This window comes from Parasteatoda tepidariorum, chromosome 8 (assembly GCF_982258835.1).
Source record: "Parasteatoda tepidariorum strain Cologne lab strain chromosome 8, Ptep-v5.0, whole genome shotgun sequence".
Taxonomy (NCBI): Eukaryota; Metazoa; Arthropoda; class Arachnida; order Araneae; family Theridiidae; genus Parasteatoda; species Parasteatoda tepidariorum.
This window is the reverse complement of record NC_141762.1, coordinates 59,461,560-60,488,178: the sequence shown is the minus strand read 5'-3', so window position 1 is coordinate 60,488,178 and position 1,026,619 is coordinate 59,461,560. Positions and strand designations below refer to the sequence as shown.

At 29.0% G+C, this 1,026,619-nt stretch overlaps 17 protein-coding genes and 1 long non-coding RNA gene across 38 annotated transcripts; 9 read left to right on the top strand and 9 right to left on the bottom strand.

The window, feature by feature from the left end:
* Nucleotides 1-71,126: 71,126 nt before the first annotated feature.
* Nucleotides 71,127-77,208, top strand: LOC107450320 (sulfotransferase 1E1). Its single transcript, XM_087168962.1, has 3 exons — nt 71,127-71,655; nt 73,027-73,300; nt 76,638-77,208. The coding sequence occupies exons 1-3, from the start codon at nt 71,430-71,432 to the stop codon at nt 77,125-77,127; spliced, it is 990 nt and encodes a 329-aa protein (XP_087025088.1). The 5' UTR covers nt 71,127-71,429; the 3' UTR covers nt 77,128-77,208.
* Nucleotides 77,209-87,014: 9,806 nt separating this feature from the next.
* LOC147806183 (zinc finger MYM-type protein 1-like) lies at nt 87,015-89,555 on the bottom strand. Its single transcript, XM_087149577.1, has one exon. It carries the CDS (start codon nt 89,553-89,555, stop codon nt 87,015-87,017), a length of 2,541 nt encoding a protein of 846 aa, XP_087005703.1.
* A 23,219-nt stretch (nt 89,556-112,774) lies between these two features.
* LOC107443896 (uncharacterized) lies at nt 112,775-125,062 on the top strand. The gene is made up of 2 exons (XM_016057906.4): nt 112,775-112,897; nt 124,285-125,062. The coding sequence occupies exon 2, from the start codon at nt 124,337-124,339 to the stop codon at nt 124,952-124,954; it is 618 nt and encodes a 205-aa protein (XP_015913392.2). The 5' UTR covers nt 112,775-112,897; nt 124,285-124,336; the 3' UTR covers nt 124,955-125,062.
* A 9,190-nt stretch (nt 125,063-134,252) lies between these two features.
* LOC107443894 (sodium-dependent serotonin transporter) lies at nt 134,253-210,759 on the bottom strand. The gene is made up of 13 exons (XM_087168961.1): nt 210,245-210,759; nt 174,537-174,671; nt 171,311-171,527; nt 160,101-160,239; nt 159,878-160,012; nt 155,709-155,812; nt 154,029-154,153; nt 153,036-153,148; nt 140,100-140,231; nt 138,632-138,731; nt 138,132-138,232; nt 136,067-136,234; nt 134,253-134,990 (listed from the first exon to the last, which is right to left on the bottom strand). The coding sequence occupies exons 1-13, from the start codon at nt 210,492-210,494 to the stop codon at nt 134,853-134,855; spliced, it is 1,857 nt and encodes a 618-aa protein (XP_087025087.1). The 5' UTR covers nt 210,495-210,759; the 3' UTR covers nt 134,253-134,852.
* Nucleotides 210,760-222,980: 12,221 nt separating this feature from the next.
* Nucleotides 222,981-249,432, top strand: LOC139425694 (uncharacterized). Its single transcript, XM_087168960.1, has 2 exons — nt 222,981-223,173; nt 247,120-249,432. Exons 1-2 carry the CDS (start codon nt 223,143-223,145, stop codon nt 249,384-249,386), a joined length of 2,298 nt encoding a protein of 765 aa, XP_087025086.1. The 5' UTR covers nt 222,981-223,142; the 3' UTR covers nt 249,387-249,432.
* A 16,111-nt stretch (nt 249,433-265,543) lies between these two features.
* LOC107445430 (alpha-glucosidase) lies at nt 265,544-282,518 on the bottom strand. Of its 3 annotated transcripts, XM_043043449.3 has the most exons (10): nt 282,297-282,517; nt 282,016-282,195; nt 281,155-281,315; nt 279,383-279,508; nt 277,016-277,138; nt 276,255-276,370; nt 274,889-275,084; nt 273,045-273,230; nt 270,646-270,768; nt 265,544-266,102 (listed from the first exon to the last, which is right to left on the bottom strand). In XM_043043449.3, exons 1-10 carry the CDS (start codon nt 282,388-282,390, stop codon nt 265,563-265,565), a joined length of 1,845 nt encoding a protein of 614 aa, XP_042899383.2. In that variant the 5' UTR covers nt 282,391-282,517; the 3' UTR covers nt 265,544-265,562. The 3 variants fall into 3 exon arrangements, with proteins under 3 accessions (XP_042899383.2, XP_071037398.2, XP_071037397.2); XM_071181297.2 differs by lacking the exon at nt 273,045-273,230 and having other exon boundaries at nt 282,297-282,518; XM_071181296.2 differs by lacking the exon at nt 279,383-279,508 and having other exon boundaries at nt 282,297-282,518.
* A 115-nt stretch (nt 282,519-282,633) lies between these two features.
* Nucleotides 282,634-307,197, top strand: LOC107445433 (uncharacterized). The gene is made up of 10 exons (XM_016059819.4): nt 282,634-282,686; nt 296,978-298,785; nt 299,822-299,956; nt 300,076-300,120; nt 300,203-300,347; nt 302,383-302,483; nt 303,175-303,224; nt 303,370-303,505; nt 305,977-306,074; nt 306,829-307,197. The coding sequence occupies exons 2-10, from the start codon at nt 297,234-297,236 to the stop codon at nt 307,015-307,017; spliced, it is 2,451 nt and encodes an 816-aa protein (XP_015915305.3). The 5' UTR covers nt 282,634-282,686; nt 296,978-297,233; the 3' UTR covers nt 307,018-307,197.
* An 8,914-nt stretch (nt 307,198-316,111) lies between these two features.
* Nucleotides 316,112-333,882, bottom strand: Lnk (SH2B adapter-like protein Lnk). The gene is made up of 7 exons (XM_043043448.3): nt 332,802-333,882; nt 329,290-329,391; nt 327,073-327,188; nt 326,773-326,843; nt 320,837-320,974; nt 320,142-320,332; nt 316,112-318,397 (listed from the first exon to the last, which is right to left on the bottom strand). The coding sequence occupies exons 1-7, from the start codon at nt 333,504-333,506 to the stop codon at nt 318,008-318,010; spliced, it is 1,713 nt and encodes a 570-aa protein (XP_042899382.1). The 5' UTR covers nt 333,507-333,882; the 3' UTR covers nt 316,112-318,007.
* A 9,655-nt stretch (nt 333,883-343,537) lies between these two features.
* Septin1 (Septin 1) lies at nt 343,538-355,109 on the bottom strand. The gene is made up of 9 exons (XM_043043447.3): nt 354,940-355,109; nt 354,640-354,745; nt 353,277-353,363; nt 351,454-351,577; nt 349,380-349,632; nt 349,188-349,289; nt 347,653-347,798; nt 346,887-346,985; nt 343,538-344,824 (listed from the first exon to the last, which is right to left on the bottom strand). Exons 1-9 carry the CDS (start codon nt 354,958-354,960, stop codon nt 344,656-344,658), a joined length of 1,107 nt encoding a protein of 368 aa, XP_042899381.2. The 5' UTR covers nt 354,961-355,109; the 3' UTR covers nt 343,538-344,655.
* Nucleotides 355,110-358,546: 3,437 nt separating this feature from the next.
* Nucleotides 358,547-363,809, top strand: LOC147806182 (uncharacterized). The gene is made up of 2 exons (XR_015435859.1): nt 358,547-360,985; nt 363,503-363,809. It is a non-coding gene; the product is annotated as an uncharacterized LOC147806182 (long non-coding RNA).
* Nucleotides 363,810-376,039: 12,230 nt separating this feature from the next.
* On the bottom strand, nt 376,040-377,335 carry LOC147806181 (histone H2AX-like). Its single transcript, XM_087149576.1, has 2 exons — nt 377,302-377,335; nt 376,040-376,401 (listed from the first exon to the last, which is right to left on the bottom strand). The coding sequence occupies exons 1-2, from the start codon at nt 377,333-377,335 to the stop codon at nt 376,040-376,042; spliced, it is 396 nt and encodes a 131-aa protein (XP_087005702.1).
* Nucleotides 377,336-380,505: 3,170 nt separating this feature from the next.
* LOC107439702 (uncharacterized) lies at nt 380,506-395,969 on the bottom strand. The gene is made up of 9 exons (XM_087149575.1): nt 395,763-395,969; nt 388,244-388,324; nt 386,769-386,849; nt 385,457-385,555; nt 384,913-385,011; nt 382,489-382,569; nt 382,290-382,391; nt 382,026-382,124; nt 380,506-380,606 (listed from the first exon to the last, which is right to left on the bottom strand). Exons 1-9 carry the CDS (start codon nt 395,821-395,823, stop codon nt 380,506-380,508), a joined length of 804 nt encoding a protein of 267 aa, XP_087005701.1. The 5' UTR covers nt 395,824-395,969.
* Nucleotides 395,970-510,204: 114,235 nt separating this feature from the next.
* LOC107453525 (potassium voltage-gated channel subfamily KQT member 1) lies at nt 510,205-954,090 on the top strand. Of its 19 annotated transcripts, none has more exons than XM_071181300.2 (15): nt 728,754-729,373; nt 878,884-878,974; nt 885,620-885,746; nt 893,889-894,064; nt 896,411-896,539; nt 903,469-903,579; nt 908,393-908,577; nt 910,909-910,980; nt 915,609-915,820; nt 920,159-920,290; nt 927,894-927,962; nt 933,742-933,815; nt 949,147-949,274; nt 951,263-951,359; nt 953,197-954,090. In XM_071181300.2, the coding sequence occupies exons 1-15, from the start codon at nt 729,006-729,008 to the stop codon at nt 953,851-953,853; spliced, it is 2,628 nt and encodes an 875-aa protein (XP_071037401.1). In that variant the 5' UTR covers nt 728,754-729,005; the 3' UTR covers nt 953,854-954,090. The 19 variants fall into 19 exon arrangements, with proteins under 19 accessions (XP_071037411.1, XP_071037413.1, XP_071037401.1 ...); XM_071181309.2 differs by having other exon boundaries at nt 729,263-729,385; XM_071181308.2 differs by lacking the exon at nt 728,754-729,373 and adding an exon at nt 820,245-820,336.
* LOC147806180 (uncharacterized) lies at nt 692,662-703,412 on the top strand. Its single transcript, XM_087149574.1, has 4 exons — nt 692,662-693,397; nt 693,626-695,197; nt 695,297-696,285; nt 703,383-703,412. The coding sequence occupies exons 1-4, from the start codon at nt 692,662-692,664 to the stop codon at nt 703,410-703,412; spliced, it is 3,327 nt and encodes a 1,108-aa protein (XP_087005700.1).
* On the bottom strand, nt 718,107-719,237 carry LOC122271725 (uncharacterized). The gene has a single exon (XM_087168956.1). It carries the CDS (start codon nt 718,869-718,871, stop codon nt 718,110-718,112), a length of 762 nt encoding a protein of 253 aa, XP_087025082.1. The 5' UTR covers nt 718,872-719,237; the 3' UTR covers nt 718,107-718,109.
* Nucleotides 749,657-751,269, top strand: LOC147806179 (THAP domain-containing protein 2-like). The gene is made up of 2 exons (XM_087168955.1): nt 749,657-749,951; nt 751,044-751,269. The coding sequence occupies exons 1-2, from the start codon at nt 749,881-749,883 to the stop codon at nt 751,237-751,239; spliced, it is 267 nt and encodes an 88-aa protein (XP_087025081.1). The 5' UTR covers nt 749,657-749,880; the 3' UTR covers nt 751,240-751,269.
* A 3,559-nt stretch (nt 954,091-957,649) lies between the features above and the next one.
* Nucleotides 957,650-1,003,588, top strand: LOC107453526 (nose resistant to fluoxetine protein 6). Its single transcript, XM_087168954.1, has 16 exons — nt 957,650-957,816; nt 962,383-963,047; nt 967,540-967,757; nt 969,792-969,912; nt 972,468-972,561; nt 975,057-975,157; nt 976,188-976,355; nt 978,861-978,954; nt 979,272-979,355; nt 980,150-980,318; nt 981,574-981,653; nt 985,664-985,786; nt 989,840-989,960; nt 994,234-994,420; nt 998,483-998,625; nt 1,003,361-1,003,588. The coding sequence occupies exons 2-16, from the start codon at nt 962,534-962,536 to the stop codon at nt 1,003,526-1,003,528; spliced, it is 2,385 nt and encodes a 794-aa protein (XP_087025080.1). The 5' UTR covers nt 957,650-957,816; nt 962,383-962,533; the 3' UTR covers nt 1,003,529-1,003,588.
* Nucleotides 1,003,589-1,006,107: 2,519 nt separating this feature from the next.
* LOC107444611 (uncharacterized) lies at nt 1,006,108-1,018,937 on the bottom strand. The gene is made up of 5 exons (XM_016058823.4): nt 1,018,866-1,018,937; nt 1,015,723-1,015,981; nt 1,013,183-1,013,364; nt 1,009,806-1,010,192; nt 1,006,108-1,006,871 (listed from the first exon to the last, which is right to left on the bottom strand). The coding sequence occupies exons 1-5, from the start codon at nt 1,018,927-1,018,929 to the stop codon at nt 1,006,852-1,006,854; spliced, it is 912 nt and encodes a 303-aa protein (XP_015914309.3). The 5' UTR covers nt 1,018,930-1,018,937; the 3' UTR covers nt 1,006,108-1,006,851.
* Between the last annotated feature and the right edge of the window lie 7,682 nt (nt 1,018,938-1,026,619).

The window sequence follows — 1,026,619 nt, the reverse complement described above, 5'->3', positions numbered from 1 at the left end:
ATCCATTTATTTATCTGATGTATTTATCTAAACTAGTGACATTCTTTTCTGTGTGTGTCTTTTACGCTAAATCGAATGAAACTAATCACGACATCTAATAACTATCTGAACATGTGAGGTACATTTTCTGATTGATATTTTCATAGTAAATTGAATGAGATGAAATTAGAGTTAGTAGGGTGAATAATTTTAAAGTTAAAAGGATTTTTTTCATAATACTTGCAGTTCAAAAACAGAATATTTTATACAAAAGGAAAAAAAAAAAACTTTTTGAACCTTTGAAATGGTGTCCACTTTTCGATTCGTGTTTGGCTCCTTTAAATTAAATGAGAAAAAATACATGAGAGACAATAAATCCTTTGTCTGTATATCATAGTAAGATATTTAAATAAGTACAATTATAAAATTGTGATTTTGCTCATAAAACGTTTATACTTTCTACACTATCAGTCTGATCACCTCGTAATCTGTCTCATTCAAATTCAGGGTAAAAAATATATTGGAAACAATGCCCTATTTGTTTAGATGGCAAAGTCAGATGCATAAATAGGTATAAGAACAAAATTGTACTTTATTGTAATAGTACTCTTATAACTTCTAAAATGTTGGTCTGATCGTCTCATGATTGCTCTCATTCTGATTCTTTTGGTGATTCAGAATGAAAGTAAGCAGATATTATTCATTTACATTTTACTATTAGTCAGTAATAAAATGTCATAATCCGATTAATATTCAATCAGCAAGAATTAGTTTGAAAATTGCCAAATTACAGAAAAAAAACGCCATTAAGCAAAACCACAACAGGATGTTAACAGGTTGTCTTAGTCTTGGTGATGTTTAAAATTAGTTTTGCCACAAGAATCAGTTTCCCATCTATTCTTGCAATTTTTAAAAGCGGTTTCTCTTTATTTTTAAATGCAATCGTTTGTTTTTTCTGAAAAAAGGAAGAAAAAAATAAGATACTTTTTCCTGAAGTCAGTAGGCCACATGACTTTGCATTTGCAACCGCACATCAGTTAAAAGACAATTGCATATTATCCAAAGAGCTCAACAGCAAATATCATTTATCTTTTATCAGCAAATTACAATCTTAACATAGAATTACACAAGCTATAAAATAATAAATTAGGTTTTGAAAATAGAAAGTTTAGGCATTTACTTTAAAGTTACAGATAACAGTGCCAACATTTGAAGCTACTGTTCAATGGGATACCTGCAAGTGACGTAATTCGGGTATCTCGATCCTGAATGGTTGTCGAAGCGTGGAATTTTTGTGCATTAGCAACTGTTCTTTCCATTCCATTTCGAGTAAGCCAAGCCCCTTAAGTATGAATTTTTTGAAGTGGCATATTCTAAATTCTTTCACAAAGATTCTTTCTCAAAGATTTCAATTCTTTCACTATATATATTTATACAGAGACTTAACACAAAGAAAAGCACAAAGTCATGTGGAACATAAGCAAACTAATTATGCATCGAAGTTGCCAGGTACACAAAAGAAAAATATATCACTGTTACAATAAAATACATAAACAAATAATAAATCTAAGTTAAATAAAAGAAGTAGACAAGAAAGAACTATATTTCAACTAATTCGATGGCGATATGGGTCTGTATTTAATTACCTTATCTTTCATTAACATAAGACTTAGCTCAACTTTAATTCGCCATTTTGCTGATAAAGATTAGCTGGTGCTGACGTCATAGGTCACATGTTTGGAATGGGAGGCCTTCTTCTTAAAGTGCCAGTACCCAAATATGACCTGGTGAATGTTGCCTTTGAACAAATGTATTTATTTACAGCTATATAATACAGTTTTTAATTGTAATATCTATACAAGGTGATTCTAAAAAGATGGGCAAAATTTTAGGAAGTGATAGTACACACCCAAGCAAACAATTTTTGTCAAAGAATGCATGGTCGAAAACTAAACGCAAAGGTGCTGGCGCATTTGGAAAGTTGTTTGATGCAAACGTGAAAGCCCCATTCCTGTTGCGAGTTGTTGCACTGCGTTATTTGTCGCCAAGCTTTCGGCCGCTGCAGGGAAAGTTCGTGATATGCCTGGTGTGCTTCAGAATGTTCCCCTATATTTTCTTCGCCGTTGTACTGCATGCATAGCCGCTGCCGGCCACTCTTTTGAACACTCATTGTAATCACATGCCATTAAATTTCCTTTTTTAACTTAACTTCATTGTTCTTTGTGTGTTTTTGCCTCATATAAGAACGTAAACTTTGACGCCCTCTACCGGTTTTGCGTTCTGTTTTCGACCATGCATTCTTTGATAAAAATTGTTTGCTTGGGTGTGTACTATCACTTCCAAAAATTTTGCCCATCTTTTTAGAATCACCCTGTATTACGCATACTGTATTACATTATTGCACAGCATATGTTAACATTATTGGATTTTATTCATTTATTTTTAATGCAGTATTAATTTTCAGTAATACATTTTATTTATTTATTTGAAATGTATTACTAATTTTCAACGTTAAATTTTATTTATTTACTTCAAATGTAATACTAATAATCAGTATTACATTTTATTTATTTATCTTAAATATAAAACTAACAGTGTGCTTAGCGTTCTTAAAAAGTGCTTGAAGGTGATTATTTTCTATTTTCGTTTTTTAAAAGCCCTTAAAGGTGCTTTTTTCATTGGGTGTTTTTAAAAAGTGCTTAATTTTTATTTTTTCAAAATGAGGTTTTTTCTTTTACTATGTTGATTTTCGCTTCGAATTATGCAAAAACACTCAGTTCACATTGATCTATCCTACGTTTTCACAATTAATTCAACCCCAATCTATTTCAGCATATTGTCAGTCCGTTGGGTATGAAAATGCAATTTGTTTTACATGATTCAAAATTTCATGAATTTTGACAGCTGTCAAAAACAATGCCAGAAGTTTTTTTTTGATATGACGTTTAAAACAAAATAAAACCGTTAATTGTCAAAAACTTTCAAACGATGCCTAATTATGATATTTACATACGGGTAAATACATCTATCATTTGAGATATATCTAGAATTGAAAACGATTTGCGATTAACTTTTATCTTAAAATATTCTCCATAAGCTTTAATTAGGTTGGCCAGAGTTACATAAGCGTTGTAACTAAGTAGAAGCACATATAAGCAAGTTGACAGGCTCAAACTAAAGGCGACCATCGAACTAAGAACAATCATTTTTTCAATATATATTTTAAGTTCTTGCTTTACGAAAGAAGGTAGTAATAACTGTAAGTTATCTTTTTTAAGGAAATAAACTGCATTAAAGATAAAATATATCGCACTTAAAATTGCTGATGCTGTTACATGAAGCATAATTCTTTTTGAGCCTGAATATGCAACTGGTATTAATGTAGCAGAAAATTCACAAAGCTTTTTAATGGTATTTCGCACATTTAGATCTTTTAGAAGTATAATGATAGTTATTAGTAGTCCGATAATTGTATGTGCATAAAATATCACCATTGTAGGAACATTTGGAACCAATCGGTATATAAATGGTAAAGTGATTACATAGATAATTGCTTTTGCTGTTGAGCTTAAATATAACCATCCTTTAATCAAGATTCGAATTTTTTTCGAATTAGAAATTTCCAAAGTAGACTCAATAGGCAATCCTAAAATGAATCCTATAAGGAACAACTTAGAAAAACTATTTTTGTGGCTAATAATTGTTTGAGAATTGCTTTTGCACTCGCTGCCATTTCTTGGCAAACTTCGTACTTCAGCGTCAATGGTTCCTATATCAATAGCTCTTATTTTTCGCAGCATATTATTTTGTAAAATTATCTGAATTTTATTTAGTCTTTACGTTACTCAGTAACATTTGAGAACTATGCCACTCTGCCTAGTATTATTTCTTTTCTAAGAATTTAATTGAAGATACTGAGGAAAGTTATACTTTTAGAGAAAAATCGTATCATAAGTTTTGCCAATTTTCTTAGTGAGAGGAACATATTTGAGGTTTTGACACACAATGTATTGTATAATTATTAATCTTCCTTTAGAAACGAAAGAGTTATGAATTGAATTTCTGAATGATGAGTTAAAGAGATATCGTGCAGTCAAATTAGTTTCAATTGCCAACCAAAAACATTTATAAATAAATAATGGCAAGGCGACATAAACGTAGACGACATAATTTACAATGTAACGCCAACTACCTAAATGAGAGAAAATTTATCTATTAATCTAAAGTACTATTGTTTTTTGTAAGATTTCAAACTCATTTCTAGATTAGTAAAAACATCGCAAATAACTTTCGATTATTTATGTCCAAAATCAGAATTTTTTTTTTGAGCTTGAATAAATACCACCTGATTTTTGTGTTCAGCATGGTTGATTGCAAATGCAACTAATTAAATGAGATGATTACAAATAATCAGTTATAGACATTTTTTGCAAGCAATCTATATCAGGAATTGGTTACAAATAATCAGTTACTTGTAATCATGATTGCCTGTAATTATTTAAAAATTAATTAAAAGTGTATTTCTGATAGCGAGCAATCTTCTCTTATCATTATGCTAGTAATCGTGTGCTAGTAATTACCATATCTTCGTATCATTACGAATCAGTGCGTATATATATTATCATATGTACTTATATTGAATTAATGACTAAAATTAACTATTAATGCATTGCCTATAAGTTATCCCAATTAATGCTTTTAAGGAATCATTACTCTTAGTTTTGATTACAGGTAATAAAAAGTACCAATAACAATATGATCGTTTTTTTTAAAATTTACAATGGTGACGTAGTAACATAAATATTTTATTAAATTATACCTGTATTTAAACGTAACTACATTTCCTGTTATATCGAAAAAGCATGTATGAATATAGTTATATGACATATGCAATTCTCTTTAATGATTGATAAAAAATATTGATCGTGGTTGATTATTTGCAAAGTAATTTCAATCTTTTTGTCAGATTGATTCGGCAAGCTACTCATATGAATTGTCCTAAAATTCATGCATGATTTTAGTTGTATAACAAAGATGTTTGTGTCTCGTAAGATTTACATAAATCTCTCAATTTTATAAAATTGTCTTTTATTCACTTCTTGAATCGAAGACAATATTGTAAAATTCCAAACTGAAGTGAACTTCTATTCGTTTTGGTTTTGTTCGAGTTCATATTAGTATTCTGTCTGTGCCGTGTATGCTTAACATTCTATTTTTATTTTAAGAAATATATATTTGCATCCTAAATTTATGATTTTTGCTTTAGATTGCAACGTAAAAGCAATTTTACTGATTCTTAAAACATCAGCGCTTCTTATGTAATCATAATGTTATTCTTGCACTGGTTCAGTACTAAAGGATGATTCGTTATTAATATATTAGTTCATCTGTTAATACGAGGTAATAACTCTTCATAGTTTCAGACCACATGTTTTGTAATTGCATCATCAACTCTCACAAAGATGTGCTAAGGAGTGTATTTGCTGATTTTAAAACCATTATTTTAAGCTTGTGTCCATGAAAGAAATGTTATATCGGCGAAATGAAGAAGCAATTGTTATAACCAATAAAATTATTGAAATCGAAATTATGTAAGTCATTGAGATATGTTTATAATACGAAATGTTTTTTTAGCCCAGATGATCTTCTGGTCTTTTTATCTATGTTCATTTATCAAACTGAAACATTAACACTCCATATGTAATCATAATACTTGCACTGGTCAGTATTAGGGAATGATTTATTACGAATATTACTCCACCTGTCAACACGAAGTTCGTACTCTTGATAGTTTCAGACAACATATTATGCATTTGTAACATCAACAATGAAGGTGATGTGCTAAGGATTGAACTTGTTGATTCCAAAACCAATCTTTTAAGCTTGTTTCCATGATGAGTAATGTTATTTCCACAAATAGAGAAACAGATTATTACAACTGATGCAATTATTAAATTCGAAATAATGTAAGCCAAGGAAACAGGGTTCTGATAAGATTCCGCTCCACAACTTATTAAACTGATTGAATTGAAGATGCTAATGAAAATGGCGCAGAAATCCAGAAATACGTACGAGCTGAAAGTTTCGTCAGTATCTGCAATGAGTGTAGCTAGTTTTATAAAAAAAATCAACATCTCAGACATTTCTGAGGCGGAAAACGAATCATTGTTGATTTTTGCTTTGAAATAGTCCTCATAAGCTTTAATCATGTTTATAAGAATTGTATAAGTGTTATACCAAAGCAAAGACATATAAATGATGACGGCAAGGCTTACACAAAATGCAATAATCGAACAGAGAATAATAAAAGTTTTAAAATGCATTACAGATTTCAACGTTATAAATGAAGGCAGCGATAAGTGTATGTTTTCTTTTTCTAAAACTAAGAAGTAGGTAGCATGAAGAACAAAGTATAAAGCATTTAAAAGAAATAAAGCTATAATTTGTGGTTTTATGGATACACACATTATATCTGTATTGGCTATTTCAGCAGAAAATTCACAGAGCTTTTGGATGGTGTTCTGTAGTTTACGTTGTCTAGAAAAGAGCATCACAATTGCCAGAAACCCTATAATAGTATACGTATAATACGTTAATATAGTAGAAAATCCTCGCATCAGTTGGTGAATAAAAGGATAACTTATTATATAAATAACTGATTTCATTAATGTGTTAATGTAAATCCATATTCTGAATATATCTCTAAAACACTTTGAGTGGTGAGTTTCATGAGCAGGAATAGTCGGTAATCCTAGAAAAAGTCCAAAAAGTAACAACTTGAAGAATGAATTTTGGAAGAAATTTTTTTCCAAATTGCTTTGATTTTCTGCATCAGTTTTTTTGGAAATTTTTATTTTTGTCTCGAAGCAACTATTTTTATTTAAATGTCTCTTTTTGGTTTTGCTTGATGTTCGAAACATTTTGTAATGCGTTATTAATGTTTATATTCACTTAATAGTTAATATATATAGAGAGGAAATGTAAATTCTCAAATTTTTATTCAAATTAAGATTAAAGTTTTTGTATTTTCATACTGCAAAGCAGTTTTTTCGAAGCAAAATATGAGTTTATACAAGGAAAATATCAAGTGCTCATTTCAACATTATCGTCGGAAAGTAGCTGACTAGTAGAAAGTAGATAGTAAAAATAATTTAAAAAAAAGATAGAGTATGCTTAATGACTTAAGCTTCTGACTGTATAACAGATGGTCATTAAGTTGTGGCTAGAAGTCACTGAAAAATCGGAGTGTTTTTAGAGAGCAACAGAATAACCGTTTCTAAGAGAAATTAATTTAGTTACTTTTGTAATATAAAACTATAATATTGCAGTTAAGAAATGATTTTGCAGTTTTAGACCAAACCATATGCCAGTAATTTTGCACGATATCTTTCAATTCCATTTCAAACTATAATTCTGCAATTTCAAATTATAATTCTGCTATTTTAAAAATAGTTTTGTAAATCCAATTCATTCTCGAATTTTAAACATAAATTGTGCTTTCCAGGAATTGTTTTTACAGGAAAAAAGTGGATCATAATACTACAAGTTTTACCTGATGGATAAGTAGACATTCGATGTTTATTATTATCATTAAAATTATTTTTATAATTATAATTTAGTCATGCGGCAATTACCTCAAAACTAGATATTCGCAAAGGAGTTTTTAAATCGAATAGTCGAGAAACTGAAAGCCTACCTTTATTAGTTTTCGATTGAATTTTCGTATTTATAATATAAATCACGCCATCTGCAACAGAAATTCATTTTACAAATCGAATTTGCTTGTAATTTTCTAAAACACTTATAAAATTATATTCTGTTTTATTTTTTATAAAAAATATTAAAAATAAGGTCTTTGTTTTGACATCTATTGCGCGTCAGAATATCGTGAGATTGACCAAAGTATTCACCAAGCTGCAAGTCATTAAAATATTTAAAAAATGAACCAATTTAAGAACTTAAACGCTGTTTTCTTTAATACAATATACTATCATTTATTGTTCAATGAAATCGTAAGAATACAAAAGTGCGTTTAGAAAATGAAATTACTAAATTACTAAATATAAAATTAGCAGGTTTAAAAAATCGATTTAAAGGAAATAAGGGGATTAATTTCTTGAAACAAATGTTTTTCACCAACAAAAAAAAAAGTATTTGCGACTAGTTTTATCTGTCATTTGCGATGAATTTTAATATACCGAAAAGTTTTGTTAAAATGAATAAAAGACGTGTACAAATTTTTGTTCTTTCTTCCTTGCGGTTGAAGCCTTAATTTTTGAAAACAATGTGAAAACAATCAACGAACTATTACCAGACGAGCGATTTGAACCCTTTTTAAGCACATACTAACATTTAAAAGTTAGGGTACATTCTGTTTTCTTCTTGTATTTAATGTGAAAATAAATTACTTGAGAAGATGTGAAACTAAACATCATAGAAACGAAATGAACATAATAAAAACGAAATAAATGAACATAGTAAAATTGAAATGAATGAACATTATAAAAAACGAAAAAAATGTGAAATGTGCACTAAACAGTTCTTAATTAAATGAGACATAGCGCAGTCATATTACGAAAACTATAATCGAAACATAAAAATGGGTTTTAGTAAGGATGCCCTTCTTTAACTTCCATGTCTTGGTGGCATCGACTTTCTAACAATTAAATTGTCTCACTCTTGACTGTTGTAAATTTTGACTATTATAAGTAGGCCTCGAGTCTCATGATAACTGGCATGGTTATCATACCAAATAATACCGATTATAGTTAATCTTTTCCTTGATGGAATGAACTACTAAAAACGTGTTTTGCTTAATTTAATAACACAAAGCTACTAGGAAGGGGAGCGAAATATAATGGATTAAAAAAAGGAATTATTTTAGCTTATTAATGTCAGTATATATATGTCTTTTAGTTTTACGTATAATTTTATAATGATGAAAAATAATGATTTATTGATTATTTACTTTTTGCAGCCAGCACAAAGAACGAGCATTCACTATGGCACATACTATGGCTATTCTATTATTACAATGGTTGCTGTTTGTGACACCTCTGTAATCCTTGAAAATATTGATATCGAAAACTTATTTACAGTCGATACATGGGTCTCAATAGAGAACGTGATTAACTTCAATTCATTGATTTGATACGCTCAAAAAGAAATTAATCTGAGTAAAAACCGAATACCATCATTTTGCGATTAATTACCTTGTTATTAGTTAGTATAACTAATAACTGTTAATAGCTGTGCAAGTAAATATGCTATTAGTTGTTAGTTACTGCTCTATGCTATACGTTCCACCTGGAACATCAATACACCATATGTAACAAAAACACCCAGTATATGCTAATAGTTGTCAGTTACTGCTCTAGGCTATACGTTCCACCTGGAACATCAATACACCATATGTAACAAAAACACCCAGTATATGCTAATAGTTGTCAGTTACTGCTCTAGGCTATACGTTCCACCTGGAACATCAATACACCATATGTAACAAAAACACCCAGTATATGCTAATAGTTGTCAGTTACTGCTCTATGCTATACGTTCCACCTGGAACATCAATACACCATATGTAACAAAAACACCCAGTATATGCTAATAGTTGTCAGTTACTGCTCTAGGCTATACGTTCCACCTGGAACATCAATACACCATATGTAACAAAAACACCCAGTATATGCTAATAGTTGTCAGTTACTGCTCTAGGCTATACGTTCCACCTGGAGCATCAATACACCATATGTAACAAAAACACCCAGTATATGCTAATAGTTGTCAGTTACTGCTCTAGGCTATACGTTCCACCTGGAACATCAATACACCATATGTAACAAAAACACCCAGTATAGTCAATATAAGAGCATTATTGACGACAAACATTTTCCCTCCAGTCACCACGAAATCGGAATTCAGAATTAATTCTGTCAAAATATTTAGAGCATGTAATGAAGATACGGTCGGTTCAGTCTGTAGAAGCATGACAGCGTATTCTTTCACCAACTGTTTCAGGGTAGAGCATTCATTGATTATACTGGTCCCGCAAAATGACAGTATTATCATGATACTTATTGCTGCGAAGAATATCCAAATTATGTATATGAGAGTTTCGGTTGTCACATCATTTTTATCAGCAATAGCATAACTAACGGTATTGAAGACTCCTCCGAATATAGCACAATATAAAGCAAATATGTACCAGTTCATTGTTTCATCAACATCATTCAGAATGGCACAGAGCTTATTAAAATTTTTTATTGAGTTGCATATCTCGCCATAGGATGTATATTGACCAGCAACCCGTAGATATTTTCGGTATGATTTTGCTAGATCAACCAAAGTCATGTATGTATTGAAAGCGAGCAAAACTGTAAATGCAAGAACTGTTACACTGATACTAAACGCTAGCATAGGACAAAAAATTGAAAAAATTAAAAAACCTCTCCTCCAACTTCTTGGTATGAAATAAGGTACATATAGTGTTGGGTAAAGCGGTTCCATATCGTGTTGGAATATGAATATGTACTGGAAAATTGCAGTTAGTACATTTAAGAGGATATAACCTGTAACTTGGACCCACTTTCCTATTCCACCAATACGTTGTCCTGGTCTGATTGTTGTTGAAAAATGATGCAAATTTTGTGCAAAAGTGATCAGTTTCTTTCGTTTGAAGAAAACGATGATTGTAGTGAAAATTGCTCAAAGGTTGTAGGCAAAGAATGTTACTTTTGAAGCTAATCCAGGTAGTACAAAATACGCATACACTAAACCATCAACATACACAATTAATTTTATGAGTACGAATAAATAACACCATATCCATCCATATATTTGAAAAGTCTTTTTGTTAGAAATTGCTATGGATGGTGAAAGTGGTAATCCTATTATTAGACCGATTAAAAACAGCGTCGGGAAAATATTATTACTAGTAATGAAATTTTCTGAAATCTCTCTTGATCTGATGACAAAGATTTTCTTTTGTTTCACTGAAGGATATTTTATATGAAAAGGTTCAATGTCATTTTTAAATTTTAGAGATCTCTTTTGAACCATTTTTGTTCACCAGACCATTCCATGTTCTGAAGTATTAAAAAGGATCACGAAAACTTTTTTTGAGACCTGAAAGTAAAAGAAATTCGGAACACAAGGAAATAGTGTTGCAGGAAAAGTGAAACAGCAAAGGAATATGCTAGTTTTTTTTTTAGTAATTTAGATCTTTGGTGAAATGAAGATGCACAATGAGCCACTTTTGGTAAGAAGGACTGCAAAGTGTATGAATAATATCTTTTTTTTGTTAATGTTGAATTTCGAATTCGGTAATAAACGCACAAGGTAAGCCTTTTTTAATAAAAAGAATTTATGACAGTACAAGAAGTTTTTTCTTGTAAAAACCAATTTCTTTATAAAAAGTCTCAAGGTAACTTTTTTCTTTAGCTATTTCTGCAGAAAGTATACCAAAGGATTATAGTTTCATGTGAAATTTTTTGTAAAAATTTAATTGAGGTTGTAAAAAAAGCAACAAACCGATGTGATTGATGAAGGAATTCTTGGGTCTAGAATTTCTTTTCGTAGAATCTAACAACAGAAAAGACATTTAGCTGTTCGACGAAATTTTTCCTTGCTGAAAATAACTGTAAAACCAGAACTATCAAGAATTCAGTTTTTTTTTATAAAACATACATAAAATATATTAATATTTTCTGCTAGGCACTTTTGATAAAAAATTTAAACACGTGAACGCTATATTAAGAAAAAACAAAAATTTTCCTGAATAATAATAATGAAATTTTTTTTTTGTGAATATAAGTGTTTATCGGCAATGTTTAAAATGAATTATTTATTAAAAAAGACGATGAATTGATTATTTTCTTGACAATGTTCCAGTTATGAATTTATCGGAATTTTGTAGCGTAATGATATGACAGAGGATCGAAATTATTAAAATTTGTTTTGCATTTTGTCATTCGCGTGTTCAAATACTTCAGTTGAAAAACTTATTAAAATTTTGAAAATTAACTTTCTAATGATAGAACAAATAACTTGAATTAAGTGATTGATCTTCCATGAACAATAACTCATTTTAAATTCAATACTTTACGGTTTACCTCTTATAATAGACGGTAATGATTATTGACGGTTAATAAGAATGTAATTATATCACGCATATCGTATAACTTAGCATTTTTATTTTTTCAATGAATGTATTGATTCTTATGGTAAAATATGTTCAAATGTGGGTTACTTGGCAGATGGATCCCCAGATACTCAGCAACTATGTTATTATTACCACATTTTTGCACACTCGCTCTCGTGTTTGCGGCGATGCATGGAATTTTACAGTCAAAATTTTGATCAATTTCCGACTAGTTAGAGCACTCACTCACTTGAATTGGAGCTCCCCGTCTGATGATAACACACGTTTTTGTTGTTTCAGGATCACTACAAGCACGATTTATAGCGAAATGGAGTTTATAGTCAATCAAAGTTTAGAACCCTCTCTGAATACCTGGAACACTCAATTTGAATTGAAACACTGCACATGATGATAATACAAATTTGAATAATTTCGTGGCTGCTATGGTCAGAATTTATCTCCAAATAAAATGTATCGCCAATCGTAACTTTGCTTTTCGACTCGTTAGAATGTTCAAATTTCATATGGAGCTCTATGGCAGATGGCACAATAAAAGTAGCGAATCTTTACTAAATATTAAAAGGAAAATTTATGTCTTTTTTATTGCCAGTTAAAATTTCACTCATTCTACGACAAAAGCAAACTAACAATCACAAAAAATATAGTAAAATGAAAATTTCAATAGCTACTTTTTTCAGATGAGCTTAAAAGGAGAAAATCATTAATATGCTTTTATCAAACACTTACAACTGAAAACGTAGACTGCAGCATTTTCGACCAGCGAAATTTCCTTACGCCTTTTAAAAGAGACACGCCCTTAATTTTTTGTTTTAAGTGTGTCAAAAATATAATAGTTTTCTCATTTCTTAATCCACTTGTAATAAATAGTTTTTAAAATGATAATTTATTTTTTAATGAGTCGAGTAATGTTAGAATGCTTACAACTGATTTCACTAATTATAAAGGCGACCAGGCATTGTAACACACAAACATTTTCCATGTACACACTTTTTCAACAATGTACACACAAACAAGCTTCACGTAAATAATTGATGCAACTGGATGCCTACAACTGGCGTCATCGTAGGTAAATTGTGGCTTTCGTCGATTCAAAAGCCAATCAGGCTCGATACACTCGCATGACGTCACTTACGAGTATCCAATTAAAACGGATTTAAATCACATGGTTGGGCCTAATCATGTATTCTTTTTAGCAAGTACCCAATTATGATGCAATTTTTACTATATAAATATTGCATAATGCAAGAAAAAATCTTTAAAAGGTTTTCTCTTCCTCTCTGTCGAAGATAAAAAAAATAAATAAATAAAATAAATAAATTGCAATAATGGGTTACGCTAGAGATGACGCAGCACAAATTTTTTTTTCATTAAACTTCATATGAATGATGTCATTTTGATGCAACCTATCTTCACTTTTTTATCGCTTAGACAGAGAATTGGTTTGTTGGTTTGCTATTCTTTATGCGGGAATTCTAGAAGGAAAATTAAAGCGAGTTGCTTCTAGAAATGAAATGGAGTCAAAAAAATAAAATGAGCTGTTCATAGAATTCGAATGTAGTAGAAAAATTAAAGTAAGTTGTTCTTAAAAAAATGAGATATAGTAGAAAAACTATAGTGAGCTATTCTGAGAAAGGTCACATAGTGGAAAAATCAAAGTGAGCTGAAAAAAAAACTGAAAAAAAAAATGATAAATCAAAGCAAGCTGTTCTAAAGGAAATACAGTAAGAACATCAAAGCTAAATAAGAAACGTCGAAGCATATTTGATTGCCGAAAACAACTGAGGAAAGGATAAAGACGAGCATTAAAAACACCTCAAAGTGTCAGCTGGCAATCAAACTGGTTTTAATGTTTTAGATTCCTTCTACATTATAAGGAATTTTTAAATTTCGACAACGTTTTATTTTCCTGTCTCAGTATATATATTTTAAAATTTAATTTTGGTGTGGAGTTAAAAAAATTGCAAGAGACAATGCTTAAGGAGCAGTCTAAATGTATTAGTAACATGCATGCTGTGAAACGTTTAAGCAAACTGACTGGTTGAAAACTATAGAAATTTTCGTATCTTTGATTATAAAAATTTATTTTTAGAAGCGGAAATCGAGATTTCTAATAAATTACGTCATCTGTACTGGAATTAATATAAAAGAGCTAAATATTTCTCATTTTTATGACTCTCAACTTAAGTATTTATGTATATATATATATGACTCGCAACTCACTAAAGGCATACTTTTAAATTACATAAAAATTAGAAGAGGATTTTTTTGTGGAAATTTAAGGAATTCCTAAGCAATTTTATAAATAACATAACTGTTTAATAAACGTGAAAAATTATCTTTTCTTTCCTGTATCATACAGAATGAATGCATGAAAAAATAATTATAATTTTTAGACCAAATAAAATTTTTTTGAAACGTGTGTACATTATGATAACATAATCTCTATTTGGTCACTTATCATTTTCCACCTTATTTTGTGTTCATATCGTTTATAGTATATTATGAATAACAATAAAAATGCGGGGTAAATGATGCTTTTCACTATGCATAGCAAATTTTTAACTTAAGGTGGCACATTTACTCATAATGTTGCGACACGAGTTCAATATTACTAATTAAAAGAGAGCATTTTAATTTAAATTTAATTCACTTGGGTACTTTTTCTACCTTTTAAAATGCAGAATGAAGTTTATTCTGTACTCGTACATCATAGGTAATTGTCATTGTTAATATTGCTAGAAATGCAGTTTTTCGCCTTTTTTTACTTTTTTTTACTAGAAAGAGGAAGAAAGAAAATGAAAAATTTATACAATTTATTGTCAGTTGATGTTTATAGTTAGTGCATGCCTTACTATACCTCTTGTACCAAATGGCATGTAAAAAGTTAATGTGTTCAATGGTTCTCATGTTCCACCTGGAACATCAATACACCATACGTAAATTCCTCCTAATATTTTTAATTATGAATTATTGATGATAAACATGTTTCCACCAGTTATTCGGGAAGTTGAACTTTGGATTATTGCAGCCAAACTATTAAAAGCTTGAAGTAATGCAACTGTGGGTGAGGATTGAAGGTAAATTAAAGAATATTCTTTCGCCAATTGTTTCAAACTTTCACCTTCACATGTAACACTTGTTCCACAATAGGATAGCAATATCATGGAGACGAGAAGAAGTTGATTCAATCTCGATCAAAATCTTGTTGATTCGATATGGCAAACGAGAAAGTCATCAGCACATTCCGGTTATTACTCCAACTAGAAATAAGAGAAGAAAAATATTATTGCTGCTATTATTATCGCCAACAATTTTCTTTTTAGATTTAAATAGAAGAGGCTTTCTTTAATTCGCTTTTTCTGGAAAAGATTCTTATGGAAAAACTCCCACTGAAGAATTTCTCTCCGATACAGTTCTAAAAGAAAGAATTATTCAATTATTTTTTAAATATTTCACTGCGCTTACCAGGATTTATTGCAATTGGAAAGTGGTACAAGCTTTGAACAGTTTTATATAACTTTTTACGTTGAAATATCATAAACACCACAGTGAGTAAGCTATATAGATTTAATGTATAGAATGTCACTTTAGCAGCTATTCCTAGAAACATATAGTAACCATAGAAGAAACCAATAATAAATAGGTTTCATTATTGTGAGAAAACTGCACCATAGACGAGAAGAAGTTGATTCAATCTCGATCAAAATCTTGTTGATTCGATATGGCAAACGAGAAAGTCATCAGCACATTCCGGTTATTACTCCAACTAGAAATAAGAGAAGAAAAATATTATTGCTGCTATTATTATCGCCAACAATTTTCTTTTTAGATTTAAATAGAAGAGGCTTTCTTTAATTCGCTTTTTCTGGGAAAAGATTCTTATGGAAAAACTCCCACTGAAGAATTTCTCTCCGATACAGTTCTAAAAGAAAGAATTATTCAATTATTTTTTAAATATTTCACTGCGCTTACCAGGATTTATTGCAATTGGAAAGTGGTACAAGCTTTGAACAGTTTTATATAACTTTTTACGTTGAAATATCATAAACACCACAGTGAGTAGGCTATATAGATTTAATGTATAGAATGTCACTTTAGCAGCTATTCCTAGAAACATATAGTAACCATAGAAGAAACCAATAATAAATAGGTTTCATTATTGTGAGAAAACTGCACCATAGACGAGAAGAAGTTGATTCAATCTCGATCAAAATCTTGTTGATTCGATATGACAAACGAGGGAGTCATCAGCACATTCCGGTTATTACTTCAACTAGAAATAAGAGAAGAAAATATTATTGCTGCTATTATTATAGCCAAAAATTTTCTTTTTAGATTTAAATAGAAGAGGCTTACTTCAATTTGCTTTTTCCGGGAAAAGATTTCGCACTGAAGAATCTGTCTCTGATACATTTCTAAAAGAAACAACCATTCAATTATTTTTAAAATATTTCACTACAATTATTTTTAATAGATGAAAAGGTAGAAAAGATTCTAAAGCTTCAGATTATACAATTTCTGGCCTAGATTCGAACAGTTCGTAAAATATGTGGTTTTTTTAAGGATATAATGCAGAAATCTATTTTCCCTTTATGACAACATTTGTGATGTATCAGAATTTAAAGGTGCAAAAAATATTTAAGAATTACTCTGATTGCGCTGATATGTGAGATGCTGTTCTGATACATATTAAATGATTTAATTGCTTGACAATTTTGAAGTTTATAGATCAATATATTTGCATAGAAATGAATATTCAGAAAATTCTACAAGAAAAGTTATCAAATTATCTATCCTAGATTATATCAATTCCTTAAATGTATCTGTGATTAATGAGAATATCTCATAGAAATAAATTTACATTCGATGACCATATTTATATCAGTAACTTTCTATACACGAGTTGTATCAGAATTCAAAAGTTCAAGAAGTTCATATTTAATCATTCGACTAAGTTAAAGTTATTCGAGCACTATCAAATATCAATATATGAGAAGGAAAAGAAGAATCTAGAGCAAAAGATGTCATATTATCTAGCTTAGATAAAATCAACCCCTAAAATGAAGCTGTCGCAGATCCATCTTGCTCTACATCAGGGGTTTCCAACTTACATGAGGCCGGGGGACGCAATTCAAAATATCAGTCAAATGACGGGCCGCAACTTTATCAAAATTTTATATAGGACTCTTTTTACGTTTGAAGGAACATTAAATATTACTGTCAGATTTCTATCAAATTGTACAAAACAAAGGTATTGAATTACAAATTAAAATAAGAAGTAGATTTTTACCTAAGAAATTTTTTTTTGTTGAACTGTTGGTATGTTAAATTTCACAGAAACGAAGAAATTAGTTTTTTTTTAATGAAAGAAAGGTATTTAAAACCCATATAGATTTTTTAGGAAAATTGTCCTAAAAAAATGACATCTAATATATTTTAGTTCGCGGGCCGCAATAAAAGGCTTCGCTGGCTACCAGTTGATAACCACTGTTTTAGATCTACTGCAGGAAATATTTTTCTCAAATCAATATATATTCAATGACAACATTTAATGATAGTATTTAATGACAGTATCTTTATGTACACAATGTTTCTAAAGTTCAGATCTGCTGCAGGTTCTACTGCAGGAAATATTTTTCTCAAATCAATATATATTCAATGACAGCATTTAATGATAGTATTTAATGACAATATTTAATGACAGTATCTTTATGAACACAATGTTTCTAAAGTTCGGAAAATTCAGATTTAATCGTTCGTCTATTTTTAAGTTAATAGGGAAATATCTTTCAATAGATGAAAAGAATCTACAGTTTAAAATATCAGATTATCTTGCCTAATGTTAGAATGTAACTATGACTTCTGGCAATATCTTTTTAAACACGAGATGTTTCGTGTTTTAAAATTTTATAGACTTTTTAAATAACGATTTGTAAGTGATATGGGAAGATGAAAATGACTAGTTTAAAGTAACCATTTAAGAAAGAGATAGAAAAGGAAATAACCTATTTAAACTACTCATCTTTCAAACAAATAATCAATATAGTGTTTAAAAAGTGTTTCCTACATGAGCTGGAATTTCTTTTGTGGCTGTGTCCTGTTCTTGATATGCAATACCCTGTACCTTTCCTACTTTTTTTAAAGATTGAAATTTATTTTGAATAGCTTATCTGATCGAAAATACCTTAAATATATAGTTAACACGTTTTCATTGTTAAAACTCTTTTCACCTAGGAAAAATAAATAATTACTTGGAATATTGTTTGGAAAGTTAAATGGGTTTTGTTTAACTTTTATGCTACAGTGGATAACAAAATGTGCGTGTTTCATATTTTTGCTTTATAAAGGACAATAACAGTTTTAAAGCTTCCGGCAAAACTACAAATAAACAAGTCCAAGGTTTTAATTTGTTAGGTTAGCAGATTTATGATGATATTTGAAGGCTTAGTTCATGGATTAAATTGATATATGTATCAAGAAAATTTTATCGCGCACTTGTGTCAAAAACTACATATGTCATATTTTTGCTATAATAAATAAAAAATTTTTTTTTGCTATAATAAATAATAATTCTGCTCTTGAAAATTATATCTTATTATATAAAACACTATTGTGTAAGTATTGTAGATTGTTAAAAAAATTGATGAAACTGATAAAAAAATATGATGATGATGAGCAAACGATTAGTCATAAGCATGGACGTTCATGTTAACAAAATTCTAAATGGAGCTGCACAATGTATAGCTGAAACAATAATAAACTTATCTATAATTTGGGAAAAAATGAAAGGGTAACAGTGAACCTTTCATGCCAACAAACTGTGCTATGTTTTCTTTTGATAATACTCATCAATTTATGCTGGCTCAGTTATAGTTAGGAGTTATTTTTTTAGTTTTAATGCTGCTTCGTTATCACAGCGGAAGAAATGTATATTTATAAGTGAAGATCGGCCAGCTAAACTTTTTTTAAATTTTATTTTCTTATCTTTTCTTTTGGTTTTAATTCAAAAAGCGATATAATGTTAAAACAAAGGTGCTATTAAATGCCTTCAAACATTGAAATTTATAACTTTGCATGCATAATACCGGAATGAAATTAAATTAATTAAATGTTTGAAAATCAAGAGCTATACAAGATGTATACGTTGTATATTCTTAGAACTTTATTGTTAAAAGAATATTATCCATTCATATAAAGCTGCACGGAAACGTTCAAGTATTCGGTGAGCGAGCGAAGCGAGTTTGAAATGAGAAACAATTCTAAAAGAGCTGTGAGAGCAGTTTCGGGGGTTGGACAGCACAGCGAGGAGTGGATCCCCCTAACTTTATCTAGCTTTTTAATTGATTATTGAAATAAGTGGAAAAATTATTGCAATTTTTCTGACACCCAAATAGTACATATAAATATTATATTCATATTTTGGAATTAATGTTAATCTAGAAAAGAATATTTCTATTATTCTTATTATAGGAAATATAAGTATCAGCAGTTTTAAAAATGTGTGCTTGCTGAAATATCTTTTAAACTTCAAGCGAATATCCAGTTATTTGAAAAAGTTTTTAATTAGTCATTGTGTTATTTGCAGCGAAACTATCAAATAGATATTAGAAATATAAATATTTTTTTAATCAAGAAGTACACATCTCAAATGGTTTATCAATCTTTAGTTTCAATATTATTTTTTCATTCCATTAAAAATTTGAAATTGGGTTTGGGTAACAAAAAGGTTCTTTCTGACTGAAATATTAGATTTTAAAAATTAATTTTCAATAAATGATGGAAGAAGACACAAAAAATTACGCATGAATACATAAAGAAAAGTACATTTATTTTTTAATTTTTCAAAGTCGTTTTATGCCTTACGTGATCACTATTTGTGATGCTAAAAAATCAAATAAGTATTTTCTTTACGCACAGAGACTTGTACCTGACTTATGCTTGTCTATCCAATTCATTGCTGTAACGATACAATTGGGTACTGGTGCTTGCAAATCGAGAAGAAGTGAAGTGATTATGCCTAAACATGTGATATAAATCAGATTTAACTGGATACCAGTAAGCGACGACACGAAGCGGGGTCGAATCTGATTGGTTTCCGAATTAGGAACTGTCAGGATTTAACTTCGATGACGTCACTGGCAGGTATCCTATTCTTCCGATTTTTTAGAATAGGCACCCAACGATAAAAATCACTAGGTTCTGTTATCTTGTATCCTGAAAATCCGTAAAAAGCGTTCACTAAAACAGCAACACCATATTAGTCAACTAGCTAGAATGACATAAATCAACCGCTGTAGCATATTGCTTTATTTTAATTACTTATTCAGAATACAAAGTCAATCCAGATGTAAGGCACGAGTTTTCCATTTTGAATGAGGATCACATTGCAAATTAAAACTCCGCGTTATAATCGGGATACTCTATATCAGAGATTTTCAAACTTTTCCAAATCAAGGCGTCCGTATGATATTTAAAATTGTTTCCCAAGACGCCACAGTCATATCATATTTGCCTGTTGCTTAATATTTATTAAATACACGTAACATATGTTTTATTAGTAACATGTAAAGCTATGGAGCAGGTATAGAAGTAAGCTATGAGAATATAGACATGAGCTATGAGAACTTATACTTAAAACCAGCTCTGTAGCGTAGAGTTATTGCGTTCGAATCCAGCCGTAACTTTGAATGATGATGTCCTTTTCTAATCAAATCAATCTCTTTATCTTGACAAAGGCTTACAAGCTGTCTTTGTAATGAGAACACAAGCCTGCATATTTGCGTGTAACACTAAATAAATATTTAAAATTTTCTCAAATACTTATTGTAAAAAGAATGTACAATTAGTATTAATTTTTTAAGCATTAATAATATAAAAATAAAACTTTTAAGGGAAATTACCAGCCATTTAAAAAATATTGTGAACTTATTTAGTGCCATGGGTGGTCTTGCTGTTAATTGAATAATTTTTCAAATCGTTGAGTCACGCAGCTACTCGCATTTCTTTCAATTCGATATTTTTTTCGTGCGATATGTGCTCAATAGAACAGCAACTGCTGAAAATCCATTCTGAAGAAACATAGTGAATGAGTAAGCTTACAGGTTTTTTTTGATTTGAACAGGATACTCTTTTCTTACTGATATCCAGAACTATATTCATTCTACCTTGAAAACTTTTTTATACAGTTGATTACTATTATAGCACATTATTTTTATACAGCCTATTATTATATAGATTATATTGACAGTAGATTTTTAGTTATTGATAATTACTTTAGATTATTATTGGATTAGTATAAAACGTAAACTATAACCCTTCGCGACACCGTCATCTCAATGCACGGCACACCAGAGTGACACACCACTTACTTTGGGAATCCCTATCCTACATTATTTTCTCTCATTCGAATCATACTATCCCCCTGGAACATTACAGTACCATATGTGATAAAAACACTCAGTATAGTTAATATAAAGGTGTTACTGACGTGAAACATTTTTCCACCAGCAATCACAAAATTCGAATTCTGAATTAATTGCATCAAAATATTTAAAGCTAGTAAGGAGGAAGCGGTTGGTTCAGTTCGAAGTAACATGACAGCATATTCTTTTACGAGCTGTTTCAACATCGTACATTCACTGGTTATGCATGTTCCACAAAGTGATAGTAATAAAATTATTTTTATGGATGCAAATAAAACCCAAGAAATGTATATAAGAGTTTCAGTCGTTATGTTACTTTTATCAGTTATAATAACACTAGAAACATTGAAGAGTCCCCCGAAAACAGCACAATATATAAAGAATGTGTGCCAGTTCAATATCTTCCAAAATGGCGCAGAGCCTTGTAAATATTTTGATTGAGTTGCATACCTCTTCACTAGATACACATTGCAAAGTAGCTCGTATATAACTTCGGAAACTTTTTGCGCATTCAACGAACGTCATGTATATGTTGAAGGATAGCAAAATTGTAAATCCAAGAATTGATAAATTACTGCAATTAAAAGCAATAGGACAAGAGACAGCAAATATCAGAAAGTTCTTCTTCCAACCGGTCTGGTATAAAATAAGGTACATACATAGTTGATAGAATGTGTTCCATATCTTGTTGGAATATGAGTATATACTGTAAAAATAAGCATACTCCGAGTAACAGAATGTAACCAATTACCAGCATCCATTTCCTTAAACCACCACTTCGTTGTCTTGGTCTGATTGCAACTGAAAAATATACAAATTCTCTACTGTAGTAAACAGCTTTTTGTGTTCTGAAAATAGGACAATAGTTGCGAACCCGCCAAAAAAATTAAAATCATAGAATGTTGGTTTAGAGGCTAATCCTAGTAAAAAATCAATCTAGTAACTAAGCATAAATAACACCATGTGCAGGAATATATTCCCAAACCCTTTTTGTTAAAAATTTCAAATTAAGAGGAGCTGGGTTCTCCAATAATTAAACCAATTCGAAATAACAAAGGAAGAACACTCAAATCAATATGGAACTATACACGACTGACATTCAAACCTACATGCAGAAAAAATCAGTAAAAGCAAACAAATTTTTAATAACTGAGAAAATTTAATGCTACATTAAAGTTTAAAAAAAATAACACTTAATTACTGAAACACTTCTTTTTGAAGTTATGCATGGAAAGAAGTTTCTATGAAAATATAAAAATTTTTCTTCATAATTACATAAAGAAGAAAAAAGTAATTTTTGTTAACATTACATAATTCGATAGACATGGCTTGGTTTATTATGTTAGTTAACATGAATTATTTATTAGATTGTATAACTTGCATGTTGCTAATCTCAATTTCCATGTTTCTTTAATAAATTTATAAAAACTAATATTTTTGGAATGATTTAGTGATTTATTATTAGTAAAAGATTATTCATGTTCTCATTTTTTCCGAAATTACGTATGATAATTCATAAAAATTAATGTTAGAATAAATTAATTAATGTTTTTAATAAACAAATCTCTTTAAAATAATGTTTAATTCAGAGTTTAATTACTTTACACATTGTTTTGCCTATTTCAGCGCTTAATATACATCACTGATGTAAGTTTTTGTTTTTACCCATATTGTTGATAAAATATTTTTATTTCACCAAAAGTCCTATATCTTTTTTATATCCTTATGTCTGAAACAACAGCTAGAAATATCAGGCTAAATAAATACTTTCACAGACTGCTCAAAGTTGAATAAAGAAACAGCAGCGGATGTGGTGACTATTACATCTGACTTATTATAATCCTCCCCTTAACGTCCGGCAGGTGGCGCAGCGCCGCAACTGTTGTGTCTGTTTTGTTTTGCAAATGTAAGAGAGCGTAGAGGTGCGCGCAAATGAGCCTGTGCAATTATGATATCTGTAAATATTTTTGTAAATAAATAATTAATATAATCAAACTCTTACTTCCTCCCCCCCAAACGAGCTACTCGACACCTGAACAAATGAAATGAAATTACAACAAATTCAGAAGAGGGATGTAAACCCCGTGAAAGAACCTAACGTAAACTCAAGGTATGTCTTTCTTGATTTTAAAATTATGCATGAGTCGAGTATTATGAATTGAAGAAAGTATTACGTATTTTAAGAAAGTAAAAAGTATTTTATGGAAGTAAAACGTATTTTAAGAAAGTAAAAAGTATTTTAAGAAAGTTTAACGTATTTCTATAAACTATCAAAATGTCTTTTCTGGGAAAAGGCAGAAAAAATGATTTGATTGAACTGGCTAACGAAATAGGTGAAACTGTACCACCCAATGCAGTGGTAATAGAAATTAAGAATATTATCACAAAAAGTAAAAATTATGAGGAAACATTCGTTAAACAAATTTTAGAACGGATAATTGAAGAAAGAATCCAACGCGAAGAAAATGAAAGTAAAGAAAAATTAAAACTGTTAGAGTTTCAAGAACGAGAAAAAGTTAGAGAATTGGAAGTACAAGAACGTGCAAAACAACGCGAGATAGAGGAACGACTTAAGCTTAAGGAAATCGAAGACCGTGAGAAACAGAGAAATTTTGAGTTGCAAAAACTGCAATTGCAAAACGAAAATAAAATTGTGTGCCAAACGTCAAATGAAAGTAATACTACGGTGCCAGAATCAAATATAAAGACTATTGATTTTCGAAATCTAATGCAAAAATTCGATGTAAAGGAATCCGAGATTTCGTCATTTTTAATATTATTTGAGAGACAGGCAAAACGTGTAGGGCTAGAAGAAGGTGATTATGTTTTTCACCTATTAGGATTGTTACCCCTCGAAATAACTCAATTAATTGCGAGAGAATCTGAGGAAGAGGCTAGTAATTACGCATTCGTTAAAAAGTTATTGCTAAAACGTTTTAAGTTAAGTCCAGAAAAATTTCGTCAAAAGTTTGTTAGTCACGTTAAAGATTCAAAAAGTACATGGTCAGATTATGTTTTCGAAATACGTAACTTTTTTAATGAATGGTTGTCAGGGTTAAAAGTAAATGATTTAGATTCGTTAAAAGAACTAATAATTACGGACCAATTGAAAAAACGCGTCCCAGGTCTAATGCGAGAGCATTTTATTGATTCATGGCCTAATTACGTAAACGCGAGCGAGTTAGCCAATAAATTAGACGAATACGATAGTGTGCGTTCCGGATTAAAAATAAACAGTGAAAAAAGTACTAAATCTGTAGGCCAATACGATGATTACAAAAATTATTCGCGAGTATCAAACTTCCCCAACTCAAGTAGATACGATAATAAATTTGAAAACAGAAATGCGATGAGCCATAAATCTTTTGAAAAGGAGAGTTCGTCTAAATATGATAGTAATAAATCGTTTAATTCTAAAATTCGTAATGAACCAAAGTGTTTTGCTTGTAATAATTTTGGGCATATCTCAAAAGATTGTCCGTATCCCTGTAATTTATGCGGATTAAAAGGGCATAGCAGAAAGAACTGTTTTAATAAGAATAAAAAGGAAGTTAATTTAAGTGCGAGTGACCCTGAATATTTCGCCTGCGCCGATAAATATTTGAGAAGTGCTTCAATTAATAAACACATCGTCAGCTGTATTCTTGACACCGGCGCCTCTTCTTGTTTATTGAAAGAATCTGCGGCTAAGCTTGTAGGGGTGTGGGAGCGAATAACGCCGTGTAAAAAGGATCTTTATGGTTTCGGAAACAAAACAAACCCTGCTTCGCAGAGTATGGGAGCAGTGATATTAGATATTAAAATTGAGGATGTATTGGGAAAAGATATTTCTGTTTTGATCGTCCCGGATGCAGCACAAAACGTTGACTTAATTATCGGGAGAACTTTTCTAGATTTACCATACATAGCGTATGCTAGAGTCGGCGATACCTTGCATATCGGTTATGAAAAAGATTACCCTTTCATTAAATTAAATTGTATCGAAGAAATGCCTTGTGTTAAGTTGAAAACGCAAGAAACTACGAAAATAATAAACAACAGCGTGAATTTTGTAATGGCAAAAACTGAAGAAGTAAATAATGGGTTAATTTTGATTCAAGGAAATGAAAGTAATTTTGATTCTTTACTAGAAGTAAGGGAGGGTGAGACGATTGTACCAATCATTAATATCGGAAATAAAGAAATAACATTAAAGAAAAATCAAAACATTGGTAAGGCGGATTTAGTGAACGAGGTGCTAAATGTAAGTAATTTTAATTCACTTGAGGATAATTCATCATTAGAATGTTTTAGTGTTAAACCAGTAAATGTAGAACAAAAACCCATAACTTTAGATGAAATAAAATTTAATGAAAACTTAACGGAACAGCAACGACAGGATATCGTTAAGCTTTTGAATAAATTTAGAGACTGTTTCGCATTAAACATTTCGGAGTTAGGTTGTACAAATTTAATAAAAATGGATATTAAGGAAATTGAGGGATCAAGGCCCGTATGCATGAAACCATATAAAACGAATGCAATCGAAAGAAAAGCAATTAAAGAAATCGTAAATGAATGGAAAGAAAACGGTATTGTATCAGAAACGCGTTCACCATATTCGAGTCCTGTACTTTTAGTGCGTAAGAAGACAGGTGAAAATCGGTTAGTTATTGATTACAGAAAATTAAATAATCAAACGATAAAAGATAAATTTCCCCTTCCGAAAATCGATGACTTATTGGAACAACTACACGATTGTAGTCTGTTTTCAATTTTAGATTTGGCTCACGGTTATTTACAGCTTCAATTAACCGAAGAAGCGAAATTAAAAACCGCGTTTATCACTCCAGATGAAACCGGACAATTTGAAAGAATGATATTTGGTCTTACCAATGCTCCAGCAGAATTCCAACGTTTAATGTATCGCGTGTTAGGATGTTTATGTAACAAGGATGTTTTATGTTATCTTGACGACATTCTTGTTCATGCTAAAACGTGGGAAGAAATGCTAAATAAATTAATTAAGGTATTTGAGGCATTACGGGAAGCAAATTTGACTTTAAAATTATCCAAGTGTGAGTTCGCAAAAAATGAAGTTGAATTTCTGGGATTTATTGTCAATAAGGATGGGATAAAACCGGGCTCCAGAAAGGTTGAGGTAATTTCCAAGTTTCCCGAACCTAAAAACGTGCATGAGGTTAGACGTTTTCTTGGTTTAACAAGTTTTTTTAGAAGGTTTATTCAGAATTACGCCATAAAAGCTAAACCCTTAACCGAATTAACTAAAAAGAATGAAGAATTTAAGTGGGACGAAAATAAAAAGAAATCTTTCGAAATATTGAAAAATGAACTGGCACGACAACCAATTTTGGCACTTTACAATCCCGAAGCTAAAACCGAAGTTCATACTGATGCAAGTGCAGACGGCATCGCAGGAATGTTACTTCAGTTGGGAAGCGATGATAAGTGGCACCTAGTTTACTGTGTCAGCAAGAAGACTACTGAACCTGAAAGGAATTACCATTCAAGTAAATTGGAGTTGATGGCCATAGTTTGGACACTAGAAAGACTCAGACAGTTTTTATTAGGTATCAATTTTACAGTTGTGACAGATTGTCAAGCATTAGTCTACATGAATGCCAAAAAGTCAAGTAATCCCCAAATCGCACGATGGAGTATTCTAGTACAAGAGTACAATTTTGAAGTTCGCCACAAACCAGGCATTAAAATGACCCACGTAGATGCTTTGAGCAGAGCTCCTGTCTCAGACCCAGAAGACACCATGACAAGCCTTATCGAGAAAAAATTTGAAGTATGTCTAACACTGAGCGAAGATGAGCAAATTTTAATTATCCAACATACTGACAAGGAGTTAAAGACATTAATAGACATTTTTAAGAAAGATGAAGGAGAAAGATCTGCAGAAGAAAGACGGAAAATAAGTAATTATGTTTTCAAGAGAAATCGATTATACCGAAGAATGCTAGAAAAAGGAAAGGAAAAACTACTCTACGTGATCCCAAAAAGTATGAGAAAAAGTACCGCTGTTAAATTTCATGATTTGATGGGACATTTCTCTCTTGACAGGACTGTCAACAAAATCAAAGAACTTTATTGGTTTCCCTACATGAAGCGTTATTTAAGGAAACACATATCCATGTGTTTTGAATGTCTAGTGAATAAAATTCCCGGGGGAAAGCAACAAGGACATTTACATCCAATTAAGCCAGGAAAAAGACCATTTTCAATTATACACATGGACCATTTAGGCCCATTTGTGAAGAGTTCTAGAGGAAATCAGGATTTGCTCGTTATCATAGATAATTTTACAAGATTTACCAGACTCTCTCCAGTGAAAAACACATCTTCTCAACACGTTTTAAAAGCTCTTGAGAATTTCGTTCAGGATTTTGGACTGCCTGATCGGATTATTAGTGACAGAGGTTCATGCTATACGTCACATCAGTTTGAACAATACTGTCTCGACAATGGAATAAATCACACATTGAATTCTACCCAACATCCCAAGGGTAATGGAATGGTAAAACGGGCTAATAGAACAATTCTATCCACAATAACAACATCGATGAGTGATCCACGTCATAAAGATTGGGATTTACGAATCAAAGAAACTGAAAGAAATTTAAACAACACCGTCAATAAAACTACTGATAAAACACCTTTTGAAATCTTGCATGGATATTCTCCAAGATTCACGGATGGTATCCTTCGAAAACTTGCCGACGAGAGTGCAGACAAATGGACTGATCCCAAGGAACTTCAAGAAGAAGCAACCAGTGTGATTGAAAAGAAACAACGTAAAATGAAGGACTACGATAAGAAAAAGTGTCGAACCATGACTTTTGAACCGGGAAAAATAGTGGTTGTCCGACGTTCAGCAAAAGCAACAGGAGAACCAACAAAGACTCAGCCAAAGTACAGAGGTCCTCTACTTGTGACTGAAGTCCTCCCCAACGATACGTACAGAGTGACCCAATTGGAAGAAAAAGTGGGAAATAGGTACTATGCAACAACGTCCCACGTGAGTCAACTAAAGCCATGGCGACCACCATTACACGATGATGATGATGAGGTCTCAGGTAACATATAAATTGGAAACAGGTAATATGAACTTTTTTTTTTACTTCTAAGAAAAGAACTTTAGTATTGAACATTTGAGACTTTTCATTTTGGAACAATTAAAAACAAAAACAAAAAAAATAAATGTGTATTAATTATGAAAAAAAAATGTTAATTGTTTAAATCTATTATGTAATAATCGATGTATGTATCTTTTGTTAAAAAAGTGTCAATTGAGGGCAATTGTATCATCAGGATGCCCGAATATTATAATCCTCCCCTTAACGTCCGGCAGGTGGCGCAGCGCCGCAACTGTTGTGTCTGTTTTGTTTTGCAAATGTAAGAGAGCGTAGAGGTGCGCGCAAATGAGCCTGTGCAATTATGATATCTGTAAATATTTTTGTAAATAAATAATTAATATAATCAAACTCTTACTTCCTCCCCCCCAAACGAGCTACTCGACACCTGAACAAATGAAATGAAATTACAACAGACTGAATAATGCAGATTAAAATATATAAACTTAGAACGGAAAACACAATTTTTCAGGCAGAGCTGGAAGCCATCCTAGCCGTCCTAGAAGCCATCAAATCTACATTAAATAATAACTCAACTTCCCCCTCCGGCAATTTGGTGTGATAGCTTATTCACAATTACATAAAACAATTACAAATCCAGTCACTACTAATAATATATTAAGAATTTTCTAGGTAAAAGCTCATATGGGTAATCAAGACGATGAATTAGCTGATAAGATCTGAAAAATACGCATTTAAACATCAATACCAACACTGCTCCCGCTTCTGATATCATACATAAGTTCTTTATCTAAATTAAATGTAACAACCAACTGGCATGAACATAAACTAGAATCGGAGCAAAAAAATCAGATCTCTCATTCCAAAGATTTCGCTGGTTCCACAATCTTGAATAAATTTCAAAAATACTCTGGAGAAACAAAGATGGTGAGGCTCTTATATTTCACCTAACATTACATTTTGTGAAGAAATGAAATAAAAAATGAGACCGAGAATAAAATAATTTTGTTAAATGATCGATATATCTTTCAACATTTGTATGTACTTAACATTGCTATATATACTTAAGTTTATAATTTTAGCTGGTCATTTAAAAGCCGATCTTTGAAAAAAATTTTTTTCTCTTTTATCGAAGAAAGCATTGAAGTAATACATTTTATCGAAGCCTAATAATCTTAAAATTTTACTAATCATGGAGGTAAGTATATTCTTATCTCCATGCTATTAATGGTAAGAGTGCGCAAGAAATAAATTAATTAACGAACCACCCTGAAAAGCTTTTGGTCTAATGATCGGATCTTCACGTTCTAGGACTCCATCTTAAATGGTTTGACGAGGTGACCTCAAATATACTAATTAATTAGTGCAGACGATATTTTAAGCTACGAAATGAGACACAAAAACGTACTTTTTTTTTTTTTTACAGAAAGAAAGACGGATTCGGATTTCTGACCCCCAAAATATAGTGTAGCCGCAATTGGGAAATATGGTCCTAACAGTTAGGTCGGGAGAGCGGCGCAAAGTTTGGACTCTTTAATGTTAATTTTTTTACGCCATATTTCGTGAACTTTAAAGTTAATTCAAAAATTATAAAATTTGATCCATGCAAAAAATAATTTTTCTAAATTTTTTTTTATTATTTCACTTAATAATAGTCAAAAAATTTTGAATTGAAAGTTACAAAATTTTTTACACCATTTTTCAAGCATAAAATTTTACACAATAAAATACAGAATTTGAATCGTCGAATAGTTTCTGAGAAATCGAATTTTGAAAATATGACTTTTTTAAACTCTGTTTCATCATTAACTATTCGTCCCATTTAACTAACTTAACTCTTAATAACTTTGATAATTGAAGAAATATTATAAAAATTTAATTTACACATTATTTTTCCATACATTTTGTAATATCTCATTTCGAAATTGTCATTAAATGGGCACAAAAGTTAGGCAAGTTCTATAAGTGAAGTAAAGTGTGTTCTAATTTAGACATGTGATTACATTTCAAAATGTTAGGATTAACGTCAAAACAGTGTTAATGTGCATTTGGAAGCAAAGGCAGTTCATATGTCTGCCTTCACTTCCCAGATTAGCTGTATCCATCTTTCTGAAGCAGGGAAGGCTTCGAATTGCCACCGATAATAAAATACCGTTCCTTCCCTGTAACTTAGTCCACTGTGTCATTGCGACTGCTGTGAGCTCCTACCACTCAAACAATGCAGTGATTGGTGCAAAACTATCAAAAAATTTCACTTTAGCTATGCCAGCTCTTAATGCTAGCTTGCAAGAGTAGAAATAACTTACTAAATACAAAATAGGCTTTTTGCCAACAAGCTACAGTCATCGCAACTAAATAAAAATACTTTTTAATTGTAGTTGTTATTTTAGAATTTCCATTTAGAACATTTGTTTATGCCATATTATTATTTCTTACTATGGATGTTTTAAATTAGAATAAATTTTATTCTTTCCAATATTTTTCAACAGAAAGAAAAAGGAATTATGAGTTCACATTAAAAAAGTATGAAATATCGCTTTTCTGGGCCATGACACTTCATAAAAATATTTTTCTCATTAATGGTCTCATTAATGGCATTGTTCTCATTAATGGTATTGTTCTCATTAATATTGCCTTCATTAATGGTTCTCATTATCACGGTTTCGTTTGGGAGATCAAGACTTCATAAGTGACTATAACTCTTAATAATCTTAACCAAGTCATAATTCCTTAAAATGGATGCTTCTAAGTTTTGAAAAAAAACTTTTTTTCATTATTTTTTTAACAAAAAGAATAATTAAGAATTCTCATCAAGTATGAAATATCCTTTTCAGTGGCCAAGCTTTTTAAATATATTATTTGTCTTTTATTTTCCTTGTTCCATTTGGGACATTAAGACTCCGTAGGTAACCATAACTCCTAGTATTGTTAATATAAGTCCGTTATTTATATCAAACATGTTTCCACCAGTTATTGTAAAAGACGAATTTAATATCATTGCATTCAAAATATTGAAAGCTTGCTGATATGCAACTGTAGGTGAAGTTTGAAGAAACGTAAATGAATATTCTTTCACTATTTGTTTCAACATCGTACACTCATTTGAGATTTTTGTCCCACAGTAAGAGAGCAATACCAAGGAGCTAGAAGCTGAAACGAAAATACAAATCATGTACATGAGACCTTCCATTGTCATGTCATGTGTATTAGATGCAATTAGACTAACTGTATTGAAGAAAATTCCGAATATAGCGCTGTACACGAAAAATATGTACCAATGCATTGTTTCGTCGACATTAATCACAATGGAACACAGTCTTGTAAAATTGCTTATTAAGTTGAAAAGTTCTTCGCCAGATACATATTGTCCAACAACTCGCAGACGACTTCCGTAGGCTTTTATTAAGTCTATTAAAGTAATGTACATGTTAAAACCTACTAAAACTATAATTCCAAAGTTTGCTACAAAGATGATAAACGAAACTTCTGGGCACACCGCAGCAATTCGCAGAAAACGATTTCTCTGACTTTCTGGGATAAAAGGAGGTGCAGGTAATCCAATCAGAAATGGTTCAATATCACGTCGAAACGTATGTAAAAACTGACAAATTGAAATCAATGCAATTGGAAGCACAAATCCTATAACTTGATTCCATTTTGATTCAGCTCCAATACGTTGTCCAGGTCTAACTACAGTTGAGAAACTACGTAAGTTCTGCACAGTGGAGAGCAAAATCTTTCGCTTGAATATCATACGAATCAAAATGGCTAAGCCGGATAGATTAAAGATGCAAAGTGTCACTTTATTAGCTATTCCTGGTATCATATAGTAGGCATATGGGAAACCAATAATAATAATAATAAACTTCAGTATTATGATAGAACTACACCACAGACGAGAAAATGTACCAAAATATTCTTGTTTTGAAAAGGCAAATGAGGGAGTGGTTGGTAATCCGGTTATGAGTCCAATAAGGAATAAGAAAGAGAAAATATTATCACTATTATCATCACCGACAATAACTTCATCGTTAGGGACAGGGGACTTTCTTTTCCTTTCGTTATTGGTAGAAATACTTTCGCCAGAGAATTCAAGATTATGTTCATATCGAAAATTTACTCTGTTCTCCATATTTTTTTAAATTTTATTACGTGGATATATAAAAGGTATTAAAGTAATTTTTTTTGCATTCAGCTACTCTGAAAACTCAAAGTATTAGGAATGAATTTGATTAATAAAGGAAACGATTTGATTACATCTTGTAGGGATTAGAAACAATTGATAAACTGAAATTAGTGCAAGGAATAAAAAAAAAGATAGTTTTTTTCAAAGAATCAATATTTTTTTGTTATTTAGTAATAACTGTAATTTGATAATAATTTAATATTAATAATATCTTCTGTAATAACTCTTTTTTTTGTTTTGTTACACACCTTTTTCATATTTTCATGGATTTTTTTTTAAAAATTGTCATTCAGATTGAATAATTAATCATATCTAGAACAGTTTGAGCAGTGTATAGTTGAAAATTTTCGATTATTGTTTTCTTTTTCTTTTAAAAAATATCTTTCATTTCGTTAGGCTAATTTGTTTTGCTTATATCTTCTCATTTTTAAATACAAATGATTCTTTGCGTGTTGAAAGTCATTGCATTAAAATGTAATTGTCTAACTTTCTTTCACTATAATAAGAATAAGTTAAATGACTACTTCGGATTATGATATAAAATACAATGTTTTATCATTGTCTCAATTATTTAGTAGTCTTTTTTTTCAAATCTGACTAATAGAAAAAGGTAATTTTTGTCTTTCAACTCAAATGCTATTAGTTCACGCAGTTTTTATTAAATTTAAATACTGTAATCAAAATATTAAAAAAAATCATGCATTTATAAAATTGGGTACCTGTAAGTGACATGATAAGCTTGAGTTCAGAACTTGATTGGCTGCTGAATCGTGGCATTGACTTATGTCACCATTCAGCAACCAATCAGATTCGACTCCCAAATGCGACGCAACTTGCAGGTACATAATTAAATCTGATCCAAAAATTTATTCAGCGGAATAATGAATCAAGCCAAATAGCTATCTTGTTTATACAATACCAGCTGATTTTAGAGGTCTTCTTCTCGATTTGCAGGTACTTAATTTCGCAATACTTCGCAAAATGTGTGGGGGGGGGGAATTTGAATGACTTATCTACTGATCGAATTTTTACGAAATAAGACTCAATCTTAATGGTTCGAGAACCTTAATTGGAGCAGAAGATATTTTAAGGTACGAAGTTAAGTACATAAACGCATTTTCTCTGAAAGAACATAACTTTTTGTTTGTGTTTTTCTTTTAATGGATTGTATTCTTAAATTAAAAATTTAATGTTTGATTAGTAATTACTCAGTTAAAAACTTTTATTGGGAAAAGTAAATTTGTTTTGAAATTTTTTAGCTTAAAATGTTGCTGGAAAGTTTTGAAATATGTGTTTTAAGTTGAATGTATCATTCTCATAAAATAAAACTGTGCTTATTTAATCTGAAATTTATTTTCCAAGAAACTCAAGATCTGTAAAATTTCCTAGTACTTTGCCTTTTTCTTAATAAGCTATGGATTTCCTTCCTATTACATATTACCTGAATTGATTTTGTGATAATTACTCTGGCTGATTGACTTTGATTATATCTGAATCATAATACCTTTTCTCAAAGCTATACAAAATATATAACTGTTTTAAATTAACATTAAATTAATAATTTATATTGCAAAGAGATAAACTTGAATTTATTTTTATCCACACACATTTTTAATAAAGGTTACATTAATGAAAACTGGTCAAAAAATTCTTAATAGGAATAAATTGGTCAATAGGAGCCTAGAATAAATTATCTTACAAATTGTTAAATAATTAAAACAATGGTTTTTCCTTTGTGGTACCCCAATAAAAATTGCTCAAAAGCTTTCAAATTTCACTTTTTAATATGACTTGCAACATTTTCAAGATAAAACTACTATCAGTTTCCACTATGTGAAGATATAAGCGGTCCCATCTTGTAGAAGATAGTCACTTTATTGTTCGGGCCGCCACTTTAAGGGATATAGCTCAAGCCGTTTGAAATTTTGATGAATGGATATGGACATGAGTGCATTTTCGGAATCATTGTTTAACACATGGAACATGCTTTTTGCTATAGCAGTCACAAAGTAATATTTAATTTAGAAAGAGCAGACACGTTTTTAATCTCTCACTAACTACTATTGAGTTCAAGAAGAGTGAAGGAAAGATTGAAATAATTCAAAATTATTTTATCCAGAAATAAATGTAAAAACAGTGTCCCAAAAATAGAAGAAAGATTTTGTGTTCTCCAAGGTAATTGACTGTATGAGATAATTGACCCTTTTTTGATGTTATCTACACTGATAATGGTCACAATTCGTAAACATTGTTTTTTTTCTCTGTTTAGTAATCATTGTTATTGTTCATTTACACAAATATTTAGGGATTCTGTACATATAAATATGGGGAATATAAATATATAAACATAAGGAACGTAAATACAGAAATGTAAGAAAAATCATGCATATGCAAAAAAGTTTTTGTGAAAAATTATAACGCATTTTTTATCTGTTAATTAATTTTTATGTTAAATTTGTAGTATTTAAAATAAGATACTCAAAGATAAATGGATCAGATGTTTCCACCTCATCATTTCTAGCTATTATAAAGTTGGTACCAGCCAAATTAGGTTCCGCAAATTCTCAAATTAAGTAATGTGCTTTAAACAATTTGACAAATCGAATACCAAAAATAAATAAAACAAAATGCGTGTTCAAATTACTTAAAGAAATTACTTTAGACTTATTTTAGACTGACTTAACGGTTAATGGTATTATCAAAACAAGTAATGTTTTTCTTTAAATACTTTATGTAAATACTTGATATATAGAGATGGTGGAACAAGAAAGAAATTAAAATAAATAAATAAAGGACATCCTCCGAAAAGTGGGTTATTCGGTGACTTAATACTTTCTTGAATCTAATTGTGAAAAAAATGAATAGCTTGAAATTTAAATGGTTAAATTATTTATTTTGTTGCAAATTTTCAACAGGGGCTCTTAAAATGATGCAAGTAATGAAAATTAATATGTTTGTTTTTTGAAAATTAGAAGAAAAATGTATAAAAATTTAAATAGATAAATAGGGATTTAAATAAGTAGATTTAATTAAAACAATTTTATAGCACAATAAATCACCCATATAACATTTCTTGTCTATACCATTTATAGTCAATAATAAAATTTATTTAATGATGCTTGTTATGAAGTGTTTTTATAAATAATCCAATTAGAACATTGAAATTTCATAAGTCATCCTAACTCCTTGCATAGTCAATATGATTCTTTTATTAATAATAAACATGTTTCCACCTGTTACATGTTTATTAAACATGTTTATTAAACCTGTTACATGTTTCCACCTGTTACATGTTAATGTAAATGATAATTATTACAACCAATACTGAAAACTTGCTTCGATGCAATTGTTCGCGAAGTTTGGAAAACTTCAAACGAATATCTTCAATCAATTATTTCAACATTGCATAACTCGGCAAAATTTAATAGCATGACTTATCGTTTACATTTCATTTCTTTTTTTTTTATTGCATTTCTTGCCTCATACAACAAGAAACGCATGAGGATTCAATTTTTATAAGATAATTCTTATGATGATTGTTCCATCTATTACACCAAAACTCCTAATATAGTTAATGAGTGCATTATTGATGATGGGCATGTATTCACCAGTTATTGTAAATAATGAGTTTATAATTATATCAACCAGAATATCAAAAGCTTTTTGAAATGCAACTGCCGGTGAAGTTTGAAAAAACGTGTATGTATGTTCTTTCATAAATTGCTTTAAAATTACATATTCGCTGCACTCTAATAGCATGACTAATAGTTTTACTTCACTTATTGCTTTATATAATAATTAGCGCATTTTATTAAATGATAATGCACATTTTCGATGATAGTTCTCATGATGAATGTTCCGTCTGATACATCAAAACTCCATAAGTGACCATTACTCCTAATATAGTTAATATGAGTCCGTTATCGATGATGAACATGTTTCCACCAGTTATAGTAAAAGATGAATTTTTAATAATATCAACCAGAATATTGAAAGCTTTTTGCGACGCAACTGTTGGTGAAGTTTGAAGAAACGCGAATGAATATTCTTTCATCAATAGTTTCATCTTTGTATATTCGCTGGTGATGCACGTTCCACAATAGGATAGCAATATCATGACGCTTGAAGCTACAAGAAAAACAGAAATCACGTACATGAAACTTTCATTGGTCATGTCATTAGTAATGGTTACCATAATGCTAACTGTATTGAGAACACCCCCGAGTATAGCACAATACACGAAAAATATGTGCCAATGCATTGTTTCATCGACTTCAATCAAAACGGAACAAAGCCTTGTAAAGTTCTTTATTAAGTTGAAAAGTTCTTCCCCAGATACATATTGTCTATCAACTCGAAGAAAACTTCCATAGGCTTCTATTAAATCTATTAACGTCATGTACATGTTAAAACTAATTAACACTAAAAAACCAAAAACTGTTGAACTGACATAAAATGAAAATTCAGGACAAACAAAAACGAATCTGAGAAAAATATTCCTCATGCTTTCTGGAATGAAGGACGGTACGGGTAAATCCTTCATAAAAGGTTCTATGTCGTGCTGGAATATGTATAAGATCTGGACACATAAGAATGACGCAAACGAAATCAAAAATCCTATAACTTGGACCCATTTCCATTTAGCACCTATGCGTTGTCCAGGTTTGATTGCTTGTGAAATCTGATTTAAACTTTGCGAAGTCGAATACAGCTTCTTTCGTTGAAATATCATCAAGACCATTGTCAATAAGCCACATATGTTGAATGCATAAAATGTCAATTTAGAAGTGACTCCAGGAAATATAAAGTACCCATAAAGAAAAGCCGCAACAAAAACGATGCATTTCATTATGGTTACTAAACAACACCAAAACCGAGCAAATGTTCCAAAATTACCATGATTTGAAATGGCAAACGAGGGTGGCGTTGGTAATCCTGTAATGAGTCCGATTAGGAACAGCAAAGGGAAAATATTATTACTGTTCTCTTTACAATCTCCAATATCCTCTTTGTTAGGCTTAGTCACACGAAAATTTTTTTGCTTTTCAGTCCGAGAAGAATATTTTTTATGAAAAAGCTCTACATTATGTTCAAATTGAAGATGGCTGATGTTCTGCATTCTATAAAAAATAAATCGTTCAATTATTTTCAATCTTTATGAAATATTTCTGTTAAAGGAAAAGGCTTGGAAAACTCTGAAGTAATTCATCTACAATATTTATAACGTATCTTTATATATATGAGATGTGTCAGGATTCAAAAGTTCAGGTACTTCAGATTTAGTCATTCGACTATTTTAAAGTTTTCAGTGCTATATTTTTAGATAAACGAGAAGCGGTTCCAGGTGTTTCGACTGCAAAATAGATTATTTAGACTAGATTAAATATAGTCTATAAAATGTAGTTGTGATTAATGAGATTATCTTACAGAAAACTGTTTGCATTCAATTACAATATTTATGACAGAACTCCTTTATATGCATGAAATGTATATAAACTCCAAAAATTCACGAAATTAAGATTTAATCATTCGATTTTTTTCAAAGTTTTTCTGTGCAATAGATTATATATTCAGGGGATTATATAACAGAATACATGAAATTACCTTTTCTAGATTAGAACACCTGTCAAAATACAACTGTGGTTGATGAGGAAATTTTTCTGCAATGAAGATAATTTATATTCAGAAAAATATTTATGACATTAGCTCCTTATACACGAGATGCTTCAGGATGCAGAAGTTCAGAAACTTTTAAAGTTGCGATTATCTTAAACCTGGAAATAGTAACAATTTGAAGAAGTGGAGCCGTAATGGTATTTTATGACTCTTTTAGGCCTTCTTTTAAATTGACATTTATGATAAATACTTTATTACAAAGATATCTAAAATGCAATATATCCATTATACAATTCTAAGACTATTATCCATTAATAAAATTATTTATGTTAAAAAAGAAAAAAATGACTTCGAGACTATTTGTTTCGTTTTATCTATTTTTTTTCTGTTTTAACATTTTTTATACGATAAATTTGCGTGTTATGATTGTCTTTTATTACCGTGAAACCTCAATTTTTTAAGTTCACCGAATAATTACATAAAATTAAGTTTGTTTACTTGTATTATGATGACAACACCAATGATTTATCATTGTTCCATTTTCTTAAGTTTTTGCTACTGAATTGTTTGATGCCGCTGAATAACTACTGAAATTTTATTAGCACGCAATTCTTCCAGAAATTCCGTACTTCTTTCTCTTTATCATATTCATCTCTTGAAAGAGCATTTTTCAAAGAAAATGGTTCTTAAAATCGGTCAAAATTTGCAATTGGACACTCGTCTTAATTTTCATCTTATTTTTTATTTATTTTATTTTATTTTTTTATTACCAAGATTGGCATTAAAGAAAAAAAGTATTTTTTTTTTGCTAATCTTTTAAAAATAACTAGAACATATTAAAGCATTTAATAATTATGTTATTTTATCAAAATTGTAAATATGAGTTTTCAAGCATCATAAAAGTTATGCTTTTCAAAACAACATTGTAAATACCACTCACCTATGATTGTCGAAATCAAGCGAAATTCGTCGCTAATTCAAGGAGCACCCAATTCTACACTCTAGCTTTAAACTTCCAGAAAACAACTTGTAACGATGTTAAAAAATCAAAAGATTGACAGTTAATCGCTATCAAGAGGTTATGCTTCTACTGAAGGCGGCGGAACACGTGGGTGGGGAACCTGATCCGAAAATTAATTCAACGTGATTATAAACCAAACCTAATAGCTGTAAAAATAACATGCCATCTTGATTGTACTCTACCTACGAAATTCTGCGATCTTCTTCTCGAGTTGCAAGTAATCAATTAAATATTTCAATATCTGCTTCTGTGAACCATAATGAATATAAATGATCTTAAGGAAAGCGATAAATATGTTCATTATTAAAAATTCGAGAAATCACCAATTGCTGCACATTGTTGGATCCTTGGGCATAAATTCAATATCGACAGTTCCGAAATTATTTCTACCCCAGTCACATCAGCTCCTCTTGATGTTCTGGAATCTTTCTTTTAATCATCTGAATGCTGATTCTCTTGTTAACGAGATTAGTTCCTCACCACCTCTCCATAGCTCATGGAAATGCATTTTACCCTGATTTGTTTCGCTTGGCCGCAGTGGTTTTTCTTGTTCTGCTTTTCGTCCTTTTTTCTCTATTGGATACTTTTTTTTAAAAAATTTTGTTTCTCACCTTTATTTTTCCAATTTTCATTAGCAACTTTACTTTTTTTTTTTAACTTCAAGTCACTTTTGTTTCTTCTCATTCATGTCTGACAAGTCTTGAAAATGGGAGCCTAATTTTGAAGCGCTTGAAACATGTCTACTGTTACTTTTTATTTGTAAATTTTTGAAGAGAATGATGTTTTTAATTATATAATGAATTCAATTCAAACATTTCAGGAGGCTCATTATAGAATTAAACACTCACTATTAAAAGTCTACTTATCACAAATATACCACTTAACAAGTCAAATATAACTTATCATCTTATCACAAATTATCAAAAAGCAGTTTAATTACAACGCTACTTAGGTAAATATAGTTTTATGGTAAAATCTTCACAATTGGAAATTTTATAGAAAATTTTTCATGCCATTGTTTGGTATTACCCACATTAACTTTATCTTTAATTTCCTCGGAGAAAATAATTGTATAATGAGTGAAAAAAACAACACTTTTAATAACTTTTGATCTAATGATCAGATCTTCACATTCTAGAACTCAATTTTAATCGTCTCTAATTCTAAAATCTCTAATTATAATAAAAATAAATAAGGTCTCTAATTCTCTAAGTCTCCAATTCTAAAGGGGTGACTTCAAACATGCTAATTATTCAGTGCGAACAATATTTTAAGTTAAGAAATCAGACACAAAAACGTACAGTCTTCTCACGAAATCAGTTGAATAGTTCCTGAGAAATCGAGTTTTTAAAATTCGATTTCTCAGGAGCTGTTCAACCAATTTCTATCAAATTTTGCATTTCGCCATGTAAAATTAAGTACTTTGAAATGATGTAAAAAATTATGTACCTTGCAATTCAAGCTGTTTTTCGAATTTTGCTACCTAAAATAAGAAATATTTACTAAAATTTATTTTTTGCTTGGAATTATCTTTGGATAAGCAAATTTTATACTTGAGTGCAAAAACCATTCAATTATCTTAAAAAAGTTATCGAGATATGGGGAAGTACGCAAAAAGTGAAATTAACATTAAGGGGTTGAGCTTCGGACCGCTCTCCAGACCAAATTATTAAGACCATATTTCCCAGATTGCATCTACCTTCTAGATTTTGGGGGTCAGAAATCCAAATCCGTCGAAAAAAAAGGTATCTTTATTAGGAGAGAATGCGGTCAGATTTCGGAACTTAAAATATCGTCTGAACTAAATAATTAGTATATTTGAAGTCAACCCCTAGAAGATCGAGTCCTAGAACGTGAAGATCCAAGCATTAGATCAAAAGTTAATCAGGATAATTCGATATTTTTTTTTTTTGGCGTAATATTCTACATGCGCTTAAAAAAGGACAGTGCAGAGAAATAAAAGATGAAAAAATCAGTTTTTTTTTCCGAGATGTATAGGTATGCCTGTGTTATTTAGTAAATCCGTAGTGAGAATATTGCCATTTAATTATGTTAAGATGAGCTGCTGTGAATATCCCCGAGTATATATCCTTGCTTATTTCTGTATTCATAATTCTTAAGCGAAATACGCTCTAACACAAGAAAATCGACGCACCAAGAAGCAATCATCCGATTGCTTCCTGGTGCCAGATTACAGTGGTGAATGGCTCGATCAGGCTGGAATGATGCCGACTGGGGACGTATAGTCGCTAGCGACGAATCCCGCTTCCAACTGTGTCCTGACGATCATCGAAGACGTGTTTGGAGACGCACAGGGCAGAGGGGGGATCCTGCCTTCACTATTGCACGCCACACCGGCCCTCAACAAGGCATTATGGTCTGGGGTGCTATTTCCTTTGAAAGCCGGAACCCTTTGGTCATCATTAGAGGTACACTTACTGCACAGCGGTACGTCGACGACATCCTAAGACCTGTTTTGCTACCGTTCCTTTTGCAGCTCCCTGACCTGGTTTTTCAGCAGGACAATGCCAGACCACATACGGCACGTGTTGCTATGAACTGTCTGCAAGCTTGTTAAACTCTTCCTTGGCCTGCCAGATCACCAGATCTCTCTCCCATCGAGCATGTCTGGGATATGATGGGAAGGCGATTGCATCTGGCACGGAATGTTGATGACCTCTTTCGACAATTGGATCGAATTTGGCAGGAAATACCGCAAGAGACAATCCGGGAGCTTTGTCGGTCTATGTCACGCCGTGTGGCTGCTTGTATCCAGGCTGGAGGAGGGCCAACACCTTATTGAACTTGTTACTGTAACTCTGCAATAAATTATTCAATTATTCTGAAATTTTAATCATTTACTATTCTGTACATTGTCTTCCTATCCACCAAGTTTCGTTTCAATCGGACAACTCCTTCTTGGTGCGTCGAGTTTTTTGTTATAGAGTGTATGTTTCAAAATCATATTTCACCTTATACAGTGCGCAAGGTAAAAGGATGAGCACCCTGTAAGACTTACGATCTTATAAAGACTCAATCTTAATAGTGTGCCTTACCTAAATAATGCTAAGAAGAAGTCACAGTGGTTTGGAGGATTGAGAGCTCGCCTTCGAGTGAGGTTACCTGGGTTTGAATCCCAACATAGACTGATCGATACGAACTCCTAGCCCACAGTGCTGACTTAAAATATCCTCAGTGGTAGACGGACCATGGGTTAGAGTCTCCTTGCCGTCAGACTTACCATGAGATGTTATCGTTATTTTCCCCTCTATGTCTTGGTAGCAAAATTTTCTGGACCAATCTGCATCATCATTTTCATTAATCAAAAATTGTCTGTGACCCAACTAAATGATTCACACCAGCAATGAAAATTTAGTTGTGCCAACTAGTTATTCATTTAGTGATCCAATAACTAAATATGGTATACAAACTTAGAAAAAAACTTTGCATTAACATAATTCGTGTTATGGTACACATTAAAAATTACTAATAGCCACCAATACACGAAAACTAATTATGTTCATGATCCCATAATGATTGGAAATTAGTATTTATTAAAATTATGTGCAAAAAAGCATAAATAATATTAATGAATAGACTCAACATAGAGATTTAATTGTTAAGACCAAGTAAATAAATAAATGAGAAAAACAGAAAAGTAGGAACTAACAAAATATTATATAAAAAATTAATTATCTAAAAATTTTAAAATTTTAAATAAAGTTAATGAAAAAAAAGAGTAAAAAAACATTACTTCATTGATGAACAATTATACTGTTAGTACATGAATGCAAGCAACAGGTTAATTTGAAATTTTAACATTTAAATCAAAAATTTTTGTACCATCTACCTACGTTTATTATATTTGAATACCATGTATTTTGAAAAATAAAAGTTAGAAAAATAAAGTTCGCACAATAAATTCTTTTAAATACATGGAATTTGATATAAAAACTATTTTTCTTCACTGTTTTGTAAACTCCAAATATATATCAAGATAACAACTTTGTCACCTATGCGTATGATTTTATCGATGTTTGTAGAATGACGATAATTGTCGCTTTGTTGCCATACTGGTGTGAATTCTACAAATGAAAAAGGAGACTAATGCTGTGAAAATTAGATTTACCCAAACTTATAACAAAATTTGAATTTACGTACAGTAGATAAAAATAAAATATAAAATTAAATTTGAAAATAAAATATAAAACAAATCGATGCTTAAATTTAATTTGAAACTTATAATAATCATTAAAAGAAAAATGTAATAAAATCACATATAAAGCATCGAAATAAGTAAAGAGAAAAATTAGTAACAAGTTCTAGAGTTATAAAATAAATGTTTATAAGATTATATAACTCCAGATAAAAAAAAATTCAGACAACTATTATAAACCTTTTCTTTACTTAGACATACATATTGCGAAATTTGCACTTATAAACTAAGACTAGATAAAGAAGATCTACTTTAATTTAAAACTCATTCAGTAATACTTAGAAAAAATGAAGCTTATCCATTAAATATCAAATCAGATTATGTTAAATGTAAAATCAAATCAGAACATCAAACCCGATTGTTAAATTATCCCAGATTCTAAATATCAAAAAGGAGTATCATTATAAATTAAAAAAAAATAATTCAATATTTTTTCTCCGCTCTTTTTTAAGGAGATTTTTTCTTCTTTTTATTAGAACCTATAACAAAACTTAGTTAAGCATATTTGCGTTTTTAAGTTATTCAATATAATCGTTGTCATACACACTTCTCGCTTCTAATATTTTAGTTATTTTATTTTTAACGAACAGCTTAGTTATATTATTTTATTTTGTTGTACAACAGCGGAAAAAATATCTACACAGCGTAGTGACTCTGTTAGTAACAAACTTTGAGAAAATGAAAATAGAAGGCACAAAATAAAACTTAGCAGATATTCCTACAGCATTATTATCGATTAAAATAGTATGGCGATTTTTTGCGCTTAATCCTAAATGCATTAGAGCGATTTCTCCATCAATTTTGCTCTTTAGTACATAGCTAATTTCCTTATTTCATTTAGTACCTATTACCAAAACTTATCAAGCATCAGTGTTAATAATAGTATAGAGGTTGTTTACGTTTCTCATATAAATGGTAATTTTGTTCCTCAGTTCATAGCTTTTTCTATTTTAATTACTGTTGAGTTTAAATTATTTAGTTTTAAAGCAACATGGTTTTCAAAGAATAACTGTAAACAAATAAGCAAGTGGTTTCCGATAGCTTTAGATATACTAATTTGGTGACGTAGTTCGCCTATGCTACCATGTTTATGCTTATCATATAATTTATCTGTCATAAAGAATAAAATATAATTAAATAACAATACTAAACTTCAATAAACTCTTTTTTTGAACGTGCTATGAACTTTTTTTTTATTACTGAGAGATATAAGCTAGAAAAAATCACCGTTGTGATTTATTTAATGTGAAAATACTTAATTAAACAGAATCATCTATAGTTTAATGTGTCCAAACAATGGATAGTTGTAAATCAATGAAAATTTTTTATTTTTTAATAGTTTCCCCGAATAATATAAATGAAATTTTCAAACAGTTTTTAGGATCGGATTCTAAAATTGTCCCCTTTCATCAACTATCCAAATCTTAGAGCACTAGCACAAACAATTCTCGAGTTATAAGAGAGAGACTGACACACAAACTCTTTATTTTACTGTTATTTGTATAAACAAATATTTTTAAAAAGCTTTTATAACAGTGAAAACTTTTACAAAAACATATAGAAAAATTATAATTAAATACCGAAAATGTAATTTCATACGGAAAATAAATTTCCTTTCTTTAACTACCAATGGACAAAAAAAAAAGTTCCACTTATTGTCAAAACAAAGAGCTCTCTTTACTTCTTACTTCTTTTTTCTTCTTCCCAATTAACTTTTTCCACCTCTCATTCTATCCTGAAAGTGTGTTCAAATTATGAAAAGAAAAGAGAATCACATTAAAGAATTAAATCTTCATTGTCACTCTTGGTACACCAATGTTAAAATAGAATTAAACAGCATATAGAGGTAAGAAATATCAAAATTAATGGCTTTTTGTCCAAAGTAAGATTATGAGTTCGTTAGATAACGTTAGTTCATTAATCCATGAATTATATCGAAATTTGTTTCGGTAAGTTCAAAAGTTCCAAGTTCATTATACTACCCATGCTAAATTGCTGCACACCAAGGCTGAAGCTGATTGTAATCTTTTCTGTACAGATTCAGCCATTGCCTAAATTCCAACTGACGGCACATTTCAACTTTAGTGGCTGTTTGGGATGTCTTCATGTGGTTAAAAATTTGCAATTTGTTGAATCTGAACGATATACTAAAGATTGACCATCATTGTAGCACTTCTAAATATTAAGTGCTCCGCAGTGGACTGGTCGTAAGAACACGGTTCCCAGTTAAACACCGAAGTCAAGCATCACTGACTGCATGCAGTAAGCGAGATTGCGACCACTTTGATCAGTCTGCGTGGAGAAACTCGAAACAGTTCTCGTTAAACTGTTCTATAGTAAATTTCTCAACTTAGCGCGCAGGTCGTTGGGCTGCAAGAGCAAGGGGTCATCCTCTCTGCAGAGGATCAAAATTGTGATGCCATGTCTTCGGATCATCCTCAGGGATGTTTCCCAGAATGTAACTAATAGCACATTGTGCAGCTCTATTGTGACGTAAATAAAAGTACGTACCTACTTACCTAAATATTAAGCATGTCTCATTTCATAAATTATCTTTGACTAAACAGAACCATAACTAGTGATAAAGTGTTAAAGATAGTTTCACTTCTTGTGTGCACATAAAAAGCTACATACTTTTGGGAAATCCATTCTGGGATAATGGGACAGCCAGATACGTAACAGCTAAGTTACTTATCTCGGTCAACCTTGCTTCAGACAAGCATACGTAAGTCGGGAGATTAATATTATTATTATTTATTTTTTCTGCCTTTTCATAAATTGCTGACCGCTGCAAATCTGAACGATATAGGACTAAAAATTACTGCTCGTATATAATCCATATTGCCGGGCAACAATTGGTACTAATAAGCCATTTCTCTTTTGGATGTCTCTAATCTGGACAACCCATATTAATAGTTTATTTTAGTTTTTAATTTTTAGTTCATGTTTTCCACCTGAAACATCATTACACCATATGTTACAAACACACCCAGAATGGTTAAAATAAGAGCATTATTAATGACAAACATTTTCCCACCAGTAACTACAAAATTGGTGTTCATAATCAGTTCCATCAAGACATTAAGGGAGTGTAAATCGGAAACTGTTGGAGACTTTTGAAGAAACACGACGGTATATTCTTTTACCAATTGTTTCAGGGTAGTAAATTCATCAGTTACACGCGTACCACAAAATGATAGCGATGTCATGACAGTTATTCCGGCAAACAGAATCCAAATTATGTATGTAAGAGACTCGGTTGTAGTATTGCTTTTATCTGATACAATAAAACTGATGGTGTTGTAAACACCACCGAAAACTGCACAATACATAAAAAATACGTACCAGTTCATTGTGTCATCAACTTCATTCAGAATTGCACAAAGCTTTGTGAGAATTTTGATGGATTTGCATACTATTTCACTAGAAACATTTTGTTCAGCAACTCGTAGATAACTTTTGTAACATTTTGTCAAATCAATTAAAGCCATGTATGTGTTTAAGGTAATCAAAAGTGTAAAACCAAGAACTGCTACACTGGTACAAAATGCTGCAATAGGACAAAATAGGGCGTATTTCAGAAAATGTAATTTCCATTTTTCTGGTATGAAGTAAGGCACATACAATTGTGAGAAAATTAGCTCCATATCGTTCTGGAACATAAACATATACTGAAAAATTAAGGATAGACCAACTAAAAGTACATAACTGACAACTTGGACCCATTTACCTATCATTCCAATGCGTTGTCTTGGTCTGATTGCGATAGAAAAATGACACAAATTCTGTATAGTTGCATAAAGTTTCTTTCGCTTGAAAATTAAAATGATCGTTGGGAATATGCCGCAAAAAATAAAAGCGTAGAACGTTATTTTAGAAGCCAATCCTGGTAATAGATAGTGCGAATACATAAAACTATCAACGTAAATACATATTCTTATGAACGAGCAGATAAAACACCATATCCATTCATACATTCCCAACTCCTTTTGATTGGAAGTTGCTAATGAAGGTGACATCGGTATTCCAATAATTAGACCAATTAAAAACAAAAATGGAAAAATATTATTCCTGTTTAAGGCTTTGTCAGATTTTTTTTCTTTGGAATTAGGCTTTATGATTTGAAAAGAATTTTTTTGTTCTACAAAAGGATACTTTTTAGTGAAGACCTTACTACCTTCCATTGCAGGATGTTTCTTGTCGAAAAATTTTAAGCATCAAAGATATTTCTAGAATACTGTTAAAATAACAGAAAAGGTATTCAGAAAATAGTCATACCAAGATCTTATTGTCTTCAACTGAAGAATGTTTCTTCTGAATCACTTTCAAACATCAAAAAATTGTCTGCAGACCACAGTAAGAATAATGGAAACAATATTCAGAAAATAGTCATACCAAGATCTTATATTTTTCGATTGAACACTGTTTCTTTCGGATCACTTTTAAATATCAAGAAATTTAAGAACACAGTAAGAATGATGGAAACAATATTCAGAAAATAGTCCTCCCAAGATCTTATATTTTTCGATTGAAGAATGTTTCGTTTGGATCACTTTTAAACACCAAGAAATTGTCTGCAGAACATAGTAAAAATAATGGAAACAATATCCAGAAAAGTGCCATACCAAGATTTTACTCACTTCAATTAAAAAATGTTTCTTCTAGGCCATTTTTTTAAACATAAAACAGTCACCTCAGTAATATCTAAATCAGATATTTAAAAAATAGCTATACTGAGAATGCAGATATTTAATCGACTATTAAAGTGCTACGTAAATATTTCAGAAAAATAATGCATAATCGTGATCTAAAAAATTATTTTAACCACGAAAAATAATACAGAATTTTTCATTTATAAATTTGATGTGAGTTAAGAACAAATTTCCATAAAAAATACCATGTTATTTGACTCTGTTTAGCATAATTTTTCTAGACAAACGTAACTTTACCAATATAATTAGTCTAACATAGCCAAAAAAAAAAACATAAGACAGAATATCTTAACTATCTTAAAATGCATCATTAATAAAAATATCGGAATTTCATGTGAAATGACAAAAGACTGAATTAATTTGGTTTGTTTAACTTTTGTTCGTTGCCTTAATTGAAAAAGAACGTCATGTGCGTGTGAGGTGCATTTTTGTCAAGTAAACAATAAAAATTCTAAAAGCAAATTTTTCTTTTTGGTTGTGTTTGAGTTATGTGTTGAAACACTATATTTACCTCAACTAGTCAAAATTTTTATTAGTTTCTTTTCAATGTCATTCCTGTATTGACAATGAGTTATTATTAACGCATCATTGAAATGTAATACCAATTGGTAAATCCATATCGAATGATTGTAGAATAAGAACGTTTTAATTTGGCGAATTATAGTTAATGCATTTACTCTGAAACTGTTTATAAAAGAAAAAAATTGTGTGTTGCAAATATTGGTTATTATTGATGTAAAGATTAAAATTTATTTTTGAATTACTTTTAAATATTTCATCCTTTTATTTCTTCCAGTATATTACTGTTAATGATGTAATGATATGTAAATTGGGAAAAAAACTCTTAATATTATAGTATTTAACTAATATAATATAACTTTTAGTTAAATATAACTTTTCTATATGTAATGTTATAAAAAAAAATTTTTGTTTTATTTTTTTTCTTTAATCATACAACTGTTATTGGTGCAACGATACAAATTATTCAATGAATATTTTTTTTATTTGTTGGCATTTGCTAAGCTTCTTAATTTCTTTGATATAACGCTTGAAAAATTTATTATTTATTTTTTTAATTTAATTATTTGGGTAGTTTTTTTCACAGACAACAAAAAGTAGGAGAAAAATGCCGTTTTCTTAATTTTGAGAACTAAAAGTGGGAAAAAAGTTAGAGTACACGCTCTAAATTTTTATGTCATAAATATGCAATATAAGGTATTTTTTTTTAAAATTCGGCTAAGCGACTGCACATTGTGGGTAAACAATGTTGTAAAAAATCAATTTGCTAAGTTTAAATATGCTTGATATACATCAATACTAAATTCATTTTTAAAAAATACTTAATACAAAGTTCTATTACTGATATACCTGATTTTTTTTAAAAACAGTTATTCCTTAAAATCAATTTTGTATATATGTTCAAAAGAATTATAAATAGGGAGGAATTTGATACGAATCTATTTTTATTCATTGATTTTAGTTCATTCTATTTAAGGTGGCTGCCTAAGTTCAAAGAAAATTCTTTTGTATAGTTGGTATAAAACGAGGTAAAGAAATAAGATTATTTTGATATAATATATAGTTTTTAAAATGAAAGCAATTAGGCTTAAAATAAGTGAAATTTAAAGCTTACGCCGAACAGTATGTGCACATTTCTGATTAATAAAATAAAGTTTCTTTTTCATCTTTAGTCCCACTGCGGACTAATCGCATGAGATGGTTTCCAGTGGAACACCGATATAAAGCATCACTGGCTGCAATCAGTGGGCGAGTGGGCCACTTAGATCAGGCTACGAAGGGACCGAGGGTGTACGGTATCGGCCCTCGTTGAACTGTTCTACCGTAAAGTACTAGACTTCGCAGCAGGTCGTTCGGCTACAAAAGGGAGGTGTTATTCTTTCCACAGAGGATCAAAATTAGAGGACAGTGGTTGTGTTTGTAGTATAAAAAATTTGTGAAACGTTGATATGAAATGTACGTGAATGTAACAAGTTACAAGTCGACTTAAACTATCAATAAATATATATTTCTGTTTTCTATAAAGAATTTATCAATGTTACATTAACTTCATAAGAAGACAACATGAAGTATGCCTAATTCATAAAGGAACTTGAATGTTTAATTCTTAAATTGTCTTCTATCAAAGAGCTGATGGTTGTTATATATTTCGAGGGAATGTCGCAACTAGATGTTACTTTGAATCTCTAAAAGGGGAACTGATGAAAAAATAAAAAATAAATCTGATTTCTAAATTCGAAATAATAGTCTAATTCAGCGGTCATCAATCTTTTTTCTATTTTTTATTTTTTTATTTTTTTTATTTTAACGGACCATCAGCTGAAAATATTTAATCTCTCCGCCTATTTCTCAATTCTTTTGATGAAAGGGAACGTTCTTCAATAGATTACAGTATGTCTTTTACTCTTTTTACAAAATTAACATTGTTCAGAGATTTAAAAAATAAAACACGCAAATTAAAAAATTATTTAAGGTGACAAGTCTTCAAATGAACACACCGTACATTTTTTTATAGAAATGTTATATGACACCCAATCATAAAAAAAGAAAAGCTAAATGATAATAATGATTAATCATAGTTTAATTTAATAATTACATGACCTTCCTTTGTGGACAAAAATAATAATTTCGCTGACCAACGTTTGGTAACCATTGGTCCAATATAAGCGTTCGAAAAATGTGTAAGGTGTTGTACAAAGACCATCTTTTATATACCCTTTTAGAATACTCGGCAAAATTTAAAACATATGAACATTGGGGAATGGAATTTAATATTTTCAATTAATTTTTACAACCTAATATCAAAACACAATTGGCTACTTTTATTAAACAATTTTGACAGCTTAAGTATCAAAACTTGTCTTGTTTGTCGGAAGTTTGTTGAAAGATAGGTGATGTTTCGTACACCCACCTTTTTAAATTTTTTTTTAACAGTAATGACTTATTTTAGTCATATCTTTCATTTTCATAGTTTTAGAATATTAATTTAATTCGAATATTAATTTAAAGTTCCTGAAATATGCATTATATAGTGTGTGAAAGTGCCACAAAATTAATTAGAGTATGAGATAATTACAATAATTAATAGTTTGCATTGAAGTAATAAAATACCGATTTTTCCATATATTGAATTGTTTTTTATCTCTCATAGGACCTTCTATCGGCCGAAACGAATGTTGCCCCCTAAAATTATTCCTCATAAGGCATACATCCCACTAGTTTATTTCAAAATTTATCGAGTCACACTTCCCTAGTCTCCCTTGTTAGTCAATTTAAAAAAACATGAAGTTATTACAGATTATTTAAGAATATTTTAAATAAATCAATTGAAAAAGAACTGATATTATCTGTAACATGAAATCTAAAATGTTTCTCTCAAAATAACTTTCCTGAAGCAAAATATTCTTATCTCTGATATTTTATATTTGTGTTAAATACTCTAAAATTTATTCTCGCAAGATTATAAAAACAATGAATTAACATGCAAAAGTTTTGCATAAGTATCCTCTATCCATAAATTGATGTCCTTTTATATTACCATACACTTATTTACATTTTTCAAACTACAGCATAATTGAATTTTATGTCTAGAAGCACTGGTTTACCGTTAAAGACTGTTCAGAAAAGAAAAAAGAAGCCGCCATTTGGAATTTTATATGTTTGGTTAATAAAACAGGAGCTATTTGGTGATATGTGTTTTTATTACTACATTATGCCTGTTATATTACTATGTTATATTACCATAATTATTCTTACATAACAAATTTTTATTTAGTTTTTTTATTCTACTTATTAAGTTTTTAATATAATTCAAATATATTTTTTATAATTTTTTAGTTTCTGAATTTTTGTTTTTTAAAATGGCATGTCTGCTATTTTATCTGATAACAAGTATTACTTGAAAAAACCTACAACTATTTGTGGCGCCTTTTTTTTTAGAATATGTTAAAATAATACGAATGACTAGGAGGCTTCGCCCTCTGCTCGCTGGCGCTCGCCAACCCCCAGAACTGCTTTCGCAGTTCATTTCAGATTGCTTCGCAATCCGATGCTCGCTTTGCTCGCTCATTGGATACGTTCTTAACGTCTAGCTTTTGTATACTTTTTTAAACACTGAAGTTCCGAAAACTTTTCACTGTAGAAAATTCTAAACCTGTGCATTTCAATATTAATTCGAAATTGCAAACAGTTCGCATATTTTTCTTAATCATACTATTCTAAATTTCAGTTGTTGAGAAAAGTAACTGTTGTAAGTTTTGTTTTAAAGTTTTTCCCACCAGAGGGCTAAAACCATGTGTTGTAAAACAATATAAAATAGTACTGAACGCCGGATGTAAAGCATCGGCTTCGATGAAGATAATTTTGTGAGAATTTTTTTGATAATTCGGTGAGAATTCACCCGATTAGACATATGATGCTCACTACGTGCTCTTGCGTGCCGAAGCCTATCAATTAAAACGTATTAGCGTTTTATATTACATAGATTAACCATATGATGATCACTACGTGCTCTTGCGCGCCGAATCCTATCAATTAAAAATGAAAACTGTTGCCAACGCGAGAAAAGAAATATCATCGGTTTTATCGATACATACGTATTAGCGTTTTATATAATATAGATGGTAACAGACATAATAATTTTGATCAAAAATCTAATCATAAATGAAACCAAATCGTATAAACTAACTGAATGAAAAATGTTTAAATAGTAATGAGGAAGTATTTCTTCTTAACTACATTTAAAAAAAACAACAACTTAAGACGGTTCTGGTCCTTGGAGTAACTTTAAATTGGAAAGCATTCTTCAAAAATGGTGCTGGCCTCTGAAATCAGGCTGCAGCTTGTGCAAACTACGTTCGAATTGGCTTCAGCCTGTAAAAGTAAAGTATTATTGCAACAGTCCGTGGTGATCCAAAGCAAACATAGAAGTTAAGTCTCCTCAATCTCTTAACCACATAATTTTATTGTAATTTATAACCGTCATTGAACAGCCGACCCAATTTACGACTACGAATTTTCAAGTCCGTGGCCTTGTAATTTTAAACCCAATCCAGAAGAGCTCTTGGATCAAGTATTGGGAAAAATTTGTCTTCGTGGATTACTTTTTGATGGATCTAACCCGCATTTGCGTTACATGGAGAGGAAGATTACGAAAACCTCCCACGGTTAGCCTGATGGCAAGGAGACTATAACTCATGATTTGTCTACCACTGAGGATATTTTACATCAACACTGTGGTCGATGCGAGCCGGTTGCAGAATTCGAATCGACTAGCCATCGCTGGGACTCGAACCCGGTTCACCTCATTGGAAGGCGAACGCTCTATCACCTAAGCGTTCAATTAAGATTCAGTCGTGAACAAGATGATCTGATCATTAGATCAAAAGTTATTCAGAATAGTGATTTTTTTTAGTGCAATGCACTCTTTTATGTGCAGTTACAAAATCACACATTTAATACTTTAGTAGAAATTTTTCAAAGGTTTTTGAGGTGTAAATCTTAATTTAAAAATTTTTCGAACTCTCTTATTAGCATATTTTATTTTTCATATTTAAACAAAAGGTTAAAATATATTATAAATTAAATAGTTTTTTGCCTCTTTTCATATAAATGTTTGCTCTATATAGATTCAATTAACCGGCATTAGGCATAAAGAAATTAGAAAGAGTAGAAAACCATCGTAATTTGCATTCAAAAGAGTAGAGAAGACACATCGCGGACATACATATAGAGAAGACACAGTATGGACATGTCCACACTAGCACCATACAAGTTTCAATAGAAGAAATATGAATTACTTGGAAATGTAACACATTTGATTTTATTTATTTTCTACATTGGAATGATTTTGTAGAACTAAACACCTTTATACAAATAGTGGGTTCAATTTTACCCATTTATATTAATCCACTTTTTAAAGATTTTTAGAAAACTTAAAGAATTTTTTTTATTAAGTTTGCTAAAAGAGTTTAATTCAATATAGATAAACCAAAGAAGAAAAGAAAGTTTAAATATATATTTATATTTTACAATTCATTAAACTAGAACAGAGCATCAGCTACTGTCTCATCTTCTTTTTTGTCATAAGTTTACAAAATATGGCTAAGCCATGGACTCCGTGTGTTGTCCACTTGGAACATTTCATCATCAAGTTAAAACTATAATTATTAAAACAGTTTCAACTAAAAACTGGTTCTGTGATTTCAAGTATATCAAACTGAATAATGGGTTCCAAATGTATTGATACGCGTTCAAAAAATCTCTTTTTATAGTGAAATGCTCCATTACAAATTAGTATTTTAATTAAAATATTTATTCTCTAATAAGACTGAGATTGAACTTTATTTTGATTTTAGACATACCTTTCTGAGTTCAAATAAACGACTTTTAAATAAGTTATCAAGTTTGCCCACACTAGCCCCATATCATGTTTGCACTAGCCCCGTATAGTGGGACTAGAGTGGACAAAAACAACCTTATCTTAATATAAAAAATATTATGGAATCCAGGGGCGAATCAAAAGGCAGTTTAACGTTCAAATTATTATGGCATTTTATCGCACAAATAGCACAAAATTAAATCTTGCGTGCTGTTTGGGACAATTAATAATTATCTCATATGTCGGAACACTTAATACTTAAACCATCCTCTCCACCTGGAACATCAATACACCATATGTAACAATAACACCCAATATAGTTAATACAAGACCGCTATTGACAACAAACATTTTTCCACCCGTCATCACAAAATTGGAATTAAGAACTAATTCAATCAAAACATTAAGGGCATATAAGGAGGAAGTGGTTGGTAGAGTTTGAAGATGCTGGACAGCATATCCTTTTACTTGTTGTTTTAGTTTAGTACATTCACTTGTTATGCTGGTTCCGCATACTGATAGCATCGACATAACATTCACAGCTGCAACCACTGTCCAAACTATGTATATAAGAGTTTCAGTTGTTGCATCGCTTTTATCTGATACGATAAAACTGACGGTGTTGTAGACGCCACTTAATATTGCACAATAAATAAAGAATATGTACCAAGTCATTGTTTCATCAGCATCTTTCACAATGGCACAAAGCTTTGTAAAAACATTTATTAAAGTGAGTATATCTTCACTAGATGTATTTTTTCCTACAACTTGCAAACGTCTTCCATAGGTTTTTGCAAAAGCAGCTAAAGTCATGTAGACGTTAAAAGAAATCAAGAGCGTATATGAAATAACTGCTATGCTTGTACAAAAAGCTGCTACTGGACAAAAGGTAGCAAATTTAAGATAGTATTTTCTCCACTTATCTGGCACAAAATAGGGTACGTACATTTTTGAGAGAAGTAGTTCCATATCGTATTGAAATATAAGCATATATTGGAAAACTAGAGACAATCCATTTAAAAGTACATATCCAATAATTTGAGTTCGTTTTCCAATCCCGATACCGCCAATACGTTCTCTGGGTCTGATTACCGAAGACAAATGGCACAAGTTCTGTGCAACAGAAAATAATTTCTTTCGTTTAAAAATGAGGATAAATGTAGGAAACAGACCGAAAGTAATAAAAGCATAGAATGTAAGTTTAGAAGCTAATCCTGGCAGCAAAAAGTATGAATATACGAAACCTACCAGGTATAATATAATTCTGATGATTGACCAAAAACAATACCATATCCATGCATAAATTCCAAAATCATTCTGATTAGAAATTGCAAATGAAGGTGACATTGGCATGCCAATAATTTGGCCAATTAAAAACAACAATGGAAAGATATTATTGTTATTTAAATATTTAATCGGGATGTCGTCTTTTGGTTCAGAATTGGTGATCCGAATATTTTTATGCTTGAAAAAGGAGTATTTTCTGTGAAAGAAATCTTTGAACGATTGAAGATAGTTTTTCTGAATCATATTTGAATGTCTTTTTCTAAAAATGAAAGCGGCGGAAATACGCGAAGAGTATCCAAAACTATATTTGAAAAATAGTTTTGAAAATAGTTAATGCAACTGATAGTGCGTTATAAAATTATTAATAAAAAAATAAATTTTTAATTTCTAAGCTTTTTTCAAACTGTTCCTTTAAACATGAAAAAAAAAAATCAATTTCAAGAAAATATAACTTTCTTTTATAATTCTGATGGAAGTTAAATACAAATTACCATAAGAATACAGGACTCTCGTAAATAGTTTGTTATAATATTTATAAAAAAAACATACGATATTATCTTAGAAAATAGTTCAAAAGAATAATTTATCAGTTTGCAATATATTAAACAGAATAGTCAATATTTATTAAAGAAAACATCGAAATTTCTATTAAAATGTTGAAATACAGAATTAATAAGATTTCTTTTTATCTACCCCTCCGACTAAGATGAACAAAAGTGTTATATACTCACGTGTTTAAACAATGCTACTCAAAGTACATAGATAAAAGAATAAAAAATAACTTAGTTTAAAAATGTAATACAATATTTTATTTTGCGAATAGGGGGCTTAGCCCTTGCTCACTTCGTTCTTCAAGTCTATGATTGCTTTACAATAATTTTTATTTCTACAAACAGGGAGTGATATTAAAATTAAAAATCATAAATTAAGGAATTCAAAATATTTTGTTGTATTAATATAAAACTAGTGTAGGAAAGCTATCGATTATGTGACACTTTTATTTTATCCGAAGAGACCCTAGTCGAAATTCTTAATGGTCCAAACAAAACATTTTGATAGTTTATGTTGGTTTCTTTGCGATTCCTGATGGTCCAACATCATTTGATGGTCGCCATCATCTAACATTTTCCATTATGAGTTTATGGTTTTTGATAAGCCTACAAACTTCCATCATGTAATGATGGAAAATGCTACTTTAATACTATGATGGTTAACCATCAAGAGAAGTTTGACTCTCATGGACCATAAATCCATGATGATTAGCGATGGTTCATGATGGTTCCAACTATACATTTCCATGATGGTTTAATGGGAATTCTTATTAGTTCTCAGGAATATACCATCAGAACAATTTTTTTTGTTGGACCATTATAAATCAGCCCGAGTTTCTACATGGGGATGGAGGTTGTTCATGATCGTTCCAATATTCAATTTCTAAAATTCTATGGTGGAAATTCGTAATGGTTCAACATGAACAAACTATCAAAACAAAATGAAATTCTTATGTTGGACCATCATAAATCAGTCCGAATTCCTACATTGAGGTGATGGTTAGTTATGTTGGTTGGCATAAAAAAATATATTGGTTCGTGTTGGAATTATTGATGGTTACCATCAAGATTATGTTGGACCATCAATGAAAAACCATAAAAAATCTTGATTTGGGGATGGCTGACTCAACCAAAACTATATAACATATTTCCAAAAGTTGTATAACGACGACTGTGAGAAAAGAGAAGTCTTCAATAGGTTATAATGGGAATACATTATATCTAATTAAAACCTATATAATTTATCTATATATAGATTTGTAGGTTATGATTTTTTCATGGTGCTTCAAAAATTTCTTTTGCTCATTCTTTCAAATCTCCAGTGTAATTTATTACTTTTAGCCAAATAAGAGTAAATATTTTCTTTATTTTTATCTATTTTTTCGTAAAATTATCAACAAATAATCAGGGTCCAATTAATTTTAACTTAACTTTTAACTTCGTGAAGGACCTTTTTTAATATTAGTTCTTGATGTATGATACCACACGTTGTCTAAAATGAGATGTTCTGGTACAAATAATCAGGGTCCAATTAATTTTAACTTAACTTTTAACTTCGTGAAGGACCTTTTTTAATATTAGTTCTTGATGTATGATACCACACGTTGTCTAAAATGAGATGTTCTGGTACAAATAATCAGGGTCCAATTAATTTTAACTTAACTTTTAACTTCGTGAAGGACCTTTTTTAATATTAGTTCTTGATGTATGATACCACACGTTGTCTAAAATGAGATGTTCTGGTACAAATAATCAGGGTCCAATTAATTTTAACTTAATTTTTAACTTCGTGAAGGACCTTTTCTAATATTAGTTCTTGATGTATGATACCACACGTTGTCTAAAATGAGATGTTCTGTCCCCTATTAGGGTTTTATAATATTAAATACAATCTCATATTATGGTATATGATATATAATATGAGATACATCATGATATATTTATAATATGAGAATTATGGTTTTATATATGGTTTTCATATCATGGTTTTATAATATGAGATGCCATATCATATTATGTTTTTTTAATATGAAATACTACCTCTTATTATGGTTTTATAATATGAGATGCCATATCATATTTTGTTTTTTTAATATGAAATACTACCTCTTATTATGGTTTTATAATATGAGATACAATCTCAAGTAGTAGTCAGGGTTACTGGGAGAATACAATGAAGGGGGCGTCTCACCTGTCAATCATCCCAGTAGGGGATAAGGGAATACATGTGTTATAGTAGAGGGGGTTTAAAAAGAAATTGAACGTCATGAGCTGCTTATTTCTTTACTTTAGCAGAAAGGGATTTAGTTTCGGTTTTTTTGAATAAAGTATTTCTTTTCTGCGGTGGAAACAGGAAATAGATGGAATACATGTGTTATAGTAGAGGGGTTTAAAAAAGAAATTGACTGTCATCAACTGCTTATTTCTTTATTTTAGCAGAAAGGGATATAGTTTCGGTTTTCAGAATATGTGTGTTATAGTAGAGGTTGATTTTAAAAAGAGGAAAAAATCGGTCATCAACTGCTTATTTCTTTATTTTAACAGAAAGGGAAACAGTTTCGGTTTTGGAGTATATTATTTCATTTCTCCGGTGGCAACATAGCGATTGAAAAATTCGCTGCGAGCTATAAGCAACTCACAAGGAGGGGTTCACTGTATCGATAGAAATGTCAGCGGGGGGTTCGAAATTTAGGTGGAGAGAACCAGTCCCCCATACCTCGTTGTCGTTGCAAAGAACATCGTCACGTGATTCCTGGACGATTTTCCCTCCAGTAAACCCTCTCCCCATTCTTTTTCTATGGAGGTGGATTGATGAGCTGTGTTTTCTACAATAAAATTTTTAAAAAATGGTGGTATACTGCTGTGCATTTGGATGTAACGAAAAATTCATTAAAGGAGGACCTTTTACATTTCACAAGTAAGATTTTATCCTTTTATATTCACTTATAAACATTTATTTGCAATTTATATGTTAACACGTCAAGTTATGGAATGAATTTAATTGGTTTTTAACTACCAAAATAGCAATTATTTTTTATATTTTTATTTAAATTAATAGAATATAATGTAGTTAACATTGATAGGCATTTTCATTACAATTAAATTTCATATTGATATAAATATTCTGATATTTTTACTCCTTTTTCTGATGAAGCACGTGCATCGGATTTGGCGCATTTTTTTTCACGCCAATGTTTGCAAACAGATCGCTTTAATTTTCGCTCTGTATCTTTTATTGACGCGTTAAAATATTCTTTTTTAATAATTTCAAGCGAATTTAAATATATATTTTAGATTATTTAATTATATATTTAGTGCATTTCATGCAAAAATTAATATTTTGGATCAAAAATAAACTTATCTAATAAAATTTATAAGCCGAAGAATATATTTTTCATTATGTAGGAAAAATTGTTTGGATGTTCATAGTTACTTAGGAAATTTTATATTGATTGCTGTACATTTATTATTCAGGAAAATATTAACTAGGTTATTATTATAGGTTCTATTATTAATAATAAGCCCTATTATTAAATAATTGTTATAGGATTATAAAATGCGTAGCTATTTATTATTATTATTGTATGAATTTTATTTTGATTTCGAGAAATAGAAAGGGAATAATTCTTTTTTTGAATATCAATTAATTTTTTTAATATTAAATTACAAGTAGCTGTTGAGAACTGTCAATGTTTCAAACAACTGGTAGACAGTATGTTCTTATAAGGAATTTCGCAATCCTTTTCTTTTTTTAAAAATAAAATAAAGGGACAAATAACAAGACAAAAATTTGCTATTTTAATTTGAATACTTTCAGCATGTTATGTTAACAAAATTTGTTATTTTAATTTAAATACTTTCATCATGTTACGTTAACTCATTAAAATTTTAATTGTATACATTGGTTGAAATAAATTATTATCGCATGACAGGTAAACTAGAATCCAAATTTTGCAGAGTGTAGAAATATTAATATTCATTTAAAAATAAAACAAAATATTTTGTTTTTATCAGAAAAATTATGAATAACACTAAAACTATAAAAAAGTTATGGAAAAGATGAATTGTATATATATATTTGAAAAAAAAATTGAAAATTGCCGTGTTAGTTGTGCTGTTGAATTATTTTATTATTATACGTTAATTCAGTGATTCTCAACCTGTGGGGCGCGCCCTCCTAGGGGGGCGCGAGCACACTAGAGGGGTGGCGCGAGAATATTCAAGAGAAAATATTATTTAAAAAAATTGATTAACTGTATGAAAGGAAAGCGCACAAACAAATAGAAAACAAAATACATTTCGACATATTTAATAACTTATTAAAGTGAAACAACTTATTGAATCAAAACTTAAGGTAGGGAGCCAAAAATGGCTTTGCTTTGAGGATTTTTTCTAATTTTCTGGTTAAGTCTGCGTGGCTGAAATTTTTTTTGTAACATCTTACACCTATCTCTAATATATATCACGTATACTTTTAATTGTAAAATAAATTTTCATTTATTTTACAGTACAATTTCAAAATTGTAGCTTCTGCGTCTAAGGTTTCCCACAGGCTCCAAAGGTGAGCCATATATTGAAATCACTTTTTCACTTACTCAAATTATCCTTAGAAAAAAATATTTAGACTGGCAAACGTCTTTTAAAAAGGCACTTTAAGTGTCTTGTTGGTAGGAACAAGTTTCCCGATTTTGAAAAAGATATTTGTTTTTTCAGAGTGTATAATTTGTTTATTGATTTCACATTGATAGTTCTTGTGTGAAGTCACTAGCGATTCTTTTAATCTTTATTACTGAGTTAATTATTTTGAAAAGGATTAACTAACAAGAATTAAATAACCATACTAGAGTTAACTAACCTAACCCATTACTTGTATAAAAATACCCATATTTACAAGAAAATACCAGAATCGACCACAAAAACACTCATAATTCCCAGAAAAATAAAAAAAATACCTGAAAAATTACTTTAAAATGCAAACAATACAAAAAACTTGTAGCAAAATATCGCAATTTCTGCTGAAATGCAGAGAACGTCAAAATATTATAAAAGTTTAAAAAATACCAAAGTTCCATATTTGCTTAAAATGAAATAAATCAATTGGCATTCAATTCAATCATTCCTCTTTGAGAAATAATATGCTACGTAATGATTTATAATGAACTCTTTTATAGATTTCACGTTTGTTTCCGAAGGTGTCCCCAAGATGGCACCGGTGTCGGGCCACCTCGGGAACGGGCATATGGTCACCATTTGCACGACTTAAAACTATTAATCTGATAGATTAATTAGAATTAAAGTAATGTGGTTAACGAAAAAGAAATAAGCTTTCAAATTTCTAAGAATTTGAACACATATAAATTACAATATCTTCTCACCCGGAAATTAGAACAACTGCAAAAAATTAAATCACTTCATAGAGTGGAGGCCATTCAAGGAAATATCTTCCAATTCAGCCTCGTGCACCTCAGATACAAGATTTACAATGCAGCAGGGACGTCTTATGATTCAAAATAAATTTAATTTTACTTTGGGGGGTGGGCTACGTTAGGAGCACTGACCACCTTTGGCTTACCCACCTTACTTAATCAAAGCATACTAAATTTAAAAAAGAAATTAATAATTTTTAGTGACTTCCTTGGGCCCAAAGAGCGGAAAAGATTCTTTATCTCAGGGTTCTCATTTTTATATAATTTGCAATCGTTACAACCGTAGTTAACACAATATTAAAACCAGGGACGCATTTCTTTTGAAGCCAAAGCTTCTCTGTGGATCATGCAATGTGTCCAGACGCATGGAGGCGATTTTTTACAAGTTTACAAGTGCTTGTATACTTTCGAACCTTCCGGATATTGAACGAGCACCATCGGTGCATATTCCGATGCAATTTTTTCATTCTATGTTTGCCTCATTCATAACTTCATTTGAAATAGCAAATAATGCTAGCGCTGTTGTTTTGAGTTCTATTGATTTGCAGAAAAGTAGTTTTACTACTGACATATTATCACAAAATCAAACATGGACAATTAAATGAGCATCTTTATCATGCTTCATCAAACTGTATTGAAAACATTTTGTCACGCAACATCGAGAAAAGCTGACACTACATTTTCAGCTGTATCACCAATTCGAGGAGCAACAGTATCGTTTGAAAGAGGACGGTAATTCTTCTGAAAAATTAACTCCAAACATAGTATCTGCAATCTCAATTGCTGCTGGCTTTTACTTTACTTTTGTTTTGGCAGTTAGTTAAAAATATTTTAAAGACAGAACTCTAAATACTCAATATACATTATTGTTGTATACATTTTACTGTAAGGGGGGGGGGCGATGAAAATTATGATTGAAAACTGGGCCGCGAATACTGAAAGGTTGAGAACCGCTGCGTTAATTAAATAAGAAAAATTATCCATTGATTAAATTTAGTTGTAAAAGGCTTTCATTGTAAGGTATGTATAAATGTTAGGGAAACATGTTTAAAAAATTTAACTAAGTATTTTTATAATAAAAATTAAAAAAAAGAAAAGATAAGTAAAGTATTAACTATTCTAAAGCAAAGCATTCTCACATTAGCCCGTTGAATGCCTGAAAGTCATGAAGGTTAAGCTTGCACAATTTAATGATCAACAGTCATAATAGTGACAATGGGGTTAGCATTCCGTACCGTCCGCCTTTACTTCATGGACAAGCTGACCCATCGATCTGAACCTGAATTAATAATTTTTCTTTATACTAATAGGAGACACAGATTTTCATTTAAATTAATTTCTTTAGTACTAATTTACATAATTATTTAACTCAAATATAAAATTGCTAATTTTTTATTCACACATATTCTACATTTTAAAAAACAGATACTGAATGTGCAGTGCATTACGAAATTTTTTTAAAATCATTTCAGCTAATAGTTTTAACTTCAATTTAATTTTAAAAAAATTGTTACTTATTTTTCAGCTTGTTGCTTTATTATTTTATTTGTCCTATAATAATTTTAAAACCACCCAGTATTAATAACTAACTGTTTATACGTAGATTTCCTAAAGATGAGATAAGACGAAAAGTATGGGAAGTAAATGTCCACAGAGAAGAATTCACAGCAACCAATAATAGTGTGATATGCTTATGGAGACGTAATATTCAGGGTGCCAATTTTATGGAGAAGGAATTATTTCCAGTGTGGTTGGAGGTTGTAGGGTATACTGGACTAGTTGAAGATTGTGATGAAAACAGAAGATGATGAAAATTAACAGTTGAACCGGATCATATTTAATAAAAAAGCTTTTATTTAGTAGTATATTTGCAGAGCTCGAGTTACAAAATATAAATATCATTCATAAGAATTTCAGTTGAATAAGTTTTGCATAGTAATATTAAAATAGGACAGGCCATGGGAGACAAATCCCCCATGACCTACCTAATCAAAAGCCAGACGTGTAATTTGTTCCCAACGGAACGGACACCGAAGCATGGGTAGGAGATCCAAAATTGGCGAATTATCAAAATATAGCATAGCCAAAAAAAAGCCAACCAGCATAATAATATTGGGTTTAAAAGAATACCTTGGCGATCACGAGTCTCCAACAAATTTATGAGAATTATTACAACCGTGCAACTGAAACATATTTTCGGTAAGAAATTAGAATAAAAAGTTATAAATAGATTTCTGTTTTCGATTAGAGGCGACAGTGAATTAATAAGTCTGCCTAGTAATGAAATAAAAAAAAGTATCCGTTACATTGATCTATAAGAAAAGAATAAATATTTTATGTTCGTTTTAAAAGATTAAGTCTTTGATTTATTTTAAATATAATTCTATTAATAAAAATAAGCTTAAGTAATAAAAAATATTTAAAAGGATAGGAAATAAATATGTAATGCCAATTGTGGCATCACAATGCTCTAAGCATTTTACTGCGGATTCTTTTGATAGACAAAGATTTGGAGGCACTTGGCTAAAAAGAGATGCTGTACCCACCATTTTCAATTTCCCTCAACATATGCAAAAGAAGAAATCAACTTGCAAACGGAGGAAACTGGAAGATGATGTCTAATCTATTAATACAGCTGGTAAATAAATATTAAAATGAACTTCTTTAAGAAGCTAAAACTTAACCAGCAATTTGCGAAGATAAATACACGCTGTATATGTCATAATTGTATATTTCTATTATAGGACCTTCTCAGAGGAAATGCTACCTTGGAGATTTCTCCGATGCAGATATGACTTCTCCCGTAATGGCAAAGAAAGCTTTACAAATAGCCAAGGAACAAATAAAACAGAGAAATGACACAATCAAAGACATCAGTAGAAGGAATAAAAGCTTAGAAAAAAGAATAGCTTCTCTTGAAGAAATTTTAGAAAGTGTAAAAAAAGAAGCTCTTATTACAGATTCAGCTAGTCCTGTTTTAAAAGTAAATATTTCAAATGAGATTTACAATTTATTCATAGCATATTTTTTTTTCACTTTTCAAAAATTAGTTTAAACTATCTATCTATTAAAAAAAATTTAAATTTTTTTATTTTTACTAATAATCAATACACAAATATAGTTGCTCAATTTATAAAATTAGATAAATTTAATTACTTTATTTTTATGTGCATCAAAGTATTTTTTCTTTTAAATTAACAGTCTTATTGAAAATTTTACTAATCTTGAATCTTTACTAATATTGTTGATGTTCTGTATACTTCTATTTAAACCAAAGTTTTAATCACTTTTAAACTCATAAATTTTTTTTTAGCATAAATCTATTGTTTGAGAAGTTAATTAAAAAATACAATTAAAAATTAGACTCACTGAGTATGTAATTTTCTTAAACTTTATGCATTCATAATATTTCTTAATGTAATAAGGCTCCCTCACCAAATATTCTTAAAAATAAATTATTTAATTGCAGCTCTCTCTACCTGGACCTGCCGCTGAAATAATATCTAGAAAAGAAACTTCAACGCAAAAATACAGCACTGAATTGAGGAAATTTGCGCTGACATTAAGTTTTTATTCAGCAAAAGCTTATGAATTTGTCAGAGAAACTTTTGATACGTGCTTACCACATCCTGTAACCATTAGAAAATGGTATAGTTCCCTAAAAACAAATCCAGGATTTACACAAGAAGCTTTAGCCTCACTTAAAGCAAAAGCAGAGGATGCTTCAAAGACAGATTCTGTAGTTTTGTGTGCCTTAAGTATCGATGAAATGGCCTTCCGAAGACATGTTAAATGGGATGGATCAAAATTTTGCGGATATGTAGATGTCGGAATCGAACTGGATGATGATGAAATGCCAGTGGCAAAAGAAGCTTTAACATTTCTGCTAAATTGCGTCAATGGGAGTCGGAAAATTCCCATTGGTTATTTCTTCCTCAATGGTCTGTCAGCTTCTGAAAAAGCTAATTTAATTAATGAATGCCTTTCTTTTGTAGCTGATATTGGTGTTAAGGTAATTTCACTGACTTTTGAGGGTACTAGCTCAATTATTGCCAGCTCTATCTGGGTGCAAATATTGATGCTACTAGAGATGAAGTGATATCTCATTTTAAGCATCCTACAACAGGAGAAGATGTTAACATTCTCTTGGATGCATGCCATATGATAAAGTTAGTGAGAAATGCCTTAACATCAAAAGGTTCTATGTGGCATCTTCAAGATGGTCTTATTCAATGGAAGTTTATCGTTGAATTGCAAAAAAGTGAAGGCTTGCGTGTAGCCAATAAACTAAAAACAAGACACATCGAATGGCATAGAGAGAAAATGAAAGTCAAATTAGCTGTGCAAACTTAGAGTAACAGCGCTGCTGATGCCCTTGAATTTGTGGCGGGTGATTTGAAACTGGATCAGTTTAAGGAATGCAAGGCAACGGTGAACTTCATACGCAGTATGAATACAATTCTTGACATTTTGAACAGTCGAAATTTTTTAAGTAAAGGTTTTAAAGCCCCTTTAACAATTGCTAATCATAATAAAATTTTTGAATTCATTAACTTTGCTATTAGATACATCCGAGAACTTAGAACGGCAGCAAATGGCCTTTTGCTCATTCATTCAAATAGAAAAACTGGATTTTTAGGCATTTTGGTTTGTTTTGAAAGCCTTCAAAACATTTACAATGTATATTTAGCTTCCCCAACTCCTGTTTTAAAATTCCTAATGACGTATAAATTGTCTCAAGACCATCTTGAGATGTTTTTTAGTGCCATTCGGTCTATGGGTGGATTTAATAATAATCCCACTTCAAGACAGTTCACTGCAGCGTATAAGCGACTGCTCTGTCATCATGATGTTATGGCATCCGTTAATTCAAATTGCTTAAATTTAGATTCAACTAATATTTTAAATATTAAGATGAAAAATAATTGTTTTGTGACCACAATTAATCGTGATGCAGTGAATGTCGATATGGAAGCCGAAGAAACTGTATCAGTTGCTTCTGACACAAATATTACTTTAAGTAAATATACTTGTAATGTGGTTTCATGTATCGCTGGGTTTATCGTTAGAACTTTAAAAGAAAAAAGAAAATGTGTTGATTGCAATAAGTCTCTCACAACAACTGAGACAGACAGCTTGTTAATAAAACGAAAAAACAGGGGTGGCTTAGTTTCTCCCTCTGTTGATGTAACAAAATTATGTAAAATTGCAGAAAATATATTTAGGATTAATCAAAGTACTGTCAAATTAAAAAAAATTAAATTGTTTGAATTCTTTACTTAATAGTTGTTTATTTGAGGTAAAAGAGAACTCTAGATCCATTTTTAACTCTCTAAATGATCATATTTTCGATTATTCAGCCTTAGATAACCACAGAAATTTGCTAATGAAATCAATAATTTAGGAATATTTAAGAATTAGACTCTACCACTATGGAAAGGATTTGAGTGAAGAATTGCAGAGAAACAAGTTAAGAAGTGTTAATGCAAAAAGTATATTATTTAAAGGACACTAATTTTAAAATAATTGTTATGTAAACAACTCTTTATAGCAATAACGATATTTATAACCAGTCTATTTTAGTAAATTTTCTGATAATTTGTTTACACTTATTAATTCTATAATTAACTTGAGATTATGCCCCTATTTTCTCTGCAATTAACTTGTATTGATATTTTAACTATCGCAGGGTAAAAGGTACTATCAGTATTCTGAATAAGTAAATAAAATTTATGCAACTTTTAAATATTTCGATTAAATAACTAAAAATTTAACCAAATATCGATGCATATATTTATATTAATTACAAATAAAATTTTTGCACTAAAAATTTCAAAACAAAAATGCTAATATTTTTTTTCATTCATATATATATATATATATATATATATATATATATATATATATATATATATATATATATATATATATATATATATATATATATATATATATATATATATATATATATACGTTCAAAATGAAGAATAAAACAAAGAAAAATTATAGACATAAGAAAAAAAGGGGGTGGGAAATAATAAGTAAAAAAAATAACAAACAACATTTTATTAAAAAAAAAAAAAATGAAATGTTAATTAAAAAAACCGGAAAAAAAAGATATAATCTTTTCTTCAGCCCACACGATTATATCCGCAAATCAGAGTGCTTTCTGATATTGTATCAATAAAGCCAAAGCAAAATATATTAATACAATAGTGTGAGGAGCACTCAAAATTTTTTTTTATAAAATAACTACAAATAAAATAGATCATAAAAAGTAAAAATAACATGTAAAAACAGATAATAAAATAAAAAGAAAAAACATTAAAAAGGGGGACTATAAAGCGAGTAGCAAAATCATAACAACTTACATGGACGGATATTTTTCAAGAATGATTTAAAAATGTTTTCGCAGAAAGATTGCCAGATTACAAAATATGAAAACAAAAGATGAAAACAAAAGCGCAAATTGAGTGTAACAAGAGGGTTTTAAAGTGTCGTTCTTACTGCACTGCTGAAGTGATTTGTTATTATGAGTTTTGATTTGTTAGTTACCAAGGATGGGCCCGAAATGGATGTGCGCAAGGTAATATTATACTGGATAATTTTAAAAATTGATCATAAATAGTTTTAGAAGATAGATGTTTATTTGAGAAAAAATATAAAAGAGAAAAGAGAAACATAAATTGCCTGCTTTGCAAATAATTTTAGCCACGGATTTGCACGATATGGATTAGCACATAGAAAAATTATTTAAATTATCAAAGAAAAAATTTTAATAGATAATTTTAACACGGATTTACCCGAAATGGATTTGCACATGGAAATATTAACAAATAAAAAATTTTAGCGGATAATTTTAACCACGGATTTGCCCGAAATGGATTTGCACATGGAAAATTGTATAAATTAATAAAGAAATTTTTAGCAAACAATTTTATCCACGGATTTGCCCGAAATGGATTTGCACATGGAAAAACTGTATAGATTAACAAGGGAAATTATTTAGTAAAGGAATTGCACATGGAAAAATTAACGAAGAATTTCAGTAGATAATTTTAGCCACGGATTTGCCCGAAATGGATTTGCACATGGAAAATTGTATAAATTAATAAAGAAATTTTTAGCAAACAATTTTATCCACGGATTTGCCCGAAATGGATTTGCACATGGAAAAACTGTATAGATTAACGAAGGAAATTATTTAGTAAAGGAATTTTTAGCACATAATTCTAACCACGAATTTGCCCGAAATGGATTTGCACATGGAAAAATTATATAAATTAACAAAGAAATTATTTAGTAAATAATTTTGGCAATGAATTTTGGCCTGAAATGGATTTGCACATGGGAAGATCATAAAAATTAACAAAAAAAAAAAAATTATTATTATCATCAGGGATCTAATTATTCATCTCTCTTAGCTAACTTATTTTTGAATTATTATGAAAAAAATTATACTCTGAGTATTAAATTTGTTTTTAGATATATTGATGACTTAATTATTGTTTTTCTTAACTTTCTTAGTGTTTTCTTGTATTTATTTATTTATTATATATATATATATATATATATATATATATATATATATATATATATATATATATATATATATATATATATATATATATATATATATATATATATATATATATATATATATATATATATATATATATAAACAACTAAAAATTAAAATTCAAAAAGTGTTTTTATATTTTAAATATACAATAATAACAAATCAGAAGCTGGCAGACATGGTGGGCGCTTCCATGGTATTGCCCCGCACGTCATCCACGAAATTAATTCATAGATTTTAGAAAAAAAAATTGTTTTGTATGTATTTCTGAAATATCTTGGTATCAAATCTGAATGCATAATAATTTTATTAATATTCTTAAAAAAACTGCAAAGTTATAATTTTATACTATCCCTTCACTATGGAATCACCTTCTGTATTTTTAAAAATTTCGTAAATTTGTATCTTCACAGTTTTATTTTATTTTACTTTGTTTTATTAATGTTTCCTTAAAACAATTTATAAATGAAAAATGACTTTGTAAATATATATTTTATGACTCGTGCCAGAATGTTATAAAAAAGAACATGCTGATGTCTTTTTAAAAATAAAGTGTACTTTCTATTTTAACAAATTGCCATTCAAAAAAAAAGAAAGTCTCCCAAAGTTGACAGAATAAAAAAGAACACTGATAACATATTTTATAATTCCTGTCAGAATGTAGTATAAAATAGACATGATGTATTTTTAAAAATTAAATGCATTTCCTAACTTTGCAAATTACATTTTATTTCCTTTTTCTTATTAAAATTTACAGATTAAAAAGTAATGACCTAGAAAATATTTTGCATATATATATATATATATATATATATATATATATATATATATATATATATATATATATATATATATATATATATATATATATATATATATATATATATATATATATAAAAAGATTGACAATGAAAATATATTTCTTGGTTCAAGCCATAATGTAATATAAAACTAACAGAATGATAATGTTTTTTTTAACTATTTAAAATAAAATATTGATATCTAATTATTTTCTTGTTATTCTTTAAATTCTATTGAATTAAGTAGTTATTATTTTTTTTAAATCTCTTATGACGTTTTGACAAAAAGAATTAATACCTATAATAATTTGCAATTGTTTCTTTATATTTTACATGCTTTCAAATGCATCTTCGATTCAAAAAATCATTATTTTTATTTCATTGCTTGGCAAAATCATACTTAAATAATATGTTAGCTTTTTATGATTAAGCAATTAAAAGTAAATAATTAAATATAGCACACATATTATAATTTTTATTTTATTTGAAAGCTTATATTTTACAATCACGAATAAAATTGGGAAAGCATTCAAAATAAAATAAAAAAAGAGAGAAATATCTTTAGGTACTCTTAAAAATATTCCTGTACGATGCGACCGCCAGCTATGAATTTTTCGCCAAAAAGGAAACCCCCATCTTGGAACAAGTTTTCAGAGTCCAAACAATAGACTAGCTCTCTCTACCCTAATACCTCCTCTAAGGTTATACCGCCGCTTCCAAAGCCTGCTTACGGCCTTCGTTTGCCGTGAGGTGTGTACTTACTGGGTAGATAATCAACATGCGATAAGATAAAATTGTTTTCCTGACAAACAAACAAAGAAAAAAAAAAAAGACAAAAGAGTTTATTTGGTTTCGGTTAAATAAGAGTGAGAAAAGATATCTAGAAGATACAATCTCGATTCACGGGGCATCAAGTTAGAATTTTTAAAGTAACACTTGCATTTATTGCTCGTTTTTATTTGTCTGCTACAAATATGTCTGACAATTCCGTGCAGTATGTTGATGGCATTCCGATCCCTGCTATGTTTCCAGCTGATAAATTCCGTTCCGCACTTACATACAAACCAAATTCAAACGATCTTTTCCTCGTGACTTATCCTAAGTGTGGAACAACATGGACAAGCCTAATACTTCTACTTCTATTCCAGAAAGGAGAAAAACTGAAAGACATGGAAAAGTCACCCTTTTTAGAAATGGCAGGTAACTGACTTTTTATTGTAACGCTATCTTTTCTAGTGTTTCATCTACTATTCTAGTATATATATATATATATATATATATATATATATATATATATATATATATATATATATATATATATATATATATATATATATATATATATATATATATATATATATATTATATATATATATATATATATATATATATATGTAATAACAGGGCTACATCCCTGTTATCAGTGTTGTATTTAGCTTGAAATAATGCAGTCGTAAGCTATCAGACGTTCTAAACAGGTTTATTCAAATGTAGGCTGGTATTGATAACAGTTTACATCCACACTCCCTAAGAGAGGGGAATGGACAAGACTTCTGACAATTCCGGAACAGCTTATCAGGATCACATCATGATGAAAAGGACACGCAAAACTAGTGTTCCTACGTTTTATACCAACACAGATTTGAGGTAAAAAGGCACACTTCGTACATTCCTTGTAACCTTATGCATTAAGGAAAATCATTTACTGCTTCCTAGTATGGAAGTGAAAGAGGGAAAGATTCTAAGAATAACTCTTCCTTTGAAATATAAATCTATTTATATTTCAATGGTATGTTTTCAGTCTTGAATTCCCAAAGTAGAATCTATCTGCGCTTATTCTTTAACAAAGACATTTTATGAAAACGAAAGAGTTTTAATTCTTTTATTAATACCAAAGTATTTAATTTTTGTATTATATATATAACAAAGTCTGATATAAAATACTTTTTTTTTACAGTTATCTCGCGGGGAGACTTTTAGAAACTTTGCTAAAATGCCATTAATTCTAGAAGTTTTACTTTTGAACTTGCTACCACTCTTTAAAAACTTTTTTGCATTAAAAATTTTACCCGACATTGTGCGTTTTTTTGAACTGTCTGGAAAACAAATCAATGTCTACTGTGGGATGAAAGAGAAATTTCAAAAATTTTGTTATTGTGTAAGAAAAGGAGAGATATAACTCATCAAAAACCGGTTTATTTGTCTAGTGAAACTGCAATACTTTCGATCTTAGTTTTGAACTGCTTTTATGCTTCAATTTCCTATAAACCGGTTTTAGAAGATTTTAGCACTTCTTTTCTCTTATAATTATTGGTCAAAATTTGAAAATATTTGTGTTCTCTCTCACTTAACCTTTATTCACTTATTAATCTTAATTACCTCACTTATATATTAGTCCTGATTCAGGTTTTTTTCCATACTACATTATTTTATTTACAAGGTTTCCAAAAAACAGACGCATGTGTTACATGAGGGATACTACATGGAAGTGCTAAAAAAAATGCTGAATTTTTCTAATGATATGGAATTCAAGACAACAAATTATTTTAACATGAAAATTTTTATTCACAGGAGCAAAAATAATAGAAATTATGTCAAAACCAGGGATAATCAAGTCACATTTGCCATTTCATCTCATACCTTGGTCGAAAGATGCCAAATACATCTACGTCGCCAGGAATCCCAAAGATTGTTGCGTGTCATATTTCCTTTACTCCAAGCATATGCCAGGAAATAACTGCGAAGAGACTTTTGACCAGTTTTTTGAACATTTCATGACAGGATTACCGGAGACCGTCTATTTCGGAGATTATTTTGACCACGTGCTGTCCTGGTACTCTCAGAGGTTTGTATAAAATGTTCACTTGTTATCCTGCTAGTTATTAAGTTTCCACAGATCGGAAAATATTGTTTTTATTATTCCAGCAAATCTGAACATTCTTTAGTCAAAAACATTATTAATTGACCATTGTTGTCGAGTTAAAAAGAAAGCCGTAATACTATATCAGTTCTCGAACTCATGACCAGTAGATTACTGTATTTATAGCTTGTAAGAAGCTTGCTCTACTATGTGCGGTTCCGCAGTGGACTGATCGTAAAGACATGGTTCCCAGTAGAACACCGAAGTCAAGCATCACTGGCTGCAGTGAGTAAGCGGGTGGGTGACCACTTTGATCAGCCTGCGTAGTGACCCTGGGTGCGCGGTATCGGTCCTAGTTAAACTGTTTTACCATAAAGTAATCGACTTCACACGCAGAACGTCGGGATACTGAAACAGAGGAATCATCATCAAAATTGCGATGGCATGTCTTCGGATCATCCTCAGGGATGTTTCCCAGACCGCAGCCATTAGCCCATTGTGCAGCTCTAGTGCGACGTAAATGATGTACCTACCTATCTACTTCTGCTATACAATTCTTTCTTTATAGTAATCTGCAACTTTTCCCAGTGATCACGATAAATTTTAAAATAATCTGCTATATTTCCACGTGCTATGTGGCACTTTACATAATAATCTGCACATCTCAACGTGCTACGTGACACTTTACATAATAATCTGCACATCTCCACGTGCTATGTGACACTTTTCATAACAATCTGCACATCTCCACGTGTTACGTCACACTTAGCTCTCATTACAATAAAGATGTGGAAACTTGCCTACCACTAAAGAGAACAAGTTTGTAAAAGAAAGCATTTTCTTGGGAATAAGGGTCATGTTTCATAATTACTACTTTGAAAACTATTTAAACTTGTAATAAACAATTTGTATTAAATTCTAGAAAATTGATTTTAAAATATTCAGCTCAATTACAAATGAAGTAACCAAAGCCGGACAAAAATGTTGTCTTTTTACCTAACTGCGCATATATAAAGCACAACTCGCAGAAAAACTAGTGGGGTTTTTTTCCCGCTAGAAATAATAAGAAGAATTCCAATGTTTTTTCTAATTTTAAAAATCTTCCTAGGTCGTATGGTGGTTGAAGTTTTCATCATTCATAACTTGAACCGGATTCGACTCCCCATAGTAAAGCTAAACTTAAAACAAACTTAACTGTTATGTATCAAGTAGTAACCATATTCTTAAGTAGATTTTATTGTAACTAATTGTTGTAAAGATATGCTGTTTCCAATCCGTAGGCTTTATATTAACAATGATGAAGTGGTATTAAGTGCTTTTCATGACAGATTCCGAGAAAAGTAGCTTGATTATATTTTTCTTTCTCTTAATAATGCTATGAAAGCTAAAATAGTCAGAAAACTGATAAACGAAGTTTGTTCTTGAAAAAAAAAAGTTTTTGCAACGTATAGTTTGTCATAAAGCAGGGATCCCACAGGCAACTAAAAATAAAGTGATAGAAAAACTCAATTAATTTTTATTTATTTTTAATCTCTTTAATAATTCAATCATAACAACTATGACTTGCATTTCAAATTATTAACAATTGCCCGAGACAGTCCTGTATAGAGATACCAAATATATATAAATCTCAAGTTCGAATTTTTTGTCGCTTACGTTGATCTTTCTTTTGCACGTCAGTATAATTAGTATTCGTAAAACATCTCTCTCTCTCTCTCTCTCTCTCTCTCTATATATATATATATATATATATATATATATATATATATATATATATATATATATATATATATATATATATATATAGCAATTGGAATAGCAACGCTAGAAAATCGACCAATGATTGCCGCTAAAAATGTCATATGCCAAATCTAGATGAGGTGGCTCAACATATAGCGCTTTTAAAAAGGGAAACTAAAAATAACCAGAGAGTTTTTCTTTTGTATGTCAAAGTTTAGAAGTTTAGAAGACAAAGACTGATACTTATGTTTTTAACAAAGTTGTGAATCGTTCATGGTTATTATTTTTTAAAAACATAACATTTTGTTTACACAGGTTTTTCCATTGCAATTCACTTATTTCAATTTTTAATAGACTTAATTATAGCCAAAATTTTAACCTTTTTTAAAAGATATCAGTTTTAGAAATTTTATCTTAAGATTTTATACTAGAGCACATTTCTAATAGGTTTAACGAATTACATGAATTCATATTTATTTTAATGACTTAGTATTTACTAAAAAGATGTAATTTTTTTAAAAAAAAATGTTGTTATATGGATTTGAATGATTGTTTTGAATTCTTAGAATTTTGTGCATATGCAATAAGTTAATAGCGAGCGAAACGAGCTTGGTTTGCGAAGCGAACCATATAAGATTGCGTAGCAATTTTGGGGGGTTATCGAGCGTTAGCGAGCAGGGGGCGCAGCCCAATAGTAATGTACTATTATCTGGTTTATACTTCACATAACAGCAACAAACTGTTTAAAAACTCGTGAAAAATTATTTAAAATTATTGAATTTCAACACAGTATCGAACATATACAATTCAATGTCGATTACGATCACAAACATTGGAATTGGAAACATGTTTTCTTCAAAAATTTCAATATATAGACCAACTGTAATAAACTAAGTCTAGCTATGTCCGTAAAGGCTGCCTGACTGGTCAGAATGCATTTTCTCCTGTTGTGTTTTAGTAGTTTGAAATTCACTCAAATAGGTCGTTCTCAGATATTGGTCAAAAAACAAAATTTATTGTTTTAATACCTGATGCATGTTTAATGCGAGTGGTTGTGTCTATAACAGGGTTCGCATGGTCCTCAAGAGCTTAAAAAGTGGTAGCAAAATTAAAAATATAAAAAATACTTTTTAATAGTTTAATATGGACCACTATGCTTAATATTTCCAAATTATATAATTAAGGTTTTTTCTTTTAAATTCTAAAGTGAAAACTAATAAGAAAGTAATTTGAAACTTCCTTATCAGAATATTAATAAAACTTTTACATTATCTGAAAAAACATTAGAACCAATGTCTATGATGAAAAATCCACTAGCATAGGTCGCTTACGTTTTATAACTTCTATATATTTTTTTCACCATTCTCAATGCAATCGCAATAATTATTTGGCAATATGTTGGCGAAACGTGGTAACATTTGTATGAATCTTACTTTAAGGCGCAGTCGTCGGTAAACTTAAAACCTATTTAAAAATGTCAGGAACATTTAAATAGTTTGTAGTGTTACATTCAAAGTATTTGTATTTTTTTATTAACTAACAATATTAAAACTAATACATTATTTCTTTATTTTATTTCCAGAAACAATCCAAATGTTTTATTTGTAACTTATGAGGAATTAAAAGAAGACATTGATGCTGCCATCTTGAAAATGGCGTCTTTTATTGATGATGAGAAATATGCCCAACCTATAAGAGAGAACCCAGAAATCTTGGAGAACATCAAACAATACAGTAGTGTAAAAGCAGCCAAAGAATTTGTGACGAAACAATCAGAGGTAAAAGCAAAAATGAATGTAGAAGAATTGGCAAACTCATCCGGGCATAATACCATAAAAGAACATTTAGTGGTTGAGAATGATTCTCTTAAACCTGCGGTTAGTGATAAAAGAAGTGGACCTAACGTAAATTCGTCAGAAAGGTTTAAGCTTATGCGCGAGCTTGTAAGAAAAGGTGTCATTGGTGATTGGAAAAACTATTTTTCAGAAGATCAAAGTCGACGAATCGATGAAAAATTTGAAAAGATGGCTAAGGGCACTGACTTATCTAATTTCTTTACGAAATACATGTGAAAAATGTAATATCATAATTTTATTTATGAAGGAGCAGTTTAATATGTAATATGAGATTATTAAAAGTTTAATCACTCTTTACTCGTTGCATCTTAAGATATTATGTATACATTTATGGCTATATATAATATCTTACCACTTTCTGTAAAAATGGCACATTTAGCATCACTGCAAAATGGAGCGTGTACTTTTGTGAACAGAAATGCAACGTAAACCTATTATTTGGGTTCTCAACGAAGGCGTTAAAACCTCTCAGTCAATAATGAAGATTTGAAATCTTGGATTCGGAATTTCTAGAGAGTCTTTAATAAACTATAAATGAAATTAGTATTGAGCGCCAAATAAAATTCCAATTTTTCCTAACGGTAACTTATTCGTTTTTCACTTCGGAAGACGCTGAAATTGTTGCTCACTTAACGTTACCCGACGGGCATCTACAAACTTGAGTCACTGAGGCGAAGAACTTTACCGTTGCCACACTGCTACAAATACCCATTCAATCAAAGGGGGACCACATTCACATATCACACAACAGAGTACATCAGATAGGGGGAAATATCCATGCCCTGAGCGGGAGTCGAACCCGCAACCATTGGTTTTTTGATCGGCCACCCAACCGGCAATCATCGGTTTTGGCAGTTTTGGTTTGTCAATACAGCGAATGGCATTTTTGGTTTGTCAAAACAGCTGATGGCAGTTTTGGTTTGTCAAAACAGCGAATGGCAGTTTTGGTTTGTCAAAACAGCTGATGGCAGTTTTAGTTTGTTATCGAAAAACTCTATTTACATTTCTGACTCAGCATAAAATATCTGTTCTTAGAGCAGCTACCTTATTAAAATTGTTAACGTTGTTTAACGATGTTATTTAACGCTCGTGCTTTTTTTGTCAATAACAGTAAAATATCGTAATATGCGATGTAACCTAATGATTTTAGCTTCGAACTGCGCCATTATCTTCGAATGAATTTGAAACTTATATGTTCTTGTGGCTTCCTTAAATTTAGCCTGTAAACCATATTTATTCCTTTAAGACACGCAGTTTTTCAAAAAAAAAATTTCTACAGAGCTTTAGAAGCATTTCAACATTTATTTTCTCAAACTTTTAACTCGTAAAGGGGATTTTATCAAAGGAAATTTAACTTGGGGTATCAAATTGTTAACTTGCAAAATACCATTCTTTTATTTGCTTTCTAAATTTGTTTCCCTCAATATTAGCTAAACTAAAAAAGCACAGGTGATTGATTGCAAGTGAAACTATTAACGATTATAAACACATTTTGTTATAATATATGAGGAAAATAATGAATAATTAAACGTTTAATTAAAACTGCAGAGTGATATAATTTATCTTTAAACCTATTCTTAATAATTTTACACGCAAATTTTTTTTTACAAAATTAGAATACAAAAATCCGTTGCCAACATAGACATATTCATCGTTAGGTTGTTTTGAACAGATTGAAGGTATTGTTTATGAAGTATCATAACAAAAAAACAAATTAAAAAATTTTTTTCAATTACACGGAGATTTTGAAATTATACAAGTACTTGTTGCCTTAATCGGGATTTCAAATCAGAAATTAGTTTATATCCAGAAGCTGCAGATGTTTTTTGAAATGAGGGATTTGTATGAATCTACACCCTTGTGCAAATTAATTGAAGCAAACTTTTTTTTTTCGTGTTTTTTTAAAGAAGATGTTTCGGGGTTTTTTCGGTTACAATGGGGTTGGACCTTTGCAGCCTATTGACGGTATGATGCGTTCTGAGCAGTACATTACTATTCTGGGTAAAAAAAGTTGTTCCAGAGTTGAAGAAACGATACCCTGATGGAACAGGGATTTTTCAACAGGATTTAGCTCCTTGCCATACGTCCAAAATTGTCAAGAAATTCATGTCTGAGAATCAAATTGAGACATTGGAATGGCCAGGGAACTCTCCGGATATCAACCCAATTGAGAATCTCGGGGCCATATACAAGAATCGCCCATTAAATATGGACTGTACAACTACGGAGAAGCTAATCACGGCGTTAATTCATGTGTGGTACAAGGACACAAACATTATAAATGACTGTAAAAAATAGCGGAATCCATGCCGAATCATGTCCAAATGTTATTAAAGTGTCGTGGAGATCATATTACGTACTAAAAATTCTTGAGTTTGTAAAAATTTAAATAAAATAGCATTTTTTCTTAGTTTTCTGAATTTATTGAGTTTGTTTCAATTAATTTGCACAAGGGTGTAAATACGTTATGTATAACAAGGAGTCGCACATATATTGCAAAAATTGTTAATAAATTGCATTAATATAGCGTAAAGAAAGTCAATGCTTTGGCCATATTAATACAATATTAGAAAGCACTCTTCTTTTGCAGATGTAATCATGTCAACTGATGCCAAGATTATTATTCTCAGTATTTTATTTTCCGGCTTTTTAATTTTTTTTAAAAATTTTTGAGTATGTTTTTTTAAATATTTTATATATATATATATATATATATATATATATATATATATATATATATATATATATATATATATATATATATATATATATATATATATATATATATATATATGTTGCATATTTTTAGCAGTCTTTGGAAATAAAGTACTTTAGCACACATACACATTCTAATGAGATATTCTAAAAATAAAAAAAAAAAACGTACGTTACACTTAAATTAAGTAGCGGAAAAAATATATTTCGTATGAAAAAAATTTCATCAGTAATAATTATAAAAATATTTAAAAAATCTCTCAAAATTTACGTAAACATTTACGCTTGAAAAGAATCAGAATATAAACGTCGAGCTTAAAACATATTGAAGTTGTTAGCTGCTATGAAACGAGATTTTCTCTATATTAAAAAGTTATAGAGCCTCTTCCATCTCTGTTTTAGTTAAGAAACAAAGTAACAAAGAATGTTTGTTGAAAATTGTGCAGGGATTACCTTGAAATGGAAGAATTTATAATTAGTCCGAAATTGCTAACCTTGCAACAAAAAAGTACCATGCATGTTGCTCTGCAATCCTCGGGAATGCAACTTTAAACCTACAAAGTTGATATTTGTTGTTCTGTAAGAATCATTTCTGCTTATCAACTTAACACAAGATTTTTTTTTTAATTTTAAGTTGTTTTAAATGTTTTTTTTTTTAATTTATGTTACATTTTGTTTTCTTGCGTAAAAACTATACGACTTAGAAAATTGACAGTACGAAAAGTGTAAAAAATGTTGGAGTACGATGCAATAAGAGAGAATTCGGTTATTTGTTTAAGAATTATCGACTCTTACATTTAAATTTGTAGAATCGGACTCAAATACAGAGTTAAAATTTGACGCGTTGTAAGATTTAATTTCATTTATAAATTCATTTCAATTTTTTTTAAAGTTCTAATTTGTTTAAAAGTTATTGCAATTCTAAGAGATTTTTTAAAGATTTTTTTTGTTGCTTTAAATCAGGGGTGTCAAACTCGCTGCCCGCGGGCCACATGAGGCCCGAGATGAACATTTTTGCGGCCCAGTCAATATATCCGACGCAAAATGAAAATAAAATAGAAATGTGAATTAGAAAGAAAGCTAGCATATGAAATTATAATATACTTTATTTATAAACTATACAGATCATTTTAAATTGTACGCGTGAAAATGTAAAATTGCAATTGGCTTGCGGCACCTGTCATTCCAGGGATACTGCATTGTATCAAAAATACGCAGAAAAAATTTCAAATCTTAGAACAGAATTTGAAACAAGGTTTAAAGATTTTAATTCTTTGGAAGACAAATTTTGTTTGTTTTAGTCGATTTTCTCAATAAATATAGACTCAGTGCCCAGTAATATGCAAATGGAAGTGATTGAGAATCAATGCGTTTCAAATTTGAAGGCAAAATTCATTGAAGTGGGTATTCCTGAATTTTACAAATATTTACCGGAAAGGTTTGAAAATACTCGAAAATTCGCATATGAAATTATTTCCATGTTTGGAAGTACTTATCAGTGCGAGAAATTATTTTCTGTTATGAATGGAAATGAATCTCCTGTTCGAAACCGTATTAATAACGCTCACGTTGGGTCAATTTTGAAAGTAGTTACGGCCAATTAAATTTCTCCCAAAATAGGCAAGATAGTAGCAGAGAAGAGATGTCAAGTATCATACAATAATTTAACATCACATATCTTTATTACAATGTATTATTCGAAATAAAAATATTTGTTTCTATGAACATTTATTTATTTATTTATTTTTTGCGGCCCACCTAAAGTTAAGCACTGTTTATTTGGCCCAAGTTAGCTTTTGAGTTTGACACCCCTGCTTTAAATATTCACAGAAGAAAAACTTTTCCTTTTATCTCTTTCGAGATGTTTTATTTTCTATGCTCCCACTTGACTTGATTTCTAAAGCAACAAAAAAAAGTTAATAAATAAATACAGAAAAAAAAATTCCAAATGTTTTGGAAGATTTTACATGGGAAAAATTTTGACACAATTTGAAAGATCATGCTTGAAGGTTTTAGAAATGAAGTCCTTTTAAAGTGTATACCAAATTTGGATTGATAAAAATGAAGACATGAAGTTAATAGCTTCTTTCTAGCTTTAGTACCAGCTATTTTGAAATCGTTTATAAGGATAACGATATTTACATAAGAATAATATTAATATTATAGTGGTTCTGAGAAAGGAAAAAAGCTTTTCACTTCTTATGCTTGTTTTACTCGATTCAAATTTTGCACGGATAAGAAAGACGCCATTTCTAAAAGCTTCAAGCCGGATCTTTCAAATTGTGCTAACAATTTTGTCCCGGAAAATCATCTAAAACAATTGCTGCTGAAATAAACATTGTTTACATAGAGTTAGTTTTGAAGAGTTTCCCTCTTTTTGTTCAAACTCTGTTATCATTATATATATATATATATATATATATATATATATATATATATATATATATATATATATATATATATATATATATATATATATATATATATATATATATATATATATATATATATATATATATATATATATATATATATATATATATATATATATATATATATATATATATATATATATATATATATATATATATATATATATTTTATATTTTTATTTTATTATATTATTATATTATATTTTTATTTTATATATTATATATATATTTTTTATTTCCAATTTAAAAGAACAAAAAGGATAAAATAACAAGAAAAACAAGAAAAAAAGAGATAAATAGAATTGATTGCATAGTGACATGCTTAGCCCATACGGGCCCTAGCCTCCCAGTAGCGTCCACACACAGTAGTGGAGATGAGCGCAGGACAGACGGAAATATGGGGCAAGTCCATGTCCTCCCCAAGGCGACAGAGCTTGCATTTAGACAGTCAAAAATGTTTATGCTAAAAAGGTGTTTGGCCAGACAGTCATGGCCCGTTACAAGTCTAAAGAGAGCGACTGCCTTATACCTGGGCTGATTTGGGATAGTTAAAATATGGTTGAACCAGGTTTTGTGTATATTGCTTTTACGGAAATTCTCTGAGAGCATGTTCCGGAATTGGTTTCGGACCAGCAATTTAAATGAGTGCAGAGAGATGGAGCAACGAGATACTTGGGCAATAATTGTTCCTTTCTTGGCCAAGAAATCAGCTTTTTCATTACCCCAAATCCCGCAATGTCCCGGGATCCATTGGAGGACGATTTGCTTGCCTTTTAGTGTCAGGTCTTTCAGACAATCAATGCATTTCTGAATGGAAATGGATTGGGGAATCAGTGGAGAGTTAATATCAAGAATTGCATTATATATAGTTAGCAACATATAATCAACAAGTCATATATAACAAAACATAGTTAACAGGATATACGTATTTAACAATTAAAATTTGCTTTTATTTCTTCTTATGTTCTGCTTTTATTTCTTCTTTAATTCTTTCTTTATTTCTTCCACACGATGTGTACTTTTTCTTCAAGTATAGTTGAATACTTTTTCAAATCCGAGTGATCGTTCATTTTGTTGCGATTAACATATTAACAAAATATTCCTTACACAAAGCTGCAATTATTATTATTAAATGATTATTTTAAAAATAATGATTTTTAAGAATAATGAAAGACAGAGATGATTGAATTGCATCCGAGGAGGTTTGGGAAGGAAGCCTCTTAGCAAAATGAGTGATACTAAAAAAATTTTGTCAGTAATATAAAGTGTTGGTTTATAATAATTATAACTAAAAAAATATTTAAGACATAAACTAAAGTAAAATAGCCGCTACCTACAATTATAATCAGAAAAAAAATATATATTTATATTTTGTTTCTTTGGATAATTGTTTGATTGCTCTTAAATTTTGTTCCAATTTAGAATTATAATTTCATTGCCACTACTGCAGAGCAACTTAATCAGAAAGCATGAAAAAAAGAATTATTTCTACCAAAACTTATCAACAGTTAGAGTTTATTGGAGTATTTACGTTTTTGGAAAATAACTATTTATAAGTCTTGGTAATCACGGTCATTTATTTCATCAAACACAAAACAAGAAATCAAGTCTTTTCTACCAGTTTTTAACCTTTTAGGAGCACAAACAGTCCTGTTGCCTTGTTTTTCCGGATTTCAATTTCGTACTTGCATGTCCTGGAGCTGTACGGTAATTTTTACAATAAATTTAGTAGCTAATAACTTATCATGCTCCTTGTATAATTTTCTACCCATGTTCACAAATTCGTGTTTCTTAGTCTTACAGTTTTTGCCCTTCGAGACAATATGTAATGTAAAGGGAGCACAAATAGTGACTGCAATAGCAGAGTCGCTTACGATTTTTTAATATAGAGAGAAACTGCAATTTTTATATTTATTGTTTACTAGAAACTTCAGACACTAATCTTCTATTAATCATTATTTTTGAAAGATACAAAAGAATTGAAGGCCAATGAAATAAAACTGTAATCAGTAAATGATCTGAACAAAGCTTTTTTCTTTATTGATAAAATTAACAAATAAAGATTAAAATATAGAATAAGATTATTATATACAAAGGGACATTATCAGATTCGTATTTATATGAAATATATGTTTTCAAAAACAGTATTCCGTATTTTACACCTTTGCACAGTGGGCCGGAAGACCATGATCTATGGCCAAAAGTCAAAATTAAATTTTCAATTAAAATATGTCTAGGCAATTTTAATATCGCCCAAATTAAGCATTCATAATCATTCCAAACATTATAATTTACTTTTTGGACCAACGAGAGTACAATGTAGTGAAAAATATGTAAAAAAATTTTTTTTAAATGTAACTTTTAAATTTATATTTCGGGTATATATATAGGAATTTCACCTTACTGTTGCATTTTTATCAGAGTAATTAGTCTGAAATTATAGTACAATTTTTAAATTTGTTGGATTAGGTAATACTCTTGACAAACTTATAGTTTATATCTTATCATTTGACATTTTACAATGTTTGAATCACTTTCGAAACTTATCTCCAAAAAGTTCCACGAGGTAATTAGCTATATTTTTTTTGTTGTCTTCTTTGATGTTTCTTCTTTCGAAAAAACCTGCCCCATTTTGCCCATATTGCAAAGGTGAACTAAATATACCGAAAAACAAAAATTATGTTTTTTTTCTTCATGTTTTCGCTTTATTTTGTAATTAATTAACGCTATTTTGTAATATTACTTCAGAAATATAATTTGCTTTTCATTTTTAATATAAAATTACGAAAATTATTCAATTTTCATTGCTATATTTAATTATTTAAACGTGCTATATTATTTTTACTTTATTTTTGCTCGCCATATTTCATATTGTTTGTTTTTTGGAATTTTTAGTGTATTTCAAAATTTCAACTATGAATTCAATTTACCTGCACATAAAAAACCCCAAATTTTGAAGCAAATTTTATCGAAATACTAATTTTGGCCACGAAACCTTGGATGCTGGCCTACTGTGCTTTGGTTCAAAAGATGTCTGGTACCACTGGTAAAGTTGTAAATTCAATTCGGGAGCAAATTAGCTACGTTTGCACTCCGGTCGACTAAACAAGAGATGAATCTACAGAGAGATTCAGATATATTGTTCAAAAATTTACATCCAGGTCATGAACATGATAAGAAGCAGGATCTTAAAGGAATACATGGCTGCAAGAGCACTGCAGATCCGCTGCATGTGCAGTGGTAGGTTACAAATAAAGATTATTTGTTAAGCAAGGACGAATTTACTGCAGAACATTTCAGTTTAAAAGAAAGTTTTAAAGCTGGTATTCGAAATTGCGGTCTGTCGATCACTCTGTGCCACAACAACACATCGATTGACGAATATTCGCAAAAATTTGTGCCTTTGAATGAATGATTTGTAGTCATGTAGCATTGCGTTTTTGATCATCTATTCCTATTGTTCTTTCTTTTAAAAATATTTCTGTCCTAGATGTCGGTTTCAGTATAATAAATCTGAGCCAATTGCTCAGTATTATCTGCAAGTCTGTCATGGCTGAAAATTCCTTCGTTGGTGTGGTTTGAAAATTTGAACTATATTGTCGAGTATTGTCTACGACGTCTGATCAGGATCAAAATTAATTGGTGTTTATATCAAATCTGATAAAAATGGAGACCTGAGAAATATGTCTAGGTACTTGATCATGAAAGTGTGACAGGGAGCTTTCAATAAGTTTATTACACTTATAGATTTACGTGAGTTTTAAAAGGCGAAAAAAAAAGAGGATATACTTCTCTATGTGTTTTTCATATAACAAAATAATAATTTTAATAAAACTTCAAGCATATGAAAGAGAAAGGTTTTAATAAAATTTTCATCTCAAAATTTTACAAATGTGACTGTTGAGAGCTGATTCTTAAAAACCCGTTACAAAGAAATATCGTTGCTGTGGACACGGTTTTCATAAACTAATGTACCGATTTCTTTAAAATTTGGAACACTTTCAGATAGAATTAACCAGCGATTCAACAAATGATTTTAAAAAACCTAAATTTTAATTCCTATCCAAGCTATTCGAAGGGGAAAAAAACGCATTTTGGTAAAATTTAGTATTGTTTATGTATTGCTTTGAGTTATCTATTACCCCTTGCAAAATAAGTTACGTTCAAGCAAAAAAACTCTTTCGCTTAATCTTCATTCTAGAATCCTCTCTAGAATCTTAGAATCTTTCGACAGTGAATTTGAATAAAGTGCGAATTTACTGTAGAATCAAGGCATCATATTTTGAAAATTGTGTCAACCATTTTTATTTTTTTATTGACTCGTTATCTTCTTTTCTTATTATTATAAATATTTGGAAAATATACTTAACATTTGTGCTAAATAAATAAATAAATAATAAATAAATAAATAAATAATAAATAAATAATAAATAAATAATAAATAAATAATAAATAATAAATAAATAAATAAATAAACAAATAAATAAATAAATAAATAAGTAAATAAATAAATAAATGAATAAATAAGTAAATAAATAAATAAATAAATAAATAAAATAAAGGATTTGTTTGAACATTCGGATCCCGTATTGAATGCTGAAACAATCTCAAGAGAACTAAAGTTACTAAATATTTAGCCTAATCTTGAAAACTGACTTAACGTAGGTCAGACTTCACATTGAAACCATATTTTTCTAATCAACGACTGCACAAAAATTAAACAATTTAGACACCCCAGTTATGTTTTGATTTGTATATTCTTACTTCTTCTCAGTGGCGTACCTAGAACTTTTGCCGCCCGGGGCGATCTCCAGTTTGCCGCCCTTTCTATTATAAGTCAATCAAATAGTGGTTTTTATAAATTAATACACATAAATAAATTATTAAGTTATTTAATCAATATTAATTAATTCACAGAGTAAATTTTTTTAGACATTAATGCACTCGTAAACATATTTATATAATATCTACTCTTCTAGCTTTCATACTAGAAAAATCGTGTATAATGCTCTCAAAATTTATATTATTTGTAATTTCTTGTTCTATTGACAATATTGCAAGATTTTGTAGTCTTAATTGACTCATTGTAGAACGAAGATAATTTTTTATCAACTTCAATTTTGAGAAGCTTCTTTCGCAACTAGCGACACTGATTGATATTGTTAAAAAAATTCTTAACAAAATTACAATGTTGGGAACAGAATTTTCCAACCTATACTGTTGAATAAATTTTAGCAGATCAAGAGGGCCCTTCTCCCCGTTTTTCCAATGTTTTGCCTCTTCTTTTAGTGTAGGTACAGCCATAAAAACCTGGATCCTTTTTCTTTCAATATGGAACTGTTCTTTATCAATGTCAATCAAGTCATTTATTTGACATTCAAATTCTTCATTTAGTAGGTTACACGGTATTATACACGAATATTTTCTTACAAGGCCATGCAACTGATCGAAGCGTTCTTTTATTTCCTTTATAATTCTGTCCATAGATGAAAACATTTCTCTGCGTACTTCTTCTTCTAAGGATAGCCCCACGTCTCGCGAATTTTCCCCACTCATATTTTTTCTCCTTCTAACTCGACGCTCAGTCGATATCTCCAACTCTTCACAAATTATTTTGGCTGCTATAACAGCGTTTTGTACTAGCGTATCTCTTTGTTCCATGAAATGTGTTTGCAAAGAATTTAGTTTTATATGGCATTGGTGGACATTTAACCCTTTTATTTGCAGGTATTTTTGAGCGTCATTAATTTCCAAAAGGACGGGTTCCCATAAATGAAGGTAACATAGAAAAGAAAAAGATTGCATAGAATTGAGTAATACTCCAGCATCTGATCTCGTTTTACTATTTTCTTCTTCAGATGTCAATTTTTCCAAAGCGCTTAAAATGTAAAAAAAATGTTTTTTTACTATAGTTACCGCGGCAGCTCTAGCGCTCCAGCGAGTTTCTACACTGCGTTTAACACCTTGACCAGTGACAGAAAGTAAAACATTCCATCTATGAGTGGAAGAAGAAAACAACGAAAACAACTGTTCGATAGTTCCAAAAAATGTGATGGAATTGATAGCTGTAGAAGCTGCGTGTAAACATGCCAGGTTTAAAGAATGATTTGTACATGCTACAAATTCTGCATTTGGATTTATTTCTTTAATACGAGTTTGAACACCGCTGTGCTTTCCTGCCATGACGGCAGCATTATCGTAAGCCTGTCCTCTGCAATTTTTTATATCTAAACCGTCATTTTCTAATTTCGTTAAAATCATATCTGTGATTTCACCAGCAGTTTTTCCTTTAGTTTCTACAAAGTCAATAAACGATTCTACAACTTTAACTTCGCTACCATCAATAACTACATATCTAATAATTTGACTGGTTTGATCTTTGTGTGAAATGTCAGGAGTGCTGTCAAATATAATACAAAAGTATTTAGCCTGCTTTATTTGATCCATAATTGTTTTTCTGACTGCGCCTCCCAATAGCTCTATGAATTCGTTCTGGATCTTCGGCGACAAATAAGAGATACTATATTTATTACCCATCTTAACTTTTACTACGTGTTCTCGTAATACTGGGTCGTACTTAGCCAATAAGTCAACAAGTTCAAGAAAATTTCCTCTATTTTCCATTGAATCGATGTTTTCCTGATGAACACTTTCACGATGTCCTCGAAACGCCAAATTTTGTTTTGCTAAGAATCTAATTATATCAAGTATTCTTGTTAGAATTTCCTTCCATTTTTTTATTTCTTTATCAATATTCTGTTGTTGTAGTTTGTCAATAGTTGCGCCACGTCCAAGTCTTATTTCTAATTCTTTCCATTTGGAATATGATCGAATGTGCAGTGGACTCACCTCATGTTGACTAATTTTGGGATTAAGTTTCCACCATTTGTTAAAACCATTTTCCGTATTAAAACCTGCTTGACAAAGATTATCAAACAGTTTGCAGCAGAAACAATAAATACTTTTCTTCGATGGTGAATATACCATCCACGATCTTAAGAGCTTTTCGCCATTAGGCAAAATTTGAAAAAACCAGTCCTGACTCAGTTTTCTTGTTTCACCTTTGGCTTTGATTGTATTATTAGGACGTTTTACTCCTTCGCTGAAGTCGGCGTCCAAATTTTGAATTGCAAAGGGACCTTGACGTACCAGAAATACTCTTGTATTGTCGTCAATTTTGTTAGGCCATAATCCAATATCTTTCATAGAAATAGACGGAATAATTTGTGCAGCAGATTCTTCATCAGAACTTGATGAACTTTCTACTTCTTCGCCAGTGTGTGAAGCAGGTCTTTCCTCTTGAACAACATTGGAAAATGTTTTTTCGCCTTCGAGGGCTGCTTCTTCGCCCATATTTGAGGCAACAATACTAAAAGAACTAGAAGTTGACTTATGGGAGATATATTTGAGTAGTGCTCCAGTATTTTTAGTCTGTATTTCCTCCCTTCTCTTCCTTTTCTTTCTAAATGACGCACCACTTTCTTTTACTCGTTTCATCCTAGGGATATATAATAAAATTCAAAATAAAAAGTAATATTTTTAAAAACCACGTTTTAGTAGTAGAGAATAATAATTAAGAAAAAAATTGAAAAACGAAAAACGTGGGGCGCATGAAATACATAACAGTAATGCTATATTAGTGTGTGTATGTGTGCTCTTGAGAATATGTGTATGTATATCAGTAATTGTAATTGTATCTGAATGTGGATGTGGAATATGCTTTTGTATATGCATATGTATGTGGATGTATATGTGGCTGTGCATGTGTATGAGTAAGAAAATGTGTATATGTACTGTTATGTATTTCATGCTCCCCACGTTTTTCGTTTTTCAATTTTTTTCTTAATTACTATTTTCCACTACTAAAACGTGGTTTTTAAAAATATTACTTTTTATTTTGAATTTTTTTATTTTGAATTTTTTTTATTTTAAACTATGATTTTTTTAAATTTTTATTTTATATTTTTAAAAAATTATTATTTTTTAATTATTATTCTTCACTACAAAAAACGTGGTTTTTAAAGATATATATTTTTATTTAGATTATTTTTCTTAGTCAAGAGTAGTCAAGACTACTACAAGACCACTACTAAAGTAATAGAACTTTTATTTTAAATTAGGGATACAAAAATCTTTATTCGCGATCGCAACGAACTATAGGGGGCGTTGTTGTATGAGACGCTTACCTGCGATTTCCATATGAACCGTCATTCAGTTACTCTGGAGACGTCGTTAATGTAGCGTGTAGCATTGCAACGTTCCTTCTTTAATGTGGCTTATTAAATTTAAAAAAGAAAAATGCTTGATCTTCTTTCTTGTACAACCGAAAACAAAATGGTATCTCTTTTTATTAGAGAAGGAATATCCAAAACACATCGGAAAAATATTTGTACATTAACGGAAAAAAATATGTATATTCTTATAAGAGTTAAAACCTAATGCCCGAGAAATAGTATTACTAAATTTAATGATATAACATGAAAGGGCCATTTAAACTTTACATTCTATAGTTTTAAGAATCATATTAGTTCAAAAAATAAAATGAACAAAAAGTATACATGAGCCTCATAATTTTATGAAATTTAATTTTGTAAACAACGTTTTTTGACAACAATTTTTATCAAAAAATTTCAAGTTTCAATAAAAATCATTATTTAGAAACTAAGAAACGTAAAATAAAGAATGCTGACGAAACAAAAACAAAAAAAAAAAAAAAAAAACAATTCTTTTTTGTCGCCATTTTTAGTGCTACGAATATTCGTCTTTGGGATTTGCCAAAAACAAAACAAGATGCAATTTTATTTTTTCAGGAGGGAAATATTTTACCGAAAAAACGAAAATGTACCAATTCCCACAACATAAAACTTTATCTTGGCAAACGTACGTTTTGGAAATGTTATTTCATTTGGAATCTTATTCATCAGAGTTCATATGGCGATATGATTGTTTTGAATCTATGCTAAACTCTATATCGGCTCATTTTCCACCGAAATCCAATTAACTATTTTGATTTTAAATAAAGTGTTTTATTTTATGAACTGTCGCAAAAATTTTAAGTGTAGATTGGCGGCACTTAAAAACCGCCAAATCTGTAGCGGCGGTGGCGTTAATACGTCGTAAGTACCGAATTTTTATTCCATACTTTTCTGAATCATATTACTTCAAACATTGGAATATACAAGAAGTATACATAAACACATAATGTTATACCATTTAATTTTTCAAAAGTATTTTGAGAACAATTTTTATCAAAAAATAATAAACTAAAAAACGGAAAATAAAGAATTCTTAGGATAAAAAAAACGATTTTAAGAATTATTAACATTGAAATAAAAACTTTCATATTGTTTCCTTTTTTATTATTCTTATAGTTCTTAATCAGACGTAAAAAACCATTCTGTAGAGAACCATCATCAAATGAAAAAAAAATATTTACAAGCAAATTTTTTATTGTAAAAATAATTGCACTTACCTGATTTATGATTCCCGGAGAATTCCAAAATGATAAGTTCCTTGTTTGAAAACTTTATTCTCAAATAATAGATACATAGTTTATACCTTCATTACTTTTAGATAACATACTACACAGCAAAATTTTATAATTGATATGAATTTGAATATGTAGCTAAAAACAGAATAGCTGAATTCTAGTTGAACTTATTCTTTCAAAATTAAAACGAACTTACCAAGAAAACGATTTAAATTAATTAAGAATCAGCACAAATGGCACTATTTCAAGTAACTTGGATAATTTTTTATTGTTGTTTTCCGAATTATATGGATACAGAAATATATACTATTCTATAACGAAGAAGAATATGCTATAACTATTACAATTCTGTATGTTCTGAATTCATATTTATTCACTGGAATGACGAAAGCAATGTTGACTTCACTTTAATTCGTAATGAATTGAAGACAGAAGAAATGCATTTTATCTTTATACACACATCTGTAACAGTATCCGAAATCGGAAGTCATCCAGTTGCAAGTTTGTTGATAATAGAAATAAAAAATTATTGAGGACTTTTTCTTCAAATGTTTGGCGTGTTCTGTTCCTGAAAGATTTACTAATATTCTGGAGATTTTTTTCAAGTTCTTCGGCCTTTTCCTTAGGGAAATTTTGTTTCTTATTTGCTGCTAAAAAATGGCGTCTGATTCAGTCAATGACTTTGATGGAACTAAATGAAAACGTGATAAATTAATGTCCGATATTTACAGGCTCCCGCTAGACGGCGTACTCGAGCGTTGCGATCGCGAATAGAAAAACAATACCTTTACGACTTTCAATAGTTTTATGCTGATGACAACCAAAACAATCTGGAAATGAATGAGGAAAAACTGGATCCTTCCACGTGATTTTTCAGCCAATCAAAATACTCCGACAACAAAAATCTTTTCACCTGACACGTAATAATTTGAAATAATGGAATCGACAACAAAAGACAATCTCGAAAATAATTTTTTTTTTGAATTTTAATTTTATTTTACTTTGTATGTCTTTTTTCTCTTCATTTTCATGCATTGTCATCCAATTCTGAACAGTGTGCTAAATTTGAAGTTTGTAGCTAGTCGGGAAGTTAGTTTAAAATCGATTACAAAATTCCACCCGGACAGACATACACGAAGGCAAGTTTATATAAACGTGGTAAAAAATATAACTTGTCGAAATAAATAGTATATTATGTATAGAAAACGGCAAAGTCATTTTACTACTCTGAATAGCATTTAGAATAACATCTATATCTATAATACGTAATATAATATACTTACCTATAATAAACTCTCCAAATGCACTGGCACCCTAATAATTTGTTTCACTCTTCACTGTTAAAAGATTGAATCGCGAATGAACAAAATGGTTTATAAGCAATTTATCATTCCAAATACAATTCTTCAAAACGGACTAAGTATATTTATCTATTTGCGATTCCTGAAATTGTAACTTCTTCAGTATTTTGGTTTTGTCTCGTTTAGATTTTGTTGTTTGAGAAAGATAGTTCTTATGCCGGCGCCCTAATGCTTTGCAGACCTAACAGACCGGCGGTCTGCTAGGTCTTTCGCCTTCCCGTCTAGACCGCCTTCCGCCGGCCCTGCTTTTCAAAAGAAAAATCAATGATTTAAAAAAATATTGATATTCAAAGTAATCATATAAACTTTTCAAAAGAAATGACATTTATAAACTGATATCAAAAAATTTTAGTTAGGAAAAATTGCCGAGCAAAATCGTAAAGATCCTTTTACGAATTCAACGAATTTTAATGAATACAATAAAATAAAATTATTATCTTGTTCTTGAATTAGAATTCAAAATTTACACTAAAATGCATTTATATACACCGAGGAATAATATTCGAAATCATATAGTTAATCATAATTTATATAAACCAAATATTAAACTCATAATAATCATTTATTATTCAAGAAAGAAAATAAATATGAAATGAATAAGTTGCTTTTTACAACTATAAGTAAATATAAAAAATGCCGCCCCAAGGTAAGTGCCGCCCGGTGCGGACCGCACCCACCGCCCCCCCCCCCCCCCTAGGTACGCCACTGCTTCTTCTGTATATTTGTATTTCTTACCGGATATCATTAAAAAACCTATGAATAAAAAAGATCAATTAAATAAAGAGTTTTGAGATTTAATAATTTCACGGTTTATAGCATTCTGCTATAGAAACATATTTATTCTCACCAATTTTTAAAATTATTTACAAAGTTTGACGACAGAGGGAGCTTAAATAACGATCAAATAATGTTTTCTAAATAACCATCATTAGAAGTAACAATGTGGTGCAGCCTAATAACAAATTTAAAATTAACATGTGATGGTGAAACTACTTGATCTTTAAACTACTTGGAATAATCGAACATGCAGCAGAAAACATTTATTTATTTTTTCCGTCTCATATAGCTTTCATTATCTCATTAGCTCACTTTCTCGTGTAGTTCTTTAGTGCTATAGTAGAATGCAATAAATTGCACATTTCTATTCACTTTCGTATTCTTACTTGATTTTTCAAATCGTTGGACATTTTTGGATCAACCTGATATGTTAAAATATACAATTTGGGACACATGTGTTACAATATTCATTTCGGGACACCTGTGTATCATTCATTTCATTTCAATTAGAAAGGCAAAAATATCAGTAGCAGGTATACGAAGCTAAAATATTTGGATCATCGGAATCAGTTTAAAGTTACGTCATATCTGTAACAAAATCATCTGCGTTTTTGACGGTCCTACTTTTCAATCAGAAATTTAATTTAAAAAGTGTAAGGAATTCAATCAATGCTCTTTCTCTACACGATAAAACCGCAACTTGTAATATTGTAAATAAAAGTCTCTAGAGTTAATTAAAAGTACGTATTTTTAAAAGAGAAAGAATAATATATATATACAATAGAAGAAAATTTTATATCATCGATAATAGTTTTCATTTGTCTATACAGCTTATAATATTTTTGTAAGATAAAAAAAATGCAACAGTTGTTCTTATGCTTGTGCCATGCGAGACATTACTAGTACAACGAAAGAAGATACGCGATTACCAGGCTTAGCAGGCTGGACTACTTATAAAATGGATGCATAACTAAATTCAATAGTAATGTATTCAATTGTTCTTTATGTATGTTCCATTTGGTACATCAGAACTCCATATGTAACCATAACTCCCAATATTGTTAATATAAGTCCATTGTTTATGATAAACATGTTTCCCCCAGTTACAACGAAAGATGAGTTTATAATCATATCAAACAAAATATTAAAAGTCTGCTGCAATGAAACTGTTGGAGAACTCTGGAGAAACGCGAATGAATATTCTTTCACCAATTGCTTCAACGCTGCGCATTCGCTGCTTATAGTTGTTCCACAATAAGATAGCAATATCATGATGCTTGAAACTGCCACGAAAACGAAGATGATATACATAAGTGTCTCATTTGTTATAGCACTTATACCGCTTACCGCAAAACTGACTGTATTGAAGACACCCCCGAATATAGCGCAGTACCCAAAAAACATGTACCAATGTAACGTTTCATCTACATCAATAATTATAGCACACAACCGAGTGAAATTTTTTATTAAGATGAAAACCTTTTCATCAGATATATGTTGACCATTAACTCTTAATTGTCTTCCATAGGCTTTTATTAAGTCAATTGATGTGATGTACATGTTGAAGCCAATTAGTACTACAAATCCAAAACCTGCTACACTTAGGCAAAATGATATTTCGGGACAGGCAGCGGCAATTCTAAGAAACAAATTCCTCTGGTTGTCTGGAATGAAAGAAGGTACAGGAAGTCTATTTAAAAGTGGTTCTAAATCATGCTGGAACGTGTATAGAAACTGGAAAACATAAAAGAATGCATTTAATGCTACAAATGCCATGATTTGAATCCATTTCCCTTTAGCCCCAACACGCTGTCCGGGTCTAATTGCGATTGAGAAATGGTGTAAGTTCTGCGCAGTGACGTATATGCTTTTTCGTTTGAAAACCATAAAGACAATCGTGAAACCGCCACATATGATAAAGGCATAATGTGTTACTTTGGGAGCTATTCCTGGCAGCATATAATATGAATATGGGAAACCAATACCAAAAATAATGCCTTTTATTATTGCAGTCAACCAACACCATACTCTTGCTAATGTCCCAAAATCCTGTTGATTCGAAATGGCATACGAGGGTAGCAGAGGCAAACCACCAATGAGTCCAATAAGAAATAAGGAAGGAAAAACATTATCAATGTCATCATTATTGTCCGTAACTTTTCCGTCAGACTTAGTTTGGAACACCATTATTGGTTCGGCAGAAGTTCTTCCTTTAAGATGTTTTTCCGAATTCTTTTTATAAGTTTCTGGATTTAATTTATAATTCATTTCTGGAACCCTCTTAAGATGCAATTCAGGAACCATTCTATTATGTAATTCTAGATCTATTCTGCGATGCATATCTGAATTCATACAGTGAAGTATTTAAGGATCCATTTTAATATGCATTTCTGGATCTACTTAACGATGCATTTTTGGAACTGTTTCAATATGCTTTCTAATTATTTTCTATGAAGCATTACATTTGCATCGCATCAAAATTAAGATTCATTTCAATATTTTCAAAACAGTTTATTTTTAGAATAGTTAGAAATTTTAAAAATATTCGAAAGCAAACGACTTTAATGGACATAGACAACAGATAAAATGTAAGATATAATGGAAAACACCACTTTAGAAATATTCATTTTTGATCAATACTTTTAAAAAGTGTTTCAATCTTTTTTTCTTCCTGTTTAACATAATCCTTTTTTGAGTTAACAAAGATTATCTTTCGTGTTTCTTATTACCTTTCTTCCGAATCGACATTTTTATTGAATAGTTTATCGGATCGAAAATTACTTTAGCTGGATATAGTTGACAAATTATTCCATTAATGAAATTCCTTTTTATTGGGAGTAAATGTGACTTTTTTAGGTCATAGAATTAATTTGCTTAGCTAGCTATTTATATGAATACAGAAACGCACATTTGCGTGTTAAGATTTCTTCCCATTAAAAGCAATATAAATTTCCGATGCAAAATAATGGCAAAACTTGAGAAATCTATTGACTGTTTTTAATCATGATAATAACGTCGATGATTTATAATGGATTTGAATGCGTCATTTTCTTACAATGATGACAGTGAATTACTTTGCGCTCAAACTAAAATGCATGCAAGCAAAAAAAGTTAACAAAAAATAGTTCTGTTTACATATTACGTAATTTATTTGTAATGCAGTTTTTTTAACATTTATTGTTTAGTTTATGAGTTTACGCAGCAATAATAGAAGACTAAGCCTACACGAATATTTTAAAATTCATTAATTATCAAGTTTCTTTTTTTTTCTTCTTTTTTTTTAACATTGCTGACAGTAAACATTCTATTTAAATTAGAAAAGACAACTGTTTGCTCTATTTTGTTGATGGAAGCATTTTTACAATTATGTTATTTAGATGTATGAATTCCAGTTTCTTTATGTCATAATTTTAAATTTATGAGTTTACACAGTTTTAAAATATTACGGAATATCTCCGTCTATTTAACGATTTAAAGCCGTTTTGTTGTAAAATATGGTTCTTCTCCGTTTTCCAGTGTAATCACAAACGGATTAAAACCGTCAGATAAAATTCTAGTTTTTGTTTTACAGTTCTGCGTTCCGCAATATAGTTTTACTTTTTCTCCAATATTTTTTTACGATTATCTTCTGTGCTTGCTCTTACTTTTTACCGATTACCTTATGGTTCTGAACATCGTATAAAAAAAAAAATCTGCGATTCGACTTTATTGTCAAATTGATACGATATTGAAGAGATAACAATTCACAAATCAACAATTCACAAATTCACAAATATCACAATTTCTTCAAAACCCATGAGCCTCAGTGACTCAAGGGACTGAGCACGCGCCTCTTAATGATGCGATCCAGATTCGAATCGCGACGATGACTGGTCATTACAAATTTTCCTGTGGTGCGAATACAGATTTATTTCTTAACTTTCACAGAGATATGGTAAAAGTCTATTCAGACAACAAACTTATTTTTGTTTTTAAAACTTGTTTTGTTTCAATAAAAAATCAGTCTAATTTCGAATGTTCTCCGTAATTTTTACTGAAAAAACTTGTTTTTGTATAGTGAAAAACAGTAGAGGCTGCGGATTTACTTCATAAATTTTATGGTTCTGTATAAACAATTCAGCTGCCGGTTTAAAACCATTTTTTTACAGTGTAACACTACCGTGTTTTAGAATAGGTTCAAGAATTTATTTAATTTTTATATTTTCTTGGATTGATTCTTTACATAAATTCTATTTTAGAACCAATGATTTACTATCATAAAAATAAATTAATACCTATGTCACTATACCACACATTTTATAATTATATCGTCCTTCCCACCAAGTTTTAGTTTTAACAAAATTAAAGTATTTGTTTCTATAATGAACATACAGTAATGGCGCTGTTACAGTGAAAAAAAAATTACCGATGCCATGTTCCAAATATTTTAGCCAAGCGTGCTTCTCACTGTCATAACTCAAAAACTATTTGATGAAATGATATGAAATTCTACACATTTCTACAGAAATGTTAAAAAAAAATGTTCTGACATCAAAATGTTACTAATGCTGTAATTATTATATTTATTTATTTCACTTCAACAGTTTAGCTTTATTACTGCTGTGGAATTCAGCTTACTAAAAACTATTACCAGGGGAGTGCCTTATATTAGATTATCTAGAAGATATCAAAAAATGTGGGAAGCTTCCTATGCACAGTGCTCAAAATAAAAAACGGACCACCATGAATAACTTTTGATATCTAATGATCGGATATACAGAAGAGATTCAGGACTCAATATTATTAATGGTTCGAGTCCTTGTAGCAGGTCCACAGGTGCGGTGCAACAATAATTCTAATAAATTGTCGCTACTAGGCCGGGATAGCCTGATCGGTGGGGCGCCGGAACCATGTCCAAGAATTCGTGGGTTCGGTCCCCGCCGGTCGAAGATTCCCCTGTGTAGTAAAGTGACTGATGCACGTTAAATCTGTCGAGTCTCAAAGTCCTCCATGTTCCCATAACAAATCAATACCTCTGGGGGTACTGATCCAGGAGTTTCCTTGTCTTCTGTATTGGTTCAAAATTACAAGGCTACGGCGTTGAACATTAGTAGTTGTGAACCCAAAAATTGGGTCGGCTGTTCAACGGCGGTCATAAAATAAAAAATAAAAAATGGTTCGAGTGGAGGATCTTAGATATGCTAATTAATTAGTGCAGATACTAATCTAAGTTACGAACTCAGACACACTTTTTCTGAATACGTATATACCCTTTTTTCGATGGTTTTAGATTTCTAACACCCAAAATTAGCCATAATCTGGGAAATATGGTCTCCTTAGTTTGGTCAGGAGATTGATCAGAAGTTCGTACCCCGTAATGTTAATCTTACTTTATGCGTATTTCGCCATGGCTCGAGAACTTTGAAAGAGAATTTAAAGATTTTTGCACTCAATTATAAAATTCGTTTTTACAACCAAGCAAAATATAACCATTAGAAAATATTCATTATTATTATTTTTTATTTTGTTTAATAAAAAATTAAAAATTTTTTAAATGTAAGGTATAAAATTTTTTGCATCATGTTAAAGAATTTAATTTTTAAAGGCAAAATGCAAAATTTTGCTTGAAATCGGTCGAATAGTTCCTGAGAAATCAAATTTTTAAAAATACGGCTTTTTCAAAATTGTATTTCTCAGGAACTATTCGACTGATTTTCCTTAAGTATTTTGCCATTTAAAATTGCATTCTTTAAAATGATGCAAAAAGTTTCATACCTTACAATTCAAAATTTTTCGAATATTATTGAATTTTCAATAAATATTTACTAAAAGTTATATTTTGAATGGAATTATCTTTGAATAAACGAATTTTGTAATTCTGTGCAAAAATTGTTCAATACGCTTGATACATTTCTCGAGTTATGGCGAAATACGCAGAAAGTAATATCAAGAGATCTATACTTTGGACCCCTCACCTAATCTAATTATTTTGACCATATTTTCCAGATTGCTGCTACTGTCTGTATTTTGAGGGTCAAAAATCCGAATCCGACGAAAAAAGGCAATTTTATGTTGTTGTTTCTCATCCCCACTGGTCTAGCGGAGCTATACCAGGTCCATGAGTCCATTCACCCTCAGGAAATAAAAAAACAAGACCGGGTCGCGCAGAAAACCCTCACAGCTAAGCTAAGGAGTTGGGCCGGGCTGGCTGCACTAGAGAAACATTTGTTGCAGGTGGGATAGACCTTTCGCTGCTGTTCATACCTCACACACTTTATGTGACCACTGATGAATCTAGTGAACGCTGTCTGATCGCCTCTATTACCTCTGAAGGTCATAGCACGACCCGGCTTATCCCCAGAGTACCAGATATGTACTGGGGGAGTATTCCAGACTAGCTGGACACCTTTCTTTCTAATGGAGGAATTTCCAAGGAATTGAGTGCCAAACTTTCCTACAGAGGTTTATTTGTGCCAAGTTTTGCCAGCGAGTCAGCGATCTCATTCCTGTATAGACCAACGTGGGACGGAATCCACTGCTAATAAATATCCCGCTTCACGGAAAGTTTACTGAGAAGTTGTAGGATTGCCGTTCCAGCCCTATCGCCCAAGTTATTAATAGAAAGTGCGTTTTTGTGTCTCAGTTAGTAACTTAAAATATTGTCCTGCTCTAATTAATTAGCATATTTGTAGTCACCCAGTCGAACCTTAAAAACCAAAATTTCAGGAAGGTATGTTTTTATTTTATTTTTATTTTGCACACTGTATATCTGTACAATAGCGTTGTAGATAAAGTCTTCACAGATTTCTCGAATTTTCGGATAAGTATTAATATTTTATAACGGAAAAAGAGTTTTTAGAACTTATGACTTAAATATGCGACAATTTTACAAGACTGTTTAATGTAACAATAATAAAGAAAAGTGCCAATTGAAAAGAGGAACACAAGATCACAAACTAACAAATCCCTAAGCATTAAACAATAACATCTTTAAAAGGCTATATTTTGTTTGAAAAAAGAAACACTTCGAATTGATGGCGAATTTTACCAATAAATTATCTTCCTGTGACAAACTAAATCGAAAGGATTTTCTGAATTTTGAAATTTAAAGAAAGCGTTGTGATTTTCTAAAAGAATCACGCTGCATAAATGGATGATATCTAGGTGATATTTCCTATTTGGTTGGGTAGTAACATCTTGCAAATGAAACTGAGAGAATTTCACATAAATTCTACGTAGGTGATCAAATTATATTTTTTCAATAGTTCAATGCTTAATGCACTTACACAATATAATGACATAACATAAAAAGAAGAGAGTTCTAATCATGGTGCTTTTAACAATGAGCTTATTCCTTGCCTATTTAACTCTGTTTACTTATTATTTAAATATAATTTTAAAAGATTGAGATTTCAGAATAATTTCGCGTTCGAAGTGAGTATGGATAAAGCCATGTAGTTAAGCCATGGTTTCTCACAGTCTAAACAAAATTATTGTGCAAATTCAACTGTAAGATAACGCATATTAAACCATGTTTCTTCTAAAGTTTTAGTCAAATCCAAAATAAGAAATATAAACTTGAATGAGGACAGGAATTGACTTCCAACTTAAGATACCGTGTCTTCATTACGAGCCAATACTCTTAATAAACAGTTTCTATGAGCTACATTTTGGGAAAAAAGTGAGAAATAAGAAAATATTGCATGGATAAGGGAAAATTTGCGAATTGTGTTATGAGCGTTCTTAATGTGCACGTTATACTTGGAACATAAAACTCCATAAGTTACCATCACGCCTAATGAAGTCAATATGAGACTAATATTGATGATAAATATATAGTTCGTTTAACAGGAGTTGGCACTTGGCTCCACCCCCTCGTACGCAGAGTTCATTTCAGCGCGGGAGCAAGAAGTGAAACATCTCCGCTCTTGAAATTTAGACAACCCTTAATGCTCGCCAAACACAAGTAGTGACTTCTTTTTCAGTCACTTACAACACTTTATCATCTGCTACTATACCTTTCGTTACTCTAGCTAATTAAATATATTTTAGATTTAAAAACTGCTGTTTTCAAAGCAAAATGTCTCAAAAAGGACAAACTATTAACTCAAAAGAGAAAAATATCATAAAAAATGGCGCGAAATATCATTAAATTTATGAAATATTTAATGATAAAAAAATGTAGATAAAGTTTGCGAAATAAATATTTTTGCCATACGATCGCAAAATAGCAACCTTGTTCAGGATTGGCTCACAACCTTCTCCCAAAAATAGCGAAATAGTATTGTCGCATACCACGTGATGAAGGCGGAGCCAAGTGCCAACTCCTGGTGAACGAGCTATATTTCCACCAGTTACGACAAAATTCGAATTTAGAATTATTTTGACTAAATTATTAAAATCTTGCTGCGAAGCGACAGTCGGCGAAGTTTGGAGAGACACTTAAGCCTATTCTTTTATTTTTTTGTTTCAGACTTGTACGTTCGCTAATGATATTTGTATCGGAATATTGTAATGATTAGGCAATTAACATTCTAATTAAAACAAAGCCAATGTACATTAGACTTTCATTTGTCATATTAATCGTACCAGTTACATTGAACTGATAGTATTGAAGACGGTATCGAATACAGCTCAGTACCCAAAAAAACATATCAACAATGAATAACCTTTAAAAAAAGGCTTACTTTTCGTTCTGAAAGAATACTCATTCTGTGATATTGTAAATATAAGATGTTCAACTATTTGATTTAATCAAGATGAATTTTTGTTAAAATCGATTATACAAAAGGCTTCAGACGATCTGAAAGAAACGATATTAATACACCTTCAGGAGATAAAAACTACTACCAATTCAAATTCAATGTTCTTTAAGAGAATATTAAGTTTTTTTTTTTTAAAGAACTGGTCAATTGTTTTAACATGCAAAGCTAATCTGCGATCTGAGAGTAGATTTTCTTTTCACAATTATGTTCTTTTTCGCTGTAACTTTCCTGTATCTTAAATTGACTTTTAGAATTAATTATTTCTAAGGTATTAGTAGATCAAAGGGAATACGTTGGACAATTTTCCAATAATACGTTTTTTCTTATATATACGAGAAGGGAAATTGTGTTTTTAAATGCAGAATTAATTAATTCGGTTAAGCTTGATGTTTGCTTCCTTAAAGTATTGCGTGTTGTAATATTTTGAGGGTAGAAAAAATAGATTTTATTGATCATCAACAATGATTTTAATTATTTAAACTACCTGTCCAAAGCTGTTATTTCAATAATAGTTTATCTCTCACAAGTAGCAGTTTGAAAGCATGTTACGAAAAAGTCTCTTCTGTTGTTGGTTAAATGAGAAAAATTAGTTTTATCATTCTCCGTCAAATACCAACAAAAATATGTATATTTCGAAATTGCTCTCGTCATACCCTTAAAAATCTTCAATTTTAAGGGAAAATGGACTAGTTTTTTTCTAATCTGACAGAATTATACAGGTTTAAGACTTCGGGATGTCAAAATCATAATAATAAGAAAAGCCTAACATCAAAATTAAAAGGCGTTCCAAACAATGACTTTCAAATTTATGACGGAAACTTTAAAATCTAAGTACAAAGGTACATTGAATCAGGTGGAGGTTGCTAGGAAAGCTGTTAAATGTTGACGTGATGGCTCAAGATATAAAGCGCTCACCTCCCAATACGGTGATCTAGGTTCAAATCTCAGAGATGGCTGGTCGATTCGGAATATACTACCGGATTCCACCGACCACAGTACTGATATAAAATATTCTCAGTGGTAAGTGGGTCATTGGTTGAAATTACCTCACCGTCGGGCTAATCGTAGAAGGTTTTCGTAGTTTTCTTTTGCAAAGCAAATGTGGGAAAGTTCCATCAAAAAGTCTTCCACGAAGGGTTGTTTATCCTAATGCTAGATCGAGGAGTTGCCTTCTCGGCTAGGTTCAAAATTTCAAGGAAATGGGAGCTGAAAGGAAAACTCAAAAGTGGATCGGCTGTTCAACGCCTGTTTTAAAATAAAATAAAATAAAATCTATTAAATGGGTTTGTAATTTACATAATTCTTTCAGAGTTATTAGATCAGTTCTGAAAATTAATGGCCATTCCTTGTTTTAAAGACAGCTGCAAAATTTCGAAACTATGCTAATAGTTCTTAAATACGTGCATTTATAGAGCTAAATAAAAATGGACTGAATTATGAAATGAAATACTTATTATACTACTGAATTATGAACTACTGTTTGAAATTATAACGTAACTTTAAATAAAATTTAATTTAAAACAACTAAATAAGTAGGAAACATATCAAATAAATTATTTTAATTCACTTTTTTATAATATAAGGTACTTACATATTATCCCGTTGAACATTTATGCCAAATCTGAAAATAAATTTGAAATTGGTTCAAACTTAAATATTATCTAATTTTTTGCACGCAATTTCTTTATAATCAATTATTATATTAAAATTAATTTGATAGATACCTATATGACTTTGGCGCGATGTTGGCCGAAAATGATTGACGGGATAGTACGTAAGAACCAAATGTAAATATGATTTGAAGTAAACTAATTACTCTTATGATGTTGAAGTAAAACAGGGTGAGTTTGGGCCACGCACGTTTTCGGGAGTTAAATGTTTTCCATTATTCCCTAGTTCTAAAATTTTTTTTCTAGTATCAGGAGTATAATAAGGTTAAGAAACAAAATTCCAGACCCGTGAAGGTTAACAAAATTTGAAATTGGATTGTGTTTATTTTGTTGCTGGGCTGAACTTCGTCAAATATTTCCTAAGATACATGTTTAAGGTATCATTATTGATACAGTAAGTTAATATTTACTTTCCTAGTATAATGAAACGTCACATATCTACGAATGAAAATTTTTTGGTCTTTTTATTCATTGGTTCGAAGCAATATTGCTCTTTGAGTGATAACTTTGAGACAATATTTAGTTGTGCATTGATTATACACGATATAGTGACGTCACAATGACTATGAAAGAAATTATGATAAATGAAATTGCCAATACAAAGTATGATGCTTATGTTTCTGTTACATTTGGGCATAATTTGTATAATGTTGTTTTCATTTACGAGTCTTTCATCAAAGTACTTTCATCAAAGTTTCTTTTGATTAAATTGAAATTCGTCCCCAAAATGATCAAAACTTATTCATGCGTTCATTAATCGTTTGATATTCGATTTTTTTTTTTTAACAAAATTAAAATTTTTACACATTTCTATAATTTTACTAAGCAAACCATTTCTATGCTCTTCTTAGGTTAAGAAGTAATAAATTACTGACATACAAATAATTCAAAATCTAATTGTGCACGATATTCTTGTAATTTTCTTTGTTGCTTACTCTAGAACCAAAATGTCTTAAAAATTTAGATTTTAGAAATGTAGAACTATTTTAACCTTTTTTTTTAATGAACTCATTAAATTTACTGATTTCTTTTAATATCCTTTATTACGCATGGTGGTCCAAGACTTCCATTCAAATATTTTTCAAAATGGTTCAGAATTTTTTATCTTTTTTTTCGGAATTAATCTTATTTGTGGATTGTGATTATGCTGGATAACTTACTTTATGCTTAAGATAATATACAAAGTATCAAATTCAAACTTTTATGCTGTGCGTTCTATTTGGAACATTAGAACTCCATAAGTAACCATCACACCTAATATTGTCAAAATGAGACCATAATTAATGACAAACATATTTCCACCAGTTATTATAAAGGTTGAATTTATAACCATTCCAGCCAAAATGTTAAAAACTTGCTGCGAAGAAGCAGTTGGCGAAGTTTGAAGAAACGTAAATGCGTATTCCTTTACCAGTTGTTTCAAAGTGGCGCATTCGCTAGTGATAGTTGTTCCACAATAAGACAGCAATATCATGACACTTGAAACTACAATGAAAACAAAACTTACGTACATAAGAGTTTCGGCTGTCATGTTGCTTGCACCAGTTACAATTGTACTGACTGTGTTGAAGACGGCTCCGAATATAGCACAGTACACAAAAAACATATACCAATTCATTGTTTCATCTACCTCACACATGATGGCGCAAAGTTTCGTAAAAGTTTTAATGGCGTTAAAAATCTCTTTGCCAGATATATTTTGTCGTGAAACTTGCAGATATCTTCTGTAGGATATTTCTAAATCAATCAAAGTCATGTACATGTTAAGGCTAAGTAAGAGAGTAAAGGAAAGGCATGCTACATTAGAACAAAATGAGGCTACAGAGCAAAATACAGCAAATTTAAGAAAATATACTCTGTAACTATCCGGTATAAACGGAGGAACATACATTACTTTAAATAGGTTTTCCATATCATACTGGAATATATTCATGCTCTGAAAAATTATGAATAGTAAATTTAAAAGTATATATCCCACAACCTGCAGCCATTTTCCTTTTGCTCCAATACGTTGCCCAGGTCTGATTGCATTTGAGAAATGGCGCAAGCTTTGTACACTAGCGTACAATTTTTTCCGCTTAAAGAGTATGAAGACCATAGTTAATAAGCCACATAGATTGAAGGCGTAGTATGTCACTTTAGGGGCTATTCCTGGAAATATATAAAACGCATATCCGAAGCCGAGAATAGAAGCAATAAATCTTGGTATTGACAACAAGCAACACCACGAACGTGCGACTACTCCCAAATTGTTTTTATTCGAAATTGCGAAAGAAGGAGTCGCGGGCAATCCAACTAGAAGTCCAAGTAGAAACAGAATCGGGAAAATATTATTATTTTCAAATTGGTAGCCAGTAATACCATCCTCTTTAGGCTTAGAGGGTAAAACTTTTATGGTCTTATTTTTAGCTTCCTTTTCAATGGAATAGCTTTTATTAAAAAGCATATCGCTTTGTTCAAAAGGAGAATTTTTTCTATAATGCATTTTCTCAAAAAGTTTGATTAGAATATGATGCTTGGTTTGAATGCGCGAGAAATGTCAGAAACCAATCCGAAGAAAAATATTTGAGTAAACGTTGCAGACTTTTCAGTATCACTCTCAATGCACGTCGTAAAAATGGCAAGAGTAATGTCAACGAAATGGTTTTTTATGTTCGACGAAGAAATTGTACGTCAGGAGCAATTTCAAGGATTTCGGAAATATTTTCACTTCACAAAGCTAAATGTGAGTCGCAGCTTTAAAAAAAAATATTTTTAAGGTACGCCATAGAAATTTCAGGATTATTTTCGATATATGTCATAGAAATTTCAGGATCATTCTCAGTATACGTCACAGTAGTTTCAGGATTATTTTCGATATATGTCATAGAAATTTCAAGATTCATTCGCAATATACGTCTTATGAATACTACGTAATTATGAAAAGTAATCGCAAAGAAAAAAATTTATATGCAAGTCGAAACAGTTTCAAAAGAATTCAAAATGCTCGTAGTAAAAACAATAGTGATTTCAAGATATATATTTTCAAGTACGTCGCGGAAATTTCTAGAATAATTTGTTTTTATGTAGTTAAAAATGTCAACGGTAGCAAGAGTAGGATTTTAAAGCACGCCATAGAAATTTCAGACGTACTGGCAATGTGCGTTATTTAAATGTCAGAAATGATTTCAAGGAAAATGTTTTAAAGTCCATCGGTGAAATTTTAGATATACTCTCGGCTTACGGCGTTAAAATTAGAAGCAATTTCAATGGAAAGATTTTAATGCTCGCCGTGGAAATTTCAGGAGTAACCTGCTGAAAAAATGTTTTAAAGCGTCTCGTAGAAATGAAAATTGATTAAATGTAGCGTTATTCTTTAAATCTCTTGAAAGAATAGATCAATAGTTTTGAACTACAAGATGAGGACTTGAAACAACTTGGGATGAGTGATTTGAAACAACTTTTCTTTTGTAACAAAGACCTATTCTTGATTCGCAAAATAAATCTTCCACGTTAGCTATAGATTTTTATTTGAATTGACATTGGTGATGGATCATTTATAAGCTAAAAAAAATTTAAACACAAAAGGATTGTCACATGTCCATTAATAAGTTCCTTTTGATCTAGACCAAAAATTGCTGTGCTACATTGCCGAGTTAATTAGTTTTGTCAAATGTGATGTTTGCTTTCTTTTATTAACATTGTTGCGTGTTGAAATATTTTAGAGTCGAAAGTGCAAGGTAATTTCAGGACGTTTACTTTGCAATAACACGAAACAAATTTTATAGATTATATGGATCGTTGATTGTATCAATAGCAATGGTGTTAAATGAGGTCTATTGCCAACAAAAGAGACAATTCATGGTTATGTTATCAATATTGGTCATTTAAAATCAATTTTATTAATTTCCTAGCAAATATTTACTAAAAAATGTATGTGGTTATTGTAAGGATTTAAATATCACTTAAGTTTCCGCACACATTATAAAACTACTCTACTCAGAAATTTTGGACATTTTGAAGGATTTAAGAGCTCGTAAAGATCTGTAACGGAGAAGAAATTGACTGAGATTGTTACTTTAGAATAACAGAGAACTTTAGTTTCATGATTCGGGCTAATGCTTAAATTTTTATACCAATCAACTTTCAAATTTGTAGCTTTGGAGATAATGAAAATTGTTGGGGCAATGTACTTGCAATTATTTCTAACAAAAGCCTTATCTCCGGTTTTAAAAACTTTTCATACTCGAGTTTATAGTTAAATTTTTATGGTTACGTTTACATTCGCGATAAAGGAGATTGTTAAAAATGTATCAGCAAAGTCTTTGCATTTTACTCATTAGTTTAAGAGTTTCCAGACTCGAGATTATGAGGAAATGTTTATATTAATCTACTTTAAAACTTGCATTTTTAGAGATGATTCTGAAATGTCGTTACAAATTGCAATTATTTCATATTCTTGAAGAAACTTCTAACTTGGGACTGATAATTTAAAGACTTTAAATATAACTATCTGTATAAACTTGCGATTTAGAAGATATATCAAAAATACGACAAAATACTTTCATAGATGTCATGTTTCTGAAAATGCCTGATAGTTTAAAGATTTCCAACATCCGTACTTATTGCTAATATTTTAAAACTATCCATTTTTTAGTTTGCGAATTCAGATATAATTCAAAAATATTGCAACAATTTACTTGCCCATTTTATATTCCTAAAAAAGAGCTCAGAACTAATAGCAATGTTCTTGCAATTATTTCATATTCCGAAGAAAGTTTAACCTTGACCTGATAATTTAAAGTTTTTCATTATCTTACTTATCGTTCATTTTTTGTAATCATCTATTTAAATTCACGATTTAGGAGATAATTCAAAAATTTTACGGCAATGCAGAAAAAAAAACGTTGAATCTTAATACATTTTAATTTAATGCTCGGATCTTCACGTTCTAAGACTCTTTTTTTAATGGATCTAGGGGATAACATCAAACATGTTAATTAATCAATGCAGACGATATTTTAAGTTATGAAGTTAGACACAAAAACGAACTTTCTCTGAAAATAAATACCCTTTTTCGAATGGATTTGGATTTCTGACACCCCAACATCTAGAAGGTAGTCGTAATCTAGGAAAAATAGTTTTAATAATTTGGTCAGAAGTTCGGTCCAAAGTTTTGATTAATGTTAATTTTACCCGTAATGTTAATTTTACTTTTTACGTATTTCATCATATCTCGAAAACTTTTTTAAGCTAATTGGAAACTTTTTGCGTACACTTGTAAAATTTGTTTATTCAAGTATAATTCCATGCAAAAAAAACAAGTAAATATTTATTATTTTATTTAATAATAGTCCAATTGCAAGGTATATAACTGTATGAGTTGTAAGGTACATAATTTTTACGTCATTTTAAAGTATATAACTTTACATGGCAAAATACAAAATTTGAACGAAATTGATGACCAGTTCTGGAGAAAAAGAATTTTAAATGCACGACTTCTTTAAAATTCGATTTCTCAGGAAATATTCAACCGAATTATAATTTGCCATGTAAAATTACATACTTTAAAATGAAGTAAAAAATCGTATGCCTTACGATTCAAAATTTTTCAACTGTTATTAAATAAAGTAATTAAAAATAATAAATATTTACTAAAATTTATTTTTTGAAGGGGATTCTCTTTAGATAAAAGAATTTTTTAATTTTAGGCAAATTTTTTTTAACTCGCTTAAAAAGTTAAAAATTATGGCGAATAAGCAAAAAGTTAAATTAAGGGGATGAAAACTTTGGACCGCTCTTCTGATTCAACTATGGGGACCATAATACCCCTATATTTCGGTGGTCAGAAATCCGAATCCGAATAAGTTAATTAAGAAAAAGTACGTTTTGGAGTGTGTCTGATTTCGTAACTTAAAATATCGTCTGCCCTGTTTAATTAGCATATTTGAAGTCACACTCTCAACCCACTAAGAATGAGTCCTAGAACGTAAAGATCTGATCATTAAAGAAATATTATTCATTGTGGTCTTTTTTTTTTTTGTTCTTCTTTTTGCTCATTGTATATTTGTACAGTCATATTCTTAAAAGGAGTTCTGACCCAGGCTTAAGAGTTTCTAGAGTCGGAATTATGGTGAAATTTTTATATCCGTCTGCTTTCAAACTTTCAATTTAGGAGATGATCTATAAAATAGTGTAGGCCACAATGTACTTGCAATTATTTCATATTTCTACCAAGATCTCTGACCAGGACAGATCGATAAAAAGGGTTTTCAGACTTGATTTCAAGTTGAATTTTTTTATATTATTCTCTTTTTTAACTTGCAACTTTGGTGATAATTATAAATTCAGCAACGAATTTTTCTTTTCTTTCATTAACTTAAAAATGCCTCTGACCCGGACTTAATCGCTTAAGAATTTCAAGACTATATTCAATGCATTTCCCCTTAAATATCAAATTAATTTAGCCGAATTATATAACATTTAAAATTAAATTATAAAAGTTAATTTAGCTTTAGTGTTTTAGAAATCTTAGTTAAAATGGCAAAAATAAACATTAATTTTGCTTTTGAAATAAAAATTACAGAATAACTTCAGTAATTATTTTAAAAACCCACCATGCAGAAGATAGGATTTTTTCGATCTAGGCCTACATTAGCAAATCCTGATAAATCCATCACAGCCCAGTGGGCAATAGGGTTAAGACTTTAACATATAATAAGTTACCAACTAACATAGATAAGTGTGATTCTTTTCAGAAACAAAGACAGACTTTATACGATGTGAGCACGCACTGATGAGATTAAAAAGCTTGGGTGGGAAGTTTACCCTCATCCTGCTTACTTCCTGGGTATCTCTCTATAGTAATATCATCCGTTTTAGGTCTTATATAGCTATTTTCGAAACAAAAGTTTCGATACTGACTTAGTGCCACGCTAGTCATTTTTTTGTCCTAGGAACAAGCTCTTTTTCAAACGCGGAATTTGAAAGCTTGTATCTAGTTGAATTAAAGCCAGAGGAGAGTGTTTTGTTGTATAAAATAAATTTGTAATATTTTTACACCTGAACATCAACAATTTCAAGATGTCAAAAAAGTCCTCCAATGTTTATTTCGATATTTAATATTTAGGTACTAAATTTTTTATTGGTATAAGTTTGTTCAGTGGCGTGCAGAGGTGTAATATTCAGTGATGTGCATCTAATGAAGCAATCTCTTTTACTAGATACCCTTCAAGAAAATTGCTAAGTACTGAAAAGATGCAAAAAGATTGAAAAAAATTTCATAAGATTTATAAAAATATAAACTCATTTTTTTTAATGATTTTATGTGACAAAAAAGAAATGTTATTCCACTGTAAAAGATTTTTTTTAATTGAAAAATGTGTAAATTTTAATGAACTTTAAAACTTATTTTTAATAAAATTATTTACCAGATCTTAATGTTCATCAGTTGAAAAATTTTAATTTAATAAAAAAAAATAATAGTTCTTTTAAGCAAGATGAGAGTTTTAGATTGATCGCCTACTTTGGTTAGATATTTGGGACCATTGCCAACCTCCCTTATCACGCCATTGATTTTATTTTTTAATTGTTTGCTTATAAATTTAAAAAAAATCATAGCTCAGCTAATTGGTAACTAATGAAAGCGGAAAGCGTGGCAAAATTTCAATTTGGACTTCTTTGTTTAGAAGACAATGAAACAGTGCTCATATTAACTCGATAATTAATTTGAATTCTCCATGCCATAATTCATGCAGGGCCAGTTCAAATATTACGTAAAAATATTTTTGGAAATTTCGTACTTCTCTTCCCCCCTTGACAGCAAAAATAAACAAATTACAAACCTCCTCCCACCTTTGAAAATTGTAAAACCCCTCTCCCCTGGTGTTTCTTTAATTTTGACTTTGATTCTAGTAATCTAATTTTAGGATTAGTCTTAATAAAGATGAAAAAAAAAATTGTATCAAAATTACATAAAATTTTCAGCATAAAATATTTCAGCATAATTTTTTTTTGTAATTAACTCTAAAGATAATTTGTTTTCTAAGTTGAGTTCATATTTATTACTCAAATCTACAACACAGATAGGCAATTTTTTGTTATTTATAATTTATTAATACCATCTTTTATACTTAAATGGATACACACAAAGTTTAACTTGACAAAAATCTAAAATAAATAGATAATTAGTTTAGAATTAAGAATTTTTCTATTCTCAATTAGACATGAGCAGGAGCGTAAAATAATCCTGGAAAAAAAAATTTATGAATCTTTGGTTCTTAAAAACTTTTTTAAGAAAAGGTATGTTTTAATCAAACTGTTTTGTCACAAAATAAAAACACAGACTGAAATTTAACAATAAAAAACAATAAAGATGAAACCATGCGAGAAAATTTAACAAAGAGAGACATTGAATCAATTAATCAGATGACATTACTTAGAAAGAATGCAGTACTTCAAATATATTTCTATAAAAAAATATTTTTTCGATGGGAAAAAAAAAAGAAAAGAAAGAGGAAAGAGCCATCAAACCCTGCCGTGAAAAAAAGAAAAGAAAAAAAAAATATACGTGATCCTTAGGAAATGAGAGACATTTTCTGTTTTCTTTTTCTCAGAAATTAAACGGATGTTTCGGATTGGTGGACGTGATATCACGGATTGAAATGTCAGTGACATCACGGATTGAAATGTCAGTGACGTCATGGTGGAGCTAACTGTGATGTGATGGCTAAAACGAATGAAATGAACGAAGCGGACACCTGAAAAATCACGTGCGTTGTTGTTTCTTCAAAAGCCGTTAGGAACTAATCCTGTTCAAGTGAGTAAACTAAATAGAATTTTATGCTATGTTATTTTAATGAAAAATCTTTGATATACATGTGCGCGCCTCAAATTTGTTAGATGTTTCTTAATATTATATTGTGTATAAATTTTCTTTTATCAATTACAAATTTTTCTTGAAATTAAATTCATATCTTGATGTATACCATATTTTATTTACAAACGAAATTGGAGATTTGAAATGAATCGTGCCAAGTGTATGTGTAAAATTGTAACTTGTGGAATGTTTTCGTTCATCTAAAAAATATTCTTCCAATAAATTTAACGAACCAGGAGCTTTATCAAAGATAGAAAATAATTTACTGGTATAATTTATAAATTGCTCAAATTTCTAAGAAAATGTGTACCATATTTTATTTACTAACGAAATTGAAGATTTGAAATTAATCGTGCAGCCAGGTGTATGTGTATATTGAAGATTGTAACTTATGGAATTTTTTCGTTCATCTAAAAATATTCTTCCTATAAATTTAACGAACCAGGAACTTTTTCAAAGATAGAAAATAATTTACTGCTATATTTTATAAATTGTTCCAATTTCTAAAGGAAACTTCAACTTATAAATTGATAACAATAATATAAATATAATTATTAATATAATAGTCAATATATGATAATAATTAACTATAATAAAATTAACTATAATAAAATTAACTATTATAATTATGTAATAATTAGCTATAATAATAATATTATGTATAATAATAGTGTAATTATAAAGATAATTAGTAATTATAATATAATTTGATAAATATAAATTTGATGACAATGTGAGAATATACATTTTGTGAAATTATTAGGGTTCCTAATAACTAAATTTTTAATTTTATTATTTTTTTTCTATTGTGTAAAATTATGTGTTTAAATGATCGTACAAATTTTAAACTGTTGGAAAATCTCCAGTGACTAACGCAAAGTTGTCTAAGGCAGAAATTCAATCTAGTTTTAAAGGAAATCATATTTTTTAGTAAAATAATGGAAATCATTTTCATGTAAAATAACTATTCAGCCGACAGCGATTTTGTTTCAGGATTTCAAATAATCGAATTCTTTATTTATAATCGTATAACTTTTTTTTAAAACTATTTTGGGGATATTTCATGTTAAGTTCCTTATTCTTTTTGACTTAAGACAGCAACTGTCTTCAATAAACACAAATATTTTTTTAAAATATATTTTTGATCATATGGCAAATAGTTTTTACACTTTTCTACTCTTTTTTATTTATTATATTTTTATTTGTGTACTTATTTTTGTACATAAAATGTCCTTAAATTGTAAATGTTTTTTTTTTTCGATTATCATGATTTTCTACATTTTAAAAATGTTTATAAATTCGATCGGAAAATCTGTTAAAATTCAAATAATATGAATCGGCTGTTGGAAATTATTATGTTCTCTAATTTTTATTATACTAGATTAACATTAGGAGGTTAGTTTTTAGAATTCATTTAAAAGAAAATCAGTAAAGGGTAAATCAGAGAAACGTCATTCAGACATTGTTAAATATTTTATACTTCTATGAATTCTTAACACTTTTTTTAAAAAGAAAGTAACCATTGAGTTTACTCTAACTAAATAAATTCCATCGTAAACGCTGAATCAATCATTCACCGCATTCTCAATTGCTTATGAATGACGCAATTGCTTACGTCACACGCAGTTAAAAAGGAATTACTCATGTACTTACTCAAAATGAGCTGAAACAAAGCTTTAATTGAGATTTCAAAAGAATCTTAAAATTCCTTCTCTTAACAGTGAGATGAACGTTGCCTCTTTTAGAAAACCAAATGAAGGCGTGCCTCAGTTTTGTAAAAAAAATAATTGAAATGCTAAGGACAGTTGTTATAGTTTAATTTCGCGTTTTTCTCAAGTATTTGTTTAAAGGTTGTTGATTTAGTTTAGTGTTCTAAATATAGACCATTATCAGCGATGGTACTTAATTTATTTGAATATTTCGCATTGTTCGTAGTATTTACCTTAAGGGTATAATTTCATGGCATCATTATTGGCGGTTTCGTTTTACAAAAATCATCTCATTACGTAATGACTCTACTAAATGGTTTGCTGTAATATAGGCAAAGAGCTTATAAAATTACACTGGAATTCCCAGAATTGAGTCACGAAACCGCGAAGTGAACAGGAAGCGTGCTGCATCTGTCTGGATTAAGTATCTGTCAGACTTCGAACAATTTTTTCGATGCGTGAGGCTATTTTTATTTATTTATTTATCAGTATCACGACAACACATGTACAAATTATTTAACCAATTGATGCCTGCCCACAAAAAGTAGTACAGTATGAAAAAAAGTGTACACCCGGAATTACTTTTAATTTAATGATCCGATTTTCTAAGACTCAATTTTAAGTTCGAGGATCGTAACGTTTTGCGAATTAATTTGTGCAGACGATATTTTAAGTTACGGAATCAAACACAAAAATATGAATGATTGTAAGTTTCTACCCCTTAATCTTAATGAACTTTTTTTTTCGTTTTGCCCGGTAATTTTTTAAACGAATCGAGAAGTTTTGCAGTCAATAGTAAGATTCGATTATCCAAAGATAATTTCATGTATTAAGTGATTTAAAATGTTACTATTTTATTTATTTAGTAATAGTCGAAAAAGTTTTGAATTGTAATGTATATATCGAAGATTTAAATTTTTTTAAATCATTATAAAGTAGGTAATTTAAAATGACGAAATACCGATCTTGAACGAAATCGGTCAATTAGTTTCTGAGTTAAATTTGATAGCTCTAAAACTGATGTTTGTACTAAATAAATGTTTCTTTTTGCTACCTACCATGAAACTTTAAAAAAGCTTGACTTCGACAGAACTACCCTCGATTTTTAAAAATAAATTCTAACAATGAAACACTTTCATGCTTTTGGGAGGATTCGCTTTATTTCTCGAAAATGTGGCAGATAATCGCTGGAGACACTAGCTTGAACTTGTGAAATAAACTTGAAAAATAAATTTATGAATTTTAAACTTTAAATTCATGAAATTAATGCATTTAATATAGTTCCAAAGATTTTTAAGAATTTAACCTGGCGTTCAAACCTGACGTTGAATTTTACAACTCTGGATTTAACTTTTTTTTTTTTGTAAATGTTTGATGATATTCATCATTAATTGTTCGCTTCTTCAATTAAATTTCGTTGAAACCATAAAAAAGTTATGAATATTTAGTTATGAAAAGTTGTTCTGAGATGTACAGTGTGCAAAATAAAAAACGGACCATCTGAATAACTTTTAAAAAAATAATCGGATTTTCACGTTCTAGGACTCAATGGTTCAAGAGAGTGACTTCAAAAATGCTAAGTTATTAGTGGAAACGATATTTTAAATTACGATATCAGACACAAAAACGCACTTTATCTGAATAAACATACCTTTTTGTTCGTCGGATTCGGATTTCTGACTTCGAAAACAGTAAAGTTAACATTTATGGGTCTTAATATTTGACCGTTCTCCTGACCAAGCAATCGGGACCATATATACCATATTGCGGCTAACCCTGTACTTCGGGTGTTAGATATCCAATTATTCAAACAAATCAGTCGAAAAAAAGGTATCTTTGTTCAAATGAAGTACATTTTTGTGTCTGATTTCATAATTTAAAACGTAGTCTGCATTAATTAGTATGTTTGAAGTCACCCCCTTGAACCATTAAGATTGAGTCCTAGAACGTGAAAATCCGATCAATAGTTCATAAGTTATTTAGGGTGATCCGTTTTTTTTATTTTGCTCACTGTACATCGCAGTTTTGAGCACTTTCTCTTTCTAAAAACTAAGATGAAAAAGTATAAAAAGTATTAAATATTACTTAATAACAATATTTTAACAAAAATGCTTCGTACTTTTTACTAAAACGGTAAAAATTGTTAAATAATTATTACAAACTAATCACTTACAAACTCAACATCCTCATGAATTGATGAAAAACAGACCCAATTTGTCAGTTAATTATCAAAAGATAAGAAAAACAACTATTCTGAATTACTTTTAGCTTAATAAATCTTTTTTCATTTATTTATAAAAACAAACTACATAATTAATAAGTTTTAAAAAATACTTGTATTTAAAACAAAATATAAAATTAAGTATAATCGAATCACGTAGTATCAAATAATTCACGGACATCAAATAATAATTTCTATCATTCTTCTTTTATTATTTCTTTAGATAAAACCTTCAATATCAGTGAAATCAGGATTTTAAAAACTTAGCAACTTTAAAATTTATTACGGTATCCAAATACTCGATTTAACTCAAATCGATGATTTGAAGAAAAAAAAATCACGTGATTTAAATCAATCAATTCCACTCTTGACAGTAAGCTCATATTTATATTTTAATCATTTTGGCTCTTTTATTTCTTCTTAAATTGCTCTTTTTCGTTGTTGAAATTTTCAGTCATCCGTTTTATTAATCATCAGTCTTGTTCTACGCATTCCAATGATTTTACTCTGTAGATTTATAAAAAAACAAACTTAAGCCTACTTATCATGCTTCACGAAGCATAGGACTTAAAGAAGAGGCGTGGGAAAAAGGGTTAGAATTAAGGAATCGGCAAGGTTATGGTTATAACTAGAGCCCGGATTTTGATGACCTAAAGAATCCCAATTAATGTCCTTAAAAAGTGCAAAAAATGCCCTTATGAACTGCAAAAAATACTCTTAAAAGTGCAAAAAATGCCCTTAAAATGCGAAAATTGCCTCATGACATGACTTAAATAGAAGTAAAAATATTGAACTAAAACAATGTTTTACTCTTCAAAATTATCTTCAAAAAATATAAAGCAATGCAATACTTGTTCTACGTTCATTAAAGTTCGACAAATATGTTTTATATCCAAAAATAACAAAAAAAAGGAAAATATATTGCCTCCAAAACATTTTCATTTTGTATAGAAACTTAAATGAATATAACAACTTCCATCTCATAATATTACTAAATATCAGAATTACAGTGGATTATTAAATTTTTTTTTAATATTTTGAAATGTAAACGAGCGTCTCTTGTCTGAAAGCAAATTTTTATACCAGGAGAAGCTTCTTTCAACGTCTACTGATGTTATTGGTGCGTACTTGAAAAGGACGGTCACACTTACTGACAATTCTTCTTCAATTTAAAAAGATGTTGCTTCACCTGTTAATATCCTAGAAATTTTCTTCATTGTTTGGAAGCCAGTGTAATAATAAAAAATTATAAAAAATAATGAAAATTAGAAAAATTTAACAAACAATTTAAAAAATGCTTTCAAATGCAAAATACGCCCCAAAATTTTAAAGAAAATGCCGCATAAATCTCAAAAAATGCTCAAAAGGACAAAGAATGTCCAAAAATGCGAAAAAATGCAAATGTCATCAAAATCCGGGCCTTAGTTATAACTAAATACAATTGCTATTTGTAGCTATTTATTGAATGATTGAGATTATATTACAGATACAGGTTGTCGATCTTATTTTTGCTCTGAATAATTGGAATTTAATATTTCCACACATATATCTCAGAAAGTTGATGCTATATATTGTTCTGATATATAGCCCAATTTTAAACTAGCAACGACTTGATTTTAATCGTTGCTGTAGTTGGTTCCAATTATAATACAAGCTTTTATTTATTTTTTATTTTAAAAAAATGTTATATAGGAGGACTGGAAAATCGCGGACGGGGCAGAAAAATTCGAGAATAATTCTATGAATTGGTATTATTGGACATAATAAAAAATAATTGGAATGTTTTCAGATTTTTTATTATTATTTGTTGCCTCTCTCAGAACAGGGTGCGTAGCGTTTTTAAAAAAGTGCTTAAAGGTGCTTATTTTGGATTTTCGTTTTTTAAAAGCCCTTAAAGGTACTTTTTTCCTTGGGTGTTTTTAAAAAGTGCTTAATTTTCCCTTTCCCAAAATTAGATTTTTCCGTTACCATGTTGATTTTCTCTTCGAATTATGCAGAAAGACACTGTTCACATTGTTCTATTCAACATTTTCACAATTAATTCAACCCCCAATCTTTTCCGTAGTCAGTCCGCAGCGAACGCCATTCGATTTACATGATTCAAAAATTTTGACAATTGTCAAAAACAATGCCGAAAGGTTTTTCTTTTTTGACATGACAGTTAAAACGGGATAAAACCGTCAATTGTCGAAAACTTTCCAATCCTACCTAATTGTCATTTTTTTACAGTGCTTAAAAATATTATCTGAGTGCTTGAAAAGTGCCTAAATGGTGCTTATTTTTTGTTGAATAATTTTGCTACGCACCCTGCAGAAGCTTTTCATTTTAATAACCGATAACAATCGCTAATCTATATCAATGCGCTAATTTTAAAATCGGAATTTATTAACGATACCTACTAAAAATTAGGGAGTAATATCGATGTGTTTTGATAGTATTAGTTGTATATCAGTGTCTTTCTTATGTTACTTTTCAACTCTCTTCCAATAGTATGTCACTACAGTCGAACTCGTTTATAACGAGCTCGGATTTAACGAGAACTCGGATTTACCGAGGGAAACGAGAATATTTGGTTGGATCAATGTTAAGTCTGTGGAACAGAAGTCGCTTTTAACGAGCAAGACCCGGTTTTAGCGAGCAATATTTTTTTGTCTTGCAATCTTTTTTCTCATCTTTCTAGTCTTTCTGTCTTATCTTTTTTTCAAAATGATAAGAAATGTGAGGGAAATAAAAAAAAACGAGATTAAATTAATTAATGTAATTAAAGTAAGTAAGTATTAATTAAATTTTAATTAAATTCAATCATTTGACCTCCCAAGCCCCCCCCCCCTCTCTTCTGGTTGCACGCCTGTCTTAAGTACCCGTTTATTACGAGCACTCGGATTTAACGAGTACATGTTACGGTCCCTTTGTGCTCGTTATAAACGAGTTCGACTGTATTTACAAATTTGAAAGAAAAATTATTTGGAAATACCTTCAATGAATTAATGAAAATGTTGAAAACGTTGGATTGTTTACGACAACGGTTCCCCCGATGGTGTTCCTCGGAACCCTAAGGTTTCTTGGAACGGTCACAGGGGTACCAAGACTTGTGACTTTTTTTATCAGTTGTAATTTTTGAAATCTGTAATTAAATTTATATCTCATTAATTACCCATTGTTTATTTTATTTTTTCAAGATTTTTATTAAATTGTTTAATTAAAATGCTTGTAAGGAAGTAAAAACAAAATTTTAAAAAATTTTATAATATATTGAATGAATAATGAAAACGGAAATTCCATTAGTATCTTGTTTAGAATAAAAATAACCAAATTCAGCAATCAAGAAATATGTCTAATAAGAATTCTCAGTGTTTATTTCTGTCTTTTTTCGTTTTTATTTCAATGCAAACCAAGTTATAGATCTTGTATGTCCATTTTGTACTTATACTGATATCAAATTCGAAGACTATATGCTCCAGACTTGCTAATCTAGCTGTCTGATATGATAAAACGATATGACGAAGGAATTTCGTATTTTTTCATTCATTAAATATTTTTATTTATTTATTATGAGTCGAGGTTCAGCCAAAAATTGATCGATCATTTAGGGCTCCATAGCCCACCCCCACCCAAAAAAAATTTAAATTGAAACCATTGGTTTAAAATAAAATAAAATTATTCTTATAATCTGTATTTCCCAGCATTTTTTCTGCCCTATAAGAAAAAAGAGCATTTGTTTAAAATTTATCGAACTTAGAAATTCCATTTAGTTGAGACAAAACATTCCAAATCACTTAAAAAGAGAAAGTTTTGTAAGTGCCAACACATCTCATGCATTCTGCATTCCTTGCACTTGTTGACATCTGAAGTTAAGAGGGAAGTTTTATGGCTCTCGGGAAAAAAAGATAAGAAACGTAGAATACAACATCCTTGTTTTTTTTCTTCTTGTGCATGACATATTCAATGGTTCCTTGTCTGATGATGAAGTGGTGATCATTGAATTCCCTTCCAGACTCTAACCAATTAGAAAAGTGTGATGTTTAAAAATAAACAATTGCGACTAGTTTTCTTTATTTGGTTCAATCGTTACAGTGTCAAAGAGTTTTTTTTTAAGTCGGCCCATAGTGAAAGAAAAACGATTATTTAATTTTTACATATTCTAACAGTTTACAGTAGTGATCTCTAATCTCCGGGTTGCCCAAGAAAAATTAAGTTATTTATATTTTTTTTTACCGTGTATTTCTCTCGGGGCTTGTACGACTTTCCATGGACGAGAAGTTAAATCAGGAGCTGAGAAGCGTCACCTAAAACAGCACCAATACCGCTCCTGTAATTGTATTTTTTTTCATGTTTAAGAACAATTATATTAAAATTATTAAATCAAAACATTTTAAAATATAAACAATTAACGTTTCTCCCCAGCGGGCTGCGGTAAAACGTTGACCGGTTGATTCCAATAAAAAAGTTAGGAAGCACTTGTATACAGTTTCTAGAAACACGAATTGGATAGAAGTACAAGTACCTAAATAAAGTATTTGAATAGTAAATAAATTGGCATATTCAGAAAAAAAAATTCATGTCACAAAAGAATTACTTACTTGCAGAGTAAAGACATTTCTAAGAAGAAAAAAAGCGGAAGAATTCGGGTAATATGCATCAAATTTACGGTATTTTCAAAAAGAGCAAACGTAGTAGTAGATATCATGATTCGTAGTTATCCTTTTTTTTTTTAAATTTCTTATGGCAAGATCAGACAATTGTAGCAATAAATACAAAGAATAATATATGGAACAAACATTGAGAGAAAGAAACATAAGAGTACTTGAAAAGCAGTTGTAGCAAAAGTGTGTGAATAGTCTTAATTTTTCTGATAAAAAATATTTTGTTCTGATATTTGTGTATTCAAACTATCCAATTTTCTGTGAATACAAATGAGGAGTTTAAAATAATGGAACTTTGGTCCAGTCTTTTTTATACATTTAATAATGCTAGTAAAAATCCATAACTAAAACCTGAGGACCGACTACTAATTATAAAAATGGTTCAAGAATATAGCCCGCAGAATTTATTGTTTCAAACCTTTTGGAAATTTTGTTCGTTAAAAAAGAAGCCCAATTAATAATTTTACATCATCAAACTTTTCATGGCGATGAAATAAAGGGTCGTACACTTATGTATATAATTTTCAGCAAATGTAGTAGCAAATCTTGTATGATGGAGTTATGCAGTTTCACAGTTAATGATTCGTCTTCTGTTTTGAAAACGATCGAATGCCAGTCATAATCCAGTCAAAAATGTAAATGGATAATTAAAGGATCTTCTACTAAATTATTTTTGTACAAAAATGTTAAGCAGAATAAAAATTATTTGATTTTAGGAATTCTTGAACTCGTTTACAAATTTTCACTGAATATTGGTATAAAGGAATATTAACCATTTGATACTTGTTATTTTTTAATGCAACAGCGCTATAAAAATTTCTATATATTTATCTCAAACTGTTATGAATTTTCCAGTGCCCTTTTAATAAGTCTTACTGATAGCAGTTAAAAACTGTTTTAAGGAAAGTAATTATGAAATTAAATATAATACATATTATTATTCTTTTGCGATAAAATTTGCTTTTATTATATTATACCTAGGTAGAGCAAATTATACTTTTTTAGTTATTGTTCGCCATTTTTTAAAGTAGTCTGATACTACTGTTCCAAAGAAGTGTTCTAAATTTTTTAAAAAATGTTGTCCGATTCTTTCTTTGGCTCATTATGAGGCCTGAAATAGTAAATTAATCAAATTAACTGTGCAGTAAAAAGTGAAGTTTTTAAATTTACCAAATTTAGTATCAAACCACAAGATGAAAGAACTAATTTTCTTGTAATTTTACCATAAAGTATTACCAAAGAGCTGTGATAAAAAAAAATTACGCACTTCTTGTCTTCCCTTTTAGTCAGATAATGCAGCAAATTTTACCATATTACGGTAGTTTTGACTATTCATTTTCTTAAGGTAGTTTATCTTTCTAAAATATCAGGTCAAAATCTTCCATATTACGATTTCAGAATTTTATTTATGTCGAACGGCGTGATTGTTCTAACAAATTTAAAATAAGGGAGTTGTTTGGGAAGGGAGTTTTTTGAAGCATTATTAAATTTTTGAAATGGGCCTACTGAGGTAAGATAATCCCACCCACCTTAGCTTGCCAAACGTTGTGGTTACGTCACGGCTATTAGAGTTGATTTGCTTTTCGTAAACGACCTTCAACAGTCTATTCATTATCTGACACAGCAGCCATAACATGACTATCAAAATGAAAATCAAACGGATGTTTTTTCTTGTTTAAATGATCGTCTTAGAATATTTTATATTATTCCATAAGACATTGTTTGGTTTTTACCCCTTTCCTTCGTTTTTTCTTTTCAAAAAATTCGTTCAGGGTAGAGGTGAGCTCTTTTGAGTTATATATTTATTTATTTCTAAATGCAGAGAGAGCTGCTAACTTTTTTACTCTTATCAAAAAAAATTTTTCGCGTGATAGCAAAATTATTGACTTAGTATTTAATTCTTAATTCAACAAATTCGATTTAAAATGATTTTGACCTCTAAGCTTTATAGATAACATATAATTATTTGTAAAAGCTAGTAACTTGTAATGTTTTGAGTGATGGCGAAATTTATAATAAATCTGCTAATTTTTAAAACAATAATTTCAATTTCATTATTTAGTCTCATTATTAATTTAATTTCATTATTAATATTAAAAATGTAAAAGTTGTAAACCCAGCATGTGACTAAAAATTGCCTGGCCTTCTTTTTAATTGCATTGCTTGTAAATACCTCATTTCACGTTGGGAAACATTAAAAAAAAAGAAAGCTCTTTACCAGATTAAGTTTTGATAACGGATTAAAAAAACATTTTAAATAACTTTGTAGAACTTACTAATTTTTTAAGGAAAAAAATTATTTATACTCGTGTAAGCTATACCTTTAAGAGATGGATGTCACACATTTTATTTAAAGGCTAGAATAAAATTTAGTTTTGTATTTCCTTTCTTGAGAATTTGAATTAGTTCGTAAATTTTCAAATTGGGTTTCATTACATATTTTTTGGTGCAGCATAGTCATATCCCTATGCTATTATATGCATTGGCTATTTAACTCTATATTTAATTTAATATTAAAATTTCAAAAATATTTGGATAAGTAGAACTTTTTTTCTTAAAATTTAAAAGGATTTAAATTCCTGATTTTCTTAAAATTGTGTAAAATAAGCTTTAATTTTTAAAGTTGGATTGGTTCAGAGCGGGGATCACTGGTTATAAACTTATAATGGGTTTTATTTAAGAATTTTATAAATATATTTGTCCTAATATTCTAAAACTATTTCACTAACTAATAATAATTTTCTTTTTTTACAGACTGAAAAAAATAAGACAGGTGCTATTTCAATATTATTGTTTATCTTCAGCAATGCTACAAAAGTCATTCAGCGAGGGCATATTTTTAGAGAGAGGAGTACCTCAATCTTCCACCAGTTACAAAAGTACCTGCCATTTAAACAATGAAAGATCATACTGCACGGCAGTATACTTCGTGCCAAAGCTAATTCCAAAAAGATCGTATTTAACACTCAATGGTGCACCAAAAGATATAGACTCATTTGCAGCAAAGGCCACGGCCACTTACAACAGGGCTTGTTCGTTATCCAACGGCAGCATCAAATCTTACGAGAGCTCTGTATCGATGGAACAAGAAGAATTCGAGCAAACTAAAAGCAAAGATGTCCTAGATGGTCTAGAATGCCAGCATAATGTCGAACTGGTACCCGGCTTAGTAATGAAAGATTTTTCTGAAACTGTTAATGTTTTCTCGAAAACCAGCGATAAGTCATACAGATCGAGTTATGCCTATGATGAGAGTTATGTGAAGAGGAATTACATCGTTGGCTTAGAAGTCCAGAAAGTTCGCGAATTCACTTTTACTGGAACTGATGAAAACTCTACGTTTACCTCTTCAATGAGTATAACACCGGAAAAACTTACCAATGAAGACGTAAAACTGAATGGCGAATGTGATGATCTATTGTAGTAATTATTACGACCTTTATATTTAGATGCCTCCAAAGAATCTACTACGCTTTATATATTTTTTTAAATTTTATGTGTATAATAAATATTGATATAAATTTTTCTATAATTGTGTTTAGGTAGAAACATATATCGTGCACTTAATATACTATTTTGTGTATATGAAATGCACTATTCTAATCGAATAACAATTTGTATAATAATGTTCTGGTGTTATATGCATCTTCAATGCGCATAGCACCGGAACATTATATTATATGCGCATAGCCCCGGAAAAACTTACCAATGAAGACGTAACAAAGCATCATCACAAAGCTAACTAGCGATTGTGATGATTTATTTTAATAATTGCAAATGTCCTTTATATTTATGAGCTTTCCGAAGAATCTATTACTACGCTTTATATATTTATTTTTTAAATTTTATGTATAATAAATATTGATATAAACTTTTCTGTAATTGTCTTTAAGTGGAAATATACATCGCGCTCTTCATTTATTATTTTGTGTTTATGAAATGCATTTTTCTAATTGAAATTTTTTTTCTGTTTTGAACGTATTGTACGTACGTAAGATATTATATTCTTTAAGATTCTAATTCACTATAGTTTTCAGAAGATCAACACTTTCTAGTTGAACCTCCATCTCTATAATAATATCCAAAGAATATTTGCCTATTTTGCAATGTTTGTGGATATCTAAAAATACAGATTTTAATAAATATGAAAATTACATCTGTCTGTCATCGATTAGGTCTATATTCTATTTTAGTCACCAAACCGTGTGCTGCATTCAATATAAACATTTCAAGACCTAAGATTTTCTATCCATCCAAGTAATCACTTGGATTTAACTTGCTATTTTTTAAACATATACATCTCGGAAGAAAAGTTTTTTGTAACATTTTAGAATTACATGTTTGTAGAAAATATTTATTTAATAAATTTTAAGTTCTGCTTTTCAAAAAAAAATTTATATGTTTAATTGTATCTATTATATATACTGAGAATAAAAGTAAAATAAAAAACTACAAGAATATGGTAAAATTAACACTGTTTCTGGCTGTATGGGAATACCAAAAAGTTCGGTAATTTTTACCGAAGCACTTTAGTAATGCTTTTAGTAAAATTAATAATAAAATATTGTTTTATAATATGTGTTAAAATTTGGTAAATGATGTAAAATTTAATATTTTTATCGTGATTCCTTAGAGTATGCTATAAAACCGCATATTTGATTAAATTTACTTTTCTGTTTTGTATTTTGACTATATGTATGGTAATAGGAACTATAATTATGAAAACCTGAATTTCTGGTAAACAGTTACCATAAGAAGGGAAAAATGACCAGATAAATGGTTAAAATACCGTATATTTTGGTTTTATTAAACGGATTTTTTTTTATTTACCAGATATGTCATTAGGTACGTAAACATTAGGGTAATGTAAACTGAACTTGTATTATACTAAGAAACTTATTTACTTAAGCTCATACTAATATTTTATTGCACACACTTATACTCTTCTATTAATTGATAAGAAGTTTCATATTTTCTATTAATTTAGAAGAAGTTGATTCTGGAGCATAATGATCGTCAACTTGAATTATCAGGAAACTTCTGTGGCAAAACATCACAAATTTGCGCTTTTGCTGATGATTTGGTTATTCTAAGTAGAAGATCAGCATTGACCACCATCACTAGATGCTTGAATAGAACAGCAGAAGGAGTGGTACTTAAAATGAATGCTGGTAAAACAAAGTACATGGAAAAAAGAAAAACTGCAAAGGACTAGATGTCAAAACTTACTGTAGATCATTTTGATTTTGAAAGTGCACAGTTTCACCTACCTTGGCTCCATCATCGCCGATTCAGAAAGCAACTCAGAAGAAATATATACAAAAATTCTTGAAGGAAACCGATCATACTTTTTTTTTATACACTTACCTTTTGTAAATAAATACAGTAGAGTTTTCGCTCTAACCGAGCTATCAAATATTTTAAGGATTTTTTTGTTCTAGATTATTTTTCATTTTTAAAAATACTGCCGAAAAATAAATCTGAATTTCATCTTCCAAACACTCGGGAAAACAAAATCTAACAACTCTATCCCATGAAATGATCGTTAATATCGTCAATAATGAAAATGAACCTAGCGAAGATGATGAAGACAGTGACGATGAAAATCAACATATAAAAATCTCTCACACAGATGAACTTAAAGCTGTCGAAAATGCTACTGAATACATAGAACAACAAAAAGAGGCGACACCAGCCTTCCTGTTATCCCTAAAAAATGGCGAAACATTGCTGCAGAAAAGCACCTAAGTTATGTAATACAAAAAAACGATTAAGGACTTTTTTTAAGTAAAAACTCTTTAATTCTCGCAAAGTATACTTTTTAAGTTTTTTCAAGTAAGTTTTTTAATAATAATAGGAATTGTATGTGGTATACTCGTGTAAATTGTATATTTCTTATATATATTACATTTATACCAACTCTTTTTCTTTCTTTTTTTATACTCTTCGTTTTAACCGAGTTAGTCGTGGTCCACCTTAACTCGGATAATCGGGACTCTACTGTATCTTACAAAATCTTCAAAAATGCGACTTCATGAAACTATTATTTGACCAATTATGACATGTCCATTCCTGCGAACTTTTAATCCTTTCGAGGATGACTTTCCCCAGTGGTAGAATTCAATTACATTAGTTTCAATTACAATTTTTGACAGAAACATACGCTGTATTTTGAAAAAGCTTATGTGGGCTACCCCAACACTATTTCATATTAATATATTTGCTTAATTTTTTAAAAAAGTATTGGTGGACAAAAAGGTAATAAATTAAGTTTATAAATGCAAGGAATATATGGAAAGCATAAATTTTACTACCATTTTAAATATAGAAATAAAATTTTACGCCAAATACGATAAAAGTTGGCAGGTATGCATATGGAAGTGAAACCTGGATATGACCAAAAAAGATGAAAATGACTTGCTGTTTGAACGAAAGGTCCTGAAGAAATTAAAAGGATCTATTAATGATTGAGGCAAATGGAGAATTAAGGCAAACCGAGAAAATCATAAAAGGAAAAAATATTTGCTTTATCAAATCCCAGCGGCTCTTATGGTTTGGATACATAGAGAAGAGAGACAATAATTACGGCTAAAAAAAAAGACCATCAACTGGACCCCTATAGGAACCGGACCCAGAAGCCGTCGTTATTGACGACTTGGAAATAATGAAGATCCGTAGGTGGATGAAAAAGTCAAAACAGAGGGCTGTATAAAATAGAATTGTGAAACAAGCCAGGGCACATAAAGGGTTGTAGAGCTGTAGAAGAAGAAGAGTGAAACTTCAATGATGAAAAACTGTTACTCGTATATCTAAAGTGCTAATTTGAAAAATTATTGTTTAGAAATGAGCCGTGTTTGGTAGATTTGACCTTTTACGCAGAAAAAGACACCTCTGTTTAATGCTGTTTTTCATAAACATAAATTATTAAAATGCTAAATATAATATTTTCCACTTATTTTGACCTAAATTAGTACATAAGTATAAGAAATGTGTTTAATAAAAATTCTGCGTCAAAGGATTAAACTGCTAAGAAACAAAGTATTTCAGACAACGCCATAGCTTTATTTATTTCATCATACAAATCATCAGTTACATAACATAACAAAACAAGTAATGTACTTTGCCACTTAACATGTTTTTATTTCTAATAAATAACTAGAGGAGCACATTTTTTTAACAATTAAACAACAATTTTATAAACCAAAACAATTAACACATACATCAAAATCGGTTGTTAGTCTACATCTATTTCAGAAACGGATTGTGTTTTATACATCAATAAAGTATTTATTTAAATATCTGAGTGCTTGAATAACACAAAGCAACTCTCGGTTTGCATTTCAGCATGAAACGCATATATTACAACGATTATAAAACCTATTCTATTTATAACGATTCAAATAATATATAAATTACATTGCAGATGCTTTTAAAAAATGCATTATTAACGCACATATTACCAGCATCTATTTCTTTTTTTAAATATATAATACATTAAAAGGCCGCATTTATATGATGCAAAATAATTTACATGCATTTCTAACTTCTCAACACGGTTTTGCCATTTGTTTTTCTTTGGTTATTAAGAAATATGCATCACTCGCTTCACAAGTACCAGCTTTTTATACTTAATTTCATTTTCTTCACTATAGTAGCAGACGTATAGTAACTTCATTTTCTTCACTATAGTAACAGACGGCTTTATGGGGTAGCTTCTTACAATCTCAATTCAAAATAAATTTATGATCTCAATTTAGGTTAAAGTTCATTATTTAAACAATTTGTATGAAAATAACTTACCGTATAATGAAATAAAAATAATGTTTGTGTTCTATGCTATGGATCGTAACTTCCCATATTTGTATAAAGTATTTTATTTTATAACCGGCGTCGAGAACAGCCTTTATAATTCTGAGTTTAAGACTATCAATGTTCAACTCCGTAGCCTCGTAATTTTGAACCCAGCCCAGAACACAAGAAAACTCCTTTATCAAGCCTTGGGCAAACTAGCTTCCATTTAAAGACTTTTTGATGCAACTAACTCGCATTTGCCTTGCATGAAGATTAAAACCTCCCACGGTTAGCCCGATGGCAAAGGGTTTAGTGGAAAACAGAACTATCGGGATTATTTTTCATAAAACTTTTAGGAATTAAAAAGAAAATTTTTTCGCAACAGCTTATTGCGTTAAAGGTTATCATAAAGGTTAAGTTTCCAAAATTTAGTGACACATGGCATGCCGGGCTGTGTGGTCGTATTGTACACCGATTGCCTTTACTTTCCAGACAGAATTTTACCAATCGATCTAAAGCAGGCAGGATTTCAAGCGACCACCCCACTGGGAATTGAACTCCAGTCTATCAAAATGACAACTCAGTGCCTAAACCACTGTAAAACTAGATTTCTTATATACGTTTAATAATTTTTTTGTAATAATTTTAAAATTTCTTTTATGAATCACTACTCCACTATATTTCGGAGTTACAAAACATATTCAAGTATTATTATACACATCCATTATATATTTTTATTCCACTACTTATTTCTGCAGGATATTTACGCTATTTTCCTATTGCATATGTATGAAACAATTATTTGTGACAAATGAAAAAAAAATCAGAAGGAAATACTTATTATATTTTTCTATTCCATTAAACTTTTCCAGGAAATACTTATTTACAGTTAAACGCAAATACTTAGAATGCTTCAACAAAATTAAAGTATTACATGCTTTCATTATAAAACAATTTACATTTAAGCAAATTTTTTTTTCTTTTTGCAAAAATTAATTATGCTGAAATATAATGTATTTAAAACCAAACAATCTGTGAAAATTATTTTTGCTGTCTATTGAAAAAATTTTTCTCTCTATCTCAAAATCGATTTAAAAGTATTTATTTTAAATATTTCGCAAGAAATTAATAATATTTCTTTCAATATTTTAGAGGACTTATTATTGAAAATTGAAAAAAAAAAATGATTTACTCTTTGTTAAACTCTAATACTTCTTTTCATAGCAATAATTCCTTTCATAAAATCGCGTATGATAAATAAGTATTATAATGAAACTAAAACTGGCAAAAAAAATTTTTTAGGACATTAATAATTGGTTTTTATTAACTTCTTTTTGGTTTTTTTTTATATGTCGGATGCCTAAAAAAAAGCTTTTTCCACTTATTTAAACCGTTTCCACCAAAAACATTCAGTTGATCATTTCTAAATATACAACTCGATTAATAACACGAGAAAAACACTATGAAAAATTGTATTGTTGACAATTCCAAAAAAACTTATTGCACCCATTATGAGTCAATATTTCTCAAATCGAGCATTTGTTGAAAACCAAAAAATATTTTTGACAAATTATGGAAAACTTTTTATGTAAGATTCGCTTACACAAAAGGAAATTTATTAACTAGTTTGAATGATTAAATGCTTTCTTTTACATAATATTAAAAATATTCCTACGTTAATTATAGTGTGCATAAAGTTTTATCGATTCTTTAGTTTAAATGGGTTGGCGAACAATTTGTTTGCTACAAAAATAATGAATGTTAAACATGTAAACAATATAATAAATAATTTAATTAGAAAAAAGTAATTAACATAAAAAATTATAACATTATACCTATTTGTTTTCTCATATTAAATAGTATGCATGCATTCATAAGCTTAGTTTGCATAAGCTTTTGTTAAAGTATTAAATTTTAAAAAAATGAATGTCAAGATTATTTAATTGATAAAATACTGATGCTAAAAGTAAAATGTAATAATTAACGCTAGAAATCATGTTATAATTACTATAAAAATGCATAATTTTTTTAAATTAGCATCAATGCTGATGGCCGTCCACTGCAATGCATAAGCTTTTTATTGCAACATTTGAAAATGGAATTTATTTTAACAAATTCTCTTTTTACCGAATGATTAAAAATTTATTGTTTAAGTAAGTTGGTAGATGGCAGCACAAAGTATCTTTTTTAAAGGTTTTTTTTCGGTAGTTAGTTGATAATACCAATATTTTAAAAATAATATTTGGTAGAAGAAAAATAATTTTTTTTTATTTATGTTTTTTTTAGTTAACCAATTAGTCTAAATATTTTATTCCATTCAGGAAAGCGGTGCGAAAATTATACAAACCACATAATTTTGTAAGCTATACATTTTGAAATAAACAAATTAAATAAAATGTTCAATAACAAATATAACTAAAAACTTGAATGTCTCATAAAAATTTGTTTTTCTTATGAAATAGATGCGTTAAAATTAACTGGAATACAATATTTATAGTAGGTTATTAAAATTAATAAATAATTTAACCTTGTACTTTTTTGTGTTACTCAAATTTTTTTAAAATAAATTATTAAATGAAAGGGAGGCAATAAACTTGATCACTGTTTTCAAAAGTTATTGTTTTTAATAATCTTTCCCTAAGAATAAGTAGACAAGAAACGTATACAATTTCATAAAATGTTACTGTTTCAAAATATAATGAAATAACTTATGATAGATATAATAGGTTACTTATAATAAATATAGAAGATATTATAGATAGATTACTTATAATATTTAGAAATGCATAATGAAATAACTTATAATAAATATAATAGGTTACTTATAATAAATAGAAATTCTTTAAATAGATTATTAAAATTAAGTGATTATAAATAAATTACTTAAATTTAATTTTTGATACTAAATTTTTTTGCATTACTAAATTTTTTTAAAAAATAAAATGTTATATCAAAGTGAGACAATAAACTTGACTCCAGTTTTCAAAAATTATTGTTTCATTTAACTTTCTCTAACAATAAGTAGTCAAGAAAGATTGTTTATAGTTTCCAAAATGTAACTGTAATGTATTATGAAATAATGTTAACGTCACTATATATTAAAAAAAAATTTATGTTTATTTTCAATCATTTTTAATATGTCAGCATACATTTCACAAAAAATGTCTTTTCATTATTTATACTTATATTATTTATATTTAGATTATTTATAACCGTAATCTGCAAACAAAAATCGAATGCAAACATATGTTTCGTTTACTTTAGTATCATTAATAGATTATCAATTGTATTATAATAAAAGTTTTTTTAAAGTTTAGATATTACAATTGTTAAAATCGTAAAATTTTAATTTCGTCTACCTACGTTATTCAAAAAGAACTAATATAAACTTTTTGTCGCGTTTTTCTTTCAATGTCAAATATAATATTAACATTATTTATCACTTTTAACATTAGAAACAGAAAAATGATCTGCATGAAAAATGCATATTAACTAATATTTGAATAATTCATAACTTTTGACTTTTCTTATAATTTAATTTAAGAAATAAGGTTACTTTTCTCTTAACTTGTCAAAAGAATTCGCATTGATTGCAATCTTAAACTAAAATCATTATTTTCGTTTCTCTTTATTTAATTAATGTCTAGTCAATCATGTTTTACGATGTTTTTTAAAATTCTTATTCGACATTGCTTAATAATTAAAAGAAGAAATCAATGAAGAATAAATCGATTGATTCGGTTTTTGTAGGTTTTAAATCTCAGAATGAAAAATATAAAGCACACTTTAAATGAGCATTTTAGATAAACTATTTTTTAAATAAGAATCTTTGATTCAAAGAAATTGATATTACAACCTGTGTTACCATTAAATAAAATGCTGAGTAGAATTGTTTTTAATTAAAATAAGGCGTTTTTTTATTTTTTAAATTTGCTCGAAATGGCATACAGATGACGAAATACGGATGAATTCTAAAGTTTCTTGATTGATTGTTGGAGTAAATGTATGTCTCGCCAATCTTATTTATTCAAGAAAATATGGCATCAAATTTAATTAAATGATCTAACAAATTTGCAATCTTCATGATTCAGAAAACTATACCAAATTTAATTTATTGATCTGATGTATTTATAATTTTCATGATCCAGGCAAATAGGGCACCAAATTCAATAAATTTATTAAGCAAATTTGAAATACTCATGATTCAGGAAAATATGACAACAAATTTTGTTAATTCACCTTATGAATTTGCAATCTTAATGATTTAGAAAAGTTTAGCATCAAATTTAATACGTTTACTAACGAATTTGAAATATTCATATTTCAGGAAACTATGATACTAAATTTAATTTATTGTGATGATAAATTTGTAGTTTTCATGTTTCAGGAAAATGTGGCACCAAATATAGGTAATTGAACTAATGAATGCAATCTTCAAGCACTGTAAAAAAAATACCGAAATCGGGCAGCTACGGTGCATGTAGTTTTCAAAAAGTTTCTTAAAATTTGTGGTATAAAAAAATCAGTTAGCCCTCCACGGAGGCAAATATCTTCCAATACTTGATCCAGAAGTTCCCTTGTCTTCTGGATTGGGTGTAAAATTACAAGGCTACGGAAGTGAATATTAGTAGCTGTAAACTCAAAATTTGGATTGGTTGTTCTACGTTGGTTATGAAATAAAAAAATAATGATAGTATATAAATAAAATGAATATATTTGTTACCAAAAACTAATGTCTTTCTAGACATTACAAAACAATTAAAAAAATATAAATTACAAAAATTATATTTTTTTAATACAAACAAAACAATTAAAAAAATATACGTACAAAGCAATTAAAAAATATAAATTAATTAAATAATAAATGTATAATATAAATTTATAATATAATAAAAATATATAAATTTTGTTTGTTTGTAAATATGCATTCCTTTTTTCACAACTGGATTTCTTTCAAACATTCAATTCATATCTGCTGTAATCAGAATTCAGTCACATACGTGTTCTATAATTGGGTACAATTCATAGGTGAAAAACATAGCCTTCATTTTCTAAAAATGAATACGAATGAAGGAAAAGATACAATATTGTTGCAATTGATATAAAATTAAAAAATGTAAAATGTTGTAAACGTACGTTTTTAGTTTTTCAAAAATACTAAAAACGTACAATCACATAACTAAAATCTCAAAGACATTCTGCAACTCATATGATCATTCTACAAAACTGCCGAAGCAACACACAAAATATTTACGAACAACATTTAAACATTTAAAAATAATTCAATACAGGTACGAAGAACGCTTATGTGGAGAAAAAAAAATTGTTCAAGTGTGGTACACAAAAAATGAAGATGTGAAAACATGTTCAAGCAATTTTCGTTGTTTTCTCTCTTCAAAGAGTTAACATAGATGCGAAGAAATGTGAGAAGCGTTTGAGCGACTTGCTTTTTAAGAAAGAATAACAGCTTTTTTTTTCATTAAAAATTGACATTGTTGGCAAGTATTGTTTGCGCAAATGGTGCACGGAAGTTATTCATCCGAAGAAAAATTTGAAGTTAAAATTTGAGAATTTTGAAGAAATTTGAAGTTGAGAAATTTGAAGTTGATGGGAATTCTTTCTTGTGTCCTCTGTGTGTCGGTACTTGGGTTCAAACCTTTTCGAATTCTCTGGAAATAAAAACAAAGTGTTAGTCTCGAACAAACAAGAAAAAAATATACATGGTGTACCGCAATGACTAACTTTGAGGTATAATTTTAGAAATCTTGTCATAATTGAAGCAGAAAAAAAACATTAGGAGTTGCAAATTAATATATAAACCTTTCGCCCCCCACCGGAACATATATGTCCTGCGGAGGAAAACAACACTTGGACATATGTGTCCCGTCCATAAAAGCTGGTGAGGCAGTTATGGCCCAGCCTCCCTCTAATTGTTATTTATTTTATTTTATTTGTGAGGAATATTGTTATTTTTTTATTTTATTTGATCTATTAAATTCGTAATGTATCTTTTTATTGAAAAGAAAATAATGGTCTTGAAAGGCTTTTAAGCGAAGAAAAACAAAATGATGTCGAATATCAATAAATTACTTCAAAGAAAGGCGATAATAATATATACTAAAGTTTATAAGGTTTAAAGTTAGATTAAGGATGTAAGATAAACTAAAACTTCTTGATATTTTCCCGCCTACGATATGTGCGGTTATTTGTTGATAACTTCGGAAAATACAAAGAAAAGAAGAAAAATACCGATGAAAGGCTTTGTTTACATAAGTGTGATCAACAGTAAAGGTTTGCCTGTGGTCAAGAAGATTAGTCAAAGTGGGAAATTTATTTTCCTTTCTGCGTTTGTTTTTAAGATAATTACTCTTCGAGTTTATTTGGTAATTATAAAGATAGAATTTACAAATTCGGTTATTTATAAGCATTGAAGTTTTAAAACCCATTCTTTTCAGTAAGTAAAATTTTGAAACAAAAATGTTTGAAATTAATATTAGAAATAAACTTCATGATTTTGTTTTATAAGTAAATCTCAAACCCCAATTTTTTTTTTTACATAAAATGAATTAGAAAAAAATTGCTCCCTCTATAAAGGGTTAAAATGCAATTATTAAAGAAACCAAGTTTCACCGGTCAATCTAATTCGCTATTTCTAATGTTTGTACTTATACTCAGCCTGAAAAATTATTGATCTAACTTAATAATTATTATTAGCCCATTATAATAAACGATGAAGAACACTTACCTCCAAACATGTTCCAGGAGTTGAAAGGAAAAAGTAGATAATGTATCCTGGGATACATAACAATGAAGAAGCAGTTAAACACCAGCCAACACCAATAGACCATTTAGGATACTCGTAATCTCTTATTGTCAGATCTTTATATTTGACCATTGCGCAAATATAAATACTCTAAAAACAATAATAGAACGAGTTATAATTTAGAAAATGCAATAGATTTCATTTACATTACCCGCTGACCAACATGGATTTAGTCTTTAGTTCTATCTGTGCTATACATACTATCCTATAACAACGGACACAACGCCGAGACAAATTTCTTGTTAAGGTTTTGGGCCTTTGCATTTGTGCGTGGCCAACTGGTGAGCTACAGTGAGCAAAATAAAACACAGACTACCCAGAATAACTTTTGATCTAATGATCATATCTTCATGTTCTTGGACTCAATCTTAATGATTCGAGGGTGTGTTCTCAAATATTCAAACAATATTTTAAGCAACGAAATTAGACACAAAAACATACCTTCTGTGAATAAACGCACCTTTTTTTCGGCGGATTCGGATGTCTGACCTACAAACTATAGTCGCAATCTGGATTATATGTTAATATAATCCAGACCAATAGTTAGGTCAGGAGAGCGATCCAAAGTTGTATCCTGTATTTCACCAAATCTCGAGAACTTTTTAGGCGAATTAAAAAATTTTTGCGCAATAAATTATAAAATTCGTTTATCCCTGTAAAAATAAGTTTTAGTAAACATTAATCATTTTATCCAATAATAGTCGAAAAAGTTTTGAATTGTAAGGTATACAATTCCATAAGTCATTTTAAAGAATTTAATTTTATATGGTGAAGTACAAAATTTAAACGAATTTGATTGAATAGTTCTGGTATTTAAAAAATACGACTTCTTTAAATTTCGATTTCTCAGGAATTATTCACCCGAATTCGCTCAAATTTTGCATTTCGATTTGTAAAATTACAATCTTAAAATGATTTTTAAAAGTTATATACCTTACAACTCAAAACATTTTCTACCATTATTAAATAAAACAATATAAAGTAAGAAATATTTACTTAAACTTATTTTTCACATGGAATTATCTAAACGAATTTTATAACAGCGGACATAAACTTTTCAATTCATTTAGAAAGCTCTCGACATAAGGCTAAATATGCGAAAAGTAAAATTAACATTAAGGCATTTAAAGTTTGAATGGTTCTCCTAACCGAACTATTGGGAACATATTTCCTAGAGTGTGACTACCCCCTATAATTCGGGAGTCAGAAATCTTAATCCGTTGAAAAAAAGTTATGTTTATTCGGAGAAGGTACGTTTTTGTGTCTGATTTCGCAATTTAAAATATCTGTACTAATTAATTAGCATATAAGTATTTTCCTTGAATCATTAAACTTGAATCCTAGAACGTTAAGATACGATGATTAGATCAAAAGTTATTCAGGGTGGTCAATTTTTTGTGCACTATATGTTTTCATTCGCCTTTATGTTTTCAGTAGCCTATCTTGTGGTCAGCAATATAAAGTTATAAAGAAGTGTGAATTACGCCGAGATCACCAACTTCTACGAAGTTTAAGAAGAGAGCCATAAAACTGCCAAACAGGTAGAACGGTGTTTTGTATATCTCAGCTAAAGTGATTACAGTTCCTGGAATGATAAAATTGCTTTACAAAGTACAGCTGTATGCTCATGAAAATCTTTTCAGAGATAACTTAAAATTATTTGTTAAATAAAATCCAAAGTAATCAAAGCATCGGTGAACTACATTTCTTTTAATTAAGATGTAGGAGCAACCAAAAAATCAAGTTTCGGTCTTTATTTAACTGAAAACGAGATATTTTCCAAAGTGTTGATGTATTATTGTCAAATTCGATTAATTTGTAGAAAAAGTGATACTTAATTATTGATGTTCATTAATAGTATCTTCAATGAATCTCACAATGCTTTAAAGATAGATTTCAGAGACGTTTAACTGCATTTTATGAAATTAGTTCTAAATCTATTTTGAAATAAATCTAATTTTTGGCATTTAAATGTTTTAATGCATACCAAAATGAAAATTGGACTAATGTACTTCCAGCAAACTCTCCAAAATATTCCTGGTTTGAATCCCAGCATTTCCTTAACTTGATCAGAAAACCTCTCGGCTCCTAAAAATATGAATTCAATTTAATATTTATGTTGATATTATGTGTTATTATTATTTTCCAATTAGTTACATTTATTTAAAGAAAAAAAAATTGGGGTGTTTTTTGTTTGAAGAACAGTTTTTAATAAAGACTATAATAAGTAAAAAAAAAAATTCTTAATTTATCATTTAAATGAGAAATTCTTAAACTCTGAAGAATATATAATTCTTTGCGTCAATAATTAAATTAACTATTGACGAATTTTAATTAATTCATAATAAAAATAAGAGAACAGGTAAACATTTTCCTTCATTATTAACTTTAGAAATTTTTTTAAATCATTAAAAAAATCACTAAAAATGTGAAATCACTAGAAAAAATGAATTTACTTAATATAATTAAAAAAAACAGTTTTATTACCATAAAGCCAACAAACAGCTGCTGCTTCCACAAATACAATGAACAAAACTGACATTGATGTCCCGTACGAATCAAGAAGATTGACGACGTAATAGCCACCCTAAAAAATTAAATCAAATGTACATATTTCAAATCAAATCAAATCAAATGTACATTAGTATCTTTAATCTTAAAATCATTGTCCATTTTAAATAAGAAAAGTGTTATCCAATAATAAAAGAACATTTTGAAAATACGATAGAATCTCGATAATCCTAACACCTTTTTTAATTTAAATGCCCCTGTTGACCCTGGCCAAATTACTAGACGCACTATAAGATTTTGTGTAAAATCTTAATTATTAGGTGATACTATACAGCTTTATTGTTTTTACGAGACTGAAACCGGTTTGCACTTGTTTAAGTTCGTGTATCAATTGGTTAAATTAGACGATATGTAATATGAATTTGACGATTGGATAAATTAGACGATATGTTATATAAATATGGAATATTTATTATATCAGGTATTATAATGGTATGTAATAATAATTAGACCAAATTATTAAACGTACTGTAGTGTATTAGCAATAACATGATTTGTACGAGTTTATATGCCATATTTTAATATTTAAACACATACCATGTGATAAGTTTTCAGAAGATTTGTTATATACTTCCTATTTGTATTGATTTTTTAACGTATTGCATTACAATTGATGCACGAACGTAAACAAATGCAAACCGGTTTCAGCAGAGTAAAAACAATAAAGCTGTATAGTATCACCTAATATAAGATTTTACACAAAATCTTATAGTGCGTCTAATAATTTGGCTGCAAGTGGATTAATATTTTTTAACACTAGCTCAGATATTCTTCTCTTTTTAATTTTAATAATACGTTGTTCTAGAAGTCCGCAATGGCTCAGGGTATAGAGCGTTCGCCTTCCAATGCGGCGAACTGGGTTCGAATCCCAGTCGATACGAGTTCTGCATAAGGCTTGCACCGTGCACAGTGCTGACGTGAAATATCCTCAGTGGTAGACGGATCATGGGTTAGAGTTTCCTTGGTGCCAGGAAATATATATATATAAATCATATGGTGTGGCTATAATATAGACAAGAAGTATTAACTACATAATTCAATAACTCAATATTTTTTATCGATTTCGGGTTGACGTAATGGAATGTATCGATATGCATTTCTTATGGTTGAATTATCTATATATGACTTCGAAACTCTGCAATTAAGTAACCCTACAACTAACCATATTACTGATTGGTACCGACTGGTATATGTTAGAGCTAGATAATTCTTAAAATAAGACAAAAAATTAATTTAAAAATTTCTTTCTTCAAAGCAAATGTTTTGAAGTTATCTAGTTATAATACAATATCAACAATATTTGGATATATATCAAGAATTAAACAAATTCATTAAGAATGTGTTGAAAAACTTGCATACAAAGGGTTTTAATGACTGCACTTACGTAGGTGCATGTAGGCAATGCACAGAAATAAATAAAAATTACAACAGCGCCAACAAATAGTTCTCTGTTGCGACGTAGATGAGTAGGAAACTGATCGCACAAACCAGTTATCATGGCTTCCAAACCTCCAAACTAAAAGAAAAACTTTAAAAATGATTATCAATTCATAAATATAAATTTATGATTTTTCAAAAGAATTTTTATCTTAACCCAGTAATACATACGTTTTATTGTAATTTATTTCCCCCCGATTGTTTAGAAGTTTTTTTCACAAATTGACAAATGTTATTTTGACAATTGTTTTTCACAAATTGAAGCGCAGTTTTTGCCAAAGAATTTAAAATTCTATATTCTACACTACCCAGTAATAAATGTTTGGACACCCGCGCATAGCATCGGAGGTTCAATTATGGTCTGCGACTGTTTTTCCCTGCTATAAACTGAGACCCTTGATTCATGATAAATTAAATCTACTGCACTCGTTTGGATGACTTCAATGGCGCCATCTATGGCCAAGGATACTACTTCAGCCACACATACTACACAGCCCGTTTATAGGTCGGATCCAATCATACATCCCTTCATTCAATCACAGATCGTAATTTTGACCTGAACCAGAGATTGATCAATCTCAAATTCAGTACCCCCAGTGTCATTGAGTTGTTATGGGAACATAGAGGACCTTGTGACCAGACAGATTTAACGTGCACCAGTCACCAATTACTACCCGGAGGTTTCTGGCTGTAGAAATCGAGTCACGACCCCTTGGAAATTACTATAACTGCTTACCAACCAGGAGTTTTTTCATAGACTGGTTTGGAGGTATTGGCGTTAACAAACTAAAATGCCTCAACCAGATCAGAACCCGATCAGAAACCTCTGAAAGGAGTCTGATTGCAGAATTAAAAAAGAGCAATATCAGTCGAAAATTCAATGAGAAAATTCACATGTCTTCTTCAAGAAAGGCATGAGAAAACAAAATTTATTCATTTTCGTTTGTTGGAAGAGCCTTCAACACATATGTCAACAGCCCCAGACCATAATGTCACGACTGATGTTGTGATTTTGTATCCAAATACTTATTGGTTTGGTGTATGGCTATTTAAAATATTAGTTTGAGAAACAAGTGAATGCTTTTTTTTAAAAGTATATTTGTTCTTTGCTAAAGCGCTTGTAACGCGTCACACCATAAACTCGCCTAAATTTGCTGTAACCATAACATGGTGCAAACTTTAACCATATTTTAAAGCAAAATAATTCTTCTGGAACTTGGTTACTGTTTATACTGTTGCAAAACATCTCATTACTATTATATTGCACCACCAAAATTTTGGTCAATTTGATATCTTATTAATATTGAAGCAACTTAGCACGAGCTTATTGTTCAAAGTACCAATATTATGGTTAATTTGGACAAATATATCATTCAATTTATTACTTAATTATGGTTGCAACATCTTTGCAAGCTCTTTTAATTCAAGTCACTGATAGATTTTTTATCTAAATACAAAAACAAAATAAAAATGAATGCTTAAATAACCCTAACTTTGTTTTTTATTATAAAAGTTTCTTAATAATGCAATCGTTGTAAGGGAATAAGAATTTTAGATTTGTAATTTTACAGTTAACTATTTTTAAGAGGCAGTCATTACTTTTTCTTGAACTAGTGAAGCAGTAAAGTCAATTCCTTACTGCAAAAATCAGTTGATTGCCTTGGAAAAATGAGAACAAGTAAAAACCCAGTACCGACCCGGCTTTCAACTTTTTACAAAGTAAACAGGAAAAAAAATGTTAAAATGAAACTTCTCTCTTCTTAAACTCGTTTCTTTGGTTTGATCAGAGCGAATTTTTTTATATAATAATTAAAACAAACAAGGTGTCTTTCATTCTACATTATGTATTAGTAGAGACATTTAATTAGTAATAAAAATTATTTGGGCAAAATGAATTTGGCTTATGTTGCACTACAATTTATTAAAATTAGCTAATATTGATCAGTTAAATTGTTTCAAAAAATACGGTGGATGAAGACGTTAGATTCAATTCAAGATTTTTTTAAAATTATTCCGAATTCTTCTAAATGCAAAATATTTTCCATCCAAAAATCCTTTATTCTCATCAGATATTTTTTCGATTCAAAGCAATTAATGGATAATTAAAATATTTATTTAAGAGCATTTTATAAAAATTATTTCGATCAGAAAATTATTATCTTTCCCTCTAAATTTATATTCTAAAAATAATTAAATTACAGAATAAGGAAAATTTCGCAAGTTTAAGAAATACGATGTAAATTATATATGTTTTAAACGAAAAAGAGATTATGTTATTATAATATGGTACTATAATAATAATAATAAAAAAAAACTAATTTAAAGTTAAGAAAAATGCGTGAATAAGTAAATTATAATGAAATGCATAATGATAAGTTAGCGGAATGCTTAACTATAGATATGATAAATTTTATAAAAGGCAAAAATTTAAAAGTATACACTGAAATTTTTTTAATCAAATTACTGTAAAAAGTACTAGAAACCTGAGTGCCGGGTACCTTTTACCATTAAATCAATTTCTGCCCTAAAATTTTAAGGCAAAAAAATATGATATACCATAAATTTCCTATATAATAATATTCACTATAAAATCATTGAATCACCGTAATAAAATAAATATTGCTGTAAAAATTATGGTATGAAATGTTTCGATAAAAATGAATTTTATGTTAATAAATTTCGCGGATGCTGCATGCAGGGTGCTAGTACTTTTTACCATAAAAGAATAAAAGAAGAATTCTACTTATGGTTACACACAAATTCAGTATATCTGTGCGAGGTCTATCATCGATAGCATGCAAAAGGAAAATTTAAATTTGAAACCTAGAAAACGATTCCAAAAATCCGATTTTTTTTTCTCAAATAATTTGCTCAAGAAACTTCGTTCTTTTCCCTCATGACATTAAAAATACTATCAATTTGTCGATCATTAAGATTTATTTGTCCATTTTATATAAGAATAACTTTCCATCATTGATGTGACTTGAAATTCTTTTTTCATTAGAACAACATTTTTTTTATTAAATAACACTGGGGAGCAAATTTTTTGTTGCATTTATACAAATACTTAATCTTGCCTAATTTCGATATAGGGACTTCAAATCTGAAATTAGTCTTGCTCCTAAAACTTCTTAGTTTTTTTCTAAATGACATTTTTAATCTACATTTTTTGTTAAAGTGTACAAGTTTAAAGACGTTATATATAATGAATGTTGCTAGGGGAATTAAAGCGCATCATCAGGATTAAAATTATATCGGAATTCATGCTCTGACATGTCGTTGCACTCGGCTAGGGGTGCATCCCCATTATGAACTGTCCAGAAACACTCGGAGAAACAATTCATAATAGGAAAGCGCCCCTAGCCACATACAACGACATTTCCGGGAATGGGGTGTGTCCTAACTCGCCCAGAAGTTTGTCGCAGCATTTTTGCGAACAACGTGTTTATACGTCAACGTGTTATATACAACGTGTTTGAATTTGTACTTTTCGACAAAATAAACTAAAAATGTTCCTTTTAAAAAAAAAATTAGTTTGGAGAGAAAAACCGTTCTCTGATTTGAAGTCAGTGACGTGAAAATATTCTAGACCCGTTTTAAAAATCTCATGCAGTAGAAAAAAAGAAAGAAAAATATAAAAAAATTGCTTTCCAGTGTAATTTAAACAGCAAGGAATTATGTTTTTTCTCACCCAATTGAATTGAAATTATTTTTTAAACAAAATAAAATCTTTTTAAAAACCATCTTGAATCAAAAATTATTTTACAGAAATAAATTCATGTTTCGCAAAGCTTTGAAACTAAGTTAAGCATATTGCTTATAAAATTAACAGAAAATATGTTAAAAAAATCAATAGATTTCCTACTATTCTTCATCAGTGAAGTTTATCACTGGACACAAATCCACTAATCCAATTATGCGATATATATAAAAATATTTTGCAAGGAGAAAATAAATAATTAAATTTTCAATTTTACCTTATGACAGAGAAATAAACATAAAGTAATAACAGCTCAAAGTTGCATTCGTTGATCATAATCAAATATCCTCACCGCTTTTCTTTTTCCAACGTGTTTATATTCGGAGAAATGTTTCAAATTCTTTTGGAAAAGTGGAAGATTAAGTCGAATAACCCAGTTCCAAAAGTATAAATAAAAATTTATTTTATAAACTAAATTATAAAGTTTAAAACATGCAATTCTGTATGAAACTTTTAAATAATCTGGTGAGGAAATTTTCTAATTAATATTTTTAATCATTTTTAAAGCACAAAATTAACATCTATGCATATACTCTTTTTATATCATGCATACATTAATGATTAGGCAAGTTTTCGTTGAATATTATTATCATTATAAATTTTTTGCCTTTAAAACTCAAGAAATTTTATAAAGTAAATATTGTAATTAAATTTTATTAAAATAAATTAAATTATTTATCCCAAACCAGATGCGTTTCAATTGTTCTTAAATGTGTTCTACTCTCTTAAAAAGAACGAGTGAAAATAACTCAACTTGAGTGCTATTTAACTCTTTCATCTAGAAAAAACCGGCCTTCTCATCTTGAGTTAAAATCACTCAAGTGATAGAGTTATATGGAAATAGCTCAATTTGAGTGAAAATAAATTCCCTCAAACTTGAGTTATTTTCACTCGAGTTTGAGTGACTTTCAGTATTACCTGAGTGGATCGTTTTCACTCAAACTTGTGTGATTTTAACTCGTATTTGAGCGATTTTCAGTATTTCAGTTTGTAAATTGCAGTCAAAATTTTTATTGTTAATATACAAAATGTTTGTATTTAGTGGTGCCATCTATCGAAAGCGATAGAAAATACTATAGTTTTTGTTTAAAAAAATTCCTTTTGAATGAAGGCCTTATATAGGAATTTTCTTTTTATCTTAACAAATGTCGAACATGAATACCGAATTAGATAGTATCGTACTTGTGAAAGTTTTCGCTGTGAGCATATCGACTCTGTGTATCCTGGGGATTCGAACTCGCTTCCCGTCTGTCGTGAGATTGACCGATTAACCCTCTCAGCTACAGTCCTGTGTCAAGACGGCTACAAGGAACTAATTACTTTCATAAGTTGGGTCTTGTTGGCGAGGATAAAGTTTTAATTTGTTAAATCAAATAAGGTGAAAACACAGTTAAAAAATTTTTTCAGAGTTAACAGTTTGAATAGCAGCATTTTATGGTTATCCAATTGCTTTGATTGTATACGGTAAAACAACAATTAAATGCATCATCACTTAAGGGAAAGAAAAAAAACTCAAATCTTCAGTGATTAGGAATTTTTCATAAAAAAAACCTCTTAAGTTTCGTCATTTTTCTTTTAAGTTTAATTTTTAAAAGTAAGGAGCTCTAAACGAATTTTTAAAGTAAGCAGTTTTATAAATATTATGCTCATTTAGGTTCAATTGAAAATACTATGAGTTATTTTTTTTTTCGAACAAATTTATTCGTTTAATTTATAAAGCTTTATTTTCAAGCAATAAAAAAGGTATATTGTTTTAAATTGCCTAAATTTTTTTCAGACAAATTTCTGAAACTAAGTGAAATTAATTAATTTTTGAAGAAGACGTTTGAAGCTAAAAAATCTATATTAACTACCCTTTTTCAAACTCGATTTTGCAAACTCTTTTGATACAAATTTGTTTAAAATCCAAACTATATACTTGTTTCGATTAGAAAAAAATAAGTATAATTTTTGTTCTGCAATAATCCTAGCTTAGTGTGAATTCGAATAAAAGAAATAACTAATTAACATTAACTACTTGACTTTACTTTAATATTGTTTTTACCATAAACTTTGCTCAAACATAGTTTCCTTAAGTCAAAAAGAAATAAATAATGAAAATTAAAAAAAACGACATTTTTAATAAAATTATTAAAATACAGAAATATTTAAATACCTAATTTTAGGTATATTTTAAACTAATTAAATTGTATCGCTTCTGAATTATAAATAATTACATCAAATAAATCAAGTATGTATTTTATGAATTTTAACTATTGTGAATATAGATAGTGTACGTTATTTCCGTTATCAATATATATGTTTAGAATTTTTACCTAATTGTAAGAAATTAATATATATTCAAAAAGAAAAAACATTATAAAAATTTAATATACCAGCCAGGAAAACAAGATTGAAGGCATCAAACTCTTTCAATTTTGCAACAATGCAAAGTAGCTGCAGTTCTTCTGCAGATTCATCAGAAAGTATGCTTCTGAAACAATGACTGCATAATTACTTCAAATTTACTGCAGAATGACCACGGATTTAAAGTTTTAGTTTTTTCTTAATTTATGATTTTGAAGTGACCAGTAATTTCAAACTACAGTAATTTTGTAGACAATAGCTAAAAGTTTTTTCGAAATAAATTACTGAGAAATTACTTCGCATTAGCTGCAAAATAACTGCAGTGTTTTTACAGTTAAGATTGCACTGCAGAAAATTTGCAGCTAACTCTAGAAAAACTACGAAATTACTTCATTTCTGTAGAAAAACTACAGTTTATTTTCATCTGGGATGTAGGTATATAAATTCAAATTGAACTATATCTTATAATAAATATTATTTTTAATTCTGCTCCTATTTTTTTACTATTAATCTATAACTGTTGAAAAATTTTAATTTATTTGCATTTTCAAAGACTTTAATTAGCATTGTACTTTTAATTAAATATTAATTCTGCATTTTCAATTTTGCCTCGAAAATTGAACTTGAAGAAAAGCGGTAAGAACTTTTATGCTAGCAACAAAGGAAAAATAGTTTGTATAATGTGATAAATACTTTATGAAATACGAAGATAGTATTAATTCTGAATTCCAATTAAATAAAAGCTAAAAACAGGATAAAAACAGAAAAATTCAAAATACTGCATTATTTTTTTAAATATAATATTTTACACTTTTTCTTTGAATGATATATTTATAATAAAATGCATTGAACATCAGAAGATTCTGATTTAAATGAATGGATATTGGAAAGGTGAACTTTCATAAATTAAAGACAGTCAACTTTATTAATAGAAAGCAATTTAAATAACAGCAATTTTAGACTGTATTAACAATAATTTCGTAAATATCTTTTATAAAAGAAGTATAGAATGATATGAAATTAATTATCCAGAAATGTTTTGTACCAAAATTATACATCAAAAAACTAAAACAGGGATATAAATTTATTATATTAAAATAAAATGTTAAAACTTTAATATGAAATCTGAAAAAATTCTAAAACTCTTATCAGATATAATATATTCCCACATGCTTTGACAAAGATTCTAGCATGGAATCAGTTTTTTTAATATTCCATAATCATCCACAATTAACACTTTAAATTTTAATAAATTTTTTTGACAAATAATTTAAATGAATAGTATTTTGTTAAAAAACGCTGAAAAACAGCTAATTTAAATGGAATGTGTATATAACACATTCAAAATAAAATTATTTTCAAAATAAAAGCAACAAGGTATATCTACTTATTAAAAAGTAAAACAGCGTCTTCTTCAGAAATACCGTTGTGAACTAAAATTGTTTTAATTCTTCTTAATTCAAAATATTAAATGACATATTCTCCAGAAAAAAAAATTAAATTTAAAATAAAAACGAAGACATAATCTATTTAGATCACAGAACATAAAAAAATTTTTTAGATTTATTATCGTTTGCTTTTTAAAATAAAACGAATGAAATTCCAGCTTATAGATCGCACACAATTAAATAATAAATAAATCACTCAAGTTTGAGCTAAAAGCACTCAAATATTGCTTAATAAATACCACTCAAGTTTGAGTAAACGCAAAGCAAGAATTTCGCTCAAATAAGAATGTATTTCACTCAAGTTGAGTTAAAAAAATTTAACTCTTTTTTGAGTAGGGGAAATAACTCTTTCATTTTAAGAGAGTACATAATTGAAGTTGCGTTTCAATTGCATCCATTATTTTTTACGCATTATGCAGCTAATTTAATAATCAGAATTATACAATTAGTCTATTATAAATATGCATTCTTTGAATTATGAAGATTTTATTTTAATATGTTAGAATATAATTAACTGCAGATAATGTTATATTTCTTACAAGGTACGTTCTATAAGTTTTGTTCCAACTTAAAAATAATTAAATCGAGAAGAATTTTAGAAATTTCGTGATAGTATTTTAATCGAAAAAAGAAATAGGAAATGTGATTTTTCATACATAAAAAGTTTCTATTTTCAAAAAAAATGAAAAAAAAATTACTATAATATAATGAAGTTGTACTACCAGAAAAAAGTAAATGTTTATGCATTTTCAGAATAAAACTTTATTTTAAAGTATGCAATATGAGCAGCATATAATAATTAAAGAAATTTATTTTGAATTTGAACTTCGATGATTTTAAAATAAGTTGCTTACAAAATAAGCAATACAATTCACCGGCAATACCATGCATACAATACAAACCATGAAGACAATACCATGCAGACCATACAGCAATTTAAAAAAAATTGCCTCTCAGAGAAAAAAAAGTATGATCAAAAATACCAGAACATGGTAAAACTTATCTTGTTTCTGCATTTATGGGAACACCAAACGGCTCGTTAATTTTTACCGAATCGTTTCAGTAATAATTTTGGTAAAATTAGCAATAAAATATGGTTTTATAATGTGTGATAAAATTTAGAAAATGTAGTAAAATTTGATAATTTTATCATGATACTTCAGAGCATAGCATGGAAACCATTTATTCGTTTAGATTAATTTTTCAGTTTGTATTTTTAACTAAATTTGTGGTATGGGAACTATAATTTAGATATAATTGATCGTATATTTTAGTTTTTTTAAGCAGAATTATCTTTTACCCTAGAGTACGGTAATTTTATCAAAATTTGTTTCGCCGTTAAAAAAATGTAAACTACTTGTATTTGTGTAAAACTTCTGCTAAATTTTGTGATTTAATTAGTCTTTATTATTCCAAGAGTCTCTTATATGGTTTAACGCAGAAATTTAAAACCTAACTACTAATTGATCAACGTTAATTAAATACTGTTTTTAAGTAATAGACTAAGAATTTAACCAGTTTAACTACATGGTTTTAAATCCCAGAACTTTAATTCAATTCGCATAATTTTTATTCCATAGTCTTGTACAAATATAAAAATTGAAAAGTTTTTTTCCTCTGAAAGAATTTAAATATATCATTGCAATATCCTTAAAATATTTAAATAAAACTTTTTAAAAACAAACTTTGCTTTATTAAAGTTAAGAGGGAAAAAAGCTTGTTAAATGGAATTGACATTTTGAACTCGAACCTCATAATTTCCCCAACTTAATAAAAAGCGTGATACTAACATAAAACCACTGAATTTCTGTACAATATGCTATAAAGAAACTTAATGCTCTTAACTAATTAATGTATGATGTTGAATAAAACTTTTTTTAAAAAAAGGAGTTTATTTCATAGACACAGACTCATTCCATTAAGATAAGCACGAAAAGATATAAAAGTAGTTTATTTCTTTAAACAAAAACAATGTACATAGGAGTTTCTGTTAGAATGTCGGGAATGTGATACGTGCTTCTATATTTTATGTTACTGCACATGTAGACTTGATCAAATTCTGATTTCTGTATGATACGGAAGACTACTGAAAAAATTTCACAAGACATTGAAATAACCGTGAAAAGTTATTTCAGAAGAAGAATTTCGTCATGCAGAAAGAACCGGTGTTTTCGAAAATTATTATAAAAATATTTATATAAAGATACTGGAATTAGTGTAGATGAATGCACTTTTTATCAAAATTTGTTATGAGAATGATAATGTTTTCTGCGATATTATTTTTCAGACGTTTTTGATATTAATTTCTGTATTACTACAAAATTGATCATATTGCTAAGAATAGAAAATAAATTATGATGTAGAGAATTTTTTTTTTTTGAAATAAACTCGATTTAGAAAATGTCTAGTTTTTCTATATCTTTCCTAGCTAATATGTATTTTATAAAAAATTATTTTTCTGATGCTTTCTATTTTTAAATAGGTACAAACAATTTCCATGCTTCAGAATTTTTCGAATAAATTAACTCAATTCCTAAAGAATGTCTACTATTTTTCTTTTTACCAATTATGTTATATGCATTTTATAGTTTATCATGTTTCAATAATATAAATAGTTTTTATGTTTCAGAAAGAAAAAAAAATATAATTAAATATATATATATATATATATATATATATATATATATATATATATATATATATATATATATATATATATATATATATATATATATATATATATATATATATATATATATATATATACTATGGTTATGGTAACGTTCTACCAGACATTTTCATTTTCAAAATTATAGTTCTCATTTCCACACATTTAGTAAGAAATACAAAACTAAGAAGTGAATTATTTAACCGAATGAATAGCGATAAATTGAATCATATTCTTGAAATTTTGACCATACTTTTTTTCTCAGTGTATGAATGTCTAGTCATCTTTTCACTCTTTCTTAACTATGAGATGCAATATATTTCATTTGTATTTCATATTATTAATATGTATTTTATAATATAATATGTGTAATGTATTTAAAACACAGAAATCGTTTGCTAATAATGCAAACAATTTTGCTGCTTCAGAACCATTATTGCTTGTTTCAAGTTACTTTCTAAGAATGTCAACCTTTTTCTTCCATTTCTTAAAACTAGGTAATGTTTTAAAATAGATCATATTGTTATCAAAACGAATAATTTAGCACAATTGAATTCCCTTTTTAAGAATGTCTACACATTTGTTCCACTTTCACAACTATATAATATTTTAAAACTACGGAAAATAATAAAAAGTATTATGATTAGCACCATTTTTCTATTGAAAACCCCCAATTTTTTAAAATCAATCTTTATTCAGTATTCCGTTAGCTCAGTTTCGCTAAATAATTTCAGGATTTAATGGGCTACAGTAATCACTCTAAATTATATGCGTGATATGTTGCGTAATACTTTACTATATACTCGCTGCATTTATGCTAATACTTGATATTACCTCATACGGGTGCGAGGATTTCAAATCTGAAATTAGTTTTGCTCCTTAAACCACAGATTTTAAAAATGACATTTTTAGTCCATTTTTTGTCAAAATGCGCATGTTAGAAACGTTATATATGTCAGAAGGTCAGGTAAATGTTGCGACGAATTTCTTGGGGAATAATAGGGCACATCATCAGGATTAAAATTGCATAAAAACCCATGCATGTGCGCGGCTAGGGATGCCTTCCTATTATGACCCGTTAAGTATAGTACTATAAGAAACAGTTCTTAATAGAAAAACGCCAAAGCGGATTATGAGTACATTTCTGGGCATTGGTTCCTATGCAGTTTTATTTCGATGATGTTCCCTAACTCTCTTAGAAACTTGTCGCAACGATTACGCAACCCCTTGTTACATATAAAGTTTTTATACTTGGTCGGCAGAGAATACACAAAACAAATTTCTTCGAAAAAACACGGTAGCTCGGAGAGAGAAACCGATGTCATCAGCGATTGTCATCATCTGTCATCAGCGGTATGAATTATCTAAGATCTGTTAAGAAATCTCATGTAGCAGAAAATAAAAAAAATTTGTTCCCTAGTGTAATCAATAAATAAAACATAAAAAAATAATTTATCATATTCCAATGAATGTTTTCAAAAAACAAACAAGTTTTCAACAAACAAAAAACAAACAAGTTAGTTTTTCAAATGCATTGATTTAAAATGCATTGAATTTCTTAAAGTAGATAAAATTATCAATAGTTATTTTTATGCATGTTTTATGTAATATATTTAAGGAAGAATATTTAATAAACTAACAACTACATTTTTAATAAACTAACACTGATACTACTCATTATTAGAGTACTAATTTAATTTCGACTATTTGCTCTTCATACATAATAATTAATACATATTATTGTTTTTTGAAATTAGTTTTTTTTTCTTCTTCTTTTTGAAAAAACATTTTAATTATAATATAAAAAAGGACGCATTATGAAGATTTTTTAAAATATATATCTTTTGCTTTCAGATTTCTTAAAAAGCTTTCACTATTTTATTTAGCCGGTCGATAAAGCCAACTAAAAAACTCAGCACTTGCTTTAATTTAATTTTTATCGAAATGACAATCTGACTTTTTCTGCCATCTTTTAAAGTGGCCACATCAAATTTACCGCACGTTTAAATTACGATAAGAAGCTTCAACTTCAGGATGTGTTTTTGAAATGAATGTACTACCACAGCGTATTATGCAAAATATATATTATGCTATTTTTATTGGTTTAACTTTTTAATAATTTTAAAATGAAAACTACGTTGCATATAGAACATAATAAGTATTAGTAATTGTTTTTTAAAATATTTTCACGTTTACCCCAAATTTTACTGTATTATTATCTGAACATGATGACCAAGAAATAATAATAATTAGATGCTTTTTCATTATCGGGGAGGAAGCATAAAATCACCAAAAAACGTAGACCTCCACCAATTTTGCTTTTCAGTTTATTTATTTTTTAAACATTTGAAATTAAGTAGAATAAAAAAATAGTTGAATTTTTAAGTTAATTTTTTTCAAATAAAATTACATTTTTAGCATATTTTTAACAGAATAAGGTTATGATTTAAAAAAAATTCGAACCCTGTCAGAACAAATATATGTAAACCCCAACGCCCGTATGCTTATGTAATATTTTAAAAGCTCCCAAAAAAGTTCAAATATTAGGATAAATACCATCTTGAAAAGTCTTAATAAATTAAAAAGACCCTCCAGGCATTAACTCTTTCTACAATTAATATTCTTTTTATAGTTTTGAAATATATATATACTGATGCGTACCGTGCTATCTAATCCCAAGGTGATGAGCATTAAGAAGAAAAGAATACTCCAAAAGACAGAACCTTTCATAGTGGCCACAGCTTCTGGGTACACAACAAACACTAGGCCAGGTCCTATAAAATTAATAGGTAATTAATTTCGTCATAAATTTGAATTCAACACTTTTTTAAAAACACTTTACTGCAATGTATATTAGCAGAATTAATGAAATTTGAATCGAATAGGAAGAAAAAATGACATAAAATACTTCTCGTCATTAATTATAAACTTATTCCTGTTGTGTTGATGATTAATTTTAAAAGTAATTTTCTGTTTCTTTATATCTATATTTAATTCAATATTTATAATTCTTAGTATGGGTAGTGATTGCGATGAGAATAATACTAAGAAACTAAGAATGATTAATGATATAAATATTGCGGATATTATTGCTAAATTAGGGATAAACAAATGTTTTATAGGTAAAAAAATAGCTTTATTCATCTTATTCCCGACCGTGTTTCATGTTGTAAACTAAATTGGGTAAATTCATATCTCAAAGACCAAATAATTGCAAATCTATATGTTATAATTTCTAAAACTACTTTTTTTTCATATCTTCATCTGATATTTTAAAATATGAAGAACAATTTTCTTTTCAAATTGAATTCAGAGCAACTATGCAAAAAACGCGGAACTACGAAAAAAGAAATAGTCACGTTAGATGAAGACCTCAAGACTTCTGGTAGGGTTTTTTTTGGATTGTAGATAGAAGAAGAAAGCGACGAGCTCTTTGCATTAGTTTATAAGGTTTGTTTATTTTTTTAGGATAGATGGAGAATAACTTTCATTAAATTTATGCTGATGTCAACCAAATAAATCTAGATCTATTTTTTTAAATGAAGAAACTATATGATATAGTTTTCTAGTTGATAGGATGTACCGACAACAATTAAAAACATTTTTAAACGATTGTTTTTATTGTTATTTAGAGAAATAAACTGAAATCTATACCATCCGTAGCGACTGTTTCAATGTCTTTCTTTAACATGTGGGCCATATAACCTAAAACGGAGAAGATGACAAACCCAGCCAGGAAACTTGTCAGGCAGTTTACTGTACTGGTAAATATTGCATCTCTACAAAAAAAAAGCAATAAAATTAACCAACTACGTAAAAAATACTATAAATAAAATTTAATAAAAGACCCTGCAAATTATTTAAGCAATCAGAATGTAATCTAACTTTTAAAAAAAAACGCGATAATGGCATTTGTAATGCTGTATAAATATTGGATAATGCTGTTTAAAATTTCGCGAAAAGTTCGTTTCTTAAATTGAGTTTTGAAATAAAATGGAAAAGTAACAATTTCCAATTTCAGTGTATATTTATAAAATAATAGAAGTAAATTTCCATTCAGCTTCTATTCGACCTGAAAAATTTGTTCTCCTCAAATTTTCAGGTGAAAAACTTTTATGGACAAGTTTTCATCTCGTCGAAATTTTCCTAAAAGCTAAATTCGTAAGGATAGGATTAGTTAGAAATTTGAAAACACGTTGTCTGGTGAATATAGTAGATTGGATAGAACATCCTGATAGAGCTCTAACGCCTTTTTTTTTTAATTAACAAAGACATATTAGGTCATGAATTTTCCGAGATGAAACTTGACTCCGGCCGATTGGTTTCCAATTATTGTCTTTAATTCGTCTCATTCTGGGTAATTATATGGAGCCTTTTTCGCTGCAAAAGATTTTTTTTAATGTAAAAGATAGATTGTTTAAAAGTATTACTGATAAGGAAAACTTCATTGGTTCCAATGATTTAAATTTATCATCTTTATGCAGATTCCTCTAAAGCACTATATTTCTAGGAAGGACCTCTTGCAGATTTTACAGATTAATTATTTTTTAATAACTTAAATTATTGAATTTCATTAAAAACTACATTTAAAACCCCAATAGATAAAATTTCAATTAAAACCTATACGCATTTCGGCGTCAGAATGATGCAAACTTAAGACAAATAAATTTGTACAATTGTGACACCAAAACGCGAATAGGTTTCAAAATTTTTTTTACCATTTGTGGTTTTAAGAGCTGTTTTTAACAAAATTAAATATCCTTACCAAAACTTAATCTTGTAATTGTATAAGCTTTTGAAATATGCGGTTTTATAACTTGTAAAAACAAATCATCCCCTCAAGTATTCTGATAAAATTTTAAAGAGTATTGGGAAGCCATTAACGAATGGAATTTAATTATTTGCCAATGGAATTTAATTATCTGAATCAAACCCAATTAATGAGAAAGGATTATGTTAAATTTTTTTTTAAACAGAAATGTCATTACCATACATTGCGGCAATTTTACCACAATATTTTTCTCCTTGTATTAAGGCTACCAATATTCAATTAACTTTCCAATACTGTTTGTCCTTATTGGTTTTGAATGCCAATCGTTCTCATTGAGCAACACTGCTTAAAACACTATTGATACCGCCATCGAATAAACTTCTTTATAAATAGAATAAACCTTTATGTATATTTTTTTCTTTTTACTTGTTTTTATGAAGTGAGGAGTGTTTGATAAACACTATTTCAAACATTTTTCAACTTAGAATTTTGCTCAAAAAATTAATTAATAACTATTTTAAACTGCATAAAGAAACTGTTATTTAAAAGAGACGCCACATTACCTGTAACAATTATTGTGAAATTTATTATAGCTCGATAAAGCTAAAAGCGTTCCAAATCCAGGGCCGAGGGAAAAGAAAATCTGTGTTGCAGCATCAATCCAAACCTATTAAACATACAAAAGTATTCAAAAACTAATAAATAATTTACAAATAATGAGCAAATTATAACTTTTAGTCGTATGATAGATGCAGTAACGGGTCTTTTTACTCTTTAAACTAACTACATATAACATAAGAATAAAATTTATATTTGAATAATTAGAAAAAAGTTGTCTAGTTCTAGAAAGAAACATAGGCTTTAAAAATCAGTCGGTTCAAAATTTTACATCTAAATGTGTGCATTTAAAATGTAATGCTACTTTGTAGCTGAGTCGTGGTGGCTCAAGGGATAGAGCACTCCCCTCCTAGTGAGGTGACCCGTGTTCGAACCACAGCGATTGCTAGCTGAAGCGAATTTCGTAACCGGCTCGCACCGACCTTAGTGCTGAATTTAAAAATTCTCAGTGGTAGACGGATCATGAGTTAAAGTCCCTTTGCCGTTAGGCTGACCGAGAGGTAATTTTGTGGTTTTTCTCCTTATGTAAAGCAAATGCAGGTTAGTTCTATCAAAAAGTTCAAATATATTCATTCATACGAATTTCTTCCAATTCTTGATCCAGGAGTCCCCTTGTCATCCGTATTGGATTCAAAACTTCACGGTTACGGAGTTGAACCTTGATGATTTTTAACTCAGATTTGGTCGGCTATTCATCGCTGGTTATAAAATAAAATAAATTTTAGTTTCTCTTCGAATGGAATTCAGTTCGTAATGGAACTGTATTCAATCTTGAAGAGGTGAACCGCAGTGCTTATAGCAGCTAATAAAATGCTAAACAATTTCTTTAGAAATTGACATTTAGTGAAATATCAAAAAATTTTGAGTTTCTCTTTTAAATTGTTTATTTAGGTACGTTTTTCTCCTTTTATTTGACCATACTCGTTAATAAAGCTTAAAAGTGCATTGAAGCATATTATACACAAGAGTGACTCAATAATTTGCAATAAACTTTTAAATGAGGTAGGTTACATCATACGGATTATGAATGACATAGCAACCCATAATTGAAATAGCAAAGGTAAATTGAAAGAAATTACGGATCTAATTGTGGTAAAAACTACTGGCATCCCAAGTGCCGGTGCTTTTCTTCGTGAAATCCCTTTTTACCGTAAAATTTTATGGAACAAAAAATCTGATATATCGTAATTTTTGCCGAAATGATTACAGTAAAATCACTGAATCACTGCAATTAAATAAATACTAGCGGGCTGGACCCCCTGCTCGCTTACGCTTTCCAATCCCCAAAAATTGCTACGCAATCTTATATGGTTTGCTTCGCAAACCAACCTCACTTCGCTCGTTACTAACTTAGGTACATTGCAAATGCACAAAATTCTAAGAATTCAAAACAATCATTCAAATCCATATACTAATTTTTTTTAGAAAAAAATTACATCTTTTTAGTAAATATTACATCATTAAAATAAATTTGAATTCAAATAAATGACATGTAATTCGTTAGACCTATTAGAAATGTGCTATAGTATAAAATTTAAAGTTAAAATTTTGGCTATAATTAAGTCTATTAAGAATTGAAATAAGTGAATTGCAATGAAAAACAAATAAATTCTAGTAATATAAATAAACAAATAAATTCTAGTAAAACAAATAAATTCGTGATATAAATCGAAAATCGTCAAATAAATTCGTAATATATAAATTCGTGAGAAAAAGCGCTTTCGACAAAATGCTAAAATAGAGATCTATCGACAAAGACTACTCACTTCTGCCTAGCTTATGCTCCCTCTGGTTATTTCAGTTTCCGTTTTTAAAAGCTCTATATGTTGAGCCATCTCAGCTAGATTTGGCATGTGACATTTTTAGCGGCAATCATTGGTCGATTTTCTAGCGTTGCCATTGGGGGAGCTGTTATGAGGTTTTTTTTGTCGCCGTGTAAGAGAAATATATATATATATATATATATATATATATATATATATATATATATATATATATATATATATATATATATATATATATATATATATATATATATATATATATATATATATATATATATATATATATATATATATATATATATATATATATATATATATATATATATATATATATATATATATATATATATATATATATAGATTACTATAAAAGTTACAGTAAAAATGGTTTTTATCGATGCTGCACTCAATGCGACAATACTTTTTACCGTAATTTTTTCAGGGTTGTAGATCTGAAAAAACATAAAATTAAAACCTGCTTCAGACTTCGCAGATACAAATGGTGTAAATATGAATGCAGCTTACAACGATACGAACATTGTTTGAAGATTACATCATAAGGCTCTAAGCACGCTGGACACCAACTATAGCATCCATTGCCAGGCACTATAGAACACACTGATTTCGTTGATTGTAAATTAAAAACCTGTTTTAGACATCATAAATACAAATTGTGCAAGCATGAATGCAGCTTACGACGATGTTTGAAGAAACAGTAAGACTCTGCACTCGCTGGACACCAGACGAGCAGCAACTCAGACGAGTCCTCTACGAAATCCATTGTCGACTCCTCAATTTTATAATACATTGTTGCCTTGAAAGTTTCCATGGAAAGAAAGCAACGGTGGTTAAGAAGAGTAGCACTGTGGTAATGGGATACAAAGCATCAACTAGGAGTATACACTGAGTGGCCAAATTATTATGACCACCTCAGAGTTTTATGCAAATGAGTTATTGCGTCACAGCGTTGCAGCTAGAGGGCAAGATAACCATAAAACGGGAATGCTGGACAAGTGAGTCATCAGTTATACTGTGTTGCTAGGCTCAGATATGGGAAAGATAAGTGATTTAACTGAATTTCAACGTGGAATGATTGTGGGTGCGAGATGTGTCAGAAAGAGCATCAGCAAAACGGCTGCACTTGTGAAGTGTTCTAGAGCAGCCGTTGTTAATGTGTACAAAGAATGGACAATCAAGCAAAAAACCGGATCTCAACGTCAGACTTGTGGTCGTCACAGGGTACTGAATGCTCGATCAGAGAGAAGGCTGACCAGGATTGTGCAGCGTAACAGGAGAGCAACAGTGCGACAAATTGCAAGTGATCTTAATCAAGGAGCAACTGTGAACGTCTCTGAACGTACTGTTCGACGCACGTTGCGCCGTATAGGTTATGGAAGCAGACGACTGAAGGGATGGTCATAATAATTTGGCCACTCAGTGTATAATTACATGTTCCGCCACAGGTAGCTATGCAATTTGTAATCCTTATGATGTGTCTTACTACCCCTGTAATGTATGCTGTAATAGTCAGTAGACATGTTTGCACAAGTCTGAGTGAAAGCCCCCTGACGCACAATAAAATGATAACTAATAAGCGAAAATTCTAGACTTTATTGAAACTGACTTGATCAAAAATGTAAAATAACAAAAAATCCCAACTTTTAAAGTAATTAAATTGTTGCTCTTTCTGATTGAAATCAAAATCTTTCCGAGTTATCTAATATTTTACCTGTTTAGAGAATCAGAATGTATTTGAAAACTATACCATTTAATGAAAAGAGAAATTCCATGCTTGTAAATAGAAAACTTCATCTGCTTAAAAACTAACGTGGATAAAGTCCGCCAATCCTTCGAGCACTCAAACCAAGACTCCCATTTTTAAAATAAATCGCAAAAGCAAAATGTTTTGAATCCCTGTCACATATAGCTGATATTTATGCTCTTGAATCTTGTTTCTTTGATGTTAATGAAATTTCCTAGTTATTGATATGTTCCAAACTGATTTTGCGTTCCGCTTGGAAACGTATCCTACCTTTATTTGCATCTTTCCGCCACTGTTGTTTTGATTGGTTACCTCGGTTTTTCCTTTCTTTCCCACGTTTATTAACTACTTTTCATTTTTTCCTTCGGTAAATTTACATTTTCTTTATCAAATATGCTTTTGCTTTCTTTCGCGTGTGATCGTCTTTAAAATTGACTTTGAGTGTTCGAAACTTACCTACTTTTTTAACGTTATTTTTGAAGAAAATGAAATTTTCCATGTACATGTTATCATTTGACACTTTTTAAGTTATAAACTATTCAAAATTTTAAATGATCAAAAAACATACTTCACTCTCGAGTAGTTTCTCCCATTTCGGATACAAATAGTATTTAATTCCATCCATAGAACCTTCTAAAGTCACACCTCGGCACAATAGAATAAAAAGCACAACATACGGCATTGTGGCAGTGAACCAAACCACCTGAAAGTTAAAATAATATTGTTTACTCAGAAAATAAAAATCAATTTTTAAATATTGATAAATGTTGGATATAAAATTGTGATGAAACCTTTCCAGAACTTTTGACACCTTTCCAGAGAGAAAAGTAGACGAGTATGAAGACAGCCATCAAACATAACGACAAAGTCCACTTGATAGGGCCAATTCCATCAATTCCATCAGCTTTATGAATTTCCAACACACTTCGTCTTTAATTGAATGATTAAAAACATGATTAATGAAAAAAAATTAATATTCAGTTTTAGAATCAATTGTGGAAATACAATTTGAATAAAAAGGCAGATTGCACTTAAAAACCAAAATTACTCTATGTTTATTTAAAAAATAGGCTAAGACTAGGCGTGCTAATTGAACCACGTACTTATTTGGAGTGACATATTCATAGGACTCATTGACTATTCAGTCGAATGTCTGGAGCATAAAGATTACTACTTACGGTAGGCAGATTCCACATATCCACCATAGAACATAGAAGTAAACCTAAAAATTCGCGTCATTTACCTATTAAGTCGAGTATCAGTTCAGTTTTGATAAGTAATAAATATACTAGAATGGGTACAATATTAGTATCTTTGGCCATTGTGGGAATCATGGAAACGAGGCTGTCAACTTCCAGAGACCTTTCCTCCAGAGACCTTTAGAAAGCCTCTCTTTTCATTCAGTCAAACTCCTGATAAAAAGAAGATATAACACCAGGATAAGGCAAAAAGCATTATGTTACTCTGCCGGTAAGCAATGGGCCCCACTGCTTGAGGATAAACGGTTGATTCCAGATTTTCCTAGAAGAACAGCTGTGTAACTTTTCCGCCTTACTGCAGGCCATGACTGTTTGCTCGCGTATTTGTATCGGTTTGGGCTTTGTGATTCTCCTTTTTGTCTTTTGTGTAGACAGCATCAAATTTTTGATGCTATAGTGCGACTTTCAGGAGAACTCCTCCAGACATTCGTCTCGCGTCATGGCGGGTACTATGGTTACGAGGAAAGGACATTTCGAATAGGGATGTGGGGTGAATAATTTTGTCTTAATCTTGGCATAGGTCGTTGCGAGTAAATCAATCCAATCGACACCTTCTTTCCTTCATTTCATCCCCATTAGAAATGAGCTCTCGCTTGTTACCATAGTAGCAGACATCGCCAGACTTTCAGTCAGGAGGAGTTCTTCTCGAAGCAGCACTATACTCATCTTGACTCGTGTTCTGCGCTTGTGTTCTTAATTTGTAATGTTCAGAGATATTGGAAGGCCGGAGGACTAATGGCTTCATAGCCAACCTTCTGCACATTTGCAATAAATAAAGTGCCTTTGATGACTATTAGAACTGAATCAATTTTTTCCGGCTATAACACGTATTTTTATTTTGTTAAATAAACTAAATTGCTGGAATATTAAATAATTAAAATAAAAAAAGTTAGGATAAATGAAAAACAGAAGTTATTTTATTATCAAAAGTCTTGTTAGGAAAAATGTTTTTTTTTTCTGAACATTGTTGTGAGCAATATTTTGAATATTACAAATATATCAAGTTTGCAACTTAACATTTTATACAGAAGTGATAAAAAGGATTTTATTTCTATATGCAAATGCTTCAATATAGTTTTTTCTTACATTCGCAAGTTGATAGGAATTTATGAGATTAATATTTCACTCTTCGGAATTTCCGAGTGGACACCTTTTATTTAATGACCCTTTATAATATGACCATGGCATACTACTTTATGAGAAGTACAAGAATGTGTGGGTGTTCTTCTTTTTTCATTTATGTTTTACTTTTGCATAAAATTACATTTTCCAAAAATTGTAAAAAAAAAAGAAAAAGAAAGATTACATTGCGTTTTAAATATGCTAGATTTCTTTTTCCTGATGAATGGTACTGTCGCATTAAACCAGGCATAGTCAGTCTGACAGAACCACTGGTAGCTATATTTTATAACACTCCAAATAAAAATTCCTGGAAGATTGGTTATAGTACCTCAATCATCAACGATAGACACATGAAGCCTATAGCATAACAGAGAAATATAATAAAAATTTTATTAATAATTTCTGTTCTTGAATCTGGTCCATTCACTTAATTGGCGAAAAATTTCAAATATGTTCCTTATCTTCCTTGAGTTTTTAAACTCCCGAAAGTTTCTCAGAGCAATGAAATCAAATTAATATTTTTGTTTCTATGAAAATATTTAACTAGGAAAAAAAAAAGTTTTTTTTATTTTCATCATTTCTACATATATCCATTTTTATCCGATGATGATGAACAATACCGAGTCTTAGCATATTTCTATAGAATAACCAATTTGCACTAAAAAAATTCAGTTTTTTTTTTTTTGTTCTTTAAAAATGTTTTCTTTTTTAAGCTAAAGATCGATCTGATTTCATGCAAATAAAAATTTAAGCGATTCTGTTTATGAAATTGATTATGAAAAGAAAATTTAAGGACCCGGTTTTGTGCACCATTGCAGTATTTTTATATAATAAAAATTTCATACGAAATTTTCCAAAACTTTTCATTCAAAATATTAGCTTTTGTAATAATTGCCCATTGATGGTTCCTTCATTAACCAAAAGTAGAATTGAATTAAAAATAATTTTTGTTACAATTAATGACAGTTTCAACTAATTAAAAAAGTTTGCCTTTTTTCTCTTCAGCGTTTTCTTTACATTTCCTTATGAAACATAATTTTTCGAAAATATTTTCTAATAAAACAAACGTTTTAATTTTTAATAATAATTACTTTTTAACAGCGTATAAAATTTGTTCTTCTAGAAAAAATATATAATTAAAAATTATTAAATAAAAAATAATTAATTAAAAAGTATTGCTTTCTAATCTTTTAGCAACGCTAAATAGCCGTCAACTTTTCCTTAATTCGCTGAACGTTTTATTTTTTTAATGATTCAAGAGTAACGCTTTAATTTTTTATTTATTGTTTAATAAAATCACTTTAAAGTTTTCTTAACTAGTATAAAAGGAATTAATTTAAACAGCATGATATTTATTTGAATGTCAAGTTATGTTTTAGAAAAATATATAAGTGATTCTCTGCCTAATTGACTATTAATAGTTATTTTACTACCGCTCGAGAATATCTGCAATGACGAGCAAAAATAAAAAGCAAACAGATATGTAATTAAATATATATTCTGTTCACTTGTGCATGAACAATTAAAAATGTGTAAAATAAACTAATTTATGAAAAGATTTATGCTATTAATTTTTTGCAATTAAATCAAAATACTTTTAGAGAATTAAATAAATTAAAGTATCTAATCAATGCATTTTTCATAATTAACAAAACGCGCTAAAATAGCTATAACCTAAATGAGGGAGCACATTAATCCCACTTTAGAATTTTAAAAATTTATATTATTTTATATATATTTAATAAAAATTTCAACTAAGATTTATATAAATAAGAACATTTAAAATACATTTTTGTAATAAAAATATCTTTCAATGGTTGACAAAAAAAAAATCTTTCAAATATATTCAAATATTTTATATAAACATAAGTCACTATGTTCTAAATGATGTTTACATTAAAATCATACGTGATTTCATTGCATTTTCCCTTTGAGATTAAAAATATATATGAATCGGATTGAATCTCTGAGTCTGCAACAGCGACGAAAATTGAACTCCTTTCAATTCTTGAAACCAGTGCGACGGCGATCGCTGGTTGTTGCAACAGAGGGAGGATGAAAGAAGTGCGCATGCGTAAAGTCATTGCAACATGCGATTTGTTGTTGTTGCAGTCGGTATGAAGACTCCTTTAATCTTCATTTTAATGGGATAAACTTATGGGATAACGTAAAGCCACAGGGATGAACTAAATATGCGTGGTAATAAAAATAATCGGAATTATTTTATCTTTATTAATTGTGTTGTTCAGTACTAATTTATAAATTGTTGACTTTCGTTTTCACTCCTAATGATGAACGGGTATTCAAATAGTTAATAATAAGACAACATATAGAAATATAGAAAATGTTTTATATACGATTGCTAAAATAATATTTTTTAAAAATAGTTATCAAAAATTTGAATAAATGTATACAAGTGTATTGTAAAAATCTGTACATATGTTTATTATAAATGAGCATAGATCATAAAAGCATTTCTATTCATGAAATCTTTCTAAAGTAAATTATTCGAACACATTTGGCTTCCAAATTAAATTAAATTAAGTCATATCTGTGAATTTGTAATTAAATTTCACTCCTCTTTCAAAAAGGAATTCAAATATTAATTTTCTACTCCAGAAATTATGAATAAATTTAAGAAGTTATTTTTTATTGCTTTGAAAGTTTCTTTATTTAAAGTTAATGAAATGTCTGACAATAATATTAATGTGAGGCTCAAACTGAAGAGAGCTGGTTTGCGTCAATAAAAAATCCTGGCTAAATATTTTTAAAAATTTCTAATTTTAGTCATCCCCTTTCTTTATCTTCATTGACACTAATTTATCAATGAACCAACTCCATTGTTAAGATTTAATTATGTATAATTGGACTAAATGAATGCTATTTTTTGTTTTCGCGGTTTAATAATGTACATCCTCCAACACAAAAAGAAAAATTCTTAAGAAGTAGAAAAGGCCCTACAACCTCAAAAACATAAAACTTTTATGCAAAAAAAAAAAAAAAAAAATATCATACAAGTTGCTTTTGCTTTTTTTGCTTTATAATCGACGTTGAACAGTCGACCCAATTTTGGGGTTTACGACTACTAATGTTCAATTCCGTAGCTTTGAAATTTTGAACCCAATCCAGATGACAAGGGAACTCCTGGATCAAGTATTGGGAGAAATTTGCCTTGATAGAATACTTTTTAGATGCAACTAACCCGCATTTGCGTTACACGGAGAGGAAGACCCCGAGAACGACCCACGGTTAGCCCGATGGTAAGGGGACTCTAGCGCGATCCGTCTACCACAGAGATTGAGCTCTCGCCTCCCAAGTACATATCCCAGTGTTGATCGGTCGATACCAATTGTGCTCTCGGCTGACACCGTCCACAGGGCTGACATATATCCTCAGTGGTAGACGGATTATAGGTTAGAAACCCCTTGCCATCAGGCTAACCATGGGAGGTTTTCGTGGTTTCCCTCTCAATGAAACACAAATGTGGATCAGTTCCATCAAAAAATCCTCCAATGAGACTAGAATGTCTTCTGGATTGGGTTCAAAGTTACAAGACTACGGAATTGAGCATTGGTAGTCATCAACTCCGAATTCGGTCTGTTGTTCAACGCCAGTTGTTAAATAAAATATAAAATAAAATCTCTAACTATGATCTTTAAATATATATTTTGGAAAGTTAAAAATATTTTTGAAGCATCTTGTGCTGTGTGGCTTTGTCATTCCAATTTAAAAATTAAAGCTTTGTTTTATTATAGGGACACTAATATAAAATATTGAAAAGAAAATTTGAATGAATAACAGACGGGGTAATGTAGTTAAATGTCTAAAAATAGTTAAATGCATAAAAATAATTAATTGTTACTTCATCTTATTTGCTAAACTTTCGACAGCAAGTTTAGTATCTTTCACGCTGAAATTATTTTTCGCAAGTGGTGGCTTAGCCGAATATCAAAAGTATTCTCCAATTTTCGAAAGTCCTCACCAAATGCAAATTTTAACAATTTCTTATGATTAATTTTTTCCCCGAAGAAAACTATTTTACAGTAGTTTGTATCTGGCTCATATTATTTGAGCCCAATTCTAATTGGTTATGCTGCGCGTCTACTGAAAACCACTTAAATAAAAAATACTGTTTTATTTAAAAAAATTCATTTTGACGTAATTTTGCGGATTGAGTTATATATATATATATATATATATATATATATATATATATATATATATATAATTACGATTTTATCGCATTTGGTAAGGTGGGGAATGCTTAACTCGGGCCCTGCATATTATTAAATATTTACGCCAACTGGATGAAATATGAAGATATCAGTTACTATTCAGTTATTACTGCACAATAGAGAAATGTTATTTTAATCCTATCTATCTATCTATCTATCTATCTATCTATCTATCTATCTATATATATATATATATATATATATATATATATATATATATATATATATATATATATATATATATATATATATATATATATATATATATATATATATATATATATATAAAAATGATATATATATATAATATATATATAATCAGATATTCATTTATATATATATATATATATATATATATATATAAATGAATATCTGATTACTTATGTGTCCTTTATAGACACCTAAACCATCAGACTGAAAGCGATGAAATTTGGCATAAAGACAAGCAAGAGGAAGCAAAAGGAATCGATCGAAGCAAAAGAAAGGTCACTGTCAACATTAGAACATTCTACGATGAGCAAAGAGTAAAATGGAATTTTTTGATTGCTTGAGCGTTAGTCATTTTTTAAAAAAAAATGTAACTATACACGATTCAATTTTTAAATATTTTAAAGGCAACATCAGTAATATTTGCTATCTTATAGTTCTATTTGATCAACAATTATGCTACATTAAACCTACCCATATTTTCACTAATTCGTAAATACCCCTAAAAATGTCACCTAGTTCCATCACTAAGTTCTTCAATTGTGTCGGTAAATTCTTTTCAGTTTTACACATGATTTCGAACCGTTATTCAGCACTGATATTATTTTATTTTCTTTATTCATCCGAAGAATTAACCGATTTTTGATTCATTTACAACAAAGAACAAGTATTCAGCTAGTAATTAAATAAATGGAGAATATTTATTATTTTTAAACATAAAAAATCAATGAATACGAAAGGCCTTATACATTTCAAACTAAAGTAAATTGTAATTTAATGTAGATTTCCGAAATCACTATTACTGTGATTTCTCTTCATTGTAAATGGATATTTAATTAACTCAGTGTAAATATAAAACTATTTTCGCAACTTTACAAGAATCTCAAGTGCACTCAGCACAACACTCAACCTCTAAAAAAATTTTGAAAAATGATCTCACACTCATGCACCTTCTCCCAAACGCCTATAAAATAAATCTCAAGAACCATACTTAAAAAAATAATATTAGATTTCTGTCATGAGAGATCTAAGAGCGGAGACTCCTAACCAAAACCTTATTCTTTAGCATAAATAAGAAAAGGTCGCTGCAACACTCAGTTGACTGATGACCCTTATCGCCAGTCCTTTCCTCCCACCCCCTAAATGGCAGGGTGGATCATCGATACAGAAATAATCGATTGTCTCATTAAATCTGCGACAACGCACTAAATAGCTTCACTATCGCTGCCTGATAACGAGTCGAAGTTTTCTTTTCCCGCCCTTTGGAAAATGTACTTCCAGCTTTCATCTACTGCAAAAGCACTTTTGGTATAAGTATATGCTGAAGAAAACCTGGCCACCAAAGAATTATGGCTTCTCTGATATGGCTCAAGTGGAAAAAGTTTTTAAAGAGAATGCCAGCGATGGATCATTTTATGGTTGGTCGATTTTTCTCGGAGCTCCTTCCTCTTCTTGAATCAGTTTTCAAGGAAGTTTGGAGGGTGATAATTGGATTTTAGTGTTGAGGTCCTTTGCATCTAAATTTTGAGTCTTCGTGTATTTAATTGGATAATGATATCTGAAGAGAATGTTTGTGAATAAGGTGTTATTTGAGAGTGAAATACTAATAATAGGACTCAGTTTGTAGATATTGCGTTGCAGAGTTTTAATCAATAGAAGAAATTCTTAAATGAAATGCAAATATTTTCCTAAATATAATATTTTTATCACCAAAACTTGTTTTGTTTTTTATTATTTTTATTACAGAAAAAAAGATTCTTTTGGAATAGAATAATTTTGTATTAGTAGAATGATTTAAACTGTACACTTTTAGAAATTCGGTTTAAAGTTAAAAAAAATCCGTCAAAGTTGAATCATAGTATCGTATAATAGATTTGAAAAAGGTTTAATTCGTACGATAATATGGTCAAACTTTATAAATAAGAATACTGTCGATAGTTGTCAGAAGACCCTTACGTTGTCACGCTGTAACACATTTCAAAATTTCTATCAAAGTAGTGGTAAAAAAACTAACCCTAAAGTTTTTTTTTATGTATATAATTTTTTATGCTAAGTTGAAATGAAATGCAGTACTAAAAGAAAGATTCAAATTTCGAGAATTCGACTGTTTTAAATTGCAAGATTTATTTATACATTAGTCAATGAACAAACCTTGCCTAATCTTAACTCACAAGGAATACATCTCTTATTTAACCAACTGACGGTTCTGTACGTAAAAAATCGTATTTTAACCGGAACTCTTCTTCACATAGCATAACCGGTTTTTCCTTGTTATTAGATATTTAAATAGTGTATATGCTGAATCGCTGGTGGTTCAAGAGAATGCTATACCAAAGGAGAAATTTTTGATCGCAAAATCTGTTTTACTTCCATAACTAATTTATTGTATAGAAAAAGTGACTTCAGACAAACATGGAGTAGGCCAAAAAGGTTTCAAATACTAAAAAGAAACTTTCAGAATATCAAAATGAAAACAAGTTATGAGAGGATAACTAAGGATTACGCAATCTGAAAGTTCTCTTCCAACAATTTGTTTGCATTTTGATAGTTTGAATTCTTTTTCAGCAATTGAAAGTTTGCCTGAATTCACTCTTTCTATACAATAAATTTCAAATTAGTTATAGAGGGGAAACAGAATTTGCAATGAAAAGTTTCTTCCGCGTTATAGCATCCTCAAGGTGGGTGGCACGTTAAATCTGTCATGTCTGGAAGAATTTTCATTGTTAAAAAAAAAGCTTAAGAACCAAGGAGATAAGAATAAGAGAAGTTGGTATAATGTCTTGCTTGTGAAGCCATTCCCTCACCGAGTACGTCTTTTTTATTCGTCCCAATTGCCCAGGGTCAAACGCATTCCAGCTAGTCTTCTTCTTCTTCATAAGCGCAACAGCCTTTCACAGGCCAAGGCTGACAAGCAGATTTTCCTCCATCTGGCCCTGTCCGGTGCGAATAGTTTTAATGAATAGTTTTAATGAATTTTCTTAATTTTTGAGAAATACAACTATGCATTCGTAATTTTTAGTTATTTTTTATTATGAATTAACGCTTTTAAAAAAATTATATTTGCACAACTTAAGTTCAAAATATAATCAAAGATAAAGAGTTTTTTCAAAATATAAATTTGAATCGTTTTACATTTAAAATATACATTATCAAAATATGTATCAAGGGATTAATTTGTCTTTAAATTTTTAAGAAAACCGCAAAAAAGTTGACATTTATAAACATGTGCTCCGTTATTATTTCAAAAGATGAAATTTATTTTACGTTTAAAGCAAAAAGGTTTATTGCATTGCAATCTACAATATGAACACAGAAGCCTTTAAACTTACTGTATATTGCTGAGTTATTAAATCGTTCTTTTTAAAGAATTCTGTTTTTTATCTAATATGCAATATTTTTTTAACCGAGATTAAATCAATTTCAATAACTCTTTTTCATAAACTTTTATATTAACTTTATTTTATGCTACCATTTATTATATCTAAAACAGAAATTAAGATTAATCCAAGATAGCCAACAATTTTTTTGACAAAATTCGTTTAAAGATAAATAGTTTAATGAATTTCATACTTTTTCAAAAACATTTAATGCGACTTTGATGATATTTTTATAGCTACTATCGAAAATCATTTAAAGAAATTCTCACGTTTCGATATTTGTTTAAAACAGAATGAAATTACAATTTTAAAAATAAAGCTATTTACTAATTAAATTCCTACCCTCAACTATAACGAAAATTTATCAGCTGTCTGGAGATAAAAATGAAAAAATTGCAACATTCATAGACATAAAAGGGAGAATTTTTCTCAATTAGAAGCAAACATTTACCACATGGCTTCTGCAATATTTAACGGATTTAATTAGCATTTAAGGGAATTCAGAAACGTTATACTTTTACTTGCCATTTTATTTCACGGTATTAAAATTTGGAACAAATGAGAAATACATTTTATAACTTTTCGCCTCACTTATGTCAATAAACAATCAACACAATTCTTGTGGAAAGACCTTAATTCAGTGAAATTTTTTTACATATTTTTCACTACGCTAAGCGTAGGGGCAAATTCCCCTGTAAAAAACTTCCTTGTCTACATTTCGGCGACCTTACTCTTGTTATTCTTACAAATATGCTCATATCGGAACAGTCCTGGATTCGAATGTTGAATGGATGTTTTTGTCTTCTTCTTTATACTATCGGTCAATCTCACTGTGGGGATAGCGTTGGCACACCAGCTATGGTGAACCCAGAAGGAGTGGTCAACACATCTGCCCACCTGATTCCTGAATGACGAATGTCAATATATTGAAACAAAATTTCCCCAACAATTTTAATAAACTTGATTTTGTTCCTCCGATTTTGTACTATTAACTACTGTTTGTAACTACTATTTTCAATATCTTACTGTTATATTTAATGTTCGCCTTTTGAGCTTATAGGAATGTGGTTTAATAAATGAAAATCTGTTTATTTGAAAAGTTGTACACTGCTTGTGACTTCTAGAAAATTACAAACTAATTTATACACTGTTACAAATTTCTCTTAAAAAAATTATTAAATAAAAATATATTTACTTGCTATTTTACCTTATTCTAACAAAATAGTCAAATAAGCATAAATAAGATGGTATTAAAACTTTTAACTGTGAGAATACCGCTCATTAACTGTTTCACTCCTAGCACGGTTAAGCAACCAGAATTTTACCTCACCAATTAATCCCACCTGATAAAACAACTTAATTTCTTATAGATGGGTACATATTATAACCAAGAGAACTAATTTATGAGTCTCATGACCGACAGTATAAGAGTTCGAATTCCAGCGTTGATCCTACAATATTTCCTCCATTCCCATCAGCACATGAAGAGTTTCTAGCGTCTTGTACTACCTAATTTGTGTTCTGCACTGTCCAATGCCAATTACCTCACAAAACGCCTAGTTTTGATGTCCAGTTAAATTTCCATTTCATAGTTTTGAAAGTATGCTAGTTGTAAATGCCTTAGAAAACCGTATAGTTTTGTATTCATGGTTTCTTAGCCATACTAGTTGAAAACGGTTTCAAAACCCTAATGGTAAAAAATGTTCTTTACCATAAACTTTAAGGTTAATTGAATGGGTAGACTGCTGCTGGTTATTTTACCATAATTATAGAATGAAAATTCTAACAGTGTAATACTTACTCAAAATATTCTTGTGCTGGGCTGACTGATTCATTTGATGCGTTGAGACTTCTTTCAGCAAGAGTTAGGCAGTGAGGAGTGTTCCAGGCGTTGTCGCATTTTGTCCATGGAAGTTCTGATGTAAATGATGCAAATAGATAATAAAACGCCCATGCTATGATGGTGTTGTAGTACATACCCATATATAAATCAATGAAGCAGATGGCACAACCGATACCTGGAATTATGAAATATTTGTGAAAGGCCCATTTGAGTGAAGAAATTAATAATATTTTATACTATTTGTAAAATCTAATTTTAAAAAAAGGGTAATTTTAAACTGGTATTTATTATGGTAACGTATGGTATTTTATTTATCGTGGTGTCGAAGAATATGGTATTTATTAATGTGTTAAAACATACTATGCATATAATTCAACTATCTAAAATACGAGAAAACAGATGTTTGAGTATGATACATCTTGAATTAAATTTTTTTTTAATTACATAAATATGTTATCTATCAAATTTGGGGCCGGTATAGCCTGGCCAGTAGGGCGCTGGGCCCATGTCCGAAAGTTCGTGGGTTCGAATCTCGCCGGCCGAAGACTCCCCGTGTAGTAAATGGTGACTGATGCACGTTAAACCTGTCGAGTCGCAAAGTCCTCCATGTTCCCATAACAAATCAATACCACTGGGGGTACTGGATTGGAGATTGATCGTTCTCTGATTCAGGTCAAAATTACGATCTGCGGATGAATGAATGGGTCCGCCCTATAAACGGGTGGTTTGGTGATGGAACGAACGGGTGGTTTGGTACGAATGGGTGTGGCGGAAATCGAATTCTTGGCCATAGATGGCGACACCGGAAAACAAGAACAATCGCACCCCTCTGCCTAAAACAGGCATACGCAACAACAACATCAAATTTGGGACGCTGTAAGAAATTCCAGATCAAATTACAGTATAAAGTGTCAACACTTTGGTTACATGCAACATCCATCCATCCACATTTTTACCGTGAAATCTTATACCGTAATTTTGACAGTAATATTTATTTAATTAGAATGAGTGATTTTAAGGTAATTATTGCTGTAAAAATTAGAGATTGTTTGTTCGGTAAGATGTTCCACTGAAAATAGACGGAAAAAGTACCAACACCCTGAGTGCCGGCACTTTTTACCTTAATTTGATCCGGTTTTCTACAGTGAAGATTCCGTATCTTAAGAATGAATCGGTAAAATATATATATTTATTTTGCAGGAAATTTGCTCCTGACAAAGTAGTGTGTGCTAAAATTGTTCAATTCGCAAAATTAGTTCATAAATTGAGAAAAAGTGAAAAGGTAACGTTAAGGGTATCAACTCGCAACCGTTCTTCCAAATAAACCATTAGAACCATATTTTATTGATTGCGATTACTCCTCATTTTAATATAAATCAGTCTAAACAAAAGCATGTTCACTAGTTCGGAGAAAACAAGTTTCTGTATCACATTTTGTAACAAAACTATTATTTGCAATAACTACATTCTCAGAAAAATTGTGTCAGTGCTGTACTGTAATACCATGCAAAGATGCTATAATTTTAATAAGGTGTTAAATTAAACCATACTTTGGTTCAAATTTTACCCTAGTATCGGATAATCACGATTTGGCACTGTATCAAATTTTCAACAATTTTAGACGACTTTATCATTTAATGAGCTTCATAATTTCTAATAGTGTAAAATTTTCAGGATGAGTATTTTGAACTATTTAATGAACATCTTAGTAAATAAAGTTAAAACTTTAAGAAAAAATCAAAGAGTGGAAATGATTGATCACTCTTATAAAAACATTTTAGTAAAGTACTATTATTTTAATTATTATAGTGAAATAACTTATTTAAATTATGTGAGAAAAATAATTAATGGTACTTTCAATATAAATAATTGAAATTATTTAGCTGTAATAACTTTTAATGAAGGATGCAAAGAGTTATTGTCAGTTATGGAACAATTAGAAGTAAATATAGGCCTAGCAGTCAAAGAATATGCTCAAAGATACCCGTAGAATTTCGGTTGCTACCGTAAACACATACGAGACGTCACGTGAGGTGACCAGATTTATAAACCATGATTTGAGAAAAAATCAATAGAGGGTCCCCGAAAAATTTTGCAATTTGAGGACACCCATATATTTATGGAAACTATTAATTTATGAGTGCAACAGAAATGTTTTTAAATTGATAACTAATATCAGAACCATCTTCATCACACTTGATTTCATTACTAAAGTAGTTTTAAGAATATCATAAGTTTGAAATCATGTAAAATGAATAAGTACAAGTAAAATATATTTTTATGGTATATTGTAAAAAAAAATTTTGGTATTTCACTGCATATGAAAAACTGTTATATGTTTTTGGAGTAATTAGAGCACATTTCAATTCGTATGTAATATTTAGAGACATGTTACGTCCTTTTTTTCTATCCTATTTTGGGGACAATCATTGAAGTTCGAGATTTGTTCTCAATATTTGAGGACGACTGGTCATCTTACACATAAGGGTAGATTGACATCAAAACGCGACTAGACTAGCACTTGAGACCAAATGATAGAAAAGTTATGAGCCTGCATTATAGCTGGTTGCAAAATATTTATATGGATTATTGATTACAAGACTTAAAACTCAATTTCTCGAAATTATGTTTCTCTCTTTTACTTGCTGGATTTCTAACTCATGCAATTTTCACCCACCATGCAATTTTCTACAAAAATGTAACTTATTTTATGCCATTTTCTGAGGATTTTTTTTCCTCAAAACTCCACCATTTTGTGAAAAAAAGCTTTTTTAAAAATCCTTTATGCAACAAAAATTTAACTCGTGTAGTTTTAAAAAAAAAACGATAACTAATTTGGATGATTTTTTTTTAACTTATGACTTGAGCAATTTATGGATAATTTAAAAGATAAAGTTATGAACATTCTATCATGTCAGTGCTAATTTTTTTAATTTGTTATTTGTTACATGATAAAATGAAGATAAAAATAAGATAAAAATGTATTAAGTTAAGTTAATCCAAATCCTTGCAAAATTCCCTAAAAAGTCCTTCTTTTTTCCAGGCTTCTACCTTTGTTCCCTCATAAAGAACGCTGCAGTAAATGGAAATTTATTATTAACGCAGTACTAACTTTTTTTAAGTATTTAAACTTTTTCTAAAAATGTACAACAAGTTGATTTTCATTATTTAAGTTTTCCCTTACCTTTCATCATTGGGCATAATTTATCCCAAATTGTGATGCAACCACTTTTATAGTACTGTCCTAGAGCTAATTCCAAATAAAACAAAGGCAAACCTCCGAATATAAGCATAATTACATAAGGAACTAAAAAGGCTCCTGAAAAGAAAGTAAGATGTATCAATGCACTGACTTCATACTTCACTTGAAAAACACTGAAGAGCCATAACATTATGACTATCTACTCAATAACGCAGTGCGTTACCTTTGGCCTTCAAAACAGCAGCAACGCACCTTGGCATGGATGCTACACGTTTTTGGCAGATAACTGGAGACATGTAGTACCAAAATCTCTACGTCCCTTTCTTGTGATGACGCGTGGATGTCCAACACCTTGACCTCTACAACTCGTTTCATAATCATTTATCCACTTCAGATAAATACCTACAATGGCAGATTGCGAACCAACAACAAGTTGTGCAATTTTGGATATACTTCACCAGATTCACTGCACCCATCACTTGCAAAAGTGAAAGATTCCTCACTTTTCTCCAGTTCTAAATAAATAATCACTTGCCCTACCACGTCATGAAGACGAGTTCATTGAAAAATGTGGGGAGGGTCATAATGTTTTGGCTCCTCAGTGCAATAAAAACACATAACATCAATTTAATATAGTTACCTGCTTAGTCCTAAAATATCAAAGTAATTAAAATTGTCTTCTAATAAAATATAGCTTTCAAAAATTTCAAAAACGTTTACTATTTTTCTTCTCTTGTTTTCATTAATTAGTATTTCATTAATCTCATTATGTGTAGGGATATAATTATTATGAAAAGGGGCTATATGCAACCTAAATATAAGTTCATTAAATAATAAAAATGTTATTAAGCATGCCTATAGATAAAATTCTTTCTATTTTTCAGAAGTAGCTGAAAATCCTCTAAAAACTATTCAGGAAGCCAAACGAGATCCACGGAGCATCGCATGGAAACCGTTGATAAAACGTAAAATTGTCTCACGGGAATAATTTTAAAAATAGCTCGACAGTATTTAATAAGGAAAAATACTAGCTAATTTATTTCAGAGTTGACAATTAGTAATAAAACTAGGCTTTATTTAAAGGTAATAATAGCATAATTTCAGCGATAAATAATTTACTTATGGGAATTAACTTTTACGCAAATTTAACATACCGTAGGTATTTTAGACAAATTAACTTAAAATATATTAATTATTGAATTGATACTAATAAATGAAAGTATCATTACCATCAGACAATATCGAAAACAAATATTGATATTGATTGATACTATAGCACAAATGAAAACGAAAAGGCATCAAAAGTCTTGGATACTCAGTGCAGAGACTAAAATATTGATAGATAGATATGATACATTTCTCTTTAATATCACGTGGTTTTAAAATTTAAGAGATATGTCTTCTGAATTTTCCATAAATTTTTCGATGCATTTAATACATAGCATTTGTTTTAATTTTTTTTCAAATTTTAATAGAAATTTTTGCAAATTTTGATACTTAAGTGTAGAAAATAAAATATCGATACTTACATAATCTTTATCGTGTTCTAATTCAAGATCTATTGTCTCCTAAACTTTTTACAATATGAGCCACTTTAATAACATGGCATTTGCTTTAGCACTTTCTTCGAATTATGAAAACGTATTACGGCTTTTTTTTATAAAAAATAAGCAAACATGCAACGGAATGTTGTACCCCGTAAAAGATGGATGCGAAATAATTCGTTCAACAAGTTTTTTTTTGTTTACTTACTACAAATTTAACAGTTAGTAATTCTCGAAGTAATAACCGAATTTTAATTTTTTTATTGCATCAAACTATTTGCACATTTTTTCAAACAAACCTCGTTTCTAAGTCTTATAGTTTTTGTGCAGCAATAAAATTATTGTAATATAAAGCAAAAAAAGTAAAAAAAATCACAAAAAAGCACTTTAAACTACAATAAATTTTAAACAAATTGGAATTTAATAAAAAAGAAAACTGTTAAGTTTATAAACAAAAATAACCCTTTCAGCATGTCACATTTCAACTCTCTAGTTGCATTTCTGCGGCCTGTGGAGTGGCCAGCATGGTGATTTTCATTACAACTTTAACAGCGAATAATTCTCGAACTAATAATTGAATGTCATATCTTTTTATTCCGTTCAACTCCCTGTTTATTTTTCCATACTCACCTTCGCAATTTCAAGCTTCTAAGCTTAGTAGTTTCGCAGAACAACATATAACGTTACGGTTAATACCCGGGAACTATGGTGGGGCATACGATTTTTCATTATCGAAAGTCAAATAGAATGAATCCTGATTTGAATTTTAATACGCAAGCCAATTCAAATCAGAAATTTCCTTATAAACTATTGTTTACAAAAAAGTACATTAAAATAATTGAAGCTACTTGCAGATACTGAAATATCGATTGTTATATTAACTTTTTTTCAGAACAAGAGGAGAGCGGCAGCAGTCGCTGTAGCAGCTTTACCATTACCCAGAGTGCACCAAAGAGGAGGCTTTTTTACCCCTTGTTTTGAGGTGCAGAGAACTATTGAAGAGGATTGAGGGCAATGCTGCATTTCAATGGGTCCCATCCCATTGTGGTCTTCGAGGAAACGAAATGGCTGACTTTTTGGCCAAAGAAGGAACTTATATTCTTCAGAGATCGTGTTGAGATCTGTCCTTCCATTCCGCTAAACTTAAAATAAAAAGAATCTTTAAACAATCATTCCATAGTTTGGCATCTCACGCTGCTACAGATAAGTCCTGGAATGTGCTCTGTGGAACTCACAGCGTTCCGGATTCTCTCCGTGCTACTGCGGTAGCCATGTTTAGACTTTTGACCGGACATGATTGTCTACGTTCTTATTTATTTCGCATCAAGTTGACTACTTCATCAGATTATCTTTTATGTAACTCCGGACAAGCCATGACTGCTGCGCATTTGGACACGTGATCAGCTCTAAAAGACTTTGACTGTATTCCTAAGAAGTACTGGAGAGCTAGAAGCCTAATGACCTAATAGTCGATAGCTGGCATTTGTTTAATATTAACTTTTTTCGCGATTTAATATCTCCAAATTTAGGCGATTTCTGCTATTTATATAATATGGCAATTAATTTAGCGACTCCTTCAAATTTTAAAAATGTGAAATTTTTAAACGCATTATAGTTTTTTTTTTTTTTTTTTTTTTGGAGAGCAGAGAATGCAACCTAATGTTGAATATCCAATACGATGTTTGTAATGCTGAATATTTAAAACATATATAGATTTTAATGTAATACTGATAGATTATATTTTAACACACGCAAAAATAATTATGAGAAATTTTCTTATTTATTATCATTTGGACTAAAATGTTTGTTTAGATGAAAGTATTACAATTTCTAAAACATTTATTATTCTTTAAATACTCTAACAAATATCTGAAAAGATAGATTTTATATATATTTATAAAACTATAGGAAACATTAACAGTAAAAGTCAAGAATCTAAATTTATTTTTAGCAGGAAAATTCAACTTAACTAACAACATCAGCAGCTTCCTAAAAGTAAATAACCTTAAAGCTTCAAGATAAATTTTTAAAAAAACACATACTTTAATAATCTTTGATGCAGGTAAATATTTTTTTGGAAAAAAAAAGGGTCGATGAAAAACAAATAAACATCATGCATACATTATTTTTCTACCTTAATTGATTAAAAGGACACGAAAAATAAACACTATTAACTACTTTGCTAAGCAAGTGTTTCAATTTTGCTTATAATTGGAGTAAAAAAATCAGCAATGTACTTAAAAATGTCTTGCAAGATAAGAGAAAATTACCACGGGGATATTGTTTAGGGATTTACCAAAGAATATTCACCACGGCAATTATTAGGACGAAACTTTTTGTTTTTTTATTATTATAATTAAAAAGCTCTGCGACTTTATTTTTATGAATGCTAAGAAAATAAAACTAAACTCTATAGCTAATCAAATTTTACTTAATGCAGGGAAAATAATGAAGAACAACACACATTCTCAGAATTTTTATTTTTTTGCTTCGTTTTTTTATCAATGTCTGGGTCCTTTATTATTTTTTAGAGTTTTTATTTTAATTTTGGATCTAATACTTATCACTTACAGTACTTGTAAAATTGTACGCGATACCGAACTTTAATGATGCTTAAAATATTTTTCAAAACTCTTCACTTTTTCCAGGCAATCATAAAAAATGTTGTTTGGTGTTGTATGTAAAGTTTAAAAAAAATGTATAAGCAAAAATTTTATTTGAAAAAATTCGTCATCATTTTTTTTTCGTAAGACGAGTGTACTTATGGGGAAAAGAGAGGTTACTTAAAAACCTACCCAGTGAAAATTGATTATTGATCAAACATTTTTTTTAATTATTTCGAATAAAAAAAATTTTCTGTTCTTATACATGCTTTATTATTTTAATTAGTATGCATGATTATACTGAAATTCTTTTACATAATATACATATAAAATAGCTATTTATCCGTTCTGGGGGTGCAAAAACATTATTAGCACAATACCAAGATTAAAATATTATGTACTTATTACCACAGTACCGATTATCACAATTCCAGAATTAAAAATTCCGAAATCTCTATCATCATAATTAATAAGGTATCGCTGGCGTAAATAATAGTTTGAAGATTTTTTCATGTCCTCCAAAAGGGATTAGTGACTAAAGGTATTAAATACAGGGTTAGCCTAAACATAGAGTTTCCCAAATTTTATGGATTACATGCACAACGAAAAGTTTTCGATGTCCTCTTAATAAAATGCATTCACATTTAATTATCATTTCTGATACACTTTAAATCATATCATATTTTTTTTATTACTATTGGCTAATGAATTTATATTCGACGTATTATTTTTATCAATTTTTTGGAAAAGTCCCATTCTTAAAAATGCTTGCATAAAAAATTTATTTTATCTTCCACAAATTAATTTCAATAATCAATACAATATTACCTGTTTAAATATAAATCTAATATTTCATATAAGTCTAGAAAAAGTTACTTAATTATGGAGTGTAATCTGGTAAATTGCAGTGTGTTATCAGAGCTCTTCAGTACAGTTCGCAAAATAAAAAACGGACCACCCTGAATAATTTTTGATCTAATGATCAGTTCTTCGCATTCTAGGACTTAAATTGAATCGTTCGAGATTGTGAACTCAAATATAGCAATTAATTAGTGGAGCTGCGGAATCAGATTCAAAAATTTACTTTCTTTGAATAAACATACAGCTTTTTTCGCTGAATCTGGATTTCAGATCCCTGAAATATAGGGGGGCAGCCTCAATTGTTTTTAAGAGAATTAAAAAAATTTTGATGTTTGCACACTATTATAAAATTTGTCTATCAAAAGCAAAGCATGCAAAAAATTAACTTTTAGTAAATATTTATTACTTTTTATTTTATTTAGTAATAGTCTGGAAAAAATCTAAATGTAAGAAATAAAAAAAAATGTATGCCAATTTAAAGAATGCAATTTTAAATTGTAAGACTTAAAATTTGAGCCAAATCGATCGAATAGTTCCTGAATTTCGAAAAAAAAATAATATTTTTAAAAGTTTCTCCGGTACTATTTGATCAATTTCGTTCAAATTTTGCAATTTACAGTGTAAAATTGCATTCTTTTAAATAAGTTTAAAAACTTTATACCTTACAATTCAAACATTTTCAGCTATTATTAAATAAAATACTAAATATTTGCCAAACATTATTTTTTGCATATAATTGTCTTTGGATAACCGAATTTTATAATTCTGACCCAACCCCTTTCGATTCCATTAAGAAATTCTCGATTCATAGCGAAATACACAAAATGTAAATTCAATATTAAGGGGTGGAAGTTTTGCGTCGCTCTTCTAACCAAACTATAAGGACTATATTGCTCAGATTGCAGCTACTCCTTATATTTTGGGAGTCAAAATTGAGAATCCGCCGAAAAATAGATAAACTTATTCAGAGAAAGTACCTTTTGTGCCAGATTTCGTAACTTAAAATTTCGTCTGTACAAATTAATTAGTATATTTGATGCCATCCAATCGAACCATTATGATCGAGTCCAAGAACGTGAAGATCCGATCATTAGATCGGAAGTTATTCAGAGTGATCCATTTTTTGTTTGGTTTTTTTTTAGCTCTCTACATGTATTACAGGAGAGCACTAATGGAAATTTTAACTATTCAGAAAAAAACGTCGAAAATTAAAATTTTTCTTACATGCAACAAATTTTTTTAAAATAAGTTATCACTATCTTTCTCAGATACAGTGTATATTGGAACTACGCACTTCATGTGTTGAAAAATATTCACTTAAGAAAAGCTTGCCTAATATTACAATTCATCAGAAAATTAATATAAACCACGTTTTCAGCGAAATCAACGGCCCATAAGATACAGGAAGAGAGTCATAGATTTATTTTTTTAACCTTATCATAACTTACAAAAAAACTATCGAAACAGTTGTTAACAGTCTTCTATTCCAGTGGTGCTCAAACTTTTTTCGACCGCGACCCCTTTTGTAGAGAGAAAATTTTTGGCGACCCCTAGAGATAAATGTTCACAAATACGATGTATATTTCGAGCATTTCTTTCGTTTCATCGAATAAAAACATCATATTTGACTCATATTAATTTTATTTATAATTTTAAGAAAATACTTTTTGTATAACACAAAAATCAGTAAATTGCCCTTTAATGAGATGTATGTGGCTGCAAGTTTCTAATTATCTCATCGATGTTTGGATGTATGTTGCTAATTGCAATTCGCATATTATCTTCAGGTTTTAAACGCGAGTGGTATTTAGTTTTTATTGAAACTAGTTTGCTAAATCCAGTTTCACATAAATACGTTGATGCAAATTGTACAAGGTCCGGCTATTAATTTCCAGGACTGACGTAACTGTAGGAGAAAGAAAAGCCGGAAGATGGTGCTAATGATTGAATATTGAAGAGTGTTTTCTTGCTCATGTGCAGTGCAATTGGCGCCATTCTGAAGTGAGTGGTTCTGGTGGAAAGGCGTATTAAAACGGAGCTCTTAAATTCCTGTTGTCGAAGTGAAATGGAGCAGAGAATTAACATTAAATTTTGCTTCAAATTGTGCAAGACAGCTGCAGAAACCTACAAATTGTTAAAACAAGTTTACGGCAAGGAAGCATTATATCGCTCAAGAACTTTTGAATGGTTTAAAAAGCTTTCGAACGCGAAAGCGTGGAAAATGATCCGCTCACAATTCGTACGCAAGCCGGAAGCAATTGAAAAAGGTCGCGTCCAAACATTGCGTTTGCTGTGAGGCGATTCTCAGCTCAGCATGGTGTCGCTGAATCGCAGCATCCACCATACCCGCCACACACTTTTTCCTGTTTCTTAATCAGAAAAATTATCTGAAAGGAACAAGATTTCAGGAAGTCGAAGCCTTCACGAAAACTGTAACGTCACTAATAAAGAGCATTCCAAAAGAGGACTTTAAAACATCTTTCTGAAATTTGTATAGCCGAGCACAGACGTGCATTACGGCTGATGGGGATTACTTCGAATAATATTAAATGGCTATGTGTTTAACTTTTTTTTCTTCTGAGTTATTCCATGAGTCCTGGAAATTAATAGCCAGACCTTGTATTAACACTCTGATGGCATTCTTGCATAAAACGGGATATTGTTTTTCCACGGATAGCCAAAATGTTTGGCAAGGCGGAGTCTTAAATTGATTTCGAAGAGTATAATCACTAATCAGATCTATCAATTACTCTTTCTCTCTAATTTGAAGCGTTGAACTGCATATGTCAAAGGAAAATGGATCACGAATCCAACCAAGATCGTTTTCAGGAAAATCCTCGAATCTTCTCGAAAAATTTTTCGTTAACTTTTCAATGCGATTGGAAATGATGTTTTTAAATGTAAATATATCTATATTATTTTCCTTGATAAAATCGTTAAAGCAAGGAAACATGTTGGTGTTGTTTTTATTCAGTTCAGTTTGCCAGAGACTAAACTTATTCTTAAAAGCTTGAATTTTACTGGCTGTAGTTATGATAGTTGAATTCTCACTCTGCAAGCTCAAATTTAAGTCGTTAAGTTTTTCGAAAATATCAAGTAAATAGCTCAGCTTCCCTAGCCAAACTTCATTGATATAATAACTTGCCAATCTATGTTTCTTTTCGATTTAGAACATGTACACTTCATTTCTCAAATCAAATATCCGTCGTAGTATTTTCCCACGTGAAAGCCATCTGACTTCGATGTGTAACAGTAATTTCTCATACGTTGAGCCCATCTCATTGCAAAGTATTGAAAAGAGACTGCTGTTGTGGCTGTTGCATTTAATGTAGTTAATTGAACTAACAGCATCTTGTAATACGTTGTGCAACTCTTCATCCATATCTTTTGCAACAAGAGCTTTCCGATGAATCATACAGTGATTAAATACCATATGAGGTGCCACCTTCTGAATTAAGCCTCTGAGCCCTTTATTCGAACCTGTTAATGCTGCAGCACCATCAGTACAAACCGCAACACAGTTTGCCCAGATGAGGGACTTAGTTTCGAAATATTCATTTATTACTTCGAGTATTTTTTCTCCAGTTGTTTTTCCTTCCAAATTTTTGCAACATAAAAACGTTTCTGTTATATCTTCATTAAAAATAAACCTAACGTAAATAATTAGTTGTGACATTTTAGTAATATCGGTAGTCTCGTCCAGTTGTAAAGCAAATACAGATGAATTTTATATGCGTTTTATGACTTCTGACTCGATATTTCGTGACATTTCGGAAATCCAATTGCAATTAAACAGTGAGTGATGGCGCTTCACTCTTTACATGTACACTGTATGGTATGCAGCATGCAGGGATAATGCATTTCATAAAAATTTGGCGACCCCCAAAAAACTTCTGGCGACCCCCACAGGGGTCGCGACCCCTAGTTTGCGCACCACTGTTCTATTCAACCCAGTGCTTTCCAAACTTTTTGTACCTGCGCCCCCCTCTTTGGAAAAAAAATTTGTTGTGCCCCCCTTAATTTTTCTAACAATCCAATTTCATAAACACTCATCTGATATTGTAATTTATTTAATGGGCTACAAAATAATATACAATATTATGTATAAAAATACTATTTTAAGAAATAATAATATAATGTAATAAAAACAAATCTTACAAAAGTACAAAAAATAGAATTCAACATTAATACAACATTATTAAAATTTAATGTGAAGGGTGAGCTTGTTTTTCAGCACAAATTTTGTCAAACCGTGGTATCATTGAAGATATCGCGGTTCTCAGTTCCTTTTCAATCTTTAAGCAGGATCGATACTTTGTCTTTAAGACAGCTACTGCAGAAAACCCAGTTTCACATAAGTAAGATGTTACAAAGAGCAATAAAATTTCTAAAGCTTTATTTGTTAAAGTAGGAAACTCGTCCTTTACTCGTAACCAAAACGTGACAATATTATTTTCGTGTTGAAACATCTGCTTTAATGTGCTGTCACTAGATAAGTCAATTATCATTTCCTGCTCTGCTGTCGTAAGGCCAAAATCATCATATTTTTCAATCACAAACGGGTTTCTAATCCATTCATATTTGGACATGTCAAGATCTTTAAAGTAAAACGAGAATTGCTCCCTTAAACTGGTCAAGTGTTTATTAATAAGAACTTTACTTTCTTCTATTTCATCTGCAAGACAGGTAATTTTAAAAGTGGGAAACATGTCAAAGTTATTATTTTTCAAACTTATTATCCACAGTTCCAATTTTCTCATAAATGCAGTAACCTTGTCTTTCTGGACAAAAGCATGAATTTGAGGCCCTTGCATTGATTTATTTAAAGTACTGAGTCTTTGAAAAATATCCACTAAATACGCAAGTTTTACAAGGAATTTCGTGTCATAAAACAAGTTTGCTTCATCTCTATTATTATCAGTAAGGAATATGGCGATCTCTTCTTTTAGCTCAAACACCCTTTGAAGTACTTTGGAACGAGAAAGCCAACGTGCCTCACAATAATATAGAAGTGGTGTATATTCTGAACCCATGTCATTACACAATTTTGCGAAAAGCCTTCCTCTTAATGGGCTATTTTTGATAAAATTTACAACTCTTATAATAACTTGAAATACTGTTAGTAAATCTTCACCCATATCTCTTGAAACAAGTGATTGTCTATGAATCATGCAATGCGTCCAACTTGCCCGAGGAGCCACCTTTCGAACTAGTGCCTGTAGACCAGCGTTTTTTCCTGCCATAGATGGAGCTCCATCTGTGCATAGTCCAACACAGTTCTCCCACAGAATGTTATATTCATTGAAAAATTTATCAATCATATTAAAAACTTCACTTGCTGTAGTATTGCCTTCAATAGGCTTACAGAATAACATGTCTTCTCTAACATCAGTTTCCACAACATATCTTACATATGTAATCAAGTGTGCATCCTTAAGAACATCTGTAGCCTCATCTACTTGCAACGCGAAAGAAGATAGTTTTACTTTTTCTATTAATTGATCGCAAAGATCTTCAGATATATCGGATATTCGTCTTCCCACCGTATTATCTGCAAGTGGAATGATTTTAAGTTGATCAGCATATGATTCACCTAGCATCGTAGCTACCATGTCAATAGCTGCAGGTAGCACTAAAGTTTCTCCTATTACATGGGGTTTTTTTGCATTTAGCAATTCTATAAGAAACCTTATAAGACGCAAGCAATGCTTTTTGTGTAACAGACATGGTCTTTGAAAACATTTCTTTTTGTTTATTTAAATTCTCCAATTTTCTTTGGAAAAATTCTATTGTCTTGCCAACGTGATCTGCATGTACGTTTTCGAGATGCCGTTTTAATTTATTTAGTTTCATGCTGTCTGAGGCCAAAGTATTCAGACACAGCAAACACATTGGTCGTTCTTGGCCATTAATGACTTTACATGTAAATCCAAATGATAAGTACATTGGATCATATTTTCTACATTTAGGTTTACTATTTTGCGAAGATGTTCCGCTATTTTCGTTACCTCTTCTTTTGCCGTCTGCTTCTGCTTCATTCAATTTTCTTTTCAACCCAGTTACGTATTTATCCATCTAAAAGGGTTATTATTTTAAATCAAATAAAAATACTTTATAACAGTTTTGAAATTTACCTCAATATTAATTTAGAAGTGTACCAAAGCGAGTTTGTAGAGTTTGTAGACAATCTGCGTGGAAACGGTCGAGTTTAACCAACGTTTCTTAACGAAATGCCGCGTGTCTTCTCTCGTCTGGGCGCACGCATCCAGTTATAGTCGCGTCGTCCGAGTTTGAAAAACCCCGCAGTCGCGCGCAATTGATGATAGTTCCACACCAGATGTAATGAGCGCTAACGTCGTCGAATTAACGACGGCCTTGGCTCATAAGCCTTGTCGGGGCCTGCTGCCTGCTTCTGTTTACTGAAGTTTGGCGGGAGTAACCCCGAGAATACCCGGGATGATTCCGAATGCTTGTCTAGTGTTTCCTCGCGCTCGGCTCCAAACGGGAAAGCAAGATGTTTTCGTTCCAGCAAGAGTATGGATGGATTTTTTAGCATTTATACCCGAGAAATTCGCGGCGAGGATTGTGGATTACGTATAACCGTCTTTCTGATTAATTTTTTTGACACCTATTTGACTTTTTTGGTTTGTATTCGAAAATGATATTTTGGAATCAGCTGCGTGCCCCCCCTGCAACAGTCTCGCGCCCCCCTAGGGGGGCGCGCCCCACAGTTTGGAACACACTGATTCAACCACAACATTAATAAATGCGCTAACATCTTCGGGACAGAGGAGTCATACATGCATTTCTGCACGAATGCACATATGGTTCGTCCGTCCCGAAGAGGTTAATAACATGAGATAAGTGCAGGATTAAAACTGTAAATAATTTTTTAATGTGAAAAGACATTAATTTTAAAGTGTACAAAATAATTTTTCTGTAACTTGTAACTAGTTCTCCATAAAATTGTAACGTTCCACTAGAAATCTTCAGTGCCCACGTTGGGAACCTAATGTCCTAATCTAATAGTATCCTAACCACGTTGAGAGCTTAATGTACCACTATGTACTAAATAGTTCATCCAGTTTCATAGAACTATTTTTTATAAGTACAGTACGTAAGAACCACTGTGGCTCAGAAGATGGAGCTTTCCCCGCCCAATAAAGTAACCCAGGTTCGAATCCCAGCGATTGGTGGTTGATACTGATTTTGCACCCGGATCGTATCGACCATTGCGCTGACATAAAAATATTCTTAGTTTTAGACGGATCATGAGTTAGAATCCTCCTGCCGTCGGGCTAACCATGGAACAAATAATATATAATCTTTATTATCATAAGACTAAGACTTTTAGCAATAAATATTAGCAATAAGTAACTAGCTATTTTTACTCAAATAAAATTTAACTAGATAGGAAAACGAGATTTATATTAGCATCTCATTAAGGTTTAATTTTTTAGCGTGATATTAAATGGGTAAGTTTAGGACAGATGGCCTTAGTGTTTTGAAATAGAAATAAAAATACTGAGAATAGATATACGAGAAATGTTTATGCATATTTAAAATTCCCATATATGTACTCAATATATTTTGAGCAATAAAAGTGGAATATTGAACAAAAAATATGTGGCGTAACTACCACTACAAATATTAAACATCAATTCACTGGTATATAAAACATGCTAACTTAATTCAATCACGAGGTACCTTTTGATAGAAGAAGATTGGCATGGTCGATTACTCCGCCCCCACAAAATCATAATTCAGTTGAGGGGAGATGGTCGTTTAATACAGTAAAGGAAAAATGAGGTTAAAATATGGAAATAACACGTTTTACATAGTTAGCCATGAAAACACTTTTTTTTTGTTCTAACGAGTAGGTTATAAGGTTATATCGAATATTATGTTAGGTCTGTGCAATTGGAATACAACATGCTGCGATTCTCATAATTTAAAAAAGTTGTTTCAATAATACAATAAAAAAGCTAAGGATTTCTTTTTATTGACCTTCATCTTAAAATTATGAAACGAAACCAAATTAGCGAATCCAAAGATTTCGTAGCTAGATTTATTTTTTTTGTGGAGATATTAAGCGTAGTGGTGATTTACTAAGAATTCTAGTTTACTTCTCCGACTTCTACTATACTATATACTGAACTATAATATTCTTATGCTTTACTTAGGAGCAAAGATTTGGCTTTACATAGGCTTTAAAGGTCCAGCTAGTTGAAAATATAACCTACGCTTTAAAAAACTACAAAATACTTAATTCGCGAAAAATATTTGACCCCTAAGTAAAACAAACATTAAAATTTTGCATACTTTTTGTTATCACAGTAACAATGCTTTGATAGACAAGTAAAACTACTTTCAGCAAAACTGCAATATGTTAAGAAATATCGGAGATATTTAAACTGGCTATTTCTTCTCTATGGCCATCTAACAAGACTTACTCTATTTTGAAATACCAATACAATTGTTCGAAACACCAATTAAAGAGTTCAACTGTAAAATTATTTTTTTAAAAGTTATTAGAATAAGTAATCTAGACATTCTTACTCCTGAGTGCTATAGATTGTTGAAAATATAAACAATACATTTCGTGTAATAAAAAAAGAATTATTATTCTTCTGTCATATTTTCCGTGCATATTAATGTAAATGAATAAAAGTATTTATCGATTTTTAAATATACACATTAAAATATTACATGCAGGGCCGGATTAATCTATAGGCGCACTAGGCACGTGCCTAGGGCCTACGAAATTCAGGTGCCTACGAAAAACTTGGGAGAAAAAAATTTGTTGACAAAAATAACTTAGCTTTGAAAACAACAAGTGTTTTTTGCACAAAATTATGAAGATACAAATAGAAAGATAATATTTCTCGGTAATAAATTGTTTTGCAGAATCTTTTGCAGAATCTTACTGTTTTGCGATTTTTGGATTCAACGAAATCTTGTATTATGCTGTCGAATTCCAAACTATGCAAAATGTCGTATTCAATAGACATAAGTGAGAGCGATGCCAAACGATCTTGATTCATTGTTGAACGCAAATAATTTTTTATCAATTTTAATCTGGAGAAAGATCTTTCTCCTTCTGCATTTGATCCAAGAATCGACAAATATATTCTTAATGCAATGTGAACGATAGGAAAAGTATTCACGAGTTTATCTTTAATTCGAGCCTTCAACATTTCTTGTGTAGATTTATGTTCATACAAATTTGAAAATAGTAAAAATTCATCTACAAAGTTTTCCTCTAAATCGGATGAGTAAATTTTCGCCAAATTTTGCGCTTTTAGTTTAATCTCAGATTCTGACAAATTTTATAGTTATCGATCGAACTAATCATAATGGTATTATCGATGTCAACTGCAATATCGGCAGTATGTCGGTATTGCAGATAAAGTTCGACAAACAAATTTGTAAATTAAAATCCATATTAATAAAAATGTTAAAAAAATATGGAAGAAAATTTTAGCATATATTTTGAAAAGAGGGGAGGAGTGGGGGAAGGAGGGGAGGGCCCCAAAACGGCTATGCCTAGGGCCTACGAAAGGTATAATCCGGCTCTGATTACATGGGTTACAAGTTTCAAGTAGTTTTATTCGTGAAAGAAAAATTAATTTTCGACTTTCCACCGTCTTAAAAATCCCAAATTTGAATCCATAAAATTAAAATAAAAGATATTAATATTAATCATTTCTGAAATTTATACATAATATACGTAATTTAAAACAAACTGGCATTTTGTTATCGCCTCCTTTCCAAAAAGTCATATCTACTCTAAATTTATCATGCAGTTAAATTGCAACGCATAGGAGAAAACCTAGGCCGGGATAGCCTGGTCGGTAGGGCGCTGGGCCCATGTCCGAGAGTTCGCGGGTTCGAACCCCACCGGTCGAAGACTCCCAGTGTAGTAAATGGTGACTGATGCACATTGAATCTGTCGAGTCGCAAAAGCCTTCCATGTTCCCATAACAAATCAATACCTCTGGGAGTACTGCATTGGAGATCGATCGATCTCTAATTCAGGTCAAAATTACGATCTGTGGATGAATGAATGGATGTATGAATGGGTCCGCCCTTTAAACGGGTGTGATGTATGGTGTGGCAGAAGTCGAATTCTTGGCCATAGATGGCTCCACTGGAAAACAAGAACAATCGCACCCCCCCCCCCTCTGCCTAAACACTCACACGTCAACAACAGGAGAAAACCTAAAGTAAGACAATCAACAGAAAAGAAACCGGCTCAGAATTCTATTAATTGTCAAAATTATTAATAATTTATTTCAGCAATGATTTGAATCGTGAAGCAGCAGATCAAATTTCTTCTTAAATGTTAGCATATGTACTTAATTTTCAACACGTAATTGAATATTGTTAATAAAATAATGTTAACAAGTAATTTGTGGTTAATTTGAACAGCTTCACTCCAAATCACCAATTAAAAAGCTGCTTACACTAAATAAAGTTAAAATTACGTTTTTCTGTAAAGTATAATACTCATATGTCATCTCTTTATTTTTATTATTATTCAAACTTTTTAAAACTGAGTCTTAGGGTATAATTTTCTCGAGCAGTTGAGTGTTGATATTCGAAATTAATTTTCAACATGTGGCTAGAAAGTATTTCCATTAAAATAATGCATAATATTTAATAAAATCTTGTTATGATACGAATTTGTAATTAGTTAGAACCGTTCATCCTGAAATCACTATGTGCACTAAAATCAAAAATTGCATTTAGCTTAACATTTGCATAAAACTTACTTGCCTTTTTTTTATATTTATGAGTTCATAAGACACTAATCAAGTCTTTCATTGAATCATCAGACATTAGGTCTAGTTTTAATGACAAAATATGTCTTGATATTTGCATTTCATTTGTTGTACGTAACTGAATATTGCAAACGAAATAAAGCTATGCTATGTTTTGTAAGTAATTCGAATCTCTCAGCTAAAAGAATCACATATTAGACGCTCCTTGCTCTAAATAAACCTAAATTACGTTTGCATAAGATTATAAAACTAGTTTGTAGTCTTTTTTTTATTGTTATTTTCTCTATCGAAAAATATTTTTAAAAAAAATTATACCTTCCAACGCTGGTAGAGGAACGCCCCCCGCCCCCAACGATCTCTTGTTACTTTATGATTATCATTATTTTCATGTTTTATCATGTTTTATGATACGAAATTTTTGTGAAGCAAAGTTTTGAGGTCTTGAAAAGCACTTCACTCAGAAAAAAATGACCTTAAAAATGCCCTGTGTAATCTATGACATTTTAAACTTTTTATTGAGTGTACTACAGAAAATATCCCTAGTTTAAATAATTTTAAAAACGCTTCATGATGGAATTATTTTTGAAATGACATAAATATTTGTTTATAATTTTTGTTTGTTATTTTATATGTTGTATTTTATATGTGTTTGTTGTTTTATAGGTATTTGTTGTATATTTTATTTTGTATTGTTATTTTTCTCCTCCCAAAAATAGTATTAAAATTTTTTCATTTCTTTTTTTTTAATATTCAGTTCAATACTTTTACAATGCATTACATTCGATTTTTTGCTTAAATAAATATACCCCATAACTAAAATGATCTCTATATTTCTTTCCTAAATGAAAAAAAAATGAATTACACATTTAAAAATATATCATGTATTAAAGTATTCTAAAACAGTAAAAACTTTCATGAAACTTAAGCTTGATTCATAATAACACCAAAGTAAACTATTTTAGCATGGAAGGCATCACCGCCACTAATATATGGGTGATTCTTTTTAAACATGACAAATCGGACCAAAAAATTTCTACAAATTTAAAATCTTCAAAATAATCTAAAAATTTTTTTGTATACTTCTTTAGCTACATTTATTAATATCTTACAGACAGCAGTGTAGTTTATTGACATTTGCTCGAGAAAAAAAATAAAATAGAAATTCACCAAATCTTGAATGCCAGGAAAATGACATATTAGCTTAGAAGTTTAAAAAACAGTCATTTTAAGTTAATAGTAAGTAACTCAACTTAAGCCTTTATGTTAGATGGACCTTAAATTGGCTAAATTAATTCTTTTTATCCACTGTAGAAAGAATCAATTTTTTTTTGTTGCTGATATGAACAGAATAAAATTGTGTATAATAATCAATCATTAAATAAATAAATAACTTTGATTACATCCAACTATATTACAATCACACATGAACTTGGTATTAGGTTAATATTTGCTTTTCCTCCTTACAGTATTAGCAGTTAAAAAACTTTTTGGTAACACTTCAATGTCCTGTAATTCATAAGCCAGGATAATGACAAATTCGCCATTTTATAGCATATAACTTTACTTTAATTTAATATTTTGACCTAAGACGTTAACATTCTGCAGAAAACAACAGGATTTCTTAAAATAACTCAGATAAATCTATGTAGTTCATATTATTAATGATTTCAAGAAGCCAGGAAAATGACAACACAAAAACCTATTCATCTTGAAAAATTTTTTGAAGTAGATTTTGAACCAGAAAATTGGTTCTTTATTCATGCATCAATATATGTTCACATAGGAGGGTATCTAATAAATCTATTAACATAAGATATTGATTCCTGGCTCAATCTATTTTGGTTATAAACCACTAAATAAATGTAGCCAGGAAAATGACAAATTTTCTTGGGACAAACAAATTATTGACAGAAAATATTATTTTAAACGAAGTTTTTGTAAGTAATACTCTCCGCGTTTATTCTAGAAATGCTTACACCGGTTGAGATAAAAAAAATTATGTATTGAAACATTTATGGGAAGTTTTGAAGCCAGTTATTATTGGAAACATTGTTTGGGACATGCCAGGAAAATGACATTTTGAAGTTCAATTAAATTTTTTAACTAAACAGTCAATGCTAGTACAAAGTCATTTTAAAATGCTAACAGCAATGCAATTTGTTAATTTTTTTAAAAAAAGTTCGTTTAGTATTATAGTATTAGATCTTGGAGCATGGGACAGTGAATTGTTATATTTCGTGAGAATCACCCATACATATTTTTTTAAATATTTGTCCAAATGAATGAAGTAATAAGATACATATTAGGTTACAAATTAATATTCAAGTGAGCAAGAAACAAGCTTTCAAGTTTTCAGTCCTTCTTACCTCAGAAATATTTCCTTAAAATTTGATTGTTGTTTTCTTCCTAGCTAGAATAATAATTTACGGCTCCAGTTCTTAATTTTATTTACTTTTTATTCGCATTATTTTTGAAAAGAATTAAAAATATTTGTAATAAAAGTGTTAATTACTGAACACCCTTAATGATATATTTCCTTAAAGAACGTTTTATCAAACACAATTTTAGTTTGCGAGTTGGTTAAATTTTTTGTTTCAACACCAATCGGGTAAAAATTTGAATGTAAAATAATAATGCAGTTTTCGTTGCACAAAAAATTCTTAAAAAAGTTGAAAATAAACAGAAATGAGACATTTTAATTTAGTTATATCGTAAACAAGACTTTTAAATTGTAAAAATGTATAATACCTTCAAGCAAGTTTCGTTATCTGGAATTAGAAAGACACGAATGTTTTACAATTTTTTGCAGCTTAGAGATCATCAAGAAACCATAGAAAAGTAATTATGGTTATTTTTACGCAAATAACACAGAATTGCTCTTTTAGCACAACTCAAACAATTAGTGTTGCCTCGAATTGATTGTTAGATGTTTTAAATGAAGCAGATATGCTTCCCCGCAGAGCTTTATTATGCCTTTCATTCTAATTGCTCTGATAGATCATTCAAACTTTATGCTAATTAATATTTTCAACCAACAAATTTTTATTTTTAAAATAAATGCTAAAGTAAAAATTCATTGCACTCTTTTTTTCAAAATTTAACCAAGCATTTGTATGTTGGAACCAAATGGATTAAATTCATGTTATTTAGTTCTGTTAGTTAACACTGTCGTCTTTAAATTGCGCACGGGGGAAATAAATTCGGGTAAAATTACCGTACTGTATGGTAAAAAGTAAAATTACTATTAATAAAACCAAAATATGCGGTATTTAAACCACTCCTTCGATAATATTTCGTAAGGTAACGGTTTACAGGAAATTTTGGTTTTCGAAATTATAGTTCTTATTACCAAGCTTTTAGTAAAAAAATTCATACCGGAAAAGTAAATTTTAACTGAATATAGTTTGTCTAAGCTAAGAACTCCTCCCGCCACAAAGTTTGAGGTCGTCTAGTGCTGTGGAAACAAGAATGGCGCATTTTAGGGAGGGTAGCTTCACTCTAGGACTAACACAATAGATCGGTGAAAGAGCTTCCAATTCTCTCGCCGACCAGAGTCGAAACCACTCCAAAACAGTGACCCCGCACCCCTACTTGAAATAGTCATACCTCGTTACCATAGTCACCGCCACAGGTTCAGACGAATGTCTGAAGGAGTTCCTATTTTAGACAAACTATAGATGGTTTTTATGTCAGACAGTGATCTCCACCACCGAGACACGGACCGGTACCGGGTAGTGGATCAAATGGCACCGGGCAGCCCAATCATCGTTAAATTATTTCCATTTTATTTACTGCTGTGTTTTTCTATCAGGTTTGAACAACTTTCCATAGACGAGAGGTTAACTGGGAGCTGAGAAACATTACATAATGCCTCACCAATACCATGCATGAAATTGTATTTAATTTTGAAGTCATGCTTAAAGACAGTTAAATTAAAATTATAAATCAAAACAATCTAAAATATAAACAATAAACGCCCCCCCCCCTCAGTGTGACTCTGTAAAATTATTAAACGTCGAAAATAAATTATCAAACGTGGTAAATTTATCAAACTAGCTCGCCGTGATAAAAAGGTTGAGCACTACTCTAAGATATCATGACTAAATTAGAAAACTTTATCACACATTGTAAAACCGCAATTTATTGTTAAAATTACCAAAACCATGTTAAGCACTTTAGTAAACATTACCGAAATTTTTGGCGCTCCTATAGAGTCAGAAACATGGCAAATTTTAACATATTCTGCTAGTTTTGACTTTTTTTTTTCTTGGTGCAAAGTGATTTTTTATCACTTTTGTGTTATCTTTTTAATGTAATAAGGTAGAAAAAGATACTTCTTGAGTTATAAATTATTTAAGGGCAATAGAAAAGCTATTCAACACTAGATTTTAATTTGAGAATTACTTTTATATTTTCATATTGTCTATTAGAAATGTTTTTATGAGTTTTAAAATTTTACAGAACTTGCAATAATTGCTGAACACAATTTACTATTCGAAACTCGCTTTATTTATCCTATTCTATTCAATTTCATTGTGCTTTTCCCCACCAGAAAGTGTTATTCTTTAATGAAATAAGATCTACTGAGGCAAGAGATTATAAATTTAGAAAAATTTAATTTCCACAATAATTTTAAATAGAAATTAAGTTCATATTTTTGTAAAAATTGTATTTGAGTGAAGTTTTAGTTCGATGCACAATATAACAATAAAAAAATTACTGCCCAAGAAATGCTTTACGATTTTTTAAGTCATGCAACATTACTGTTTTATTTTTAATTTCGATGTCTTTTTTCAACATAATGAGATATACGGCGACACTTTTGAATTATGAGATATTTTAGAACAATAAATTATAAATCTAGTAAAATCTACTTCAGGTAATAATTTCCTATTGAAAATATGTGTTAATGTTTCCTATAAAAAATATGATAAAACATTCTTCACATTTTTCTCAATGATGTACACTGTACAAAATAACAGTAAATTCTACACAAATAAGGACATGTTTTTTAATAGACAAAATTTTTTAATAATTAAGAGTCATTTTTTTTAATCTTTCCCGTGCGCTTAAATACCTATTTTTTATTTTACAGACTTTCTCCGTAAACGGCTAAAAGCTGTTTTTCCCAAAGTAATTTTTCTCTGTTCTCCCCCTAATCATAAACATATTTAAACTGTCAATTCAAATTCTAGTTTCTGCCATGCAAATTAGAAAAATCATGTGATAACTTTTTTTTCCAAGTGATTTTACAATTATTTTCTATGTTTATCTTACTTTTCAGCAATTAATTCATGATTTTAAACATCATTTAAATAAAATCGATATTCGACTTCATTGTCGAATTGATACTTAGCTTGATTTTATCTGTCTTCATGTATAATTTTTCGAAAAATTAAATTGCCAGACATTTTTAAAAGGATGGATCACTATAGTTTTAAAAGTTTTTTACACTTAAATATGATTTCAATAAGTAAGACTTTTCAGATAAAGACAGTAAAAAAAAATTTTCATAGATTCTCCCGAGCTGCTGTTGCTCAAGGGACGGAACGCTCGCCTCCCAATGAAGTGACTCGGGTTTGAATTTTGCTCGCTTAGCTGGTCAATTCGAATTCTACTCTCAACTCACCCCGAACAGATTGCTGAAATAACAAGTTTATTATTTTTTTGCTAAAATAACAGTACTTATATGCTTAAAAAACAGGAGTCCATTTTTAAATAAATAATAACATCATTTCTGTTAAATAAAATTACACACTCGCTGACAGCTTTTTTTCCTGCAAATTTAATAACTTTTTTTTTTTACCGTGCAGAAAATTTACAGCCCGAAAATTTTTTAATTACCTTATTTTAATCAACTACGTTCTGTATGTTCCCCATCTGAAGTAGTATTTTTTTAATGAAATATAAGTTAAGTTGCTTGCGTTAGGTATTATTAGAGGACTATTTAATTATAAATCAAGCGAAATCTAATTTGAACAATAATTTTCTATGAAAAATGTGGCTACATTTTGGATCTTAAATATGTAAAAGTGTCTCACAAACAAATATGACACACTTGAAGCAATGGTAGAATATATTGAAACAAACAATTTAACAGACTATATTGAAACAAAATATATTAAAACTACCCTATTTTGCATCAATATTTGTCTTATGCATTTCTCTTTTTTTTCCATAGTTTGTATTTATATTTTAAAGTATATTTCTAATCAAGCAATGAAAATATTAAATTTCATTTTGGTAAGGAAAAATTATGAATAAAAAAATGGAATGGCAGAATTTGCTGTGTGTAAGCCTCAGAAATAAAAACAATATAATATAATATAATTAAAACAATAAAAATAAAAATATGTAAAACAAAGAGCGAAGGAAAATGAAGTATGCTAATTAATGTGAATTAGAATAAAGGAAAAAGTCAAATTTTGTCTGGAAAGACAGGAAAAGTTCGAGATAGACTTTTTTTCTCTTATTTTTTAATTAAAATGTTTATGAATTATGCTTGAGAAAGCTCATACACTGCAAAAAATTCCGGATCAAATTATGGTAAAAAGATAATCAAATTGTCGTTACTTTTTACCGTATTTCCATTTTTGTGGAAACATGTAACAAAACAAAAAAAGCGATGTATCGTAATTTTACTATAATAATCACAGTGAAATCACTGAATCATTCTCATTAAATAAATATAACTGTAAAAATTATTGTCTAATATTTTATAGCAAAATGGATTGTACTGCAAAAAGGATTTAGTGGATGATGCACCCATAATACCGTAATTTGATCTGGATTTTTTTTAGAGTGTATATTTTTAATTAGGCCTGAAACATCTTACCTGGAAAGATTTAAGAGTAAAATAAAAACTCATAAGCAAAATGCAAACCATAAGTTTAAAAAAAAATGGTCAGCAGTTTAGCATGACGGTACTGTTCAAAATATCTATTTCTGAAGGAAAATAGAAATTTAGTTTTAGCTCAAAATTAATACCCAATTCTTACTATTATTTGAGTGAATGATCAAATTATAAAAATCTAGCAGAAATAAAAAGAAGGCAAATTAAAGGACCTGCCTCTTTTTGGCGATCGCAACGCACCTAGGAAGAAGAGGGTTCCGTGTCTTGGCCCTCTCCCCTTCTCTCTCCTCCTCTTCTCAGGAATGTACTACGATATTTTCCCCTATCTTAATATTTTTTGTATTTAATTGTCAAAAATATTTTTTTTTCAATTTCCACTACGCTTTCTTTTAGAATTATGTTCAGAGTACCTTTCAGTTCCATGTAGTTTCCTAACTTAAAAGTTTTTAATCTCTTCGAAAATCAAGACAGAAACGATCATGTTTCCACGTGCTAATGGCGATTCATAACAATAATGCAAGTTGGCAGTATTGATCTCGTATAATAATTGGACTGTTGGAAGTATTTCATTTCACTCCGGCGTCTATATTACATGCATTAAACATACATAAATTATTTAAAATTCATGAATGTTGAGTAAATGGATTTACATTAATTATGATTTTGGAAAAATACCATCTATGGCGTTTATCCACTATAATAATTTTTAATAGCTTTTGTACCTGAATTGTATATTAAACTAGTATAAAATATTCCGAATGTATGCATTTAAAATATATTCAACTGTACTTGTTTAATATTAATACTATTCACTTTTTGTTTTCTAAACCAAATATTACAGCATTATTCTTCATTTGATATTCATTCAAATTTCATAGTTTCAAAAAAAAAAAATGCAGAAATATTTTTCAGAAAAAAGAAAGTTTTTTCGTAAATCTCCTTAACAGATAATGCGCTGAAACTCGCTTTTTCCAAAGTTGAAATACATTACAAGTTTAAAATTGACAGAATTATTTCGTGTTTTTAGAAAAAGGAAAGGGAAAACATAAATAGCAAAGCATTGCGCCTGAACAAAGCAAAGAAAATTTTTAAAAGCCGCTATGCATTTATACTTTAATATTTACGTAACATTTTTAATTCATTTTGCATTAGATAAAAAAATTTATTTTCCTTTTTCTTAGAAGTTTCATTTTTAAACAAGTTTTTCAATCGATTTGAATAGTTCTATGTAAAATTAATAAATTAATTTCACGCAAAAAAATAATGGTCAAAACTACCAGATTATGGTAAAATTTTCTGTGTTTTTGGTTCTCTGGAAACACCAAAAAAATTTCACCATATATTGTGATTTTTTTAGCAGAAATGTCATTATTATACAGTACGGTAATTTTACAAGAATTGTTTTTGTTCGTGCACTTACTAGTCGTATAAAATTATATAATGTCAGTCACATTTATGTAAAAAAAACAAAAGTATTGAATCATGGTATGTTGTAAAATTTTTGAACCGGTTATTAATTTGTTTGTTTGTTGACAATTTAAAAAAACCTTTCAACATGGTCAATATCTTTTTTCACCAGAGGTATTACTTTTTCCAATTAAAAAAAAAGAAGCTGGAATATTTTAAAATCTTATTAGATGTTGAAACAAATGCTTGGGTTCTCATCTTCAAAATTACTAAATCAAATTTCGATAAATATATCAAATTATTTCTAACTTTTTTAACGAAACAAATATTATATACAGAGAGTTTTCAATTTGAAAACCCAATTATTTAAAGTTTAAATACATAAAATAAAAATAATTTTGAAATATGTTATTTTAATGACTTATTTTTCGTTGCTGCATTAATAACAAAATTGAAAACTTTTATAGTATATCCCATTCTGTTTCACTATTTCAACAGAATTTTTAAAGAGTATACTACATCAAAATGAATGCACCTGGAAATAATTATGTACTATCTTTATCAGACTTTGATTTTCCATCTTTTGATACCGGTGAAGAGTGCTATGCGAAATCTTATTCCTTACTAGGATAAATTATTACTTTCAAATCATTGCATTATTCTTTAGATTCTTTATTGGAATTATTCTTACAAATTATTGTGTTACTCTTTACAAAAATTATTACATCATTATAGAAAAAAAAACTCTTTGCAAGAAGAAATTCTAAACTAAAACAATATCTGTTGAATATTATTCTTTCACTCATAACAACTAAAAAGAAGGAAGTATCTTAAAAATTAACTTCCATGCATAAATCTCAATATGCAGTTAAAAAATAAAGCTAATTAAGCAAAATTATTTTTTTTTCGGAGGATAAAATTCTGGTAAAATTATCGTACTGTATGATAATGGCAGTCCATCCTTTTAAAAAAAAACATAATTCTGGTAAATAAAACCAAAATATATGGTATGTAAACCATTCATTTGGTAAATTTTCCGTTCATATGCTAACGGATTACCAAATGAATGGTTTACATACCATATATTTTGGTAGGAAATATAACCAAAGGAAGAAGAAAAAACAAAATATTATAAAAAATGGAGAAATTAGTGAGGAAAGCGACATCAAAAACACAAAAGACTATTTAATTATTGAAAAAAAAATTCAAAATAAATAAAAATGAATATTAGAAACACCTCCAAATTATTTTCCATCTCCCAGTTTCTCTTAGTTTTAATGTTTTTAATCACCACTTGCCAAATGGTGATACTCCAGCTTTTCCTAACATTTTTGAAATGTCGCGACTTTGGAAAATTATGTATCCTAAAGAGCGTCAAATATCTTTACCCATAAGAACTTAGCCCTAACTAGTTTTGACTCTTTTAATCCCAACTTCCTCAATAGTCATTCACCACATTGTTTTTAACATTTTCGGTTTTCTGATTTGAAACATTAATTTGGGAGCATTAATGTAGTGTGAATGTTAATGAGTATTCTCTTTTAAGTTTATTTTTGACAACACTTAAAAAATATATATTTTAAGTTAAACATAATTTTCTGAAATCAATTAAATATTAATTGATTGCAGAACATCATGCATAACTTAAAAAGGTTAAATATCTTTTACTTTAGAAACTATGTTTCACTCACTACAATATTGATTTTACTCCATATTGCTTTTTATTATACTTGCTTGCATATTTTTCTTACTTTAAGCCAAATTTTTATTTTCTTAAGAGAAACAATTACGAACTTGTTCTTCCCGTTAATGATCAGGAGTATGCCTAAGAACAATTTCTTGGAACATTCACTAACAAACATTTCCTGAGTATCTTCCTTCATCGATTCGTCTTATAATTATATTTCCGTTAATAAATTTCTGAAATTCGATTGTTCGTTTACAAAGTTTTTATAATCATTGACCACAAAAAATAAATAGGTGTGTATACATTTAAAACTTATTTAAGATTTATTAAAAATTAAAAAAGATATTAAGAGAAATGGGAAAGTTTGACTACAAAAATATATAATACTTTCATTAGGTCACATTTCCAAGCATTTTTTGAACTCTTGTCAAAAATTTTTTTAGAAAAACTCATATGTGAGGGAGTCTCAAACGAAAAAATTGAGGAATTCGGTATTTGACATAAAAAATTAATGAAAATAAATAAATAAACTAAATGAAATGAAATTTTAAAAAATTGTGATTGCCGCAAGGCAATCACAGGTTACCCACTATCAAAACGGTTGTTGTCTAATTTTTTTGTTGAAAAAACAGCTTTATTGTGTTTTCATCTTGCACATCTTTAGCTGTTAATCCTGAACTGCTCGGTTAATCCTGAACTGCTCGGTTCGCAGACATATTTGAATGCATCTCAGACACCTTCTGTGTAAATTCTTTTGATGATTAAACAGACATTAAACAGCCAATCGAGATCAATATTAGCATTTTCGGATTGATACAATGGTGTTTGAAGGAGATTGTAAGTTGCATCATACACCCGTTTTGAATTCACGAGGACTTTTTTCAAATTCACATGAATAGTGAATTAATCATTTATATTGCGTGGAAGACAGTCTACGGTCTTGTGCAAGTCATTGGGTGCGTTGACTATGCATCCTTTTATCCCTAACTGGGGATCAACTACCCAGTTCTCGTATTTGCATGAAAGGAGTTCGTAAAGCCACCATTCTCTCTTCGGTAGGGTTCAATTCTGTCAACCACTTTGGTACTTTTGTGAGGAACGGACTTGCGTTTGCGAACGGAATCCTTGTTTTATCTGTTTGTGTGTGACGTTTAAGGTATTCCTGTCTACGTTCTTTGTCTTTGGCTCTTTCAGCCTCGGTAAGTTTAGATCTTGGCATCGTTTTTTTTTTTCTTGCTTCAACTCCAACCTTTGAGATCGTGTCAGTCAGTTTGGGACCCTCTTTATTCGTGATATTCATCTGTATTAGTATTGAAAACGATCCAGCTAGAACTGTAGGTTAGAATTTCTGATTCCTAATTAAAACAATAAAAACAAAAATATCGTTCAAATGATGAAATTCTCCTTTATTCACAACTCAAGGAGTATTTATGGGATCTCTTTTGTCCCATACCTCAGAAATAAACTCACCAACTTAATGCATAACTAAATTAAAAGAGAAAAAAGTAATTCTAAAAAAATTATCAAACAGCAGCGGTAGCCATAGCAGCGCATGTAATGACGACGCATGCGCACTGTTTACTATTACTCTTGAACACAGTTGAAAAGTGTGATGACGTCCAAATAAGATGCTGGCGCCATCAAATCCAAAACAAGACCCATTTTGCCAATGGGTAAAAAAAAAAAAAGAAACGAATTTGTGAGATGGTAAAAAGAAGAAGAAAAATTCTCATTAAATGTTCTAATATACTTTTATGCCTCCAGTTTGTTTCCTTGATAATAGCTATAATTCATTATTGTGTTGTTCGTATTAACTTTATGTAATTTATATAACATTTCTATAAAAATACTAAGAGAAAATCAGGAATATCTGTTCAGTCTCGTAAGTTCTTGCTCTATAATTGAATTTTTCGCTTAACAGACTTAAGGAGAAGAAAACAATTTTTCCTTGCGCATTTTAGGTATTCAATACTTAGCTATTTATTTCATAAGTAACTCGTGGTGGATTGATTCTTCGTCTTCTTCGTCTTAATACGGGGTTCAGTTCCCTGTTCTAGTAGTGATATCGGATTGTTCTTACTCCATTTGTGTATTGGTGATCAGATCGCAATCCAATAAAATATACCCAGCAGAATCCTTTAAAGATGGAAAAGTTTTGTAAAATGAGTCTCCTGTGAATATTTTTAATAATTTTACAGAAAATTTTCGTTTTTGATTCTCTGTAATTTTATATATAATTCATAATTAATGTTTCACAGTTGATTTTCAATAAATTTAGCATAGTTAATAATCTAAAAGCCTCAACAAAATCTTATAATGTCTGATTTCATTTTTTTTTAAAAAATGTTATAACTAAAAAAGAAAGTTACGATTAAATGTTTTTATCTAAAATACATTTATAAAGCTAGCTCCTCATTCTAAATTTTAAATTTTTTAAATATGGACTATCTGCATTCCTACACAGCAAACTGGTAGATCTGTAAAGCTGTTCTGTAAATCAAGTTTTAATAGTGTGTTGATAGCTAAATGTGGTTAAATTAATAAATTTATCAGAATTCCAAAAAACAATTTTTAGAAATACACATTTTATTAATTAATTCCAACGTGTGGAAAAAGCATTTTTTCTTATGAAATTGGGAATGTAAGATTTGGAAGTAGATTTTGAAATAGAGAAAAAATGATCTCCTTTAAAAAAAATTCTGTGATTTTATGATGCAGTCATTTGAAAAAACGTTGATTACATTGGAACCATTGAAATCATTGCATTGTGACTCACCATGACATCGCTAAAGATTTTTAAAACATTAATTTAACACAAGTGATGTTTTCGTTTGACCTGTATATTTTTAAACACCAATTAGCAGCTATAAGTTGTTCTTTAAAAACATTCAAAATCCAGTTCAATTTTTTATTTAATTTAAGTAAAATACTGTTTTAATTAATATTTCAATGTATTACAAAATCTAATTTAGATGCCGGCAAGTGACATCATCGTAAGCAAATAGTGGCATTCGTCGATTCAAAAGTCAATTCGGTTCGACACGCACGTGTGACGTAGTTTAGAGGTAGCCAAATAAACATGACAAAAATCCCACAGTATCAATCAGAGTAGCTTCTAACTGCGTTAGAGATTTACGATAGATATGATGTAACATTCTCTGATTGGTCGAGAGCCAAAATTTACAGAACCAAAACGAAATAAACTTTTTCTCGTAGACTTAACATGGGGTGGTCAACAAGGTATTTTTATCAAGCGGAATCACATAATTTGGAGTACATAATCTTTTCCTTTGCTTTCAAAATTATTCCAAACAGCTCAAAGTATCTTTCATACACAAATACAATGTTAAAAAATCATTTATTTTGGGAAATAATTAGATTTTAAAATTTATGATAGCTCTATTTGACACTTTTCTCAAGCTATTTATGTTATTGCATGGCGAATTAATCTTTAATTTTTTGGGAAAATGTTAGTTTTCTTTCAAATAAATTATTTCTTCCAGAATTATAAGCAAAAAAATAAATTATGTTGTTATATTTAAGGAAACTTTTGCTGTACTTTTGGCGTGCTCTTGGCTGGGAAAAGAAAAACGAATCTTAACGTAACTAAATATTGATACCATAGCAAAAACGAAAATTCTTAAGTGACTAATTATTCATTTTCCAATTATAACTAATTATGGCGATTTGCAATTATTTTCGTTTATGGTTTTTATTTATAAATGTTATGTTTCTAAGTTTAGATTTTTTTACTGCAGATATATTAACTTTTACTGGCTATTGTATATTTTAATTGAAATGAAAGTTGGTTTTTTAATAACTATATGCAATAACTGATTTTAATGCCTATTTATCTTCATGTTGTCGAAATGTCAAACAATAATAAACAAATATGTCGTTTTTTATAAGTTACACATGCATTTTTGATTAAAAAAGTACGTTACGTTACTTTGAGTTTATATTGAAAATAAATAGCTAGATTTAGTAAGTATATATTCCATGAGGCAAAGATAAATATCTTTTAAATCTCTTAGCATTTTATTGAGAGTTGTTTTCAGAATTTCTTGCATGGTGTATTATTTTTAATTCATTATTGTTATTTAAAAAATAAAATGTTGCTGCTGTATTATATAGTGACAAATCATATCACTCTAAACTTTATTCAATGCTATTTTTATATTTTCTTCCAAAGTGTATTATTTTTTTTCTTAATATTTCGTTATTGTTACGTGAAAAATAAAATGTTGCTACTGTTCCTTTTCTCTTCACTTAAATTTTATTTTCTATATTTTATGACACATTATTTAATTAAAAGATTCAATAAGTACAAAAGAAATTGAATTTCTTGACGTTGACTTTCTTTGACTTTGTTACAATTTAAAATGGTAATTGATATATAATGACAAAAGTTATAATAAAAAAAATTAAATGAAAGTTTCATGTTGATGAAGAAATGCTAAAACAATTTGATTTTTAACATAGTAGGAAGTAAAAAAGTTAGGTCCATCACTTTCAAAAGACGAAGAGGAGATTTTTGCGGTGATAGAAAGTTATTACATAAACTATGCTTTTTGCGTTTTTCGTATGACAAAAATTGAATTATTTTTTCATTTTTTCATCCACTTGAAAACGTAGTTTTCAAAACTTTTACCTTATTTTATAATTTTCTACTTTTTAATTTTGTGCCTTTTAGATAAAGTCGGAATGCATAGAAAATGCTTCGCTAGTTTATAAATTTAGCTTGAACTATTAAAAAATGATTGCTTATTGTCATCAGACACAGATCTACTGTTGAAATTTAAACACTCTAGTTAGTCGGAAAGTGGTCGAAATTGAGATTGGTGATAAATTTCATTTGGCGATTTAAATTTTGTTTTGATAAGTCAAGAAATAATTGAAACAACCCTTTCCACCTAACAGCGTTTAATTCATATAAGAACATTTTAACCAATAGTTGAAAAAATAATAAAAAATCAAATTGAAGACAAATTTCTTTTGGTGATATGATTCTAAACTCTGCAAGTAGTGATCAAGAAAAACTTATGATGTCATCCAGTACAGAGCTCCATTCAAATTGTAAGCTCTTTTGCTAATCGGACAGTAGTTGAAATTGCTATTGACTATAAATTTATTGTAAAATAATATGGCTATAAATTTTGTTTGTGAAAAAGTTACAAGGAAATAATTATTATTTAATTTATCATAAGGCTTGGATATCTAGATCAGGTTTAAACACTCCAGTTTTTTAGCAAAAGGACGTAATTTTTACCAGCTATCGGTTAGCTTTGAGATTATATGGTGATTAATTTTGATTATTTCGTAAGGGATTGAAACTTATACTGTCGTCAAGCGCGGAGAGAATCCCATAGAGTGAGCACTCTAGTTAATCAGAAAGTGGTCTGAAATTTGACAGGAAATAAATTTCCTTAAGCAATAATTGCAGGATAAACTCTGCTGGTAACTGTCGCGAAATGATTGAAAATAGTATTCTAATTTAGCATATAGCTTCAGTTTTAATTTGAGTGCTCTAGCCAGTTTTGAAATGATCGGAAAAAGTTGATTGACGGAGAATTCTCCTTGACTATAATATCATGATAGGTTATTCTGGTTGCGGCCAATAAATGATTGAAACTTGCATTGACATCTGGCACGGAGCTTTAATACTATCTTGTGTGCTCTAGCTAGTCAGAAAACGATTTAAAATTTGACTGCAAGATTCCATTGAGACTGACATTCAACTATCCGAGATTACATCACAAAGATACAACGATTTCATCAAATTAACAAAAAATAAAAAAAGGTTATTTATATTAAGATAAAAATATTCCTTAGTAATAAAAAATATGTTAATAAAACTAATTGAAAAACTATAAAGTTATCAATAATTTACTCTTTTAATTAAAATGCTATCCATTTTAGTTTCATTTTTAACATATCTTTGACTTAAACATCTCGTGACACTAAAAAAAGAAATTAAAATATCAATAAAAATCACCGTGAAAGCTGAATGCTAGAGCAGCGTCACCAAGTCTTCTAACCATTCCATTATCTTTCTCGTTTGCAACCCAGTTGAGCCTTTATGAAGCCATTGTCGTAACTTTAACTAAAAGTTAGATATCAGGAACTATAAGCAGAACTTCACGTTTTTTCGAGTTGCTAATACCCAACGGAATATCTGCAAGTTACTTAATGTGGCTATCTCGATCCTGATTGGTTGTTAAAATGCCGTATTTGATTACGTTATCAACTGTTCTTCGAATTCTATTTCGAGTAAGCCAAGCCTGTCAAGTATCCCTTGAGTGACATATTCTATTTTCTTTCACAAATGTTCTTTCATAAACATTTCAATTGTCGCTCTGAATATCTCTTACTTAATACAAAGACAGGCAAGGAGACATGTAGAACATAAACTAACTAGTTGTGCATCGCAGTTACCAGGTACACAAAACAAAAATATAACACGGTTACGATAAAATGCATAGACAAATAATAAATCTAAGTCAAGTAAAAGAGGTAGAAGAGAAATAATTATATTTTAACAAAGTTAATGTGCGATACGGTGCTGTATTTAATTAATTTCAGATTAATTAGCATTCTAACTTATGTGGAGAGACTTAACTCCGGCTTTAACACCCCCATCTTGTTTATAAACGATTAGTTGGTGTTGAGGTTATAGGTCACATGTCTGGGTACTAATGATTTTTTTCTTCTTGAAATGCAAGTACCCGAAATCCGGCTAACTATTTCTAAGGATCCTATACTATTCTATTTATTCAGGGGCTCTAATTATTTCATGCAATCTCACATTAGACAGAAAAATAACATCATTCACAAACAAGGAAAAATCATGTATTTTTGGCTACCATCAGCATGAAATTCATAAAAGTTACAACGATTTGTAGTAATATTTATTTATAATTCCGACCAACTATTATTTTCTGTTAATTTTAATCTGCTTGATTATAATTATTACCCATTGGCAAAATCGGTGTTGTTTTGGGTTTGATGGCGTGCGCACCTTATTTGGATGTCATCACGCTTTTCGACTGTGTTCAAGAGTAATAGTAAACAGTGCGCATGCGTCGTCATTGCATGCGTTGCTATGGCGACAGCTGCTCTTTGATAATTTTTTTAGAATTCTTTTCTTCACTTTTAATTTTGTTATGCATTAAGTTGGTGAGTTTATTTTTGAGATATAGGACCAGAGATATATCATAAATATTTCTTGAGTTGTGAATAAAAGAGATTTTCTTCATTTGAAAGATATTTTTGTTTTTATATTTTTAATTTAGAATCAGAAATTCTAACCTACAGTTCAAACGGGATCGTTTTCAATACTAATTCAGGTGAATATCGCAAATGAAGAGGGTAAAAAATTTAAAAAAAAATTAGATAACTACCATTTTGTCAATGGGTAACCTGCGATCTCCTTTTTTTTATTACTGAAATTGTCTTTTGCCTAATTTCAAGATGGCAAAATAGATCACATAATGTTAGGTCAAACTTTTGCGTGGGTAAAATATTGCTTGCCTAAAACTCGTTCATACAACAACAGAGTATAATATTTGGATAAGAAATTTTGCAGTTTTTACTTTTGTCTTATAAAATTTAAAATTAAACGCTTAAAACTGAAAGTGTTGTTCTTTTATTATATTGTAAAGTAATCGCATGATATTACCTTATTATGCAATATTTTATGACATAGAAATTTAGTAACCGTTTTACAATTTTTTATTGATAAATAAGCTATATTTCTTTTTTAATACGTTATATATACTTTTATAATGAATTTTATATACAAATGGATCCAGTCAATGCAGACAATTGAAAGGATCAACAAATTATTGATTTAAAATTCTGAAGAAATATTAAAAGTTAATTTTTCGCACTAACTATTGTTAGATAATCCTTTTGCTGAAAAATAGTTAACGATTTCGTAGGATAATCAAAAATTAAATAAAAGTTTTGGAAACGAATTTTTTGATAATGTTACAATAGTAGGCGAGCGAATTTGTTATGTTTAAATTTCATCCCAACACTATAACTATAGAATCAAATAAAAAGAAAAAAATGTAAGATTTTTTAATTGAAAATTTTCAATTTGTCTGTTTATTATATGGAAACAAAAATGATTTTGACGTAATCAGGGGAAGCGAATTGCGCAGGGGGGCAGTCTAGTCATGGATCAACTATGTAGTGTAAAATAGTTTGCTTATACGATTGAATATATACGTGTTCTACAAAAATATACAACGCGAGACGTTAATTTTTGTATGCAAAGTAGGGAAGAACTACGTATTTTTGAACTGCACATAACTTTTAATTGTACCAAAGACAAACTGTAGCAATTGTAGCGAAAGTAAAGTTGTCTGTAATGTTCGAATGTTTGAAAAAAAGTGCAGTTCTCTATGTTTTAAGGAATGAAACTGTAAAAATTTGCAAAATAATTTTTTTTAACAGCATTACTTAAAAAAATATGTTGGAAAAATAAAAATGTTCTCTTTTTCTATTTGCGAGATTCTTCCGTAAAACAAGTATGAAACATGTACAAATTAATTAATATTATAGTCAAAATACATTCTGTGAATATGTATCTAAACTATAAATATCTTTGTTAACAAAGGTGAACCCATGAAAAATATTTACATTCTTATTCATGAAAATATAATAGCGTTAAGCAATTTTAAAGCAGTATTAATATCTGCTTGTTCCGTGCGAGAAATGGAATTGCGCTTATACGTGTCGTATTTATAAAATTTAATTCAAAACAATCCATCTATTTTTTTTAGTTTTGCTACTTGCACTGGGCGCGGTACTTTTCGCGTAAGATCTGTTTTTTACGAACATGTTACGGGACAAAATTAAATTACCGTAAAATCACTGATTTACTCTAGTTTCATATACAATACAGTAAAAATTACCTAAAATATTTTAAGATAAAAATGGATTGTGCGCTAAAATGGATTTTACGGATGATGCATCCAAAGTGCCGATACTTTATGCCATTATTTGATTCGGAATTTTTTACAATGTAGATATTATGAATTTAAAAATTTTGTAATCCTTAGGACTAGAAGTATCACAGGAAAAAATGTCGAGTCATCAATTTTAGTAAAAGTGTTATAGTTTTTACTGAGAAAAACATTTCACTAAAACATTAGATATTTCAGATACTTTTTGTCGTAATACCTATTTTGACTGAAGATAGCTGATTTTTGCTAGACAGTAACTGAAGAACCTAGCGGAAAAACAATTTAAATGAATTCAGTGTTAAATGTATGACATTCAAATTTTCGCTAGATTTTGTGATCCCTTGTATGTGCACAACATTATATTATACTCACAAGTATTTAAATATTGCATTTTTGTAAATGATAAGATATATACTAGGTAATGATAACATAATATAAGCATTGAATAACACACTTCTCCATTTCTGATAAGAAATTTTAAATATATAAATTGTTTAATGTTATTAAAATACCAATTTTGAGTTTTTTTTAAAAAAATCGCAATGTATTTTCTCCTTAAAAAAATTGGTTTAAGTTTTTATTTTAAATTCTTTAAATACTATAGATTTTCTTTTAGACAGACTAGAACTATGAATTCATAAAAATATACATATGTTTTGCATACCTTTTAAGTTTTTATTACATTAAGATTTCTTATTAAATTTAATTCTTAAATTTGTTTTTTACCGGCTTGTAAAAAAGCGAAGCTCGTTTGCTAATTTGATAAGACTATAGCAATCATATATGAACATCTGAAAATACATTAGACCAACGATTCCAATATGGTATTCCAAGGAACCCTAGGGTTTCTTAAGAGCATCATATGTTTTCCGACTGTAAATACATTTTTTAACACGTCGTCCCTCAAAATTCTTTCATTTTTGACAAATTTTATTAGGCATGCATTATATGAAATCTGTAAAATATACATAATTCTCACCTCCTCCATTTCTGTAACAAATAAATGGAAATCTCCAAACATTTCCCAAATCTACTGCAAAACCAATGACTGCCAACAGGAACTCTGCTTTCTTGTCCCATGTTTCACGGTCGTCATCCGATTGGGTTAGGGCAGGAAGAGCACTTGATTCACGTTTGTTTGTTTCTGTGGTTACAACAGACGTTCGAACTTCTTCTCCTTGAAGTTCTGCTTTTAAAGAGCATTTTGATGCGGATACAGGTACAGGCATTGTTTTCTTTTGATGTCGACTTTTTTTAAATTTATAATCGTCTGCGTTATAATTATAGAATTTTTATTCACCCGGAAGATAAAAAGGGTATTTAAAAATAGTTTGGCGTGAAAATAAGAGCTTGTTTTTGTAATTTAAAAAGTAATTCTGATAATTTCCTAATTTTTAAGAGTTTTTAATAAAAACGCAAATATTGTTCCGGGCGGATGCGGGATTTTGCGGCTGCTTTTCTCCTCCGTCATCTGTTGATTCTTCCGGAAAGGATTTTTCGCACCGGCAGGGGGCGTTTCTAATCCCTTAGAAACTTTCGCCGGCTTTGGAATCGTTTTCCTCTCTTCTGTTGGAATTAAATGAAAGTTATAATGTCGTTAAACTTTCACTAATTTCAGGCAAATTTATGGGTTGCATAGGTAGGGAAGTAAAATTAAAAACAAAAGAAGTTCACTTAAATATATGAAATTCCAGGAAAAAAAATTTGGACCGATTTCCCGAAAAATAAAGCCTGGTAGCCCAAACTCTAATTACAAAAGTATCAGATTACCGAACAAAGCATTGTTAACTTTTACTTATTATTGTAAAATTTTCAAAACACGAAATTTAGGAACTTAATGTATATAAATGTTGACTGTGTGTATTTATATATTGAAGGTGTGACATTAATTTTTAGATAAATAATTGCAGGAGAATTTAGTTGGATTGTTTTTACAATTCATTCGTTTTGTGCTGATTTCAAATAATCTAATTTCAAATTCATGTCATTTTGCCCTCCAATTGTATTATGTTACAAATATTATTTTTATGTAAAAAATAAGAAATTTAGTTAAAATTAGCTTTAAAATTTTTCAAAATTCATACATTATTGTTAAGTAACAGCTTACCACTCCTCTAGAGTTACCTCTATATTCCTTTCTTCATTGATCAACAAAGTTAAGAATTGAAAATTATTGAATGATTTCAAAAATGAGCCTTAAATCAGTTACTCAAAAAAAATATTACTTTTCTTTTCCTGCTAAAGCAATATTTTTAAAAATGCAGATAAATGAAATATATCAAAGCACTACTTGGATACTAATGCATTTTACATCAATAATTTTTAAGTTGCTCAGAATTTGTAAACTAATTTAAATATCTATCGTAACAATAACATGAATGAGAAATTTGCTCATATTTCAACATTATCCTACTTCACCACTAACAGCAAATGTTATCTGAATAGTTTTTCTTCGCAGCATTTAAAATACTTGTACTTTTTTTAAGACGCATTAAAAATTTTAATTAATGGTTTTATAATAATAGCAGAAAAACTGACATTTTTGCAAATTTATTAAATGTTACATTCAAATTCTTTGTATCATTTCTCAACTTTTATCCTGCCAGTAGATGGAAACGTGCTTGTTTTGAAAGCACAAAAATATTTAACATCTATTTCTGAAGTGATATTTTAAGAATTTGAAAAAGAATGGAACAAAATCTCGGTTACTTTATTGGAATGAATGGTCCAGTTTGGACGTTCTTATGAGAGTTAAAAAATGGCCACCATGGTAATCAATGGGACAATCGGTCGTTATAAAATATAATGATCGTTATAATAGAATGATCACAGTTATAGGAATCCATTCTAAAAAGCGTAGATAGAAGTTCTAATCGAGCTGCATGTAAAAGTCGCCACTCCCAACAGTTTTTCTTTTTCTTTTTATCAATTTCAAAACTTACAGTTTGTTTTTGATGGTTATGCACATTGGTTACACGTCTTGATTCTGCACATACACTCAATTTGAGTTACGAATTCCTGGTACACTTACTTTTCTGTTTATTCACCTGTCAATAAAACAAAAATTAAAAATTTACCACTGATGAATATCAGTTAACCCTCTTTTTCGGGAATAATACACGACTAATTCGAAAGAAATTTCCCATTTCGAATAACAATTTTGATTAATTTTTCACTTTTGACTAATCTTTTCAACCCCAAAAGGCAAATGTATGAATTTCTAATAAATATCAGAATTTCCTAAATAAATATTATCAGAGAAATTAATCGTTCTTAAGAACGTAAAAAAAAATAAGTGCACAGAATAAGAAACAAAGGTGATCAGGCTATCTTCAACTGAATAACCTGATCATTTTAACGCTGCCTACTTGGTTGAGAAGTAAAAGAGTAGGGTATTAAGTTAACAAAATACCACTTGTTTTAAATATTACTTCGACTTGAATTATACACAACAATCCAGGGCGAAATTTCTGTACCATAAACGCTTTTTATACTTTGTGTATTACTAATTCCTACAGATGGTTTAAATATCCCTTAAAACTGAAAAGAAAATTGTCACAAAAATAATATATTTTTTAAAAACAATAATCTCGACAATTGGCAAACAAGTGAAGTGATTACGAAGTAATCTGGATAAACTCGCAATGCGACTTAGGAGGTTGGTAAGCGAAAGCAAACAGGAGACGGAAACACTTTAGTTTCTGACTATTTCATATTATTGAAAAGTAGAACTTTTTTCAGAGTGTAATAGTTTGAAAATATGATCATAAATGAAATAATTCCATACTAAGCAAAAGTCACTCATTAAGGAAATCCGAAGACTGTGTGGCGCCATCTCTTAAAACGAATCAAGATGGTTAAATTTTACCTTTTGGATAAGGTTCGAAATGCATTAAAGACTTTCTTACAATTCAATCCCTTTCAGAATCCCTGATGATATATATATATATATATATATATATATATATATGTATATATATATATATATATATATATATATATATATATATATATATATATATATATATATATATATATATATATATATATATATATATATATATATATATATATATATATATATATATATATATATATATATATATATATATATATATATATATATATATATATATATATATATATATATATATATATATATATATATATGGAAGAAAAATATAAATCTTGAACATGGGTGTTATTATAAAACTTACACCAATTTCATAGATTTCTTTTAAATCTCTCGCCAAAATGTTCGCGAGAACCTCCATAATTTCTTTGGCCCACGGATCGCATCACTTTTCCAAGAGTTATAATAACAGAAAAATCATTTTGAGGCGAAGGAAGCAAAGGTGCTTTTTAATTTCTCCCCACTGTCTCGTCTTAGATCTTTTGTAGGATGCCGGACAAGGATAGGGAGGAAAAAGAAAGAAACGAGGTAGCTTGTCGTGTTAATGGCCTCGTTACCGGATTTTTGTCGACCGGACCACGTGCCATTTTTCTGACGCCCTTGATTGGTTTCATTTGTCTTCAGGTCGTTTTCTGCGGTTGGCGAAGATATTCTAGAGGAACTTCTTTTCAGCTGGTATCGGCAATAAATCCATGTATAAGGTTGATGAGTATGTTCTGCACTGCATGCCTCGCTGCCTTTTCTTGAAAAAGGAGGTATCTGCAAGAAACTTACCATGTTTTAAAGGGGTGGTGTAAGCTGCTGAAAGGCAGAATTCTACTTTATATTCCGAACATTTTAACTGAAGAGAAAGAGATTATTGGTTACGGTTTTCAAAATAATTAAACTATGCTTCATGTATACAGAACAAAAAATACTGGTAAATTTAGCGTACTCTATAGTAATAATATTTCTGATTAAAGAAACAAACCATAATTCTGGTTAATAAAACCAAAATATACGGTATTTAAACCATCCATTTGGTAATTTTTCCTACCATATAGAAACAGTTTTCCGAATATTCTGACTTTCAAAATTATAGTTCTAATTACCAAACAAACTTGAAGAGTAAATTTAAAATAATAAAGGGCTTTTATCCTCTAAAGCAGGGGTCGCCAAACTTTTTTGATCATCGACCCCTATATAATTTTTCGAAATCTCCATCGACCCCCACAAAGGTAATTTTCTGTTAATTAAAATAAAACTCTATTAGATACTGTGTTTGTACATTTATTTTATGATTTTAAACATTTATTAATGTAATAGTACATTGTGTGACAATAATTTTATGAAAAATATATTAATATTGAAATTTAAATACCTTATTATTAAATAATAAGTAATTATGCATAAGTAGATATAGTAAGTAAAGTAACTAAAGGTTTACTGCTTCTTGATCAATGAGATGGGTGTGCCTGGTGTTTTTTTGCAAGGTTCGCTATATTGGGTTCAAAATTGATCAATTTTAATTTTCGTCAAAATTGGTAAATTTTGTAATTTTCGTAAAAAAATACAAAGTGTGCTATAGTTTTGTCGCGGGCTGTACTAATCCATATTATTAATGCTTACCTTCTTTTTTGTGCATTGATTATTAAAATTGATATCTAAACCAAACGAATGGTTTTATCGAAACAATAACTAATTATCCAAAACTATAAAAGTTTTAATAATGTCACTGCAAATATTCAACTCAGTTTGCAAAGATAGCTGAAGCTGCGTATGATATTTACATTTGTAATGTCAATGCTCGTCACACGTGACTTTTAGACAAACGCACATCTGTATATGACTTATAAACTGCGCTGAGTTCGTGCCACTGCGCGGTGGTACGTAAATACTTGTTTCACCCCAATAAATATAGGTTTATTAATTTTTGTTTTATAAAGAAACTGATATTGAGTCAATTCTAAATAAAAATTCACAAATTTTACATACTTAATCAGGTTTGTGTGATTTGCGCATTGAGAACTGTTTTTTTTTTCCGATTCGGATCGACCCTTCCGATTCGGATCGACCCCCATTCGCCCACCTGTCTCAGATCGACCCCCGCTTTTGTTAAATAGACCCCTGGGGGTCTATATAGACCACTTTGACGACCTCTGCTCTAAAGTATCATGATACTTTATCATGATACTTTATACTCTAAAGTATCATAATAAAAGTGCGAAATTTTATCACATTTTATCTCATTTTATAAGACAATATTTCATTGATAATTTTACCAAAATCCTTACCAAAGTGCTTCTGTGAAAATTATTGAGCTCTTTGGTGATCCCATCGAGCCTGACACGCAGTAAATTTTATCATATTCTGTTAGTTTTGACCATACTTTTTCCCCGATGTAAATAACGAATGTTCAAATTTAAAATTGGACTATATTATCTCAAACTTTGAATTTTTAAAGGTAAAATAAATAACCTATTATTAACAAAATGAAAGATTTCATTGACTGCAGCTTAAAAAAAATACAATGTAAAAGTACAATTTCTGAAGCATTATTTTAGTCTAGAAAATCATATTATAATGATCGAAAATGGTTAAAAATGATTTCAAAAGAGCTACTAGCTGATTATTTAATCATTAAATTCTATGAATTATCATTAAACTCTATGATATCAAAGTTTTTAATAGAGGATTATAAACGCTGCTAAAACGGGCAGAATTCTATTTTATATCCTGAAACTTTTAACTGAAAAGAAAGAAAGAACTGGTTGCGGTCTTCAAAATAATAAAACAATACTTCATTTAGTAAATGAATGTTCAACTTCAAGATGAGACTGAATTATCTCAAACTTTCAATTCTTAACATCAAAGTGAAATAATTATTTTTAACAAAATTATGTATTTCATCAACCGCAGCTGGAAAAAAAACTTATAATTAAAATTACTGATGCAATATTTTAGCTCAGAAAATCATATTATGATATTCTAAACCAATTAAAAATTGTTTGAAAAGAGCTATTTACTGATAATTTAATTCGTTAACCTTAATGAAATCAACGTTTTTCATAGGGCGACTAGTAACTAAACCATTATACTGTGCCAATTAATGTTAAAAGCTTCATTTTTTTTCATCCTATAAATCCTTTATACACTTTGAATTGCTTAAATTTTTAATTTCGCTTATGACGGTTAATTTAATTTCGATAGTCAAATTATAGTAGCATTTTTAATGATTTGATGAGGTCATTTTTAATTTTAATAAAGCATTCACGGAGAAAACAAATCTGGTATAATTGCCGCACTGTATAATTATGACATTTCTCATAAAAAAGAATAATAATTTTTTTTAATAAAACCAAAATATACGATATTTTAAAAAATTCACATGGTAAAGGTTTCCGGCATATTACCGGAAATTCTGGTTTTCGAAATTACATCTCTTACTATCACACATTTAGAAGAAATAAAAACTGATAAGTAAATTTAACATAATAAAAGGTTTTTATGCTCTGGTCTAAGTATATTATGATGAAATTATCAAATTTTACACCTTTTACCAAATTTTATATCATATTATAAAATTAAATTTAATTGTTAATTTCACCAAAATCGTAAATAAAGCCTTTCGTTAAAAAAACACCAAGTTTTTTGGCTAAATTTTTTTTGTTCCCATAGAACCAGAAACCCGTTAAATTTTCTTGTAGTCTTAGCCATGCTTTTTTTCGCATTGAAAATTTTAGACTAAAAAATTCTACCTTGTCAAAGTATTTTTACCATATTCATGAAAAATCTGTGAAAAGAACTAGCATATCAAGCAGATTTGTGACAAGTGAAAAGTAAAATTGTGACAATTGAGAAAGAAGAAAAAAACAATTCCGATGCAATCGAATACATAAAACTATTCTAACCTGCAACAACATTTTGTTATGATTACAGTACCTATTTTAGAAACATAATTTATGAAGATATTTTCAAATTATCAACTAGATTACCTTAAACTGTTAAAAATATTTTTGCTAAGAGAGCCAAAATGCCCTTATCTTTGCTACAACCTAAAAGTGCGTGAAGATTAACCATATATCATGCAAGTTCAGTTTTCTTACAAATTATAATACTACAGGCCTAAAGAAAGTATTGAGTGAATGTTTATATTATCGCAAGACGCAAAAGAAATCTATCTTGACCTAAATAAAAAAAAAATGAAGATTTTGTTTAAAATTGATTGTTTACAACTACAAGTTTCTGAAAATCGTTTTTATAGTGTTATAAGCCTATATTAATCTGAAGTGTCTTACTTAACGTTAATAACATTGACTTACCATTTATAGCATGATTCATTTAATATTTTCCGTTGTTAAAACGGCAGTTTTTGTTTTGATGAATCATCCACATAGTGAATCGTCGTATTTAGAGATTCGGATAGCGATCTATCTATGGATCGGTGTATGAGTCAATAAATTTATCAGTAAATCAGGGTAAGATCTAAGATTGATCCCTTCACAAATGATTTTTTCCTCCTTCCTTCGCTCTCATTTTTATAGCATCAGAAAAGTCTATAATAACGTTTAATTGCGTTACTTTGATTAGCTAATCCTTATAGCATGACACAGTTAATACTTTCCATTATTAAAACGACAGTTTTTTTTTTTTTACTGAATCATCCACTTAGTGAATCGTCCTACCTAGCGATTTTGCGAACGATATCTGTGGATCGTTGTATTAGTCAATAGGTGAATCTGTGAATCGGAATAAGATCTAATATTGATCAAATAAGAAGATCCATCAGAAGAATCTATAATAATGTTTAATTGTGTCACTTTTATTGCGTTATAACACTCTTTAGTTTTTAATTTAAGTTCAGCACAATAGAGACGCAATTAATTCTTAATTTCATTGGTTCCAAATCAGCCAACATATATATATTTATATATATATATATATATATATATATATATATATATATATATATATATATATATATATATATATATATATATATATATATATATATATATATATATATATATATATATATATATATATATATATATATATATATATATATATATATATATATATATATATATATATATATATATATATATATATATATATATATATATATATACAAGGTCCGGCTATTAATTTCCAGAACTGACGTAACTGTAGGAGGAAGAAAATCCGGAAGATGGCGCTAATGATTGCATATTGAAGAGTGTTTTCTTGCGCATGTGCAGTGCAATCGGCTCCATTCTGAAGTGAGTGGTTCTCGTGGAAAGGGGCATTAAAACGTAGCTCTTAAATTCCTGTTGTCGAAGTGAAATGAAGCAAAGAATTAACATTAAATTTTGCTTCAAATTGGGCAAGACAGCTTCAGAAACCTACAAATTGTTAAAACAAGTTTACAGCAAGGAAGCATTATCTCGCTCAAGAACTTTTGAATGGTTTAAACGATTTCGAACGCGAAAGCGTGGAAGATGATCCGCACACAATTCGGCCGCAGTTCGTACGCAAGTCGGAAAACAATTGAAAAAGTTCGCGTCCACTCATTGCGTTTGCCTGTGAGGCGATTCTTAGATCAGCATGGTGTCGTTGAGTGGCAGCAGCCACCATACTCGCCAGACCTAGCACACACTTTTTCCTGTTTCTTAAGCAGAAAAATTCACTGAAGGGAACAAGATTTCAGGATGTCGAAGCCTTCACGAAAACTGTAACGTCACTAATAAAGAGCATTCCAAAAGAGGACTTTAAAACTTCTTTCTGAAATTTGTACAGCCGAGTACATACGTGCATTACGGCTGATGGGGATTACTTCGAATAATATTAAATGGCTATGTGTTTAACTTTTTTTTCTTCTGAGTTATTCCATGAGTCCTGGAAATTAATAGCCAGACCTTATATATATATATATATATATATATATATATATATATATATATATATATATATATATATATATATATATATATATATATATATATATATATATATATATATATATATATATATATATATATATATTAATCTTAAAATAGCAGCTTTGAAAAAGGGAAATAATTAACAGCTACTCAGTTTAAACATAAATTTCCTATCACTATTTTTTTTTCATTTCTTGTATTTTATATTTGAAATATTAATTTGAAATTGCTTAAAATTTAAATGAAGTTACCTTAAAATTGCATTTAATTCTTCAATATCGCTGAAACTGTCCACGCAAGACAGTTATAAAATTTTTAACAAGATTTCTGTGGTAAGTCGTTGAGGTAAAAAATAAATTTTTAATTCTGTTGATCAAATTTTCTAGTCATTTGAAATGCAAATTTTTCAACTAGGAACTACATGTAAAAGTGTCTCTGGCATTGCAGATCGAGCTTCTTCTTTTTCTGCACCTCCAGCGTTTGTTCAATAGAAAAAAATCCGCAAGTGTTTATTAAAAGCCAAAAAGAAATAAAATAAAATAAAATTAATAAAATTAATAAAATAAATAAAATAAATAAAATAAATAAATAAAATAAAATAAAATAAATAAAAATAGTTTTTTAAAAAAAAATGCTCAAGTTCTTTTCTACTTAGTCTTCAAATTGCAAACTTGTATCGTCATATTATGATTTAAACATCAGCGCTATAACGCTATATGCTTTTCTCAAGGGCTTGTTTCCATAATGAAAGGATGGTATAACGTAGAAACTTAATAAAGTTGCAGAAAAATTGTAAAATTGTATGGTTCAAAGTATTAGTATGATGGTTCAACTTTATATTTGTTTTTCTGAATGTTTATCTGGAGTTAGTGGATCAAAACTTCTTAGTGTATTCAATTGTTCATTTAGTTGCACATTAATTAAAACGAAATGGTAGTTAGCATGTAGCTAATGAGTGACAATATTTCCCACAATTATAGCATAGTGGTAACTGTATTGTTTCTACTAGCTGAGTGTCAACATATAAATACCATAATCTGGAATTGGCAAATGCGAATATCGATCTCAAAGATTTTTTGTTGAATAAAAATACTTCATAAGAAAAAACACCTCTATAAAAAGGAAATTCTAAGTTCATTCGCTCTGTTGTAAGAACAGAATTTTTTGAAATAACATTTCCCAAGAATTAAAACATTCTCTTGTCTGTTTTTTTCTTTTCACTTTTCAACTTCTTTCCCCTGAAAAAAACCAAATATTTTCTTGAAAATAAACTTTTTTTAATCGCTAACAAATTGTATCAGAATTTTGTACTTACATATACCATGAAACAAAACCGAGAAAGTAGAGAACTTACAACTTTTTTTATTTCAATTTAAACTTTTTGCTCTTCTTTTCTTATCGTCTGCTTGTGTGTATGTTTTTTTTTTTTTTTCATTAGATTTAAGCCTGAAAGAAAAAAAATGCTTTAAAGGATTTTAACTTTTTTCTTTTCTTTCCCCATATTCATTTCCATTTCTTTTTGTTATTCTAGAAGTCTTAGAATTCCATTCAAACATTAAAATTTTCTGCCGTTCACTACTTTTGCGTATGTATGAAAATCTGGAAGACCTGAATTGAGAACAATTAAGTGTATCATTATATCGTTTGCTTGCTGTGTGTGACAACGATAGGGCTTGTCTCCCTAATGCTTCGAATATGCTGGCTATTTAATGACATCACCATTTCGGAATTCCTTTGATGAGAAGAAATTTGTTCTGAAATGCGCACATTAAGTTCTCAACTCCTGGCAACACCGCCGTTACTAAGCGACTAAAGCCTTCAATTAAGATTAGCAATTGGGATGTTCGTACAAACCTGCAACCGCTACTGGGTTTTTGTTTTGTTGCTCACTTAGAAAATTGACTCCATCAACTTTAATATCATTCTTTGCTTTTTAATTTCCATTTTTCTTTTATTGATTTAAATTATAGTGCTCCAACACGCCCCGAATTGCGAATTGAACAAGCAATAAAAACTGTAATTAATATTAACAGCCGCAGGTTTTTTTGTGTGCGTGTATTTTTATCATAATAAACTAGATCTATTATTAATATTAATTTATTTATTCCATGTCTTTCATTCTCCAAAAAAAATTAGAAACCACTGCATTGTTTTTCTTAAAGTACTCATCATTAAAAATTCAAGAGAAAGCTATGGTGTTCTGTGTTTAATATTGATTTTTACTTTAAGAAATTAATTCTATTCTCTTAAAAATCTAATCATGTTAAAACTGATTAACTCGTTTGTTTTTCTAAAACTTAATTCATTTCTCTTTCATTGCTGATAATACAATACCATTATTTTACATACAACTGTTAGAAATGTATGAATAAAAAAAATTTGGGTCTATTGAATATATTAGTTGTTCCAAGTTGGCTTTGTAAAATGCACAGTGCGCAAAATAAGAAGTGAAACGCCTTAATAAGCTTTGTTCTATCGATCAAATTCCTTTGTTCTAACATTCAAATTAATTCAAACGGTTTACTTTTATTAACCTTAGCTTGTCAAACGATATTTTAAGTTACGAAATCAAACACAAAAACTTATTTTCTCTGAATAAACTTACCAGAATAAAGAACGGACAAGAGTAGTTAAAACACTTTTAACAATTTACAATAATAAAAAATGAACTAAATTAAAGCTCATAATGCAGTTTCAGTTTTCTTTATATAGTTACGTTTCATATTTTATTTTTTAAGACGCTTCGCACTTTCAGATTGCGTACCGCACTCACGCGAAAGTTCTGCGTGAAATCTGCAGAGAATCGAGATTGTTCTGCAGTAACTGAGCTGAGCAGAGCGTATGTGGGATGTTACATGCGTGAATGTGCAAAATCTCTCTAATATTTATTTCGCTTACTCCGTTATCACATTGAATATTTAACCGAAGGGGACGGTATGTATATAAAATAAGTGTCAAAATATTTAATAGTTACCAAATATTATGTACGTTTGAGAAGATTTTTTTGCTTGGTGAGGGAGTGTTAGAGATTCATTTTCGATTTGAAGGGAGTTTTAAATACATAATATCTATAGTTAAATCTGTTTTAAATCTGTTTCCAGTTTTGAAACTTCACCGAACAAAATGTCGCGGGGGGAAAACATGGCACAGGGTTTTCCCTGAACATAATTCGACTGGACAAAACTTTACCTAGACAAATTCTGAAACTAATAATTAACATTAAATTATAAATAATTTATGCATTAATTTAAATAGTAAAAAAGTTATCCATTATATAATTTTAATAAATTATAATTCGCAATTATCTTAGAATAATCCCTATAAGTAATTATCATTAACCGTTATTTATAATTTATTTCTGAATAGAAACAATAACTATCATATTACTGTCATTAATAAGGTTAAAATATAAAAGAAAGCAAAATTATTTATTGGATATTTTTATTTTATCATGTTCTTTTTCGTCCATTTATCTTCCATTCTTCTTTTTTTTTATTCACCTTTTGCTAACAAAGCTGGCTTCTATATAAATATTACTTGAAATATTACTATAAATATTACTTGAAAAACTATTTGCAATATGTTATCAAATGCCGAATTATGAGCTGCTTAGTTTTATTCTACTTATTGCAAAAAGTTTTTTTAATTAACTAGCTTTGATAGCTTTTTTTTTCTTTGATTAAAGATGGAAAAAAAAAGTTACACTGTCAAATAATAGTTAACTATCTGCGAATTTGAAATGAAAAGATACTCCCCCAGGTCATCTTCTCAAAAGTATTCAGAATGAATGTGATTTTACTAGTAAGTAAGCATTGTTGTTTTAGAATTTAACAATGGAAAAAGTAGATAAGAAACCATTCATTTGAGAGTTAGCAAGGGTGTGGTTATTCATGGAAGTGAACAATTCGTAGTCGACATTGATGAATGGGGCAACATATGCATTTAACTGTAAACTGCTTTAAAATGTAAGGGGGTTAGTTAGTCATGATTGCAAGGCTCCTCTAGAAAAGAAATATAGTTTAGTGTATTCATAGGAACTTGAGTAGGTGTTTAAAACTGTAAGGATGGGAAGTTATGCTATTGGAAATGATAATGGTAAGTACTTATAGCCATTCTATAAATAGTTAACTGAATTATAATAAAATACTCATAAATAATTTTTAATGTGAAGATTTATTTTTGCTTATAAAATGTTCTGAATTGTAATGCAAATTATATAAGTATTTCCTTATTAACTTTAGAAAAAGAGCTTTATTCGAATTTTAATTTTTATATAAATCAGAGATGTTGTTTCTCTCTTATAGATATACGTATATTGTTTATTATTGTTTTTACGCGGCATAAAACGGTGTACACTTATTTATGTTCGCGTATCAATTGTTCCTGTATCAAAAATAAGTAGAAACAGGAAATACATAAAAAATCTCTGAAGTAAAAACCCATTATATGTGTGTTTATATATAAAAGTATTGCATATAAACTCGTGGAAAGCAAGTCATTATTAAAACACTCCAATGAGTCCAATAATTTAGTCTAACTATTAAAATATACTAATATAATACCTGATATAATGAATATTCTACATTTATCGTCTAATTAATTCTGTCGTCGAATTTATATTATCTATCATCCAATTAAACCAATTAATACACGAACGTAAACAAGTACAAACCGGTTGTGAAGTATCACCTGATAATTAAGATTTTACATAGACTCTTATAGCGTCTTTATAGCGTAATTTTGGGAAAAAGAACTTTTTTTTGTGTATATATAAATTGGAAATGTTGTTTCTTTCATATATATATATATATATATATATATATATATATATATATATATATATATATATATATATATATATATATATATATATATATATATATATATATATATATATATATATATATATATATATATATATATATATATATATATATATATATATATATATATATATATATGAATATACATTTGCGTCATCCATATTTTCATGTGCTAGCTATTGAGACCAGGTTAAGAAAAAAAATAACAAACAGAAGCTAAAAATTTTTATTAAAAAGTATAATGCCGATTATATAATTATTTAACAACAAATTTTGGTAAAATAAGTCATTAACTAATTGCAATCGGAAATGCCAATTCATTTTTTAATAGTTTGTGAATACATTGCAAATCTTCATTTGTTGATTTATTCACACTCGTCATCAAAATTGTTATATATCAGCTATTGCGACTAGGTTTCAAAAAATTGTAAGAAATACAATTAGATTAATTGCATTGTAAATAAATATATTATAATAATATTTTATTTTTTCAGTAAAAAGTAAACATAATTGCATTTAATTATCAAATATGAACTTCAGAGTCATAGGTGATATTTTAAAATGTTATATAAATAACATATATAAGTACAATTTCATTAGAAATATAATGCAAATTGTTTATAATTCTTGATTTATGGACTTAATTACATTTCTGTCATCTACGTTTGAAAATATCAGCGATTGCGACGAGTTTGGGAAAATAAAAACAGTTCTTTTTTTTAATAAAAATCTAGTTTTGGACACTTTTTTTGAAGGAAAAAAAAATTCTGCATAATCTGCTCACGCTTATGATTTATTTTTATTCATTGCTATTTTTAAGAAATTTTTTTTTTTTTTTTTTTTTGCAAAACATGCTTAGTTTGAAAATATCAGAATGTATTACTTGACAACTACGATTATTGCATATTTTGCAGCTTTCTGAATTTTTTTTTGCTGTGTAGAGAATCTGTATTTTAGAGCTGTGTAGAGAACTAAATGCCTAAAACAATTTTTTCAATCCAGCAACATCAGCCGTGTGATTTTAATTATTCTTTTTTAATAAAAATATTTTTTTCTTTTGCTAAACTTTCGATACAGTTATCTTATTACTTCAATCGCCAGTCTTATTACTTCAAATACTTGAGAAGAGAATTCAACATTTAAATTTAATATTTATTTAAATAAAATAGCTTACGGAGGTGTGTAAGTATTAAAATAGGTTTTTTCTTAAAATTTCTTAATCTTTTTACACACATGGTTATATTGGAAGAGTATAAAAGCCACAACGTTATGTTATTTTCATATTTTTCATGTTATTCACGTTGCTCGTGTTATGCATTCGTATCTAACCTGTTCCTGATACCAATCAAAATAAAGATACCTATAATTTCTTTTATGACATTAAATATTTTTTAATCAAATGTCCCATGTATCCTAAGAACTGGGATTAATTACCGGAATGAATTATAATTTGTAACATAAATTTATAATAAAACTAATTAGCTTAAAAAAACAAATACGTATATTTTGTTAGTGATGTATATCAGGTATTTATTAGAAATAAATTTCTTAAAATTCTAGTACACTAGTGCCTATATGAAATAAGAAAATGTGGTATAACTACCACTAATAATATTAAATATCAATTTAGTAGTACATAAGACTTGTTAAATCGATTCTATATAGAGCAGTGGTTTCCAACTGGCGGCCCGGGGGCCGCACCAGCTCGTGAAGCTTTTTTTTGTGGCCCGCGAACTAAAATATATTTGTAATTTTTTTGCGGACAATTTTCGTAAAAAATCTATATGGGTTTAAATACTTTTCTCATTAATAAAAACCTAATTTCTTCGTTTCTGTGAAATTTATCATACCAACGGTCCTAAAAAAATTATTTCTCAGGTTTTGCATCCAAGGAAATATTTATTCGAATACAAAAATAATCGTGTATGTTGCTCTTTTTTCTTTAATTTTTGTTGTATTTTGTGAATATAATTTAGCATGTGTGTATCAGAAATTTTATCGAAGAAATTCTCCGATTTAACATTTTGAAACCACTCAATTCGGACGAAAATATTTACACACACATTTGTAAATTTAAAATGTAAATATCTATTCTCTGTTGGTTGCAGCAGACAAACCTCAATTTTCAATAAAAAGGTTGGTATTAAAGCTTACATAGTAGCACACAAAATGTTCAAAGTTTTATATCTTAACAATTAGATATCTGTTGACATTAATTGTTTAATACATGGGTGCACATTAAAGTTACTGTAGCCCGAATTTTTTAATATGCAATTAAATATTTTTAAAAATCTACTTCTTATTTTAATTTGTAATTCAATACTTTTGTTTTGTTCAACTTGGTAAAAATCTGACAGTAATATTTAATGTTCCTTCAAACATAAAAGAGTCCTTTATAAAATTTTGATAAAGTTGCTGCCCGTCATTTGATTTGTGTTTCTAATTGTGGCCCCCGGCCTCGTGTAAGTTGGAAACCCCTGATATAGAGGTACCCTTTGAGAGATGAAAGATGACGTAGTCGATAATAAACTCATCACATTAGTGACCTCCAGACGTGATATGAACATGCCAATATCGATAGATGGTCCCCATTAAACAGTTGATTTACACACCAAATCCGGTGAAGTAAGAATGATTCTCACGGCTAATAAATGAAATTGAAAACAAAAATAATGGGTGAATTGATATAAATAAAATAATAAATTAATACATAAATAAAATAGCATTAATCGACAAGTGATATTCATTCATCGGATTCTATCGCAGATAAAAATTCCGGAAGTGGAGTAATGCGGCGTAATTACCACTTATAATATCGCATATTAATTCAGTAGTATCTAAGACTTGTTATCTCGATTTTATATTGAGGTACTGTTTGACAGACGAAGGTTGACATAGTCGATTCAAACATACTCCACAAAGCTTTAACATTATTTTCATTTCAACATCTTGAAATCGATGCTGTTATATGTGCTTAAAATCCAGCTAGTTACAAAAGCCCTTAATAGTTTTCTTTATTATCAATTCACTAAGTGGTATAAGTTATAATTTTATATAATTTCATCAAATGAGTAAATTTCGAATAGTTAAACTAACGTCACAAAAAATTTCTTCGGAACTTTTCTTAGTTAGGACTTAGAATAATTTTCCTAGACAAATTTGATTTATTTCAGGGTTCAAGATAAGCAGGTGATGAGGTTACAAAGATTTTACTTGCTTTTAATACGTGAGATAAATACGGTTCTTGTTAACTTGCTTGAGAACTTGACAAATAACCCTCGTAAGACCGCCCTTGACTACCAGACAGGTGGTCAACTTACTAGGGTGATTAATTTGATATATTTTACTGAACTGTACTATCTATGATAAAAAGTAAAAACAAAGCAGAACATAGGTTTTGAACAAATACATTTGTTTATAGATTCAGACGTTTCTACATATTTTTCTTTAAAAATCTCACAGAGAAAATCATAATCATGTTGTTTAAAAAAATGTATACATATGCTTTGTATTTAAAATCAACATATTTAAATTAATTATTTTAAACAAAGTGTTTCAAACTTAACAGCACTTATCGAGGTAGAAATGTAGTAACTTAAACTTTGTTTTATTTATATTCTTATAATAATGCGTGTAGGTCATTAGTACTTTCATACATCACCTACTGCGGATATGATGAAGTACGTCACTGAATTTTGTATTATTTGTATTCTATTTGTCGTATATCAGCAATAGCTTACTTGCAAGTGACGTAATGTGGCTATCTCAATCCTCATTGGTTGTTCAAACGCGACATTTATGATAGCAACTGTTCTTTCTATTTTATTTCGAGTAAGCCAAGCCCGCCAATCATCAACTCTTTTAAGTGACACATTCTAAATTTTTTCACAGAGATTTCAATTCTTTCACACTATATATTTCCACAGAGACTTAACAAAAATACAGACAGGAAGCTATGCGGAACATGAACAAACTAATTATGCAAAGAAGTTTGGCAGTTACTCAAAACAAAAATATATCACGATTAGAATAAAATACATAAGCAAACAATAAGTCTAAGTTAAGTAAAAAAAGTAGATGAGATATTTCAACTAATTCGATGTGCGACACAGCTCTGTATTTAACTAACTTAACGATACTTAACATTCTAACTTATGTATAGATAAACTTATCTTTACTACGCCATTTTGTTGAGAAAGATTTGCTGATGTTATAGGTCACATGTGTGGGTATGGGGGGGTCTTCTTCTCAAAGTGTAAGAACCCAATTGTATCACTGATAAACATTTGTAATTGTTTATGCAGACAGAAGTTGAAAAATTACACCAATCCAATTATTATTGTTTGAAATTAAAATAATTAGATTTTATGTAGTTCAAAATAGGAGTATTATTACAATTTGAAATACAAAACTTCGAATTATTGTAAAGATATACTTAATGATCACCATGCTGCTGTCTGTTATGATAATGATAATGAATGTTCTGAAAAGGAATGGCCATCCCTCACGCTTTTATTATATTTATTTTCCTATCAAAGTTGACGTCAAGAAAAACGCGAGCTTATAAAATTAAGATCTCGAGGGGAAAGCTTTTTTTTTTAAAGCAATAGTCATCATTTAAAGCACAGGGAAATTTAAAAAAAAAGAAGTTGAAAACAGCACTTAAAATTGCAATAACTTTTGAACAGATAGAAATTCCGGAAAAAATGTCATCAGGTTCAAAAAGGAAAATAACCTTTTCAGCAAATGCATTTCTGCAAATTGCAGAGAGTCCCACGTGGTATTTTCTACTACAGCAGTGTTTTCCAAACTTATCACTTTTGTGTACCCTTTCTAAATTTTTCGTAACGCTTTGTACCACTAATAAAAATATGAGTGCATTTTTTACCATAAAAACATTGCACAAAATTTAAAAATCACAACTGGCTGTTGACACCACTCATTATTAACTGCTAACTCTGCAAAAAATAGCCAATAGAAAATAGAAAAATACTTAATCGTAAATTTTCATTGCTAGCTTTGTGTCTAAATAATTTTTTTTGAAATTTTCGTTTGTTGCAAGATATTTTGCATAAGAATGCGTACCCCCTCTAAACTGTTCTCGTACCCCTGGGGGCACGCGTACCACACTTTGGGAAACAGTGTACTACAGTTTCAACATTTGAAAATCCTTGAACTATTTAACGAATGCTAATTTTTTTATTCCCTCGTGAAATTTTTCTTCACATTTTGTAAATTCAAGTATCCAGGTGTCTGTTTTTGCAGAATAAAATAAAATGTAATGTATAGCAAAAAAAGTGAAAAATTGGAGAGAGAAAAATATAATTACAAAAACTTTCAAACGAATTAGAATTTTGAAAATGAATAAATAAATTCAGCACTTCAAATTTTAATTTTGCAGTTGCATTCCCTTGTCCTATAGAGTAACCAGCATGGTATTTTTTACAAGTTTAATGATTTTCGAATGAAATCTCGATTGTTTTTATTCAATTGTACTTCTTCTACATCTTTTTTTCATGCCTTTGTAAATTTCAAGTTTCGAAATCTTATAATTTTACGCTGCAAAGCAATTGCTGTTGTGGTTTATTCCTCAATGTCTAGTTGCAAGCTAGACCATGTCCAAGAGGTCATGAATGCTTATCACATTCTAGATAACGGACTTAACTTCCAAGCTCTTTAAATCAAAATTTTGAAGCGCGTCTGTTTTGTGCGATGTAGCAAAGATTGAACTACACTCTAAAAACTGTACCTCTGATTTCAGAGGCACATTTGAATCATTTGTGCCTCTGAATTTTAAGGGCACAACGTGCCTTTAAAAATGAAAGGCACAATGTACCTCTGATTTCAGAGGCACATTTGGATCGTTTGTGCCTCTGAATTTTAAGGGCACAACGTACCTTTAAAAATGAAAGGCACAATGAACCTCTGATTTCAGAGGCAAAATCAGATGTACCTCTTAGCTTGAAAGGTACATTGTAAATTAGATTTTGCTTTTATGAACCACTCATTGAAATAAGCATTTAGTGGTACCAAAACCTGTTATTTACCAGATTTGAACACACTTTTTTTTTTACCCATTTGTAATTTGCTTGCACTTCATATAAAAAGGAGTTTACACTATTACCAAGATATTATAATAATTCTTAATGAAAAATATTTCTGAATTCTTTGAATATTGGCCACTTGAGGTGATCATCTCAAGGGATTCCATCTAAGGCTTTTTCATAGGCAATTATAAAATATGTAAATTTACACAATTTCTTTAATCATGTAGCGTTTAATGATGCTTCAACAATTACAATGATGTTTTTCTAATCAGATATAGGTATAAAAAATAATATTTATTTCTGTTTATTCCAAGTCAATATAATTCATGGATTTTTTTCCAAAAAGTATCCTCAAAATGGAAATTTCTTATAAATTTAGATATTTTTTAAATATTTAGAGATTTAATAAAATAGCTTTATAAGAATCAAAATTAAACACCAAATATCATGAAATCTAATATCTTTTATTTTCACACATAAAGAACAATATTACATAATTTAGTAACAGTTGCACACAAATATGGAAAAACATAGAACTTTCACAATATTTTAAAATTATAGATGTAGATTTTGAACAATTTGTATGTTTTATAACATCAAATATGTTTAATCAAATGACTTTACAAGTGTAAAATCAAAGATTTCTTTCTATTGAAATGAATTTTTTTTTTAAAAGCCTGATTTTGGCGAAGCATATTAACCCATTAGGCGCCATCATTCCCATTTTGGGAACATTAGCTTTCAATTTTTTTAGAACTAACTGTACTTAATATTATTTAATTGACAATTTTATTTGAGCTCTGAATATATGAAAAGCATTTTGCAATTTTTTTTGAAAGCTTGTTTCAGAATTTTTATTTTTTATAGTATTTTAAAAATCGTGAAATTCCGCATTTTTATCCCCAATCATTAAACATGCATTTGTTTTATAAATATTATTAAAATAAAAATTATTTTAACTTAAACTTGATTACAACAATCTAATGTACAAAATAAAACTAATCCATAGAGAAAATGTACAATGGCTAGTTTACAATTGAAGAAAAAAGACCTTGTTCCCTTTTGGGGGAAAATATTGGCGAAAGCTGTTTTCAAACGAAAAACAAGATGCAGATTATTTTAACAGAAAAATTTTTTTTTCATGACAATAATATATGCACTAATTTAATAACGCAGCACATAGCGTCGATTCAGGTTTATCTTTATATTACTACACTAATCTAATACGTTGCCAAAAATAAACCTCAATCTATGTTTATTTCCTCCCCTCAAACACGATAAAACATCTGCATTTTTCAATCTCTCCCCCATTCATTGCACGTTTACTCCTCCCCAACAGCAAAATGACTCTAAATTTCTATTTGCATTTTTATAAAATAATTAATTTATAATAAATTTGTATTATGTTTAAAAGTTTCCTACAGAAAAAATCTATCATAAAAAATTTCTAACATTTTCCTTTGACTAAGAATTTTAAAATCTGGCAAATAATTTGAAACAGGGTTCGTGATTTTTTTGATTTTTTAAAAAAAAATCAAAAGAATCAGATTTTTTTGATTTAAATCGGATTTTTTTGATTTAAATCAGATTTTTTTGATTTTTAATAAATTCACTGTAAGAACTTCAATTTATGATTAAAAAAAATTTTAATGTTTAATCAAATTAACTTAATACTAAAACTATATTGTAACAATATTTTAGAAGCTCTAACTAAAATAATTTTTCATTATAATACATGGCTTTGAATGCATAGCAACCATTTTGAAACAAATGCATGATTAAAATTTAAAGACTAGATGAAATAGAGAATTTAAAGAATACTTCAGGGGTCTGTCTGGGTTTTTCTGAGAGGTACCTATTTTGTGAAAATTAAAAATTATATTATAGAATCAACACAAATATAGTAAAAATATGGATTTATCGTTTCTTACAAGACAAAAAAATAAAATTTTAAGAAAAAGTATTTTGTGTGATTATTCTATCATTTTTCCTAAAGGTGAATTCGTAAAGGTACCATTAAACGGTAGTAAATTTGGCTTGGACAGACCCCTGTACTTTAACTATTAAAACAAAGTTTCAGTTAGCAAACCGTAACTTTAATTTAATATTGTGATTTCTTTTTTTTTCTCTTGATTTTTAAAATGGCAAAATAAATGAAGCAGATTGTGTTCATAAATGTAGTCATTTATCAAAAAATAAATAAATATTTAATCTATATATTTTTACATTAAAATATTCATTTTTAATTCTATATCAAAATAGATAAGTTAAGCTTTAAAAAAAATTAGAAAATCTATGTACTCATTGGAATTTTTTTTCACAAAATTTCTTTATAGAAAATCAGATAATGTCAAAGATACTGTAAACATATTATGAGAAAATACCAGTTAATAACCCTACTGCATCAAATAGACTTTGAAAGAGTTTGAAAGGGAAGAATGACACTATATTACGAAAAAAACATCTGAATTCATCAGCCCTTTTTTTTTTCTTTTTCTGTTTTTGGCATATTAGGGTAATTTCTTTTTAATATAACCTCAAGCTTCAGAAATATACATTTTCCACCAATAAAATATGATGTAGATTTTAATTCACACTTTTTCATTCAAAAGGTAGAATTTTATTAACATTATTTGGATTATTTTTTGAAAAAAATTCATGTTTATTAATTACTTTCTACAGCTATGCAAGTCTATATTAAGACAGCATTAAATGTTTACTTTAATCTGTGCTTTCAATCTCAAGAATCAAAATATTTTTAAAAATGTAATTTCAAATGTGTTGGAATTTAATACACACCAAGAAAGAAAGTAATTTCGTTACCTAAAATTAATTAATGCAGCAATTTATTTAAATTAAATTTTAATACTAAGAAAAGAAAATAATAAAAGTATCAAAAATTTAAAACACTGTTTTTTAACTTTTAAAATCAATATATATATCGATAAAAAAAATTAATTGATTTTAAATCAATGATTTTTTTAAAAAAATCATTTGATTTAAATCAAGCTGATTTAAATCAACGAACCCTGATTTGAAATACTTAGTATAGGCTATGTATATATATATAGTAATATCATAATTAAAGGTCAATAAAGAAAAAGTGCAGGTAAAAAAAGAAAACACAACACCAGAAGCAAAATTATAATGGTAAACATACTTAATACAATGAGTAATTTAACCAGTGAGAATAGCCTAAACCAAATTTACAAAAATTATAGTTTAAAATCAAACAAAATTAAAAAAAATTAGCACTATAATGAGAAAATAAAATATCATAGTAAAAAGTGATAACATATAGATAAATTTGCTTTACAGAGTGGAACAACTGTAAGTCAATTTTACTTGGAGATGGTAAGATTCGTTTAATGCAGACTCTTATAAAAAAAAAGTCCACATGTTTCGCAGAGAACTTTTATTAAAACATTTTCCAAATTTTGAAAAAAATCAAATGACGCACATTTTTCTTTCTTTTAGTTTTCACTAGTTATTAATACAGAATCACAATAATTCGGAGAAATAGCAACGGGCATTTAAAGGTTGTATCCGGAAGAAAAAATGCTCAAGTTAAACACTTTGCCGGGGGAGGTACATGGGCAAAGCATTTGCAGAGGAGGCCTGATCAAATCCTTCCCACAGCATCCACATTATTTATAGTTTAGCATTGACCACAGTGCTGATGTAAAATACCCTCAGAGGTAGTTGGATCATGGGTTTGAGTCCCCTGGACGCCAGACTAACTGTAGCAGGCTTAGTGGTTTTCCTCTCCATGTAAGTGTTTTATCATGCATTCAGCTCGGCTAGAACATTTAAAACAGGACTTATCAATGTAAGAGTATTTTATTTGAATAAGTAGTTAAAAGTTTCTATCACAATGTACACAAATACATTCATGAAGATTTTATTACATTAAGAATAGGTTTAGCTAAAATAATTTTTATATATAATATTATTGAACTAATTTAACACGTTGAATGCCATAGGGGTCACCGGTGACTGGTGCTGAGTTTTTTCGTAGCGCCACTGGGGTCACCGATGAACGGCGAAACCTAGATTATTCGAAACACATAATTCGAACAAATTTTTAATGCTCTAATTTTTTTTTATATTATTATTATTACTAAAATGGTTTAGATACTGAAAAAATCATTTTGGCCAGACGGGCAAGTCATGTAAAATTAGTGTGGCATTCAACATGTTAAAGAAAAAAAAATGTAAATCTATCTAAGCTTAAATACATAAGAAAGTGCAAGGATTGTTTTTAACACAAAACAAAATTGGAGTCAACAAAGAAAATTCAAATGTAAATCGAAAAGTTATTATTTATAAAAATAATTATTTATAAAAATATTTAATAATTAAAAACATTTTTTTGCATTTACTGGAACACAGTCAAGACAGAAAGTAACAGCAAAAAAAAAAAAACTATTAATCATTTAGTTATAATAATAATATAAATTTAGATTACACAAACATTAAATTGCCTTTCAGAGAGCAAAAAAAAAAAAAAAAAATTTCACTGTATCAAGTTTATACACATATCAATCCTTACAATCAATATATTTTCTTTCTAAATATTGTTATCAAAATTGCTTCGCTTCATATTTTTTTTACTACAGTTCAGGAAAAGCATTAGTTATAGATTAATAAAAGTTTTTTGATAATGTTATTCTAAGTAACACAGGTAAGGTAGCAATAACAATAAAATAAATAAAGGTTTCTTAAAAATTATTATCACTGATGCTGAATTAGAAAGTTTTACTAGGTAGCTTTTGTAGCAAGAAAACATGGAGTATAAAGTGTTGAGCATTGAATATGAAGTACCAAATATTTTTTTAATAAATTATTCAGTATATATCGCTAAAGCATTAAGAATATATCTTGGAAAATGCCAGTGACACAACAGCGATTCTGCATATCTAATCCATTTGTGATCCAATGAATGTGATGCAAATAATTTTTTTATTTTTTATATATAGTTATTGATATCAAAATTATGTAAATTAAACTGCTCAAGTTAACAATACTTTAATATTTTTTAAAAAGTTCAAGCTGTTAAGTACTTGGCATTATATTATTTTAAACAAAGAGCAAGGTACTCATCACCGCCCATCACTCAACCATGACCAAAAATCTTATTCCTAGGGCTTTACTTTTTAACGGCCATGGTTAAAATGCCATGTAATTTTGATACTGGTCAGATAAAGTGGACTCCGCTTGAGCTAGCTCGTTTGAATCTTCTGCATGATAACCAATGAGAGAACTTTCAGTTGTGGCAGAATTTATATGCAAAGTATACACGCCAGTTGTTTTATACATTGCCAGGATCTAACTCATTACCCTAGTTCTCTAATAAGCAGTGTGAAAGATAATTTAACCAGCTGTGCCACAAGAGCACCCTGGAGCAAGCTATTAATCCTTTTTAAAAATCAAATAAATTAAATTTCAATTTGAAATGTTAAAATTTTTAAAAGGAGTTTCACAGTCGTAAATAATTATATATCCCATGTTATCTATTTTGAGTCATAAATTCAAAACTAAAATTTGAAATTATACACTGAAAGCTGTGATGTTAGAATAAAACATTTTTAAACATTACTTTTTCAAAAAAAAAAATAACTAATTAAAAATTTATAAATCATTAGAAGATTGCCTTTTTCGCCCATGCTTTCACCATATTTAAAATATAAATAAAGCATAATCTTATTTTTTTCTTCAGGTTTATATCAACTGTAAGTTTAGTAACAGTTTGAAATAATTATAATTAGATATCAATGTCAATTGTTTTCTAAAATAGCTAATGATTGAAAGTATACTTTTCATAATTATAATAAAAATTCGAAAACATTCTTCGTTGATTTTTAAATTATTCGATCATTCTGTGAGAGAATTTCTGTGATAGCTCTCGAATGTAAACTAAGATAAACAAAAAAGCAAATTGGTAGTTCAAATAAAAATGATTTCTTATTCATAGCAATCGCCACATTGAAAACCTCATACAAAATTATAATCAAACACTACAGAACAAATATAGGGCACTTTAAAAACATTCCTCTTAATATTATAATGATAAAACATAAATAATACAACTACAACAGAAATGTAAACATAACTAGGGTTAGCTCTCTCGCTTAAACATTTTTATAAGATTTGTAGCATTAATAATTCACTAATAAAAATTGAAATGTATTAATAAAAAAGATGCCGTCGTTACTTAGGAATTAATATAAAAATAAGATATAAGTATTAAACTTACCAAATTCAAGCATTTTTATAACATCAATAGAACATATTTGTAGACAAACTTCTTCCATCGGTAGCGTGGATGAGAGGGGACAGAAAACGTATTTCGTCATAAAATTTTTCACTGATGTGCGCATGCGCTTGTTCTCCGTTACATGATTGTACCGAAGAAAAAGAAATGAAGCGAATTTGAGAGGCACGAATGTCTTTTTGTACCGCGCATTGACTGGCGTTTGCTTTGGTGCCTTCAATTTGTTGTGGTGCCTCTCATTTTTAAAGGCACATTAGTTATGTGCCTCTAACGCGAGAAAATAAAGGGTACATTTAGCTTGTGCCTTTTATTTAAGAGGTACAGTTTTTAGAGTGTAATAGTAACGTATTCATTCTGTTTCACTCTCGGCTACCGTGATTTTTTTTATTTTGTTTTTCCCCTTTTTTTTTCTTAAGTTATTTTACTGATTTTTTTTCGGGTTATTTTTGATTCCCAAATTCACACCTGGCGAATCTTGAAAATGGGCCACTATTTGTCAGCGCATCAAATGATTTCCTTCAAATGAAAAAATGAACGTTTTAAAAAAAGTTAACTAATTTCGAGAGCTTAAAAGTAAGCACCAATTCTCCAGGCTTGCCAGACAGGAATGACTTTGTGAAGTCTATGACTACCACCTCTACTGGATTTTCCACTACACTATTGGGTTTAGCCAGCTTCTTCTGGTCTACTGGTTAAAATAAAATTCTCATGTTTCTTGTATATCTTTGAAAATTCCCTAAAATTCAGTAAATTTCCTAAAAAAATCCCTATTGAAATAGAATTTTTGTACAGATGATTGCTTGTTTGAATATTTAAATAAGTATTATACATATAATGAAGCGAACCTCATTTATAGTAATCTGTTCAAAACTTTTATTGTTTTAAAATGTTCAGTTTATTTTTATTCATAACCCTCTTTAAATAATTTTAAAATTTTTTGAGGAATTAAATGTCTATTAATGTTTAAAATTATGAGTAAGCATAGTACATAACATCTCAAGTATGTTTAATGTTAATAGTAATTGTAAAATATTGCAGTTTTTCTATTTTGATCACTATAAAAATTACTAAAACTCCGTATGTGTTAAATATTTAATACATTATACTATAATTACAATCAAATTTATATTATTTCGTAAAATCTACTGGATTTTCATCTATCCATGCTGGCAGCTATGGCAGTATATTAAAGTAAAATACTGAACGTGGTATTAAAATAAGTTTTGCGTAAGAAAACGGATATAGTTTCTAGATTGAAAAAAAAATAATATAAGATTAGTCAGAACTCTCTAAAGCTGTAATTGGCTATACTGTTTATCTTAAAAGCAATTTTTTTAAGGATGACAAATAATTAGGTTTGAATTGAAATTTCAAAAGTTGACTGAAACAGTCACTCCCGGAATCAAAGTTAAGTAGTTTCAAGGTCAATTATTTCGGACAAATTAACATCTTAGTTCCAATTGAAAAATTTTGAAAATGTATTTTTTATTTATCGATCCAAAATTTTTCTAAACTTTAGGGTATACTTTACAGCATATTTAAATAGAGTTTATTTTTTGCATCCTTTATTATTTTTATTTGTTGCTTACAATTACTAAAATTATCTGATTTAATGCACAAATAGTATGGAGCGTTTAAAAGTTATGGGGCCTAATAGTACTTTATTTAAATATAGAAATAGTACTTTATTTTAAGAAATTTATTTATTCTAAAATGAAAAAAGTGTAAGAACTAAAAAAATGAAAAATTAATTTAGTTTTCATGCTTGTACTTTGCATATAAGGTATGAGAGCTCCACTTTCGCGATCTTATTGAAACGAAACAAAGTTTAAAGTTGAAACAAATAATAATAAAATAAAAAAAATATGAGTTTGGTGAAAATAAAAATTGTTTAAGAGATATATTAGATGGCAATTAAAAAGTGTGAATTGTTTAATCTGCTAGGCTAGTAAAAAGCTTGTACTTCATGAACCAAATATATGACATTATAAATGGTTGTTTGCATTTCTTTCCGGAATATTATTTATTGATGAATCCATACATTCACAAAATTCAACTAACGGGTTTAAAAAATTTAAATAAGTGAAGAGAAATGAAAACCATCGAGCCGCTGTAATTAACTATGTGAAAACTTATATTTTTATTAAGTTCTTCTATGACATTGTATTTAAGTATTTTACACAAATATGAAATATGGTAGAAGAGGAATTTTTTGTTTCTGGAAAGTCATTCCTTGATGGTTATGTGGTATTTTTCAGACAGCTGGACCTGGAATTAATTACCTTTTAATTTTTCCAAAATACTGTTTTTTCTGAAATGATATTTTATGATATTATATTTTTGTACATGAACATATATTCAAGGCATAAGCCTGACTGAGATATATGTTATGTAGAAAAACCATTTAAAGTTCCTTTTAAAGTTCCTTAAAATTTTTAAAGCTACTAGTGAAAGATACATAATAATAAAAATAACTAATTTGTAATGCAGATTTTTTTATCCACCTTTCTTCATTTATTTTATTTATTTTTCAATACTGAAATTTTGAGGAACCTTTCTTTTAATATACATTCACATATAAACACTGAAGCTTAATATTGTTTCTGAAGGCTTTCTTCTCAAGAGTTATACTCTCAATTATGATATTTATTTAATTTATGTGGTGTGGGGATTATCCTTGATAATAATACATCAGATTTTAACCAAGTTCTTTTTTATTATGCAAAAATAAATTTTCAATCACAAATTTGTAGTTCTATGTGTAACAAAGATGCTAAATATTTATTAAAAGCATCATTTTGGATTATTCTTTACTTAATTATACATAATGAATAATGCACTTATCTGAACACAATCTTATGCACTTTAAAACCATACCTTTGCTAATTTTTATCCGTCAGCATATTAATCGCTAAAAAAGTGTCTATAATTTTTTTTTCATGATTCTACAAGATTAAAGGAAATTAGATTGTTTAACACATCCATTATAATTTAAAAGCATACATTTAAATTTTAAATTAAATTTTTAAATTTTTTTGCAGCTCCCGAAGACAAAAAGCGTTAAAACAATAATGTAATATAATAGTCCCTTGTAAAATGATAATAAAAATGGTAAAAAAACTCTTCAGCCAAATTCAAAATGAAACCGAGACATCGACACTTAAAGTTTGCATCCAATATGAGTGTGATATTTGACTTGCTTACAGTTCTGTTTGATCATCAAGGAAAGAGTTTAGTGTACGTACTTTATTATTTCATTATTTTTTATTGGCTATGTCAGTGCAGTTTAAATAATCACCAAATATTAATTGATAGTATTAAAACTATACGCAGTTTTAATATCGATACGGTGGAAATAATAAAGTACGATTATTGAATTTTAATTTACTGCTCATTAGCTGCAAGTATATAGAACTCATAAAATGAGTTCAAAATGTCGAGAAAACATGGAAAAAATTACAGAACAATGGAAGAAAGGGGAAAAAATAAAAATAATAATAAAAATAATAAGAAACAAGGAAAAAAGGAAGAAAAAAAATAATGAAAATCCGGAAAATAAAAGATATTATCTTTTCATCAGCCCACACGATTATATCCGTAAAAAGGAGTGCTTTCTAATATTGTGTCAATATAGCCAAAGCAATATATATATATATATATATATATATATATATATATATATATATATATATATATATATATATATATATATATATATATAATAGTGTGACATATATACAATAGTGTGAGGAGCACTCAAAAAAAATTTTTTTCACAAAAAATTTACAAGAAAAATCGAACACTTAACCATAACTTAACTTAATTTTTAACTTAACCATATTGAAACAACCACCTTGTTATTTTCACTGATTCATAAGTACGCCTAAGAATGTCACTTACCTGGTTCTTCCACTAAGCTCTTCAACAGTGTCAGCATTCGCGTTGCAGAATTGTGCGTGATTTCGCAGTGTTGCTCAGTACTAATTGTTTTTTTTTTCTCATCTCAAACGAAGAACAGATATTCAGCATAAATGAAGAGGTGCAATTTTCTAAATTCATAGAAAGGAAATTTTGTGAGATAAAACGCTTTTGTTAAGATGTCAAATGTGGTTTATAATTAGGGCTGCAAGTTTGTCGCGGGAAAAATGACCCCAAATTCGCGGAAAAATAGCGGGAAATTTTGAAAATTGCACGAATTCTAAACATAAAAAAATTTATTATATAAATGATGCAAAAGACAGAAATTGCGCAAATAATAAAAAAAAGTTTAAAAATACACAACAAAAGTATTTCTTTGAATTTCAAGCAATATTAATATTTTTATTTAAATGAACAGAATTTTGGTACAAAGTATTTTACATTGTCAGATTATTCTCATTTATCCTTCGTCTTTTATCACTTAATACATTTTTATACTTAGAAAATGATCTTTCTACATCAACGCCACTTTTGCCAATTTTGGAGCGTTCGGTCTTTAATTTCCAAAACTCGATCAATTTTCCTTCACCAACGCGCAATTCCTTGACCGTTGCTTAAAAAGAAGTAATTGCTGTGAAAACTCAAACATTCTACATTCAAACTACTAGCTACAAGTCCCTACTAACTACTAGTCTCCCCCCCCTTCATCTAAGAAACTGATCCATATTTAAGAAATCACAAGAAGCCGCCAAGGAAAAATTAACTGGATATGTAGAAAGGCAGTAGAAATTTCATTGCCCAATGCAATAGCATGTATAAAAATTTTTCTGTCAAAGATTTGATTTATAACATTTTCCTTCTTTTGTGATTCCAATTTCTTTTGTACTCTTACTGACTTCAGGAAGGTAATTACCCCCCTAAGTGTAGAAAGACCACCTTAGTTGACAAGATTGTGATTATCTCTTATCTCTGAACTATTTTCATGTCATTTTGCTACTGATTCACTCCCCTGAATATCTAATCAATTTTACATGTTCAATTTAAGGTTCAGGAAAATAAAAAATTCTGTTTAATAAAAATAATAAATAAAAAATGGAAAAAAAATCAAATTTTAAGCAATTATAGAGCAAGTCAAGACATATTGAGAAATTCGCGGATTTTAGGAAAAAAGATGACAATTTCGCTGAAATCACCGCGGAAATTCGCGCCGCGACAAGCCTGCAGCCCTAGTTATAATGTATGCGTTAAAAAGATCATGACTTTAAGAAACACGTGGAAATCCGATGATAACCTCGTAAAACACGATCGAAAAATCACTTAGATTAACTATAAACTGGACGCAAATAAAGAGCATTAAAAGTGATTACTAAAATTTTAAAATCACGTATCACAATTTTGTCGAACTAAAAATATTTTTAAAATTTCATTCTATGGAAATTTGCGATAACCACCAAAAAAAGCTATCAAGCAACACATTGATTTAGATTTGACTCGTTAAAAAATGCGCAATTCAAAAATTCCAGTACTTTTTTTACCTTTCAAAAGAAAAAAAAATCTTATTATATTCTGGTGCTGCCGTGGGCCGCAAATTGTACACCCCAATCATAGTGTATCATTTCTGGATCATACGTCCCCTCCCGCATCTCAGGGGTTGCGGGTTTATTATTTACACCACTGTCTATAGCCCATAGATCAAGAGGTGCCCACAGGGCAGTTTTTTTAGATTGCACACTGTATGTAAAACTTAAAGCTCAATTTTATTAAAAACAAGAATACTTAATCATAATTTTTAAAATTCATCACTTCAATTAAGCTACGTTTTTTTATATAATTAGAGACGATAGTTTTTAAAAATAATAATATTAGAAGAGGTAATCATCTATAATAAATGTTTTAATAAAATGAATTGAAAAATAAAAATTTTGACCTATGTGTCTCATGTATCATGTGTTTAAATATAGATGTATACAAATGTTACTTATACATTTATAAGTAACATTTGTAAATGTATATAAATGTTACTTGCAAATGTATTTAAAGACTAGCTTGGCTATACTTTCGAAATTACCTATATATATATATATATATATATATATATATATATATATATATATATATATATATATATATATATATATATATATATATATATATATATATATATATATAAATAATTATGAATTAATTCTTTTTTTTTAAATGCAAATTTACTTTAAAAAACAAAGAATTTTTTAAAGGATGCATATGTTTTTTAAAACAAGAAATTCCTATAAAAATGCTTTTTTTTTAAAAAAAAACTAGCATTTTTTTTTCAAAAAGAAATATTGCTTTTAAAAATAAAATTTTAAGAAAAATGAGCATAAACTTTTTAATTGTTGAATTCTTGCTGTTTCAAACATCCTAAGTGTATGATCTTGTAATCTCTTTTTTCTAAAAACCTTCCACAGTTCTAAGTTGGATAGTTTATAACTAAAAATTTGTCGAAAGGATTGCATCTCAAATATGAGGATACTCTTCCTCTATATTTTGTTCTATATATTTCATTGGCAATAAGCCGTCGGTGATAAATCGCGCCAAGCTAGTTTACCGGCTAAGCACAGGAATCATATCAGGTTTTGAGTCCAGGACCGAAGGCTGAAACGACTACGAAAGCTATTACAAATAAATATGAAACAATACAAAAACAATCAATAATTTATCTTTATTTTTTTTTTTTAAAAAAAAGTATGCTAAGAAATAACCAGCTGTTTTGCATCGAGTAATTTAAAAGCAGCAGGAAGTTTTTTAATTTCGTAACAAGTTTGATTATTAAAAATTATTAGCTTTCTTTTATTAAGAGGTTAATGATAATTTAAGAACGAGCATTTAACTTAAAATAAAACCTAAATTAAATTTGCTAAGAAAATAGTATATTATTGAAAAAATATTCTATGTGGTAGCGTATAAAATAAAGTTTTGAAAAATGAGAAAATATAATTAATTATTTGGTAAAATAGTCGTGTGGAACATGCACTGCCTGGTAATTTAAAAAAATAATTTTAAGATTAAGACGATATATAACATGTTAATACATTTTAAGAGGTTTAAAAGTCTTGGCACGATTCGGCAGTTCTATTCTCTTGGTAGAGACACAGAATATCGAAACACGATTAAACATGATCATCAATGACATTACAATTTTATTCGATATGATAATAAATTTTATAGTTCTTTTATTTTCATTTAAGTTGTAATTGCTTGATAATTATCTATATATATATTTCTCTTACACGGCGACAAAAAAAGCCTCATTACAACTCCCCGAGTGGCAACGCTAGAAAATCGACCAATGATTGACGCTAAAAATGTCACATGCCAAATCTAGGTGAGGTGGCTCAACATATAGCACTTTTAGAAACGGAAACTGAAATAACCTTAAGCTAGGCAGAAGTGGGTAGTCTCTGTCGATAAATATCTATTTTAGTATTTTGTCGAAAGCGCTTTTTTTCACGAATTTATATATTACGAATTTATTTGACGATTTTTGATTTATATCACGAGTTTATTTGTTTTATTATTGTTATTCATTGATAAATGAGTCTCAGTCGTGCTGTTACGCTTTAAGATTTTATACTATAGCACATATCTAATAGATTTAACGAATTGTAAATTATCTAATAGATTAACGAATTGTAAATTTAACGAATGTCATTTATTTGAATTCAAATTTATTTTAATGACTTAGTATTTACTAAAAAGATGTAATTTTTTTTTTTTAAAAAGTTGTTATATGGATTTGAATGATTGTCCTGGTGCTTGGTTGGCTTGCTGGAGCGAGCTTGGTTTGCGAAGCAAACCATATAAGATTGCGTTGCAATTTTCGGGGGTTGGCGAGCGTTAGCGAGCAGGGGGCGCAGCCCACTAGTTGAATATATTATTCCATATCAATTTATACGTATGTATATTGAAATTGCATGAATTCTTCAATGAACTTACCAAAAAAAGAATTTTAAAAGAAAAACATATGTATAACCACATTTTATCAGAAACATGAATTTATAAAACTCAACATTCGTTAAATATAATGTTTTATTTGAATCACTTTGCTAAATTACGAGTAAATTTTCAGATGACTTAAAGAGAAACATCGTAGGGTAAACTAACCAGTGAAGGAACACTTAAGCTTCGCTTGCCTTTTAAAAAATCATATTAATTTCAAAATTCGTAATTTTAGTTAAATGACAGTGTCAACATATTTGTTACTAATTGCAAATTATGTAAAAAAAACTGTAGAGAGCTTACATAATACTGTTTTAAAGTTTTGGAGGTTCAAATAACAAGTAGTAAGAAGACCAAGTGAAGGAGCAGCTCTTACCAGTGAATGAACACCCAGTGAAGGAACACTTAATTTTGGTTATTTTTTAATGCTCTTTATGAATTTATAAGCAATACAAATATTTAAAAGCAAGCCTATTCTTGAAATTATAACAAATGAATACTTAGAAAGTGTTAACTTTTTTTTGTAATCATGAATTGAAGATTAAAGTGTCAACATATTAACACATACTGTTAATTCACTGGGAAATCTATGCCCACTAAAGGAACATGCCTGTTCCCTCACTGGTTAGAAGTTGTTTTTCGTATTCTCAACATACTTTTGATGCGGAACATCACTAAAGGTACAAGAAAATTAAAGTTTATCTTTTATTTTCTATAACTTAGAAGAAAAAAAACCAGTAAAGGAACTTTATTATGCTATGATGCCTTAAAAAAAAATAAAACGTAACTTCAATAACTATATTTTGAATTCTCTTTTTCACAGTGAGAAAAATAAAACTATAACATGCAATTAATTCCACTTCAAACATATAAATACAAACACTCACCTTATAATTTTTTCAAAGAAACAAGGTGTTGCAGAGATAATAACAAATTCAAAATTTTTTCCAGAGAAGTCTATTTGACCAGGTAATCCAAAACATTGCTAGATAACTTCCTATTGTTTGGCAGTAAGCTATTGTTACCAATCAATCTAAAGAAAAACTTTCAAATTCTTATTTTTAATCAATATATATGAAATGTTCCTTCACTGGGTAGTGTTCCTTCACTGGTTGGTTTACCCTACTTCATAATTAAAAAAACAAAGATTAACAATCGGCACTCAGCGGAAAAAATATGAAGGACATTTTACGCTACGCATACGTAAGTCAAGTTCCTCGTACGTTAACCACATTTAAATATTAATCTCCCCATTTAAATATTTCGACATTTTCACATAATCATTTTTTAAAAAGTAATTAATTTTAATTTATCTCGGCCTCTTCAATATAAAATTAGTTTAAGCTTTAAGTTTGCTATAGAAAAATACGTGGCATATTAAGCATATAAAAAATGATTTTATAAAACTCGAGAACTAAATTACGAGTAAATTTTCAAATGCTGAAAAAGAAACATCGTATTTCATAATAATAAAAAAAGATTAATATTTGACTATCAACGAAAAAAATGTGAAATAAATCTTACGCTACGTGTGCGTAAGTCAAGTTCCTCACAATAAATATCAATCATCCCATTTAAATATTTCTACATTGTCACCAAATTAATTTTTAAAAAATAATTAATCTTAATTTTTCTCGGCTTCAACTAAATAAAAAGAGGGGAATGTTTAGGTTTTGCAATAGAAAAATAAATGCGTAGAGTAATGTGATCGAAATAAATTTCATGAGGGGCAGTTTTTTTTTAAACTGCTTATTTAGTTTTAAAGATATGACTAAAAACACAAAAAGGGTAATTAACATTAAGGGGACCAAAATTTAACCCTCTCTGTGGACCAAACTATTGGGGTCACAATTTCCAGATCGCAGCTACGCCCTATATTTTGCAGGTCAAGAATCCAAATATGTAAAAAAAAATATATGTTTATTCAGAGAAATTACATTTTTGTGTCTGATTTCATAACTTTATTAACAATTAGAGATAAAATATTAGCGTATTTGAGGTTACCCCCAGAAACCATTAAGACGTGACACTTGGTACGTCAGACATTGACACTTAGACATTGCGTTAGACATTGACATTGACACTTGGTACGTCAGACATTGACACAGTATACAGACATTGACACTTAGTACGTGAAAATCCGACTATTAGAAAGAAAGTTGTTCAGGGGGATTTTTTTTTTCGCGCTATGCAGTGCGCAAAAAAAGTTAAAGCGAATCACACCGAATAACTTATTAATAGTTCAATGGAGTGAACTTAAATATGCTAATATTTTATCGCTAATTATTAATAAAGTTACGAAATCAGACAGAAAAATGTAATTTTAATTAAAGTGACGAATTCAGGCTCTAAAACGTATTTTCTCCGAATTTCTTACAAAAATTATGTACTTCGGAACACAAATGGGCATAGTTCAATGACTTTAACTTCTTTTTTTAAGGTATAAAAATGTATTAATAACATTTAGTATAACTAAATACGATTAATAACAGTTTTTAATGCGTATCACTTTAAGTAATGCCTATAGCTAAAACCTACAATCTTTCATCATACTGCAAGTTCAAACAAAATATAGAGTCAATGATACCGTATATCTTACTTAAACAACTCATACGACAACTCATTTTATGCTAGCCATCTACAATTTCCAGTTGATGCAACTACACGAAATTACCACTACACGATACCACAAAGACGTAGTTATTAATTGATATTCAAAAATTTATTCAATAACCGATTTTTGAAAAATATCTTAAGTTAAAAAACGTATACAAATTTGCGTATAAAAAGAAAAAAAAAAGAAAAAAATCATAAAATAGTAACTAAATTGCATTAGACACAGCCTAAGTATTGTAAACAATATTTGATTTCTCCTTAACTAGTAACAAGTAGATAAATGAACGACTTAGGTTCGTGATCAATTATGCATTCTTTATGTTCTTCGAACTCTTTTTATTCGAATCTTTAATTCAAAACTAAATTTAAAAATTTTATTTTACAGAAAGAGTCATCAAAGAAAAGAGATCTGGAAGCTGGACACCCAAGACTTCAAATACAGAACCGACTGAAAGAGCTGAATTCATAAACAATTTTTCTGAACCTCCTTCCCTACAGAGTATTGCAGTAGTGTCGATTGCAATTGGGCTATGTACGGCGTTTGATAGAAGGAATGAACTGGCGGCTTGTATCTTATGCGATATCGGAGATAGTTTTGAGATAGAGGAAAAAATATTAGACAAATTGTTCAATAGCTCTTTGCCCTCATCCCTGAAGAGAGAAATCTCATACGTCATTCGACCCATTGAGTTGCAGTTGTTGAAAGCGATTCGTAGTTACTCACGATGGACAGGATATGAAAGAAATCTCTGTGAATATTACATAAAGCGTGGTACAATTTATTGGACAGTTGAAGGCACAGTTGACATAGTGAAATCCCTTACGGAACTGTTTGATAATGGAAGCTACGAAAGCTTAGATATTTGCAAGTTGTATGAGATTGCCTGCTCTCACTGTTTAGGGAAATATGCTTCAATTTTGTGGGTGAAAACTCCAGAAGAATTTAGAAACCGATTAAGAATCACTCGGGTAACAGATATATACGATCATGATTTGATAATATATTGGACATGTGTCCTCGAGAATAATTTAGGGAGTTTTCTAACTAGACTCACAGATCATGAAAACATATACGATGATAAGTTTAGTATTGATGTAAATATGGTTGCTTGTTCGATTCAGGTAGGTAACATAGTTGCCCTAAAGCATTTTTGGAAAAAATTGTCGGTGCAGGAGAAAAATGATCATTTGAGTAAATGGCTTTTGCAAGCTACTCGACTTGTTCAAAATAATCGATTTTATCAGGATTCTTCAGAAACTTTAGATGTTTTATGTTTTTTATTATCTCATGTCAATCGTGCAACTCAATTGACCGAATTTTTTCGGAATCATTCTCGCGTATTAGTGTTTTTGTTCGAAAGTTGGCCGCATCAAAGAATATTCTTGTCCACTATTCTTGAACTATTGGATAATCTTCAAGAAGACATTTATTCATGTATAATGGAGAATATTAGTTCTAACATGAGTAAAATGGGAAATGAAATGATGATTTTTAAAGAAATATGGAGTGCCAGTCCTTTAAGACTAAGACGATCATTTCTGAAAAATGAAATTCTTTGCGTCCAAGTGTTGTTGCAGTTGCTGAAATTAGAAAATCTGAGCATGGCTGTTACGATATTAAATGAAGCTTCCAAAGAAGAGATTCAACTATTTATCTGCTTAATATTTGGTCAGCTAGAATTTTTCGAGTCAATCAATCTGAATTCGCTTCACGTGTTATTAACAAAATCTACCTTGCCACCAGAATGCTATCCCTATAAAATGAATATTAATGAGAAAGATGCACAGATAGTATTGTGGATTAATAGATTTAGCGATTGGCATATTTGTATTGAGTGGGTATGTGATGGTAACATCCATGCAGCTGAATCTTTCTTGAGATGGGCTTATCAATCTGTGCGAATTGAAACATTTAAGAAAACTAAATCGTCTCCATATGTTATCTATTTAACGTTAATATTTTTGTCCAATTATCAGTTTGTGGACCAGTTTATGAATTGGTATTTCGAGACGAGAGAAGAATTTCAGCAATTTAAAGTAGACTTTTTGAAAGAAAGTGATAATGAATTTTTCAAGCTATTCATTGATATGCCGTTCATTGTATCAAAAACAGAAGGCGATGTGTTACAAAAATTTATAAACTACAACTCGTCTTCTCTTGAAAACATTTCAGAATTTCGATTTATTTGTCGCAGTTGTATAGAGTATGCACTGAATAGTGGTTTATTCGAAAGTGCCACCTTGCTTTTGAATGAATCTTTTGATAATATCAATGAAATGAAGCGATACAAAAACGAACTTATACTATCTGAGACAGGAATTAAAAAGTTTCTGCTCTTAAATGAAACACTATCTGATGATGACTGGATTCATGTGGAAGAAATTGTAATGTGGTCATCGCCTCTAACCCTAAATACAGTCACAAAATTAAAGTCACTAATTCTGGAGCAAAAGACTAGTCACTCTGCCCAAGATGAATTGAATCCACAGATTTCAGCTCTCCTTGATTTACTGGAGAATGTTGTTGAGAAAGATATCAGATGGTGGTTGAAAATTTTTTTGCCCTCAAAAATGAATTTAAATAAAATCATGTTCACTGTCATAAGACAAATCACGTTCACTGTCATTAGACAAATCATATTCACTGCGTAATCTTTATCTGAAGATGAATTGTTTTGTAATAAATATGTAACTCCAATTTTGAGTGTTAGTTGTTTAATGTTAATGAAACAATTTCCCCTATATATTATTTGTCACAACTTTAATCATTAATTTAATTGTCACAACTTTATTATTTTTATTTTGGCTATATCTTAAGAAAAACCAGCAATTTTACGTGGTTAATATTTCCTCGCTATTCCCAAAAGACAGTCACCCGAAAGATATATATAGATATATACAAGGTAATAATATATTGTACTGGGTAATTCAATGTTTATAATTAATAAAATGTCGAATTTTTAATACAACATTTTAATTCGATGATTTTTATAAAATCTAAAAACATTTATTGAATAATATTAATTATTTAATTGAATATTTGAGCAGATTATTGGTAAGTTAAAAAATCTTTATCCACGGTATTTTGCTGAATTGGTTTCATACATGAAAAATTATCAATATTGATAACTAAAAGATTTTTATTCAAATGTATTTTATTAATTTTAATGCACAATTAACTCACTTATTATAACTCAAGATATACAGTGATGGCCAAAAGTGTGGACACTTTTTGAAAGTTTCATGTTTCTCAACTTCGTGTGCTTGTAGAATATATTAATTTTCACTTAAATATAAACGTTCATATATCAAATTGAAGGTAATTTAATGTAGAATTTAATAATTAATACAGTATTACAATATCTATATTACAAAAAAAATTATGCAATAAATATTAAGATCTATCTTAGATTTGTATTTTTTTAAAGTGATACTTACACAATCAATACTTAGTAGGATAACCTTTATTTTTTAAGACAGCTTCACAGCGTCTTTTCATCGAGTGAACGAGTGTTTGGAGTTCATCTTTCGTAATCACATGATGCAAAGAATCAATTATAGCTTCACTTAGTTGTCTTTTATTGGATGGACGTTGTTTTCGTACAAAAATTTTCAAACGTCGCTACAAATTTTCAATTGGATTGAGATCAGGGCTGTTTCCTGGCCATGGTAATATATCTATGCCTTTATTTTGAAAGCATGCTTTGCATACTTTTGCTGTGTGGCATGGAGCTGAATCCTGCTGAAAAATAAATGGTGCGTTGTTGGGGAAGAGATCCCTGATGGAAGGTGTCAATTTTGGTTTCAGGACAGTTTCGATGTATTTTTTGGCATTCAGGATGCCAAATCAGGCCGAAAAAAATGCTCAAGTGCTACTACCGATAGAAAAATTAAATGGATATGCCTACAAGATAGAAAAATGTCATCAGATTCCATTAGATGTGAAATGGATGCAGCTGGTATTGCAGTAAGTTCAAAAACAATAAGAAGAAGGTTATCAGGATTTGGACTACAAGCTAGAATTCCAAGGAAAAAACCATATTTAAATCAAAAGCAACGCGAAAAATGAGTTAAGTCGGCAAAAGAATACATTAAATGGTCAGAAAATCAATGGAAGCAAGTAATCTGGAGTGATGAGAGTAAAATATCGCTCTTTGGAAGTGATGGTAGAAAATACGTGAGACGTAGTATAGGCGAAGTGCTTCGTCCTGATTGCATTGAAGCAACTACAAAAAATCCAACAAATGTCATGATTTTGGCATGTATGTCTGCAGATGGTGTGGGCCGAATTCAAGTGATTGATGGCATCCTGAATGCCAAAAAACATCGAAACTGCCCTGAAACCAAAATTGATACCTTCAATCAGGGATCTCTTCTCCAACAACGCACCATTTATTTTTCAGCAGGATTCAGCTCCATGCCACACAGCAAAAGTATGCAAAGCATGCTTTCAAAATAAAGGCATAGATATATTACCATGGCCAGGAACAGCCCTGATCTCAATCCAATCGAAAATTTGTGGCGATGTTTGAAAATTCTTGTACGAAAAAAACATCCATCCAATAAAAGACAACTTATTGAAGCTATAATTGATTCTTGGCACCATGTGGTTACGAAAGATGAACTCCAAACACTCGTTCACTCGATGAAAAGACGCTGTGAAGCTGTCTTAAAAAATAAGGGTTATCCTACTAAGCATTGATTGTGTAAGTATCACTTTAAAAAAATGCAAATCTAAGATACATCTGACTATTTGTTGCATAACCTTTTTTGTAATACAGATATTGTAGTACTGTATTAATTATTAAATTCTACATTAAATTACCTTCAATTTGATATATAAACGTTTGTATTTAAGTGAAAATTAATATATTCTACAAGCACACAAAGTTGAAAAACATGAAACTTTCAAAAAGTGTCCACACTTTTGGCCACCACTATATATATATATATATATATATATATATATATATATATATATATATATATATATATATATATATATATATATATATATATATATATATATATATATATATATATATATATATATATATATATATATATATATATATATATATATATATATATATATATATATATATATATATATATATATATATATATATATATATATATATATATATATATATATATATATATATATATATATATATATATATATATATATATATATATATATATATATATATATATATATATATATACAGAGAGAGAAATCACACGGGATAAAAAAAAAGAGGGTTAAAGAGGAAAATTAAAAGAACTACAGACCTGAAAAAAAAATTCTTTACTTCTCACGAAGCACTGGAAAAAATCTGTTTTTCCCTTCAATTTGAACAGAAGGAAAAAAATAATTTAGCAAATTATTTTAGGGGTGTTAACTGTAAGGTAAACTTTGTTTTTGATAATATTAGAAATAATGAATAATTCAGAAAAGAAAAATGTAGTGTGCCAAAAATGAAGCTGTATGCATAAGATTGTTCCGGGAATATTTTATATAATATAACTGCGGAAAAATTACGAATTTGGGAAACTAAATTGCTGTAAAAAGACCAGTAATCGCACAGTGGTGGCTGAGGGAATAGAGCACTCATTTCCTAATGAGGTGGTCCAAGATCGAGTCCCAGCTGCGGCTAGTTGGTACAAATTCTGCTCCAGGATCACACCAACCACATTGCTGATGTAAAATATCTTCAGTGGTGGACAGATCAAAATCCATTTCTCATCGCGCTATCCCGGCAAGGTTTTAGTGGTTTTACTCTCCATGTAACTCAAATGTGGGTTAGTTCCGAAATTAGAAGGCTATGGAGCTTAACAATGATAGTCGTGGACTCAGAATAGAATTGACTGATTATTATCAGTTATAAGATATCTTACTTATAAATTATATTAAATCGGTTTATGTTTCCGATCATGTATGTGCCCTAATTGGAAAAATTTACATTCTAATGATAATGCAATCTACGATTTTGCAAAAATTTGCAACATCGTTCTTTTTAAAATTAAAAGTAACGTACCAATATCCTTTAAAGTTATATATATGAGCATTAAGATGTTAGGGGCTAATATTTAAAGCAGTATTCCATATGTATATAGATATATATTACGCCGATTGGACCTAATGGTACCGGACCGCCCATTTCATTGAAACTGAATTTAAATTCCAAGGTTTATACCCCAAATAAAAAATACCTGTGTTCGATTAAAATTTTATTTATTTGAAAAAAAGAGGCCCCGAATGTAGGGACATAAATTTTTTAATGTTTGTAATGTATCATTGTCTCCGATTACCCCCAGATGAAACCGTCTCATTTCAAAGAAACAAGCTCAGGGTTTTCATTGATTTAACGTTCTAGTAAGTTAAAATGTTAAATCACTTTACATTTATTTTTTGGTGTAGCTGTATTTTATTTTGAAGGCATGTTTAAATACAATTAAATTGAAATTAACAACATAATATAAACAATCAACATCGTCGTCGTCCCACCGGGCAGCGGTAAAATTATCAAACGTTGACAGGTCCACGGTGATAAAAAGGTTGGGGAACACTGCCCTAAGTCACTACGGCTCACTGTGCATCATTTATATTTATATTTATAACCATCTTTGATAAGCCGACCCAATTTTGAGTTTACGGCAACCAATGTTCAACTCTGAAACCTTGTAATTTTGCACCCGATCCAGAAGACAAGGGAACTCCTGGCATTGAAGCATTGGGAGTAATTTTCCTTCGTGGAAGACTTTTCTAATGTTACTTTTGCGATACACGTTGAGGAAAACCACGAAAGCCTCCCACGGTTAGCCTGATGGCAAGTGTACTCCAACCCATGATGCGTCTACAATGAGGATATTTTAAGTCAGCACTGCGGTCTATGTAAGCCGGATGCGACATTTGTATCGACCAACCATCGCTGGGATTCTAACCCGGCTCACCTCATTGAAAGACGAACGCTTTATCCCTGAGCCATCATGGCTCACTGTGCATCATTGTTGGCAACAGTGGTCAAGGGGTACTGCTTCTAGAAGACCGGGTTCTGAGCTGCCACGCATCACTACTCAGAAAGAAAACCGCCGTGTCCGGAGTATGGCTCTGGCACACCTTACTGCTTCTGTATTAGAAATTCGATATGCAGTTGGGACTACAGTGGCACAACGAATTGTTACAAATCGGCTACTTGAAGCACAGCTCCAAGCGAGATGGCTTAAAATTCCATTCACTCCAAACCACTGCTGTTTACGACGTGAGTGGTGTCGAGTTAGAGCACACTGGAGGACAGAGTGGAGGTCTATTGTGTTTTTTGAATAAAGTTGCTTCTGCCTTGGTGCCAATGATAACCGTATGTTGGATAGAAAGAGGTCAGGTCAGCGCCCGCTGCCGACCTGTCTCCGGCTTAGACATATTGGGCCTATACCTGATGTTATGATCTGGGGAGCAATTTTCTATGACAGCAGGAGCTTTCTCATGGTTACTCCACTCACCTGGACCGTAAATTTGAACATCAACGTGGTAATTCAACCTGTTTTGTTGCCATTCATGAGAAGCATTCAAGGGGGGAGTTATTTTCCAATAGGATAACGATCGTCCTTAAACAACAACCCAATATGCTCTACAGAATATCGACACGGCGCCTTGGCCTGCTAGATCTCCAGATCTTTCACCAATCGACACGTATGGGACATCTGGTAGTGACAATTCTGGTGATGACACCGGTTGTTAATGTACCAGTATTTCACATTTGAAATGGTTTTTCTCTTAATTGCACTAGCCAGTGATCTTGAAACTTTAATCAATTAAATATGTTACTTTGACAAACGCATTGCAGAAATTTCATTTTTCTACTATATATATTTATATAGTAGAGTAATGAAATATATATATGAGCGAACTATGATCAATGTATGTTTAATACTATTCTTTATAACTGATATTAAATTCCGTCAAAAATCTTTATATTTAGTAATCAAGTCAGTTATATTATTCTCCGAACCGAAGAAGATTTTAGGAAGATAGTTTCCTCACTTTTCAGAAATAAGAACAAGGTCTCTTAGAGAAATCCTACTTATAATAAATCAAGCGAAAAGTAACAGGACAAACCAATTACCACAGGACTTCTTAATCCTAACTCCTAAAATAAACGATATTATCTAGCTCTAATGGCTTTGTTTATTTATAAACTGAAGGACAACAATATTTGATTTTGAGAGAAAAGAAGATGAAGATTCTGTTAGAATTTGTGGTTTTCTTTCTGCTCTTCTATTAGCTCAGTTTCCAAAAAACAAGTAAAGATCTGAAAGAATAGTAATAATGCTCCATTACATAATTTGTATGCTCAGGATATCTTTTGATCTAATGATCATAATTCTTTCCCGTAAAGTTGCACGAATGGTAAAAGTAACGTTTATGAAATATAACAATTATTTAATTAGAATTAAACTAGCGCACATAAAAAAAAAACTTTCTTTTGTTTCCTACATAACTCGAATTTGGAACTTACAATATGTATAGTACGAAATAAAATTACTCAAAATAACTTTTGTTCTAAAGATCAGATTTGGATGAACTTAAGGATAATCTTAATAGCTTAAGGGGGAGCGCGGAAACAAATAAAATAGTGCAGATGCCATTTTAAGGTAAGACGCGATTTTAAAACATACCTTCTTTATAAACATACCTTTCTCTCTGACAGACTTATATTTGAGACTATCAAAATATGGAGGCAACAGCAATCTGAAAAATACAGAGTCGTGGTGGCTCAGGGGATAGAGCGTATGCCTTCCAATAAGGTGATGGCTGGTCGATTCGAATTCTGCACTCAGCTCGTACCGATCACAGTGTTGACGTAAAATATCCTCAGTGGTAGATGGATCATGGGTTAGAGTCCCCTTGCCGTCATTCTAACAGTGGGAGGTTTTCCTCCGCATGTAACGCAAATGCGGGTGAGTTTCATCAAACCAAGGCAAGGTTTCTCCACCAAGGAAAATTTCTTCTTCAAAAGTTCCCCTGTCTTCTGGGGTTGGGTGTAAAATTACAAGGCTATGGAGATAAACATTAGTAGTTGTAGACTAAAAAATTGGATCGGCTGTTCAACGACGGTCATAAAAATCTAAAAAATGCAATTTAAATAGTTAATTCAATCGAAAGTTTGGGCTTTACAATGTTAATTTCCTTTTTGGAGCATAGTTTTGAGCCACAAATTTCAAAAAAGAATTCTTTTTTTTTAAATAAAAACTACTCATTTGATTACGTTCAAAGTTAGTATTTTATCAGTCCAAATTACATAGCTTAAAATTATGTAAAAATTTCAATTGCATTTGAATCTACAATACAAATATCTTCCCAAACTGCATGTCTGGAGGTTAAACTGCTCATAGTTTATTAATGTTGTAATTGAAGGAATAAAACTTCTGCATGGTTTAATCAAAATGCAGTTCAGCACTTAACCTTCTACTTTAGATATATATAAAAAAAATTTAAATCCTAAGACAAAATAATAATAATAATTATACTTATGTTAATTTCCTTGAAAAATTCAAAATAAAAAAAATAAATAAAATAATCAACTTTTAAAGCAAAATTAAAAAGTTATTAAAAACACTGTAAAAATTTATTTTTGAAAATTAATACTTGAATTTATTTTATACTGAAAGTAAAGTAAATAATTACGAACGTCTAAATTATTTACTAAAAAAACTAAGTAAAAGGAAGTGCTCCGTTAAAAACAGATTAAGTTTAAAAACATTCCTAAGTTTTATTTGAATGACAGTAAACACTATTTTTTGTTGAAAAATAATTTTTTACCGTAACTTTATTTATCTATAAATTTTAGTAAATGGGTTAATAAGTATTGCTATCCATTTATGAATTCTTCCATTTTAAATTAGTATAAATAAAGAGTAAAATTAATAAATGACTCCTCAAAAATTAGTTTTTATTCAAAAATTCCTTAATTTTTAAACTAGTATACATTAAAACCAAATTTATTAAAATACTAAGTAAAAATAAATATTCATCTATAAATTTTTCTAGTTTATAATTAATATAAGTAAATGTTAAAAATGTAAGACTCAATGTTGAAAAAAAATTTTATAAACTTTTTTTTATTTTAATTTCCCCTGTGATTTTGAGCTATAGATGAAGAAAAAAATTCTTTGTGATTGTTAACATTCTCATAAAAATTTATATGTAAAAATTCTCTTCTAATATTTGTTTTTATTTCGAACTTTTATCAAACATTTAAAATTACAATACATAATTTATTCTTGAAAATCAGTGTTTGATTTTGGCTGCTGTAAAAAAATAACTTAAGAACAAAAAAATTATTTTATTAGAATTCAGAAGTTAAAATATACCAAAACTTTTGCTACAAATATTCTTTTATAAGTAAATATATATCCTATAAATGTGAATCAATGTTTTATTTATTGAGTATTCTTGCAATACTAGATTTTTACCTTGATACTTAAGCTTCACCTAGGTGAGTGGAAAAAAGAGCACCGAAAAAAAAAGTATCCGAAAAACGAACCAGAAAATCATTTTTTAGGATAAATCATTACAAAATTGGATCAATTATGTTTCATTATACGATTTCTTTGTAATCTTTTTTCATACTTTCATAAATAGTTTCAATTAATTTTTGTACAATGAAAAATTTATAAGAAACTAAAGTTTTAAAATATTTCAATAATAATAATAATTCAAAAAACTAATTACCTGGGGATTTTTAATTCTTTTATTGTATTTATAAAATGAGTCATTCTTTAATGCTATTATTGCTTCTCAGCTGACACATACTAATTTGCAAAGAATAGTTTATAAAATAAAGTTTAAATTCGAATCAAAAAATAATTTTTTTCTTTAAATAAAAATACTTAACTTGTTATTAAAACAGTTTTGTTGTTGTTGTTGGAATTAAGTTTATTTGTTAATCATAAATTAATACTTATTAGACCATAATATTAATTAAAATAAAAGATGTTTAGATAATTCACTTCAGAATGAATTTTTTTATGTTAAAATCAGTTTCAATTTGATTACAATTGCTCTTCTTAAATGAACAATAGTTTGAATAATCAATTTTATTGCTTGCTCACACTTACCTCTTTATTCACTTGGAACCAAAAATCTAAAAAATAATTTTGTATTGATGTTAAGGTTATGCCTTGACCATTAATCAGTCATTAAATTAATATTTCATTAAACAGTCCGAAATTTATTTAAATTCTTCACATCTAAACCTAATGATTCCTTTGTGTAAAACTTGAACTCTTTTTAATCGATTTTTTCCGGGTATTTTATCCGCTGGTTTTTTTGGTAATTTTTTCTCTTCGCTATTTTATTTTACTAAATTACCACCGTTGAACAGCTGACAAAATTCAGAGTTTACGACTACTAATGTTCAACTATGCAGTCTTGTTATTTTAAACCCAGCCCAGAAGACAAGAGAACTCCTGGATCAAGCATTGGGGCAAACTAGCCACCATGGCGAACTAGTTGATGGAACTAACCCGCGTTTGCGTTACATGAAGAGAACAAACCAAGAAAACTTTCCACGGTTAGCTTGACGGTAAGGGGAATCTAACCCATGATTTATTTACCGCTGAAGATATTTTACATCAGCACTGTGGTCTGTGTGAGACGGATGTAAAATTTGTAGCGACCAACCATCGGTGGCATTCTAACCTGGGTCACCTCGTTCGGAAGCGAACGCTTCATTCCTATCGATTTTCTGGCCGTCGTTGAATGCCCGGCCCGATTTTAAGTGTAAGACTACCAAGATTTAAATCTTCAGCGTTATAATTTTGAACCCAACCCAGAAGACAAGGGAACTCCTGGATCAAGTATTGGGAGAAAGTTTGCAATCGTGGTGGACTTTTTGATGGAACTTACTTGCACTCGTGTTACACGAAGAGGAAAAACCAAGAAAACTTTCCAAGGTTAACCTGACGACCAGAGGACATTAACCCATGATTCGTCAACCACTGAGGATATTTTACATCAGCACTGTGATCAGCGCGAAATTCGCGTCGACCAGCCAGTCGCTGCGAGTCGAACCTAGGGCACTTCATTGGGAAAGGCTCTTCCTACTCTTCTCCTTGAGATTGTTGGATATTTCTAAGCAAAGACATATTTTATGTGAGCCTTGTTTTCTCTGGCTAAGCATATTTAGATTTCCACCAAACATTAACAGCCTAGACATAGTTTTCAGAAAAGATGCTATTTATATTAGTGTTAAAACAAAGTACCACACAGTTATTGAAACGTTAACGGATTGGCTTAGTTTGCACAAGATTATTAAATCATTTGGATGATAATGCAATGAAAGCGCTTGTAATCTACCGATAATTGGCGTGAGTATTATCCACACTTGATTTTATCTTATCCGACAAAATGATTTAAGAAAAAAATTAACTGTATTTAATAAGATAACATAGGTCTCATATAAATTTTGCTTTGCTACCATGTTGCTAGTAGAAATGTTGATGTTTGCGGGACATTATAAAGCATAGACCTCAGTAGAGAATAATACTGCAGTGCAATTAAAAAACCATGCAAGTGCTTATCACACAAAAATGCAAAGTTTAAAAAAAAAATCTCAATTAACCGCTAACGGTGATTTTTCTATTTCACCTTACCAAGATGAAATGAAATCCTTTGTACACTAATGGATAATTCAGAAAATTTTAAAGTCTTACTCATTTAACAATCAAACTACGCTTACTAAAAAAGTCTTTAAATTTAATATAGGAGTTAAATTGTTTTTCTCTTTTGTTTCATATTTTTAATCCCGTTTCATATTTTAATATTCCCCTTTACTCTGAATCGACGCATTGGACATCTATCATAGCTCTCCATCTCACTCTATTTGTGGTCAGATATTTTGCCTCTTTCGATGCTATTCCTATTATTTTCAATTCATTTATAATATCCTTCACCAAGTATTTTTAGGTCCTCATCTTTTTCCGATTGCTCTGAGGATTACAATTAAAAACCTGCTTCCCTTCAAATTTCTCAATTTTAAGTATAACATGACCTATCCATTTCCATTTACGGTTTTTAAATTTCCAGTTCAATTGGTTTCTGTTTTGCTGCTAAAAGTATTTTTGTGTTACTAATTTTCTGGAACCACTTGATGCGTAAGATTCTTCTTAAACTATTGTTAATAAAATAATGAATTTCTGTTGTTATTATTGCAGTGCCATGTCTCCAATTCATGGAGTAGGACAGATTTAACAGTACTTGAAAATACTAATTTTTGTTGAATTTGTTATGCTTATGTTATTCCAGAATTTATTAAGAATTATGTGACTCCTTCAGGATTTGTTTTATCTATTTAGTACATTTTCATCAGTTCCTCTTTTGCTGTTAATTATACTTCCAAGATAGTTAAAACCGTTTACCTTTTCCAGTTTAATATTTTTGAACTATGACTCATTTAATTGCTTTGGATTCATTTAAAAAAAATTTAGTTTCATTTCGATTGATAATGAGACCCATTTTCTTTGCCTCTACGTTTAAAATGTGTGTGTTTTATTTGTATGTATGTTGGTCAGTAAGCATAAGTTTTCGCCGACCGGCCAGTGTAGGGGGTCAGAGAACTGGTCTTGCATCAGAAAGGCTCTAGGTTCGAATCACGGGCAAGGCATGGATGTTCTTTCATTCTCTGTACTATCTGCCCTTACTGTGGGAGTAACGTTAGAACAAAGAATATATAGAAAATATATATTCTTTGGTAATTTGAAAGAATATATATTCTTTGGTTAGAACACCTAATATGGTGCCCCTGGAAAAGTGGCCAACAAATCTGCCCTTCAGATGCCTGTATGTCGTCATTCCCCAGGCGGGCATTGGGAGAAAAAAAATAGAAAAAAAGAACAAGTCTTCCGCGAAATCTAGGTCATTCATGATAATTCGCCAGATTTTAAAAAACTTTCTATTTTTCTCACTTAAATATCAACTTGCTGCCCTAAATATCTAAATCAATGGGCAAATGACCAGCAGGTCCCCTAGTGGATATTGGATCTGTATAGTGTTTTCATTTATTATGTTCTGAAATAATACGCAACATAAGGAATTGATGAGATCCAACATCAAAAATTTAAAAATGACCCGCTTGAAAAAACGTTGCTGTCAATTGTTAAATCATGACTTTACTTTTTACAAGAATTATGAAAATATACATCAAGGACAGTGATTCAAGAACACCTAAATAAAGCAACGAACCAGACATATCAATGGCATCTTGGTATTACTCAAGCACTATTCACAACTGCAAAACAACAACGTTAATGGCTATATTAAGTAGTGATTATAGCTGTTGATTATGTACTACCCTGTTGATGAAAATAAACACTATTTCTGAAATGTATTAATTTTTTAATTTGTATAATAATAAATACAAATGTATATGAACAAAAATCACTCACAAAAAAAATTTGGTTTTAAAATCACAATATTATTTTTTATATACATATCACATTTCAAGGGTGTAGCCAAAAGGTGGTGATACTGGGGTAAATAATGGAGTTATAAAACTTTAGAAAGTAATTTTTAATAATTAGCGAGTGTTAATTTTCATATCTATTTATATATTTCTAATAATAGCAGAAAAATTTTCTTGCACTGAAAGTGTAATCAAATTATCTAAGTAGTACTTATTTATACTTTAATAGTATCTTTTACTATAATTTTCCACGCAACTAAATGTTTATCACGAAGATATCAAATGATTGGAGCAAATTCGTTACATATCTAATGTCTTTGGCATTGACCAGCGGTTTTTGAAATTGGCAGACAAAAGGTAAATTAAAGAATGTTTTATTATTTAAAAAAAATTGTCATATCTTATAAATAAGATACAGAAAAGTTGGTGCTCAAAACTATGTAAGAAACTTGGCTCAGCATCTCCAAAAAGGAAAATAAATCGGATTAATTTCGCGATTTTTGAAGGAAGGAAAAATCACGCTGCCTATGGACTACTGAGAAAAATATGAAAATTTGATACTTAATATGCATTAATAATTTCTTGGCTACTCCCCTGTCATACATTATTAATAGTATTTCCCAATATATTTATCAAAAAGTAAACAATAGATCAGAAAAAATAATTTTAAACAATTAATAAATAGTTCTTTTTAACTCCAAACACAAAACAGTAGTTTTCTTTGAAAAACTGCCTCTAAAAATATATAGCTACAACTTGTGTCACCTTAAACACTGCAATTTGTAGTAATTTACAGCTTCTACGAGAACTAGAATAAAACAATTTCTAATGCCAGAAGAGTTGAAAGAATGACATAGCTCTTCGATTTTAACCATGTGTACGATTTTAACCCAATGTGCAACAGTTAACCTCACATCCTTATTTGAAATGACTTATCTTTATTACCACAGTAGAAACTAGCACATGAGCTAGATGTCTGGAGTCTACGTGAAAGAGGGACCATAGCTTACAATGCAGAAATCAGATGTTTGCAGCGATCAAAAATCAAAATACATTATTCTTATTTTCTATCTCAAAAAGCTACACTGAAAACACAAAAATATATACATATTTGCTTTATCTTAATTCCTGAGCACAAAACATAAGGCATTAACATATCATACCTGTTTACCTGACAAGGTAGGAAAATATTCAACTCTTCACTAGCAAAAACATTGCATTACAAACAATATTAAGTTTTGATGTAGTCATTAAAAATGACATTCAAAATCAAAAATCAAAAATCAAAATACATTATTCTTATTTTCTATCTCAAAAAGCTACACTGAAAACACAAAAATATATACATATTTGCTTTATCTTAATTCCTGAGCACAAAACATAAGGCATTAACATATCATACCTGTTTACCTGACAAGGTAGGAAAATATTCAACTCTTCACTAGCAAAAACATTGCATTACAAACAATATTAAGTTTTGATGTAGTCATTAAAAATGACATTACAAGAACTTATCACATTTGTATAACCTACACTTCAAAACATTTTCAATCAATGAAAATTCAAGTACAAATTAATTATTAAAATATACTTGTATAAATATATTTAAATAAATGAAATTTATAAGAGAATGCAAAATATTTTTGATTTGCATTAGTTCCAGTGCTATTATTAAAACTTAAATACAAAAATAATATGAAAAAGTCCAAAAATCTGTCCTCTCTCCTCAGGTAACTTATTAAGTCCATACCTTTGACATGTTGGCATCTTTGAGGATAAAAATTCCTAATATGTTAGTAAGAAAAAAAAGGTTAGTTTATTTTAAGGTATACAATAAGCCTAACTTAGCCATTTAAAGTAACGAGCGTCAAATCAAAAATTATTCCGTGTAATGAGCACCTTTTGTGGCTGATATTTTTAGATCTTAGCCCGATTGAATAATTCGGCTCTTTGCAGACAGCGGCCATCATTTTGCAATAGGCTGATTAGTAAAGTAAGTAGTATTTTCTAATCAGCCTGACACTTTTTGGCATATTACAGTGAACTTGCATACCTTTAGATAAATCAAAAAATATACCTTTTATTGCTCTATTAACCTGATTTGCTTAAGGCTGTAATAGCCCCACTATAGAGGAGATTTTTTGTAAACGACTTTAGTGGGTTATTGCAATGGCTTAATGGGCTAATTGCAATAACTCTAAGCAAATTCAGTCTGATTGAGTAATTCTTTGCACATTCCATTATTAGCCTAAAGACATACAGGCTGATTGTAAAAAGAATAAAATTTATTTTGCAGATTAGAAAATACTGAAGGCTTTTCCAATTATCCTGGTGCATTGCAAAATACCAAAGACATTTACATAACTTAATAAATACAAATAACATTTTCAAAAAAAAGTAAAATTGCAATCAACTTAATCATTTAACAAAGTTTTTGCTTAGAAAAATTCCTTGACACGAAAAGAATTTCAGTATTTCTGAATTTCTTCACTAAAATGAAAACTATTATGAATTAATAAAAATCCGAATACATCATTTTTATATTTCTGTAAACAATTTTAAAATACCAAAAATAATAATGATAATTCCTTTCCAAGGAAAGAGGATAAAAACAGAATTAAATACATTCTTAAACATTTTTTTTCTAAATTTCAGTTTTATTCCTTTTTGTTTTGTCACGGGGGTAGCTTCTGTTAAAAAGGATTTAGTAGATTTCGAGACTTGAAATAGAATATTAATAAGAGGAATATAATACATTTTAAATTCAATTAAATTTACAATTTAATAGTTATTTGAAAAATTTAAACATTCTGTGACAATTGTTTTAGTTACAATTGCTAAAAATGAAAGGAGTATCGAGAGCTAAAATTCTTTGTTTTCACAATACCCCAAAGGTACTCGATGTTAAGAACAGTTAAATACTTGTTAGCTGCAAACATGCATTAATTTTCCAAACATAGTTATACTCTTACAAGTACTAAATCAAGTACTGTTATGCTATAAAATTGTTATGCAACATTAATACTATTAATTCATGTAGCATAACATTACAATAGTATATTCATTTTTCTATGTAGATTTACATAATATAATGTGATTACAAAAATAGTTAAATTAGGTCTATTACACTATTTTTACATAAGTTTACAATCTTTAATCAAGGGTTACAAGATCAATTTCTGCCTTTAATGCAATTTATATTTTAGTGATTACTATTTTTGTTGTATAAAAATATTATATATGTTTTAATTTACAAAGACTTTTGAAAACATCTATTAGATTATCTCGATTTCCCAATTTTTTACTCTTATTTTCTAATAATAAATACAAAAATTAATAAATAAAAGAATAAGGAAAAAAAGTAATAATTTATGCATTACACTAAATACATTTGTAATTTATTTGTTATTTAAAAAAAAGTTAAATTCTACGAGCAATTTAAAACTACACTTTATTGTTGCATGTTAGTGTAATAACATACTTTTTTCAAAATCAGTAATTTAATTTAGAATGACACTGAAAAAATAAGAAAAAATTAAAATTGTAAAATAGTTTAATCTTTACAAAAATAGCTTAAGTCTGTCCCATGTGTAAAATTAATAAATATCCTTTTTTTTTTAATTCATTGTTTGCACAAATCTAAAATTTGTAAGTATTTCAAAATCACTATTTTTTTACAACAATGTTTGCCCTCAAACAAAAACAAAATGATTAAGTTGTGGAAAGTAACACGCTAAGCAGTTTAAATTATTTTATTCGAATATTTTATAATATAATATTTTTATTATAATTATTTTAAAATTATAATATTTTTATTATATTTATTTAAAGATATTTAACTGTAATATTTAATAATATTTAAATATTATTTCAATTAAATATTTTAAAGAAATGGTTAGAAACTCTAAATATATTATAAAGATAAAAATTTAGTACATTTAAAAATTCATTATTATTTTAAATAATAAAGGGGGAGAGTGATAGCTAACATTGGACAAAGAGGCCTAATTTTATAAAAAGTAAAAGCGACTTTTAATAACTGCTAACAAAATACCCGAAAAATAAAAAAGAAACATTACAAGTTAGTAACAAAAAAAGAATGAATTACAGTGACTAAATAATCATCAGTTCAAACAAACAAACAAAAATGAGACACATTTTGTCAATAGCATAACATGTTATATAACATGCCATATATGAAAATATTAACAATGTTGTAAATTAAAATACTTAATTTGTAAGTTTAACGCACTAAAAATACAGTTTTCACTATACATCTAAAAATATATTAAATATGCTCAAAATTATACATAAACTTTAGTTTAAAAAAAAGTAGCTTTTAAGTCAACTTTCAAAAAATTTATTATCCTATATAGGAAAGAACAATGGCTTGATGAGGTCCCAAATAAATATCATTTAAAGGCACGTAAATAACTTCCTGAAAATTGACATCCGTGGAAATTTCACTCGCAAAACTAGTACTAGGAACAGGGTCGATATATTCAGCACTTTCAGTGACACAACTAGCACCAGTAGAGGCACATGCAGATTCACTGTTACAGGAACTACTTGTAGTTTCTAACAGTGAACTGTTATTATTATCACCCAAATGCTTCTGTAACTGCGGTTTTTGTGTATAGTATTTTTCACAATTAGTTAACTCAAGAATAGCTTTTTGAGGTAAATTTGATGATAAAGTCGTCATGTCAGCTCTAAGAGGTTCAGAGCTCATGTTCAAAAGTAAAAGGAAACATTTGGCACCAACTACTGAACGTAACACTGAAAATAGTTTTTCATTCACAACTGGATATACTAAGCTGCTGAATAATATGGCTGGTTCTTCTCGAATAGTTATGAGCTTCTTAAAATTGTTCAGAAATGAAAATGGATCTTTCCTTTCAACCTAAAATAAAAAGAAGAATTACATTAAAGACTTCACACTTTATACATTTGAGAAATGATAATTATACCCAAAAGTAGAAAAATTTCAGAGGACTGGGTTCCAATGGTGCATAAAAAATGGTTACTAGCACACATTAATTTAGAATATTTTAACCTCTATTTAAACCTAAAATTCCAACTTTATTTTTAACAAAACAAATGAATAAAAAGATTTTTCTTGCATAAAAACTGGAAATTTTTTAAAATTAGCTAATTGACCTAAACAAGAATGTAATTTATAGTAGATTCTATATTATGATTTCTTATTATTATTTCTATTAGCTGTGCCTCATAGAATCGACTAAACCTTATTTCTGGCCATAGATTTAATGAAGACAAATAGACATTAGCCTAACAGAAATTAAAGGCTGATTTTCACATAGCTACTACTCTTATTTCATACATTGTTTTAAAGTGTTTTGATGGCATGTATGCCAAATTATGATTACTTTGAATTAAAATATATATATATGAATTTTATGTATTTGAAAATTGAAAATGGCAATTTTGCAAATTATACAAATACATTCTAAAAAGTACAAAAAATCTGTAGTTAGAAGTGGCAGCAAAAGTAATAAATTAGAAGCAAAATATTTTTATCTACCAAAACCTTAACTGTAAAACAATACAGATAAGAATTTAAAAAGGTATGGTAAATAAAAGAGAGAGCCGTGGTAGATCAGGGAATAGAGCTTTCGCCTCCCAATGAAGTAAGCAAGGTATGAACCACAGTAGTGGTTGGTTGATACTAATTCTACTTCCGACTCAAACCAATCACATTGCTAACACAAAATATCCTCAGTAATAGACAACTATGGGTTAGAACTCCCATGCGGCCAGGCTAACCATGGGAGGCTTTTTTATTTTCGTCTTTGGCAATTTTGTGGTTAGTTGTATCAAAAAGTCCTTTACAAAGGCAAAATTTTTCCCAATACTTTATCCAGGAGTTCCCTTGCCTTCTGGATTAGGTTCAGAATTACAATGTTACCGAGTTGCACATTGGTAATTGTAAACTCAAATTTCGGTTGGCTGTTCAATGACAGTTATGAAATAAAATAAAATAGCTTATCGAACTCAATAAACAAAGGATATATCTGAAGATAAGATCAACATAGTACTCATAAGAAGACAAAACCATTATGAATAATGTTTTAATAATATTAAGCAATTTTGGATTGATCTAACAATCCAGGTTAAACAAAACTTTGGAATAGGAACATGTAAAGTAAACAGTGATTTCTAGAAAATAGTAGATTTTTTGTCAAAAGTAGTAATCAATCTTTCTGGCTCATTCAAATTAGAAATGTATTAAAGCAAGCATACTTTTGACCATTTTATTTATTTATTATTAGAAAATATTGTATTAAAAATAACAAGTATCAGTAGGTAATTTTTAACATTTATCTTAATTATTAAAAATATTTTAGTGAACGAGACCTTGTACAAAAAATCCAACTTTAAGTTATTCAAAGAACCATACCTATCTAGATAATAACCAATTCTTCGTCTAAAATACTGATTATCAGTATTAAATCGAAATGTTCAAAAGTAAATGTTAAAGGATTCAAATTAAATTGATGCATAAAACTTTGTAAAAAAACTTAAATTTTTATAAATGTTTCAAAGAACTAAATTTTCAATCTAATTCTTCCATTTCGTAAAGTTAAATTAAAATCTCTTGATGAAAAAATATTAAAAAAATTAGAGTAATCTGGATGAATAATATCCAAATAATTGCAGTTTCACCTATAAAACATACTACATTTCATGCAGCATTTACATAAATTTAAAAGAAATTAATGAAACTAAAACACATGATAAGAATTATATCTACAAAATTACCAGTAAATTTCAAATTGTGTGTGAGATATTTTCAACATACATATGAATGCTTCCTAAAAACAGTTACTTTTAAACAATATCTTTAAATGTTGAAATAGTCAAAATGTTTCACAGGGGTACAATAAATTCTCAGAGCCTAATATTTACCCAGAACACAGTTTTTTGCTTTGAAATTTGATCTGATATCATAGTGCTTTTATTAGTTATGATAACTTTTTAAAAATATTTTTAGAAAGCAAAATTTGTATATCATTAAAATTTTACTATAAAAATTTTTTCTTTAATTTTCTTTAACAAAAAGGAAAAAAAAAATCACTTGAGTTTACACAATTCTTGAACAAACTAGCATTTATGTTAAATATAATTAAAAGCTAAATACATTGAAATAGTAATAATTGATAAAACTATATTTATAAATTTTAGATTCCACTCATAAACTTTTTATGTTAATGTTATTTTTATGTTAAAACTTATAATTAGTTATGTTATATTTATTGGGGTTTTTTCTTGTGTGGCAATTTTTTCAATGGACAAATTTTCTTCCCCCAGGATTGCCAGAATATTCCCATAACTTTGTATGCATGATCGGACACGCCTGCATAAAATCGGATCCGCACCCCAGGTGTTTCACAGGTAAAGTTAACTGCAATATAACTTAATATAAATTCAAATAAAATAAATTTTACATATTATGTTTTCCAAGCATTTCAAAAGGGAAAAAATAATTTTATTCTTATCACACCAAAAATGATTTGCAGGGCGTGTCATTTTTGAAAGACATGCAGAGAATTTTTGGTGATAATTTAAGTTTATTACGAAAGTGACTGCACTTTCAATTTTAGGGTTTGACAAAAAAAGAATTCTTTTTTCCTTCTGTAGCTCACTTAAAAAATATTGTTTTAAAAAATTTAAATTTCCTTAATTATATTTTTTTCTTCTTAATTTTGTATCTGTTCGTTCATGTTAAAAAGTGGTTGAAATTTTGACTAGCGATAAAACGAGGAAAAGTTTTGTTTGCAATATTTAGGAAACCATTGAAACTTGTATGGTCATCAAGCACGGAGCTTCCGCTCAGATTTAATCACTCTAACTAGTCGGAACATGGAATAAAATTTTAATGATGATAACACTGAACAATATAAGGATCACAGAAAGCAACAATTTTATGAATAAATAAATAAGATACGGATCAAATGAGTTTGATAACAATACTATACTGTTCGAATTAATTGGGACAAATGAAAAAAAAGTGATTTATTGAAACTTTAGCTTTTAATCATTACACACCTTAAGTTACATTGATACGTGTTTGTATTAATATGAAGTATGTCCTCCTTTAGCAGATATGACTTCAAGAACACGTTTTGGCATTGATTCCACTAGTGTAGCGCACATGTTCTTGACTTCATCGTCGTGGAACCATACTTGAATAGCTCTTTTTATCATTTGTTCTGCTGTCGTGCAATTCATCTTGGCTAAGCGATTCTTTAGAATATGCCACAGGTTCTCAATGGGATTTAGGTCTGGTGAATTACCAGGCCAATCAAGCACTTTTATTTTGTTTTCTCGCATAAAATTATGGACCAGTTTGGAATTGTGACAAGGAGCCAAATCATGTTGAAATGTTCCGTCGAATGTTTCCATGAATGGAACAATCCTACTATGCAATATATCGATGTATTTGGCTGAATTTATCATGCCTTTTAGAGGCACTAAGCTTCCAGTGCTATTTGTTGTGAAGAAACTCCAAAACATTTGTTTAGAAGGGTGTTTTACAGTCTGTTGGATATGATCTGGTCTCAGACTTTCACCTTCACTTCGTCTAACTACATTTGATTTGTATCCCTGCACAAATAAATGCGTTTCATCACTGAAAACCACTTTCTTCCAGTCATTTACAGTCCATTTTTTGGTATTTTCTGACCCATGTTAAACGTTTTTTCATCATTTTCTGAGTTAGAAATTGTTTTTTCCTTGGTCTTCTTGCCTTACGTCCAACTTCCAGAAACCTTTTTCGTACAGTTGAAGTACTCACATCAACACCACAATCCAATAAATCCCTTCGGAGGTCTGTGCTCGTCTTTCTTGGATTCATTTTACTATTTCTTATTAGACTTTTATCAGTTCTTGGAGTAGTTTTCCGTTTGCGTCCACATTTTCCTTTTCTTTTTGGAGAGGATGAGCCGGAATCTTGAAATGTTCTAAGAATTCTGGAAACACTAGATGTGTCCCTACTCCCTACACCAACTGCTGTAGCGATGTCTCTTACAGTCATAGAAGTGTGTTCATTAAGAGCGATAATTTTAGTACTAGTATCCATTTTTTATAAGCACATAACTTGTGTTAGACTAAACTCAAAATTATAACCACCAGTTTCCACACTGAAATGCTCACAACTGAACTACAAATACACTAAAACCAGCCAGACGAGTAAATAGTATAGTGAAGGTCTATCCGTCACCGCAGCTCAAGACAGATATAACTGGTTTAATGCGGTTCGGGACATCACTGGCAATCCCATACCAACTCGAATGAGAAAATCTTGCTTGTCCCAATTAATTCGAACACTATAGTAATTGGATTATGACATCAATCAGAGACGACTACAGTAACAAAATAAAAGTGTAGCATAAAAAAAAAAATATTAAGTGCAAATGACTCACTTCAACATTTTTAAATATACAAGATGTATTCACAGGAAGCCAAGGTGTATCAGATGTTGAAAATCCAGCATTTTTCTCGCAATTCCACTGCATTGGTGTTCTCATCGGATCACGGGAATTAGTCTATAAAAGAAAGGACAATGTTGATAACTTCTTTATGTTTAAATATGTATTTACAGTTATATTTTTAATTCACAATGATATTTTATAGCTTATATAATCAATTCCACATTTTAAAATAAAGGCTACAGTGAGAACGTCCTACTAATTATCATTTTGCATGTAAGCAATTTCCAAATGATATATAGATTCCCTTTTCAAAATCTGGATATAATTTGGAAATTGAAAAAATACAATACATTTTTTAATAAATATGCTTTTATTTTTAAAAATATATTTTATATATGCCTGTCTGATTCATGGATGGCAACACTATTAAAAGGACCATACAATTTTGGTTTATAGCAACACTCAAAAATATATCTGTATGAAATTATATTTTAAAAAAAAGTTAAACATATTCGATTCTTCTACATTATTTATATTTTTTTCCTGCATTTTCAATTATAATTATTTTTATTCATACTTTTGTGTGTAAATATCATGAATATTGTCAATACTGCTGCCATAATCTCGATCGTTTTTATGTATCTTAAAACAAAGATTCTTCCTATGCAACTTCAATACATTAATAAAATACAAATTTAAATTTCTAAAAACAAACCTTGTAAATAATGTCATTTCTGGTGTCAAGTTTTCATGTCTTTACCATATTTGGTAACGATTTAAAGAACAAAAAAAAAATCAGCAAGCTAAATAATTTTAAACAAAAAATTATTCTATTCAACAATTCTATGTGATTTAGAGTAAAAATTAAATACACTAAACTATCCAACTGAATAAAGAAACTAATACTTTTTAAACAACTTATTATGGTAAGAGAATGACACATGACGTAATAAAAAGCATTTGCCATTAAAAAAAATTCTCACTCATCAACCAAATATATATATATATATATATATATATATATATATATATATATATATACCCCATCACTCAATAAGTTGTCTGTCTGGTGCATAGATGGCAACACTGCTGAAAGGACCATACGATTTTGGATTGTAGCAACATTCAAACAATTTCATGACACTCTGATAATTAGTTTTCTGGTTACGGTGGTTTTGGTGACTCTAGTTTTGTTATTTTCAAAACAACGAAGATAAAAAAAAAGTCTTTTGATGAGAAGAAATACTGAAGACAAACAGTTACTTAATAAACGCGATGGAGACACTGCATCAGGAAAATCAACTATTATTCACTGGTATGCTAAATTTAAATGTGGTCATAATAACCTTGATGAAGCTACTCTTTGGTGGTTCAATATCAGCAGTTGTACTGGAAAACATAGAAGAAGAAGTAGTAGTAATAACCGTAATGATCTTGAGGATAACAGAAGATAGTATGTTTACAATTGGACAAATTGTTTTTGAAATTTATGCCACTATTGCTTACACCAGATTAAAAAGAACAACATGTTGATGATTCTGTGGATTGCTGTTTAGAGCTGTTAAAGAAATATAAAAAAGAATATTTTTATGCTGATATGTTACAATGGATAAAACATGTATCCGCTACAACGCACCTGAATAAAAAAGAATTGTCAGCTGAGTGGACAGCGGTCAGTGATAGTCGTCCACAGCAACAAAGAACTCAAAAGTCAGCTGGTAAGATTATAGCATCCGAATTTCAGGATGTGCAGGGTGTTTTGTTCATAGATTTATCTTGATAAAGATAAAACTATCAATAGCAAATATTACAAGGCATTATTGTATCGTCTGAGTGTAGAAATCAAGAAAAGACAGCCTCATATGAGGAGGAAAAAGTTCTGTTTCACTAAGACAATACCCCTTTTCACAAATCAATGAATACGATGGTTAAATTGAATGAATCACTCTTTGAATTGCTTCCCCACCCACCATACCCTCCAGATCTAGCTCCCAGCGACTACTGACTTTTCGTAGGCACCAAAAAGATGCTCCAGAAAAAGAAATTTGATGCAAATAAAGAATTTATTGCTAAAACTCAGGCCTATATTAAGATTGTGATGATGAATAAAGGCGAATTTCAGAAAAATAATTGTTTTTCTCAGCCAGAACAAGACTATTTGAGTGATGTGTTATGAATAGAAAAGAATGGAGAAAAAAAATATCATAGACTCTAGGAACAGATATTAAGGTAAAAGATACTTACATTAAAATGGAACATTTTTGTAAACATGTTTGAAAACTGAAAATATCAAGGTAATACACATATTCCACATGTGGGAATAAACATTTATTTTGAGAAAAAAAAATTTAAATCATTTTTCTTAAAAAAAAATCATTACAGATACTCACAGAAACAGTTCTCAAAGCATAGCTATCTCTCATATCTTCTGGTTGAATAATACCATTTTCCATTCCCAATTCATCCCCATAATACCAAATGGGTAAGCCAGGTAACAGCATCATAACCATGTGAAGAGAACTGGCCAAAGTACTTCCAACACGCGTCACAACCCTTGCATCATCATGAGAACTCATCTATTTCAAAATTTAACATTCTTCTTAATGATATGCTCTTAATGATATTAAACGTCTTTCATTAATGATATGCAAGAAATGTGTACAAGCTGTTTCATAAAGACCATATTCAAAATTCATTTTTAGAATTTTCGTCAAACATGAATGGAAAAAAAGGAAGATGGTAGGAATCTCTAAATATTTAAACGCAAAAAAAAAAAAAAAAAAAAAAACTATTGAAATCCGTCAACTCACTATAAAGGAGGGTGTATATACAGAGCTATAAAATTTGTTCGATCATAGTTTAAATTTGGAAGGTATTTATAATATACTTGTTTTTTACTCCTATTTCTTTCAATTTCTGTTCTCCTGCCTTTCATAATAGTGATTCACTAGGTTCTAGAAGCATTTTTGTTTCTTCTATAGCATAAATATTAATAAAAAAAATTCTAATGGGTAAACTTTTTTTTTCATTTTTACAAGGATTTCAAAAATATTTATTATATAACACCTTGTACATGCTACACAAGTCTGGTTTAGAGAGTATTATGAGAATCAAACTATTATGGAAGATTTGTTAAGTTCTTCCAATGAGCTAAACTTAATGATACTAAGATTATATGCTTATAACAAGTTAAAATACAAAAAAATTTTGATGTCAACAATACTTTGAGGGAAAGTGCACTTTCCCACTACCCATCTGACTAATTGCAGTAAAAAAAAACTATTTCTTATCCATTCCTTTTTTTTGTTTTGTTCAATAAGATTTTATGAAAATTCAAATAAAATAAAAGCTAAAAACATCCTATTAGAAAAACGTAAACTGTTATTTCAACAACTTTCACAATAACTTACTTAGGTCTTATAGTTACTAAATGTTTAGCTGATTCAGGTTAAAATTATGTTTTCTTTTTCATTTTAAATAATAATTATTCAAATTGAATTTGATAATACAAAGAGTTGCATAGAATTCAAAAATTTCCTGCTTCTTTCTGGGCTACCTGTAATGTGGTTCTTTTAAATATTCTCCTATGAATGAAATGCTGCAAAAAATAACAACAATTTTTAAATAATATTGGTCTTTATCTCACAGTAATTTGACAGAAAAAAACTCTGCTAGATACTACTTGGTAAATGACTAACTGCATCCCATAATATTATGTTTATGTAAGATTTCAGCTTATAATACTTTGTCCACGCTATTAAAGTTCATACTATTTAAAGCATTTTACAAATATTTTTAATTAAAATATTACTTTTAAATGAAGTAGTTGTAGTTTATTTATGTCGCACAAGAGCTGCACAATGGGCTATTGGGGATTGTCTGGGAAACATCCCCGAGGACACGAAATCACAATTTTGATCCTCTGCAGAGAGAATGGCACCCCCCGTTTTGGTAGTCTGACAACATGTACACAAAGTCGAGCACTTTACAGTAGAAAAATTTAATGCGAACCAAAACCGCACACTCTCAGTCCCTTCGCAGACTGATCCAAGTGGTCACCCACTCGCACGCTGACTAGCCAGTAATTCTTGACTTCAACGATCTACTGGGAACCATTTCTTTAAGATCAGTCCACAGCAGGATGAGATTCTTTTAAATGAATGGCATAAAATATTAATTTCAAGTTAATGGATGGATTTATAACAGCAGACAAAATGGCAGAAAAATCACCTACCACCCAATTTGGATATTTTCCTTTTGGCATTTTAGTCAACCAATCTTCAATAAATTTTTGAAGATCTTCCCCAGTAGATTCAGGTTTTATCTTGTAAAATTGAAAATTCATAGGAATTTCAGCGAGTTTTCTTTCAAATGTCCCATAATAATACATAACATCCTCAATCTTCTCCATTGCTTCAACTAACAAAATCCTAAATTATAAATACAGTGAATCATATGCAAATTTGCACAACTATTTTAGCAACAAAACTCAAACTCAGCAAACTATTAAACTCAAGGTGAAATTTTTTTTTAATATAGTAAATACAAAGACATAAAAATAATTTATTTTTAATTTATCTGTTAATTTAAATGCACAGTTAACATTAAAAAAAATAGATTTAAGCTGAAAATGTTTAAACTATCAATACGTATAAATATAAAATTAATGAAAAGTCATTGATCTAATATCTATTAATCTAAATGTCAGTAGTAGTCTTCAATGTGTATGTTAACATATTACAGAGAACAATTATAAACAAAAATTATAATAGATTTTTGATTTAGAACAAAAATTATAATAGAAAAGTGACATATTAAGTTTCCCAAAGTACAAAAGTTAACAGGTTAAATAAATTTTTATAACTAAATAGGATTACCTTATGATTGAACTGTTATATTTTATTTTGTATTCTTGCCACTCAAATAATTAAGTATTATCAAGTAATTAAGTAAGATATGACAAGCCTGATGCCATTTAATCAATTAATTTTGCAAGACAACGAGATTTCCCACTTTTAGAGGTGTATAAAGGTGTTATTTCCTTTTAGATACATAGATAGATGCAATTTATAGTTATAAATCTGTAAAACTCTAATGATGGATGCAACTGTCATAGAAAGTTGCGGCTTGTTTTTGTTTTTTCATTTTTGTAAATAAATAACTTTGGATTTACTTAACTTAGATGCGTAAAAAAAACTAAAAAAAAAACTATGTGGAAAAACTAATGTAGTAAAAATTAAGATGTAACTTAGTAAAAGAAGCAATAAGAATTTGTTTTATTTGACACAGCAACCAACTATTACGTTTATTGCAAAAGTGTTTTTCCGATGATAGTTAAGTTTGTGTTTTAATATTTACTTTTTGATTTAATCAATATGACTCATAATGATTTTTTGACTATCAATACGTAGGAATAATTTAAACATAAAATAAAAGAAACCTGATAATCAAGCAGTGTGTACTTACGTTCAAGCAAAATTGAGATAATTAAATTGTTATGATCACTGACCATTGACATGACCACTGAGAAAAATCTTTCTCAGAAAGCTTAAAAATTGGCAGCTATGATTTTCTTAGCAGGAATTAAAAAAAATACTTGCTTTGGTTTATGTGAGGATGTACTGAATTCATTGAGCACATGTTTCCATTCTTCAATAAGATCTAAATTCTCTTCATTGCCTTTTGTATAAATATGATTAAGGTACTTATATTCACCCTGAAAAAAAATTGTAATGGCAGTTAAACATAGTTTTCACAAATTATATACTTTCAAATTTAAATTTAATAATTAAAAACATTAGTGTTCAATCTGAAATACATCGAATGAAACAAAAAGAGAGAGCAATTTTATAGATAAAGTGTACACAAATATTTTAAATATTATGAAATAAATCCAGTAATAATTTAAAACTTAAATAAAAAAGTTTAAAAATGTATAGCTGTAGATAAAAATATGCTATCAATATCATTATTATTTCATAAAAAAAGAGAAAGATTCAACTCATAAGAAAAATGAACATGCATAAGAAAGTAAGTCTGTCAACACACAACATTGAAGTAGAAAAAATTATTTATATAGATCATAATTATGATTTTATAAAGAAAATATGAATGTAATTTGTATAAAAATAGAAGATGATGTGTGAGCAATTATGTATATTTATGAACATTATTACTTTAAAGTAAAAATTACTTAATTTATTTAAAAAATTATGTTTTCCTACAAGTGCAAATATCACTATAATTTTGAAATGAAGAAGATAATAATGTAATTTTTATCAGCACTATAATATTTTTTACGCATTTTTATAAATTTCACAAAATAGTGAAGAAAATTTTGTGAATAGCAAAACCAATTTACCTCTTTAGCATTTAATTTTTTATTCAAAGGTTCATCTATTAATCTTTCATCCTCTATCAAGTGACTAGCAGCATCAATTCGAAATCCATCAACTCCTTTATTTAACCAAAATCTTAAGACATTCTAAAAAAAAATCTTTCACATTAGTAAAACACAATATAAGGTAGCATTTATGATAACAGAAAGTTAAATAAAAATAGATGCACAATAATCTATTTTAAATCATAGAATTCTCATTGTTACTTAATAAATAATTTCAATATTAATACATTTCAATTTTATGTTTTATACTTTGAAGATCAAAGAACAGAAAACACTCTCCTAAAAAACTTAATGTCTGTTGCAGTACAGCTCAAACTATTCAGATGATTTTGAGAAAAATAGGTTATGAGACTTAAATAAAAGAATGGCATCTATAGATTAGATTTGAGCAGTAAATAGTTATCAAACTCAGAGAAAGCAGAAAAAATTGCACATATGAATGAAAAATTACTTTACAAAATACGCAAATACTTTATTTATTACAACACAGACTCTTACAAAATCTTCTTAAAGGAAGCTACAACACTAGAATTTTCCACTGATATTATAGAGATTTTCAAATATGACCATATTACCCTTTAAAACATAAAAATTTCAATAAGTTTTAATTACTAGTATTTTAATTTTTATTTTATGGTTTGAAATCAATGACAATTAAAAACACTATTATTGACCACTTTAACTTTAAATCTGTCGTAAAATAACTTTAAATAAGATATCCTACTTGTACAAATATATTTGCAGACACAGATTTACTTGGAACAGAGAGTTTATGCTATGTAATGATGGAGCCAAACATGCTAGTAACTTAGATCCAGCACATGAATATATCTTGAGAAAATAAATAAATTTTATTAAAAATAAAATTTGTGGGTTACTTTTAAAATATGGAACTAAATATAAATCTATTTATGACTGCTCTGCTAAAATTTGTGATTTAAATTTGCTTTAATTCAGAATTTAGAATTAATTCAGAATTTAATTCAACTATAAAAAGTGCTTTAAATTTGGCATCAGAAAATTTTGTTTTAAATCACTGTCAGCAGAAAATAATCAATACTCCTCGGTTCCAGCTATATATAACTCACCTGGAGGAATTAAATTTGTTTGGTTATAATTTTTTTAATTCTAAATTTTCTATTATTTCTGTTTAATAGCATGCTATTTTCTCACTGCACAGCTTGGATAAACCATCAAATTTATATATATGAAAACTTAAACTAGGAGAGCCTTTGCTTTGAGAACTTTTTTCCATACATATATGGAAAAAATATGAACATGAAAAAAATATAAATATGGAAAAAAATATATGAAAAAAAACAAACATAAAATATAATAAAACTTAATGTACGCTAAAAATGGAAAAAATTTCTTATTCAGTAATTTTTAAGAAGAAATGTACTCATTAGGAAAAGATCATCCTAACTAGCAATGCAAACTTAAACAAGAATAAAATTTAGCATTTTGCTGTTAAAAAAGTTTTTTAAAACAATGATTAATGTTAAAATATTATAGTTCATAAGATTTCCTTTAACATACAAAAACACCATCAAAATCTCAAAAACTTATTTTTAGCAATTTAAATTTTTATTAGAAGTGCATTTAAAATCCTCTTTTCTAATCTAACTTCTATACAACTGAAGACTAGAACTTAAAAGAAATGTAAAAAACTTAAATTCTTCCTCAAAGATGATGTTATCACCGGATGTCTTAATATATTTTTAACACGAGACAGAAATGAAAGCCTTTTATAAAAATGTAACAATATAAATACAGTCAAGCTCAATTATAATGCAAAGGGACTGCAATACTTTCTGGTTACAACTGAGGACTCGTAAAAAATGAGTCATAAAAGTTAAGAAAATTCATAAAAGTGAATACATGCTTGCTAACTAATAAACATAATACTTACTACATTTATTTTTATTTCTGAAGAATACAAAGGATTCGAGTTTAGGAATTGGAGCTTGCGAGTTTGACTATATTTTATAAATGGTGTCTCCATTAACTGCTTCACTTTTAATGTTAGCGCTTGCCTCAATCTTCATAGCCAGGAAAAATGCTCAACTAGTTTTCTTGTATAACCAAAAAATATCTCTGCCGCTTACACAAATGAGGAAAAGAACTTATTTTGATATTGAAAGAGACTGAGTCAAACATTTATGTTTTAGTTATAAGATTGATTATCAGTTAACCTAACTATATCACAAAATGAAAAGAATCTTGCATTGTCTATTATAAAACAAACTTAAAAACAAAAACACTATTTAGCTATAAGAATTTTTAAAAAATTTTACTAAACTTTAAAAAAAATGCTACACATACTTTTGCTTCTTCTCTTACTAGTGGATTGCGATAATTCAAATCTGGTTGCTCTGGTAAAAACTGATGAAAATAGAATTGTTTTCGTACTCCATTCCAAGTCCATGCAGAACCATCAAAAACACTAAGCTATATGCAAACGTTACAAATATTTAAATATTAAATTTGAACAACAGACATATCAAATAAAATAATACATCAGTGATAATAAAACACAATATATCAATACTCAAAAAGCTTATAAATAACTCAACCTTTAAATTATAGATTTTTTGGATATATGGAAAAATAGTAAAGTGCTGTAATGGATTTGTTTAATATAAAGACCATTTCTATAGTACAAATAGTCTTATTTCTGTTGCTTCAAAAAAATGCAAAAAAGCTGACAATCAATTACTAGAGGCGAAATCAATTTAGCAATTAACTCATTAGACTCATAACATTTATTTTCTACAAGTAAATGTTTAGTTATTGTAATAAGACATGACTGTTTTATCAAAGGATATAAAAATTTAATTTTAACATAAAACTATCGTAAGTAAATCTACTCTATATAAGTAAACTATGGAGTAGATATTGTAAGATATATATAATAGATGCTGCTGCCTAGACTGTTTAACATAACATAAAAAAAGTTAGTTAATTCCATTTGTTTCTTTTTTCCAGTTCTGTATTTTGAATATAATAAATAAATTATTTGTTTTTGTTTTTTGATGTCCTTTCCTTTAATTATCGGAACCAAAAGGCATAAATATTACAAAGCAACTTTAGAAAAATGACCACTAACTTCTCTAGGGAAAAGGTAATTATTTTTTCAAATAATTAAAATTATACACTTATCACACAAAATATATTAAATCACTAACTGAAAATTGTACACATTTTTCCAACAATTCAATAAGTATAAAAATGTACTCTTAAAGATGACATAGATAGCAGTCTGTTTGCTTACTGTAAAATAAATTGTACTTTTTTTAAAAAATACAATAAAAATAACAATAAATAAGACAAGATTTAAGTGAAGAATACAATTATCTAATAAATTAGTTAGTATAATCAAATTTAGAAAAATATCATAATTTTTTTATTTTATTTTAAAGCAGCGAACATAACTTTCAGAAAATTTAAAAAATGTTTAGCATCTAGTTATCTATAGTTCTTTGGAATTATCTGTGGAATACAATCAGAAAATAATATTTTCAAAAAAAAAAAACAGCAAAGAATTCTACAAACAATTTAAAAATAAAATAAAAATGAATAAACAATAAAAAATCACAGAAAAAAAGACTATCAGACTGATTATTTATAATCATTAAATGATTTGGAAAGCAGAATTGAATAATAGTAAACAATTCCAATACATTAAAAACATATTTGAGAAATAAGAAAAATGTTTGCCAACATAATATAATTAGAATGTTACTTTTTATTTGTGAATGAAAATAGCAAATCTCAACCATTCAAAATTTATTAGTAACACACTATTAGTAGATTTTGCAAAATAATATTTTTCTTTGCATACCACTCAAAGTAAAGCAAATCAAAACAATTTCCAACAAACACTTTTAACTATTAAATTACTTGATTACTAAATAGAAATATTTTTTCATTATTTAAAAGTGCTGTTACGTCTCAAAGAGAATTATTTATTTACTTCAAAAAGTACAAAAATATACCAACATGAGAAAATATTTATAAATGAAAAAAAGTATAATATTTTCTAAAATTCTATAAAATTTTATTAAAAAATGAGAAAAACTATAATATTTACTTACCCAGTTATTGGGAGGTAAAGGATTATCTATTGCAGACCCAGGCAAGGGATCAGCCCAAATATAAAATTCAGTGTAAGGCTCTTCTCTAAGAATACTCCTTTTAAACCAATCATGTTGATCACTTGTATGATTTGCAACGAAATCAATTATTATATTCATTCCTGACCATAAAAAATTAAAGTGAATATCTTTTATAAATTAATTATTTAAAAAATAATACTGTGTAATAGCAATTCTAAAAAGCATACCAGATTTTAACAAAATTCTAAATATATATCATAACACGTTATCATTTTTTAAAAAATATGCCTATGCAAATATGTATAAGCATAAGAATTGAAGATTTAAAACTTACATAATTTGAGAACCTTCTGCACATTTTTAATGATACTTTAAAGAAGTTACCTCTTATAAGAAAATAGAGGAATAAAAAAAAGTTTGGTTAACAGAAGTCACTTCATAATCCACATTGCTAGCCTCAATGCTATCCATGCCATTGGTCACACAATTGTGGAACTTTAAATATCCATGACTTATTTGGCTAGCAACAGGCTGCTGTGAAAATCTTTTAGATCGTATAAATAAAATACTCCATAAATATAGTTTATCTCATTTCTTTCATTAATACATTACCAAATAAATGCTACTGTCCATTATTTCTCTAATAATAAACATCACTTAAAAGTATCAAGTTTACGGACTTTTGCATGATAAAAATTATAAGAAAACTTGACGGATATAATATCATATTAATCCCTGGACACCCTCTGGAAGGGGTGTAGCAAATAAATTATATCATAATGAAACTGTCTGCTGATTTTGGCCTATAAACCAAGCTAAAAATAAATTAAAACAACTTGCCTCTTTTATTCAATTCTTCCATTAATTGATCAAAATCCTCCATACATCCATACCTAGGGTCAATATCTGTATAAGATGAAATATCATAACCATTGTCTTTCATGGGAGAAGGATAAAATGGACTTAGTAGCAGAGATGAAATTTTGAGCTCATTAAAGTAATCTAACTTACTAATCAATCCTATTAAAACAACAGTAAATCAATACATTATGAGGACATACATAAATTACATCCATACATCTTTAAATATACGAAAAAAGTTATTTTTATTGAAAGATTACCCTTAAAGTCACCAATTCCATCATCATTACCATCTTTAAAACTTGGCAAATAAATGTGATAGACGATGTTTCTTTGCCACCATTCAAGTGACATTTTGTAAAAAATACAGATTTAAAAAGTCTCCAGAGAGTTTGAAACTAATTGCAAACTAGAGTGAAATCATTTCAGCAGGAGGTTCTAATTGCAAAATGTTTTTGTTTACTATTTACATTTCGAATAAAACGGTTAACAGTTATTAGAATTCAAGAAAATTTAGAAATAATAAATTGCAGAAACAGAGCTAAAAGCCACACAAATAACGACTTCTACTTTATGTTAACTGCAACTGTTAAAATTATTATTTGTTTACTTCTGCCACTCACGGTGTGTACGGCATGATTAGTGATTTGGTAGTGTATAGCGTGAGGATGCCTGTGAATCCTCAGGAAACAGGATGACCCTTCCAGGCATGTTTTCAAGCATGCGCAGTATACTAATCATAATGAGTAACGCCTCCTCCCTGTCCTTCTTACAGACGTCTACAGAACAGAAAATGGCGCGCTCATTTCCAGAATCAAAGCTCATTTCAAATCAAAGCTTATCAAGAAATAATAAAAGATTATTAAAAGGGTATGTAATTATATTTTATTCGAAGTATTGATTTTCTGCCTTTTCATTAGAAATATGTATTTTCTTAATTGTTGAATGATCATCTTTTTTAATTAATTAATGAACGTTGAATAAATAAAAAGCTTTGCAAGAATCTATGTTCAGTTTCTTTCCTATTTTCTTTATTTGATGTTAAATGTACAATGTAATGACTGGTGATTAAGACGTTAAAATGCAAAAATTGCGAACAGAAATCCGAATAAATTATTTATAGTTTGTAAGTGCAAATATATTTATACAATCCTTAGTTTTTAACGATCATTCAATGTAAAGAAAAGGCAGCATTTCATGTATTGAATAAAATATATTTACTGCTCGTAATAAGATCTCTTTTGTTCACTCGTTTTTCATTGACTCAAGAGTCTTCACATGATTATTTAATAAAAAATACAAAAGAAATATTTCATAATCATAACAAAATGTGACCCAAGCATACTCGTGATACAATTGGTGTGACTAATATAAAGCATGTTTCCTTAATTAGACTAAGCAATAATGTAAAATTTGAGGCACTTATTTATTGAGTGTAGGTAAATTTTCCGTCATATTTGAGGGGAGTATGAGTTCATGACAAAGTAATGAATTTAAAAAGTTTGGGCCAATATTTTTAACTTCAATGCGAAATAGAATAGACTTGACTAAAATCATCGATAAAATAAGGAAATTTTTGCATTAAATTGACTAACATAATTCGAATTAATTAACACATAATTTTTGTATTCTTTTCCCAAACTCAATGTATTTAATTACAAATTTACACAAATCATTTTAAAAATTTCTTATATTTCAATAACGCCTCTGTAGATGGCACCACTACTATCTTTCTATCTAAACTTTTTTTTAACTGATGCTTCCCTTCCCTTCACCAACCTTTTGAGAAAGGATACACATGAACGAAAAACTTACAAAATAGGCTGTTTACTCGACAGCTGGTAGCAATAAATTATGAAAGATAAGATGATTGAGAGGATCCTAAATATTTCAGATTAGAGTTTAAAAAAATTTAACTTATAAGCATTCAAAAATGAAAAGTATTTAGGTGCACCTAAAAAAAGCAATCACAGGACGTAGCATAAATAATTTATGTAGTTTCATTATAAATATGTTTTGTGATAAAAATTGTTTAAGATTTTTGCCCTATTGTTCAAGTAAACAGCTGAGTTTGAAAATTGAAATGAAATACATGAACAGTAAGAATAATTAATAAGTTCGAAAATAGGTACAACAGTTACAGTTGAAATATCAATATTAAGTTTTATTGTGATAATAATGTTGTTCGACTAACACATTTATTCTTTAAACTAGATTGTATTTAATAATTATTTGCATTTTTTCCCACTTTTTATTCATTAAAAGTGATTAATTCTTACACAGTTGAAAATTCAAATGTAACGTAATCTTTAAAAAAAAAAATTCCAATACAAATTTTACAATTTGTTTTCAACTTCAGAAATTCCATTTCCATCCATCTGTACACATGCCACATTTATATCAAAAGTAATTTTTCCATTAAGTTTTGTTTTACTGATCAAAAAAAAATTCCTATTGTCCATATTTTCTTGCTTCTCAATTACGAGTACATTCATTATTTTAAAGTTTTGATGTGAAAAAATTCAAAATTGATATACTTTTCTAACAGGTATTTTTGTAATGGAAATGTTTACATCCTGGCTTAAAGACTGAGAATTAATATTATTTGATTATGTTTTAGACTTAGGTGCGCCCCCCCCCCACAGAAAAATTATAAATGCACTCAATCTTAGACTAAACACAATTTTTTGAAAAATATATTATATGAGACAAGAACACTGTGAAGAGATAATCGGGAATTTATAGTCATTCATTTTATTTTTAATTTATAATCATTCATTTTATTCTAATTTATAAAAATTTATAGATTTTAATTTAAATTATTTTTATATGAATTAGCAAAGAATTAATAATCGCGATGAAAAGGCGAAATTTAGAAAAGTACATTGTTACTGAGTAACAACATTGAATTCATCTATAGTAGAGTGCACTACCATTCTGAATGAAGGGCTACGTTCCAAGTATTTGAATAGATAAGATATAATTTTAATGTAAACATAAGTGTTTTACACACAGCTCTTTTCATCAGTCACTAAGTGATAAATTTCTATTAAATTAAATTCTTTTAAATAATTATAATTCTTTTTTATTATCTTAATTCATTCAACTAATTCTTTCTTTTTTATCAGTTAGCTTTGTAATATATTTGCATAAAATTAAATTCTCTTAAGCATTAACAACTGAAGAAAACCAAAATAATACTCTCATAAATAAAAATATTTCCTTTTTATCAAAAATAAATGAATAAATAGATTTATCGAAAAATATAAAGATGGGGAAAAAGTGACGGTTTTATATCACATCAAGTAACATAAAAGTATAATTTAAAATCAATTAACTGTAATGTTCTTGAATGAAAGTAAAAAATAAAGAGATAAATATTTTTTGAGAACATAACTGCAAAGTAAATATTTTAAGTAAAGAAATCGTATGGGGTAATTTAAATTTTAAAATAAAATTTTTTTAAAAAAAACACGCATAATTACTCAAAATAAGATTTAATATTAATTTAGGATTAAGTTCTATATATTCTTAACCTTAGGACATTGCTAATTAGTGAATTATAAGAGATTTCATGAATATTAAATCATAAAAGTTTTTTCTTCTTATTTTTTTAAACTACCAAAAATTAGAAATTAAGCTCAAAAAATTAAAAACGCATTAAATCCTACAGTCGAATTTTGCGTTTTGTAATAATGTTATTGTATTGAAAAAATCAAAAAAGGGAAATAATGGCTATTTTAAAAGAAAAAAAAAAGATTGTAAAATAACATGCTGGATGGACGATGAAATCGGCAGTAGTAAAACACATCAAAATTAATGATTAAAATGCCTCGAAAGTTGCAAGTCGTTTTATTGCCGGATTAAAAATAACAGGATTTTTGAAACCCTGAGGAGAAGCCTAACAATAACAGTTGAAAGAACAATAAAAAATCTCTTAGATTTTTGATGAATTTGGCACAAATCAAGTGCATATTCGCGATTTAGTGTCGTGTTAATATATATTAAAAGTATGGTATTTTCAAAACCATGAGAAAATGCGTATTGCCGAAAACAAGCAATGGAAAAATAGCCTGTTTTTACGATAAGACTGACATAAATAACGTACTTCAAAAGAGATTATTACTTGCCCGATTTGAAAGTCTCGAGCCGTTATAATATTGCATTTAAGAGATCGGACAAGAAACATTTGGAAATCCGACTCAGGGGGGTGGGGTAGCTCTTGAAAATTTTACTTCCGATAAAACGCGATCGAAAATAACTTGAATTAACTTTGAAATGGACTGAAATAAAGAGCTTTAAAAGCATTACTAAAATTCAAAATTCACGCATTAATTCTGCCGAGGTAAAATTATCGGGATTTTAAAAACTATGAAAATTTGTAGTAAAAAACAACGAAAAGAGCTATAAAAAAACTACAATGATTTAGATTTGGCGCGTTCAAAGACTCATTTGCAATTTAAAATTCCTAATCTTTTTTTCTTCCTTTTTTTGTGAAAAAAATTGATAGTTTTTATTTTATTCATGTTTTTATTTTATTTATATGTTTAAGAAAGACCGCAGGCCGTAGAAGGCTCATCAATATAGATGAAATTTATTAATTCTGGAATCGTGCGTCCTTTAAACCTCGTGTATTCTCCCCCCCCCCCCGCACCGCGATGGTAGATGAGGTGTTATTAGTTAAAATAATTAGTATTTAAGAACATTTGTTATTTTATTTCATTTACTGAAGTGTGTATTTGCAAAAAACAAAAACGGTGGTTTATTTTTTTAAAGATTTGACAGCTGCAAAGAAAATGCCATTTAGAATGCTTTAGAACATACAAGAGCATTTCATGTACTTTTATTTCTTCTTCTTTTTTAAATTCTCTTTGGCGCCTGGGGTCCCAGGCAATCAGGGGGGGGGGGATTAGCTCTTGAAAATTTGAGTTCCAATTAATTGTATTAAAACAAAAATCTACGAAGAAACACATTGCCTTGTAAATATTTTAAAATAAATATATTATACTGAATAAATAATATATATTTTTTTCTTTTTTCAAATTGTGATACTCAAAAAGTGACCGGAAACCAAATCCTCTACATTTCAATGAGGTGTTTAGGCACTCAACTTTCATTTCCTTTTCAATTTGCTCCCCTCTTTTCCTTTGATTGTTCGCACTTCCAAAAACATCATGAAGTCCCAGGGGAGCCCTTGGGCAAGTAAAAGGAACAGGGACCATAAATTTTACTAGTCTAAAAGGCTATTTATAGAAAAGCGTGTCTAATTAAAAGAGTTTTATTCGATTGGTTTCTGTTAGTTGATTTAAGACTGTTGGCATCGTTTTTAGCTATAATCTACATCCATGTTAGTTTATGGGAGAAGTAATTTTCACTTTTTCTCAAAAACTTATTACCGTCTGACATCTTAATATACGTATCATATTAAAAGATCTCATTAAAACTTAATCACCTAATGTTTCAAATTATTTTAAATTGTTATTATAAATTTTTAGAGCAATATCCATGATGTGTTTATGAAGTTATTTTTTTAGCTATTCATGAACTTGAAAAAAAAAACATAACACAAAAGAACATAAATACATAATTGATTTCTGTTGCCTACAATAAGAAAAAAAAAACTTATGTGACTGAAAATTACCACATGAGCACTTAGGGTGCCTTGGGTGAAGTAACTTTGGGATATCTAATTTATAGTTTTAAAATCAACTAAAATACATTCAATTCTAGAGCATAGCAAATTTTTTTGATATCAAATATAGACAAAAATTTTAAAAACATCCCTAGAGATTTCTGATAGAAATTATTTGTGAAAAACATTTTTAGAAGGGGAATTAAAAAAAATCTGAAATCAATTCTTTAGCTATACTATATAGAAATTTCTAGCTAGAACTTATAATAGTCTAGCTATATTAAGTTCTAGTTATAACAGTTATAACTCAGATTCGCTGATTATTATAAAAAATGGGGACTTAAATGAGATATTTAATTCTTTTGCAGTGTTATTTTATGTATTTTTATGAAATATTTTCTTTAACATTTCTTGCAACGTAAATCATTTTAACGATAAATTTTACAATATAATAATTACTTATTTTAGTTTGGGCATTTTAATTTATCGTTTTAGTTATGTTCTAATATATTAAATGACATTAAAAATATTAAATAATGCATGAGATAATTTTAAACTATTTTGTAATAATATATTGATCAATATTTTACTTTATTCTAAATTTAATATTTGTTTTAGTTTAATTTTTATGAAATTTATTTTGCTTATAAAGTTTACTTTAGCTATAGAACGAATAGTTCAAAATTCTCAATCATGTATAAAAAAACTACTCTTGACGTTTACTTATTCACACTTTTTGCTTCGCTATATAGGGGCTATCTGAAGACATTAGATACATTTTTCGATCTAGTTTTTCATGCTTAATTGCATGAGATAAAATTCAAGTGTGTGGCATAATTGGTTTTAAAGCTGTAAGAAGTTTCTTTTAAATAAATATACTTTATAAAAAAAACGCATTTTAAATATTAGTCCATTAGAATAAGCAAGAAAAAATGCATTGGGAACAATATTTATAATTAAATACGATTAGGAATAAGCAATGTAAAATGCATGAATAAAAACTTAAAACCCTCTATTCGATTCCTGTTACATATCTCATTCTATTCAACACACATAGGAGGGGACATCCTTTTTTTTTCTTAGAAAACTGTTAGTTTATTTTAAGTATTTATGCATATACGTATGCATACGCATTCATATTTGTATATCTATACACATGTATACATATTTATGGATACGTAATATGTTTACGAACGTAATATGTATACGTATGTATATTTATATATAAATGTGTTTATGAAACTTAAAGTAGACAAACAGTTTTCTAGAAACAAAAAGTGTGTAAAAATTTCTTAAAAAAAAAAAGGTCGATAGATAATGCCCTTTTACAATTAATATTTTCGGAGATATCAATAGTTCCTTCTCAATGTAAATATTTTTTAACTTTTAAATAACTATTTTTTAAAATAATTTAAAATCAAAGATCAGGAACAGATAAATTCTAAAAAAGAAAAAGCGAAACGAATGACGCCAACCGTTACCAAAAATTCTAATTAAATAGCATTACATAAGCTGAAACGTAATTTGCCTTTTTCAGGCAGACACTGTAATTGTCTATCCATCGACGTTGATCATTTATGTTTTGACGTATAATGCGGTTTTCGGAATTTTATGTTATGCAATATTTAATTTAATTATGAGCATACGATTATTTTAAGAAATTTCATATTTAAAATTTTTATAGAAATATTTAAGGTTGTCAGGAAAAAAGGAGAATGTAATACATTATAAAACATCCCTTTCTGTGACCTTGCTTTTTATTGATCATAAAATGAAAATAGTGGAGATAATGATCATGAGAGTAATAATTTTCTCGCTTTTTCGCTGCATTAATTTGAATTTATTCAACCCCTAACTGAAAATACTGTGGAATGACTCTTCCAGCTGACAATACTGAATACAAGCAATATCTTTGCTGTGCAATCAATATTTTGCTTACACCATAATTAACAAGCATTTTAGCTGACTAATTTATTGTGCTTATTCACATACTTTAAAAGAGCTAAATAAAATAACTTTTTTTAATACAGTTTCAATAAACGTTTTTTCGTTATATAAACATTGCTGTTTGATCAAAAACGAGAATTCGCAACTGGTGCTGGAAAAATCGCATCTAATTTTACAGCAGAATTGATAGCCATTTCTACGGCTATCGAAACGTACATCAATTTTAAACCTTCGGAGCAGCTTAGTGGTATCACCATCTTCAGCGACTGCAGGTCTGCCTTACAGGCCCTCAGCAAAGGTACCTCAAACCTTGTCCTGAATATCATAGAACAACTTGGACAACTTCAGCGTCTCCGGAAAAATTGCTTCTTGCAGTGGATTCCCGCCCATGTGTACCTAGAGTTCAATGAAATAGCTGATTGCTTGGCTAAAAATGCCAGAGATCTAAATCAAAATTCAATCCCAACCACGTTGGCAGATGCAAATGCTTATGCAAAGTCAAGACTAGGACTGGGCTATAAATCGATGTATCGAGACATATCGATTTAACGCATATATCGGCAAGATGATACAGCGACTTTCATTCAAGGCGATGCATCAGAAATCTGATTTAAGCAGTCGAGTAAAGACAGCGAGCGCAATACGATATAGCGATATAAGACACGCAAGGAAAGAAGAAAACGATATAGCGATATTAGACTCTTCTCTTACGTTCCGATTTCGACTCGCGCTGTGGAAGATGATGTTCGTTTCGTTATGTTGAAATGGCCTTGATTGGTGAGCTGTAGAATCAGAATCAGAGTTTTGAGAACATATATCGTTATATCGCATGTTCCTTTTCGCACCTCTTAGCTTTTATTTTCTTTCTCGCGACTTTTCTTGTAGATTATTTTCAGTGGGACTAACTTCGTGATCGCCAATGTTACCTTGTTCTGAAGGCAATCTATTATTGAAAAGAATATATAAAGAATAGTTTTTTTCAAAAAAAACTTCTTTTTATTTTTAAGTGTGAAAATTATCGGCAATTTAATTTAGGCGCCCATAAAGAATTGAATTTGTTAGGTTATTTTTTTACTTTCTTTTAATTTATTAAAAACTTTTTGTATGAAACTTCTAATAATTTAATGAGTTTTTATTACTGATTTTAAATTTATAAATCTTGTTTTTATTTTTAGAAATAAAGTTAAAACAAAATTTATTTTTGTCATTTGGATTTGGACATAAGTCAATCAACTTTGCTTTTACAAAAAACATTTGACAGGTTTGCGTATTTTATTCATTTTTTTAAATCATTTAGCACTTCGTTTTATTAGAGAGTATAATAATTTTTTTCAAAAAATATTCTTTTCATATTATTTGTTAATTAGCTAAATATATTATCGAATATCACAATTTTTTTAGTTTTAAGGAATTAAATCTTACTTTGTTTTTCGTTCATAATTCTGTCATTATTTAATTTAATTATTTATCTGAAATGATAAGGTCCAACAGTGGACTGATCGTTAAGACACGGTTCCCTGCAGATCACCGAAGTCAAGCATCACTGGCTGCGGTCATTGTGCAGGTGAGTGACCACTTGGATCAGTCTGCTTAGGGACCGAGGGTGTGCGGTATTGGTCCTCGTTAAACTGTTCTACCGTAAAGTGCTCGACTTCGCGTGCAGGTAGTCGAGCTACCGAAGCGGGGGTGCCATCCCATCTGCAGAGGATCAAAATTGTGATGGCATGTCTTCGGATCATCCTCAGGAATGTTTCCCAGACCGTCGCCAATAGCCCATTGTGCAGCTCTAGTGTGACGTAAATGAACTATAATAACTGAAATGATAATAATAAAAAATAGTGTTTTAATAGCGTTTTTTTTTCTTCTAAAATTTATTTAGCACTTTGTTTTAAACATACAAATAATTTTTAACGTTTCATTTAGAAATTGAACATTACGATCAAACTTAATAATTATGCAATTATTTATGCATAATAGTACAAGAAAATATTAATTTGTAAAAAACGCTTTAAAAAAATTCTTAACACTTTGTTTTACGCGTATTATGAATTTCTAAATAAACATTTCAATAAATATTTTAAGTAAGATTTGTACATTGTAGTCAATTTATTTAGTATCTTTCTTAAGCAAAACATATATATCTTCAAATTTATAAATCGATTTAAATCAATCTGAGTATGAACTTTTGATAGAAATCTGACTTTCTGTGCCTTACAAGTAAATAAAATTAAAAAATACTATATCGCGATACATCGCTATATCGCGATCTAAAACTGACGATGCATCACGATATATAATTTCTAATATCGCCCAGTCCTAGTCAAGACTATTCACCCCTTTAAAAATCAAAGCCCACGATCAAATAACTAATCTTGACATCGATAGGAAGACAGCCACTACTCTCATCAGACTAAGAACAAAACATCATAAAAACATGAAAATTTCTACAGATAAGACTAGAAAATATCAAAACTGTGGCAACTGTCTTAATGTGGAACTGACACCATATCATGTTTTTAACTGCCCTGCAGTCGCTGCAGGCCTTCACCTCTTAAACCACCCCACAGAAGAGGATTTGTATTCTTTTAATGCCATAGAAATAACGAAAACTATTCAAGCACACCATGAAATATGATTCTATAGAGGATACGACACCAACCAACCATTGCTGTTCTATATTTAAATTTGCAGATTTCATTTACAATAGGAATTTTAAATTACATTTGAACAAACCAGTTATTAAAGAATAATAATGAAATTGAAAAAAAATATTTTGCTGGAACTTTCCAAAGATATCATTTAATTTTGTAAGCAATACAAAATAGATAACAAAAGAAACACAGAAATGCAAAAGCGATAATATTCCACGGCAGATAACAGTCAGGTGAAGAGTAGAAGGTTAAACCCTTTGACGCAGAATTTTCATTCAAAATATTTTTTATTATTTCGTAATAATTAAAGTCAAAATAAGTAAAAAACTTAATATTTTGAATTATAATAATTTATGGTTATGAAATAGAGAAAACTAAATGTAGATAAGGATACAAGTGTCCATTGCGAAGCATGGACTGACGGCGCACTTCCAAACAATGCCTTTCCAAATTTGCACTTATTTGTAATCATTTAAACATAAGGGAACATAAGTAATTCAACATGTAAATTTCTTTAATTTTCAAAATTAATTACTGATAAATTTTTGAATGTAAATAAAAAAACATTTTTTCAAACTACTTTTTTTTGGATTTTAATAGAAATATAATTCCGATAATCTAACAGATTTTTTTAGTAACTATTAGACGGTTTCTTATGTATTTAAAAAATAAAAAAAACCATGTTTCTATTAGTAATTAAACTGTCTGAAAAAATATATAAAAGGGACGTCGCTCTTTCTTTTAAACTGTGTGCATCTTTGACGACAAATGAAGAATCATAACTTAAAAAGTGTATTTAAAAACCAACAAAAAACATATTTATAACAAGATAACATGCTAGCAATTAAGTAACAAAAGATTAGCTGTAAACATCTATTAGTAAAGTCTTTATAAGGGAACATAAGTAAAGTCTGGATCGGTGAGGCAGCGCCGCTGTTCGACTGTCGTCATTGATTTGTTCAGAGCCGTTTTTATGTTTTTCGGGGCCCTGGGCCTGTCGTTATTTGGGAGTCCTTTATGATTAATTTTAGTATAAAAATTTTTTAGCTTAAATCCTTTTTAAAAAATTATTTTACTTTAAGGTTGAAAAACAAATACATTATTATAAAAGCGTTAATACATAATTAGTATTGAAAGTTTGAAGTAACAGTACTTTTCATGGTTTTTGAGAGTTTTCTGTCACATCATTAAAATTCATTTCCTGCCAGACATCATATTCACTGCTCATGATTGACAAATAATTAAATCTTTTTTAAATCAAAAAAAAAAAAAAAAGAAGTGTATGAAGAAGAAAATATAAAGGGATAATAGCTCAATGCCCTGAAACCTTTTGTTTTCGAAGCACTACTCAAGTATTTCGTTCAAGCACTTTTTTCACATTGAAAATGAAAATTTAAAAACTAATTGTACTACTGAACTCCAAATTATCTTTTTCAGTTAAAAGTAGAGAGAGTGAGAAAGAGAAGCTAGATGATTTTTCGTGGGAAAATTAAAAAAAAAAAAATAAAGAATTTGAATCAAGATTGAAGCTTTAATTTTTTATAAAGGATAGGTTGGGATAGAATTTTTGTTGTTTACAATACAAAATTACTTCATAATTTTCTTACAAAAACTAGTTTTTCATTCACCTGTTATACCATCTATTTACATGGAAGTATTTGTTTTAAATTTTTTTTTAGTGTTTCAGTCTCATAATTCATTCATTATTATTCTTTGAATTTACACTAGGGAGAATTTCATTTAACAATAATAATAATATATTTTCTAAGCAAACAATGTCATCGTAAAGGATTTTTTTTTATTTAATAATAATATATTTATTAGTAGCTATGAATTTTGATTTCATAAATGAATTTTTGCAATATAAATTTAGAATTATCGTTAATATTTTTTTATTCGCTAAATTTAAAAATTTTAAATTTATAATTACATATTCATAATAATTATTTTAATTGTACAAATAATAATTTTGTATTATTTTTATATAAAAGAAAAATATCAATTTACTAATTTCGTTTTTTAAACTTGCTTCTCAAAAAACAGGTGTGGTCAATACATTTAAGAAAACAAGTATTATTAGAAACACATAATTCAAATTTTCTGTCATATAAAAATTTTAAAAATAAAAAGAAACATAAAGTATGTTCTAGTATGTATGTATAGAAAGAAACATTTGTATTGTTCTACTGTTGTTGGCTGGCATACAAAAATCCCCTTTCCAAGAATTGTATAGCTGGTGCAGTAATTGAGTAAAACAAACCACCCCTTTAGAAATCAAGTTTCGAGTCCCCTTCTACAAGAACGTATTAATTCAATCATTTGCCACATGCCTTGGGCCAGGCCCATCCTTAAAAACGGCTCTGGATTTGTTAATAATGACGGAAAGTGGCGTCGGCTGGCATCACTACAGCTTCGCCAGCGCCAGAGGGTTAATGATTTCTCTCTTGATGGGGAATTAGGGAAACAGAGAGCATCTCTGAATTATCCATATTTCAAGCAAGAACCATATTTCAAGTTTCAATATTATATGTGCAGTTGATTTTTATATATATAAAAAAATAATAAATAAATAAAACGTTATAATATAAAATTTTTTTAACAGTTTGAAATACGTTTTACTGTTAAAGTTACAATGAGTACTATAGATAATGAAAAGAGTAAGCAAAACATTTATCCAAAGTTCCTAAATCAGATTTTTTTCTCAGTTTGCATTATTATAATAGTAAAAAGTAAAATTATGGAAATAAAATCACTATAGACTATTTTAAGAAATTTTTTTTCGTGACTCATCGAATTTCAGTAGAAGAAAGAATGCAAAAAAAAAAAAAAAAAAAAAAAAAAAACGAAATAATAATTATAATAATAATAATGAATAAATAATAAATGAAAGTACTACGTGCAACATCAAATGTTTTCAATTGGAGAAGATTGTGAAATATTTTCTTAAATAAAATAAACAAAGGTTTTAACTCTACGATGAATATTTATGATACACTTATGTGAAACAAACATTTGCTGTTGGTGGACTAATTCTCATGCATGTTAATTAAAAAAGTATAAAAAACATAAAGACTAATTTTATTAATTAAGAGGTTCATTTTCCAGTTAATGATCCTTTACATCATTATCAATTAATTTTATAACCAAAAGATAATATGCTAGTGCTTTTATTAATGAAAAATCATAGCAAAAATCTAAGGACAGAAACATGTGAAATGAGACATCTTAAAAATTTAGATACAAAAAGTACGAGAAATCATTCTTATATCCTTGCTAAGTGTTCCGAAAGGAGTAAGAGGGAAAAACGGAGAGAAAAAAAAAGAAGAAAAAACTATTCCCACTAATTTAGGAGCATCCGTCAAACATCCCCTCCCCTCCCACTAGATTTGACAGTCCAGACAAAAAGTAAAATTCCAATGTATCTCAGTGCCATCTTTTGGCGATATACGTCTCCACTAACTAAAAAGAAACTATTATTATTTATTTTAAATAACTGGTGCAGCCATCTATTAACAGAATAAAAAATATATAATCCACACTAGCAAAGACTCTGTTTTATGATTTAATTCAACTAAATCTTTATATTGTAACATATTTTGTTATCAACTGAATGAAAGAGTATAAAAACAAAATATGAAATGAAATTGATAAATTTGAGTAAAAAACAAATGCATTATGAAGATTGAAACATTTTTAAGTACTTGAATTAAAATTTCAAATGTCTCTTAAGTTATATTTTTAGATTAAGGTAAAATTAAAAGGTATTTTTTTTCGATATTTATTTGGATTTTTTGTTTTCGGAATGCTTTTAGTAATAAAGAATGGGAACGTCACCTTAATTGTAATAGCAATAAAAAAAATTGAAGTTTAAAGTAAAAATTTTAAAGACATCAAATTGCATATTTTAAAGTTTTATGAAGTAAAATTAATGAAAAAAAACCCCTATATTTTTATATATAAATATTTAATTTCAAACGAATTTTTGGGAATAAGAAATAAACTCTGAAAATTTAATGTTTTTTATAAGAAAATAAAGTATTTTTTTTATAAAAGTGAGTAGAAGTTCATTATTGCTTAAATAATATATTGCTTTGATGAAATGTTTTTTTATTTATTTTTCTTATGTCATTTATGGCAATCTTATGAATATTCTATTGAGTCAATGAGTGAACAAAAGGGAACACAGTATTATGAGTAGTAAATATATTTTATTCTATATATTTATTGCTGCCTTTTCTCTATATATTATTAAATGCTCGTTAAATACTATTACAAAGGATTGCATAAACATATTTAAATTTAAAAATCATTCTCTATTCGGGTTTCCTCTGGTAATCTACCAGTCATTGCACATTTTGACATCAAATAAAGACTTTCGTTAGTCAAATATTTTAAAGAAATGATCATTCTACTCTTAAGGAGGTATAAATTTCTAGTGAAAAGGCAGATAATAAATATTTTGAATAAAGTATAGTCACATACCCTTTATGTAATCCTTGATTAGTTTTGGATAAATTTGAAGTAGTCACATTTTTGAAATGCCATTTCTCGCCATTTTCTATCGCGTAGTCATCTGACTAGGAAGGACAGGGAGGAGGCGTTACTCATTATGATTAGTATACTGCGCATGCTTGAAAACATGCCTTGAGGGATCATCCTGTTTCCTGAGGATTCACAGGCATCCTCACGCTATACACTACCTAGTGGGTAGATGAACAACCTTTTAAAATTATATTCCGATGATTCAATTAGGCTATTATGAATCTAAATGTAAAGCTGGAACAATTATAAGATGAGAGAAAGCTATTTTCTTCTTTAGAATCGTAGAAATGAAGTTAATTGAAGGAATACAATAATAATAAAATTTAAATATTTCAATGGCAGTTTGGCTGTTATTAATAGCAATATAAATTTCAAATTAATATAATTATTTTCTTTTTAATCGTGCTTTATAGAGCAATTTAAAAATGATTTGTAGGCATCGTATCAATTTTCTCGTCAATTATATAAATTTTGTTAAGCTTGTCAGCAATAAACATTTCCATTCGTCTCATTTGAGTTATGTTCGCAAACCATCATCTCGGAGAACTCTAAATTCTTCATTTGAAAATTTTCAAGATCATACTGTTTCTGGTGTTTTTGCTGATACACCAAAAAATGTATTTACAAACTTTTATGGTGTTGAAGGTGACGAGGGAGTAATTAATGTTGAAGAACTTAAAGGATCTGAAAAGTCAGTTCAAGCTCTACAAAAGAGGACTTTACACCAACCCATGAATGAATTTAGAAGTTTTAATTTTGGTGCAGTAAGATTAGATAATGAGAACAAACCCTCATATTATGCACATAATAGTAGTGTTAAATTTAATAAAAACGTTATATCTGAGGAAAAAAATATAGTGCAATCTAAAGCTAATATTACTTTAGAAAATAAGATAGATCAAAATATATCAATAACCAATGACGTTTATGAGCCTAGCTCTTCACCTGAAGAAAAGAACTCTGATTATCAAAATATAAGAAAAGACGCAACTGGCTATATTAATATGAAAAGCCCTAAATCTGAAAACAGCTATGTTCATTCTTTTAAGCAAAATCAATTTACTACCCATGACTCACCTAAAGTTTCTGAAAATTTTATTGATAAATATTATTTAACTGAAAGTTGTACTGAAAATGTGTCTCATAGTGATCAATCTACTGACAGTTTTATAAAAGAAACACAATCTAAAAAGAGAAATATAAATACATCAGAAATATTACCTGAAAATAATATTCATGATGTTAAGAAAAAAACTCTGGATAATTTTAAATCTGATAACTTACAAACAGAATATACTTCTGTGGCTGACCCTCGTAGGCAAAATCATTTTGACTTATCTAATGCCTCTGAAAGTTTCATTGATAAGCATTATTTTGGTGATAATTACAAAGATAATTCTATTCCTCAAACTGAAAAACATTCAGACAATTTTTTTGATGAACAATATTTTAGTGAAAATAATATAAATGCATCAAAATATGATTGTGAAACAGCACCAAATAGTTTTGAGTCAATCAATGAAAACTCTAAGCCTAGTGTAGTTAACGAAAAGAACATTTTTAAATTTCATCAAAATATTGAAGAAAATAAAGTTACTGATTATGAAAATGATTTTAAACTGAACCACACTATGAATATACAAAAAGTAGCTACAGATGTTGATGATTTATCATCATCTCAAATTAATACTAAAGCATATAGCAAAAATAAACTATCAAAAGAAAATTTACAAAAGAAGTCTGCCGATAAAAAAAGTTCAAGAATAAAAACTGGTTTAGCCAAGGAAAGTAAAATAGATTCTCAAATTTTTTCTCAAACTGAAAATTCAAGTAAAGAAGTTGATTCGGAATCAACCTTAAATTCACTTGAAAAATCAGAAGCAAAAGAACCCTTAGTTGAAAACAAAATTGAAACAGCCTTTGATTTCGTAAAAAAGTTGAAAAGAAAAAATTTATTACCTGATGATATTAAAAAAGGTATAAGGTTGTCTAAAATATGTTAAAAATCTCTATTATGTCATAAATCTCAAAGTTCAACAGAAATTTTCATTAATGAGAAAAATTTTCTAATTTCATGAATATATTAAGCATATTTAAACAAACATACTAATCGATAAAATATATTTGTTCAAAGTGACTAGATATATATCATTTGTAATCAAACATTTATTATTGGAGACTTTTTAAAAACCTACTAAATTTTTAATTTACTAAATTTTTTAATTATTTTTTATAATTTTTTAGTTATTTTCCTTGTTATAAAATATATAATGAGCTTATTTAAACAAACATATCTTACCAATAAAATATACGAAGATTAAGATTTTTGTATGAAGATTAATTTTGGCTCTACTATTGCCATATGTTATTGATTAGTTATAATCCAGTCTCATTAGTCATATAGCCATCATATATCTTAATTACAAGAAAAATTTAAGATGGTTATATGACTGATGTGACTCAAATTATAATTTTTATAAAATGCTATTAAGTTGTTGAAGTTGAAATAAAAAAATTTTAAATCATGAAATAAGTTTTGTTACTTATAAAAATTTTTAAAAAAATTCATATTTCTGATAAAATATTGCTGTGTATAGCAAAAATGTCGTTTGAAATTGCTGGCATTATTTGTAAAAGGCGATGAATTTTTATTTTTCTGAATTTGCTTGAGAATTCTGTAATATTCCTTCTGTTCTGGTCAGTTGATTCGCCCTCTAGAATAATGTCATACTCAAATATCACCTAAAAGTACCCCAGTCTAAAAAATATATTAAAGTGGAAGTTCCACTTGGAACTAGTTAATCTGTACGAACAAAACGTATGATATTGTACTTATAACAACCATTATGGTACCAATGCTAATTGTATCAACTTTCTATTTTAAAAATAAAAATCAGCCAAGCTTTTTAAAGATTTTTTTTTCATTTAATTTAATTATTATTGTTTCATTTCATTATTTAATTCTGTAGATTTTTACCAAATAAAGGTTTGTCTTAATTTTTTTTATTTCCAGGAATATCTGCAAAGAAGGAAAAGAAAGTAGATAGTAAAGGATTCAGAATTTTGAAACATCAAGTGCCAACTCTTAAATATTTCACTAAAGATGAAATGTTAGAACTGTTAAAAGAAAATATACTATATACAGATGGTAGGATTTAATACTCTTCATTATTAATTACAACAATGACTGTTTCTTATTTTAAAATCTATTATTTTGTAATGTCAATAGTACCATTCAATCTGAAATATGTGTATTATATTTTTCAGAGGACATTGTAGTACTCAATAAGCCTTACAACTTAGTTATCCATGGTTGGTAAATCTTATCAATATCATATTCATTGTCTTGTATATACCTTTCTATTATTTAAATTTTTTTTCCTGCTATTTTTAGAATCTAGCACATCACAAGAACTAGCTTGTTTATCTAGATATTTAGATGACTTAGCTAAGCTTTTGGACCAGAATGCCAGTTCTCCTAAATTATATACTGTTCACAGAATTGACAAAGAAACTACTGGATGCCTTTTACTTGCTAGGTATATATGGTGGTGCATTATTGTTAAAATTAGTAACTTTATTGAATTTAATTTTTCATCTTGTCTTAAGTAATGTAGATTATATTTTGATTATATTGTTGATTATATTTTGATATTTCATAATAAAAAACAGGATGTAAATGTTTAACATTTAATTTGTCTTTTTTTTTTTTTTTTAGATTTTTCTTTTAGTGAGAGTTAACATCAAGGATTTTATTTTTATTTTAAATATTATTTTACCTTATTATATAATTAGATTTGTTTTAATAATAAGCAGGCCAGTGTCCAACATAGATATTTATTTCTTCAATAATAATTAAGTTTTTATTCTAATTTGTTTGTAGCTGAGATATAAGAAATTGTTTTGCTATATTTTATTAAATATATTGTTATTCTATCTAATTTAATTTTTTTGTAAAGTGCAGTTTATGTTAATTTTTTTAATTCTATCAATATGCAATGTAGTTTATTTCAAAAGAAATAATTTAGGCTGAATTCCTCTTTTTTATAAAGAAGTTACATTAATTAAAATTGATCATAATTACCAAAAAAAAAAGACCAAAATTCTACTTTATTCTCTAATATTTCTTAAAAGTTGAAGTGAGTTGTTCACTAGACTCTAGAAAATGTGGTTTCTTTGAGCATTTCCGCATCCTTTTTTACCAAAAGCAGGTTCTTAAAATTATTACTAGTCTTATTTTAAAGATTAATATTTATAAAAAGTGCTTTCTTATGATAAAAAAAATATGTATCTATAAACAAGATTGATAATTGGCCCAATGATAATTTGACAAAATTAGAATCAAAATATCTTCCAAACATTCTTCTTTTACATCCGTATACATTCATAATACTAATTACATCAATTAAAATAATAATTAATCAGCAATTGGTAAAATAATAATTCAACAAAGAATTAAAACTTAAATTCCATACTGATGCCTCCCTAAGATGTTTAACTTTTTAGCATTCTGACACCTAAGGCTGATTAAATAAATTAAAATAACACTTAGCTAAGCTTATGATAAAACAAGTATCACTGTAAGCTGAATATTATGTAAGTTGCCTTCATGTAAAAGATTTACACATTACACTAAGTAGCTTAATATACATTTTAAATTAACGACAAATATTAAGAGTTTCTTCCAATAAGGATGCATAAAAAATGATGAAAATATTAATGAATTGCTAATAGGCGACCATTATAAATATAAATCAAAGTTTGTTTGTTTTTTTCAGTAAATTTAATACTTAATTTATTTCTAAAGAAAAATGCTGGTATGTTACAAAAAATTTTGTTATTAAAATTAAAAATTTGCAGCATTTTTTTTTTTTAATATTTTGAGTGAATTTAGCTTATTAAATCAATGTGGGAAGGGAGATTTACTTTTGTTTGACTTTTTTTATTGACTCTTGCAATATACAATTATTTATTATGTTTTTCATTCTTCAGTAACAATATTTATGCAGTTATAAAATTCTGAAATTTTAGCAAGTAATTAAATAAAAATAAATAGATGAAAAATGTGAGATGCAGAAAAATAAATAAGCTTCAGGATTCTTGCGGAAATTACAGAAAAAAAAGCTGCAGAGCTTTTTTTTACGTATTTTATTGGAGTTACAAATATCACAAACTTTTTTTAAAAAATACATTGTGACTCAGACGGTTCAGATCTCTGAACTATAATTGTTATTAATCTTTTTAATTTTGTATTAAACATATTCTGTTTATAAAATTTTCTTTCTTTTTTTTTTGCATCTCAATGCCAATCTATATATTACTCTGAGTTACCATGGAATAAATTCTAAGTGAAAACATGATACATGGAATATATTCCAGAAACAAAATGAAAGTAAAATTGTGAGAAACTATAAAGTTAATACAATATATATTATTGTCCCAGGTAATGAAATTATTAAAGACAAATCGAACGTTTACTACTAATATACTACGCTTACTATTAATAAACATTTACTATTAATAAACTTATAGATTGGAAAAAAACACTGTAAAGTTTCAAATATTTTATTTTAGGAATGAAGTATCAGCTGCAAGACTAAAGTCATTATTTGCTCAAAGAAAAATTGTCAAAACTTATTGGATAGTTACCAGCAAAGTTCCAGATCCTACGGAAGGTTAGAATTCCATTTCTTAAAACATTTTTATTGTGCTTTTAACTTTGTATAAATATTTTTTTCTTCATAAATTCTTCTTATTTATAATTTTAATATAATATTGAGTAACTTTGTGAACTAGATCTGTTGAAGATGGCTCAAACGATTTAAAGTTGTATATTCATAAAGTCTACCAGTTGAAAAATGAAACTGACAATATCATCTGAAAAATTACTATCAAATGAATTTTTTAAGCAATTTCTTTTTTTAAAATTATAAATATTATTATAAAATGTTTAAATAAAAATTGTACACATTCTTCGTTTATTTCATTTAGAACTTCTACTGATTAACCAGGAGTATCATACTAGTTTTATGCTATAATTACAGAGATGCTAGACACAATATTGTGTCAAATAAAAACTCAGTCAGAACAATAATTTTATAATTTATGAATTTCTTTATATACTATCATTATAATGCATGTGATTCTTGTATAAACTGTGAATGCAAAACATTGAAATGTTACACTTAAAGGAAGAACCTTGCTATGTCAATACCATTTTCAAGTCTTTATTTACTTTCTAACTGATCATTTTGCATAATAAATTATTTCGTTACTTTTATTAAGTTATTTAAACTTGCTTATAAGATTGAAGCATTTTAAATCTTTAAAATACACTAATGCATGCTATTTTTTATTTTATTTCAGGTATTATAGATATACCTATATCTGAAGGAAAAATTGAAAGCAAATCTCGGGTTAGACATTTTGTTTTATTTCTCAATTTTAAATTAATAAATGTTTTTAATAAACGGACATCTCCTAGTTGCAAAGTATGTGTGTGTGTATATATAATCAGTAAAAAAAATTATAATTTATAAAAATTATCTTTTGTGTCATTAGATGGTTCTACATCCCAAATTACCAGATGAAGTACGTTATGTAAGTCATTCAAAAGCTGGGAAGCAAGCTATAACACAGTACAGTGTTATAGCAGTGTCTGGAAATGCTGCTCTTGTTGAAGTGAAACCTGAGACTGGTAAGTACGAGCACATTAAATGCAGAAAACTACTGTATCAAGCCTGCTTGGTTCTGATGAATTCTAAAAATAATACCTATTTAGATGAAAATACCTATTTCTATTTAAATATTTCTACATTGAATTTTTTTCCCACTGTTAATTGCTAAATCTTAAATACATAAAACAAGATTTATCTTTTTTTTATGGTATTAATATTAATTTGCATAATTAATTGTCGTTCTTACACACAAAATATCTTCTAGTCTAACACAGGGGAGACTTTGGAAATTCTAAGATGAAGTTTGGTGTATTAGTAGTATACCTTTAGAATATTTACTCCTCCCCTGACCAAACTCAATTGTCAAAGGGTAGGAGACAGGAAGGAAAGATTTTCAATATCCTTTTCATTTAATTTTCACAAATAAATTGATTATGGTATTGTATTGAGTATTATAAAATGAAAATATACCATTAATATATCAAGTATGAAATGCTGCACTGGATTTCCTGACCCATGCCCTCCCCTTATAAGTTATGCAACTTTTGCTATACATAAAATATTTTCTATTATACATCAAGTTTAATTTCCATACTGATTCAATTTTAATGTTTATTGTTATTTGTTTCAATCCGTAATTTTGAAGACATTAAATTTAGTTGCGTGATAAAACAAGAATATTTATTTTTTTTATAATTATTTGTGCACATTCTTGCTTTGTATAAATAATTAATATTTTTTCCTTTTTAACATCTATGAAGTTTTTTTATATTTTAGAATGCATCAAGATTATTTTTAATTGTAAAGCTTTCAAAAAGTATAGCTTATTATGGTTATTTTTACTGATTGTTTAATGTTTTCAAAATAAAGTTTGTTCTCCTTTATTTCATTTTCTTATAATTCTTATCAGTTTCTACTTCAAAAGGTTATTTTCATTATATAATTATTCATTCATAAAATTTAATTCAAAATATTTTGAGTACAAAACTAGTATACATTATTTTTCCATTTATAATTAAAATATACTTTACATTTTAAATGTGACTGAAAATAAATGCATATTTTTATTAGTTAGGAATTTTGAATTTTATTTTAATGAAACATTAAAATATTTGCTAGGGGTTCTTTAAAGCTATATTCCGTTGCAAGTTAAGAAAAAACCATTGCGGTATAGTATGTAAGTAATCATCCGCAACTGCATATAATCTGTTTTATTTCGTTATCAAATTATACAGATATGCTTTCAAAATAATTTAAAAGTTAAACACATCAGACAAAAATTTAATTTGTGCTATTTTTTATGATATATATAGATTTATTAAAATATAGCTTATTGTACAAAAATGTTATTATAAAAGGTTCAATAAATAAGGAGAACACTCGTTCTTGAAAAAGAAACAACTATATAAGGTTGCAAGATCATTAGATTTGATTGGACCACTAAAAATGTTGCATGTTATGCTGGCATGCTCTTAAGAAACCAAATGCCAGGTGAGGAATTTTTTTTTTGCTGTGGATGAAAATTGTCTGCAAGAAACAATATTTATTATTCTTTCATAAGTTCCTTTAAATGCGAACAAAGATACATATATTTATTACTATTTTAAGTATTACTTGTTAATTGATTATTGTTATTAATAACTGTCATTATTATTAATAAGAAAGCAAGCAAAAATGAATCTGTGCAATATCCTTTCAAGAGTTGGCGGTATTGATATACGTTAGCGCTGGGAATTTTACATCCATTTGGTGGACACTTAGATGCAAAAAGGTTCTCTTCATAGGAATGATGATTTTTTTTTTGTTCTTTTTTAACTTGCAACAGAGTACAGCTATTTAGTTCTTGATTAACTATTGAAAAATAATTTTTAACATTTTAATTAGAACTAAGTATTGAGTGCTTTAAAATCCTTATTTTATTTTCACTTATTTATATTACTTTGCAAGTTTTGTGAGGCTTTTTCTGATTCCATTTGAACTAAGGTATTATATTTTCCTTGCACATATAACATAACATGCTTCTTTTTAGCAAAAGCAGAAAAGGTGGTGGTTGATATAAATTTCAGTAGTAATAATGAAACTATAAATGAAAAATTACAACTTTCTAATTTCTTTAGCAAAACCAAAGTAACCAACTTCACTAACTTAAATGTTTGTTACACACATAAAATGATGAATTTCATATAGTAACACCATACCAGAGTTTTTATATTTTGAAGGTCTCTTATATTACTGAATGAAGACTATATTATTGATATTGAGAAAAGAAAGAAATTATGTGCAGGCGTAGAAAAAAACACTTCAGAGTTAACAGATGTATTCAGATAAAAGATGCTTGGATAATTGAGGTTCTATAGCAAATATGCTTTTGTAAATTTTATTTTTAAAAACTTTATAACTTATTACATGTTGGAAATACTTGTTAGCTAATTTTAGTGTGAATCACTAACGTGCATTTAGTAAATGCTAATAAAATCTCTTATTTATTTAGGAATAAAACATCAAATACGAGTTCATTTTGGTTTTGGCTTGGGCTGCCCAATTTTAGGAGATCACAAATACTCGCATTTGGATAAATTTGTTCCTCAGGTAAATTAAATATACGTATTTATTTTATAAAATATGGTACATAATGAAATACATTTTAAACTGCTGTAAAAAATATTGACTGATGTAATACAGATGTTACCTATTTCAATAAGGCATTTATTATTTTTTTTATTAAGGCAGAAGTTTAAGGGTTAGTTTCCAACTGTAATTTCAAGTAATTTTTCCTTTAAACTAACTTAGTGTGCTATAACCTGAGGTAATACTCATTAAGTAACAGAAGATATTTGATTTTCTAATTTCAAATGAAACTAGCCTAAGGTATCCTCATCAATGAGAGGTTATTCCTTTTTAAGAGTTTCTAAAAACCTCAATTTTAAAATTTTTAAGTTAAAATTATAAAATGCTTTTGTTTAATATGCGAAGAGATGAATCAAAGAAGATGAAATGTAATGATTAAATGCATTCTGCTTAGTTAACTATATTATTGAAATATTTGAATGGGAGTATGTAAATTTGATCTCAGACTGTAATATGATGTTGCTGAAAATATTGAGTTAATAGTTCTTTTCAGCTAAAAATACCATCTACCGATGGACTGTGTATAAGAAATTTTCTAAGATATATATCTTCAATTTGCTTTTAAAATCATTTGTCATTATTATTACACCCACTGTGTCTGTTATAACTACAACTGAATTTAATTTTTTTCTTCTAGAGGACTTTTAATATTTAAACAAAGAATATATTTTTAAAAACTATATTTGGTAACAATATTGATTTTGTTTGTTTACAGAAATTGTCAAGTGATTTACTCCAAAAGTTGCAGGTTCGACAAAGTAAAGTGCGTCACATCCCCCTTCACATACACGCAAAACATATTTTTATTCCGCAATACGCAAATGAAAGAAATCTGTTTGTTGCAGCACCACTTCCAAGACACATGAGTGAAAATTTACGATTTTTGAAGTTCAAGAAGAAATAAAGAGAACTCTTTCAAAGAAATGTTAGCGAAAGGATTAAGCATAAAACAAATATTTATTGTAATAACTTCATTATTTTAATACTTTTGTTTTAAAATACACTAAATCAAATAATATTTATATTTTATTCACATTATGTGACAAAACTTCAAATAAAAATTTTCCTATGACAGTTCTTGAAATATACTAGTTATTTTTTTACAAACAGTCAAAATATACAATGTAAATAATATGCTGTATCTGCATAAAAAATAGTATAGTTATATAAATATATAATACAATGGTATTGCTTTACATGCATTATTGTGCATTTTGGCAAGGAAAAGCAAGCACAAATGCCTTAAACACTAAATATTTATAAGATTAAAAATTAAATTTCTTGATTGCTGAATTATAATAATGATATTGTTGACTTAGTATATATCCTGCTTAAGGTTATATAAAGAATATTTTTGTGGCATTTGGTTTTAAAACCAACTCAGTCAATTTTTAGAAAAATGACAGAATTATTTCACATTGGGATACCTTGATTAAAATATACTGTGTCAGGAAAAGGCCACAATAGAAGTGTTGTCATTGTAATAATAAGTAAATCCGCTTAAAGGATTTTTGCATTGAAATCTCTTAGTTTTAACCTTTAGTTTTGACCCAACTCCTAGTGAAGGAAATAGCTGTCCATTGTTCAGTAAAATTTTTCTTAGGACAAGTTTATTTCTTAACAACTCTTAGGTGAAATCAGAACTACACTTCCTTGCTATATGAGATTAATAAAATTTTCCATGAACAGTCTAGTTGAATAAAAATTTCTTCTGAATACCAGCAAATTAAAACATTTTTGGAACAGTAGACATATACCAGACTACTTTTAAGAACAAAAACTAAAAAATATATCTATATAATTTGCTCTATTTAATGTAATAAAGGCATTTTTATTGAAAAAGAATAATAAAATATACTATTTTTAATTTGAAAATTACTAAGTTCATAACATAAAATTTTAACAATTTCCAGTATAATTTAATTAATGGAAGCAGTGGACAACTCATATTAGTTTAAGATCACTATATAAAGAAAAATTTCATAGTTCTATTGCATTTAAAAAATAACAGGTATCCATTATTTAATATTCTTTCAAACCAAAATTTAATTAATCAAGTACTTCCTTAATATAATAATTTTAAAGTAGGGTTTCAATAATTTTGAACAAAAACACAGAAACCAAAAGTTTTTTTGTGGATGATCCTACACCTCAATATAGAAAAATTCTATGATACAACTGTAAGGTTATTTGTCTAAAATATACATATAATTTGAGGACAGTTTCCAAATTTAAAATAATGAATTCGGTTATTTTTATCAGCATTATTTTTTGAAGTAAAAAGATATTGAATCAAAAATCCAAATGTTTTTTAATTCTTAAAATAAATACGTTTAAAATCCGCAGTTATATTCGTAAAAAAAAATAGGATGTTCTGTAGAAACACAAAAATCAGGGATATTTGGAGGTTAAAAATCAGGACATTAACTACAAACCTTGGAATTGTTTAAAAATTTAAGACGAGTCTTTAAAAAATGAAAGAATTCTAAAAAGAGAAGTCAGAGCCAATTTCAAAACCAAATTCCACTATGAAAAGAAATATTTTTAAATACTGGAACACAAGCATGCATTTTATCTCTAATTATTGTCAAATGTTATAAAACAGAGAACAAACTATTTACAAAAAGGTTTATAATCAATTATGTATCTACACAGAAGTCACAATATCAAAAGATAAAGTTGAAAAAATTTAAAATAATCATTTGTAAGGTACTGATACATTTTTAATTAATGCTTGTTATATAAATATAAATAAATTTAAAAAAAAAAAAAAGTCCCTGTTTAGAAAAAGAAATTTATGTTACAGGCGAAGTTAAATCTTACCTGGTTTTGCCTCCAGTAATTAATTTATTTAATTGATTTATTTCACTGATTAAAACATATGTTGCAAAAACAAAGCAGTGTTTTTTCTCCATGATTTACATCAGCCAAACCATACTTTGCCTAAAGAGCATGTCGTTGTATACAATGTCTAGATAAATTACAAGATTATTAGAATTAAAGTTGCATTGTTCAAAAGGATTTTAAAGAAATAATAATAGTAAAGCCAATTTAGAATAACCTGATATTTCATCTGATCATAGGTAATTGAAATTTGTTTTGTGAAAAAAATATATAGTTTACTGATAGATAGTGCTGAAAAATCTAAAGTTGTAAAAATTATACTAATTTCAAGATGTTCATCAGTTTTTTCTATTGCTAGTTTTTTGGTAAAGAAATTAATAAAAACAGATTCCACCTTTGCTTTTCTAACAGTTCTAGTTGAAAATTTGATCAACTAAGTTAAAAGTCGAACATTCGCTATCGCATTATCTTGTTCTGGTGGATTAACTTTGAACAAACAGTGCCATATAAATAGAATCTTTTGAAGAATACAGAGCCACTTATTAATCAATTTTCTAACTTTTGCAAAATAAATTTCTATTGCTTCATGAACTTGAAACATCGTTATCATCAGTGAATCTTTAAGTGAAGTCATTATCACCAGTGAATCTTTTTTACGGCCTTTTGAAAGTGCAACTTAAACTATAATCATTCTGTATATAATTCTCATATTTTATACTTTGCCTAAAAACGCCATGCATTGTATACAATGGGGGCATTGGTTACATAACCAGTAACACACAACATAAATTAACAAAAGCTTCACTTTTAATGCATATAATTAGTCAGTTACTTATTTGAGTTCAAATCAAATTTTGATTGTACTTATCACTTAGTATGCAGATCACCTTTTATGGATCTAACAAAAGTAAAGATTGAATCAAAATAAAAAACAAGAATTTTGGGAACATTTTCAACACATGACTATCATTATGGTGTAAATCTAATGTAATAAAAATAAATTATAAATAGATAAAAATGCAATATCATGTAAGAAATGTTTTTTTTTTTTTTTGCATAGAAACAGCTTTATGCATAGTATATAATATTGCATCGAATTAAATATGCATTTAAAAAAATGCTGACCATTCATTAAAATTATGTAGCAATTAATTTACAAGGACAGATCTAGAATTTCTTTCATTGGTCAGAGAAATTATCTAAAATACAGCCTCTTCCAAGGAAATCGTACAAAACATATAATAAAGTTTTAATACCAAATAAAACTTTAACTATCGAATTTAAGCAGATTAAGTCTAACATGCCATTGAGTTCCAATCACGAGATGAGCTTTTGTCCATCACTGGCAAGTTTACCTGGTAGTAAGTTACTTAAAAAAAAAGTAACAAAAAATTGTGAAAATAAAATGATGAATCATTAAAAAATAAAAGCTGTGCAATATAAATTACAAATATGAAATCTAGGTGTGCCCTTTTCAACTAAAATAAGATAAAGTTTTAACAAAAGAATTTAAGCAGGTGAATTATAATTGCATTGATTTTAAAACCACTAAAATAGTACCTATTTAGTTCCAATCACGAAATAAGCTTTTGTCCTCTTTGGCGAGTTTTCCAAATAATAAGTCATGTAATTACCCAGAAAAAGAAGAAAAACATTTTAGCGAAAAGAAAATAAAGAATCATTAAAGCATAAAAGATCCGCACGTATTCCAAGTTACAAATATGAAATCTATAAGAGCACATTTCGATAAAAAGCCTCTCAAGTTCAAAACTTGGGTACATCAGAAATCTTGTCATAATTTATTATCTTCTTAAATTATTTCAAAATAGAGATACTTTTCAAAATGGTGTTTAAATATTAATTCAGTTCCCAAAAAAATGGTTAAAATAAATTTTATGTTAAAACCTTTGGCAAAATCTGCTCAGTATCGAGAATTGTACTGGCTCCTATAATCAACTTTCAATCATTTTCATGATTTTCTATTTCAAGTAAGGTTAATATATAAGTAAGATTTTGACTCAGATAATGGAGAAAACTTTCTAAATCTCTCTTCCTGCAAATGTGTTTTTCTTCGTTTCTGTAGTTGCAGACAGCCCTAAACAAAGTGCTTTCTATTTCACAAAATGGCTTATTGATTTCAAAGTTTTCTTCTTGCCAGAAGATGAAAACTTCCTATTTTTTCGTATTATTATCAATTAACTTTTACCTCCATAAACTTGAAGACTGAAAAAATCAGTTTCATGTGTATAATTAAAAAGACAATAATATTAGCAAATTTCCATTTGTTATAAAATACTATCAGTGGGCAATTTTTACATTTTAAAAAAAATATATTAAGTGTCAGCAAGAATAATAAAAATTAGCAGATTCTTAAATCAATAAATTTTTCACGAGTTATGAAATTCATCACAAAATTGAACTAAGCTTTTTGTATCCTTTATAACTATTTTATTAAAATAGCTCTGTTCTGCAATATTAGTGTGGGATTAAAAGTTTAGAGAAACTTATAAGTAACAGTTAACTAAGCATTTTTCCAAATGCTGTTGAAATAAAAAATATATATAAATTAAAGTTTAAAAAATGAAATTTGCATAGTAAAACAATAAATAATAAAAAGATCTTGAAATAGTCCTGATTTTTATCTTTACATGCCTGATTATTATCATATTAAATGGGCACAAATAAAATATTTGAATTCACCACCTCAAAATTCTTTGTTTTTTGTTGCCATTTACTTATTAGATCTGTCCTTGTTTAAAAACAATATGTGTAATGTTACATCGCAGTTGAGCACCTTCCAATAAATATTAAATAAATTAAAACTTAATTCATTGAGTAAAGTATGTTTTAACAGCACTACAAATTTAAAAAAATATTTTTTTTCCTTCTAATTACGTGACATCAGTCAATCACACCACATTTATGCACATTTTTCACGCACAACTAATATTTTTCTTTCTCAAGAAAAAACAATTTTACAATTATTGTATTCCTAATTTTTTTTCTTTATCCAGTTATTTTCATATAAAAATTTTAAAAATTATTTCGATTTATTAGAATTTTCTTCCCCATTATTATCAACAGAATCAAACTTTGACATACCAGTAATTATTCTAAAATAAATAAATAAATAACTTATTATTTACAATAACATGATGAAGGACATATCAATATTTCATAAAGTAATTTTAAACATAAAATATATACTAAAAATTTAATGTATAAAAAATAAAGTAAAATTATATGAAAAGATAAAATCTTTATGTACAGTTAAAATGTCATTTACAATCAAAATGCAGATAGTAAACTAGTTAATTTAACAATTGTAAATATTATAAATAAAACTTTAATAAACTGTTTTTAATCAATAACTCAACAGTAAGTAGACTTTTTTTTTCCCCTCAAAAGATATGAAGTCTCACGCGAAGAAATTTTTAAAAATCTTAACAAATCTCAAAACACTTACTTCGTTCAATCAAATTTAGAATTTTAATTAAAAATGTAAACTCTATTCAAAATATATATAAATATTGTCTAAGAGGTTAGGCCACACTTAATGCAAAAAAAGAAGAAAAAAAGCAGTAAAATAAATTGAAATGTAGAAAAAGGTTCTTTATTATGCAACTATTTTTATCATTCAAGCATTTTTTTTTTTTTGTTTTTTTTTTGATAAAGTTCTTTTGAATGTGTGGCTTAGTTGAATACCTGTAATATGATTAAAAAAAAATCATTTTAAGCATACATATGAATAGCAACTGAAGTGCATGAGAATTTTTTGCTGTACTGATTTTCAGAAAAATAATCTATTTAAAAAAGAGAGAAGAAAAAACTTCTAAATTTCAGATGATTATAAAATGAACTCTGCAATGAAATGAAATTATCCAACTTATTTCTGTAAATATGAATTTGAAGTCAATCAGTTTTGAGTTTGGTTGACTTGACAAATGTAGCTTCAAAAAATATGCTTTTGAAGTTTTCTGAATGCACAGAGTGAACTGAAAAGAAATGTGCAAAAATTCAAGAATTAAGATATTTTACATGCTCATAAAACTTTATAAACATTATTTCAATGTATTAAGGCACCTCTTAAGCTAAAAAAAAAAGAAAACAATTTTTCTGAAATATTAAAGTGGCCTAACCCTTTAATAAAATATCAAAGACAGGATAAAATTGGATTTATTATCGTATTTAATTTCTTACTGGATTTGAAAAATTATGTTTTAGTTATATTTAATATAGTAAAAATTTAGAATTAATACAGTAGCCCCATAATAAATCAAGCTTTTTTATTATCTTTATCGCTCAGTTGGACACATTGCTCCTTTTTAATGAATTAAATCATCGCAATCTTTAAAAAAAAAGGATTCATTACAATTTAAAAAGTTTTAATGCAATTTGTAATTCTATGAATTTATTACAATTAAATATGCAAAAAATTTACTGAGACATTCGAGCAATAATTCATTATTTAAGGATAGCAATGGCAGTACATTTTCCATCTAAAAAAAGTAATTTCTGTCATTTTTCTTAAAATTGTAGATCGCAAAAATAACAATAAAAGTTACTATAATTAATGCTATTTTTATTAAAATAGTTGTACTTAACTAATTATACATTAAGGTTTTTTGTTATTATAAAATGACCTTCATTATATTGTACATTTGAATATATTGCACTTTTTTCACTCTTCCCATGACAGCATTATAAAACCAGAGGCTACTGTAATATGCAATAAATTAAACAACCATTGTGAAACAATTGGTTAAGAAATTACTTTTTAAATGTTCAGAAAATTTACATTGTTTAGCTTATATTTAACACATCTTAAACTTCAATCATAATTAATTCAAGGTATACAATAATTAATAAAAATCAAATTGAATATTGTATTAAATAACAGAAGACAGTTTAACTTAACAAAAATATAATGATAATTCATTTTGATACAATATACCGTGTTAATTGAAGTTGACCATGTATGTTTCTTTTCCAATTTTTTATATAATGTATAAATAATTTACAGAATAATTCAATGTCAGCTCATATATTTAAAAATATAAAAATACATATTTCAATATGTATTTTGAATACATATTTTACTCACATTTTTTAATAAAATGAATTTTTTGAAATACAAATAAACTTGCAATTACAATTCCACCCTTTATTTAAAATTTCCTTTTTCAAGTTTTAAATTAATGGAGTACTTTGAATTATACTCTTGAGATTATATCTATGTGTTTCCAAATTACATGAACTGTTAGCAAACTCGATTAATAATAAATATCTATGTTTTTTCACTTGTAATTGCACTTTCAAACACTGCAATGACTATGAGTTACAAATTAATACAAGATATTTCATAATCGCTTCCCTTAATATAGACTTTTAGAATCCTTGACAAAATTATTGAATGCTATTCTTTCATAGGATATAGAACATTAATAAATGACACAATAATTAATTTTAAAGAAATAACTTGGAGAATTTTCATGCATACAGTTGAATATGACAAAAACAAATACATTTGAGTGAATGAAATAACAATTTTGATAAATAAATTTTAATGAAAAGATTCATTCTGTAATTTCTGAAAATCATCAAGCCATGAAATACTGCCAAAAAGAAAAACTCTTTGAAAAAAGAAACTGTTCAAGGATGTAATGAGAATATCATCCATTGATCATTTATTTTGTTATATTTTATTAACAAGGAAAGTATGCATCTCAAAAATATCTATTAAAACTAAGTTAAACTTAAATAAAGAGCAGGGTTGAAAACCTTTGATAGTTCATTAAATAAAATAAAAAATTTCAGTTGGTAAGTATCTTGTTATAAAGGTTAGGCTGCCCGAATTCTATCAGAGATTTCTGGGGCTCAATTTAGAGACAAAACTTAATCCCAGCAGGGACAATTAAAATGTATCTTTAATTTACCTTTTTGAAAATGTTGATAACTATTTAACATGCTTTATTTCGTTTATAAATTATTGGTTTTTGATTTAAATTATTTTTTTAAAAAATTTAAGCAAAAATAATAGATATTTATTTCTTTCATTAAAATATTTGGATTATTTTTAAAAAGTAGTAACTGAAAATTTTTGTAATTTTTCTTTTAAATAATCCATATGTTTTACTTGAAGAAAAAAATAAATTTGTTCTGTTTTTAAAAATTTAATTTTATTTGAAAAATTAATTTAAATTAAAAAATAATCATATATATATATATTGGTTAAAACATATTCAACAATTATCAAACTTACTAGAGAAGAAAATCAGAGATAATATTCAACTGTCACAGTTGGGATTAGAGCCCTGGATCTTTCAGGTAAAAGACAGACAGCCTAATCATAACATCACAAACACAATAGCAGAAAGTTTTTGTTAATTTAAAAGTAAATGAGTTGAAACTTAAATGGGACATATTTACCATAAGGACACATCTGGTGGCTAATTTATACCCTATCAAAAGTTTTCAAACATTCTCTTTATTTTAAGCTTAACTTAGATTTAATGTGAATTTCCACAATGTGTACTTCCCTAAAAAGTTAATTTCATGAAGTTATGTTTATTCATTTGTCTTTTCTAGCCAATGAATTTTTAATGACTATGCTTATTCAGTAATGATAATACTCTTGATTATTCAGATTAATCAACAAGAAATGTGATTATAAAAAGATGGGTTCTCCAAGACCATTGATCCTACTATAAATTACATGCATAAGTAATTTGTTTCATAAAATGTTTCAACTATTCAAACATGATAATCAATATAAAATTTTACATAATATACATTTATCAAATAGAATTGTTATTTTAATGCCATGCCTTGTTTGAAATTATAATTTAAGTTTACTCAATTTCTAGAAATAAATAGCTAGAGGTTTCCATTTTTTTCCCTTCAGAAAATTTTTCTTTCACTTCAAGGTAGATATTTTCTTTACAATTTTGAATTGATGTAATAATTTATGGTAAGATGGAAGGTTTCTTAACTGAAATATAAAGAATGAATGTACTAAGAAAAGAATGTTTCGTCATCGAAAAATTTCACTTATGGCTTATAACATGCATTCTACCAAGCTTAAACTTGTCTTTTCAAGATAATTTAGCCAATCACCAATGCTGAAAAAACAATTTTAAAAAAAGGAAGTTTCCTTTAAGAATTTGATTTTTTTTATTCAAAAAAACTTAAGTCAAACTTTTTACGTAAGTCAAAATCTTACATGAGTAATCAAGAATACACTATATAAGGCTCAATTTTAATACAAATATTAAAGAAATCAAATGTATACTGATCATAAAAGCAATATTTTGTAATTTAGCAGTGCAGAGGTTGCATTGAAGACAAAATTATGGTTAGAAGGATAAGAAAGAACACTTTGAATCGTTTTTCACTACTACCTAAATGTCTGATTCCCTATATGTCAATTTATTTGTAAAATTACACTTTTGCATTTTTTCCCCTTGATGCAATGACATTTTGTTTTTGAATTTAACTTTCCAATTTCTTATTTCTGATCATTTGTCTGAGAGAAATGTTCTAATGATATTAATAAACATTCAGTAATTATTAATAGTTAAAAAGAATAGTTTTAACAAATAAAACATTTTTATTATTTTAAAAAGAAGTCCAAACTTAAGCAGTATATGAAAATTTTCAGAGCTTGTAAATTGTATATAGAGAAAAAAATTTAGGAACCATAATAGAATATTTTTAAAGATGTACAAACAAACAATCAAATATTTAAACACACACATATATATACAATCACTGAAGGGTTTTAAAAAACTTATTCACTGCATTTAACTAAATTATCAAAGAGTTTTGATTACACAAAAACAATTGAATAAAAGTATTTTGGGAAGGCAACATTTTTATAGTCTGAAACTTATTTTAGTAAAAAACATTGCAGAAACCTAAAATTATAACAGATCCTGGAAAATACCTTATGTTCATAGTTAAATATCAAATTGTTTCAGATTGAAACAATAGGATAAAATTGCGTTCAGTTCTTCATTAAAAGATATAAATAAATAATTTCTAAAATGATTAATTTTAAACAATGAAACTAACAGAGAAGTATGAACTCATATTTTTTTATGGCACCAGTTAAATTGGATAAAAAAAAGCTTTAGAAACAAAAGTACATATACATTAGCTGCCAACTCTTTTTTTTTTTTTTTTCTTCTTCTTCTTTTGTTTGTAAGATTTTATTTTCATATTTTAAGTGATAGTGAAACTCAAGCTATTCCATTAAACTTTTTTGAATTATAATAATAATTATAAATGAGTTTGACCACCACTACATATAAATAAATACAACAAATATATATATAAAAGCATAATAGTCTTTACGATAGCGAATTTTACCCTGGTCAAAATATAAATATATTTTTAGTAAGATTGTTTTTTGGTAATTGTTTTACTATTACTAGGTAAATCCATTCTCGAAAAGAGTGAAAGTTGGCAGGTATGCATATATATGTCAAACTCAAAACAATATTTGAAAAAATATTCATTCAAAATACTTATTGAAACTTAACTAATTACTTATCAGAATATTAACCCTCTATTTGTTTCTGTTCAAAGACTTTGAACAAAATATATACATAAAATGATATTTTCAGAATTGAAAATAAAACTTATCTATAATACTGGTATAATTTTTTAATAAAATGATTTTTTCAGAAAAAAAATTTATAAATGCTTAATATCACTTTAAATTAAACTTTTTTCGTATAGAGAGAAATAATATTTTTTTTCTATAATCTATTATAAATCAGAAGGTAAAATCTATAAAGACTGACATTATTATATAAATAGCAAAATTAATAATCAATTCATAAATATTATGAAAAACAACCACTAAAACAAATTTTAAATATTGCATATTATACAAACAAGAAAAAAAAAGAAAACAAAACAAAGCAAAATTACAATTTTTTACAAAACAAGCATTTGATCACTTCAGTACATTTTGGCAGTTGATAATAGCTCAAAAAATTCGGAACTTTAGAAAGAATTATTGCAACAAATAAACAAATTATGTATCAAACAAAAGAATAGGTATTTTCAACAGCACGTGGTGGTTGTTGAGATGCATGGTGACCAGCATGAGCTTGAACATTTTCAAGGGACTGACTCCTCACTCTTACAGAGCCTTGAACAGTCACTACTTCTCTCATTTCAGGTATGCTGGGCACACGATGAATCCCGCTTGACCGAGCTGGTTCTGCCTGAGAAGGCGACGCCCGTGAGCGAGACGCAGCTTGCGTGCTTTCTAAATTCACAACATATTCCGTCAAAGTGACATCTGATGCTCCACCAGATTCGAGAGGAATTGGATGCTGCAGAAAATGTTCCAGCATGTCAAAAATGGTTTGAAACCACAAGTGCTGCACACGACACTGACCTTCTGGATTGATTGTCATTCGCAAATGCTGAAAAATCATAGGAAAATAAATTTGTACTGTAAAAATAAAACCCAGATATCCATAAAAACAAAATATTAAAATTTATGCAAACAGTTAAGTACCTTTTTCATAGTCAGTGGTAAACATTTGCATGTGATAGAAGTAAATTAGGGGGGGGGGGGTGCATAGCCATTTAGATATCCAAGGTATTGTTTCCAAAGTATTTTTTTAACAATGAATTGAATGAGAACAACCCCAAAATGATAGGACAAATAGTTCAGAAGTTATGAGAATTGTATGCTAAAAAAAGCGGGCCAGGATAGACAGGTTGGTAGGGTGTACGGCCCATATGCAAGATGTTCTGAGTTTGATCCTGGCCAGCCAAAGACTCTCCCTGTGTAGTAAATGATGACTGGTGCACGTCAAATATGTCGGCCACAAAGTCCGCCATATTCCCATAACAAATCATACCTCTGGGGGTGCTGAATTGGAGATTGTTCGTTCTCTGGTTCAGGTCAAAACAGACTCAACAGATTGGGGGGGAAATAATTTTGCTCATGCAGTTTTTATAAACACTTAATTACGTTATAAAAAATCTCTGTATGATTTTGAAACAAATCCGTTTTAACAGCTAACAAAATAAAATTTTAAGATAAAAAAAAATTTAACAATCCATGACTAAATATCTTTATTGACAAAAAAAAATCACAACCAATGCTTCACCACAAATTTTTAAATTTGAAATGGTTAAGTTAGAAGAATTTTTTCGAACTATCTGCTACAAAATTCTCTAGCACTAATATCTTTTTGCAAGATACTTTTAAAAATAACAAATGTATATGTTACTAATTTAAAATAACAATAGCTCTGTCGTTACAATGTATATATATATATATATATATTTTAAATTGAACATGTAATAATTTTTTATTTAAATATTATGGGTGTTATTTTCCCGTTTTGTAGGGGGTGAGGGTACGCACAAATTATGTCCTTCGCATTTTGTAATTAAGCATCACAATAAAAAAATAATTAAAATCATGAAATCTGTGTAGTGGTAATTGCTGAAAAAAAATCGACAATGAAATAACACGACTTCTCAAATCCTGAGTTTTTCATTTTGAGATTAGGTTGTTGTTATAAATAATATCATATAAAAAATATCGGATTTAAAAAATTATGGAGAAATCAATATCAATAACTGCCGAAAATTCAATAGAATTATTGCCTTAAAAAGTTGATACTCAAATGCACGTTTCGAATTTTCCATATCGTTTGAAATATATCTAGATATTTAAAAATCAGCTGAAAATAAACAATAACTGCCGGAAATACAATGGAGACATTACATTGATCTACGATACTATTGGGGTAAATTGAGCTCATCTTAAAGTGATTGTCTAAATGCATGATTCAAATATTACATGTAAATTTCTGTAGAAAAGAAAAGTAAAATTTTTTAACTTTTCAAACGAAAAATCCTTCTGCAAAAACTCTGTAATGTTCTGCGACAATGTCATCGTGTCACTGTGATTCTGCCATGGGGTACAGTCCATGCTTGTTAATACGATCCCCCATTACTATAACCCAGAGCCCCCTCTCAGCATTCACCAGCTCGCCAAATGTGATGAAATCGTCAATTCGGCAAGACAAATTTTCGCTACAAATTTCAAATTTTCATGATATTTTTTCACATGTTTCATCCTTCTTTCTATAAACCCTTTATATTTTATAATTTTAATTTGTCATTTCAAAAAAATTAACGGCTTACTTTTGCCCTTCCTTGAAAATTAAAGGTTAAAACATATTCTCCTTTTCTTGTCTCACTTTGTCGAACAAGGAAGACTCCATGACCTAGTGGACCATCCCTTAGAACTAGCTGAGCAGCATCACTTCTTGACAACATACCATGGAACCAAGGGTATTCACGTAATGTAACATAAATATCTGGCCCACCTTCTCCTAAAATTTCAAAACAAAATTACTTTTTGAGCATAAATTTAAAAAAAAAATCCTTTTTTCAGTAGAGGGTAAGTGAATTAAAATATTTAGTGCTGAAAAGTAATTTTCGATTAAATATTTATATAATTCATGTTCACACAGGAAAACAATACAAAACTACTATGTTTACCCCCAAAAAACATCCTAATAAAATATGTTTCCTAGTTACATATGTTAAAATATGTTGTCCCTTCTATGATTGAAGACAACAAATGCGAACAAGTCACGAGCCTGATAGTTGAATCCCTCCAACTAAACCCATCCAGCAGTCAGTCAAAGTCGCGGATACACTTTTTGGCGTATCATATATTTTATGGTCACTCTATAACTGGCGATAAGGTGTGGTTTCTCCACAAAGCATTAATTACCATTAAAAAAAAGAAAAAAATTTTAAAAAATAATTATAATAAATAATTATAATAATCCTAAATGCAAAGTGACGAAAATACAAATACAAAATCGAACCTTGTTCATTTTGTGCTGGAGGATCACTTGTTGCTGTAGAGGCAGCACTTTGTGCACTTCCTGAGGCAGCTACACCTCTAGGGGGAAGATCAGGAGGAGGATCAGGACTACTCGCATCAGGAGGAGTATCTTCATTTCCTACAAATTTAAAACATAAGTAATAAAAATAATAGTAAGTGAAAATAACATTTTACACAAATATTTTATATACATAGTTTAAAAATAGAAAAAAGATGCAAATATTATAAAGCATATTGACTTAAAAAAAGCATGAAATAGATTATAAGGAAATTAACTCCATATATGTAAAGATTTAGGTAAATTTAAGCTAAACAATTTATCTAACATCCTTTTATTTTACTGTATTACTAACAATCCCTTACACTTGAATTACCGAATTCATATTTACCTTTTTCACTACTTTTGTTTAACTACCTTGTTTTTGTATGCTTAATCATTTTTTAAAAATCTAAACAGCTACAAAAAATAATTCTGACAAATACCTTATTTTTTTGTATGCTTTTTAGCTGTCACAAGTGAATTAATGCTGTTATATTGCAAGTTTTAATTTTATAAAAAGCACTTCAAGGTACCCATTAAAAATACTTTAAGCAAGCTTGCGATCATACAGTCATTCAAGCTTTCCAGGAAAAGAAAGTGTATAAAGAATTGAACTTTTATGGCTAACAAATTATGGCTGTAGCACTTTAAAATAAAAATTGTTCGGTATCGTTGTGAAAAATAGAACTAAATTGATATCATTAAATGTAAAGAACTAATTCAGATGGAAACTACAAAGGAAAAATTAATAGACAGTTGAATATTTCAAATGCAGGGTATCTGCTACATTTTAGATTTTCAAATTCATGACTTTTCATGATTTTCCATGACTAATTCCAAGAATTTTTCATGACTTAATGAAGTTACTATTTTCTCTGACAAAAACGCAACAATGCATTTAAAAAAGCATTATAATAACATAATAAAAGGCATAACCAAAACTATACTCTGCATCTTCATATTTATAGATTTTAAATTTAAAAAACAGAGTAAAGAAAGAATTGAAACAATAAAATAGCTAGAAAAAAATGCAAAAGCAAATAATTTTTCTTCTGTAGAATTATATTCTAAAGATACTTTTCTTGTTCATCTGAAAGGAAAGAAATACTCCTAATTTTTCTGTTCTCATTTAGGAATTAAAAAAAATTTGCAATGACTGGTTTGCTTCAACTAGAATTTTAAATTGATAAAATTAAATAAAATAAATAATAAGAATTTTTAAATGACAGAAAAGTTTAAAAGATAATTCGATCTAGAAATTATGTTTTTTCTTTCATTTTTTGAAAGAACACCATAATTTTTAAAGAACATGATAAAATCATTTTATATACTAATAAAATATGCCTGAGTGATGATTTTGTTAGGAATTCAGATGTTTGGAACAGGATGAAATTGGGGGGGGGGGATTCCATTTTAAAAATTAGATCTTTCGGAGACCAGTGGTGCAAGTGGCAAAACATGGTTTTGGAGCATCTTTCGAGCAACACAAAAGCAATTTTGGAGCAGCGAAACAAAGATTTGGAGCCTATTTAATAAAAAGAATTAAAACAAGAGTTTTCAACTTTGTTCATTAATGGCATATCTTATTTTTTTCACTTTTTAAAGGTCCCTGCATAAACAAATTAAGTTTCTTTTTGGTAGCTTCCAATTCTGTTAAATATTCTGCTATGCTCGACTTAGCCTCAGATAAGAGGATCTGTCCGCTTTCTATAAACATGTCTTTATTATTTAACCCATCTTTAATATTTTTTTTATCAGTGGCTAAGAGATCTTGAGAAGCCTTCAATTTTTTTAGCAAATCAATTTCAGCAACTTTCAATCTGCTTTCCTCAGTTTCAGTGTTTTCACATTCTTTTTTCACAACCTCTAATCAAGCAGAATAATTTTTAAATGCTGCACGAGTTCCTTTAATCATATCTTTGTCAACTTTAAAGTTATTTAAATCCCCAGTGACACAACTTGTCTCAAATCATTAACACTATGCAAATTTAAACTTGCCCTATTGTCAAGTAGCTTTTTATTCACACATATGAACAAACCTAAAACCTCTCTAGTACTAAAACCTCTTTCAACATCGGCATTCCCATGTGGTATGCACAAAAGAGCTTTAAAAAGCTTTGTTATAAGAGAATATTTGATATTTCCCAAATTATATTTCTTCACAAAATAGTTTTTCCAAAACACATCAATTGGTGCATATTCATTTGAGTCACAAGAATAACCTTCTGGTTCTACACGTAACAGTAACAAACATGCCTCTTCAGGTATTATAATGAATGGGGTTACTGTTGCCAGATATCTTATTACCTTAATAGAATTCCATTCTCATCACAGGATGCAACAATTTAAGATGGTATAGTAACCTATTTTCAAGAGGCAATGCTTTTAATAACTTTTTTGCATGTGCCATAGACCTGGCACCTAAATACATAGAATTTCTTACTGAAGAAGATAATGATGTCATCGTATTTGTGGTATCTAGTCCAACATCTATTAAATTTGAATTTTGCCAAATTTCTGCGTTTTCTACATCCAAAGATTTTAAGTCCTTTCCTGTCAAACTAAGAAAAGCAGAACTCTTTTAAAAAACGCCCTAACAATGCTTAAACTAGAGACACCATTTCATAATACAGCAAGTGAATCAATGGTGTCTCAGTTTGGAAAAAACCTAAACATTTATTTAATATAGGTGAAATATTACTTAAAAAGGAGCTTTTGGCAAAAGCAATTTAAATAAATTCAATATTGAGTGGCTCATACTATTTTTTAAATTAATAATTACTTTATTTAATTCTGTAAAAGGTAATTTAAAACTCTAATTAATTTAACTATTATTTAACGTTATTGAGTATATTTTTCTTAAAATTTAAAAAAATGTTATTTGTAATAGTATATTCAATAAAACATTAACAAGATTAATATTGATCACACGGAATTTATAAAAATATGTAAAGAATTAAGCAAACTTTAATAAATTTATATTACAAATGTAAATTAGTGAATGACCCCTAATTTTTTTAAAATTAAAATTGGTCACCCAGTACAGTATTTCATTAATGAAATGATTAAAAAAAATAATTTTTAAATGCAAATTCAATGAGTATTGAAGCTATAGTAAAATGCAATAAGTATAAAAAAAAATATTAGTAAAAAAAAGTAATAAATGTTTAAAAACAATATGCAATTAGTGGATGGTCCCTCAAAAAATTTACACTTAAGAAACTCAATTTTTATCTTTATTAAATTAAATGAATAAAAGGGAGATGGAAATTTTGAGGTTATGAAGCTTTTTGATTCTTGACTGCTCTGAGGATCAACATGAAAATATGTACTTAGTGAATGGTCCCCAAAGTTAATTCCAAGATCATGAGTACTATTCTATAAATAGAATAGAGCAAGAAGGCCATAAGCTTGCCATTGACGAAGACGATGGCACTTCAATAACAATAAAATTAAACAAGAGAAATAAAATTTTCGTTTGCTATTAAACTTTGGCAATGTTTAGTCGGTCCCCGAAAATTCCTGGGAAGTTTCGGTTCCATTTCAGAGAGTGGAAAATGAAACCTGAAATTGAGAATATCTTGTAAAATGAAGCAGAGTTGTACATGAGAGTGCAAGAATCCTTCCCATTGAATCCAGAGCAACCCATCACATAGCAGTAGCTTGGTTGCCGCAAAATTGTGACTTGGCGATACCCAGGGGAAAATATCCCTTTTGGCTCAGATCGGGGCAATTTAAGCCTACTACTTCAATTTGGAGCATATAGGCCCAGGTTTCCGCAATTGGCGCAGTACTTGCAACACTGGAAAACCAAAATCCATGACTTTCCATGATTTTTTTCAAAAAAACAGCAAAAATCATGACTTTTCATGACAAATTTTGTTCAATACTGAAATTCATGACTTTCCATGATTTTTCATGACTTTCCAGGTGCACGGATACCCTGCAAATGACACAAAGTTTAGAAACACATTTAAAAACAAATGCATGTAAAATGATTAAACATCAACTAGTTACCATGAAGAGAAGAACTTTCCTTTAGGATGGAACCACAAACAAAAAAATACAGTAATGTCTTTATTTCCATAATTCAAATGAAACCCAATTCCGAGAAAACAGTAAAAAGCAAAAAAACAAACAAAATGATCAGACATCATCAAGAAAAGCTATCATAAGGAAAAGAAATTATGTTCAGGTGGAAGCCACAAATGAAAACAGAAGTAGTGTTATCATTTTGCTATTTAAAATGGCACTAGGTTTAGAAAAACTGTCAAAAATATAATATGTGCGAAATAATCAAGCATCATAAAACTATATCATCATCACCCAACCAGCCCCTGTCCTATTTTTAGGACACTATTTTTAAATATTTATTGTAGGAATATTACATAATTTTGGCCCTGGTCAGAAAATGTGGATCCCTCACTCTAAACTTCTACAACACAACAGGATTTTCAGCCATGACAGATTTAACATACATTTTGTTACATATACACGCCAGTTGTTTTGTCGACTGTCAGGAATGAACTCACTACCTCCAGCTCTCCAATCTGTGGCGTGAACGACACCTTAATCGAATGCAACACTGCGGCACCCTAAGACTATCATTAAGAAAAAACGTTTTCTGCAAATGGAAAATTAAATTTTTTCCGTTTTGATGTGAGCACACAGTCAGTTGAGTAACAAAAATTATATTTCAATAATAGACACCTTTAAAACACAAATAAGAAAATGAACCGCATTAAAAATAAAGTTAAATAATTAACACATAAGCAATATCCGATAGCAGAATAGTGGCGACACAAGGACATCGTCGCAAAATGCTACTGAGTTCTTGCAGATAGATTTTTCCTTTGGGAAGTAAAATACTTTGGTTTTGTTTTCTGCAGAAATTTTCGAAAGATTCTATTTTTTCTTCAGAATTTTCTTGCCCATCAGAGTGGAAAAAAAAGGCTTTTAATTCTTCTATTTTCTTTTCTTCAGAAATATTTATTCTATTTTTTTTTTTTTTTGCAGTTATTGTTATTGAATTAAACATAGTTTTTAAAATTCAATATTTCTAATCTGATATTATTTATTACAACTGAATCTTGAAATGAAAACACAAATTTTTAAGAACCTTTTTAAAGAGTTTGATTTGGCGTCATTTTGTCATCAATATTTTATTTTCAGTAGTTACTGCTTGGGATTCAACTATTTTTAATAATTAGTGTTTTTCCCCATACAAAATGCGAGAATATCGTTCATAATAATAGAATAAAAAATATTACATATTCAATTTTAAAAATTACATTATTTTTTCCAATAAGTTTTTTTCTTCTTTTGAATTTGATGCTTTTGTTTCTTTAAATTAGTAACACGTATATTTGTTATTATTAAAAGTATCTTGCAGAAAGATATTAATACTGGACAGGTTTGTCGCCAGGGGTCTGTCTAGGTTTTTCTGAGAGGTACCTATTTTGTGAAAATTTAGACATATTTTGTGAAAATTTAGACATAATTTGTGAAAAATTAAAAGTTATATTTAAAAATCCAACACAAAAATATGGCAAGAATATGGATTTATCATTTCTTAAGGAATACAAAAATAAAATTTTAAGAAAAAGTATTTTGTGAAACTACCGTTTTTCCTAAAATTAAATGTGTGAAACTACCGTTTTTCGTAAAGTTGAATTTGTGAAGGTACCGCTAAACGGTAGTAAATTTGGTCTGGACAGACCCCTGGTCGCAGAGAGCCCAAAAAAATTCTGTTACAAAGAACAATACCAAGTTAATTAAAATATTTGTAAAAAAACATACATAGTTTTAACAGATTTTCGATTTTTAACAAAATAAAAACACATATATTTTTCAATATAAGAATATTAAAAATTTACTTTTAGCAGCATTAGCTCTTTCCCTCAATCGAGTTAAACTATCAGATGGAGCTGTAGGCAATCTAGGGCGTCTGAAACAAAAATATAAAACACAAAATATTAACTAACAAAAATAAATATAAAAGTTGAAAACAGAAATTTGGTTGCAATAAGATCATAAATTGAATATATCAATCGTCAAAAAGTAAGTACACGAATTTAAAACAAAGAATATAGCTGTGCAACAAATATGTAAAATAAAAAGAAAATCAAACATTAAAGAGAACACCACAAAAACAAGAAATAGAAAACATTACTCACGAACTGTCAGAGTTCACATCTCCTAAATGCCTCATGCAATATTTAATAGTAGAAAGCCAAGATTTCATGTCATTTGAATCATGAGCTTCAATGATAAATTCAATATGGTTATCAGTCTAAAAGAATTATAAAATATAAATAGTTAATACTACAGATTGTTGCAGCAACAAATTCATTATATATACACACTGAAAATTACATATCAGCATAAATTTTATTTTTATATTGTTTTTGAAGTAAATAAAAATATTCATATTCAGTTCTTTATATTTTAAAATTCTAAATGGTTCTAAAAAAATTAACAATCCTCTTAGCATGTTCATATATTTAAAGAGCATATTGTAGAAAGCCTTTTAATATATAGATCACTTTTTAGTAGAGAAAGCATTGGCAAAACTAGTATTTTAATTATTCCATTTTATTAAAATTTTAGAAAAATTTTTATAACTATCTTTAAAATTCTCCAAATTTGATAAATCTCTCCCCATATATTTCATAAACAATTAAAATATATAAAGATTTTAATTAAACAATAGCTTTAATTTTTCAGCTTAATCCAATCTATCTCAATTAGACTCTGTTAAAAATATTTTGTAAGATGTTTTCATTAAACAAAAATATCATTGTGAAAAATAACATAATAGGAAGGGAAAAAAATACACAGTAAAATATGTCCCTTTCAGATTTGCAATGCAAATTACTTTTTCAAGTTGATAATCTTACAAAAAGTTTAAAATATTTATAAAAATGATGAAAATTTCTATACAATATACATTTTTAAGAGAAAAAAAATGAGTAGTTTTTAAAATTTATTATTTTTATCTGGTTACAATAAATGTATAAAAATAAGAAATAAAAGTATTAATATATGTAAAAATGTGAACTGCAAACCATCCTTGTACATTAATTAATCCTTGTACATTAATTAATTTTAAAATAATATTTTATTAATTCAGGTTCAATATCCGATTGCTGTTTTTTCCCTGGAGTTTATTCTGGTGTTTTATTTTAACTGACTTTAAATACCAATACTTTTTTCAGTTCCCGTGAGGAATACCAATTCTCAATCATAACGGAAACTGTTCTTTATCAAGTTCAACTTTGTCTAACAAATTCTTCGAAAATTTATTTGTATTAATTATGGTTAACAGTTAACAAAATCCCAAAATAATCGGGAAGCAAGAAAACTAGTTATATAACTGAAGTGGTTCAATATTCATTATGTTCCTGAAAATCTTCTTTTTCTCTCCTATTAAGATTGTTTATATCATCAATGTTGAGATTACGTTTCAATTCTTTTTAAACTGATACCAAAGAATTTAATTATTCTATAAAAATAAAACGATTTAGCCGTGATGTACGTAATTCCATCCACTTTGAAAGGAGACCTAACACTGCAGTTACAAGAAATAAAGATTTGTTGCTTAAAGACTCTGAATTTATCTGAATTCCATCTTTTTTTATTATAATAAAGATGTGATAAAATGATCTAACTAATAACCTTGCCAAATAAGGTTTTAAAAAATATCCCCCTGAAAAATAAATTAAAACTAATATTTTAGTTTAATCAATCGATAAATTAATTATAAATATGGCTCCCTTATTGCCTAAATGTTTGGTTAAAGATACACTAACCTTGCCTAAAAAGAATAATTCCCGTTAAAAAGAAAAATTCGAAAAGTATCCTATACCAAAAAAGATTTTGAAATCTAACCCACCACACAAAAGATTTTGAAATCTAATCTACCACACAAAATATTTCCCGTTCCCCTCAAACTAAACCACTTCTAAATGTGCTTTTCTTAATAGTTATTTTATGCAATTACTAAGTTAGTTGTCCATTTATGATTATGCAATAAATTTGGCTAAAAAATTTCCCCCACGAAAAATAATTTAAAAGTTATCTTTCCCCTCAATATTAAAAAATGCTGCCAATATTACAAAAATACCTCTTTAAATAATAAAAAATATTCAGTAATTTTAAATTAGTTTTAAAACTACAAAATTGTACAAAATTAAAAAAAAAAAAAGTATCTCCCCCCGAAAATACTATGGCGACTTGGACCCCTTGGTGTATGTTATAATAACCCCCTTGGTGTATGTTATAATAAAGTTAAATACTGAGCATTTGAATGCTAAATATTGGGTATATATATATAGTTTAATAAAAAAATAGCAAATATAAATGTAACAAAATTGTTTAGTTACTGCACTTACTTTTAAAACAAATGTATTTTCATGATCAGGCATTTCTAATGCAGTTGTTTCTCTAGCTTCTACAATTAAAAAGCAGAAAAGGCCACTTCGAGGCTTCACAGACTAAAAAAGAACAATGATTTTACATAGAGTGGATGTTCAATTTTAAAAGTAAATTTAAATTAAATTATATTACATCTGAATTGCAAAAATGACCATACTTTGTAAAAATGGTGGGCATTTTAATGAAAACACTGGATTTTGTAGACAAGTGTCAAATAAAGGTTTAAATATCAAAAAAAAATTATAAAAAAAAAAGACAACCCTAAGTTTATATATAAATTTTAAAATATAATTTAAAAAATGCAAACTATCACCCATGCGTTTTTATAAAGATTTTAAAGTAGGGATGGGCAATTGTTAAGCCGCACAGGCAACTTTGTTGCTGGTTGGCAGATGAAAACACCTTTTTTTGCATATTGCATTCAGGCGTAACTTTTCAACTTCATATTTTAGAAGAGGTATAAATTAAACTCTAAACACAAATTAAATACAATAAATGGCAGTGATAATAAATTTGTATAATGCTCGAATTTTATATGACTTATACAGTGTTTTCACTACAGCGCGAGAATCTCGCATATTTTTTTCTTTTCTCGCATTAAAAAATTATTACCGCGAGTAATTCGCGCATTCTATAAATCAATTTCAAAATTCGCGAATTTCTCGCATTTTCGAAAAAAGCTTAGAATTACGCCATTTAGAATAAAATCCGTTTCACTTTTCTTACTGGGTCTTTCATTATTTTCAACATCTGCCCCGTTATCTAGCTTCCCTACGTACCAGTATTGTTCAAAACCTTTTCGAACAACAGAGCACAACCACAAAAGCCCTTTCAGAACACATTTCTCTGCAACCACGTATTTACCGTAGGTTAGGTTTCTTCATGTAAGACGTTAAAACTTTTTATGTGCTAAAGTAAGATGGAACCTTGTAAAGGCAAAATCTTCTATGATGATGCACCAAAAATATTCAATGCTTTAAAAAAATAGAGGACGTTAAAAATGCATTATAATTAAAGAAATTATTTTTTTTTTCGAGAGTTTTTGTGTTTTTTTAGTTTTTAGAAATCTGACTTAAGTTTTTGAAATCTCACCCAGTTTTTGAGAAAGGGTGAGAAATTCTCACCCATTTTTTTTTCTATGATGAAAACACTGTTATAGATACAAATATGCTTAATTTTAAAATCACTTTGAGAGGACAAATGTACGTTATCAATTTCTTGATACTTTTTCATGAATTTTATTTTATTATGTCAAGTTTCTTACATATAGCACAGATAGACTTAGATAAAATGAAAAACTTTTCTCAAGATAATATGAAAAAACTTTCTGAAAAACAAAATCTCAATTAAAAAACCATCTGCAAGCAATTTATCGACTCCTGTAACTAGTTTCACCCCTTTTACTGCTACCTAATTTTGAAATTTTTTTTCATTATTAGGTGTTTAACTTTTTACAAAACTCTATATTGATTGTTATACATAACAACACATTTTTCTTTAAATTTGGAGTTTTTAAATGGCGTAAAATTAGTTATTGACGAACCAAATTTTCTGTTATTATATCTGATTTTTCTAAAATAGACTGCGGAGTAGAATATACAAATTTTGACCATTTATTTTTAAATATGTTGTATGCTTTTTATTATACATTATCAGAGCCCATGCGAAGGGTTTCAAATTATTAGCCAGTAAATTAGCCAAATATCAAAAATATTCGCCGATTTTCAAACAGCTTCGCCACATGCAAATCTTAACAATTTTTTATATTTAATTTTTTTCTCATAGAAAACTATTCTACAGTAGTTTGTTTGCTTCAGGGTAGTATTATTTGGTCCCAATTCTAATTGATTATGCAGCGCATCTACCAAGAATTACTGTAATCGAATAGTAATGATTTGTTCAAAAAAATTCATTTTGAGGATTCAGTAAAATATTACATTTTTCTTTCCAGTGGAAAAACTCATTCGCCAATACTTTCTTTCGTGAAACAAAAACATAATTTTATTCGCAAATTTTATGATTTTATACGCAAACCCTGAATTATAAACATATGCAACGTATAATCAAAATGCATACACATTGTATAATTTTTTAGCCTACTCTATAATTCAGTATATTGTAATAATCAGAACTTACATTATATGATAATGAGCAATATTATTAAAGACGTTTCCGCAATGGTGACAAATATTACGCAAGCCTATTCACAATGAAGCAGGGCTAGGAATTAAAAATCTTTAATCACTAATCCTAATGACCAGTAGTTAACTAAAAGATATTACTATTCCATACACATTTTCACTAGTCCATTTGAATTTAGAATTTACTTGAGTCTACATAATTCCATCATTTTTTGGCTTGCTAATTCAAATAAATGACAATTTTATTTGATACATAATGTGCCAACATTAATAAACAACTTATTACAGTAAAAAGATGTAAATAGACAGTTTCTTGATGACTAAATTTTTGCCATCAACTATAAACAAATTATTCAGTTTATAAACAAATTATTCAGTTTCTTACTATCTTATTTTAGGTTTAGAATAAAATTCTAGTCTATAAAACACCATTGGTTTGTACTATATATTATATCTATTCTTCATACAGTTTAAATATAAAGTCTATTATCCCTTTTCTATTGACCATGTAAATAGTCACTGGACAAAAAATTATCACCGTATTAGCCACATAGTAATGTGAAAATTAGTTAGAGAATAAAACTAAACAAAACTCAGTGGTGCGATAGCCTATAGAGAGCGAAGGCCTACTGTGCCCATCTCAGTTTTCCTGACTTTTGGGCTCTAGGGTGCAAGAGCAAATGTTCCAGTTGGGTGGTCAGCTGAACGAGGAATAGTTTGTTTAGTTCCCAAGCATGCTTGGTACTCATAGAATAAACATCTAAAAAAACTTATATCAACATTTTTCAAATAAAAAAAAGTACATTCAGTTTCTTACCTTTAAAGAAGAACAAAATGGGGAGATTTCCGTATCGTGACTGATCAGTTGCAGAAGAACCAACATGTCTTAGAAACTTCCGGGCAGTGGCCCGCGAGAAACTAAAAAAAAACATCACAGAAAGGGACCAACTCAAAAGGTATAACTCGAAGTCCCCTCCCGGGCAAACATTTACACGTTTTTTTTTTTAAAATTTGCAAGTTTAAAATCTATTTGGCCTCTTGGCGATTGTAGTTGGCGAGACAGATCACAATACGGAAATATCCCCAACAAAATTTAATCTTCAATGGTTTATACTAAAAATAGTCAACATAGGATCTCCTATTTCTGTGGATCATCCAAATAGTTAGGAGTCAAATAACTAACAAAGCCTTATTTGACACATAGTATTGTGACCTTTCAGAGTTGAATTATAACTAAGAAGCATGCATTCAACTCTTTCTTATTGAATAACTTTTTAAAGAACTTTTATTATCAACTTTTTTAAAATAAATAATGCTAGGTTTCTTACCTTAGGTGGAGAATAAAATTCTAACATATAACCTCCAGTGGTTTTCACTAAAAGTAGTCTACATTTCTCCCACTTTTGTCGACCATCTAAATAGTCACCAGTCAAATAACTAACAATACCTTCTTTCACACATTCTACAATAATTTTAGTCACTTTAGTTTTTTCATGTTTATCACTGCGAGCACGTCTGTCATGATGATGAGACAGTTCAACTTCATCAGAGTGTTGTTTATGAAACAGACCTTTACCACGTTTTAACCCTTTAAAGGATAAACGTCTAAAGAAAGCTCTGTGATGAGATTTGGGTGATTCAGTCTCAGGATCCGATAGATCACTATAATCTTCATGATTTGTGACAGTTACCTGATTTCGAACATTTTCTTGAGACGTATCTTGACTTTTTGGTCGAGTTCGAGGTGCGTCACCACTGGAAGTGGATTCAGGAACACTGTGTCCATTGGAAGATGTAGAGTTCTCTCCAACTTTTTTCTTAACTTCTAAATCAAAATACTCGATAAAAAAGTCAATGAATTTGCGACTTATTTCCTGATTGCTGACTACTTTACCAAGGCTAGGGTGATCGTTGATAAACAATCGGTAACTTTGAACAAATTCAATCGCAGCTCCTCGAGCATTTTTCTCACAAAACTCTGGCCATAAAGATTTCTCATCCGTTTCACCGTTAGTTGTAGCAACAGCAGCCATAATCAATCGATAAAAAAGAATGTAAAGATAATTTGACACACACAAATCGTGAAAAACAAACGCATGATAGGATCTACGAGTCAGAGTAATTTAAATGCCATCACATTCTGTTTCATTCAGCAGCCATTCTTAGTTACGGAATGCATTGCGAATGCGCAGAACGATTAACTCAAGTGGAGGTTCATAGTATTAATAAACAAACAAATTAAAATGTTTATTTTGTAAATAATGTTAATTAATCTACACTGCACAGCGATAAAACAAAACTACCTATTCGACCAATAATGATTGCAAAAGAAACATATGCTGAAAAACTAACATTTATTTTTTAAATCAATGATCATTCAACATTTTATTTTGAAACATTTATCAAATCAGGTCTATGAAACTGGCATCTATACAACTTAACATTGTGTTTGAAAATATCAACTTTTTACACGGATTGTACTCGTCTCAGGTGAATTAAAAATAAGCTCCTGAATTCGAACGCATGCAGTTTAAAAAGTGCTATTCGAGGCGAAAGTTCAAGTTTTACTTAATAGTCGGTAGTTCGCAAATGATCGGTGCGAATCATTTCGTTCAAAAACATAAATGATTCACTTTTCTCAGAAAGCGATAAAAAAAATTTCAGGGATAACTAAAAAATTGCGTCAGGCATAAGCGATAAAAAGTAGCATGCGTATTTCTGAAACTTCTTGCACAATGGGCTATTGGCGATTGTCTGGGAAGCATCCCTGAGGATGATCCGAAGACATACGATAATAATTTTGATCCTGTGAAAGGGGGGATGGCTCCCTCCCTTTGGTCACCCGACTACTTTCGGATGAAATCGAACTTTTTATGGTTGATTCAGATTGCAAGAGAGCTACACAATAAGCTATTGGCGAAGATCGGAGAAACATCTCTGAGGATGATCCAAATAGATGCCATCATAATTTCGATCCTCTGCTGAGGATGTGGCTCCTTCTCTTTGGTAGCCCAACGACTTGCGCATGAAATCGAAGGCTTTACAGTGGAACAGTTTAACAAGGATCAATACCACACACCCTCGGTCCCTTCGCAGGTTAATCAAAGTGGTCACCCATCATTCCACTGATCACTGCTACTGATCTTTTAACTCGGTGATCTACTGGAAACCACGTCATTCAACCATAATATTGAACAAGCTTTGTAATTTTTACTATAAATTATGTGTTACATAGTTCCAGATACGTAAAGCTTCTTCTGTGTGTTTTCTTTACTTGAGGGTGGCATCAAACGAGAGAAGGCTTTCAATGGTTAGTCCCCAACTAAACGTTCCTGGAAGCTGAAACTTTGAAACCTGCAATAATGTTGCAGGCATAAATGAAAGCAATACATCTGATTAAAATCACAGATTACAAGAATCCTCATTGTTTTTCTCGCATACGGCAGGCGATTTATCTTCCTAGATTTGTTATCCTTATGATGAAGACTAAACTTCAAAAACCTTCAAGCCAGCAGAAAAGTGGTCTGTCTGGTGATGAAGGGTAGCTTTGGTATGTTTTTTCATCTTGTACGAGATAGCACGTGCTTTAGTAGGAACTCTCAGTAGCGCAGAGTCATGTGGTTGGGCAAACGGTCATGATATCTACATATGTAGTAAGCAGGTCCCTGGCTAATAGCCACGCCTTTTAGCATGCAGGTGACTCCTTTTCTTATTCTTTCTTGAACATCCGAAAAATAGGCAGAATTGATGGCAAAAACCATGTCCTAAAAATAAAAACTCCGAGAAACATGTAAAACGACAATAAATATTATTTTTAATTAGGATGTTTTCATCTTCGTCTTTTTCGGTAGTCACTCATATTTCGTATAAGTATAGTTTGTCTACCGTAAAAACTCCCCCCCCCACCACCACCACAAAGTCTGAGGCCGTCTGCTGCTATGGAAACAAGAATAGCTCATTTCATCGAGGGTACCCTCAAGGAAGAGAAGCTAGTAGCTTCTCTTCCTTTAAGGGCTAACACTATAAACCGAAGAAAAATATTCCCTTTTTTTTTCGCCGTCCCCACACCCCTATTTGGAATAGTTAAACCTATTTACCATAGTCACCTCCACGGATGCAGATGACTGGCTAAGGGTGTTTTTACTATAGACAAACAATATGGATCCATAAAATTCCACCTAAATAATAGTGACCAAGCATAAAAATGAAAGAGTCTAGTTTAAGTCTACCCATATGTCAAACATTTTACGCAATTGTACTTGGGATAAAATATATATCCCCCTTTTATGTCCATCAATGTGTGACGCAATGATCATAATATCCATCTTGTTACTGGTCCCTGATTCTAATTTTCTTTTCTCTAAACTGGAAAATGCTTTCAACTTTTTTTCTCGTATGCGTCAGCAGTTTCCTAGTTAAAAAAAAAAAAAACTATCTTATACAATGTGAAGTTAAGGGTTCTTTCCACTTAATAATACATGTACGCTGGGATCAGTAAAGGTACGGAAAGTATATACATTTCATGACTTTTGATACGCACTTCATATATTGCTGAAAAGCGAGAGAAAAAAACCTATAACAAAAGTGGTTCTATCTAGCGTTACAGCCTGGGAAGGATTAAAACAATAAAAAATTAAAAAACAATTATTATTAAACGCACCTGAAATTTATATGGTGAATGAGTCAATGTAAGTTAACGCCCAATACACAATGTAATGGTATGAGACACTCCCAGTATAAGTTAATGGTGAAAAAAATAGTAGTTTTCGCATGTTATATATAATTATTTCTATAAGTAGTAATAGTAGTTTCGTGGGTAATTACCCTATACTACTAAATATAGTATATGTGTATAGTACTATATATACTATATATAGTTAACTATATTTTTTGTTTTCCGAATTGTTTTATCGATCCAAATTTTTTTTTTTTAAATCCATAAATTTTTTCTTGTGAACTTATTCCACCATTAACACGATCATGCCAATTGTTTTTAACGGATGCAATTTCTATATTGAATTGCTTCTTCGCCGTGATAAATTTCCTTACAGTGAATTGTTATTGTTGAGAATAGATTAACTCCTCCCGAATATTTTCTAATATTGAAATAGTTCTTCTACCAGTATTTTCTTTTTTCCCGTACCAGTATTTTCACTTTTCCCGGGGTGAACGTGTTAAACATACATATTTCATGTCGAAGCTCGCATATTTACTTTATAAACTTAAAATAGAACACTAAAATTCATATTTTTGCGAAAGAATAAAGAATGGATGTCTATATAATTGCATAATAGGGACTAGACCGATGTTAGTCACAGTAAATATACGGATAGTGTGTAAACCTGACAGAATATTTTTGACATTATTCTGCTTCGATTACAAATCATAGTATGATCTGCTCCAATAGATTAGGAAAAAATTGTTTCAATTATTTTTGCGTGTTTCCCTTAAATTTCATAAATTTCACAATATTTGAAATCCAGAGAGGATATTTAATGTAGAATTACAGATCATAATAAAATTTCTGTGCACACATTTTTACTCTCTCAATGCCATAAAAATTAGTGAGCCAAGAAAGAGCTGACAGAAAACTTTGATATAAGTAAAACTTTGACATAAGTAATAAACGACTTTGATATAAATAAGTGATCAAAAGATCAAAACAAAAGGATCATTTATTGCTGGAAAAAATGCAAATGAATGGAGGTTTTAGTATCCTCTACAGTCTACAGCCACTTCTTGCAGAATATTATACGATCTGGCATTAATTCCTACAAGTTCCTTATGATGTTTGATGTCCATATTTCGTTACACAGTAGCTGTAAAAATAACGCTACATCGACTATACACAATTCAACTTGCCGTTGCGCAAGTAGCCCTAGATAGTCTCATTAGGTGGGGATCGAGCAAGCCAGGGAAGGGTGGTAATGTGGTAAAGGTGTTTCTCTGATACCTTTGCTTTCTATGGTGCCTCGTTAAAAAAATGGCTCCTAGGAGCCCTACCATGAGTGGCAACACATGTGACTGATGAATGTCACGAACGTACCGCTAGGCTGTCATGGCGCCTTAGATCAATATTAGGGGTGATCGTATGTCATATGCAATGGCATCCTATACCATCAGACCAGCTGTAGAAGCGATGTGCTACTGTACAACGTAGGCACGCTTGAAACCCAATGTTGCTTCCGTTTGGAATGGCGCCGTTCTCGACGGGGTTAGACTGCGACCGAATGGAACCAGCGTCTTCAGTGATGAATAAAGATTTAATTTGGGAAGCAAAAACCATCGCGTACGAGTGATGATAGCCTCAATTCTGTTTACGCAATTTGCTTTGATTTTTTAATCACTCTCTAATACCAACGTTGTACTTACATATGTAAAATTTCTTTTTATTTTGACAAGTCTTTCGAACAGTGCTAATTTTCATGGCAATTAATGCATATAAACTACTACAGTGAAACTTGTGTATGTTGACCACTTGTGGTGCATTGTTTTAGTGGTCAACTTCTAGAGGGGGTGGGTCATTGTTTACTTTTTCGTTTCCTATATCATGTTGCTATATATTTAATTTTTTTTTTTTTACTTGACTTAAAAATTTTATTCAGAAAATATGCAAATGAATATCTTAAGAAATGTGTTTAAACCTGAATGAACTTCAATTTGATACATATAATTCTAATATTTAACAAAAAAATTTTTTTTAAGAGTTATTTTGTTAGTTATGCATGTGAAATGTTTAAAAAGTATAATTTCTTAAAATATCAGAACACGAAAACATGTAATTTGAAAACTTCAACGAAATAAAATTATTTGAACACTTTAAAATTTATTTACTACACTTAAAGATCAAAGACCATAAATAAAGGATCAAAGCATATTTAGAGCATTCACTTATTCAATAGCTCACTTTTGCAACTTTTCTACTCACACACCTGTTTTCAATGAACGGATGAAAGAAATGGTCAAAAGCTGACCCCTTATAGTTTCCCCTGAGGGTCAACTCACAAAAGGGTTTAGATTAGCTTTTCACACTATTTCACCAAACAAGTGAAATTTTAACATACATTGCAAAAATGACAGAAAATTTTCTGAATTTTTTTTCTGGTCAACTTATGAGGGTTTTAGAATAGAATTTCATAATACTCCTAGACAAAATTGACTTATTTCAGTGGTCAACATACAAGATAGACAGGTGGTCAAGCTACAAAGGTTTTGCTTCTTTATATTATATAGGAAAAATTCCGTTCTTGATAATTGAGGTCAACTTATGCAGGTGCCCAACTTACAAGGGTGGTCAACTTGGCAGGTTTCACTGTATTATACATACACTGCGTTTCGTCATTACCAAATTTAAATCGTAACATATCTCAATCACCACATTTTTGACAGGGATTCTAAAAATATATAGGAAAAATCCTTGTTACAAATGAAGTCCAAAGTATACACATTATTAGTGGTAAATTATTATTTAAGCAAGGAAGAAACAAAAGTACTACAAAACTCAGTCATATAAGTGAGAAGACAGGAAGGATCAAAACCAATTTTATTGCCTGATGAAAATCGAAGGTGTAATTAATAATTTTCTGTAACTGTTTCCGTTTTCAACAAACAAGTTTTAATGTATTTAGACATGTTTTACTTAGTTGTGACTTGTCAGGTTTCGTTAGCGTTTTTGATTCATCGTGTGTTTACTCTCTTTAATACATTTTTAAATAAAAATTCTAAAATTATACAGAAAGGGCTGTGTTTAGGGAACTATACATAGGGGGTGGACTAAATAATGGAAACACTTCTATACTAAAACATTTTTTCATACTTCTTCAGAAATACGTAACGAAATATTTTATAATTTCAGAAGTGTTTAGATCATGCGATATCTCACACATATCAATGAAGTTTAAAGCTTTTAAGAGTTTGAGGGACCAACAATAAATTATAAACGGAAAATGATGCTTTTAAACACCTTACACCACAAAAAGTAGCAAAAGAGTTCTAACTTGTGAAAGCTATTTTGATTATTATATGCAATCATTACACAAAATTTCGTAAGCCTAGCTGAAATATTTATGGAGTTAACACATTTTTTTAAATAAAAAACTAATATTTTTTGTTTTACACTTTTATATGCTATAACTTTAAAAATATTTAATAAAACTAAACAAAATTATTAAAATTATAATTTTTTTCTCTTTAAAATTTGAAAAAACTTTTAAGTTAGAAAACTATTTGCGATCGCAACGTTCGAATACGCCATCTGGAACGAAGACCGGTTCCGTACTGCGATATTTTTTCCTTTCTTAATATTTTTCGTATTTAATTGTCAAAAATATTTTTTAAAATTTCCATGACGCTTTCTTTTAAAACTATGTTCAGTGTAGTTTTAAAAGTTTTTAATGCATTTGAAAATCAAGAGAGAAACTAGCGTACTTCCTTTTTCTATGACTCTCCACACGCTATGGTGAAAGCATGCTAAGTGCTGCCATAGGTGGAGAGTTCTGCCTTATGTAGCCCATTTCGATCGCCAATAGTGAAACGAATTTGGTAAAAAAAGTCAGATTTGAATATCTTAAAAATTTCAAGCAATTTTCTAAGTAGTTCTCGTATTTTTTAAAAGAATAATTAAGCGAGGCTTACGAAAAATATTTAAGCTAGGCTTACGAAAATTTGCGTAATTATTGCAAATAGTAATCAAACTAACTATCTCAAGTTACAAATCCATTGCTAAATTTTTTAGATAGGGTGTCCGAAAACATTTTCTGTTTGTAATTTATTGTCTGTCCTTAAAGCCTCTAAACTTCATTGATATGTATAAATGTATAAGAAATCACATTATCTAAACACTTCTGAAGTTAAAAAACATTTCGTTAAGTATTTCTGAGGAAATATGAAAAAATCTAGCATAGAAGTGTTTCCATTATTTTGTCCACCCCATTATTTGCTGATTCAAACTTTACCAAATTCCCAGTAGATACAATTTAGACTACAGAAATTTAATTTTCAAAAGAAAAAAAAAATGTTTTTTTTTTGAGTGAATATTATGTTTGAATTTTGTGTAAATCGTATCTATTTTAAATTTGGCTCAGCAATTTTCCAGTTATCGGGCTTTGAATACCTTTTAGTTTAATTATGGCCACCCAGTGTATCATATTCCAGTATATTCAAATCGGTAAAATCATAAATGTCATACTATGAATTATATGGAAAACAAAGTTTGACAGAAATAGAAAAAAATTGCCACAAACTTGAATGAAAAAATGAAACGAAATAGAGCTTTATTTACTTTCATAAGGCACCTTTAAGTACACAATTAGCACACAAATTCAATTGAAGATGAAAGATGCATGACAAATACTTTTTGGAAGAGATCTTTAAATGTAAATGCAACTATAACAAGACTATTTTTTCTACAAATAACTACCATAAAAACATTATAAAAGTAAAATTAAGAATACTAAAAACTGCAGTATAAAACATATATAATCAGTATAGTAATATTAACAAATTATATTAAAATGATGCACACACAAATGTAGGTAGCAAAAATAATGCATTAAAATAAGTTGCTGCACAATGACTATAAATTAAACAAACAAACAAAAAAAAATTAAACATGGATGCTGAAACTTAATGTTACATATCTAACAAACTGGAACTTTTAAAAAGGAGAATAAAAATGAACTAAAGCACACTTGTGAAATATGTAAAATAATATTTTCAGAGAAAGAAGCTAAAAATAAACTAATAAAATGCTATCTTTTTTTTCTTTCATCCCTTTAAAATATTCTATTTATAATACAATAACACTGAAAGTCTGTAAAAAATACTAGCATTACATTAACATTTAGTACATTTTTCTTATAAATTCCGTCATGCAATCAGCATAACGAAGTTAAATAACAAGTTCCTAATTAGATAAAGACCTTATTTATTATAAAAAAATTTAGGAAATCTTTGAATATCTCACTTATGTATTCACTAAGTAGCTTTTTATTAACAATTATTAAATATTTTTTGCTATGCTAAAGAACAAAAATAAATAAGAGTATGAATTCTTTAAGTCTTATAAATGTACAAACGTTTATTTTAATAGAATGTAGCTTCAATTGAAACTAAAATCATTTATCAAAACCAAAGCAAAACTAAGAAAATCTTTGATTGTCTCACTCGTAAATCAGCATTGCTTATTCTCACACATTGTAGATTTTATTATCTATTATTATATTTCTTATTAGACTCATGCACAAAAATAAACTGACTTATTACTAAGTCTCACTAGTGTGTAAACAATGTATATTTCAATACAATGCAACATAGTTTTTATTGATCAATATTATATTTGTTAACATACTCGTGAACAAAAGTATATAAAAGTATGCATACAACCTAACCTTGAATGGTTCAATAATGTATCCAGCAATGTTTATTCTTTTCTAATGTAGTTCATGCTACAACAGTTAAAATGTTTGATACTAAGCTCATGAACAATATCTTTGAACAAAGCTTGTTTTTATTTTGTTAATCAATATTCTGTCATACACTTTTTGTAGTGAACATCATACTTTAACCAGGCACTTAATTATTCCAGTTATCTATACATATAATTGCAATATCAACTAAATTAAACAGTCAATGCTATTGATTAATGTGATCAAGTGGTATATTGCAATCAATCATTAAAAAATTAATGTTATTATGATATTTCTTCAGTTTATACTCAATAGTTTGCCTTACAAAAAAGTTACTCCGAGTATCATACATAAATTATTATCAATAAAAGCTTAATTCATTAGACCCCACCCACCTCCTAAAAAAAGGGAAGAATTGTGCACCTCATTGTACTTCCTACATACATACAGAAACGTTGCAGGTACAATAAATAAAATTTTGAAAATTACAGATTTTTTTTCAATGACTCATAACTCTAGCTAAGATATAAAAATAACAAACATTTTTATAATTTTGAACACACATTTTAATTATAGAGTAAAACAAATCTGTTATTTAAAAATTAATGCTTAAAGAAAAATAAATGCAATCTGAAAACAAACTAGAAACATTGTTTTACAATTTACAAAGTTAAAATGCATACTTTTCAGAAAAATGTTAAAATTTTTTCCAAGTGAGAACATACACAAAATATCTTTGAAATTAAATAGCCGAAAACAAATTTTAGAGACTGCAGCATATAATTTTAATTGATAGGTGATGTTGTTAAAAGACAAATTGTAACATCAGCAATATAAAAAAATATTATGGCTTATCCTAAGTAGTTTGATTATAAAATAGACAAAAACAATTCGAAAATTTTAAAGTTACGCAATCTCTTACAGGCACTTCCCATAGCAAACTACTGCACACAAAGGAAGACATAATAAATAAAATGTTAATAGAAGTTCAAGATATTATGAAATAAGATCTTAATCTACTGATTAAGAAATACATTATTAAATAACTAAATTTGATTATAATTTTAATAAAATGGTAAAAAAGAAAAACATAAAAGGTTACAATAGGATTTTTTATTTAGCACGTTTAGAATAACATATTAAAATAATCAAAACTATGAATTTTTTAATATTGAATTCATTTTTAAAATTGTATAAATATAACAAAATTTTTTTTTTTACTACTTCAAAAGAAAAGATTTTTAGATATTTATCTCAATCATCATAATGACTCTCTTTCACAAATAAAAATAAACATAATATATCGCTATTAACATTTCATTTCAATAGCTGAATCATTTTTGGGTTTTCACAAACCAACTGAAAGGAAGTAGTTAAAATTTATTGTATTTTGGAAAATAAAAATAAAAAACTTTAGTTGTTGCCTTGCATTTAAAAATTTCAATGAGGTTTTAAAACTACACAACACACAGAGAAATAAATAAACATATCAGGTTAAAAAATGAGGAAAAAAAAATCTAGGAGTATAAAAATATACTAATAAAAAGAAATGCACAGATAGGGGAGAAAATTAAGAGCACAACAATTCAGACAAAGTTTTCAATCTGGTTTCTGGCACTGCATATACTTTTTTTTTTAAAAAATTTCAATATTGGCAGAAGAGAAATGTTTCTAATGAGAGAAAATGAAAACAAAAGTTGGATAATATTTCAGCTTAACTGATTCAAAGAAAATAGATTCCTTAACACATTTAAATCCAAGAATCCAATGATAAATTTTTTTTTCTATTATAAAAAAGAAAAAAACTATTTTTTAACAGAAGCATATATAACAATAAAATTTAATACAAAAAGTTACAAAAGAGTGATATGATAGAGAATTGACTCTCCATTAACTAGGATAAAAACTATCCAACACAGCAAAAGAAAAAAAAAAAAGAAGAAAAGGTAAATGCTGAAATCTTATTTGTGCAAAAGTTGATGCAAAATTAGTTCAATATAAGAGTTAAAAATGTAAAGAAAAATCCCATGATATCATTTTACACAAAACTGTTTAAGTAAACATCTCTATTTTTTTCTACAAAAATAGTAATTGTAAATCTAAAAACATTAAAATATCTGTTCACTCACTTTCATAATTATAAATAACCTACTGTACAATAATTAAAAATTTCATTGATATTTTTTTAAAAACTGTTCATCAAAATTAGCACAAATTCCATTATCTGAAATTGGGTCCTTCCCGACCATTTTGGTTGAGGTTGATCGAGAATCAACTACATATTTAAATCTATGAAGAACAATATTTTTTCTTTACAATCTAATCATGTATAATGAATGTAATCTATAGAAAAAACTTATTTATTACTAACACAAAAAAATGGCAAGAAGGTAAACATATCCACAAAACAAAAACTTTTACTTGTTTATATGAAAAATAAAAATGAAGGACAAAAGTTTTTAAATCTCTTTTAAAGAGCATTTTAAAAGAAAGTTAATATAAATATTCTAGAGAGGGGGGAAAAGACAATACTAAAACTGAAAATGCTTCTTTTTCTTCTTTTTTACAGTTTAACGAGATTTTGTTAAGTTTTTTAAATTTTTAACAAAAAGAAATTTTTTTTGATTACAAACAAAAAAATGGCAAGATAAACAAATCAATAAAAAAGTTGACTAGCCACAGAATTTACAAAAGCTAAAATGATAAACAAGAAAAACAAAGAATTGTGGCAATTCATTTACAAAGAAATGCAAAGCTGATAATGAAGGAACTTCAGTTATTTATGGGGAAGCTGAGGGGACTGATTCGTTGGAGATGGTGTGGAGTTTCGTTGCTCCTCTTCTTTGATCTTCTGCTGCATCTGTTGGAGCATTTCTTGCATCCGTTTTAATTCAGCTTCTTTTTCTTGCAAGATTCGATCTTTATCAGATATCTCTTGAGAAACACTGCACATAAAAATAAGACTTAGTTTTAAATGAGTACAAAAATAAAATTGATAAGTATATGCACAGAATTAAAATCATCTATCTATTGAAAACTAATTTTATTTAACTACATTTTCTAACCTGTCTTTGTTTAAAATAATGATTTAGGACAAAGTAATCTCTACAATACAGATAAACTGGTAAACACCCAACTGCTGAAGTTGGTTCCCAAACTTTTCGAAATCACGGTAGTCTCACATAATTTAAACTACTTAAATTCAGAAAAAAAAAAAAAATTCTGTGACGTTTTAGGTATTTCAAGAGAATTTTTTATTAAAATTGCTAAGAGTCTTCAAATCAATTACTTCATTTGTCGAAGTGCTTTGTTTGTATTACAATTAATTGGTTAGAAATAAAAGTTGTGAGAAAGCAGCACACAATATAATATAGGGCTATTGCATTAATAAATGTTAAAATATTTGTTAAATTATTACTAATATTGTTAAATTTATTTAAAGGGATTCTTCATTAATAAAGCAATAAGAAGTATTATAAATACGTGGGAAAAATAGATTGCAATAACAGACTATTAAAATATTCTCACATTGCGCCATATCATTTCGTAACCAATATAGTACGGATCAGGGCTAAAGAGAATAGAAGGGCTGGTTCACTCCTTTGAAGTATCTCTTGCCGCGCCGATCCTCCGACGTCACTCTAGTGACGTCACTTTGGCGCAAAGCTCGCACTTTTACTTCAAGAACGGAGCGTTTGGCCTTACTAGCTCTAACTAATATTGGATCATTTCTTTTTGCGAGATATTCTAAGACATTTGTTATTTTCTATAATGACTTTCCTCAGTTTTTGCAGTGAATTTACAAGAATTTAAACTATTATCGAAATGCCAGTTTGCGCTATTGCAACTTGAAAAAATTCTGATATAAAAACAAAAGGAGAAAGTATAATTTTTCGCGTGTTCCCTAAAGTAAATGAACAACTATGTAAAGAATGGATTCCAAAATGACACAGTTAATATAAAACAGCAATACGTTTATTCTGTCGTAAAGAACTTTTATAAAAATTCATTATCTAAATAGAAACCGCCTCGTTATTTCATAAAGAAAGGCAGGTGAAAAGAATTAAAAAATGGATAAAGTCAAAGAAAATTAAAATGTAAGTAAAAAGTATAAATAAAATATATAGTATATAGTTGAAATTCTCCTAATTTCATAACATATTTTTTAATGTAGTTATTCTAAATATTTATGATTTTTTTAAAAAATTATATTCTCTTCAATTTAAATATCTATAAATTATATCATCGTAAATTTAAATGTCTATAAACAATTGTAAAATTTCTAATGTCATTATGAACCTAAATTATTATTTTGTTTCAGTAATTAGCGTTTAAGGTTGATGTTTCCTAATGATTAAGTATGAACAAATTGCTATTAACGACATATTTTAAAATCAGGGATTCTAAATTTAACTTAACTTATCTTTAGAAAAGAATATGTAGATAAAAAAAGTGTCGATATATGCCTTCATTTTTCTTAATAGTTAAAGTTAAAACTGAACTTTTTAAAATAAAGTATTTATCGTGTCATTTTCACCAACTAGCAAAACATTTTTATAAGTTTAAAATGGTATTTTTTTTAATATAATAACCAAGAAAGTTTTTTTAAACTATGTTTATGAACGGAAATAATGTGTTAATAACGTAAAGTTTGAAGGCTAAAAACCAGAAAAAGTCTAACTTATTTTTACAAAGAGAAAGATGCAAAGTTATCATATCTTTGCTTGCGATCTCCGAGATCTGTGGACACAGTGACGTCATGAGGAGGGAAATCGTAGCTTCAGCTCTAAGAGCGGAGTGAACTAGCCCTTGTATTCTCTTTAGCCCTGAGTACGGATAGTATTGTAACAAAACATGTCAAAATCAAAACCTGAGTTTCATAATCTCAGTTAAGAACAAACATAATGGAACAAACAAACATAGAACATAATGGAAGAACAAAATAGTTTTTTTTAAAATGTAAAATCTTAGAATCAAATTAATCAATGATAAAAATTATAAACTTACGCAGGTTTTTTAGCAGTTGTTTTTCCAGCTAACCTTTCAGATCGGTAGTTTTCATAATGGAGATCTTGAGTGACTTCTTGTAAATCTTGCATATGAGTTCTAAAAAGGGAAGAAAAAAATATCACAAACATAAAAAGGCAAATAGAACTAAAAATTTTAAAAGACAGCCACAGCACCATGCAATTGCCATCATAAAGCAAAACATTAAACACAATATTAAGATTAGGGATCAACCCAGATTTTTTGTAAAATGTGTGTTGCCATGTGAATCTAAAATTAGCATTGAGTCCAGGTTCTTTCAGCCAAAGTTCTGATTCATCAATTTGTGAAAATAGGGTCTTGTTAATAATAAGTTCACTGAGAAGTTGCAGGGCTTAAGTTCTCTTGATGACATAGTAATTAATGTTGAAACCATTTCAGCAATTTTTTAAAAACACTTTTCATTAAAAAAAAATTACATGCTTCAAATCTACCTAAAATTGTAGATGTTTTACATTGTAAATAAATTAAATTACAGTCAATTCGTTATAATTAGAAGTATAACTCACATACACTATAATTCTATTTTTTATATTTAGATCATCAAATCTTAAATGTAATGTTAATTATTTTTTGCTACTCAATATTTAAGCTTTCAAACTTGATTTTATTAAAAAAACCAATACATCTTTTTAGTTGAAAAAAGTAAAATAAACCAGATATGTCAAGCAATCAAAATAATGTTTGAGCCCTGATACAGAGCTTTTAGAAAATTTCATATACTCACACAAGCATTGTGCGTAACTTGATGAAATCACAGTGGTCAGGATTTTCAATTTCAACCACACCCCAAGGATAAAGGCGGCCACGAACTTTACGACCTTTAACTTCAATGGTAGATAAAGCTGCAGACACTGCAAATGGTACAGCTTCCTACAGGAAAAAAAAAAAAAACTTCCTTAGATAATCTGGCAGTTTTACAATATTTATTACAGTTTGTACACAAACACAACCAGCATTTATAAATATTGCAATACTTTTTCATAGACCTTAATTGAGTGGAATAAAGAAAATAGATTTCTCAATATAAATCGAAATAAATTTATAAGAAATCGAATTGAATATATCGAAATAAATTTATAAGAAACTAACTGATAATTATGGTTAATTTCATACAACTATATATTACTTTCAATAAAATTTCATATGAATAAATATAATTCGTCATAATCTGAAAACAATTAAAAAAAAAAAATGGGAAAAACGTAAGAAAACACCTGCAAATTAAACCAAAATAACACACAATGTTGAGTTTTTTATACAATTACAAGAATCACAGATCATTTTTAGTACTAAATAATAACTAACTTATAACAGATAAACTTACAATCAAATAAATAAACCAATAACATTCTTTAAAACAGAAGCCACAACAGGAACTTTGATTTTAGGCATATTTTAGAGATCAGAATCTATTCTTTTTTATTGAAGAAATGTTTTATTTCTTTAAAATTTTGCTTTTCATAAGTTGCATATGCGTGAGACACCTGCTGTCATAGCCATGAGGTCAAATGCCTGTTACTGGATTCTAAAAGAAGTGTTAAATGACAAAAGTAGGAAACGATTTAGTAAAAATGGTGGGGTTTCTTATGAAAACTTTTGTTTTAATACTGATTCAGCAATAATTTGTTTTTCAGAGGAAAAGTGGAAGATAAAAAAAAAGGTTCGATTTTTTATTTGAAACACGTTTTGGATTCCCTTTTTTTAATCTATTTTTTCTTATTTCTTATTGAAAGAAATTTTTAAAAAATTAAAGCGATTCATTTAAAATCACTCGCTTGTCAAAATGCAAACAAATTCATAAAAATAAATAAATCATTAAAAAAATCAGGAATATCAGAACAACTACGAACCTTGTAATACCATCCAATATTTATATGTAATATATAGATATATCTATTTACATACAAACATATAGATACATATAATCAAAAAAGCTAACTTGAGAAAGAATTTCAAGAACCCAGATTTATCTAAAACTATAGACATCATTAGGTATACAGTGGGTTTGGAGTCACTAAAGAATTCCTAAATCTTAAAATGTATTTTCTTCATACTAGTACCAATTGAAATTTGAAAATAAAATAGTACATATATTCTTATTGCACAATTGTTACTCCACATAAGTTCTTCAAATTATGTTTCTTGGAAGAATATGTCTATGCATTCTCCTAAACAAATATCCCCGGTTCCCGATCTTTAAAAAATTAACATGATATTTTCTTTCCTATAATAAAAATACTTTCCGAAAAAAATGTTTACCTTCAGCTGCTTTACTTGTTCCTTATAATCTTCATCTTCATCAGAATCACAATCTGGAAGAGGATAAATGCGGATTCCATTTTCATCAATTTCTTGCATTATCTTTAAAAGAACAAATACATAAGCAAAAAATATGCAAATGCAATTTAAATATACACGAATTCTATCCCTGACTATAATGCTCTAACTTACTCTTTTTTTCAACTGCATAACTTCTTTCTTCGTCAAAGCATCAGCCTTTGCAATGACTGGCACTATGTTTACTTTCCCATGAAGCTGTTTCATGAATTCAATATCTAGGGGCTTCAGACCATGACCATAAGGAGAGATGAAGTAGAAGCAGCAATGAACACGGCTATCATTGATATTTCGTCTGTTTAAACCACTTTCATCTCGAAGAAACCGCTCAAATTGATCATCAATATACTGAATTATAGATTTAAAGCTAGAAGAATGTAAGATAAATAAAATATACATTAAAAAAATAATATTAATCCCATGAAAAAATACTAAAATAAAATACTAATATGAAAATAACTAATGAGTAAAATTTATATAATAAACAGTACACTTTTAAAATCTACATACCTTTAACTCTTTTCAAATTTATTAAAAATATTATTTAAGTTTAAATAACTGAATTCATTGACATTCAAAAATCTTTGATCTTAATATCTGCTTATTTACTTCTAAATATGTGCTTTATACACCAATTGTTATTCAGAACATTTCGTGTAGCAAGCAGTCTTAAAAATTTAATATTTTTTTAAACTGTAACATTTTAGTCTCTCTACGAGAATATCATTTCAAGCAAGGGCAGCCGATTTGGAATTGCTGACTTGGTATACATTCTTTCGCCTAATCCTAAGAAAATACTTTAAGTTTTAAAGTTTATTTAATTTATTACTTACGCTGAATTATTCTGTTGAATTAAAAAAAATAGTTTTAGTACACTGATAGAATAAAATATAGAACAACTTAGCTACTCTGGAATTTAAGGCTCAAATTATTTCCAGAGGAAGTTAATTCTTATGCAGATAATTCAGGATTGGTTTAAACAGAGTTGGATGGCACATGCTAGAATTAAACATTCATAAAATGAAAACAAAACTACGTACTCAAAATATGCAATGTATTTGTTGCATTAGGCTTATAAAATAAAATTATTTTCCGCAGAAGAATTGAACAAGAGTTTCGTGACATGAGCCAGTGTTGGCTAAACATCATAAAACTACAACAATATTTTCAACATTATTTAGTGTTATAAACTAAGTTTGATGGGGAAAAAAATGGTACATCAAGGATCAAGGGAACTAAAGCAAGTTAAACCCTCTGAGGGATGTAGTTAGTACAGTTTTTGAAATAAAAAAAAAAAAATTTGCTCAGCAAGTTAGCTTAAAACACAAAACTATAATTATTGATTTTCTCTTTATATATATATTTAGAGAATGAAAAATAGAATAAAAACAAATTTTCTCTATAAAAAGCTGATTTAATGGATACAGATAGCTTTTAAAATGAGACATTTCTATTTTCAATTAATATTGTTTGATAAATAAATTTTACAGAAAACAAACATGTTACACTTATCACAACTTTAAATACTTTTTAAGAAAAACAAAGCCTTTCTGTTTCAATGAAGATAAGAATATGAAATTAGACATTATGAAAATTTTATTTGCTTATACTAGCTATCTATTCATGTAAACAGCACATTTGTTCAACTCTTGGTATCAGCATTAATAGCCCATTCTATTGATATGTGTAATTCTTGTTTATATATTATTTGCAAATCCTGCAATTTGAGGCACATAGTAAAAAAAAATTTGGAAATCATGTTTGAAATTTACTGCAAGGTTGTGACACAAAATTTACCAAGAGAATTTATTAGTTTATTATCACTCAAAAACTTTAGCAAGGGCATCATTTCGATTAATCAAATAACTCAACACAAATAACATTTTAAACTCTTAACATTAAAACAAAATTCAATTTTGTAAGTTAAATTAGATCAACTTTATTATTAAATTGAAAAAAAAAAATACTATTAATATTTGATACAACACAGTTTAAATGCAAATCTAATTATTTTTACTGTTTTCCAACTATCATTAAGCACATATACATGAGCATTCAACTATTATAAATCTTAATTTTAAAATTTTGAAGGAAGGATTAAACTTCAAACTGAAAAATCAAACAATACAAATTTAAATAATGATAAAAAAACAAAGTTATACATCAATACAAATAAAGGAATACTAACCTATCATTATTATTAATGGCATCTCCAAAACCTGGTGTGTCAACAACAGTAAGTCGCAATTTTACACCCCGTTCTTCAATTTCAACAGTTGATGCCTCAAGTTTCACAGTTTGTTTGATTTTTTCTACATTGAAGGAAAAAAGAAATATCAAAATTAGCATACATAGAAAACACATAATATTGCAATTATTGGCATCAAAAATAACTTGTTATTTTTTCCCTATCTCCATTAGGAGAGTAGTCCCAAAATGGATATCGAAAAACATTAACACCCAAAAACATTTTTAGTGACAAGCAATTGAGTAGAGCAGATTATGAAGTTTTAGTCACTAAGATAGCAAAAAAGAAAATTAAAACAACTTACAGGTTTGATGAGTATCAGATTTACCAATTAACCATATTCTTTAGACATAATTTTTAAAAATGTCTCATATTTGATATACTTATAGCTAGTTACTTATTACCTCCTCTGTGACAGTTTCGAGCTTACCCAGCTTTAGATTAATGGATAAAAGCTTTTCTTAGAGTAAAGGTGGCCAAAGCATATAACTATACTGCCATTAAAATTGTAGAGCAGTGGTTACCAACTGGCGGCCTGCAAACTAAAATGTATTTGTTGTCCTTTTTTTGCAGACAATTTTCGTAAAAAATCTATATGGGTTTAAAATACTTTTCTTTCGTTAAAAAACCCCAATTTATTCGTTTCTGTGAAATTTAACATACCAACAGAGCAAAAAAATTTATTTCTCAGCTAAAAATCTACTTCTTATTTTAATTTGTAATTCAATACTTTTGTTTTGTACAACTTGATAAAAGTCTGAAAGCAATATTTAATGCTTCTTCAAGCATAAAATAGTCCTAAATAAAATTTTGATAAAGTTGCAGCCCATCATTTGACTAGAGTTTTTAGTTGCGGCCCCCGGCCTCATGTAAGTTGGAAACCCCTGTTGTAGAGTCTAAGCCTTATGACTGTACAGCCCCCAAATTGGCTGTTACAGAACTGCTATATTTATTATACATTTTAGTTTTAACATTTCACTTTACTCACATTTTTAAGATCTTGAAAATTTCACATTTTTGAAATCTTTTACAAATGTTAGTCCCCTTAAGTTCTGCATGATACCTCACCGTGACAAAGGGGTTTCACTAGGTGGAATGGGGGATGCACGTTGGAAGGTTAGTTTTCTGGTAGGGCAACCCAAGGTGTGAAGGTCATTCCCTTATACCCAGCAAAATCTTGCAGGCAAAGGAGCCAGGTCAGACCTTTTGTTTCAGGTGCTCTGGGTCTTCTAGACTAAAGAAGATGCTTCTCACCTTCTCCATGAGTTTTAAGCCTACAGTGCTTTGGTAGAAAATACCCTGGAGGTGTTTTACAGTTCAAGGGAGATAAATCGGATCAAACGATAGTTTTAGGATTCATAACGGTCCATTTAAAAAGCTTCATTATCGTCCCTAACATGCGGTAAGTGCAAATTGAAACCCGCGTAAGTGCAATTTGAACACTTCCGTGATAGTCTGGAATTTTTCTTGACGGACATTCTTTTGCAACCAATTTTGGTGTGCAACTTTGCCAGAGCATTTTGGACTCATGTTTTTGATATAGCTGAGGTGGTATTATGTGAATGATTAGGAACAACACAAATGTTAGTAACATACATGTGAATTAAAAAGGAAAAAATTGCAAATCAGAAAAAATAATGGATAAAAATATAACAATCACATAAAACAAAATTGTAAAATACATAAACATAAGTAAACTCAATTATAAAAATAAATCTAGCTACAATGCATGAATAAAATTATTATTATATGCATATAATAACCTGATGCATCAGGAATATGTCTTTCAGGATACAAGTCAGTCAGGAATAGACTATTAATCAATGTGGATTTCCCAAGGCCAGACTCTCCTACAAACATTATGTAGAATTATTACATTAAATTAGACTAAATTTATAAGTAAAAACAATTATATAATAAAAGTAATAATAAATGCATAGAAAACAAGATAAAATAAAAAAAAGAAAGAATAAAGCTTAAGATATGAAACTTTTTACTGCGGCTGGTATTTTCCGTTAACGCAACATCATTAGGAAAAATTTCATTGTTTACAATAAAGATACAATGTTTTTAGAATGTCCAAGCTAGACAGTGCAAATTAAAATTTAATATTTTCTTTATTTACTAAAAAATGACCTTGATTTGACAATCCTTGATCCAATATCCTTGTTTTATCATTGACATGACATAAAAATATTTTAGAGACCAATAAGAATTATTTTGTTTTATTCGTCTGCAGAGTCTACAAAATTTTAAAAATGAAGCTACCCAGGACTAATTTTTTTAGAAATAAGCACATAATAGACAAAGAAGTATAATTTTGCATTTATGAAATAAAGTAAAGACAGTTAAGATTTTTAATTTAATTTTATTAAATATATAAATAAAGTGAGGAGAAGTATAGTACCTAGCTACACAGAGTGATTACTAAGTTTTAAAAGTAGGTACATACTGTTTATTTTTAGATACCACAGAATATGATGAGCAGTGATTCTGCTAGGCTTTAGAATCTACAGATCCTTAAAAACTAAGAACACACATATTTTTGGGTACATTTTTGCAAAAAGCATATCTCTAATTTATAAATGATCTACTGGTGGACAAAACAAATATTGTTAAAACAAGAAGAATTATATTTAAATAATCAAGGTGATCGATTAGGATTTTGGATCTATTTGGCACCTTGGAGATTTTAGTTGGCGAGAGAGATCACAATACGGAAATATTCCCAAGTTAGCTAGTGAGAGTTGTTATTTATTACGTATGTGATTAAAAAGTCTTGCTACAAAACAGTAGAGAGGTATAATCTGCTTCTGGATAAATACAAAAGATAAATGTCATCGGAATATAAACAAAATTTATTTTTATAGAATTTGAACTTTCAACTGTATTATAAGATTATTTTTCCATTCCCAAAAAAGCAATATATAAAAATTGGTATTTGACCTATAACACAATATGACATGTACTATTAAAATATCAATAATAATGCTTAAACCAATCATTAAAAGCAATTTTTCGGATTTTTGAAATGACAGTTTGATTATTGGTATTGGATTGAATCTGTAAAACTGACAGTTAATAAAAAATTACCTAGCTAGGTTAATAAGTTATATGAAAACATACCAACAACCATGAGAGTGAATTCGAATCCTTTCTTCACGGATTTCCTATGAACTTGATTAGGCAAATTGGCGAATCCAACATATCCAGGAGTTTCAGGGTTATTAAACTATAATAGAATACAAATATGTAAAAGCGTTGAACACACAAAAAAAGAAAAATTACGTCAAATTAAAAAACAAAATTACGTCAATTATGAAATATTTTATTGAGAAGACTTTTTTTATCTTTATCAATATTTTAAAACTTCGCATTTCAAATGATTAAGAATATAGAATGAAGAGAATAAAACACAGTTTTTACCAATTTTCCTTCAGTACTCATCGTTACTGCTAGGTGAAAATAGAATATAAGTACTTTGAAATTATTTGTAAATAAATTCTATTCGGCAAAAATATGACAACACCCAAAACATAATACAGTTGCAGTTAAAGATTGAGCGCAACAAAACATAAACAAGACGTTGAAGAGAGAACTATCCATATGTTACAAGAGAGGGAAAAGTTGTCAGGCAAACTTTGAAAAGGGAATTTTGTTGACAGAGAAATCCCCATGAATTTCAGAATTCATGGTTACATCATTTGTGTTACTACTTTGTACCGTTTCAAAGTTGCAACCTTTTTGATTGATAGAAGGCTGTTGCTTGGCTGACCGCCTTTTTAATAAATAGAGGCATTTGATTGGTCGATTACATCATCGTTTTCATCGTTATCTCTTCATCGTTTTGTCAGGTTTACTAGAATGGCGTTTTTAGCATTTTTGTTTGGCGCAATTTTAATAACGCGCATGCTCAGTTTGATAATTTATTCAAACCAATCTAAGTACTTCGTAGACAAAGAATATAGACGCTTGTATCCCCTCCTTTGCTCGTGTAACTCAAACAAAGACATAAAGATGGAAAGATCAATCACTGTACCAAACAGATGTCAGGGTGAACTTTGACACTGGACACATCACTGGTCTCTATTTTTTTTTATTTGATTTTCATAAATTGTTATGATAAATAATAACATTCTGTTACTGTGCCAGAAAAATCTGATCACATTTTTTTTAAAGATTTATAATTTGTAAATTTTAAATGAAAAAATTAATGTATTTTAAAAAAATGATTTTTATATTGTTCTGAAATTCAAATACTTGAAATAAATAAAAAAAAAAAAACAATTTAAGTGCTTATTAAAAATATATAAAAAATATAAAATAACTAAAAAAATTAATAAAATGATTAAAATAAAATAGAACAGTTTTATAAGCAATCTAAGCTGCCCAAAGCATTTAATTTCATGATGAACAATAAATTGGAAAATGTTAATAATTGCTGAGATAGAGTCTCATAATTGCCTGTTAGCGTTCAGTTAGTTAGTTATTAAAACTTATTCATGATATTCATTTGTGCGTAATCTAAATTCTAATTATTTTCATTCAAAAAGTCTTTCAAAATATAATTTTATTCCTGTATTTAAATTACAAGTAACTTTGATATCTGGGTTGCCTACAAAAATTCAAAAAAGTACAAAAAAAATTTAGAGCATTTCACAGCATTTACTATTTATCAAAGATGATAAAAAAAATTATTGATTATTAAAAAATAATTTTATTGCGATAATCAACATTAAGCTGGAAACCTATTACTATTAAGCAATTTAAAAGACTTTTTCGTGGTTTTCTTTCGCATGTAACACAAATTTGATTACTTTAACTTAATCTTCATTAAAATAAATTATTCTTATAACTTTCATGAATTTGATTGTATTCTGATACTTAAATTGTTAATTACTTTGATTTCTGAATTGGATTAAGCATAATAAGGGTGTTTCATTACATTCACAAAATAAAAAAGCTCACACTTTGATTTCTGGGTTGAGTTAATAAGAAGAGCTTTTCGTTCTGTTCAGAAAGATGGTTATCGATATGTATTATCGTATGTATCGATTTGTTATCGATAAAAATAATTTCAGATGATTTTAATCCTTCATCTCTTATTAACCTCGTTATATCATGCTTTTGATCAAAGTTCAGCAGCGTGTCTGCGTTCTTTCTCTCCTAAATATTAATTTGATCCCTACACACGTTTTTTATTCCATTACTTATAAGGATTCGTAAAATATATATTAACGGCCCGGATTAGAGAACAACTGAATTATCTTCTTCAAAAATGGCAGTTATTTAATTTAAATTTGATACTTTTGTGTGTGATCATATCTCAGTGTCAACCATATCTGTGTCACGTATCAATGACATCCAATAAAAATCTAACTGTCAATGAACTTATTAACTGAGGTGAAGGGATTAATTGAATGCTTAATAAAATAAGAGCTTTCTTTGATGATATGTTTTTTAAATTAGTGGTGAAATCGTCTAATAATTATTTTGAAAAATCGTTGCAAGAAAGGTTTGCAAGGGTATTTTTTTTTCAGACTCATGCGAGTTAATTCAAATCAAATAAATATACTATATGTACTCTCTTTTTCTTTCTTCCGGATTCTAACGAATTAAAGAGTATTCATACTTATCAAGGTATTTTACAACAAAGTGCTAACATAGTACAAAGGTACATATAGTATTGATTTCTGTGCATAGATTTTTTTTTTCCTTCTATATTTGCTTTCGGAAATTTAGCTGTATAATATTTTATACCCAGTTATGTAATTCTGTTGCGATCGTAATTTTTCTTAGAAAATTATTATTTAGATGATTAGTTGAATATTCATAAAGTACGTTAAGAAGAGGTTTGAAAAAAAAAGTAATCAATATCATGCGTAAATACTTTGGTTTTTTTTCCATCTTTTTTTAATAATGTGTTACGTTTTCTTTTTTTAAATCATTCATTGCCACTTATTTAATTTAATTACATATAATTTCAAGATAAAAACATATCTCAGTTTTTACATAAGCATGTGAAAATCTAATATTTCATGCAGTCTTTCTGGTGGTTTGTGTTAGAGTGATAAATATTTGTTTCAAAACTATAATGTATGTTTCCGCAACTCTATCTCAGTACTATGACCCTTAGCAGTGAGTTCATTAACTAACATTATATTCAAATGTTCTGTAAATGAAATGAATATAATAATTTTAAAATCTAATATTTTATGCAGTCTTTCTGGTGGTTTGTGTCAGAGTGATAAATATTTGTTTCAAAACTATAATGTATGTTTCCGCAACTTTATCTCAGTACTATGACACTTAACAGTGAGTTCATTAACTAATATTATATTCAAATGATCTGTAAATGAAATGAATATACGTATATTGATTATCACTAAATGTCAAGTTTACTACTATGGATTGCAAATTCATTCAATTTCTTCTATTCTTTATGTAAGTCAATTTCATGAAATTTTGAGAAATTTTTTGTACTATTTAGAGATAAAAGAATTCTTTGCATGCATTCTGAGATGTATAAAGCAAGATTTTAGAAATGTTTAATTAATTTTTTTTAAGTACTTTGAAAACTCTGGTATTTGATAACTCCTTTAATATTTACGCGATTTCGTTATAAATTTGTTATATAGATAACTATTAATCTAACTAAGTAATAACTATTGTTATTTTAATTAAGTAAAGTTAATAAACTGTATACGATTGGAACAATCATTTGAGCAAAGCACAAAACGGGAATAAATTTAACTATTATAGGTTATATTCTCTAAAGAATAACTACCTCGTTTTTTTCCCACAAAAAATTTACTGAATTTAAAAAAAAAAAATTTTTTTTTAAGAAAATAAGATCAATGCAGAAAAGATTATATAGACAATATATAATTGATTTTATTTTGAACTAATATTTATCTAACAGATAAATTTTATTTAGATATAAAAAAAAAGTTATAAGGATAGAATATCTCTTTCTAAAATTAGATATTCATGTAAATAAACTATTTCAGCTTAAAAATTGGCGTTTACTTCTAAATTGAGTTAATATAAATGAACACATTAAGTTATATTTTTTAATCAAAGTAAAATAATATGTTTCTTAAAATTCAAGCAAATCTTTTTCGTGTATTATATGACCAAGTTTAATCATAATGCAAAACTGAAAATGTGTTTCTCTCATTATAAATATGTAAAGTCACACTTTAGGGCCAAATTAAATACTAAATAAAGAAATTAAAATCATTTTTTCTTTTTTAATTGTGTTGTTATGTCTTTCTGTTTTGTGCATATTCCATATAAATAAGAAAAGATTGGTTGCAGATAAGACATTAATGTATAATTTATTCAAAATAATTCATAAAGTAATCAAGAAGGATAAAATAAAATTATCAAGATCTCTGGAGAAGTTTAATTTTTATTACAGCATTGATTGTTATACCATGTGTTCATTTATTAGTTCAATAATGGATCAGTAAAAACTTATTGCAACATTTCACATATTTCAATAGCAGTTTTGACAACTGTAGAGATTTCTTTCCTCTACTATGTTAAATATAAGTTTAATCTGCGTAATTTAATCTACACAAATAATCAAATGAAGGCTATTAAATCAATTAACCAGTATGTTTTGGAAAGCTAATTATATTGCTTTAAATTCTGATTTTAATTATAAAATCAGAATGTGAGATATATAACTTGCAACATTTTAATATTTCAACAGATTTTTTCTGACAAAATTGTTATAAGTCGGAACAAATTAGATTTGACAATAAAATTCAGTATCATCCTCTTACATGCCATATTTTGCTGGCATTTCAGTATTTCTTTTTCTCTTTGAAAGATAGAACAAGTTTATGTTACATTGGAAGTAAGATAATTTTCAATTTTTTATAGGTTCGAAGTATATTAAAAACGAAAAATAGGTAATGGTTGTAAATAAGTTTTTGCTAATTTGGTTGGCTATAGTAATGGAGATAAACTATCCTGTTCAGTTCTTGCTAAATAGCCATCTAAGTCCTTAAGAAGTTAAACATGTGGCAGCAAAACTAAAAAGAAGTATTTTAATATGTGTATATTCACCACAACATTCAATATTTAATTTCAAAAACTTGTAAATTCGTGGTAACGAAATGTGTGATTTTTCAAATTCTAATTTTAACTTTATAATTACGACACTAATGCTACAGTTTTCTTAATTTATTAAGGACAATATAAGTCCTGTTAAAATATTAAGATACAGACTACTACAAGCATAAAAACTTAATTTTTCTAAATGAAATTTCAAATTTAAGAAAATAAATAAAAAGAGTTTCAAATCTTTGAAAAAATTAAAATTCGCCAAAAATTGACGTCCATGTCCTGAAGGTTCTAGTAAATTGCAGAGTAAATTTTACTTAGAGTTTTTCGTTGAGTTTTGCCGTTGTAGATTATTTAGAGATTTGCAAGTTTTTATTGGAGTTTTACTAATTTTAATTGAATTTAATTTTAGTAGAGAAAATAATGTTCCACTGCTCATACATTCTAAAAGAAAAAATAGTGGCACTATATAAAAATGGAAAATCCATCACAGAAATTAGTTGGGTATTGAATATGTCGTATTATACAGCTAGAACATGGCATTTGAGGCAAATAAATTGTATTTTTAAGTTGAAAATTCGTAATTTAAAGATATATATTTCGAAATAAATTCCTTATTACTTAAGTGTATTAAATTGTAATCAGCATCTGATTTTATTTTTAAATTTTTCATGTATTGTTGCAAAAAAAAATTAGTTTCTCAAAACTATTTGCATTATTAACTCTTTAAACGAACCCTCTATTTTTTTGTAAATTTATGTTAAACTACATTTCAGATTTTTTTGTAAAATAAAAGTTCATGGAGCCTATTATTTTTTATAGTTTGCCTAAAAGTAATTTGGTTTTTAAGACCTATGATGAGTTGTAAAATTTTACCTACAGTAAAGTATTGACCATTCAGTACTTATAAAAAACCGAATTAAAATTATGAATAATTTATAAACAAACGGATAAATATCCAAATATGCAAAAAAAAATTTTTTTTATTCAGAGAAAGTACGTTTCTGTGTCCGATTTCGAAACTTAATAGTTAGCACTAAATAATTTTCATATATGAGGTCACCCTCAGGAACCATTAAGATTGACACTTAGTATGTGAAAATCAGATCATTAGAACGAAAGTTATTGAGGGTGGTTATGAGGGAAAGTTATTATTATTATAATTATTTTTTTTTTTTGGTCCACTGTACAATGCTAACATGAATTCGCAGATATTCAATTGTTAATAGTTTTAGTAGTTCCTGTACTTAAGTGAAAAAAGAAATATTTCTTAAAAATGTGTTTTCTTTCTCACAAAAGAGAGAATAAAATTGCCTAAATATAGAAAATCGTTAAGTTGTAGCAAAATACGAGGATTTTCTTTTGAGAAACAGTAGAGTATGATGGGAGTAGTGAGGTAAGAGATTTTTCTATATTCCTCTCACACATCGAATATGCTATCAATTTAAGAGTAATTGTCTCTAATACTGGAAGTAGATTAATATCGTACTTGAGAGCTATGAAGACTTCGTAGTTCATTTTGTTATTTATTTTGTTTCATGAAATTTCTTCAATATTTTTTTAGATAAATAGTAATTTTTCTCCCTATTAATTTCAACAAAATTTTAAAATCACAAAAATTTCGGGACATCTATGGAAATGTTTAATAATTAAGAATACTTTCTTTATCTTATTTTTTTAAAGGAAATTAAGGATTACTTTGAGCCCTGATTATGTACTACTATAAAGCAGTTACATGTTTTGGTGCATGAAATGTTCTGTTATAATTTAATTTTCATAGTGTATTTCAATTATGATTACTTTTATAAAACTTAATTTAATTAGTTATGAAGTTAAGCTTTTAAGTATATTTAGAAAAATTCAATTTATGTTTAAAAGTAGTATTCCTCTTCATTTTATAAATTTTTTTTTAGTAAACACAAAGAGAAAAAAAAAAAGGAAGAGAGAGAGACTAAGTCAGTAGAAAAATCATTTATTTATTATAAAATGAAAACAATTTAGACATACATTTGGATCAAAAATACCACAGCTACCTACATTATAAGAAAAATCCAGTACATTTTACAAATTAAATAAATAAAATTTTTAGTCTATGAACAAAATGTAAAATTCTTCTTTTACAGGAGCTCTTTAAAAGCAGTTAAGATAAATAAAATACCAAAAGTAATACTTTTCGATGTGAGTGACAGTCATACATTTCATTCATAATTCTAAATATTTATTAGGCGCCTATTTAACTTTTGAAAGTTTTAGATTACAAGATATAAATATGATAGGCATGCTACAAAAATTTGAAAACAAAATGACAAAAATTTGACAACAGTTTAGAACAATCATGTTTGAAATTACAAAAGTGCTGGTATTTCTTTTTAATGTTAAGACACTTTATGTAATAAAATGAAACAAAACATTCTAAAATACTATTTATATTGCAATACCAGAGCCATTATAGGGGTAGAGGAAAACAGAGCCATATGACTAGATCTCAATGATTTTACACTGAGATCAGGGTAAACCCGAAAAAAAAATTGTTTTTTTTCCATTGCTTTTTATAACAAATCAACTCTAGTTATTAAGTTTATAATAGAATAATATTTATATTTCCATCACTTCTATATTCTGCGCTTTAAAATTTTTTAATTAACTTTTTTAAAAACATTTATTATTAGAAGAGAGAGATAATGTACTAAGGTGTTGAGTTAATCAATCACAATATAAAAAAAAGGATGATATAAAAAAATGCTACTATATACTTTATTAACTCAAATTTACCCAAGTACTATTAACTATATCATTAAAACAAATTAAAATGTTCAAAACATTATTTTAATCAACATTACTTTCAAGTAGTCAAAATGTATACTAGTCCAATCAGCTTTCTTCATAACATTCATTTGGGTCACCTAGAAATATCTATTTCTGTACTGAGGGACCAAAACTGGATTTTCAACAAGACTGACCTGGCAGTCGTAACAATACTCAGGTCAGAACTGTGAAAAATTCAGTCAATGCAGGAGCCTTATTTCCACATGTAACTGATGATGATGACAACCTAGAACAAAACTAAAAGCATTGCAACTGAATATACATAACACGAAGCACAATTTGTGTTACAATACAACTTGTGCTTTTCAATATTATTCTAAATTTTAAAAATATCACTTATAGTAGTAATGTTATCATAGCAGCATCAAACAAATAATAAAATATGTAAACAGAGAACTTTAACACATGTAAACTAAGTTTTAAAACCAACAATATAATAAAATGGGAATCAATATTTTTATTTGAATACCATTTAAGCATATTCATGCAAAAAAAGTTTATAATTTTATTGGGTATTTTAAAATCACGGTGCAAAATATTATTAATTTAACCTTTTCCTCATACGAAATTTAAAAGTGGTTTCCTTCCAACCTTGTATTATTAAAGTTATAACTCATTTGTCACTCCTTTTTCCTTTCAAATAACATTCAAGAAAATTCAATACACAGAAGTAATTTAACAAATTACACATAACTCCCACTTCAGACATACAGGCACACTGAGGTTGTTGAAGGAGCTTTAAAATAATGCGTTTTATGAGTTGATAAGAAAGTCAACCTATAACAAAACAACACATCATTACATTACAAGTGTTACATATTTGTGCTTCCTATCAACCATCAAAATTTTATTCTACTCCTTTCGTATTATTCCAAACTATAATATCAATTTTCAAAATGTCACTTATAGTAATGTTTAATAAGCAGAATCTCACAAATAATAAGAAATGTATACTATATATAATATATTAACTCTAATTTACCCTAGTACTATTAACTACATCATTAAAACAAATTAAAATGTATACTAATCCAATCAGTTTTCTTCATAACATTCATTTGGTTCACCTAGATTTCTATTTCTGTAGGTACTGAAGGATCAAAACTGGATTTTCAACAAGACTGACCTGGTAGTCGTGACAATACTCAGGTCAGAACTGTGAGAAATTCAGTAAATGCAGAAGCCTTATTTCCATATGTAACTGATGATGATAACAACCTAGAACTAAACTAGAAGCATTGCAACTGAATATACAAATCACGAAGCACAATTTGTGTTACAATACAACTTGTGCTTTTCAATATTATTCTAAATTTTAAAAAAATCATTTATAGTAGTAATGTAATCATAGAAGCATCAAACAAATAATAAAATATGTAAACAGAGAACTTTAACACATGTAAACTAATTTTTAAAACCAACAATGAAAAAAATGTGAATCAATATTTTTATTTTAATACCACTAAAGCATATTCATACAAGAAAAGTTGATAATTTTAATGCGTACCTTAAAATCACGGTGCAAAATATTATTAATTTAACCTTTTACTCATAAGAAACAAAAAAGTGGTTTCCATCCAACCTTGTTTTATTACAGTTATAACTTATTTGTCATTCATATTTCCTTTCAAATAATATTCAATACACACACACACACAAAAATAATCTTCATAATTAACAACAAAAATTCTTGCTTTAAATAAAAACACAGATCCGACAATAATGCTAAGAAAAGTGATGAAAATGATACCTGCAATATGCAATGCTAGCCAGTAAAAATGTCGACACCAAGAGCTATTTTATATTAATTCAGCAAGCGCTGCAATACTAATGTCCAGTATCTAGAAATCACTTTGCATGAATAAAAATATTGTAGTAAAAAATATGTATTTCCTAGCGTATTCGTTACATCTTTCCAGCTCAAACATTTTCGCCATTTTCAATCACGTTCAAAATGCGGGCATCCAAGCAGTTGGCGATAGATTTCGTTTGGCAATCACCCATTTCACCAGATCGCCAAAGTTTAGGGTTATAAGAGGGCGGTCAGCCAAGACAGTGCGTTGATGGAAAGGTTCAACACGTTTCAATACGTTAAATAGTGTATATGTATTATATGATAAAAACGGAGATATGATCTAGTAGTTGTTATTGTTGTCGGTTTCACGTCGTACTAGAGTTGCACAATGTGCTTTTTGCGATAGTCTGGGAAACATCCCTGAAGATGATCCGAAAAAATGACATTACAATTTCGATCCTCCGCTTTGGTAGCCGGACGACCTGGGAGTGAAGTCAAACACTTCAAACAGTTTAACGAGTACCCCTATACCACACACCGTCGGTCCCTTCGCAGGCTGACAAAGTGGTCACATGTAGGGCAAACCATGCACTGGCACTCACCTCTTTTGATTAATTCGACTATTAAAACAATTAATAGTGATTAATAATTTATATATATATACAGGGTGATTCTAAAAAGATGGGCAAAATTTTAGGAAGTGATAGTACACACCTAAGCAAACAATTTTTATCGAAGAATGCATGGTCAAAAATAAAACGCAAAACCGGTAGAGGGCGTCAAAGTTTATGTTCGTATATGAGACAAAAACACACAAAGAACGATGAAGTTAAGTTATAAAAGCAAATTTAATGGCATGTGAATACAATAAGTGTTCAAAACAGTGGCCGGCAGCGGCTATGCACGCAGTACAACGGCGAAAAAAAGATAGGCGAACATTCTGAAACACACCAGGCATATCACGAACTTTCCCTGCAGCGACCGAAAGCTTGGCGACGAGTAACGCAGCGCAGTAGCTCGCAACAGGAATGGAGCTTTCACGTTTGCATCAAACAACTTTCCAAATGCACCTTTGCGTTTTGTTTTCGACCATGCATTCTTTGATAAAAATTGTTTGCTTGGGTGTGTACTATCACTTCCTGAAATTTTGCCCATCTTTTTCGAATCATCCTGTATATATATATATATATATATATATATATATATATATATATATATATATATATATATATATATATATATATATATATATATATATATATATATATATATATATATATATATATATATATATATATATATATATATATATATATATATATATATATATATGGTCTTTATTTTTGAGGGGAAAACGAATAGTCCTCCAGTGGGTGCCAGCCCATTGGCAATGAACAGGCAGATTTACTTGCCAAGAAAGGTGCCAATTTGCAACAACAACAAAATACGGCAACTTCCTTTTGGAAAATTAAACTGTTCCTTAAAAATTTATGTAAAACCAACTCATTGCAAGACCTTCAGAATTGCACAGCTTTGAAAAGTTGGAGAAATGTAAGCTCTTCTTTAATTCCCGACAAACCAAGAAAAGATGCAATTGCGGCCTTCCGTTTATATACATGCCACGCAGGGCCGGATTTAAGTTTGGTGGGGCCCTAAGCTACTGAAAATGATGGGGCCCTTATAAGTTCAATTCCATTTCTATGCACCTAAAGTAAACTACCACTATTTTTTTTTGTTGAGTATTAACATTATATTATTAAAAAATTTGATAATATTACTTTATTGTTAAATATATTAATTGTGAAGATACTATTATCTAGAACCTGTCTTTTATTGCACATATTTTATGAACGAGCGGAAAAAGTTACAAAAGAAACACATTTTAAGCACAGAGTAAAAATTTGGCGTGCTGGGCCACTATATATTTAACAGTTTTTTTTTTAGATTCATTTTGAATATATTTTATTGAATCGAATTTTTTTTCCATTTGTATTTTCTTTACGTTACAAAATCTATAAGGCTTAGAAGCATGAAATTTTGAATGTGCGTAGAAAATATGCAAAGAGTTAGAAAGAAAACAAGAAAATACAATTTGATTATTAGTTTTATTTTTTTTATAACCGTCGTTAAACAACTGACTCAATTTTGAGTTTACGCCCTATCAACCAGGCTATCCCGGCCAAACTTATCAGTTTATTTTATAACAGTCATTGCACAGCCGACCCAATTTCGAGTTTACGACTACTAATATTCAACTCCGTGGCCTTGTCATTTTGAACCCAATACAGAAGACAAGGGAACTGCTATATTAGTACCCAAAGGTATTTATTTGTTATGAGAACTTGGAGGACTTTGTGACTCCGACAGATTTAACACGCACCAGTCACCATTTTATACATGGGTATTCTTCTGCCGGCTGGATTCAAACTCCCATTCTCAAGAACACGAGTCCAACGCCCTATCAACCAGGTTATCCCGGCCAAATTTATTAGTTTATTTTATAACAGTCATTGCACAGCCGACCCAATTTCGAGTTTACGACTACTAATATTCAACTCCGTGGCCTTGTCATTTTGAACCCAATCCAGAAGACAAGGGAACTGCTATATTTGTACTCAGAGGTATTTATTTGTTATGAAAACTTGGAGGACTTTGTGACTCCGACAGATTTAACATGCACCAGTCACCATTTTATACATGGGTATTCTTCTGCCGGCTGGATTCAAACTCCCATTCTCAAGAACACCAGTCCAACTCCCTATCAACCAGGTTATCCCGGCCAAATTTATTAGTTTATTTTATATCAGTCATTGCACAGCCGACCCAATTTCGAGTTTACGACTACTAATATTCAACTCCGTAGCCTTGTCATTTTGAACCCAATCCAACAGTCCCTGGAGCAGGTGAGGGCCGTTATATTAATACTGTTTGTAAAAATAAAAAGAACATTTCGTAAGCTGACATTATTTAATTGATGTTTATATTGAAAATATTTTTTCATTATTTTTGCTTTCTTTTTAATTATTTTAAGTACATTTGTTAAATTTTAGTGCAAGAAAAAAAATTGTCATTATTTATGTACATTTTTGGCTTACATTTTTAAAGATTTATTAAGGGGTCTATTAAATATCAGAGAGAATAAATGTCATACGTGTTTAAAGTATCAGCTCTGCTCTTGATGGTGTATACTGGCTAGGATGTGAAAGAGCAACTGTCCCGGGCATCTCACCAAAACGAGCATTCAACATATCAATGGAACACGCTAAAGCTATATATCAATTAGCAATTAATTTTAGATAATTACAATTGTAGAATAATTATTTTGTTATAGAATGAAATGTTTTAAAAGACAAATATCTGTTAATGTTTAACATTTAATCAACGAAAAAACAGAACCAATATTGAAATCTAACGAATTTATTATTTTTAATTACTGATAAAGTTTGCTACGGAAAAAAAAAATTAAAGCCTGATAGATTTCAGAATTTTAGAAACACCTTCTATTTATACTATTCAATCAAATGAGTTTCGATGTCTTTCATCCCGGTCTCATTAGGAATTTAGCATATTTTGATATCATTTTTGTTTCGTTCTTACTTAATATTAATTTGTTCGCGACAGTTAATTTGTAAACCTCTTTTACTACATTTTCGAGGAGTTTAAAAACATAATATTGAGGATTTTAACTGAAATGAAATTTGCTTTTTTTGTATGCCTCTTTTATTACGCCATCATCACACCCACACGCAACTGTCTACTCTAAATATGTTATATAGAATGAGATAGCAAAGCAAACGTGTTTAGTTATTTAAATTCTTATTCAAAAGTATTAGTTAATTTTTTTTTGAACTGACAATTTCTGTCCTTTTTTAGATATTTTAAAGTGCTGTTTAAAACTGCTGCATATCACATGAAAGCATTAAATAAATCATTTGTACAATTTTAAAGTAAAATAAAAAGGAATTCTGATCCTTAGAAACAGATATTAAATAGTCTGATGATCGAATGATGGGGCAAAAAAAAACTTTTTTACCTTTTAAACTAAAAATTTTTTTATTTGTAAATAATTTATTAATACTCAAATTGCTTGAAAGATGATATGTTCCCTACTAGTGACAACGAAGTTTTTTGTTTTATTCAGTCATTTATTTACATTTATTATGTCCGACAACGTAAAAAAGAAAAAAAAATGCATTTTCGGCTTCTGAGGCCCCCAGCTCTGAATAAAACTTTATAAAAAGAGGGGGGGGGGAAGTAGGATCTGGGGGCCCTTGTCATCTCGGGGCCCCAAGCTACAGCTTATTTAGCTTATACGTAAATCCGGCCTTGATGCCACGATTGTCTTTCTGCAAACTTATACGGCATAGACCTTTCCACCACGTCTTTTTGTCCACTTTGTAAATCTGGAGAGAAATTGGGCAGGGACCACCTGCTTCTATGTGGGGCCCTTCACGGACACACTGAGTCCTCAAGATATTGGGAAGTAAGAGAACTTTTAAGGCAATGACTTCGGTCTTCTTTCTCTGTTATCCTACTTACATTTGTATTCGTTATTTATTTCATCTTTCTATTTGTACGTTTTGCCTTGCCAATTAGAAATAAAAAAAAAGAATATATATATATATATATATATATATATATATATATATATATATATTAGGGGAGAGTCGGGTAGCCCCGCCCACTGTCAATTTCATATGTATAGAATATTTTTTCTAGTCAATGGGCCATCGGACTTTAATTGTTATATTAAAAAAAGATTATTTTCAAAGTTTCAAGTATTTATGCAGCTGTTAACATGGTAAACAATAGTTTTGAAAATATGTTGAATACAGTAGTCATGAAATTAAGAAAAATTGGTTGAATGTTTTGATTAAACTTCATTTTAATACTGAAAAATTATTTTTTCTATACAAACAGCATTAAAGTATGTAGTCTTAAGTTTAATTTACACGAAGAAAGAAGTTTATATGTGAAACATTGTTCAAGTAATTACAAATTTACAAAAAAATTGGATTTCGGGTAGCCCCGCTCTCATGAATGTCCTGTATCACCTCCCAATTTTATTTCGTCTATAAATGTACGGTTGCAAAGATTATTATTTTATTGCTTCAAATTTTAATGTTATATGCATTTTTAACAACAAATATTGTTGTTATTAAATGATTGTTATTAAATGATAGAATTCACTAAAATAATATAAATATGTAATAAATAAAATGATTTTGTGACAAAAATTATAAATGAGGTTTATCTATTGTCAATACATTGGTCATTTTCATTTACACCTGAAAAAACAGTCAAAAAACGTAATTTTTGTTACTGGGCGGGGCTACCCGAAACATTTTGAAAAGAGCTGAAAAACATGTTTTTTTAAATTTCCATTTTTTTAAGTTAAACTATTTTTTTTTAGTTTATTCTTTTTGCATTATTTAATTAGATGATAAAACAATAGAAATATACGAAAATATTAATTATTACTCAATATTATACAGAAATATAAGCAATACTCCTTAAGTGGGCGGGGCTATCCGACTCTCCCCTATATATATATATATATATATATATATATATATATATATATATATATATATATATATATATATATATATATATATATATATATATATAGAAATAAAAACTTAGTTGCTAAATAATTATTTAGAATTATTTCCGAATTTTTTTCTGAAATGGATGTATAAATTTTAACTCTGAAAACTCGTAACTGAAGATTCTCGTTATTGCTAAAAAATATTTATTTAAGTTAATTAACGAAAAAAGGGTACATAAGCTCAAGTTAATTGTAGACTTAATTATAAGTACAAGTTAATTATAGAATTAGTTGTAAGTGTAAATAAATTATAAGTATATTAACTGAAAATTTATTAGTTATAAATACACAGTTATTGAAATGTGAAGTTGCTTTCATTATAATTAGTTTAAAATTAGTATCCATCAAATAATATACTTTTTGTACTTACAATTCCTTAACTTGTTTCTGTGCAATGCTTAACTCAAATCACTCTTCTATATTAGTGAAGTCTCATATTTAAATATTCTAAAATTATTGATTTCATTAGTAACTTGTTTCATTAACATGCATATATACATTGTAAAATATGTTTCATTAACATGTTCGGATATATAATTCTACTTTCGTTTAACTTCTTCATGATATTGATATTATTCATAATTTATAATTTTTTGTTAAAAACAAAATATCTTATTTTATTTTAAGACAAATATTAATATTGCTACATGCCCTCAAGTCAATTCGGGGTCGTTGTGCACCTGCCACGCGATAATAATTAATTTTAACCAATGTATACAACTTATTAAAATTTTTTAGTGAGTTAAAATAAATTAATAAAAATATTTAAACTAAAATAACAAATTTTAGTTTTGTTATTTGTCTCTTTACTTAAAGAAGTATCACAAAATTTAATTTACTAACTAAACAAATTGCAAGGAAAAAGTAGATTGAGCTGAAACCGTGAATCTAAATTTTTTGCTATGGTAGTTTCATATTTGGAGTTTTATACTTATCAAAATAAAGTGCAATTGCTATAAAGCATTTTAGAATCAAAAACTTCTACTTTATTAAAATGTTTTGGTAACAAAAACAACCATGATACTTTACATCAAAACTTTTTGGTAACAAAAATGAAACTTGCAAGTGATGTTATTTTTTCCTTGAAAAGAGTTCGTTCGAAAATTACTAAACCACTCAACCTTGGAATTTTGAAAACATTCGTTTGTCAATGTTTCCAAAAGAATCCTATCATTCTTTACTTTTTTCCTCGATTTATATTTAAGGTTGTGAGAGGAAGTCCCTAAAAGGTATCACGTTCAGAAAAGATACACGTATTCTTGAGCAGCAAAATATCGAAACTTCTTACTTTTCTTTCTACATTTATGAAAAGCAAAGAAATATCGAAAGTGACAAAGGAACTTGGCGCATCAAATATGAAGAATCTTTGCCAAACAGGTTCTAAAAAAATGTTGATCGATTTGTGTCCTGAAAATATGTCACCTGTAAATATTATCATTTTCTAAAAGAAAATACATACAAAAAAATAATGTCGAATTTAGTTTTGAAGTAGAAGTCATTTTTTGTAAAATTAAAATCAAAATGTATGTTCATCAGAAGACGCAAATTAATATTTAACAAAGGAAAAGAAAAAAAAAGCAATCGAAATCAAATGAATCACAACTGAGGTAGGCAAGCTTAAAAACTTTAAAACCTATTTGATTGCGGACGAATCTAAAAAATACTTATTTGATTAATAAAACCTGTTTGAACAGTGAGGAGCTCAAAGGCGATTGTTGGAAAAACCTCCTTTAAAACTGTTTTTACCAGACGAAATACATTTAAACAAGACAATAATATTGCTTTAAATGATTTTCACCTTGCTTTCCTCATTAGTAATTTGAGAGCTTTGGGTAGTGGTTTATTTATTTCTAGCTTAAATATAAACATGCGATCTCCAACGTTTATGGTTTAGAATTGATTTTTAACGAGTATTGTACAAGGGCTACAAGCATATACATTAATATAATATTTACAAATATTCTACTTAGGGCCGGGATAGCCTGGTCGGTAGGGCGCTGGGCCCATATCCAAGAGGTTGTGGGTTCGATCCTCGCCGACCAAAGACTCCCCGTGTAGTAAATGGTGACTGATGCACGTTAAATCTGTCGAGTCTCAAAGTCCTCCATGTTCCCACAAGAAATCAATACCTCTGGGGGTACTGATCCAGGAGTTTCCTTGTCCTCTGGATTGGTTCAAAATTACAAGGCTACGGAGTTGAACGTAAGTAGTCGTAAACCCATGAAATTGGGTCGGCTGTTCAACGACGGTTATAAAATAAAATAAAATATTCTACTTAGAGCCGTGATGGCTCTAAGTAGAATGGCTCAGGTGATAGAGCGTTCGCCTTCTAATGAGACGAATCAGGTTTGAATCCCAGTCTATACGAATTCCACATCCGGTTTGCACCGACCACAGTGCTGACGTGAAACATCCTCAGTGATAGACGGATCATGGGGTAGAGTCCCCTTGCCGTCAGTCTAACCGTGGGAGGTTCTCGTGGACTTCCTCTCCCTGTAACGCAAATGCGGGTTAGCTCCATCAAAAAGTCCTCCACGAAGGCAAATTTCTCCCAATACTCGATCCAGGAGTTCCCTTGTCTTCTGAATTGGGTTCAAAATTACAAGGCTACGGAGTTGAGCATTAGTAGTCGTAAACCCATAAAAATTGAGTCGGCTGCTCAACGACTGTTATAAAATAAAATAAAATATTCTACTTAAGGCCGGGATAGCCTGATTGGTAGGGTACTGGGCCCATGTCCAAGAGGTCGTGGGTTCTATCCCCTCAGGCCGAAGACTCTTCGTGTAGTAAATGGTGACTGATGCACGTTAAATCTGTCGAGTCACAAAGTCTTTCATGTTCCCTTAACAAATCGTACTTCTGGGGGTGCTGATGCAGGAGTTTCCTTGTCTTCTGGATTGGTTAAAAATTACAAGTCTCCGGAGTAGAACATTAGTAGCCATAAACCAGAAATTGGGTCGGCTGTTCAACGACGGATATAAAATATAAAAAAATATTCCACTTGCATAGTTCAATATTTTTTTTCTCAAATAACTTAAAAACGATTTAAATGTGACCTACGTAACTAAAATATACTAGATGGATTTTATTCTGAGTTTGAAAGATTAGGTTTGAGAATAAATAATTTCTTTTTACGTCCAATTTTGGAGGAAAATTCAGCATAATAAATTAAAACGATAAAAGTCGACGTAGAAGTTATGTTTCTGAAAAATTCAATCTTAAGTGAAAAATCTTTTGCTACACTAAACCTAAGGAAAAATGTATTCCTGCATTTAATTTAATAGAAAACCAAGACTGATATAATCTGAAGGACAAGTCAAAACAGAATATGGCTACATATTTTTAAATAAAATTATATTTCGAAAGCATCTATTTGAAATAAATTACTTTTTTTTTCTATATTTTATTCTACCATGAGATGATGGAAAATTGGCTTATATAGGTATTTTTAAAATAGATAAGTTTTCTTGCAAAGTTTAATGAAATTCCATTTCTTATTATTGAATACAAAATAATTTTTTTTCTGTGAAAGAAGATTACGTTCTCGTTCTTAAATAAGGATTAGAGATATTGTGTTTTGAGGGAGATTATAGAGGTTGAATCAAAATATGCTTGCAGCAGCTTTTTTTTTTCTTTCTCCAATGTGGTCGAAAAAAAGTGGTTTATGTCTCTAACTTAGTACCTTGTAATAACTAAATTATAAATAATTGGATCATAAAATTAAAATTATTGTAAAGACAGTATTCTGTTCTTTTAAATTATAAACGCCAAGTGTCTAATATACCGATTGTTGTTGCTGTCTCGTCTGTATCACTGCGAAATATTTCTAAAAGTTTGAAGAATGAGATTAGACCGATTAGTTGGGTCAAAAAATTCATTTTGCTTTTGTGCGGAAATAAATTTTGACCAATACCAGAGTGGGTTCTGCTCATATGGCTTTTTCCTAATTACTTCCTAGTCTTGATGTCCCGCAGTGGACTAATCGTTAAGACACGGTTCCCATCAGATCACCGAAGTCAAGCATCAGTGGCTGCGGTCAGTGTGCGGGTGGGTGACCACTTGGATCAGTCTGCCTAAGGACAGAGGGTGTGCGGTATTGGTCCTCGTTAAACTGTTCTACCGTAAAGTGCTCGACTTCGCGTGCAGGTCGTCGGGCTACCGAAGCAGAGTGCCATCCCCTCTGCGGAGGATCAAAATTGTGATGGCATGTCTTCGGATCATCCTCAGGGATGTTTCCCAGACCGTCGCCAATAGCCCATTGTGCAGCTCTAGTGCGACGTAAATGAACAAATCAATCAATCAATCTAACTTAGTCTTGATAAACACGGAGGCCACGATTGCCGCGGGATCACGCTTTTCTTCTTATGAGGAATTCGAAAGAACTCTCTCTATTGTTATTGTTAATTTACGTCGCACTAGAGCTGCACAATGGGCTATTGGCGACGGTCTGGGAAACATCCCGGAGGATGATCCGAAGACATACCATCACAATTTTGATCCTCTGCGGAGGGGATGGCACCCCCGCTTCGGTAGCCCGACAACCTGCTCGCGAAGAGAACTTTCTCTAAATTGAGTTACCATGAACTGATGTTTTTTTAAGGTTTATCACTGTCTGGAGCACTTTTGCGCGGTATAACATATTTTTATCTTTTAAAAAGTAAATACCACTACTCGGTATACATTTGCCCGGCGAATCTTACATTATTGTTTTTATAAGGTTAAGGGCCAATGCCTGGTATACATTTGCTTGTTATACTATACACTTATTTTTTTGGAGGTAAAGTGCTACTGCCCGGTATACCATACACTCATGTTTTTAAGGCTAATTGATACTGTCTTGTATACTCTACATTGATGTTTTTTAGGATTAAGTACCACTGCTCGGTTTACATTCGGCCGGTATGCTATACACTGATGTTTTTTAAGGGCTAGTGACACTGCCTGGTATACAAAACATTGATATTTTTAATGGTTTTATACACTGCTCAGTATGCATTTGCCCGTTCTACCTTATAATTTTTTTTTTATTTCATGACCGTCGTTGAACAACCGACCCAATTTTTTTGGGTTTACTCCTACTAATGTTCAACTCCGTAGCATTGTAATTTTGAACCCAATCTAGAAGGCAAGGGAACTCCTGGATCAAGTACTGGGTGAAATTTGCCTTCGTGGAGGATGAAGTTATGATGAAACTAACCCGCATTTACATTACATGGAGAGGAAAACCACGACAACCTCCAACGGTTAGAATGACGGCAAGGGGACTCTGACCCCTTGCTACCTTGTCTACCACTGAGGACATTTTGCGTCAGCACTGTGGTGAGTACGGAATTCGAATCAACCAGTCATCGCTAGGATTCGAACCCGGATCACCTCATTGGATGGTGAGCGCTCGATTTCCTGAGCCACTTCGGCCTATTCTAAACACTGATGTTTTTAGGGTTAAGTGCCACTCTCTGGTATACACCCGATATACCCTGCTTTGATGTTTTTAGGATTAAGTACCTCTGCCCGGTATACTAATACTCTGATGTTTTTAAGGTTTAAATAAAGTTGATATATTTTATACAACATATACTTTATAGAATATATTTTAATCTTTAACACAAATTTTATTTCTATCAAAGTAAGTACTAGGCATGGTTTAATAAGGCTAAATCAAACAGTCGTTTTAAATACATAAGTGAACACTACTACTACCGTGATAAAAAAAGTTACCAAAAATGTACACCAATTTCATGGAAAAGGACGTTTTCTGGTTTTTATTGACATAGAGATTTATTTTTGTTCATAGTATTCTACAGAAACTCATATTGAAAAATGGTCAGATTTTGTACATTGATCATTGAAAATTCAGAATTTTATAAAAATGACATATTCTTCTAAATAAATTCTTAAACTTATTATTATACTGTTTTTCCTTATACAATATATAAGTTTCGATGATTACGACTTCCAATTAATAATTTTTCTTTATTTAGCACTATGTCAAATAATTTTAGGATTGTTGACTTTTAAGTATTTTGTATTTGATAAATGAAAAAAATGAAATAGAAAATAGCGATTAAAAAATTATGAATTTTAACAAAATCTATCATGTTATTTACCACAGGATTCACTTGACTTTTTTGTTGCAAAATAACTTACGATTTCCTTGCATTAAAGATTAATTTATTTTAGATTCCCTTAAAAACGTAATCGAGGTTCAATATAGATAATTACTCCAAACGTGTTTTTAGTACATTTTTGAATTCAGTATTTCTATGAATTGCTGTGATTATATCTTCTTCTTCTATTGCTGTATGTTTCCTTTCTTGCGCAATTTTGTCGGCTGCCTCAATAAGTTGGAAGGCTAAATATTCTTCGGCAGCTGCCAAAAACACTGGAACTTCCCGAGATACTGCCGATTCCTCTTCGCCTGCCTGTAGCATTTGAGATATTTCAGTTATAGGGAAAACTAGATCATGGTCCACAGGCTTAGAATCACTACGTGAAGATGGAAATCGATTTATTAGTTTAGGAACATTTTTAGAAACTGTTTCGTTATTGCGAATCTCTTTGCTGTATATATTTTCCTTATCTGAAATGGAAGGCAATTACAAAAGTTAATTTCCTTAGATAAAATGAAGGAGATCTTGCTGATTATTTTAATACTATTAATAAAGACATCAACACGTTAATACTCTCGCAAAGAATACTTAGAGGGGATTGAATAAAAATTAAGTTTAAGGAAAGTAAATTTATAGTATAAATTATTTACTATTGTGCAACCGAGAAAAATCGTTTGCTATTTTTGAAAATCCAGACGATATCTAATCAGAACACATAAATCACAGAAATAAAAAAGTTCACACATTTCTTACCATAGCATAAAATATGTAATCTATAGAGTAGAATTAAACATGGAATCTAACATAAACGTCTGTCTAATCAAATTTTCGACTTAATAATTTTTACAAGAAAAAAAGAGGGAACACCTATTATGCAGTTGACAAAGAATGCTCCAAATACTTATTAATGTCAAAAATATTTTAACTAGATATCATAGTCAGTTACTTTTGTTTACTATGGTATATCACGAAAGAGTAAATCACATGATCTGTAACTAAAAAAAAAACAAAACAAAGATGAAGGTATTCGAAACTGTCATTAATAGAAAATAAATAAAAACTATAGCATTATTCACCTGAGAACTATTAGTTATTTTTACCTGCTGTAATTTTCAACTACTTATACACTGCCGAACTCATTTAAAGAGTAAAATCTCAAGATTAAAATAGATTTTTGTATAAATTAGTTTATTATTTTTAGAAACAAAGAAGTTATTACGACTAATGTTCCAAAACCAGAACTGCTAAAATAAGAGGAGAAAGTCAAAAACTTATCAACGTTGTTGCTGATATTTGGGCAAAAAATGCAATTGATTTTCATTTATAAGTAATCAAATAATTGGGATATTTATATAAGTTATGATACTTACGATTGTAATTTTTGTCGAGATTACAAATAATCATGGTAAATAGTAATCATTATGAGCGAATTTAAGATATCATAATATAACTACAAATAATTATATGATTCAGATCTCCAAAAATCTCAAAATATTTTGCGCTTTGCTGGGCATGTCAGTCTATAAGTTATATGTTCGACTGAAACTTTTACATGCCTAAAATATAGCTTTTGAATGCATGCCAAAATATGAATGTAATATTACTAATTTGTAGTAAGAATGACATTAACAACAGTATGTCTGTAACAACACTTTTATTTTAAGTATTAATTCAGAAGTATTATGTTAACAAGGAAGTATTAAGCACGAATAATCATTGATGTAGTTGTTTTGCATTGGCCTCCGCTCGTTTTGTTTGATTACGCATTGATTGAGTAAACGCAGAGCATTATTACTAACAGAGATGCATTATCGGTTAGTGCTAATCTGCACGCCTACTTCCTTTCGTGCAAAACTACTAATGTTCACTTGTGACTGATGGATCAAAAGTTTGACGGTTCTACTCAGTGCTCATTCGTCAATGCCGTCAATGCTCACACTCCTTGAATGATTGCTTATCTTAGTGGACAATCTGTATGGCAACGAGGTTTTAATTCGATTCTTCACATTGAATCCTTACTTACAGACATATGTATTGGGAGAAATGGAGATTATTATCTTTGATAGAAAATTATTTAAAAATCTAACTAATCTAATATGAGAATGCTGCTGGTTTTTGAATAATGCTGATTTTATTATTATAGAGGAGTAAGGATCCATAAGTAATAATTAAGAACATCCCAAACTTATGAAAATATTAACAGTTAGCTCCTGGATTCTAGTAAATAATTATTGAATAATCATAATCTTTATCTTTTTTTTTTAAATAATTCATAATCTTTATCTTTTTTTAAATAATAAATCTTAATCATTAATAACTAATTTTCAGAAGTGATAAATCCTACTTCATAATTTCAAGAAAGCATATTATTTAAGAAAATTGGCATTAACCATATGTAACCAGAAGTTGTGATTAAGTGTAGCAGACAGTTTGAAAAATTGTACACTTGGGAATTACCAACGTAACAGAAACAACATAGTTTTTTGCTTTTGCTTTTATTATCCAAAAACTGGGCTGCTGGGCCGCGCAGCGGCCCATATCCAATACATCATGAAAATTGATTTAAAAATATTGTATAAAAACTCTTTGTGATGAGCAACATTATGGTTACATAGTTTTTATGAAAGCTCTTTTGAGTATAATGGGACAGTTGATACGTAACAGAGATGTTAATGAGCTAGTTCAGCCTTGATTACAGATACAGAAATATTTTAATGGTAAACCATACTTTCAACACTTACATTAATTTAATGCTGATGACAACCAAAGAAATCTTGAATTTTATTGGAGAAAACTGCATCTTAACACGTTATTTATCTATCCAAAGAGAATGCTCGGAACAATTATTTTATTCATCTGATTTTTATGTACATTGATTTCATTCTCCACCGAATTTGTGTTCTCAGTGGCAGGGTACAGCATTTCGAAGGATGTTTTAGCATCCAGTAGATGATTTGCGTATATTAATATCTATTTTTTCACATCAGCTTTCGTCTTATTTTTTAATACAGTCATGTGTTTTTGATGTCGAAAAATTAGTTTTCAAGTAGCGGAAGTTGCTCTGTGTTTGGTTACACTTTGCGAGGAAGCTCTAATTAGTTACCTGGAATTAAGAGGGTAAAATTCCCTAACGACCCATTACGCCGAATTCAGTGCAGTAATGCCTGCGAATTCAGTGGAGTATATAGGAAATGCTGGGAATAAAATAGTTACGTTCTGCTATGACGTGAGAGGAGGACAGCAGTCTTCCTGCAGGGTAATTTGTTATTTTTAGAAGAGATGGTGCACAGAATTTGGTTTTGGTTTTGTATATAAGGGGAATATTTTTTTCCAATGCCCACCTGGAGAATGACCTTTCGTCATACAGGCATCTGAAGGGCAGATTTGTTGGTTACTCTTTGAGGGGCACCATATTAGGTGGGCCAACGTTGCCCCCACAATAAGGACAGATAGTACAGAGAATGAAAGAACATCCATGCCTTACCCGGGATTCGAACCCAGAACCTTTCTGATGATCTAGTTCCCTGACCCTACACAGGCCGGTCGGAACCAATAGTAAATAAATTTTAATATTTAGGAAAATGTCTACTGTTGTTGTTGCTTATTCTCATCTGGCTTGACGAAGTCAGACCAGATCTATGAACCCATTGACCTGAATGAAATCGAAGACCAAAGGAGGAGTAGAGTAGATGTCTTCCCAGAGACAAGACAGTCCAGGATATAATCGGCAGAAGCCCGGTGTAGATGGCATTTAGGGCAGAGGGGTAGGTTTTAGTTCCTTCAGAAAATTGTAAGCCCTTTAGATGGCCGGTAGCTGCGAGGGAGAGCGTGGAAAATCCCTACTAAATTGATACAATACTTAAAGTGTGATACTCAAAAATGTCTGCAAAAAAGTATAATTTACTTTGAGTTTTAGTTGATCTAAAAATTTTTACGATTTCAGACTTCACTAATTTTTATTTTGTTTATTTTTTTTGTTTCAAGCTGAAAAAACAGTTAGCATTATTATGTAATTAGAAATAATATATAATTAGAAATAATATATAATTAGAAATAATATATAATTAGAAATAATATATAATTAGAAATAATATATAATTAGGAATAATACATAAGCAGTAATTATATAATTAGGAATAATATATTCTGCTATTTTTGTAATTAGCTGAAACATAACCATTTATTCCAGTTTTGGCATCTTATATAAGAATTGAAATCAAACAAAAATTGTAATTATTTGTAAAAACCCTTAAAAAGCGAAAAAATTCTTAGAAGTGTGGTAATAAAAGTATTTCGAGTTTTTCCCAATGAAGTATAATTACTTTTAGTCGCAACTAATCCAAAATTCTTCAGGATTTTGTTTTTTACAACTCTTTCCTTTTGGCTTAACTTAGGTAAAGTTGAAAGATACTTCTTTTTACCTGAAAAAAATATTTTCACAATTACTTTATGATTTTTTTTTTTATAATTACAATTTTCATATTGGCTAAGAATCAATAGAAAATAAGTTTTAATTGTTATTGTAAATCGCAATAAAATGGATAAAACCATAAAACTGTGGTACACCATTGTTTTCAACAAAATTTATAATTACCTTGAGCTAAAGTTGGCTTAAAGTTTTGTACGACTTGAGATTTTATAAGTTTTTTCTTCGCTGAAATTTTCTTCTTTGTAGCTAGAAAAAGGAATCAGATTTTAATTTTTTCTTTATTGCAATTTTAGCATCGTGTGTGAGAATTATAAGCAACTAAATTTTAATTATTCCAGAAAACCCCTGAATAGCGGATAGAACCCTAGAAGTCTGTGATTAAATGTATACAGTGCGCAAAATAAAAAAAAGAAAACGAACAACCTTTAGTACTTTTGATCTAATGATCAGATTTTTAAGTTCTAGGACTCCATCTTAAAGGTTCAAAGAGGTGACCAAGAAAAAGTTAGTCAATAAGTGCAGGAGATATTTTAGTTTCAAAATCAGTCCCCAAAACGTATTCTCTCTAAATAAACAAACCTTTCTGTTCGACGGAATCAGATTTCTTAGTTCAAAAATAAAGGGGGTGGTCATAATCTGAGAAATATGGTCCGCATATTTAGGTCAGGAGAGCGGTTCGAAGTTTAAACCTCTTAATGTTTGTTTCATTTTTTGCTTATTTTACTACATCTCGAAAATATTTTAAGCGAATTAATTTTTTTGCACACAATTATTAAATTCGTTTATCCAAAGTTAGTTCCATGAAAAATATAACTTTTCAATAAACACTTATTATTTTTTATTATTTTACTTATTATTAGTCGGAAAATTTTGATATGTAAGGCATACATTTTTTTACATCCTTTTAAAGAGCGTAATTTTAAATGGCGAAATTCAAAATTACAGCGAAATCGGTCGAATAGTTCCTGAGAAATCGAAATTTGAAAAAGTCATATTTTTGAAATTTGATTTTTCAGTAAATATTCGACCGATTTCACTCAAACTTTGAACTTAAATACAATATTTAATACTGCATTCTTTAAAATTATGCAAGATATTGTATCCTTTTCAATTCAAAATTTTTCCGACTATTATTGAATAAAATAATAAAAAATATTTTGAGGGTCAGAAATTTGAAACTATCGAAAAAAAGATATTTTATTCAGAAAAAGTACGTTTTTGTGTCTAATTTTGTAAATCAAATTATCAACTGCACTGATTAATTGGCATATTTGAGGTCCCGCCCTACCAATCATTACGATTGAGCCTTAGAACGTGAAGATCCGATCATTAAGCCAAAAGTTATTTAGGGTGGTCGGTTTATTTTTTTGCACACTGTACTTCAATTTAGTTAAAATGTATAGTTTCCTTTAGTTATAATTGATTCAAAATTTTTTACAGCTCAATGTTTCACCATTTTTTCCTTTTGGTTTAAATTAGGTAAAGTAAAAATTTTATTTCTTTTTAGCTAAAAATAAATTTGCTCAGATTTAATTTTTTTCCATTAATTTATTGTATAGGAGAATCAATCGAAAACAAATTTTTCATGTTTATGTAGATTCATATGAAATAGTTATAACCCTAAAATCTTGAAAGAATGAGGTTTTTGCCAAAAATTATAAATACCTTGTCCTAAAGTTGTCCCAACATTTCTTGCGACATGGTCTTTTAAGTATTTCTTACGACTTAGCGTTTTATTCTTTGTTGAATTTTGCCTCTTTGTAGCTGAAAAACATGACACCTATTTTTATTATTTCTTTATATCAAGTTTGGTATGTATATGTGAATCACAAGTAATTAAGTTTTAGTTGTTTATGATAAACCCTACGAAGGGCCCTAGAAATGTGGGGATAAATATATTTCAACATTTTAGTTAAAAAGCATAATTACCTTTAACAGCAATTGATCCGAGATTTTTTATGACTTTAGGTTTCAATACTATTTTCTTACTGTGATTTATCTTAGTTAAATTTGAAAACGTTCCTTTTTTTGCTGAAAAAAAAGTTGTGTATGAATTTTTATGATTTTAGCTTTAGTATTGCAATAGAGAACCAATTAAAAAGTTATTTTTGTCAGTAAGCATAATTACCTTGAGCTAAGGTTGTTTCAAAATTTTTGACGCCTTTATGTTTTACAACATTTTGCTTTGCTGGAATTTTCTTGTCTGTAGCTGAAAAAATGGAGCATATTTCATTTTTGTTTTCAGTTTCGGCATTGCATTGAACAATTGCAGGAAAATAAGCTTCGATCGTTAGTGAAAACCTCTGCAATATGAATACAATTTTAAAAGTGTGATAAAAAATGTACTTTAATTTAGTTAAAAGGAATAATCACCTTTAGCCGCAATTGATTCAAGTCTTTTTACAACTTTAGGTCATTATCAAAAACTGTAAAAAGACTTTTCAATGTCTTTTACTACTTTTTTCTAATGGTTTAACTTTGGAAAAGTTGAAAAATTTCTTTTTAGCTGAAAAAAGAAACGATTTGAACAAATTTTAATTTTTATTTATTATTATTTTAGTACTGTGTGAGAGAATTAACATAAAGTAAATTTTTAATTTTCAAGTAAATTGCAATTAAATGCAAAAGACAGTAAAAGTATGATATTCCATTGTTTTTGTCAAAAAATATAATTATCGTGAGCGTTGTCCTAATTTCTTTCAAACTTTAAGGTTTTATCACTAAATAGTTTTGGTGTAATTTTCATTTTTTACCAGAAAAATAATTAGTGCATATTCTATTATTTCTTTATTTCAGTTTAGGCCTCCTACTTAGAGTTACAGGCAAATAAATTTTAATTGTTCTTGAAGACCCCTAAGTAGAGGATAAAGCCCTAGAAGTGTTTGTATAAAAGAATTTCAACTTTTTAGTTAAAAAATATAATTACCATTAGCTGGCATTGTTATAAGTCTTTTTACTACTTTAGGCTTCATCACTTTTTTCTTCTGGTTTAACTTAGTTAAGGTGGAAATTTTCCTGGTTTCAGCTGGTTCATCTTTCACTTTTAATAATGTGTGAGAGAATCAACAGTAAGTAAATTTTTTATGTTTATGCAAATTGCAATCAACTGCATAGAACATTAAAATTATAATATTGCAATGTTTTTGCCAATAAAGTAAAATTACCATGTGCAAAAGTTGTTTCAATTTGTTTCAATCTTTTGGGTTTTATGATTTTATCGTTTGTTGAAGTTTTCTTGATTTTAGAAGAAAATATATCAGTGCATATTTTATTATTCCTTTATTTCAGTTTTACCTTGTATGTGGGAGTTGCAGACAAATATATTTTAACTAGTGGGCTGCGCCCCTTGTTCGCTAACGCTCGCCAACCCCCGAAAATTGCTACGCAATCTTATATGGTTTGCGTCGCAAACCAAGCTTGCTTAGCTCGCTACTACTTAGGTACATTGCAAATGCACAAAATTCAAAGAATTCAAAACAATCATTCAAATCCATAAAACAACTTTAAAAAAAATTGCATCTTTTTAGTAAATACTAAGTCATTAAAATAAATTTGAATTCAAATAAATGACATGTAACTCGTTAAACCTATTAGAAATGTGCTATAGTATAAAATCTTAAAGCGTAGCAGCCCGACTGAGACTCATTTTTCATTAAAAACTTATAATAATAATAAAACAAATAAATTCGTGATATAAATCAGAAATCATCAAATAAATTCTTAATTTATAAATTCGTGAAAAAAGCGGCATATCTATCTAAAGAGACCTATCGACAAAAACTACCTACCTCTCTCTCTGGTTATTTCAGTTTCCGTTTTTAAAAGCGCTATATGTTGAGCCACCTCAGCTAGATTTATGTGACATTTTTAGCGGCAATCATTGGTAGTTTTTCTAGCGTTGCCATTCGGGGAGTTGCAATGAGGTTTTTTTTGTCGCCGTGTAAGAGAAATATATATATAGATTATTCGTGAGAACTCCTACGTTTGCGGATACTAACCTAGAAGTGTATTAATAAATGTAAAAAGTTTAATCCCCTTTAGCTGTAATTGATCCAAGTCTTTTTACAGCTTTCGGTTTCACCACTTTTTTCTTCTGGTTTAAATTAGGTAAAGTTGCAATTTTCCTCGTTTTAGCTGAAAGAGAGATTTGTGCAAATTTTTACTTTTTTTCATTCTTACCCTTTTAATAATGTCAACAGAATGTAAAGAGAATCAACAGAAAGTATAGTTTTCATGTTTATGCAAATTGCAATCAACTGCATAGAACATTAAAATTATAATATTGCAATATTTTTGCCGATAAAGTGAAATTACCATGCCCAAAAGTTGTTCTAATTTGTTTTAATCTTTTGAGTTCTACCATTATATCGTTTGATGACGTTTTCTTGATTTTAGAAGAAAATATATCAGTGCATATTTTATTATTTCTTTATTTCAGTTTTATCTTGTATTTGGGAGTTGCAGACAAAAATATTTTAATTATTCGTGACAACTCCTGCCTTTGCGGATACTGACCTAGAAGTGTATTAATAAATGTAAAAAGTTTAATCACCTTTAGCAGTAATTGATCCAAGTCTTCTCACAGCTTCGGGTTTCACCACTTTTTTCTTCTGGTTTAACTTAGGTAAAGCTACAATTTTCCTCTTTTTAGCTGAAAAAAGATTTTACAAATTTTAATGTTCTTCATTCTTACAGTTTTAATAATGTGTGAGAGAATGACAGAAAGTAAATTTTTAATGTTTATGCAAATTGCAATCAACATATGTATAGAAAACAATGTATAGACAGCAGCAAACAACAATGTATAGAAAATTAAAATTACAATATTGCAATGTTTTTGCCAATAAAGGGAAATTACCAGGCGCAAAAGTTGTTCCGATTTGTTTTAATCTTATGGGTTTTACCATTTTATAGTTTTCTGAAGCTTTCTTGATTTTAGAACAAAATATATCAGTTCATATTTTATTATTTCTTTATTTCAGTTTTACCTTGTATGTAGGAGTTTCAGACAAATATATTTGAATTATTTGAGAGAACTCCTACGTTTGCGGATACTAACCTAGAAGTGTATTAATAAATGTAAAAAGTTTAATCACCTCTATCCGTAATTGATCCAAGTCTTTTTACAGCTTTCGGTTTCACCAATTTTTTCTTCTGGTTTAACTTAGGTAAAGTTGCAATTTTTCTCTTTTTAGCTAAAAAAAAGATTTTATAAATTTTCATTTTCTTCATTCGTACAATTTTAAAAATGCGTGAGAAAATCAATAGAAAGTAAATTTTTCATATTTATGTAAATCGCAACCAATTGCATAGGGAAATATGATATTCCAATACTTTTGTCACAAAGTATAATTGCTGTGAATAAATGTGCTTCAATTTTAGTTACAAACTATAATCAACTTGAGCTGCAAATGGTTCAAGTCTTTTTACAAATTTAGGCGTCACCTCTTTTTTCTTCTGATTTAACATAGGTAAATTTGATATTTTCCTCTTTTTAGCTGAAAAAAAAATTTACAAAAACTTTTTTTTATTATTACAGTTTAAGTTTTGAATGAGAGAATCAATAGAAAATGAATTTTTCATGTTTAAGTAAATCGCAACTGAGTGCATAAAACTCCATCGTTTTTATCAAAAAGTATAATTACTATAAACAAAAGTTGCATCAACTTGTTTTAATCTTTTAGGTTTTACCACTTTATCGTTTACGAAATTTTTTTTTTTAAGCAAAACAAATTATTAGTACATAAATTCTTTATTCGAGTTTTTTAGCATATGTGGTAATTACAGTCTAATAAATTTTAATTGTTCGTAAATATATATATAGATATATATATATATATATATATATATATGAGGTAAAAAGGTATGTTTATTAAAAAAAGTACGTTTTTGTGTCTGATTTTGTAACTTAAACCATCATCTGCACTTATTAATTAGCATATTTGAGGTCGAGCCATTAATAACCGATCATTAGATGAAAAGTTATTCAGAATGGTCCACTGTACACTGCTTGACGATTGCTAAGGAGCAACTGATTTATGCAAAGTAGCGTTCTGACAGCTGAGGAATAACAGCCTAATGAATTTTCGCAGACTAATGAATTTTAATTGTTTATGAAAACTTTTGTGAAGTGTGGTAAAAAACTGTATTTACTAGAAAATATGTTGATCTTTAGCCTTAATTGAGCAAAGACATTTTGCGTTTCTAGTTTTTAATACTTTTTCCTTTTGATTTCATTTAGCTAAAGTCAAAAGTTTTCTCTTTTTAGCTTAAAAAAATGATTTGTACATATATTTATGATTTAAATTTCAGTATCGTATAACAGAAGCAATGGAAAGAAGCTTGTGCATGCTTCAGTTTATCCCAATAAAATGGTTAAGACCCTAATATCAGGAAAAGTATAATTACCTTGAGCTGATGCTGTCCCAAAAGTTTTCACACCTCTAGGTTTTACCACTTTTCGCTTTCCTGAAATTTTCTGGTTTGTTGCTGTAAAAATATTGGAGTATATTTTTATTTTCTCTTTATTTTCTTTATTTCAATTTTCACTTCATATGTGAGAATAGCAAGCAAATAAATTTTAATTGTTTACTAAAACCTCCGCGAAACCTTTGCGAAATCTTTCGTGTAATGATCTTTTCATTGAAATTATGAGATATAATCTCGGAAACTAATTCTTCTGGAAAGCATTCTCACAACAGCTCGTTGTTGGCTAAGGAGTCGTTGAGGTTACAACTCCATAATTTCATGACAAACGACGTGAATATGATAGTGTGGTTAGCACTGTGCACAGAGTGCATTTACTGTGCACAAAGTCCTCCAAGTTCCCATAACAAATCAATACCTCTGGGAAATAGGAGCCTATTTACATTTTTTCTTGATATATCTATTTTGATAACGTATATGCGAATTGCTGGCAGTAATTTTTTAAGTGTTTATGAAAAACCCGACAAAAAGGTAAGTACGAGTTCTTTTAGTTAAGTACAAGTTCATAAAGCCGCAATTTAACAATAAACTTTTCATGGATTAAAGTTTTACCACATTTTAGCTTGGTTGAGTTCAGAATAAGTTTTCTTTTCTTTAGCTAAAAAAAAAAAAATGGTTTCTGCATATATATCTTGCTTTTTTCATTATTTAATTTTTGGTGTAGCATTACAGAATCAAAAAAAAAAAAAAAAAAAAAAAAAAAATCTAAAGCGATAATATCTTAGAAATACAAATTTTTCGTGTAATGACGTTTTCATTTAAATTATGAGATATAATCTCTGAAACAAACTCTTCAGGAAAGCATTCCCGGAACAGCTCTTTGTGGGCCAAGAAGTCGAGGAGATTAAAACTTCATAAATTTAGGAAAAACGACATGATTGCGACAGTGAGGTCAGCACAGAGTGCAGGCCGCATTTACTGCCCACACAAGCTGATATCATCAGTCAGAAGCTAGAATGGCTTCAAGCCACCTCTGAGGATCGAAGCCTAGTTCTTCACATTGACAGTTCAGTGCCTTAACCACTGAGTCATCACTTCAGGAAAGACACCTGACGACAGTAATTAGGTCCGGGATAACCTGTTTGGTAAGACGTTTGACTCTGGGGGAGATTGATCGTTCTCTGATTCATGTCAAAATCACGATCTGTGGATGAATGAATTGATGTATGAATGGTCAGCTCTGTAAAGGGGGCTGAGGAGTGTGTATGTGACTGAAGACGTATTCTAGATCATAGATGGCGACACTGAAAAGCAGGAAGCTCACCCTCTGTCTTAAATGCGCTTGGTATCCCAGGCATTCTTGCTGTCATTGGCAAGTGGCAATCGAAACAACAATAACACGACAGTAATTATACAGGACTGCAAATTCCAACATTTTTGTTAAAAAGTATGATTACCTTGAATTGAAATTGATCCACAACTTCTTTCAACTTTAGGTTTTGCCACTTTTTCTTCTGAGGATTTTTTCTTGTTTGTTTCTGAAAAAATTAATACATATTTTCATTATTTCTTAGAGCATCGTTATTAATTACATATAAATTATAACATAGTTACAAATATATATATATATATATATATATATATATATATATATATATATATATATATATATATATATATATATATATATATATATAAACACAAATTAACATGAAAAACATGAATAAAATAAAAAACTAAATGGTAGAGAAACAAGAATGGTAAAAGCAAATAGTCGTTGTCAAGACACATCTATTGCTATAAATGCGATATTTCTGAATAAAGAATAATTATCCTAAGATAAAAATTATTCTTTATATGTGTCGATATCGCAAAAAACTTTATGTTGTAAAAAATCATGAAATAAAAGAAAAATGTAAAAGGAAATATATATATATATATATATATATATATATATATATATCTATATATATAAAAATCTCTTGTCACAGTTTTAGTGGTTAAACTCCTCCTAAACGGCTGGATCGATTTTGATGAAATTTTATATGTATATTCAGTAGGTATGAGAATAGGTTTATAACTAATTTTTTTTCCATTTTTTGGACAAATTTAACGTATATTTTAAATATATCTTTATTTAATCATATTCCAATCCAAACTAGACATAGAAACCTGATAAATCAAAAAGTAATATTCACGCACGTTGCAACAATTCACTTTAAACTCTAATACTTATGCTCGCCCTTAAAAGAAGAGCATCAAATATATTTGCAAGTATGTGAATAAAGGCAGTGATATGGCAGTATTTCGAGTTGAAAATACCAATGTGACCGCTTTTCCAGTGAATAACAACGACGAAATAACGCTCTACCAAATTGGCCGGTACATCAGCTCCAGTGAAGCTGTTTGTCGCAACTTTGGATTCCCTATTCATGATCCTACCGTTAGTCATTTAGCCGTCCATCTTGAAAACGGTCAGCGCGTATATTTCACGAACGAGACAGCGATTGACAGAGCTATATATCCACCAAGAACTACACTCACCGAATTTTTTTGAATTGTGTAATCGTGCGGATGCGTTTCATTATTCAATTAATCATTGCTGAAACACACCGTTCATATGACGCTCTCCAATATCCGCTAATTTTTTGGAAGGGACAAGATGGATATTGCGTAAATATTAAACAACGTGATCCCGCAACAGGTACTTCATTCATTGTGGACTTGAACATTACTCATTTAACAAAGAACTTAATTAATTTCAATTTATCAAACTAAACTAATGTTAATTAATTTCAATTATATTTATTAATGATTTATAATTATTCATGAATTATTTATAATTGTATTTTTATTATTTATTTATAATTATATTTTTATTATTTATTTATAATTATATTTTTATTATTTATTTATAATTATATTTATTAGTATATATTATTACAGGAGCCGAAACAAACAAGAATGTTAGTGCGAAGGATTATTATGCGTATCAGTTGATGAATAGACGCGGTCAGGACAACATCATTCTACGATATCGTGAGCTTTGTCAACAATTCATGGTCGACATGTACGTGAAGATAGAGAGTGAACGACTACGATACTTGCGATATAATCAACAACAGCTGCGTGCTGAAGAATACATTCACTTGCGAGACGCTATTGTCAGCAGCGCCGATGCCGCCGAAATTGGTAACTCGGTCATTCTACCATCATGGTATATAGGCAGTCCACGTCATATGCAAGAATATATCCAGGATGCTCTGGCTTACGTGCGCGAGTACGGACGACCGTGTTTGTTTATCACGTTCACGTGTAATCCTAAATGGCCAGAGATTACATCATTGCTTTTTCCCGGCCAAAATGCAATACATCGTCATGACATTACAGCACGTGTATTCAGACAAAAGTTAAAGTCTTTAATAAGTTTCATTACGAAATTACAAGTATTTGGTCCTACACGTTGCTGGATGTATTCGGTTGAATGGCAAAAGAGGGGATTACCTCATGCGCACATTTTGATTTGGTTAATCAACAAAATACGTCCTGAAGAAATCGATAGTGTAATTTCTGCGGAAATTCCAAATCCGTCTACTGATCAATTGCTGTTTGATATTGTTACAGTTAACATGATTCATGGCCCATGCGGCAATTTTAATCGTTTATCGCCGTGTATGGCAAATGGAAAATGTACCAAAGGGTTTCCTAAAAATTTCACTAACGATACGATCACAAATGTTGACGGATATCCAATATATCGTCGAAGAAATTCCGATAATGGCGGACAATTGTTTATTAAAAATATCAGCAACATCGACATTGACATTGACAATCGTTGGGGGGTGCCTTATTCACCTCTACTGAGCAAAACATTCCAAGCTCATATTAATGTAGAGTTTTGTAGTTCAGTGAAGAGCATCAAATATATTTGCAAGTATGTGAATAAAGGCAGTGATATGGCAGTATTTCGAGTTGAAAATACCAATGTGACTGCCCCTCCAGTGAATAACAACGATGAAATAACGCTGTACCAAATTGGCCGGTACATCAGCTCCAATGAAGCAGTTTGGCGTATCTTTGGTTTCCCAATTCATGAACGGGATCCAACCGTTATTCATTTAGCCGTCCATCTTGAAAACGGTCAGCGCGTATATTTCACGAACGAGACAGCGATTGACAGAGCTATAAATCCACCAAGAACTACACTCACCGAATTTTTTGAATTGTGTAATCGTGCTGATGCTTTTGGTGCTTTTGCACGGACATTACTTTACTCAGAAGTACCACACTATTTCATATGGTCTCAAACAAAAAAATGGATACCCCGCAAGCAAGGCACACCGGTTGAAGCATGTCCCGGTTTATTCAAATCAAACGCCTTGGGGAGAGTATTTACAGTCAATCCAAGGCAGACTGAGTGCTTTTATCTTCGACTGTTGTTGGTTAATGTCACCGGCTCATTGTCATTTCGCGATATACGTAAAGTCGATGGGCATCAGCATCCAACGTATAAAGATGCATGCCTTGCACTCGGCTTGCTGGAAGATGACAACCAGTGGGAATGTATGCTTGCTGAAGCAGCATTGAACTGTACTGCTAAGCAAATTCGTGTACTATTCGCTATAGTATTAACTACATGTTTCCCGGGCAGAATAGAAACTTTATGGGATAATCACAAAGATTCGATGACTGATGATATACTGTATCACCATCGCACACGTTGTAACGATCTAACGATAGCATTCAGCGATGCTATGTACAATGAAGCACTGATTGCTATTGAGGATCTTTGCATTACTATTGCCAACTTGCCTCTCAGTCATTTCGGTATGCTTTCGCCAAATCGAAGTGCATCTGATTTTTTAAACAATGACATGAATCGTGAACTTCATTACAATACAGTAGAAATGGCAGCTATTGTGACTCGCAATGTTCCACTGATGAATGAGGAACAAAGGAACATATATGACCGCATTATGCTCGCAGTTTCGGCAGGTCAAGGTGGATTTTTTTTTTGGAAGCACCAGGTGGAACTGGCAAAACATTTATTATTTCGCTAATTCTCGCTGAAATACGATCAAATAATGGCATCGCGTTGGCCGTTGCATCATCTGGCATTGCGGCAACTTTATTGGATGGAGGCAGAACAGCTCATTCAGTATTTAAGCTGCCACTAAATATTCAAAACAACCCGGACGCAGCGTGCAGCATAAAAAAGCAATCGTCTATGGCCACAGTGTTGAAACACTGTAAAATTATCATCTGGGATGAATGCACAATGGCTCACAAACATTCGCTTGAGGCGTTGAATAGGACATTGAAAGATATAAAGAACAATGACAAATTATTTGGCGGCACTCTGCTACTCCTTTCAGGTGATTTCAGGCAAACACTTCCCGTCATTCCGCGTTCAACGTACGCTGATGAGATCAATGCTTGCTTGAAATCATCTCCACTGTGGTATAATGTTGAAAAAGTTCAACTAACAGTAAATATGCGAGTCCAAATGCTTCAGGATCCATCTGCTGAAACATTCTCAAAACAATTGCTAGATATCGGTGATGGAAAAGTTACCAAGGATGAGACAGGATGCATAAAATTACCGGAGGATTTCTGCACAATCATTGATTCAAAAGATGCTCTCATTAACCTTATATTTCCCGATTTACACACGCAATACATTAATCATGAGTGGCTTGCAGAAAGGGCGATTTTAGCAGCAAAAAATGTGGACGTCAACGAATTGAATCTGAAAATACAACAGTTATTGCCAGGTAACATGGTGACATACAAATCCGTTGATGCAGTTTGCGATCCTATGGAAGCTGCATATTTTCCAACAGAGTTTTTAAAGTCATTGGATTTACCAGGCATGCCACCGCATAATTTAGTACTTAAAGTTGGATCTCCTGTTATTTTGCTTCGTAATTTGAACCCACCACAGCTGTGCAACGGCACGCGATTGGTCGTTAAAAAATTAATGAACAACGTTATCGAAGTCATTATTTTAAATGGAAAATTCCGGGGTGAAAGTGTATTACTTCCACGAATCCCTATTATACCCACAGATGTGCCAATTCAATTTAAACGCATTCAATTCCCCATTAGATTGGCATTTGCAATGACTATTAATAAATCTCAAGGCCAAACAATGTCTGTTTGTGGCTTAGATTTGAGCACACCATGTTTTTCACACGGACAATTATACGTGGCATGCTCTCGAGTGGGTAAACCATCCAGTTTATTTGTGTTAGCAAAAGACGGAATGACAAAAAATATTGTACACTCCATTGCACTAAGAGATTAATATTGTTTACTAATATTTTCAGAATTAGTTGTATATATAATTTATAAAAAAAAGTTACAATAAATTTAAAAAATTATTATTTGGTGTGTTGTTATTTTCACCTTCCGTCATCGTTCACAGCGCTCCATGCCACTGCCACTCACATACCACATACGCACACACTTACAATAAATAAGATATATTTTCATACTCTAGAAATAAATCATATGGCAAAACAACGTTTGCCGGGTCAGCTAGTATATATATATATATATATATATATATATATATATATATATATATATATATATATATATATATATATATATATATATATATATATATATATATATATATATATATATATATATATATATATATATATATATATATATATATATATATATATATATATATATATATATATATATATATATATATATATTGCATAAATCTCCACAAAATGAGATCAGCTCTAGTGTTGTGGTTATAAAACTAACTTAAAATTTGAGTTGAAAAATTTAAAAGAAGATTTTTTTTGTTTAGTATAAAGGTTAATGACACAAGAGATGAAATTACTTACTTTTGGGTCATATTATGCAGGATTTAAAAATACGTTCGGTAATTTGAACTGCAATGAAAGAAACTAAGGAAAATTCTGCAAGTTTCGATTTTTCATGCGTTTTTTAACTTGTTTATCATGTCTGCGTTTGGGTGGGGTCTTAAAAATGGAAATTCCAACAACTTATCTTGAGTACTTGATTATCAAGAAGAGCTCTTATTCTTATAATAATAAAATATTAAATTATCCCAACTGCGGGTGTGGGGATTACAGATCTGAAATTATTTTTGCTCCTAAAACTACAGATTTTCATTTCAAATGACATTTTTAGGCTATTTTCTGTCGAAATGTACAAGTTAAAAGCGTCATAGATAACAGAGGGTCGTATAAATTATGTGACAAACTTCTGACGAAGTTCGGACAAATAATTAACATTAGAAATGCATAGAAACCCTTGACCAAAATGGCTGTCATACATGGCCTTCCAATACGACTTGCTCAGAAGTACAAGTACAGCTCATTGTAGAAGGCGCCTCTAGCGGTATAAGACATTTCCAGACATGGTTTTTTATGCAGTTTTAATCCTGATTATGTGCTCTAACTTTCCTCACAATTTCTCCAAACTTTTATGCGATCCCCTGTTATATTTAACGCTTTAAAACTTGCACATTTCGCCAAAAAATAGACTAAACGTCATATAAAATGAAAACTGTAGTTTGTAGAGAGAAACAGATGGGATTTGAAATCGGCAATGTGAATGTACCTAAGATCCGTTCAAAAATATCATACAACTGAAAACAAAAATTGTTCCCCAGTGTTATTCATGCTAGTAATGCTTAGTTAATTGCGGTAATAAGTACTACTGATATTGTAGTAACGTATGAGTGAATCGATGTAATAATTGCTGAATAGATGTAGTAATAAATAATTGTAGAAATAGATATATAGATTTAGTAATAAACAGGTAATATAATAGATGCTGTGGTAATAGATACCTAATATAGGTATTGGATTACAGGTTTTATAGTCAAGTACACTCAGTTGGCTATGGTGAGAAACAATCACAAGCATTAGAAAAATATTTTGACTTATTGATTTGAAGATAGTGAGTATAATAATATACATTGTTCTAATCAACTTTATATACTATCAACATTATGCTAAGCACTTTAGTAAGTAAGTGAAAAGATATTAATATTTTGCATTCTCTTTCATTGTATAAAGCTGAGGTCTACAGAAAATATACTTCCTTGCAAATAGTGAAAAATATATGTATAACACAATAATATGTCGTATATTATAATTCCAATCAGTTTAAACATTTGGTAAGCTAGAAAAATAGCAAATCGTAGGAGAGTTTTCAAATCTGGACATAACTCGAAATTCTAGTTTCCGAAAATGGACACAGCTAAAAATGCGCTTTTATGAAAATGGACAAAGCTGGCAATGCGTGCTTAGGAAAATGGACCAGCAAAAGATGCACCTTTTCAGTTTTCAATACAAATGTAGCAGTTAAATGAGGAATTATTTGATTACTTTTCATTACTTATCTATACACTTAGCATAAACGTTAACTCTTTGACATATAGAGATCAATACTGGTATCCCTTTCATGTATTTTTTTCTAAAGTTCTAATTAGAAGTAAAAATATGCTCTGAAATTTTTTAATTATAAAAAAATCTAATAGTTGCTGTTAGATTATCTAAAAATAAAATATATTAGATCATCAGACTTATGAAATTAATTGATTTTGTAAATTTTAGAAATTTCAATTATTAACCGTTTCTCTAATATCTAAATAACTGCAAATAAGTGCAAATTTGAAAAATTATTGTATGGAAGTGAGCCATGTTTGGAAGATTTTAACTTTAACACAGAGAAAGGTATCGATGTTTTATGCTGTTTCTCATGACCATAAATTATTAAAATTCTAAATATGTTTTATTCTTATTTTAACCTAAAGTAATACAAAATAATGAAAAATGTACGAAAAATATGCTTAATAAAAATTCTGCGTCAAAAGGTTAAGGAAAATAATATTGAGGACGAGGTTGGAATTATAATTGCAATCATATAGTTAAATTATAGTAAATATTATAGGTAAAAATGATTTCATAAAAGCTTAACCTGGAGAAGGAAAAGGAGGGTCAAACAAAACTTTTAAAACGGTATCTAATACCGACAGCATTCCAATTTTAGATTCATAAACATTTATTTTCAATACATTATTAATTTCGTGGGAATTTTAACAGTTGAGTTTTAAACCCTGTTTTGTTTTGAATTTGAAATTTAAGAGCTATGAAAATTATTTCTAACTTTTTATAATTATCTCTTACTGTGCTTCAAGCTTTCATTGACCAAAAAATTAAAAATTTAAATCATTGAACCTGTAGCTTAGCATCGAGCTTATAATATTTTTGGATGTTATTACAATATAATTGATTATAATATAATGTAATTTTAATGATTATATTACAATAATTAATTTAACGTAATCGATATATTGCAATATATTTTCAGGACAGGAATAATCGATTTTTCTGTGTAGTTTAACTACTCCAATAAAACTAAATAATTTACATTATTTTCGACATTTCAATATTTTTGCTACTCAAATAAAATTATCGGTGATTAGTGTAATATCGCATTCGATAGTTATAGTTAAAAATAATATTCGTAATTTTATCGTATTCATTACTGTTATCGATTGTTATAACTATTGATAATAATCACAAAATTATGGCATTCGCTATTTATCTATGTCAATAATAAACTTTTTATTACATTACATGAAAATTTAATTTGGTTACCTTAAAGGATAAATATTTTATTGGTCATTATCAAAATAATTAATTACTAGAAATGTTTATTTTTTGTATGGAGTTATCTTTGCATAAAAATATTTTGCAATTGTACTTAATAGTCCTGAATTTTTACTTCAATTTCGTTTGGTAAACATATTTAATCCAAACATTTTCATTAATTAGCATTCTCATAAGATTTAATGAGTTATTACTTGAAAAAATTATGAAATTATTTCTTATTTGCATCATTACGTCTTATATTCTATTTTATTGCAAGCAATTTGACAAGCAATCTGAACTAATCTGATTCAGTAATAATTACATTTTAGAAACTGTTCAGTCAGCGTATTTTAAGTTTAATTTCATATACCCGATGATGCAAAACTCAAAAACATAAAATAAATTAAAATCATTTTAAATGAAGTAACGGAAAAATAATTTAATGACCAAATATCTCATTATCTTGTATGATCAGCTTTCCCAATCTTGTGAATAAGTTAATAAATTACTTCTCTTCCAATGAATATTTCAGTTTTTTCTGTAAATACATCAGCAAATTGAGACGATTTAAAACGAAAAAAAATTACTCCAGTTCAGTTGTACATCGAAAATACAAATTAAAATTGAAGTTAACTTAAATTGCATTTTAGATTTATTTTATTAAATTGCTTTCTATTTGAAGACAGGCTAGAGTGTTCTAAGCAGCATATTTTCAATAAAAAAAATAAGTAGAAAGTTTTAACGATAAAACTTAATTTCAAAAGAATCACTTTGTGATGTTTATATAAAGTTTCGGATTAGTCTTATCATGATTTTGATGGCTTTAAACGTCAAAGTTCGTGGAGATATTTTCAGATTTTATAAGGTATTGAATGATTTAAAGGAAAATTGAAAAATAAACTTACGAAAAAGATGTATTTAAATACACTGATAAAACATTACACTTCATTGTTACTGATATTAAGACTTTGAGCAGTGTAATCTGATTTAGTAATAATTACCGTCATTCGGGGCTACTTTGTGCAGGATTTCGCAGTTTTTGAACTTTGACATGTAAAAAAACTATATTAATTCAAACTTTAGTAACATTTATCGATATTATATTCATAAGTGGACTCAGACGAGTGAATTTGATCAATATTGTCATTATTTGTATGTAATATTTACGAATAATAAGTCAAAACATACCTTGCAAAAAGTAGCCCCCAGATGGAGCTACTTTGTGCAGCGATAGGAATTCAGTTTAATAATCATGTTTTTAGTAAAATATTGATATAAAATTGTTAAAAAAGTAAATTGTTGACATTTTTAACGACAAAAACATCAAGATATGTAAAGATATTAGTTTGAAAATAATTTTCAGCTTTAAAAAACCATTTTTTTTGAAGAATTGTTTCTTAAAAAGAATGTTTATTTCAAAACATTTGAGTTTAAACAAAAGGAAACCATATACATTTTTAAACATTGAAATGGATGAAATTTTAAAAATAATAATTATTACATATTCATTAACATTTATAATATTGTTAAATTTGAACATAACATCCTTGAATGAACATGACAGAACTTGCTCTTCAGTTTCTGTCAAAATCACCTGATGTCCTATAAAATATATTTTTATGTGTTAAATCGTTTGATTAATTCATTAGAAAAATCTTTATAGAAGAAATATAATAGTTTACCAGGAAGTTTCACGTGTTTCTTGTGAATTTTATTAGAGATAGTATTTCTGTGGATTTTGTACTTCCAAGAAGCTTCTGCAATCGACATAACACCAGCAACTGCTTGCAAACATTGTTCCAGCTTTTCTAAAGTGTAATCACGGTAGTTTCTCGTTCCATGTATTTTTTATAACATCTGACCATTTTTCTGTCGAAAAAAAAACGATTGAAACTTTGCACAAAGTAGCCCCAAAGTGCAATTTTTTTTTATTTTCCGTTTATTTGTTATTCATTTTCAAATTTTTTTAGCGCTAACATGATATAATTGTTTATTAATACATAAATAAAAAATTTTGCACTTACGACAATTGTTTTATCAGCGTCTTTGCATTTCACAGCTAAAGTTTCCACGCACACTTTTCGACATCCGACGTCCTCGGAAAATTGTTGACATTGGATGAACGAAACACACTCTGAGATTGTTTTAAAATTCGAAAAAATGTTTGTAGTAATAGAAGAGACTTCTATCTTCAAATTCCACACATTTTTAACGTGAAATAAACATAATACTGAATAACAGCACTTGAAAAATGCCAAATTCGAATTTGCACAAAGTAGCCCCGAATGACGGTACATAAATTTCAGTTATAACAGAATAACTTAAGTTCATAAATTAATATCAGACATAAATTTTCCTGCAGATATACTCAGATTAATAGGTATTGAATAATTTAATGATGAAATAAAGAGAAATTATGACTTGAATGATACTGAAGTAATATGCTTAAATTGTCTATAACGTAAAAAATATTGTGATTTTGTCATATTTTGAAACAATAAATGTTTAAAAAGTAAGGTTTAAAAACACAAATAAATAACAAGATTTAAAAAAAATATTTTTAGAACGTTTATATATAATCTAACCAGTGTTGATTAACATGGCTCTAAAATAAGTAGACGCACAGGTAATTACAGATTTTAAGGTATTAAATGATTTAATGGAGATGTAAAGAATAATTATAACATGTACTCCTATGTTAAAAATAATGTAAATACTCTTAGAAATTCTAGTGAAATTCGGAGAGTGAAGGAGCAAATTTTGATACTAGTTGGAAAATGTACTGCAAATTTCAGTACTTCCTATTTCGTAATTATTTAATAAATTTGAAGCATTGAAAACTTTTATGCCAAAATTTTACATATTTTACCTATTTTATATTCTGATTAAAATTATATAGGTAAATAAGTTTGTATTTGCGTAATATTCAAAGTAAATGAAAAATAATAATATATTTACTTCCAATTCGTACTAAACTAATACTAATTCAGAATCTAAATTGAAATTAACCTTCTGTCGAATCGAAATAAATTACTTTTATTATTAATCGGATTGCGGAAACCTGTCGTGGAACAAATTATATAAAGCATGATGGTTACAGCGTTCGATTGGTCACAGAAAGATTTGGGCTTCAATTCCAGAGCTAAATAACATCTCTCTCTCTCTCGCATTCTCTTAATATTGGTGATCATGAACAACAAACACGGAACTCTCTTACTCCTTAACAGATAGCACCACTACACTACTTCACCTCCTTCCAGGTTGCGTTTTTTCACACAATTTGTTTTTTAATCACACTATTCGAAGAAGAAAATAATCTACTAATTGGAATACTAAAATACAAATCTGATGAAAAATTATTAAAAGAATTTTTTTTTTTTGGTCATGCAAATGTAATAATTTTCAATGACGCGATAAATAAGTTTAAAAATGACTTTAAAACTATTGATGTATCCCACCTAGTAAGGAAAGTTAGATTTTCTCAGAAAAATATTAATACATTTTCTAAACATTTGCTTCAGTTGATGGTATGGAAATCACTAATATGGTCATTATTATGGTAAAGATGGAAGATATATGGATCGTTTCTTTACGAACTTCTTATATCTGTCATGCAAATATAATAATTTTCAATGAAGCGATAAGTAAGTTTAAAAATTACTTTTAGACTATTGATGTATCCCACCTAGTAAGGAAAGTTAGATTTTCTCAGAAAAATATTAATACATTTTCTAAACATTTGCTTCAGTTGATGGTATGGAAGTCACTAATATGGTCATTATGGTAAAGATGGAAGATATATGGATCGTTTTTTTACGAACTTCTTATATCTGTCATGTAAATATAATAATTTTCAATGAAGCTATAAGTAAGTTTAAAAATTACTTTAAGACTATTGATGTATCCCACCTAGTAAGGAAAGTTAGATTTTCTCAGAAAAATATTAATACATTTTCTAAACATTTGCTTCAGTTGATGGTATGGAAGTCACTAATATGGTCATTATTATGGTAAAGATGGAAGATATATGGATCGTTTTTTTACGAACTTCTTATATCTGTCATGCAAATATAATAATTTTCAATGAAGCGTTTAAAAATTACTTTAAGACTATTGATGTATCCCACCTAGTAAGGAAATTTAGATTTTCTCAGAAAAATATTAATACATTTTCTAAACATTTGCTTCAGTTGATGGTATGGAAGTCACTAATATGGTCATTATTATGGTAAAGATGGAAGATATATGGATCGTTTTTTTACGAACTTCTTATATCTGTCATGCAAATATAATAATTTTCAATGAAGCGATAAGTAAGTTTAAAAATTACATTAAGACTATTGATGTATCCCACCTAGTAAGGAAAGTTAGATTTTCTCAGAAAAATATTAATACATTGTCTAAACATTTGCTTCAGTTGATGGTATGGAAGTCACTAATATGGTCATTATTATGGTAAAGATGGAAGATATATGGATCGTTTTTTTATGAACTTCTTATATCTGTGATGCAAATGTTATAATTTTCAATGAAGCGCTAAGTAAGTTTAAAAATTACTTTAAGACTATTGATGTATCTCACCTAGTAAGGAAAGTCAGATTTTCTCTGCCCTGTTACGGTTGGGTATAAAATAAAAAAAGGAATGAAAAGTTGCTAACAAGCAAGTGATAACAATTTAAAAAAATATAAAAATTAATGGCCGGGTGAAAAAAATATAGTGGTACATTTTTTTGAAGCTGTGTTGCAAATTTTACAACCCAGAAGGAATATTAATTTTTAAAAGTCCCAGAAAATAACAAAATATATTCTACAAAAAGACATACCTCCTCTCCATAGAAGCTATCCATACCTAGGAGGAAAACAACAACAAAACCAGTCAAAATGAAGTAGTCCAGTTCTTTTTACTAAATCTTTGTTGTTTATTGGAGATTTTATTAGGCAGACATATTAAAAATTATCACAGTGAGGTACAACATCTTAAAATTATCATCAATGGCACAACATCTTAAAAAAATATCATCAATGGCACAACATCTTAAAAATGTGGGTACTAATGGTAGCTGGAGCAGGAGACCGAACTATCCCAAGCTAGTGCGTCTTAAAGAAGAGTATTCAATCAAAAAAAGAATTCTTGATAAAAGGATTGAATCATAAAATTCTCCAGAAGGGAACAGCTGCCGATATTTTTGAGATTTTCTTTTGAAAGATTAAAACAGCATTACAATAAAGCTAGAAATGGCTGTGAAGGAGTCCATCAATGGCGGTGTCTGGGCAGCGGATCATATTAAAAGCAGGAGATACACAATCAGGAATTTACTTAGTAGACATTAAATCAGAGAAAAAGAAAGCACAGCAGATTGACTTGCCAACATGGCGGTAGACGTGACGCCATCCCAAAAGATGTTCTCTTCCTCTATAAAAAGAGGAAGGGGGAAAAAAACGTCCTGCCAGGGAGCAGCGTGACGTTGGGGTGATGAAAGATTCGAATGCCACGAGCATCTCCCGCGCTCTGGCTTTTATAGCAAAAAGGAAAAAAAACCGAGTTGAGTACTCAAGGTACTGAAAGTATGAATTAAAGAAGTAAAATTTTTAGTTGAGATGTATTATCAATATTATTTTTAAGTGTTATTCTCACCTTCTGATTGACGTTGCAAAGCTAAGTCTCAGACGACTTCAAATTCTCGTGCTACATCAAACGACGCCGACAGCTTTTTCCAAGAAAAGGAGTGTCTGAGGAATGTGCAAGGAACTTCCTGGGGAAAATGTCCTCATTGCGCTAACGCGTTAAGGGGTGAGAAGAAAAAAGATGAAGAGAATAAAAATTGTATCATAAAATTATAAATTAAGCCGTAACAATTAGTATTTTGATTAACAAAACAGGATATTTAGAAATTAGGCTGTGACTTAATGTCACATTATACCCCCCACTGCAAAAAAAAATTTTGAAGAAATTTTTTTTTTTTTTTTTTTTTTTTTTTTTTTTTTTTTTTAAAAAGAGATATTAATCCAAAAAATTTATAAATGAAATTAAGTTCTAACAGCCTGCAACTCCAGTTCACCACTTCTCCACTTACAAATAGTCAGATGTTTACATAACAATCTATATATCAAAACTTTTAATAGTAAGAGTCTGAAATGAGAAAATCTGTGCCCCAAACATAAGACATACAAAGAACTAGTAACACATAACGACACATACATATAAGCAGCTTTACCTGGCTGCATCTTGATTAGTGAAATGTCAAAACAATGTTAATTGTTTGATAAATGGACGAAAAAAACACAAAACAATCTTAATTGTTTGCTAAATGAAAACAAACATTTTGACACAGAATCGTCAACACATGTAATATAAATTAAACAACATATACCTTGTTGCATGTGAATGCCTATAAGCGCAATAACACCCGTATAAAAAATTCAGGCTACATGAAGTAGACTGAGAAAATCTTCTCCAAAGAAAATAACATTAAGGAGGTAAAATGGATAATTGATTATTCAAAAAAAATCTCACTTAGTAATAGTGGAAAAACAATTTTTGAGGTAAAGGACATTAACTCAAAATATTCCTTGTAAGAAGGAATTGAAAATAAATTGATTTGTTTGCTGGAATTTATTATGAAAAAAAATTGAAAAAAAATTGCAAACAAATGAAAAATCAGGCTACCATTGTAGACTGACAATACTCCGAGCTTAAACGAAAAAAACTTTATACAACAACATTTTGTACACCAATCCATTAAGTGAATTTTGAGAAAAAAAATTGAAACCAATCGAACAGGATTGATAAGTAGTAATCCGAGTTAAAACGACAAAAAAATTTTAGTACACATCAAAATGTATACCTGAAACAAATCAAAGTCATTAGTGAGAGCAATAAGTGCACAAAAATTATTAATTTAAGACCTGAAGGAAGTTAAAAAAATTGCAATTAAACTTACTAGTTGTAACAGGAAAAGCCTAGGCAAAACATTAAACTTAACAAAAACTGCAAGGAATTTACACACTTAAAAAAACAACAAATTGACTCACAGAACTTTGACCAAAAAAAACTGCTAAAACAAAATAAAAAAACAAGGCCTTGACACATTGCTTACAAAAAGCATTAGCTAAAAAAAATTGCTGAACAATATACACTTAACAAATTCAGCATCAACAATTTGTACAAAAAAATATCACAAAACAATAAAAAATCATAACAAACGTTGTGACACCTTGAGATGTACAATGAGGTGTACTTTTATACCTCACATATGCAAAGAGAATTCACACTCTGCAAAAATCCAAAAAAATTTGTATGTAATAAGAGTGACTTAGACATACTAGAAAAGGAAAAAAAATTATACTGTACAGAACTACAGGATCGAAAAACAAAAAAAATTGGCATTCGAATTCAGGCATCATTAATTAATTACAATTATGTGTTTAAGTAATTTAAAAAAAATACAAATATTACCATGAAATATTTGTTAAAAAAATTGCAATCAGTTAGACATGAACAACCAAAATCAAACATGAACCCATAGTTATAAGTTTGTAGAGTCGCAAAAAGGAGGGCACTGCTCATCATCCACCATAAGAAACCATATCACTATTTGAATACCTCATTCAATTAAAAAATGTTAGAACTATTGACAAAATTAGTTACAAGAACTGTATATCACAAAAATTTAACCAAAAAAATCACTGGTATTGCCTGACAAGTACTACAGGATCCCGATGTTCCGCGGATATGACGGCCAGCATCATATACACCGATACCCAAATAACACCCATCACACATATCAATGTTACATTCAAACAAATTTTGTTAGAAAAAAAATTATTTACTTCTTAAATTATAAGGACAAGCCTTAGGGAGAGTGCTGTCACTATCAATTACACTAGGGGAGGTATCCAAAGAGGGATGAAAAAGCAAATTTTGCCTCCTATGGGGACATAGACGTAAACGATCTATATGAACAGTTAGTTTATGTGCATTTGTATTGTCCAAAAGTTGGATTACATAATCCACATCATTAAATTTTGACAAAATAGTAAACGGACCATCAAATCTTGGTTTAAAAACATTAGTATGTTTTAAGTAAACAATATCACCAATATTTAGTGATCTTAATTTTGCTTTCGCACCTTGTCTCGAATTTTGTTTGACTTGTGCTCGTTCAGAATTATGGTAAGCATTTTCATATGCAATATTGAGCTCATTTAAGGTCTCCAATAAATAGTGAGATTTATCCAAATGTATTGGTTCAACACTAGTTTCAAAACAATAAAAAATTAAGGCCAAATTACGACCAAAATGAAGTAAGTTAGGGGTGAATTTGGTTGAAGAGTGAATTGAACCATTGTATATATTTTGATGAATTAATAAGCTGGTTGCAAATGACACACCTTTCTCATGTAAAGTTAAAACAGAAGACTTAATAGCTTGATTAATGCGTTCACTCATTCCATTACTTTGAGGATGAGCTGCACTGCTATGGGCTAATTTTATGCCTAACTTTTTATTGATTAATTCAAAAACCTCAGCTTTAAACTGAGTGCCTAGATCTGTTAATAGGTATAACATTCTACCATAATGAGCAATATAATTCATTAAATGTTTAGAAACAGTCTCAGTGGTTAAATTGACTAATTGGTTTAAAATTAAATGTCTAGAGAAATGATCTAAGAAAGTTAAAATATATCCACAATTCTTAATGGGTCCTACAATGTCCATTGAGACAAATTGTCCAGGCCTCTGAGGTAGCCACATTGATTTTAAAGGAGCAGGCTTGCTCGCAGACTGTTTATGTTTAATACATAATTCACAAGACTTAACATAATTACAGGTATCACTGTAACAACTTTTCCAAAAATATCTTTTAGACACAAGCTCATACGTCTTTTGACAAATATTTAACACTTTAGATTTTAATGAATTTGGAACTACAATTCTGTGTTTATGAGGAAAAACCTCAGTGGCATACATTAATATACCATCATTTAAAAAGAAATGTTCAGTCTTAGATTGATTAATTAACGTGGGATTGTTTAAAAGAGAAATAATTTCCTGAATATTTTGATCTTTACATTGTTCCGATTTAAATGTGTCCAAAGAAATTTCAAGAGGGGAGTCATTATTAGTTAAAGCATGAATTGCATGGTCTTCGTTTATATCAGTGAAAGGTAAAATTAGTTCAGAATCGTTACCATTTAAAGCAGGTTGACAAAGATTAGGATCAGGAGAACGACTAAACCAGTCGGCTAACACATTCTCATGACCAGGTATATGTACAAACTCAAAAGTATATTCACTTAAAGCAAGCAACCAACGTGTGATAATATCAGCAGGTGATGTAACCTTGCGATAATGTTTTAGAGGTTTACTATCACTCAGAATTGTAAAATTTCTATTATAGAGGTAAGATTTAAATGCTGTAACACCCTTAAAAATTGCATATAGCTCCAATTTGATGGCGGGATAGTTTTTCTCAGACTTGGACAAAGCCTTACTAAAAAAAGAGACAGGGCGAAGAGATCCTTCCTGCTCCTGCATCAAAACTGCTGAAATGCCTAATTTGCTCGCATCAGTATTTAGGAAAAACGGTTTACTGAAATCTGGTAACTGAACAAAAGGTTTCGAAAAAAATGCATTCTGTAATGCATCAAATGCCAGCTGTTGTTCGTCAGTCCATTTAAATTGCTTAGTAGCAACTTTAGTCAAAACAGCAATTAATTGGGCGAAATTTGGAATTAAATGGCGATAAAAGCCACACACACCTATAAACTTCTTAACCTGTTTGGCATTACGAGGGGTAGCAAATGAAGTAATTTTGGCTATATTGGATGAAGTAGGGGTTATACACTTATGGGAAATTACAAAACCGAGATATTCAACAGAATCTTTAAAGAAAGAACATTTATTAGGAGCTAAAGTTAAGTTGTATTTAGTTAAAATTTTAAGTAACGCTGATATTCTATTAGTCATTTCTTCAAAGGAATTTGCTCCGATTAAAAAATCATCTTGATAAGCATGGATACCTTTAATACCCTCAGTATTTAATTCCTCAATAATTAGGTCTACTAAAGCCTGGAAAGTATTCGCTGCCGTTTTGAGGCCAAAAACGAGTCGTCTATTAGCGAAGGATCCAAAAGGAGTAGTAAAAGTTAGTATGTCCTGTAGGTGTTCAGGAAGCATAACCTGCCTATAGGCTTCTCGAATATCACACTTTGTGAAAAATTTATAAGAAGAAATTTCATTAATTATAGTGCTTATTTTAGGCAAAGGGTAAGTGGAGCTTTCTACCACTGCATTAAGTAATCTTAAGTCCAAAGCTAAACGATACTTAGGTTTTCCCTGACTATTTTCTGAGTTTTTCTTTTTGACTAAGACTAGTGGAGCAGCCCAATGGCTAACATGCCTATGAATAATACCGGCTTCCACTAATTCATCTAATTCTTGTTTAATGTCATCCCTTAAAGCATATGGAATTTCAAATGGTAAGGTTTTTATTGCATTGTCATTTTTCAATGTTAAAGAGGGAACCACCCGATCAATACATCCTAAAGTTTTTATGGTTTTAGAAAATGCAGCAAAATTTTCCAATAAAACGTTTTGAAGAATTAATTTTTGATCAGTGTCTAAATGTGCTAAATCAAAATCAGTAGATTTTAGTTCATCTTTTCTTAAATTTAAAATATCCTGAGAAGCAGTAATTAAATTACACTGTTCTAGATGAGTACAATCATTTAAATCTACATTATTACCATCATTACTATTTTGGACAACAAAATTACAAATAATATTACCTATATTCAAGCCTTTATTTAAATGAACAGTGTTATCAGAATTATTTTGGATTATTGTATCAAAAGAATTATTGTCAACAACATTAATAGAGGGATGAATTACAATATTTGAATTATAAGTAGGTGTGAAATACACTTCTTTATTTGTTTGTTTACCACAAGAATTAATTCTTAAATGGGCAATGGCAGTCTCGCCTGGCTCAATTGTGAGTTTATTTTTTAAAACTGCATCAATCTGTTCATTATTGGTATGATTAGAAGCTATCTTATCAAAATTATTTAAAGGAATACAAAAATTACTAAATTGCGCAGACTCATCTTTGTAGTTTATAAGAACATTATGTGTTCTTAGAAAATCAAAACCTAAAATTCCCTGAAAGGTATCACTCTTAATATCTGCAATAAAAAATTGATGACGAAAAAAATTATTATGGATTTTAAAGGAAATTTCAGCACAAGCCGAGAATTGTAGATGAGAATTAACTGTTCTTATTTGGACTTTTCTTGATAAGAATTTTACTTTATTATGAGCCCTGATTGCATTGAAAGTATCTAATGTCAATAATGAGACTGACGACCCACTATCCAGTAGAAAATTTACATTAACATTTTTAAAGTTAGATGCAATTGTAGGAAGATTAATTTCATGTGAAACAATATTTATGTGCTCAATATTCTCTTTATAGTCACAGTTAGTCAAAAACTCCCTAATGGTTACATTTGAATTATGCATAGATTTTGACATGAACTCATTTATATCAAAAATTTTGGATGGTTTGTTGGATGAGAAGACAGGGCCATCCCCTACTGCCTCCTGCGAGAGTTTAAAGGATTGTTACCTCTATAATTAGTACTATTAACCCTCGGTCGAAATTGTTCATTTTGACTAGGAATCGGGGGCGGTGGATACTGCGGTGCAGTGAACCTGGGAGAAACCATGGGGAACTGTGGCGGAAAAGAATGCATCGCCAATGGCCCCATTGAATTTTGTCTTAAATGTCTGAGATACGTTCGACACACACTCATGATATGCCCAGACCTATTACAGAAAGCACAGTTAAGGTTTGGAGTTGGGCGAGGTTGTTCATGTCCAACCCGATCCTGGTTCTGTACAGGGTGAACTAGAAGGGGACATGATTTAGTGTTGTGTGGTTTCTGACATATATTACAATTAGACTGCATAGTCTCAATTCTTGTTGTCAGCATTTCGAGTTGTTTTGAAATTAAGGTGAGCTGATCAGGTGCAGCAGAAGCACACTGAGTCACCGCATGAGCTGCGACTAAAGGAGTAGCCGAGCTAGATAAAGATTGCTGAATTGTCACGATATGATTGGCCCTTTTGACCATCTCGCGGTAGTCTTGTATTCCCTCAATGAGAATAGTCTCCTTAAGGTGCAAAGGGATTGCAGATAAGAACTGCATGGCTTTTATCCGAGACAAAGCTGATTGGTCATTTATAAAGTTATATGCCTTATGGGCAAGAGAATCTATCCTATATTTTAGATTTTTGATAGTTTCAGAGGGCAAAAGGCTGATTGCCTGAAATTTTGCCAAGTCAGCCGAGGAAGAATCTTCTTGTTTGAAAAAATTTTGAAGCAGCTGACATGCATCCTCGAACTTTGTGACCACCCTACATTCAGGTGAATTCTGAAAAAAAGTGAGAGCAGCCCCAGACAATTTTGATTTTAACAAATATAATGCAGCATCATTATCAAAATGATTTAATTTTACAAGATCTTTAATTTGGTTCAGAAACCACTCTACGTTCTGAGAATTTCCAGAAAATTCTGGACTATTGAAATTGAATTTAGGGGCTTGCCTATTAGCCTCTATGTTATTTACGTTGTCAGGCATAATTATTGAATTAGAATAAGTTCTATTACGGGTTTGAATTGGGGTCATCTAATGAAAATATTAAGTACTGATAGTATCAATTACACAGGTATTATTACTAATCGTAACCTTTTGATAACCTCATGAAAATGATGTAAACATTGAAACATAATAAATTTAAGTATCAAGAAAAACACAATTAAAAATTATTTTACCCTTCAAATTACTGTGAATCATATAACGATATACTTGCTTAAACAAGAAATATCAACCATTAGAAAAAAACAATATTGCCATTAATTATTTCAAAGTGCAAATAAACACCCAAAAATTTTCAAAAACAAACCAATCAGAAATATATAATAGTAGTATAATAGATTAGAACACTAATAATTTATCAATATAGGAGAGTAAGACATTGGCAATTCATATTAAAAATCAATAACCTTTCAACAAAATTTATCAATTAAATTATCAAACATGACCTATTTCAAAAGCATAAGAAGCACAAAATTTTAAATATTAACAATTATATTAAATATTTGATGCGAAATTTTAATCGAACCAACATGTAAATATTGCAAAATTCTTAATAATATTGAACCTCAATTCTTAAGGAATACAAGGAAATCTTATTATATTATTACTTGTTGTTTAAAAAAAATTGTTTACCAACTCTTATCCAATTAATATTTATGATTTAATCAAAAACAGAAATATTTATCATTTTAATCACAATATCAGTAGTTATGATTAATCAGTGTCATCATTACAAAACAAGTGTAAACAATTACAGAAAATTAATACCTCACTTATTATTTACTCAACTTAAAGTATCAATTTGGTTATTATATAAAAATTTAGTAAATAACCACAACAATAAAGGATTATCCAATTAAATTTAGCTTAGTAAAATTGAATACACTGTATAATCTATTATGTTTATTTGATTACTATTAAAAATTATCTAGAGAAACTGTCTAATACACAATTAAAAAATTATTAAAATTTTACTGTACTTAACATTAAATATCCATTAATAACTTGAATCATATTAAACATTTAGATTGAAAATAAAAAATTCGCTGGTCAAAATAAATATAGTTAAAAACTATATACACCAACCGAAAAGCGGAACGGCACCACATGCCCTGTTACGGTTGGGTATAAAATAAAAAAAGGAATGAAAAGTTGCTAACAAGCAAGTGATAACAATTTAAAAAAATATAAAAATTAATGGCCGGGTGAAAAAAATATAGTGGTACATTTTTTTGAAGCTGTGTTGCAAATTTTACAACCCAGAAGGAATATTAATTTTTAAAAGTCCCAGAAAATAACAAAATATATTCTACAAAAAGACATACCTCCTCTCCATAGAAGCTATCCATACCTAGGAGGAAAACAACAACAAAACCAGTCAAAATGAAGTAGTCCAGTTCTTTTTACTAAATCTTTGTTGTTTATTGGAGATTTTATTAGGCAGACATCTTAAAAATTATCACAGTGAGGCACAACATCTTAAAATTATCATCAATGGCACAACATCTTAAAAAAATATCATCAATGGCACAACATCTTAAAAATGTGGGTACTAATGGTAGCTGGAGCAGGAGACCGAACTATCCCAAGCTAGTGCGTCTTAAAGAAGAGTATTCAATCAAAAAAAGAATTCTTGATAAAAGGATTGAATCATAAAATTCTCCAGAAGGGAACAGCTGCCGATATTTTTGAGATTTTCTTTTGAAAGATTAAAACAGCATTACAATAAAGCTAGAAATGGCTGTGAAGGAGTCCATCAATGGCGGTGTCTGGGCAGCGGATCACATTAAAAGCAGGAGATACACAATCAGGAATTTACTTAGTAGACATTAAATCAGAGAAAAAGAAAGCACAGCAGATTGACTTGCCAACATGGCGGTAGACGTGACGCCATCCCAAAAGATGTTCTCTTCCTCTATAAAAAGAGGAAGGGGGAAAAAAACGTCCTGCCAGGGAGCAGCGTGACGTTGGGGTGATGAAAGATTCGAATGCCACGAGCATCTCCCGCGCTCTGGCTTTTATAGCAAAAAGGAAAAAAAACCGAGTTGAGTACTCAAGGTACTGAAAGTATGAATTAAAGAAGTAAAATTTTTAGTTGAGATGTATTATCAATATTATTTTTAAGTGTTATTCTCACCTTCTGATTGATGTTGCAAAGCTAAGTCTCAGACGACTTCAAATTCTCGTGCTACATCAAACGACGCCGACAGCTTTTTCCAAGAAAAGGAGTGTCTGAGGAATGTGCAAGGAACTTCCTGGGGAAAATGTCCTCATTGCGCTAACGCGTTATGGGGTGAGAAGAAAAAAGATCAAGAGAATAAAAATTGTATCATAAAATTATAAATTAAGCCGAAACAATTAGTATTTTGATTAACAAAACAGGATATTTAGAAATTACGCTGTGACTTAATGTCACATTCTCAGAAAAATATTAATACATTTTCTAAACATTTGCTTCAGTTGATGGTATGGAAGTCACTAATATGGTCATTATTATGGTAAAGATGGAAGATATATGGATCGTTTTTTTACGAACTTCTTATATCTGTCATGCAAATATAATAATTTTCAATGAAGCGATAAGTAAGTTTAAAAATTACTTTAAGACTATTGATGTATCCCACCTAGTAAGGAAAGTTAGACTTTCTCAGAAAAATATTAATACATTTTCTAAACATTTGCTTCAGTTGATGGTATGGAAGTCACTAATATGGTCATTATTATGGTAAAGATGGAAGATATATGGATCGTTTATTTATGAACTTCTTATATCTGTCATGCAAATGTAATAATTTTCAATGAAGCGATAAGTAAGTTTAAAAATTACTTTAAAAATTACTTTAAGACTATTAATGTATCCGACCTAGTAAGGAAAGTCAGATTTTCTCAGAAAAATATTAATACATTTTCTAAAAATTTGCTTCAGTTGATGGTATGGAAGTCACTAATATGGTCATTATTATGGTAAAGATGGAAGATATATGGATCGTTTTTTTTTACGAACTTCTTATATCTGTCATGCAAATGTAATAATTTTCAATGAAGCGATAAGTATGTTTAAAAATTACTTTAAGTCTATTGATGTATCCCACCTAGTAAGGAAAGTTAGATTTTCTCAGAAAAATATTAATACATTTTCTAAACATTTGCTTCATTGATGGTATGGAAGTCACTAATATGGTCACTATTAAGGCAAAGATAGAAGATATATGGATCAATTTTTTACGAACTTCCTGATATTCTAGTACTCTAAAAGCTTACAAGTTATTCAGTGATTTTTCAGTGTTTTTTTTAAATTTTCATAGTAAATGCAATACTATTATAGATCCAAAATAAGAATTACTTTCAGAGCAACGAAGCATCTTTTAACAAAAGTGATTATTTACTGAGTAAATACAATTGTGTATCAGATACAAAATAACACTAAAGGGAAAATATCAATTGCTGAAAAATGAAGTAGCTGACTTATTTCAATACTTAGTTTCTGAAACTGCGTATTAAAAATGAAAAAAACAATAAGGACGTTTTTTCCTTCCTTTAGAAAAATGCATCATAAATGTGAAAGGAAAAAAAAATCGTACATCATTGTAAGTAAACGTTTTATGAAATATTAAAAGAAATTATGCGTCTACCATGTATGTTCTCGAAAAAGTAATTTCAAATGAGTACATTCTTGGTATACTTTTAGAGATAACGAACATTGTGCCTTGACATTCTTGGCGAAATGTAACAATTATTCTTGACAAGTTAATTAACGATACATAGTTTCTTTTTTTTCTGCTCGTTTTGGTGAAGAGAACTTGAAACCGCAAATTCCTTTTAAACAATCCAAAATATACTTTTTCCTGGAAAGGAAAAGGAATTTAGAACATGAAGTTCTCTTATATGATTGATTACAAACATTTATCTTACATTTTTTGTTCTTAGCCGTTCTGAAGAAAAAAGGGAGACAAAGAAACAAAAACGCTTTTATTCTTTTTTAATTGAATAAATGCTTTTTAAAAATACTGGTTTGTGGATTTGTTGTTATAATCATTATTTCATTGATATTTCTTAGATTTTTCTAGAAGGAAAATGGACAGAAAATGTTTACAGATAAACATAATTGGATACCTGTTGGTTGAGAAGAAAAAGTTCTCTGAAGTCAGCTGGTTATTATCAATGCATTAATTTTCAGATCAGATTTAATTGGGTACCTGCAAGTGACGTCACGCGCGTGTATTTAACCTGATAGGCTGCTGAAGCAGAGCATAAGCAAATGTCACGATTCAACAGCTAATCAAGTTCGATCTCCACACGTGACGTCACTTACAGGCATCTAAGGTACAGTACTTAACAGTACTTACTACAGGCACTTAAGGAAAAAGATTTAAAGCTACAGCCAGAACTCAAAAGATAAAATTCATTTCCAAATCCAATCCGATATCTCGAATTAAATATAATTAATTAATTTATGCTATTTAACCAACATCAAGTTGTGATTAAGTAGTATACCATTTTCAGTTCTTAATGTTTTTGTTAACTTCAGATTCTTTCTTTTATTAACGTTAAGGCACGATCACTTTTTCTTGACGCAAATTTAATGCACATTTAATGATAATTTTAATTCTTATATATCCAATTTTTAAATTTTTTTCTTTAAAGAATTATCTTAAGGTATGGTAATACGATTAAAAGTTTTTAATTTTTATATAATTCTTCTCTATAGACACATTTACTGACGTTGCAATACAGCTGATAAAATCTAATTTTCATAAAACTTTATTTTTCAGATTTGACTTACTGTATTTTGAAATAACAGCACTTTTCAAACTTAAAAATAATTCTTTTCTTCATATTTAGTTTAAGTCATTTTAGAATAATTAAAATTTCCCAATTTTAAACTGATTCTTACCTGTCGAATTAGATTGCACCGAATTAGATCTTACTTACGAATTAGATCTAAGAATGTCAGGCCATTTTTTGCATTTTTTATTTTAAATTTAATAAATAGTTAATATAATTTAATAGCACTTGTTATCTGCAAGCTGTGCAAATAATTTAAATAATGTTGCGTTTTAACACTAATACCAACAGACCAACAATTATAGTTTTGTTTTAGCTTAAATAATAAGCACCTTACAATGATTTTTTTCCCATTTGGTATTTAATTTAATTTAACTATGTACGGTGTTCCGTAATTCCATTCTTCAAGTTGTGTTTCTTATATTATTTGCTGAAACTGAAATAAAAAGGGGTCGCTTACTTACCAAACTTACAAGGTGGGATGGAAAACATTACTAGAAGTTCAATTGCTTGATATAGTGATCTATAATTAGTTGCCTAGTGTAGATGTAGTTTCCTAGTAGCAATTGAATTCTCTGTCCAGCTGTCAACTTCTTAATAAACCATATACAGTCGGACCTCTATTTAACGAAGTCGCTAAAATTCGTTATATGGAAAATTCGTTAAATAGAAAATCACCTTTTGAAATACTTAAACGACGCAAAACAGTTTTTAAATTCATAAACACTGGACATAATTACAAAAGCAATTGCTACACAATTATTTTGTAAACTAGTATCTACTATTTATTTTATTAATCTTAGCGTATCTAAGAGAAATCTGTATGGAAACAAGAATAGAGCAAAACATTATCCATTGTTATACTAAAATCATAGCTGCATTTTTTATAAAAGTAATTTTAAACATATATTGCCACATGCGTTCTTAAGTTCAATTGTTACTGGTGAAATCCGTCTGATGAAATGCAAAGAAAAAGGGAATGAAATTTTACCACTTTCTCTAAAAGTTAAGTGACTTTGAAAATCAATTCAAGGTCATTTCACCCATAAAATGCGTTAACAAGTTTGAAATGTTTTGGAAAAATAGGGAAAGTGAATCTCAAAGAAAAGTTCGTTAAATAGAAAATTCACTTCGCTATTTGGAAATTATTTTACGAAGAAATTTGCAAAATGTTCTTGGTTCCTCGAAAAAAAAATCGCAAAATAGAGAAATTTGCAAAATGGAAGCTCGTTAAATAGAAGTCTGATTGCAGTTCTCTGACAAATAACAAAGTTTTCTGAGACGATTTTTCTTTAATGCTAAGTATCATGCTTTAAAACAATATTAAAAAATATTATTTTTTGTAATTAAAAAAGAAAATAATAAGAAATGCAAAAAATGGAAACTTAAAAATTTTTGGTTTTTAATTCCTATCCAAGAAATTCTAATTAATTCACAGACTTACATCTAGCCAACAGTATATAAGCAACCAGTGTATTTGTACTAAGAAACGGCACAATAAGGAAAACAGCAAATATAAGGGAGATTGAGCGTTCGCCTCCCAATGAGGTTAAATTTAAACTTTAAAGTTCTCAGATCTTAAAGTTTCGATTTATGTTATGCTCCAACATTTTGAGAGCAGTCCAAAAACTATAAACTTTAACACTGATAGAAAGAGTTCATTTTTAAGGAAATTGTCGTGCCAGAGTTTTGGTCAAAAATTGCCACAAATCACTCCTTAAGAATGAAAATTAATTATTTAAAACCGTTTTCTTAAAGTGCAAACGATCTATTGTTAATAATCTATGAGAAAAGGCTTTATTGAGAACAAAAGCCCTAAACTAGTGGTTCCTCCTTTATTATCAAGATTGACTTTTCTCTCCATATTTTTGTTATCAAAGTCTTTCAACACTAAATCTTTGCAACCGATGTTTCTTTAAGCCTCTTGTGATACGGTTGAGGAAAAAGTTAATTACTTTTGGCCCTACAGTAATTTTTCGCTAGCAAAAGTTTTTCTCGCGAACATAATTTTAACAAAGGGTCTTGTTTATTTTCTAAATATGAAAGATCAGTTTTGTTTTCAATTAAAGAGTATGGAATTTTTACTGAATGAGATGCATAGTTCAGAGTAAACATTCTTGTCATTAAAATTTTATGAGTTGATTTTTTTACTTAGCAAAAGACTAGATTTAAATTAATGGTTTTAAATGTCACATGAGTTTAAATTCTTAAGAATGTAGAGCCAAGAGATTTCGAAAGCACTAAAGGAAGGATAATCGATTATACTTTAGAAGATTTTATTAGAAATAAATTGTTTTAGACTAAATAATACTTTAAAAAATGTTTTAAAACTAAAGCTTTGGCAGAAAATTCAATTGAAATAAATTTAAACTTTTGAATTGAAATCAAATCTTCTACTACTAATCAGAATCACCAAATTTTTTTAACACCTGTGAAACAATCAATCAACTCCTAAAAGGCCTGGTTTCTTAGGACAGGACGCCGTCAGCTGGAAATCAGCGCTAACCTCTGATTGGTCAATTTGTGAGTTTGATAGTATACGTCATCGAACGCTCATCTTGAACTACAATTGCCGTCCAACTCAACTGCAGTTGGATTACAACGTGACGTTAACCACAGAAGTAATGGCGGACAGCATCCAACAGCACATTGAAATCAGCTAAGATTTTGATTTTGACATTAAACATAGCTTCTTCATTAAACATAGCTCTTCATTTAGCTCAGCTATAATGTGTTTTTTCTTGGACAAAGTCATTATTTGTTCTCTGAAACACTGGTCGACAATAACAAAATTAATACAAATTCAAAATAAATATTTGTTTACGTTATTAACGCATGCGCAATGAGAGATAATGTCTGCGTTGGACCGACTGTTCACGCTGAGCTAACAAACAAGTATTTTTTTGGCTTCAGCTCTACGTCAATTTTCCGCTAAGGCCCAGATAAGACGCCTGTCCTAAGAAACCAGACCTTAACAGTTTGATGAGAATGTTAATTTTCTACTCCTCAGCTTTTAATTTGGAATAAAATTGAAAAACTTAAAGGAATTTAGGAGTCAAGTAACGATACAAACTAGCCGTTCGTATTATTTTTGAGTGAAACAACTCATATTTGCGTTACTTCCGTAGATAAGTAAACCTAGGTGTTGTTAAAAAAATGAAATGAATGTTGTTAAAAAAATAAAATGTTATGAAAAGTTCTTTTCAATGTGCAACATTCAATACTTTAGAAAAGAAGACAATATTTTCCTCGTGTCAACAAGTAAATACAATGTCGCAAAATTATGTCAATAAATAATAATGTAATTTCATGTTTCCTCACAACAATTTGCCTCTCTTCCGAGATGCTCAAAGTAGGACATAACGAGAGTTGAAAAAGCGGGGTAAATAATATACGATTTTCATAACTACTGTTAGTTCGTGGTTATCTTTCATAGCTTCTAGGTTAAGTTTTTTTCCTTTTATCTGTAATCAGTGACTAGGCAATTCCACGGAAGTGTCAACTTTTAAGTGAATTTTTTTTTTATGAATTGCTTATTTTAATTTTAAAAATATATTCAAAAATAGCCAAAGTCTACATATTGCCGTTTCATTTTTGATAATTTTAAATTTTTTGAATCTGGCAGCATTCTAAAGTAATCACATGGCTGACAAGTGAATTGTTCACATTCGTGCTCAAATTGTTTTCTTGAAAAATACTTTTAAAATAAAAGAAATTTATCTTTCTTTTGCAATATTTTGATAAAAATATGCATATAGAACAAAATGTAAACATTTTAAGTTTAGTATATAAAATAAAAGTAACTTCTTTTACGTCATTCCGTCACATGTCTTAATAATGCATAAATTTCCTGAGAACGAAGATAAGATGTGACATTGGCAAGTTAGATATAAAACCTCTTCAGAGACAACCTAATTTTCAAAATGTTGAAATTTTTACTAATTCTTACATAAATATTAATCCTGTTTATCTGTTACATTTTGTTTATCATTTACATATTAATAAAATATTTTTTAAATGAAGACTTTCTTCTACTAAACTTTTTGTCATTCCGTGACGGTCATTCCGTCACAGCAAATAGATGTTAATAACTGCTAGCCAACCTGAGGTTAATTTTCCAAATTCACATCATTTTACATTGCTTACACATTATACTAAAAGTATAAAATAGTTCAGAAAAATAATAGCTGCAAAATTCGCAGAAACTACCAGTTCTAAGCGGCATGCCAAAAGCTTGGTTGCCAAAATGTCATTCCGTCACGCAAATAAAAAGTTCGTAAAATTAAAAGTAAAAAAGATAGAAAATCCTGCTTTTTTAGTTTATGAAGCGCATTATGCCAATAATAATGATATGCATGAGAGAAAAAAAAATTTCTTTGAAATTCGATACATAGAAACTTCAATTAATTGTTATTTTGCAAGTCAAAATGTCATTCCGTCACATATGGAATTGCCCGACTTCATTGTCTCGTAATAACTAGGGGCAAAGTCCCTTGTTCGCTATAGCTCACCAACCTCGATGATTAATTCGCAATAATTATTGTTTCTTGCCATACATCAGTTTTTTTTTCAACGAAAGTAGAAATTATTCATTTAAAATATAAGCGCTAAAAAATTCTGCTTGTTCATGTTTTCTTTCAATGGCAGGAAATTGACTAGATCGTTGTTTTAAGCCGTCAAAAAATGATTTGCACGTACACTGTTGGAAATTTCTCGGAAAAAATGATTAAATAACGATTTACTTAATTGATATTTTACCAAATTCAAACAAAACTGTCAAATAACCTTAAGTATCATAGTAATCGAACTGTTAACTATGATAAAAACCGTTTATTAACTTTTTTCATCTGATACGGCTAAAGAGCAAAAATGTCATCACACCAATTAAGTCCACCTAACGAAGCCACTTAGTTCCCTGAACCAATGTACATATTATAGCTGAGAGGGCCAATCTGTTATTCTTACGACCGACAGAACGGGGGTTCGAATCCCAGAGCTGACACCACAATATTTCCCCCATTCCTTTCAAAACGTGAACACTTCCAGTGTCTTGCACTCCTCAACTTGCGTCCTCCTCAATTTGCGAGATTCTATGTCCAGTTAAGTTTTTTTAACTGTTTTTTAACCATGCTTGTTGTAAATGGTTCAAAAACCGTATAGTTTTGTATTAATGAATTTGTAACTATACTAGTTGTAAACGGTTTAAAAACCGTAAAGGTAAAAAATGTTCTTTTTCTGTAAATTTTATGGTTAATTGGACGGACAGACTGTTGCCGGTTATATTACCATAATTTTGTAAAGAGAATTCTAACAGTGTAGAATTTTTCTAACAGTAGGGGAGAGTGGGGTCAATTGTAACAAGGTACGATTGTAACAGAGCAAATATTTCGAGTGTCGGGTTCTAGATTTGGTTCCTAGGTGGCGAAGAAGGTGTATTTAATAAATCTACATGTACACCCCTGCTGGCAACCATTTTTATGTACTTTTGAAAGAGTTACATCACAAAAGATATTTTCACGCTACGTAAGTACTTTTTTTGGTATTAGAATATTATATTGTAACAAAGTAATTTTGTTTAAACAAATAAAAATTATTAACCGAATATGTAAGTGGACACCTTAATTAACATTTTGAAAAAAAAGATTAGTTTTGTTAATTAACTAGCATTGTTTTTAACAAATGAAGCTGAAATGGCGTCTTGGGGACAATTGTAACAATAAGTAAAGGGACGATTGTAACAGCTGAAAATAAATAATTTTATGTTTACAAACCATTACTTAACTCTTTAAGAACCACCAATAGTTTCCTATATCATTAATATAATGTTGCATGTGCATTATTTTACTTGTCACTTTTCACAGCATAAATTAAAATTTTTAACCCCTTGAAGTTAAAAGTTTAACCCTTTAGGTCTCTGCTCATCATTATTTTGACTCCCAAAATATCATTACTATTTTGATCAATAAAAAAATATATCACAACTATGATAATATGTATAATTAACTATGTTTTAGTTGAATTTATGAACTGTTACAATTGACCCCGTAAGTGGGGACAATTGTAACAAGTGCACGACTGTCAAAAACTGTTAATAACTGATATAATAACAATTAAAATAAGGTATTTATTTTTTTTTCTAGTAGAGGATAGTCTACTTTACTCGTCTGTCAATTAATACTAATAATATATAGGAATTTTTGTCAGTCAAAAATTGTTAAGGAGAAAATGTTACAATTGACTCCCCTCTCCCCTATAGAATTTTTTTCCATAACAATGTAGAATAATTTTTATGTAATTATTTACGCCTGTAATAGAGTAAATAAAACTTGATTTGTTTCTTTATTTAGTATAAGTTTCCCTTTTGCTATATTCATCCCAGTTTTTTCACTGTAGTCTTTTAAAAGTTGGTAGGGATTAGGAGTAGCCCTATTGTGCCACAATTAAATTAAATTCGTATAACCGCTCGTAATGCTGGTTGAGACCTTTAAAATTCACTAATATAAGGCTTAATGACTTAAAGTGAAACTCGGAAATAGAATGTAACAACTGTAGTCAAACGCCTTTGTGAAATCCACTTCGAAAAGTTTTCTCCGAAATAGAAAATTCTTTAAGGAAATGGAGGTGGGCTCAAAACTTTATCATACCGAGATAAACTGAAAAAAAAAAAACTTTTCATCTTTTGAAATTTGGGAACACCACTTTCTCGAAAAGCTTTTATTCTTTTTGATTCTTTGGGATAAAAATTCTATATCTTTGCGAACAGCAAGCTTTGAATGAAAGTGTTCATACGGTAAAAGATATATTTTCAGCAACCGAGAAATTTTTAGAATACTTTTGAGGCAAGAATAATTAAAATGATAAAGGCTTTTCTGTTATTTAAATTGAAAACGAAACGGAAAGGATTAGGGATTTTAAAAATTGCTTTTTGGTCAAGGCCTGTCACGAAAATGTGTCTTTGTCATATGCAGTTTTTCCATACCGTGTTTTAAATTCTAAAATGTATTTTGCTAGAATGTGGTTTAGAAAGTAAATTTCTTTCACTTTCAACTGATTTCTATTTTAATAAAAGCGTGAAAACAATGAAGAAGGTATACTGACCTAAAAATTAAAGCATAAACCACCAGAAATATCCTTTATTCTAATGATTGGAGTTTCACGTACCTATTCCTAATTCTTAATTTCAACATTAAACACGCTAATTAAATAGTTCTAACTTTTAATTAAAGAACGAAATCATTTATGAAAGCGTTCTTTTTCTGAGTAAACACGTATTTTGTTTGACAAATTTGGATGCTTAGCTCTCAAAATATGGTGGGTAACTTTTTTTCCCTTTCCTCCAAGTCCTGGGCATGTACCTAGGCTATGCTTGCACCTAGGTGGGTAACTGCAATCTGTAAAGTATGATCTCAATAATTAAGTCGAAAAGGCAGTTGAAAGCTTAGACCCCCTAATGTTAATTTCTCGTTCTGCACCAAATATTTTATATTTTTTGAACCACTTTCTCGCCAAATATCTGGAAATAATTGAGCGATTAAAAATTTTTTTGAACGAAATTGCAAGAAACAAGCATAAAAAAAAAAATTCATGTAATAGTAGTAGTTCCCTATTTACGTTGCCCTACAGCTGTACAATGGGCAATTGACGACAATTAGAAGGGACGTCATCACAATGGGATACCAGAAAGTGACCAAGTGTGGGTATCTCGATCTTGATTGGTTGTATAAACGTGGCATTTGTTTACGTTAGCAATAGTTCTTTACATTCTATTTCATTTCGAGTAAGCCAATCCCGACAAGTATCAATGCTCTTAAGGGACGCATTTTATATTCTTACACAAAGATTCTTTCACAAAGGTTTAAATTCTTTCACTATATATTTTTTTGCTTAACACAGACAGGCATGAAGCCATGTAGAACAAAAGCAATCTAATTATGCACAAAAGTAGCCAGGTACACAAAACAAATATATATCATGGTTGCAGTGAAGTTCATAAACAAATAATAAATCTAAGTTAAGTAAAAAATGCAGACGAGAAAGAATTTTATTTCAACAAATTAGATGTGCTATATGGCGCTGCATTTAATTAGTTTTACACTAATTAAGATTCTAACTTGTGTGGTGAAACTTAGCTCAACTTTAACACTCCATTTTGCTCATAAACGATCAGCTGGCGTTAGCGTCATAGATCACATGTGTAGGTATCCGTGATCTTCTTCGTTTCACAGTGCAACTACCCAATTGAGGATGTCCCGCAGTGGACTGATCGTTAAGACACGGTTTCCAGCAGATCACCGAAGTCAAGCATCACGGGCTGCGGTCAGAGTGCGGATGGGTGACCATTTGGATCAGTCTACGTAGGGACCGAGGGTGTGTGGTATTTGTCCTGGTTAAGCTGTTCTACCGTAAAGTGTTCGACTTCGCGTGCAGGTCATCGGGCTACTGAAGCGGGGGTGCCATCCCCTTCTGCAGAGGATCAAAATCGCGATGGCATGTCTTCGGATCATCCTCAGGGATATTTCCCAAACCGTCGCCAATAGCCCATAGTGCTGCTCTAGTGCGACGTTAATGTACTACTACTACTACCCAATTGAGGATATTAAGATGACTCATCATCACAATTTTGATCCTCTGCAAAGAGGGAGCTATTCTGTTTTGGTAACCCGACGACCTGCGTGCGAAGTCAAACATTTTTCTGAAATTACTTTTAATATTTTATTGCTTACATGCAGTGCTTTGCTTCCACCTTCTATTTGTTTATTAATTCAACCATTTATTTCACATTTATTGGTAATTTATTGATTTAATCTAATATTGTTAGGAGGAAAACTCAATCTTGTGACAAATTTAAAATCCTTTATTAAGCATTTAAACACATTATTTTGCTTATTTGGAATGCCTATTATTTAAGGGGATTAAGTTGTTAAGATGATAAAAATAAAAATAAACGAAGTTCAGACTTCATATTTGCCATTTATTGATAATTTCTTGATTCAAACTATTATTACTATGAAGAAATCTTAAGCCTCTGTCAAGTTTAATAATTTCTTTTAAGCGTTTAGACATTAGTTTTTTTTAATTGCCTATTACTTAAGAGAATTAAGTTATTAATATGATAAAAAAGAAAATAAACAAGTTTTGACTTTCGTTATTTTTTTATAAATTAGTTCAAGATTGTATTGAAGCATTTAAGCTAAAATAAATATTAAATTCGAAAATAGCGCTGCAGTCAACGATTATATCAATTAAACAAAATAATACCAATAAATGAGTTGTTTACTCTTTAGTAAATTCACATTCAAATTGATAAAAAGGAACGAAGAATTAAGAGCAAATGTTTACATTTAAAATAAGCTGTATTTAAAAGAAAGTAAACGAACAACTACCATAACGACGGAAAACTAATTATCAGTTTCACATGAAAGGATAATTAAACGAATAATTAGAGAATGTTTTTGCTAATTATCGTGGAAGTAAAGAAATATTTTACATTTCTTTTGAAGTGTGCTCAAAGCTTATAATTCGAAAAAAAATTGCTATATTATGATGCTTAGCAAAAATAATGAACTGAAATATTCCTTTTATAAAAGTCTACATTTAATTGCTTTGAAAGGCTGTTTTTATTTTCTCAAAACTGTATTTGAGAATTAATTTAATTTTTTTTAATAGAAATGTGATGAAAACTAAGGAATTCAACTGTAAAATTGAATTTAGAAAATAATGCTTTTAGATGAATGGTTTTCTACCATCGTTTACGTAGCTCAAATTAATTTATTTGTGTATTGAAGTATTTAGTTTTCTTTATAAGTTTCTTTAAAATTTCTTTAATTTCAATTCATAGGAATTATCGTTTTCTTGATAAAACTTATTAAAATTTATTACATTCAGAGAAATGTTCTATGAGTAAATACTCTGATAATTTTTTAATTTATCGGAGTACGTAAATAAAGGTATGAGTAAATAGTTAAGTTTAATTAAAAAATTCTAGGTTTTTGAAAATTCTTTTACTCATTTATGAACTATTCTGCTATTCAAAATAATTCCCTATTAGCTTGAAACAAGAACTTTTGTTTTGCAAATTCAGAGAAATTTTCTATGAGTAAACACTCAGAGCATTTTGTTAATTTAGGTTCATATTTTTAGCAGAGAATCAGAGTATGTAAATAAGAGTAAGAGTAAATAGTTAAAGTTTAATTAAAAAGTTCTAGGTTTATAAAAATTCTTTGACTCATTTATGAACTATTTTGCACGTGAATTAATTCCCTCGATCTGTATTCATCTGCTTCCTGATTATAGCTAATTTAAATTTATTGATTAAAATAATTCCTTTTTAGCTTGAAACAAATAATTTTGCTTAGCAAATTCAGTGAAATTTCTATGAGTAAATACTCAGAGCATTTAGTTAATTTAGATTCTCACTTTAAGCAAAGAATCAGAGCATGTAAATAATGGTATGAATAAATAGTTGCGCTTTAATCAAAAAATTCCAGGTTTGTGATTTTGTTTACTTGTTTATAAACTATTTTGCCTGTGCACTGATTCTCCAAATCCGTATTCACCTGTGCATGGATTAAAACTTAGTTAAATTCATTAATTAAAATAATTCTTCTTTATCTTGAAACTAATAATTTTGTTTAATATATTCCATGAATAAATATTTAGAGTATCTTCTTAATTTGCCTTCTTATTTAACAAGGAATCAGAGTATGTAAATAAAGGTATGAGTAATATAGTTACGATTTAATCAACAAATTCCAAGCATATAAAATTTTTTTATTGCATTGATTGCTCCTATTGTATTCACCTGTTCACTTATTAAAACTAATTTAAATTTATTAATTAAAATAATTCTTTATTGGCTTAAAATTAATAATTTTGTTTAGCGCATTCATCAAAATTTTCTATTCAGAGCATTTTGCTAATTCAATTTATTTTTAACAAAGAATCGATCAGACTATGTAAATAAAGCAATCCGTAAATAAATACGTTACAATTTTATCAACAAATTCTAGGTTCATAATATTTGTTTATTTAGTTTTAACGTGTTTTTCGCCGGGACAGTGTTTCTCCTGATCCATATTTACCTGTTCACCGATTGAAACTAATTTAAATGTATGAATTAAAATGATTTTTTATTGACTTAAAACTAATAATTTTGTTCAGCACAATCAGAGTTATTTTTTTATGGTACGTAGGCACTTTATTTACGTAAAATTAGAGCTGCACAGGGGGGTTATTGGCGACGGTCTGGGAAATATCCTTGAGTATGATGCGAAAACATGCCGACGCAATTTTGATCCTCTGCAGAGGGGATGGTTACCCTATTTTTGTAGCCTGACGACTTGCAAGTGAAGTCGAAAGCCTTACGGTGGGACAGTTTAATGAGGACCGATGCGTAGGGACCGTGCATCCTCGGTCCCTACGCAGGCTGATCAAAATGGTCACCCACCTGCTTTCTAACTGCAGCCACTGATACTTGACTTTGGTGTTCTATTGGAAACAGTGTCTTACGATAAGTCCACTGTAGACCTTAAACCTTTATCTCTCATCTCTTAAGTTAACGTAAATTTATAAACCTTAAAAATAGTTTTTTTAAAAAACAAACAAACAAACAAGCAAATTCTCTTTGTTGCAATGTTTTTTATTTTTGTACACAAGCACATTAATAGACTAATTATTAATGGCTTAATTACTGTGGTAAGAGATCTTTTTTCGTCAAATATGTCATAAAAAAAGAAATTGAAATAGTTTTTTTTTATCACTTCAAATATCAAGGATCACACCAATTGTATATTTCACTTTGAATATGACAAATACATGTTCTAAAAATATATTGTGAATGATGATATTATTTCAAATAAAGAATCTACCATATTTTTCCATGTCTATATAAATACATGTTATCAATGTTACAATTGAAAGATACGAATAAGTTTAAAAAGAAAAATGGTTTCTGGGAAATATATATTCTAGAGTAAAAAATGTTCATTTGTTGGGAAAATTGTATAATAAAATTTCTTGAAAGGTCAAGATATAAAGTCATACACTTGCAATAAGTTATCTGAAATATTTCATTCGTTTCAACGGAATATCCAGTGTTGTCTATTGTTAGAAATAAATTTTTAGATGCTTGGAAAATAGAGATGCAAGTCGCATTTCTGGACATATGTGGTTTTGATTCGTTTTGTACTGAGAACTCATTTTTCTTACGGAATCCGAACAATTCTTTAACCGGACATTTCGTCTAAACTATTTCCTTTAATCTTATTTTCATTTAAATTTTAGTATTTCGGTTATTTTCTGGGAATGATTAGTTTTTGTTAAATTTTTCTCATTTAGGCTTGATTAATTTTTTATATTATATTTAAATAATTTTATAAATTCTTGTTTTTTGTTTTTTTATTTTTATTTTATTTTATAACCGGCGTTGTGACCCAATTTTGAGTTTATGACTGCCAGTGTTGAACTTCGTAGCTTTGTAATTTTGAGCCCAATCTGGGAAACTTCTTGGAAGACGAGGAAACTTCTGGATCAAGTATTGGGACAAATTTGTTTTAGTGAAGGAAATTTTTGACTGAACACACATTCGTGTTACATAAAGAGGAAAACCACGAAAACCTCCCAAGGCTAGCCTCTAACCTACGATCCATTTACCACTGAGAAATTTTACGTCAACACTGTGATCGATGAGAGCTGGGTTCGGAGTTCGTCTCGACGAGCCATCTCTGGGATTCAAACCCAGGTAATTTCATTGGGGGGCGAGTGCTCTATTCCCTAAGCCACCACGGCATTTTTGTTGTTTTTAATTTAGCTGTTTTTATATTCGTAAGCACAAAAATAAGAGCAGTTTTTTGATGGCAGAAAGACAGGGTTTTTTGCTAAATTCACAACGTCGATGTAGTAATCTCTCGAAAAATGGGGAAAAGAAATCATGTGTTAAGTCTCTTATCGTAAATAAAGATTAGAATATCTTTTCAACAATCGCTTCGCTGCCAATAGAGCAATAAAGTAACCCAGGTTCAGATCCCTGCTATGGCTGTTTGATTCATACTACTATCAGCTCGCATCAATCAACGCTGACGTAAAATATTTCCTGCTCTAGACAGACCATGGGTTTCAGTTCCCTTGCCGTTCGGCAAGCTGTGGAAGGTTTTCATGGTTTTTTCTCCATATAACACATATATGCTGATTTGTTTTACTCCAGTCTCTCTACAAAAGTGAGGTTGTCTCAGTTCTTAAACCAGGAAGAATACTTTGACTTCTAATTTGGATTCAAAATTACAGGCCTTACATTTATTACTTGGTATAGATCGAATTTACAACACCGGTAACAATACAAAAGTAAAATTATTTCTGCTTTATAACACATATTTATAACTTTTTTTATAGATTATTTAGTAATCAAGCGTTACAAACTGAATCAGATTCTTTTTATATAAAGCAAATACGGTGACACTCAAGGAATTGTCTTTCATTTTATGTAATATTTTATTAAATACATGCATACAAAAAAAGATTAAGATTTAGACAAAAATTAATAGTTAAGGCATAAAATATTCTTTATTGTATGTTTAAAATATTATTAATAATATATAATTATAAATAATCTATACTTATAAATAATATCCATTATTCAAAGGATTTTTAAGGATAAAAACTATTATATGTTCGTATATAAAAAACTTGTGTTTGAAATATTAGAGTCATTTTCAAAATCCAGTTTCATTTGGAAATTGAAAAAAAAAATGTTGTTTGAGAGTATCTAATTTTTAAAAATAGCTAAATACATTTATTTCTTTTATACTAAATGAATCTCTTTTTAAAAATAGTTTTTAGCTCAGAAGCTATTGACCAGATACGATGGAAATTCTCATGTCTGTTATCCTAATTCCTATAACTTTTTCACATTTCAGACAAAGATATATTAGAAATATATTTAATATTACTGATAGCAGGCAAATTTAAATTTTTAAAAGGGAAATTTGTATATAATGCCATGTCTGCTACCAGATGGGGTAACGGATATAAGATTTTATGAAAACAAAATTATGAAACTAAATAATTATAATTATTAATTCCATTTGATTTAGAAAAAAAAACTAATAAGTTGAATTAAACAGCTGAATTAATAAATAAATAAATATTTCAAAAAACTAATTGCGGTAACAGACGTGACATAGTAGAAAAACAATTACCCTCGAAAAGGTTCTGCACCATAAGCCTACAAACATGACAACCAATAGAGGTCAGAGGCATTTAGTTATGAAAAAGCTGGTATTTTTTATAATTTGTTTTTATATAACAGTTCTTGAATGTAATTTTGAGTATTTAATGTAAGTATGAAACATGATAGAGTAAAGCTTTATATTTTAAATACTTCAAAAAAAATTATATTTTTATGTTACAGATAGCAATATTTCCTCTCCACCCTTTCATTTCCTTTATATAAAAAGTTTTGTTTTTGTTATATAATTTCATATTTATTTTGTCTATTAATGCCTATATTATAAATAAAAATGGTTTCAAGTCTTTAAAGACATCGAGAAAAATTGTTTTTAAGGTGAACATAGATGGCATTGAATTATGACAATGCCTCCTTCATTTATTTGCTTTTGTTGTTGAAAATAGCTTGTTAGTTACATTGCCTAAATGAAGCATGATACTAAAATGGCCCACAATAGCACAAATGAAGCCATATTTACCGCAACTCGTGAAAAAGTCAGAAATTTAAGTAGTATTATTGTCCTCATAAAAGAAAAATATAACTCTTTCATCGTGATGGACGAGATATCTCGTCTTTCCTAAATATTCTTTGAATGCTATTGTTTTATAATATAAGTGACGTTATTAATTGCAATTGATTAGTATTTTTTAGAAAAATGAATAAGATTTAACGGAATTTGTGTTTTGTTTCAATTTCAGCGCTTCGAGTGAGCGTTCAGGGCTGATGGTGCTACAAAGACGCATTATTGCAAAGATAAAAGCCTTAAGGCAGTTCGTTGAAAAGTTTTTCGTAATATAAAATTAAGTTTCTGAACGAATAATTTTCTATTTTTATAACTGTTGCGAGGTTGTAGCAGTTATTTATTAGTGTAACGCTATGTTTTGAACAAATTTTTGCTAGAGAGAAGAAATTTCAAACTAAACTCAGTGGCGCGACAGCTCATAGAGGGCCAAGGCCTACTGTGCCCATCTCAGTTTTCTTGATCATGGGTTCTGGGGTGCAGGAGCAGATGTTCCGATTAGGTGGTCAGCCGAAAGCAGAACCCCCAGTGTTTAGCTCCCAAGCATGCTAGGTACTCATTTACTGACCCACTGAAGGGATGAAAGGCTGAGTCAACCTGGTCAACCCCCACCGAGCAGTTTATGTTCGTTCCTTCAGAATACTAAAATGATCCGTGCGAATGCCTTCTTTCTTCTAGATGATGTTGCCTCTAGTCATCGCCTTTTTTGCTAATTATGAAAATGACTCTGATATGAAGAAAAGGTTTTTCATTACTCAATATTTAGAAAATGCAAAGCGCTCATGGCGTAATTTTTCAATAATTAAAAAGTTACTCCAACGCTGCATTGTTTGGAAAAAGTAAATATTGAGTACTAGTAATTGATTTTAATGGTTTTTATGTAAATCGAAGAATCTCGCCAATTTTTTTTAAAAGTTTTAATAATTTTTATTGCCCAGTCAATTCTTTTGTAGCAATATAATATAGCTACTTTAAATCTGAAGCTTTGATCCCAATTTAACCTTTTGACACAGATGGTCCACGGTACGACTTATATCTATATTTTTTTTCTGATGCTTTAATTACAAGTAAAAATATATCTTATAAAAATATATTTTACAGTTGCTAAAAATATGTTAGATTATCGCAATTATAATTGTATTGAAATATAGAATCCAAAAAAAAATATATATATATTTAAAAAATTATAAATGAGTGATTTAATAAATTAAAGAAATTTCAGAATGAATAACCTGCTCTTCTTAGATTTAAATAAGTGCAAATTAGGGAAAATTTGAAAAAATTAATCTTTGGAAGATTTTGCCTTTAATTTAGAAAAACAACTATGGTGTTGCATGAGAATAACAAATTATTAAAAGGCTAAATATGGTATAATTCACTTATATCGGCCTATATTAACATAAAAGCAATGGAAAAAGTATTAAAAATTTATTGAATAAAAGAGTTTGCGTCAAAGAGTTTTAAGGTGCTTAAAATCTGGCACTTTAAATTTAACTTGGCGAAAAAACTTCTAATAACCCTTTAAAGATGGATTTTAAAGATGACTTTTCATGAAATTAGGTTGTTCAGAAAATTACTGACTTGTAAGAATAATGAACAATTGAATTGCTTGGACATTTTTGCAGTATAAATTGAGGAGTCAATGGTATAACATATTATTGACACAACCAACTGCAAAAAGAAAGTGTGAGGATTTCTAAGAAACATCAAAAACTTTATCTTTCTTTGATAAACTAAAAAAAAGAAGAAAAAACTCGTCTCTGGGATATTGAAGACGCCGGTTTTTATGAGTAAAGACTTTCTCCTTATGGTTGATGAAACAACGGATGTTGGAGATGTAAAGTTTCGAAAAAAGGATTTTTAGGGTAAAAAGATTTCTTCCACAGACTGGAAATCATAAGAATTTTTCGGAGGAAAATATTGAAAGCGACAAAACCGTTTTTATATTCATAAGGAGAATGAGATAAAGTTTTTGTTCTTTGAAAGTGTTCTTGGGACAAATTCTAACAATAAATACTAATATCATTATTATAAAACCAAAATGGTGACCCTAGACTTACTAAAACGAAACATGATCTAAAAAGTAACATTAAGGGCAATTTTATTTGTGTTGGGAGTGGTTTTGAAGGAATAAATTCAGAATTGTGTAAAACTCTTAACTACTTCAATGCAGTCATAGTTTAATTGAAATGTTATATAACACCTGTAAATCAATGAATATTTGCGATTAAGAAAAAACCACTAAATCCTTTATTATTAAGTGTTCTTTGTGGAAAATGATACAATTCATTCCATGAATCGTTTTAGATTTTTTTTTATCACATCGTTTTAGATTTTTGTTTTATTAGATCAGAATATTTAAACATTTTGCCCAATAGAAAAAAACAATGAAAATTTTTTTTTGGGTGATATTCTGCGTTTTTGCAGATATATATTATTTAGTTTAAACACCCCTTTCTCTCAAATATGGTAATAAATTTGTCTCAAAATATTGTAAAGTAAAAATAGAACTGTGTGAGGTTGTGAAAGATTTTAATTTTAATACATATGGTTATATATTTTCAAATATAAATAGCAATAGTATGAAATTCGTCTTTTTATTAAGCAGATGGATTCCAACTTTTTGTGATACATTGTGATAAAGTACTGTTGTTGTTGCTGTTGTCGTCTATTAAGACAGAGGTGGTGCGATTGTTCTTCTTTTCCAGTGGCGCCATCTATGACCAAGAATTCAATTTCTGCCACATCCATACGCCACGCCCGTTTATAGGGTGGGCCCATTTATATATCCATTCATTCTCCCACAGATCGTAATTTTTTATCTCAACCAGGGAACGATCAACTACAATTCAGTACCCCTAAAGGTATTGATTTGTTATGAGAAAATGGAGGACTTTGTCATCCGACAAATTTAACGTGCACCAGGCACCATTTACTACGCGGGGAGTCTCCGGTCGGCTGTATTTGAACTCCCGTTCTCACAAACATGAGATAAAGTGCTACTTTACTTTTTTTAGTTTTTCTCGATACTGTTAATGATCCTGTGATTTATACTTCTCTAAAAGGAAGGCCGTACACACTCAAAGTTGCAAAACACTCAACACATTATAAAATTTAAAAACTATTTCCCACTCACTGTATTTGGGATCTTACTTTGAAAATTACAGTGGCTATAAGTTTCCTCTATGCCTTTGAGATGTATTAGAAAAACAGCATAGTGGATTGCTTCTGAAAAAGACAGGTATTTAACATTTGAGTAAATGTATCTACACCACTGTATTCTTTACTAAAATAGAAGACTTTAAACAAAGTTATAAAACACTCCATTCTTCTGATCGTAAAATTTGAAATTAATTTGCTTGTGACCTAAATTTTCGACACCAGTTTAGCTATTCATTTCGCACACGCCTTTCTGGAGTGTTATTAAGGCAATAGGGGAGGGTAGCCTAAAGCGGGTAGGTCGCCTAAAGCGGGTAGGCAATCGTATCCCGCCGCATGGAGTGCAAGCGCCGATATCTAAGTATGCCGTGATTACCCGAATGCTTACTACGAGTTTCATTCAGTCTCAGCGGAGCAGAAGTAAAGCGACATGGCGTAACCAATCACAAAATAAAAAAATTTATAAGTTTATTAAAAAAACTCAAGGTATGCAACTTGTGGCTATTCGAAAGCCGGCTTATTTTTTTATTGTCGATATTATTATATTATTCTAACACTATTCCCCTATAAACTACGATGTTCAATTTTTTTTTAAATTTTTTTTATTTAAGGTTATAATTATTTTAGTAAAAAATATGCTTTTGGGCAAAGCGGGTAGGGCAAAGCGGGTAGAGCAAAACGGGTAGATACCCGCTTTGCCCCGATATATTTTTATACTAACTTTTCCGTATTTTTGTAATGATGGGTTTTGGATTGAACGTGGAGATTGTAAAGACTGGGCTCATGAAGCTTGCACAACTTATTCAGGAAGAGGGTCTTATTTTTGCGAACTATGTCAAGAATAACAAATCATAATTTGAGACTGATAAAATAAGTTTAAAATTGTTATTTAAATGTTATTTTTAACGTTTATTATACGTGTGATTAAGGTCTCATTATTAATGCTTAAGAAAATTAATATGCGCTTGTATTTGTAAAATCTATGGTGCTTACCCGCTTTGCCCAAACGTCTTACCCGCTTTAGGCTCCCTTGTGCGAATTTTTTCAATGTTTTTTATTTTTGATAATAAATAATCATAAAATTTAAAATAACGCAATAATCATTTTTTATTTTAAAGTTCAAGATCTCTCTTAAGAAATAAAATCAAAAACGCTGCGATAAAAACCCAAAAACTACAACTTCTGAGTGTTTATTGTTAACCTACCCGCTTTAGGCCACCCTCCCCTACATTATACTGTCCCAGGTAAAGAAAATGGTAAAATGTTTAATTGCTGGTTTAGTTTGCTCAGGTAAAGAATGTTTAATTGCCAGTTGAATTTGGAAAGTGTTTCTAACAATCGTCGTTCAACAACTGTCTATTTACTTCAACAATCGAACAAGGCATTTAGATGCTCCTTACCGAACACTGAATTATCTAATTTCGATAGAGTTTTGGGACTTTCCTTGATTAAATGCAGCCACAAATTTCATGATGAACCTTGTCTGATGACATAATAAAGTTTTTTTTTTGATCTTTAAAAAAGGTTCTTCCAAAAATGTATATTAAAGACGGCCATTTTATAACTCTCTGTACATTTGCACATATCATCAACAACTCATTTTATCCACTATTTACTTATGGTTCTAATATGGTACGCGTTTTTTTATATGGCAAATATGGTTCTTGATTTGCTTTTTCCCTATGGTACAGAGGTGAGTGATAAAAATGATAAGCTTGAAGCGTGTCCAATGGTACATTTTGTGAAAAAATATACTCCTGTCACACCCCTTTGTTTTAAGTAATACAAATACGATACGACTAATACGATTATATAACCATACCAATACGACTGAAATTTTAATAGCTCTAAGCTTTGGTGTCATATTGAAATCTATTTATACTTCGACGGTTTTTGATTAATGTTGAGCACTCAATGCCTATCAGATTCGATGTTGAACTTCGCAGCTTTATAATTGAAGAGCTAAGTGAATGAAGCAGGTAAGTGATATTTTCAGGGATATTTATTTATCAGGGAAAATAACTCAGAATGGTCGCACCGATATGCGTATGTTTAATGGAACAGAATTTTTTTTTTACTTTCACTTTATTTTTAACATAACTAATGTATATATCGGTATTTAATATGCCTGCGGGATTTTTATTACACATTAAGTAGTTGCAAATAAAGTAAGGCAAAGAATTATTAGCTCTGCTTTCTAATAAAGCCCTAGTAAAATGATTCAGATAACACTTTTTTTCTTCTTACCCTGATTATGGCTACTCAGAAAATCTCAATACCCAATTCATGAGCCACTATGGCTCAGGGGTTAGAGCCTTCCAATGAGGCGAACCGGGTTCGAATCCCAGTTGATACGAAATCTTCAGTGGTTATCTCTTTGCCATCAGGCCAAAAATGGGAGGTTCTCGCGATCTTCCTTTCCATCTAACGCAAATGCAGGTTAGCTCCATCAATTAATCCTCCACGAAGGCAACTTTCTCCCAATACTCGATCCAGGAGTTCCCTTGTCTTCTGGATTGAGTTCAAAATTACAAGGTTTTTTAGTTGAACGTAAGTAGTTGTAAACCCATAAAATTGGGGGGGGGGCTGTTTAACGACGTTTATGAAATATAAAAATACTCAGTCCATCCCCTCATCTATTTAATTTTGAGCTTAACTAAGAAAAAGGAAAATTTCAGGACCAAGACACGGAACAATCTCACCTGCGTGGATTTTATAAATGCTGAAACTAATTCGTTGTTAAGTTACACGAAGAAAAGATCCCCACGAAAATTTACTTGGCTATCTATTATACGAATACTACACAGTTTGAAATATTTGGGCAAAAATGGTTAAATCAAATTTTATTTAAACGTTATTTTACCTTATTTAGCCATAACAGTCATATAATCATAAAAAAGATGGTATTAGAACTGTTTACAGTGAGAAATATCGCTTATTGACTGTTTTCACATAATACGGCTAAACAACCAGACTCTTATCTGCCCTAACTAGGCCCACAGCCAATGAGAATTGATCACACGTTCATTGAAAGCTGGAAGTTAAGCCATGTGATAATAATTACAAATTCACATTTTTATTTTCCACCATCGAGAATAACATAACAGCGGATGGCTTATAATCTTATAGTAATAAATGTATGGTGAATACTAACGAACCTATTTAGTTCCCTGCTGCTGGGTACATACTTTAGCCGAGAAGACTAGTCTGTCATTCTCACGACCTGCTGAACGGGCGTTTGAATCCCAGCGTTGGCACCACAATATCTCCTCGATTTTTCCGATGAGGCACTGTTACTCAGTTATTAATACCAACTGCTGTTTATCTTTAAAAAACTTAGTGAGTGTATAAACTGGTTTTCTAAGAATGCAGCAAAACGTGGAGATCGATCTCCTATTGTTTGTCTTAAACTCAATTTTCAAATCGTCGATCATTTGGTTGTACATTTATGTATTAAAATTCAAAGCGCTTAGTAAGACATTTATGGATTAGTCAATCACTACAGAATGGATAGAAATTTCAACACTGAGAATCATTTCAGAGGAACACGAGTTTGTTATTTAAGAAATAATATTTTAGTACCTTGTAAACTATTTTCCAATGAAATATTCTGAAATACATTTATAGTTTGAATGCATTTTGACACTAAAAATCTCTTTACACGATATTTTTGCAGAATAAGCAGAAACATTTTTTTCTTCTACACATAAATATTTCTTTTCTTTTTTGGACTACCATACTTTTGAACACGTACGTTTTGAAAATACAAAGTTTCTGGGTATAAGCATATTTCTTTTATCACGCAAGGTGAGAAAAACGGAGGTGACAAAAGCTTTTCATCACTTCATGTCAATGCTTTTCAGATTCGAAAAGTTTTGATAATATAGTAAAATATTTTCATACTGTGTGTTATGGTTAGAAATTTTTTTTTTCAAATCTGTTTTAAATCAAAATTTTTTGATGTTACCAATCAAATATAACAAAATATTTTCAGTAGTGAAATAGAGAATTTAAGAAAAAAAAATATTATAGAGGAATAAGATAGAGCTTTATATTTCTATTATTGAATCATTTAGAATAATATATAGATCTTTATATTTGAAGCTTTGCATATGGGTCATTTGACAAAATACCTGACTTTACAAGACATGTAATAATAAATTGAAAATTATTGAAATATTCCTTTTTTGTTTATTACATTAGAAAACAATTGTTTCTCTTTTGTTCATTTTCTTGAAGCCAAAATAAGTTAGTAAAAATAAATGACATAATACGATAGATGATACATCACACAATATGGGGATAGATAATTTCTGTGGAAAATATTCTGAAATGTTATTTAACCTTTATTATAAGTTATTTACCAAAAATTTATTAAACATTTAGTTCAATTAAAATCTTTGTTATACTAAATTTACACAGAGGAAATATTCAGGTAACATTATCGTATTGTATGGTAATGTCGTTTCTGGTAAAGAAAACTCCATAATTTTGATTAATAAAATCAAAATATACGATATTTAAACCACCATTTAGTAATTTTCCCTTCCATATGGTAACGGTTCACCAAAAATCCTAGTTTTTCAAAATTATAACCCTTATTACTACACAATTTGTAAAAAAGACAAAAGTGAAAAGCACGTTTTAACCGAATAATTAGTTTTTACGCCATTCTCTAAGATATCATGATAAAATTATAAAATTTTACCGCCTTTTCAAATTTTAGTACACATTATAAAATTATATTTTATTGTTAAGTTTACCAAAAGTAATTATCAAAGCTCTTTTGTAAAAATTAATGTAATTTTTGGAGTTTCCATTGAGCCAATACAGCAAATTTTACCATATCCGGAAACATTTTAACCTAATAATTAGTTTTTAATGCTATTCTCTAAGATATGATAAAATTACCAAATTTTACCGCCTTTATCAAATTTTATTACACGCTATAAAACTATATTTTATTGTTAATTTTAACAAAAGTAATTATCAAAGCACTTCTGCAAAAATTAATGTTCTTTTTGGTGTTTCCATTGAGTCATGAACACGGTAAATTTTACCGTATTCTCATAGTTTTGACCTTACTTTTCCTCATTGTATCAATATGTTGATCTATCTATTAGTTTGAAGTTTTTTTTAAATTTCCTAAAATAAATTTTTTGTTTTTTAAATTTGTAAAATAATCTATTTTAATCCCTAAACTTGTGCGCTCGAGTTAATTCGAGCGCTCTAAACAGGCCACACTGTGTATGCACACTCGAGATAATTCGAGCGGCGTTGTACTTTATGCTGCTATAATTTTTCACACTCGAATATAATCGAGAATTGAAAATAACAATGTGTTTTTTAATATAAAGTGAGTTTTTTTAAATAAAAGAAATTGATTTTTTTGACCGGTTTTTTTTCTTCAAAAAATCTGTTCTTTAAGGGGTTAATGACATAATCTATATTTTAGTTTATCAAAATCAATTTATTTATATTTCAAATATTTTAAGGTTAACGGACAGAAGTGGCACCACAGAAGTGGTAAAGTAATTTCGTCAATTAAGTAAAAAACTTCAGATTTTTTTCGCTGAAAATAGTTTTAGTTTTTAAAGTTAACATGCGGTATAAGTTAGATTATGCAGCTTCATCGGGTAAATTTCGTCGATATTCCTAATAAATGGTATTGAAATACTATGACAAAATATGTAAAATTTATTAATTTCAGATTTTAAACTACAGGCAAATAAATAAAGGGTACTTACGTATTAACGCAACCAGGCCAAAATTCGCATAAATCGCCAAATTTGGCGTAGGTAGAAAAAATTGAAATCAATTTTTTTTTTATAAAACGAAGTATTTTATAAACAAAATTATAAGCATATATTTTAATATTTTAGATTACATATTATTTCGACATCACATAATGCATTAATTCTCATAACAAATACAGTTTTTTATATTATTTAACATATATATATATATATCACAATATATATCATAACAAATCATATATATCATAATAAATACAGTTTTTTTTATATACGTAGGGTTGCCGTAAGTAGAATGCGAATTTTAGCCTGGTTGCGTTAATACTAAGTACCAAATAAAGTATCTTTATTTATTTTTTTTATTAAATTACATGAAGTTCAATTAAAAGTTTTACAAAGCTATAAAAAAGAATTGCAAAATGACATGAATGCTTTTATAAAATTTTCTCCAGAAAACGTTTAGTTCGCCTTCTTCAATTTTCGCGAATTTATCTTGAAACTTGTTATCCTTATATTGTTTAATGAATTGTGTAATAGATTAATTAATCAAAGTCGGGCGCAAAAACTTTGGCAAATAATTTGATAAGCACTCTAAAGCTCCGGATTTCATCCAATTTAGCTTGAATAATTAATATAATATGATAAAATAGGATAATTTATTCTTCAATTACAGAAAGGAGATATTTTTTTGTGAAGTTGCAGCGAGGAGTCTCAAAAATGAAGGATAGTTATTATAAAGAAAAGTAGATGAATATAATTAGATATTATTTTTCGCTCATTTTTTTTATGATTCTTTTTACAGAACGGAGTTTTTCTCCTTGGTTAGAATATTCCTCGTTGACAAAATATTTTCAGAATCTTTCATTATTTTTCAAATTTAATTAAAAATGTATGATATTTTACTTTAAGATAAAAAAAAATGGTTTAGAATTACTTGTGTTTTTAAATTGGAAGCAAAATGTAGTGTAGCATGTATTATTGTAATCAATTAAGGAGTTATGTCCACTAGTTTGTGAAAAAATGTGAGGCGGGAAAAAACTTGAGCGATTAGTTAACATTGCAAAAATTTCGAAACTTCAGTTTCATTTATTTTTACTTTTATGCAGTCAGATGATAAGTTAATTTGAAAAATTTATCGTAGAATGTAAGTTAAAATTTAGATACATGGAAAAGTTTTGGGATGTTTTATTTTGACGGGTGTATTAATAAATCACTTGTAATAGTAATTCAAAAGCCATAAATTGAATTTTATAATATACCACTTTTCATGCTTATAAATTTCAGCGTCTACTTAAAAAATAGATACTTTTCCATTGGTGGAGCCGTAAAAATCACCTAACTATTACTGACGCCAATGATGCTTAATTAATTGTGGTACACGGATAAAAAAAATTTGTGAAATTACGGTACTGCATAGTAATGCTATTTTTGATAAAATAAATACATTAATTATGGTAATAAATTTCTGTACTATTAAACAAATTGCTCCTAGCAAGACGCCCTGTTGTTTCACATTTCCCTCACTCTAAACCAGTGCTGTTTAAAACGCGAGTGGTGACCAGTTAGAGCTCATCGGAGGACAGAGTGGAGATCCATTGTGTTCTTTGATGAAAGTCGGTTCTGCCTTGGTGCTAATGATAGCCGTATATTGGTTAGAAGGAGGCCAGGAGAGAACCTTCTACCGACCTGTCTACGGCCTAGACACACTGGACCTACACATGGACTTATGGTCTGGGGAGTAATTTTCGTATGACAGCAGGAGCACTCTCATGTTTATTTCACTCACCTTGACTTCAACCTGTTTTGTTGCCATTCAGGAGCAGTATTTAAGGGGGTATTTTCCAACAAGATACTGCTTACCCTCATACTGCTTTTGTAATCCAACATGCGCTACAGACTGTCAACATGTTGCCTAAGGCTTGCTAGATCACCAAATCTTTCACAAATGGAGCATGCATGGGACATCATTAGACGACAACTTCAGCGTCATCCACAACCAGCATATATTGCCTGACCAAGTGCAATAGGCATGCAACTCTGTCCCATGAAATGACATATGGCATCTGTATGATACAATGTATGCCAGATTGCGCGCTTGCATTCAAAATTATGGTGGTTATACCGGTTATTAATGTACTAGTATTTCGCATTTGAAATGTTTTTTCTCTTAATTGCCTGAACCTGTGTCCTTAAAACTTTAATCAATTAAGTATGTTTCTCAGACAAACTCGTTGCTGAAATTTCACTATTCTACAATAATTTTTTCTTGGTGTTGCGATTTTTTTCCATCAGTGTTTAAGACAAAAATGTTTTCTCAACTTGAAATCTCATTGTAGTGTATTGTGGAAGATTGTTAACTAGAATGATGAAATTAGAATAAAGACTAGATAGTCAAAAATAAAACAACGAACTAAGCTGAATGGCCTGTGTGGTGGTCAAAGCTCTGTTCTCGTAACAGAAAGATCCGGGGTTCAAATTTAACTTCGGGCATGGGTGTAATTTATCTCTCTGTTCTTTCATTGTTGGGCTGCCTATGAGGTGCCCACGTTAAAGTGATTATTAGAGAGGTTAAGCATCTTCGGCACTACTAAGTTTTTGTCTTTTTTTTCTAAAAAAAGTAGGCTGTCAAAATATTTCTTTAATTTCAACAAAATGCATTTTTTATACAAGTGATGGTAGTTATGTCGCCACCTTGGTGAAACTTTTGCTCGGAGCATATACCAGTTAACAGTTTAGTAAAAAATGAAAAAAAAAAATCCGTGATATTTGAGTGTCCATGTTTTACAGTGTAATACGATATTTAAATCAGTAGGTGCTGTGGAATATTACTAGTTGTTGCGGGAATTAATATCCTAATATAGGGACTGAGGAAAGAGGTTCAGATAATTAAGATCAGAGAATTAGAATTTTCAAGCAGTTTATATTTAGAGGAAACGAATATATTTTTTTAATGGGAAAAAAGTTCAGTGAAGTTGTTTTACCTCTTGTTGGATTTCTATTTTTGGACTCCACTTGCTTGTAGGCGACCTTAAGTGCCTCCAAAGTTGAGTTTTTTTCTTTAAATTTTGGGACAATTTTTGTATTTTAGGGCATTTTTTTCAGATCTTTGGGGTACTCTTTTTTTTAAACTTTTTAAATATATCTTTGGTTTTATTAGTTTTTCTATTTATTAAAGTTTATGTATAAAACAAAAAGAAGAAAGAAGATATGCAAAACGAAAATTTTCAGAAGTCATTGTTTTTCTTTTATTTTGTTATTTCAGTAAACATTTTTCGTTACAAACTTTAATGAACTTGGAACACGTATTGCATTGCTTTGCATACTTTGATAGAAATGAAAGTACTTTTAAAAAGGAAAACATGTTTGATTAAAATTTTTACCTAAATATTAGGGCAATTTAGCATTTTAAAAGACATTTATTGTATTTTTAAGGGCATAAGTAGGGATTTTTCAGATATACTCCGGGCTCGATCTATCTCTGTAATAAATACGTAAGAAGTAGAATGGAGTATCTAGATCAAAATGGACAAATAGAGTGCGGGACCAAATCGACAAGGTATCGAAACGCAAACGGGGTGGAAAAATCGAAACAAAATTCTCATGTATCGCCAAATAAAATAGCATCGATTACGTTAAATTAATAGTTGCTGACTTTCAGGTTTTCGTGCAATAATGCCATCATTATGTTACTATCTTATAAAAATTATCTTTCATGCAACGAGAAATGCATCAACGATCTAATGCGAACTGAATCTCAGGCTCGTATGAAACACCGTTTGGGAATCATTGGTTTAGTTGCCGCTTGTCAACCTTGTTTTAAAAATAATCTTCAAATCATTGTACTTTGATTTCAAATTATAGAATGACATATCGCAACTATATTTACAATTTATTTATTAAACAGCTTTAAATGAATATCGTATAAGGAGTATTATGAAAATATTTCAGTTCAATATTATGCTGAGTTAAAATGTCCTAAAGCGGTGGTAAGTATTACATTTTAAAGCAAATCAGATAAAATTGAATAAGCTATAAAGTACAACGTTCTTTGATGTGCTGGTAATAAAAAAGGATGCAAAAATTGAATAAATAAATGAATGAAACTATAACATTAGAAAAGTAAATAAAAAATGTGTAGATATGAACTGCAAACTTTTTTTAATCCCAACAACAAAAATGGTGGCAGCTACTTTTTTTTTACAGTTCTCTATTTCTGATTAAGCAACAAACGGAATAGAGACAGCAATAACATGTTTTGGATGGTTAACTTAGTACTGAATTAGTACTATTGATATACACCGAAGAGCCATTACATTATGACCACCCTCCATCTATAACAATGGGCTCGCCCAGGTTTTCATGGTTTCTCGCCCAGGAACAATGTCTTCATGGGGCACATTGGGACCCATAATCCTCATAGAACAATCCCTGACGTCTGTAAGCTACTTGAACATAGTTCACCCATTCATGGTAACAGTTTTTCCTGTGGGGGATGGTGTTTACCAACAGGATAATGTACCATGTCATAAGGGTCGAATCGTCATGGTTCGAGGAACATTCCAATGACTTTCAAGTCATGTCTTGGCCCCCAAATTCACCTGACCCTAATCCAATAGAGCATTTGTGATCCTACTTCGAAAACCAAATTCGTGCTGCCACGCTACCCCCTCGCAATGTGAGGGAATTGCAGGACCAGTTGATGAGCGCTTGGTACCAGATACCTCAAACTACCTATCAGCACCTTGTGGAATCAATGCCACGGTGGGTGCTAGCAGTTTTGAGGGCTAAAAGTGGTCGTACATGTTATTAGCAGGGTGGTCATAATGTAATGGCTCTTCGGTGTCTATATATATTTAAAAAAAACAACTTAATGTGATGTTTTTAAAAAAAATAAAAACTGCCGAATTCTATTATTAAAAGGTTTATTACAGAATTGTATATTAATAATTTTGGGATAATTAAAAATAAAAGAAATTTTAAAATACTTCGCGCATGTTTTGTAAAATTTCAATGAGTAAAACTAGTAAGAAATCATTAGTTTTTCATGACGCATGAAGCATTTTCAACTCTCTATCTATGGTGGTTGAATTTCTTAGTGACGTAAGATAACTCTTAATGTATTGTAAAAATACTGTTTCAATTTTTCATTTTGTTTTCTCATTTGCGTAAGTCTGAAAAATCTAATCATCCTAATGGTTTTATATTAAGAGAGAGGTTTGATTTAATACTTATATAATTTCCCCGTGAAGACAATGTTTCATAAAAAAAGAGTCCTATCTGCCGCGTCTTAGCTATAAAGAATATTTGATAAGCAATCAATAGATTTCATTGTATTTCAAATTTCATGCGCCATTGAAGAGCCACTGATATCATCAGCAAGAATAGATACAAAGCTGAAAAAACTGATAAAACGAAACAAGTACAATAAACGAGGGACATAAAAAGAAAAGAAGGGAATAGCTAGGAAACACGAACGTGAATTTACTTTTCCAGTCAAAAGGTACGATAATATCTTTCTTCTCGAACTATTGTTTCACGAGTTAATGAGAGTTGGTGTTTTCTTAAGAGGTTTTGGAAGTTAAGCAGTAAGAGCAATTCTTGAAGAACCATTTTCTCGAATATTGAATGATTTTTCACTCAAATGGTTACTTTATGACATGAGTTTTTACACAATAAATATATTTTTAAAAAGCTTTTAGCAATGTAAATCCAAATTTAAAGAAACCAAAGTGTACTTTTGTTGTGTGTTATATTTCTTTGCTATTTTTGCGCCTATGCTACTTATTTAAACTCCCTAGAAGAAGATATTCTATAATTTTAAACAAAATTTGTTCAGATTTACACCGCAGTTTTTCCTTAAGAAAAAGAATGTAAATAATATAAAGGTATTATATTTATTTTCTTTACATTTAAAAAGTATGTACTTTAGCTTATTTTATTTTTTTTCGAATTTCTCGTTCTTTTAATGCTAATTTAGAAGAAATAGCTATTACTTTTAGGAAAAAAAATAAATATTTATTTTATTGATTATCCTTTTTGAAAGGATTCTGACTTTTTTAATAAATACTAGTATCAATAGAAACGAAGGTAGAAGTAAAAATTACGCTCTTTTACTATTGCCAAATTGCTCTTACTATTAGATACTTCAACTCGAACATTCGTTATTAATTTATGCTAAAAGCACGAGTGCTTTTTATAAAAATATTAATCGAAATTTGTATGCTTGTATTTGTAGAAGACTTTAACTACATTGTTTCAGAAGACATGCTACAGAATTACAAAACTTTCCTTACAAGTTAATGAGAAATAATCCTTACCTTCAACAAAAATATTTAAGGAAATCCTTATCGATCGCCATTTCTGAAAGTTTTTCTTTTATAGATAATAGTTTTGATAGAAGCGAAGGTACGAGTAAAAATTACTTACTTTTACTAGTACCAAGCTACTTTTAGTATTATGTGCTTCGACCCAAACATTCGTAATTAGTTCTTGCTAAAAGTACTCGTGCTTTTTATAAAAATATTAAAATAAATCTTTACTTTTCCTTTCTAAAAGTTCACTACTTTTTTATTTGATAATAGTTTTAATACAAATGGAAGTACTAACTAAAAGAACATACTTTTACTTGTGCTGCGTTAATTTTAGAATTTGATTCTTCTAACCGTACTTTCATTTCTAGTACATGCAAAAATCACAATTATTTTTTATAAAAATATTAAAAGAAACATTTAATTTTCCTTTCTTAAAATTTTCTCCCTTTTCAAAAGTTACCATCATACAAATAAAAAGTACGTACTTTTACTTTTTTACGTACTTAAAAGTACGAATTTTTACAATTCACATAGTAAATTTACGTTAATTTTAAAATTGCTCCTTCTACTTGTATTTTTCTTATTTGTTACAAAGAAAAACATCATTACGTTTAGAAAAAAAATATTTTAAGAAATTACTTTTTGTTTCTAAGTTTTCTCACTTTTTCAAAATTAAGTACAAATTAAAAGAAGTACTTTCCCTTATCCTTCGTTACTTTCAAAATCATTTCTTCTATTCTGGTTTCCGGCTTAGGTATAATTTTAGGCCCATTACGCGTGATCTATAAAATAAAGTAGGTGCTATGCTGGAGTTTATTTTTGCATTTTCCCCCATAAAATTCTACAATTCTACAATCAGCAATTTCAAAAGAAAAAAAAATTATAATGTATGCTTTGCGGTTTTTAAAGTTCTTCTTAAATATCTCTGTTTTTGTACAATTTACTCAAATTTTTTTTACATTATTATGTTATTTACATAGTTTGAGGCGTGGTGGCTCAGAGGATAGAGCACTAGCCTCCCAATGAGGGGGCCACGAATCATGCATCCGAACACAGAGCTGACGTAAAATATCCTCAGTGGTTGACGGATCATGAGTTGCAGTCCTCTAGCCATCAGGCTAATCGTGGGAGTTTTTTGTGGTTTTACTTTTCATGTAGCGCTAATGCGGGCTGGTTCCGTCGAAAAGTCCTCCAAGAAGGCAAATTTCTCCCATTATTTGATTCACAAATTCCCTGGTTTTCTGGATTGGGTTCAAAACTACAAGGCTCCGGAGTTAACAACCTTAACTCAACCTTAACCTAACATTAACAACCCTAAACTCAAAATTGGGACAGCTGTTCAATGACATTTTTAAAATAATTTATATTATGCTATTATTAAGTTTTGCAATTTTACTTTGAATTTACGTAAAAATTTTAACACATGTGTTCGGTGGTGGTAATAGCTTTGAGGTTAATTATTGTTGCTAAAATTTTTTTAATAAAAATGTATTTAAAGTAGTAAAGTTTTTATAAAAAGAAAAGATATCAATGTACTTCGCAATGCCCAGAAAAAATAGTTCAGTGAAAGCGATATTGTTAAGTTCCTAAATGTTTTTAAAAATTTACCCTAAACCACTAAATTAACAGCATTCTTTTGAAGTGTCAAATGCAATTGCTTTGCCACTGTTTGTAACTATTTTTTACAATAATTAATCACTCGTTGTTTCTTTAGTTATAGTTTTCTAAGTACAATCGCGTTCTTAAATCCATGGAAGAAACAAACTCTTTAAATTGCAAAGTGTGTTGCCTATTTCTTTACGAAAGTTAAAAGACGATACAGTAAGAAAATGTGATTGATATCTTTAAGTTCACTCCCATATGATCAAAAAAACCATGTTTTGTTGACTGGAAATTACTCCACAACATCAGCAGCTATCTTCAAAAATACTGGACTGAAAATGACGTGTTTTAAATAGATATTAGAATAGGTTGAAGTACACTGTAAAAAATTCTGGTTCAAATTGCAGTAAAAAGGGCTTCAGGGGGCAGGTACTTATTGCCGTAAAATCCATTTTTACAGCATCACGTTATGGAACAAAAATTTGACTTTATTCTAATTTTATTTTTATCTAATTAAAATATTTTTTTTTTATCTAAACATAGTTAAAAAAAATTACACTATAGCTTTCATAGTAACAATTACTGTAAAATATCCAAATCATTCCAATTAAATAAATATTACTGTAAAAATTACGATATAATATGTTTGGGTAAAAATGGATTTGACTGATGATGCACTCAAAGTGCCGGTACTTGATACCATAATTTGATCTGGAATACATTACAGTGAGTAGGCATTATAGGCAGTGCAAATCTCGACATTGTTCACAATGCAGTTCATAATACAGTTCATAAATACAGTTAATACTTGCATTTATAAACTCTCCAATTACCATACCATTTAACCTACTAAGCGATACAATTGGAGTTTAAAAATTTTTTCTAAGCAAATTACTTTTGTTCTAAAAGAAATACTTGAAAAAACGGAGATGAATTTTACTCGAAATTATAGCATTAACACAATCCGCTCTTCTCCCTTTTAATCTAATTCTTATAAGTTCAATTTACTTTTAAAGTTGAATATGTTTTCATTTGAAAAAATGTCTTTGCGTTATCAATTTTAAACAAAACACTTAGAGGATATTGATTTTTTGAAAAAAAAAAATTTAACTTCTTGGAAAATGTGTTTTTTTCTCTTAATGATTTTAAATGTTAAGCTTGTATTTAGGTATGAAATATACAAGAGCCAAAACATTACGACCACCCCTAAATTCTGCAATGAACTCTCCTGGATGACGTGGAAGGCACGTGATCAGGTGGAAGTGGTATTTAACTGTTGCTGGAGAGTTTGAAGAATCATTCTTTCACTTACTTCTGTGTGTGATGGGAAAGGCTGCGGAACTAAGCGACTTTGACAGAGGGCAGATTGTAATGGCTCGAAGGCTCGGAACAAGTATTTCCGAAACTGCATGATTTGTGGGTTGCTCGAGATCTACAGTTGTTAGTACTTATGCAAAGTGGATGAATGACTGTGAAACCAGCAGTAGACGACATGGTGTTGGACGTCCACACGCTATCAAAGAAAAAGGTCGTCGGAAATTGTCTCGCTTGGTGAAGCAAAACCGGAGCCAGACAGTGGCTCAGCTGACAGCCCAATACAATGCAGGGTCAAGTAGAATAGTATCAGAGCACACTGTTCAGCAGACACTGCTGGATATTGGGCTATGCAGCAAACGTCCCACTCGTGTGCCTTTGCTGACCAAGCGTCATCGCCAACTACGCCTGTGCTGGGCCCGGGAGCATCACGACTGGTCGTCTCTGGGACCCGTGATTGTGGTAGAGCAGACCATGAATGCTACAGGGTATCTGAACATCATTGCGAACCCGTTGCACCCTTACATGGCCTCTGTTTCTACAGCTAGAAATAGAATTTTCCAACAGGACAACGCCCCATGTCACATGGCTTAAATTGTGTTGGAGTGGTTCCAGGAACATAATACTGAATTCCAGTTAATGTCCTGGCCACCTAACTCACCGGATCACGATCCGATAGAACACATTTGAGATGTCATGGAACGGCAGCTCAGAGTTTAAAGACCACTAAGTCGTAATATCTCATGACCGTTGCTTAAACATCTGGTACAATCTGTCTCCGGTCATCTACCAAGGACTTGTGGCATCCATGCCAAGGCGGGTTGCAGCTTATTAAGAGGTGGTCATAATGTTTTAGCTCTTGAGTGTATATTTCAAAAGGAACTGCAAAGATGTCACACACAAATGCAGTAATTTTTGAAATTCATTCTATATTTGCCGTGAATATAAGGATAAGAAATTTCATGATCAATACCAGTGGTCGAAAAAGCTACATTATTTTTTCAGTTTACTACTTTGTTACAAATGTAGTTAAATACATCTACAATTATTTCCTTCTAAATGTAGTGACTGCAAACTGGAATTTAATTTTAAGGAGACAAACTTTGCTTTTACACCTATGTTCAAAATGGTTTTGAATAAGATATTTGCGTACAATAAAGGAATATTTATTCACCTTAACATCAGCCAGTTTCTTATTCAAAAATTTTTTTTTTCTTTTCGAATTTGTCCATATAATTTCTTATGCCTTTTTGACAGTGAATATTTAATTAAAAAAATAGGAAATTATCTAATATTTAATGCTTTTTTATTTCCTCTAAGAAACTAAGTACATGGAAAATACGTTCCCTTCTTTTGAAATAACAACAATAACGAGTGTGCATTCGCATGCGAAAGTGTGACCAAAGGGATGAATTATTTATTTTTCGTAATGACCAGTTTAAATAAAAGTAATACATGATTTTAAATGCGTAATTTCTGTTAACGCTCAGCTACAGCTACAGGGTCATTTATTTTCATTGCATCCATTGGCGGACCCTCGAAGATTTGTATCCAGCAAATTCGAAAATTTAGTTGCTTTAGAACCGTGTTTACTTTCTGAAGTAATGTTAAAACTAGTTGGCAGGAACAAACTACTGTTTTTTTTGCATCGCACTACTCACTACACCACTTTTTTTTTTTTTTTTTTTTTTTAAAAAAGTAGCACACTACAGTAACAAAAAAGTAGCACAAAAGTAAGCAAACTTCGAAAAAAATAACGACTACAATAGTTTGACTATTTGTGTATATTAGTGTTTGGAAACAAATATATATATATAAATATATATATATAAGTTCAAAATGTAGATAAAACATGGAAAAAATTACAGAACAATGAAAAAAAGGGGGAAAACAGAAAAATGATAATAAAAATAAGAATAACAAGAAACCGGAAAAAGAAATCCGAAAAAAGGAGAAAAAATAATAAAAATCCTGAAAGTAAAAGATATAATCTCTTCATCAACTCACACGATTATATCAATACAATAGCGTGAGGAGCACTCAAAATATACACATATATATATATATATATATATATATATATATATATATATATATATATATATATATATATATAACGTCGTTGCCGAGTGGAAGGATTAAAACTGGTCTTAGGTCGGGAAGGAGGGTAGAAAATTTATTTATTAATTATTAGACAGTGTAGTCATGAGAAAAGTGTAAAAAGTGCACACGAAAAGTTGCGCTCCTTGGTTATATGTTAGGGAAAATCTTGCAAAGTAAAATCCGTAAAATGTCTTCATTTAGGGAAAGAGGGAAATCTTAGTAGTTGCTATTGGTTTATGAAATAGATCGAATGTTTCCCACACAGAGCAAAGGGAAATATGTCCTGCTTTTAATTAAATGCATACTTGAGCCAAAAATAGATTTAAGGACAGGATGTGGCTTTTAAAAGTGTGAGAAAGTATTTCGATTAGAATAATTAATTAGGATGAAGTTTTATAGCAAAGAAACTAACATAAAAAGATTAATTGAAGCTTATTATGTTACATATATTGTATATATATATATATATATATATGTAATATAGAAATTCTCAGGCGAGTCTTTCTATACTAACCGATAAGCTTAAAACATATGTTTCTTATCAAGTTTAAGATGTGGAAGTCGGTCTCTCACAGAGAGCCATAAAAAGTCAAGATGAACCAGATACGGCCAGATAAAAGATTATTTTCTGAAGCTAATGGGCTAATAATTCGTAAATGAAGTAGACATTAAAATACCCCAAAAACTTCCTACCGTCAGAGTGGCGATATCCTTTTAACGAATCAAAATCTCTAAAGTTTATCAATTGAATGACGCTTCAGTGAATAAGAAGATGCTTGCAACGCCCTCCCCTTTACAGGACCTCTCTTTAAAAGCTCGGGAGAGGCAAAAATGCGAGTCTTTTCCATATTTTCCATGGCTAGAGAAATCTAGGCCAATTCCAAACAATCCCTGAAATGGGGAAACCATAATTGTAAAGATTCCATGAACGCTGTTTTCCATACTCCATATAAGTAATAAAATGCCTTTTTAATTGTATTCGCCTAATTCTCTTCAAATATCTAGCCTTTAAAGGCATAACATTACAAGCCGGCATTTGAAAAGTAATTTGTTTGGAAAAATTGGCCGCAGACCGAAAAAGAACGTGAAAAGAAACAACTAATAATATGTCAACAAGCTCCGATGGATGGGGTGAAAAAAGCTGAATTCACTATAGTTCCCTCCGAAGAAGAAGTAAAAGAAAAAAAAAACTTTTGATGCGTTACTATTCTGTTAAAAGAAGAGAAAGAAGATGAAAAGTCAAAAAAGTTTCACATAGCTCCTTCCCGAAAAGAAAGAAATAGAAAGAATCATCAAGTGGCCCACCAGCAGAATAATTTTATATTTCAACAAGTTCCTGTGCATGATATGAAAAGACAGAAGAGTAATTCCCACCCTGGCTATTTGAGATAACGCTGCCTTCATCATAGAACTGCTGACAAATGAAGCCCTTACATCTAACTTCTGTGTTCCATCTGGACAGTAACATATAAACCACCGTCAAATATTTGTTCCTCGAAATGCTTTCAAGACTCTTGTTTAGTTCAGATGAAATGTCACTTCGCTTGTGCACTAACACCTAGGATACTTTGTAGTGAAAAAGAAATACATTTTTGTTGTTTGTAAAATTCTAATGCTTCTAATTTTCGAGTGTCAACAAAAGCTACCAGATGGGTAAGTCTACTACTGCACATTATTTTTGAAGATATAATTTCTAATAGAAATATATTGCCATAAAAATGTCGTTAAAAGATATTGAAGCTGTGGCTAAGTCAATAAAAACAACTCAAGTAACTAAAGTTAAATTATTGGATAAAATTATTTTTCCTAATAATAAGGCGCGCTTAAGTAGAACAAAGATTTTGAATTTTCCAGGATTTCAATTCGAAATCTCTAGTGATAAATTCAATGAAAAGGTAATGAAAGTTATGGATGATTTTAAATTATCCGAATTAATTCATATAGCCGATGTATTAAATATTTCAGGTGATGGTCAGATTGAGGACCTCGCGAAAAATATCGTCACCTATTTAACGGATTTTGATGCTCTTCGAAATTCGTTAATTATGGACGATATTTCGGAAGATGAAAATTTTAATGACTTAGACACTGGAAAGAAAAATGAAGCAGGTAATCGAGATTCACAAACAGATAACATTAATGTTAAAAAAATAGATTCTCATTTAAAAAATGTAACAATACAAGAGCAAAATGTGAATGAACCTAGATTACTGCTTAATTTTTCGGATATTGAAACTGTTACTCCTCTTTTTAAAGGAGAAAAACATGAAAGCATTACTGTATGGTTTGAATCATTTGAAGATATATCTGAAATGTTTAATTTATCACCGATTCAAAAGTTTGTATATGCTAAAAGGTGTTTGAGAGGAAACGCTTTATTATTTCTACGTACTCAGCCTCATGTCGTTTCATATTCAAAATGAAAAGATGCGTTAATGGATGAATATCAAATACCGTACAATTTTGCTGATATTCATGAAATGTTGCAGAGCCGAAAAATGCGTTCCCACGAATCCCTGCAAGAGTATTTTTTGAAAATGCAGCAAATTTCGTGTCTAAGTAAGATAGATGAGAAAGCATTAATTAAATATTGTATTGCTGGCATTCAGGACACAATAACAAAACAATTTTATATGGCTCTACTGATTTAAGTGATTTTAAAAATAAATTACGCATATACGAACAACTACGCATGGATAGAGTTAAAAATAAAACGCAAATGAATCGCGTACCTTACTATACTCCCAAATTCGACAAACAAAAGCCAGAAATTCGTTGCTATAATTGCAACAAAGTTGGCCACAAATCTCCTCAATGCAAAGAAAAGCGAATGAGGAATAAACCGAATATGAGTAATTACCAAAAACAAAGACTCCCAACTAATCATGTTATACAAAATTTGCCGCCCAAACCATGCAAATTTTGCGCAAAGATAGGGATATTTAATGATTATCACTGAGGGCAATCTTGTGTGAATAATCCAATTGTTTTGGAAACCCAAGATAAGGCTATACAAAATCAAAAGTAGCAATTATTAGTATCCGGATACATAAAAAATAATACGTACGTACGGAATAGGGAAAAGATAAAGAACAAAGATAACTCGAGTTGCATGCAAAAATTAATGTTAAATTTGGATACGGGATCAACAATAAATTTGATACCCGAACATATTGTATTAAAATTGAAGGTTCCCGTTAAAAGTTGTAAAGGAATAAATGTTAGCCAAACAAAAGGAAAGTTAACACTGAATAAAATATGCACACTGGATCTAAAAATTGGAAATATTGTGAAATCAACTGAGTTTCTGTTACTTAATACCGATCTCACATATGCCATACTTGGATTACAGGCATTAAAGGATTTTCAATTAGTGATAAATTGTGTAAATCAAGTTGTTTTTCAAAGGAACAGAAAACTGATCACTTTCTCTCCAACAAAGTAAATAACTTGTCATTGCACTTCTCACCTGAAAATCCAATACCTATAAGTGTTAACCAAAATAAACGAAATGTAAATATAAAAGAAACAGGGAACATTGGAGAAACAATTTCAATACACAAAAATAAAAACTGTACGAAAAAGAATGAAACTGATAAAAATATTAAAATTTCGAATGTTTCTGAGATAAATTCTGATAATAAGTGCGCACATTGTCAGATAGACGTCAACGAAACACCGAAATTAATGGAAAATGTGAAAAATTCTGATTTACTCAAAATTCTAAAGGAATATGAGGACATATTTGCAAAAAATAAATATGATATAGGCAAAGTTAGAATAGAACCACAACGGGTGAGGTTGAATTCGGATTTACCGATCTCTTTAAGACCGTATAAAACATCTCCGAAACAACAGGAAGAAATCGATAACCAAATTCAAGAGTTATTAAAACATAATATAATAAAAGAAAGTTCTTCTCCATATTCGGCCCCAGTAACATTAGTATTTAAAAAGGAGGAAAATAAAAAAACGCGTTTATGTGTAGATTTTAGAAAATTAAATCAAGTGACGAAGTCGGACGCGGAACCGTTACCTCTCATGGAATCTCTAATTGATAAACTAGCTCAAAGTTCTTATTATTCTTCTATAGACCTGATTAGTGGTTATTGGCATTTACAAATCCACCCAGAAGACACAGAAAAATTAGCATTTGCAACACACAATGGGTTATATGAATGGTTACGTTTACCTTTTGGTTGGAAAAATGCCCCAAGCATTTTTCAAAGAACTATTCGTAGAATCCTTACTAAACATAAAATTAAATTCGCTACAAATTATTTTGACGATATAATTATTTTTTCAAACAGCTATTCTGAACATTTAGATCATATTAAACAAATTTTTGATATATGTAGACAAGAAAATATTAAATTAAAATTTTCTAAATGTTCCTTTCTAAAACAAAAAATTGATTTTTTGGGATATGAGATAACAAACGGCACTGTTACACCAAATAATAGTAATATTGAAGCTATTAAAAAATTAAAACCTCCTACAAATGTAAAATCTTTGCAAAGATTTCTGGGATCCATTAATGTTTATAACAAATTTATAGATAAATATGCATCTATTCGAGCTCCACTAAATAATTTGTTAAAAAAGAATACTAAATGGATATGGACAGATGAATGTCAGAAATCTTTTGAATCTCTTAAATCAGCTTTAACTAGCAAACCAATATTAAAAATATTTAATCCTTCTCATGATTGTCATATTTTTGTTGATGCCAGTACAAATGGTATTGGAGCTGTACTTAAACAATGTGATGAATCTGGTGTACTGTATCCCGTAGCGTTCCACTCCCGCTCATTAAAGAATTATGAAAAGAACTATTTTATCACTGAGCTGGAATGTCTCGCTATTGTGGACACATTAAATAAATTTCATCATTACCTTTTTGGAAAAAAAATTTACTATACATACGGACCATGCCGCCCTCCTTTGGCTTAAAGATGTTAAAAATCTTAAAGGACGATTATTTCGCTGGTCTTTACACCTTAGTATGTATGATTACATTGTAAAATATACAAAAGGTAGTACAAATATAGAAGCAGATATGCTTTCGAGAGAAACACCAGATTCAAATGTAAATGTGAACAATGATGGAGGTCAAGTATCACATCTTTTGCAATTAAATGACATTATAGAGGCTCAAAAATGTGACAATTTAACTGGAAAATTTGTAGAAATTAATAATGTATTATGCCTTCGTAAAAAAGGATTTACTAAAATTGTAGTACCTTTTTCATTACGGTTAAAATTACTCAAAATTACTCATGAAAAGTTTGGACATCCGGGTATTCAAAAAACAATTAATTTATTAACTCCGGTATATTATTGGCAAAACATTACTTCTGATATAACTAAATTTATTAAGCATTGTCACACATGTCAATTAAATAAGAAGCCCCGTCAAAAAAGATTTGGGCTCCTACAATCAATGCCTCCTGTTGATAAGCCATTTGATTTACTTGCAATAGATAGTGTTGGTGGTCTTAATCATTATAATTCAACAAAAAAATATTTGACCTTAATTATTGATCATATGACTAGATATATATGGGCATTCGCTTCAAAATCTATAACAACAGAAACTTATACCACTTTTCTTCATCAAATTTTTCAAAATCAAATACCTACAAAGCTTTTAAGTGATAGAAATGCAGCTTTTACATCTTCGCATTTCAAAAAATTTCTTAAACATCATAAAGTTAAACAACTTTTAACTACAGCTCATCGGCCTGAAACTAATGGCAAAGTAGAGAGATTAGGACAAACTATAATAACGCGTTTAAAATGCAAAATTAATCAAAATTCTTCCAGAATACCGTGGCCTAAATTATTAAAAGAAGTTGTTCAGGAATATAATTTAACTCCTCACTCAGTTACGGAATTCCCGCCGGCATATTTATTAAATGGCATAGTTCCATATGAAAATCCTTTAAAAGAGGATATTTATCCTCCAATTGAAGAAGCTACGAAAATAGCTATAGAAAACACAAAACGATACCACGAGAAAAATAAAGTTTATTATGATTCTAGATTTGTAGATATAAACTTTTCACCAGGTGACACAGTCATGTATGAAGAGTTTAAATATCCTAACACTAGAAAACTCTCTCCAACTTTTAGTGGTCCTTATAGCATCATTCAAAAAATGTCTGATGTAAATTATGAAATAAATAAAAAGAATAGTCACACTAAAGAAAAAACAGAAATTGTACATGTTTCAAAACTAAGAAAGTATTATGAACCAGAGAAATTGAAGCGTAATCATGAATAAAATTTATTAAATAAAAAATGTAAATATAAAAGAGAAAAACAAATATATGATTTGTTATGCATTATATAAATTTGATGATAGGAAATTATCATGTACATGGTTCATGTGAGCATATTATCCCTTTTTCACGGAAGATCTGACCCCTCAAAATTTCTACAAAGGGTGTGTTTACCCAAATCCAAAATAAATATAGGGTGAAATTTCTCATATAATCTAACCATCAACAAATAATATTTTTCATTGTTGTGTATTTTGAGATAAAATCTGCCGTATCAATATTGATGAGATACAGAATTGTTCTCCTTCTTTTCGGGACTACAACTTGGTATCCAGTAGCATGCCCTTAACGATACTAGAATCTTGGATTCTAGAATTAAGACACATTGGTGTCCTTTTCTTATTTTTTCTTTCATTTATTTTAAAAAAGTATGTGAATAATGAATTTCTGTATATATGTTTTTAAGTTTATTATTTTTTAATTTGTCTTCTTTATTTACTTAAAAAAGAAACAAAAAGAATTTTTACTTACAGCATTTTGTGGTGTTAATGCACAGAACTTTTCACGAAAAAAAATGCTTAATAATATTAGAGACTCTAATTCTTTTTGTTATATGTTTATGTGCACATAAACTTTAATACATTGCATATAGAAGATATTTTAATGTAAACATTACATACTGTTATACTTAATAGGTATACAGGTTTTCTTGTACATAGATTTTACTTTATATTTGTTATTTTTGTTTTGCTTGAATATCTTGTATTTGAAAATTCAACATGTGTTTTGTTATAATTTCATTAAAATTCTGATGGAGGGGGTTGCAAGTAATTAGATATAAACTTTCTCCTAAGTTCTAAATTTAATATAAAACGAAACTTTTTGGAGAGGGGGGGATGTAATATAGAAATTCTCAGGCGAGTCTTTCTATACTAACCGATAAGCTTAAAACATATGTTTCTTATCAAGTTTAAGATGTGGAAGTCGGTCTCTCACAAAGAGCCATAAAAAGTCAAGATGAACCAGATACGGCCAGATAAAAGATTATTTTCTGAAGCTAATGGGCTAATAATTCGTAAATGAAGTAGACATTAAAATACCCCAAAAACTTCCTACCGTTAGAGTGGCGATATCCTTTTAACGAATCAAAATCTCTAAAGTTTATCAATTGAATGACGTTTCAGTGAATAAGAAGATGCTTGCAACGCCCTCCCCTTTACAGGACCTCTCTTTAAAAGCTCGGGAGAGGCAAAAATGCGAGTCTTTTCCGTATTTTCCATGGCTAGAGAAATCTAGGCCAATTCCAAACAATCCCTGAAATGGGGAAACCATAATTGTAAAGATTCCATGAACGCTGTTTTCCATACTCCATATAAGTAATAAAATGCCTTTTTAATTGTATTCGCCTAATTCTCTTCAAATATCTAGCGTTTAAAGGCATAACATTACATATATATATATATATATATATATATATATATATATATATATATATATATATATATATATATATATATATATATATATATATATATATATATATATATATATATATATATATATATATATATATATATATATATATATATATGTGTGTGTGTATGTGTGCGCGTTAAAATAAAAAAATATGTTACTTGAAATAGCAAATAGCTAAATAACTAACACTCTAGTCTAATTTACACTGCAAATAACTAAAATTGCTTTTTAAAAAAAATTACATAGAGAAATAAAGCTTCATAAATGGTTGGCAACAAAGTGAAAAAAAAGTAACTGAAGGGAAAATAAGAAGTCTTTTAATAAGGAGGGTTGAATTAAATAAACTCAACTTTCAACTCAGTGATCAGTTGTGAAACAAATCGAGATATATCAGTGGCACCTCTCCTTTTAGTTCGATTTAGCTGTACAGAGATGTTTTATTTCGTGAAGTCTTAAAATTTCTCAGATCTCTGTGGATGAAAGAACTAAGTGACAATCTAAGAGCTTTTGAAATGGAAGAAGGTCTTAAGAGTATTTGGCATCAAGCAGTCAAGAAGTAACCTTAGAAAATCCCTCTTTTGGCAGTAAACTGAAATACTAAGATTGCGAACGCTATGACGCTAATTCTTTAAATGAATTATAGAGATTTATGTATTTTTCTAGTTTACGGTTCACAGGCAAGAATTTAAGTCTAAGCCATACTCCTTATTTCTTATTTTAAATGTGCAGTGGGCAAAAAAATAAACGGATCCAGGAATAATTTTTGGCTTATAGCGTTCGGAACTTCACTCTCTAGAACTCATTCTTAATGGCTCTAGGGGTGACCTCAAATATACTAATTAATTAATACTTTAAGTTTCAAATATCAGACACAAAAACGTTATTTTCCTGAATTAAACATATCTTTTTTTTCAACGGATTCAGATTTCTGACCCTCAAAATACTGTAAGAAGCTCGGAAATATCTTCCTGATTGTTTGGTTAAAAAGGCTATCCAAAATTTGGAGCCCTTAATGTTAATTTTACTTTTGCATATTTCACCATAAATCGAGAACTTTTTAAGCGTATTGAAAATTTTTCGAGAACGATAAAATTCATTTATCCAAAGATAATTCCATGCATAATATAAATTTCAGTAAAATTTTTTTTGCTACTTTACTTTTGCTACTTTCAAAGAATATAAATACTAATGCAAAATGCATAATTTGAAGGAAATCGGTCGAATAGTTCCTGAGAAATCGAACATTTTCTTAAAAAAGTCGTGTTTTCAAAAATCTGTCTCGATTTAAAGTATATTTTTGTGTCTGGTTTTGTAACTTAGAATATCGTCTGCACTAATTAATTAATATATTTGACGTCCTCTCTTGCACAATTAAGATTGAGCCCTAGAAAGTGATAATCCTACATTTAAACCAAAAGTTATTCAATGTGGTCCGTTTTTTTAAGCAGAGTTCAAAATCAAATTAATCCAAATCTAGGATTAATCAAATTAATCCTAGCTTTAAATCAAATTTATCCAAATTTACTAGAATGTCTTTTAGAACCTTTATTAATCCAGGGCTTCGATTTGTTTATCATTTGTATATCTCCTTTAATATGCTACCAACAAAGTAATGTCAATATTTAAAAAAAAATTTAAAAATTCAGTACCTGGAAATAAACTTAAACATCTTTATGTCCCTGAGGAGAAAAAAGTTCTTAAAGACACACTACAAGTTGTTCACTTATTGCAGGAAAAGTTCAGGTACCAGTTTCACTCAATATTCCACCACATTCATCATTTCACGTCAAATGACGATAAAATAATGATAGAAGCAAGAAAAAAGGGATATGAAATAAGCAAGTAAGGATATCAAATCTCCCGCAAAACCAAAAAAAAAATTATTCAATTTGGTCCGTTTATTTTATTTTTTTGGTACCCAGTTCAAACATTAAATCAAATTTCTTAGAATGTCTTTTAGAACCGTTATTAATCCAGCTCTTCAATTTGTTTATCATTTGTACATCTCCTTTAATATGCTACCAACAAAGTAACGTCAATATTTAGACAAACAATTTAAAAATTCAGTACCTGGAAATAAACTTAAACATCTTTATGTCCCTGAGTAGAAAAAAAGTTCTTAAAGACACGCTACAAGTTGTTTACTTATTGCAAGAAAAGTTCAGGTACCAGTTTCACTCAATATTCCACCACATTCATCATTTCACGTCAAATGACGATAAAATAATGATAGAAACAAGAAAAAAAGGGATATGAAATAAACAAGTAAGGATATCAAATCTCCCGCAAAACGAAAAAAAAAAAAATGATCCATCGATTAGTGTTCTTGCAAGAAAAAAAGTTTCACCGTTTTGCTAAGTTGCTAGGGGATACGAAGAGAAAGATTGCTAATGGACTTGAATGATGAAGCAAACGAAGATAGATTTCACTTTCCTAAAAGTATTATTGACTGAGTGCATCCAATCATAGCCTTGTAACTGTATTTATCAATTGTCGTTTTGCGTTAAACTTTGGAAATGATAATGTAATCGAGTCTAATTTTTTACCACTTTAGTAGTGGAAGAATAAAACAATATGTTAATAATGAATAACACGAAGAATTATTATGATGGTTATTTGGAAAATACAAGGTATACTTTAATAACTACCCTCAATGTATGTGTTCGAAATCTTTGAATAAAAAATTTGATGAAAACCAAGCAAGTCTTACATTAATATTTAAATGAGATAAAAACTTCAAAATCTTATCAGCATTAAAAAGATCAGGTGTCCCTTTAATTTAATTGCATCTAATTTTTTCAGTTTTGTCTGGAAAAAAATGCAACGAAATATTAATAATGAATAAGATAAAATTTTATTATGACTGCTGTTTTTATTTTGCACTAGGAAAGCAATTGAGTGTATTTTGAGCTGGGAAAGAATTTGGGAAAGGAACAGGGTCTCTTGTAATGATCTTTCTCAACATGTGTTCAAAATCCTTGCAAACAAACAAATTGTGAAAAATGGGAGTGACAAACTAATATTTAAATGAAAAAGAGTCTTTACATTTTTATCAATTATTATTGAGAACGGGAAGGATAAAAAAGGAATTATAATCTTAAAAAAAAACCCTGTTAATTTAAATCATATATTTTGACACCAAAAAATGCCTCATTGCCTTTGCTAAACCACAACTCTATGTAATAAAACTCACTGAACAACAACATTCATATTTTTTACAAAACCTGATGACCTCTGCTAAACCACAACTCTATATAACAGAATTCACTGAACGACAACATTTACACGTTTTAAAAATAATTCACAATTTCGAAAAATCCACTTCACATAGACATCACCACGTCTAGAAAACTCAAGTCATAACAGTATATCTTATCATTCTCCAACCGTTTTGATTAAATGTTTTAGCAATCTGTTCTGTATTTTAACATTTTGTGTTTTGTGGTCTGTGTCTTAATATTTTGTGTTTTTGGGTCTGTGTTTCAATATTCTGTGTTTTGTGGTCCGTGTTTTTTTTTAGCGTTTTATGTTTTGTGGTTTGTGCTTTAGCATTCTGTAAAAATTAATTCATTCATTTGTGTAAAAAATATGTCTTTCTCTAGTCACATAAAACTGTTTTGAACTCTAAAGTTCTGAAACGTGAATCAATAATTAAAAATGCTTTTCAATGCAACTCGTTTTAAAAAGCACTTTGAAAAGACTGAACGTTTAATTTCATTGTGATACATTAAAATGCTTTCAACATTATGCCTTCTGGCAAAAACAAATAACGATATCTGAGAATATTTTATAAGAAGGATATTTTTTGAGAAGATTTACCAGTCACTTCAGGTTTATAACATTGACATAAAGTGAGTAACAGTTTTTTTTATAATCTTTTGAAAAGGGCGTGGATGGAACAGCACGCGACGTTCCACATTCTAGAAAACTATATATTCTGATGGATTATGGAAATGGAAAGGTACTTCAAGCAGGATATATGAAGCAACCTATTTATTTTTCGAGGCTTTACGAATATAGAGCTTATCGAGACAGGAAAACACTCTTACTTTATTTATATTTTTTGAAAGGTTAGCATATATAATGTACTATTTCTTTAGTCAGAACTCATCGACGTAAAAACTTCAGATTTGGAAGTAAATTCAAATAACATATTCATCATAACATTTAATAATTCAGTAACATATATGCTTGAATAGTACCTCAAAGTTGAACATATTTTTTAATTTTGAAACCATCGTACGGTCAAAGTTGCTTGAAGATTGCTTACCTAGCTTTCAAAGTACCATCGTGAAATACTGGTCTATCGCAATGGCGTCTTAGGGTTCCACAGAATGGGTTACTATTATATTTGACTTGCACTAAATCAGAACAGAACAAATCGGAAAAAGGCTTAATTTCATCTCAAATATATTTAATTTGTGTTTTTTTTGTCGTATGCCTGATTAGGCAGTTGGGGTGCGATTGTTCCTGTTTTTCAGTAGTGCCATCTATGGCTAGAAGCTCGACTTCTGCCACGCCATTCACACAACCGCAACCCGTTTATAGGGCGGGTCACATTCAAACACAAAGAAGAAAGGACATAGAACACACACAGAGAGAAAGAAACATCCATGCCATGCCCGGGATTCGAACCCAGGACCTTTCTGATGTAAGGACAGTTCCCTGCCCCCTACACATGCTGGTCGGCGTTTTTTTTTATTCAGCTGGACATATCGAAGTAAAAATTTCAGATGTGGGAGTACATTGAAATAATGTATTCCTAATATAATGTACTTAGTTAGGAGTGCATAATATTTTTAAATTACTGTTGAGTGCAATTTCTAGGTTCAACACATTCTTTTAACTTTCAAACCGTTTTATGAAAAAATATTTTTTATTTTTTAGAAGGCGAGTACTTCCGTTCCAAATTGCCAGCATGAAATAAAGAATTATTTTGACGATGCTTTGATGTTCCACGATATGAATTACTATTATATTTGACTTACACCAATTCGTAACAGAAACCAAATCAGAAATTGCTTAATATTGTTTCAAATTTAAATTATACGTGTTTATTCTATTCATTCTGTAGATATAGACTTAAAAAGTTCAGATGTGATAAATTGAAACAGTATATTATTGTAATGTATTTCCTTTGAATTACATTTCGTAAGATTACATTTGAGTAGAACTTCAAAGTCGAATATTTTAAAGCCATTGTGTGCATTAAGGGGCTTTTTTTTAATTCTTTGTGGGCTGGAATTTTATTCCGAAAATTAAGTTCAGAAGAGTCATAAGAATTTTGATCATCGTATGAGTTAAAAACTGGGTTATTTAACAGATAAAAAAATCTTGCAAGTTTAGTTGGTTAAGAAGTTAAGTACCACCAAGTTTTCAAAACATCATTAAAGAATACTAGTCAGGCTGTTTTAAAGCCTTACGGATTGGGCTACTATAATATTTGACTTGTATGGTGGTCGGTGAACTGACTTAATATCAGAAAGATCATGGGTTGAAATCTCGATTAGAGGCATGGACGTTTTTTCCTTATTTTCTGTGTGTACTATCTGCCCTTCTTACTGTGGGAGTAATGTTGGCCTACCTAATGGTATCTCTGAAAAAGTGGTCAACACACCTGCCCTTCTTGTATTCGAATGACGAATGTTTTTATAGATGCTGATGGACATTGGAAAAAAATCTGATTTTCGCAAAACCAGAACAGAAACCAGATCAGTGGAATGCTCAATTATATTCCAAATTCTATTAATTTTTGTTTATTTTCTTCTTCTGCTATACTTTCTGAGAGATAATTCAAATGGAAAAGAACTTACAATTAAAGCGTTAATTGGGTCAAGAAAAACGAATGTTAATATATAAAGGTTAGCATTGGAAAAAATAATATCTGACTTGCACAAAACCAGAACACAAACCAGATCAGCGTGAAACAACCTATTTATTTTGAGGCTTTCCGAATATCGAGCATATATGTATACACCGATGATCCATTACATTATGACCATACTCCATCTATAACAATGGGCTCTCTCAGGTTTTCATGGTTTCTCACCCAGGAACAATGTCTTCATGGGGCACATTAGGACCCATAATCCTCATAGAACAATCCCTGACGTCAGTAAGCTACTTGAGCATAGTTGCAGACCAGGTTCACCCATTCATGGCAACAGTTTTTCCTGCGGGGGGTGGTGTTTACTAACAGGATAATGCACCATGTCATAAGGGTCGAATCGTCGAGGAACATTCCAGTGACTTTCAAGTCGTGTCTTGGCCCCCAAATTCACCTGACCTTATCCAATAGAGCTTTTGTGGTCCTACTTGGAAAACCAAATTCGTGCTGCCACGCTACCCCCTCACAATGTGAGGGAATTGCAGGACCAGTTGATGAGCGCTTGGTGCCAGATACCTCAGACTACCTATTATCACCTTGTGGAATCAATGCCACGGCGAGTGCTAGCAGTTTTGAGGGCTAAAGGTAGTCCTACATGTTATTAGCAGGGTGGTCATAATGTAATGGCTCTTCTGTGTATATGGGCGGATCTCTAAGACCTTTAACTTTTGATAATAGAAAAAAACAATAAAAAATAATAGGCACACTATTTTTACACCTCCAGATTTGTTTGAAAATGTATAAAATATCAGAAAATAATCGTGAACATCGAAAATTTTGATGCCTTTTTAAGTATTAACAAAAAATTAGAATTTTTGAACTAATTTTTCTAGGCTTACATACATTTCATTAAAAATAATTAAAACGACAAAAGTATCATTTATTTAATAAACATATAAACTTATTGAACTTATTTTTCTTTTATTAAGCAACTTTTTCTCTTAAATAAATTCATCCATATTTACCCTTTATTTTTCATCAAAAATTATCAGTATCCTAAATGAATTTAAAAATTTTAATATTAAGTCAAATTGTTATAAAATGTGTAAAAAGGCTTACTTTAATTATTTACAGTCAAAAAATATCTTCAATTGGTAAAACATAGGGAAAAAACTAAGTTCTGATGCGTTAAATACAATTAATTAATCCTGAGGTTACGGTTTGACAGGGTTACGGTCTGAACAACCTAGAGAATAGATCGAAAACTTTACTCAGATGCAACACGATGCGATGCACACAACACGGAAAATAAATTAGGCAATGACAAACTTGTGATCAAAATTTTGATTGATTTTAACATTTACTTTTTAGAACTGCGCCTGATTACGGTCTTGACATCGTAACTGTAATCTCACCGAATGACAGTTTGTGATTATAAACCTAGAAAATTAGTTCAAAAATTTTAATTTTTTGTTTATACTTATAAGGGCCTCAATATTTTCGATGTTCATGATTATTTTCTGATACTTTATTATATATATATATATATATATATATATATATATATATATATATATATATATATATATATATATATATATATATATATATATATATATATATATATATATATATATATATTAAACTTAACATATATTATAATCTCTAAATATACCGTGAATGTGAATATTCTTTCCAGATTAATTTAATTTTTAGAATTTCAAATAAGTATTTTTATTTCGGTAAAATAAAATAGATAATTTACTTATATTTTAATCTCTATAAATTCCACGAAACTTTTCTGAATAAAATATGCGAGGCAGAAAAAAGTAAAAATGTAGTGCATTTCATTGTATAAGAGGTTTATGGCGATTATAATCATTTGCCAGATAAAACAAAATTTCGTTTTAGCGAAAAAAATAGAAAGGGACATAAAATATGAAAATTTAGCTAGCTAGGCTTTTCAGAAGGATTTAGAATTTTTAAATGGAGGACATAATTTTTGTAATGTTCAAAGAGTGGATTCAGGAGAAGAGCAACTCAACTCTTTTACTTTCACCTCATGAATTTCAAATTATATTTTTGCCTGTGGCAACATTTGAATATCCAAGGGAAAGAGAAAATATTCATTTCGCAAGAAAGAAAGAAGTGATTACCTTTCAAATATAGTTATTTTTAAATATTTTTTTAAAAAGGATTTCATTCTAGAATACAACTTTAAATATAATTTTGAAATAAATTTAAATCCTTCATGGGGAATAAAAACAATTTTAAATATTTTGAAGTGCATTATTTTTTAATTTTCGTCAGAATAATAAATAAGTACTACTACAGAGGAATTCGGAAAATAAAAAAGTTTTCTAATAAGATGATTAAGAATTCTATGTTTAAAAAAAACTTTTGAATACTGTGTCAAATAATTGTTAAAAAAAACAATTATTTTATGTTGTGTGCTAGCTTTTAATAATTGAATTTTTATGTAGTAATTTTGTTACGTTGTGTTTGTTGGTGAAGAAAAAAAATACGTGACGTAACAAAAGTCTTTGTAAAATAACAAAAACGAAAATTTATAAGCGTCTATCCTAAATATTAACACAGTAATTTTGCTTAACCGCGTTTGTTGCTGTATAAGAAAAATATGATATGCATGAATGCGTTATATCGGGTTGAGTAAAAAGTTTTCCGCCAAGGGGAGATACCTCCGTGCCAGCAGAAGCCATTCCCTTCGTAGTTAACCTTTTCTGAAATAGGCTTTTGCATTTTAAAGCTGAAAGTTGGAACTACACAACTTTGTAATTTGTTTGCCAAATCTTTATCATCTTGTGCACCAAAAAAGTGCTTAAAATGGAGCTATCACGTAAGCAGATCAGAACGATTATGTACTATGAGTTCCGAAATGAACTCAGTGTAACTGAATGCCACAGGAAAATGTGTGAAAGTTTAGGTTTCAATACTGTTTCTTATGATACAGTAAAAGTTTGGTTTCGAAAGTTTAATAGTGGGAATTTCAACATTGAAGATGAGCCACGTTCTGGCTGACCTATTGAGGTTGATTGTAACCAATTAAAGCAAATTACTGATCAAGACAGAAATTTTTATACACGAACCATTGCGTTAGAGTTTGACGTTTGCCAAAAAACAATAGTAAATGCCCTCAAACGCATAAATCTAACATTTAAGTTTAGCCTCTGGGTGTCTCACGAATTGACTGCTGAAGACAAGAGCAAAAGAAAAGCGGCCTGTTTGGTTCTGCTTAGAGATCAAAGAAAGGAGAACATTCTGGACAGAATTGTGACCTGTGATGAAAAATGGGTATACTACAACAATACTAGCCATAAAGGAGGGCGGTTAGCACCCGGGGAATCAGCAGGTTCGGTAGCAAGACGAACGCTAACTAACAAGAAGGTCCTGCTCTGTATCTGGTGGGATTGTCGTGGAATTATCTACAAGGAGTATCTGAAAAGCGGGCAGGTTATCAACAGTACAATATACAGCAATATGCTAATCAAAGTTAGCGATGCCATTCGTGAAAAACGAAAAAACGAGCTCAGAAGGAAGGTGGTTTTCTTTCATCAAGATAACGCCCGGCTACATGTCAGTGCAATGACCGGCTGGACCCCCTACACGCTGGAGTGGGACTTGATGCAACATCCACCATGCAGCCCAGACATGGAGCCTTCGGATTACTATCTGTTTTCCCATCTGTAGCTGCATCTTGATGGCACAATCTTCCGTTCAAATGACGAGGTCATAAATGAGGTTGATCGCTTTCTGAACTCGCGCACCCCAGAGTTCTTCGCAGCAGGGATTGAAAAGTTGCCAAAACGTTGGCAGATTATTGTTGGTTTGAATGGAAATTACTATCCTCATTAGCTTTGCTGATTTTCTATGCATTTATCATTTTATAGGATTTTTTTTTTGGCGGAAAACTTTTTACTCAACCCGATATTATGAAAGTCATTGTATAATAATAAAAATTAAAATTTATAAGTTTGTTACTCTATATGAAAAATATGATATGCGTGAATGCGTTAGATTACAAATGTCATTGTATAATGATAAAAGTTAAAATTTATAAGTTTGTTACTGTATAAGAAAAATATGATATGCGTGAATGTGTTATATTATGAAAGTCATTGAATAATGATAAAAATTAAAATTTATAAGTTTGTTACTGTATAAGAAAAATATGATATGCATGAGTGCGTTATATTACTAAAGTCATTGTATAACGATAAAAATTAAAATTTATAAGTTTGTTACCTTATAAGAAAAATACTTAAGATATGCGTGAATGCGTTATATTACGAAAGTCATTGCATTATAATAAAAATTAAAATTTATAAGTTTGTTACTGTATAAGAAAAATATGGTATGCGTGAATGCGTTATATTATGAAAGTCGTTGCATAATAATAAAAATTAAAATTTATAAGTTTCTATCCTAGGCATTAGAGTTATGCAGTTGTATTGGTTTGGAAGAGAAGAATATTGAAGCACGTGGCTTAACGAAAGTCTATGTATAACAATGGGAGGGAATTGGCCTTATCTTTGCATGTACACTCATGTTCATGCGTGCATGTTTTGAAGCAACAACGCATGTTCTCTGCCAGATTCTTCAAAAGTGCCCAAAAGATAAATTATTTCAAAATATATTCGTTCAGCTATTGTATCTTTGGAGAGTTTTGTAAATGTATCTTCAATAAAAGATTTATAACCATTTAATTGCTTTTTTCAAATAGAAAAATTTATACTGTTTCTGAATTGCCTTTGCTGTGTTCCGTGGTTTAGATAAAAAAAACATATGTATCATAAATAACTTTCTTAATATTTTTAGGAGGTAAAATTTAATTTAATCTTTTCAATTTCTTTCCGGTCAAAGCTGTCCTGAATCTTGAAATCAAACATTCATTTTATAACAGATAACATTACAAAATGTTTTTGCTTGGTCTAAAAATGTTGAAAGATATACAATTGCAATGTTTATTTTGCCCATTGACGCTTTTACTTAACATTAACGTTACAAATTATTTAATTGGTACAAAAAAGGAATAAATAAAATGAGAAAAATTTCCATTGTGTAGAATTATTACTATACAAAGGGATTCAGCACTATTTAAAAATGAACATATGTATGTCAGGAAAATAAGGATAAGTACGTTTTATATAGGAATGCATGGACGTAAACACTCTGCATGTGGACCACATGCACTCAGAAACACAGACTATGTAAGGTGCAAGGTAGGTTAAAAATATTAAATATGTATCCCACGAGATATTTACTCAGCATTTTTGTTTAAAAGAAAGTCTTAAAGCAGGTACACAAAGGCTCCATCACTCGTAAACGAAAAAAATTTGCTTTTCGACACTTCATTTCGCGCTGTCTTCCCATCCACTTTTTGCGAGTCAGGAATGTGCTTGGGACCATATATTCCTGTATGAATCTTGTTTATGATCATGATTTTAATTTTAACATAGATTCTTGAACAATAGTTCAAAATCATCCTGTATTGCGAATTAATAAGAGTCTACTATTGTGAGTTAGATTACAAGATTGCTTAAGATAATATTAAAACGAATGATTCTTATTTGAAGGGGATTATTGTGAGTTAAAGATAAACCACAGCATTGCAAATTAAAAACTTTTATCGGAAGATTTATAATATTAATGTAGGAAATCGTATTAAAAGATGTGCAAAAAAATAAAGATACGCATCAATAACATTTGATCTAATAATCGTATCTTTCCAATCTAGGACTTAATCTTAATGGTTTGAGGAGATGAACTCAAATATGCTAATTATTTTGAGCAGAGGTTAAGTAACGAAATCAGACACAAAAATGTACCTTCTTTGAATAAGCATACCCTTTTTTGCCGATGGATTCAGATTTTTTACTCCTGAAATATAGGGGGTGGCAGCAATTTGGAAAATAGGGTCCCAATAGTTTGGGCAGGAGATCGGTCCAAAGTTTGGACCCCTTAATGTTACTTTTACTTTTTGCGTATTTCACCATACCTCGAGAAGTTTTCAAGCGAATTTAAAATTTTTTTGCACATAATTATAATATTCGCTTATTTGAAGATAATTCTATGCAAAATAAAAATTTCAGCAAAATAAATATTCGTTAATAATCGTCAAAAAAATTTTGAATTGTAAGGTATACAGTTTTTCATGTCATTTTAAAGAATGGAACTTTAAACAGCAAAATTCAGAATTTGAGTGAATACGATCGTGTAGTGCATACCTCAGCAACTATCTTACCAATTTCACACGAATTTTGTATGCTGCCATTTAAAAACATTTTTTAAATTAATGTAAAAGCGTGCATACTTTACAATTTAAATTTTCTCGACTTTTTTTTAAGAAATAAAATAATAAAAAATAAATATTTACTAAAAGTTGTATTTTGTATGGGATTTTATTTGGATAAACGTATTTTATAAGTGAGTGCAAAATGTTTTCAATTTGTTTAAAAAGTCCTCAACATATAGTGAAATGCGCAAAAAGTAAGATTCACATTAAAGTATCCATGCTTTGGACAGCTCTCCTGACTATTTCTGACCCCCCTACATTGGGGGTCAGAAATCCGCATCCGATGAAAAAAAGGTATGCTTATTCAAAGAAAGTACACTTTTGCGTCTGATTTCGTATCTTAAAATATCGTTTGAACTAACTAATTAGCACATTTGAGGTCTCCCCCACTAATCATTAAAATTAAGTCCAAGAACATGAAGATCCGATCTTTAGATCAAAATTATTCAGTGTGGTCCATTTTTTTATTTTGCGCAATGTCATCACATACCTCTTTTAATCTGAAATTTTCAATTTACCCCTTGTTGCCCCAGATGTTTAGACGAATAGAATGTTAGAATTGTGAAATAGAAATTTTCTTAAAAAAATGCTTATTGAACGCTTTGCTTTTTTTATTATTAATATTAAATTTCTCAAAAAAAATTTCCGTGATTAAATTTTTTTTTCATTCCCACATACTCATTTTTTAGATAGGTTATTGCTTTTAGATTATTTTTAGATTAATCCAAAAAGGGCTAATTCGAAAGGTATTCCGGGAATAGAACAAAATCTCGAAGGGAAATTTAAATATACAAACGCATTATTTTGAATAGCAATTTTAATATGCCTCCTGAATCACAATTTTCTCTTTTATTTAAACGCCCACAATGATTACTTTTGTATAGAAAGTTCAATTTGATGGCATTATATTAAACGAAAAAAAGTAATCTGAAATAAACTGCTAACCGTTCTAATGAGACTTTTGATCCCCGAGAAAACATCTGCCACATGTATCAAAGCAAATTACTTCTTATGCCATCGTTCAAAATGAGTTTATTTTTTATGCTAACGGTTGCATTTACAAAAGAGTATTAAAAACATTTCATTTTAAGATATATATTTTGTTGGTTTAATGAAATAAAAGATTTTATTAAACTAATTTTAAAAAAGATAAAAGAAAAATGAAATCCAAATGAAAGCTCTAAGCATGGTCGTTGAAGATTATTTCATAAAATAATGCTTTTTGGCAAATACTGTGCTATTTTTATAATTTTTGTGGGTTCACAACAGTTATTTGTAACTGATAAGTTGATGATTTTACATCGCTAGGCAATGCATGCTATGCTGATTTGAATATAATATTGGCTCAAAATTAAAAAGACTTATAGTTTTGTGGGAATGAAGAGTGTTATTGGTTCTTGTTTAACGTTGGAAAAATGCTCAAATACCGCATTGTGTAAGCTCATGAGTTTAAACAAAGAGTTAAATTTGATTAAAATTATTTTACTTTAAATGGAAAAATCTCGTTAAATTAGCAATCTTTTTAAAAAATTAGTTTAATATTTTTTAAATATTTAATTTGCTTGTTCGTTTTAAATTCTAGCAAACTTTCTCAGCAATACATAACATAAAATTAAAACATCTCAAACTACTAAGAGGTAAACAAAGCAACTAAAAGGTAATTATTGGATAATATGAATTTGGATAGGATTTAGACAGGATGAATTTGGATAGGACAGGTCTCGGATACATTTGACTTAAAGATGGATACTACACTAGCCGACAGAATGGAAGATAGTCGCATAACCGGAGAGGTATTATAACAGCTGTTACTAAATAACGCGTTACAGCTGTTACGATATGAAATTAAGTACAACAAAATTCCGTTATAATTCTATCAGTATTAAAAACATACATATTAATATTACTTTCAAGAAGTAACGAGCAAAAGTGCTAGTGCTTTTAGCAAAAGTAATGAGTAAAATGTAAAAAGTTTTGATTTTAAAAAGTAACGAGTGCAAGTAAAAATGAAAGTGCAAAACAAAAAAGTAACGATTTCAAAGTATATGAAGTGAAATCAAAATTTCAAAATGACCTTAGATAGCATTAAAAATTGCAAGAAATAGCATTTTTTTTAAAAAATTTAAAACGCTTAAAATTTTAATTTATTAAACTTAAAAATGCAGGAAAATGTTACAAATTTTATTGAAATAGTAAACGTTGAAAATATGCGAAAACCAATCCATAAATCAAAATTCAATGTTTGAAAATACAAAGGAGTTTCAAAATTTTTCGAAACAAAATTTATTTTCAGGGAAATTTTTAAAAAATTTCAGAAGAAAGTAACGATTTCTTTTTACATTTTCGTTACAAATACTTGTACTTTTCCTTAAAAAAAGTAGCGGAAAATAATTAAAAGTATTAAACTATGTAAGTAACGAAGTACAAGTAAAAGTAAGCACTTTTTACTTTTACTTTCGTTACAAATAACGAAAGTAAAAGTATTGCCATGTATGATTGAAAATCACTGGGCAGACTCATTTTAAAATTTAGAATAATGGGACACGATATGTTTTCATGAAGAATTGGATAAACCATTTATTGCCACACATTGTTGAATGCATAATTTTACTTTGATAACGTCAAAATTTTCCTCCAGTCTAGAGTTTAAATTATGAATAAGTAGCCACTGGCTACCAGAGTCATAAGAAGTTGGAAGCACTTTTGCATTTTAGGTCGTCACTCTTATATAAGTGTACGCATGGCTTCAGTGTTGTTGATTTAATATATTCTTTCGGAAAAAAGGGATTTGATTAATTTAAATTAGATTTTCTTTTATTTAAATCACCATATTTTATTTTAAGAATTCTTTATAACATACTTATTGGAAATTAATCTATATGTCTTTAAAAATGCATTATTAAAGAATATTTAAACAATGCAAGTAGCAATGAATTAAATATATTTCGAAACTAAAGATAAAGAATCTTATATATACTTGTAAAAGATATCAGAAATTTTAAGAAGAGAAAATTAAGAATTTTCTTATACATAGCTTGGTCAACCAAATTGATAAAAAAACACTAATTAATGTTCCGAAAACTTATGGTGATTATTTAAATAAAATTTTATCGAATAATTTCACTTCATTTGAAAATGATTAACTTTTCTTCGGAAGATAGTAAAGTGTAGTTTACTTTTTAATAATAATTAATTAAATTTAAAAAGAAAATCTAGGAAATTAATCTATCTGAACTTTTTTTAGATTAAGAAATTTCTTGAAAATTCACGAGCCGTAATAATAGCTTGTATGAAAAAACTTAGATGGTATCTTAAAAATTACTCGAAAATTCGTAGCAAAAACTCTGAACGTCGAAACCACATTAATTTAAGATGCAGTTGTCGATAAATCGAGAGTGTTTAAAAGTGATTACTGAAATGCGTAACTTAAAACTCCATTGTTGTAATACTATATAAATGTTGAGATTTTAAACACTATTAGGAAATTCGTAGCAATAATTGCTGAAGGAACGATTGACAAGGCATCGCGAATTTATGATAGAATCATCACGAATCGAAATAAGTCAAAAAAGGCTTATTCTAATGAGCGATTCAAATTTCGCGTGCCGTAATAATATTGTTTAAAAAGATTGAATTTCTTTATAAAAATAGTTAAGATCATATAACTTTAAGATGAAATTAAGCAAAATGTAGTAGCTCAAATGTCGCAATAATAACGTATTAAAACACAGAGAATTTGAAAACCTTGTAAAAATACGTTGCACTTACTTTCGAAAAAGTATCTACAAAACTGTTTGAGTTTACTATGGGAATGTCACGAATCAACTCCTTCAAATATTGACTGCTTGAATGCGCAATATGAAATTTGCGCGCTGTAATAAAAAAGTATTAAAAATCAAATAAATTTTAAAATTCTTGAGGAAATGCGTAATTTTAATTCTCGAAAAAGCAATTGACATGACAACAAAAATTTACGGAGGAATCATCACAAATTGTGCCCACCGAAAAGTGATTATTCAGTGCTGTGATTCAATAATCGTACATCATATTACTTAAAGTATGTATATCGGGATTTTAAAAAAAAGTAATGCAGAAATCCGTTGTAATTACACTAAAATTTTGAATGACAATACTTTGTAAGTTGGCTATGGAATAATAGCTACTCAAATCCATCAAATATTGATTGTTTAAAGTCGCCATTCGATATTTGCGAATCGTATTAAAAATATCAGGATTTTTAAAAATTTCATAGAAATTTGTAGAAAATATTGCCAGTAAAGCAATCGAAATAAGTTGTGTTTTTGTGATGGAATCGGGGCAAATCGTGAGCTTTTTAATCTTCTATATTAGTGCTGCAAAATGGTTATCACTTTTGGAAACTGTCGACTGCCAACTAAGAGCTCTAGCTTGTCAGAACAGTTCATCTTGAGATGAGCTGCTCTTGATGATGAGTAGCTCCATGGTGGTTTCTGGTTTTGATTTTCATTTTTATTGTTATTTTTACCTATTTCTTTGCTAAGTTGCTCTTATTTTTTCAAATCTGTTTAGTTTTCACCATTCACATTTCATAAATCTTATTGACATGCGTCTCCAAATATGTCGACATTTTTCTACTCGTTAATTTTTAAAACCTGAGAAGTTTATCCATTATTACGAATAATTGGAGAGGCATTTTCTTCTTCTACCGTAACTGTTTAAACATTCCAATAATATATATCGTCTCTCATAAGAAAACGCTGCCAAGGTAAATTTACAATTTGATGAAAGTTTTTACATCAGCATTACATGAGTTATAGAAAACTCATAACTTCAATACTATACTCTGTTGCAAGTTAATAAAAAACCATAATCCCAATGGAGAGAGCCTGTTTGCATCTAAGTGCACACTAAATGGACGCCAAGCTCCAAGCGCATACGAATATTAACTTGGCCAACTCCTGAAACTACGTAGCATAGCCTTCTTTTTGCAAATAAAAATAGCACGAATTAAATTTCTGTCTGCCGAGTTTAACTTTCAAAAGTTTTTATTTGGTCTTTTAGCATCTTACTTTTACGAGACTTGGAAATGTTCTGATCACAAAAGATGCTACCCCGTATAGGGTCATTTTTGCGCTTGGCTAAGAAGGATCTTACCTCTACATATACGCTAAGTAAAGTTCTTTTTGACTTTTAAGGAGATGATTTTTAGCATCCTTTATTATTTTGAGTGGTTTCTTTTAATCCTTTTACTATTTTAGCTTAAACAACATTTATTCAATGAATTAGTTTTCTTTAAACTGGATTTTTTTTTAAACAGCGTTAAAAGATTAAGTTTAGAATATTAAAGTAAGAAAAAAATTAACAAAATGAAACTTTCTCTTAGTACCTTATTTACATTCATTTACTTGAGAATTTTATACACTCAGCACAGGAAGAATTATGCATATCTACTTTTTGTTACATAAATACGTGAAAGAAAAATGCGTATTTGCAAATTTTAATCCTTGCTTGTTTGTACAAGTTTGTTAATTGAATAAAGCTCTGATAAGAAAGATTTCTTACTATTCATAAATAATGATAAAAAGTTAGGTCGTTGTATATAAATGTATACATTATATATGCATAAATGTATAAATTTTATAAGTAATAAAAATCTGAAATATATTTTCATTCTTTTTTCCAGTTGGCAGCTAAGGCGTTAGTTCTTTAATAAAGAGAACAGAAGGGATTTAAACACACCCAGAGTAAAATAAAAGATTAAGTAGTTAGAATAACCTTATTTTTCCCTTTAGGAAATCCCACGGGGAAAAATATGAAGTTAAATATCACCTGTGGGAGCTCTGAATGAAAATGTTAAAGGGAAATCACTAACTCAAATGGGATTTTTTTGCAATAGATCCGACAGTTTTATCGATCCCTTGAAAAAGAGCCTTTTAAAGAAGAAATACTAAGAGTCACAATGACTGATGAACAGGAAGTAATGAAATACAAGTATTTAAATGTAAAATTGCAAACAGTAGGTTATGTTGAATATTACTATACGATATAGCGGTAGCATCAAATAGTTATTCTAATTGGGTATTATTTCAGAAAAAATAAATTGCAAAAGTCATAATTTTTTGTCCCTTAAAGTAGGTTTTTAGTTTTTCTAGTGGTTAAAATTTTTTTAAATCTAAATTCTTACAATTTTGAAAATTGTTGTCATAATGTTAGGAAGTTATGGTGTGAAAATTAATTAGAAAGATTTTTTAATTAATTTAATCTCGTTTGAAGTTTTTAATAAATCCACTTTTAATCTATAATATTAATAGGACAATTTTTAAAATTATTTATAACAACCTACTCCAGTTTAAGTTAACGCCTATCAATGTTCAACACTGTAGCCTAGTAATTTAAAGCCCAACCCAGAAGACAAGGAACTCTTGGATCAAGCATTGGGACAAACCAGACTTTTTGATGGAACTAACCTGTACTTGCGTTAGACGGAGAGGAAAACCACAAAAACTACTTCTGTTAATCCGACTGCAAGGGCATTCTAACCCACGAGACCAGTCTACCACTGAGGATATTTGACATCATTACTGTGGTCGGTGCAAGCTGGGGGCAAAAACCGTATCAACCAGCAAACGCCAGTATTCGAATCTAATAGGGAGGTGAACACTCTATCTCCTGAGACACCGACACCGTGGCTCAGACAAATTTGTCTGTGAGTATTTTTCGCACTTTATAATTCTAAAACTGTTTGTGTTAAGGTACAGAATTTTGAGCAATGGGTCTAAAGGAAAAATTAGCCCCAGATTCTAAAAATCGTTCAAAAATTTAAAGTATAGCACCCGTAGAGGCGGCAAAAAAGGATTTTTCCCCTTAGATTTACTATTACCCATTGTTGCAAACTAAACTGAAGTCAATTCTATTTTTTTCCTAATTATTCAAGAATTATTTTTGCCAACCTACAGTGCTCTATTGAATCAAAAGCTAATTCTATTTGGAGTTTATAATGTGTTTTTTAAAAATTAATTATTTTTGTTACATTTTGTCATATAAGTTCAAGTGAAAAAAAGTGGGTGACAATGTAATTGCATCTTTAACCATTTAAATTTTCTGAAGCTTTCTGAGATTTCGCGTTTATTACCCATTGGCAAAATGGGTGTTGTTTTGGGTTTGATGGCTTGCGCACCTTATTTGGACGTCATCACACTTTTCAATTGTGTTCAAGAGTAATAGTAAACAATGCGCGCATGCGTCGTCATTGCATGCGTTCCTATGACTACGACTGCTGTTTGATAATTTTTTTAGAATATTTTTTCTTTCTTTTTCCTTTCATCAGCAGGCATTTTTAATTAATTTACATAATGATAAGTATTTTTATATTCTTCTATTATTAATTTATAATTACTGTCTTGACGGTGATTTTAATATAAATATGAATACTGACAAAGGAAAAGTATTTTGTGGCGTCTTGAAACACGTAGATAGGCAGGATTTGAATACCAATCCGACGACAAGAGGATAAACATCAATTGAAACAGTTTTTCCAACCCATGATTTGAAATGTTGTGGCGTTTATCGTAGTTAATCCAGAAAAGAAAAAAAGCCTTTGACCAATGGGTTAGCAGCGATCGTAATAAAGCGATCAAATTTTTTTTTTTAAATTTAGATTGGAACGTAATAGTTTTTATTTATTTTTTAGAATTATTATTTTTTTTAGCTTGATCTTGCCCTTTTGAAACTTGTTTTTAGGTAGTTGAGTTAGACACAGTGCGCATAAAGAGGAGAACAAAAAACGGACTACCTTGTAGATCTGAAAATAACTACTAGCCACTCGTCTCGTGGCGAGTCAACATAAAAATCTGGTGACTTTAAACTAAGTAAACAATCGGTCATTTTTCCTATCGTTGCTTTTAAAAAAAAATCGTTAACTGATAAAAGTACAGTAGGGCAAAAAGACTCTTGAAAACAGAATTTTTATTAAAATGTTCATCCTTTTTTGATCCTTCAGAATCCATCAATTCTTGATGGAATGATTCACGTCGAAGAAGTGTTCTTTAACAATTCACTTTAGTCAAAGTTGTAATGTATACTTTAAATGTATTTCGCCTCCCCAAATATCTTTAAATAAAGTTCTTTAATGTCAGCATGTTTAACAAAATTTTGTGACATATTTATAATTATTTTTTTAAGCAGTAGATTATTTCTAATATGAATTTTTAAAAAAAAGAAATATAACTTAATTCAAACAACAAAAAAAAGTTAGCAAAGAGTGGCTATTAAATGAAAATAACCAATCGTGACCGACTAATTAAGTTTAGGAGAAAAGCGGCTACTAAGTTAAAAGAGTCTACCGGCTACTGACTACTAACTGAAAATTTAAATTTTCAGGTCTACTCCCTGAATAACTTTTGATCTAAAAATCGGATCTTCACGTTCTAGGACTCCATCTTAATGGTTCTATGAAGTCACCTCAAATATGCTAATTAATTCGTGCAGATGATATTTGTAATAACAAAATCAGACTAAAAACGTATTTTTTTCTGAATAAACATTTTTCGACGGATTCGCGTCCCCAAGCTTTTTGGGGGAAATCACAATCTGGGAAATATGGTCTCAATAGTTCGGTCCTGTTAGAAGTTGGAAGTTTTGTTTTGAAGTTGAAGTTTGGACTTCTTAATGTTAATTTCACTTCACCATATCTCGAGAACTTTTTAAGCGAATTGAAAAGTTTTTGCCCACACACTTGTAAAATTCGTTTATTCAATGATAATTCCATACAAAAAATTAATTTTTAGTAAATGTTTATTATTTCATTTAATAGTAGACGAAAAGTTTTTGAAATTAAAGGTATTTAATTTTTTACATTATTTTAAAGAATGTAATTTTACTTAGCAAAATAGAAAATGCGAACGAAATCTGTCGAACAGTTCGTATGTCTAAAATTCGATTATTCAGGAACTATTGGGCCAATTTTTCTCAAAATTTATGTTTTGAAATTCGAAAATACATTTTTAAAATTATGTAAAAAAAGTTTATACCTTACAATTCAAATTATTTTTTTGACTATTAATAAATAAAATAATGAAAAATAATAAATATTTACTAAAATTAATTTTTTGTATGGAACTACTTTGGGTAAATGAATTACATAATTGTGCGCAAAAATTTCTCAATTTGCTTAAAATTTTTTTCGAGATATGGTGAAATATGAAAAAAGTAAAATTAACATTAATGGTTCCTAACTTCGGACCACTCTCCAGACCTAACTATTGGAACGATATATTCCAGATAGCGGCTTCCCCTATATATTTTAGAGGTCAGAAATCTGAATCCGACATTATAGTATTAAAACAGTATAGTGTCATAACAGTATCAAAAAAATAATATGTTTTTTCAGAGAAAGTCTTCTATTTCAGAGAAAGTCATTCGTCTTCAAATGAGGTGACTCTGGTTCGAATCCCAACGATGGCTGATCAATACGAACTTGACTTCCGTCTAGAACCAACACAGTGCTGACGAAAATATTCTCAGTGGAAGACGAGGATGGTAAACTTATCATAGATTAGAATCCCCTTGCAATTAGGCTAATCATGGGAGGTTTTCGTGGTTATGCAAATGTAGTTATATCAGAAGCACTCTATGAAGCTAGTGGAAAAAACACTTTAAACAGTCTTATGAACACTTTTATAAAGTTAAAAAACACGTTATTTTTACATTAATCCACTAATTTTTAATGAAAAACCTGAAAATGATTTATGCCTTTTAACAGCTATAGATAATTTTTTGTATTAAAACTAATAAAAATACTTTCATTCATAGCTGTAGATGTAACAAAATATCATAAAATTTTAGATCTCAATCAGTGCTATTTAAGAGAATTCTTTTTATAAATCAATAATTTTCGAATTCTTTCCAATTAAAGCGATAAATACCGTTAAGCATCTATTCCGCTAATGTTTAGTTCACGCTGCTTCTGAATCGTTTTTGGACAGTTTTGGAACTAAAAAGATGAAATAAAATTTGATGCCAGTCTGTTTAATGCAACATTTTTCATTATTTTCACCTCTTTTTAAAGAAAATTTATATGCCTGAGAAATTCGTTGTCCGTGTTTTTTCTGTTTTACTTTTAAAATTTAAATTAGAACTGCTTAACAAAAGGTGGCAACAGTTTTCACTTATTTACTTCTATGTTGATAGTGTTCTTTTTTGGCAGCCATTTTCAGCTGTTGAAATTTGTAGAATAATTTGGATATTTTAGAATTTTCATGGTAAGGAGTCTTTTTTGTATAACCCTATGTTACCATAGATTTTTAGCATAAGTAATTAGAATTTAAATTTGTTTGGTGCTCAAAGTGTATACTTAAAAGAAAAACTTCGTAGTGTTTCTTGACATTGTAGTGTTTTTGTAAAAAATATTAACTAGTGTGAGAATTTTAATTTAATTCTTTGAATTGTGTCTTATTACTCTCTCTATTTTTTAATATGTTATTAGAAGCACGTATATTATACTGATAGTCGTTAATAATTTGTGAAAAGTTGGCTGCTAAGGATGGATTTCTATTTTTAAAAAGTACTGAATCACATGACTTAATGGATGAATCACATGGTTATTCGTTACACAGTAGATTTGGCGATGTTTAGGAGGGTGATAAAGTTTGTAATCTGTAGTTGTAAATTTAGCGGGATTCGGTAGGTAATTGCTTTTTAGTCCTTTTTACCTTAGCATTTTGAAATTGGTGTTGTGATTTTGCGTTTGAGTATTGTACATTTGTGAGAGTAAAAATAGGTTGATTGTTTTTTCACGCTTTTTTTCATACTACGTTTTTGTATTTGCAATTTTGAGGTTACGATTATTATGTTTTTGCCTAGGCAAACTCTTGGCAACAATCGCAAAAACGTCATTTTGGCATTAGCAAAAGTTTTGCAACAAGCATCAACGCGTCATTTCGGCGTTGGCGACATTGCGCCAAGCGTTTATCGTATGATAGGATTTTACGAAAAGATTCTTTATTAGGCTTAGTGGAAAAGTAATTTTTATTGTAGATTTGTTTTACATTATAATATTTGAAGAGTTAATATTTTTATTTATAATCATGAAGATCACGAACTAAAAAAATACTTATAAGGAGTAACTCTATTTTGTCCTATATGTGATGCATGACATTAATTAACATAAATGACGAAATAATATTTTTTGAGTATGCATATAGGCTTAGAATATATTAGTACTAAATGTGAATACGTAAAAACGTTTTTATTCATATTTATAAAAGAAACCTGCATAAAATTATAATTTCTAACTGTTCTTCTTTAGTAGAATCACTCTAAAGCCTACTTACTGATATAAATTAAACCTGAATTGGATTATTTTTATTGTGTAGTCACTTATTAGTAGTCTGTGAGTGTTTTTTTAAACGCAAGAAGGTAATAAGTTGGCTTGTCAAAAACTTTATATGGACAATCTTACAAAGATATCTTTCGGCAGTATAATAAGACAGTTTAGTTGCAAACTGTTTAACTGAGTGCAACGGACTTTTATTTATTTCATAATCGGCTTCAAAAAGCTGACTCATTTTCGGGTCAACGACTATCATTGTTTATTTCCGTAGCCTTGTAATTTTGAACTAAATCCACAGGACAGGAGAACTTCTGGTTCAAGCAATGGGACAAAAGTCTTTTCACAAGAGGACTTTTTGATGGAACTAACCCACATTCACTTTACATGAAATGGAAAACCACGAATATCTTCCATGGGAAAGGGATTTTTTGTGAGCACTCTGGTTGGTGCTAGTCGGGAGAAGAATTGGAATTGACCAGCCATTGCTGGGATTCGAACCTGGGCTCCCTTGATAGGAGATTAGCACTATATCCCCATAGCGACTGCGGCTCGAGCGTACGGTAAATATAGATTTCGCCTATTGAAAGTTTTGGAAGAAGGTCAAAAAATTTTATCTCATCCTATATTCTGAATTATTGCTTATTAAAATGCTGATATTTCATAAGTGGAAGAAAAACTAGAATCTGTTTGAAAAAAAAAATGCCTGCTTATTTATTTAAAAGAAGGTATATTTAAGGCGTCTTATTTAATGTGAATGGTCATTACTAATTAATTTAGATATAATAAGTTTGAATTTTACATAGCATTAAAATTTGGTTATAATATCACCTACTATTTAGACTCATCGGTTTTTATTTTTCTTACCTATAGATGGTTGAATCACACTTGTAATGTTCTTTCATTCAAAAAATGAATAAGTCTTACAGCTGCTATGTGTATATTTTGTAATGTGGCAAACTTGTTACAAAAGTATTTTAGATTAGTTTTGAAAGATGCCGGTAAGTGGAAGTACATTTGAAATAAATACTCGCTTTATATGTTACATTTTGTGTTTTATTCTGTTTTTTTCTTGAATTTTTATTTTCTATTGTTTACGTGATTTGTTTTGTATTTTTTGCTTGATTTGATCTATTTTCGTTTCAAAATTTTTTGGCGCTCCTTACACTATTGTATTGAAATATTTTGCTTTGCCTACTTAAATACAATGTTAGAAAGCATTCTTTTGTGCTGTTATAATCGTGTGAGCCGATGTCAAGATTATGCCTTTTTCTTTCTTTCTGTTTTTCCGGCCTCTTCATTTTTACTTTTTTGTAAAGTCTTAAATATTTTTTAAAAACATTTTAATTTTGCTAATTTCCTATATATATATATATATATATATATATATATATATATATATATATATATATATATATATATATATATATATATATATATATATATATATATATATATATATATATATATATATATATATATATACTCTTTTAAAGATAGTGGCACGGAGAGACGGCACAATGGGGGCAAGAGATACAGTCATCTTGCCAAATGTGGGATTTTTTGACCGCCAAGGATATTAACATTTCTATTTGCTACTAATATTTGAATTATGCAACTGAAATTTTTAATTGATAAATGTTTGACTCAAGCAAATTATTTTATGCAGAATCAACTATGATTTCCAAACAAATTAAACTGGGAAGTTTTCGGTTATTAAAATTTGAATATTCCTTTTAATTAAGAAAATATCACTTATTTTGCCAAGTTTCTTAATTATCGATTAAATTCATCTCCTTCCTTGTTTATTAAACAAAATGTAACGTAATGTTTTCATCCAAAAGAGACAGATCAAGGTAGACCCACATTTCGTAAACGAATAAAATAGTCGATTGGAGAGGAAAAGTTTTCTTTTGGAACAAATTTATCTAACAGAGGCACCTCAAAAAATCGTTAGAAAAAGAGAAAAAAACTGGTAAGAACTCGTGTATCTTTCATTGAAATATCATTAAAAAGCAATAAATCAATTGAAACAGACCAAAGTGGGAGGAATAATTTAGAATTCACCAGAAGAAATGAGAAAAACACTGATACGGACACACTCGTCTATGCTTTTTATGCCTCAGTTTCTGGCAGTTTTCAGAGAGAAAAAAAACTGTACATATGTTTTATTCGACAATTTTTTTTTATAATTAGAAATTGAGAAATCAAATTGCTTTTACGCTTCAAATAAGATTTTAACTATTATTGCTTTGGGGGACAAATCTTTTGTTGAAATTTATATAAATATTTTATCAAGAATGATGCGGGTGTGGGATATTAAGTCTAAAATTGGTTTTCCTTCTAAAACTGAAGTTTTTTTTTAAAAACACTATTGATATTTTGATATTTTTTGCTGAAATGTGTACACGTTTAAAATTTTTTTATGTAAAAGGAGCTTGCATAAAGTTGGTAAAATTTTAGAGGAGTTAAAGCAAATCTCCAGGATTGAAAATACATGGAAACTGTGCTTGGAAATGTCGTCGTAAGTGTCTAGGACCGTTTCTCCTATTGTGGCCTGTTCAGATGCGCCTGAAGTAACAGCTGATAATAAGAAAGCTCCTCTAATGGTGCATGTTAGCATTTCCAGGCATGGGCCCCTTCGCAATTGCAATCCTAACAATGTGTCCTAAATCCTCAGAAGTTCGTCGCAACATTTACGAGACTCCTTGCTATATAAAACGTTTTTAAATTTGCACATTTCGCCTAAAACTAGACTAAAAACGTAATTAAAAAATAAATAAACTGTAGCTTGGAGAGGGATACAGATGGCAGATTTGAAATCAGTGATACAGGTAAAGTATTAGTGATATAGGTGGGTGAAATCAGGTATCTGAGACCTGTTAAAAAAATATCATGCAACAGAAATTTCTTTTTCCCCCAGTGTTATCCATAGGCATGACAAATTTTAAAACTGTCGTATAATGTTTCCCCCAAAACTCATAATTTGTGCAAAATAATTTTTTCTGTAAATATTTCTGTGTACTTTTATTGTTTAGAATTATTGTTATCTAATTTTCAAACTATTATTGTTAAATAAAATTATGGAATAACTTAGGAAATTAATTATAGTTTTTTTTAAAACAAAATTAAAACTATTTAAAACAAAGAAAATATCAGTCTATATTTCAATAAATCAGTTTATACATGAATAGTTTTTCTATTATAGTTTTCGGAAAGTAAAATCGGCTTGGATAACTCAGAAATTCGGACCAGAGGCGATTTTTTTTAAAGTTTTGACTATCGATTTTTTTAAATCCATTAAAATAAACCAAAACCAATTGAACCAAATATGAGGAGGGGACAACGAAACAAAATTTAGTTTTTATTTTTCATTAAAATTTTGCTTTCAAAAATAAAAAACTTTTTTTAAAAAAAAGTTTTTTATTTTTGAAAATTTTTCTAAATAAAATTTTCTTAGTTTCTAAACAATGTCTTACAATAATAAACAATAAAAATAGCGGGGAATAATAGTATAACACTAGTGGGCTGCGCCCCCTGCTCGCCAACCCCCGAAAATTGCTACGCAATCTTATATGGTGTGCTTCGCAAACCAAGCTCGCTTCGCTCGCTACTAACTTAGGTACATTGCAAATGCACAAAATTCTAAGAATTCAAAACAATCATTCAAATCCATATAACAACTTTTAAAAAAAAAAATTACATCTTTTTAGTAAATACTAAGTCATTAAAATAAATTTGAATTCAAATAAATGACATGTAATTCGTTAAACCTATTAGAATCGTGCTATAATATAAAATCTTAAGATAAAATTTCTAAAACTGATATCTCTTTAAAAAGGTTAAAATTTTGGCTATAAATAAGTCTATTAAAAATTAAAATAAGTGAATTGCAATGGAAAAACCTGCATAAACAAATAAATTCTAGTAAAACAAATAAATTCGTGATATAAATCAAAAATCGTCAAATAAATTCGTAATATATAAATTCGTGAAAAAAAGCGCTTTCAACAAAATACTAAAATAGAGATCTATCGACAAAGACTACTCACTTCTGCCTAGCTCATGCTCTCTCTGGTTATTTCAGTTTCCGTTTTTAAAAGAGCTATATGTTGAATCATCTCAGCTAAATTTGGCATGTGACATTTTTAGCGGCAATTATTGGTCGATTTTCTAGCGTTGCCATTCGGGGAGTTGTAATGAGGCTTTTTTTTGTCGTTTTTTTTGTATATATATATATATATATATATATATATATATATATATATATATATATATATATATATATATATATATATATATATATATATATATATATATATATATATATATATATATATAGATGCCAGGATACACGTAAATAATGTGAATATCACTAGAAAAAATTTGATTTGATTTACATTCAATCATATATTTATATAGGCATTAATCAACTTATCTTTTGAAAACGCAATATAAACAGAAAAAATATAAGTTTAGAAAGCAGTTGCGATTTTAATTCTAAAATGGGTGAGTTATATGAATTTAATATTCAGTGAAAATGTAATCAAATAAACGAAACTACCAATATGGTTCTTACAGCTATATAGCTATTTCAAGCAAATGTATTCGCGCGAATACAATGAAATATGCTTTGTTTTACCGATCTGCAAGCGTTTTATTAAAGTCCGCACTGAAGTTACCAAATAAAAGAGAAACTATTGACAAATTTCTGGCATAAAAATTTGATATAAACATAAAAATTTGATCAAAACGAATTTCGGAGATTAAGTTTTGAATGTTTGGTGGCAACAACTCAAAGATAAAAATGTAAGCAAAAATACAATGAAAAAACGCTACAGTTACATTTAGCAACGAAATTTACTTTCAATAGGTTGAAATTCAATTATCCTAATTAGCTAGAATTATAGAAGTGTGAATTTCATATTGAACTACATTCGTAACTTCGCCATGTATTTGTTACTACATATTTGAGCTGCAATTTTCTGTGGCAAATTTGAGTAATTTTAAATAGTATATTTCATTTTAATCCATGTTTCATTGTGCCAAACTGTAAAAAGTTACCGTTATGTGTACTGGCATCTAACTTTCTAATACTTTTTAACGTAAAACCTTACGGAACAACAAAAATCTGATATACCGTAATTTTTACAGTAATATTGTAAAATCACTGTAGTTAAATAATTATTAATGTAAAATTAAAGGTATAAAATAATTTTACTGTAAAAGTAAATTTTAACTGCAAAATTAATTTTACGGATGAGGCACCCAGGATGCCAGTATTTCTTATCGTAATTTGATTCGGAATTTTTTTAATGTAAGTCTGCCTCTATTTGTATAGGTCTTTTTAAATTCACAAATGGAGATTGTATTTGAGAAGAGGTTATCCTTTTGACACAGAATTTTTATTAAACATATTTTTCATACTTTTTTTATTATTTTATATTAATTTATACCTAAATAAGAGAAAAATATTATATTTTGCATTTTAATATCTTATAGTTGTGAAATACAACATGAAACACGAGTGTCTTTTTCTGCGTTAAAGGTGAAATCTTCGAAGTACAGCTCACTTCCAAACAATATTTTTTAAAATTTGTACTTATTTGCAAATATTTGGATCTAAGAGAAACAGTTATTTATCATTGAAGTTTCTTTAATTAACAAACTCAATTTTTCCTAAATTTTTAAATATAAAAAGAAAGTTTTCTTTTTGTTGTCAAATTACTTTTTGTTTGAGCTTTATATTTTATATATAGTATAAATATAATTCCGAAAATATAAAATAATTTTTAGTAACTATTAGACTGGTTTTCATAATTAAGAAAATACCAATTTCCGCTTGTTATTAGAGTATCAGAAAAAATACATAAAAAGGACATTGTTAAAAATGCCTGAAAGGGTTCAGGAATATAAATAATTTTAATTTATTAGTTTCTAAATTCTCATTCCTAAAATAAAATTAACATTCAGATCTGTAATTTTATAATATGTTGACCCAAAAATCATTCCAGTGTATTTATGATTTAAATTAACCCTCTTTTCTTACAGTTTATAAATTTTATCTAATTTATAAATATAGTTAAGAGTTATTTTTCACTGACAGGTAACATCACCCCTGAACGAGTGTTTTTAGAGTATTTACATTGTGCGAGTATTTGGAAGATAGCTCAAAAACTAATCAATCAATAATTATATATTAAACTTTTACTTTGTAAAAATTTTAGTAGCACGAGGAAATATGAAAAAAGAAAATTTTTTTTATAAAAACAACCGACGTATATCTAATAACATCAAAAAATGAATAATTTATAAATAAATGATGTTTGGCAAATGAATAATCGATACGAAAATAATATTTACCTTTCTATGCTTAAATTAGTTCAACGAATATCCTGTATAAAAGTTTAGTAAGAAAAAAAAAATAAAGCAACGACGGTAGATAATTTAATCTTACGTCTTGTCGTAAGAGTTTTGAAAAAATATGATATGTTTGATGCATGGGGTACTTATCATAAAAATTTAAATTTCCTCTATATTTAGATTTTTGTTGTTGTTGAATATATAAAGGCACCTTGATTGTTTAGTCAATAATCATGATTGATTTACAATGGAAAATATAAATATGTTTGTTACACAGTTTATTTTATTATGTTTTTCTAGAATGTTTTATGATGAATGTGGATTGATCAGGTTATTTTTATTTTGTTTTTTAAAATAACGATAAAAAAATATTTCTTTTAGCACAAAAAAATGGTATAAATTATTTTAATAAACTTCTTTCAGAACTATTTTCTACAGATATGCTTTGTTTGAAATATATAATTAATTATATACCTTTAGCGTTGTATTGCAACCAATGAAACCAATGAAAGCGAATTAAATTCCACGTGAATTGAATATCACATTCTAAAATGTATTGCAAAAAACATTTTTTCCGTATAATACAAAACATTACTGTTTAAATATGTAATGTTTGGTAATAAAATAAATGTTTGGTCCTGTTACATTTTGATTAAATAAATCTAAAAATTATTTTTTACTTGGAATTGGATTATTATAGAAGTAAATTTATTGGAATTAAATTGAAAAAAAGATCAATTAGTTATAAATTCTAAAAAAAATATCTAAAATGGTAATATAATCCGTAATTTCTTAAAATGAATGTATTTCAGATATATAATTCCGAAAAAAAATAATGGAGATATAGTTAATACGCCTGTTAGAGTTGTAGTAAAAAGAATAGTTGAAATTTAGATAAATAGAGTAATAGAAAAGATAGAAAAATTTAGAAATTTAAGAATCAATTAAGATACAATTGTCTTAAAACAAGTAACAGAGGTAAAGAATTTCTGGATAAAATAACTGAGATACGATAGTCCTACATGAAAGTACAGAAATGCAGAGGTTCTGCTATAAATAACTGAGATACAATTGTTGTTGAATAAATAGCATCGATACAGGATTCTTATAAAAAAAAATTAACTAAGTTGCAGTAGTCAACAGGTGCAGAAGTTCTCTAATAAATAGTGGAGATAAAGTAGTCTGACAACAAACTACATAGATACAGTTTTGCAATAAATAGTTAAGCTGAAGAGGTTTGCAGCAAATAATATAAATATAGAAGTTCTGAAATTAATAAGTGAGACACTGTAGTTTTACAACAAATAAAAGGTGCTGTAGTTTTATAACAAATAATGTTGTTATTGCTTCTAATGCCACTTGCCCCACGGCAAGCCTGCTTGGTGAAACCGAGAAAATTTAAGGAAGAGTGTGCGTTTCTTGTTTTTCAGTGACGCCATCTATGGCCAAAAATTCGACTTCTGCCACACCATACGTCGCACCTGTTTATAGGGTGGACCCATTCATACATCCATTCATCCACAGATCGTAATTTTGACCTGAATCAGAGAACGATCAATCTCCTATCCACTAACCCCAGAGGTTTGATTTGTTATGGGAACATGAAGGACTTTCGCGACTCGACAGATTTAGCGTGCATCAGTCACCATTTACTACACGGGGAATCTTCGGCCGGCGGCGATCGAACCCACGAACTCTCGGACATGGGTCCAGCACCCTACCGATCAGACTATCCCGGCCACTTAACAAATAATAGACGCTGTAGTCTTACAATAAATAGCAGACGCTGTAGTATTGCAACAAATAACAGTTGCTGTAGTTTTACAACAAGTAAAAGACGCTGTAGTCTCACAACAAATATAAGACGCTATAGTTTTACAACAAATAGTAAAAAATCTAGTAAAAATTACTGATATAACGAAGCTCTGCTATTGATTATTAGGGGGATCGGAAAGTAATGTCGTTTCGGTGAATTAAATTTTCGTTAGTCTTAAAAACCAATTCATTTTTTCCCGATCCATTTTGATCCATTTTCGATCCGGCATTGAAAGGTGGTTCCTAATGAGGATGAATAAATTATTGATTAAAAATAAAATCTTGATAACAAATATCAAGTGCACCAAAATGACATCACTTTCCGATCCCACTAATACTTAGATGCAAGTTCTATCTGACAACATAAATGTAGAAAATCTGCAATAAATGATTGAGAATATTTACAACAAACAACTGAGATACAGAAGTCAACAATTTGTCTTTTCTCATCTTATATTAAAGTGTTAAGAATTTTTCTAAACCTAAACTTTTTTCTTAAAAAAAAATCCCGTATTCATTCTTTACCAAACTTCCACTAACAATCTGCGCACAGAAAATGAAAACTTTATGAAGAAGCAAAAAGCTATGAGCAAAAGAAATGGAAAAATTCTTAAGTGAAATTTCAGGGAAAACGTAAGAAAAATTAAGAACTACTATGCTGCGGGCATTTTCTTATTTATTTAAGTATTTATTTCCAACAGTGTAAAATTGAACAGAAAATATTTTTTTTATGCCTGCACTTGAAAAACGTTTTTTTTACTTCTGTTTTTTAAAATGCGCGATTAAGTTGCTCAATAATCGAATTTCGCTAATGAAACACTTGGATTTTCTGTTTTCATTTAATTATATGTCTTCTGGCAACAACTTTTTTTAAAGTTGAATCGATTACACAGGGTGACTCACCAAGTCAGTATGCATCCTATTGTTTACTTGTAGAAACAGCATTTTTACTCTTTATGGTTACAAAGAAAAACTTTATGTCTGAGAATTAAAATATCATAATATTAAATTATTATAATATAATTATTAAAATATTTGGTAAAGGCAAGATAAAAGCTTTTCCGAGCTTTTATTTATCATCAAATTATTTCTTAAAATATGTTTTAATGATACTTTTTTGAGATTTACATTATTATAACTGAAAATTAAAGAGTAGTAAATATTTTTGTAAGAAAGTGTCTCGCCTGTACTCTTCTCTACAAATAAATGATTATTTGATATTTTTATAAGCTTTTAATTAATTAAAGAAAAAGAGACATGAATTTATACAATTATTATACAAATTTTGCAGTACAAATATTTACTTAGAGATAACATATTTACTTATGAAAATGCATTGACCAACATAAAACGGAATGTTTGTTTGTTTCATATACAAATAAGAGATTCGGAAACAATTCACACAGCTTGCTGCGCGAACGTGTGAAAGTATGGCTGTTGCCACTGTCTATTTTGAAACTCCCTCCGGCTACTGATTTGCACACTGCAGCTCGAACAAATGGTTTTTCAAAAGATTAATGAAATATTTTACATAGTTTATAACTCTATTTAATCAAAAAGCGATGACTAGACTTTTCACCAATCCTAGATTCTGAATTAATTCACACAAATTTGCTACACATGCATTCGAAAGCATGGTGGTTGTTACTCTCTACTTTCCCAAAAGATTAGGCAATTATTTTACAAAATCAGTGATGTGATAACTTACAAAGAATGCCTCATGAAACAAATAAAAGAACAAATCAAATAAAAGAATAAATAATAAATAATGCAAATAAAAGAACAAAGAACAAATCAAATAAAAGAGCAATAAAAATAAAGTAATAAATAACACAAATCTGAAAATGAGAGCACAAGATGCATCCTGGGTTACGCCGGGATAAGAACCCGGTATCTTTATCCTTCAGAGGTTCTTGTATAGAAGTCGTACCACTCGATCACGGGGTCACCTAAGCAGAGCTTATATTAAACTAAATAAGTAAAAAAATAAATAAAATTAAATTGGAGTTATGTTCTAAGAACAAATGCATTACAGGAATTGCGACTATGGGTAATTTTTACCATTATGGGTTACGTAATGTTAACTTTGTGTATAGCTTACTTATTTTTTATAGTGAACTGAATATTTAAATCTCTTTTTGTTCATAAGTTTAATAATATATTGCACTGGAAAGTACACTAAATAATAATAATAAAAAAACAAGAAAAAAACGATGCTCCAAATTCCAATATAGCAAAGATAATTTGAAAGAGGGTTAAAAAGAGAATTCAAAAATTCTCCTCAAAATATTTGTGCATTCCTATAATAATTTTTGAAAGTTACGCCACAGTTTTTAACGATAAAAATATTGTTCAATTCCGTTTCAAGTATTTTACAGCAGAATCACCTGTGCGTGATAAAAAAGTAGGTGTTGCTATTTGAAAATTTAAAAATTCTGCTACTTTAACCGTATTACTGAGGATTGGATAGTACTATTTAACATTATTCCTTATCGCATACCTTATAACACTTTTATACGCAATTATATTCTGTTTTCTCAAATGGTGTACTCAACAAGAGGTCATATGTTACTTTATTATCATCCAATACTTCATTTTACAAATGTTTCCCGATTAATATACTTCACCTTCCTAATAGCTATTTTATGTTTTATAAAGTTTTACAATTGAGAGCAACAAAAGTTTACGCAATTTTTTGAACTTTTCGTTTAATACTTCTTGTGAATTATTTGTTAAGGAACTTTTCTACTTTTACTTTCATTCACCTGTTTTCTCAAATAGTGTACTCAACAAGACGTCATATGTTACTTTATTATCATCCAATACTTCATTATACAAATGTTTCCCGATTAATATACTTCACCTTCCTAATAGCTATTTTATGTTTTATAAAATTTTACAATTGAGAGCAACAAAAGTTTACGCAATTTTTTGAACTTTTCGTTTAATACTTCTTGTGAATTACTTGTTAAGGAACTTTTCTACTTTTACTTTCATTCAACTTTTTTCTAACTCCAATGAAAGTAATATAAATTACCAAGGATACCTCAACAATTCATGAATCGCAGGCTAAAGATTCTCTTATTCTCTCTCCGGAAGAAAGAAAATTCATTTTAGCTGCATTTCTTAGCTTACTTGAGGAAAAGGGAAGAAATTCTTTTTTCGCTCTCAAAATAATGAACTTAACTACATTTGTAGACATTTTTATGCATCATTAATGAAGATGTACCTTTGCTCAGTTATCTCTTATAGAAATTTTAGGATGAAATTAACATAGAGAATTGAAATGATTTTGCTGAATGTTGATAGGTTTATTTTTTTTTTCGGGTTTGAAAAGCATGTATACTTCTTATTATGGATTCAGTTAAATTACAATATTCCAACTCTACAGAAAGTTTAAAATGAAATCATTTGTTAACACTCTATCAGGCTCGTAATGTGATGCACTGGAAGTGCATTTTCATTCACGACAGTGAAGCGAGAACTGATCTTTTTTATATTCCTTCTCCTCACTTTCATGTACTTTCAGTCATGCCTGAATAGCAGCAATTTTATTTGCTTTATTTCTTATCTTGTTCAATTCAATCAACAACAGCTATAATGGCTTCGTTCTTATTTTTTATTTCTTCCCAATAGAATATTTCTTTAAATTCAGAAATTATGCAGTCAAAAACATCATTGATTGTTTATAAATTAATGGAACATTTGCACGATTTCAAGGACTTGGATTAGAGCCTATCTAAGTCATGGTGATAAGTCCCACCACCACATAAATTATTCATTTAGAAACAGCAATTTTTCAATATACACTGGCGAAGACTGTTAAAGGGACAAATGTTTTCATTTTTGTATTAAAAAATTAGTCACTAAAACAAAACCTGGTCATAATATCATCTGATTAGAGACCAAAATAAGGGAAAACAGAAATGGACACCACTTTCGATAGACACTTTGTTGATCAGAGGAAAACAAGTCTAATGGAGAGTTTGATCGCCTCTAACAATTACACAACTCTCGCAAAGGCGTTTTATACTGTTCACCAGGGTCCTTATCAATCCTTGTGGCAACAGCACCAGCACTTGCATCAAGGTACCCTTAAACTCATCGATGGTCGTTGGAGCTGGTTTTCTAGGACTCGTCTTTGCACAGCTCTCTTGGCAAAGTACAGTACCATAGTACAAGTTCAGTCCCATTGTACATCATAAGACACGGTTCTCAGTAGAACACCGATGTCATGCATCATTTGCTGCGGTTAATGTGCGGATGGGTGACTACTGCGATCAGACTACTAAGGGACCGAGGATGCGCGGTATAGGTCCTCGTTAAACTGTTGTCCGGTAAAGAGCACGGATCTTCCAAGCAGGTTGTTGGGCTACCAAAGCGGGGGAGCCATCCAATTAGTAGATGATCAAAATCGTGATCCTTTTTAATCCTTGGATCATCCTCAGGAATGTTTTCCAGACCGTTGTCAATTGTCTATTGTGCAACTCTAGCGGGACGTAAATAAGCAACTGCAATTAAAGTATACAAAAAAGTCAATGCAGTTAGAGTTAAAAAGAATTCCCCCTATATGTACAATGTATTATTGTTATTATTATTATTAATTATCATTATTATTATTAATTATTATTATCGTTATTAATTATTATTGTTAATTATTATTATTATTAATTATTATTATTATTACTATTATTTTTATTATTATTTGCATTATTATGAATTATTATCTTTTATAATTTATTAATTAATGGAAACCTTTCAGAAATTTATATAAAAAATTACTCTGAAAGTAAAAAATGAAGTAAATTATCATACTATTTTTGCAAAGAGAGTAAAAAAAATTGGGATTAAATCCTCTTTCTTTACTGAAAAACCTTAATTACTTCTTCGCATCCTCCGAAAGATTTGAAGACGTTTTATGGCATTATGATCTTTCAATCTTTTTTAATGATGCATAAAATCTTTGTACAGGAAAAAAAAAGAAAAAAAAAGTTTATATTCCTTCGGTGATTATATTTAAGATTATTCTTATGTGATCTTACAACAAACATTTAGAAGAAATATAAGAAGATAAAAAAATATATAACGAAAAAAATTTGCTATTTTTTGAAGTTCATTGCTCTTGTTATCATTTGTAATTCAATCTTTAATAAGCTCAAGAAAAATTATGTTAATGCATTGGTCTTTTTTTTTGATTAGTAGTTGAGTCAATTCGCATTTTATTTTGGATTCCACATCACATTACTCATAGAAAAAACTTTCTATTTTCTTCTGATTTTATCATACATTGCTTTGGAAATAGTAAAAAAAAAAGGATTTTTAAGGAAAAAGAGAAAGTTGTTTGATTTAAAGTAAGTCATTTAGGAGATTTCAAACTTTGCAAGAATATAAAAACATGCATATAAATTGGAATAAAACAGAAAATTATTTTATTTATGCCGCACCTTAAGTTAAAAATTATATACACCCAGTGGAATTTATCTATTGCTACATATACGTATACAGGCTTGCGTGCTCATAACAGAAAAAGCTTATAATCTCTTTTTAATATGAAGAATAGACAACATAAATAGGCATCAAAGAGGCACAGTGCAGAAAAATAAATGAATTCCCTTAAATAACTTTTTATTGAACGATCGGATATTCACGTTCTAGGACTTAATCTTAATGTTTCTAGAGAGTGACTTTAAATATGTGAATTAATTAATGCAGATGTTATTTTAAGTTATGAAATCAGACACAAAACACACTTTTTCTGAGCAAGCATACCTTTTTTTTGATGGATTCATATTTTTGACTCCTGAAATATAGGGGATAGTCACAATTTGGGAAACATGGTCCCAACAGTTTGGGCAGTAGAGTGGTCCAAACTTTGGACCTCTTAATGTGATTTTTACTTTGGTTACACTAGTGCTTACACTAGTGGTTAAATAATCGGATTCCAGTCCGGAGGCAACGGCGTTCGACCCCCGATTCCACAAAGACCAACAGAGTACATACGATATACTTGCTCATAAGATCTGTTTAATCGATAGTCCTGTGGTCGATCACTGTACAGCTCCATGAGTACAAGAATCCGGAAAAATGTTCCTTCCACTTCCCATCTGTGTCAAAATTGATAAAGTGGTCTCAGGAATGAATGGTGCTCCCATCTATCTAGTGGGTTCTGAGCTAAGACGTACTCTCACCTTTGCGGTGCTATTTCGTCAAACGAAAAGCGCACATTTCTGACTCAATTCGCTGTAGGATAATGACTGGCAAGCTTTTCTTGTTCAAGGATTGTTAGAAACAACAATACAAACTATGATAACTGAAAATAACGAAATAATCTGCGATAATTATTCGCTATACAATCACGTTTATAAAGTGAACTAAAATAATAAATAGGCCAAAGTGAAAAGAAATAATAAAAAAAAAGATTTTCTCACAACTTAAAATAAGTGTGGCACAGCAATTATGAAACTTATATCATCATAAATTCTCTTAAGTTTTTTTAAAAGTAATGTGCCCCCCAGCCATTTTTGTTTTAGATCAGGCGAAATTATTTTTTACTTTATTTTAAAAACTTGAATTTATATTATTATTGATAAGAGAAATGCATTAATGTTCCTACAATTATTATTATGCTATTAAATATGCCATATTATGCTATGCTATTAAATATGCCATATCATAATTTTCATTACCATTATTTTATAAATATTAAAACAAAAAGATGACAATCTTTTATGTCATACTTCTTTAAAAATTACCAAAAAAAGATTATAATTTTTTATTATAGTGATCTTTATAGTTTTTTACTATATTCTTTTGAGTCATTTTTTTAATGTATAAAATAGATAGTCTTTTTATGCAAATTTCTAAATATAATATAAAAAAATATCTGTCACTATAAATTTTCCAAATAAAACGTTTAAATGGGCTGTAACGTCAATGAATATGATCCAATAAGACGTGTTACATTATCTTCACCGAATTCCGAGTAATTGGATCTGAGAACATTGATTCTTCATGTATTGACTATGATGAATTCCCACGCCTGTGTCATGCAATTACAGAATTCACATGGAATATTTTTTCTTCCATGATTGATAAGGTTTACATATTAGACAGTTGCATTTATTCTTGGATACCTAAAGGGTCATTGAACCCTCATTGATTAGAATAGTTTCAATAGTTTTTTTTTCGCTAAGTATTTCGTTTATGCTTGAAAATCGGATAGTATATTAAAAAGTTTGGTAATGAGTATAATGCTAATTATAAATTTGATATAAGGTGCAGATATTAATTCTCTTTACTGATCTTAAAAAATTACGTGAATGACAAGGTCATTTAATAAGTTCCAAAGTTCATTCCATAGCACTTTATACTTCGTGCTATCTGGTGCGCTGTAAAAAATTACTGATTAAATTACAATATAAAGTACCGGCACTTTGGGTCATGCATGAAATCAATTTTATTGTAAATACTATTTTTACCGTAAAATATAATACCGTAAATTTTATTTGTTCAGATTGATTCATAGATTATATATTTAATTAGAGTATATTAGAGTAATTATTAGTAATATGGAGTTATTATTACTAAATGTGAACAAGTGTATATAATATATTGTAAAATGTAATTCAAACTTATACATGACCTTGCATATTTCTAGTACTTCTTTTTACCCTGCTTAACTCCAACAAATGGTTAAAGAATAGCTAGATCTTCCTGAAACGTAGCATTACGCTAATATCTATACTTGATTAACTATTATCTTTTCTTTTATTTAATTTATTAATACATTTTTCCATCCTCTTAATCTATGTTCCTTTACTGTCCTCTTCTTATTTAATGTGATAAATTTCAAATAAATCAATTGAAAAATATAAAAATTGAAGAACTTAGCTATTAGTTTCTGAAACCTGATGTATAACTTATTTCATAGTCTAAGCTATATCATTAATTTATTTTTAATTTTAATTCATTCATATCATTAATCATTATCCTATTGCAGCCCATCATATTTGAATCTAAAAATTACAGATTTGTGAAAAAGTTAATCAGGAGGAGAGCTTTTAATTTACTTTACTGACATCGTCCTATAAAGTCATTGCAAAATATCATCATTATAAAATAGTAAAGCGTAAGATTACGCAGTATCATTATAAAATCAGACAGCGAAAAAAGAAAGAGAGCATACCAAACAGCAGGAGAGCATACCATCAGAACTAACTTATATAATTATGAGCTCACCAAGCTCATAATTATATAAGTTAGTTCTGATCTTAGATTTCAATATTATTCAATAATGACATCAATTATATGCTTAAATATTTCCAGTATTGACGTAAAAATTTTTTTTCTCCAGTAAATTAAAAAAGTAAATAAATATTAAAAATTTGCCTGTTTTTATAATTAAAACCAACAAATTGAATTTGCTTTTCAAGTTAATTTTTGCAGATTATTTCATATAAATTAAAACTAAATTTGTTAACATTTATTTTAATGATCTAATTAATTGTTGAAAAGAAAACCATAAGTAAAATAAATTTAACTTTGTTTATAAGTACTTTAAAATACTACAAAAATCACAATACTAACTATTAAGCGTTGAGAGATTCAATGCTCAGTTACTCAGTTTAAAGTTTTTTTATACGGTATGAAATAAATATATATCGATATATGGTGATAATATTTTATTTCATAAATAAATTTTTACAAAATCATTATTGCCTTGTGACTAAAATATTAATTAGTTTTCACACAATGTGTACGTGGCATATGTAAGAAGTATCCTTTTAATATTACAAATCTAAACACGCATTTGAAAATGTTAAATTTATTTACAAAAAAATTACATTAAGAGCTCGTATTCTGATATGAAATTCACTAATTTCTTAAGTAAAAGAAGGTATTTTTATCAAACTAATTAGTTTCAAATTGTCTAAAAAATAAAAGTTTATCAATTTTGATATGAGTTTTCAAATTTAAACAAATATATTTAAAACTTTTTAATTTTTTAAGTTGCTTGCATTAATAATTCTACTAAGATTGATATTTTCATTCAAAATTAAAACAATTTCAGAAAAGAAAGTGTGTAAATACAAAAATTACTTAATGGGAGATTTTTTTTGTTGGGGGAATAAAAATGGAATTTTTTAAATAATTCTAGTTACTTTAACTCATTAAATGTTTGAAAGTAATAAAAATAAAAGTAAAAAAAAAGATAAAATAAGTTTCAAAATGTTCAGATTTGTTTGATTTGTAAAGTTTGTTTTATTACGTAAATAAAGAAAGAATTAAAATGCAACGCTTAATGATATTATTTGAATAAAAGAACGCTTCAAGGGATTGAAATGAAATGTTTAGTCGAATTAATATGGTAAATTAATTATGTATATAAAAATAAAATTTCATTAAATGGAGTAATAAATATTTATGAAACACAGGAAGAAGTTAATGAAGATAAATATCTTTTTTAGCTCTTTTAATTGAAAAACAAATATTTATTTAATCCTGAAAACAATTAACACTTATCATGATGCAAAAGATTTTAATGATTTGAAACTTTCCAGAAGATGGTTTAGAAGCAAATAATTTGATTGTTTATAGTTCGAAATATCTTTTCTTATTGAAGCGTACTGATGTACAAATTTTCTGCGAAAGGTTTTTTGATGGTATAAAAAATATGATTTGCAAAAAACATCAAGATTAAAAAACGAATACCTTATTTTTAAAAAGTTACTTTCTAAATTTCCTTAGTAAGTAATCGCTTATTCATTGAAAGAAATTCGAATTTTATTTTCATTCATCAATGTTCCTAATCTATGATATCTCACAAAAGAAATATCAATAAATGCAAAAGTTGTTCAAGATGTGCACTGTAGCCCCATGTCTGCACCAATCCTCTCACTCTTCCAGTAAACTTTTGTTTTTAAAGGAATGAAAATGCAAAAAGTTAAATTATTTGAATTCTAAACTATAGTTTATCAAAACTTAAGAGATAAACTATACTTATGTAAGCTAGTTATAAGTTCAACGGCATATTTTACGAAAACAGAAATACGTTATTAATTTAAGCTTCTCTAATGCTTATTATTTAAACTTGTCGCTTATTAGAACGAAATTGAGAAGTTTCATCAAGAAAGAAATGCTATTTTTATTAGTTTTTCCCTTTTTTTTAACGAACGCTCTGGTTTCTTTGGTTATTCATTTCTATAGCAACCTTTTATTATCCTCTCTCTTTTCAGCAACCTTTTGAACGAAATGAAAGCAGCGTAAATTACTTCGAAGATCTTAATAATATCCAAGGCGGCAAAAAAACTTTTTTTTCTTTATAACGGACAAGCAAAGATTAATTTTGCGTGTATTTTCTTATTTACTTAAAGGGTATAAAAACATTCTATTTTCACATAGAAAAGATTAGGAACTAGCTGTTTCGATTTTTTATAGAACGGTATTTATGTATAATCATTAGAGTGGGTGGTATAAAGAGTTGGTAAAAGTTCAAGCCGGAATAAAAAAAATGATTAGGCAGATTGAAAAAATAAACGATACGCTCTGAGCATCGACATCAGGAGAAAAATTAATATTGAAATTTAGTTTTATGATGAAATTTTTTTTATTATTTTCTAGTTTAAAGGCGAAAAATCGTAAAATGAAGAATTTTTTTTATCTTGGTTTTTTTCCATTTAAAAAAAACAAGGTTTAGTTTCACTAAAATAATAATAATCTATATACCTAAGAGGTTAATGTAAATACAGAAAGGGGGCCAAATTTCTTTCCTTCCGGTGGCAAAATGATGATAAAAATCAGTAAAATGACAAAAAACGAAAATTTTAATTAATTCATTAAATGAAAATAGCATGTTACACCGCAATGATCCACTGAATGAAGTTCAAAAACCAAAAAAAAGAAAAGGTTATTAAATAATCCGTTGGGTTTTCAATTATAAGGCTTCATGTCTGAATTCCGTCAATGTTTCTTAGTCTCCGCTTGCATTCCACACAGTGCTCCCCTATATAACCCCAGTGGTTTAATTTTATCTTAATTTATTAATGTTATTGAACACCTATTTTTGGGTTTGCGACTATTAATATTAAGATTCGTAGCCTTTTAATTTTAAACCCTAGGAGGCACTGGGACTCCCGGATCAAGCATTAGGGCAAATTAGCTTCCGTTTAAGATTTTTTTTGATGGAACTAGCCCATTTTCCCGTTACACGGAGAGAAAAAAATGAAAACCTCCCAAGGTTAGCCTAACGGCAAGGGGATTCTATCCCAAGATCTGTCAACTACTGAGGATATTCCACGTCACCACTGTAGTCAATGCGATCAAGGAGCAGAATTTGTATCGACTTGCCATTTCTGGGTTTCGACCTCTGGTAACCATTGGAAGGCGAGCACTTCCTGAGGGGTGACCTGGAGTCATCTCCTGATCCACCATTCCTGATGAATCAAGTCTTATAGTTGACTAATTATAATATTATTAACAATATTACAATCATTAGTAAATATTAGCCGAAGGGTTTATTGTGTAAATTTTTTAAATGCTGGCTTCTTTTGCTTAAGTTCCCTCAACGATGGCATGTTTGGTTCGATGCTTGATACTGGAGTTCTCCCGTCTTAGAAGCGTGTTTAAATGACTACATTACGAAGTTGATATTAATAGGTGCACCTTCATTATATGGATCAACAACCCAATACCGAAAATAAAAGGAACCTATTTGATTCCTTGTGATCTAAGAAGCTATCTAAAATTACAGAATTTCATGACATATTTTTATGCTTTGTAAAAAATGGGTGATATTTTGTGTACCAATGTATACTATCATGGCATGATGAATAAACGTTTTTATTAACGCTGACTTGATCTTTGTTATGTTGTTGTTGTTTCTAATGTCACTTTGCAAATAATAAGCTAGCCTGCTTGGGGAAACCAAGCGAGTTTATTGCAGAGGGTGCGTCACAGCTCGTTTCAAAGGGAAGACACATTCATGCATCCATTCATTCATCCACAGATCGTAGTTTTTACCTGAACCAGAGAACGACCAATCTCTAATTCAGTACCCCCAGATGTATTGATTTGTCATGGGAACTTCGAGGACTTTGTTACCCTGCAAATTTGCACCAGTCACCATTTGCTACACTGGCAGTCTTCGGCCGGTGGGGATCCAACTCATGGACTTGGGTCTAACGCCCTACCAACCAGTCAATCAAGGTCATTCTTTCATATGGACATATTTATAATTAAAGTTAGAGTTTTTGAAGTTACTGATTACTTTTGAGAAACGCTAAAGTTCATTTAGCCATAATTTTCTTTGATAAATACCAAAGAAACCGTGCTTCGTTTTATCGTGTTAGAATCTAAATATAAATGAATAGCAAATATTTCTTCTTAGCTAAGTAAGTGAGAGTTCAGATATTAAAAATAATTCTATGAAAAACTCCAAATTTATAATATAAATATTTACATCAACAACTTTTACTTCTCAGGTGAACTACCCATCAAGCTGAAATGAATCAGCTTCAAGCCACAACCTGGGATAGAACCTCAATACCTCTCAATGAAAATTCAGATGTCACAATGAAAGCCAATAATGACATTATATATTTAGGATATTATACCCTTCCTAACTTGATGAAATTTAATGCACAAGTTTCTAAACTAGTCAAGCCAAGCTCTGCGAATTTTTTCCTTTGGGAAATTAAACTCTTCAGTAATAAGGATAGCTGAATTGAAATCCACGGTAAGTGAGCTTAACTAGAGTTCTTACTATATCTAAATATAGTTTAGTGACTTACGACATACGGGTAATGGTTTGTGACTGGCTTAGAACTAAAATGTTACTTAAGTATCTATTTGCGAAATTAGTGTAAATGTCCATATATTTTGCGAAATAATTAGATTTTAAACTTTATGATATGCATACCTGTATTTATCAAGTTACTTATCTTATTATATGCCAAAAAATTGATTGATTTCTGATGAAGCATTTGCTTTCTTTATAAGAAATTTTTCAAACTAACTAAAAATTAAGTATTGTTTTATATTGAAAGATCTAAATCAGTAATCAATTACTTACATTACTTTAGTGCAGTTACTTGTCCTTTGACTGGTAATTAAGAAAAAACAAACTATTTGTTTGACTCAAACAACATGGTTTTGAGGCGAAGTAAGAAAGCGAGATTTTAGGGAAACTTCGCTAAGTGTGGTAACTTATTTCGCTATTGTAGAACATCGAAGTCAAACATTACTGGTTGCGGTCAGTAAGCGGTTGGGTGACGGCTTTAATCAGAATGTGTAGGGATCGAGGGTGTGTGGTATCGGTTCTTGTTAAACTGTTCTTTAATAAAGTGCTCGACTTTATGCGCAGGGGGTCGGACAACCAAAGCGGGGGAGCCATCCTCTCAGCAGAGGATCGAAAATGTGATTGCATGGCTTTGGATCATCCTCAGGGATGTTTCCTAGACCGTCGCCGATAGCCCGTCGTGCAGCTCTAGTGCGACGTAAATAAAATACCTACATACCAATTTCGTTTTTCTTATTTGCGACCTCAATTTGTATATATTTAATTTGCTTATTCCAACTTTTTAGATGTTGGCACTTAAGGATAAACTAAGGAATGACAACAGATTAATTCTGAATTTCAGTTTAGGGAAATAAAATTTGATAAACTAAGTTAACAAAAAAAAGCTAATTTTTCAAATTGAATTTATTGATCACATAGTATAAATAAGAACTTATATTTTTTGTTTTAATTTATTTTAAGCGTTTTAAAGCATATTCACAAGTTTCCCCCATATTAAACTCTTTCATACACACATTAAAACATTCAAACATATTTATTCTCATTGAAATTTCAGAAAGAAAAAGTCTATTTTTTTAATTCTTTGGACTCTAAATGCAATAAATTATTCGAAGAGATTGACAATGGATAATATATTCGCATCGATTACATACATTATCCGCTCAATTTAGGTGAGTGGATTTTTCGATAATTGTACTCGTGTATATGATTGCTAGTGGGCGAAAGATAATGATATACTGCAAATGCTTAGTCCAATTCCAATTATGAATTATCGTATCGAGAAAGTATAGAAATAATTCTTTCTTCTCGACAGTATAAAAGTATTGATCTAATGACTGAGCACTGCAAAATTAATACATACCTCTTGAATTTTAAGAATAAAAATCCAATTACAGGTAAATGCTTAAAAGTATATTTATGAGACTGAAATTTTATCTAGTAAAAGTAGTATTTTTCGAAGTAAATTGACCATTAGAATAATAGAAATACAGTATTTCATATTTTTAAAAAAAAATATTGTTAAAAACAGGAATTCCGATAATTTTATTGCTTGTATTTTCACAGACGCAAAATTGATCAGACATTTTATGGACTAGATAACTTCGTAAATTTTCCTCTGATTTATTTAAAATTTAAACAGTCGTGTATATTTGATACATTCCTCATTTTACAAATGAATGATTCTTTTTATTGAAACAGTGGCTTATAAAAAATGCTTTCAAAGTCTGTTTTTTTAAATTTCTTTTTATTTTTTGATAAATCATATTTTTAAATGAAGTAAAAAAAAAGCCTTGCGTAATACAGAATATGCATGTAAAAAATAGACGTGCTGTTGAACTTCAAATCAATAAGGTGGGGAATAAGGAAACTATGCAGTTCAATATTATTAAAAACGTTGTTTTGAAAAAACGTTGTTTAAATTCTGAACATGTGTAGTGAATTTTATTCAAATTTTCATAATTCAGAACCCTGCTTATCTCTACGAAGTCTGAAAAAGTATTAATATTTTTAATGGGATTTGAGTTGTGTGATATAATATTTAGAGTTATTGAGAAGCATATTTTTAATTATTTAACCCGTTCAGGACTGGTGGAATTAGAAGTCATTCATCATGTCATTAAACTCCGAGTTTAGACATACTAATGCGTGCTGAAATACGAGAATACTGTATTAAGACCGATTCCGCCTAAGTTTGGGCCGCTACAGGCCAAAAGGCTCGTTTTATGTATGATAACGTGGGCCGTGTAGGGGTAATCATACGATTTTGAATGGGGTTAACCAGCTGTTTCGAATTATTCATTTAGTTGTTTTAGGTTGTTTAATAAGTAGTTTTAGGTTGCTTAATGAGTTGTTTTTGATGTTAAGAGTTAAAGTTCGTATTCTTTCTCAGAATACATAATTTGTTACAGGCTTACGACCGGTCTAATGGCGAATCTTTTGTTGTAAACGTTGTAGGCGGGTCCTAAACTTACACCCTAAAATAGAATAGTTTTCAATTTTGAATTTAAAACCTCGATCAGCTTTCGGCTGTTTATGCATATAACTTCACAAAGATACACAAATCTTTTATAAGATACTTACAAGAACAGTGAGAACATAAGACTATTTTGAAGATCAAATAATTTTCAGACATTTTGTTTCTGGTAATCAAAGGAAAAAAACAAAATACTCTCCGGACACTTTGACACGCCGCTGTTAGCAATTTTTCACAAAACGCGAACTCTCAAACATTAAACGAGACTGTTTCTGGATCGTGTGTCAGGTCAGTTTTTTCACAGTTTTGAGTGTAATAACCACTTGCACTGTATGACTGGATGGTACATAGAATAGTGCGACTGCTGGTCAGGCAAGTTTCCTGGGTTTTATTTCTGGTTAAGACTTATTTAATCATTCACGTTCCTTTTATTTTATGTTGTCTTCTATAATTAATTGTATTAATCGATATATTTCGTTGGCCAAAATTTGGATTCGCAAACACAGATTTCATTCATTCGTGTTCCATTAATCATGCAGGCTACAATTACCCATCTTGTGACCTCTTTTTGCACTAACTGAAGTAGTATGACTGTCTTCAATATAAAGTGAAAGAAAATAAAACTAAACTAAACTAAACTAAACTAAACTAAACTAAATAAATAATGGAATAGAGAAATAAAATAAAGAAATGATACAAAGAAATGAAACAAAGAAATTGAATTAACTAAAGAAATGAAATTAACTAAAGAAATGAAATCAACTAAAGAAATGAGATTAACTAAAGAAATGAAATTAACTAAAGAAATGAAATAAAGAAATCAATTAATGAAATGAAGTAAGGAAATGAAATGAAATAAAGAAATTAAATGAAATAAATAAAGGAAATAAAGTTAAGAAACGAGATAAAGAAATGATATGAAATTGAAAGTGAAAGGAAATAAAAGAAATGATATGAAATTGAAAGTGAAAGGAAAGAAATAAATAAAATTGAATTAAGAAATGAAATAAATGAAATGAAATAAAACAAAATGAGTTAAATAAACAAAATGAATTAAATAAATAAATTAAACAATTAGATATATAAGGAAAAAATCATTTATAAGATTCATGGACTGGGAATCCTCAATTTTCTTAATTTGAGGAAATTATTTATTAGGTAAGAGTTTAGTCGAAAACAAAGGAAGTTTGGAGTATTTTTTTGCTTTTCGGTTTTGCTTTGTCTTAAAAATTAATACAGAAAATACATATTTTTTAAGATTTCTATAGGTGAATTATTTTCGCACTTAATTTTTAATTTTCCGATAATTCTATTTCATCAAAAAAGGACAAATTCAATATTCTATTGGAATATTTTTTTGAAAATTTCTAATGAATTAAAAAAAGTTACATATTTAAAACTAAGTTTTTTATTTTCTTACTTGTCACTCTAGGTGACAATTTCTTAAAAGAAGTTTGCTTATTAATAAATAAGGCAAAAAACTACAGTGTAATAAGGAAAATTAACTGAAAAATAACGTCAATTTTTTTAAAAAATCCTTTCAAACCATAAGAGAAATGAAGATAATCCATCAAACTAGTATTGTCTAAAAGAAACGTGAGGCGAGAGAAGCTTAAACCGGTTTAAAGAGCTGATAAAAATGTTTCGGAATCAACTAATGAAAATAATTCAAACTTTATGTTTTATAAACAAAATTGTCATATTGTCGTTAATTAAAAATATGCACTAATTAATATTTAATTAGTTATTACTTTTAAGAATTAAAAAAATAACTATTTAAATTCAGATAAATTATTTTATTTAAAAATTTATCAGTTATATCATTCTTTATAAAATTGTAATCGATTTAAAATTTTTTTTTTTAAATTTTCCAAAAAATTAAAAGGTAATTTCTTAGTATATTTAAGAGTGATATTTTTTCCGCATTTAAGTCTTTATAGGGGGGGGGGATGAAAATTGAATAAACTGAATAAGTGTTTCAAAAAAGCGAACAAATGAAAGATGAGATAAGAAACAAAGTTACCAATTAAAATATTTTGAATGGTCACTATTATGTAGATAAAATAAAAAACCGACTTACTTAGAATATATAACAAATGAATTTTCCGTAAATTTTTTTAGATAAATGTTTAAAATTTTGAATCCCAAGGTAAATAAAAAACGTTCAATAAGTGTATAAATAAAATTCCTAATTGTAGAATTAATGTTTTTAAAGGAGATAAAGCAAAGCTCTTAAGCTAAGAAAGAATTCGAAATGTTTTTAACAATGTTTTATTTAAAAAGAAAAAAAAAACACTTTTGTGTTAAATGGATGGAAAAATAAAAAATGTAAAAAAAGAACATTATAGTAATACACAACCAATGCATTTCTCCGCCATTACAGATTAAAAACCATTAAATTCCATTTGAATGGTTGTATCTTCGTTCAGGGACAAAAGGAATCTAAAAATCAAAGCAAGAAATAAAATGATTTCCACTACAGATTTCATAGAAGCTGCCTTTAAACATTTAAATAAAAGTAGATATATTTGAAGCATTAAATAAGTTTAAAATTAGTGATTTATATAAATAATACTTACTTAATCATAATACATATATATATATATATATATATATATATATATATATATATATATATATATATATATATATATATATATATATATATATATATATATATATATATATATATATATATATATATATATATATATATATATACATATATATATATATATATATATATATATATATATATATATATATATATATATATATATATATATATATATATATATATATATATATATATATATATATATATATATATATATATATATATATATATATATATATATATATATATATATATATATATATACACATCAAAGTAAATAAATAAAAAAAACACGAAGAAAATTAAGAAAAACAACAAGTTTTATTTATTGTGCATAAGCTGCAAGTAAATGGAACTCATAAAATAATTTCAAAATGAAGATAAAACAAAGGAAAATTACAGACATATGAAAAAAAGGGGGAAAAAGAAAAATAATAATTAAAAAATAAACAACTGGAAGAAAAAAAAATAATCCGGAAAAAAAAGGAAACATCTTTTCATCAGCCCACACGATTATATTCGCAAGAAAGAGTGCTTTCTATTATTGTATCAATATAGCCAAATCAAAATATATTAATACAATAGTGTGAAGAGCACTCAAAAATTTTTTTACAAAAATTTCAACAGAAAAAATAGAACACAATAAGTAAAAATAACTCGTAAAAACAGAAAATAAAATATAAAGAAAAAACGGAATAAAACATAATCTATAAAACGAGTAGCGAATTCAAATGAACTTACATGAACGGGAAATTTTTCAAGAATGATTTAAAATATTTTCGTAACAAGATTGCCAGATTGCAAAATATGAAAACAAAAAAGCAAATTGAGCGTAACTAGAGGAGTTTTTGTTTTAAAGTGCGTTCTTACTGCATTACTGAAGTGCGTATGATTTGTTAGTTACCAAGGATGGGCCCGAAAATGGATGTGCGCAAGGTAATATTATACTGGATAATTTAAAGAAGTTAACTTTTTTTTTCTTCCAGTTGTTTATTTTTTTTATTACTTTTCTTTTCCCCCCTTTTTTCATATGTCTGTAATTTTCCTTTGTTTTTTCCTCATTTTGAACTTATATATATATAATTTTTCTTAATTTATATATTTACTATGTGTAAATCCGTTGCAAAAAATCTGTGCAAAATGGAAAAATCGTGTTTCTTTCTTTTTTTTAAAAAATAAATGTTTATTTTCTTAAATCATTAAAATTGTATAATTAAATAACAACCTTAAAAATTATAAACTTTAAATTATTCAGTATAATATTATTATACTGACTAATTTAACGCATATCCATTTTAGGGCCAATCCATGGTAACTAACAAATTAAACACCCACTTTAGTGCTGCTGTCAGAACGTGACATAAAAGATCCCTCTACTTACGCTTCTAACCTCTATTTGCGCTTCTGTTTTCATATTTTGTAATCCGTCAATCTTATTATGAAAATATTTTAAATCATTCTTGAAAGATTCCGGTACATGTAAGTTCATTTGAATTCGCTACTCGCTTAATAGATTTCGTTTTGTGTTTTTTTCTCTGTATTTTCTTTGCATTTTCTCTTCTGTTTTTTGCTTGATATGTTTCATTCCGTAATATATTTTTTATTTAATGTGTTCGATTTCCGTTTCAATTTTTTTTAGTGCAGTTTCAGCATTGCTCTAGTTTTTGGAACTAGTCTTTGCGATGATCTGCTCTAAGAAAGTGACATGACAGTTAACAAGGAAATATGAAAAAGATATACCACAACTCTTGAATTTTCCGTACACCTGAAATCGAGAAAAGAGATTGATATTACTGTTAATATTGATAACCCATTACAGATTGATATTTATAAAACCGTTAAACAAAATTTTGTTGTATTTATATAAATACTTGATATCGTCTGATTCGGGTGTGAGTATTTCAAATCTGAAATTAGTTCTGCTCCTAAAGATACAGTTTTTTTCGTCTTTAAATTGCATTTTTAATTAATTTTTTTGTCGAAATTTATAAGTTTCAAAACGTTATGCATAACAAGGGTCACGTTAATGTTTAGAAAAACTTCTTGGAAGATCATCAGGATTAGAATAGCATATGAACCCATGTCCGAAAATGTCATCGTACAATGGCAAAGGCTTCCTTATTATGACCTGCTCAGGTGCACGCAAACAAACTGATTACAAAAGGGAAGGAACCCTAGGCGAGCACGAAAACGTTCCAGACATGGATAATTTCTTCTACTTTTTAGATACTACAGCCGTTTACAGGACAAAGTCTTAGTCAGTTTCTACATCTATTTGATGCCATATTTTTCCACCTGATAACTTCTCTACTCTATCCACCCTCTACTCTATCTATATTTCAACTGTTCTCTACTCAATTTAATCATCTTGTTCTAGGTCTTCCTCTCTTTCTTTTTCTCCTGGAGTTTGAAAGGTTATTTTTCAACGAGATTCTCTTCACTTTACCGAAATACATGTCCTAGCTACCTTATATGAGAAAACTTGATTACTTTTACTACGTTAGGTTGATTAGGTTATATTTTGCAATTGATTCCTATGCAATTTTTGATTTTGTATTGATTCCTATGCAATTTTTGATTTTGTATTGATTCCTATGCAATTTTAATTCTAATGAAGTGACATAATTTCTCAAGACGTTTTTCGCAACGTTTACGCGATTCCTTGTTATTTATACGTTTTTGAATGTGTACATTTTGACAAAAAATAGATTAAAAATATCATTAAAAAACTCTAAATTAGAGAGAAAAACTGATTGTAAATTTGAAATTAGCAAAGTGAAAATATCTATGATCCACTTACAAGAAAAAAAGCTTCTGCAATATGAAAAAAAAAACTGTTTCTCAGAGTAATTACGCGAAATGGGGTTAATACTTTTTTGTAAAAATATTTGTTTAAAGTTAGATGCTGTTAGTAAATTTTTTTAACATGTCAAAAGACACACTATGGTAAAAATAGGCCCATTTTTATATGTATGCTGGAAAAAAACCTATCACTGAATTAATTCAAAATCTGCTGTACTTAGAATTAAATAAAATTTAGTTGCGGAAAACTAATTAAACTTAGAGAATAATTTGAGTTTAAAATTTGCTAAGTTTTTTCAGACACTGCTTGGATGAAATAAGAAACGAAAAAAGAAATTTAATCTTTTATATTTTGAAATTTTTATTCGTTACGTTTTTATCATAAATTAACACTTATCATTCCATCGACATTAATACTGCATCTGCCACAAATCTACTACTTATCTCAAAAAGATGAAAAATTGCAAAAAGAATATTTCACTCATTAATGATTACCACTTTTTTTCTCAGTTTTAAAAAAAATAATTGTTTACGAACTTTCTTAAGAGCAGATATGTATGTCATAAATGTTAATACGTTGTGGAAGTCAAGGAAAATTTTTTTCTTTTTCTCATAAAATGTGAAAGGGAAAAGTTAAATTACCAGTTTTTAATATTTAGAGTTGCTTGAAAATCATTTCATAAAATTCCAGGAGTGTTAAGAGTAGAACTCCTAAAATTGAAACATTAATTTAAGTGCTTTTTATTTATCACTTCTATTATGTCTTTAAGTACATTTCAATATTAAACAAAAAAAGAAAGCAAAAATAATTTAAAATACCTGAGGTATAAAAAATGGCAAAGTAATTGCCACAATAACCAAAAGATCACAAAATTCTAAAAGTGAAAAGGGTTAAACTTTCAAAATTAAAACCATAGATTAAGTAGTTTTTATTTATCACCTTTATTATGATTTTAATACATCCCAAAATTAAACAAAATAAATATTAAAATACCTCAGGTAAAAAAGAAAAATAGCAATGCAAGTTCTTTAATAATTAAAAGATACGTATACTTTATTAAACAACAATCACAGTTGTAAATCAAAAGACACAAAATTAAAATTCCAGTATTTATGCTCATTAGTTTTCTTCCTTTTTTGTGTCTATACCTGTCCCGAAAATGCGGGGGTGAGGAAACTCTCTTTGGCACACCCCATGACTTGTAGGGGGCGCTGTAATCGCCGACCACCAGTAGCTCCCTTCCATATCAACAGAAGCATACTCTTTAAGAAGTTGAGAGATCATAACTACGATCGGGGATGCCTTATTTATCCCTCCTCGGGATCGCAGAGCGACGCGAGGAACCTCCTCTTAAGCATCCCCTATGATATACAAAAGAAGAAGAAAAGACGTTTTTTTACGTTTTTATTCGTCTTACGTCTCAGAGCATTCACTTTTAACTAAAATTCATTGTGATGGTTTTGGTGCTTCAAAGTTTCTGTTGATATAGAAATTTAAATGTTAGTTGTCTTCGATGGAAACTTCATAACTATTTTGATATAGATACAATGATTAAGATTGATATATGAATTGTACATATTGCTCTGCACTTCGTACAGTTTGTACGCTTAATAGAATTCATTTAAAGAAAATTATATTCTGCACTTTCAATTGAAGTATTTGAATTTTTTGCTATTAAAAATGTTAGAATCAAATCATTTGATTAGGGTGTTAAGGGTTTTGAATCGTTACAAATGTTCTTCTGCTTAGTGTTTTGATTGTAAATCATCTATTAGACAGTATATGAAGAAATTTATTAAATTCAGTTGGATTTTTAAAATTTAAAAGTATTTGTATATTTGGTTTTGACTGACCACCAAATTTATTCAAGGAAAACTATCATTCCACGTATATTTTTAGCATTCCAATTGCAGCAATAGTTTAAAAGAAGAAATTATATATTTACTATACATACAATTATTACTATTTTATAAAGAAATATCACGAATATATATCAATTCATATCATATTTTGATTTTGAAAGTATTTTTCTAAAGTAATCTATACATTTTATTGAATTAAAAAATGAATTTTTATAAATTTAGAAAAGAATTTGGAAGAGGTTAGTTGTGATATCAACGGAAGTACGCCTGGGCAGCACTGTTTACGGAATAAAGTAATGTATATTTATTCATCTTACTTTTAATTAAATACTTACATTCTGCTGAAAGAACTTATGACTCATGCGATTGTTTCGAATTCTGAATGGAACGGATTGTAAGTAAAATGGATTCAAATAATTTGACATAATTATTTTGACAAGAAGTGATTGTATAAGTAAAATAACTTGTATTTACTGACGACATTGAATTTAATTTGAGAGAGTGAATATTTGTAAAAGAAGTGAAAATGATAATTTTTTCAAAGTTACTGCAAGCAAATTGTTAAATTAATTCTCATGAAAAGATTGTCCAAATATTGGTAACTGAATTAATTCTTATGCATATTAACTTCAAGAAATCTATGCGAAAACAATCAAATTATTTAAGCTGGCTCTGTTTGACTGTGACATTGATAGAAATATTTTATTTGTGTTGATAGGGAGAATTTGAAATGATTTACAGACCGAGAGTTGATACCAGTTGAAAAAAATCAATCTAGATACATGGATACTTTTTATTACTGGATATTGAGTTCAATTTTGACAAGCTGGAAACGTAACTAATTTAATATTTGGAAGGAAATATATTCTGACAATCGTCAGCAGCACATTATTTTAAGTTTACGATACGCAAAATTACGAGACTTCTTCTGAATTAAGAGCTCTAAAACAATTTCTGGTTAAGGTGTTTAAGACTGATTTCAACTCAGAAATATTCCGTTTATATTCTTTGACGAGAGTTTCACATTGGATATTTCACAGTGTTTATGTGATATTCGTTTCCAAGTAATGCCAGACACATAAAAACTAAAAGAAAGAAAAAGATAACGTGCATTTCATCATAACATCCCTACTCTCCCTCCCCTTTTTTGTTCGAAATGTCTTACTTAAACATGTAAAGAACTATTAGATTTCGAACTATTTAGAACAAAATCCAGGAACGAAAAAGAGTCGTGGCTCTTATTAGTGAATATCGTCAGAAGGGGTACAGGAGCGTGTGGTTCAGGGAGGGGTCGGAGTATGGAGGAGAAGGGGCGGCTAAAACAAACTCCAAACTCCCCTCCCCACCTACCTCCCAGAATAATCACGTTAACAATAACGGAACTTCACATTTAGCAGGTAGAGAAGCTTTACAAACGAATCCTGATACTTGCAACACGGCTGCTATACCGTTAGAGCTCAGCCGGATCGAATCCGGCGAGCGACGGCACAGTTCCGGCTACCCTCCGGCACAGTTATCCCGGACAAGCCTTTTAGGGAAACCTTTGAAGTCCGGGCGCCATAGGGGCCCCCGGTACAGAAAATCCCAAGCCCTGATTTACAACTTCCTGGAGCGACCGAGGGGATTCAAATCGGTCGCCTACCACATCTTACTGTAAGTACTGTTTTTTCTTTTTGTTAATACTGTCATTATTTTTAATTATATATGCATTTTTTTAATAATATATCGATCTAAAGTGGGAAATCTTTTTCCTTACTTCTAAAGAAAACATTACATCTGTTGGAAAATATCCTAAAATTTCCCCATGAGTTTATAGTAGTATAAATTTCATTTTTTAGCAAAAATTAATATATTTAATTAATTCTAATTAATTTAATTAATTTTAATTAATTTTATTAATTAAATTAATAAATTTTCATTTAAATTAATTTACACAGCCTCGAGTAAAATAGATTTTTTCCTTATATTTTTTCCCCCTTTAGGGTAAAAGAACATGTCTAGGGAAATATCATAAGAGTTTCGATAGAGTTTAGGGTATTTCAATGAACAACCTTAAACAAATTACAGCTTTTATATATTTTCTTTACTTTTAGATTTGTGTCAATCTTATTGAGTTTATGCAGAATAGTTTTTTTAAAAGCTATATTTTAAAAACTTTTAAGCGAAATATATTTTCCTTACTTTTATGGAAAAATAAAACTTGTCACATAATATAAAACTTGTCTTTGAGATAATGGCACCATAGATTTCATCTAAGTGTATTGCAAAATAAATTCTTCCTACATTTTTTTTACTCAGCTAGTACTGAATAAATGGTGTATAGTTTCATACTATCCAAGGAACATGTGTTGAGAAATGTAAAATTATATAATAAAATTCATGGTTGTTTATAGAACGCTTTATTTTGAATAGACTTAAAATATGTCTCTATATCATTAAAGGATATAAAGTTAATTTCAAGTAACGTTATTTCAAATAAGTCACGCGACGTTCTACACAGACCAAAAATATGTCGAAGCATGTCACGTGACTTTATATTTCAAGACTGTTCTTCGTCTAGTATGGAATCATGCCTTCACATTTTTTAATTTCAAAGCATGCATATTTGCTACAATTTTTGGTGTTATTGAAGTATTTAAAATAAAACAAAGTTCAGGTCTAAAGTATGAACTAAAAAAATTTTTTTTCTGAATTTTTGGTGATTCCCATATTTTTTTTATAAATAATAGTTACTATTCATATCAATATGTACCACACAATAGTTACTATTCAATTTTTTATGGGCAACTTTGTTTCTTATCTCATCTTTCATTTGTTCACTTTTTTAAAACATCGTTTCAATTTGTACAATTTTTTATAACTCGCTATAAAGACTTAACTCTGGAAGAAATACCTCTGAAATATACAAACGAATAAGCTTCCACTTTTTTCAAATTAAAAAAAATTTCTTTAGTGTTCATTTTTGTAACTTGAAATTTAAATGGTAAGTTTAAGTCTTCAAACTGCGCTAACATTCGAAATCTGTTAAATATTTTAAATTTTACAACAAATTTTGACAATTTTCAGTCGGAAGTTTATGTAAACTGTTAAATATTAGTTTAACACTGATACATAGAAAAATTATTTTGTTTTCCAAAACTGGCATTTTTTTAAAGTCGTATGTAATTGCAGAAAATGCTATTTTAATCAGCCCAATTAATCTTTTAATTGCTACAACCCCTTAACCCAGGTTTCCGAAACACTACTGCGTAAAATTCAAATTTTAAATGATTTCTAATTAAAAAAATAGTCTCGCTTTATTTCTTAAAAAAAGATTACATTTGTTAACATTTCTTACAAATAATTGATCAGAAAAAATAAATTTAGATGTGTTTTTCTTACAAGCTATTTTTATATTGTTTCAAAACAAATATTTAGAAAGTGTCAACAAACTGTATAATATTTTCCTTAATTACGCTAATTAGTAGCTTGTTCTTAGAAAGTAAACATTTATAATTTCGGCCTTCTTTCAGGTTGTGAACCTCTTTCAGTTGAGGTTTTGAGACTTTCCTTTAAATTTATAGTTTGTTTGTGGAATAATGTAGCGGTTTTTGTTGGCGGAAAAGGACGAAAATAGACAGAACAAGTCATACCAATAAAGAGTGTTTTTAAAACTTTCTACCCTCGGATGAATGACTAGTTATACGTCATTTGACATAAAAAAAATATTATCTCTATACTAAATCAAGATATTTGAAATAAACATTTTGTCTCGGTATTATTTTTTCAAAGAAATTAGATCTGCGGGTAAATACATTTACAGCAAATACAATAAAATCAGAGTAACAAGAGTTATTTTTTACATTTGGTTGCATATCAATGTTTGAGTCTGGTTTCCTTACAAATCCCTGTCGTTGCTTCTTTTATAATAAATAAAGTTTTTATTTTGCATTTCTTGAGAGTTATTTTTTATACTGCTTCTCTGAAATATCAGGTAAATCTACTAATATTTGCTGCCTCATATTAGTTGGTATATTAATATTTTTTTTTTAAATTTAAAAATCTCTCTTTCAATTTTAAGATGATGGACAGCCTCCAATCTAAATAAATTAATATTCTATCATTATTTTCAAAAATTCAAATTCCTTGTCGGTTCGGGTTTCCAGCTGAAATATTAAATTTCGAATTATCATTATTATTTCATTTTTATTTATATTTTTCATTTTTTTCCCCGAAATAAAACACTTTTACGTTATTATTAAATTGCGAAACTAGCTTTTTCAGTCATTTTTCTTTCTACCTTTTTAAGTAATGAAGCATCTTTTCTGCTTAGATAGGTTCAGATTAACAATAGATAGAGTTTAAATCTATTTAACCGGAATCAGGTCTTTTTCCATATTTTTAATAAAATATTTTAACTTCTTGGGCAGGTATTTAATTTCGATTATTTGATTATTTTTGTCTTAATCTTCATACCGTTGATTATCGTTTTCGCATGTGAAGGTTCAGCTTGATAATATTTTGAACTGAAATTACCTAACATACATTAGGTCCTTTTCAACTTTAAATTTTTTTATTTTCTTCCAGCAGTGATAACTTTAAAAATTATTTTGCTTTTTTTTAAATTTTTTTTGTCTTATTCTTCATGTTATATGGGGCATTTGTACCGTATTGGTAGGCACTAATTAAAAATATTTGAATCTCAAATTATCTAACCCAAATTTGGCATTTTTCTACTTTTTCAATTAAACGTATTTGTAATAGTATTAAATTCAGGATTAATTTTTCTGTTTAATTCTTTATAAATTTTCACACCACTGAATATCTTTCACACATAGACAGGTTCAGATTACTGTTACTATGAGTTCAAAATTATCTTACGGAAATTAGGTCTTTTTTAATTTTTTTTTTTAAAAATAAAATTCCGTCTTTTTTGAAGCACTGTTGAATATCGAAAAAGGTTTTTTCTTCCATTATTTTTTTCACGATACACAGATACAATCTTTTCAGCACAGTTAGGCCCTGAAGCTCATAATCCTCTAACCAAAATTAAGTTTTTCTTCTAATTTTTAAAAATATAATTTCAATCAATGTTCAAATTAACAATGTTCCTGTAACTTTAAGCATAATCCGGAATACAAAGGAAATCTTAAATCAAACAATAATACAAACTATGCTTTATTAAGGGAAATTTAAATGCAGGATGATTACGTACCTGCGCTTATTCTTGGAGAAGAGAGACATAGAAGCCACCCACGGTCTGTCAAACAACCCCAGGTGACCCAGGATCGAATCGCAGTGTTGGCTGGTTAATACTAATTCTGCCTCCGTCTCACACTCACCACACTGTTAACGAAAAATATCCTCAGTGGAAGACAAAGCTAGAATCCCTTTCCCATCAGGATAATCATGAGAGTTTTTCGTGGTTTCCCTCTCCATGTAACGCAAATGGGGGTTAGTTCCCTCAATGCGTACTTCACGAAGAATAGCTTCTCCCAATGCTTGATCCTGGAGTTCGCTTGTCTTCTGGATTGGATTTAAAGTTTCAAGGTCACGGAGTTGAATATTGATAGTCATAAACTCAGGTCGGTTGTTCAACACCAGTTATAAAGTAAAACAATAAGGGAATTCTAGGCCAGAATTGTCTATCACTGGAGATATTTTAAGTCAAAACCGTAGTCGGGGCGATCAGTAATGACCAGTTGGTATAAGTATACGTGATGACCAGTCAAGTTGACGTAATGACCAGTTAAGTTGACGTAATGACCAATCAAGTAGACGTAATGACAAACCAGAATGCCACAGAATTCGTCATATCGTTGTATTCGTCATTACAGTTCTGTATTTGATATTTTCATTTCTACATTATTCTGGATTAAATTATATCAGGAGTTGAAAGTTTAATATATTGCATAGTTTTTTTCTCTACTTCGATTGATTAGGATTTATCTCACTGTATTAAAATTTCTAACACTGCCTACAGTCGATGCTTTTATTTTATGTTTTGTTTGCTCAACGTGAGTTACTTTTTGGTGTTTGTTGGCGGGAATGAATAGAAATGTAGTAATATCATAAATGAAGAACAATACAATAAAAATTATAGAAATACTGTAATACTTATTGATTTCTAAAATTACATTGAATTTCTTTAGGAGCAGGGCAACATACGTTAGAGAGTTTTCTAAGTAGAAGAAATAAAACACTCACCCTTATTTGACAGAGGATATATCTACCAACTTTTTTGTTCCTAAAAAAAGTTCTTCACTAGGAGCAGTGAAATGCTCTTAGAATTGACATTAATAGTAAGCATTTATCTCACATTTATCTAACACTGAAAAGCTCCTAGAGATGGCTATTTGGTCTTCGTTATATGCGTTTACATGAATTGATTTTTTTAATAATCAAAATAATTTTTAAATAAAATTTATTATAATTAGAATCAAGTATGAATGTAAGAAAGTTATGTACCAGATAAAAAATGAAATTAGGAACTTCAAAAGAAGTTGACAGCTATTGATTTTATAGCTATTGCAACAGCAAAACTTTTTTTGTATATAGTAAGAAAAATTCAGATTGTTTGCATACTTAATAAATTTCTATTTACTGATTATAATACTGCCGTACAAAAAAAAAATCAACGCAGCGACAAAAAAATTCGTAATTGAGATTTATATACATTTGGTTTTTCTGAATGATAAACTAAGTATGTGCTTTTTATTTTTCATTATTTAAGAATACGTTGATATGAATTATGCTCCTGGCTCTCACCGATCACAGTGATCTGGTAAAATATCCTCAGTGGTAGGCTGATCATGGGTCAGGATCCCCTTGACGGGCTAATCGTAAGAGGTTTCCGTCCCTCTCCATGTAACGCAAATTTATCAAAAATAAATTTTGTTTTATCAGTTTCCTGAAATTCTATTTTAGCAATCATAGCATTAGCAATAGAAAGAAAAAAGTTATCGTGCTACTTTTCTTGGAATCTTATCATGAAGCACTTACGTTAATTTTTTTTCAATTGCACAAGCCACGATGGCTCAGAGGATAAAGCGTTCGACTTCCAATGAGGCTGAATTGGGATCGAATCCCGGTGATGGCTGAACGACACGAATTCTGCATCTAGCTTGCACTGACCACAGTGCTGATGGGAAGTATCCTTAGTGGTTGATGGATCATGGGTTAGTGTCCCCTTGCCATCAGGCTAACCGTGGGAGGTTCTCGTGTTCTTCCTCTCCATGTAGCGCAAATGAGGGTTAGTTTCATCAAAAAGTCCTCTACGACGGCAAAATTTCTCCCAATACTTGATCCAGGAGTTCCCTTGACTTCTGGATTGGGTTCAAAATTACAAGGCTATGTAGTTGAGCATTAGTATTCATAAACCTAAAAATTGGGTCGGCTGTTCAACGATGGTTATAAAATAAAATAAAATAAAACTGCACTGCACTGGAAGAGTTTGTTATAATAAAAAAGTAATAGTAATTAAAAGTAGTGATGATTAAAGTTCTAGAAATTCTTAATTATTTAAAAATAAAACTCGCTAATACTTTGATAATAAAAATTAACAACAATTTGGGTTCCATAAATACATGATACTTTAAACAAAGGAAGCGGGCATACATAAGTCAATGTTATTATAACAAAATACTTTAAGTACATGAAATCCTTGATATTTATGAAGAAGAAAATAATGCAAGTTGCTGATCTTATATTGAAGTCAATAACTAAAAGTCAAGAAATCTATGATATTTGAAAGTAAGAAAAAAAAACAATTTTATATCTACATAATAAAATTAACAATAATCTAAGTTCGAAAAATCCTTGACATTTGAAAACAGGTAAGAAAAAACATAGTTAAGTAGAAAAATCGTCAAACTTTTAAAATGAAATGGAAATCTGGCAGCAGTTGGATCTTTCAAAAATTTGATTGGATGTAATTAGTTTAGCTAACGTATGATAAGATACATTAGAAAAACGATTTTTTATTAGATTTTTGCGTAAATTTTTTTTTATTGAATACACTTTTCAATTAATTTAATAAAATTTCACTAGAAAAAACATTAATTCCTCTTCTGATGTTTCAAGTAAACAGTTTTTTTCCTCTCGTGGCATCCAATTTTCGGGCAAAATATGCGATTTAATAACTGTATCTGAAAATCATTTCCTGCTTCAAAAAGTCTCTTGCAAATTAAAAATTCAAGATTTAATGTTTTTTACAGTTTCACTAGGAAAGTTAAAGTTTTTTATAATTAAAATTACACTTGATTTGTGTAAAGTTTCTGAAGTGTAAAGTAGAATATTTTTAAAGTAATAAGAATTTATTTAATTTATATGGCTGAGTAATAATTTTATTTTCATGCTATATGTGATAAATTGGAAAAAAACGATACCTACAATTTTTTTATCTTATTTTGTTTACTCACTGTACTTAATCTGCTTTAGTTATTAAGTTGGAAAAATTGTCAGACTAGATTCATTTTCATTTAATTCACAGTGAAAAAGGCTCAGTTAAATATTTTCAATTAACATTGATTATTTAAATTTTTTTCATTTCGTAAATTTTTTCTTGTCGTATTGAAGGAGTATCTGCATTTTCTTTTTTAAATAGCAGCAAAAAATTGCTTTATTTGCTTTTGATATTTTAAAAAAGTGCAGTCCTTAACAACATAATTTGCGAAAATAACTATCACTTTGAGAAAATACACTGCAAAAATTTGCTGATCAAATTACGGTAAAAAGTACTGATACCATATAGTATCCATAAAATTCATTTTTATCATAAAATTTTGTACCGCAATTTTCGCTGTAATTTTTTTATAAAAAAAGTATTTCAATAAATATTATAGTAGTAATTGCGATACATCAGATTTTTTGTTCCGTAAAATTTTACTGTTAAAAGCGATTTTAAGGTAAAAAGTACTGGCATTTTGAGTGCTGATAATTTTTACCGTAATATGATAAAAAGTTTTTTTACAGTGTACGGGTTCCAATCAAGCGATTTTTTCCCTCCTTTTCTTTTTTTTTATGCTTCACTTCCCAATCATTTTTGCCTCCGACTTAGTTAATAGCACCACCCAATTTGCATTTTTTAAAGAATATAATAAAGTATAATAATACGTTAAGACAAAAAGTTATGGTCAAAGCTACCAGAATGAGGTAAAATTAACCGTGTTTCAGAATCTATGGAAACATCAAAATCCTCGGAAATCCAACGGTTTACAACAAAAAAGGGGTAAAATAAAAAGCTTATTAATTTTTCCGAAGAATTTTAGTAATAATTTTTGTAAAATTAATAATAAAATAAGGTTTTATAATAAATTACAAAATCTGGTAATTGCGATAAAATGTGGCAATTTTATCTTGATACCTAAGAGCATGGTATAAAAATCATTTAGTCGGTAAAATTTACTTTTCAGTTTTGTATTTTTAACTAAATGTGTAACTGTAATTTCTAAAACCAGAACTGTCGGCCAACCGTTACCATATGAACGGAAAAAATACCAAATAAATGGTTTAAATACCGTATATTTTGGTTTTCAATACCAAGAATTTGTTTTTTTTCCAACCAGAAATGTCATTTCCATACAGCATGATAATTTTACCAGAATTTTTATCTCCTTATAATAATGATAGAACAACTCCATGGGTGACATCTAAAAAGCACAAATTGTAATCTATATCTTATTTAATTGTTGTAATTTATATATTTAAAAAAATTTCTTTTGGTTTTTTGGGAATTCGATACTATGTTTAATTTTCTAAAATGCCTTTTGGATAGTTTTAAAAAAATAATTAAAAACTGGGGAGCTACCGGGCATATAGGTTCCGTTAATGTCAGTAAATTACTATGCTTACCACTGTCTTAAATATTATCTGAAATGCGTTCTGGAAATACAATTATGCTATTGAACTTTGTTTGAAAAAAAGACAATAAATCAGAAAAACTTTATTAAAAAATTTATATTTCGTGCGTTATATTTCAGTTTATTGTATTGCTTTGTGACATGTCAGACTATTGCTATTGGATTTGGCCAATTATAATAAGTCAAGCTTTGTCAAAATGTTATTAACATTTTAATTCGGTACCTTAAATACATAATTCTGTCTAGGATTGTATTTTAAGGGGCTAAATAAAGTGAAAAGAAAGTTAAAGGAAAATACAACCTCAAAAGCTAATATTAATAAATAACTCCAAGAAGCTTAAGTTGTAAGATATTATTTGTTTAAAAACATCATTCACTACAAAAATATACAAATCGGAAATAACAGTCGACATGTTTCAGGCACTCAAATAGAAGCTCATTTTCAAGAATTATCATACGTGAATGACAAGAATCAAAAGTTATTTGAAATACAAAACGTTAAGTTGTCAGCGAAAAATGTAAAAATAGCCAAGCAAATGCCTCTTTTCTTCAAATCCTGATAGAGATCTTGTTACTTTATCGTTTTTTCCCGTTTATTAAAAAATTGCTAATATTCTCTCCTGGTTTGGTTTTAAAGTTATCTTTTGGCCTATTAACAAAATTAAATTTAGGTTTTTTGAAGGTCATATTAGTTTTGATAATCGTTGGGGGCATTTATTACATTCCTTGCCAGTGCGTCTTTTCATACAATGGATAAACTAGACTCGCTTTAAAATTTAGACCGAAGGAACACGATAAATATGTCCTTTATCAAGAATTTGAAAAATCATCAATTACTGCAAATTGTTAGAATCTAGGGCCTAAATTCAATTTGGACAATGCCAATGTTATTTCCACCCCAGTTACATCAGTTGATCTTTATTCCCTGGAATATTGTTTTATTCATATGAATGCTGATTCTCCTTCTAACGACATTAGTTCCTCACCACCTCCCATGAAATGCATTTCCGTCGATTTGCCTCTCTCGACCACTATGTGCGTCTCTCAGTCACTGGGATATTTTCTTGATCTGTTTTTCATCTTTTCTGCCTCGGCTAATGTGATTTTGTAAGTTTTGCTTCACCTTTATTTTTTCATTTTTCTTAATATCACTTTTGTTTCTTCTCATTCACGTCTGGAAAGTCTTGAAAATGGGCACCTGTTTTTGAGAGCTTAAAACATGTCATATGTTACTTCCAAATGATATATTTGTGAAGCGAATGACGTTTTTAATCAAGTAAAAGCTACTATTATTAGCAGTAATTATAACAAGCGATATTATTATTAATACTAACAATATTAATTCTTATAAGAAAATTTTAAGTATAATATTCCAGCAAAACACAACAGAAATATTTGTAAAATAATGTTTAATTTTAGATTTCATTGAACGTGTTATATAATGAAATACAACTAATAGTATGTATGATAATAATTTTTTGACAAATAAACTTAGTGCCTTTCAGTGCTTGATGATATTGAAAACTTGAATGATCCATGTTTGATTTCAATGCGAAATAATATTATGCTTGAAGCACACATTTGTCTTAACAAGATTCCAATACTTAATGTATAAAACTTTTCCTGATTAGAGTTTCTGAGAAAATAAAATTGTCATGGTATGGTGAACAATCTTTTAGCAAAGAAATTCTCTCTTGAAAAGTATGTAATCTCTATCGCATAATGTTTAATAAAATGCTGCACCTCAGGGGATTATCTTCAATTATTCTAGCTTTCATAAAGAACTCGGTTTTGAGTTATAGATAACTAGCTCGCTTTGGGATAAAAATATTTTATATGAACAATATGTACTCGAGTCAAGGATTTATTTAATAAGTTAATTTAGTTTAGATTTATAATCAGTATGGGAAAGTACTTTAATATAATAAAAAAGAAATTGTTTTAAACGTGCTTATTAAAATGAAATCGACATTTTCCTATTAAAAATATTTAACTTTCAATTTATTTGTGTCTTGAGCAATATTTTTCTTCTTAAGCAGTTTTATTCTATTGGGAAATCCAAATGAGGTTTGTTTTACGAAAAAGCAAGTGGACCCTATTCTGTAAAGTAAATTAAACCGAATAAATGCTTTTTATGCATGTACTAAGGTATCAAGATAAAATTACTAAATTTAATTATTTACTTACTTATTAATATTGATTATCAAATATTCTTTATTAAACATTATTTATTACGTATTTAATATTATTTATTGCTTATTATATTTTTATAATTTCGAAATTTAATGGAAAAATAACTATTTCTTCACCCTCTAAATATAATTAATGATCATAAAATTTCCTAAGAATGGATAAAAACAGGGGAAAGAATCCGCATAAAATTATGGAAAAAATAAAGATCATTTTTGGATTCAGGAGATTATTTACATAAAAAATTTGTTAGAGCAACGTCACGGAGGTCCGATTTAATTTTTTTTTCAGGGCAGAGCTGTGTTAAAAGTTCCAACATAGTTGAGTTGTACGTTTTGTGCATCCAGTGAAATTGAAGAGATTATTTCGGATAATAAGCAAATGCTGTAAACTAACAAATAATAGTGAAAAAGTGCTAAGAAAACTCAATTTACCACCACACGCTATAATCCAAGCATAAATTGCAGTGGGATAGCATATTTTTCAATTAATATAGTTTTTTTCAATTAATACTTTAGATATGAAAAGGAAAACTCTTTTGTATTCACATTACCTTGTAAATCAAGTTTTTCGTATACAGGCCGTTCTTTAATGATATTCCTTAATGAAATTTTTTAAAATCCTAGTTAAAAGTTAAGTAAAAAATAAACATATTAGGGGTTGCAAGCTAATATTTCAACATAGACGAAATTAACGTGATATAAATTTATCGAATCACTACAGATCATTTTATTTAATAACCGGTGTTGAACAACCAGCCCAAACTGAGTTTAAGATTATCATTGCTCAACTTTATGCTTCGAACCCAATCCAGAAGACAAGGGAACTCTCGGATCAAGCACTAAGACAAACTAGTCTTCTAGCTGAACTTTTTAATTGGACATTTGCGTTACACGGAGAGGTAAACCACGGCAACCTCCAACGATTAGCCCGGCAAGGGGATTCTAACCTATGTTCAGTCTTTTACTTAGAACTGCGGATGGTGTTAGCCAGGAGCACAATTCAAATCAACATATTTTTAAACATTAAAAGTAAATATGATTTATACTTCGCATTTGAATTGGCATGACGCTTGATGCTGTGTAAATCAGCACTGTCTGTTGTTGTTGCCGTCGACCCATTTAGGCAGACCTAGTGCGATTTTTCTTGTTCTCCAGTGGCGCCATATATGGCCAAGAATTGGACTTCTGCCATACCCATACTCCACACCCGTTTTTTAGAGCGGACCCATTCATACATCCATTCATTCACCCACAGATCGTAATTTTGACCTGAATCAGAGAACGATCAATCTCCAATTCAGTACCCCCAGAGGTTTTGATTTGTAATGGGATCCTGGAGGGCTTTGTGTCTCGACAGATTTAATGTGCACAATTTACTGCACGAGAAGTCTTCGGCTGACAGGATTCGAAGTCCCGGTCTCACAAACGTGAGTACAGCAGTCTGACAACCTGGCTATCCCAGCCATATCAGCATTGTCTAAAAATTCCAAGCATTTTTGTCTTAGAAATGATTTTCGCACGATTCTTAGATATTTCATAATCACATCCATTGTCGACAAAGTTTGATGAGATTCAAATAATGTACATATACAATGTGTGGAAACTACAAGAAAAAACTTCTGAATGTAAGGACTTATCTAAAAAACATTATTGATTGTCGACTAAATGTTTCATGATGTTCGCTTTGAGTAAACACTTCAAAAACTTAATTGAATATGAGGATTTTATTACAGAACCAAATTATACTAAGAAACACTTACTAGAGAACATTCTAAAGGAAAATCAAGATTTCAAAGGAACAAAAAAGTTTTCTCAATAACAAATGCGTTTTATATTGCTTTTAAGTCACAATGCTATCAAAATTATATAGAAAACGTCATCTCAAAGCGAGAATTCTATAGAATATATGCATAATAAACCATCTGAAACTCCCATTTAAATCTATTTCAAAATTCTATCCATAATTCAAACTTTTGGAAACTAAAGATCAAACGAAAATGTATTATTATAATCTCAATATCTATTTCTAGAAGATAGGAATTATCGCTTTTAGTTACAGATTAAATTTACTACTAATGGTTGCTTAGTATAAGTTTTGATTGTTGGTTTGTGAATAACTTGAACATACTTTTATTGTTGGTTTGTGAATAACTTGGATTTCAGAAAAAAATTATATAAATTATTTTAAAGCAATTTATTTGTAATATCAGTTAGTAATGATTAATTTAAAACATTTACTAGAAAGTTATCTGTTCTTTGTGAAAACATTTCTGTATTAATATCGTCAATGAATTAGTTACTTATCAAAACTAATAATTACAAATCAGAATTGGATAAACAAGACTGAAAAATAAGCAAAATTGATAATAAAATTTAGAAAAAAGAAGTATTTAAACATATAGTGTTGAAAGCATTGCCCAATTTTAAAAATAAAATTCTTACTTTTGACAATTTAGTAATCCTTGAATTATATTTCTTAAATTTTGAGAATTATTTCGTCACGAAATCCCGTTATTTGTAACTCTCAAATATATGACGAAAAGATTTTATTAAAAAATTTTATCGCAGTGCATTACGAGAGATCATTAATTTGAATGACGATACAAGTGACGAAACAAGCTGTATGGTGGTATGGCAGGTATGGTTGTCAAAGAGTTGGTTCCGTAACAAGAATATCCTGGATCCGAATCCAGCATAGGGGAAGTGTGTAATTTATCTATCTGTTTTTCTCGTGTTGTTTGGCTTAATCCACCTTTGATATTCCCATGATAAAGTAATTATTATAAAAATTAGATGCATTAGGAGAATAATAGGATGACAGAAAATGGAAACAGAAAAATAGGAAGACGAAATATTTTTTTCTTATTTTGACGAAAATCATTTCCTCGAAAAAGTGACGATAGCTATATCGCCATTTTGACAAAATATTTGCTCAAAGTGTATATTAGGAAACAATTTAGTCAAAAATGACGAAAGTTTCGTGAGATTTGAGCATCCATTTTTTTACAATGTTTACCGCATTTAAAAAATTTTTATAGATGAGAAAAAAAGTCGCATTTGGTAACTTTTTTTAGAAATTTTTGGAATTGCTTTTATTTTACGGTGCTTTTAATGTGAAAAAACAATTTGGTTTTTTATGTAAAAAAAGTGAATTTTTTAAAAACTTGGTTTTGGTTCGAATTTGTTTTTTCTTTATTTATGAAAAATACTTATCGTTTTCCTCTTAATTGATTTCAATGGAAAACTTTTTTAGTTCTTCTTTTCTTTTCATTTGGCGTACTTTAAAAAAACGCAAAGAACGTATTTTTGTTTAAAAAAATAATGACAACGGAAAATAAAAAAGAGATGTTTTTATTTATTGCCAATCTTAATCAAGGAATTTAAAAGACATTTAATAGACTTACAAAAAAATGAATGAAGTAATTTAAAAGAACAAGTAAAATGAATAGGTTTTGAAAACAAGGTCTTTTCAGAAAATTTAAAGCGATACACTTTTAAATGTATACTCTAATATTAAAAGATCTTCATTTTTCAAGAATTTAATTGCGATTACTTATTCCTCAACGGTATAGCAATAACAATATAGCACTTAACAATATAGCACTCAACAATATAGAAGTTCGAAACTAAATTTTATACAATGCCAGAAATTTCCCGAAAAAATGGCTAAATAACAACTTATTGAATTGTCATTTTACCCTATTCAAATAAAACAGTCAAATAACTCTTAAATAAAATGGTATTCCTACTGTTAATTGGGAAAAATCGCTTACTATCTGATTTCACCTAATCTGGTCAAACAATCAGAATTTAATCGCATCAACTTGACCCACATAATGAATCCATTAAATTCCTTGAAGCTAGGTACATATTATGGCCGAAAGAGATATTTGGTCAATCTCATGTCAGACAGAACGGGGGTTCGAGTTGAAACCACAACATTTCCTTCAACACATGAAGAGTTTCCGGCTTATCTAGTATTTCCCTTACGACGGGAGGAACAAGTATTTAAACTAATTAAACCACATTCGATATCTCATTTGATAAAACACAACTCAACCACAACCTAGCTCCAATGTCCTGTTAAATTTCATTTTCGGGGTTTTGAATATCTGGAAAAATTTATGAGAGTTTTTAATTTTTGTACACTTACGCTTTTTGGGATGCTGAACACGCATCCACAATCAGAGGCTGAAATTGTTTTTGAAAAATATGTTTCTTTTCTCGAAAGACCTAAAAAAATCTAGCTTTTTTTGAATGAAACCGTTTTTTGGTTCAAGATGGAAAAATTTATGATGGCACATTTGAAAACTAGAGAGAAATTCTTGGAAATTGTTTTACTGTAATGTGCCAGTAGGGCAATCAAAAAATATATTAAATATGAGAATAATGACTAAAACATTAGAATGCTGTCTCTCTTAGTGCTTCAACGGGAAAAAGCAGAGGGGAATTATTATTAGAGGCTTAAATTTTATAAAAATGATCTTGTAGGATGTAGTAAAATATAGAAACGATGTTACCTTTAGAGGGGAAAACTCCCAATAATCATAATTTTTCTTAAAGCTTTCCTAAAATCAAAATTTTTACGGTTTTTTCTATTTTTTATGCCTATATTTTTCAATTTTCAATACCATTTAAAACTATAATAACTCTCATCAAATTCATCTTAATCTCAACCCCTGAGAGAGGGGTATACCCTTTAAGGTATCTGATGATCGTAAAAACATGATTTTGGGACAAAAAGTTTGAAAGTGAGTTTATAATAAGTTTAGAATTCCTGTACTCTTAACTTTATAAAAATACTTTATTTTTGTTCGTAATTCAATTATTTACCAAGTTCTAGCAGTTTTTGTGCAAAATTATAACAGTATATGGACTAGTGATTTTAAGTGTATCTCAAAATCAGATTTTTTCACATTTTACACTACCTTAAACAGGATTTCTCATGGTGTATTTAAAATAATTATCTAAAATTTTTCATGCGTGCGTACGATTATAGCACACATGTTTTGAACTACAGACTAAGAGAAAAAAGTCGAACTTAATTTTTTATGCATGTTTTGTTTGCCAAGAAAAATGCGAAAATTTTGAAAAATTTGCTTTTTTAGCTACATTTATCACTAGATCAGCAGTACATGCACTTGCTTTTAAGAAAGTAGTTCAAAGCATAGCCTTCTAAATAAAATCCTCAAAGGAGTTTATGTTTTAGGAGATAATTTGTTTTTTACAGTGCTTAAATTATAAGCAAAAAAAGCCTTATTTTTACCTAAAAATGGGTATTTAAATAAAAAAAAATAATTTAAAAAATAATAATAATATAAATATTTTTTTATAGTTTTTACACATAATAATTAAAGTAAACTAGTTTTTTAAAATTTTATATTAGTGTTTCAAAAATTTTTTAGAAACTAGTTGGATATCTTCAAATATTACATACTATATGTTGAATATATCAGGTTTTATAATAACCCCAACCACCAAAAAAAAGTGAAATAAATAAAAACTTTCTTAAAGCTATTATTTTTGTTTCTCTTTTTTAATTTTCCTCTAAATAAAGCTTCTTTCCCCACCATTTAATATTTATTATAAAGAACAACGAAAGTTTCCTCCCTAGTACCTATGAGAGGAAACATGTTTTAAAATTAAATAAATTTATGAAATGTAACGCAATTTTTTAAAATTTTTTTATTAAAATTTTATATTAAAATTAATATTTTTTTTAATATTAAAATTTTGTCATAGAGTACTTAATAAGTAAAGGAAAATAAATTCTCCTCAAATGCTCTTACTTTAAAATAGTTTGTATAAAAAATTTAAGAAACTCTTCATAAATCGAGATAAAAGCTTCATTTTTTTCAAATGTTTTTACTAGCCATTCTATATCTAAATTTTACTTAATACTTTTATTTAAAAGTACTACATAAGTGCGCGAAGTTAAATAAGAATAGCTAAATGGATTTTTGTTTTGAAGAGCAAAATCTCACGAGGTACTTCCATAAACGAATAAACAAAGAATTTTTTCACGTATTTTTTGCACTCGCTTATTGTTTAGATTTCTTTGACAAATTTTTTAATATCTCTTAAGAATTTAAAATTAAAATCAAAGAAAAATATTTAAGGTAAATATGCAAAGAACTACGAGCTCAAAAATAACACTTCAAAAGAAAATCTAGGTAATCCAATCTTTTAGAATGTTTTGAAAACATCTAAATTTAATTTAAATAAATGGTTATTTTTATGCAAATGTTTCATTTTAAAATATACCTTTTTTATACGTTTTACTGTTTTTTGAATTTACATATCTTTAAATAGTTTTAAAATGTAAAGCTTTACTCAGATCTCTGAAAAGCTACTTTTGATCTTTGGACGCTAATTTTTTGTAGTTTAATATGCTTTATTTATTGAAATGTTGGATCGTCGAATTGAAAGAATTGAAATGGAATTCAATGAAGCGTAAAGCCATCTTTTAAATTCTTTTTTTTTTATTTATACAAATCAGTTCAAGAATTGCAGAAATAAAGAGCATGGTTGCTAAATCCCATTAAAAACTATCTAACGTTTAGATCACATTTTTGAATTCAGTTTTGAAGTATTAAAGCTTTTATTGTTTGATATAAGAAAAGCTTTATTCCGATAACTTGATAAAAAAACATGTATAATGCGTTCAATAAGCACCCATTCTCAAAATTTGCCTGGCATGAAACAAAAGAAACAAAAGAATAAGATTTATTTCGATTCTTTATTTTTGTTGATATTAAAAAATTTAGGGAAGGGGGGTTATTTCACATACTATAATATTTTGCTTTGCTACGCAAAAATTTATCGTAATTGGAAACTTGAAATTGAGCAGGCATGCAGAAAAATGTACAAGAAAACGATAGTATAAAAAAAATTAAAATTTGATAATTAGCTCGTAATTGTTAAATTTGATGTAGCAAATGCCATGATAACCATTCTAGAGTCAGTAGAAATGAAATTATAAAGTTGGCTGATTTGAATATGCAACGTGATTTTTTTCTTTGAAATCCAAACTTTTTTAAAAAGTTATTGCACTTTAAATTTGCCCTTTTCGCAATTTTTTCCCGTCATTTTCGTTTTAGATAATAACTTTGATCCATTGTTGCAGAAAAATGTAGCACTCATGCAATTTTAATTTCATGAGTTTCAAATTGATTGGTTGTTGTCAAAAGTTTAAAAAAATAAATAAATATGATAAAAAATAAGTTCTAAATATTGGCTCTGTACTAACTGCTATACTGTAAAATAATTTCGAATCAAATTACGGTGTAAAGTATGGGAATTTTAGGTGCCTCATTCATCAAAATATTATGCCGTAATTTTTGCAATAATATTTATTTAGTTAGAGTGATTCAATGATGCCACGGTGATTATTATGTAAAACTTACTCTATATCTGAATTTTTGTTTCGGTAATATGTTTCGGTAAGAAATAGCGGCACCTTGAGTGCCGGTACTTTTTTACAGTAATTTGAACCAAAAATTTTGATTTTTTCTTGTGGATTTATGCTGTTCACAGAATAATTGCTTTCAATTTATGACTTTTTATTGTATTGCACAATTTGTATTCTTATGTTCAAATATTTTTTTCATGTTTTAGTTGATTATTTTTAAAATCCATGCATCTTCCACGTCGTTATGATTATCATATTAATACAATGTGCTTACATTAAGTTATAATACTTATATATTTGAAAAACGAAATGATTTTTAGTCGACATTTGAGAAAAAAAACGATAAATGAGAAGCAACTACGGGGATTTGTGAACCTAGTGAACAGGGGCCGGAGTTTTCTAATCTAAATAAAACTCATCATTATAATACTATTTATAAGTACAATTGACCTTAATGTTTTCTAGTATCAAAGTAGAGAAGCAATCAAAATCAAGCCTTTTGTCTGCAAAATAAAAATAAAATGAAAATCAATAATAAAATACAAACTGGTAACAAAATAAGCAACAAATTTAAAAAAAAAGATGCTTTTAAAGTGAATTTAAAAGGATAAAATTGTTATATTTTCTATCCTTTAAATCATTTGAAAATTGTCCGATTAGAAACCTTATACTTTCATTTCTGCGTTTGTTAGTTTAATTAGAAAGTTGTTAGTTTAGTTTGTTAATTTAATTGGAAAGATATTTTTTCTCGAAAAAATTTATAAAACTATGATAAGATCTATTTTTAGCTGTCAGAAAACGATTGAAACTTGTGTTGTCGTTCAACAGCTCCAGGTGCTGCTCGAGCACTCTATTTAGTTGAAATGATGGAAATTTCATTTGGCGATAATTCAGAGAGATTTGTCCTGTCACATGTTATATACTTTTGAGTTTTGTACTTTTTTGTTGACACACTTTGTTTCATGCATTTTTTTCTGTATTAAAAATATCGTAAGCAACAGCATGTTCACCTTAACGTTTCATTATTTTTCTTGTTCGAAAACGTTAACATTTAGAATCGTGAAATTACTAAAATGTACATGGAATAAAGAAATTTAATTTTCGATTATTATTTCTTCGCGTGCCCACTTGGACAATGATCTTTCGTCAATTCAGGCATCTGAAGGGCAGCTTTGTTGGCCATTCTTTCAGGGCACCATATTAGGTGGACCAACGTTGCTTCCACTGTAAGAACAGTGCTGAGAATAAAAGAGCAACCATGCCTTGTCCGGGATTCGAACCCAGAACAGATTATTAGTTCGGATATTATTAATAGTTAAACAGGTAGCAAATAGGCCGACCGCTCTGAAAGCAGCAGGTATGCAGCTTTCAGACCGTAGAGGAAAAATGTGACGTGATGAGAGGGTTATTTTTGTTTTTATACCTTACACGAGCTTGTTAAAATTCGAATTTGTTTGAAAGTTATTGCTATTTTAGGTTCTTTTTGGTGATTTTTTTCTCTCTTTTGCTTTAAATTATAACTTATCCATTGTTGCAGTGAAATATATTTATCTTTCTCGAGATCTTCAGTTTAAAAGCTCATTCTTGAATAGATGTCAAAAGTAATAAAAAAAAACGAATAAAAAATAATGAATTAAAATAAAGAGATTAGATTATACCAAATCTAAATCTTAATATTTGAATTGAAATGTTTAATTATAAAATTCTCAAGACCCAGCAGACGGAAAACCGTTTCAAATGTGAATTTTTATATAGTGTTATCGGAATATATTGTTCTCGTATATTAATTTTTATTGTGGCATACAATCTGTTCTTATAAGTTTAAATATATTTTTTCTAGTACAAATGGTTATTTTTCAAATCCACGTAATTGTTCCTTTATAATCCGTAATTGTTCCTTATGAATGTATGAACAAAATGTTCCTACAGAACCTTATAATTCTTAGATATTTTATAAACAAAATGATCTTTTATTTTAGCAAAATATCAAAGCTCAAAAGAAAAAAAAACGTTCACTCTGAATAAATTACGTTTTGTCATCTTTGTGTATTTCGCTTGTCTATGTATAATATAGTCCGCAAAAAAAGAATGAAATAATTATTCAGAGTAACTTTTGATCTAACGATCGGATCTTCATGTAGAGGAGAGGGAAGCTAGTGCGGACATTTTTTTAAAGATTTGTCAAAAAACCATTTTTATTATAAATTTTAATTGATAAAGTATTTTTGAACAATTATTTGAATAGTTAACTTCATACTGGTTTATATTTGGAATCACAAAGTTGTTCAGTTTTCTATAATTTTTTTTAAGAAACTGCTTTTTTTTTGTTCACACTAGCCTCAATACAGTCGTGAGCAGACTGTGGGGCTAATGTCGATAAACTTGATACTTTATTAAACAGTTGCTTACTACAACTCAGAAAGGTACATATAAATCCAAAATTAAAGTTTTATTGTAAAATAAATATTGACATATTTTAAGCAAAAAATTAATTTGTAATTGAGCATTTCACTATGATTAAAAAATACTTTTTGAAAGTAAATCAATACATTTGAAAATTTGAAAGTAGAGTCAGTATTAAGGGAAATCAGTTTTAATAATTATAGTTTTAATTCGACGATAAAATGCTTTAAATAATTAAAACATAGAGTGCATGACTTAGCGATATTCCCCTTTTTGGAGAAAGGAAAACAACGCGCAAAAGAGAAGACGGTTTCCTTTTCTGATATTCGTTTTCAGTTTTATGCATAGCAAAAATTCTTCTTTAAGTCATGTATATTGAATTATATTTTTTTTTGACAAACTTGGTAGGACCGGCATAGTGAAATCTGTGGCATAGTGAAACTAATTCTGTGTATTTCGTTTTATTTCGAGAACTTTTTAAGCGAATCGGAAAATTTTTGCACGCAAAATAATCGTAAATTTTAAATTCGATCTTAGGAACAATTCGGCCGTTTCATATAAACTGTATTTTTCCATGTAACTTTACAACAATTGAAAACTTTGTAATTCTAAATCTTTCGATTATAATCAAATAAAATTATAAATATATACAAAAAATAATTTTTCATGAAACTATCTTTGAATAACGAATTTTATATGTGCGCAAAATTTTTCAATTAGTTTGAAATTTTCTCAATATATGTCGAAATACGCAAGAAGTAAAATTAACATTAAAGAGTTCAAACTTCGATTCGCTCTCCTGACTAGACAATGGAGACCATATTTTCCAGATTGCGCCTACCCCTTAAATTTCAGGATTAGAAATCCGAATCTATTAGATAAAAGGCATGTTCATTCAGAAAAAAGACGTTTTTGTGTCTAATTTCGGAACTTAGAATGTCGTCGGCACAAACTAATTAGCATATTTGAGGTGGCCCTCAAACCATCAGGATTGAGTCCTAGAACGTGAAGATCCAATTATTAGAACAAAAGTTATTCAGATAATTTTTTTTGTTTACTGTACTTATTCTTAAATTCAAACTTTTATATTTATAGATTTTAAAACATAAATGCATATTAAATTGTACATAAAGAAGTTTCAACAAACCGTTGAGGTAACGTGTGTGTTCCAAGTTTATGTCCAGATCTATAAGAAAAGCAAACGTATTTTTACAACGTTTTACTCTCATAGAAACAAAATAACTAATAATGTAGTGTTATTACAATTTTATTTGAAATTTAATTTGAAATGAACTCTTTTATATTGAAATAGCTTTAAATCTCTAGAGATTTATCGTTTGCGGGTAAACAAATGCTCTAAGGTTTCGTAGAACCTTGTAAATATTCTCCTTTTATTTCGTTTTATTTTCTTTGTTTTACAAGGATTAAAAACTGCTCAATAACGTTAAACTGATTTTAAGGCAAAGGACCGAACCCCGAATCAGTCAGCTTCTTAAGTGTGTAATGTTTCTCAGCTAAAGGTGATATCCCAGCCCTGATAGATAAGATTATTTTATGATTCGCTGTGTTACTACAAATACATAACGTTTGGGTTTGAAACGCCAGCTATTCTGTAATTGAACAACAATAAGTTAAATACTACTATCTATTAGGATTTTATAGAGCAAAGTAAGTTATTTGGCAACACCTTGATTGTCACCTCGACAATTAAATGATTTTCGCTTAGTGACCAAACAGTAACCATTATAATTTTTTTTGTTATACAATTACTAAGTTAAATTTAAAAAAAAAATCATGCTTTGCATCAATTGTCTCAAAAACAAAAGTGCTTGAAAATTCAAGAACAAGAATTATGTATGTGGTTAAAAGTCTGAGCTTTTTATCTATCGGGGATGAAGCTTCAGTCATAAAATTTAATTACACATAAATTAGAATTATCTGACTTTGCTGAGGATAGCAACTTTCAATTAAAATGAATCATTACTTGACTTTCTTACTCTTTCTTTTGCCTCATCGCATGTATTTTAAATGTCTCATTAAATATTTATGGATCAATAGAAGCTGTTAGTAAATAATGTTAGAGTGCAATTTTTAGACTGAAGTTGAAGGCTTTCTTTATGAATAAAATATGAAATTACTTGAACTTTTTAAGGCTTTTCTTGTGTGATGAAAATACTTAGCAATGAATTCATGTATTTTAATATATATGACACGGTTAATGTGATTAATTGGTTAATATTAATAATAACCGGTAATTATTAATAATAAACGAAGACGCCGGGGAAAGTGATTAATTTAAGCGAATTTATCACATTTACCGGTTATTATTAATAATTATTAATGAAGTTTGTTAAATGTAATCCTTTCGCTTTTTTTACGTGTTGGCAGTGGCATGACAAAATAAACTGACTATTTATTTTAGAATTTAGGCTCCCAATTCTTTCTTTGTCATTTTTTGGTGCTTATATTATAGTTTTTTTACAAAACTAGGAGGCTTCGCCTCCTGCTCGCTTGCGCTCGCCAACCCCCGGAATTACTAATTTTGACAATTTGTATTAATAATGACCGGATTTATCACTTCAACTGTAACACATATACAAAGAGGCACACCCGTGTCCCAATGCTATATATAAGTGTATACGGAAAAATTTATGCATACACTTTTGAAAAAAAAATTATCAATAATATTCTAAAAGCATTAACTGAAACACACAACTTAATTATAATCCTAAATGTACAATTTAAAAATATTAATCTGAAAACGTAAATTAAAAGTCATAATATAATGAAATTTTAAATATACAATTTCAAGCACATAATCAAATCATTAAATTTAAATTGAATTTCATATAAATTTCATTGATAATTGTATGTATGTAATAAGTTTTCGTAAAATTTAAATGCGGTAGTTTTAAAACAGAGTTTTCCTTCATTTCCGCTTTATTCATTAAAAAAGTCTACCTGCATGTGAATAATTAATGTATTTTCTGTTGCTCATGGAAGTTTTTAGCATTAAAGTTTTGAACAATTATATGATAAACTTAGACTTTTCTGAAGCTATGCATTTGTTTGGCCGAGTAGTTTTAGCTTCTTTTATGCATTAGAAAAAAAATCAATTTTACCATTCTTCATAGAAATATATTACATTTGAACTTTTGAATACTTAAATAATAAACTTCGACTATTATTAAACTATACATTTATTTCGCCCATTAATTAAGCGTTTTTATGCATTAGAAAAAGACAATTTTACAATAGCTTATAGAAGTTTATTGCATTAATACTTTTGAATAATTATGTGATCAACTTAGACATTTATAAAACTATACATCTGTTAAGACTTTTCGCTGAGTAATTTAGCTTTTTCAATGCATTAGAAAAAAAAAATCTATTTTAAGTAAATGAAAAGGGGTAACATTCATAACGAAGAATTTCTTTAAGTTGAGTTGTCTCTAATTTGCTGATGCAGCTGAAAACCTTGAAGACTGCAGTACATTTTCTAAACAATAAAAATATTACTTCTTTTGAAGTCGTCTTAAATTTTGAGTTATACGTATTGGGGCGATTTACTTGACTTCGTTGCTATAGCAACGAACTACTGTGCTTGCCTTGAAACTAATATTCCACCCTTCACCCAATACGTGGGAGCAAATGTCGGCGGTTCACACATTTTTAGTAGAGGAAATCAAAATTGACTCGAATAAAGGATGGAGTAAAATTTTGTTGTATGTTAGGAATCTTGCACCACCGTATGTTAGCATCTTTATTTCTGGGATTTTTAACTTTTTTTTTTAGAGTTTGAGGCTATTTTCACCAGTTTCATTTCTTTTCCACTACAATTTAAACTTATACCACCTCACGTTTATTACATTTATTTTGGTAAGAATAAAATAATGTAGTGCTCAAATAAAATAAGGAATATATAAAAAATATATAATAAAATATATAATAAAAGTAAATAATACAAAAGCTTTAAAATGATTGATTTTTCTTGAACTTCAGTTTTAGGACAAGTTTTGTGTATATTTTTTTTGTACACTCGAAAATTTTTGGAACAATGAAGCGGTTTACATTGTTTTAAAATTCTAGTTCATGTTTTAAAGTATTAGTTTCGTTTTTTTAATATTAATATATACATAGTTTTTAAAAACACTTCGATTGTTTCAAAACACACTTTTTTTTACGATTGCTTCTGATATAATAAATAAAATACAGAGCTTAGTTTTGTGAAAAAGCGGGTTTTGTTTTTGAAGTTTTAAAATACTTTTTCTATTAATGAAATTACTGCAATTTTTGAGCTCATTCAAAAGAATTTTAATGAAGAAAATAACACTAGGCAAGCGTATAAAATTTCAAAACTGAAATACCACGCAATCTTTCTGAAAAACGCTTCGTTAAGAAATAAATATATTATTTTTTAAAGCCCCAAAATGTGTTAGTATCTATGAGAGGAAGGCACAAAATATTTTAACATACATTCATACAAAATATTTTAACATACTTTCATTTTATTTCGTGTGTGATGGTTCTGTTTGTAACTTTTGAGTTGATGCCTGGATTTTTCTACTTCGAAAACTAATTTTCGTTAATAGTTACCATCTGTCTGATTTTATATAAGTGATGAAAATTGTTGATTATAGCTATGTATTAATTAAAGTATTTCCTGCTTGAATAGTGTGAGATAATCACAGGAACATTTTTTTAAATTCCATCAATACATTTCTTCAAATTCGCATTTCCTGTTCATGTTGTTACTTTGAAGATAGACTTAAACAGAAAACAACATTCAACAGTTATGAGCAGCCTGTTTGTAACTTAGCCACGCTAACCATGCTAAGAAAACGTAAAAAAACGCATGACCTAAGGAATTAAAAAAAGAAAGGAAAGAATAAGTGAGCATGAGCTGTAGCCTAAAATCTTATGAACAGGAGCCTACGGAAACTAACATAAAAGTGAGATATCTTTCTATTATTTTTATTTAAGCATTTTTTCGAATTAATAACATGGACATGTTATAGACAGATCAAGAAGAACGCCAACGAAAAATGGCAATGGAGGGTTTGTTACTAGAAAATGTAGAAATGCCTCGTGTGATTTTACAAAAATTTGTTGTTTTAATAAAAAAATGAATTTCATAAGATCTAGTTTAAAATTATGGTTATCTATTAATTGAATAATTAGATATAATTATATAATTAGATCTATAGTTTTTCTTAATTATCGATAGATTGCATCAGGTCCACAAAAAAGTAAATATTTTCTCATTATCTGAAATTATGGAATATTTCAGTTATGCAATTTCGTTCGAAGAAGTTTAACTTTCTGATATTGCAAATGCTTGTTTTGATTTTGTGGTCGAAGTTAAGGTAATATTCCTCTTCGTTAGCGTTTTTAACTTATGGGATTTTGAAAAATCTCTATTTTCTTTCATGTAAGTTAGATTTTTCACGCCTCATTTGCATTTTACAACGACTGATGCATTGCTTCAAATCTTACGCACTGGAGCGTACGGAATCTAACTTAAAAGTTAAAATCTTTTTATCGTTACATTTTAAAAACGCTATGTCGTGTTGATTACTTTATTTTTTACAATAACGTCAAGAAGAGCCGCGTTGACTCAGGGGATAGAGTGCTCGCCTTTCAATGAGGTGAACCGGGTTCGAATCCCAGTGATGGCTGGTAGATATCAATCTGCATTCGGCTTGCACTAACCACAGTGCTGACGGGAAATATCCTACGTGGTAGACGGATCATGGGTTAGAGTCCGTGGAAGGTTCTCGTGGTCTTCCTCTCCCTGTAACGCAAATGCGAGTTAATTCCATCAATGAGTCCACCACGAAGGCGAATTTCCCCCAATACTTGATCCAGGAGTTCCCTTGTCTTCTGGATTGGTTTCAAAATGACAAGGCTACGGAGTTGAACATTAGTAATCGTAACTGGATAAAAGCTTTCGTGGGAAATGAGGGTAACGAGACGGCTGACCAACTCGCGAAATCCGCATGTGAAAAATAACCTACGACATTCATGAAATTCAAACGAAAGGGACTACTGGAAGGGAAATAATAAAACTACTGATCAACGAATGGCAGTGAAGATGGGACAGTGAGGAAAAGGGTAGACATACCCATCAATTACTTCCAAGAGTTAACACTAACAAAATAATAATAAATTTTTTTCTTAATCAATTCCTCACAAATCACGGGGCTCACGGAGAGCACCAGGCTAGAATTTTTGGCAGGGAAGCACTCTGTGACTCCTGTTATACTTTTGAAAATCTTATTTTAATAAATTGCAGTAAATTTCAAGACATTCGACAAATTTTTTTTCCTGAGCATCTAAATTACATCCAACTTAAATTATTTTGGAAGAAGAGAAAGTCAAGCAGGGAATTAGTAAAATAATGGAACGCCTTTTCCTTACAAAGGAACTTGACTAGAAGCTGTCAACAAATGTGGGCTGTACAATTAACGAGTTCTATATTACATGTAATGCATTAATTGTGTCTCACTGTTAACAATTTTCTGTATGCTAATAGTATTTTTATTGTTATTATTATTATTATTTTATATATTTTTATTTTATTTTATTATTATTTTATATATTTTTATTTTATTTTATTATTATTTTATATTTTTTTATTTTATTTTATTATTATTTTATATATTTTTATTTTATTTTATTAATATTTTATATATTTTTACTTTATTTTATTATTATTTTATATTATTATTTAATTTATTTATTTGCTTATTATTTATTTCTGTCTTGTAATCTTCGCAAATACTGTATTTGTGTTCTTTAGAAATGATTATCGAATTTTCGATTAATTTACTTTTCAAAATTTCGTAAAATTCTCTAACTATTCATGTTTTGAGTTTCCTCTTGTTTGAGGAGTTTTCTTTACGGCTGCCTCGCCGTAACTCTTCTTTTCGAAATTGTATCTGTTTTCATGGGCTTTGGACAAATTCTGGTACTTTTCATCATCATAATTTGTTTGTTACCTTTTTTCAATGTTTTTTTCTTCTTTTTTTTCTGATGCCTCGCCTATTATGTTTGAACACTCAAACTCCTAAATTCTATTTTCTGAGTAACTACTATTGTTAATTTTAAGATTTCACTGAATTCTTTGAGGCCTTCTGGTGTTGCCATGAATCGCCACCAAGCCTCTTTTTTTACTGAGAGGTCACGTGCGCGCACTTAGAGTCTACAGTATTCTCCTGATGCCACCTGACGGGGGCGGGACGGGGTTAAGCTTTGATTAGTAATCGTAAACCCAAAAATTGTACCGGCTGTTCAACAACGGTTATAAAATAATGTAAAATAAAATATAAAATAAAATATAAAACAAAATATAAAATAAAATATAAAACAAAATATAAAATAAAATATAAAATAAAATATAAAATAACTTAAGAAATACACAATAACTGGCGTTAAAATAGCTAAATAGTTTCTTTAATTTATTCATAGATGGAAATCTCATTTTCGGAAGATCTTTATACAAACCGATCTGCTGGTACATTGAACGAAAGGAATAGGAGAAGTATGCTATAATCTCAGCAAAACTATCTACAAAAATGCTTAAAAATCAATAAATATTGCCTAAAATTTAATTGTAAAGATAGATATTTACAAAGGACAAATTTTAAATGAGCATATCTCTTAAATTATTGCTCTTTGAATGTGTTTTCGATAGTGAGAGTTTTGATGGTGTAACAAGACATCATACCATGTTGTATAATAGAAATTCACACAAATATTCAATATTTGGAACAGTGTGCACAATCTTTCCGCTAAAACAAACCGAAAGTGTCCTAATAACTGAATTAAATACCTTCAAATTCTAACGTTTTCATAACTAATTTTATTAAAGGTTAATCAATAAACCAATATGATGGTGGTTATTAGTTTATCTCACCTTTTCAACAGGAGACCTGATAATGCATTCCATATTTTTAAATTTTTGAATTAAGTATTACGTACTTTTTGCATGGAAAGTAAATCGTTTCTATTGCTGTATTGCAAAAACCGTATTTTTTTGACAGACAAAAGGAATGTGGGGAATTTTTAATGAATTGAAACATGTTGATGGGATTTGGAAAAATCTGAAAGTAGTAAACAGATGTATTCCTGATGGACGTTGAGTCTGTTGCTAAGGAATGTTTAAACAGGACAGCATCGGCTACCAAACTTTATAGCTTTGCGGACCAAAAATTTTTTTTAAAAAAAGGAAGAAAAAAACTACGGCGCCACAATTATCCAGTACCACGCTACTACGTTACTATAGCTCTTGTATTGGGAACCGTTGATGTAAATTAATTCATTGTATTAGTGAAGCTTATATTCTTGTATTTCTTATTTTTCTCTCGTAGTTTTGCTGTCTTGCTTATTTCCTATCATTTATTGTATTTTTACTGTCTTGCCTATTTTTTAAACTTGAAATTTTTTATAGTACATTTCTGTTTACGATTTAGATTAAAAATTATTTTGATATATATCGAAAATATATCTCTTACTAAGAAAAACCTCCTATTAAAAAAAATAATATTCACTTAAACTTCAAATCTTCCTGATCAAATTTGCTCTTTTTATTAAGATTGAAAACATTTTACAGTTAACATAAGAATATCTTACTTTCTTCTGATTTACTTCGGAGTTTCGGAAAATCTTTGACCAGCTAACGAGAGTTTTTGATACATTGTTATTTTTACGTCAAAACACTTTTTTGTTCTTAACTTAAAATAAATATTTCTTATCATGATAGAGAGTATAAAGCATGAATGATTTCAATTTTTCATAAATATTTTAGAAAAAAAAATTCTGTCAAAAAAAATATGCATGTGTTTATACGAAGAGCAAAGCAAATTGAAATTTTGCAAACCCAGACTCCCAAAAGCAATTTATTCGAGATGGAGTTTGTAAGTTGTTTTTGTGAATAACGAATGACGGAATTGTATTGAAAACAGACTTCTGTGTCATATAGTTTACTTTGAGTGAGTACAATGCATAAAGTCTTTTTGAAGAAGAACGATTAAATAAAAAAAATAAAAAGTTATGAGAATAAAATTTCGATTTGTTATGTAATAATTTGATTTTGAATGTAGTAACTTGCTTATATTATATTTTTGTTTGCTTAAAGATAAATTTATCAAACGTCGTTTTAAATTTTCTTTTTGTTGAATTATGCAATACAAGCAAACATTTTGTATTTATTTCACTTTAAAATTCTCCGATAATCTCGTATCTAGACTCGGCAAGATGGAAGTACAATGTATAAGTAACTGCTTTTTAAACGTCTGTGAATTTTTTTCCTACTTTAAAATGCCATGCTTATAATCTTTGGAGTATCAGCTTAAGGTGTGCTTTTTAGTTTACCACACTTTAATGGAAAAGTAAGAAGTGGTGGTAAAACTGCGATAAATTAACATTCACTATTAAAGATGAAAAATATTTTCTACAATTCTTTTACGACTAAATTGATTTTAAAACTGCTTTGAATATTTTAATTTCAATTCTAATTTAAGTAACAAGGTTTATGCTTACACTATTACAAATCAGACACTCAGAAGTTTCAGAAGTAATTCAAGGCAGTTTGAATTTTCAAAATAGGTAAAACATTTCACGAATATACTTACTTAAGACAAATTTTCTTTTTTATTTCAAGATTTTCATTTTGGTAGGATTGTTAATAGCCTGGAATAAATAAAGTGTATCTAAATATAATAACATGTTGCAAAATATAATTTAATTAAACTCTAGCAATTATAACTCTGAATAATAATTAAAAAAAACACTCTTGTTAATAATTTGTAAAAAAAAATTATGATTATTTTATTTCGATTATCTATGAGCGAGTTTGGATGTATATAGCTTGATGGTGCATGCATCTAGAATGATATACATCTATCTAGAATGCTAGATAAGTTTCAAGCATTGAACTGGACAGTAAAATTGCTAAAACACGGATTTGTAGTCGTGGTAATATTTAATTAGTTTCGAAACGTTCTTTTAATTTAGTAGTACATGTGAACATTCCGTAAAAATGGAAGTGGATATTTAAAAAAAAAGATCTATGCTAGTTATTAACTGTAACTATACTGTGATGGAAATTGATAGAAATTAGTTGTAGCCTTAGTTTATTCCTCAAAAGTTGAATTTAGTTAATTATGGGCAACAATTCCCAGAAATCAAACATCTAACTGCAATCAGAATTTACGCAGTGCTGTTACATTTACTTACGGAATGTTAGAAATACAAAAATATCGATTTGTAATCGTGGTAATATTTAATTAATTTCGAAACATCTTTTTAATTTAGAAGAACGTGTCATTGCGTGAAAATTAAACATGTATTTTTTTTAAAGAAAAAGTCTAGGTTAGTTATTAATTGTAATGTTATTATTGTGGTGGTTATTGATAGAAATATGTTATAGCCCGACGTATGGTCGGAAATTGAATTACCAATGGGTTGTGTACCATGTGATCAAGAGTTAACACTTTGAACATATGTAAAATGTACCGAAAACTAGGGAATTCTGAGGAAGAAAAAACGAAATATTTCGTTAAAATTTCATAGAAAGAGTAGATAAATGAATAGCCATGTACTGAAATGTAAAATGTAATTATTTAATATCTATCTATATTTATATGTAGGATGTACTTGCATCTATACTCATCGGGAAATCATTACAATTTTCCGATTTCTCGTCTGAATAAGTGTCTGAAGTGTTATAAGTTTCAAAAGCTTTGGGATAGATAATATAATATCTTCAATTTAATGGTTTTTTTAATACCAAAATGTGCTCGAACTAAAAATTCAATCATAAAATTTTCTTTCATGTCTTAACCCGAATACGAAAAAGTGCCTCGAAATATCGAATGGGCATATTTTGAGAAATCACATTTTGAGGCTGGAGAAGGTCTTATTCAAGTGTCTGGAAATTACGTAAGTTAAAAATTTCTTTGCTAAAAAGAATTTTAAAACTTAAAATTTTATTTATTATTTAAATTCAGTATTGTAACTTTCTAAGAATCTAAAAAAGATTAACTAATATTTATTACTACTTTTTATGTTTGTAAAATGGTTGTAATAATGCATTACGGTTGGAGCAACTTTTTCTACTTATTTATATTGTACACTTTTATCCCTTACACCACAGAAAATTGATGCTTTTTTGCAGTGAGTTTATTTTATAATAAATATATGAATGAATTGCTTTTAGAATGGTGGTTCCCTTACTCTGAATCAATGAAAACTTTTTTTTGTTGAAAAACAATGTCAAGACTTAAAAAGCAAAAGCATCAACTCAAAGTTAGTATTGATGTGTAGCATTTAGGTTTTTGAAGCGATACACTTGAAAGACTTATGCTTACAGAGCTTGAAAAGAGAATAACTTTTTATGTCCTTAAAGATAAGACCTCTCCAGAAAAAAGTATCCCCACAGATTTTATTTAGTCTCGTTTGTCAGCGGAGACATCTTTTGTTTTTCTTGTTATCTTTTCAATACTTTTCTTGCTTGGTGAGCATCCGAATTCTTAGTAATACTTTCGACGCTTTTGTATTTACGTTGCTGTTTTGATTTTGAGTTCTGAAATGTTTTGTGGGAGAAATTTGAGTTGTATTTGAGTGCAAAATTAAAATATTTTGTTAGGTCAAAATTCAAATCCATCAACATTTCAGGTTAATTTACCGATATTTCGATCAATCAGATCGATTGTCCTCGTTTTTCAATAGTTTTACTGGTTCTGCAATTCTACGTTCGCAAAAATCCCGTCCTTGCAAATCTTCACCTGTGAACTCCATATCCAATTCTGATCAAAGATGTGTTCTTTCTCAAATTTTATAACATTTATTAACTCAACTTTTGTACTAAATTCAAACTTTTTTTCAAAAATTAATTTTTGATAAATGAAAGTTTTTTTTTCTCTTTAAAAGAAAAAAATATTTGTTTTAGAGGGATGTAATTGTATTTCACCAAAAATTCATTTTCGGATTTTTATCTTTTTATTTGTTGATATTCGAAGCAAATTATTAAAATATCATTACATTGTACGTAATAATGTACGGTTTGTTTTACATTCAGAAATAGGCTCATGGAGGTGGTTTTTGGTAAGTTTAACTATAAGTGAATAATACTTTAAACTAATTAAGCAAAAAATGTTAACACTTATTTTGTAAGTGAATTGAATGAGGGCATGACAGCAAAAACTATTTTAAAGCATATATGTACATTGTTTTTGAAACACCTAAAGCAATTACTCAAATTAAAATACTAAGAGTTTTTTTTACCTAGTAAGAGTTTAAAAAAATTGAACTTCTAGTTTTAAAACATACAGTCTTAAATGTTATATTAGTGTAAGATAACATAAGCAGAAATCTAAGGATTATATTGAATTTACGAAAATTAAATCTGAAAAATTTCTTGAATTGTTAGTTGAATGCATCTGCGAAATAGGTTTTTATTTTCTCCTCTGATCTTTAAATTTATAGCTTTATGAAAGCATTAAAATTAGATCCTCAAATTTTTTATAAACTGAATTATTTTTACATCCCTAGCAGCAAAATAACTTGGGTCCTCATTGAACCCTATAATCACGAATCTTGGCTCAATAAGAGTTCAAAGGACCGTTATTTTTCAATAATGGCCCTATATAGAATTTTTTGATTCTCCCGATATTTTACAGCCAGTTTACGACAAATATCGACACGACTCTATATGGAATTGTCCGATTAACCCGATATTTTATATTCATTATTCAGCCAATATTGGTCTATAAGACCCTATATAGATATTTGCCTCATATAAGACCAATATTAAAAAATCTAGCCATCCCAATAATGGTCCCTCGATGCATTTTTATATAGGATCCGTATTGAGCCAATTTTGAGCCCAAATGAATCCAAGGCAAAATTAATACTAGGGATGCACTGTTTCCTGATTATATAATTACATGTACTGGGGCCGCGCTAAATATTTCAAATTATTAGCCAGTAAATTAGATAAATATTTAAAGTATTTGCCAATTTCCGAAAGTCTTCGTCAAACGCAAATCTTAAAAATTTTTTATGATTAATTTTTCCCCATAGAAAACTATTTTACCGTAGTTTGTTTATTCTTATATTATTTCGACCCAATTCTAATTGGTTATACGGCACATTTAACAGAAATTACTGAAATCGAATAAAAAATACTGATTTTATGAAGAAAAATTCGTTTTGACGTAATTTTGAGGATTTAGTTTAATATATAGTTTTTTATTGATAAATACTATCGAGAGATATTTCCTACATATCAGCTAACATCAGCCACGTACGATAAGATCGAAGAAAAAAAATACATGATAGAAAGACTGAACATGCATAAAAGGGCATCAGTAAGTGTAATTTTACTTTTAGAGTTGTTAGTAATGCAATTTTATATTGCAAAATGCAATAGAAAAACATTTAATGCATTTCAGTCTGACTTATTTTCAGTCATACAAACTTGAAAACTACAGTAGAGAGACACTTTATGTGCAAAAAGAACAGCAGACAAAGCCGAAAATTCTTTCAGTTTTGCAAGTTTTATTGAAAAATGCAATAGATAGATATTTCATACATTGCGCGACTATAAATTGACCTCAGCCAAAAATGTTGCTCTTTACATTAAGGAATTTTTATTGAAAAATACAATAGAGAGATTGTATATATAAAAGGACTCAATAATTCAAATACTTAATTTCTGTGCCTCGCTTAAAATAACTATTTAGATTAAAAATGTTTGATATGATGGACTCGATTTGTGTTAATCCTTAAACTAGTGGCTTTATCGAAATGTCAGAACCAACTAAATTATATATTGAGGATACATTTGGGAAAGTTATTTATTTTTCAAGGGACTAAACTCACTAAAGCTTTTGACATGTTTGGAAATAGAAATAGAAAGATTAGAGATTGGCGGAAATGGAAAATTTCTGTAATCCTTAAATATCATGAAGGATAATATTCCTTTCGAAAACAAACTGATTCATTTGTGTCAAAAATAATTTACTTTGAGTTAGGTATTCGTTATTCGTGCCTAGAAAGACAAATCATTCTAATTTAGGTGAATTTAATTAGCAAAATAATTTAGCTTGCTCAATCAGTGCCTGATAAAAGAAGAATTTTGTCAAAATGAGTTATATCCGAAACGTAAATATTTGAAAAATTCCATGTCAGGAAAATTACTTGAAACTTATCTCCATAACTAGTTGTAATATAATGTTGGAATAAATTATTGATGATATATTGGCATGTACGATATATATATATATATATATATATATATATATATATATATATATATATATATATATATATATATATATATATATATATATATATATATATATATATATATATATATATATATATAAAAAAGTTCAAAATGAAGAATAAAACAAAGAAAAATAATAGAAATAAGAAAAAAAAGGGGGGGAATAATAAGTAAAAAAATAACGAACAGTTTATTAAAAAAAAAATAAAAAAAAAATAAAAAAAAAATGAAATGTTAATTAAAAAACCGGAAAAAAAGATATCATCTTTTCGTCAGCCCACACGATTATATCCGCAAAACAGAGTGCTTTCTGATATTGTATCAATAAAGCCAAAGCTAAATATATTAATACAATAGTGTGAGGAGCACTCAAAAAATATTTTTATAAAAATAACAACAAATAAAATAGATCACAAAAAGTAAAAATAACATGTAAAAACAGATAATAAAATAAAATAAAAGGAAAAAACTTTAAAAAGGGGGGACTATAAAGCGAGCAGCAAAATCAGATAAACTTACTTGGACGGATATTTTTCAAGAATGATTTAAAAATGTTTTCGCAGAAAGATTGCCAGATTACAAAATATGAAAACAAAAGATGAAAACAAAAGCGCAAATTGAGTGTAACAAGAGGGTTTTAAAGTGTCGTTCTTACTGCACTGCTGAAGTGATTTGTTATTCTGAGTTTTGATTTGTTAGTTACCAAGGATGGGCCCGAAATGGATGTGCGCAAGGTAATATTATACTGGATAATTTTAAAAATTGATCATAAATAGTTTTAGAAGATAGATGTTTTTTTGAGAAAAAATATAAAATAGAAAAGAGAAACATAAATTGCCTGTTTTGCAGATAATTTTAGCCGCGGATTTGCACGATATGGATTAGCACATAGAAAAATTATTTAAATTATCAAAGAAAATGTTTTTTTCAATAGATAATTTTGACACGGATTTGCCCGAAATGGATTTGCACATGGAAAAATTAACAAAGAAAAAACTTTTTAGTAGATAATTTTAGCCACGGATTTCCCGAAATGGATTTGCGCATAGAAAATTGTATAAATTAATAAAGAAATTTTTAGCAAACAATTTTATCCACGGATTTGCCCGAAATTTGCCTTATCTAATGAGTTCTGTTTACTTGTAGCTTAAGCGCAATAAATGAAACTTATTGTTTTTCTTAACTTTCTTCGTGTTTTCTTGTATTTATTTATTTATTATATATATATATATATACAGTCAAACCTCGATATCTCGAACTTGTAGGGAGAGGAGAAAAAATTCGAATTATCGAAAATTGCATGTTATCGATGGTAGAATAAGGAAAAATGCTCTCTACATACCTTATTTAATATTCCATATATATTCCAAAAACACTTTTTACACTTTCATTTAAAAAAAGATTCAGTTGTTTGCTTTAGAGATGTGTAAGAAAGCTTGTCTGTAACACTTTCTAAGTGGACTATAGCTTCAAATGTCTCCTCTAACATATTTGTCTGCCTCTCAAATAAATCTCCTTACAGTGTTCACTGCAGAAAGTGCTTGTTTGTTAGTATGGGTGGTAAATCTTCGATTTCCTCACCCTCTTCTTCTGATAGTTCATAAGAAGCTTTCGTTTGAGCGATGATATCATTGTCATGCCACTGACCTAGCACTCTTACTGCATCATCTACGTTTACAAAGTTATGAAATTCCAAGTCATCAAGCTTCATGAGTCCGGTCAATCTGTCCCAATCATTTTCGGTGTAGTTTTCAGCAGAATTAACGATATTGATTGTTTGAATACTTTTGTGATCTTTAATGAATCCAGCCTTCTTGAAGCCATTCATTATCGTAGAGAGAGACACATCATTCCATGTCACTGACGTCTTTATGTCCATTTTTTAAAAAAAAGTTTATCATTATGAGAATTGTTTTTTTATTCTTAAAATTTCTTATTCTTTTTGGAATATTTTTTTTATTTTCAGAAAAAAAATCTACACTATTTATGGAGAAAAAATTTTTATCGAGGGGATTAGAAAAAAAATTTGAGAAATCAAGTTTTTTTAAACATTGAGTGTATAGGAAATTTGAAGGGAATATTTTTTTCTTCGAGATATCGAAACATTCGTGAAATATATATATATATATATATATATATATATATATATATATATATATATATATATATATATATATATATATATATATATATATATATATATATATATATATACACACAAATTAACATGAAAAACATGAATAAAATAAAAATAAAAAACTAAATGGTAGAGAAACAAGAATGGTAAAGGCAAATAGTCGTTGTCAAGACACATCTAATTGCCTTAAATAATGCGATATTTCTGAATAAAGAATAATTATCCTAAGATAAAAATTATTCTTTATATGTGTCGATATCGCAAAAACCTAATGTTGTAAAAAATCATGAAATAAAAGAAAAATGTAAAAGGAAATCAAATTTACCGGCGTGAATTAAAACGCGGTTTAGGTTTAAAAGTACAATAATAAAACAGTTAACAAAAATCGCGAAGATGTAAAATATTGCTTATAGCTTGAATCGAATATAATAAATTTAAAAAAACATTTGATCGAAGAAGAAGAAAAAATGTTTAGGTAAAATATTAGTGCTGCCATCTATGAGAAACAATTAGTAAAAAGGTAATAAAATTGAAATAAAAATAAAAATGTTTAACGGATTGAATAAATTAGCAGTCTTAAAAAAAAAAAAAAAAAAAAAAAAAAATCATTAATAGGGAAATTAATTTAAAAGTCAGTCTGTCAGGATAGAAAGCCGTTTATAGACTCATCCTTCATTCAAAAAATCTAACATAATTTTACAGAATACACATATCCATCTTTCATAGGGTGACTTATTTAAAAATCAGAGCCTGCATACAGGAATAGAAAACCGTTTATAGGTTTTATTCTTCATTCATACAACCTTACATAATTTTAAAGTATACACGTATCACCTGCATTCATTTGGGGTGGTTCTTTACGAACCAGAGCCCATTCCACTTATACAAAAATAAAAATAATTAAATAAATAAATAAATAAATAAACTGTTTATTATACTGGACAATTAAAATTAAATTAATTTTAAGAGGCTACAAATATTAAAAAGTAACTAAAAAATATTTAACTAATCCAGTATAAAAGGTCATACATCCAAACTATTCCGTCCAGTGGCTTTAGGAATAGTTTATCATAGTTAGTTCCTACCTTGAAAAAATCAGAGCTTATTCTTAAAACAGAAAAATTAAATAAAAATTAAAAATTAATGTACCAAGTTTATTAAGATTTTTTTAAAATAGAAATTAAGAAATGAACTAGGAAAATGGCTATTAATTAAATCGTTTTTATATATATCAGCATCTAATAAAAACTCGTGATAGTTAGAATTATTCCTGTAAAATCTATGAATTTGATTGGCAATAATGTTAGAAAAAACCTTATTGGCTAAGTTAGAGTTGAAATCTATGCATTTTTTAACTGGAAATTTAAATTCATTTCTTTTGTCAAAAAGTTTAAATGTAATATTTTTATCTGCATTAATATTAAGAGTCAAATCTAAAAAATTTGCTGAAGAATTACTATTATTTGTTTTATTAAGAATTAATTCATTTGGATAAATATGTTTTGCTAGAATATCGAAATCATTAAAATTAATAACTAATAGATCATCAATGAATCTGAGAAAGAGAGAATCAATTGGAAGATTAACAAGTGATTTTACAAATCTATATTCTTGTAGAAAAAGAAAAATATTGCAGATGTTAGTACTGAAATTATTTCCCATGGGAATACCATTAATTTGTTGAAAAAGGTGGTCATTGAAAAGAATATAATTGTTGTTAAGGTTAATATGTACTAGAAAGTGCCAGTTATCTTCATTAATAATATCACTGAGATTAAACATGCTATGAATTTGAAGAAGGTCATCATGAATTTTATTAGTTGGAAGGGAAGTATAGAGGTTTTCGAAATCAAAACAGTGAATTGAATCAACATTTTTTAAAGTTTTTAGTGTATTTAAAATCTGAATGCTATTTTTAATATTCCAATTTAAATAGTTATTATTTTTAGTAAGTTTATTAATTTTGTTATAAACTTTTTTAAGAATGTTCTCAAAGTAAATACCGATTTTTTTCATGTTACTATTAACGCCACTTGCAATAAACCTGAATTTGGTTGGAGTCTTATGGAATTTTGGATTGGCAAAAAGAAAAGGAAAATTGTTAATATTATTTGGTTTAATTTTAAGTCTTTTATAGATAGCATTAATTTTATTAATAATAATATCACTGTTGGTGTTAAGTTTTTTGTAGGTAATATTGCTATTAAGTTCATTGGAAAGAAGTTGTTTGTAAAAAAATTTTCAAATAATTGCAAAATTATTACTAGCTTTATCAACAGTGGTTATACAAAATTTATTTTGAATATTTTTAATATCTTGTCTTAAAACAGAGTTAAAAATTAAATCCTTTTGAAAAACTAATTTGTCCCTTTTAATATTGATTTTAAAATCTTTAATGATATTCTCTCTCCATTCAAAGAAACCTTCAATTGGGAAATTATGTTTATAAGATAATTTTAAAATAAAATCATCGAGATTTTTAATAAAAATGGAAATAACTTTGTTTTTAGAAGTTGGAAAAGATGGTCTAAATTTTGAACCTAAAGACATAAATTTTTTAATATTATCGTTGTCAATAATATCTAAATCCCCTGTAATAACGTGTTTATGGAAGTTATCAAAAAATGGAGTATCTTTAAAATCATCACAATTACATACATAGTTGAAATTATCTGTAGCTATATTCCTATAATTACAGATTAAATTTTTTAGACACTTAGTGTATCTGAAAGTTGGTTTGCAATTAAGTTGGATAGGAAGAAGGTTTTTATTTTTACCTATAATGGCATTAATGTTAAGATTATTAAAAATTTTATTGGTAAAATCTAAAACAAAATAATCAGGTTTTGGTAAATATTCCCAATATATATATATATATATATATATATATATATATATATATATATATATATATATATATATATATATATATATATATATATATATATATATATATATATATATATATATATATATATATATATATATATATATATATATATATATATATATATATATATATTAAAGTTAAATCTAAAACTATTCGTAGTAATTTTCCTAAAATGTTTCTTATGTTTTGCCAAGAGAATGGCATCCGTAGATATTTATATTTCTATTTTCTGTCTGCTTGATGGATTAAAGAACTTAGCTAAATTATTATAGTTAAGATTTTTCTTGCTGCTTTTAAGTTTGCGATGACGTTGGCTACGAAATTACGCTTATACTATTTGTGGTATTAGCGAGACTTCACAAAAATGCGTTAAATGAACGTTTCTGAAACATAAATTTAAGTTTTTACATTGCACGTTGCGGTATTTGGAATCGTTCCCAGGCTATATAAGACACTGTAAATGATCAGATGAACAGATTGCTGCCCTTATAATTGGTCGAACCAATTGATTGAACCCTTTAATGGATCGAATTATATGGATCAATTGCTTAGAAAGCAGATTGATTAACTGAGATATCAATTGTTTTATTGAGAATACAGTCTATCTATTCTGAACATTTTCAAACACTAGTGGGCTGCGCCTCCTACTCGCTGACGCTCGCCAACCCCCGAAAATTGCTACGCAATCTTATATGATTTGCTTTCCAAACCAGGCTCGCTACTAACTTAGGTACATTGCAAATTCACAAAATTCTAAGAATTCAAAACAATCATTTAAATCCATATAAAAACCTTTTTTTTTTTAAAAAGAAATTACATCTTTTTAGTAAATACTAAGTCATTAAAATAAATTTGAATTCAAATAAATGACAGGTAATTCGTTAAACCTATTAGACATGTGCTATAGTATAAAATCTTAAGATAAAATTTCTAAAACTGATATCTCTTAAAAAAAGGTTAAAATTTTGGCTATAATTAAGTCTATTAAAAATTGAAATAAGTGAATTGCAATGGAAAACCTGCATAAACAAAACATTGAATTTCGGAAGAAATCACATTTGCTTAGAATGCTCTCTCTTGTCAAAAAATACAAAATAAACTGACCTCAAATAAAACTCAAAGGAGTTCGAATCAAATAATAAGGAAACTGCTATCACGTTTGATACAAAAGGAAGATTTATTAACTAAACAATAAAATTATAGCATCGCAGTTCCAAAAAACAAATCTCACACTCACTCAAAAAAAAACAAAAAAACAATTTACATTCTAAATAGTCACCATAGCAACCTCAAAAATCTTCTCGTTACCATCTATAAACTGATTTATAATAAATAAACTATTTAACAAAAAATACGATGCGCATAAGCACATAATATTTTACGCTCTGGTTATTTCAATTTCCGTTTTTAAAACCGCTATATGTTGAGCCACCTCACCATGTGACATTTTTAGCAGCGATGATTGGTCAATTTTCTAGCGTTGCCATTCGGGGAGTTGTAATGAGGCTTTTTTTTATCGCCGTGTCAGAGAAATATATATAAAATGATTGTTTGGGTAAATATTTATTAATATCAGATTTTTAAAACATAAAGAGCAGAAGTTTTGAATTTGTCTCACTACTCTTTTAAGTTTTGTTTCTATTTATAACAGATTTAATGTTTGTTAAATTCTTAACTGAATAATGAAAAATGACATTGCATTTTAAACTTGTATGATACCGTGACCATAAAAATAAACTTTATCGACATTTTTTTAAAAGTCTCATTTACTTCAGTGTTGAAGCACAATTATAGTTTTTAAACTCAAGTTTTCCAATGTTTCAAACAATGAAAAAAATTACCATTTTTTTCTTTTCCGAGTAATGCGATTCTTGTTATATCCTCAAGAATTTGTGTGTTGCATTTTTCAAAAAGAAATCCTATAAAGGAAAACGTTGCTACGTTTTTTATTTTTTTTAGTAATAGTCATTATTTTTGATAAAAAATAGCTATTTTTTTAATGAAACAGTTTCACTCTTTTGTAGAAGCTAATTCAATGTTGATTTTTTCAACCATAAAATTGTTAACGATGAAAGAGAATTCTTTTTTTCGAATTAATTGGATTGAAACTCGAAACGTAAGAAGATTTTCGTTTCTATTTTGTAAAACACTAAAACTAATATTGAAGTAATTGAATACTTAAACATTTTTCAAAATTAAGTTCTTTTCTAACTTTAAATAAATGTAAAATTGTTGATATAATGCATATTCTTTTCGCTGAATACGTTTGGAAATCATTTTACTACATTTGATGTAATGTGGTGGGGCAATTAATAACAGCTGTTGACCTGAAAAAAATAGAGCTGATAGTGAAATCATCACATGAATCGGAAAATTCCCACCTAAAATTATGGAAAAGTTATGAAGTTTTGAAAGTCAAAAATAGCTATTTAAATTACACATTTTTAAATATTAAATAGAATAGTTTTAAAAATGAAGTAAAATAAATATATGATGAAGTAAAAAGTTTATTACCACGTATATTTTTATTATTTTTTTTTTTTTGGGGGGGGGGGGATATAGTTTTAAGACTTGTTTCTGGAAAAGAGATACATCAATATTTTACATGGAAAAAATATGGTGTGCTACTGAAACATAAAATTCCTAGCTTAATATGATTTTTGATGTTATTTAAAGAGTTTATAAACACAGAAATTGAAATTTCCAGTCTGCCAATTTGGTGATTTGCTTCGATTTTTTTTGGTCACTTTCTTTGTCTTAATGTATTTTAAATGATTCTTTACAGAAGTCTGATTCTGTTTAAGTTATTGTCAGGTAAACTATAATATGTTTCGATTCAAATTATGGTTCTGATAAAATCGATACGTGAATCATCGCATTATCCTGTGGAAAAACTGCTTTTTTTAATGTTTTGCAAGGCGCCTCAAAAAGCATTAGTAGTATAATATTAGTAAAGATTGCCGTAGTATAGCCAATTCTGACTTTTATTAAATTCTACATTTAAACCATTTTTTACCCCACTTATATGTTTATATTTTAATTTAATAGTTTTCAGCTCTGTTAAAGTTGAAACAAAGCAAATAAATTTTAAGGCCTTACTAAGTTTCTTTTCAGATACTAGCGCTTCAGCTATTCTTTAAATAATTTTAATTATATTAATGAATCATAGTTTCTCATGTAATAAGAATTTTTTTTAATCTTTACATTCGTTGCATATCTTAGTAAATAAATATAAAGACCATGAAAAACACAATTGGATGCCTACATGCGACGTCATCGCGGAATTTGATCTTGATTGGCTATTGAAACGTTGTTGAGTATCCCATTGCCTTCTTAGGTCTGTTTGTCGTGAAGGTTTTTATTTATTGCTTTCTTTTGTTTCAATAACGATTTTTTTTAATTAAGACATAGTATCATTCCAGTAAAGCATATTCACCAAAAATGCAGTGGCTTAATGAAAGTAAATTTTTATTGAACTAAAATCTCTTAGATTAGCATAAGTATTGAATAAAAAAAGCACAATATTAAATAAAAGTGATTTTATATCGAGAAATTTTATTATTCGCGATCGCAACGAACTATAGGGGGCGTTGTTGTATGAGACGCTTACCTGCGATTTCCATATGAACCGTCATTCAGTTACTCTGGAGACGTCGTTAATGTAGCGTGTTGCATTGCAACGTTCCTTCTTTAATGTGGCTTATTAAATTTAAAAAAGAAAAATGCTTGATCTTCTTTCTTGTACAACCGAAAACAAAATGGTATCTCTTTTTATTAGAGAAGGAATATCCAAAACACATCGGAAAAATATTTGTACACTAACAGAAAAAAATATGTATATTCTTATAAGAGTTAAAACCTAATGCCCGAGAAATAGTATTACTAAATTTAATGATATAACATGAAAGGCCCATTTAAACTTTACATTCTATAGTTTTAAGAATCATATTAGTTCAAAAATGAAAATGAACAAAAAGTATACATAAGCCTCATAATTTTATGAAATTTAATTTTGTAAACAACGTTTTTTGACAACAATTTTTATCAAAAAATTTCAAGTTTCAATAAAAATCATTATTTAGAAACTAAGAAACGTAAAATAAAGAATGCTGACGAAACGGAAAAAAAAAAAAAAAAAAAACAATTCTTTTTTGCCGCCATTTTTAGTGCTACGAATATTCGTCTTTGGGATTTGCCAAAAACAAAACAAGATGCAATTTTATTTTTTCAGGAGGGAAATATTTGACCGAAAAAACGAAAATGTACCAATTCCCACAACATAAAACTTTATCTTGGCAAACGTACGTTTTGGAAATGTTATTTCATTTGGAATCTTATTCATCAGAGTTCATATGGCGATATGATTGTTTTGAATCTATGCTAAACTCTATATCGGCTCATTTTCCACCGAAATCCAATTAACTATTTTGATTTTAAATAAAGTGTTTTATTTTATGAACTGTCGCAAAAATTTTAAGTGTAGATTGGCGGCACTTAAAAACCGCCAAATCTGTAGCGGCGGTGGCGTTAATACATCGTAAGTACCGAATTTTTATTCCATACTTTTCTGAATCATATTATTTCAAACATTGGAATATACAAGAAGTATACATAAACACATAATGTTATACCATTTAATTTTTCAAAAGTATTTTGAGAACAATTTTTATCAAAAAATTATAAACTAAAAAACGGAAAATAAAGAATTCTTAGGATAAAAAAAACGATTTTAAGAATTATTAACATTGAAATAAAAACTTTCATATTGTTTCTTTTTTTATTATTCTTATAGTTCTTAATCAGACGTAAAAAACCATTCTGTAGAGAACCATCATCAAATGAAAAAAAAATATTTACAAGCAAATTTTTTATCGTAAAAATCATTGCACTTACCTGATTTATGATTCCCGGAGAATTCCAAAATGATAAGTTCCTTGTTTGAAAACTTTATTCTCAAATAATAGATACATAGTTTATACATTCATTACTTTTAGATAACATACTACACAGCAAAATTTTATAATTGATATGAATTTGAATATGTAGCTAAAAACAGAATAGCTGAATTCTAGTTGAACTTATTCTTTCAAAATTAAAAAAAACTTACCAAGAAAACGATTTAAATTAATTAAGAATCAGCACAAATGGCACTATTTCAAGTAACTTGGATAATTTTTTATTGTTGTTTTCCGAATTATATGGATACAGAAATATATACTATTCTATAACGAAGAAGAATATGCTATAACTATTACAATTCTGTATGTTCTGAATTCATATTTATTCACTGGAATGACGAAAGCAATGTTGACTTCACTTTAATTCGTAATGAATTGAAGACAGAAGAAATGCATTTTACCTTAATACACACATCTGTAACAGTATCCGAAATCGGAAGTCATCAGTTGCAAGTTTGTTGATAATAGAAATTAAAAATTATTGAGGAATTTTTCTTCAAATGTTTGGCGTGTTCTGTTCCTGAAAGATTTACTAATATTCTGGAGATTTTTTTCAAGTTCTTCGACCTTTTCCTTAGGGAAATTTTGTTTCTTATTTGCTGCTAAAAAATGGCGTCTGATTCAGTCAATGACTTTGATGGAACTAAATGAAAACGTGATAAATTAATGTCCGATATTTACAGGCTCCCGCTAGACGGCGTACTCGAGCGTTGCGATCGCGAATTTTTAGTTAGTTTAAAAGCACAGATCTCATATAGTTTTTTTTAAATAGAACTTAAGTAGCTTTTAATAATTAAAATTTTCTGAACCAACGTGATTTCAGAAAATTTGTTTAAAATAGTTTGAACATTAACTTTAAAAGAAAAAATTAAAATTTTAAACCTAATTTTTTTTAGAATTGCAAAGAATAAGTTTTTCAGTTCTCACAATTTTTCAAATCTTGATTTTTTTTTTGATTTTTAACTGTACCAAAAACGTTGAGATTTCTTTTCACATTTGCTAGTAAATAAGAACAAAAAACATGCAAATAAATAAATACTTTTCACTCTGAATTTCTTAAAATAGTTTCCGAGTTATTACACAAAATGTTACGGAGATTTTACCTGTAAGTCAGTAACCTGTGACTTAGACTTTACTGAGTTATGCTCTTTAGAAATATTTTCAAAAAATTAACTTTTTAAATGAACGCTTGAAATTAAGAATCTATATATAAGAGGTCAACTGGAATTAAACCACGTCACGGTGAGATTTTGCGAGATTTAATTTCGACTAAGTTATGGTAAGAGTGTCATCAAACGGCGTACGGAGACTGCTATTTACAATTAAATAGTTTATTATAATGTATTTGTGAAGAGATGGAAACTTCAAAAGAATATATAAGAATAATAAAAAGGTTTTTGATAAGAATAATATAAGGGGTTTACTTTTTCTTCATTTAAATTGCCTAAATCAGAACAATTTTATAAAAAGTATTCCTGCTGGATATTTTTGCATGCTACTGTATATATTAAAAAGTTATGTCCCTATTCAAGACATTTCTTGCAGGGGCAGTATGCAAAAATTGTTTCATGTAAGGTGATGTGAGAAAAGCAGTCCCTTGGTGGTAATTTCATATTTGGCGACATGAACTAGATTAGCTTTAAAATAAATTATAATCCAAACGTCAAATATAATTCAACATGATATTTCCTGTTACAATATTAATTAATTATTTAAGTAGTAATTAGGATAAGTTTTCTTCTTATATTTTACTATTTTCTTACAATAGATGTTTTATTTTACAATAGATTAAATACAGATTAGGAAAATAATAGTGTATGGAATATAGATTACTATTAATGAGGATTTTATAAAAATTGCCGTAGGTTATTCATAATAATCGGATTATTCGGAATAAAAACAAGGTAGATGTGCGTGTAGCATTGCATCCGGTTATTTTGTCCGGATGTAAACGATCAAATCGATGATTTAAAGAAAGGAAGTATTAGAACTATTTCTTTGAAAGCAATAAAAACATTTACTTTGTTTTCATTGTGTGTTTTTCAACTCCTATTTTAAGATATGAAAGACTGACGTTACTTAAGCAATTTTTACAAACTAAAGACAGTGTTCTTGAATTCCATATGAATTCTAGAGCTTATCTTTGTTTCAATATCCATAACATGTATTGAATAAATCATGAGCCATCACTTTCTATCCATTTGCTATTTATTATGATGCAAATAACATACAATTTAACTTAAGGATTTCATTACTAGCAAGTGTTCCAAAATGCTATTCCATTTGTGTGTTCAAACTTTCTTTTCAAGCTTTCTTTTCGAGTTCATGTTCAAGCTTTTTGTTTAAATTTATTTTCGAGCTTCTTAATTTTATTTTTATAGCTTGTCTAGACGCTTTATAAGCATCAGTACAACATGATTAAGTGAAAAATTATTGGAAAAAATTTCTATCGATGTTTATAAGGTGTACTTTGTATTTCCGAAAGTGGAAATTATATTAACTAACTTTGGCATTAAATTTTATTAAACAGCAGTAGATTTAATCAGCTTGAAACTATTTTCTTTTTGTAAAAGATTACAAAGAAAAAAATTAAAACTGATGCTGCAATTGATAAAAATTAATTGTATAATCATTCATTACAATTCATTATTAAAATATTCAATCCTCAAATTCAAATTCTTTTTATTCAAAACAGTGTTTTTAAAAACGACAATTGCAGTAATAATAGTTTATTATTTTTCTTTGCCATTTACATCTAAATAACATTCTACAAAACATTATCTAATAAAACTTTATCAGAAACAAAATGTCTTTAACAACATTGTCATGGGTAATCGCAGTGAGGATGCGTATAAACCAGTTTGTTTATCTGATAAACTGAAGGTTAGAGTAATATGAATATTATGTAAAAATTTAAAGATGAATTTAAAAATATTGATGTTTATGGATTTTGTAGTATATTTTTAATTCTAATTCTAAAAAAGGCCCTAAAAACACTGAAGTCTCTCAAAAAATACAAAAGTCCTTAAGTCGATGTTTTTTAATTAATCTTTTAGTTTTTCTAGATATACGGATGAGTCGCGACGTTTCAGTAGTTAAGGCTCTGAGCTGTTATTGTGAAGGATTGGGGTTTGATCCCCAGTGGCGACTTGAAGCTTACCCATCTTCAGATAGATAGATACCAGCTTGTCGGCGAAGTAAAAGCGGCCTGTGCGCAGTGCTGACCGCATTGTCTCAATAATGCAATTTTCTCAGTAATATTTTTTGAACCTTAATGTCTATGACCCATGGCCTACAACGGGATGCAGCGAAAATATCTTACTTTTCTAGTTCTAAGGTTATAAATTTTCCTTTTTTTGTTATGGATATGAGATTTCTAATTTCTATATTTCTTATTTTCGTCTAAATAAATGAAAAATATGTTAAATATTTTCAATGTAACATAAAAAAAATATTGTTTAGCAACCACTTATTCTTTTTTTAAACATTTTAAAGACGTTCTTTTAGAATAAGACAGTAAAAATTTCATAGTAGCACTTCATTCTTCAAAATTTATATTCTAACTAAATTTATTATGTACATTTTTTTACTGTATTATTTGCTATTTTGCGTTTCTCTCTTGAAATTTATGAATAATAAAATATAAAATAGAATTCAAATAAACAGAGCAGCTCGGTATAAAATTTATAAAATTACTATCAATAAATTTTAAGAATACGTAAAAAGTCAATAAAGTTCGTTATGAATTTTAAAATCAAGTAATTCATTCTTACAGAATAAACATCAGAGTGCTATATGATTTGAATTATTTTAAAATAGGGAACAGATGTATTGAATTCAAAATACAAATATGAAACTTTTAAAAGTCAAATTTTTTCGCCGTAGGCCCCGAATGATGAAGAAATTGGAAATGCATTTATAGATCTATTTTCGTTCTCTTTATACTACTCTAAAATATATACGATAACTTAAGTTTAAAACAGAAAGTCACTTTCTTCTGATAATTTATTTTAGATTAATATTTAAAGATAACGAAACTGATAAAGATAATGAATGAGAAATTGGTAAGAAATAAGCTGCTTTTTAATGATCACCACTTTTTGCATTTTTGGTCGCACACTCCACTGAAACTATCAATTTGCAACAACTTATTTTACTGCTACAGGAAATCTTAAAAATTTCTATTGCATTTAATAAACTCTATTTTATAAATTAAATATTTCTCAGCACATTATATTAAGTAATCTTCCTTCTTCAAAAATTGAACAAATTGCTGCTAATATAAACTACTGTACTTTTCATGTCTTATTTTCAATTTTAGTATATCACATCAAAAATATCATAGGTTTTTCAAAATATTCTAGTTCTTTATAAATGGCGGATGTAAAGAAAGTAGGAAAAATAGTATTTATATTCCTTAACGTTACAATTTCAAATGCAACATACAGGGTCAAAAACTGCATCATTTATTCATATAAATTTTGTTCAAAGAATCAAAGGATGTGTAGAAAAAACGCTAACTAAATTTGTAAGCTATTTTAGTAAAAAGTGCACAATTGGAACAGAAAAAAAACTCAAATCTTTTACAGACATTACTTAGCCTCCGGCAAATTCAGAAATACTTTTTTTTTAATATATTTTGATGGCGGTTGAAAAAGGAATTATTTCAGGTTTTTGTTGAACTTCAATATTATTTTTCATTTTTAGTGTTTTCCTTTTATTTTACCTTCAAATCTTTAGAAGAGAAATTCTTTTCATTGCTCAAGCCAAAAGCTTCTCATGAAAATTTTTGAAAAAATGCCCTACTTAAATTTTAAATATTACATTTTATTTTTTACCTCGCTCTTCTTGTTGAAAGTCATGTTTAAAATATTTTTTCTTCTCACAAGTATATTTGATTCAAATAATGAACTTTTTTTCAGGTAATGAAATACAAATTTTCATTTTTTATGTAGATAGCAAAACTCCTAATTGATTGTTGAGGTATTAGGAAAATGAAATTTTCTGAATAGTTTAGCATTAGCCATTGTTTTCAATTAACTATAGACGGTTATATTCTAATTAATTAACTATAGACGGTTCAACTCCTTTTTTAATAATTAGAGCTCACAGCTCTCATTATTTAAAAAGGAGTTTATAGCATGTTCCTTAAAAATTAGTTATTTATTATCAATTGCTTCAGAAAAACTAAATGATTAACTCGAACATGGTGGCATGTGCGGACTATGTTACGAAATTGGTATTTTAAAACCACGTGATTATTATGTTAATGTTTATGGTTTTGAAACTTGTTTCTATTTAACTAAGTAATTTTAAATCAGCGGAAATTTGAAAGCAAAAATGCTTTTTATTAAATCGCAAAATTAATCAGGAAATGGTATGAATTCATTGAAAAGAAACGTAAAGGAACGTTAATATTATTATTGGCACAGATAATAATTAATTTAGGTAATATGATCTTATTGGAATAAAAATTTAAAAAAATTAATCTATGTACTCAAAAGTAAAATTATTGGAGAAAAGGTACTAATTCGTAAAGGTTAATAAGAAAAAAGGTCCATATCTATTATTATTAACACCCATGATGCTTATTTAATGTAATATTCGATGTAAATTGAAATAAAAAAATAAACTATATACTAAAATGTAAAATTAATGGAGAAAATACATTTGTTCGTTATGGGGTACCTTATAGAGTTACCATACTATTATTAACCTCTATATTGCTTCGTTAATTTTAGTATTACGAACTATTAATAGTGCGTTTATTGACGCTGTTTTAATAGATACCGAATTTACTTATATAGGTACAAAGTATTTTATGAGCAAATGTAGTGCCCATGAAGCAGCTCCAATATTGTGCAATTTTATTATAGATACTGTATAAATAGACTTTTTACTGTCCCTCAAATAAATAATTGTCGGAGAAAATTGCTTGATTGTGGTAAATTTCAAATATCATGAGATAGCTTCGAGCAATAGCATTGCGCCAGATGATACTAAATAAAGTTATATGGGATAATCAGATTGGATGAGCTACTAAAAACATGTTTTGCTTAATCTAATAACGCAAATCTGCCGGGTAAGGTAACAAATAATAATATATATACAGGGTGATTCATAAAAGATGGGCAACATTTTATGAAGTGATAGTACACACCCAAGCAAACAATTTTTATCAAAGAATGCATAGTCGAAAACTGACTTAAATTATTTCTTAAGAAAATCTAACAAAAGGAATAATAATAATAGTGTTGCCAATAGATGGAAAAATACCCGAGTTTATGGTTCCACGTAAGAGAAATATATATGTAGATAACATAGTCTTAGACGGGTTATATTAAAAAAAAAGAGAGAAAAACGTAAGCAAAAGTATGTGTATGTATTATTTAGTTATGACTCTCTCCATTGCAATATTGTACGAAATAATCAAAGATTCTCTCCTCTCCTCTTCTAAATCAGTGAGAATAAAGAATAATGTAATGGTAGAAACGAAAGAAGCATTTAAAGAGCTTCTTAATACAGGTAAACGAACAATCTGATATACAAAGCGCATTTCTTTTCGGTATTCTTATTTATTTTTTCTCTTTCCTGGCTTGTGACGAATATCGATATCGTTTCTTAGGAAAATATTCAAATACAAAGTAGCAACCATTTATGTTCTACAATAAAACAGAATTTTTGGAACAGAATTTTTCCATATTTTTGGAGAATTTTCCAGCTGTTTCAAATACTCTATATTTTTAAAGAATTATTTTTAATCCAATTATAGTTTTTAAATTTTTTTAATAGTTTATTTATTATTATTATCAATATTATTACTATTATTAATATTATTAATATTATTATTATGTAACCTTTTATCACAAAACTACACAAATGCTTCATTAGAGACACTTTTTAATTTAACTGTTAACAATGCAAAATAAACAACATTTATCCTTCGTTTAGGAGTTTTGCTTTGAGCAAACACAGATTCCACGTCCCCGATATTTACCCAGTGATGACTGATATAATTTATTTTCAATTTTTTTTTTATTTATTTAAGTCTCAAGTACGAAAGATTGAGGTAAGTAAGTCAATGACAACAATTTAATGATGAATTCATTTCAAAATGAGTTCGCTCATTTAAAGTATGAAATCGTAATATTATTACTATTCGACATTTGATTTTATTTTGTTCAAAAGTTTCTTTCTACACAATAAAAGTATTTATCATAATTTTATAAGTACGTTAAAATAGCTGTTTATGATATTTATATTTCAAAAACTTAAATTTAAATTCCAGTCGTATTCAGTTATACTTTTTATATTTATATTTTTAACGAAAAATTTCGATTTTTAGTATAAGTCACATAGTAAAGAAATTGGATTTTGAAATTAATAACTGAAGATTAAGGAGACAGAATGGTTTTTGTCCATGAGAACTGATAAACATGAAAAACTGAGAAAAATGAATGGTCAAGGTTTAAGAATTTTCTAGAGTGAGCAATCGATTGTAATCGTCAAAACTAATCTGTACATGAATGTCTCAAGCGTTTATTTACATCCATAAAAAACATCAAAACAAAATTTCAAATTTTTGATGTTGAAAATTTGAAAATCGGGTTGGACAAGAACCATTTTCCCCCTCAAAATGGCTCACCGATCGATGTTTCCTCATTTTTATTACCGAAGTCTTCTTCATTATACTTTAATTTGCTCTTATTGTCTGCCAGTAGACAGGAACTTGTTTCCCCCCAGCCTGGTCCATCTTCACTTTGTAATAACTCTCAGGGAGAATCAATTTTCCACTTTATTGATCAGTCAAAGGTTATAATATTTCTCAAAAAGCAATAGATATGGATCCAATCGTCATTTTTGTAAAAAATGGACATTAATAGTTCTTTTCTTTGGTGTTCAACTTTGATTTTCTATTTCAAAAAATAAAATCAGTTTCAAAGCTTGATACACTTTATTTTCCTTAACTTAATTTATTAGTTTTCAGCACCGATTGCCATTGAAACTCTAGAATATTATCTATATTATTTTGAAATGAAATACTTCTACGATATTTCCAAAATTACGAAGAAGACTGTCATGACTTATTTTATCAGCATCTCACATACTTATAAACATCACTATGCTTTACTCTTAGCTTGTTTCTAATAAGCGAACAGCACACGCAAATCCAATTTATATATATCTTATTGTCAGAATATTTCGAAGATTTGTCGTCCAGGCATCAATGGTTTTATCCTATAAGATAAAGGAGCAAAATGAAAGTCATTCGAAGGGATAAAAATATTTTTCAAGATCTAATTTATCATTACTGCGTGAGAAAAATAAGAATTTTTCTAATTTTATGAAGTTGGAATTCATTATTAGATTCGATTCTGTATAAATGACAGGTCTGTATACTTGAATTGTATGCTGATGAAATTGGTATAAATCTTATATTTGATTATTTTGTTTGTGTTTATAAGTTTTTAATACTTTTAAATTGTAGCAAAAATGAAAATATAGAGTTCAATTGGAATTTTTTTAACTTTAATTAAAGTATGGAAAGCAACACCATTGTGAAAGTGAAAAATAAATAGATAAAATAAGCAAATTTCTTTTCTGTATTAAAAAAGTGCCTTAGCTTTCTCATAGACCCTGGTCCTTTAAGATAAAAAGAATTTTCCTATTAATTCCATCAATATTCGACTTTTTTAAAACTCAATTTCTCAGGAACTATTTGACCGTTGTCACTGAAATTTTGTATCTTGCTATGTAAAATTACATTCCTTTAAATGATGTAAAAAAATGTTTACCGTGCAATTCAAAAAAATATATAAAGTAATAAATATTTACTAAAAGTTATTTTTTGCGTAGAATTATCTTTGAATAAGCAAGCTTTATAATTGCGAGCAAAAAATGTTCAAAATGTTCTAGAGATAAGGTGGAATACACAAAAAGTAAAGTTAGCATTAAGGAGTCTGAACTTTGTTCGAACTAATGGAACCATATTTCCCATACTGCGGCTAAATCCTATGTGTTAGGGGTCAAAAATCCAAATCCATCGACAAAAAGTATGTTTATTCTGAGACTTTTTACTTACTTACACCTTTTGGTGTCTGCTTTCGTAACTTAAAATAAGTATTTTCTGTACTTCTTATTTAGCATATTTGAAATTATCTCCTTGAACTATTAAGATTGAGTCCTAGAACATGACGATTCGATCATTAAACCAAAAGCTATTAGGATAATGCGTTTTTTATCTTTTTGCACACTGTACACGGATGATAGTGCGTTAAACTAATTAGCGTCGGAAGGTACGAGATAGTAGTTACAGAATTGAACCAAAGAAATAGGAGCTTTGGTTCTTTTTAAGTCTATTTTCAATGAATATGCTCCTCGTTTTGTGATTGCATGAGAGTTTAGATGTCTGTGAGGCAGTTGGTCTCATTCTTTCGGTAGTGCTGTTTCTAGGAACTGGATAATTGCCGAGTGTGTTTCAAAATACAATTGAAAATCAAGACAGAAGAACTGTTTTTGTCTTTTTTTTCTCTCACAAACACGACGATTGGATCACCATATGTTGCAATTTGATTATTACTGAGATTTGAAAAATCATTAATGTGAAAAATCAGTTCTCAAATATTTTCCAGCAAAGATTGACTGTACACGGGAAAAACGTTCTTCGCGCAAAATTAGTTCTCTCTCAGAATTATCTTTCATAGACATAAAAACATTTTCATCTTCAATTGCCCCTCCCCCCAGTGTTTTCCAGACCTTATCTATTCAGTGAATATTATCACTTCCCAGAAAATTGTCAACAAGAGGTGCCCAATGTGGATCCTCATTATCTTTCCCTAAAATAAAATTAATGCTAATTTCCTCTAAAAAGACAAATATATGACTCCAAGGAACCCACCCTCATATACTCACACTATCAGGAGGAATCTGTTAAATTTACAAAAATAAACTGTAAGCTGGTGTACCAGTATAAAACCATTTATTTCGCAGAAGCTATTGCTTTTCAAAGCAGACGTTTTAAAGCAGATAATTACTGTTATTTTAACAAACAAACTCTGTAAATTTAACAATGGAACTTTATTACACAGCTCTATGTGGTCGGCTTGAGTCGAGAGAAGATTTCGTAAGACCAGTCAAAGCCAGGATTCGAACTATGGGCTTTTCATCTCTTGAGCCACGTTAGCTCTAGTGTTTGGTTATGAACAAAATATTAATCTGCCTATTTCTTAAAAGTTTTACTTGTTGAAATCATATTTAAGTGTAAAAACTTTTAAAACTATAATGGCCCACCCTTATAAAAATATTTTCCATTCTACTTATCGAAACATTATACATGAAGGCAAATAAAATCACCTGTCCTAGACTATTAACTCGACAGTGAAGTTGATTTTATTTATAATATTCAAAACCATAAAATAATTTCTGAAAAACAAGAACAAGAATGGGAAATTATCGTAAAAGGAGACGAAAAATGATAAACTTACCTTATAGTATGAAAAATTGCATAGCAAAAACTAGAATTTGAATTAAATTTGATTTTGTTCCGTTTATAATTAGGGTGAAAAAAAAGAAAAACTCTTTTGTGAAAAACCACATTAAACCATCAAATATGCGGAGAAAGTCTGTAAAAAAAGGGAATTTTTTGCTGCACTGGCGTAATGATTAAAAAGAAAAAAAGAATTTGTATTTATCTGTAAATAGAGTTTTCTGTTAAAAAGATTTTTTTTCTGTAGAATTTACAGTTATTTTTTATAGTACACACTAGTCGCTGAATCTCTTTCAAGGACAAGGAGAAAGGTACAAGCATCCAATATGATGTTTTTTAAGACAATTAAACTGTCCCAACCATGATTCGCAATTTCAGTTATTATAGCAACAGAGATTTGAAGGCTTGGGCAGACATTATGTAGGATTTTCACTAAAGCCTACATACCTTTGTAAGAGTTTTGAAGTTACAAGAGTTTATAAGCAAAAGGAGTTAAAATGTATAGTTTTAACCCCTTCAGGACCATGATCACGTATACATGATCGTGCGATTTTCCCATCATGGTTCACAGTATCATACATAGAACGAATCTATTTGACTAATGAGCCCATATCACAATGAAGTGAATTCATCACGTCACTCGCATATCACATCTCGATCATATTAGTACGTATCTTTAGTACATATACTCTCGAAGTATTAAGGCGCTCGGGGGCACTTCCTTCTCATTTTGCTGATTCTGAATGGGTTGATACACGAATCTTTCTTAAGATCTACAGATTTAGTGCAGAAATACATCTTAAATAATACCTCAATTGTCTATATAAGAATTTTTGATGCGTATATAGGTACATATAAAAATACTTTTCGTACTTCATATTTGCAAAATCCCATATAAATTCTGAACTATTTCGTTCAATTCAGGGAGAAAAAAATATCTATGAAACAATGCCAAATTTTTCGAGATAGAAATATTTAAATTTTTTCACTTTAAGCACCCTAGATGGCGGCTAAAGCTCACCTCGGAGGATGGGTAGAAATTCAAGTTTTTATATTTATCCTGAGCCACAACTTTTAAAAGAATTTACAGCTTTCCTCTTATTATTTTTGCATTGAGCCTTGTTTGGACATGCAGTGTGGTCTAATGCTCATCCCGAATCTGCAAAAGCCTTCTTCGTTAGACCAAATGCATCGAAGAGCAATGGACGATGTAAAGAAATAAATTATTGTTCTAAAATTGAAATTTTAAGCACATGCCCAACATACAAGGTTAAACTACGATGATTGATCGATAATGGCAACAAAGCATTTTTACTTTTTCTGACATCGTGTTTCAAAGAAGTGCTTCTTTTCAATTTTGGCTAACGATTGATGAAGGCGTGAAAATAAAGTAACGCCATCATTGAAGTAAATTATTATTACTTTTTGACTTAAGCTTATAACTGTTGGTGCTTGAAACTGAAGATTGGTTAAATTAACTTCACTTTTAATACTAATTTTGATCACAAATATAATTCGAAAATAATATCATAATTTGCACTAAAGACCAAATACACAATACATTGATACTATACACTTTTTCTTAGTAAAAGTATCTTGAATAAAGATTTACTTTTAAAAGGTAGTTCTAAAGGTAGTTAATACCTAATTTCCTTTAAATCTACTCCCTACGCAATCTTTAAAGAACTTTCTTTACTTATCGTTTAAATCACTCAATTGCCTAGATTTCTATTATTAAATTACTCTTCGCAATTTCATGCCCATTAGTATTTTATTTAGGAAGATAGGATAAAAAGAATAATTATATCCCCTTTGTTATACATGTTTCCCTAAAACTTCCTAATTAAACTCTTTTTTTTTCTTACTTTGTATCCAAAATCCTTTTATTTCATTTATATTATTCTCGTAGTGTAGTGACAATATAAAATAAACCACTCAACATGGTATCCATCAAGCTTACAGCTCACTTACTCCATCGATTGCTTTGAAGAATAAAAAAAAGTTTTATGTTCGAGATCTAACTCTCACAGTCTTCTCAAACATAGTAGTGTGACCTTTTGTTTCGTTTCTCTCTAACTGTAGCTTTTGTATAGGATCTCAAATATTTGACATTGACGTAAAATAGACATTTTTTCAAATTTGGGTCACAGATAGCTTGTCTTTCTAACTCAAAGTTTTTGAGATCAACGAAGGCAAATATTTGTCTTTCAAGATAGTGTGGAATAGGTTATTTTGAACCTATCGAGCGTGATTGTAATTATTTTTTAAGTACAATACAAGAGAGAAATTAGTTCTTTAAAATAAAAAAAAAGTTTTCTTTTTTTAGATGGCAATACTTCCATGGCTGTAATTACGACTGTATATTTTTATACATTTCATTCATAAAGAAATACATAGAGAATTTTCACTTTTTTGCTAGAGCGTATAAAAATTTGATTCGATACGCTTATTTAAGTTGAGGAGTACATTTCTGTGCTCGGCAAAATGGCAACACTATACAAAAAGGTGGATTCTACGTTTTGCTCACTAATCTCTAGAATGTTGATTTGAGGCAACTTGAAACTTAGAAGTCTTTCGAACTAGATAACTTATCCATAGGAAAGGCTTAGCTCTTACGCTTAACATTAATGTCAACAAGCGTGATTACATTCTTAAAATATCATTTTTAAACAGCCAAATTATTTTCATTAAAAAAGTTAATGATTTTAATATAATTTTTCTTATGAGCTTTCCAAATATTTTCGAATATATTATAAAAATTAAGAAATCAGAAACATTTATTTCTTGTAACAAATAAAATAATTTTTATTTATTATAAGAAATCAATTTTGGTTTATTTTTTTATCGTTCTCGTGATGGATCAGGAAGAGAATAAGAAATAAACAATTTTTTTTCTCTACTAAAAAAGAAGTTAAAGTTCTTAGATTTTATTGAATTAACATATAAATGTTTCTTTCTTTGTATGACTAGAGCAAAATTTCGTTCCTTCGTTGGATTGAACGAATAATTATTTCAATCTTTGGCTTAAACAAATTTTTATTTATTTACTTTACATTTTGTTTTGCTTTATACTCTACTTTAAATTTTACTTTACATTTAATTTAAATTATACATAATGCTTTGATCTTTGTACCATACATAATGCTTTACATTTTATTTTATACTTCACATTTTATTTTATACTTTACTTTTATTTACACTTTTTATATTTCATACTTCATTTTACTTTATACTCTTGCACTTAACTATGCTCAATGCTTTACTCTTTACTTTTGTTTTATACTTTATACTTTGCTTTATGTTTTACTTTACTTTACGCTTTACTTTATATTTTACTTTACGCTTTACTTAACTTAATACTTTGCGCTTTACTTAACTTAAGAATTTACACTTTATTCAACTTAATACTTTAAGCTTTACGTAGCTTTATACTTTACTCTTTACTCAGCTTAATACTTTAAGTTTTACTTAACTATATTTTGTACTATAATTTACTATATTTACTTGAATTTTAACTTTACAATTAAATTTTTACTATACTTAACATTATTCTCTATGCTTTGCGTTCTCCTTTGAACTATACCTTAATGCACTTTAATTTATTTAAATATTAACCTTACTTTATGCTAAAAATTTTACTGGATTTTATTTTACTTTTACTTTACGTTTTAAGTTTTAATTTACTTATTTTTACTTTACACTTTACTTTGTATTATATTTTACTTTACTTTTACTTTGCGCTTTTTGTTATTTTGCTACTTCATTTTATTACGTGCTGTACTTTATACTATACATAATATTCACTTTATTTAGCTTTTTAAAAGCAACGCTTCCATGTCTGCTAAATTAACTAATAACGCGAAACAATATGCACTCAAAAATAGTAGATAAATTAAGCGTGAAAATTTTAAGAGCAATAATGCAAGAATCCTATGCTTTTCTATGCTTTAACTCAGCCCGATTCTTTGCCAATGTATGCTTCCAGCTCAACACATCAAATCAGCTATATATAGAGATCAGTGGTTCCCCCGCTTTAAAAACCTTAACTACTTATTTTGCATGATGAATTCATGGTTTTAAGTGATGTGGATAATGTATTTACTTATACTTGAGATATGGAAGAATTCAAGTAAAACAAAGATAATTTGAATAAAATTAGTTTCTAATATTTTATTTAAATAATTATGAAATATCAATATTTCGCTTTAACTTGAAGATAAAATATTTTAAAATTTTAAGTTTTGATTTAACGTAAAATCTATTTAAATTGAACAATTTTACTCCAAACAAGTTATTTAATTATTTGTAATTATTAGAAAATTATAATTTGTGATAAAATTTAAAATTTATGGAAATATAAACTACTTAATTTGCTCGTTTATTTCTGTCAAACCATCTTTGAAATATATATTATAATATTAATATTAAACTACATAAATAATGGATTTCTGCATTTACAAAAGTTGGATTACAACAATATTGGTTTTGCATTACTGCATTATGAAAATATAGATGAATAGAAAAATAATCTAATTGACAGAAGCAGTGACTATTTAAAAAGACGCATGTACTACGCGAAATAAATTACTAATTTTTCATTTGGGACGTAAGAAAAACTATTGGTTATGTGCATTTTTATTTTTAAGCAAGAACCTTAAACGTTTTTAAATATTTAATATCTTTTAAAGGACATTTTCATTCGTAAATTTGATATGGTATATATTAATTTTCATTTACTGTTAGCAGTGAGAAAGTGAAGAGGTTTCAACAAATTCGGCACCAGATAATTTAATAGATTTCATACTTGAGCTAAAGTATTGATACTTTAGAAACTTTATATAATAATAGTATATTTCATTATATCGTGCTTCCAAAAACCCACGTATCGTAGAGTTGTGAGCATTTCTGTTTAGAAGGCTCTTCGATTAATTAATTGACTAGATTAAATAATTGTATTAACTAGCCTGGATAACTGTTAAGGAACTCTAGTCAATATTGAGGTCGTCCAGACTACAACATTTATTATAGTCTAGTAAAAACATCTGAAAAATGACAAAAGCAGTTTTTTTTCAAATTTTGTAATGTAGCAAAGTTAACTGTTAATCGACTATGCAGCCAAAACGTAATCTACCTCAGTCTTGTCCAACATGAAAAGACACCATCCTTATGACACACGAACAAGAAGAATTGTTCACGTAATAGTAATGGTTGAATCTCTATCCTGCCAACAAAGATTGATTTTAGACAGTTAAGAGACTTCATCTGTCTCCTGTTGTCTGTAAGATGTTTGTTGTCGTAATCAAATTGTTAATTTTTATTATCCTTAAAAGTTTGAGACTTTTTTCAAAAAACAAAAGAAAACAAAAAAATTATTTTTGAATCTCTCGTGAAATATGAACTAGAGGACCTTCCTGTATGCAAGTCGTCAATTAATGCAGCCTATTTGAATATTTTGTACCTTTAAATATACTTTTGAATGTTTCGAATTAAACTTTAATTACTTACGGCTGCTTTCATAGAAGACATTGCAAAGAAGACCTTGGCATTTATTTTAGGATAATATTGAGATTTTGCATTCCTCTCTTTTTTCACCTTCTTAACTAGTTTCAGACTAACCAAGTACAAAATAAATGCAAACTGGTTAGAGATTATGCAGTCATGAAAGGAGGAAGTTGATGAACAACTTCTCCATGATTGTTGCATGAAACACACAGTTGCTATTGAATTGAGCCAAGCATTATGCACTATTTTTGGGAAACAGTTTATAAGCCCAAGTTAATTAAAAACTTGTTTTTTAAAGTTATAAACTTAAATGAACTTAAGATAAATATTTGAAATACTGAGTCTATCCATTGAAGTTTGTGATGGGAAGATCTTAATAGAAGAAAGTAGCAGTTGCCATTGATGAAAATTATCAAAATGTTGGGTTTAATGCACAGTATGGTGAACTATAACTGAAGCGTTAAGGCATGCAACTGAAGCATAGAAAAATATATGTATGGCAAAAATTCTTTCGACTAAGTCTTTAAAACTAGTTTTGTAAAATGTATGATGCTCTGTGTTCAGCTTTCTACTGTTGTTAAAATCACTTTAAAAGTACAAACCTCAATTGTATCGCGCTTCAAAATATGAGGTTCCATTGCATAGCACCGCAACTAAATAAACTAACAAACTGGATAGTTCGTTCTTAATGTATAATTAAACGAGTGACTTGAATTTGGTGCTAAACTATTTATAACATCCGCAGGTCCTTGAAAAGCTAACAAGTTCGGTCAATGAGAGTTTTGAGAATCTTTTTTTTTAATATTTATTTTCTTATTCAACTGCTTCAGTTCGAAATGAGTTATTTTATTGTCTTGTTTATATAAAAAAATTTAAACAGAAAAGAGGTTTAAACTTTAAATGTCAGTGTATGGATGTTGCTGCAATCATGGAGAAATGGTGGTATAAAGTTATAACATTAAAAATTTCTTGAAATAATTTCAGAAGAAATATTTAAAGAAACTAATTTTTAGGCTCAATAAGAACTATTAGGTACGATAAAAAATGCAAAAAACTTAAGTTTCAGACATTTAGGAGAAAAATCATAGTTTAAAAATATGTTTTAAAATCTTGTGCTAAGAATTTAGTATCTGAGGTTGTATTTTTACTACCATACTTATTCAAAACAGTTTATCTTATTTGAATATTGCGTTCAAGTAAAAGTGAAACCTCTGGTTGGAAATTTAAATGATATTTTATTCCATTGCGAGCGAACATATACTTAAATCAGCAGAAAATCTATTCGATGCCTGGAAACATTTCAGTGAAAGTAATACTCCAGTGACGGAAAAAAGTCCCCCTTAATATTCCCTCATGGATATACTTATTTGTTATTGTCTGAGGTGCAGAACTTAGATTTTTTAAAAATAGATCTAAAAGTAAGGGGGCGTCTTCGTGGAAAGACGATCGTCTAAGACAGCTTAAAATGCCAGGGATATTTTGTATGGTGACAGATTATATAGTTCGTTGTCTTTTACTTTAAATAGAACGATAACTGTTTGTGTCTTTTCATAAGAAGTAGAATCAGTATAGTTTGGTTTCATTTTGGTTTTACTTAACTCAAATAAATATATTTTCTTGATTTTAAACTGAAATATGAAGTATAAATATTGCTAGTTAAGCAAGTTTATATGTAAATTATGTACTGCGCATAACTTCTGCTTGCTCTTTAGTTAATTTTAAAACACGTAGAAAAGAATTCTAGTAAAATTACCGAATGTATGGTAATGGGATTTCTGGTTAAAAAAAGCATTCTAGGTTATGAAATTAAAACATACAGTATTTGAACCATTCATTTGGCAATGTTTCCGTTCCTATAATATTGGTTTACTAGAAATTCAGATTAAAAAAATTATGGAGTCTTATTACCACACATTTACTAAAAAAATGCAAAATTTAAAAGTAAATTTAACCATATAATTTTTTTAATAATATCTTTGAAGCAATATGAACTCAAAAGACAGGGAGTGGGATGTATACTATCGAATATTGTGTTTTGTTTATTGTACACAATCATCTGCCTTAAAAGAAATATTAACTCTAATGCCATGTAGCCTCAGCAAGGACTTAGCAAGAAAAAATGAAAATATGTTCGAGCAAATTTATTGTTCCCTGAAATGTGTAAAAATTGTCTAGGACAAACCCATACAGTGAATTAAAATGGCTGAAGAGTTTGATTATAACATTTAACCTTTATTTACATTATCAATGTGCTTTATTTCATAAGTGTTACCCTAAATTTACCTTTGTTAATGGGTCAAGGAGGGAAATCTGTCCATAAATGTCGGAAACTTTTATCATCACTACTAGAAGCTTAACCAGTTACTTTCTCAACGAGAATTTATGGGAAAATTGAAAAAAATTGTGTTCAAGTTTAAACTGGCAAGTTTCATAACATTAAGGTTTAAGGAGTAAGGAAAATTTGATCCTAAAGAATCGATGTTTTCTTTTTTATTAAAAACTCCCATTTCAGTTACATTCCGTTGTTTAAATGCTTTAAAATTAAGAAAACAATCAATGTAAAAAAAAGTACCTAAATTTTAAAATTTTAACTAGAGCAGGAATGTCACCCTCGAGAAAGGGAACTATTATTTTCCTTAATAGAATCCATATAAGTTATATTCTAATATTTAATTACTCAAAAATCGAAATAATAATATGCGTAAATATTTTATTTGAGAAGTACTATGAATTTATAGTATTAGGGGGAGTAAGGGGAATGTCATCCTCAGAGCATAGTAATAATAGAAACTAATAACAGTTGAAAACTAATAGTAGGGTCCATATAAGCAAAATAATAGGGTCCATATAAGCTATATTACAGCATTTAAGTGCTTAAAAATTGAGAAAATTTACGCTTAAAATTTAAATTTGGAAATTAGTTGAAACTTAAGTTTTTAGAGGGAATATCTTCGTCAGGAAATGGGAACTATTTTTTCCTTGGAAAAATAATTCCCATTACCTGAGAAAAGAATCATGTAACTATAACAGAATTATGTTCTGATGTTTAATTGCTTGAAATTTAAAATAAAATTCTGTATAAAAAATTTTAAATGGAAAGAACATAGAACTTATGGTTTAAGGGGAGCAGAAATGTCATTATCAGGAAGGGGGATTATTATTATTTTTTTACTACCTAGATTCTACCTAGAACTAAATTCCAAACCCAAAATATGGGTAAATAATTTAAGAGGTGCACGTAATGTTGTGTTTTCGGGGGGGGGGGAGTGTACAACGTTATCCTCAGGGAAAATGAACAAATTATTTAACTCATTACTCATTTGTGCAACGATAACTTATTTGAAACTTTTCTTCGAAAATTTGAATAATGATAGCTTTCCTTTTCCTTTGTTTAGGGAAAAATGCCTGACTTATATTTCAAAATTATGTACTCTTTCTATTCTTTTCAGAAATTTTTACTGCAGCAATATTATATAAATTTTATAGTTGTTACAAACATTTGTCAAGTATAAATAAGTAATTATTGGTAAATATCTAAAGCTATGTAAAAGATAAATTTCCAAATAAAGCGATAAATTTCCAATGAATTTGCAACAAACTAGTTCTGCGTCACAGGACTTAAAAACTTAATTACAAGATCCAGGATGCGTCCTTTTGCAAAAAGAAAAGGAATTGTAAATCAATCATTTTTACCTGCAAGTTATGCATAATAAACAATTACAAAACATATTTATTTACGCTCGCTATAGAGGTATAAAGTTTCCAAACACTATCTATATCTCCATACTACAGAACATTACCTCATAAATATTAAATAAAGGTCTATAATACTTGCGCTATTAAATTTTTAAATGCCATTTTTAGGTAAAGAAAAATTATTAGGCTTTGTCGTTTTCATCGTCTTTATGCCCACCATATTTCATAAACAAAATAAATGGCGTTGAACTGACATCTTTTAGCGCCAAGGCATGCCAAACAGAGCTTAAAATTGATAAATAGTTGAATGTTTGGTTTTACTCCTGATCTTTTACCGCAGTATATATCATCGCTTTACCTTGTGTTACTAGAATTTCCTTTTAGTACAGAACCCGAAATGGTTAATAATAAGGATGTCTCAATGTCACCTAAGGGTATACGTGATGAATTAAATCCCCAGATAGGGAGTTGCAAATAGAAGGTAGGGATCTTCTGGCTAAACCTCATTTCCGTTGCTTAAGATAGCAACATCCGGGAAAAAGAAAATAAACGCGCGGAAAGACAATCCTGGGTAATATGCTTATACTGTCAGAAAATATATATTTTTCATTCATGCATAAAGACAATGTTTAGTCTTTTGCAAAGTAACATTTTGAAAAGGGAAATTTCTACATTTAAAATATTCATAACGGTTTCCAATTAAAAAAAATATATAAATAAATAAACAAACAAATAATAAGTAAATAAATAAAAATAAAGAAATTAGATAGCTTATAATTTAGAAACCAATGGTTGGAATAACCACTGTATTTTGGAAGTTTACTACAAGTACTTTTTTTAAAAAAATGTAGTGCTTTAAAAAAATGTAGTGCAAACTGCTTTAATTTAGTAGTAATTTAGTAACTACTTCGCAACTTTAAGGAGACGAGATTTGCTGGATAACTCAATTTACACTTACGTTCAAAATGGTTTTGAATAAGAAACTGGTTTACATTAAATATAAGGGAATGATTAAGAAATATTTATTCATGGTTAGATGAGCCCTTTGTTATTCGAAATTTTTTTTTCTTAGAATTTGCCATCAGCTTTTTATGCCTTTTTCGACAACGAATATTTAATTTAAGAAATGCTAAATTATTTAATACTTTTAAATTTTTTAATTGCTTGATGCTCCTTTTATTTCTCTAAGAAATTAAGTACATCGAAAATACGTTTCCTTCCATTGAAATGACAGCATTGTTTCACAATTGTTCATTCGCATATGAAAGTGTGACCAAAGTAATTAATTATCTAATTTTTGTAATGGCTAGATTAAATATTAGTTATACGTGATTTTGATTACGTATTTCATTTACGTATTTTAAGGGGTCACAGTACCTTTGCAACAATTTTTTAAAATAAAGGTATAATCATTCATTTTGAGGATGCCTTACATGCTCATTTAAGTTATAATCAATAATTTATCTTCAAAAAGTAATTAAACTGTTTAATTTTTTTAAAATTTTAAAAAAAGTTGAAAAAATTCTAAATTTTTAAATCCCTAAGGCTTTTTTATTTTAACATATTTTCAAAAAACGTTTTTTTCATAGTGCTTGCAATATTTATCTTAATAATTTTGTGCATTCATTTGTTGATATATCAATTAGAATATTTTTTATAGATTATTTTGTAAAAAAGTAGAAAAAAAAGGGTAAAAATTCCTGTTAGGTATATATAACATGCTGTAAAAATTGTAATACCTCATAAAATGCTTATTCCATGCACAGTTTAAATAAGTGTATTATACTCAATATAAAAAAGTTTACTTCAAAGCTTTATCTCAAATAGAAAAAATTCCTTAGGGATTTAACTAAGATTAAGACACAAAATAATCATCTATGCGAAAAAGCACTTTAAAGTCAGACTGCTGAGCAAGTTTCTGTATTAGAACAATTTAAAATCATTCATAACTTTTTTAAAAATGCAGATAGAGAGATGAATTTTTTTCTGTACATTTGAAATACTTTGAAGTCTTATTATAAGCAATAAAAAATTTTTTGGTATTTTTGTCATTTTTTGGGTACTGTGACCCCTTAACTATTCACACACAGTCAAAGCTACCGTACAGGATCATTTTCATTGCATCCTTTAACGGACCAGCAAAGATTTGTACCCATCAAATTCGAAAATAATTTTACTACTGAAATATTCCGCTCTTCAATAGTACTGAAATTTACTAAGAAATTGCATTTCTATCGGCCAAAAGATTTATAAGCTTTACTTTTATATACTATTTTTAAGCTTTATTTTTATATACTTTTCATATGTATATATATATATATATATATATATATATATATATATATATATATATATATATATATATATATATATATATATATATATATATATATATATATATATATATATATATATATAAGATTTATAAGCATTACTATTACTTTAATAAGCAGATTAAACTCACAACCATTGAAAAATTGTTTTTTTGTTTGTTTAGAATACGAAAAAAATTTAATAAAAATTAACAAGAAATTCGTCATTTTAATATTGTTCTCTTTTATGGCCAAACCAAGTTCCTCCAGATGTAATGTAAAGAAATATTTCGTGCATGCAGCAAATTTCTTAACCAAATCTGCTTTATACAAGCAACTATATAGAGTTTTCTAACAGTCACATTTCTGATTCGTTCGCAGCCGGTGGCCAACTAGCATCTTTCCCGCAACTCTTCACCAAACTAAACACTGCACTTTCTCACACATCAACAGATGGCAGCACTACACTACTTTGCCTCACTCCATGATTTTTTTTGAAGCGATAAAATCAATATCAAGGGTCACAAAGTCCTTTTTTCACACGTTAACTATACAGTCTTTTATCAACATTCCTTGCTCAATTGAAAAATAAAATCTGACCTGAAGATTTTCTGAAGGGTTTTGTTGCAGAAAATTTTTTGGCAATTTTCTTACCACAGATTTTTTGTAATAGTGCAGGATTATTTTTATTGTGTAGTAAAATATAAATAGCGTTATAAACATTTCTGTATTACCGTTGATTTTCTACATAATCAAATTGTGCAGGATTAATTGAGTAGAGCAATTTTCCCTCTTGTATCTGTTTCTCAAGCATGAAATATATCAATAGAAGTGGGAAGTGGTTGAGATCTCTTCGTTACATTTAAATAAAATGCATCCCTCTAGGTTCCATAAAGTTCATGATAAAGAATTTTGAAGGCAAATGGTACTTTTCAGGGTCCGAAGAGTGCTCCTCGAGCTACTGGATAGTTCCGCAACTGCGTGGAGTATCACATTTTCAAGTATAAATCTTCCTTCTGTTGAAATGAATAATAGACAAAAATGGATGCAGGTGATCGGAGATGTTGCTTAGATCTCTGTGACCTGCCAGAGTCATATCTAGACAGCTCATATATCATATAATATGGATGGCACTCACTCCATACCATGACAGAACCTTTACTGATTGAGCAGTCTCCTGTTAACATGATGGGTCCATGGATCAACTTAATACCAGTGTGTGTCCATAAGCCTGATACACAAGTGAATAAGACATATTACACCAGGAAGTTAGTCGTGTTTGCAGTCATCAGTTATACACCGAGGAGCCATTACATTATGACCACCCTCCACCTATAACAATGGGTTCGCCCAGGTTTTCATGGTTTCTCACCCAGGAACAATGTTTTCATGGGGCACATTAGAACACATAATCCTCATAGAACAATCCCTGACGTCTGTAAGCTACTTGAACATAGTTGCAGACCAGGTTCACCCATTCATGGCAACAGTTTTTCCTGCGGGGGATGGTGTTTACCAACAGAATAATTCACCATGTCATAAGAGTCGAATCGTCGAGGAGTGAGGGATCGGCTTCAAAAGTATACATCTATGAAGCGTAAACTCAAAATTGGGGTGGCAGTTCAACGCAGGTTATAGCAATGAATGTCCGCTGAATAATTTGCATTCTGATGCTTGTTGATGCCCCAGAATTGAAATCCGTGGAAATTTGAAGAAAACTTGCTCGTAGCAAATTGTCTGTCTTGTTTAGAGATTTTCTTCCGTGTCAGTTGTTGGTGGTCCTTTTCTTTCAGGATCTTCTCCCGGTCACAGCAATACTGTACATTTGATGTTTTACCGGATTTCCAATATTTACGGTCATTCGTGAAATGGCCATCGATAAAAATCCAAATTTCATGGCTATCTCGGAAATGCTTCTCAACTCTCATGAGCGACTAACATACTATACTCAAAATTATTTTAAGGTGGATAATTCTGTTTTTCTAAGTAAAAAAAAAACCTATCTAACAACATTGTCAGACGCTTGTTCTCTTGTGCAAACTATGCCATTCAAGCTACTTTGATTGGTTACATACTTAGAAACAGACTGCTGTTTTTTTTAAAACACCAGTCTATTTCTTCAATCGATACTATAATTATTCCTACTGATATGTCATTCTCAATATTGCATAAATACAGTTATTATTTTATTAAAATTTTAATTTTACCTATTGTCAGAAAAGAAGTTTAAAAACGTCAAAATAAAATGGTTTAAAATGAATTTAAATTAATTCTTGGTTAATCATTATAGACAAATGTTTTTTTCTAATATTTATTTTATTATCAGTTCAACTTTGCAAATCATACTATTTTTTCTGTTATATTATGATCCGCGAAAGGTAAATGATAATATTTATGCTGGTGGCAGTTTTACATGTCTGAACTTTTTTAGCAGTCAATCGCATGACAAAATAATAATAAGTCAATCTAAAATTAGTTTGAATTTTTCCATCATCTTATGATAAAGGTTTCACTGCTCAAACTTTATATAATTGAAAAAGCAAAAAAAAAAAATTACTTCTTAGACTTGACAGCGTTAAATTAATATTTTTTTGTCAAATAGTCTATTCAAAATGAATGAGAATCATGAGATATTAAATGCAGTTGACACCGTATTGTGGTCTTTATTGATCACGTATTTGTTCAGACACAGCTTTTTGACACAAGAAACAAAGCAAAAATAATTAAAACTTCGCCTTATATGGAATTTAGCAGCGGGATAAACTGCCTCCCGTCGGGTAACTGAATTTGACAATTCATTATAGGGACCATATCCACATTTACGTATAAAGACACAGTTTTTTGTCAAACTTTGTTTCCTGAAGAAGAGAAATGGATTCCATGTGCGATTTGAATGCTTTACACAGATTTATGATGAAATCCAGATTTTGTGGTGACAAACCAATTCATGCCCATTTTTATACTTTCAAATATTTTTTAGTTACATTTTTTAGCACTGAATTTTTAAAAGTTATTAAAAATATTTATTTCACACAAGAGTTTTTTCAAATCATACAACTTAGTTTTTCAAAGTAAGCTTATTATAATAATCCGGCTGTATGCAAATTGCTGACGATATTATTCAGATCTGTTGCGCTGGGAGCCTTGAAAGCGCGCATATCTCTCTCTCTCTATCTATCTATCTATCTATCTATCTATATATATATATATATATATATATATATATATATATATATATATATTATATTTAAAGTGATAATACAAGGTGATTAAACGTTCATGGGACATACTTGAAAGTGCTGTTGAGAATTTCAAAATATGTATTTTTTGTAGAGGAATGTTCAGTCTAAAATGATGTGTTTAGTAACAAGTGCAAAAATTTACGAGGGAGAAGAAATTTGTTTATTTACAAAATTAATACAAAATGCTTCTTTGCAGCGATACAGTATTTAGAATAAACATTCCAAATTGCGACCACCAACCGTGATACATGTTTGGTAGGGTTGAAGAAGAGATTGTCTGCTTTTTTAATGTGCTTAATCTCATTCATTACTCTTGAAATCCCAGCTACGAATGACATTTTTCCTCTGATGCATCGGATTAGGTTTAAACCGGCCCACTACCAGCTACATTTCCAGCCAATCAGAGTTTTAGTTCGTATTACTTTTAGTGGACGCAATTTTGAACATTTATTGTGAATATTGTGAAGTGTATGTTGCAAATAAGCTGATTACGTGAGAGCTATTACGAGCTGATTTCGTGAATATACACTTTTTTCTCCCCATGTCGTTTTTGACTTAAATGCCCTAACACCTCTCTTTAAACCCTATACGAAAAATACATGTTTTGGTACGCTCAGCTAGCCTATTCAAGTTTGTCCTATTATCACGGAATCATCCATATATGATTTAATTTTTTTTTTATCTTGGTTTAATAAAATTTATTTGGACAAAAACGTTAGTTTTTTACCATCGCCATCTATATAGAAAATTTAAATAAACGTGTGAAAGTCCTCACAATAATCGATAAGATATTAAGTGTTTAAATGATTCTTATTCATTTCCTTGACTTTATTTTCACTTATTCATTTCCTTGACTTTTTCACTCATTCTTTACCCTTTTCATCATTTATTTTTTCAGTAAATCATGTATTGAAACATTCATTATTTCACTTTTTAATCTACTTTCACCTACTTAGTTATCAATTAATTCATTTATTCCTTTACTCTTAAATTAATCTATTCATTAGTCGCTCATATTTATGTGCGTTTTTCACTTATTCATTTTCTTGACTTTTCCACTCATTCAGTAAGTTACTTATTCAATTTCCCCAACATGCAATATTTCCGTACTTCTCTCATTAATTTATCATATTATTTGCTCTTTCAGGGTGATATTCCCTCACTTATCGGTTAATTCTCTTGCCATTTTATTTCTTCAATAATGAATGCATTCTTTGATTCAGTTTTCTTCTTCTTAATCCCTACCACCAATTCCCATTGTTCAGTTTCAACCCGTTTGATCTATTTGACGCTACTGTTCGCCCCATGTGGTGATATAAATGTTCTTTAAATACTTTTCGACATTGCTCAGTCGACTTTACGCGGCCTGCCTTTTTTTCTCCTATTATGTTTTTCTTTTCACTGGGTTTTCCTTTTCATTCGGAAACATGTAGCAAAACAATCTAAATTGTGATATTTTCTTTTCTATGTTAAGTTCTCTAAGTTTTTGTCACAATTCTTCAGATTCCATTTTCTTTACCACTTGAATAATTCTTCTCAAAATTTTTGTTCAAAGATTGTGAGCTAATCCTCATTTGATTTGTTTATTGTCTAACATTCATTGTCATATAGAAGCATTGGTCCGACTAATATGTTGTGGAGCTTTATCTTTATTTCAATGCTAAAGTATAAAGATTTAAACTGGTTTCGCAATCCACAATAGACTAAGTTAGCCATATTGATTCTATTTTTTAATTTCAATAGTTACTTAATTATTATTCTTCCTTAATTGTATCTAAATTTTTAAATTACTCTACCCCCAAAAACAATCAGTAAATTCCAGAAGTAGCTGATTCCATTTGTCACAACCATGAACTTCCTTAATCATTTTCTTAATCAATTATTAAATTTATACTTTTTACTGACGGTTCGTAAGTGCACTAAACTTCAATTATTGTTGTTCTAGCTCTTCCTTCGATGTCAATGTCATCAAGTCTCTTTCTTTTGAATTCGCAGTCACTTCCTGACAAATACAAATTCTTACTACTGAAGAAAAATAAATGAATATAATTTTATAAAATTAACTCGAAATGGGGTAAACTCGAAGAGTCGAAATACTTTTAAATACTTTTCTGTTATTAAAATGGTAATATTTTATATTTTTGATTTCCAAATTCTGAACTGAAAAGTAAATTCAGTTTGGCGTATTTGTTTTCAGGAAGATGCTGACTTGTATACTCTAACTTTCTCTTCCAGCAAAGTATATGGAACAGTCCACCTATAGAAAAGTAGTTTGTAATTGAAGTACTAGGGCAGTAAGCTTGTTATTTTGTAATTTTGCATCCACCAAAGTTAGTAATTGCATTGACTTGGTGGAAAAGGCTTTGTTTACTCGTATGCCAAAGTCTCCCAGAACTTTTTTTAGGACGATTTTAAATAGCCTGCATGAATGAAATTCTCCTTGTTGTATTACTTTTTTAGTATAAAAGACTCCTTATAATTTTGTTTTCATCTTCATTCTATTCTATTAAAGTTTATCTTTATCCTGTTCCCTAATTTCTCAGACAATCCAGCTCACTATACGTTCCCCAATTCTATTAATAAAATCTAACTCATTCACGCATTTAATTCATACAGCTAGAATGTTACTAAGTATTTAGAGTGCATTTTAATAAGCATATAAATAAGGAAATGCAAAAAATGCATTAAAACACATTTCATGAGATATTAAAAATTTTCAAGGTCTAAAATTTAAGAAGTGATGTTTCAAATTTTTCCTAATAATGAATGTAAAAGTCGTGCCTGGAACGTAAGTACCATTTCGTTCTACGCCGCCACAGCGCAGATCCGCTCATGCTCACACGTGTCTCGGGTTGATTGTCAATCCGACATTACAATTGTATTGTATTGCGCGTTAGTGTGCATTCTAAAAGACAATTGCTGATCACACCGACTGTGTCCCGTGATACGATTTTTGAACCCAAAGAGTTTGAGAATGAGTAGAATGAAGTGATTTATGATGAAAATGTGAGTGAAAGATGGGGTATATTAATTCAAAGATGGCCGCACCAATGTTCATGATGAAGCACGTAGTGGACAGCCTTCTGTTGCCAATGATGGTTTGGTAGCAAAAGTGAATGAGTAAATTCTTGAAAACTGAGGACTCATAATAAAATAGAATGAGTTGCAATAAATTTCAGAACTGCACGAGACTGTCACAAATCGATGGCGATACAAAAAGAAGGTGCTCAGCAGTTGCTGTCTCCACTGGCGCGCAGTTTAATATAAAAAAAAAGAAAAATCAAATACACACGGAAGTTACAACCAAGGAGAGACATAAAAAACTGATGGGATAACTAGGGGGTCCTAATCTATATCTATACATAATAATAAAAGCGGCTGTGTGTGTGTGTCTGTAATCACAATATATCGCCCCAGAAGCCTCGCCCAGGCACGAAACTCGGCACATAATTGTGTTTTGACATAATGAAGAAGTATTTTTTTTCTTTTTCAAAAATTTGGATTAGTTATTTAGTTATCAGTCATTTTGTAAGTCTATGCTTTTCGTCTGCTTTTTCGTCTTCAAAGAGCCATATTCAAAAAACTATTAAAAAATGCATATACTTTTCCCCACTCTTATAAATGTATGCTAATGCGAACCTCACAATTTAAATATTAATTTTCGACAACTTAAACCAATAATATACGAAGGAATTAATAATTTAATTGTAAAGTTCGCATTAGTTTACATTTATTAAAGTGGAGAAAAGTTTAACTTTTGTATTAAAAATGTGGCAACATATTCGATACGTAAATAGAACGCTTCGCTTTGATATATTTGTCGCTGTTCATAATTGTTATAATAAGTTTTTCTTCTTCTTTTCACGCTCTATTTTTTTTTTCTTAAGCGAAGACGATAATTTTTATAGCGATATTGTAGTACTTTGTACAACTAAAAATTCTTTTCACAACACTTTAAAAATATTTACTTTATTTTCTTTATATATACAGAGAACAGTCGGCAAAGAATTCGATTAGGTTGAAAAACATTTCGCTAAAAAGGAACGAATTCCAAAAGAAAAAATAAACAACTTAAAGAATAAAAATGCTGATGCCAGCCAATTTTTTGAAAGTTAACTTAGAAATAACAAACCAAATGATGTTAAATAACAAACCAAACGATGTTAACAAAATGACGTAGAAAGCGCAACTAGATCAAAATTATACAAGCACAACTAGATCAAATTATAATACCTGAGTGCTTGACGTAACAGATATAGAAATAGAATTTGATACCATAAAAAATTATATAGAAATAGAAACTGATACCATAAAAAATTTATTCGTTTTCGTGTTCTTTTCATGTATTTAGCATTTTAGTTTTTTTTTTCTTAAGCGTTGTAGCTATATAATTTCAAACATCCTCAAGAGCTATAACACATCTGCAGCAGAACTGGATATGAAGACAAAATTGCTGGACAGGAACACTTTAATTGTCCACTAATCTTCAGATTTCCTGCTATGTTTTAAAAAACTTTATTTGTGAAAACCTTCAGAGTGGCGGACAGCTGGCCGCCTTAGGCGGCTAGTACATAATAATAAACGCGGCTGTGTGTGTGTGTGTCTGTAATCACAATATATCGCCCCAGAAGCCTCGCCCAGGCACGAAACTCAGCCCATAATTGTGTTTTGACATAATGAAGAAGTATTGTTTTTCTTTTTCAAAAATTTTGATTAGTTATTTAGTTATCAGTCATTTTGTAAGTCTATGCTTTTCGTCTGCTTTTTCGTCTTCAAAGAGCCATATTCAAAAAACTATTAAAAAATGCATATATTTTTCCCCACTCTTATAAATGAATGCTAATGCGAACCTCACAATTGAAACATTAATTTTCGACAACTTAAACCAATAATATACGAAGGAATTAATAATTTAATTGTAAAGTTCGCATTAGTTTACATTTATTAAAGTGGAGAAAAGTTTAACTTTTGTATTAAAAATGTGGCAACATATTCGATAGAACGCTTCACTTTGATATATTTGTCGCTATTCATAATTGTTATAATAAGTTTTTCTTCTTCTTTCCACGCTCTATTTTTTTTTCTTAAGTGAAGACGATAATTTTTATAGCTATATTGTAGTACTTTGTACAACTAAAAATTCTTTTCACAACACTTTAAAAATATTTACTTTATTTTCTTTATATATACAGAGAACAGTCGGCAAAGAATTCAATTAGGTTGAAAAACATTTAGCTAAAAAGGAACGAATTCCAAAAGAAAAAATAAACAACTTAAAGAATAAAAATGCTGATGCCAGCCAATTTTTTGAAAGTTAACTTAGAAATAACAAACCAAACGATGTTAAATAACAAACCAAACGATGTTAACAAAATGACGTAGAAAGCGCAACTAGATCAAAATTATACAAGCACAACTAGATCAAATTATAATACCTGAGTGCTTGACGTAACAGATATAGAAATAGAATTTGATACCATAAAAAATTATATAGAAATAGAAATTGATACCATAAAAAATTTATTCGTTTTCGTGTTCTTTCCATGTATTTAGCATTTTAGTTTATTTTTTCTTAAGCGTTGTAGCTATATAATTTCAAACATCCTCAAGAGCTATAACACATCTGCAGCAGAACTGGATATGAAGACAAAATTGCTGGACAGGAACACTTTAATTGTCCACTAATCTTCAGATTTCCTGCTATGTTTTAAAAAACTTTATTTGTGAAAACCTTCAGCGTGGCGGACAGCTGGCCGCCTTAGGCGGCTAGTATACAATATAATACATATGAGTTCATTAGAAAATTATATATAAATATATATTAAATGAGAATTTTTTTTATTCAATTAACAAACTATTCATAGGAAAGAGATTAATTAATAATGATTAAAAATAGAAACATGGATACAAAGTTTTATATAGTAAATGAGGCGCGAATGTATATTTTCGTACGATCCCTTTGAATTCAGGGATCATGTTATGATAGGGCGTAACAACAATGCAGAGACGCCCCGCTGCAAGAGTTCTTTAAATACACCCCCTGGGAGAATGTTGGGTCTGTCGAAAGCGTTCGAAAGATTGAGTTCATTTTCGAAATAATTAGAGGAACTTTCAGAGTAAGTGGGATTCAATGCTTACTAGTTATTTCTGGGAGAACAACTTTCTAACTTCAAGTTAAATTATTCCTCGAAGAGTTTTAGTTTTGTAATCATTATTATTTGATCTTTATAGCAAAATTAAGCAATTTTGATGCAATAAATCAGAAACGAGGATTTGTTGAGCTTCCTTTTAATATAAAGTTTTGTATTTGTTAGAGAATGGTGATTGAATTTCTAAAGATATTTTGAAATATTTTTAAAACTCATAATGTATATGTTGATTACAAAGACAAGGTGTTCTCTAACGATCGCTTTTTTAAAATTTATTTTTATAACAAACTTTTTATTTTTATTTGTCTAACTTCTTATTTTTATAACTAATCTTTTTATAACTAACTTAAATTTAATTTTTTAACTCCATAAAAATTTCAGTGATTACACTGGGGAACGAAGTTTTTGCTCCATTAAGCAAATATTTGATATTTCCTATTCGGGTGTGGGAGTTTCAAATCTGAAACTAGCTTTGCACCTAAAGCTGCAGATATCTTTTTTAACTGACATTTTAGACTTTTTTAAATGGCATTTAGTATTTTTTGTTGAATTGTATAAGTTTAAAAACGTTATATATGAACAGAAGTAGAATAAATGCTGCGACAAACGTCATCAGGATAAAAATTGCACTGAAAGCCATGCCCGGAAATGTCATCATACAAGACTATGTTTTTTTTCCTAATATAACCTCTTCAGGGGAATCAGAAAAAGTTATCAATTAAAAGGGTCCCCAGTGGTGTATGATGACATTTCTGTGCATGGGTTCCTATGTAGTTTTAATCCTAATGATGTCCGCGAGTTTCCCTAGAAATTTGTAGCAAAATTTACCTGACCTCTTGTTAAATGTAACGTTTTTAAGCTTGCACATTTCGACAAAAAATAGACTATAAAAAGGCCATGAAAAACAAACAAATAAACAAACTGTAGCTTAGAAACTGAGTGCAGATTTGAAATCAGCGATACAAAAGTATTTAAGACCAGTTAAAAAATCTCAAACAGCTAGAAATAATGTTCTTCAGTGATATTAAGATTAAGGATCGTAAATCAAAATTGAAATGGAAAAAAAAATCAGACTCTGACCAATCAATACCAGGGTCCATCAAAGTTATACAAATCAAGAAGAAACAGTTCATTTGTGGATGTATGCTTCTAATGACAGGTTTTCCTCGTTTTGAGCGGTATTAATCTCTTGTTTGCCGTGATCGATTTTAATATTGATTTGTTAGTGACAGATAACATTTTATTTTGCAAATCAATGGTGATTTGCAGCAGCAAGAGTAAATGTTTCCTTTTGCTTATTTTTTTATAAAGTTTCTGGAACTTTCATGCAGAAATGCGAAATATTTTATAAAATTAGCGAAAAAAATATTTAGAAAGAGATTAGAAAAATAAAATCAAAATGAGCAAAAACGATAGAAATGTCTCTAACGTTTACTTCCCACCTCTAGTGTAGAGTCATGACATTTATAATTACTGCAAATATACCGTTTGAATAGTTTTATAATAACTTATACTGTTTTTGTAACAATCTTCATAGAAACAAAAAGCACCTTCCCCCCTCCTTGAAACATTGAATGCTAAACTATATTCTGTTTTAAGTTCAGAAAAGAATGATTATACCAATAGAGAGAGCCTGTTTGCATCTAAGTATACTCTAAGTGGACGCCAAGCTCCCAGCGCGAACGAATATCAACGTCACCAACTCTTGAAACATCGATGCACAGCCTTTTTTTTTGCTCGCTTTCTTAAATCGTATGAAATGAAGAAAACAAAACTTATTGAATAATTAATTAAAATGTAATAAGAATTAATAAAAATGATATCTAAAAATGGTAACAAATATACGCCTTTTTGTTCGTATTTAAGGAAACTGATGGAAGAATGATAAATATTGTTTCTTGCAAATGATTTTCTTCCACAGCACAACAAAAATAACAATTCTTTATCTCGCATTTGATTTGTTAAGATCATGTCAGCATAAGATGTGCCATTTTAAGTGGTCCAATGAAATCCAATGCTCTTGTAAAGTCATATAGTTGTTGCTTTTTCAAGAATGAATGTTCTCCTCATTTATCGAAATATGTCGCCAAATTTGGGTTCCAGTAAGACTATGAAACTATAACCCGTTTTTAGAAATTATATGACATATATCGAAAAAGATAGCATGAATTAAATTTTTGTCCAACGAGTTTAGCCTTTAAAGGCTGTTATATTATTTTGATAGCATAATTATATAATTTGATAACTAAATAAAACGAAACTTATGCAGTCGCAGATGATTACTTAAATCCTATACCGCAATGGTCTTTTCTTAAATCGTGAGTCGTAACTTTATAATTTAAGCAAGGAAATGCAAAATGTGTCTTTCAAAATCTGACTGATCAAAATGGTGGATGGAAAATATCAACTTCAGTTTGACTCAAAACCCACTGTACCTTGAAGAGGTTTCTGATAAACGCATTTTAACTCCTTTAAACGCTCTCTTGGTATTACAAAGATTTTCATGATTTTAATCCCTCCCTACCACAGCTGTGATCCATCCGTTTTTAACTACATTTATGATTTCTCGTTGATTAAACTCTCCCTTTGACTTCCTTTTTCATAAGGATTCTAAATCACGTATTAAAAACAGTGATAATGGAACACTACTATAGCAAATAAACCCTTTGTAAGTTTTCTGAAATTAAAATTTCGGTAAAAATTGTATGATTGAAATGATTATATATTCATGACATTCCTATTTCCTTTTGTCTAAACATAAGTAGGCATCAAGCATTAAAATTTTCAGTCGATTTAAAATTCATAAAAGATTCCTAGAAGAAGGTTAATCAATTTGCTTGTTCTTTAAATTGGTTTAATACAAAAGTTTGTATTTTTTTCAATATTGCAAGTTAAGGAATATCTAAAATAAGCGGTATTGAATGTATTTTGTTTGAAAATGTTTTGAAATGAAGCATAAAATACTTCATCCAGTTTCCCAAATAAGGAATTACCAATACAATTCTTACATTTATAAAATAACTACAATTGTTTGTACATTTTGAATTATCAAACGTAAAAAAATTGCTATTATAAAAGTTTATAAACCTGATACCCACCCCCCTCAATTTTTAAAAAATTCAGCAAATTTTACATTGTCTGAATACAGTCATTTGTATCTCTTCCAATGAGACGCAATTAGAAAAAAATATCTGTAAAAAAATAGCTACAATAAATTTATGTAAATGCATTTTAAAAACAAGCATTAAATATTTCAGAGCACTTTCAAATCATTACCGACATAAACATATCATCAACATACAAATGTTTGCATAAAATAGCTATAATTGTTTGTGCCTACTTATTCAAAATAGGGTATAATCGAAGCATTAGATTAAAAAACCATCAAACATTTAAAACCATTTATGCAAACAATTAGAGAGAACAAGAAATGAAATTTTCACTAAATTATGCATACGTGGAAATCAAGCATTGAAATATTTATTAGAATATTCATATCACCACCAGAGAGAAAGTGTAGTGTAATCAATATGAAAATTTTCATATTAGCTTAATAATACAGTTTGTATTTTTTGCAATATTGCATGTTAAAAAATAGCTAAAATAAACGGTATTCTATGCATTTTAAGTAAATATGTTTTGAAAACAAGCATGAAAACCTTGAGCTAATTTCACAAATCACCAATATGTCATTTCTAACATTTATTGTTGTATTAAAATTGTTTGTCCTTCTTCAAAATATTAAACGTAAAAAAAAAAAAAAAAAAAAAAAAAAAAAAAAAAAAAAAAAACGGAATCTTAAAGTCTACCATATTTTCCGAAGGAAAGGATAAAAGTTTTAAAACACCCCGATTTTTTAAACATCAATTGCAACAATTTTTACTTTGGCTAAATACAATCGTTCGTATCTCTCTCAATCACACAATTTAAAAATAAAATAAAAAACAACTACAATAATATCGTATAAATGCATTGTAGGGAAAAACATTAAAAATAACAGACAATTTCACCAAATCGTTTCCGAGATAAAATAACATCAACGCATACACTTTTGAATTAACAAGTTATAATTTTTGTGCCTATTTATTCAAAGAAGGGTATAATCATATAAATTAAAAAATCATTTATGCCTACAGTTGTTGAGAATAAGCAATAAAACCTTCATCCGATTTCCTAAAATTGTTTCCGAGATAATTTGTCAGCAATGCGTCAATTTTTACATTGAAAAAATGCAGTTGTTCATAACTTCTTAATTATAGAAAGTTAAAAATAGCTATTCTAAAAACTATTGGAGAAAACTTTCTTTTTAATGTTATTAAAAATCAATAATAAGAATTCTAGAAATGATACAATTATTATTTTTCATTGAAAATAAATCAATTTAATATCTAGTTCCAAACAAATAGATATAAAATAGAACTTTTTGAAAGCTGGAAATAAAGAGGAAGCTATCCAATTTTCCAAATTCTTTTTTTGGTGATGAGAACGATACATCGGGAAAATAAGAATCAAATGTTCTAGTGAGTGCAAAATTTATTACAAAAGTTTCGATTCTTTTTGACGAGAAGAAAAGAGAAATTGGATATTTCTTTGATGATGGAGTTGGCTTTTAAGCGAAATAAGCCTGTTTTTTCTGTTTCTAAGGAAAATTCCTTAGTTTATTTTCGAATAATGCCGATGGAAGTTACTGGTATTTTTAAAACAACTTGTACGCTTATAAAAAAGGCTTTTTCTACATTGATAAAAATAAAATAAAGTCTGATTTCGAAATCAGTAACAACTTATAATGAGAAGACATAAATGAGCTTTTAAAGCATTAGTTTTTTAAATTTATTTGATGTCTGCACTGAAAGAAAAGTATGGTCAAATCTACTCAGAATATGGTGTTACTGGTAATTTTAAAACAACTTGTACGCTTATAAAAAAGCTTTTTCTACAACGATAAAAAAGAATAAAAGTATAAAGTCTGATCTCAAAATCAGTAACAACTTATAATGAGAAGACATAAATGAGCTTTTAAAGCATTATTATTTTTTTAATTTATTCGATGTCTGCACTGAAAAAAAGCTTGGTCAAAACTACCCAGAATATGATGTTACTGGTAATTTTAAAACAACTTGTATGCTTTTAAAAAAGCTTTTTCTACAATGATAAAAAAAGAGTAAAAGAATAAAGTCTGATCTCAAAATCAGTAACAACTTATAATGAGAAGGCATAAATGAGCTTTTAAAGCGTTATTAGTTTTTCAAATTTATTTGATGTCTGCACTAAGAAAAAAGTATGGTCAAAACTACCCAGAATATGACAAAATTTACCGTATTTCTTTCTCTATGGGAACACCAAAAAGCATGGTACTTTTTCCGAAGAGATTTGGGAATGAATTTAGTAAAATTAATAATAAAATATTCGTTTATAATAAGGGTTTAAATTTAGTAAAGGTGGTAAAATATAAATATTTTTTATAAAGATACCTTAGAGAATGGTATAAAAACCCATTTATTCGGTTAATTTTACTTTTCAGTTTCTTATTTTTACAACATGTGTGTTAATAAAAGTTATAATTTTGAAAACCAAAATATCCAGTATATTATTACCTTATGCATCTTACACTTAGCATTACCTTAACCATGTGAATGGTTTAAATATCGTATATATTGATTTTATTATTAGAATTATAGTTTTTATTTTTAACCAGAAATGTCTTAACCATACTGTAATGTAGTTTCACCCGAATTGTTTTCTTAGTGTGTAGTTGTTAGTTTTCATTAACAAATACTTCTGTTATAGTTTTCTGTTGGAATATTGACTTAGATGATTTCATCTTTAAATGTTAAGATACAAGCAAAAATACATTAAAAAGGAAAACAATTCTATAGATTTTATCTTATGTTTGAAAGATTGTAAGATGATTGCAGAATATAACTCATTAGAAAGTGTCGAGCTCTTTCTGACTACTAAAAGCAGAATGTATCATTACAGAGAATTTATTTAATTCAAGATTTTAATAATTTTTCGATTTACTAAAGATCTGAAATAGATAATGGAGCTCAGTGTATCATAATTTAAATATATTTCAATCGTTCTCTATCACCAAAAACAGAATTTATCGTCCATCAAAATTTAGGAACTCTCTGATAGACTACCGTAAACCGGGGCGAGTCTACCCATTTTTTCAGTTTGTCAACTTTCAAGTGGTCAAACTTTTGTAAATATTAAAGAAAAAAGGCTTTTAATAGGTGTTTCGGAATCGCTATTTATCCCTCTTTAAAGCTGTGAAATTGATTTTAGAAAATATTAACAGTTACGCTGTTACTGTATATTTTTATAGAACTGCTGACAAATCTCTCGTATGGGGCGAGTCTACCCATTCTACTAAAATGAATGTTAACATTGTAAATAATCAAATTTTACTACTAAATTGTTATTTTAGTTACTATATAGGATATTTATGAAGTAAAATTCATAACTTTATTATATATTCCATTTTTTTATTCATAAAATAACACAAATTGAGTATTTGATCGATTATCACATTTTGATCACAGTTTTGTTTTTATAATCATTAACATTATAAAATAACATTTTTTTTCTGATTATTATTGATAAAAATAAATTAAAATTAATATAAATTTACAATTAAATAATTAATAAATAAAAATAATTAAAGATTATTAACAAAATCGAAATTCAAACATTGGGAATCATGAAAAATCCTTTTCCCATTCTTTTGGGTGGCGTGATTTTTCTTACAATGTTTTCTCGTTGAAATATAATATTAAATAAAAAAAGTTAATTTTGTAATATAAAAATTGAAAAAATAGGTAAAATAAACATATTTTATATTTACATTATATTTAACCTATAAATTTTCTTATTAATGACAAATTTATCAATGCAGAATTAAAATAATATACTCAAATTCATTTAAAATGACTTAATTTTAATATAAACAAAGTTCTAAATTATATTATTATGCTTTATTAAAACTAAATACGAATGGGTAGACTCGCCCCGCGAATTCTGGCTTTTTGTTTACAACAGCAAAACTTATATTCTTTTTGTTTTTTTTCATATAAAATTAATGTAATCTTAGTCTTAGATAAGTTTATCACTTAACCAAAGTGAAAATAGTAATAATAATAATATACTTACGGAGCACCAACTAAAAGTTTGCTGATTTTCAATACAAATCTCTCAAAAGACGTTTGAACAGGTCGGTTAAAAAGACGCCAAATAAATAAAAACGGATCAAACTACTAAACCGCCATCTTCCTTAGAGTCTGAACTAAGTCCTCCGTCGGTAAAAAAAATTTATTTACAATTTAAAATAGTGAAAATTAAATAAAACTAAAATGGGTAGACTCGCCCCTGGATGGGTAGACTCACCCCGGTTTACGGTAGATCGCTTAAATTTTAACTGGAATTTAGTACTGGATGACAGTGGCCGTTTTAATTGTTTCTCGTCCGTCCTAAGCATAACTGTTTGCCATATTATTGCCAAAATGGTTTCATATCCAATCTAAACTCCGACCTGTTTTTGCTAGCTAGGGGAATAAAAACGGAACTAACCGGAACCTTATGTGGGATGACACTATCAATTTGGTTCGTTTCCTGATTGATATAAAAAGAATTTATGTTACCTTATTATTGTCAAATAGAAGTTATTGTTATTGGCTGGAGTTCTGTGCCTGATAGCAACATAGAGTATAATTGATTCTTAAATGGCGCAAGCAATAGTAATTGGAATTTCTTTTTCAATCGAAACTTCACTACATTGTTAACAATTCCGGATCTAATTACAGTAAGATGATTAAATTCAGTAAGATGATTGAATGGATATTCAGATGATACATCCGAAGAGTGAACCAGCAATTTGGATGTATCATCTGAAAATCCATTTTCCAGTGAAATTTATTTTTACTGCAAGCATTATTATACTGTAATTTTTACAGTAATTAAATAGTCGTTTAATAATATTCAAAAATAGTTATTTAATTAGAGTGATTCTGTGATTTTATTGTATTTATTACTGCAAAAGTTACAGTATATCAGATTTTTACATGTTCCGGTAAAAATGGATTTTACGATAAAAGTATCGACACCCTGAATGCCAGAACTTTTTACCGTAATTTGATCCGCAATTTTTTGCAATGTACTTTCTGACAAGCAGACAAGAAATTTCTAATAATATTTGCAATAAAAATAGTAAAATAAGAAATGAAAGCAGCATTTTTGCTTATTCTTTTCAATCTACTTAAAGACGAGGTTTTAAAATTGATATTTTAATTTATCTTTAATGAATGAGTAATCATTTTATTATCAGCCAATATGAAACCAGAACAGTTGTGACTCATTTGTTTGAATGAAACCGAGCGGAAACTCACTGATGTGATCCAGTTTCTTTACTGCAATGGCATTGATTATTGCTAAAAGCCATTCATGGTTAGTAGATAACTTATGCTATTTGAACCCCCTCTGGAGTAAGATCTTTCACTGAGAGTGATTTTCCCAGCCAACAACTTAAGTATATTTGCCAAGTTAGAGATGCTCTTCGAAACTTCTATAAGGATGTCCATTTACTCTTAACATTTTTAAGAGTTTAGATTGATTTATTTAGAATTATAAATATTTACCCCTTTTAGGGAAATATACTTTAAGACTCCATATTGATCCTTATAGCGTGTTCTCAATAAATACGAAAGATCATTTACGAAATTTCGAGAAGGCAAATAATCCTAAACTAAAGCAATCAGTCAGCCTTTTAAAACCTTCACTTTATTCTTTATTCCTCAAATTTTATATTCAACGCATAATATTGCAGAAAAAAATATTTATTTATTATTTAATTTAGGAATTTAACTTTTTTTAAAAAAGAAAAAATTTATCTATAAACTAATAAGTAAAAATAATTCAAAAAACATTCTTACATACTCCTCTCAGAAAAATTCTTTTTAACTTTTCCTCATAATATTTATTCATCAACCTTACTACAATGTAAATTTGCACCCGAAAGCAACGCCACTAGTTATTTCACCGATGGCCAGTGCTTTTGCTTTTGCTGGGGTGTAAATTGTTTAACCTCTCATGGTTTAATTTAATGAATTATGAAATTAAATTATGAGAGGTTAAACGATTTTATCTCACAATAAAGTCCAAAAAGGGCTAAGTTTCACGATAATATGGTTAAGCTTGACACCGCATCTAGTTTAAAGCAAATTCTAAAGATAATCTTGGTCAATGTGGTCCATAATTTGGCAGTATGTTATTTACTACAACGTTTAAAACGTTGTAACCTTAAAATAAGTAAGTATTAATTAATATTACCTGATTAAAAGCTTTATTCACTTCAAAAATCCGTAAAAAGTAAATAACAACGTTTCAAGTGCTTAAAAATATAGGTGCCCATTTTTAAGACTTGCCTGACGTGACTGAGAAGAAACAAAAGTGATTTGAAATCGTAAAGTTGCCAACGAAAAATGGGAAAATATAGATGTGAAACAAAACTAGGAAAACCCCAGTAGCCGAAAGTAGCAAATCAGGCTAAAATGCAATTCTACGTGATATGGAGAGGTGGTAAGAAACTAATGTCGTTAACAAGGGAACATGAGGGAAACAAGATACCAGGCCATCAAGAGGAACTGTTGTATCTGAAGTGGAAATAATTTTAGCATTACCTGAATTTAATTTATGTCCAAGATTACAGCAATAGACAGCATTTCAGAATTTTTCGTATCCTTGATAATGGACATATCGATCGTGTTCCCTAAGTCTAAATTTTAAAACGCGACTAATTTGTTCGGTGTAGCCAAGATCGTATTGACAAGGAATGTGGTAAATGCCAAAGCAATTATCAAAGCTAATAGGATCCTTTAGAGACATAAATTTGATTTTGTTAACAGGACTGAAAATGACTTTAAAACCAAAATGGGAGAGGGTATTAGCAATTTTTTGAAAAAAGAGAGAGAAACAAAAGTTTAAGTTACAAGTTCTCTGAAAGAATTATAAGAAGAGAGATGTTTGGGTCTAGTGAGATTCGTAAGAGCTGAATCAACTGTAGATGGGTTTAATCCACGGTTAGCAGCAAGTAAGCTGATGAAGTTAATTTCGGAAGTCAATATGAAATGAGGGGGAAATATTAAAATTAACACGAGGGTCAAAGCAAAGAGATGCAAACAGATGGCAAAATATTCATTGCAAAAATGATCAGGGTGTTTAGCAACAAGAACATTTAATCAAAGTAAACTGAAATTAATTTCCGTGTCTCTAGAAAATTGAATCTTAATGTCAACTGAGTTGATAACAGAAAGTAACTCGTGAAAATCAGAGCCACGGTCTATTGAGACAAACGTATCGTCAACATATCTTTTCCACCAACAGGATTTGAACGATTTAAAAACTTTTTCTTTACAATAATGCATGGAAATGTCACAAAGAAGAGGAGAGAGGGGGTTGACCTTCGCTAATTCCTCAATATGTTTACATAAATTGCCATTGAATTGAAAAGCTGTATGCTGAATACAGGAATTGAAAAGAGACATAATATCTTTGATTTCAATGAACGAGTAGTAAAATTCTTGCAATCGAAGTTTTAAACAACCAATAGCACAAGAAATGGAGACATTAGTGAAAATAGAAACAACAAGAGAGATTATGGTTTTGTTGGAAGAGAAAATATGTGTGAGTTGGGAAGCAAAATCATGGGAATTTTTGAGTGTATGGATATTGTAGGAAATTAGAGGTGAGATGATATGAGCTAAATATCGATAATATTAGCCAATATGGTCCTTAACTTCGCGGTGTGCATATTACTTCCTACAACGTTTTAAATTTTGGTGAGTATTGAACCATATTATCATTCAAATTAGTTGTAATCTTAATATGAGTAAAAATTAACCCATAGTTTAAAAGTAGTTAAATTAATTTCGTTTGGTACTAAACAAAGATTCGATTCAATTTGAGCATTTGCTAGTTTTTGTTATTTATTTTGCTAAGCGCTATCTTCATTTTATTGAACTTTAATTAAACTTCAGTAGAGTGAGTTCAAAACGTCTAAAAAGGATACGCCAAATTTGGCGGCAAAAAACTCGCGATTGAAAATCCCAGAATGTATTCTTTAAATGGAATTCCTTTTGAAACTGTTATTGTCTGCTTTTCTCCAAAGTGCACCCATGAAATGGGTCGTAAAATAACGGCTTGTCTTTCATTCTATTGGCGGAATCTTTTTCAGAGTTTGGCGTTCTCTTATCACCAAAGCATTTGATTGGCAAGTGATTGTCATTTAATGTGGAAGAAAAAGTCCTTCCGTTTCGGTTAACAACGTGTTATCGATTTATCGACTCAATACATTCTTTTTCATCTTTCTCCCGCGTTTAATAGAACGGAAAATAAAATCATTGGAAATTGGATACTTTTATTTCCTCTTTATGAAAGTCTTTCTATTCTTATTGTTAAACTTATTGGACTTATTTTGGACTTGTTTGGAACTTGGTTTCTTTCTGCGAACTCTTCCGCCATTTTTATTTTCGAGATTCATAATGGTTTTTCGTTTATAATGTTTATTCTCTCGAATGGTGATTGTTGAAAATTGAATTGATATTGATAGCATAATTTGGCTTTAAAAGCCGTAATCTCATTCCCTTTTGTGAACGTAAATATTGTTTGTTCCTAAATTTTTTATTATTGTTCCAAAATTTATCTAGATTTCTAATAAATTGTTTTCATAACTATTTTTGCTTCAGGAAAATGAATGAAAAGCATAAATTTAATTGTCATCTTGCTCAGATTTTTTATTTATTCTTATCATAGTATTAAATGTTTTTCTTAAAAAAAAGTGGTATGATTTTATGACGATTATTTTGATTGCCGAACTGGCCATGCTATTTTGCAATGTTTGCAAATAGTGTGTACAAAATTTAACCGATTTGCTGAAAATAAAAACATTTTCATTAGCAATGGGTATGGAGTTGAAAAATCAGCATGGAAACTTAAAAACTTAAATTTAAATAATAAGAAAATACATTTAATAATATTTAAGGGTAGGCAAACTTGGTTTCCTCTACAACTTGAAACATAGATCTTTGCATCTGGTGTCTAAAAAAAATAACCTTTCTTCCTAGACATTTTAGACATAGGACATTCCCTTGAATATTAGGATTGCAATAGACTTTTCACTTTAGAATGTAATATACTATTTCTGGAAATTTCTGTAGAGTAAAATGCAATTTAAAAAGAAGTATTATTTTTTGAAATTATGTCAAAATGAAAAACATTGCAAATTGAGGTGAAATTGAAAACTGAAAATTAAAATTACCCTAAAAATATGAAGTTAAATTATGTAACAGAGATCGATAGGATATTAAAATTAATCTATAACATGTGCCTCATCTTGCTCATTACTTGATTTTAAGAATGTGAATCTAAATAAGTTTTGTTTTGAAAATCCCGTAAGCGTTTCAATATTGAGAGTTTTTGTAAATGGATTTTTGTAGAACTTTTCTGAAAACATATATTGACCTTTCCTTTCTTAAAGTCCAGCACTGCTGAGAAAGATGAAAGTAGCATATTTAAAAGCAATAAAAATCCAGTATATGCAATCCAATATTTTTACGTATGCATCGATTTTAAAAAGAATTTTAGGTCTATTTATATAATCAAGATTGCCTTGAGGTTGAGGCATTGATTGTGTCATTATAAAGTATAGGGATTCCTGGAGGCTACTTGAAGCATATCTAGTTTCAAATCGATAGATCCCATCTTCCCTGAGTTAAGTAGATACGGTTAGTACACCATTTTAACCATATTGCCAATATCATGCCATTAGCTATAAAATTTTGGAGACTTAAACTCTGTAATACCTCTGGCAGACAGAAGACAGTTGAGAAAATGTTCACTTTTATAATTGAAGATCAAGGGGAAAAACGGTTTATGTTCATGAAAACTGATTCTAAGAAAAAGGAATTTCAAGGTTACAGAAGCAAACATATGATTGAAATCATAAGAGTAATAATATACATGAATACCACAAACATCTATTTACGTCCCATAAAAATTTCAAAACAAAATTAAAAATTTTTGATGTTGTAATAAGTAAAATATGAAAATTGAGTTAGATACGAACCGTTTTTTCCTTCCCAAATAGTACTTCCTCACTAGTTTCCCCGTCGCCTTCGTAACTATACTTTTCCTTACTCTTCTTGTTAACGCGTTTTTTTTCCAGAACCGTCATTATTCACTTTGTTATAACTCTCAGGGAGAACCGATCGTCAATGTTATTGATTTAAAATAGTTAGTAACCATCAGAATGCAAGAGGTATAGATCTAATCCTCATTTTTGCTAAAAATGGATATAAACCGTTTCCTCCCTTGATCTTCAATTATTATCAACTTCAGCTTATGTTTGAAACTATACTTCATTTTAAAATGTTTTGTGCATTAGGAAATGTAGGATGACATATGAGTCATCACCCTTTTGAGAAATAATTAAAGAAAAACAAAACAAGATAGAAATGTACGCATTTCTGCGTTTTGCCTTGGTAACAAGATTATTTATTCAATGTTTCAAAATTAGTTGTCAAGTTTTCCAAAAGATAGCGCTACTTTCTAATCAAAATGATGAACAAATATTTTTCACATAGCTTTCATTTACAGCAAATAGAATGGGGTCAGTCAAAAATTAACGGACACCCTTAAAAGTAAAGTATTTTCGATGAAATGATCAGGCATGCAACAGAAAATATTGTTTGGAGGTTTTTCAGTCAGTGTAGGGCCATCTGTAGACGACTTAATTGATTTTTAAAATAAGTTCCTGTTGGAGCAAAATTCTATGAAAGTTATCAGTAGTTAAAAAAAAACAATGAAATCTTTTTTTTTTTTATAAAAGAAAGCATTCCATGAGTATAAAAAATATAATCTGAAATAGGTTCTTCAAATAATTTTAAATAATGTTCTTCAGAATTCCTTTTGGTCAGATTTTGATTATTATTTCTACCAAAAAAGAAAAAAAAATGGTGTTTAAAGCAATTATTTGTCACTTTGTTGTCTGCTCATGGGTTGTAAAAAAGCAATGTTTAGAAATAAAAATATTGATATGGCTGTAGTGAGCATCATTTAACGAACTAGACGAATTAAAAATATGCAATTAAAGGAATTTAACAAAAAATAAAATTTTATAAAAATATTTTTATAAAAAAACCAAACTAGACCAGTTTTTCATAGTTAAAAAGAAAAAAAATTATTTAAAATGAAAAATGTTATAAACATTCCTCTTAAACTTTTGTTTTGTCATAAACAAATGAGCTCATTATCTTTTAAAATCGCATTTTTTAAATTTAGTAACTGAAAAATTAAATTCTATTTTTTTAAACTAAACATTTCAGAAAAAAATTAAAATCAAATTGAAAACAGTTTTTCAATTTCAGTAAAATAATAATAAAAAAAGCAATTCTATCATTTTTTACCCCAGCAGAAATATTTTCTAATGAAATTTTTGTATTTCAAACTAATTTTGAAAAAAAAAATTATATCAGTTAATATACTAAGTTTTCATGAATCGACTTTTTAACAGAAAAGACCAAAAAGTAAAACAGTAGTAGTACCATTAAAAAAAAATTCATTACATATTATTGATTTTTTCTCCCGAATCTTTTTCTCAAACAGCACTTTGGAAAACAGCTATTTACGAATGAAAATATTGCCACAACTTGTAAAAATATTTCCTTCACAATCAACAGAATTCAAAAGAAGTCTGAATCTAATTTATTCCATAAAAGAAATCAATCAGAAGTTTGTTTTGGTATCAATATATTCTCGTATTTGCCTGAAAGAACATTTTTCATGATCTTTACTTTTCATTACATATGTAACTGAAGAGAAGAGGATATTTATTTTCGACTATGTACCTTTACACTTATTATTGCAATTTCTTTTAAGATTGCCCTGATACCCTGGAGATATTGAATGTTTCTTTTTCTCAACTTGTGATTTTTGATGTCAAACGATATGCAATCTTTTTATGTTATATTTCGTGAGTGTGCAAATTTTTATCAATAGAAAAATTTGAGATATGCAATTGGATTTTTTAATATTTAGTTTTTCTTTACTGCATAATAAACAGGTTAAAAGTCTTTCAGCTATGTTTATGAAATGAAACTTTTTTCCACCCTGAATATGCACTTAGAAAATTCCTTTTGCATATTTAGTAGTTACATAACTTATGAAATAAAAATAAATGAAAATAAAAAATCAAGGAGTGCATTATTTACTTTATTATTCAATACATTTTGTAATATTACAGGCGATATTTATATCGTTGGAAGAATCAGAGCAGCTATAGTAGAGGTCTTCTGTGTACTCGAGGCAGTAGCAAAAAACATGGAATTGTCAGTCAACGATGAAAGAACTAAATTCATGGCAATTACAGGCAGAATTCCAAATCTGCAACCACTGAAAATTAATGAATATGAGTTTCAACAAGTCACTCAATTTAAATATTTAGGCACGATAGCAAACATCAATAACGACATCAAAATTGAAATCAAAAACAGAATCAACATGACAAACATATGTTATCATGGATTGAGAAACCAGTTCAAATCTAAATACATAAGTTGTGAAACAAAAATACAGTTGTATGTTCAAGTCACTAGTGAGAGCAATAGTTTTATATGGCAGTGAATGCAATTAACAAAGGGCAATTTGGGCAATTAACAAAGTCGACGAAGAAAAACTGATGACTTTTGAGAGAAAAATATTAAGAAACTTTATTATTACTAATATTATTTTGCAGTAAGAGAAAAGGGAGCCTGGAGAATTCGTTACAACTATGAATTACAATCAAAATACAAAAAACCTAACTTAATAAAAATGATCAAGGTTTCTCGAATAAGGTGGCTAGGATATGCATTTTGATATAGCGATGTAAATCCTATTAAGAAATAATCTTACAAACACCAGAGGTAAAAGGAAAAAGAGAAAGACCTAGAACAAGATGGTTAGACAGAGTAGAGAAGTGTTTAAAGGGCTTGGGAGTTAATAGATGGAGAAATATAGCTTCAAATAGATCTAGATGGGGTAAACTCACCGAGACGACCTTGGCCGGCAACCGGTTGTAGCGCCTAAGAAGAAGAATATTTTATGATGATTATACATAATCATCTTTTTCAAATATTATTATTCCATTGTTAAAGGAATGGTTTCTTCAAATTATTTCATAATATTTCGTAATATGCTACACACTTTCAGTTCTTTCTGAAGACAATACTTATTAAACAGCTTTACATACTTTATTATTGTGCTGCACAAATATTTGAATATATCTTCTGCGTAATATACGTAATACATAAGAGTGAGTAATGTTGGTAATATACATAATTTGCAAGGGGAGGGGGGAGATATTTTTCGAATCTTAATCAGTCGAATTCGTAATTTTAACCGAAGTGCTTTGGAAATGATTTTGATAAAATTAACAAAGAAATGTTGTTTCATAATGCGTGATAAAATTTGGGAAAGTCTGGTTGTTTTATTATGAAAAATTGAAGCATGGCAGGAAAACTACTTATTCGGTTAAATTTTCGTTTCAGTTTTTTATTTTTCATTAAATGCGTGGTAGTAAAAACTATAACTTTGAAAACGAGAATTTCCGGTATGGACTGAATGAAATTACCATATGAACCTGACGAAGTACCAAATGAATGGTCTAAATGTACGATTTTTTTTTTTAAAATTCGATTTCTCAGGAACTATTAGACTGATTCCACTCAAATTTTGTATTTTGCAATGTAAAAATACATTATTTAAAATGAAGCAAAAAATTTTATAAATTACAATTCAAAATTTTTTACCAACCATTATTAAATAAAATAATAAAAAAATTATAAATGTTCACAAAAAGTTATTTTTTTATTGGAATTAATCCAATAAAATTTTATATTAGTGAGCAAAATTTTTTCAATTCGCTTAAAAGATTCTCAAGATATGTCGAAATACGCGATTTTTTCATTAAGGGGTTAAAACTTTGGACTGCTCTACTGACCAAACTGCGGGGACCGTAATTCCCAGATTAAGGCTATCCACTATATTTTGCTGGTCAGAAATACAGCTGGTCAAAAAAAGGATGTTTATTCAGAGAAAGTACGTTTTTGTGTCTGATTTTGTAACTTAAAATACCGTCTACCCCAATTCATTAGCATATTTGATGCATTAAAATTAAGTCCTAGAACGTGAAGACCCGATCATTGGAACAAAAGTTATTCTGCGTGGTCAGTTTATTTTTGTTCACTGTACCTAGAAATGTGATGGGTTTTTATGCATACGTGCTTTACTGTGCCGAAGTTAACCACACTGCATGAGTTAAACGAAATTTAGGTGGTAGTATAAAGTACCGGCACCCTAAATGCCAGTACTTTTTACCCTAATTTGATCCGAATTTTCTTCAGTGTAGATAACCTATAGAAGAACCTTGAAGGGAATAAATAAATAAATATTTATTACCCTTTAGTGTTGATTTCTACACTTTATGGGTAACAAATACATATTTATTTATTCCTCTCAGGAAACAAGTTCTTCGACAGCATGACTTGGATGTGGTGTATTGCATCAAAGTAAATGTATTCTTAAATAAAAATCCTTTTATCTCCTTGGTAATTACATGGAATATTTATAAAATTGAATTAGTACGATAGTAACTCAATTAATCTAAATCAATACAACGATGAATTTCTTCACTAGATAATAGTTTTAAGCACGAGAGCAGCTTAGATTCTACATTACACGCTATATTCATAAACAATCAAGCAATCTTAAGAGCATGTCTCAAAACGTAATTTATATCGAAGTGATCAAGTTACTGCATTTTCACGCCAAGATTAAGTCCATTTAGGCGCGAATCGGGCATGAATTTTACTTGGAACAACCTTTCTCTGAATCTCGAAGATAATTCTGCGTTATGAGGAAATGCTCGCTTTATGAATCCCTGTGCAGTTTTCCCAGTTACAACAGATATTAGGAGTGACAGGACATTATTGTATCAACTTATGTTCGTTGTTGGTATCCTTTTGGCAGGCTAACGGGATGCCAAATGGAAGCATTTTGTGATTAGTGGGTAGAATTGTTACGTCTAAGATTTGTTTGGACAGTTGTCTTCAGAACTAAATGGTATGGGAGAAATTTAGGACTGAAATCAAAGTCACTAATTTTGTTAAAACATTGTCATGATATTCTCAAAATACCATCATAGGCGTATAAGTTAAGCAATTTTTTTCAGTTGATAATAAATAAATAAATAAATAAATAAATAAATACGTTTTATAATGGATGTTATAAGCTACATTAGTTTTAACAATTGAATCGCGTAGTGGAAGAACCGGCTAAGTGGCATTTTTAAAGCAAATTGAGATTTTTCGAGAAAAGTACTAATTTTAATCTTATTTAAGTGAGAAATATAACATTCATTTATATAGTTAATTCTATTCAATCTGAAGATACTCAGAGGAATAGCCAGATAAGTGACATTTTAGTATTCTTTGGTTGGAAGAACCGACTAAGTGACTTGAAATAGTCAAGTGAATAGTGGCAAGAAATAGTCAATGAAAACAAACCTAGAAAATCACTTTGCTGGACATTGAGTGCTAAGGTGCGAAGAAAAAAAATGAGTGAAAAGGAAAAACTTAAAAAAGCGACTTCAAAGCATTGAAAAGGAATTTATATTTTTTTACGAATGAATAATTAAAAAAGAGAAGAGAAAAATAGCCCTTAAATAGCTTCAACACTGAATTGTTTTTGTTTCCGGCTCACATTAAATTGTATTTCAGACACACTACCGAGGTAATAAATTTAATTTTTTTTTCTAAGCAAAGTCACTCTGAAAATAAATATTATTTTGTGCTAATGAAACTTTTTCAGTTTACTGCTATTGTTACCAGGTGAGTACTCTTTTTTCTAGCGGATTGAAATTAATGTAAGTAATCAATGAATCAGTAATGATCAATATTACGAAATCATGCACAAAATTGAAAGAGATTAATGGGCACAATTAATTTACTTAAAAAAATGTATTGTTATTTGTTGCTCTTCCTAATGGCTCCGTATTTTTATATTAAGCAAAACACGTGTGAAAATGTTTGTCCTCTTAAAATGAAGATTAGCAATTTTCAATACCATATGACTTTATTATATTGCTCGAGATCAACTCTTAATAGTTAAAAAAATACCATTGTCAACACTTTTCTCCGGTATTATCCCCTTCAACTGTTAAAAATCCTAATTTCCCTGAACTAATAGTAGGTATCGTGATATGTATATTAGTAAATATAGTGCATATTAAAACATCACCAATTAATATAATATTAGTTATACTTTTTTTGGCATTATAATTTATGAATTGAAAATAAGAAAGCCTCATCAACAATCCTTAAGATGCGTGGGTACGATTAAAATATTAAGTGTTAAATCTGGAATGATAACCGTACTCTTATATTTGGCAAAAGTAATGGCAACTTTTCATGAAAATCGGCAGAGGAGGCAGATTAAATGTACATATCAACAAATCACTGAGGTAAATAGTTAAAATTTATTTTGCTCTCTCTGCCAGCAGAGGTTGCCGTGCTGATGCAAATTATACTTTGATAAAAACATATCAGATCTTCATTGGCATCGTGCGCATTGTGTTCATCATGCTCTCATTGGCATACGAAATAAGGGTTTAAAAAAATTAAAAGATTAGATTAAATAAAAGTGTAAATTGTCACATTACGCAAAGTGTACATGTGACAGAGATCTTTACCAATATGGCAGTGGAGTTTTGATGATCTGAACAGGCTTTATTTTGAAATCCTGCACGCTCCTTCATGTGCGAGCATTGAACGAGTATTGTTACTGGTGTAAATCTCGATATGAGGTCATGGAGTTATGCCTTAAGTGATGTAGGATAATTTCCATTTAAACTTTTTTCCCCAGCTGCAATCATTTTGCTCTCAATAGCTCTAGAATTCTAAGAAAATCAATTTTACGGGCTATGAAAATAATTTTTTTAGCCCAACACTGTTAAATAATTATAAGAAAAAACAGTTAAAATTTTTTTTGCTGTAAAAAAATGCATAAAAACTAAACGACAGCTTAAAGTTCATTTGAAAAACATGGCAAATATTACCTTAAAATACAGTCACTTTGTCCTACATGGTAACTATAATGTTTATAGAGTAACTAGCAATCTCTCGAGTAAATAAGCAGTTCTCAAAGTTTGTAGTATTATAGCTGAATTAGATTGTAAAACAGTTACCATTTCTTTGATTACTGATTCGATCGGGACTTTTTGCACTGAACTTTGTCAAATCTCATTTGGGATGCAAAATAATTGTATTATCATTTAGGTATGTTGATATTCAAATAAATAGTAAAATAAATGTGGCATATTTGGTATTAGAAAAATTTCATGACGTTTTGTTTATTTTATGTTGCATGAATGTGACTGGGTGGCGCAGTTGGTTTGTCATCGGCCTTCTGATCCAAAGTCTGCGGGTTCGATCCCTGGCCCAGACACCGGATTTTCGGTACGCAGAAAATTCTCAGCGGCCATGTCGTATGATTATGCGACATGTAAAAAATCCCTGGAGTGCCTTATTAGCTCCTGGCATTTCCGGCAAAATTAAATTCCTAGTGCACTTTAGCATCCAAATAGAGTCTCGGTGCTGCTATCTTGTGTGGCAGAAACTAGACGTCCAAATCAACATGGCCAACGGTATCTCACCCATTGTGGTGGTCCTGAAAGAGTGGATACTACCTCTGGAGAACGCACTAGGTCTGCTCATCGGCAAGACCGATTGTGCTGCTCATTTGAAATAAAAAAATATTGCATGAATATTGCACTTTTGTGTGCTGACTTAATTTTTAGTTATGTGTTGATCAATAATGATGGTATAGGGCAAAATTAGCGATCGGCATCGGCAAAAGGGCAGCTAAATATAAAAATGACGATTAAAAATTTGTTTCTTAATCAAAGAAACATAACTTTTTTCGCCGAAAGTGCACCCCATGTCCTCAAAAACACATGCTTTCAGTATCTCGTATCCTTTCAGTTTCTCGTATTTTTATTATCCGAGAAAACTATTTCAAATTCATTTTGTAACGAATAAATTTTATGTTTGTCAATAACCATAAATTTTATTTTGCATTATTCATTTAAGAACTCGAGCCTTAAATTTTTTAGTTGAAACGTTATATGCAATTTTTAAATTTTATATAAACCTATTTGGAGAGGTCAGGAAAATTTTTCTTCACCTGCACTGCTTACCATATTCTTTTCAATCACAATATCAATAGTTATTTTATCAGTTTAAAATTTTTAATTTTCGTAAAAGCAGTCCCATATTTTTAAAAGTAGTCACTATTGAAAAATTTGCTACTGGCTACTAGGCGGTAACAAGATATCCCAGTTTTCCCTAAAGATGTATAAATAATGGCAGTAATCATGACTGTCAATACAAAACTCATAGGGATAATGTTTGTTACATTTCACAACACTAGGAAGATTTAATTAATGTTCCTTGTTTGGACTGACCACAACATGTTCAGAAACTTAATGTGAGTGTTGTAAACTAATGTAACTTAATTCTTTCACTTATAACTTTAGAGGAATGTCAATTAAAGGAATTCTGTTCAATGAAATGAATTAATACCCAAAATATTTCTACTACACTGTAAAAATGTTTCCCCGGTAGAATACACTCTGTGGTTGATAAAAAGTATTTTATTTTATAACCGTCGTTGAACAGCCGACCGAATTTTGAGTTAACGACTACCAATGTTACTAATCCAGGAGAACTCTTGTATCAAGTATTGGGAGAAATTTGCATTCGTGGAGCACTTTTTGTCGGAACTAACTCAACGTTAGGTTACATGAATAGGAAAATCACAAAAACCTTCCACGTTTAGCCTGACGACAAGGGGACTCTAATCTATGATCCGTCTGCCAGTGACGATATTTTACGTCAGCACTGTGGTTGGTGCGAGATATGTGTGGAATTCGTATCGAACAGCCATCGCTAGAATTCGAACCCGGCTCATCTCATTGGGATTCGAGCTCTTTATCCTCAGAGCCACAACGGCTCTGGCATAAAGTATTTGATAAATTCATACATGTAAAATTATAATAAGTCTGCCTGTTAATGTTTTCGCGAAAAATATGTAGCTACTAGCTGTAAATAAACATTATGAACGTAAAAATTATTTTCACATGGGGCTTCGTGTTGATTGAGACTTAGGTTAGTTGTTTGTCGAATTCAGGCAATCAACATGGAGGCGAGCAAAATAGTGTAGTGGTGCCATCTGTCAATGAGTGATAGAATTGCTTGTTTTTTGTGAATAGAGAAAAGGTGGACGAATCAAGGCAATCAACATGGAGGCGAGCAAAATAGTGTAGTGGTGCCATCTGTCTATGAGTGATAGAATTGCTTGTTTGTTGTGTATGGAGAAAAAGGTGGAGGTAGCAAAGAGACTGTATTTCTTGCTTGATGTGCAATCACCATCAGGATTTAAGTTAAGACGCCTCAATAAGCAAGCTATTTAGTCAATTCTACTGATTTTGTTGAAGTTCGTTACAATTACGGGTACTGGTATTTTTTATTTTCAATCGAAGAAGAGACTTGGCCTTATTAGTTAACGATAACTCGTTAAATTGTGCGGAAATTTCTCTTAGGGTAATGTAACGAAAAGAAAAAGATTGTTCGAAAGAATGACAGTTCAAACTATTCTGTTAATAGCAACGAACAAATAAATACCTAAAACAATATTTCGGGTTCAAAGAAGAAATTTCCAAAGATTGTCAGAACATTGTTTCAAAGTTAGTCACAGTTTAAGCAGTTTTATTTACTTAAACGAGTAAACAACTAACCAAAATATTTCTTTTAAGGGAAAGGAAGTATTATATTATTTTTAATTGATACACATTATTATACTCTGGTTGGGTATTAATTTTATTCTCATGTACTTTATTCCTGTAGCAGCCATTGAAGTTTTCTATTTTCTTGTAGTTTTTGTTGTTTAGGGAAATTTCTTGTATTTTTACTAGGAAATCACCCAAATTTATTTATTTTTTTAAGCCAATTTCCAAAATATGTTTTACTATTTCAAGTTACAGGAACTGTCATACTTTGTCAAAAATACTTTGCTTTTATTTTGTATTGTAATTTCAATTAACAATCTACGTCCATAAAAGATGTATTTAATACATTCAAGATCTCATCTAATTCTTTGCATCATTATAAATCCCTATTTGACATTTACCAAATTTAGGTAAATGGACAACAAAATATTATTTGACGGTACTTATTATCTTTATCTAACCTTTCAATAAAAAAAAGAGGGAAAAAAAGACAGTTTTTTTGCAGTTAAACGTAAAAGATCTAAAAAAAAGTATAGTTAATGTGGAAAGATATTATATGTGATAGTCTCTCATGCGAAAGGTCTATTCATTTATATCTTTTACAACTTTCTTTATGGCTTCAAGACTTTCCCTTGGTCAGGAAAACCTCTTTTTGGAGAGTGGCATTTGGCTTCGTTTATGACGTCATTTCTTATTTTTTTGGTCAACTCATTTAGAACACGCACGAGACTTGCATTTTTACACTGCTATTAAGAATGTTTTATTGTGGGTGGCGCCAGTAATACTTTAAGAAATTTATTCACGTTTTATTTTTAGCAAAAAGATAATATCCAAGGCGAGGCTATTATTTGGTAGATTTACATATTAAGATTCTAAGGGCTCGAGTTTCTTCCATTTTTGTTACATTGTTTGATGCAGTTCTGTTTATATATCGTACAGAATTAGGTTTATGAGGAAGTTTTAAAATTGCTTGGTTTTTAATGAACTCCAACAATGTTTCGCCGCTTCAGCTTTTACAAAGCTTCCAGTAACAAAGTATTGCACATTCTTTTTAAAACCTGATATTCTTTTTTTTTAAGAAGCTGGATTTATGTTTAAGAAAATGGGAATTAGAAGAATGGGAAGTTCGTCGGAAACATAAGAATGGGATAGCTAATATTAGATTTAAAATTTATTCACTATATTTGTTATTATATATTTATAGCATACCAAGCATCGAGACGCTTAAAAAATGAAATGAGCGTAAGCGTTAGAATTATATCTGGTATATTGTGTTGCTGGTGATGAGGTTTATCGAGCTTTTATGTTTTTAATTCAAATTGCTACTGAACTCAAAGCATCGAATTGATTAAAAAAAAACATAAACATACTTACACGTACTGTGTGTTATTATTTCTGAATATCATCTGCTTATTTCAAAAGGAGAATACGATTTATGCACACTATCAAAGACAGTAGTTAACCCGCTATGACACTACTGATTAAGGCACTAAACTGTCATTTTGAAAGAACTGGCTTCTATTCCTAGTGGTAGCTCAAGCCTAAGCTAGATGGATGACAGCTATCCTCGGAAGTAAAGGCAGCCAATATGCAATGTTGACCACATAGCTACTATTATGTCATATATACAGGGTGATTCTAAAAAGATGGGAAAAATTTTAGGAAGTGATAGCACACACCCAGACAAACAATTTTTATCAAAGAATGCATGGTCGAAAACAAAACCCAAGACCGCTAGAGAGCGTCAAAGTTGAGCCCTTTGCGTTTTGTTTTCGACCATGCATTCTTTGATAGAAATTGTTTGTCTGGGTGTGTACTATCACTTCCTAAAATTTTCCCCATCTTTTTAGAATCACCCTATTTATATATATATATATATATATATATATATATATATATATATATATATATATATATATATATATATATATATATATATATATATATATATATATATATATATATATATATATATATATATATATATATATATATTATATATATATATATATATATATATATATATATATATATATATATATATATATATATATATATATATATATATATATATATATATATATATATATACGTATGTATGCATATATATAACATTGAGTAAAGTGGACAAAAGCGAATTTTTTAAAAAAATTAAGAATTAAGGAAAAAATTTATGTGTAAAAATTCATGACTCATTATTAACGAATCAAATTAATATTTGATTCTCCTCATATTACCGTATTATTGTATTATGCTTTGGCTATGTTGATACAATATTAGAAAGCACTCTAATTTGTGGATATAATCATGTGAGCTGAGGACGAGATTAATCTATTTGTTATTTTGTTTTGTTTATATATATATATATATATATATATATATATATATATATATATATATATATATATATATATATATATATATATATATATATATATATATATATATATATATATATATATATATATATATATATATATATATATATATATATATATATATGTTACATATACATATATACATATATATATATATATTATATACATATATATATATATATATACATATATATATATACATATATATATATATATATATATATATATATATATATTATATACATATATATATATATATACCTGAGGCGTGACGTCGCCTCAGGTGTCCAATTATATCTGATTTAAATCACATGGTTCGGCACAATCACCTCACTTCTTCTGTTGTTGCAAGTACCCAATTACATATAAATAAGCGAACGTACATGATAAATTTTTTTCTACGTGTGGACGTGTGTTGAAATTGTACCGTGTTTTGCACGTTTCAACTGTAAAATTTTATCTTAGAAAGGATGCACGGCTGAAATGTGTGCAAATAGTAATTTTTATTACTGTTTACTCTATCTACAATCATTAATAACCGTCTCTAAATATAATCACTAATAACTAAACTAACAAATTCAGATCGAATGAAGGAGTATATAATTTCTACCCATCTGCAGTTTCACAACTACTACATTATTTGCTACGAAATGTCATCATGATTCGAATGGAGCAGTGTATCTAGCAAATGAGATATTGACAGAAACTGTGTGTTTGCAAAAGCAATTATTGATGTGAATACAGTTAATGTTCTATCTATTCCTAGTTCTAGACAGAACTCAGCAAATGAGATTTATTCAGAACGAAGAACAAGATAAAATTGTTCGAGAGCTTTTGCAGTGTTCCATTCAATAATTCTTCTGATATTTTAACAGACTGAAAATTTAAGATTAGGAATAACTATTAATTTTTTTTAAAAAATAAGTGTAATGTTTTCAAACATTAAGATAAATGTTTATTGTTTTGTTCCTTTTTAACCACATATAATAGTTCACGTCTTTAAAAATGTTGATAAAAATGCTGATAACTGAAGAATTCAAAATCCATTTAAAAAGCGTTTTTTTTTCATTTGATTGTCACATAATATAAAAGTTAGCATGGTCACATATATATATAAAAGAAACATAAGTAGCACATAATATAAAAGTTAGCAAAGTACGTCCTTTAACATTACACAGAAAAAAATTCTAGATCAAACTACGATAAAAAGTATCCGTACTCACGATGTTGGTACTTTTTACCGTAAAATTCATTTTTACCGGAATATGTTACGAAACAAAAAATCTGATATACTGTCATTTTTGCAATTATAATTGCAGTAAAATCATTGAATTACTCTAATTAAATAAATTCATTGTATAAATTAAGATATAATAGTTTACAAAAAAAATGGATTTTACATTAAAAATGGATTTTACGGTTGATGCACCCAAAGTGAACGTACTTCACACCTTAATTAAAATTCATAATTTTTCCTATTCCTATTTATAAAATTCTTATCTTTTTTTTATGTTTAGTAAATATGAGTATAAAGTAACTATAAATTTTACTGAGGAAATAAATTTCTAAACTTTCCCCTCCTCTACCACTATTCAATGTATGATCATTAAATTAACATTTTGACATGTAATTTAAATATTATTTATTTGTGCTCGTGTGGCATTTTGCTCAAGAGAATTTATCAACTTGATTAAGTGATTGAATACATTCAATTACAGCAATATTGGAAGAGTGTAAATTAAAATATCATCTACTTCCGAGCGAGTTAAGTTGAGTTGTTTGCATGTTATATGTAGTTGCTTTAAATATTTCATGCAAAATAGAGTACATTTAAATAATTAATTTTAACAGACCTAATTATTTCGAGTTTTGTGATTCGTAGTTTACATATGGAAGTGGAATTAATTTAAGCTATACACAGAGGATAATTGAAAAATACATTTAATATGTTTATCTTATTTTCATTTTGTTGTATATAAATACACTATTAAGTCTTATTTATCTGTATAATCTGACACTATTATTAAATCTGATTTAATTGGATATTTGTAAATACTTGGATACTTGTCACATGAATGTGTCGAACTTGATAGATTGCTGAATTGACAAATGTTACGATTTACGTACAATGACGTCCCTTGCGGATATGTAATTATATAACCTATAATTGGTTTGTGGTAACTAAAAAAGAGCTTCGAACTGAAAAAAAAAACACTTAGAATTCTACTTAGTGGAAGATTACTACATAGATTACTGCAATGTAAAATGATGAGAGAGTCGTAATACAATGATAAATAATTCGTAATACAACTACGGTAATTATATTCTGAAAACATTCCTGAATATCGAAAAGATGACTAAATAAACTGACTTCAAATTTTTAACAGTGAAAAAATGATAGTTAAATGAATGATATTAAAATGAGTGATAGTGAACGAATAGTGAAAATTTGTTTTTATTTCGAAGGCTTTAAATGTGTAATTTCTATCTTTCTGCGAAAGGTAGTATTTATTATCATTCTTACTATGTGATGAAAGAATGCTCGTTCTATAGGAAACAACGTTTTAAAAAGTTTAAATACATAATCATACAATATAATTTGTTTCCCATTAAAGTAAATAGTTTGTCTTATAGAGGTTTTTCTCTAAGGAGTTTATTCAAATAAAACAGTTTTTTTTTAAAATATCAACCAAACATTTAAGTATTCACGTTGTTAAAGTTAAGTTTAATTTATTGCATTCTGTTGAATAAAGAAATACTAATCAAAATTATTTGTAACTTAAATTATTAAGAGCTTTTTCAAGAGTTTAAAAGTTTATTGGAACAAATCCTTAATAGATGTAAATTTTTCCTATCGAGATTAAATTTTCAGGTTAACTCTTTCTTTTAAAATATAACATTCCTACAATAATTAATTTACTTAATGTTTCATTAATATAAAGTTTTCTTAAACATTCTATTTTCAATTGAAAATTTCTTTTGTGGTGTTATTTCTAAATTACTCATGCAAACTTGAGCGTGATTTTAATAAGTAGGTTATGTCTCTACGTTTTTTTCCCCTTTGAAATGAATGTTTGCATTTAAAGTATTAAAAGCTATTCAATAAAGGGTTCACAATTCGGCTGATTTTATATAAATATCGAATAATATTTTGAATACTATTTAAAAGAGACTAGGTTAATATGGAATTAATTTTTTAAAATAAGATATTGTCTAATAAAATAGTGCAGTATACAGGAAATTTTAAAAGTTATGGTGAAACATTTTTTTTGTTACTAAGTAGCAAAATCAGCGAAAAAACGTTTTAATATAGGGTTTATGGGGCTAGTTTTGACAGTTTGAATACTGTTATAAATAACTGAATTCTACTAAATTTTGAAGAATTGTTAATTCTGTGTTAAAATTTCATATGCAGATGCATGACAACACACTTGATTGTTAAGTAGCAAAATAAGGAATAAAACTTTTATTGCAGAAATTTTTTATTAATTACCTCTTTAAACTATTTCTATCCATTGATTTTACGAATAGAAGATATTATGCTATTCATAAATATACTTACTGAGTATACTAATAGTCATTTTTTATTCAAATTTCTTTATATAACTAATAATCTTGAATAATTAATTTATTCTCGCTGCCAATAGTGTATATGATACTGCGAAGAACCAAAATTTGTAGCGAAATCGGACATCCACCGGCGAATGTTGACAATCACATAGTCGCTTTGGTGCATGTACGAAATATATACTAGGTCTAGTTAAGTGCCAATGCCCGGTATACATTTGCCCGGTATGCCCTACATCAATGTTTTTTTAAGGCCAAGTGCCACTGCCCAGTGTGCATTTAACTGGTACTTAAAATCCTGATGTTTCTCCCATTCTATCCTGAACAGATATTAAAATATCAAATAACTATAACAATATCAACGAATAAATTAATATCAAATCAGATATAACAAATATTTCGGACATTCACCTAAGAGATTGTGTGATTGTTGACATTCACAGGATTGTTGACAAGTTGACATTCTCTTGATTTCGGTAATTCAAGGTAACATATACACTAGTGATGGCTATTGGGGAATTGCCAAAAAGTAACTTTTTTTGATAGCGATTAACACATCACTTAATATTGTATTAATTTACTGAATTATTTTAATTTAATTTATTTGCAATGTTTCTATCGTTTAGTTTTCAAACTTGATAAATTCTTGTACTGCGCTAAATTTAAAAATACCCAATGCTTCAACTCATTTTAAATTTGTTTATTTTACTTAAGAGATTGATTACTTAGGAGATTTTATTAACTTTATAGCAGTTGCAAAATCTGTACTGTAAATTTATAATTGCTCCTGTCTGTCATTTACTAATTACTTGTCAGACTATATTATACAATAAAAACTGAATTCGACTTTATTAATAAAAATTCTTTCAACTTGATAAATCTTAATAATACAATGAGAAAGCATTTCTGTAATTGTATTTATAACAGGTTTTTTTTACATAATTTGAATATAGTTAACTTATATCTTTTAAAGTAATATTTATAATGCTTTGACAATAAATAAAACCATTATTAAAATTACATAACCAAAACTTTTTAGTAGATAAAATTAGTTCAATTATTATTTTATTTTATTTATTGTAAACGACAACAGATTAAATAATTAATTTAAAAACATATCTACATTAAAACCATCTCACGGAATTTGTGTAAACAAAACAACATAAAATTTAATTTTAAAAAAATGTTCACGCTAAAATAAACGTCCAGCGTTTAATAAAATATGCTAGGAAGGTTCAAAATCATTTTCCCTTAAATAAACGCTGACTGTCTACTATTGTCCTTTTTATCGAATTAATATTCTTTATCTATTGCGTAATTTTATTTAATTGTTTTAAATCCTCAATAGCGCATGAAAATTTTATTTTTATTTTGCAAATTCTAAATTTGAAACAAAGCTAATTTTTTTCGGTAACTGAATTTTAATTTCGGTGTAAGCATGAAATGCAAAATATCATGAAATTGAAAACTAGACTATTAAAAAAAATCAGGATTACTTCATAAAAGTTTCAAATTTAAATAAGTGATCATTAAAAGAAATCCCAGTCTTATAATCATTACTTTTATTCCTCATTTTTTTTATTTTATCATTTTCAAAGATTTTCTTTATCTATACAATTTTGTTTGGATTTAATGATTCTATTATTAAAAATTTCTTTCTTTTGCTAGATTCCAACGTGTGTGTTTAATTTCAGCCACTCTTTATGTTTCTTACATTTTAAAGAAGTTAATTACTACTCTTGCACACTAACAAGCATGCAATTAAACTCATTTTAATGAATTCACCAAAGAGTAATAATTGGGATATAGCTTTGAAACTCATCTTTTTTTTCTAAATTCTTTAAGGCTCATAATATTATAACTCTGTTAATGCATAAATAAGTATTTATGCCAAAAGCTATTTCAACATGGCTAATCTATAATTTTAAACACCTAATTGGATACATTAATTTTTAATACATTTAATCAATATAATATATGCAGCTCTCAATAGAAGTTTAATACAAAATAATATCCTAAAACAGCAATTTTTGTCTACTATCTTATTTAATTCGAACTCTAAATATCTTTTAAAGTAATTTCTAAATATTTGACACCATGGTTAAAAATATACGCTTTCGTATAAACCTCATTAGTATTGACTGCTTTTTTTATTATTTATATCCGGGCTTCTAAACCGAAATTTTATCTATTTCTGATACATCATTACGCTGATTTGATGCATCATTATTAGTCAAAAGCAACACGTTCTTTTCTACTAAGTGGTGTTATAAATAGATGAACTGTTCTAGAAATAGAGTACAGCATAATATATTATTAAAGCATCGTGTGATATTGTGAGAAAAAAAAAGTTTTGTATGTTTAAGTATCGTGAACTATTTAATTATGGATATTGTTATGGTGGTTATAGTAAATATGGTTCTTGGGGCATGCTCATGTAATTTGTAGTTTTGGCTAACGATGATGATGATGCTTTGTACCGCTTCATTTCTTATCCGAACTATTTTATTTGAGTCAATATTGTATTTATGTATTTATTCTAAAAACAGAAGGGAAACCTAATCAAGTTTTTTTTAATGTCTGATTTAATGTTTGTACTATAATAAATACTTTTTTTTGAATACTGTAAAGCTACGCTGCATATTTCAGTTGTGCAAAATTGGTTGCGACATTATTGAATGCATTGCATGAACAGGTCGTTATTTTACTGCTTTGTAAAAAATTAAAACTGATGTAATTTTTGTTTATATTTGTTTATTAAAATATATTTTTATTTATTTAAAAAATTAAAAGAAATTATGAAAATGACAGTTCAACTTACTTGTGCCATTGAATAGGATTAGAACCAACAAATTATTATTAAATAGATCCTGTTATGTAAAGTGTAACCGGAAAATAGTATTTTCGAGAATATTAAAACCAATTTTAAAAACATATATATTTGAGGTGTAAGTTTATCTATAATTTAAAATTAAGTGGATAATAATAGGATTCATCGATAACATTAGGATTTGTAAACAAAATAAAAGGATAAGTCGTTTATAACGTTCGGATTGATAAACAAACTAAAAATTTGCTATTGCAACGAACTATAGGGGGCGTTGTTGTATGAGACGAATACCTGCGATTTCTATATGAACAGTCATTCAGTTGCTCCGGAGACGTATTTAATGTAGCGTGTAGCATTGTAACGTTCCTTCTTTATTGTTACTTATTAAATTTAAAATAGAAAAATGTTTGATATTCTTTGGTATGCAAGCAAACACAAAATGGTATCTCTTTTTTTATCGAAGGAACATCCGAAACACATTGGAAAAATATTTGTAAATAAACAGAAAAAAATATGCATCTTCTTATTAGAGTTAAAACCTAATGCCTGCGAAATAATTTTACTAAATTTAATGATATAACATGAAAGGCTTATTCAAACTTTATATTCCATAGTTTTATGCATCATACTTAAAACATTAAAATATGCAAAACGTATACATAAGCCCATAATTTTATATCATTTAATTTCGCAAAAAAGTTTTATGACAACAATTTTTATCAAAAAATTTTAAGTTTCAATAAAAATCATTAATTAGTAACTGAAAGAAACAAAATAAAGAATGCTTATGAAAAAAAAAGATCCAAAAAAATTCCTCAAATTAAAATAAAAGACTTTCATGTTTTTATTTTTTTTTAAATTCTTAATCGGACCCAGAAAACCATTCTATAGAGAATTATCATCAAATTATAAAAAAAAAAAAATATTGCTCTTCACTTGAAAAATTTATTCTCAAATAATATATACATAGATTATCCCTTCATTACTTTAAGATGACATACCACTCAATAAAATTTTATAATTGCAAGATCTCGATATGAATTTCAATATGAAACGTAAATACAGAATAGCTGAATTCTAGTTGAATTTTTATTCCATACTTTTCCGAAACATATTACTTCAAACATTAGAATATGCAAGAAGTATACATAAACACATACTGTTATACCACTTAATTTTTCAAAAAAAGTATTTTTAATGCAATTTTTATCAAAAAATTATAAACTAAAAAACGTAAAATAAGGAATTCTTAGGGTAAAATAAGATTCGAAAAATTCCTCGTAGTGAAATAAAAAACTTTCATATTGTTTCTTTTTTTTATTCTTATAGTTCTTAATCAGATGTAAAAAACAATTCCGTAGAGAACTATCATTAAAATAGAAAATTTTTTATTTACAAGAAAATTTTTTATTATAAAAATCATAACACTTACTTGCTTTATAAATCCGGAGAATACCAAATGAAGTGTTCCTCGTTTAAAAATTTTATTTTAAAATAATATTATACATAGATTATCCCTTCATTAATTTTAGATAACATACCACACAGCAAAATTTTATAATTGTAAGATCTCGATATGAATTTTTTTATGTAGCTTAAAATAAGAATAGCTGAATTCTAGTCGAAATTTTTTTTTCAAAACTAAAACATACTTACCAAGAAAAAGATAAAAATTTATTAATAATCAGCACAAATGATACTATTTCAAGTAATTCGGATGATTCTTTATTATTGTTTTGCGAATTATATAGATACAGAAATATATGGGTGATTCTCACGAAACATGACAATTCGGACCAAAAAATTTCTTAAAAATTAAAGTCTCTAAAATAATCTAAAATTTTTCTTGTATACCTGTTTAGCTACACTTATTAATGTCTTATAGACAGCAGTGTAGTTTATTGACATTTGCTCGAGAAAAAAAATAAAATAGAAATTCACCCAATCTTGAATGCCAGGAAAATAACATATTACCTTAGAAGTTTAAAAAACAGTCATTTTAAGTTAATAGTAAGTAACTCAACTTAAGCCTTTATGTTAGATGGACCATAAATAGCTTAAATTAATTCTTTTTATCCACTGTAGAAAGAAACAAAAAAATGTTTGTTGCTGATATGTGCAGAATAAAATTGTGTATAATAATCAATCATTAAATAAATAAATAACTTTGATTTCATCCAAGCATGTTACAATCATACCTAAACTTGGTATTAGGTTAATATTTGCTTTCCCCCTTTACAGTATTAGCAGTTAAAAAGAATTTCTGGTAACACTTCAATGTCTTGGCATTCATAAGCCAAGAAAATGACAGCCAGGATAATGGCAAATTCGCCATTTTATAGCATATAACTTTACTTTAATTTAATATTTTGACCGAGGACGGTTACATTCTGCAGAAAACAACAGGATTTCTTAAAATAACTCAGATAAATCTATGTAGTTTTTGCTATTAATGATTTCAAGAAGCCGGGAAAATGACAGCATAAAAACCTACTCACCTTGAAAAATTTTTTGAAATAGATTTTGAGCCAGAAAATTGGTTCTTTATTCACGCAACAAGACATGTTCAGATAGGAGGGTATCTAATCAATCTATTGACATAAGATATTGATTCCTGGCACTACCTATTTTGGTTATAAATCACTAAATAAAAGTAGCCAGGAAAATGACAGATTTTCATGGGACAAACAAATTATTGACTGAAAAATTATTTTAAACGAAGTTTTAGTAAACAATACCCTCTGCGTATATATTCTAGAAATGCTTACATAGGATAAGATAAAAAAAATTAGATTTTGAAAAATGCATGGGAAGTTTTGAAGCTAGTTATTATTGGAAATATTGTTTGGGACATGCCAGGAAAATGACATTTTGATATTCAATTAAATTTTTTAAGTATACAAAACAGTCAATGCTAGTGCAAAGTCATTTTAAAATGCTAACAGCAATGCTATTTATTAATTTTTTTTTAAAAAATGTTCTTTTAGCATTATAGTATTAAATCTTGGAGCAAGGGACAGTGAATGTCATGTTTCGTGAGAATCACCCATATACTATTCTGTAAAGAAGAAAAATATTCTATAACTATTGCAGTTCTGCATGTTCTGATGTTTACCTTAATACACGCATTTGTAACAGTATGCTCTCCCGAAATCGGAAGTTATCAGTTGCAAGTTTGTTGATAATAGAAGTTAAAAATTATTGAGAAATTTTTCTTCAAATGTTTGGCGTGTTCTGTCTCTGACAGATTTACAAAATTTCTGGAGAGTTTTTTCACGTTCTTCTACTTTTTCTTTAGGGAAATTGTGCTTCCTATTTGCTGCTAAGAAAATGGCGTATGACTCTGCCAATGATTCTGATAGAACTAAATGAAAACTTAATAAGTAAAAACCTGAAATAACTTATCCGCTAGAGGACGTTCTCGAGCGTTGCGATCGCGAATTGAATTGATTCAAAAAATATAGATGCAAATTTTCTTGATTTACAGCGCATTAAGCTTTGAAAAATCATTTGGGTATTTAAAAAAAATTATTTTAAAAACAGAGAAACTTGGGTAGTGATCACTGAGAAACACGTGAACAAGATTCGAAGTGACATAGATTGGAAACTGATGGACAGTTTTTCTGACTAAAACGGAAAACATACAGTAAAAAATTCTGATTGAAATCAATTTACAAAGTACTTCGGGCGCATCAACCAAAAAATCCATTTTTACTGTAAAATATTATACTATATTTTTCGCAGAAATTTTTAAATTCATTAATTGATTTCACTGTAATTATAACTGTATAGCAGATTTTAAGTTCCGTAACATGTTCTGATTGAAATGAATTTTACGGTAAAAGTACCGGCAACAGGAGTGTCTGTAATTTTTACCGTAATTTAATCTGAAATTTGTTGCAGTGCCCTTGTTGGGTAGAGTGGATATTGTTTACTTTCAACAACAAATTCTACTTAGTTGTACAAAAACTATTCAAAATATTATTTAATAATGAAATATGTTACTAACTTTACTAAAATTGTATAAATTCCCACTTATGTCAATGTTACATTGAAAAATTTGAAGAATGGAAGAGAAATGCATTTTTTTGTTGATTTAAAAAAGAATTAAACAGAATTTCGTTTTAGAAAGGCAAAAATATAGTCTTAACCTTACTTAAGAAGAGAAACCTGCTTACACTAAGAAATATAATTATTCCAAATTGCAGCTTACAGGCGGCGTACTTTGGAAAGCTTGACATCCGAATAAATTGGCAATTACGTTGGAATTGTGTGTCCTGGAGGAGCAATTACAGACCTCGAAACGTTTCTAAAAATATTTATTTGCATAAAATCTGTTTACATTAAACCCTGGAAAAGTAATATGTTTTGAACAAAAGTTTTTGAAATTTTAGCCGATGCTATTTCAAGCATACGTAAATTTTTTTTGATAAATTTTTTTTGTGAAAATGAAACTTATTTCAAACTATTTGTTTTTTCTTTAAGACTTCTTATTTATTTAAAAGGAAGAAAAAGGAAAGCAAATTCATTGCAAAGAAGTTGAAATTTGGGAACCTTTAAAAGAAGATTGCCCTGATTTTTAGAAATTCAAAACGAAAAAAATAAAAAAAAATAATTAAAGAAATAAATCTCTTATTTCTATATGAAAATAATCGAATCGTAAATCATTTACGCCTAAATACTCAAATTTCACGAAATTTGCCTGGTAAATGCCACCAGCAAAAATTTGGTCAAAATTAAAGAAATATTTCGTCATTTTATTCCTTCAAAAAAAAAGGAAGGAAAACCCCTTGTAGCGTCTAATGTCTCTTACTAATATCTTTCTAATGATCCCTTAATCACGACCATCATATTGGCGGATCAATGTCATCGAACCAACACAAGAAGAACTCATAAAACAGAGAGATAAATTACACCCATGCCTAAAGCGGGATTCAAACCCGTTATCTTAGTGGCTCGAGATAAACTCCCTGACGCTTTACACACCGGCAATGCACTACAATTAGGTTTCGATTTGAGGAAACATTTTCAAGAGTTAACGTTTCGTCAAAAATCACGTGACTTTGTGATGAAATTCGAGTGATTCCTGGTACATTTGAGGTCATCCCCTGGAGCCATTAAGATTGAGTCTTACAACGTGAAGATCGGATCATTAGATCAAAAGTTATTTACCTTGGTCCATTGTTTTTTTTTGATTCTGCACATTACATTTTTAACATATCAGGTTGTACATTTTTCATATCAGTTTATAAATTGTATTGTAGAGCTTTTAAATGTAAAGTGAAATACATTATTTTGTTTCCTAGCCTTAGAGCAGTTTTGAGAATGAAGCGTCTCATTACACTGATAAAATATATGCGTTCTTTTTCAGTTTGCGAAATTAAAATTCATGAATTCTATTATTTAAAAGTTTAAAATGTAAAGACACAAAAGCATAGAGCCCCACTCGGTCAAAAAAAGGCATATATGTATAGGAAGTACGTTCTTGTTTCTGATTCTGGTAACTTAACCGTTGTTACTAATTAGTTAATATAATTAAGGTTAGGTCTCAAATCATAAATTTGACTTTTAATACTTGATCATCAGATTAAAAACTATCGCATTGTTTTGTTTTCAGTACGTATTACAATCTGTAGATCTTTAAAATAAAAGTCCTTAAGATTTAAGAACATAATTTTTTCTTACCTTAAGACTTAAAGAAATTTAAGACTTTTACTGAAGTAAGAATTGATTTTGCTTCTCTAGAGTGTTTCTAACAGCAATATTTCAGTTTTTTACCATATTTCGTGTTGTTTTGTAACCGGCATTGAGCTGCTTTTAAAGTTATGAATGTTCAAATCCAAAGGGAGAACCCAACACAGAAGACAATAGAACTCAAGCTTTGGGATAAACTACCCTTCGTAGATGACTTCTCGATGGAACTAACACGCATTTGCGATACATGAAGAAAACCACAAAACCCCCACAGTTAACCAAACGGCACGGAGACTCTAACCCATGATTCTTTACCTCTGAGAATATTTTGTGTCGACATTTTGGTTGGTGTGAGCTAGGGGTAGAGCTAGAAACGCCCAATCCTCGCTGGAATTCAGACGTGAGTCACCTCATTAGGAGTTGCTTAACACTTGAGCCTTTATCGTTATTCAAAACATTTCGTCAAAACAGTTGCAATGCCTTAAAGCATAGTTAAATATGCACCATGGACATTATTATTTCTTAATTACTTATATTCATTGATTAGCTAAATCGCAGATTTACCCATTTACTAATTAATTGTTTTATATTTTCATTCCCTCGTTCTCTCCTCCATTATTTGGCTATATTCAGAATCATTCATAACGTCAATTGCAACAATTGCAATGAAATATTCAGAAAAAATAATAAATGCAGGCAGTAGCCTCTTTATTCAGATATATAAGTATATATATATAAGTATATATATACAGTGGTGGCCAAAAGTGTGGACACTTTTTGAAAGTTTCATGTTCTTCAAATTAGTGTGCTTGCAGAATATATTAATTTTCACTTAAATACAAACGTTTATATATCAAATTGAAGGTAATTTAATGTAGAATTTAATAATAAATACAGTATTACAATATCTGTATTACAAAAAAAGTTATGCAATTAATAGTAAGATCTATCTTAGATTTGCATTTTTTTAAAGTGATACTTACACAATCAATTCTTAGTAGGATAACCCTTAATTTTTAAGACAGCTTCACAGCGTCTTTTCATCGAGTGAACGAGTGTTTGGAGTTCATCTTTCGTAATCACATGGTGCCAAGAATCAATTATAGCTTCACTTAGTTGTCTTTTATTGGATGGACGTTTTATTCGTACAAGAATTTTCAAACGTCACCACAAATTTTCAATTGGATTGATATCAGGGCTGTTTCCTGGCCATGGTAATATATCTATGCCTTTATTTTGAAAGCATGCTTTGCATACTTTTGCTGTGTGGCATGGAGCTGAATCCTGCTGAAAAATAAATGGTTTGTTGTTGGGGAAGAGATCCCTGATGGAAGGTATCAATTTTGGTTTCAGGACAGTTTCAATGTATTTTTTGGCATTAAGGATGCCAAATCAGGCCGAAAAAAATGCACAAGTGCTGCTACCGATAGAAAAATTAAATGGCTATGCCTTCAGGATAGAAAAATATCATCAGATGTCATTAGATGTGAAATGAATGCAGCTGGTATTGCAGTAAATTCAAAAACAATAAGAAGGTTATCAGGATTTGGACTACAAGCTAGAATTCCAAGGAAAAAACTATATTTAAATCAAAAGCAACGCGAAAAACGAGTTAAGTCGGCAAAAGAACACATTAAATGGTCAGAAAATCAATGGAAGCAAGTAATCTGGAGTGATGAGAGTAAAATATCGCTCTTTGGAAGTGATGGTAGAAAATACGTGAGACGTAGAGTATGTGAAGCGCTTCATCCTGATTGCATTGAAGCAACTACTAAAAATCCGACAAATGTCATGATTTGGGCATGTATATCTGCAGATGGTGTGGGCCGAATTCAAGTGATTGATGGCATCCTGAATGCCAAAAAATACATCGGAACTGCCCTGAAACCAAAATTGATACCTTCCAATAGGGATCTCTTCTCCAACAACACACCATTTATTTTTCAGTAGGATTCAGCTCCATGCCACACAGCAAAAGTATGCAAAGCATGCTTTCAAAATAAAGGCATAGATATATTACCATGGCCAGGAAACAGCCCTGATCTCAATCCAATTGAAAATTTGTGGCGACGTTTGAAAATTCTTGTACAAAAAAAACGTCCATCCAATAAAAGATAACTAAGTGAAGCTATAATTGATTCTTGGCACCATGTGATTACGAAAGATGAACTCCAAACACTCGTTCACTCGATGAAAAGACGCTGTGAAGCTGTCTTAAAAAATAAGGGTTATCCTACTAAGTATTGATTGTGTAAGTATCACTTTAAAAAAATGCAAATCTAAGATAGATCTTACTATTAATTGCATAACTTTTTTTGTAATACAGATATTGTAATACTGTATTTATTATTAAATTCTACATTAAATTACCTTCAATTTGATATATAAACGCTTGTATTTAAGTGAAAATTAATATATTCTACAAGCACACAATGTAGAAAAACATGAAACTTTCAAAAAGTGTCCACACTTTTGGCCACCACTGTATATATATATATATTGTTACTTATTGTTTTTCTTAACTTTCTTAGTGTTTTCTTGTATTTATTTATTTATTATATATATATATATATATATATATATATATATATATATATATATATATATATATATATATATATATATATATATATATATATATATATATATATATATATATATATATATATATATATATATATATATATATATATATATATATATATATACTTCCAATGGCAGGGAATACAAACATAACACAGAGGAGCAATAAAAATCGAAAATAACAAAAGACCGAAGTCATCTTCCCAAAAGCTCTCTCGCACGCCAATATCTTGCTGTCTCCGAGTCAAGTCCGTGGAGCCTCCTACAGCAATGGAGGTGCCCTCTATTCATTGGTGCTCAAGAACCACACAGTTGACACTGAGGGTGGTTATAAATACCTATACGATGCAGGTGTTCTCCTATCGTATAGGTATTTATAACAGACAATCATGACCTGTTAGGAGTCTAAAGGTGGCTATTGCATCTCGGCGAGGCTTATCTGTTACTGCCTTAATATCTGCCTCACTCCAGTTCTTATTCCTTATGCTTTCTCGTAGGTTAGCAAAGGCATTCATTTTCATTATGTTACTAATATGTAGTTTCATGGAATGGTATGACAATCCAGAGCAACTTGGTTGAAGAATTTGTGTTCCCTTGCGAGCAAGAAAGTCAGCTTGCTCGTTACCATAGATGTTACAATGGCTGGGAATCCACTGGATGACTACTCTTTTGTTTTTAGTGAATATCATATACTTATAAATCTATAAAAATAAAAAAAAACACTCAATTAAATAAACTTAAATCTAGGAAAATATAAACATATTTTACGAAAAACGCTTTTAAATATCTCAAACATTTACTTAAAATAATCGTACATAGTTATTTTGCTTCTTAGTTTTAATTTCCAGATTCCTTTCTTAAAAAAATACATATAACTAATTGCATGCAAATGTTTCGAATTAAATGAAATGCTTTAATGCAGTAAATGTAATTAAATTTTCTCAGCACTGCTGAAACCAAGTAGTAAAATTTTTTAAAACCTCCAAATCTTGACAACGATAATATATGTTCCTAGAACTCCTTCTTTTCCTTAACGACTTTAATATTGCCAGAGTAACTTTGTTTTCTCTGGAACTTTACGATTTAAATCCAATAACAAGTCATGAAACTTTTCCGTTCTTGGAAACGAAGCCACAATTTTATTCTCGTTACTAAAACCCATAAGGCAAACATGATTGCAAGTAATTTACGTGTTTTTATAATCACACCACCAGAGGAAAGTATTCCGTTTTAGTTTGTTCAATTTTAATAAAACTTTGGTTTGATGTTGGAATTTCATTTTAATGAGTACATTTTTATGAAATAGGTTAGTATTCTTAATCATCTTTTTTAGCAAATGCTGCAGGAAGTGATTTTTAAGTTTTGTTTCCTCAATCATCCAATACTACCGATTTTTTTTTAATATCAGCATCTTTAATTTCCAAGAGAATTTAACGTTTTAAGAAATACATTACTTTTTCCTTGCAATATTTTGTTTTGTTTTTTAATCCACTACTTTTTAATAAATAATTGCAGTTGAATGTAGTTAAATTGTGACTGTAAAATATGTTATTCATTATTAAAATGTGCATTTTTTGTACATAATTCTCAGAAATCTCATTAAAATTGATTTACTAAACCATTATGGTTTGGTAACTTTGGTTTGATAACGGGATTTAATTTTAATGAGTACATTATTAAGAAATAATTTAGCGTTCTTACTGATCTTCAGACGAAGCTGCGGCCTTGCATATTTTAAAAGTATATTCTTACATTTGTTTTCTGAATCTTCTAAAGCAGCTTTTCTCAACTTTTTCCTGCTACGGAACCCTAAATGAACAACTTTCCTTTGGCGGAACCCCCGATTTAATAAAGTTCATAAGCAATTTTACTCATATTAATCAAAGAAACACTTCTAATCATTTTGAAGATATTTAATGTAGGGAATTAAATTATTTTTTCGTTGTTATATCAATAATTGCCTCTTAAAATTAGGTGTTATGCCAGACAGTTGAATTCGTAGGTGTGGAATGGCATCTAACTTAGTTCTGAGAGGAAAATGAAAAAGTTGAATGATTAAAAACCTCATTCGCTACAAAAATATACAAATTGAAAATAACAGTCGACATATCTGAAGCTCTCATGTGGGAGCAATGTTGGCCCATCCAAGGGCGCCGGCAGAATAATATAAAAGGGGGTGCAACCCTCTAACAAACTACCCTCCCCTCCCCCCGAAAAAAAATTAAAATATTCTGCTGTTACAATTTGTTTTGTTATTACGTATACTTTCATCTGTTCATTTTTTCAAGATACATTTCTTCATTGTTAGCAAGATATTTAAAAAAAAAAATACGAATTTCTTGTACTTGCAAATTTTGCCCAGAGCCGATCGCGCTGACGCTGGCATAGCTACTGACTTTGAAACACAAATAACTGCAAACAGTAGTTTCGTATACTAACGTGTTTGTGCACGCTTAACATTGGTATTTATTGTGTTGATGAAGTTTTACAGTTGCGAGAAGTCAGTTTGTGTTATACAACTTTGTTAAACTGAATAACTAATAGAAAATATAATAATATTTACATTTTATTAAATGAAATTTAAAAATATAGCTTAGATATCTGCCAAGTTTGTGAATGCTCAGTGTGCATAAGAAAAGAATCAAAGATGACTCAGAATTCATTGAAAAAGTTATAAACAGATTTGGACAGCAAACAAGACGATTACAATTCTTGTTTGATTAAACAATTTTTTAATTGTTATGTATCAATAATTACTTAATTATTTGTTTTTCCATAAAAATATGCTTAATAAAAAAAATTTATAACAAAATTTTTCTGTATCTCTTTAATTGCTTTAAAAAAAGCCAGGGGGTGCAAGTGCACCCCCTTGCACCCCGCTGCCGGCGCCCTTGGGCCCATCTGATATGGTGCCCCTGAAATAGTGACCCAGAAATCTGTCCTGTAAATGCGGGTGGGTATTGTAAAAAAAGACTATCCATTATTTGCTGACTGGCCTGTGAAGGGACCAGGGATCAGGTCTTGCATCAGAAAGGTTCTGTGTTCAATTCCCGGGGAAGGCATGGATGTTCCTTCATTCTTTGTACTATCATTCCTTAACCCCTAATCTTAAAAAAATCTTCCATAACCGTAACCTTTCCATAAACCCTAAATCTTAAAAAAATCTTCAGATTGTATTCTTAAGATTTTCTTCAGATTATATTCTTAAGAATATCTTAAGTTATTTGGCCCACATAAACCTAAATCTTAAGAAAACCTTAAGATTATATTCTGAAGATTTTCTTAAGATTATATTCTGAAGATTTTCTTAAAATTATATTCTGAAGATTTTCGTAAGATTATATTCTGAAGATTTTCTTAAGATTATATTCTTAAGAAAACCTTAAGTTATTTGGCCCATATAAATCTGAATCTTAAGATTATATTCTGAAGATTTTCTTAAAATTATTTTTTTAGACAATATTCTAAAGAAAATCTTAAGAACAAGTGGGCCAAATAACTTAAGATTTTCTTAAGATTTTTTTTAAAGAAATTCTTGAGATTTTTTTAGGGGGGGTGGGAGCAACGTTGGCTCACCTAATATGGTGCCCTGGAAAAGTGGCAAGATTTGTTAGCGTAGATCATTCCCCAAGCGGGCATTGGGAGAAAAAATGTTTGAAGCACTCAAAAATCGGCTCCCATATTTAAAATTTGCCAGACGTCATTAAAAAGAAGCAAAAGTGATTAGCTACTTTATCACTTTCGTTTCTTCGCCTTCACTTCCGGCAAGTCTTGAAAATGGGCACCTATTTTCGGGCGCTTCAAACATGTTAAATGATATTTCCAGCTAGCATATTTTTGAAGCGAATGAAGTTTTTAATCAATTAATATCTTACCGCTTCAGTTTTTTGGGATTATTTATTTATTAAGCTGAATTACGGTTTTCGTTTAATGAAAACGAAAGAGAATAGTAATCTGAGAAGCGCATTTCTTTTTGAAATTTGTTATTTTAATTGACTTAAAATGTTTGATAAGATTAACTAGTGGAATTATTGTATTAGTGCAAGTTATAAAACAATCCTGCAAAACATTATCATATGCCACGTTGTAGTAGATTTGCGAGATTAAAGCATTTTTATTTCAGATTTCCGGTCATTCAAAACCTGCTAAAAAACGTAACTCTGGTCAATAAAACCCAAAACATACGGTATTTAAACCACTCGTTTTATAATTATTCCGTTGATATGGTAATCGTTTACCGGAAATTCTTGTTTTCAAAATTATAGCTCTTATTACCACACATTTTGCAAAGATATGAAACTAAAAAACAATTTAACCGAAAAAACGGTTTTTATGCCATGCTGTAAGGTATCATAATTAAATGAGAAGTTTTTACCACATTTACTAGATTTTAACATATCATAAAATAATATTTTATTGTTAATTTATTTAAAATCATTATAAAAGCACATCGGTAAAAATTACCCAACCTTTTGGTGTTCCCTTAAAGCCAGAAATACGGTACTTTTTACCATATTCAGATAGTTAAACCATACTTTCTCTGAGTGAATAAGCCTTGTTTTCAATGAATGTTACTAAACAAAATATTGACAGTTTTTTTTCTAGAAATATGTATACTCTTTTAATTAATTTAATGCGAGATTTGTTTTAAATTTTTAATTTCAATGTTTCAGATATTAGTGCTTAGAGTGCTACGAGGATTTTGAAAACTACACCAAAAGTATATAACAAATCGTATTGAAGTATTGTACATAACAATCATATTGTATCGTATTGAATCGTATATATATATATATATATATAATACGAAACTCCTCATTTTCAAAAATAAAGAGAAAATTTTCATTCCTTATCTGAACTTATTTTTAGATGCTAATCTTGCAGAAAAAACAAATACCTGCAGTACCGCTATCATTAAATTTAATTAATACAGAAACCATTATTACAGATCATTTTGCCAAAACAATTTTTATCTCATTGTAAGCATAAAACTAATTGTTCATTTCTTTTAAGTAAATTATGAATAAAAATAATAATGCATAATTAAATTAATCTGTAAGCAAATTTTTTCATTGTATTATTTTAAAGAGATGTCTTACCGGATTGGATGGTTTGAATCAATCGCTCTCTTCTTGAATGCTTATTCATTCGGATTGAATGTGCTTTTACGGGGAAATAATTCTTTCAAGATATATGTAAGAAAAGATAATAAATAAATAAATCATAAGCTGCTTTAAATGAAAACAAAATAAAATTCATTGAGTTTTTAAAAAGATAATTGGAAAACTATTTGCAATATACTATTAGCAAATTCCGTTTAAATGAGTTTCTGGAATTCTGAGAAATGTATTTATTTACTTCCTAAAGCATCAAAGTTTTATTATTGTTTAATAATTATTATTGAAAGCTTGCGTTTATTCTTTGAAACGTATTTCAGCAATTGGAATAAAATAATTTTGATTATTTAAATTATTTTATTTTGCGACAGATATTTGAGGTATGAAAGGAACATTTACACTGAGGATTTTTTTGAAATTCTTTTTTCTTTCCGTTGCAGGAGATTTTCTTTAACAGATCTTTTTGCATTCCTGATTTTAACTTTGCAATCGGGTTTTCTCCCCAAGGTAGATTTTTTAAAAAGACATTTTTAGTCTTTTTCAACTAAATGTACAAGAACGTTATATAAAACCAGAAATTTTGTGACAAATTTCAAGGAGAGATAGGGCACATCATCTTGATAAAAATTGCCGAGCAATCCCTTCTAAGAATTGTCGTCATTTGCAGGCGTAGATGTCGTCAAATGCCATCACCCAGAACAAAACCGCAAAAAGAGCTTCCCCGTTATGAACTCTTTCTTAAGGCCAGTTTATACAATCCAAGACTGATTGAAGTTAATGGAAACTTGTTCTGCTAGGAACTTGGATTATGGGAAAGAACATGCAAGTTTTTGGCCCTAGACCTAGAGAATGATAGAAGAGTATTTTACTTTCCATCCTAGTTTTTCCTCTCTTAATCAATCAGATTCTAATATATTGTGACGTCAGCAAGCAGACATTTGATTACGTCATTTTGTTGTCCGTTTTTGTATATTTTAATCCAAATAAATGTATTCGTTAGGGTCTATTTGTGTTATTCTGATTTTGTTTGAATCTAGTTTGTAATTTTGAATTCATAGATATATTGTTGAATTTTATATTGTTGAACAAAAACAATGCGCAGGTTTTTCATCTGACCAATCAGTGACATCCAAAAACATAGATAGTGAGGCCGAATTATCCAATTTCCTGGAGAAAGGAATTCCTTTAAAGTTCTCGAATTCAAGAACTTAGACCGCATAAACAGGGCTTTAGTGTAGCAGGGCATTAGAAACAGGGCTTCTGAACAGCAAGCGCCCCTAGCATCGTACGAAGACATTTTCGGGCATAAGTATCGGTGAAATTATAATCCTAGTGTTATGCGCTAATTCCGCAAGTATATATATATATATATATATATATATATATATATATATATATATATATATATATATATATATATATATATATATATATATATGTATATATATATATTCTTCATAGTATGTACGTATGTATGTATGTGTGTGTGTGTGATAAGCACTTTCGATTATTTTCCTTAATTTTCTCCGGAATATTCTGCATATTTTAAATAATATTTAGATGAAAGGAGTTCAGAGTATTAAAAAAAAAATAAAGTTTCAATTTCCCTTTTCTCTACAAGTAGAGAAAAAAGCACGAAAATTCTTTCGCAATTTTTTCGCATTCTGTCTTTTACCTTTTTCGATCACGAGTTGAAAAAAAAATCTACTCGTTCTTAACCAATAGAGAAGAAGAGGGGAAAAAAGATACCTTTCTTCAAAATAACCGAAATGTTTCAATATTTTTTCACTTTGACGATACTTTTTTTTGTTATTTTTTTATTTTATTTTTCTTTTAAAGAAAGATTTACTTTCACTTCTCTTTATTTTGTTCCCGCATTTCCGCCAGTTAACTCTTTTTTTAGCTTTAAAATGTCGGAGAAATTAGACTGACCAGACAAAATGAGTGTTTTAGATTTTTCTGGTTTTTGCTGCGAAGTATATGAAGTTTTTCCAAATTAGACGTGCTTTTTTTCCATAATGTTTTTCTTTTATTGTTGATTGATAATTTGGGCATTTACCATGTAATTGTAAAAAGAAAGAAATCACGAAACAATATTTCACATTTTCTATTGTATCCCATAATGTATTTTTATAATAATTACTTTGAAAATGACACATTTTTAATAGCAATTAATTCAAGTAAATAATAAATTTGTAGGTGTTCCAACAAATCTTTACGATTTGAAAAATTAATGAGAATAGATAGAAATGCATAGTTTGGCGATCTTTTTGAATGCCAGAAAGTCAGTTTTTGCCAAAATTTAAACTTGGTTACGCAGTTAATCAATATACACCGAAGAGCCCTTACATTATGACCACCCTCCATCTATTACAATGGGCTCGCTCAGGTTTTCATGGTTTCTCGCTCCGGAGAAATGTTTTTATGGGGCACATTAGGACATATAATCCTCATAGATTAATCTCTGACGTCTGCAAGCTACTTGAACATAGTTGCAGACCAGGTTCACCCGTTCATGGCAACAGTTTTTTCTGCGGGGGAGGGTGTTTACCAACAGGATAATCTACCATATCATAAGAGTCGAATCGACATGGATTGGTTCGAGGAACATGTGACTTTCAAGTTATGTCTTGGCCCCCAAATTCACCTGACCTTATTCCAATAAAGCATTTGTGGTCCTACTTGGAAAACCAAATTCGTGCTGCCACGCTACCCCCTCGCAATGTGAGGGAATTGCAGGACCAGTTGGTGAGCGCTTGGTACCAGATACCTCAGACTACCTATCAGCACCATGTGGTATCAATGCGATGGCTGGTGCTAGCAGTTTTGAGGGCTAAAGGTGGTTATTAGCAAGGTGGTCTTAATGTAATGGCTTTTTGGTGTATTAAACGGTTGTTAAAGAACCTCATCTCTGACCAGCATTACTGAAAAATAAAGAATTTCAGTTGAAATTTCAGGCATTTGAAAATTTTGTGTGCAAACTGCGCCAAGTGTTTGCTTCAAATGACGGTTATTTAAAAATGTTTTTTTTTTTAATTGTTCCAATCAGAAGAGAAATTTCATATCCAACTTAAATTTTTTTGAACAGTTTATGTTCTGAGCTTCTAAGCAAAATGTTCTGAGTTTCTAAGCAAAAATAAAGTGGAAAACATTTTGATGAGTAGTCTCCACCACTTTTTTTGTTGGGCACATTTCAACGGAAAATAAATATAAATAAACCTTTAATATATCTTTCTTTGTCTGAAACACTCAAAATGGGATATACAATAATCTAATAAGGACGGACATTTCATGAATTTTTTTGAATATTTAGAATCACGTGTCACATTTGAAACTATATTCGTTCGATAATATGTGTGCCAAAATTTCCGAAAATACCCTATTTGATCTTAAAGTAACTGTATACAATCCTTAAAAAAATCTTTCAATTCAAATTAGCATTAACATTGAGTTATTAAGTATTCTAATAATAGTTTGTTCCATTATGTTCAAGTATATTTATAATACAGAAGAAATATTTTACGTTACTTACTTACATCTACTTAACACGGTATTTTAAAATTATTTAATTTTTTTAGTTTTTCTTTTCTTATCTTTATTATTCGTTTCTTAAACCCTAATTTAGCTTGGGACAGAGACGAAAAAATCTAATCCTCCCCAAAGGTTAAAAGTTCATCCTGAGAAAGTGAAAATATTCGCCCAATCGAAATGATTAAGGGAGGAATTTGGATTCACTTTGCCGTCTTTAAGTCTTTTTTAAAAATAAAATTACGAAATACCCTTTGATTGGAAAGTTTCCCAGAATCTTGAAGAAGAAATAGAAGGAAAGGGTCTACTCTTGGCCTCCTCCTTTAAGGTGCTAAATTAATAATCGAACTTTATGAAATAAATATTTCAATTTAATTAGTTACTATAAGTAGATTCTATCATAACATCGGAGTTTTTGATATACTATTCTAGCATGCGTTGATAAATGTGTTTGTGTGTTTATTCTAATTATTTTATTTTGTAAAGAGGGGAATAATTAGCTCAATCTAAAAAAATCAGCTCATGAAATAAAAATAAATTCTAAATAAAATTAATGTATTAACGTGAAAGTACAAAGAATCACAACGCCATCTGTTGTATAAAATATAGTCCATAATTTGCAAAAGTCTATGTTGAAACTGACACACTTGTGAAAAATACAGAACATAGCCTATTTATGCAAGCATGCTTAACACTTTTGCGTTTCTTATGTCAAACTCAGTCTGACATTATAAATTTGTCTTTGCGTACATATTTCGGGATGTGTCCAACATAAGATAGCGTTAAAAATTTGTTGTTTCTGTTAAAGTATACCGATTTAAGCCTAGGGAAGGAACACCGATATACACAAAATTATTGACTTTATTGTCGACCGTGTGTGTTTTCAACGATAGGGGGCAGTGTATGCAAAGGCTGTTTCCTCTTTCGGAAGATTCGCTTGTCTTGATAATTATTTTTTGTTCTGTTTACATCATCTTTCAACTTATTTATTAATCTAATTATTTGCTTCCGATGGCGAAATTCATTTGAGAATCACGGCAGTTGTTCTGCTTTTGGATGCCCTATGTTTCGAAGCACCAATTAGTTATCTCAAATTTAATGAAAATTACATGAAATAAAGTTATATGAAAATTTAAATATCCTAGAGACTTGTTCATGCCGAGTTCAATGGAGTAAGACTCATGTAAGAGAAAAAGACTAAAAAAAAAAGAAAAGAAAAAGAAGGAGTGATGTGCTGCTATGAAGCCAGAGAAGGACAGCAATAATTCTATATTTTAATGTTTATGCTTATTTTTTAAAGATATATGGTGAACTTAAATTAAACCTCATCAGCTCTGAATCAGTAGGGGAGAGTGGGGTCAATTGTAGCAGGGTACGATTGTAACACAGCAAAAATTTCGAGTGTCGGGTTCAAGATTTGGTTCCTAGGTGGCGCACAAGGTGTATTTAATAAATCTGCATGTACACTCCTGCTGGCAACCATTTTTATGTACTTTTGAAAGAGTTACATCACAAAAGATATTTTCACGCTACGTAAGTACTTTTTTTGGTATTAGAATATTATATTGTAACAAAGTAATTTTGTTTAAACAAATAAAAAATATTCACCGAATATGTAATTGGACACCTTAATTAACATTTCAACATAAAAAATTTAGTTTTGTTAATTAACTAGCATTGTTATAACAAATGAAGCTGAAATGGCGTCTTGGGGACGATTGTAGCAACAAGTAAAGGGACGATTGTAACAGCTGAAAATAAATAATCTTATGTTTACAAACCATTACTTAACTCTTTAAGAACCACCAATAGTTTCCTATATCATTTATATTACGTTGCATGTGCATTATTTTATTTGTCACCTTTCACAGCATAAATTAAAATTTTTAACCCCTTGAAGTTAAAAGTTTAACCCTTTAGGTCTCTGCTCATTTTTATTTTTACTCCTAAAATATCACTACTATTTTGATCAATAAAAAAATATATCACAACTATGATAATATGTATAATTGACTACGATTTAGTTGAATTTATGAACTGTTACAATTGACCCCATAAATGGGGACAATTGTAACAAGTGAACGGCTGTCAAAAATTTTTACTAACTAATATGATAACATTCAAAATAAGGTATTTATTATTTTTTTATAGTAGAGGATAGTCTACTTTACTCGTCTGTCAATTAATACTAATAATATATTGGATTTTTCGTTAGTTAAAAATTGTTAAGTGAAAAATTTTACAATTGACCCCACTCTCCCCTACTATTTTTAACCAATGTTTCTTTTTAAAAATATTGTTCTAACGTATAATATGTATTTTGCTAATCGAAAAACTTCACATCTTTTTTTCTTTTTTACATGTGATCTTTTTAAAAGAAATAAATTAACTTTTTAGCAATGTGATATAAATAAATGGCTGAAAGCAGAGACAGGGAGAAAAAAAAAGTGCGTTAAAGTAAATTAACTTATCTCAAGGGGGTATCCCAGTCAAAAGAGATTAGATTATTTATAGACAGAGGGTGAATTGGAAGAAGATAGACATTAAAAGATAATTATTTACACCTTTTTAACAAAATCCTTTTCGTCTCTGATAACAAGTTGAAAATGAAGGAAGACAGACTCACTCCCATCGGTTGTTAATCATCTTTCTAAGAACGGGGTTAACTACTAATTGCAAGTTTTGTTTGTTGCTTTTAATTAACGAAATGGCTTCTAGTAATACGAATTTCGATGCAATTTGCTTACTATTGGGTTGTTTGGGAAAATGATTTCGTTTTTTTTTCCAACAGTAAAATTGCATTTTTTTTGCAACCTACTTAGCACTTAACTCGCCTAATCATTATATGTCTTGACAGTTGATGTGACAAGGCTTGCTTGTGAAAAAGTTCGATTGATAGTATTTCGATTTCATTAGTTTTTCTGTGATGGAAAGGGAAAAGGCTCCTTTTTGGCATATATATATATATATATATATATATATATATATATATATATATATATATATATATATATCCTATAAATATATATATATATACCGAAGAGCCATTACATTATTACCACCCTGCTAATAACATGTAGGACCACCTTTAGCCCTCAAAACTGCTAGCAACCTCAGCGGCATTGATACCACAAGGCGCTGATAGGTAGTCTGAAGTATCTGGTACCAAGCGCTCACCAACTGGTCCTGAAATTCCCTCACATTGCAAGGGGGTGGCGTGGCAGCATAAATTTGGTTTTCCAAGTGGGACCACAAATTCTCTATCGGATTAAGGTCAGGTGAATTTGGGGGCCGAGACATGACTTGAAAGTCACTGGAATGCTCCTGGAACCAATTCATGACGATTCGACCCTTATGACATGGTGCATTATCCTGTTGGTAAACACCATCCCCCGCAGGAAAAACTGTTGCTATGAATGGGTGAACCTGGTGTGCAACTATGTTCAAGTAGCTTACAGACGTCAGGGATTGTTCTATGAGGATCATGAGTCCTAATGTGTCCCATGAAAACATTGTTCCTAAGCGAGAAACCATGAAAATCTGGGCGAGCCATTGTTATAGATGGAGGGTGGTCATAATGTAATGACTCTTCGGTGTTTGTATATATATGAACTGTGAAATTACATCTATCTATCTATCTATATAAATATATATATATATATATATATATATATATATATATATATATATATATATATATATATATATATATATATATATATATATATATATATATATATATATATATATATATATATATATATATATATATATATATATATATATATATATGTCCGGTGTATATGGAGAAGATGAATCGACAGAATGCCAGTGCCCAAACTGGTTTGAGATATTTCGATCCTGCAATTTCGATGTTGAAGATGAACCATGTTCTGGATGGTTTCTAATGAAGACACAGCATTAACAAACTAAAAGGTATTAGCTGATGCAAACCTGTAAATATCAAATTTGTGAGATAGCTGAGGGATTAATTCGACAGTTAATAATAATTTGAAACGCTCAAGTTTAATCTTAAAGCTTGATATATGGGTTCCTCATATTCTTACGGAAAGAAAGTTGTGCCGTAGCGTTAACGTCTATGATTTGCTTCTCAAGCATCAAAAAAATTATATATTTTTCAATCGAATCATATCTGGTGACGAGAGAAATAGGCGACATATAGGCATGTTCTTAAGGAAAAAAAATCGTGGTGACGAGAAATGGGCTTTCTTCAAAAATGCTCTGTTCTCTAGAAAATTTTTCAGGCTTGAAATGAAGAGGTCAAAATCACTAGGATCAGTTTTTACCCTGCAAAGAATAAAATATTTATGAACGTGGAATGCTGCTGCTGCCAGAAAGATGTCAAAAGATGTTGGACCTAAGGAAGCTATGTATAATTTAATAAAATATTTGATTACTATAAGAAATTGGGTTTTGTTTGATAAGATAATCGAAATTACTTTCTGGACAACCCAATAGTAAAGTAATGAAAGAATAGAAAACTTGGTACTTAAATTAAATCCTTCCCGCAACAGTTTGCAGAAGGTTAAGTTTTTTCAATTTCGAGATCAACCACGCAAATATTTGCAACGCATCTGCTGCACTTGATTATCAGACCAGTTTGCATCTATTTGTCAGAGGCAGAAACAAAAATGAAATAAAATGAAAAATGTAGGGAGCATCACTTTTGAAGCACGCTGGAAGTTTAGATAGAAATAGATTACAAAACTGTGGCTCTCCATGTTTTTCGTCTGAGATCTCCTGGAATAAATGTATTTTGCCATTTTTATCATATTTGATGTCTAGGTAGCTTTTAATTTTTTGTTTTCCCTTTTTTAGCTAGGTGTATTTTAATTTGTTTTTGTCAGAAAATGGTTAACATGTTTTCCATTAATAAACAAGACTTAAAATCTTGGCAAAATTATTCAGAAAACAGATCCTTATTTAAAGAGCTCCAGTGGAAATGGGAGCACTCTAGATAGTCGGAAAGTGTTCAAAATAAGTAAGAGTATAAGATAGATAAGGTGGTAACTTGAGGTAATAACTAAACTAAGTGAGCGAATTTTTCTTTCAATTCTTCAATTCTCTTCCATCAAATCAATTTTCTTTCATATTCTTCAATAATTTGATTTATCTACAATATTCTATACATTCTTGTCTTTTACTTCGTATACAAGGTGCCCTTTACATTATTTATCATACTACTAATTAAAAAAATATTACAAACCTTTTATAAAAAGATTCATTATTAAAAATATGATGACGTTATTATATTTTGTGTATGTTATTATATAAATTAATTTTCATGAAGACATGCAATATAGTAATAAAATACCTCGACATTGTAATAAAAATGGCAAGGTATATGTATGCTTTGTAAATGTCATAGATTCGATAATTTAACGGCTTTAAAACATTAATCTTATTAATGTTAATAAAATTAATAAATTTAATAAATGAACTATAAAGTTTCTAAATTGATCTTACTTAAGCAAATCCGTAAAAAGTGAAGTTTTCACCAGCAAAACAAAATGATAATAGAAAAGTAACGAAGTGTTGTAAACTCATTTAGAAGGCATGTTTAGGTAAAGACATGTTTAGGTAAAGGCATGCTGTTTCAATTTCCCCCCCCCCAATTTTTTATCAAATTTATGCAATATTGAAAAATTGTCGCTGAAGAACAAGTTTTTTTGCTGCCTCATGCAAATATTTGATATTGCTTAATTCAGGTATGGTGATCTATATTATATAATTAGTTTTGCTTTTAAAGCTACAGATATTTTTTGTCAAAATGTACAAATTTAAAACCTTTTGCATAATAGGGGATCCCGTGTAAGTTGCGACAAACTTTTAACTTATCATCTGAATTAAAATTGGCTAAAGCTCACGCAAAAAAGAAGAAAAAAAGAACCACTAGCGGATTAAGACATATCCTGATTATGAGTTCTAATTCCTCTAAAAGTAAGTCGCTACATTTATATGTGATCTGCTGTTACATATAACGTATTTAAACTTGTTCATTTTGACAAAGAATAGACAAAAAATGTCATTAGGGGAGAAAAAATCTATAGTTTTGGGAGAGAAACAGATTGCATATTTGAAATCAGCGATAAAGTATCTAAAATCCATTTAAAAATCTCATGCGAAAGAAAACAATTAAAACAAATATATTCCCTAGTGTAATCAACAGCTAACAGTTCAATATACATTTTTAAAGCACACGTTAATTAAAGAACAACATTTTTTTATCATTATCACCAATTTTCGTCAGGAACTTCTATTCCAAAGAGACTCAATCTTAGTAATTCAACGCATGAATAGTCCCCCCGACATCTTATATGCAGTCAGGTATGTCTCTTCAGAAAGATGAAGAGTTGGAAGAGTAGGGAAGCTCGAGATAAAAGATGTGGAGAAAAGTAAAAGTGATGGTTGTTTGAAGAAGAGGATCTCTGACAGCTTTGAGCACGCGTTGCGTCATTCTGACGCTATAAACCCTGAAGATCTTTTGGGTGAGAATTCCATCTTTCTGCTGTATAACATCGAAGAATCCAAGGGAATAGAATGCATTTCTCTTTTTTTACGCTTCTTCATGGAGGTCTTGGCGTAGATACAGTTGTTACGAAAAGGAAAGCATTTTTGACGATTTTCTTTAAAAATAAAAATAGCTATTTTTTTCTTTGATCGGAAAGGGTTTTGCAATAGAAAAAGATTTTGTGATATGTTAAATCAACGAGCGTAACTGTAACGGAAAATATTTGCAAGGAATAGGATTAATTTTCTATTTTTATGCCATCAAAAATAATTTGGCGATGTTGGCATGGGTATATTTTTTATTATCAAAAACGCATTTTTGACGCAATATCTCTTCTTTAAAATAAAATTTTTTTCCTTAAACTGTGTTAAATACATAAATACTTTAGTTGAGATAATTGTTACAGATACTGTCACAAACAATAAATTTCTCAGAATTTATGGTAGAGATAATTTGGTTGTCGTAAGGTAAATTAAAATTATTGTAACAGAAAATTTCTCAGAATAAATGCATTTAATATAGAGATAATTTAATTGCTGTATGGTAAATTAATATAAGTGTAACAGAAAATGCTGCAAAAAATAAATATATTTCTCAGAATAAATGTATTTAATATTTATTAGAGATATAATATTTGCAACGTATGGTAAATTAAGAACGTTGTATCAGAAAAGGATCTAAGCAGTGAATTTCTTATTGTACACTTATAGAATAGTAAAACTGATTTAATTACTGATTACAATTTTTTTTATTAGAAATTGTATGTCTCATTCTCATATGGAATTTAAAACATCAGAATTTTATTCTCATCAGATACATGAAATAAAACTATGTAGATTGTCCGTTTTAATGCAATTTCATTTCCTTAAATAAAAAGAGCTTTGCTTCTTTGAATTCTGTACCTATTAACGGTATTTTTCGGTTAATAAGGCCCAAGTGAAAAGTCACCAAAAAATGTAGACCTTTACATTTTTTATTTATTTTATTTATTTTACTTATTTATTTTTTAAACACATAAAAATCAAATGAAATAAAAAAATGAAAAAAATAATAAAGATAACTTTGCCGTCATAAAGTAATTTGAAGTAATTGTAACAGAAGAAAAAAAGAAAAACAGGACGCATTCAGAAATGAAAATGAAGCCATACACCATTTTTGAAGTTCCCCAATAAAAATGTATTCGTCTAATTTCAATCCAATTTTACATTGAATATTAATTTATTAATTAAGAAGGAATGAGTAAAAAACGAAATGGTACTTTCTGATTGGTTAAACGTTAGTCATTGTCTTAAATTTTACTGTAAGTGATTAAGTTTTTTACATATTTTAAAGATAACATCAGTGATAATTTCTAACGTATAGCTCTATTCGAACAAAAAACTGGTTTATCGAGGACATTTAAATAATTAATTATTTTATATTCACTGCGTCAGATAAATTCAATAAAGAACATTACGCGGTAGCACACGTGTAGTAGTTTTGGTGAAGCGCTAACTTTCTAAAATTTTGCTCTGATTTAAATATCAAAAGTCAGCTCTTATCATAACACTTATCTCTCAATTTCGAATTACTCTGGAGAATTCAAATATCCAGGTTCTGCGATAAAATTAAAATATTTTTTGACGAGAAATGTTTTATTAAGAACTTTTAATTTGCTTATCATAACCTGCTTTTTCTTTCATATGAAATTTTAATCTCAAATTTTTCTCTCAACGTTAGGAATCGATAAAAAATATTTTTTTCTGAAACGTGAACAACTTAATTACGTACATTTACTTTTTATTAAGTTTTGAAATTAAGCAGACGCTGAATAATTTCCAAATATTCAGCAATGATATGATTGAATCAAACTTCAACGAAGATAAATCCTCAATGTGTTTTTAAATGTTAAATTAAATGAGATAACAGAAAATATGTAAATATGTGAAAATATGTTTAAAAAAATATGTAAAAAAGATGACAAGGTTTTTTTTCTAATTTTTTTTATGAAATTTGTATACGTGTTTACATTTGAGATTACGTATAAAAGGAAACATTTGGCAATTCATATAGACTAAGAAGATAAAGAATTTCCAACTCTTAAGCATTTTTGTGAAGAAATGTGCTAGAAAATCTGCGAACCCTGGCATTTTTTAGAGTCTTATTCTTTGTACTCGGAGAAAAAACTCTGGTAAAATTACCGTACTGAATAGATATAGCATTCCACGTAAAAAAAATCATAATTTTGGTAATAAAACCAAAATATACGATATTTAAATCATTCATTAGCAATTTTTCCTCTCATATGACAACCGCTTAAAGAGAACTCTGATTTTTAAAGTTACAGCTCTTAATACTACAGAATGAGTAACAAATATAAAACCAACAAATAAATTTAATCGAATAAATAGTTTTTATGCCATGCTCTAAGGTATCACGTTAAAAATTACCAAATTTTAGCACATTTACAAATATTATCATGCATTATTAAACTATATATTGTTTGTATTATCCCAAAGAGCTGCAGTAAAAATTTGAGAGGGTTTAGGTGTTCGCATAGAGAAAGGAATGCTAAATTGTACCATATTCAGTTACTTTTGATCAAGCATCTTTCTCATGTAGTTACATCTTGCAACTAATACACATCATTTATATTCATTAAGATAAGCAAAGATTGAAAATAAGCAAACATTAAAATTTTTGTTGATTTTCGTTGTTATTGTCGTATCCCATGGCACGGGGTGCCATTTTTATTCCAGTGGAGTCACCTATGGCCAAGAATTTGACTTCTGCCTCACCCATATGTCACGTCCGTTTTTAGGGCGGACCCATTCATACATTGATTAATTCATCCACAGATCGTAATTTTGACCTGAACCAGCGAACTATTTAATCCCCAATTCAGTATCCACAGAATTTTAATTTGTAATGGAAGCATGGAAGACATTGTGAACCGATGGATTTAACGTGCATCAGTCACCATTTACTACACGGGAGTCTTCAGCCGGCAAGATTCAAACTCACGTTTTCATGAACGTGAGTTCAACATCCTGCCAAAAAAAGACTATCCCGGCCTTTTATTTCCTCTTTACGTGTAATCGCAAAATCTCGTTAGGCATATTTTTTTTTAGAAATTAATAATTGGAATATAATATTTTTTGTCCTGTTTAAATTTGCCTTTGTTAAAGTTTAAAACATGGACAAGTGATATCTCTTTATATAGAAAAAAAACGTAATGCTACTTTGGATGTTCAATTTTAAGATACATTTTATTATACAGCACTACAACTAACATATAAGACTTCTATAACTTTCTAGTATATATATATATATATAAATTTGATTTTATGTTCTAACTAATAAATACTACATGATACTAAATAGTTATGAGAGGTGAGAGTGGCTACTTTTTGAGTTAAATGTTAAAATATAAACATTTGTAGAACAGATGAAACTTGATTTCATGTTACAATTAATAGTATATACTTAATAAGTACATACTTGATAAGTACATACTATAAGTCTCAACCTCCAGGTGAGAAAACGGTGAAATTTTGTTTTAAAGGTTAAAAAAATTATTGTATATATAGAACTTGAATAATTTTAATGCTATATAAACATTTGTTTAAGAGCATCGTGTATTCAAAATTTAGAATAAGTTCAAAATATTCTGCCTGGACATTAATTTTATATTAATAAATTAGCTTTATTAAAATGCATAATAGTATCTAAGAAAGCCAATTTATTATGTTTTTTTATTTTCTAAAATTTACTGATCGATAAAATTCTTGTAAAGGAAGGGATGAGTAAATACTTTTCTTTTAATGACATAGTTAGACGAGGCATTGCTTGTAACATCTCAAATAAATATTTCAAAAAAGAAAACAATCTAAATGAAGCTCATTACCTGACGACGAAAGCACTTTTTTCGAACTTTATGCTACGTTTTTTTTAATTAATTAAAACATATTTACTTTTACCAAAATAAAAAAATCATTTAAAGCAGCTACAACAAGGTTGATGCTGTTTAAAGAGTTGCATCATATTAGAAAACATGCTAGTCTATTGATCATTTAAAAATACATCAATAAATGAAAACGATTTGGAATGTAAATATCCTCCTTATCCATTTTAAAAGACATTACAGAAATTATTTTGAAGAATTTAATAGATTTGTTGACGAGAAACTGTTGGGAATGAAAAAGTGTATTTACTACAATAAACAATTTCATAAATAGTTTTTCGTATATTTTAAATGATACATTTATAAATGATTGTTTTCTTTAGAACTAGCAAAAAAATTTATTTTTTATTTTTATCTTTTTAATATAATGTTACGCATACACATCCGAAATTTTATTCCTCAGAATTCAATTACATTGAGTTAATAAAAATAAGTAAAAGGAAAATGAAGATTACGTTAAAAATAATGATAAATACCTTTTGTTATCCCGTTCTTTATAATGGCAGGTGGAAAGTTTGTAATCAATAAATCAACATTAATGAGCGCTAGCGTAATTATGCTCGAAACTGAAAGCATAAACCTAAAAAATTAAATCAGCTAAAATAATTCTAATGTCTATTAAGTATTATTTGTAGTGTTTCCCTATGACTTAACATTATTAAACAAAATACGTTCAGTCCAAATCATCAATATTAAGATTAACTATACTTAGTATTATTTAGCACAGGAAATGGTGCTAGTGATCACGGCTATCTCATGGAAGTCTAGATTTACCCATATAAAGCAATATTCCTGATAAATTGGAGCATTATTTAATATTTGAAGTTACTTCACGCGTGGGTAAATCGTAATCCATTTTTAGGGAAGATGGTATATGTGCAACGTAAGTTCTTATAATCATATATAATTTAAGATTTCAATACATTTTTGTCGTTCTGTGTTTATTTAATATTTTATGAATTCTTTTTTTTACTTTTTAAATAAGATGAAATTTTTTCCAGCAGAACTATTTAAAGGGAATTTTTAGCTGATTATATGATATTTAATATGAATATACAAAATATCAATAAAAATATTGACTTAAAAAAGTAATTTTAATAAACATGAAAAAATAAGTTTTAAGTTCAACTATTCAACACTTGGTCACATCTAACTAACGTCGCAATAAGTCATAATAAATAACTAACACTAATTTATTTATCTAAATATTATTTTATTTTGCAATTTTTGTACAATGTAATCAGGGTTGTCACGATCTAGAAAAATTAAGTTTTATGAAGGCTATTGAATTACGTTTAAATTTAGCTTCCACTTGAGCATTACTAAAACATTAATTAAGTTTTTCATGCACAAGAATTTTTTTCAAATGGCCTTTTTTAAAAAGTAGATACGAGTAATTTAAAAAAAAAAAACATCGATATTTTTTCTCTGTTTTTCAATTATTTTGGAACTTTTCCTGATCTTGGCAACCTTGGTAATGCAAACAATTTTTTCTTTAATTGGGTTAAAGTATTGTTTTTCTATTTTTTAGGTAAGTAAAGATTCTTTTCTTGATCTCTTAAAATATTCAGGTATGTTTAAAAGTTTGAAGAATTTTTCTTGCTTTCTAGATTTTATATGACCTTTCTTTATAATGACCTTTTCTAATTCTGTTTATCTATATATTTTTTATTTTTCATTCCTTTTGGAAATAAAACCCTCAATGGATTGTCATACGTTATTTCATCTACTGACACTGTGTGGCGTAAACTAATGGATTATAATGATAAACTAGTGGGCTGCTCCCCCTGCTCGCTAACGCTAGCCAACCCCCGAAAATTGCTACGCAATCTTATATGGTTTGCTTCGCAAACCAAGCTCGTTTCGCTCGCTACTAACTTAGGTACATTGCAAACGCACAAAGTTCTAAGAATTGAAAACAATCATTCAAATCCATATAAAAACTTTTTTTAAAAAAATACTAAGTAATACTTTTTAGTAAATACTAAGTAATTAAAATAAATTTGAATTCAAATAAATGACATGTAATTCGTTAAACCTATTAGAAATGTGCTATAGTATAATTCGTGATAATAATTCGTAATATATAAATTCGTGAAAAAAGCGCTTTCGACAAAATACTAAAATAGAGATCTATCGACAAAGACTACTCACTTCCGCCTAGCTTAATAGTATGAGATTGCCGCAGCTGATGCTCTCTGGTTATTTCAGTTTCCGTTTTTAAAAGCGTTATATATTGAGCAACCTCAGGTAGATTTGGCATGTGACATACTTAGCGGCAATCATTGGTCGATTTTCTAGCGTTGCCATTCGGGGAGTTGTAATGAGGCTTTTTTTTGTCGCCGCGTAAGAGAAATACTAACGTAAACAAAACAAAGCAAACGTTGCCACCGGCCGAAAAGCAATACAGCCAAAATTTGGGAGCCACGTAAGAGAATTATATATATTAGATACTAATTTTCCCCACCGTAATTAGTTTTGATTTATATTTTGTTAGCATTTTGCAAAATGGGTGAACTTAGCTTTGACTAACGAGTGTCTAAGTAAATTCTTGACACTTAGATCAACTTCTTCATAACTTTTAGAACTTTCCTGAAGGGAATGCTCCCTTAGTTGAATTTATTGAACTAAATCTTGATTTCTTGCATTATTTACATATTAACCGTCTTCGCATTTTGAGTGCATTTCTAACAAAATGTTTTTTCTATAATAACCACTGATTATTAATTTTTATTGATTTTAAAAACTATATTTACTTTATCAACCCTAATAATTTTAGCAAACTTAATTAATTAATTATGGCTTTATTTCTTTATTCTTATTATTCAACTTTTCTTTTACGTTTAGTCAGTCTTTCAGCCGGTCTCCAATACTGGAACGAAATTCTGACGTAGGCCTTATTTTATATTTATATCAGTTGTAGGCACGGTCCATTAGCTTATCCTTCTCATTTGTGATTCGATAGCTGTTTGCTTTTCGCTTGATTCATTCCACTCTGATGTTGCATAAATGCAATGCTTCGTAATGTCTATAATAGTACCTTTTAGATAAAAGTAGAAGGGAATTTTCTCTTAAACAGAGTTGGTTATTTATACCATTCTGCAATTTTAGATGAAATTATAAATAAACTGATTTCTCCAAGATTAATTTCGAAAAAAAAATATTTTAGATTTTTATTTTTAAATAAAGGGTTGGATATTTGGTTCTTATTGTGTTAAATATAAATTCATGTGTATATTTTTTACCTTTTTCGATGAGGATTTTTTTTTGTCGTATGCTTGTTTAGGAAGTGGGTGTGCGATTGTTCCTGCTTTTCAGTGGAACAATCTATGGCCAGGAATTTCACTTCTGCCACGCCCGCCATTCACACAGCCACAACCCGTTTATAGGGCGGGTCACATTCACACACAAAGGAGAAAGGACATAGAACACACACAGAGAGAAAGAAACATTCATGCCTTACCCGGGATTCGAACCCAGGACCTTTCTGATGCAAGGACATTCGGTCGGCGATGAGGATTTTAAAATTATATTATCAAGGGTGGTGATTGCATAACACCTGATTAAAATGTATATATTATCGATAATTGTTTTAAAAGTTTCTTATAAAAAGTTAGCAGCTTATTGTTATTAAAAAATCAGAATTTCTACTATCAGCCAGTACAAAATGTTAATAAAATTTCAGTAAATTTACAGTAATTTGATTTGGAATACTCCTTACATCCTTGACAGATGGCACCATTACACTACTTTGCATTCCACGGATCGCTTTTTGACCACTTATAGTCATATATCAGTTTCTCGTTTCTCTTTCACTCTCTCTCTCTCTCTCTCTCTGTATATGAATCTCTCTCTCTGTCTCTGTATCTCTCTCTGTATAAGCCTGAATTAGTTTTAACGCTGTTTTTTGGAAGCCCTGTCGTCAAGGAAAATAAAAGAGAGGTAGTTTAAGTGCCTTGCACTTGAAGTAATGCTATAATTTTAAACAATAAGTATAACCTTGCCGTGAAGAATTATCTGGTCTTTAGAACAGACAATAGCTTAGAAGTTGCTAAACTTTTTTAACATAAGTAGTTGAACATAAGTAGGCTTGAATATAAATTTGGGTCGGCTATTCAACAAAGGTTGTAAAATTAAAAAAATAAAATAATAATTATATGTATACATATATATATATATATATATATATATATATATATATATATATATATATATATATATATATATATATATATATATATATATATATATATATATATATATATATATATATATATATATATATATATATATATATATATATATATGCTATTGCTCAGTAAAGACAAGCTCCGCTATAAATAATTTATATGACAATATGGGGCACCACAGAGTCAAAAATTTTTACAGATAATTTAGAAAGGATTAAAACTGAATCGAAATAATTACATCGAAACTAAGCTTTTATTTCCGTACAAATGCAAAACTATTCTAAATACATATAAATAACTATTCAATACTACTTAAATTATTACTTAAGACAACCTAACAAAATAAACAATAATTAGAGAGCCGCCAAATAGATTATAGAAATTATGTACTATAAACGTAAAGTCTAAGAAATTATTTGATACCTATTTCTTAAAGACAAATCATCATCAGCATTTCAAGTTTTTCAAAGTATATGTTAAAAATTCTATTTTAAGTATACACATCTAAAAATGCTTAGTTTTCAATCGATATATTTATAAAACAGATACCTTTCAAATATACGTATGATATTCCTTTTTTATATACTTTATATTTTCAAATATTTGTCCATTTATAGCGAAAAAACATCCAGATGCCTTTTAAAAGCATTTAAATTGAATTTTAAAACTATGGATTTATGTATAAGGCTGAAAGTACTTCCGTACGACTTATAGGCTTAATACCAGTATTTACTCGACGGGGAAGTTTGTATGGTGAAAGAAAAAAGTTTTCAAGTTTTCGTAATCGTTTAAGGTAGGGAAAGAACAAGAGTAAGTATAGATTTCACTGAGATAAAACAAAACTTAGATCTTAGAATGTTTTTGAAAATCGATTCCTTTTCTGTGAAATTTTATCTATCTATCTATCTATATATATATATATATATATATATATATATATATATATATATATATATATATATATATATATATATATATATATATATATATATATACTAGTGGGCTGTGCCCCCTGCTCGCTAACGCTCGCCAACCCCCGAAAATTGCTACGCAATCTTATATGGTTTGCTTCGCAAACCAAGATCGCTTCGCTCGCTACTAACTTAGGTACATTGCAAGCAAAATTCTAAGAATTTAAAACAATCATTCAAATCCATATAACAACTTTTTTTTTTAAAAAAAATTACGTCTTTTTAGTAAATACTAAGTCATTAAAATAAATTTGAATTTAAATAAATAACATGTAACTCGTTAAACCTATTAGAAATGTGCTATAGTATAAAATCTTAAGATAAAATTTCTAAAACTGATATCTCTTTAAAAAGGTTAAAATTTTGGCTATAATTAAGTATATTAATAATTTAAATAAGAGAAATTGCAATGGAAAAACCCTGCATAAACAAAACATTGAATTTCGGAAGTAATCTCGTTTGGTGAGAATGCTCTCTCTTGTCAAAAAATACAAAATAAACTGACCTCAAATAAAACTCCAAGGACTTCGAATCAAATAATTAAGGAAACTACTATCACGTTTAATATAAAAGGAAGGTTTATTAACTGAACAATAAAATTACAGCATCGCAGTTCCAAAAAACAAATCTCACACTCACTCAGAAAAACAATTTAGTTTCTAATTAGTCACGATAGCAACCACAAAACTCTTCTCCTTACCATCTATAAACTGATATATAATAAATAAATTATTTAACAAAAAATACGATGCGCATAAGCACATAATATTTTACACTCTGGTTATTTCCGTTTCCGTTTTTAGAAGCGCTATATGTTGAGTCACCCAATCTAGATTTGGCATGTGACATTTTTAGCGGCAATTATTGGTTGATTTTCTCGCGTTGCCATTCGGAGAGTTGTAATGAGGCATTTTTTTATCGCCGTGTAAGAGAAATATATATATATATATATATATATATATATATATATATATATATATATATATATATATATATATATATATGCAATTTTTCCTTTGTATTTCATCTTTAATGTAAAAAGTTTTAATATTTATTGCCGCCTTGGGATAAAGAATCTTTGATTCTTTGATGATGATGAAAAATATTCATCGTAAAGTTCCGTGCGCAGTTTCTTATTTCTTGGAATAGTGTTGTCAGTATTTTAATCCTTGTTATTTTCGTATAAAAAAGGCTTTCAATTTGCATTACTGATTTTCCACACGAATATTGAATTTTAAACTTACTATTCATAAAAGCACCCCAGGGAATACTCATTTATTCTGATGCAAATCTTTGTGTTCAAATCTAAAATAAAACATGACATTAAGTATTGATATTTGAATAAAGTATTGCGTCATCATTTCGTCAACGGAGTACAAAAGACCATTATTATAACTTATGGGACAATGCGAATAAATTAAAATATGGAATTAAATATTAAAAAAATCAATATTTTGTTTTTAAAGAATTTTAGATATTTATTCTGAAGGAAAAATATTATTAATTTTATTTCTGCTTATTTTGGTTTCCAGCAAAATTGTTATTGAAATTTTATTGACTTCTCTATTATTTACCTTGAATTTCACATAATTTTGGTTAATTAATTACATTAACCAAAATAAACTTCTTTTAAATAAACTTCAAATTTTAAATAAGCTTCTCTTATCATTAATTTCATCATATTTTAATAATAGTCTTGTATGTGATTAAAATTAGTCGAGTAATTTCTGAGTACCTTGAGCTTCTAAAGCTTCATCTAACTTTTGCTTTCGTGGTGGAAAATTATGAGCTTCAAACTTCAAAATGATATAAATATGTATATATTTTACAATTCAAAATCCCTTGATCATTATTAAATTTTGTATGAAAAAATGAAAAAATGCTTTGAAATTTAAATTCTTAAACCGTCAAATAAAATAATGATTTTAAGTTTTAATGTTTCCTTGTACTAATGCTATTAATACGTTTTATTGTCACATTTCTTAACTTTAAGTTGGATATATACTTGTTAATTTGCAAACCAATAAGAATACTTGCTAGTATGTGAAAAAAGTATTCCACATCGTTTCGTTCTTATTTTGCGCATTGTATGTTAGTGGTAAATTGTGCAAAAAGGAAAATATATTTACAACATGAAATTTTTTAACTAGAATATTAAAACACCTCAAATGGGCAATAATTCCTCATAGGAGAATATTGCCAGTTTTTGTAGACTGAAATAAAAAAGCGATTCGATTAATGTTTATAAATAATACGAAATACATAATATATAACATAATACATAACATTATATAATACATAATATAATGCATTGCATAAATGATACAAAAAATGAACACAAATAATATTTATTATGACCTTTTGTAGTCGGTTGGTACAACAGTTGTACCTTAAGTCCTTTTTTTTTGTTTTTTATTTTGTTATAGAAATTGTTTGATTGGGTAAAAAGCATGTCATGCTGAGAAATATAATATGTTGAAGACATTACAAAAAATAGGCAATAGCTACTGTACTAGCAGTCTCCAAAGAGTTTTGAATATAAGGAAACTTCAGTGTATTTCCTGATTTTTCGAATGAAAAAGTAATAAGATTTGAAATATAATTAAAAGCCGCTGATGTATTAAAACTTACCGATTAAAAATTTGGAAGCTTTTTTTTATTCTCATTATTTTGAAGAAGCATATTATTATATGAATGATACTATCAGAATTAATTTACTTGAGCAATTAATGTAACACGATGAACTCTTCCTTGATGTTTAAAAGATGATTAAAACTTAATGCAAAGATTTCATTCTTATTATTTGGAATACTAAAATAGAAATAGATATAAGCAACTTAAAGCACAGCTATTGTTAAAATATAGACTGTTTATAAATTTACATTTTATATGCATTTTTACGAATAACTTTTAGCTTTTGTTAAAAATAATTATTTTCTAATGTTATGTAAACAAATTTTAAATACGTGTTTTTCACATAGATTTTTATGACAATTTAAAACAATATAATTTTGTTCTTTGAAACATATACGTATAAAAAAATTCTGGTAAAATTCCCGTATTGTATGGTGATGACATTTCTCATAAAAATACCATAATTGTGATTAATGAAACCAAAATGCACGATATTTAAACCATCTATTTAGTAATTTTTCCGTTCATATGGTAATGGTTTTCCGGAAATTCTGGTTTTCAAAAATATAGTTCTCATTACCACACATTTAGTAAAAAGTACAAAACTGAAAAGTGAATTTAACCAAATAAATGGTTTTTACGCCATGATCTAAATTATCATGATAAAATTACAGAATGTTACTGTTATAATAGCTTATTTTATTGCCATACTTACCAAAATCATTACCAAAGCTATTTGGTGAAAAATACCGATATTTTTGGTGATTCCATAGAGCTAAAAGCACGATAAATTTACCATATTCCAGAAGTTTTAACCATACTTTTTTCTTAGTGTAGATTAAATATATACACATTTTCGATGATTTTTTTAGAAACTGAAGACAATTGTTTTTAAAAGTGCAAACTACTAACTTATAATTTTACTAAATTGATTTAGAACAACTCAAAATAGCTGCTTTTATTTTTTAATATTTTGATTTTACGGAATAGATAAATTAGAAATCGCAATTTTGATAAGTTTTTTTAATGTTTGTATAGGGTTTCTGAATTTTAAACACTTCATGAAATATTTCTGTAAAAATATTATTAATTTAAGTACTTTTTCAGAAAGTATTTCAATTATTTATATTTGTAAGACGCAAAAATTCACAAATTGAAAAAGTGTGTTTTTAGTAAAAAGTAAAAATTATTCTGATGAACTATTTTGTAACAGGAATTAAGACACATTTTTTTATGTATATAAATGCAGCATTTTTCTATTTTTTTTAATTAATAAAAAATATCAAATGATTCTAATCAAATGAAACAAATCGTTTAAGTGTTATTATAAGTAGTTTTATTTTCTTCTAAGCGAAAGGCAAAATGACTTCGGCAATGATTATATTATGCAATTAGAGAAGCCAAACGAAGTGTAATGCACCTTTAATGTTTTCAGAATTTAGTAATTAGAGTCTCTTTAATTAAGCTTTGTAGGTTATTTAATTTACTTTAGAAAAATAAAAGAAGCTTATTAATTATCTAAGAACATGTTTCCTTCAGGGTATAGCATGTTAAACTAAATTATTAGATTAAGCGATTAAGTGCATTTAATTATGCAGCGAAACTGAATATTGAAGATTTTCTGATCTTCTCTTTCTCTATGTTTTTTTCCCTTCATAACTTTGAAATAATTGGCTCTATACTTATTTTGCCGATTGATAAAATAGTTTTCTAACAGTGTTTTTGAATAGAGAAAGATCTGGTAATTGTCTCTAATCTGTGCTTAATTGAATGAAATAAATAGGAAGGTTATTTCTTTCGTTCTTGAAAAAAGTCAAAATCAAACTGGCTCGTTAATAGTATAAAATAAAATGAATATATATTAATTTTAAAGCATCTTAAGATATATCGGAGATTTTTGTTTTTATCTTTAGGATTAAAACAATAAGATTTAACATTAATTTCAACCTTCACTGCACCACTTCTCGTGTTTGCAAGGCTAAGTTTGAATCGGATTATTTCTGCTGTCTTCATAATTTGCAGATGTGCCATTGCAGATCTGCATAGGTGTTTATTTTTGTAAGAATCGACAAACCGTCTGAGATAATTTCATGATACCGCAATTTAGATAATATTCTGGTAAAACTACCGTACTGAATGGTTAAAACATTTCTGGTAAAGCGAACAGCTACACAATTTTGGTATTAAAAATTAAAATTTACGATATTTAAGCCATTCATTTAGTAATTTTTCGGTTCCCATGGCAACAGTTTACAGGAAATTCTGATTTTCAAAATTGTAGTTCTTAATGCTATACCTGTAGTAAAAAATTTAAAACTTTAAAGAAAAATTTTTATTGCAAATTTTAATCTGAAAATTTTCTCTTAATGTTAAGAGGCGATAAAATTTATTCTCATAAAAAAGTCACAACTAAATTGCGTTAATTTTTTTAAATTAAGTTCTGAAAATAAACATGAGCTCAATGTTTGCTAAATATCCAGGCATGATATGATTGAACGAAACATACACTGAGAAGATTTCGCAGCGTGGTTGTAAGTGTTAATTTAAATGAGAAGTCAAAAAACACGTTAAAGTATTAGAAATCAGGAGAAATAAATGCATGAAATCGGTAATTAAGGAAATAAATAATTTATTTTATGAATTTTAATAAAATTTGTTCATGTGCTTAGATTTAAAAATACTTATAAAAGGAAGCATTCGGCAATTCTTAGAAAGTAAGAAGATAAAGAATAGTTTTAATGGAGTTTTCTGAATTTTTAGAATGAACCAATTCTGAATGTGAAGAAATTTTCAAAATTTTCTACAAATCCAAATATTTTTTAAACTGTAATTCTTTGTACACGGTGAAGGAAATGTTTGTAAAATTACGGCACTGTGTTGAGATGACATTTCTGGTTAAAAAAGTCATAATTCTGGTAGTAAAACCTGAAATATACGATAGTTGAACCATTCATTTGGTAACTTCATTGAATTTCATATGTTAAATGTTTACTAGAAATTCTGGTTTTCAAAATTATAATCCTTATTATCTCACATAAGAAAATCCTTATTATCGCACATAGCCTAAGCATTTCAGGAAAAATTACTGAGCTTTTTGATTTCACTTTAGAGCCAGAAATACGAAAAATTTTACAATATTCTGGTATTTTTGGCCATTCTTTTTCTTTTCTCCCATTTTTCTTCTCAAAACCAACTAAAGTGAAGTATTTTAATCAACTTTTAATGCGAAAAACTATTATTATTTTCTAGATCTTGTATTTGTCATTACATTTCCTTTTTATAGCCTTTTTTACTAGTATTACAGCTTTTTCTTAGAGTACTTTCCCTTTCATAGCTTTTCACTAGTTCCTTTAATCTTTCAAGAGGAAATACATACATTTTGTTCTAGTTCAAAACGTAGAAAAAATCTTCTAAAACTACCCTTCTGTATAATAATGACATTTCTGGTAAAAAAAATAATAAACTGTCATTCTGCTAATAATCCAAAATATACTTTATTTAAACCAACAATTTATTAATATTTCCGTTTATACGGCCGAAATTATATTACCAATTTATATTACCGTTCTGGCTTTAAAAATTTTCTTATTACGACACATTCAGTAAAAAATACAAAATTAGAAAGTGAATTAAACTGAATGAATGGTTTTTATGAGCTGCTCTATCGTTTCACGATAACATTATCAAATTTTAACGCATTTACCTAATTTCAATACCTATTTTAGAACGATATTTAACTTAATTTTACCAAAATCACTACCAAAGCGCATCAGTAAAAATACCGAGCTTTTTGTTGTTTCTATAGAACCAGAAACACGGTAAATTATACAAACTTCTGGTAGGTTTGACCATCATTTTTTTTTCAGTGAAGGAAGCTATAAGAAATTAATTTATCACACCACTTAATTTGTTTATCTCACTGTCTCAACCTATCATGAATGCCGTGATTTTGCGACGAAATGACATCTGATTGAATTCAAGCAAAGTAAACTCCCAACAGTGATATGCAGTCGTTATAACATGTTCATCGAAGCTCATTTCAATCCATTATTTCTGCTCAGCTGCAATTTTAGTTGAATTAATTAGTGTTTCAAAAGCTTTCCAGTTGATAAAAGATATCATATTAAATATCTGCGCAGATTGTCAAATTATCCGCTCATCTGAAATTGAGTTTCAATTTATGCGTGCTTGATATTAAACGTTTGAATATGATTTGTTTATAAAGATTTAATTTTAAATATATTTTAAATACTTTGGAATTGGTAATAGAATTAATTGCTTAAAAATTTGTGGCTTCTTTGAAACTGTGATTCGGACGAGATCTTAAAAAATTATATTCTCAGTAAAACCGGTTTGATGCCCAGACAAAAAAAAAAGTAGTTAAAAATCGCGGAATATAGTATGGTTTTTGGCCCAATAGATACACCAAAGATCTCGGTAATTTTCACCAAAACTTTTTGGGAATGATTTTGGTAAAATTAACAATAAATTATGGCTTTAAAATACGTGATAAAATGGGACAACTGTGTTAAAATTTGGTTATTTTATCATGAAACCTTAGAGCATTTTATGAAAACCATCAATTGGGTAAAATATCATTTTCACTTTAGTAATTTTACTAAATTCGTGGCATAAGCACTATAATTTTGAAAACCAGAGTTTCGAATAAACCAATCATTAACTTATGAAAATAAAAATGACAAAATGAATGGTTTAGATGCCGTGGTTTTCTTAACCCAAATGATGGCTTATTTTACCAGAAATGTCGTTATCATAGAGTACGGTAAATTTAAAAGATTTTTTTCCTTCTTAATTGCAATTTCGGTACCTAGGAGCATAACACGAGGAAAATTTGCTGCTATCTTAAAAAGGTGTTAAAATAAGCTATAAGTGTCCAATTAGAACCAAAATATAGTGAAATCAAAGTTAATAAATATAGTAGAGTAGTGGTGTTTTAGGAAATAGAGCGTTCACCTCATATTATGTGCTCCAGATTCCAATTCCAACATTGGCTTACGAATTCTGCTCTCGAATCGCACCGACCACAGTGCTGACCTAAGATATCTACAGTGGTTGACGGATCATGGGTTAGAATCTCTTTGATATCGGGCTAACTATTGGAAATTTTCATGGTATCCCTCTCCATATAACGTAAATCCGGGTTAGTTCCATCAAGAAGTACTCAATGGTAATTTGGCAAATTTCTCCAAATACTTGAGACAGAAGTTCCCTTATCTTCTGGGCTGGGTTTAATTTTGCAAGACTACGGAATCGAACATTGATAGTCATAAACTTAGAATTAGGTCACCGCTGTTCACCTCTTGTAATAAAAGGGAATTATTACAGTAATATTTTTCAACTTAGCACCATATTAATATCGCAGCAGCAAATTTGAACGATATAGTATATAAAATCTAAAATTTCTAAGTTAGTAGTTAAATTCCAGTTTTTGCTGTAACAGAGTTTGAAAAGTAAATTTTATGACCGAGTATTAGATTTTTTTGAAATGTAAAGACTGGTTAAGATAGTAAGTTAATGTTTCGTTTCAGCTTTTGGGTAATGTGTATAAAAAGGAAAAAACTGAAACGGAGTATTGCTCACTGTAAATTTTAAACTAATTTAAGACTTTCAAGAAATCATTTCGTACATTAAAATCAGAATAAATATTTAAAAATTACAAATAAATTTTTGAAAAAGATATAATTTTGAAGTATTTTCCCTTAAAATAATTAAAATATTAATAGCAATGTTGGTTAAAATATTTCTAGAGGTTAATAGTAAAGTTACTCTATTTATCTAAGCATAGAGTCCTTTCTAGTTAATAGATGTTAGTGAAAGTTGGATACATGCGTATATGGACTATAAGAAAAACATCTTCAATGAAAAATGAGAATAAATTTAAACCACCAGGTAGGAAAAGAGAGCACATAAAGAACAAAAGTCAACATAAATTGGAAACTCAAAACTTTAATCATAGTATATGTTTAATGTGCACCCAGTTGCTGTTAAACACATGACGTATTATAGTTAGCTCATCTATGAGCCCAAAGGAATTCTCGATCTATTTCAGCAAAATGACGTGTTATGCTTGTCTTCACTGAGAAAAAAATATGGTCAAAACTACCAAAATATAGTAAAATTATGTTTCTTTCTGCATGAGAACATCAAAATATCGATATTTTTTACGGAAGCACTTCGATAATGATTTTGATAACTTATAATAACAAAATATGTTTCTTTTTATCGTATAAATGTTTCCTTCCACTTCATGTTTGACAATAAATGAGTTAAAAATTGGAAATTTTATCACAATACATCAAAATATGGCAAAAACCCTTTATTTGGTTTTGTAATTGTTCCTAAATGTGTGGTAATGGGCCGTGGTAATGCCTCCTGTTGGAAGAGTAACAAAGGTCACGGAATTTGATTTAAATTGAAATTTACTGATTTTTAATCCTATTCCTTCAAGAAATCTAGTGTATTATTCCCGTTTTAATGCATATTTACTGTGGTAAATTGTCGACTCTGAGAAAGATTTAGAAACAACAAACACGGATTAAAACATCGGTAAACTGTTGTCATACGAACGGAAAAAATTACCAATGAATGGCTTATACACTCTACATTTTGGTTTGATTAACTAGAAATATGTTGTTGTTTTTTACCAGAAAGGTCATTACCGAACATTACTGTCATTTTACCAGAATTTTTTTTTCTGAATTTCGATTTTAAAAGCAGTGAATAGCAACTTCTTAAACCTATCCAAATCTCATAAACACCTTTTCCTTAAGTGAAAAGCGTCATCTATCGTCAAAATGTGAATTTTTTTAATTATGTATTAATATTCATATAGTCCATATAGCGTCATACATACCAAGTTCTATTTCCCATAACTGAAACAATGTTCCTTATAACAAGGTTACTTTAATAATAACCATTCTGCATTACGAAACATTCTAACTACGTAGACATTACATATTACAACATTTGATAGTAAAATCTAATCTTGAGAATCTTAAACTCAAATAACATTGCATAACAGAATTTGTTTACCTACAAAACTGCAGTAATTTAATCGTGAATTGAGACGACAGCTCCATTAAGCAGTTAGCAAACATGCAGTGTGGCAACCATATCGAGGCACAAAATCCGAAAATCTGGTATGCAAAGGATGGGACAGGGCAAATACGGTATCAAGAGGGTCGAGATAATGATATCTCGAAGAAGGGACAGCGCATCGAATAAATCTCTGGCAGGGACAGATCTAAGAGCTTTTCCCTATGGATAGTGTATGACGGAGATCCATAATCCTTGGATTTAGAGATAGGAGTGGTGTTGGGATCAAAAGGTTAGTAGTCATAAAATGAGGCAACCATTTGGGGGAGGATTGAGTGGACCTTAGAGAGTTCTGCGCCACTTGAATCGAACGCTGTTTGGACGGAAGAGGAATTTATTTGGGGTTTCTAAAGAACTTTTTGATGTTCACGGAAGTTCTTTTGAAGCTGCTATAGTAAGAAAATAGATTCTTTACTTCTGAAGATATTGAAGATGGCTTTTGAAAGTTTTTTGTGCAATATTAGATGACATTCTCTGCATTCTTTGTTAAAAATATCACCGTTGTTAAATATTGAAAGTAAAAGAATAACAATTTTGTTTTATTTGGAAATTTAAAAAAAAAATCGTTTAATGATTGAATAAATAAGAAAATGTAATGAACACTACTGAGTTTATATTAAGGATTAAGGTAATCATGATAGAATATTTACTTTAACCAGTAAGGAATAGTCGAGAGATTTGTTTTTAAAATTTTAGCAATAAAGATATCAGTTGAAAAACAATGCTAGTGGGTCATAGATAAGAAGCACAGCATGATAAATGTGCATCTCCAGCTCTAACTTTTGTTTATTTATTATTTATTTTATTATCTATTTCTTTTTAACCTTTTCAGGCTTTATTTATACGCTATCAATCAATATAGAACAGCAAAAACTGTAAAAATTGAACTGTCAATAAATACACAAATGCAGATCTTAATAAACATCAATATAGCTTTAAAATTTTGGATACAACCCAAATGTCAAGGGAATTTCTCGAAAGCTAATGAGCATTTGAGTAACACATTAACGAAACACTCTTGGTTCACCCTACGATCAGTCAGTTTATGTGAAAAACTCCTCTCGCCATCTGTCAAAAGAAGTAGCAGTAACTATGGTTACGGATTTTAACAATTTCAAGCAGAGGTGTTGGTTCAAGGGGGGGGGGAAGAGAATAATTTTTTTCACTATTGCGAATTTCTCCTCACTGGAATGCACTCTTCCTTGTGTTCGTAGCAGCAGCAGGTGGGTTTAAAATTTGTGGTGAGAGGAGTTCTTTGTATAGACAGACTGTATCATAAAGATGATCTTTTTCACAGCACTGCGGTTGGTGCAAGTTGGGAGACTTATGATTCTTGAATGACTTAATTGTCAGCATGCGTTCAATCTTTTAAGTTGGGTAGGTTAATATCATTTTATTTCTTTCATGACCGGAATAGCTTCTAACGTATTTGGATGGCCATCATTTTGTAAACGTATTAATCCTTGTACATTTACTACAAGAAAGGTTAATAGCGTTTTATTAACAACATCAGAATTCAAAGATTACGTTTTGTAGCATTGTAAGTAAAAATTCCTCAAAAATTTTTCAGATTTTGTTAGTATCTTCATACTAAGCAAAGAACTAGACAAAATCAAACTGCGACTTTTACAGTCGTCGCGAACCATGCAAAGTAATTGCAAAATTTCTTTTTACATTTCTAGCTGTAGAGTCATTTTTTTAAAATTTTTAATTTAAAAGTTTTGAAACTTAAAGTTTTACTTAGATTGTACAAAATTTATGCTTACAGTTGCCATTTCTTTTGGTGTTAAGGTAAATAAGAATTTTCTACAGTTCATGTAGTCACAAGTTTTATTTACATTATCTCTGTTATAGTTCTATCTAATTAATTATTCATTTTCGTATTTGTTTGCTAACTGATAACACTTAGTGTCATGCTCATTAAAATCATTTTAATGGCTCATTTCAGAAACATTTCATTTAAAAAATAAACATATTTAATAATATATTCGCAATATTTAGGATTCAACCTTTCAAGCTACAATTTTGTTCTTAAAATGCATTCAGTTTACCTAAACGCCAAAAATGGTTTAAATGCATATCAAAATGTTTGACAGTGCTTGGTAAGTACATTATTTTTGAATTCGAACTTCATTTAAAAATATTCTAATTTTATACTATTATAAATATTAGTCTTTTTATAAAATATAAGCCTGAATTTAAATCAAACTTTTGAAAAAATTAAGGCAATCAAAAAGTCTATGCTCTAGCTCAGAATTTTTAATTGCCTTAACTTTTGCAGTTAATATAACTATGCAAACATTTAATAAATTTTTGCATTTTATAACTATAAAAATACTTCACTAGAACCCATTGTAAAAAGAAATTGAATTTAAGGATCACTGATTTCAAATACGGAATTGTTTCTTGCATCAAATGATTTTAAGCTTAGAAGAAGAGATGCGTCGTACTCTTGACAGTTTTAGAAAGCCAAAAAAATACGTTTTAAACTAAAATACTATTGGGAATAAACTTTCAATTAGCTCTAGCTTTTATCTATTGTTGCATTCAAAGCAAATGTAAGAGAAGAAATCATGGTTTTTTTTTGCTGTTAAGTATACATCAAATAATTTTCATAAAAAATAAATTGCAGTTTTTTAATGATAGTAGCGTTTTAAGTAAATAAGGGTATAGTTACTAATATTTGTTAAAGGGTAAAGTTTTTTCCCGAAACATTATAAAAGTTGAATTAAAAAAAGTATAGATTTTTTATGTCTATGAGTAAGTGTTGGATAAATACTCGTTTAAAAGCAGAGTTAAAAATATATGAATGGCTAATTAAAAACACAGAAACAAATGCGGGTTTGATATAAACTTAGTGTTTTAAATTAATATTTAATTCAATTGTTAAAAAAATAGGGACATATATACTTTATTAATTAGTTTTACAGATGATCTTTTATAGTTTCTATTGTGTTCAAAGTCAATACTCGGCAATAATTAGTACTTGGCAGCATTTTTTATTTTAATATAAGTAAAATTAATGTATTTTAAACATTTCAAAATAACAAAAACAATAACAATTATTATAAATATTACTTTACACAGCTTTAAAAATTCCTTTTTTTCCTTGTTCTGTTAAAAATTGTGCCAACAATATTGAAATTAATATAATTTTATTTAGGTGTGAAATTTTTTTAATATTTTTCGTTAATTATTGTTTTTATAAAATATCATAGTCCAAAAAAAGATAATTTGCCTTTTAATTGATAATTGTTTTCATACGTACACATTTCAAGAAAATCGCAGGTTTTTCACTATACTAAAAACATAAAATCATAATGATCTAAAATAGTTTCACAGTGCTGCGAGAAATTTGGTGCTGAAATTGTGCCAAGGACCACTTTATTTTAAGTTAACTGCAAATTAAGCGTTCACATACACTTTAAAGTGAGTAGTTACTGTACAAACACCAAAAATAGCGAAATCGTAAACCAAGCTCCTGTGCATTCACATCATTCGGGAATTTTCGTCGTTTCAACAGGAAAATTTTGGCATACTTTGGGTATTGCCAGTAGTTTGGATATCGATGAGGAGATGGTGTAGATTTGTAGTCTTTTACGACTTTATGCATCTAAAAAATTTTAGTTCACTATTTCTAAATATCTATTAATTGTATTAAGTAATTTTATTGTATAGAATTTCTATCCGCTTCCATTCGGTTAAGCCTAGTTTGGATTCATCATATTATTCTCTTTCTGCTGTGTGTATGTTTGATTAACAAATAAGTTTATTTCAAGACTCAATGTATGTACTCATTGAAAATTAACGAATCTTACTTTATATTTTATCATAAAAATAACTTTACTGACATTATATCCTGCTCTACTTATTACATTTACTTTTAATGCAAATTTAGAATAAAAATGTATAGAGTTAAAATATACAACTAAAATAATTATTGCATAATAAGTATAAATTTCAAAGTAAACCTAGAAACCAATTTTTTGTACTAAAGAATGTTTTTAGCGAAAAACAGTTAACCAAGTTTTAATAGTAACCAAAGAGTAAAAAAGAATTAAGAAAACAAACAATTGGAAGTAAAATGGTCACAGTACATAAAAAATCAGATTCAAAATATAAATCCCAAAGTGTAAAAGATTCTAATCCGCGACTATAATATGTCAACTGTATAGATGATATTTAATACAGATGATATTTAGTGTAGTTGTAGTTTATTTACTTCGGGACTTATTTAGTATAGATGATATATGGTCGAGAGAAAAACTTTTACTCAACTTTGCTTTGAGTGATCAACTTTGCTTTCCTAAACTTTGCTTTTTGCTTTGAGTTTTAGCCGGAGTCTGGGAGGGTGTAAACAGAGGAATTAATTTACATGCTGCTTTTTTGTTGCTGCTATTGTTGGTACTTTTGATATATTGTTTCTGATGGAGTTTCGCATGACGAATAAAATAAAACTATAAAGAGTTTAGATGCTAAACGGATTTGTTCTGTCTAAAAAGTTCAATTTTCGGATCTGAAGTTGCTATCTTAAAAAATAAAATATTGTTTTTCATGCATTCTTAATGTTGAATCAAAACATATTAAGTATGATTTAATGGAAATTATAGATCAGACATTGTTGAAGTTCTAGTGCATAAAGAGTAAAAGTTTTGAATTGTATAAGGATAAAAAATTCTGGTATAACAACAGCATACTATAGTAATGACATTTTTGGTCAAAAAAAATATAATTCTGGTTAATAAATCTGAAATATACGGTATTTAAAAGAACCGTTTAATATTTTTCCGTTTATGTATACATTAACGGGAATTCCAGCTTTCAAATTTTACCGTTCTTATTCTTACATATTCAGTAAAAAATGCAAAACTGAAAAGTCAATTTTACCGAATCAATGGTTCTTACGCGACGCTCAAAGTATCGTGATAAAATTAAAAAATTTTATCGCATATTATTTCCATAGTTTATGGTTTATTTTGCCAAAATCGTGTCTAAAGTATTTTGATAAAAAATCACTGAGCTTTTCAGTGTTCCCACAGAGCCCAGAAACACAGTATTTGTTGGCGTCACTAAAAAAACAGCTTAGGAATAAATTCTTTAACTGTCTCGAAAATTAGAGAATGTCAATGTCAAATTATTATTTGCAGTGTGTTGTTGTTTAGTAAAATTCTTAATTAGTTGAATTACTCTTTGGATGAATTTTCTAAGTAGTTTTTGTACTTCTTAAAAGAATGTTGAAAATGATAAGGGACTCTTCCCTTTTTAATTTTGTACTATTAAACAAGATTTATTAAATATGACATCGGCATGGCCCGCTTTTTTGCCCGTTCTCTTTCCTTATTAAATTACATTTTGGTGTATGAATGCTTATTGTAAGGTATTATCATTTGTCATTAAATTCCGCTTTATGATATAAAATAGTATTTGTGGAAAACTCCTTATCATTATGATCTTTCTCTTAAAAAGTACGAAAACTACTCAGAAAAGTTTCTGAAATTCTCTAAATTTCTAAGATATTCAAATCGGACTTATTTTTTATTATTTGCAAGTACGATTCACTACAAAATTAAGATTTTTTTTAATGTTTTCTCGCACATGCTCAGCATAGAAAGAACTATTTTAATTACTCATATCCTGTTCAGTTTCAAGCAAATTTTTCTCAAATTTAAAAAATAAATAAATTTGTAATTAATTTCAAATTGCTCTAACAATTTTATTTAATTTCATTGAATATTTTTAATAGGACGCGACGAAGACAAACAAAAACTATAAAATTGAAAATTTTTTTTCTTCTTTCAATATGTTGGACATTAGTATTTTTCATACAAGCCTCAATTAACATCATATTTTATTTAAAAGAGATGCAATAATATTTCACCACTTTTAATTTAGTGTAAGGTGAATTAAAAAAGTAGTAGGTACAATTGCTGTTGCAGACAATATCTTTTTCAGCAATTCCTTACTGCAAAAAATATTAATAAAAAAAATTATATTATGGATGCAATAAAGCTATCGTCAAAAATACTGCTTGGTTGTTTTTTCCTTCTAATATCACGTAAAAGTAAACATGGACTTTTATGCGTACACGTTATGAATAAAGAAAAATTCTTCAGCCGAAGAAACAGCAAAGGCTAGCAATTGCAAACAAAAGGCTTAGTCAAGTGTTGTGATGCAGTATATCACGTGTTATGATGCACGTGTGATGATGCAGTAATATCCTGGGTATAGATTTAGTATCGATATTCAGAAAAAGAGGCTACATACGAAAGTACGTAAATAGTATATAAAAGTACTAAAAACCAATTTTAAGAATATATTTTGACTTCCAAGTCTGTGTTATAAGAACACATGTCAAATTTCAAGTAATACCTTGTCTATGCAGTTTTATGTTTACTGTGACATAAAAATAGTCTCTGTTTCTTAACTTTAAATAAAGGTTGTTTTATTTATACTGTGAATGTTGTTTTGTTTATACTGCATTAATGCATAATGTAGTCACGAAGAAGGCTTTTCGAAAATTTAGTGATATTAATGTCAAATCTAGTAAAAAAGTTTAACATTGATTTAGATTTTTGAAATATTATCCGTTTTTAGGTAAATAATTTAGTGATAGTTTAACTTAATATACAATTGAGCCTCTTCTATATTGGTTTTTATCAATTTTAACAAAATGTAGATGGATTTTAAAAGTACTTATGAACAAGCAAACTCATATTTAATCACGATTACGAACTTTGTGGATTACAAATGTTTTAAGCTTTATAAAGTTTTAGGAATAAGCCATTCCTGTGCAATGTTGTTCCTGTGCAAAGTAATGGATCTGTTTTCAACATTTTTAAAGGTATATAGATTATAACGCAGAATGATTCTCGGTTATTAGAAATTTATTAAGAAACTACAACAAACTCTGGGCTAGTACTTTTTACCGTAAAATTTTACGGAACAAAAAAATTCTGACGTTTCGTAATTTTTATAATTATATTCATTGAATCACTGTAATTCAGTAAATATTACTAAAAATATTGCGGTATAAAATGTTTCTCCTTAACAACTGTTAGATAACAATCCCTCATTGCTTCGTGTTGCAATATAAACAATACTCTTGAGGAAACATTAATATAAATGTACTTATTTTAATTTTTTTTCTCTTAATTTTACGTAGCAATTGGCTCTAATAATTAAAAGACGCTAGCACAGTCAGTTGACTGCACTGTGAAAGAGGATTTCTCAAAATTGAGTTAAAATGTGTCAAAATTAAATCCAAAATAGTCAAATTTAAAAACCGCATGCATTCATAATAGAAACAGAAAATTTTCATTTTCGAACAAAACGTAGAGTTTTAAAAGTGGCGTTGAAAGAGAAATGTGTGAGCGAGATGTAGCCATCGGCTGCCATCAAGATTTGACCTATGAACATTTGGGATAGCAGGAAAAAGGATAGCTGAAGAGATAGCAGAAGACCCATAGTCGCAAAAAGACTCATAGTTCGGGGAGAGTTAGGAAACTTTATATACTGGCTACGTCAACGACGCATCCTGACTTACTAATTACCGATTTCGACGGTACAAAGGTTGCAATTTGGATTTCTACTGAAAGAATTTTGCTGCTCAAAAAGGAATAAATACTATTTCAATTTTGAAAGAGTGAGGTTTCAAAATTAGATCTATATTTCTTTCAGAGTTATTTTGATACAATTTTGCTCAATTTGGAGTCTTTTTTTTCAGTGTAATTTATCTGAATGAAATTGTTGTAAACATTTTTCTTTTATTATTTTTTCAAAAATTTTTTTTTTAAAAAATGTAGCAGTTTTATAAGTGTTATTTAAAAACCGTAAATTACAAAGCCTCAAGGAAAAGGAAACGGTTAGGGTAATAAAGTATTAACATTAAAATAAATTTCTTTGTAACGTACTTTTTCACTGTTTTTATTCAACAACTTTACATTATTTGTCCAATTTATTAATATAACTTCAAACATAAATTAGTTCAGCTTTACACATTGCACGCTAATTTAGTTTACTAGTGAATAATGGAAATAAAGAGAATAATGGAAATAATGGAAATTTAGAGAATAATATTACTTTCAGCTAGTTTGATGAAATAGAAAATCAAGTTAACGATATTAACAATTCAAGTAAGGTAGAACATTTTGAAATTAAATTTGCATTATTTTCTGTTTTATTTGAAGAATGTTTTCAAACTCTTTTGCAAATGAAAGGAAGCACTATCTCGTGTAATTGACTTAGCCAGAGAGAAAGAACTAGCTCTGTTGAAATAGGTTCGGAAAGTACAGCTTTCAAGTTCAAAATATTGATGAGTAACAATTTTATTCATTAAGATAGTTTGAAAAATAGATGCACAGTTCGAATAGAAAACAATAATAAACGAAAATAAAACTAATTCCTAGTTCCGTGTTCATTTATTATGGGTTTATAAACCTACTAGAGCGTGCTTGTTCAATTCGCTAACTCCTACAGGTGCTTTTGCAATTTCATTCGGATTGCTTCGCAATGACTAGAAGGTACATTTTAAAAATAGAGTTATAAAAATATTAAACATATATATTCTGCGAAGCCTTTGACTTGTATATTTTACTATAAAATCTCAGAAGCTGTAAGTTTGATTAGAATTTCAATAATTAAAAAGCAGTGTAAGTAGTTTGCAACAGGGCTATTCTGAAAATTTACATGCACATTAATACTGTTTTATATATATTAAAACATTATTTGAAATGTTTCTTCATGAGTTCCAGATCGAGATTGTTACTTTGTCAATCAAAGCTATAAAGAACAAAGACCTTTAGAGAAAAAATAAAATATACAGCGAATATTTTGTTACATGATATTCAAGTATTTATCTTACTTACGTTTTTTTCACTCGGTGATAATGTTTAAAAAGGAAAAGAAAATATGATTAAAATTGAGTTTTTTCATTACTTAATTGGTAATAATTATTCTTTATATTGGTAATTATTATTCTTTATATTGGTAATTATTATTATTATTGGTATTCATTACTTAATTGGCATAGCGATCCAAAGGGAAATGAGTAGTAGTTCCGGAGGCTGGCGTTCGTAGAAAACCAGAGTGGGCTTAATAGATTATTTACAGTACATTTATGTTTTAAAAAAACTTGTGAAGGTATTTTAGTTGCATAGCTCAAGCAATAGTAGCTCAGGAGATAGAGTGTTCGCCTTCTAATGAAGGAAACCGGGTTCGAATCCCAGGGATTGCTGGTCGATACGAATTCACCCGGCTCTCGACCTAACGGACCTAAGTGCTGACGTAAAACATCCTCAGTGGTAGACGGATCATGAATTATAGTCCCCTTGCAGTCAGAACAACCGTGGAACGTTTTCGTGGTTTTCCTCTGCATGCAACGCAGTTGAGTGTTTCATTCATCAAAAAGTCATCCCCGATAGCTAGTTTGTCCTAATACTTAATGCAGGAGTGCCCTTGTGTTCTGAGTTAGATTCAAAACTACGAGGTGACGGAGTTACCCATTAATAATAGCAGATTAAGAATTTGAGCACTGTTCAACTCCGATTATAAAATACAAACAAGAAAAATAGACACACACATATATATATATATATATATATATATATATATATATATATATATATATATATATATATATATATATATATATAATATTACCTTGCGCACATCCATTTCGGGCCCATCCTTGGTAACTATCAAATCAATGCACAGCATAACAAATCATTTCAGTAATGCAGTAAGAACAGTACTTTAAAATCCTCTAGTTACACTCAATTTGCGCCTTTGTTTTCATATTTTGTAATCTGGCAATCTTGTTGCGAAAATATTTTTAAATCATTCTTGAAAAATTTCCCGTTCATGTATGTACATCTGATTTCGCTACTCGCTTTAGAGATTTTGTTTTATACTGTTTTTTTTCTTTTTCTTTTATTTTGTTTTATACTGTTTTTACGTGTTATTGTTACTTATTATGTTCTATTTAATTTGTTGTAATTTTTGTAAAAATTTTTTTTGAGTGCTTCTCACACCATTGTATTAATATATTTTGCTTTGGATATATTGATACAATATCAGAAAGCACTCTTTTTTGTGGATATAATCGTGTGGGCTGATGAAAAGATTATATCTTTTATTTTCTTTATTTTCTGGTTTCTTTTAAAAAAATGCATCCTTTTTTTTCCTTCATATATATATATATATATATATATATATATATATATATATATATATATATATATATATATATATATATATATATATATATATATATATATATATATATATATATATATATATATATATATATATATATATATATATATATATATATATATATATATATATATATATATATATATATATATATATATATATATATATATATATATATATGAACAAAAATAACATTGCACAGTAGGAATGATACGATATTTTAATTCAAGAGCAAACTAGATTAATTCTCAAAAGTAAATGGAATATTTTATCATTACGTAGGCACTTTAAAATGTTGTACGAGTATTTCCTTTCTAAACTTAAAATCTCCGAAAAGAGAATTCCGAATCTTTAAGTTTTGGAAGTAGTTTCGATCTGTAGTTTGCGCAAACAAATTTAACGTGAATCGTTCTTTACAAAATAAACAAGTTTGGTTCATTTACTGTTTGTATTGATTTTTAAAAAGTCTTTTGACTATGTTTCGCAAATGTTCTCGTCTATAATTGGATCGACTGTGTAAACAGAATTTGTAATGGAATCCTAACACTGAAGTGCCCACTTGTTAAAATAGCATCACAGAAAATGAATATTTACCTTAAAATCAGTCTCAAATATCCAAATATCCAGTTTTAGCCCTAATTAATACGAAATTGATATTCTCGCATTTAGTAATTGATTTCAACTAGTATATATATATATATATATATATATATATATATATATATATATATATATATATATATATATATATATATATATATATATATATATATATATATATATATATATATATATATATATATATATATTTGCCCGAATATTTTTTTGATTGAAACCTATTGCTTAATCGATAGAGATTTGTTAATCAATAAGTTTGGAAATAAGTTTTGGCACGTTCGAATAAAAGCTGTAAAAAAGGCGAAAAAATTCATAAATCTGGATATGTCCTTAGTTTATGCTGTTTTTTCTAGGTTAACAGATTTTAAATATCAACTGGATATATTATTGGCACATTTGTATTCACTATATGCAAAATATAGAAATGATGGATTCTTTTAAATTTTTTATTTTTTGAGTAACCCGACTTTGAACCTCAAGTGATTTAAATATTGGCATTTTTTTATTATGCACAAATTTAAAAAGAGGATGTATTGATTTTCATAAATCAAGTTAAATATTAGTTGATACAAAATATACTTAATCTGATTTCGTTTGGGATGAACTTCTAAAAACGTGTTTTGCTTCATTTAATAACGTAAAATTACCGGCACGACTAAAAAATAATAGGAAGTAGAAAGAAATAATAATTTATTTTATCTTTAATAATTGCTACGGTGTTTGCCTTTCAGTTCTGTGCATGAGTAAAAAATTCCGGATGAAATTACCGTTAAAAGTTCCGGCACGTTGCGTCTGTAAAATCATTTGTAATCATCTGTGATATCAGCTTCTACAGTAAAATATTATAATGTAATTTTTATATTACTATTTATTTAAAGTGAGTAATTTTACTGTAATTATTACTGTAAAAATTCCGGTTTAGCAGATCTTTTTGTTCCGTAACGTGTTCCGGTTAAATTGGACTTTGCGATAGAAAGTACTCACACCTTCAAGGCCAATACTTTTTAACGTAATTTGATGCTGAAACTTTTGCAGTGCAATATTGTTTAATGTCGATTTATTAACTATTTTTTTATCCCGTAAGAAGAATGGTTTTTCAGTTAGTAAAATGGCAAATTTAAGATATTTAATTATCTAAGCAATTTAATTCGAAATTGTATGTTTATCAACAAATGCATGCAAAGTAATAATTTAAATTATATGTATGGAAAACATAAAATAAAACAGCAAGATTATGATCCTTTTGATTTTTAATTAAGCAAGATTGCATTTGAAGATACAAAAACATCATCGCAAAAATACAAATGGTATACAGTTTCATCATTCTTAATTGAAGTGCAGAAAAGCATTCTAAAATAAAAATAGTAAGCCTTTTCTTGTCTAATTTAAAGAAATATTCCTTCGAAAATGGGCGTATTTTCAAAAATTAACGTTTCTGTTTATGTACCTCCTACATAAATGGTAAATGAGTGGGTGCTGAGAAGTTCAAACATGCATTAAGATGTTAAGTTGTATAATTAATAGCCAATTATAGGAATCGCTTACATGCAAATTAAGTTCTGCTTAATAAACGTAAATTTCCTTAGGGACACTCGGAGTTAATTATATGACTAGCAAGCCTGATTATTGATAAGTTTCATTTCCTCTAACTTTAAGGTTTCTCAAACCATTCCATCACCAAGAAAACGATCACGTATTAACTTGATCGTCTTGAGATTTAAAGTATGTGGCTAAAATATTTGAATTAATTAATAAAAGAGATTAAATACATTAAGTACTATAAGAACATTCAAAGTTAAAGTGCCCAAGCGTACTGTAAGATCTGTGGTGTACTATCTCTCCGAATTTGATGCTGAATAACCTAAAGAATTCTGTGGAAGAACACATGTTTTCAAGTCAACACTCAATCGAGCTTCTATATACAATTTAAAGACTGCAAATAAATTTAAAGTTTTTATTATCATAAAAGTTTACACCATTCTCACGCGCTTTCACACCATAGGTTGATTATTTTCACTTCTAAAACACCACTGCTGGCGAGCTTTAGAATGTTTTTACAGTAGAGATTGTCTGTAGAATGTTATTAAGGACGTAGGACTGCATTGTTAGTTTTTTAGACTTAGTAAACTGTATTAAAATTTTTTTTATAATGTATAATTTCTATACGTTTCCTAGTTCGAACTTGTCTTAATATTCTCTATGTGCCACGCATATGTTTGATTGCTTGACTGACAAACTAATTTTATTTTCAGAATAAGCAAATATGCATTGACATTAGAAAGAACTTAATGTGTTTGAAAAGTGAACATTTTCATATGAAGGTAAAACCTTGAGTTCAGCTTAGCATAAATGAGGTACAGCATCTCTTCCAAAAAAACACTTTGATAACTTTTGATGTAATGAACAGATTTTTACATACTGAGACTTATTCTTAGTAGTTAGAGAGCTTAACCTTCAATATAATGATGAAATAATTCAAACAATATTTTATAGTTCAAAGTTAAACCCAAAATCATACTTTTTCTGCAAAAATATACCGTTTTTGGACAGATTTGGACAGATTGTGGGTACCCGTAAACTGGAAAAACTTGGTCATAATAATTTGAGCAACAAGGTGGTTGAAAATTTTGGTTTCTTTGTTTTATTTTCACTTTTTGCGTCTTTGACAAGAGGACACATTTTTAACAAATATTTGTTTCTCCAGAATTATTTGACCAAATATCTTCGTATTTCGAATTTTGTCATTTAAAGTTATGTTGATAAAATTAGCGTAAACATTTGCATACTATACTGAATTGAAAGTTGAAAAAGCACCGTACGATTGAAAAAAAACAACGTAAGTGCATTGCTATAGATTTTGAGTAAATTTGATTGACAATTATTTTCTTTCCATTGCTAATGGTATGAACGCTAAAATTAAATTTCAAAAAAGCGATCAAAGAAATTTTTTTTTCACAATAAGTAGTTTGTCATACAAAGATGCTAAATATCTAAAAATCTCAATTTTGAATATTTTGTCGCTTATGTTGCATTTTCTATTGTACAGCAGTATGCACCCGGTAATTCAGATCATTAAAAATAAAATAATAGATAATATTGAACTATTTTATGTAGAAAAAAAAACTTTTTAGCATGAAATTAGTGAATTTGCAATAAAAAAATAATTAATTTTAAATTTCTCAAAATTAGTTTTCTTTTATTACCTTTTGTGCACGGCAAAATATACGAAAAGAGAAATTTATTCAACTCTAAGAAAAAAATGTTTGATCAAAACAATCCTTATATGGGAAAATGTACCATGTGTCTGGATCTATGGAAACATCAAAAAAGCTCGGTAATTACTATCGAAGAGCTTTGATAATGATTTTGGAAAAGTAAACTATAAAATACTGTTTTATAGTTTTTATAGCTCGTTTTATTACCAAAATTATATATTTTTTTCAGAAATGTCATTACAATGCACTACGGAAATTTTACGAGAATATTTTTCTCGATGTAAAATGCTCAAATATTTAATTTATTTTACATTTCGCATGCTTGATTTCTATATTTTAGCTTTGTTATTAATTCTCTTACTACTAGTTTTGCTTCAAATTGAATTTTATTCAATAACCTACTGTTCTTCAGATAACAATTTTTTTATTTGTTTGAATAGTTTATTTATTCAACCACACAAAATATACTCTTTCTCTGCTGGTATTGCTTTGTAATTAATAGGATAACATAAGAGAAAAACAATTTTATTGCCGATTTATTCAAGCAAAACGTGGATTTTTGTCTGGGGAATATTATGAAGTTTAATGCTTCGATTAATTCTAATTCTTTTTCCGTTTACGTTACACGCTATTTTAAACAGTTCTGTTTCATTGAAGAATTTATGTACAAAAAAATATTTTAACGTTTTTAGTATATTTTTCCACTAAAAGCTCAATATTTGTTATAATAATACAAGTATACGATGCTCTAAAATCATTTTTAAATGTTTTTTAAATTATTGTTTTTAAAGTTTGTTGATTAATTTTCGTCTGAATAGAAATCTTTTTAAGTATATTCTTTTTGCAATATTTTGACGTGATATTAATTTTATTTATGTAGGAAGATTTTACAGTTGGAGTTCGCATAAGAAGTTAAGACTTTCAGTTTGGTTAGATTAAATTGAATTGAACAGTGGTTTACGAATTTGCTTTTGAAATGTAGTCTGTGGACAACAATTCGAATTTTATGGATCATAATATCCTTAAAAAAATTCAAATCGATTTAAAAACTGATCGCTCAGAGATTTTTTTTTAAAATTTATTTTTAATGTAATTCTATTCCTTTAAATTGAAACAAAATTACGTTTAAAAATCAATCAAACAGTTCCATGATTGTTTTTACATTTATTCCATAGATCAAGTTAAATACAGTCATAATGATTTTAATTCTGTTTTATATGTTACTGCAAAGAAAGAAATACTGGGACTGTATACAATGCTGGTAATATAGTACCGTGATTGTTTTTACATTTATTCCTTTGCTCAAGTTAAATACAGTCATAATGATTTGAATTCTGATTCTGTTCTATATGTTACTGCAAAGAAGGAAATACTGGGACTGTATACAATGCTGGTAATATAGTACCGTGATTGTTTTTACACTTATTCCTTTGCTCAAGTTAAATACAGTCATAATGATTTTAATTCTGTTTTATATGTTACTGCAAAGAAAGAAATACTGGGTTTGTATACAACGCTGATAATATAGTACCATGATTGTTGTATTCCTTTGCTCAAGTGAAATACAGTCATAATGATTTCAATTATGTTTTATATGTTACTGCAACGAAAGAAATACTGGGACTGTATACAATGCTGATAATATAGTACCGTGATTGTTTTTACATTTATTCCTTCGCTCAAGTTAAATACAGTCATAATAATTTCAGTTCTGTTTTATATGTTACTGCAACGAAGGAAATACTGGGACTGTATACAATGCTGATAATATAGTACCGTGATTGTTTTTACATTTATTCCTTTGCTCAAGTTAAATACAGTCATAATAATTTCAGTTCTGTTTTATATGTTACTGCAACGAAGGAAATACTGGGACTGTATACAATGCTGATAATATAGTACCGTGATTGTTTTTACATTTATTCCTTCGCTCAAGTTAAATACAGTCATAATAATTTCAGTTCTGTTTTATATGTTACTGCAACGAAAGAAATACTGGGACTGTATACAATGCTGATAATATAGTACCGTGATTGTTTTTACATTTATTCCTTTGCTCAAGTTAAATATAGTCATAATGATTTTAATTCTGTTTTATATGTTACTGCAACGAAGGAAATACTGGGACTGTATACAATGCCGGTAAGATAGTAAGGTTAAATGAATTTAAAATCACTGACAAAGAATTCCTAATTTCCTTTAAAAATGAATGAAAGAGTTCACGATTAAAGAAAAATAACATATTTTTGTTCAGCAAGTATATTTTCTTACTAAAACTTTATTGTATGTGCATAAAAGATTAGGATGTTGGAAATAGCGAAAAATGACTCCCACTTTCCTGCTGCGTGTTTATCTCAGTTAATCCATTTCTTCTTAAAAATACATGAATATTATTAAGAATTTATGATTTTCTCAGTAAACAAAGCAAAATAATAATCTATTTTCTGAACTTATAAGTTAATTTCATCTAATAGTAAAAATAATAATCCAGTTGGAAATACCGAAAAATGACCCACACTTTTCTGCTGCATGTTTATCTCAGTTAATCCAGTTCTTCTCAAAAATACATGAATATTGTTAAGAATTTATGATTTTCTCAGTAAACAAAACGAATTATGAATCTATTTTCTGAACTTATAAGTTACTTTCATCTAATAGTAAAAATAATAATAATTATTAAAAGTATGAACCAACAGTGCCTCATTCATTACCGGTTTGTCATTTAGCAATGTATATAAGGCCTAGGTAAATTTGTGATAGGTTTCATTTCGTACTTCGCCAACTGCTTTTCAGCATTGCAAAAAATTCCAGATTTCCAGCTTTGCTGATTACATATGCAAGAAAAATATACGAAATGAATTAATTTTAGTGTCACTCATATTTGATTATAATAAATGAAATAATGTTTCAACAAATGGTAGTTGGCAAAGAACAATGGTAGAGAGTGGTAAACTAATTGTCTTGTTAATGGACTTATAGACAAGAAAGTTGTTTTCTTTTATTGAAAACGTGCAACTGCCATTTAGTGTATTATATTACTGCTCAGATTAAAACAGATAAGACTGACAAAATAGCCGCTATAATATGCAGCAATAGTTATCACTGAGATGGGCACAGTAGGCCTTGGCCCTCTATGGGCTGTCGCGCCACTGAGTTCAGTTATCACTAATACGAATTAATTTTTTCTTTATATTTTTCTTTTATTTATTTTTTCAAATTCATAATCTTGCAATACATTTGCAATATTATATTTTTCTTGCAATAATTATCTTTTTCAGTTTATAATTACACTCAATTATTTTGTCTTGTTTTAATACTTTGGCACATACTAGTACTATGCACCGTAGAAACTGTGCAGTAGCGCTTATCTGAATTTGATGACAAATTCTGAAGCTTGTGTAAATGATTACTTTAGTTCAAGTTAAAAACCTAATATAGAGTTCTTATACACTTCAAAGGGAGTTAAATCTTACCACCGATAATTGATAAATTTCACACCAATCTGCAGCTCGTTGGTGAAAAAAGTTGTGCTTTTTGGAGCTCCGTAAATTCAGTGAATAATTAGTGTATATTTAAATTATTTAACTAAATTCTTGAGTGAAATGATGGTAGAACATGCATTAAACGTATAAAAAATGATTTTGTACCATTATTGGAATTTTAAGGCGAGTATAATTGTGCAATTTCAAGATAGTGACAATATGTCAGCTAAGATGGCAATTTTTTTACATGAAGTGCTCTGGTGAAATATTGTGAGATTTAAAAGACACACTGGTCATTGCCTATTAAATACCAAGAAAGTTTCAATCATCTGTACTGATTGATAAAAAATATTGTTTGTGGTTGGTTATTTGCCAAAGGAATTTAAATCTTCCATTTGGATTGATTTGATGAACTTCTCATATAAACTGTTATTAAATGCATATGTTTTTAGCTGTATGTAATAAAGATATTTGTTTTCTCATAAGATTTACATTAAATTGTTAGTTGTATAAAATAATTTTATAATATTTAAATTCTATTCACTTCAGTTTTGTACGAATTCATGTTAATATTCTCCTTGTGCTGCAGCTATGTTTGATTAACAAAATAATTTTATTTCAAGAAATATTAAATATAAGAATTCTAAAATTATAATTCTTGCTTTATATTGTTTTATGAAAGTAACTTTATTGATATTTATTTGCATCATATCTAACTGCAATTCAGAATTTCAGTGTTGTCGAATAACAAATAGTGGCGGCTACTTTAACTAAAAAGAATATTCAAGGTGTTTCACTGCAATCAGAACTATCTTTGGTTTCGATGTAACGCACACTCTTAAAATGAAAGAGTGATTTCCTCTTCTCAAAAAAGAGTTAAATTTTTTAAAACTCATCTTGAGTGAAATACGCTCTTATTTGAGCGAAATTTTTGCTTTGCGTTTACTCAAACTTGAGTGGTATTTATTTAAGCAATATTTGAGTGCTTTTAGCTCAAACTTGAGTTATTTATTTATTATTTAATTGTGTGCTAGCTATAAGCTGGAATTTCTATCGTTTTATTTTTAAAAAAATATGATAATAAATTTAAATGAAATTGTTATGTTCTGTGATCTAAATAGATTGTGCCTCCACTTTTATTTTGCGTTTGCGGCATAACTACCACTACGAAAAATAAACATCGATTCACTGGTATATAAAACATGCTAACTTGATTCAATCATGAGGTACCTTTCGGTAGATGAGGTTGGCATTGTCGATAACTCCTCCCCCACATTCGTGACCTTCGGATGTGATTTAAACACGCAGTAACGCCCACTTCGATCTGGTAACGCCTACTTCAATGGAAGTTCCACATTGAACAGTGTGATTAAAATATATTCACTTAAATGATGCTAATTATGAATAAAAAATGATTGAAAGTCACATAAATTCAAGTTAAAAGGACCCAATCAAGTGATACATTTAATCACTCAAACTCGAGTGAAAATCACTCAAGTGTGAGTGAAAACGATCCACTCAAGTAATACTGAAAATCACTCAAACTCAAGTTTGAGTGAAATTTTTCTCACTCAAACTTGAGCTATTTCCATATAACTCTTTCACTTGAGTGATTTTAACTCAAGAAGAGAAGGCGGCTTTTTTCTAGAGGAAAGAGCTAAATAGCACTCAAGTTGAGTTATTTTCTCTCGTTCATTTTAAGAGAGCAATGCTTAGTGAAACACCACTTCAGTCTGAAGTAGTTGGCATAGTTTTTGTATTCAGAGTATGGAGATTTCTTAAAATGTAGATAATGTATTATAAGATGTTATTTATAATTTTTAAAGGAGCTGGCGTTTGCAATTTTATGCTTATGGTATAGCAATTGACCCATAATTATGCAGAATGAAAAGTAATAAATTAATAATTTCCATACAGAATCAAAAACTGTCAACAAACAAATTAAAATGAATTGTCAAATGCCACATAAATTGATCACAAATGCATTATTTAATATGCTATTAAATTAAACTTTGTTTAATGCTCAATTCATTTCTAATAAAATATTCCGTACGAATTATCCTTAGAAATACTCTAAATTGTTGCATACTAAAACTTTGTTCTCAAAAGATCGTGTTCTCTGTTTGATAGTGACATTCTTATTATTCGAGCGTAAAAAGCGATTCCCAAAACGGGCCATAGGTCATATTCTAAAACGACAAATCGGTTTGCTTCGTTAAGCTTTTTGGTAGTTTGAAGAAAACTCAGTCGGTTGAGTAGAAAAGTTAAGTTATTCGCTGAGTTGAGTCGCTTGAGTTAAGTTATTCGCTTCGTTACTTAAAATAGAAACCGTAAGCAAAATTAATCTTGGGATCGCTAAAACCAGGAATGCAAATGAAAAAATAGATAAAAATAGATACTTTTATTGTTACGCTGCATTATTTTAAAAGCCAAAGCATTGTTTCATGCAAACTGCATTGGTTTGAGAAAGATTATATATCTATGTTCAAAATTTATTATTCAGTAAAGCAATTTTCGCAATTTTCACTTTAAACTTACATTAATAAATTGAGAATTTCACTGAAATTTTTTTTATACATAAGGTATCCTTTTTAAAACTGGCCATATTCTAACACGTCGAATCGGCTTACTTCGTTAAGAGTTGGCAAATGCAACTTTTTGCTTATGGTATGGCAATTGACCCATTTTTTTTCAGATTAAAAATTAATTAATTGATAAATAAATAATTAATAATTTTTTTTACCGAATCAAAAATTGTCAAAGAACAAGCAAAAATAATTCGATAAACGATAAATAAATTTAATACGAATGCATTATTTAGAGCAATATTAAATCAAACTTCGTTTTAAGCTTAATATATTTCTAATAAAATATTTCATACGAAAAATTTTTAACAATAAACTAAATTATTCCTTACTGAAAATTTTTTCTCTAAATATCGTGTTTTCTGTTTGATAGTGAAATTTTTTTTATTCGAGGGTAAAAATCGATTCCCAAAAGGGGCCATAGGTCATATTCTAAAATGACGAATCGATTTGCTTCGCAAGTTTTTTGGTATTTCTAAGAAAACACAGTCGTTTGAGTAAAAAAACTATTAAGTTATTCACTTTGTTATTTAAAATGGAAACCGTAAACAAAATTAATTTTTTGATCTCTAAAATCAGGAATGCAAATGAAAAACGAGATAAAAATAGATACTTTTATTGTTATGATGCATTGTTTTAAAAGCCAAAGCATTGTTGCATGTAAACTGCATTGGTTAACAAGAAATATATTATATCTATATTCAAAATTTATTTTTCAAATAGGAAATTTTCACAATTTTCTGTTTAAACTTATTAATAAATTGGGAAACTTACGGAATTTTTATTAACTAGCACAAAGTATCTTTTTTAAAACTGGCCATAGATGATATTCTAAAGTTTCAAATCGTTAAGCGTATGAGTATGTAACTTTAAATGCAATTTAGCAATTTTTTTAAAAATATATACTAATAAATTGAGAAATGTACGTAAATTTTTAAGGTATAATTTATAAGGTAATGAACTAGTAAATAGAAGGCAAGGTGACAATAATTTATAAGGTATCCATTCTAAAACAAGTCATAGGTCACATTCTAAAATGTCGAATCGGATTGCCCCGTTAAGCGGTTTGAAAATAGAAAGCGTAAGCATAATTTATCTTGGGGATTCTAAAATCCAAGAATACAAATGATACTTTCGATAGATGCTTTCATTGTTTTGCTGCAATACTTTGAAAATCAAAGCATTGTTGCAATGTGAAATTTCCATGTTTTGAAAACGTATTGGTACCAGGTAAATTAGTATACATTGGTTAATAGCAAAGGACATTTTTCTATCTTCACAATTTATTATACAAGAGTTTGTCTCACTCTCTTATAATACTGGGACCATTTGTGCTAGTGTCTTGATATTGGGACAGCGGGTGCAAAAGGTAGTTGTACTACTTAACTCAAGAGGTAATACTTATATTTTCACTTTAGTTCAAGCAGTGATTTCTATAAATTACTGAATTATTGATTCAGGAACAACCTGAACGGTTAACGAATCGACTAATTCATCTGGAGGTTAGGCTTAGTTATGAAGATTAGTATTGTTAATGCCACTGCGCGTGATTGCACTCTTAGCAAATTATTTTAAAATTGTCGATTCATTTCAATAAAAAAAATTTTTTTTTAGATAATTATTTTTATTAAGTTTCTGAATATTTACATTGTTAAAAGAAAATATGGTCAGTTTTCATAAGAAATAAATTTTAGCAATTTTTCTTTTATTGTTGAGTTAAGGACCAAAGCAGCCAATGAGGTTGGGAAGAATGATAGTGACTACCTTGTGCTTCCATTCACCCCATTTGTTGATGCGTTAGCAGAGTAAGCACAGTAGTGAGTGAAAGTGTTAACTCACATAAAGAAACTTGAAGATTTAAACATTTCTTTACTTCATACAGTACCATCTCGATACAGCGTACAACTGAAGATATTAACTATAAATACAGCTTAACAGAAATTTGGTACATCACCGGAAACAACAACAACACAGTGAAGTGACATAGTGAAGAGACAATACAAGAACACATGCTTACAACAATGCATGGTTTATATATAGATTCCATAATGATATGCACGGATGACGTCACTTACGTTATCTGAAAAGAAAATATCTGTTGCCAACACACGACCGAAACTCAATTCTGTTAATTCAATGTATTTAGAGGAGTAACAAACCACTCCAACATCATTCTTCTCATAACCGAGCTTTATGACTGAATTATAGTAGACATCAGACTCATAGTAGACATATAGACTCATAATAGACATCAGTAAGTTCGCCATAAGGCATAAATGTTTAAGATTATTCTGTTTTTTTTTTATCAATTATTGAAGGGATAATACCAGTAGTTTTTACTAACATTCAGCTGTGTTTGATAAAAATTGTTTGATTTATCCGTCTTTTGATAATAGAGGAGTGCAAGCGAAAGACTGAACTATATCACTTAGTTGAATAAATCAATCAATTGTCGCTTGTGCCATTCCTGTCTTCATTCACATCCCTATTTAATTTAGAAACGTATTCCTATTATTGCCTGAAATTCATTGATCATTGATGGATTTTCAGTCGACGGGTGAGTGAAATGGAGTCCACTTTAAATATCTATGTTAATTATTTTTTATTTATAGTGCTAGGTAATCTCCAGATGTATGACTTGCAAAGATTGCGTCCCCTAATGAATATTGCGAAAGTATATTGAAATCACGCGTTTATTTTGTTCATAATTACGCTTTTGATCTGTTTTTCTATAAGAATAAATAATTTAAATTTAAAGATAATTGGAAAAAAAAAGTTATGCACTGGAAAACTTTTAAATTAAATTTCATTAAAGTTTAATTAAATATCATTATTTTATTAGACTGCATATGATCGCAAGTTGAAAAGATAGCAATGTAACTTTTGCTTGATATTATTTAATGGCTTACTTATAACAATTTTGTGACAATATTCAAAAACTCCTATTTGTGATAGTTTGAAAAAATTAAGCATGATGGTAAAATTTGACTTCTCTTCATGAATCAATATAAATATAAAAATAGCTACTTTGATCTGCATGTTAAGATTGATTTTTTCCAATAATAGAGCATCATATAGTACATTCCTAAAAAATCAGCTACAGATATTTGTTAATCAAATAACTATAACTGTTTTATTTAAATAGAACCCTATTGTGAGTTTAAACTTATCTGCATTTAAAATTTTCTAATAAATGGAACATAAATGTCTGATTAAAGAATGCTGGTAAATACTTCATTAATGTGTAATATTCCCTTAATGTGTAATATTCCCTTAATGTGTAATATTCCCTTAATGTATAATGCTTTATTCTAATATCATACATAACATTTTTCACACCAAATCCTTCAAATGCTTATTAAGATTAAATTAGTTTTTACTTCATAAAATTTTCAACTCATAAGTTTTCGAAAAATACGCTGAAAATACACTTTCGAAAATATACGAATTAATGCACAGCATTCGATACATTTCCTTGCAATTTTATAATCTCCGAAATATCATATCTAACCTAATTAGAAAATAAAATAATACCCAAACAAATTCTGTCGGAATGATAAATCACTAGATTTTAATGATTCAATCATATTAAAATTCAAATTGAATTACGCGAACAATTATATAATGTCCACAGTGTAATGTTAAACAAATTATAAAGGTAACATTGGAGGACACTCTGAACCACATTTAACTATGCTCGGAGCCTGCGAACACTATTGCTGGTGTCTTGTGTATCTATCTAATTTCATTTTAAACTTCTCTACGTTTTAACTTGTATTGTTTTTATAAATTTTTAATTTAACAAGCATTGTTTTTATCAACTTTTAACTGATTGTTTTGATTCTTAACTTGTTCTGCCTTTTAACCTCTTTATCGAATTTTAACTTCTATATTTTATCACTGTTTTGCATGTTCCTGCAAAGTTTTAACATTTATTGGTTTTTGGGTGATTTTGTGTTTTTTTTTTATTTTTTTATTTAACCTTTTTACTACTTTATTATTTTATTTGGCTTTAACTTGTTTTATAGAATTGTACTGAACATTATTTTAGATATTCAGATTTTTATATTCACTGTTGATGTAACTTTTAGAGATTTACGTATTTCTAATGTATCATTTGTGTATGTATCAACTCTCGTATGCCCTAAAATAGGGCGGGGCGAGATAAGAATAAACTATATAATGTCCACAGAATTGATTATTTAAAAAAAAAATATGACATCATTCGTTACATCTTATTGTATTTTGCTAAATTATTTCTATTTAATTTTGTAAATATTTTTTAAAAAATGAACAGGAAACTTTTATTAACATATTAAGTTAACTGAAAATTCACATTGTCTTTTAAAATAATATGAATATATTATTAATCGAAATACACGGAGTTGTAATTGTTCCAGCTGGTTTCCGTTTTCAAAACCTAATAAGTTGAGGTGATTTAATTAGATTTGATGATGCTAGATTCTAAATAAATTGATTAAATTTTTTGTTACATCATTTACATCTTAGAGAATTTTGCTACATTAATTAATATTTAATTGACTTAATATGCGTTAAATTCGATACAGAGAAAAATTACGGTACTTTTAACCCAATTCAAACTTCATTAGCTCTTTAAATAATACAAAACCATTATTCGACGTAATGTATGGCGATGTAGTCCTTCCAGCCAGCTTTTTCAAAACTTAAGAGGTTAGTGAAATTCTTTTCAATTAAAGACGCATTTTTCTTTAATTAAATAGTTGGTTGAATGTAACTTGAAAGGAAATTAAATATTTAAAGAGAATAAGGTTAATCAATACAAATCTTAATTTAAGAATACCAAAATTAACAGTCTAAAGAGTTGTGGAATCAACATTAACGTAAACACCCACAGGCAGTAAATTATTTATTTTTAACAGTAAAGTAATAGTTGTTGTCATAGTGAAATCTCCGTAATTGAATCATTTATTTAAATCAATAAATTGTTATTTTCTAAATTATTTTTAATTTAACTTTATGTCAGATGTACTTTTAAACTCCATGTTAAGTTTCAGAGCTTAGATTAGGAAGACAAATTAGGTGAAAGAGTTTTACACTGTAAGAAATTCCAGATCAAATCCTATCAAAATTCCTTTTTACAGTAAAATTCATTTTTATTGTAAAATTTTATACCGTAATTTTTGTCTTAATATTTATTTAATTAGAATGATTTAGTAATTTTACAATAATAATACCTTTTAGAGTAGCTTTTACTGTAATATACTATGGTACATCAAATGCTTTGTTCCGTCAAAACTTTTTGGTGAAGAGAAATTTTATGGTTAAAAGTATCGGCACCCTGAGCGCCAGTACTTTTTACTGTAATTTGATCTTGGCATTGTTACAGTGTATTCTTAAAATTTCATTGCATTGTGTGTTTCATTGAATGTTTAAGTTACATAGCATTTTAAGAAAGATTTCGAGAGTGCAGAATATTCTACATTGAGAAAATAAATAAATGTCTAAACTACCAGAATATAGTAATATATACCTGGTTCTATGAGAACCACGAAAAGCTGGGTATTTTTATTTTTTTATAAAGTTTTGGTAATTATTTTGGTAAAGTAAACAATAAAATATGGTTTTGGAATATGTGATAACCTGTGGTAAATGTGATAAAATCTGATAATTTTGTCATGATATCTCAGAGCAGGGCATACAAATTATTTATTTGGTGAAATTTACTTTTAGTTTTGTTTTACTAAATGTGTGGTAATGAGAACTATAAGTTTAAAAACTGGAATTTCTCTTAAGCCGTTAAACCGCTGAAACCGGAAAAATATCAAATAAATGGTTTAATTGCTCTATATTATGATTTTATTTCCAGAATTATGGTTCTTTTTTTACCAGAAATATCACTGCAATTTAGTATTTTGAAGGATTTTTCTTTTCTTCAATGTTAAAGACAATACTCACGTTGGTTCTGTCCATAATGCTTCTGAGCAAGGAAATGAATAATCCTCATTAACGTTTATAAGTTGATTATTCGCTTTGTTGTTTTTATTTACGTTCAGAATTTAATTGAATTTTTCTTTATTCAGTATAAAAATTTATCAATAATTAAATTTGTCACGTAAAGAAATTTCAATGATGAATAACTGTTTTTCTTAATTTTAAATAACTGCGAATAAATGCGAATTTGAAAAACCATTGTTTGTAAGTGAGCCGTTATTTGGAAGATTTTATCCTTAACACAGAAAAAGACACTTTTATTTTAATCTGTATTTCGTAACCATAAACTACTATTAAAATGGCAAATATAATATTTTTGCTCATTTTAACCCAAATTAAAACAAAATAACGAAAAAAAGCATGAAAAATTAATAAAAATTCTGCGTCAAAGGCTAAGTACTTAGCCTTTAGAAAAATGCTGAAGATAATATCTTAAACATCTACACAGTTTTATTCTAATATCATCTATTCTTTTTAATAATATATTTATTTTACTAAAAGTGAAGAATTTTTCAAAAAGGAAGCTTAAATTTCATACTTTTTAAAGCCAGTTTCAGAAAGACTTGAAAAAATTCATTTGGTGCTAAAATTTCTGTTAACTAAGTAAAACTAATTCATATAGCTTGCATTTTGGATTTAATATCTCGGAAAATACAACATTTGATATTCTATTTATTTGATATGCTAATCTTCAATGAATTTCTCAAAAGTATAAAAAAGCACATATAATTCATGCATTTGTCGCAATGTTCTTAAGATTAATATTTCTATATTTAATACTTTTTACTTAACTTACAAACTAAGACTACATTTAATTTTTTTTTACTCTATTACTCTTTTAATGTAAATCCGATTTCACTTTATTTAATTAAATTTTAATTTCCAAAGTGTTTTTTTGGAAATAAATGTCATTTATAAAAGTAAGTATTAAATATTTTGTTAAATTCTACGCGAAAACACGAAATATGTTAGGGATAGGAATGAATAATAAAATAGGAATGAATAACGAAATAGGAATGAAAACAACAAATATTTATTATATCTCTTATTAAATACTTGGAGAAAAATTTTGATTAAATTACAGATTTTATAAATGTTAGTCTACAGGGATTAATAATTTCAACAACGTTTAATTAAACTTGAAGTTTTAAAAATCGATATAAAAATTGTTTATTCGAAATAAGTTCTGATTAAGCTTAATTAATTACTTTAAACTAACGTCAACACAATAAAAATAACTTAAAGGTAGATAGAAATGTTTATAATCAAAAATTAACACTATAAAAAACGTCTTTTTTAAATTTATTTGCACTAATTGCATAAACTGTAGAAACTGCTGATTTTCAGTTTTGCTTGTTTCTTAATAATTTAATAATACATTTATTTAATCCCTCGTGATTTTAAATAAAAAAAAATAGCATTATGTTTCATTTGACAAACATATTTTTGGGTCATTTTAAAAAAAAAAACTTGCATTTTTGATGTCCCATGGCTTTAAGTAATTTTAATTACTAAAATAACATTCCAATTAATCTTTTTAAGGATTTAAATTAATTTTCTAAATGATTTAATTAAATGTAGATGTACAGATAATAATATATTAAAAATAATGTCCGTGTAATGCCGTTTTTATACGTCAGACACAACTAAATTGCTATGTTCCAGAATTCTTTGTCTCTTATATAATTACAATTAAACCAAATGTGCATAAAAAATAATTTTTATTTGTCGAGTTTTAAAAAATTTTGATATACATGTAATATATAGTGTAGGTTATCTGATATTTTTAAAATTTCTTTTCAGTGGAAATTAAACAATTTAATGTTTTTCACACTACGAGTATTACACCAATTATTGTATTAAATTATTCATGTTGAGTTAATAAATATGGAATGTAATATTTTAAGATAAGGTAGCCATATAATAACTGTAATATTATTTTTATATTACATATATATAAAAACTGCAATATTATTTGCTTTATCCGAAGAAAATAAAGCTTATCAAGGTAAAGAATTTTATCTAAATTTGCCCTCTGTTACAAATGTAATTGTTGTAAGTTGATTGGTTAAATGTTCATTTGATATTTTTAAGAATAAGATTAAATCATACTTTTTAGTTTTGTATAAACTCTTCTTCTTTTCAATGAGACTTGTCCAACGAAATTGTTTTGTAATTTCTTTCCCTCTCTTACTCTGATCTTTTGTTACCATATGTATAGTAGTTAACTGTAAATACAGATTGTTTAATTAAAAAAATTAGTTTTACCAGTTTTTGTTTTGTAATTGTAGTACTTCTAATTTTTCTAATTAAACTATAAAAATCAGAAGAAAATTTTTTTGTCTTTTAGTTTTTTAGAATTATGTTTTTTTAGTTTGTTTGACTGAAGCAGAAGCAATGTAATTTTTTATAAGTTAACTTAAAATATAGAATATTAGATTTAACGAAAATTGATACTTTCTCAGATAGAAAAATAATTGAGGGGGAAAATTTATTTTATTTACAATAATAAAAATAATACTATTGAATAATTAATAATAAAAATTGGTAGAAGATTACTTATCAGTTAATCAGTATTACATTACTTATAACTGTTTTAGATAAGTTTTTTTTCATTAAAACCCTTTGGAACATTAGTAACTCAGAGGAATATAACGTAAATTCAAGAAATGCTTTATTTGATTTTTATTTTATGTTCCGAATCAAAAAGTGTAACGGTGTTATAAGTTTTATGTGCAAGAAACATTCCCACTGCAGCTGAAATTTTCATAAGCAGAAAATCAAAAACTTTGTTTATTTTAAATAAAATAAAATAATGGAAATTTGTAAAACCGTAACAGTTTTGTTGAGGTTTGAGTTCGAGATTAGTTAGATAGTTTGAGTTTCCTGTGCTGGCAACATCTTATTGTTTTTATATTCTTTTTTATGTAAATAAAGTTAAGTTTTCAGTTTGTTCTACGTGACTTTCAGTCTGATTTGCTCTCAACAAAATCCAACATTTGGTGCCGAAATAATTCGGTAAGTCATACTGAACCTTTTATAATTACTTTCGTCAAAAATCTAAATTGGAATGGCTACCGGTAGTGAAAAACTTGTAATATTTAAACGCAAACGAACAACGCTACGTACCGCCATTACGAAACTAACGACGAAATTGAACGATGCTGCTAGTACACAAACTGAAAAAGAATACAACATTGAACGTTTACAAGATAAAATTAAAGAATTAACATTGGCAGACGATGAAATACATAATTTTTTAAATGATGAAGAATATCAGGAAGACATAATAGAATGCGAAAGATACACAGAAAATGCTCATTTGGCGTTATTTAATTTCAAAAGAACAGCGAATCGGAACACGAATTCAATTTCTGAAACATCGCCAACAGCTGCCAATATAAATAATTTTTCAGCTTCGCCTTCAAATGTTACAGTAAAGTTGCCTACAATAAAAATAAATACGTTTTACGGCGAAATTGAGGAATTCCATAGTTTTTGGGAGCGTTTTGAAAACTGTATCGACAAAAACGAAAATTTATCGCTGATTGACAAGCATGTTTTTTTGCGGGGATATTTAGATGGAGAAGCAAAACGAATAGTTGATGGAATTAATATAACTGCAGAAACATATGCAACAACAAAGAATATTTTGAAATCGAAATATGGCGATAAAGATAAAATAATACAGGCTCATCTCGATTATTTAGAAAACCTAAAACGTGTCAAAAATCACTCTCCAGCAGCAATAAATGAGTTATATATTGATTGTAATCGAAGAATACAGGCTTTAGATGCTTTAGGAGAAAAAACTCAATCATACGGAAGAATTTTGGCTCCTAAAATACTTCGTGCTTTTCCTCATGAAATCTGTCGTAACTGGATTGTACACGCCAAACGTGAAAATTTTGGTGAAAGCGATATTTCAAAATTAATGAAATTTTTATCAGAAGAGGTCGAGGGATCAATTACTGCAAGTAATATTAAAGGTTCACTTGCTCCAGACTATCCTATTAAATCCTCCTTAGAAAATTTTAGCGTGAACTCTAAATCAGTTACCAAAAGTAAAATAATGTCACCATTTTGTCCTTTCTGTGAAACTGTCGGACATTGGCCTCAACAGTGCAATGTTGTAACGGACATAGACGCGCGCATACAGAAATTGAAGACTAGTAATAGATGTTTTTTGTGCACTAACCGAGGACATAACAAAAAAAATTGCCCTCGTAGAGAAAAATTTGTCTGTTCCAAATGCAAGAGAAAACACCATACATCAATATGCAAACCTCTAACCAATGAGCAGCCTATGGCTACATCTACAAACAAAATTGATGTATCGTCTTCCAGTTTCGTTCATTTGCAAACTGCACGAGTTTTCATAACTGGGCCCACTGGCATTACAAAACTGATACGTTGTCTATTGGATGGTGGAAGTCAATCTAGTTTCGTTTCTTCTAATCTTGTGGATACTTTAAAACTTCCAGTAATTTCAACCAGACATTTGGACATTCAAGCCTTCGAATCCCCAGCTAATGTTGGCTACATGCGAAGACAAGTCAAATTTCAGTTATCAAGTATCTGGGACAAATCTAAAGTTAATGTTACTGCATTTGAAAGCTCCAACAAATATGCATCACACCTACCTTCATCAACGGATGTTTCACTCTTTGCTAAAAACAAGCGAATGAAACTTGCTGATCCAGATGATTCATTGTCGAACTTACCAATTGAGATTTTAATCGGTGCAGATTACTACTGGATTGTTATGAATTCTGAAGCTCCAGTCAGGTTGTCGGATTCTCTGGCATTGGTCCCATCAAGTTTTGGTTGGGTACTTAGTGGAACTCGATCCCACGCAACAGTTTCCTTCATTTCAACGGTTCATAATGTTGATGTGGATACTTCAACTCAGGAATTAGATAATGTGGTACGAAATTTCTGGAACTTAGAGAGCATTGGCATACAACCAACACAAGAAAAAATAAGTCCTCACAACTCTGAACTCTTGACGAACTTTCATCAATCTTTTGAAATCATCGATGGTAGAAGAGTTGTAAAATTGCCTTGGAAACCAGAAGTTCAACTTTCGTCGAACAATTATGAAGTCGCAATTCAACGATTTAAATATTTAACAAGGAAAATGCATGCAAATTCAGAATTCAAAGAAAAATATATTGAGCACATGCAAGATTACATTGATAAAAAACACGTTGAAGTTGTCTCAGAAACACATAATGAAGAACGTTTATATTACTTGCCCCATCACGCAGTAAAGAAAATCACAAATGGAGAAACTAAGTGGCGTATAGTTTTTGATGCATCTTCACATTCTCCAGGTCACCCATCTTTGAACGACGCTCTTGAAGTAGGACCAAATCTTCTTCCTGATATCTTAGCCACATTGTTGAGATTTCGACTTTCTAAAATAGCAATCACTAGTGATGGGCGACAAGCATTTCTGCAGCTGATTCTAGCAGAAGAAGACAGAGATGCAACACGATTTATTTGGTACAATACTACATATACTCCTGATGGGAAACTCTGCACTGAAGATAAAATTGTAACCTATCGATTCACACGTCTTCCATTTGGACTCGTCTCTAGTCCATTTTTATTAGCAGCTTCTCTTTGTGAATTGGCTACAAAACACAAACAAGCATATCCTACAGCAACTAGACACGTTGAGAATAACACCTATATGGATGATTTTGTAACCGGAACGTCTACGGATACTGAAGCTCTAATTCTTTACCAAGAACTGCAGAAACTTACATCACTTATTAGCCTACCATTAGATAAATGGACTACAAAATCTAAGATTTTGAAAGACATGTGGAAACAAGAAAACGTCTCGTTTAAGGATATCACGCAAGTCTTGGGTGTTAAATGGGATACTAACAGTGATGTCTTTCAAATTGATGTGCAGACAAAAATTGTTCAAGCATGTAAAGAACCAGTAACAAAACGCTTACTACTGAAGTTGATGTCAAAGTTTTACGATCCTCTAGGCTTGTTTGCTCCAGTTACAGTAGTTGTGAAGATATTGTTTCAAGATACATGGCTTAGTGGTATTCAGTGGGATGAACTATTACCTCCATCTGTAGCACAGCAGTGGCACAAGTGGATAAATGAATTACATTATCTGAATGAAATATGTATCCCAAGATGGATTGGCTTTTCCGAAAATTCCGACGTTACGATACATGTGTTTTGCGACGCTTCGGAACGTGCATATGGTGCTTGCTTGTACGCTCGTTATGCAGATGATATTTCTACAGAGATCCATCTCATTTGCAGTCGAAATAAACTAGCCCCAAGCAAAAGGGTCACCCTTCCGAGACTTGAATTGTTAGCTGCACTACTAGGATCTCGCCTACTCCAGATTTTTTGCAAGGAAACGAACATAAATTCCCACACTGCGATACTATGGAGCGATTCTACTGTAGCTTTAAGTTGGATAAAGGGAAATCCTAACCAGTGGAAAACATTTGTTTGCAACAGAACAACAGAAATCCTTCAAAACACTACTTCAGCACAATGGCGCCACTGTCCCGGTACAGATAACCCAGCGGATCATCTTACTCGTGGTACCTTTCCACCACAGTTATCAATTTTAGAATCTTGGTGGCATGGTCCGAAATGGCTAAAACATGATCCAGAAACTTGGCCTATCAAAGTTTTATCTACACGTACACAACCTTTAGTTGAAGCTGAATCACGAAAAACCAAATTTCAATCCTCCTACGTTGCAACTACAGAACCCATCATAGATATATCTCGTTATAGTTCTTATACGAAACTTCTTCGTGTGACTGCCTGGATACTACGTTTTGTATACAACTGTAAGACTCAGCAACGCATAGCTTATGAACTGAATTGTAATGAAATAGAGAAAGCTAAAAACTATTGGATACAGACTGTACAGAATCAATGTTTCTCAGCTGAAATAAATGCCTTAAAAGCTGAACGTCCCCTGCCGAAAAAATCCAAAATTTCCTGTTTCAATCCCTTTCTCGAAGATAATTATTTACGCCTTGGGGGAAGGCTGCAATTTTCAAACATTTCTTCTGACACTCGACACCCTTTATTGCTCGATGGTAAACACTATTTTGTCCACCTTTTGATCCAGCATACACACATACGACTCCACCACTTAGGTGTGCGTATAATCCTGTCCGAGTTACGTTCAACCTTCTGGATTTTAAGAGGACGTCAAGCTATAAAGCAAGTTATTCACAAATGCCTACCTTGCAAGCTGTCCAAAGCGAAATACGGAAAACAAATCGAAGCTCCTTTACCTCCTGAAAGAGTTGTACCTTCTGCTCCATTTACTACCACAGGAATTGATTTTGCTGGACCCGTGAATATTCGATGTTTGAAATCAAGAGACACAGCCTACATAACACTATTTACTTGTGCAACAACACGTGCATTACACATCGAACTTGTGTCGGATCTTACCACAGACAAATTTCTTTTGGCACTACAACGTTTTGTTGGCCGCAGAGGACTCCCACACACAATCTATACCGACAATGCTACCACTTTTCATGCAGCAAATAAGGACTTGATTCTATTATGGCAAGTTCTGTCATCAGCTAAAACTCAGCAATACTATGCCCAAAATGGCATAACTAGGAAATTTATCGCCCCACGAGTGGCTTGGTGGGGAGGCTGGTGGGAACGCCTAATAGGAGTTGTCAAGCGCAATCAGGACAATATCATTAACGTTCGAATTGGCGATATTGTACTTCCACAAGAAGATGTCCGACCACGTCACATGTGGAAGAAAGCTAGAGTGGTGAACTTGCATGAAGGACGAGACGGAAAAATAAGATCCTGTGAGCTGAGAGTTAATGGTCACAATATAACCCGTCCGGTAGCTCTGGTCATCCCCCTCGAGGTCGACCAGGGTGGGGAGGATGTTGAGGTTTGAGTTCGAGATTAGTTAGATAGTTTGAGTTTCCTGTGCTGGCAACATCTTATTGTTTTTATATTCTTTTTTATGTAAATAAAGTTAAGTTTTCAGTTTGTTCTACGTGACTTTCAGTCTGATTTGCTCTCAACAAAATCCAACAAGTTTCTACTTACAAGATTGTGTTTTAGTTTCATTATAAAAACTGAGAAAAAAATTTGGTCAAAACTACCAGAATATGGTAAAATTTTCATGCTCTTGGCTCTTTTAGAACACCAAAAAGCTCAGTAATTTTTATTGATTTCGGTAGTTTTCACTGCTTTGGTAATGATTTTGGTAAATTTAACAATAGATTTTTATAATATCTGATAAAATTTAGCAATTTTCACATGGTAGAGCTAGCATAAAAGTCATTTATTTAGTTAAATTTACTTTGCAGCTCTGTATTTTTTATTAAATGTGTGCTAATAAGAAATATAATTTTGAAAACCAGAATTTCCAATAAACCGTTACCACATGAGCGGAAAAATTACCAAATGAATGGTTTAAAAATGGTATAAATTTGTTTTATTAAAAAGAATGCGTTTTTTTTGTATTACCGAAAATGCTATTATGCAATGCAGAAATGCAATGCAGCAAATTTAACAGAATTTTTTTCTCTATGTGATAAATAATAGAAATAAAATTTTACCCGACATTGTAATAATTTTCTGTCAAAACGTATAAAAAATTAACATTTTATAAAATTGTACACAATTTAGTTTATGAATGAATATGTTAACTATTTGAGAAACGAAAAACTTTTTATTAAATTTTGACAGCTCATAAATTAAATTAAGGTATCTGACTAGTGCAAATACATGATATTGAGCAAAAATTTTTAAATTGAGTTTATTTCAAATTTAGAATTCCTGTACTCTTAGCCCTCAAAAACTATTTTAACTTTGTTTGCATTCCAACTATTAACAAAATTATAGTAGTTTCTGTGCAAGGTGATAAAAGTGGGTAGAGTAATGAATTTAAGTCTTATGAAGCTTTTATCTCAAAATCAGATTTTTTTGTTCACATTTTTCACCACCTTAAGCATAATATCTCATATCATTCCTAAAATAATTGTCTACAATTTTTCATGAGTGTTTATGATTGCAGCACACATGTTTGGAACAATAGACTAAGAGAAGAAAGTAGAATTTCACTTTTTATATATGTTTTTTGGCAAAGACACGGGTGGAAAGTTTAAAAAATTTGCTTTATTAACTGCATTGATCCCTAACTCAGTAGTAACTCATAGTTGATAGCCATCTAAATAAAATCCTCAAAGGAATTTTTGTTTCAGGTGATAGAAATTTTCTTATAGTGTTTAAAGTAAATGCAAAACATGCCTTATTTTTACCCAAAAATATTCATTTAAAAAAAGTAATAACAATATTATTTTGCTAATTAAGTATTTACATGTAATAAAATAAATAAACAAGTTTTTTTTTAAATTTTATACTAATATTTAAACAAAAGTTGTCATAACTAGTCGGATACCTTAAGTAAATAATATTTCACGTAATTCTTTTTTAAGTCTTTGAATAATATAAAATTTTGCTCATATTGTTGCATAGTTTAGTTAATATCAAATAAATAAATTTAAATTTTTTGACATTTTACGTATCAAATTAATTTTAGTACAAATTCATTAAGGCAAATATAAAAAACTAAACGAGCAATATTATATTCAAAATAAAGTTTCAAATAACATTACATCCAATATATATTCTTTATGGATAATGAATTCTTTCAGAAAGATAACATAAAAAGAATAAATGTAGATAAGCTTTTTAGATTTCATTTTGCATAAAACGAAGATTTAGGTTAAAACATTCCCAAAACATTTTCTACCAAGGATTTAATAATATACCTTACATTTCAATTTTATGCATATATATCTAATATTATAAAACGTTTTTTTTTGGAGAAAAATATGCATCGATTTAAACAGAACCACTTTTAAACAAAACTATAGCTATTTATTAGAAAAACCTCTTTTTCGATCCTTCCAATTTTCAGAGAATCCCAAGAGAGGCCTTAGAACGAATAAATGATTTTAGACTAGAAAATATTGTGTTCGACGATATGTATTTGAAACAAAAGTTTCGAGGGATTTATATCCATTGATCTCCTTTTCCAAGCATATCACGAACTTTTCCTGTTCTATCGAACAAAGGAGAAAGTTTCCTTTGGATAATCTAACTTATAATTGGATGGAAAAAAAATACAGAGAACGGGAAACTTTTAAAAACTTATTACATTTTCCTTTATTTATGCGGTGCTCTTTGCAAGTTATCTAAACTTTCTGTAATATGTTCCAATCGGATTACTGAATGGCTTCTCTTTATTAAAAATCTTCTCGATATAATAACAAAGAAAAGGAATTTAATTAGGTTTCTCTATAGCAGCTAGTTTAAAGAACATTCTTCAATTAATATAGGATTTACTTTTCTTAACCATCATGAAATAATTTATTTGGATATTATTTAAGAAAAAAATATCACTAGTGTTATAGAAGTGTTACGGATAGTTTTTAGATTCAGAAAACATATATAAAATTTAATCTAACTATTTCTAAGTAATTAGCTATAAATTACTTGCACTAGTGTTATATAAGTGTTACAGACAGTTTTTAGGATTCAGAAAACATGCAAAAAATACTTTTAAACTGTTTTGAAGTAATTAGCTTCGTATTATCAAACACTACATGGAAAAAACTATTCTGGTAAAATACTGATAAAATCTGGTACAATAATTGTTAGGTCATGGCATTTCTTGTAAACAATATGGTTAATAATGCTAAAATATACGGTGTTTAAGCAATTAATTTGTTTTCCGTTCATATGGTAAAGGTTCACCGGAAATTCAAGTTTTCAAAATTATAGATCTTATTGCGCCACATTTAGTAAGGAATACTCAACTGAAAAATTAATTTTTACGTAAAATGATTTTTATTCCATATTGCAAGGTTTCATGATGAAGTGGCAAATTTTGCCACATTTACCAAATTTTTCACTTCTTATTGAACCATAGTTTACTGTTTATTACCAAAGAGCTTGGATAAGAAATTTACCGAGCTTTCTGGTTTGGTCTTATGCTATTCTCAATAAAACTGTATAAGATTCAATAGTCAACAGGCTAGGAAAGAGTGAATACTTCATTGAACTTCACGCCAAACCTCCTGTTTTAGGAACATTCAATAGAATGAGAAGTATCACTTAATCATAATAAATTTTCTGAATTAGTTTCTAACTGGCAAAAAAATAATTTATTTATAAGGCAGTGATAGTGAACAATATTTTAAAGCATTTTGTTCAGACAAGAAGATATAAAAGAAAAAAAATCATTATATATATATATATATATATATATATATATATATATATATATATATATATATATATATATATATATATATATATATATATATATATATATATATATATATATATATATATATATATATATATATATTATGATTATCTTAAAGAGTATTTTTTTTAAAAAGCAAATTCATTACATTCCTTAGCATTTAAAAGAATTCGTGAATTCTTTTTTTCTAGTAAATTAATTCTATACAGTTATAATTAAATTTTGTATTCTAATGTGATGCTTTAATTTAGTTTTTTTGAAACATTTTATTCATGCATGTTAGAAATAAAAATCTCAATGTTAAAGCGAGCTTCTACTATGAGATTCAATTCGAAACGACATTGCAAATTTATTCAACCGTTAAAAAAGATTAAGTTCCAACTAAATAAACAAGTTGAGTTGTAAGCTTAGCGTCTTGAATTCATTTCACTTCATTTTAAGATTCACATACGATTTGGCTCTAGCTCAAGAAATTTCGTTTTGGAATTTAAACGCTAGTTTGAATAATAAAAAAATCTTTTTCAGAATAACCGTTTATCTAATAAATAATGAATAAATTAGAATTTTTGTTATTGTTTCAGCTGCCATATTGTTTCGGAAGAAAATGCAGTTCAAATACGTAATTATAGTCTTTGAAAAACCTCGGAATGCTTCATTATAATTGCAAGAAAAATAAATTTTATTTTACATCAAGTCAAGCGACATTTAGAAGAAATGTCACTTGAATGTGTTTACAGGTTGAGAAATAATGTATCAAAATTATTTTGAAGTAATTACTAAATAATGAATAATCAAAAACAAAATTTTTATCCATAATTACATCACTAAGTTCTATTCCTAATCCACACAAAATAATAATAAAAAAACTGTTGTCAGTAAAACGTTGCTTCAAGTCTTTTCTCCCAAATAGAAAAAAAATAATATCTGCTTTCTAAAAGGCTAAAATTAAAATATTGATTTCAAAAATTAAAATAAAAATTCCATTTTTTTAGTAATAAATTCTAAAGTAGTAAAATTGCAACAATGTTCCTTTTTGCCCTTTTCTCAAGATGATAATTCCCTTCCTGAATTAGAATTGTAACCAGAAATCGTTTGAAATCCTTAAAGCATCTAAAAAGATTTTTGATTTTTTTGACCAGTGACCCTTATCGCACATTTGGAAAAATCAAGAATATTATTAACAAATTTTTTTGCTCAAATTCGTATTTTTATCAATTTATTTCTTCGCAACCAAAAACAAATAGAAAAAAGTAATTATATAATTTTCTAGCCAAAATAACTAATTAACGAAAAAAAATTCAGCTTGATTTGCGGTTGATACTTCAAGTAATTACCTTGTTAATAAGTAAATAAATAATGCGAGAGATGAGGAAAGTAATTGTATGTGTGAGAAAATCAGTGATTAAACAAATGAAGAAATAGGTGAATTAAATAGTAAATAAGTAACGAGAGAGAAGAAAGGTATAAATTCTATATATGAGATATTCAATGAATAAACAAAGTAAAAAAGAGGGAATTAGTGAGTGAATAAATGATATGAGAGAAGAAGGAAAGCAACTCTATTTATGAGAGAAATAGTGAGTAAACAAATAAAGGAAACATTGAACTAGTGAGTAAATAAATTAGCAAAAATTATAAACCAATGATTTGTGGAATGGGATTTAATAAGAGCTACTTTTACAAATAATTTAGGACCGTATTTTTTCATGAAAAATGGAAAACACAATATAAAGTTTCATTAAAAACCGTGAATTTTCAAAATTAGAATTTTAATTAAAACTAGTGGGCTGCGCCCCCTGCACGCTAACTCTCGCCAACCCCCGAAAGTTGCTACGCAATCTTATATGGTTTGCTTCGCAAACCAAGCTCGCTTCGCTCGCTACTAACTTAGGTACATTGCAAATACACGAAAATTTTAAGAATTCAAAACAATCATTCAAATCCATATAACAGCTTTTTTTTAAAAAAAAAATTACATTTTTTTAGTAAATACTAAGTCTTTAAAATAAATTTGAATTCAAATAAATGACATGTAATTCGCTAAACCTATTAGAAATGTGCTATAGCATAAAATCTTAAAGCGTAACAGCACGACTGAGACTCATTTTTCGATGAATAACTAATAGCAATAATAAAACAAATAAATTCGTGATATAAATCAAAAATCGTCGAATGAATTCTAAATATATAAATTCGTGAAAAAAAGCGCTTTCGACAAAATACAAAAATCGAGATCTATCAACAAAGACTACTCACTTATGCCTAGACAAAGGTTATTTCAGTTTCCGTTTTTAAAAGCGCTATATGTTGAGCCACCTCAGCTAGATTTGGCATGTGACATTTTTATCGACAATCATTGGTCGATTTTCTAGCGTTACCATTCAAGGAGTTGTAATGAGGCTTTTTTTGTCGCCGTGTAAGAGAAATATATACATAGATAAATTATTAAGTATAAAAATTTGTGTTTTGATCGGAGTATTAGACCCATACAGGGTTAATTTTTCAAGTAATATAACACAGATATATTGGTATTGCATATAATTGGCTAATACAATATGTATGGTATAATAATTGAAAATTTTACAGTACTGGATCAGTAACTTAGTAGAACTCTAATTTTAGTTTATACATATATTGACTATGTATGTAGAAAAAAATTACAGTATTTCGTGTTTCAATATTTTTCACTTCGTGTTATTTGGATTATGTAAGTTTTAATAAATAATGTGTAATGACTTTATTATGAATGATAATTTAAAAAAATTTTTTTTTTCAGATATGTTCGTTTTGAATGTTATTGGTTAATACAAAATTTGTAGTATAATATTCGAAAATTGTACTGTTCTGAAACAATAACTTCGTAGAACATTAATTTAATTTATAGTTGTTTTAATGATCTATGATAGAAATATTTTTACTGTGCTTAGTTTTTAAATAATTTTCGTCGCTTATTTTTTTGGATTATGTTAGTTTTATTCAATAATAGCATATAAATTATTTGACTAACAAAAACTCAAGCGTAATCCAGATTTGCTTGGAGGCTAAAAACTAAACTCAGAAAAAAAAGCTTTTTGCACTGAATAGTTTATTAAATAATTAAATAACCTTTAAACTACACAAAAAAACTTTTTTGTTTGACAAGCATGTATGAAAATAGTTTTTTTAAATGCTTTTTTAAAAAGTAATTTCGACAACTTTCACTTTCTGCAATTAAACAAAGATGCGCTTAACGTGTAATTGGGCTAATTACTTGGTAAAAACACTCATTTTTATAAAAGCATATATCCTACTAACTAATCCTTTTTATCTTCATATTGATCTTATCTTTTTTATATCTTAGTTTCTGGAGACACTTATCGATATTAAAAACGTTTAAATATTAATAAAAACAGTTTCTCTCCAATGGAACATTAATGAAAAGGTAAGGATAGTTAGCTGTAAAATTTTTTGCGACTAATGTGATTTTTGAAAAAAATAAATCCAATTAAGGCTGCAAGAAAAGGAGATTACTAAAATTTTTTATGCTTTTAAAGCGTGGAATAAATTATGAGAAAACTACATCTGGATATATTTTTTACATTTGAGATCATGTAATATACAAAAAAAGCAACTATATACAAATTTATCTTTTCCTTCGTTTTATTATTTTATTAACTTTGGGTATTTTTGTTTATTTCACAATCTATTTTACATTTTTATTTTAGAATGAACTGGAAATATCTTACATAGCCTAGCTAAGTAGTTTATGTAAAATACAACTATAAATATGCATAATACAACTAAGAAAACTATTTGAATATTTATTTTTTACATTTGAAATCATTTGAAACAAAAAGAGCAGCTATGCACCAATTTATCTTTATATTTGCTTTATTAATATATTTACATTGGGTATTTTTGTTTGCTTTATAGTCTATTTTGCATTATTTTTTAAGAAAAGTGTTGAAATATATTGCATAGTTTAAATATGTAATTAATGTTCAATACAGCTATAAACCTGCATTAAACAACTAAAAATCAGTAGCTCACTTTCTATTGTATCTGTAGTTTATGTACAATATAATTATAAACATGCTCAAGACAACTAAAATAACTATATCTAAGTATCTGTTTTTACATTTGAGATTAAAACAAGCAGAGCAATTATACAATAATTTGTCTTTACATTTTTTATATTTTTATATTGGCATTGGGTATTTTTATTTGTTTCCTAGTCTGTGCCACATTATTATTTTAGAGTAATATTGAAATATCTTGCACAATTTGAATAGATAGTTTACATAAAATACAACTATAAACATATACAATACAACTAAAAAACTATATTGAATGCATTTATCATTATAATAGATCATTATTTACATTTTAGTTCATTTAATACGAAAAGGGCAACTATAAAATAAATTATCGTTACATTTGTTTTATTATTATATTTGTATCGGGTATTTTTGTTTATTTCAAAGTCGATTTTACATAATTATTTTAGAATAATATTGGCTATGCCTTGGTTAGCTTGAATTTGAAGATTCTGAACAATACAATTTTTTGTTTAAATTTAGCTCATAAAATGCGAAAACTTGTTCTTCGAAGGGAAAAAAACAAAAAAATCACTAAGAATATATTAATCGATACTATGAAGTCATCCAAAAAACTAAAATGCATATACTGAATCAAATAATAAAATTTTAAATGATTTTATTTTTTTTTAATTATTATTTGCTGCTCCATCCGCTATTTTACGTTGTTTTAGTAAGCAAATCATGTATTTACATGCTCACCCTATTAAATACAAGATTAACTGTTTTCAGTATTCAGCATCATTTATCATGATGTTATCGGTTTAAGGTTTGAAGGTTACATGAAGGTTTACTTTTAAAAAGTAATATTTATACAGCCAAATTAAAGCCTTAGCAGCAACTTCAAATAATGAATTTATTCTATAGTTTCTTATACTCTTTCTAATTTAAAACAGACTAAAATTTTTGCTGAATAAGAATTTGTTTTTGTACTCAGACAAAAAAGAACCCCCTTCCTAAATTAAGCAATTAAATTAAGACAAAAAGTATTACATTAACGAGGCTTTGGACTGATAATGTATTAGAGGCTTCTTGTCGGTATTCTTTCAATTCACATTTTTTTTTGTTTCAGTCCCAAAGAACAATGTTTTCGTTTAACTAAATTTTTAAAAAAGTAGTTGAAATTAATAAACTATCAGCAAGTCGGGAAAAATCATTTCATGTTTAAAAAAATATGTGTGCCTTATCGTAATGATTATATGTTTTTGAGTGACACAATGTTATTAAGAGAGGTCACAGTTAAGTGAAATTATGATATATTATTTAAAAGTGGAGATCACTAGTGAAGCAAACCTTTTGTTTAAACTTTGAGGTAGTTTATACTGATTGAAATTGAGATATTTTTAATGGCTGCATACTTTTTCAAAAATTTGAAGAATAATGTTCATGAATAATGATAGTCTGAATGATAGGGAAAATTTTTTTCTCAAATTCATATATTTTTTGCTGAACTATGAAACCAGTTTAAAAAAATCGTGTGAAGTTTAGTTTTTCGTATAACATAATAAAAGTACTAAACACCGTTAAAGGCAACAATATAGTATCTTATATTATTTTTTCAAAACTAATAATGTTTGAAAAAACTTTGAGTTGTAATGTATTAATTACATCTTTATAATTTTTAGTGGTGTAATTTTAAATGAAAAGAAAAATTGATAAAACTACAATTTAAAAATTTTATTTTTATATATTTTGTTTCTCAAAATATACTTAACTTTATTGTATTAATACATTTAAAACAATACTGTAGAAATATTGATGTCTTACAAATTTTTTCGATTACTTTCTCAATCACTGTGGATTTATAGTTACATAAAATGAAAAACCGTTATCGATTTTTTGTAAAATTGCTGATTTTTATAAACAATTTTGTACTTGTAAGGATTTCTATTCTTTTATATGATTTTTTTTTATAAATTATGCCTTATTTTCATTGCGAAATCTATCGACGAATTCCTTCATTTCTTTGTCCTTCTTGTTATGGTACAGTGAGCCGAAAGTTACCAAGGATGATCCATTTTTTTGACACATTGTAAGCATTTAAACACAATTTTTTAGATTTTCTGCCTACTATAAAGTCTAAAAATATAAGAAAGATAATTGGTTTGCAAAAGCATGAATAAAAGTAAAAATATTAAAAACTTACGGGCTGGCAAAAGCATAAATAAAATAAACACATAAAAAGATAAATTTAAATAATAAAAGCAGACGATAAAATTAGAACACCAGAAAGTTGCTGATTTTTTAGAATGAGTTTTGTGTGGAATTTGAGTTTTCATATATCCCGTTACGGGCACTTTATCTAGTTGTTTCATAATATTTTATCTATCCCGCTACGGGTGAGTTTCCTTATATTCCGTTACGGGTTTTTCTTGCTGTTTTTATGATCTTTTCACTATCCCGTTACGGGTAATTCATATTTGTTACTGTTTGTGTTGTCTGTTAATAAAAGTTTTTTTATAAAAAAACTGAACAGTTCTCTAATATAGCTTGATACGCTACACTACTCTTTGAGTTAAAAGTTCAACAAACTACAAAAGAAATATGGTATTAACTAATTATCCTTCAGTTCAAAGTGGTTTAATTTACGTGACAAAACCCATATTAAGCTTGCAGCAAATTTTCATGACATTGTGAGTCAGCGAGCTTAAAAAATAGATTAGAATATTCATTCCTTATAACAAATCTGTAAACATTTATTAAACAGTTCGATCTAAATTAATCAAGTTTGTGTTTATAATTTCTATTATTTTTTTAATTATATTGGAAATCGACAAAATTGTTTCAATACTTATTTTTCCAAACCTAACGAAAATAGGTAATGACACAGTACCCAAATGAAACATCAGTGGAGAGAATCTTTTTCGAAATAATTCTATTTCCGCATGAAGGAATGAACAGAACAGGAAATTATTTGTTTCCTAAAAGAAGAATTGGAAAACCATTTGATGTGGATTCCGCGGGAGGGTGGTGCTGTATAAAACCACACCGGAAATTAAGAGTAAAGGTGAAGAGTAGAAGAAGAAGCCGTATAGAACTAGTTTTGCTTTAAAGAAAACAACAAATTAAAAGTAAAGAACATAACACTCAAAATAATACTCATTTGAATGTTTTAGCAATTATATATATTGTACGGAGTGCTTTATCTTTAGTAGTAATGTTAAATCGCTTGTCGAAAATGGCTGAGTAATAGAGAATTGAGTTTCTTTTATTAAAGCACCGAGGAAACAATTTTCTTTGATACGACAAAAAGCTTTATAAAATAATTCGGAGAAGAACCTATGGGAATTTAATGTTAGACTATGTCAACCTTCGTCTATCAAAAGGTACCTCATGATGGAATCAAGTTAACATGTCTTATATAACTAGTGATTTGGTATTCAATATTTATAGTGGTAGTTACGCCGCATTATTCCCCTTCCAGAATTTTATCTGGAATAGAATTTGATGAACGAATACCACTAGTTGATTCATGCTGTTTACTTACATTAATTTTGATCATTATATTTTTGTTCTTCATTTTTTGTTTATAGTATTTCTCTTATTATTATTTATTTTCTTTATAGCATTTCGCTCATTATTTTTTTGTTCATTGATCGGGGGACTTTATTTACTTCACCGGATTATTTTTTTTTTCTTCTTTATAGCATTTCGATCATTATCTTTTGTTCATTGATCGGGGGACTTCATTTACTTCACCGGATTATTATTTTTTTTCTTTATAGCATTTCGATCCTTATTTTTTGTTCATTGATCGGGACACTTCATTTACTTCACCGGATTATTATTTTTTTTCTTTATAGCATTTCGATCATTATTTTTTTTTCATTGATCGGGGGACTTCATTTACTTCACCGGATTATTATTATTTTTCTTTGATCAGTGTATTTTTAAGTAAATCAACTGTTTAATGTGGACCATACATAGTTCATGTCACGTCCGGAGGTCACCATTGTGGGGATTTAATCTTAGACAATGCCAACCATCAACTTTCAAAAGGTACCTCATGATAGATGAGGGTTGACATAATCTAAAATTAATTTCCCTCAATATTAATTTCTCTTGAAACTAAATCATAAATAGAACTCATGTTTAAATAAGAAAAAAAGCTTAAGTAATGATAATAAAATATCAAATATTCGGAAAATTGAGAATGAAATGAACGAGAATTAATCAATGAATTGAAATAAATTTGTAGAGCATTGAATGAAATTTAATGGTCCCTTATTAAATGAGTTGCTTTAAGAATGAAATGACGACAAGTATGGTTTGCTGCTCTTTAATGAATAAATTTCAATGCTATAACTTTGAGAAAAAAATATACATTTCTTTTCAAAGTGATAAATTATAATTGGAACTGATATTTAAAAAGAAAGAAGAGCAATTTCGCTATAATAATGCATTCCTTTTACGTTTCTTTCATCATCGTTAAAATTTTATTAAATAAACTATCATTGACGTAGCCAGGATATTGTTCCTGAGAGGTAGTGAAATTTTCGACCCCAAAATCAAGAGAAATTAATCTTGCAAATGATCTCCTGAACCGTTTCTGCTCTCGTCTTGAAAAAGCAATTTTTTACTTTGATCTTAAAAATCTTTCAAAAATTTCAGTTAGATCACTTAGAAATGAAATTTTCTCATCTGGTAGGCTTTAGTTATTGTTTTAAAAGCAGTGAAATATATAAAGAACTTCCATTCAATTGTTAAAGCATTTAAAAACACGACGTATGGCAAAATGGCAACACGGAACAAATCAGTTTCAGCACCACGCTACTGCAAAAAGCTTAACTACAAGTTAGATTGATGAGTTTGTCGTTTTCTTTTATTATTTTTAATTAAAATAATGAACATCTTTCTCAATTGTTCAGTTATTTCAGTTTTTTCTATTTTTACAAAATACTTAGGTGTTAATTTTTTAAGGATGTCGTTGTTAATGAAGACAAAAGTACATTTCGAAAAATAAATTACAAATTAAATTAAACATTTAAACTTCTTACCATTTTTCTTGTTCTAAACTTAACATATGCATATGGATGACGACTTGTATTATTCCTCTTTTCAAACTAAAGAATAAATTCCAATAAATATTTCTAATGTAGATTTTTTTTTATAACTGAAATAAATTCATGACAGAAATAAATAAGCAGGAGTAAATAAGAATATGATAGATTTCTACTTAGGAGAAAGAATTTTGAAACACTAGTATAAAGTCACGCTGTTATTATTGAAATGAAATTATGAACATTATAAAACAATTTTATCGGTGTATTTTACTATGACTATGCTTAATAAGATAGTTAGCTATCTACTATTAGATTTATATTTGAAAAAGAAATTGTGATTTTTATGATATTCTGAACTCAAAATAAAATGTTTCGATAACGGAATAAAAAAATACGAGTAATTAACTTTTTAACAAAGACAAAAGAAAGAATACAGAAACTTACGAAAATAATAAAGAAAAGTAAGGGAAGAGATTTTCCTTCACAATAATTAGTTTAGGCATTTAGAATTTTATTATTGGTGTTATACATGTATTGCTGCTCTTTTTTTTTTCTTTTTGCGATTTCTCTGGTTTGGTATTATCTTTTTATTTTGCAAATGTTTCTCTGACTCTATATTATCCATTGATTTAAATTTTTTATTTCACTTTTTTATTAAGCTTAACTTGATTATGTGAGAAAGGATATTAGCATTATAAGATTTTTCAAAATTATAAAATAAGTATTTACTTTTTTTCACGAATAAGACATGGTAATACATTTATTTACTTTTATAGTCAAGGTAAGAATTTAGTTAATTGTTTTTTTCTCCAAAATGAATATAGTTCTTTAAAAAATTCAGACCTACGTTTTTTATATTAGTTAATCATAAAATACAAGTAAAATGAAATTAAAAGAATTATTTCAACAATTGACTTTATGTAATAAAAAATAACACTTATAATTAGTAAGTTAATATTCATAATTAAAATCTAATAAAAGGCACTGGGCCGGGATAGCATGGTTGGCAGGGCATTGAATTCATGTTTGTGAGAACGTGAGTTTGAACCCAGCCGGCCGAAGATTCTCCGTGTGTAAATGGTGACTGGTACACGTTAAACCTGTCAGGTCTCGAAGTATTGCATGTTCCCATAACAAATCAATACCTCTGGGGGTACTGAATTGATGATTGATCATTCTCTGGTTCATATCAAAATTACGATCTGTGGATGAATGAATGGATGAATGAATGGGTAATCCCTATAAGCGTGTGTGACGTATGGGTTGTGGCAGAAGTTGAATTCTTGGTCATAGATGGCACCACTGGAAAACAAGAACAATTGCACTTCTTCGGCCTTAATGGACGACGACGACGACAACAACAACAATAAAAGCCACTATTTTGAATTTTGTATCATTTATTGCACTAAATGGGAATTATAGAATAAAATATTCAGTTGGGACTATATATCGAATCAAATATTCAGAATGGGACTATAGAATAAAATATTCAGTTTGAATGGGACTCAATTCTCAGTCCCATTTACCAACTGATTTCAAAACATATACATTTTAGGGCGTGTTTTGTTTCCTTTATAATCTAAAATAGTAATTTATAATTCGCAAAACCGTGAACTGCCTAAAAAATTTGGTAAATCATATGTTTCGTTAAAAAAATTTAATCTCTAAAGTTTTTTTATGAAATTTTTTCTATAAGTCTTCAGCTAAATACCATTATCGTTAACTTAAAGCATGAAAACAATTTTGTGATTTTTTATACTATTTTGAATGTAAAGAATATTTTTTTCCATATATATGGTAATCTTTGCTATAAACTATTTGTTGTTGTTGTTTCTAACGTCACTTACCAATACCAGCAAGCCTGCCCAGTTCAACTAAGCGAATTTAGGGTTGAGGGTGCGTTTCTTGATTTTCGGTGCGTCACCTTTGGCCAAGAATAAGACTTCAGTCACACACACGCACATCACAGACTGTTTAAAAAGGTGGACCCATTCATCCACAGATCGTAATTTTGACCTGATTCAGAAAACGACCAATCTCCAATTAAGTTCTCCCAGAGGTATTGATTTGCTATGGGAACTTGGGGGACATTGTGACCCGGCAGATTTAACGGGCATTAGTCACCATTTAGGGAGCGGGGAGTCTTCGGTCTGTGGTGATCGAACTAACGATATCTTGGACATGGGTTAATTGCTCTACCAAACAGGCTCTTCCATCCCCATTAATTCAGCTCGCTTTATTGCAATAAATATATTTACAAGCAATCTGGCAATATGAATATTTACTTATATCCCTCCACGAGTAAATTAATTTAAAAAAAAATTTATTCACTAGTTGTCATATATTTGCATCGTTAATAACTAATTTAGAAAAGACATGCTTTTAATAACTAATAATTTTGTGTTATAAATTTTTGGTGAGGATACGCATATCGTTTGAAGAATATGACAATCTGTCATGGCTTGAATCAGGTGATTTATAAATTTCTGATGATGATACGCATTTTGTTTAATGAATATTTTGCGTGCAATGAAAATAGGCTCATGGTTTGTTTTCTGACACACTGTTAGTTTATCTACATTTTAAAGAAACATTGTGAATTACCCATTACTGCAAATTAGAATTAGTTCACCATACCTTTTTCGATATCCTAGAAATGGCATTTTAAGTCCACACCTTAAAATTGTAATAAAACACAAATAAATTTAAAAAGTAAAAATTAATTTAAGTTTCAGGTTTGTTTTTAAATTAAATAAACCTGATTAAATTTTTCTACAAAATGTCCAAGATGTGTTTAATTATGTAGTTAGTTTGCATCGTTTAATTATATTTCACAAATAATTTTTGCAATTAGTTTGTTATTTTTAATTACATTTCACGGAAAAATGCTTATTTTTAAAGAAATGTTGATTAGAAATTAAGTTTTGATTAATTAAATCTTTTGAAAACTGTTTCTTGTCAAGGAACGCGTAAACAATGATTGCAATTAATCATTTCTAAAAATGATGCACTTAACAAATACTAAAATCTTGAAACATTTAACCTGATCTGGTTTAATTAAATTCTTTCGTAAAAGTACAAGAGCCTTTATAAACGACAAATAGATTGGAATTTATCCAATTATTTTAAGCTTTATTTAATTAACTGTGAATTTTACACGAAAACGTTTATCACTCAAATGATTTTTCTGCGCCACATCAAAAAGAATTTCATGCTACGATTGTATTTACTTAAGCTTCTCTAATTACATTAAATCACCGGATTTAATGCCACAGTCTCTGAAATATGATTTTCTGAAATATATATTTGCTAATGACTTGCGTAATATGTTTAGTCGCATATCTGCGTGTTGCAAATTATTTATGATTAATTTTAGTGAAAAACTAAAATAGGAGCATTACACTTATTCTTATTTCAAAATAATTCTAAATTTAATTGTTGATTCAAGAAGTAAATTGTAGGATTCGCATGCAATACTTGTTTCGTTTAATTATATACATTATGTGTGAGTTTTTTTTAATTGCATAAGGAAAAAAATATTCTGGTAAAATTTACTGTATTGTATAGTAATGACATTTCTGGTTTAGAGAAAAGAGTTTGAGATAGAAAATTAAAAATATATGGTATTTAAATAATTTATTTGTAATTATTTCCTTCATATGATAATGCTTTACCGGATATTCCGGTTTTCAAAATTATAGTTCGTACTATCATACATTTAGTAAAAAATACAGAACTGAAGAGTAAATATAACTAAGTAAGCAACTTTTATGCAAAGCTGTAAGGTATCATGATAAATCACGATGATTTTACCGAAAATTCCAAATTTTATAACATATTAAAAGCTAATATTTCACTGTTAAGTTTACTAAACTTATTACCAAAGCGCTTTGATAAAAATTACCGAGCGTGTGCTTCCATAGAACCACAAACACGTTATATTTTACCATTACAATCTTACCATAGTTTTATCCATACTTTTTTGCTCAGTATTATTTATTTAAAATACATATGCAAATGAATGAAATGTGGTTAAAGCTAGGTTGCAATGTCATTTATTTCATTTTACTTTATTCTTTCATCGATATTTATGAGTTGATCTATATCAAATTTGAAGTGTTTAATGCTCAGCGTAATGATTGTTTCAAGCCTAACTTAAAAGACAAGTGAACTCCCTTACTTGAATTCACTACCTCGAAAAACAAAGCATCGAAATTATTTAGTACATTCTTTAATATTTGAGCTGCTAGAGTAATTTTAAATAATATCCAACAAACACAAACAGAAAACTACTTAAATCAGGAAAGTTCATTTCACTGCATGAATGTCCATTTTATAAAAAAAAATTTCATAATTAATAATTTAGGAAATAAAATATTAAATACATAATAATAATTTATTAAATTAGATTTAATGCAGCAGTGTAGTGTAATAAAGAAATTGCATCATTTATTTTAATAATCTCTATTTGATTTTTCATTAAACAACATTATTATAAAACTATAGTTTAAAAAATGAGAATGAAAAAATTAATAAAATTTCTTTACGAATATTTAGCGGCAAAATTATATTATCTTCGACATTTTACTGACAGTGTATGGTTTTAATATTCAAGATTCAATATTTTTCTGAAATCTCTGAAATTGTTTCCCCTTGAAGTTCAAATTGGTAGCCTTCACATGAAACAATCAATCAATCATTGAAATTAGGCTTGCGTATTAAATTTTAATTCTCCTGAGAAATTTATTGACTGTCATTGATCATTGAATAGCTCTAGGTGTGATGGATACCTCTGGTGGGCAGTGCCATCTATCGTCGGATGTCGTAATTGAATTTTAGTAGCAAAACTGAACTTAATAATATTAAATTGCATTAAATATCATCCCTTAGCAAAAAGGAAAGTGAAAATGCACAACATATTTTGCTTAATTAGTTTGTTAGTTTGAAAATTTCTAACACAAATTAAAAACGAACGAGAAAAAAAAATAACCAAAAAGAAAGTGTTGATATAAATATTTTTAATCGTTTAGTACAGTATACTGATACAATTTACAGAGATACATTACATAACCTTATAAAATAATAGAGCAAACAAAACTTGTAATGGGTTCTTAGCTTTAGCAGGTCATATAATATCTACCTAAACGGAATTTTAATGTTTAATGCTAGGTGTTTGGTTACCATAACTTATTAGTACATTTTTAATTTTGAAATGAAATGTTTTGATTTATATTTTTGCTGAATTATTAATCATGATTCAACAAAGTATATATGTGTTATTAAGAGTGATATTATTATTTTTAAGAGCAATATCATTATTTTTTCAGTATGCTATTATTATTTTTAGAAGACTATTACTATTTTTTAACAGGATTCTTATTATTTTTAAGAGCATTATTATTATTGCTTTTAAATTTAAGTAACGTTGAATAAACGATAAGTATTTTTAGTTTACAAATGTACATCAGTCCCTTAGTTATAATTAATAAAAATTAAGTAGAGAACCAAGTAATTGGAACTTAAAAGATACATATTACATAGATTTGCTGTTGTATTTTGATTACGTTAAGCAGTTATTTAAAGCAATATTATTATTAAATATTGTGTAAAAATAGTTTTATTTCTTATTTATAGTTGCCATTTCATTATTTTGCAAGTTTATTTTGTTTCTAATTTTAGTTCATTGTTTTAAATTTTTGATAATGAGAAAATAAATTCTTAAAATCTTAATTTGAAACGTGTAAAAAAAGTGCTGTGTAGTTTATGATGTATGTGAGGTAAGCGAAGATAGCTCCTTCGAGATACTAATATTTTATTAAACATATTTACATTTATATACAAGTTGGTTTGATTTACAAGAAGCATCATCACAGCAGGTGATGAGAGAAATACTGACAGGCTGTCATGTGCGTGCTGGTATTTATACAATTCTAATATGATGACGTCAGAACTCTTATTTCAGTTCACTTCAAAAATAAGTAAAAACACAATTGATTAAAGACAAACAGATAACAATATGAAATAAACTTGATTTTACGATGAGCGGCGAACCTATCACCACACAGTATCCCCCCAGTGACAAAGTCACGATACCAATAATGATTGTTTAAAAACAATCATAAAATACAAAGTAGTAAATTGAAATATATGTCTTAATTAGGAAAAAAAAATTAACTTGGAAGTTGGAATACAATTAATAGATACAAAATATTTAGATGCTTTTATATTCCATACTCTTTAACAAAATATTTTGGGAAATGCACACGGCGACCAGATTTTGTAACAATTTGCTTTTCTTCCTTTGATGGAGATAATTGCTTTTCGACTATTGGAATTTTATTTATTTTTAATTTCTCAGAAATTTGAAAAGCTGGTTTAATTCTATCTATTGAGACAGTTATTTTCTTACCATGAAAATCAATAATTAAGGTTTTATCAGAACGTTCAATTACCCGGTGTGGTCCGGTGTATGCAGGTGATAGTGGAGGACGAATTTTATCTACTTTTAAAAATATATGAGAACAAGATTTTAAATTAGGATTAATATAGAACTTATTTTTACTGTGTGCTGATGCTGGTACAGGACTTAATTTTCTCATTGCGGCCATTAAATTTGTGACATAATTTTCTGTTACTGGTGGAGATAAAGAATTTGCGTTTAAAAGATCCGAAGGTAGACGTAAGGAAGTACCATAAACAAGTTGTGCACAAGTTGCATTAATATCAGCTTTTAAAGCTGTGCGAATACCTAATAAAACAATTGGTAAAATTTCGGTCCATTTATTATTTTCCTGTGCTATTATAGAACTTTTAAGTTGTCTATGAAATCGTTCTATCATTCCATTACTTTGCGCGTGATATGAAGTAGTATGGATGTGGTTACTGCCTAAGATATTAGTGAGATTTCGAAAAAGAGTTGATTCAAAATTTCGGCCTTGATCGGTAGTTATAGTAACGGGAGTGCCAAATCTAGAGATCCAACCGTAAATAAGTGCTTTTGCGGTGGTCTCGGCAGTCATATCCGTAGTAGGGATAACTTCTGGCCATCTCGTGAATCTATCTATTATTGTAAGGCAGTATTGCTTACCTTCAGAAATAGGAAGTGGGCCAATAAAATCCAGATGTATATGGGAAAATCTTGCGTCTGGTTGAGCAAATGTACTAAAAGGAGCTTTAGTGTGTTGAAAAACTTTAGCTCGCTGACATTTCTCACAAGAACGAACTTTATTTTTGATATCCACTTTCATGTTGAGCCACACAAATCGCTTAGAAATTAAATTCGTAGTTGAATATATTCCAGGATGAGAAAAATAATGTAAATTATCAAAAATAATTTGCCTGTATGATTTTGGAATAAAAGGTCTTGGATACTTAGTAGAAAAATCACATATTAAATTAACATCTTCCAAAGAAAAGTAATGTTTTTCTAACTTTAAAGATGAATTATTTGAATTTAATATTTCTTTTAATTCTGAATCTTTATTTTGTTCTTGTTCTAGTTTTTTAAAGTCTATAAATGGAGGTTTTGAAATTGCATTTATTTCTATTCGCGATAGAGTATCAGCAACTGAATTAGATTTTCCTTTTACATGTTTAATATCAGTTGAAAATTGAGAAATATAATCAAGATATCTGAATTGGCGTGGGGAACATTTTTCAGGTTTTTGTTTAAATGCATAAATTAGAGGTTTTTGGTCAGTAAAAATAGTAAAACTTCTACCTTCAAGCATGTGACGAAATTTTTTTATTGACGCGTATATTGCCAATAATTCGCGATCGTATGTTGACCAATTTTGCTGACTTTTATTTAATTTTGTTGAGAAAAATGCAATTGGTTCCCACTCATTATTTTGATATTGCATTAAAGAACTGCCGATTGCAAAATCAGACGCGTCAGTCCACAGACTTAAATTAGCACCAGGTTTAGGATATTTTAATAGAGTTGCATCGGCTATTGCTTGTTTTGCATCAGAAAAAGATTTGTTTGAAGTATCGGTCCAAATTAACTGTAAATCAGATTTTTTTGATGATTTGTTAGATTTCTTAATATTTCGTTGTCCTTCTAAAAACTTGGTTAAAGGTGATAAAATATGAGCTGCATTAGGAATAAAGCGTCTATAAAAATTAAATAATCCTAGAAATCTACGTAATTGAGTAATCGTATTTGGTTTTGGAAAATTTAGAATTGCATTAACGCGATCACTTAAAGGTTCAATACCTTTTTCGGAAATTTTGAAACCTAAAAATTGTAAACTATTCTGACCAAATAAGCATTTAGAGGGATTTATTGTTAAACCGAAATACTGCAGTCTATCAAAAAGTGATTTTAAATATTTTACATGCTCTTCGGGAGATTCGGAAGTTATTAATATATCATCTATGAAAGCGTAAACGCCTTCCAAGCCTCTAGTTACTTCGTCAATAAAGCGTTGGAAAGTACTAGCTGCATTGCAAAGTCCGAATTGCATACGAGTACTTTCGAATAATCCGAAAGGAGTTATTATTGCAGTTTTATGTACATCTTCATGGGCTATAGGTATTTGATGGAAAGCTCGAATTAAATCAATGTGAGAAAATATTTTAGTTCCATGTAGTTCACTAGTAAAATCCATAATATTAGGAATTGGATATTTATCTTTAACAGTTTGAGCGTTTAAAGCTCGATAATCACCTACTGGACGCCAGTCCAAACTATTTTTCTTGGGAACTAAATGTAAAGGTGATGAAAAATTACTTTTGGAAGGGCGCATGTGGCCTAAATCTAACATATGTTGAAATTCCATTTTTGCTATTTTTAACCTATCGGGCGCTAGACGCCGAGGTTTAGCAAAAACTGGTGAACCAAAAGTTTCTATATGATGTACAACATTATGCTTAACAATTTGGTCTGAGCAAATAGGTTTCGTTATTTCAGGATATTCGTTTAACAATTTTTCATAATAATTTTCACCAAGAACAGTTTTAATTGAAATAATGTCAGAATTTTTAAAAATACAATGAGAATTTAAATTAGTAGTAATATCATTTAAGCAACGTTTTCTAATATTAGGTTTAAGATTAAAATAGTATAAAAAATCTGCACCTATAATATGATTAGTTATATCACAAATATAAAATGGAAAATTAAACTTTCGTCTAAGACCGAAATCTAAAGTTAACAATTTCTTACCGTATACTTTTATGATGGTATTGTTCGCAGCTTTAAAAGTCTGAATAGGAGAAAGAGTTTTTTCTTTTTTATTTGCTGGAATAATTGAGCAGTCACTTCCGGTATCCACTAGAAATTGTTTGTTGGATTGTCTGTCTCTAACAAAAAGGCGACAATTTGTTGGAGGCAAGATGTTAGTCGCATTCACTCTTGCCTTTCTTGGTTTTTCTGGTAGATGCAGGGTTTGACACACTTTCTAGCATCCGATTTAAATTTCCGATGATAGAAGCACATTTTGGAGTTTCGATGTGGAGATGAGGATTGGCTTTGACGATTACGAAACTGCGCATAGTACCGGTTGCGAGATCTACTGCGTGTCCGCAAAGCTGCTACTTCTTTTCGTAGTGCTTTAACTTCTTCTAAAAGCTCAAAGGTGCATTGTTGGTTTGAAGAAACTTCGCTAACTTCACTTGAAGTTGACACTTCCATTACTTTATCAGCGATTTCTGCTGCTCTAGTTGAACTTAGTGAAGGGATTGCGGCCAATATCGACTGAACATGCTGCGGTAGCTGATTTAGAAATAGTTCCAAAAGTAGAGAATCTGAGATTTCGTGGGATTCAGCTCTTCTCTGCATAGTGCGCAAGAGTTCAGTAGGCTTTCTATCTCCTAGTTGCTCTCCGGAGAGTAAACGTCGAATTTCCTGGGACTTTGTTTCCCCGCAGCGTGCAATAATTTCTTCTTTCAGCTTTTTGAAAGGATCTTCTGCGTCAGGAGTTATAATGACGTCCCTTACAACTGCGGCTACTTCAGGAGGTAGATGGGCGAGGCAGCAGTTAAACTTTGTTTTGCTTTCCGTAATCGGCTTCGGTGTCGCAAGCTGGAAAGTTGCTTCGACCATATGAAACCACAGGTGTGGATCAGAAATATTGAAGATGGGAATTTTTACTGCAGACGATTCCGCCATAGTTGCAGTTTCCTATTAATTCGATGATGAAAAATGAAAGTTGCTTGTATCGTCAGACATCCGGGTCACCATTGAGGTAAGCGAAGATAGCTCCTTCGAGATACTAATATTTTATTAAACATATTTACATTTATATACAAGTTGGTTTGATTTACAAGAAGCATCATCACAGCAGGTGATGAGAGAAATACTGACAGGCTGTCATGTGCGTGCTGGTATTTATACAATTCTAATATGATGACGTCAGAACTCTTATTTCAGTTCACTTCAAAAATAAGTAAAAACACAATTGATTAAAGACAAACAGATAACAATATGAAATAAACTTGATTTTACGATGAGCGGCGAACCTATCACCACATATGTATCAAACAATTAAAAATTATATTGATGCAATGTGAGTTTTTCTTCTATTAAAAATTACTTAATAAACGTTTTTAAAAAAAGTCCCGAATTTTTCGAATAGTTTTTTCAAATTAAAACGAAGACTTAAAAATATAATTGCAAAAATAAATAAATAAACAAGCACAGTAAAAAAAAATTATTTGCTATTACATAAAAAAAATTATTACTAACAATTCGAAATTTTATTATTAAATTGCAAAATGAAAATGTATTTTTTCTGTAAATACAAAGTAGAAAAATCTTTAGTATTAGTTTGGGCAATGGTTAAGAATAATAGTTTTAAGACATATTAGCCACGGGATAGTTTAACTAAAGTTATGAAGCTGACAAAATTACTAAATTTAGTCAAATATTAGTAAATTTTTATTTGCTACTTGATAGTTTAATCAAAAATAGGAAACATAGAGGAGAGGGGTAGACTACGGAATGTAAGCAAACATTAATATATATTTCTTTTCTTTAAGGCTAACTGCACTATTATTTTCGTTAAAAAAGATGCTGTGAATCCTTATGGGGAGTCGGTAGGGAATATATCAAGAATGCTAAAACTCACCCTTTTGGATGTACTTTTTCTAAGAAACTATTTTTTGGGGATGTATGTTGTATGCTGTGTTAATGTTTTATCGTTAAGAGGAATACTTTTGAGTTTTGAAAGATTTTTGAGGAAACTTTTTTAAAAAAAAGTAAGTTCTCAGTTCATATTGTTTTAAAAAGTTTTTTGACAAATATATGTTTCAACAGTTATCTCAGTGCGACTATGTATATATAAATATTCTGTGAAAAAAACTGAAGTAATATCTTGTTTAGATGAGGGTACATTAAAAAAGGCTCGTTTTAGGACTATTGGTATATGCCCTACCGACTACTTAAAATATAGATGCTATACAAAGATAACAATTATGATGGTTTGAACAAAAACAGAAAGTATATACTTACATAAATGTTTAAAAACCAAAATTTATTGAGTAATATCTGATTAATACTAATACGCATTACGAAGATTCGAGACTACGATTTAGGTGTCATGCAATATATACTCCGAAATGTATATCTTGAAAATGTGTAATTTAGTTTGACAAGAAAATATTTCTGGGATTTTCTAATGATAAAAATATGTATGAAATATAAATGAAATATTTCGGAAATATTTCTAACATCAGAGAAAAACTTCAGTATTGGTAAAATACAAGCACTCTTCTCAATTTGAAGGATTAAATTGCAAATATGATTGTGAACATCCTTTGTATCATTTGTTGTTTATCCTAAACCCAATTCTGGAGTTTTTAACTAAATGGGTATGCATATATAAGTAAGAAAATCAATATTAAACTGAATAGCCATAATCATTAAAAATAAAATACAGTTTTCTAAAAATGGGAGATGTGAATAATAACAAAAATTTTGCTACATAACATGAATATAATAATAATTAATAATTGCAATTGGTAGTAAATTTGTTCAAACTTTATGCTGAAATGAAAATTGATTCTTTCAACTAGATATCTAATAATTGCATCAAAAAGAAAAAAAATCTGTTTAGTTAATTTAAAATAAGAGAGAATTAAAAAATTAAGAATAATTTTTTTTTCAAATTTTTAAAGGAATTAGTAAAGTTTAATTTAGTCTAAAAGTTTGCTACTTTAAACATTAATTTGTTAAAAATAAATTTAAAAAAAATTCAAAATAAAAAGTAATATTTTTAAAAACCACGTTTTAGTAGTGGAGAATAATAATTAAGAAAAAAATTGAAAAACGAAAAACGCGGGGTGCATGAAATACATAACAGTAATGTTATATTAGTGTGTGTATGAGTGCTCTTGAGAATATGTGTATGTATATCAGTAATTGTAATTGTATCTGAATGTGTATGTGGAATATGCTTTTGTATATGCATATGTATGTGGATGTATATGTGGCTGTGCATGTAAGAAAATGTGCATATGTATGTGCATATGTACTGTTATGTATTTCATGCGCCCCACGTTTTTCGTTTTTCAATTTTTTTCTTAATTATTATTCTCCACTACTAAAACGTGGTTTTTAAAAATATTACTTTTTATTTTGAATTTTTTTATTTTAAACTATGATTTTTTTAATTTTTATTTTATATTTTTAAAAAATTATTATTTTTTAATTATTATTCTTCGCTACAAAAAACGTGGTTTTTAAAAATATATACTTTTATTTAGATTATTTTTCTTAGTCAAGACTACTACAAGACCACTACTAAAGTAATAGAACTTTTATTTTAAATTAGAGACACAAAAATCTTTATAGAAAATTAATACCTTTACGACTTTCATTAGTTTTATGCTGATGACAACCAAAACAATCTGGAAATGAATGAGGAAAAACTGGATCCTACCACGTGATTTTTCAGCCAATAAAAATACTCCGACAACAAAAATCTTTTCACCTGACACGTAATAATTTGAAATAATGGAATCGACAACAAAAGACAATCTCGAAAAAAAAAATTTTTAAATTTTAATTTTATTTTACTTTGCATGTCTTTTTTCTCTTCATTTTCATGCATTGTCATCCAATTCTGAACTGTGTGCTAAATTTGAAGTTTGTAGCTAGTCGGGAAGTTAGTTTAAAATCGATTACAAAATTCCACCCGGACAGACATACACGAAGGCAAGTTTATATAAACGTGGTAATAAAATAAACTTTAAAGAGGAATTTATCATAAAAATATATATTTCCCTTCTATTACAATGAATTCACTTCTATAATTGATAAAGTTAGAATCATTAAAAATTAAAATGTTAAAAAACTTTCTTTAAATATATTTATTTATGTACTCTTGTCACACTGTAAGATTTTCCTTAAAATTATATCATATGTAGGTATTTTATAACAAATATATAATAAACAATAATCTACTTTATTTTATATGCTGTAATAAAACGAGTGTTAAAAAAATTAAAAATTATATCAAGTAATTTTTAAACAAATTAGTCTTTCTTTAAATGTTAAGAATAAAAATATTTAGAATCTTTATTTACTTATACTCTCCATAGGATTTATGAAAATATAAAACTGTCCTTAAAATATATCTTATGAAATTCAATTTTTTTTTTCAATTCAACTCAATATAATTACATTAAGTTTCCCGAAATATTACGTGGAATACGTTTTAATATGTTTCAAAATTTTAAAACTAAATGTATTTTAAAATTTTTAGATAATAATTATTTAAAATGTGAGTAAATAAATTTTTACTTTGTATATAAATCACGGTAACATTTATCAGAAAGGAAGTAATACATTAATGAATCAATTAAATAAATAACTTTGCTTACGTAAAGAAAGTTTTAAAATGCGTAATCAACTATTGTTAATGAGAGTCCTCCTCTCTTCGAAATTTTGAAGCATTGTCTCAATTCTTCTTCAATTATCACTTCATTTAAACTGTCACATTACGTTCAAATTTACACTTTCCTTTGGGAAAATGACTTTAATTTACTTCTCTAATTGCTTTCTCCATTGGATCTAAACAAGGCTTAGAAGGAAGTTTAACAAATTAATAGATTACTGAGTTCTTTTCAATCTTGTGGTATTCATAATATGTCTGAAATCTGTCGTCATTATTTTCCTGCATTATGTAAAATTAATTTCCGAACATAACTAGAAATGATTTCGTTGTTGTTTAATTGAAATTTATACAACAATAAATTAACAGCGATTTTGTTTCAAACTGAATTTCGAGTGATTTTCTTGATAGAAAGAAATAATTTGAACTGACGTGTAAAATTCCATTTTATTTACAACTACCCACAATATTGTTTAATGATATGTATAACGCTTGAGTTTTGGTTTGTGGTTCCTCATAACTTTAATTTTATTTATTTCACTAACAAAATAAAGTGTGACATGAGTTATGCTTTTTGCTTCGTAATTTGATAAGTAGTATTAATTATGCCACGCAAATAGAACCTAAGAAAAGTATGTCACATATTATGCTAATTCTCGTACATCATAAGCAGTATAAAATATGACGCATATGATAAGATAATATGTGACAGATAATATGTGACAGATATTAGTCTACATAGTTCGAGTATTATGATAAATACTATGATGATGCTAGTATGTCACTTGAATTAGATACCTGCAAGTGACGTCATCGTAGGTAATTTGTGGCATTTATCAATTCAGAAGCTAATCAGGTTCGACACCTAGGCGTAACAGGCATCTAATTAAACCTGATTTCAATGATATGTTTAGGCATAATCATTTCACTTCTTCTGGAGTTACAATTGCCCAGGTGAGAGTTTATGTAACAAAATGAGATATTTATATTTTGATGATATCATGTCATGAGTTGTGATAATGTGTTACGTTTTTGATTAAATTATAGCGTTTGAACTATGATTTACATAATCACGTAAATTATGACACATATAAATGCGAATTTATTTATTTATCTATACAAACACAATATATATATATATATATATATATATATATATATATATATATATATATATATATATATATATATATATAAATCAAACAACTACTTTAGTTAGACATGTATAGTAAACTGTTACATTTTAATTGCAAATTCAAACATTTTTTTATGTATATATTAAAAATGTATAATGAAGTATATATACACCTAATCTCATTTTAAAATAATGTGAAATGCAACTTCTTGAATAGTTCATTTATTTGATTTAGAACTATTCTTTCATTCTCACTAATATTCTTAAGACATCATTACTTTAATTTAGAAATTAAATCATAATATTTAAATGTACATGATGCAATACATTACGCAAAACTGAACTTTATAATTGAATTTTTAAAGTAGAATAAAATGTGATGCTTGAGTTATGATCTGCACTAAAACTGAATACTTTTTAAAAAAATATTAGTTGTGATATTTTATTTCAAAATTTTTTAAATTTATGTTATTAAAAGAGCGGAAAGCAATTGGTTCTAACTTTTTTTAAAAACATATTCTTGTGTCATTTCTTTGATATAAGTTTGAGATTAAACTAAGCTTTGAATTGCTTTGTGAAATAAATTGACATTTTTGTCAAGAATAAGAGCTGACATTAAAGTTTCTATCCTGTGAAAAGTTGAATTTAGTGGTATTTGTTTGATAACTTTGAGCTGTGAATCCTTGCCTAAAATAATAATTTTTTAGGATAAATTCGAAGCTATAACTTCTTCTATGACTAAATTTAACAAGTCAGTCGTTTGATGGTGCAAAAATAGTTTTGCGTTTGCATTGCTATTTAATGAAGCAAAATTAATTTAGTCATTATTATTTGTTTAATAGATGAGCAAAATGAGAACGTTGAGTAATATTCAATAAAACCTGAATTGATTTATTATATTTGAAAGATACAATAAATTATGATTTTTTTTCTCCACACAGCACATATACATCTATCTCTCTCTCTCTGTATATATATATATATATATATATATATATATATATATATATATATATATATATATATATATATATATATATATATATATATATATATATATATATATATATATATATATATATATATATATATATATATATATATATATATATATATATATATATATATATATATATATATATATATATATATATATATATATATATATATATATATATATATATATATATATATATATATATATATATATATATATATTATATATATATATATATTATATATATATATATATAAATTACTTTGTGTATAGTTAATTTCTTTGTAAACATAACCTAATTTAAATTTTTTAAATTCACTGTTATTTTATATTAAAGAAACTCGTTTATTTTTAAAAAATAATTCAATAAAATAATTATTATAATTAGGAAGAGTATCAATTTCAAAATAAAATGAAACCACGTTTTCATTCTTACGACGTTAAAAACTAAAAAGGAATCCTGTAATATAAGAGCATGTATCGATAATAATCGTAAAATGATTATGTAAAGTAAGTGAGATATCATACGGTAAGCAAGACGGCAACTGTAAAAACTAGAATTTGAATTGACGCTTTTAAACCTTTCATGATTAAACTGAGAAAAGCCGTTTTGTTAACAAAACAACTTTGAACCGTCAAACATTTGAGAATGTATGTAAAAAAAACTTTAGTTTTTTGTATAAAGACATTTTCTCAATATTTATTACATTTAAGGCCTATCAATTGCACATTTTAAAAGCATTAAATTTATTATATAACACAAATATAATAACATATTTGGTTTTAAATATAAGATGCTAGTTCTGCATTATAAATAGATTGCTTGAAGTAAATGGTTCAGACACTAAGGAAAGAGTAAGTCCTGGAGCTCCTTTACTCACATGTTCAAGATATGATGGAAAGGTGGGGGAGGATGAATAGGTCAGAGTTGAATTTCAAATCATCGTGTGATATTTATTTGGTAAGAGTTCTGAGAGCTCTCATTATTTGATAGTTTTTCAAAGTTTATGATGAATCTTACATAATTCTACTTTCATCCGTGGATTAAATGTATTGATCTCTGTTTTCAATTTACACTATATAAAATCATCAAACTTTACTAATTTTAGTCCGGATGAAATGATTATTGAAACATGAGTTGTTACTCAAGATTATCTCTGTCCATGACCTACGGAAAATTATTAGAAATTTAAATTAATATGAATTTTTGAATAGCTTTTTTTCATTTTTTTTTGATGATTTTCTGAACATTTTTATTATACCTTCCGGAAATTTCATTTAACTTTAAATAATTACGCATAAATTATTGAATGTAAATAAGTTTATTATAGTTATCCACTTTAAATTATTACACATAAAGTATTGAATGTAAATAAGTTTATTGTAGTTAGCCACTTTAAATTATTACACATAAAGTATTGAATGTAAATAAGTTTATTATAGTTAGCCACTTTAAATTATTACACATAAAGTATTGAATGTAAATAAGTTTATTATAGTTAGCCAAGTTAATAAAATAAAATAAATTATTACAAACTCTTGTCATCTAACCTATTCTTGTTATCTCTAATTAACATAATTAATAAAAGGAAACTAAAGATAAGTTAAGTTTACTTGAGATTTGCTGACACAGGGAATTCTCAAATCTTTTTTCATGCTGAGAAATAGATTAATATTATCGATATTATTGAATCTGATTGAACAATTTATGAATTTATTTTGCTACTTATTACATGGTTCTGATTGTTCGGAATATAAAATTATAAGATCCGCATTATTATTTTTTTTACAATTACACATCTGAGAGCGAAATATTTATACAAAAAAATAATAAAATAGAAGCAAATAAGACACAGATAAGATACTTTAATAGAGATAGTTACCATGCTAAGAAGCTTCTAAAAAATAAGCATTTAAATTAAAACATACCTGCACTAGCCTCATTTGAGCGAAGAGCTCACGGGGGTTAAGATTCCACACTTTCGTGATCAATATAATGATGGTTACTTGCTTAGAATCATACACCAACAGATTGGAAGCATCAACTGATCATGGGTCAATTAAATGAAAGCTGGATGGGTTTCAAGCCAATCGTGGGAATGGTACCTTAGCCCTTCCTGATAATAGCTCAGTGTCCTAAACACTGAGTATTGCGGCTCGTTTATTTAATATTATTTACATATTACATGACTTAAAAAAGTATGATAACAAAAGAAATGAAAGCAAACGAAAATAAGGTATATTCATTAAATGTCAACTACAATAGCTACTTGTATAAATGCTCCTACAAAAAAAAATTCTTTTTTTTCTCCATTTAATTTGTATTTATATAGTTTAAGTTTATTCTATAAAATTAGATGTGAGCATCTTGCTTTTAATAACCATTTTTTGAATAAACAGTTAAAAGTTTCTTTATTTATTTTACTTAAAGCAGATAACGAGTCTTAAATCAGTTAATTTGTTACTTAAATATATTTTATTAATAACTATGGGATTTTGATAGTGGCGACCGAACTGTTTAGTGGTCTGGAAATTGATCTCGCATCAGAAAGGTCTTGGGTTTGAATCTTGGACAAGGCATGGATTTTCCGCCATTTTTTGCACTATCTGTATCTTTACGGTGGGAGCAACATTGGCCCTTTTAATATAGTGTACCTGAAAGAGTGGTTAACTAATCTGTCCTACTAATTACCTGAATGTCGAGAGTCAATCAGGTGTACATTGGAAGAAAAAATTTTTAGTTTTCGAAGAAAGTTGATTTTATAAGCACTTTCTTTTAAATAGTAATAATGAAAAAAGAATATTTAAATAGTTTGCTTTAACCAAAAAGAATACCATTAATAAGAGAAATAAAAATAATAATAACAATACTATAAACTCCAGTTTTACTTAATATGTTTATTGATTATAGAATATTTTAGATTAAAGCTTGCAAAAAATAATTTTTTGATCGCTGTTTTTAAAACACGACTTCCCTTACTGCAATATTGGCAATTGTTTCATTAAACTCGTATTTGATGTTTTTATAAAAAGCTTATTGATTAAGAAAAAAAGCAATTTTAACTTACACAAAATAGGCAATTAAAAAGTTTTTGAAGAATTGAATCTCAACTTTTAACCATTCTTACATATAAAAAGTTAAAGTAGTTTTTTTGTAAATACAGAAGTAGAAAAAATAAACAGCCTCTGTGATTAATACAGTATCAAAATGAGAAGAGTTTAATTTTTAGAAATATCATTGCATATTTTTTTCCCCAAGGAAAAAAAATAAGATGTATTAAATGACAATGAAATAGATGTAGGGAATAGAATGCAATAGAGCTAAAATTTTGTGCGAATGTGAAATATAAATCTGACATAAAGAATATTTTTTGAATTTCTGGAAAAGTTTCGCATTATGTCTTCATGTTTAATCATTATCTAATCAATATTTTGCATAATAAAAAAAAAAAAAGGAAAAACCGCATTTGAATTACAGAAGATAGTTTGATAGTGAATTACCTATATTATTTCTACTTCAAAATGAATCACTTTAAAAATTAAATATTTAAGATAATGCAATTCTAATAAAATATTTTAAGACCAATTTTATAATCAATTAAATTTCTTATTAACCAATTTTATTGTTTCGTATAATTGCACTTTACTTGAACTACTGAATAACGCATTCCAAACTTTACATAAAGCATAAATTTCTAATATATATTTTTTTTACTAAAATTCCCCATTTTATAAAAGTAAAATAAAGCAATTATTATTTAAATAGTTACTAAAAATAAAACAATCTGTCAAATTTACTCATATCTTTAGACAATTCAAATCTAATCTTTGGTCGATAAATGAAAACATTAAATACATGCTAAGAACCCGCCCACACTTGACTTTAGAATTACCAATGAGGAGGGGAAAAAAAGATGATTCTTCTCTGGAGACAAAAGTCACGTGATTTATATTTTCTACCCTCCCTATTTTTACCCATCATTCAACTGCAGGAACTTCTTCAATTCATGGCGAAAACAAAAGATCGCACACACCCAACGCTGCCTTGCTGAGAAGCCAAAAGTGAAAACGGAGCCAAATGTGAAGAGAACAGACCTTTCAGAATTAAAAACTTTGCTCACAGAAGTGACATCTGGCGGTGAAGTTGTGCAACTTCAGTGTGTGTTGTTTTGAAAAAAGGAAAAACCCCTTTCGCTATGGTGATGACGGAATGGGGTGGGCTGCAAGGAAAAATAGAATGAGCGGTGTGTCCGGTGTTGAAAATGATGATTAAACTGGATGAGCCGGAGATCATGCAAGGAACAATCCTGCGTCCACATGTCCGGCCGCTCCAACCCGAGGTCCGACTACCCCTCGGGAGGGGGTGGCGGAGGAGGTGAAATTCGAGTGGCCTTTATAGAACTATTTGATCTAGGTGGTAAATTTGACGCCAAGAGAAAAAGATGTAATCAAAATGAACAGGAAGAGAATGACAACTACTGTAAAAGAAGAACATCTTCTTCAAGTGCTCAAGAAAGTCTTCTTAATGGAACAGAAAGCAAAAAGAAAAGGCAAAAGGAAGCGGCATGCCGTAAGAGGCAACAATTCGTCAATAATTTTCTTGAAAGACCACGTGGTTGCAAGGCTATTACCTATCATATGGCTTTGTAAGTTTAATTGTTAGTGAAAATACTCTTTTTTAATATAAGTTCAGTAATTTAAATTCAATATAAATTCTAAATATTTTTAAATTAAAAAAATACAACGTTTTCAAAATCAGTTATAAGAGCCCTTTGACATAAGAATTACAAAAATATTAATTATTCTAATGCATTTGTACAATTCAAAATTAGCAAAAATTTAACTGCTCTGCCTGTTGCTATTGCATGAATGATGAAATTTATTCCATCCTCTAAGCCTTTTCTCTAACTTCTATTGCGGTTAAAATTTATATCCATTTTTTCAAACATATTTAAAACGGCATACTCACAAATGTTTTTTTTAACAGAGATAATTTTTTATATAATTTTAACTGCTATAATTTCTTTAAAATGAACATGTTTTTCTTATTTAACTCATGCCTGTTTTTGAATAGTCATTTCATTTTGCGCATTAGACTTAAGTGATGAATAATATACAATAATTAATTAAAGTCATGGTTTTAAAAATTATTATAAAATTATCCATTTTTAGAATATGATTATAGACTACTTCCGTTATATGATTTCCCTAAACAGACTTGACTATCTTTTTAGACTTTTTAAAACATTTTTTTCATCTTGATTTATTTAGAGTATATTTTAATTAGATTTCCTTTTTCGCAAAAAAGCATTTTCAATATATAAGAATTACATATTATATGTATTATAATTTAACTTGATAATTATTAATGAAAATATTATTATTTTAATAAGAATGATTTTTTTTAGAATTTTAAACGGTAAATAAGAAACACTCCTAACTTTTCTGTAATGGATACAATTATTTTTGTGTACGATTTTGTTTTTAATATTAAGTTACGCCGAAACAATAATAATTAAATTTTTTAATTTTCTTGTACTAAATAAAATAATATTCCTTGATACTTCTAACTTTTTATACATAAAATCGTACAGAAGTGAGCAAAAAGTTTTATGCATTTATAAATTATGATTATATAAATGATTGTGATAATATAAATATATTATGTTTACGTAAATTATGTATGTTACGTAAAGTATGTTAATGATTTTATGCATTTTATTATTTAAGTATAAACGATTCCATTTCTTAAGCTATTAAACTTTCAATTTAATTTAACTTCTTATTTTTTAATTCGAAGAATAAATATTTAGGCTTTGTTTAATATTTTAATTTTAATTAGCATACAAATTTGTTTGCGCCTATCAAGAAAAACATTGAGAAAATAAAACTTAATTAGCTTCGATTGAAATTCATGCATAAAATTTGCAAAGAAGGAAAATTTTTATTTCAAATAATATTTAAAAAAAAATAGTTAAATAAAAACCACTAAATATCATTACGTGAACAATAAAAATAAAGGTAAAAATAAAGTAATTTTGTTTAGTTTTAAATTTAATCTTAATATTTAATAGTATTTTTTTTCTAAATATCATAGAAAAAAATCATTTGCATCTTCCAAACTTCACTTCTGAATTCTATCAACTTAAAAAGTGTGCTTGATGCTTGAAACTAAAGAAAACTACCTAACTACTTTTAAATTCTCTTTCCAAATTAGATGGATGATTTTATAGATTTTTTTCATACTTAATGCTTTTTTTTACAAATATTTTAAATAAAAACAGTATGTTCAGAAAAACTTTGTATTTACTCTAATTATTTTGTTAAACCATTAAACTTCGAATAGTTAGATATTTTGTAGTTGTTAAGTATAAGGTACATTACCATTTATGCAAATCAAAATATCGAAAAAAAATTTTCTTCCTTATTATCTTCCATTATCTTCAAATTAATGTATAATATTTGTAACTTGACTTCTATATCTCATAAAAAAATTAATAAATAAAGTTAATGTTAGATAATGTTACAATTTTATTAAGAAAACACATTTTTAATAAAAAAAAAACATAAATGGTTTTAATGAAAGTTTAACACTAAATTAAAAACAAATTCTGTGCATTAAAAACTTAGAGAGAAAAATTTATAAGATTTTGAATTAGATATGGATAATATTTCTGTTTTATGCGTTATTGAAACTTTTTATGAAACTTTCTATGATAGAATGAAAAAGCACTCGATTATTTTAGTTATGCATGCTAAATGGAATTGGTTTAGAAAGTAATTGCAGGTTATTTTGAAATATTTATAACATGTTTGATTTGATGTTTTTTTTATTTTAAAATTTGCAAAACTTCTTTTTATTTGCTAAATAATTTCATTTAAATATGATGAATAATGATAACCATATTAGAAAAGCTTAGTTAAAAAATGAAATTTAATGAAATTTTATGTGAATAATTTAGTAACTCAATCCTAATAAATGTGTGGAATTTAAAAACTCTTAAAAAATAAAGGGACGATTTACCAATTATTTTTCTTAATGACAAATATAACTGAGTGCAAAAATCCCACTTTTAATTCTAAGTAACTTAAATATACAGAACATAAATATATCATTTTAATTATATGCATTCATAAATATATTTTTATTGTGGAAATATTAATTTATAAATATAAATGCAAGATAACAAAACTTTACGAATTGTATTTCGAGAAGGAAAGCAATTTCAGTAAAAAAATTTGAATTTCTTATGGAAATTGCTTATAAAATTGCGGTTGATACACAATTTTATTTTAATTGATAACATTTTTGCACTAAGGTCACATTTACTATTTAGGTCATTTTGAAAATGTATAGTTTTTAGTGATACTAATATTGACATCCAACAAAACTCTTTACTTTTTATGATTCAAACTTATGTGTGATTTTATTTCGACATTTTTGCTTTTTTTCTTCTTAACAACATTTTATTTATTTAACTGATAAATCAAAAATAAATTAAGAAAATTTTGAGCTTTCTAAATATGTTTTTCTGTAATTACTTTTTTAACCACTAAGTACATGTATATAGATTTTAATTTATATAAAATTAAATTTTTCTTCAAGAAATATAGCAAAACTTTTTTTCTTGCATTATAAAATATCATAACAACATTTACAATTTTACTGCTTTAAGGCATCCCTTATTAATTTTCTTTGCTTTTCATATTTTTTCGTCTTTTTATTTTCTATTTCTATTTATTTATTTTTCTTGTTTCTTTAAATATTGTTTATCTCCGAAAAAAAAGCAATTTTGAAAATAATCATCCTTTAATTTAATCAGTGTTCACTAAAAGAACTTTAACGAAATATTTTACTAAAAATCTTCTTTTGAAGTATTTGCTTCTCATGTGAAAAAATTTCTTTGTCTTCTAATTGTTTAAATGTATCTTTTTAGTGTAACAAATTTATGTCTAGTTCTAAAACCCTCAATGCTAATTTAATCAGTGTTCACTGGTGGAAAACAGTTTTTTACAAAAATATTTCACGAAAAATATATTTTTTAAGTATTTGAGGCTCATGTGAAAAAAAAATGTCTTTTACTTATCTGATAATTTATTGCATGCGACAAATTATTTCTACCTCTAAAAAACTCAATGCTAATTTAGTCAGTATCCGCTGATTGAAAATAGTTTTTTAACGAAATATTTTACTAAGAATCTTCTTTTCAAGTATTTGCAGCTCATTAGAAAAAAAAATTCCAAGTCTACAAATATATTTCATGGGTATTTTCAATATAACAAAATATATTTCTACCCTCAAGAACCTTAGAGTTAATTTAATCAGTGTTCACTGAATGAAAACAGTCTTCGACTCAAATATTTCACTAGAAATATTTCTTTCCGAGTATTTGAGGAAACATATATGAAGGAATAAAGACATCAAGTAAATGAAGAAAACACTCATATGAAGAAAACAAGTTTTTTTCTTGTTCTGAATGAAAATACCGAAATATTTCACTAAAATTCGTCTTTTCAAGTATTTGAGTCTTACATGAGAAATAATTTCTTTTTTTCCTAGTCTAATGATTTATTTCATGTATTAAACAATAAATTTATTTCTATCTCTAAAAATCTTGAAAAATTTAGTAGTAGTGAAAAGTTTTTTGAATCAAATTTTATATAGAAAAGACAAAAGCAAAAGCTATTTATTTGATGATAAATAAAGTAAGAGTAATGTCTTGTTATGTCATTTTGTCAATTCAAACAAAAAAATTTTGATCCAAAACTTTGATTAGTTTTAATCATGCATACAATATTTCAATCTGAGTATTTTATTACAAACTATATCCATAATATACATACATGTTTTTTAACAATGAATTACTTTTACTTTTCAATTCTTAAATTACTTTTCTTCACGTATTGCTCACTAACCTTTATTAATCTTAGCAAAAACATTCTGCTTTTTGTCTTAAACTTTCTTGTATGTTTATATTGGTGCTTAATTTAGTAATTAATGTAAAGACATTATTGAAAGTAAATTTCTTTTTTCTTCTATTTTGCTCATTTGATTCTTAAGATTTTTAATGAATGAAAAAACAATTCAACCATCACAGAACAACATTTTTACTGTATATAAACTTAAATATATTTCAGATATTTCCTATCATATTCATATTATGACAAATTTCACAGAAAATTGATACTTTTAATGTTAAATAAATATGTCTAGTTTTAGATTATTTCAAAAATATTACTTAATTATAATTTTTATCAAAATACTTTTTTTGTAAGTATTTTAGCAAATATATGAATATGATAATGTTATTGTAACATATGCTATTACTGTTGTAATATATGATAATATTGATTTATTTTAAGAAATTTTATTCATGTGCTTATATTTTATTTTAGGTAAGTACTAAAGTATTTCATCTTCTCACTTCTTTCAGATATGGGTATGTCACATTTAAAAATTGCATGTTATATTTAAAAATTGCTTCATGTTATTGTTATAAGTTTTGTAAATGTATGTCTTTGTTTAAAAATACTGTCCCGGTAAGACTACATTTGTGTTAAATAGCAAGATTTGATTTTGTATTTTGTTAGAAAGTCAAATAGTCTAAATAATATGTGTTCAGAATTGTAAAGTTAAAAGCTAAAATAAATATTAAAAATTGCAAGAAATTTAAATCTTCACTATATATTTTTTCAATTTAAAAAGAATTGAGTATCTAAAAATTGAAACTCAATGTATACTTTCATGTTAAATAATTCAAAAACGTTAAAATTTTTTTACATGTGTGCTTTTAATACTACAAACATATTTATCTGAAATTCTTAATTTGTTAAATACATCTTAGTTAAAATTTTCTTCAGTCGTGCATCATGACGGTGTGAAGAATAATTAAATCACATTTATAAATTCACAGTCATATTGTAAATGAAATACATTATATAATGGAAATGCTATTTTTACATAGTTGCTTTTAGAAATCCTAACTAAAACGATGTTCACTAGTTTTGATTAATTGAACCATAATCAAAAAAAGAAAAAAAAATCACTCGTAAAATTATATTTTCCTGCTTTAAATGTTTATATGAATATCTAAATTAAAATAAAGCAAATTTGGTTTTATCTGCTTTAGGTGTTTTTCCATTTTGATTCAATGTTTTAATTGCTAATTTACTTCTTTGTCTCTCTTGTTTTAAAAATTGGATTCATTTTATGATTATATTTCTTAAAATTATACGTTATTAATTTATTTTATTCTGCAATATTCCTTTAATTTAAAACTGTAAAACAGTGTATGTTAAATGGAGTGAAAAGGTATAGTAGTTTCTGTTCCAGTTAAAAGAAATCCAGTTAAAGTTTCTTAGTTAAAAAAATATTTTTAGCATAATGTCATTAGTATAGTTTTAATCTCTATTTTCATTGTCAAATTTTATTTAATATTGCTTTCCTTACAAAATATGTTTTGTAGCTTTATAAAGAAATAAATTGGTTCAAATTTAAAATTCAACATAAAGAATATTCTGTTTTACAGATATTACATAGTTGTGAAGTTATCTAAATAAATTTTGCGAAATGTAGGTCATCATGATAAGTCTAAAAGTATATAATTATGACTTTTAATATAAAATTAAGTAACAGATAATATAAATTTATTAGTTTTTAATGTAAAAATAAAATGCTCAAAAGTGAAATTAAACTATGAAGTAATTTGTACAAATTAATACTTTTGTTAGTTTCGTTAGTATTAAATTTTAATTGTTTTACAGTTTGTATTGTTATAATAATTCATAAATATGTTCACGTAAAAATGCATTCGGATATATTTTAAACATTTTCAGGTTTTTTTTTCATTCGAATAAATAATACAAGTACTTTCAGAAATATGCGTGGATAAAAGCGAACAGTAGTATAGAAATTCTACGATTCAAGTTTCAATATTCTTCAAAAATGGTAAAAATTGAAAGGATTAACGTCTAAAAATAAATAAAATCAAAAAGATGAAAGTCAGAAAAATTCGATAAATCGAGACAACCATTTCGTTGTATGAAGTATATTTCGAATGTCATTTAATGCACCGATAAAAATATTCATTATAGGGGGAATTTGACGTAAATATACTTCATTTTAAGGGAAGATTTTACATTACCGAAGTTATTTTTTTCACACAGATATAAAAATATAGAAAATTTATAACTGCTCCCTATCTTTTGGCCTCACCATACCTACTATTAAATTTTTGGCTCAACCTCTTATGAATAAAATCCCCCCAAGAATTGGTATCATTGAATATAAGTTTGGATAGAAGTTTCCATGAAATATCTAAAAATACTGCACTACTTCTGAGGAAACCGCTTTCTAGAATTGGATATTGAAGACTTTCTGTCGAAGAAAGTAGTAGAAGAATATGCTCTTTCATACTGGATCTATTTTTAAGAAACAAATAGAAAACTCTACCAGTTTCTTTTATTCAAAGAAACTTCTACTTTTTAGAACTGAAAAATGTAGAAATTATATTTCACTGACTGCATTTAATAGATATGTTACTTATAATAGCCCAAAACATATTTTAATAAATAAATAATGGTGTATGACGAAAACTATATAAAAGAGATGAAAGATGAATGATAATTAAATGTTCAGGTTATAACACATTAAATATTTTTTTCTTCGTGATAAGTTATCATCTGTTAATCCTGGTACGTAACTTAAAATCAATTTGAAAATAAAGCAAAATAAAAATTATTAACAATTTAAAGGATAATATATGCAAGGGGTGGCCAAGCTCTTCCATAGTCGAGCCATTTTTCAAAATTTGAAATTTTTCGCGAGCCGCAATTAAATACGTATTTAAAAGATATGCAGAAAAGGTATTTTTTTTACATAAATTACATTTATTGAGAACATATAAGTAAAAGTTCAAAATATGTGTATTGAATTTAAATATTAAAAATTAAGCACATTTACTTTACTTCTCCAGATAACTTTTTCAAATTTGGTGAATAATTGGTGACAGCATTTCTCAGTAATTCTTTGAGATGCTGGTTAGTTAATACTGATCGGTGTTTGAATTTTCCGAATTTTAAAGTGGGATAAAGTGATTCACATAAGTACGTTGTTCCGAATATTGAAATAATTCTACAATCAACCTTTTTTTAATTCAGGATTCTTCGATACTAGTACAAATGTCCGAAATTCAGTCAACTTATATTTTAATTGTAGAGCTTGATCTTCTTGCACATCTCTATTAATTCTAATTCTCCGGATGCTTTTTGTATCATAATTATATTGAAAATGAAAAACTCACCTTGAATTGAACAACGTTGCACTTAGTCTCTCATATTTGTTCTCAGTAATTTAAAAGACATTTTGAAACATATACGGAACGATAATAATTTTTTAAAATATAATAGCATAAAAATTTAAAATGAACTCGGGTACATTCATCGAGAGCCGCAAATAATCCTTGAAAGAGCCACATGTGGCTCGTGAGCCGCAAGTTGGCCAGCTCTGATATATGCTTCTCAAAGCTGTCTTTAGCAATGTATGTAACTTTTAAAGTAAAATAATTTTTTGTTACAAAATGTATCGAATAATATGCACGTGCATAACTCTTTTTATAGAAGTATTTTGATACCCGACGACTTCATTAAATCAATTGTGACTAAAAAATCCTTTTTCTGTTTTTATATAAAAGAAAACTACTTTCTCTTTCTAAGATCGTTTGAGTTTTCTTTCTATATCAAATTAAACAGACGTTACGATAATTTAAAAATATTCTTTTTTGTTATTACATTTTTTGTTATTACAAAAATTTAAGTTGTTTTTAGGGATTTGAGGTTTATTTTAAGTTGACTGCAAAAAAACCTTTAAAACCTACCTTCCAAGGATTTTAATCAGTGTGTCACACTTGATGCTGTTTGGAGGTTGATGGAAATTTAACCAACCAGCTTATAGAAAATGTTTTTGAGGTTCACATATTTTTTCTAAGTTGATAACCGAAGACTTCATTAAGTCAATTTTGACTGAAAAAATCTTCTTTCTGTTTTTCTATAAAAGAAAACTGTTTTGTCTTTCTAAGACCGTTTGAGTTTTGTTTCTATATCAAATTAAACGGAAGTTATGATAATTTAAAAAAAAAATTTTTTTGTTATTACATTTATAATTGCCCTTACAAAAATGTAAGTTGTTTTTAGGATTCATTTGAAGTTGTTTTCAGGTGTTAAGATGGATTTGAGGTTTATTTTACGTTGTCTGCAAAAACAACCTTTAAAAATCAACCTTCCAAGGATTGTAATCAGTGTGTCACACTTGAGGTTGTTTTGAGGTTGATGGAAATTTAATTAACTTAACTTATAGAATATGTTTTTGAGGTTCACAGATTATTTTTTCTACACATCAAGAAAGTTAATATATTTCTTATGTGAATAATTTCACCCAAACTTAAATAAAAGTGTTGCTGTACTGTACATGAGATTTATTTTATGAGGTGTAAATGGGGTTTAAATTGAGATTTATGGATGAGGTTATTTTTGATGCAGAATATATCCTCATTTTCTACCCTTGGTATATTTTTGCACCTAATAACCTCAAATTAGCCTCAAAAGTGCTTTATTTTATAGTAAGGGTATGCCTGCTTTGTCCTTTTCTTCAAAGCAATATTTATTTTTAATTGCAATACCTTAAAATATTTTATTTAATTAATTATCTCAAAAAATCTATGTAATTTTTTTAGCCAATAACATCAAAATATGATAAAAAACAATCAGAAATATGGCAAAATTTACAAAGAAATGTTGGATATATTTAATTTGTGTGAAGTCTAATTCCAGAATACAAAATGTATTATATAATTGTTATATTTGCACTTTATTAGTATTATATTTGAAACTTAATAAAATACCATTTGAAGAATATTTGCTTGAAAAATTTGAGTTCAAAAATTTAAGAGAAAAAAAATATGAAAAAAGTCTGTTTTAATGGCGAAAAATTATTTTTAAGTACTAAAAATATCAAATTTTTATATACCAGGTTCTAATTTTATTGTCTTCAAGCAGTTTATTATTTGTATCAAATGTCATTTTTTAAGTATTTAACATCTTTACATATACATTTTAGATAAGAAAATATTTATTCCTTCATTTTTAAAATTTTTGTAAGTTACAGTCTTATGCTCTGAAGTATTTAAAAACTTAATAAATTTTTTAAAAGCCATATTTATTAAAAATGTTTTTTTAAGAAAAAAGACTACAATTACGGAATTCTCTGTGTCTCTCACATTACTGTGGTCATATCAGCAAATTTTACTGGACAATTATGGGGGGGGGGAATGATAGTGAATCTTCTCCATACTGAGAGGAGGGTGTTGAAAAGTAAGACGTTGAGAAAGAACTCTTCACTCTTTCTTTTATTCTTGTGATTTTGTACCAGCTGTGAAAAGATTTTTCTTTTTTAAGTAGAAAAATGAATGAGTGAAGATTAAAATTAATTCTTCAGGTGGAAAAACCGCTAAACTAAATAACCATATTATTTTGCTTAACCTCTTCACTTCTGAAAGTATAAAAGAATATTGCAAAAAATATTTTACAGTTTCGAATTTCTATTTTGCTGCCATAAATCATAATAAGATAAACAAAATATGATTTATACTGCCAGGACGATTAATAATTTAAGGTACACCTACGTGGACAGGTTTTACTGGTTTTTTATGATTTTTATGGACATAAATGGTTATTTCCCTGTTCTCTTCAGAATTCAGGAAAAAAATTATTTAGTGCTTAGAAATTAAGAATTGTTTACAGGACAGACTATCTAAATTGTGTAATAACTCTCGGGAAGAACTGATTTTTCATGTTATCTTAGTAATTCTCAGTCTTAAAATGGTGTTCCAATCGTAATTTTTGTGAAGTAAGCCGTTCTTGTCTGAATATATTGGTCTCCCTTGCTCAAGATATGCTTAAATCAAGTTAAACACATTTATTTTGATTGAAATGCAGGAATGAAATAACTGTGAAGCGAATTCTCTCCCTAAATCTAAGTTTCGAAAACAATTTTTTTATTTCCAGAACACAGTTTCCACATTAATATAGCAAATGTAAGTAGATTAGACGAAATGTGGGCATTTTTTGCTTATTTTGAGGTGAATTCTTTGGTAATTATATAATGCTAGTACGACTTATAGCATATTGTATTGTTTGGGTGACTCAGGTACTAAAACGTCCACCTCCCAATGACGTGAACTGGGTTCGAATCCCAACGATAGCTGGTCGATATGAATTCCGCACCCGGCTCTCACCGATCACAGTGCTATGAAAATATCTTCAGTGGTTGAAAGATTTTAGCTTAGAGTCCCCTTAACGTCAGGCCAAACGTGGGGTGTTTACGCGATATTCCTCTACTTGTAACTTAAATGCGGGCTAGTTCCATTAAAACGTCCTCCACGAAGGTAAATTTCTCCCGATGCTTAATACAGAAGCTCCCTTGTTTTCTGGATTGGGTTCCAAATTACAAGATTCCGGAGTTGAATTTTGGCGGTCGCAATCTCAAAATTGGGTCGGCTGTTCAACGACGTTTAAAAAATAAAATAGAATAATGTACTTCCTTAGTTAAATGCTTAATTTATTTGTAATTATTGATGTAAAAATCAAGATATAATATTTATACATTTAAAAATGCATTTTTATAGTGCATCTTTATAATTTGCATTGGCAGAAAGAATGAACTTGATGGTTGGTTAAAAGCAGTTACCAATTGTTTATTTTAAGTGGAAAAAATATTATAGATTGATTTCCTAAACTATGTCTATCCATTTTGCTACTGTTCATGAAAACACGGAAAGAGTTAAAATTTTTTTATCGACATTCCTATATTAATAACAACTATTCGCAAGACAAATGAAGCAGTGGAATGTTCATTTTCGGAAACGCAACGACTGACGTAGTTATGACAAATGATAGATCTAACAACATCTATTATTACTTCTTCTGTTGTTGATATCTAACTAAAACTACTACAATATCTTGTTCATTATGACATATTTTTCGAACGTAATAATCTGTGACTAGATTAATTTTGTTTTGGTTTCTTATTGGGTAAAATTTGTAATTCCTACATTAAAACTTAAGAAACAAAAAAAAATTTTAACAGCATATTTTTTTTAAATAAAATAACATACTTTTTAAATTATATTTAATGGAGTTATTCTCTCATACCGTTTAGAGTTTTAGACTTCTGTTTATAATAAAATATTGTTCAAATTACCTCAATTTTAAATCTTTCTTTATTTCTTGGAAATCTATACAATCATGGTTAGTATCTAATGTGAAATTGGTTACCATTATGGTAATCTAACCTGATATTACTAACCGATTTTTTTGGAATATTTTAATTTTTTTTTAATAATTTAACAAAATAAGATGATTTTACCTGTTGTCCCTTACATGTTAAATTAAAAATTGGGCAAAATGCTTTTAACTTTTTGCACACCCTCTATGAATGCATAAATTTGCCTAAAATTAGAATTACAAGCATCGCAAGGATAAAAGTTAAGTTCAATAAATAAAGTTAAATTGAGTAAGGAAGGAAAAAATAATATTACATAAACATGCGATCTTATCGGTATTGCAATGAAGTACTACAATTTCTGAGACACAGACAGCATCTCTTTTGCATATTTTTCAAACTTTTGAAACGTGAATTAATGTAAGTATCTTATGCTAAACATTTACTTGAAAAAAAAATCATTATTTGAAAAGATATATCTTCTTCTTCTTCTTCTTTATAGGCACTACAGCCGGTTATTGGCCAAGGCCATCCCGATCAGTTTACCGCTTCTAGATCTTATAGAGGCTATATTTCTCCATCTATTGACTTCCAAGTCATTTAACCACTTCTCAACTCAATCTCTCACTCCCTCTCTCCCTCTCATCTCTTTTCGTTTTTCCTCTGTTATTTGAAAGGTTATTTTTAACATGATTTTTATCACTATATCGAAATACATGTCCTAGCCACCTTATTTGAGAAACCTTAATCATTTGTACTATGTTAGGTTCTTTGTATTTTGATTGTAATTCATGGTTGTAACGAATTCACCAGGTTCCGTTTTCTCTTACTGCAAAAACAATTTCTTAATTTTTTTCTCTCGAAAGTCATCAGTTTTTCCTCGTCTGCTTTGTTAATTTCGCAGCAATTGCTGCCCTATAAGATTATGGTTTCACTAGTGTCTTGTACAACTGTATTTTCGTATCACAACTTATGTTTGATATGTATATCACTCTACAAAATTATTATTCATAAAATGAAAAAAAAACGTCAAATGTGTTACAGTTGTATTTAATTCCTATTTCTTCCATTGGAAGTTGTGTAGAGGCAGTGTTGGCATGTCTATACTACCCCCAACACCATGCGTCTAACTATCTCCAACACCATGCATCTACACTAGTCCCATGACGATATGTGTTTGTTTCTGCCTAATCAAGATTTATTGACACTATATGGAGTGAATTTTAATATCAAATAGGTGAAACAATGACCATTTTTTTTCTTCAAAATTTTGAAAATAAAATGTCCTAATAAAGGAGAAAAGAAAAATGGGTACTTTAAAAGTCTTCTTTTACAAATTTCTATAAAAGTATTCACAGTGTGAATACAACATCTGCACATGGAAGGGTACACCAGTGATACCAACTTACCATATCTCTCTAGATAAGATTTGAATGATAAATAAAAATTTACTTAAAATGTCCACTATAGCCCGATGTCGACACTTGCCCCATTCTCCACTATCAATATGTATTACCAGAAATAATGGGAGATAAATTTTTCTGCTCTAAATGAAAATTTAAAATAAATTATTTATCTATCATTATTCGTAAAATAATGTAATGCAGCAAATAAAGAAATATACAGTATTTTAAAAAAAACGTGGTATAAACTGTTAGAGGATAAAAACGAAAATTATACGGTTTTTTTTTCTTCTTCAAAAAAGGACATATTTAATGAAAACTTGTTCCAGTAAAAAAATGTCGATGCTCCTATTCATAACGTGCTAAACTGTTCCCTTCATATATTTCTTACCTTTTTTTATTATTCTTATTAGTTTTGCTTCACTAATAAAAATGCCTTTATTTAGGCTGCCGAAGTATTGATTGTCAAGGAATTGCTGGTTTGTTTTTATTGAGTTTGTTTATTGTTCCTAAGGTTTATTTATTTATTTTTACGGTATGGTAATTATGATGTTTTACTTTATAACACAGCGTTCACAATTTTTTCTTTCCCAATTTTTAAGCAAATAATTAAATGTGGTATAATTATTATTTTTTCTTTGTTCTACTATAACCAAATACCATGTTTTGTTTACAATTATGCATTTAGTCATTTTGCTGTTTTTCATTATGTTACTGTTTATTACTTATACTATGATTATAAATATGCATACAAAATACCGAGTTAAGGAAAAAAAGAGACACACCCATTTGCATTGGCCCACAAATTGTCTTGTAGCTATTTGATAAACATTATTTCTGGACGATTAAGTAAAAATCAAATATAAGAAGCTAGCTATTACCCTAGATTTCTCATGTATGAAAACAGAAAAAATTCATAAAATGTTTAGATTTGTGATTTTTTTTAAGTTTGTTCTATAGTTCTAGCAAATAAAATTTATATACAACTATATAATCATTATTATAAACTATTTATTTGATTGTAAATAGCTAATCAAAAAAATTGGTGGAATAATAATCATTGCATAGCTTAGTTCCATGCTTGATTTGATACGAAAGTAATTTTGTATTTTTTATGAGCACAACTAATTTGTATATTTTCTATCTATTAGCTGAATAAAGTAGTATATTTTGGAACTAATTGCAAAATTGTATTTGGTATGCATTATTATTACTTCAGTTAAAAAAATCTAGCTGTTATTTTAAATCTTTTTCGATACATACAAAATGATGAAGCTTTAAAACGAAATAGTTCTTGCGAAAAAGAAATTTTAATGGAAATGATTATCCAAAATACTCCTTTTTCTTTTGTGTGTATTTGAATTTCATAAAAATCAATGTTGTATGTTTTTTTAAAAAGAAATCAGACGAATTAGTTAAAACTTTAGAATCCAGGCTGACTAAAAACCTATACATATTTTTTGCAATCTCTATTCATAATTTTCTTTCATAAATTCCACTTTTTTTTTCAAACTAGCAATTTTACATTTCGCTTTTATGCAAAATGTTTTATCGATATTTTCTATTTGACTTACTTTTTAAAACCAACATCGGCATACGTTTTTATTCACGCAAGCTTCTCCAAACGCTACTACACGCTATTAGTGTTTGGTTTTACTTGGCAATCAAATGCTACTTGGAAATCCATAGAACTATTTTTAGATAAGGGTTGTTATTTACTAATATTTTATTCAAATCATTACGATGCATCTTGCTGTTTTTTCAAGTTATTTTACAAACAACATTCACAAAAAAACCACGAAAATTGCTGACAATTTAGGCTATGTAATTACCACAACGATGTGATATTTACTATTAGTTGAAATTCAGATGTTATTGACTTAATGTAAATAAGTATTAACATTTTTAAAATAAGTGTTGCAAAAAGTTTTTGTTTTTTGAACTAAGAATGCACGCTATATTTTTGAAACTTAAAAAAAAAGTGTGTTGTCCTAAATATTTTGCTTTTTTGTAATTTTCAAAATTATACTTAGTAAAAATGTTATGTTTAAATTTTAATTTTTTGGATCAGGGTATTTGTGCTTAAATTTGTTTGCTGTTATTATTTGAAAAAGAATTGAAATTTATAAAATCAAAATTGAAATTGCTTATTTTTATTTTTAGTATTTTTTTAAAGAAATATTTTTACATTTCACTCTGGCAATAATTATGAAAAATTTAAAATCATAAATTTCATGGTTGTTTTCTTAGTAGATTTTGTGTTATATACTTTTGAAGTTGAAAACAGTTATAAAAACTGATAATGCCTTTAAGTTTTAAGTATCACTTAAACTTCACTGTAAGAAATGAACATTCAAATTTCACGAAACTTTTTTTTTCGTTTTTGACAAAATCGTTTCCTGGCATATGTCCAAGCAAATATTTCGTCAAAGTTATGAAAGAACTATCGTCATTTCTTCGAAATAATTAATTTCGTCAAAAGTAATGTTTCGTCATTCTACTTTCTCCAAAAGAAAAAAAAACGTGTGACACTCATAGTGCCTCATGCTATCTAACCGGTGGTATAGTTTATCAATTTTCCGAGTCCACCGTAGAGGTGGATCAAAATCGCCCCAACAACACAAGGACAGATAGAATGGAGAGGAACATTACGTCCATGCCCGAAGCTGGATTTCAACCTGGAATCTTCCTGCTATGACCACCATACAACCAGGTAGTCTTACTTCGTCATTCTAGTTTCGATCGTCTCGTCATCGGTCTAGTTAATATTCTCCAACAATGCACTGCGATGAGGTCACGGTTAAGAAAACATTATCGTCTTAAATTTGTGAATTCGCGTATCGTCACAAATCAGGTGATTTTGTGACGAAATGATTCTCAAAATTAATTTTAGATATAGCTTTTAATTAAGCTAGAGCTTTATTTCTGAGAGTGTTTACAAAGAAAGATTAATCCAAGTCTTGTATTTACTTTAATTAAAATAAAACCACAATTTTTTCAGCACTCTCTACCCCCTTTAAATAAGGAGTTTCGATTTGAAACCTACCAGATATACTTCTTTATCAAACTAAAAAAGAGTAATTTTGTATCAGAATCTGAATTGGTTACAGCATTTCAAAAGCAAAAAGGATATTCTACAAAATATCAATAGAAAAATGTCAATAGAAAAATATCAGTACAAACATTTAATTCAGAAGAGAGCTATAGAAACACTAAAAATAAAACAATCATTTTATATGTATTTATGGCTTATTAGTTGTAAAATATATTAAAGTATTATATACTAATTTAGGTATTCAGACGTTCCATAATATTTTTGTTCTAGTTTTGTAAAAGACTTTATAAATGATTAAAAATATGAATTCGCTTTCTAAATGATTAACAATATGAGTTGTTGAGAATGAGTATTTGAGTATTTTAAAATAAATTAGTGGTACAAATATTCAGTAACTTATGAGAATTATTGTTACAGCACACTAATTACTTTTTTTTATCACAATAAATAAAATCTGAATTAAAGTGAAAATATCTGAATTAAATCGTATGAGTAAAAACAAAATGATTAAATATCTGAATATGAATCAGTAAAAAAGATGAATTAAAGTGAATAAACAAAATTTTAATTAATTGCTATCCATTTTCAATACTTCAAGTGCCAAATAATTAGCGTTTTAATTAAACAAAAACTGTATTTTTTGTCGATCCAATTTATTCTAAAGAAGAATTGATTTCAATGAAAGTGAACTTCAAAGGAAAAAAAAGTAAAATTTTAGGATTTATATTTTTTATGACGACCGTGACTTCTTAATCTCCCAATATTTGGATTACATTTAAGATTTATTACGCCGTTAGCATTTAATGATACTTTATAAGACAAATTGTATTTATTTTGACGTTTTCTGCGTTTATACATTTACCATTCCTGCAAAAGGTGCTCTCTAAATGATTTAGATGAAAAATGTTGCTTGAAATAAAATTTTGAAGTTAGATTAATGAATATGTTTTGAATTGTAAAAAGTAAAAAAAAAAATATTATAAATAATATATTTGATTTCAAAAATAAATCATGGAAACCTTCTCAAATACATACTGAGAAAGGTACACGATTACAGTATTAGAATCTTCGTTCTGAAATTAAGGTTAAATAATCGGCAGCAGTCTGTTCATCAAATTAACCGTAAAGTTTACGGTGAGGAACTTTTTCACATTTATTACAGTTTTGAAACTGTTTACAACTAATATGGTTAAGAAACCATAAATACAAAAAAAAAAGTTTTTTAACCATTTACAACTATCATGGTCTCAAAACCGTAATAAAGAAAGTTCACTGGACATTAGAAATTGATTGGTGTGTCTTATCAAAGGAATCAAAGAATGTGGTTTAAAGGGTTTGTTTTTATTTATTACAGGCATATTTAGTTAATTTCTACGCTCCCTCTTATAAACCTAAGAATTAAATTCTAGTTTTAACAAAAATTTCTTGTAGCTACGAATATAACCACCATTTCTTGATTTAAGTAAAGTACATTTTAGAATATAAAGACAATATCGGAATTGATATCCGCACATGAATTAGTGTATATAACTTTCTCGCACCTGTTCATACCAATCTTGGAATATTTTTCTTACATAAAATATTTTAGAATAAGTTATATTTTCTTGGTTGCAAAAGGTATTTAAAAATGAAAGATGGACTTTCCATGAAGTTTATGAACCAGCATGAATAAAAAGTACTCACAATCGATGCAAGGTACATTTTCGTGATCTTTTACATTATATGAATGGCCTCCTTATTCAATATCAATAGATTTTTTTCGTTTTATATATTTCGTAGACAAGAGTTTCTGCTAAACCAGCGGTTCCCAAATGGTGTTCCACGGAGCCCCAGGGTTATACGAAAGGGTGAAAGAGGTTCCGAGAGCAAGAACTTTTACCTTACAGTAATGGTTTTTGAAGTCTGCATTTATAACCTTTATTTATTTATCATTTCAGTTCTCTTTATAAAATTAAAATAAAATACCAATGAGAAAAAAATGAAAAGAAAATTACAATTATTTCTTTTCGATAAATTATAAAAATCTTGAATAAATTTATGATAAACTGAACTAGTGTTTTTTACTAGTGTTAATTACTTTTATATACTTTGTTTTAGATAGTTTTTATATAGTACCGGGAAGAAAGTTTGATAATTTTGGATTCTAAAGCTGAAAACATTTGCATTCCCTAAATTTTATCCTTGCTCAAGAAATGGGGAAAATATTAGCAGGAAAGTTGAGACACGTAATAAAAACTATTGGCATATTTATAACTTTGGATTAAAACCGGAGAGGGTAACTTTGAAAAATTTATAAATATATTGCAAGCTTGAAACTTCGGTTGTGGTTATTCTTAAATCATTGATTATGCGTTTACTACTTATCAACCTTTATACAATGAAATTGTTTCGATATATTTTTAAAATGTTCTAAAGGTATAGCCTAAATATTTAATATGAAAAATCCATGGTGTTTTTGTTTAGATTAAAGGGGCATTACGACACTGGAACATGGAAGTGATTATTCTTTTTCTTATTCTGCGTGATTTCTCTATTTTTTGTGCCAGGAATTGTTTATAAACAACTGTACTTTGTTAACTGAGTTTTTAATAAACCTCATAACGTTTTATTTCTTGCTGTTTCTCAACTTCAAGCATGACTATCATAATTTAGATTCGTCCCGCAGTGGACTGATCGTTAAGACACGGTTCCCAGCAGATCACCGATGTCAAGCATCACTGGCTGCGGTCAGTGTGCGGGTGGGTGACCACTTGGATCAGCTTGCGTAGGGACCGAGGGTGTGCGGTATTGGTCCTCGTTAAACTGTTCTACCGTAAAGTGCTCGACTTCGCGTGCAGGTCGTCGGGCTACCGAAGCGGGGGTGCCATCCCCTCCGCAGAGGATCAAAATTGTGATGGCGTGTCTTCGGATCATCCTCAGGGATGTTTCCCAGACCGTCGCCAATAGCCCATTGTGCAGCTCTAGTGCGACGTAAATGAACAACAACAACAACAACATAATGTAGATTCAATAACACTTATAACATATGGCGGATTATTAAACATTTAAATAAAATCTCAGATTCGGCAATAATACTTACCTTAAAAGCATAGAAACAAAGGAATTTATTGCTTTGGGATTAGACTTTTACTGTCGAGCGTAAAACTAATGTCAGTTTTTGTGCATTCCACTGCGGTTGATAGATAAAAATAATAATTCAGAAGATTTCTCCTCACTTAATTTTACATTTTATCCGAAAAATTTGTTTGATTCTAATTTAATGGCCCCATAAACCACGTATGAAATAATTACTTATAAGAAGAACTTGCAAGGTAATCAAATTAATTTTTGCAACTGTTGGAAGGCGACATGATTCAGCTTATTTATTACAGCAGTAATATATAATTGCTGTCTCAAAGTATTTTTAAATTACAAGTTAAATGGGTTTTTAAAAGCTCCAAGATAAAAAGAAAAAGTTTCTGTTAATGAAAATAAAATTGAACTTGGTTTATCATGATTCTTTTACATCACATTTTAAACAATGACTTATTAGAAGAATTTGCATGACACACTTGTTTACCTTACCAGAAAAATAAGTTTGTCGTTGAATCATAATGTGGAGCTAATATACAGCAACACTTATAAGGTATTCTATCAAACCATATTTCTACACTCTCAGAAATAAAACTCTCACTTTTGATGATTCATTAATTCTTGAGCTGCATTTAGCTATATTTTGAGAATCATTTCGTTATAAACCACGTAATTTTGAAATTTGATCGCGAACTCTCAAATATAAGACGAAAATGTTTCTTCAACTTGAAACTCTATCGTAGGGAATTGTAGGAGATTGTTAACAAGAATGAAGAAATAAGACTAAACGATCGGAAATAAAGGGACGAATCAAGCCGTCCGGGCGGTGGTGGTCAAGGAGTTGGACTCGTACCAGGAGGATCCCGCGTATGACGGAAATGGGTGTAATTTATCTCTGCTCTTCTTGGGTTGTTTGAGTGGCATTAATACATCTATATGGTGCAACCGATAGAGTCATTATTAGAAAAGTTAATACATTAGGCAGAAAAAGTATTTTTTTTTTGAAAAAAATAGAATGACGAAAAATTTTTAATAATTTTGACAAAATTCTCTTACTTGAAGAAGTAACTAGTTATTTAGTCATTTTGTCGAAATTTATGGTCGGAGAATATACCAGGAAACATAGAGTAAAGAGTATAGGTAGAGTTGACATGAGAAAGTAACAGTGAAGCCATCACTGTAACCGGTCGGCCATATTGGTTTATGCAAAACATTTGAATGCTGCTATCTTCTACACGTTGAACTTGCTGATCAATGTTATTTTTATCGTTTTTTTTTATTTCTCTTTAACGATTTTCTTTATTTTACCTTTTAAACATTGAATTTAATTATATTTTGCTTGTAAAAATGACGAACTGCGTTGCATATGGCTGTACGAATGGATGGACAAAGAAAATGCCTGGAATTTCATTTCATAGGTAAGTGTAAATTCAATTCTCTTCATCATTTTCTAATTTAGTATTTTTAAATTCTGTTCTTACAGAATGTCAGAAGACTAAAGATTTTTTTTCTTCTCCTTAACTATTAGCTATTCATTTCAAACCTAACCTTGATTCTTATCAATTTTTATTGAAATGAATCAAAATAGAATTTCTAAGTGGCTTATAGAATATCAAAACTATAAAACTAATTGTAAATAAGATAATGTAATTTTGTTTACTTTTATACTGCTTAATTGACAATTATTATGGCATAATTATAGTATCATGTGTTATTCGAATTAGTGGGAATGGTTAAAAGTATTTATTTTATTTGCTACAATATTTTTTGCTTTTATGAAATTTAATCTATCATGAAGAGTTTCTCAAATAATTTTGTGTGTTTTTCTGTTATTTACTGTTATTGATCATTATTCCGTAATCTAAACATTAAAAATCAGCACTGTTGCTTTTTCAATTGTAATTCCAAACTGTTGCACTGCTATTAAGTGGAATTTAAAAATATGATCGTAATGTCTAGTTTGTCAACAATTTGATTTTTATTCAACCGCTATTTTATTTATGATCACTCTTGCACTGATGAATGACATGAAATTTTTTGAGAGCTTTTAACACACAAACATAATTTAAAAAATCCACCCAAATTGTTACTTTTTTTCACTTTTATAACCTTGGTGGATACCTTTCCATAAATTTTATAATAGAAAATCCAGTGAACTATAGAAACTGGCAAAAATCTGCCATATTCTCATTTTGCAAACTACTTCAGTTCGTGCATTTTATTAATAATCGATATGCATTTAGGTTAATGAAATAAATTAAAAGTTTCAGTTGTGGGTAATCTGTATTGTAGTCGTGGGTTTTAGTTGAGTATAATAGACTGAAAACAGATTATTTGTGCTACTGCATTTATTTTTTTGAAATTATCGACTGGATTAACTGTAATTATCAAAATTTTAATAAAGTTGTTTCTAATTGCTAATTATAAATCTTTTGAGTCGGTTCTTTAAAAAACTTATATAATTAACGAGTTTTTATGTTCATGCTTTTAAGTTGGAATTTTATTTGCAGTTTTCCTAAAGATGAAAAACGTAAACAGTTATGGATCAAAGCTGTGAGACGAGTTAATTGGAAACCTTCTTTGTGTAGTAAATTGTGTAATGAGCATTTCTCAGAAGATATGATTGATAGAACAATAAATCTGCTTGATGGTCTTACAGATTCATTGATTAAAAAAAATTTAGTGAACAGAAACTCTTATTGTTAACTAATTTAAATATTAATTTACTCTAATAATTATTAAACTATTTATCATTTTCAATATTATTGCAAAAACCATTTACAAGATAGTGACAAATTAAAGTATTAATTCAAATTTTTTAACAAATGTATGAAACGTTTTTTACAACTCTTATTAAACAACTATAATTTATGAAGGGAAAGTTTTTCTTCTAAAATTAATAAATGAATGAAAAAATAGTTAACAATAAAGTTACGTTCTTCTAAATTTTTGTTTTTTGTGTACTTTAAAATGTGTGTATAAATAAGTGTATATTTTTAAATTCTTATCACTTGTAATACATTTAATGCAATATTTTACTGTTGAATAACCAACATATATTATTCATATTTGTGAGTGAAGAATTATTAATCTTGACTAATAAACTCTGATAGTATTTACTTAAAAAAAACTATGGAAATTGATTGTATATAATGTAAAAATAGATAAAATGATTTCTTTTTCTTTTATGTCTGTGTATTTTTTAAGAATAAAATAAGAAATTCATTTTCATGAACTGAGAAAAAAGAATTTAAAAGTCAGTGTTATTCTACTAAATGAAAGAAATATATAAGATAAACATAATAATACATAAAGTTTTTAATTCAAATTTTTTAATAAATATTAATTTATTTTTTTTACAACTTTTATTAAAGTATTAAAATTTAATTATTTTCTATGATGATTCAATCAACAAAAAATGACTGCTTCAATTGAGGGATATAATTTATGAAAGGGAAAGTTTGTCTTCTAAAATTAATAAATGCATGAAAAAATAACTAACAAAAACTTAAGTTTTTTTTTTAATTTTAAATTTTTCTTTTTTAAGCATTGAATAAAAAAATAATAGTTTAAAATAAAAAGCGTTTTAATTTAAACTATTTTTTTTTCATTTATGTGTCAAAAAATAAATCTACATACATGAAATTTAAGATTATTTGGCCTAAAAATGATTAAATTTAATCTTTAGTTATGTTATTTTTATAAATATTAAATTGTAATAAATGAGGCGCTTTTTTTTCGTGTAACTAAAAGCAATAAAAAAATTAAGTTTTGTTTGACACTTAAAAACTTCCATTTACTAGCCATGCAACCATAGGTTACAATGAATGCTTTGCATAATCCAAGATGGCGGACAGTTACTTCAGTTTCTACTCATAGGAGGGTGGGAAATGCCATCTCTACTTATACTCTTAACTCTATGCCAGGAAATGGTTTCGTCAAAAACGAAGGAGGTTATGCAATATTCGAGTATTCATTTTTTCAGAGCGCGCAAGTTGAACCATGGTATTCTGTAATCAAGTTTACGAAGTACTATTTTATAAACTAAAAGCTTTAGATTTTGAATATATGTGTTATTTTGCTGAAAGGAAGTGCACGAACTTTAAATAGATTAAATGATCTAATAGAATAAATAAAAAATTGCTATTATAGTCAAACAGAAACTTCCAAAGTAAATTACGTCAAAAGCCACAATTTAAACATCTAGAACTCAAAGCAAAGCGTCTGTTTTAGAAAATGTATTTTATTTTGCTGAAAGAATTTTTCGGTTTTTTTAAAAAAAAATTTAATTGTTCAAAAGATATATATGTATATATATATATTTTTTTGAGAAATCACAATTGTAGTCAAAGTTTTTCCGGCAAATAAAATTATAAAAATGTCACCATTTGAATGACTAACCTTTATAGCAAAGCTTCATATTGAAGACATATATTTTATTTCGTTGAAAGGAATTTTCCGAACTTTAGTAGGAATAATTGGCTGAATATTTAAAAAAAAATTTCTTTCGAAAAATTGCTATTATAATCAAAAACATTTTAGCCATAGAAACCTGCCAAAAAATATCCCATTTCAGATGCGTATAAATTCGAATGTGTAGTTTAATGCAAAACCAAAGGGAATGTTTTATTTTGCTGGAAAGAATTTAAAAAGAATCTCAGGAAATTTTTAAAAATTTCTACCTTTTGCAATAAAAAAAAAAAAAATTAATGATCAATTAAAGCTTATTTTTACCAAACTTGGTGCAAGTTTTCATCTTAAAAACATTTTTAAATAAATGGATCACGATCATGTTTAATTTTTACAAAACTGTGTCGATTCTTTATATTCCAAATTGGTGTCACTTCCATTATCATAATTAGCTCCAGACAAATGTGAACAAAATTTCTCAACTTCTGATACAAACTGACAGCAAATATAAGACTTAAATATTCTTCACTTAAAAAACGTTATTACGTATGAAACCCGAGCTGTAGAGAAACAGTCTTATCACGGAAAAAAAACTTATTTTATTTGACCATACTCCGTGCCTGTATATTTAACACAATATAGTAATGTTAACACAGGTATATCTAATAAAATGCATTAATTAAACTTATTCGATAACTTAAAAGAATTCCCTGAAAATGTATAACTACATTATTGAAAACTTTTCCTTTGCAATTCATCTTCTTTTATCAATATTGTATGAGTTTGATAGGAAAGAATTCATATTCTGAATAATTTCTCGATGTCGTGACAGTTATGATATGCATTTTTTTTAATCTTGAATAAAAAAGATATGGAAAAAAACGGGGGGAAAATTACATAAAAAATTAACTGTTATGGGCAAAGAAAAAAATTCTTATTCGGTTGAATATCTTGTCAGTTTCAAGACAAAAAGTACCATTCGGCTACAGTGACGCGAAAAGTAATGAGAAAAAATATTTCTTTGAAGACGATTAACTTTTCATATACGGCATTAATATTGATTTCTTTATTCGGTCAATTTATTCTGTCATAACATAAGCCTTGAAGATTATTCTCTGATTATTCTTTCACTTACTTCATATATATATATATATATATATATATATATATATATATATATATATATATATATATATAAGTTCAAAATGAAGAATAAAACAAAGAAAAATTATGGACATATGGAAAAAAGGGGGGTGGGAAATAATAAGTAAAAAAAAAAAAACAAACAACAGTTTCTTAAAATAAAAAAAATTAAATGTTAATTAAAAAACCGGAAATATATATATATATATATATATATATATATATATATATATATATATATATATATATATATATATATATATATATATATATATATATATATATATATATATATATATATATATATATATATATATATATATATATATATATATATGTATATATATATATATATATATATATATATATATATATATATATATATATATATATATATATATATATATATATGTCGGCCTTGGCCCTCTTAATGGGCTGTCGCGCCACTGAGTTAGTTTAGTTTAGTTTATATATATATATATATATATATATATATATATATATATATATATATATATATATATGCAGGAATTGTGCTAAGGATTTAAAATTAGCAAAAATTTTAAAATCTTAGCCAAAGGCATATCTTCAATGGCAAGTCAATTTTTTATTATTGCTTTTTTCAGTAGAAAACTTCAAATTACTTAGGCACTTTTACTTTGATTTTTGGGCTCATAGTGTAATCTGACTTTCTCCTGGTTTCTTGCTTATCACTCTCTCTTGGGGCAGATGAGAGTATTATTGCTTATAATATTTAAACACGGACCGCAGAAACTGCTACCACACTGACTGCATGTTAATGTCCCCCTGATCACGCTGCCATGTTTTTCAGTGCTTTCCTTTTCCAATTTTTTTCTTTATTTTGTGTATATTTTCCTTTTGTTTAGATGCTATTTGGATCATTCTTGCTTTCATGATTTGATCGGATTTATGTCAGGTAACCTATTTTGAAATCTTGAAGAAAATCATGAATTGACCTACTCAAATAAGTAAAAAGGTTTTTATGCTACAGAATAATTACAAGACCAGTGAAACTCGTAAGGTATTAAGATTTTTGTCAGCAATATAGGTTTAGTTTTAGCGATATAAAAATTATAAGTGAACGAAAGCATGAGGAAGGAATTTGATACAACCGAAGAATAAAAACGATAACAGACAAAAAGCGCAAGCATAAACACAATAATGTAAAAAAAATAATATTGAGAGGGGTTATATAGGTTATTTTAGATTAGATTTACAAAATCAGGCCCTGCTAAATTTTGTTCCTTTATAATATGTCTCTTTAATATATTATATTACAATATTATCTGTGTCCGCCATACTTTGCCATAATATATATTGTACTTTTTGATTGAGTTTCCTTGGTGTTTCATACCCATAAAATTTTGCCTGCCTTGAATTTTCTCTTAAATTTTATTTTTTAACGTTTTCAAAACTTTTTTTGAAATGTATGATATAATATTAAATTAGTCTTTAACTATTTTACTTACTTCTTTTATTATAGTTATATCACCGTTAATTTTGATAAGCATGAAACACGGTATTCGTGTTTTGCTCTTCATAAATCATTAGTAACCAAACAATGATAAAAATAACTATCTCTAGACAAATACTTTTTTTTAAGTTTGAAGTTTCCTATTATCAGTTAAGCACCTGACAGTAATTTTATACCACCTAAAATCTCATTTTACTTTCATCAAGCATAAATGGGTCACACATATAAACTAAACCGCCATACCATCCATTGTTACAGAAGCAATTACAAAAGAGGTACATCTGATGTTCGAAAATTTCGTCATTGATCTATAGCCTAAAATGACAGCTGCAGTCGCAGTTAAACTCTCACAAGCGTGTAGAAAAAAGATATTTCTAATGACGGGTCTATTTTTGAAATTCTTTCATCAAGATCTGATCTATTATTTACGCTGTGAACATATTTTTTTCCATTCTTCTGCTCTGTTGCTTTGTTATGTAAGCTGGAAATGTGTTATACTTTTATTATGAACGCTGTGACCGGAATTTTCTGAGTTCTGTTTTTATTTGAACTGTAAAATAAATATAATAGAGCTCAGTAGCATTGCAGTGAAAAACAATTAAAATACATTTTAAAATTTAGTGCAATACTTCAATAGTGGAAATATTATATTAAAAAATGCTTTTAACATGTAATCCGTATCTCTTATTTTTAAATTGCCTAATTTGCTTATTTATTACGGAGCATCCCCGAGAGTGATTTATTACAGGATCTCCGAAGAGAGCAATAAATAAAGGAAAAGTAATTTTATAAATTGAACAAATGAAGGAAATACAGAAAAAAAAACTTACCGATTAGTTTTGGTCACTGTACTAAGATTTTTTTTAAATACGTCAACGTGAATATCCTTATCGAGAATTTTCACTTAAGTAAATTATACGGCTTATTAAAAAATAATTAATAAGTTAGCAAAGTTTTCTTCGCCAAGGGTGGAATTGAATTGCAGTCCACCATTGCCTCCTAGAAAAGAGAAGGCCTCTGCACGGGTTACCATAAATGAGAAATCCCGTCCTTTAGCTGTCCAAACGTAGTAACATCTTTCGTATTTTTTCTTCACTGCACAGTTTAGTAACCCGAACGTAGTAACATATTTAGCTTAAATTCCCACTGCACTGTTTATGTCCAATACGTTGGACAACTAAATTGATCCGAGCAGAGGCCTTCCATCTTCTAGGAGGTGTTGATTCCATTTCGTTAACCAAACATATCACTGAATTCAAGTTACAGTTTTTATAAAAATGAAGCATAACATATTTCTATCAGTGATACATTGAAAAACAAATACAATGCATTGTTAATGCTATACAATTTCAATATATCACGCAGCTCCAAAAACGTTTAATATTGAAATATTTTATAATCTAATAAAAGCATAATTAATACTTAACCTAAAGTTTGAATTAAGAGAAATAATTTTTTAATTTTCAAAAAAAAAAAAAAAATTTCTGATCAAATTTCGGTAAAAATTACCGGAAATCAATTTTTACCGGAATTTGTTACAGAACAAAATGTCTGATATGCCGTATATTTTTTTCAGTAATAGTGTAAAACCACTGAATCACTCTAATTACATAAATATTATTGTAAAAATTATGTAAAAGATATAATATTTTATGGAGAAAATGAATTTTCCGGATGATGCACTAAAGTGCTGGTACTTTATACCTTTATACCGTAAATTGATTTAGAATTTTTTACAGTGTGACTTAAGTTGATTTACTTGAAGTTATGTAAAAACTGAAAGAAAGGACATTTTAAATTTTGGGCATGACAGTCGTGAATTATTTTAAACAAGCGAAATGATAAACATTAACGATATTTTAGATGAACTCTTCTTGAATATCACTGAAAGAATAAATAATTTTAAAAAATTAGAAGTTTTATTAAATATTTCATATTCAGATTTCGTATCCAACATAGTTTCATAGCCAGATTTAGTTGCCTGATTGAAAGTGCAGCTGATTACCCTTTAGCGCATCTGAACATGTTTGTTGCATGAACATGCCAACCTTTTGAATGATATTCAAAAGGTTTCGCACAGTTTTCTCATGTAAAAGACTATGAATCTGATCTGTTTGAACTTCTTCCTATCATCCTTTTGTGGTCCAAAATCCATTCTAATGCAATACCCATATCATTTTCATTTATGGGAAAGTGAAGCATTATACAGTTGGGAGGCTGGTTGATTGCTACAACAATCTGCTCTCTGATCAAAATTGCAAAGGTGTATTGTATGGACTCGCCTGTATTGCTTTCGGATGACCAATAAGGATGAATACCAGAGCCTGAATCAATTGAATTTTAGTCTAGCTCTGGTTCGACATAAACAACTGAACAAAACTAACATTTTCCATTTTTAGAACATTCTACTGATTTTTTTCTTTACTTCCTTAAATGACATTAATATTTATAAATCAAGATAATTATGGTAAATGTATTTAACTAGACGTTTGAAATCTTAAATTGAAGTTTCAAAATGACCCTCTTATCAGGCCAATTATAAAAAGGAACAGTCCAGGTGACAGAATTCATTTTTCAGAAAGCTAGAAAAATGACTAATTTTTCCCGAATACCATTATGGCTTGTCGCAGAAAAGTAAATTACTCTCTTTGCTAAAGAAAAAAAGAAGTGTAATTCTAGAGCAGGAACTCTTTGCTTGATTAAGGTGTAACAATTTTATCGATTGTAATTCATCTTATGATTCTTTTTCGTAATAACTCGTTGCTCTCTGGTGTAGAATTTTCGTTTCAACATGTTCTCGGAATTTCTATCGAGAAATTATTTATCAGATTCTGTTCTGATTGAAGGTGGGGTGCCTGACATAATGGAATAACTTCAAGCTTATAATTTAACCTTAGATGAACCTAAGGCTTATGGTTATTATGAAAACCCATTTTTAATTAAATTCTGGAATTAAGTTTAAATTGTCAAATTAAATTTATTTGAAAATCCATTTTTAATTAAATTTAAATAAATTGAATTTTAGGAATTGGAAGAAAAAAAAACTCTATTTTTATTTACATTGTTAAAATTTTCATTATAAAATTACGGTAAAATGTCTGGCAGTAGACTGTCCATCTGATTAACCATAAAGTTTAAGGTTATGGACATTTATTTTTACCTTTACGGTTTTGAAACTTTTTAAAATTGGTACAATAAGAAAAAAAAGTGAATGCAAAACTAAATGGTTTCGTAACAATTTACAACTACTATAGTTTCCATACCGTAAAAATGAAATTTAAACGAACATTGGAGCTCTGTGAGTTTTGCGCCATTTATGCGTGAATAATAGTTTTGTGTTCCAACTGTCCAGAGTCATTGATTGAAGAACGCAGAACACTAGAAATTCTTCATGTATTAAAGAAATGAAAGAAATATTGTGGTATCAAAGCTGGGATTCGAACCACTGTTCTGTCCTGTTATGTATTGAGAGATACAGTATACTCTCAGCTACAGTCTGTTAGCTTTCTCATCTACAGAACCGTAGGTAAACCATGTTAAACCGTAGGTAAAAACTGCAACAATCGCTTTGTTTCACATTTAACAGCTTGAATATCCTATTTTTAATGGTTATTTGACTGTTTTGTTTGAAATAAGTAAATAACATCTAGATAAATTACTATTAAACCATTTTTACTGAGAAATTTTCAACAGTGTACAATAAAAGAATTGTTTTAATATAATTCTAAAAATATAGAAGAGGATAACCTATGCAAACGGGTCCTCGTTGAATTTATATGTGAATGCATTGTTGGCCATTTTACATTTTTGTAATAATATTACCTCAATATAAATCTGTAAAATGTTTAAATCGATTATAACCATGATTTGTATGTATAAAACACAGGTTTGAAACCAATACAGACACATAAAATACAAATGTATTATCATGTGCAGTATCCAATTAGATGAAATAAATTAGATAATTATTTTATAACCTATCATGCATTATTATATCATAATCGATTTAATTATCCCTGACATGTTTTCAATAAATCAGATACAACGGTATTGCATTGTACAATTCGAAAAAAATTGCAAAATATCAATATTATTTTTATGAACATAAATCCTAAAAATCATATTTATATGACTTTTTTGGTTCTATGATTATGGTTTTATTAAACTTTATATGATTTTTATTTTTTGGCTAATAGCCTAGTCATGGCAACTCAGATAGGCTCACTGAAAGCTAGTAGCTGTTGGTTTTTAAATATGATCGTAAGTCTGGTTATAAAAAATACATAATATATAATTTTCAATTAACCAGATACAATGGCATTTCTTTGCCCAACTCGAAAAAACTGCAAAATATAAATATGAGTTTTATGACTCAAATGATTTTTCATATAATTCATGAAAATCATATTTATATGATTTTATAAGATTTTTATGTTATGGCTAATAGTATAGTCATAACTACTCAGACTGGCTTATTGAATGCAACTAGCAGCCGGTTTTTAAGTGGGATAACGAGTTTAGTTATAAAAAATACATAACAATTGTTAAATTAGTTAATAAACAATAGTTTAAGAAAGTTTAAAATATTCTCAACTAAAATACTGTTAAATTTCGTTTGATAGTCAGAATTTGTTTATATTGAAAGATTAAAAGAAAAGTAAACAAAGTAGTACCTTCGTGTAAAGTTAATTTCTTTTTACGCGAATTTACTCATGATCATGATGGCGACAAATTTCTTAAAGTATACTATGCAGTCAATAGGTAGCTCCTTCTGTAAATAATTTCAAAATAATGGATGTGGTTCGATAAGAAGTTGACCCAATAATAGTTAATCTTTTCCTTCATACTGAAACCGAAAAGCACTGTAAAATTGAGTTAAAACTTTCTGAATTCCTTAAAGATAAAAAAAATCCTTTGACATTTTTCTTGATGCTTAAATATTTAGAAAGTTAATTAATGACTGACACAGTTGATTTTAAAAGTTCACTGGCCATAGAAATTACCCGTACTCTAAATACCAACAACTTTCATGCATGGTAGTCTCCAGTCTATTAATTATTTCCCAAAAAGTAGTAGTTGGCAGCTCTGTAATTAAAGTTCAATCATACATCCGTGGAGACAAACATTCTTTCACTCCATTTGTATAAAGAAAGAAAAGCGTTTGAATTTTTTAAAAAAAATCTTTGAAATTCTATGATAATTCTCCCTAAGCGATTTAAAAAGATATCTTGCAACGCAAAATCCAAATGACATTCTTTTGCAAAAATATTGAAACAAGACATAGGCACACGTTTTAACTAAAACTTTACGTAACATATTCAGTCCAAATAAAATTATCAACGGGAAATTTTAAAGTTCAAACTCAAACTTTCATCATCATATTACCTTAAATGACGCGGTTACTTTTCATAAAATCGGGAAGTTCGAAAATTGTAGAGCCACTTAACCTCATCTTTTGTGTTAGGGAAAAATTTTAGTATCTACTAGAAACCATCTGAATGCTCATCAATAGAAAGGTAATTATTCATTAAATTTCTCCGCTTTATAATTAAGGATGAGTTCGTTTTAATGGCGCCTTTTCAAGTTGGAGTTGAGCGGAATTGACGCTGTCATAAATTATCGTCTGTTAGAAGAGAGATGTGCTTTCAACCTTTCAAGCAAGACATGTATTATGCATAGTAATTTCTCATATTTCTGAGTTGGTATTGTTCCAATAATTTAGAAGATGATAAATTCATACCAAAAACTTAATTCTACTTATAATTTAATTAGTCACTTTTATTCAGATTTCGAAAGTGTAATTAATTTAATTATACAAATTTGAAATGGATACTAATTTCAGCGAAATGTTTTGATGCATAATATAATCTGACATCAAAATATACAGAAGTTTGGTTTCTTTTATTTAGATAAAATAAAATTTTATTTGTAGGGTAAGCTTTATTACCTCTGGACATTAAAAATAGAATTATGGTTTTCTTTTTTTGAAATATTTCTTGAAAAATTTTTTTTTTTGATTATTTGTGGAAGAATTCGGTTGCAGTGTTTTGCTTTTGCGTTTAATATTAATTTTACAATTAACTTGAATTTCATAATATAAAATATATATGTATTCAAGTGAATCAATTACTAATTACTAATTACTAATAATCAGTTACAATTACTAATCTATACAGGTGAATATTTATGCAAAATCTGCAAAAAAAATGTTGCCTTAAATATTTTTTTCAAATGCAATACAAAGTTATATCAATTATAACTGAAATTGTGTTATATTTTGTAAAAACCTAAAATTTAAATCCTTTCTTTTCAAATAATTATTAAAATTAAATAATTTATAAAAAATAATTTTAGCAAAAATTTATAATTCATTTTTTTGAAAAATTAAAATTTTAGAAAATTTAAAATTCGTTAGTTTAAAAAGAAAAAGAAGAAAAACACTTGAAAAATTTGTTACATTTGTAAAACCTTATGGTTTAATAACTAAAATATTTCTTTCCATAAGAAAGAAAGAAATCTACATATATATTTTAATTTCTTTTCTTAGTAACTGAAAAAAACAGTGTGTTCAATGACGAAAGCGAATGAATGACAAAATTTTTAGAATCGTTATAAAAATTTAAAATAAAAGAATAAGTAAGAAATATTAAAAACTAAAAAATACGAGAGTGCATATTAGTAAGAAAAAAGTGAAAATGCCAACGAAAACTGACAGGTTGCTATTGAGGTAGGCAAATTCTCAAAACATCAAAACTTGTTTAATTACCGACTCAAAAGTCAAACGTTTTTCTAATAATCATTTTTGAGTTTCTAGGTTCTTCCAACAATCAAATAGGTTTTGATGTTTTGTGAAATTATCAAAAATAAGAATTCGTTGCATATTAATACCGTTTTTCCTATCTTAAGTACTAATTTGTGACATACCAATGTGTACACCATCTAAATAAGTAATCCTTATAAATGAAATTGTTTCTCATAATTAAATGTTATAACTCTTGCTTATTTATTCTTAAATAAGTTTATTAACTGGATTTAAAAAAACTGACGCAAATACTAATGAAATTAATTATCTAACTGAGCTGTTTTTAATTAAGTGAAATTTTAAAATGGTATAGTTTTATTAAATGTCCATTTTGGAGAAAAGTGCTCGCATAATTTTTTAATATAGACATAAAATATAACAATGTATATTAAAAAAAACCTCAAATTTTCATGAGTTCGAATTCTTAAAGTTCCCTAAAAGGTTCTGAAAAATTTGTGGCACTTTAATAAATACACTTAACTTACGATGCATACTTTATAAAATGAATAAAACTTTATATTACATTCAAAATGAAAAATATTTGAGACACAGAAAGTAACGGTTTTTTGGTCTACACTGTGAAAAATTCCGAGCCAAAGTACCGGCACTTTAATCATCTGTAAAACCCATTTTACCAAAATTCATTTTCAAGGTAACATGTTATACCATAATTTTTATAGTAATATTTATTTAATTAGAGTGATTCAGCGATTTAATGGTAATTATTATTGCTGTAAAAATTACGTCATATCATATTTTTAGTTCTGTAACATGTTCATGTAAAAATGGGATTTACTTTTAAAAAAATTGCAAGCAACGTGAGTGCTGGATCTTTTTACCCAAATTTGATTCGGAATTTTTTACAGTTTATTTATATGACTCGTGTTAAATATTGATCTGGTAAAGGTCTGAAATACAGATAAATTTGATTTATTTTAATAAATGCTTGAAACGGAATATTACCTAGATTGTTCTCGTGGGTTTAAAAAATATATTATATAAACCAAAGAAATTGTTACAAAATGAAGTAAAAACATTAAAACGATATTTTTATTTTATATTTGTTTAAAATTTCAATAACTTAGAGTCTAAAGCACCAGTTTTGGTTGTAAATATTTGGAAAATCTTAACCACGAATATAATTTTTTCTAATGTCAGTAAATCAAACAAAAAATTTATTTTGTTACATGAAAACGTAATTTTGGAACGATTAAGCACATTAATCCTTTTCGTACAAATCAAATGTTTTCCATAAAATTCCTTCCCCCTCTTTTTTACTGTTTTTAGTTGATTTACTTTATGTCAAAATACAATGAAAATTGTCATTTATGCTTTGTTAATTCCTATTATTTTAACTTATCCTATCTAGAAATACTTTAAATATTGTTTTGATGTTATCAACAGCATGAAAGTTTTACTTTTAAATTGAAACCTTTGTAAATTATCTCATTCTCATGTCCAGTAATAGACTAAATAACAAGCATGATATTTTAATGAACACAAATAATTTCAGGACGTTAAATAATTCGGAAAAATAAAATATATTAAAATGAATTATATAAGCTTAATTGATTAATAAAATTTGTAATTAATTGATAAAATGCAATTAATTAATATAATATGTAGCAAAAACCTAGCAAATTATCTAGTTGGGTAAAACAAATAAAAAAAATTATGTAACTATGTTAACAGACATGACAAATAGCTAAAACACAGCTGCTTTATCAACTGTATGCATTGAATGTTTGTAATATATGATTATATTTCATTCCAACACATGTGTAATGTAATGAGAAAAAATATTGTCTGAACTGCCTGAATATGGTAAAATTTAAACTCGTTTCTGGCTCTATGGGAATAAAAAAGCTCGGTAGTTAAGGATTTTTGTAAAATTAATAAAATATGGTTTTATAAAATGCAATGAAATACGATAAATGGGGCAAAATTTAATAATTTTATCTTGATATCTTGGAGCATGACATAAAAATCATTTATTCTGTTAAGTTTACTTTTCAATTTTGTATTTTTTACTAAATATTGAGTAATAAGAAGTATAATTTTGAAAACTTGAAGTTCCGTTACACTGTTATTATATGAACGGAATATTTCCAAATGAATGGATTAAAAACCGTGTATTTTATTTTTATAAATTTATTTTTATGTTGATATAATTTTTTTTACCTGAAATGCAGTAACAATATACGACGGTAATTTTAGCAGAATTATTTTTCCTCACACTTTCAGCATAAAGACGAAATCAATAACTAATTTCTGAACAAATACGAAATTTTTTTTATATCTTATTTTGAAAAAAAAAGAAGCCAAAACTACATGAACTTTTTCACAATGTATTGCTTGCAATTTTTACTTATGCAATATTTAAATCTCATTGCATATCCATTTCTCAGAAGAAATCTGGAAAATAGAATGTGAAATACCTTTGCTGTGGTCAGTTATTTGTCCGAAGATCTATCGATCTGTATCGATCTTCTAAGTCTTTATTATGAGATACCACCCGTCAAAAATTAGAACGTCATAATCGGCTTAGGAATTTCCCTCGAGCAGCCAGTTATTAAAATGTAAAAGGCCACTGAGGGAGCATTTAGTTAAAATAGTTTTCTCATTATGTGTTCATGATGGTTGTCGATGTGCACTGGATTCTTTAATCCTGCATTTAATTTTGACTTTAATTTAAGTACAGTTTGATTTTATTCTGGTAACTATTAGTTAAATATGAATAATTTTAATAGAAGCTTATGAATCTCAATAGTTTGGTAGCACTCGAAAATGGGTTTTACTGTAATTTTTTTTTAAAAATGATTTTCATAAATTATTATGTTCATAAATTATTTATATATTTCTTTCAGTTTAAAAATCAATTTAAAGTATGTATTCGATTCGAAAATTCCATATGGAATAGGGAATTGTTTATATAAATTTCTAGCAAATTATGTAATAAAAATTAATTAATGATTAAAATTTCGTACTTAAATTAAATGTTTATTTTCGAAGCATGTTTATTTTTGGATTAAATGTTTATTTTTTGATAAAAAGTTCCTTTTTAATTATATTTTTTACAACAAAATTCTTTACTTCTTCAAAATTTAATTAAAATCATTACTATGCCTAAATTTTGCTAGCTAGGACATAGTTAATGAGTACAAAAGTTGTTGTAAGTGTTACTGTATTAATTAAAAATATTTTGTTCTAAAAAAATATAAATACAAATTACTTTAATAGAAGTTCTTTTTTACTTCAGCAGGGATTTCACGATATTTTTTTAATTTAATGATGTTTAAAATAATTATCGTGAAAATTTTAACTTTATCTTTTATGGTAACAGTGTGGTGTTTAGGAAATAGATTATATATTTTTTTGGCATATTGTTACATTCTTTTGCGGCATTTGTGTGCTACTAAGGATTTACTTAGTGAACTAGAAAAAACTAAACTTCCTTCTATTGCATGCACTCTCAGAAATAACTCTCACTTTTTACAATTCTGTAATCTTTTCGATACATTTTATTAATTTTAAAAATTATTTCGCCACGAAATCACGTGATTTGTGACGAATCACTTTCAAATATATGACGAAAATATTTCCTCAACTCAAAACCTCATCGTAGTGACTTGTGGAATGTATTTAACTGGAATGACGAAACTAGGATAATGACTAGACGATCGAAAATAAAGTGATCGGACTGTATGGAGGTTCAGTAGTTGGTATCATATCAGGAAGATCCCGGGATCGAACCCCGCTTCAAGAATGGATGTAATTTTTCTTCCTGCCCTATTTGTCTTTCTTGTGTTATTAAGGTAACATTGACTCAGCTATATGGTGCCCGTGATAAAGAGATTAGAAAAAAAATTTGATATATTAGGCACTACATGTTTTTTTTTTTTTTTTTTTTGGAAAAAAATAGAATGGCGAAATATAACTTTAACTTCAACGAAGATCGTGTCCTTGAAGAAGTGACGATAAATATTTCATATTTTCCAATTTTTTTCATTTTTTCATTGTCTCATTTGCTTAATTCCTTTTGGACTCACTGTTGCTTAGCGCGTTTTTCCATTGGATGTATTATTATTATTTTCAATTGCCTTAATATTTTGAATTCTTAACTTAATATGATAAATATTTCGTTACGTTGTCGAAATTTATGCTTGGAGTATATAACTGGAAATGGTTTCGTCGAAAAAGAATGAAGTTTCGAGTTATTTAAAAGAAAGAAAACGATTTTTTACGATTTTCTTAAAAATATTTTTTATTGAAGAAATTTATTTCCTCGAAGAAGTTATAATATTTAATTCATCACTTTGATATAATATTCACGTGGATCATATATCAGGAAAAACAAAGAAAGTTGTTTGAAAATTGAGTATCCATTTTTTAGTGTGTGGGATATTTCAAGTACTCAGCTTTCTGTCCACAGACAATTGATATCTATACATAATAATAAAAGCGGCTGTGTGTGTGTGTGTGTGTCTGTAATCACAATATATCGCCCCAGAAGCCTCGCCCAGGCACGAAACTCGGCACATAATTGTGTTTTGACATAATGAAGAAGTATTTTTTTTCTTTTTCAAAAATTTGGATTAGTTATTTAGTTATCAGTCATTTTGTAAGTCTATGCTTTTCGTCTGCTTTTTCGTCTTCAAAGAGCCATATTCAAAAAACTATTAAAAAATGCATATACTTTTCCCCACTCTTATAAATGTATGCTAATGCGAACCTTACAATTGAAATATTAATTTTCGACAACTTAAACCAATAATATACGAAGGAATTAATAATTTAATTGTAAAGTTCGCATTAGTTTACATTTATTAAAGTGGAGAAAAGTTTAACTTTTGTATTAAAAATGTGGCAACATATTCGATACGTAAATAGAACGCTTCGCTTTGATATATTTGTCGCTGTTCATAATTGTTATAATAAGTTTTTCTTCTTTCCACGCTCTATTTTTTTTCTTAAGCGAAGACGATAATTTTTGTAGCGATATTGTAGTACTTTGTACAACTAAAAATTCTTTTCACAACACTTTAAAAATATTTACTTTATTTTCTTTATATATACAGAGAACAGTCGGCAAAGAATTCGATTAGGTTGAAAAACATTTCGCTAAAAAGGAACGAATTCCAAAAGAAAAAATAAACAACTTAAAGAATAAAAATGCTGATGCCAGCCAATTTTTTGAAAGTTAACTTAGAAATAACAAACCAAACTATGTTAAATAACAAACCAAACTATGTTAAATAACAAACCAAACGATGTTAACAAAATGACGTAGAAAGCGCAACTAGATCAAAATTATACAAGCACAACTAGATCAAATTATAATACCTGAGTGCTTGACGTAACAGATATAGAAATAGAATTTGATACCATAAAAAATTATATAGAAATAAAAATTGATACCATAAAAAATTTATTCGTTTTCGTGTTCTTTTCATGTATTTGGCATTTTAGTTTTTTTTTTCTTAAGCGTTGTAGCTATATAATTTCAAACATCCTCAAGAGCTATAACACATCTGCAGCAGAACTGGATATGAAGACAAAATTGCAGGACAGGAACACTTTAATTGTCCACTAATCTTCAGATTTCCTGCTATGTTTTAAAAAACTTTATTTGTGAAAACCTTCAGCGTGGCGGACAGCTGGCCGCCTTAAGCGGCTAGTTCTAAATAAATAGTTTGTTGTATATCAAGTAAAGTTACATTTAGAGTAAAGGCAGCCAGTATCTCGACTAAGTTTTTAACAAAGAGCTTATTCTATATTTCAAAAGTTTACATGGCGAAAGTGATATCAGTGTAAATATAATACTCAGAGAAAAAAAATGGTATAATTACTGTATTGAGAAGAATTACATTTCTGGTAAAAAAAATAATTATAAACATATTTTTGGTAATAAAAACCATAATACACGATATTTAAATCATTAATTTGTTAATTTTTCCTTTACGGGAAATTCTGGTTTTCAAATTATAGTTCTTATTACCACATATTTAGTGAAAAATACAAAAATGAAAAGTAAATTTAACTAAATGAATGGTTGTCATGCAACGCTCTAAGGTATCACAACAAAATTACCAAATTTTATCACATATTGTCAAACCACATTTTAGTGTAAAATTTGTCAAAATAATTACCAAAGCTCTTCGGTAAAAATTACCGAGCTGTTTGGTGTTCCCATGGAACCAGAGACATGGTAAGTTTTACCAGATTCTGGTAGTTTTTTCCCATGTCATTTTTTTTCTCAGTGCAAAAATAAAAATTAATTCTGAAGATATCTTTTAAAAAACCACGTGATGCTGTTCTTTGCAGGATTCGTTAGCTGAGATTCAATAATAAACTCGGTACTTTAAATTAATTGAAGTAAGTATAACTTTCGCGTAAAGAAAATATGTTCGTGAAAGGAATATATGTAATAATAAAAATGTTTCCCGAAAGAAAATATGTTCGTAAATTTCCAAATTCTTTACAAAGAGTTAAATAAATATATTTTTTTAATTCATTGCAGTACTCATTTACAATAATTTTATGTTTTACACAACTTTCGAAATAAATTCTTTAACCAAAGGTTCTACACCTCAATAAAATGTTTCTTTCTTCACAACACAGAAGAAAGTTATTTTCTGTAATTATCAGAGCAATTATCGAGCACAACGAACTGTACCCTATTCATCAATTCACTTACTGTATATTCCCACTTTCTATGTCCCATGGGAAAAATTATGACTTCCAAAAATCTGCGAGTTTTATTCGAACACGTGACTAGTTTTTGGGAAGTTGATGAAAAAAATATTCCTGGAAGTTTGCCAGATAACCTAATTGACTTGGATTTGCAAAGATCGTAAAATCGCAAACGATATATAAAATGATAGAGAGCAGAATATTAGGTTTCTATTTTTAGAATACTAACTGTAAATTAATGTAATTTTACGCTTGTCATTGACAGCATTTTCACAGAAAAACATTTTATATTGTACTTTAGAAGTCAAAAAAAATTTGGTATTAATGTTTTTACTGTAAAAAGAAAAGAATTCAGATGTCACAAAACCTTTTTTGATTTTAATGAACTTTTCAAATAGATAACTTTCGAAGGAATTAATGACTTCAGTTAAACACGCAGCATTAAGTATGATACAAAAGTTCACCGTTACAATATGTACGCATGATTTTAGTTCTGTAATAGGGAAAATTACATTTTAATTTTTATATATAACTGATTTATTATTTTGAAAATTATTTTGAAAATTATCTATTATTTTGAAAATTATCTATTATTTTGAAAATTATCTATTATTTTGAAAATTATCTATTATTTTGAAAATTATCTATTATTTTGAAAATTATCTATTATTTTGAAAATTATCTATTATTTTGAAAATTATCTATTATTTTGAAAATTATTCATTATTTTGAAAATTATTTTGTACTATCCAATTTCAACCCGCTTCTGTTCTGTTAAGGCAAATTCGAATTTGTCGTAATTCTCTCCGTGCTATTCGTATGTTTGATTTTCTAACGATTTTTATTTTAAGAATTAGTGTGTGTATGCAAATTAACTATTGTTTCTTTAAATTGTATCGCAGTAATAACTTTATTGACTTTTATGTGTATTACATCGTATCGTTGTTAGAAATTTTAGTGTTGTTAAACAGGAAAAATTCGAGCAATTACTTTACATCAAAATTAGTGAAAAAGAATATTACTGGTGTTTCACCAAAGAGCAAGAAATTATTATCTGTGGTGTTTCATTCTACCAATTTTGGTGAAAAATAGTTGCCACCATTTTTGGTGTCGAGAGACGCTGGAACTTCTTACAATGTACTAAGCTTACTCAGGAATCACTTCTTGTTTTTCTTCTTTTAAACGAAAAAAAAAGGATTAAAATTTTTCAACAATGTTTTAATATTTTTCTTGATTGACCAATCCCTGGCCTAGTAATTTGACGCACAGTAAGATTCTATGTAAAATCTTAATTATCAGGTAATACTATACAGCATTATTGTTTTTACACGGCTGAAAACGGTTTACACTTGCTTATGTTCGTGTATCATGTGGTTAACATTGTAATTGTTTGATTCTATGTAAAATTTAATTATCAGGTAATACTATACAGCATTATTATTTTTACACGGCTGAAAACGGTTTAAACTTGCTTATGTTCGTGTATCAAGTGGTTAACATTGTAATACAATATGTTAAAAATAAATACAAATAGGAAGTCTATAAAAATCTCCTGAATAAAAACCCATTACATGCATATATAAATATGAAAGTATTGCATATAAACTCGTGCAAAACATGCAATTATTAAAACACTACAGTGCGTCTAATAATTTGGTCGAATTATTATGGTATACAAGTATAATACCTGATATAATAATTATTCTGTATTTATATTATGTATCGTATAATTTATCCAATCATCGAATTTATATTATATATCGTCTAATGTAAACATTTGATGGACAAACGTAAGCAAATGCAAACCGGTTTCAGTTGAGTAAAAACAGCAAATATATCCTGTATCACCTGATACAGGTGATAGATTTTACATAGAATTTAATAATGCGTCTAATAATTTGACCAAGGACTGTATAACTTTATATTCTTCAGGAAAAGACAAAATAAGGAATTTCTAAGCTTTAATTTGCTCCCTTAAAAAATAAACCCCAATGTGATATCTCATTATTAAATATCCTTGCTTATTATCCTTGAATTGCAAAACTCCACAAATTAATTTTAACAATTTAATAATTCATTATAAACTTCATACAAAGTGCATTGTTTTAAAAATGCCCATTACATTTAGGTATTTTCATATTTGTTTCGATTTTATTTTATCTTCCTTCTTTAAAATGCACTATTTAAAAAAATTCTAAAGATAAAATTCTAAATATGAATACATTCAAACAAATCGCTATTAAATTTTAGAAAATATTCGATTTACATTTTGTGGAAGTTTAATTAAAAATATACCAATTAATTAATTACTGTGTTTTCTAAATTGAAGCTGAAAAGTTCATTAATAATATAACATTTTTCTTACGCTTATTATTCATCAGCATTAATTCTTTTTTGAATTTAAATTCGAATTTATGATTTTTATATTTTAATCGTAAAATATTCATTAAAAGATAAGGAAAGCCAGAGCGGTATTAAAGCAATTTAATCTTACCAAGTTTGACTTTCGTAAATATTAACTCATTGCATTAATTTCTTTATTACCTATAATTATTAATTTAGAGAACAATTAAAATGTTTTAAACAATCTATAAAAACTATATAAACTGAAATTGTTAGGTTTATGAAGATTTGCAATTAAGATTGAACCGTTTTCTCTGAAACTAAAGAACTGAAACTTTTAGAAAGTTTTGCAGAGTTAATTTTACATCTAAATAACGCTAATGGAAATAGCGAGATAACTAACTTGTTCAAATTTTCCTTCCGTAAATTATCCCTTTTTATATCGTTTCGTAAGATTGATGGATTTGGAGGAAAATTCCAGGGAGATTTGTTCTTTACAAGATTTTTCCATCACATTCCTTAAAGACGTATATATATACTTTATCTAAAGAGCCTTTCTACATGTTTTAAAATTGCCTACTACCCACTGATGGATTTAGGGATTTTCGTGATTTTTTTCGATAAATATCTTGTATTATCTTTGCTTTGTGGCATCAAATTTAATGATAAAATGCAAACGATTTGGTCCTTATATCAAAAGAACGATCATTTAATGTGTAGAAAAATCCCTAAATGATACGTTACGATACGTTAAATTTAAACTATCTATTTTATGTCATTAAAACATTAAGTTCTTGCTTTCTTTAAGATTCAACAAAAAATCTTTTAAAAATGGGCATGGCTTTAAAGACTAAAAGAAATATATTTGATTTTTGCGTGCTCTGAAAAACCAGTTATTCTATATTTTTCATTTTTTATTTATCTTCAGATAACTTTTTACCCAATTAAAATTTGTAGCTTTAATCCAAAAATTTGTCCCTCGATAATTCATATTTTTGTCTGAATATTTTAAGCTAAAGTTATTTTTTAGAAATTTTTACATTTAAAGTTTATAAACAGCGCTGAGTAAAAATCTTCTTATGCAAAATTATATATATACGTTTTATTACGATAACATCAAGATTCTTGAAATTTAACATAAACCAAATGATTTTATTATTTCTCTGGTATGTTCAAAGTTTGATGGTTAGTTTAAGTGCTACATTTGGCCTGGTTGGTAGAACGTTGGACTCGTGTTCGTAAGGACGGGAGTTCAAATCCAGCTGGCTGAAGTATTCTCGCATATTGAAGGGTGACAGATGCACGTTAAATCTGCCAGGTCTTAAAGTCCTCCAAGTTCCTATAACAAATCATACCTCTAGGGATACTGCATTGAACTTAGATCGTTATCTGGTTCAGGTCAAAATGAAGATTTGTGGATGGATGGAAAGAGTGTGAATTAGTCCTTTCAGTGAAACTGGCTGTAACGTATGAGTGTGGATAAATCGTATTCTTGGCCATAGATGGAGCCCCTGAGAAACAAGAAGCGCATCCTCTACCTTAAAAATTCGCTTGATTTCGCGCAGGCTTGCTGTTATTGGCAAGTGGCTTATGTAACAACAGCAGCAGTGCTGCATATTCTACATGTTACATCTGAATGTTTTGCATATTCATAACATATAGTATATTCTTTGCATGTTTGAAAATTGCCTTTTACTCCGTGATGAATTTAGGATATTTCACTTTTTTGCTGTTAAAATTGTTGTGTTAGCTTTTCTTTGTAATATCAAAGACAAATGATTATTTCTGTATGTCAAAAATAATTAAATTATTTATTCTTAGAAATTTCTTAGGTCATATATTGAAATACGTTATAAACTAATTATTTTAATATAATTAAAGATCTAGCAAATAATATCTAATTAAAATGTACTTGACTCTATTGAAAGAAAAATACATTTAATTTTAGATATCGTAAACCAAGCCAAATATTGCCAATTTTATGCACATTAGTCTTACTAACTGCTTGCAAAATCATATATGTATATAAAAATTAGTTGTCATATTTATTTCACTTGATATTGTACAGTGCGCAAAATAAAAAACAGACAACTTCTGAATTACTTTTGATCTAATGATCATTCATGTTCGTCATATGATCGTCATATTCATGTTCTAGAACTTATCTCAAAGGTTCAAGGAGGTAACCTCAAATATGATAATTAATTAGTTCAGACAATATTTTAAACTACGAAATCAGACACAAAAACGTACTTTCTCTAAATAAACATACCGTATTATCGACGGATTTGGAATTTTGATTCCCAAAATATAGGGGGTAGCTGCAATAGGGTCCCAATAGTTTGGTCAGGAGAGCGCTCCAAGGTTTCGACCCCTTAATGTTAGTTTGCTTACTGCATATTTCACCATGTGTCTCAAGAACTTTTTGAGCGAATATTTTTGCACACAGTTATAAAATTCGTATATCCTAAGATTCCATTTTTTATCCAATTTGAAAAAGTCGTATTTTTAAAATTCGATTCTGCAGGAACTATTCAATCGATTTCCCTCAAATTTTGTATTTTGTCATGTAAAATTGCATTCTTTAAAATTATGTAAAAATCTTAAATTAAACTTTTGTCCAACTATTATTAAATGAAATAATAAAAATTGACAAATATTTACTTAAAGTTATATTTTGAATAGAATTTGTGACGCATCTATTTCATTGAACATGCCAACAAAACACACATTCTTTGAATCGATACTCTCTGTGATGACATAACCACAAAAATCCGACCTTTTAACATCGGTGCTACTTTGAATTCAACACCAGTTACTTAATCATCTAATTTCAGCCCCAGTGACCTTTTACCATCGAGCTATTAACACTAATTGAATTTCGCTACTATCAAAGGTCCCTCACGCCATCGAGCTTTCAAATGAGGTATTTATTTGCCTTGCTGTTTCTCCAGCATTTACATAACAAGAGGAGAGAGTTGAGCTGTTTTACTGCTGCTATTACTAGTAAAACACTTGCGGTTCTCATTTTTAATTATGGTAATGGAGGTATTTTGCAAATTGTTTCTAAAGAGAGCTTTCTTATTTGAGTTAGTGGTCGTCTAGCTTAAGCATTACCTCATCTAGTCCAACAATGAACAGATAAAACTGTGAGCTATGACCACTTGGCGATATTTTGCAGTCATAAATGTGTTGATTAGAATGCGTATGTAGACTTTTATCGGTCTTCTTTTATACAAAGTTTTCATATATTAGGAATATTTTCCCATAGCCTTTTCTTCTTTCCTAAAATACTATTTACGATTGTTGGTTGGTTGTGTTATTGGTGTTGATTAATACACGTGTCTCTTAGCCTAACTGACTTCAATAATATATCTGTTTGTTTCATATGAAATGAATAATGTACGTTTACTATCTTGTATAAACTGATTAGTCTACATTTGTTATTTTATCCAAACTGAATAATACACTCTTGTTGTTTCATACAAATGAATAACTCATATGAACGGAATGGTATATACGTTTGTTGACTCACATGAATAGTAAAATAAATGCACTTGTTGACTCATATGATCTGGATAATATATGAGTTTGTTGACTCATATGAATGGAATAATATATGCATTCATATCTGTGTAAGCAATTAAGCTCTCAACGACTACACTTGCCTTATGTTTAAGAAGACAAGCTTTCAGAAATTGTACAATAATAAAGAGAAATTGGTTAATGAATGTATGGCATGCATGTACTAATTACCCAAAAAAGTCATGCTTAAAATGATTGCTCTATCAAAAGTTTTCTACCTTTAAATTGAGGTTTTTAAATACCATATTCTTGTAAAACTTTTTAAAAAGTATCGGAATAATCAATTCCGAAACGCACAACTGAATAGAAGTATTATTTATTTCTGCATAATTAATGACAGGTCTACAATTAAAAGTAAATGAACATGTTCACTAAAATAGTGCAAATAAATTATTATCAATATTAGTTATTGAGTTATTTTACAAATGAAGCGTTTCTAAGGCTTCGGAATAAAAAGGAATGAACGAAATACACCAGTCGCTTAAGAGTTACTAAAACAATACTTCTTCAACGCATGCAGTAATGTTAGACCATAATATTTAGGCATAATTAATTGAGAAATAAAATTAATGCTGTTTCTAATAAGTCAGTAGAATTATTTTGTAGGCAACAGTTCAAATCCTCCTCATAACTTCATAAAATACGCTGCTGAATTTAAATCTTTTGGTAGAAAAGGCCTTTTTTTTCTTCCAATCGATCGTATTTTGTGTAATAAATTTTCAATTAATCTTTAGCTTTGTTTTTTGCCAAAAAGTTTGATAATAATAGCGTTCCAATCGCATCATCTTTCTATTTTCATCATTCGAGAAAGCTATAAGCAGAATAAGTTTGTCAACTATTTAATACATGCAAAAAAAAAATCGGGAAAAAATTAGGTAAAAAGTGCCAGCACTCAGTGTGCCGCTTTTTGATCCGTAATAAAATTCGTAAAAGATTCGTAATTTACCTTGAAATCCGTAATAAGATCCGTAATTTACAGTAATAAAAGTATCGGCTCTCAGGGTGCCGGTACATTCAGAGTGCCAGTAATTCGATCCGTAATCAAATCCGCAAAATATCCGTAATTAACCGCAAAATCCGCAATGAGATCCATAATTTACCGTAACGAAACTACCGACACTCAGTGTGCTGATAATTTTTACCGTTAAATCTATTTTTACCGGAATAAAATGTCTGTTACTGAATGAAAGGTCTAAATTTTAATTTCAATCTCATGATTTTTATAGTAAATAATTCATGTTCTGTTATTCCGTTCCGTGAATATCTGTTAAATCCATATTCACCGTAAAATCACTGAATCCCTCTAAATAAATAAATATTACTGTAAAAATTACGCATAATTTATTACGATGTAATTGTATTTTACGGATGATGCAACCCTTTACTATGCCGGTAAATTGTTGCCGGTACTTTATACTGTAATTGCCGGTACTTCATTCTGCAATATGATCCTGTACTTTTTACAGTCTATAACAAATTTGGATACTGCAGCTACATTTAATAATTACTCACATAACTTTGGTGAGCAGATACTTGATATTTTTCACATAAAGCACAACCATTAAAGCTTTCTCATAACAAATAATGAATAGGTATAAGTGAATTTAAATATTCATAAGCCATAAATTTTACTAGCATAATAGCCTTTTAAGAAAATATTCATTCTTTTTAAAGTTTTGTAACTAAAAACATTCCATAAAAACCTACCGTTTCTCTGAAGAAAATCATTAATTTTCTTCTTCATTGAAATCCGGATATTGATCCTAAGGAAAATCAAAGGATTCATTGGTGGTAGACATTTCATTTCCGGATGGCTTATTTACGGTTAATGGTCTTGTCGTCTCTCGATTTCTCTTGTATACCTTTCAACGAATTGCTTCAGTGCTTGCTTTCAAACGCGTGATCTGAATGCTTCTCAATTCTCTTCCCTTTCCACTTAGGTTGAGGATATAGGATTTATTTAATTGCTGAATGAAGCCATTTTAGAGATTGGTTTCAAGGGGAAACCATTTGGGAAATAAACCGAAGAAAGTATATTCCATCATTGTATTAACTTTCATTTTAAAATAAATAGAGTTGATTTATATATCGCAATGTATATTAATGATAGAAATCATTCTTGATCGATTATTACTTCTGATTGTGTTTAATTTTTAAATTGTTTTGTATAATTTAATGATTAATTTTAATATCGTAATAAATTATAAGGTCATTAGTTTCATGACTTGTGTTATGATGCTTTTGTGTTATGATGCTTTAACTAATCAAGATAAGGTTTTTATTTATTAATTCATCTCACTTATATAGTAAAGAATTTTAAGCACGGTATTTGCAAATAATACACGAAACGACTATATAAAAGATTACAAAGATACACGAAAGACACCTATTAAAGGGGCAAAATAGGATTGTTCTTCCGATTGTTTTGCTTGTATGTTTTCAAGGGTGCACTGTAAAAAATGCTAGATCAAATTGCGGTATAAAGTACCGGTACTTTGGGTGCATCTTCCGCATTTTATTTGTAAAATCCATTTTTGTATTAAGATATTATACCACAATTTTCGACCACACAATTCGATACCACAATTTAATTACAGTGATTTAAAATTGTTACTGTAATTTTTATTGAAAGATTACGGTATATCAGAATTTTTTTGTTCCGTTACATGTTCAGGTAAAACTGGATTTTACGGAAATAAGTATGCCAATATTTTCTCAGTGTGCCAATATTTTTACCGGAGCACCAGTATTTTTAATGTAATTTGATACGGAATTTTTTACAGTGTTATTTTTTCATATTTTTTCTTTTTTATGGATGGTTTTCTGAGAAACTGATAAATTAAGTTATATTTTATGATTTTGTTTTTACCGTTGCCTTTTAGACTGTGGATCATCCTATATAGAAGTTTAAATCCTTAGATTTACTAAGTAGTGAGCCTGTTCCTTCACTTTTAACGGGAAAATGGGTAAAAAATTAAAAGGTCAATCTTAATCTCCTACCTCTATGGGCACTGAAAATACAAGACTGAAGAGGATAGGTCCTTCATCAGAATAGTGGGTACTTAAAAACCTTTACCTTAAGTACTATAAAAAGTAAAATAAAACAAAAATTATTTTTGATTTGTTGCCTTATCTAAAAGGGTGCATTACTTATTCATTTTATCTAGAAAAAGAGTAAACTGTCTTATAAAAGATTTATGTATAAAATTAATATCGAACATATCTATATAACATAAAACTGTAATAGCATGACAACATTTTCCGTTATTCACGGTGCATTCTTATTGGCTTGAAAACCACTTGGTATGTTGCAGTTTTTGCTCCCTGAAAATCTGGATTTCTCTGAAATCCTGATTATGGAAGGCAAAATGAAAATGAGTTATTAATTTTAAAGTGTTTTTCTGTGATGACTGATGAAGCAATTATTTAATCTCCTTTTCCCTAAAAATGTTTAGTAAAGATTAAAGAGAACCAATCTCCTCTCATTCTTTCAAATTTATGATTGACGCTTCTTTTAGATTGAGACTTAACCCTTCATACACCGAGAGAAAAAAAATCTGATTAAAACTATTAGGTTATTGTAAAATTTACCTTGTTTCCGGTTCTAAAGGCAAACGGAAAATGAGTTATTATTTCTAAAGTGTTTTTCAGTGATGGCTGATGAAACAATTATTGAATCTCCTGTTCCTTTTTATTAACAATTTTAGTAAGGATTAACGATAACACATCTCGTCGTATTCTTTTAAATTGAAGATTGACGCTTTTTCTAGTTTAAGACTTCACCTTTTATACACTGAGAAAAAAAAGTCTGATTAAAACTATTAGGTTATGGTAAAATTTACCTTGTTTCCGGTTCTAAAGGCAAAATGAAAATGAGTTATTATTTTTAAAGTGTTCTTCAGTGATGGCTGATGAAACAATTATTGAATCTCCTGTTCCTTTTTATTAACAATTTTAGTAAGGATTAACGATAACACATCTCGTCGTATTCTTTTAAATTGAAGATTGACGCTTTTTCTAGTTTAAGACTTCACCTTTTATACACTGAGAAAAAAAAGTCTGATTAAAACTATTAGGTTATGGTACAATTTACCTTGCTTCCGGTTCAAAAGGCAAAATGAAAATGGGCTATAATTTTTAAAGTGTTCTTCAGTGATGGCTGATGAAGCAATTATTGAATCTCCTGTTCCTTTTTCCTAACAATTTTAGTAAGGATTAACTATAACACATCTCGTCGTATTCTTTTAAATTGATGATTGACGCTTCTTTTAGTTTAAGACTTTACCTTTTATACACTGAAAAAAAAATTCTGATTAAAACTATTAGGTTATGGTAAAATTTACCGCGTTTCCGGTTCTAAAATGTAAAATGAAAATGTGTTCAAATTTTTAAAGTGTTTTTCAATGATCAATGATGAAGCAATTATTTAATCTCCTTTTCCCTAATAATTTTTAGCAAGAGTTAAAGAGTACCTAACTCCTCGCATTCTTTTAGACTGATGCATAAAAATAATCTATAGACATATAATCTGTTTACGAGAGGGTGTGCTCTGTGGGGATGGAGAAAAAAAAAGCAGAGTTTGAGAGCCTTATTAGTCAGGTATGGAGCCCACGCCCCTAACAACAGCTTCTCTACACTTGAAACAGCACCTGCCGAATAGGCTCTTTAACAACCTCATGTTCCATTAAAGATTACTTCTACCCTTCCACCCCCATTAACTACTTCCGTGTTAATTACTGGAATATCGAAAAGTTAATAGTACCTCTTACTAACTGAAAAGCTCTTTCAACATTTTGATATCTAAAGTATTGAAACATTTTGAGATTCCGTAGCTGTTGAAAAGTGTGTTATTAATTGCATAAGTGGAATTTTTTTATTGATTGTAATGCATTAATTTGTTTGCATTGTTTCATGATTGAAGCTTGGTTTAAATGTACGTTATTTATGTTATGTTTACGTGTTAAAATCAATTCATTTCATTTTCGGCATATACAGGCTAAACTGAACCTTTTGGGTTATTTTAGTTTGAGTTTTTTTTATTTAGTGAATATGTTATCTTTGAGTGATACGTATTGATTAATTCATGTCCAAATCCTTAAGAAAGTGTGTCGTGCATTGAGAGACTTTGTTTTTAGCCCAGACAAATTTAATCAGACTTAAAATTACAAGAGAAAATGTACATGGACTTATCAATACCGGATCAAATTACGGTAAAATGTACCAGTATTCAGGATGCCTGTCCCTTTTTTCCTAATATCTACTTTTACCACTTTTACTTTATTTCATTTTTACGGAGCAAAATATCTGATATACACTAAATTTTACAATACTGTTTACGGTGAAACCGCTTAATTACTGGAACTAAAATAAATATTGCGGTATAAACTAATCTATAATATTTTACGGTAAAAATAGATTTTGACAGTAAAATGGATTTTAGGTCTACTGCACTCAGGGGGTGAGGTATTTTAACTGTAATTTGATTTGTAATTTTTTTACATTTTACACGTGCAATTTTGTTTGTAATGTTTTCCAACGCAAACAAATTTAAAATAAAAATTGTCAGAGATAGTCATAGAACTATAATAGAAATTATAAGCAGCCCAATATACGAGCCAAAGTTTGCTATCTCCATTGATATATTTTATACAATATTATGATAATTAATATAACAAAAATAATTTATTTTTTCTTTCAATGAAAATGCATACTGCAAATGTGTTGCGCAAAGCGCAGGAGTTTTCTGGTTAAGTCTAATATATTAAAGCAGAATTATCTGTTAGCCTTAAACATAACAATCTTTATAAATTTATCAAAACAATAGGACTATATACATTAATTTTAAAAGAAAGTCAGACTAATTAAACTAATGAATTGCGCATTATAGCCATTTCATTTTCAATTAAGATACAAATGCACAAAATTTTATTTTCGAATTAAAATTTTAATTAAATTTTATGCTATAAAAACACAACACATGATTTTTATTCATAAATTTAAATTAATTTGCAATATCTCGAATCGAGAAAAATATCACGAAAGAGATATTTAAAATCTCAAAATATTAATTTCTAATAAATTAAAGATATCATGGCTCAAACTAAGTACACATTTTATTACTTAAAAAATAACACAGATTTCCATTTTTAATATTTGGAAATTTTCAGCCGGGTCTCCTGCATAAATCATTATAACTGTTTACTCGGGAAAGGGAATTTATTTTTATTTTTCCCTATCTTGCTAGACAGCTGACGTGCAAAAGCTATATAAAAATCACGCGAAAATAATATTAGGACAAGAGTTAAGTGTTTTCTTTTTCCCCCCATGCATCTCAAAATATGATAAGAAACAGATTTTCCCTCTTTTATCCAGATTTTGTGGGTAAACATTATGTCTCACCGAGAACATATCGACCACGTCATCCTCTGATGTAGTATTTGTTTCATTCAATAGGGAGACTGTTTCTCCTATGAATATACAAAAAGGAATAAAAATAGTCTTAAAAGGGATTTTATTTTTGTTTTGCTTTTGTAAAAACTGTACGTGAAAAGAATAATGTGATTAGGACAATTTATAATTTATTATTATTTAACAAAGTGACATGAAATATCCGTAAAGAAAATTCGTCCGTTTTGTTTTTAGTTTTTTAAATATTAATACATTTAGTAAGCTAAAAATATTAACTTATTTGTTTTTTTAAGTATTTTTTATTTAATTCTTAATTTATTGAATATTAATTTTATTTTATTGAGAGCTTTGGCTCAAGGAGAAAGCTAAATTGCGTTCTTCAATACGGTTGGAATTAGTAGATAATACAGGAATTCTCTTTTATGAAGTCTGATGTTCTTGTTGTTTGAATTAAAATAACAATTCGAAATTAAATTGTTGTATTAGTTCAAACAACATTAATATTACCATGGAAACTTAGACAGTTAGTTTCAGATATTTTGATGATGTACTTTAAACTCATATTTCGTTAAACGCAATAATTTTTTTGTTTGTCAAATGATTTTTTTTTAAAACTAAAAACAATTTTTTTACATTTGAAGATAAATTTGTTTTTATATATCTTGAATAACAGTTTCACTATAAAAGGAGAATTATTACTTCATTCTTTTAAAATCTGCACTGATTGTATGATTATGCCACTAGGCATGCATAAAAAGGTGATCATGATGAATTGTGTTAATCATGAGATTTTAATGAAATAATAAGTGATTTGATAAAGCGTAAAAAGTTATTGTTTAAATTAAACGCTACTTAATATAACTTGAAAACTTTCTTTCTCGTAGCACGATTTTAGTTGTTTGTCTTAGGAAATGTATTTTCAAGTTTACTATACACTGAGAAAGAATTAGAGCTTAAAAATACAGTAAAAACTAATTCGAAAATTATTATTTGTTTTAAAAATCTGTTACTTAAAAATTTAAATTATTGAATGCTGTGTTTTATTAAACATTTTGAAGCTTAGCGTATTATTAAAATATTTATATTTACATGTTATGAGCATAAAAATACATGTTTTGAAGATGTTATGAACATGAAAAAACATAAAAACATGTTATGGACATAAAAATACGAGGATTGCTATTTATATTTCTGGCCTAATAATGAAAAAACAAATATGTAGGATCGAAATTGGTTTTATTGTTTTTCAAAATATTCTCCATGATGATCAATACACTTTTGCATGGGTTTGAACCAATTTTCAAAGCACTTTTTCCAGTCCGATTAAGGTTACTCCAAAACATGCGTTTTGAATGCATCAACCGCTTCTTCGGGGGTCGAAAATCGTTGTCCACGTAATTTATTTTTGATGCGTGGGAATAAGAATAAGTCATTGGGTGCCAAATCAGGGCCGTACGGCGGATGACCCATCAGTTCGATCTTTCGCTCCGTCAGAAATGCCTTTGTTTGAGTCGATGTGTGAGAGCTCGCATTGTCATGATGAAGAATGATTCGCCTGTTCATCTGCTTTTTTCGAATTTCTCCGATGACTTCTGGCAAACAAATGATCGTGTGCCATTCAGAATTGACCGTCCTGCGTTGCTCTAACGCCACTGTTGCCACATGATCGTTAATGCCGAAGAAACAGGCACTCATTTGTTTCGATGTGCTTTTTCCTCGAACAACTTTTGTAGGTTTTGCCTCGTCTTGGAAGACCCATACAGTTGATTGCTGTTTTGTTTCCGGCTCATATGCATAGATCCATGATTCGTCACCTGTGTAGATGTTATACACAGCATTTGATGTACCTTGAACGTATTTTTCCAACATTTCCTTGCACCAATCGACACGAGCCTTTTTTTTGAGCGTTTGTCAGATTATGCGGGATCCAACGCGAACAAATTTATTTGATATTTAATTGATGCGAGTCATACTAATGTCCAAAGACGCCTCTATCTCACGGTATGTCACATGACGATCTTGCTTTATCAGTTCACGCACAGCATCGATCTTTTCTGGCACAACAACAGATTTTGGTCGACCTGCACGGGATTCGTCCTGGATCGAACATCGACCACGATTAAATTCGTTATACCAATTTTTTACAGTGCTGTAGGATGCCGCTTTATCTCTGAATAAAGAATTAAGTTCATCGAAGCACTCTTGTCTTGACAATCCACGTCGAAAGTTATGAAAAATAATGGGACGAAAATGTTCACGATTCAATTCCATTTTTTGAAAGAGAAGAACTTTTCAATTTACTGTCAACAACACAAATGAAGCTATAATGGTAAATCGTTTGCTGAATTTATGTTTAAAAATATCAAACTTTCGATTAAAATCGTCTGCGGTCGCCTAGCAACACTTACTGTTGCCAAGGCCAGAAATATAAATACCAATCCTCGTACATAAATACGTAATTTATGAACATAAAGAACTTGTTCCCTGATATATAATTTTAATCTGTGTATTTTCGTTTAATAACTATTTTTTCTTTGTTTTTTTTCTATAACAGTTATTCTTTCGCTCCTTAACAAAATAAAATCGCCTAATTTAAAAAACTTATATAGAGTTTATAATTCATTTAAAACATTTTTAAACTTTGTCTTCCTTTAAAAATAATAATATCTACATTATCAAATTAGAAAAGTGAATTCTGGAAAACTTGGAATTATTTTCCAACCTTTTTTGTTGCAATAAACAAGGAGAAAAATTGCCGTACTTGTATGTTAATAGTATCCCCGGTAAAAAGGAAAAAATGACTTGAATATAACTAAAAAAAACATGGTTATAAAACCAAAATATGCAGCATTTAAACCACTCAATCGTTAATTTTTTCGTTCGTATAGTGACGATTTACCGGACATTTTGATTTTAAAAGTTAGTTTTATGTTATAAAATCTTTTCAAAGTTATTATTGCCACACATTTAGTAACAAATGAAAAGCAGATTAGACAAAATGAATACTTTTTACGCCATACTAGAAGGAATCATGCAAAAATTACAAATATTTACAACATTTATCAAATTTAACCACTAATTATAAATCCATATTTACTTCTTTATTTTATCAAATGTAATCAACAAAGCCCTTTGGTAAGAAATACCGTGATTTTTTTGTGTCCCAATAAAGTTAGAAAAATATAAATATTACAGTATTTTGACAGTTTTGACTATCCTTTTTTTCTCAGTAAATACTGTATGAAATTATGCATGCTATATGTTCATGTTTGCTCCCTTCATCAAGATTATGCTCATTGTTTCAAATATATTGAAAAAATAAAAATGGAGAAGCATTTCTACAACCTACATGTTTTATAAAACGTACATATTTTAAGGCTGCTGCACTGAAGTTTGTGTGAAGGTGTGAGCAATTTTAACAGCAATTTGATTTTTAATTTTTTATATTGTACACATACATTTTTCTATGTAATGTTTTTACATAATAAACTAAGATTTTGAATTCTGGACATATTTTTGCTCAATTCATGATACTGAAAATTAATTAAAATTTATGAATAAAAATCATGTGTTGTATATTTGAAGCACAGATCCTAATTCAAATTTTAATTTTAAAATGAGATTTTGTGCATTTATATCTCAGTTGAGTAAAGGAATACGTGCTAATCAAAAATAAAAATATGAGTTACTTCCCTGCTTACAAAAAAAAAGAAAAAAAAATATGGACCATATTCTGAATGTCAACTTAGAAATTCTTAACCAAGAATTTAATACTTTTTAATATCAATAAATCGAGTGATGACGAACATTTTGTTTGCTATTTGAAAACAAGTAGTTTTATAACGAACAAGCACATACACTTTTTTGGTACAGTTTGATTGTTCTTTATATGATTCAATTTTTTTTTCTTCTTCTTTTTTTCAACTTTTTTAGTTGACACATTAAAAGTCCAAGTTCAATGAAAATTATCACGTATGTTTTCCTAATCCTTATAAATACACTTTTTTGGTACAATTTGATTATTCTTTATATGATTCAATTTTTTTTTTCTTCTTCTTTTTTTCAACTTTTTTAGTTGACACATTAAAAGTCCAAGCTCAATGAAAATTATCACGTATGTTTTCCTAATCCTTATTAATACACTTTTTTGGTACAATTTGATTGTTCTTTATATGATTCAATTTTTTTTTCTTCTTCTTTTTTTCAACTTTTTTAGTTGACACATTAAAAGTCCAAGTTCAATGAAAATTATCACGTATGTTTTCCTAATCCTTATTAATACACTTTTTTGGTACAATTTGATTGTTCTTTATATGATTCAATTTTTTTCTTCTTCTTCTTTTTTTCAACTTTTTTAGTTGACACATTAAAAGTCCAAGTTCAATGAAAATTATCACGTATGTTTTCCTAATCCTTATTAATACACTTTTTTGGTACAATTTGATTGTTCTTTATATGATTCAATTTTTTTCTTCTTCTTCTTTTTTTCAACTTTTTAGTTGACACATTAAAAGTCCAAGTTCAATGAAAATTATCACGTATGTTTACCTAATCCTTATTAATTTTATTTCCCATAGATATACTTTAGATATTACTTTAATATTTTTAACCCCATGAAAATTTCAATTTATATCGAAAACCTTATAAATAGTATCATTTTTGATACACAGCAAAAAAATTCCGGTTCAAAATACCGGCGCGTCGGGTGTATCATCCATAAAATCCATTTTAAGGTAAAATCCACCTTTACCGTAAAATATTGTACCGTAATTTTTATAGTAATATTTAATTTAGAGTGATTGAATGAATTCATGGTAAATACTGTAAACGCTACGGTAGGTCAGATTTTTGTTTCAAAACATATCCCTGAAAAAATGGATTTTATGGTATTAAAAATGATATTATGGTAAGAAGTACTGGCTCCCTGGGTGCCTTGGTGCAGGTACTTTTTACCGGAATTTGATACAGAATGTTTTATAGTGTACCGGATTGTGTATCAAACATGATATTTTAATGAACACAAATAATTCCAGAAAACTAAATAATTCTGAAAAATAAAATATATTGAAATTCTATTAACGTGAACTAAAAACGTAGTAAATTTTTCAGCTGAATAAAAAAATTGTGCAAGTATTTTTTATAGTTAATTATGATAACACACCTGACTAAGAGTGAAAGCACGTACCGCTAAAAATCGTCGGTTTCACCAACTGTACATATAGAACGTTTTGAATATCTACTTTTATTTTTATTTTCCTTAACATACCCGCACTGAGAAAAAAATTATTGTCAAAATTATCAGAATATGGTAAAATTTACTGTGTATTGGGCTCTATGGGAACCCAAATTTTGGTAATTTTTACCGAAGAGAATTGGTAATAATTTTAGTAAAATTAACAGAAAATATAGTTTTATAATAATAAGAGATAAAAATTTGGTAAATGTCATAAAATTGGGTAATTTTATCACGATACCTTGGAATAGAATAAAAACTATTTATTCGGTAAAAATTACTTTTCAACACTGTATTTTTCACTAAATATATCGTAATAAGAACTATAGTTTTGAAAACTAGAATTTCAGGTAAACTGTTACCATATAAACGAAAAAAATTATCAAAATGGTTTAAATACCATAAATTTTGATTTTATTAATAAAAGTTATGGTTTTTATTTACCAGAAATATCATAACAATACAGTGTGGTTATTCTACCAAGATTTTTTTCTTCGAATAGTCAACAAGCATTATCGTAAAAAAATCAGCATTTTTTGTAAATGTAAATAAGTGTATTTGCAACAAATATAACATCAATTTGTGAACACAGATGTCAATTTATGTTTGAAAAAACTTTATTAATTACATTTTATAACCTTCATAGAATGCAATTTAAATATTTCACCTCACTTATAAAATATGAAAGAGTTTAAATTTAAAAAAAAACATATTAGCTAATTTAATAAGCAGATAATGAACTAAGTTTCTGATGAGTATAAAAAAATTATTACTCAGCTTATAAACGTACAAAATATACACCCTAACAGGAAAAATTTCTTCTCATACAACATATTTTTTTAATATCAGTACCACAGATAAATAAACATGATATTAAAAGTTAAAACATCATATTAAAATAAAAATCTGTACATTGATGTGTGATAAAAATTGTTCTTTTTAATTAGAGTACTGTATTATTTATGCTTCGATCTCAAATAATACACCATTCCTGATGAATCTATTAGAATATTTAATAATTTAATAAAACATGTTATAATAAGTTATTGTAAGTAAGGGAAAAATTATAAAAAATGAAAATGAAACTATTTACCAGTGAGCTAAATTAATATTTAAACTTTTTTTTTCTTTAATGTTTTAGAAGATTACTTTTTTTCAATCATTTCTTAATATTTTTTGAAAATCATACATACATAAATCATACATATATAAATATGCATTAATTGTAAGTCCTTCATAAGTATGCGTGTAAAATAAACCTACACTTATGTAAAAAAATATAGGAAGGGAAATAAATATTTGATATCACATTCTTTAATTAGTATTCAACATTATTTAGTTTTTAGCATCATTTAAAATCATAAGTTGCTTTCATGATTATTAGAAAAAATTACCGAAAAACAGTTCATGAAACGCAAATTAATATATATATATTTTCATTATTTTTTAAACTTTTCTTCTGCAGTTGAACACTTTTCTTTAAAAAATAGTTTTCCTTTAAATGTATGATGCTGCCATCTATCAAAAACTTTAAATACTACAAAGACTTTTACAAAAAAAGGTAAATATTACACGAATATCATAAAATGTCACGGTAATAAATGAAAGGAAATTTAAAAAAAAAAATTTAATCAAATTATTTATGCATAGTTGATAAGAAAAAATGTTCTTTGTGTGTTACGAATTTTGTTCAAAAATTCGAAACAAATTTTTACTTTTTATTGTGAAAATTTTTTTTCTTATTCTTCTAAAATTATATTTCTTCTAAGAGCAAGATCTTTTGTATAAAATATACTAATAATTATTATCTGTTAATTATCGTAGTTAAAGTATTTACTCTGCGTTAGGAAACATTTAAATATTTCTTGCATTTCATTTTTTTACTTATATAGAGAAAATATTTGGAATATTGTTGAAATGGTTATGAAATATTGTTAAAAAAAGCTCCAACATTTTATTCTTTCTTTTTCTTTTTAAGAAAAGTTATTCTTCAGAGGATAAAAACATGAGTTTTTCAAACTATTGAGTTGAGTGTTAAAAAATTAAACATTGGTCTTTTTCAACTTATCTTGCTATAAAAAAAATATTCAATGAAAATCGTTGAGTGTAAGCAATATGCATGTTAAAATAAAAAGGATATAGATGTTTAGTTATAGTTGGATGATGTGTGTATCTAATTAATTTAATCATCAGTCTCAAATTTGTTTATTTTTTAATTTATAATAAAATTTCTTGTAACTATAGATATAGGTAAGAATTAAATCACATAACAACAATATAAAATACAACAAAAGAGAGACGATTTCGGTTTTTATAATTACCTTAAATCAAATATAAGAAAACAACTTTAGTTTCTTTGTTCTCTTCTCTCTGTATGAAAGTGAGAGTCTATCTTTATTTATTTATTGACGTACAGTGCGCAAAAAAGGACCACCCTGAATCACTTCTGATCTAATGATGGAATCTTCACGTTAGGACTTCATCTTAATGTCTCGCAGAGCTGACCTCAAATACATAAATTAATTGGTGCTCACGATATTTTAAGTTATGAAATCTGACACAAAAACATACTTTCTCTAAATAAACATACCTTTTTTCGACCACTCGGATTTCTGACCCCAAAATATAGGGGATATCTGGAAAATATTGTCCCAATATTTAGGTCAGGAGAGCGCTCCAAAGTTTGCACCCTTTAATGTTAATTTTACTTTTTACGTAATTCGCCATATCTCGAGAACTTTTTAAGTGCATTCAAAATTTTTTGCCCACAATTGTAAAATTCGTTTATCCAAAAATAATTCCATGCAAAAAATAACTTTTAGTAAATGTTTATTATTTGTTATTACTTTATTTAAGAATGCTAACGAAAAAAAATTTAATTGTGAGGTATACAATCTTTTGCATCATTTTAAAGAATGTAGTTTTTTTATATGGCAAAATACAAAATTTTTTTTAATGTAAATTTGTTTAATTTTTCTTCTTTTTGTTTTCTACTTACAACAGTAAGCCTCATGCTATACTTTGTGGTGCATGAGGAGTTTTAAGTCGTTTAAATAAAATAAAAAAAAATATACAAAATTTGAGCCAAAGCGGTGGAATAATTCTGAAGAAATCGAGTTTTTTGTGTCTTACTTTTTTGAAGTTTGATATCTCAGGAACTATACGACTGATTTCGCTCAAATGTCCTATTTGGCCATACAAAATTATATTCTTAAAAAAGGATTCAAAAAATTGTATACCTAACTTCTCAACAGTTTATTGACCATTCTTAAATAAAATAATAAAGAATAGCAAATATTTACTATTAGTTATTTTTTGCATGGAATTATCTTTGAATTTTTTAATTGTGTGTAAACAGTCTTCAATACACTTGAAAACTTTTCTAGATATAGTGGAATACGCAAAAAGTAAAATTAACATTAAGGGGTCCAAACTTTGCATCGTTTTTCTGACCAAACTGTGGAGATCATATTTCCCAGATTGCGGCTAACCCCTATTCTTTGGGGGTCGAAAATCCAAATCCGTCGTAAAAAGGTACGTTTGTTCAGATAAAGTACGTTATTGTGACTGATTTCGTAACTTAAAATATCATCTGCACCAATTAACAAGCTTATTTGAGGTCACCCCCTCGATCCATTAAAGATTGAGTCCTAGAACGTGAAGATCCGATCTTTAGATCAAAATTTATTAAGTGTCGTCCGTTTTTTTTTTTTTTTTTTTTTTTTTTTTTTTTGAGGCACTGTACATTGGAGTTAGGTTGAGCTTTTAGTTAGGCAAATGGACATTGGATTAGATTTTGGTTGAAATATGATTCGTCAAATGAACCGAGGAATGAGGTTAAAATAGTTTATCTGCGTGCAATTTATAGTAAGAGACAGGAAATATTAGACTTTTTGTGTTAAGCAGTTCCGAATAGTGCTGCCCTCTATGAATGAATGTTTCATATTCTAATCATCCAGGGTCATCAATTGGGGAGGGCAGGATATTGGGAATTTTTCGTGTGTTGAAGGAATGGAAGAAATATTGCTGTTGCAACGCTGAGACTCGAACTGCTCAGCCGGTCATGAGATTGATAGATTATATTCAGCTGCTTTTAAACTTACCTTGCTGCTGAGTACAATATGTACTCAACTGCAAAGAACTAAATGCTTCATGAGGTGAGCCTAGGTGGTGCTGCTAAAATTCTTACTTTTTAACGGCATTAGGTGAAAATTGTTTATAAACAATTATACTCACAGTTAACAGTTTGAATACCATTGTTTTTAGTTATTTGAATGTTTTTGTTGAAACATGGTACATAAGAATTAAATAAACTGTTAGTTAAAGAATTTTTTAAGAGAAAGTTTTAAAAGTGTATTAATTTTATGATGTTTTTGTTTTTAACTATGCCATTTTTAGTCTTGAGATACTTGAAATTCTACTTTTTTAAATACGCAAACCAATAGTTCGCTAGAGGATACTAATAACTTTATTGAGCTCATTATTCCTATCTTACGAAAATCGAAACGTTATAATTATTATTATTATTACTTACAACATTTTTACCTATTACATGTATATGTTACCGGCAAAGTATGAAATGCCGGCATTATAGATAATGCTTGACGTTTTTAGGCTAAGTATAAAATATGAGAAGTATTACATACTTTGCCTAAGCATTATATATAATGCCTAGGCATTATCTGTAATGCTGGATGCTATTTAGGCAAAGTATGAAATAAACGTCCTGATGAGGCTATTATGTAATTGATGGGCATGCTACTGTTAATGACCGAAATCGGTGGTTCTTGACTTTAACCGGTGAACGTTGACAATCACATACCTTTAAAAAACATCAGTGTAGGGTATACCGGGCAAATGTATACCGGGCAGTGACACTTAACTAGACCTAGTATGACTAGACCTTTGGGAAATGTCCGAAATATATAATAGATCTAGTTAAGTGCCATTGCCCGGTATACCCTACACTGATGTATTTTTAATGTGAAGTGCCATTGCCCGGTATACAATTGCCCGATACTCCAAACACTGATGTTTCTTCTAATCTGTCGTCAGAAAGTATTAAAATATCGAATAAATGTAATTATATCCACGAATAAATTAATATCAAATCGGATGTAATGAAGATTTCGGACATTCACCAAAGCGACTATGTGATTGTCAACATTCACCGGTGAAAGTCAACAACCACCGATTTCGGTCATTCACAGTAACATGCACTTCATTTACATAATAACCTCATCAGGACGCTTATTTCATACTTTTCCTGAATAGCATCCGGCATTATATATAATGCCTAAGACATTTGTGAAATATAAATCATTTCATACTTTGCCGGCTAGTTTTAGGCATTATATATAATGCCGAATTTCATACTTTGCCGGCAACATATATATTTATCCTACTTTTATCATGTTCAGATTCAAAACGCATTTAACAACAAGTTAAATTTTACTTGTAATATCCGTCATCATTGTTGAAAAAAAAAGATGTAAGAATCATTTTCGTTTGCAATAAATAAATAGATTTTGAAGTTGTTAATGCATTTTATATGATGAAGATTTAAATACTTTAAATGTGAAATCTTATTTATTTTTTTAAATTTTATTTTGTAACCATCTATGTTCAAACAATTACTATTTTGTAAAAGCAAATACTTACCCAGTAAAAAAAGTATTTTTGTAAACTGATTTCTTGAAGGTTTTCTAACAATCATAAAATAATTTTCGAACACAATTTTCTTAAGTGCTCTGAAATTGAATCTGGTTCCTTAGGCCATGACCACAGTAAAATGTAGTAACAGATTTCCTGTTTTATTTCCTTCCTTCAAGAAAAATAATTTGCACAAATGTCTTCTACAATTAAATACAAAATTTAGCATTATTTTCGCGTTTTTCTTCTATTTTACTTTTTTTTTTAAAGAATTTTATATTAACAATTATCTTTAAAAAACATTCCTGCATTTTTAAAAGCTCTGAAATTTAATATTTTTAAAGCACTATTATAAAACTCTTAATTAGGATTAAAAAACCAGTGAAAACTGAAAATAGTGATTTTTTTCTAAATAATGATCTTATAAAACTTGATTACGAAGGTAAAATAAATGAAAAAGTGCACTAATTAGTGCGAAAAAAGTGAATGCTTAAAAATGCTTAGCTTTCTTAGCCTCGTGTTTCTCAGCTTTTTTCTCTCCTTTCAACTGGACTCATGGGATGGTAATTAATAAATTATTTTAAAAATAAATTTCAAAATAAAAAAAGAAGAAAATGCATATTTGTTGTAAGCATTTGACGTAAGCATTCAAATGTAACTTTTCCATTAATTGAAAACTCTAACAGTAAACACCATTTAACAACATGCAAATTCATTGATGCTTGCGTTGAACATATGCATACAATAAATCTTTGTTTTAAAATGTAAACGTTCAGTAGGAAAGTATGTTAAAATAAACATTTTGAAGTAAAAACAGTTTAAAAAAAACTAAAGAATGCTTGCAAGCAAGTTAATATTATTCAGATGTAATTATTTAAAATGCGCGAGTACTTAACTATGGTGCTTTAAAAGCTTCAAACCTTTTTTTAACATTTTATTGCCCTTTTTGTTAACTGGAATAAAAGAGCAAGATAATAGCTGCCAAGAAGGAAGTTGAATTCAGATGGTAAATTTGATATGTATAGTTAAAAACACCATTTTTTTAGGAAACAATCTCTTTTAAAGCAATCAAACTTTCGCGATGGTTAAGATTAAAGTGCCGTTTAAAGACATCTTGAAAAGTATATCGTAGGTTGCACCCATTCTTCTTCTTGACATTTCAAAAACTGGACGATAATTTTAATTTATAAAGGCCTTATATCTTATTAACGGATAAATACAAATATTTGAATAATAAAAGCATCAATAACATCGGTATTGTGATCTGTAAATGGAAAACCACCCGAAATGGAATAACTGATTTGAAATTTTTATGTTCTGAGTGGTCAGCTAGCCTTATATCTTATTAACGGATAAATACAAATATTTGAATAATAAAAACATCAATAACATCGGTATTGTGATCTGTAAATGGAAAGCCACCCAAAATGGAATAACTGATTTGAAATTTTTATGTTCCGAGTGGTCAACTAACCTTATATCTTATTAACGGATAAATACAAATATTTGAATAATAAAAACATCAATAACATCGGTATTGTGATCTGTAAATGGAAAACCACCCGAAATGGAATAACTGATTTGAAATTTTTATGTTCTGAGTGGTCAACTAGCCTTATATCTTATTAACGGATAAATACAAATATTTGAATAATAAAAACATCAATAACATCGGTATTGTGATCTGTAAATGGAAAACCACCCGAAATGGAATAACTGATTTGAAATTTTTATGTTCTGAGTGGTCAACTAGCCTTATATCTTATTAACGGATAAATACAAATATTTGAATAATAAAAACATCAATAACATCGGTATTGTGATCTGTAAATGGAAAACCCCCCGAAATGAAATAACTGATTTGAAATTTTTATGTTCCGAGTTGTCAACTAGATTACTAACCACTGACATCGTTCTTATTATATCTTCACTACTGATTAGTGGAACTCGCCTCTGAGCAAAGTGCCGTGTGACTAAGAAGAATTTATTTCCTAAACGGCATTTAATTACTAATATTCTTACTCCTTTCTGTACCATTTTACAGTAAAATTCCGTAGCTCATTCCCATATATTTTAATTTTACCAACTATGTTATTTATTTGATACTCAAAAAAATATGGTAATCCTGTTCTATTCACGAAAAAAAGAAGTCGCTTAAAAATTCTCGTCACGTAAAAATCATTTGACTAGATATATGTGCAAAGAAAGCTTCAAAAATCATCTTTGTATGAGAAAATTATCATATATTGTACATGAAGACGATAGGCCCATCTTAAATCCGAGCAAACGGTACTTTTACATTCAAAAATAATTTCACCCGGAAAGTGTAGAAATGGCATCTTCTGCTTTCAAAGTGTCGGAAATTCGAATTCTTTCATCAAAAAGAAAGAAAGAAAATTCTATTTTACGAAGTGTAAAGGAAAATAGAACCTTGAAAGAATATTTTTTTCGCTTCATGCATTATTCAAAGTAACGCATCGCGGCAAATGAAAGCAACCATAGATTTCGTACATTTTTTGAGGTGAAAAAAATGAATGAAATATAGATAAATTCAATAAAAGAAATTTTTTTTCAACTACTTCCTTACGGGATGGACTATTTTTTTTTCTTTGTCTTTAGAAAAGAGAGAGATGCGATACCAAGATTATGATAATCATGATTTCAGTTTGATTTTGTTTCATGTTTGACCCCTATTGCAACTTTCGGTTTAAGTTTAAACTAGCATAAGCTGGATAATACAAGAATAATGTATTGCAACTTCCTTATTGGTAAAAATTATGAAATGAATGAAATATAGATAAATTCAATAAAAAAAAATTTCAACTACTTCCTTACGGGATAGACTGTTTCTTTTTTTCCTTGTCTTTAGAAAAGAAAGAGATGCGATACCAAGATTATGATAATCATGATTTCAGTTTGATTTTGTTTGATGTTTCACCCCTATTGCGACTTTCGATTTAAGTTTTAACTATAATAAGCTAGATAATACAAAAATATTTTATTGCAACTTCCTTATTGGTAAAAGTTATGAAATGACTGAAATATAGATAAATTCAATAACAAAAATTTCAACTACTTCTTTACGGGATAGACTGTTTTTTTTCCTTGTCTTAAGAAAAAAGAGAGATGCGATACCAAGATTATGATAATCATGATTTCAATTTGATTTTGTTTGATGTTTGACCCCTATTGCAACTTTCGATTTAAGTTTTAACTGTAATAAGCTAGATAATACAAGAATATTTTATTGCAACTTCCTTATTGGTACAAATAATGAAATGAATGAAATATAGATAAATTCAATAAAAAAAATTTCAACTACTTCCTTACGGGATAGACTGTTATTTCCCTTGTCTTTAGAAAAGAGAGAGATGCGATACCAAGATTATGATAATCATGATTTCAGTTTGATTTTGTTTGATGTTTGACCCCTATTGTAACTTTCGGTCTAAATTTAAACTAGAATAAGCTAAATAATACAAGAATAATTTATTGCAATTTCCTTATTGGTAAAAATTATAATTATTATTAAAATGTATGTGCATGCATCTATCATTATAAATCTTGGCTTTAAATGAATCAAGGGGTGTCATGAAAACGGGTTGCATTCACAATCCCTTTTGGTTTGTTTAGCAATCATATCTTACTGACAAGGGAGACTAGGAAAGTGTTACTCGCCTATTTTGAAATGAACTAGTGGGATGTATGCCTTATGAGGAAAATTTTAGGGGGCATCATTCGTTTCGGCCCATAGAAGGTCCTATGAGAGATTAAAAATAATTCAATTTATAGAAAAATCGGTATTTTATTACTTCAATGCAGTCTATTAGTTATTGTAATTATCTCATACTCCAATTATTTTGTGGTACTTTCACGTACTATGTAATGCATATTTAATGTCAAAATTGTATATATATTAAACACTGATTTCTGGAAAATACATTTTTTACGACTTTGATTTTTTTCAAAAATGTTTTCTTTATTTCGGCTCTCATATAAATGAAATGTATTACTGTTCACTTGTTTTTATATTTAAAAAATTTTTGAAAAAAAAATTTAAAAAATTTGATGCCAATTTTTTTTAAAAATTAACCTAACAGGTTTTTCTGAAAAACTACAGATATATAAAATTTTCGAAATCAATTTTGACAATAAATATGCATTATATAGTACGTGGAAGTACCACAAAATTACTTGGAGTATGAGATAATTACAATAACTAATAGTTTTCAGTGAAGTAATAAAATACCGATTTTTCCACATATTGCATTATTTTTTATCTCTCAGAGGACCTTCTATAGGCCGAAGCGAATGTTGCCCCCTAAAATTATTCCTCATAAGGCATATATCTCACTAGTTTATTTCAAAATTGGCGAGTCACACTTCCCTAGTTTCCCTTGTGAGCTGTATCTTGTGAGCTGTAACTACGAGTAATTAACGATATATTAACGAGATATTCTACGAGTAATTAAATAAAATTCTGAAAAATAGGCAACAAATACATCATTATAAACATTTGATTTATGTACAGTGTAGTATTTGTATCATGTAGGAATTATTCAACCGATTTCGCTCAAAATATGCGTTTATCCATTAAATTACATATATTAAAATGATGTGAGAGTTTTTTGACTATTATTTAATATAAAAAAATAATACACAAAATATTAAATTATTCAAGAAATATTTTTTGTATGGAATTTTCATTGGATAAGCGAATTTCATAATCGTGTGCTGAAATGTTTCAATTAAAAATGTTCTCAAGATATTGCAAAATACGCAGAATAAATAAGTAAGAAAATAACATTAAAGGATTCAAACTTTGGACCGCTCTGCTGGCCAAGCTATGAGAACTATATTTCCCAGATCACGGCCATCGCCAATATTTTGGGTATCAGAATCCGAATCCTTTGAAAAAAAGGGTGTGTTTATTCAGCGAAAAATTGTTTTTGTATCTGATTTCGTAGCTTAAAATATCGTCTGTTATTAGCATATTTGAAGTCATTCCCTTGTACCATTAAGATTGAGTCCTAAAACGTGAAGATCCAATCATTAGATTATAAATTAATTAGGGTGTTCTGCTATTTTTGCTTTGTTTTTTATTTTGAACGTTGTAAATCCAATTCCTTTAAGTATAGATACCAATGTTATATCGAATTTATACCTGTATTTGGAACAAGTTTTTCGTAGAATTTCTTTTTCACAGACAGATCTAAATTTCAGATATAGTCAGATATGGTTGAGATATGGAACTCTTACATTCAGATATCTTTCTATTATTTGCATTTACTTAAAAGTTTCATAAATACGTTAGTTTTCAAAATTTTTATGGAAAATTGATACTTAAATTCAAATTTACTTTTATTACTTAATATGTGTTTAAATTGTAATGTAATATAGAAAAATTTCGATATTTTTCTGTATTTGTATTGAATATGTATAATATAGAGTAAGCTAAAACGCTTTCAATTTGATAAATTCACTCACTTATAGTATTTTCATGTATTTATTATTTATTTATTTGTACATAATAAATACATACTAATAAATACATAATAAGTACATACATAATAAGTACATACATAAATAAATACATGATTTATTTATGTATTTATTTGTATTTACGTATTTATTTTTTTGTCAATAATTTGATTAAAGTTACAACAAGCATATTTAAAGAATAAATTTTCTTTGAATTGTTTCGGAAACTTTAATGTTTGAATGTTGAAATCATGTAAGAATAATTTTAAAGGAACAATTTTTTATTCCCATTTCTTTAAAATCTTAATAAAAAAAGGGCGAAACCAATTTCAAAGAGATTTCTTTTCTTGAAGGAAAGTTATTTTGCTTTGAGTTTCAGTTTTACATCCAGTCATAAGTTTCATTCACGACTTTGGATTTTTCCAGAAACATTGTCATTTTGAAATGTCAAAGTTCGTGATTATAGCGTGGAATACTTCGAAAGATTTTTCTATTTCGCCATTTCCGCTTTTACGTAATTTCATCGCTTCGCATATCAGCAAATTTCTTTTTTACAAGTAATAACATTAAAATCTTTTTCTTTAATAAATAAATAAAATGTTATCACATTTACACTTTTTGGAGAAAAAAAAAATTATTTGCAGAGTCAACTACGACAAGTTATGTCAGTAATAACATAAAAATATTTTTTTTAAAATTGCGTGGATGTCACGAAAAAATGTTTTTAAAAAAAATTCTGCTAGGGAGAATAAATCTGCTGAGCAAAAGTGAGGGGAAATTTTTACCTGCAAACATTTTACATATATTTTAATAAATTTGTTATCCGAATATGAACTTTAAAATGACTATCAGGAATAACTATTACGACTATCGGAATAACTATAAGGAGAGTACTTTTTTAAATTTGAATGTTTTTTTTTCCGTTTCAAAGCTTTTAAAAAATACACATAAGATACATGTTAAATTTAGAATTGTTTTTCAATTCCTCATTTCTTTTGGTAGTAAAAGTTCCTTACTAATTTGATTCCAAAATGACCTTACTTTTATAGTCAGCTTGTATTATTAGTTGTTTTTTTTTTGACAAGCATGTTTTTATTCGAATAAACATAATTTGGATGTAGGAATGGGTTTGCCCTATAAACGGATGTGGCGTATGGATGTGGCAGAAGGTCGAATTCTTAACCATAGATGGAGCCACTGGAAAGAAGAACAATTGAGCTCTATATCTTAATTCTGGATGCACCCTTAGTGTCGGTGTTTTACATCGTAATTTGATCCTGAATTTGTTACAGTGTAGAAAACTTTCAAATAATTTTTTATTCCACCAATCATGCTCTAGAAGTTATTTTAACGCTTCATCTAAAAGAAAATGTATTTTTTTTAAATAACACTATAGGTTTTATTTGTTTTATAAAAAAACTATTTTTTGAAAAATGTTTTTAATAATTCAATTACTATAGATGATTTCAACAGTACATTGAAAGTATAATTTCCAAATTAACTTTTTTTCTTTTCTGGAAATGTTTAATCAACAAGAAGAATCTACACCAATCACGGAAAAACTATTTTTAGAACAAATATTTTTCAGACTAAATTAAAATGAATTAGTTAGTTTAAAGCTAACTTTAAATTTATAATAACGAAATAAATATTAAAAAACTATTTTTTAACTTCTTTAGTTTTTTTTTCTTTATTTTAAAAATTTTGCAAATCAAATAAGTTTTTAAAGTTTAAACCTATTATTTTATTTCTCTTTGTAATAAAACGATTGTAGATTATACTCTTATAATTTTATAATTAATATATATTTACATATATTTTTTATTCTGAATGGACTATTTTGAATAATCTATGCCTCTGGTTACAATATATTACACATTTAAATACTTTCCTATTTTGGCAATGTTCTAAAATTACTTCAATGCTTCGCATGTGTTAGCAAATTTCCTTTTTTTAGATAATAACTTCAAGATCTTTATTATTTATTTATTTTTACTATTTATTTATTTTTTTGTGAAATGTGATCATTAATTTTTTTTAAATATATTATTGTAGCGTGAATTTTCTTTTTTTTTTTCAGTTTGTTGCCATATTTCATAGAAAATATTCTTAAAAAAATGTCTTTCAGGAAACAAAATCCATTAGAAAAATTATGTTACAAACAATTTACTTATTATGATGAATTTTTCATAATACATTTTTACAAGAAAATCATTTTCCACCTTTTTCTTCAAAAAATGAAAATAAACTCTTATTATAAAAGTAAACTATTTTTCAACTCGTCGGATTTTTGTTTCAAACTTTTCCACTAGTACAAAAACCAAATATTAACGTCTAGATCTATCGTTTTTCTGCATTAAAAGAATTACTAAATTACAAACAAAATGTTTATGTTTGCATAAAAAATAAAAGAATGATATCTTACTTTTCATAAAATGTACGGTCTTCGAAATAAGAGGATACTGCACTGAGAAAAAAAATTATGGTCAGAACTACGAGAATATGGTAAAATTTATCGTGTTTCTGGCTCTATGAAAGCACCATAAACTAAACTTGGTAATTTTACCAAAACGCAAAGGTGATGATTTAGTAAAATATGATTATATATTATGTGATATAATTTGGTAAATTAGGTAAAATTTAGTAATTTTATCATGATATCTTAGAGCAGAGAAAAAAACAAGTTACACGGTTAAATTTGTAGGTGTGGTAAAAAGAATCACAACCACTCTCGGTAATTAAACTCACACGCTTGATGATTTAGTACTCCTTGAGATGTATTTTGTCAATTTGGGAATCATTTCGTCAGGAAATCAGGTGATTTTCAACCAGACGCGAACTCTTAAATATGTGACGAAAATGTGTCTGCAACGCAAAAAGTCTATTGTAATGCATTGTGGGAATTGTTAGACGAAACTAGAATGAAGTCTGGACGACCCGAAAATAAAGTGACAAACTATGTCGACCGGCCCTGTATCGGGGTCAGATGGTGGTTAAGGAGTTGCCTCGTATTAGGAAAATCCCAGTTTCGAATCCCGCTTTGGGCATGACCGTAATTTATACTCTGTTCTATCTGTCTTTCTTCTGATGCTGAGGGAGACACTGATCTACATGTATGGACTGTATTTTGACGAATATCTTCTATTTGAAGAAGTGATGATAGTTATTTCGTCACTTTGACAAAATATTTGCTCGGAGCATATATCACTAAATCACGTCAATATATCACTAAATCAATATATATCTATGGATTTTATTTATAAGACAACGTAAATAAGAAACTAAAATTGCAGAATATTGTAAAGTAGTTTTACTGTATGTATTACTTAATTTCAACATATTGTAAAAAAAGGCAATGTATGCTTACGTATTTTGTCCTGAAAAGAAAATCAATTAAAATATGCATATCGTACAGAAACTTAATGCATTAATGCGAAAATAAAATTTATATGCATTAAAATAGTCAAATTCCTTCGCATTTTTTTTATCTTTTTTAAAATTATATTTAATTTTAAATTTAAAACTACATTTATGCAAAAAATCTCCATTCTTTGTGAAAGCGTATAAATAAAAAAAAAAGCATTAAAAGGGTCTGAAATGGTGAATAGCATAAGAAATAGTACAAATAAATACTAAATCAAATTTCATGTTTCAAGTCAAAAATGGCATTCATTTCTATTACATCTTCACATAAAACATACATTTATTGAAATGTATTTTGGTTTATATATTGAACATATAGGTCGTTAAGTTTCATTTTTTTGAAGAAAAATGTGCAAATCCTTTAACCAGAAATAGAAACGTGACTGAAAAATGCAGACAATTATTATCGAAATGCAGTTTCTTGGCACAATAGACAAATGTTTGCTTTTCAATCTCGTTTTCGATTGAACCCGTAGATTCAACTCCATCTTAAACAGGGAAAATTCAACAAAACCACTAGCTTGAGGAATAATTTCGGTAAATAACGGTAGATGGCGGTTATTTCAGTTATTGAAGCTTCAGATGTTTATCAAACATTTGTGAAGCAGTGGATAAATTTGTTTAAAACAAAGAGCTTAAGGTAATTTAAAGGTAAACTACTGCTCTGAATTATTTTATTTAACGTATAATTTTTTAATTAATAACGAAAATTATAATTATTTTATATTGTTGATTAATTAGTTTTATTTAATACTTTTGTTCCAGAAAAACATATTTTTTTGCGAAAGCTTTGAATTTAACTGATTTGAATTTAGATATTTTTTTTACGATCTTCGAAAGAGATCTGCATCCGTCAGGTGGTAGTCAGAGTGCAATAATAAAGATTATATTAGTCATTTATTTTTAAAGTTAGTAGCTATTTTTTGAGTAAGTTAGAGTAAGTTATTTTAGAAAAATATAAACATCTCAAACAAACGTATTCTCACTTTTTAAAGCTAACTAATTTTTATAACATAAAATTAAATGCAAACTTAAGCAGAAACTTAATTATTTATTTAAAATAGTTCTATCATTCATAATTGGTACATTTTGTTTTACATATAAATATATCAGTAAATTTCTTTTTTATTGACGCTAAATTTTATTTATCCATCCAATTTTCATGACGCCTACACAAATTGCATTTCCGCAAAAGAAAAAAGGACCCTGAATAAAATTTAAATTGCTTGCGAAATAATCTCTACTTCGATAACATTTTGAAGGCAATGAAGGTAACCCCTTAGAACGACCAAACCTCTATTAACGACCATTATATTGTGGAATAGAAAGTTGTCGCTTCCTAGAGGTTTCGAGTTGCATTTTTGCATTAAATCTGTTATAAAAGAGAACATAACTTATAAGTAATGATAACAATTCTCCGTATGATAATTGTAAAACGACCGTAACTGGATATTTTGTCAAAAATCTATAATGGTCAAAGATAGAGTTTGTCTTTAGTGTCTCATCTAACAATCATGACATAATAATGCGTTCATAATATTAGAACCTATTTTTTGCCACTTTCTTCAACATTTTTCAAACTCTCAACACATGAACCTTTTATGAATGCCATGGTTTAGTTTTTTGTAGAAGTTTATAACATTGAAAGTTTACTGATCATTATTGACCGAGGAATAAAAGTGACTGAATTATCATTCTTACTCTTAAAACTAACTCGGTGGCACGACAGCCCATAGAGGGCCAAGGCTTAGTGGGCCCATCTCAGTTTTCTTGACCTTGGGTTCTGAGGTGCAGGAGCAGATGTGCCGGTTAGGTTGTCAGTCAAATGGGAGACCCCCTGTGTTTAGCTCCCAAGCATGCTTGAAAGGCTGAGTTAACCTTGCCCGGCCCGAGGATCGAACTCTGGACCTGTGGCACGGGAGCGCGAAGCCCTACCACTCAGCCACCGGGACGTTATAATTCTTACTGTAGTTTAAATTAAATTTTTGCTTACTCTCTCAGAAAAAAAAAAACCTTCATATTTTTTACGATTCAGCAATCGTAAAAAGCAACATTTCGTTAATTTTGAGAATTATTTCGTCACGAAGTCTAATGATGTGTGACAAAACGCAGACTCTCAAATACATGACGAAAATGTTTCCACTCCTCGAACATCACAGTGCATTGTGGGAGATTGTTTACTAGAATGACGAAACTGGAATGAAGATTAAACAATTGAAAATAAAGTGACAAAACAAGCCAACCGGGCTGCATGGTGGTCAAGGAGTCGACCTCGTACCAAGGGGATCTGGATTCCGAATCCCGGCTCAGACAAACGTCCAATTTTTCTGCCTGTTCTATCTATCTTTCTTGTGTTGTTTTAGTGACATTGATTCACCTATATGGTTCCATAAATAAAGTAATTATTTGAAAAGTGAGATACATTAGGCTCTACAAGTTTTTTTTTTTGCTCGATAAAAATAGAATGGCAAAATATTTCTTTATTTTGATGAAATTCGTTTTCTTAAAGAAGTGGCGATAATTATTTCATCATTTGATTAGATTTTTTCTCGGAATATACCAGAAAATGGTTTTGTTGTTGTTGTTAATTTACGTCGCACTAGAGCTGCTCAATGGGCTATTGGCGATGGTCTGGGAAACATCACGGAGGATGATCCAAAGATGATCCAAAATGGTTTTGCTAAAAAAAAAAAATTTTTTTTTTTTTTTTTTTTTTAAACAAATTGTTTTGTTAAAAAAAAACGAAGAAAGTTTTACGAAATTTAATCTTTAAGTTTTTTACATTGTAGCTATTTTTTTCTTTGTATTTCACACTTGCTTTCAGTTACATATGAATGACAAATTATGCAGTTCCTTACCAACTTTTTTTTTCTTGGTGTGGATTTTATCACACGATAATCCTACAAGAAAAAGCACATCTGTAGCGTGAGTGGTTGAAAGCCCGAATAAAGGTAACAAAGAGTGATGCTTTTACTAATGGTGTCAGCAAATCTCAGGAAATGTTATTGAACAGAAAAAAAGGGAATATGTCGAAAGACAGAATACTTGGCATAAAACTTTTTGTGATCCTAATGTACTATAGACTATTGTTACTCAGGGGACACCAGGCTTTATTAGATATATTGGATATAAGATAGAACTATAAACAGTAATGGTTATACGACCTTCTAGGCAAAAATGATGTTTCTTTTTTACCGTGAAGGTAAAGTGTTTAATAAGTGTTCATAACTTAAGTAAATATCATTTGTCATACATGTCGCCACATTAGGGGTGTGCTTGATGTATTGAAAAATATATATTATTGTATTTTTACATAAAAAATGGAACGCTTTTAAAACTTTATAAAATATTTGATATTTTTGTTAATGCATGTGTAAATAATTTGAAATTTTTGAAAATTTATGAATTATTAGAGAAAAATGAGTTGCATTATTACAAGAGGCTTTATAAGTCGCGTACTTTAAAGTTTAATGGATTATAGGATACTAATTTGAGAATTTAAAAGAAAGTAGTTTTCTGTTAGTTGACATGTTGCCTCTTATTTTTAGCAGACAAATTTTAGATGTTGTAATAAATGTTAAAACGGTTTTTTTCGCGAATAGTGGAGGAAAAAAATCTAGCAAAATTGCCGTACTGTATGGTAATGACAGTTCTGTTCTTGAAAAGAAAAGCCTTAGCTACAAATGCCCAAAGTCACAGTAATAAAAACCGTAAAACCAAAATACATGGTATTAAGACCATATATTTGGTAATTTGTCTGCTCAAGGAAATTCTGGTTTTCAAAATTATAGCTCTTATTGACACACATTTAAAAAAATTACAAAACAAATAAATAAATTTAAACGAAAAATGGTTTTCATAACATGCTCTAAGGTATCATTATAGAAATTAACTAGATTTACCTAATTTTATCTGATATCATTAAACCATTTTGTCTTCTTAATTTTACCAAAATTATTACCAAAGCGCTTCGATGAAAATTAGCGAGCTATTTGGAGTTCTGGTAGAGCCAGACGTACGGCTAAGTTTTCCCTATACTTGTAGTTTTGATCATATTTTTTTCTCAAAATACCAAAAAATACCATCTTCAATTGGATTCACGAAACTTGGATTGTTCTGCGGAATATTGCAGCATTGATGCTAGAAATAGTGTTGTTACGTATGATATAATATTCCATTTTATGTCAGTATTTGCTTTTTCTTTTGAAATTTCGTTTTAAATATTAAAATTTATTTTCGAGAATAGATGCAGCTGTATATAACGCTGAACTAATCGTGCCACTGTAGACTCATTGAGTTCTTCTGAGGTAGAAGATCAAGCAAAACTCTTCAACGAAATGAGAATATGACCTTCGAAAAAAATAACACTTCAAAATAGGTTCTTCTTACCGCCTTTTAAAAGTGAAATATCTGAGCAACAAATCATTTATACAATTCACTAATACGAACATTCAGATCAATTTGCACTTCCATCTCACAAAAGAAAATTGGAATTCAACGAAATTTCATTAAACTTTGATGTGCGCCATTTTATTAGCACTAGTACTATTCTAATTATTATTTTTTTTTTTTGTAAAAAAAATTTAAAATACTGTATAGTTTTGTATTCATGTTTTTTTATTATCATACTAGTTGTGGGTGGGTGGTTTCGAAAAAATGTTTTTACTCGGTAAACTGTACGGTTAACTGTAAGGGCAGAAAGCTGCCAGCTATTTGACCATTATTTTAAATGAAATTTTGAATTGTTTATCAAAAATGTTTTTTTTCTAACATAGAAAAAATTTAACATTAATCTTCAGTGATTTAAATTAGATAATTGATAAAAAGGAAAAATGACATTAGTATTTGGTGTATAATTTTAGGATTTCGAATTGTAATTAATTATAAACAGTTTATTGAAAAATTGTTTCATGTAAAATCAATAAAATTATGCTTGATACCGGTAAGTTATCTGAAGCTAAAGTAAATCCCGTAGGAACTATTTCGCGATACACGCACAAAATACGAAATGCCAAGATTATTCAAATAATGCTCGTTTATTTAATCAAATAGTCACTACATTGATCAACTAGGTTTGTTGTGAATTCGCGCATTAATTTATTAATATCCAGAATTGCAATATTCAAATAACTTCTTGAACAATTGTTGAGTGAAAGTTTTTGTTACTTTAATAACCCTATAAACTGACCATTTTTTTTTTATATTTAGAATAACATTTTCAAAAATCTTATTTTTTCATCATATTTTCTTTAAATATGTTTCCAAGTTTATTACCATGTTAGATTATTTACCAAATTTGTTTAACAATAATTTCATAAAAGAAGTCTTTTTTTCCAGTTTAAACAATTCAACATATTTTCCAATGCTATAAATATTTTTTCAGTTAAATCTAAAAAATAATAAATGGCGATTTAAATGAAGGTAAAAAAAATCTATAGCATTTTCTATCAGCTAAACATAGGCTAATAAATGTTCTTAAATGGTGTCATTATTGATTAGTACAAATTTTTAATTTTATTTTTTTATAAATTATTTTGCCTAATTAATATTGTGCCAATTCATTTATTTACTGATTAACTTTGGCTTTCTGATTCACCCCTTTTAACTGCCGGAAAGTTGAATCAGTAAATCACTAATAAACCAGTTCGCTGGCTTACTGATTGTGTTTTCTTCCTTTTAAACATTTTCTTTACTTCATTCACTCGCTATATCAAGAAAAATTCGAGGTAGTAATTTTACTACTTTTTTCTCAGAATGATATACATTATATAAATACAGTGAAAAATTTAAAACTTAACGTGTCCAATCGCCAATTCAGTACCCCCAGAGGTCTAATTTGTTATGGGAACATGAAGAACTTTGTATCCTGGCAGATTTACCATGCCCCAGTCACCATTTACTTCACGGGGAGTCTTCGGCTGCCGGGGATTAAACTCACGACCTCTTCGACAAGGGGTCAGCGCCATACCAACCGGGCTATTCCGGCCCATTATTATGTAAAAAAATTATTAGATTACGAATTACATTTGCACTAATTCGCTTAATTTTTTTTTGTTGTTGTGTTGTTGCTAATTCAGACCAGATCAATAAATCCGTCGACATTAAGAAACGTCCGTCGACATTAAGAAACGTCCGTCGACATTAAGAAGATCCGTCGACATTAAGTCCAGCCCTAAACAGTTCAAGATATGCTCAGGTGATGCCTGGTTTTGTTGGCATTTAGGGCAAAGAGGAAAGATCTCTTGATTAGCAGAAAATGTGAGACTTTTCAGGTGACCACTGGCCAGTCGGGATAAGCAAGTGTTGGTTTGCCTGTCACCAGGAAGAGATAGGGAGAGTCCTGGTCTTTTTGCTTTATACCAATAGTGAGTAGGTGGAAGCAGCCACTTTCGTTTGTTCTGGGCCTTTTGCCTTGCGAAAAGTTCAAGGTATGTAAGTTGTGAGGTGGAGGGGACTGGATGGTCTTGCGAGAGTGTCAGCCAACTCGTTGCCGTGGATATCGACGTGCGACGGGATCCATTGAAAGTGGACCTCATGCTGTTGGGAAATGAGCTTTACTTTTTGCAAGATCGAAAAACTGGTTTTATCTCCAATGAGGGCCCAATTTTTGAGGTGTTGAATTGAACTACGGCTGTCAGATAGTATCCAAGTATTTCCAAGGTGGCCTTCACTCAAGATTTTCTCTAGTCCCCTGTCGATTGCAATTAGTTCGCTTCGAAAGACGGGGTTTCGTTGATGAAGAGTGTAGTTCTCTCGAGGTGTTTCAATAAATACCCCACTGCCAGTCTGTCTATCCATTTTACTGCCATCAGAGAATATTTTGATGTCGTTTGGAGGGATTTTATTGATGATTTCCAGGGACAATTGTCTGAGGATTAATTTTTTTTTTAAAACCTGGAAGTGTCCGATCTCTCTCATTTTTATACCGATTCACTTGCCTATTACCTCGAATTTTCTATTAAATATCGGTTTAATCGTTTTTCATTGAATTCAACTGGATGGCCGGAGCTAAGTTTATGTTTTCGATCAAAATTTATATTATTAAACTCGGCATAACAATCACACGAATGAACAGTATTTTTTAGCTATACACCCTCTCCATACACAGCACAAATGCCACGAGTAATTTTTGTTTAACATAAATTAACTCGAATGAAAATAAAATTTCCGGTAGAACAAAATAGAATGATCTAAAGCCTCATATCTCTTTAGACTGATCTAAACATTCCAAAAACATTTAACGACATTTAAAATTTTGTATGAAAATGAAGGAAATGTTTTAATTTTTTTTAAATATGTTTTAAAAATATTTTATTTTAATATTTTTTTTTCCTCTTTTTTTTAAAAAAAATCTTTATTTCTTTCATGTTTCCTCTACATTTTTTATTTATTTTATGAGTTCTATGTACTTGCAGCTTATACGCAGTAAATAAAACTTATTATTATTTTTCTTAATTTTCTTCGTTAAAATCTCTTTTACTCCTTATCCTTTTCGTTTTTATTGTGATAGTTTATTGTTTAAGTATAAAAATTCATAAGAAAAATCAAGGAAAGAAATAAAAGGAAAAGCAAAATATTTTTACAAAAAGAGGAAATCTACCAAAAATGACAAATTTATTTACAATATATTTTAAAAATTTAAAATCCAAAAAAGCAAAATAGCAAAAAGATTAATGTCGTCCTCAGCTCACATGATTATATGTTCAAATTAGAGTGCTTTCTCATATTGTATTAACATAGCCAAAGCATAATACTATAATATGGTAATATAAGGAGCATCAAATATTAATTTGATTCATTGATAATGAGTCATTAATTTTTGCAGAATAATTTTGTTTAATTTTTTTCTTTTATTCTTTTTTGTCCACTTTACCTAATGTTATATATATGTTACCGTTAAAGTATATAATGCAGTTATTTTATAGAATACCTAGTTATTCCATGAAATAACTGATCGTGTCCGTTAAAGTGTGTAATATGTTATTAATTTGACACTTTAACTAGTTATTCTATGAAATAACTAGGTATTCTATAAATTAACTAATGAGAGACAGTTAAAGTGCAAAATAAACAATTTATCTAAAATGAAATAACTAGGTATTCTATAAATAAACTAATGATAGACAATTAAAATGAAAAAGAAGCAATTTATCTAATTTATGCAGCGTATAAATGGTATTTATGGAAACGTATCATAAAATCATTCGTTACTACAAGGATTACTAAAATGATACTTGGAATTATAAAGAACATTATTTCTAAAAGAAAAACATTTTTTGCTGACACACTGGGTTTTACGCGAACATTTTTTAAATCCCTGACCAGTACCTAAACTTTGAGCTGTAGCAACCAACCGGAGCGATATTTCTACATCCGGTAGTTCTTCGATTTTAATTAATTTTTGTTCGCAGACGCTGCACTGGGATCGGGAATATAATTGTTTTATGAGGCCGTTTCTTGAGCCTAATTGGAAAAATCCTTCTTCGGTTATTTTTATGATGATAGCTAAAATAGATAAATGCAGTAGGGGTGGAAAGTAAATGTATTTGTCATGCGAGATATATGATATAGATTATTTTACACTTTAACGGGCTGCAGATCGTTATTCTATGAAATAACTAGTTAAACCATGAAATACAAGAGAGTTTTACACTTTAACTGACACGATCAGTTATTTCATGGAATAACTTGGTATTCTATAAAGTAACGGATTTCATACTTTAACGGTAACATATATATAATATACATATATATATATATATATATATATATATATATATATATATATATATATATATATATATATATATATATATATATATATATATATATATATATATATATATATATATATATATTGTATATATATATATATATATATATATATATATATATATATATATATATATATATATATATATATATATATATATATAACACCCGGTATATTCCTTTCGAAAAATTATTTAACTTATTGAATGTCATATTTCATGAAGATGAGATGCTTAGTAATATTCTCACGATTTTTGAGAAAAGTTCTACACCCCCAGCCTCTCTGTCACCATCTTCTTTCAGAGCGTTTCTCAACTCTTTTAGGACTCCGTCTTCTTTTCCTTTTATCTCTATTTATCCCTAGAGTTTTTTCCCTACTTCTTCTTTTATAGCCTATCCATCCTTATAATGTGTGCAAGCGGAGCTTCAAAAACATCTTTCCTAAACTTCTAATCGGGATTCCGCATCGATTCTTTTTTTCCCTTATATGACGTCATGATGTCATCTCAGTACAAATTTATACTCTTTATATACATCTATATATATTATCTATAAATTTAGTAAAGAGACATTTTTATGTGATTTGTCTTATAATTTTGTCACTGATACATTTATTTGCGAAATTAGTTTCTTTTTATGTATAAATCTATTCTGTTGTATTAGTTAATTTATTTGTATGGCAAATCTAAAATTAAAGTTTTCATTTTTAATAATTTATTTTTGATGTAATTTTCAGTTTAATTACAGCCATTTCAATCGAATAAGAGAAACATAATCTTGGAAAATTTGGTTCAGGTTTGAACAATAGTGTTAGTATCTTAAACCAAAATATTGTAGAAATTGGCTGCGAGCTTCATTGATTGCTAAAATGAGCCATGTTTCCATTAAAAAAACATTAGTTTTGATGATACACGGTTATATAGTGATTTAGATGATATAAGAAGATTTAACTAAGTGATATATGGTTGACTGGGTATCGTGTTATGGTTTCAATGAATTTAAACTATGACTCTCTTATAAATTTGAAACACTTACACTGTTATAAGTTTTAAACCATGACACACTTATGTGTTTTTCAACACGTTGCACCCTATTATATGGTTGCAACATGTTCAAAAACTTATAATAGTGTATACTTTGCCGAATGAGAAACTTTTAAAATTTATAGAGTAATAAATTATACTGATTTTTGAAATTTTGCTTATGGTTGATTTTTTAAAATTTTTCTTCCTTAAAATTTATTTAGCAAAGAAAAAAAAAAACTTGAATTTTAGTCTGACAAATTTAATTAACAAATAGGGTTTTATAAAAGGTTTACTACTCATTTTTAAAATTTATAATATAAAAATGTTGTCAACATATTCGATTTATTGAAGAATAATTAAAAAAACAACAACTTTATAAGATTACATCGTTTAATCAAAAAGTACTGCATGTAGGCACATTTGCCCCAATATATGATTCAGGAGTTCCCTTGTCTTCTGAATTTGGTAAAAATTACATTACTACGGAGTTGAACACGAGTAGCCGTATACCCAAAAAATTGGGTCGGCTGTTCAACGGCGGTTATAAAAATTATTATTTCTAATCTGAATATTTCTGAAGCAAATTAAGTTTTTTACTCAAGTAATATTGCTTCAGTTTCTAGGGATTATTTGTTTAATCCAAATTTGGTATTTTTACAGTTATAAATTAAGTTTTCCTACCTGTTTGGGGATTCAAAGTTAGTAATGAGGAAATTATTTGGAAATTTGACTTAATTGGGTTAATTTAAACTAAAAATTTCCTTATTTTTCCAACTTGCATCCATTAGTAAAAGCAATTTAAGCTTATATCCTAGTTTAACACCTTGAAAAATGTGTAAACATAATTCCACTTTTTTTTACCTGAGTTATATTTAAATTAATAGAAAGAAAATGCGTGTAATGAATAAATTAAGTAAATGCAATAAAAATTCATCATTTTTAAGAAAATTTGAAAATCATTGTAAAAGAAATCATTTTATTATTTTTTAAATATATCGTACCTTAACAATATACTTCACTATTTTACTAAAATGGTGTATTAAAATGACCGTTTAAAAACGCATTGATTCGAGTTTCTTTAAAAAGTTCGAAATTGGTAAAGAGGTAAAACATTTTCAAAAATATTTGTACTTTAAAAAAATAAAAACAATTTATACAAATAAAATTTATCCTTAATAAATATATGTTAGGTATATTTCAAGCTCATAAAATATACATTATTTAAATTTATATTAAAATTAGTAGTTTTATTATTAAAAATAAAGCTCATATTTAACTTATTTATTGTGTAAAATAAACAAAGACTCAAAAACATTGTAAAAGTGAAACATAACTATAAAAGTTACATCTTTTAACTCAAGAATGTTAAAGAGACTTCCTTGATGCATTGTAGGAAACTTCGAATAAGTACATAGATAAACATTCAAACCAAACACTTTTCATGCGCGTCCTTTCCTTTATCAAACTTTCAGAACCGAATGGAAATAGATCCAATAAGCATGCTTTTATTCTTCGCCATTTTTTTGGCGATGTCGGGCAGGTGCAAAATTTCTCAACATTTTTCCTGGACAGACACCTGAATTACTAATGAATTTTAAGGGAGAAAACGAAAAAAAAATTTCTTTTTTGGGGTTTTCTTTATCTTTCCAACTTCCCTTAATAACGTCTTACGACAATCTAGGTACAGATGAGACTTTTAGCCATGAATTTTTTATGAAGTTTGATACATGTGGATTCTGATTAAGGAGAGGGCTTTTGGATTCGACAAACTTGTTCGAATAGAACTTGACGGTCAAGGGGTAGGAGGTGCTACGACTTTGATCGAAAATTGTCGCTTTAGTGGATCGAAAACACTGATTGCGACCGAATATTTTATAAGGATATTAGATGAGGGTCAGTGAATTCTTTTCAATGTTACCATTTCATGTAATTTGGAGAAGACATCAGTTTCATTTAGAAGATGTAAACAACGTAATTTAACAAAAGCATATTTTCGTTTTAGTTGACTATTTCCTTCAGAGCAATAGGGTATATTTAGTCAATTATATCCTGTTTTAACTACAATATCAGCTGGTCTAAATCTCTTACCCCATGCTTTAAATCGTCTATTATGGTTTGATACAAATATAATATCACCTGATATAAGTCTATTACATAGGTTACCAATTTTTTTTGGTTATGGAACCCTTAATGAATGACATACTTTTGACGGAACCCTTAGACTTAATGAATAAATTTCACTGCCAATTGTGAACATCTTAATCAACTAAGGACTCTTAAAACTATTTTGAAAATAGTTAATGAAGGAATGAAGAATGAAATTTTTTGATCTTATCGTTTCGTCAGTTTTGATTTTCGGTCAGTCTGATTTACAGGTGTGGATAAGTATTTTTGAAAAGTTTTTCATCTATCATTAAGTACTAAAAAGTTATTCTTCTGAAATATTTTTTCAACTAACTATACAATTCTCTTAATATGCCTCACAAAAGTAGAGGTATGGTTAAAAAAAACGCAGCAGGGCATGACTCAAATCACCCCCTTTTAAACATATAGCAATATTAAATATATATATATATATATATATATATATATATATATATATATATATATATATATATATATATATATATATATATATATATATATATATATATATATATATATATATATATATATATATATATATATATATGGAAAGAGTCACCACCACCATGTCGATCTTTTTGTTCCGGAACAACGCAACCCAATTTTCCTTAGAATGAACGATTGTCGTCAGTTACGATTCATATCTTACCACACACGATAAAAAAAACGGTGAGTAGATTTTAAAACGCATCTTCAATAACGGAGAACTTTTCAAAGGGTGAGGTGGGAAACTTTCATTGGCTTTCATAGATAAAATGTTGAAATATGAGCTGAAGTTTATTTAAAGAAGAATTTTGGAAAGTACTTCTTTCCATTCTCAAAACTATGCACGAGAAAGAATATTATTACTATCAGCAAAATAATGCTTCTTCGTACACTGTTAACTTTTTCGAGTGTTGGTGAGGAGAAAATCTAGTTTTTTTTTCTGCCAGAAGATTAATGGCCCCCAAGTTCTCCGGATTCTTGCAATTTAAATTATTTTGTGCGTATTAAAACTAAATTATGTTAAAGGAACAGGTGCAAATCATAATTTTGAGCACTGTAGAATAAGTACTATGGAATAAGCACTATAGAATTAAAAAAATTTCCTGTAAATTCATATGATTGTTTTCATAAAAACTGAAACTTGTAGAAAAAACACAAAAAATATATATGCTATTATACAGAATGCAAATTTTAAAAAACATGTCTCACGCATATTACTTAAGAAAATAACTATTTTATTTTTCGCTAAAAGTAAATAATTTATTTATTGCCAAACTAAGCATTAACAATATGGACTACATTTAATTTTAAGACATTCATTTTCATTACTGATTTGGTAATTATTGCTTTAGTTTTTAGCAGAGTTGATTATTATTATAATTTTTTAATTATTTTGTAATTATTGATTTACTATTATATGATTTTAAATTTTCAGTACAATCAAAATAAAAAAGTTCTGTTGCGCAATATGGTAAAGGGTATTTCACACATGGGTAAGAGAAATTGTTATAAGAAATAACTAAAATCAAATCTTCTACGAAGCAATTGAACGCAAATGAAATTAGTTTAAGGTTTTAAAAAACAAATATAATATTAGATAAAAGTATTTTAACTTGATTATCAGGGAACCAGAAACACGAAAATTTATTATAGCAAAAAATCTTTAGAATGAGATGAAATAATGCAGCTGAAATGCATTTGGGTACCCTGGAATAGCTTTCATGCTTTGTAAATCCATTTTTTGTTTGTCTCAAACACTGTATAATTTCTCCAAGATAATGCCCATGGCACAGGAATAACTTTCCATTTTTCCTAAGAAGCAAACTCACAAATTTTCACATTTTTGTAAGGAAGATAGCACGGACTTTTTCGTTTAAACATGGACGCTTCTACACGCAGAAAAAAATTCTGGAAAAATTATAGTTCTAGAAGTTAACGACATTTCTGATGAAGAAAACCATAATTATACTTGATAAAATAAAAATACATTATATTTAAACCATTCATGTGATCATTTTTCGGTACATATGGTAAGAGTTTACCGGAAATTCTTGCTGATACTTTATACCGTACTTAGATCTGGAATGTTTATAGTTTAGAGCCATAGGAGTATAAGCCAAGGTCTACAGCTTATTAGAAATTGTTTGTATTTGAAATGTTGTATAACTGACTTTGTGAACAATATTAAGAAGGGGAGCTATGAAAATTAATAGCAGCGTCTTGTAGCAATCATCTAATACAAGTACACATTGCTGTACTGCTTTTGTAGATATGCCAGGAATTGTGCTGTAATCTTTCTTACTGATCTAAGTTTAGAACAACCTTTCGCAGTTTTACCTTATTACAAGGAAATTTAAATATAGATGTAATGTAACAGTTATAAAAATTATAAACTTTTTTATTTTATTTTAAACATTTGTTTTTTAATGCGAACAATATTGATTTATTTTAAATGTTGTTTCTTGTAATTATTATTTTAAAACCAAACTTTTTGCTTCCTAATGAGTTTACACAAATTGAAATGCAACCAATACTTGTACAATTTAAATATTTTTTCATTAATTATTTCTATAAGGGTCAGAATTGTAGTGTTTTCTGTAACATTTAAATTTTGAATTTGGAACTAGAACTAAATTCAAGTTATTCTTAAAGCTTTTACTCGCAATGCGTGATTCTAAATTTCAATTATAAATTAACTTCATGATATTTTCTTTCAATGCGAATGTAAATTAAAGTTTTCAATTCTGTAAATTATTGCTGCTAAATTTTTTTTAAAATGCATAAAAAGGTAGAAAAAAACAACTTATTTTATTTATAAATACATTTCAAATTAAAATAAATTTGCGATTTTTTGTCGCAAATTATGTTTTGTTAAATTGTTTTTAAACTAAAATTTTTAGAATCGTTTTCATATTTCAAATTTAATAATGTCTTGGTAACACGATATTTAATAATAAATTGTATGAAATATATGAAAACTTGCTGTAACATATGCATTACATATAACAAGAATGTATAGAAGGTTCAATAGAAATTATATTTTAGAAATATTATCATTTCACATAAGACAACATCATTTTTGAAGAGCAACGTAAAAAGCTTGTTGTTTTTATTTATTTATTATTTATTTATTATTTATTTTAAACAATATATCATGTCAATCGATTAAAAAAATTTGAACCTTTCATATTTGTATTCATCAAAGAGCAAAATCTCTAAAAGCAGTCTCAAATGTTTTAGTTCATTTCGTGGAAAAAATCGATAACGTTGAAAATGTACAAAGTGTGCGACAATCGTAGCTCTTCATTTTGTTTTAGTACCGTTTTTAGTTTTTACGATCTTTGTAATTACAGTACGAAAATGAAGTGAAATTCCACTGCTGACAACTTTGAGTTTTCGCACGTAAGACCATGAACAGAACTAGAATATTATTTTATTTTGTTTCGTCCCTTTTTTTCAAAAGAATTTGTTTTCACGCTTGCGAAGATAGGAGATTGAAACGTGTGTTAGTTTATGGAGTTTATTTCCATTTCTTTCATAATTACATAGTTAAATTTTTTTCCCCGGAAATATTGTTTTAGCTGTTGGTTAGGCAAAGATAATTATTAAAATCTAATTAGTTTCTATTAGTAATCTTATTAGTTTCTCTATCCCATTAAGATTATTAACCAATTATTTTTTGAGTCTTCACGAATATTTATATTTTTTGTTGTTTACTTTTACAAGAATGTTACATATCTCATTCAAAAATTGCTTAATGAATTGTTTCATTCATTTACTGTCTAAAAACTAAACTGATGTTCCTTATATATTAGCGTATTTCAGAAAATTTCTTGTTTAAGGACGCAGTAAGCATACTTACCCCTAAATTCATTAATTTTGGAATATCAATGAGAAGTTATTGTCCAACCCATGATTTGGTCAGCATGATTCTGTTAATTTCTGAAAAAAGAAAGAAAAAACATTGACGGGTTTTGTTTATATAAAATGACGGTAACAGTGTAGGATAGCGCGAGATCATGAAAAAGGGCTAAAATTGGACATTAAAATTTCTCTTGACTTTCATTAATTTAAAAATTTTTCATCGAGTCTTTTTTTGTTATATTTATAAGCACACAAATTATAAATTCCATATGTTTAGTAATGTTTTTAGCTTTTATGATCTTTTTAATTACCGAACGAAATAGGTACAGAAATTCAAGTTCATGGTCAATTTTTCTTAATGCGTAAAAGTTCGAATTTTTTGCTCACTTTACCCCACTAAAAATCTGGTTTTGAAAATCAAGTTTTTTTTAATACTAAGCTAAAGGAATTATAAATTAAAATATCTCAGTATTATATAATCTCAATTATAGTTTATTTAACATAACATTAATAAAATACTGGCCGTAATGGCCAATTTTCAACGTGCGTAATGCAGGGAAGAAAAAAAATTACGCTAAATTTCTCGAATTGAATTCAATTCACACGCTATTTATCGCAGATTTTTAAATTGAAAAATATTATAAAAGCACTATTATAACCAAAATTTATTTTCTAGTTACTACTGATGAAGATGGGCTAAAATAACCCAATTTTTTTTCTGAGGTTTATATATGTTTCAATAATCAATCACCCTTTTTTCTTTCGTTGAATCCTTAAGTCATGAAATAAGTTTTATAATTTAATTTTCACCTCCTTCAATTGTGATTTTTTCTTACTTAATTAAAATGTTTCCCCTCTAATAATAAATAATTGCCATTTTTATATTTTTAATTCTGGCGAAGAATAAAATGAAATAAAAAATAATTATCGGTTATTATATGCATGCGTTGTAAGCACAGAATATCGACAGAATGCTTGAGAATGATTTGGAACGCTAGAGATGTGTATACAATGTGTAAAATATCGAATAGTTGCATATCTGTTGAGACCAAAAATTTGAATAAATAAATAAGAGAAATAAAAGTATTTTTCTTTTAAAACATACAGCATATATAGCGTAGACAAAATAGAAGTGTCAAAAAATAAATGAATCCTATAAAAAGCGTAATATATATAAAATGTCAAAAGTTCTTAATAAATTATAGGATTTTTTTTAAGAAAGACAAGAATAAATAGAATAATTAAACGCTGTTTTGATTTTCAATCTAAAATTACTGTAAAATAGCCGGCAGCAGTCTGCTCATCCAATTAATTTTAAAGTTTACAATAAAGAACGTTTTTCACTTTTATGGTTTTGAAATTGTTTAGGACTAGTATTGTCAAAAACCATGAATACAAAACTATACGGTTTTTTGACCATTTATAATTAACATAGTTTCAAAACAGTAAAAAAGAAATGTGACTGAGCATTTGAGATAGACTTTTCGTTAGATAATGGACATTAAAGTGGTTGAGTTGTGTTTTATCAAATGAATCATGGAATGCGGCTTAACAAATAAATAATTTGTTATTTGATTAATTTTTCTGAAAAGCTTTTAACAGTGTAAGGTTAAATTAAGGTTCATAAATTTACTATGTTTCTCACTATGTTATTTAATGCGTAAATTCTATTTACTCATGCCAAATTTTTTATTTTTAAAATCTAATAGAAGTCATGGTACATAAGAATTTAAAATAATCTATTTAAACCAGATGTAATTTGTAAACAGCTGATTCACATTTGAAATGTAATAGCTTGAAGAGTGGAGGAAAAAAATTTGCTGAAAAACGGTCTATATTTAGTCATATTGTTTTTATTATTGACATTGACGAAAATGATTGAATGAAAATAAATAGAATAAATAATTTTATATGTTTAGTAAGTTCAAAAAAAATAGAGAAATGAAATAATTACCTAAATGGATTATAAATGTCGAGATTTGGGTTGATACAAGTAGTAAAGAATTAAATTTATAATTCAAATAAATAAAAATAATAATTTCAAGTTGTAATTTTTGAAAGTTTTTCTCCAAAGAAATATTATTGAATCAGTACTAAAAATGTAATCCCATGTATTTAAAAAGTTTTGTGAGAAAATCCCATGTGAAATTTGCAATTGCTTTCAGTCTAATTTTAATAAGATTTTACTAAAGAAATAAATGGAATAAAAGAAACAATTACAAAAAAACACTAAAATAAATTTTTTACGTTAAGTAGTCATTCTACATTGTGCATTGAAAGGAGAATCTATTTCAAATTTATATTTAACGTGATTTTTTTTAAAAATAAGCTTCTGAAAAATAAATTAATAATGTTTAAATACTTTTGAAAAATAGAAATTAAATTACGAGTATGTCAGAAAAAATTCTCAGTAAATATTCTCTTCATCAAATAAATATTCAAAATAACTGCAGCGGTAAGATATTACTTGATAAAAAACTTCATTCAACTTAAAATTATATGAATTAGAAATAACAGTCGACAGGTTTCCAGAGCTCAAATATAGGCGCCAGTTTTCAAAATTTGCCAGGCGTGAATGAGACCAACCAACAATTAGTTTCATTATCAAACGTAAAATTACCAGCAAAAAATTTAAAAATAGAGGAGAGGAGAAAAACTAGAAAAATCGTGTTAGCCGAGAGAAAAAAGAAGAAGAAAAACCTCAGTGGCCGAGAGAAGCAAATCAAGCTAAAGTGTATTTCCCGGCGCTATGGAGAGGTACTGAAAAAGTAATGTCGTTAAGAAGTTTTCATTTATTCATCTATTTCTTTTAAATTTGCTATCAGTTACAATAAATAAGTAAAATTAAAAACTAGTAAACCTCTTTAATTAAATCGTTGTTCTTTGGCTTGACTTTAGTAAACGAAAATATTCAAAACATCCAAAAAGCACTTAAGTGTAATTTTCTTGAAACTCATATGCAAACGTTTAATTTTATCTTAATCGCTTAGACCACAGAATTCGGCAAACAGCTGTTGAAACACCCGTGTCAACTTAGCGAAAGTAACTTGTCATTTTTAATAGTCGCTTAAGAAAATATATTTCATACTCTCAGGGCAATTATGATAACCGCGTAAATAACCTATATCCTCGCTTTAGCTGTAACTGTAACGTAGTATCGGAGTGGGTTGATAGCGGCAATTTGCAGTTTACGATACCTCAACTACAGCTGCTTTCAAATTGAAGCTGCGTCTCTATCGTTCCCTTGTTGTTCTCCTCTTATATTGAAGGAGTGTATTGTGGATGTGGTGGAGCATTAGTGATCAAGCAGACTTGTGGATGAGAGGCGGTACTGAGGATAATTGGTGAGATATGCTTACTCTTTGCGAAGCTCAGTGATAGGTCAAACAGTAATTGCATTGTATTTTAGGTAAAGTTATTTGATTGGAATGAGTAATTTGCATTTGAATCAAAATCTCACTTAATATTCTAGGAAATAAATTCTACACGTATGTGTTTAAGAGTTTGAATGAGTCCTCTGAGAGCAATTGCTATAATTAGCAATATACATAACTAACAATATATATTACGATTAATAAACAATAAGTTCTAATTATTAGGATTTACTACTACACGTTAAAATGTTCAGTTTAATTCCTTTAAAGGCTTAAGTAGGAAGATATTAATCAAATATTTGAACAATATTACTCCTAATTTTGTTTTCGAGAGTGCTATGTTCGGTGAACAAAATAAAACTCTATAATTCTAAATAACCTTTAATAAAAGGACAAGATTTTCACGTACTTGGAATTGTTTAATTTTTAATATTTCAAGATAATATAATAAATTAGTGATTACGAAATTTTAAGTTACGAAGTCAGACAACAAAACGTACTTTCTCAAAACAGACGAACATTTGTCAACAAATTTGAATTTTTTTGAAGTTTTGACACTCAAAATATTAGAGTAGTGGTCTCCTAGTAAAAGGCTATGGATATGCTCCATATCATATACCCTAGTAATAGGATAATATGAAGTTCACCTGGTAATATAGTGGTCAAACGTTTGGGCCACTTAATATTAATTTCCTTTTCCTTTTTAATTTCATATTTCTTTACTTCCATTTTAATTTCATATTTCTTTACTTCCTTTATAATTTCATATTTCTTTACTTCCTTTTTAATTTCATATTTTTTTGAAATAATGAAGGAATTCAAAACAACTGTGCAAGCAAATATTGAACTTCTTTACACAAAGATATTTAAATGGAAAAAACTTTTTTTTTATTATTTCTTATTATTTAATTTATTAATGGTTGAAAACAGTTCGAATTGTAAGATATAAAAACTTTTACATTAGTTTAATTTAAGTAATTTTAAATGAGAAAATCCAAAATATAAAATAATTCGGTCAAATCGGTGAAACTAATCATTTTTTTCGATAATAAAAAGTGAAAATTAAAAATGAAAATTAACATTAAAAAGTCAGAAACATTCAACAGCTTTCCTGCTTTAACTATCATTTCACCATATTTCTCAGATTGCGGCTATCCCCATATTTTGTGGGCCCGTCATCAAAAATTTATCATATATTGTAAAATTATACTTTATTGTTGATTTTACCAAAATAATTACCAAAGTGGTTCTGTAAATATTTATTCTAGTTTTAACCATACAATTTTTCTCAATGTATAAAAAAAAAACACGTTGCATATTGTTTTCTTCGATAAATTCTTTGTCAACAAATAATCCAGAACAGACTCGAAAGAAAGTTTTTTTGTTTAAGAACAAACCCATTTTCAAACAGCATTTTCTTAACGAGAAGTAATCAACCGACTTTGTTCGAAAACAGGCATACATATGTATGTTTACACACAAACTTTAAAACTTTAGTCACAAAACAAAATCCGAGTTATTATGCTAACAAACGCTTCAAAAGTCAGGAAACTACCCTTCAGTGTGAGTTAAGTAAGCATATAAAGTTTTGTTAAATATCTCAACAATTTTAAGGATTGCTTTTTTCTCCTTTCATTTTCTTGTATGGAAATGCTTGGGACACAAATTCCTTATTCCAGCGCAATTTAGAAACAAATGTCCTTCGAATTTTCATTCTTAAATCATGGTTAAATAAGCGGCAGCAGTCTGTTCAGACGATTTGCCGTAAAGTTTAGGGTAAAGGACATTTTTCACCCCTACGCTTTTTAAACCGTTTACAAGTAGTATGTTTATAAGACAATGAAATCAAAACTATACGGTTTTTTAACCATTTACTACTAACATGGCTTCAAAACCATGAAAAAGAAATTTCACTAGACTTAGAAAATAGCATTTTCGTTAGATAATGGGTGATGGGGAGTGCAAGAACGCTTCATATGTTGAAGAAAATGGAGCTAATATTGTGATGTAAAAGCTAGGTCGGTCATGAGATTGAGAAATTACCCTTATCGGCTATAATATGTACGCAATTGCAAGGATTTAAGTGGCTTCATTAGGAAGCCTTAGTTTCTGGTTGTTTAACCGTATTAAGTTGAGACAGCTAATAAACGATTTTTCTCACAGTTAATAGTTTGACTACCATCTTATTTATGGTTATTTCACTGTTTTGCTTGATCATGGTAAAATAACAATTAAATAATTTGTTCTTTCACCTTTTTTTCCTATAAATTTATAACATTGCACAAGCTGAAATGGTTAAGTAAGACTTTAGCTCTTTCAAAATGCATCATGATGGAAAAAATAATACTTCCATATTTCTGAACCACCTTCCATACAGGATATTTCTGAACCACCTAACTTAACTCAATTATTTACTTATTTCCAAACTTCTCCCGAATAGTTAATAACTCACGTAATTCTACAGTTTATTAAAATAATAAAAAGAAACAAGTTATTATTGTGCTCGTCCATCTTTACCAAAATTACTTCATTACCAAGATTAAATATTTAATTTCTATACATGGCAACAAAAAAAATACTCTTGTAAAATTACCGTACGGATTATATTAACATTTCTGGTAAAAGAAAATCATAATTCTGGTTAATAAAATCAAAATACACGGTATTTAAACCTTTCACTTGGTCTCTTTTCCGTTTGTGTAGTAACGATTTACCAAAAATTCTCGTTCTCAATATTATAGTTCTTATTACCACACATTTAGTAAAAAATACAAAACTGAAACATTGACCGAATAAATGGTTCTTATGCCATGATGTATACGATCTCATAATAAAATTACCAAATATTACCACATTTACTAATTTCTATCACACATTATAAAATCATAATTCATTGTTAATTTTATCAAAGCGCTTCGATCAAAACTAACGAGGGAATTTAGTGTTTCCTTAGAGCCAGAAACACGATATGTTTCACAATATTCTAGTAGTTTTAATCAGACTTTTTTCTCATTGTACATAATATACTTAATATTCTCATTGTGCATTATTGTACATTGTACATATAATATGTAAAATAGTTAAAATAACCTTTTTAATCAAATTCTAAAGCCTGTATTATGAGAGCAGTTTTATAAAAAAAAAAGGAGAACTACATTTAATTTGTTTAAAATTTTCATTATTTCATTCACACTAGATATCAAATGAAATGAAAAAAATAGGAGATAAATTATTTTAAACAGATTTCGCTAGAGATGAAAAAATGATAAAATTACGTTAAATAGACTAAAATCTATCAATGAAATTATGCATGAGATTTAAACATAAATCAGATTAAATTTTAGTTTTTAATCTATAAAATAGATTTATTTATAACTCTGCTTTATATATTTACTAATTCCTAAAATTTTATGCAAGTTGTTTTAGGTTAATTATTTCTTCGCTCTTTTCATATGTTGAAAATAGAAAATAAAATGCCTGTGAAAAATTATTTTGTTTAATGTAGTGAAAGAGTTTTAGAAGCAAATAACTAAAATCAATTTTAAAAATTATGTGCTTAGAATTAAAATGATATATGTTTATTATGCTACCTTCTTTGAAATATAATTTAATAGCAGATTACTTTGTTATGATTCTGAAATAAAAATTTCCCCGAAATATGAATGAGACATATTATAGACATATTTGTTTATATTAAATATTATTTAACTTTAATTTTTGATTATTCTAAACTGTTTGAAAACAATAATATTAAATTTATTCATGATTCTATTATTTATTTTACCTTTATTTATTCTATTTGATCAAATACTATTTGACTATTAACCCAATATTAATAATTATTTTTTGGTTATATTCATTATTTTTCGAATTAAGCAGTTTTGTTTGTGTTGCTAACACTATTTTTTATTAACATTATTTAATAATATTTTCTGTCATAATCTTTAATTAAATTTTATTCTATAAATACACGAAAATATTTTTTTGCATCTTGTATAATTATATTTGTAATTGCTTTTTTTTCTCGTTGATTTGGATTTCTGATTACCATTCAAATTTCATGAAAATCACGCAAAGTAAAATAATAAATGTAATTAAAATGTTTTATAATTAAAGAGAAAAATTTTGAATGTTCCAACTCACGTTTTTTTTCCAAAGAACAATTATCATACAATTATATTCAATTAGTTTAGAAATGAAGAAAACTTCAGAATCTTTTGTATTTATGGATCTCTTCTCCGAACTTGACAAAGACTTTTGATTGGACTAAAAGCGCCGCTTGTCGGGTCACGTGGCTCTCTTCTGGCTTCAGAGATTGCCATCATTTTTTGCATCCTTACACATGGTACTTTCCTCCGTTGAGGATTGGAGTAGGTCTACTTGAGGCAACTAGTTGATGTTCGTAAACTCTTCTCAAATGTAAACTATTCATTCTGATTGTGAAAAACAAATTTGAGAAATCCTACAAAATATTTTTGTTCATATAATTTCGTATCAAAGAAAATGTTCGTTTTTTTGCCAGATATTGTGCAAATATATTGGATTTGCAAATGATTTCGAGTTTTGGACATTTAGGTGTTGAAAGATGTTTAATTTTTGAATATTGAAGATCAATTTATTGATGCTGCAAATATTTGGTGCATTTTAGAAAAATATGTGTTGCTCAAACCATCTGAAAGTAGGATTGCATTTTTTACAATAATTTTAAGTTAATTTTTTCCGCTATGCAAACGATTTATTTAGTCAATTGTTATTTTTTAACTCTATTTCATTGCTTTTAAAATAATAAATTATGAAAATATTTATTTCTAAACAAACTATTTTTGGTTGCTTTTAAATAATCTAAACTCTTCTTTTCATGCATTACATAAATAAATTATTATTATTTTTAATGCCTGTTTTCTAAACAACTCATAATACAAACAATGAATTATGACGTTGTTCTTTATAAATTGAGTAGATTTCTAAAAAAGTCCTTTTTAAACTAATCATCAATTACTTGTTTTATTTAATTTAAGATAAATAATTTAGTTAATAAGTTATAACTAAACGAGTTCATAGTTAGAGAGCACATTTAAAAATGTGAAACATGTAATTTTATTATATATGTGCGCAGTTTTTAAATGTTTATACTACAGCACATTATTTTCACTGATTAGTAATAGCATAATAATATTTTAATATACTATAGTAGTATAGATAGTGTATTTTATATAGTATTCTCAAATTTTATGCCTATTAGGAAAATTTAATAAATTCTTGCACTATGTATTTTGTACATTTAATTAATTATAAAATTTAAATCTTTGATTGTATGCATAGTTTAAATTTATTTTAAAATAGATTGTGTCTTGTAATATTTATATATTTCTATTTTCATCTAAACTAAAAAGTTTGCCACAGGGCTCATATTAGCTATAAAAATCGGGTAAGACGGATTAAAAATTCTTTCTTTGCTGTAAAAAGGATAAAATATTTGCATTAGAACTTCTACTAATTAGTTGAAAATAATATAATTATACTATCTCTGATAGTTTTTTTAAAGCCGCTACACACGTACCTAATATATTTTCATAGTAGTACCATATATCAATATAGTTAATGAATCTTAACTAATATCATATTTTCCATGAATGAAAAATAGCAAAGAAGTGTGTCAGTTTTATCCATGTATTACTACTTATTATTTTGAAATATGTTTTTCGCTTTTAAATATTTAAAAAATAACTATATCACTGTATATTATCATATCTTGTCAGAAAATTTATTTTATCTCCGAAATGCAATTTTGGAATAGAATGATATAAATCTTTCAAACTGTTTTGTTCAATAACATGACAAAATATCTTTTTCGATTAACTTCAGCGGAAATGTATTTTTTTCCTAAAAATGGGAAATGGATCTATCATTCTTAAAGAATTGCTATTCTTTTTGGTACTGAAACACCTGCTTTTGATTCGAAGGAACTTAAACGATTACTTTTGCTAAATCCTCCTATATATTTATTTGTCTGCGCTTTAGTATTCTCAAAAGAGAGTTGGTGCTGTTTCTGAGCTTAATACAATTTTATTTCAAAAAATTTGATATATGGAAAAATAATAGTTAATTAATTTTATTTATATATAGATTTCCTGATAATAATGTAGATTAAATTATACAATAGTGTAATTAATATAAGCATTTAGTGTTCAGATAGAGGAAAGAAGGATTTTTTTTTTAAAGTTTTCCGACGTGTGTTTACAAAATATTTATAAATACTAAAAACAAAATATTTATTTATTTATACTGAGCAATAAAAATGAATAGATGGTAAATATAGCTTGTTTTTTTTTTATTAGGGAACAAAAAAACTTTTTTTACTGATTCTGAGAAACAAATGAAAAAATTTATTCATATTCATAAGTAAATAAAATTTATAATAGCAATATCAATAACAATATATTACTATAATAAAATTGAATAAATAAGTATTATATAGATATATTAAAAGTAGTTTTCTCTAATTTTTAATAATATAATTCTTTGTTAGTTTTGATGAATAGAATAATTCTTCTTGTACATTCGTAAGTTTAGCATACTGAATAGATTTTAAATTATATTTTATTTATTATTTTACTTCAAATATTATTATATGAAAAATTAAGAAGGTATTAAATTAGTTTCTTAAAGTAATAAATCAATCGAATTTGTATATCGTTTTACCAAAACATTTTAATTTTCGTTTGCATTGAAGATTGAACAAAAGACAAGTTATCAATCAACGATTTTTTATTGAAAAATCACTATATGATCACAAAATATTAAATCTGAATCATATTAAATATTAGAAAATAATTAGGCTTTATTACAGTTGAATCACGATAAACAAAAACTTATCTTACCTTGCACAAACTAATTTTTTTGGATTCTGGTTTTCTCTCTTGAATTTGTGGTTACACGAGAGAAAAGAGACACATTAAATGGATCCTAGCAAAACACTGTAATCAAGTTGCCAAAAAGAAATTTTAATGATTTAGCAGATAAAATATGCACATTTTCGGATGGTTCACATACTGGTCTTGTCAGCGGGCTATCGAAATAGTCAAAGTCACAAACAGGCCATGAAAAGACAACATACGTGGCGTATGCTACACGCGCCATGGCACAGTGATATTAACTCTATAGGCAAACCGCCATCAATCCATGATGAAACAGATCAGGAAGATTCGTTATCTGAAAAGCAAGATATGGAGTTGGATGATATTGAGCGAGGCCCAAAGCGAATCTTTAAACATCTACATGGCCGAAGAGAACCCCGTGGCAGGCTGGACATGCCACGGCTTAGCCTGTTAGGCAAACCTTTAAATTATAGGCCTCCTCGCCATAGAGATCCAAGATACAGAAAAGCTCAATTGGTAGTCCACAATATCTTGGATAGGCCAAGAGGTGTAATAGCAGTAATTTACCACATGATGATGTAAGTAAATTACCTTTTATTTTTAATTTTCATTTGAGTGTTTTAACAAATCTGATAAACTTAACAAAAACTATATTGATATTAATTTTGAATTTTTTGAAAACTGTTATTTTACAGTATATGATACAAAAAAAATTGTATTCAAAATGCATGGAATTAACCCTTGCATTATTTCGCTCTCAATGGCTACCATATGTTCGACTAAAAAATTTAATAACATAATTAATGGACAACACAGTATGAAACAATTTAATGCTCTAATTTGTATGACATTTCATCAGATTTACAATGCATGGAATTTTTTATGAGCTAGAAGTTAATAACTAAATTTGAAAGAATATCCAATATCTAGATATATGGTGGGTATATTGGATTTATCCAGTATACATATAATATATCCATATCCAATTTTCGATCACAGAAACATAAAATTACACTTCGATTAATATTATTCTATGTATTTTATTGTTTGAGTATCCTTCCAGTGACTTTTATAACTATAATTTTTGTAAAAATTATTTTGAAGCAAAATTACGAAAATATTTTGTGTCCCCATTTTGACGAAAAGAACTCTATAACGCTCAGGCTTATTTTATAAATAAGATAATTCACAATTATTCTATAATAAGTGCCCTTCCTTCAGACTTATCTTTAGAATTCTTAAAAAAAATTATGAACATCAAAATTAAAAAGAGAAAAAAATTTAAATAGAAATAAGTTACAAAACATATTCAAAGTCTGGCGAAACATTACCAAGATAGATATCAGTTAAAAGAATTCAAAAAAATAGTCAAGAACCAGTTTGTTTATCAAGTGAGACGTCTTTGTTTTTCTTAAGAATCGCCATCGATTCTGTGTAGTATTATTTACGGATTGTTTAATGTAATACAATGTACTTTCTGTAATCATTGTAGTATAGTATATTTTTTGTTCATAGCCCTGTTCTTTGCTATTTCCCCGTTCCCTTTCTTTAAATAAGATTAAAATAAATAATATTCTTAAAATGAGACAAATTTTTAAAAAAACACTTTCAGTCGTCTTTTATAGCCCATCTTATGCGACATTGTCTTATATTGTTCAAATGTCATGCCTTTGATGCATACTTTTTTGCAACTATTTGAAATTACTATGATTACTATTTATATTTTTACCTCCATATTACTTAAAAATGACTATTAAATTATCTCAAAATCAATGAACTTATTCAAATTGCATTATTTTATATAATTATTTGAAATTATTCCCCTAAACTTTTAGACATAATATATCATTGTGTGTACGTTATTGATAGGAATTATTAAACATATGATCTAGAATTTTTATGGTAATTACTTACATTTTGCTAATGATGACTCGAATAACAATATAATTTTAATGTTTAAATTTTTAAGAATGCAAATTTTACCAAAGCTAATCTGGAGAAAGCAGCGTTACATTTCACGTTAGTTATTAACCTTTGATTCAGAATTTTTATTAAACATATTTTGCATACTTTTCATATTATTTTGTATTAATGCAGGTTGAAATAATTTAAAAGTATTACATTTAGCCTTATAATAATTCATTGTTATGAAATATGGCAAAAGTCATTGGCGTCCTTTTCTGAGTTAAAGGAAAAATCTTTCAAAAATGGCACACTTCCAAACATTAATTTTTCAAAATTGCAGTTACTTAGATCTAAGAGAAAAATTTAATCATTATTAAAATGCCTTTAATTTACAAAGTCATTTATAGATAAATTTTTGAATGTGAATAAAAAAAACATTTAAATTACTTTTTTCAGGTTTTATATTTTTGTACAAATATAATTGCGGGAATCTAACTATTAGTAACTATTAGACCTAATTAAAAAATACCAATATACTTTTTGCTTCTTTTTTAAAATACATATATAGTAAATATATAAAATTATATATTGGAAACCAGTTTCCTATCTACTTCAAAGGGTCATGGGCATTAGTTCTGAGGGTTTTAATAGATGAAAAATTTAACAAAATTAAAAACAAAGTGTTTGGAAATACAACATATAATTATTAGAAACAGTAAATTGACGAAACATTAAGAAAAAGAATTTGAAAGTGTTAAAGATATGTTTCATAACAGTACATATTATTATTATTATTTAAATGAGTACAATTTCAGATTCTTAATATTAATGTTATTATTATTTTTTTTTTCGTATTCAATATAAATCGCTTACTTGCTTTAAAGTCTTTGTAGTTTTTCGTAATAAAAATTTTTATAACCGCAATCATTACTGCGTAAATTTTTTTATCTTTTCACAGTACAGTTTCTGAAGTATATTTTAAAATCTTAAACTAAAAAAAACAATGTTAAAAAAGCTTGAGTTTGAACTGAATCATAAATATGTTGTGCAATTTCGGTTCCAAAGCTTTTAAAGACTATAATTAGGAGAAAAATAAAACTCAAATTTTAGAGCACCTATTAAGTTTCGCTACAATATTAAATGTTGTAAATTGCGCATTAAATTATCATTATTTAATGCCGAAATATTTTAATTCTAGCCCATGATCATGGAAACATTCGATCTTGCTTCTAAATGAGCAAATATTCCTACATTACAATTAAAAAAGAGTTTTTCTTTTTCCTTTAAACTTGTGATAAAAAGTACATTTACTTAAATTGCGAAGTTAATTAGGTGGTGTTTTTTTCTTTTACTACTTTCTTAATTTACCTAAATTATTATAATAAATTAGTGTTTTTCTATTTAAAAAGTTCTGCTCATTCTTTTATTTTAATTTTGCACCTATTATAATGTTATTTTTATATGAATTGCAATGTAAGGAATATGAAACATTTAGTCTTAGTTAAAAAATTCTCGTTATAAATTTTTTTAATTGTAAAATCTGTCCAAATATTTTTATTTAATTTAAATTTAGGAAATACATGAAACCTTGTTTCAAAATCCTGATTTTAAAGACTTGGTTATTATTTAATTTTAAATGTTATGTATAAAAAATTATTATTATCAATAATATACTACACTGTAATGCTAATGAATTTTTTGACTTTTTACATATTATATGAAAAAACATTTATTATTTTTCATCTATAATAACACTTTTTTTTTTATTTTAAAGTTTATAAGGTAAAAAAAATTAATAACAATTAAAATGTTTGCTTCTGAATCTAAATGTAAGCTTCTGATAGTTAAAAATTAAAGCATGATTGTTGATTTTGTTAAAAGGTAATACTTTAATAAATAGTTATTATTTACAATAAACTATATATTATTTTGCTGAATTCTTTCTAATCACCTATGCACATTACATTACACTTTTAATTGTTTATGTTTTAAATATTCAAAGTTATTTACTTTAAAGCTATAAAGTTAAATTTTGTGTCATAAATAATCCCTAAATTTCTAGATTTATATATATTGTGCCCTTTTTATGTTTTTGAAGATTCAATTTTATATTTTAATGATAAGTAAGCAATAAATTCATTTATAAAATATGATTATCAATGTATATGTATAGAAACAAAGAAAAAAATAAATGATTTTTTAAAAGATCTAAAATATAATAATTTAGTTTTTGTTAGCAATTAGTTTAGATATTAAAATTGCAAAAATGAACTAAATAAAATTAATATTTTTTAAGAAATAAATAGTTTAACATTAAAAATTAATTAGATTTGAGACAAAGATCTATTTTAAAAATGACCAGGAATTTTGTAGAGAGTACATAAGAAATTTAAAAATATAATATTTATACCGTGAATTTACTTATATTTTTAATAATTTCTATGAGTCCAAAAAATTATTATTTCTTACTTCTAAGTATTATTACCTAATTGTTACAAATTCTCATGATTTTTTTGCAGATAATAGTGTTTTGTTTTAATAAAATTTATCAAACCAGTAACAGAACATCCGTATTAATCAGCAATTAAATAGAAAAATTCTAAGATTTATCTGTATAGCGCAGGATAAAATATTTGTATTCAAAAGCTGTTCTCGGTAGATTTGAAAATTTTAAAGTGTTAGAATTTCTAATGCTAAAATGCGTGATAAACTGACTACAAGAACTGGAATTTTACTAGAGAAGATGAAAATTTAAAGTTTTAAGTAACATTTTTTTTAAAGCTTAACTTATTTCTGTCTGTATTTTTGGTTGCTGATTAATATATTTTTGTCTGCAAGAGTAAAATAAATCTTTGGTGACCACCGTTGTACTGCACTTGTTCTGTATCTGGGATTATAAGTATTCATTGTTGTAAATATTCAAGTATTAAATTGCTCAGTTTTTTTAACTATAAAACTTGTGCACAAATAAAAATTTAACATTAATATATTTTGATGTAATGATTACTCACTTAAGATGTCATTTTTAAGTAAATAACCCCTAAAGTATATCAAGTAATTTATTTTTCCGAAGAATTTAAAATTACACAATAAATTAAGCCAAAAGAAAATGCTTGGACATTTAAAAATTCTGATTCCATTAATTCTGCCCTATCTGTTAAATGAAAATAGCCATACAAACCGTTAGAAAAGACTTAAAGTAATAAATTTTAAGAGCGTAAGTGATGAAAAAGTATGACATTAAAGAGTGGTGATAGTGAGATATCGTTAATGTCTGCTATAAATCCATATTAAAAAAGTCACGGAGTCGTTAGGCATCTTTAAATCTATTTAGCGAAATGCGCTATTTTTGATAAAAATTCGAGTTTCGCCTTTCGGTAAACTATGCGCTCTTGCTTAACATGCTCGGCTGCTTAAAACTGTTTTACTTTGCATTAAAGTTTAGGAAAATACTATATTTACATTTTCAACGAAAAATTTATGGAAAATAGCTTGTAAAGTTTGGCCTAGTATCAAATTATTGCTCTAAATTATTTTGTTACCTAAATTTATCTTTATATGCTAAGTAACGATTATGCTTAGAAAATATTGGAAACGATTTTTTCCCAAGCAATGTTATAAGTTGTGTATTTCCGGAATCGTGTCCTCAATTTTAATGCTAAGTATACGAAAAGTATCATTTTAGAAACTTTTTTTAATATCGAAAAAAAACATTTCGGGGTGTAATTTATACTACATTATTTATTATTTTTTAATTATTAATTATTTCGTTCTTAGATGAATGTTTTAAATCTGATTGGGAAACATTTCTAAGATTGGAGAATTCAGATTCTTCCTGGCCCTGCTCGTTAGATTGTTTTTTCGATTGTATTTAGTTTTTTTTTTTTTTCTTTTGATATTTATTTATTTTTTGTTTCAAATATTTAAACATAAGAAATAACCAAACAATTTAAAAATATACTGTTAAAAATCAATCATTTCAACCTGAGAAGAAAAATACTTGAATATTTTCTAATCAAATCATTTTTTTAATGTTTTAAATATCTTTTGTACGGATATTTTTAATATATTTTTAGTGTTAAGTATAAGAAAAATATCATTTTAGAAGATTTTTTGTGTGTTAAAAACCTTTTTGTATTGTAATTTATGTTACATAGTTTATTATTTATTATTATTATGAATTTCGTTCTTTGTAGCATATTCTAAATCTGATTGAGAATCATTTCTATGATAAATGCCGAATTCAAATTTTTCCTAGGCTTGTTTAATAAATTTTATTTTCTTACTGCATTTGAATTTTTTTTACTTTGGATATTTACTTATTTTTTGTTTATTTTAACCAAACAATTAACAAAACCATTGAAAATATACTGTTGAAAAATCGGCGATTTCAGCCTGCAAAGAACTACTTGGATTTGCTTAACCAAATCACTTTTTCAGCTTTTAAATTTACGACAATTGTTGGAAAATTTGGGCTGGTGCGTAACATGCTTATCTGCTTGCTCTGTTAAAATATTTTCCTTGGTAATTTGAAACTACATTTTCTGTAAAAGTTTGCTGAAATTAAAAATTAAATTTTGAACAGCTGCAAAATTGTTTCTGTAAATTTTTTTGTTACCCAAAATAGTTGCATTTTCATACAAGTTAATAAATTTAAATGAGCTTTAGTGTTTTGTTTCTTGTGCCTGTATGGAATCGTGTTACCATTTTTAAGTCTAAAAACTAGTTCCTGAAGGAAATACTACAAACCAAAGCAATTTTTGCTTAGTAAATTGGAATACCACAGTATTATTCGCTTTACTGAATATTTTAAAACTGAATTAGATGTTTATCTTGAGTGTAATTAAAAATAGGATTTTTCTTACTATTTAACGTTTAAATGAACAAAGCTAACTTAAAATTGCGCTGTTAATTATATTTATTTCATTATGCACTAAAGCTACTTTTGCTCGTAAATTAAATTTAACTTTTTTAAATTTAGGATTTCTTATCGTTCGATGATTTTTAAGCTTGTGACATTAAAGTTGACACATTAAATGTGTTTTTCAGTAAGTTAATGTTTTGCAAATTTCAGCATTGTTCTTTCCATTGAGTGCTATTTTTAAAATTGCTTTCGAATTTCGCACAACTACCGTAAATTTTTGTCTTTAAATACACATGGATATATCACGTCATGTGAACAATAATTTAAAGAAAATAAAAGAACACAGCTGTTTCCCTAAGAAAAATAAGCATAATTGAAAAATCATTGAATAAACATCTATTCTCAATTGGAAATGGTTGAAATTAAGAAACTCCAGAAATGTATGTTGGCAAAATTTTCATAGGTTACAGTTTACAAGACACTTTAGTAAAAAATAATGACTTTATAAATCTGAATTCTCTTAACTTATTTAATCTGTTTTAAACTACATATATAAGAAAATAGTTCAAAGAGCCTCAATATTAAAATTCACTTTCTTCACGTTTCGAGCAATAATATATATTAAATTGAAAGACTTTGTTAATGCTTGAATCCCTTTATCGCTCTTATAGGGAAATATTTTAATTAAAGTTAAACTCTAGAATGCAGATAACAAATCACAATTCAACCAAATTTAGCAAATATTAGTTAGAAACTTTAATAACGAAGATGAAATTTCATAATTTGTGATATATTATCATGGTCTTAAGATTCCTAAACTAATTTAGTTACTCCCAAACTTTGAATTTAATGAAATAAGCTATTTGCTCGATTTAAAATTTGCAATTAAAATACTCTTTAATACAGGTATGTCGCATGTCTATGTAACTTATTAAAAAAATACTGTGTTGATATTCTTTACTTCGGTAAGTCTGTTTTTATCTGATCCGTAATTTGGTCTCTGGATTTATTAAATACAAAGGAATTTTAGAAAATCGATTTTAATCGAAAATAACTGAAAACCCATACTCTAATAAATTGGTCATTCTTACTGTTTTAAGAAGCAATACTCAGATTATTATTATTAAAAAATGCTGCTATATAATCATTAATTGTTATTTTTCCTAAAAAAATGATAATAGTTCGATGGCAAAAAGTTTCAATTCATGTAATTTTAATTTTTATTTTCCCACTAGTAATTTTGAATATTTTTAATAGGCCATTTTTTTTAAATGATAACCATTCTGTTGCACTTTGCATCATATTATAATTTTCATCAAATTTAAAATTAATTATATCAATTATAGAGTACAGTTAAAAAAATTTAATTACACAGATTTTAAAAGCAATAAGCTTTTGTTAAATATATTAATTCAAAAATATATGTATGATTATGTATTTCTGTCACCTTCTGCCAATCTTAGAAACACTTAAACGCTTTCTGCTCATGATAAGTATATATTTAAAAAAATCAAAGACATAAAATATTTCATATTTAAAAGAATAACTAAATTAAAATGCTTTTTTAAGTACGTACTATAATGTCTAACGTTTAAGTAGTATATTTATTAAAGTTTTGTAAAAAGGCCTAATGACTACATAATGTACTTGTTTATATCTAAAATATTAACATAACAGCACTTAAAACATATATCTGAAAGACAAACTCTATATAGTGCTTATATAATATTTGTATTATGAATTTCAAAGCTAAATTTAGTCTATTTTTATTCTGTAATTTCATGAATAAATGTATTTATTCAATTCATTTTTTTACTTAATATTATTAAAAATAAAATTTGTTTCGAATACTGTTTGTTCCAATAAATCATTGAATGACAAAGCTTCACAGACAAAAATAATTTGATAATAACGATATATTCATCGCAAATGAGTTTATTGATCGATTTCTCAAACTTCGGAAGTAAATGAGTATTAAGAAGGATGTATTTAAGTAGAATAATGATTTGGGTCATTAATATCCTTTGTGAACCAACTGCCTTCGATATCACTCAAAGAGATTAAATGCCTAAATATAAATTCTACATTTCGCAAAGTCCTTTAGTACTAGGGATTAGTGCATAGCTGTATTACGAAATGCATTCATATTGTTCGGGTTGATTAATAAATATTTATTGCGTGTAAATTATTAATATGCATCGTAAAATGAATAATATGCGTGGTAGTATTATCACTGAAATACAAAATCTTATTATCTATTATCTAATGTCAGCTTTGCTAAAAACTGCATTTTCACCAAAATCCTTTTTCTTAATTTCTAAATCTGTTTTCGCAAACATACTTAAAATAATGAAAGAAATTAATCGATGCAGTATTTCAATAATATTTTGTATATTACACTGAAAAACAAGTATGGTCAAAACTATTAAAGTATGGTAATATAGTAAAATTGACAGTGTTTCTGCCTATATGGGAACTCCAAAAATCTCGGTAATTTTTACTGAAGCGCTTTGGTAATGATTTTCATAAAATTAACAATAAAATGTGATTTTATAATCTGTGATAAAATTTGGTAGAATTGGAAATTTAATCATGAAACCTTAGAGCATGACATAAATACCGTTTATTTGGTTACATTTACTTTTCAGTTTTGAATTTTTTACTAAATGCAACATAATAAGAAGGAACTATGATTTTGAAACCCAGAACTCCGGTAAACCGTTACCATATAAACAGAAAAAAATTGAATAAATGGTTTAAATACCTTATATTTTGGTTTTATTAACCAGAATTATGGTTTTCTAACCGGTAAAGACTTTATCATTCAGTACGGTACTTTTACCAGAATTTTTTTTCTCCGTACTTGTTAAACTAAGAAGTACAACCGTTGCGGTCACATAACCTCCTGAACTGCTTAAACAAATTGCTTTCGGATTGTTACATAATTCGAGCTCGCTTCGCTCACAAATTGGATATATCTGTATTTTAGTCTAGGTTTGTATAAATAATGATTCTCTTTTAAAATGAAGTTCTAAATATATGAAGCATGTACAATATGTGAAGCCTTTGATTTATATATATTTCTTTCAAATTCTATATATAACGATTTGATTGGATGGATATTAGAACTGACTCCCGGTGGCTGAGTGATAGCGCCTCGCACTCCAGTGACACAGGTCATGGGTTCGATCCTCGGGCCGGGCAAGGTAGACTCAGCCTTTCATCCCTTCAGTGGGTCGATAAATGAGTACCAAGTATGCTTGAGAACTGAACACTGGAGGTTTCACGTTCGGCTGACCTCCAAACCGGAACATCTGCTCCTGCACCCCAGAGCCCAAAGTCATGAAAACTGAGGTGGGCACAGTAGGCCATGACCCTCTAAGGGCTGTCACGCCACTGAGTTTAGTTTTTTCAGGATATTAGAAGTGCTTAAAATTACATTTGGAAAAAAATAATTAATAAATTTTTCTTGCATGCGCAACAATTAACACCTATGCGCGTTTACCAAATTTTATTCTAGCATAAACTCGTGAATTGTATAAATAATTGTATAAAAACTAAAAATAGAGATTATAAGAGGCTAAAAGAGGGGGTTAGAAGATGAAAAAAGAATGCGTGACTGCACGAATACTGATAAAACGCATCACATACCTAAGTTAAAAGCATAATTAAAATAAAAAACAAAGCTCTGTCAATTTTTTGCGCAATTTTCGCTTTTAATCTTTAATTTCAGCCCAACTTCTCCGGTAGCAGTTTATTGCCTATTAGTGCACTCTCGAAAATAAAACTCTCACCTCGTCCAGAAATCACGTGAGACTTGAAGCTACCACATGCGTGAAAACGCGAATTCTCAAATGTACGGCAAAAACGTTTTGTCAACTCGGAACCTCAATGCAGCGAATTGTGGAAAACAAATAGAATGGCGAAAGTAGAATGACGATTGGTCAATCGAATATAAAATGACTGTGCAAGCCAAATAGTCTGTTAGGTGATCAAGGTGTTGGCCTCGTACCAGGAAGATCACAGGTTCAAATCCCGCTTCAAGAATGTCTCTCTGTTTGATCTGTCCCTCACAGTTCACGCATTTCCTTACAATTGTTGAAATCTCGGAAATCTTTATGGATAGCTGGTTTAATGTCATGTGCGGATAAAGAATGTGTTTTCATAGGTAAAACAAATCCTTAACAGTATAAATATCAAGATATACGTTAGAGATCAGAAATACGAAAAATAAAGCCTTCCTGTATAGTACGAAATAAATTGCTATTTCATTTTTTTGTATTAATTAAAAATTTAAGATTTGTAAATACCTTATGAGTGATCTTTATAAACTAAATAAGAAAAAAAATGATATTACAATTTACTTTTACTTAGGGGAAATTTTTGAATTTCTAAAAAGCTTTAAATGCATATTTCCAAACCTTTATTTGTCTGAGTATAACAGATAAGGTTATCTTTTAAAAATGCATAATCGATTCATTTGAGTAAGCATATTCTAACGAAGTACTTAACGAAGATGTATTTAGATCCAATATGTTTCAAATAATTTAGAATTAAAACATTTATTTCTGAGAAAAATAATCGTTACAACTATATTTAACTAAGTATGGGGAAAAATGTACAAAAGTAAAAATTCATAACTGCGGTAATACTTATTTTTGATTGTAATTTCCAAGAAAAGTTTCATGGAAATATTAAATGATTTTTTTTTTTCATTTTATTCAAATGACTAAGACTGTAATATAGGTATTGCGATCAACAGGCAAATCTTTGGAAACGAGTGAGTAACAAATAATGCTTCATGTAAACATCACCTTACCTGTATACTGTTTGAATTTTCATTTTGAAATTATGGTAAAATTACCGACAACAGTCTGTCCATCCAATTAACCGTAAAGTTTACGTAAAGAACATTTTTTTATCCTTACGGTATTGAATCTGCTTAACAATTCTTATGATTTAAAAACCATAAATACAAAATTAAACAATTTTTTAACCATTTACAATTAGCATGGTTTTAAAGCATTAAAGATTTAACTAGGCATTTAAGATAGTTTAGTATCTCTACGGTGCTGCCATCTATGCGTGAATGAGAGTATCGTATTCTAAAAGCACAGGGGCACATAATGCTGAGTACAGCACACTCGAAACTCTTCACGTGTTGAAGGGAGTGGAGGAAATATTGTAGTGTCAACTCTAGGATTCGAACCCCCGTCCCGTCACTCCTGACAGTGGCAGATTATCCCTCTCGGTTTCAATATGTATCCATCTACAAGGAACTTCTAAGGGGTTTCATTAGGTGGGCCTGGTTGGCTCTTTAAAATTCTGATTGTAGTAGATTTAAAAAAAAAACTGTTTAGCTCCCAGTTAACAGTTTGAATACCATTCTATTTATGGTTACTTCAATGTTTTATTTGAATATGGGAAAATAATAGTTAAATAAATTGTTATTTAACCATTTTTTTGAGAAATTTCCAACGATATATATATTCTTAAACATATTAATTCAACCACTTATTTTCAACTCTAATCATTACAATTCATAATTGTAGTCATAATCGTTTCACTTCCATCTCAGATAGCAGTCACCCTTACGGAAAACGCAGTGTTTTCCTTTTCACTTGGTTGGCAGAAAGCTTGACTAATCAATTATTTTTTTTAAAAAATTAGGAAAAATATTAGTATGTCAAACTTGTTTCTTTATTAGATTGAATAAAGGCATTCAAAAAACTTTACAAAACTATAAACCTTGTTTCTGCCTTTTTTTACCTTCTAGCTTTGTCAAGGTTCTCAAATCTAATATTTCGCTTGTGTTGAAAACTTGAAAAAGTATATAAAATTGAAAATTAATTTTTTTTTCATTGATCGTCATAAAATCTAAAATAAATCATGAGAAGGTGAGTCTCGATTTAAGAAGTTTGCCCTGTTTTTAAATGCAGATACTATCTCAAAATAAAAGGTTTTTTATGAAAGCTTAATACAAACCTCATAACGTGTAAACGGAAATTATTAAATTTCAAATTGTTTCACGATAGCATGGTTTATTTGCAAGTCTCTTATAAACACTTTTAAGCATTGTGACAAAGGTTGTTGCTGATATTAAAATAAATCTTACACTGCTATCTGGGTATTATATTGACCAATCCGAAAAAATTTTTAATCATATGCATATTATTTTCTTATATTTTTAAGCATGCCTTCCAATATTTTAAGCAAACTTATGAAACCATTTAAACATATTAAGTACTCAGATTATATACTATTCGTTACGAATATTTTTAAACTAATTTCTTTTATTCGAATCAATCTTCAAATCAATATTCGTAGATATCTAACGTTTTCTTAAGAATCCATTTTAAAACAAATTAAATAACCATTAATTCAATATACAGTTTCGACACATAGAATAATAAAAATGCTGCTAATTCAATATATAGTATCTACTCATAGAATAATAAAAATACTGCTAATTTAATTTACAGTTTCTACTCAAAGTATAAATGGAGATGCTAAAGAATCGCTGGAAACTTTTTTTTAAACGAACTTAAGTTATTATGGCTCAACTAGATACTTTAAAAAATGTGTGATTTGCATCGTGAAAACTTCTTTCAAGGAACTTAACAACCTTCTGCGTGTGACAAATTTGAAATTGGAGCAGTCTTTCAGACACCAGATGTATTTGTCAGTCAAGATGCTTTGAATGGGGAAGAAGTTGCGATCTTATAGCTCCCAAATTCAACAAAAACGCTACTACGAGGAAGAAAAAGAAAACATTTTTAAAAAAAAGTAGCTTCATTCACGGAAAAGAAACGCTCTTAAAGAGTTCCCATTCGTATTTAAAAAAATGATAACAACTACGTTAATTAAAACACATAAAAGCTTCTTAAATAAAAATAAAATGAAGGAAGAAATTAAATAAAATTCTGCATTTTCAAATAAAAAGTTGGATTTTATTAGGAAAATAATAACACTTTATTCAAATCTGATTTCAAAATTCATAAAAATATACAATATGATTTTAATTATATGTCTTATTATGTTATTTCATGCAAAATATATTTAAAATTATAAGACAATAATAGTGAAATACTTTTTAATGTTCATAATTGTTTTTAAAAAGATAAAAAAAAACATCTTTTTCCTTGAATAGTAGAGCCAAAAATAAAAAATCTTGCGATCCGACTTCGGCATATAATTAATCCTATATAACTTATAATCAAACTTTTTAAAATTAATCAATGTAAACTTCTAGTTGTACACTAAATTCAAAATCTTTCAATTTCAATCTTAATTTATAAATAATAGAGATTTTACAGTTTATCTGTAGAAGATTATTTTATAAAGCATAGAAAGAAGAATTTAATTTACTTAATTTTACTTTACTGAGAAAAAAAGTATGGTCGAAACTACTAGAATATAGTCAAATTTACTTAGCTTCTTAGCTCTATGGGAGCATCAAAAATCTGAGTAATTTCTATTGAAGTGCTTTGGTAATGATTTCGGTAGAATTATCAATAAAATATTGTTTTAAAATATGCGATAAAATTTGGTAATTTTATCATGATACCTTAAAGAAGGAAATAAAAACCATTCATTCAGTTAAATTTATTTCTTCATTTTGTATTTTTTGCTAATGTATGCTATTTAGAACTATAATTTTAGAAAGCAGAATTTCCAATAAATCGTTAACATATGAATCGAAACTATTACCACATTAATGACTTAAATACCGTACATTTTAACCAGAATTATGTTCCTTTAACCAGAAATATCTTTACCATACAATAGAGTAATTTTACCAGAATTTTTTTCTCAGTTTGAATTAGGTATTAATACAAGTATGTGCAAGTAAGTACGTATAATACGTGCAAGTTAAATTATACTATTTAGTAATAAAGCTTAAAAGGAGCAATAAAAGTTAACAACTTCAACTTAATAGTATTTCCTGTATTTATGTTAGAATCATATTAAAAATGCAATAATTCCTACGATATTAGGAGTCAATTTAACACTATGTTGATGTATGCTGACTAATATTTTGGCATGCAGACTTAATTTTTACAGAGTAGTTTTTCGCAATGTAAAATGTAAAGTGTGAATTTTAATAGAAATTTAAAACTAAGATTTCATTTTTAGATAAATTAATTAAATCAGTAAATATTAGAGAGATTGGAAAGTTATGTAGTTTCGGTGCTTTTGATATTCGTTATCAAGATCTCATTTTATCAATAATGTATTCATCTTCGGTAGCAACAACCTTTCAATGCCGGATCGAAAATGAATCGAAATGGATCGAAAAAAACCAATTGATTCTTAAGACTAACGAACATTTAATGAGCCAAAACGACTTTACTTTCCGGCCCCCCTAACATATATTCGTAAAAATAACTTTAAGAATGCTTTTCATTTAAAATTGCTTATAATTTAATATTTTGTTAGCTTATTGTGTGATTTAAAATCTTAGGAACTAATGTAAAAAAAGATTTTTAAAAAGTTATATTTTTGATAAGGTATATTTTAGTAATGCTCTAATTAATTTATATATATCTTAATTTTGTAAATCTAAGGCATATCTTGTTCCAGAACTTTAGGGGATGTCGTTGCTTATCGACAACATTGTAATTTTAGAATGAAAATTATAATAGTGTAGTTTTTACCACCGAACATTTTTAGATCAAATACGACTCAACCTATACATCTGAATAAAGAAAAACTAAAAAATTTTACGAACTCCAACATTTGGAGAAGCCGACAAAGTCATCTACATGTAAAGCAAGGCTTCTTTTATTAAGCATTTTTATAGCTTTGTAAGTTTATGATAACATAAATTTACTAAGTCAAACCATTACTATAAGGAAATGCAGTTTTAAATTTAAAATATCTACGAGTTTATGAAAAGCATAAAAAACTAAACTTATCTTCAAAAGCAAGTTAATAGTTGTTTTAACAGTTTTATAATTTTTTTTTTTACTTTTCCTTTTACAACCTAAACAAAATTTCACATTTATTGTATATTTTTACAGAAATCTGTATATCCACGTTTTGTTAAAAAAAGTTTCTTAATGTCCCAATCCCTCGTAATTTAGGACGTTTCAAGAATTTATATCAAGCAGTAAAGTACGTAATAAATTAAGCATTTACAAATATTTTTCAGTAACTTACGAAGCCCTGCTTTCCTTCTGAAATGTATATTGAGCGTTAAAACTTTCAGATATTGTAGAAATGAAACTTTATTGTTTGAAGTATCTTAACTTTAGATAAATATTGCTCGAGTTTCAACTTTGACGTTACAGTATGGATATAAAACTTCTCTGTGGAAGATGTCACAATAAATCGAGAACATTAAAACAAACCGTAAAAATATGCTGAATGTGTATCGAAACTAAAATAAAATAGTTACTCAGAATTTTTTTAAACATGAACCTCGCATGTTTGATATTATATATATATATATATATATATATATATATATATATATATATATATATATATATATATATATATATATATATATATATATATATATATATATATATATATATATATATATATATATATATATATATATATATATATATATATATATATTAGTTTATTCAAATCTTTATATATGGTATTAGTTGGACCAGAAAGTAATGTCATTTAGGCTCATTAAATATTCGTTAGCCCTAAAAACCAAGTAATTTTTTTCGGTCCTTTTTTATTCATTTTCGACTCGGCATTGAATGGTTTTTGCTAACGAGGGTGAATACATTATTGATTAAAAGTAAAATCTTGCTAATAAATATCGAAAGCACCGAAAGGACATTACTTTCTGTTACAACCTTCTAAAAACACGTAAAAATAGATACCTAGTTGCTTTTTTATTAGGTCATATATGAATAAAATTTGTAATTAATTTTATAGCCGGTGTTGTACAGCTGAACCAATTCGGAGTTTACGTCAATTAATGTTTAACTCATTAGCCTTGTAATTTTGAGACCAACTCAGAAAACGACAGAAGTTCTGGATCAGGTATTGGGAGGAATTAATCTTCGTGGTGGACATTTTGATAGAACTAACCAGCATTTTCGTTGCATGGAGAGGAAAACCACGAAACCCTCCCACCGTTAGCTTGACGAAGAGGGGACTCTAGCCCTTGATCCGTCTACTATTGAGAATATTTTGCTTCAGTACTGTGGTTGTCGCGAGCCGGATGCGGAATTCATACCAACTAACTATCGCTGGGATGCGAACCCGGATCACCTCCTTGGGAGGCCAGTGCTCAATTCTCTTGAGCGATCACAGCTCTGTATAAGTGGTAATTTATTATGAATATACAAAGCTCATCTTGTCTTGATTTCACTCATTCTCTAATACACAGAAATATCAAGATTTAAGATACCGCTACTTGAAACATTCATCTACATTTTAAATTCACACCCATTCATTCAATAATTGAAAATTAAATTGAAATATAATTCATTGTTTTAACGAAAATTAGAAATAACTATGTGTGTAGAGTAAAAAATACATTGTGCTTATTTAAAAACTATAACCATATGAAACACAATAATAATTTACTTTTGAATCGAATCTAAATGAATTATATCTCTATTATTTAGCATAAATATAGTCAAAAGAAAATTTGAACCATAAAGGTATTATTAGTTTATTTTTAGCAAAACTCTAAATAACAAGGGGAAATAACTTATATAACAAGGGTGAATCACACATATAACTAATAAAAAATTGAAACCTTCTGAACCTATTATTAGTTCATTTTTTATACTAAACTTTAAAGGAAATACATAACAACGGTGAATCTTAGCTTATTTTATTTTCCAAAATTCTAGAAAAGTAGATCACTTGTTTTACTGAAAGGATATTCGCGCGAAACTAGGGTTTTTCCTAGAATATTACGTTTCTTATACCTCTTAAAGGGTACTCTAGTGGGGAAGAATATTTATATTTATTTAAAGATAGATTTTTAGTTAAACTCTATTTAGTAAGAATTAAAAATTTTAGTTAATACAAAAATAAATATCATGTGAAAACAGTATTTGTTTATTTTTGCAATTTTTTAAAAAAATTTAATATTTAGGGTAGATCTAGTGACGAATAGAAAAATTGATACCATAAAAAAGCATTATTTGATAAAAATTTCAAAATTCGAAACTAGGAAAAATTTTAAAAAAAGATTCCCAAAGTGAATTAATCAATAAAAATACTAATAAAACTTAACATTAAAGTGCTGTTACTGTTCTCGCAATAATGTAACAAAATTCGAAAAACAAATACCTTACAAATTTAACTAAAACTTCCATTTACCGTCTTTTTTTTTCTCTTTTCAAAAATAAAAGCATATGAGGGACTTAATTTCGCTCGTAAGAAAACGAAATTGATTAATAAGTTTAGTTCCATTTGAATCGGTTTTTTTTATCAGCCGATAAAATTGTACCAAATTTTTTATACATTTACAAAATTAATGCAAAAGAAGACTAAACGAAAGCGTTTATTTTTCCTCTTAAAAAAACAAATCACGATTTTGTTTCAGGTAATATAAGTCTTACTTATTCACAAGAGGCGAATTCCCATTACAATGGTCGAGAAATGACATTATGTGGCTCACGAAAAACCCCACTGTTTATAGTTGCGTGATTAGATTAAAATACTCAAGAAAAGTATTTGCACCAATTGTGATCTTAAAAGGTTTTTGAAAGATTGTTCAGTGTGGTTTTACAGTACTCTTCGGAATTAATGTGCTTTTTACAAACCATTAACAAGAAGAAAAAAAAGAAAAGCATTGAATCTTTTCTACTTGTTTTGCTCATTTTGTCATTTTCAAAATTTTAATTTTTTTTCCTTCCAACTGTCTAAAGAGTTTAAACAGTTTTTATCATTTGTTTTTTTTTTTAACTTATTGCATATTCTGAATATATGAATCAGGATTTCAAATATTTGAAATAAAGTTCAAATTTTTTAACATTTTATTTTGATTTTTAAATGTAGACTTATTGCATTTATTTTTTTGTCTCCAAATTTTTTCAAGGTAGGTTCCACAAGATTTATGTAAGTAGAAATATTCATTTATTGGGAGAAAGTCTTCTAATCATAAGACATTTTTAAATTTGACTTCTCAGTAACTGTTACGTCGATGTCGATTTCGTTTAAATTTTTTATTTTACCATATAAAATCACACGGAGAAAAAAAATTCTAGTAAAATCACTGTATTTGTATGGTAATGACATTTCTGGTATGGTAATCACATAATTCTGGTAATAAAAACAAAATATACAGTATTTATGGTATTCATTCAGTAGCTGTTCCGTCAGTGAGTTTTTGTGGTTTTCAAAATTATAGTAATTATTATCACACATTCAATTACAATTCAAAACTGAAAAGTTGAATTAACCGAAGAATGGCTTCTATACTATGCTAGATAAAATACAAAATTCTGTCGCGTTTGCGAAATTTTTGGCTATACATTCTCGGTGTATATTCTTTAAAATTCTGTAAAAGTTTGCAGACCTTACAGTTCACAATTTTTTCGATTTAGTTTATATAATTTACTTTATGTTTCTGGGAAACAAATTTTAAGGTTTCGAACATGAACTTTTTTCCCCGTCCATTTAAAAATGCTACTCAAGCTTAAATAATCACGATATAAAATGCTGGCACTTCAAATGCATCATCCTTAAAATCCATTTATGCCGTAAAATATCATACCGTAATTTTTACAGTAATATTTGTTTAATTTCAGTGATTCATTGATTTTAAAGTAATTACCACTAAACAATTACGATATATCAGATTTTTTTTTTGCTTTGTAAACTGTACCGGTGAAAATGAGTTTTGTGATAAAAAGTACTGACACCCTAAATGTCGGTACTTTTTACCGTAAATTGATCAGGAAATTTTTACAGACTAGCCCCAAATTCAATAATTGATAATTTACAGAATTTTACCAAATACAACAACGTTATACAGAAAATTAACCATTTGATTTGTTTTGAGAATCAATTTAGCACTATTCATTCTATTAAGCCAAATCATACATTGTATTAAAATTTAGCACATAAAAATTTAAAATATTATCTTAAATTTGTTGAAATTATTTGATGATTAACAATCGCGCTTTTTTCATTTTAAAGTTAGTTTTTCCATTCAATTTTCTTCTTATCTAAATAGATTTGTAATCACATGCTAAAGTCAAAAACTTTTAATTTAGTTTGAAAATGTTACTTAATTATAAGTTTTTATTCTAATATCTATAAAAAAATCACAGTGCTCTGTGACAATTCCTTGAAAACATAATGACAATTTTTTGAAAAGATGCGCACTAGTATGTTAGAAAAGTTAATATGCATCCAACAATGTTACTACTTGTTTAATGTTACAAAAAATGAATACAAATTTCTTAAATTCATTCTTTTGTAAAATGAGAAAGAGCATTTGCATAAGTAAACGCAAATATGAATTAAACATTCCACAAAATCCTTTATGCTACTCTTTGAAAAAATAACAAACGCTAGTATAAAAAAAATTAATATGCTTTAAATATTGAGCAAAATTATCATACATTCTTTGAAAAAACTAAAAAACACATGTATAAACAGAAAAACTAAAGAGTATTAAATAAACAAAATTATTTACTGGCATTCTTTGAAATAAATACTCGCTTAAAACGAAGATATTAATAAGGATAAAAATTATAAATCGTATGTTTCTATAACAACTACTCCAGAAATGTCACTAGATACAAACACTTTGCACATTAAACCGACTGCATGCATTCCTCGAAAATCGAAATACTTGAGTAAAAAGAAAAAAGCTAATATCCATTAAAATTCTTGCTCAACAAATTAAAAATAGCTCAAAACTTATTGCATATGCCTAAATTGTTTGACTAGTTGCATCTGAGAGCTTGCAAACACGAGTCACTTTCATGAAACAAGTTCTATTTTCCCCGAATCCATTTAAAAACGTAAAAAATAGAAACGATAAGAAAAGAACAAAATTTAACTCTAAACAAAAAGAACAAACGTTAACTCGTCACTCCTTCTGAACTTCCAGTTTAGCGAAACTCTGATTCAAGAAAGCAACGTTTAGTAATTCCAAAGTGATCTCCGAAACACTTCATCCGCACGTGCTAAATCTCAACTTTTATTTTTAGGTCCGATCCCCCCTACCCCCTGAAATCTGCTCTGTGCTTCCGCTTTGAAGAAATCTTCCAAGAAAACACACACTTTCAAAGGAAAATGCATGATTGGTTGTCCTTTCTTTTTGTTGTTATGACGTAACTAGTTAAGAAACGGTAACGAAAACAAAACTTTATTGTTGTTTAAGGTGTAAAGACTAACGCCTTCTGATAAGGTACTCAAAACTGAAGTTAAATTTTCTAGTTATCTTTAAGTTCATAAATCATACAGCTATTTGCATTTCCTAGATAAAAACTATTTTTAAAAAATTAGAATATCGTTCTTTTTTTAATATTTTAGTCTAGGATGTACATACGAAATGCTTTCTGACAACGATTACAGCATCTTTAGATTGGGTATTGTAAAAATTTAAGTTTTGTTAAGATTTAAATATTGTTCGGATTAAACACATCAGAGGAGTGAAACAAAAAATTAAACACATACTTATGAAAAAATATAAATATTTTCAATATTTAATTAATTTATGAAAAATTATGATTTTGTTTTAAAGAAAACGAAAAAATTTGCTAAAAAGTTTTATACACATCTCTATTCGTTTTGCATAATATGCATATGCAGTAAAATGCCCGGTTCTGCTAAAATGTAGTTTAACCCATTCAAGACCGTGATTGCAAACACGTTTCCCTCTTCAGGGCCTAAAATATTATACGTGAAACGAACTTTTCTGACTCTTAAGTAACAGGGATGTGATCTCAATACTGTACTCACGTATTACATTTTGTATTACGTACTTTTTAATACGTATAAATTCTGAGATTGCGAGACTGGGGAAGAGTTCTTTTGTATATATGCCGATCTTGAAGGGATTAAATCTTGAAAGGAATAAAATTGTTCCAACTTTCAACCAAACCTTTCATTTTTTGACAGTTGGCTTTTAATTTAAAATAATTTTCCGTTCAGGAAAAGTTTAAGGGCAGTTCTCTTGAAGAATGCATTGAATTCTCACGAAGAAACAAAAAATATATGCTGGTTTATGATGGATTGCTTTTGTTAAGTCTTCAAATAAAATCTAAAAACAATGTTGATTTTGCTCATGTTAGTGCAACTTTATGTTTAACCTAACATGGGATGATGGTCAGTCTTGATGGTGCCATCAAAGATGGCTTTTAATGTAATATTAAGTTGGAAATCATTAAATATGATAGTTCATCATAGTATTATGATAATTCATTACACTTTTTTAGGCCATCAAACTAAACTATCAAACAATGTTGGTCTCGCTCATGTTGGTCCCACATGAAGTTGTTCCAATTCCTAATATGGGGGGTGATGCTCAGTCTTGATGGACCATCACGAAGTAATATGGTTTTTGATGATATTAATATTTAGTTGATGATTGATAGCTGCTTAGTATAATAACCATCTTGCTCGTGTTGGTCTATCATAGAAAAAACATCATAAGTTTTGTTTTGGGTGTGTTAAAAATAGAAAAGATTTTACAACGAATATATGTATATATATTATTATTATTATTATTATTTTCAATATTATTATTATTATATTATTTTGTTATTATTGTATTGCTTTTGATTATCTTGTTTTCCGGCATTTTAATATTTTTTTAAAATAAATTTTTTTTAAATATTTCAAAAAGTTTTTTATTTAAATATTTTTTCTTCTTATCTTTTCATTTATCTTTATTATTTCCCATGTTCACTCTCTCTCTCTCTCTTTATATATATATATATATATATATATATATATATATATATATATATATATATATATATATATATATATATATATATATATATATATATATATATATATATATAATTGATTTAATAATAACAGAAGTAAGTTTTTTAAAAGAAACGTGCATAATTTATAAGGATCAATGCGGAACTGATAAAGTTTCTGTCATTATCAAACAAATTACTACTCGGAACAAATTTAATGGCCCAAAGCAACTTTAGTTTCTTTATTTATAAATAAGCTTTTATTAGCTGCATTTTATTACTATTGATTTTCTGTTAACATTGACTTTGTGTCTTAATATGTTACTTAATGAACTGTATTCTTTGGAAATGTAATATTTATCTAGATTTCAAAAATCTGCTCGTGAAGTACGATAGAACAACATATTTAAATGTGAATAGTAAGTTTGAAAATCATTAACTATCAATATTGGTGAGCTTTTTTGCCCGGAAGGGGGCACTACTAGCTCATGAATATGTAATTAAAAAGTTACAGAGAAACAGAAGCTAAGCAGACACGTTAAAAAAGCCAGATTTATTCATGTGAATAAAGTCAATTTTCACTCTTTCTTTTATTTCTTTTTTTAATTCTAATGTTTGAAAAAAGTAATATAAAAATGCTGCAATTTTTTTTTTTTTCTTTCACCTGTATCTGATAATCATCAATTGTTGTTTACTCCTAGTCTCAAAAAAGATTTGTTTCAAATAATGTAGAATTAGAATTAAGAAACAGTACCAAAAGAGAGAAAATTTCTAATAACTACATATTTGGATTAACTGTTATTTCAGTTAAATGTCTCCATATTTGAAAAAACTGTCTCCTCATTTGAATCAACTGTCTCCTTATTTGAATCAACCATCTTCCATTTTAAATCAACTTATTCAAATCAATTGTTGTATCATAGTAGAAAATTTGTAATTGTTACATAAAATAAAACGTTTTTTGCTTTTTTACAGAGTTTGTCTTAAAAGTAATATCAATGAATCGATTAAATATATTTTATCAGATTGGTATCATACTTTAGAGCAACGGTTTCTAAATGATGTTATAGCGGTTCCGATAGTTAAACTTTTTTTAAATATTCTCTTCAAGGTTTTTAAAATTTATAATTATGTTTAGATCCCTTCAATAATCCATTTTTTACTTATTATTTCAAATGCCTCTATAAAATTATATTTAAAGTAAAATGCTAAAAAAAGAGAAATCAATTAAATTTTGCAATTAATATTTTTCTTCAAAACAAATTGTATATATATATACATAAACAAATGAATATATTAATTAGATATATATAGAAAAAAATAATTATTTCAATGCTTCATTTATATTTACTCGTCTATAGTCCCATTTTTAGAAAATATTAATATTTTCTTTATATATAAAAATTAAAGTTTTTGATCTAAATTCTCGAAAAACACTGTTTTTAACACGACAACAGATTTTAGTAAAATTTATGTGAAAAAATTAAAAATAATTATTTTAAAAATAATTATTTTCCATTTCCTTCAAGCGCTGATTAAATTATAGATTCGGTCAGTATTATTTAATCGGATATATAATTGGTTAATTTCAAAAATATATATCTAATAATAGCCATTGTAAAGCTATGTTTATCTTTCACTAATTTAGAAAATAATTAAATTTAAAAAAAACTGCGTTGTGTGAGGAAACTGATCGAAAATATTTTCAAGGAAAAATACACTAAGAACCTTTATTAAGAAAGATTTTATCCTTATAAGGAAGAATTATAAAAATTTAAATCGAAAGAGCTTTTTGAAGTAGTTTAAATGAATTATAATTTTGAAATAATAGTGAAAAAATAGTTTACACTGACCGAATTGTAAAAAAAATACAATTTTCAAAGAATATTTGTTAAAAAAAAAGTTTAAAATTTGGAATAATTTGGTTTTGAAAGATGAATTTCAAAATAGATAGCAAAGAAATTAAGTAAATGGAAGTTATAACCATCTAGAAATACTATTTTTCATTTAGTGAGTGAGTAGACATGAGTGAATAAAAAAATTTTTACTTATTTGGTCAAACATCTGTATAATTTTTCTAATTTTTCATTAACTTTAATGATATTGTTTATCGTTTTCCTTCAATATCCAATATCATTGGAAGAGTTCTTTATAGTAGTTAATGCAATGAATAAAAGAAAAAAATCTTTCATCTGTTACTGGAAAAGAAAAAAATTTGTCTCAACTGATTGCTAGTTGTCGCTTTAATCACGAAGAATGCAGCTGATACCCTTTAACATTTCAAAAGAAACTGTCGTTAGGATTAGAAGTTTTATCAGAAACCTTAACTTCTTTTCAGTAATTATATGTTTTGGTCTTTTTGGAAAACATAAAGGAAAAACACATATTATGATTCCGCTCATGTTATATATGTGTGTATATATATATATATATATATATATATATATATATATATATATATATATATATATATATATATATATATATACCCTGTTATGCCACATTATAACACACTTGATTTTTCATGATGTAATTACGCCTTATCTTTAGAACTTTTATGCCTAAAAGTTTAAAAATTTTTGTTGTTTCCTTCAAATGATTGCATAAGTTTAAAGATTATGTTTTCAAATAATTTTAGATTCAATCACAAGCTGGCTAAGGTCAATCTTTTTCAGCGATTTAATTTACAAACTCTGTGTTTTCCATGATCCTCTTCATAACCGGTGGAATTTGCAAAAAAAAAAAAAAAAAAAACAGTTTCTTTAATATTTCCATGTAAATAGGCAGTTTTATGTAACACATATATCAAGTTTTACACATTATGCTAGTAATAGCCTAAATGATTCAATGTTAACTACAGGTGAATATGAGTCTGATTATTCTACATTTTTAATATTTTTTTTTCCTACTACAACTAAGCTTTATAAATTTTTTAGTCATTTACATTTTTAATTGCGTAGATTCATTTACTCTTAATTATTTTTTTTTATTTGGTCGAGCGATTAACTCATGTTTATTCATATAAAAAATATCATAGTGTTTTTCCATTCCGAGCATTTTTTGCTATTTATTGACTGATCATAATTCATTGGGATGGGTGATCCTTTGAAGGCTAAATTCATATATAGTAGTTTGTTTTAAATCCTTTTTGAAAGTCACAAAACAAATGCATTGCTTTCTTCTTTTTGTTTGTCAACTGTTACCTGCGATGATTCATCAGGTAGTAGATAAAGAAAGGATGGATTTGACCTTTTGATTAGTAGTTCGTATTAAATCCTTTCTGAGCGACTCAAAACAAAAGTATTGTTTTTATCTTTTTGTTCGTCAGCTGTTAACAGCGATGATTCATCCAGTAGTAGATTAAAAAAAAGATCGATTTGACCTGTTGATAAGTAGTTCGTTTTAAATCTTTTCCGAACGTCTCAAAACAAAAGTATTGTTTTTATCTTTTTGTTTGTCAGCTCTTACCTGCGGTGATTCATCAGGTAGTTGGTAAAAAAAGGATGGATTTGACCTTTTGATAAGTCGTTCGTTTTAAATCTTTTCCGAACGTCTCAAAACAAAAGTATTGTTTTCATCTTTTTGTTTGTCAGCTGTTAATAGCGATGATTCATCCAGTAGTAGATAAAAAAAAAAAGGATGGATTTGACCTTTTGATAAGTAGTTCGTTTTAAATCCTTTCCGAAAGTCTCAAAACAAAAGTATTGTTTTTATCTTTTTGTTTGTCAGCTGTTAACAGCGATGATTCATCCAGTAGTAGATTAAAAAAAGGATGGATTTGACCTGTTGATAAGTAGTTCGTTTTAAATCCTTTCCGAACGTCTCAAAACAAAAGTATTGTTTTTATCTTTTTGTTTGTCAGCTGTTACCTGCGATGATTCTTTCGGTAGTAGATAAAAAAAAGGATGGATTTGACCTTTTGATAGGTAGTTCGTTTTAAATCCTTTCCGAACGTCTCAAAACAAAAGTATTGTTTTCATCTTTTTGTTTGTCAGCTGTTAATAGCGATGATTCATTCGGTAGTAGATAAAAAAAAGGATGGATTTGACTTTTTGATAAGTCGTTCGTTTTAAATCCTTTCTGAACGTCTCAAAACAAATGTATTGTTTTTATCTTTTTGTTTGTCAGCTGTTATCTGCGATGATTCATTCGGTAGTAGATAAAAAAAAGGATGGATTTGACTTTTTGATAAGTCGTTCGTTTTAAATCCTTTCTGAACGTCTCAAAACAAATGTATTGTTTTTATCTTTTTGTTTGTCAGCTGTTACCTGCGATGATTCATTCGGTAGTAGATAAAAAAAAGGATGGATTTGACCTTTTGATAAATAGTTCGTTTTAAATCCTTTCTGAACGTCTCAAAACAAAAGTATTGTTTTAATATTTTTGTTTGTCAGCTGTTACGGGCTTCATACGGTAGTGGATAAAGACGGATGGATTTGACCTTTTGATTAGTGGTTGTAAACTGAGGTAGATTCATTAAACTGGAATTTGTTTTCGCTTGTTAAGAATTTACTTCGTATAATAGATTCATCAAATTTAAATGATATTCCTCATTATTGTATTTTTTTCAGTAATTTGAAAGTTTGTATTTGTTTTATTTTCGGAAGGGAAAGAGAAATGTGAGTGTTATAGTTTACGGTTAAGGTCCAACATTTTAATGGTAATGCGTACTAATCACTTACAGTTGTATTGGTTTTATCAAAATTCAAGTTGTCTGCTCGGTATGATAAAAAATAAGTGTTTAGCAATGTTTATAAATTTATTTAAACAAAATTTAAAAATTTCTCGCATCACGGAATAAATAATAGTTACAAATATCTGTCGGTGTGGTAATATTGAAATTAACCTGAAAATGAATTTTTTTTTAAATATTTCAAATAACTCCAATAACACCTGTTATGTTTTAGAAATGAGTGATTAATGCGACAGTTTAACTAACTGTTGAGTTAAAAAACATACAGACAACTAATAAATGTGTATATTTCTGAACCAAGAGGAATTCTAAAAAGTATCATATCTTTCATATTCATATTATATGTTTATGTATGTGTATGTATGAAGAAAATAAACATGGAATTATTAGGACAGCAGACTCTGTTAGAAAATTTAACTTTATTCTGAATTTTCTACATAATTTTTGAAATATGTTCTGTGCAATACCATTGTATAAGATAACTTCAATTATGTTATTTTCACTTAGGCAGAGAAAAATTTCTAATAAAATTAAAATTAAATAATCTAATGACATTTCTGATTGAAAAAATAACGTAATTTCGGTTAATAAATCCAAAATATACGTTATTTAAAGTATTCATTCGTCAATTTTTCTATTCATATGGTAACTGTGTACTGGAAATTCTGATATTCAAATTCATAGTTTTACCTCAAATATAGAAAGAAGTACAAAACTGGAAAGCTAATTTAACCAAATTAATGGTTTTTATGCCATGTTGTATCAATATAATATAATCAAATTTTATTATATATTATAAAGCCATTTATAATATGCGATAATTTTATTATTAATTTTACCGAAATTATTACCAAATCACTTCTTTAAAACTTTTGGAGATTTTTATTGTTGCCGTAGAGCCCAAAATACGGTAAAAGTTATCATATTCTCGTAAGTTAAACCACACTTTTTCTCTCAGTGCTAGTTTTACCTACACTGAAAAAAATTCCGATTCAAATAATTGCAAGTAACAGTGCTAATAGTAATTTTCACGGTAAAACTTTTTTTACCCAAATAAGTTGAGGAATAAAAAATCTCATGTACAGCAGTTTTAAGTAGATAATAATTACCGTACAATCACTGAACCACTCTTAATAAATAAATATTACTGCAAAAATTACGGTATAATATTTTACCGTGAAAATAGATTTTGCGGAAAAACGGATTTTTCGGATGATTCACCCAAATCTCCTTTATACCACAATTTGATCCGGATTTCTTTTAAAGTGTCGAGTGATTTAATTTTTCAAAATATTTGCCAAATAAATAGCTTTATAAAGCTCAGTGTTCTGCTTGAAAAGCGAAAGCTAAACTGTATTTCCACTTTCACACAATATTTTATCAAAAATAACAATCTCTATTTTAAAAATACTAAAAATCTTCAACTTCAGATAATTCTAAACAGAAGAAAACAGAAAATTTTTAAGAAAAATTTATTTCCTTTTCAGTCCAATGCGAAGGACAGTATCATCCATCTTCAACTCTAACATCTTGATGATTAGCGTCAAGAATGCTGAGATTTCGCTAGAGTTTCGCGCCAACAATTCCTTCCATTCTTAATTAAAATTCCACTCACCGAAAAATTCTGAAGATTTGTTAAGGAAATGTATTTCTTTTTGTGCCAAGCTTCATTTCTAATTTTTTACACCTTCCTCTTTCATTGTTCTAATGACGCCACTCGTATTCTTTACAATGTTTCCTGAACAATAGGGGAAAGGAAATTTAGAGTTATGAAAGAATTAAGAAAATCTTAAAATAAGAAATCGGACTTACAGAGCGTAATCAGGAAAACCCAGAGTTTGTTTAGGGAATTGATTTTTGCAATTCTTAAACGAAGCAACTGATAAATAATTTTTAACTGCTTTGTGCGATTTTTAATTTTTTTTTATAATCTTGGAATTCTAAAAGTCATTAATTGTACATAAAAGCACTTAATTATTGATAATTGTGAAATGTTGACAAATCTATCTCAATTGTTTCAATGTTCGTTTCAGACAGATCTTGGTTTAAATTCCACCTACAGTTAATGGTTTAAAGTTTTTCAAGGTTACGAGATTTCCCCGTTTTTTCACCGTGGTGTCCACAAATCTTGCTTTTTATAATAATAAACAGCTATGAGTTACTCCTTCACTGCCGTGTAAATAAAAAAAGAAGCGTTGCGGTCTGTGACATCGTTTCCAAGACGCCACTTTTAATTACATGTGGTATATACTGCCTTGCAATTGAAAAAACAACGTAAGTGCTTCACGATTGATTCCGAGAAAAGCGGCTTGACAACTTTTCTCCTTCTATTGCTAATGCTATGAACACTAAAATAGAATTCTAAGAAACTGTTAAAACAAAATTTATTTACATACTGCAAAAACATTTTTTACAGCTTACCATATAAAGAGGCCAAATATATAAAAATTTCAATTCTTTGTAGCTTAAGTAGATTTTTCAATTACACTGCCGCATACTACTCCTTCTAAAATATGATATACTTATCATGTGTAACAATAATAATATAATCTAGGTAGCATCGAAAATGCTCATAGTTTTGCACCCAGTGATATATTGTTATATCCCAGATTTGACATCTAGAAGCGTGGCTGGATGGCGCAGTTGGTTTCTCGTCGGCCTTCTGAGCCCAAGTCTACGGGTTCGATCCCCGGGCCAGACACCGGATTTTCGGGATGCAGAAAATCCTCAGCGGCCATGTCGTATGATTATGCGGTATGTAAAAGATCCATAGAGTGCCTTATTGTCTCTTGGCATTTCCGGCGAAATTAAAATTCCTAGTGCACTTTAGCATCCAAATAAGAGTCTCGGTGCTACCATCTAGTGAGGCAAGAACTAGACGTCCAAATTAACATGGCCAACGGTATCTCACCCATTGTGTTGGTCCTGAAAGAGTGGATACCACTTCTGGAGAACGCACTAGGTCTGCTCATGTGTGCGTACTTGTGCAGATCATTAGAAATAAGATAAGAAAGCATCTAGAAGCATCGTGAAAAGGAGTTCAGCAATTTTAAAAGGAGACCCAATAATATCCTGTTTCATAATTGGATACCTATAAGTGACGTCATCGTAAGTAAGCGTGGCATTTGTTGATTCAGAAGCCGATCTGGTTCGTTACACACGCTCGATGTCACTTACAGATATCTAATTAAATCAGAATTAAATCACATGGTTAGACATAATCAATTCACTTCCTCTAGAGAAACGAGCACAAAATTATTCACTAGTATAAATCATACCGATGGGAAATAAATGACGACAGTTGTTTTTAAAATAACTCGCTTGTTTTGAAATTCTTTAATGAATTAAAGCAAATTTACAATCTGGAATTCCAAGTGCTCAATATTGAGACAATTCAATGTAACTCAAAATGGCACCAGTTTTTAAGTATTTAATTTATAAATTGAAATAGCTTCCTTCATGAATGAGCGGAATTTTTCTTCAAAAACCATTTTACTTCAATATTTACCGATTAATTTTAATAATTGCCATTGATCAAGCACGTTCCCGGGGTTGAGGTTAGCTGGAATAGTGGTCAGATGCGGATTATACGGGTAAGGGTTTTACTAACCTAGGTACGTATCCGCGTCTGGGAGAAAAGAAAGAAAGTATTTACCGATTCACCAAAAGAGCTACAACAACACCAGAAAAAAAATCCCAGTAATTTTCAGCAATCTGAAAGATGTTTACGCCTCCATCAAACCTGAATATATCATTCGGTTAAGTTTGATTTATCTTACTTGTCTGTTAAAAATCTGGTTGGTCTAAAAACTACAGGGGTTTTAGTAAATTATCTTTTTTTAATTTAATTTTCTTTCAACTTTTATTTAAAGACCAAATCTTTGTGCTAGCATTTTCTGAGCAAAATCCTTAATATAATATTTTCTGGTTATTACCGCCTTTATCGGTTAAACGAAAATTTCTATTGGATTTCAATTAACCGAAGAAGCTCCGGTTCCGTGCTTTTCGTATAATCGAAATTCTGGTTACCGTTACGAAAAAAAATTTTGAGCAAGAAAATGATTAAAGAATTTTGCATTAAAAACTCGACTTTGGAATGATTTTATATTTTTCAATTACAATTTTTAACCCTAATATTTATAAAACATACAGCTTACAATTTCTTCAATAAAGACTTTTTTTCTAACAAATAATGTCACTATGTAATTAGAACATAAGAAATTCAAAATTATTTGATGGCACAATGATATAAAATAACCAAACGATAATCAAAAATAATTTTAATAATTTAAAGCTTTGTTTCGATTTAATTCTAATCGAATTGATAAATTTTCCTAAATAAATGAGTTTAGAATTTTTTTCGACAAATTAAAGCGCACGGCTAATTTTCAAATTTATATTCACTACTTCTTTAACCTGTAATTAATGGTGAGAAAATAATAATTGATAATTTCTCAAATTCTACCCCTGCCTTTTAATTATACACTTAACGGAAAATATTTTGAAAACTATCATTCAGCTTAGCTCTGCGCAATTAAAACTTTAATTTTCCCTTCATTAAAGCTTTAATGAATCTTAAATATAGCAGAAAATCAAGCTACGTTGCCAATTCGTGTAGAAAAATATTTATTAATAATATTAAATCGAGAATATTCGGCGTATTTCTTTAAAAGGTAAATCATTAATAATCAAATTAATTTACGATACAAAAAAGCTTTCAAATCCATTTTAAGAACGAAAAACTCGTTTTTTGTGAATACTAATCTTAAAAGATGATAATTAATACACAATTGCTTGCGTTTTTTGTCAAATAATTGAAATCAGGCAAAACAATAGAACAAACAAATGTATTAATTTGTTCCATATTGTAATTGTAAATGACTATTCTATTAATAAATAAATAAAATTATCTTGGTTTGCTAAACCATGGGAAAAAATGTCCATCAGTGGGGCTCATTATTTTTTTGTTTGATAAAATATGTTGTGTTCTGTAGTGCTTTTCTTAATTATTTTTTGGAAGTTCGAGCTTTAATGAAAGAAATACCTGTTTTAATTTAGGTCATTAAGGAATACATGTTATAATTAAGGCTATTGTCACATTTTGTTTCTAATAACTCTATTAAAAATAATTTTTTCGGAGAATATCGGCTTCAAATTCTTCTTTGTGAGCAAAATATACCATTTCAAGAAAATCATGAAGTTGAAAATCTGTATTAATGCATCGAAATTTGTTAGAAAAATTAAAACTCTCATTAGAATAAATCCTTTAGAAAAGAATAATGTGGGCAAATACTTCAAACATTATGTGTGCGGAATAGCAGCTTTTTGTTCATTAAAAGGGGGTACTTGTTGGTCAACATTATCCTTTGTAAAATATACAGTTCATAAAAATGTGTATAATCAACATTAAATAATTATTTTAAATTAATTATTTTAAATTAATTATTTTAAATTAATTATCTTAAATTAATTATTTTAAATTAATTATTTTAAATTAATTATTTTAAATTAATTATTTTAAATTAATTATTTTAAATTAATTATTTTAAATTAATTATTTTAAATTAATTATTTTAAATTAATTACTTTAAATTGATTATTCCAAATTAATTATTTTAAATTAATTATTTAATGTTGAAAAGAGATGTTCGGACTCAACTTTTCTCTCTTACTAAATAATCTTTTCGAACAAAACCTCTTATCGAGTATATATTGGAAACCAAAATTTTAGATAAAATCGCTATGGTAGTGTAACAATATGATAAATTGAATCACAATGAAACCGTGTAACCCAAATCTGTGTTACACTGTAAAAAAGTTCTTCAACAGTGTAGAATATTTCTCTAATTGGTCAGTGACAATCAAGAAGTGTTCCAGATTGACTTTAAAAGTATATTTATGCCCTTAAAGGTATCATGATCCATGATCATAAAAATACAAATATTCCAGTAACTTTTACTTGCAAAATTCATGGCCACTCTTCTAACTGGTCATTAACATTGTGCTCATAAAAAATTTTCTTCAGTTCGGACCTTCCTGGTATTTGAGACTCAGATGATTTGTTTGCCTAATCGAAACGAAACATTTAAATGGGTGAAGCAATGTTGAACTGCCATCTATCAAGGAGTGAAAAAGTTACATATTCGTTGTCAGTATTCACCAATATAACGAAAGTATGAGATAGATGTTCTTTGGTGCCGGCTATAAAGGAACCCAGGACCTTCGTCTCCATATTCTGATGCTGTAACCACCCTGGGATAGAGAATAATATAACTAAGATTTTACCTCTGAATAGAATAACTAAGCTTTTTAAAGTAAATGGCAAAACGTTCGAAGCGTTGACAAAAGTTATTCGAAGCGCAAGTAAGTTATACATGTTCGACTAAATGTTCTGTCCAGTTTGAAATATGAAATAGTTTTAATTCAGTACGAATCCGAATAAAAAACAAAAATAATTTTATCAAATTATATTTTATTCTGATATATTTTCTTAATAAATTTATGTGAAAGTATTTGATGGTAAGACTAAGATAAAAAACAAATTAAAACGATATATTATATTACACTAAAATTTTTTCACAAGGAAAGGAATTGTCTGTTCAGTTAACTGTTTTAATTTTGCTGAGTTTCTATTACGAGTAGTAGGCATTTTTCTAGAAAAAAATAAAAATTAAAAAAAAGGAAATAGCATATAAATAAACAGCAAGCCCTCCAAATTTTATGAAAATTACTTAAAATGTAATGGAACAAAACACTTTTTGAGAAATGTTATTTGAATAATTTTTAAACAAAATTTACAAATCTATTTATCGTCAAGAAACAAAAGAATTGCGTAGCAATCTGAGGGAAGGGCAGTTGCTGCAAGTAACATACGTAACCCTCTACTTATGTACATTTAAATATATTTATTATACTTAATTACATCAGTGTTTTAAAATTATTATGAATTTGTGTTGTATATAACTCCATGTATGTAACAAATATTTATATGACGTTTAAAAATTACCACAATTGCGAAAAGTTATCAATAATCCTTTGTATATGCCCTATCTAAATATATTTTGATTTATTATGAAATAAGCCAACGCTACGTTTCCTAGAACTATCCACAGTGGCACGAACTTGGAAAAAGCTGACCAAAACTGATTCTTTAATTATATTTTCTAAAAATTAGCTATATATGGGTTTTCGAGGTCGCTGATTAGGATGGTGTCGTCCAAGATGGTGGCGCTTTAGTGCCAAAAATTTAAACAGCAAATACTCATCTTTGAACAAAATGCATGTGGGTGGAAATGTGAGAAAAAGACTTTCTTTGGCCGGCTTCAAGATTCGAATCACGAACTTCCGGGCCAGTAATAACATACTCTACCCCCTAAGTTGTACACTCCCGTTCAGGGTGAGTTAGGAACCTTTATATAGTGGCCGTCACAATGACACATCATAACATGTACTAATTTCCAATTTCATTAATACAAAAAATGCAATTTGGAAAATATGGTCCCCATAACTTAGGAGGTCGATAATTTTAATTTCATATTTTGTTTGTTTCGATATATCTTAAACACTGTTAAGAGATTGGAATGAATGTCTTGATGTGTCAACTGCCACTATATAAAGTTTCACTTACTCTCTCTATATTGAGTGTACAAGTATGGTGGTCAGAGTATCCCACAACGAAATCGAAGTTCTTAGTTTGAATCCTATCGGCAGCCAACGAACTTTTCACTCACACATTCCTCCCTCCGCATGCATTTCACTCAAAATATAGTATAAGGTGCTTTAACTTTCGAATGCACTGGGTTCTCACATTATACTCCGTTGCAAGTTAAGAAAAAATCTTTTCCTTACGGAGAGAGCCTATTTGCATCTAAGTGCATGCCAATTGGATGCAAAGCCTCCAAAGCGAACTTACATAAGCATCGCCAATTCTTGAAACGATGTTGCACGGCCTTCTTCTTGCTTGCTTTCTTAAATCACGCAAAATTAGGCAAGTATAACTTATTGAAAGAGAACTATTGTTTCGTTAATAAGAATTAATAAAAATGGTGTCTAAAAATCGTAACAAACATGAGTCTTTCTGCTAGCAATTTTAAAAAAAAATGATGAAAGAGTAATACATATTTTTTCTTGTACACGATTTTCTTCTACAGCAGACCAAAAGTAAAAAATTTCTTTACCTCGCATTTGATTTGTTAATGACATCTCAGCATAAGACGCACTATTTTTAGTGGTCCAATCAAATCCAATGCTCTTACAACGTCATATAGTTGTTTATTTTTCAAGAACGAATGCTTTCCTTATTTATCGAAATAAGTCGCCACATCTAGGATTCCAGTAAGATTACGAAACTATAAATCTTTTTTAATAATTCTATGATATAAAAAGCAAAAGATAGTATAAATTAAATTTCTCCCCGCTGAGTTTAATTTTTTAAAACTTTTATGCTGTTTTGAAGGCATATTGTATATAATTTGATATCGAAATAAAACGGAACTATATGCAGTCAGGGATGATTACTTAAATCCTATGACGCAATGGTCTTTTCTTAACTTGCAACTGAGTATAGACTATTGTTTGCTTCGGAGCTATTTGCTCACATTTTTTCTCAATTTTGAGAAATCCTATTTCGCCGCGTAAAAATCGGATACTTAATATAATATTCTATAAACTTTTTCTTTAAATTTATTTCTTATCAAAATATAGTAAATATAAAGTTTCAAAAATGAATGCACAGTCTTATTAAGATAATAGCCGATTTGCACATTAACAGCCAAAACAAAATTGTTAAGAAAAGTATATGCATTGTAATAATTTTAAAGAAATTATCACAAAGGAACGGAAATAATAAAAAGAGCCATTTAGGTTTTTCAAAAAGGAAAATAAATAAATTATCTTCCCCTTAAATATAACTTAGTTTCTTTTCACAAAATAGTTATTTTTCACATTTTACTTTAATCAATAGTTACGTTGGAAGATTTGAAAAATGAATTTTTATAACTTTTTTCTTTCATAAACATACTTTGAAAAACATAACGAATCCATTCTTTTATTAGATAGGCTGTTTCTTTTTATTACCTCTTTATGGTTTGTTTATTTTCTTTTCTTAAGTATTCTTCTTTTATACTTTTTATTTCGTTGGCTACTTGAAAAAAAAACCTTTTGAACTCTCACAAAAAATCTAATTTAAGCAGTTTTTCCGAGGAATCTGCACTTAAATTTAAAATACTTTTGTTTTGAATTACTGTTAATTTTGAATTGTCTTAGCTCATAAAAACTTGTTTCAAAAGTGTTTCTAAAGATTAAATATAAATGCATAGTTTCAGATAGCTTTCAAAATACTAATTCATTGATTCTGCCATCTACGATGATTTTATTTAATCGTACTTATTACATGAGCTAAAATTTGTGTACGATAGTATAGAGCTATAAGCTGGAAAACATCACTGGTTTTATCTTTCAAATAATAAGAAATGCAGTATCGTCTGCTTTATAAATGTATTATGCTATTTTTTTGAGAAAAATTTCTTGTTCCCACACCCCCTGAACAGTTTAAATGAAATTTTAAAACAATTTTTAGGTTCGAGGGCTAGAATTGCCCCTTTCATAATTTATCAGAATTTCAGGCTCCAAGCAAAAATGGTACTGGAGTTTTACCAGACACAAACACGAACTTTTTCTTTCATTATTAAAATAAGTGATTATTTTTCCTGTATTAGGTAGGTTGTTTGTTTGATACAATTTTTTATATTTAAAATGTACTTATAATTGGGTACTTGCTCTTAGAGAAGAAAAAGATCTCAGATACCCACACATGTGACCTATGACATCACCTCTAGCTGATCGTTTATAAGCAAAATGGCGTGTTAAAACTGAGCTAAGTTTCTCCACATAAGTTAGAATAATAATTAACGTGAAGTTAATTATATACAGTTCCGAATTTGACATCGAATTTGTTGAAATAGGATCCTTTCTCGTCTACATGTTTTACTTAACTTGGATTTATTATTCATTTATGTATTTTATTGTAATCGTGATATATTTTTGTTTTGTGTGCCTGGCAACTTCAATGCATAATTAGTTTGTTTATGTTCTACGTTACTTCTACCTGTCTTTGCGCTAGTAAACGAATTGAAATCCTTGCGAAAGAATCTTAGTGTAAGAATTTAGAATGTGAAATTTAAGAGAATTGATACTTGACTGGCTTGACTTACTCGAAAAAGAATGTAAAGAACAGTTGCTTACTTAAACAAATACCTCGTTTCAACAACCAATCAGGATCGAGATACCCTTACTACGTCACTTGCTGGTATCTCATTCACATCTTCAATATTTTCTTTCATTATTCTATTTAAGGTGCGCCGAAACATTTAGAAATGTAATTCCTTCAAAAATATTATACTTCAACATTATTAACTTTTCTCAGATTAGTCTGCTTAGTCATAACAACTTGACAAATATTTCTGTCACAAATACATCTGCTTCTAAAAAATCTAAAATGTCATCAGTAAAACTAAACATCATAACTACTCGAAAATTATATCTGCTGCTCTTGTGTTAAACAATAAGGAAAAAATTGAGCTGATTTAAAAATTCAGAAAAAAAACCTTATTTATCTTGGATTTGGTTCTGATAATAGTGTGTATGGCAATTATGAGATTATTTGTTTATGACAGTTGATGAAAACCATGAAGTAGAGATTTTATTTAGTTTTCTTTTGTTGAATAATAGTCATATGTTTTTACATAACAAGTATTAAATATAATTAATATGATATAATGTTACCTGCTAAATCACAAAATGTTGAGTTTAAAATATTTACGAAAAAAAATATCCCTATTTTTTTCCATCTGAGTTGTGTTGGTCAGTATGACATAACTAATAATTACATTTCAGATAAATAACCATTTATGCATTGCTTATGTATTCTACACAAACAAAGTCGTCTTTTGATATGATATCTGATGAGTTGCAAAAGCGAAACAGACATTATTGTGAGAGATATACGAATAATACAATATATATATACGAATAATATAATATATATACAAGTAATATAATATAATATAAAGTGTAATTTATTAAAATAATCCTCGCATGTGCAATTTAATCAACTACATTACGTAAACAAATATTTATTCATATGGAAAATATAAAATTATTTTGCTTACATTTCTTTATTTTTAATTCTAATTTTTATAATATTATAAATGAGCAACTCATATATAAACATGTAGCTCCATTTTGCTTATTTTTAATCTAATACAATTCTAAATATTTGTATTGGTTAACAATAAGTATCATTTGATAAGGGCTGTAAAGTGTCGCATTGGTTCAGTGATTGAAGCAATGGATTCTCATTATAATGAACTGGGGCTTGATGCCTGTTTGCGGTTTGAAGCCTTCCCAATTTTCATACAATAGTATCATTTGTAGTATAGTTAACAATAGTATCAGTTAACAATAAGTATCATTTGATAAGGGCTGTAAAGTGTCGCATTGGTTCAGTGGTTAAAGCAATGGATTCTCATTATAATGAACTGGGGCTTGATGCCTGTTTGCGGTTTGAAGCCTTCCCAATTTCAAATCAAAGAGTAACGGCGAGAAACGGTGACCCATATGATCAAGCCTTCATTTCCCAATGAGGTGCTTCAGGCTCGAATCTCAGTGGAGGCTGGTTTATTCGAATTCTGCTCCCGGCTCGCACCGACCCCAGTGCTGCCGTAAAATATCCTCAGTGTTTGATGGATCATGGGGTAGAATCCCTTTGACATTGGGCTAACCATGATAGATTTTCGTAGTATTAACTCACATTTACGTTATATGGAGAAGAATATGAAAAATTTATATTTAGAATTCCATTAGTGAGTTGCAAAAAAGAAGTTTGTCCCGATGTTTGATCCAAAAGTTATCTCGTCTTCTGGGATGGGTTCAGAATTTCAAGGCTGCGGAATTCTGTTTTCCTGCCCCATAATCAGTTCTTGCGGGAATGTTTTACTTTTAAGAGCTAAAACAAAAATACTTTTCTAAAAAAAGAAGCTTATACTCTAATTGGCACAAGTTAAATGTCATGAAAAAACCATCTTACAGTACAGGCCAGATATTATTATTCTATTTTCAAATTTAAACCTCTATTTTTAGAAGACATTGATAGATTTGCTTTCTTTACTCGGCTTTCATAAACTCCAAATCAAACAAAATCCAATATTCTATTACGCATTTGCTTATATTTATTTATTCCTCTATCCCTAACAATCTGCTTTAGTGAAACATATTTTATTTCGAAATATTTGTCTAGTTATATTTATTCTTTCTTGTTAATTAAAACATTTACATTTGAAAGCAAAATAAATATTTTCAAATTAGAGGAAAATAACTTTTTCTAGAGATTTTATAAACTTTCAAAATTAAAAAAATATATTACTAAAAAAATACATTTATTTGTTATTGTACGAAATACAAAGTATTAGTTTGCAACTAAAGTAGTAGGAATTAGTTTATTAAATGTTCGAACATTAATGAAACTTAATTTGTTTTAAAACAATCACACTCGTTAAATTATATAATATTTTGTTAAATACTAAAATATCATTCTGACTAATGTTCTTGTTCAAAATTATTTGGAATAAAATTCATTTTCTTATTAAAAATTTTTTGAAAGAAATATAAATATATTTTAACAACTTGCACTGATTAAATTATCCTTAGCTTGATTTATGACAAAATTTAATTCAAAATGAAAAAAGTTTTTTAATCTGATGAATATTTTCCATAACTTTTCAATTTATATTATAATGGAATATCAACCCAAAGAACTTAATTTGAATAAAGAATAAACAAACTTTATCTAAAATAATTTATTGAAACACAATTGGAAAGATATTTTGCATTGAGTAAATGCAAATTAGTCTCTGAAGAATAACAAAGAAACTGCTTAATATTATTCGCTAACTTCCTAAAGTATCTAGTTTGTTTATAATATCTGACTTTTTCTTTTATTATCAGCTGAAGACACAGTTTCCATGATACGTTATTTTTTAGGAAAAAAAACTTTTTTTAATATTTAGAAATTTTTGTTGCATTTTCCTTTATAGTTAATGACCTAACATGAATGGAACGCCAGTGATAACAAATTACGTACTTTGAAAAGATTTCTTATGTTTTTTTTATTGAATTTAGATCACCAACAAAAAACTGTTTTAAAATGCATACAAAATAAAAAATATCATGTCACGTTAAATTTTCTTTTAAAATTTGTCTCATAAAAAAATACAATCTCGGAAGGAAAAACAAACATTTTAAAAATCTTAAAACTATTTAAATCTGAAATTTAACTTTTTTGCTCTAAAAAATTCAAGTAAACTTTTATTCGAAATAAGTGTATTTTATAAAGAGTTTTATTGAAAATAATGTTCCCTTTTGATGTATGTAGAATTTAAAAAATTTAGCCATGTTACTTAATAATTTGGTATAGCATAATTTTGTTTAAAACAATTTATCAATATTCATTTTACGATTTAATACATAAGCCAGAACATTCAAATTATATATTACGCTATCCAAAATCAGCAGTCTAAATCTCAATGAAAATTTTTATATGATAGTCACATATATGAAGAATGAAACTTGAGTAGTATGAACTGTGTGTTTGATACAAACTTATACAAATAAAATAGATGCAATCTGAAATGAAACTTGCGTTGTAAATAACACGTTACTATGATTAAGGAAGCCTCACAATATTTTCTAAAGCAGCTATTTGTAGATCTGTGACCGGCAAAGTATGAAATGCTGGCATTATACATAATGCCTAAAGTTTTTAAGCAAAGAATGATATATGAGAAGTATTTCATACTTTGCTGAGGCATTATATATAATGCCGGATGCTATTTAGGCAAAGTATGAAATAAGCGTCCTGATGAGGTTATTATGTAAATGATGTGCGTGTTACTGTGAATGACTGAAATCGGTGGTTGTTGACTTTCACCGGTGAATGTTGATAGTCACATAGTCGCTTTGGTGAATATCCGAAATATTTATTACATCCGATTTGATATTAATTTATTCGTGGATATAATTACATTTATTCGATATTTTAATCCTTACTGACGATAGATTAAAAGATACATCAGTGTTTGGAGTATCGGGCAAATATATACCGGGCAGTGGCCCTTGACCTTAAAAAAACGTCAGAGTAGGGTATACCGGGCAATGGTTTCTTAAGGTCAAGTGCCATTCCCCGGTATACATCTGCCCGGTATACCCTACACTGATGATTTTTTAAGGTCAAGGGTAGGACTGGGATATAAATCGATGTATCGAGACATATCGATTTAACGCATATATCGGAAAGACGATACAGCGACTTTCATTCAAGGCGATGCATCAGAAATCTGATTTAAGCCGTTGAGTAAAGACAACGAGCGCAAAACGATATAGCGATATAAGACACGCAAGGATATAAGATACCGATATAGCGATATAAGACTCTTCTCTTACGTTCGGATGTTGACTCGCGCTGTGGAAGACGATGTTCGTTTCGTTATGTTGAAATGGCCTTGATTGGTGAGCTGTAGAATCAGAATGAGAGTTTTAAGAACACATATCGTTATATCGCATGTTCCTTTTCGCACCTCTTTGCTCTTTTTTTTCTTTGTCGCGACTTTTCTTGTAGATTATTTTCAGTGGGACTAACTTCGTGATCGCCGATGTTACCTTGTTCTGAAGGCAATCTATTATTGAAAAGAATATATAAAGAAGAGTTTCTTCATTAATTAGATAAGTTTTTTTTTAAAAAAACTTCTTTTTATTTTTAAATGTGAAAATTATTCGCAATCTAATTTAGGCGCCCATAAAGAATTGAATTTGTTAGGTTATTTTTTTACTTTCTTTTAATTTATTAAAAACTTTTTGGATGAAACTTCTAATAATTTAATGAGTTTTTATTACTGATTTTAAATTTATAAATCTTATTGTTTTTATTTTTAGAAATAAAGTTAAAACAAAATTTATTTTTGTCATTTGAATTTGGACATAAGACAATCAACTTTGTTTATACAAAAAAATTTGAAAAGTTTGCGTATTTTATTCATTTTTTTAAATCATTTAATATAATTAATTTCTATGACATCAAAGTTAAATTTATGTTATTATTTGAAAAATTACACTCCTGATATAAAGGATCATTTATTGAAATGAAATCAGACTAATTTGGAAATATGAATTAAAATAATTCGTAGGAATGGTATATCCTGGGAATAGAAAAAATATATCCAAGATTCAGCAAATGTATAGAAAAATATTCTTTTCATATTATTTGTTAATTAGCTAAACATATTATCGAATATCACAATTTTTTTATTTTTAAGAAATTAAATCTTACTTTGTTTTTCGTTCATAATTCGGTCATTATTTAATTTAATTTAATTATTTATCTGAAATGATAAGGTGCCGCAGTGGACTGATCGTTAAGACTAAGTTCCCTGCAGATCACCGAAGTCAAGCATCACTGGTTGTGGTCAGTGTGTGGGTGAGTGACCACTTGGATCAGTCTGCGTAGGGACCGAGGGTGTGTGGTATTGGTCCTCGTTAAACTGTTCCACCGTAAAGTGCTCGACTTCGCGTGCAAGTCGTCGAGCTACCGAAGCGGGGGTGCCATCCCATCTGCAGAGGATCAAAATTGCATGTCTTCGGATCATCCTCAGGGATGTTTCCCAGACCGTCGCCAATAGCCCATTGTGCAGCTCTAGTGTGACGTAAATGAACTATAATAGAACTATAATAACTGAAATGATAATAATAAAAAATAGTGTTTTAAATCCGTTTTTTTTTTTCTAAAATTTATTTAGCACTTTGTTTTAAACATACAAATAATTTTTAACGTTTCATTTAGAAATTGAACATTACGATCGAACTTAATAATTATGTAATTATTTATGCATAATAGTACAAGAAAATATTAATTTGTAAAAAACGCTTTAAAAAAAGCTTTTAACACTTTGTTTTCCGCGTATTATGAATTTCTAAACAAACATTTCAATAAGTATTTTAAGTAAGATTTGTACATTGTAGTCAATTTATTTAATATCTTTCTTAAGCAAAACATGTATATCTTCAAATTTATAAATTGATTTAAATCAATCTGAGTAAGAAGTTTTGATAGAAATCTGACTTTCTGTGCCTTACAAGTAAATGAAATTCAAAAATACTATATCGTGATACATCGCTATATCGCGATGCAAAACTGACGATGCATCACGATATATAATTTCAAATATCGCCCAGTCCTAGTCAAGGGCCACTGCACCGATTTCGGTCATTCACAGTATCATGCACATCATTTACATAATAACCTCATCAGGACGTTTATTTCATACTTTTCTTAAATAGCATCCGGTATTATATATTATGCCTAGGCTATGTGTGAAATATAAATCATTTCATACTTTGCCGGCTAGTTTTAGGCATTATATATAATGCCGGATTTCATACTTTGCCGGTAACAGATCTAAAAGATAAGGAATGTCTGTCACAGATTTGAAGCGGATGCTATGAATTGCTTCCTTCATCTTTGATAACGAGACAAATTCAAAGGGCTGAGGTCTGGGAAGTATGGTTGATGATACAGCACTTGCGAATTTTTCCATACTTTTAGGACTACCTTGTCGACTACAATTTACAAGCCTTGTTGTCACCATTCCGCAAAGCAACGTTGATTCCCCGCTAGCCTCTCAAAGATCTTGATGACACTGTTAGACAAACTTTGGTACATTGAATCTTTATCCTACTACTTGGTTCCAGTTTTAGAAACATTATGACAATATTATATTAGATTACCAGCTAACGCGAGGTTTGGTTTTTCACGCCAATGCGCATGCGCGTTATGTTGGAAGGAAGAGCAAATTAGCTCTCTCTCAAGTAAGGTTCATATGTTACTATGTTTAGATATTACGGAATAAGCATTCGTTGTTCGGTTAATACCACACTTTTTACACTGTTTACTCATTTCAAGGTTATTGAAAATATTATTACTGAAACATTATTACATTATTACTCGATACTTAATATCTTTTCGTCAATCCATTAATTATACGAATGATATTATGATAATATTAATGATATTAAAACTAACGATATTGAAACTCTCGTACTAATTCGCTTCCTGAAGTTCGTCTGAACAACACAATCCTCATTTACACTTTTACTACCCAATTAAAATATACAAATAAATAAATTAGCATTATGCGTATGATTAGTAATACATATTTCCTTAAAATTATTACTGGATCGTTTTAATTCACCGAGCATTTTAATTGTTTTACTGCTGTTGCCATCAAACTCTGTAATGTTTTCGTATTTTTGCACTTTTTGTATTTCATGTACTTTTCTGTTTTTCTTGATTTTAATAAACATTTACCCGCATGCCCTAAGTTGGGGCAGGTCGGGGTAAATATTTCATACATATTTCCTTAAATTTGTGGAAATTATCTTTAGCGTAAATTAGCGTTTTAGTAAATTTAGCTTCAGCGTAAATTACGTTAACAGAGTATTTCAGCATTATCCAAAGCGGTTTATGACAATTTAATGTGAAGTGCCTAGGTTCGATGAAATTATGTTTAAATAAATATTTGATAAAAAAAAAAGTATTAATTGTTGGCTAAAATGCGTTAATAAATGATGAAAACGAGTAATTGTGTTTAAAAATATTACATAATTTTAAAATTTTTGAGGCTTAAGACTATATAAATTTGGGACTCACGTCAATTACTGTACACTCAATTCTATTTAATGTAATACAATTTTCATTTTAGTTCTTATTATTATGACTTTTATATGGATTCTTGAATAAAAGCTAAACAAAATTTTAAAACCTTTCCAGAATAATACCTTAAAATATTAAAAGAAGCAGGTATATGATGTTTTTTACCTATTTACATAAATGTTTAACAGAAATTAAGTTTTAGCGCTAAACGCAATCGAATTCATAAAATTGTCATCAAATTTCGTAATGAAATTTCTTTAGGTTAAGGTAAAAGGATATATATCATGATTTCAGGGAAATGATATATATCGTATCTTGTTTCCAGATGCATTTTGGAGTGTATTTAATTAATCAGTGCAAATATTTTTATAACATATTAAATCAAATGAAAGAATTTTGTTGTACATCCGGTGAGTCAGAATACACTTTCTAGTTTCTAAATTAGTTATGAAATTCAACTATCGAAATAATATGATAAGTTATATTTGTAGCTTTATGATGTAAGAGTTTATTTTTTTGAAGCGAAAAGAATAAAAAATTTATATTTTTTGGCAAAATTGTTCATTCGAAGATAGACAGGTAACTTTAACAAAAAGGAAATAAACTTCAAGAAGCTTAAGAACAGAAAAAATAAATTGCTTGCCCGAAGTTGCTACTTGAACAATTTTATTGTTTCAATTATTTGAAAAAAGAAATCTGGAAGAAAAAAAAGTAATCAAGTGCTTCCTTCCCTTTATTAAAGCGAAGTTTTTATTTCTCACCTTTAGATTGTTCTTTCAAATTATACTCTTCAAAAGTTTATTAGGAAAAGCATCGAGCAAGCGAATATGAAAAAATTTAGCCCAAAATTCAACATAGCGAAGGCAGAGTAAACCAAAACTTTCCCAAGATCAATATAAATAAGTACAGCAGCACTTTCAAATCGATAGATAAGACTTATTTTCCGCAAACATTAAATAGAAGTCTAATATTTTTACTTGGATTCTTTCTTTTTAATGGAAGCAATTACTGTGGAAAAGCTTCTCTATCGCGATATATTTCTCAACGAATGGCCAACATAAAAGCGAACGATTTTCACTCAAAACGTCAAATGTTCTTTTTTTTTTAAAAAAAAATTCACTTCTATATCATTTATCGCCAAGCTTAAAGTTAATTGCTCTACTGCTGTAGATGTCCTTGAAAAATGCCTTTATTATGACTTAGAAGAATCACTATCCGGCAAATACTATCCGGCAAATATGGGAATGAGTGACGAGTGGACAGTTTGCCAATAACGAGTAAAATATGGTGGGTGTGGCGTAGTACAACTTATGGCGATTATTAAATTCGTTGGGGAAGACCTGATTTTAATTAAATCGTCCGTGTTCCCTTTGGAATTTATTGGTTTCACTGAAATGAAATATTCACAATGATTTCATTAATTTTTAATAACAAAAGATATTATGAAACTTTGAGAAAATTTAGACATTTAATGAATGTAGAAAATAATAATTTTTTTTAATTTTGAGGAAAATATGGATGATTACACAAGATTTTGAGAAGAAAAAATTTGGAATCAATAAGGAAAACTACCTTTTCTATTTATCATTTACTTTTCCATTGCAATAATAAAACGGTAAAATGAATGATATTTAAAAAATATGTAATATCTCTTGTTTTAATTACAACATTAAATGTATTTCCATACCTAAGTTGATTTTTTAACTAATAATATTTAGAAATTATTATTGAAATGAAATGTAATTTGTTTAATTCAATTAATAAGTTTTAAATTGGGAATTGTCACGTTTTGATCCATGGATCCCCTTTCGTTACAGCTTTGTAATTTATGTTAAGTACTTTTTTGTCATTTATATTAAGTACTTTTTTGTAATTTATATAATGTCTTTATAAATATTTCTTTGTATTAACCTCATTCTTTTTTTGTAGTGTTGTCCAATACTGTCACAAAAGAATGTTTTTAAATAATCTTTTGTTTTAAAGTTTACTCATTGAAATTTAACACTAGTTAATCATTATTTTTTTGTGTGTACCATTGCTTTCTACTGTATAATATATTTTTTATAATATTGCATTTTTCTTAAAACTCTTACAAAATTGAAATTCTTAAACATACAGTTGTTAAATCTGAATGAAAAAGCAACACAGTGAGATGTCTCTAAAATATCGGCAAATGCAACAATTACTTATTTTATTTAGAAACATATAGTGTATCGGCAAAGGTAAAAAAATTACTTCATTTAATGTGGACACACAAAAGAATCAGCACAGAGGTCAGTTACTTCATTTAATGCAGATAAATAAAGGGCTTAGACAAATGTGTCAATTCATTTAATGTGGATATACAGAAGAATAGTCTAAGACATCAATTACCTCCTTTAATATAGACAGACATACATAGGAAGAGACCAATTACTTCATTTAATGCTGAGACGTAAAGAGAATCGGCAAAGGTGTCAATTACTTCATTTAATGTAGACACACAATACTAACAAACACACAATAATATAGATACTAACAGACAAAAGCAATAATGTCAAATAAATTTTATAAAATAAACTATTTTCAACAGCAGTAAAAAAATAAATGAAGAAATGAAAGAAATAAAAGACTTGTGAAGTTTTGAGTTTTTTATATTTATTTTTAGTACTGCTCAAATTTATGGAGCTACTAAACTGTCGACAAAATATGATTCATTTAAAAAAAAACTACAAAGCAATTTCAACAGTTTTAGAAATATATTCTTTTTAATTCTGTAACGATGAGCATTAGCTTCTAAATTGTTGAAAAATTGCTAGCAATAAATGCTTCATTCAAAAAATGTTTTGCGATCAAAAATGTACTCTTTCTTTCATTCATTTTAATGGTCCAGAAAAGAAATGTCATGAAGCATCTTAAAAATTATATTTTCTTCGCAGAATACAACGTATCTTTCCTTTGAAAGCTTAAAAGATTTTTCCTTTCCTTTTATACCAAACTAATATATCTTACTATATTTTATTAGACACTTATAGAAATATGTTACGGCAAATTTTAAAACTTAATCATAGTATCAATATTTTACTGGAAATAATTTGAGAAATCAAAGTGTTTTACGATACAATATTAAGTAGTTTAAATATTACTTAAATATGTGTTGTCAAAAAAATTTTGGAAAAAGCTATTGCAGTTGGCTTAATAAAACGTAACACTTTGAATAATTTTTGAACTAAGTATCATATTTTTCTGTATTGATGCAAATTATTAAAGGATTACAAGCGTCATTCGAAGATTAGACGTATAATTATTTTTTTCCTTTCAAGGATTAGACGTGTAATTACGAGTTTCATTCAAGGATTAGATGTATAATTACGTGTTTCATTCAAGGATCAGACGTATTATCAATAAAATTAGAGGGATAATCGACATAATCGTAATTACTTGTTTTAACGGGTTAGTCATAATAAGCAACTGCACAATTTATTTATAATAATTAAAAGAATACAATTTAGTTATAATATTTAAGACAATACGATTTTTATTTATAATTTTACTACAAAGAAAAAATTATCTGACTGATTTTATTAAAAATGAAGGTTTTTGTCATTTACAAATTACGCAGTTTCAAATTATATAAAAATTTGTATCTTTACACTACAGTGGATTTTTGATCATTATTAAACAAAATAATAAAGAAATAATAATATTAATGATACGAAAATACCTTCAATATATGAATATTGTTGAATATTATACACACACTACCCGCACCACATGCTAAACACACCACATTAAATGAATTGATATTTTTGCGAATTCTTTCTGTGTGACCAAATATTTAAAAATATTAATAAATATTTTTATGAAATATTTATAAAATAATATTTACTAGTTAAATATTTGTAAATATAATAGTACATGTGATATATATTAATATTTTTTTTTGCGATTGTTTTTGACTAGCTTTTATCAAAATATCTATTAAATATTTTTAAAAAAACACATCCTTAATTACTTGTGTCTCTTATGTGCTCCAAGTGATTCAAAAATGCGTAATTGTTTAAACATTTTATTCTATTTTTAAAATAAATAATAACACATTGATAAAATAAGTTGTAATATATAAGTAAAAATTACGAGAAAATGGAGTGTTATTCTGTATATATTATTAATACAACTGTTTATTTTGTTATTAAATAAGGCACAAATGTTCGTAATTGTCCTCATAGCTTTATTCTCACTTTCTACACTAACGGCCAAAGGCTGCCAATTTTCCCTTGCATAGGGAAAAATTTATATTTAGAATTCCATTAGTCAAATACAAACATCTCGAGATTTTTGAAAAACGCTTGGCGAAACATTTTGATTCCATTATCAACATATGTTCTCATCCATGAAATGTATTTCTAACATAATCTATCCACGCTACAATGGAGGGCAGAACTTTTGACGCCGGTCTCAACGGAATAAAGCACTTTTTTTTCCTTTCGCCAATTTTCTAACTGCTTGAATGAAGGAGATTCCGAAATTCTGCGCCTGGAAATCATCACGTGATCAAAAGAAAAAAATTCTTTCCTCTCCCAAAAGAGATATTTTAGTAGCGCTAGTACAAAAAAGTAAATATACAAAAGGGTGACTACATAACTGAAAAAGGCTTAGATTTAGAACTTCTCTCGGAGAAAGAATTTAGTCTTCCGAAAGAAACACCAACTCGCCAAAGTGAGTAAATACGGTTTTCATAACAGTGTGTAAATCATCTCAGAGCGAAAACCGGGTGGTATTCATGATTTTTGGTGATTTTTACTACCGAAACATATTTTATTTTATTTTCTTAAAAAGATACATTTTTTTCCCCTTTCATTCTTGAGTTGTTATTGTAAGTAAGTTTCGCTGGAGCAATGTATTTGCTCAGAGTGAAAATATTTTGAAGTGAATAAATTGAATTTGAAAATTGAAATTTTATAAAAGTCGGTGACGTTTTGGGATAATATAAAATCGAATTTTAGTTAGCTAATACGAGCAACTTCTTCAACTTTTTCAAAAAAGCCCTAAACTTGAAGTTTTTTTTTTGTATGTCAATGAGAATTTGTTGAAATTTAATTAACTTATGTTATATCGAATTTACACCTATTTATAATCGAAATGCTATTTCTGACTAACCAGGCCCAACGTTGGCTCGGTATCTGACTTTTCATGAAATTTCTCATTCGATTCTTGATTTTTATCATCGCTTTTTGTTTTACATGTTAGGGATGAAAAGTATTTAATTAATATTTTCCTTGCTTAGACATCATTTTTTTTTGCTATATACGCCGTAGTGCCATTACGTTATGACCATCCTCCATATATAACAATGGGCTCGCCCAGGTTTTCATGGTTTCTCGCCCAGGAACAATGTTTTCATGGGGCACATTAGGACTCATAATCCTCAAAGAACAAACCCTGACGTCTGTAAGCTACTTGAACATAGTTGCAGACCAGGTTCACCCATTCATGGCAACAGTTTTTTCTGTAGGGGATGGTGTTTACCAACAGGATAATGCACCATGTCATAAGGGTCGAATCGTCATGGATTGGTTCGGGGAACATTCCAGTGACTTTCAAGTCATGTCTTGGCCTCCAAATTTACCTGACCTTAATCCAATAGAGCATTTGTGGCCTTACTTGGAAAACCAAATTTGTGCTGCCACGCTACCCCCTCGCAATGTGAGGGAATTGCAGGAGCAGTTGGTGAGCGCTTGGTACCAGATACCTCAGACTACCTATCAGCACCTTGTGGAATCAATGCCACGGCGGGTGCTAGTAGTTTTGAGGGCTGAAGGTGGTCCTACATGTTATTAGCAGGGTGTTCACAATGTAATGGCCTTATATATATATATATATATATATATATATATATATATATATATATATATATATATATATATATATATATATATATATATATATATATATATATATATACACCGAAGGCCATTACATTGTGACCACCCTGCTAATAACATGTAGGATCACCTAAATGCTCACGAAAGATTAATATTTCCAATTGCCCGATAATATATCCAATTTAGCACATTAAAGTTGCTGGGGAAAAAACTATTTTGTGCTTCGATATGATCAAAATTTTTAACGTTCTTCTAATTCCAACAACAAAACAATAACAACCAAAACAACTAAATTAGAGTATTAAACAAAGTTAGTAACTACTACTTTATTACATTTGATAGTTAAAATTGCAATTGCAATTAGAAAATTGAAACTAAAGTGTCAATAAAAAAAAATTTGAATCATTGATTATTTTAACGATTTAATTAATCATTTTAACATGAAAACGAATAAATACAACATATTCATTGCACAACATCCACAAAAAGTTCCTTATTGTTTTATTTTTCATAACAACTTAGAGTTTGTTTTTTGGGGTATTTACTTTTTTTCCATCTATTTGTATTTGCTAATTATATCCAGAATTCCAAAGTAGCGTATTCACCTTTATTACTAGTCAATATTTTTAATGTAATGTTTTTGAAAAATAAATAGCTATTATTTTATATTTCAGGTTTTGCATGGTATTTTTCTGCTTGGTGCTAAGCGTATTTTCTACAATCGAAGAATTTGAAGAACTTGCTAGCGCTATTTTATTAAGAATGGTAAGTTTAATGTTTGTAGATTTTTAATATATTTTTTACCTTATTATTTTTTTCTTTCTCTTTTTCTCGTTAAAAATATTAAAAAATTTTTACAATGGTTGAATATCGAACGTATCAAATATACCAATATTTTTCCACTTAATCTTTGAAACAACATAATTCTTTGTGAAACTAATTTTTAATACTGTTACATTGTAAAAAAAGGATACTTAAATAACACGAAACTTTCGTCGTTTTTGACGAAACCGTTTCCTAGTATATACTCCGAGCAAAAATTTCGTCGAAATGAAGTGATGAAATAACTATCCCCGCATCTTCTGAAGGAAGAAAAATTTTAAATATGAGAAAATTTTAAAATTTTAAATTGAAGTTATATTTCGCCAAAAAATTTTAAAAAAAACCCGCGTAGTACCTAATGTATATAACATTTCTAATAATCATTTTTTCGTGGGCACCTTACAGTTGTCCCTCCAACAACTCAAAAGGGAGCCTGTTCTTGGTACGAGGCCAACTACATGACCACCATACAATTGGTCAGCTCATTTCATCACTTTATTTACTATTGAGGTTTTATTCTAGTTTTGTCATAGTTAACAATCTTCCACCATAACCTCTCAGTTGTCACAAATCACGTAATTTTGTGACAAAATGATTCTCAAAACTAACAAAATACAGCTCAAGGATCGACAAAAGTGAGAGTATAATAGAATGAGAAGGATGTAATAAATGATTTGTGGTAAAACAATTAGATAAAAGTATAATTTGTATTAAAACTTTTTAGCTTTGCTTCATTAAAAAGTCGAAAAGCACGAAGTAACTCTTAGTGAAACAGTAGTATTGAGATTTGTATTAAAACTCATTTTGGGCGCGATGCTATGTTTATGCTAAAAAGTTAGTAAATAGCTATCCTTACACAAAAATGTAAAATTGAACTTCGTCATAAATTCCCTCTCTAACGCTGAAAAAAAGGTAAGGAATAGGTTGTAGTAAACCTAGTATTGAGTAATAATTAGTAGTAAAACTCGCGTTCGCTGCTAAAAAACGAAACAGTTAGCAGCAATATAATGCTGCAAAATTATAATGTGTATAGTTATAATTTATAAATTAAAAATTATAATATCAGTATAGTAACTTAGTCCCTAACACATGAGAAGAGACTGAGTTAAAAAATAGATTGTATTAAGATATTAGCATAAAATAATATTTTCTCCAACGCTGCCGCGATAAAGCAAGAAAGTTTAAGAAAGTTTTAGATCTACGACAGAAATATAAAATCAATTCTCTCTAATACTGTTAAAAAAATAAAAAAATGGCTTATTGACTTTTGTTTTTTCTGCATTAGAGAAGTTTAGGAAGTATATTTTTGTAAACGTATATAGACATTATGTTTTATTTCATTGATTAGATACTTCATTATAAAGTTATGTGTTATTATAACAATTATATTAAAAATAGTTTTATTTTATTGTCGTCGAAGAAAGATATGTCTAAACTCTTTGAAATAAAACTGTCACATTTGACGATTCAGCAATCATTGAGCTATGTCTCGTTAATTTTGAGAATTATTTCGTCACATAACTCGAACTTCCAAATATATGACGAAAATCGCTTCAACTTAAAACAACATCGTTGTACTTGCGGAAGATACACTCTATAACAAAAAAATCGACGCACCAAGAAGCAATCATCCGATTGCTTTGAAATTTCGCATGCATGAATGTTTTGAACAGATATGGCTGGAATGATGCCGACTGGGGACGTATAGTCTTTAGCGACGAATCCCGATTCCAACTGTGTCCTGACAATCATCGAAGGCGTGTTTGGAGACGCACAGGGCAGAGGTTGGAACCTGCCTTCACTATTGCACGGCACACCGGCCCTCAATAAGGCATTATGGTTTGGGGTGCCATTTCCTTTGATAGCCGGACCCCTTTGGTCGTCATGAGAGGTACACTTACTGCACAGCGGTACGTCGACGACATCCTAAGACCTGTTTTGCTACCGTTCCTTTTGCAGCGCCCTGGGCTGGTTTTTCAGCAGGACAATGCCAGACCACATACGGCACGTGTTGCTATGAACTGTCTGCAAGCTTGTCAAACTCTTCCTTGGCCTGCCAGATCACTAGATCTCTCTCCCATCGAGCATGTCTGGGATATGATGGGAAGGCGATTGCATCTGGCACGGAATGTTGATGACTTCGTTCGACAATTGGATCGAATTTGGCAGGAAATACCGCAAGAGACCATCCGAGAGCTTTATCGGTCTATGCCACGCCGTGTGGCAGTTTGTATCCAGACTAGAGGCGGGTCAACACCTTATTAGACTTGTTACTGTAACTCTGCAATAAATGATTCAATTGTTCTGAAATTTTAATCATTTACTATTCTGTACATTGTCTTCCTATCCACCAATTTTTGTTTCAATCGGACAATTCCTTCTTGGTGCGTCGATTTTTTTGTTATAGGGTGTAGTTAACTAGAATAACTAAACTAGAATGAAGACTAGACGATCCAATGTAAAGTGGGGAAGTATGCCGAACGGCTTATATGGTGGTCAAGGAAATGTCTCGTACCAAGAAGATCCCGGGTTCGAATGTAGCTTCGAGCATGGGTGTTAGTTTTTTTTTAATGTTCTATCTGACCCTCATGTATTGTTGAGATAACAGTGATCCACCGATATGGTACATACGATAAAGTGATTATTCGAAAAGTTAGTACATTAGGCATTATAAGATTATTTTTTGGGGGGAAGGTGAATTACATTAACGAAATATTTTTATTTTATTTTTAGTTTTGACAAAATTCATTTATTTCTCCGAAGAATTGACAATAGTTATTTCATCACTTTGAGGAATGTTTAGCTCGGAGCATAAACAAGAAAACGGTTTCTTTAAAAATGAACAAAGTTTCTTGATACTTGAGTGTCTACTTTTACAGTATACAGTGCCTCAAAATAAGAAGCGGACCACCTTTAATAAGGCTTGATCTAATGACCGGATCTTCGCGTTCTAGGACTCATACTTAATGTTTCAAAAGGGTGACTTCAAATATGCTAATTAATTAGTGCGACGATATTTTAAGTTACGAAATCAGACACAAAAGCATACTTTCTTTGAGTAAATATATCTTTTTTTAGACTTATTTGGATTTCTGACTCTCAAAATAAAGGGGTCAGTTGCAATCTGGGAAATATGGTCCCCATAGTTTGGCTAAAAGAGAGTTAAAAATTTGGACCTCTTAATGTTAATTTTATTTTTTGCACATTTTGTCATATCTCGAGAACGTTTCAAACGAATTTAAACAATTTTGCACACAATTAGAAAATTCGTTTATCCAAACACAATTACTTGAAAAATTAGCTTTTAATAAATATTTATTATTTTATTTAAGAATAGTAAAAAGAAATTTTGAATTGTGAGGTATAAATATTTATACCATTTTAAGGTATGTAATTTTAGGTGCCAAAATACAAAATTTAAGCGAAAATTAAGCGAATTGCTCCTGAGTAATCAAATTTTAAATAAGGTGTATTTTTTAGTTTCGATTTCTCAGGAGCTATTCGACCAATTTTGCTCAAATTTCGTATTTTGACTTCAAAATGATGTTAAAAATTGTGTGTTTTATTTAATATTTTATTAATATTTATATTATAATTATTAATATTTTTCAACTATTATTTAATAAAACAATAAAAAATAATAAATAGCTACAAAATTTTATTTTTTGTATGGAATTATCTTTGGATAGGGAGGCTTTAAAATTTTGAGCAAAAAATTTTCAATTCACTTAAAAAGTTCTCGAGATATGGCAAAATACTCGAGAAATAAATTTAACATTAAAGGGAGCAAACTTTGGATAAATCTCCTGCCCTAACTATGGGGATTATATTTCCCAGCTTTCGGTAACCCACTATATTTTGGGGGTCAAAACTCCGAACCCATCGAAAAAAATGTATGTTTTCAGAGAAAGTACGTTCGTGTGTCTGATTTCGTTAAGTAAAATATCATCTACACTAATTAAACATCATATTCAAACACAAATACAAATTTCTATTAAATATTGAAAAATGGACGGTAAATTGACATTGAACATTAACTTCATAAACTCAAATTGGAAAAGCGCATAATGCAGCTATAACCAAATTTGTATTTATTAAATTATAAAAACACAAAATTACTTAATCTTGAAATAAAATATAATATGAAAAAAATACATAATATAAAAAAATATACAAACACACAATTATCTATTTTTTTATATTATATTTTATTTTATTTTTAAGTAATTTTGTGTTTTTATAACATCATATTTGAGGTCATCCCTTCGAATCATTAAGAACGTGTCAAAGAACGTGAAGATCCATTCATTAGATCGAGAGTTATTAAGGTGCGGTCTTTTTTTTATATTGCACACTGTACGCAGCAGATACGAGGCCATTGTATTCACAGAAATTGTTTTTTTCTTCTCAAACCAAACGTAATGATGAGGGAGCTTCATTATAAAATGCCGGACTTCAAAAAAAAAAATATTTTCTACTTTTGACTGAAACTTACCCATATTCAAATTAGATTGAGAGGAAAGTTAACTAAGTCCGAATATAGATTGTTTTCAGCGGTTACTAATTTATAATCTGTTTCTAAAGATATCTATTACTTGAAAGTGCAAACTGAGAGAAAGTTACAAATTTGTTAAGCAGTTTTCCGACTTCAGCATGGGTTACTTTTATCAAAATCGAGAGCTCATGCTACCATATTTTTTGTTTTTAAACGATAATTGGGGTAAATTGGATAAAAATCATAATATTTTCCTTTTTTTTTCCCTAAGCTGCTACGTGAATAACATTTCTTTAATTTTTCCGTTGATAAATAAGCTCATTCGTACAAAAAATAAATAGTGTTTAATATTAAAAAAAAAAAAAATTTGAGGGAAAATTCAATCATTTTTGGATGTGCATTTACCCGTTTTATCCAATCTGTTCATATAAAACCGGTTACATATTGAAATAAAAAAAGTTTTTCCCATTTAAAGATTTATTTATAACATTAAACTAATATAATCTTTCTACTCAGAGAAATATACAGAATATAAGAATCAAGAAACATAAGTAATTTTGAATTGGATATATTAATAATTGTTAATAAATTACGTTAGTTTGATCACATTAAAAAACAAAAAGCACCAATAAAACTTGCCCTTCCAATAACTCTGCATTATTACTGGTCTCATGTTACCATACTTTAAAGTCGATGCATTTTATCCTACTTTCATAGAAAGTTGAATTGGCCTGCACTGAAAAAAATAATGAATAGAAATACGGAAAAAAGTATTAGCAATAGGCTGAGGGTAGCATTCGTAAAATCCATTTAATCAAAAATTCAATTTTCACCTCCAAATTTTGATACCATAATTTTTACATTAATATTTATTTAATTACAGTGATTCAGAGCAGTGGTGGCTCAGGGGAAAGAGCGTTTGCTTTCCAATGAGGTGAATTGGGTTCGAATCCCAGTGATGGCTGGTAGATATGAATTCCGCACCCGGATTGCATTGACCACAGAGCTGACTTAAAATATCCTTAAGTGGTAGACAGACCATGGCTAAGAGTCCCCTTACCATCAGTCTAACCATGGGAGGTTTTCATAGTTTTCCTATCCTTGTAACACAAATGTAAGTTAATTCCATCAAAAGGTTCTCTGCGAAAAATTTTCCCAATACTTGATCCAGGAGTTTCCTTGTTTTCTGGATTGAGTTCAAAATTAGAAGACTACAGAGTTGAACATTTGCAGTTGTAAACCCAAAAAATTGGATCCTCTGTTCAACAGCGGTTATAAATTTAAATAATATTACAGTTATTCAGAGACTTTACAGTAAATATTATTGTTTATAAAAATTGCAGTGCATTAGATTATTTGCACCTTAAACTTTTACGTTAATCTTTTACGATTTTATCCAACAACGCTATTTACCAGAAGAGTAGATTTTAAACGTGACCCAAAACCTGTTTTAATAATTTAAAATAATAACTGCAAGAGGTATTATCTGGTGTTGAATAGTCCAAAAACAAACATTAGGCAAATTTACTGATCCTGGTTTTGTCCAACCCTGTCCTGGCATTTTTTTAAGCAAAATATTTAATAATTGTCTATACAGTTCACATTTCAAATTTTTATGTATTTCTATTATCTAGTGAAACATTCAAAACAATGCAAAAATTAACTTGGAATATAAATAGGACAAATAAAGGGGGGGGGGGACGTTTTATTACAGATTTAATTCCTTTCATAGTTTTTGTCTTCTCTAAATTTGAGACTCCTCATTTTGACATTTGTTTTTTCTTCTATTTTTTTCTTGCGAGGACTCTATAATGCATATTAAAAGCGAAGATTCCGAATGCTCTGTATATTATAATTCAAGTAAAGGAAATAATATGTTAGGGAGATTAAGAACCCTATTTTAGATTGTTCAAAAATGTCAATAAAATTTTCTATCAAAAGTCAAATTATTTTTCTGCTGCATACTTACACTAGACCCTATCGTGTTCTTAAACATAGAATATGGAGTATTTACAAAAAGCAACTTTGAACTAAGCTCTTCAATCATTATTTATCTCTATTTCTGAATTTCATAATATTGACTTTTATTTCAGGAAATTGTAATGGTAGTGTGGTTCACATTTGAGTTTTTTCTTCGTCTGTGGTCTGCTGGCTGTAGGTCCCGGTATCAGGGATGGGTCGGCAGACTCAGGTTTCTCAGAAGTCCATTTTGTGTTATTGGTGAGTATGTTTGAAGCTCATTTTGTAATTGAAATTTTTATGTATTTTTTAATTGCACTAAGTATATATATATGTATATATATATATATATATATATATATATATATATATATATATATATATATATATATATATATATATATATATATATATATATATATATATATATATATATATATATATATATATATATATATATTCCTTATACAAACAATTTTGCAGTGAAAAATTATGGCACAGTTAATAACATGTATCAAAAATCAGCTCATGAAATGTATATAAATATTAAAGAATGTGATTAAAATTGTGAACATTTCTTTAACATAGAAGGTATTTATAGAATTTTTAAATCACTTCGAAATATGACATATTATAGTAAATCAAAAACAATTCAGTAGTGCTTAAAAATATTCTTTCAGCAGTAGGAAAGCTTTAAAATTGTTTAAAAATTTACTATATTTATATTTTAAATTAACTACTTAAAAATTTTGCTACTAATGAAAAACGTAGGCTTAATATCAACGTAATTGTTATAAATTTCAGTTTTAATTGAATTCTGGTTGATAAAGGTATTCATTTTTTACACATTATATAACGACTAGGAGGCTTCGCCCCCTGCTCGCTAGCGCTCGCCAACCCCCGGAACTGTTTTCGCAGTTCATTTAGTATTGATTCGCAATCCGATGCTCGCTTTGCTCGCTCATTGGATACGTTCTTAACGTCTAGCTTTCGTATACTTTTTTGAACACTGAAGTTCCGAAAACTTTTCACTGTAGAAAACTCTAAACCTGTGCATTTCAATATTAATTTGAAATTGCAAACAGTTCACATATTTTTCTTAATCACATTATTCAAAATTTCAGTTGTTGAGAAAAGTAACTGTTGTAAGTTTTGCTTTAAAGTCTTTCCCACCAGAGGGCTAAAACCATGTGTTGTAAAACAATATGAAATAGTACTGAACGCCGGATGTAAAGCATCGGCTTCGATGAAGATAATTTTATGAGATTTTTTTGATAATTCGGTGAGAATTCACCCGATTAGACATATGATGCTCACTACGTACTCTTGCGCGCCGAAGCCTATCAATTAAAAATGAAAACTGTTGCCAAAGCGAGAAAAGAAATATCATCGGTTTTATTGATACATACGTATTAGCGTTTTATATAATATAGATTTTTATCTCTGGACATTGTTGCAATTTTAATCATCTTAATCTTCTGCCGTTAATCAACGCTGCTGTTAATCTATATCGACCTTGACCTCTAGGAATCATTTCATATTCTGAAATTTCTAATGATTTAATTAATAATCTTTCTAGTATCCAGCTATTTCTGAATTTTTGAAAATCTATTCCAATTTAATTTCGACATCTTGTACCCTGAGATTTCCAACTAATACCAACAACTGTTTCTTATCTCCCTCCTTTTATTATCTTGTTTAAGCTTATTCCTTTTCCCCTACATGTTAAAACATTTTTTTCTTAATGTAAAAGGTTTGTCTCGTTACTTTTTTACAGTCATTTTGTGTTTGGACACTGGGATGATTCTTGTTTATAGAAGAAACAAACTATTGCTGTCTGTTTCTTTATTTTTATTTATGTTTAATTCCTTTATTTATATGTAGCACTAAGTATAACCTGTTAACCTTAATTAAATAAATTTATTAAATCCAGTTTCCTTTTTTTATTACTTTAACTAATCATATTGAGTGACGATTTTTGCTTGGTTATCGTGCCAAACTATCATCTTTATTTACCTTAGTTTAGCTAAATGCAAAAAGATCTCCCTTCTTCTATAGCATATCATAATAAAAACCGCGTATGAATATGAAATTTAAAAAAAATTCATTTTTCATCAGAAATGTTAAATTAACCAGTGGTACCAATGATATGGTTCAACGTTTAACTCTGATCTCTATTATTATCATCCTGAATCACAATATCCGGTACCTTAAACCACAATGTCCAATAATAATGATTCTTAACAGATATTTCTGAGAATGTATATTTGGATTCAATTTATATTCATAATAGTTAAGCCATGGAAAGATTTATACTAAGCTTAGAATTCTTTTTTTGTGATAAATGTTAATTTTATAATCTAGCAAAATATGCTAAATTTATATAATTCTGTATATTTTACATTTGGTATAAAACAATAAAATTAATTTAGAGCAATATTTTTGCTGTTCAAAATTCGGGGAACTATTATGATTATTAAGTTTGGATTTGCAGGTATCTCGATATCATTAATAAACTGTCCTTGATGTCTGGACTCCTTCCTTAAGTACCTCCAAATTCTTTGGTTAGAAGAATTATGTCGGAATTCCTAACGAACTTTACCTTATTGGAATGAAAGGATAACATCATTACTCATACTGATCTCACTAAACCAAACAGCAAAGCCATTAATATTACTTTATTACTGTAATAAGAAAGAAACTACTGCATTAAAATTAAAATTGCGTTACAATGAATAAAAAGTATGTCACTTTTAAAACACTACAGCAGATTAATTTGAAAAGTTTGTGTTCAAAAATATCAATTAAAAATTATCATTTAAAACTCATGATAATATTATGCAATATTAAAAACATTAATTAACTTTTTTGTTTTTTTCCTCAGAATTGTTTTTAAATAAACGATTTACAATAACAATGATTCATAAAATGAAGATTTTTTTTAATTAATTAATGATATTTTTAAAAAAAATACAAATACTGATTAGTTTCATTATTTTGTATCTAAAATATATTAATACAAATTTTATAATTAAAATCAGTATGAGCAATTTTTGTGATAGCATTCCAATTATGAAGTAATGCGCAAATTTTTATTTTTTAAAGCATTATTTTAAATTATTTTTTAATTGCGAATGTTGCAATTTTTATGGTTATTTCAAAAAAAAATCTGAAACATTATTTCTATTGAAGCAAAGCTATTTTCGGAAAATCTGGTTGACTTATTACGCAAATGTCAGAGTAGACAATTTTTAAAAGTTAAAATAAAAAAGTTTGTGGCAAAATATTAAATATTTCATTTTTTGCTATTCATATAGACTAAAAAATAAATAACTATTTTTAAAAAATTACAACAAAATTTAATTTGAGAATGCATTGGGAAATTTTTAAGACTAATTTGAAAAGAAAATATTAAAATTAATCATATATAACGCAATTGAGACAAATAAAAAGTTCAGAAATACTGATAGCTGTGTCATAATGTGCATTTGACTTTAAGAAGCAGCAGCATTGACAAAATATGACCTGTTTCTCAAATGAGAATTGATTTAGATCAGCAAATCATTCATTAATTTGATTTTAAGGAAGCTGTACAGCTCATTACACTCTAACAAATTTCCACAAAATTTGAAATGTTGGCCATAAATTTTTGCAACTTTCACCCATCTTTGAGAACAAAGCCTAGTACTCATAATTATAGAGAATCTCAGCAAAATTAGCATATTTGATTATTAATTTATCTAACCTGTTCCCCTCTTAGAGATAAAAGTGCAATGCCCATAATTGTGACGAACATCAGCAAAATTAGTAGAGACGTTATTTCACACGGTTATTTTATCAAGCTTCCTAACTTAATTCGGGGATGCACTCCCATTTCCACAATGATTATAGCATCAGACATTGGATAAGACCAGTTTAAAGCCAAATCGGCACCAAAGAGCACCTCTGTTGAAATCTCTCTACATCGGTAAGCACGCACGTCTTCAACAGTTAGCAGCAGCAAACAATTTCGCCTCGTTTCGTGTTTTGCCTTGATTCAACAAAGAATTCAGTTTGTCTCAAACAACATCAAGGCATGAGCTGAAGATAACACTTAAGGATAAAAATTAAGTTACGGTCAGCATGAAAAACAATTTACGGTCAAATCAATATTTTTATGCCACGATAGTTTTGCTGCCATATTTTTTTTTACAGTCAGTGACTGGAACACATTTAGTAGGTCACTGACCGTAGTCTAGCCATGAAATGTTTTCGAGCCCATAGGTAAACCACATACAACACCCTATGGGCAAGAATATTAAAACTTGAAAAGAGTGAGATGTTTTTCAATAAAAAATGTTTCTTTAAAAATATAAATTAATCAATAATTGACCCCGCAGTACAAAATATAGGTTTTTAAGCGTTTTTTTTCTCTTTTTTCAAAGAAAAATGTGACTATTAACTTTTATAACCATTCCGTGATACGTTAATTCAGACAGGAATTGATTTAATTATTTTAATACCTCGTTCAGTTCCTTAGCTCTTTCTTTATTTATTTGAAAGAAATAAACGAAATGAGCATCATTAAAAATATTCTTAGCGGTTGCCACTGTAGTGATTATACGCTTTTCAAATTAAACTTAAACATTAAAAAAAATGTGCGCGAAATAAATTAATGAAACACGAGGAAAAAAATCTAGAAATAACCTCTAGCAAATACATTAACAAAATTACTGAAATTAACGGGATCATATAGGCATTTGCTGAAATCGAAATTTTATTTCTATAATTTAAAGACTTTTAAAAAAAGATAAATGAGGTTGGGCATACTATGTAAGATCAAAAATGATAACACACGAAAGCACTGCACGCAACCCCTTCATTAATTCAAATAATAATTTCATAATAATAAATTTCCCAATACCAATGAAAAGTAAAGCTTTTTTTTTCCTTTATAATCATTTTTTTCCAGCTACTTGAAAAAGAAACATGTCATTTGATTTAATTTTATAAGCAATTCGTATAAAAGTTTTAGGTTTTGCATTAATCCTAATGTGTGTTTATATTTATACCGCGCACTAATAGCTGCATTTAAATGAGAGAAAATATAATTAAAATTTGTTGAAAAAATTATTTAAACTTAACGATTCACATGGCATTAGGTGTATTTACAACCTTAACATGTATTTTGAAAATCCATATCAAAAAAAGTATACACTTGGGAGGTCGAGGATTAATTTCTTGATTTCTAAGCGAAGAAAAAAAAAACACTGAAAAATTCTGACAAATCACGGTACAGAAGAGTATAATAAAAGTCAAAACAGGTTTAATTAGAGGTTGAAAATTAAAAATGTTTCCGACAATCGTCTTTCAACTCCTGTTTCCTCGCGCCTGCCATCAAACCTGCCTTGTTACTTATCGCAACCATCTATACTGTGATTTTTCAAACTTCGATAGCATTTTCATTTATTTCTTGATTAAATGTTTTTGTTACCCTCAATGTCGATAATTTTCGCTTTCATTTTTGATAAGCATTCGCAAAACACATGAGACACAAGTATATAAAGAGCGGCCTTTACGGAGCATCCTGTATAAACGGATATATTCAATACTTTATTTTATACTAAATAGTTAAACAGTGAGTCATATTTTCTTACCCAAAATTTTTATGTTATAATTATTACTTGTGTTGAATAGCAGACCCATATTTTGGTTTACGACTATCAACTTCATAACCTTGTAATTTTGAATTCAACCTAGAATACAAGGAAACTCCTCCACAAAGAACCGGAAAGAAGGGGACTAAGAACTTCTGGATTTAGCACTGGGACAAAGTAGCTTTATTGGAGGACATTTTGAAGATTTTCGTTACATGGAAAGGCAAAACTATGAAAACATTCCACGGTTAGTCCGAAGACAAGGGGATTCTAACCCATGATCTATTTACGACTAAGGATATTTTATCTCAGCACTGTGGTCGGTGCGAACGGGGAGCAGAATTCTTATTGACCAGTCATCACTGGGATTCGAATATGGGTTCCCTCATTGGGAAACTGACTGCAGATTTGATGTGAAAACATCCATTTTAAAAAAATCCCATGCAGCAGAAAAAAACAATTTGTTCTCCAGTGTAATTTGAGGCAGATTTATATATTAAGTTTAAGAACTATTTATAATGCTACTGTCAATAAATACTGAATGCACATAAATTCAATAATAAATCATTACACATATATTTAATGTGCTACTTTATGCTAGAAAGATGTGAAATAATGTATCATACTCTAAACTCTCCCTTTATACTAAAGATTTTCAAATTATAACAATAAATCTTCCTTATATCCTTGCAGACAAAGCTTTTCTACTTTTTCAACACTCTTGAAACAAAGTTTGTCTTAGAAATGTGTGAGCAAACATTATTCCTCTTTCATTACATTCGCTCTTTACTCAGAAGGTTAGGTTCTCTGGTTACAACCTAACCTTTTATTCCCTACATCATACAGTTTTCCCTTTTTTTCCCCTTTCATTGTTTCACTATTGATCTATTTCAGAGATGAAATATAGCAGAAATTCAAAAAGAGCGAAAATCGAATTACTTTCACTTTTTTGAGAAGATGAATAAGACTAAAGTACGAATACTGACAGAAAAGGAACACCTAAATTTTGAGTGTAAAATATTTGTCTAAGGCATTAATGGTGGTTAGAAAGGTTAAATATTTAATCTATAATAACACTCGAGCTATTTTGGGGTTTTGTAAAATGAATAAAAGTGTATTAAATTACTAATGTAAGAATTATACATTTTTACTCTTTCTATCTATTAATTATTTTTTCTCTTTATTTTTTTATTTTAAGAGGTATTGAATGTTATTAAATTAATATAAAATTGCTACAGTTGAAATTCTCACAGCATTAAAGCAAATGCTGCTAAGAACTTCACGATAATTTTAAGTAGGGATTGCACAATTTTGTTCGAATTAAGTTTAATTACTAATTTAATTGAATAATTTAACAGAACTTGCCATTATTTTTATGTTCATATTAAAACCAAAAAAGCGTGTTTTTTTCGCTTTTTAAAAAAATATGCATTTAATAAAGATCTTATCAAAAATATACCTTTAGATTTATATTGTTAACAAAAAAAATTTTATAGTGATGTAAAATATTGAAATATAAAGAAATTTTTTCAGAGAAACCAGAGTTAAAAGTAGTTCCTTTATGTAATTTTAAATCATGAAAAGATCATTATCGCTTTACTTTTACGTAAATTCTCATTTGACAGAAAAATCATGCAATATAGTCACTAATTAACAAAAGAGAACTTTGATATCTTTGACTCCAAATAGCATAAAATTAAATAAAGTTAGAAAAGAGTTTACTTGTAAATTATTTATCTGTTACTTAAATGTACAACATTAAATGTTAATTTACAACGTGTACTAAACATGTAACCAGTAAACATGTAAACTGCATTAATAATACTGAAGCAATTTGAAGTGCATAGATGAAATTGGTATCATAACAGAGCAAAATGATTAAATTTAAATTTTATCCCAATCGAAAGGGGACTTAATCAGTAGAATGAAAAAATCAATATTTATGCAATAAAAAATGCTGTAATACATTAATTGACTATATTTTTACTTATATGCAACAGCCTGTTCATCTTCATTAAGCGAAAAAATCAAAATTTATGATAATCGTGGGGGTTGGTCTGATTTGGAAAACCCTAGTCAGAAAGTAAATATTTAAAAAATATTTACTGCAAACCTGAAAACTACAAAATCAATCAACTTACAAATAAGTATTTAGTTGCTTTCATTATTTTACAAAAAAAATATATTAAATGTATAGTACGCAAAAAAAAGAACCACCTTGAATAATTTTTTATTTAATATGATCGGATCTTTACGCTTTAAAACTCAATCTTAATTATTTAAGGGACGACCTAATATATACTAATTAATTAGTGTCGATGATATTTTAAGTTATTAAATCAGACATAATTCAGATTTCTGATCCCTAAAATATATGAGATAACAGCAATCTGGGAAATATTGTCTAAATAGTTTGGACAGGAGAACGGTCCAAAGTTCGGTCCCCTTAATGTTAATTTCACTTGTGTCTGATCTTGTAACTTAAAATATCGTTTGCACTAATTAATTAGCTTATTTGAGACCAACCCGTCAAACCATTGGAGTTGAGTTCTAGAACGTGAAGATCCAATCATTAAATGACAAAATTAAAATTTATTTAGAGTGGTCTGTTATTTCTATTTTTTTGTTTGCACTTTGTACTAGTTACCATTGACTAGTATTAAATAGTAATATGAATAAAGATTTCTTTCATTGAAAATGTATCGAAAAAAACTTTTTTTTGACATTTGATTGATGTAACATTTATAAATATGTATGTATGTTTCAGATGTAATCGTGATTGTGGCGTCTGTTGTGGTATTGTCTGTTGGAAGCAGTGGACAGGTGTTCGCGGCCTCCGCCCTTCGGGGACTACGATTCTTTCAAATCCTGCGCATGGTTCGCATGGACAGGAGGGGCGGCACTTGGAAACTCTTAGGATCCGTCGTCTATGCGCACAGACAGGTAACAAAATAAATATCACACATTATTTCATTCCATTTGATATTCCAACAGACATTGGAATGGGGATAAGAATAAGAAACTTTTAAATACTGTATGCACATTGAATACAGTATGAAAAATTATAAAAATTAGAAATACATAACTCGCTTTGCAATGCCTTACCTATGTAAGAAATATGTTTTCGCAAATTTCAAATGGTAATTTTTCTTAGCAAATTCTTATGTACAATCACGTTAGCTTCGTCACTTTGCAGCGGATTTCACTTAAAACGTAATAGTATATAGTGTACCGTAATAGTCATTCTCAAAATATGTTTTCAGAATCCTTGTCAAAAAGGTACTCAATTAATATTTAAGAGTTGATAAAAAGAAAAAAAAGTAATGAAATTTGACGTGCTTTTCATTAAAGAAGTAGAGAAAATTAAAAACACACACCTAACATTGTTTTTTAACAATTAAGAAAACTTTTTGACATTATAAAACAAAGCATTATAAAGGCTTAAGATATGATTACTAGATAGACATTCAAGTTTTTTTCCGACAAACTTATTTTTCTCATTCTGCCTTCTCAAATGGTAATTCAACAAATTTAAAAAGAAAAGAAGCTTAGTTTCAAAGCGGTATTCATTTGCAGTATTTATCTGCGAACCTTAATAGTCCTATAATATTTTTATAACATTCATGACAAGCATTCTAAAACTATAAATTAATAGTGGTGGAACAAATTTGCAGCAACTTTAAGAGGGTGCTGAGTAACTATGGTTCTTAAACTTGACTATACGATATTATGGTTGAACTTGACGGAAATAAGGTTAATTTTAATGCCTATTATGACGCCCGGTGGTAGAGTGGTAGCGCTTCGCGCTTTCATGCCACAGGTCCTGGGTTCGATCCTCGGGCCGGCAAGGTTGACGTAGCCTTTCATCCCTTCAGTGGGTCGATAAATGAGTACCAAACATGCTTGGGAACTAAACACTGGGGGTTCTGCGTTCGGCCGACCACCTGATCGGAGCATCTGCTCCTGCATCCCAGAGCCCAAGGTCAATAAAACTGAGATGGGCATAGTAGGCCTTGGACCTCTATGGGCTGTCGCTCTACTGAGTTTAGTTTAGTAATGCCTATTATAGTATGAGCAAATTTACTCCAAAGATTCAATTAGGATCCTGCAATTTCAAAGCTGGAAAAAGTACAAACACTTGCTGAGCGGGGCGCGGAGTTCAGAGATTACAACTTCCACCTGCCATCCGAGCTAAATTACGCTAGTGCTGACCACGCGATTCGTAGAATTGTCTTCCAGTCATAAGTATGAATTCCACACCGTTGCCAATAGACCATCATTGTGCATCTAATACGACGTCATAACCAATCAAAACTTACATTTAAATATTCTAATCCTGACTTTGAAACATAGTCAACTTAATTCAAATTCTTTAGGATTGAAAGATACTTATTTCAAACTATTAGTTTTGATAATTGCAAATATTTATATAATTATCAATACTATCACTCTATTCATTTTATTTTTCCAAAAATTATTTTATAATGGCCATTAAAAGTCAATTACCGCCATAAACATTAAATATTTTATTCCTACATTGCTAAGGTAAATGCTTTTCTAAATGCTGTGAACGACCCGTTAGTGTAGCTTAAAACCGTCCGTTAGTGTAATTAAAAAAAGCCCGTTAGTGTAGCTGAAAATAGTCCTTTAATGTAGCTTAAAACTGCCCGTTAGTGTAGCTTAAAACTGCCCGTTAGTGTAGCTTTGAACACCCAGTTAGTGAAATTGAAAACCGCCCAATAGTGTGATTAAAAACAGCCCGTTTATGTAGCTGAAAAAAACTCGTTGACTGTAGCTGAAAACAGTCCTTTAATGTATCTTAAAACAGCCAGTTAGTGTAGCTGAGAACATCCCGTTAGTATAGCTGAAAACAGTCCGTTTGGTAAAACTGTAGAGCGAAGGTAGCAGCATAACCGAAATATATAGAATATATTTGGTCTTGAATAGCAATCGCCATTTAAAAAGAAAACATTATTCTGACATTGTATAAATAACTATGATACAGAATCGATAAAAAATTATGGATAAATAATTAAGAAACATTTTAATTCATTTTTAACAAATATTGCGAGAATAAATAAATCATTAACATAAGAATTTAGATTCAATTAACAAAAATAAAAAGTGATTGAAGTCTAATTAGACACATTTGAATCAAAATACTTTTAATAAAATCGCTCATAATATTTCCAAGAATATTAATTTATTTTAATGAAACAATTCTTAACATAAAATTTTCAGCGTCATACATTAATTTTTAGGCCTAATGTTCTCTTCCTTACTTTTCAGGAACTCATTACCACTTTGTATATTGGTTTTCTTGGTCTCATTTTCTCTTCGTTCCTCGTTTTCTTAGCAGAAAAAGATACTAATTCTGAACATTTCAGTAACTTTGCAGACGCTCTTTGGTGGGGAGTGGTAAGTAAAGTTTTTACTAAATCTAAAGGACATAAGTACAATTATGATTCAATATTGCGTTTCAATTTTAATAATGAAACTCGTTGCAGCAAGCTAGATTATTTATAAGAATCACACATCGATGATCTTTCATAAAATACAAGCCATCGTTATTCTTAGTAGATTTATTATTCGTTCTCTAAAACTACTATAAAATGTTTTACTTCCTGGAAATGAAACTGGTAATCTCTTTATTATTTCTGTAAATGTTTGAAATTTTAATAAAATTTAGTTTTTTTCATTAAAATTGCTAAACATGTACAGAGAGCAAAATAAAAAATGGACAACCCAGAATAACTTTTGAACTAATGATCGGATTCTCACAATCTTGGACTCAATCTTAATGGCTCAAAGGGGTGACTTCAAGTATGCAAATTAATGACTTTAGACGATATTTTAAGTTATGAAATCAGACTTAAAAACGTACTTTCCCTTAATAAACAAGTCTTTTCTCGACGGATTTGGATTTCTGACCAGAAAAATATAAAGGGTAGCTACAATCCGGGAAAGATGGTCTCAATAGTTAGGTCAAAAGAACGCTCCAAAGTTTGGACTCCTTAATGTTAATTCTACTTTTTGCGTATTTCACCATATCTCCATAAATATTGAAGCGAACTAAAAAAAATTTGCACGCATTCATAAAATTTTTTTAACCAAAGGTAATTTCATGCAAAAAATAAATTTTAGTAAATATATATTATCTTATTAAAGAATAGTGGGAAAACTTTGAATTGTAAGGTAAATTAAAAGGTAATAAAAATGTTTTTCTTCTTTTTAAAGTATTCAATTTTACATGGTGAAATGCAAAATTTGAGCGTAATCGGTCGAATTGTTCCTGCGAAATAAAATTTTTAAAATACGACTTTTTCAAAATTTGATTTCTCAGAAACTGTTCAACTGATTTCGCTCAAATGTTGTATTTTTTTAGGTAAAAGTACATTCTTTAAAATGATGTAAAAATTTGTATACGTTACCATTAAATTTTTTTTTACTATTGAATAAAATAATAAAAATTAATAAATGCACACTAAAATTTATTTTCTGCATGGAGTTATTTTTGTCTAAATGAATTCTTTTAATTGCATACAAAAAAATTTCAGTGAGCTTCAAACATTATCGAGATATGGCGAAATACGCAAAAAGTAGAATTAACATTAAGGGATCCAAACTTCGGACAGCTCTCTTAACCAAACTACTGGGACCATAGTTTTCAGATTGTGGCAACCCCCTATATTTTGGGGGTCAGAAATCCGAATCCGTCGAAATCAGAGCAAGTACGTTTTTGTGTCTGATTTTGTAACTTAAAATATCGTCTGTACTAATTAATAGCATATTTGAGGTCACCTTCTCAAACCATAAAGATTGAATTCTAGAATGTGATCATTATATCTAAAGATATATAGGGTGGTTCATTTTTTATTTGCCTCACTGTACTTACCCAAGATATAAAGGATTGTTTTGATTGACTAAATTTTTTTTACTAGTTAAATTTATAAACCAATTCAATCATTTCGTGTCTCCACAATGATAACATTACTATGCGTGGGTCATAATCCCTCACGAACTCGCCGCTTTGCTACTCCCTATTGACAAATTGCTGACTATGGATTGAAGAATATAATAATCATTATTTCATTTGAAATATTTACTGAAATACAAAAATGAGCTGAAAAATAAGATTATTGCAGCAAAATGATCAAAAGTATTGCAAATCAAAACTTGAGAAAGTCGTACACCAAGTCACCGCTTAGTGATAACCCTGTTATTATTTTTAGCCGTGATAAAACCATTACACAATGAATGCAATATACTTAAAAAGCTATCAATCGTGTCTCAATACCGTAGTTAATAATAAACTGTTCCACTTCCATTGACTCTTCATTCTGCATATCCACATCAATCCTGGTGCCTTTCGTCATCGTTGCTTAAAAGGCTTCTGTGCTTGATTTTTCTGTTTAGTCATTTTGTAACTCCCTATTCATCAATCACGAACCGTTAATTAAAAATATGCGTGATTGCCCATTTTATTTAGAATAACTTCTGAAGCAAGCAAGGTAATATCTAAAAGCAATGAAAAATAGTTTAAATTGAAAATAAATTTATATGTCTGAAATTCCCTTTATAGTGTGCCAAACTGTTTTCCTTCAGATTACTCAGCATTTGAAGTATTAAAAATTTTTTTGATATTAGAATAGCTGTTACATTTCTTTTTTAGACTAAAATCGGTACTGCTCTTTAAATTCAAAATTTTAGTTGTGCTTTCAATATGCTTATAAATACACTAATTGTAAATAAAAATTACTTTTTGCCTATAAAAAAATTCTTGAATTTCGCATTTTGGATTTTTTTTTCTCTGCAATCTGGCATTTAATTATCAGTATTTTGAAAAAAATAAATAAATAAACCAAATTTTAATCAAATTTTAAAAAATTTCTCTTCAGGAGGAGGTAACAATATCACCAGTATCAATTAAAGTATTTTTAGCAATACTACGTTTAGATTTAGCAAAGAGATTAAAAAGAAAAAGAACAACTGCCAAGGAACAGTTTTCAAGATTATTAACAAAACACTTTAAAAGGAGAAAAATCAGCTTTTGGCGACTCTCATAAACTTCATCTGATAATTTTGTTTTTCGAGAAGTGTATTTGCTGGTATTCAATAATGTGGGCGGTGGAATGTCGATAAAATTGCCCTCGGGATGATTGCTCAAATATTTCTTTTATTACGTGAGTAATAAGGTTTGAAAATGTTGACTTGAGTGATGTAGAGCATGTCATCTTACATCTTGCATAATTATAAAATTAATTTTTTTATATATTATACTAAAGCAATTTGTTATTTGTATGTCAAATATTGGCAATTTGTTTTAAATGTATACTACAAATTTTTGTGTAAAATATGTGTGTTCTATTTGACCTTTTTGTTTAAAATACTGTTTATAAAAATAATTAGTTATATTTTTTAAATTTTTTAAAAAAATAATCTCATTTGAGTAATTTTGTCTGAAAAATACAGGGCTGTAAAAATTTTCGGATTAAATTACAGGGAAAAGTACCAGCACTTAGGGTGCAGGTACTTTTTGCAGTAAAATTCATTTTTCCGAAACATGTTATGGAAAAAAATCTGATGCACCGTAATATTTACAGTAATAATTACCGTAAAATTACTGTATTACTCTAATTAAATAAATATTGCTGTAAAATTTACGATATAATATTTTACGCTAACAATAGATTCTGTGGATGATATAAAAAAAAGTGCTGGTGCTTTATACCGTAATTTGATTCGAAACTTTTTACAATATGAGCGAAAAATATTTTTTTTAAAAATTAAATAATAAATATTCAATTAGGATTTTTTTTTACATGATTCGATATGAAATACGTAAAATAGTATATCTAAAAGTTTACGTTGAATTAAATACAATTGAAAAATGAACATCATAAATTCTAACGCTCTCGTATTAGACGTGTTCGTAAATTTAAAACAGCTCTTTATAACAAATGCTTTTTAATAATTCAAATTGAACTGCTTGCTTTAGAATATCTATATTACATTAATGAATAAAAAGTAAAAATACTCACCTTAATACAAATACTTCCTACATAATAAAAAATATATAAACAGATTCCATAACTTCCATTGAGAACTACAAGTTGAGAGGACTACACGTAGGACTACATTTAGTGCCCTTGTCCTGTACAATGACATCTCAGCATCTTTTTCATTGTGACATCACAATTTCCCTATGTAATAAAAATTAGTTTATAATCTTTAATCATTGCGTTTCTCTGATATAAAAATCCCTTATTTTGATGAACCTTGAATGCTATTTGCGGAAATATTTTGTAAGTAACTTCTTAAATACAACATAACTTCCATTGAAAATTTGCATACCAAAGTAATTTTCGTTTTAAATGCTATAGATAATTACAATTTGTTAAGCTTTGACAAAATCCATAGATATTTAATTTTCGTAAATTTTTATTAGAGCTATAATACAGGAATATTCTGCTGTTAAATTCTTACGATAAAAACAATATTTGTTAACGTTAAAATAGGAGGCCATTTCTTTTTATTTATTTTTTTTTTCTAATATTTCCCTATAATGTAAGTCAAGAAATCTAAAACAAATTAAATAAAATATTAAAAGAAATAAAAATGAGTGTGACGAATTGATTATTCTTACGTGGAACTCTCGGAATTAATTGAATTAGCATAATTAACATGTTCTTTGTTTACACTCTGTGAAGACGAAATGTTATGTAAATTCGTTAGCAAGTAATTACGATGCTTAGTTTGAATAATAAAAGATACCTAATGCTAATGCGAAGAGGAAATTAAATTTACGAGATCAAAAGTTATTTGAAGATTTTTTTTGTATATAGGCTATATTTTGGCTTAATCTGAAGCAGAAGAAAACATTTTGACAGCTTTTCGCCGCCCAAGAATTGTTAATTTGCTGCCCTAGACAGATGTAATCATGAATATTAATTAAGAAATATTGTTACAAAAATCAATTTTTTAAACAGGCTGACTGTCAGTTCCTGAAGGTTTATTATTGAAGAAATATTGAATAAATTATCTATAGGAAAATTAAAATTATAAAAAAATGATACATTGAATAAATTCGTGAATTTTCTCACTTCATCTTTTATAAAAATTCACTCAATCTTTTCCAATAACTATTGCACAAATAATAAATAAAATGTATTAAAAAAGTAAATAAAATGTATTAAAAGATGTCATGTTACTATTTGACAAATAACAAATAAAATGTATTGAAAAGGTAAGAAAAATTTTTTTTATTTCATGAAATATCTTTTATTTTGTTAATTTCTGAAATTTGTAATAATAAAATACATTGATGTTTGATTTTAATGTCTAAATCTCCGATTAAATCAATTTATTAAATATATTGAATTACAGAAAATGTAATATCTCTTTTACTTCAGATGACTTACTCTATTTCAAAAATCTAACGAGTTGCAAACCACACACAGAGCAACAAAAAAAAACGAACATATTTGATTAACGTTTGATCAAATGATTGGATTTTTATGTGCAAATGAAAATCCACTCATTAATCAAACCAAACTAAAATTAATAAAATTACTACCAAAAATTAAAAAACCTAAAATTAGAAGATATTCTCTTATTTTTGTATGCATTAAGGTTGATTTTGCAATTGCTACGAGTTATCTAAATGTTGCAATGTTTAAGAATTATGATAATGGTTCAATTAACTTTAAATCTGCTAAATAATTTAAGCGTACAATATTTTAAATTACAAAATAAGACACAAAAACGTACTTTTTCGCATTTACATATTTTTTCCTCTGAAAGCACTGATGAGAATCGAAATCTAAGCATACTTTCATTACTTAAATCAGGAGAATATTCGGAAGTTCAAACAGCCCTTTAATTTTTATTTTACCTATAACATTTTGCCCTTAATTGTAGAAATATTTATTCAAATTAAAAAGAAAAATTGACGCAACAACAAACCTGTGTGTCCAAAGATGATAAATAGAAAGAACATTAATAAACATAAACAATTACTGATTATTTTAGTGCTTAAAGTAATGATGAAAAATTGACAAAACTACAGAACTTGATTATCCAAAGAAAATTTCGTACCAAAAAATACTTTTTATTTGTGGATTACTTAATTACCTAAAGTAATAATGAAAAATTAACAAAACTACAAAACTTGTTTTTCAAAGATGATTCCACGCAAAAAAAATTTTTCAATTGTTGATTGTTTTAGTGTTTAAAGTAATGTTGAAAAATTGTCAACTACAAGACTTGTTTATCCAAAGATGATTTCCAACAAAAATTATTTTTCAATAATTAATGGTGTTTTAGTAATTAAAGTAATAATAGAAAATTTTCGAAGCCTGTTTATACAAAGATAAATTCATACAAAAATATTTTTCAATTATTGATAGACTTTGTTCTCAAAGTAGTGATGGAAAATTTTTTAGCTTGTAATGTTTACAAAAATGTACCATTTATTATAATCTTGGTATTTTTAAACCTCAATTTTATTGGAATAAGACGAATAGTTTACGAGCAATAAAACTTTGAACGTTCGATGTTTCCAAGATATTATGGTCTAAAACGTCCCATCAATTAAGTTCAAGTTTTGGATTTTTTCACTTGAAATTTCATAGAAAATATAGTAAAATTCTTTATACCTTAAAATTCAAACACATATCTATCATTATTAATTTAAAGAATAAAATAAAATAAATAAGTATAACGAATATTTATTGTATTGAATTATCTTTCAGTTAACGAGTTTGTAAATTTGTATACAAATTTTATTCGCTTTAATTCTATATATAATACTCAAAAAATTAAATTAATATGAATATGATAAGTTAAAAAATTAAATCAATATGAATTTTGACCCTTCTTTCAACTAAACTGTTATTATCAAATTTTATAAATTACAGCCCCCATATTTTGATGATCATGAATCAGAATACACTGAAATAAATCTTTGTTTATTCAGAGAAAGTGCGTTTTGCGTCTAGTTTTAAACTTAGAACATTTCAAGCACTGAGTAATCATCAATTTTAAGAACTATCCCTTGTAGAATTAAAATTCTATGCTAATTAAAAAAAAATACGATTATTCGATCAAAAGTGAACCAGGCAATAATTCTTTAAAACACATCAAGTGCAATAAATAAATGTTGTGTAACACAGTAGTTTAAATTTTTAAATCAAGCCTCCTTAAAAATCACTTTCATTGTAATATTAGTCTTGCTCTTCTTATTTTAAGCTCCGCTTTATTTCATTTTGTTGAGAAAAAATTACCCGTGATCAAATCGAGCAAAAGACTGATTAACAATTTTTGACATTTAAATTGTTCTTTTTCAGATAACTTTGTGCACAGTAGGCTATGGAGATACAGTGCCTATCACGTGGCCTGGGAAATTGATAGCTGCTTTCTGCGCCTTACTTGGCATCTCCTTTTTCGCTCTACCTGCCGTAAGTAGCAATTTAACTAATTATCATTAAGACAGTTAACTAAAGATAAGGAATAACTTAGAAATAAAACTGCTTTTATCCTAAATGAGGAAGTGATGATTATGTGAATTTAACCAAGGGGAAAAGTCAAGCGAATGCATGGGTGTCTTAGTTAGACAGATGCTTTGAAATCTGTATTAAAAAAAGCACATTTAGTTATTATAGCAAATTTATGTGATGAGGCACATATTTTTTTTCAGATTTTTCTTTTCAGTTTTAAAGTTTTACAATAGATGGCACTGCATGGCAATCGTGTAAATTGAGGGGGAAACTGAAAATCACATCACGATTATTTAAATCTTTAAATGAATGAAAATCACATTACGACATTTTTGAATTTTCCATGATCAGCTATAATAACATGTCGACATTTTGGAACGAATTTATTTAACACCGAAAAGCTGGGATAAGAACTGTGGAAAAAAACTTCAAGTGACATATTTCGGAAAATTTTCGAACTGAAACCAGGAATATTGAGGAAAATCAATCACTTGAATCGCTTGAATCAATTACTTGAATTTGAATTAATTCATTTGAATCTCTCCATGTTCCTATAACAAATCATACCAGGAGTTTCTTTGTCTTCTGGAATGGTTCAAAATTACAAGGCTACGGAGTTAAACATTAGCAGTCGTAAACCCAAAATTGGGTCGGCTGTTCTATAACGGTCATAAAAAAAAATTAATAAAATTCCTCGATATTAAGCCGCGATGGCTCAGGAGATAGAGAGTTCGCCTTGCAATGAGGTGAACCGGGTACGAATCCCAGCGATGGCTATTCGATACGAATCCGAATCCGGCTTGCACTGACCCCAGTGCTGACGCGAAATAACATCAGTGGCAGACGGATCATGAGTTAGAGTCCCTTTGCCGTCAGGCTAGCCGTGGAGGGTTCTCGAGGTCTTCCTCTCTATGTAACGCAAATACTGGTTATTTAAATCAAAAAAGTCCTTCATGAGGACAAATTTCAAACAATACTTGATAAAGGAGTTCCTTTGTTCTCTGGATTGGGTTTAAAATTTCAAGGCTACTGGGTTGAATGTTAGTAGTCGTAAACCCGAAAATTGGGTCAGCTGTTCAACGATGCTGGTTATAAAATAAAATAAAATTCATCGATATTAGTCTTCAGCGGTGGCAAATTTCTCCCAATACAGGAGTCCCCTTGTCTTCTGTGTATTGAATTAAAAATCACAAGACTACAATATTGAACCATGATAGTCGTAAACCCGAAATTGGGTCGGCTGTTCAATGACAATTATAAAATAAAATTATTAAATTAATCGATATTCCGAAAAGTAGATCGGCTGTTCAAAGGTTATAAAATAAAATTCATAGACATGGGCTGTGGTGGTTCAGAGGATAGAGTGTTGCTCATTCCAATGTTGAAAACCGGGTTCAGCTCCCAGCGATGACTGGTCGATACGAATTCCTCATCCGGCTCGCACCGACCACAGTGCTGACATAAAATATCATCAGTGTTTGACGGATCAAGGGTAAGAGTCCCCTTGCTTTCAGGATTACCGTTTCAGGTTTTCGTGGTTTTCATCACCATCTAACGCAAATGCTGGTTAATTCTATCAAAAAGTCCAGAACAAAGCCAAAATTTCTCCCCAATACTTGATCCTAAGGGAACAAAAGTACAAGGCTAGTGAGTTGAGCAATAATAATCGTAAATCCAAAACTAGGTAGTCTGTTCAATGACGTTTATAATAAAAAATTTATAGATATAAATGAATTGTTATTGCTGCATAAAAAATCAGCGAATTAATTATTATAAATTAATGAGTTACAGAGATTCTGTTTTTCGCATATTTATCTAACACACTTTTCTGGGATGAGATTTTTTATAAAATTTAATCATATTTTTTAAAAATCCAAGTTAAAATATGATTGAAAATAATACTCAAAAATATTTTTTTTAAGAAACTCTATTCATTACTTATTTTAAGTTAAGCGAAAAAAATCTGTATTTTAATAATCTAACGCAATTTTTAGACATTATTTTTAATAAAATGGGATGATAAATTTCAATTAACTTAAAAAAAAATTTAAGTTAGTTTTCGTTGTCAATTTCCTAGAGCAATGTATGTTTTAAAAAATAATTCCGATAAAGAATTCAGAAAAGTTTTTGCTCTCATCTTAATGGATTAATAAAATTAAGCTAAAACTCATTTACTTCTTTCAAGTGCCTTAAAAGCACAAATAAACTAATAAATTTGATTTTATAGATTCGGTAGTTTTGTGTAATCGAATTATTAGATTACTCAAAAACACCATCTCAAAATAAATTTAAAAAACAAGAACGATCTTGTAAAATTTGGACTTTTTTAATTATACAATAACTTGGGATGTTGGCGGAACAAAATGATTGATTAAGTAATGTAGAAAAAGGCAAAGCAATTCAAGTATTTCTAAATCTTACACGTGTTTTTCATATAGGTGTCATATACTGACATTTCAGAAATTTCTTTTAAATGATGCCATTTGCTTCGTATTATGTTTTGTCCGGAAAATAACGACAAAAGTTTAATTCGTGAAAGAATGTCAAATTAATTTAGAAAAATATACAGCGCATGTAGTATTAATTTCGTTTAGTTCAAAAATAAATTAGCTGAAAACTTATGTTAAACTTTTTTAAATTCATTTTTTTATGAATCCAAGTTACTTTCCTGTTTTATGAAGTGTAAAAATGAAACATTTATTTCATTATCAAATTTAAAGTTATATTAGAAAATTAGATTCTTTACACTTATATTAGAAAAAATTCTCTAACTTATAAAATTCTAATTAAATAATTTTTTAAAAAATTTATAAAATTGCGTGAATTATTAATTACGTTTATTTCAAAAATGAATTAGCTGAAAACTTATGTTAAGCTTTTTTAAATTCATTTTTAATAAATCCAAGATATTCATGTTTTATGTTGTGTAAAAGTAAGACATTTATTTCATTATCAAACTTAATTTTGTAGTGGAAAATTAGATTCTTTATACTTGCATTAGAAAAAATTCTCTAAATTATAAAATTCTCTAAAAATTTCTAATAAAAAAAATCTCTAAAATTTCTATTTAAATACTGTCTAAAAAAACGAGTAAAATTGCGTGAATTATTAATTACGTTTATTTCAAAAATAAATTAACTGAAAACTTGTGTTAAAACTTTTAATTTTTTTTTATATAAATCCAAGTTATTCATGTTTTATGTAGAGCAAAAGTAAAACATTTATTTCATTACCAAACTTAAAGTTTTATTATAAAACTAAACTCTTTATTCTTATATCAGAATAAAGTTCTCTAATCTATAAAATTCTCAAGTAAATTCTTAATTGAAAATTCTAATTTTAAAAAAATTTTAAAAATTTGCAAAATCTTTTATGTCGGAAAAAATTTTCTATGTCCAAAAGCTACAGTCATTTTGGAGTCACCTCTACTATTAAATGCCCTAAAATAAACTGCATTCACATTTTTCTACATAAGAAAAATCGGTTCAACGCTGAACCATAATATCATGGTTAGAATCGTAATTAACTGTGAACCATAATGAAGTGCAAATTTTCTGTAACCTTAGTAAGATGTTAACCTGAACCATATTTCCGTTCAAGTTGAAAAATAAAGTAGTATCGTGTAATCATGATACGAAGTACGATAAAATGGTTCGAAATAGCACAGTATTGAGGTATGAACAAATTTATACGATATTTCGGTTCAACTCGCTACAAATTCTACCTGAATAAGAGTAAACTGAAATTATAAAGTGAAATTTTTTTTATTTTTTTTATTTTATTTTTATTATACTTCACTTTTAACTAAACGTTTCTTTTTCCCTAATTTTAGAACAGAATAATTTTTTAAAGTTTCTAAAATAAAAAAAATTTTGTAAAAAAAATTTTTTTACTCTTTGACACTTAGACTCGTTAGCAGTGAATCTAATTGAGTATCTTAAGTTCTAATATCATACAAATATATTATAACCTTAATGAGGTGACAAATTTAACCATATGTTCGCGAAAATCAAATCATGTTAAACTTATTTACACGATAATACGCTTTTCTCAAAAGTGTTCTGGATTATAATTTTGCTTTTCCTCCTCCTAATGTTAATTTGGAAACCATCAATGTATGTACTTTGTCATGTTTCATTTTTGAAAGGATTCTAAAAATGTATATTAAGAGCAGCAATAATGGAACACTTCATGCGTATTATACTCTGTTTCAAGTTAAGAAAAAAAACATAATCCCTATATAGAGAGCCTGCTTACATTTTTTTAAGTGCATTGATTTTTTTTAGAAATTTTTGAGTGGGCCAAAAAATTTTTACTATTGTCGTAATGTGCTAATCAAAATTTTTCCTGTAAAAAAATAATCTTTACACTTGTAATTGTCGAAGAAGCTTTTTCCTGTACAAAACTCTTTAACATGTAGTTGCATTGTACATGACTTTTCACATGTAGTTGTATTGACATTGTCAAAATGCTTTTGCTGGCACGCAAAAGAAATCTTAATAACCAGTTCACTTTACACGCGTAGTTTATTTGCCTTACCTAAGTATTTTTGCCAGCATTAAAATTTTTAAGGCCTTTTTTCTTACTTTACACTTAATAAGGTTAGTTATATTGACGTGTCACAATTTTTTTCCGGCATTTATGAAGATTCAAACATTAAATTTTTGGAACGGTGTTAATAACACACCATGCATAATTATATCCTTTTGTTCACCTAGAAAAAATAACATCGTTTAATGCTATTTTATTTCTAAACAGTTTAGCTTCATTCTAGGGAATTTTAGGATCTGGATTCGCTTTAAAAGTTCAACAACAGCAGCGTCAAAAGCACATGATTCGAAGACGAGTTCCAGCTGCAACGCTTATCCAGTGTTTATGGAGATGTTACGCCGCAGATGAGAATTCCATGTCCATTGCTACTTGGAAAATACATCAGATGCCACTACCAAGTCCTCCAGCGTGAGTTGAATTAAATTTCAAACATCGCCACTCTCTCCTTTTCTTGTAACAGTGCTTTTAAAGCACTCTGTTTCATATGTTAGCTGAGAATAAGAATTAGGTGATTACTGAATCCAAATTCAAACGTCGATGATCAGTTGTGCAAAAGTAATTAAATATGTTCTTTAATGAGTGTAAAACAAAATTTCTTTTAAAAATATGGCGACAATATTTCATGCGTAAGTTTTTCAAAAAAATTAAGCTACTTCATAAAGTTTTAATTTCAAGAAGATATTGGTTTAAATAATACCACTTAATTTTATTTGCAATTTTACCAATCAGATAAAAAATTAAATAGATAATTTCTAGAACTTCACAAGCTTTTTTTTTTCTTTTTACTTAATTTCCTTAAGAATTTAAGTAAAACTTTTCATAGGAAGCTAAAACAACAGGATGCACAGTGTTTTACTGTTACTTCCAGTGTATCAAGAAACTAGTTCATATCTAACACCTCATAGTTTTGGTAATTACGATTAGTTTTTTTTTGAAGTATTAATTATTAAGTAGATTTAGGATATTCTAGTTTTACGTTACTCAAATTTTATAAAAGTTAATTTTAAAGTAATCATATGAATTAAATGAATCAATATTCTTTAAACGTATCTAGATTGGAAAATAAATAATACGAATTGTAATAATTTTTCGGCAGTACGTCTTACAAAGTTTTCTTATTAAGAATTTTTTATATTTGCTATTATTGCTTGAATTTCAGTAAACTTTTCTTCCTTCAGATCATCAAGACAAGAGGCTCTATCACATTGATTATTTAGTCTTAATAGCTTGCACCTCTCACGCTTTGGAAATTCTTCTTTTTTATTTTCACATTATCAAAAAACACGCAAATTTATATCCTATTAAAATTGTAATCGTTCTAAATTCTCTAAGCACTTCTTCTTTTCTGAGAAAAAAAGCGTCTTAGCTCTGATTATTTGTTCTCAATAGCCTTCAAATTTTATGTTGGAAATAGTAATATTCTTTCATCGTCAACAAATAAGTTATAATGGATAAGAGACAATTACAGCCATCTTGTAACTTTAAACGCAATTCAGAAGACAAATAAAAACTTAGGTCGAGTATCTGAACTTTTTAGTGAAATTAACCCACATTGGCATTACATTGAAAAAACACCAAAAGGTCCTACCGTTACTTCAACAATAATGTGACTTAACCAAAGACTAGCCTGCCACTTGGAGAGAATTTCATTACTATTAACATTTTTTCCCGCGACTAAGCAACCCAGTTATTCCTGAGTTTCAAATCCAGGTTGCTCATATATTTGTTCGTAGGGATCGTTTGTTAAAAATTTGATTTGCCCTCCTGAAAAAGCAAAAAGTTTTAATAATTTCAATTGTCATCAACAGAGTGTATGCCAACCAGAGTCCGGTAAATGAATATTTTTTTTAATATATTGATGCATATCGAGTTTCATTCCTCAAAAATTTTCCGTGAGTACGTGAATTGTTTGGTGAAATTATATATATATATTTTTTGCTCTTTATGATAAGTAAACACTTAAAATACCAGGATCATACATCTCTTCCTCAAGCATATTGAAAAATTATGGGGAATGGAACAAAATATGAATAAAAAATATTATATTTTAAAAATTTTATTTCTAAAGTTTTTTTAGAAACATTAATCAAAATAATTCTAATTAATCCAAAAACACTTTAAATTAGGCCATATAATGATCCTTGGTTAAATGTTCAACTAATTAATCTAAAGTGTTTACTTAGCGCAATTAATATGTTAGTTGTAATATAATCTATATCAGAAAGTGGCAATAAATTAGACTCTTCTTCAAAATTCACACTTATTTATTTATTTATTTATTTTTGAAATTTTACTTTTTCAAAATTGACAGAAGAGTGAATTTACTCTCTAAAAAAATTATTTATAGGTTATTATGTATAGGTTAAAGTATGAGCTAGCCATGTCTGTAATTTTAGATTATAGCAGCTGAATCTATAAGTGTTCCATTTACTTTCATTTTCTTAAAATTTAATATTTTTAAAGCGTCCTTTTATAATCTCTTATATAAATTAATCATTAAATCCCAGTAATTCCAATGACGATTTATAGTCTTCAGTAAAAATGCATCAATATTTCTACCACAATCCGCTTACATATTTCACGCAAGCAGTAAACATCTAATTCTCTGTTCATTTGTTGTAATGCATGACTTTAATACTAAAGAATGATGAACTGTGTCATTTGAATCTATGCCTGCATCATTGCCTGCTGCACTTTAAACTGAATGTTTAATATGAACAAGCACCTCCCTCCTTCCAGCTTCCACTCTGGTTCATTCACGAGCATTAAGCTCAAAGACAGGCTTGATCTACCGCAAGGCACATCCGGCTTGTAAGTATGAGCTTTCATCTATCTTTCTCTCCTTTCATTATGCATCTTGCTTTTAATACTGCATGCTGTGACTAACACGCCATCTGTTATGGCTCACTAACATGAAGCGAAATAAGCTTTTGTTCTTATACAGCTGGATGTTCTAATCATATTCTACTTTCTGACTTAAATATAGAAATTGTTAATCAAATTTAAATATTGTATAGCCCAAGAGAACGAAATTAATTCCATGTGTGGAGATAAAGGTGGTGGTTTTAAAAATCAATTAATCAATCAAGAAAAGCATATTTTGTTGCATTTTGCTTGACAAACCTCCCCAATAACAAAATTATTAACTCTCCCGATGTTGCAAATTACTTGCAAATTTTGTCAACAGATGGCTATGCTATCTGAAAAATACTTTAAAATGTTTTCAAAATAACCATTAGTCAGTCTGAGCAAGAAACAACACCTTTTTGCAACTAGGAGTCAAAATTAAGAGATGTCCAAGCAAATATTTCAATGAGAATGGTTTGAAAAGCAGAAGAAGCCATTTTTCTATTTAAGGGGCAGAGAAACTTTTAACTTATTTTTAAAACTTAAAAAAAAAATTTTAAATCGAACATTTCTGTCTATTTTCGTTCCTTAATTGATTTCTAAAATCTTTTTTTTTTTGTTTCGTTTTTTAAAAACCCTTGTAAAACACTTATTTCATAAATTTCCTTTGAAAAATAAATTATTTAAACATAGCTACCTACCTTCTTTAAACTATTTGAAACACCGAAAATTGAGAAGCGTAACTCAACTCGAAAAGGCCCTAATTTTTAAACTTTGCTGCAAAATACTGTACTTTTTTACTCCTTCTTAATATTTTTGGAAAGTTTTCAATATTTTGTTCGTTAGCCCTCCAACTTACATTTTAGTGAACGTGTAAATAAAAAATAAGGATTAAAAAAATACTTTTTAATGTTTGTAAAACTGTTTTCAACATTTCATAAAAGTGGAAAATTAAACGTAATAAATTCTATCGCTTATTACTTAAAGAATTAAGTACTACACTAAAACAAAAAATTCCGCCTAATAAGTTATATTACACGTTCTATACTAAATTATAATTTCCATTGATGAAATTTTGCTTTAATCATAAAGGATATTAAACTGTGTTTTTAGCAGATTTCAGAATCATTAGTTGGGGTGATAATAAAGTCAAGGTAATAAGGGAAAAGGTTATATAATTTTTAAAACAAATCAAGGAAATAAAATCCAACAGTTATTTATAACCTGCTTAATCTGTGACACATTAAAAATAAAACTGTAGTTCGTGTTCCCATTCCCTACAATTAAAATTCCAAAAATAAAACGTAACAAAATAAGTTTTCATTTTCTTTCTTTCTTTCTTTTTTTTTTTTTTTTTTTTTTTTGAATATCTGTTTTATTGCACGATATATCTTCAGACATATTTTTTATTTACTCATATTAATCATTATAATCAAGCATGTCATTTGTAAATATTATAGTTTTATTATTTTAAATGGGTGTTTTATTTAAAAATTTAATCTCTTACAATACCCAGTTTATTACTAGGTATTAAAGTCACCAATGTTTTCCAAAGGGTTTCCGATCTTAGCCTCGGCCTTACCTTCATTTTATTTATGAGTATTAAAACTACCAGTTTTTTTAATGGGTTTTTATCAAAAACTCAATGGGTTAACTATTTTTAATTCGCTATTTTGTAATTATAATTCATATTTGCCCTGAAACATATTTGGATGTTACATGAATTTAAAGTTAAAAATTAATTTTTGCATTGCAAACTTCCAAATTTTATTACAGTAAGTCATTCTATGGGTTTTGTGGCATAGTAAAATCTCCCAGACAAAAAAATTCTCGTAAAATTACTACCGTACTGTTTATTAATGACATTTCTGAAAAAAAGCTTAGTTCTGATTAATAAAACCAAACTATTCTGTATTTAAACCATTCATATAATAACGGTTTACCGGAAACATTCAGTTAAAAATACAAAACTGAAATGTAAGCTCAACCGAATGAATGGCTTTCATGAAAAGCTCTAAGGATTATTCTCCTAAGGAACATGATTCTTTTAATCATCTTAAAATTACTAAATGTTACCATGTTTAACAAATTTTATCACAGATTATAAAACCATATTTTACTGTTTACTTCACAAAAATTACCATCTGGTAGTTTTAAACATACTTTTTTTTCTCAGTACATCAACACGCGATTTTTCTTGAAATTGTGTGTGTTTTACTTGGTTATTTATTGTATGCAATTTATTGTGATTGCGTCTATTCACGTGTTTGTGAAACGTTGTATTCCCTGTGCATGTTCGTCTGATTTGTAGAAAATGGAATTCCAGCATTTCAACATATCATGTTGATCATATTTGTCTTCGTAATTGCTACAGTGTAGACATTAAAAATCTTTCGCATTTTTACTAAAAACGTTTTTAATAAGTTTTATGCTTATTATTTTGATAAATGATTGTTAGTTTTTTTTTTATTTTGTTGAAGGAAAATGTACATACAAATTAGTATAAAAATACTACTACTATGCTAACTAAAAAAGCATGTTTTCACACGTAACATAACTGGACAGATTTGATCACAAATCTCTTATCTCTTCTTGAAAATTTCTCAGATTTACAACTTTTCAGATTTTTAAATCTTTCAATCCTTAGAAATGCTTTTCTCTGGTAAAAAATATTTTTCAGTGTGCTCAACACCTTAAAATAAATAAATTGCAATTACTCTTTTCCCGGTAGAGATAAGAACTTCTATATTCATGTTATCATTTTATAACCGGTGTTTAACAGCCGACCCAGGTTTGAATTTAAGAATATCATTGTTCAATTCCGTAGTCTTGAAATTTTGAACCTTACCCAGATGACAAAGTAACTCCTGGACCAAGCATTCGAACGAACTAGCTTTCGTTGAAGACTTTTTGGTAAATCTAACTCTCGATTGCGTAACCTGAAGAGAAAAACTATGAAAACCTCCCATGTTTAGCCCAATGGTCAAAGATTTTCAACCCATGATCATTGAGGACATTTTTGATGTCAGCATTATGGATGGTGCGAGCCGGATGCAGAATACGTACCTCCACAGTGTCTGGGATTTGAACCTGAGTCACCTCAACGATTGGCAAGCTTCCATGTCATCACTTGAAATAAAAAGACTAAAACGGATCGGGATTTATTTCCACCCACAGCTTATAGTTCAAGCTACGTGAAAATAAATCCCTTCTAGGTCCACGCTTCCCTAATAAAATTCTACGTTTTGAAACTAACAAAATTTGTAATACAATGGCAATAACATAAAATAGCAATGATAAAATAACAATAATAACGAAGATAAAAAAATAACAATTGATAGTAAATAATAATTGTAAATAATAATAATAATAGAAAATGCATAGTGAAAAATTAAGACTGATTTAGAGTTAAATCACTGTAATTAAAAAAAACATCATCTTCAATATTCAATACCCAGACTCATTCTAAAAAAAATATTGATGTAACCAATCACTATTACTATGTACAGTCCACGCTCTTTTAACGAAACTGAACTTATTATATCTTTTTGGTTGCATTCTTTCCATTTATAAAAATTATTTTATGCTTTTAAATTATGATAGCATTGAGCCAGAATATAGTTCACGGGCAACGAGATTTTTTGGGTACGCTATAAAAATTTCCTAATCAAATTACGATATAAAGTATCGGCACTTTGAGTGCATCATCCGTAACATCCATGATACCGTAAAATGCATTTTTTCATAAAATCTATTTCTACCTTAAAATATTGTACCATAATTTTTACAGTGATATTATTCAGTGCTAATTATTACTGTGAATATTACGGTATATCAGATTTTTTTTCTCGTAAAAGCATGTCTCTGTAAAAATGGGTTTTACAGTAAAAAATACAGACACCCTGAGTATCGGTACTTTTTACCGTTATCTTTTACTGTGTTTAACAAATCCCAATATCTGTTCAGGACACAGAATTAAGAAGTGCCCCGACACTGTTGAAGATTTTAACGATCATGTTTTAACTACATTATCTGCTCTCATTATCTTATATGCCGTGTTCAAATTAATTAAAAACCTTAGAACAGAGAAATCCTTTGTTCTGTTAATATATTACATTTTATCGTCGTAATCATTTAACATGGTTCTTCGAAACTCTTCGCGAAGGAAAATTAAAAAATGACACAGTTTCAATGCCTTAGACTTAAAGCAAAGCTATAATTTTAAACTACATATACCATCTTGTAGTAAAGAATTATCTGGGCTTTCGAATGGACAAATAACTTAAACATTTTTCAAGTTATTTAGCATTTTTGAAAATTGCCAATTTCGTGACATTTCGACCCCTCTCCCCTTGAAAGGGTGCTGGCTAAATATAAGCTAAACTGATATTAGCTATACTGAAGTAAACTAAACTGATATATAAAATATAAGCTAACAGTCATGAGTAACTTGGCAATTTACAGCAGTTTACAGCAGATTACTCGTAAAAAAGCGTCATTTCATGTAAAGACAGAGCCTTCAAAAAACAGCCATAAGCAGTTAATATAATTAAAAAACTCTCAATTCACTAACAATTTATTATTTTGTACAGGTTCAAGCACAATACTTCCTTTGTCAGTCGTCTTTCAACCATTCGAAGACATAAAACTCCTCACGGGCAACCAGGAAGAGGAAGGTTCGATTCCACTGCATCCACTGATTTCATGTCAACTTCAAAGACGCCATCTGGTGGATCTACCGGGAACTATGTAGATGATGGTACCGGCAAAGATGTATCCGATACATCTAAAAGAAATTCTGATGGTATAATTTTCTACGGAACACTATTTCTTACATGTATTTTTTTAAAAACCTTAAAACGAAGCATGATTTCTGCATAAACTTTATTAATTTATAGTTCTAAAATTTAACAATTTCTACTCACGTTATAATATGAATAGTAAAAATATTGTTAAAAGTAATTTTTTTTCACATTATAGACATTATGTTTTTTATTTCAATTAAATTTCTAATTCCTTACATCACTATACAATAATAATACATGAATAATATAACAATAATTACCACATATTTCCACGTTTATAGTATAACTTCAATACATATAAGAAACTTAATTGTGTTGTTGTGATAAATATGATTTCGAATCTCCTCTCTCAAATAAATCTTAATTTATAACATTTTGAAAAAAAATCGAAGTAAGCTTTTTTTTCATTTTTATTAATTAGAAAATTCAAAACAAGGCTAGAATTATTTGCTAAAAGTAAAAGCAGTTATTCACTAATATATTATACCAAAAAAAAAAAGATTCTGTAACTAAAAGTCAATTCTTTTAAGATTTTAAAAATAGATTTGAGATAAGAAATTTTTGCCTAAAAAATTCATTTTCCTAATTAGGCAGATTTCAGTTAATTCATTATTTTTTAATTAAAAGTTATACCTGAAAAACTTTTTTTAAATATACAGAGAAACATAAAATGCTTTTAAACCGTTTTCTCTTCTTTTTAGTTTTGATCTTTTTTAAAAAATGAGTGCAAAGCGATTTAATGAATGAAAGGAAAATATTAAACTTAATGAGTAGAATATGTATCTTAAAGAAATGTACGCAAATGTTGATTTTATGAGAAAACTTTTTTAATCTATCTTATCATATAATTTTAACTTTCTAATATCATATAATTTACAACTTAACAACTTACAGAACTTAAACTTTAATTAAAAGTATTTTAAAAGTAAGCATGCTGGAAGAAAACTAAAAAATTTATTTTACTGAGTATATGTTAAAATTTAATTATTTGAATTTTTTATCGTCTTATATAAAAGAACAGTATTTATTTTTATAACAACAATTAAATTTTTATTTCCCTACAAGTAATAGAGTATTATCCTACAAGAATGTGGTAAATAGAGTAATTAATATGATATGTATATTAATATAATATATATAATGTTAAATATGAAAAAAGTATAAAATAATTTCTCATGAAGTTTTTAGCTAATTATAAATAATATAATTATAGTAGTTAACGAAACTTCACCTGGCTTTAATTAAAACACTTTTCTCAAGCTAATAATGTAAATTTTATTTCGTTCCCTAAATTTTAAAACTTTTGCGATACTCTGAAAGAAGACAAGCATTCATAAAAACATCGTTTGTGTTGGAAATACTGTTATAGAATTATGTATTTTTGCGAGTATAAAATTTTTTAAAAAAACTTGTGCTCTTAATGATATTTAAAATAAAATCTTGTGACAGATTATAAAAATAATTACATTAAAAAAACTGTGTTTTTTCCAAGTGCAGAATATTTTATTTATGTCGGTGACTTTTTGAGCTAAAATAATTTATTGAGAAATAAAACTTAATTGGAATTTAATGCTCGGAGAAAAAAATATTCAGAAAAATTACCGTACTGCACATAGTAATAACAATTCTAGTAAAAAATAATAGTAGTTTTTTGTAATAAAACCAATATATACGGTATTTAAACCATTCGTTTCATAATTTTCCGTTCCGGTTTAAAGGTTTTTCCGATCTGGTTTTCAAAATTATAATTCCTATTATCACTACTAGTAAAAATTGCAAAACTGAAAAATAAATTTAACTGGGTTTTATACCATGCTCTAAGGTATCACGTTAAAATTAGTAAGCTTAATAAAACTTAAAAAATTTTATCACTTATTATAAAACCATATCTTATTATTAATTTTTCAAAATCAATACCAAAGTGCTTCAGTAAAAACTATATAGCGCTTTGGCGTTCCCATAGAACCAGAAACACGGTAAATTTCACCATATTCTTGTAGTCTTGACCATAGTTTTTTCTCAGTGCTGCAATAAAGAAAAATTTAAATTTAATTAAGTTTCAGACCATTCCAATCGAGATATTTGCTCGGGTGTCAGATAATTTTACCCTAAAATTTCGCCAAGTGATTTTGGATTAAAGTGGTTAGTTTAAAAGCAACGTTTTAAAGTTTTATTTGGTTAGCAGTGCCATCTGTTGACCAATTTTTTAATTAAATTTGAGACAGAGTGAAAATTAACCAGATTATTGAGCAAAACACAGGTAAACACGAAAAATTAGTTTTTATTTCCTTCCGTTTTTCTTGTTAGATTTTTTTTTAATATTCATAATTTTTAGGCCACCCGGTATCTGAAAAGTCTTTTAAAATTATCGAATATCGCCGCTATCATTGATTTCCATTTGTATAATACATGCCATTGTGTACCATACTCAACGGAAATCTTAATAATGATTCCGTAGATTTGAACTGATTGTAGATTTGAATTATTTGTCTTTTTAAAAATGAAAAAAATAATAAAAATTGGCATTTAATGCCTAATCAAATTCATGCTTAATGCATAAGGATATTCGAATATTAATTTTTTTGCTATAAATACTGTTACTTACACTTTTGTCTTCTACACTTAAATAATTTTTTCGAGATCAAAATTTATAATTGATGGAAAGAACAATTTTTGATAAGCTCTTAATTTGCTCTATAATTCAGCTTTAGGAGCTTCAAAATTTCTAAAAGTGTCTATCACTGCAATAAAATAATGCAATAAAATTTATGTAAGAACGTCTAATATATATTAAATTTCAAACACATTTTACTGTGTCAGTTGGAAAGATCTTGAATTCAGTTACGCTTTTAGTAAGGCTTTTATTTTTTGACGGAAGAGAAGGGCAGAATATTACTTCTATACCCTTAAACAGAAACATCAAACCTCAAATAGAATATATATAGCGTGATACATAGGTTTTAAATATATTCCAACATTAATTTATTCTTTTGAAAACATCAAAATTATAAAATTCAAAAGTACCTTACTTTCAAAATAATAACACAAATATATATGTGAATTTTGTTAGCTAACTTGCTTCTTTAAATTTTACATTTAGCTAATCATATTTACAAACAAATCAACAATATGTTTATGGATTCATTTTAATTATATACGTTAATTAAAACTTATATACGTTAAACATAATAAAACACACTTTTAATCTTATTTCCATCCCTTTTATCAAATTCCAACTGAGAGGCATAGTTTTATTCCATTAACAATGCATTATAAGAATATTTAATTTATTCTAATAATCCATTATTTAACATCAAAGTCACGATTTCTTATCTTAAATAGCATCTTCAATACTCTAAATTTTGAAGTATGTCTGAATAAACATATATTCTTTCTTTTTTTTGAAAATAGGCAGTAAAATTCAATTTATTGCTTTTACGTTAACATTTGTATTTTATTCAAACTTGTATCAAATTTACATGCAAAAAGATTAATTATTAGATACATTTTTTTATATCATTTACAATATCAATACAACCACACAATATATAATTTTGATACATCAGTCAGCAATATTTAATGTGCTTACAAGCAAGCTACGAGAAACAAAATAATTTATTCTTATTTTTTAAAGAACAAATAAAACAGCAAAATTTTGATTTTCGAATATTATTATTCCATTTTATTCTAAGTCTCAAATTATTTTATTTAAAAGTATGTCGTACAATTTTTTTCACAAACTAGCCATTTATTTAATCAGTAATTATATCCTATGTAATTTAGTTAATCAGTAATATAAGGTTTAAATTTTGCACTAAATCATTTGACTTTTAAACAAAGAATTATACATAAATTCTTACAGAAAAAATGAATTATACAGAAAAAATTGTACATAAAATTAGATTGAATTTTACATCACGAAGTTCAATAAATCATATTCTTTTAATCATCAATTTAATTTTAATTGTGTCTGAAAAATTAAATATCATGCTAAAACCTTTTACTTTCAACAACAAAACACGTTTAGAAAGCTGCCTTATGTAGACATTAGCTTTACGCTTTAACCTATACAACTTCTTTAGAACTGCTGTTAATGCATAAATCAATTTATGCATGCATGGTTGTTGCTGTTTTTTAAATGTCCTTTAGATGTAACTGTATGTTGTCAACATGACATTTTTTGGTGTAGAGCTTTTTTGACTATAATAAAGCATGGTAGCTGTTATAGTTTATTGCAAGTGAACATTCGGTACTACCCATTTTGTGTTGTATATCTGTATGGTATGTGTTTGTGTATAAAACCTTTTTTTATTCTTCCCTGATGTATTACTAACCAGAATGCATTGTGGAGTGTGCTGACGTCATGACTACACCTAAAGGCCTGTGCAACATGTTGCAGAAAGAATTCAGCTGTCCGCCATATGTGGCGCTGTCGCCAGCATTTCTCTCCTCCGAACAAACATCCCCAGGTTGGCGGTAAACCAAAACATAAATCAGCACTACTTTCTATAAATTCGCACCTATTTCAAATTGAACATAAAGTTTAAGAAAACTATTGTGAATATCTATTTTGGTTCAGTTAGCGTAGTTATCAGTAATGGAAAGTATTAGTTTCAGGGAAATATTTTGAAATTATTTATTGAAAATTATTTATTTTCTCAACAGTATAAAGAAATTTGAACAGTTTAGTTTGTTTAAAGAACAAAATATTTTCAGATAGGTGGTAAATAAAACGTTAATTAACGTATTTTTTATGAGAAACATTTCAGGGAAATATTTTGAGATTATTTATTGAAAATTATTTATTTTCTCAACAGTATAAAGAACTTTGAACAGTTTAGTTTGTTTAAAGAACAAAAAATTTTCAGATAGGTGGTAAATAAAACGTTAATTAACGTATTTTTTATGAGTTTGAGCCACTTTAAATTATTTATAATAAAGTTTAAAAAAATTAATATTAATATCTATTTTGTTTCAGTTATCAATAATGGAACGTATTAGTTTCAACGAAATATTTTGAAATTATTTACTGAAAATTATTTATTTTCTCAACAGTATAAATAATTTAGAGCAGTCGAGTTTGTTTAAAAAATAGAAACTTCTCAGTTTGGAGATAAATAAACTTAAATTAGCATATTTCTTGTGAGTTTGAACCATTTTAAAATTTTTATAATGAAGAAATTTTTATAACAAGAAATTTATATGAATATCTATTTCGGTTCAGCTGGAGTAGTTATCAATAATGGAAAGTATTAGTTTCATGGAAATATTTTGATATTATTTATTGAAAATTATTTATTTTCTCAACAGTATAAACAATTTTTAATAGTTTAGTTTGTTTTAAGAACAAAAATTTCTCAGTTAGGCGATAAATAAAAAGTTAATTAACGTATTTCTTATGGGTCTGAACCATTCTAAATTATTTGTAATAAAGTTTAAAAAATTAATATCAATATCTATTTTGGTTCAGTTAGAGTAGTTATCAATAATGGAAAGTATTAGTTTCAGGGAAATATTTTGAAATTATTTATTGAAAATTATTTATTTTCTCAATAGTATAAACCACTCTGAATAGTTTAGTTTGTTTAAAGAACAAAATTTTCTCAGTTTGGAGGTAAATAAAACGTAAATTGGCATATTTTTTATCGGTTTAAACCATTTCAAGTTTCTTATAATGAAGTTTAACAAAAGATTAATATGAATATCTATTTTGGTTCTGTTGGAGTAGTTATCAATAGTGGAAAGTATTAGTTTCAGATAAATATTTTGAAATTATGTATTGAAAGATTTTTTTCTCATTAGTATATGCAACTTTGAACAGTTTAGTTTGCTTAAAAAGAAACAAAAAATTTTCATGTTGGCAAATAAAACTTAAATTAGCATATTTTTTATGGATTTGAACTACATTAAATTAAGTATAATAAAATTTTCAAAAAATTTTTTATGAATATTTGTTTTGGTTCAGTTAGCGAAGTTTTCAATAATAAAAAGTATTACTTTAAGAGAAATATTTTAATTTATTTATTAAAAAGCATTTTCTTAATAATACACAACTTTTAATACTTTATTTTGTTAAGAACATTGTTAGATATCGTTAAACAACTTATTTATCTATTTCAAGTTTGGTGCTGAAATAAAACATGAATTTAGACTACTATCTATAAATTTTTATTCATGGGAAATTAAATATGTAATTTAAAAAACAATACACAAATATCTATTTTTGCATAGTTAGAATTGATATCAAAAATAGAAGGTATTATTTTGAAGGAAATATTGATGACGAGCTTACTTTGACGAATAACTTACTCACTGCACTGCGAATCCTTCGAACATATTATGGTATTTTAATAATTATTTAAGGTAATATTCGATTCAACTGTACTAGATTCTAAAATTTAACTCTTATTTCTTAGAAAATCTTAAGAATTGTGAAAAATAATCGGAGATTATTTTCCATCCAAAACCTAAATCCATACTACAGATTAAAAAAATCTACATGAATCTAATGACGTCAATTCAGAAAACAGAGAAAATTCATTTTGTAATTGAATTTAAATTTGAATCACACGATCAAATCACTACATTTTTTTAGACAAGACTGTTGTGGCATTAATTTTCCCGCAATCTGGTGTTGCCACCATATTTCTATCCTATCTATTCGGCTTCAAAAATTATCAGTACTTATAGGTTGGCCGAGAGCAAGTAAATTCAATTTTTATTTAGCTTAAAACAAAATGACCTGAATAAAAATAGTATCTACTTGAGCCTACAGTACTTGAGCCTACAGCCTACAGTATCAAATTATCTTATGATAAAAATGTTAGCGATAATTGTAAATCGTAGGAGGATGGTAGAAATAGAAAAAAAATTTATTCTATGTGTAAGTTCTTAATTAAGAGTCACGAGATATTTTAGTTTGCAGTGTACTTATATATTTTTTAAAAGAAACTACAGATCTTACTACTTTTTACTTTCATTAATAAATCTAAAGTATTCTAGCTAATCAATAAAAAGATTTATTAGAGACTTTTTATATTACTTATATACTAGTAAAGACATTGTACTTCTGCTAAAAAAAATTCTTACTTATTCAGTAAAAAAATACATGACGTTTTCGATAAAAATTAGAGTTTTTTTTTCTTTTAAAAAGTTGTGCGTATGAAAGCGAATGATATATATACCTATATTTTACATTTTCTTACTAAAATAGTAAATACAAAGTAATTCTTCTTTTTATGAAGCTAGAAATTTTATTTTATTCATAAGTTTAGATTACAAAAAAAAAATATATTCATTCAAACAGGTATTATTTCGTTAAATGTTATACTTATTTTAAACAGAAAAAGTAACACAACGATTTTAGTATAAATTAAGTAATTTAAATTTCGAGAAATTAGTAAAAGAAATTAATGGGAAAAAAAACATTGTTGAATACCAATTTTCATGAAATCTTCAAGCATTTTTTGAGACTATTAAAAATTTTGTGCAACTAAATGCAAAAAATTATGGTAAAAATTCTTTTAAAATGTTTTCAAGAGCTATTTGTATGCTACATAAAATTATCATAAAATAGGCTTCAATTCCTGCCATTAATAAAAAAATTTTGCACAATAATCTCTTCCAAGATTCTCCTTATTCTTATGTTAAAATTCTTGCTTTAAACAAATTCACAAACAATTAACAAAATTCTTTTGTTAAGATAAAGTATTTGCAAATCGAAACATTAATGATTCATTCATTATATCTATTATATTTATTTTAAATCAATTTGAAAATAAAGAAATGTTATGTATTTATCGAGAAAATGAACTTAAGCTCATTAAATAATATTTTTTTTAAGTTCCGGCGAAGTATTGTAGTTTGCCTAAAAACTTTTAGCCGAAAATATTTAAATTTTTAATGAATAAAATTTTTCATTTAAGCATATCTCCAGAGAGATGGAATTTAAATTGATTTTGAATCATGAAAAATAGAAAACAATGACTGTTTTATATACGCAATATTAAAAGCAGTAATTATTAATATTACATGGCTTTATTTTATTTAAGGCTTCTAAAAGGATAAACAATTATCAGACGTCAGAAATTTTTAAAATATACACATTAAGCATAAAAAAGTTCGCAATATCCAAACATAAATGTTTGGATGGCAATCAAGAGTCTAATCTTAAAAATATATATGGTTATTAATTCCTTGAACGTTATATCCAAACAAAACCCTTTTTACCATTTTCTGAATTACCTCGTGCATTTTTTAAACTTTTTTCTTCTCAAAATTTTTTTACAGGTATATTTCATAGTTTTCTCTTTTATTTCATTACATCACCCTAAATTTTAACAGACAGCTACATCTATAGCAAATGAAACTGAAAATGCGGTGGCCAGAGAATATTGGAGTTTTATAAGTTCAAGTAAATGTCAGGGAATTTAATTAAAATACGCGAAATATAACGAAAAAATGAACTAATTTAAGTTAAATATCTAAAAGTTCAATGATTTTCAACAAAAAATTGGCCAAGTAATAATTTTAATTAAAAAAATATTAACCATTTTCAACTCTAACAGAAAATAAAAGTGTTTTGTAACATACTTTTTGCACAAAAATCTGTCATCTAATGAATTAATAATAAAACGTATGCCACTAGTTACAAAAATTAGTGAACTTCGATAAAATCAATCCAGAAAAACCAGGGGAAAATTAAGATTTTTTTTAAGTGTCAGTAGCCATTGTACAAAAGTTTTTGTATCAGAGAAATTAGATGCATCAATCTAGAAAAATCAATGAAAATTTAGGATTTTTTCTGAATGTTTGTGGCCATACAAATAAAGTCTTTTTTTTTCCCCTCACAATACAATTAAATGGACATGTTCTCTTATAATTATGATTCATCATAGATTTATCTGAGTGAATTATAAAAGCACAGAGTCAGATTAATTTTTGAATATACATTATCAAGTCAATTTAACATTATCAAGTCAACTTTGCATTATCAAGTCAATTTTTTTTTTTGCACAAAAATCTGTCTTCTAATGAGTTAAGAATAAAATGTGCCACAAGTTACAAAAATCAGTGAACTTCGATAAAATCAGTTTCGAAAAAACAGGAAAAAGTTAGGATTTTCTTTAATGTTAGTGGCCATTGTGTAAACGTTTTTGTATCAAAGAAATTGGATACATCAGTCTAGAAAAATGAATGAAAATTTGGAATTTTTTCTGAATGTTTGTGGCCATACAAATAAAGTCTTTTTTCCCCTCACAATACAGTTAAATGGACTTTTTCTCTTATAATTATGATTCATCATAGATTTATCTGAATGAATTTTAAAAACACAGAGTCAGATAAATTTTTGAGTATATATTATGAAGTCAATTTAACATTATCAAGTCAATTTATTTTTTGCACAAAAATCTGGCATCTATTGATTTAAGAATAAAATGTACCACAAGTTACAAAAATCAGTGAACTTCGATAAAATCAGTTTCGAAAAAACAGGAAAAAGTTAGGATTTTCTTTAGTGTTAGTGGTCATTGTGTAAACGTTTTTGTATCAAAGAAATTAGATACATCAATCTAGAAAAATCAATGAAAATTTAGGATTTTTTCTGAATGTTTGTGGCCATACAGATAAAGTCTTATTTCCCCTCACAATACAGATAAATGGACTTGTTCTCTTATAATTATGATTCATCATAGATTTATCTGAATGAATTTTAAAAACACAGAGTCAGATAAATTTTTGAATATACATTATCAAGTCAATTTAACATTATCAAGTCAATTTATTTTTTGCACAAAAATCTGGCTTCTATTGAATTAAGAATAAAATGTACCACAAGTTACGAAAATCAGTGAACTTCGATAAAATCAGCTTCGAAAAAACAGGAAAAAGTTAGGATTTTCTTTAGTGTTAGTGGCTATTGAGTAAAAGTTTCTGTAGCAAAGAAATTAGATACATCAGTCTAGAAAAAACAGAGAAATTTCAGGATTTTTTGTGAGTGTTTGTGACTATCCATTTAAAGCCTTTTTTTCACCTCACAATTCAGTTGAATAGGCTTGTTATATATGTAATTTTGATTCATCATAGATCTATCTAATCAAATTTTAAAAACGCAGAGTCAGATTAATTTTTGAACATACATTATCAAGTTATCAAATTTTAAAAATGCAGAATCAGATTAATTTGTGAATATATATTATAAAGTCAATTTAACATTATCAAGTCAATTTTACATTATCATGTCAATTTCTGTTTTGCGCAAAAATCTTGCGCCTAATGAATTAATAATAAAATGTACCGCAAGTTACAAAAATTAGTGAACTTCGATAAAATCAGCTTCGAAAAAACAGGAAAAAGTTAGGGTTTTCTTTAGTGTTAGTGGCCATTGAGTAAAAGTTTTTGCATCAGAGAAATTAGATACATCAATCTAGAAAAACCGGGGGAAATTTAGGATTTTTTCTGAGTGTTTGTGACTATCCATTTAAAGTCTTTTTTTTTCACCTCACAATTCAGTTGAATAGACTTGCTATAAATATAATTATGATTCCTCATAGATTCAGTTCAATTAAATTTTAAAAATGCAGAGTCAGATTAATTTTTGAATATGCATTATTAAGTCAATTTAACGACAATATAATTATTTAACACACCAAAACAGAAATTGAGATCCTTCCCAACAACATTTCCTGAAATCAATTTCAGCGATAGAATATACAGTTAGAGGGACCGAGCTTTTAAAGGATTTATCTCTTCATTCATTATGCTCTGAATCCCAAAACAGAGAAACAGTAAATTTAATTCAGGAATCATTTCACCCAGGCATGCAAGCTTTTGTGTAGTTTCATTATGAGTTACTATATTCACGGGGCTTAGAGACAGATAAAAGGATCGGACTGTAATTGTTTTCTAAATCATGGTCTGCGGATTTTCAAACGAGCCATGAGGTGCCCGATTCATTTATAAAGGATTCATTGTTCTGATTTCACGTCCGGTTTAGATTAATTTCGGTGTATGCTTTTAAAGAGGTAATATCGTGGAAAGTAATCTCTGGTATTGAACATGAAGAGGTTAAAAATTAATTGACAAATTATTAGTACACGAAATCTGTTATTTAATACCAGTAGTTTATTTATATGACATAAAATGTATTGAAAAGGAAAAATATGTTTTATATTAATAATGTAAACATAATTTACATAAACTTTAATATTAAGTAAATATTACTCGGTGAAATTAAAAATATTTAAATGAAGCCTGTTATAGATATTTACTGCGTATTTGAAATAGGTTCGAATGCTTTGCCAGGTACACTAAATTGAAACTAAATTGCTCTTCTTGAAAAGTTTTTACGTAACAAAACTTAAGAAATACAAATATTTAATTGTTTTTTTGCCCAAATTTGTAAAATTGTTTTAAAATACTTTTTTTCTAATTTTTATTTTTAATCGCGTAGCTGATTTTCAGTGTTTTAGGCAAAAAGCAGCTATCTTCCATTTGTGATGATTGAAATGAGGTGCACTGCCTTGTGCCAAAAAAGAAAACTCTAATTTGCATAAAAATGCACCTGAAGTTTTGTTTCTGAAAAATGAACCAAATACTTTTAGTTTCATAAAAATGTATTTTCGTGAAAAAATAAAAACAGTTATTTCCAACAACCATGCATACTTTAGGGTGTTTTTATTAACTAAATTTGAAAATTTTCAAATTCTTTTACTGTTTTCTATAAACACACAATTCGATAGTTAACTTATTTTTACAGCTTCTTTATTTTTTTCCGTTATCTAATATTAATCATATACTCATATAGCGTTTAATACATTTATTTTCAATTTTTTATTTCGGTAGTTCATAATTGGAAACTTTTCTCATATTAATTTCCAGTAAGAGTCATAAATTTAAAAAAAAAACGAAAAAATTTAGAACGGACCATACCCTCTAAACCAAGTTATGTCACGAAACTATCTTTTGAAACAAAATCTGAAATTTATGTAAAACAAAATTTCGCTTATGATTTAAAAGTGAAATAGCATTTCAAAAATATGTTTTAAGTGGTATTTGTTCTTCCAAGCGTAGGCTCAAGACGAGGCAGTTTCTGTGTAAATCTCTTCAACAGGGTTCGTAAAGATAGTCCCTCTTCCTGCGGTAAGCTTAAAGACACTGAGGGAAAAATACGTAAAAAATTGCACAAGTTTATTTAATTTTTTTTTAAGCACATTTTTCTATCAGATGCAATTATTTGCTTGGCTTCAACACTTCGCTTAGAAATAGCTTCTGAAATACGCATCACTCTCATCTTTTAGGTAGCAAGTCTGTCTTATTTTTCACATGCCACCTTTTCTAAAACTATTAATGTAGGTATATTATGACCACCCTCCATCTATAACAATGGGCTTGCCCAGGTCTTCATGGTTTCTCGCCCAGGAACAAAGTTTTCATGGAGCACATTAGGACCCATAATCTTCATAGAACGATCCCTGACGTCTGTAAGCTACTTGAACATAGTTGCAGACCAGATTCACCCATTCATGGCAACAGTTTCTCCTGCTGGGGATGGTGTTTACCAACAGAATAATGCACCATGCCATAAGGGTCGAATCGTCGAGGAACTTTCCAGTGACTTTCAAGTCATGTCTTGTCCCCCAAATTCACCTGACCTTAATCCAATAGAGCATTTGTGGTCCTACTTGGAAAACCAAATTCGTACTGCCACGCTACCCCCTCGCAATGTGAGGGAATTGCAGGACCAGTTGGTGAGCGCTTGGTACCAGATACCTCAGACTACCTATCAGCACCTTGTGGAATCAATGCCATGGCGGGTGCTAACAGTTTTGAGGGCTAAAGGTGGTCCTACATGTTATAAGCAGGGTGGTCATAATGTAATGGCTCTTAGGTGTATAAATGTAGTTAAATATATAGACATAGGTTTTTGTTTAAAAATGTATATCACCAGAAATCTGAATAATAATGTTTCTCGACTCTTTCAAAGAATAAAAATGCCTAATAAAAATTAAGTCTTCTAGAGCAGGGGAAGCTCTTAAAAACTGATAAATTATGCTAATAATGCTACGAAATTAAAACTTTTTAGCTAGAAAATACTTAAAATGTCAAAGAAAAACCTTCTTAAAGGTCTAGCCTCTTTTTCTTTAAAAATACCAAAATGTAAAATTTTAAGCAAAAAACATAGTATTAAAATACCAAATAATATCTAAATGAGCTCAGTTATCAGAAGAATTTCAATCATATGAACATTGAATTAAATTTGCCCAAGAAAAAAGTTTGGTCCTTGAACCACATTGTAAAAAACTCCGAATCCAATTGTGGTATAAAGTACTGGCACACAGAGTGCCGGTACTCTTTACAGTAAAATCCAGTATTACCGGGACATGTTACGGAACAAAACTCTTAATTCTGATGCATCGTAATTTTTACAAAAATTACCGTAAAATAATTTAATTAAATAAATATTACTATAAACTTTACGGTAAGAATAAATTTTTACGGATGATGCACCCAAAGTGTCGATACTTTATACCATAATTTGATCCAAAATTTTTAGCAGCCCATAAATATCCATATTTTCAACCAGAATGTGGTATATGTTAGCTTCGACCTTTTGGTGGTTTTAAGTTTCCTTTATATTCTGTTGTTAATACATTAGACACCATAGATAGATTCAGCATTTTCACGTAGTATCCCGCACGTTTAAACATGCTTATTCTGAGCGTGCACTGTAGACAGCCGACTTTGTGCTCGAGTCAGAACCTTGTCTGGAACATACGCATCTTAATGCAAGGGATTTAGTGTGAACATACTAAATCTGCCTAAATAGATTACACAGCTAGTCACGTTCACACATATTTTGAAGTAACTGCGCATGTCCACGAAACAAATTACTCAAGACTTCGCGTGTCCACGCATGCGTTGTTACATCATATATGAAAAAATGAATGTGAAGCATTATTGATAAATATCTCTGTTATCAATGGTAGAGTAATCAGGTGTAATAAGGATAAAAAATATTTAGCCCTAATAACCTTTGATAGTATAAGCCAATCTGAAGCTAAGACTTAATCGTTTGTTGAATCTCCCAAAAATATACTAATGCCTTACAATTTTTAAGAACTTACATATTTTAATTGTAATTTTAAGCTAAATAGACACGGTCTTAAAAAGTTTTAAATATAGAAAAAAATTAAGAGTGGGGCTACAGTTTCTTATAATTGTAAAAAAAAATTTACTATGTGCATTTCCTGAGAATTCATGCACAAAAAAAAAACCAACTTGGATTGACTGTTTGAAATTATATTTTTGTATTTCTTTGAAAGTTATTGACAGGTAATACTGAAAACATTTATCGTTTCTTATTAAATATCTAATGCTACATTAATGCATGTGAATCAAAATGTGAAGTTGAAAACATCGTGTCTAAGATTTTCACATCAATGTTGCGAGAAGGGAAATTATGAAGTTTTCAGAAAAGCTTCTCTTCTTAAACTGTTTTTCTAACAGTTCTTTTTTTAGAAACTCTTCAAAAACATTTTCAATTTGCTTATGAGTTATCAAGTGTTCAAAAATTCAATGTTTTCAACTGAGGAAGTTATAACGTGAGTCAAATCGTTCAACATCATGCTCAGTAAAAAGCATTCGTATATTTTCTTCAAAGGAAATGTTCTGCGTAAAACTATATTATACACGTAGAGAAAAATTCTGGTAAAATTATCGTATTGTTAGTAATAACATTTCTGGTTAAAAGAAAAAAAGACAATTTTGGTAATAAAACCAAAATATATGGTATTTAAGGCATTCCATTTGGACTTTTTTTTTCTGTTCATAACTGTTTACCGGAAATTCTTGTTTTCAAAATTATAGTGCTAAAGACCGCGCATTTAGTGGAAAATACAAAACGGTAAAGGAAAATTAACCAAATAAATGGTTTCTTTACTCATGCTCTAAAGTATCATGGAAAAATTTCCAATTTTTGTGACATTTAACAATTTTATCACATAATATAACACCATATTTTATTGTTAACTTTGCAAAAATCATTGCCAAAGCGAACCAGAAATACGGTAAATTTTACCGTATTCTAGTAGCTTTTAGATCATCCTTTTTATCTCTGTGTATTCATACTTCTTGACCTAGCATAATACCTAAAACCCATAAAACGGCATTTATAGTTGTGAAATGACATTACTTGCTATATAATGCTCAAACAATTTTGTGCAAAATTTACATAGACGTTTAGAAAATTGTGTATTGTGGACAGTATTTTTTACACGTTGATTGTTCTATGGCGCATGTAAGCAACTGGCTATGGTAGAATGCACGTAAAGGCATGAAACTTTTATTGTCTTTTATCAGCATGTCTATTACCTGGACTTATGTTTATAAATATATATATATATATATATATATATATATATTTCTTATATTGTGCATGTTATCTCTATTTGTTCTGTTCTCTTTTCATCAAAAATATATAAAATAATTACTGGCATCTTTTTCACAGTTTTTAGAATAGATAATTTGATATTAACTGAAAAATATCTACTTTATTTGAATGTATTTTTTGTCTATGTTTCTGCTTTTTTTTTCTCTTTCAAATGCATGGTTTTTGCATGCTTATAGTTATATTTCTTGTTTGTATTTCCCAAACAAATATCGAATTGTATAGTTAATAAAAATAAGAGTCTATTTAACCGTTTAACCTCAGAAATTAAATAGTTTTTCGAACTCTAAAGTATTGAAAATAGTAAAATTTATGTAATAAATTATTGTATCAACTAAGAGATTGTTGAAAACACTGCTGTATACAGAAAGTACAGAAGCAGTATAATGAAAGAAATATCCACTTGGCTTAAATACAAAAGTACTACCACGTGTTCAATAACATCGTTTATAATATGCTTTCATAAAATTGTATTCGTTCCTTTTTTCACGAAAAAGAATAAGAACCTCAAATAGAGTTGTAATCATCTAGTTTCCTGCTTTTGATATGTCATGATTTATTATGATACGAATATAATTATTTAATTGATCATCAACACACTAAACCTACCAATAATACCAAGAAATAGAATCCTCACCAAAAAAAAGTGTTTTTTTCTATTGAATTATCAAGTGAAAGTCATGCGCGTTTATCTAAGAAAAATCTGCAGCAAGCAAGTATTTCAAACAAAAATAGGTACCATGCACAAGAATTTTTACGAAAAATCAATATCAGATTGAACTATCAAGTTAAGGTCACAAGACTTTAATTTATAGAAATCTGCATCCCAAAATCCCACACTTCAACAAAAAAAAAATGGTTTCCAGTACACACCGAAATCAAGCATCACTGGCAGCGGTCAATGAGTGGATGAGTGACCCCTTTGATTAGCCTGCGAAAAAACAAAGGATACGGGGTATCGATCCTTGTTTAACTGTATTACATTAAGTGCTTGATTTTGAGTGCAGGTCATCAGTCTACCAAAGTGGGGAAGCCATCCCCTCTGCAGAGGATCAAAAACATGATGGTATGTTGTCGGAACATCCTCGGGGATGTTTCACAAACCATCGCCATTAGCCTCTGGTGTGACGGTTATTAAGTACTGCTACTACTAAAATGCATGAATTAGTATTTTCCTATATTTATTTAAAAACATTTTTTACAGTTATTTTTACCAAAAATAAACATCAGATTAAATAATCAATTAAAAGTACGAAATATTTATTTAAAGAAATCTGCTATCCAAGAGTGATGTTTAAAGTATATAGAAAGAAATATTTTAAGACGTCCAGGTTTCAAAAGAAATGGTTAAGACAATTCTTAAGTTTTTAAAAACAAAATACAAATTGTTTTAGAAGCAAATTAAATTACAAAGTAATGTGAGGTAAATAGTGCTAGGTAAAAAAGAATAAAAGCTTTTTTTGAGAAGAAATTAAACTTAATGTGTATAGGTAAATAATTATGAAAAAGCACTTGAAACCTAGATTTAATTTTTCAAAGTAATAATGCTCATTATTCTTAGTGCATTGATACAATTTCAAAATATTCCTCACATTCTGAGCAATAACCCTAATACGTCTACCCCTAAGCACAAAAATCCATCTCAGCATGGACTATACAAAACTATTCACCATATATAGTACGAAGAATTGAGAACTGATTAAATATCTAGGATAAATTTAAATTTTAAATTACTTATTATTTATTATTAGTTCCTTAATATTTTTTCTTATTATGTAGAAGTGACTTTACATAACTTACTTTAATTAAAGTTTTTTTTTATAAATTTAGATTACTTTTGTTATAAGCTACATCATTTCCTTAATTTCTTATACCTTTTTAAATTTGTAATTTTCATAAATATGATTTCTGTTACATTTTTGAATATCACAATTTCATTTTTACAAAGAAAAACGTTATGTAGCCATTTACTACTTTAATTTCAAATTTCACCTGCTTTTTCAAACCTCCTGGTCATAAAGTTTTCGCAAACCAGTAAGAAAATATAATCCGAATTCGTCTCCATTTGTTTCTGATGCAAAAATAAGGATGCTTCGCATGCAATTTTAAAAAAATGACCTTCTGATTGTTTTCATATACCATAATGTTAAATTTGTCAAAAACTTATGATAAGTGTATAAATTATTGTCCTAATATTAACTTATTTAATACAATAATGACGTACTTTTTTTTGCTTTAAACTGGTTTCGTGAATGTAGTTATTTATGTGTAAAGATTTCCTAAACCATTTCTAATATTGTTCCTTTTGATTGCCAAATTTAAAAAGTCCCATGCATGATTAATGTATTATGGTTAGTTTGTTTATTGAAACTTTAGTTGATATATTTGTATTTTGAGTGATTTTAAACTTGCTTTAAAATAAAATATGTAACATTTTTTTTAAAAAAAATTAAATTTGGAATACTTTTTCAGATGAGGAGCCTGAGGAGCCTAGACTTGCGATTTTGACAAAACAACATAAAAATGCCATTCGTGCTTTGAGAAAAGTATGTAATTTTCAAGTTCAACTGATAATTTTGTGCAAATAGATAGAAAATTTTAGTTATCATAATATTAAAAAGACAAAGAATGCTAGTTATTACGATATATTAAATGCGTCTTTTCAAATGAATGTACCACCGTGCACATGTACGTGTACTCGTAAATCTGTGGAATCGAAAGTCCTGCGGTCTTTCGTTGACCGGTACCATAGGTACAGGGATCTTGAGAAATATTTCTTCCACTTCAGATCTATGTCTAAATTGAGGAAGTGGCCTGACAAAATTGTGATGGTATGTCTTCGGATTATCCTTAGGGATGTTTTCCAGACCGTCACCAATAGTCCATTGTGCAGCTCTAATGCAGCTTAAATAAAGTACTTACCTACCTCAAATGGTGGTTGGTTGGCGTCGTATCCTCTATTGAATCATATTTCAAGGTGTGCTTGAATAGTTTTTGTGATTTCTATGGCATTAAAAGAATACAAATCCTCTTCTGTGGGGTAGTTCAAGAGGTGAAGGCCTGCAGACCTCAAATGGACAAATCAAAATAAAAATAAAAAGGAACTTCTTTATTACTTTTGATTTTTGCAATCGTAACTAGTACACTGTAAGAAATTCCCGGATCAAAATAACAATAATAAGTACCGGCAATCAGAGTGCTGGTATTTTTTACCATGATATCCATTTTTACCGGATGATGTTACGGAAGAAAAAAATCTGATAAGCCATGATTTTTACATTAATAATTACCGTAAAATCACTGAATCACCGTTATTATATAAATGTTACTGAAGAAATTACGGTCTATTATTTTACGGAAAAAATGCATTTTACGGATGGAGCAACCAAAGTGCCGGTACTTTATACCGTAATTTGAGGTGGAATTTTTTACTGTGTATGTGGTGAGTAGATTGGGTTCCAGTCACCTACAAAAATACGATCTTAATGGTTTGAGGGGCTAAACTTAAATATGCTAAAATATTTGTGCAGACCATATTTTATATCATAAAATCAGACACAAAAAGATACTTTTTTCTGAACAAACATGACCTTTTCGACGAATTTGGATTTTTAATGCTCAAGATAAGCCTCGTTTTGGAGACCATGGTACCAAATATTTAAACAGGAGTGTAGTTATAAGTTTGGGCTCCTGAATGATAATTTTTTTCTCGCATCATAATGCAAAAAAAAAAAAAAAAAAAAAAAAAACATTTTTAAACTTTCATTTCTCTAAAACTATTTGATCGACTCCGTTCAAATTTTTAGTTTCATCATTTAAAATTACATTGCTTATTTAATGAAAAAATTTGTATCCCCGATAATTCAAAAATGTCTTTCTATATAGATAAATCGTAAGGGCCTCAATACTGTAAAAATTTCCGGATAAAATTACGGTATGAAGTACCGGCACTTAGGGTGCATCATCCATAAAATCCATTTTACCGTTAAATCCATTGATACCGAAAAATATTATATAGTATTTTTTACAGTGATCTTTATTTAATTAGAGTGATTTGGTGATTTTATGGTAATTATTACTGAAAAAATTAAGGTTAATCAGATTTTTTTGATCCCTAACATGTAGCGGTAAAAAGTACTTGCATCTCGAGTGACTATACTTTTTACCGTAATTTGATAAGGATTTTTTTACAGTGCACTGCACTAGCTTAAGATTGACTCATCCTTTAACCTTGTCGTGAATAACTGTTACAAACTTACAACAGTTAAGGAAATATTTTATTATCTGAAAAGCGTTATTGGTCAAATCCTAGTATAGTTTACACGGATGGTGCGATTTTTAAAAATGCCGCCAATTCCAAAATAACGCTTTGACGCTTGTCACCATATTCCAAATTGCAAATGCAAAATGGCTAAAAAGCAATAACCCACTAAATCTCGCCAAATCAACAACTACTGATTGCGAACTTTATCGCCCATTAAACATCACCGAAGTCACCAAAACCACCGTGTGATGTGTACTAGGATCAATATAACTGATCCTCAATCGAACCATAAAAGCCCCTTGGTTTTGATAATTCAAGATGGGATACCACATTTATATACGTCAAATAATCATTGAACACAATTATTTTGCATTTTTTAAACAATATGCCTGCCTTTCTCTCTTTTAAGGAATTTGAGTAACAATTATTATGTAACGGGTCAACAATCATTCTTTTTAAAATTATTGCTTAAAAAAATATGCAGTTGAATACACCGACAGAAGTTTTTAATGAAATCCTATCTCTCATTCGAATTTATGAATACTTAAAATTACACTGTTTAAGCTTTAGAAAATTTTCATTGCAGTAAAAATGTTTTATTTAGTGAAGATCGAATGTAAGTAAAGTTTCGATAATAAAGAAGATCTTTTGAAAATTTAAGTGCCAAGGATACACTCTTCTTCATCGAAAGCTTTAGTTTCAATTCTATTTATCAAACCTGATATTGGAAGGAAATAAGGAATATTTGTTAAATATGTGAACTTATATTATATCTTTCAGTCATAAAACTCAGAATTTCCCAATTCATTCCCAGCTAAAAAAGGTCACATAAACATTAATTTGCGAATTAACAATTAATGTTAATGAAAAAGTTTTTTTCTGGTACTAATTATATCTTTTTACTAAGTAAAAGATGAAAATCCTTCTTCAAACTATTTCCTTGAATTATCTTTAATCAATTTCCTAAGAATATTTTAGTTTTATAAAAAATTATAATAATATATTAAAATTAAAAAAATATTTAATTAAAATTCTCTCTTAGATTTATTTTGACAGCTCATTTAGTTTTAATGCATGTTAATTAAAAAAAATGGTATTAGTAATTTACTTGTTTAGTTATACTATTTTATTTAGTTACACTTTTCAGTTATACTATTTATTTATTTAAAGAAAATAGCATTTTAATTCCCAACCAGATTAACTTAATTTTTCATTATCTGAATCAATATAAATTTTTTCTCTGATTATTTGGTGTCTAATAATGTTTTAATGAGTGCTGATAATTAAATTCCAAATAAATAATGCATTTACTCAGAATTTCCCAATTCATTCCCAGCTAAAAAAGGTCACATAAACATTAATTTGCGAATTAACAATTAATGTTAATGAAAAAGTTTTTTTCTGGTACTAATTATATCTTTTTACTAAGTAAAAGATGAAAATCCTTCTTCAAACTATTTCCTTGAATTATCTTTAATCAATTTCCTAAGAATATTTTAGTTTTATAAAAAATTATAATAATATATTAAAATTAAAAAAATATTTAATTAAAATTCTCTCTTAGATTTATTTTGACAGCTCATTTAGTTTTAATGCATGTTAATTAAAAAAAATGGTATTAGTAATTTACTTGTTTAGTTATACTATTTTATTTAGTTACACTTTTCAGTTATACTATTTATTTATTTAAAGAAAATAGCATTTTAATTCCCAACCAGATTAACTTAATTTTTCATTATCTGAATCAATATAAATTTTTTCTCTGATTATTTGGTGTCTAATAATGTTTTAATGAGTGCTGATAATTAAATTCCAAATAAATAATGCATTTACTCAGAATTTCCCAATTCATTCCCAGCTAAAAAAGGTCACATAAACATTAATTTGCGAATTAACAATTAATGTTAATGAAAAAGTTTTTTTCTGGTACTAATTATATCTTTTTACTAAGTAAAAGATGAAAATCCTTCTTCAAACTATTTCCTTGAATTATCTTTAATCAATTTCCTAAGAATATTTTAGTTTTATAAAAAATTATAATAATATATTAAAATTAAAAAAATATTTAATTAAAATTCTCTCTTAGATTTATTTTGACAGCTCATTTAGTTTTAATGCATGTTAATTAAAAAAAATGGTATTAGTAATTTACTTGTTTAGTTATACTATTTTATTTAGTTACACTTTTCAGTTATACTATTTATTTATTTAAAGAAAATAGCATTTTAATTCCCAACCAGATTAACTTAATTTTTCATTATCTGAATCAATATAAATTTTTTCTCTGATTATTTGGTGTCTAATAATGTTTTAATGAGTGCTGATAATTAAATTCCAAATAAATAATGCATTTACTCAGAATTTCCCAATTCATTCCCAGCTAAAAAAGGTCACATAAACATTAATTTGCGAATTAACAATTAATGTTAATGAAAAAGTTTTTTTCTGGTACTAATTATATCTTTTTACTAAGTAAAAGATGAAAATCCTTCTTCAAACTATTTCCTTGAATTATCTTTAATCAATTTCCTAAGAATATTTTAGTTTTATAAAAAATTATAATAATATATTAAAATTAAAAAAATATTTAATTAAAATTCTCTCTTAGATTTATTTTGACAGCTCATTTAGTTTTAATGCATGTTAATTAAAAAAAATGGTATTAGTAATTTACTTGTTTAGTTATACTATTTTATTTAGTTACACTTTTCAGTTATACTATTTATTTATTTAAAGAAAATAGCATTTTAATTCCCAACCAGATTAACTTAATTTTTCATTATCTGAATCAATATAAATTTTTTCTCTGATTATTTGGTGTCTAATAATGTTTTAATGAGTGCTGATAATTAAATTCCAAATAAATAATGCATTTACTCAGAATTTCCCAATTCATTCCCAGCTAAAAAAGGTCACATAAACATTAATTTGCGAATTAACAATTAATGTTAATGAAAAAGTTTTTTTCTGGTACTAATTATATCTTTTTACTAAGTAAAAGATGAAAATCCTTCTTCAAACTATTTCCTTGAATTATCTTTAATCAATTTCCTAAGAATATTTTAGTTTTATAAAAAATTATAATAATATATTAAAATTAAAAAAATATTTAATTAAAATTCTCTCTTAGATTTATTTTGACAGCTCATTTAGTTTTAATGCATATTAATTAAAAAAAATGGTATTAGTAATTTACTTGTTTAGTTATACTATTTTATTTAGTTACACTTTTCAGTTATACTATTTATTTATTTAAAGAAAATAGCATTTTAATTCCCAACCAGATTAACTTAATTTTTCATTATCTGAATCAATATAAATTTTTTCTCTGATTATTTGGTGTCTAATAATGTTTTAATGAGTGCTGATAATTAAATTCCAAATAAATAATGCATTTTAAGCACTTCTTTTAGCTTATTGGTTAATCCAGAAGATTTTTTAAAGAGACATACGCTGTTTTTTGGAGTAGGTTGATTGCTATTATAGCATAAAATTAAAGCACAGTGCCTAATTTAATTGCATTATGATGCAAAATAACTGCGATTCAACTTATATGAAACGGTTAAAATTTAACACCTCATTGAAGTTGTACAGAGTGGCACCGTAATCATTCATGGCACCAATATTATGGTTAAACTGTATCGAATCTGATAATATACATATTTACATGGTTACATGACATGGTTTTCCGAAGCTCTTTCACTAAGGAAAATAAAAAAGGCCACAGTTTTAGTGCTTTACATTTGAAATAAAACTGTAATTTTAAACTATACATACCATTTTGTGGTCAAGAAATTATCTGGGCAATTGAATGGACAAATAACTAATATTTCAAAAGTTACTAAACTTTCTTAAAAATCGCCAGTTTGAAAAAAATTTCCCCCTAATTGAAAACTATCAAAATCAACTGACTTATTCTCAGTTTTTGAAAATTATGAGCTCAGATACTGCAACATTGGAGCAAAGCCTTGATGGCTTAGGGTGGTGTTTCCCAAAGTGTGGTACACTTAGCCCCAGGGGTACGGGAACAGTTTATCGGGGGTACGTGTTCTTATGCGAAATATCTTGCAACAAATGAAAATTTTTAAAAATTTTATTTATAAACAATGCTAGCCATTAAAATTTACGATCACGTATTTTTCTATTGGCTATTTTTTGCAGAGTTAACAGTTAATAATTAGTGGTGTCAATAGCCAGTTGTGATTTTCAACTTTATTCCAGATTCTAAAAATGAATGTATTTTTAAAAAAATACATTCATATTTTCATTAGCGATACACAGCGTTACGAAAAAATTAGAAAGGATACACAAAGTTCATAAGTTAGGGAAGCACTGGCTCAGCGGATAGAGCGTTCGCCTTCCAATGAGGTAAACTGGGTTTGAATCCAGACGATGGCTGGTCGATACGAATTCCGTATCTGGCTTCCACCGGTAGACGGATCATGGGTTAGAATCCCCTTGCCGTCAGGCTAACCATGGGATGTTTTAGTGGTTTTCCTCTCCATGTAACACAAATACGGGTTAGTTCGACCAAAAAGTCCTCCACGAAGGCAAATTTCTCCCAATACTTGATCCAGGAGTTCACTCGTCTATATGGATTGGGTTCAAAATTACAACACTACGGAGTTGAACATTAGTAGTCATAAACCCAAAAAAATTGGGTTGGCAGTTTAACGACGGTCATAAAATGAAATAAAAAACATTGGGGTAAGTTTTTAATTATTATAAAATTAGACGCTTTTTATTTTCATAAAACTGTGACTTGTCTCCATATTGACGTTTTGAGGCACTTAGAATAAGTATAGAAAGCGCTGGTTAGAGACTTGACCTAACAGTCATAATTGACTGTTGCAAACTCACGGTAGTTAAAAAATAGCATATTATTTGCAAAAAAATCATCGTTTCACATGACGACGAAGCCTTTATTGAACAATATCCTTAGTGAAACCATCCTTATAAACAATCATAGTTTGAAAACTCATACAACTAGGCATGTTCGTCTGAAACCTTATGCAAGTTGGTTGATGTACTAAGTTTATGCTACATCCTTACACCATTTTCATTTGAATTTATTAAAATACTTCTACTAATTATGAGAAACGCTGTGTTTAGTCATTTTTTTAAAACATATTTCCATGTGCTGTTGGGAAAAAAATCAGGCATTGCTTTTGTCACATTAGATTTTGATAAAATAATTGGAACGAAGTAAATTAAAACTTTAAAATAATTGGGTACAACTACTCATTTCTATGCCAAATCAAGCTTGTTATGCTTCCATTGTCAAAAGAATCGGAGAAAAATAAGAATTATTTCATTGAACTATTGTCCTTCGTTTAACCTCTGACCTATCCTTTTTTGATATCCTTATCCTCTTAAGTGTTTATCCCGAAAAAGGACTTATTATTTCTTTATGCTATCTTTCTTCTCTTCGATCTTCTTCTTTTATAACTGAAGAACTTTTCGGACAAAGAACATGACTAGAAGGCATATCTGATATTATGTCATGCATCAATCTTTTATTCGAATTAAGATATATGGTGAAGTATACTTTTTTTTCAACCAATAAAAGCAGTGATTAATGTCTTTAAAAAACGCAGAAATTAAAACTTAGATTATTGAATCTCTTTATAGAATTTGAAATAATTATTTATTAAGGCAAGAAGTGAAAGATAATCTAATCTATACTTGAAGTTTTGAATATGAATCTCTCTATCTATATATAATATAAGAAGAGAGTGAAACGATAACAAATAGCCAATCACACAACACTTGCGGTTAGTAACGCACAAAACAGCCTTTAAAAATTACGAACGCATGTGTTTGAAAAGGTATAAGTTTTAATAATGCTGCTTGTTAAAATGTTACAACTAAACTTGCCATCTAAAGCTGAGTGGCGATTTTTATTTCATTTTGAATAATGGTGTCAGAGTTTTCCATTGTTGTCCGTGTATTTCTATTGGCCGAAAAATCACGAGGTAGGATCCAGTTTTTCCTCATTCATTTCAATATTGTTTTGGTTGTGATCAGCATAAAATTAACAATAGTCGTAAAGGTAATGTTTTCCTTTAAATATTTTTGTATCCCGAATTTAAACTTATTTTCCAGTACTGCTATTATTAGCGAAAATATTTAATTATGGTTGTGAACTCATCAAATTTGTTTGAACAGTATAATGTTATAAGAATATAAATGTTATTTTAAAAGATGATTACTTCGAAAAATCACTTCTGTTCACCAAGAGATGTAAATGTTTATAATACTAATAGATAGTAATATTTGGACGTGGGAACTAGAGGCACAAGCGTAAGCAAACAGAATTCCTTTTAGTACATATATGTTAAGTGAATAATTTTAACTTTAAAAGAAAAACTGTTTTCTGCCAAGAAAAGACAATTATTGCGAAGCATTCATCGGGGTTGGTGAGCGGCAGCGGACAGAGGATATATATATATATATATATATATATATATATATATATATATATATATATATATATATATATATATATATATATATATATATATATATATTCTTGATTCTAGACAACGGGACGAAATTAGTTTTCATTCACTTCCGCTTGTTATGGATTAGGGGAAATAGTTTACAATCGGAGACCCCCCTCATTATTGGCGATTTGCAAATAAACAAACATACATGCAAATAAACCAAGAACCAATCACATGAAAGTGAACAAGATTTACGGTAGCCCGAAGGTGACGTCATTAAAAGCAAAGACCACGACACGAAGTATATCGTGATAACCAGAAACGGGATTTCAACAAAACGGAACGAAAATTATCTCCAAACCAAAAGGGAACTCCCGACTCTACGCTAGAGCTGAATTGGGTAACATAGATTTTTTATGAGAAGATTCTAAATAATTAATTTTACTCAAAATTTCACTGTTAAAGATACATATTATTAATAAAATGACAATTAGTTTAAGGACAATATTTTAATATCTGGCTGCTGTCGTGTCTATTCAAATTTCCGTTTAATAATTAAGATGGCGTGCAAAACAACAATGGATTCTCTACAATGTCGTGCAAAAGTCTCGGCAATGTAATTTTTGTAACTTTTTTTAAATTTTTGTTTGTTTAAATATATGAAAACGAATATATTTTATTCTATTTATTATCTTAATCTAATTTTAATCATTTGGCATTACTATTTATTTAATGTTATATGTATAAATATTTGTGCAATTAAAAAAATATTTTTGTAAAATACTTCAATACTTTCGTATGGAGCCATTTTTTAAGAATTTCTTGTTAGACTTGGTACAATTAGTACAATGTCACCATGCTGGCGTGTATATTGCTGGCCCTGGATACGTAGATTTTACGTATACTGGATTTGTATGTAGTCTAGGGCTTTAGTCTTAACTATCTTTGTCATAATCATTCAGTTTGTAATAATGAAACAATTACTTTTGGTGCGTATATTTAGAGTATAAATTAAACATTATAGAGTATAATATGTATAATTTATAGTCTAAATGTACTATATTTGAAACAAAAATAAAATTATAGGAAAAATTCTTCTCGTCAAATTTCGCCCTTATTATTAATTGGAAAATTAACTGCACAACGTGATTTTATAGCTAATCACCGTGCTGAATAAAATTTAAATGTAAAACTGAAAGTGGTAGAGCATAAGAAACTGTAGAAAGTAAGAATCGTATAATAAAACGAAAATCAATTAAAAGCAAATTTATGAATGTGGGACGTCCAGAAAATTGAAACTCAATTGCTCCAGAGCTAAGCGATGAACAGGTTATAAGCCGCAGTACTGTTACAAGCCGTTTATGCAATATTATATTGTATGAATGAATAGCGGTAAAGAAGCCATTTAAAACAAAATACCAAATGGCCAGATAATAGTTTGACAAATGCTTGAACTGTACTTTCTAAAATTTGAAAAAAATATATTTTTCCGATGAATTTAAATTCAGTTCGATTTATTTGAGAGTGATGCAGGATGCATATTCAATATCCAACTGCAACAAAATAAAATGATGTCACATAGCAAACCTCTACTATCGAAATAATCGCAATGATATGGTTCGGGGTGTCTCTTTTTATTTGTTTCTTCTCAAATACTCCGACTATCAGGTTAAATTTCATGTATCGAGTTATTTTGCAAAACAGTCTTCTGGCGTATACAGACCAAAGATGCTCCAAAATTGGACGCTTCAGTAAGACGACAACTCAGCTCGTGAAGAAAAGGTTTGCACGTAACAATATTGTTACAGTTATATTAACAATATTGTAATAATACAGTTACCGTGTCAGCTTCCAGACCTCACTTTCACAGGACATCTGTTTGTAGAAGCTTCAGCTCTTTTTAAGAAAACTTATTCGTAGCTTTACAACGGGAATAAGATCAAATTCCATTCATGAGTATTAATAGCCATCATGAATCTATGCCGCTTCGTTGTACTGCTTTGATTGCAGCAAAAATCATGGCTATAAAAGCATTAACTATCAGTTTTATATTATATTAGAATTCGATCCTTTTTTTAAGTTTTTATAAAAGCTTTAAACTCTTTAATTTAAAAATAAATAAATAAATAAATAAAATAAAAATTCTGCCGAATGCTTTTAATTTCGAGAATATTTAACTTTATTTTAAAATATAAAAAAATTTGGAATTCGAATATTAAAAGTGTTTACAAATATTTATCTATGCATAATGATAAATAAATAACTGTGTGAATTTGTTTTAATTTTATTACAATAATAAATAAAAATTATTTGCCTTTTCATAATTTAAACAGCCAAAATGCAACTGAAAAAACTTGTAAAAAAATATAGTGACTTGAAATGCTTGCACGCTACTCAATATAATTCATTTCATCATTTTATTTTACATAAAAATGCATAATAATTTAATATACACTTAGATAACATTGAGTTTTTTTAGTCTAATTCTAATTACCGGTTATTATTTGTCATTTGAAAATAAGTGACACTTACTGTTTGTTGCTTAACATTTTCACTAGCGAAAATTGACATGTTTTTAAGAAATTTAGTTTATATTAATTTAAGTTATTTGGTTGTTTATTTTGGAATATAAATATCCTTTGTATCAAATGAAGAAGCTCATTTATCATGTTTACTAAAACCGTGCAGAGTTATTGTACCGATGTTATTGATGACGCTACTGATGATTTAATATACTGATTGATTCTTTTAAAAGGTTTTAAAAATAAAACAGTCTGTTCAACGGTGGGTACTACTTAATGTAAATGGTGTGAAATCGCATTTTAATCTTCTTTTGTTATTGCATCATTTTTATAAGTTCCTGCTTTATATAATGTCAATTCACATTCGCTTTGTGAAAAGAGTCTTGTAACATAAGAAAAAATAAATGGTAGAAATTTATTTGCGCAAATATGATTTAAAAAAATTTTTTTTAACTATATATTACAATAATAATTTCCAGAGCGTAAGAAAAAAAGGAGAAAAGGATCATATTTTGTTTAATTCTATTATTTATTGTTGTTACACTTATATATTTATTTTTTGATATTTATTTTTATTGTTATTTTTAAGATCCACCTTGTAGAGATTACAAAAATGATTTAAAACTGGCTAAAAGATACACTTTTAAATTCATTTGCCTTTCTTAAGAAATTTGCATGTTTTATTGTGGGAAGATAAGCAATTTTTATTCATATATTGTTAGGAAATTCATCTAAGGCGAAATTTATGTGGTCATAAACAATATCAAATAGAATATCATTCTTAGCAACCTTTTGTACTTAATCCAATCGCCAACTCTGAAAAAACTATACTGAACACGTGTTTTTTAATTAGAATAATTCCTGATATCGTATTTGCTTATGATAAAATTTAGAAAAATGAAGAAGCTTTAATCCGTTAGCTAGGTACCAGAGGCAGTTATAAGAAAATCACTGATGTGTATCAAGTATATAAATAGGTACAAATCAACAATTAAGCTTTTTATAATTGGATACTAGCAAACGTCGTCATACGATAATCAGTTAATCAAGCTAGACACACACTCGTGACGTCACTTGCAAGTATCCATTTACATCTTCTCCGAAAATTAATTCAGTGTGGTAATGATCCCTATCCTTAAAGCTGCAACGTTAATTCGCCATGCACAACCACGTGATTAGACTCACCCATGTGGTTAGTTGTAGCTCTCAATTAAAACCATTATTAACTTCTAACTAAATATTCTCATTTTTTAATCTCATTGGAATCAGCTAGGTTACTCAGTTTTCAGTTAAATGCATACTTAGGTTGTAAGCTTATTCACGTTAAACGTATTCATGCATGAGTCGTAATTTAATAAGAATATTCATACTACATACGTTAAGATTACTTACATTATAAGATTATAAGGAAAAATATTAAATATTTGAAGGGAAAACAATATTTTATTTTTTACTATTTACTATAATCCATAAGAGTTTTTTTTTTCTCTAACCCTTTTCTCCTAATACAATTTTCGTAGATGTACATTTCATGAGGCAAAGAAAATTTATAAAAGATTTGTGCATTTGTCCTAATTTATCTCGTAGCATTACTTGGTGATTTGAATGATGGATTAGAAGTCATTTACTTTGAAAGCAATCTATTACTGTCGACAATGAGTTCTATTTGTCTTTTAGGAATCTTTCTTTTTTCTCAGACAGATCCTATTAAGGTCACAGATTAGTCTTTTGGCCAAGTAAAAGAAATTATTTTTTCTTATTTGGAAAAATATTTGATTGTTTCTAAGTACATATATAGAAAGATATGATTTTTGAATTACATAACATTCAAAATAACATTCAATGTTAATATATTTTGCAATATTAACTAGATAAATCAGATATATACGTTTAAGATATTTCATATTGATCCTAATTGAGTGGATGAATATTAATGGCACAAGAGCTATGCTGTATCCCGTTTAAGATAAAAAAAATCAAATTTCATTTACGCAAAAAGATAACTCAAATGGTGCTAGATATTATGTCTGACGCAGAAAAAGTGTAAAAAGTGATTAAACAAACAAAATGGAAGAGCAATCCATCATAACACTTCGAAAATGTTGGTAAAAAAAAAATTCTCCTTGGGGAATTAAGTTTCAAAATATGACTCAATTCCACGGCTCCCCTTACCGATTTCTTCGAGAAAAAAACTGCAAAAACTCATCCAATTTGTTTATTCCATTATTAAAGATAAAAAAAACTAAAAAAAGATATAATACGGTTTTAAAAAATTTACTTCATCGTTTGTCCAATCTGGCACCATTTCATACAAATAGTCCGAACCCTTCTAAATGTAAAACAGTTTAAAAACGTTCTATACTTTTTTTAATAACCACCATTCTTTAAGCAACATAAAACTTAAGTATGTTTCCTAACACCCTTATGCAACTGAAACGCACTTCTTCAATTCGATTTCTTCGAGCCCGCTTGATCGCTATTCGATTGTGACTGGTTTCCTAATCCAATTGGAACATTAGGCCAATATCGAAGTAAAAAAGTTGCCGGTCGAAGAAACTTCTCTTTTTTTGCAGATCACGTGCGATATATTTCACCTTCACCAATAAAAAAATTCGTACGAGTTTTCTCAACTATGGGTTGGAGGATAATTTTTAACTATTGACTTTCGAATAACGTTTGCTCTTAAAGTTTCGTTCTTATTCTGGATATCTGTCTCAGTAATCATCCGAAACATCACTTAAACTTTAAAAACGGCATTTTTTTAAAAAAGTGATTTTTAAAACAATTGAATAGTTAGTTTAGTTTAGAAAAATAATTTTAAGCGATTTCGAATACCATGATAAAGAGCTTTCAATTTTTATGTTCCCCTCTTTAAAAGTTTCAAGTTCTTTTGATTATAAATTTTTAATTTTTGAAGTATGGTAAAAAAAATACTTTTTTACATTCCTTATAGATAATAGTTTGTAATTTCCAATCTTTTTATAATTTCAAATATCTGTATCAAGAAATGTAATGAAATAATATAATTACAATAACCTTCCAAAAAATGATAAGCAATCCGATATTGGCACTTTATTTTTAGTAATAAATAGCATGAATTAAAAGTGACTACTGTTGAAGATCAAACAATTGTTTTAGATTTCTATCTCAAAAGTACTTTATAAATGCTAATAAGTAATTCGAAGTATTTGCTTCGAATAGTTTAAAAAATAGTATACCATTGCTCAATGAGTGTATTATTAATATAAAATTGTAACGGAGTTCTTGTATCATATTCATATAATAACATGTAACATAATCATATACAGTAACGTATTCATATATTTGCAAGTTTCTATCTTCCTATACCCCTTCGAACTTAGCTTTCGATATCTAGCTATCGTGTTTTCATGTGACAAAAAACGTTCGAAATGTTTTAGTTGAATCAGGAAATGTGCATTTTTTTAGTAAATCGAGAGGAAAGCTCTTGTTTGATCAAATTTTGTTTTAGTTGCATAAGGCTGTGAGAAAATGCAACCTGCAAACGCAGTTGCTGAATTTGAAATTCGCACTGCAAAAGGCAGTTGCAATTCTGCCACTCAATACGAAAGCTCCTAAGCAAAACTTGGCAAACTTCCAATCAAATAAAAAAAAAAAACAATTTTTTTACCGAGTAAAACGAGTATACTGACCATTTTTGCTTAGACTGAGTATTCTCGGCATCATAATTAATTACAATTTATAAAACCTGAAATATAATTTGGGATCGATCACCAGATAATCCGATAGAATGTTAGAGGTTTAAGTTAAAAGACTTTAATTTTTAACATTCAAAACATCATGAATTTAACATTTCAAAAAGGTCATACAAGTTCGTAGTGGAATTTACAAATTTATTATATTTGTGTTGTTGCATTTTGCTAATATTAACAATCATATAAACTGAAATAGTTATTAAATACAATAAAATATTTGTAACAAGATTAAACATCTCGGAGGAGTGCAATTTTGTTAATCAAATCAAACTATAAAAAAAGAAACAGATACGTCGTGAGAAGGAGACATGTTTTAGTCTTTTTTCTGGACATAAAAAATATATCTTTGCTTGGAGCATCTTTAACACTGTATTTTCTTTTAATTTAAAAACTTAGAGCCACATTTTTTCTGAAAGTGGTATTTTTACAACCCACTGTTTTTTTAGTATTGTTTTCCTGGGAGTACAACTAACTAGTAACAAATCTAGTTGACTAGGTTTCCTGGGAGTACAACTAAAGGTAACAAATAACTAGAAAATCCAGTCGACAACAAAAGAATACCATGAAGAATTGTATCTATATGGACGTACATGACGTTTATCACCAAAAGTGCTCTCTTAATCAATTTTAAAATATGTTTTGTAGTTCTATTGTTCAAAAAATTTTACCTTTATAGTTGATCTTACTAAGATTGTATGGAACTCCATGTAGTTCCCCTTGAAATATTAGTGTTATTGTAAATTTCAGATATAAAATAAATAAAAATATACTATTCTAATCTTCAAAGCTCTTTGTACTCTTTTGAGAAACTTTTTTGAGAAAGGATGATAAAATCATTTTTTACAGCATGTAGTTGATATTTATCATAAAGAAACACTTCTTCACTAAATAGATTTCTTATTGTTTCACAGATAAAATATTTCGTTGCCAGACGCAAGTTCAAAGAAGCCCTAAAGCCTTATGATGTCAAAGATGTGATAGAACAATACTCAGCTGGTCACGTGGACCTCCTGAGTCGAGTTAAAAACCTACAATGCAGGCAAGATAATCCCATTTTTTTAATATATTGTATTTAATTAGTAATTAAGTATTTTTGCAAGTATTTATAAGCCATAACCTTACAGTCAAGCTCGAAAATAATTAGGAAAAAGCTGAAGAGTGTTTTAAATGCTTTGGTTAAAGTTGGATTTGGATATCTAATGTTTTCACTCCTCCATCTAATGTTTTCACAGATTTGGATATCTAATGTTTCCTCCAAAATAATTTTTGGACATACATATTGATTCTAAACCAAATCACTTAAAAATATTTTCAGATTTTTTTTGAAAAATATTACTGTATTAAGTTTTCTCATTTGTCACAAGATTAAACTTAAAATTGCAAAGTACTTTTGAACACTGCTGTTAAATGAAATTAATTTCAGTACAAAAAAAGACTACTCCTTTATTCTCATGATAGTTTTTCTCTTGTTCCATCTGATAATTGTCCACTGTCTCTTGTCCCATTCTGAATGTCCAATGTTCTTTTCCCTTATCCCGTAATAATTACTTGGCATGCTATCCTCTTTTGTCTCATAATAGTTATTCTATGTCCATTCATTCTATCTCGCGATAACTATCCAATTTGCTTCTATCTCTTGCATCGAAATATTTATCCGATGTATTTATCTCCTTGGTCTCAAAATAATTATACCTAGTGCTTCTCTCTCTTCCTTCTTAATAATTAACAAATATGCTGTTATCTTTTGTCCCACAATGATTGTCTTGCGCGGTTTTTTATCATAGTAATTATTATATGTACCATTACCTCTTCCTCATATATATTAACCAATTTGATTCTATTTCGTTCGCCAAACGCCAACCCGAAGTACTTTTTCTCTTTGATCACATGATAATTATCCAATGTGCTTCTCTCTCATCTCTCGTAGCTCTATGCTCTAACAGATGCTCTTTATGCTCTAACAGATGCTTATTTCCTGCAGCATTCGCATGATAACAACTTTTTTATAATCCCAAAAAGATGATTTTCTAAGCCATTATGGCTTACTGTTAGCCACTAACTGCTTAAAAACTTTTTGTACTCCCCTGTGGTTGCTTTGGTACTTTACCACTTGAGTTCTCCAGGAACTTTTACAACACATTTTTTAACCAAATTATTCCTTACAAAATATACTCTCCACTCACTATGTAAAAATAATTTGTACTGTGATTTGCTTAATGGATTTTTGCTTCCTCGATATTATTCATCGATACTTTTTACAATAATAATTTCAGCCCTTGTAGAATTTACTTTCTATTCACCACACAAAAATAATTTTCAAAATTACTTGCTTAATCAATTTTGATAGAGCGCCATCAGTATGATGTTTTTAAAAATAACTTTTCATTGTGTTTTTAAGAAATTTACTGTTTTCCATCAATTTATCACGCAATTTATTTTCAGCCTAATAATCTATCAAATAATCAATCTGCACGCACAGCCAATTTTGATAAATATCTATAAATAACTGAACTAAAATACATTAACAAATAATGTAGTAAAAAAAAACACTATGTGCTATTAATTTATGCAAATTGTCTTACGCCATTTTTGCTTGCCCCTTTATAATTTATTTAAGCAGAATAACTTCCTGGAAATAAGTCACATAATCAGTGATTAATGATACAAATTGAAATTTTTCGTCGTATTGAGCATTGACAAGAGAAAAAGTGCAAACTTACTTCCAAACGACAAAAAGCTCGTTTTTCAAAAGTCATACAGAAATAATAAAAGAGTAAAATTTTTTAAAAAAAAGCTGAAAATTTGATTTATTAAATTCTCTAGGTTGGATAACTCAACTAAAAGACCTTTATAATTATTGTTTTTACTTCTAACACAACAAAATTTTCACAAATCTTTGGAATCTTAATTAATGTTGGTTTTGTTGGAACAATGCTTTTAAGAAATTCTCAGCTATCTAAAGTTTATATCTCTGCATTGCAATTTTGATATATTTCAGCAGTTTCATAATATTTGGATTTTTTTTAGGTTAGATACAATATTAGGTAAAGCTGGGTCCAAATCTGTAGACGTATACGAGTCCAAAATTAGCTTAGCATCGAGAATAGTAAAAGTAGAAAGAAGTGTAAGTATAAATTCAATAGTTTTTCCATTAAAAAATTATTAAGTTCTATATTCGAAAAGAAAACTCCGTTTTATCTTTGATATTGAGCGTCAAACATACTTGTGATATAAAACATCTGTAATGAGTGATTTTCTAAATTTTGTTTGCATGTTCTTTTGTTGACTACAAACTATGTAATGTACGATTTTGTAGTATGCAGAAGCTGATTTCGATGAAGTTTTAGATCTAATATTTAATTTGTTGTACCAGAATTCTAGATTTGTAGATTGAGGCAGATTTTATTTAAAACATTCTTTAAAAATAATATACCGTGTCTTCCAATGAGTTATAATAGACTGCTGTCGACGCCGTAAAGTATATTTATAACATCAACTGCGCATAAAATTGAATTTGTTGATTATCTAATAAATCTTACTCGCATTTATTTTGAACAAACCACAAATACCTTTAACAACATTTCCCATGATACACTATCTGAATAGACTGTCTTCGTAAGGAGTGAAACAAAAAGTAAGTCAATAAATCATTAAAATGAATTGGTTTTAATCACACAACGCAACAGGACCAAAACTGAAAGGAATGTGCAATGACAGTTAAAGGAGCTAAAATAATTACAATGCCTTTTATTATTAGTTGTTGCCTTTCCCGGAGACTATTTTTTATTAGATTACTCAAGATACATTTTTAAAAGTTCAGCTCATTAAACAACTCCTTAAATTAAAGGTTAACTATACGCAGTATCATTCGGTAGCAAAAATGATGCTATGGGCTCGCTACCTACTCCAGATTGTCAAAATATACTACAATCAAGTAATTTTCTCCATTAATTTTGCTCTTTCGTACACAACTTTTTTCAATTAGCATTAATTTTCGATTATTTATGTTTATATAAATTTGAAAAGCGTAACTATAAAGAAATTAATCGAAATAAATTTTCAATTAATTTCCTTAGTCAATTCAATTAATTCATTAACGGTAGTTGCTTGAGTCTACGCTCCCAGATATTAGGGCTCAAATATAAGTAACTGTTAACGAATTTGAGTATCAAATTCTTCATGAAATGCTGTTTTGTAAGCTATCAAACATCATTGATGTCCTCTTTCAATTATTTGACTATTGGACTGAATAAAACTTCGAAATTTTTGAATGATTTTTTAGATCAAATTAAAACTTCCCCTTAAACCCGTTGCCAAAGTACCTGGTTCCTAGCACAAACGGTTAAAAGATACGCACAAACAGATGCATAAACTCTTCATTTTATTATTATAAGTGTTCCGCAAGCTTTCTATACCTCTCTTTTCCACCTACATTGGTATGGGATAATCATTTCAAACCCCTTTTGAGTGTAATACTTTGAAGTATAGTTATGCACAGTATGTTTTATTGCCATCCAATGAACAATTCCCCTTTTATATACAGTGTAACGACAATTGTTTCATTTTTATAGGCAACACTGATAATGATCATGTTCTCTACGTTTTGAATTCTGTTAATCTTTGTATATACAGTACAGCAATATCAAAAAATTGTGGAGAACTCAAAACAAGTATTGATCATTGAAACGAGTAATTTTCTGACTGATATAAAAATACAAGCGTTGGAAATGAAATCAGCCTATTACTCAATTTATGCTGAATTGAACCATACACTGTATTCTTAGCACACACTGTAATAATGCTCAACACAGACAATAATAGACTCTATCTAAATCACTTATTAATAATGCAACGAGTTCAAAAATCAACAAGAGGTCCGTCCTTGAAATTCTGATTAACGTTTTTTTTACAATATTTATGTCTTAAATAAAAATGTAATAATTTTTTTTCTTGCATTTTAGATAGAAGACATCGAAAGCAAAGTGGACCAACTTATCGAAATGTATGTGGAGGATCGACATCGTATGTCCAAAATCATCTCAACATTCACTTCTTCATCGTCCTCTCCTCCTCCACCTCCAACCTCTTCCATGCCTCCTCCCGACTCACCACTGCAAGTGACCACGAAGCACCATCACCATCCCATGCAACAAAAAAGCCCCAAGTCCATACTAGTGGACAACAAACAATACAGTGAACCTTCAACCCCTGTTGCCAAGAGCTTCGAGCAACAGCAACAGCAGCGCACCATCCACCGAGGAAACTCGGACCTCAGCCAGAGGTGTTTCAAAAAGAAAAGAGTAACCGTCCGGCACTCACTAGAAGGTGGTGGTGTATCACCATCACCACTTCTTTCAGCCCCTCGTATCGAGATAGAGCCGGACACACGAAGAATCTCTTGTTCTGCAGATTCCGTTGATCCGGCATCTTCAGAGACAGCCAGTACCATGGGAACTGAGCTGGACAGTAGTCTTGAAACCAGTGAGATGGACTCGTGTCCGGAGGAGGTTGCCACCGTACGGCAACCGGATTCGGACACAGAAGTGAGCACGGTGACTGTGGTTATGAAGGAGACTGCGTCTTTGTTGAGGCCATCTCTGCATAACCTTCGGGCGTGATTGCAGAAGCACATTTACAAACACACTCCATCCCAAGGACAAATAAATATCACCGCACTCTCACACATATTGCAAAATGAAATAAGAACATTTGCTATTTTTCTCCTCCCTTCATTTCTCTTATCTCGCCTCATCTGGGGCTATATAACATGTATAACTATAAATATAAATAATTATTGTATATAAAGGTGCAATGTCATGTGATAGTCCTCAATTAAATACTCATCTGCTCCAGTCTGTCTGCCTTTTTTTAAATTCTTTTCTATTTCAATTCATGTTCCATCTGCAGACTGCAGTGAAGGAGTGACTTTGATTGAAACTATATACTATCTCGGGTACTAATAGGTTACTCATAGGTTGCAGTTTCTGTCACAGAAATATTTAGGACAATAATATGTTGGAGACATAAGTAATGTAACATAACAAATCAATTCCACAGATTACAAACAAGCTTTTTAATTTTTTATGTACCTAGACAACATCACCACTTATGATTCTTGATGATTATTTTCCCTTTACTACCATTGCGATTAAGTAACAGGGCATGCTGAGAGTCGCATATGGCTCCCAGCTGTATATATAAACAGATATTTTATATATATGAGACTCATATGCATACAGCAAGGCATACATATGTTCTTTTTCTTTTCATGTGATATTCAATTAGCTATGGTGATTTGGAGCTTAGTGCCCGTATAACTCTTGTCGTTTAGCGATTTTTATGTCGTTGTCCCAGGTAATAGAATCGTACCCATTAAGAAAAAGGAAAACACACACACACACACACACACACACACATATATATATATATATATATATATATATATATATATATATATATATATATATATATATATATATATATATATATATTATTATATATATATATATTATATATATATATATATATATATATATATATATATATATATATATATATATATATATATATATATATATATATATATATATATATATATATATATATATATATATATATATATATATATATACCATAAACCATTACATCAACTTAAAATGTCCTCTCTTTCGGGAGGTAATTTATTAAATGCTAATATCAAATAATTAATATCAATTTTTTATGAACCCGGAAAATGCAGCCTTACACAGTAAAAAATATCCGATCAAATTAAGGTATAAAAGTACCGGCACTCAGGATGCCGGTACTTTTAACCGTGAAATATTATATCGTATTTTTTAATGTAATGCTTATTTAATTTCTGGGATTTTACGGTAATTACTCCTGTAGAAATTACAGTGTATCATATTTTTTATACTGTAGCATATTCCGGTAAAGATAGATTTTACAGTAATTAGATCCAAAATCTTTTACAGTATAGAGTAATATTTCAAAAATTAAATAAATTAAAAATAATCACAGACGCTTTTCCTTTTCACGAAACTGTGCACTTTTTCAATTGACATTTCGAACCGCTGACTTAAAGTGGAAAAATTTTAGTCTAACAGTCAATGTAACTAGAACTCAAAATAATTATAAAACAAAACCATGTTATACGCCAAACAAAATTCGAAAAACAGCCTTTAATATGTACTATTTTCCCATCAATTGTTATTTTTCATTAATTCTGCCACAGATAAATTTTTATTGATTAAATATTACAATTAATTTTACCATAATGAGTTATGGACATAAGTTTACACTTCTATTGAATGAAAAATGTTGGATTACATTATTTCCTACAGTATATAGTGAATGCTTAAATCACGATTTATGTATTCATACTGTTGCAATTTCTAGTTTTTTTTTTTTTTTTTTTTTTTTTTTTTGAAACAGTTGTTAATGTTAAAAAATTATTTGAAAGGAGGAAGATAGTAAGGGATTATTTTTTCCTACTCGCTTTGGAAAAAGTTTTTAGCACATTCCAAAACTTATTTTCGTCAGGGGAGTGCAATTATTTACCTCCCAATTGATACTGATTAAATTTATGGATATCAGTGTAACATATTTTTTTTACATATCTAAGGAGGTTCCTTCACTTGTCAGCCCCCGTATTTGCTTCGCATTCATCATTATTTATTTATTTTTAAACGTTATATATTTCCCACAAAAACACTAAACATTTTTGTCTAAAACTTTGAAATTATAGTTGGTCTATGTAAGAATATGTTAATCATAACGAAATAGACGACAACCTAAATTCGAAAAATAATCATCTGTACTTGAAAAATAGCCATTTTCGTTATAATTTAATAATTATTTTTATTATAATTGAAAAATTATAATTTGTAAAAACTGTTTTTATCGCTACTTATTATGTTTTTTTTTTAATTTCTCTAAGAATGCTGATTTATATTTAGCATCATATAACCTCTCTCTCTCGCTTCTTTTCATTGACATGTACTCTAGTACAAGCTTATAAAGAAAGAGATAAAGATCTCGCAAGAAAAAAAAAAACATTTCAAGAATAATGGATAAATAGTCAATATATAAAGTAATAAAAAGTGTGAAAAAGGATTTAAATATGCAATAACGTTAACGTTTTTGCGTAGCTTTTTATTTAATTTAGCTTAATTTTATATTAATTTTGTATTTGCTAATAATTATCGACTAGACTTAACAATATTTTTAAGACAACATATTTGCTAACGAAAGGAGTTAACTATGTTAAGACAACTATTTCTGGGCCTATTTGATAGTAATTTTTGACGATAATTATTATAATACATAAACTACATAAAATTTAGATACAATAGTTTTAAAAAAATGTTTTGTTTTTTTTCCAATGGCACATTTATTGGACAGTAGTTACTGCACAATAAGAAAAGTGAAATACAATAAAGATGGTAAACTTAATGCAGTAACTTTAGTCCATTAATTCAAAAGGTCTCGGGCTTTCCAATATCGCTCGGTTAGAGAAGACTTGCGCAAAGCAGAACAGTGCGTAATATGGGCGGCATCCATTTCCTCCCCAAGATTACAAAGTGTGCAGATGAGAGAATGAGCAATGTTAATTTTACTGAGGTATTTAAGAAGACAGTCGTGTCCAGTGGCCATGCGGAATTCTGCCTCAGCTCAACGCCTTGGTCCAATATAGGATTTTGGGACTAAATATTAGTTAAATAAAATTACCAATTCAAGAAACACAATTAGCTGTGCTAGAATTTTGTATAATGTTTTCTACAAGGAAACAAAATTCTAGAAAAATTACCAGACTCTATAATAATAACATTTCTAGTAAAATAAATTATTATTATGTTTAATAAAATTCAAATATACGATATTTAAATCAATTATATGGTGCATTTTTTCGTTCTTATGGTAACAATTTATTGGAAATTTTGATTTTTAAAATTATAGTTCTTATGACTACGCATATGTTAAAAATACAAAAAGTAAATTTACTTTTTATGCTATGCTCTAAGGTGTCGTGAGGAAATTAACAAATTTCATCACACATTAGTCAATCATATTTTATTGTAAATTTTTTCAAAACCAAAGCTCTACGGTAAATGTTACCCAGTTTTTTGGTGCTCCCATAGGGCCAGAAACACTTCAAATTTACCATATTCTCAGACTTTCGACCATACAGTTTTTGTAGGCATTATTTTCTAGACAAATTTTTTTCCACAGTAGGATAGTTTGCTAAGAGTCATCAACACTATGAAAGTACGTGTTGTTGTTTCGAATATAAAAGGATTGTGAACGTATATATAAATAGTTACAGTATTTTATGTCTCAAGGCGGTAAGAATTGAGAAATTACGCAATGAAGGAAAAGAAGAAATAAAAATTCACTATTCATCGATAATATCACCTTCTGGACCTCTTCTACATGAAAGAGAATGGAATAAACATTTGTAGTTCTTTGGTAGATCCTTATCATTTATATGAGCAGCTGCCTATCTTTGTAGCACATGAAGTGTAAGTTATTTTCTGTTAAGGATTGAATTCTTTTCATCTGGATTGGAAAACTATGAACAAGTAAGATAATATTAGGTATTTTTTAAATAATTTTCACAAACTCTCGTTGAACAATTTTTTAATGAATTTGCGTTTCATCAAAACTATCTTTTTCATTCCTTTAGAAAGTTGTGCTTTCAACTAGCTTTAAAATTTTTAAATATTCTCAGATTTGCTTCTCTATCTGTAACAACAAATGTTTAAGTTTCAATCACTTTCTTAAAAATTAAATATGCAGGGTGTTTTGTTATGAAACCTTTTAATATATATATATGTATATGGCCAGAAATTTCAGAACTAGCCAACGATCTCTTCCAATATTATTCAATAAATGCTTATTATTTCTAAATAAATCATCTAATAAAAATTTTGGGCTTAAAATTCGATTTTTTTATTAATTATAAATTTTGAATTATTTATTATAATATATTATTACTTTGCGCAAATCTAGTTTTCGGGCAAATGCGGTTTAGTATGAACGCACCTTAGAAATACATCTCATTGTCCTCTATTTACTCTTCAATTTCATATTTCGAAGAATGACAACTTAGTTAAAAATTATTTCGAAATCATTTTTGTACGATATTTGTAAGAACATGTAAGTATATGTTCTATTATATTCCTAATTGTGTTTTATTTTGCATTTTTCTAGAATTTTTGTGATTCTTGCTTGATAAAACTTTTATTTTCCGTTCGGTTACTTTGGTTTTCTTTTGGTACTCCTCACACTATTGTATTAATAATATTTTGTTTTGGCTGTATTAATACAGTATTAGAAAGCACCATTTTTCCAGGTAAAATCGTATGAGCTGATTACAGAATTGTATCTTTTCGTTATTATTTTTTCTAATTTTATTTTTATTTATTATTATTAATTATTATTTTTTAAAAATTTTGCTCAATTTTTAATCAAGTCAACGTTTTTTTTTACCCAATTCCGCGTTTTTGCATTAACTATTGCTAACCGGTGTTTAGTTTTTCTTCAATAATAGGAAGTATTTATGCCCCACTTCAAAATTAAAAATCTGAATCAAGTTTCGAATAGCAAAAGGAAATTACCAATTTAAACATCTCCATTTTGTTTTAATTCATTACTCTCTTTACCCTAAGTGATGCATAAAATGAAAGAAAAATATATCAAGCTTTAAATTATAAATGTTCAATGTAAGACCCTTTTGTTACACAACAAATGTCTAATCTTTAAATATACACATATGTTGTTACATGTAGTCAATTGTTAGCAATACTGCACAAATGCATATTTAAAGTTCTTGTGTTGCATGGTTAAAAAACTGGAAGTGTGGGTGATAGTGCTTTAACCGTAATCATATGGCCTCCAAGAACCCCAGCTCTTAACGCCATGTGATTTCTTCTTATGTGCTTACGTCAAAAACACTGTTTATGAACCACCAAATAATACAAAATAGCTAAAAGAACGTATTTGGGCAAAATTAAGAATGAATGCCGGTATTATCTTACAAAATATGAAAAAAACTTATTAACAGATTAGTTTTTTATCGTGTAACGAAAGGGTAACACACAAATATTTTTAACTAAAAATAAATATTTGGCAAATTTTTCTTCATTTTCGTGCATTGTATCATGTGTAATAGACTCGAAAATATAAATATTTGAAATTCGGTCATTTATTTGCGTTAACCCTTTGTAATAATAATATAATTATACATTTTCAGTTTAGACAACAATCAAATAAATTATTTAACTCTGAGATAAATTTTTATTACTTAAGATTAATTTCATTTATTTTTTATATATGTTACCGGTAAAGTATGAAACGCCGGCATTGTATAGAATGCCTAGGCATTGTATAGAATACTGGATGTTTTTAGGCAAAGTATGAAATGTGAGAAGTATTACATACTTTCCCTAGGCATTATATAAAATACCTAGGCATTCTATAGAATGCCTAATGTTATTTAGGCAAAGCATGAAATAAACGTCCTGATGAGGTTATTATGTAAACGTGTTACTGTGAATGGCCGAAATCGGTGGTTGTTGACTTTCACAATCACATAGTCGCTTTGGTGAATGCCGGAAATATTTATTACATCTGATTTGATATTAATTTATTCTTGGATATAATTACATTTATTCGATATTTTAATACTTACTGACGATATATTAGAAGAAACATCAGTGTTTGGAATATCGTTCAAATTTAGACCGGGCAATGGCACTTGACCTTAAAAAAACATCAGTGTAGGGTATACCGGGCAAATGTATACCGGGCAATGTCACTTGACCGGGCAATGTCACTTAAGGAAAGACATCAGTGAAGGATATACCGGGCATATGTATACCGGGCAATGGTACTTAACTAGACCTATTATGACTAGACCTTTTTAAAATGTCCGAAATATATACTAGGTCTAGTGCCACTGCCCGGTATAAATTTGCCCGGTATATCCTATACTGATGTTTTTTTAAGGTCAAGTGTCATTGCCCGGTATACCCAACACTGATATTTTTTTAAGGTCAAGTGCCATTGCCCGGTATTTATTTGCCCAATACTCCAAACACTGATGTTTCTTCTAATCTATCGTCTGTAAGTATTAAAATATCGAATAAATGTAATCTATCGTCAGTAAGTATTAAAATATCGAGTAAATTTAATTATATCCACGAATAAATTAATATCAAATCGGATGACGTTTTGAATTTGTCATTTTTAAATGACATTTTGACGAATTGGAGATGTATTTTACACTTTGCCAGTTTCTCATTTGGCATTCTATAGAATGCCTAGGCAATGTGTGAAATATAAATCATTTCATACTTTGCCGGCTAATTTTAGGCATTCTATACAATGCCGGATTTCATACTTTGCCGGTAATATATGTATATTTAGTTCATCCTAAGTAATCAATCCAACACTGAGATAAATATTTATTACATTCAATACATTTAATAATCGCTTTATACGTAGTTAATAAAATCAAATATCTGAAACTGAATTAAGATAAATTTCATATAATTTTGTTCGTATCTTTTGTTTATTTTATCATAAGTAACTTTATTATTTACTTCTCATCCCTACTAAGTAATCATTCCAATTATAAATAAATAATAATAACTTAAAATAAAATTCATTACTTAAAATAAATTTAATAATTGCTTTATACATAGTTAATCAAATCAAATATCTAAAATTGAATTAAGATAAATTTTATTTATCTTTTATGCCTGTTTCTAAGTAATCATAAGTAATTATTCCAACACTTAGATAAATATCGTTACTTACGATAAATTTAATAATTGCTTTTTACATAGTTAATATCATCGAGTATCTGAAACTGATGTAAGATTAATTTCATTTATTTTTTTCATATTTGCTTACTTCATCCTAATTAAATATTCAACACTGAGATAATTATTTATTTCTTAACAACAAAAATTTGATATTTATTATTGATAAGTTTATACTTTGGAAATTATTAAATTAGATAAATATTCATTTCTTGAAATATCGGATTTTTTTTAATTTGTTCACAATAATTTTCTATTAATTTTCATTTTTGTTTAAATTGATATTCACTGAGCGCTCTTGAGGAAATGACTTTTTACTTTCTTGTTTTGTTCCTGTGTGTTTTGCTTTTTAACATGTCAATTCACCTCTGCCATTTGAAATAAATAAATAAATATTCACTGCTATAAATCTTTATCAGATACACTTACATGTGAAAATGTTATAATTTTTTATAAATATTATTCAATATAACGTTCTTTCGATTTTTTTTAATCTGTAACTAATTGTTACAATTTAAAATAATTTTAATGACAAAGATCTTTTCTAGACATATGATTTTAAATATTTGTTCAATTTTCAAAATGTACAATCAAATTGTAATTTTAGGTCAAAACGAAAAAAAACTTCTCATATTGTTTCCATACGTTGGAAAAGATTAATATCTTTCTTAAAGTTATTTGTCTCGCTGACAATGTATAGCGACAAGAAGCCTTAAATCACGAATAAGGATCAAGTGACCTAAAACCCTATGCTCGCATGTTTGCAAACTATAATCACATGTTTAAATAAGATCCACTATTCCATATTAAATAATGCTATAATGAACCATTTAAATGTTTAATTCATTTAAACCAAACATCTTGCACCAAAATAAATAGTAATGATAATTAAATAGTAATTAACTCGTTTAGCAGTATGAACTTATTGCAGTTTACTTACTAACTAGTTCTCAAACTTACTCACAAACTTACATTATGAGTTACAACTAAAAGTCGTGGAACAAGATAGTGATTAGCCTTACTTTTTTCATAAATGAATTTTTTACATGAAGAACATTATTTTGTTCCTTATTTTTTTTCTTAGTGGAAATATTATAAATTTCAATTATTTTCACAAGAGGACAGCCCAATACAGACAACTTATCTACATGGAAATTGTGAGCTTTTTTCTAATGAAACCATTCTCCTGAAAGATTTGAAAGTTTTCTTTGCAATTATTTTGCCCCAAGCCTTACATTGATAATTTTGTTTAGATTTTTTTTTTTGGTTATAAAATTATTTTTTTCCTTCTTAATGTTTTTTTTCTTTTTTTTAAACTAGATTCATAAGAAACTCACAAGAATGCATTTACTAGAAAAAGCATAAGAGTACATCCAATGAAGATTTCATAAAAGTTAGTAAGGAGTTCGTAAAAGTAGTGAACCAACGCAGATGAAGATACATCAACACATTTATTTAAATTAGAAGAGATATGCTACTCCTCGTGGATCAATGTAGAGGCACCAATAAACACTTAAAAAATATGAAACTAGTCTTTTACTATTCTTTAATATTTTCACTCATTTCTGTGTTAGCAAGGGGTCAGACACAGGGTTCAAGCGAGGAGAAAAGTCTGACTGAGGATTCAAGAGAAGTAACAAGTTTGGCTCAGGATTCAAGAGAGGTCGCAAGTCAGACTGAAGATTCAAGAAAGATCAAAAGTCAGGTTCAGGATTTAAGAGAGCTCCAAGGTCAAGGCATGAATCTGCTATTGGGTCCTAATGTAAAACGTTCCATACAAAACTATGTGGCAGCTAGCATGTTAAACATTATACCAGTCTCTACAATTCTTGAAAATGCTCAAATATTATTTTTTGAAAGTTTAGAAAAAGAAACAAAAATGGCTGTTAAAAATCACCTGAAACCTAATGTATCTTCAGATTGTTTGGATAGTATGAGAGAGTTCGTGAAGGGACTAAAAGAAATGAGAATCTGGGCAATAGAAAGTAAGTATGATCTTCTTTTAAGAAGATGCTTATTTTCTTAAATAATCAGCACGATTTTCGTGAAGTTGTAATTTTGAAGTAATACTTGAGTTTGAGCAATCTGAAATTTAGAAAAATCGTTTTCCTCCTCTTAAAAAGTGCTTTAATATCTTACATTTACAGACAAATGATGAATGCGAATAATCAGTTTAATGCTAAAAACTGAAAGTATGAAAACGTACGTGAACCTCAATTTCATAGCATATCTCATGCCTATTTCATGGTTTCTTTCTATGTTTTCTCAAGTTTGCTTTTTCATGATTTTATTTTAATAATGAATAGTTTTTCAGTTAAGTCCTTTCAGATATACTTTATATAATCACAACACCCTAAAATCGTGTATTCATAACAAGTACACAACACTCTTGATTAAAACCAATTAAAATTAATTTTAAAGGATCGCATTTCGTGTACATAAATTCAATGTTATCGAAAAGTATTCGGGCACTTTTTCAGAAACGCTGAGGACTCCTGGTGGTTCAAGTTGTTTTTTTCCTTTTTAAAGCGAATGAGATGCTTTTTCACAGTAATATTGGGAGTACAAATTAGTTCGGTCCGTTTTTTGTGATCAAAAATGTATTTATTTCTGAACAAAATGAATGAACAGATTAGTCAAAGTATTGTCCATCACTGGCTACAACTTTTTCCCACCTCTCGGGCAATTTTCGAATTCCATCTCGAAACAATTTGTCCCCTTTTAAGGCGATCCAAGTTAGGAGCCAATTTTCGATTTCTGCGAAAGAAGTGAACTGGTGACCTGCCAAATCATGCTGCATCCTTCGAAACAACGAGTAATCAGAAGGAACAATGTCCAGCGAGTAAGGCGGGTGTAGTGAAATATCATACTTGAGCGTTTCCAAATAATTTTTTACGACTTTTGCGACATCAGGCCGACCGTTATTATGCAAAAGAATAACTTTGTCATGTATTTGTTCGTATTCCGGCCGTTTTTCTCTTAATGCACAGCTCAAACGAATCAATTGTAGCCTATACCGGTCGCCCGCAATGGAATCACCAGGTTGTAGCAGCTCATAGTATACAACACCATTCCCTATTCTTCATTCGCCGTTCTTGAGACGTCAAAAGCATTCCCTACATGATTTATCAGTTGGAGCATTGTCAACATAAACATCTACAAGAATTCGATGTGCTTCAGCTGCATGTTTCTTCCAATTAAAGCAGAAACATAAAACATCCCACAAATGCTGCTTAGTTACCTCAAAATTTGTTCAACAAATTGTTCAAAATATTCGTATTCAACAAAGTAAAAAACAAGGTTTTTGTATGAAACTAAAAGTGGTATAAACTGAATGTTATTGACAGATGTTTAACCTCTCTGAAACCACCGAAACCAGCTCTCACTACATTCATAACAACTGAGCCATCTTTTAAAAGCAGACCGAACTAATTTGTACTCCCAATATATACATTTCATCGTGTGAGACTAGCACTGTTTATCTTACACAAATTGTATTTACAGGCTACAAATTGTATTTTCCTGAATTGTATTTTAGAATGTATTTCGTCATGCATAGCAATTTGCAATCACTTGATTGATAACAAGCAGGTAAAATCTTATTTTGATCCCCACTTTCCTAATCTTCAAACAACAGTTACACTAAGGTAAACAACGTTTAGGAGCACAAAAATATTTATAAATGCAGACAGCTGTTTCGGATGCTCAAAGGGCAACCTTCATCAGTGCAACAGTATATTGTTGCACTGATGAAGGTTGCCCTTTGAGCATCCGAAACAGCTGTCTGCATTTATAAATATTTTTGTGCTCCTAAACGTTGTTTACCTTAGTTTGTATTTTAGCACAAAGGTCGCCCATTTGTGTATTTAATAGTTACACTGTTGTCACCCTTACCAAATTGCTGCCTTACCAAATTTCTTTAGAAATTATTAAAATGAATGGACCTTTGCTTTTTATCGCAATTTTGTGTCTACTTAAGTAATCCATTACATTTTCTTATGATGACCTTTTGTTGATATGTGAGTGAGTGATTTAACTATATTTTTTACCATCGTGTTGCTACAGAGTGATGTCACAAATCAAATGAAAATTTGGAGAATGTCTCTATCTTACCATGATTCACCCTATTATGGATGGCGACTAAGAACTACCCTGTATATCGCGGGTTTAGTACTAAAACAGTTATAGATACTTCTAAACATCCTATTTTTAAAAACTAATGTTTTAAATTATTTAAAGGTAAGGCTTGAGAACTGTCTAATTTCGCTGGCTTCCACTATGAATGATAAGAGTTAGTTGTGGATTATAGTATTTTAAAGCTCTCTACTTAATCATTAAAATGCCCTACACTAAATCGAAACATATTGGATCAAATGGTGTGCTGTACGCATTAGCAAAGTACTCTACCCCCATTGGCTAAGTACTGTACACATGTTAAATTAAAAAAATAAACATAGAAAGTAAGATAACCAAAATATTATATAAACTTGGTAGCTATCAGATCTAAACTACCTTGAATTTAGTATAGAGCTATGCACAGTAAAAAAAAAATCATTATTCTAATAATTTTTTAAACGTTGGTCGAATTTTCATTCTATAATGATATGTTTATTTTGACACAAAAACACACTTTTTCCAACGAAAGATCCTAACTTTTTATTGTATTCAATTTTAAGTAGAAAATAGCGCATGAAACCAAATATTATAACATTTTGACAATTAAGATGATCTAACAAAAGCAAATGAACATTTGGCGTAGAAAATAGGCATTGATCGAAACAAATTTACGTAAAGCATCATTTGGAAATCGTGCAACCTTTGAGTAGCAAATTTCGTCAACTTACAATTTGTTGTTGTTGTTGTTACATTTATCACTTATATCAGCAAGCCTGCTTGAAATCACTTGAATTTTTAAGGCAGAGGGGCGGGGGATTCTTGTTTTTCAGTGATGCCAGCTATGAACAAGAATACGATTTTGCCACACACACCCGTTTATAGGGATTACCCATTCATATATCCATTCATATATCCACAGATCATGATTTCGACCTGAATCAGAAAATGTTCAGTCACCAATTCAGTACCCCCAGAGGTATTGATTTGTTATGGGAATTTAGAGAACTGTGATACCCCGATGCATTTAACGTGTACAAGTCATCATTTAATACACGGAGATTATTCGGCCGGCTGGAATTGAACTCTCATTATCACGAGCACGAGTCCAACTTTCTACCAACCAGGCTATCTCGGCCCAAGTTACAATTTTGTACAGTGCAGTAAATGCGGCGTCAAATTTGAAAAATAAATAAGAAAGTGCAGCAAGAATTTTTAAGTTATTCATTGCGTGAACTTATCAATCGGTGCGGTGAAAGAAATCTGACCCAAAATTAATCAAATAAATAAAAAGAGGTTGGAAGATTTTCTTACTTCAAATATAAATCAGGAAAAGAAGTATTTTTTTCTCTTTTTTTCAACTATTTAAATTCAAAAAGTGAAATTCTTTTGCCGAATCACTGCAATATTCCTGGATTTATATAGGAAAAAATTTCAATTTAACTTGCACATATTAAAAAAAGAATAATAATATATGTTCGTCTTGATAGAAATATGTTTTTACATACATAAATAAAACTTAATACGATTGCTCTGAATTCAATTAAGATTAGATACTATTTAGTTCCTTCATTCAAATAAATAAAAGAAATGTATAACGAAAAAACAGGGTGGAACAAAACAAGAAACACGCCCTCTGCCATAAGCATTCGCTTGATTTCAAGCAGGCTTGCTGGTATGGGCAAGTGGCTTAAGTAACAACAACAACAGAAAGGATTAACTCATTCATTTACAGACTAACTCGAATGACGTAAAGTATGAAGCGCTGAAATTTGGCGATATTTACATAAAAGCGATATAATCAAAACTTTTATACCTTACAATTCAAGAGATTTTTCATTGATAAAGAAATATTGATTCATTAAAAAAATATATTTATTTTATTTAAATTCCTCATAATATTATACCTTTGAGCCAATGCTTTATAACATTTTGTGTAAGAATTCTTTTAATGTAACGAATACTAGATAAATGTAACGAATACTTAATGTAACGAACACTAGACGAAGCACACAATATGAAACTTGATTCGCGCCTAAATATTTTACTAAGTACTTATTAATGTTGAGAGAATTCAAACAGATTATCGATGTCATTAATCTATTATAAAAAATGTAATTTATTGGACAAAATACACAGCATGGAACTTGATTCTCGCATAAATATTTTGTGAATTACATATTATTATTTAGAGAATTCAAACTATATTTCAATATTTTATTAGACACATTAATATTAATAAAAATTCAAACAGTATTCCGATATGAGCGAGATTGCTGATCGATAATAAAAGTAGATCATTAAGAGGACAATACGAAACTTGATTCGTGCCTAAATGGTTTAACACTAATTTATTCTTTTCAGTGGTGGACTCTTTCGGGAAAATACCTAGTGGTATACTTGAAGGAACAGTGAATGCTTTTGGAGATTATGACCAGTGTGTCAACGTAAATGTACCTGGAAAATTTCAAGGACACTATTGCCGTTTGGCAATAAGACAATCCAGCAAAAATTCAGAAAATACATCGTTTGATTTCACACCCATCGATGTATCATATGCATATTACAGAAATTCGTCAAAGGTAGTTAGTTATTCCTGAACAATTATATGTAGCACATTTAAGTTAACTGATTATAAGTCTAGCGGTGCTGATATTATACAACTACAGCGCTATCAATAATTAATTTTATTATTATTTTATAATTGAAACTCTGGCAACTTCGTCAGTTTTTCTTTTATCCTTACCCTTATTCCATAAGCTATTTTATACTTACCTTTCATTGGTGACAACCGGACTATAAAACTAATAAAACTATAAGACAATGCACCGTGCATTGCTAAAGTTAGCATTAAACCTACACCGTTTTGGAAACCGGATCCAAATATATTGTTTCTGCAGTTGGAAGCACAATTCCGAAATTCTTCAATAACTGTTGATCAAACAATTACGCCATAACTGTTAATTATGTCATAAGCACCATTGAATCCGAAATATTCTCACAAGTGGCGGATATATTGACGAATCTACCACAAGACGGCGATTTGGGTGATAAAAAGCCTTCTCAGCTATTGTGTGGAACGAAAGATTTTGCGACTGATAAAGTAACTGAACCATATCTTCATACACTTTGGCTGAGCAGCGATGGCTCAGGGAGTAGAGTGTTCGCCTTCCTGTGAGGCGAACCGGGTTCGAGTCCCAGTTGATACGAATTCCGCATCCGGCTTGCACCGACCACAGTGCTGACGTGAAATATTCTCAGTGATAGACGGATAGCGGGTTAAAGTCCTCTTGCCATCAGGCAAACCGTGGTACGCTCTCGTGGTGTTCCTCTCCATGTAGCGCAAATGCGGGTTAGTTCCATCAAAAAGTCCGCCACGAAGGCAAATTTCTCCCAATACTTGATCCAAGAGTTCCCTTGTCTTCTGGATTGGATTCAAAATTACAAGGCTACGGAGTTGAACATTAGTAGTCGTAAACCCAAAAAATTGGATCGGCTATTCAACGACAATTATTAAAAAAAAAACACTTTGACTTCAAAGATTGCATTTTAGAAATAGGAAGCATTTTGTCAATCAGTGACAATGATTTATCGAAATTGGAGATAAAATGAGGGAAATAAAATCAACATCGTTTCAAAGAGCTGCCATTGCACGTCAGAATAATGACAATATCATAGTTAAGCAACAGGAGAAAATTTCGGAACTATCATTAAAAGTTAATCCCGCTCTAGAAACACTTTTTGTAAAAAGTGTAGCAATTTAGAACGCAGTATATGTTATTATCACTCGAAGTTTGGCGACAAAGCTTTTTTCTTTAGATGCAATAAACCTGGCGATTAGCATAACAAGATCGAGTGCCAGACTAGATCCCCGACCCTCACTGACGACAGAGAGTCAAGGGACGGAACTGTGTTGTCTTTTTATTAGGGACAAAGGAACCGCCACCCACTTTTTTATCGATACAGGTGAGGAAATTTCGGTGATACCCACATAGCCATATGAAAAAAGATAGACGAACTAGAGACAAACTAGAAAAGTTGACAAACTACATCTGTTTGCTGACAACTGAACCAAAGTTAAAACTTATGGACAAAAATTATTAAAGTTAGATTTGGGACTGAGACGTGCATTTATTTGGCCTTTAGTGATTGCAGATGTTAATAAACCAATAATGGGTACTGACTTTCGTCTCATTTCCACCTTTTGATCAATAGCAAAAATCGCAAATTAATAAATGACACAACATCCCTATCCTCTATCAGTATATCTTGTTATCGAGTTGATACACCAATACTAAATGCAGTACAAAATCAGTACGAAGGTATTCTTAAATGATTTCCTGACCTATTACGACCAAAGTTAAGAGTCACAACATTGAACGTTTTATAGAAACCAAAGAAGATCCTATTACCGCAAGAACTAGAAGACTCTCATCAGAAAAACTAAAAGCAGCTAATATTAGTCTTAAATATAAATTTCTTTAACACATTGCTGATTTTATGTTCAGAGTTGATGTCATAAAAATCAGACGGTTTTGTTCCTTAAGTTCAGACTAAGTTTTGTTATTTGTTTTTGCTAATGCAATTTAAACATACTTATACTTTCTGTTATTTAGACACTTTTGGAAATGTCTGCTGAAGGAGGTGTGGATGGTCTGAAATATTTTCCAATAACGACATCTATATGCGTTCCGTCAACATGCAATGTAGAAGAAGTGAGATATCTTTTAGCAACAGGTTAATAACATGAGTCAATCAATTGCTTATACACACAAAAAATTATCCCCTTATATTTCTACACCTCCGATTTGAAAAAAAAAACAATTGCTGTTACGTTAGAATGCATCATTTTAGGCTCATAAAAAGTTTACGTAATAAATTTAAAAATTTATTTAAAAAGATTGGGGGGTTTTTTGCATTTTTACAACACTGTGCTGCAAAATGACAAAACAGCGATTGTTGTATTTCTATAACCTTGTGAAAAATGACATAATGATTCAAATATTCAAAAATTTCAATTCGATTCATTTATATTAATTTAAAAAATTTCAATTTCAAGTATTCATGAAACAAACGGGCGTAGCATTGTAAGCAACAAATTGAACTCCATTTCTAAAAATTACTTCATTATCGACTTATGGAAGAAAAAAGTTGAACAATATGTTTCGAGCAATAATTGTTGTCATATATTTGTGTAATGCAATAATGTTGCAGTGTTGCAAAAATTGACAAAATCATCCTTCAAAACTCATATGCAAATACGCATATGATTTCTCTGTTTGTTGCAGATATGCAAGCAACATTGTGGCAAAAAGTGTTAACATTTTATTTTATAATTATAATATCTCTCTTATACATTGCCATCCTTAATATATGATATTTAGAATACTTAACATGAAACAAGTAAAAAAGGTGAGCTAAAGTGAGGTCGCGGAATTAAGACAAGAAAAAGTCAGTCGAATCACAAATGAGGAAAAACTCCAAAACTAGTACGTTTGCTTGATATGGAAGTGATTTCACAGGAAGCGCTTCTCAACACTAGTTTGTTTCATACGAAAGATCCATACCAAATGAATCAGATACAGCACCTCTCAACACTTGCCCGTTTCATATAGCAGATCCATACCAAATGAATCACATTAGAACAGTTTAGAAAAGATTAAAACCGTTTATTATGGTAGCCTCAATGTTTAACCTAATCCCAACAATCCTCCCAAGGAGTTGACTCAGGTTCGAATTCTATTGATGGGTGTTTGATACTAATTCTTGCTCCCTACTCACACCGACCACAGTGCTGACGTACAATATCCTCAGTGGAAGACAGATAATGGATTAGAGCTTCTTTGTCGTTTGGCTGAGAATGAGAAGTGTTCATGGAGTGCGAAAGAAGGTTATATAGTTCCATCGAAATGTTCCCCACGAAAGTTAGTTTGTCTCAATGCTTGATCTCAGAATTCCCTTATCTTCTGGGTTGGATTCAAAATTACACGGCCACGGAATCGAGCATTGATAGTCGTAAATTCAGAATAGGGTCTGCTGTTCAACACTGGTTATAAAATAAAATAAAATATGATGTTTAGTGCACAAAAATGCTGTCATTTTTTCACAAACTAGCATTCGGCGGTAGGGACAATTAGAAGCTTTAATTTACGCTGTTTTTTTATCAAAATAAATAATACTCTTTTTAAGTATTCAGATTAAATACTAAGATATTTCAGGTACAGATACATATTTAAAAAATATTTATTGACAAAAATATTTTTTAATTCATGCATCATGTTCAAGAAAAGTCGTGAAATAACCCTGCTAGAACTGAACCTTAATGTGGTTCGAATGCCTCACCAGAAATATGCTGATTAATGAATGCAGACGGTATTTTAAATTATAGAATTAGAAATGTTATGAAATCAGATATCAGTATGAACTAAGTTATGAAAACGTATTTTTTCTGTAAAAAAAGGACGTATTTGGAATTTCGATAAGCAAAATATAAAGTGTACTCGCTATCTGGAAAGTACGGTTCCAATAGTTGAAGCAAGAGAGTGGTCGAAAGTTAGGGCTCCATAATGTTAGTTCGACTTTTGTCTCATGTCTCTAAAACTAATAGCGCAAATCAAAACATCTTTAAAAAAACTCAAATTTCCAAAGATAGTTTTGTGGCAAAAATGATAATAAACAAAAAAGCAAATCTTATGCTCTTTTTTAACTTTCTTTTGTAGAAACTATTTGAACAATTTCTTTCAAATTTGTCTATCGTCATATAAAATTACATACTTTAAAACGATATAAAATTTTACATGACTTGCAATTTATAATTTAAGTAAAATAACCATAAATAATTATGAACAATTATTTTTTCCAAAAAACCATATTTAATTGCACGAGGTGCATCATTGCGGGAAAAAGTTTTTCCCATTTGTGAAATTAGTTTTAGAGATTCATGCCATACACAATAACGCAAAAAGTGAACTTAAATGGACCAAACTTTCGATTGTTTCCTCACTAACTCATGTGACAATATTTTCCATAAAGCAGCCACTAGCCGCTCCCATTTTGATAGCCAAAAATCTAAATCTAAGGGGCAAAAAATTTAACTAAATTATTTGTTGGTACTAAATATTTAACGTATTTGAGATTGATCCTCAATACTAGTTTATAATAAGTGAAAGTCTGCTAAGCAAAAATCATTAAGGGTTTACTCTCGCTTACCTTTTCTTAAGTTGAATCTTGTATTACAGGTTATATATAGTATTGATGAAAAGATCAATAACTTAGTTTTTTTTTCTATATAGTTAATAAGCCAAATCAAGACGCTCTTAATATTGCTGTGCATGACTGTCTCCTCAAAAAGGAGTTAAACTTAACATCTACTCAAAAAGCAATACTGTAAGTATAAATAGTATCAAAAAGACAGAAAACTTGATTATTTATTTCATTTTAAGCAAAACAATGAATGCTGGTATATATATATACAGGGTGTCTATAAAAGAACTCCGGGGTTTTAAAAATTCATATCTCACTAACTATAAAAGATAGCAAAATTTAGTCGATTTCTCTGAAAAGAGTAGCTCAAAAAGTTTTACTCATACCAATTGGGAATGTTTGTATCAACTGTTGGCCGCGCTGCAGGGCGTTGACCTTAAAATGACGTCGCGAAATTTGAAATGATGGCGACTCCGCAACAAAAGGCTCAATGTGTTATTTGGCTCATAGAAACGAAGTCTTTAGTTACCGTACAAAGAAACTTTCGACGTAACTATGGTGTTAACCCGCCTTCTGACAAAACCATTCGTCAATGGTTCAGTGCATTTAAGGAAACAGGAAGGGACCTATTCCATGGCCTCCAAGGAGCCCTGATCTGACTCCGTTGGATTTTTTCTTCTGGGGGCATATCAAGAATCTTGTGTATGCAGAGAAAATTCGTGATGTTCAACATCTCAGGGAACGAATAGTCAATTGTGTGGCAACCGTCCCCCCAGACATGCTCGCCAGGACATGGGAAGAGGTAGAATACCGTTTAGACGTCTGCCGTGCCACTAACGGGGCTCATATAGAGCTTTACTAAGTGTTAAAAAAAACTTGAAAATGTAAGCTTTTCAGTCATGTATAAAACATGTATGTATGTTTTTTATTTCATTAAAATATTTTGCCTCAAAACCCCGGAGTTCTTTTATAGACACCCTGTATATATATATATATATATATATATATATATATATATATATATATATACATATATATATATATATATATATATATATATATATATATATATATATATATATATATATATATATATATATATATATATATATATATATATATATATATATATATATATATATATATATATATATATATATATATATATATATATATATATATATAACTTTATATTGCAAGCTTTGAATTGCAAGCACTTTTCTATATGAATAGAACACTTATTAATTTTGTAAAATAAAACTCTACTTATGCCTTTGGAACAGAATTTTCATTAAACGTATTTGTAATACTCTTTTTCATTATTTTGTATTAATTTAGGTCAAAATGTGTGAAAAATAATTATGAAAAAATGAGTGAACTTAGCATATTAATAATTTAAGGTTAAGAAATACAACATGAATTTTCGGCGATATTTTATGCGTCGAAGGTAAATTCTTCCAATCATGGCTCACTTCCAAACACTAATTTTTCAAATTTGAAATTATTTTCAGTTATTTAAATCTAATCGAAATAGTAATTCATCTTTGAAATATCTTTAATTTGCAAAATCAATTATTAATAAGTTTTTGAATGTGAATGAAAAACAATTTCTACTCTTCCTTTTAAATTACTTTTTTATATTTTATATTTTAGTACAAATATAATTCCTATAATCTAACATATTTTTCAGAAACTAATAGACTCTTTTTACAATTAATAGATAGCAAAATATATTCTTATAAGAAACTAGCGCGTGAGAAAAAAATATACATAAAAGGGCCAACGGTGTGCCATCTGCCTCACAGGGTTGACCATTTAACGTACCTTACAATTCGCTATATTATTGTAACGCCAAGGTTACTTATGCAATTTTATTCTATTTTATATTTTATATCCGTCGTTGAACCGCCAACCCAGTTTTTGGGTTTCCGACTACTATTGTTCAACTCCATAGCCTTGTAATTTTGAACCAATCCAGAAGACAAAGAAACTCCTGGATCAGTGGCCCAGACTTATTGATTTGTTATGGTAACATGGAGGACTTTGCGGCTGGACAGATTTAACGTGCATCAGTCACCATTTAGTACACAGAGAATCTTCGGCCAGCGGGAATCGAACCCACGAACTCTTGGGCACAGCGCCCTACCGACTAGGCTATCCCGACCCTAACTTACGCATGCTAATTGGGGCAAGAGAGACCGAGTTAGCTTGGTAGGTATGACACTGAGCCCATGACCAGGAGGTCGTGGATTTGATCCCCACCGGCAGCTGGTGCATGTTAAATCAATCGGGTTACGAAGTCCACCGTGTTTCCGTTTTAAAAAAATCACATATATAGGGGGGGGTACTGATCGAGGAATTTCCTTGTCTTCTGGATTGGTTTAAAATTACGAGACTACGTAGTTGAACATTGATAGCCGTTAGCTCAAAAATTGGGTCGACTATTCAACGACGGTTATGAAATTAAAATAAAATAAAATAGGTGCAAGAGTATTGGTTACCTAATCTACAGATATAGCTAAATAATTTAAGGTGCGTAATATAGGTGTTGTGGTTATAAATTTGTCCCAGCTACTTAACCTTTAAATACCTATAAAGCAATATATAATCAGTCCAAGTACACATTTTTTTATTTTAAACTTAACATTATTAATTTTTCTTCTTTTTGTGTTAAATAGAACTGCAATTATGGTCCTAATTCTCTTCGAAGTATTTGCTACGATGATTGATTTTCGTATAAGTTCAATACACCCTGACGAGGAATACAGATCTACATTAAGTAAGTTGGGAAAAAACATGAAGTTACTTAAGCAAAAGCAAGTAGTAAGCAAAAAGTTATCTAAGTCTGAGTTTTAGTTGAGAAGTATTAGAAATTAAAAAAATTTCTAAGTTGTTGCCTCATTGAAGCATGTTTGAAAAATACCAAATCTACGACTATTTTCACACTATGCTTGGAGATATGTGTATGTAGTTGATGTGTGCGTTGTCAATGCGTACCCTATTGTTGTCAATACGTACCAAAAGTTTAATTTGAATTTGAAATATATTAATTAAAATCAAATTTTTAAGTAAAAATGGAAATCTTATTTTTAACAAAATGGTGGCATTGGTGAAAAAGTTATCTGTCACCAAACTTTCTACCGAAGACCTTTTTCGCAGTGTAGAGTATGTTATTTTTGTAACAACCATGAGTTCTAAACTGTTATTTGTAACTGCAAGATAAATTGAAAGCGAACCAGTGCCCCCTTTGCTAAAAATAAAAATGACTCATAATTTTAATATTGAATAAAATACGCAGTGTTTTTGTCATAAAAAACTTTTTCGAACTCACTTTTAATATTTTAAGATACTCCATCTCCTATTTATTTATGCGTATAAAAAGATGCGAGAACCAAAATTTATTCATTTATTCCTTGACTTGTTGACCACCCTTAAGACGAAATAACTTGTTTTTTAAATTAAAAATTCGTTTCTTCCATTATGTTATTTAAAAAAGGGTAAATAATTTGCCCAATTAAAAGATCTTGAAATCGTCTTATTAAATAGTACTTTAAATATTTATATGGTTTCTCAGTTTCTAAAAATTATTCATTCATTTTATTAAGCGAGTATGAAAATGGATAGTAAAAATGTGAAGCCTTAACAGCACATCCAATTCTCCAAACTAGTGATAGAGCGTAAGTTTCTGACACAAGCAAATAAACTGATTTTCTTTTTTTTTTTTTAATCTTAATTTAATGTGACTGTTTAGAATTATTATTTAAGAAATGATTTTAATTATGTAACTAAATGTCACTGCGTCTTTTTAGAGCTTTCAACAAAATGTTTACTGAGTTTTTCATACCGAACAAATGCAATTCGATTGTTCAAAAGAGATGACAACCCAGATTCAATAAAAATATTTCATGGCATGAAATTTTTAACAATGGCATGGATTATTCTAGGACACAGCATTCTATATAACACTAATGTCCTTTGTAAGTACAATGTGATTGTCATTTTTATATTAAAAAAACGCTTTAACGTACTTTATGTTTTGTTTCATATTGTAAGTCTCAAAAGTGAGCTATTTTTACTTTTAATGTTCAAAATCTAATTTTCTTTTTTTCCTCCTTAATCAGCTCTCTAAACAATGTGTTACTTTATTTTTCCCCTTTACCCGAGTCAAAGTTTTTGATGGTTTTCCATCGATGGTCTAACATAATCTTGATGGTAACCATCATTAATTCCATCATGAACCATTATAGTTTTCGATGCTAAACATCATAAGTAACCCTCATTCCAATGTAGGAATTCGGACTGATTTATGGTGGTCCAACATAAGAATGGCAACTTGTTTTGACAGTTTATTCATGTTGAACCATCTGAATTTCCATCATAATTTCCTATAAATCAAATGTTGGAAGGGTCATAAGCCACCATCCCCCTAATGTAGAAAATCGGACTTATTTATGATGGGCCTATATAGAAAATTTTTTGTTGGTATAGTCCTGCTGAAGCAACTGGAATTATAATTGAACAATCAAGAAAATGCACTGTTGCACCATTATGGACCATCTCGAATTTCCATTATAGTATCTTAGAAATCGAATCTTTGAACGATCATGAACAACCATCATTCCAATGTAGGAATTCGGACTGATTTATGGTGGTCCAACATAAGAATGGCAACTTGTTTTGACAGTTTATTCATGTTGAACCATCTGAATTTCCATCATAATTTCCTATAAATCAAATGTTGGAAGGGTCATGAGCCACCATCCCCCTAATGTAGAAAATCGGACTTATTTATGATGGGCCTATATAGAAAAATTTTTGTTGGTATAGTCCTGCTGAAGCAACTGGAATTATAATTGAACAATCAAGAAAATGCACTGTTGCACCATTATGGACCATCTCGAATTTCCATTATAGTATCTTAGAAATCGAATCTTTGAACGATCATGAACAACCATCATTCCAATGTAAGAATTCGGACTGATTCATGATGGTCTAACATAAAAAAAAAAAATTTTTGATGACGTGTTCCTGAGAACCAACAAGAATTCCCATTAAGCTATCATAGAAATGTATAGATGGAACCATCATGGATTGTTTCTCCATGAGAATCAAGCTTCTCTTGATAGCTAACCATCATAATATTAAAATATCATTTTCCCTCATGGAATGATGGAAGTTTGTAGGCAGCCGACCAGATGGCTGAGTGGTTAGCGTGCCTGACTGCGGAGCTGATGGTCACGGGTTCGAATCCTGCTCAGGGCATGAATTTTTCTTTCTCTCTCTCTGTTTGTTCTATGTCCTTTCTCCTTTGTGTGTGATTGTGTGAATGTGACCAGCCCTATAAACATGTTTGTGGTTGTATGACATGGGCGACGCTGCTTCACCGCAACGCCGTCGCCGATTCTCATTGGATTGCAAATTTCTTGATTTGCCCACAGTTTTTCTTTATCTGTCTCTATCACATATGAATTTGCTGTTGCAGTTTTATCTTGTATAATTTTGAGTTCCATGGCTTCCTTATAAACTATTTTACCGTTTTTGCTACACTTTTCTTAACTTGTACTCACTTTGACTCAATCTCTAATTAGTCGCTGTATTATAGTTTGTGTGTTTTTAGAGAAATTGTTCCTTCAATGTCCTTACAGCAGGATTTATTTCCTCTATTTTTATACAGTTCTTGTTGGTCTTTCTTTTTTACTTACGCCTTAGCTGCTGTATCATTCATATTTTCAAGTTGAGTATCTTTTCAAATTGATTTACAGTATTATTATGGTCTTACATTGTATTTTCACTGCACTTCTCTAGACTTTTACACAATTCTTATTAGTTTCTCCTTATTACAAACTCCTTAGCTTTTGTATATTTTACATTTTTGAGTACAGTATCCCTTTAAATAAATGAAAGTTATTATTGTAGTCTCACATTATATTTTACCAGCACTTTTCTTGACTTGCATAATTCTTATTAGCCTGTCGTTTTTACAAATGCCTTAGCTACTGTATATTTCATATTTTTAGCTTTAAAATCCATTTAAATAAATCATCGGTATTATTATAGTCTATATATTGTATTTTACCTACACATTTCTTCACTTGTACGCAATTGTTATTGGTCTGTCTATTTCACAAACGCCTTAGTTGCTGAATATTTCATATTTGTCGGTTTAGTATCCCTTGAAATAAATATACTGTATTATATGCTCACAGTATTATTATTTTTTTCTGCACTTTTCTTAACTTATTCATAACTCCTATTGGTCTGTCCTTTTTAGATATTCTTCGAATTTTAAAGCTCCTTTGCTTTTGATTAAATATAACTATTGTATTGTATTGTCTATCGGGAATAATTTTTTTTCGAATAATAAGCGTTAGAAATATAATTCTAAAAATAATTACTATTTTCGAAACTTTATCATATTATTTTATTCATTTCACTACAGATGATAATCATTTTTATGCAGCTTATTTAATGTTTGTTTTCAGCGCGACTTTTGGATGGAGTAAGACTGGCTGGACGTTTCTTCTTTCAAATAGCAATAAATCCATTTGCAGGTCCTGACACTTTCTTTTTTATAAGGTATGATTGAGACATATTTTCCCTCAAAGCCTATTATAATCTGCTAAAGTATATAAGCAAATGTTTATCTGTCGTTTATTCGCGAGTACTCACTGTACACCTTGTTGCGCACAGTTATATTTTGCTTACTGGAACTCATCTTCTTTAAATTTTAAAGTATTAATCTCGTTTATAAAATACTCTTTCGAAATTTTCAAATAAAGTTTCTATCATTCATATAATTCTGTGTTTTTTTTATAATAATGCAAAAATGGCAGTTTGTAATTTAATTTGCATCACCGAGAAATTTCTTATTAATTTTTCATGTATTATTGCAGTGGATTTTTGGTAGTCTATTCCAACATGAAGTTAAACCTGCCAAAGATACCATTTGTATATTATGTATTATATCGTTATTTGAGGTAAGTAAATCAGTATTCAGAATTATTTCTGCTCATAAAAATTCCTTTTATTAGAGTAAATGATTTTTATTTCCCTAAGTAAAATTTTTCAATTGCAAAAATTTTTGAATTCACTTAAAAAGTTCTCGAGATATGGCGAAGTACACAAAAAGCATAATTAACATTAAGGGGTTCAAATTTTGAAGCGCTCTCTTGACCGAACTACTGGGACCATGTTTCCCAGTTTGCGGCTGCCCCTATATTTTGGGAGTCAGAAACCCGAATCCGTCAAAAAAATTTATGTTTATTAGGATAAAGTGCGTTTTTGTGTCTGATTTTGTAACTTAAAATATCGTCTGCAATAACTGATTAGCATATTTGAGGTCACCCTTTCGAACCATTAAGATTGAGTCCTAGAATGTGAAGATCTGATCATTAGATAAAATAGTATTCAGGATCGTTCATTTTTTTATGGCCCTCAGTACAATGAAAAAAGCCAAATTTATCGAACATTCATTTACTCTAAAAAATGTCCTGTCTTAAATGAGTAGTGAACTAACTTATTACGAAAGATCAGTCAATTAAGGCTAGCAAAAAGTATAATAAAATTTCGGTGTAAGTTTTATTCCTTATTTTTTTTTTATCTGCATAGAAACTTATTACTCCAATCTGGATCCGAAGCGAAACCTTAATTAACAAAGGGTTCCCCGAAATCTGGACATGGTCATACAACAAAGAAATGTTAACATTTTGCTTACGGCTGGTACAACATGTGGCACAATATTCAAAATTTAATTTATTTATTTCTTTAACAGACTGGTGCCACCGATTATGTTCATAATAGGCGTCTGGATTCTTTCTGCAAGCATAGATCAAGGACCCTTGTTTAAAGAGCATGTTTTTGAAGAGTTCATTGATCACTGTGACAAATTATGGTGGAAAAATATTTTATGTATCAACAATTATAGTGGAGTTGATGGTGAAGTAAGTTATCTATAGTACTAATATCTTTACTTCCGCGTAATACAGATTTTAATTTTAGTTATTTAAATGGTACTTGAATATATTAAGCATCAGAAACTCTACGTGCGCGTAACTTGAAAGGATAATGGCCTAACATTGCTGTCAGCTAACATCTGCATAACATCATTGTTATAGCCACATATTTATTAGCCAGAAAATAAAATCATCGGTGAATGTTTTGAACACAGATTAAAATATTAGTTCATATATTGAACATGGCTCAAAAAGCGTTTTTAAGAAAATGGGCACAGCTCTAAAGACGTTTTTAAGAAAATGAATGCAGTTCAAAAAGCGAATTTAAGAAAATAAATAAAGTTCAGAAAGCGTGTTTAAGAAAATAAATACAACTCAAAAAGCGTGTTTTAGAAAATGGACACAGTAAAAATTATGCGATTTCAATGTTCAGCCAAAGTTTTACAATTACACAAGGAGTCTCATACTAACTTTTCCTTACTTTAAGCATAATCAATTCCCAAGCATTAAAATCGGAATGATCTTTGAAATAAAATGAATGCAGTTCAAAAAGCGAATTTAAGAAAATAAATACAGTTCAGAAAGCGTGTTTAAGAAAATAAATACAACTCAAAAAGCTTGTTTAAGAAAATGGACACAGTAAAAATTAAGCTATTTCAATGTTCAGCCAAAGATTTACAATTACACAAGGAGTCTCATACTAACTTTTCCTTACTTTTTTTAAGCATAATCATTACCCAAACATTAAAATCAGGATAATCTTTGAAATAAAATGAATGCAGTTCAAAAAGCGAATTTAAGAAAATAAATACAGTTCAGAAAGCGTGTTTAAGAAAATATATGCAACTCAAAAAGCTTGTTTAAGAAAACGGACACAGTAGTAAAAATTAAGCTATTTCAATGCTCAGTCAAAGTTTTACAATTACACAAGAAATCTCATACTAACTTTTCCTTACTTTTTTTAAGCATAATCATTACCCAAACTTTAAAATCGGGATGATCTTTGAAATAAAGCTATGCTTCCCATTGTCATTACTGATTTGACAAAAGTGTTGCCATTTTGTGAGAAAGTTTTTTTTCCCTAATAATGTTGTCTCATTGAACAAAATTATGCTCAAATCCTTAGAGTGATCCAATTCTATTCCAATACTATGTAATTAAAAAAAGAAATTCACATTTCGTTTTCTTCTAATATTTATTTGTTGTGGATATTAACTCCATCCATCGGTTTCTTTTATACTAGTGTATGCCCTGGACATGGTATATAGCAGTGGATCTCCAGCTTTACGTATTGTGTTATTTTCTCTTAAATATTTTAAGAAGGTAAGTAACTTCAAATTACTGAAAAACACTTCATGCTTAATTTTATACACGGTTGGAAATTTCTCGGAAATAATGGTTAAACAACAATTTATTTTATATTTTATCACATTCAAGCAAAACTGTCAAATAACCATAAATAAAATGGTAACCAAACTTTTAACAGAGAGAAAAACCAATTATTAACTGCTTTCACTTGATACGGTCAAACTACAAGAATTTTATCACACCAACTAAGCCCACCTAATGAATCCACTTAATTCCTTGCATCTTCCCACTGATTTCAGCCTAGAGGGCTAATCTGTCAGTCTCATGACAACCAAAGCAACCCAGCATTGACACCACAATATTTTCTCCATTTTCTACGACACATGAAGAATTTCCAGTGTCCTGCACTCCCCAATTTGGGTCCCGCACTCTCCGATGTCCATTGCCTAGTGAAAAACCTAGCTCCTGTATCCAGTTTTAAAAAAATTTACGGTTTTGAAACCATACTAGTTGTAAATGGTTAGAAAAAGACGTATAACTCTGTATTCATGGTTTTATAACCATACTAGTTATAAACAGTTTCAAAAACGTAAAGGTAAAAATGTTCTTTACCGAAAATTTTTCGGTGAATCAGCTGGACAAACTGCTGCCGGTCATTTAACCATAATTTCAGAATAAAAAATCTAACAGTGTAGAATAATTCAGTTAGGAAAAACATTTATTTAAAAATCATTTTGTGCAAATAGTTTTTTATACAGTACTGAGAATATTAATTGAATAATAGATAAACTGAATGTATTTTTAAACGTAACTTAGAACGTAAACTTAGATGCAACTCTGTAAGAATTTAAGTAAATGAATATGTTTTGGAAGTATTTTCCATACAACGACTTAGATTCTTGTCTAAAGCTTTAATGAAGAACTGAATTTATTAGAAAACTAGATTGTATGTTAGGCTAGACTAGAAAATAGTATTAACCCCTTCATTCTCGCTCCCGCGAAAATGACGGGGTGAGGTTTCGCCTTCTATTTCTCGCTCCTCTGAAATTTCCGTTCAGTAGTAACGAGCCAATAAGAATAAAACTAATTCATTTCTTTTGCCCGGAACACATTTTATTTCTCATTTTACACACCAGATGACAGTACCAGGATATTTTTAAAGTAATTGTAGATAGTTAGTTTTTCTTAAACTAGATGTCAGCACTAATAAAATACGTGTATTTGCACTTTTATGACAGTTTTCTTGAAAATTAACCGATCGTTAAGGGGTTAAGAACACTAGAAAATAGTATTTAGAAACTGATGATACGTAAAGCATCAAAATCTCTCGTCTGTCTAGAATTAAATTGATAGGAAAAATTCCCTCTCAATAACAAAAGTTCTCAAAAATCCCTCTCGAAGAAGCAAATTGAAATTGTTCAGTAATTTTTTTGTGCGGGACTGAAATCCCTTCTTTCACCCACTGCCAAAATTTCAGTGGAACACAAGCACAGACTGTTTTAGAGGTTTAAGAGAGATGCACACCCAAACTCTTCCTTTAAATTATCATAGATAGAAAGGAAATTGGCTAAATTTAATTTTATAGTTTAAATAGTTATAATTACTTGATAAGTTTTGAGTGTTGAAGGATAATTTTAAAAACTGTTTATAGTTTATTCTTTTTTTTTTTTATTCAAGAACAAAATGATTCCTCGTGCACCACTGAAAAAGTACAGTAATTTATTCATTCAAATAAATAATTCCAAGAAATTGAAGCAGTGAGATATTACCTGATTGAAAAGCTTCTTTCGCTTCAAAAATGTACAAAAAGGAAACAACAGTCTACGTGTTTTAAGCGCATCAGATATGGATGCCCTTTTTAAAGTTTCGCCTGACGTGAGTGTAAGAAAAATAAACTTATTTAAAATAAAAAATTAAAGTTCCTGACGAAAAATTGAAAATAATGATGAGAAACAAAGACCAGTTAAACCAAAAGAGAGAAAAAAATGAAAAGCAGAACAAAAAAAACACATTGGCAGAGAGGCAAATCAGCGTTATGGGGAAGAGGGAAGGAACTAATGTCGTTATAAAGAGATTCAGCATTCAAATGAATAAAGTAAGATTCCCGGGTATCAAGATGAGCTGATGTGACTGGGGTGGAAATATTTTTAGCAAAATCTGTAAAACCAAACCAAAATCTGCTAGTTTGTAAAACCAAAAAAAAAAAAAAAATTATACTTCATTTTAAAAAAATCCGGAACGAGCTTACAATCATAGTGGCAAGTGAATTTGTATTTCTAAAATACACTGGTTATCATAAATTAAGGAAAATTCACAAAAATCGCGATAACTCAAGAAATTACACATGGAATTTTATGAAACTTACCCACAATATACAACACATAGTGAGGTATTAAACAACATAAAAAGAAATTATCAGACATTAATAGTAGTATAGAAATTAGCACATGTATAAAATAAACAAATTGGAAGTATCGGTTTGCAATAGAAAAAGTACCTTTAATATGGAATATGATTGCCTCTAGAAGCAATACAGCACAAACAGCGATGTGTGATGCTTTCAATTATGCGGTCTATCAGTTCAATAGGAAGTGAGAGCCATTGCTCTTGTAAAGCAGTTGCAAGCGTGGCAAGGGTCTGAGGGGGCGGATTGATGGCAGATACACGCCTCCCTAGAGCATCCCAAACGTGCTCGATAGGATTCAAGTCCGGGGATCGAGCTGGCCACTCCATGCGAGTAATTGTTTCCTGTTGAAGATAATCATCAACAATGCGAGCTCTGTGTGGTCTTGCATTATCGTCCTGTAACAGGAAGCAATCACCAATTGCCCCGGCATATGGGCGCACATAAGCATCAAGGATGTTGTCTCGATAAACCTGAGCATTCACGGTTCCCCTTGGAAAGACATGGAGGTATGTGCGCCCTCCTAAGGATATGCCTCCCCAAACACAGACACTGCCTCTTCCGTATGCATCTCTTTCACGGATGTTTGATGGATGATAACGGGTCCCAGGTTCTCTCCATATCAAATAACGTCTACTGTCACTTTCTAGACTAAACCTGGACTCATCCGTAAAGAGAACAGGCCTCCATTGATCTGACGTCCAGTGGACATGTTGTCGGGCCCACTGCAAACGGTCTCTCCTATGGCGTGATGTGAGCGGCACGCAAATGGCTGGTCGTCTCGCATACAGACCACCTTCGTGGAGCCTTCTGCGCACAGTTGACGTTGACACCAACCTTCCGGTGGCTGCAGCAAGAGAGGATCTAAGATGTGTCGGAGTAGCGGTTCTATTCCTGCGTGCACTTAATGTCAAATATCGGTCATCAGCACTGGTCGTAACAGTTGGCCGTCCTTGACTGAACCTCCTAGATGCCGAATCTGTGGTTTGAAATTGCCTCCAAAGTCTATGAACCACAGATGGACTCACATTTAGCCATCTGGCCACTTCTGATTGACTCTGCCCTGCCTCTAGTCTCCCGATGGCTCTCCATCGTAGTTCTTCAGGCAAATGATGCCTAGAGGTCATTATTACGAATTGGCTATCTCAGATTTTCAATGTCGCAATCACAGTAAAATTTGTGTGCTTTCTCTCAAACTTGGACTTTTATGCTCCAGGCAGATGACGTAAGCCGAGTGCAGCGCCACTAATTTGCATATTGCAATTTTACTCAGCTACTCTTAGTGGACAACATATGCAAATTTTGCACGGTTTGGCTTACTTTTGAAAGAGTTATCGCTATTTTTGTGATTTTTCCTTAATTTATGATAACCAGTGTATTTTTATAATTAGTTTTACTTTATTCACAAAAATCTTAAAAGTTTTTCTTAATTCTGAAGACAATAATCATGGAAAGTAGTGTAGAAAGTGGTGTAGTTTTTGTAACTTGAAAAATATTTTTTAAATTAATTTTACTCTATTTATAAAAATCCGAAAGAAATTTTATTAATTTTGAAGATAATAAATAGTGGCTATTGTTTTTGCAATTAATTTTTTTAAAAATAAGTTTATTTCATTTTCAGAAATCCAAAAAGAGTTTTATTTATTCTGAAGACAACAGTAGTGGCAAGTGTGTTTTATCTAATGGCGTATTACGTTCATTACGACTTACCTCCTGTACCCTTTTTGATATACATCGCTCCAAAGTAAGTATATGAAGGGTGTTTATCAATAACTACCCTTCACTTAATACTATGAGTGTAATATCACGCATATCAAAGCTTAATGTTCCCTAATTGGATTCCTGCAAGCGACGTCATCGCGGTTAAGTCGTGGCATTTGTTTATAGCACGATTCTGAAGAAAATCAGGAACGACACACAGTAACCAATAAAATCTGGCCTGAAAATTGAGTCAGTGTTATAATAGACCAAGCCTTATTGCTGTAACGTTAAACTGCTAAACTCAACCACGTAAGTAAGTGCAATCATGCGATTATTTAGGCCTAATGACGTATTCTTATTCTCGAGTTACAATTATTCAATTCAGTAACAACCATTCAATTTTAATTCCACGTGGTAGTTTTTTCCGATACAAATTTTTCTAATATATATCAATCACTATTGGTGACGTGGTGACATCGTTTTTGAGCTTTTGTTGTTCAAAGTGATGACATATTAACAGAAATTACAAATACCCAATTTTTGTATGGCATTGTCAGTATGGTCTTGCATTTGTTTTATTCGTTACCGTCGTTAAACAGTTGACGACTACAAGTGTTCAACTCCATAGCCTTATAATTTTGAACTAAACTCAAAAGACAAGGAAACTTCCGGATAGTCAGAAATTCGCTTTCGTTGATGACTTTTTGATGAAACTAACACGCATCTACGTTAGATGTAGAGAAGGAATCTGAGCACTCCCCCGGTTAGTCTAACGGCAAGGGGACTCTGACCCATGATCTGTCTACCTCTGAGGATATTTTCAGCACTGTGGTTGGTGCAAGCCAACGGTGGGATTCGAATCGACCAACTGTCGCTGGGATTTGAACATGGGACGCGTCATTATGAGACGAGTGCTGTATCCTCTAAGCTATCACCGTTCTTCTTGCGTTTTTTTTCTTTTTCGTATCATTCAGTTTTGATGTGCATGACTTTAAAATCCCCTTTTTTTAAATAAATTTTATATAGATAAGGTAATTGTCACCTTATCTATATAATTTCCGATTTTAATAACATAAGCCACAAGTTAGTAATCCGACTATTGTTTCGATCTATTACATGCTTCAACAAGTTTACTAAATTAAGCTGTTTTAGTATCTAGTGAGCAAGAGAGAATGAATTCTACGAAACAATCCAGAATAAACTATAACAGCTGCTCTGGGGTTCGCGAACAAAAGTGATCATGCAAGTGGTATGGGCGTAATATGAATGAAAAAGTACAAACACGATTTGCAACTTTGACCATTCACATTTTATGTCAATAAGAAAGAAGAAATTCATTTATATCTGATTAATCAAAGGATTAAGCTTAAAGATGGTTATTTAAAAAAAAATATGCTAGTTCCACAAGACAAATAAACTAGTTTTTGATATTTTTATCTCCCCGTAAGTCTCCTTCACCTCGATAATGATTGGTAAAAGTTTGGAAACTCATTTTTTTCTCATTAAATTATTAAATCTATATGCCATTTACATTAATTTTTTTTTTTATAATTCTAGAAATATACAATAAGAATACCAGAGAGTTTCAAAAAAGGTAAACTGATTCTCTAAGAAAATGAATAAGAAATAACAATATAAGGAATAAACAGGACTTACTTATTCTAAAAGCTCTGTTGTAAAAATTATGCTGGGGAGATAAGTTTTTTGTTGCATTTATACAAATACTTGATCTTGCCCAGTTCGTGCGTTTGAATTTCAAATCCGAAATAAGTTTTGCTCCTAAAGTTACAGATTTATTCTTTAAATTACATTTTAGTCTATTTTCTGTCGAAATGTACAAGTTTAAAAGCGTTTTATACAACAGGGGGTCGTGTAAATGTTACGACAAACTTCTAGAGGAGTCAGAGCTTATCGTCAGAATTAGAATTGCTTATAAATCCTTGCCCTGAAGCGTTGTCGCAGGCAAATAAGTGCACGTCCCTATTATGATCTGCCCAGAAGTGCACGAAAAAGACAGGTCATAATGAGGAATGCGCAACTAGCGGCGTATGACAACATTTTCCGAAATGGGTTCCTGTGGAAATTTAGTCCTGATGATGTACCGTAACTCCCCCAGCAGTCCATCGCAACTATTATGTGACCCCCTATTATACGCAGCGTTTTTAAATTTGTACATTTTGACAAAAAATAGACTAAAAATGCCATTTAAAAGGAACACAGCAGTTTGGAGAGACATACTGATTGCATACTTGAAATCAGAAACATGAAAATATCCAAGATCCGCTAAAAAACATCTCTATAACAGAAAACAAAGAAATTATTCCCCAGTGTTATAATTGTAACCGATATGCACATCACTGTAATAATATTCAAATCATAAAACAAGCAAGAGAAAAGTAACTGAACACCACTAGCAGAAACCTTATTTAAAATCATCTAAGAGGCGTTACAAGATGAATCTCCGACACTATAGTTACTATTTTATTTTATTTTATAACCGGCGTTGAGCAGGCGATCAAATTTTGAGTTTACCACCACCAATGTTCAACTCCATAGCCTTGTGATTTTGAACCAAATGCAGAAAACAAGCAAACTCCTGAATTGGGAGAAATTCGCCTTCGCGGAGGATTTTTCAATGAAACTAAGTCGCATTAGCATTGCATTGAAAGGAAAATCGCTAAGAACTCCCACGGTTTGTCTGATGGCAAAGGAACTCTAACCCATTGATGATATTTTAAGTCAGCACTGTGGTTGGTGTAAGCCAGGTGTGGAATTCGTGTCGACCAGCCATTGCAAGTATTCGAACCCAGGTGACCTGGTAGGGAGGAAAGCTCTCAATCCATTGAGTGACCCTGGCTCTAGACTTACTATAGTTGTACTCAACTACTATATTCACACACTTACTACGCTATAGTGTAGGTCTCTATAGTAACCGACATCGCTATTCTACATAGAGATCGTATAGAAATCGCTAAAATAATGGATTGGCCTATTTTTTTTAGGAGCAAGTAGTGCTTTGCTTCGGCAATTGCGATGAACTGAAAACTATTTCTCAGTTAACTGGGGCTGTATGTCGCTAACACTTACTACTGCTGTATGAAATGAGCAAACCAGTGAACCTCAGCTAGAGATCATCTCGTGACAGCTAGACAGTATTTTACTTGCAGTTAGCAATAAATAACTTATTTCTACGAGCCTAAATTCTCCATTGTCTCATTTTAGCGTTATTAGAACAAATTTAATAAACAAAAGAAGTTAAATATTCTGAGATTCATTATAAATTTATCGCATTATTTGTATAATGAATGTAATAATGAATGAGGTAATATCCGTTATACAGGTAACTAATTAGGAATATTCAGATTACAATCTTGCTACTTATATTGTATAATTCGTTCCATTTCCATTGTATAATTATTGCATTTAATGTGATGAGGTTCTACACTAATTTTGAGTAGCCATGTGCCATATGTAATGTGGTACGTATTTTTTACAGTTTCAAAGTTGCTTAAGTTAGCATTGCAAAGTGCTTTGAGTAACGCTTTTTTTTAATCTTGGCCATTTTTTGATACATTTTTTGTTCCTTTCTAGAGGGAATTTAAATCCATACTTAATATTTTAATGGATAAAATATTTAGAAATACTTCTCAGAACATTAGTTTTATTGGAATAAGCAAAAACTAGACAAACAGTTAGCATTGTTTTATATTTCTGAATAAATGAATAAATTATTTTTGTGTTAATATTTCTCTTTTAGAAGGAAAAGGGCGCACAGCATAGCTAATAACGGTACTTAAAAGATAGTTCTTTATTGCTTTATTTTGACTTATAAAAATCTATAATGTAACTGATTATAAGTTTTATTAACTTAAACTAAAGAATTGACATGTAGGAATTATTTGTGTGAAAAAATAAACACAATCCAGTGCAACTTGTGGTAATAAAAACAGTTTACACACACGTTAATTAATACTTCACTGTCAGTACAGAATTTTCTTATTAATAGCATCTGTATACTTCTGATTTGAGCTTATTGAGTTGTTTACACTTACAGGATTACTTGAACATTTTTTAATAACATTGGTTTTATTTGCAGAGCTTCCTTGTACTATACAAAAATAGCACACGTAAGACCAGATCCACACATCGGTTCTTACTGTGTGGGCATTTTGATGGGTTACTATATTGCCACCCAGAAGAAAATAAACTTATCGAGGGTATGTATAGAAACTGCTTAAATCAATTTTTCGTATATTGAATATCAACCATTTGAGAAATATTTGAAAATATGCAGTGATGAATGTAATAAAGTGACAACGCTTCAGATGCTATTTAGTTTTTTAAGACTTAGATCCCTTCCCTCTCACTTCCGTCAAAATCATGGGATGAGATTTCGTCTCCTATTTCTCGTGCTTTTTTTATTTCTTATTTTATACACTCGGTGGCTGCATCAGACTATTTTTAATGTAGCTGGAAATAATTGCTTTATTAACTAGATGGCAGCACTATCCAAATGTATGTATTTGTGACGTGTATTTCACACTCTTAGCTCAGCTACTTATGCTGCTCTTAGTGAATACACGAGGTTTATATTCTGTGATAAAATATTTTGCAATATTATGTATAGTGAGCGAAAAAAAAAAGATATCACTCTGAATAACTTTCGTTTTAATGATCGGATTTTCATGTACTAAGTGTCAATCTTATTGGTTCCTGGGAGTAATGGAATATGCTAATTATTTGGTGAAAATTATTAATTAAGTTACGACATAAGACTCTAAAACGTACTTTCTCTGAATCAACATATATATATATATATATATATATATATATATATATATATATATATATATATATATATATATATATATATATATATATATATATATATATATATATATATATATATATATATATATATATATATATATATATATATATATATATATATATATATATATATATATATATATATATATATATATATATATATATATATATATATATATATATATATATATATATATATATATATATATATATTCTTAATAATTAAAAATAAAATATAATGTATAAATGTGCGTTTGCAGAACAGTACTTCATCAAGGGACACACTGCCTGCAAACACGCAGGAGCTTTTCTGTTGTTAGTGGATTTAACCAAAACTAACAGTGCAGCGAGGCCTCTTAATGAAAAGACAAGAAAAAAACTTTTACCACAAATTAATATCACTATAAATTTGAAAAAGAATCACACCTAAAAGGTACAAATTTTAGATCAACAATTGAATGAAACGCATCCTTAAAGCACAATATAAATAAATCGAAGCAAAGTAACAGTTACAGTTAATAAAAGTGACAATATTAAGTATTCCGAATCAATAAGAGAAAAAAATTTAAGTGCTGACACCTGTGAAGGAATTCCTGAAAAGTCAAACATCTAATCATTGAGCAATAAAAATCCAAGTTCTGCCATCTGTTTTTCAAAATGAAATACATATATATAGAGATAGATAGATAGATATTTACATATTTGGATTCTTAACCATCAAAATATAGGGAGTAACCGCAATCTGGGAAATATGGTCCCCATCGTTTGGTTAGGAGAGTGTTCCAAGGTTGGGACTCCTTAACGTTAATATCACTTTCTGCGTTTTTTCTCATATTTTTAAAACTAATTAAGCAATTCCAAAAAAAATTTCCCTCACCCGTAAAACCCGTTTACCCAAAGATCATTTCATGCAAAAAATAATTTTTAATAATTATTTATATTTTTTATATTATTTAATTTAATTGAGGATGAAACATTTTCGAATAATGAGGTATAATTTTTTTATACCACACTAATCTTCATATTTTTCTATTGAAAAATATAAAGTTTCAACTGCTTTTATTAAGTAAAAGCCGAGAAAAATTAAAAATTATCGTTATTTAAAAAAAATAATAATTTGGCTATAATATAAAAAAAAATAACGATGAAGTAATATTTAAATGGGACAATTAATATTTAAATGTGGTTAACTTACACGGGCGCGAGGTAGCATAACATTCCATTAATATTTTTTTCGCTAAAAACCCATTGCTAATCCTTTATTTTTATTATAAAATATGTTTCTTTTTAGTTGTCTATTGAAGAATGAAAAATTTTATTGGAAAAAAAAAACATTTTATTTAACGAATGTCAAGTTTTATAAAAGCATGTTTCCGGTAGAATGTCATCATCCGATTATGTTTATGTATAATGGGATTATATTTTATTTCTTAGTTTGTTTATTCAATAATTGATACAATTTCAATAATTACAAATTCGTATACATAGATTTTGAATGATATGTGTAGGCAAGGGCTAATCGGCAATGCCAACCTTCATCTATGAAAAGGTACCCCATCATAGGAATCAAGTTGACATGTTTTATATACTAGTGAATTGGAATTATACATTTGTAGTGGTAGATGCACTACAGTACTTCTCCACCAGAATTATATCTGCGATATAATTCATTAAACGAATACCACTAGTTGATTCATTGCTGTTTTGTGAGAAACTGGGAGAGCTGTATTAAGATTACCGTACTTTTTGAGTGCTGATCGTGAACGCTGTATTAAGTTCACGGTCGAAGTCGCTCTTGCTTTGCCATTAGCATTCGAGTGAATACGTTATACGTTATGTGTAATCGAAACTAAGTAGTAACGGCGCGAGGAGGTGGAAAATGTCGCAGTCACAAGTAGCAAGTCAACTGTTCAATGTGTATCTTCCATCGAAGTAGACGTGTTCAAATCGTAGTGGGTGTTTCTGGCAAGGTAGGCGTGTTCATATCGAGGGGGGAGTTTCTGTCAAGGTAGGCATGTTCACATCACGTCCGGGTCACCAATGTAGGACGAGGGCTAATCAACAATGTCAACCTTCGTCTATGAAAAGGTACCCCATCATAGGAATCGAGTTGATATGTCTCATATACTAGTGAATTGGATTTATATATTTGTAGTGGTAGATGCCCTACAATATGTATATTAATTTCTTCAATATATAATTTATAATATACTAGCTGAATACTCGTTCTTCGCACGGGGAGAGTAAAAAAAAATAGTAATCCATAAATCAGTATTGACAAACACTATGAAATCATGCTCAAAACATAAAATCGAAGCGAAAGCGAAGATGTTTAAATTATTTTAAAATTTATACATATACTGTTTATAAGAAATGGCAACTTTTTTAGCGCTACAGCAAGCCAATCAGCGAAATCAGTGATTTTGCTGAATTATAATTTTTCTAAATTTTAAGCATTATAGTCTAATTTCCTAATTTTTTTAACACGTTGAATGCCACGCTAACTTTACATGGCTTGCTCGTCTGGCCATGCGGTAATTAACTACAAACTAAATTTGTAAATATAGACAGATTTTGCTAGTTTATAAAAGGTTTAGCATGACATATCTGAAAAAATTGGAGAATTATATGTGCCTACGAATTGTTTAAAAATAGTGGAGGATAAAAATCTACTAAAGTGAATTTATTAAACCACGAATCACAATAATTAAGTAAATTTTGAATACATTTTCTGCAATTCCATAAAAGAGTGTAAATTTTATAGTTCTATATCATGTATTATATAGTTCTATATTTTCGCGGTATATGTGAAAGGTCAGTGTTAGCAAGCGGTGGCAGACGCAGCCTAAATATAATTTCAGTGTCAGCCACCGGTGGTTGAAGTGGCCTAAATGTAATTTAAGTGTCAGCCACCGGTGGTTGACGAGGCCTAAATGGAAAGTCCAGTGTCAGCCACCGGTGGTTGACGTGGCCTAAATGGAAAGTCCAGTGTCAGCCACCGGTGGTTGACCCGGAGCTCAACGTGTTAAGCTAGTAAAAATGAGATATGGAACAAAGCGAGATGCGACATTTAAAAAAGAAGAAGAAGAGTTGGTTTTGGGCTGATGAAGTTAAAATCTGATGAAATGATTTATTTTTTATCTCATAAAATGCTGCTCTTAAATTATTTTCACGTACAAATTCCCTTTTCTTTCAAAAAGTTCTACACTTTCTTCATACTAAGTGAATTTATCTGAAATTTCGAAAAACAATCATCTCCCCATAAGCAGTCACAAAGCCATAAGGTCCAATTCCGGCAGATAATTTTGCAGCTAGCTCCGTTCCTAAGGCAGCTAAAACTATTACTGTTATAAAACGAAACAAACAATTGCGAAGTGTTAAAAGTTTTTAGTCTTTTTTTCTCCTCAGAAAGCCTCAAAATCATAAAAAAACATGGTTACCTCATCACAGCATAGGCCTCAATCGGTAGGTAACAAGTGAAACTTATTGCGTTGCACAATTCATTGAACCATATTTGAGGAAACTTATTGCATTGCACAATTCATTGAACCATATTTGAGGATTTCGAATTAAATGTACACAGTTATCCCTATCAGTATTTATATAAACGATAAATTGCATGCCTAATGTTTCCTTATTTTTGCTTTCATGTCTCAATAGTCGAAAATATTTTTTGGTTGGTCCCTATCAATTCTGTTTGGAGGAATCGTCGTCTTCGCAACTTATTTATGGAACTCAGGACGCGTTGCTACTACATTGGAGTCTGCGTTGTATGGTGGATTCCATAGACTTTTATGGTGCTTAATGATTTCATGGATAACGTACATGTGCATCAATGAAAATGGAGGTAAGTTTATAAAATAAATTTAGAATTTTTTTTTTTCTTAATAGACAGATTCAAAATTTGTATATTTGAGATTCTTGATGAAAATGGCATGTATGCTTGAATAGAATTTTAATAATGAAAAATCAGAAGGATATAAAGTGAACAAAGTGGGTTGAAGAATCAAGCATCAAATTAAACACTGTAATTTTTCTATCATTATTGAGATCAATGCTGTGATGCCACAATTGGCATTACATATTTATTTGCAATCCTTTTAAATATCTCTTATTACTTAAGCTGATTTTTATTAATAGAATTACTTTTTAAATAAATCAAAGACTTAATCTTTTAAAAACGAACATGAACATATAATATTTATCCTTCTCTTATAGATCAATGCAACGGATACTTTTTATTACATTACTAATGCAGACTTATTAATTCACTGTCGCCTATAATCGAAAACAAAAATCTATTTATAACTTTTTATTTCTAATTTCTAACCGCAAAAATTTTTCAGTTGCATGGTTATAATAATTATCATAAATTTGTTGGCGACTCGTGATCGCCAAGGTATTATTTTAAACCCAATATTGATATACTGGTTGGCTTTGTTTTGGCTATGTTATAATTTATTAAATCGCCAATTTTGGATCTCCTACCCATGCTTCTGTGTCCGTTGGGAACAAATTACACGTACTTTTTAATCTGGCTTTTGACTAGGCAGGTTGTGGGGGATTCGTCTCCCATGGCCTGTCCTTATTACTATTATTATGCAAAAATTGATTCAACTGAAATTCTTATGGATAATATGTATATTTGGTACCTCGAGCTCTGCAAGTATATAAAATAAAAGCTTTTTATTAATTCTGATCCGGTTCAACTGTTAATTTTCATCACCCTTCTGTTTTCATCGCAATCTTCAATTTGTCAGTATTCTTCAACTAGTCCACTATACCAATACAAGCTTCCACCCACACCCTGAATATTCCTTCACCATAAATGCGAAGCTCTTTATTCCAACTGTTAATAGCTATGAATTTAAACGCATAAAAAATGCACTACTGAGCAACAATTTTGAAACACCCCATTAAAAAATCTCTCTAATAATTTTTTTATTTTATCATTTATTATCGCAATGATAATTCGAGTAGTTTTGTAATTTTTCGTTTGACAGATGCAAGAAAATTTTTTTTTTACTTCTTAATTTTTGTGAACATTTATTTCTTCAATGTATAAAAAAGTGAATAAAAGAAATGAAATTTAAAAAATTGGTGGAGGTTTACATTTTTGGCAATTTTTTGCTTGCACCCAGCTAAGCAAAAGGTACCCTCCTCATTTTTTTCTAATTTTTAATTTAAAAAAATAAACACATCAAATTTACAATTACTAAAATTATACAAATACAAATCATATTCCTTAATCTCCGCTCTTACTCTACCTTTTTATCAGTCTTAACAAATACGAAATCAGAAAATATGGACATTAGGAATCGCAATGCAAAACTTAACAAAAGATAAAGAACAAAAGCCATAGCAAAATCAGTCGAATTACTATTAAAAAAGGCAATATTAAACACAAAAAAACTAGTTTAATCCTGATATTGAAGTTGGAGGTTTTCTAATAGTTAAATTTGTTGAAAGTGATATGGAATAGTTATTTGATTATCCTTATTAGATAGTCTAAAGAATTAATCACATGAGTATTTTACTCTTAAAATGAAAACTTCATATTCTTGCTTGACAACAAAACTTTATAAACTTTATTTACATGCACACCGCCACACTGGCTGTTCGGGTCGTTCTGAAAAATAAGAGTTGAATTTACTTGCACTCAGTAAGTTTTCATTGAGGACTTTATGACCTGCGTCGATAAAAAGTTCCATAATCCCTTGTCAATATTTCTATGATAAGTCTCACCTGATGTAACTCTCTAGCTTAAATTAGATATATGAACACTAACTCAGGTAAGCTTTAATCGCTATTTTTAAATTTACTGAGATGAAGAAAATTCTAAAGTGCACAAAACTTTCTCACTTCTTTCCATAAAAGTTGAGAACTTTTATGCTATTTTTTTAATCCAATTAAACCAAGGCAACTTTTACAATGTCAGAAAAATTTAAAAAGTAACTTTAAACTTCTCGGCGCTTATTTATGCTTATGTAACGATGCAAATAATTTCATAATCTATTATGTTTTAATACAAAAATATTAATAAAAGTGTTCCTTAAATAGCAGTCTTATACACCGAAGAACCATTACATCATGACCACCTTCCATCTATAACAATGGGCTCGCCCAGGTTTTCATGATTTCTCGCCCAGGAACATGGGGCACATTAGTACCCATAATCCTCATAGAACAATTCCTGACGTCTGTAAGCTACTTGAACATAGTTGCAGACCAGGTTCACCCATTCATGGCAAAAGAAATTTTTGCGGGGGATGGTATTTAGCAACAGTATAATGCACCATGTCATAAGGGTCGAATCGTCGAGGAACACTCCAGTGACTTTCAAGTCATGTCTTGGCCGCCAAATTCACCTGACCTTAATCCAATAGAGCATTTGTGGTCCTACTTGGAAAACCAAATTCGTGCTGCCACGCTACCCCCTCATAATGTGAGGGAATTGCAGGACCAGTTGGTGAGCGTTTGGTACCAGATACCTCAGACTACCTATCAGCACCTTGTGGAATCAATGCCATGGCGGGTGCTAGCAGTTTTGAGGGCTAAAGGTGGTCCTACATGTTATTAGCAGGGTGGTCATAATGTAATGGCTCTTCGATGTATTTGTTTTATTTATTTCTTTAATTAAATCGATGATTGAACCTTATTAAATTATAAAGAGATGCAAAGAAGATAAAACACGCATTTTTTTTGCAAGCATTGAAATTTTTTTAATGTGATTTCAATTGTTAATCACATTAATTTTGGGATAACTCCTGCAATGCATCATTTGTACAAAAGTTTCGGTTATTAAACTTTGCTTAAATATTGAAGAATAAATTTGATGATATCTAAATTTGTTTATTTTCATTATGATTAGATCAAAGCTATCTAAATTTGTATTAAAGTTTATCCCAATTAATATTTAATTTAGTCAAATAAAAATTATTTATATATACTAAACCAAAATGCATGTACCCAAAAATATACACTAAAATTTTTTTTAACTTTATTACTGTAATAAAACGTTGTTAAAGCACAAAATTATCTCGCATAATTTTTATAAGAATAATTTAAATAAAATTATTTTTAAACATATGTGAAATTTCATTTATTGGCGTTTAACTTGGATTGTACTAGTACGACAATACCTAGTTGGATTGTCCTAGTATGAATTGGATTGCCCTAGTACGACAAAATCACAAATGTTTCATTTTCTTTATCAGTTTCTTTTAGTTTTAGAATGCCCATAATTAAAAACAGAGGGGTTTTTTTATTTCCAATGAGCTGCATTATCGGTCGTGCCGATGAGCAGACCTAGTGCGTTCTCCAGAGATGGTATCTACTCTTTCAGGACCACCACAATTGGTGAGATACCGTTGGCCATGTTAATTTGGACGTCTAGTTTCTGCCACACTAGATGGCAGCACCGAGCACTAGGAATTTAATTTTGCCGGAAATGCCAAGAGCCAATAAGGCACTTCAGGGATCTTTTACATGCCGCATAATCATGCGACATGGCCGCTGAGGATTTTCTGCATCCCGAAAATCCGGTGTCTGGGCCGGGGATCGAACCCGCAGACTTGGGTTCAGAAGGCCGACGACAACCCAACTACGCCACCCAGCAAACAAAAACAGAGGGTACAATAATTCAAAAAATAATTGCTTGTTTCAAACATGCATTCGATTTGTATACTGTGTTAGAGTAATTTATTAATATTCAACGATTAGTTAACAAAGTAAGAAAAAATTTAAACATATACAAAAGTATGTTCAGTATTAGGATTTCTATCAATAATAGTAAACGAAATAGACTATTATTAATTTTAGTGGTGACGGCATCTGTAAAAATATGTAGTGATAGAGTCAATATTATTTCATTTTGCAATAATGTATTTTTTAAATCTTATTTCCACAGGGGTAGTTCAGTCCATTTTGAGTTGGTATGGTTTTGTTCCACTTGGACGTCTGACTTACATGGCATACTTACTTCATCCAATCATTATAATACTGTGTTTTGGACGATTTCGACATTCTATTGCTGCTGATCAAATGTTCTTGGTAAAGTATCAAAAAGGGGGGATACTTATCTATGTTACCGGCAAAGTATGAAACTCCGGCATTGTATAGAATGACTAGGCATTGTATAGAATGCCTGACGTTTTTAGGCAAAGTATGAAATATGAGAAGTATTACATACTTTGCCAAGGCATTCTATACAATGCCGGATGCTATTTGGGCAAAGTATGAAATAAACGCCATGATGAGATTATTATGTAAATGATGTGCATGTTACTGTGAATGAGCGAAATCGGTGGTTGTTCGCAATCACATAGTCACTTTTGGTGAATGTCCGAAATATTTATTACATCCGGTTTTTTTAATTTATTCATGGATATAATTACATTTATTCGATATTTTAATACTTACTGACGATAGATTAGAAGAAACATCAGTGTAGGGTATACCGGGCAAATGTATACCAGATAGTGACCCTTGACCTTAAAAAAGCATCAGTGTAAGGTATACCGGGCAAATGTATACCGGGGAATGGCGCTTAACTAGATCTAGTATATATTTCGGACATTTACCAAAAAACCAGTCATACTAGTTCTAGTTAAGTGCCATTGCCCGGTATACCTTACACTGATGTTCTTTTTAAGGTCAAGTGCCACTACCCAGTATACATTTGCCCGGTATACACTACACTGATGTTTCGTCCAATCTATCGTCAGTAAGTATTAAAATATCGAATTAATGTAAAACTACTGATGTCGATCATTCCCAGTAACATGCAATTCTTAAAAATAAAAATGTTATTCTGAAAAAATGCTGAGAGTGCCATTGAAAAGCATTTATTCAAAATGTGGAAAGAAAATAAAAAAGTTATGCAAAACAAAATTTAAGCCTTTCTTATTAAGGGAAACAAAATTTTCATATAAAAAATATTAAATTAACCTACTTGTTGCAACATGACATTTTGAATTACATTTCATTAAATTTTTCCATGTAAATTTCATTACATTCCTCCATTTCCATGTAGCACAGTAAAAAAATAATTTTTGTTATTAGTCCAAAATAACGAGCCACGCTTTAAAAGTCACGAGTCTTGCCAAGTGATATTTGAAACGAATCGGGGATGTATTTTATACTTTGCCGATTTCTCATTTGGCAATCTATAGAATGCCTAGGAAATGTGTGAAATATAAATCATTTCATACTTTTCCGGCTAATTTTAGGCATTCTATACAATGCCTAGTCATTCTATACAATGCCGGATTTCATACTTTGATGGTAACATATACATCTTTAAACTAATAATATTTATCGTTCATGTTTTGATTGGACAGGCAGCGACATACGAATTTTATAAAAAAGGATTAAATTATCTTGATTTACAAGACTGCCTTTTAATTGAAAGAAAAATGTAGAAAAATCAAAATAATTATTTGAATAAATTTAACAGATGAATATTTATATCATTACACAAAGTTAAACAGCTACCACTACTAAAATACGAAATAAGCCTATGCATATTATACGTCTTGTAAAGCGATAAATAAAATAGTCTAAAATAGAAATTAAAAATATACTTTTCCACCATAAAACCTTTTTTTTTAAAAATAAAAAACATGTGAAATGAATTTAAATGAATATATGCATCATTACACAATGTGTAACTGCTACTAAAACTGCTACTAAAATACGTAATAAGCCTATTGCATATGGTGACCGTTATTCATTATTGACATAATATCTCCAGTAATTTAAAACCATAAATAAAATAGTCTAATATGGAAATTGAAAGTTTGAACAAAAATATACTTTTCTACCCAAGAAACCTTTTCTCTAAAAGAAAAAAATTACTTACATGTTGTAATTATTCATTGTATTACATATTACCAATCTGTCGGAATTTTCAGAAAAAGTTTGACTGGTGAATTTCTGATGATAATACTGATGAATTATTCTAGATTTCCATGTAAGTCCAATGCTCCCTTTCCCTAACATAGCATTCTAAGTTGTGTCATACTGACAATAGCCAAAGTAGTGAATCAAAATCGTTCCATAGTTTTATTATTCATTTTTTACAAATCGACGTTTGCATCAATCTTAATATTAATCTGCCTTTAACCTTCTTCAATTTTATTCCACTAGGATTCATAGTTGGGTGTAGAAAATTCACGCCTTGAAAAAGATAATTCTAAGTCTATGAATTAATGAATAAACACCACTTGGATTGAAATTACCCTAGACCAGATTTAATTAATTTGCTTATTTCTTTTAAAATGTTATCTAGTACACACCCTTCCATATACGTAATGATGATAAATGTAAAACAACAGGACTGTAATTTAAAAAAAGAACAATTATTTTAATGGTATGAGCCTTGTCTAATTTTAAATGCACAATTCGTAGTTTACAACAAACTTAATAATGAAGAATGATGCCACCAATCAAACAATAAAATGGAAGCACTCGAAAGAGAATTATAAAAATCTTTTGCGGTTGAAAACTAATTAAGAATATTCGCGATCGCAACGCTCGAGTACGCCGTCTAGCGGGAGCCTGTAAATATCGGACATTAATTTATCACGTTTTCATTTAGTTCCATCAAAGTCATTGACTGAATCAGACGCCATTTTTTAGCAGCAAATAAGAAACAAAATTTCCCTAAGGAAAAGGCCGAAGAACTTGAAAAAAATCTCCAGAAAAGTAGTAAATCTTTCAGGAACAGAACACGCCAAACATTTGAAGAAAAATTCCTCAATAATTTTTAATTTCTATTATCAACAAACTTGCAACTGATGACTTCCTATTTCGGATACTGTTACAGATGTGTGTATTAAGGTAATTTTTCTTCTGGTTTCTTCTGTCTTCAATTCATTACGAATTAAAGTGAAGTCAACATTGCTTTCGTCATTCCAGTGAATAAATATGAATTCAGAACATACAGAATTGTAATAGTTATAGCATATTCTTCTTCGTTATAGAATAGTATATATTTTTGTATCCATATAATTCGGAAAACAACAATAAAAAATTATCCAAGTTACTTGAAATAGTGCCATTTGTGCTGATTCTTAATTAATTTAAATCGTTTTCTTGGTAAGTTTTTTTTAATTTTGAAAGAATAAGTTCAACTAGAATTCAGCTATTCTGTTTTTAGCTACATATTCAAATTCATATCAATTATAAAATTTTGCTGTGTAGTATGTTATCTAAAAGTAATGAAGGTATAAAGTATGTATCTATTATTTGAGAATAAAGTTTTCAAACAAGGAACTTATCATTTTGGAATTCTCCGGGAATCATAAATCAGGTAAGTGCAATGATTTTTACAATAAAAAATTTGCTTGTAAATATTTTTTTTTTCATTTGATGATGGTTCTCTACAGAATGGTTTTTTACGTCTGATTAAGAACTATAAGAATAATAAAAAAAGAAACAATATGAAAGTTTTTATTTCAATGTTAAGAATTCTTAAAATCGTTTTTTTCATCCTAAGAATTCTTTATTTTCCGTTTTTTAGTTTATAATTTTTTGATAAAAATTGTTCTCAAAATACTTTTGAAAAATTAAATGGTATAACATTATGTGTTTATGTATACTTCTTGTATATTCCAATGTTTGAAATAATATGATTCAGAAAAGTATGGAATAAAAATTCGGTACTTTCGTATTAACGCCACCGCCGCTACAGATTTGGCGGTTTTTAAGTGCCGCCAATCTACACTTAAAATTTTTGTGACAATTCGTAAAATAAAACACTTTATTTAAAATCAAAATAGTTAATCGGATTTCGGTGGAAAATGAGCCGATATAGAGTTTAGCATAGATTTAAAACAATCATATCGCCATATGAACTCTGATGAATAAGATTCCAAATGAAATAACATTTCCAAAACGTACGTTTACCAAGATAAAGTTTTATGTTGTGGGAATTGGTACATTTTCGTTTTTTCGGTAAAATATTTCCCTCATGAAAAAATAAAATTGCATCTTGTTTTGTTTTTGGCAGATCCCAAAGACGAATATTCGTAGCACTAAAAATGGCGACAAAAAAGAATTGCTTTTTTTTTTTTTTTTTTTTTTTTTGTTTCGTCAGCATTCTTTATTTTACGTTTCCTAGTTTCTAAATAATGATTTTTATTGAAACTTGAAATTTTTTGATAAAAATTGTTGTCAAAAAACGTTGTTTACTAAATTAAATTTCATAAAATTATGAGGCTTATGTATACTTTTTGTTCATTTTAATTTTTGAACTAATATGATTCTTAAAACTATAGAATGTAAAGTTTAAATGGGCCTTTCATGTTGTATCATTAAATTTAGTAATACTATTTCTCAGGGCATTAGGTTTTAATTCTTATAAGAATATACATATTTTTTTCTGTTAATGTACAAATATTTTTCCGATGTGTTTTGGATGTTCCTTCTCTAATAAAAAGAGATACCATTTTGTTTTCGGTTGTACAAGAAAGAAGATCAAGCATTTTTCTTTTTTAAATTTAATAAGCCACATTAAAGAAGGAACGTTGCAATGCTACACGCTACATTAACGACGTCTCCAGAGTAACTGAATGACGGTTCATATAGAAATCGCAGGTATGCGTCTCATACAACAACGCCCCCTATAGTTCGTTGCGATCGCGAATCGTCTGTCTTGACATGTGGATAAAAAGGGCAGACATTATTTGATCTCAAGTTTGTTTTATTAATTACATATATTATTAGATATTTTATTTGTTTTATTTATTACATAAACTAAATGATTTTTAAATTTAATTTTCAGGCGTACGCATTTATAAGTTTTACTTTTGTCACCTATTTCCTAAGTTTCATCTTCTGCATGATTTGTGAAGCCCCAATTACGGCATTGCTGAGTGTTCTTATATCCTCTAAAGTTAGAAAGAATGGTGTGAATAGTATAAAGAAAAGAAAAGAAAGCTTCTCAGTGTAATATAATTAACATGATTGAAACACTTATCTATACAAATAAAGTTCTTCGGATTTGTTGGAAGACTGAAAGTTTACTTATGTACTTTCTAATTTTTGAAAGACTCAAGTAGTTCCATACTTTGTGTAGAACATAAATAATTAAAAATTATATAGTTATTTTACTTTCGAAATAATTTTACATTGGTGATACAACTTCAGGGTTTATTTTTTAAAATTCTAATTTTTAAAAAACACATTGAACAAGGCAGTTATGTGTCCTCTGTGGAACATAAACAATTAAAAATTATATAGTTATTTTACCTTCGAAATAATTTCATATTAGTGATACAACTTCATGGATCATTTTTTTTAAACTCTAGTATTGAAAAACTCAATAACAAAGTAGATCCATTCTTTTTGTAGAAGGCAAATTATTAAAAATTATATATTTACTTTACCTTCAAAATAATTTTATATTGGTGATACAACTACATGGATTATTTTTCAAAACTCTAGTTTTTAAAAAACCCATTGAACAAAGCAATTCTATGTCCTCTGTAGAACATAAACAATTAAAATTACATAGTTATTTTACCTTCGAAATAATTTTATATTGGTAATATAACTACATGGATGATTTTTTTTAAACTTCAGTTTTTTAAAAACTCAATGGGCAAACTGTTTCCATGCTTTTTGTAAATGATAAATCATTAAAAATTATATAGTTATTTTACCTTCGAAATAATTGTATATTGATGATATAGCTATATGGATCCTTTTTTTAAACCTTCGTTTGACCGTAAGAAACAAAAAGAGAGAGGAACATTTATTTTTGTAATTGTCACCGTGAATATATAGTTAAGAGAACGTTGAAAGTTTTAAAAACCCACTGATGTTAGATGGTCATAATGTGCTTTGAAGCAGCTTACTGTTCAGAAAATGTTGATTTATACTCTAGAAGACTGAGAATCCATATTCCTTTGTTTTCACGCCCTTCGATATCATTTGAACCACAACTTTGTTTTATGATTTTCGGGGGGGGGGGGGTCAAAGCTTAGAAACCAACGAAACACTTAATGTTTTGTCCCGCTTCAAACTGCTCTTAGAATGACAAATGGATACTCAAGATAATTAAAGATGAGTTCTTATTAATTTAGCATGCGGGTCAAACATTCTGATCAACGAGAAACTCTAAAGTCCATCATGACTGTTTAACATCTTCGAAAACAACGTTCTCGAGAGAGAAGATTTAAAACTTTAATTCCATGCTTATTACCGAGATCTTGGTGTCAATTATGTGAAAAGTAGCATCGGAACAACCTTGACTCATAATATCGGTACCTTAAACCTTATCAAAATGAATCTGCTGCAGAATTGATATATTGTAGAATTGAACACATGCTTCAGTTCAAGTAGAACTATAATAATATTAGCTTCCTTTAGTGATCAGCTTGGTCACCTCTAAAATTTTTCTCGTACAGCATATAAACTTTAGTGGTAACTACAGCAAATTGCACAGCATAACTGTATTTAAATATTTTTATTCATCTACCCTCCTCCAATCCTAACACCATAATTAGTTTTTAAAAAATACATTAAGCAAATTCGTTCACCATTTAGATGTTCCCTGTGGGTTTGCCCATGCGGAAGTATCAATTTTAACAATTTTTATTAGGTATCCGTGATATCGCCCAAAGTTTCTTTATTTTATGCATTTAATTTTAGTAATAATTTAAATCCGCCCAGTACCCATTAAATCAGTCAAAGCAAATGACTCAAATGACAAATCACTCAAACTGAGTTCTGAAGATTTCGCATTTTAGGCAGCGAAAGTATTAAAATTATTTTCATCTCTGTCATGAGATAAGATTTAAAAAAACTAATCCCAATGTTCCATTTCATGCTGTAATACTTCCTCATGCATCTCTCGAGCCATAACTTAGATATCGTAAATCATATATACGTACTATTACTCGAAAAAGCAAGCTCCATCTCCATTAATTGGTATGAAAGTATTCGGCACCATAGCACGTTATGTGTTTGAAATTTCTATAGCCATTTCAGAATGGATAAAAAAATTAATCTAAATTATTATTTCGTTACTAAGTTTTTATTTCTATTAGCATACAAAATTATTCTAAATAAATATTTATCGTATTATTTTTCAACACTACTTAGATTATTACTTAAAACAACTTAACAAAATGAATAATAACTATAATGTTACCGATAGATAGAGAAATATCCGTGTTTACTGTTCCATATAAGTGAAATATATATTATAGATTAGTGAATACTTAATCACTCTTGACTTTTCTCTGTGATACTACGATATTTTTAAATAATAAGTCCTACGCAATTCTGTATCTTTGTTACAAATGCCACGTGCCATAAGAAATGTCACGATTTAGCAACAAATGAGCTTATAGGTACCCAATTGGATAACATATAGTACTTTTGTTCCAGGCACTTTCTAAGCTTTGCTATCATTATTTTGGAGCACTCAATATTATAGTGAAGCAGTTATCTTAATTTGTTAAAGAAGAACTTATAGCTCAAAGATATTTTAAAATTTAAGAAAAAAATTATGTGATTAGAAACTTTTTGAAAATAATTTACAAAGCTTTATTTCTTTTATTTTTGATCATATAATGATTACAAATAATGCAAAATTTTGCATTTTGAAACACACAGCTTCATGTGACAATAAGTATTGTTACAACTGCTGAATTTAAATCAATAATATAAATATTTATAAATATTAAATATGGAACAAGATTTCTATGCAAATATCACAAATGTATTATTACAAATAACATAACTGTCTATACGTTGAACATAAACTTACAGAACGATAGCTTTTTATTGAATTTACAGGATATTTCAAACACTGAATATTTTTCCTCAATTGAATACTAAATTGAAATAACTGAAAGTAATTGAGAAAATTATTAATCAACACCAGAAAAATATCCTCATGAAACATTCAATCAGTCACTCACTCTCAACAATTCAAGCAATTAATATTTTTTTCTATTGAATAATAAATTAAAACAACTCGCAGTAGTTGGGAAAATTATTAATCAGCAACAGAAAAATATTCTCACGAAACATTCAAACACTCGCTCACTCTCATGTCCTCTCTAATTATCATTTAAATCTTTCATTCACTCCAAGGTTTCCTTGCCACACTGAAATTTTCACCATTTAGTCAATAATTTACAAGTGTCAAGAAATCATGCATGACTAAAGCAATTAAGTAAAATATTAAAATAAAGCAACAAATATCCAAAGAAAAAAAATTTAGAGATCTAAAAAAAAACAGCCAACACTACATTACCTGATTTAAATCTGAGATACATTACCTAAAAAAAGAGACAAAATATGAAATTATCATCAACAATAAACCATGGTAAAAATCAATTTTTTTTTAAAAAAAAAATCTCATATTTATATATAAAATTTGCAATATTTTTTTTAAATGTCGCTTTCGCGAGGGAGAAAATAATAGCAATCAACTAAAAAGATGCACTAACAATTTAGCTTATTTTGATATCACTATTTTTTTCAAAATATAACTAAAAATAGAGACATAAAAATTCCTATACTCAGTTGTAGAGGATTCGATTATTTGTAACTACTTGAAGACAAAACAGCAATTGTATAAGTTTGTATAGTTTGTGCAAAGAATAGAGTCTCGGTGCTGCCATCTAGTGTGACAGAAACTAGACGTCCAAATTAACATGACCAAATTAACATGACTCATTGTGGTGGTCCTGAAAGAGTGGATACCACCTCTGGAGAACGCACTAGGTCTGCTCATCGGCAAGATCAATAATGCAGCTCATTGGAAATAAAAATAAATAAAAAAAAAATAAAAAAAAGTTTGTGCAAAGTAAAAATAAAAAACCTTAACCATTCGTCTGGACCCGTGGTGGGGACTATGATAACGAGGTATGACTATTTCAAGTAGGGTTGTGGGGTAATTGTTTAAGACAGAATTCGGCTCGGGTGAGCGAAGGACAGAAAAACTTTTTCTTCGGTCTATTGTGTTAACCATAGAGTGAAGAAAAGCTACCCTCCTTGGAATGCGCTATTCTTGTTTTCATAGCTGCGGATGTCCTCAGTCTTTGTGCCGGGGGGAGTTCTTACCGTAGACAAACTATATGATTAGTTTTCGAGATATGAATGTGATGAGTATAAAAAATATGATTTAAAGGAGAACAAGACAGAAGTTTGAAAGTTACCATGTACTATAAGTCCCTGTATCTAACGTGGTTACAGAGTTGTAACAAAGTACTTTCAAAATTAACCAAAAGAAAAAGAGAGCGTAGTTGATTACAGCATCTCTAATCTCGCTTTCTTAATCGGAGTCAGAATCATGCTATCTTTATGAAGCTACATTTCGTTTTTTTAATCAACCAAAGGACATTCCAACTACACCTGAGCTGAATAAATTATTGATGAGTTGAATACATTACATTTAATATCTCTTAACTTAAAAACATATCTTTATTTTCAGCTCGCTTGCTAAATTTTCAACTAAAAATAACTTCTCAGCTAAGAAGCTAACCTTTTATCAATATATTAACCGTCTATTTAGCAAATACAGTGAATTGTAAAATATTTTAAAACTTGTTTCGGTTTTTGGATATTTATACGCATAACTTTAACCCTTTGACGAAGATGCGACACGTGATATAAATTTTTCTGGAGCTCCTTTTCCTGGTTTCTTTAGTAATGAATTCCTCAAGTAAAATTATATTATAGTACTTTTTAACTATTAATAACAGTCTAATAGTCATTAAAAAAATCTGTTTAGATTATAGTTGTTCTGAAATATAAGATCCAGAAAAAATCAATTTGAAAAAAGAAAATAAATTCATTCATTTCAAAAAATATATCAATAATTGATGTTAGAAATTAAAAACTTTAAATGAAGAATAACTGAATAACAGGAATGTGACTTCAGAGTTGAAATTCGATGTGTAGAAAGGGACATTTCTACTTATGAATGCGATTTTTTTTTTTTTAACTTTTAATTTATTCAAAAGTTATTGCATTTTAGAGTCTTTTTTTTTGCTTTAAATAATGACTATTTACCCAATGTAGAAAAATGTACCTCGCTGGAGATCTTCATTTTATAAGCTTGCACCTGACCTTATTTGCAAACAAAGTAACAAAAACACGAGAAAATAAAATAAAATAAATAAATTAGAGAAATTAGATGTTTCCAGACATAAATCTTACCAAATTTTTAAAAATATAAAACTTTCGAGAGAGATAAGAACCGTTTCGAATTCAAGCTGTTATGTAGATAGGTAGTTTTTTTTATTTACGTCGCACTAAAGATGCACGATGGGCTTTTAGCGACGGTCTGGGAAACATCCCTAAGGATGATCAAAAAAAATGCCATCTCAATTTTGATCCTCAGCAGAGGGGATGGCTCCTCCACTTTGGTAGCCCAACGACCTGCTCCCGAAGTCAAGCACTTTACGGTAGAACAGCTAAAGGAGGACCGATACCGCGCACCCTTGGTCCCTACGCAGGCTGATCAAAGTGGTCACCCACCCGCTTACTGACTGCAGCCAGTGATGCTTGACCATGTCTTTACGGTCAGTCCGCTGCGCGACCGAACTGTTATGTAATACAAAATGTTCGTAACTTATTGTTAACTAGTAAAATTACTTTTCGCCTATTGCTTCCTATATTTTCACACATTCTGCATTCCTCAATGTTATATATTTTTATTGCAAGGAGTTCATCATTTCTCAAATCCAAGAAATCGTTCCTCTGTTACGATTAGCATATTAACAAAATATTCTTAATCAAAATTATAAAAACTTTATATTTTGTAAATAAATAATCATTGTTTGTTTTGAAAAATATTGATTTTTAAGAAAAATAAACAGAGACGAATAATTTATTAGAATTGAAATACCACTTTGATCAGCCTGTGTTGGGATCGAGGGTGAGAAGTAATCACTTTTGTTTATTCTCTTTCATGTATTGCAAGTCTTGTAAATGGGTGCCAGATTTTGAGAGCTTGAAACATGGAGATTATTATTTCCAATTGAGATATTTTTGAAAGGAATGAAATTTTAATCGAGTAATATTTTTCCTGCTTCAGGTTCTTGGGGTTAATTATTTAATAGTGAGACCTATATTCCTAAGAAGAGCGCAGAAAAACTTACAGTCCTTCCATTTTTGTTTAATTTCTTTTTTTCTCTTTTTTTTATATTGCCAGGCATTTTTAGAAGATCCTGTTAATGCATTGTATTGAGTTTAAAAATAATCACCTGTTATCGCACACATGAAAGCTGATTGAACATCACAATCAATTGCCTTGAGTTTGAGTTTATTTCCATAATGCCATGAAACTCCGACACAATCGCTCTTATCCCCCGGTTCTCCTTCTGCCCACAGGTTTTTGTTCGGTTCAGTACCATCACTGTTGCGAAATACTCCATCCGGGTATCTCTTCAAGCCTGTTATGAGTATTCCACCTATAAAGGCATTCATGGCTGCTTCCTTCATATTCTTTTTCGACGCCTCGTTCTTGACCGATGCTGGAGTTCCTGAGTCACAGCCATTCTTTATGTAAGCGTGCTCTACGTACGTGCTCATTTGAGCAACAAGGCATTGATCTCCATAAATATAGTATGGGAGGTTTTTGTCTGCGCAGGCTGCAATAGTTATAGCTTTAGTAATAATACAACATTTCTTCTACCTTCAATAAAATAATAAATATTATTCGATAAGTGTCATTAAGTTCTAAAAAATCATTTTATTGAGTATATAAGATAAAGTGGAATGACAAGGAATTTAATTAATATGCAATACAGTAAATAAGCGAAGAGATATTTTATGAAAGCATTTAATGAAAAATAATAATAGCGAAATATATGTTTTTGCGAAGCGTTCTATTTACATATCTGAATGTTACCACCTTTTTATATGAAAGTTAAACTATTCTCTGCTGTAATAAAATTAAACTTATGCGAACCTTACAAGTATATGCAACTCGAGAAACTCAAAACTATCTTGAGAAGAAGACAGCTAACATCAGGTGCTTATGTATATGTTACCGGCAAAGTATGAAATGCAAGCATTCTATAGAATGCCTATGTATTGTATATAATGTCGGACGTTTTAGGCAAAGTAAGAAATATGGGATTTACTATACTGCATGTAGTACCTAAGCATTCTATTAGAATGACAAATGCAATTTCGGCAAAGTATGAAAAAGTCCTGATAAGCCTATTATATAAATAGTGTGCATTACTCAAAAATACATATATGCTATTCTGAAAAAATAATGAAAGTACCATAGATAAATTCATTCAAAATACATAAAGAAAAAAGCTAGTTGTGCCTAATGAAATTTATGCCATTTTCTTCCGAGAAGCAAAATTTTTATATAAAATATGAGAAACCAAAATTGACCTACTTGTTTTGCAATATTATACTCTAGAACGTATTTTTAAATTGCATTCCATTACTTTCAAAACGAATCAAAAATATATTCCATACTTTGCAAGTTTCTCATTTGGCATTCTATTGAGCATGTGTAAAATATAAATCGTCTCACTCATTGCCCGCTACTTTTCTATACAATAGCTAACCATTCCCTAAAATTGTGAATTTTAAACATTGTCGATAACATATAAACAAGATAGCTTGTTAGCATTACAGTTAATGAACTTGGTTTATCATCACGCTGAATTAATTAATTTTTGGATCAGATTTTATTGTGTACTGGCAAGCAATGTCGCATGTGAGTATCGAACCTGATTAGTTACTGAATCATGACAAGAACAAAAGCCATGAATCCTCAGCCAATCAGTTTTGACATTCACGGGTAATATCACTTGCAGTACGTAAAAATAAATGTTGTATTTAAAATGTAACAATCAGATCAGTTCTTAACTTTAACATGAACACGCCTTAAAAATATTTTTTCCACTATTATGCTTTAATATTACTTTTGTAGCCAGGCAACATAGTAATTTAAATGTATTTTTAGTGTTCCTCTTATTGTACTGATCTAATTTGCAACGGCAATATATATAAAAATCCAGTTTGCGCTAGTTTTTGCTGAACTACGTCAGTTGAAAGATAAATTTATACCACATTTATTACTATACGATTTTTACATACGTTGTTTGCAGTTGAATGCATGATGAATAATAGCTTAACTTCAAAAGTTGTTTTTACTCTTGATTCAGATAAATTACAGAATCAACCGATTCCATACATTCCATAGAATCTCTACATAAACCAATGAAGTATAGAATAGTTGTTATATTTTGTTAAATGTTTTCATTTGGCTAAATTAATAGCTAAACTACAAAAGACCTGACCTAAGTTTATTATTAAGATATATTGATGGAGACGATTCAAAGTGTTGAAATACTTGATAGTGTTTTATTTAATTTTTCAATAGTTTTTACTGCGCAGTGACAACAAAAAATGCTATTTTAAATTTAATGTTTTCATTTGGTTGAATTATAACTAAATTGCAAAAGACCTGATGAGCTATATATGTTCATTATTTTAAAAATATGCTAAGATCTGATGAGCTATCTATTCATTACCTCGCAGATATGTGAAGATCTGATCAGCTTTATGTTCATTATTTTTGAGATATAAAACTAGGGACATTTCAAAGCATTGATACGCATGATATAGCTCAGCTGAAAAGTATCCGATTGGGTAAAAATCAGCAATTTCGTACAAAATTTCTCTTTTTATTATTAATAACGTTATTATTTATGTTTCAATTTTAGTTCTTTAGCTTTTCAAAAGCTTTTAAATTTCTGATTTCCTATTTTTAACAATGAAACTATAGTTTTCTCGTATGTAACCGAAAGTTAACTTCCCGAAAACAAAACTAAAGGTTTTGTTATGTTTTGAACGTTTTAAACTTTATTTAGTTGAATGAAGTATCTTTTAATGACAAATTAAATTTATTTTCAGCAATTAATCTTGAATTATATTTATTTGTTGTCACAATTTTCTAACGTTTTGGAATTTTCTTACATTTTAAATGTATTTTCTGAAGGACGTTGATTTTGAGAAAATTTCTTCACGCTAACACATATTATAAAAAAATGTTTACAATAGAATACTTTGAAATTTGTAAAATGTGAGCAATGTTTGGATTTAAAAGCTAAATTTTCTGTTATATTAAACATTAAGTAAGAACGCTTCGATTTTTTTAAAAATTCAAACGAAAACAACATATTTAATTTTGTTTCACTGTCTTATTGAAGTTTTAAAATTTTAGTTCAAAACAAAGGTGAACATCAATGATTAAGAAAAATAAATATTTTGAAGTTCATGCATTACAATCTGATGTACTGCTGATTACGTGAAGTAAAAAAATTTTAATTTTTAAGCTCAAATTCATCTTTTCTTTGAAAAATATTTCATAAATTTTTAAATTTTTCTTTAAATTTATAAATTTAAGACCCAACATAAAATTCAATTTTTAATTAAGCCTTTTTTGAAAAAGAAATTGTGTCAAAACCAGTCAGATAACTTAATTTTTCATAGTTTTTTTCTCTCTGCAATGACAACAACAACAACAACAAAAATATTGCTGAAAAGAAAATGACTAGTAAAAATGATAAAAATAAAATTGAAAGATGAACAGCAAAGATAAAAGTCTTACAATCCTTAGATTTTTTTTCGCAAATATAGAATAGTCCCGGTCCTCCACAGTCCACAGCTTGAACCTCAAACTTCTTAGATTCGTTGACAACAGCACACTTCAAATCAGGATCAGTAGGTTCCTCTGCCCAAACTTCGAAATTTTTTTGAACAACCGTGGTCCGGTCAATCTCAAAAGTCCATCTACAGTTAAAAGTTCAAATTAATTAGCGGATCAATAAAAAAAAATATTTGTATATTTCAAGAATACACGTACCACAACTTTTTATGGCTTTTACAACTTATTTATGGCTAACTTTTTATTTTTAATAATTACTTTGCAATAGGAATTATTAAGTAGATGTGAGTGAATTATCCAAGCAACTGTGAGTCAAGTTACGTTACTAAATTTAAATATTTTATATTTACTAACAGCCTCTGTTTATGTGTCTTTTTAACTTGAACCATCACTGTAAAAAAAAATAAAAGGAATACACAAATTTCATGAAACTTTCTTTGTTTTTGACGAACCCGGTTCCTGGTATGTGCTCCGAGCACATATTTTGTCAGTGACGAAATAACTATCATCAAAAGTAAAAAAATATTTCATCATTCTAAATTCGATCGTTAAGTCTTCATTCCATGTTCGTCATTCTAGTTAACAATCTCCCACAATGCACTGCGATGTGGTTCCGAGTTGAGGAAACATTTTCGTCCAAATCGTCACAAATCACATGATTTCGAGACGAAATGATTCTCAAAATTAACAGAATACAACTCGAAGTTTGCTGAATTGTCAAAAGTAAAAGTTTTATTTCTGAGAGTGATCTTATTGACAAGGATCCTAAAAATCTATATGAGCGATAATAACTCAACATCTTGCATACGAAATCGGTTTAATTATTAATGTAACAGCTTAATTTTTATTTCATATTATTATTATATATTAAAACTTATATATATATATATATATATATATATATATATATATATATATATATATATATATATATATATATATATATATATATATATATATATATATATATATATATATATATATATATATATATATATATATATATATATATATATTGAGTGGTTATTTATTGAAACTGATTATTCAATAATGTGGTGAATACACCCACAATAAATTACATTTATCTTCTTAGTTTTCCAGGCGCTATTACAGTTTCTTAAGGACCTTACGAATTCTGTTTAAAAAAGAGACTATTGTATCAAATATACGTATGTAATAATGGTAAGAATCGTAAAATAATTTTTTAATTTAAAGAATAAAGTAAAGAAATTATGATATCAATATTCGGTGATCGTAACTGCTCAGCATGTCGGGCGACATTTTATGGTGAATTTGCGAAAATCCGTTTCAGAATGTATAAACAAGTTATCTTTATCTAAAGAAAGCAACGTAACTCACATATTTGATAAAATGAAAAGATTTTTTAAGAAATGAATCATACAATGTTCTTAAACATACATACATTTTTCCACCTTTTTAAAATGTCACGTAACATTCACTAATTTCTTCAATTATAAAAAAAGAAGAAATATCGAAAAAAAAGAAATAAAAGAAATACATATAATACCTTGTGAATGTGCATTAAAGTTTCTCCCAGATTTTTCACGTTTGGTTGCTTAGCAACGAAGCATTTCTCTCTTGCCAAATATATAAATATATATTCGACGCCAAACATATAAGACTTCCCAGCACCCTAACTTTTGATCCAATTTTTCCAAAATTTTTCCAAAACTGCCCCCCCCCCTATTTTGAGGATCAAGAATCCAAATATGCGAATATATATATACACTCGAGGCCGGGATAGCCAGGTCGGTAGGGCGCTGGGCTCATGTCCAAGAGTTCGTGGGTTCGATCCCCGCCAGCCGAAGACTCCCTGAGTAGTAAATGGTGACTGATGCACGTTAAATCTGTCGAGTCGCAAAGTTCTCCATGTTCCCATAACAAATCAATATCTCTGGGGTTACTGATCCAGGAGTTTCCTTGTCTTCTGGATTGGTTCAAAATTACAAGGCTACCGAGTTGAGCATTAGTAGTCGTAAACCCAAAAGTTGTGTCGGCGGTTCAACGATGGATATAAAATATTTAAACACTCATGGATAAAAAAAATTAGCGCACCATGAAGGAGTCGTCAAAATGAAACGAAATTTTACATACGTAATGACTACTTTGATGTAAGTAAATGATTAGAAAATCAAAGAAAAACGATAATCTTTGATTTTCTAATCATTTATTTATATCAAAGTAGTCATTATGAATGTAAAATTTCGTTTCACTTTGACGACTCTCCTTCTTGGTGCGCTAATTTTTTTGTCCATGAGTGAATATATGTTTATTCAGGGTAATATTTTTGCGTTTTTTTCCTTTTTTTTTTTTTTTTTTTTTTTGCTCATTATACACTGTTTTACTTAATATTTTATACGTTTTATTTTCTAACTTTAAATATTAATTACTAACAAATAAACAATAGTTATATTGTCTGTTATTATAGACCTTTTAAATGAATAAATAAAATGTAGTCTTACTCTCGTTCCTCGATACTCTTTTGATAATCTTCTCTATCTTTCATTTCGAAACCAATCCAAAAACTTTGTTTTTCAATTTGTTTATGCAAAATCTCTGAGAGCATATGTTCCAGTTTTTCTGGTATTTTATCTCGAACTGGAGCTATCTCAGTGCCTTCGTCCTGACAAGTTTTTTTGGCATCATTAATGTTTTTCCGTCCAAAATGAAATCCATAGCATACACCATCGAAGGGAAAGTACTTGTCGCTAGGACAGGCACCTTTTGTCCAAAAAAAACAGAAATAAAATTGTTTTATAGATACGTTTTACAATAAAATTATAATAGCATGTTTTACGATTGTTCTTAAAGCTCTTTCACGAAATATATGTTATTATCGGGTTGTTCGGAAAGTAATATGGGTTCCCCATGTTCTCGCGGAAAGAAATTTGTGTCGCTTTGACGTCTGTGATTCGCTTCTCAAACGTCACGAAAATGATCCATTTTCGAAGCTCATCATTACTTGGGACGAAAAATGGGTTGTCTATAACAATGTCAAACGCAAGTAATCATGGAGCAAAAAAGATGAACCGGCTCAAAGCATTTCGAAAACCAATATCCATTGAAAAAAGGTGATGCCGTCTGTTTGGCGGGATTTAAAAGAAATAGTTTTTTTTAGACGCCCGGTGGCTGAGTGATAGCGCGTCGCTCTCCCGTGCCACATGGCCTGGGTTCGATCCTCGGGCCGGGCAAGGTTGACTCAGCCTTTCATCCCTTCAGTGGGTCGATAAATGAGTACCACGCATGCTTGGGAGCTAAACACTGGGGGTTCCGCGTTTGACTGACCACCTAACCAGAACATCTGCTCCTGCACCCCAGAGCCCAAGGTCAAGAAAACTGAGATAGGCACAGTAGACCTTGGCCCTCTATTGGGCTGTCGTGCCGCTGAGTTTAGTTTACTTTTTTTTTTAGCTTTCACCGGATAACACGACACTTAATTCGAAAGTCTACTGTCGTCAGTTGGACAAACTGAATAATGCTCCTCAACAGAAAAGGCCAGAATCAGTCAACAGAAAAGTCCACCAAGATAACACGAGACCTCATACAAGTTTGGTCACTCGCCAAAAGCTTTTACAGCTTCAATGGGATACACTGCCACACCCACCATATTCTCCAGATCTGGCACCTTTGGATTATTATTTGCTCCGGTCACTACAAAACTGTAAAACCTTTACTTAAAATGTAAACTGTAAAACCGTTAACTGTAAAACCTTTACTTTGGACTGTAAAACCTTTACTTAAAATGAAGAGGTCAAAACTCACCTGGATCAATTTTTCGCCAGCAAAGACCAAACATTTCATGAGAGTGGAATCATGCTACTACCAGAAAGATGGCAAAATGTGTTGAACCAGAATGGCCAATAAATAATTTAATAAAATATTTATTCATTATACGAAAATTGTCCTTCATTTCCCTCCTAAGAAACGAAATTACTTTCCGATCAACCCAATAGTAAAACTGTTGTGAGTTTGTTACAGTTATTCATGACTGTTAAGTGTCACTCGAATCTCTTTCATCTTATGTGAAGTTTTTTAGCGAATAATGTGTTTTTTTTAGAACTGTTGCAAAATTGTAACAGTTATTCATGACTTCTAAGTTTTATCCGCCTTAACCAACTTTCTCTTATGCTAATGAGGAAAAGGGTACAAAACGTGCAAAAGCCACAGTTTTTTTTTTATATATATATATTTGAAATAAAGAAAACTTTTGTTAACAAGATTTTTTGAACATTGGAAATTTACTACAACGCTGCATTGTTTAGACACATGAAAATAGTAAAAAGTTGAGAATTATTTATTAGTTTTGATAATTTTTCATTTAGATGAAAATACATTTATTTCTAAATGCTCAATTTGTTTCAAAGTTTATAATTTTTTTTAAAAATATTTTAGCTATTTGTCTGTTTTAAAGACCAGATAATATATCTAGTAAAATATCAGATGAAGTAAACCAGATAATTTATCTAGTATAATTTAAAGATACATGTTTACTAAATAAATTAAATGATTTTCTTCGAATTAAAAAGTAAGCTGCAGTTTTTACTTATTTTTACTTTGCAAATGAGCTTCGAAACTCATATTTTTCATACTTTTTTCATTTTTTTAATGTAGATCCTAGAAAATATTATACAAGCTAAAAGTACAACTTATAATGAGAATGAATTATTTTAAGGAAAAAAATTAATCCTAAGAAGTTTTTCAACAATACACAAATAAATTTTCGAAACCTTTAAACTGTAACGAAATGTAACAATATTAATGAATAAGTTAGTAAATATATCGTTGTTTTGAAATGTCTATCGCAGAAGATAAATCATAACTTCGTTCAGTATATCACTTAATTTTTAAAAGAAGCTTTCTAAAAACCTAGATAACCAACACAATTCTTGACTACTATTCAGAAAATTCTTTAACTGTCATACAATTTATTATATATCACTAATATTTAGTCATTTTCTTAAAAAACTCAAAATGAAAAGATATGAAACAATTTTAGGATAGAAAACTGTTAAGAACGAGATATTTTTTCTTAAATGAATAAAAATATTTTAAAGATGCAATTAATTTAACTTGCGTAAAATTTACACAATAGTAATTCCGGAAATAAAAATTGTTTTAAACTAAAAAAAAGTTTCAAAAGTAATCCAGGCATTTTATTTTTAATTTAAAAAAATAATAATGAAAATAAATGTACTTTTGAAATGAAAATGCTGAAAATAAATAAATATTTCCTAAAAATTATAGTTATAACATGCTGAAGAAAAATGTATAAGAAATATTATATGTTAATCTGCAAATCATACGTGCAAAATAAATATATGCAATGTGTGCAAAATCAAATAAATAAATTAGTAATACATTAATATATATACTACATAAAATAATATAACACTTTTAAACTGTTTTTAATACAAATTAATTTAATTAGAGTTAGTGATATATACTAAGAATAATTATTTAAACTATTCAGGGCGTGAATTAATGCAGTTTGCATTAAATTAAAATTATATATTCGAGAAATCGCCAATTAAATACAAACATTGAGTTCTTTAAAAAATTTATATATTTACTTTGACAAAAAGAAAAAGATGTGTAAGCTACTTACAAGTATTATTCATCAAAGTAATTAAAAAAATGAAAATTACTAAAATACCCTGCATCGTTGACATTATTTTTGTATGGTGAAAATGTAAGGTGTGCAAAGACTTAAATAGATTACCCTTTTGTTTTTCTTAGATAGTGTTCCCTTAGAAACAAAAAAACTTCCAACGTTTGTTTGGTTCCTACAAAAGAGATCTAACCAATAAAATAGTATTCCTGAATAGAACATAGTTTGAAGCTATATTATTGAAGAAACGAATTTTGTAAAATGTTAACATTATTAATTTATTTTATTTTAAACTAATGGCGTATCACTTCAATATTTTAAAACGTTTTTTTTTATCGAATATGTATTTGATTATCATTATTATCAAGCGTTTACATGGTGATGCAAAAAACCAGGACAAAATTATTAATCGAAGTTTACTAGTTTCTGTTTAATTTGTTTGTTTATTTTTTTGTGTCCCACTTTAATTATAAAATATTTTATACATCTCTCAGTTCATGTTTTTTTTTTTTTTTGCACTATCCAGCAAAATATCTAGAGGTCGCGTATTTTAGAGTTGCTTAAGGAAGGAAAACGGAAAGAGTTGAATTTTAGAAATATTAGTTGAGACTATTTTTTTGGTACAGAGTACGTTTCCATAATGAATATAGTCCCGCAGAGGGCTGATTATAAAGGTTCGGTTCCTAGTAGAACATCGAAGTCAAACCACTGGCTACGGTCAGTAAGCTTTTCGGTGACCACTTCGAACAACTGCACAGGGACCGAAGGTGCGCGGTATCGGTTCTCGTTAAACTGTTCTATTGTAAACCAAAACGGATGGGTCATCCTTTCTGCAGAGAATCGAAATTGTGATCGTCCACAAGGATGTTTCCCTTGTACTGACCGTTGTTGTTGTACTGACTGTCGCCAATAGCCCAATATGCAGCTCTAGAGTGACGTAAATAAATTATCTACCTACCATACTGAATATAATTTTCTCAAATATTTTGGTTTATGGATTTATGCTTTAAGAAGTTCAAGAATTCCTGTTAAAAATTGGAATATTTCAGAAAACATTCATAAATCTGGATAATATGCTTTATTAGTAATTTGTTGTTGTTTGGATGAGTTTGAAAATTGGCTGTGTTAATTTTTGAAACTTTCACTTCACCCTAAATTTACAAATATACAATCAATTAAATCACTTTCATAAACGAATATGACGACTTTGAAAATTGTATTAAGCGCCGGCCGCCTCTACTTTTAGACCAGCCTGTTTGAGAGTCATTTTGAAACAGTTTAGCTTTAAATAATGTAAAACTATATTTATAAAAATAAGGATAAGGATCAAAATCATCAAATTAAACAAAAAAAACAATGGCTCAGTGTATAGAGCGCTCGCTGTCCAACGACGTCACACAGGTCCGAATCCCAGCATTGGCATGTTGATACAAATTCTGCTCCTTGCTAGCACCAACCAGAGTGATGACATAAAAGATACTCAGTGATATACGGATACTGGGTTGGAATCCTATTGCCGTCCATATCTGCTGTAATAATATCTGCTTGACTGCGTTGAAGTTGCAGACAAATTTGATTTTTCGAAGACAGTGCTGCGATTGACTACTGGGCTTGACTTAAAGAACAAATAATTACTAAATAATATGCAATAAAATCCATGTGAAACGCGGTTTTGAATTAATAGAGCTGCAAGATAGTAAACCTCGGCAATGCTTTCTTTAAAATAATTTTCAAAAAAAGTCATGTGAAGTTTAAAATGAAAACAATGCGTGTAATGCTTAACTTATCAGAAAAATTCGTTTCTCATTCACCCCTTCCTTTAAATTAAACTTCAGAATTTTTTTTAAAAATCACGGGTTCAAATTACACTTTGCACCAGCTGTTCAAGCATCATTTTTTATGTGGGTTTTATGTACAAGACTACAAACCTATTTGAACACGAACACACCTATTTATATATTTTACATTGGTTTACAAGCAAGTTACTGGTTCCTTCTCGTGTAATCGAATGAGACCAAACGCGAATCAAAAGAGGTAAAATTTCAAAAGTTGAAATGATTTTTGTTTTCTTTTTTGTATAATATGTATTGTTTTTTAATTGCACTTTTTAAAAAAAAACATTATAACTACAAAACCATTAATCCTATCAACTCGAATTTTATCTCATTAAATTTAGTACAAAAAGCCTCACATGTTCAGAAAGACTTTAGATAACAAAGAAAAAAGTGTTCAAAATCATTTCAAAAATAGTACTTTTACACATGAAAACACTTAAAACTTCTGAACTATCCGTTCTATTGACTCGTATCTTGTCTCGTTAGATTCATTTTAAAAAATATGTAAGAAACAATGTCACAATTCTTTCGATAGACTCTCAACTAAGATTCACAGACTAAGTACAGGTACAAATTTGTACTTTTCGTACATAAAACCTTTATAACTTTTAAATTTTCCGAAAAAAAAACGCCTTTTTTTATATAATTACGGGACTATAGAGGAAACAATTGCAACTTTTATTGAAACTAGTTTTCTATTGAAACCAATTTTAACTGAGTTCCAGTTAAAATTAGACCTCTCAAGCCATTTGGTATTTCGAGTATCAATAAATCATATTTGGAGATAAATTCTGCTTGCTCCAGTCAGTAAAAGATTTAAACTTGTATTGAAATGTAGCACTGACCTCTAATCAAAATTAAAGTGCTCTGTTCGAATAGAACCACTAAAAGTAAAATTCATCATGTCAATACAAACTAATGTTTTTTTTTAAAATTGTGCGAGCAAAATATTTTGCTATTTTATCGCCATTTGAGATTTGAACAACTTTTCGTAACAAACACATAACTGAAAGAAAGATAAAAATAAAATTAAAATGCATAGGTATGTGTTCTAAATAATTAATCAATATTTTATATGTCATAAATTTATAAATAAAAATGTACATATTAGATTTTCCAAATCAAACACACATAATAAAGTGAAGAGTTTTTAGTTTCGGAAGATATGAAATGAATAATTTTCTAAAATGGATGCCTCTGATATATAAAAAATATCAATACTGATCAAAAGTTATCCCAGAATTAAATTTTCTTAATAAATTTCCAAGTGGAAAAGCAAATTTAAAAAAAAACACAGTTATCACATAAACTCATTTTATTTGCTAATATCACCAGTAATTAGCACATATTTTATAAGTATGTAGCAATTATTAATTGGTTTGTAATTTATTTTATTTCTATTCTAAAAACGATAATAAATCTTTCAGTCACATGCTCTTTTTTAATTTATTTTCAAATTTGGAGAAATTTAATATTTAATTATTTTTTCCCTACTGTTTATATAATATATATGCTAAATAAATGCCTAAATTATTACCGGTTTTAGATGCATAAAACGATTTACATCAAAAGAGACATCATTTCTGCAGAAAATAAAATTTTAGGGGGGAAATTCGAGAACTTTGTGGCGCAAATATTTTTTTCTTTTTTTTTTTAGTATCCCTAATAAGAACACTTTTAATGCCTTTTAAGTATTAAAAATGCATCAACTGACTGCACCCTAGTCAAAGATACGAGAGCAGTCACGCATAATAAGGCTCTAAAATACTAGAATTTTATGCACCATATGTTTTTTCCCAGACTTTGTTTATATTACAAAGTGTAAGATTTAGTTGCAGTGGAGATGAGTTTCTGTTTTGAAACAACATACATTTTATGTCTTTCAGACACTGTTATAATATAAAATTCCTGTTTATTAACTGAAACAAATATTTTATGATTACCATAACAACGTAATTCATAAGTTTTTTTTCAAATCTCTTTCCTTAAAAAAATATATAAATGAAACTGCCACTGCTGGACTGTTTTAAAATGGAATAAATGTTTAATTTTAAGTTATATAAAATACATTGCTGAAAAACAACTCGAATTCAATACATAATAATATTTTAAATACGAAAAAAATTATTATGATCTTTAAAAAAGCCACCAACAATTGCAATATACAAATTTATTTCAATGAAGCAGTTTTGCATCACTAAAATAACTAAATAATTGTCGATGTTTGCAGTTTTTGCTTCCTATTTTCTTTCTTTTTGTTGAGATAAAACAAATGCTGTAGTTAAATTATCAATCACAAACGAAGAAAAAGGAAAAAGAAAGAACAGAAAAGAAAGAAACTATAGGGCAATTCCATGAAAAGTAAACCAAAATGTCAAAATTTTAAACTTTAGCAAACTTAACATATTATATATCATTTAAAGTTAAAACCGTATATTTTTAATGTTATGCTTCTATATTTTTAATTCAGTGTTATTATGACACACGAATTTCGAATTTAAGTTATCACTTTTGATGCGCTCAGTTCGGGAGGAATCCATCGTTTCTGATTTCGTAATGACTATGATCATCTTTTCAGCCATTTCATCGGATATTCAAATTCCGATATTTTCAATATGATACGCGTTTTTCAAATTTGAGTAATCACCTTTTGATGCGCTTTATTTGTGACAATTTTATCATAAATATCCCCATTTCTTTTTTCCTTTTTGCTGCTGCTGTCAATCAGTTATGACTTAAAGAATTTATAATTTGAGTTATCACTTTTTGATGTGAGATTCATCGTGAGTCTTTTCATCATATTTCACTTTCGCCATGTTTTTTTTTTAGTTTCCGTTATTTTTTTAATAATACTACAACAATAAGCAAATTTGAATAATCATTTTTTTACAAATTCCTATCTTTTTCACACAATGTTATCATGAAACACAAATTTTGAATTCTATATAACCATTTTTCACTCACTCCGATCGCTGCGGACAGGCTGCTTGTGCTTTATTGATAGTTGATTTCACAAGATCTTTCCAATTGCACTTGTTACTTACGACCAGACGAAAATATTTTGCGTTTTTTACAATGGAAATAGTTTTGTTAAAGAGAATAATTTGGTTCTTAGGTAGGATGGTTTTCTTTTATCTAATATACATAATTCTCTTACGTGGCTCACAAATTTTGACTGTATTTCTTTTCCGTCGGTGGCAATGTTTGCTTTGTTTTGTTTACGTTACTATTTCTCTTACACGGCGAATCTACCAATGATTGCCGCTAAAATTGTCACATGCCAAATCTAGTTGAGGTGGCTCAACATATAGCACTTTTAGAAACGGAAACAGAAATAACCAGAGCGCATCAGCTGCGGCAATCTCATACTATTAAGCTAGGCAGAAGTGAGTAGTCTTTGTCGATAGATCTCTATTTTAGTATTTTGTCGAAAGCGCTTTTTTTCACGAATTTATATATTACGAATTTATTCGACGCTTTTTGATTTATATTACGAATTATACTATAGCATATTTCTAATAGGTTTAACGAATTGCATGTCATTTATTTGAACTCAAATTCATTTTAATGACTTAGTATTTGCTAAAAAGTTTTAATTTTTTTTAAAAAAAAAAGTTTTTATATGGATTTGAATGATTGTTTTAAATTCTTAGAATTTTGTGCATTTGCAATGTACCTAAGTTAGTAGCGAGCGAAGCGAGCTTGGTTTGCAAAGCAAGCCATATAAGATTGCGTAGCAATTTTCGGGGGTTGGCGAGCGTTAGCGAGCACGGGGCGCAGCCCACTAGTTTTAGATAATTAGCAATTACGATTTTTGTGCGTTAACTTTAAACTTCCAGTTTAGACACCAGGTTTCTATTTCATCCAGCTTTTCTTGGTGTTTCTATGGTGCAATGTTGGGAGTTTTAGACTTCATATCGATTCCAGTGTCATTTGTATAAAATGCATTTATGCTATTGAAATTTTGTCCGTCCACGAGAAACCAAAACACAACAAGCCGTTTATATGTACCAGTCCTCCAAAAAAAAGCAGACTGCCCTAAGTAACTTTTGATGAATGATGAAAAAAAAAACAAATTTGGAAAAAAAAAAATAATGTTGTTAACGAAAAAAAATTATGGTGGGAGCAAGAAAAAAGCGCGGTAGCAAAAAACAACGTTTATTACCAAAAGCAGCAAATTAAAGCAAAATTCATATCGAGGAGGTAAGGAATGCAATCATAGCTACATTTTATTATATTTTACAGCCGTTGTTGAACAGCCGAACCAATTGTTTGGGTTTACGACTACTAATGCTCAACTCCGTAGCCTTGCAATTTTCAACCCGATCCAGAAGACAAAGGAGCTCATGATCAAGTATTAGGAGAAATTTGTCTTCGCGGAAGGCTTTCTGATGGAACTAACCTGCGTTTGCATTACATTGAGAGGAAAACCGCGAAACTTCCCATGCTCAGCCTGATGGAAAGGGAACTCTAACCTATGATCCGTCTGCCTCTGAAGACATTTTACGTCAGCACTGTGGTCGGTGTAAGCCGGATGCGGTATTCGCATCGATCAGCCATCGCTGGGATTCGACTCCGGCTCGCCTCATTGGAAGACAAACGCTCTATCTCCTAAGCCATCACGGCTCAATCTTAGTAACACTGGGTAAACCAAATGAGGTTTAAATGCAGATTAATTAACAAGTTAGACATGTCCGTTATCACAAAATCTAGAAATCATCTATTGCCGCATATTACTTTGAACATAAATTTATAACACCCAAATTCTTTCCATCCCTGTCACAGCAGCTTATCTTGACAAACTGGAATCTTGTTTCATTCATATGAATGCCGATTAAATATTTTAAAGAGCTAAACCATCTAGGTTCTAATTTCTAAACAAACTTGCCGGCAAATTTTTATGAAATTTTACCATGCGATTACTTCTTGATATTTTTTCCACCAAAACCAGATTTTCTACAATCTTGAAATCTGAAAGTGGTAGTTTACAAAATTGACAAATTTAGAGCCTTGGTGGCTTAGGGGATAGAGCGGTCGTCTTCCAGTGAGGATACCGGGTTCAAATCTCAGCGATGGCAGGTCGATACGAATTCCGCACCCAGCTCGGAACGACCACAGTGCTGACGTAAAATATCTTCAGTGGTAGACGGATCACGCTTTAGAGTTCCCTTTCTGGCAGGAAGATTTCGTGACTTTCCTCTTCATTTAACGCAAATGCGAGTTAGTTCCATCAAAAAAGTTCTCGACGGTAGGCAAAATTTCTCTCGATACTTGATCCAGGTGTTCCATTGTCTTCTAGATTTGGTTTAAAATTACAAAGCTACGGAGTTGAACATCGGTAGTCGTAAACCCTAAACTGGGGTCGACTGTTCAACGACGGTAATAAATTTATGAAAATGAACAAACATAGAACTGAAACATTTCAAAGAATACACGAATATTGTTTTTGAAAAAACTTAATTTCTATTTTAAAAAAATCACTTGTCCCCCTACCCATTTTTATACTACTTCTTGTTTCAGTAATTGGTAAAAAAAAATTTAAAAAAAAGGTTTGTATACCGTCAGATGGGGTGACTTTGTACAAACTGTCTTTTTCAATTTTTACGTCATGCCATCTAGGGGTATTTTTTTAAGTTCGGTATCAACTGATTTGAGTTGTCAACATAACGAACTAATGGTTTACCAAACTGGCAATGTAAACATCATCGTTCTTGGAAAATTGTGAGCTCAAGTTACAAACAATTTCGAATTTTTTAACGTTTAATATTTTAGTACAAATATAACTCCTGTAATTTTACATATTATTAAACTGTTTTTTTTTATGATTAAAAAATACCAAAATATATTTTTGCTTGCAATTAGAGGATCAGAAAAATATATATATATATATATGCGAGACTATTTGTCTCATCTGCG

Excerpts from the sequence above, each read along its gene's own strand:
- Lnk (XM_043043448.3), bottom strand. The coding sequence starts at position 333,506 with ATGGCTGCTGTTGCTACAACTAACGGTGAAACGGATGAGAAATCTTTA. Across the intron at positions 329,392-332,801 it reads AATTTTATTCTCCACCTAAG|TCTGTGAAGCCTCGAAGTGG; the intron begins GTAAGAAACCTA and ends GTTCTTTTTTAG. Across the intron at positions 318,398-320,141 it reads ATTTTCAAGGAAGGGCAAAA|CATTTGCGAATGACAATCAA; the intron begins GTAAGCCGTTAA and ends ATGATTTTTCAG.
- LOC107450320 (XM_087168962.1), top strand. The coding sequence starts at position 71,430 with ATGTCTGACAATTCCGTGCAGTATGTTGATGGCATTCCGATCCCTGCT. Across the intron at positions 71,656-73,026 it reads ACCCTTTTTAGAAATGGCAG|GAGCAAAAATAATAGAAATT; the intron begins GTAACTGACTTT and ends TTTTATTCACAG. Across the intron at positions 73,301-76,637 it reads CTGTCCTGGTACTCTCAGAG|AAACAATCCAAATGTTTTAT; the intron begins GTTTGTATAAAA and ends TTTTATTTCCAG.
- LOC147806179 (XM_087168955.1), top strand. The coding sequence starts at position 749,881 with ATGACGAACTGCGTTGCATATGGCTGTACGAATGGATGGACAAAGAAA. Across the intron at positions 749,952-751,043 it reads CCTGGAATTTCATTTCATAG|TTTTCCTAAAGATGAAAAAC; the intron begins GTAAGTGTAAAT and ends TTTTATTTGCAG.
- LOC107439702 (XM_087149575.1), bottom strand. The coding sequence starts at position 395,823 with ATGCTGTCGGTATTAGATACCGTTTTAAAAGTTTTGTTTGACCCTCCT. Across the intron at positions 386,850-388,243 it reads TGGATCAATTTCAATTCAAG|CAACAAACCAGAAAATTTCA; the intron begins GTAATCATACTT and ends ATATTTTTACAG. Across the intron at positions 385,012-385,456 it reads TGGATCAATTACGGATAGAG|CTAAAAAGAGGAAAATTGTA; the intron begins GTGATTAAACTT and ends ATCTTTTTTCAG.
- LOC147806181 (XM_087149576.1), bottom strand. The coding sequence starts at position 377,335 with ATGATTATTTGTAATCTCGACAAAAATTACAATC. Across the intron at positions 376,402-377,301 it reads TCTCGACAAAAATTACAATC|ATAAGGAAAATATATACAGC; the intron begins GTAAGTATCATA and ends CTTCCATTTCAG.
- LOC107453526 (XM_087168954.1), top strand. The coding sequence starts at position 962,534 with ATGCTACTCCTCGTGGATCAATGTAGAGGCACCAATAAACACTTAAAA. Across the intron at positions 979,356-980,149 it reads GTATTATATCGTTATTTGAG|ACTGGTGCCACCGATTATGT; the intron begins GTAAGTAAATCA and ends TTTCTTTAACAG. Across the intron at positions 994,421-998,482 it reads GTGCATCAATGAAAATGGAG|GGGTAGTTCAGTCCATTTTG; the intron begins GTAAGTTTATAA and ends TTATTTCCACAG.
- LOC107453525 (XM_043043440.3), top strand. The coding sequence starts at position 827,407 with ATGGTTCACATACTGGTCTTGTCAGCGGGCTATCGAAATAGTCAAAGT. Across the intron at positions 908,578-910,908 it reads CCACTACCAAGTCCTCCAGC|CTTCCACTCTGGTTCATTCA; the intron begins GTGAGTTGAATT and ends CCCTCCTTCCAG. Across the intron at positions 927,963-933,741 it reads AGATAGTCCCTCTTCCTGCG|ATGAGGAGCCTGAGGAGCCT; the intron begins GTAAGCTTAAAG and ends ATACTTTTTCAG.
- Septin1 (XM_043043447.3), bottom strand. The coding sequence starts at position 354,960 with ATGAGTACTGAAGGAAAATTG. Across the intron at positions 349,633-351,453 it reads GCCATTAATAATAATGATAG|CTTTAAATCTATAATTCAGT; the intron begins GTTAGTATTCCT and ends ACATTCTTCTAG. Across the intron at positions 349,290-349,379 it reads TTATGCAGTTGAAAAAAAGA|ATAATGCAAGAAATTGATGA; the intron begins GTAAGTTAGAGC and ends GTTCTTTTAAAG.
- LOC147806180 (XM_087149574.1), top strand. The coding sequence starts at position 692,662 with ATGGCTACATCTACAAACAAAATTGATGTATCGTCTTCCAGTTTCGTT. Across the intron at positions 693,398-693,625 it reads ATCTTTTGAAATCATCGATG|TAAAGAAAATCACAAATGGA; the intron begins GTAGAAGAGTTG and ends CCCATCACGCAG. Across the intron at positions 696,286-703,382 it reads AGGGTGGGGAGGATGTTGAG|AATGAACTGGAAATATCTTA; the intron begins GTTTGAGTTCGA and ends TTTTTATTTTAG.
- LOC107444611 (XM_016058823.4), bottom strand. The coding sequence starts at position 1,018,929 with ATGTCAACGATGCAGGGTATTTTAGTAATTTTCATTTTTTTAATTACT. Across the intron at positions 1,015,982-1,018,865 it reads TACTTTGATGAATAATACTT|GTGCCTGTCCTAGCGACAAG; the intron begins GTAAGTAGCTTA and ends TTTGGACAAAAG. Across the intron at positions 1,013,365-1,015,722 it reads AAGAGTATCGAGGAACGAGA|ATGGACTTTTGAGATTGACC; the intron begins GTAAGACTACAT and ends TTTTAACTGTAG.
- LOC107443894 (XM_087168961.1), bottom strand. The coding sequence starts at position 210,494 with ATGCCTGTACCTGTATCCGCATCAAAATGCTCTTTAAAAGCAGAACTT. Across the intron at positions 154,154-155,708 it reads TTTCACAATAATTGTTACAG|AGATGCAATATTTACCAGTA; the intron begins GTAATGTGGCGT and ends TTTTTTTTGTAG. Across the intron at positions 134,991-136,066 it reads CTCCTGGAACATGTTTGGAG|AGAATTCGAAAAGGTTTGAA; the intron begins GTAAGTGTTCTT and ends TTTTATTTCCAG.
- LOC122271725 (XM_087168956.1), bottom strand. The coding sequence starts at position 718,871 with ATGGCGGAATCGTCTGCAGTAAAAATTCCCATCTTCAATATTTCTGAT.
- LOC139425694 (XM_087168960.1), top strand. The coding sequence starts at position 223,143 with ATGGGAAGTTATGCTATTGGAAATGATAATG. Across the intron at positions 223,174-247,119 it reads TGCTATTGGAAATGATAATG|AAAGAGTCATCAAAGAAAAG; the intron begins GTAAGTACTTAT and ends TTTATTTTACAG.
- LOC107445433 (XM_016059819.4), top strand. The coding sequence starts at position 297,234 with ATGATTTGTAGGCATCGTATCAATTTTCTCGTCAATTATATAAATTTT. Across the intron at positions 302,484-303,174 it reads AGTTCCAGATCCTACGGAAG|GTATTATAGATATACCTATA; the intron begins GTTAGAATTCCA and ends ATTTTATTTCAG. Across the intron at positions 303,225-303,369 it reads AAATTGAAAGCAAATCTCGG|ATGGTTCTACATCCCAAATT; the intron begins GTTAGACATTTT and ends TTGTGTCATTAG.
- LOC147806183 (XM_087149577.1), bottom strand. The coding sequence starts at position 89,555 with ATGAAACGAGTAAAAGAAAGTGGTGCGTCATTTAGAAAGAAAAGGAAG.
- LOC107445430 (XM_043043449.3), bottom strand. The coding sequence starts at position 282,390 with ATGTCACTTGAATGGTGGCAAAGAAACATCGTCTATCACATTTATTTG. Across the intron at positions 282,196-282,296 it reads TGGAATTGGTGACTTTAAGG|GATTGATTAGTAAGTTAGAT; the intron begins GTAATCTTTCAA and ends TTGTTTTAATAG. Across the intron at positions 279,509-281,154 it reads CTTTACCTCCCAATAACTGG|CTTAGTGTTTTTGATGGTTC; the intron begins GTAAGTAAATAT and ends GTTTGCATATAG.
- LOC107443896 (XM_016057906.4), top strand. The coding sequence starts at position 124,337 with ATGCTACAAAAGTCATTCAGCGAGGGCATATTTTTAGAGAGAGGAGTA.